At 37.4% G+C, this 1,153,433-nt stretch overlaps 2 protein-coding genes, 3 long non-coding RNA genes and 2 other non-coding genes across 23 annotated transcripts; 2 read left to right on the top strand and 5 right to left on the bottom strand.

The window, feature by feature from the left end:
* Positions 1-202: 202 nt before the first annotated feature.
* Positions 203-184,596, bottom strand: LOC105463461 (doublecortin like kinase 2). Of its 13 annotated transcripts, XR_976344.3 has the most exons (18): positions 183,442-184,588; positions 159,910-160,244; positions 67,353-67,455; positions 62,878-62,979; positions 61,906-61,956; positions 57,050-57,144; positions 39,308-39,383; positions 38,299-38,407; positions 35,550-35,607; positions 27,696-27,815; positions 27,324-27,470; positions 20,013-20,146; positions 19,465-19,542; positions 13,156-13,252; positions 12,455-12,535; positions 11,145-11,261; positions 6,833-6,915; positions 4,247-4,371 (listed from the first exon to the last, which is right to left on the bottom strand). XR_976344.3 is itself a non-coding variant. In XM_011710545.3 (17 exons), exons 1-17 carry the CDS (start codon positions 183,860-183,862, stop codon positions 218-220), a joined length of 2,130 nt encoding a protein of 709 aa, XP_011708847.1. In that variant the 5' UTR covers positions 183,863-184,588; the 3' UTR covers positions 203-217. The 13 variants fall into 13 exon arrangements, 11 of the variants coding, with proteins under 11 accessions (XP_011708847.1, XP_011708842.1, XP_011708841.1 ...); XM_011710545.3 differs by lacking the exons at positions 4,247-4,371; positions 6,833-6,915 and adding an exon at positions 203-223; XR_976346.3 differs by lacking the exon at positions 61,906-61,956 and having other exon boundaries at positions 2,962-4,371; positions 39,308-39,380; positions 183,442-184,589.
* On the bottom strand, positions 51,195-51,257 carry LOC112423458 (U7 small nuclear RNA). The gene has a single exon (XR_003013937.1). It is a non-coding gene; the product is annotated as a U7 small nuclear RNA (small nuclear RNA).
* A 15,059-nt stretch (positions 184,597-199,655) lies between the features above and the next one.
* Positions 199,656-214,799, top strand: LOC105463459 (uncharacterized). Its single transcript, XR_976342.3, has 3 exons — positions 199,656-199,726; positions 211,461-211,585; positions 214,621-214,799. It is a non-coding gene; the product is annotated as an uncharacterized lncRNA (long non-coding RNA).
* Positions 214,800-214,940: 141 nt separating this feature from the next.
* On the bottom strand, positions 214,941-238,248 carry LOC105463460 (uncharacterized). The gene is made up of 3 exons (XR_976343.2): positions 238,102-238,248; positions 233,396-233,527; positions 214,941-214,993 (listed from the first exon to the last, which is right to left on the bottom strand). It is a non-coding gene; the product is annotated as an uncharacterized lncRNA (long non-coding RNA).
* Positions 238,249-323,348: 85,100 nt separating this feature from the next.
* Positions 323,349-323,456, bottom strand: LOC112423449 (U6 spliceosomal RNA). Its single transcript, XR_003013931.1, has one exon. It is a non-coding gene; the product is annotated as a U6 spliceosomal RNA (small nuclear RNA).
* A 43,749-nt stretch (positions 323,457-367,205) lies between these two features.
* LOC105463457 (uncharacterized) lies at positions 367,206-435,637 on the bottom strand. The gene is made up of 4 exons (XR_011620514.1): positions 435,555-435,637; positions 434,375-434,438; positions 371,715-371,772; positions 367,206-367,290 (listed from the first exon to the last, which is right to left on the bottom strand). It is a non-coding gene; the product is annotated as an uncharacterized lncRNA (long non-coding RNA).
* A 155-nt stretch (positions 435,638-435,792) lies between these two features.
* Positions 435,793-932,556, top strand: IQCM (IQ motif containing M). Of its 5 annotated transcripts, XM_011710535.2 has the most exons (15): positions 435,793-436,001; positions 509,774-509,836; positions 515,902-515,986; positions 523,208-523,290; positions 525,166-525,430; positions 572,214-572,304; positions 576,483-576,565; positions 633,306-633,421; positions 675,765-675,832; positions 707,024-707,222; positions 717,659-717,803; positions 722,034-722,168; positions 845,915-846,076; positions 921,376-921,475; positions 932,154-932,247. In XM_011710535.2, the coding sequence occupies exons 3-14, from the start codon at positions 515,950-515,952 to the stop codon at positions 921,471-921,473; spliced, it is 1,482 nt and encodes a 493-aa protein (XP_011708837.2). In that variant the 5' UTR covers positions 435,793-436,001; positions 509,774-509,836; positions 515,902-515,949; the 3' UTR covers positions 921,474-921,475; positions 932,154-932,247. The 5 variants fall into 5 exon arrangements, with proteins under 5 accessions (XP_011708837.2, XP_011708835.2, XP_070948754.1 ...); XM_011710533.2 differs by lacking the exon at positions 921,376-921,475 and having other exon boundaries at positions 932,154-932,556; XM_071092653.1 differs by lacking the exons at positions 921,376-921,475; positions 932,154-932,247 and adding an exon at positions 724,993-725,025 and having other exon boundaries at positions 845,915-846,035.
* The last annotated feature ends 220,877 nt before the right edge of the window (positions 932,557-1,153,433 follow it).

Consider the following 1,153,433-nt stretch of genomic DNA (forward strand, 5'->3'; position numbering starts at 1 on the left):
TTCTCATAACACAGCTAAGATTATGCTAATGTTCAAGAAGCTATGTTGGCTCCTAATGACGGGGTGATCACTGAAATCCTCCAGGCCCAGATCTTCAGCCGTGCTGCAGGCCAGGGCCTTGCCTCGGGTAGTTACAGAATCGAATCCCAGCACTTCACACTTCACTTCTATGGGTTTGGGTCAGTATCCTCATCTGCTGAGATCCTTTTAAATGAGTCTATTCCTTTAAAAAAAAAAAAAAAAAAGAAAAAAAAAACAGAAAAGCATTCTTTCTAAGTTGTTATTCACATCATATGGGGGGAAAAAATGGTTAAGAACAAAGACTGAAGCTGCAGCCTGGCTGCAGAGCTGCCCTGTCCAGCCTGGCAGCCACTAACCACAGTTCAACACTTGAAATGTGCCCCGTCCAAACGGAGACGTGCTGTAAATGTAAAGCACACCAGATTTCAAAGGTTTAGAATAAAAAAAGTAAAACATCCTAGGGATTTTTTTTGTATTGACTACATGCCAAAATAATACTTTGGATGTATTTAGACATATTAGGTTAAATAAAATACACTATAAAAATTAATTTCATGCCTGTAATCCCAGCACTTTGGGAGGCCGAGACGGGCGGATCACGAGGTCAGGAGATCGAGACCATCCTGGCTAACACAGTGAAACCCCGTCTCTACTAAAAATACAAAAACTTAGCCGGGCGAGGTGGCGGGCGCCTGTAGTCCCAGCTACTCGGGAGGCTGAGGCCGGAGAATGGCGTGAACCCGGGAGGCGGAGCTTGCAGTGAGCTGAGATCCGGCCACTGCACTCCAGCCTGGGTGACAGAGCGAGACTCCGTCTCAAAAAAAAAAAAAAAAAAAAAATTAATTTCACTTGTTTCTTTAAAAAAATTTTTAACATGATACTAGGAAATGCTGTCTCCTGTGGCTTGCATATTTCTGTGGGACAGCAAACTGTTCTAGAGATCTTTCTCCAAGACAACATCCATCAGCACTCCTGCTTTCAACATGGTGAATCTGCCGTGAGCTCTCTTCACCATCTCCTAATTCACATTTCACCATTTTAGCCATGAAGATATTCTGGGGAAGTTTTGCCAAATGCCTTCAATTTATATATTCAATACATTTCTGTTATAGCAACCTTTCTGAAGAGAGGGCGAGAGGAAGAGAGAGAAAATGAGAGGCTGAGACTCGGCCCGGCTCAAGTAAGGGAATCAACACCCAACAGCCCACGCCATTCTGTCTGTGCAGAATTTGAGGAGCGCAGCAGTTAAGTGCCTGTATTTAACTTCGATTCTGAGACAGAATTACAGCTTAATAAACGTCTGCTAAACAAGTGGGCGATGAACAATCTGCCTGTAGTAGAACCTTTATTTAGCTCCTCCCCTCCAGGCTTTGATTTAGCCTAGGATAGACAGGGAACCCCTCGCCCCCAAAAAGAACATGCACTTTAGAGTCAGCAAAAGCTAACACTGCATCGTGGCTCCACCTCCTGCTAATTCTATGACCTTGGACGTGTGACTTGACTTCTTGGTTTGCTCCCCTAGCACCACATACTTCTGTAGGTTTTCCTGGGGTCATAACCATCTTAACAGGATGGCTAGGCAGTGCCGCCCCCGCCAGTTCATGCTACTTCTGGTCTCCACCCTCACAGAGGACGGAGGCATGTACCAACAAGAGGCTCCTGCATCCTGACAGTGACTGGCACTGCCCGGCCACTTCTTTTCTTGTCTTTAGCAGATATCTTTCTTTGAACCTCACAGTTCGAGAGTGGGAGATGGGTTTGGGGCTCAGATCAGTGCCAGAGGCCTTGTTCTATTGCTATTTGCATTTTTCTCCTTCCTTTTATTAGCTCTTCCCTTCCATTAACAAAAATGTTTCTATTGAAAGCTAAGAAAAAGCTTGCCCTGTAACTAAAGAGGAGGCACAAGCAGAATGTTCTAGACCTATACATCACTCCTTTTTTGAAACTTACCCTCCTGTAGTCTGACCCTGCTACAGCTGTGGGACTAGGAAGCCCACCGCTGCCGCGCCCCGCCAACCTCCCTCCCCGCCCATCCCACCGCACCTTGTGGCTGACCTCTGGACCGGATCAGGGGTCAGCACCAGCCCAGAACTCATTGCATCGCCTGGCCCATGAGACTGACTCATTCCTTCAGCTATCTGAACTGGAAGATCCAGAGTCAAGTTAGATGATTTCAAGCTCTGGGATTGTAAAGCCTTGAAAAGTTGTGGACAGAGGCAGTACGAGGGTAACCTAAGTCACAGGTCAGTGGGTACTATGAGGGAACAGAAACAAGAGTCTTGCAGAGAAAGCTGTAGCTGACAGAGCACTGGAAAAAGCAGAGACAGAAGACCACACAACCTCAGAGAGAGACAGGGGAACAGCTGCCCCAACTCTCTGCCCCTCCTGCTCCTGGTTCGTAAGGTTCCTCTGTCACCCACCAGGCACACCATTTATTCTTGAGCTTTTGTGATGTGTCTTTTTTCTGAGACAGGTTCTCACTCTGTCACCCAGGCTAGAGTGCAGTGGCATGATCTCAGCTCACTGCAGCCTCTACCTCCCTGGTTCAAGTGATTCTCCCTCCTCAGCCTCCTGAGTAGCTGGGATTACAGGCATGTGCCACCACGACCGGCTAGTTTTTCTATTTTTAGTAGAGATGGGGTTTTGCCATGTTGGCCAGGCTGGTCTTGAACTCCTGACCTCAGGTGATCCACCCACCTTGGCCTCCCAAACTGCTGGGATTACAGGCCTGAGCCACCGTGCCCCTTCTGCACCTGTAACCAGACAAACTTCAACCAAGACACCTTTCCATATGTGTTCTCCCCAAACTTCCTCTTTTCCCCGAGTGGCCCTGAGACTTTGCAAAACAGCCACTGGCACCTGCTGGAACCTGCGCTGAGGAGGAGAACTTTGATTCCACACATCCTTGGCCAAACGACAACACAGACACCTTGGCCCATCCCTGATTACTTTTTTTCAAGAGGGAAAAGTTTATTGCAGGTTGGGTACACTTGTAAAAGGCAAAATCTAACAATGAGAACGAACTATAGGGCCCACCAGTTTAGAAGATGAGCAGGTAAAACAAATACACGGATTATGTACAATTATTAAAAAGAGCAGGGTGGTGGACAAAAAGGAAAAACTGCCAGCAGCCTTCCAGAAGGTTCAGAGTATATCCAGGGAGACCTTCCCGCCCAGTCCTGGCTGCCTGGGGCGCGCCGCCTCCTGTGGTTACCTGCCCTGCTCCAGATGAAACGCAGATGAGGAAGCAGGCACCGGGGCTCAGGTGCGGAGCTTGTTCTGCTCTGCAAGTCGCTGGCTTGCGGAGAAGCAGCCGCTGGGTGCCGCGTGTGCCAAGCCTCTCATTAAAACACCCAGAGGGCAGGTTCACAGGCATTTCCTAACACACGTGTGGGAAGAGCTGGGGGAAACCCATAATGCCCAGGGAAGAAGTGGCTTCTCCCATCATCTGTGTACAAATGAATACCCAGCATTGTCTCCGGTGAGCCCAGCGCCCCAAGCCAAATGGCTGAGCACGCAGCATCGGGCATCTGAGCGCTTCTCAAAGCCTGCAATCCACGTCCAAAGACCAAACCGTCCTCTCAGGCGCTCACTCCTTCCATTAGAAAGCCACTCCTCTCAGCACAGGACATCCACAAAAGGACAAATGCAATTCTAAGTCTTTTGTAAAAAAAAAAAAAAAAAAGAGAGAGAGAAAGAGAGAAAAGAAAAGAAAGGGAGCGTTCTGAGTCTATTTAAATAAGGAAAAGGCCTTGGTTCATCCAAAGTGTTTCTATAAAAATGCATCGAACGCTGGAATAAAGTTGCACATTCTCCTGGTGAAGCTGTAAAATGTCCAACAAACTGAAAATGACTGGGGATGATCTGGAACGAGTCTCTCCAAACAGCTGTTGGCAGCACGGATGCAGCCTTTGATGTCTCCAGGAACCAGAAGGTAGAGCCCAGAGCACCAGGCCAGGCTCCGGCACGCCGGGCTCCGGTTCCCAGGCGGCCTGCGGAGGACCCGCAAACTCAGACGCAGGCGGTGAGGACAGGGAGGCCTGCAGCAGGGAGGCCGGCGAGGCTGAGCAGAGGGCTGGCTTCCTGGGTGGCAGCGGGCGGCTTTGCCCGTCTGCAGGAGGCTCAGTCTCGGTGGCGGCGCCAGGTTCCTGCCCGCTCACCACCCGTGGCAGCGGGAGGACAGTTGGGGGTGGGAGATTCCGGAGGGGTGGGGGCCGGGACTGCTTCCCCAGGCACAGGGGTCTCCTCCACTGAGGGAGGACCTGGAGAGATGGGCTCCATCCCAGGCCTGCCGCCGTCTGGACAGTGCTTGCTGCAGAAAATCTGCCCCTCCTTATCTAGAGCCGTGTTCTGAGGAGGAAACAGCAGAGACAACACATTACCCAGGCCCAGGCTCGGGTCCCAGCTGCCACGAGCGGAGAGCACGACAGAGCATGCACGGGCCTCAGAAACAGAAGAGGAGAAATAACGCCAAGCCTCCAACAGAAGCCTCACAGGAGAGCAGTGGTTTCGAGAACCCACCGGGGGAAGGGGCTGTCCTCGACCTCTGCTCCTACCCTGACCCAGGCTGGCAGCCCAGGGAACACTGGGTGTCTGTGTCTTCTCTCGCTTTGGGCTGTGCCTGGGTTCTCACTGCTTCAGCCCAAGCCCAGACCTTAAGCTCAAAAGAATTCTGAGACAATAAGTAAACCTTACGAGGGTGCTCGGTCTTGGACAGTTTACTTTTCCAAAGAAAGTTCTCTGTCACAAATTGAAAAGTTACCCATATGTCCTGTGAATAATTAATCCTTCTAACAACCTGAGTGGCTGTGAAGCCTATAAAAGGCCCAGGAATCAGATGGAGCCATATTATCCTTTTTTGAGATCCTCCAGGATCTCCTCACCTGTCTTCTCTTCACATGAAGCAAAGCGTCCTTATCCTGACACGTCTTGAAAGTTTTTAAATCTGCTCAGCTCTTCAAGGAACAGAGAAACAGCCACAAAGATGTGAGGCAGTCACCTGCGTTCTGAGCCTGGCTGGGGAAGGGAGCCTGGTCCTCCTTTTTCCTTCTCTATTTCCTGCTTGTCCAGGGAAGTCCATCAAGCTGCCATCTCACTGGGCCTCCCAAAAGTGAAGGAGATGGCAGTTCCCAGGCACCTTTAGCTGAAAGGGACAATTGCCAGGAGGCATTTTGTAATCTAACTACCCTGGGGAGGGAGAGGGGAACATGCACTGGAGATTCTTTCAGTACTTTAACAACAACAAAAAACGTCTGGAGAAAATAAGAATCAACAACAGGGCTTTCTAAGATGAACTTGGGTGGCTGCCTCCAGGGCACCTGAGGCTACCTGTGGAACGGCTGCTTCTCCACCAGCCCTACCAAGTTCAAGCTGAACAGTCATCTATTTCTGGCCAGGTGCGGTGGCTCACACCCGTAATCCCAGCACTTCGGGAGGCCAGGGAGGGAAGATCACTTGAGGTCAGGAGTTTGAGACCAGTCTGGGCAACACGGAGAGACTCCATCTCCACAAAGAATTTAAAAATTAGCCGGGCATGGTGGCAGGCACCTGTTGTCCCAGCTACTTGGAGGCTGAGGCAGGAGGATGGCTGGAGCTCAGGAGTTTGAGGATACAGCGAGCTAGGATCACACCACTGCACTCTAGTCTGGGCAACAGAGCAAGACCCTGTCTCAATAAACAAAACTCCCATACCTCTACAATTTCCAAGGACAATTTCAACTACCTGGAGAAAGGGTAACGGTGGAAAACTCCACTAAAAGATGCTCCTACCTCCACGGGAAGCAGAGAGCCAGCATACAGGTCTTTCCTACCACAAAAGGTCTCCTGGGTACAAGAAAACAATCCCCCCCGTTATTTCTCCTTTTCTCTTCCTGTCAGGAGCACAGGGGTGTGTGCAGCAGAAGGCAGGCTGGCAGTGCAGTTAGTACATACCATGGCCTTGGACCTAGCCAGAGCGAAGCAATGCAGGCGGCGGGAGAGGCAGAAGGCAGGAGAGAAGCAGGGACAGAAACTAGACTTACTTTCAACAGAAGCAACACGAGTGAAACAGTTTTGTCTATCCTTAAATTAAGGCATAAACCCAAATCCTTCCCCAACTTCCCCCTGAAACAAGGCATAATCCCCCAGCGAAGAAGGCAATGCCCTTGAATCCGTCCCTTCTCAAGTCTGCACCACAGGCGCCGAGTGACGGCGGCTTCTCGGCATTTCCTTCCCACCACAAGATGGTCTCTCCTGGTCTCTGCAGCCGGGGCGAGCCCCCCTGGAGTACATGGGAGGCTGTCCTGCGTGCACCCTGCTCTGTCCTTTCTTAGGCATGCTAAGGACAAGTCCAAGAAAATGGAGCTGTAATTCCACACCTCAGCCCTGCCTGAAACCAAGGCCTCGCCCATTAAATGATCTTCTCTTATCCCAAAGGCTGGCTGAGAGTACACTTGCTGATACAAACTCATCTTTGGAAACGCAGCTGGAGAAAGAACAAAAGCCTTCACAAAGGCACCCATCCTAAGCTGCCCTTTCCAAAAAGCCACTTTTCACCTAAGTGGGAAACAGCACTGGCAGAACGACGGGACTCCTCCCGTGCTCTCACCAGCTGTTGGTCTGGAAAGGCAGGCAGTGTGGCAAGCTGAGAGGTTTTAAAATGAAGTTTTCCAGGGGCGTGCTTGGCTGGCTGGAAAGGATGTGAGTAGGTACAGGAGACCCACACCAGTAAGCAGCTGAGAGCCGGACGGCGGCATGAGAAACTGAGACAAGCATGCAGGCGTGAGAGGGGCTGAGGATGGGGTGCGCTGGTCGGGCACAGCATGGTGAATACCAGGATTCTGCTTCGGGCTCTCCCACTGTCTCAGCGGGGTAAAGAAGGAAACTCTGAGGTGCCTCTCAAACTGTCAAATCAAACTGTCAAATAAAACGCAGATAACACCATCAACTTTACTTTCTTTCACCTTTATGGACCAATTCCTAGCCCATAATTTTCTCACTGAAGCCTCAGGCCCCAACTCTGGGGGTGAGAACACCAGCATGACAGCAGACGGGCAGGTCCTATCTGTAGGTGACACAGCAGTTGCCTGATGATTCAACCTCCAGTCGGTTGACACTATTTCCACTATCATTTGTATCTGCAGAAAACCAGGTTGGTCCCACAGTCTCAGTTATGAGTACCAGGGAGAGTCATTTTGAGGTTATTTTTAATATAAAAACACTTAAAACTGTTCCCGAAGACAGGACACACAGATGCACAGTGACGTGAGGAGGATGAGGACGAGGAGGACGATACAGCAGCATCGCGAGTTCCCCCACACAACCGTGCCCTGGACCGGGTCCTGCGCCAGGGGAGGACCAGCAGCAGGCCTTCCTCTCCCGCTTTTGGGGACAGCCCAAAATTCACAGGCTGGTGTTTTGGCCATCGAGAATGGATGCCACCTGAGACAAGCCTGATTGAATTTTCCTGCAGGTCCTGAATGGGATCATGACATCAGCAGTTCCCCCGAGCTAACAGCCCGCAGAGTTGTGTAGGGAACACGGGGTTAGAGGGACACCCTGCCAACATGCGCGGAGTGACTACCGAACACACGTAAACACACAACATTCACAATCGCCATCAGAACTGCAAACAAAAGAGGGTTGTTCGGTTACACAAACACCCTGTCAGAGCCCAGGGGTTTGTTTTTTGACTGTTGAACTCCTCATCAGCAAATGGGAAATGGTATTTGTAAACCACACAACATAGGTTCTGTCTGAGGGGGTCTAAGCGTCATTATCCAGGACAGAGCCTGTAGAACGGCTAATCACTCCAGAACGTCAGCTCAGAGCCAGCCAGAACGAGGCCGGGCACAGGCCTACAGCCGCTGATTCCTATCTGAGCCCCTGAGTCAAAAAGTGACCCCAGCAACGACTCCCTTCACAGTCTCTGAGCAAACTCTCCGAAGCCCTGGGCACAGGGTGGTTAAAGGTTCTTCCTCTCAGAAGACTTCATATGGTTAGTAAATTCCGATCCCAACCAATCTCTCAAGGTTTTTCATGACGTGTTGAGTATGCCAATTTTTAATGTTTTATTTTTCTAAATTTTCCAAGAAGCTGCCTTACAACGCAGTGCACAGCGAGGCTATGTACCACTGAGCCCATCCATCAATGCTAGCTCTCGCAAGGGAATCGCTGGACACATTCTCGTGCTGTTGGCTCAATCAGGATGGTTCTTTTCAAAGTGTCTACGCTGTAATTCTTTGACAACTCGGACTTTCTCAGGCTTTCAGCAAAACACTGCTAAAATTCAAGGGAAACCACAACTCAAAAGGTCTTCCCACTGCTTTGGCACAGAGCACCCCCAAAGTCCTGCAAGCCATCAAAAGACTCAGCTTGCAAACTCAGGCTCTGTCTGGAGAGAGACGGAGAGCACGCTTTCTGGCAGGGGAGCAGCTGGGGAGCTGCAAGGACACACAGAGAGCAGCCACTTCAATGCAGCCACCCCGGGGACAGAAGAGAATGACGCCCAGTGGGTGCTGAGAACCTGGTGGATGCTCAATCCATGTAACAGAGTGCTGCATGCTCGTAGGGGGTGTGGGGTGTGGGGTGAGTGGGGGGGTGTGGGGTGTGTTGGGGTGTGGGGTGTGCTGGGGGGTGTGGGTGTGGGATGTGTGAGGGTATGTGGATGTGTTGGAGTGTGTGGCGGTTGTGGGGGTGTGTTGGGGTGTGAGGGATATGTAGTGTGTGGCGTGTGTGATGTGTGTAGGGCATGTGGGGGTTTGGGGTATGGGGGTGTGGGGAATGTGGGTGGTGGCGGGTGTGGGGGATATGGGGCGTGGGGTGTGTGTAGGGTTTGTGTGCAGTGTGGGAAATGTGGGGTGTGTGGAGTGGGGTGTGGGGGCTGTGGGGTGTGTAGAGTGTGTGTAGGGTATGTGCACGGTGTAGGGGATGTGGGGTGTATGGAGTGGGGGGTGTGGGGTATGGGGTATGTGTGGGCGGTTGAGGAGTGTGTGTGTAGCATATATGTGGGGTGTGGGGGATGTGGGGTGTGTTTAGTGGGGGGTAGAGGGTGTGGAGTGGGGGTGGGGGATGTGGGGTGTGTGGAGTGGGGGGTGGAGGATGTAGGGTGTGTGGAGTGGGGTGTGGGGGATGTGGGGTGTGTGGAGTGGGGTGTGGGGGATGTGGGGTGTGTGGAGTGGGGGGTGGAGGATGTAGAGTGTGTGGAGTGGGGTGTGGGGGATGTGGGGTGTGTGGAGTGGGGTGTGGGGTGTGTAGGGTGTGTGTAGGGTATGTGCACGGTGTGGGGGATGTGGGGTGTGTGGAGTGGGGTGTGGGGTGTGGGGGCTGTGGGGTGTGTAGGGTGTGTGTAGGGTATGTGCACGGTGTGGGGGATGTGGGGTGTGTGGAGTGGGGGGTGGGGGGTGTGGAGTGGGATGTGGGGGATGTGGGGTGTGGGGTGTGTGGGATGTGGGGTGTGGGGTGTGTGGGGTGTGGGGGATGTGGGGTGTGGGGTGTGGGGGATGTGGGGTGTGGGGTGTGGGGGATGTGGGGTGTGGGGTGTGGGGGATGTGGGGTGTGGGGGATGTGGGGTGTGGGGTGTGGGGGATGTGGGGTGTGGGGTGTGGGGGATGTGGGGTGTGTGGAGTGGGGGGTGGGGGATGTAGGGTGCATGGAGTGGGGTGTGGGGGATGTGGGATGTGTGGAGTGGGGGGTGGAGGATGTAGGGTGTGTGGAGTGGGGTGTGGGGGATGTGGGGTGTGTGGAGTGGGGGGTGTGGGGGATGTGGGGTGTGTGGCATGGGGGGTGTGGCATGGAGTGTGTGGGGGATGTGGGGTGTGTGGAGTGGGGGGTGTGGGGGATAGGGTGTGTGTGGGGTGTGGGGTATGGGGTGTGTGTGTGGTGTGTGTAGGGTATGTGTGGGATGTGGGGTGTGTGGAGTGGGGGATGTGTGGTGTGGGGGATATGGGGTGTGGGGGGTGTTGGGGTTGGGGGGATGTGGGTTATGTGTGTGGCTTCCTTACAGCTTCTATCTGGACCCTGCATCTTCCTAGGTAAGACTCCCAGATGACCATGCACCATGAGAATATGCCACTGTTTCCTTTCTAGTTGGGGAGGAAACAAGAAGGACCTTCCCAGAGGGCGAGAGGCCTGTCCCAAGTACGAGTGACAGAGCTGTGGAGATGGCCCATCCTTAGCTGTCAGGACTCAATGTGGTCACGGGGGGGCCCAGATGTGAAACTCAGACACTCATCACCTCAGCAGGTCTGATTCGAAAGCCGCTCCAGCCAACTCCGGCTCTGGGAAAGGCAGCTCCACCCCTGTTCTATGCTCCCGGGAGTGCGGTGGGGGGAACCGAGGTCCCTGCCTGGGCGGCTGGTTGGCCTCCACCACTCCCAGGGAGCTGGCTTTCCAGCCCAGCGTCGCACTGGCTCAGGCCTGGACAGCTGCTGCCGGTGTGCTGCCCTCACCTCTGGTTCAATGTTTTTTCCTTTTGATTCATTTACTCTCATGTCACTTTTCATTTTAATTTGTTGTGTTTATGTATTTAGAAAAGTTGCCTTAAGAAACATTTTGGAAGAAAGGCTGAAAAAATAAGGCCATCATTGTCACTGACATCTCATAAACTGTTAACCCTGAAAAACAAATATATATATATATTTTTTTTTCCTTGGTTCTGTACTTTAAAAGCCCCAAACTGATTTTTAGAAAACACTGATTTTTTTAAAACTGAAATTTGTTTAGCTTTGGCTGTTTCTTATGCCAAGTCTCAAAGAATAATTCACATCTCTAATCATCTATTTTTGAGGCCTTGAGTAAGCAGGGAGTTAATTCCTAACACAACAAATCTCACCAGGGCTTGGGAGTCTCTCTAGATGAGAAGGCAGAGACAAGAGTAGAAGCAGCTGCCCAGAGGGCCCAGCCGGGAGCTCCGTGGCACCTGGACCCCTCAGACCAGCCCTGTTGGTCCCTGCACAAGCCCCTCCACACAGTGCCCCAAGCCGGGGAGTTGCCAGACGAGTGCCCTCCACATGCCAAGCCAATCTTCGTATGAAATAGGACCATGGAAGGCACCAACTTCCATGTGAGGGCAGCTCCCAGCTATCTAATTCAATACTTCAAGGCCGGCTCCACAGACAGGCCAGATGCTGCCACCTTCCACTCACCATGATGACGGAGACCCCGGTGGTAGTGCTGTTCTGTTTGGGGAGCGCATTATTAAAGTGCTGTTTTAGTTTACCTGTTACCTCAGCTTGCATGTTATTCTCCTGGGAGGCATCATCCTACAGGAAAGAAAAGAATCAAATACAATGCTTTTTCCATCCTCCCATTTCAGTTGTCTTTTCCTTAAGAGTCTCCCTCCCAGCCCCACCCTCCTGACCTCTTCCTAAATGGGCCCCTCTTAGCCACAGAATTAGGGAAACAATGACCTTTCAAAAATAACTATTGTTATTCAGCAGTCCCAGGCCCTCAGAAAGACCCCACACCATTCCCTTTGCCCCTCAGTACTAGAGTAGGCCCAGGAGAGGGCACAGGTCTCCCGGGACACAAAGCAGGACACTCTTCAGGCTACTGAGACCCTCGCCCAACGCACACGATTTAGTATGATCCCTCCCATGGAAGCATCAAAGGTAATTGTTTTTCACTTTAATCAAGAATTCATTTAGTTGTTAGTCTTTATTGCTTATAATAAACAAAAAAAAAAATGTGGCATCTTAGCTACTTGGTCCAAGAGCCACATCATTTAGCCCGAGAGAGCAGCGAGCAGGGTCCAGAGAGACTGCACCCTGATGGCGAGTGGGTGGGGCAGTGGAGGTGCACAGGGAGCTCCCAAACCCGAGTCAACAAAGCCCTGGGCTAACTAAACTAACTTCACTCTCCTGGAGCCTCCCAGCAATGAGGGAAATGGATGGGAGAAATGTAATTCCCACAGTCCCCATTTATTGGATTGTGTTTCCCTCCCAGAGACCACCTGAGCCTCTGGGAGGGGACTCTAGTCAATATCACATGTCTCCACCCAGCTCTGAAGGGACCATGTCTCAGCCTCCCCATCAACAGCAGGAGGTCTCCTGAAAGCACGTGCCCTGAAGGCAGAGAGATCAGAGTCTGAAACAGGCTCATCTCCAGGGCAAATCCTGGAAACTCTCAAACCCTGGAACCACAGAAAACGAGAGAGAAGAGCCTCCTAAAAGAGCACTGTGGCCAATTCCATTTTGCAGATAAGGAAACTGGGGCCAAGAAAGGGACAGTGACTTGCCAGGTGACTCGCGGGGCAGGGTCTCAGACTGGGACCCTGGTGCCAACTGCTTTGTTGGGGAGCCATCTTCATGCTACTTGCTCAATGGGAAAGACAGATATTCTATCTACCATGGAGCTTGGATGTATAACGTTTGCATGTGTAAACATCACAGTGAGGAACCGTGCTGTTGGCCACAGAGCACAGTGATGCCCATTCCCTGGGAATGTGGGTACTTACTGACACCCAGGGGTGACTCAGGATTTGTCCCGCAGTACACCGAGCTTCAACATTTACCTGAAGCATTTGACTGATTAACTCCTACAAATAAATAAACAAGACAGACCACAGAGAAGGAGATAATTCAATATCACAAAAGAAGATAATTCCAGCATAAATATAGAAATCTGAGTTTGTAGCAAGCACTTCAGAGAAGAGCCAGCACAGCTGTTAGCTGATTCAAACTTAAACGTGATTACACCTACTCTCCTAACGCCTTATAAGCAGTGCAAAAGAAGAGACGGTCTCTCCTGAGTCCACATGAAACTAAGATGCTCTCACCTAAGAGTTCTGGTCATTGTTATTATTCCACAGTCTAAAACTGCAGTATTTCTCCTTTTGGCAATTCAGTGTGTTCTGCAGTTCATCCCTGTATCCCGATGGGGGCCCAATACATATTTCTCGAGTAAATGAAATAATGGATGTTGAGAGCTTAGAGGAGCACAAGAGGATGGAGGGAAACCGGAAAGACGGCCAGTCCAACTTTAAGAATTTTGCCAAGAACTTCAGAGACCATACCATAGGACGAACTTAAAAGAACAACCACACAATAAAAGCCAAGGAACTTTCTGCAATGCAATACCAAGAGTAGCTACAGCCCTGTGGAATGGGTGAGGACCCCACAACGTAATACAACCCACAGAAACAGGCCTGGAGGGTACCTTGGCAGAGTCCGTGATGTTATCCCAGTAGGGGGCCGGAAACTCCAGCTTCCCAGCCAAGATCTGGTCGAAGAGATCTTCCTGGAGATTGTTCTCGCTAAGCCAGTGACAAAGAAATGGAAGAAAAGTCAAAGTCACCGTAGAGTTTTTCAACAAAATGCCCACGGGAAGAGTGGGGAAAGGAGTCCAGTCTCTGGCTTTGACTTGGGCATTCCATATCTCAATTATGTATCTCAATTCCATTTGTAATGACAGAACTTTTCCTTTTAGACAATGAGCCAAAGAACATTTCCATAGGCTGAGGAATTAAAGAGACAGAGACAACGACTCAAACATTTGCTTAATGAACGCAGAGTTTCAGTTTGGGAAGATGGAAAAGTTCAGGAATGGGACGGTGGTGATTCTTGCTGCACACAATGTGAATGTATTTAGTGGTACTGAACCGTACACTTAAAAATGGTGAGAATGATTGATTTTGTTATATATATTTACCACACACACAAACACACACTCAAGAAAATACTGGAATCCACAAATAATGGAAATCCTCATTTCAGGAAAAAAAAAAATCAGCATCTGCCCTCAAAACTATCATGGCAACAAGAAAGGAAAGGCAGAAAATCTGAGTCCGATCTCCTTTCCCTTCTTCCTTCCACTTTAATAGCCAAAGGTCAGTGGAACAGCCAACATATGAAAAAGTTATAAGGAGTTCAGGATCTGGATAAAACATTCATGAAATAATTAGTTCACTGTTGGAAACTGACTTTAAGCTCAGTCTGAGAGGAAGGGCCAACCCAAGACACCAGGCAGAATGGCACAGGCTGAGGCAAACCCATGCCAGTGGCTCACAGGGGCATCCCTCCCACCTGCGCCTGACCGTCCCACCCTCGGAGGCGCACTTACACAGTCAGTGCCTGATGAATACAGGCTGACCTGACTTCTCCTGAATGTCATGAAAATGTGGAAACACCACTGGGAAAGATGTCCCCAACCTCCCAAATAACTTAACCTCCAGAGCCCCCTCACTTGGTGGGTGCATCGATGGCTAGAGTGAGGAACAGCATCATTAGCTTTCCAGGCCATTACAAGGCCCCATGAGAAAGCTCAGAATGGCCTGTTGGAGTCAACATCAAAATCCAGGAGTGCAAGTTAAGTATTACCCGGCAAGTGTGCAAACATTTCTTGGAATTTCTTCACCCAGCCTTTGGGGTTTTGCTACCAACCCCATCAAAGGGGAACAAGGGCAAGCGTGGTGTCCTGAGAAACAGACCATTCAGCACAGTGTCTAGACACAAATTCTAGGGCTGTTGTGATGACACAGTTCCCTCCTTCCTGTTCTATTAAAAAGAGTAGAGTTGGCTGGGTGTGGTGGCTCATGCCTGTAATCCCAACACTCTGGGAGGCCGAGGTGGGTGGATTACCTGAGGTCAGGAGTTTGAGACCAGCCTGACCAACATGGTGAAACCCTGTCTCTACTAAAAATTAAAAAAAACCCAAAAATCAGCCAGGCATGGTGGTACACACCTGTAATCCCAGCTACTCCGGAGGCTGGGGCAGGAGAATCCCTTGAACCTAGGAGGCGGAGGCTGCAGTGAGCTGAGATCGTACCACTGCACTCCAGCCTGGGTGACAGAGCAAGACTCTGTCTCAAAAAAAACAAAACAAACAAACAAAAAAAACAAACAATAAACAAACAAAAAAGAGTCGAGTTTCTGAGCTTTGTAAATATTAATGACATTTAAGAGCAAGCCCAGCTGAACGGACACCCATTGGTCCATGGAGTTTGGTGAAGAGGCGCACTGAGGAGCAAAAGTCAGGACAGATAACTGGGCCAGGCAAGAGAAAGAGATTCCCACCACTGTCCCAAAGAGCGATTTCCTGTGAATGCCCACAGGTTTCTTAGTGTCCGCATGTTTTCTTTCCTTTTCACTGTTATTTCCCTGCTGAGTGAGCTCAGCTTACTGCTCCTTCAAAGTGAGTACAGAATACATCTAAGATTATTAGATTTAGTGGAAAACTTCAGAAAACCAGAGGGCTCCAACATATGATGTTAGAAAAAGATATTAAAAATGAGCTATTTCCACAATCATTCTTTTTAGTCATCCTTACCTATTATTCCACTCACCTCTCCCTTATTTTTTTCTAGAATCTCAAATATCTTATATTTTGTTAATCCATATAGCTTTTGTTAATAAATAGCTAAAAAGCTGGAAGTGTGTGCGCAGCAGTCATTTATAGCAGCTGGTTCTTGGCAAAATACCCTGAGTCAACAAACAAAACCATAGGGTGTCTCAGCAATGAGAATGAGACCCCGAAGTATCCACTGTGAGTTGCAAGAGCTTTGACAGTTGGGGCCTGCCCTGCACTAGAAAAACAGAAAGTTAATTTATCTTTCTTAGCAGTCATGTAAGAAAAACTGTTCTGATTAAATCCACACTGGATTTGGTATCACACTGATACTCTGCAATGTGGCTGAGATTCTTCAGGGCACTTTTAAATTCTAAAACAATATAACCTTTGGACCAAGGTGCTGTTAAGTCTAAAAATGTCCATTAAGAAAAACTTGAAAACCAACAAGAGAGTTTGTGCACACGCTCTCTTTTCAACGACAAAGCATTAAAATTCAGAAAAGGTAAACCTGAAAATGTTGTAAGCTATTTCCCAAATGATGTTCAAACGTTCCACTTAGAGCATTTTGCGCATGTTTTAAGAGAAACAAAAACTTCAGTATAGTCATACAAATGATACTTTTTGTCAGTGACCCTAAGAGCAGACTTGCTTAGGCAACAACTAAAATTTTGGGTGCCTCTGAAAAACCAATCTCCTTCTCAGTAATGATGAATCTGATGTTGAAAAAGACTAGAGGGAGATGGTCCAGGCGCAGTGGCTCACACCTATAATCTCAACACTTTGACAGCCTGTGGTGGGAGGACTGCCTGAGGCTAGGAGTTCAAGACTAGCCTGGGCAACACTGCAATGTGGTCTCAGCTACTCAGGAGGCTGAGGGAGGAGGACTGCTTGAGCCAGGAGTTGGAGACTGCAGTGAGCTCTGATCATACCACACTCCAGCCTGGTCAACAGAGACCTTGTCTTTTAAAAAATAAATTAAAAAGGTTAAAAAATAAAATTTACAGACTGGGAAACAAAGTGAGACCCTGTCTCTACAAAAAAAAAAAGCTGGGCATGGTGGTGTGTGCTTGTAGTGCCAGCTACTTGGGAGGCTGAGGTGGGAGGATTCCTTGAGCCTGGAGTAGGCTGTGATCACACCACTGCACTCCAGCCTGGGTGACAGAGCAAGATCCTGCCTATAAAAAAGAAAAGAAAAAAAAAAAAGACTAGAGAAAGAATGAAAGATGCTACAGTCAGAGAAGCTAAAACTGTAAATTCCAAATAACAATTTTAGTTTAAATGCTTTGGGTTAAAGTTGTCTTTTGTATAAAACAAAGAGACTATTTTGAAATATTTGAAAGACTTTTAAGTACAAATGTAGACAATCTATTTTATACCAAATTTATTTACCATATACCATTTCGGTAATTTATGACATACATTTCTGTATTATGGTAGGTTATAAAATCTACCCAGAATGTTGCTGTATGCCATGAAGACACTTTAGTAACGCGTTTTTAACATTACAGATTCTCTTTCATCACAATATGATATAAAAGAGGGAAAGCAGTCTTAATTTTTAAAAGCTACCTGGAGGTCTATGGCCTGCTTCTGAAGGCAGCACATAAGGGCAGCAGCCTTCAGAACGTAGCTTTACTGCTTTTGATTAGCCAAACTTATCTCTAGACCCCACAAAAAAGCTGCTCCCCATTCAGTATCAATCCATGATAAATACATCCTGTTCAATTTGAGTCTCACTTTTGTTAAAAAGTAAAAAGCAGTGAAAAGAAAAAATTCTCAGGCTGCACCGGCAACTGGAAACACTAGAGGGAGTTGTGAGCACACAGTCCTCAAACTCATCCCCCAAGACCCTTTCCCAGCTGATCCCAGCTTGGGTTAGCCAGGGAAGGGAACTCCGCTGTAACTGGCCCAGGATCACCTGTCATCAAGATGCATTCCCCTTCTTCACTTGACCAACTCCCGAAACATGACATCACTGAGACCAGCCAAGGCCTGGTGTGACTGTAAAAATGGCCACGAATTATTCCCTTCCCACTATGTGCTTAGCTCATTTTCTCCCACATTTACTCTGGGTTTGACTTGATTTGCTTAATGGCACACCAAGTGTGAGGTGAGCAGAGACTGAGGAAGTGCTCGGGGAGTAGAACTTGCCCTGTTTCTGGCTGCTGGGGAATCCTGCATCCACTCTCATGGAAGCCCAGGACAGTGCTTGCATGATGAAAGCACAGGGCCAAGTCATCTCTCTTGTCCCAGTGGACACTGAGCCACCTACCAGGCATGCAAGTGGGGCCATCCTAGACCATCAAGCCCCCACTGAGCCAGCCAGCTCAGAAGATTCACTCAACTGATCCATGCAATTGTTTCATACTCCTAACTTCAGGGGTAGTTTGTTACTCAGCAAAAGCTAACTGAAATGTGCAGTAATTCTACAGTCTGTGTAACCCACCTAGTCAACGACTTTGGTGGAAGACCATGATGTTGACGGCCAGATGAAAATATCTTTCCACCTACAAAAACTCCACTAATACCACAAAGGTCTCACTCAAATGCTACATCTTTCATTAATGCTACATCCTTGTGATATCCCTGAACTAAGCACTCCCTCATGCTCTGCTTATTCTCTTTGATCAATAAGTCTTGTGAGGTGTGTCTTTATCTATAGCATAAGGCTTTCAAAAGTAGAGACTAACATCTGTCAGTCTTATGTTTACTGCAATGCCAATTAGAAAATTGTTCAACTCAATGGAAAAACTGAGAATGTTAAAAAGATAATCCTTTCAACTTCTCTGTATGTTCGAGAGTTTTCATAATAAAATGTTGGAGGGAAAAGAAGATAAAACCATTTTTCACTTACTGACCCAGAACAACACTATAAACACCATGCCATAGACTAAATGTTCATGTCTCCCCAGAATTCCCATGCTGAAACCTACTCCCCACTGTGATGGTGGTAGGACATGGGATCTTTGGGCAGCCATGCTATTGTTAAGGGTGGAGCTCTCCTGAATAGGATTAGTGCCCTTACAAAAGACCCCAGAGATTCCCTTGTCCTTTCCACCGTATGTGGTTAGGGTGATGAGACGGCTCTCTATGAACCAGGAAGTGGGCCCTGAACAGTCACCAAATCTGTAGTACCTTGATCTTGGAATACTCAACCTCCAGAACTGGAAGGATGAATTTTCTGGTATTTATAAGCCACACTGTGTACGGTATTTTGTCATGGCTAGTCAAATAAACTAAGGGAAACCACGACCTCAGGTTTTGTTCACCACTGTATTCCTAGCACTTAAAATCATGCCTGGTACACAGTAGCTACTCATTAGAGAGTTACAAAATGAACAAAGGAAGAGATTAAAGTTAAAAGAGGTCAAGAAAACTCAGAAGAAAACAGAACATGCACGGTTAGATGAACTTCTGCTTCAGAGTAATTCATTTGCTCCAGAGGGGAAGATGAAACTCATCAAAAGAGCTGTGGCTGAAGCCCCTCACTCATCCCCTGTGCAAAGACTGCCGGGCCAAAGAGTGTGCTCCGTGCCCGGCTCACACACCCTGACCATTGTCAGGGGCCATCTCTGCTCCCACCAGGTGAAGCAAATGGTTATCAAGACTCAGTCAGTCTGTGTATTCCCAGGCCTATTTATACCACAAGTGTTTGTAATTCTATTCTTAATTAAATGTCACGTGAACCAATAAAATGAATTTTAAGAAGAAACAGATCCTGTTTCTATGAGAACAAAGTTGAATGCTTTAGAAAGATATAAAAATTGCTCTCAATTATAATTGAGTGTGCGAGATCACTACGAAGAACTGGAAGACAACATACCTGGAAGGATTCGGACTGCTTCACAAGGCTCTTTAAATTTTGCTGTCATTTGAAAAAATGGAGAAACTGGACATGGTAGACACCGTATTATGGGTTTATTTTTATGAAAGAATGAACACTGAAAACTCAGAGGACCAACCAAACACAAAGCAAAGGCCTTCACCTCGCATCTAAAGTATGCTAATGAGAATACACATTAATAGGCTGTAAATTAAAAAGTGAAAGGTTTTTTATGTAATTTTTAACTGGCATATTTAGTGACCAAACAGTCCTGACTGCCAGGAGCAAAGTGTCTGCTTCTGGACCCAAGGGAGAGTATTTGCAATTCAAATACAGTCGCCCAAAAGGCCGCCTACCTTCGGAATGGTGGGAATCCACAGAGAAGTATGTATGTGATCACGCCAGCTGCCCAAATGTCCACCTTCAGGCCATAGCTAGGAAAACAAAGTGGGTGAGGGGGAGAGAAATGATGACTCCCAAGAACCTTCCATGGTACTGGAGTATTGCCTTTAATTGTTGGGAAAAGGATTACTTTGGTGTTATTCATTTCATTTCACATAGAGATGAATGAATCACCCTTTAGAAAAAGGCATCTGTTTCTGCCAACCTAACCACAGTCTTGCTGACTACTACCATATTCTCAAGAGAGGCCTTGGGACACAAGTCCAGGCCAGGGCTCTGACCAGGTAAGCATAAAGTCTGCTTCCTGAGGTCAAAATCATGGTGCAGGCAACAGACTCTCTCCTTTCCATTTTCCACCTTCACAGGAGGCACTGTATACACAAGCAGCAGCCGCAACAAAACAGACCTTTCTCACCAACTGTATACAGAAGCAGCAATAGCAACAAAAACAGACCTTTCTCACCAAAGTTAAAGGACTAACCAGGGCCACCAGAAGTCTTACCCAGTTTCAGCAATGATTTCTGGAGCCACATAAGTGGGTGTGCCACAGACTGTGTATAAAGGGCCTTCTACCACAGTAGCAAGCCCAAAGTCTCCCAGTTTCAAAGACTTGGTTCCATCGGGATATTCACACACCTGAAACAGAAATCAACCAACCATCAGAAGGTTTTGTTTTTTCCTCAACAAGTGCAAGAGGGCTCTTGGAATGAGGCAGAAAGGACACAAATACATTTACTGTTAAACTCCAATGAAATTTCTCCTTGTGATTCTTTTTTTGAAGACAGGGTCTCACTTTGTTGCCCAGGCTGGAGTGCAGTGGCATGACCACAGCTCACTGCAGCCACAACCTCTGGGCTCAAGTAATCCTTCCCCCACCGAACTCCTGCCAAGTAGCTGGAACTACAGGTACATGCCACCACACCAGGCTCATTTCTTTATTTTTTGTAGAGACAGGGTCTCCTTATATTGCCTAAGCTGGTCTTGAACTCCTGGGGTCACGAGATCTGCCCACCTCAGCCTCCCAAAGTGCTGGGAATACAGACGTGAGCGACCATGTCCGACCCCTCCTTGTGATTCTAACACCATTGATTTATCTTTGTTGCTTTAAAGCACTTTTTCTCTTCAGAGATTTTGCACGATTGTGTGAAATTTGGAAAAAATATTTTCCACTTTTGCAGAAAGTTCCTTACCTAGAAGTACAATGAACACACGTGCTTGCTTACACAGTAGTTAGGGTGTAGGCGGGTGTGTACCTGATGGGCATGAGAGAGGCCTCTAATCCTGGAGGTAGAAACTGACCTTTATTTAGCATTTACTGTGTGTGACATACTTGAGAGCCCAAGAAATGGTGTATTAAGAGTCCACCAAAGCACTTGGTGACCTCCACGGGACTAGCATGTTTAATTCAGAAAACAAAATTGGGGGCAGCGATGGGGTCCTTGTTGTCCGGACAGTCAATGATGAAATATAAATATCAGACAGGGGAAAACCTTAGAAGTTTAGAAAGAAAATGACCTTTGGGATCAGGCAGCCTGAACTTCCATAACAAGTCCACACATCTGGTTGTGTGACTTCTGAAGGTCACATAAGCGCTCTGAGCACATTCCCTCATCTAGGAAGTGCGATAATGCCAGCACCTCCCTTGTGAAGTTGGTGTGAAGGTGAAATGAGACAAAGCTCAGAACAGGGCTCAATAAATGCTCCTTCCTTGTGGGTAATGATAAAGGCGAAAAAATAAAAGTAAAAAAATTAAAAATGTTCTTTCCATTTCCTAGAAGGACTGGCTGATTAGATAATTATCACATTGGAAAAGGTTTAAAAATGCTGGTGGAGATGTGACTGTTTATGCTTAAAGAACCTTTCTAGAAAGCATTTCAGCAATATATAGCAAATTTCTTTATATCAATTATAACCTTTGACCCAAAAGTCTACTTCTCAAAACCTACTCTAGGGGAATACAGATGGACCCAAGGATGCTAATCTCAGAATTTGTCTATGACTTTTAAAAACTAAAGGCAACATAAATGGGTAACAGGGCAATGACTAATTAGGATACATTACCATAATAAAATATTACATACTTTCTAATAAGCATTTTTCAAATATATTAATCATATGGGAAAGTCACTATTACACAGAGTTAAAAAATGCACAATTATATATAAAATACTCAAAAATGTTAACAAGTTTATCTCTAAGCAGTAGCATGAAGGATTAAAATAATTTTCTTTATACTTTTCAGTGGTTTCTAAAATGTTTACAATGAACATGTGTTGGTTTCATAGTAATTTCATATATAAGCAAAATTATGGGATAAATATAACTTTAGAAAGTTACATTCTAAGTGGATAGTTTTGGAAGCAAACAAGTGCATATGACAGCATAATTCAGGTTTCACCATGCAATCCTGAACCTGAGTGTACAGTCTGTCTCTTGGATGTCCATTTTGAAAACATGGAATTTCAGAGAATAAACTGCTGCAGAGACCTAGTCTATACTCATTGTAATGCCTGTTTCTATTTTTCTATTTTAAGCATATTTAGTTTGCTTTGTCTCACATTTTGCTGAACCAGATATTTATCTCAACTACTATTAGCTGTAGAAGGAGAAAAATTTAGAAAATGATGTTTTTTCAAGATAAGCATGTTAGCAACATCATCCATTAGTCTGCTACTTAATGAGGGGGAGTGATTTAAATAGTCATCAGTAAAAAGCATGGAGAACCACAAGGCTCCCCAAGGCCAGTAATTCCCCAAGTTTTAAAGGCATTTTAAAAAGGACAGCAGTGAAATACCTCCCTTACCTGTGATGTCCTTATCCATTTAATAAGAATATGTTTCACCTTTACTATCTGAATAACGTTTTCCAGTCTTATATACTGAATACACATCCCTAACACATATCTTTGACTTTAAAGTTCACAGGAGTAATGATGAAGATTTTGAGTTCCTCATAGATATTTACAACTCTGAGTCAGCCCACAAGTCAGCAGAAACATTTCCAAAGATATGAATGATTCAGCCTAAAGTAATGGATTCCAGATTCTTAGTCACGTCACAGTCTTAGGAAAACTTTCCACCCATTATGTTTAATGTAAACATTAGCAAGAACAATCTGATATAATTATAGTTAGAATTTATAATGCTTTTACCAAAACCCAGACTTTGGAAAGAAATTTCCTAAGTAATTACAGTGATAAGAATGTTATAAGCACAATTTCCTAACTGTCTGTATCATGAGAGTTAAAACAAAAAGTTTTATAAATGTCACTGTTATTTTGTTTTTACAACTTAAAAACATACTCTTTAGGTACAATTTTTGAAAAATAGTGTTTATTTTAAAGACTCCATTTAGTGATGCCTAGGGATATTCAAAGGTTGCTGACAGATACTCAGAAGTCCCAGAAGTCCTGTTTATCACATCCTCTATAAAGAATTCAGTCAGACGCAGGAGCATAAATAGAAAGGGACTGAACAGTCTATAACTGCTGAATTATGTCTGTGCAAGTGATATTCCTTGGCTAAACATCAAAAAGGAAGCGTCATTAGGGGCAGACAAGCCTGAAATCATATTTTATCTGATTCATCTCTCTTCAATGCTAGACACAGAAGCAAATATATCTTAATATGAATACATTTCAGATCTTAGTGGGAGATTGTCTTCAAAGCAGGAAGAAATTATACATATATATCTCTCTAGATAAATACAGAGACATATACAGCATTGCTTTAAAAACAATTGCCTTTAATAAAGAGGTGACTAGATGAACACGGACTCCAAAGGCTCTCTGGCAGAGTTCAGGTCTCCCCAGAAACTGACATTCTCGAGGACTTTGGAGATTTCAAAATTCTTCCAAACATTATGTCACTGGTCTTCTTGAGCCACCCCACTGGGCAATTAGGAAGAGAACTGTTACCTCCATTTTACGAATGAGGAGACTGAGGCGCACAGCACTCAGGTTACTAGTCATATGGCCAGGCAGGGGCTCCAGCCAGGACCATTATTCGTTCCACAGCACCATTCTGCAAGATTCGGTATCTGAAAAATAACTGGATAGGCCTGCCAGAACCTTGACTATAGCCTGCACTTCCTTACAGATTTTGAGTGAATTTAAACAATAACAATGGTGAGAACTCCAGCCCTGCAGTGTTCAAACGCCCCACCACAAGCTGTGAGATGCTTCTGTCAAAAGTTGCTCTCAGAATGCAAAAATAAAAAATGCGAGGAATGCAGATCCCACATACAAAATGAACACTGCATGTTCTCTAAATAAAATGTCAACTTCATGATTTAGAAGGACTTCAAATATGAGAAACCAACCCTCTTCTCTTCTCTCCCCTATCCCCAGAACTCCTGGACAACCTGAATTTATCACTGGTCTCTCATAGTTAACTCTGACACGGCACCACCAGGCTGTAACTCACAGCATTAACGGCCACCCCTGTGCTCCCTGACACAGCTACCAATACATCTCCACTGGCAGGGTTTTAAATTATGATGCTGCTTACCGGATAGGGGGATGCAAATCAGATGTCTGAATGCTCTGGTGTTTAAAAACTGAATTAGTTCTTAGAGCAAGAAGAGGCCGACAGTCAGTCTGGGTATTTACTTTTAGTATCTCAGTGGCACCCTCTCCTCCCAGGCCAATACCAACCTGCTGACTAAATCTAGAAACTGCCAAGTGATCTAGTTAGGTTTTCGATGGCAAACACATTTTACTGAGATATATGAGGCTAAGGTTGTTTCTGAAGGCTCGACAGAGCCTTTCTACATCACACATTCGCCTCTTCCAGAGGTCAGTTTTATCCTCTTCTTCCTTCTCCTCCCTTTCTAGGCTAACACAAGGGGTCTGCTGTAAGTTTGGGAAGGGGTGGACGCTCATCTAGGCCAGGCGAGACTCAGTGAGGAGTGTGACTCTGATTTCCTGATTGCATTCCAAGACTCATGATGTTGGAGACATCAATCCCCATTACATTATTCACTCTTTTAAATTTTTTAAATTTTAGCCAATTCTCCTGAAGAAGTGAAAAACATTATCCACCCTTGATGTGTGACAAGAAAAAAGGAGGTGGTGTCAGATTCTCTACATATATTAAGAAACTCTGAGTGGAAAAGAGAAGAAACAGGAGGTGAGAGTGAGATCTGTGAGCTGGGAAATGGACACTCCCTGATTTACAGGGAAGTTCACAAGCACCTCAGTCACCTTTGCTGGGCCTTAAATCAGGGCTGCTGGACAGACTGGCTCCAGGGGTTCCTTGGGAACCTGTGGCTCCCATATTTTCAGAGAATGCAGTAACTGGAGCCAGTGGGGCAAGGCAGGTTGCGGAGAACAGGAAGCAATCAAGGGGGTAACCTTATGAATGCCCCAGTGTTTGTGTCTGGGCACACCTGGAGAAGCCCCGTGCCTTTGTTTGCGAAGCCCGGGCCAAACTCAGTTCGACGGTGGAGGAGCCTGGCATACTGCAAGGTCCCAGCGGGCGAGAAGCCTGTTTTGAGGAGAGAACGCTATATCCTTACTTTGCTCCTGAGGCTCAGTTTACAGCTCTGTCTCCTCCATTCCTTGTTAGAGTTCATAAAACCAAGTCCATAATCCCCCCTGCCCCTTTTATTTTTTAACACAGAGCAGGGATATTTCTTTTCCTAATAAGAACATATAGAAATGAAATATAATTCCCTCAAGGCAGAAGACAGTAAGGTAAAATTTCACATACTTTTAAACGGACACTCAGAAATCATCAAATGATATTACCAAAAAGAAAAGACACAGACTCTGGATTAGATTAGCCAAAAAATAAAAAGTCCCCAGGATGGCTTCAGAAGCTGTGCATCAATGCATACTCCTTTCAACAGTTATTTGTGTGGTGCTCACAGTAGGCTGTAGAGCTTCATGCTCTAGCACCAGCTGCTAGCTGAGTGTCAGTGGTCAGCGAGCAAACACTCTGCTGTCCATTATGTGTTTACGTGGCACTGTCCAAGCCATTGGAGATATAAAGATAATTGAGACACAAACCTTGCCTCCATGGCACTTACAATCCCAAAGAGGCAGACAAGTATATGATAAAGATCACAACACCACAGCAAGTGCAGCAGAAACCCGAGGTGGCTGTGACTGAACTCTGTCTAGAAAGTCTAGGGTGACATTAAAGAAGACTTAACTTTTGCTCAATGTATTACAAGATGAATGGTTTACCACCTGCTGGAAGAGAGGACGTTGCAAATGAGGACCAGTATGGACAGAAGCAATGAAGGGGTAAGGCTGTTGGTAAGTCAAGTCTTAATTAAAAACTGAGGATGGAGGAACCTGTGTTTGGATTAACTCAGATAAGCTTGCCTCCCAAGCAGGAATGAGGATGAGAGCCCTGAAAGGCGGAAATAAAGAAGCCAACTATGTCATGTGTGTTTGTGGGGGGCTGGGAGGAGTGTAAATGTCAAATCACCCAACCAGTTTCTCTAAAATTCTTCTATAACGTGGTCACGAGGATTGGCTCCCAACTAGCAAGCTGTGTCTAGTTATCAAGACATCATGAAGGTGAGTTAAATATGGCTTGAAGCTTAGGCCATGTTGGGTTGGATGGATAAGAGTTATTAACAGGACAGGAGGCTGAAAAGGCAACTTGAGATCAGACTATGAAGAACTCTGGATACCAAAGTAGAATAAGACTTTTTATTCTGTAGAATAATAGGATAAAAGAGACTTCTAAGAAAAAAAAATTGGCATTTCTTGGTCTCAGTTTCCATGGCTGTAAAGTGGAGATGAATGGACTAGATTATTTCCAAATTTCTTCCCTGCAAATAAATTAACCCCCATATTCTACTCGTGTCTCCTATGAGCCTCTAATTCTGTCTCAAATTTATTCTTCACAATTTTCTGCCCTATAATTTTCCTGCTCACCTTCAAGTCAGTACCATCAATTAAAATATAAATGAAAATGTATTTTCTTCTATCTGGTGACATGCTTTGGCTGTGTCCCCATCCAAATCTCATGTTGAATTGTAATTTCCAATGTGGCGGGAGGCACCTCGTGGGAGGTGACTTGATTATGGAAGCGGATGTCCCCTATGCTGTTCTTGTGGTGGTGAGTTCTCATGATGTGATGGTTTAAAAATGTGTGGCACTTTCCTCCTCGCTCTCTTTCTCTCCTGCCACCATGTGAAGAAGGTGCTTGCTTCCCCTTTACCTTCCGCCACGATTGTAAGTCTCCTGAGGCCTCCCAGTCGTACTTCCTGTTAAGCCTGTGGAACTGTGAGTCAATCAAACCTCTTCTTCCTAAATTAATCAGTCTCAGGTAGTTCTTTTTTTTTTTTTTTTTTTTTTTTTTGAGACGGAGTCTCGCTCTGCCGCCCAGGCTGGAGTGCAGTGGCCGGATCTCAGCTCACTGCAAGCTCCGCCTCCCGGGTTCACGCCATTCTCCTGCCTCCGCCTCCCGAGTAGCTGGGACTACAGGCGCCCGCCACCGCGCCCGGCTAGTTTTTTGTATTTTTTAGTAGAGACGGGGTTTCACCGTGTTAGCCAGGATGGTCTCGATCTCCTGACCTCGTGATCCGCCCGTCTCGGCCTCCCAAAGTGCTGGGATTCAGGTAGTTCTTTATAGCAGAGTGAGAATGAAATGATACATCTGGTAAATAGTAAATGCAGAAAAATTCAATAACTCCATTAGTATTTGATGGTCATTGACACGAGTCTTGCTAATTTTCTAAATTTAAAGTCTCATAATGCAGGATTGTTATAGACTGTAAAATGCCATTATTTGCATATGCTCCTTTTAAAGGAAGAGAGGCATTCATTGGAACAGAAAAAGCAGGGATGACATACCAAGAGATTCTCTGGTTTGATGTCTCTGTGCACGATGCTGAGGCCATGGAGATACCTGAGGGCATTGGCTAAGTTGTACACCATGGCGCTGCCATCTCTCTCAGTGTACTTGGTCGATGAAGTAATTGCATCAAAGAGATCTCCACCCTAAAGGATACATAAAAGAACGTATCAAAACATCAACAGTGCAATCCTATGAAGGTAAGAAAGATGGCTCATTGGCACAAAGCAGAAAATGACACAAGTGCCACTAAAACTGGTGATTATAAATAATGAAAGTTACGAGGCAGCAATACACTTTTCTGATTAGGTCCTTCAAGGATATTGTAAATTGTAGGACTAGGCACCAAGAAAATCTCTCTATCCTCTTACTTTGACCAATTCCATCACCAGAAAGAGCTCAGTTGCGGTTTCCATCTCCTCGACCAGCATAATGATATTGGGATGTTTCACTCGGCGCAGTATTGACACTTCATTCTCAATCAGGTGTTCCTGTCAAATGAACAGTATAGAGAGGAGATCAGAAATCACAGAACCCTCTGCTGTTTCTCTAAGGCCTAGAGGACAGCAAAACAAACACAGCCTATGGATCTGATGCCAAAGAAAGCATTGCTCTTGGCACAAAGACAACTAAACCTGACCTTGACCTAATTGTTCCCATAGGGACAGGGTCAGTGTGAACGTATTATTGACATTACCAAAAAGATACAGACTCCTAAACATCCCCCAAAAGGCTCCATGGTGCTTCTGTGGCATATTAAGCACACTGCTCTTAATGAAAAGCATCACAAAAAAGCTATGAAAGCTTCAGCATACGGCTCTGTGCTTTGTAATTCTGCCAGAACCGCTTTTTGATTCCAGTATACACTCACAAATAAAGACTAGGCATATAAGAAAACTTGGCATGCTTATAGCGTATAACTTCTGGCATTAAGCATTTTTAGTTTTTAAACTGTTACTAACATGAATTTGAATTTCATGCTGAAATTCATGAAAAAAAGGAACTTTCTTCCTCTATGACTGGATATGAAATCATTCACCAGATGGATGTTCCTTAACATCTTGTATTTCAGAAATCTGAAAACATACAGTACCACGGGGACCACTATTCTCATTTTAGCTCTAATCACTTCTTCTCTGAAAACACTGCCTGATTATCAATCCTGGTGAGTAATGCAGTTGGGATCAGCACTGTAGCAAAATGTTTACTTACAGAATTAACGAATTATTCTTAATATGTCAACCCATGAATCATGAACAATGATTGCTCTGTTTTAAATGAGACATTAAAACCTCTCAACATGTGTACACATGTATTTTTATAAATGGATGCATGAAGTTAAGAGCCACCTCATCCTTTTGGACCATAGGTGGAAATAAAAATTATAACAAATGAATAAATAACATGTGGAGAAAAATCTGTTTCAAGCTCCTGCACATGGTAGGTTGTGTTTCTTGAGCACTGAATGCACTGTGCCTGTCCAAGCCGTCACTCAATAAATGTTGGCAAGTGACAGTGCAAATTTACTAAACAGAAGTATGGGAAAGAAAGAAACCAACATTTACTAGGAATCTAGTCACTGTTTGTTAGTAGCTGTGTAAGGTACTTGTGTTATGTTTGAACACTTTATCCTTGGAAACAGTTACTGGAGGTTGAATGTAAACTAGGTTTCTGACATCCAAGCCCATCTTTCTTATACACACATTATCACCTTCAAAAGGGGAAGAATTCAGTAAATGCCAAGATGGAATTCTTCAAAATAAAAATTACAGCTGTAAGTGAAAATACTTAATACCTTGAAAAGATAAGAGCATACAGTAGCACCACACTGACTTGGGGGTGAAGAATCATACCAGGGTTTGTGCAAGGAGGAGAATCTACGCTTCTTTTAATGAACAGGGCTAAGAAGTCTTTGACTGGCTCAGGACTCAACAAACGCTTCCAAATCTGAAGAATGGTGTTTCTTAGACCCCAGTAAACCACAGCTGGGAAGCCAAGGACAGGGTCTCCTATCTATCTCCAACCCCACCTGTCTAAGTTACAGAGCAGCAGACGGAGCCCCGGTTCCTCCCTTGGGAAGCAGCTGTACAGCCAGACCCCTCGTGGTCGCAAAGACAAAGAAAAGACTTGGCAAACCCTCTCCATTGATTCACATATTTGAAGCTTTTGGGTCATCTGCACCAAGCATATCCTCAATCACACTAAAAAGCAGGGTTAGATACACTTTTGTGAACATCTACAAGTAAGCACATGAATTTATTTCACTCCATGTGAAGCAAAGACAACAGTTGCTACTGTCATTAAATAGGCTTTTTATTTTAAAGCTACACAAATCTATCACTTCAATTCTCCTCCCTGCTCCTCATTTTATCCAAAGTTAGAAGAGTCTATATATTCGCCTCTCCTTGGAGGCTGTGTTTGTGTTGCTAATTTAGTGATATCTGTAAGATAATCCCCTCACCAGTACCCCAATAACCTCTCTCAAGACTACAACTCCTCAAAGTTATTATCTTTTTCAATAAAAGGCACAACAGAAGGTCTTCTGGGATACATTGTGGAACTTCTCCTAAGGGCCACCAGCAGTGTTACCTTTCAAATATCGCAGCCACATTTCCTCCACCATCACTCATTAGCCTACTGAATTCTACTTGACAATGGCTAGTATTCTAAGCACAGAGTGAATGTTTTTGTTAAAACATGGGCGCTGTTAGCCTTCCTCAACCTCTTACTGTCCCTGTAAAATTGTCTATGAAGGAACAATCCACTTTTGAAACTAACCATCATCAGAAGCAAAATAAAAGTACTGCATAAAAATCCTTACAGACATTAGCTATTCCTTGTGCAACCTATATGTAGTCTTTGTTTCTAATGTGTAAAAAAATGCTCTAAATTTTCCAAGAGAATATTTCTAAATATAATACGAATATCACTTTTGTCTTGAGCCATATTGAACTTACATTATGCAATCATCTACCATTATTTATGTTAAGTGATTCATGATTCTAACTCCAAATAATTTACATATGAATCATCTCATGGCAGTGTTCCACAGTTCTGTATGAGAGTAAATGACGAAACTGCTAACTTGGCAAAGGACACTGCCTTATCTTTGGACATGGTGATTTTTAACATACAAACAGAGAGGGATGGGGGGGTATACCAGGAGACAAAGCAACTCTCTCAAACCAGACTAATCATCTTGTCTCAACCCATTCCAGCCCATAAAGCAGTCCTTTCCTCTGTGTTCTCCATCTCATTGAACAAAACTGCTGTCCCAAGCAGAAACAGGAAGTGCACCCTGATTCCTTCTTTCCTCCTCCTCCTTGTGGGTGGATAATATACCCATAGTCACCAATATCTGCCCAGTTACCTCTTTGGTGGCCTCTGAATCCATCCATTCATCCATTCAGTTCTCTCTGTTCCTCTTGCTAATCCCTTACCTCGACTTCTAGGCATTTACACAGGTAGCTTTCTTTTATTTGAGACAGAGTCTCATTCTGTCGCCCAAGCTGGAATGCAGTGGTGTGATCCCAGCTCACTACAACCTCAACCTCCCAAGCTCAAGCAATCCTCCCGCCTCAGCCTCCTGAGTAGCTGGGACCACAGGTGTGCACCCAGTTAATTATTTTTTGTAGAAATGGGGTCTCGCTATGTTGCCAGGGCTGGTCTCGAACTCCTGGGCTCAAGGAATCCTCCCACGTCAGCCTCCCAAAGTGCTGGGATTATAGGCATGAGCCACCATTCCGGTCATAGGTTTATCTGGAACTTTCTTCATCTACTTCTTGGCAAACTCCTATGTACTTCTCAGGACCAGATCAGATGGCCCCTCCTCTAAGTCACCTCCCCTGCTCACTCACAGCTGGGTCAGGTAGTCCTGTTCTCACAGCCCCATATCACAGCTCTCATCCCACCATCTTTCAACTGTTTGTGTGCTGGTCTCTAACCCTCCGGAACTGAGAGCTTGTGGAGGTTTTGGTTACCTCACTCTCCAGCAACTAGCACAGTTACTAACAAACAGTAGGTACCAAAGTGTTCATGTTAAGGAGTAGACACATCACGCACTGCACTGCCCACATGGCTTCAAAGCTGGCGTCTGTGTTGCTCAGAGCACACTGCTGAGGAAAAAGTGGTGAGAGAGAGAAAATGTACAAATCACCACGTGAGATTTCTGTGGTAAACATACGTAACAGACTGAATGATGGATACCCAAAGACATCAAGTCCTAATCGCTGCAACTTGGAAATATTACCTTACTTGGGAAAAGGGTTCTGCAGATGTGATGAAGGGTTCTGTGGTGGAGAGATAACCCTGGATTGTCAGAGGGAGAGGGGTAAATGCCACCACAGATGTTCTTAGAGAAGCACAGGGAAGTTTCACACAGACAGAGGAGAAGGCAGCGTGAAGATGGACGGAGACTGGTGGGATGTGACCACAACCCAAGAATACTGATAGTCACGGGATGCTCAGGGGCAAGGAATAGATTCCCCCCAAAACCCCCAAATGAAGCAGGGATTTTTTACTTTCAGCCTCCTGAACTGTGAGAAAATATTTTTTCGTTGTTTTAAGCCACCAAGTTTGTGGTAATTTATTCCCACAGCCTGGGGAAACGAATACTTCCAAATATACTTCTGGATTTATGTCCTGCCCGGGCCCATGTAGATGATGGATGCAAAACTGTATACAGCAGGAAGACAAAGAAGGACCACTTCTAAGCACCAGAACCGAAAGCTCAGGGCTTTGTACACTGTGAGAATTCAATAAATATTTATTCAGCATGAAAGAGAATATTAGAACTGGAAGAATTCTTAAATTTATAAATACCCTAGCCTTCTCCAAAGCCTCTATAAATCTGTCCCCAACACAGCTCTTGTCATAATCTCCTACTGAGAAGGGCCCAACATGCTTTCTGTCCTCTGGGCCTTTGCTCAGACTGTTCTGATCACCCGGTAGGCCGCTCTTTGATTGCTGCCTACTGAAACCCTCCCTTCCCACTGTTCCTGCTCCAGCCCAAATGCTTCTTCCCCTGTAGCGTCTTCACTGGTCACCTACTTCTCTCCCACGTGCTTCCCCTGAACTCCAACATTCTTTGCAGAACTGGTATTAATATATATATTACCCTATTCTTAGCACAGTGTCTTGCAGACAGAATATGCACCAAAATTTAGGTGACTACATTAATCTAACAATGCCAGTGCATATTAAGAATGAACAAACAGAAGGCAAGAGAAAGCAAGAATGTTTCCCAAGTTCATATTACCTGAAGAAATGAATACATTAAACTCAGAGAGAGAACACAGATCAGCCAATGTACAGGCTGTGTAACCAAACAGCCCAAAATTCCACTCACAGCTCTGTCTCTGTGTGGCCTTTTGAAAGCTATTTAATCTGAGTATGTTTCCTTATCTGTAACACTGGTGCATCTGTTTTTCAAGTCATTAAAGGTAATGTGCAAAGTTCCTATATATCCAAGCGTGGATAAATAATACATTTTAACAAACAGCAGATATCATTTTCAGCATTATTAATTTTCCGTATACAGCAGGTGGCCAATACCCCAAAATAGTGAGTGAATACCACCCCCTCAAATTAACAAAAATTCTCTATAGAATTTTTTTCTAAAAATAAAATATAATGGGAAAAATCAACTTATTTGTAACTAATCGAGTTTTAAAATTATAATTTTATACAGTCTTAATGTGGAAATAGTTGTTTAGATAAGCAAAATGTAAAACTGGAAAAAGTATTTGATCATGCATTATAAAAATAGAATGACATTCAGAGACTAGAAAAAATAAGATCCAAATGTTAGAACTCACTTATCCATTTGCCTCAGCACTTAGTGTACCAGACTAAATTTTCTGCATACAAACACCTTTTTTTTTCCCAACCATGGAAACAGCTGTTTAAATTTTAATCAGGTAACCCATGTCCTTACCATAGCACTTTTTTTTTAACTGTTTTGAAAAGAATTTTAATATCGTTCTATAGAACCTGGCTCACCAAACTATGACACATTCTGCTTAAATTGCACGCCACCAAATGGAAAGCAGAACACTTACACATATGGAGAAAAGGCTATTACAGTGAAAAATAATAGTTACATTGCTAGAAGAATAAGTAAAAGCCCATCGAATTATTTAAAGAAAATTAAGGGAAAGGAAACCTCACTTATTCAAAGGAAAAGGGGCATTTTGCACAGTTTATGCTTCAGTAATTATCACAGTGTAGTTTAAAAAAAAAAAAAAAAAAGGAAATGACAAATTTGCCTCCTGGATTTTCCATTCTGGAGTTCTGAGAAGATTTTTCTAAAACATTTGAGCAGAATATTCTACATTTCCTGTTAAAAAAACACTATTTTGTAGAAGTCCAATGAAGACTAGTTTAGGAGTTCCATAACTATAAAATGACAACTATCAGATCAAATCCTGCTAATTATAAATTCTAAACTCCTCTGGCAGATTAATAATGTTAGCAGTTAACATGTGTTGAATTCTTATTATATACTAGCACTTCTCTGTTTTCCATGGCTTAATTCAACCAATTTTCACAATAATCTTATGTTCTAGGTGTCGATAATAACCACATTTTTTTTTTTTTTTTTTTTTTTTTTTGAGACAGAGTGTCGCTCTGTCGCCCAGGCTGGAGTGCAGTGGCCAGATCTCAGCTCACTGCAAGCTCCGCCTCCCGGGTTCACGCCATTCTCCTGCCTCAGCCTCCCGAGTAGCTGGGACTACAGGCGCCCGCCACCTCGCCCGGCTAGTTTTTTGTATTTTTTTAGTAGAGACGGGGTTTCACCGTGTTAGCCAGGATGGTCTCGATCTCCTGACCTCGTGATCCACCCGTCTCGGCCTCCCAAAGTGCTGGGATTACAGGCTTGAGCCACCGCGCCCGGCGATAATAACCACATTTTAAAGGAAGAAATAGAGGGGTTAAATAAATTTTCCAAGAAGAGGCAGAGCCAGGAATACACTTTATAGAATCTGGCTTTAGAGCAGCAGTGTCCAGCATAAATATACACCATGATCCATATACAAAACTCTAACCAAGAACCACATTAAAAAGCAAGATTTTTAAAATTATAACTTAATGTATCTAAATATTTTCATTTCAACATGTGATCATATACAAAGATATTAATGAGGTATTTCACATTCTTTTTTTAGTACTAAGTCTTCAAAATCTGGTGTGTATTTTACACTTAGCAGCCTATCTCAATCCAGACTGGCTACACTGAAGTGCGTTACAGCTGCATACGACTGGTAGCTCTGGTGTTGAACGATGCAGCTCTACGGCTTGTTCTCTTGATATGCTACCACAATGGCATCTAAAAAGGTCTTTGTCATCGCTGCTATAGAATATTTATTTTTTCAAACATAGTTAAAGTATCAGTAACTGTAGCAGCATTTTATTGGTTGATCTTTTCCCAACCCCAGATAGAGAGTGGGACAGAAGAAAAAAGTTTATCTTATTGAGGAGAGGATTCTTCACAGCATCTCTGCTCATCATGCATCAGCTTCTATTCCAAATATCTTTCCAAGGATGTTTGTCCAGCCAACACCCCTGGAACACAGAGATGAGTCTCTCTTACAGGCAAATGGCAGATTTGTTTCCTGACCAGGATAATGAAAATAATATTCTCCTCTGAGGCAAAGATTGGGCAGGATTGCTAGCATCTCCTCCTAAGATTGAGAGTTTCCTAAGCTCAGAGTTCCCCAGCTATGACATAAACGCATTGTGTGTAAATCAGCCAACTGGGCCCCTCTGCCTCACTGCCATGGGACTTGGGAGTTAAGGGGAACCAATGCAAGCGTGAAGCTCATGCTACCTGCTGTGCCACGAGTAACAAATTCCTTTGTCTCTGACTCAGAAATCTTGTGTTCTGCTGGCCTATATGAAGCTGGAAGGCTTTGTTAGCTTGCCAGTAAAGTCCCAGGTCCCTCACAGTTCCTGACACACCTTTTCAGTGTTGTTGGATATTAAAATAGGTATCTCCCAGAGGAAAGAATTTACATTTTCTAGTTAGGAACAAGATCAAATCAATTTCCTGTTTTAGGATTAAAGTTTCTGAAAAATAGCAGGAATAAAATAGCTTGACTGTTTTTCCCACTATTACTGGGGTCTACTCCTGCTGTGAGAGTCAAGTTCCCACTTAAATTCCTTCATCACAGTAAACACCTTACCAAGGTACTCCAGTTTCTTTTACAAAGGAGTTATGCATACTATACCTTTCCACAACATTTGGCTTTGTCTATAATCTTTAGGGCAAACTCCTTTCCAGTGGACCTATGGAATAATCAGAAGAAGACCATTTAAAGACATAAATCAGATACCATCATTCCTGTTTTCCTTCTTTTTTATACTTTAAATTTGTTTTGTTTGTTTTTTGTAGAGACGAGGTCTCATTATGTTGTGTAGGTTGTTCGTGAACTCCTGGGCTCAACTGATCCTCCTGTCTTAGCTTCCCAAAGTGCTGAGATTACAGGCGTGAGTCACCACACCTGGCCCATTCCTGTTTTCTTCTATAGCACAAACCCAGGAAGGAAAAACTTGGCTCTTCCTCTGTGCATTAAAGAAAATATCTAGTGGAGTCAGGGAACAAAGGTACTCCCAAAGTTAAAAACAAAAACAAAGCCAAACTATATGTTAATTAAATATTCTTTCATGAATATTAACTATAATATTAAGTAACTCATATTTAAAGTATTTCAATTCTGTTACATAAGGGAGAGGCAAGAAATATTTTTCTATATGTAAATCTCAAAATAGTTCTCTTAGGAGACAGAATAAAGTTTTAAAAAGTGAAATTAATGAAAAATTTTATTATCAATATATTTTTATATTAGTCCATTAATGACACTAGTCTATAATTCAAAAGTGAAAAGTCCCCTGACTTTCATTATTTCTCAGCCAAAACTTCAGCTAGGATCTGATCTGGTACCATGTTAGTCACACCTTTAAATGCTCTTTCCTGGCACTAGAAAGATCATTCACATGGGTAAAAGAATCTTGATGTTATTATTTATTTATTTATTTGAGACAGAGTCTCACTCTGTCAGCCAGGCTGGAATGCAATGGTGCAATCTCAGCTCACTGCATCCTCCACCTCCCAGGTTCAAGCGATTCTCCCTGCCTCATCCTCCAGAGTAGCTGGGATTACAGGCACCTGCCACCACCACCGGGCTAATTTTTGTATTTTTAGTAGAGATAGGTTTCACCATGTTGGCCGGGCTGGTCTTGAACTCCTGACCTCAGGTGATTCGCTCGCCTCGGCCTCCCAAAGTGCTGAGATTACAGGTGTGAGCCACTGGGCCCAGCCACTATTTAATTTTTAATCACTTTTAAAATAATTTAATTTGAACATGCCAAAAATGTCTTTTAGTATAGAAAAACCATTCAATAAAGAACACCACGGTAGTCGTAGAATACACTCATTCTCTCAAGCACAGCTGGATTTGCCAGGTGGTCATAGTACACACTGATGAGGCCTGGCTTGGAAGAGTCACTTGTCCTTAAACTGTTCTCCCTATAACAAAAACTAAATCCTGCCTCAGATTTCTGACCAGTCTTTAAAAGTCATACTTCAGATGTTTTACTTTGTTACTTAGGTGGCAGTCTGTGTATTAGAGCTGGGTAAAAGGACTCAGAGAACAAGGCATTACCTTGTATACCGATGTAAGGAGCACTAAAGCTTCACTGGAGATGTAACAAAATGGAAACACTGTAGTTACCAAAACTTTCTGGAAAAGTCTCCAGAAATGATACAAATTATCACTTAGAATGGGAAGGACAGCAGCCTATAAACACCAAGACTCTAATCTGAACCAAGACTCTAATCTGACTCTTTTCTGGTTTGGAAATTGTTTATAAAAATTCTGGAATAGGCAAAACTAGGCTGATTGTGATTTTTTTTTTCTTTTTTTTTTGAGACAGAGTCTTGGTCTGTTACCCAGGCTGAAGTGCAATGGCACGATCTCGGCTCACTGCAACCTCCGCCTCCCAGCTTCAAGTGATTCTTGTGCCTCCCAGCTTCAAGCGATTCTTGTGCCTCAGCCTCCCCAAGTAGCTGGGAATTCAGGTATGTGCCACCCAATCTGGGGTTTTTTTTGTTTGTTTGTTTGTTTGTTTTTTGTAGAGATGGGGTTTCAACATGGTGGCCAGGCTGGTCTTGAACTCCTGGCCTCATGTAATCCACACACCTCAGCCTCCCAAAGTGCTGGGATTACAGGTGTGAGCCAGCCCACCAGGCCTGGCCTGATTGTGATCTTAAACAGAGTCAGAGCTCATATATCCTAAACCACTGGAATATTCCATCAAGTATTAACTGAGAGGGAGGATTACTGTGGGAATAAAGCGATTTAATACAAGTACAGACTGAGAACAACGCTTGACACAGGTAAATACAGGAGATGTTCTTAAAAACGACTTATTCTTGTCATTCCTCTCTGGCTCATGATGAGACCCTTATATATATATCTCAGCCCAAATGCACATAAAACAGTTTTATACTCTATGTATATACATACTATATTCTTCCTGTAGGCATGCAAAATGGCCGATCCTGGCTGGGCACAGTCACTCACGCCTATAATTCCAGCACTTCCGTAGGCCAAGACAGGAGGATTGTTTGAAGCAAGGAGCCTAGGACCAGCCTGGCAACAAAGCAAGACCCTGTCTCTATTAAAAATTTAAAAATTAGCGGGAGGCGGAGGTGGGAGAATCATGGCACCCTGGAGATTGAGGCTGCAGTGAGCTATGATGGTGCCACTGAACTCTAGCCTGGGTGACAGAGTGAGATCCTGCCTTTTTTTTTTTGGAAAAAAAAAAAAAAAAGGGAAAGAAATGGCTGGTCCCAATGGCAGCCTCAGGGAAAAGGAAAGAGAGACTTTCCAGAAGGGCCTTTTTAAAATTAAGAATAAACTCCAAGGAAAACTGTATCTGCAGATAAACAAAGAACTATCCTCACTGTCCACTCACCTGTCTATACACTCTTTGACTACTGCAAAATTGCCATCACCAATGACCTTTCCAATTTTGTATTTCTCAAGGAGAGTTGATGACTCAGAGCATCTATTTCCATTCACACCTGCAAAAAGGATAAATGCAAATTCTAAAGAAAACATCAGCATTTTATACTGATTCCGACATATTTGTAAAATAGTAAACTGTGATGCATTTATTTCTAAATCTATGGTGAAACTAAATAAAATATCTGGGCACATTTCCTAAACAGAACACCCGAATCATCAATTTCCTTTTGACTTTGTTGGTTGAAATCAGAAACCTACAATCAATAAACCTAACAAATCCCTGAAACATCAGGTGAAATAAGTGCTGAGCCTTAGGTAAAAAGGGTATTTCACTAAAACTTATCCAACCTTTTTTGTCGATGTTCAAGAAAGGGGCAGGGGACACAAGATGACAGAAAAAGAAAAAAATAACAAAGAAAGGAGAAGAAGATGGTGGTGGGAATTTAATCTTCAAAATGTTCAAGATTTCTCTTCAAGATTTTCTAGTAGAGAAAACTGTTAAGAGCCCCAGATAAGATAGATGTCTTGTTAAGGCTAATTCCTGGCTCAAAGCTTTCTCAAAAAGGTATGTCGGGGGAGGGTTAAGATCGGCCCACTTCCCACTACATGTCCCAGTGTCCAGCACACAGAAGACACCAAATCAAGAAAACACAGTTTTGTCATCTAATTGAGAGAAAGGAAATATATTTAGAAGTTGTGAGCAGATCACCACAAAAATAAAAGAAGCCCAAGTCTAAAATTTGAAGCTTCAATAGCCTAGTCAACGACAATGAGATTTTTCTTTATCTTGAAGTGACCCCCATCCCCACCTCTTACTAAGGCCAAAGGGGCTGATAGGTGATGTGATCACGTCCCTCTTTAGGAAGGCTGTAATTTAGCACAAGTGAGTTTTAGGTGAGCACCAAGTTCACGTGCATAATATCCTTTACCAAAATAATGATCAGATTGAGAACTACCTTCAGGGCTCATGCAACGGTCAAGTTCAGGTCCACCGTTTACATTGGAAGAAGATCTGCCGTGAGCAGAAACCTGCTGAAAGAGGAGAATGACCATTATTTGTCAGGATAATTCACAAATCTTTAGCTAACTAATCTATTGACACAGAAAATGCTTACAGAATGTAAAAACATGTCACAGAAACCGAGGAGGCGTTCCCTTTCTTCTCATCTCACCTCTCTCCTTATGAACATCACACTAATGCATTTCTTCCTTAGATAGTTCATTCAGATTAGACACAAGAAAAATCATCATTGTTGCCTTTTTTTGAAATTATGTTATTTTTTACTTCCATAAAAGGAATTAAAAGACTCTATGGCATCACAGCTGGACAAGATAGTTATTAGTGGCACAATAAGGCTTAGAACTATAGAGAATTCTAATGGTTCCAGGTTAAACACGTGACTCCTAGGAGTTTAATCATTTTATTTCCTCATGATAAATGATAACTGATGGACAACTGCAATTTTTCAAAATTTAACTTTTTTGTTGTTGTTTAATTTTTAGCTGCTAAAATTGGAGGCAACTCCAAATTGATAGCACTCTGTGGCAGAATGTTTAAAAAGCTACAGTGTTTAAAAACAATGTCCAGAGAAGGGATGTAAAAGGAAAGCCTAAAAGAAAATCATACCATTCTCTGTTCCATTCCCCACCCACGGCCGCCACCCTGGTCCAAGTCCTTCTCCAGCTACACTTGGCATTGCATCAAAGGCCTCTTTAGTTACTCTCCGTCTCTCCCATTCCACATAGTATTGCCAGAGAAATTTTTCCTGAGAACAGTTGAGATATCACCTCTAGGATTAAAAAACCCCAGTGTGTCTTTGTTACCAACATAATAAGTAACTCCAAAATCTTCAGCATGGCATTCAGGCCATGATCTGTCCCCTGCCTACTTGTCTAATGTGTTTCCCACCACTCGTTCTGATGCGTTTCATACTTACAATAATTCAATTTGCTTTTATCTTTCCAAAGTTACTTAAACTTTCAAGTCTTAATTTTCTCCTCTGAAAATGGAGATAGTAGCAGTGTCCAACTCAAAGATTTGCTAGAAAATAAAAATTAGCTTATCCCTGTAAAATCACTTTGTGTCTGACATGTAACACTAACTCAATACTAGTTTATCAGTGCCTTTTTTAAAATCATCTAGCAGAGAACCGTGAAATGAGTGATTAAGAACGTGGGCTTGGTGCGGTGGTGCACACCTATAATCCCAGCACCTTGGGATGCCTTGACGGGTGAACCACCTGAGGTCAGGAGCTTGAGACCAGCCTGACCAACATGGTGAAACCCCGTCTCTACTGAAAATACAAAATCAGCCAGGTGTGGTGACGCATGCCTGTAATCCCAGCTACCTGGGAGGCTGAGGCATGAGAATAGCTTGAACCGGGAGGTGGAGGTTGCAGTGAGCTGAGATCGTACCACTGAACTCCAGTATAGGCAACAAGAGTGAAACTCCTTCTCAAAAAAAGAAAAAAAAGAATGTTTGTGAACTGTTGAATGTAAACGGCCATAAGAGACCTTTTGCTAAATAAAAGACAGGGTCTCACTCTCTTGCCCAGGCTGGAGTGTAGTGATGCAATCTTGGCTCACTGCAGCCTCCACCTCCCAGGCTCAAGGGAGCCTCCCACCTCAGTCTCCCAAGTAGCTAGGACTACAGGTATACACCACCACACCCAGCTAATTTTTGTATTTTTTGTAGAGACAGGGTCTCATTATGTTTCCCAGGCTGGTCTCAAACTCCTGGGATCAAGCCATCTGCCCGCATCAGCCTCCCAAAGTGCTGGAATTATAGGCGTGAGCCACCATTTGGCCTGGCCAGCTAAATTCTTAATGGGAATAAAGATGAGAACATGATTTTTCTGGAAAGTCATATCTCAGAAGATAAAAAGATCTCTGCTGATCACGGCCTGCCCCAGAATAAAGTAACGGGGGAGGTGGAAAGTCAATGCTCAGGAAGCATGGTGGACAGTGACCAGTGGACCCACATGCAGTGGACCCACATGTCTTATCTCACAGCCCAGGGAAACACAGCCCCACATGGTCAGGCCACAGGCAGCTGGGTCAGGCAAGGTCACTGGGCAGGAGAACCACCTCCTCTCCCAGTACTCAGGCCTCAGGACTTTGAGCAGAGTGCAGGTCCCCACACCAACTGCTGAGGTCCTAAGACCTGTACCTGGGTCTCTGCTCTCCCCGAAGCCTGCTCGTTCAGATGTCCTGGAAGCAGGTAATGGTCCTGCAACAAGTCCTGTTCTTGAGCTAATCTGGGTAAGCACTGGGTTACCGCAAGCTTATGTGTTGTCTGAGTCAAGGACACTCATCACATCGGGAGGGGCTGAAACACAGGCATTTCTACTTCAATGTACATTTTCACGTGGATCAGTAACTAATCGAAGTGTTTATCACTTGAGTTCCTGTGGACCATTGTAATGTTCCCAATGTTTATTTTGATTAAACCTTCACTCCCACCCTACCCAGATGCCCTGTACAGCTCAGCATTTACAAATCTGGCATGTGTTGGGATTTGTGGGTGACATTGAGCAGGGAAAGAGACCAGGAAACAGGACAACTGATGGAAGGCTGGTCTCCAGTGACTAAAAGACAGTGGCACCTGGGCTGAAGCCTTGAGCCTCAGAAGGAAAAGGGGGCCTTGTGGCAGCGGGAGAGGGGGAGGGGGGAGGGAGGGAAAAGGAGAGAGAGAGAGAGAGAGAGAGAGAACGAGAGAGCACAAGAGCGAGCATGGCATGGGGCCAAGCAAAGGGCCACTTTCAAGTGTACCTAACAAAGTCTCCACTAAATACCAGGAAATGCAGCTTCTTAGCAAACAGTAAGGCTAAGGACATTTTTCAAAGCTGTCCAATTAGTATTTTTTTAAAAGGTGTTAAGCCTCAAGCATTAAAACAAATAAACAATTATGTAGCGTTAACAGGGATGGCTTATCCAATTACTTAACCAAATATGCTCATTTATTTGAAAATATGCCTTTCCTAAAGAGAAGAAAAAAACATGAAAAAATAAAAGGGATAATTTTATTATAGTGCAGCTGAACAGAGAAACATAATTAGACACAGAGACAATTTTCTTTCTCCCTCTTCACTCCTCTGTAAAATCTACAGCAATGACTTGTGCTGTTTTAAGGGATAAGAAGATTAAGACACATCGTTATTACTGCTCAGATGTTTACAATCTAATGAGGAGGGACAGGTGCACCTAAACTTAAAACCGTCAGTGAAACCTCTGCATTTCAGGACAGGTGCTGATGGTTACAAATGACTCTGAAGAGCCGTGAGAGGGAGCCATTTTGCTACAGCACAAATCTGAGCTTGCGTTTGAATTGCTCAGCTAGGAATTCAGTTCATCGGACCTCCCACTAATGAAGCCTGGCTTTCCAGAGGTAGAAGAAAAGCTGGGTATTCAGCAAGATCTCTGAACAGATCGCTGGCAAATGTGAAGCATCTATTGTTAAATATAAGGCAAAGCATTCCCAGTGCCCTGAGAAACATGCAGACAAAGAGCAATGAAAACACAAGAAATAAAGCTATGACTTCGCACAATTCTCATCATTTCCTTTGCAAAATTTGTATATTCCCTTGTCTCCTGTAAATGAATTACTCTCTTAATGAAGCAAGAATTAAATTAGTACCAGCAAGATCAAATACAGCATTTAAGATTAAACCTGTCCCATTTCTATTGTCAAACTAACAATTTCTATTAAAATCTCTTAAAATGCTAATGAGCATTCCTGGTTCCATCAGCAACTATGATGCTGAGACAGCACAAAGAAAAGTGCCTAGATGCTGTATGCTAGCAAGGTCCTTCTCCATAAAGCATAATGGATGGCAGCATTTACAGTTTTTCAGGACACCATTCATAATTACCAATTGGTTCAGAGACAGCATTGTGTTTGACAGTGGCAAGGGGGCGGGGGATATATTTCCTAGTGAGGTCCTGATTCTGATCGGCCAAGGAGGGAGGCTGACAGGAGAGAACCTTGAAGATATTGCTGAGTGTCTTCTCTGGGATCTGGTGCCCCTGCACCACCTTGCTACTTCTCTGGCAGCAGTGGCTCCATTTTTATTAATAAGCAAGGAAGGGAAATGTGCAAGAATCCTCTTCTGCTAAAAACTTCTTTTTTTTTTTGAGACGGAGTCTCACTTTGTCACCCAGGCTGGAGTGTAGGAGCATGATCTCGGCTTATTGCAACCTCTGCCTCCTGGGTTCAAGCGATTCTCCTGCCTCAGCCTCCCAAGTAGCTGAGATTACAGGCACCCACCACCATGCCCGGCTGATTTTTTTATATTTTTGGTAGAGACAGGGTTTCACCATTTTAGCCAGGCTGGTCTCGATCTCCTGACCTCAAGTGATCCGCCTGCCTTGGACTCCCAAAGTGCTGGGATTAGTTAGAGGTGTGAGCCGCCTGTAACTCTTTTAAAGTTTAAAAGAGTTAAACTTTAAAAGTTTTGAGTTTCATTCCACCACTGAGTAATCCGTTCTACAGCAGGTACCAGGTGGGTGTCCTCCCGGCTGCTGAGAACTCTTTTAAAAAGACTTGAAAACAGAGCAGAAGACGCTTTACAGTGCTCTCAACTGCTAGCATTTAAAGGTATTCATGGCTGATTGCGGACATCTGATGAAGAGCAACACTCCACTTTTCTACATTTTTAGCCAGGGAGTTATGTCAGAGGGTCCTATGTTAAACTTCTTTGATAAGCAGATTACCACAAGTTCTACAAATCTGAAGTTTAAGGAGAAATGTTAAGTACTACACTAAACTGTTTTCTGTTCTGAAATAGACAAGTCTCGAAAAAAAAGTAGCAAGAGTGATTCCTTACTGCATTATCGCATATGACTGTTGACTTGAGTATAATGCTAGCTACCCTTGTGCTATATTGGTTTTCCTCCATGTTCCTGGCTCATAACTCCCACAGCCCTTGTTATAATGTTGGGATGCTTTAGGCCTCAGAAAACAATCTCTCTGACCTTCTCCTGCCCTCCTTTCACCTGCCTAAGGCAGGACTCAAATCTGACTGCAGTCATAAGACTCTCATTCCAGAGGAGGTCCTGCCCCGTACCCTGAAGCGAGGAATGCTCTACAAAGAGGCTAAGAAAAATCAGAACAAACCGACTTTGCTGGGATTAGGTCATATCCCTTTTTGTCCAGTCGTATTTCTACAGGGTTGTCAATCATGCCTATGTAATGAAGCCTCCATAAAAATCCAAAAGGACAGGGTTGGGAACGCTTCTGGATAGCTGCATATGTGGAGGTTTCTGGAGGATGGCATGCCCAGGGAGACCATGGACGCTGTGCACGCCTTCCCCCATACCTTGCCCTATGCATCTCTTCATCTGTATCCTTTGTAACATAATATCCTTTATAATAAATTGGTAAACACTTCCCTGAGTACAGTGAAGTGTTCAGTGAAATTCAAATCAATCGAACCCAAAGAGGGGTCATGGGAACTCCAACTTGAAGCTGGTCATTCACAAGTTCCAGAGGCCCAGACTTGCCACTGGTGTCTGAAGGAGGGGGTAGTTTTGGGGACTGGGCCCTCAACCCATGGGATCTGATGCTCTCTCCAGGTAGACATTGTCAGAATTGAATTGGGAGGACACCCACGTGGTACCTGCTGTAGAATGGATTACTCACTTAGTGGTGGAATGAAACTCATCCCCCACATTTGGTCACAAAAGTCTTCTTCTGTGCTTATTGTTTTTTTGGTGTGAGAGCAGAGCAAAAACATGGTTTGAGAAAGTTATTCCCTTATATATATATATATATATATATTTTTAATAAAAGGACAAATGAACAGAATCTAGGAAATATTTGTCTGTAGTGAGTTTCTTGAGTGTGTTTTGGAAAATGGCATCACAATTCAAGTGGTAAATGGTCTACTATAAGGGTCAAGTCAGAAACATTTTCTTCCTTTTTTTTTTTTTTTTTTTTTTTTGAGACACTCTGTCACCCAGGGTGGAGTGCAGTGGCGCAATCTCGGCTCACTGCAACCTCTGCCTCCCAGGTGTAAGTGATTCTCCTGCCTTAGCCTCCCGAGTAGCTGGGATTACAGGTGTGTGCCACCATGCTTGGCTAATTTTTGTATTTTTAGTAGAGATGGGGTTTCATCATGTTGGCCAGGCTGGTCTTGAACTCTTGACCTCAAGCGATCCACCCGCCTCGACCTTCCAAAGTGCTGAGTTTACAGGTGTGAGCCATCGTGCCCGGCAGGTCAGAAACATTTTCTATGAAGGAGCAGAAAGTAACATTTTAGGCTTTGTGGGTCACAGGTTCTCTGTGGCAACTCTCTGACTCTGCTGCTGGAGTATGAAAACGGTCATATGTGAACAGATGAGCATGGATATGCTCCAATAACATTTATTCAGAAGAACAGGTGATTGGCTGAATTTGGGCAGCAGGCAAACTCCTGGTCAGCAAGAACTTTCTTAGGAAAGCTTTTCCTCCAAGATAATTCTTGTACTTTTAAACTCTAGAACAGAACAACCTTCAGGGTATGGTTGTTGCTATAAAGCAGCCATTCTCTTTCCTCACATCTTAGAATCACATAGGAAGATTTGAAAAATTCTATTGTCAATCTGAATCCCAAATTAATTAAAGAATCCCAGGTACCAGGATTTTTTATTTTTTATTTTTTTTTTATTTATTTATTTATTTTGAGACGGAATCTCGCTCTGTCACCCAGGCTGGAGTGCAGTGGCCGGATCTCAGCTCACTGCAAGCTCCGCCTCCCGGGTTCACGCCATTTTCCTGCCTCAGCCTCCCGAGTAGCTGAGACTACAGGTGCCCGCCACCTCGCCCGGCTAGTTTTTTGTATTTTTTAGTAGAGACGGGGTTTCACCGGGTTAGCCAGGATGGTCTCGATCTCCTGACCTCGTGATCCGCCCGTCTCGGCCTCCCAAAGTGCTGGGATTACAGGCTTGAGCCACCGCGCCCGGCAGGATTTTTTAAAAGCTCCGCAGATGATCCAACATGCAGCCAAGGTTGAGAACATCAGTGGAGGAAGTTTCTGGCAGCAATTTTAATTAACTGTTCGGCTACCATAATCTGTATAAGTTCACTCTGTCACTCTAACCACTGCAAGTCATCTATAGCCAAACAACCTTGCCTTTGTAAGAAAAGGAAACAGGACACCCATATGGTTTACTGAATCCTACTTTGTACCAAGTCATGACGTGAGTATTTTGCATTGAATGAGTTAGGCATGATCATCATCTCCATTGACCTGTGAAGAAATCAGAGCTCAGAGAGGGTATGTAACTAGCCCATCACCACAGCAAACGTGGAACCAGAATCCAAACCCAGGCCTGACTCCAGAGCCCAAGCTTCTTGGCAATTCTCACACTGTCCTATCCTCTAAGATTACGAGAAAAGTCCTGCAAGCCTATTAAACCAACTAAAGGAAGTCACCCAATTCTAGACTTGCTGATCAAAATATACACTATGGTATATTTAGAACATGTTTTATGATTATATAATTATAGTAACATTCCTGTAATTCAGTCACATGATATACAAATTGATAAATTCACAGCCTTTCCTCACACAGAATTTAAGGTAAATTTTTTCTTTAAAAAATAATTCTGAAGTATACTGAATTAAAAATATACACTAGATAGTACCTGTAAATAGATTTGTATCATTGGCATTTTTGTGGGTTTTTTAAACATTAGGAACATCGTTTCCACTAACGAGAATGAAATCCAGTGTAAAGTATTACAAATGCTGAATTAGGAATGTGTTCAAGAACAGAAACCTTTATTATTTTCATATTGGATTTCTGATAATTTGAAATACTTCAGTATGAGTAATGAGATATGAAAACAATCGGAATTAGCACCCAGAGGCTGGTAACACAGCCTGCATGGTTAGACTTGGTTTTGTTTGGCAAAAACAGTGGCACTTGAGACTTGTGGTTGGTTAACAATGGTAAACAGAATCCACTGTCTGTACATGAATATGGTTTAATACAACAGACAGCTCTACAGTCTATCAAAGGGGCAGCATGGAACGCAACTCCTGCTGTTCTGTTCTTCCAAAGACAGACACCACCACAGCTGACTACATGGCCTGTCAAAACCAGCAGAGAATCTCATCGCACCCCTCTGAGTAAGCCTTTCGAGTAAGGTGTTGGCTTACCGGATTCTTACTGGATTGTGACCAACAGACAGGTGGTGTGACTATGCCTACTTGCTAAAAATACCTGCATGCTTTCACTGTGAGGTTTCACTGATTTCTAGGATGCCAGAGTGATGAGACAGGTGCCTGCCTCTTCAGTTATAACTATGGAGGCTACTACAAGCAGCCACGATGACAATCTCTAAGTCTTTTTTTTTTTTTTTTTTTTTTTTTGAGACCGAGTCTTGCTCTGTCACCCAGGCTGGAGTGCAGTGGCCGGATCTCAGCTCACTGCAAGCTCCGCCTCCCGGGTTTACGCCATTGTCCTGCCTCAGCCTCCCGAGTAGCTGGGACTACAGGCGCCCATCACCTCACCCAGCTAGTTTTTTGTATTTTTTTAGTAGAGACGAGGTTTCATCGTGTTAGCCAGGATGGTCTCGATCTCTTGACCTCGTGATCCGCCCGTCTCAGCCTCCCAAAGTGCTGAGATTACAGGCTTGAGCCACCGCGCCCGGCCAACAATCTCTAAGTCTTTAACTCCCTCCAATTACCTATAATGCACTACCAAGAAGAATTTCTGGGCCCACTTTTATGAATAATGGGGCATTTAAGTTTAACACATGTGCCAGTTGCATTCAACTGAAATTCTTACAATTGATCCTATTTATACACTTATTTACTTGGTAAATCCTCCCTGCATCCTCAGAAAGATGGGCTTCAGTCCAGGTGAGCCATTTACTTCCCAAATGCACCAGATTTCACTAGCAACTACAATGTGCAAATCATTGTCCTCAAAGTCTGAGATGCGTTATGACTTATTTTGTTAGGGCACTTCAAAACTGCTTAGCCCCTCTTTTGGTTTTTATTCTACAAAATCAATTACATGGAAAGATGAAGTCACTACCCATCTCTGGGGTAATGAGAAGTGGTCAGTTTCTTAGTACTGAAGGTTATCAACTAGTCTTAATTACAAAAGAAAAGCCAAAGCTCCCGGGAAAAGCAAAAATGTCTAAGGTCAGCAGCTACTGTGGATTTACATTTCACAGCTTCGAAAAGAAGTGTTCAAGTTCAGAAGGTCGAAGAGTTACATTTTAGCTCTGCCAATCAGGATGAGATACTACCAGCCCTTTCATCACACTTCACAAATCTGGAAAATCTTTCACCACTAGCAGACCCAGGAGACATCATCAGATAAAATATCAGCACATCAGACAGTTCATAATCTCAAGATGTTGGATAATGTTTCACATGTACTTTTTTCTTCCTTCTTTCAACCGGCAAGAATGCTCACAGCAGACAGCCTCCAGGCATACACTTCAGCATCAAAACACGAAACATTTTATCCCTCAGTGTCCACAGATGTGCTGTGACTCTGAAGCCTTAAGTTACTACTGCCTTAAAAGTCTTAAACTGGAACATGAATGATGAATTAAAGTTCAGGGAAATGCTTTCTTCATCCATCTGGCAGCTGATGACACATTTACTACTCTTTATTGCCTATCTGTCCCAAAGAAAATGCTGTGATTTAAGCATAGCAAATATTCCTATGGGAAAAGTTATCAGCTAGATTGAAGAGACTCCGAGGAACTTGCACAGAGGGAACAGAAGATCATAGGCTGGGGTCAAGCAGAAAAATGGAGAATCAGGAAGACGAGCACATTAAAAGAAGCAAACGATGTCCGCTGGGGTGGGATTCTAGGATTTGAAGAGGACGAAAAAGAATGAGTAAGGAGTCATCAGTCTGAGGAACAAAAGGACTGGAAGGAGAACAAAGCAATAAAATTGATGGGGTGAGACTCTGGCAGCCCTCAAAAAAGAGGATGGACAGGAAGGTTGGAAAGGACAGGATGAGGAAGCCGGAGCAGCCCAGGGCAGAAATTCTGAGTGGCTGATAAAGAGACAAAAATGGAGAGAAGGCTGGTGTGACTGCCAGACTCCACAATAGCCCTTGTGAGCCCCACCTCCTGTTTTTCATGCCCTTGTGATCAATCTCCCCATGCTGAATTGGGCTGGTGTGTGACCACCAAGATATTATGGAAGATACGGGGTCTGGCTTCCAAGGTTAAGTCACAGAATGGACAGCTTCTGTATGGCACTCTCTCTCTCTCTTTCTTATCACTGGGTTCTGGGGAAAGCCACCTGCAGTGTTCTGAGGAAACTCAAGCCAACTTATGGAGAAGTCCACATGGCGAGTAACCGAGGCCTCCTGCCAACAGCCAGCACCAGCTTGCCAGCAAGTGAATGAGTGACCACAGAGGGGGATCCTCCATTCCCAGCCAAGCCTTCAGGCAGCTCCGGCCTGGGACGCATCTTGACTGCAACCTCATGAAAGATCTTGAGCCAGAACCACCCAGTGAAGCTGCTCCTGAATTTCTGACCCATCAGAGCTGTGTGAGAAAATCAATTTTTTACTTTTGTTTTAAGCTGTTAAGTTTTGGGATAATCTTTTTCCTTTTTTTTTTTTTTTTTTTTTTTTTTTTTTTTTTTTTTGAGACAGAGTCTCATTCTTGTCACCCAGGCTGGAGTGCAATGGCGCGATCTCGGCTCACTGCTACCTCTGCCTCCTGGGTTCAAGTGATTCTCCTGCCTCAGCCTCCCAAGTAGCTGGCACTATGGGCACTATGGGCAGGGGCACATGCCACCACACCCAGCAAAGCTTTTTATTTTTAGTAGAGATAGGATTTCACCATTTTGCCCAGGCTGGTCTCAAACTCCTGACCTCGGGTGATCCACCCACCTTGGCCTCCCAAAGTGCTGGGATTAAAGGCGTGAGCCACCGTGCCTTGCAGGAAAACCCTTTTTTTTTTTTTTTTTTTTTTTTTTTTTTCCTGGAGACAGAGTCTCGCTCTGTTGCCCAGGCTGGAGTGCAGTGGTGTGATCTCGGCTCACTGCAACCTCCGCCTCCTGAATTCAAGCAATTCTCCCACCTCAGCCTCCCAGGTGGGATAACCTGTTTCTAACAGAGTCATTTATAGATTACTGATAGGGTTGGAATATGTGAAGAGGGCAGGAAAGCAGAGATGAAGGGAGAGTTGAGAGGAAAAGCTGGTGATAGAAAAGCAGAGGAGGTAATAAAATCTGGAGTCTGACTTCTCTCACTTTCTCTTTCCTCCTTGTACACCACTGCGTGTTAGTTTTTTGTAAGTGAAACTGCCTTTATGTGAAAATGGAACCTGGAAATGCCAAGGTTTATGGTAAGAAAGAATAACAAGGCTATCCTAACTGCTTTCTCCATATTTAATCAATCTCAATCCTGTGCGGCAGGTCCTATTAATCCCTTTTTTCACAGATAGGGGTGATGTGACTTGCCCAACGTAAAACAGCTTAAAAGTGACCATGCCAAGATCAAACCCAGGCACTTGGACTTCACGTGCTTTTTTTCCATTTTTAATTTTAAGTCGGAGTCCTGCCCTGTAGCCCAGGCCAGAGTGAAGTGGCAGGATCTCGGCTCACTGCAACCTCTGCCTCTCGGGTTCAAGGGATTCTCCTGCCTCAGCCTCCCGAGTAGCTGGGATTACAGGCGCCCACCACCATGCCTGGTTAATTTTTGTATTTTTAGTAGAGATGGGGTTTCGCCATGTTAGCCAGGCTGGTCTTGAGCCCCTGAACTCGTGATCCCACCACCCTGGCCTCCCGATCCGACCACCCTGGCCTCCCAAAGTGCTGGGATCACAGGCATGAGCCACCACACCTGGCCCTAAATGTTTTAATAGATTTACCTGCTTGGAGTCTTCTGGTACCACCAGAAACCCCACCAGACAAATTCTAAAAGGGCTGTCACATTTCACATGCTTTTGATCACCATCCTGTGTCCGTTTCCAAATGGAGGAGGCAGCAAAGGAGGGAGGGAGCTCAGGTCTCCCAAAGTGCTGGGATTAAAGGCGTGAGTCACCGTGCCTTGCCAGAATAACCTGGTATAGCTGCACACCAGGGGGCACCGTTCCCACCTTAATAATCTGGCCCAAGTAGACCAAGACTTTTGTCTTGATAACCCTCAGCTTAACTAGAATAGCTCGGAATAATCACAAAAAAACTTTAAGCATTAGAGGACAAAAGGAAAATAAACCAGAGTCTCAAGGAGCTTTGTAGCCTCGTAACAAAGGCATAGTATAACTTGGCGTGAACTGTCCTTACTTCAGAAGTCCCTGGGCTCCCCATGTTCCCGGCTGTGGGAGGCAGGCTGGAGCCACTGAGGTGAGAGAGGCTGTGTGTGGCCTGCAGAAATGCCTCCTCCCTAGGTGACCATCACCGGGAACAGCCCTGACCATCAGGAAAGCCAGATTCCCTAAGTTCAAACAGAAGCAAAGCCAAGTTATAATACCTAGGAGTTAGGTTCTGGGGAAGAGGCCTAACAGGGACCTGCTGGGTGGCCTTATCCTTTAATAACTAATTTTACCAACTTTTGGTCTGATCATGTTGTTTCCAATCATTTAAGAAGACTGGTCTTGCTTTCCCACCGCGTCCTTGGGGCTGGTTGTGTTTATGAGCGTGGGCTCAACACCCAGCTATGCCACCATACCCACAGTGTGACTTCATCACAGGCCCACCACAGAACCTCATCCCACATCCCTGTAACCCATGTATCTGCTGAACCTGGACTATGCTAATTCCAATCTATACCAATCTTGACAATACTCAGCTCCACTGAGTACTGTCTTCCAAAGAAAACCAAAAACCCTAAGTTATTGTGAACTCTGTGATTTTACTAAAGCTTTATGAGGTTAGGTGAAAATAATGGGCACAGTGTAGACAGTTTTACTTTCAAGAAACTCCCATTAGATACCTATTAACATGCTTTTCCCCCAAGCCTCTCAGGAAAAGTTGCCACCAGGTATTTTTCTCTGTCTTTCCACCCCATTCACCCAGCCTCCTCCCTAGCCCCAGGATTTCCTCCCTCTTTTTCCCACACCTCCCCACCATTCCCCTCCCAATCTCTCAACCCTTTCTCATGTGGAGCAAATGTGTTACTCAGGAGGCTGAGACAAGAGAATCACTTGAACCCGGAAGGCGGAGGTTGCAGTGAGCCAAGATCGCACCACTGCACTCCAGCCTGGGTGACACAGCAAGACTCCATCTCAAAAAACAAACAAACAAACAAACAAAAAAAAATACACACAAAAAAAGTCAGTTTCTCTATCTTGAAGACTAAACAAGGTTTGAAACTACTTCCAGTTTTTACACTCTATGGTTTTAGGTAACTACTGACAAAAACTCTTTTATGACCAAAACTTTAGTCAGGTTCCTCCGAGTCCTCTGCTTGACTAGGCCCAACCTTGGGTTTCCCTCCCTGTCCCTGCAGAATCCAGGCTGAGGTCTGAGCAAGATTCCTGTTAAGTCAGTTTAGGGAAAACCCCCTGTACTTGCTGTCTGACTCTGATGTCAGATCAGCCCAGCCTGCCTTCAGCAAGCCTATCAAGTCAGTTGAGCCGGAAGCCTCTTAGGCTGGATGGTTCCTCTAATACTCTTCCATCTGCTGATTCCTACCCTGCTCCTTCATTATAAATCCCCACTTTTCCTTGCTGGAGCTGGATTTCCTCTTTTCCTCCCTGCAAGGCTCTACTACAGTGGTCTCTATACCATGTGCCAGGGACCACCCCCACTCTTTGAATAAAGTCTCCCTTATAGTCTTTAACAAGTATCTGGAATAATTAGTGTTTTTTCTTTAACACTACTTGAACAAAACAAATATATAATCAAGATACCACTAACTCTCAGTTGTCCTAATGTCTTTCAGTTTTAGGTTTAGAACCTTAATTACTTGGTCGCCACCCTATTTCTTACATGATCACCTGCAAAAAAAATTATTCACAAGTTGAAGAAAGCTTTGCTTCTGCTACTGGCTTTTGTCCAGCCCCTCAAAGAACACAGTCTTAGCAGAATCATCTTCCTCATAAGAGTACTAAGAAAACTACGAGTACTTTTTGTGGAGAGCAGGGTAGATTGTCTATTTTTTATATCTTTCTTAATGAGCAAACCAAAGGGCCACTAACAATCCATGATCAGAGATTAAACATATCATCCTATTTTCATTTTCAGTTCTTTCAATGCCCCCACCAAAATATTAAAATAATTCCCAGACATGGATACAAAGAGGGAAACACTGTGACAGAACATCAAATTCTGCTTACCCTTAACCTTATTTAGTTCCCCAGTGAATAAAATCCAGATAGTAAAAAAACCAGCAATGCCAAAAGCTGTGTCCTGGCAGCTAGAGAGACTGTCAGCTCCTGCACATGCTGTCCTGGCTCGGTCTGCTTGCTTTTATCAATTCTCTGATTCTCTGGAAAAAGATTATCTATCCCCCAAGGCCATTAAAGCATCTAACTAGGATAAATAGTGGTAACGAGTTCCTGCCCATGAAAAACAATCCTCCATTCTCAGACATTCCCTCTTAACGATCTTAATAAGTGATTTTAAATGAAGGGAAGGGAAACGCATAGTGCTAACACACGGTAATTATCTGTAATTCCTCATCTGTCATGCCATTGAATAGAAAAAAATAAGTTGGTGCCTGCAATGACATCAAAATTAGGGTATTTGGTACAGTAAAGTAACCTGACTAAATTGCATTATTTAAAAAGCAGGTTTTCATCCCAATGACAATATATACTACAGATTATGGGAACTGTAATGAGATGAAATTTCCATAAGGCAGGACCCATGAGAATAGGCAGTAGTTAGAGAGCTTTGGGATTGTGGCCTAAAAGCTGAATCAGTGTGGCAGAGACATTAGTTACTCCTGTTTAATGTAAAATTCAGTGGTTTTACATCAGCATTGAAGTAAAAGGGCAAAAAATACACTTCCTAGCCTTTTAGTTAGGTTTTTCCGCAAGTTAACAGAACTATATTTCTAGCATTTTAGAGCTCATTTAAAATCAAAAGTCCTTGTTTCACAAATAAGAAAAAGAAAACCCAGAGGAGGTATCACAGCTGTTAGCAAAGCCCACAGGCCTCAGGCACAGTGGAGGAGAACAGGGGGTGGTTCTGGAAAGATGACTGTTCTTTATCTTACTTATAATCTTATCTTCAATCTTGACCAGTAATCAACATTTCCCTTAATGAACAAATTAGTCTTCATTCCTCTTGGTGTGAATAAGTAATCCTTGAGCATTTACTGTGTGCTAAATGCTGGGGTTACTATAATAATTACGATACACCTAGCATAGAAGGAACAATTTTACTTAATGTCTCAGCAATAACACAATTTATTATGTCTTTAAAATTCCATTAATCTTCACAAATGGGAGTGATCCTGCACAAGTATGCGTGCATCTGTGAAGTAGGAGGTGTGTGCACAGAATATTAACATGTATTTCCTTGAAATGGTTAGCTGTCCTGTCCTGAAGCTATAGTTGTAATTACTAATAAGCAGCACCAACTAGCCTAGTGGCAAAAACAGAAAATGACGATATTGGGTTTAGAGTTGAAGATGGACTAGGAAGATGGGAGCTGGGGTTACCAATGGGTAACAAAAAATGGGGAAGTGACCAAGACCCAGAGTAAGCAGGCACTAAAGTGTCCCATCTGATCCCCCAAAGCGGCCCTAGGTCAAGGATCTCAGCCCTGCCTGGGGCAATGGCCTGGGAGAGAAATATGAATGACCTTGGCATGTGGCTCACTGGAAAGGTTATCCTAGATCTGCCCTAGAACAATTAACCAGCTCTAGGAGCCACTTGCTTTTGCTTTAACAAATGATGAAACAACAAACCTGAAAAGAGCTAAATCAACTTATTTTTATTTTAGTTCTCTTGAAAATTACCTCTATTAATAACAACGTACTTCCAATCTGTTCCAGGGAAAATAGGAGAAAAATCTGAAAATAATTAGCTTACTAGTAATTTTTAATTTATATAACTTTTCTGGGAATTGACAATTTAAAAGTCCACTGAAATCACATTATGAACTGACTTAAGTCAGCACTTCAGAAAAATGCCTGCTTCTTTCGATAAATATAAAGAACTTTCAGTGATTACAGGTAGGTGAGAGCTAGATACTCCCTACTTCCAAACGTCCTACCAGTCTCAGCCCAAATTCTGCCAAGGATAAGCAAGCAGGCACAAAAACAGATGCTCTGTCCTTTTCCAGAATTCCTCTTTTTATTCTCAGGTACTTAAACATTATACAAGTCCACTCTGAGGGACACACAACATTCTCAAGGCAAGACAAGCAAATCTTACAGTCAACTGGAGAACAAAACCTTCTGAGAAGTGGGGAAGCACAGACCTCACACGCTGCTCTGAAGGTGTCAGAGAGGCTGGGCTTGGCAGGTTCCCATTCCTCACTCACACAAGGGTGGTGGGGTTCTAACCATTAAGTTTACTAATAAAAAAATACTCTTCTACATCTTTAAAGAAATCCTCTAGCACTATATTTGAAGTGTTTCGGGAACCAACTTTGGAAAACACATTCCTAATAATACATCTCATATAGAAACACATAAAGGGAATTAAAGTTAATTTATGTATACACATACATGACACTGCGTATACATCAGTATTCTCAGAATTCATTACCATGTAGACAACCCTTTGTTTCTACAAAGGAATTTTTTTTTTTTTTTTTTTTTTTTTTTTTTGAGGCACAGTCTCACTTTGTCGCCCAGGCTGGAGTGCAGTGGCGCGATCTCAGCTCACTGCAACCTCCGCCTCCTGGATCCAAGTGATTCTCCCACCTCAGCCTGCCGAGTAGCTGGGATTACAGGTTTGTACCACCATGCCTGGCTAATTTTTGTATTTTTAGTAGAGTCGGGGTTTCACCATGTTGGCCAGGCTGATCTTGAACTCCTGACCTCAAGTGATCCACCTGCCTCAGCCTCCCGAAGTGCTGGGATTACAGGCGTGAGCCATCACGTCTGGCTAGAAATTCCACCTTCAGCTCTAATTATTTACTGTTATTTTACCAGGCAAATTTTCTCTTCTAAATTTAAATTATTAGGAACTACTAAATCAAATAAAACTTGTTGAAATTTTGCACAATTGGTTTTGCTCATCTCTACTAGATAACTGTCTATTAAACCAACTGCTAATCATATTGTTACTGCTTATATTTTTAGGACATCATAGTCAATAGCTAAGATTGTTTCTAAGTTCCTCACTAAAGATGACCATATTTTCCTTGTGTTATCACTTGTGAGTATAAACATTATGCTAGTATTTCACTTCATTTTAGGCTTTTGACAAACTCAAATTATGTTAGCAATATTAAAGTCATGACTCAAAAGAAGATTTTTTAAAGAATCATGATGTTATCCAAGGCTTTACCGCTGCAAATCATTTTGATAATAATTGGAAAACTACTATTTATTATACTTTACCACATTATGTTCATCTCTAAAATAAGAACACTATAACCCCATGTTCCCATTTTAGAGAATAGAAACACTTCAGCTCAGAGGAGTTAAGTGAGTTGGTCAAAATGACAGCAGTACACAGGATTCGAAGTCAAATCTACCAGGTTCCAAATCCTAAACTCTTTTTAATTTGTTACTGTACCCAAGCCCCTAAACAAATTAAACTGCTAAACTATGAAACTCAAAATAACAAAATCACACAAATATGCCACATATCCTATTTCATACCTTTAATCCTCTGAAACTTCCTGGACTAGTTGGAGAGGAACTGGAGGATTTCGTAGATTTAGGAGTAGAAAGTTGGCTGCTGGGAGTTCCATTAACTGCCCATGAGACAACAAAGAAGACAGAAGTCCCATTAAAACCCACAATAACCAGACTGTATAAATACACTAGGTGCATGCACAATATAGGTCCAATGAAGCTTCAACTCATTTTCAGCTCAAGCAGACGGCAAATCAGCAAAAAGCAAAAAGAATGTATCTTATTGCATTACAGACAAAAAAAAAAAAAAATCAAAGAGTGAAACTAGAACTATTTTCAATAGTAGTTTTCCAACAGCTATACAAACAAATACAGAAGACATTATGGAATTAGTGATGTGAACGAGAACTTTTCCATGTATCCTGCCTGCCAGCAAAGGTAGAGATGGCTGTTATATTTGTAATGGTTTACTATGAAGGCTGTTTAATATCCACTATCTTGGTGCATACCAACATAACCAAGAAGTTTGGATAACCAAGAAGTTTGTGTGGCTCTCCCAAATCAATTACACCATAATACAAACACATTTTCTAAGTATTTTCTTAATGAAAAGGGAAAATCTACTGGTAGTTTTCCCTGTAATTCCTACTTATTTGCTCAAAGTCTGTGAAAAACATTCTTCAACCTTTTTTATCTAGACCACTTATTTCTAATTCCTTCCATTTTCTTTTCTACACAGCTTATCCTCCCCCATTTGTCCACAAATCTTGGTAGTTTTCTATACATCTGCTCTAAACCTCCATACACTTCTTTGGCTGAAAGCTCGATTTAGATCCTATGCTAGAATTATGTAGTATAGAATCTGTAAATGAACCTTTCCCCCAGAAAATTAAATTTGGAAATTTAAAAAATAACTGAAAAAAGTGTTCAGTTTTTGAAAATTTTGAAACCTCTCCCCCAGGAAAGGTTCGTTTGCAGATTCTATACTACAGAATTCTGGTCAAACATTTCAGTATGACTTTTGCTTATGCCTGATTGTATCATTAGAATCTATTTCTGCAGTAATTTCACAAAGCTAGTAGTTAACATCTAGTATTGATATACGTTTTCCTCCTCTAAATAGAGTATTTATAATCCGTTTTATTATAAATCTTCAAAGTTTTTGCCCAAAGTAGATGAAAAGTGTCATTCATCTTTTTGGAAAGAAAAGAGATGCTCACTTGCTTTTTATTCTTTTTTTAAAAAAAAAAATATGAGACAGCGACAACTATTATTTTAAATCACGCTAATAAGTATAAAAAAACAAAAGCACAGGTAAAGGTCCTGAATAGGTGACTCAAAAAAAATGAGTACCAGTCCTTGAGCAGAGGCAGAAAGTGTGGATCAATGAATACTAATGATTACAAGAATCACCTGTAAACAGGAACATCTTGGTTTATGAAGTCATATTTATTGTACTGCTCATTTTAAAATTTCAGTAAAAATGAGAACTTTTTTCAGTTATTTTTAAGTTTCCAAAACTTTAATTTTTCTGACTCAAAACCCTCATTCAAAAATAACGGTCAGTGATCTAGATTTTATTAACAAATACATGTGGGTACTTAGAATACAAGTGTAACACAATTAACTGTACAATTAAAAATATTTAAGAGTATTCAACAGCCCTGGTTATTTCTCAATCAAGTTAAATTTCAATTAATGTTATTTCTTCTAAAAAACTTCTTTAAAAGGTAGAGCACAAAGGGTTTTTAGGGCAGTGAAACTGTATGATACTGTAATGGCGAATATATGTCATTACAAACTTGTCCAAACCCAGAAAACATACAACACCAAGAATGAACCTCAATGTAAACTATGGCTCTCGGGTGCTAAGGGGATTTCAATGCAGGTTCATCAACTGTAACAAATGCAGCACTGTAATTGGGGATGTGGATAATAGAAGAAGTTACGCAAGTCTGTGGGCAAGGAAGTACACAGGAAATATGTAACTTTGGCTGTGAACCTAAAACTGCGCTAAAAAATAGTGTTTAAAAAAATCTTTTTCAATGGAATTCACACAAAATAGAGATTATGGCTGGCAATAAACTAGTAAGCTTGCCGTGAGCTGAAACTAAATTTTCCTTTTTTTCTTTTCTTTTTTTTTTTTTCTGGTATTTTCTCCCTCTCACACAGCAATCTGCACAGGTCACCAGCTTCTAATCAGTACGCACTGTTAGTGTTCACTGGTATTCCAATCCCACACTGATAGCAAATGCTACCTTGGAATGACTGTAGGAAAGGGAGTGAAGGAGAAAAAGCAGTTCCGGCAGATAGCGATCTCTGCAGTAGATCAGTCTCCCTAAAATACATCCCCCTGCCCAGGCCTAGTTTCTTAACAAAACTCACTGCCAGGGATTTAACTGATGTCAATAACTACATGTCTATATTTTCACCAAAATAACTCATCCTAGAGAGATACTAATCACATATAGTCCTCTAAGTTTTTATAGCATTTGGAAGGTTCTAAAAAATGTGCTTGAATGAGTTGTTCTTAATTTCACTTATTTGCACATTTCTCCAGTTCCGGAGAGGCTAATGGGGACCCTGGACAGCACCATGTCATGCCCTCTCCCCCTGCAACTTCCGTTGCTGCCGCAAGCGGAAGATGTGCCACCACCAGCCAGCACCTGCCTCATGCTTCCACTCTTCCGCTACACCCCTGGATTTTCACTCCTGAAATTTTATCCCCCTCCCCTCAACTCTAAGGAAAGAAATAAACTTGGGTTTTTTTTTTGTTTGTTTTCTTTGAATACTTTTTATCTTGGCAGACCAAGAAAGATTCATAAGCTAAAATTCTAAAATAATGGCCAGGCACAGTGGCTCACATCTATAATCCCAGCACTTTGGGAGGCTGAGGCTGGTGGATCACTTGATATCAGGAGTTAGAGACCAGCCTGGCCAACATGGTGAAACCTTATCTCTACTAAAAATACAAAAATTAGCCAGGCGTGGTGGCTCATGCCTATAGTCCCAGCTACTCAGGAGGCTGAGGCAGGAGAATAGCTTGAACCCCTGAGGCGGAGGTGCAGTGAGCCAAGATCACACCACTGCACTCCAGCCTGGGCGACAGTAACCATTACCCATTTATGTTACCTAGCTTAATATCTATGTGCTTTTTACATACTATTTAGCTATTCTGATAGAGTTTTGTTGAAGGATTTAGCCAACCAGAAGACTTCACTCAAGGCAGTCTCAAGACTTCACTTGGGACATCTGTCCCAAGACTGAAAAGGTACAATATTATGTTCATAAAGTTACCAGCTCTGTTTGAATTTCATTAGTCCCATGGAATTTAAAAAATGGCAACAGACACACCATAGCTAAAGTAATCTGTAAAAACACTCCTGAGTACCATGGCTTTTAATAAGACAAAATTCTGTCCTTCATGGTGGTAGAAAGTGGAAAGAACTATATAGCACTATACAGATAAGCATTATGCAGATAAATATAGTAGCTTTCTTCAGATTCACTCAAATCCCAGTGATTGACTCAGGCTTTTGGTTTTCTATAGCTGAAGTGTCGAACATACTTTGAATTAATCTCTTATAAAAAAGATCATTTTCTCTCTAAAATGTGGTTTTAAAATCTTACAACTTTTACTTGATGAGTTTGAGGCTTACTCTATTAACTCAAATCTAAATTTGGACTTAATTGAAAATTGTGTGTACTAGAATGCTATGATTTTCCTTCATCAGTTTCTAAGTATTATAAATTCAAGGTAAGAGTTAGGTATACATTTATTAGGCTATCTTCTGGAGCTACTAGTGTGCAGGACAAATATGGCTATGAGACATGTTTTTAGTTCAATATGCTAATTTTTCTCTTTGGACCTTAGGGGGACAAAATTGAATTAATCATACCTGATTCTTGAACCACTCTCCCTTTTATTAAAATTTTTTTTAAAAGAGACAGGGCCTTGCTACATTGCCAAGGCTAGAGTGCAGTGGCTATTCACAGGCACTATCATCACAGCTCATTACAGCCTCAAACTCCTGGCCTCGAGAGATCCTCCTGCCTCAGCCTCCGAGAAGATGGGACCACAGGTGGTACCTCCATGCCCAGTTATTTAATTATTTTTACTGATGTTACAAGCATCTGTAAAGCTATCACCAAAACTACATCTACCCTTTGATTAACCCAGGTCAGTGTATTTATGCAAGTCTCATCTCTATATTAAGCTTTCTCAGTTTTAAGATATTTTACAGAAAGCATGATACAATTTGAAATAAGGTTAATAACAGAGGTATTTTCAGATAAAAATACATATATTGTTAACTGTCACATTTTTAGAGAGAAAAGGCTGAGTCTATAACTCTAGGAAAATAAATATTTGACAACTAGAAATATTGCAGTGTTGCCTCTCTGTATATGTAAGAAACACTTCATAATCCTACGCTGGCATATGCTATTATGAAGTACTTCTAAGATTTCAGTGATTCCTAAACTGTTAACCCCAGGGTGGGGAGGGGGTGAGCATAGAAGACCAAAATTTCTTCTATGGCTATTTTCATAGTACCAACAAACTTTAGCCTTTTTCAGTAACAGAACATTTCTCCAAATTAACTAGAAGATGGACCCCTTGCAGCAATGTGCCTCCTCAATCGCTTTGTATTCCTGACTATACAGACAGGCACTTGGTAATCTTCTGATAATAACCGGCTCTCTAATGAATAGAGGAGGCTAAAGTGTCTTGTGCAATGCAAAGCATTTCATACCACACAGATGTGCACTGGAATAAGCCAGATACATTCATGGAAATGGAGCAAAAGGAAACAGAAAAGTGGCAAAAAACAAAAACAAAAACCCAGCAGAGCAACAAAGCCACAATAGTCATGGCTCACCTGGGGATTTGGCTGTAGAATAGGCACTGGAGTAGTGGCCACCCCGCTTTACTGTACACATGCAGTATACACAGAGCAGAAGACAGTAAGGAGAGTGGTTATTCAGCAGCTCTAAATGTGTGTTCAGAAAGAGTAAAACAACCTGCTCTACAGAAAGTCAGGGGGTGCTGAGAGGGGAAAGGGCGAATAGTGGAATGTCTGAAAAACTTGGTCTTTTATGAAGTCTAATGCTCGAGGCTACTGTTATTGATACAACTTTCACATGTTCTAGATTCACCACCTGTAAAATCATGGTTTCTTCACAATTCTTTCCTTAAGGGGAAATGATATCAACAGACTTATTCTTAATTATTACAAACAAACCCATAAAATCAATATATGAAGATATTTATGTATGTTTTTAATGTTTAAAAATGCCCCGTAAAAATTATGACAAATTTATAGGCTTAAGACTTGCAAGAAACTTTATTACAGGTAAGTCTGACTCTTAAATAAGTAAAATACTACTTTTCAACAATAATCACTGCTATGAATGTACCATTTGATGAGGGAGAAGCCAGTGGAAATATATCAAGTAAATACATTTCTGGGTAGAGTGTGTGCATGTGATTTTTAAAAAAGAGATAATGTTAAGAAAATAATTATCCACAATCATAGAGCACAAAATTCAAAATGCAGTATACAGAGGTCCAAATGTAAAACACTTCTATGTAAATACCAGCAGAATCTAGATCATCAAGCTGTTCCCAAGAAAAATGTGTCAGAACAAAACTATACAAGTATCTTAGGAGAATTATTATAACTTGGGGAAACAGACTTAACTTTTGGTTTTAAAAGTCATGTCATCTCTGTTTTTCTGGAATTTGGCCGCATACGACCCCAGCAAAGATTACTAATTCATAAAAATTAGAGAAAACAGAAGGAAAATGATCTGTTCCTGCTATGACCATCTATTCCTTTTCCACTAACTACCTGAAGCTGGTGATTTGCTGCGTCGAGAGGGCCCAGGGCTTTTGGATCCAGAATACTTAACAGCTGAGGATCGAGAATAAGATGACTTCAGGACACGGCATTCTAGAAAAGAACAAAAGTGCATTAACTAAATCTGGTTTTAATAATGACCAAAATGAGATTTAGATGTAATTGTTTACTGACCAGAACTATTACCTGATAATTTCTCTATTACTGTTAAACAATTTAACATACAAAGCAGTTGTCCCAAAAGTACACCTGAGTTTACCTTCAGCCAGGCTACACATCTTCCCCCCGCAACCCCCCCCCCAACCCCTGAGACAGAGTTTCGCTCCTGTTGCCCAGGCTGGAGTGCAATGGCGCGATCTGGGCTCACTGCAACCTCTGCCTCTCAGATTCAAGCGATTCTCTTGCCTCAGCCTCCCAAGTAGCTGGGATTACAGGTGCCCACCACCATGCTCAGATAATCTTTCGTATTTTTAGTAGAGGAGGGGTTTCACTATGTTGGCCGGGCTGGTGTCAAACTCCTGACCTCACGCAGCACACCCGCCTCAGCCTCCCAAAGTGCTGGGATTACAGGCATGAGCCACCATGCCCCGCCAAGGCTACACATTTTAGGACGTCACCTCATTGTTCCAGATGGAGCTAATTAAGTACAGACATTCCAATGCCCTAACTTGATACACATAAACATCCACAGCCTAATCTATACATGTGCAACTATCTTTTAAAATTGGTAGTACTGATAGGCAAAGACTATAATTTTATTACGCTCTCCAACTTCTTGATTGCCTTATTTTAAAAGGGCATGGGACTCTTAACTTATGAACCCCCTCCTGAATTATGTTCCATCTTTTCAAAGTATGGAACATCAAAAATGAGGAAAATAGTTTTTCTTTTTTTTTTTTTTGAGATGGAGTCTCGCTCTGTCGCCCAGGCTGAAGTGCAGTGGCGCGATATTGGCTCACTGCAACCTCTGCCTCCCAGGTTCAAGTGATTCTCCTGTCTCAGCCACTGGCCTGTAGCTGGGACTACAGGCGCCCACCACCACGCCCGGCTAATTTTCTGTATTTTTAGTAGAGAAGGGGTTTCACCATGTTGGCCAGGCTGGTCTTGAACTTCTGATCTCAGGTAATCCGCTCGCCTCAACCTCCCAAAATGCCGGGATTACAGGCGTGAACCACCGTGCCTGGCTGAATAGCTTTAAACAATAACTGCTCTTTCCATACATCACCAAATAAAATAATATTTACAATACCAGAAGTAATTATAACTAAAGTAATCACTTCTAATTTGAATGATGAAAAACATGGGTTTTGAAGTTGTGTAGATTTTGAATGAACTATGGATTTGACATTTGTTAACCAGGGGGCCTTGGCTGTAAGCCTGATTTATTTTTTCCTAATGAAATTGGGATAAGAATAAAATTTGCATCATAGGCTTGTTATAAGGGTTAAATTAGATAACATACTGTCTGTAGTAGTTTACTCTAAAATACTTCAATTTATGCAGGAAGTTTAAAATGTGGATTAATTTTAGTCTATACCCGAGGGGCAGTAAACTGACAAGTGAAGTACACTAATCAGGAAAATACACCCAAGGGGAGGCTAGTTAGCATTTGAAAGACTCTAATCAAAACCTTACACAAAGGGAGCAACTTTTGCCTAATTAGCATTGTGGATGTTAAAAGTATTCGACTGCTGAAAGGTGTGTGTGGATTATTAGAAACATCTTAAATGCATTGCTACTCCTTTATATGAGCAGCAAGAGCCAACAACCTAGAACTGCAGAACTACATTCAAGGTTTACGAATTGGAACCAACCCCGTATCTAACTATTAATCGAGGATTTAGTTACTTCACTAAAATCAAGTAAACTGAATTCCATGGATTCTGAATGGGCCTTTAACGCAAGATGTTATCGGAAGTCTAAAAGCACAGAGTTGGGACTTCATTAAGATTACAACACAAGTTAAATAACTGATTTAAAAAAAAAAATCTTTGCCTCCTAATAAACGTATCTGTGGCAGAATTAGGTCTGAGACTTGCTCACTGTAAAATCATTGTAAAATTTTACTACATAATGGTGTTGGTGTAATATTATTATAAACAACAACAACAAAGATAGCAGTGGACACATATTACCATGTGACAGGCACACTCCCAACTGCATGACATATATTAACGCATTTAATCCTCACAAAACCTTATCAAATAGCCATTATTATCCCTACTTTGCAGAAGGTTAAGTAACTCGAGATCAAGAGGGAAGAAATCAATAGCTCTCACCAACTTCTAACTATTGCAGGCCCTGATCACCATCAACAAAAACTACCAATGACCCAAGTAGCTTAAATCAATGTATAACATACCCATGAAGCACTGAGTACAATGCCTGTACATACAGAGTAAGTGGCTCAACGAATATTATTGTTATGTGTATTAACTTTATAACCTAGAACATATTTAGTTTCAGTGGCTCAGCTTTCAAAATGACAACTGACATCAAAGAAATATTATGAAACTAAAGCTAAATTTAAGAAAGATGTAAAATACAGATGATATACAAATGCCTATTGTATTTAACCTTAACCACACAGGAATGAGGGAGAGCACTAGCACAGATAACGTAACAGGACATTATCTATAATTAAGGACTTTCCAGTGGTATCACCAGCCTGAAATAGGGCCAGTCCAACAGAATACAGAAACCATCAAATTTGGCAGAGATGAAAAAACAAAAACAAAAATTGATGCTGAATGACCCCCAAGCTCATGAATGACTGACATAGTGAAACAAGGAATGACACGAGGAAGTTTGGTACCACAGAATGTATCCTCGCAAAATTTTAAAAGCCTAGGTATCACTCTATTTATTTGGTAGTATAGTTCTCTAATTCTGGACTGTCAGAAACACTACAACTAGAAGTGGTCTACTGTCTACCTTTTTAAAAGCCAGCTTTCCTCATTTATAAAATTAAAGAGGAGCACCGTATCTCTAAGATCGCTCTCCTCTGAAATGTGATGTGTGTATGATTTTACTTCATTTAAAGAGGAAGCTGACTTTACTATCAGCTAAAATAATCACTACTACTGTCATAGGTTTAAAGCAATTTAAGACAATAGGATAAAACAAGATTCCCAGGACCAATAATACATGAAATAGTTGAGATTATTATTGCCAAATACTACTTGAAAATTCCATATATTGGCCAAAGTCAGGAAAAGGGGATTTTTTCATCTCACCCATGAAATAGTTTTGTTTCTAAATATAGTCATATGTTACTTAACTACGAGGATACATTTGAGAAGTGCATTATTAGACAATTTATTCATTGTGTGAACATCATGGAGTAAACTTACACAAATCTAGGTGGTGTAGCCCAGTACTCACCCAGACTATATGGTATAGTCTATCGTTCCCAGGTTACAAACCTGTACAGCATGTAACTGTACCAAATACTGTAGGCAACTATAACACAATGGTAAGGATTTGTGCATCTAAACATAGAGAAGGTATGGTAAAAATCCTCATGGTGCTACAATCATACATGCAGTCCGTCATTGACCAAAGCATACTTACATGGTACATGACTGTATATAAACAAAGTAAGTGTGTGTGTGTGCGCGTGTGTGTGTGTGTGTGTGTATCCCAGCACTTTGGGAGGCTGAGGTGCAAGGATCACTTGAAGCCAGGAGTTCAAGACCAGCCTGGGCAACACAGCAAGATCCTGTCTCTACAAAAAATTTAAAAATTAGCCAGGAACGGTGGCTTATGTCTTTAATCCTAGCTACTAAGGAGGCTGAGGCGGGAGGATTACTTGAATCCAGGAGCACAGTCAAGGCTTCAGTGAACTGTGATGGTACCACTGCACTCCAGGCTGGGAGACAAAAGGAGACACTGTCTCGATTAAAAAAAAACAAAAAAGTTGCTACCAAAAAAACCCATGAAGTTGAAAGACACCTCAGATAATCACCATTAACAGTTATTATCCTTTTATCTATTTCTTTTTAATATAGATTTCCTTATGCATACACATCACAAAAAATGGACAATTGTTTCATGTTCAACACTATCCATGCATCTAAGTTGGCATAGCCAACCACCATTCTGAAGGAAAGCATGGAACATTTCAGGGCAAAACAATGCAATAAGAGAGAGAACTGAATTGCTAAAAGTGAAAACTACTTGAATTAGGCTTTGGGTTATTCTCTTTCTTTTCTTTCTCTCTTTCTTTCTTTTCTTTCTTTTCTTTTTTCTTCCTTTCCCTTCCTTTTCTTTCTTTCTTTCTTTCAAGTAGGCAAATGCTTTCATTTTATTCCTTATTTTCATTGGTTCAAAAATAGTACTGCCAATGCTATCTTCCCTCAACATGCCAGACTTCTTAACATGCATGAACTGAGTGGCTAAATCCCAAGCCTTCATTTCAGGGGTTACAAAGATGGAAAAATGAATTAGCTGAAGAATTGCCTTACCACTATGATCCAGGACAAAGTCATCTTGGGCATAACGGAATTTTTCTGGTCCACATGCAATAAAAACATCGTCATCACCAAAAAAGTCTTGCAGACAAGTAACCTGAGAACAAAAATCATGTCCAAGAAATAAATTAGACACATGAGAAGTGAAATGAAAAGTAAGCAAAATTAAATGAATTTTTAAGCCTCAGCTACAGTATTGAGGTGGAAGAGAAAGCTGTGTAATATACGTTTCCAAGCACTTTACCTTCACGAAGCACCTTCACACATTCTCTCCATCTCGGAACAACAGAGTCAAGGAGTCATGACATGCATTGATATTCCTTTTTTACAGGTGAAGTCAAGGACGTCCATGCAAAGGTAAGTGATTTTTCCCCCAGGTTCCCCACAGAGGGGTGGCGAAGCTGACATTCATGAAGGCCTCTGCTCTCAGTTTAGTGTTCTTTTCCATACTGCCCTTTTTCCCTCTCCTAACAACTCTGCTTCCCACTGTGTGACCTTCGGCATGACTTCTCTGTACCTCTGCTACTGAGCCCTGGGTTGTTTCAAGGATTAATATATAAAAACTGCTTGGAACAATGCCTGACGCATGAGTGCTCAATGTGTTAACAGTCACCCCCATCATCCCCACCACCATCATTATCAAGATCAAAGGAAGTTCTGCCATGAAGCTAATGAGGCTTAAGCTTCAGGGATCTTCTAAGGCCTTATATCTAAATATGTGGTCTCAATTTCACTTTTTATTTTTGAGACAGTCAGTCTCACTCTGTCGTCAGGCTGTCTTGCTCTGTCGCCAGGCTGGAGCGCAGTGGTGCAATCTCGGCTCGCTGCAACCTCCACCTCCCACATTCAAATGATTCTCCTGCCTCAGCCTCCCAAGTAGCTGGGATTACAGGTGCGTGCCACCATGTCCAGCTAATTTTTTGTACTTTTAGTAAAGACAGGGTTTCACCATGTTGGCCAAGATGGTCTTGATTTCCTGACCTTGTGATCTGCCTGCCTCAGTCTCCCAAAGCGCTGGGATTACAGGTGTGAGTCACCGCACCCAGCCCAATTTCAAAAAGGGCCTCCCTTCCATACTGTGTTAGTTTCAGCTCCACAGAACCTGGATCTATCCCAGGGAGCACATTCATCCATTTATCCCAGTGGTGAGAACCATCTTCTAGGACTTTGGACATAGATAGGCTCTATTTTTACCAGTTTTCAATGGGATATGTGATAAGATTTCTTAAGAAGTAATCCATTTCCAACAAAGTTAGGAAAAAACTAACACTGCTCTAGTACTTGAACAGGCTGAGAAATCTCAATATTCCTTAAGTTTTCCTAATCACTATTTAGCTTTTCATTGGAAAAAAAAAAAAAAATAGGTCTCACTGTAGAGTTAGAAAATAATGCTCCAGAGAGAGGAAAGTGAATTAGATACAATGTAGATGGCTCAGGTCATAGTACTTAAGTGACCCAAATGATGTGCCTTTTTACAAGGCCAAAAAGTTGACTGCACAGACTGTAAGAGGAACAGGCATGGAGACTGCCTGTTTGTTCCAATTCTCTTCAAGCAAGATATGGCTTCTGTATCTCACTGAAATGGCTCTGGCTACAGTGTCCAGAGCCCTTAAGAACTGTATTTTTAATTGTTCCTGTTCTCTTCTATCTCCGTTGGTGTTAGCACATGCCCCTTCACTCACGCTAGAATTCAGAGAGTCATCTTTTCTCCTTTCCTCATCAGCCACTCACATTTAGGCCTTTTTACTTGTTACATGGTTTTCAAGCATCTCTACTTCTATTCCTTGGTTCCTTCTCTCTTACCTGGACTCGTGACATTGCCCTGTAACAGCTGGCTAACGCCCTATCTTCCACCACTCCCTGGAATCTATCATTCCTGTTTGCACAGGTGTCAGTATATTCAGTCTCTCACAGGTATGACTGGGTGATCACGCACCACTCAGCCCTCAGTGGCTTCCTTCTATGACAAGATAATGCTCCTTTCAAAGAGTGCATTCAACTGACCCCTGACCCTGTCTTTGCCATGTCTTCTGTTCACTCAACAGCCAAGTCTAGATGACTTTGGGTTGCCTGCCCACACAGTACTAATGGGTTTTTTGTTTGTTCCTTTTGAGACAGGGTCTCACTCTGTCACCCAGGTGGGAGTGCAGTGGCACAATCTCGGCTCACTACAACCTTAAACTCCTGGGCTTAAGTGATCCTCCTACCTCACCTACTGAGTAGCTGGGACCATAGGTGTGTACCACCATGCCTGGCTAAATCTTCATTTATTTATGTAGGTAGGTAGGTAGGTAGGTAGGTAGGTAGGTAGGTAGGCAGGCAGGCAGGCAGGCAGGCAGGCAGGCAGGCAGGCAGGCAGGCAGGCAGGCAGGTAGGTAAGTAAGTAGGTAGAGATGGGGTCTCCCTATGTTGCCCAGGCTGGTCTCTAACTCCTGAGCTCAAGTGATCCTCCCTCCCACCTTGGTCTCCCAAACTGCTGGTGTTTTGTTGGTCTTTTTAAAAGCTTTTATTGAGCTGTAATTCACAGACCACACAATTCCTCCATCTAAGGTACACGATTCAATGTTTTTTTAGTATATCAAGAGTTGTGCAACTATCACTGCAATTTACTTTGAATATTTTCATCATTCCCAAAAGAAACACCATGCTTATTAGCAGTCACTCCCCATAAACCCCTTTCCACATCCAAGGCACTCATAATCTACTTTCTAGCTCTGTAGATTTGCCAATTCTGGACACTTCATGTGTATGGAACCATAAGATACGTCGCATTTGGTGACTGGCTTCTTTTACTTAGCATGTTTTTAAGGTTCATCCATGTTGTAACATTTATCAGCAGTTCATTCCTTCTGTAGCTGAATAGTCCATGGTATGGATATACAACATTTTGTTCATTTTTCCATCAGTTAAGGACATCTGGGTTATTTTTAACTTCAGAGCTGACTGCCTTTCCTCACACTGTTCCCCAGGCCTTTCTGACATCTATTCTATCTAATCTATCTTATCTCTCTCTCTCTCTTTCTCCCCCTCTCTCTCTCCAGGGTCTCAACTCTGTTGCCCAGGCTAGAGTGCAGTAGCATGATCATGGCTCACTGTGCAGCCACAACCTCCACAACCTCCTAGGCTCAAGTGATCCTCCCACCTCAGCTTCCTGAGTAGCTGGGATCACAGCCACCACACTTGGATAATTTTTTGTTTTTGTTTTTGTTGTTTAGAGACAAGGTCTTCCTATGATGCCCATAGTTCGAGTTGCTGGGAGTTGAAGTCTCAACTCCTGGGCTCAAGTGATCCTCCTGTCTTGGCCTCCCAAAATGCTGGGATTACAGGCACCCAGCCTGACTACTCTTTAGTGTCATGACCTCCACATGGGCATGGGTGTTCCCTGTTCATCATTCTCTCAGGTCTAGTAGAGTTCCTAGCTTTACTGGGTGCTTGATACATGTTTGCTAAATGAACTGTGGCTCAGTATGAGCTTCTCCTATTGGAACTGAGTTCTCAGACCAGAGTAACTTCTCTGGGTGAGTGGTACAACAGCTACATTATTCACTGTCCTCACCACCACTTATGTTTAGGACTTACTAAGTCTAGGCATCAATTAACCTCTCTGAATTCTCTGTCTACATGGCAACATGTATTATCTCAATCCCTACAACACTCCCATGAGGTTGATATTATTATCATCCTTCATTTATAAATAAGAAAACAGATCTAAAGAGAGAAACTTGCCCAGACACAGGTAACAAATGAGAACCCAGCAATGTAGGTGCAAGTCCTCTACTTCCGCATCTCTGCTTTCAAGTTGACAGCATGCCGCTTTCTCATCTGAAATCCCACAGGTCATCTTTCTACTTACAGTTCTTGTTCATTTTACCTTATTTGTAGTCATTTATGTCTTGTGTTACAGTCAGTTATATCTATCTTATATTTCTATTTTTCACATACATATGTTCAATAAACGGTTCTTAAATGGAATTGAACTCAGTTTTATTTTTTTGGCCAAGTAAAATGTATCTACTAAAGTTTAACACAATTTTTTTTAAAAGGGAAACTGCATTTTTTGCAATTAATTTAGCATGAAGAAATGACTAAATTTTAAAAAACATATCTGAATGAATCTGAAAAAAATCAGTTAATTTTTAATTGATTTTATTACAAGAAAATATTTAATCTGGTACTAAATTAGTTGGCATTTGACTAGAATAAATAACAGTAAATAATCAAGTTACTATGTGGAATAAAAGCATTTAACAAGTCTCGGGAACGTAACATATCAAAAAGGTCACTTTTTTTTTTTTTTTTTTTTGAGACAGAGTCCTGCTCTGTTGCCCAGGCTGGAGTGCAGTGGCATGATCTCGGCTCACTACAAGCTCCACCTCCCGGGTTCACGCCATTCTCCTGCCTCAGCCTCCCGACTAGCTGGGATTACAGGCACCCGATGCCAGGCTATTTTTTTTGTATTTTTAGTAGAGATGGGGCTTCACCATGTTAGCCAGGATGGTCTTGATCTACCGACCTCATGATCCACCCGCCTTATGATCCACCCGCCTTGGTCTCCCAAAGTGTTGGGATTACAGGCGTGAGCCACTGTGTCCAGTCCTTGGCTCTTCTTAATTGACCTTTTAATGATTTCACCTGTCAGTTTAAGTTTGGATTCCCAAACACAGTGTGCATAAGATGTCTGCCTCCCTCTGATTCTGGTTCTAGTCATTGAATGCCTATTTGGTTAAGCAGTTAACCAAATTATACAATTTTTTTTTCTCTTTCTGTTGCCTTGACTGGAGTGCAGTGTTGTGATCTCAGCTCACTGCAACTTCCACCTTCCAGGCTCAAGGGATCCTCATACCTCAGCCTCCCAAGGACTACAGGTATGCAGCACCACGCTTGGTTAACTTTTGTATTTTTTGTTAGAGGCCAGGTTTCACTATGTTGCCCAGGCTGGTCTTGAACTCCCGGGCTCAAACAATCTACCTGCCCCACCCTCTCAAACTGTTGGGATTATGAATGTGAGCCACCACACCTGGCCACAATTTCTCAATTAGGTTCTGATATGCCTCAATTCAGTCACTGCTCCTTGCAAAGAAATGGCAGCTATAAAGTGAATAAAAGATACAACTGAGGCCGGGCGCAGTGGCTCATGCCTGCAATCCCAACACTTTGGGAGGCTGAGGCAGGCGGATCACAAAGTCAAGAGATCGAGATCATCCTGGCCAACATGGTGAAACCCCGTCTCTACTAAAAGTACAAAAATTAGCTGGGTGTAGTGGCACGTGCCTGTAGTCCCAGCTACTCGGGAGGCTGAAGCAGGGGAATTGCTTGAACACAGGAGGCTGAGGTTGCAGTGAGCCAAGATTGCGCCACTGTACTCCAGCGTGGCGACAGAGCAAGACTCCGTCTCACAAAAAAGAAAAACAAAAAAAAGGTACAACTGAGAAACAAAACACGTGTCAGGTATACCTGGGACAGGGACACATCTCACAAGATGTTAAACAACTTCTGCCTCCATTCATTTAAAGTGTTTTTATTGAGCACTGATTATGTGCCAGGCAGTATTCTACGTGCTACAGGATACATCAGTAAAGGAAGAAAAAAAGAGACAAAAATTCTTGACCTCAATGAGGAAGTGTGTGCATAGGTAAATTTACATCACAATAGAAGATAAAGAAAAAGCACAGAAGCGGAGTAGCGAATGCAGAGGATGGGTGCTGCAATACTAAAGAGGGTGGCCAGTAAAGGCTTCATTGCAAAGGTGACATTTGAACAAAATATTGGAAGCAAGTCACATGAATATCTGCAGGAGGAAGTGTTCCAGGCAGAAGGAAAGAAATGTACAAAAGCCCTGTGGAAAGATAATTAAAGAACACAGTCTACCAACAGCTCCCAAGAATAGTCATAAAATGGGCCGGGTGAAGTGGCTCATGTCTATAATTCCAGCGCTTTGGGAGGCCAAGGCAGGAAGACCATGTTAGTCAAGCAGTTTGAGGCTGCAGTAGCTATGATCACACCACTGCGCTATACTCTGGGTGACAAAGCAAGACTCTGTCTCAGAAATAAAAAATAAATAACCATAAAATGGATAAGAAAGATTTGACTTAAAGCAAAGCACTGGTTTGGTATATATCTATATATGTGAGCTGCACGATAATGCGAACATTTTTTAGATAATGTAAATAAACAAAATTGTAAGCATATCAATCTTATTTTTATGCTAAAATTACATTTGTGTATTTAACAATAGATCTCTTAAGTCTAATGCAATCACTATTCGCCCATACTTAAATTTCACAAATATATGGGACTACACACACACACACACACACACACACACACACACACACACGTTTTGAGACAGAGTCTCACTCTGTTGCCCAGGCTGGAGTGCACGATCACAGCTCACTGCAGCCTCAACCTCCTGGGCTCAGGCGATCCGCTCACTTTGGCCTCTCAAAGTGCTGGGATTACACATGTGAGACACTGTGCCCAGACTGGGACTACATATTTTAACTGTTCCTAGAAGTGGCCCAAAGTCAGCTGATACTTTTTAATGTAGAACATCTGATAAAATGCCCAGGATCTGATATAAAGTAAAATAACTGTATGTTATTTTATTTAAAGTTCTCACCAAGGAGAGCCACATAAATTTACTACTGTACATTCATTCATTCTAACATTAATCAAATGACTACTATAATACACCAGGCATAAATGAAAGACAAGAGGCACACAGTCTAGTGATGAAAATGGACAAAAAAACTAAGAATTACAGTTCAAAATGTTACAATAGGGTGACTGTTATAATAGAAGAACACTGACTATTATAATAAAGGAAAACAACTTGATAAAAACAGAACGCACAAAATATTTAGTACCTTTAAAATATCTCATGTTTGGACACTAAGATAAATTTTTCTATGTTTTGCAACATATTTGTTGTTCTCTAATTCTGGTAATCTGTTTGTTCCTTTTACCATTAATTTTTTAAACGCGTCGAACACTGAGGTATGGACCAGGTCACTAAATCTGTCTGAGGAAAAAAAAAAAAAAACAGCATGAATAACATCTCAGAATCATTCTTAACAAGGGTGAGGAAAAGTGTTATCAGTTTAGAAGTCCTCTTACTGTTTGCCTCTAAATTCTTTCTATAATGCAAGGAAGAATTAACTCTTCCAGAAGCTCATCAGGAACAATGGATGTCATGTGGCCTGTGAAAGCAAGCTATACAAACGAAGGGAAAGTAATATTTCTGCTAAGGTGCACAATTAAAGCAATCAGTTAGGATCTAATGGGGAAACATTCAAGTGAAAAATAATGTATCTATAGGAGTCCATCTAAGCTTTCCAAATGAAGGAGGGCCACTTAAAAAAAGTAATTTTTCTATCCTTTAGCAGACAGATTAATTAGGTTAGGGTGAATAGGTGCCAGCCATAATTTCAGTGCTAGTTCGTAATAGCTTGCCACAACCACTCTTTTTCTTTCCCTATTTGATATCTGTTAAAAGATACAAAAACATGTGTGAAAGAGGCTTGAGGTCTGATTAATTTTTTTTTTTGAGATTAAATCTCACTCTGTCACCCAAGCCAGAGTGCAATGACACAATCTCAGCTCACTGCAACCTCCACCTCCCCGGTTCAAGCGATTCTTCTGCCTCAGCCTCCCGAGTAGTTGGGATTACAGGCGCCCACCACCACATCCGGCTAATTTTTGTATTTTTAGTAGAGATGGTGTTTCACCATGTTGGTCAGGCTGGTCTCGAACTCCTGACCTCAGGTGACCAACCTGCATCTGCCTCCCAAAGTGTCGAGATTACAGGCATGAGCCACCGTGCCAGGCGAGGTTTGATTAAAAAAAAAAAAAAATACTATGCATGATATGATCTGGCTTTGTGTCCCCATCCAAATCTCATCTTGAATTGTAATCCAAACTGTAATCCCCACACATTGGAGGAGAAACCTCAAGGGAGGTAATTAGATCACTGGGGTGGTCCCCCTGTGCTCTTCTTGTGATAGGGAATGAGTTCTCTCAAGATCTGATGGTTTTATAAGGGGCTTTCCCCACCTTGGCTCATTCTTCTCCCTCCCGCCACCATGTGAAGGACATGTTTTCTTCCCACTTGGCATGATTGTAAGTTTCCTGAGGCCTCCCAAGCCATGCTGAACTGTGAGTCAATTAAACCTCTTTCCTTTATAAATTACGCAGTCTCAGGTATTTCTTCACAGCAGTGTGAGAAGGAACTACTACAATGCATGTATTAGTAGTACAATAAACCCTTTCCTCAAAACAAAAAAGGCAGAGGACACACAGAGATAATCTTCCCTAAACACTTACATTCTGAACCAGAGTAGGGTGTGTTAGGGGGTAAGAGTAAGAAACACAAGACTGGCCAGGGACGGTGGCTCACACCTGTAATCCCAGCACTTTCGGAGGCCGAGGCAGGTGGACCACGAGGTCAGGAGATTGAGACCATCCTGGTTAACACAGTGAAACCTCATCTCTACTAAAAATACAAAAAATTAGCCCAGCGTGGTGGTGGGTGCCTGCAGTCCCAGCTACTCGGGAGGCTGAGGCAGGAGAATGGCATGAACCGAGGAGGTGGAGCTTGCAATGAGCCGAGATCGCGACATTACACTCCAGCCTGGGCGACAGAGCGAGACCCCATCTCCAGAAAAAAAAAGGAAAAATAAGAAGAAACACAAGACTGACACCCATTTCCTGACCCATTGACACTCTTTGGAAATCTTGTGTTTCTTACTCTCCAGAAGTACACAGGAGTTGGTGTCAAAGCAAGTTGGATTTCTCTAAGACCCCTTCCTGCTCTAAGATTCTAAAGTCTAAATATTTTAGTTTCTTGAAAGAGCTATCATTTATATTTTAGGAGATTGCTTTTAGAAAAGTTGAAATGTATTTTTCTGAGAGTAAAAGGAACACTATTTTAAGTGGTTACATAGTAATGTCCATTTGTGATTTCTTTCTGTTCAAGATTTAGCTTTGCATTTCCTCAAAGAAATCTTCAATGCCCCTCCAAATCCAGGTGTTTCCTCAATACTCTAACTCACTCAAGATAGCTGTTATCATTGAGGTTAACTGCCTGGTTTTGTGTCTGGACCTCTCTCACCAGGCTGAGCACCATACACGCAGTCTTGTTCACCACTATAATTCCAGCATTATACAGCACCTAGCATATAGGCTTTGCTTAATACATTTCTGTTGAATGAATAATGATTGAAATGCCTTGAGGCTGGGCGTGGTGGCTTACACCTGTAATCCCAGCACTTAGAGAGGACAAGGCAGGCAGATCGCTTGAGCTCAGGAGTTCAAGACCAGCCTGGACAACATGGAGAAACCCCCAGCTCTACAAAAAATACAAAAATGAGCCAGGTGTGGTGGGTCATGCCTGTGGTCCCAGCTACTCGGGGGGGCTGAGGCTAGAGGATCACTTGAGCCAGGAAGTGGAGGTTGTGGTGAGCCAAGATTGCACCACTGCACTCTAGCCTGGGAAATGGAGCGAGACTCTGTCTCCGAAAAAGAAAAAAAAAAAAAAGAAAAGAAATCAAAAGAAATACTTTGGGTCCTACTTTTTCCAGGTAGCCCTCTCTAGAGGGTCCATCTCACACTTTATGGATTCCTACCAACTCATTATAATGCAGGGTAGTCCTGGTTCCCAAATTTATGATGTTAGTTTTCCATCCCAAGATAACCTACAAATTGTTTGAGCAGACCAGTCAAATCCTATATAGCTCCCTATAAAAGACATAGCAAATACTTGGTTGATCAAATTGTGGCCCTGGACACCTTAAAATAACTCTTTAAAAACTGATCTTACATCATGTAAGCTCTTTCAAGAATTAAATCTCTTTTATTATTATTTCAGGATGATTTGAGAAAAACTACTTGTGAAATCTGCTACTGCAACAATTTGGTAGAAGGGATTTAAAGCAATGCAATTTGCAATTACACTCCACCTTTGGTGCTATTCAGAGACTTGAGGTTGCATTAAATGAGGGTCTCTCGAGATATTTTCCAAGGCTATTTTATTGACATTTTCTAAGACCTGATAAAAATTCAAAAGGAACATCACTGGATCTCAGTGAGAGACTAGTTTAAACTGGCATCTACTTATCTAAACAGAGTAAAGGTGAAAATCTTAGCACTCTTCAAATGTCCATATTTTGAACAAGGACCACATTTTATAGAAGATGTAATGGGAGGATGGATAGCAGGAGTATAGAATACATCAGCATTTTTTTATGGATTTTCTTTAACTGTGTGTTGGCGGGTAGGGGGGTGGTGATGGTGTGAAAGAGAGAAAACAAAAATCCCTACCTCCTGCTGAAATTAAATGCTTTCATTATCAGAATTCAGCTAAAAGGTTGTCTCTATCTAAGAGTAGTTAAAAAAACAAAAACAAAGTATTTCTACCTTGCTTTTAAAAAGGATTTGAAGGAACTCAGAAAGGAAGTCCAGTAAATGGCTTATCTTTGAAACTAAAAATACTCCATAGGCTTTCAATAAAACTATACTGATAGCCTTCATTTTTTTCCCTAAGAAATGGTCATGTTACAAGTCATAAAATGCCAAAAGGGAGCTGCATTTCATTTGAAACTCCCCAAACAATATTCTACTATATATAAGTTTTCTATCACGTAAGCAAGCAGAAATACAACTTTTTAAAGATGTAAAGAACATACCAACAATGTTGACATGCAATAAACAACGACCTAAGATCTGCCTGAGCCATTATCATTATTTCTATAGCTGGGAGGAGACACTTATTTTAAATAACTGCCCATCTAGATACTTGAAAGCTATAAAATCAACAAATTAACTACATTGTAACTATCACTATTCCAGACACAACTCTTTTGCCACTCCATTTTTCTTAAACAGTTCTATCCCTAGGATAAAAGTTTTGCTTCAAATGATTAGAGAGGCCAGGTAGAGTGGTTCATGTTTGTAATCCCATCACATTAGGAGGCTGAGGTGAGAGGACTGTTTGAGGCCAGGAGTTCAAGACCAGCCTGGGCAACACAGTGAGACTTTGTTTCTACAGAAAATCAAAAAATTAGCTGGGCGTGGTGGTGCACAACTGTAGTCCCAGCTACTTGGGAGGCAGAGGTGGGAGGATCACTTGAGCCTGGGAGGTCAAGGCTGCAGTGAACCGAGATGGTGCCACAGCACTCCAGCCTGGGCAAGAGAGTGAGATCCTGTCTCAAAAAAAATTTTTTTTTTAATTAAAAGAAAATGAACAGGGAAACCATATCTGAAACAAAGGAAAGGTAAGTCCTTTGGTCCTTCCAAAATGCTACTGACAACAACCAGAAAAACAAATTCACAGGTCAGTAAGCCGAGGCTGGGATTCTCCCCATTTCTTTAGCCTTGGCCCAGAGTACAATGAGCATAAATAGCCCTCTTTGTTCCCAGTAAATGTTGGCTGGCCTACAGTAAGGGAAGGACCCTTTCTACAGCAAGAAGAAAGCTACTTAGAATAGCAATGTTTTTCAGCTTCCTGTAAATTCATTCAGCCAGGCACTCAGGGACCATGTGGTTGCCATGGAAACAGAACTGAAGCTAAAAGATGACAGTTCTTACAGTAAAGGGCTTCTCAATGGCATCTGCAGACAACTACCTATATTTGGTTTGCTTCCTTTTAAAAAAAACACTGGATCTGACCTTTTCCCACTGCAACCTTCTCATAATAATAACTATTCTCCAATTAACACCAATCATGGAATACTGAGACCAAAGATCTGGCTTTAGGAAGTGCCTCTATCAATAGGATGAAAAGGTTTTAAACAATTCAGAGATATTGAGCTTCTAAATATATTCTGGAAGGAGAAGCAATCATCACTTTTCCTGTAAAAGAGGTCATTTCTATGTCAGTCCTCTGACTGCCCCCTACTGAGAGCCACTCCCTACCCTCAGTCTTAATTCCTATAGAAAAAGGTTTAAACCCACTCTGGAGCTTTCCACTAAGTGAAGAAAGCTGGAACTGTAGCGGCAGAAAGGTGATCCCTTTCTTCCCCATCATAAAGGATCAGGGTAGACACTCCAATAACAAAAGACAGGTTAACAAAAAAAAAGCAAAAAAATTTTATTTAATTATTTTTAATTTTTTTACATGACACAGAAGCCCTCGGAATGAAGATCCAAAGATACAGTTATCCACTTTTATGCTTAGGTCCAATGAAGAATGGCCAGCCATGTGGAAATATAACTGGACAAAGAGTGTGCCATAATGCTAGTAGGCTGAGGTAGAGAAACTCAGCGACGCCTGTCTGTCCGGAGTCTTCCTGGCCTCTCCGTGCAGCGGTCCCTCCTCCTGGGTTTGGGGCAGGACTCTTTCTGGAATGGGGGTCTTAGGACCTACTATCAAACAAGGTAGGTCAGAGAATTTCTTTACGGCCAGCTTTTACAGAGAAAGGTGGGAGGAAAGCTAGAGGAATATTTTTAGGTTTTGAGGCTGGCCTTCGGGAAAAGGGGTTCTGGTTTCCACGACCCACCTTGGGGAAAGGGATTCCAGTTTCCATAGCCTGCCTGGGGAAGAAAGAGGGGTAAGAGACCAGAGGGCAGAAGGTCAGAGAGACACTTGGCTTCTCAGGCTGCTTCTGAAGCCTTCGCTTTGTGGTATCGTGTTCTGCGCCCCAACAGAGCAAAGTTTTAGAAGAACTCAGGTGAAGAAGTCAGAAGACACCTATTGAGTCAATGATCATGAGCTTTTACTCTGAAGAAGCTAGAGTGGAATGTGTTCAAGCACATGTGACTGGAACTTAAATAAATGCTCTCTAGGACTCAGTCACCTTCAAATACTAAACAAAAAAATGAAATCATAAGTGTTACAGGAAAGGCAATTGAGAACCAAAGCAAATGGTGGCAATCTTCCAATCCAGAATTTTCTATTTCCAACAGAAAAGGAATGGGAACAAGCATGGAATACCTAACTATGCAATGACACAATGAATTTCACACAACCCCCAGGAAACTACCTTGTGAAGCAGGGACTATCATTCCCATTTTACACAAAGAGAGGCTCAAAGAGGGTAAGTAACTTGTGCCAAGTCACACAGCCAGTAAGGGAGGAGCTGAGATTTAGACTCTAATTTGGAACATACTCTTTGTACTTGGACCACATACTGTCTCCCTAAAGAAGTATTAACAATGTAATTTACAATCTATGAAAAAACATAACAGGGCTTATTGAGGTAAGTCAGAGAATTTTTTTATACTTGTCTAAAACCCAAATAATCAAACCATTTTTCTACATCTTACTTTTATGGAGTAAATGAATGGTAAGTATGTAAGCTTATATCTAGGATTTTTTTTAAACGATCAACTTCTAAGTAACATCATAAGGTCAGTACAAGTGTAGGCCAACCTCCCATACCTTAGGGAATACACTGAATATGTTTTGAAATTGGTATCTTCAAACAAACTGGCTAGCTCTTTAAAAACAAATTACAAACATAAGTTACAATCATAGTTTTATTAGGTTGGTGCAAAAGTAACTGTGGTTTTTATCGTTACTTTCAGTGGAATAATAGAATGGGACTCTATTTGCTGCCAAACTGGGAATTCTAAGGGTATAAATAGGTATTAATAAATATTATGGCCTTTAAAATTTTTAAATAAACGCAAAACCTGCAGCATTTTTTTGGGAATTGATTCTCTGTACATAAAAATAAGATTAGTCAACGCTTTTGGTGTCTGTTTAGCATACAGCAAGTGCATGCAGGTAGTTAAGACCCTTGGAATCAAGACTGAGAGAACCATCAATTAAGGAGGTATGGTTAATTCTATACTTATTCTGAAAATAAGTTAGTTAATTCTATATTTACTTTGGAAAACACCAACTATTCAGCACGAATAGCAAAGACACCATGACTATGTTCTACTACAGGGGGACTATTTAGGTTTCTAGGAAAACAATCACTACTAAAAAAATAAATCTTGGCCGGTCGCAGTGGCTCACGCCTGTAATCTCAGCACTTTGGGAGGCCGAGGCAGGCAAATCGCGAGGCCAGGAGATTGAGACCATCCTGACCAAAACAGTGAAACCCTGTCTCTACTAAAAACACACACAAAAAAAATCTAGCCAGGCCTGGTGGCAGGTGCCTGTAGTCCCAGCTACTTGGGAGGCTGAGGCAGGAGAATGGCGTGAACCCATGAGGCAGAGCTTGCAGTGAGCTGAGATAGCATCACTGCACTCCAGGCTGGGCAACAGAGCGAGACTCTGTAAGAAAAGAAAAAAGAAAAGAAAAGAGAAAAGAAAAGGGAAAAGGAAAGAAAAGAAACCTTGTCTATTTTTATTTCTTCTTAATAAATTTATTTTCCCTCCCTTGGCATTGTGTATCAAATGACACGATGTACCTTGTATCAAAAGACAATCCTAATCTCCTTTTTAGCAGCCCCTACACCAACTTCTGATTTGTTACATTTAACATTTGTAAGCTTAGAAAGAGATATTTCAAGTTTAGGAAACTTAACTGTAAAATAAGAGTAAACTGGTTGAAAGTCAGAGGCTTTGATTAGGAGGAAAGAAAATAAACTTCAGTTCCCAAATTTCACACTGCCTAATAACAAAGTTCTCTCTGCTTATTTCCTAGTTTTATGTTGTGGTCCAGCAAGGTGAGTAGATTAGAGTCCAAAATCAGTGGGGCAGTTCTGTGATGCAAACAAGATTTTGGTTTGTATAGCTGCATCTGTTTTCACATGACAAGGAATCAAAATTTTCATTTTGAAACCAACATAAATCTTACAAGAAAAGCAATAAGACTTTTTTTTTCCCCCAGAGCAGCCTTCTTAGTAGATGAAGGTCTCACATCTACAGTCGAAGAAATCCTCTGAATAAGTTACATGTCTGTGGCTATTCAGAAACGAAAAGCATGCCATCCATTTGAATTATTTATGGCAACATTTAAAAAGTGAAATTGATATTGGCTGAGGCATACACCACAATTAAATTTTTCTGTTTAAAAGGCACCTGTTCCTAAAACACAGCCAAAACTTCTTATGCTAACATATGTACAACTGATTTGCAAGTTGATAGAACAAATATTTAGTTTAGGAGAATTAAAAGCAAGATAGTTCATCATTTAGATTAACTGGCTTATCAACGCCTACTCTAAATATGCAAATACTCATGGAAAGGTTATGACTGTTGGCTGTGCACCTCTGCCCCCATTTATGTGGAGCTTCACAATGAGGGTAGAAAATACTTCTTGTTTTCATTTTAAGGTAATTAATATATTTAATTCAGGATTGAAGAGTTATAGCCAAGAATTTCCAGCCCCCAGAATTAACAAATATTATTTGGTCATGTCTACTTCAGATCCCTTTAATACATGGAAACAAAACATTACAAAGTTAAATTCTCTTTTGTTCCTGGTCCCCAGTCCCAACGCCCTGCTTCCTTCACCACCACTCCAGGAAAATTCTATCAAGCATTCGGCATCTATCCTTCCAACTCAGGTTTTCAGACCTCATATAATAGAGGTATGTGTCCACAGACAACCAGGAATATTATTTAGTATGTTTTAAAACTTTTATGTAAGTTATATCATACTGATTATGTCTTTATAATTTGCTTTTTTCACTAAGTATTGATTTTGAAACCTAAGCAGTTCTTAGTTTTTGAAACCTAAGCAGTTCTTAGTTTTTCCTACTCTCTCCTTTTTGGCTCATTGATCTACTCCTCAAACTTTTGCTTTTGAAAGATAATTCTATCATTAACATTATTACTTTTCATAAACCACAAGATAAATTCTTTATACCCTTAATACTTCCAAATTCTTTCAAATAAATGCCTTTCTCAGAATGTTCAATTTAGTGCATGTGTTATAACCATTTTAGTGACCAAAGTTCTTCGATGGAGGAAAAGATGTTTGAATCAATTCATTCCTTGCCCAAAGACTACATCTCCAATTATGAAAAAGAAATGTGAATCAGGCCAGGCACGGTGACTCGCACCTGTAATCCCAGGACTTTGGAAGGCCGGGGCGGGCAGATCACAAGGTCAGGAGATCGAGACCATCCTGACTAACACGGTGAAACCCCGTCTCTACTAAAAATACAAAAAATTAGCCAGGCATGGCAGTGTGTGCCTGTAGTCCCAGCTACTGGGGAGGCTGAGGCAAGAGAATGGCGTGAACTCTGGAGGCAGAGCTTGCAGTGAGCCAAGATCGCAACACTGCACTCCAGTCTGGGCAACAGAGTGAGACTCTGTCTCAACACAACAACAACAACAACAAAAAAAAAAGAAATGTAAAGCAAATGCTTGATATTTGGGCCTAAATATTTTTCCAGAGCTGTTACTCCAAACTGGGCTTCTTGACCAAAAGGAGCATCAACTCTGAAAACAAGAATTTTTAAATAACTAAAACCTAAAATTATTCATGTTGGAGCTATATCTAAGTTTCCAGGAAAAAAAAAAAAAAAAAAACCTGCAAGATGTCTTAAAATCACTGATTCATAGAAATAGTTCCTTTCCAAAAACAAAGCAAAGGAAGGAAAAACAAAATTGTATGAGATGTATTCTACATTATAACACAAGACGGGGTTTAAAGGCACAGGAAACTTGTTTCACGGGGAATGCATAAAAGGAATCCCTCCCTGAGGAATTCCTTAAGCTGGGAAATACTGATGAACTGCATGCATGTAGCATCTTATCTTTTTCTTGCATTCAGAGACATGATATCCGTTCAAAGAAACATCTATTTCTTTTTTTGCAAATCTCTAGGGGTGTCAATTAAACTGGGACTGGGACCAGCAAGTAAGGGAAGTTGTCTGTAAGCATTTATCATCAAGCTCTATGCCTTGCTGGAGCAGCCAGCTGTCTTAAATAACCATCCCCTCCCTGGGGCCACAAGTCTGGGCAAGAATGCTACTCATGTCAGAAACTCATGTCATAAGATTAGATTTGAATGGAAAAGCAAAGGGAATGTAGTCTCTTTTCTCCAGCTGGGACTGATTATTCCCCTCCCAACAAGGAGGCTGTTATTTAGCCTGAGAAGAAGAGCCTCCTTACTTCTTGGATATTTTCCAATCCATCTTGGCACCTGAATGAATACCCTGCCTCACCACAGCTTTAAGGCCTCTCAGTCCCTCTCCGGGAAGATGTTTTGGTACATTATTTCTCCACTATTATGAACAGAATTCGCCCTTGGATTCTCGTGGTGTGGCAAGGAAACTTGGGAACCTAGGCAGGTGGATATGGCCTGACTGAATATCAAGGGTGGAGGCTTAGGTAGGTCAGCATGAGCCTGCAGCAGCTCAGGAAAGTTAGGAAGACACCCAGCACCTGGAGACTGCATCTTTCTCGCTCTTACACTCAGAGCACTCAGCAAGGTGCCTGCACCTGTGCTGTAGGCACTCAGGGAATATTTAGTGAATGGATGAGTGGATGAATAGCACAAAGACAGGGACTCCAGGCTCAGGGCTCATAGTATTCGACTCATGGTAAAAGGACAGCTTTTACTACCAGGATAGGCATGGAGATGGCTATGGAAAACCATGGGGCTCAGGCAGAGAACAGATGTGATGAGACAAGAGGGAGGCATGACAGCACAGAAGCAAGGATTCGAACATTAGTGGGATCCCAAATGTAAATAAGTGTTACTTCCACAATCAATTCCAGCCACCTATCTTCTTCTGCCATAGCTGGTTGCCTCGGGAAACTTACATGATTTAAAGATACTCTGGCTTACAGCACAGGCAAAGATAAATGGGAGCCCGTGTAGACCTCAGTGCAGGAGCTCTACTATGGACAGGAAGAATAGGCCAAGAGTCATGAAGGAGCAAGGTACAGTGAGGAGAGAGGGCTTCTCCAATGCCAAGAGGCAGGGCCACTTCCACCTTACTAACGCATGAAGACACGCCAAAATGAGCTACAGGAATAATGACATATTCTACAGTAAATGCAACACGTTATTTAAGCTCACAGAAATTACAACTGTATACATTCATTACGTAATCATCTATCAAGACTAAGTATGAAACCTTCAAAACTGTAAGGCCTGGGACAAAGGCTCACCAAGTCCTTCCTCCACCACCTCCACCGGTTGACGACAAGCCCTGGCAGGGGACCAAAGACGGACCCCTTCTTCATTTGGGTGAAGGACAGCCCTCATGTGCATTTCTCACGTGTCCAGCCTTCGTCTGTCATGAGTCCCAATTCCCCGACCCATGGAAATACCCATTTCATTCCCCTCCAGCCACAGGAGAAAGACTGGCTCAAACACCCAGAAATTATTCCCTCCTGACTCTGGAGACCACAACTGCTGTTTCTGTTCAGCGTATGGTTGTTTTCTTCAGTACTTCCTAAATGGTTTTTGCAAAGTCAGCCAGCACTCTCACAGGTAACTGTCCTTGGTTGAAATCTCCCTGGGCTAAATAGTCTCACCAACAGAGGAACTTGCTGAACAAAGCCTTAAATATATATATATTATATATATATTTATATTTATTTATTATAATATATATTTATATTATATATATTTTATTTATTTATTTATTTATTTTGAGACACAGTCTTACTCCGTCGCCCAGGCTGGAGTGCCATGGTGTGACCTCGGCTCACTGCAACCTCTGCCTCCCAGGTTCAAGCGATTCTCCGGCCTCAGTCTCCCGAGTAGCTGGGATTACAGGTACGTGTCACTACCACCTGGCTTTTTGTATTTTCAGTGGATATGGGATTTCACCATGTTGGTCAGGCTGGTCTTGAACTCCTGACCTCAGATGATCCACCTACCTCAGCCTCCCAAAGCTCTAGGATTACAGGTGTGAGCCACCACACCCAGCCTAACGTATTTTTTTAAGTACCATCTTTACTTAAAACATTATTTTTTGATGTATTCAGAAAAGTGGGATTCTGAAATGACTACATTCAGGCCCCCTTTTTTTTGAGATAGAGTTTTAATCTTGTAACCCAGGCTGGAGTGCAACGGCACAATCTTGGCTCATTGCGACCTCCACCTCCCTGGTTCAAGCTCCCAAGTCGCTGGGATTACAGGCACGTACCACCATGCCCGGTTAGTTTTTGTATTTTTAGTAGAGACAGGCGTTTCACCATGTTGGCCTGGCTGGTCGTGAACTCCAGACCTCATGATCCATCTGCCTTGGCCTCCTAAAGTGCTGGGATTACAGATGTGAGCCACTGTGCCCGGCCCTCAAAGCGTGGTCACCCTTCGAAGCATGACCACAAATACAAAAGCAGCTCACGGTTGCATGAATTTTCAAAAGCAGTCCCCACTTCTGACAAACATTAACCTGGGAATGGCATGGAAGGCATGGTGTGAAAGAAGTGGATGGGACTATTATATAAAACCAGAAGCACTGCCTCTATACCCTTCCTGACTTAGGAGACCACCTTGGGAATATCAATGCTGACAAGCAGCAGCTTCACAAGAGAGGTCTGACAATGGGAACAGATTCCAACACTTCCTTCCTGGACAAACAGGATGCCGCATGGCTACTCAGTAGGGGAAGTGCTACGTACATCAAAGAGGGCAGAAAGGATGTCCAGAAACTGGCTCTGTGGGCATTCACATGCGTCTGTGCCTGTGTGTGGTAAGTCCAGGAGGGAAGCACTTTTATCTGAGTAGTGGTGACTGCCATTCCCAGGGCTCATTTCCTGGGTATCACTAAAGTGCAGTGTCTGAGGACTGCTACTGTTAACAAGTCATGTTTTGATATACCCTCCTTCTTTGCCTTCAGTACAGTGGGATTAATAATCATGGAAGATTCATAACCCCTTCCACTTCACAAGAATTCGGCAATCCTTCCCTCTTAAATCATCAAAATCGTTGTGGAATAAATAATTTGAATATTACTCTCATCACTGCCATGAGCTGTTCATGTAATAAAGCCCCTTCTGCTCCTTTTGTTCGAATTGGCTTGGCTCTCTTTCCTCTCCCAACCTCATCCAGGAGCGGCACTCCTATTAAAATTCATGATGTTTCCCTCAATGCAAGTGTCTGATTGCAGCTGTCAGTTTCCCAGTTCAAGGATTTTCATACTGCCTGAGAGGACAATGCAAGGCACTCACTGCTAAGGAAATAGGTCAAGCTCAATTTTTCTATTTCAGTTCTGCTGCCAAAAGTGGAGACTTTTCCTTCTAGAAAAAACACATCCTTTTGGGTAGGCTCAGCACTTCAAAGGAGGTGAAGAGGGCACATTTCTTTCCCTCACCAGAGGGAGCTGCCATGGCTTCGTCACACGACGCCTCCGAATTCCTTAGGAGCCTTTATTCCATCCCTGGGGACACTCTGAAAGAGCAGGTCTGTCTGCTTTTTGTCTTATTATGCTTCACAGACATTGAGACACCAAACAACCCAGACCACAAGAAGAGGGGAACTGAAGACAGGGCATCCAACACCAAAAAGATACTCAATGTCCAAAAGTCAGAGACTATCCTGTTGAGTCGGCTGGTTTTTTGTATCCCATGCTACCACTGCAGAGTGAAGGGCAGGAGAGTGAAGGGCAACAGGTCTGCTGCACACCATAGCCCAGATCCATCTCCCTCACCCCACCTCTGCCCTCCCCCTCACTCCCACACATGCTTACATCCCTCTACTTTTAGCAAAAGCTGTGGAAATGTTTTGTAGGAGGGAAGGAGGAGAACAGAAGATCCTTGGATCCTCAGAAAGTCAACAGAATTCAGAACTACTGCTAAATTACTAAATACAACTAGAAGAGACCTAGCATTCATATGAGGCCTACCTCATTTCTAAAGATGTAGAAACAGAAGCTTGGAGAAATTAAGTGAATTCCCTAAGACACAAATGTAGTACAGGGTTAAGAAGCAGCCAAGTCTCTTGACTTCTAGGTGTTCCTCTACTCCATTCCTATGACAAGGAAAGGGCAGAGATGGATAACTGAACACCCTTGGATCTAGCAAAATTTTTTGTACTGCCAGGCAAAGATGAGAAAGAGCAAGATATCAAAAAAAAAAAAAAAAGAGCACTCTACAGAGTGAGGAGAACTGCATGTTTAGTAACCTTGAGGAAGTTATGAACTATTCTGGGTCTCACTTCACTCAAAACTAGGGGCTTGGGGGTCCATGATCTATAGATTTCTTTAGTCATACAGGCCACACTGCCAAATATAGGTTTGCTGAGAGCTGCTGCATATGGGCACAAAGACGATTTAAAAAGGATGAACAAGAGAGGGCCTCCTTCATCAAAGAGCATTTCCATTTCTTTCCTATTATCTACTAGGTCAAGCCAAGTCTTCAAGCATATGGAACATATGACTCAGAACGAACTATGTTACTCAACTCAACAACCACTGTGTACAAAGCTCAAAGCTAGGCACCAGAGGAGCAACAACTAAAAACAGCTTGAACAAACTGACAATCTCTTTAAGCAGAACACAAGAGACACACATATGAGAAGGCAATAATTTAACAACATTATTGAGTCATATTCTGGACATGTCACAAGATGCATGCATTTGTCAATTTATCTTTTACCCAGTTAGATGAGGGAGTGGCTGGGAGGACCCTGAAGAAGCTTCCTTAGAAAAGAAGTGGAATGAGTAGACCAGCCAGTCTGAGGGATTCAAGTATAATTATGGAAGAACTAAGAGCATGGACAATGGAAGTTGTGGTAATGCTATCTGACACTATTTCCAAGCACAAATTTTATGCAGTAGCCAATGTTTGGTTTTCTAAAACTCTCCTCTTCTCCTACCCTCAACCTAAGTCCTCAAGTTCTTCTGCTCCCTCAAGGTTGAGTTCAATTCATATTCTCCAAGAAGATTCACTCCAGTTAACACTACAATCCCTTAACCCCAACAACATTTACTTTCTGCATTAAACATGCTGAATTTTAATTTTGACCTTTTTCTAAATGAACAGCTGCAGCAAACCACAACTTTTAATTGAACTTAGTCAACTAAAATTAATTTTTTTTTTTTTTTTGAGACAGAGTTTCGTTCTTTCGCCCAGGCTGGAGTGCACTGGTGCAATCTCTGCTCACTGCAAGCTCCGTCTCCCGGGTTCACACCATTCTCCCGCTTCAGCCTCCCAAGTAGCTGGGACTACAGGTGCTCGCCACCACGCCCAGCTAATTTTTTTGTATTTTTAGTAGAGATGGGGTTTCACTGTGTCAGCCAGAATGGTCTCAATCTCCTGACCTTGTGATTTGCCTGCCTCGGCCTCCCAAAGTGCTGGGATTACAGGCTTGAGCCACTGTGCCCGGCCAACTAAAATTAATTTTTGAACAATGTTTTAATCACCTCTATTTTATGTGGGTATGTCTGAAATCAATAAGACTGGAAATTCCTTAAGAGAGATTCAAACAATACAGACTTCTGAGTCATAGACTTAGAAATTACCATTGAAATCATTTAATCCAAATTCACTTAGTTTATAGGGATGCTACCTACAGCAGACCAAATTAAGAACGTATGCTGAGGGCATTGTGAATCTGGCCACAGCAGGAGGGAAAGTACAATTTCTGAAATAGAGCAGAATTTCTTTTTTCAGTGACTGTTACTTTAATTTCTGCAGCAGTCACTTTTATACAAGAAGCTCAATTTAGATGTTTCCATTATCAAAAGCACTTGATTTTACATGGATTGACTCTAAACTTATGGTATGTCAGAGGCATGTTATACAGGTTTTTTTCCAGGAATGAAGGATCAAATAAATACCAAAATTCTGGTCTTTGTTCAGCCTCTAAATGATGATGAAAATGTGGTCAGGTAACTCAGCCTCTTAATATTTCAGTTCCAATTTCCCCCCAGGGGAAAGGAAGATATCAGACCAAGTAAACAATAAAGAACTTTCCCAGCTGTTGATGTACTATTTTTCATTTCCCAGTATCAGAGGGAACATCTTCTATGAACCTCGCTACTCACACTGCAAATGTACATCCTCCCCATTTCCCCTGCTGTTTCTAGCATAATTTTGAAAATGTTTAGTTTGTTGTGAACTGGAGTGAGGTCAATTTTCCTCACAGTTGTAGTACTCAGGAAACACTTCTACTGCTTTGCCGCTCCCATCTTATCCTCACCCCAACTAAATATCAGCAGGGTTATTTCCTTTATCTTTGTCTTTCTTTTAAAAAAAAATGGCCAGGCATAGTGGCTCATGCCTGTAATCCCAGAACTTTGGAAGGCTGAGGTGGGTGGATCATCTGAGGTCAGGAGTTCAAAACCAGCCTGGCCAACATGGTGAAACCATGTCTATATGAAAAATACAAACATTAGCTGGGCGTAGTGGTAATCCCAGCCACTCGGGAGGCTGAGGCAGGAGAATCACTTGAACCCAGGAGGTAGAAGTTGTAGTGAGCCAAGATCGTGCCACTGTACTCCAAGCATGGGTGACAGAGTAAGACTCTGTCTCAAGAAGATAAATAAATAAATAAAAATTTAAAAACTACTTGCATCTAGGGTTTGTTAGATAAAATACTGGACACCTAGTTAAATCTGAATTTCAGATAAGCAACAAATCATTTTTTAGTATAAATACATCCGGTTAAACTAAATTTGGCCTGTGGCTGCCCTGTATTTTAAATCTCTACTTCAGGAATTATAACCTAACTGAAAGCCTAACTTAGGTGTACTGTATACTTTTGTGACAATTAGCTGTCAATCACAGGCCACCAATGGATTAGATGATCAAATAAAGCCAATGCCCAGCTGTAACCAATCAAACTGTTTCTGTACCCTACTTCTATTTCTGTCCACACACTGCAGAGTAGAGCTCTCTGAACCACTTTTTATTTTTATTTATTTATTTTTGAGACGGAGTTTCGCTCTTGTTACCCAGCTGGAGTGCAATGGCGCGATCTTGGCTCACTGCAACCTCCGTCTCCTGGGTTCAAGCGATTCTCCTGCCTTAGCCTCCTGAGTAGCTAGGATTACAGGCGCCCACCACCACAGTGGCTAATTTTCGTATTTTTAGTAGAGATGGGGTTTCACCATGTTGGCCAGGCTGGTCTAGAACTGTTGACCTCAGGTGATCCAACCACCTCAGCTTCCCAAAGTGCTGGGATTACAGGCGTGAGCCACTGTGCCTGGCCTCTGAACCACTTCTTGTTCAGAAGGCTGCCTGATGTACAAATCATTCTATGCTCAAATAAATTGTTTAATTTGTCTAAAGTTTTTAACAGTCTATTTTTTTTCCTTCTAAATATGATGACAACCCTAAAACATCAGTCAGTTCAGTCCTGTGCAGGGATTTTTAGAAGTTAATTTTTATGTTGGGAACATTTTTGTCATTTTTCAGAAGGAAAGGTCCTACTTGTGTCAGATGAGAGTCCTGGATAAGAGACTGTGCCTTAAGCCAAGAAGGGAAGAACAAAGATGTGTGAAATCTGACCAACACACACACACACAAGGACTTACAGATGGCGGGGGCGCTTTGGCTTCTAATGGTAGTGAGGGCAGAACTTTGTAGCATTAAGGAACACACACTTTTTTTTTTTTTTTTTGAGACAGAGTCTCGCTCTGTCACCCAGGCTGGAGTGCAGTGGCGCAATCTCGGCTCACTGCAAGCTCCACCTCCCAGGTTCACGCCATTCTCCTGCCTCAGCCTCCCGAGTAGCTTGGACTACAGGCACCCGCCACCATGCCCAGCTAATTTTTTGTAGTTTTAGTACAGATGGAGTTTCACCTTGTTAACCAGGATGGTCTCGATCTCCTGACCTCGTGATCTGCCCGCCTCGGCCTCCCAAACTGCTGGGATTACAGGTGTGAGCCACCGCGCCGGGCCAAGGAACACACTCTTACTGAGCCCTAGGATGGGCTGCTCATAGCATCTATTGAACACTGCATCTCCAGATCAAGCCAAATCATATACTTGATACTGAAAAGCAAGATCACCTTGGGGAAACTGAGCTAACTGGCTTGGTGATCAGCCCCACAGTCAGAACGAACTAAAATGCAGAACTGATCAGTGAGAATTGCGGATTGGCCATTTCTGGAGCACTCACTATATGAAGGAAAATACATGCAATGCTAAGTGTCACTGCCAGACTGTTGCAAAGTTATTACCCAATGAGTATTAAAACCCATCACTACTTTGGGATTGCAACAGTGTCCACACATTCAGAAGTACAGGCCTTGGTTCTGTTAGCAGCAGAACGTATCCAAGTCACAGAGCACCAAAGTATGTTCCCAGTGATGAATCCACGTGGGTTTGCAGCAAACTCAATTCTTGCCTCCTCAGAAGAAAGAATTCAACTACGGGGCATAAAGCAGAAGCAGAGACCAAGGCAAGTTTGAGAGAAGGAGTGAAAGTTTATTAAAAGGCTTTAGAGCAGGAATGAAAGGAAGTCTTTATACCTGGGAGAGGGCTAAGCAGGTGACTTGCGAGATCAAGTGCACAGTCTGGCCTTTGACTTGGGGTTTTACATGTTGACACGCTTCCGGGGTCTTGCGCCCTCCTTCTCCCCCAGTTCTTCCCTTGGGATGGGCCGTCCGCATGCGCAATGGCCTTTCAGCACTTGGGAGGGCCTGCATGAGCAAGGTGTTTACTGGAGTTGTACACATGCTCACCTGAGGCATTCTTCCCTTACCAATCTAGCATTTCTAGAGGAAGGTCATACACTTATTAAACTCTGCCATTTTACCTCTTAGTGCACAAGCTTCAGCCCACTCGCCCAGCTTCCGAGATCTTACAGGGAAGCTGCTGATCACCAATTTCAGGTGTTTTCTATCTGTTGGGAGACTGTCTTTCTCTGGTGCTGGCTGCGACCAATCATTATTTTACAGAAACAGCTTACAATTGCCTGACCATTACTTGATGGTCGCCTGACACTCCTCATGGGGGTTGGGGAGAGCTGTCTCTTGCCCTGCTCATGCCTGACTACCTACTGTAACAGCTCCTGTCCTAGTCAGCTAATAATCTAATGGTAGGACTGCATCGAATGAGCCCCTCTCCCTTTTTTGCTGGTAGCTGCGGAGAACCGTAAGATCTAGCTTTCCCACTCAAGTACTAGATTTAGTCTCGAAAGTTAAATGCCACTAAGGCCTAAACTGAGGTCTGTAGTATGATTTGGCTGACACTGGTGCAAAGTCAAAGGGCAGATACAAACTATTTCCTTCTGTAACTTCACAGGAAATCTTCTATGAATATGAAAAGTCTCTTTAGCAGTCACTTGTGTAGTCACAAACAGTCTGTCCTTCATAAGACAAAGACATAACCACTGCAACAGCCCAAAGAGCTGCTTGTCTGCAGGCCTGCTGCCAGGTTTCCGAGATGGCTTTTCTCTCTCCTCCTTCCAACTGAAATACATAATTTTTGGGGGCATTTTTCCCTCTTAAAATCAGGAAAGCACATTCTAAATTGCCTTTAACTAACTGATGGGGTTCTGATGAGTACAATTTATCTCCTGAATATCAAAGAGAATTCCCTCGACCCCACCCCAGTAATGTGCCTCCCAATAAGAATAATGCACCCAGGCGGGCCCAATGAGCTACTCTTTAATCAGTGCCTATTTTACATGATCATAGTTATCATTAGGCAGTGTCCCGCCCACCACTTATCCGTAAGACAAGGAAGATCTCTGAAAAGGAGCCAAGGCTCCATGCCATTCAGAAAGATCTGAAAAAAGTCAGAAGTGCTGCTTTTGAGGGTTGTCTCCTAATCAGAAAAGGACCAGCAATCAGCCCAGCGAGCACCCACCTCTTCATGACAGTGCACAAAGATGGCATGAACAAAAAGGACTTAATCACTGCTTGGAGTGCCTTGCTCTAATTACAAACTCAGATAAATTATGCATTAACATTTGCATCTTAGGTAGTCATTTGTCACACAAAGAAAACAGGAAAATGTGTACTCATCACACAAGGCAGCTCCCAGAACTTTCCCCTTCAGAGATAAAACAATAAGGATATACTCGCAATTTCACAAGTAATGAAGAATGCTGGGGACAAGCAGAATATTGGTTTTTTTTTTTTGACAGGGTCTCACTCTGTCACTCAGGCTGGAGTGCAGTGGCACAATCACAGCTCACCACAGCCTTCATTTCCCAAGCTCAAGTGATCCTCCTAACTCAGCCTCCCAAGTAGCTAGGACCACAGGTGCATGCCACCACACCTGGCTTTTTAAAAAATTTTATGTAGAGATGGGGTCCCACTATGTTGCCCAGGCTTGTCTTGGACTCCTGGGCTCAGGTAATCCTCCTGCCTCAGCCTCCCAAAGTGCTGGGATTACAGATGTGAGCTACCATTCCTGGCCATATTAGATTTTTAAATAACTTCTGTGTTGGTATTAACATCTAAATTATCTCCATTAAATGATTAGAATCCAAACTTGGACACCTGGTGTCTTAGTTCTGTGTGGCTACAACAGAATACCACAGTCCGGGTAGTTTACAAAGAAAAGAAATTTATTTCTCATGGTTCCAGAAGCTGGGAAGTCCAAGGGCTTGGCACTAGCCATCCCACAGTTGAAGGGGGAAGGTGGAAGTGAACACACAAGACAGAGGCACTAGGAGCCAGACTCACTTTATAACAACTCACTCTCATAACAAACGTACTCCCTTAACAATGACATTAGTCCATTCATGAGGGCTTTGCTCTCATTTTCCCATCAGATCTGATTAGGCTCTACTTTTCAACACTGTTGCACTGGGGATTCAGTTTCCAACACATTAACTTTTGGGGGACACATTCAAACCATAGCATCAGGTGAAACAATTAAAATGAACCTAGCTAACACTGTAAATGTAACAAGGTAGCCCTTCCATCAGTTCTATGCAGAGGACTCACAAAACCTAACAACCTAAGGTTTAAGGTTTGTGCTTATTTTTTTATAGGCCAATTTATGTTCTCTTTAAAATAGGTTCTCTCCTCCAGCGATATTCACTATTCCAACCCTAAAATGTTTATTGTGTATTCAAGCTAATATGCAGCATGCAGCTGCTTATGGCAACAACTGTGGCTAATATGCTACACATTTAAAAGCAATCTTCAGCAATTGGAGCAAATTCTCCGATCTAACCAACTTCATGTGGGAAGACAAATTAAAAAAAAAACTCAACCCTGGGCAACCCAATCAGCAGTTATTGTACATAAAATTACCACCCAATTCTCAGCAAACATGCATGGCGTTCCTAACAGCTGCCAGATCTATAGAACAGAAACAGTGCTGCTGTACTCAAAGGCAGACAAAGATCAGAAGAAACCACAGAATTAAACACTCCACAGCTCAACGACCACTTTAATTTAATCACAACACCCATAGTCCTCAGCAGTTGTTAAAAGTGTTTTTAAACAAGGAAGTTCCTCTCCCGAAGGTATAAGTTCCTCTCCCGAAGGTATATTCCATCATTACAAGCATACGGAACATTCATGCCCTCAGGGAATCTTCTCTGAAGATTATGAATGAATTTGTCTCAGGATGGCTAAACACATTTATTTGCTACAAAATCAGAGATTACTCATGTAAACCAAAACAAGTGTTTTCATAAATTGGTGTGATCAGAATCTTTAAAAGGAGAACAGTAAGGGTCTTATAGAGTGACAAGAATCAAGAGAATTTTTTTTTTTTTTTTTTTTTTTTTGAGACGGAGTCTTGCTCTGTCACCCAGGCTGCAGTGCAGTGGCGTGATCTCCACTCACTGCAAGCTCTGCTTCCCGGGTTCACGCCATTCTCTGGCCTCAGCCTCCCGTGTAGCTGGGACTACAGGCGCCCGCCACTGCACCCGGCTAATTTTTCTTTTGTAGTTTTAGTAGAGACGGGGTTTCACCGTGTTAGCCAGGATGGTCTCGATCTCCTGACCTGGTGATCCGCCCGTCTCGGCCTCCCAAAGTGCTGGGATTACAGGCTTGAGCCACCGTGCCCGGCCTATATAATGTTATTGAAACTCCAAATAAATTTTTAGTACTCCAAGAGATATGTTATGGTTAATCTGTACTGATAAAACACAACTGGACTTAAATAATTTTTTTTTTTTTTGAGACAGAGTCTCACTCTGTTGCCCAGGCTGGAATGCAGTGGTGCAATCTCAGCTCACTGCAACCTTCACCTCCTGCGTTCAAGCAATTCTCGTGCCTCAGCCTCCCAAGTAGCTGGGCCTACAGGTGTGCACCACCACACCCAGCTAATTTCTGTATTTTTAGTAAAGACGGAGTTTCACCATGTTGGCCAGGCTGGTCTCGAACTCTTGACCTTAGGTGATACACCCACCTCAGCCTCCCAAAGTGCTGGCATTACAGGTGTGAGCCACCACACCCAACCCTTAAAATATTTTTAAACAGCGAGACACGGTGGCTCACACCTGTAATCCCAGCACTTTGGGAGGCCGATGCAGGCGCATCACCAGGTCAGGAGATTGAGACCATCCTGGCTAATACGATGAAACCCTGTCTCTACTAAAAATACAAATAATTAGCCAGGCATGGTGACAGGTACCTGTAGTCCTAACTACTCAGGAGGCTGAGGCAGGAGAATGGTGTGAACCCGGGAGGCAGCGCTTGCAGTAAGCCGAGACTGCGCCACTGCACTTCAGCCTGGGCGACAAAGCGAGACTCCGTCTCAAAAAAAAAAAAAAAAAAAAAAATTTTTTAAAACAGTATATGTACTTAGCTAATTCATTTATCTACAAATTAACTGCTGTTGATCTATAGACTATCTGGAATTGTTGCAATTTGCTGATGAGCTATAGGCTTTTAATTTGGAAGCAGGGTATGGGGGTAGGTGGGGGAAAGTAAGCACACTAAAAAGTATTCCTTAGAGCAGTGGCTGCACAGTTCAAACTTGCTGATGCCACAGGCCCAACCCAGACCACTTAATCAGACTCTGGGGCACGGGGCCAGGCATCTGTATTTCATCAGTAACAGCCAAAGTCTCTCCCAGGTCATCCTAATTTGCAGCTGGGGTTAAAATCAACTGTCTTAAAGAGACAGACATTATACTCTAACTTCCAAGGCAAAACTGAAGGTCAACCTTACATTGCTGGCCTAAAAACCGTAAGGAAATCTCAGAAATAAAATGGGCTGTTGTATTAGGCTGGTGCAGTGCCTTATGCCTATAATTCCAGCACTTTGGGAGGCCACGGCGGGAGGACGGACCAGTAGTTTGAGACCAGCCTGGTCAACATAGTGAGATCACAGCTCTACAAAACAACAAAAAAAAACAAAATAGATGTTGCAAAGGGTTGGTACTGTCCTTAACCATGGAAAGCAGAAAATAATTATAAATAAAATAACTAACTTCCTAAAATTGGTAAGAACTTTGGTGACTCTTCATCTCAATCATCATCACTCATTTTCTTGAAGTTCAAATGAGAAAGCAAGACAGCAGCTTTTAGAAATTGAAAAATGTGATACAAATTAAGTGCCTCTCTAAAACATAATCTTGAGCACGGCTGTACAATGATTTTTCATATAGTAACTGATTAATAACTAATGTTTACTGAGTTCTTACTGAGTTCTAAAGCCAGAGAGAATGTTTTCTAGATAATATCTTATTTAATTCACACAACTGAGCCTATAATTGTCTTCATAGTATAGACAAGGAAATGGGCTCAGAGAGATTAAGTTATATAATCAAGTCACACAGCATGGGGTGGGGGGTTGGGCAAGGATCCTGGGCTCTGAATTCCTCTATAATGTAGTAGTTATTGAAGAAAAAAGGGAATGAATGATTATTTAAACGGCTGGTTTATTTATCTATTTATTTATTGAGATGGAGTCTTACTCTGTCACCCAGGTTGGAGTGCAGTGGTACAATTTCAGCTCTCTACAACCTCTGCCTCCCAGGTTCAAGCGATTCTCCTGCCTCAGCCCCCCCAAGTAGCTGGAACTACAGGCGCCTGCCACCACGCCCAGTGAATTTTTGTATTTTTCATAGAGACAGGGTTTCATCATGTTGGCCAGGCTGGCCTCAAACTCCTGACCTCAGGAGATCCGCCAGTCTCAGTCTCCCAAAGTGCTGGAATTACAGGTGTGAGCCACCGAGCCTGGCCTTAGATGACTGGTTTCGAAAGATAGGACTCCATTTGACTAGGTACCACCCTGCAGAATGATTAACCAACTGTCGTTTTGCCAATTTTGGAAGAAAGAGAGCTGTGTTGCGCAGTCATAGTCAATTCTCAGTACCAACACTCATTAGAGAATTCTAATGTCATATTAAATATTAAGCTAAATGATAAGACCAGGAGGCAGAATAAGGGAGTGAAAAGAGAAGATCTGTCAAATGTGGGTCTGAGTTATTGTCCTCTATGTTGCAGCTACTTCTGGGTTAAACTTATCAATGTCCCAGGAAGCAAAGAGTATGTACAGCAAGGAAGGCCTTTAAAATAGAAGACTTAGGCTGGGCACAGCACTCATGCCTAAAATCCCAGCACTTTGGGAGACTGAGGCAGGAGGATCACCTGAGTCTAGGAGTTTGAGACCAGCCTAGGCCACAGAGTGAGACCGCATCTCCACAAAATAAAAAAATTTAAAAATTTTAAAAAAAGAAGACTTAGAAAAAGCTCAGAAACATAATTAATACATACATTTGATTTGAAATTATATCCAATAAATTAACTTAAAATATCTAGATATTTATTAGGTTAACTAAAATTAACATTCTGATCTTTCCTAATATGGGATAGAAATTTTATGAGGGAAGCTATACAAATATATATGGAAGATAATACTACTTAATAAAGTTGGCCCTAAATCCCAATATTTGAAGTGCAGAGAGTCTAAAGTTGCTCCTCTGTCCCTAATAATTAAACTTTAACGTATTAAAAATAAATCAGGCGACCAGGCGCGGTGCCTCACGCCTGTAATCCCATCACTTTGGGAGGCTGAGACAGGAGGATCATGAGGTCAGGAGATCGAGACCATCCTGGCCAACACGGTGAAACCCTGTCTCTACTAAAAATACAAAAAATATTAGCCGGATGTAGTGGCAGGCGCCTGTAGTCCCAGCTACTCAGAAGGCTGAGGCAGGAGAATGGCGTGAACTCAGGAGGCGGAGTTTGCAGTGAGCCACGATCAGGCCACTGCACTCCAGCCTGGGTGACTGAGCGAGACTCTGTCTCAAAAAAAAAAAAAAAAAAAAAAAACAAATAAAATAAATAAATAAATCAGGCTGGATGCAGTGGCTCACGCCTGTAATCACAGCACTTTGGGAGGCCAAGGTTGGAGGACAGCTTGAGGCCAGGAGTTCAAGACCAGCTTGGGCAACATAGCAAGATCCCATCTCTACAAAAAAATACAAAAAATTAGCCAGGCATGGTGGTGCGTGCGTGTGGTCCCAGCCCTTTGGGAGGCTGAGGTGGGAGGATCATCTGAGCCCAGGAAGTTGAGGCTTCCATGAGCCATGTTTGTACAACTGCGCTCCAGCCTGCCCAAAAGGGCAAGACCCTGTTTCAAAATAAGTAAATAAATAAAAACCAATAAACAGAAAGTGGTGACATGAAGAGAGTCACAATAAGGTCTGAAATGTTCATGACTCTGCTGAGGTCTGACCAATCCCGGGAAGAATCACACAGCCATAAGCCCCTAGCAGTAAGATTACAAGATACAACCTTGAAGCAACGCCCCTCTATAAAGGTAAGAAATCAGACACAGACATCACACAAAATGTCTTCTTATTTTCTTTTACATTTCTTTTAAAGTTGAATTGTACATTCCCTGGACAATTCAGCTCTAAAATAATAGTTTCACAAATTGCAATCTCTCATCTCCCACTTTCCCAGCCCTTTGTAATTTGCCAATGTAATAAAATACAAATGGAAACACATCTCTGTGGATGCTGGGTGCATCTGTGCATACTTTTCAATGTATATAACCTGGCTTCCTTCCTTTCCTCACAAACTGTTAATATATTAGAAAACCAAAATGATTCCAGAGATCGTCTGTGAGTTCCTGTATTGAATTACGGGGTGTCACATCGTCTTTTATCAGTCTCATGTCTTATAAATTATCTGATATAATCTAAAGAAGTGGGAACCATCTCAGACCTCTGGGAACCAAAAAATTTGTATTTTGTCTCTTAGCAATGCACATCCTAGATATATTACCCTCTGAACACACAAACACAGACTTATATCTGGCTCTTGAGGGAAGACCTATCAAGTAGCTCTGCAGGTGTCTGATTCACCAGTATCCATTTATTTTTCTAATTTATAGAGGTTAGCTGAAACTGCAAATAGAAAGCACATTTATTACTGGTTTACAAGACCCTTGTGAGATCAAAGATAGCCTGTATCTGGGCAATTCTATTCTGATTTACATCACAAAAAGAGACGCTTCCTCGCTTACCCTGAAAGTAAGTTTTCTATACCTTCATTGACTAACTTTCAGTCCCTGCTCACAATCTGTATACTTTAAAGTCCATACAAAGTAGTCAAATGTTTTACCTAAATTGTTGCAGTCCTTTTTGTCGTTTCTTTTTGACACAAATGAATTTACCTCTTTTGAGTTTTTGTATATTTGTTTTTTCAAGTTACAGGGATAGATCACATATTAATTGAAAAAACATTAAATTTGGAATCAGGAGTCCTGCTTCCTGTCACCAAACATCTGTGTCATTTAAGTTACAGCCTCTCCGGAGCTTTAATTACCTCCCCAATAACATGTAGGCACTGGGGCAGAGGATTTCTGAGGCTCTTTCCTATCCATGACCCAATAACACAAATGTTTCCAAATATCTGGAGCAAAGAGGCCCTTTTTCTTCTCTCAGAATAAAGTCCAATAGGAATGAACCTGATGGTTGGATAGGACAGTCTGCCCAATTAGTGCCTGGCTCAACTTTGGAGTCTTAGCGGAACACAGGAATGATTACAAATCTTGGCTCTATCCCAATTTACTGTGAAACAAAACAAGTCATTTAGAGATTTAATACCGCCATTTCCTCAGCCGTACAATAACCTTGTAGAAGTTTGAACAAATTATTTAACCTCCTTGAGCCCAGGGACAACAACAATCTCAAAATAGACAGATGAACTTCACTAGCATCCTTGGGACCTCCTGATCAACATGCTGCTTGAATACTGAAAGTAAATTAAATCCTAAAAGCTGCAAAATAACAAACATGTAACTTATCAGGGGAGAAAAATGCTGCTCTTAAAGCACTCTCCACAATGAGTCATCAAAACCAGGCATGGTGGTTCACACTTGCAGTCTCAGCACTCTGGGAGGCCGAGGCAGGCGGATTGCTTGAGCTCAGGAGTTGGAGAACAGCCTGGGCAACGTGGTGAAATCCTGACTCTACAAAAAATACACACATTAGCCAGGCATGTGGTAGCACATGTCTGTAGTCCCAGCTACTTAAAGAGGCTGAGGTGGGAAAATCACTGAAGCCTGGGAGGTCGAGGCTGCAGTGAGCAGCGATCACACCACTGCACTCCAGCCTGGACGACAGACTAAGACCCCGTCTCGCACACACAAAAATAATAATAATACAATTTTTTTTTAAAAAGAGTCATCAAAGAGTGTTTGCAAACAAAAGAGTAAAGAAGACGGAAAAGGAAGTCACAGGTGCTTATTACCTTTTATATGCTGGATCATTCTGTTTTACGTTTCTCTCATTCCTAAGTCACGTGCCCAGGGATTCCTGTCCTAGCAAAGTGGAGCATATGAAAACATGTTCTCTTGACCACCTCCCCTCTCACTGTCCCAACTCCCATCTAATCCAAATTCTATTTTGCCACTAGGACTATTTTTCTAAAAACATTTTCCTGATCATATCACTTTCACTGTCATGACCAATTCAATTCACCTTCATGCAAACTGGGAAAGGCTTCTCTTCGTCAATGAAGACTTTAATTATTTATTATATTACTGCATACCATGAAAGCCCTACTCGAAGAAGCAGTCAAATGTTACAGCTTTACCTTCATAAAGAGAAGCCCCCACTCTCAGCTTTTCACAACACCCCCACCACATGCCAGGGCACATGTGCTGTAAGCATGCACATTTCATTGGCCCATGCCTTCGAGGCATGGGCCACAGGTGACACAGGTGACTGTGTCAGGTTTCAAAGTGGGTGAGAGACAGCGATTAGGAACCTAAGAGTGGCAGAGAAGAAGTGACAAGAGATACCACCTTTGGGGACATCCAGGAGGCATATGCAATGGTGCAGGAGACACATGTATGTACGCCATAAAGTGGTGTGTGTATGTGCATAGAGGGGTGGCTGGTGGAATTTATGAAGGAAGAGTTCTCTCCTCTGCAGCTCCAGGATTCAACTGAGAAGCCTGAAATCTCTACACCAGCCACTCTCATGTGAGCTCATGTCTAGGATGTGAATGGCACTCCCTTTGATGTGGTGTCTGTGCTTCTGAAGGGCACAATATAAGCATTTAACATGGCCTCCTGGAGTGTCACACTCCTGCTCACTTTGTTAATTCCTCATTGCGCAAAGAAAAAAATTCAAATCCCTCAGCAAAATCGTATTCAACATCCTTCAGAATCTGGCTCCACATCTCACTATTTCTTCTTCTCAACATACTCCCTAAGGTTTCTAAATACTATGCTATTCATGATTCTTCCAATAAGGCCTGCATTTTCACTCCTCCATGCCTGAGGCACCTTCAGTTGTGTTTCTACTTGGATTTCCTTTTCTCTTCTTTTTTGAGATGGTGTCTTGCTGTCACCCCAGCTGGAGTGCAGTGGCCTGATCCCAGCTCTATATTCACAAATCCAATTCATCCACCTCCAAAAAACGCCACCTCTCCTGTGCAGTTGTTTCTAACTACTTTCAGCAGAATTAATCACGGCCACTTCAGTTATCCATTCAAGCAACAGTTAATGAACATCTCAGTCTGTTAGTATATTTATCATTATATTACAGCATTTTAGTTTATATTTAGTTTATATGTTGAAGAATTCCTTCGAGACATTTATATTCCCAGAGACTGGTATGGTACCCAACATACATTAGGTGCTCAATAGAGGAATGCAACTTTACATCCCCAGTACTCTACCCAGTAAGCAAAATAGAGAGTAACCTTTATCAATTAGCTCATGCCTTCTCAAAGGGGCAGTGTGCCTCTGTGGTGGAGGGGAGGCAAAAGTAGCTTATTGGGAGGTGTTATAGACTGAATTACATCCCCCTAAAATTCATATGTTTAAGCCCTACCCTCTAGGACAGCAGAATGTGACTGTATTTAGAGAGAAAGTCTTTAAAAAGGTAATTAAGATTAAATGAAGTCATATGAGTAGACAATAATCCAATGCGACCAGTGTCCTTATAAGAGAAGAAAATGTGGACACACAGATACCAGGGCGTGCATGCAGAGAGGAAAAGTCATGCGAACACAGAGCCAGAAGGGGGAGGTGCCTCCGGAGAAATCAAACCTGCTGACACCTTTATCTTGAATTTCTCATATCCAGAACTGTGAGAAAATAGATTTCTGTTATTTAAGCCACCCAGTGTGAAGTATTTTATTATGGTAGCCTTAGCAAATTAATAATAAAGGGGGCAAAGCATCATAGATATTACAATGATCTGTGGCCCTCCAAAGTTCAAACCTGACAAAATTATATTATTTATTATTTATCTCATCAGAATAAAACTAAAAGATTCTGGGCCAGGCATGGTGGCTCATGCCTGTAATCCCAGAACTTTGGGGGGCCAAGGCAGGCTGATCACTTGAACTCAGAGAGTTCAAGACTAGCCCGGCAACATGACGAACCTCCATCTCTGCTGGGAGAGGCGGGTGGATCACTTGAGGTCATAAGTTCAAGACCAGCCTGGCCCACATGGTGAAACCCTGTCTCTAACAAAAATACAAAAATTTGCTGGGCATGGTGGTGTGCACCTGTAATCCTAGCTACTGGGGACGTTGAGGCATGAGAATCACTTGAAGGCGGAGGTTGCAGTGAGCCAAGATCCCAGCACCGCATTCCAGCCTGGGCAAAAGAGCAAGACACCATCTAAAAAAAAAAACAAAACCATCTCTACAAAAAATACAAAATTTAGTTGGGCATGCATAGTGGCACACACTTGTAGTCTCAGCTACTCGGAGAAGTGGGTGGTGGGAGCTGAGCTGGGAGGATTGCTTGAGCCCGGGAGCTTAAGGCTGCAGTGAGCTGTGATCACACCACTGCACTCTGGCCTGGGTAACAGAGTAAGACCTTGTCTCAAAAAAAAAAAAAAAAAACCCTTACAATCTCAAAAATGTAAAATTAAAAAAAAATTTAAAGATTTTGAGTTACTTAATAAATATAACTCATTTAAATTTAATTTTTCTCCTTAAAGGGCAATAACGGGAAAAAAAAGTGAGAAACACTAAACCAGCTAATGCAGAAATGTATTTTCCATCACAATGTTTGAGTTTGGACATGCACACTAGAAAACAGTAACTCCCGGCTGTGCGCAGTGGTTCAAGCCTGTAATCCCAGCACTTTAGGAGGCCGAGGAAGGCGGATTACTTGAGTTCAGGAGTTTGAGACCAGCCTGGGTAACATAGCAAGATCTTGTCTCTACAAAAAATACATTAGCCAAGCACGGTGGTGCACATCTGTGGTCCCAGCTACTTGGAAGACTGTGGTGGGAGGATTGCTTGACCCCAGGAGGTCAAGACTGCAGTGATCACACCACTGCACTCCAGCCTGGGCAGCAGAGCAAGACTCTGTCTCAAAAAAAAAAAAAAAAGAAAAAGAAAAAAAATAGTAACTCCCTGAAACCTATACACAACATATTCTTTTTGTGTATGGACACACAAAAAGTGTGTATGTGTGTGCATGTGTGTCAATGCCTCAGTCTACTGTCCAGGCTGCAGGTGCAGTGGCATGATCATAGCTCACTGCAGCCTCAACCTCACGGCTTAACTGATCTCCCACCTCAGCCTTCAGAGTAGCTGGAACTACAGGCATGTGCCACCATGTCCGGCTATTAATTTATTTATTTTTGGTAGAGACGGCCTCACTATGTTGCCCCCATCTAGTTTTGAACTCCTGGGATCAAGCAAGCCACCCACCTCAGCCTCACAAAGTGCTAAGATTATGGGCGTGAGCCGTAATGCCCAGCCCCTACATCCCTGTTCTTTACACCTTCCTTCTTGTTACATAGGGTCAGTGTGTCCTCCCTGCAGTGAGGTCTGAAATCCACCTTCTCCTGCCTTCTCAGGATCTTGTCAGTTTTTACTTCTTGATGAGATCATTTGTAATAACATTTAGATATTTCTCAAGTTTGTCTCAACAAACATCTAACATGGCTTTTGCACTATCATCCTTCGCAGAGGTTCCTGATCACTAGCAACCTCCACTTGGGTTGAGTGCAATGGGTAGGTCTCAGTTCTCACCTTACAATGACCCCTTGGCAGAATTTCTCCATTTACCTCCTTCCTAAAAGACTCTTTTCCCCTGACTTTTACCTCACATTCATCTGTCTTTCCCCAACTACCCAGGCCACTCCTCGCCCACCTAGCATCCTCCCTCTGGTCATTACTAGTGGAATTCTTCAAGGCTCAGTCCTAGCCCCCTTCTTCCTTCCTGCTTTACATCTGTACAGATTATTTCATTCATGACATCAATTCCCATGTTTCCTACCTTCCTGTAGGGCTGCCTGTTTTCCTCAATGTACCCCATTTGTACAGTCTTGCCTCTGCCCTCTTCCCATTGCTCCTAGGGTAAAAACTCAGAAACCCCAATCTTATTGATGTACAATGCCCACCATAAGCTACTCCCATGGATGTCTCAGGAGTTTTACCCATGATGACTGCAAGCTTTTCTCAACACCTGCTGGCAGTAACCAGACAGCCTCTCTATTTCCCTCTTGCTATTTCTGACCCTCCAGAGGGGACTCCCTGAGGCCACGTTTCCATGGTCACTGCCAGACACATTTTTAGACAGGATACAAGTAGGCAGTTTATTCACTTATCAAATATCAGTATAATCATTCTCTTCCTTTCATAAAGTAGCACTTTGCTGCACACAAAAGCCGAATCTCTTGAAACACATATTCCAACTCTACAGTTCATATGGACTAATTATACACTTCAGCTTGTATACAGAAGGAAAATACATGTTTTGATCCAGAACAGAATTATGCAGCATATTCTTATCTGTATGCTGTTAATGCTGGTGAGTTCAACCTTCTGAATTCATTTTGAGTCATTTTCATATGCTATTGTTATTTATTTTTAGTTTTTGGAGACAGGGTCTTGCTCTGTTGCCCAGGCTGGAGTGCAGTGGCACAATCATGGCTCACTGCAAGCTTTGCCTCTGGGCTCAAGCTATCCTCCTACCTCAGCTTCCTGAGTAGCTGGGACCACAGGTGCATGCCACCACACCCAGCTAATTTTCATATTTTTTGTAGAGTTGGGGTTTCTACATGTTGCCCAGGCTAGTCCTGAACTCCTGGGGTCAAGTGATCCACCCACCTCGACCTCTCAAAGTGCTGGGATTATAGGTATGAGCCACCACACCCAACCAGCTCCCGTTACTTAAATGAGAAAGTACATTCACATTGTGTATTACTTATAAAAATAAGCTTTCTAATGTTCTAAATCATGAATTTTAGAGGTGGTAACATGACTGTACACTTGTCACAACTCATTTAATTGTGTAGTCAAAATTGGTACATGTTATTGCATATAAAATTATATTCCAGTAAAGCTCACAGAAGGTAAAATTTTTAAAAATAAGCTTCCTACCATGACAAAGGCAAAATCAAAAAATTAAACCCATCACCCCACTTCCATTTCTGTACATTTGTCTAGTGGAGGCTTCAACAAATAGTTCATTAGCTTCCTTTAGGTGTTTAAAGGCACATGGTAATAATATGAAAAGTCTGCTTCTAAAAAAATCAAAACAAATAAAACACACAACAGTATCTCACATAGAAATTCATACTGGCTCTAAAAATAGAAATCTTTGTAAAATGAAGTACCCAGGTATGAAGTCCCACAAATACGCTAGAGTACACCAGAGTACTTAAATCACATTTATGACCCAAGTCCCGCATCAAGATAAGTACCTTATGAGAACATGTTCCGATCTGGTTTATCTCTGCATACCTAATACATAGCAAGATTCTTGGTACATCATCTATGTTAATGCTGTTGACATGAAGGAAAGAAGCCTCAATTTCAAGGAGCTCACAGTCTAGTGGAGCGGTAAACAGTAACTAAAGGACACTCTGGCCAATGTTCACCGGCAAGTGAAGAGAAAGAGTGACAAACGTATTACTCAAAAGATTAAGGATGAGAAGCCCTTATGAACCAGGCCTAGGTTGCAAGTTGGCATTTGTCACTCAGCATCCATGTCCCCACTTTTCTGATAACAGAACAAACTTTTTCATTGGGGAACCATCCCCCTCCACTCAATCTAGGACAGCTTTTGATCAATGCCAGTAGAGCATCAGGTTTCCAATTACACAGTTTGATTCTGAAATTGTGCCCTTTTGTGAAAGTTCATTCAGATATGCTTGGTGGAAGGGATGGAATGGAACCCAGAACTATGTTGGAACCACCTTAAAGCTACCAGGGGCATATGGAAAAAGCCACAGGAAACACACTGAGTCCTGATGACAAAATACTCGGGCTTCCTGGTTTCCTAGCACAGCTAGATCTAGCATAGGCCAATAAGCGCCTACATTTTCTCCTCAAACCAGTTCGTGCCTGTTTTTCTGATGGAAAGGATCCTAATACAGATTTAATAAACATATAAGAGTTTGTGGCTGGTTGTAGTGGCTCACACCTATAATCCTGGACTTCGGGAGGCTGAGGCAAGGAGGATCACTTGAGCCCAGGAGTTCAAGACCAGCCTGGGCAACATGGTGAAACCCTGGGCAACATGGCAAAACCCTGGGCAACATGGCAAAACCCTGTTTCTACTAAAAAATTATTTATTTTTTCTCCAAGCCCTTTAATATTCACTTAAGCAGTTGAGGCACAAGCAATAATAAAACTGCATTTTTTATGTTACAAAAAAATTCTGTATGTTATCTGTAAGATATACCAATTTTCTCAATCTCTTCTGCAATAACATCTCATTAACACTCTGGTCCACAGGTTGATTTAATAAAGTCAGAATGGCAGGCAGGAAGATGGTAAAATAAACTTACCGAGGGGCAAAAGGAACCAAACCTTTACTGAGTGCCTTCCATGCATGCTCTAATAGGTTTTACACACTTTACATAAACGTGAACCTAAGTTTCAGTTATCAGTTAACATGCCAGCATTGCTACGGCCAGTAAAAAATTATTTAAAAATTAGCTGGGTGTGGTGGCACATGCACGTAGTTCCAGCTACTCGGGAAGCTGAGGTGGGTAAGTTGCTTGAGCTCAGGAGGTCGAGGTTGCATTGAGTCGTGATTGTACCACTGCACTCCAGCCTAGATGACAGAGCCAGATCCTGTCCCCCACCTCCAAAAAAAAAAAGTTTGTCAAATAGAGGACAGTGCACAAATAGGTGTCAAGGCTGGCAGGCCTGAAGCATTACTCCAATCCAGTGACAGGGCTATCAGGTCATATCAAGCACTCCTGAGGCTTCTCACTGTCTTCAGCACCACATGGAAGGCCCCTCACCATCTGGTTCTGGCCTCCCATACAAGATTCATCCTGTCACTAATTCCATCCCCACCCCCATATTCAAAGGCAAAAGAGCATGTATAGCAATGGTGGGTTCTGCACTGGTAGATCCTTCAGTGGTGGCCAAGTACTCCATGGACTTTCACGTACCTCGATGCCTTTGCTCAGACCAATAACATTCTCATTTACTCCTTCACTAATTGAAGTCCTGCTCACTTGTCAAAGCCCTGCTTTAAATGTTCCAACTCTGGAGAGGAGGGAAGATTCTCTCACAGTCAGAGTGAGTCATTCCTTTGTTCTAACAGTATTTTGTTTAACATCTTAACGCATTTGCCAAGCTCATTATTCAGCTCTTTGTACTCACAAATGAATGATATTGGTCTTGAATTTGTTCCATAAGCCTATTCCACTTAAAGCACCATTTTGTACATTCAAGCACCAGCACGATAAGGAGTATTTTTTCTTTTTAAATAAAAGAGGTAGGATATTAAAACAACTCTTCTTTGAACAGTAATAATGCATATTTTTGGTTGTATCTTAACCATTAATTAAAGTCACCTCCAAAAAATAAAATTTAAGTCAGCATTCAGCTTCTCTCAGGGCAGTATATGGGCCATTTATTGTTTTGAACCAGTTACTGGGCTTCCAATTCTCTATTCTGCATATAGAATTAAAAAATCAGACCCAGCACAGCGGCTCACGCCTTTCATTCCAGCACTTTGGGAGGCTGAAGTGGGCAGATCACCTGAGGTCAGTAGTTCAAGACCAGCTGGCCAACACGGTGAAACCCTGTCTCTACTAAAGATACAAAAATTAGCTGGGTGTGATGATGGGCACCTGTAATTCCAGCTACTAGGGAGGCTGAGGCAGGAGAATCTCCTGAACCAAAGAGGTGGAGGTTGTAGTGAGCCAAGATCATGCCACTGCACTCCAGCCTGGGCGACAATGAAACTCCATTTCAAAAAAATAAAAAATTAATCAATCAATCAATCATTTTATGTCACAAGTGCTTTCAAATTACATGTGTTTTTCTCACTGGGTTTTGTTATTTAACAAAGGCTAATATCCAGAAGGTTCACGGGATCCAAATCTTGTAGATGCTACACTTACTGTTCCCTGTTTTTCCTCCTGGCTCTTATAAAATCAATGTATATTATTTTTAATGCTTTCTACACTCTGGTGAACATATGTGATTTCATATGTGATTCAAACTAATGCAAAACGTCAGTTGAATAAGCTGTATTACACTAACAACCTTAATACTGTGCACAGTACCTCACTTTGTGGTCTTTACATTTTAACCACAGTCACATAAAATACTTTTTTCGTTTTGTTTTTTTTTTTTTGAGACGGAGCCTCACTTTGTTTCCCAGACTGGAATGCAGTGGTGCAATCTTGACTCACTACAACCTCTGCCTCCCAGGTTCAAGTAATTCTCCTACCTCAGCCTCCCAAGTAGCTGGGATCACAGGCGCCTGCCACCACACCCAGCTAATTTTTATATTTTTAGTAGAGGTGGGGTTTTACCATGTTGGCCAGGCTGGTCTCGAACTCCTGATCTCTGGTGATCCGCCCGCCTTGGCCTCCCAAAGTGCTAGGCATAAGCCACCGCACCCGGCCCAGAGCCACATAAAATTCTAATCAATAATTACTGTAAAACTTCACTGGAGCTTCTGAGACCATACCTAGCGACACATTTTCCTTTTAAAGCTTCTTGTGGAATAAAATAAAGCATTCAAAATGCTACTTTCCTAGACTTCCAAAGGAATTAATTCAATAGTCCTTATCTTCAGAGAAATGCCAGAGGTGCAGGAAAGGTTAGCCTTAGGCAAGAAGCAAGTTCACTCTAGGCTTTTCTGGGGCATGCAGAGGTTCTAATTGGCTGTCCCAACATGTAATATGATGATTTCACTCTTCCATGGACTCAGATAAACTGACCAGGATGCTTCCCCAGACCCATAATTCACTGAGTCCTCTGCAAATTCTTTATGTTGGTTGGTTACCCTTTCCAGAAATAAAAGTTTCATAAATGTTGTAAACAATGGTTTCCCTCCCTCCTATATAGCTGAGATGTCATGTGGGAGGGACAAGAAAGGACTAGCAAATAATCCCTTTGGGACCATTTCTTCATGATATAGTTAGCTACACTAAAAACAGAACAAAACAAAAATAAAAACCACCTAGGAGGTCTGACGCCTGGGATGCGGCAGGAGAGCTGGCGACAAGCAAGGCAGTAGGTGCTGAGGCACTGCCAACCCAGAGAAGCCTTCCCTGAAAGAGCAGGTGCCAGCTACTGGAACTGGGAAGACTGTGTAGCCACAGTCACACTGCTAAGAATGGAAGAGAGGGAAGAAAAGAGCCTGTCCAGCCTTTTCAGTGCTGCCTTCCTTTATTTCAGCTGGAGAAAGTTGCCACATAGGACACCACAGGACACTCACAGCACATTAATTGCCAGCAGTTCACCAGGCAACAAAAGCCAAGGTGCAAGTAACCAGCTATTAGTCCCTTAGCTATAATTTCACTCTATTTTGGGGCATTAGGCAGGACATGGGAGGAAACAGGTTTGAACAAAATGTCCAAAAGTGCTATTACTCCGCAAGAGGGCATTAAGCCCAACATAAATAGAAGTGCCAGGCTCAAGGGTAATGGCCTGGAGCATTCGGTCACCTCTGCATTTTTAAAATAATAAATGCTACATTTATCAAATACTCTGTGACACAGAGCTAAATGCTTTTAATAGGTTTTATTTTTATTTTTTCTCCTTATTTTATATAAAAAAAATTTTAGTAATAAAATGATTATCTCTTTTCTTAATTGTTTTTAATATATCTCACTGAATCCTGACAATAGCCCTCTGAGGTAGGTATTACTGCCCCCATTTTGTGGATGAAAGAGACCTATCACCATCACTTCACAGGAGAAACTGAGGTTCAGAATAATTAAATGCTGTACCAGACATCAATCAGGCCAGGGTCTGAAACTTTGGCTTCTGCCTTCAATTCCAGTGTTCTGTCAAGGTACAGCATATACTCTCTTCATTAACAGAGTGACAGTAGTATACAATACTTTATCTTGACCTTTCCGAAATGGCAAGAATATGCATGACTTACAGTATATAATTTTTTAAAAATTTATTTCATAAGGAGAATGGCGTGAACCTGGCAGGCGGAGCTTGCAGTGAGCCGAGATTGCGCCACTGCACTCCAGCCTGGGCGACTGAGCGAGACTCCGTCTCAAAAAAATATATATATATATATTTCATACACATTTAGTTAAACTTCCCACTATATGCTGGAAACTAGGAGGGGGGAAAACAACCTCCGTTTTTAAGAAGTCAATATATTCTATACACACTCCTATACACTTCAATTATGTTCTTTGTCAAAATGCTCTTTGAACGAAAAAGCAAAAAGACATTCATTTAAAAACATGAACAAATTTAAAATGTAAAGTTTTATTTGCTCTAAAATTTGGGTTCCTCTGGTTTCACAAAGACTGTTACATAATTCAGTAGCACTTTGAAAATTACTAGACTACCTCATTTCCATCCCGAATCAACCTTAAAGAATCTCTTTCAATGAAGTCCAAAATCAGTGCAGATTTTATGTATTAAACACAATTCCAAAACAGAGTGAGAGACATTCAGTGGCAAAGAAAAATGTGTTCTTGCTTCTTGCCTCATGAGAATAGAAGCTTTTATGCTGTGAAATAACACGTTTGCCAAATGACCTTAAGTTAGTCTTCACAAAATGTTAAGCAAAAAGGCTCCACAAACCAAAAACCAAAATACCTCCCTTCATGCCAAGCTTCTTCACAGCCAATTGCCAAAACAAATGATGCAATAAAACCTTGCTGATTCTCTCTCCACAATGCTCTCTATTCCCCCTGTGAAACATTCTGGCTGAAGGACACTGGATGCCCAGGACTCACAGACTACTTTCTGATACCCAAATATACCCACTTCCACCAGCTGAGTTTAATATGTACCAAGAGTCAGTTCTGTTTCCTCCCAAACCTGTTTACACCAGTTGTGCCTGACAACATCACATGATTTAATAATATAAATTGAGAAAATATGAATATAAAAATGAAGTTTTTCAATATAAATTAACTTGAATTTTTTGGAAAAGCTCCATAATTACTAAAATAAACTGCTACTGAATTAAACGTTGTCGAGATATCTTACATTTTGGGGGGTGGGGGGCCTAATAAAATTTAAATGGATTATGTCCTCAGATTGGTTCGCAGTTATCTATGGTCTCCCTCCCTTCCTCCCTCCCTCCCTCTCTCCCTCCCTTCCTTTTCTTTTCTTTTCTTTCAGGTGTCTATGGTCTCCATTTCTTTCTTTCTTTTTTTTTTTTTGAGACAGACTGTCACTCTTTTGCCCAGGCTGGAGTGCAGTGGTGCAATCTCGGCTCACTGCAACCTCCGCCTCCATGGTTAAAGTGATCCTCCCACCTCAGCCTTCCGAGTACCTGGGCCTACAAGCACACACCACCACGCCTGGTTAATTTTTGTATTTTCAGTAGAAACGGGGTTTCACCATGTTACCCAGGCGGCTTGTGAGCCCCTGACCTCAAGTGACCCGCCTGCCTTGCCCTCCAAAGGTGCTGGGATTACTGGCATGAGCCACAACCCCTGGCCTCCATTTATTTCAAAGAACTGAAACTAGGAATTATGAACTCTATATTGTAGATGTAGGTCATACAAGATAGGTAAGGTAAAACTTTCTTCACTGATCACACTGAAAAAGCTTTAGATATACACCAAATATGTGGTGAATCAAAGTGTACTTACTGTTGTAAGTTAACATTCATGATAAGTAAGTGTAAGTCAGGCACGGTGATACGGACCTGTACTCCCAGCTACTCAGGAGGCTGTGAGGCAGGAGGATTGCTTCAGTCCAGGGATTTGAGTCTGCAATGTGCTATGATTACACCTATTAACAGCCACTGCACTACAGCCTGGAAAACACAGCAAGACCTCCATTTTTAAAAACTTTTTTTTTTTTAATAAAAAAAATACATGTAATTTTCTTTTGAGACAGGGTGTTGCTGTGTTGCCCAGGCTGGAGTACAGTGACACCATCTCAGCTCACTACAGCCTCAACCTCCTGGGTTCAAGCAATCCTCCTCCCTCAGCCCCCCAAGTAGCTGGGACTACAGGCGCATGCCACCACACCTAGCTAATGTTTGTATTTTTAGTAGAGACAGGGTCTTGCCACATTGCCCAGGCTGGTCTCAAACGACTGAGCTCAGTCCACCCACCCTGGCCTCCCAAAGTGCTAGGATTACAGGTGTGAATCACTGTGCCCAGCCACAAAAAAATACATGCAATTTTAATGATTCCTTCAGAAAGACTTTTCATTTACCAATAAACTATCACTTAAATAAAAGGATTTCTCCTGCAATTCTTTCTGAGGCAACTTTTTAATGCTATCATAGTTTACCTTCTAGGGCAACCCTTACTTCAACATCTACCCTATTCATCATTTGACAAATATTTTTTCAATACTTTGCCAATAAATATTGCCCAGATTGATATTTCAATTAATCTGATTATAACTCTCCACCAAAAGTAAAAATAGGGCTAAAATGCATTGGCAATGTTCTCCCCAAACTGGAGATGCCACAGAGTATACAGTGGATTGTACATCTGACACTGCACACTTCCAGCATCAGTTCCATAGGCACGGCAACTTTCTATGAAGTCCAGGTGTTTCTTTTATAGCCTGGTTTTTACAATACAAATTGTACATAATGGGACTGAATATTGAAGGAAATACAATTTGCATTATGAGGAATCACACTGGTCACAATTAGGTCAGGGTCAGAAACCAGCAAACACCAGGCACATGGGACAAAACACCTGTACAACTTATTTTTAATGCTTGCACTTTCTTACCATTTTATTTCAACCTGTTTATATCATAATAGTGATATAGAAATAACTGATTTTGGTCTGGTCTTTCACATAGCCAGCTTTATGAAGGCAACTAAACTCCAGGCCCCCATACAAATGGGGTGTGAAAATATCAGTTCCCACTTGCTGCCTTACAGTGTACAACATACTTTTACATTTATTGTTTTCTTTTTTATTTTTTAGAGAAAGGGTCTTGCTCTGTTGCCCAGGATAGAGTGCAGTGGCATGAACATAGCTCACTGTAACCTTGAACTCCTGGGCTCAAGTGATCCTCCTGCCTCAGCCTCCCAAGTTGCTGGGACTACAGGCATGGCACTATGCTTCACTAACTTATCTTTTTTGTTTTTAATTTTTTTTTTTTGGTAGAGACAGGCCTCACTATGTTGCCCAGGCTGGTCTGGAACTCCTGGACTTAAGCAATCCTCCTGCCTCAGCCTCCCAAAGTGCTGGGATAATAGGCATGAGCCACCACACTTGGCCACATACATTATTTCAATTGACCCTCAGAAAACTCTATCAGGTAGCCATGGTATACATCATTATCTCCATACAATGTAGATAAGCCTTAGGTAACCTTCCCAAAGTTATGCAGCCTCTTGGTGGTACAGCCAGATCTAGAACCCAAGACCTGAAATCCTATCTTCACTCTATGACTATTTTCTTTTCTCAAATACATCAAATCATGCCACATTTTAAGCATTTAAACTCTAATCAAATTACAGAACTCATATATCTCAGGATTCTTTAATAGTAAATAACCAACACTGTGTGGCAGGCACTATGCTAGGCACTGACCATGGGTGACGACATCTGATCTTATTGCAGCCCTTTACTAGGGATGCACCAGACTCATGCATCTAAGCAAGTCGGTGAGCTGGGACTTGAACCCAGGCAGCTGGACTCCAACAACCAAGCTCTCAACTGCTCTACTACAGTGATAGGCAACTAGTTTATAAATTCTCTAAGCAAAGAAACTATGGTTTTGTACTCTTCTCTTCTGAACATTAATAATTAGCACAATTGTTCAGGTAATTGCTACACACAGTTTTCTCCAGTTTTGTCTTCTAAAGCAGTGAATCTGAAATTTGTGCATACAAGTAGCTGGGGACTTTGTGAAATTGTAGACTCTGAATTCAAGAGAGCTGAAGGTGAATCTGAGATTTTGCATTTCTAAAAAAGTCTAAGTAATGCTGACGTGGGCCCATGGACCAGACCTTGAGTGGTAAAGCTCTAAAACACACGCAAAAATAAATAAGTAAAACACATGATACTTTTCTCCCCCAGATCTTGTCACAGTAAATTACTTTCTTGGGTGAGGTATTTTACTGGTTTTATCTCAGAATGAGTCAAGGGCCCTTAATATCACCGATGGCAGGAAATCACATGACCTCCAGCACTTAAGATGAACAGGAGGCTAGGAGGCGGGAAATCGTTTTGCTCAAAATTTTATTTCCAAATAGTATTTGAATAAATCAATTTGCTTGTGAAGTTGCGTAAGCTCTTCAGAATCAGCAGTGTTTTAAACTGATAGTTTCTGTGTTTTTGGTAGAAAATTCTCTTTTTATAAAAGGCTTTGATACTCTAGATTTTTGAGAGTCATTTCATAACTATTTCTGTGAGTTATTATAGAAGAAATACAAGCTTTGCAGCCAAAAAGATCAGGAGCTGGCATTCCAACTCTAAGCACATAGTAGAGTGGCCTCAGAGAAACTGATGTGTTCAAAGGGTTTCAGTTACATTGCTATCAATCAAGCTGGGCTAAGGCAACCTACCTCCTTAAATGTGTCATGAGAACTAAGAGAAATAACAGATCTAACCACCTAAAGCAGTGACTGCCACATAGTAGGTACTCTTAATTGTTTATCATCCCTCTTCCCTTAGTATTGAGAAAAATTATTTCCTACAATGTCAGTCTGACTCAAGTGCCAAAAGTAAATAACAAAATACTTTCTGCCAACACTTGGGCTTTAAAAAATATTAAAGTGTTCAAGTAGTAACAGCTAATATTCACTTAGCGCCTATTAGGAGACTAGGCAATGTCGGGGAAACTTTTAATTATCATCCTCTTTTATAGATAAGAAAACATTAAAAAAAAAACAGCTCAAGATCTCAACACTACAACTCCATAGTTTGCTCCCTTAACAAATGACAGACAACTTGCCTTCCAGTAAACCCTGGGGGTGATGCCTGGTAATGCAGAGGAAATGAAAGGCAACCCCAGGGAGAGAGTGAAAGTCTGAGTCAGCATTCCTTGAAAGATTATACAGAAATCAAAGTTTTATGTTCAAGCTGAGAACCAAATCAAGAACTCAATCCCATTTGCAACAGCAACAAAAAGAAAATAAAATATCCAGTAATACATTTAACCCAGGAGGGGAAAGATCTCTACAGGGGGAAAACAAAACAGTAATGAAAGAAACTGTCAACGATACAAACGGCAAAACATCTCATGCTCATGGATTGAAAGAATCAACATTGTTAAAATGACCATACTGCCCAAAGCAAACTACAGATTCAACGTAATTTCTACGAAATTACCAACATCATATTTCACAGAATTAGAGAAAACAGGCTAGGCATCGTGGCTCACTCCTGTAATCCCAGCACTTTGGGAGGCCAAAGCAGGAGGATCCTGAGCCCAGGATTTTGAGACCAGCCTGGTCAACACAGTGAAGCCTCATCTCCACAAACAATCTTTTTAAAAACACAGGTGTGATGGCACACGCCTGCGGTCCCAGGTACTTCGGAAGCTGAGGTGAAAAGATCACGTGAGCCCAAGAGTTTGAGGCTGCAGGGAGCTGTGATCATGCCACTGCACTCCAGCCTGGGCAACAGAGTTAGACTCCGTCTCAAAACAAAACAAAACAATCCCAAAGTTCATAAGGAGCCAAAAAACCCCCAATCAGTCAAAGCAATCCTACTCAAAAAGAACAAATCCGGAGGTATCATGCTGCCTAACTTCAAATGATACCACAAGATTACAGTAACTAAAACAGCATGGTACTGGTACAAAAAATACGCACACAGATCAACGGAACAGAATAGAGAACCCAGAAATAAAGCCACATACCTACAAACAATGGATATTCAACAAAGTTGGCAAAAATAAATGGGAAAAGGGCACCCTATTCAATAAATGGTACTGGGGAAATTGGCTAACCATATACAAAAGAATAAAATTGGACTCCTATCTTTTACCATACACAAAAATTAACTCAAGATGGATTAAAGACTTAAATGTAAGACCTGAAACTATAAAAAATCCTAAATAAAACCTAGGAAAAACTCTTCTGGACATTGGCCTAGGCAAAGAATTTATGATGAACACCCCAAAAGCAAATGTAACAAAAATTAAAATAGACCACTGTGACTTAATTAATCTAAAAAGCTTCTGCACAGCAAAAGAGAGAATCAACAGAGTAAACGGTCAACCTACAGAATGGGAGAAAATATTTGCAAATTATGTCTCTGGCAAAAGACTAACATCCAGAAGCTATCAGGAGCTCAAACAAGAAAAGAAAAAAATCCTATTAAAAACCGAGCAAAGGACATGAACAGACATTTCTCAAAAGAAGAAATTCAAGCAGCCAACAAGCACATGAAAAATGCTCAATATCACTAGTCAGAGAAATGCAAATTAAAGCCCCACTGCGATATTATCCTACACCAGTCAGAATGGCTACTATTAGAAAGTCAAAAAACAGATGTTGGCATGGATGCAGAGAAAAGGGAAGGCTCATACACTGTTGGTGGGAACGTAAATTAGTTCAGTCTCTATGGAAAACAGTATGAAGACATCTCAAATAACTAAAAACAGAACTAGAATACTATTCGATCCAGCAATCTCACTATCAGATGTCTATCCAAAGGAAAAAAAATCATTATATTAAAAAGATACTTGCATTTTCATGTTTATTTGGGTTGTAATTATTTCATTAAAGTAGAGACAGGGTTTCACCACGTTGCTTAGGCTTGTTTGGAACTCCTGGGCTCTCGCAATCCTCCAGCCTCGGCCTCTCAAAGTGCTGAGATCACAGGCGTAAGCCACCTCACCCAGCCTGCACTTATATGTTTATTGAAGTACTGTTCACAATAGTAAAGTCATGACACCAACCTAAGTGCCACCAAAAGTTGACCGGATAAAGACAATGTGATATATACATGTCACATTTTCAATGACTATTGAATGTTCAATATTGAACACACACACTATGGAATTGAATATATATACATACACTATAGAATACTATGAAGATATTGAATATACAAACACACACACTATGAAATACTATGCAGCTATGAAAAAGAATGAAATCATGTCCTTTGCAGCAACATGGATAGAGCTGGAGGCCACTATCCTAAGTGAGCTAACACAGAAAGAGAAAAATGCTGCATAGGCATATTCTCACTTATAAGTGAGAGCTAAATAATAGGTACACATGGACATAAAGAAATGACAGACACTGGGAATTCAAAAAGGGTGAGAGGGGAGTGAGGGATGAAAAGTTACCTATTGGGTACAATGCTATTTGGCTGATGGGTACACGAAAAGCCCAGTCCCCACCATTATACAACATACCCATGTGACAAATGTGTGCATGTACCTCCTGAGTCTAAAATTTAAAAAAAAAAAAAAAATCAGGTTTTAGTTTTCCTTACTGGGGCTGCTTCTTTAGTTTGCCTATTTAAATGTAAGTTCACTGAAGGTACAAACCGCATCCTAGGGATTCTTGTGTTTGTTAAACAGAGTCTCGGATCCAAAGGTATCAAATCAGACAATTGATTTAATACATTATTTCCTCCAAACCTTAGCTCATTGTTAACTCCAGCAGAGATTCCATAAATAAGAAGTTTGAAGTCAATTCTGACGCCAACAAATATCAGAGGAAACTGACTGCAATTTGGAACATGAGTGATGAAAATGAATGCTTTAGAAACTTAGCATGCTATATAATAAAGGAAGCAAAAGAAACTAAAAATATTCAGGTAAACACTATATATTTTTCTTTTAAATTGTACATTCCACTCAATTGAAAGGGTTTAGAAACCATTATGTACTATTACCCTTCAGAGAAGAAAGATCTGGGGTCAATCGTGACATCTCAAATTACCCAATCATTATCCCTGTTCAGTAATTCAGATGACACTACCTAAGACACTGTGTTAATTATATGCATAATGATGACAGATGTGCTCCTGAAAACTGATTGCAGATCTAAAGAGGGAGTGAGAAGGGAGCGATGAATGAGAGATGCATAAAAGAATATTTATCAATGCAAGGAATTAAATGGAAACTTCACTAATTATTTCATTCACAATGACAGGTTCATAAACTATTCTTATTACTAACAAAAAATTCAAATATTTCATGATCTAAAATAAATACACTAAAACAGTTTAATTTAATATAGTATGATTTCATTGTTACCGAAATTTTTCCTGAAAGAGATCTGAAGCATTTAATACGTCAAGCATTAAACTTCAAAGCAGGGTTTTGGCCAATTTAGTGTGTTACAATTATAGCTGTATGGTTTAGCACAATTACCATATTCCAGGGTATTCAATCATGCTACTCTCGTGAGGAAAGATTCCCTGTCTTGGAAAACAAAGTTAACAAATCACACAAACAAAAACATGTATCAAAGGCATCTTTCAAAGCTTTGTAAAGTAGTTCACATTTGCTCTGGAAACACACGTTGCTTCACATCTTTCTGCTAAAAAAATGAACGTACACCTCAAGTTTATCATTGTCTAATCCTTAAGATCTTAAAAATTCTTCTCTGTGCCATGACCTGCTTAGATACATTCAATGCGAACTCTTTGAAGAAAAGAGACAATGAATAGTCCCAGAACCCCGGTCTTGTAGAGATGTTGATAAAATGGTAAGAGTTCAATGCTCAGAAACTAACAAAGCCCTACCCACCAGGTGCCTTTGGAATGGTTTCCATCTCATAAGAACCAAAACTTTAAGTGCTTATTCTTCTGTTTCAGCACTCCCTTTTAACCCCCTTTTCAGATCTGCAAAATGAAACACCAACAGAAACACCTGAGAAATAAAATCTAACCCTGTCATCGCAATCACTGCTGGCAGAAACCAACTGAGTTTTCAGGGAACCATCCAAGTGCCAAACTCTAAATATTTCACCTTAACTTACAAGGCTTTTCAAACACAAGTTTGAAAATGAGTCACGATTTGGGGGAAGGCAGGCTAGCATGAATCATCCTAGAACTTTTATAAGATTAAATTTCAGAGAATTTACTGACATATTGCCTAGTGTTAAGAATTAAGAAATATTATGAAATTAAAACTCTTAGGCTAAGGAAATGCCATGCCAACTTCTGCCACCCTAAAACAAGAACACCCAAAGCCACACACAGTTGCCAATTTGGTTTCAAAACCATAAATAAAACAGAGGATTAGATGAACCTCCATATTTGAAGGAAGATAATTAGTCAGAATGATGTGACATTCTTTCCGCTAACTAGAGACTTTTTTGTAGGAAAACACCTGAACAACAAATAGGTTTCCCATCCAACTTCTTTATACAGTCTGTCAAACTTTTGACAATCAAGTACACAAATACAGTTAGTTATAATCTAGTATATATTTACTAGTACCAATCATTGCATCATTATTCTCAAATGATTTTAACCTCTTTATAGTATTTCTTAATATCTAAAATAACATACTAACCTACAAAAACTCATTTCAAAAAATAAACAAGTAGTGCCTACATGGATTCCTATGAAAAGTAAAGAGGAAAAGAATAGGAAGAATAAACAGAACATAGTAGGTGTCTCACTAGCACACTGACTTATCTTCAGTAAGATACTCCACGAGCATAAGGCAGTGCACTCTTTATGGATACTGCAAAGCCTTCTGTGAAAAAGTACATTTCTTCCAAGCAGTGTGTTTTGTGAGCAACTCTGCCACTTGCTCCTGGTCTGCCACACACAGCATCACCATTGGGGTCCTCAATCCTGCAGACCCCTTTGCTGGTATTGTCACTGCTCCCCTAGGTCCTAGAGATCCTGGGGTCACAGGAGGAGCCTCCATGCTTGCTGGGGGAGGCCTATTACATACTTATTTCCTCTTCAGACCCACTTAGCTAGAGACAACAAGGTCAAAAGGTATACAATTTCTTCAGTAGAAGCTCAAATTCCAAGGAATAAGGTATCATAATAACAAGAATTTGAGAAGATAAGCTAATAAATCATCACCTTTCTGTTCAGTTTTAGACTTTCAAGTTACTTTAACAGATTGTTTCTGTTAAATTTATTAAGTTTATGGTTTCTATGAAGGGAAAATTGGATTCTACATTCCCTTCCTTATACCAGTGTCCTTCATTCTATTACATGTAATGGTTCATTAAAAATGTTTATGTCATTTTGAAACAAAGATCAACACTCAACTTTATAGACTGTAAGAGGCTAAGCTGTAACTAAGCAGTGACATTCCAGAAGCATAATTTGCCTATATTTGCCAAAATGTAAAACAAACCAACCATGTTACTTAGATAGAAAACAGGCAAACAAAATTGATTGCATATAAACTTTGAAATTATACATTTAAAAGGATGGAATGACAAGACAATAATGACCAAACATACTGGAATGTACACTTGACTCAAAATGGCATTAGCTTTGGCACTGCCGAGCCTCCCTACCCTAAATAAGCCAGTTTCTGCTTTTCCTGGCAACAGTCAACTGCTTCATTGTTAATGATACAGGGTGCATTAGCTTTGGAAGGAGAACCACAGCATGTGCTGACTTTTTTCTGCAATTTCCCAAAAGAAGGGACCCTTTCAGGCTTCAGAAGCACTTTAACATTAGCTACAAAACTCCTCTTCTTTTTCTGTGGATTCTCACTTTGACTACAAATGCACCTGTAAGACCACAAATTAACTAATTAACTGTGCTCCTGTGTAAGTCAGCACCTGACCACATCATGCTGTGGCTAACCCACGAACAGTCATCGGAATCCAGGCTATCAAGTTAAAGGCATCACTTCACAGGCATTCGTCCTAGAGTTTGGATGGATGCTCCTTTTACACACCTAGTTTGCCCTCTATCACTTAGCACTGGCATCACTTCAGATGTGATCATTTTGCTTTTCCCAACTGCTTGTTGGCTTCCTTAAGGTGGAGATCATTTCTTCAGTTCTTTGCTAGGCATAACATCACTGTACATGTGGCAGGTCCACAACAAATGTTTGACTGATTAATTTATATTTGCAAAATAATTCTCACATTTAAATAACTGAGACCCGGCCAGGCATGGTGGCCCAGGTCTGTAAAATCCTAGCACTTTGTGAGGCTGAGGCAGGAGGATCACTTGAGTTTGATACCAGCCTGGGCAACACAGTGGAACTCTCATCTCTATTCAAAAAAAATTTTTCAATGTATTATTTTGTTACTTACAGGGAAAAACTTTAATTTAAAAACTCAAAAATTTGAAAAATGCAAGTTAAAATTATTAAAAATAAATAACTAAGACCTGAAAACCCAAAAGCAGATACAACTCTTCAAACTTTTTCACTTGGATACCTAAATTCACAAACTTACCACATATCTTGGACTCATCTTAGCTATCACTGAGCACTCAACGGGCCAAACACCAACTTCATGTTATTGTGGCAAAAAAAAATTTTTGACCTTTACTCAGCACTTACAACAGGCCAGGCACTGTGTCGAGTTAAGAGGTTTACATAGACTAGCCCTCATTTAAGCCTCATAACCACCTCACGGGGCAGATGGGACTCTTATTCTTTTTTTTTGAGATGGAGTCTCACTGTGTCACCCAGGGTGGAGTGCAGTGGCGCGATCTCAGCTCACTGCAACCTCTGCCTCCTGGGTGCAAGCAACTCTTTTGCCTCAGCCTCCCAAGTAGCTGGGATTACAGACATGTGCCACCACGCCTGGCTAATTTTTGTATTTATACTAGAGATGGGGTTTCACCATGTTGGCCAGGCTGGTCTCAAACTCCTGGCCTCAGGTGATCCACCCGCCTTGGCCTCCCAAAGTGCTGGAATTATGGACGTGAGCCACCACACCTAGCCTCTTATTCTCTTTTCAACAATGGAGGAACTGAAGCATAGTGAGATTACCTACCTTGCACAACATCCCACAGCTAGAATGTGACAAAGCCAGGACACACCCAGGTAGTTGGGCTGCAAAGCCCAAGAGCTTACTCTCTCTGTTCTTGGCAAAACTATTCCTATTTATTGCTGGTTTATGATACTCTATAACCTTGAAGCTACTTCCAAATACTTTATTACTTAATAACTAACCTCTGCAGAAGGGCAGACATTATTACAAATGAAGAACAGGCAAAAATTTCATGCACACAGCCCTAATGAAAGTACGAGATACAGTACCTAATTTCTCTATTTTAAAATCCAATGTGCCAATGCTTCCCACAGGTTCCCCTGGATATGCAACTTTCTGACTAGATGGTAGCTGAAAAGGATGTGATTTTGGGATTCGATGACAATATACTTCGTTACAGAATGGGATTTTAAGCAATATGGAAAATACAGATGGTCATCACATTTTATGAATAATTTTCCAAAGCTCATTTGAAACCCTATAAAAATTTCCTTATGGGGAAGAAAATGTTATAAATGGAAATAGGCTTGCAAAATCTTGTCCCCACCCCTACGGCCTATTTAACTCCTAATCCTTTATTTATAATCCTATTTAATTACTAATCCTTTCTATTGGGAAGTTCCTGGTCAATTTTCCTTGTCATTTTACCATTGAGCCTGACAGAGGAGGCTCTTCATCAGCATTTATTTTCCTTTGCAGTCATTTAACTTTCACTCATAGAAGCTTATAGTTCAAGCTTCTGTGACAGATTGCACTATTCACTGTTCCCTGTTCTTCACCCCTCCCTGTATACATGTCCTTTGCAGGGATTTCATCATCCCTTGTCTCAAGAGTTTGACCATTTGTCTCATTTTAACCAACAGAATGAGGCACAAATAACAATGTGCCAGTTTTGAGCCTGGGCTTCCAGAGGCCATATGTGTTTCCACTTGCTCCCTTGTGCTTCTGCCATTACCATGAGAAGGCCTGAGCCAGCCTGCTGGTGGAAGGAGGATGAGAGACATGTGGAGGGAGGCTGTCCCAGTTAACTCCACCCTACTCCCCACTATCTTGCAGCTCAGCTGAGAACAGCACAGTTGCTGCAGTCACCATTTAAAGGATAATAAAAAGACTAGGCATGGTGGCTCATGCACATAGCCTCAGTGAGTTGGGAAGCTGAGGTAGGAGGATCCCTTGAGCCCAGGAGTTCAAGGCTGCAGTGAGCTATGATTGCACCACTCCAGCCTGGATGGCAGAGTGAGACCCTCATCTCAAAAAAAAAAAAAAAAAAAAAAGATAAGAAATAAATGCCTATTTCTGAAGGCTACTGAGCTTTGTAAAGTTATGCAGAAAAAAACAACCAATACATTTTTGGAATTACAGTTATATGCTAGGTTCTCCATGATCCATTATGCACACAACTTCACCACACCAGCAGCATTCATCAAATTAATATTTGGCTTCTTGATGAATTTGTGATTTTTTAAAAATCCTGTAGCCTCTGTAACTCTGCTGCCAAGGTAAAATGCCCTAGGTATACAGTTGGTTTGAACCAAGTTTGGAGACTTGGTTTGAAGCTTCGTGTCTGTCAGTTGCTAACCACATAGAAAAGTCACAGCCTCTTCAGACCACAGGATGATATGCTCAAACCACATTCCAGAAAACCTGGAAGCCGTTCCTTCTCCCATATCTCATTTCCTCAGTTAGGATGAGAAGTAGGCATGTGCTACAAGCTCACAGTGACTTTTCCAATCACTTCTCCACCCTTAATAAAAACAAAAAACCCATTCCTTTGAATTTCATGCCATCTAATGACACCAGTTTGTATTCTTCAGTTCTGACAATCCTCTTCCAGTTAAGGCTTTAGAACTGGGTTCATGTCTTCTCCATCCCAGGTACGTCAATTACTATGGGTGATATCACAGATCACAGTGATGGTCAGGTGACCTCCTCAGCTCCAGTGTGGTCAGCACCACTAAAATTCTTCTGCCACTGCAGCCCACTGCCACATCCTGGACTTCATCATTCAGAGGGACCATACTTCTAAATCCTTTAAATAAAACATCCTCATGATTACAAACTTCCTGTTCTTCTGACTCTCTCAGCCTTATGACACCCATACATCAACCTCTGGAATTTCAGTCTCTTACTGACATTCCTCCCTTCCTCCACGAGATTCCTCCATCCTTGGTTTCACTCCCCTCTCCATGGTCCACAATTTAAGGGGGTCAAAATTCCATGACTTGACTGTCCTCTCCGTGCCACAACTGAGAACACTCCAAATCTTGATCAACACATTCTCTACATTCTTTGTACTTTACTTGGGTCAATGAATGCAACTGGAGAAACCCCACAAAGCTCTGTATGTTCACGATGCCACTAATAAGTCCATGGTTTCCATCTCACTCTCAAAGCTGCTTCCTTAAGCAAGCAGCTTCTTTAGTTACCAGAGCTTTCTTCTAACTAAACATCAGCTATTTCCTCATTTTCTTCATAGCACTTTTCACTATGAAAAATGTTAAATTTAAGTTTACTTTCCTATTTTCCGCCTCGCCACACTGGAATCGAAGCTTTGAAAGAGTAGAGACTTGTCTTATTAACAGTTGTACGCTCCATTCAAGTTGGTGAGACGATGAACAAACCCGTATCCTTTCTTCAGGTGGCTTTCCCTGCTAAGTGTGGGTTAGGTGCCCCTTTTACACTCTTTCATTGCAGCATCCTGCACTTCCTCTTTCACAACACCTATCACGTTGTATTTTATTCTCTCCTTCATTGCTTTCTTCTTGAAGACAGTGACGGGTCTTAACGACCAATTGTATGTCTTGTACTGAGCTCAGAGCTTAAAACAGATTTGAGTACTACTCATTATATTTGAGTAAATAATATTTAAGTGCTTGTCTTCAGGGCAGCATTTTATGAAACACCAGTCCAAGGAGAATTAATAAGCTATTCTTGCATTAAAGGGTTCTGTGGCTGAGTAATATGAGAAATGTTCCAACAGATTTCTTCACTTCAGGACTTTTAAGTTTCTGATGTGCTAATGTGCACCGTGAATCTCCGAGAAGCAAGCTTTTCTCAAATACAACCTGAAACTGAGTGTGTGTGTGTGTGTGTGTGTGTGTGTGTGTGTGTGTGTACATGTGTATGAGAGGCAGGTGTTTTTTTCCACTGCTCCAGAGAACAAAAATTAGAAAGTCAATCTTCCAAAACTTAGCCCGTAAGTTGTTCAAAGGCATACTAAGCGGACTTTTCATTATAAAATGAATTACATCAGATTTTTCTCACGGCCAACAAACATTCTCACTTGGATTAGGTAAGTCAGCAAACAAGTATTTAAAAGATATATTCATCTAAAAGGCAAAACAGTATCAAAAGGGAGAGGGAGTTAATTGTCCACCCTATCTCCTTAGTGAAATGGAACACTGCAAGGAATAAAAAACACATCCGTCTCAAAAAACAAACAAACAAAACAACAACAAACAAACAAACAAAACCCATGATTTGGGGAACTACTGGCAAGAATAATTACAAACCAAAACTTCAGTCCAAATAGCACACCAGGCTGCAGAAAACAGGATGGATTTTTCACAGGGCAGAAAGACATATTTTTAAAAATATTTTTAAAACTTTTGTTGCAAAACAGCAATTATACATGCTTCCTAGGCACTTCCACCACTGCAAAGAATTGTTTTCAAAGTAATATAAGCAACTTAGACCAAAGAAAAAAATCAAAATTGTAAAAACTCCAAAAGATTAACATATGCCCCTTTCTTCATACAAAAAATAAAAATAAACTGTTTCTTATGAATGACTCAAATTTTCTTCAAGACATTATTTTTGGTGAGATTGTCAACACATCAAGCACTGCCTTATCTAATTTATTTCACAAAATAGACCCTACCATAACATTTTAAGAGTTTATACACAAAAATGGCCAGGCACAGCGGCTCATGCCTATAATCTCAGCACGTTGGGAGGGAGGCCGAGGCTGGTGGATCACCTGAGGTCAGAAGTTCGAGACCAGCCTGACCAACATGGTGAAACCATGTCTCTACTAAAAAATACAAAAATTAGCTGGGTGTGGTGATGGACGCCTGTAATCCCAGCTACTCAGGAGGCTGAGGCAGGAGAATCGCTTGAACCCAAGAGGTGGAAGTTGCAGTGACCCAAGATTGCACCATTGCACTCCAGCCTGGGCAACAGAGCAAGACTCTGTCTCAAAAAAAAAAAGAGTTTATACATAAAAATGACATGCAGAAGAGAATGCTTTCAAAATTTCTAATTCTTATTTCCTGAATTTCAACATTGTATCACAAATACCAAATTCTGTCTTCCAAAGAAACTCCTTTAGTTAGCAAATAATTAGAACTGGACAATATTTGGGGCTACATGAGATTCCTTGAAAAGCATGCAAAGCCCTTAGAACCCTTTTCCTATCTCAGCTGTACTCTCTTCATCTCCCGGCTGTGCTACAGCCCTTGTTTACACGAGATGACTCATGAACTGAATCTAATGCAACCTACTATTAACTGGACATTTTATGTTTACACATGGTAATTAGCTGACACTTAATGATTGTTATTAGCACAATCAGTTATCAAACCCACAACCCCTTGTTCATATTCTCTTATCAGAGAGAAAAATACACACTTCAAGTTTAATTTGGAAATGTTGACACAAGTAACTTTTTCCATCCTTTGAACCAGTTCTCCAAAATTTTAAAAAACACTACCTTGGTTTATTATATATGAATGTACTATATCCTGCTATATCATCCCTTTAAAACCAAACAGTAAACTTATTTTGCCATGTTGATAGGTGGTTTTGCATTATAGACCTGCTCACTGCTACCTATTAGTTGAAACTCATGAGTATGTTCAAGGCTCATTATTCACAGATTCTGTACTTACAAGTTCACCCTACTTGCTAAAATTTATCTTTAATCTCAAAATCAATATTTGTGGCATTTTCGTGGTCATTCTCATGCATGTACAGAGAGGTAAAAAATCTGAGTTGCCCTGCGTGCATCAAGGTGAGGTTAAGGTGATGTTCTACTTTGTTTCAGTTCTCATACGGTAAACATGTGTCCTTTTCACGGTCTTTTGAAGGTCACGGCGCATTTCTTTGACCTTTTTGTTGGTGATTTAGCTGTTTAAAATGGTCCCCAGGCATAATGCTGAAGTGCTATCTGGTGTTCCTAAGTGAAAGAAGGTTCTGATGGACCTTATGGAGAAAATACATGTTAGTGAAGCTTTTTAAAGTCATGAGTAATAATGATGTTGGCCATGAATTCAATGTTAATCAATCATCAGTATACATTAACTATGCTGTCTTTAAACAGAAACACACATAAAATAAGCTTATATGTTGACTGGTTGATCAAAATGTTAGCCGGGCATGGTGGCTCATCCCTATAATCCCAGCACTTTTGAGAGGCTGTGGTGGGAGGACAGTTTATAACTGGCCAGGTATGGTCTCTACAAGAAATTTAAAAATTAGCTGGGTGAAGTAGCATGTGCCTATAGTCCCATCTACTTGGGAGACTGAGGCAGGAGGACTGCTTGAGCCCAGGAGTTGAAGGCTGCCATGACCCATGATGGTGACACTGCACCCCAGCCTGGTTGACAGAGCAAAACCCCGTCTTTAAAAAAAAGTTGTGAACCAAAGGCTCTTAGGAACTGAACCCTGTATTTCCTCTAGGAGCAACGGCTTAGTATTTGTTAATTCAGTGTTTACACACAGGACACAACTACCATGAATAGTGAGAATCAACTGCACCATCCCTGGCATTGAAAGCTCTCTGATCTTTTGCTCTCTAAAACGAAACCTCTCTACACTGCATTCTGCACAGGATTCAGTCCCACTAGCATACCTTGATTCACAGTCCACATTACCCACTGAATTTTAAATTTCCTCTTGTATTCTGTGGCATACAATCCGGCACTTGAATACTAGGAGAAGTCAACTATTCCTCTGAGACTGATGATCCCATTAACGAAACCACCTGTGTGCAGAAGGGAGTGAAAGGAGCTGCCCCTCTTCTTAACACTAGATGGTTGGCAGGAGTATGTGAAAAGGAGGGGGAAGCAGCGGTCAGCTTGAATGCCCTTTCTTCCATCTAAGCGAAAGGCAAGGCAGCCCTTCTATGCCTCACAAGACCTCGAGAGAGCACAAGGATACCACAGCTTATCCTCACACACAGGGCTGCCTTCATGGATGTGCAAACTGTACAGTCTTATAGGGCCTGAGGCTTGGTTTAACATACTGTTGCTGTCTTGCATGTCTTAGTCATTTCTGAACAAGGGGTCTGCATTTCCATTTTACACTGTGTCCCACAAATTACATAACCAGTTCTGCCCACAGGACCCCTACACTGTTACAAAAGGGGTTAGTGTCAAGAAAGGGAGGCTCACTTCTGCTGAGGAAGTCAGGAAGGGCAGCACACATTACCCAGGGAAGGAACACAGGGACCTGCCAAGGGGCAACAAGGAAGGGAACGGTGTCTGGGAATGTCTCCCTAGGACTCCTACAGCATTTCAACCTCTAATAAAAAGAGCTTTTTTGACAAGGAACAGTGACTCTGGGACCCAGTCTCTCCAGCAACACACAGGATTGTCCCAGGCTCAAATAAGACAACCAATTCGACATCAAGAGGGGACCTCAATTTTTTTTTATAAGATATATTCATAGGTTCCACATATTCCATAAAATTTGCTCCAGTCACAATGTAGTTCTTTGTCACATTTTCTTGGGTCATATCAGCCTAACAACAAAGGAAGATTTGCTATATAAAGTAGGTTTACATTGTACTTAGGTAAAAACAATAGTTTTTCTTCACACAAAGAACATCTACTTTTTTAAAAAACCTCCCACACAAGCAATTTGTGACATGTAATTCAACAAAAACATTTCTATTAGGCCAATGTTAAAGTGACGTATGTATTTCTAAAAGTACATTTGTTTAATTTGCTCCTAGAAGAAAATGTACTAGGCTTTTTTTCTGCCTTAATCCAATGATGAGCTGCCATGTGCTCTTAATAAAATGATCAAATGAAGCCAGGCACAGTGATGCATGTCTGTAATCCAAGCTACTTGGGAGGCTGAGGTAGGAGGATGGCTTGAGTCCAGAAGTTTGACGCTGCAGTGAGCTATGATCACACCACTGCACTCTCTAGCCTGGGCAACCAAGCAACACTCTGTCTCTAAATAAAACAAAATGATCAAATTATTGTAGCAGCATACTTTAGGTCCCTGATATTTCCATTTGTTCGACATTTAGTGGCCCCTTAGGAAACCAGGACTTATTAAGAGTTTCTGTGCTGCGACCTGTAGCCAGCAACGAGGATGCTTTTTAAAAACTCTGTATTTCTCTCAATGATCTCCAGTTTCGGTGGTCCAAGGTTAGAGATCTTGCTTTCAGTCTGAATTCTCTGCTCCACATCCTCTGCCTCTATCCTGCCTCCACCATGCTAGTCTAGATCACATCTAGAGTGAGCATGTCTCCTGATTGGTTATGCCAGGGGTCTTCCTTCTCTTTTAGCCTCAGTCCAGCTGGCAGAATGACCCCAAATCAGTTTTCATTATATCAGTTTTGTCAAAAGCTGATATTGTCTTCACATAGCCCCCTGTTTAAACTTAACTCCCCATCTCCAAATTTCTCCCAGCTTATTTCATACTATGTCCTCACATTATTCTCATTTCCCTTAGTACTGCCAACCATCTTTGTTCTTGCTTTTCTGCTGCTGCTACTGCTGTATGTACATGTGTGTTTGTGTGCACGTGTGTCGGTACGGGTGTGGCTGGGTGATGGATGGGAACAGTCTCTCAACTTCAGTCTCCTCAGCTCTAGCCCTATTTGCATTCTATTTCTTCATGAACACTTCCCAAAACTCTTCTGGCTCACACTTCTGTCTTCTAACTGGCTAGTAATATCTACCAGCCCTTTGTCATTTCTCCCATCATGTGTTTTAGATTTCCTCATCAAATAGAGTTTGATGCCTGAAGAGCAGGGACCTCACTTCATCTGCATTCTGAATGAGCTGAGAAGGTGAGGGGGGCTCTCAGTGAATACATATATTAAGGACTTCTGAGCTCCACAGCATTCCAGATTCATCAAATAGACTGGATGCTTGCTCAAAGAAATTATCCTATTAAAAATGCCCTTGCAAAACATCCACGAATTTAATCCCGTTCTCTCATTTTCCTATACAGTATCAGCGGTAAATTGCTCTAAATAAAGCTCGAATAAGCCATTAACCAGGAACCGTTATAGAATATAATGTCACCAAATTAGCCTAAATATATTAGCACACAAATTGCAAATACAACTGCATGAAAAGCCAAATCATTAATGGAGATTAGGCACATCTTCAAAAAATTTCTTTTTCTAGAGTTAATATATTTTTTATTTTGGGAAGAAACACTTTTGATTTTAGAAACTAAAGGATGGCTAGTTCTTCAACAGATCATTTTAATATAATATTTTAAATTAAATTATAGTAATTTAATTATTTAAATTATTATTATTTTTGAGATGGAGTCTTGCTCTGTCACCAGGCTGAAGTGCAGTGGCGCAATCTCGGCTCACCACAACCTCCACACCTCCTGGGTTCAAGCGATTCTCCTGCCTCAGCCTCCCAAGTAGCTGGGACTACAGGCACCCACCACCATGCCCAGCTAATTTTTGTATTTTTAGTAGACACAGAGTTTCACCATGTTGGCCAGGATGGTCTTGATCTCTTGATCTCATGATCTACCCGCCTTAGCCTCCCAAACTGCTGGGATTACAGGCGTAAGCCACGGCGCCTGGTCATTAAAATTATTTTAATAAATTATTTTAAATAATCATTTTGATAACACATATGATTAGCCAAAGCATAGGAACATTTACACTTATGTCAATAAACTATATCATGACTACTCTCATGAAGACTGGACCATTTATTTTCTATGACACTCAAACAATTTTAAGGAAACATATTTTTTTCTTTTGTTTTCAAAAAGCATGTGTGTATGCAGATTTTTTGTTGTCATAGTTTCTACGTTTTAAGTCATTCATAAATAAAATGTGTGGTTGGGGGTAAAACACTGCAGTACTTTTCATACTGCAATAGCAGGTTTTCCCAAATATAATTGTGCTTCAGTCACAGCTCATGAATAGTTATGTCAGGTATATGCTAGTGAAAAATGTTCACAAGTTCAGTAGCACACATTAAAAGGCAGTGTTTACCCACAAAGCCAGCATTACTTCTGAATAAGAGTCCTGATACCTGTTCTGCCACAAACATCTCAAACAGTTTGATTTAAAAAAGCACAGGGAAAGTTCATGCTCTTTTTAACCCCTACAATTAGAAATAAAATCCCACTTCTTTCCAATCCTTATGAAGACTTTGTAAAATCTCCAACCAAATAATACTCTCTGACCATGGACTTAAGAGACTCCACTACCCTGACCCATTTTATCTTTCTCATTTCCTGCCAAAACCAAATTTTTACCCTCTGAAGCCAGTGGCATTTCTTTAGGAATGTCTGCTTCCTATCTGGAATACAGTGTAGGAGCTACTTCCCATAAGCATTTAGGAAACTGTAAAATATGTTACAAGTTTGAAATAATATTGTCTAAAACAGCTTCCCACATTTGGGGACATTCAATCTTTCAGGATTTGATCATCTCTGTAAACTCATTTCATACTCTCCAGAGTAAACTTTCTAAAACGCAAACTAATCCTCTTACAATTTCTCAAGGGTAACTCACAGCCCAGTGGATGAGGTCCAAACCCCTTGGAAATACATCGTATGCGCTACACAATCTTGTCCTTGTCTACCTATTTGATTTCACACACCCACATTCTATTACACACACAAACCTACACTCCTCACCCTGGCCATTTCAAAACCACTTGCTTTTCCCTTAATACTCCCATATCTTTCCTCTTTATAGCCGTCAAATGGTTTCCCAACCTCAGCACTACTGATGTTTTGGGTCCAGTAAAGCTGGCAATTCTTTGTTGTGGAGGCCTGTCCTATGCACCATAGAATATGTGGCAGCATCCTTGGCCTCTACCCATTAGATGCCAATAGCATACCCCACCCTATGCCAGTCATATCCAAAAATGTCTCCAGAAATTTCCAAATGTCTCCTCATGGGCAAAACTGTCTCCAGTTGAGAATCATGGAATCACACAGTCATCAAATCTCTAGATGCCTGCAATACCCACAGCCCCTTATGAGCCAAGTTCATTGCACTTAGGTTGCAGTGCCATATGACTCAAACCACAACAACTGTTTAAAGTATGGGTGTTCACCTAAAAGCAGCCAGCTATAGGCAAGAATGTGGATGCTAATGGTCTATAATGATGCTCCTATACTGGGCAATAACCAATCAACTCCATCAGACATATCTTAGTGTCTAGGGGCTTAATGCCAAACACGCCGAAAGAAACAAAGAGTGGCATGGAAACCTGGAGATGTGTGCAAAGAATCAAAATCAGGAGTCTGTAGACACACACAGAGAAGGTGCAGCATTAGAGAAACCTGAGAAGAGCAAACCTTGAGCAGTCACTGAGATACAGAATTGCTACTGTATTTTTGTTGGTCATAAGGTCTAATCATGAACCTAACAAGGCTCCCTATCATCCTTACTCCCCATATATCCTTAAATATGTCAAAGGACACAGACTCCAATTTGAAGAAGATCCCATTGACCATATCTGAGCCACTAAAATGACAGCGAGGAATTATAACCCATAGAATAAAATAAAGATTCTTTCATCCATACTGACATAAATAATTGAATAAATAAGTAAATAGGGGAGATGGGATAGCTCTTCCTTATCAAGTTAATATAGAAGGAAATGTAGAAATATAAAACTACTATTTGGCAAACACCACAGTAATAACTGGTGTGGGCAAGAACCATGAGTGGATGCCAACATCAATGGGTGAAAGTATGATGAGAAACAAGATATTTGCACACTCTCAAAGTATTTCCCTCCAAGATATTCATTTCCATAAAAAAATATAAATCTACAGGTGGAGAAACCTAGAAGGCACTTGCTTAACCAAGTGACCAACACTAACTTCACCAGTAATGAGATATATTGAGATCATATACCTTCTGTTATGATTCACTGAGAAGACACAATATAACTTCCTTAGTATTCTTGCCAAAAATGCATAACCACAATGTATTCACAGGGGAATACCAGAGAACACAAAATTGAAGCAAACTGTACAAAGTAGCCAGAACTCTGCAGAAAGATCATAAGAGACAAAGACAGACAAAGGAACTGCTACAAATTAGAGGATATTAAGGAGATAGGACAAGTAAATCCATGTGGGATCCTGGATTGGATGCTGTACTAAAACAAAGACATTTATGAGACAACTGGCAAAATTCAAATAAGGTCTGTAGATTAGCTAATAGCACCATCTCTGTTGATTTCCTGTTTTAAATAACTACACTATGTTTACAGAAGATATTAACATTAGGGGAGGCTGGATGGAGGGCATATAGAATCTCTATGTACAATCTGTGCAGTTTTTGTAAGTCTAAAGTTATTTCAAAATAAAAGCCAAAATACATTTTTTTTTAAATGGTAAAGACCTAAAAAAAAGATCTAAAATACATATTACCATCACCTGAGATATTCTTCCAAATTAAAGCGCCAAATTAAAACCTATTACTCCATGGCCTGGAATGCCCTTAACAAATCTGTCACCACCTCTGTGAAATATTTTTGATGCCTCTACTAAGAGTTAGCTTCCCTTCTTTGACCACAGTCCCTTGCATCACTGCTAGCTATTAATAGACTCACCCTGACTGAAAATTATTATTAGTTCTTGCATTTGTCTTTTCTACTACAATGAGAGTTCCTCAAAATACAGAGACCTTGTCTTACATATCTTTGTTCCTCAAGTATCTCATAGAGTGCCTATCATAGAATAGGCACAAAATAATAGCTGAATGAATTAATTCTTCATTAGCCATAATACATTTTCTGTCTTATCTTAGCCCACTGCTCACAAACCCTGTAAGAATGGCTTCTTAGAGGGGCAACTGGCAAAATTCAAAGGTCTGAAGATCAGTTGACTCCTCCCTGTGAGTCCCCTTTCATAGTATCCAAACATGTTGAGACTGCCTAAAATACTAACTTTAATTTATTGCATAACTGTAACAATAAGGGAAATTTTCAGAAAAGTCATTAACAATCCTACCACTAAGACAAATTATTTTCTTTTTATATTATTTTATAGTATTGTCTACATGCATAGCTATTTTTATTGTGGGGTTTTTTTTTTGTTTGTTTGTTTGTTTGGTTTTTGAGACAAAGTTTCACTCTGTTGCCCAGGCTGGAGTGTAGTGGCTCGATCTCAGCTTACTGCAACCTCCGCCTCCCGGGTTCAAGTGATTCTTCTGCCTCAGCCTCCCGAGTAGCTGGGATTACGGGTGTGTGCCACCACGCCCAGCTAATTTTTTGTATTTTTAGTAGAGATGGGGTTTCACCATGTTGGCCAGGCTGGTCTTGAACTCCTGACATCAAGTGATCCACCCACCTCAACCTCCCAGAGTGCTCAGACTACAAGCGTGAGCCACCACACCCAGCCACACATGCATAACTATTTTTAGATAGTCATTTTTAGATAGTTATAAACATAGTGCGGACAATTTTGAATTCAGTTTTCCCACTTACCAAACATTGGCCCAAAACGCTATATAAAACTTTGGAAATGTTTTACTTCTATATCATATTCTTTGAATATCATTGATGGTTGTCACTCTTCATCACTTGAGGGTGAATACAACAAAAGTTTTGGAAAAAGTTTAAGAAGCTAGTCAGAGCCAAGTCTATTGAATAAATAATTATACTACACAACATATTCTGGAAAATAATGAGGAATAATTGTAGAGTAGTAAAACTGATTTTTGAATCTTGGAAATGAGCCTTGAGGGCAAATAAAAAAATGTCCAGAGATTCATAAGATAAATGCATCTTGGTTATATCCAATATGACAAATCAAAACCAAAGGCCAAAGTTCTTTGAATGTGTCTGTGGCATTCCTTATGTGGGAATACAACCATATACCTGCCACAGGATGATCTTGAGAATGACATGACAACATGCATAGTCTAAAACAATACTGCCACTAAACATTGGTGTCTTTACTTTCTCATCTCTAATGGCATTTGTCACTGTACACATGTGAAACTTGTCTCATAATGGGGCTGTGTGTCAGGGGAAACGAATATATTTAAATCAAATTTTAATTTGTATTTTCTAGACTCCAACACATGTAACCAGCTCCTTGGGGGCACAAATCATACTGAACATATTTTTCAAGTCTTACAAGACTTTGATTGGTACTGCCTAGGTGGGAATGCTCTGGAAGTGAAAATCACTTTTCACTTCCAGAAAAACTTTTAAGCTTTCATCTTCCGTCTACATGTAAAATTTGAGCTACTGTATTAAGCTGAGAGGCATATAAGATGTTAAAATTTGGATTAAGTACTTAAGTGGGCTTTTATAAGTTTTCATTTACCCAACTTTTGGTTTTGTAAAAAGAAAAAATTTTCAATTTGCATTTTCAAAATGGCATGTGTCAGCCATATTTTACCACAAAAATATACAATGTAAAAGACTAGGTGTTTAACAATCATTCAAAAATGCAACCATGTAACTAATGTCAGCCTCAGTATGCACTGATGCACAGATACTTAAATATCTTCCATAACTCATACTTAAAATGGCATTTTAATGACTTAGAATGTGGGCAAACTAAAAGAACAATATTTTCAAATATAATCAAATGTCTTTATGTTCACATTATGAGAAGCCTGCCATAAACCACTACAAAACAAAAAAAGAAAATTTTAAATAAAATCTTCTTGAAAGTCTTAAGAGGCTGAGATGCATAAAGAAAAGTGAAACGCTCCTTCTGGGTGGGCGTTGCTTCTCGCTAACAGTCCTCAGGCTCAGAAAATTAAACTTCTGTGGAGGCGAATGTCTAATGACTACAGAGCTTTCCAACACTGTGCTGAGAGTCTGGCAGCTGCGCCACACTACAATTAAATGTCCTAAAAATACACAGGGAGAATATTCATGAAAGTTTGTCTTGCTCTTTCAAGTGTGGTGCTCTTCTTTATTTAAAAACAAAAGTATGAGGTTAATTTGTGTGTGTGTGTGTGTGTGTGTGTGTGTGTGTGTGTTTGAGACAGGTTGGAGTGCAGTTGTGATACTGGCTCACTGCAACTTCTGCTTCCCAGGCTCAAACAATCCTCCCACCTCAGCCACTTGAGTAGCTGGGACTACAAGCATGTGCTACCACACCTGGCTACTTTTTAATTTTTTGTAGAGATGAGGTCTCACTAATTGCCCAAGACCTGGGCTCAAGCAATCTTCCTGCCCTGGACTCCCAAAGTGCTGGGATTACAGGCGTGAGCCACCACACCCAGTCCAAGGTTAATTTTTAAATCTGAAAAACTGCAGAGGGTCACTGGAAAGGCAAACACAGGGATATCTCTGTATTTCACTTTACTGCACTTCACAGACACTGAGCTTTTTACGAATGGAAGTTTCCCGGCAACCCTGTATGAAGCAAGTCCATTGGCACCATTTTTCCAACAGCCTGTGCTCGCTTCATGTCTGTCATATTTTGGTAATTTTCACAGTATTTCAGACTGCTTTATTATTATTATAGCCATTACAGTCATCTGTGATCAGTGATATTTTTTGATGTTACTACTGTAAACATTTTGGGGCGCCAGAAACTGCACTCATGTAAGACAGCAAACCTAACCTATAAATGTTTGTGTTCTGATTTTTCCACCAACCAGCTGCTCCCTCATCTCTCTCCCTCTCCTTGGGCCTCCCTATTTCCTGAGATGTTACAACAATACTGAAATTAGGCCAACTAATAACACTACAATGGCCTCTAAGTGTTCAACTGAAAGGAAGAGCCAATCTGTCACTTTAAATCAGAAGCTAGAAATGATCAAGCTCAGTAAAGAAAACATACCAAAAGCTGAGATAGGTCAAAAGCTAGGCTTCTTCCCCCAAACAGTTGAGTTATGAATGCAAAGGAAAAGCTCTTGGAAATTAAAAGTGCTATTTTAGTTATCACACGAATTAAAAGGCATACTGCTGATACGGAGAACGTTTGGTTGGAAGAAAAGGTCAATTCAGCTACAACATTCTTTTAAGCCAAAGCCTAATTCAGAGCAAGGTCCTAATTCTGTTCAATTCTATGAAGGCTGAGAGAGGTGACAAAACTCTGACCTGCTGAGGACACAGAAGAAACGCTGGAAGCTAGCACAGGTTGGTTCATGAGGCTTAAGGAAAGAAGCCCTTGCTACGACATGAGGTGAAACAGCAAGTACTGATGAAAAAGCTGCAGCAAGTTATCCAGAAGATCCAGCTAAGACAACCGATGGAGGTGGATACATTAAACAACCAATTTTTTTTTATTATACTTTAAGTTCTGGGATACACGTACAGAAAGTGCAGGTTTGTTACATGGGTATACACATGCCATGGTGGTTTGCTGCACCCATCAACCCGTCATCTACATTAGGTATTTCTCCTAATGCTATCCCTCCCCTAGCCCCCCAACCCCTGACAGGCCCTGGTGTGTGATGTTCCCCTCCCTGTATCCATGTGTTCTTATTGTTCAACTCCCACTTACAAGTGAGAACATGTGGTGTTTAGTTTTCTGTTCCTGTGTTAGTTTGCTGAGAATGATGGTTTCCAGCTTCATCCATGTCCTTGCAAAGGACATGAACTCATTCTTTTTTAATGGATGTATAGTATTCCACGGTGTATATGTGCATTTTCTTTATCCAATCTATCACTGATGAGCATTTAGATTGCTTCCAAGGCTTTGTTATTGTGAATAGTGCTGCAATAAACACAAGTGTGCATGTGTTTTTATAGTAGAATGATTTATAATCCTTTGGGTATATACCTAGTAATAGAGTATATACTCTATTGTTGAAATGACAACAAAGGATTTAGAATATTCCATAAACTTAGTTGATAAAGCAGCAGCAGGACTCGGGAGGATTGACAAATTTTGAAAGAAGTTTTACTGTGGCTAAAATGCTATCAAATAGAGTAAAAGAAGCCAATGCTCATTTACCATTCCCCAAATCCTAAGGCCTTTAAGAATTATAGTAAATCTACTCTGCCTGAGCTCTACAAATGGAACAACAAAGTCTGGATTACACTGCATCTATTTGCAGCATGGTTTACTGAATATTTTAAGCACACTGTTGAGACCTACTGGAAAAATGTTACTGCTCTTTGACACTGCACCTGGTTATCTAAGAGCTCTGATGCAGATGTACAGCAAGATCCATGTTGTTTTCATGCCTGCTAGCTCAACATCCATTCTGCAGCTCCCGGATCAAGAAGTCACTTCAACTTTCAAGTCTGATATAAGAAATACATTTTGTAAGGCTGTACTTGCCATAGTGATTCCTCTGATGGATTCAGGCTAAGTAAATGGAAAACCTTCCGGAAACCATTCTAAATACCATGAAGAACATTTATGATTCATGGGAAGAGGTCAACGACATATTAACATCAACAGGTGTTTGGAAGAAGTTGACACCAACCCTCATGAATGACTGAGGGGTTTAATACTTCAGCAAAAGAAGTCATTGTAGATGTGGTGGAAATAGCAAGAGAACTAGAATTAGAAGTGGAGCCTAAATATATGATTGAATTACTGCAATCTCATGATAAAACTTCAACAGAATAGGAGTCGCTTCTAATGGATGAGCAAAGAAAGTGGTTTTTTGAGGTCGAATCTACTCCTGGTGTAGATGCCATGAACATTGTTGAAATGACAACAAAGGATTTAGAATATTCCATAAACTTAGTTGACAAAGCAGCAGCAGGACTTGGGAGGACTGACAAAATTTTGAAAGAAGTTCTACTGTGGCTAAAATGCTATCAAATAGCATATCACACATACACAGAAATCTTCCATGAAAGGAAGAGGTAAACTTCACTCTTTTGTTATTTTAAGAAACCGCCATAGCCACCCCCACCTTCAGCAACCATCACCCTGATCAATCAGCAGCCACCAACATCAAGGCAAGACCCTATACCAGCAAAAAGATTATGACTTGAAGGCTTAGATGATCGTTAGTTTTGTGTTTTTTGTTTTGTTTTGTTTTTGACAAAGTTTCACTCTTGTTATCTAGACTGGAGTGCAATGGCGCAGTCTCCGTTCACTGCAACCTCTGCCTCCTGGGTATAAGCAATTCTCGTGCCTCAGCCTCCTAAGTAGCTGGGATTAAAGGCACCTGCCATTATGCCTAGATATTTTTGTATTTTTAGTAGAGACAGGGTTTCACCATATTGGCCAGGCTGGTCTCGAACTCCTGACCTCAGGTGATCCGCCTGCCTTGGCCTCTCAAAGTGTTGGGATTACAGGCATAAGCCACGGTGCCCGGCCTGCAGTAAACCTTTTTAAATTAAGGTAGGTACATTGTTTGACATAATGCTACTGCACACTTAACAGGCTACAGTATAGCTCAACATAACTTATCTGTGCTAGGAAGCCAAACATTTTGTGTGATGTACTTTATTACAAAATTCACTTTATTTTAATTTACTTTATTGTGTCATTAACTTCATTGCAGTGGTGTGGCACCAAACCTGCCATATCTTCGAAGTATGCTTGTATAGACTGCAGCACTATTTTCCTCCAACAAGCAATTTTTAACTTAGATTCAATTAGATGCACATAGTTAAGCCTAGCCTTTTCTCTCCAGAGAAATCAATGACAATAAGGCTGAAAGTAAGCATTTCCTCCAACTAAACAGAACAGAGTAAAACAAGCCACAGCAGAGCTTCTTAAACTGCACAGCGACCCACAAACTAGCTGATCACATACAAAATTTTGACTTAGGGGTTTTACATGGAAGACAAGAACCACAGTTTATCATAGGCTCTCAAAATCTATTGTGAGTCCCCAAACACTTCTCATTTACAAAATTAGAAAGCTGGACTAAATATTTTCCTGTATCGGTTATACATCCTAAAATACTATATTGACTTTGCAGCTGTCCTTGTTTTCATAAGGCATGATGAATAAATGACCCTTTCATTAAATCTAATAAAATTTATAAAGTAATGTTATATATGACACATACTGGTATAAATTGCTATCAGCAGGCATTCATAATAAGATACAAAAACAACAAAACAAATTCAGAAGTTAGCCACGACCAAAAGCATTAACTAACTTTTCAAGGCATCTATAACTCAATTCTGAGTAAATGTCACAAAGCAAAAAGCCAGCTGAATTCACTACATACCATACTTTTAGGGCTTTTGGCATAAAGGCAAATGTTATAAAGCAAACATTTAATGAAACGGTAGGTCTTTTAGTTCAAGATTAAGGTGACAAAGTATCATAATGTGGGCTACTCACTAAAAAAAAATTTTCTCTTTTTTTTTCCCTGCTAAATATTTTCAGGATGAGTCCGTCGGGCTGTATTTGCTTTGGGCATAAAATCAACATGCTAGTCAACTAGCTTTTCTCTTTTCATTTAAGTAGTTTCTAGAGCAGAAAGTAGCAGAGGTGGAGGTGGTAAGAGGAATGCAGGCCTCAATTTACACAATAGGAATTTCATAGACTATGTATTATTCCATAAAACAAATGAAGTGTGTGCACTGTGCCTGCTTCATATCTAATCCATTTGTAAGCCTTTCCCAGGTTTGGAAATACTGGGGCATATATCCATGACTTTGCCAACTGGAACAACTTTTTGTCTACAGCTTTGATAGTATCTCTCAAATCACAAAATGCTTAAGAGTCTCTTCAAGTAACCCATATCTAGGAACTATCCCAAGGAAAGAAAATGATCTAAAGCATGTTGAAATCTATGGACAATAAGTTGCTCCGAGGATAAAAGAAGGAAAAACTAAAAACACCCCTAACATCCACAGATAGACTGAATAAATCATGGTATATCTACCCAATTTAACATTATTCAGTCATTCAGGTATGCAGTATGAAGATGACATAACAACAGGGAAGAGTACAATAAGAACACCAGGATACATGATCACACGGAAAAACCGTGCTATTTAAAAAGTATGTGCACGAATGTATGTAACTGCATTAACACAACTATTGTTATTACTATTGTTGTTATTTTGAGACAGAGCCTCACTCAACTCTGCTGTCAAGGCTGGAGTGCAGTGGCGTGATCTCAGCTCACTGCAACCTCCGCTTCCTGGGTTCAAGTGATTCTCCAGGCTCAGCCTCCTGAGTAGCTGAGATTACAGGTGCACATTGCCATGCCCAGCTAATTTTTGTATTTTTAGTACAGATGGTGTTCCCATGTTGGCCAGGTTGGTCTCTAACTCCTGACCTCAAGTGATCAGGAGTTCATGACCAGCCTGGCCAGGAGGCCCACCTTGGCCTCCCAAAGTGCTGGGATTATAGGCATGAGCCACTGTGCCTGGCCAACAAAATTGTTATTATTGATGCCCTTTAAGAAGTAGAGTGGGATCAGGAAAGAAAGGCAGATGTGAACAGACTCTCAGTTTTTGTATTTCTGAATTGTTTAAATTTTTCTAATGCAAACATACTTGAGTATTTTTCTCTGTAAAAAAGAAATAAAAACTTGTATACTGTATATGAAAATATGTATAGGAATAGTAAATTACAAAAATATAGCATTAAAATTGAAAGATTTTTTCTGTATTTTCTAAATTTTCTGAAGCATCATATTCCCTAATTTTAAAAATTAAATCTATAAAATAACTCTAAGGGTCATCTTTTTGTCTAGCACTAACCACTCTTTAATCTACTTTTTCATTTTTCAGATCCTACTCAAAAGTATAATTTTGCAACACAACTTATTACCTAGGTTTTTATCTGGTAAACACCAAGTGAAACTGCATCACTCTAAAACCTACAACAATTTTTTTTTTTGAAATCACCTGATTAACTTAATTTGACCTGTCCCTCATCATTACCATTGAAGCCTCTCTCAGAGCCTGAGCATCGGGGCTTACAGGACAGCCATGAAGACTGTAGGGTCCAGAATCACACTTCCTGGGGATGAATCCTAGCTCCATCACCAGTTGTGTAATTCTGAATAGGTACTTGATTTTTTTGCCTCAATTTCCCCACTGTAAAATGGGAATTATAGTACCTAACTCTCAAAGTTGTAAGGATCAGTGGAGGATATGAATATACAATTTTTCCAAGATGGTGGATTGTTTGCAGGCCTCTATCACTTGAAAAGACAAAATAGTGTGTGTTGATTCATGCTGTGAACTTTTTTCTAAGAAGCAACAGAGGAACTTAACAGGAAAACTGAAAAGAAACTACAGACCCTCTGACAAAAGCAGAGGGCTGCAGCCTATACTGTGAGCCTGGTGGAAAACTATAAGTCCCCAGGGTATGCGAGAAGAAGAGATGGCCACCATGACACCTCACACTGGGGAACTCAGCAATCCAGACCACAGGGGAGGGCCTTTGCCCTTAGCCCTACCCAGTGCTGGAGCTGGTTTACTGAGCAGTGGGGAATATATGAGAAGGAGTGGCATCAGGGACTCCATTCCCAGACTCCAGCGGGGACGGAGGGAAGCCATTCCTGATCCCACGTCACAGGGGACCTTGCAGAAGTCGGCCAGATAACTCAGACAGCAGTCACAGGTTGAGAGAAGCTCCTAACTGAGATCTGCAATATAATCTCAAGTGGGGATGAACCCCTTTAGCCAGAACCAAGGAGTGAGTGGGAAGTGTGCTGCAGTCATGAGCACAGGAGCTGGGCACCCCTGCTTCAGGGGCAGACCAAGAGGGGCATAGCCTGAAAGCCCTGGTTTCTCTCTCCTCAAGGAAGCTTTATGGCCTGAGACATTTTTGAGTTCTGAGCACAGATTGCCTGGAACTTAGCTAGCTGCTGCTAGTGGAACACTGCCTACGAGAGACCTGCCTTGCCAAGTGCGTGGGAGCTGGTGGGAATTACTGCCGTCTGCTATTCCCCACTCCCCAGGCAGATTCTTCTGTACAGCAGAGGCAGCTGCACTCCTCCCTGGACCATTACCCCAGTGGCCAGAGAACTGACCCCTGATCCCCACTGGGGCCACTGCTTGCAACTGCACATGAAAAACCAGAGTGCAGTCCCGCCTTAACCAGTCCCTAACCTGGCATTGCCCCTCCACCCACCCTGGTAGCTTAACACAAAGGACAGAAACTTTTGGAAGCCGTATGGCACTGCTCATCACCTGAGACACCAGAGTATCTCCCCTGGGTAACATATGGCAAACACAAATCCCACCACCACCACCACCACCACAGCTGGCACTCTTTTGCACTCTAGGAGTCAACCAACATAGCCAATACATTACAGCATCGCCAGGTAGAAGAACACAGCATCCAGGAAGGGAAAAACGTGTGTGTAACCTCACCTATCACCATGGCCTTGATCACCCTAGCTAACCAACACGCCCTGACTCTGTCCATGTAACCAGTTCATTACTACACAATCTGGCATTTGAGAAAGCCAACACGCTAAGGCTATTTATAACCAAGGAATCTCAAAGTCTATGTCACTCCCCTGCCACCTCTATCAGCACTGGTGCTAGTATCCTGCTGCTGGGAGACTTGAGGACCGGTCACATCACTGGATCCCTTGCAGACATTTCCTAGCGCCAGCCTGGAGTATCCACTGGGTAGCTAGACCTAGAGGAGCAGCAGCATTCATAGTGGTCTGGTCCTCAGGGACTCCTACTTCTAGGGGAAGGGAACATCACATGGGACAAAAGAATCCAGACACAGGCCTTGAGTCCCTGAACTTTCCACTTGTGGGAGTTTCTCTCAGCAGAGGCATAGGCGCAGTGCTGGGCTCAGCAGGGAAAGTCTGCAGCTCTACCCCAATAGCCAGGAAGCCCTGGTGCTTGTGAAGGACCTTGGAGAAGGGAGTGCTTCTTCTCCCCCTCAGCTACTACTGAAGACACAGCAGGGGCTTCTCCCATGGGAGCTCAGCATGGATACATACACCCGTAGACGGCCCTTCTGGAACACTTCAGGGTGACTGCATCCCCACAGGAGGAGTGCCCTCCAGGTTCAGGCTTGCACGAGGTATAAAGTCACAATTCCTCTCTACATAGAACAGCAACATGCCTGCAGATGAAAAGAGGTGTCTGTCTGATCTGAACAGCTGAACACTGGGTCAGGAATGCAACTGGGAAGTTACATTCCTGCTGGTGTCGCAGGGAAGCAGAGGTGGCTCCCGCCCTTCCCCTTGAAAAGATTTCAACAGTTTCACCAAGAGCTCCCCTGGCCACCTCCATCAAGGTTGGGACCTCTGCTCACCACTGGATATTACATTTACCCATCACCACTGGATATTACATTTACCCACCCGTTTTAGCCATGACCGGTTTTTAGCCATGGATACCTCCCCTACTGGCCTGAAGTCTGAACTGTTCAACTAAGTAAATAAAATACGGCGGAAAATAAATTAATTAAAAACTGTACACCACTAGGGAATGAGATAAGCTTCAAGAGACCTCTGCCATTTCAATCCCACAGCAATCAACCTGCTCACACACCAAGCACATTGCTAATACAACCACCTGAGAAAGCCATCATACAAAGACTCTCTATAACCAAATAACTCATACAGTGTCTTCATCCCTGAAAGAACCAAGAGCCAACCAAGTCAGGCTACAATAAACATTAAAGACACATTCTCAAGGGAAAGAAAACCCACAAAAACAAACAACTGAAACAAAAATAAATTCAAGAAAAATTAGTCTACCCAAATGAAAAGGAACCAGAAAAATAATTCTGGCAACAAAACAGGGTTCTATAATGGCACCAAAAGATCACACTAGCTCTTCAGCAATGGCTCCAAAACAAGATAAAATCTTTGAAAATACTAGATAAAGAATTCAAAAGGTTATTAGCTACACAAGGAGATAAAAGAGAGAGGCAAAAACCAACATAAAGAAAATTTTAAAACCACTTACGATGAGAATGACAAATTTTGTAAAGAGACAGCTATTTTCAAGAAAGCCAATCAGGACTTCTGGAAATGAAAAACACATTTAGGGAATTACAAAATGCAGTGGAAACCTTTAACAGACTAAATAAAGTAGAATAATTTCAGAACTCAGAAACAAGCCTTTCAAATTAACCCAACCAGAAAGAAATAATTAAAAGAAATGAACAAAGCCTCCAGAAAATACAGGATTATTTGGCCAAACTTAAGAACCATTGGTATACCTGAGGGAGAAGAGAAAGCAAAAAGGTTGGAAAACTTATTTGAAGGAATAATTAAGGAAAACTTCCCTGGTCTTGCTAGAGATTTAGATCTCCAAATACAAGAAGCTCAAAGAACACCTGGGGGATTCATCGCAAAAAGAACATTACCAAGGCATATAGTCATCACACTATCTAAAGTCAACACAAATAAATGAATTCTAAGAGCAGTGAGACAAAAGCATCAGGTAACCTATATAGGAAAACCTATCAGACTAATAGAAGACTTCTCAGCAGAAACTTTATAAGCCAAAAGGGAGTGGGGTCTTATTTTTAGCCTCCCTAAACAGAATAGCTGTCAGCCAAGAATTTTGAATCCAGCAAAACTAAGTGTCATAAATGAAGGCAAAATAAAGTCTTTTTCAGACAAGCAAATGCTATGGAAATGTTACTACCCGACCAGCCCCACAAGACATGCTAAAAGAAGTTCTAAATCTTGAAACAAAGGGTCAACATGCCCCATAATAGAGCCTCTTGACAGCATAAAACTCACAGGGCCTATAAAAAAATACCACGATTAATAAAAGTATCTAAGTAATAATCAACATGATGACAGGAACAGTACCTTACATTCTCAATATTAACACTGAATGTAAATGGTATAAACACACTACCTAAAAAGATACAGATTGGCAGAGTGGAATTTTTTTTTTTTTTTTTTTATTCACAAACCAAATACCTGCTGTTTTCAAGAGACTAATCTAACATGTAAGGATTCTTATAAAGGTAAAGGGGTAGAAAAATATATTCCACACAAATAAAAACCAAAAGCAAACAGGAGTAGCTATTGTTGTATCAGACAAATCAGACTTTAAAGCAACAATGGTAAAAATAAAAGACAAAGAAGTTCATTAATGATGAAAGGATCACTCTAACAGGAAGATATTACAATCCTAAATATATATGCACCTGACTCTGGAGCTCCCAGATTCATAAAAGTTACTACTAGACCTAAGAAAAGAGATAGCAACACAACAACAGTGGGGGAATGCAACACTCCACTGACAACACTAGACAGGTCATCAAGGCAGAAAGTCAACAAGGAGACGTGGACTTAAACTACACTCTAGAACATACGGACCTAACAGATATTTACAGAACATTCTACCCAATAACTACAGAATATACATTCTTCTAATAAGTACATGGAACATTCTCCAAGATATATAGACCATATGATAGGCCACCAAACAAATCTTAATACATTTTTAAAAAATCAAAATTACTGGCCGGGCGCGGTGGCTCAAGCCTGTAATCCCAGCACTTTGGGAGGCCGAGGCGGGCAGATCACAAGGTCAGGAGATCGAGACCACAGTGAAACCCCGTCTCTACTAAAAATACAAAAAATTAGCCGGGCGCGGTGGCGGGCGCCTGTAGTCCCAGCTACTCAGGAGGCTGAGGCAGGAGAATGGCGGGAACCCGGGAGGCGGAGCTTGCAGTGAGCCGAGATCGCGCCACTGCACTCCAGCCTGGGCAACAGCGTGAGACTCCGTCTCAAAAAAAAAAAAAAAAAAAAAATCAAAATTACTTCAAGTATCTTCTCAGACCACAATGGAATAAAACTAACTACAAAAGGAACCCTCAAAACTATACAAATACACAGATATTAAACAATCTTCTCTTGAATAATTTTTGAGTTAACACTGAAATCAAAATGGAAATTTAAAAATTCTTTGAAATGAATAATAGTGACACAAGTTGTCAAAACCTCTGGGATACAGCAAAAGCAGTGCTAAGTGGAAAGTTTACAGAGCTAAATGCTCATATCAAAAAATCTGAAAGATCACAAATTGACAACCTAATGTCACACCTCAAGGAACTAGAGACATAAGAACTAAACCAAATACTGGCAGAAGAAAATAGACAATAAAGATCAGAGCAAAACTAAATGAAATTGATATAAAAAAGACAATGCAAAAGATCAATTAAAAAAGGTTATTTCTTTGAAAAGATAAACAAAAATTAACCATTAGCTAGATTAACCAATAATACACTCAATTTGAAATGAAAATAGAAACATTACAACGGACACAACAAAAATAAAAATGATCATTCAAGACTACTATGAACATCTCTATGCATACAAACGTGGAAATCTAGAGGAAATGCACAAATTCCTGGAAACATACAACCCTACTAGCTTGAATCAGAAAGAAATATAAATCCTGAACAGATCAGTAACTAGTAGTGACATTGAATCAACAATACAAAAACTGCCAAAAAAGAAAAAAAAAAAAGCCTAGGGCCAGATTTACAGCCAAATTCTATCATTCAAAGAGGAATTGGTACAAATCCTATTGAAACTATTCTGAAACACCGAGAAAGAGGGAATCCACCCTAACTCATTCTATTAACCCAGTACTACCCTGAAACCCAAACTAGAAAAGGACATAACAAAAAGGAAAACTACAGACCAATATCTCTGATGAACATAGATGCAAAAATCCTCAATGAAATACTAACAAACTGAATCCAACAATACATCAAAAAGATAATTACGGCTGGGCACAGTGGCTCACACCTGTAATTCCCAGCCCTTTGGGAGGCCGAAGCGAGCAGATCACCTGAGGTCAGGAATTAGAGACCAGTCTGGCCAACATGACAAAACTCTGTCTCTACTAAAAATACAAAAATTACCCAGGTATAGTGGCATGTGCCTATAATTCCAGCTACTCGGGAGGCTGAGGCACGAGAATCTCTTGAACCCAGGAGGCAGTGGTTGCACTGAGCTAAGATCACACCACTGCACTCCAGCCTGGGCGACAGAACAAGACTCTGTTTGGGGGAAGAAAAAAAAAAAAGTTAATTCACCACAGTCAAGTGGGTTTCATCCCAGGCATGCATGGATAATTTAATAAATACAAGTCAATAAATGAGATACATCACATAAACAGAATTTTAAAAAAACAATATGAGCATCTCAATCAATGCAGAAAAAACATTCAATAAAAGCCAGCATCCTTTTATGATTTAGAAAAAAAAAGAAAACCTTCAACAAACTAGACACAGAAGGAACATATCTCAAAATAATAAAAGCCATTATCAGACAAACCCACAGCCAACATTATACTGAATGGAGAAAAGTTGAAAGCATTCCCCCTAAGAACTGGAACAGGACAACAATGCCCACTTTTACCACTTCCATTCAATACAGTTACTGGAAGTCCCAGCCAGAGCGATAAGGCAAAAGAAAGAAAGGGTATCCAAACTGGAAAACAGGAAGTCAAACTATCTAAGTTTGCTGATGACATTATCATATACCTAGACAATTCTAAGGATTTCTCTGACTCCTAAATTTGGTAAATAAAGTCTCAGGTTACAAAGTGCACAAATCAGTGGCACTGTTATATATCAACAATGACCAAGCTGAGAATCAAATCAAGAATTCAATCCTTTATACAATAGCTGCAAAAAATAAAATAAAATACCTAGGAATATGCTTAACCAAGGAGATGAGCGATCTCTAGAAGGAGAACTACAATACACTGCTGAAAGAAATCTAAGATGACACAACAAATGGAAAAACATACCATGCTCATGGATTGGAAGAATATTATGAAAATGATCATATGCCCAAAGCAATCTACAAATTCAATGCAATTCTTATCAAAATACCAACGTCATTTTTTCACAGAATTAGAAAAAAGAATCCTAAAATTCATACAGAACCAAAAAAGAACCCAAGTAAGCAATCCTAAGCAAAAAGAACATATCTGGAGGCATCACATTACCTGACTTCAGATTATACTATAAGGCTACAGTTAGCAAATCAGGATGGTACTGGTATAACCATACACAGATCAACAGAACAGAATATGGAATCTAGAGAGAAACTAAAATTCTTAGAACCAATTGATCTTTGACAAAGCAGACAAAAGCATACACTGGGGAAAGGAAACCCTATTCAGTAAGTGGTGCTGGGAAGACTGGATAACCACATGTATAAGAATGAAACTGGATTCCCTATCCCTCATCATATACAAAAATCAACTCAAGATGGATCAAAGATTTAAATCTAAGACCTGAAGCCATAAAAATTCTAGAAGGAAACCTAGGAAAAACTCTTCTGGACAATGGCCTAGGTAAATAATTTGTGCCTAAGACCCCAAAAGCAAATGTAACCAAAACAAAAATAAATGAAATGAGACCTAATTAAACTAAGAAGTTTCTGCACAGCAAAAGGAATTATCAGAGTAAACAGGCAACCTACACAACAGGAGAAAATATTTGCAAACTATGCATCCAACAAAGGACCAATACCCAGAATCTACAAGGAACTCAAATCAGTGAGAAAAACAAATAACCCCATCAATAAGTGGGCAAATGACAAATAGATATTTTTTAAAAGAAGATATACAAACGGCCAACAAAAATACTAAAATATGTTCCACATCATTAATCATCCAGGAAAAGCAAATTAAAACCACAATGACATACCTACCACCTTACCCCTACCAGCATGGCCATTATTAAAAAGTCAAAAAACAACAGATGCTAATGTGGATGTGGTGAAAGAGGAACACTTATACAATGCTGGTAGGAATGTAAATTAGTACAACCTCTATGGAAAACAGTACAAAGCCTTCTTAAAGAACTAAAAGTAGATCTACCAATTGATCCAACAACCTCACTACTGGGTATCTACACACACGAAAAGAAGTCATTATATCAAAAAGACACTGCATGCATATGTTTATCTTGGCACAATTCACCACTGCAAAGACATGAAACCAATCTAAGTGCCCATTAACCAATGAGTGGATAAAGAAAACGTGGTATACATATACCATGGAATACTACTCAGCTATAAAAAAGACTGAAATAATATATTTTGCAGTAACCTAGACAGAGCTAAAGGCCATTATTCTACCTGCAGTAACTCAGGAACAGAAAACCAAATACTGTATGTTCTCACTTAAAAGGGGGAACTAAGCTATGGGTACACAAAAGCTTACAGGATGGTAAAAAGGACTTTGGAGACTCAGAAGTGGGAAGGGTGGAAGTGGGTACGGGATAAAAAACTACATGTTGGGTACAATGGACACAACTCAGGTGATAGGTGCAATAAAATCTCAGACTTCACCACCATACAATTCATCCACGTAACCAAAAACCACTGTGTCCTAAAAGCTACTGAAGTTCAAAAAGACACATATTAAAAAAATAAAGCATGAACATAATGTCTGGCATAGTAAGCTATGAGTTGTTATCTATTACCTAATTAAGCGGTTAGCTATTACTCTACATATTGTCAAATACACATGTAACAAAATATTGTGATAACCATTACTATAATCCAAGAAAAATATATTTTATAACAAAATTTGGCAGTGCATAAAATTTCAGCTTAATAACTAATTTTAACACTATCTTTATGCTGCATGCATTACTCCCCTTAGACATCAAAGGAATAATTAAGGAAACAAAAGAGTTTGCAGTGATGTCATTTTTATCCCACCTACACGTTACATTGCATAATTTGTTGGAGCTGAAATTGTTTCTTCTAAATCTCTCTTCTAATTTGCAACTGACAGGATTTCAGTGTTTTCCTCCAGTCCCCCATTAAAAAGGAGAAAATATTTAAGGTCAAGGGAAATTGCTTTACAATGGATATCAAAATGGCAAAATGCAAGCTTAAAAAGAAGAAGGATATCTAAACATTTCCTTCTTTCTTCACACTTTTTAGATTACTCTTTCAAAAGGGGTTCATCAGAAGCAAAGATTTAAGCCCTACGTCCATCCCCCTTTTGTTTTAAGGTAAGTCACTTTAGATCAGGAATCAAATAAAAAAATAACATTTTTTCCTCCCTTTCTATACTTGTATTTCCTGCTGAACAGAAACATCCTACTAGTTTCTCTTAGTCTGTTAATTCTTGGTTGAGATAAATTTTCCATTACTTGAGGGAGACCAGGGCTACACATTTTGCAGGTGCGAATGTATCCAGTAAGACAAAACTCAGTTGTCTAGATTTCTATCATCTGCAAAAGGAAATGTGGCCGGGCACAGTGGGAACCTTCACAAACTTCATAAACCAGCCCCTTAAAACTCTCACACAGATGTCACGATGAAGTCAGTGACTGTTCATGGCGAATTGCCTAAAAGTTACTGAATTACCTAAAGTTATTACACGTCTGAAATCCCATCACTTTGGGAGGCCGAGGCAGGCGGACCATGATGTCAGGAGATTGAGACTATCCTGGCCAACATGGTGAAACCCAGTCTCCACTAAAAATACAAAGAAAAAAAAAATTAGCTGGGTGTGCTTGCACGTGCCTGTAATCTCAGCTACTCAGGAGGCTGAGGCAGGAGAATCGCTTGAACCAGGGGGCGGAGACTGCAGTGAGCCGAGATCACGCCACTGCACTCCAGAGCTAGACTCCATCCCAAAAAAAAAAAAAAAAAAGGAACTGCATGCATTGGGAGCAGTGTGAGAATTAAAACCAAAGTCTGTCCTTATCTACTTTAAGGAAAAATTATAACAAGGTTAAATAAATTGTAGAAAATGTTTGTGAATACTTACCAACAATTTGAGTTTTATGTAGCAACTTTTGAGAAGAGATTGCTTTATCTAAATATGGTTAGGTGATTCAAAAAAAGGAATCTTCACTAGAAAATGTGATTCCAGAAAGCTAAAGTACAAAATAAATACTATTTATGTTATGGTATCCACAAAATAGCTAAAGTTTTTAAAAGTGAAGATGGGAACCTTCATAAACTTTAAGATGGCTGATAAGAGCAGGCACTCCAAGGAGTTGCCATGTTCCCCAAAGAGGACCTGTTGCATGTGAGCATCCTAAGGCTGGCAGTGGTCCCAAAGTCTGGAAGTATTTTACCCATAAAGAATCAACTGCAAGCAATTTCTGATTCTGTTTTGCCTTTGCCCATGACAAGAATCAACTTGTTCCAAAATTCCACAGAATATGTTTCTTTTATGTTAAAACTGCTGTTTCTGGGAAAGCTAAAAGCTAGATTTTTTTTTTTTTTTTAGACGTGGACAAAAGCTATATTTGGACCTTTTAATCTCTTAACAGAATAGAGGCATTTGTAAAAATTCTCCCTGCTGTGTTTTATTATGAGAATGTCACTCTTTCAAAAAATTTAAAAAGTAAATTTGTTTTCCTATACAATCCCTTTAACTCAAAAGTGCAAGAAGGTTTTATTTTTAAAAGCATTTAAGTGAAGCATTTAATCAAAATTAATTGCAAGTTAAAATAAAATTACTTAAGTAGAGAATAACCATGACTTCTCTTCACAGATCATGTTTTCTGGTCATCACATCTATAAACATATGTTATATATTATGTTTTTAGAAAATCAGTAACCATGATACCACTTTTAAGTATTAAGTACAGTACCTGAAAACTCACGAGATTAAATGATTCCTCACACTTCATATTCATTTTTTTTTTTTTTTTTAATGGAGTCTCGCTCTATCGCCCAGGCTGGAGTGCAGTGGCGCAATCTTGGCTCACTGCAACCTCCACCTCCTGGGTTCAAGCGATTCTCCTGCCTCAGCCTCCCAAGTAGCTGGGATTACAGGCATGTGCCACCATGCCTGGCTAATTTTTTTGTATTTTTAGTAGAGACAGGGCTTCACCATATTGGCCACGCTGGTCTTGAACTCCTGACCTTGTGATCCACCCGTCTCGGCCTCCCAAAGTGCTGGGATTACAGGCTTGAGCCACCGTGCCCGGCCTTTGTTCATTCTCTTTTTTGAGTCAGGATCTCACTCTGTCCCCAAGGCTGGCATGCAGTGGTGCAACGACAGCTCACTGCAGCCTCGAACACTGGAGCTCAAGTAATCCTCCTGCCTCAGCCTCCCTAATAGCTGGGACTACAGGCGAGCATCACCATGCCCAGCTAACCTTACACTTCACTTTCAATTCTCAGTAAAACCATTTGGGATGTCTTTAATCCCCTGCAAAGCTGTGCTACTCAGTCATAGATCAGCCTCACACAATGAAAACAAATAGATTTAAATCTACGACAATAAAGATTACAAACTGGCTGGGCGTGCAGCATCTCATGACTGTAGTCCCAGCACTTTCAGAGGCCAAGGTAAGTGGATCGCTTGAGCCCAGGAGCTCAAGATCAGCCTGGGAAACACAAGGAAACCCCATTTCTACAAAAACACAAAAATTAGCCAGGCATGGTGTCATGTGCCTGTAGTCCCAGCTACTCAGGAGGCTGAAATGGGAGTATCACTTGAGACCAGGAGGTCAAAGCTGCAGTAAGCCAAGACTGCCATTGCCCTTCAGCCTGGGTGACAGAGTAAGATTCTGTCTCAAAAAAAAAAAAAAAAAAAGACCCTACAAACCATGACATTCTAACAATCTTGCATCAATCACATGAATAGGTAAGAAACGGACAGAGAGACTATCAGGACATCTATAAATTCTGAAATAAAGCTTAGCATATGGCCTAATAACAAAGTTAATACTTATTCAAACAAGCAGCACTTTCTTTTGAATCAGCTCACTTACTCTACACCAGGATTTCTGAATCTCAGCACTGTTAATATCATGGACAAGGAAGGATGATGTCGTGGCTGTCCTGCGCATCATAGGATGATAGGCACCATCCCCAGCTTCTACCCACCAGATGCCAGTGGAATCCCCAATCCCAGCTTCAACAATCAAAAAATGACTTTAGACCGTGCCATACCAGCCCTAGGGACAAAACTGTCCCTGGTTGAGAATCACTGCTCTAAAGAAAACCCAAGAATATGGACAAAATCCTAAATACGATTTTATTTGAAGTGATTTTATAAACAGACATAAAATTTAATCAGTTTTAATAACCAAGTCAGACCTTGTAAATGGAGTCATTGCTAGCAGTAACATGTGTTCATCCATTTTGAGGGAAGAAAAGATTCAAGGGACACTGTTTTAGCCACATAAATGCTACTGGCACATGACACATCATCATGTCTTCAATCAGGAATGCTTTCCAACTCAAAGGATAACCAGCCCCTTAAAATTCTCACACAGGTGTCACAACGGAGTCAGTGACTGTTCATGGTGAATTGCCTAAAAGTTATTTAATTTCTATCCTTGCGTTGACGATCAGGAAAATATTAAATGAAAACAACCAATCTGGGTAGGAAGTAACCAGCAAAAAACAAAATTCAGGCAGACAGTTTACAATTTTGTGCATGGACAACTTATCAACAGATCTTAGTTCCTTTCTCATTCCTTTCTCTTCCTCTAAGGAAAGCTGCCCTTTCCTTGAGAATTCTCAGAACGCTGATAGTTTTACATACCTGTAGAATTGCTTCTTGGCCTTTTGGCCAAGATCAAGCATGCATACCCATGGAAATTTTTTTATTATAAAAAGATCAAATTGAGCACTGCTCATTTAAAGGTTTGCAGATTTCATGTTACCTTTATACTTATATCAACCAAAAACAGACTTGAAGTTTTGAGGATTAGCAAGTTCACCTATATAGTACAACATGGACTCAGCACCAAGAAAATGATAGCTTTCAAGGATACCCAGTTCACTGAAAAATGCAATATCCAATGTTGTGTTTATCAAAAATTAAATCTAATTTTTCCAAGGAAATATTTTACTCGAAAGTCTTAAAAGATCTTTTTTTGGCACACGAAAAAAAAATTAAGTCTTTTTTTCCCAGTGCTTGAGTTTTTGTTTTTGAGCAGACATTAGGAAGTAGTAATGGATATCAGAACAGCAAATATTCAATTTCTGATGGCAAGTATAATCTTGTTTCCTTCTGAATTAGCTTTAAAAAATACTTCTGCTGCTACTTATTTAACTGTACAAAGAATTGAAAATATTACATGGAATTTGTTTCTTGCTTTTTCCATTTAACATTTTCTCATGTCTTTCAATATTACTCCAACCATAATTTTCAATGGCCAGTACATATGAATTCCATGGTAATATAACTTAACTATTTTTTACTTTAGGGATTTTTAAACTGCTTTCAACTTTTTGCTTTTATTCTGGGATGAAATTTTTTGTGTAATTATGTTTGCATGTCAGGTCATTTAGGATAAATTCCAAAAGCTAATTTACTAGTTCAAATAGTAAGAACATCTGTATAGTTATACACATTAACAAATTGCTTTTCATAAAGTTTATGAATTTTATACTTCCATCACCATTTGAGAATACCAATTCACTGCATATTCAGAAACAGTGAACATTTTCTTTGTCAGTTTTAAATATTAAAATATCTCCCTTCTTTAATTCACCTTTTTGTGAAACTGAACAATTTTTTAATGTTCACTAATTCTGTCTTTTCAAATTGTTTAGACTTCTATTCATCTTTTTCATTGTAGCATTTGTCTTTTTCATATTAAATTACTAAACTCAATATTAAAGCATATAAACCTTTGCTTGGCATCCAGAAAGTTTTCATTTTTATGTTGTCCATTCAATCTTACCCTTTCTGATTTTCCCATTACCTTATGCTTAGAAAATCTGTTCCCATTTCAACATAATTATTGACATACTTTTAGTTCTTTTGTTTCATTTTGACATCTATATTTCTAACACACCTGGAATTTATTTTTGCTGTGGTATGAGAATGATGATTTAGTATCCAATAGCATCAGAGCCCATTAATCATTATTTCCAAAATTTTCCTATTCTTCCAGATTAACTTTAAAAATCACTTTGTTAGGTTCCCTATCTACCCCTCCTAAAAAAATCTCATTTAGATTCTTACTGAAATTCTAGTAAACTATAAGTAAAAATCAAAGAATGTATAGAGGAATGTTGAATACTGGCGCCATCAGGCATCCTTATCTTGGACCTGACTGTCACAGAAATATTTCCAGTGTTTATTTACTTTGTAATACATTGGCTTGTTGTTTCAGATAGAAATTTGTTTTTTTCAGTGTAATTTTACCTGTTTTTATTACTAAATCTTTAACTGAATATGGAGTATTTTATCAAATGCCTTTGCAACATTTGTTTAAGATTATGAATATGTGCAATTATGCTTTATCCCATAGATCTCACGAATAAAGAAGTTTCTCAATAGTAAGCCATCCTTTAATTACCAGCATAAGTCCTATTCATCACACTGTATTGTTTTGAAATGTTGATTTTTAGTTGCATGTGCTTTGGTTAACATTTTTATATGTATAGTCTGGGGCCTTTTTAAGGATAATTTTGTGAATAACTTTAAATTTCAATGGTTATTATTTCAATTAGTTTACTTAGATGCTCGATTTCCTTTTTTTTTTTTTTTTTTTAAGGAGATGTGGTCTTTTTTGTCACCAGCACTCAGGCTGGAGTGCAGTCACACAATCACAGCTCACTGCAGCCCCAAACTCCTGGGTTAAAAGGATCCTCCCACTTCAGCCTCCCAAGTAGCTGGAACTACAGGAGTGCACCACCACACCTGACTACAACTTCTTTTATTTCACCTACATTTTTCCTGAATGTCATTCATTTGGAGATTTCCAAATTTGAGCTCTAATTTTTCAAATCACACCTGTATTTACTGTTTACATGCCTTTTCCCCCTAAATTGGTGAGTTTAGATTTTTTTCTTTGGTTAGGTATCTTAAATATTTGTCTCTATATGTGTCTTCCCTGTGCCCAGCAATAACCAACTATTTGATTTGTCAAATACCTTTTTCCTTGGCCTAATTTATTTTTACTTACTTGCAGAGTAAATCTTAAGGTGTTTTGTGTTGTACTGTGCTATTCACTAAATTGTACAAAGTGTCTATCATCATTCACACACGTTTGGGGGCAGGTGGCTGTGAGGCACCATGTATCTCATTTATTAATCAGAAATGTCATTCTAATTTTACCATAATCTACTGGAATCTTTAGAACATATATATTTTTAAATTGTTAATGTTTCAGCAAGCACTGTACTAACTAGATCTGGTCTTAGAAAATTGGAGACTAATTTGATTGTGTTTTTCCCAAAGACACTGCTTAGTGTTTTATATTATTCATTCTCAGCACTTCAAGAGCCAAACACTTCAAAATAAATTAAGTATGTTACAGGGAAGAGGCAAAATGGAACAAAGAAACAAATTTAATTTTGGAAAGTATAATTTTACTACAATGTAAATATAAACAATTTAACTTTATGGAATTTGGGGGGAAATACACTTCAGAAGCCAGGCTTCTTTTTAGCAATGATAATCTGATTGTAGCAAAATTCAACACTTATATAACTCTATTCATGTGTTCTTGCAATATGCCAACTTTTTTTGTCCCTTAGATTCCCTGATACATTGTTGCCATAATTTAAATTGCTTTTTCCTGTGCAATTTTTCATTTTTCAAAAATGCTGACTAATTACCTCCAGTGCTCCCTATGAAACTTTTACGGACATTCCTATAAAAGTACTGTCTTTTGAAATACATTTTCCCTATTATATATAAGTGGGGAAGAAAAGGCTTTTCTAAGAATGTTAAATACTTTTAATTTTGACTCCTGTGATACCCAAGTCCATAACGACTTTACGAATCAACAGTGGTTCTTATTCATAACTAGACGACATGCCATTTAACACAGGGTGTCTCCTCAACTTAAACTTTTCCCTCAGAAATTTACATTTTCCTTCCAATAACCAAAAGAAGTATATGATAGACTTCTCTATACTCACTTGTGAGTCACTTACATTTTTCACAAAAAAAGGTTAATTTTACATACACACACCCACACATACACACACACACACACACACACACACACACACACACACACTCTTCTCAAGTAGGACTCCTAGAAGGATTTCTAGCAGGCTACTAAATTTCTATTGTTGACTAGGTGGCCACCATGGCACAGGGAGTTTAAAAGTCAGATGGAGAGCTGGCAGCTAGAAGCATCTTACCTGCTTTCCATCCAGGGTGCAGAGCCTCTTGACGACTCCTGAGTCTAGTTTAATGGCTTCGGTGATATCTGTTAAGACTTGTTCAAAGGAATGAGCAGTCTTTTTATTCAGAAGGATCCGCACGGCTTTTCTAGGCTTCACTCCACTTCGAATCACAGTCACTAACTTGGGTTTGATGAAATCTTTACTCTCTTTTACTTCACTTTTCACAGAGGAGGCAGCAGCCAGGGCTCGGGATGTCCCACCCTTGATGTTCACAGACCAGTTCGGATTAATATTTTTGGTGTAATCGACTTTACGAAATGGTTCATTGGATGCACACACGTAGCTCTCCCCTAAAAACCAAAATTTGATTTTATTAGCATGAATATCTCTACCATAGAAGCATTTAGTCTAAAGAACAGATGCTGGAGACCCATTAAGTGAACCCTTAACCTTAGCAGGTTCACTAAAAGGGGATGTTCACCCTTTTCCTTTGGCATTCTCCCACCTCCCTCTCTTTTAAATAGGCTAGATTGGTTTTGAGAGAATAACAAGGATTACAGGGCGAGAAGCACTGGACCAAATATGTTGACCAAATGTGTCACCTTGGATAATTCATTTCTCCACACTTTGGTCCTCAGTATCATCAGCAATAAACTGAAGTGGCTGAACCAGCTGAATTCTAAAGTACTTTCTGATTCCCAAAACCTCCTATTTATTAATTTGGTTTTAAAAAAATCTCATTCTGGTAGAAATAATTATATCAGAACATATTGATATAAGGAAATAAAAATATCTTGCTTCTAATTATAGATTTCAGTTCTAATCAAAGAATAATCACAACATTTTCACACAGCTGACTCAATTATACTCAGGTACAAGGTCACGCACTAAATTAATGAAGCACCATAAACATTAAGGAAGAGTTCTGGCAGCTTAAAGAAATAAATCTCAGCCACTTTTCTTCTTACAGAATGTAAATTTAAAATAACTGTTCTTTAAATATACAACACTTTTCTGTAACTACTTAAATAGAAGAGGACCTGAAGTAGTTAAAATGATGTGTTCATTAGTCATGAAACCTTCTGCTTAATTTTTATTAAGTACAACATAAGAGCTGTATTATTTGCCAAGTGGCTTATTAATTCAATGCTTACTGATATTTTACGTTCCAAAATTTCCAAAAATTTTATGTTAAGATACCACAATTTTTCTTTTAGGAAAGTCAGAATCACCCCATGTTTTTACATTCTTGACTTTTTGACACACAAGATAACAGGGTTATACTAAAGTTTTTCTAAAAAGAATCCATTATTTTTTCACATATTCAGTATAACACTCATCATTAATAATATTAATATGAACCTGAAATATTATAAATGCTTAAAACAGAAGTAACCAAAATAGTGAAAGGGAATTCCTGAGAAAAACCTATTAATATTCATATTAAACTATTATCATAATGTTCTTGAAATCCTGATTAATGGAGAATTTTAGAGCCTCCGAAGGTACATGAATAATTCAGTAACAGATCAGGCATACAAGAAGATTTTATTTTTATTTTATTTATTTATTTATTTATTTTGAGACAGGGTCTCTGTTGCCCAGGCTGGACTGCAGTGGCGCAATCATGGCTCACTGCAGCCTCAACCTCCTGGACTCAAGTGATTCTCCCACCTCGGCGTTCCAAGTAGCTGGGATTACAAGTGCATGCCACTTTGCCTGGCCAAATTTTTGTATTTTTAGTAGAGACAATGTTTTTGTTATGTTGCCCAGGCTGGTCTTGAACTCCTGTGTTCAAGCGAGTCGCCCACCCTGGCCTCCCAAAGTGTTGGGATTATAAGGCATGAGCCACAGTGCCTGGCCCCAAGAATGGCTTAAAAAGAGGAGCACGGTCTTCTATTTAAGGGTATAACTAGAGCACTGCCCAAGATAACTGGGGAACCAATCACAGGCTTTAACAGTGTTTCTACACCAGTAAAGTGAAATCTAGCCCAACCACCACCATTTAGAGATTTTTTCATCTCTATAGGCTTATCTAAATCATTTTTCACAGTACGATCACTTGGGAAAATGTCATATAACTTCAAAAACAGTTATCAATTTAACAAAATTAACTATAACTACACATATGTATTAACGGGCAAAATAGAATTTTGCTTTAACCTCATAGAGAAAGCAACTCTCACATCAAAAAGCTCTTACTATTTTTACCTATCATAAAACTTTAAGTCTATATTCTGATTCAAAATATAAGATGGAAGAGAAAAAAGAATATTAGCAAAAGAAGGTAATTTTTTAAAAAAAAAAAAAAAAAGGGCAGGGATAAGTAGTAAGTCAGCTAGGGGAAAGCCTATCCCTATATAAAGAGTAACAATGAAAAACGAAACAAAAGAGCAAATTTCATATAGCAGATTTCCTTGGTCAACCTGTCTCTACACAATTGACATATCCACAAGGAGAGCTGCTTCTTAAATTTCTCTGTGTTTTGTTTCCTTATACAGGTTCCAAATGTCAGAATGAAGTAGGTAAAGGAAGCTCCTTAATTTGTTTTTGTGCAATTACAGATAAATTTTAATTCCTTCCCATTCTCCCTCCTTCCCCTCATAATGTTTCCATTAAAAATTTGTAGGCTTGGCATGGTACCTCATGCCTGTAATCTCAGCACTTTGGAAAGCCAAGGCAAGAGGACTGCTTGAGGCCAGGAGTTCAGGACAGGCCTGGGTAACATAGCAAGATCCTGTTTCTACTAAAAATACAAAAATTAGCAGGACATGGTGGCACACATCTGTAGTCCTAGCTACTTAGGAGGCTGAGACAGGAGGATCGCTTGAGCTCAGGAGTTCAAGGCTACAGAGAGATATAATCTCACCACTGCACTCCAGCCTAGGCAACAGAGCAAGACCCTGTCCCTATAAAGCAAACAAACCAAACTTATAGACTAGTTCCACCATAAACGTGTATTAAAGTTTTGAGCCAGGCTGGCAAATGCCTACAAGGTTGGCAAATGCCTATAAGACAGGGCTCTCTACATCCATGGCAGACACAACTAACAGTTCAATAGCCTCACCCTCTTCCCCGTACCCATGGCCCTATGTCCTTTAAGCTTAGACAACTCCTCACAATGTGCACTGAGTGCCTACTATGCACAAGTTCTCATGCTAGGTGCTGACATGGTATGAAACCCACGTTAGTAATCTTGGCATTCAACTATAGGTTCAGCACATGGTTTTAGGGTCAGACCTGTGTTTCTGTGTACTGGCCACACAAATCCCTAAAGTGTAGATGTCATATACCTTGACGACAACACCCATCAAGATACCCAAGCTAGCTTGTCTTGTAATGTCCCCATCCAAATCAAACAATCTGCAGATTGTAATTTTGTCTCTTATATAGATTTGCCTACAAAGAGAGAATATGCTGACAAAAGAACTTAGGATGTTGGTTCCCTGCGCAGTTAGTTACAACTCTTGATGTTAATCCATCAGGTTGAGTGCAATGGCCCATGCCTATGATCCCAGCACTTTGGGAGGTCGAAGAGGGAGGATCCCTTGTGGCCAGGAGTTCAAGCCCAGCCTGGCAACACAGTGAGACCCGGTCTCTATTAAAAAGAAATCAATAATCATTCTTGGTTAGACACTATGCACCTCCAAGACTGATTAGAAGCGATTGGCCTCCCCCTACACAGATTCTTGCTACTGTACGGATTCTTGTTTAAGATTTGTGACTCCCTTGCCAACTTGCAGGTCTCCCCTTTCTTCCACTCTCACAAGGACATAGCTGAAAAAGTACATCCTGCATCCTAAAGTATTAAACCTTAATGTACCAATAAAACATAACAGTGTGAGAGGCCAGGCACAGTGGCTTATGCCTCTAATCCCAGCACTTTGGGGAGCCGAGGGAGGCAGCTCACCTGAGGTCAGGAGTTCGGGACCAGCCTGGCCAGCATGGTGAAACTCTGTCCCTGCTAAAAATATAAAAATTAGCCAGGCGTGGTGGCAGGCGCCTGTAATCCCAGCTACGTGGTAGGCTAAGGCAGGAAAATCACTTGAACCCAGGAGGCGAAGACTGCAGTGAGCCTAGACCATGCCACTGCACTCCAGCCTGGGTGACAACAATGAGACTCTGCCAAAAGAAAAGAAAAAACCCCACAGAATGAGAGAATTTGTTAAACTCTTGCCAATGTATGTTAAAACTGCACTTACCAAAACAAAGTGACAGATGTACTAAAATCTCAGACTTCACCACTAGGCAATTCATCCGTGTAACTATAAACCACTTGTACCCCCAAAGCTATTGAAATAAAAAAATTAACAAAATATAAATTACGAGTTCAACTAGGACCATGCATATGTATTTTTTCATAAGTAGACAAAGCAGTCCCAGAACTGAGCTGACTTTCATAGCTAGACTTCAACATTATTACAAGCTGGTCTGTCACTCAGAATCAAGCTATTTTGTTCTTCTGTTGGACATAATCTCACAGACTATATCATATGAAGTCACTCTAAAACTTTATGATAAAGTGACACAAAAACAAGGTCACTGTGCAATCCACAATACCAAACATCCCCCTCTTGCACTAAGTGAGTGATCGTCATTTCTTTACCACCATAGCTTTTTCCTCAATCTAGTCCACCCTTCCTATAAGATTTGTAGAGATACCCATTCATAGGATTGTCCTGCCTTCTGACAGCATCCAAGACAGAGTAAGCCCCCATTTCCTTAGATCCTCCCTAATATTACCCAGCCAGAGCCCAAATTCCATGATAGGTTCTAATATCCTCTTACTAAGACACCACATGGTATCTTATAAGGTGTTTTCTTCCTCACTGCAACAAGTAATAAACCCAACTTGTTCAACTACATGTGTGTTCCCAGTGGTCTTTGGCTAAAGGGAATTTAGATACACATATCCACATTCATTCTCCTTTCTCTGCCTTCTCTCTAAGTTCTTTGGCCATAAAAGATTTAGGGGAAATCATTTTTGCAAATCCTGATCATGAGTACTATATACAAAGAGGATTTTGGTTTCTGTATAGAAAGAGGATAAATAAAAGCGTAAGGTGGTTATAAAACTTAACTGTTTTCACACGTGGTAATGGAATAGGAAGTGTTCCTTCAGTATCCTGTAAGACTCTTTCCAGAGGCACAGCTATGGCTTTTTACCTTTGATGTCCATTCAAAGACACTTTGCATTACTGCATATTTAGTAGGTTGACTCAGTGTTTACAATTATGTAATACAATTTGGTTGGGTGTATGTTTAGAAGGCCATTAACTTTCATCCTTAACCAAATGAAGTGCCTCTTATTCAAGAAGAAAGAGGTAATTAAAAGCTAGGTACTTCCGGCCAGGCACAGTGGCTCATGCCTGTAATCCCAACACTTAGGGAGGCTGAGGTGTGCATATCATTTGAGGCCAGGAGTTCCAGACCAGCCTCCCCAACATGGTAAAACCCTGTCTCTACTAAACAATACAAAAATTAGCCACAGATGGTGGTGCAAGCCTGTATCCCAGCTCCCTGGAGGTTGAAGCACTAGAATCGCCTGAACCTGGAAGGTAGAGGTTGCAGCGTCACAGCACTCCAGCCTGGGTGACAGAGTGGGTGGGACTCTGTCTCAAAAAAAAAAAAAAAAGGCTAGAAACTTTCAATTTCCATCTGTGCCCATTTTTCCCACGTCCTTTTCCTTTCAGTGACAGAGTGCTATCCTCCTATTCAAAGTTAAGTCCCTCTAACAGGATGTGGGTCCTTCCCTCCCCTCCTGCTGAGGTTTTAAGGCCATTCTTCCTCTCTCCTCCAGCCCTCTCTATAGGATTATACACAAGTGTGTCCCACCTTAAACACATGAACCGCCCAGCCCCACCCCATTGACTCTATTCTTCCTAATGTGCTTTTGGCTTCCATTCACTGTCAGTCCTCATCTGTTTTTCCACTTTATCACCCACTCTTTGCTCTTAAGCCACTGCAGCAACACTTCTGCTCCCTGGGCTCCACTAGCTGAAATGCTGCTCGCCCCAATCCCCAAGCACTTCTTACCTAACTGCCAAATGCAGAGCACATTTTCTGTCTAATTTCACTCAGTGTCTTCAGTGTCTTCCAAGGGCACTGGACAGCAGCCCTAATCCTCTTCATGCAAATCCTTTTTACCCTACCATTATGATTTCCCTTACCTTTACTTCACATTACTTTAGATTCCTTCGCAGTCTGCTTTTCAGGATCCTCTTTCCACACCCAACCCAGCATCCCTCATCCTCCTTAGACTTTCTCTGGGCAGCTGCATCTTTATCCATGGCTTCAACCACCATCTACACTGTGAGGAATCAAACACTGAGGACATTTCTGGCCTAGATCTTTCTCGGGTTCAACCCACTAACAGAATATCTCTCTCTAGATAATCTAGGAATATCTCACATGCTACATGTCTAAAACGAATTTCACTCTCCATTACTGCCACCCTGACCTCACACTCTCCTCTTCCTGAAGTCCCCCACATATTCAACGGAATAACCACTATTCAGTCATCTAAGCAAAAACCAAGCTGCTTCTTCACTGCCCTTCCCTCACATTCAACAGAATTAGGAGAACTGGTGACTTTGGTCTAAACCCTTCTGGAAACCAACTCCTTCTACCCTGCCTTCTCTCATTTCTTTCTGGATTAGAGTAGTAAAGTGCCCCCTATCTGGGCCTCATCCTCCACACAGCTGTCACAAGTTTTTTAAAAATGTGTATTTGATTTTCTTGTCTCTCTACTGCCCTTAGAACGAAGGCCAAACTCTTCAGCACATCACAAACTTCCAGCCCCTTTTCCCACCACTTCCCCGCAGGTTTCTATATTAGTGTCATATCAGCATGCTTGCAATTTCCTTCCAAACTTACACCCTCTTTATTCTCATTCCTTCTTATATGCCGGAAATAACCTTCCTCCTCTTCCCGTGTCTCTTTTTCACTGACCCTTCAAGATTAAGCACCTCTGGCAAGGAGTTTAGTAAAGCAATAGGAACCTTCATACACTGAAAAGCTTTTAAATTGGTTAAATCACCTAGGGAAAAGTGATTGGTTCAATAACTTAGGCTGGCATTATCTAGTGCTAAGTTAAAAACATACACGTTCTACAATCCAGAAATTCACTCTAGGAACAGCCTGGAGAAACTCATTCACATAGACACTCTATATACACACACATGTTCATAGAAGCATTGCTCAATACCCAAAGATGAGAGTCGGCCCACATGTCCAACAAGAGAATGGGTACACAGATGGTGGTGAGGTCACATAATGGACTACTACATACTAATGAAAATGAACAAATGAGAGCTATATGCAACAACTTGGATGAGTTTTATAAACAATGGTGAGCAAAAGATGACAAAAGCATATGTGTACTATGATTTAATTCCTACAGAGTTTGAAAGAGAAAAAGTCAACTATATCGATTGAGGATGCCTTCACAGATGGTAAAACATGAAGAAAAGCAAGAGTCAGGCTATTGCTGCCGTGGGAGAGAGAAGACATAACTGGGAAGGGACACAGGGACAGCTTCTCGGATGCTGGCAATATTCTATTTCTTGACAGGACTAGCAGTCACAAAGATGTTCGCTTCATAATTCTTGCTATGTGTGTTTTATGAACTTTCTGTAGGTATTCTATAGTTAATAATTAAAAAACAAAAATTATGTCACTCCTTGCTGCTCTTTTTGTACTGAGCTTACAACGTATTAATTTCTCATAATCACAATTTATTATTTGTTTCTGCTAGTGGTTCTTAGTGGAGAATGTCTTTAAAAATCAGGTGATTTTGTTGCATAAGTACAGACGCCCAAGCCTCACCCCAGTTCAACTAATACAATCACTGGAAAGTGAGTGTGAACTGAACACGTGGGTAAGGTGTTTCCATTTCACAAATTACTCTGAAAACAGTCCCTGGTTACAAGACACTGCCTAGACTAGAAGCTCCCTCAAAAAACTGACTGTACCTTCTTCATATTACCAACACCTAGCACAGGACGTGGAATACAACAGATACTTAAAACATGTTTGTCAAACTAATGAAGAAAATGCATATTTCCAAAACAGACTTACACATTTCATGGCTTGCATTTGCATTGCATCTAGGCAAAATAAGTACACAGTGTTACGGTTTACATAGAATGACCCTGGGAGGCTCAGAGTCAGGCTCCTGAAGCGCCTCATGCATGGTCTGAGACACTCATAGGTCATGCCAGTCCATCAAAAGTCAACCGAAGGCATCTAGGGGCACTAGCAGGAGATGAAGACACCAGGTACCCACCAGTATCTTTTCCATTCCAGGTGATTAAAACACCAAGAGTCCGAGGGCACTTTGTGGTCCAATGAATGTGATGTGCCTTTTAATCAATGCAATATGCATGTATTTACATAATTTTTTTAAACAACTGAAGCACAGTAACCTCTCTACATTTAAAATGTCCACTGCAGGCTGGGCGCAGTGGCTCAAGCCTGTAATCCCAGCACTTTGGGAGGCCGAGACAGGCGGATCACGAGGTCAGGAGATGGAGACCATCCTGGCTAACACAGTGAAACCCCGTCTCTACTAAAAAATACAAAAAACTAGCCAGGCAAGGTGGCAGGCGCCTGTAGTCCCAGCTACTCAGGAGGCTGAGGCAGGAGAATGGCGTAAACCCGGGAGGCGGAGCTTGCAGTGAGCTGAGATCCGGCCACTACACTCCAGCCTGGGCGACAGAGCGAGACTCCGTCTCAAAAAAAAAAAAAAAAAAAAAAAAAAAATCTCCACTGCTAGATACTAACCCATTGTCAGACATATTATTTGCAAATATTTTCTCTCATTCTGTAGGTTGCCTTTTCACTCTATTGTTTCTTTTGCTGTGTAGAAGCTTCTTAGTTTGATGTAGTCCCACTTGTCATTTTTTATATTTGTTGCTGGTGCTTTTGGTGTGATACTTGAGAAATCACTGCCAAGACTAAAGTCATGAAACTTTTTCCTTATGTTTTCCTTCTAGGAGTTCCAGATCTTATATTTAAATTTTTAAATTATTTTGAGTTGGTTTTTGTGTATAAGGTTCCAGTTTCATTCTTATGCATGTGGATATCCAGTTTTCCCAACACCATTTGTTGAAGAATCTGTCCTTTCCCTATTGTATATTCTTGGCATCCCTGTTGAAGATCAGCTGACCATACATATTTTAGTTTATTTCTAGGCTCTCGGTTCTGCTACATTGTTCCATGTGTCTGTTTTTATGATAGTATCAAAATGTTTTAATTACTGTGTCTTTGTAATATATTTTGGAATCAGGAAATGTAATGCCTTTAGTTTTGTTCTTTTTTCTCAAGATTGATTTGGCTATTTGGGTATTTTGTGGTTCTGCATGAATTTTAGATTGTTTTTCTATTTCTGTAAAAAATGCCATTGAGGCTGGGCATGGTGGTTCATGCCTGTAATCCCAACACTTTGGAAGGCCAAGGTGAGTGGATCGCTTGTGGCCAAGATTTCGAGACTAGCCTGGCCAACATGGCAAAACCCTGTCTCTACTAAAAATACAAAAATTATCCAGGTATGGTGGCACAAGCCTATAATTCTAGCTACTCGGGAGACTGAGGGACGAGAATAGTTTAAACACAGGAGGTAGAGGTTGCAGTGAAGTGAGATGGCACCACTGCACTCCAGCCTGGGGCAACTGGGCAAGACTCTGTCTCTAAAAATAAATAAATAAATAAATAAGCCATTGGGATTTTTATAATTGCACTGAATCTGTAAATCACTTTGGGAACAATGGGAATTTTAACAATATTAAATCTTCCAATTCATGAACACAGGTTGTCTATCCATTTATTTGTGTATTCTTTAACTTCTTTCAATGTTTCACAGTTTTCAGTGTAAGAGTCTTTCACCTCCTTAATTTTCCTGAGTATTTAATTTTGTATTGCTATCATACATGAAATTTTCTTAATTTCCTTAATTAGTTTGTTATTAGCGTATATAACAACTGATTTATGTATGTTGATTTTGTATCCTAAAGGTTTACTGAATATATTAGTTTAACAATTTTTGTGTGGTCCTTACGGTTTTCTACATATAAGATCATATCTTCTGCAAACAGATAATTATGCTTCTTCCTTTCTGATTTAGATGCCTTATATTTCTTTTTCTTGCCAAGTTGTTCTTGCTAAGACTTCCAGTACTAGGTTGAATGAAGTGGCAAAAGGCGGCATCCTTGTCTTATTCTTGATCTTAGAGAAAAGTTTTTCTACTGTTAAGTATGATATTGGCTGTGGGCTTTTCATATATGGTCTTTATTATTTTGAGGTAAATTCCTTCTATACCTAGTTTATTGGGTGTTTTCATCATGAAAACATGTTGAATTTTATCAAATGCTTTTTCTGCATTCTGCATCTATTGAGATTGTGTGATTTTTATCCTTTAATATTCAAAAAGTATAAGAAATAGTACAAAAACCCCAAAACAAAATTTTAAAAAGAAAGGATTTGAATAGACATTTCAAAAAAGACATACAAATGGCCAAGTATATGAAAAGATGCTCAACATCAATAATTATCATGGAAATGCAACTCAAAACCACAACACATATCACCTCACTCCTGTTAGGATGACTGGGTTTTTTTTAAAAAAAAGGTATTAGAGAAGATGTAGAGATATTGGAACTCTAGTACACCATTGGTGGGAATGTAAAAGGGTATGGCTGCTATGGAAACAGTGTGAAAGTTCCTCAAAAAGTAAAAATAAAACTACCATATGATCCAGCAATTGTACTTTTGGTATATATCCAGAAGAACTGATACCAGCATCTCAAAAAGATACTGGCACTCTCATGCTCATTACACCATCATTCACAATAGCCAAGAAAGGAAAATGTAGTATATACATACAATAAGATATTATTCAGTCTTTAAAAATGAAGCAAATTCTGCCATATGCAATAACATGGACAAACCTGGGGGACATTACGTTAAATGAAATAAGCCAGCCACAGAAGAACAAATACACGTGGCTTCACTTACATAGGGTATCTAAAAAGTCAAATTCATAAAAACAGAGACCAGAATAGTGTTTGCCAGGGGGTGAGGGGAAAGGGACATGGGAGGCTGCTGCTCAGTGAGTATGAAGTTCCAGTTATGAAGATGAGCAAGTTCTGGAGATCGGCTGTACAACACTGTGCCTATTAGTTAATACTACCATACGTTGTACTTAAATTTGAAAGGGTAGATCTCATGTTGTGTTCCTCACACACACATACACACACAAACACACACAAATGTTCCTGTTAGGACAAAGAACTACATGGAATCTCATGTAGGTGGAAATTTTAACAATAGCAGTTTCAGGCTACTTTTCTATCAGTTATTATAAAGTCTCACATACACCTCTGTTAAACTATGTCCCGTAAACGCCTAAACGACTAACTAGTTTGTAATTACAAACTGTCTTGACATTTGTGGCAGAAATTGAGTTATATAAAATTTGGATACTGAGACTATGCCTAACTCTAGGAGTGGAAGCAAGCACTGAACTTAATGATAAAAACGAAAACTTATTTACAAATCTAAAGTGCGAGGACTCTTCAAACTTAGAGAAAAGGATACACACACACATACTTAAATATGGTAACACAGAAAAAGGAAGACAAAAAGGAAAGAAAAGGAAAGACACTTCAGGTCTAACATTAGTAAAATCTTAGGAATCTAGAATTTTTCCTAACTTCGGAAATTAAGAAAAACATTGCTTCCAAAAGAATGTAACCAAGGAAAAGATATTTGAGCATATTTGCCTCTACAAGATGGTTCGATGCCCTTCATCAAGTGCAGCGTTTGTGAGAGACCGGGTGGATAATAATTTGAAGGTCCATTTTAAATACATCACAGATGAGTTCCCACATCCGGCTGGTTAAGAAAAAACACAGAGTAAGAAAAAGTAAGACTGATTTATTATTCTGTCATGGCAAACAACTTAATTGAGTTTCCTGGCCAAACCACACATAATGTAAACTTAAAGGAATTAGCAGAGTAACACAAAGTACACTGCTCGGGCCCAGATGCTGTTCCCACTCCATACTGATTTGTCGTGTCTCTGAACCATTACTGACATATTTGCTCAATGAATATAACACCTATTTCTGCGGAGCAGGGCTGGGGACACAAAATAAGATCTTTCACCTCAAAGACAAGGGCTTTTTCAATACACCTGCAGGCAAGTGACTGAACCAAATCATCTCCTAAAGTCACATCCAGTTGTATGGTCTGTGATACCTTCTACGGAGAAGGGGGTACAAAAGCTACTTTGAATCTATGAATATCTATGAAGAAATAGGTATGTCCACAAATCCACGTTTTAGCATTGAAATCTGGGAGGAGTTTAACTTAAGGTCAAGTAAATTAGCTAAATGTAAAAATGAAAATCCTACCCAGTAACCATAAAGCTTTGTAGCTTACCCACTGAGGAAGAAATCGTACCTAATCTCCTGGGTAGGATGGAACCAGCAGATCAGATCTGTGATCTGGTATTTTTGCTCCTCATACATGGGGCCAAGCATACCCAAAATCTACAGGAGCTCACTATGGGGATTTTCATTGTGTGTTTAATTATTATTATTATTTTGAGATGGAGTTTTGCTCTTGTTGCCAAGGCTGGAGTGGAGTATAATGGCACGATCTCGGCTCACTGCAACCTCTGCCTCTCAGGTTCAAGCAATTCTCCTGCCTCAGCCTCCCGAGTAGCTGGGATTACAGGCGAGTGCCACTACGGCCAGCTAATTTTTGTGTTTTTAGTAGAGACGGGATTTCTCCATGTTGATCTCGATCTCCCAACCTCAGGTGATCTGCCTGCCTCGGCCTCCCAAAGTGCTGGGATTACAGGCATGAGCCACCGTGCCCAGCCCACAGTGCATTTATTTTTATGATCAAACTTAAAATGTTTATGTAATCCTATTCTGGAACATCTGAACAACTACTTCTAAGTTAAGTCTTTTGGCTTCAACTATTCTAACTATGCCAGGAATTAACAAGGAAAAAGGGAAGTGGACTTCATATGTATAAGACATGTTCACAGCAAGTTAAGGCCAGAGGACATAATTTTGCTCTACAGGAATACTCATTAGCTATGCAAAACTGACTCGTTACATGGCATTCTGAAATACAGCATACCTAACTCAGCACTCAGTACCACAATCACACTGGGAACACCAATTTAGTTTGAGCAAACAGCATCTCTAGCTTCATATTGCTATTTTGCATTTTTACTGGTTATGCAGTTTTGTTGGTATTTATACTGTCAATTTGGGTTTATCACCATGTAAAACCTATATGCATAAGCACACCTAATTTTACATTTACAAACATTTAAGTGACAATGTAACTAAAGTAATTAAAGTAATGAAGGCAATACTTGGCTTCTGCAATTTGGATGTTGGATTTTTATATTGTTTTTAATCTTTAAGTGGCTAACATTGTTAAAGTTTGAGAAACAATGCAACCTTAAGGATACTGAGAAAGAGAAACCTTCAAACCGAAATGTGGCCACATAATATTTGTAAATAAACAGGGCATAGTACATATAGGGTCGGTCCTTCAACCGGTGCATTTAAACAGAGGTAAAACTTTCCTCCAGAGTTTCCTCAGCTTCTGAAGACCTCTGCTGAACACTCTCCTCCTTAATCTCTTACTCCTTTCTCCACTGTGCCTTTATTTTAATCCTGCTGTGAGTCAGAGGAAAGCTTAGCCCTCAGTTTTCAGCAAGTGATTGATAATCACGGTAACTCAAAAGTTTCAGTGCAAGTGATAAAGAATTTAGAAACCAGATGTTCATCCAAAAAAGAGGTGATGGTGTTTAGAGGAAGAGAGAGAAGGGGAAATACAGGTTGGGTATTCCTTATCCAAAACGCTTGGACAAGAAAAGTTTCAGATTGCAGATTTTTTTCAGATTTTGGAATATCTGCATTACCCTATGAGTATCATGCTAGTATTACTGATGTTTTCCACAGTATCTTTACACCACAGAACAGAGAATAAGCAACAAAGCAAAATAGTGAGTAATGTACACAGGTCTTAATCTCATGTAGAGCATTGTGGAGACCCTGCCATTGGTGCAGCCAGCCTGCACATGTGCCATTTTATTACTCCTTGTGGGTGTACTTTCATGGGGGAAGTGGGCATGCACAGAAAATATTTATCACAGCTGAAAGGGCCTGGAATGATCTTTTTCCCCCCTTGAAAAGGCTAAAAAAACTACATGTTGTGCACCTGCATTGTGACTGCAACCTGTCACATGAGGTTAAGTATGGAATTTTCCATTTGTGGTATCACATTAACACTCAAAAAGTTTCAGATTTTAGAGCATTTTGGATTTTCAGATGAGGGACACTCAACCTGTAGTAAAGCATGACCATCGTCTCAAAACATCTGAAGGGTGTAGTGGCTTGCACCTGTAATCCCAGATAATCAGGAGACTGTGGCAAGAGGAGTGCTAGAGTCCAGGAGGCCAGCCTGGGCAACAAAGACTCTGTCTCTAGTTATTAAAAAAAAAAAAGAATTTAAAAAGAAAAAAGAAAAATCTGAAGGCTGCCATATATAAGCAGGATGAGACTGAAGTAGCTCTAGAAGTAGAGGAAGAAGTTACAAGGACACACATTAAGAAAAAAAAAAGCTGAGGACCACCACCATTTGTCAAGCAGCCACTGCATGCCAGGACTCTGCTAAATGTTTAAATACACTGTAATATTTAAGTAGAATGTTCCAGAAACTGGCTTTGATCACTAAATTAATGAGAGACAAGTTCACACTGGGCTATTTCTCAAGTTCTCCCACACAGGCTTAATGAACAACAATATAACCAGTAATACGTTTCTAGAACCCCTTTTTTCTTGATTCTTCAGCAGACAAGGCAAAATACTATTAAGTAAAGAGACCAAGATGATGAGCAAGGGCATTGGGGGAGAGACTCTCAATGACTGCCTTTGAGAAATAACTGCATCTGTTGGGGCTCAGAAAACAATACTCCAACATGAAGGCCTCAGTAGCATCCTCAGAGGCAAACATTTTTCTCTGACCTTCTCCCGCCCCCCTGGCTGTTAGTCCCATTCTCCTCCAAAGCTAGCCATGAAAACTAGAATCCCTCTTCTCCAAGGAAGGTCATAGAAACCTGAACCCCTTTCCCCCAGAACCACTCACTAAAAATATTACTCTAATTTCTCCTTCACTTCGTATGTAAAAAATGGCTATAAATAAATGATTTGACCTACCTGGTCTGACTGTAGGTCACAAGACCCCCATTCCAGAGAGGGTCCTGCCCCACACCCAGAAGAAAGGAATGTTGTTCACAGAGGCCAAGAAGAATCTAGACAGACAGACCTTGCTGGGTGTCTCAATTCAGTCTATTAACATTAAACCATGCCCTTTTGTCCAATCATACTTCTACATGGCTGTCCATACTTTGTTGAACTTACGCATAAAAATGGACAACTGCCCCTGTACCTTTGGGTCTTAATTCTGAAGGCTCCTGTGTATACATGTGAAATAAATTTGCATGCCTTTTCTTGTATTAATCTATCTCATCTCAGTGATTTTCAGCAAACCTCCCTGGCCTCCACACATTGCTATTTCAAAAGTTAACAAGGTAATCTGAAGTTTTAAAAACATATAGTGAAGGAAGAGATCAATGAAAATATTTTAAAACATCTATTGTGGGCCGGGCGCGGTGGCTCACGCCTGTAATCCCAGCACTTTGGGAGGCCGAGGCAGGCGGATCACAAGGTCAGGAGATCGAGACCACGGTGAAACCCCGTCTCTACTAAAAATACAAAAAATTAGCCGGGCGCGGTGGCGGGCGCCTGTAGTCCCAGCTACTCAGGAGGCTGAGGCAGGAGAATGGCGTAAACCCAGGAGGCGGAGCTTGCAGTGAGCCGAGATCGCGCCACTGCACTCCAGCCTGGGCGACAGAGCGAGACTCCGTCTCAAAAAAACAAACAAACAAAAAAATCTATTGTGAACATTTTGCACTTTGGTTGCAAGTGATTATAATTAAACAAACAAAAGGTAACAGAGTAGGTCAAAATTGCAGGTTATTTTAGTTACTTAGTTTGAAATGCTGGTAAATGTTATAGTGTAATGAAAAGTACTTAGGGCGATCTCTCCAAACCAGTATTTTCCCATTCCTTCAGTATATAAGGAAAAGCTTCTGACAAATTACAATATAATGACTTCTCCTTTAGGCTGTTGAAAACACAGCAAATAGGACAAAAATATCCCAGGGATTAGGATCGAATTATAACATGTTTTAGGGAATAAAAGAGTATTCGTTTAAGCTCCTGACTCTATTTCTGACTCACAAAATTAAAAAATTAAGATTGTGTTAAAATTAAGTATGAAAAATTTGGCAAAAACAATTGCTTAAAATGAGAATGCTAAAGATGAACACAACTAAGCCTTAGTTATGGCAAGAACTCCCGTAGACACTGAAAACATTAGGGGGCTTAGAATAACCCTGGGATTTAAACACATAACAAGAAATAAGTATGTAAGAATCTGGTTGTGATAGCTGTCCAAAGAGAAAACTCAAGTCAGGCATCTCAGATACTAGTGAAATTGATAAATTCTTGGGACATAAATATACTGCATCATTTTTCTTGAAAAAAATTATTAAAAATTGAAACACAAAGGGGCAAGAAATATTTGCCTTTAACATGAACTTATGCTACCTCCATAAATCTAGCTAACTGGCTATCTTAATAAATAAATATTTTTAAAAGCATATATATCCACCTATATCCAACTATTAAAACATCTTAAATAGGGCACAAAAATAAAATTAATTCAAAAAACATCACATTCCAGAAGCATTTGTTGCATGGGATAAAGGGATAAACAAGACAATTGTGGTCCCAACCCCTGTTGGGTTTGTAATTTTCCCTTTCATGAGGATAGTCTATGGAAAAGATCCTCCTGTATGTTACTGAGGTGTTTTAAGAACTCCATCTAAATCTGGGTAACTACATCTGATCAAGTACCCAGCCAACTTTCAGAGAGAGACATAGAGCCAGATAGAGCCAAGATCATTTCTCTTTCCCACCCCTAGAAGCATTTCCCAAGATCACTGAACTTTAGAGGCAAAAGAAGACTGTATTAGTCTGTTCAAGTTGCTATAACAAAATACAAAAGACAGAGTGACTTATGAACAGAAATCAATTTCTCACAGTTCTGGAGGTGAGGAAATCAAAGATCAAGGTGCTGACAGACATGGTGTGTAGCGAGGGCTCCTGGTTCACTCATGGTGACTTCTCACTACATCCTCACATGGTAGAAGGGGCAAACAAGCTCTCTTGGGCCTCTTTGGGCACTAATCCAGCCTATGAAGTCTCTGCCTTTATGATTTATTCACCTCCTGCTATGGGTTGAACATATCTCCCAAGCTTTGTGTGTTGGAAATTTAATTGCCATTGTAACAATATTAACAAGTGAGGCCTGAAGAGGTGATTAGACCATGAGGGTACCACCCTCATGAATGGATGAAGGCTGTTATTGTGGGAGTGGGTTAGTTATAAAAGGAGGGAATTCAACGCCATTTCCTCTCTCTATATCCTAGCTTTGCTTTCACCTTCCAACTTTCCACCATGGGATGACCCTCAACAGATGCCAGTGCCGTGCCTTGGACTTTCTAGCTTCTAGAACTAGAAAATAAATTTATTTTCTTTATAACTTACCTAGTCTGTGGTATTCTGCTATAGCAACAGAAAATGAACCAAGACACCTCCCAAAGTCCCCACCAACATAACGGACTCCATTTCCTCTCAGGTGGTAGAAAGCAGTAGTTAAGAATACAGAAGTTCAGAAGCCAGGGAGAAAGCGCTCAAGTGCCAGCTCTACCTCTAACATTGGTACAATCCAGCCATTTCTTTACCCTCTCTGAGCCTCAGCTTCCCCATCTGTAAAATGGGGACAACAATGCAGCCATATTTCAGAGGGTATTACAAGGGTTAAATGAAACATGTAAAGTACCTCACACAATGACTGCTCATAAAACATCTAGTAAATGGTAGCAATGCAGAGAAAAAAAACATCTCTAATCCTTAGGTAATGGTTTACTTTACAAGTAGAAGACAAAAACACAGATGCAGTGGTAGCATGGGCAGGTAGGGATACAGAAAAAAGACCTAGCCAGGTGGTACACACCCCGCAGCAACTCCTCTCGGCCTCACGAGCAATGAAGAAAGCAGTTAGATGATCACTGCCCAACAGAATCTAGTTTCCTTTATTTCATATCACAGGACCATAAAATATCCTTTTCATAGTTTAAAAACTCATGAGACATTAATCTTGTCTCATAACTTCCAGAGTATCACCGTGTCATACTCTGATCTCATAAATGCTCTCCCACATATCCCCTTTCCTTCCCCAACCTTTTAGGATTCATTTATTCTTTAAGTGAAAATGTTATTCTTACCTCTGGAAAGAGCTTCTTAGGCAGCTATATTATAGCACATCTTATTTTCCTTGTTTTTAAGGAAATGAGATGGGACAATCAGATTTATAGAAGAGGATGTTATGGAAGAGTCATTTCCTCCAAAATGGTTAGCACAGAATTTCCCCCCAAATTATACGTTTATGTAAAACATAATCCAATTTTCCAAAAAAAAATATTTTAACAAATATCTAGGAATCTCATTAAAGCTTAATTCATACAAAACTTCCCTTGACAACTAAGGGACTTAGAGGTAAAATCATTGTCTGGGTTATTTAATCAATGAATTGACTGTATTTAAGATCCCTGACCACAGGCTTCTCTCAGTTGAGTGCAAAAACAGATCCAATAGATCATGAGACTCACAGCTAAGGGTTATAATAGAAGTAAAGAAAAATGCCGTAAGCAGAGGAAAGAGTTATAAACTTGACCTCAGGCCTTGGCTCCAATGTCTGTTCCTCTAGGAAGCCTTCCCCACCACCCCGGCCAATATGGCCATCCTGCCCCATGTCATCACTTCATTTACAGCACTTTAGCTGACGGCCATTCCGTGTGTGTGTATGTTTACTCTCTCTCTCCTAGGAGAACACGCATTTTTTGAAGGAAGAGACCGTAAGCTTGTGACCATGTCTAGGATATAGTATGCCCTCAACTAACCACTTGAGACCAGCTGCACAGAGAAGTGGAAAGAGACTTCACAGGTGCTATCTGAAGTGGGCCTTTAGGAATCCAAGGGTTTCGCAGGTAAAGAAAGTTTTGCAGACCTAAGATTCAATACTAACTCTCCAAGTCCAATCACCACGTATGACTTTCGTGTGCACCATCTTTGACTCCTATGTGCAAATACCTGATAACTCATGAGTTTATTTCCTTCTTACTGTAATAAGTTCCACAGTTTCTATTATTATAAAGTTTGTTTTTCAGGAAAAAACAACTAAGTATAATCTAGGTTCTTATGGAAATTCATTTTTACTTAAAAACTCGCAGAAACATACTTTGGTTTATTTAACACTTTCAAAGACCTGACCTAACAAAACAAATGCAGTAGATAGGTTTGGTAGGAGGACCTCAAACTTCATGTGTGTGATTTCTTTAGAATCTTATTTTTCTTAAATGTTCAAGTTAACTTCATGAAGGAATGAAAGTATCATTATCGAAATAACCAAAATTCTCTCATATGCCAAAAAACAATCAGTTTATTGTTTATGAAGGAATAAAAGGTAGAAATAACAAAATGACATTTGACTTTGGAATGAGAGAGGCAGACATAGATAGCTCTTAATACCTTCGACTCTTGGCAAGCACTTCATCAGAGCTATACACCCCATTCTGTGATTGGTATCTGGACATGTAAAGCCTCATCAATTTTCCAGAAGATGGGTTCTGGCTAGGGAAAGGCAGCCCAGGCCATCATATGCTCCACCAATAATCCCTCAGATAATGAAGGGTACATACACATTTTTAAACCAGAAGAGACCTAACTTAGAGAGGTGGTCTGCCAACTTCTCATTCCAGAGAAAAGGACACCAAGGCCAGGGAAGTGAGGTGAAATTTTTCTCAAATCTAGTCAGAACTCAGGAATCCTGACTTGGTCAGGCATTTTTTTTCTACTGTCCTTGGTTATATCTCTTCATCAAAACTTTACAAATATTTCATCAAAACTTTACAAATATTTCAAAATGCTCAGGAGAGAAGACACATGGAATGGAACTAAGACTAGAAATTCTGAATCAGTCACTAACAAGAAAGCCGAAGAACAAGTCATCTGGACATCCTCTGCTGGGTATTACAGATACTGAGCTCAGCAGGCTCACAGCTTAAGACAGTTCAACTAATTTTCCCAATATTGATTAAGAGCCACAGTCCTGCAGGAAGAGGTCCCCCATTTAGTTTTAAATAATAAACAGGATTACAGGACTGCACAGCATCAACTCTAACTTAATCCAGCAAGGGTGGATAAATCAATAAATTGAAGATGCTTGTTGGTTTAGGGTAGTGTTGGAGGAGTGCCAGCTCACACTAGAACAGCTTTTAGTCTCCAGAGACTCTCAAGGTCAAGGGCAGAAGAAAAAATAATTTGGGCCATGCAAATATCTTTTGTCATCTGAGTCCAATGAGATTGGAGCTCTGAATGAATGCTCATGTCCTAATGTTTTGAGTCATCACTCTCTATTCTTCACTCAAGACATTTCAGAAAAAGCATACCTTCTAAACTACAAGTTTCATGGGATCGAAGAAGCAGAGCCTAGTTGAACATAATGCTGTAAAATACTGCCTGAGAGAGCTTTATTAAAAATAATCAACCCAAATGAAATAAAGCAGTCAATTTTGACAATGTGGTGAATATATCACAGACCTATTTTTTACTAATACAAATAACTTCACGGATAGCTGCTTAGTTCTCCTACATGAAAAATCTGAGCACACAATTTTAAATAAAAGTTGAAACTATTTACATTCTGGAATGATTGACAGTAAGCATTAGTGACTATTTTTCTTTTTTTTTTTTTTTTTTTTCTTTTATTGAGACAGAGTACTGCTCCATCGCCCAGACTGGAGTGCAGTGGCGTGATCTCGACTCACTGCAATCTCTGCCTCCTGGGTTCAAGCAATTCTCCCGTCTCAGCCTCCTGAGTAGCTGGGACTACAGGCACATGCCACCACACCCGGCTAATTTTTGTATTTTTTGTTTTTTAAGTAGAGATGGGGTTTCACTTTGTTTATCAGGCTGGTCTCAAACTCCTGATTTCAGGTGATCCACCCGCCTCAGTCTCCCAAAGGGCTGGGATTACAGACATGAGCTACTGCACCTATATTTTTCTTTAAAAAAATAAAATGCATTTCTATAGAGTATTCTACTAATTTGGGGAGAAATTCAAGAATTAAAGACCCATTGTCAGAGAGAATTCCATATGACAAAAAAGTGCCCAAGTTTTCTTCTTTTGCAGTAATATTATATTAAAAACTTCTTCAAACAAGTGGGAAAAGCCATAAAAAAATTTTGGCTGTGCAAATATTTGTTATATTATTTATCATATTTTGGTATGATTTGGACTCCATAGATAATATTTTTTCCAAATTCCCATCCACTAAAAATCAGTGAATGATTCGAAGGAAAACTGTTAACAGTCAATTTGTAGTTGAAACTACAGTTGCAGAATTAGACCCAGTGGCCATGCACGCTGTGGGCGGTAGAAGACGCAATCTATACTATGTACTCCTATTAATGGACATGCATAATGTCCATCTAATCATCTCTCCTATAATGAGATTCATCTTTACATTATGTCAATTTTACGTAGTAAATCCATTGTTAAAATTTATTTAGAGAAGGATATTAACATTGTTGACCCTTAAGAAACCATACCAGGAACAGTATCCCAAGGGCATGTTGAGTAACAAGTGCTTAAGCAAACAGGCACTGCCTTGATCCTGCAAATCTGATCTTGGATCCGTCAAAAAATTGGCGACTCGGTTTTAATATAGCTAGGCAAATATTGCTTGTAAGTGTTTAACATGATTAAGAAAAGCAAACAAGGCCCTTTGAACATCGTATCTTCCTTTTTTATACTTCTCCAGCTATCCCCTTACCTCAAGAAGCCCTTAAAACCAAAACACACAACTGACTGACAGAATGGGTGAAGTCACAAGCACACATGTAGACTGAAGAGTCAATTTAATTTTGGCTGGGTTGCCATCTAGGCAAGGCAGCAAAAACTTCTGATGGCAGTGACTAAATAGATCAACTCAACCACCTTTAGTTTTCCTTGATGTGGCTACATTAGCTCAGGAGAGGTGAACTGTAGATGAGAAAGTAGATGCTGCAGGCACTGTGAGGCCAAGCACGCTCCCTAAGTTTCCTCATCTATAAAATGGGGATAATGTCTTCAGGACAGAAAAGCATGCTGAGATAATATGAGAAAAACCTTTGGCTTGATGTTCAGCTTCCTCTCCCTGCCAAGCTATTGCTGTGACTACATGGAATGTGCCATTTGCATTAAGAAAGATGCACAAGAGCGGACCGTATGAAAACACGTAGTCAGCACATACTTGGGTTCTGCCTGGTCTTTCTGGGTATTATTTAGAACTGGAAACAGGTTCTAGACTACTGATAATGCCTTTTCCACCTGAAAAGGATGAGACCTAAGTATTGCAGGAATTCAAGGATGACCCAACATACAGTCAAGCAGTCTCTCTGACCGAGGCACGGTTGACACAGCAGAATTACTAATTTATGATGAGGCCCCACTGCTGAATCCAATAGCCTCTATCATTCTAATTAGCTACTCTTACTAGAGGATAAGGCAGGAGAGATTGACCTTGATTTACCTTTTTTCCAACCGCACGTGGAAAACCCTTTAGCACAGTGATTGTTAACCATGGTTCCACATGAGAATCACCTGGGTGGTGGGGGCTTTGGAGACTCCAGACGCCGAACCCACACCCCAAACCCAACCAATTTAATCAGGATATCTGGAGGTTGGGGGATCAGGGTCCCGTATTTTTTGAAGTCCCCAGTCCCCTTGGAAGATGAAGCCAAGGTTGAGACCTGCTGACTAGGATCATCCCTCTTCACCTCAAGTAACTTCTGCTGCAAAGCAAACTAGGAAAGCCAACCTAGAGCATTTCACAACCACAGCTTCTGACAGCAGTCACGACAGGACCCCGAAAACTGGAACATGACAGGTCCCTGCACCAGGGTCCACACCGAGGGTCCAACAGAGCTTATCAGTAGGGGATCACCCAGCTCCCCACGGGAGAACCGTTTTCTCAAACATTCTGCACTTCAACACAAGTAAATTCAACAATCTTAGCACATGCCACCAGTGCCTCAATTGGCCTCTGACCATTAGGAAATTTTTCCCTTCTTTAAGAGACAAATCTCTTGGGAAGGAAAGTCAGTGTGTATGTGGGCACCCCACCGCCCCCCACCCGCCACCTCCAGCCAATCTCTAGAGAAACAGACAGAAGCATCAATTCTCGTGCCGCTTGGAAAGTACCCCGCAGGCTCCCCGCTGCGCGGGCCCGGGCCCACTGCACCTGCCGGCGCTCCGCCGCACCTGCCGTGCGACGCCCTCCCCTCCTACCTTCCAGCAGCTCGTCCAGGCTGGTGACCTTCCGGCTGCCGTCGATGGTGTAGATAGTGCGGACACCCTGGGGCAGGTTCACGTTGTCCGACAGGGAGCGGGTGAGCTCGATGAGGAGCGCATCGAAGGACCGGAAGCGGTCACTGGAGATGGCAAACACCAGCCCCTTGAAGTAGCGGTCCCCGTTCCGGTAGAAGCGTGCCTTCTTGGCCTTCTTCTCCGAGCTGAGGGCCTGCAGGGTCCGCGTGCGGTAGAAGCTGCAGTGGGCACTGTGCGCCGGGCTGGGGATGAGCCCGTTCCCCTTGGGGCCAGAGCTGCTGCTGCCCCCGGAGGAGCTGGGGGCCCCTCTCCGCGACCCCGGTCGCGGCCTTTTGTCCCGTTCCTCAAAGTGCTCCAGCTCGATACTCCTGGTGCTGGCCATCGCGGCTGCTCCTAGGGCTCCCCGCAAAAAGACGTCCGGGCTGACTAAGGGTGTGAGCGCCCGTGCAGGGACGTCTGATCGCGAGGGTCCTTAACGCGCCGGGACACCTGGCTCTGGCATCCCGCCCTCTCCGCGCAGGTGGGGCCGAGGAGCCGCGGAGGTGCTGACCCGCCCGCGCCCTCAGCTAAAAGTGGCCGCAGCGCCGAGCTGCCCAGCTCATTGTCCAGCGCGGCTCGCTCCGTGCCTCCCGCCCGCCGGGGAGCCCCACGCCCCCGCAAGCGCCTCCTCCACCCGGCCACGCCTCACGAGTCCCGCTCGGGAGCCGGCGGGGAGAGGCAAAGTTGGGCTGCCCGAGGCGCGCGCCGGGCCCGCGGGCGCACACAAAGCTCGGGCGTCCGCGGTGCGGAGCGCTCCTAGGAGCGCAGAAGCGAGGGAGGGAGGAAGGAAGGAAGGGTGGGGCGGGGCGCGGAGCGTGGAAGAGGCCCCCGGGGAGGTCGCGCGGGCCCCGGCCCGGGGTGCAGCGCCGCCGCCTCGGCCGAGCCCGGATCCCGCCCGTTCGGGGCTGAGAGGGCCGAGCCTGGCCCCTTCCTTCCCCAGAGCGCGGCCCTATCGGGAAATAATGCAGCCCGCCTCCCACGCAGCCGTCAGGCCCGGCCCACCGGCGAGCATCCGCGCTCTGGCCTCCCTCCGCCGCCCGCCGGCTGTCAGCGCTGTAGGAGGCTTCCCGGCCCGGGGGATGCCAAACCGCGGAGAGAGGGAGGAGGGGGCGGAGGAGGGGGCCGAGCGCCGGCGCGGGAGGAGCGGCTCCTGCAGGTCCCGGGCAGCCCCGCCCGCCTGACGGCTCCTGCACGGCGCCGCGCGCGCTCCTCCGCCTGGGAAACGTAACCGCGCAGGCCAAAAACTACAAAGGAAGGAGATTCAAGGGCAAGGAGCACATCCCCAGCCAACCTCCTGGTGAGGACTCCAGGCCAAACTACTGCAGAAAACCCAAGCCTAGCATTGGCTTGGGGCACACTATTTATTTTTTTTTTAAAGCAGATATGTTGCTGTATTAGAAAATCCTTTGAGAAAACAGCCTCCACTGTTCCCATTGCAGATTCGCTAATATGGTACGTTCAGTAACTTTGAATGAATGATGAGAAGTTATTGGGTGGTAGGGGGGTTATGTAATCAACGAATATTTATCGAGAGCATACCATGTGTCAGGGATTGTTTCTGTCACTGGGATGCACTAACAAAGGAAAAAGACATTCTGCACCCACTCCCCCACCCGCATATTTAATGTTGTCAATTAAAGCTTCTTAAGAGGCCTGTAATTTGTGAGCACCCATGATAGTGGAAATCTTAGTGCAGTAGTGTCTATTCAACAATAAAAACATCTTTTCCAAGGACTTAAGAGAAATACTAGTTCTTTGCAGTTTGTTATTAGGAAAGACAAAGCTCAAAAATGTTTGGTCCCCATTTGGCACGTGAAACCTTAGAACATTCAACACCTGGTTTTCTGAGCAGCCTAGACAGCAATCCAAACTGACCTTTCAGGAAGAAAGGCATAGTTGCTTTTTCTTGGGTTGAACTGAGTCCTGGAAGAGCATGAATAAAGGAAGGTAGAAGCACATGCAACGGTCGTTAGCATCTGTGAAGTTGGTGCGCCCCACCAAACGCATACACACACACTCCCTGCATGGCAGCTCCAGAGAGGACTCCTGCTCTGTGCACAATACTCCTCCCAAGGCAGTTCTGGGCGTACGCCTGGGCATATCTAACTTCTTGCGGGGTTGGGGCATGCTAGGAAGTCAGAGCTGATCTGAGGCTTCAATGTAGTTTTTCTAGAGGAAAATCCTGCAGCATCATTAGGGCCACCACCTTAAAAGGCCTCAACCTAGGTCAGTTAAATCAGAATTTCTGCAGATGGGCTTCTCCAACGTATTTTTTAAAAGTACCCCTAAGGTATATCCAGAGTTTCCAACCACAGGCTGTAACACCAGGAATCAAATAAATCAGTGCTTCTTCTCAAACTTTAATATATTTACATGTCATAGGGGAATCTCATTAAAATGCAGATTCCTATTCTGGAGCTCTGGGGTGGAGTTTGAGATTCTGCATTTCCAATGAGCCCCCAGGTAATGCCAATGCTGCTGGTCTTGGTACGAGACTTTGAGAAACAAGAAACTGATTGCAAATTTATTGAGATAAGGTTCCGTCTAATTACTAGTAACTCCACAGAGCCCATCAACTTGCCTTAAGATGGCCATGTTCATTTGAATCACTGTTAGTATTTCTTAGGGGGAAAAAAGACTGTCAACTATTGCTGTAGAAACAAATTATCCTAAACTTAATGATTTACAAGAATAAACATGCATAATCTCAGCATTTTTGGCAGATCAGAAATCTGGGAACAGTTTACCTCAAAGCGTCATGTGATTGCTGTCAAGATGTTGACGGGGTCACAGCCATCTAAAGGCTTGACTGGGGCAAGAAGATCCATTTCCAAGACAGCCCATTCACACATGAATGGTAAGGAGGCCTCAGTTCCTTGTCATGAGCACCTTTCCATAGAGTCGCTTTAGTGTCACCCTGACTTGTCAGTTGGCTTCCTCTAGAGCAGGGGTGTCCAATCTTTTGGCTTCCCTGGGCCACATTGGAAGAAGAATGGTTTTGGGCCACACATAAAATACACTGACATTAATGATAACTGATGAACTTAAAAAAAATCAAAAAATCTCATAATATTTTAAGAAAGTTTATGAATTTGCATTGGGCTGCATTCAAAACTGTCCTGGGCTGCGTGCTGTCCACAGGCCATGAGTTGGACAAGCTTGCTCTAGAGAAAGCATCCAAGAGAGCACAAGGTGGAAGACACAATGTGTGTTATGATATAGCCTTGGAAGTCATACACTGTTATTCCCACAATATCCTGTAGGTTACACAAGTCAGCCCTGTTTGATGTGGGAGGAGACTACACTAGGGTGTGACTAGAAGTCAGCAATTATTGGGGTCATCTTGCAGACTGGTACCACGGGTTTCAGTCTTTCAGTCTTTAGAACACTAACACACACTTCCTCACTCAAAGATCCCTGATAAGAGATTTGTCCCTTCTTTTTTTTTTTTTTTTTTTTTTTTTTTTTTTTTTTTTTTTGAGACGGAGTCTCGCTGTGTCTCCCAGGCTGGAGTGCAGTGGCGTGATCTCGGCTCACTGCAAGCTCCGCCTCCCGGGTTCACGCCATTCTCCCGCCTCAGCCTCCCAAGTAGCTGAGACTACAGGCACCCGCCACCATGCCCGGCTAGTTTTTTTTGTACTTTTAGTAGAGACGGGGTTTCACCATGTTAGCCAGGATAGTCTCGATCTCCTGACCTCGTGATCCACCCGCCTCGGCCTCCCAAAGTGCTGGGATTACAGGCTTGAGCCACCGCGCCCGGCCAAGATTTGTCCCTTCTTATATAGTGAATACAATTATACAATATGCCAGTGTTTTTAACTCAAGGTGGATTAAAGACTTAAATGTAAAACCAAAAACCATAAAAACCCTAGAAGAAAACCTAGGCAGTATCATTCAGGACATAGGCCTGGGTGAAGACTTCATGGTGAAAACACCAAAAGCAATTGAGACAAACGCCAAAATTGATAAATGGGATCTAATTAAACTAAAGAGCTTCTGCACAGCAAAAGAAACTATCACCAGAGTAAACAGGCAACCTACAGAATGGGAGAAAATTTTTGCAGTCTACCCATCTGACAAAGGTCTAATATCCAGAATTTACAAGGAACTTAAATTTACAAGATAAAAACAACCCCATCAAAAAGTGGGGAAAAGATATAAGCAGACGCTTTTCGAAAGAAGACATTTACGTGGCCAACAGACACATGAAAAAAAGCTCAACATCACTGATCATTAGAGATATGCAAATAAAAACCACAATGAGATACCATTTCATGGCAGTCAGAATGGTGATTATTAAAAAGTCAAGAAACAGTAGATGCTGGCGAGGCTGTGGAGAAATAGGAACACTTCTACACTGTTGGTGGGAAAGTAAATTAGTTCAGTCATTGTGGAAGACAATATGGCGATTCCTTAAGGATCTAGAACCAGAAATACTATTTGACCCAGAAATCCCATTACTGGGTATATACCCAAAGGAATATGAATCATTCTACTGTAAAGACACATGCACATGTATGTTTACTGCAGCACTATTTACAATAGCAGTCATGGAACCAACCCAAATGCCCATCAATGATAGACTGCATAAAGAAAATGTGGCACATACACACCATGGAATACTATGCTGCCATAAAAAAGAATGAGATCATGTCCTTTGCAGGGATGTGGATGAAGCTAGAAGCCATCATTCTTAGCAAACTAACACAGGGACAGAAAGCCAAACACCACATGTTCTCACCCATAAGCAGAAGTTGAACAATGAGAACACATGGACACAGGGAGGGGAACAACACACACCAGGGCCTATTGAAGTATGTGGTACAAGGGGAGGGAACTTAGAAGACAGGTCAATAAGTGCAACAAACCACCTTGGCACACATATACACGTATACATTTGCACATTCTGCACATGTAACCTGGAACTTAAATTAAAAAAAAATTAAAATAGGCCAGTATTTTAACATTATTCCCTAACATTATATCCTTAAGTTAAAGAAAGGTTACTACTTTTCAACAGGGGTGGGGGGGAAAAGAGAAAGCATTTCCAAAGGTGTTACTTAGTTAAAAAATGATTTTGTGATCCTACTCTCCACATTTGTTTTCTTGAAGAATCTTATTTGTGATCCTCTTATAAGAATTGAGATGCAATCACTCTTCATAAGGTATTTATGAATGAATATGATATAAAGACCCAGTTGGTCAACATTTGAAGATTTGTTGAGGTAGGAAAAAATCAGTTTCAGTGTTCAAATTCTAATGCAAACAAAATTTGGAGGTTTTAGGTAGACAACTAGTACTTAGCTTGGCTTACTTCATGATTTTCAATTTATAGAACCAAAGCAGATTTTCTCCTTTCGTGCAGTTGCAGAATTTGCAGAGTAAGATATTTTAACTGGCATTTTCTTTGTTGAGATACTCATTTTTTTCTAATGAAGAAATGCCATCTGATTATTAATCATTGGTCCTTCCAGAGATGGTCTAATTCTCTTAGGTGGTGACAAGTTCCACCAACTCTGTCTGCCACACCCTGATTTAAGGAGCTTCTTCAGGAAGGGCTGGCCACAGGTGCCTCTTCACTATCTGGAAGCCCACTTTAACCTTAGATGGCTCTTGGTTGTAAAAAGCGTTGTTAGAAAAACCTTCTTTTTAACTCCCCTTAACCTAACACTTACTTGAATAAAAACTTTTGTGCCAAGTATTTTTAAAATGGCTTCATTTTTCTGCTAAAGGCAATTCGAGAATTTCAGTCCAAAAACTCTTCTCCCCTTTTTGTGTGATTAGAAATGACCCCTTTTTGCTTTTTATTTATAATACTTATAAGTCTTGGAATATCTAGTGGATGTGAAAATTTTGTTGGCAGTATGCAAGAAGGGTCTTCTACAAACCATTTGGGGCAGAGAAGCTCAACTGGGCATAAAGGAAAACAAATTGTTCTCTTTGTTCTCTACACTTCTTTTTGTATCACACACCTGTAATACAATTTTAGAGCTGCTTTTAGTCAGGTAGTAATTCCGTCTCCGGCTTACTCCCTCAACCCCACTCTGCCTTGAGTAAGAAATATAATGCAAATTTTTATCTAGCATAGTTTGTTTAAATGATACTTTATTAAATATTTCATTATGGGTCTTTACATAAGAAACTTGCCTTGAACATTTCCTGTTTTTTGCCTCATGCTACTTCATTTCTCAAATGCTATGGCTAGTCTTCACTTTTGGCAAGAGACTTCTATTTTTAAAGGCAGTTTTCCAGTGACTCCATTACTTATTACATAAAGGATGCCTCCGAATCTTTCAGACTGCATTGTGCTGAGACATTTTGCTGTCTCATGTTTTCATTCCTGTTCACTATGTGCCAAGCATTTCTCCTAGAAGTAAAAAATGATGAAATAACTAAACTACTTTAAGTGAGAGCACCTGGTGACTATAGAGTTAAAATTTTGAAACTAAGCATGACTCTCATTTCATAGTCTTATTAATTGTAAGTGCTAGTGCTTTCTGTTAAGCTTTAATGAGAAAGGGTATAAGGTAAGGCAGTTCAGAAAGAGACTCTCCATCTCTACCCCATAATCTGTACCTAGACTGGAAAAAAGGCTCAAACTGTTTTCCCAATAGTTGTTCTGCCTTTGGAGCTTGTTGTCCTTTTCACCCCTGATTTTTGTAGCACTTTACATAGATATTAATGGTTTCTTCACAAATAAGTGAGGGAATAATTGAAACTACCTTTTCAGCTTCAAAAAATTTAATGTACCTGTTTGGTTAATTCTTTCAGAAAATCTAAATATTGGACGGTGGCTCATGCCTGTAGTCCCAACACTTTGGGAGGCAGAAGTGGGAGGATCACTTGGACCCAGGAGTTCAAGACCAGCCTGGGCAACATAGGAAGACTCCCATCTCTACAAAACATTAAAAAAAAAAAAAAATTAGCCCGGCGCAGTGGTGCATGCCTATAGTCCCAGCTACTGCAGAGGCTGAGCATAAGCTCAGGAGGTCAAGGCTACAGTGAGCTGTGATTGTGCAGCTGCACTCCAGCCTGGATGACAGAGTGATGAGACCCTGTTTTTGAAAAAAAGAAAAATCATAAGTTTAATTTTTAAATGAAAATATCAGAAGAATTGAAGAAAATAGTCAAATATGCATGCTTTAAATATATATGGCACACAACTACTGTTTTTTTCATGAGAAAATTCTGATTGTTTCTATGGTATATTTAACTTCCACAAAGTGTCTAGGACAAAAACTCCATACATATAATGTGAATTTATATGTCAAGTACATTTTATGTATTCAAAATTCTATTTTTATTTTGTCATTTGCCAGTTCAGATGCAACCATTGCTGATGAAAAATAACAACTTTAAAATCATATAGCAACTTTATTCTTAGGAATTTGAATTTGTTCCTCTAAATCTTCCTGAGAAGAAAATCTGTGCAGCTAGTAAAATTCATACTTTCCAGATGAGGAAATCTAGGCATAAAAGTGAAAGATCATGAAAAGTACCAAGTACTCTCATTTTGTTTCTGTAGGATGGAATTTCCCAAACTCAATATAAAATTTAATCTTTAAATCTAGGCTTTTTGCTTCATTTAAAATTTAAAAAAATTATTTTTGTTAAAATTGATGATGATTTTAGTGGTTTGCTCCTCTCGGTAGTACCTTCAATGTCTATACAAATACTGAATGTGACAAACTATGTTCATGTCATTCTACATATCAGATTAGAACAATGATGGTCAAGAGTACTTAAAGGATAATAAATATTTAATAATGATTAATAAGTAGTTATGACCTAGTTAAGGAAACAGATTATAGACAAGGAAATAAGAAAGTTTAAGTAGCAGAGATAGAAATTGCCTCCAGGGTATGCTCACTCTAGAAAATGTTCACTTCAAGCTTTCAAAGTTCATTAATCACAAAAATATCCGTCTCTTCAGGAGTTATAGCTTAAAATTAATGATTTTTTAATTTACAGTAAGTTTATATTGCAAATTAGCTGGTTATTTTAGGACAAATGTTCTCTACACCCTACACATATTTGAAATATTCAAATGTTAAAATAATATATATATCTTATTAATGGGAATAAGGATCTACTCAGACTTTAACCAACACTCCTTAGCAAATCTGTACTCATTTGGCTAAGTATTTAGGGTTTTTTTTGTTTTTTAGTTTTTCATTGGTACTTCCCAGAATCCTGTCCCCCTATCTGAAATAACTAATTGATCATGATTTACCATTTGTATGAAAGATACAGCACAAACACTGTGTGTGTGAATATATATATATATATGTATCTGATATTAAACACGTAAGGCAAAGAGATATATGCATGTGATTACCTGATTGTTTTCATCTTAATGTAGCTGGTATGTTCATCTTTAATAACTTGGTCATGATATAAAGCTACATTTCATTTTAGTATTAAAATTAATTATAATTATTATTTATTATTATTACTATAATAATAATATTTTTCTCCTTGGGCTTTCTCCCTTTAGTGATAAGCCCATGAACCCCTAGAATCTTAGTTAGTTCAAAATCTTAGCCAATATCCTCATGAAGAAAAATCTCTAAAAAGAGTTAGTCCTCCAGGGACCTCTGTTTCAGCTCTTCTGACCAATGCAAGCGCTGGAACTGTAGGCCCAAAAAGAGTTTCAGAAGGTATAGAGAAGGAAGGCTTTTCCCCAACCCCCACCGAAACAAATAAATAAAGTCATCGTGCCAGCTTACTATACATCTGCTAACTGGGAAGAAAAATCTGTTCCAAGGTGTTTATCTTCTTTACCACTTAGATATGGAATGATTGGTTTTGGCCTTTAGGTTATAGAATTACAAATACATAGAATATAGGGAATGTTGAAGTAACTACAAGTAATTCTCCTTTAAATTCTTACTTGTTTAAAAAGACTATCTTAATGTCTTCAGCGTTCTCAGATTTCTTTAATAGACCTGGCACAGCCAGAATATGTAAACAATAAGTCCCATAACAGTATGGAAATACCACAGACCACTATTAATAGCCTAGTTGTTTTTCTTGGAGTTGTTCTGAAACTACCTACTTCATTTCATGTAGTTTAGCAGCTTGGTCACACAATTCAGTGGGAAATTCTGAAAGTAACTTGGATTGGTACGTGAGGGAAGGCCAGCAGAGAAATGCAATATGGCAGCCCTGATCTGTCTCTACACACAACTGCTTTATATTTTAATTAATCTTAATTCAAACAGTGTCTAAACTTTTGCTGTTAGACCTGTTGTTTGAATGGATGATAAAATTAGTCACCTTTTCTTTATTGCTGGTATGGTCAAAGACTTTCCCTAGAGCAAAAGTTTTACCCTAACGTGGGTTTTGTTAGGGGTGATAAAAAGTTTTTGCTAAAGTTAATTTAAATTCCTCTAAGAAGAAACTGTGGTCAATCCCCAGATCTCTTTCAGTGTGTGATCCAATGCAAGATTTTCCAAGATGATGTATAATAAAATGCATCTCCATTCAATAACAGCAAAATTTAGTGTAATAGAATTACTAGTAAGGTTGCTGTTGCTTTTTTTAAAACAATCTCACATTGACAAGAAAAGATGCAAGTTCAGTACAAAGAATTTTTTTGATGAATCATTTGAGAATAAATTCCCAACAACATAATGTCTTACCAACCCTAAATAATTTATTGTATTTTTTTAAATAAATAAGAACATTCTTCTACACAACATGATATAACTGTCAAAGCTAGGAAATTAACATCCATAAACCACCACCAGCTAATCTTGAGAACCCATTCAAATGTTGCCATGTCTCAACAACATGCTTTTCAGCAAAAGAATCCAGTCCACAATCACGGTTTGTGCTTGTCATGTCTCTTTAGTCTCCTTTAGCCTAGAACATTTCCTTAGTCTTTCCTAGGCTCTCATGACCTTGACACATTTGAGGGCTACAGGCCAGTTATTTTGTAGAATTTTTCAGTTTTAGGTTTGTCTGATTTTCCCTCAGAATTAGATTTAAGTTAGATTTAAGCATTTTGGTAGAAATATCACAGAATTGATGCTATGTTCTTACTGCATCATATCAGGCGTGGCTTAATTTCAGTTTGTCTCATCGTTAATATTCCCTTTGTCCCTGCCAAGCTTCTTCACTGTAAAGCTACACTTTTTCCCTTTGTGATTAGTACCTACTTTGTAGGAAGGCATTTTGAAACTTATGTAAATATCTTATTCTTCTCCAGATTTTCTTTCTTTTTCTTTTCTTTTCTTTCTTTTTTCCTTTTCTTTTTCTTTTTTTTTCCTTTTTTTTTTTTTTTTTTTTTGAGACAGGGCCTCACTCTGTTGACCAGGCTGGAATTCAGTGACATGATCTTGGCTCACTGCAGCCTCTGCCTCCCGGACTCAAGCAATTCTCCCACCTCAGCCTCCCAAGTAACTGGGACTACAGGTGCATGCCACCACACCCTGCTAATTTTTGTATTTTTTGTAGAGGCAGGGTTTCGTCATGTTGGCCAGGCTGGTCTGGAACTCCTGAGCTCAAGCAATCCGCCTGCATCGGTCTCCCAAAGTGCTGGGATTACAGGTGTGAGCCACTGCACCCAACCCTTCCTAAGATTTTCAATGTATTCATTTAGTTTATCAGTTTGGATTCAGGGTATCCTATTCAGTTACTATCATTATTTATTTTGATACTCAAAATATTCCCAATTTGACCAGTGGATCTGAGCTGACTCCTATGTGCTTTTTTTGTTGCCCTCATCATTTTTGAGCACATCCTTATTTTTGGTGATAGGCTCTGGACTCACGTTGTACTTAGCGCTGGACTCTGTTATTTCTCTTTCTTCTATTGGAGAATATTTAGGAACCAAGATTTCAGCAATAGATACACCCATTGCTGTTGGGTTACAAATCCTCATCCTTGCAGTGGACAGAACTAGTGAATATTTGTATGTGTAAATATACACATATACCTTGATAGCCACCAGTTCATACCACAGCCACCTCCCTCACATCCCACTCAGACCCTGACACCCTGGGTTGGGCTGCCTCCTGGCATGGGTGCTGTCCGCATCCTCCTGGTACTTGGATACCACACTGGGCAGCCTCCCATGCATCACTCCTCCTTGCCCTGCTTGGGCGCTGATGCCCCTCAAGGTCAACCCTCCTATGCAGTGCCCTTCTCACCTCACCCAGGCTCCAACATACCCTGCCAACTGCCACTGCTTAACCTGAATGCCTCCCTTGCCCCAGCTCAGGGTCTGATGCCCTACTCAACCCCCTAACCCTATGGCTACCCACTCCCACCACTGGAAGAGATGCCTAGTTTGCTTGGCCCCACCTAACGGCTTTAGGATTGAATTGTTTTGAAAAGGAAAGAGGAAGAGCTAAATTTTGTTCTTAAAGTTTGCAATTGGTATCATGCCCTGATTGGCTATTAGTAGCATGCCCTGATTTTTACTCTGGTGAAATATCCTCTGTCCTTTCGAGTACATGTGTTTTCATTAAGATTGACTTCACCCACTGCTCCAGGGTGAGCACATGACTCAATCCTGGCCAGTTAACTGCATTCTCCTGGCAACAGTGACTAGTATTTGTTTTTTTGTTTGTTTTTGTTTGTTTTTTGTGGGGTTTTTTTTTTCTTCACTTTGTTGCTTAGATGAAAAACTCATGTATTCATACATGACTTATTTTTCTCATACTCCACATCCAACTCATCTGCAAGTTGTCCTTTTTCAAAACATACTCCAGATATAACCATTTCTCTCTTACCTCTGTCACATGTTTGTACCTACTTACAGAGATGGCCGATTCCAAGCCACCCCATCTTGCACCTGGCCTCCTTCCTACCTCTGGTCCTGTTCCGCTCTAGGGTGTGGTTTTCTAACTGCTTCAAGTGACCCTTGTTGTTGACTAGGCACAGTAGCCAAAGTGAGTCTTTTAAAACTTGGAGACAGAGAGTTTCCTCTGGTCAACAGCCTGCATCGGCTTCTTAGTCCAACTGCATTGCTATAAAAGAATATCTGTCCGGGCGCGGTGGCTCAAGCCTGTAATCCCAGCACTTTGGGAGGCCGAGACGGGTGGATCACGAGGTCAGGAGATCGAGACCATCCTGGCGAACACAGTGAAACCCCGTCTCTACTAAAACTACAAAAAAAAACCAGCCGGGCGAGGTGGTGGGCGCCTGTAGTCCCAGCTACTTGGGAGGCTGAGGCAGGAGAACGGCGGGAACCCGGGAGGCGGAGCTTGCAGTGAGCTGAGATCCGGCCACTGCACTCCAGCCTGGGCGACAGAGCGTGACTCCGTCTCAAAAAAAAAAAAAAAAAAAAAGAATATCTGAGGCTGGGTAAGTTTTATTTTTCACAGAGGCTAATTTGTCTCATGGTTCTGAGGCTGTACAAGAAGAATGGTACTGGCATCTGCAGCTGATGAGGACCTCGGACTGCTTCTATTCATGGCAGAAGGCAAAGGGGGAGCCAGTGAGTAGAGAGAGATCACACAGCAAGAAAGAGGGAGTGAGAGAGGAGGAGTTGCTGGACTCTTTTTAATAATTAGTTCTCATGTGAACTAATAGAGCAAAAACTCACTACTTACTGAAAAGACAGCATCAAGCCGTTCATGAGTGATCCGCTCCCATGACCCAAACACCTCTCACTAAGCCCTACCTTCAACACTGGGGATAAAATTTCAACATGGATTTGGAAGGGACAAATGTTCCATCTATATCACCCTCCTCTTATACTCAGAACAAAATTTAATGACTTCATACACTGGTCAGCCAGGGCCTGTACCACAACCAGGATTGCCTAAAGAACTTAGAAAACTACAAAGCCACTCTGATTTTATTGACCTGGATGGGACCTGGACACTGGTTTCTTTGAAAAACTTCCCAGTCGTTCGAAAATGCAGCCAGAGCTGAGACTTGCCTACATGATCTGGTCTTGGCTATCTGTCAGGCCTCGTATGTTATTACTCTTTATCACTCACTGCAGTCACCCAGACCTCCATGTGGTTCCTTAAGCATGCTATGCAGGATCTCACCACAGGGTGTTGCGTTGCTGGATGCAATGACTTCTGACCCAAACTACCTGAAGGTAGGCCAAGCTTCCCTGGCTGAGGGCACAGTCCTCCATGAGACTGCCCTCACTTCAAATAGCAGCAGCAAGCTCAGAGGTTCCCCGGCCATCTGCACTTCTGACCCACCAGCTACAATTCAGGAGTTTACACAATCTCTTAAGGTATGATAATCTAGTAGAATGACCGACGCAATTCTGGAAAGCAGTATAGCCATGATTACAGGTTTATTGTACCAAAAAGGATACAAACAAGGACCAGCCAAAAGAAGAGGTGCATAGGGTGAGATCTGGGAGGGTCTCTGGCTTTTATGTCCTCTCCCTGCAGAGTTAGGATGCATCACCCTTCCAGCACATTGATGTGTAGCATATGCACAAAATGTCATTTAACAGGGAAGCTCATTCAAGTTTCATTGTCCTGAGTTTTAATTAGGGTTTCATTATATAAGCATGCTAGATTGAATTATTTGCCATATAATTGAATTCGACCTTCAGCCCATCTTCCTTCCCTGGAGGTTAGGCTGATATCATATGGCTCAAATCCCCAGCCCTCTAATCACATGGTGATCTTTCTGGCATGGTCAGCTCCCATCATGAATTATCTCCTTAGTATGGACTACCTAAGAGACCACCATGAATAACAGAAACACTCCTATTACTCAGTAAATTCCACGGATTTAAAGGTTACCTCCCAGGAGCCAGGGATAAAGGGCCACCAAATTCTTGAGTATGTAACACTGTATAAGGACATATCTGACCAGATCTACCCTGGACGTTTTGTTTACAAATGTAACAAAACTTACTTGCTCAATCCAGGTTGAGTTGCATTTTTGTCATCACCAAGAATCCTTTGTGACACACAAATCAATTTATTTTCCCCCATGTCTTTCCTCTTTAGTTCATCTTGTACATAATTGTGGGGCAAATCCTTCTTTATAATGACATTTCTGATCTTGTCACCCCTTTGTTAAAAAACCTGCCAACAATGAGTTACCTAAGATGTCTTTCTTTATCTAGTAGTCTAAAATATTTAGTCTGATATTCAAGACCTGCATAATATGGTTCAAATTTTTTTAATCTTCTGCAATTAATCCTTGTATATACATGTTAACCAGAATGAATTACACTTACTTTTTCTCAAATGTCTTTTGCGTTTTCCCACCCTGTGCCTTTGTTAGATTATTTTGTTTACTTGGAATGCCCAGCCCTTCTTTCTATTTGTCACATTATACTCATTTATCTCGTCCATGAATTTTTCTGTAATAATCCCAGCTCGAAGTAATCTTTCACTATAAATTCTTCATCAGTGAGTACTTTCTACTTCTCTAATGATACCTGTCACATCTTGCATATTAATATTTGTCCTTTTTTGATATTTGAACACAAATTATGTTAATTAAATCAATATTTAATGAGCTCTAACAATGTTCTAAGAATACAAATATGAATAACTGTTTTGTGCTCCAAGGCAACCAGGTATTTGGTAAAAGAGAAAAATATATCTTTTATCAATACTTTGTATCAATCTGCCATTCTCTCCATATATTTTGTTTCCCATACCCTGTCTCTTCTCTCCTTCTGGAATTCCTGTTAGATGTAAGCTGGACCTTTCAATCTATTCCCCATGCCTTTTCATATGTTCTATTTATCTATCTCTACCTTACTCAGCTATAGATAAATAGAACTTTATCTTTCAAATCAGCCTTCAAGTTTACTAATGCCTTCTTCAACTAGTCTAATATGCTGCTTAACCAATTTATCCATGGTAAATTTAAATGGCTATTCATTTCCAGAAGTTTGAATTATTTCTCTTAAATTTTTATCTTTTTTCACAGTGAATTGCCATTTGTTTTTTTAATGCCTTTTATATTTCAAAAATCTAAAACACATACTTTAATCATGGTCCTTTAGATTGTTTTCCTATGTATCAAGTTTTGAGATGGAATGACTTACCTGAGTCTCTGTTAAGTATTCTTTGTGAATTTTTATATTGAGCTCTCCTTTGGTGAGGCTTATTTTTGTCTCTGGTCATCTCATGCTGCATGGGTGATGAAGTTTGGCATTGGCATCCTTCAGTGTCCCAGAGGCAGCACTGGCCCAGGACCATGATAATTTCTAGGCACGAGGTTTCTTTCAGAAACAAGTAAATTCAGACTATACACCAAGGAGAGCAACAGGCTTGGAACATTTTTTTTCTCACAAAAGACTTATTTTTCCCCCAAACATATTTAATTGTCGTCTTTTTGATCTCGTTGGCTGAGATTTTTAGTACTCTTTGGGAGGCATTAAAGCTTTTGAGGGGCCTAGCTTTATATAGACGTCTCAGTTCCTGGTCTCTGCTCAGGTGAGGATAAGAGGCCTTCTGTACCTGGTGGGCATTAAAATCCTAGTCGTTACCAAATCAGTATCGCTGCTTCCATTCACCTCCCAAAGTTGTCGCAGCCTCACTTCTTATATTTATCAGTCTGGCTTTTAATTCCCTCTGTGTTTCTGGCCCTCTGGCCCTTGGGGACTCCTTTTTTTTCTGGACAGATCAGCTAAAAATTAACTCTTTTTTTTTTTTTTTTTTGGCTATTTTAAACCCAATGTTCCTAAGGGCTTATAGTTTTCATAGTAGCTTAGTCTACCATGTTGCTGAAACCAGAAGAAAAAGTGATATGTGTCCAACAACATAATATCTACCACACAAGATACTTACCATAATAGGGAATTGAAAAAATCCTATGGAAATTCAGAAAAGGTAGTAATTATTTGTGATTGAGGACTTGAGAAAGACTTAATGGAATAACAGTTGAGTCGGGCTTTGAAAAATGGGTATATTTTAACGTGAAGAGGGAGAAGAGTTGAGTACCTGGTGGAGGAAATCCCAAATAAGGAATGAGCGATCATGAAGATGCTTGTCAGTTTGTGAAGTAGATTATAGTCCTATGTGGTTGGACTTACATGTAGCCTTATTGAAGGCCATCTTTGGGGAATGTGTAAGACCTTGCTTACATACAAGGTCTCTCATGGTGCTTTGTGTGTCATACATGCTAGATATTTACCAGGCGAACAAATACACGTGAAAGAATGTCACCAAGAAAAGGAGTGGAGACTGAGTATGCAGAATAATACTCAACCTCACTGTGTCTCAGTATTTTCACCTAAAAACAAGAGAGTAAAAAGGTAAGACTCTTAAAACTACTTTTGGTTTTACTCTTCTGTAATAACAATTTCTATAACTTAATACCAATCCTAATTAGTTCCAATTTAAGCAAGGAAAACATGTAGATAATGTTTTGTTAACAGTAAATGGATTTGGTTGTCTATCTGTCATAGAGAAAGAGAGTGAAATGTAGTCTTGAAAAATGCTGTATAATCTGTTGTTCAGAACAAAGAGAATCAGGTTGATCCATTACAGGGCTATTCTTTTATAACCTATTCAAAGTTGCTGCTATTCTGGGCTTAAAAAAAGAGACACTGCTTAGCAGTTCCCTTTTAAGATTCCAGTTTTCAAGAGCTTTCTCTGTATGGAGCCTTCAGTTTCTAAAAATAATCAAAATAGGAAGATTTCTCCTTGGAGGAAACATTTAGCAACAACAACCACAAAAGTTTAAAAGGGAAATTCATTATCCAACAAGAGGAAAGAGAAAAATCTAGCTTCCTTCCATTAAAAAAAATTATTTTACTTGCTGAATTTTCTAAAAGTTCCTTAGATTAAGAAGGAAAATGGAAAAGCCAAAAATATTACAGTTTGTGTTTGAAAGGAGTGAACAACCAACCATCACTACATCATTTAAGAATATATTTTTTAAAAAGCATAAAAGAAAAAAGCTATTATGGTTCATTTTTATGTTGTCCACAATGCATTTATTCATTGATTCATTCCTTTGTCTATTAAATATTTGTTGAGCATCTAATATGTGTCAGATGTTGTGCCAGGCACTCAGCTGGAGATGTGACTTGACTTTAAGTAGCTCCATAGTGGTCCCTCAGCATGGTAACCTCAGTCTTTTATTGTATGTGGTAGACACTGTGGACTGGCTAATTCCATTTGTAGTTCATCATTCTTCTGGTATGTTTTTCTCTACTGCAGAGTTTGGAAAGGTGAAGATTTCATTTCCCAAGACAGTTTTTCCAATTTGGTATACTTGCATGAAATCTGGGATGCAAAAGTGAAGTGGAGCCTATTTTCCTGACTTTTGCCTGATTTCATTGGCAAACAAAGTCATGAACTGTGAAATTTTCTGGTAGTAATGTTATTGTGTCTATTCTCCAGCTCCTTGTGGAGAGGAAGCTGAAGGCCACATTCAGCTTCTTGATTCCCACTTCCTAATTTCTTCATTACAGCTATGACCATGTGTTCTCGAACCCAATTGTTCCAGTGGTGGCCTCAGATGAATAGTGACTTGGTTCTAAGGAGTAGATCTAGGATTCATTTCTAGAGACCAAGCTCTGTCAGGGATTTTCTTAACAATGAATTCCATGTGTTAAATCTTTTTCCATTTAAAATATGAGGAGTGGTTTTTCTTTGCTACATTGAATCATGCCCAGTACACCCTCTAATGTTATTTAGGATATTAGAACTCTTAGAGATGCAGTGTTTTGGGCCATTTTTGTTATATCTGATCCTTATATATATTCAGTTTGTCTTTTGTTACCAAATATTGCAATGAAAATTAAATATATATATATATATACAAACACACATATTAGGTGGTCACTGGAATTTGCAATATGCCACAAAGTTTAAGAGCACATGCTCCCAGTCAGAAAACTTCAGGTTCCCCAAGAGAATGTGAGCTTCTCGAGAATAGGAACTTTGGTTTACCATGGATTCCCCAGGTTCTAGAATAGTGCCCAACACAAAATAGCCAGACATGGTGGTGGGCACCTGCAATCCCAGGTACTTGGGAAGCTGAGGCATGAGAATTGCTTGAACCTGGGAGGCAGAGGTTGCTATCAGCTGAGATCGCACCACTGCACTCTAGCCTGGGTGACAGAGTGAAACTCCATGTCAGAAAAAAAAATTCTCTTGAATGAATTATTTCCAATTCCTCCTCTAACACGTACTAGCTGAATTATACACCCTCCTTGGGGAAGCCAGGTTCCATGCCCAGTGGTACTATACTTTACCAGAGGCGAAACTTCTGTGGCTCTAAGCTAGGTCAGGCATGGGTCCCAGGGCTGATATAGGTCCTGTCGTTATGGGTGTAATGGAGATTATGTTGAAGCCTGGCCTTCCCTCAAGGCAGATGTGGGATAGCTCGGGGAGTTGGGAAATGAATGGCAGTGGCTAGGATTCTTTATTGAGAAAGCAGGTAGAGCCAAGCAAATCTGAGGAGTCTAACACACCCATTTGTATTCACGTGTGGGACATCATTAGTCAGATGTACAGTTCTTCTGCCAGCCTAGCCTAGCAAAAATACAATGTTTTCATTCCTTGATGAGAGGAGTGTTTATGTATCTACTGATGATCACCTGATTGCCATTGCTCAGTCACAAATGTTATTCCAAAGAGACAAATTTTTTTTCATCAGCTAAAATAGCTTCCTGGCATGATGTTGAGTAAGAGTTTACAGTGTGACAAGCAAATGGATCCCATATTAGTCATGTGACTTGAACAAGTTTTCAGACTTCGCTAAGCTTCAGTTTCCTAATAGGCCAAAGGGAGAAAGTAATAGCAGATAGTTGTAAAGATTAAATTTATGTATGCAAAACACAGAGTCTCCCCTGTCTTCTCCAGCTTAAAAATGTACCCAGTAATTAGTACTCTCCTCCCCTTCCTCTCCAAGGATTTCTATTCATTCCCTGAAATGTATCTCATTGCTTTGTGTAGTACGTGATTCATTTGGGATTCTCACGCATTATTCACTGAGCAGCTACTACTGAAAAACATTGGGAATAGAAGCTATGGAGCACACAAAGATGAATAATAAATAATTATTTGTGATGCAGTAATAAATATAATAGTAGTTAGTTGAGTTACCCGAAATTGCTGTTTTTATAGGTCAAAAGTGGCCTACTTGTTCCAATATCATAGAGTGCAGCTTTACTGTTGGTGTGCTTCCAATCCAGTGATAAACCCATAAGTACCTTAGGAAGTATTACAACAGAATTACATGCTGCTGCAGCTTGAATGCCTCCTTTAAAACTCATGTTGAAATTTAATTGCAATTATGATGGCATTAAGAGGTGGGATCTTAGAGTTGGTCAGGAGGGCTCTGTCCTCATGAACGGATTAATGCCCTTATTACAGGAATGAGTGAGTTATGGAGGGAGTGGGCCGCTGATAAGAGGATGAGTTCAGCCAGATTTCCTCTGTCTTGTGTGCTCTGCTCACTTGCCCTCTACCATCTATCTTCTGCCATGGGACAGCACAGCAGGAAGGTTCTCATCAGAGGCCATCACCAGGCTCTTGGACTTGCCAGCCTCCACAATCATGAACCAAATAAATTTCTGTTGTTTATAAATTACCTAATCTCTAGTATTCTCTTATAGCAGCAGAAAATGGACTAACCAGTTTCCCTGCATCCATTGTCACATGACCCATACTGGCTAAATGACACTATCTGCCCAAGGTACAAATGTCTTCTCTGTCCTGGGATAGTTTCTTCCTGGGTTTAAACTCCTACCTAGTTCCTATAGAAGTGAGCCCCAATGCTGCCTCACATCCCAGAATTCACATAATAGGGAAACTTTGATAGACTTGGGCTGTTCATGGTTTGATTTTTAGCCACTTGCTGTAGTCCTTCCTGCAGAATCCACCCTAGCCTGTTCTATGCCTGCTTTGCTTCTGACCTACTTGCTCATTTCCCCATTTTCTGCCTTTTTTGGAACTATCTTATGGGTCACACTGGACATGAGTTAATTTTTCCTTTATTTACAACAGCTTGGAGTGGCTTGGGTAAAAGTTGATTTCATATGACTGAATGTGAAGATTCTATATTTCAGAGTCTCTCTCCATCTCCTCCTGCATTTCATACAGTGTTTCTGCCCAGTTCTTCATGTAAGCGTGCATGGGTTCAGCTAACAAATAGTTATCCCAGACACAGCTGAGGATATAGTGAAAACAAGACAGACAAGCTCTATGCTGTAATGGAGCCTACATTTTAATATGCAGAAAACAATAAAGGGTAAGAGATATTAACAAAAAGCAAAAGGCATGTAGAGCAAAAGGGTGAGGCCGGGTGAATGGCACACCATGTCAGATGAGGTGATGAGGTGGTAAAAGGAGGGTCTCGGAGGCGGTGACATCTGACAGACATAAATGGCAAAAAGAGACCAACTAGGTGATGCTCTGGAGGGAACAATACTATAGATGGAAAGACAGCAAATGCAAGAAATCTGAAACAAAAATGAGCCTGATATGTAGAAGGAAGAGAAAGAAGCCCAATGTAGCTGAAGTGTAGCCAGAAGTGGGGAGGGAGGTATGAGCTGAGGACCGAGAGGTAGGCAGGGTCTACATCTCAAAGAGTCTTGCAAGCCATTTGATTTTATTCTTAGCAAAATTGGAAGCCAGTGAAGTGTCTTCTGCTGGTTTACGTTTTTAAAAGCCAGTAAAAGTGAAAGCTGGTAAATCAGTTAGTTAGGTGGTATCTTAGTTTGTAGGGGCTGCTCTGACAAAATACCACAGACTACATGGCTGATAAACAACAGAAACTTATTTCTCATAGTTCTGGAGCATGGAAAGTCCAAGATGAAGGCACTGTCAGGGTTGGCATCCGGTGAGGGCCTGTTTCCTGGTGCACAGATGGTGCCTTCCTGCTGGATCCTCACATGGTAGAAGGGGTGAATGAGCTCTCTGGGGCCTCTTTGATAAGGGCACTCATCTCATTCCTGAGGGCTCTGCTCCATAACCTAATCACCTTCCAAAGGACCCACCTTCTAATACCATCACTTTGGGATAGAATTTCAACATAAGAATTTGGGGGAAACATGAACATTCAGTTCATTGCAGGCAGTTAGTTCCACACTCCAGGTGAAAAATGGTGTTGGTTTGGAACTTTGCACCGGGGTAGCAGCAGTGGAGGTAGAGAGAAGTGGGCAGATTTGGAATGTGTTTTAGAAGTGGAACTAACAGCATTCTACTTGTGAATTGAATGTCTGAGGGTGGAAGAAGAACCAGAGCCAAGACTATTGGTGTTAAGGCTTGAGCAACTCTGTGTGGATGGTTATTCATTTACAGAGCTAGGGAAATCTGAATAGCAGTTGCTTATTCTGATTTTATTTAGAAATCAAGAGTGTCATTTTGAACAGCCTGCATTTGAGATCCAATGGGTAGGTGTTAAGTAGACATTTGTAAACATAGCTATCTGCTCAGAGGAGAGGTCGGGCTGGTGATACGCTTTTAGGAGTCGTTAGAATGTAGATGATATTTAAAGCTGCAGGTTATATATGTTCACTTGGAGGGAGTATGTCGTCAAAGAAGAGGGCAGAGAAGAAGCAACCAGCAAAGAAGACAGAAGGAATAGGCAAGAGGTTGCAGGGAAATCAGGAGAATGTGAGTAGTAAGGCCAAGAGGGGGAAGGTCTCAAGAGGGAAGGGCTGGTAAAGGGTGCCATGTGCTGCTCAGAAGCAAAAACATATGAAGATGGAAGCATTTCATTAACGTGGCAATTTGGAAGTTGGTGACTTTGACAAGAATAGTTTCAGGGGAGTGGAGGCGGTTGAATACTGAGTGAAGTAAGTGTGAGGAGCATGAATATCAACTACTCTCCTTTTCTGACAAGTGTTGCTGTGTGTGAAGGCGTGGAAAAGACACTAGTTGCCTTCTTAACATCCATCTTCCCCTTTTATCTAGAAGCAGAGCCTCACATTTTTTTTTCCTAGACTTTGCTGTCTAGACTTCATTTCCAGCCACCCCTGTGGCCATATATGACCAGGTGCTTGACATCGTGTTTCGGGCAGGTTTCTTAAATGGTAGCGATTCACCTGGGAGGAGTCCTACTTTTGCCCTTCCCTTCTTTCTTTTTCCTACTGCTTAGAATGTGTCGTGTGATGACTAGCACCACAAAAGCAGCCATTCTGGGCCATGAAGTAACTTAGAGCATGACATCCAAATCCAATGCAGTGGGAAAAAAATGATAGAAGGATCCGGGTGTCTGATAACTCAATGGATCACCTACATTTGGACTTCTTTAATATGAGAGAAGAAACACTTGCATTATTCTCCACTTGCCCCCACTTTTAACCACATCTATTCCTAAATAATGCAGAATCAAAGCAGAGAAGTGGGCATTAGGTTGGATAGGTACAAGGTCAATATATTTTGTCAATTTTTAAGTTGAATGATTCAATGAGTAGGAATTCAATACTATAATCTTTAAGAAAATTCCACTGTTCTTTAACATACCTAGTATAAAATGCCATTCAAATTTTCATTTCTAAATTTAAATGTAGTGTATCGGTCAGGGTTCTTGTTTGCAAAAATTAGAAACTGACTCTGGCTGATATAAGCAGAAAAGGAACTGACTCAAGGCAATCGATGCCTAATTGAATTGTGATGGCTAGAAAGTCAGACTTGCACAATAGGCAGTACCCAGGACCACGTATAAGAATTATGCCACAGAATCAACTGCTGGCAAATGAACTCTGGATGTTCCTTCTGTCTGCACCAGTCCTGGAGGCTGGGGACTGTTGCCAAACAGATTATTCCCCACCCCCTTTCTTTCTGTCATAAATGTCTGATTCAAAATCTGCAACGGGGCATCTGATTGATAGAACTTTCTTCATTTGCTTTTCCCCGAGCTGCAGGGGTATTTGAGAAAGCAACCATCTGGCCTAGGCTTCTAGAACGAGAAGTGCCTCCCACACAGACCTATATGGGGGTTCACATGCTAGGTGGACAAAAACAATCATTAAAAACATCAGTAAATATCTATTATGTTTAGTTTCTCAAATACAACTTCTGGTATTTATTTTTAAAACAAGTCAGTGACCTTGGTAATTTCAATAAGGAGGTTTTACTTGTTGTTGTTTTTTTGGTTTTGTTTTTGTGTTTTGAGAGAGTCTCACTCTGTCACCCAGGTTGGAGTGTAGTGAGTGGTGCGATCTCAGCTCACTGCAACCTCAACCTTCTGGGCTCAAGTGATTCTCCTGCCTCAGCCTCCCGAGTAGCTGGGACTACAGGTGTCCACCACCATGCCCAGCTACATTTTGTATTTTTAGTAGAGATAGGCTTTCTCCATGTTGACCAGGTTAGTCTCAAACTCCTGGCCTCAAGAAATCCTCCAGCCTTGGCATCCCTAAGTGCTGGGATTACAGGCATGAGCCACCGTGCCTGGCCCCTTAATATGGAGTTTTAAAGTATATTTGGATTATGTACAGAAAGATAAAATGTTTGAAACGGTATAAATTTCTAAAATGTATAGAAAAAGTTGAAGAAGATACATTTGGGTGGTAAACTTAGCTTCTGGATCATAAGAGCTACTACTGAGATAAGGTAGGAAAATATGAAAGTTCAATAACTATTTCAGCACCATACTTACCTAATTTTTAATTTTAACATGAATTTTTAAATTTCATAAGACAAGAATATCCTTGTGTATGTGTCTTTTGAGTGCAGGTTAACGTCCACAGCAGGGGAGAACAATTGGGAATTCATCCATTGTCTTTTGTGAACTTTTTTAGCATGAACAATTTATCATTTGTTGAGTACTTAATATGTGCTTGGCACTGTATGGGGCACACACATTTTCCTATTTAGCCCTTACAATAATCTATCAGGTCATCCCCCTCTACAGATAAGAACATTGAGGCCCAGAGAAGCCAAGTAACTTGTGAAAGTTCTCGAAGCTAGTAAAAGCCCTAGGTAAGACTTTGATTGTGGTGTAGTGAGGGTAAATGTGAACAACTCAGCAAAGAACAGCCATAGGGCACTGAAGAAAGCCCAAAGTCTTGTGAAGCTTAATTCATATCAAGGATGATTCCAAGTTATGCATTATCTTGGGAGACTAGATGCTAGCTAGATTCCTACATGACTTAGGTAATTGTCTGTATGATTTAGTATGTTAGATGGAACATAAGAACAACAGATTTGATTTGACAGTTTGTTCTGTTGAAATATTTGCATCTCTGTGTTGGTAAATGTGACGACTTTCACATAATTCAAGCTGAAAATCTATTTATAAATAGTGGCTTTGGACCAAATTTTCTAGATTGCATGTTTACGCTAACAAAATTTATCCATTTACTTTATGAGTAGGTGACACAATTAGTAGAATAAATAATCGAATTTCTAGTTTAAGTAGAATACTGTCTAAACTGATTTAAATTAGTCATTTAAATGCAAGTTGAGGGGACATGCTGACATCTCATTTTGTGTAAGTGTATATATATATATATCTGATTGTAAATATTATATAACCTTCATGTTCACATTTTTGTTGTTTTACAGTAGAAACTAATAATGAATGAATCATCGTACTGGATAGTGTTACCATCATGAATTTTTAAAAAGCCATTTTTCAAAGGAAATAAACAAGACAGAAATACATTAATTCTTGTTTCAGCATGACATGAGGAAGAATTCTTACTGTTTGACAAATTGAAAAACAAATGATCTTTGGAGAGATAAAAATGAAATTTGTAACCTTCTAAGAGGATGTAGGGTTTTTCTTCTCTCTCCTTTTTTTCTTCTCTACTCATGCCTCAGATTTTCTGCTTTCATTCATTTGCCACCGTGAACTCTATTGAAAGTGACTTTCCCCTTTCTTCTCTTAATAGAGAGAAGAACTGGAGGTTACTAAGCCTCTGGGGGTTCTCTGTGTCTTGAGCTAGAGAAGAGATTCCTTTTTTGTTTGTTTGTTTGTTTGTTTGTTTGAGACAGAGTCTCACTCTGCCGCCCAGGCTGGAGTGCAGTGGCCGGATCTCAGCTCACTGCAAGCTCCGCCTCCCGGGTTCACGCCATTCTCCTGCCTCAGCCTCCCGAGTAGCTGGGACTACAGGCGCCCGCTACCTCCCCCGGCTAGTTTTTTGTATTTTTTAGTAGAGACGGGGTTTCACCGGGTTAGCCAGGATGGTCTCGATCTTCTGACCTCGTGATCTGCCCGTCTCGGCCTCCCAAAGTGCTGGGATTACAGGCTTGAGCCACCGCGCCCGGCCGAGAAGAGGTTCTTTACTTGTTACCTGTAAAGGCTTCAGTGGGTTTATGGAGCCCCTGAAATCACATCCAAAATGTTGAGTGTAGGGATGTGTGAGTGTTTTTGTGGGAAGAGTTCCCCTAGTTTTCATCATTGACTCAGAGGATGCTGTGACTCTGAAAGGGTAACAAACATTGCTCTGAGAAAGAAAAAGCCTCTTTGAATTGCAGTCCAGTCACCTGAGGGCCAAAGCAGTCACACTGGCTTTAAATCAAAAAGGTTGTTTGAGAGAAGATGCAGGGTTGGAGTCAACATGCTATTGCTTGTTATTATAAATAACAAATATATTGCTTTTGAGTATTGTACCATAAATAATGCATTTAAAAATAACTTTATTGTTTCCAAATCACTTTTATCTATATTTACTCATTTAAAAAATCACAATAATCGTCTACTAAGGCTAGATATTATGATTACTGTTGTCCTCATTTTAGAGCTAAGCTCTAGATGATTGAAAGATTCAGAGATGAGCTCCTCTCTCATAAATGATTGGCCTCGAAGTGGGTATCTGCCTTGAACTGGGTCGGAGGATCTTCTATGAGAATTTAGAATTGTGACCAAAACCCAAACTGTCTGCCGCACAGGGCTCTGAGATGTTTGTCTTCTACCTATTATAATTAGCAAGCCATAGAAAGATGAGGAGGAGGAGGAGGAGAAAAAGGAGGAGAAGGAAGCGGGGGCAGGGATGTGTGTGTGTGTGGGAGAGAGAGAGAGAGAGAGAGAGAGAGAGAGAGAGAGAGAGAGAGAACTGCTGTGGAGTCCTGTGTTCAGAGTTCAGACTTTATAGCTGCACTTAGTTTTCTGAGACAGGCATCTCTCACAGCATCTGTGAGAGAGCTTGGAGTATACGTTGGATAGACTAAAGAAGACATTTTAAATTTTTGTTGAAATGTAGTGCTTGAAAATGAAGTAAAGAGCTTATTAAATATAACTCCGATGGAAGTAGGGCTTCCACTTGACCCAGTGTCTGCAAGAATCATAAAGCAGCACATAAAAAGTAATCTAAAAGGAATTCCTATCTTTCTTGGGTTTCTTAAGTATCAATTCGTAAACCCTAGGAACATTTGTTTAAAAACCACTTTCATCTGATTCCTAGTTCCCCAGTCCTATTTTGGAACTACTCAGAGGACACATTGAAAAAATTCTCCCTTCCACTCCAACAGGCATGGATTTATGTCTCGTTCCCACTCTGTTTCTTCGTTTTTTCCTGTCTTTCCTCTCCTATTCTTTCTTCTCATTATCTTCACTGTCCAGCACGAAAATGTGGAAACTTGGGAGAAGGGTATGGAGGGAAGAGAAGTTTTGAGAGAAACCGGTAATATTTGCATATTAAGAAATATCATCCCTACCATATATATTAGTAAATTTCCTTTATTTTTCCTAAACTGATATGAGTTGGTTCCTATCATTTCTAAAAAAGGATCTTAAGTAAGATGTTAATGGAGATAGTGGTAGAATTGGGGTGAGAACAATATCTGGCCTTTTGACTTAAAATCTATTGCTCCTTTTAACCTCCCTCGCTATGTTTGCATAGACTTCTGACAGAAATGAGGATTAAAGAGTGGATACTTTAAAAACGTTTTTGTATTTATTAGTTTATGAGCTCCCTGGGAGCAGGCATTACGTCTGTCTTATTTATTTCTGTATTTTTTTGTGCCAAGCACATTGCTGATATGTAAAAAATTGTTGATGCTAAATAAATGGATTAATCAATGAAAGAATTAATGAAGCCTCCCTCTTCAGTTGTTTTTTAAAATACTGTAATCTTATTTACATTTATGGAGTACCTTGACAGAAAATTATAATAGATAAACTGTATAATTACCATTGCTATTAAATTTATGTTGCCTTTTAGGATAAAAATTAAATTTCTGATAATTTTTTATTGTAGTGCCTGTTTTTTTCCCCCCTTTGGTTTATATCACAAGGGAAACTTTTCCAATTAACTGTGATTTCTGTTGAAAGCTTTTTACTCAAAAAGGGCAATCAGTCTTATCTTCAAGTTAAGGCTTTTGTGTTACATGTTAACCCACAAGGGAGGGAAGCTAATTTTGCTAATCAGAAACAGCTCCGTTTACATGGCTCAGGCCTAAAAAATGTGGGATGGAATAGGAGCATGGGAAAGAATTGATGAAACAATATTTCAAGTCATGTTTTCTACATACATTGTGATGAATCTATATTGGCGTTACAATGAATACAAATCATAATTGACTTGGTTGAAAACCTGATGAGTGTATTGTATCATAATGAGAATAGTATTGGGCTGTGGAAAAACCTTGACTTTCTGTTCTTATAGCCCAACGACATTTGTAGCAGGGGCTACTTAACCTTAATATTCCTGATTGATACTCCTAAGGACCTGAGTTTTTTCTCTCAGAAACTCAAGCCTTTGTGCTTCCATTCCTCACCATCTTTTGATTCGGAAGGAAGTGAAGGCATTATTCCTGGGGCAAGAGGTAGGCACAGGAAACACCATTTCCTTCTTGATGTCTTAAACTGGGTTGAGACATCAGTGTGGAGCAGAGTGCAGGAGACTGAAAGATCAGGGTTCAAAACTTGACTGTGGCACTTTCTGGCTTTGTAACCTTCAGCAAATTAATTCTTTTGATCCTAAATGTCCTCAATAACAAAGTGGAAATAACAGCATTTTACAGGTTTGTTTTTAAATGAGGTAATATGCTAAATATTTGGTATATAGCATACCTCTAAAAAAGTAGTCTTTCTTCTTTCTGACCCAGTCTCTTTCTTTCACTTAATTTTCCATCTCCATAAAGGAGAGCCTGTGACCTTACCAGGCCTTCTGAGATTCCTTTGGCTCTTGAGAAGAATTACAGATGCTGCAGCAGTTTACCTCTTCCCTGCACCTGTGTCTCCAGGAGGACTGGGACACTATGGTCTGGTGAGTTTGCAGGGAAAAATGTCAGGCTCAGCAAATCTCTACCTACCTTGCATGCTCAAGCTCTTGAATACCAATTTATAGGCCTATGGTCAACCATTTTGATGCCTGTCCTACTTTTCTTGCATAAGGAACTCATAAAGCACCCACCATAGAATCATGGATGACAACAGGAAATGATACAGTAATTGATCAAAAAGATCATCTTTTAAATATTTTAATAATTTAGACTTGCATGTCAAGATAATTTGCCCAAACCAGGATAAATTTTTAATAGAAAGTGAATATTGGATAAATGCAAATTTTGCATTGTGCCCAAAAAAACCCTTTAAGTTATTTTCACATATGAGAAAAATACTTTATTGATGACTGTGACTTATTACACTTGCTAAGATACAAGCAAACAATTCTAACTATTAATTTGAATTGAAATTACTTATTCTCTCAGATTCTGTGATTCTTTGTTAAACGGGTGAACTGAATCTCTGTCAAAATAAACCCATCCTTGACTTCTGTAGTATATATTTTTTCCATTTTAGTCTTTCTACCTCGGGTAGCATGGCCAAACATCTCAGTTTGCCCAGAATGATAATTTGGAGAATATTGTTCTGGTGTAATTATTAATATACTGAAGGTATATTAATATGTCTGTTTTTGCTTCCAAAGGTGGTTTGGACAATGAAAATGTATGGGTATTACATCTGATACTTTTTCTTTGGAATTTCAGAAGTAAACTTATAGTCTCAGTTACCTTTAGCATAGGGCTTCTGTGAAAAGAAGTCAGAATTTTGGGGGCTCATGAACTTGGATAGAAAAAGATACGCATTTGTGATCACTAACTCTAACTGCCCTTCAATTATGAGCCTAGTTATTAATAATAAACCACAACAGTGTAAGTATGCCTATGAGTTTATTACCAAAAAAAACTCAGACATTTTCATATCACATCACAGTTGTTGTGGATATTGCAAAAATATATTCGTTATTACTTCTAAATTAGAAAGATCACATGAAATCATAATCTTTATGACTATAGTGTGCAATGTTGTTGGCCAGCTATTGATCAACTCTACCATCCCCAAACATGAAGTCATGTATTCTCACAGTGGTGGCCTGTGCATTCATACTACTTTACGATATTTGGTATCTACAATTATTTGTTGATCAATATGAGGAAGAAATGAGTAATTTTTATTGCTTTAAAATTTTTTTCAAAACTCGTTTAAATAGGCATTCTTAATGGTGTATAAGACAAGAGCCTTTTGAACACATTGCATGGGTCTTAATGTCACCATAATGGATACCCTTGGAAATATACAAACTTTCTTGCCTAAACTGCTAATATGGACATCCTTGCCAACTGTCAACACTGGAGGTGATGCTTTACCCTCTGAACATGAGATGCAGAATTCTTTGCCAATTTCTTTAAAAGAAATTTGGAAACATTCCAGAAAGCTTTACAAGTAATTTTATTTTGATGGCATCAAAGTTGAACTATGGACCATCTTCTCTTTTTTCTCTTTGATATAAAGCATATTAAGTTGATAATCTATCCAAAGAGGAATTTATTAGTCTTCCGTTGAAAAACTGAACTACAACTGGGATTTAACTAAAAAAAAATCATGGAGAATTCATGCGTTTCTTGAGAAAAGCTACCTCTGTCTTGTAAAGTAGCTGTGAAAGTTTTAATCCATTCGTAGTAACTCATCTTTGCAAATCAAGATTTTTCATACCTGTAACACATAATAACAAAAAAATTAAAATGAGGGGTTTTTTTTGTTTTTTTGTTTTTTGTTTTTTGTTTTTTTTTTGAGATAGAGTCTCACTCTGTTGCCAGGCTGGAGGGCAGTGGTGAGATCTTGGCGGCTCACTGCAACCTCCAACTCCCTAGTTTAAGCGATCTTCCTGCCTCAGCCTCCTGAGTAGCTGGGACTATAGGTGTGCGCCACCACGCCCAGCTAATTTTTGTATTTTTAGTAGAGATGGGGTTTCACCATGTTGGCCAGGATGGTCTCGATCTCCTGACCTCGTGATCCTCCCGCCTTGGCCTCCCAAAGTGTTGGGATTACAGGCGTGAACCACCACAGCTGGCCAAAATCAGTTTTTTATCCGACATGACATGCCTATAGCTTTTTCAAAGACTTCTCCACAGTTTAATATTCTTATTAAGAATAAAAACAACATCCTCCCAAGTCTTTAAAAAATAAATTTATTTTTAATTTGTCTGTATTTTAAATATAATTTATTTGATACATTGATATAGAATCAAATGTTATTCTATTGCAAGTTTGTTTTTCAAAACTACTTTGATAACTATATTTCAGTATAAATGATTTTTTAAAATAAATCTGTGAATTTTATTTTGTACATTTAAAAACATTGTTCTAAATGGGATCTGTAAGCTTTACCAGATTGCCAACATGATCCAGACACACAAAAAGGATTAAGAACACTGGCTTTGAACCAATATCTCAGAGTAGGAACTTCCAGGAGGCATAATAGCTAAACTTTCATTTATTCACCAAACAGAATTTTAAGTCCTTAGATAGGAAAGAGATTTTAATGGATTACCTACCATATAGATTCACATGTGCATTATTTCAGTAAATGGCTAGAAATATTAAATACTACAGAGAAATAAAGGTAAGTTTCTATGGATGGTCAGAAGAGATCACTATCTATTGGGAATAGCAGGGATTGCATGGAAAAAGTGGTGTTTCTGCTGGTTTTGGTAGGATAGAGTAGTAGGTTTTCCAGATAAACAGAATCAATAGGATATGTCTGTAAACAGGAAGATATTTATTATGAGGCATTGACTCATCTGATTATGGAGGCTGAGAAGTCCCATGGTTTGCAGTCTGCAAGCTGGAGTGTGAGGAAAGCCAGTGGTATGATTCCAGTTCCAGTTGGGAAGCCTTGGGAACCAGGGGAGTCAATGGTGTACATTCCAGTACAAGGGCAGGAGAAGATTGATGTCCCAGCTCATGCAGCTGGCAGGAAGCAAAAAGGGCTAATTTCTCCTTTGTCTCCCTTTTCAGAACCTCAAATATAATGCCTGCTCACATTGGGGACAGCAGCCTACTGAGTTCAGCAATTTAAATGTGAATCTAATCTGGAAACATCCTGCTGAGGACTGAATGTTTGTGTCCTCCCCACCCACAAATTCATATGTGGAAATCTAACCCACAAGGTGATGGTATGAAGATATGGAGTCTTTTGGGAGGTAATTGAGTTATGAAGGCTCTGCCATCATGAATGGGATTAGTGCACTTGTGAAAGAGGTTGCAGAGAGCTCATTCACCCCTTCTACCATGGGAGGACAGAGCAAGAAGGTATCACCTAAGAGAAAGTGGATCCTTACCAAGTGCCAAATCTGCCAGCATCTTGATCTTGAACTTCCCAGCCTCCAGACTGTGAAAAATAAATTTCCATTGTTTATAAGTTGACCAGTCTATGGTATTTCAGCATAGAAGCCCAACCAAACTAATACACACCCTCACAGACACACCCAGAAATAATGTTTGATCATCTCTTGGCCCAATGAATTTGACATCTAAAATTAACCATCACAGGTGGGTAAGACCTGAATATTTTTAGGTGGGAAAATTTATGCTAGGTTCATCCACAGAATCACTCAAACTACCTCTGAGCCCCTGTTGATTTCTCCTTCTCCTTCTTGCATCTGTGATCAAGTCTTGCCACTTCTGCCTCCTTACCATTACCTTATATCCATCCCCTTCTATTCATCCCCTGTGATACTGCTGTCTTCATGGGGGCTGATTGCCAGGACTCTTGGAGAAGTCTTCTACCGAAACCTCCATCCCCTTTCTCATGTCTTTTCCACACAGGCTATCCTAACTTCAATGACAATAATAGTTTGGTTGTGTGCAGGAGTAATGATAAAGAAACATTGCTTGAGTTATGGTATTATGTATATATAAGCCTCACATCAAATGTTGACTATTCATATATAATATGCATGCTAAATTGGAAAGGATGCAGTAGGGCAGTAGTTATCAATCTGGGCAATACATAATAATCACCTTTAGAGCTATTTAAAAGTCCTGATGCAGGAGCCTTACCCCCAGTGATTCTCATTTTATTCCCAATCAGACCAGCCTCTTGAACTGTCACTCCTGTCACTCCCTGTTTCTAGCTAAATCTCTAGTTTTCACGTTTATCTTGCCCACCTTGTAGCCTATCACACTCCTCGTGGTTCCTTCAATACCCATGATATTCCCCTTGTATGCAATGCACTTTTCCACCTTGTCTATCCATTTCTAAAAAAGACTCAGTCCATCTCTGCTAGGATGGATTTTTAGTCAAGACCAGGTAAAATTATTCAGTCTGTCCTTTTTACCCCCTTTTCAATCTGTATATACTTGAATCGTACAAACTGTGCATTTTTTTACATGTGTTTCTCTCTTCCCCATGTTCCTAATGGCATTGAAAAGGAAGTTGTTTTCCTCATGTCATTTTCATAAACATATTTTCAATAATCTTAAAACCTCACATGCGTAGCTACTGTTATGTGGAAGTACCACACTTAAACTAGGTAAAAGTTAGTTTTTTCCTGTATTTGCTTATATAGCACCTTATCAATCCTATTTGTACTAGCATAAGTAATAAGATCCTGTTTCTCTCTTACAGACTTATTTGTAACAAAACATGTATGAGAACTTGAGGTAGGAGGCAGGTGGAACTCATCTCCAGACCAGATTGAAGACTGGCTGAAACAGGGAAGTGGTGCTGAACGTACCTCCTGCTGCTCATCACCATAAGACACTCCCACCAGTGCCATGCCAGTTTACTAATGCCATGGCAACACAAGGAAGTTACTGCCCATTTTCTATTCCTTAATAACCCACCCCATAATTAGCATGTCATTAAAAGTAGGTATAAATGTGACTGCAAACTGTCCATATGCTGCTACTCTCGACGCACTTCCTCTGGGGTAACCCTGCTCTGCAGGAGCAATCCCAGAGCTGTAACACTGCTGCTGCCTCAGTAAAACTGCTTTCTTCTACCACTGGCTCACTCTTGAATTCTTTCCTGAGCAAAGCCAAGAACCTGCCCTACATCAAACTCAAATGGGAATTTTGAGAAATGCATTCTTCTCATTAATTATTTCAAAAATCCCCCCTGGAATCATTACAAATATAGCATGAAAAAGTGTCCATCAAAGTAGAATTAAGCCCAGATGCCAATCTTTTATTTTGCTTAAGAGTTTCACATCAACATAAAGAAGTGGCAGCTGCTACTTTTACACAAATGGTAGAATCCCCTGGCAGATGGGACAAGCTCGGCCATGGACCCCTTGGAGGCTGTGGGAGTAGTACTTTCTGAGCTCACATTTGCAATTCTGGGCAAAATTTGCAAAATCAGTTCTCAGCAAGGAGTCTCTATATGCATACTAAAATTAGATCAGTACAAATATGAATGCCTCTGACCTGGTTTCCATGTCAAATCATCACCCTCTGGCAACACTGATCTATCCATCTTGATTATTTATTATAACCTTTGGCTTTGAAAATGTAACCTTAAATTTTGTATTATGTTATTTCCCCTATTTCTTCATGACTTTCAGGTCATTAATCATAGTCCAGAGAAAATTAAGTTCTCACTGCATTTTTTTAATATACCCTAAAGCATATAGACCCCCTCAAATAATTAAACTCCAAAGAAAACATTTTAAAATAGATTTATTCCCAAAAGGAAAATTTTGCTGAATCTTTCTTTATCTCAGTCTTATCACCATTAGGTTATGTAGTAAAGTTGTAACAACAAATCGTAACTATGTAAGAATCCCTCCTTTCTATGTGCTCCTTAAAAAATATGGTTAGAAGGCCACCTGCATTAGAATCAAAGCAGATCTTATTCCACCCTTAATGGGGAATTGACACTTCTAACAAACACCCCAGGTGATTTCTATGAACCATAAAGTTTGACAACTACTACTCTATGTCATTTTGAAATTACACACTCCGGATAAAATGGCCCTCTGAATTCCTCTTTTCATAGTCTGCTAGGTGCAACTCTGGCTTCTGCTGCATTTATGCTTCTCATGCTCGTTTGGCTATGTTTGTCCCTCAAGGTCTAATATTGACGGTGAAGAAATTTAGCTCCCTGTGCCCACAGACAGAATCCAGTTATTATAAACCTCATAATGGACTGTTTTTATTTTTGTTATTTCTTCCACATTTGACATCTTTAACTTCTAATCTTGGGCTCTTAAAATGGGGTTATTCTCTTGCTTACTCAGAAAATAGGATTCTTGTAGATACACTAGGCACTCTTTCACAAAAGTTCATATGACCCTCTGCTTAGTATTATAATGTCTGTCCGGTCCCTGCCTAGATTCAGTTAAATAACATTTGGATAATAATGGCAAATGTTTGCAAGAAGTATGATGATTATTCAGTATACATATACTTTACTATTCCCATTTTCATAATTTTAATTCTCTCCTTAATCCTAAATATATGTCCAAGATATATTCATCAAAAGTTTAATTTATCATTATTGCCAAGTAATTTATAAGAACTGTCAAAAGCCTGCAGAGCGTGTAGATGATCACAACTTTATAAATATTTCTGTCTTCCTTTCTTAGGTGAATATGTCTGGAATTGCATATTCTCAAAAGAAAAGACCCTTATTCTCATATTCTCATAAGAAAAGACCCTTCGAATCAGAGTATCATTACCTTGCAAAGGAGCACTCAATAACAATTTTAACATTTCCTGCCAAATACCCTAGCTTGTGGTAATTTTTAAACATTGTATAAAATGACACACTTTCCACATATGAGGTGTAACTAAAACATAAGACAAGTCACACATGAAAATGGTTCTCATTACTTTATAATCACACCTCATACATAATCTCAGGCAATCAGTCATGGAATATAATTTTTAAAACCCTCACCCTATGGCCCACCTACCTCTAATCCACTTCCCCTCTGGCCACCCCAAGGTGAGAGAAAGTAGATTGCCATCCAAAGACATCTGGTTTGGAATACGGCAGAGCAATCAAATATCCTCGGGTGGGATGTCAGCAAGGATCTGCCACCACTAAAAACTCAGCACGTATGTGGTCTTGAAATTATTTCTGGCTGTTTCACATAGGGCAGCTCTAGGCAAGATTGTGCGGTAAGTGAAGCCTGGTTTCTGTATTTCATCTCTCCGTGGTTTCCAGAGCTCTTCTGTTGTTTCCCACAGCTGAGAGTCTTCTTCTTTGGCTTGTGCGCCACAGGCAGTTCTGAATTAATCTTCTCATCTCAGTCCCTACTAATCAACATGTATCCATCACATGTCCTATCCCATCCTTTGGTTCATTTCAAATCACAAGAATTTGTGCTGAGCAGCTATTATGTGCCAGGCACAGCGCTTGGTGCTGCAGATACAGAGATGAAAATCCATGACTTAACTTCACAGAATTTGTGGTTTAGCTTGAAAAGGCAAACTGTCAAATTTACATGAGGTTAAGAAGATGGTTTGTTTCAGCTAATTGATGTATTTTAAGGACTGAAACTGTACTTGGCACATAGTAGACACTCAATAAGTATTTGTAGGTGAAGTAATGATATGCTCAAAGTTAAGTCTGTAGTGGGTGCTGTGGGAATGAGATGGTTCAAGAATCATGTCCTGAAAAGCTGACACCTGAGCTAAGTCTGATAAGGGTGAGTAAGTTATTCAGGATAAGACAGGCAGAACAGGCTTTCTAGGCAAAGGGAAGAGTACGAGCAAGGCATGGAGATTTTAAACAACGGTGTTTGCAAGGACATTTTAACAACGGGTTTTTACAAGACATGAAGGTACAATGCTAGGAGTGGTAGGAGGCTCCTTGGCTCCTTGCTCGAGAGGTATATATAGGTGAGGTTATGTAGTATTTTATTTGCCACACTATGAAGTCTGGATTTTATTTGTAGCCAAGAGGGAATCATTGTCATATTTACATTTTTCATAGATCTCTGATTATAAGTTAAGAAATGGTTGGAGAGGGATGTGTAGAGGCAGAGTGCATATTTGCGAGGTGATTGGTAATAGATAAAGCTAAAAATTAGTGATAAAGATGAAGACAAAGCTAGCTGTAAGGTGATAGGTAACTAATCTGATATAGTTACCCTTGTTCATGTGTTAACAAACTTTTATATGTCAAAGATCTTTTCTCTTAGGTAAAATATGGACATGCCCTTAACCTTAGTTTACAGGAAGCTCAAAACTGAATGTTTTCTGACTATTGTACAGGTTGATTAGAATGGCTCGTGGTAAAATTATTCCAACAAGAACATATAGTTTCAATATGTATTTTTTAATTTTAGATTTTTTTCTTGAGCTAACTTATATATAATAAAATGCAAAGATGTTAAATGCATAGTTTTATGAGTTTTGAAAACTGTATACAATTATTATGTAAGCAACACCCAAATTGAGATCTAGAATATTTCTATTACCCAGAACATCACTTCATTCTGTGCTTGATTTTGCAGGTACAAAGATGTCATTTTCCACAGATCCTCTCTGCTTTGGGCAACCACTTTCTGATTTTTATGACTATAGCTATAGTGGTCACCATGGTTCTTAGACTTTGTAAAACTGAAGTCATATAGTATTTACTCTTATGTCTGGCTTCATTCATGCAATATGATTTTCTGAGGTGCATCCATATGAGGTGCATCAATAGTTTGTTCCTTCTTGTTAATGAATAGTAAATATGTCATTCTGTTGATGGACATTTGAATTGTTTCAAGTTGAGAATAAGGCTGCTGTGAAATTTCTAGTAAAGGTCTTTATTTTTGTGTACATAGTTTTAATTTCCTTTGGATAAACACGTACGAGTGGAATTAATTGGATATAGAGTAGGAGTATGTGCAGTTTTGTCAGAAATGCTCAGTGGCCCACACCTGTAAAGCCAGCACTTTGGGAGACTGAGGTGGGCAGATCACCTGAGGTGAGGAGTTCAAGACCAGCTGGCTAAGATGGTGAAACCCCCTCTCTACTAAAAATACAAAAATTAGCCGACCATGTTGGCGGGTGCCTGTAATGCCAGCTCCTCGGGAGGTTGAGGCAGGAGAATCACTTGAACCCGGGAGGCAGAGGTTGCAGTGAGCCGAGATCGTGCCACTGTACTCCAGCCTGGGCAACAAGAGCAAAACTCCATCTCAAAAAAAAAAAAAAAAAAAAGAAAAAAACAAACAAAGAAACTGTTGATTTTCTCAAAATGGTTGCAACAGTTGCTCCACATCTTTGTTAATATTTATTTATTGCCAGTCATTCTGATAGTAGCCATTTAGTGAGTATGATATTATATGTCACTGTGTTTTCAATTTGTGTTTCCCAGATGACTAACGTTATTGAGTACCTTTTCATGTACTCATTGGCCATTGTATACCTTCTGCTTGCCATGTACTGAGAGAAGGCTCAGTTTTACTCGGGGGGACCTCTGAGCTTTCTGATCTCATTCCCCTTGTTCACTGGTTGTTCCCTTCCTCTAGGATAATACTCGGTATACCTCACAGGTATTTCTGCTAGCTCTCTTGTTCTGTTCCTAGCTTTCCATGTTGTACCCTGTGTAAAAGCTTTGTAGGAAACAATTGGCAAGTGAGTGCAAAGTTACTGTATTACTGGGGCTTTCTGGTCTCCTCATCTGTAATGCCAGCCCATATATAACCATTCAAAATTTGTTAAAAGCTAGGTTGATTTTTTCCATGCCCTTATCAGTGGCAGATTTACTGTTGTTTTCCTAACAGGGATATAAGCATTCAGGGATCTCCCTTCTCTTAAAAAGACTGGTTCCTTTTTGGAATTTAGTTCCATATAAGCTCAAGTTCACTTCTCAGTTCTTTGATGATTCATAAAAACTATGATTTATTTTGATATTTTAGCTTACTCAGCTTGTTCTTGTTAGTATGAAAACAGTAGTCATTTGAGACTTTCTATACCCTAACAAGAAGCAGAAGTATATTAATTTTTAATTTTAGCATCTTATTATTGAAAACATTTTTTAAAAATAATTAAGCACTGTAATATTTTTGGAAGTGGCTTAACTTTATTGGTAGGAATGATAAATGTGTACATTGTTAGATTGGTAGTTAGAGCTATTCTTCAGGTATAGTGAACTGGGAAGATAGTCCTTCACCCAGGACTTTTCAGGCATCTGAGTAATGAAGCAGGGAGGCAGGAGATGGGAAAAAAAAAGTTAAAGGGATGGTTCTGTTAGCTCATACTGAAGAATACCCACAGTTGTGCATATATTTAAGGAAATACTTCCATCCATGTTACAACTAAATGAGTTGGCACTGTAAGTGGAATTTTCTGGAGGGGAGGGACAGCAAGACTACGCTGCCCCAGGTCTTGTATTATTATCCCCTTGGAATCACATAATGATTATTGCTGTCACTGTGATGGTCCTAGAGCACTACTTCCTCGTTTAATAAGTACAAGTGTGGAGAAAATGATTTGTGGTGGATTTGTATTGTGTCAGTCTAGCTAAGCTGGAATTGTATTTCCCAGAGGTCACTTTCTTGCATACTTCTGAGTTAGGGGCCCATGAGATTTGAAAACTGAGGAAGTAGCCATATTCTTTTTGTCTGGAAGGCCAATCCAGAGGCACCAGGTTCTCTCCTGCTCATCCATATTATTATTTATCTTCTGGCTCATTTTCTTGGCTGGGCATACAGCCAAGCCTGCAGCTCCTTTAGTTCCTGTCCTGCTGGATCCTTATGCAGTTTCTCTGACTCCTGGACCACATGCATATTGAACTCCGTGATAAAGGACACCAACTTCTGTAGGATACTGCATCATCAAAACGGAAGGCTTGGAGGCAGTGAGGAACCAACACAGTGCTGGTCAGTCTCTGTGTGTGAGTTTCAGCTTGTCTTTGTTCTCCTTCACTTCACATCCATCTTCCCCATCCAACTTTCTGTCCTGCTTACTTCAGGATCTAGCACCAAATGCAAAGCCAACAGCTTCACATAGACTGGTTAATCAGACCCCACAATTGCCTATGGTCAAATGCTTATGATAAAGCTCTCTCTCTATATATATGTATATATATACATATATATGTGTGTGTGTATATATATATCGCCTCCTAATTGTTTTGTTCCTCTGAAGGAGCCTTAACTGATATATGAACCTTCTCTTCACACCCTATAGTTCAGCTGAAATAAGCTGACATTTGCTTAACTATTTAGTTCAGCAAAATTTTACCCCAAATGAGGAATAACAGAAGGAAACTAACACTAGAGCAACATGAATCCAGATAATGTATGCAGCTTTTTTTTCCTAACTCCAATCCTCCCCGCACAACCTCCTTCCCAAAATCCCATTTCAAAGATTATCTTTATTCTCCTCTACTTAGGAGGATCTTTATTAGCTACATTGATTTATCAAAGTGTAGGACAAGAAAAGGAGGACGAGAGAGCTGACTTGAATGTCCCTTCCTAACTGCTTAAGGCCTGTTCCTGTGGTCCCTAAGTCCTCCTAAAGCTCTGTCTTCTTTCCTGCATGATGTCAGGAGTTCAGGCGGCCTTTCAGAGGGAGATGGGTGTGAATTAGCTGTTAGAGAATTCGACAGGATAACCAAAGTAATGCAAAAACCACCACAGTCAAATAGCAAAATCTACACATTCCATATCAAATTTTCTTTACCACATGCTGTCAGTATTACGTGCAGTCCATTACCAAAGCAAATTATATAACATGCTGTCGGTATTACGTGCAGTTCATTACCAAGGCAAATTGTATCAACCTTCTCTCCCTCCTTCCTCAGGACAGATGACATTCTCCCTCGTTTGTGATCTCTTTCTGCCCTTGATGTTTATTTTAGCCTAGCTTTATGGGTGTAAAATTTTTGGTGGTTGGGAAGAACATGATGTGATTTCCCAGGTTCTGTGCCCCCTCCATTGACAGAAGCTTTGGTAGGAGAGATATTTGGGGTCGAGACAATTTGTGGTTCTCCTGTTGACATGCTATGTAGACAATGCCTACTCCTCCTGTACCTTTGGTAGGCCTTAGTCTGCTTTCATGCTTTATATTCCACCCCCGGCCACCGCCGCGTTCCCACCCGCACCCCCACTAGCTCAGTTATATTTAGTGCTTGCACAAGGTAAGATCTTAACAACTCTCAGAATTCAGGCAGACATCCTCACAGAGCTGCATGAGACCATACAGTAAATATAGCCCAACCCAGCCATTCTACAGTTGAGAAACACAACTCAGGGAAATTAAGTCATGTCAAGCAGCTAGTTGTGGAATAGTAGTGGCAAAGGGGGTGTATAATGGGCATTAGTCAGTTAACCTATGGTGTCTGCCACAAAGATGACGCTTGTTTCTATAAACCATTGATTATATCCTCAATGTACAACATGGTTGCTGGCACAGTGCAGGTGCTCAAAAATATTTACTGAATTAATGAATAAATGAATGAGTATGTGAAATGTACCGAAAGGTAACTTGTCTAAAGTCATAGTAGATAGTAGATAACTGAGATAGTATCTAGCAGATAACTGAGACAGCATCTAGATCGAGGCCTAATGTCTTAGCCACCAATATTGCCAAAAACTTATTGGTTTGTTTGACTTTGCAGAAGGGCAAGCCTGCCCTGCAGAGATGGCAACACAGGGTCTGCTAGCAGGAGTCTGGGGTGTGAAGGGTGAAGAGCTGGCCTTTACTGGGATGGCTGTGCTGCTTCTCCTGAACTGGTCCTATTGAATTCCCTGACAGGGGTTTCACAAGTTTGTGGCCATTTAATAGTAGGATCTTCCCTCAAAATTTATTACTCTAGACCTGTGGTTCTAAGTGGTTTTGACAGGATGCAAAATTTTAAAATAAGTTGGCATCTATCACACACTATAAATGAACAGCTGCATTATTAAAGCAAATATTTTCTCTATGTCATAGATTTTGAATAAATATTGTTATGAATTCAAATTTATTTCATTCAAACTTGGAAACATAAATTGTTGATTTTTGTTTGCTATACACTTTCAAAACAAATTTTAAAGTCCTGAATCACTTCCAAATAACAATTATAGTGTTTCCAGAATCACTGAGCACAAAGGAAATCATTTCTTGGAAGCCCTTCTGTTTTAAGTACCCCCCTCCCTGCTTTGCAGATGTCCTTAAGCTAGGGCCAAGCACTTTTGCATTTATTCTTTAGCTGATTCTGATTTTCACTCTCCCATTTAAAAAAAATTTCCAGTGGAGACAGAGTCTACATTATTCTAGCATGCTTTTAAAAAATTCACACAAGAAAGGAAAAAACAACTTCTGAAAAATTATTCTGTGGCTTTTGATGCAATTTAAATAAAATGAAATTATTTTAAAAGCTTTGCTAACATTTTTGCTAGCTTTTGTAGTGAGTAAAAAAGAAAAGAAGACATTAGTCCTTTAGAGGAATAATTTGGTCCAATCTGTAGACATAGATTTGTGGACGGCTGTCTAGATGGGCAATTTTAGGGAAGATCTACAAGGGAAAATAAAAAGCCAAGGTATAATTATGGTCTTTGGAGAAAAATACATCAAGCATAAGACTGGAGCTTGTTAAAAATAATGATAATAGGGCCGTGTGTGGTGGCGCATGCCTGTAATCCCAGCACTTTGTGAGGCTGAGGCAGGAGGATCACTTGAGGTCAGGGGTTTGAGACCAGCCTGATCAACACGGTGAAACCCCATCTCTACTAAAAAATACAAAAATTAGCTGGGCATTGTGGCGTGCACTTGTAATCCCAGCTGCTTAGGAGGCTGAGACATGAGAATTGCTTGAAATCGGGAGACGGAGGTTTCAGTGAGCCAAGATTGGCCACTGCACTCCAGTTTGGGTGACAGAGCAAGACTCTGTCTCAATAATAATAATAATAATAACAACAATGATAATAAAAGTCATGATAGTTAATAGTAATGATTAAGCTCTTTCTGATGTGCCAGGCTCTGTATTAAGAAGTTACTATTAGTATCTTTGCTTTACAGATGAGGAAACTAAGGTCTGACTGAACAAATGACTACCTAGTCATTTTGTGTCTCAGAAGAGAATTAGTACTAGATGCAGAAAGGCAAGCAGACAAATTGGTGAGCCTAGTCATAACAGGCAGTGGGTCTTGGAACTGAAGAAACGATGCAGGGAGGAACCAGGAGTGAACAGCAAAAAGAGCCTTGATACATTTGAGTCTTTGTGGTGTCAGCTAATATTAGGATATAACAGTGCTGAAATTAATGCACTGAAAATTAACAGAGTAGCATCTGGCATAAGCTTTGACAGTACTTGCTTGTGAATGTTATTTCCCACTTCAGAATCTCATTTAGATTTAAATTTCTGCCTACAGAAAGGACAGAACAAATCATTCTAATTATGATGAAAATAAGTGTTACAGAGCTGGGGAAAAATGGAGAAAATAAGAAAATAATTCTTAAGTTCACTTCCTTCTAAAATTGTGTCATCCTGAGCCAGGCACAGTGACCTGGCTCCTGTAGTCTTAGCTACTGGGAGGCTGAGACAGGAGGACTGCTTGAGCCCAGGAGTTTCAGGCTGTAGTATGCTCTGATCCTACCCGTGAATAGCCACTGTACTCTATTCTGGGCAATATAGAGAGACCCCATTGCTAAAATATAAAATAAAATAAAATAAAATAAAATAAAATAAAGCCATTCTGAGTACTAGGCATAAACAAAAGAAATAACAAACCAACATTTAAAAATACTTTAAAAATGTAGGACATTTCCTCTTTCCTCAGGCTATAGAAACACTTTGTTTATTTTAAAGCTGTATTAGTCTGTTTTCACGCTGCTAATAAAGACCTACCCAAGACTGGGTAAGTTACAAAGAAAAAGACGTTTAATGGGCTCATACTTCCACATGTCTGTGGAGGCCTCACAATCGTGGCGGAAGGTGAAAGGCACATCTTACATGGTGGCAGACGAGAGAGAAATGAGAGCCAAGCAAAAGGGGAAACCCCTTATAAAACCATCAGCTCTCATGAGACTTATTCACGACCATGAAAACAGTACTGGGGAAATTGCCTCCATGATTCAATTACTTCCCACTGGGTCCCTCCCACAACATGTAGGAATTATGGGAGCTACAATTCAAGATGAGATGTGGGTGGGGACACAGCCAAACCATATAAAAAGTCAAAATCTATTGAAAAAGATTAATAAAACCAAGATAAGGTGCTAATAACAAAACACAAATTAAAAATGAGAGATAATGAATATTTTAAAATTTATAATAAAAATAGAAAGAGAAATATACATTGTGGATCAAATGAATAAATTTATAAAAATATAAAATTCCAGAATGGATGCCAGAAAAAAGACGTTTTACAGAAATTGAAATAATAGTCAAAGGTCTTTCTTTCTTAAAAATCATCATCACCTCAGAGGGTTTACAACTGAGTTCTAATAAACTTATCTCTCTTTTTTTTTTAAGACAGGTTCTCACTATATTGCTCAGGCTGATCTTGAACTCCTGGCCTCAAGTGATCCTCTCACCTCAGTCTCCCAAGTGGCTGAGATTCCAGGAAAGTGCCAACATGCCCAGCTTGAGTTCTATTCAACTTTTAAGGAACAATTGACTAGTATGTTATACATGGTCTTTAAAAAAGTAGAAAAGGGATATGAAATCTGCCCAGCTCATTTTGTCAGGTTAATGTAATCTTAACCAGGTAAGAATATTTAGAAAAAAAGACAGTTCTAGTTCCATTTTACCTAGCTAGGCATATTTTTAAAAAGATTTTTATTTTTGTGTTTTTAAATTTTTATATTTTAAATTTTATATTTTAAATTAATTTTTATATTTAAATTTTATATTTTAAATTGATATTAGTTTTAATTGATAAATCATAACTGTATACTTTAATGGATTAATGGCATACAAGGAGATGTTCTGAGATATATACACATATATCTCCTATATGTGATATATATGTATACATATATCTCCTATATGTGCATATATGTATACACATGTATCTCCTGTTTGTGTGTATATATATCAGAACATCTCCTTGTATGCCATTAATCCATTAAAGTATACAATTATGATTTATACACATATATAAATCATATATATGGTTTGGCTCTGTGTCCCTACCCAAATCTCATCTTGAATTGTAGTTCCCATAATCACTACATGTTGAGGGGGAAACCCTGTGGAATGCAGTGACCAGATCATGGGGGCAGTTTCCCCCATGCTGATCTCGTGATAGTGAGTGAGTTCTCATGAGATCTGATGGTTTTATAAAGTAGTATTCCCTGCTCTTCCTCCTTCTCTTTCTCTCCTGTCACAATGTGAAGAAGGTCCTTGCTTCTCCTTTGCCATCTGTCATCACTGTAAGTTTCCTGAGGCCTTCCCAACCATATGGAACTGGTTATATATGATATATATTAATTAATTTTTATGTTTAAATTTTATATTTTAAATTGATATTAATTTAATTGATAAATCATAACTGTATTCTTTAATGGATTAATGGCATACAAGGAGATGTTCTGAGATATATACACATATATCTCCTATATGTGATATATATGTATACATATATCTCATATATGTGCATATATGTATACATATTTATCTCATATGTGTATATATATATCAGAACATCTCCTTGTATGCCATTAATCCATTAATGTATACTGTTATGATTTATCAATTAAAAATTAATATTAATTTAAAATATAAAAATTTAAAACACACAAAAATAATAATCTTCAAAAAAATATGCCTAGATAGGTGAAATGGACCTAGAATTGTCTTTTTTTCTAAATACTCTTACCTGGTTTCAAATCAAGATTATATTGTATCTCAGATATATATATACACACACACACACACACACACATATACACCTATATATATGTGATATGTGTGTGTGTATCTATATGTAAACCAAAGGAGATGTTCTGAGAGAGATATATATGTGTATATATATATATTTATAAACAAAGGAGGTTTAATTGACTCACAGTTCCATGTGGTTGGGAAGGCCTCAGGAAACTTACAGTGATGACACATGGCAAAGGAGAAGCAAGGACCTTCTTCACATTGTGACAGGAGAGAAAGAGAAGGAGGAAGAGCAGGGAATACTACTTTATAAAACCATCAGATCTCATGAGAACTCACTCACTATCACGAGATCAGCATGGGGGAAACTGCCCCCATGATCCGGTCACTACTTTCCACAGGGTTTCCCCCTCAACATGTAGTGATTATGGGAACTACAATTCAAGATGAGATTTGGGTAGGGACACAGAGCCAAACCATATCATTCTGCCCTGGTCCCATCCAAATATCATGTCCCTTATACACTTCAAAATGAATCATGCCTTCTCAACAGTCTGTCAAAGTCTTAACTCATTCCAGCATTAATCCAAAAGTACAAGTCCAAAGTTTCCTCTGAGACAAGGCAGAGCAATTCTGCCTATGAGCCTGTTAAATCAAATCAAGTTAGTTACTTCCAAGATACAATGGGAATACAGGTATTGGATAAATGCTCCCATTCCAAGTGGGAAAAATTGGTTAAAACAAAGGGGCTACAGACTCCATGCAAGTGTGAAATCCAGTGAAGCGGTCAGTAAATCTTAAACCTCCTAAGTAATCTCCTTTGACTCCATGTCTCACATCCAGGTCATGTTAATGTAAGAAGTGGGCTCCCACAGCCTTGGGCAGCTGTGACCCTGTGGTTTTGCAGGATACAGTCCCTCTCCTGGCTGCTTTCACTGGCTGGTGTTGAGTGTCTGTGACTTTTCCAGATGCATGGTGCAAGCTGTCAGTGAATATACCATTCTGGGGTCTGGAGTATGGTGGCTCTCTTCTCACAGCTCTATTAGGCATCCCCAGTGGGCACTCTGTGTGGGGGCTCCAACCCCACATTTTCTTTCTGCATTGCCCTGGCAAAGGTTCTCCATGAGGGCTTCACCTCTCAGCAAACTTCTGCCTGGACATCCAGGTATTTCTATACATCCTCTGAAATCTAGGCAGAGGTTTCCGAATCTCAATTCTTGACTTCTGTATACATGCAAGTCCAACACCACATGAAAGCTGCCAAGGCTTGGGGCTTGCCCCCTCTGAAGCAATGGCCTGAGCTATATCTTGGCCCCCTTTAGCCACAGCTGATGCAGCTGGGATGCAGGGCACCGACCCGAGCCTGTGCATAGCAGGAGTGCCCTGGACCAGGTCCAGGAAACCATTTTTCCCTCCTAGGTCTCCAGGGCTGTGATGGGAGGAGCTGCTGTGAAGACTTCTAACATGCCCTGGAGATATTTTCCCCAATGTCTTGGTGATTAACATTTGGCTCCTTGTTACTTATGCAAATTTCTGCAGCTGGTTTGAATTTCTCCCCTGAAAATGGGTTTTTCTTTTCTACTGCATCATTAGGCTGCAAATTTTCCAAACTTTTATGATCTGCTTCCATTTTAAACCTAAGTTCCAATTTCAGATCATCTCTCTCAAGTTCAAAGTTCCACAGATCTCTAGGGCAGGGGCAAAATGCCACCAGTCTCTTTCCTAAAGCATAACAAGAGTGACCTTTGCTTCAGTTCCAAAGAAGTTCCTTATCTCCATTTGAGACCACCTCAGCCTGGACTTCACTGTCCATATCACTATCAACATTTTGGTCAAAGCCATTCAATAAGTCTCTATGAGGTTCCAAACTTTCCTACATCTTCCTGTCCTCTTCTGAGTTCTCCTAACTGTTCCAATCTCTGCCCATGACCAGTTCCAAAGTCACGTCCACATTTTCAAGTATCTTTAAAACAGTACCCCACTCTCTGAGGTATCAATTTACTGTATTGGTCTGTTTTCACACTGCTATAAAGATAACTGTCCAAGACTGAGTAATTTATAAACAAAGGAGGTTTAATTGACTCACAGTTCCACATGGCAAGGGAGGCCTCAGGAAGCACAATCACGATGAAAGGTGAAGGTGAAGAAAGGACCTTTCCAGCAGGAGAAAGAGAAGGAGCAAGAACCAGGAAAAGTGCCTTAAAAAACTACCAGATCTCATAGAACTCACTTATTATCACAAGAATAGCATGGGAGAAACTGTCCCCATGATCCAATCACCTCCTACCATGTTCCTCCCTCAACATGTGGTGATTATGGGGATTACAATTCAAGATGAGATTTGGGTGGGAACACAGAGCCAAACCATATCACCTATATGGAAATAATTTTATTTGTTTATTTTTATTTATTTATTATTTTTTTCTCTCATTAATCCTCGCCTATATAGAGATAATTCTAAAAAGTGTTGTATTACTTTGAGAAATCAGATAGTATCTGACTAGAAATAACTTTCAGGAAATGGACTAATAATCGTTATTATAATATATAGAATAACCTTAATAAAGCACTTGAAGTATGTTAAACATTGTGCTAAGGCCTTTCCACAAGTTATCTCAGTTATTCTTCACAGCGAGATCTTACAGATGTGGAATTATGACTTAGAGAAGTTAAGAAAGTAGTGCCCAAGAATAATAAAACTAGTAACTAGTGGGGCTGGAATTAAACTCAGGCAGCCTGAGGCAGAAATTGAATCACATTCAAATAATTCAACAAATATTTAATTAATGCCTATTGCCTGCAAGGCAGGGAGTGGAGCTTTTCTTCTTCCCTTCACTTTAGTTTAGTCACCATCTGGGGTATTTAATAATAGAATTTTACTTGTTTTGTTTTGGTCATTCAGGCTAATTTCCCCTTAAGCCAAAAGCTGGCAGTTTAAGTCTGTCACATTGATTCTCTGATGGTACGACCTAGGATGGCCTCCATGAACTGCCAAACTTTATGAGAAAATGAAATGCTAGAGGTAGCCCAATCTCTAGGTGCTTTCCTATTTGAATCTCTAGGCTATTCAAAATGAGCCCAAATGAATTTACCAGGTATATCCCCAGGTACAAAACACTGCACTCAGTAAGTGGCAGATTATCCCCCTGCCCAAACCTTAGTCAGGCTCTTCTGGGCTCTTTTTCAACTAGGCTCCTTTTCAACTAGCCTCCATCCTTGGGCACATCCTCAAGAGCCCAGTTTTGGCAAGATTCTTAATCAGTTTAGCCAGAATCCCTCACCTTCGATATCTAGATCACCCTTGATGGTGATCGAATTCTTCCTTCTCTACCAGCCTCCAGGTGATGTCTGATCACCCTGGCCTGCCTGCTGCAGGAATACTTCTGGATGGTTTTAGGCAGAATCCCCCTTACTCCTGATGTTTCCACTTACCAATTTTCTATCCACTGACTCCCTCCCTGCTCCTTGGCTATAAATTCCCACTTGCCCATGCTTTATTTGGAATTGAGCCCAATTTCTCCCCAGGTTATCCACGCTTCGGTCTGATGTGGCTACAAAGCTGGTATTTCCCACAACCTCCTTTTCAGGCTTGATAATTTGCTAGAATGGCTCACAAAACTCAGGGAAACATTTGGTTTATGTTTACCAGTTTATTAGAAAGGATGCAAATGAATGGCTAGATGAAGAGGTGCATAGGCCAAAGTCTGGAAGGGTCCTAATCACAGGAGCTTCTGTCCCTATAAAGTTGGGGGTGTGCCACTCTCTCAAAACATGGATGTGTTCCCCAACCTGGAAGGTCTCTGAATCCTATTGTTTAGGGATTTTTATGGAAATCTCGTTCCATGGGCACGATTGATTATATCATTGGTCATTGGTGATTAGCTTAATCTCCAGCCACCCCACTACCTCCCCAGGTCACAAGAGGCAGGAGTGGGGAGTGGGAGTTGGGGAGTGGGGGTGAAGCTGAGAGTTCCAACCCTCTAATCCTGCCTTGGGCTATCTGGTTCCCTGCTGCTTTCCTGAAGCTATCTAGGGTCCCCCAGCCCCCAGTCATCTCATTAGCATACAAAAGACATCACTCTGGAAATTCCAAGGGTTATAGGAGCTGTGTGCCAGGAACTGGGGACAAAGGCCAAACATTTAATTTTTTGTTCTATCTGAATATGTATTTGCTAAATTGGATACAATTCTACCCCACAGAAACAATTTCCAAAATGTCCTTTTATAATTATAGTTTTTAACCTTGAGAAGATAAACTTCTTTCTGTTTCAGAATCTAGTTGAGCAGCTTCTGTAGCAGAATTAGTTGGAAATAGGTAGTACTTATTAGTGGAAGTAGGGATACTTGGAAACTTATATTTGAGATTTCTAATAAAAATTCCAGGAAGTCTACAGACTTGGGTAGGACATAAATTAATTTGAGGAAATAGTGTATTCCATCTTTAAGAAAATTTCAAATGCCGAAACATGACTTTCTTTGTATTTTATATATTCTCTGTGTTCTCTGGAGGTGACACTCATTAGGTTAGAGGAAAAATCGGCCTTTTTCCCTTAGGATTCTTCTGTGTAATTCTCAGTATGGAAGATTTCCTACCATGTATGCATAATTTTCCATTTTCTTTCTCTGCCCAATCAGTTAGAGCAGTCCCTTCCCAAAACAAAATTTCACAAGATACACTCATCTCTTCTAGTCATTTAAAATGATGCTGGCCAAGAACCACTCAATTGCTTGAGTGAATTGATTTTACATCCCACCTATGGTTCTCAGCCTTGTTTTAAAACACTGGATTGGTATTGTACACTGGGATAGAGAATGTTAACATGAAATGGAAGTAGAAGCATTTGAAAATTTTCCCCTTGTTTTTTATTGCACACTGGGATTAACTCTTTTCCAGTTCCAATAATTGGTTTTGTGTGAAGATATCTAGTATATTTCTTTTAGTCCCCATATTGTTACTAAGATCAAGAACTAAGGACGAAAGGTGTCAAATATCCCACATTCTACATACACAATTAGGAAGAGCCTTCTTACCACGAGCTTTTATAAAGAGTCCAGGACTGACCCTTCTGTCACACCCAGAGTCAGTAGGAGAGGCTGGGGAGGTAGAAGAAGACTCAGTCTCTCAGGGAAGTGGGACGTTGGCTGGTTCATCACAGTTACATTCTGGATGGAGACATGAAGAGGGTTAGAGTTAGATGACACCAAAGTCCTCCTCTGCCCCTTTTATTTCCCAAAGAAAATTACACTTCTAGGGGAGGAGGGAAAAAATCATAAACATTTTCTCTGATTTTAGGGACATTGGAGATATGCAGCCAGGAGCTTCATTTTTCCTGTTTGCAAGATGTTTTTATTTTTCTAAAGCCAGAAAGGGTCAGCATAGGGTCCAGAGGAACCAGAGATAGATGGGCCCTGGGCTTTAGGGCTGGAGGAGGTGGGGGTGACCTCCTGCCATGGAGCCTTACTTGGCTTCTCACAAGCTGGCAGAGACCCAAGGTAGAAGCCTCCCAGCATCAAAGGTGGGAGATGACTGGACAGGGTACTCAGTCTGCAGTAGCAGGAAGGAACCCCTATACTTTGAGATGGGATCAAGATTTACATATATGTGAACTCTTTTTTTAATCTCCACTTGTTTAGGTTTTTTGTTATTGTTGTTTTGTTTTGTTTTGTTTTATCCAAGAACAATTCTGTTTTGTTTTGTTTACAGAATCAGGAGAAATGGATTGGGGGAAAATACTTGCTTAGGAAGGCTGGAAGAAAATGGACAGGATGTAGACACAGAGGTTAATTCAACCAACATGGTAAAGAGATTTGCTATAGGATAGAGAATAAAGATGGCGAAACTGAAACTTGATAGCCTGGAGAAGTTTATTGGAGGCTGTTGGTGAATGAGAAGCTTAGGAATAGCTGTGGCAAGTGAGAAGATTAGAGATGGGAAAGGATGTGGGAAATGTTGATTTGTATTATGAATCTCAACCCTTCCTAATGCTTTTCAAGAGCACAAATAAAGAATGGAGTCCTCTTTAATTTCTCTTGGCAATTGGACTGTATATCTTTACATGTAACTTCCAGCAGAGAGGAGCCACATGGGACCCCAAGAATTATTTGGGTTATAGCTATGCACTGACAGTGTACAATACCAACTCTGAGTATCCTAATCAAAGGCCATGAGAAGTCTTTTGGGTGAACGAAATTACCTATGTCCCAAATACCGTGCTATACCTGTGGGAAACTGTAATCGTAACTGGATTAGCTCCTGTGAATTGAAAATATAAGAATTGCAAGAATGTTAAAAAACTGATATTAGAAGATAGTAAAATGTCCAAGCATATAGGAAGAGCAGAAGCCACATGGTATAGGATGGGGCCATATGGTGCAGGAAGTTGGCAAAGAAGTGATAGTGCCCTGGCGAGTTAAGTGGAAAAGCATGTCCCTGAGATCAATGAGGTTAACGGAATGCTCTGTCTGGCTTCCTGCCCTGATACCTGTTCTCCCTCACGCATGGGGCCATGTAGCTCCTTATGAGGTTTGAGTCAGACCAGAGCTAGTAATTTGCCATCAGAAAAATGAAAGAATTCCTGAACTGGTGCCTCATGATCTGGAATAACATTATTGTAGCTAATACATGTTGAGCAAAAATACGTGCTGCACAATAACCTTTTGGTCAATGATGGATCACATACATGATGGTGGTCCTACAAATTTATAATGGAGTTGAAAAATTCCTATTGCTTAATGATATCATAGCCATCCTAATGTCATAGTGCAACACATTACTCACACGTTTGTGGCGATGCTGGTGTAAACAAACCTATTGTACTACCAGCTATATAAAAGTATAACATATACAATTATGTACAGTACATACTTGATAATAATAATAAATGACTGTGTTACAGGTTTATGTATGTACTACACTATACTTTCAATAGTTATTTTAGAGTGTACCTTTTCTACTTTTTTTTTTTTTTTTTAGACACTGAGTCTTGCTCTATTGCCCAGGCTGGAGTACAGTGGCGCAATCTTGCTCACTGCAACCTCCACCTCCTGGGTTCAAGTGATTCTTATGCCTCAGCCTCCCGAGGAGCTGGGATTACAGGTGCCCACCATGACGTCTGGCTAATTTTTGTATTTTTAGTAGAGATGGGGTTTCACCATATTAGCCAGGCTGGTCTTGAACTCCTGACTTCAAGTGACCTGCCCGCCTTGGCCTCCCGAAGTGCTGTGAAGCCTAAGCCACTGTGCCCAGCCTCTTTACTACTTATTTTTTTTAAAAGTTACCTGTAAAACAGCCTCAGAAAGATCCTTCAGGAGGTTTCCAGAAGAAGGCGTTGTTATCATAGGAGATGATCGCTCTATGCATGTTATTGCCCCTGAAGACCTTCCAGTGGGACAAGATGTGAAGGTGGAAGGCAGTGCTATTGATGATTCTGATCCTGTGTAGGCTGAGGCTAATGTGTGTCTTTGTGTCTTAGTTTTCAACAAAAAAGTTTAAAAAGTAAGAAAATATTTTTTAAAGTTCTAAAATAGAAAAAAGCCTATAAATTAGGATATAAGGAAAGGAAATATTTTTGTACATCTGGACATGTTTGTGTTTTAAGCTAAGTGTTATTACAAAAGAATAAAAAGGTTAAAACAGTTAAAAAGTTCCCATAACATCTCTCTGAGTCAGATATTACTACTCTTGTTTTATGTGAGAAACCGAGACTTAGGAAGTTAAGTGGAAATGTCACCCTGGTGGTCAGTACAGAAAAAAGAAACAACTTTGGTGGTTTCAAGCAGAAAAGGATTTGATTTTCTGCATTTTGAATATGAGATACTTAGGTGTAGATCTTTTGGTATTTATCCTGCTCAGCATTTTCTGAAGTTCCTGAATTTGTGGTTTGGTGTCTTGTCATTAGTTTAAAAAAGTTCTCAGCCATTATTATTTCTTTTGTTCCTTTTTCTTTTTCTTGTCCTTCTGGCATTCCCATTATATGTATGTTAATCTTTTGTAAATGTGCCACAGTTCTTGGATATTTTGTTTGGTCTTTTTCATTCTTTTTTCTCAATGGATTCAGTTTTAGAAGTGTCTACAGACATTTCTTCAAGCTTGCTGATTTTTTTCCTCAGCTGTGTCTATTCTATTGATGAGCCCATTAAAGGCAATCTATATTTCTGTTACAGTGTTTTTTATTTCTAGCATGTCCTTTAAGGTCTTTCTTAGAGTTTCTATCTCTTTGCTCTTATTACCATCTGTTCTTGCATGTTGTTTGCTTTTTCCGTTAGATGCCTTAGCATATTAATCATAGTTTATTTAAATCCTGGTCTGATAATTCCAAAACGTCTGCCATATCTGAGTCTAGTTCTGATGCTTGTTTTGGCTCTATAGACTGTATTTTTTGCTTTTTAACATGCCTTGTAATTATTCCTGAACATTGGACGTGATGTAACAGGTAAAATGAATGGAGGTAAATATGCCTTTAGTATGAGGTATTATATTGATTTGTCCAGAAATTGGGCTGGATTTACTACTTGCTGTAGTGACAGGTGGTAGAGGGTAATATTTTCATTAGTGTTCTTGTTTTTGTTTCTCTTCTCATATTTACATTTTCCTAGAGACTCCTGGAATAAGGTGTGAGGCTTGCAGTTCTTTCAGTTGTAATCCCCTACTTTTATAGAGGAGCCCTATTGATATTGGTGAGGTTTAGGCAGAGGGAAAACATTCTATAGTCCTATGATTAGGTCTGCTTCTTAGCAAGCTGAGTCCCTGGGCCGTGACCTTCTCACTTACTCCTCAGTTTCTGCTTCCTTGCCTTAGACGAGACAGGAAAGGCACAGGAGACTAGAGTTGGGTATTTCCTTTCCCCAAGATCAATTTGGCTTTGGTAAAACTCTAGTCCATTAGGGTCTTGTAAAATACAGATGCTCCTTGACTTATGATTGGGTTACGCTCTGATAAACCCATTGCAGGTTGAAAACATCACACGTTGAAAATGCAATTAATATACCTAACCTACTGAACAGCATAGCTTACCCTAGTCTATCTTAAATGTGCTTAAAATGCTTACATTAGCCTATAGTTGGGCAAAAGCATCTAACACAAGGTCTATTTTATGATAAAGTATTGAATATTTCATGTAATTTATTGAATACTATAGGTTGTGTAGAAATTGCAATAGTTTTACACCATCATAAAGTTAAAAAATTGTAAGTCACACCATCATAAGTTGGGGACCATCTATAGTTTCCCTTAAAGGCAGGCTTTGTTAAGGAAAATATAAATCTCCAGGCATATTTCCAAATGATTACTTTTCCTTCCTCCTGCAGAAAGCACAAAGGGATTGTTGTGTGATCTTCACAGTGAGAGCCTGCTGGGGCTTCTAAAGATAAAACTTATAAAAGTGGGAGCCCCTTTAAGACTGTACACCCTGGAAGTTTTTAACTCTTCAAGCTAGTCTATGCTGAGCCTCTAGTAATTCCTCAATTTACAGTGTTAACTGTTCCTACCAATATTGGCTTCAGCTCCTAGTAAGCTGTGCCTTTCTGATTCTTCTGTGTGTCTCTGAAAGTTTGGGGGCAGCAGTTTGCCCTGTGACGTCAATTTCCTGATGGATCTAAGTAGGGTCATTGATTTTAAGTTTGTTTAGGTTTTTCCCTGTTGTAAGGACAGGAGTGACAAGGTCTAAGCTATTTACTTGTCAGACTGGAAACCAGAAGTTTTGCAGAAAGCAAATTAATACAAGGGATTAGATACTTACAGGTTTTTGGAAGAGGCTGGAAGAGTGGGAGCTGGGGCTACCACTGAACTCTTGAGGTCAACTTCTCATCACCATAACTTTAATCTAGAGGTTAAAAAGATGCTGCTGCTGCCGCCGTAATTGCTTCCACTCCAAAAGTAATTCAGCTCTGAAGTGTGGAATCCGACTCCAAATCCTCACATCTGTGAGTCTGGCCTTGCTGGCTCACCACCACAGGAGCATCTGTGACTCTAAACATCAGGACAGTCTTGTTACTAGTCTCAAGTCTAATTAATAACTGCACTTTTTTTTTTGGTTTGTGTATTTATTCTTTGTTTTGATTTGCCAAGTCTCTATTTGGTGTTTCATTTTTGGTTATTGGGTCCCTGTCTTATTTCCCAATGTCTGATTCTCACTCTATCTTGCAATCTTGTCCCGTATCTCTGCTCATCCTGCCCAAGGTCCTGCCTTCCTCTGACCATTCCTGCCAGTCCCTTGAGAGAGTCCCCATAACCTATGACTTGTTTGACATGATCATCACTTATTACTTTCTCTGAAGATCTGTCTATGACACCCGCTCTGAGTGGGAAAAGACTCAGGATAGATTAAGTAAAGAGAGTATATTAACAAACAGTTTGCATTGTATAATCTCAATTTTTGTTTGTGTGTGTGTGCATGCATGTGCATGTATGTATATACACATGGCAGGTTTGAAGACTGGAATTATATACATCAAAATATTAACAGTGAACTTCTCTGTGTGTTTTGGCTTAAGACAATTACATTTTACATTGATATGGGAAATATTTTTAAAATTTCCATACTGAACACATGCTACTTATGTGAAAAACATAAATGATTGTCTTGGGAGCATATTACAGATTTTAATGTTGATCAGCTATCTCCTGTGGTTGGTAGAATGAAAACGTTCATTTTTTCCCCCAAAATAAACCACATAGAGAACAAAGGACAGATATCTGCTATGCCATTGGCACTGTTTGTGTGCAAATTTCAAGGCTAATAAGGTCCATCACTACTCTAACTTTGCTTAAAATATGTAGAACAGAACTGTAGAAATCACTTTGTGAGATAATTTATGGGTGGCTCTTACAACACCTCCAGTCATTCTTCAAAGATTTAAATTTCACAAATGGAATACTCAAACTGATAAATATATCATTTTATTTTGGTAAATTGCATTATCTTTTTGTGTGACATGGTTTGGCTGTGTCTCCACCCAAATCTCATGCTGAATTGTAATCTCTATAATCCCCACCTGTTGAGGGAGGGACCTGGTGCGAGGTGTTTGAATCATGGGTTAGGTTTCTCCCATGCTGTTCCTGTGATAGTAAGTGAGTTCTCAGGAGATCTGATGGTTTTATAAGGCAGTTTTCCCTGTGATATTGTTTGGCTCTGTGTCCCCACCCAAATCTCATCTTGAATTGTACTCCCATAATTCTCACGTGTTGTGGGAGGGACCTGGTGAGAGAGAATTCAGTCACAGGGTTGGCTTCCTCCATACTGTTCTTGTGGTAAGGAATAAGACTTATGAGATCTGGTGGTTTTATCAGGGGTTTCTGCTTTTGCATCTTCCTCATTCTCTCTTTGCCTGCTGCCATCCACGTAAGACAGGATTTGCTCCTCCTTGCCTTCTGCCATGATTGTGAGGCTTCCCCAGCCACATGGAACTATAAGTCCAAATAAACCTCTTTATTTTGTAAATTGCCCAGATTCAGGTATATCTTTGTCAGCAGCATGAAAAGGGACCAATACATCCTGCTCGTGCTAGTTCTCTCTTTCCTGTGCCATGTGAAGAATGTCTTTGCTTCCCCTTCACCATCTGCCATGATTGTAAGTTTCCTGAGGCCTCCCCAGCCATGAGGAACTGTGAGTGAGTTAAACCTCTTTCTTTTATAAATTACCCAGGCTGCAGCAGTTCTTTATAGCAGTGTAAAAACAGATTAATACAATAATTGGTACAGCAGAGAGTGGGGTACTGCTATAAAGATACCCAAAAATGTGGAACTGACTTTGAAACTGAGTAACAGGTAGAGACTAGAACAGTTTGGAGTTCTCAGAAGAAGACAGGAAGATGTAGGAAAGTTTGGAACTTCCTAAAGACTTGTTGAATGGCTTTGACCAAAATGTTGATAGTGATATGGATAATGAAGTCCAGGCTGAGGTGGTCTCAGATGGAGATGAGGGACTTATTGGGAACTGGAGCAAAGGTCACTCATCATATGCCTTAGCAAAGAGATTGGTGGCATTTTGCCCCTGCCCTAGAGGTCTGTGGAACTTTGAACTTGAGAGATATGATCTGAAATTGAAACTTATGTTTAAAATGGAAGCAGAGAATAAAAGTTTGGAAAATTTGCAGCTTGACAATGTGGTAGAATAGAAAAACTCATTTTCAGGGAAGAAATTCAAGCCAGCTGCAGAAATTTGCATAAGTAATGAGGATCCAAATGTTAATCACCAAGACAATGGGGAAAATATCTCCAGGGCATGTCAGAGGTCTTCATGGTTGCCTCTCCCATCATAAGTCTGAAGGCCTATGAGGAAAAAATGGTTTTTGTGGGCTTGGCCCAGGGACTTGCTGCTTTGTGCAGTCTTGAGACTTGGTGCCTGGCATCTCAGCTGTGGCTAAAAGGGGCCAATGTACAGCTTAGGCCATTACTTCAGAGGGTGCAAGCCCCAACCCTTGTCAGCTTCCATGTGGTGTTGTGCCTGTGGGTGTGAAGAAGAGAAGACCTGAGGTTTGGGAACCTCCACCTAGATTTCAAAGGATGTATGGAAATGCCCGGATGTCCAGGCAGAGGTCTACTGCAGGGGCAGGGCCCTCATGGAGAACCTCTGCTAGGGCAGGGCTGAAGGGAAAATGTGGGGTTGGAGCCCCCACACAGAGTTTCTACTGGGCACTGCCTAGTGAAGCTGTGAGAAAAGGGTCACCGTCTTCCATACCCCAGAATGGTAGATCCACTGACAGCTTGCACTGTGTGCCTGGAAAAGCCACAGAAACATGCCAGCTGTGAAAGTGGCCAGGGAAGGGGTGCGGGGCTGTTACCTTCAAAGCCACAGGGGTGGAGCTGCCCAAGGCTGTGGAAGCCAGCCCTTTGCATCAGTGTGCCCTTGATGTGAGACATGGAGTCAAAGGAGATTATTTTGGAGCTCTAAGATTTAATGACTGCCCTGCTGGATTTTGGACTTGCATGGGGCCTGTAGCCCCTTTGTTTTGGCCAATTTCTCCCATTTGGAATAAGCACATTTATCCAATGCCTGCAAACCCCATTGTATCTTGGAAGTAACTAATTTACTTTTGATATTACAGGCTCCTAGGTGGGAGGGACTTGCTTTGTCTCAGATGCAACTTTGGACTCGAACTTTTGGGTTAATGCTGGAATGAGTTAAGACTTTGGGGGGACTGCTGGGAAGGCATGATTGTGTTTTGAAATGTATAAAGGATATGAGATTTGGGAGGGGCCAGGGATGGAATGATATGGTTTGGCTGTGTCCCCACTCAAATCTCATCCTGAATTGTAATCCCCAGATGTTGAGGGAGAGACCTGGTGGGAGGTGATTGGATCATGGAAGCGGTTTCTCCCATGCTGTTCTCATGATAGTGATTGAGTTCTCAAGAGATCTGACGGTTTTATAAGGCAGTTTTCCCTGCTCTTGCTAACTCTCTCTTTCCTGTCACAATGTGAAGAAGGTCTTCGCTTCCCCTTCACCTTCCGCCATGATTGTAAGTTTCCTGAGGCCTCCCCAGCCCAGGAGAATTGTGAGTCAATTAAGCCTTTTTTCTTTATAAATTACCCAGTTTCAGGCAGTTCTTTGTAGCAGTGTGAACACCGACTAATACATTATGTATTTCAGTTTTGAGGATATCTTTAATGACATGAAGTTGTCAGCATGTTTTCTAAGAATGAGAAACTTAAAAGCAGTTTCTCTCAAGAATTAGAGGGACTTCACTTGAAAGTCAGAAAAAAAAAATACTTTAAAAAGCGGCACATTTATTATGTGCCAGGAACTCTTCCAAGCTTTGCAGGGATCGGTGAATTTATTTCTCACACTAGCTCTAAGTTGTAGTGTTATTATTACCCCTGTTTTTATAGTTAAAGAAACTGAGGTACAGAAAAGTTAAGTATCATGTACAAGATAATATCCCCAACGTCTGGACATATGTTTTCAATTCAGTTTCACAAGCCTGGGGGTGCTATATCAACTGTGCTCGTACCAAAGTCACATGAAGTGAGACTGTAATTGAATAAGGCACTTAAGTAGTACCTCTACATAGAGGCCACTCTCAATGAAATTCTGACTTTTTTCTCTCTTAAGGTGGAAGCCCTTGCAAAACTTAACCTTAATAGCTAATCAACAGTTTTCCCTCAACATTGACACTGAATTTAACAAGTTGTTTATCAAGGAGCTTTTGGAGTCAAGTATCAGAAATTTCCATAGTACCTGGAATATCCTATTTGTTAAAAAATCAGATTACAGTTTCTAGAATTCCAAGAATTACATCTAATGTTGCTTGTGATATTAACATGGTAACAGCAGAAAGTGAACTTACAGAAAGTTTTTATTTCAATACAGTGATAAAGGAAAAATATATTTCTTAGGCAACTATAAAAATGACCCTGGTCATCATCCTACTGAAGATAGAACATGGAAAACCCATGATGTTCTTTATAAAAAAAGAAAAGCTTCCAAGCTTCTAGGATTATTTGGTTTCTAACATTTTCTTCTTCTTCTTCTTCAAAATGTGTCATTTTTGTCACACGTTCTAGAAAGACACTCTGTGGTGTTGGGCTTCCAGTAGAAGGGCATTGTTCATAATCTCAAGTTAGTATTGATTTCTGAGTCAGAAATGGTACATTATGATGAGCATGAACCTGTTTCTTATTACTGCTGCTCTCCCAGCAGAGATAGAGAAGCACTAAGGCACAAAATATGAGACGCACTGAGTTCTCAATTGCTTCCTAATCAAAACCAGTATCATCCATAGAGCAGAAAGCCAACAAAGAAATCCTTGCCGTTATCAGCAGGGCCAAGAAGTTCTACAATCACTTCTGTATTCACGCTTTTAATTTTGTATTGATCACATGCCTCTTTGGTGATCCTTTTATAAGGATAATCCCATGCCCTACATTAGGTCACTGTGTAAGGAGCTCTGGAGTCTTTTGTTAAGTACATACGTACTTGAGCTTGTTTATGAGCAGGAGAGAATTACTTTAAATACTGATGTCCTAATCCTTTGCCATAAGTGAACTTGGATTGTGCTTTACTGCACTGGCTGGGAATTCTGACATTTTATAACTGCCCTGACTCACTTTGTACAGATGACTAAATAGATGACGGTAGGTTTTTCAGATCATCTCTACCTTACAATGAATATGGATGGGGTGCCTGAAAAATCTAAATAACCGAATGTATAAGTTATCTGCTCCAAATAGATGCCTTGTGTGGGAAAATTACATTGTTTCTCAGTGCCTGTGAGGGTTCAATAACTGTTGACTAAGTGTTTCTAAGAGGGGATCTTCACATTACCTTAGCATATCATAAGATGTATATCAAGACATTATTTCCAAGAAAGCATTGGCTAGAATCTACATCTGGTAGCCTGGCTTTGAGTCAGATTTTAAAATGGATGGTAAACCAATGTAGCTTATCTATTTAATAAATATTTATCGAGTACACAGTATATGCCAGGATACTTAATATAAGTCATCAATGTATTAATTTTAAGTAGTAACAGACCAAAGCCTTTTGATTATTGCAGGGAAAGGGCTTTACTGAATTTTGATATATTCCTAATTAAAAATACATAAAATACTGCTAGTTTCATCTCAAACCTATGAAATAAAACTGAATAGCTTTGAGGTAGGCAGGTCAGATATTTTGTTTCTTATTCTTTATATTTTATCTCAGTTTAATCATCCTCAAGCAAATAGTCATAAACGCATAGCATGGATTCTTAAAGTAGGTCTTAAATTGAACTTATTAGGTCTTTTTTGTTTTGTTCAGCATTTCCCCATAAGTTCACTAATAGAATCTAGTATGACCATCCTGGGTTTAAATTCTGGCTCTGTCACCTAAGCTGGGGCAACCACTTAAACTTCCTGAGCCTTGGTTTCTTCATCTATGAAACGGTTAAAAATAAGTTTATTACTCTTAGGCCGCAAGTAATGTACAAAAGTTGTTGGGAATTTATTAAAATAACAGGCAACTTTTTAACTGGGTCTTAAAAGATGATAAAATTTTTAAAAATGTACTAATACACACACATGTAAACACACACACACACACAAAGGTGATCAGGCTTTCTGACAGGCTTTCTCTAGGTAAAGAAGAAGGAGAAGAACATTCAGGTGGAGGAAATGTCACATGTTATGTAAGAGGAGAGTATAATATTTAAAACTATAGGCTTGACATGGTGGCTCAAGGCTGTAATCCCGGCACTTTGGGAGGCTGAGGCAGGTGGATTACCTGAGGTCAGAAGCTCAAGACCAGTCTGGCCAACATGGCAAAATGCCGTCTCTACCAAAAATACAAAAATTAGCCAGGCACAGTGGCGTGCACCTGTAATCCCAGCTACTTGGGAGGCTGAGGCAGGAGAATTGCTTGAACCCGGGAGGCGGAGGTTGCAGTGAGCCGAGATGGTGCCACTGCACTCCAGCCTGGGTGACAGAGTGGACTCCATCTCAAAACAAAAACAAAAACAAAAAACCTGTACTTTAGGGGTCAACTGATGACCCCTAATTTGGATTACACACACCTAAGGGGCATGCACACTGCCATTTAGTCACAAGGCTATACTCGAAGGGTATAGAGAAAAAGCTTTAGCTATTTTTGTCTCTCTTCATTACTATAGGCTTAAAATACATATGTATTATAATATTAGTTTCATGCTAGTAATACCGACTTTCATTGGTGAAAGTAGTGGCTAGGTAATTAGTCACTAATTAGCCATTCAAGATATTGGAAATGGGCTTTCAGTAGTTATATTAGTGGTGCTCAAGGTATGTAGTTTGGCGAATATATTTTTGAGACACTCCTATCTTGCATGATTAGGTATAGAAATTTAGCAAAGTCTCTATCTCTACTCTTAAGAATGGCATATCAGATGTAACCCTCAATCAGTTCTGCGTGTAAGCGCTTATTCTCTGATTCTTGGTTGCCAGAATTGGAGTAAATACAGTATATTTAGTATGCACAATATAGTCAGTTAGCTGAATCCTGCTACCAGAATGTTGTCTCATTTGCCTCCGGTGAGGTATTATGGACAAAAAGCTCAAACTGCACTGAAGTTCAAGTTAAATATGCTGTTTCACTCTTGTGTCTGCTTGCTAATTAATGTCTGTTGTGGAAGAATTTGGTATGAGACTTACTTTAATCATAACCAAGAAGCCAGGTTGTTGGGTAGTAGGTAACTCTCACCTACTTCAAATGTTTTCTGGGGCTATCATTAGCTACCAAAAAGCACCAGACTAGGTTAGCCTGGGTCTAATGTGAATGAGCTTGGAGCCAACTAAAACGCACAGAGCATGAGCTCTCAGGGAACAGCCAGCAGTTTAGGATGCTTGGAGTCTGGGAACATTGAGTGCAGGGAGAAAGGTAGTACGAAATCAATTTAGAAAATAAGTTTGGGGCCACCTGGTGGAAGAGATGTGTGTTTCAGTCTAATAAGAGTATTCACAAAGCAAGGAGTCAGGATTTTTAGAAGGTGAGTTCCATACTTCAGACTTGCTCTCTGGCTGCCATGTGGTGGGAGAGAGCTCAGTTAGACCAGAGGTTAGTAAACGATGACCTGCGGGACAAACCTTGCCTGCTGCCTGTTGTGGTACAGCCAGTGAACTAAGAATGGCACTTGCATTTTTAAGTGGGGGGATTAAAAAAGAAGAAAACTATTTCATGCCATGTAAAAATTGTATGAAGTTCAATCTCTATGTCCATATATTAAGTCTTGTTGTTGGATTACAGCCATACCCATTCCCTGTCCATTGCTGCTTTAGCTCTGCAGCCAGAGAGTTGAATAATCACAGGAACAAGATGGCTCTCAAAACCTAAAATGTTTGCTCTCTGGCCCTTTACAGGAAAAGGTCACCAGTCCTTCAGTTAGACTAGGATTGCCATAGCCCATCTGAGAAGCGAGAGAACAGGTAGTGAAGGAGTGGTGCAGGGACTTTCCTGGGTACAATTATTTAATATAAGAACTTAGATTGAATTTTGGTGGTGAGGGAGTGCCTGATGACTCCTCATCTTCCTCCTTTGTCTTGTGATGCTATAAAATGAGGAAGCATATTTGGGAGAAGAAATAATTTGGTGAGATAGGAGAGGTAGACATTAATTTGGTTGAGCTTATTGAATATGAGCTACCTGTGGAAAATCTAAGTAGAGGAATCTCATATGTATGTCTTGAGGGATGTTGAGACTGGAGAATTGAGGTTTATTCATTTAAGGCCCTGTTTGAAAGTCAGATCTTTTAAGGTTAGGCAGAGGAAGACAAGCCAGAGAAGGAAGAGAACTGGAGGAGAACACTGTTTTAAATAGAAATCAAAGATTAAGAGCTCTTGCTTCAAGAAAGGAATGACTAATAGTGTCAAATGCTGCAGAGTTCAAATGAGCTGAATATAGAAATGGATTTATTACACTCAGCAATTGGCCGGTTATTGGCAGGATTAAGCAGTTTTGCTAAAGTTGAGGATTGCCTGCTTAGCAATTCCACTTGATCTCATAGCTACCTCAAGTCAACATATTCTAATTGGAACTCATTGCTTTTCTGATTCTGACACCCCACCACTGAAATCAGTGTTTCCTTTCTTAGGGATGACACTGTCATTTATCCAACTGTCAAGCCAGAAACCTGGGGGTCAGACTGGACATGTGGTTATCCTTCACCCCAGATAACTGATCAATTACTAAGTCACATTAATTCTATTTCCTTAATATGTCTTCAACATGCCCAGGACTCTATTTCCACTGTCATCCCTAGAATGCAGTTATAGAGTCTCTCTGCTGGACTCCTATACCAGTGTCTTAATTGTTCTTTCCCATCTGTCCTCCTCTCTCCTAATTTATTCTCTACTTATGGCCAGAGAGATCCTTTTTTTTTTTCCAAATGGAGTTTTGCTCTTGTCACCCAGCCTGGAGTGCAATGGCACAATCTTGGCTCACTGCAACCTCCGCCTCCTGAATTCAAGTGATTTTTCTGCCTCAGCCTCCCAAATAGCTGAGATTATAGGCACATGCCACCATGCCTGGCTAATTTTGTATTTTTAGGAGAGACAGGGTTTCACCATGTTGATCAGGCTGCTCTCAAACTCCTGACCTCAAGTGATCCACCCACCTTAGCCTCCTCAAGCGTTGGGATTACAGGCATGAGCCACTGTGCCCAGCCAAGAGATCCTTTTAAAAGCAGTGCGATCAAGTCCTATCCCTGCTTAAAGCCCTTTTCCTACCACCCTAAAAGTAAAGAACAAATCCTCAGTTTGGCTCACTGGGTGTCCCACTAACATCATTTTGTACCATTTCCCCCTGAGTCTCTACAGTAAAGTCACACCAGCCCTCTTCCAGTTCCTTGAAAACACATTTCCTTCTACTTCAGGGACTTCCCATCCATTAATCATTTAGCTTGGAACATTTCCCCCACTTCCCCTTTATGTAGTTAATACTTTGGAACTCTTTGCCTGTTAGTTTCTGCCACACCGTCTGCAGGGAATCCTCCAATTTCCCAGTCTAGCTTTGTCTTCTTATGCACTATCACAGCTCTGGAGTTCTTTTCTACTGAGAAGCAAAGGTATTGTCTAGCATCTGTTTTCTCTTCTTGAAATCAGGAGCTATGTCACCCAACTCACCTCTGTGGCTCCAGTACCAGGGTCAAGCAGTGCCTTTTCACTCAATGATTCCTTGTGGAATGGATGCATAGTAAGAATGCAGAAATGGAGAGTTCCATACATTTTGGTCCCATCAATTTTCTATAAGTTTGGATTCCAAAGGGAAGGAGAACAACTTAATAACAGCAAAAGTAGATTCAAAATAGCAAATAAATTCAAAATAAAGGTTTTGTTGTTGTTGTTTTGCTTTTTACAGATAGGGAAGACTTGAATCTATTCCAGAGTAAAGGAATTCAAAAGGAAGAGAAGTGACGTTCTGAGAGAGACGGAGCGAGGGGTAACTGGAGAAGCGGGGAGGGGAGGGAATGTAGAGGTCAGCTGGAAGGGAAGGGGGAGAGAGCTGCCTCCTGATGCTTAGGGAAGTGCATAAGAATTAGGGTCACAATGGATAACTGAACATATTATGAAGACATTTGGAAGCAATTAATATTTGGGCTCAGTTTTCTCTTAGAAGTGGGAAGCTGTTATGGATTGAATTGTGATCCCCAAAATGATTTGTTAAAAGTCTAAACCTCTGGTAACTATGAATGTGACCTAATTTAGACATAGGGTCTTCATAGGTGTAACTAAGTTATGGCTCCTAGTTTAGCTTGGATTAGATGAGATCTAATCCAATACAACCAATGCCCTTATAAAAAGAGGAAAATGCCATGTGATGACAGAGGCAGGGACTGGAGTCAGGCAGCTGGAAGCCAAGGAATGCCAAAGATTTCCGGCCACCACCAGGAGCGAGGAAGAGGTAAGACAGGATTCCACGCAGTCTCCCAGGGAGCATGCCTGTGGCCATCTTATTCTCAGACTTCCAGCCTCTAGAACCACGAGAGAATAAAGTTCTGTTGTTTTAAGCCATCCAGTTTAAGCTACCTTGTTATAGCAGCCCTAATAATCGAGTACAGATTTATGACCATTTCTTCGAGTGGCATGGAGCATAGTGTTGGCTTGAGGACAATGATGAAGGTACAGAAAAGCCACTGTGGGAAAAGACAGAGGGAGTGGATTTAAATCTAGCTGAATATTTCCTGAGTCTTTAAAGCCATGATAGGGTGATGAAATAAGAAACAGAAATTTAAAAGACCATGTGGAACAATGGAAAGCAACCAGGTAAATATTATTGTTAAAGTATGAAATTTAGCTGTACCGGTTGGGCACGGTGGCTCACGCCTGTAATCCCAGCACTTTGGGAGGCTGAGGTGAGTGGATTACCTGAGGTCAGGAGTTCAAGACCAGCCTGGTCAACAGGGTGGAACCCGTCTTTACTAAAAGTACAAAAATTAGCTGGGTGTGGTGGCACATGCCTGTAATCGCAGCTACTGGGGAGGCTGAGGCAGGAAAATTGCTTGAACCTGGGAGGCGGAGGTTGCAGTGAGCCAAGATCACACCACTGCACTCCAGCCTGGGAGAAGAATTGAGATTCCGTCTTAAAAAAAAAAAAAAATTAGCTATACCCTGTCAGCCAAGTCTAAAAATACATAATGTGGACACTTCTCTTTATTTTTAAGAAAGAAGTATAATGATTCTTAAAAAAAACAAATATTTTCTTGGTGTTGGTTTCTTATTTGAAGAACTGAGAATAACATAGTAGCAACAGATTTTATACAAAATGTAGATTCAACTCTTTTAAGCATACTTTGTGTCAGACCTCTATGTTATCTCATTTACTTTAATCATTACTTAATGTAGGTATTTTGTTCTCTTATTAATCTGAGAGCTGAATTTTAAAGATATCACCCAGGCAGCATGAGGATATTGCTGACTCTGAAATAAAAGGTCTCTGAACTCCCTTTAATTTCTTCAGTTCCTCTTTCTACCATATAAGGTTGCAGGAGTGTTTTTCACGTAGGTATTTCTTAAAGGAATTGCTAAATGCATAACAATAAAATGTAAATTCAGTGAAGATAGGTTTTCAGTGGCTTAAGTCTATGTAGTCCAAGTACATAGCTCTCTGGAGATCTATTTTGATAAAGAAGACAGTTTAGAATACCTAAAGAGAGGAATGGATAAGCCATCTTGCTCAAAAACCACTTCTCCCTGTTGTATTTTGACAGAATCCATGGAGCAGTCTGTTCAAATTAAATTCTGGCAAGAATCCTAGAGTGCAAATATCTGGCATTATTGCTTGAAAGGAGACTCACATGGTTCTGATATCAGAATGCACTAGGCCAGTTTAACTTTCTATTGAAGTTGAAAGCCTGACTTGTGTTCTTGCTTGGATCGAGGGTCATTGCACCTCTATGTCCTAATTAAAAATTTAGTGAGTGAATAAATTAATTTAAAAATTCTATATTAGCAATATAAGCTCAGAAATCATACAACGGATGCTATGTTGTGGCTATTTAGAGCAGCATAAATGTTCCTAGCCTTGTTGCTATTGAACATTTCTAATTTCATTGCCTGATCTGAAGGTCAAGGGCATGAACTTGATGGAAAAAAATCCTCCTTTGGGGAATCATTAGAGGAAGTTTGCCCCAGTTCACCACCAGTGATCACAGAGGAGGGGGTCCAAATGGTGCACAAAGCATACTTGCCCTTCAGTGACCCTCAAAGCACCCTGTGGCTCCATGTGTCTTTGACCAAGTTTATAGCCTCCCATTGCCCTTTGTGGCTATTGTGAAGCACCCGGGGGAGAAAGATGATCTCAGGTAGCCAGGACCCAAACTGTGCAAAATTGTCAAGATCACAATCAACAGTGCTGATTATTTACATGCAGCACCAACCACATGATCTTTATCTGTGGGATCAGGAACCACATCGACATATATCATCTAGTGCTGCCTTTTGAATCGCAGCTCCTGAGCATTAAGATGGAAAGTAACAGGAACCCCATAGGGCTATGGATTGTATAGCAACATATTCTTTTTCCAGAGATCTGTAAAGTACTGTTGGGTATGCCTAACATCTGATTAAATCAGAATATCTAATGAATTATTAAAATAAAAAACACCCCATGCAGGCTTCTTGATGACTCTGAAAACTACTCAGCTACAATATAAATATCTTCTGCATACTTACAATGCTTTAATAGCCAAAATCATGCTACCAACTATGCTTTCACCATAAGTCTTTTATAATAGTAATGAATTATATTTGACTTTTAAAAGAAAGAGCTTTGACATTTATTTTACAAATTCATGTAACTTTTTTGGTTTCTCTCTCTTTTGTTTTTGGTGCTTATAGGGGAGCATGGATTAATGGGACGGAGGTAGGAGTCTGGGATATTCCACTGATACATTGTCCTAAAATGCCAAATATATTTATTTACTCAAATGAAATTCTTGAGATGGAATAAAGAGTAGGCAGGAGAGAATGAAAAAAAGTGAGAATGTGATACATTTCTATCTGAATCAAATAAAAGGACATGCCCATTTTACAATGGGTATTATGTAAATGAAACAACACAATAATTGTTAATTAACAAACAGTATTGCAAACAGCCACGAAAAGATTGAATTCTTTAAACAAGATTGTTGTTATTGAAATCAGTAGAAGCTATCATAAAGAAAGTTGAACAACAATTTGGTGAAAACTAGTTAGCTTTTCTGTTAACAACATGAAAAATTTGTAAAAGAGATGTAGTTCGGTAACCATTTAAGGTAAATTTGTTACATTTTCCACAATGAGAAGTAAGGAAAATCATTAAAGAAAAATATCAAAGATAGACAAATTTTTTGGTGTAACCTATTGTGAAAAAAATTTAATTCAGAGTACATAGCCTTTTGACCTTTATTCCCCTGACTGGGTTAAAAAAATATGAGCAGGCTAGACTGTCCAGCTGATGACTTGGGGAAGGAATGCTGTTATTTTTAACTAGGCAAATACTTACAGAGTCATCTGTTTTGAACAAAGAAGACTGATAGTCCTGTTCTGCATTTTCCCTGTGTCTGGAGTCTGAACTTGGCTGACTCCAAATTAGGAAGAAACACCCCTGACTTCAATACAACTTTACAATCAGTTAAGAACCTCTGTTGGCTATAACATTTAAGTTTTCACTTACATTTTTTCACTTAAATTCTATTATTAAGACATTGACATATTTTTAAGAACAAATGAAGGCGTAAGACCGCAAAGAGGTGTCTGATGAAACTCATACTCCTAGTAAGTATTTTCAGTAAACCATTAAATGATGTCAGAAATGCCACTTCCAGAAGTCTGAAAATGAACAAACACCTAGCTCTGCAGAAAGAACTAACTACCCTGCATTAACTGTTGGCATTTGGAAGAATGCTGTAAAAAAATCAGTTGTTATGAAAGTTTATTGCTCATTTCTGATTGTTTATGTTTTATTTGGAGGCTCTATAACTTGAAGCAGTAGGTTCAGCAAAGAGAAAAAAATACTATTTTTTTTTAGATACTTCATACTTAGAGTCTAAATTTATACAAATATGGGCTACAATTTTTAGCTTAAAATTGTTAGGAAGTCCTATTTAGTTTATTTCTCCAAATTTAGGTCTGCGGAGGCTGGGTTACATTCTGATGAGACTCACTCTACTTCTGATTGCTCCTTTTCCTAGGACATGGCCCACCTGGGCTTTAATTCAGAGTGTGGTAAGTTTTTGTTTCCTCCACTCAGAGAGAGACAGTAAGAATGTCAGCTCTGCTGATCAGAGACTTTAGACTTAGGTTTTTAAGTTCTTGCCTCATGCAACTTCAGGATTCGTGAAGTCTTGGATGGTAAACTGGCCACGTGTTTGAGGCCCCCAAAGTTTCCGGTCTTATCGTTCCAACCTTGTAGCAACTGCCAATAGTTTGCCATTTTCTCCGCCCCACAGCATAGTTTAACCCCGTTTCTGTCTCCAGTCCTATCCCTCTGGAATTGGTAAAAACCCTGGAAAAAGAGGCTCAGACCTTCAGCTCACCTCTGAGAGGCTCTCTCCTCTCTAGAACTTTAATCCTTGAATTAATTCCCCTTTACCTCTGCAAATCTTGGATGCTTAAAAAAATGTGAGTGTTGTATTTTATCTAGCTTTCTGGTTGTAGGAACATTGGCCTGCCTGAAAATAGTCTATCCATGTAATTGTTTTTCAGTTTCATCTCATTAGGGTTCAAAAAGTCTACAGCTCATCCATGGTCACTCGTCGTGGACCAGAGCTAGAGGAAGCAGAATCTAGAAGAAAGAGCCTGGAACGCTGCAGTCAGGCTGGGGTTCTCATTCTGACTCTCCTACTCAGTCTGCCAGGACTATAAAGAGTTGTCATGCAGTGGTTGGGGGTCCTAACTCTTGTTGGCAGATGACTGGGGCTCTATGTTTGTTCCAGAGCTAGTTGTGGGAAATTGCAACATTCACATAGCCTCCCTCACCCTCTGTTTCCACATTATAGAATATGAACAATAACAATACCATCTAGGATTTTTATGAAGATTTAAAAAAAGTAATGCACAGTATTTTTATCAATAAAAGCTAGCTGTTGTTATTCCTAGTTTGAAAAACTTACATAATCTTACTAAGTTGATTTCCTTATGAACAAAAAAATGAATATAATGCCTATCTTACAGGGTGGGTATAAGGATGAAAGGAAAATGAATGTTGGTTTATATGACAATGTAGTGTACTATAGCACTCTAGACATGAGGGGTATTCATTAATTAATTTACATCTCATCTTACAAACTTTCCTTGAGATATAATAAGAGAGTTTACATTTTAAATTTTGCTGGCTTATTTAATGTGGATTCAGATTTTTGAGGTACTGCCCATATCTTATTCCTCTGTACCACAAGCACCTGGCCCAGAGCCTACCATGACAATACATATTTGTTGAAGAGATGAATCAGTGAATACTAACTTATCCTTCTATAGTTCATTATTCACTCCAGCTCCCAGCACATCTCTTTGTTCAAAATATGAGCCAAATAAATATTTGTTGAATAGATGAATTATTCAGAATCATAAAATGCTTAATAGTTTATTCAGAGATAATATAAATCTTTTTCTCAACCTGATTTAGGAAACTATTTCATTTGGATAGCAACCTATCTGGTTCTGATCAATGTGGTCTGGTGGTTATAGAGGAAGTGGGGCTAAGAATATTTACCCATCCAAGGCAAGGTCTTCACTTTCACTTATCAGTTCAGGTCACTAAATACATTTTCTTATTCTCCCTGATTGTAGGTTGATGCAGCAAGAATGTACATTTAGATGATGGAGCAGGATATAGCTGGATTCAGGGAGTAGAAGCAAGATGGCTTTTGTACTGAAGGATAAAACACTAAAACAACAGCAATCAAAAACTGTTTTTTAAAGTGCACATACCATACATACTCTCAATCATACTATGTGAGTTTAACATTCAAAAGATAGATACTGCAAAATACACTTCACCTAAGTAGGAAAATCTTCGCTAAACCATGATCAGTTGCCACTTTAACTGAAAAAATAATAAAATTACATTTAATGAGTTTTTATGATGTTCTTGGTATTGTGCCTTACATTTCCTGAATGTTATCTCAGTTAATCATTGCAGAAATGACAGTGGTTCTGTTGCTGGAAAAGGAGCCCTGATTCAGACCCCAAGAGAAGGTTCTTAGATCTCGTGGAGGAAGGAATTCAAGGTGAGTCACAGAGTGCAGTGAGAAGGGATGGTTTATTGAAAGCTACTGAGATACAGCATAGGGCATTCTCAAAAAACAAGAGGAGGAATACCTCATTGTTAAAGTTTTCTTATATAGGGGTATTATCTATATAAAAGCTCCGCTATGTCTACGTGTGGGTGGGCTGACTGCATGATGAAATTTATTATTTTGCTGATTTAAAGAAAACTATATGATATGGTTTGGCTCTGTGTCCCCACCCAAATCTCACCTTGAATTGTAATAATTCTCACATGTCAAGGGTGGGACCAGGTGGAGATAATTGAATCATGGGGGCAGTTTCCCCCATGCTGTTCTCATGCTAGTGAGTGAGTTCTCCTGAGATCTGATGGTTTTATAAGGGGCTCGGTACTCATTCTCTCTCCTGCTGCCCTGTGAAGAGGTGCCTTCTGCCATGATTGTAAGTTTCCTGAGGCCTCCCCAGCCATGAGAAACTGTGAATCAATTAAACCTCTTTTCTCTATAAATAGCCCAGTCTTGGGTATTTCTTCATAGCAGCGTGAGAATGGACTAATACACTATCCTTGGCATTTTAGTGTGTAAGTACATCAAAGCATAACTATAATTATCTTGAAAGTATATATTGTTATGGACATCAGGACACCTGGACTATCCGTTGTTGTGGGAGTATGTCCTTGCAGGTATCTTTATACCATTTCCTCAACTCTAAACATCTTATGACCATGAGTTGTGACTGGTAAGGATGAAGTTATTTTAAAATGGCGTCACCCTAGCTCTCATATCCTCCTGTTTCCTTAACATTTCTTCGAGATAGGTCCTCTTGGTGTCTCATTATACAAATGAAGACAGTGGAATGAGTTTAAGAACTTGTCCATGGTCACACAGACAATATGTGGGGGCAGATATTTAAGCCAGAAGTGGCTTTCTGCAGGTTTCCTTGACTAGTAGGCACTACTACTGTGATTCTTCCCATCAGAATCAATGTCTTTTTAAAAAAAGTATCACGTAATATCTTCTTTACTACTCTGACATGAAATTCACAGAAAATATAACATTCCCCAATTAAAAAAAAAAAAGTCCCTGACTTTAATATAAAGGAGAAATTCAAGGCAGGTATTTTTTATGAAGTAATATGGTTTTCAATACGTAAATACTTTGACTTGATGACACTAGAAGACATCATGAAGTGGTCAGACGCTACGCTCATCTGCAGAATCTTCATAAATGTGTCAGCTGGAAAAGCAGAATGGGATAGGTGTGTAGTATCAGTGACTCAAATACAGGTGAAAGGACTTTCCAAAATGGTTAACAATTTTTGGGAAAGTTTCAAACTAAATAAAGTAGTTTTACTTCTATTTATGCTACTGTTTAATTTCTGTAAAATTCAGTTTGCATGAAAATCATGCAAAAGACTTTGTGTTTATATGTAAAACATGAGATAAGTATAAGCAGGCTGTTCATGTAGATGAATGACCAATGGGACATTGCAAAGATGTGAGGGATGGAGAGTCAGTTTCCCAGGGCAGGATAGTTCCATACCTGGTCAGATGCCCAGGATTCTTGGCCCTCACCCATTAATGCCAGGAACACCTTCCAAATCATTGTGAAATTCATAAAATGACCTCCACGAATTTCTAAATTGCCACTAGGGTGGTCTTGCTCCAGGTGAGAACTACTGCTCCATTGAATACTCAAAAGAAACTAGCACTGCAAAACCAAGGGAAATTACATAGTGCTAGATGAGTTAATGGAATAAGGAGCAGAAGTGTAATAGCACAATTAATTATTGAGTGGTATTTAAGAATGGAAATAGAAATAGGGCCTAGAAAGAACGACATATGAGAAATGAAGAATAAGCACTTTCAGAAAGAAAGACTCAAGGAGGACCTCTCTCCCTGCTGCCACAACTGCGTCAAGTTCTCTTTTAAAACCCTGTCATAGCAACCTGTCTCTGCTTTGATACTCAGGACAATTGTCAGTAAATAGCTAATTGCCTATGACTCATTTATATTTGTCTCTTTCACTAAGAGATACCTTTCAATATCTGTATTGTTTACTGGGTGTTACTAATATATAGAGAGGGTATTTTATGCAGTATTAGGGACTCAATAAATGTCTATAGAATGATTATTTAGTGGTACTTGTTTGAAGGATTTGGAGGAGGATTCTAAGAAGTTTGGTTAATGTGGCCTTGATTCTGATCCATGCTAGGCCGCTGTTTGAAGGCTGGCCAATTAAACAGCCTCTGCAGACATTTTGCACTGGTTTTGCAAGCGTAACTCTAGTGCCACCTTCTGCCAGGCAGAGAAACATGCTCAGATAATTTCCATTATGAGAATCTGGATTTGGTACTCAAACAGTTCTTTATGCTGCAGAATTTATCAGATAATTTTTTAAAATGCTAAAATAATGGGAGGTCTACAAATTCCCATTCAAAAATGCGAATTTTGGGCAATTTATAAATAATGCTGACTGGAGTAAACAAAATCCCTATTTTCAGCATTTGAAATACGGGGAGTTTTCTTAGAGAAGAGAGAGATTTAGGACTTTTGTCTTACTGATTCAAAGTCATTGTGTATAGGTTTGAAAATCATTACTAAAATGCCCCAATTATTATGAAAAAATATGCACAGGTACTTGCTACAGAAAAGCAGCTTTGTGTATAGAATTCTCATTGACGTTATCAAGAACAGCTATTGTGGAGGAAACAGTTGGAACCCAGGTTCTGAAAATATTTGATCAGAAGTTCTGCAAATCAACAAAACATTTTGCCTATCATAAAAATCAAACTGATTTTTTAAATATATATTCATGGGTAATCAGAAAACCTGCAGTGCTGCTTCTCTCTGGTAAGACAATATCTTCTTTTTGTATAGCACTTTTTAATAATCTGTATGCTATTATACATAATGTGAATAAACAGTAGTATCTCAAGACACCAATGGCGTTGGATAGTGGTAAGTAACACTGTTATGCAGCAGGTGATTTTGTGTTGCAAGCATGAAGGAGCAATTTTCTTATTTATTTATTTATTTTTTTTGAGACAGAGTCTCGCTGTGTTGCCTGGGTTGGAGTGCAGTGGCATGATCCTAGCTCACTGCAACCTCTGCCTCCCAGGCTCAAGGGATTCTTGTGGCTCACCCTCCTAAGTAGCTGGGATTATAGGCGTGAACCACCAAGCCCTGTTAATTTTTGTATTTTTTGTAGAGATGGGGTTTCACCATATTGGCCAGGCTGGTTTTGAACTACTCCTGGCTTCAAGTAATCTGCCTGCCTCAGCCTCCCAAAGTGCTGGGATTACAGATGTGAGCCACCATGCCAGCCAGAACAACTTTCAAGTTTTACTCTAAACAGAAAGGAATTGTCTCTTCCAATGGAATAGGGGTCAGAACCCTCTTTTGATAGCCATAAAATCATACAGCAAAAGCCACCAATTTTTTTCTTAATATTTCACATAGTAAATATTTCAGAGTTTGCAGGCCATAAGACACCTATCACAACTACTCAACTCTGAAATTATGGTTTGAAAGCAGCCATAGACAACTTGTAAACAAGTGAGGATGGCTGTGTTCCAATAAAACTTTACAAAAACAGGTAGTGGGCTGGATTTGGCCTTGGGCTGTAATTGCCAACTCCTGGCACAGAGCACTGAGTATGCAGCTTCAGAATGGCGAACTCCTCTTACAGGGACAAACAGAAGACTTGCTCCTGAAAGAAATACAGACCTACAGAACCTGGCATGGAAGTAGAGGGTAGTAGGACTTTCAGGAACAATGATTCAGTAGCTACAAGACTGCAGTGTGAGAGAGTAAGTGAGCAAAGACTAAGATACCGCTGGATTCAAAACTGCAAATGACACAGATGAGCAAGCATGGAAGGTGGTGCCTGATGAGTCAGCAACAAGCGAAGTGCTAACAGAGAGCTAGCGTTCAAATAAGATGAAACCCTCACACCTCTATAGGAGTGAGGAATAGAAGGCCTCCTTATTGTTGGTCTCTAGGGTCAGCCTCATGTTCCTGGAGACACTGCCACTGTACTCTGTCTCCTTTGTGGAGTGTGGGCGTAGACAGTGAACACATGAACAAGTGAATGTGCAGTATAGCCACTTCAAATCATTTTATCTGGATGAACCCTTCAAATAACTTTCACATCTCAGGGAACCTTTGCACAAAAATGTTCATGTCTGCAGCTCGTGGTGCTTTAGCAGGGTCAGTAATTTGTAGGTATGATAATCCAGGAATGATTGTCAACGGTCTTTTGAATAGAGAATGCAGTTTTCCTGGGGATCCATTTATTTTGGCCAACCTATTAACCTACTCATTTTTTTTGTTCCCTCTCTCCACCAAGCATATAAACCCCACTAAGCAAACCAGTAGTTGTAGGTGGATGACACGCCTGTAATCCCAGCACTTTGGGAGGCTGAGGAGGGCTGATCACAAGGTCAGGAAATCGAGACCATCCTGGCTAACACAGTGAAACCCCATCTCTAGTAAAAATACAAAAAATTAACTGGGTGTGGTGGCAGGTGCCTGAGTCCCGGCTACTCGGGAGGCTGAGGCAAGAGAATGGCATGAACCCAGGAGGCGGAGCTTGCAGTGAGCAGAGATCGCGCCACTGCACTCCAGCCTGGATGACAGAGTGAGACTCTGTCTCAAAAAAACAAAACAAAACAAAAAACAAAACAATTACCTGTTTGATTGTGTGTGTGCATGTGTATATGTGTGTGCTTTCACCTTACCCAGTTAGGCCTATGTATTTGTTTCCAATTGCTGCTATAACAAATTACCACAAACTTAATAACTTAAAACAACCCTAATTTATTACTGTGCTATTCTGGAGACTAGAAAATCAAAATGGGTTGGTAGGGCTGCATTCTTCTGGAGGCTGCAGAGAAGAATCCATTTCCTTGCCTTTCCCAGCTTCTAGAGGCTGCCTGCATTCCTTGGCAGTGGCCTCTCCCTCTATCTTCAATCTCGAATCTTAACATCTTCAAATCATTCTCTCTCCCCGTCCTCCAACCTCAGCTATCCTGCTCCTTCCTATAACAACCCTTGTGATTACATTACGCTCACCTGGATAATCTGAGCTACTCCTTCTATTTTTAAGACCCTAAATTCAAATCAATCTGTTAACTCTCTTTTGCCATGTGAGATAACATATTAATAGATTCCAGGCATTAAGATGTGGACAACTTTGGGGGCCATTATTCAGCTTGCCACAGCCTAAAAGTTTTATCACAAATTTTTATGGGACAAAAAACTGATATGGTATGTTGCTCATCTGTGTCATTTGCAGTTTCTTCTTATCTAGAGATAAAATGACTTTTCAGCAAAACTTTTTCCTTTTTTTTTTTTTTTTGAGACAGGGTCTCAGTCTGCCGCCCAGACTGGAGTGCAGTGGCGCGATCTAGGCTCACTGTAACCTCTGCCTCTCAGACTCAAGAGATTCTCCTACCTCAGCTTCTGGAGTAGTGGGGATTAAAGGCATGTGCCACTACCGGCTGGCTAATTTTTGTATTTTTAGTAGAGATGGGGTTTCACCATGTTGGCCAGGCTCGTCTTGAACTCCTGACCGCAAATCATCCACCCACCTTGGCCTCCCGAACTGCTGGGACTATAGGTGAGCCACCGTGCCTGGCCAAACCTTTCTTGAAAAATATAGGCATAAGCTTAGATTACTTTACTTAAAATTAATTTCTTTCCTTTCATAAATTTTTAAAGCTCATGAGACAAACAATTTCTGCTAAATAACTGTCTTAAGCCAAAATGGGATTTAATTTCCTAAAGGTAGGCTGTGTAGACTTAATTTAAATAGAAGCTGTAAATTAATTTTAATTAATGTTTTCAACTTGAAAATTGATGATGGTGAATAGTAAAGCTCCTAATGCCATAACCCAAACAATATGAATAAAATATAGTCTAGGACAGTTTTAGTCACGATTTTGAAGAAATAATTTGTTACTGATTGACATGGTCAGGCTTAAACATCGTTACAAAATTATTACAAACATATAGAGTTACAAAATGATTATACACATGTTGGTTTTGTGGTTTCTTTTATAGGTCTATATATGCACAAAGCATTATTTTTGAAAGCAAAAGCAAAGAATGATATGTACCCCTTTAATATGATACTTGTTAAAATGTGATACTTATGCTTGAGTTTTTTGCTGCATAATCAATTCACTGTTGAGATAAGCATACACATTTCATTTTTGAATGAAATGAGATTATTTCTATCCTTGCTCTTGACATTTGTTTTCTTTTTGTATTAGTCTGCTTTTGCATTACTGTAAAGAAATACCTGAGGTTGGGTAATTTATAAAGAAAAGAGGTTTAATTGTCTCACAGTTGTGCAGGCTGTACAAGCATAGCTTCAGCATCTACTTCTGGTGAGGGCCCCAGGAAGCTTCCAAACATGAAAGAGGGCAAAGGGGAAGCAGAAATCTCACATGGCCAGGGCAGGAGCAAAAGAGAGCGGGGTGGGGAGCGGGGGAGCCACACACTTTTAAACAACCAGATTTCACGAGAACTCATTCACTGCGGTAAAGACAGCAATGAGCCATTCACGAGTGATCCACTCCCATGACACCGCTCACCAGGCCTCAACTCCAACATTGGGGATTACATTTCCACACGAGATGTGGGGAGAACAGACATCCAAACCATGTCACTTTTTTTCATTTTCTCCCTTCTTCCCTTCCTTCCTCCCACCCTCCTTCCCTCTCTCTTGCCTGCCTGCCGGCCTGGGCCTGCCTTCCTCCCTCCCTCCCTCCATCCCCTCTCTCCTCCCTTCCTCCCTCCTTCTCTCCCTCCTTCCTCCCCCTCTCTCCTCCCTTCCTCCCTCCTTCCCTCCCTTCCTCTTCCCCCTGCCTCCTCCCTCCCTCTTTTCTTTCTTTCTCTCCTTCCTTCCTTCCTTCCTTCCTTCCTTCCTTCCTTCCTTCCTTCCTTCCTTCCTTCCTTCCCTCCTTCCTTCCCTCCTTCCTTCCTTCCTTCCTTTCTTTCTTTCTCTCTCTCTTTCTTTCCTTTCTTTCTCTTTTTTCTTCTTCTTTCTTTTCTTTTTTGCTCTTTTTCTTTTTTCTTTTTCCTTCCTTCCTTCCTTTTCTTTCTTTCCTTCCTTTTTTCCTACTGTGTCACTTATTTCAACCAGAAAGTGAAATGACTCAGAATACTATAATTCTTTGTTGTTAACCTTATGCAAACTCTCCCTGTAGTTAGGTCTAGAATCGACATCTTCTATCTCTCATTTTCAAACATCACCACAGTGGATTATCAGTCATGTTTACAAAAAAAGGGCTAATAAAATAGAAAACATAAGATCATAATAAACAAACAAATAAATAAATAAGAAAGAAAGGAGCCAAGACTACAAAAACATCCAATGCCATTTACCTACACAATCCATGCAACATTTACAATAACTGCAAATTAGCAAGCTGAGTTATGGTGCATAGAAAGTCCTTCTTCAGAATAAAAACTTCCCTCTGATTTTATTTTGCACTAGTGGAGTTATTTTTTTCTTCACTAGGTCACTTGGTATGTGTAAGGGGTTGTTGAATGTAATTCTGAAGAACTTCTGCTATGTGCAACTCTGTGCTTAATAATTATTAATGGCCACCTGTAATTCACTTAGAAAATTAAAAGAGAACCCAATCAAATGAAATGGTCTTACTCTATACTGCCAGACGGGCTGAAAGACTTCTAAGAAAACTTCTAACAGGGCTACTTGGTCATCATCCATTACTATGAGTGTTAGAATACCATGGTATGCAAAATTTAAAAATCAATGTTTACTTTTCTCATTTATGTCTCTTGTAGAATCCCTGGCAACATGTTTTAGACTCCTGGGATTCTGTAGAGCCCCAGTGAAGAAACTCTGATAAGTGATGAGGAATACACCAAGATAAGGTGGGTAGATTGTGCTGGCAGGTAATGAGAGTTGCTATGGACAACTATGCCAAAAATAAATCATGAAAAAAAAGTGGCAAGTGATGGAGAGTGAGCACATTATATCTCTTTTTATACAAATGGCATTGCATTTGGAGGCTGAAATACATATTGCTTATGCAGCTGAGGATTGTATTGAATACCTGGTTATAATGATACATTTGAGTGTCATGTTTATGTCCACTCTTTCCTGAAATCCCATTAAATGACAGTAAAGGAATAAAGAATATCCAAAAGAATGAAAGAGGCTATAACACCAAATGATACTTGGCAGCAAGGCCAGGTGCAGTGGCTCACGCCTATAATCCCAGCACTTTGGGAGGCTGAGGTGGGCAGATCACGAGGTCAGGAGATGGAGACCATCCTGGCCAACATGGTGAAACCCCATCTCTACTAAAAATACAAAAATTAGCCGGGCATGGTCGTGCGTGCCTGTAGTCCCAGCTATTCAGGAGGCTGAGGCAGGAGAGTTGCTTGAACCTGGGAGGCAGAGGCTGCAGTGAACCAAGATCATGCCACTGTACTCCAGCCTGGACGACAGAGCAAGACTCTGTCTCAAAAAAAAAAAAAACAAGAAAGACGAAAGAAAGAAACAAGAAAGAAGAAAAAGAAAGAAGAAAGAAAGAAAGGAAAGAAAAAGAAAGAAAGAAAGAAAAGAAAGAAAGAAAAGAAAAGAAAGAAAGAAAATTGGTAATGAAAATTTGAAAGACAGAACTCTGGCTGGCTCTGGAACTCTTCGTATGCTCTGTTGGCTTAGCAGGACATAGGAAGATGAAACCTGATGCCACGCAAAGGGAGAAGTTAACAAGAAAAAGAATGACTAACACTGCACATTCCCAGAAACTGGAGGCAGCAGATATCTCTGAAGAAAGGTGAGAGTGAGGCTGAAATGAAAGGATGGGCTAAACATATGTATAAAGAGCTGTGTGTTATTTGGCTATTACTATATAACAAACCACCTCAAAATGTAGTATCTTAAAATAACAAGCACTTTTCTAGCTCACAAATATTCTGGTCCCCAGTGGGCAGGATGGGATGTGAGGTCATCTGCCAGGTTGGGTGAGTGGCCTTGTTGATTGTGGCTTGGCTTTCTCACATCTTTGGGGCTTTGACTGGTGCATTGAGGCTGACTCAGCTCTGGTCTGTGTGGTCTCTGTCTGGTCCTCCAACAGGCTCATTCATTAGGCAGAGGCAAGGTCCCAAGAGAATGGGTGGAAGCTTCAACTACTTCTTGATGGCTAGGCTCTAACTGGTATCTAACATTTTTCTCCCACATTCTAGTGGTCAAAGCAAGTCATAAGACCAGCTCAGATTCAAGGGTTGGGGAAATAACTATATCTTCATGAAAGGAGTTACAAAATCATATTGCAAAGGGTATGGATACAGGGAGGAGAGAAGTATTAATATTTTTGTTATCAATTGTAAGCAAGCACTCAGATTATTTTTTCTTCCCTTCCTTCATAATTAGATGTGGACACAATTGACAATTGAAAAAGTATTCAAAGAACAAGAATAATAATCAGAAATTAATATAATACAAATTTTAAACCTTTAATAACAAATTTGCTAGTAAAGTTGAAAAAAATCCATTGTATTATTTTTTTCCTGTTGCTGGATAACAAATTGCCACAAGTCTACCGGCCTAAACAACACACATTTTAATCTTTTTAGTTTTTTTTTTTTTTTTTTTTTTTAGGACAGGGTCTCACTCTGTCACTCAGACTAGAGAGCAGTGGTGCAATCATGGCTCATAGCAGCCTTGACCTTCCTGGGCTCAGGTGATCCTCCAGCCTCAGACTCCCAAGTAGCTGGGACAACAGGCATGTGCATGACATTTTATCTTAGTTTCTGTGTCATAAAAGTTCAGGCACAGCTCAGCAAGGCTCTCAGCTTTCAGGTCACCCAAGGCCACAATTCAGTTTCCAAATGGGGCTGCAATCTCATCAGAGACGGAACTTGGGAAAGAGCTGATTCCAAGCACATTTAAGTTGCTGGCAAAACGATTTCCTTATCGTTGTATGGCCGTGGGCCCCATCTTTTTCGCTGGCTGTCAGCTGCAGGCTGCCTTCAGGTCCTAGAGGCCGCCTGCACTACCTAGAGATCACTTACTGTTGCTTGCTAAATGAGCTTCTTCAGTGCAGCTGCTCCCTTTATCGAGCCACCAAGGATAATCTCCCTTTCAAGTTAGCTAAGACAGAGTCTTATAGAATAAAATGTAGTGATATTCCATCAACATTGCAATATAATATAACTTAATTAGGGATGAGAGCTAGATTCTTATTTTCTGTTGAAGGAAGATAATATCAAGAAATAAGTTGAACATATTATTTGGAGATATGGGGATATTTTAAGGTTCTCCAGAGAAAGAACCAATAGGGTGTGTGTGTGTGTGTGTGTGTGTGTGTGTGTGTGTGTGTGTATAAAGAGACTGATTTAAAGGAATTGGCTCACACAATTATGGAGGCTGAAAAGTCCCCAAATCTGCAGTTACTAGGCTGGAGACTCAGGAGAGTAGATGATATAGTTCCAGTCTGAGTTCAAAGTCCTGAGAATCAGGAGAGCTTATGGTATAAGTTCCAGTCCTAGTGATGGCAAGCTGGAGACACAAGAAGAGCCAAGGTCAGCCTGGGTCTGAAGGCAAGAAAAGATCAAAGTTCCAGCTCAGGCACTTAAGCAGGAGGACTTCTCTCTCATTCAGTCTTTTTTGTTCTGTTCATTGAGATACAATGCACAAACCACATTATTCACCAATTTAAAGTATAAAATACAATGGCTTTTAGTTTAGTCATAGAGCTGTGCAAATATCACCTCAGTCTAATTTTAGGACATTTTCATTATCTTACAAGTAGACCTTGTAGTCGTTAGCAGTCACTATTTGAGTTTTCTTTTTTCTCATTTTAATTCCTTCTAAACCTGCCCCCAACCCCACTACCTGACTTTTAGAAAATTATTTTTAAATTAAAAACATTTTAATTGTCATGAAATACACAAAACATAAAATTTACCTAATGGTTTGGTTTGAATATTTATGTGTCCTCTAAAATTCATATTGAAATGTAATCACCAATGTGATAGTATTACAAGGTGGGGGGCTTTTAGTAGGTGATTAAGTCATGAGGCTAGAGCCCCCATGGATGGGATTAGAGCTTTCATAAAATGGCTCGAGGGAGTGAGTTTGCCCTCTTTTGTTCTTTCACCATGTGAGGATATAGCCTTTGTCCCTTCTGGAGGAAGCAGCATTCAAGGTGCCATCTTGGAAGTAGACACCGGGTCCTCACCAGACACAAAATCTGCTGGTGCCTTGAACTTGGCCTTCTCAGCTTCTAGAACTGTGAAAAATAAATTTCTGTTCTTATAGGTTACCCACTCTCAGTTATTTTGTTATACCAGCACAAGCAGACTAAGACAGACACCATCTTGACTACTTTTAAGCATATAGGTCAGTAGTGCTAAGTATTTTCACAGTTATCTAATCAATCTCTAGAACCTTTTCATTTTGCAAAACTGAAACTCTAGATCTATTAAACAACTCTTCTTTTCCCCCTCCAGCCCTGACAACCATCATTCTAATTCCTGTTTCTATGAATTTGACTACTCTAGATGCTTCATATAAGTGGAGTAATACAGTTTTTTTTTTTTTTTTTTTTTTGAGACGGAGTTTCACTCTTGTTACCCAGACTGGAGTGCAATGACACGATCTTGGCTCACTGCAACCTCCACCTCCCAGGTTCAAGCAATTCTCCTGCCTCAGCCTCCTGTGTAGCTGGGAATATAGGCATCTGCCACCATGCCTGGCTAATTTTTGTAGTTTTTTTTTTTTCAGTAGAGACGGGATTTCGCCATGTTGGCCAGGTTGGTCTCGATCTCGTGACCTCAGGCAATCTGCCTGCCTTGGCCTCCCAAAGTGCTGGGATTACAGGCATAAGCCACTGCGCCCGGCCCAATACAGTATTATTTTGTGACTGGCTTATTTCACTTAATATAATGTCTTCAAGATTCATCCATGTTGTAATATGTGTCAGAATTTCCTTCTTAAGGGCTGAATAATATTTCACTATATGTACATACCACATTCTGTTTATGTACCCATCTGTTCATGAACGTTTGCATTGCTTCCATCATTTAGCTTTTGTGAATAATGCTATGAGCATGGGTATACAAATATCTCTTTGAGCCCTTGCTTTCATTTCTTTAAATGTATGCCCAGAAGTGGAATCGTTAGATCATACGGTAATCCTAGTTTTAAGTTTTTGAAAATTTGGCACACGATTTGCCAAAGTGCTGTACTATTTTATATTCCCATCAATAGTACACAAGGTTCCAATTTCTCCAGATTTTCCCTAACACCTGTTATCTTCTTTTTTAAAAATAGTAGATATCCTAATGAATGTGAGATGATATCTCATCGTGGTTTGTATTTACATTGTTTTAATGATTAGTGATGTTGAACATCTTTTCATATTTTATTTGAAGAAATGTCAATTCAACTTCTTTGCCCGTTTTTAAATTAATTATTTATTTCTTATTGTTGTTGAGTTGTAGAAGTTCTTCACATATTCTCGATATTAACATCTTATCAGATATATGATTTGCAAATATTTTCTCCCGTTTTGGAGATTGCCATTTTACTCTGTTTATTGTGTTCTTTGATGCACAGAAGCTTTTCATTTTGATGTGTTCAACTTATCTATTTTTCTTTTGTCTGTGTTTTTGGTGTCATATCCAAGAAACCATTGCCAAATACAATGTCATGTAGACCACCCTATGTTTCCTTCTAAGAGTTTTGTAGTTTTAGGTCTTACGTTTAGGTCTTAGATGAATTTTAAGTTAATTTTTGTATGCGGTATAAGGTAAGGGTCCAACTTCATTCTTTTACAGGTACTATTTGACTTTTTAAAATATGTATATATGTTACTTTGATAGAAATGAAAAATCACACATTTTAAAAAGGAAAGAAATATAAGTGTTTTTGGTGTATACACAAATGTGCTAGGATTTGAAACTCCAGCTCATTTTATGTGACTTCCTGTTTCATAGTCCTTAGATTATTGTGGAGCTGGTGGTAGTAAAGCTTTAAGTAAAGTGCTCAATGTCTGATGACCTTATCTTAAATATTTTATTCAACATTTAAAAAATGAGGATCTAAAACTTTTCCATTGTGGGTATAAAGGCTCTTAAAAAAAAATCCCAAACTGCTCCCTACACCTTACTGTCATAATGTTTCTGAATTTTTTAGGCCTTTGATATGATAATTTCATCACTGTGAAAATAAACAAATGAACAAAAATAGATTATAAAATTTGCTTTAGCTGGGCATGGTGGTTCACACCTGTAATCCCAGCACATAGGGAGGCTGAAGTGGGAGGATGGCTTGAGGCCAGGAGTTCAAGATCAGCCTGAGCAACATAATGAGACCCTGTCTCCACATATGCACACACAATTTAAAAACTTAACTAGGTACAAGGGTGCACACACATAGTCTTAGCTACTCAAGAGGCTGAGGTGGTAGGATTGCTTGAGCTCAGGAGTTTGAGGCTGCAGTGAGCCATGATGATGCCACTGCACTCCAGCCTGGGCAATCGAGTGAGACTCTGACTCTTAAAAAAATACTTTAAATTATATGAAATGGGAATAAAATATTATTTGCTAATTAATAAAACCTAACAAGTGATTTTACAAATTGTTAATACTTTTTTCTCTATATAATTATAATTCTCAAATAAGTGGGTGGGAGGAAGAACTGGGAAAACAGAGGAGGAAGAAAGTGGGAAGGAATTAAATGCCTTGCATACAGAAATCACTATTCCCTATCCTTTCAAGAACGATTGAGTTATTTTTCCTAAATGATTTTCCAGAAAGGATATCTTAAGTATTTTAAAAAATTTGTTGCAAAAGGAGCTCTGATTTTTCTGAATGTAATTTCTCTTTAAAAAGCCAGTGAAATGTGTTTTAGGCCAAAGGAAAAGAAAACTGTTGTTGTTTCTACTATGTTGGTGGCAGAACTCAGGAGACTGCATATAAATCTTTTCTTTAATGCAAAATTTTATTGCAAAGCTTTATGCCTAAAATCTAGACAATTACACTCCAGGATTTCTACTAATGAATACCACATGTTAGACTCAATAACTTCAGCTGTGGGGTGGAGAATACTGTGTTAAAGCTATTCAGATAATAAATAGCTATCTAGGTCCATTTCAGCTGGAGCAAGTCAACTGTATTGAATGTGAGTGAAACATTAATTCTTTATAAGAACATACCCAATTGGCAGACGCTTTGACATGTAATATACATTAGTTCACCATTCTGCCCCCATGGAATCATTTTATCCTTTGCTTGAGTCTGCACTTACGTGCATGCCTATCTCCAATCTCCTGAATCTGTCTTTGGGGTATCACTTACATGTACTTACAAAACATACATTTTTAAGCAGACACATGAATGAGAATGGTTCTAGTTTTTTGAAAGTGTTAGTTTGTCATTATTTCTGTTTGTTCTGCAAATATCACATGGCTTCTTCCTCCCTCTGGGACCACGCCTGGGTTCACCTTCTCTGTCCTTGGGACTTTGATAACAATCCCCATCTTCTACTTTTCTAAAGTCTTATAAAAACAAAGGAAAAAGAACATTACATGTTTGTATTGGACACAGAGGCCACCTGGGGCTTGTTCTGGGGCTCCAGAATTAAAAAAATATCAAGAAATGAAAATGGAGAGGCTGATCTTTCTCAGAGAGGGTCGCCACGTTATAGCGGCTATTCTCATGGGACAAAATCTTGCTTTTGAAAGCCACCCTTGGGAAGCAGCAACAGGAAATGCAGAAAGGAATAAATCTGTCAGACTCATTTTCCTTTCTGTTTTACAGTGGAGTTGTTTTTGTTTTCTTCCCCCTCCTTTTGAATGGAAGCCAAATTTCCTTGTGACTGGTATGAATTCCTTAACCAGAAACAGTGAGTGGCCGAGGTCGGGGACAGAATGCAATGCTTTCCAGGTCCTGGCAGAGACACTTAACTTTCTCTAACTCCAATGATGAGGGAACTTTCAGACTTTCATAATGTAGTTACCTCTTTGTATAGCATTTCTATCATGGCTTTTAAAAATCATGTTATTGTAAATGAATTTCATTTTGTTCCAATTTTGAAATACATGCAAACATATATATGTGCGCACACATACAGACACACACACAGAATAGTCTTTGTGCATCCAAGGATCTCTTGAGGCTGCCTGCTCAGGAGGGACAGGAGAGGTCAAATGAAGGTCCAGTCCACTCATTCTTATTCCCTCCCCTTCAGAACAACGCCAGAGGTTACTTGTTTTGTTTGTTTATGCTTCTGCATGACATTTTAAAGGACAGTAGATTCCAAGTCATGTCTCCTTCCCTGTTTGAAAACCTTTATGTTACACCAAGCTTAGCAATAATTCAGGTAGCAGATCCTTGCCTTTCACAGAATGAGTCTTTGCTTTGATGCTTCTCTCCTTTGTTAGGAGGCCTGTGGTCATTTGAAATTTTGCTGAAACACAATTTGAATTTCAAGTACTGGGAGCCTTCTTGGGACCTAGTGAGAGAACCTACTTTAAAATATAGATTCTGTATCTCATCTTGGCTTTGCTTTCTATGATAACCTAGGCGGGTCTTGCCTTCAGGTCAGGGGTTGGTAAATTTTTTTTCTATAAAGGGCCAGATAGTATTAATAAATATTTTAGACTTTGCAGGCCTCGAAGGAATTCTATTGAATATTCTTTTTATTTTTATTTTTTTATTTTTTGCAACTCTTAAAAAATGTGAAAATTATTCTTCTCTGGAGAGAGGGTTTTAAAGAACAGTCCGGCCGGGCCGTATTTGGCTCATGGTCATAGTTTGTCAGCTTTGTTTTAGGTAATACTATCCTTACTTTAAGATTAATCATCATTGCTCAGAGAAGGGAAGTAATTAATCCAGGTAACACAGCTTACAGTGAGGCAAACCTTGGCTTGTTTGACACCAAGTTTATTCGTTTTCCACTATAGCATATATTATAATCAATTTCTTAAAGGATTTCCTTCCACATTTCTCAGAAAAGTAGAGACATCAGACTTTTTTTTCATTATCATTTTCCTTGAACCTGTTACTACAAGAAACACATTCAAAGGAATGGCCTTATTTCTCAGAAACATAATTAAAAATGAATATGAAACAGAATATAGAACCTAGGTTAGGTATCAACATTTTTGTCTTGAATTGTCAGCCAACGAAGATGATGCTAACAAACATGGCTCGGAATAAAGTCACTTTTAAGTAAATTGCTTTCAATCAACATTTTTTTTTTTTTAACAATTTAAAAAAGCACATTAAACAAAAATTCCCAAGAAGCAGGTTAAGAAAGAAGCATGACATGATATCTGGGGTGCCTCCCTGAAAAACTAGACTCCAATCTAAGCTTAGGAGTTTTTACAGCTCACTTGTTTCCAGGGCATAAGATGAGGAAACTGAGGCTGTTTCCTGGACCTACTTATTTGTTCTGTTCTCTGTAAGTGGGAGACAGTATTGCTCAGTGGTTCAAAGCCTGCCTGACCTGGGCTTGCTTCCTGGCTCTATATTGTGTGTCACTGGGCAAGTTACTTAAACACCTACGCGTCCTCCTATGTAAACTGGGACAAGAGTAGTATATGCCTCATAAACTACGTAGATGAAATGAGATGATGTATGAAAAGCACTTAGCAGTAAGTGCAAAAGTGTCAGCCGTTATTGCTATGGGGGTTGACATCTCTTCTTCCCAACGAGTACACAGGTAGGCCTTGTAGGCTAGGGTGCTTCAGATAGGCTGTTTAGCTGCATTGTCTGCTTGACTTTCAAATATTATTTCACTTTTTATTATTACTTTTTGTTATTGTTTTTGGATTTTCCTAACCTCCGTGTCCTGTGGTCTCAAGACCATAACGATCTCCTTTATGTCCAGTCCCAGTTCCTGCACTTCCAGAGGGGAAGGGAATTCAAACAAGAATAGTACACAAATGATACAACCTGAGAACACGTAGCCAGGCTGTGCTAGCCAGCAGAGAGTGGCATAACGGATATAGGAAGTGGGAAGAGTGTTCTAGAAATAATGTATGTGATGAATTGAAGCTGGGTGAAATCGGAAGACTGGAACTGAGAGGCTGTTTTAACAATTTGGATTCTAGAGCAGAGTTTCTCCAACTTGCCAAGTCATAAGCACCACCTGAGGTGCTTATTGAACGTACGACTTCCTAGGCTGTAGTATATAGACCTATTGAGTAGAACTAGGAAGGAAAAACCTGGAATCTCTAGTTTGAGCAAGCTTCTCTGGTAACTGTTATGATTATGAGTTTTGGAAATACTGTACCAAAGCCAACGGTAATGTAATCAGGCTGAGACACAAGGATGAAAACTGCTCCCATTAACTTTTAGTCGTAACAGCTGCTACTTCAGTGGCCTTCAGGTGAAGCAGTTGCTAGGAGACCATTCTGGTCTCTGGAAGCTTTGGGATCCTGTTTCTGCGCTTCTGCTCTTTGGGTAGATAGACTCTTTCTCTGTGTATTTGTAATACTGTGGTTTTAATCAGTTGCTTTTGTACATTAGAATCACATGGGAAACTTAAAGAACACTTATTCTTCAACTCCATTCCATCACAAATTTAAGTGAAACCTTTTCAGTCAGATTCCTGACTTTAAGTTCCCCAGTCATTTCAATGTGTGGCCAGGACTGCGCATAACTGCACCCAGCACCTTGTGCATATTTCTTGTATTTCAATTGTTATTTTAAAAATGAACTGTATTAAGATATTTTACATGCAATCGGTTCTAGTTGTTTTTACACTCTAATAATTAGTCAGGAGTTCAAAACATGTGCTCCTGGTTCACATTAGCTCGGAGGTGGGAGTAACTGTGAGAATAGAAGGTGCTTGTTCTTCCTTCCTTCTATCGTGATTATACAGTCCAGGATTAGGATAGCGGCTTTAGAAGTGTTTCAAAACAGAAAAGCCCTTTCTTGAGAATCACTGGAAGTGAGATTCTGGATATTCCTCCATCCTCTGGGTCCTCACAAGGCCGCTGAGGCACTGTAGGAGAACTTCAGGCATTGCAGGAGAAAGCTTTCAGACCTGGCCAGAATCTTCCTCTGTGAAGGGTAGAAGGCTATAGGGCATAGCACCCCCTGTATTTGGCCTACCAAGGGGATCCGGCCAGGCCTCTGGGACAGTTCTTGAGTGATGAAGTACTGGTCACTGCTGTTCTGTTCTGTTATCCACTTTATGGCCCCAAGAAGCCCTCTGAGGGATTCAGGTTCGTTAAGCAATGACTAAAGATGTCACAACAGTTAAACCATTAGGGTTTTTATGAAAAAATGCCCCCGAATGGTGATGTCACTTAAAAATAATATAACATTTGAAATATCTAGATGGCTGGAGACTATACGTTTTCCTTCTGATATATTGATGTTTTTGTCTTTAACCTTATCCATTGGGACTGACTTATTGATTTTCTAGGACACTGGGTACTTTGTAGCAAAGAGTATAATCGTACTCAAAGGTTGGGTGGCACTTATAATCATGTCCTTTGGAAGGTTGGAAATATTAACACCAAATCCACATTAACTGAAGAAACAGGAGCCACTGGGTTAGGAAAACTAATGTCAAAGAGGTTAATACTGCCTCACCCAGCAGATTCACACACAGGCCTGCCTGCTTAATGGACCAGGGTTAGCAACTGTCACATTGAGAGAAAGCAGAAACAACATGTATGTTTTAACTTGAATGTTTTGGTCATAAAACTTATAGCTGAAGCAACTTTCTGTTAACTGTGATTAGTATTGTAGCTTCTCTTTGTCCTTTCTACCAAAATGGTCTCTACCATGAGTCAATGATTTTCTGTCAATAATTTTATTTTACAATGATCTTGTTTTAGCTGCGAGTTGTAGTTACTTTAACATCCCTTATGTCCCATGTTGTCGCATATTTTCTGGGGTGATGAGACAACTGATTTTGTTTACACTGATTTTTGGGGAAAGCTAGAACCTGTCAAAATCGAGATATGAAAAACAGGTTATAGGTTTCAGACGTTGAATCGGGCAGCTGACCTTCTCTCGTAAACCCAATGCAAAGTGTATTCTGATTTCATTTTTAACTTTTTCTCACACTTTCTATATCCCCAACATTTTTGCAAATGGAAATTCAAAAGGTAGTATTTATTTCATAATAGAAGGTTTTTAGAATAATCAGTCCCAACATGGCAATATATTATTTCCCTTCTTATCTCTGACATACAGGCCTGCCTTTGCTTTACATTCAGTAAAAATATTGATAATGATTACAGCTGTGCTTCTGTGCCCATTCCTATTTTAAACACTTTGCATATGGAGTTCTTAGTTTCTGTAATAAATAATACTTTAAATACCTGAAAATGATTGTATTCATTTGTCCCTTAAATCTGAGTCCGTTTTAACCTTTAACTTCTAGTCTAGGCTAAACTAGGAGGCTTACTGTTCCAGGTAAGAAAATGTCATACTATACAGAACAAACAGGCAACAGTACATTTCCTCACTTTTAGGTGGAGTCGGGGCAGGGTCTTGAAAGTTGGGCTTTTTGGAGAGAGACGGAATTTCTAAATCCCAAAGACCCAACTTTTGCTATCAAGAGTCAGGTCTAGTTGAATAAAGTAGTCCTAAAGTCATGATTGGCTCTAATATCTGAGCAGTGAGTGTGATGCCTTTGGGAGAACTGAAGATGATACCAGGAAGTGCAAGGTAGGGAGGAAGAGGAAGTAGAAAGCCTGTGCCTTTATATATGATGGTCAGACTAGGAGGAGAGGGAAGGAAGGAGGCAGGGAAATGGTCAGATTCAAGCATATCATGGCTTCCCTGCAAACATCCCAGGATGGTTTTGTGTGTGTGTGTATGTGTGCATGTGTGTGTGTGAACACTACAGAGATCAAAGCTGAAGGCCAAACACAAAGAGGTTTTTGTCTCTTCGCATTTGGCGCCGCAAGAGCAGAGCAGCCACCCCATGGTGAAATTCAGGGTGTAACTTGGTTAAACAGAGGAAGAGCCTGAGTTTGGTCCCTCCTTGGAGACTCCTTGACCTCCTTGACATGGGGCAAAAGGCGTCTTGACGTCTCTGCTTGTCCCCTGTGGGGGCAGGGTGAGGAAGGCTGGGAATCTTACCAAGGTTGCAGATGCAATGGGGGTAAAATGATGTTGAAACCAAAGGGTGCTGGGAGGACCATTTGGACTGGGAATCAAAGCCTGATCTCAGGGGTAATGTTCAGCTGAGGAAAAATCTGGGGCTGGTGTTGTGAAACCAGTAGGAAGGACCTCAGGACTCCGAGGAGATGAAGAGAGAATGGATGTCAGCTGTGGATGTCAGCAGGGTAAGTCCGACCAGGTGCATAATATACACCCTTCCCTTGAGGCGAGCAAGGACCTGGGGAACACCCCAAGGTCTCCAGGAAGGACCAAGTTTTCTTCCCCCCATCTCAAGAGGCCATTTTGGGGAGGAGAAGGGGCAGGGAAGGAAATTCTGAAAGACTGAGTTTTACCTGAAAAGAGCTTTAGCAAACTGGAAGCAGACTGCTTAATGAGAGGTGACTAGGTGGTATTTCTCAGCAGGTTTAAAGTTTTACTCTATCCACAAGGAGAATCCCTAGATAAGAAAAAAATAAAGACACTATATGTTCTGTGCCTATCCTAGTGTAGTGTGACTAAATCGTGGCCCACTACAATTTTATAATACAATAGAACAAGTGGAAGAAACAACCTTAAAAATTTGCTTCAAGGACAGATACAGGTCGATAGTACTCAATGTTGATGATTTAGACAGTCAAGAAAGGTTGGAACTTCTTCAGATGCTGTATTTGTGTCTTTCAATTTATACATTTATTCTAGAGGTTGTTATAGATGTTAAGACATGGAATATATTACCCAGCTCCTTCCTTTTGTGCCTTCTAATACTTCTGCAAGTGTTACACATCTTTGTCCCTTGCCCAGACAGGGGTATGTCATTAAGCATGGGAAACAGGCTTTCCACTGCAGTGACCACATTGTGGGGCCTCACAGGAAAAAGTTCCTTTTGAACACACTTAATAAATGACTCTGTGAGGCAGGACATCAGGAAAGATCCCACATATGTAACAGCAGATGATAAATTCTGGTAATTTACATCCATAGGTCACTCTGAGGACATTTCTGATTTATGACTTCGAACCGAGAAAATTCTAACTCAATTCAGAATCTTAGTAAGGCAGAAGCGAAGTAGCGCTCATGTCTGCCATCTGGCGAAAGTGAGCGGTAACTACAACTGTGTCTTCAGGACTGAATGCAATTACCTTGTCACTTCGTAAATATTCTTCCTGATGCCTTCTGTTAATATTCTCAAATTCATGGAAAAACAATTACTTGAATTCTAAGTTCTGTGATGTAAGAATCTCCCATATATATTTTATTTTGCAGTCAGACTGTTTTTTAAATTCATGTTTACTAATAGGCCCTTGAAAACAGGAGGGGCTGAAGTTTATAAAACAAGGAGCAGAAAAAAAAAGAATGATTTTCTCATGCCGATATTTTCCTCTTGACAATCTTCTCTTTTGATTGAAACATTGTGGGAGTGAAGGAAGAAGCAAAATGAAAGCAGCAGAAATATCTCCGGGAGGTGGGAATCAGGTTTGGGTGTATAGCACAACAGAATTCAGGCTCACGTCCGGAAATCCCTGTTCTGGTTCTCCAGGGACTGAGGGGGCTTCCCAGGATGTGGGATTTTCGGTGCTAAAACAGGGAAAGTCCTGGGCAAACCAAGATGAGCTGGCCATCTTAGGTCAGAGTCTCAAATAAGGTACGCTTATAAAATCATTTGGTTTCAAACTGAGAAGGCACATGAGCAGAGGATAAATGCTGATATTTTCTACTTTCTGATGTCACTTTTTCTGTGCTTACTTTCAGCAGTTCTTTTCATAAGAGTATGAGAAAACCACTTTCTGAGACACTGGGAAGCTGGAGACTGACTTACTATTTGGTGACATCTGGTGCTGACTCCACATTCTTCTGCCGGATAAAGATAGGACCTTATTGAATTGGGTTCAAGAACTAGTAGATCCTAATATTTGTTAAGCTTTTAAAAATAGAAATACATGATTATTTGTATAAGTTGTTTAAGAATGGTGATGTGAGTATAACACAACTTAGGAAGAATTTAACCATTTCTGAGGCCCAGCAGAACTCTGCTAGGGAAATGAATTATCAGCTTGTGATTGTGATTCCTGTTAGGGAAGCAAGGGGCCAGGAAAAGATTGAAGATATGCTGCATCTGCCCTGTTCTTAGTAACCATTCTTGCTGCTTAGTTTAAGTTTAGTGTCTTTGGTTAAATAAAGCAAAAACATGCAGTTCATATATTTACAAATGTGAGTGTATGTCTCTCTCTGTGTGGTCTCTGTTTTCTCAACTTCTAACCCACTTGAATAAGCAGTGTGATAAAAATTACAATCATTCATCTATTTTTGCTACCTTGATTTTTTTTTGTTTCCATCTTCTAATTTTTTTTCCCAAATAGAAAGATGTGAAATTAGAAGGAAAAGCCTTCTTCGTATCCAGTCTAGCTCAGTTGAGATAACCTCTGTAACAATTTCTTGCATAACCTTGACTGTTTTTTAAATTTTAAGTTCTGGGATACATGTTCAGAACATGAAGGTTTGTTACATAGGTATATATGTGCCACGGTGGTTTGCTGCACCTATCAAATAATCATCTAGGTTTTAAACCCCACATACATTAGGTATTTGTCCTAATGCTCTCCCTCCCCTTGTCCCCTACACCCCACCAGGCCCTGGTGTGTGATGTTCCCCTCCCTGTGTCCAGGTTTCTCATTGTTCAACTCCCATTTATGAGTGAGAACTTGTGGCGGTTGGTTTTCTGTTCCTGTGTTAGTTTCCTGAGAATGATGGCTTCCAGCTTCATCCATGTCCCAGCAAAGGACATGAGCTCATTCCTTTATATGGCTGCATAGTATTCCATGTTGTATATACGCCACATTTTTTTTATCCAGTCTATCATTGATGAGCATTTGGGTTGGTTCTGAGTCTTTGCTATTAAAAATAGTGTTGCAGTAAACACACATGTGCATGTGCCTTTATAGTAGAATGATTTATAATCCTTTGGGTATATATCCAGTAATGGGATTGCTGGGTCAAATTGTATTTCTGGTTCTAGATCCTTGAGGAATCGCCATACTGTCATCCACAATGGTTGAACTACACTCCCACCAACATTATAAAAGTGTTCCTATTTCTCCACATCCTCTCCAGCATCTGTTGTTCCCTGACATTTTAATGATCACCATTCTAACTGGCATGTGATGGTATCTCATTGTGGTTTTGATTTGCATTTCTCTAATGATGAGCTTTTTTTTTCATATGTTTGTTGGCCACATAAATGTCTTCTTTTGAGAAGTATCTGTTCATATCCTTTGCCTACTTTTTGATGGGGTTGTTTTTTTTTTCTTGTAAATTTGTTTAAGTTCCTTATAGATTCTGGATATTAGCCCTTTGTCAGATGGATAGATTGCAAAAATTTTCTCCCATTCCGTAGGTTGCCTCTTTACTCTGATGATAGTTTCTTTCGCTGTGCAGAAGCTCTTTAGTTTAACTACATCCCATTTGTCAAATTTGACTTTTGTTGCAATTGCTTTTGGTGTATTAGTCATGAAGTCTTTGCCCATGCCTATGTCCTCAATGATATTGCCTAGGTTTTCTTCTAGGGTTGTTATGGTTTTAGGTTTTAGATTTAAGTCTTTAATCCATCTTGACTTAATTTTTGTATAAAGTGTAAGGGAGGGGTCCCGTTTCTGTTTTCTGCATATGGCTAGCCAGTTTTCCCAACACCATTTATTAAATAGGGAATGCTTGTTTTTGTCAGGTTTGTTGAAGATCGGCTGGTTGTAGATGTGTAGTATTACCCTCGACATTTTGATGCACACAAAAGCAGGTTTTTTTTTTTTTTTTTTTTTTTTTTTTTTTTTTTTGAGATAGAGTCTTGCTCTGTCACCCAGGCTGGAGTGCAGTGGCGCGATATCGGCTCACTGTAAGCTCCGCCTCCCGGGTTCACACCGTTCTCCTGCCTCAGCCTCCCGAGTAGCTGGGACTACAGGCGCCCGCCACCTCGCCCGGCTAGTTTTTTTTTTTTGTATTTTTTTTTTTTTTTAAGTAGAGATGGGGTTTCACCATGTTAACCAGGATGGTCTTGATTGCCTGACCTCGTGATCCGCCCGTCTCGGCCTCCCAAAGTGCTGGGATTACAGGCGTGAGCCACCGCGCCCGGCCAAAAGCAAGTATTTTAAAAAACACACTATGCAAACTATTTTACAACATTTAAAAGTGTATCTTGAGTATCTTTATAAATATATTTTAATTCTTTTTTAAAAGCTACATTATATTCCACTGTGTGAGTGCTGACTACTTTTTTTTAATCTGTCTCCTACTGATACACTTTAAGATTGTTTCCAACATATTTTTACTTACAAATAAAACTTCAATAAGTAGCAGTGTTTGGAGGTCATTTAAGATATGTATAAAAACACTTGTAAGATAAATACCTGGAATTGAAATTGCCAAGTCAAAACACACATGCATTTGTAATTTTGAAAGATATTGGCAAATACTTTCCACAGAGATTGTATAAATTTATACTGTTACCGGCTATGTCTGATAAGGAGTGTTTCCTATACCTACACCCACACAGGTGCATTTCTTTGCAAATCTTATAGGTGAAAAATAGTATTCTAGTATAATTTTTAAAAATCAACTTTGTTGAGGCAGGGTTTACATATCATATGAGGGGTCTTCAAAAAGTTCATGGAATATACATTCTATGAAAAAACTGCATGGATTTCAGAAATTTTTTTTGCACCAAAATAACCTTGTACTCACTTGTTGAAACATGCCTGAACAGGATATCATTTGAGGTACTATGAAGGATAAGATATTTTTTGAAAAGGACCCCTATCGGAGCAACATGAATTCTGCTAAAATTGAAGCAACAACAAACTTCAAATTTATGGTGAAGTTTGGGTAGAAGAATGGAAAAGTCATAAATGCTTTACAAAAAATTTATTGGAACAATGCCCCCAAAGAATTCAACAGTTTGTAAATGAATAGGTCATTTTACGAAAGGATGGGACAATATTGAAGATGAAGCCTGCAGTGGCAGACCATCCCCATTAAATTGTGAAGAAAAAATTCATCAAGTTTGTGCCGGAATTGAAGAGGACTGACAACAGCAGAGACAGTAGGCGACACCATAGACATCTCAACTGGTCCATCTTACACAACTCTGATCAAGAAGTTAAAGCTGAGCAGATTTTCTACTTGAAGAGTGTCAAAACTGTTGTGCTCAGATCAGCTGCAGACAAGAACAGAGCTTTCAATGGAAATTTTAAACAAGTGGGATCAAGATCCTCAAAGATTTCTTCAAAGAATTGTAACAGGACATGAACCATGGTTTTACCAGTACAATCCCGAAAACAAAGCACAATCAAAACAATGACTACAAGAGGTGAAATTGTCCAGTCAAAGCAAAAGCAGATCAGCCAAGAGCAAGGGTCATGGCAACTGTTTTTTTTTTTTTTTTTTAAATACTTAAGGTGTTTCACTTGTTGAATTTCTGGAGGGCCAAATAACAATAGTATCTTTTAATTATGAAAGTGTTTTGAAAAAGTTAGGCAAAGGTTTAGCAGAAAATCACCCAGGAAAGCTTCACCAGAGTCTTTCTCCACCACAACAATGCTTCTGCTCATTTTTCTCATCAGACAAGGGCAATTTTGCAAGAGTTTTAATGGGACATCATTAGGCATCTTCTTTCCCATCCTGATTTGGCTCCTTCATACTTCTTTTTGTTTTCTAATTTTAAAAAATCTTTAAAGAGCACAAATTTTTCTCTAGTTAATAATAGAAAAAACACTGTATTTACATGATTAAATTCCCAGAACCCTCAGTTCCTTAGGGATGGGCTAAAGGGCTGCTATCATCACTTACAAAGGTGTCTTGAACTTGATAGAATTTTTGGTGAGAAATAAAGTTTGTATTTTTTTATCTTTTAATTTCATTTTACATGAACCTTTTGAAGTCCCCTCATACAATATACCCATTTTACTTGTACATTTTGAAGAGTTCTGAAAAATTTATATCCCTGTGTAACCATCATCATGACCAAAATATGGAATCTTTATAACACCCAAAAGGCTCCTTTCTGATTTATTGTGGTCAACCCTTCCCACTCCATGCTAGGCAACAATTAATCTGCTTTCAGACACTATAAATATGTTTATGTTTTTTAGAGTTTCATATAAATGGAATTATACTTCATGTACTCTTTTGTGTCTGGCTTCCTCCATGCGGCATAGCATTTATAAGACTCATGCATATCGTTGTATCAGTACTTTATTACTTTTTATTGCAAAATAGTATTCCATTGTAAGGATATACTTATCCATTCACCTACCACTGAATATTTGGATAAAGAAAGCTTCTATGAACATTCATGTAAAAGTCTTTGCAGATACATGTTTTCATCTGTCTTGGAGTAGAATTGTCAAGTTATATATGTTTTGCTGTATAAGAAACTGAAAACTCTTTTCCTACTTGGTGTACTACTTCTACTAGCAGTGTAAGAGAGTTCTAGTTGCTCCATAACCTTGCAAAAACTGGTTAGTATTTTTAGTTTTAGTAATCCTAGGGATGTGCAGTGGTATTTCATTGCATGTCACTGGTGACTAATGATGTTGAGTACCTTGTCATGTTTTTATTGGTTATTCATGTATCTACTAGTATACAGTATCTGTCTGAATCTTGCCCTGGGTTGGTTGTTTTATTATTGTGTTATAGGAGTTATCTATGTATCCTGGATAGAAGCCCTTTGTCAGATATATGTTGGTAAAATTTTTCATGACTTTATGATAGGCAGACTTCTCAGACCACAAAAAAATATGAACCATACAAGAAAAAAAAAGAAAATTATGCTTCATCAAAACTTAAAAAATTCCTTTGTCAAAAGATATTCTTTAAAAAATGAAGAGACAAGCCACAAATTGGGAGAGGATACACATAAAATGTGTATCTGAAAAAGAACCCAGCAATTCTGCCCTAGGTTAAGTAAAAACATGTGTCCACAAAACATTTTACATAAATGTTCATAGAAATTTCTTCTTTATTGACGTATGACAATTTTGGAAGGCTCAAGAAAATGCTGAATCTTCTAATCTATGAACATGGCATCTCTCCATTTACTTAGGTCTTCTTTCAATTCTTTCAGCAGTGGTTTTATAGTTTTCATTGTACAGGTCTTGCACATATGTGTTTAATTTAACCCTATGTCATATTTTTATGCTATTATATATGGTGTTTTTGGTAATTGTCATTTGATAGTATATAGGAATACAATTTATTTGTATTTGCTTTGTAATATATGACATTGCTAAAATCACTTATAAGCCCTAGAAGTATTAGGATTTCCTACATACAAAATCATGTGGTCTGCAAACAAAGACAGTTTTACCTCTTCCTTTCCAACCTGTATGCCTTTTATTTTTCTATTTTTCTTGACTTATTTCAATAAATAGGACTTCCACTACAATGTTGAATACAAGTGGTGAGAGTGGACATCCTTACCACGTTCCTGATCTTAGGGAAAAACCGTTGTCTTTCACGGTAAGTATGATGTTAGCCATGAATTTTCACAGGTCTTTTTTTTTACTGAGTTGTGAAATTTCCCATTTATCGCTAGTTTGATAGGTTTGTTTTTTAAAAAATAAAGAATGGGTGTTATATTTGTGCAAATGCTTTTTCTTCATCCAATAAAGTGGAGATTCTAAGGATGATTCCTATGATGATTCTTCTTTATTCTATTAATAGCTAATTAGGTTGATAGATTTTTGAAGGTTAAATTGATCCTATAACCCTGGGATAAACTCTATTTTATTAAAATATGTTATGATTTTTATATATCCCTAGATCTTTGCTAATATTTTGCTATAAATTGCATCTATGTTGATGAGGATATTAATTTATGTACTTATTTGCAAAGTATTAGTCTGATTTTGGTGTTGGGGTAATTTAGATTTTCCCTTTATTGTTACATGAGCTTTGGCAGTTTGTATCTTTTAGGGATTTGCCTATCTCATCTAAGTTGTTGAATTGTTGGCATAAATTGCTTGCAGTATTCCCTAATTGTTTAATATTTATAGAACATTTCTGATACTGAATACTTGTGTTTTCTCGTTTTCTTGACCAGTCTAGCTAGAAATTTATCAATTTTCATTGGTTTGTTTCAAAGAACTGGCATCTTTTTGGTTTCATTACTTTTTAAAGTTGCTTTTCACTCTTCTGTTTTGACGATTTCTACTGTTATTTTCATTATTTTCTTCTGCTTACTTTGCACTTAATTTGTTCCTCTTTTTCTAGTGTCTTAAGATGGAATCAGAGATTTAATTTTATGCTTTCCTACTACTTTATTTTCTAATTCTGTATAAGCATCTAAAGCTGTAAATTTCCCTTTAAGTATTACTTTAGTTACATATCACAAATCTTGATGTATTGTGTTTTCAGTTTTATTCAGGTAAATATGTTTCCTAATTTCCCTTGTAATTTCTTCTTTGGTGCATTAGTGATTTACAACTATGTTCTTAATGTTCAAATATTTGGGGATTTTTAAAAATATCATTTTGTTTTTTATTTAGAATTTGATTCACTTGTATTCAGAAAATTTGCTTGGCATAATTTCCTTTGAAATCTATTGAGTCTTGTTTTATGGCCTAACATGGTCTATTTTGTGAGTATTCTATGTGCAGTTTAAAGGAGTGTCTATTCTGTGGGTTTTACATGTAGTGGTCTACAAATACCAATTAGGTCAAGCTGGTTGAAAATATCATTCAAGTCTATATCTTTACCAATCTTCTGTTTACTGTTTTACCAATTGTTGGGTGAAATCAGTGTTGACGTCTTCAATGATAAGTTGTGGATTTGCCTGTTTCTTCTTTTAGGTCTGTCGGTTTTTGCTTCATGTATTTTGAAGCTCTCCAGTGTAATTTTAATTTTTAATATTATAGTGTATGAGGTTTCACATTTAAGAACTATTTGTATTTCCTTTTCTTTGCACTGTTTATTTTTCCCATTTTTTTCCTAGTAGTTGATATTTGCATAAGAAAATTCACCCTTTGACTGTGATGTGATGTTTGTTGTACATATTTTACCTTCGTCGTGTTTACAGTGGCTTTTACCAAGCAGCAGTTTTTGATTATTTGTAATAGAATTTATTTTTAGAGCAGACTTAGATTCACAGCAAAATTGAGTGGAAATTACAGAGATTTCTCATGTACTCCTTGCCCCCACACATGTACAGCCTCCCTCACTATCAATATCCCACATCAGAGTGATACATTTTTTACAATTGATGTGCCTATATTGTCACATCAGTATCACCCAAATCCCATAATTTACATTAGGATTTACTCTTGGCGTTGTTATACATTCTGTAGATTTTGACAAATGTACAATGATGTGTATCCAACATGACAATGTCCTTCAGAATAGCTTAACCGCCCTGAAAATCCTCTGTGTTTTGCCTATTCACCCCCCTCCTGCTCTCTCAGCCCCTCACAACAACTGATCTTTTTACTGTCTCCATTATTTTGCCTTTTCCAGAACGTCATATAGTTGGAATCACATAGTTGTAGCCCTTCCAGATTGGCTTCTTTCACTTAATAATATTCATACTAAGTTTGCTCTGTGTTTTGTATTGCTTTATAGCAATATAATTCAATGCTTGTTTCATTTTAGCATTGAGTAATATTCCAATATTCTGTTGTCTGATGTGCCATAGTCTACTTATTTATTCACCCACTGAAGGACATCTTAATTGCTTCCAAGTTTTTGGCAATTATGAATAAAGCTGCTATAAACACCATGAAAATGCTTTTGTCTGGACATAAGTTTTCAATTCATTTGGGTAAATACCGAGGAGCATGGTTGCTGGATCATATTAGAAGAATATGTTTGGTTTTGTATGAGACTGTCAAACTGTCTTCCGAAGTGGCTGTACCATTTTTCATTCCCACTAGTAATGGTTGAGAATCCGCGTTGTTCCACAACCTTTCCAACACTTGGCATTTTCAGTGTTTCAGATTTTGGCCATCTTAATAGCTGTATAGTAGTATATCATTGTTTTAACTTGCAATTCTCTAATGACATATAATGTTGAGTATTTTTTCATATTTGCCATCTGTACGTCTTCTTTGGTGAGATGTCTGTGAAGGTCCTTGGCCTATTTTTAAAATCATGTTGTTTATTTTCTTATTTTTGAGTTTTAAGGATTCTCTGTGTATTTTGGATGATAGTCTCTTATCAGATATGTCCTTTGTAAATATTGTCTCCCAGTTCGTGCCTTGTCTTTCATTCTTTTGACAGTGTTTTTCACAGAGCGGAAGTTTTAAATTTTAATGAAGTCTAGTTTATCAATTATTTTTTTCATAGACTGTCCCTTTTTTATTGTATCTAAGAAGTCATTGCCACATCTAAGATTACCTAGTTTTTTTCCCTATGTTATGTTCTAGGAGTTTCATAGTTTTGCATTTAGGTCTACAATCCATTTTGAGTTATTTTTTTGTGAAAGGTGTAAGATCTGTGTCTAGATTCACTTTTTAAAATGTGGATATCTAGTTGTTCCAGCACCATTTTTTGAAAGGAACATCTTTGCTCCATCAAATTGCCTTTACACCTTTTTGAAGATCAGTTGACCACTTTTATATGGGTCTATTTCTTTTTTTTTTTTTTTTAATTTTGTTTTTGAGACAGAGAGTTGCTCTGTTGCCCGCGTTGGAGTGCAGTGGTACAATCACAGCTCACTGCAGCCTCGACCTCCTGGGCTCAATCAATCCTCCCATCTTAGCCACCTGAGTAGCTGGGACTACAGGTACATGCCACTCCCAGGCTCAAGCAATCCTGCTGCATCAGCCTCCTGAAGTGCTGGGATTACAGAAAGCACTTGACCCATGTGAGCCACCATGCCCGGCCTATATGGGTCCAATTCTGAGCTCCATTCTGTTTCATTGATCTATTTGTCTATTCTTTCACCAATACCACACTGTCTCAATTATTGTAACTTTATAGTAAGTCAAATCTGGGTGGTGTCAGTCCTTCAACTTTTTTCTTTTTCTTCTATATTGTTTTTACTATTGTTGGTCTTTTGCCTCTCCATATAAACTTTATAATCAGTTTGTTGATATTCATAAAATAAATTGCTGAGAGTTTAAGATTTTTAAATATTTCATTTAGATATTTTTTTTGTTTCAGTTTTTTTGCATTAGAATTTTGAGCCACATAGAACTTATGATGCAGGGTATAGTTACAAAATCATAGTTTTCTACATGGTACCCAGTTTTTTCAATGCCAATTTGAAATAATGCCTTTATTATATGACAGATCCTTGCATGAGTTTGGAATTTTTTCTGACATTTGTTTTTCTGTTCAGTTGCCATGTCTGTTTAATCATGCTTCAATATCTCATTTCACTTTTAATTGTTACATTATTATATGTAACAATTATTATATGTTACATTATTATATGTAACATTATTATATGTACATTTTAATATCTTTAGGGCTAGTCTCCTCCTTTACTTCTTCTTTTTAAGAATTATCCTGCTTATTTTTGTGGATTATTTTTTCCATTTGAACTTTAGAATCAACTTGTCTAGTTAAAAAAGTTGTTTTGGCATTTTTAATGGTAATACGTTAAATTTACATGTTCATCATCTTCATAAAATAGAGTCTTTCAAAGAATAGCATATGACTTTCTAGCTGTTCAAATATTTTTTAGGTCTTATATGATTTAAAACATTTAATCATGTAGATTTTGCACATGTGAATGTGTATTTCTATTGTAATGTAATTCTATTGTAAAAATAGCCAGATTTTTTTAACTGGTTGTTGTTTTTCTAAACAGGAGCTATTGATTTCTGGATATTTTATTTGTTCACTTTACTGAATGATATTGTTGTTTATCAACTTTTTAGTTGATTCTTTTGGTTTTTCAGGTATATGATACTACCATATGCAAATATGTTAGCCCCTTTCTTCCTAATTACATACTTTATGTCTTTCTTTTCTCTAATTGTCTTGGCTAATATATGCAGGAAAATGTTGAATAGTGGTGGTGGTAATGGACACCCTTATATATATATATTTTTTTTTCCAGCCATCTCTCTCACATTCACCTTGTATTGTTTTTGGCTTTAATGAGATACTTCCTGTGCTTCCTTACGAAGTATGATGCTAGCTTTGGAATTGGGATGTATGTATTATATTATGATAAGAAATATATATTCCTTTTTTTGCTGGTAAAACATTTATTTCAAAAATTCATTTGACGTTCAGAAGATAAACAGGAATTAAGAACCAATATCTTTCTTAAGCTATTTCATAGTAAGCTATTTCATAGCTTAAGAAAGATACAATTTCATATATGCATACTTTTGAAGTAGGAAGTAATGTTTAAAATAATAGCTAAAATAATAACTGAATGTTACTCTTTATTCCAGTAGGTACACTTTACCCAGCACTTGCTTATGTGCTTTGATTTAGTATTATCGAGTATCTCCTGTATGCACAGCACTCAGAGCGATGAGTCCTTGCTTCTAACATCAGATTGCTAGGCCTCCCCATGGAGATGCCAATGAGGGCTCTGTGTACAGCCCTGTGCTCACAGCCTGTGTATCTACTGCTCTTGCCTTTGGGTTAATGGCATTCTTTGTCTGGAGCTTGGCTTTTCCCCTCTGAGAAGTCATTTGCTATGATATAGAAGTCATGCCAAAACATAGGCATTCATTCTGTGCTCACCAATGGGTTGGTGGCAGATCTGAGCTGAATCTTTCATCAGGGGCTTTAAGTTTTGAGGGAAAGGACATTTTATTGTCCTTAAAGAATGATAACAACTCTTTATCTGGTTAGTTGACCAGAGTAATGTCTGGTGACTTTATTCTCTGTCTAGTGCGGGTAGATTAGACATCACACTGATGATATTGGCTAAGACCTGTGCAAAGTTAGTCTGGGCTGATCTTCATCTTCTGTCCTAAAGGAGACCCAGCAATATTGTCAGCCCACTCTAGGCCAGGAAAATGTGTCCTGTGGCAGGAGGCGTAGTTGGGACAGCCAGCAAGTTCTGTGCCGAGCCTTAGCTTACCACGTTATGAGCTTACCAGGTTATGAGCAGGTTACGAGCAGGATCCTCTCTCCAGAACCCGGATGGAGAGGCACTGCCCTGCCCCGAATCAGGCTTGTATGTGCCAAAATGCAGTTGCTCCTTCTTTAATGACTCTTTTCTTCTGAAAATCTTCTAGTGTATTCACTATTTTTGAAAGCATCTTTTAAACCTGAGTAGAACATTACCATACATTAGTTTTCCATTTCTGCATTAATTAATTTATTGGAAAGAGATTATATATTTTGACCACGAACCAAAGCTAGCCATTAAGTTATATGAACTTACCTTCTCTGCACACATTGAGGTCTGGTAGAGAAGACACTTCTCCCTGGCCTAGAGTGGGCTGACAATATTGCTGCCTTCCCTAAACTGACTCAATCCTGAGACCTTAGGAGCCAATAAATCCCACATACTGCAGTGACAGTTGACAATGAATCAGAAATATTCCTTTTCCTCCTAGAGGAAATCCCTCATGGCATTATCATTCTTTAAGGTTCACTTCTTGCTCCTGGAACATGAGTGTATCCTTGTCATAATTTTATATACTCTACGTATCTAACTATACTCTTAACATTCACTGATCTTTTTTATATTTTCTAGTAGGTATTTCATAATTTACTCCAGGAGAGTCTGTTCTATAACGTAACTCAATTAAAATCAACTACACATAGATTTTCTTTTATTTGCAAGGATGCTGCCTACCAAAATAAACCATATGGTGCCACTAGGCATCTCATACAAACACAAGACTCTGTGTCTTTATTTTATTAAAAGCTTAGTTTTAATAAGAAGAGATCTTAAAATTCATGAACATTTTTAAAAAGAAATTTTTGAGAGTGATGCTTAGATCAAATAATAAGAAACAACATGTAAAATATTGATATATTTGACTAGATTAAAATTTAAGACTGCTTGTTCTTCAAAAGAAATCATAAGGAGAATTAAAAGACAGAGTACAAAGTAGGAGAAGATTGGTGCCACAGAGGAATTATATATAGACTATACATAAAGGACTCTTAGAAATTAATATGTTTTCCATATGAACTTTACAAATTAATAAAAAATGACCAATAACCCAATAGAAAAATAGATGAAAGACATGAACAGAAATAAATGTTGGCTTTTATCAACTACCTTTGCAGCATATTTGGAGATGTTTGTCTTAGTCCCTTTTGTGCTGCTATAACAGAATACCAAAAACAGGATCATTTATAATGAATAGAAATTTATTTGGCTTACAGCTTTTCTGGAGCCTGGGAAGTCCAGGATCAAGGGGCCACATCTAGCAAGGGCCTTCTTGCTGTGTCATCCTATGACAGAAGGTGGAAGGGCAAGAGAACAAGGTAGTGGGTGGGGAGTTAAGGGGAGAAGGAAAGGGGCTAAACTGATGCTTTTGTCAGAAACTCACTTCCTTGATAATGGCGTTAATATTAATACATTCATGATGGCAGAGCTCTTGAGGACCTAATCACCTCTTAAAAGTCCCACCTCTCAACATGGTTGCATTGGAAATTAAGTTTTCAACATATGAACTTTGGGGCACACACTCAAACTATAGCAATGTTCCTTGATAATTTTCTAATACTTTTTTTTTGAGATGGAGTCTCTCTCTGTCACTAGGCCAGAGTGCAGTGGCACGATCTCAGCTCACTGCAAGCTCTGTCTCCTGGGTTCATGCCATTCTCCTGCCTCAGCCTCCCAAGTAGCTGGGACTACAGGCACCCGCCACCATGCCAGGCTAATTCTTTTTTTTTTTATTTTTAGTAGAGACAGGGTTTCACCATGTTAGCCAGGATGGTCTCCATCTCCTGACCTCGTGATCCACCCATCTCGGCCTCCCAAAGTGCTGGGATTGCAGGTGTGAGCCACTGTTCCCGGCCACTTGTTGATAGTTTTATTAGGCATTTTGCATTGATATTCTTGAGATGTTCACCTATAGTTTTGTATTTGTTGATGTGCTGTCTCAGGTTTAGGTGTTAATGTGGTGTTTTGTTTATACATGCCTCTTTCTATACTATGAAATCACTCTGCACATGTACCCTACAACTTAAAGTATAATAATAATAAATAAATAAAAAAAAAATAAAAAAAAGAAATCACTCAAGTAGCATTGGAATTACTTGTCTTTAAAAGTTTGGTAGATTTTTCCCCTATAAAACTATCTGGACAAGGTCCTTTTATAGATGGTTGTGTGTGTGTGCATTGAGGGGGCGGGGGTGGGTGATGAGGTAGTGAGCTCTTTGACAACATTTTCTTTTTCTATTTTAATTTCTCTTTTGGTTTTCTATCTCTTTTAGTCAGTTTTGTAAATTCTATTTCTTAAAAATTACCCAATTTCAACCTTTACTTCCCTGTTGTATTATGTTTTCACTGTGAAAATTGTCTCCTAAGTTGTCCCTCTGCTTTCCATTTCCTTCTGCACACCAGCTCTTCCACAGTGCTGCCAGAGTCCTGTCTCTAAAACATGGCTCTGGAACTGTCATTCTTTTGCCTCAACAAAAGCCACAAAAACCTTTCAATGGCTCCTAGTTTCTCATGAATAAATTAAGACCAACTTGACTACTATGAGCTTTACTATTACCTGCTAGTTTTGTCTTCTGGAGTCACGTGTTTTACTTTACCTGAAGTATCTTCCTTGTTTTCTTCTCTATTCCTCAACTGCTAAAATATTTTAAGCTCTAGATTCATTGTGAGCTCCTGAAGTTACAGCTTGTGTCCTATTCATAGTCGGATCTCCAGTGCTGATATCTAGGACATGCATGCTCATAGCATAAAAGTGGCCCATACATATTTGCAGACTCACATTGGCTGTATGTGATACATGTTTATTGGATGTGTGTGTGGTTGTTACTGTGTTCCTTTATAAGGTAAATACATCTGAAAGGTGTTGGTGTGGGGAGGTGAGTATAGACATGTTTATAGATATGACCAAGGATCTGGCTTCCTAGCATGTCTCCTATTTGATCAAGGGTGACAAGATTTCTCCCCCACCTAAATATCAATACAGATACATGTGCACACATGTGCATACTAACATGCACACTTCAGGAGGCTAGGGTAGTAATTCAGTCAATTTATTAGTCTTAGTCCACTTAAATATCTGCCTGAAGTTGGTGATCCCAGAAAAAGGTAAAATGTTAGAGTTTTTTTTCTAAGAGCAGCTACCAACCTTTTCCCAAGCAGCTTTCCTAACCCAGAGAATATCTGCCAGTCTGTCCATCAGCACTGAGTGAGCATCTGAATCAAGGCAGCTAGAGTCAGGCTAATAATTCCTGTTGGCAGCTTTTTTTTCCCTCTAAGGATGTAAATCTATGGTCTTAAGTACAATGTAGAGAGTTCAAAACGAAATGCCACATAGGAAACCAAATACCTCACTCTGCTTCTCAACAGTATAAGATTCTGCCAATATTGCCAGGTAGCCACTATAGTAAGTGAGGCTGGCTTTCTATTCTTATTGTTTAAACTCTCCATGACTCTCTGCTTGCCTGGACAGTGATGCTAACCTAGTGCCAAATTTGAACAATATTTGTTCACCTGGAGAACAAAAAATAAAGAAATTTTGTTTGAAATAACATTCATAATCAGGTCATTTTAAGCTAATGCCTTATTTGGTTCCAGAGATGAGAAAAAAATATATATGAGCTTCATAGATTCTCAACATTTTATTTCCATCAAATGAAATCACCTTATCTTAAAAATTGTATGCACATGTTTTCATACTCATTCTACTTGATAGTTCCCATTGCAGCCTAGATAAGTTGTGATTGTATTTTTTACAACTGATTAAAAATCTAAATTCACTATAAATGTGTACACTACAACTTGGAAAACATTATTTTCTGGAGTTTATATGTCCTTTGTCTAGAATAGAAAAAAAAAAAAAACCACTAACACAATCTTCTTCTCAACTGAAATTTATTTTGTCTTTTCAATCTTTATCTGTGTACTTTAGGAAATTGTTTCTGTATGAGTTCCATACCAGATAACAGGAATAGTGTATCCACGGAAACTCCTGGCATCTTCCAGTGTTTTGTTCTCTCTTGTTCCCTTCACAGCCATCTCAATTCTTTTACTGCAGCTGCATAAATATGTTTTACAGGTCTGACATTCCCCCAAAGTCATATTAGAATCCAAATAAAATCATATGAATACAATAGCAATAAGATCTTGAAACAGAGTAATATATCAGTGGCAGAGCTAAAAATGTTTCCTTTAAACTGTTGAGTCCAAAGATTCTGCCTATAACACTGTAATAAAGGAAGTAGGCAAATAGTGGTTTTGAACTTTCTTAGCACGGTACGGCTGGCACTATACATTCTCAACATTACATTTATAAGGTAGATGTTCAGGTTCTTGGGGAGAACATCCTGCTTTGGTGATTGAGTATTGCAGAAGAAGTTTTGGTACATGTACAAGGGAGAATCAGAGAGGGGCAGATATCAGGGGGAGAGTTAGAGTAAATCTGGGGGGCTGACTAGGAGGGCAGAAGGAAAAGAAACAATGGGGGTGGGAGAGAAAGGGGGACTTGTGTCCTTGGGATGGAACACAGCTCCCAGGGAAGCAGCCCCAAGTGGAAATCTGCCCAGCTTGTTTCCATACAGACCCTGGGTTCAGCTCTGGTCTTGGCCATTTACTTCCTCCCTTGAGAAAGTTACTTCAGTTTTCTGTATTTTCTTTCCATGTTTTAAAATGAGAAAAATAATGCCCATTTCCTGAGGTCCTGTGAAGATTAGAAAAGATAAACACAGATAGCATATGTAAAACTCTCAGTCTAGTGCCTGGCACTTAGTAAGTACTTGAAAATTGTTAATTTTCTTTCCTATCGCTGGGTTACTTTCTTATCCTCCTCCAATGCCCAAGGGTTAATGGAAAAAGGTTTCCAAATGCAGAATTGGAAATCCAAATGCAGAATTGGAAATCCAAATGCAAACTGTTTTCCCATTTACTTTTTAAATACGGCCCCTTCATGGCTTTTGTTCCAGTAGAGGCCAAACTGTGTTGATGTAGACTCAAGAAATTACAGGAGTGAATGTTCGGAAGGATCCTGGTACTGTTCCCAGAACATAGTTGGGTTGGGTAAGTGGAGCCTATTGTGATTTCACAGGTGCTCAGTCTCACTGACTTGGTGAAATGTGCTTGAGTTGGCTGGAAGCCGTCATCTTCATATAGAACACTTCAGGTAGATGGATACTTCCTTTAGTTTCCACCATCATGCTGGACTTTCTTGATGGTGCAGCTTTACTGCCCCTCTCAGTGTATGAGGTCAAGCTATTTCTTTTAGCTCTTGGCAAATGTGGTTTGTTTGATTTTTAATCTCATTTTCTTCCTCTTCATTAAGCCAAGTCTGGCTCATTCTTTAAACCTCAGATCACCTGTCAATTAATCAGGAAAACCTTCCCTGATCCCTGTGGACCAGGCTAGGCCTACTGCTGTGCTATCTTAGCACTCTGTACATCTTTTTGATAATACTTGCTGTAATGACACTAAATATTTGCATATATAGTGAACTCCATGACTTATTCTCTGATCTATTTCTAGCATCTGGTACCGTTCTTAGATCATGAGAGGAGAAAATAACCGTGCATTAATCAAATGCACACATAAATAAACTGACCAGTCTCAGAAATGGTAGGCTAAGGTATTATGTGGTTCTTCATTTAAGTTTAATATTGGCTTTAAATTTACAACTTGGGTTTAGTTAAAACTCTGAAGGTTTTTGGAGTTTTATATGAGTTGCTCCCTTATATGCATATGCATTGCTGCTTGAGATACACCTGTATCTATGGGCAGAGTTGTGGGGCAAAAAATTAAGATAATTATTTTAGTTACATATGGGAACACAGGGTGAGAACTTTCCTTGTCTTCCTAACTTCCTAACTCAGAATAATTTTTTTGTGCTGCCTAAAAACAGTAGCAAGTTATAAAATAAGCCATTCTAATTTACAGTCTATAAGAAAGTGAAGTTTTATCGAACTCAATAAACTTAACTGAGTTATTCTACTCTAGGCCAGTGGCTCTCAAAATTTAGTGCACATTAGAATCACCTGGAGAGCTTGTTAAAACTCTGATTGTATTTGATTGGGACCAACACCACCCCTTCTCAGGAACTGATAGAACTACTAGAAAAGATATTAGCAAGGATACACAACTGAACAACACCATCAAACAAGAGGATCTAATGGCAATTTATAGAACATTTCAACTGACATAAATGGAATACACATTCTTTTCAAGCACCATAGAACATTCACAGAGATAGACTATGTCCTGGGTCATAAAACAAACATTAAGCAATTTAAAGAATTAAAATCACATAGAGTGTGCTTTCTGACTATAATGAAATGAAGCTAGAAATTACTGCATGAAAGACAACTGGAAAATCTTTAAGCACTTAGGAATTAAACAACACACCTCTAAATAATCTATGAGTCAAAGCTAAAATCTCAAAGGGAATTTAAAAATACATAAAACTGAATAAAAATAAAAACACATATCAAAATTTGCAAAATGCAGATAAAGCTGGGATGAGAGGGCTCACTGCTTCCATTAGAGAAGAGCAATCTCAAATCAATAATCTAAGTGTATTAGGGTTCTCTAGAGAAATGGAACAAATAGGAGATCTATCTATTGATCTCTCTGGGTATATATAGTTATCTAGATACCTGTATATCTAGAACGAGATTTATTGTGAATCATTGGTTCTGATGCAATTATTGAGGCTGAGCTGTCCCATAATCTGCTATTTGCAAGCTGAGGACCCAGGAAAGCCAGTTCTAGTCTGAATCTGGAGGCCTAAGAGCCCAAATAAACCAGAGAATCAGTGGTGGAAGTTCTAGTTCAAGTCCGAAGGCCTGAGAACCAGGAGTGCCAATGGTGTAAGCCTTAGTCCAAGGGCAGAAGACTGATGTTTCAGCTCAAGCGGTCATACAGAGAGAATTCTCTCTTCCACCTTTTTGTGCTTTTCAGTCCTCAGTGGATTAGACGAGGCCTACCCGCACTGGGAAGGGCAAACTTCTTTATTTTACTTCTGCTTTAGAACCTACAGATTCAAATGCTAACCTCCAAAGAAACCCTCACAGACACACCTAGAAATAATGTTTAACCAAACCTCTGGGTACCTCATGACTCCATCAAGTTTACACATAAAATTACCCATAACTTTAAGTTTCTACCTCAAGAAATTAGAAAAATGAGTAAAAGTAAACCCAAAGCAATCAGAAATATGGGCAGCAGATATCAAGATAGCAGAAACCAGTGGAATTTAAAATAGGAAAACATTAGAAAAAAATTAATGAAGCAAATCTCTCTCTCTCTTTTTTTAAATCAATGAAATGGATAAACCTCTAGCAAGACTGACAAAGATAAAAATACAGAAGAATGCCAGGCATGGTGACTCATGCCTGTAGTTTTAGTACTTTGGGAGGTCAAGGCAGGAGGATTACTTCAGCCTAGGAGTTCAAGGTCAGTCTGGGCAATAGAGTGAGGCCCTGTCTCTACAAAAACTAATTTCAAAAAATAGCCAAGCATGGAGGCATGCACTTGTAGTCCTAGCTACTTGGGAGGCTGAGGTGGGGGATTGCTTAGGCCTGGGAAGTTGAGTCTGCAGTGAACTGAGATTGTACAACTTCACTACGGCGTGGGTGACAGAGCAAGACCTTGACTCAAAAAAAAAAAAAAAATTAAGAAAAAAATCATCAATATCTGTGTTGACAAGAGATCCCATTACACATCCTGCAGCCATTAAAAGGATAGTCCAGGCTTACTAGGAACAACTTTAAACTAATAAGTTCAAACAACTTAGAAAAAATGAACTAACTCCGTCTCAAAAAAAAAAAGAAAAAAAAAAAGAAAAAATGGACTAATATCTCAAAAACCACAATCTACTAAAATTCAGCCACGATGAAGTAGGTAACATGAAGAACACTTTAATAAATTGAATCTGTCATTTAGAAATTCTTTAAAGAGAGATAGCCAGGTCCTTTTTTTGTAGGATTTTTAACCAAATATTTAAAAAATTAACACAAATTTTACACAATCTCTTCTAGAAAATTAAGGGAGCATGTTTCAACTCATTTTATGGGGCCAATATTACCCTGATACTAAAACTAGACAAGTGCCCCTAGAAGAAAACAACAAACCAATATCTTTTGTGAACTTCGATCTAAAATTCCCCAAGAAAATCTTAGGAAATCAAGCCCAACAATGTATAAAAAGAATAACACACCACATCCAAATGGAATGTATTCCAGGTTACAAGACTGGTTCAGTATCTGAAACTCAATCGATGTAATCCACCATATCCACAGACTAAACAATACAAATCACGTAATCATATCAGAAAAGGTATTTGGCAAAATTCAGCTGTTATTTTTGAGAAAACTCAGTACACTAGTAATATAATACTTCTTCAAACTCATAAATAGCATGAACACAAAACCTCAGTTAACATCATACTTTTGCCACTAAGTTAAGGATGTCTGCCCTCACTACTCTTTTATTAAACATCATGCCTGAAGTTCTAGTCAGTGAAATAAGCCAAGACAAAGAAAGAAAATGCATACAGATTAGTAAAGAAGAAATAAAACTGTCTCTATTTTCAGATGACTTGATTGTCTACATAGAAAATCTCAAGTAATCTACAAAAATAAACAAAACTCCTAGAATTAAATTCAATAAGGTCACAGAATACCAGAACAGCATAGAAAAAATAATTGTTTTTCTGAATACCGACAATAAATAAGTAGAAACCAAAATTAAAAATGCCATTTATAGTTGCTCCAAAGAAAATGAAATACTTAGGTTAAATCTAACAAAACATGTACAGGATTGGTTTGATGACTGTTATAAAATGCTTCTGAAAAACATCAGAGAAGTCCTAAATATTTGAAAAGACATAATGTGTTCATGGATTAAAGGACTCAACATAGTAAAGATGTGAATTCTTTCTAAGTTGATTGTTAGATTTAAGCAATTCTTATAAAATCTCAGCAAGGTTTCTTTTTGTAGACATAGAAAAGCTTATTCTATTTAGAAAGAGAAAGGTTGTAGAATAAACATAATTTTGAAAAAGGATAGTAAAGTAGGAGGAATTACTCCTCCCATGTTTTATCTTGACATCAAAAGCACAATACATAAATGGGAAAACTGGTAAATTGAATTTCATCAAAATTAAAAAACTTATGTTCTGCTTAAGACCCTGTTAAGAGGATCAAACATAAATTACAGATGGGGAGGAAATATTTTCAAGGCACATATTTAACAAAGGTCTTGTATGTAGAATATATAAATAAATCTTTAAAGTTCAACAGTAAAAAAGCAAACAATCCAGCCAGAAAATGGGCTAATAACATACACAGCCGTTTCACAGAAGAGGGTATACAAATGGCAACTAAGCAGTTGAGAAGATGCTCAATATTATTAGGCATTAGAGAAATTCAAATTAAAACCGCAATGAGATATCATTCCACTCCTATCAGAACAGCTAGAAGCTAAAAGTAAAAAGTAGTGATAAATGCCACTGGCTGATGCGAATGTGGAGAAACTAGATCGATCATGTATTGCTGGTCAGAATGTAAAATGGTACAGCCACTCTGGAAAATAGTTTGGCAGTTTCTTTTACAGTTAAAAATGGACATACTCCTTTTTAATGATTCAGCAATTACATTCTCAGGAATGTACCCCAGAGAAATAAAAACCTATTTGTACACAGACTTTTCCATGAATGTTTTTAGCAGCTTTGTTCTTAAGAACTCCAAATTAGAAACAACCTAAACTATCCTTCAATAGATGAATGGTCAAATGACCGGCTGTATGTCCATATCATGTGTCTTATTTTGGTCTGCTGTAACAAAATACTGTAGACTGTGTAATTTGTAAACAACGGAAATGTGTTGCTTATAGCTCTGGAGACTGGGAAACCCAAGATCAAGGGACTGGCAGATCCAGTGTCTGGTGAGGGCTTGCTCTCTGCTTCATAAACGATACCTTCTACCTCCATCCTCAGATAGTAGGTAGGAAGTGTGAACTAGATCCCTCCAGAAGCCTTTAAAGGACACCAATCACATTCATGAGGTTGGAACTTCATGACCTAATCCATTACTCTCATAGGTCCCATCTCTTAATACTGTGGCATTGGGAATTAGGTTTCAAGATATGAATTATGGGAGGACACAAACACTCAGACCATAGCACCATGGACCACTATTAAAAGTAAAAATGAATGGACTATTGGTACACACAACTTGAATGAACCTCAAGGAATTTATGCTAAGTTAAAAGAAGCATATACACTGCATGAAAAAGTATATATACTGCATGATTTCACTCATGAAATAATATAATTATAGGGAACATATTAGTAATTTCCAGGAGTTCAGGATGGGTGTAGCTACAAAGGGGTGCCATAGGGGATCTTGTGGTGATGATATGGTTAAATATATATATATATATATATATATATATTTTTTTTTTTTTTTTGAGACAGAGTCTGGCTCTGTTGCCCAGGCTGGAGTGCAGTGGCGTGATCACAGCTCACTGTAGTTTTGACCTCCTGGGCTCAAGGAATCTTCTCACCTCAGCCTTTTGAGTACCTGGGGCCACAGGTGTGTACCACCACACCTGGCTATTTTTGCATTTTGTGTTGAGACAAAGTTTTGCGTGTTGCCCAGGCTGGTCTCAAACTCCTGGGCTCAAGTCATCCTCCCACCTTGGTCTCCCAAAATGCTGGGATTATAGGTGTGAGCCACTGTGTGTGGCCTAGTTAAACATATTGATTGTGGTGGTGGTTACATGAATCTACACTTGTGATAAATTTGCTCATGTGATACACACACACACAAATGATCATCTCTCTGAATAAGTTCTACGGATTGTACCAATGTAAATTTCTTGGTTTTGAAATTGCTTTATATACTCATGCAAGATGTTAACATGGAGGGGAAGCTGGATGAAGGGCAAATTGAATCTCTCTGTCTATTTCTTTGCACTTTCCTGTGAATCCTTAATTATTTCAATGTAAAAAGGTTAAAAAAAAAAAAAAAAAACAAAAAAAAACCCCGTGACTGCCGAACCCTGCCCTGCAGTTTCTGATTCAGTAGATCTGGAGTGTGGCGTGAGATTTTGTATTTCTAATAAGTTGGTAGGTGATGCTACTCCACGTGTTGAGAACCCCTTCTTTTGGCCATGAGGGAAATATGAAGACAAAAAGTAAGAGTTTCTATGGTCAAGTGCTCATAATTTAGAGAGAATAAGATAAGTAAAGAAATAATTGTAATTCAAGTAGGTACAATACAGATGCTAAAAGCGAGATAGTTCTAGGAAAGTTTCAAGGAGTGACAGATTGAAACCAAAGGATCAAGAAAGATATATAGAAGGGGTGACCTCTGAGACGGACATGAAAGAATGAGGAAAATGGTAAGATGCACAAGACTTGGAAGGGCGTTTTAGGCAGAGTAACTGCATGGACAAAGGCAATGGGAGAGAAAAATATCATTGAATTATTCAGGAAAGAAAGATTGATATAGTTTGAACAGAGGGTAAGAAAAGTGGAGGGGGTTATGCACAACCAGTTGAAAAAGTTAGGTTGTAATTGAAATTATGTTCTAAAATTTGGAGTAGTTTTGTTAATAAACACTAAAATACAAAAATTTGAACTGGTTCAAATTTACTTGCTTATTATGTTCAAAATTTAGTGTGGTAGACAAGAACATAGGTTTTAGAGTCCCACAGTCATTGGTTCAAATTCACCACCCTGACTGTATTAGCTTCATCATATTAATTCCCTCATAAAAAGGAGAAAACAAAGCCTGCATTAAAGATTGTCATAAGGCTGACATTATCAACCCCAAAGTACTTATTACCATGCTTCCATAAATGGTAGCTATTGCTATTATAGTTATTAGGAACCTAAACAAGTTACTCAGTGTGAAGCATAATATATAGATATTTTGCCTTAGTTGGTATGGTAATGGACATCTTTCATGAAATATTTGTGACATGTATACAGAGTTCATGCTTTGAAATATCCATATATACTTCATTAACATTGCTCAAGCTATTAACACAATGTACTCTATATTCAAACAGTTTAATTATAAGTATATCTAATCCAAAAGTTACAATTTGTTGTACTTATTAATAATACCTGATAATAGTAATGACCTAAAATTACTTAATAGCTTTCTCTTAGTTCTTCAAGCAAAGACATTTCTATTCATATGCTTACTCAAATGTTGCCAGTTTAATATGACCAATAACACTGTGATAAATGACTTTAAAATAGCTAAGACAACTTTCTGGACTCATTTTTTCCCTATTGTCCTTCCTGTTCTTGTTTCATTTCTGCTTCTAAAGCACATTGGAATCACTTTAGGAGCTTTTAGAAATCCTGATGCCCAAGTCATGCCCTACCCAGTTATCAAAATATCTGGGGGTGGGTAACAGGCTCCAGGATTTCAGGAGATGCCAGTGCAACCAAGGCTGAAAACCTATGATTTAAAGTTTAGTAGTGCAGCTTTCAGATCAATAGTCAGGTGAGAACATGGAACAGATGGAGTGAAACTAGCAAAGTGCTATGAGTGAGCAGCTGTTGATCCAGTTTCCAATGTCTGGGCATCAACCATGAATCCAACCATATTTGCTGAGTGTCTATTATCTGCAAGCCACTATATTTAGAAGTATAAACAAAAAAGTGTAAGATAAGCACTGACACACCACTCAATTTATATAGAGTCAACCGTATAAAAAAAGAATAAACCATACTAAGTAGAGTTAAATGGCAAAAAAGTATAATACCACACATCAATGTGAAGGTTTTGAGGTTGACTATAGAGTGATTTAGTTTCTGCACACTTTTTTCATGAATATGTGTCTCCAAATACCTATGCATATTTGCAAATATGGGCATTCACTTATGTTGCTTCCCTTATCAGGAATGTTCTCCCTCCCTGTTCTGTTTCCAAGACCCTCATGATCAACAAGACCCCAGGTTTCCCTCTGCATTTGTTATCACATGGATCATCAGTTACATGTTCTTAAAGCCTTTCATGTGGTTCATGCTTGTCTTCAGTTCTCTGTGCACCCTAAACTTCAGTGTCTTCCATAGCCCTTCAGTCGGCTGGGCTGGAATTTCCCAGCATTGATCTTTCTTTTGAGGCGCATTATAGGGTTTAGAGCATGATTACCTCCTCGACCACCTTCTGTTGAAGATATCAGTTACTTGGAGAACGCTCTTGGCCTTGAACAGAGTAAGAAAATAAAGAATATGTAAAACACACACACACACACACACACAGACACACACGTCTGTGTTAATCACTAGAGCTTATTTTTCCTCTTATCAATATGATAGTCTCAATCCAACTATAAGTGGAACAGAAACAATAAATTCTGTGTTAATATTACTAACATTGTGTGACTAGCATGCTACTCGTGAATCCCTGTTTTGTCTTTCAGAGTGGGCCTTCCAGAGTTGGCTTTTAGTGGAGACAAAATTGATTCCCTGTCACTTCAGAGACTTGTAGGGTGAAGACACATAATAGCGGCATGATAGATGCTGGTTGAATTGAATTCTTTAGTCTTAGAGAAACTCTGTCATTGAAAGAGAATATAGTTAATTTTAAGAAGACAAGAAGTATTGCTTGCAAGTTCTTATTGACATGTTTGAGCAGAGTGTATTAAAATACCTACTTGCTGGTACAATTAATAATCTGCATTATTTTATTTTATTTTCTAATGCAGGGCTGATTCTAGGGAGAATAGAAATTCAGAAAACCATGTCTTCATTCTCTCCTCCTTGTGACTTGATACTTGTCCCTTGGGGAGAGGCCACAGGACCCCTTCCCTCATTTCTATCTCAGGCTTGTTCTCCCTGTGTAACTGCTAAGCTCTAGGCAATTCGTGATTTTTCCTCGTCTTCATAAAAAAATATAAATGTACAGGTCTGAAGCTCCATTCTCCCTATGCCATTCTTGCTACTTCCTTGAAATTGGTTAATGAGATAGTAGATACATTATTTGTTTAATAAAACCCAATCCAGGCTAATGTGTCCTTGAAAAAACATTAAACCCTCAACACCCTTTACTTCCCCAGTAATTCAAGGACATTTAATTATTTTCTTGAGACTATACCTTTGCTTAAACTCAAAAAAGTGATTTTTATAATGAAACTTTTTTTTCTTTTTTTCTTTTTTGAGACGGAGTCTTGCTCTGTCGCCCAGGTTAGAGGGCAGTGGCATGATCTCGGCTCACTGCAAGCTCCGCCTCCTGGGTTCACACCATTCTCCTGACTCAGCCTCCTGAGTAGCTGGGACTACAGACGACTGCCACCACGTCCGGCTAATTTTTTATATTTTCAGTAGAGACGGGGTTTAACCGTGTTAGTCGTGATGGTCTCGACCTCCTGACCTTGTGACCCGCCTGCCTCGGCCTTCCAAAGTGCTGGGATTACAGGCATGAGCCACCGTGCATAGCCTGTAATGAAACTTTTAAGTCACAAAGAATAGACAATGGTGGTCTTTTTATAGAAAAGGAAAAGTGAGGCCACACATGGTGGCTCACTCCTGTAATCTCAGCACTTTGGGAGCCCAAAGTGGGAGGATCACTTGAGGTCAGGAGTTTGAGACCAACCTGGCCAACATACCAAAAAATACAAAAATCAGCTCACTGTGGTGGTGGGCACCTGTAGTCTCAGCTACTCGGGAGGCTGACTGGGAGAATCGCTTGAACCTGGGAAGCAGAGGTTGCAGTGAGCCAAGATCGCACCACTGCACTAAAAAAAAAAAAAAAAAAAAAAAAAAAAAAAAAAAAGAGAGAGAGAGAAAAGAAAAAGAAAAAGAAAAGAAAAGTGAAGGTAGGTAACTAGTATTTGTTGAGTGCGTCCTCTGTGGTAGGCATTTTATTGCAAGCTATATGCACATAATACCATTAAATCCTCATGCCAGCTCTGTGAGATAGGTCCTATTATTATGCTAATTATATATATATGAGGAAACTGAGACTTCAGGCAGTAGCCTCCCAAGGTAAGAAAGAGCAAATAGTGATACTGAAGTCCACTTTTATCTCAATGTGTTCTAAAGCTGAACGACTTTTCAGGTTTCAAAGTTAAGTCCAGCTGTTGCTGTAAGGAGTGTAGACTAGGCTTAGTCCTCCATCATTCTATCATCATGGTCTCCTAGTATATGTGGGGCTCCCATCTGTGAGTCTTTACCTGCCTTTATGTGAGACTGAACCCAGAGCTAACTTCCTCTGCCCCGTATGTAGGTATGTGCTGTGGTTAAACATGACTTCCTATGGGGAGGGTGTCAGGGGCACACCCCACTGAGCACCCTGCTCCACATGGCTCTGGAAGGAACAAGAATGTTTCCTGTGATACTTATTTTAGAAACTTTGAAGGCCAATTAAAAGAAAGGCATTGGCTGCCTTTATTAGAGAGCCACTTTAGTTGAGCAAGAGGTTGCTTTCCATCCAAAAGGAGGTGATGCAGTGCCTGTTAGGGGTGTAGGACAGGGTTCATGAACTCTTGAGCCAAGGCAAAGTGAGAACTTCATCAAGGACACCCTAGAGGTAGAAAGTCACATCTTACAACCTCTATTTACAAAGAAAAACTTGTCCCTTCTGCCCCAGCTAGTGCATAAGCACTCAGAGAAGTGGACTTCCCCCTTCACCACCCTCAAGCCTTAAATGGGTCATCAGTAGTAAAGACACCTGGGATGGGGAGAAAGGACAGGTGGCTCCTCTCTTTCAACCCCATGTCCCTCTCAGCTGGAATTCTGCCCAGGCTCAGAGAAGGACTGAAATATCCAAGTGATCAAAAGCCATGGAAAGGGACAGCGATCCTGTTACTGAATAACTAAGTTTTCTTCTCAGCGTTCTCCCTCCCTTGTCTTCCCCAACAGGTGAAAGAAGTGTGGGCCTGGAAAGCAACTCAGATAGCAGTTAGAAACAAAGCTAGAGATAATCATATGGAAAAAATCAAAGTGAGCTTCTAGTGTGAGTGTCAACAAAAGATGAGCAAAGTGTCAAAGCATGAGGTGGAGTCTCCTAGGTTCCAGGCATTGTTTGGGATTTGTGTCTCCTCCTTTCCCCCTCAGGGATTTGGCTTGCTCTGCTCCTGCCATGAGTGGCCTTCCTGCTTGCCTCTGCTGCCCAAATGCATCAAGGATGACCATCCTCTCTGACTGCCTGCCTGAATCTCCAGTACTTATTTCTCCTCTCCCTTAACTGGTCCCCCAACCTCAGCTCACTGTTGTCACAGCTCCTCTGTATCTGCTAAATACTCCCATCCCTGTGTCTCTGTCCTGTCCTAGTTTGCTTTTCTCAGTATCATTTATACTGCAGTTGTTTCAGGATTTGTTTTGAATGTGGGTGAATCTCCAAACTCTAATGGCCCCCAAATTCAAGTGGAGGTTGCAAACCACACTGCCCAGTCATTTGGGGCTTCCCAAATTCTCTTTCTCTTCATTTTATTTATTTTTATTTTTATTTTGAAACAGGGTCTCACTCTGTTGTCCAAGTTGGAGGACAGCGATGATCTTGGCTCATTGCAGCCTCTGCCTCCCAGGTTCAAGCAATTCTCATGCCTCAGTCTCCCAAATAGCTGGGACTACAGGCACTTGTCACCACGACTGGCTAATTTTGTGTTGGTAGAGATTGGGTTTTAGCATGTTGGTCTCGAATTCCTGACCTCAAGTGATTTGCCTGCCTTGGCCTCCCAAATTGCTGGTACTACAGGTGTGAGCCACCACGCCCGGTCTCTCTCCCTTTCTTTTAAAAATGAAACCTAATTGCCCTAGCTAGAACTTCCAACACTATGTTGAATAGGAGTGGTGAGAGAGGGCATCCCTGTCTTGTGCCAGTTTTCAAAGGGAATGCTTCCAGTTTTTGCCTATTCAGTATGATATTGGCTGTGGGTTTGTCATAAATAGCTCTTATTATTTTGAGATACGTTCCATCAATACCGAATTTATTGAGAGTTTTTAGCATGAAGGGCTGTTGAATTTTGTCAAAGGCCTTTTCTGCATCTATTGAGATAATCATGTGGTTTTTGTCTTTGGTTCTGTTTATATGCTGGATTACGTTTATTGATTTGCATATGTTGAACCAGCCTTGCATCCCAGGGATGAAGCCCACTTGATCATGGTGGATAAGCTTTTTGATGTGCTGCTGGATTTGGTTTGCCAGTATTTTATTGAGGATTTTTGCATCAATGTTCATCAGGGATATTGGTGTAAAATTCTCTTTTTTTGTTGTGTCTCTGCCAGGCTTTGGTATCAGGATGATGTTGGCCTCATAAAATGAGTTAGGGAGGATTCCCTCTTTTTCTATTGATTGGAATAGTTTCAGAAGGAATGGTACCAGCTCCTCCTTGTACCTCTGGTAGAATTCGGCTATGAATTCATCTGGTCCTGGACTTTTTTGGTTGGTAGGCTATTAATTATTGCCTCAATTTCAGAGCCTGCTATTGGTCTATTCAGGGATTCAACTTCTTCCTGGTTTAGTCTTGGGAGAGTGTAAGTGTCCAGGAAATTATCCATTTCTTCTAGATTTTCCAGTTTATTTGCGTAGAGGTGTTTATAGTATTCTCTGATGGTAGTTTGTATTTCTGTGGGGTCGGTGGTGATATCCCCTTTATCATTTTTTATTGCGTCTATTTGACTCTTCTCTCTTTTCTTCTTTATTAGTCTTGCTAGCGGTCTATCAATTTTGGTGATCTTTTCAAGAAACCAACTCCTGGATTCATTGATTTTTTTGGAGGGTTTTTTGTGTCTCTATCTCCTTCAGTTCTGCTCTGATCTTAGTTATTTCTTGCCTTCTGCTAGCTTTTGAATGTGTTTGCTCTTGCTTCTCTAGTTCTTTTAATTGTGATGTTACAGTGTCAATTTTAGATCTTTCCAGCTTTCTCTCGTGGGCATTTAGTACTATAAATTTTCCTCTACACACTGCTTTAAATGTGTCCCAGAGATTCTGGTATGTTGTATCTTTGTTCTCATTGGTTTCAAAGAACATCTTTATTTCTGCCTTCATTTCGTTATGTACCCAGTAGTCATTCAGGAGCAGGTTGTTCAGTTTCCATGTAGTTGAGCGGTTTTGATTGAGTTTCTTAGTCCTGAGTTCAAAAGCCAAAATTGACAAATGGGATCTAATTCAACTAAAGAGCTTCTGCACAGCAAAAGAAACTACCACCAGAGTGCACAGGCAACCTACAGAATGGGAGAAAATTTTTACAATCTACTCATCTGACAAAGGGCTAATATCCAGAACCTACAAAGAACTCAAACAAATTTACAAGAAAAAGACAAACAACCCCATTGAAAAGTGGGCAAAGTATATGAACAGACATTTCTCAAAAGAAGACATTCATACAGCCAACAGACACATGAAAAAATGCTCATCATCACTGGCCATCAGAGAAATGCAAATCAAAACCACAATGAGATACCATCTCACACCAGTTAGAATGGCAATCATTAAAAAGTCAGGAAACAACAGGTACTGGAGAGGATGTGGAGAAATAGGAACACTTTTACACTGTTGGTGGGATTGTAAACTAGTTCAACCATTATGGAAAACAGAATGGCGATTCCTCAAGGATCTAGAACTAGAAGTACCATATGACCCAGCCATCCCATTACTGGGTATATACCCAAAGGATTATAAATCATGCTGCTATAAAGACACATGCACACGTATGTTCATTGTGGCACTATTCACAATAGCAAAGACTTGGAATCAACCCAAATGTCCATCAGTGACAGACTGGATTAAGAAAATGTGGCACATATACACCATGGAATACTATGCAGCCATAAAAAAGGATGAGTTTGTGTCCTTTGTAGGGACATGGATGCAGCTGGAAACCATCATTCTCAGCAAACTATCGCAAGAACAGAAAACCAAACACCACATGTTCTCACTCATAGGTGTGAACTGAACAATGAGATCACTTGGACTCGGGAAGGGGAACATCACACACCGGGGCCTATTATGGGGAGGGGGGAGGGGGGAGGGATTGCTCTGGGAGTTATACGTGATGTAAAGGACGAGTTGATGGGTGCTGACGAGTTGATGGGTGCAGCACACCAACATGGCACAAGTATACATATGTAACAAACCTGCACGTTATGCACATGTACCCTAGAACTTAAAGTATAATAATAATAATAATAATTTAAAAAAGGAAACCTAGTAGGGCTCCTGTGCTTTCTCTCACAGTCCTTTTGTTCTTCTATCCTGGAGCACCACCTGAATCAGGCAGGAACAATCAGCCATTACTGAAGACAGATTCGTTTTCACTTGTGAAACTGCTGTTGGTTGTACAATATTTGCAGTCCTTTGGAACATGTGCCAGCCTAAGCAAGTATGACAGAATCAGTGTGGCAGGAAAATAAAGATTTGTATTTATTCTCTCTGTGTGATTCCATTCCCCTGACTCCTCCCCACACAGCAGGTAACTAGCCTTTTTCCAGCAGCAAAAATTGCTTGGAGTTTCTACTAGTTTCTGAAGTTGAATTTTGTTGTGAAGTCTAAGCTCACTGAAGACATTTTGCTGTGTGTTGTGAGAGGGAGGGGAGGCTTTCAGTGGTCCTAAGAGAGGAAAATGGGGAGATGCTTGCAAAGATTTTCCTGGGAAATATTTGGAATGTTGGTGGGGGCCTGTGGGTCATTCCAAGGTGTTGTCCTGGAGTGGGGACAACACCTCAGAGGCTGAGGAGCTTCCAGCCAGAAGCAGCAGGACATTGAAATATGAGGAAGTCCTTTGGGTTGGGAGACTGGGCCTCTCTGATAATCAGAGTGAACCAGGGGCTGGAGAAAAATCTTAGATACTTTCACATCATGTGAAAATGATGACAATGATGGCGATAGATATTTGCTAAGTGCCAGACATCATTCTAAGACACTTATATATATATATAAAAATTCATCTATTGTCTAAAAACTCCATGAGATAGTTACTATCATATCTCCATTAGTCATCAGAGAGGTTAAGTTAACATCTCACACTAGTAAGTGGCAGGACCAGGATGCAAATCTAGGTGGTCTGGTTCTGGGGTCTTCAGATAATGTCATTTTTACTTCTCTAAATGAGATTGGGAGACCTTTGCATGACCTTGAGTTGGAGGTGGCAGTGAGTAGGAAGAAAAAACCCCCACAATGATTAAAATTAAATTTCCCACCACCTGCTGGAATGGAGATTGGGTTTTATTTAGGTTTATAGAAAGGAAATAAAGAAATGTGACTTTTTTTGTATTGCTAGCTTGTGGACCAAAAATTAAACATTTTTCATATATAAAAACTTATTTTTAAAATACTGTATTAACATTATCACCAACAAATACAAGGCAAGGAATTGACTTCAGACTGCATGATTCATTTAATCTTGCATATTTTGTCCTCTCATCTGGTCTAGATCACCTACTGACTCTCGCTAACTGTAGCTCTCTAAAGAGACTTCTCCCCACTGAGACCTAGCGGGGCCAACACAGCTAGATGTGGAAATGAGCTGTGTGCTGTGAAAAGATGGGTGCCATGGTAACCTCATGAACAAGGAAGGGTCGGTGATTCTGAGTCAGGTGGGCGGGCTTTTGTAGACACACATACAAATGCATATTCATTGATTAAACAATTTCCTAGTTTTTTTTTTATTTGAACTGTATCATTACACGAACACAAAACAAAAATAACATGTGAAGAAAATTTCCTTTCTATTTATCACTAGCTTGAGGGTATGATTTAGACAATATTTCTAAAGAGAAATGAAAGAAGAGGAATAATTTAGACACTACAGAAAGCTATGATTTCAAGAAGGCTGTGAATTGTGGGATAAGTTGTGATGGGTGTTGGGAGCCACCTCAGGAGAACCAATTTGCGGCCACATGGATTCTCTTGCAGTTCTTTGAATAGGTTATGTTTTTCTTGCCTCTGGATCTTTGTACTTGCTGTGCCCTTTGTATAAAAAGCTCTTCCTCCACTTTTCTTTGTGGCTGGCTCCTTCTCAGTCTTCTATGACCATGCTGTCTAAAATAGGTCCTCTCTCCCTGTTCTGCCTCTCAGCATCCTGCCTGCTTCCTTCATAGCTCTATCATAATCTTAAATGTGGTATTTGCTTACTTCCTAATCAGGTTATTTATTTATTTGATCTGCTCTCCACTCCCTGCTCCCTGCCATAATATAAGCTCCATGTAGTTAGAGACTGTTCTGTTTACCCCAGTACTCAGCATAGTGTTTGTACAGAAAACATTATCAATTAACATGTGTCGGATAAGGTGCGAATGGGACTCCCAGGACTCAGGCTTGGCTGTACAATTGGTAGTTCCTTTTCCTCCCCTCGGCAGTGCTGAACTTGAACAAAAACCTCTCTGCTTATACTCACTTTATCTCATCTAATCCTTTTCACATTATTCTCTTGGTTTGGCTGGGCCCTAAGCTTCTGTTTTGTAGACGACTGTTCTGTTTGCTCCATGTCAACCTGATTCACCACCATGGCTTTTGCCTCTGGTTTTTGCTGTTTGACCTGATTTCTCCCAACTCCCGCTGCTTTCCTTCTTAGCAATGGCTCCTGTGACATTGTCACGGACTTGACTGGATTAGATTCCCATAGCAGATGCATTCCAATTAAAATTAAAAAATAATTTAATTGAACAAAAATAAGCTACAATTTCATAAAAGAAAAATAAAAACCAGATTTTAACATAATTTTAATTAAGCTCATCTTAAATTTATTATTATTATTTATTTATTTATATTGGAGACAAGTTTTCTCTTTGTCACCCAGGCTTGAGTGCAGTGGCACAGTCATGGCTCACTGAAGCCTCATCTTGTTCTCAAGTGATCCTCCCATCTCAGCCTCCAGAGTAGGTAGGACTACAGGAACACTCCACCATGCCTGGCTAATTAAAAAATATTTTTTTGTAGAGACGGTCTCACTATGTTGCCCAGGCTGGCCTCAAACTCTTGGCCTCACATGATCCTCTGCCTTCAGCCTCCCCAAATGCTGGGATTACAGGTGTAAGACACCATGCCCAGCTGAGCTCATCTTAACTAGACAATTAAAAAATACATGAGTTGGTTATTCAATTCCATACTCCGACTGTGAGACTTAAATAAACTATTTATTATGAACTACTTTTGAAAGTTTTACTAAAAAAATCTACCTTCAGGATATTCTTCCAAGAACTCAGTGTGCCCAAATTGTTTAATCAATTTATGTGATTAAACATGACCTTACTAAACCTCACCACTAGTTGGAAATCAAGACATGGAAATTCTTATTAGAAATTCCATGACTTTCTCAGAAGAGACTAAATCTTTATCACTAAATGCCCTTCATTCTTAGCAAGGGATTTGGGATTTTGAACATCATCTAGAAGGAAAAGTCCTTCCCCAAAAGGACAATTTCCTTTACTTTGATTGGTGCCTAAGTGTTTCTATTTTCGTGTCTAGATTGAAACCACATCATCTTCCTGCTACCTAGTTTTTGAACTCTTTCAACACCCTCTGCCTCAATGGAGAATAGAACCAGCCTCAGAAACTTACTCTTATCTTTGTTGGTGTACCTTCTGCACATCAGATGGAGGCTTTACATTATGTTTGGAGGGAGCAGGTGGGAGGAGCAGCTGGTATGAGAAGTGAGCAGCCTGACAACAGTAAAAGTGAGAAGCATGTGAGCATGTGTGTGTGCACGTGCGTGTGTGTGTGTGAAGAGAGAGAAAGTGCCACAATATGAAAATCTGCCCATAAATTGTAAACCTTACAGTCTGTTCTCCAGAACTAACAGTAGAGTAAATGTGCCAGGTAAAAAGTCAGTGAGACCCTAGACATTGTGAAAATCAGAACAGCAGAAATTTGGATTAATATTATCAAAACAAAGCAATTTACAAAGAATTTCAGTGATACATTATAGCATTATGTTTTTGGTTGTTTCTTTTAGATATGATTCAGTTTACATATTTAATTTACTCAGAATACTTTTGTGCCCTTATACTGTGTCAGGTTCTGTCACAGCCTCTGGGGATGGCAGGGAACAAGACAAAGACTCTACTCATATTGAATTTACGAATTTTCTCTTCTTTTCTTTTTGAGACAGGGTCTCATTCTGTCACCCAAGCTGGAGTACAGTGGTGTGATCTCAGCTCACAGCAATCTCCGCATCCCAGGATCAAGCCATTTTCCCACCTCAGCCTCCCGAGTAGCTGGGACTACAGGTGCATGTCACCACACCTGGCTAATTTTTGTATTTTTTGTAGAGACAGGGTCTCACTATGTTGCTCAGGCTGGTCTCAAACTTCTAGGATCAAGCAATCTGACTGATTTTGTCTTCCATACTAATTTTTTTTTTTTAATGGCAGAACACTGAGGCTATTTTGATATTGCTGTAACTGTTGTTTTTACACAATGAAATAAACATTGTCCCTTTTTCAAGTTTGAATTATTATTTTTTAAGTTTCAATTATTAATAAATTATTTTACCATTAGGTCTGTTGCAACAATGCATTCTGTAGAGCTATCTAATTGAAATCTTTCAACTTTTTATCTGGAATGTTACCTGAAATTGAAAGCCTACATATCTTTTCAAACATTAATGTTAGCCCAGGATGACACATTTAGTTGGAGATTATAAACTATAATTTTTATCTTTTTCATTTTGTGAGCCATTCCCTTTTATTCTATTATATTTAAATCTAATTAAATGATTAATTTGAATAGGTATATAAGAACATGTTACAACATTAAAAATATGCACAGAGTCATGAATACTAAGAGTAAATTTCCCTTACTTCCTCTCCCCTGGCCAGTTTCTCTTCCCTGTAGGCAACCTTTGTTATGAGTTTCTTATATATGTTTAGAAAGATATTCATTACATAAGCAAGCATATATATGTATGTGTATATATACATTTCTCTGCTTCTGCAAACCCAGAAAGAATTATAATACACATATTTTTCTGCATTCCTTCACTCAACAATATATCTTTTTATTCCAAATTAGTATATAGAAAACTCCTTTTAACAGTTACCTAGAATTCATTGTGTAAATATACTGTATTTTATTTAAGCAGCTCCTGTTGATGGACATTTAGCTCCTTTCCAATCTTTCCAAATAATGCAATGATGTATATCCTTGTGCATACATAATTTTGCAAATATTCATATGTATTGTAGGATAAATATCTGGAACTGGAATTCCTAGGTCAAAAACTATGTACACTTGTGCTTTTCATATATACTGTCAAATTGCTCTCAGTATATTGTATCAATTTACACTGATAGTATATTCTTTGGGCAAGCTTTTGAGAAAACAGGTTCTTAGGTATTGATAAGTTTTTGATTCTTATCAATCTAATAGGTAGAAAATGCTACCTCTTAGAAACTTTAATTTGTATTTCTGTTATTATGAGTAAGACTGAGCATCTTTTCATATGTTTAAGAGTTATTCACATTTCTTGTTTTTTAAATGGCTTAAACAGCACAAACTTATTAAATTATAGTTTTGGAGGTCATAAGTCTTTTCTCCACATTTCCTTTTCTAGAAACTGTCTGATTCTAATCATTGCCAGTTTTTCAACAGAGCTAGTGGCATTTAGCCCTAGTGCAAGGCAAAATATGTTGCAAATATTTTATGCAGTTTGTTGTTTTCTTTTAACCTTGTTATGGTTTTTTTTTTTCATGCAGCAGAGTTTTTATGTAGTTGAATTTATCAACCTTTCATTTTATGTTGTCTAGATTTTGTATTATATTGAGAAAGGCCTACTTACCTCAAAATTATAAAAATAATTCTCCCATGTTTTCATACATTTATAGTTTTTGTTTTGTTTTTAACATTTAAATATTTAAGACTTCTGGAGATTTTTTTTGGCGTAAGATATGATACTGGGACAAAAGGAACTATACTAGTTAAGTTTGGCTAAGAATGATAATTAATGAGATACTGGATAAGATTGAAGTTTCTGTGTCTCACTCATGCAGGTTCAGAGCTTGTATAATATTTCATGATCAAGGATTTCTGCTCTTTCCATTTCATTACTTCACTGTCAGAAACTTCTATTTCCAAGGTCACTTTATGGTCCAAGATGGCTGGTGGAGTGCCATCCAAGACTTATGGATTCCCGCCGGCAGGAAGGAGGAAAAGATGAAAAAAGCCATATCCTTTCCCTTTAAAAACACTTATTGAAAGCTGTATATCAATTCTGTATTCATCCTTATTGGCTAGTACTTAAGTCACAAGGCCACAGTGAACAGTCAGGGAATCAGGGAAATGAAACTATGTATCCAGCTAAAAATCAGGAATTCTGTGTTAAAAAAAGAAGCAGAGAATGAATATTGAGGGACATTTCATAGTCTGTGCCACAAGATCCAGTTTTATTAATTTTCTAGATGGCTATCTACTTGTTCCAACAGTATTTATAAAGTCATTCATTGTCATCCACACTTCTGAAATGCCACTTTGTTAATTTTTGTATGTACTGGGTCTGCTTTTGGATGTATTCTATTTCATTTTCTGTTCTGTTTATATGCCAGGATCACATTGTTGTGTTTTTAGTCTACAGTCTTTCATATGATTAGAAAATATTATTTTTACTTATTTTTTCCTTCAGAATTTAGCATTTTTTTTGGGAGGGCTATTATAGGATTTTTTTTTAAATATGACTGGTCCATAGATATTTAGAAAAAAAGTTTATCATCTCTTTCCAGAGTATAAAAGTGGTTTTTAAAAAATAGCATATATATCTATTTTATTAGGCATATTCCCCTAAATTCTTATTTATTTTTGTTTGAGCATTCATAAGCTGGGAAAAATGAATAAAATCTACTTCCATTAATATATTTCTGTGTATTTCTTCCTGTAGTACCTTTTATTTTTGCTTCATAAACGTTGATGATTGGTTATTAGGTGCGTAGGTATTTGTTACTTTTAGATATCCATTGTGTGTCACATTCTTTATTCTGATAAAATATCTTTGTTTTGGTTAAATACTTTTGGCCTTGAATTCAGCTGGGTCTGACTATTAATATCATGACTGCTTCTTTCCTAATGTTTATAAACGCTGACATGTTTGCCCATTATTTTTCACTTTCAACTTTTTTGAATTACTTTTTAAAGTTGTTTCTTTTATATCTTAGCATTTTGTTGAGTTTAATCAGTTTTTCTTCTCTCTTTATTTTGAGTGAGTTTCCTTATCTGATTTGTTAGTTCTGTTCATTATTTTAAGTTTCACTCTGTTTCTGTAACTTAAAAAAACTCATAAATAACCTGCCTTTGCTTTGCTTTCTATTTCTTTTGATAATTTGGAAGGTTTGTACTTGGTTAAAACTTTATTAAATATTCTTAATCATCTTTTTTTAGTAAATATATCAACTCCATACTATAAGCAATGAGAAAATGAGTATATTTCTACATTCCTTAACTGCCTTTACCCAACTATTTGGTTTTAGTTATTTATATTCTTTTTCTAAGTATTTACTTTTAAGTATATTGTATATCCATTACTTGAAAAGTTCACTTTAAATAATCTCTTTTGACTTCTGGCTATCAGCATTATTATACTAAAGTAACAGGGAAAACAAGTAACACACGAAGCTTACCAGATAAATGTAGCCACCCAGTCCACGAAAATTGTGACCAAAACTCTCCACGACATCAATAAAATCTTAAAGAAGCAATGAAGACGTTTATACAATAAAAATTCATTGCCAGGAATTGACGGAGTTAATAAATAAATGAATATTCAAAGCAAAGATATAAGACTTTAGAAAAGTTGGTCAGATACCAGAAAAAGATGGATATGAACTCAAGAAAGTAAGAATGTTGGAAACACAGCAAGGGACACATGAGATAGAAATGAGAAAAGTGAAAAAACTTTCAAAAAGCAAAAGAGAGAAAATGACTGATATTAAAGACAAAGGAGCTCTACCATAGGTATTTGGTATCTCTAATAAGAGAAACAAATTAAGATTTTTTTAAAGATGTAAGTTAAAAAACAAAGAATAAATCAAAGAAGATGAAAAGATTTGAAGACTGAAAGACAACACACTGTTGTAGGAAAATTTAACACAAAGTTTAAAAACCACACATATCCAAGTAAAACGAAAGGACTTCAGATAAAGAATCCTTTAGGCATTGAGGCAGAGAAGAACAAGCCATATATAAGGGAAAAAAATCAGGTTCAACTTGGATTTCTCCTCAGCAACATTCAACATGAATACATAAATGGGAAATACATGAAAAATCTTCAGGAAAGAAAACATAACTCCGAGATACGGGGGGCAGGGGAGTTATTTTCCCACTTTCACTCACCACTCACCACAACACTTCTGACACCAGATGCATGTGGGATTTTCCCCACAAACCAAGCAGCTCTCCAGCGGACACCAGCTGGGTTGTCTTCTAATTCAATTCAATTCTGACACTATCTGCCTGGAGGTAGCCCCAGACCCCACAGGTTAAGGGGGTTCAGTCACAGAAGACTCTCCCCTACTTCAAATTCCAATCACAAGTTCCAGGCGGTGACCTATATTTCTGACCTACCATTTATAAATCAGGGTTCCCATGACCTTCAACTCAGTTTGAATAATTGGCTAGGACTACTCACAGAACTCAGGGAAATACTTTACTTACATTTACCAGTTTATTTATCAATAAAGGATATAATAAAGAATACAGATAAAGAGAGTCACAAGGCAAACTCTGGAAGGACTGAACACAGGAGCTTCTGTGCCCATTTACGTGGTTGTGCCATCCTCCCAGCACGTGATGCATTCACCAATCCAGAAGTTCTCCTAACCTTATAGTTCAAGGATTTTTATGGAGGTGTATTAACTCCATTTTCAGGCCCTCTGTCTGCTCTAGAGAATGAGGGGTGAGGCTGAAAGCTCCAAGCTTCCAGTCATGGCTTGATCATCCTGGTGACCAGCCCCCATTTAGGATCCCAGCAAAAGTCACCTCATTAGAACAAAATATGCTCTTATTACCCAGTAAATTTCCAGGGATTTAGGAGCTCATTGTCAGGAACCAGAATCAAAGATCAAATATTAGAACAAAAGATTCTCCTAGCACCCCTATCACTCAGGAAAACACAAGGATTTTAGGAGCTCTGGGCCAGGGACTGGGGGCAGTTACATATATGTCTTATTATTTCACAGTAGTCCAAGGATTTAATCCCCAACCAAACAAGCCTCAAATATAAAAATATGGGAAAAATTTGAACTTCTAAAAAGTCAAAGAATACATTTCCCCCTAAGCCCTTCTGGAAGATGATGTTAGAGAACAAACAGCAATGGAAAGGGATGAATAGAGAACCTCCAATAAATAGAACTGACAGCGTTGATTCTACCTGTAGGACTAAAATTAAAGTAAGTCTAAAATGGCAAAACTACTTGCTATTTTTCATGGCTAGCATATATATTTAATAATTTAAGAGAAAAATAATTAGGCTATATTGGGAATTCAGTTTTGTTGTATTCTGCATCCAGACTAAAGAACTTTTAGGTTTCTTTCTCTTAGGATCAAGTTCAAATTATATAAAGCTTTTATTTGAATAAGACAGTAGCATTACAACTGCCATAATTTTGAGCTGATCCACAGTTTAAATTTTTTTTTTTACAAAAGCCATATGTCTGCATTGTAGAAAGTTAGAAAGTTCAGATAAGCAAAATTAAAATATCATATTTCTATCACCAAGAGATTACTATTCTTAACTTTTTACTGTATATCCATGTTTTATGTGAAACTGTTTCTCTTAAAATTTATTTTTTGAACATTCAGTTGGAAAAAATGTTTTTTCTCCATCAAAATAAATCTATTAACCGTATTTTGTGCCTGTGTTCATGAAAAAGTAAACTCTAGTGTAAAGAGAAACCCAAGAGATGGCGCAGATAAGCAAAAAGAGAAAAAGACTTGAACGTCTAAGGAAGTACAAATTCATTTGATAGTGAATTGCTCTCTTTTATAGATGACTTCATGAGCATCCACAGACTCTGCTTAGCAACACAGCTGGAGGTTATCAGTTCAGACAGGCTAGAGAAAAATGTCCAAATTACTTCTCAACCAAAATGGAAATGTTTTCCAAACATTGCAGAACAGGAAGAAGCCCAAAGAATGAGTGGGAGCAGCAAGTCTAAAATATAAAGGAAACAATTCATTCTGTAGTTCCAGTCTTTAAATGACAATAAAATTGGCCTTTCCCTTTTTGCCTGGTCTTCTTCTAAGCACCTCATATTATTACTGTGTTTTTTTGTAACGTTATCAAATAAAATTGTTCCTCTATATTGCCATCAGTAATTCGAATGTTCATATATTGGATATTTGTTTTTATTGGGTAGTATATGATAAATGAGACACTCCTGATAAATGATTTTACCTAAGGAGGAAGATAGCTCAAAACTGGCTTTGTAAAGATAGGATTTACAGTGGAAGTGGAACAGGTTACATATAGCAAGGCCTTGAATGCCAGGGTATTTGCTTTGGATGGAAATGTTTCTGAAAGGCAATGGTAAATCTTTGGAAATTATTGCTTAAAAGAGAGCATATGACCAAAGCAGAGTGGCGTACTTTTCTTCTGTAATTATTTGATTTTGATACCTCCAAAGTTAAACTAGCTTTGTAACATGGTTGGGTATTAAAAGATGGAATGCATGATACTGAGTTAATTGTGAGAACTTCAGTGGGCCCAGGTAAATATAATCATGAAAAAAGTAAGATTGTTTGAAGACTATAATATTTCATTCTGATGCAAACTTATGACTTTGTCATTTTACTAATTTTGTGGCTTGGGGCAAATTTTCTAATCTATGAGTTTTAGCTTTTATATCTTTAAGATATTAAAACTATTTTATTTTTTCTATGCTATTATTGTAAATGAATTTATTTTCTTGATTTTCTTTTTAGATAGCTAGTTATTAGTGTAAAGAAATGCAACTGTTTTAAAAATTTTTTATGATTAATTTTAATTTTATTTATTTATTTATTTATTTTTGAGATGGAGTCTCTCTCTGTTGCCCAGGCTGGAGTACAGTGGCATGATCTTGGCTCACTGCAACCTCTGCCTCCTGGGTTCAAGGGATTCTCCTGCCTCAGCTTCCTGAATACCTGGGACTATAGGCTCCTGCCACCACGCCCGGCTAAATTTTGTATTTTTTGTAGAGACAGGATTTCACCATATTGGCCAGGTTGGTCTTGAACTCCTGACCTTGTAATCTGCCCACCTTGGGCTCCCAAAGTGCTGGGATTACAGGTGTGAAATTTGTATTTTTTATTTTGTTCACAGGTACATGTGTAGGTCTGTTACATAGGTGAATTTGTGTGATGGGAGTTTTTTGTACAGATTATTTCATCACCCAAGTATTAAGCCTAGTATCCATTATTTATTTATTTTTTTATCTTTTCCCTCCTCCCACCCTCCACCATCAGGTAGGTCCCAGTGTGTGTTATTCCCTTCAGTGTGGCCATGTGTTCTCATCATTTAGCTTCCATTTGTAAATGAGAACATGCCGTATTTGTCTTTCTGTTCCTGCATTTGTTTGCTATAGATAATGGCCTCCAGCTTCATCCATGTCCCTACAAGGACATAATCTCACTCTTTTTTTGTGGCTGTATAGTATTCCATGGTGTATATTTACCACATTTTCTTTATCCAGTCTAACATTGATAGGCATTTATGTTGATTCTCTGTCTTTGCTATAGTGAATAGAGCTGCAATGAACATACATGTGCATGTGTCTTTATGATAGATATTCTATCTTTATGATAGAATGATTTATATTCATTTGGGTATATACCCAGTAATGGGATTGCTGGGTTGAATGGTAGTTCCATTTTTAGTTCTTCGAAGAATCATTACACTGCTTTTCTCAATGATTGAACTAATTTACATTCCTACCAACAGTGTATAAGCATTCCCTTTTCTCTACAACCTTGCCAGCATCTGTTGTTTTTTTGGTTTTTAAATAATAGTCATTCTAATTGGTGTGAGATGGTATCTCATTGCAATTTTTATTTGCATTTCTCTAATGACCAGTGATGTAATTTTTTTAAATGTTGATTTTGTGTACTGCAAATTTACTAGTTGCAGAATGTTGTTAAATTTAAACCTTACTTTTTTTAAATATTGATTTTGTATACTTCAACTTTACTAGTTATAACAGTTTTTTTTTGTGGAGCTCTTAGGATTTTGTACATATAGGATCATGTCATCTGCGAGCAGGAATAGTTTTACTACTTCCTTTCTGATATCTAAATCAGATGCCTTTTATTTCTTTTTCTTAACCGATTGCTCTAGTGGGGACTTCAGGTACTATGTTGAATATAAGTGGCGATAGTTGATATCCTTGCTTTATGCTAGATCTTAGAGGAAAAGCTTTCAATTTTTTCGCATTGATTATACTGTTACCTGTGGGCTTTTCATAAATAGCTTTTATTGTGTGAGGAAATTTCCTTCTATACATATTTTATTGAGAGTTTTTATCATGAAAGGATGTTGAATTTGTCAAATGCTTTTTCTGCATCTATTGAGATGATAGTGATTTTAATCCTTCATTCTGTTACTGTGGTATATGACAGTGATTGATTTGTGTATGTTAAACCAGCCTAGCATTCTGGGGATAAACCCCCCTTTGTCATAATTTATAATTCTCTTTTTATGTTGTCGAATTCAGTTTGCTGATATTTTATTGAGGAGTTTTACATCTATGCTCTTCAAATATACTGGTCTATAGTCTACTTTTCTTGTGGTATCTTTGTTTGGTTTGGTATCAGGATGATGCTGGCCTCATGAAATGAGTTAGAAACATTTCTTTTACTTCTATTTTTTGAAGAGTTTAAAAAGAATTGGTATTAATTTTTCTTTGAATGTTTGGTAGAATTCAGTGAGGAAGCTATCTGGTCCTTGGCTTTTATTTGTTGGGAGGACATTGATACTATTTCAATCTCCTTATTAGGTATTAATCTGTTCAAGATTTTTCTTTCTTTTTGATTCAGTCTTGATAGGTTGTATATTTCCACGGATGTATCCATTTTCACTTATACAATATATTGGCATATAATTTTTCATAATAGTCCCTTGTGATCTTTTAAAATTTTTATTACTGAGATATCCATTGTAATATCTCTTCTTTCCTTTCTAATTTTATTAACATAACCAAAGAGGTGACAGATTTGTTGTCTTAGTCCATTAGTGCTGCTGTGACAAAAATACCTGAGACTTAGTAATTTATAAAGAATGAAAAGCCTCAGGCACCCTACTCTAATTGGTGAAATCTGTGGCATGGGCTGCACCAAGGAAAGATTTGTCTCATGGAGAAATCTATTTTTCCAAAGTCAAGGAACCAGCTGGTTCAGTATCTAGTGAGGGCCTTTTTCATTGATAGCATCTTCTCACATTGGCACTCTCACATGGTGGAAGATGGAAGAGTAAGACAGGTGAACACTCCCTGAAGCTTCTTTTATAAGGGCATTAATCTATTTATAAGGTCAGAGCCCTCATGACTTAATCATTTCCCTAAAGGCCTCAATTCTTAATATGACCACATTGGACATTCAGTTTCAACATGAATTTTGGAGAGAATATCACATTTACACCATAGCATCTATACACTGAAAACTATAACACACTAATGAAAGAAATTGAAGAAGACACAAACAAATAGAAAGATATCCTGTGTTCATGGATTGGAAGAATTAATATTGTTAAAATGTTTACACTATTCAAAGCAATATATACATTCAATGCATTCTTTATCAAATTTCAATGGCATTTTTCATAGAGATGGAAAAAACAATTCATATAGAACCACAAAAGATCCTGAAGATTCTAAATTCCATACAGAACCACAAAACATCCTGAATAGCCAATCTTGAGAAAGAAGTACAAAGTTGGAAGCACCATACTTCCAGATTTCAAATTATGTAACTGCATATATAGTAACCAAAACGGTTTGATACTGGCCTAAAAACAGACATGTAAACCAATGGAACAGAATTGAAAGCCCAGAAATAGACCCAGGAATATATAGTCAACTGATTTTCAACAAGAGCACCAAGAATATATAATGGAGAAAAGATAGTCTCTTCAGGAAGTGATATTGGGAAAACTGGATAGTCACATGCAAAATCATAAAATTGGACCTTTATCTTATGCCACACACAAAAATCAACTCCGAATGGATTCAAGTAAGACTTGAAACCATAAAACTTCTAGAAGGAAACATAGGGCAAAGGCTCCTTGACATTGGCTTTGGAATGTTATTTTGGTCATCATACAGGCAACAAAAGCAAAGATAAACAAATGAAACTATATCAAACTGAAAAGCTTCACACAGCAAAGAAAACAATCAACAAAATGCAAAGGCAACTGACAGATTGGGAGAAAATATTTGTAAACCACATTCCTGATAAGGTATTAACGTCCAAAATATATAAGGAACTCAAACAACTCAACAGCAAAAAGTCAAATAACCTGATTAAAACATGGCTAAAGGTCTTGAATAGACATTTTTCCAAAGAAGACATAAAAATGTTCAACAGGTATGTGAAAAGGTACTCAGCATTGCTAATCATCAGGGAAATGTAAGTCAAAATCATGGTGAGATATCCCTCAAACCTGTTAGGACGGTTATTATGAAAAGATGAAAGATGACAAGTGTTGGGATGATGTGAGCAAAAGGGAACCCTAGTATACTGTTGGTGGGAATGTAAATTGGTACAACTATTGTGGAAAACAATGTGGAGATACCTCAAAAATTAAAAATAGAACTACTATATGATCCAGCAATCCCTCTTCCAGGCACATATCCAAAGGAAATGAAATCAGTACCTTGAAAAGGTATCTGTTCTCTCATGTCCATTGCAGCTTTAGTCACAATGACCAATATTTGAAACCAACCTAAGTGTTGACTGATGAATGGATAAAGAATTTGTGGTGTGTATATATATGTATACACAATGTGATATTATTCAGCCTTAAAAAAGAAGGAGATTCTGCCATTTTCAACAACATAGATGAATATGGGATACATTATGCTAAGTGAAATAAGCCAGACACACACAAAAATACTGCATGACCTCATTTATATGTGGAATCTAAAAAAGTTGAATACATAGAAGTAGAGAAAGAATGATGGTTACTAGGGACCCGGGGATAGGGGAAATGGGGAGATGTTGGTCAAAGGGTTCAAATGAACAGTTCTATGATGCATAAGTGCTGGAGACCTAATGTACACCATGGTGACTGTAGTTAATAATGTATCATACAGTTGAAATTTGCTAAAAGAAGGGATCTTAAGTCTTCTCACTATGCATACGCAAAACTAATTACATGAGGTGATGGATATATTACTTGCTTGTGGTAATCATTTCACAAGGTATATGTGTATCAAATATGTGCATCAAATCATATGCACATATTTGCAAGGTATATGTGCATCATATCAAATATGTGCAAGGTATATGTGCATCAGTGTACACCTTGAATAGATACAATTTTTAAATTTGGCAATTATGCCTCAATAAAGGTTAAAACGTGGAAAGTAATGTTCATTTCCCAGGATTGTTAGAGTTGAGACAATATCTACAAAGCACTTAATACAATGGCAACCATATGTAATAGGTGCTTATTGAATGAAAAGTAATTCCAACCCCCAAAACAAACAAACTGAGGGGTAAATTTTATGAGTAGAGGAAAGTTAATTGAAAGGAATACAGGATCCTTCTTTCTTTCGTGTACCAGAGACACTTGCACTTAACCACTGTACAAAAATAATTTCTGTGTCTGTCCCCCCACTACAGACTGTGAGAGTTTCAAGATGGGAGAATGTATTTATTGTTATGTACTCATACCTAGGACCATTGCTGACACGTAACACATAATCAATATTTGTTGCAGTGAACTGAACTGAAATTGACCACCACTATCTGTTTCTCTCTGCATGCTACTATATTGTGGGAAAATAGCTGAACAACTATTCCCCAACTGTGGAGTATGTTTGTGATTTTCTGACTTAAAATAGGAAGTATTTGATGTACATAAAATTCAACTTCCGGGAGGGCTCTGGGTGATACCTCAAAGGGAGAGATGTCATCTGAACCTGAGAGTGGAAGGACTTCAGGACTGCTTTGAGGACAGACATGTTATGTATTAAGATGTTCTGGACTGAGAAAGCAAAAAATGTGTAGAATATGAATCTTAAATGGACAAATCCCAAGGACTCTGCTTCAGTGATGTAAAATCAAGCTGTTTCTCTCACAGGCGAGTTCTGCCTGAGAGGCTGATTGGGGTGAATGACAGCAGGGAGTTCCCTTCTTCCTTCCAGGTGTGCTAGGTGCTGAGTTACAAAGGTGAATCTCAGCTTCTGCCCCTGTGGGCTAGTCTAGTGTGACAATGAGGATGTGCACCACCTTTACAATGTTCTACCTAGTTTTCACCAAAATAATCCTTAATGTTTATAGGTTTCTTAAAAATTTTTTTTAGCCCCTTTTCTTCTTGCCCCGAGCATCATTGTGTTTCTGGCTTAGCCAAAGTTTTCCTCTTGCCCCGAGTCTTGTCATCGTAGTCCTGGTTCAACTTCCACATTGCCAAATTCATAATAAATTAATATAATGGTCATTTCAGAATGGAGGCGATTATTGGTGAATTTAATTTCATTTCTTTTGGTTTTTCCTTAATTTATTTTTTATTTAAAAAAATGTAATGCTTCACAAATTTTCATGTCATCTATGTGCAGGGGCCATGCTAATTCTTCTTTGTACTGTTAAAGTTTTAGTATATGTGCTGCTGAAGCAAGCACTTCTTTTTCTATCACCTCCAAATGGGCATTACTTTTGCAATTAGTTAAAGAAGTTATTGAGAAAAAAAGAAAATCATCAACTTGCCCTGAAAAGTCCTAATTATCTTCCTTTAAACATTTAAACTCATATAATTGTATTAACATTTTAACAGAGAAAATCTACAACCCCCCCTCCACCTCCCACCTTCTGAGACATTAATGTGTTACACTCCACGGTTTTTGGGAGGTGGCATCTCTCCAGAGAATACAGGATGGGGGAGTTACCCAAGGGTTGGCACAATTTACGCTGAGTGAGATCATTGCTCCATCTGAGGGTTCTTCACAGTCCAGAATGTTGAGAGATGCAGGACTCACTCCAAATGCCATGTGAATCTGTGGGCTGTGACCCAGTAATCACGTATCCCAAGAGGGGCTGCTAGATATGTTTTAAGAAGCCAGTTGGTATTAATTAATATTATTTTCTTGTCAGCTGCTTCTGACACTTCATAAAATTATTCATTAGCTAGTTAGCTCTCTTCTCAATTCTCTTTACTATGTTTGCACTAATTTAATTTGGAATTGTTACAACCGTTGCCACAATTTTCAGTGTGGCAAAATCTTAATCATTAAATCCAGGGACCTATAAAAGTTCAAGATGACAGAATATTAGAAGTGTGTTTAATAGACTTCCTCCGTGCAGCAGATACGAACTGGCTATAGCAGTTTCCTCTTTTACAAGGGGATATGTTTCAAGACCCCCAGTGAATGCCTAAAATCATGGATAGTACCAAATCACATATATACCATGGTTTTTTTTTTTCTATACATACATACCTATGATAAAGTTTGATTTATAAGTTAGGCACCTTGGGAGATTAATAATAGCTAATAATAAAATAGAACAATTATAACAATATGCCACCACCACTACTCTTGTGCTTTGGGGCCATTATTAATTAAAATAAAGGGTACACAAACACAAGCACTCAAATACTGCAACAGTTGATCTGATAACAGAGAGAGCTGCTGAGTGCCTAGTGGATGGGTGGCCTCTACAGCATGGATACACTGGACAAAGGGATGACTCCTGTCCCAAGTGGTATGAAACAGGACAGCTTATGATTTCATCATGTTACTTAGAACAGCTATCAATTTAAAACTTATGAACTGTTTATTTCTGGAGTTTTCAATATAGTCTTTTAGGATTGCAGTTGACTGTGGGTAACTGAAACTGTGGAAAGCAAAACTGAGTATAAGTAGAAACTACTGTATTTCTAAACTCAACTTTCTCTTTTCATTCAGCTCCTCTTAAACCTGTAAGTACTCACCAACCTTAACATGGAATACTAGAGTATTAAAATGAGTGATGATGGATGGGATTAATTTTGAGTACAGGCCAAGGCTGAAGTTACTTTCCTTAGCAATAAGCATCCTCACCACCCCTGACTCATGGTTACTCAACTGTTTATAGTGAAAAATTTTTTGATTTTAGTTTAAATTACAAAGAAAAGTTGTAGACTCACCTCGTATTTATGGCCCCAGGAGAGATTTGAACAATCTGCAAATAATTGGGGATCCCCAAGAGTAGCCTGGCCAATATCCAGGTAGTGAACAGGTGAGATATGGAAACAGATTTATTGACTTATTCTGCCCCTCTTACATCGAGATCATTATCGACAGAAGCAGTCTTGCAATGGGTTGTTATTTTTTCACATAATAGGCCCTAATTCTTTTAGGTAAATGAATGCTGGAGTAGAGAGTAGTAGTGAGATTATACAAAATCGCAGAATTGCTCTCTTGCAAACACTGAGAAACTTGACAGAATTTTTAGAACTCCCTTTGCAGTGTTCAATCAGATATTTCCTTAATGCCTATGACAATCCGGTGGTTCTATTAAGCCACTGATTACTTACACATAAGGCTTCCAAAACTATGTCTCATTAAAATCTTACAGAGCCCTAACAAGTGAAAGTGTTAAGCCTATTTTAGAAAGAAGGAAATGGAGGTATAGAGTGGTTAGCAACACGCCCTAGGGCAGATTGCCGAATAGCAGAACTGAGACTTGAAACTCTGGAGTCTCAATGCCAAAGCTCGTGTGCTTTCCACTGGTCTGGAGTCAAGAGTTTGGAGGCACTGGATGAGGGGAGATTTGGTGCTGAGGGTCAGTGAAAAGAGGTCTTTGCAGATAGCCTTTACTTAGTTGTAAATTTGTTCCTTCTTATTAGGTAGGTCTACTCTCCAAAGCCAGATTGGGAATCAATAGGCTGGTCTTTGGATCTGGAACCAAGGCAGTCACTAGTGACGTAGGACAGCTGAATTTGAATGGTACGTTGAAAAATGCTAATGCTGGGGGGTCAGCTGCACCTCACACTCTCTTCCCTGCTCCCTGGCATCAGTCTGTGGGGCCTCAGGCAAGCATCTGACTTACTGGGCCTCAGTTTCCTTATCTGTCAAAGGAAGGCAGTGAACTAGACAGTCTGTAAAGATCCTTCCTTCTGTGATATTCTGTGTTACTGATACAGCCTCACTCTGAAGAGCAAGAGATTCATCAATCCATTACAAATTGAATTGGTTGTTAAAAGTTCTCCCATCTTATTTTGGTTTCAGAAATATGTAACACTGTACTGTTTTGGTAATATTTTCTTCCTCTCAGGGTAGATATAGTATATGATGAAAATTAAAAGAAGCCTGTGAATAGAAGTGAGAAGAGTTGGGACAGTGAATCAGGTGGCAGAATATCTGGAAGCTTCTTGCAGACACAGATGGTCGGCGTAAACTGTTGTGGCGGGGGATTTCTGCCAGACATCCCATGGAGTTTATTACTAAATGTGGGATCAGTAAACTTTTAAAAACATACTGTGCATGTAAAATCATTTAACATACTGCAAGTGCAAAATCTTTTTGTTTCAGCAATACCTAATCCTTCCCTTCTGCTTTATAAATAATTTAAATTCAAATCTCAGCTTTGATGTTGAACAGTTTTATTTTTACAATATTGTTGAATGACTCGTTAGGAAAAGTGAAGGTTCTGATTGTTTGGTGGCCCCTGGTTCTACAATATGCTTCACTTAACCTCCAAAAATTTTTTTAACACAGAAATACTGTAAAGGACAATTAAGTATAAAATGAATGTGAAACACTGGAATAAAATGAAGGATATTATGCCACAGTGTGTGGTCTGAGTAAAAAGCATTAAGGTTGAACCAGCTGCTAAACTCTGCACTAAAGCAAAACAGTTAATTTTATAACGTAGCAAGCAACCATAATTAGGGAATGGTTTTATCTTTAAAATGTAACCCTGTGTAGCAAAGCCAGAGAGTCTTGCAGGTGGAAGCTGGGATTTTTATGGAACATTAAAATGTTTTAGTGTAAGAAATTCCAGCTGCAGAAATTTATAATTGAATATACGCTGTTTTTCCTCAGCATATAATAGCTAATATTTTATAATTTATAAATATTTTCACATATGTTATCAAACTTGATCATTGTACCCCAAAAGGTATGTGGAAGATATGACTGCATTAACAGCTTCACTTTAGTGATGAAAAATTGGGCTTCAGACAGGCTAATGACTTGTCCAAGTTAAAATAACTAGTAAGCAACATAGCCCATACTCAAACTGAGTTTCTTTTATTTATTTATTTATTTTTTATTACACTTTAAGTTCTACGGTACATGTGCACAAAGTGCAGGTTTGTTACCTATGTATACATGTGCCATGTTGGTGTGCTGCACCCATTAACTCGTCATTTACATTAGGTATATCTCCTAATGCTATCCCTCGCCCCTACCATCACCCCACAACAGGCCCCGGTGTGTGATGTTCCCCTTCTGTGTCCAAGTGTTCTCATTGTTCAATTCCCATCTATGAGTGAGAACATGTGGTGTTTGGTTTTCTGTTCTTGCGATAGTTTGCGGAGAATGATGGGTTCCAGCTGCATCCATGTCCCTACAAAGGACATGAACTCATCCTCTTTTATGGCTGCATAGTATTCCATGGTGTATATGTGCCACATTTTCTTAATCCAGTCTGTCACTGATGGACATTTGGGTTGGTTCCAAGTCTTTGCTATTGTGAATAGTGCTGCAATAAACATACGTGTGCATGTGTCTTTATAGCAGCATGATTTATAATCTTTTGGGTACATACCCAGTAATGGGATGGCTGGGTCAAATGGTATTTCTAGTTCTAGATCCTTGAGGAATCGCCACACTATCTTCCATGATGGTTGAACTAGTTTACAGTCCCACCAACAGTGTAAGTGTTCCTATTTCTCCACAACTTCTCCAGCACCTGTTGTTTCCTGACATTTTAATGATTGCCATTCTAACTGGTGTGAGATGGTATCTCATTGTGGTTTTGATTTGCATTTCTCTGATGGCGAGTGATGATGAGCATTTTTTCACGTGTCTGTTGGCTGCATAAATGTCTTCTTTTGAGAAGTGTCTGTTCATATCCTTTGCCTACTTTTTGATGGGGTTGTTTGTTTTTTTCTTGTAAATTTGTTTGAGTTCTTTGTAGGTTCTGGATATTAGCCCTTTGTTAGATGAGTAGATTGTAAAAATTTTCTCCCATTCTGTAGGTTGCCTGTTCACTCTGATGGTAGTTTCTTTTGCTGTGCAGAAACTCTTTAGTTGAATTAGATCCCATTTGTCAATTTTGGCTTTTGTTGCCATTGCTTTTGGTGTTTTAGACATGAAGTCCTTGCCCATGCCTATGTCCTGAATGGTATTACCTAGGTTTTCTTCTAGGGTTTTTATGATTTTAGGTCTAACATTTAAGTCTCTAATGCATCTTGAATTAATTTTTGTATAAGGTGTAAGGAAGGGATCCAGTTTCAGCTTTCTACTTATGGCTAGCCAGTTTTCCCAGCACCATTTATTAAATAGGGAATCCTTTCCCCATTTCTTGTTTTTGTCAGATTTGTCAAAGATCAGATGGTTGTAGATGTGTGGTATTATTTCTGAGGGCTCTGTTCTGTTCCATTGGTCTATATCTCTGTTTTGGTACCAGTACTATGCTGTTTTGGTTACTGTAGCCTTATAGTATAGTTCAAAGTCAGGTAGCATGATGCCTCCAGCTTTGTTCTTTTGGCTTAGGATTGTCTTGGCAATGTGGGCTCCTTTTTGGTTGCATATGAACTTTAAAGCAGTTTTTTTCCAATTCTGTGAAGAAAGTCATTGGTAGCTTAATGGGGATGGCATTGAATCTATAAATTACCTTGGGCAGTATGGCCATTTTCACGATATTGATTCTTCCTATCCATGAGCATGGAATGTTCTTCCATTTGTTTGTGTCCTCTTTTATTTCACTGAGCAGTGGCTTGTAGTTCTCCTTGAAGAGGTCCTTCACATCCCTTGTAAGTTGGATTCCTAGGTATTTTATTCTCTTTGAAGCAATTGTGAATGGGAGTTCATTCATGATTTGGCTATCTATTATTGGTGTATAAGAATGCTTGTGATTTTTGCACATTAATTTTGTATCCTGAGACTTTGCTGAAGTTGCTTATCAGCTTAAGGAGATTTTGGGCTGAGACGATGGGGTTTTCTAAATATACAATCATGCCATCTGCAAACAGGGACAATTTGACTTCTTCTTTTCCTAATCGAATACCCTTTATTTATTTCTCTTGCCTGATTTCCCTGGCCAGAACTTCCAACACTATGCTGAATATGAGTGGTGAGAGAGGGCATCTCTCTCTTGTGCCAGTTTTTAAGGGGAATGCTTCCAGTTTTTGCCCATTCAGTGTGATATTGGCTGTGGGTTTGTCATAAATAGCTCTTATGATTTTGAGATACGTTCCATCAATACCAAATTTATTGAGAGTTTTTATCCTGAAGGGCTGTTGAATTTTGTCAAAGGCCTTTTCTGCATCTGTTGAGATAATCATGTGGTTTTTGTCTTTGGTTCTGTTTATATGCTGGATTACGTTTATTGATTTGCATATGTTGAACCAGCCTTGCATCCCAGGGATGAAGCCCACTTGATCCAGGTAGATAAGCTTTTTGATGTGCTGCTGGATTTGGTTTGCCAGTATTTTATTGAGGATTTTTGCATCAATGTTCATCAGGGATATTGGTCTAAAATTCTCTTTTTTTGTTGTATCTCTGTCAGGCTTTGGTATCAGGATGATGTTGGTCTCGTAAAATAAGATAAGGAGCATCCATCTTTTTCTATTGATTGGAATAGTTTCAGAAGGAATGGTACCAACTCCTCCTTGTACCTCAGGTAGAATTCAGCTGTGAATCCATCTGCTTCAAATGTGTCCCAACACCGCATGTTCTCACTCATAGGTGGGAACTGAACAATGAGATCACTTGGACTCAGGAAGGGGAACATCAGACACAGGGGCCTATCATGGGGAGGGGGGAGGGGGGAGGGATTGCATTGGGAGTTATACCTGATGTAAATGACGAGTTGATGGGTGCAGCACACCAACATGGCACAAGTATACATATGTAACAAACCTGCACATTATGCACATGTACCCTACAACTTAAAGTATTAAAAAAAAAAAAAAATGTGTCCCAGAGATTCTGGTATGTTGTGTCTTTGTTCTCATTGGTTTCAAAGAACATCTTTATTTCTGCCTTCATTTCGTTATGTACCCAGTAGTCATTCAGGAGCAGGTTGTTCAGTTTCCATGTAGTTGAGCAGCTTTGATTGTTTCTTAATCCTGGAGTTCTAGTTTGATTGCACTGTGGTCTGAGAGACAGTTTGTTATAATTTCTGTTCTTGTACATTTGCTGAGGAGTGCTTTACTTCCAACTATGTGGTCAATTTTGGAATAAGTGCGATGTGGTGCTGAGAAGAATGTATATTCTGTTGATTTGGGGTGGAGAGTTCTGTAGATGTCTATTAGGTCCGCTTGGTGCAGAGTTGAGTTAAATTCCTGGATATCCTTGTTAACTTCCTGTCTCGTTGATCTGTCTAATGTTGACAGTGGGGTGTTAAAGTCTCCCATTATTATTGTGTGGGAGTCTAAGTCTCTTTGTAAGTCTCTAAGGACTTGCTTTATAAATCTAGGTCCTCCTGTATTGGGTTCATATATATTTAGGATAGTTAGCTCTTGTTGTTGAATTGATCCCTTTACCATTATGTAATGGCCTTCTTTGTCTCTTTTGATCTTTGTTGGTTTAAAGTCTGTTTTATCAGAGACTATGATTGCAATCTCTGCCTTTTTTTTTTTTTTTTCCATTTGCTAGGTAGATCTTCCTCCATCCCTTTATTTTGAGCCTATATGTGTCTCTGCATGTGAGATGGGTCTCCTGAATACAGCAAATTGATGGGTCTTGACTCTTTATCCAATTTGCCAGTCTATGTCTTTTAATTGGAGCATTTAGCCCATTTACATTTAAGGTTAATATTGTTATGTGTGAACTTGATCCTGTCATTATGAAGTTAGCTGGTTATTTTGCTCATTAGTTGATGTAGTTTCTTCCTAGCATCGATGGTCTTTACATTTTTGCATATTTTTGCAGTAACTGGTACCAGTTGTTCCTTTGCATGTTTAGTGCTTCCTTCAGGAGCTCTTGTAGGGCAGGCCTGGTGTTGACAAAATCTCTCAGCATTTGCTTGTCTGTAAAGGATTTTATTTCTCTGTCACTTATGAAACTTAGTTTGACTGGATATGAAATTCTGGGTTGAAAATTCTTTTCTTTAAGAATGTTGAATATTGGCCCCCACTGTTTTTTGGCTCATAGAGTTTCTTCTGAGAGATCCACTGTTAGTCTGATGGGCTTCTCTTTGTGGGTAACCAACCTTTCTCTCTGACTGCCCTTAACATTTTTTTCCTTCATTTCAACTTTGGAGAATCTGACAATTATGTGTCTTGAAGTTGCTCTTCTCAAGGAGTTATCTTTGTGGCGTTCTCTGTATTTCCTGAATTTGAATGTTGGCCTGCCTTGCTAGGTTTGGGAAGTTCTCCTGGTTAATATCCTGCAGAGTGTTTCCAACTTGGTTCCATTCTCCCCATCACTTTCAGATACACCAATCAGACTTAGATTTCGTCTTTTCACATAGTCCCATATTTCTTGGAGGCTTTGTTCATTTCTTTTTACTCTTTTTTCTCTAAACTTCTCTTGCTTCATTTCATTCATTTGATCTTCAATCACTGATACCCTTTCTTCAAGTTGATCGAGTCGGTTACTGAAGCTTGTGCATTTGTCATGTAGTTCTTGAGTCATGGTTTTCAGCTCTAGCAGGTCATTTAAGGACTTCTCTACACTGGTTATTCTAGTTAGCCATTCATCAAATCTTTTTTCAAGGTTTTTAACTTCTTTGTGATGGGTTCAAACTTCCTCCTTTAGCTCAGAGAAGTTTGATCGTCTGAAGCCTTCTTCTCTCAACTCGTCAAAGTCATTCTCCTTGTAGCTTTGTTCCATTGCTGGTGAGGAGCTTGGTTCCTTTGGAGGGGGAGAGGTGCTCTGATTTTTAGAATTTTCAGCTATTCTGCACTGCTTTTTTCCCCATCTTTGTGGTTTATCTACCTTTGATCTTTGATGATGGTGATGTACAGATGTGGTTTTGGTGTGGATGTCCTTTCTGTTTGTTAGTTTTCCTTCTAACAGTCAGGACCCTCAGCTGCAGGTCTGTTGGAGTTTGCTGGTAGTCCACTCCAGACACTGTTTGCCTGGGTATCAGTAGCAGAGGCTGCAGAAAAGTGAATATTGCTGAACAGCAAATGTTGCTGCCTCACCGTTCCTCTGGAAGCTTTGTCTCAGAGGGGTACCCGGCCGTGTGAGGTGTGAGGTGTCAGTCTGCCCCTAGTGGGGAGTATCTCCCAGTTAGGCTACTCGGGGATCAGGGACCCACTTGAGCAGGCAGTCTGTCCGTTCTTAGATCTCAAACTCCGTGCTGGGAGAACCACTACTCTCTTCAAAGCTGTCAGACAGGGACATTTAAATCTGCAGAGGTTTCTGCTGCTTTTTGTTTGGCTATGCTCTGTCCACAGAGGTGGAGTCTACAGAGGCAGGCAGGCCTCCTTGAGCTGCGTTGGGTCCACCCAGTTCGAGCTTCCCAGCCGCTTTGTTTACCAACTCAAGCCTCAGCAATGGTGGGCGCCCCTCCCCCAGCCTCACTGCCGCCTTGCAGTTAGATCTCAGGCTGCTGTGCTAGCAATGAGGGAGGCTCCGTGGGTGTGGGACCATCTGAGCTAGGTGCGGTATATAATCTCCTAGTGTGCCATTTGCTAAGACCCTTGGTAAAGCGCAATATTAGGGTGGGAGTGACCCAATTTTCTAGGTGTTGTGTGTTTCCCTTGGCTAGGAAAGGGAATTCCCTTCCCCCTTGCGCTTCCCGGGTGAGGTGATGCCTTGCCCTGCCTCGGCTCTTGCTCGGTGGGCTGCACCCACTGTCTTGTGCCCACTTTCTGACACATCCCAGTGAGATGAACCCAGTATCTCAGTTGGAAATGCAGAAATCACCCATCTTCTGTGTCACTCACACTGGGAGCTGGAGGCTGGAGCTGTTCCTATTTGGCCATCTTGGAACCGCCCTCCCTAACTGAGTTTTTATTGGAGAGTCTCTTTCATCAACCGCAGATAGAAGCTTCATGGAAGAACACTTAGCAGTACTTATTTTGTCCTGAAATGAGTTGTAGACACTGGTGCAATTTCTGGCTTGATCTTCAGGCAAAAATTATTTATATTTGAATCCCCAAGTTCATTCTTACCTAAGTAAGTCATCCATTATAGATATTATTACTTTTTATTATTATTATTTTTTAGGATAGCAGTATTCATTATGGACTTCTTTCTCAAAGTGAATCCAACACTGCTTCTTGTCAACTTCCTTAAATTGGTGCTAGTTCCACCTGCTAGAGACCCTCAGAGTTAGTCTAAGTTCTCAGGAAAGTCTTTTCTTATTTGGCCCTTTTTTCTCTAGACCCCATTAAGTTATTATTTATGACATGGTTTCTAGACCCTTCCACTTGCTAGTCCTCCTTCCTTGGAAGTGTTTGTCAATGCATCCCTTAAATGCAGACTCTAGAGTTGAATAGAATAATCTAGATGTAATGATATTGAGTAGTGGTATGACCAATGCTCTTGTTTTGGACACAACAATTATATTAATTCTGCTTTAGGATGCATCCTATATGTTAGTGCCCTCCCAGAAGTTTGACCGATAGCTGGCTGGGCCTGGTGGCTCATGCTTATCATCCCAACACTTTGGGAAGTCGAGCGGGGTGGATCACTTGAGGTCAGGAGTTTGAGAGCAGCCTGGCCAACATGGTGAAACCCCATCTCTACTAAAAATACAAAAATTAGCCAGGCACAGTGGTGGGTGCCTGTAATCCCAGCTACTAGGGAGGCAGGAGAATTTCTTGAGTTTGGGAGGTGGAGGTTGCAGTGAGTGGAGATCATGCCACTGCACTCCAGCCTGGGTGCCAGAATGAGAATGTGTCTCAAAAAAAAATTTGACTCATAACCACATTGCAATTAAGAGAAGCTCATAGATTGCTTTTTTGTCACATCTGATTGCTCTTGTGCCAGATCTACCACATTCTGAACTCCAAGTCAGTTTTCTTTTGATCCTCAGTGTAGCACTTCACATTGATTCCTAATACATTTTATTATGCTGGTTTTGACCTATTATTTTACAATTTCGAAATAGTCATTTTTAAACCTTCTCTAATTTGTATTCTCAGCAGATTTTGTGAGCGTGCTTTAAATGTCTTTATTTAAGTTGATAAAATGTTCAAGAGTCAGGGTAGAGTGTAATGTTCTGTGGAATGCATCTATGGACTTCCCTTAATATTGACAAAAATCTATTAACATTCTTTAAGCGCATTGCTTAACCAAGAAGAGTTCAGTCAGAATGACTGTTATTGTCTAATCCTTCACGATTGACTTTTGGCCTTGGTTTCTTGTACAATCCCCTATGCAGCACAGGTCCCTGACAAAGTTATGTGGAATTGAATGGAATGTCTCCCTACATGACTATGTTTTGCGTTTTGGATCTTTGGCTCCCTGTAATCAAACAAAATCTTATGTATACTTCAGAGAGTAGCTCGTATGCCTCATCCTTTAGAAAGTTTTCCTCTCCTAATTCTAAGCTAATATATCCTTTCAAAGTTCTGTAGCTTAACTTGCTTGTATACAGAGCTGCACATTTAATTATGGGCAACTTTCTGCTGTTACTTAAAGTTTGTGAATGTAATTGTGTGTTTTCAATGTGTGTTTGCATAGCAACACCTTTTTCTTTCTTTCTTTTTTTTTTCAGTGCAACATTCTCTACTATTTCAGCCCATTCTGGTTACATATTCACTTGTCTGAGCATTACCCTATTTTGGCCATATTTGATTGGTTCAAGTTTGGTTACCTGACCCAGGATAGGACAATCAGAGTTCTTCCTGGGAATTCTGGAAATCAAGAAAGAGGTGGCAAGGTCTCTTTAGAAGCTTAATCTTGTAAAAAAGCTTGGGAGTTATTCATGGCTGCAGCTTTGCCATCAGAAGACATGAATAAAATCAAATCAATGAGAGAGAGAGAGAGAGAGAGAGAGAGAGCGCAGATGTGGGGGAGAGAGAAATGAAGGAGCTGTACAGGAAAAGTAGCCATTACAATTGGAAAGTTCTGATGAGATGCGAGTCCCTGAACCCAATGTTCCCAAGATCCAGCCATATTCCTCAGCTTGGGCCCCATAAGATACACTCAATAAATTATCCTTTCTTAAGTCAGTTCAAACTGTTTTACTACAATATTTAAAACAGGAAGTTTAGAGTTGTCCATTGACACCTCTAATAGCAGAGAGGAACCCTAGAATTTGAGATGGAAGACAGGGTCTTCTTCTAGCTGGATAGACTGCTGCATACAAGTTTTATTTGTCTCACATAGTATTTAAAAAATTAAAATAGTAGCCAAGTGTTTTAAAATTAGGAAATTTATACATACTGGATATCTGGCTTCTCTTGAAAAGTTAGCAGATCTGGTGGCATTGGGTTGGCATCCTACCTTGGCAACAGAGGCTGGAGGTGGAGACCAGTTGCCTCCTTTAGAAGAAGAAGGCACTTTATAGTTTGTTTGGGTGCTTACTATCCCCTACTTACTAGAACATGAGGCCAAAATCAGTTATTTCACATCACACACACACACACACACACACACACTACACACAAATATATATATTTTTAAAAATAGTAACTTTAAGAATAAGGTAAACATTTGCAAAATGAAAGACTGACAAAGCCATGTGTTTGAAGAAAAACTTATTTGTGAAAGTAGAAGCTACTCATTAACTTTATTGCCTTGCACCATTTGCATATAAGCCTGGAGAGAAATGTGTCCTGTAGAATGGAGAAAAGACAGGGTTTACCTAGAAAAATGGCCAATGTAATTAACCTAAAGTAGGGAATGGCCGATGAATTGCTAGAGATACTGGTGTTTAATGTTCACTATAAAGTTATTCTTGACTTTAATTATCCTCGGTAAACATATGTTGTATTTGTTATATGTAATGGCCTTAGGTGAAGGGCGTTGGTGGAATAAAGGCAAAGGGAGTTTCAGTCTGGGACGGTAGCAAATCTCCAGTGAGCTGAGAACAATGGTTAGAAGCCAGCTGGCAGTGAGGAGGATTGAATTGGATGGAGGCATGAGAAAAACTCAATTTCCCAAAATATACAAAAGATGACAAGATTATGCTATCGTGTTGGCTGGATGATGCAAATAATTGAGTAGAATCATTTTACTTGATGTTAAATGCAATTACTTAAACAGCTAATGTGACATTTACTGCCCTGTAGTTTGAGTTTAATATTTTATCTCTTGGGTTTTGCCCTCATCATCAACTGTTACTAACACTTTATATTTTTCTTTTATTCAGACTCCTGAGTAAGATCTGACTTGTTGAGTCCATCTCTATCTAAGATAAAACATCTCTAGTGGATAGGAGTCTTTTCCCAGATCTTCATATAAGTTGCATGACAGCCTGTAGCTGGTGGCTATTGGGTCAAATGTGGCCAAGGAAGTAGGTTCTAATAGGCAGTTTCCCAAGAGTAAGGTACATTTGACTCTAAATACCCTGTAGCATCGTACTAATCATTCTACCTAATATCATAAAATTTACTCTGTAAAGTCTTGTCTAACTTACCATAAATTATTATTTGGAAGTGGGTAGGAGGGCACAGTTAATACATTAAAAATATAGAATAAATATTCTGATGTGTATTCTTGGTTTTGTAAACTCAAAGTTGATTATCGTTAGTTCCTTGGTGGTTGTTATGTCTTAGTTTGGGCTGCTGTAACAAAGTACCATAAACTGGGTGGCTTATAAACAACAGAAGTTTACTTTTTACAGTTCTGGAGACTGGAAGCCCAAGATCAGGGTGCCAGTGTGGTCAGGTTCTGGTGCCTCTTCTGGGCTGTAAATGGCCAATTTCTCCTTGTATCCTCATGTGGTGGAATGGCAGCTATCTAGTTCTCCAGCCTCTCCTTATAAAGGCACTGTGCCAGTCCATTTTGTATTGCTGTAAAGGAATACCTGAGACTGAGTAATTTACAAAGAAAAGAGTTTGACTCATAGTTCTGCAGACTGTACAAGTATGGTGTAGTCAGAATGGCTGTTACTAATAAGTTGAAAAAGAACAGATGCTGACAAGGTTGTGGAGAAAAAGGAATGCTTATACTATTGGTGGGAGTGTAAATTAGTTCAGCCATTGTGTAAGACAGTGTGATGATTCCTCCAGGACCTAAAGACAGAAATACCATGTAACCCAGCAATCCCATTATTGGATATATACCCAAAGGAATATAAATCATTCTATTTTAAAGAAACATGCATGAGTATGTTCATTGCAGTACTATTCACAATAGCAAAGACATGGAATCAACTTAATGTCCATCAGTGATAGACTGGATAAAGAAGATGTGGTACATATATACCATGGAATACTATGCAGCCATAAAGAAGAATGAGATCATGTCTTTTACAGGGACACGGATGGAGCTGAAGGCCATTATCCTTAAAAAACTAACACAGGACCAGAAAACCAAATACCACATGTTCTCTCTTATAAGTAGGAGCTAAATGATAAGAACACATGGACACATAGAGGGGAAGAACACACACTGGGACCTTTCAGAGAGTGGGGGGAGGGAGGATGGAGATGATCAGAAAAAATAACTGATGGGTACTAGGTTTAATACTGGGTGATAGAATAAGCTGTACCACAAGCCCCCATGCCGCAAGTTTACCTATGTAACAAACCTTCACATCCTGCACATGTACCCCTGAACTTAAAACAAAAGTTTAAAAAAAAGAAGTGTGGTGCCAGCATCTGCTTCTGGTAAGGGCTTTGAGAAGCTTACAGTCATGCCAGAAGGTGAAGGGGGAGCAGGCATATCACATGGCAAGAGAAGGACCGAGAGAGAGGGGAGGAGGTGCCAGGGTCTTTAACAACTAGGTGTCACGTGAACTCATTACCATGGGGAGGACACCAAGCCATTAATGAGGGACCTGCCCCCATGACCCAAAACCACCCACTAGGCTCCACCTTCAACACTGGAGAGCACATTTCAACATGAGATTTGGAGGGGACAAACATCCAAACTATATCTCAGGCACTTAACCCGTTCATGAGCATTCCATCCTTATGACCTAATCATCTCCCACAGACCCTACCTCCAAATGTCATCACACTGGGATTAGAAGTTCAGCATATAAGTTATGGGGGGACACAAACATTTAGTCTATTGCATGTTACTTTCATTTCATTTGACATTTCTTCAGCTTTGGTCAGAATGAACACCAATACATTCGTAAGATATTTCATTTGAAGACTGAAAAACGAAAACTCTTTATGTGAAAGCATTTTCATATTTTATTTCATATACTTATCTTCATTTTATACAAGCCTGCACACATTTTATCAGAAAAATAAAACCGTAGGTACTCCAATATTTTATTTCTGAACTAAGTATCTGGAGTTAAACTTTGAGGGACATTTTATTTGAATAAAAGTTAACCAGAGTGTCAGCTGTGATATGAAAACCTACTTTTATTTTACTTTTTATTTTTTTGAGACAGACTTTTACTCTTGTTGCCCAGGTTGGAGTGCAGTTGTGCAATCTCGGCTCACTGCAACCTCTGCCTCCTGGATTCAAGCGATTCTCCTGTCTTAGCCTCCCGAGTAGTTGGGATTACAGGTGCGGGCCACCATGTCCAGCTAATTTTTGGTATTTTTAGTAGAGATGGAGTTTCATCATGTTGGCCAGGCTGGTGGTGAACTCCTGACCTCACGTGATCCACCCGCCTCAGCCTCCCAAAGTGCTGGGATTATTTTACTTTTATCGAATGTGTTAGTCAACTTAATGTATGCTTGGCCTGACCTCACAATTTCTGTTTAGTAGAGTACAGTTTAAAGGTTATTAATTGTGAAGCAACTGTCATTGAGTCATCTTTTAACATTTTTGCTTTAAGTGAACAATGAAATGTGAAGCAATTTTGCCTTAATGTCTCAGGCACTTCGTTGTTGAAACACTGCTCTGTGTGTAACTGTGGTACATTTAATTCTACCTTGTCACCTGCCTAGTGCTTATCAATACTATTGATACAGGAGTGCTGGGAAGGGAAGAGCGTGGTGCCTTTAAATGATATGCAACAGGGAAGAGAAGTGTTGGGTAGAGAAAGGTCTGTCCCTGGCTAGGGCTCCACCCCCATGGACCTAGGTGATGACAGGCATTTCTGCCTTCCAACCCAAATGTCGTATATTCCAAGACCACCCTGGCCCATCACACCCCCATCCTGGGCCTATAAAAACCCGAGACCCTAGCTAGGCAGAGACAGAAGCAGCTGGATGCCATGAAGAATACTTTGGCAGAAAAAAACACGGGTGACTTGTCGTTGAGAGCATGCTGAGAGGCACCAGCAGGCCGGCAGGCCATCCACCAGTGGAATGACCCGGAGTTTGGCCAGAGCAGTCTGAGAAGAGCCGGGGCTGCCCAGCAGCCTGACTCCAGGGGAAAACCATCTACCTTCTGGCTCCACCATCTGCTGAGAGCTACTTCTACTCAATAAAACCTTGCGCTCATTCTCCAAGCCCATGAGTGATCGGATTATTCTGGTACACCAAGGCACCAAGGCAAGAAACCCTGGAATACAGAAATCCCTTTGTCTCTGTGATTAGGAAGAGGGTCTAACTGAGCTGGTTAACACAAGCTGCCTGCAGACAGCAAACTAAAAGAGTACTCTTGCACTCGCCCACTGGGGCTTCAGGAGCTGTAAACATTCACCCCTAGACACTGCTGTGGGGTCAGAGCCCCACAGCCTGCCCATCTGTATGCTCCCCTAGAGGTCTGAGCAACGGGGCACTGAAGAAGCGAGCCACTTCCCCATCACGCACCCTGCCAGGGGGACAAGGGAACCTTTCCGTTTCACTATTGATTAGAAATGCCTGCCCACCAAGTGTAAAATCAAATATTTGAAAGTCAAGTGAAATGATAAACTATACTTCCAGGCTTAATCTGCTGTTTTGAAGCTGGTTTGTGACATTCTCTGCCTATTCCCAGAAATGCCGAATTAGCAGCCAATGATCCTGTTACGTGGTATTTGCATGAAGCTGTCATCTTTCTAGTAAGGATGTGGAAACTGGACAAGGATAAACTTTAATAATGTTAGATTTGCACTTGAGGAAGCAGAGGTAAAATTACTGACAAGGAAACTACTATGTTGAAGGCAGGACAGCAGCCAGGAAAAATTGTAAAACTGTGTCCAATGACAAGATGTTTGCTTTGTAATTCATTGGCTGAATTCTGAATAGAAATGTAGAATTTCTGGGAATTTTGAAAATGTGGCAAAACAACAGGATAGGAAAAGGATGTCTTGGTAATTTGCAGGGTTGTGGTGGGGCGGGGTGGGGTAGATTCCAATGTACACATCGCTTATTTGTTTAGATTTTTCCACAGGTCTTGTCATTGTGTTAGTTTATTATATGTTACGTGAGACAACTCCAACATGATTGTCATCTTGAATTTGGAGGTATAATTTGGGGCAATAATATAAAAATTGTTGTGTATTCTCAAATGTTCTAAAGATTTTTAGAAAATGAGTTACAAACTTCTGTTGTCAAAAAAAGTAAAATCTTTAGATTTTTGACAATTTGCAGAAAATAGGCAACCACTTAAACAAAGAGGAAAAAAGTCTCGGCTGGGTGCGATGGCTCACCCCTGTAATCAAGCACTTTAGGAGGCTGAGGTGGGCAGATCACCTGAGGTCAGGAGTTCCAGACCAGCCTGGCCAACATGGCGAAACCCCATCTCTACTGAAAACACAAAAATTAGCCAGGCGCGGTGGAAGGTGCCTGTAATCCCAGCTACTCAGGAGGCTGTGGCTGGATAATTGCTTGAATATGGGAGGCAGAGGTTGCAGTGAGCCGAGATCACTCCACTGCACTCCAGCTTGGGTGACAGAGAGAGATACTTCGTCTAAAACAAAAACAAAAACAAAAAACAAAACAAACAAACAAAAAACAAAAAATCAGTCTCCAATATTACAGTAAAAGAAAAAAGTCAATTAACATTCCTGGATTTGGAGTACTCATTTTCAGAAAATAACCTGAGAAAAGGAAGGCTCATGCCTACTCCCCTCCAATCCACAAACCACATTCAATATATTTTTCACCATATGGGAATGGATCTACTCAGTTTTTTTCCATCCCCCAAAATTGTCTGTTGTACTGAACTGCATTGACATACATTTCCTAAGCTATTGGTAGTTTTTTTAAAATTTAACTTTGATTTATGTAAACTTATTTTATATTTCATATAATAGAGCACAGATGGTCTCTGACTTATGATGGTTTGAGTTAACGATTTTCAATTTCACAATGGGCTTATTGGCATATTAAATGCATTTTTGACTTACAATATTTTTGACTCCAGTGGGTTTATTGGGCTGTAACCTCATCATAAGTCAAGGAGTATCTGTAATGAGAAACTAGTTAAAAGGTAAAGGAGGCTGAAGCCAGGTAACTTGTTTGGTATATGGGATACACTTGTCAGGAAATCCTTTTGCATTCCTGTACCAAACCTTGAAGATATTCTGATTACTGAAATGTTTGAAGAAGTTTTTCAGTGTCAGATTTTGTAACCCATTTAAATGCTTGCTCTTTTTTTATTGTAGCAAACCTACACAGTGCCTATTTTTCTGAATTTCCTCATTTATGTTTGCCCATTTTCTTTCTCCATGAGCTCGTTTTTTTTTTTTTTTTTTTTTTTTTTAGCTATTCAATGATTATTTGAAATTTCACCTCCTACACCAGGATTTTAACTTTTTTTCACAGTACCTTGGATAGAAAATAATCTCTGAATATTTGAAATCATTAATTATGTTGATTGTGTAGTAAACTCTAAAATAGAAGTGGAATGGTCTCATGTACCAGCAATTTCTGAATTTTTAAATATTTGGCTACAAATGTCAAAACATGGAATAAAAGCAAAAAAGTTCTGACAGTTTTGTGTAATGGGAAGGAAGCAAGTAGACCTGGGTCCTAGTCTTGACTATGCCTCATGTGTAATCGTTTCACTAGTCATTTTTAATATCCTTGACCCTGTTAACCTTATTAGTAAAATAAACAGAATTGGTTTGGTAGAGCTCTCATCTTATTCTAGAATTGTATGACTCTATTTAAGACTAATTTTTCTCTATCTCAATGGTCTTAGGCTTTTTTGATATCAAACTACTTTTCCCCTTGGGACCTATACTTTTTTGGGGAGTGCTACACAAGGGCTAGAAGAGGTGCAGAGTTTGGACTATTTTTAGAGACAGCAGGTCTAGTTAAGGTGCCCAAGTGGGAGGCCCTAAGAAGTCAGGATGACATGTGACCACTGGGTGTTTGGGGAGGAGGGTAGGGAAAAAGAGATAGAACCCCCTGAGGATAAACTTTACTTGGTATACAGTTTTGCCCAGGACTATGTGTGAATGATTTCCATGGGAGAGAAATTTGAGGAAGTAGAATAATGGAATCATAGAAATGTTACAGTGATTCTTTTTTCTTTTATCAAAATGAAAACCTTTCTAGTCACTAGTGCTGCACTGAGCCATATTAGAGCCAGAGGAAAAAGGAAAAGACAGTAATACTTATCTTTATTTAAAATTTTGGTATGTTGTTCATCGTGGATGTTTTTGCATTAATTTTTGCTTTTCAAAATATTGCATTAACATATTACTTATCTTGATTACCAAGATTTTGGCACTCATTAAATTTTGCACCCAGGGAGACTATCTCACGTGCGTCATCCTAATCCTGGCCGCTGCTAGCCACTCAATAATAATATTTTATTTTTGATTCCTATCTGCCTCCTAAGTAGGTTAGCAACATGAGAAAGGGTCTAGTTTTGGTTGCACATTGAGAATGCGCCCTCTAGTGGGGTTCTTGCTCTCTAAGGACTTTGTTACGTATCAGTTGACGGCACTATATGGACCAAAAGAATGTATAAAGTGCAGTTTTCAAGAATGTCGTCCGTGGTCTGTTTTGTTGCAATCACGTGCAGTTCACATTCCTAGCAACCACTAAATTGTATACTTAGTGAGGTTATTCCTGAAATTTTAAGACAAAAGATTAATGCAGAAGACATTCTTTCTGTAGGCAACACAAAACCACACCACTAAATGAGACAATCAATCTGCCAGAAGCAGGAAGAGCAGCCTGCAATTGCTCTGGGAAATGACATGGGAAAATTTGTTAAAGGAGGAAAAGGACTGGAAAGTGTAACCACAATCTGCTGGTGTGGAAGGTTCTGGGTATTTAGAGGAGTGGAGGACAATTCCCAGCATATGCGTAGGGTAACTAATAATAGGCCTTGGACATGTTCCCTTCCATTCAACCAAAATAGTGCTTTCCCACAGTGCTGTCATGGAGAATGGAAATAATATGGGCTACTGAACTAAAAGGAGAAATATGTACGTAATTACATGTGATTGTTTAATAGAAAAACACAAACAAAACCAAGTGTTAAAATGGGGATTATTTTGCAGGCCATTTATAAAAGTCAGGAGTACAGTGTGACAAGATTAAAGATTACATAGGCTGGCTCTTTGAGATATAGGCCAATTCTTTATTCCTTCCTTTTTTTTTTCTTGGCTATTCTAAGGCTTAAAAGAAAGTTGCTTGAGAAGGAGAAAACTGCTGGTGGGAATGTAAACTGGTGCAGCTGCTGTGGAAAACCATTTGGTAGATCCTCCAAAAGGTTAAACCTAGAATGATCATATGTCCCAGCAGTTTCACTTTTAAGTTATAAACCTGAAGGAATAAAAACCAGAGATTCAAACAGATACCTGTCCACCAGTGTTTGTTGCAGCATTATTTATAACAGTCAAAAGATGAAAACAATCCAAGTGTCCATCAACAGATGAATGGATAAATAAAATGTGATATGCACATACAATGGAGTCTTATTCAGCTGTAAAAATGAAGTTCCAATATATGCTGTAACATGGATGAACCTTGAAAACATGCTAATTGAAGTAGCATAAGCCAGATACAAAAGGACACATATTGCATGATACCACTTATATGAAATACTTAAGAGTAGGCAAGACCCATACAGATAGAAGTAGATTAGTGGCTACTGGGGGCTGAGGGGAAGGAGGGGATGGGAAGTTGTCACTTAATGGGTATAGAATTTCTGATGAGTATAATAAAGAATTTCAGAAATAGATATGATAATGGTCGTACAACATTGTGGATGTAATTAATGTTGTTGAAATGTACATTTAAAAATGACTAAGATGACAAATTTTATGTTATATACATTTTACCACAATAAAAGAAAAAAATGTAAGCCACAAAAAAAAAAAAAAAGAAGGAGAAAACTCAGAACAGCATGGATATGTGTGAAATATAACATTGTCTGTATGGTATTTAATGAAGGCCAATTGCTATATTTGGAGCCATACTCTTGATTGGATATGACTAAAGCAACCTAGCGTTAGCAGGTTACTTCTCCATGAACATTTTGTAAAAGAGGTTCTAGAGAAGTAAAACATTGTCTGAACCATTAGACAGGAATTTAATATGAATTAAAAAACACAGAGTGACCATTTTGGCTTCACAAAACTCTATTAAGGCTGAATGGTGCCCTGGCTATAGCCATCACTATGTTGCCCCTCTTTCCTACAACTAACCAACAGAATCATCTCCTAGGAAGGGAGGGGTGATCCTGACCTCCCTCTCGCCACTGCTCTAATGTTTTCTAGCAAATTTACACTCGGCAGTAGCGGCCAAGGGGCTGGGGTGGGAAAATATGCTTTATGCCTCTTCCAAATAAGAAACAGCTGATATCTCATTGGTATAATTTTGAAATATTGTGCCTCTAAATGTCTGAACACATTAGAATGTGGAATTAAAAGCATTTTTATGCTATAGATTTTCTGTGATTAGCTTAAAATATGCGTGGCAGGTTATCCCTTTTAAAAAATCAAATTTGAATTTGATATACATTTAAATTTGGTAAGAATATTTGTGGGCTAGTTAAGAAATTCTGTTTATCTATTCATTAAATCCAGGTTCACCACATTAAGCATTTGTTGGCCTTCTTGGATTATTATAGATATCTGAAGGTATTAAGGTTTCATTAAACATATCTATTTTTCCCAGAGTAAACTTACAGGCGGGTAATCTATACAGGTTTCACTCCATTTGCAGCTGCTAGAAGCTGAGGTACAGTTCTTCGTGTTTGCCTAACAACTTAAATAAAGTCTGAAAACCTAAGGAGGAAATGTGACTTTCCTATGGTGTTGGAAAAACTTTGTCCCCCTTGAAGCCTGCTTCTAGAATTTTCTCTTCAAAAATGTCCCTGTTATATTTAGCTTTTTGCCAAGTCCCTGTGTTTTGTTCCTTTTTTTTTTTTTCTTTAACTGCTTTGTGCTCATTATGCTGAGAAAGGGTAAAGGGGATTTTATGACTCAGTAAATCATCTGTAAATATACTACATGTACAGAGTATCCACCTAACGTGTATGAACATGCAGGGTGTTGTGTAGGTGAATGTATAAGTACCTGTAAAAGTGTGTGTAGACATGCATCTCTGTGCACTTCCTATGAAGAAACAGGAGCCAGAAAAAATAAAAAGTGGGGTGGTCCATTTGAGGTAGGTGCCACCTGAAACCAAGTGGCTGTACACGTATAGTGCCGACACCTATACTTACATATAAATGATGATGTAATAATACACCTTTTCTAAAGACTAATTTGAGGCACATTTAAATGTGTCTAAAACACATGTGTTAATCTCTGGAGTTGTCATTTAAAAACATTTCAAGTGTTTTATTGTTTTGATGCCTTAGGATTCTAATTTGGTGTGATGTTTGGTTGGGTCTGAAATGGATGAAATCCCTCCAAACTTAAAATGTTCCTCACAATCATGTGTAACTTCAACGAGTCTTTGGAAATGGTTCTGTGTGCACATTTGAATCAATAGTTTGTTCAGTCTGAGGGTTGTAGTTGCTGATGCTAAGGGCCCAAATGATTGTACTTGTAAGTGGCACTTCTTGGCGGGAGAGAGCTGTTGTTGAATCTCAGCTAGGACCCGCCCCCTCCCCGCCATAGCAATTTAAGTGTGCATGTGTATCGGTGACCTGCCCTCACTCCTTTAAGAAAGCAAGGACACTGCATGTTCTCACTCATAGGTGGGAATTGAACAATGAGAACACTTGGACACAGGGTGGGGAACATCACACACCGGGGCCTGTCATGAGGTTGCAGGGAGGGATAGCATTAGGAGATATATCTAATGTAAATGACAAGTTAATGGATGCAGCACACCAACATGGCACATGTATACATATGTAACAAACCTGCACATTGTGCACATGTACCCTAGAACTTAAAATATAATAATAATTAAAAAAAAGCAAGGGTAGGAGTGACACAGAGGGAAGCACCACCACACCTCACACCCTGATAACCTTCACCTCTTCTCTCCTCTTTGCCTCTCCACCCTAGAAGTGGAAGAGTTGGGCTCACTCCTTAGATAATAAAACAGATCCTGGAGAATAGAAAAACACCAGCAATTACCATGTCAGATACACACATAATATTTATTCTAGGAGTGCTCACACATTCAGCATGCAAGCGCCTAAGAATTATATATGTGCTTTTTGTTCAGTGTAATTTCAACAAATGTGTAATATTATAAACATTGATTGAATATCTGCACTTTCATGAAAGTAAGGTCCTGTTTTTATGCAAATATTAACAAAGTAGTTAAGAAAACACAAGGAAGCAATGAAGAAATATGACTCGTGGGCAGATGGTTTCTGAAATTATATATATTTTCTGTGAAGCATTAACCAATGCTTTTTAAAAGCAAAACAATGTTTTGAATGTGGGTGTATAGTGTAAGGTAAAATACCTTCATTGCACAGTGTAAAGTTTACTTTGCCATGTGCTTAATGTATAATATGTAATGACTTTCTTCTCTTAATATATTTCCTCAAAATTGTTTGGTAATTTTTTTTAGGTGGGGAGAATATTTCTGGGACAATTTTTGAGGGCTGAGAGAAATTTTGAGAGAATTATCCAGAGCAGAAAAGATTTTATTTAAAGAATGCCTCCTTAAAAGGTGTGATTCTATAATTTCTCATGTAAAGTCTTCCTAAGTTTTATTAGCTGCTCTCTGTCAGGAAAATCATTTAAAATTTTTCATCTAAGTATCCCATCTTGCACATATAAATCCTTATTTTCTTATCTCCCTAATTAAGAACAGCTGGCCACAGAATTCTGGGTAAGGCCTTTTGTATATGTGAAATCGCTTACTAAAATTCTCTCATAATCTGGATTTTATTTATTTATTTATTTATTTATTTATTTATTTATTTATTTATTTTTGAGACGGAGTCTCGCTCTGTCGCCTGGACTGGATGGAGTGCAGTGGCCGGATCTCAGCTCACTGCAAGCTCCGCCTCCCAGGTTTACGCCATTCTCCTGTCTCAGCCTCCCGAGTAGCTGGGACTACAGGCGCCCACCACCTCGCCTGGCTAGCTTTTTGTATTTTTTAGTAGAGACGGGGTTTCACCGTGTTAGCCAGGATGGTCTCGATCTCCTGACCTCATGATCCGCCCATCTCGGCCTCCCAAAGTGCTGGGATTACAGGCTTGAGCCACCGCGCCCGGCCATAATCTGGATTTTAAAATCATTTTTTTCATAGCCATAATTTTATAACAACTGGCTGATTTTGAAGAATCTCCCCACCCACCTTCCTATCTCCTATTCCATCTTTAAGTGGTGGAAATGGAAGTGGACAGCAGTGGAGCCAAAATGGAGAAAATGGGGCTTCTGGTTTGTCAGTACAGCATTCCTACTTTTATGTTACATTATTTTAATAGATTCCAGATCACAGTGACATGTTGATGTTTAAAATTCAACGTGATGTCCCATCTGACCTCTAAAGTGATTTCTACTCTCAACTGGGCAGTCTCAGTACACGAGACCGTCTGGCTGGTCGCTCACATGATTGGTCTCTCAGGCAGGTCTGCTTCCTGGGACAGCGTGGAGGTGCAGCTGCAGAGAAGCCTGGTCCCTCTCTTGCTATCCTGTGTGTCTCTTACCAAATGACTGCTTAATAGAAAATCACCACTTTCCCGGATAAAGTTGTTTTTCATGTAGAGGAGTATGAACTGTGCTTCCTAGCTAGCACTTTTATTTTTAAAATATTAATTTCCCCTCCTTACTTGTACTACTCTTTTGTCATATTCTCTTTAAATATTAGCTCGGTTTTGACCACTTCCTCAATTTTAATAAAATACATCTTCATATTACAGAGCTTTTCTCACTGCCTCTTCGATGTCAACTGCACATTTAAGGCCTATGGTTTTCATTTTATCGTCAGGCCAAGAGACTCTGGTTTAGTTCTCAGTGGTTGATAAGCCCCGAAGGAAGAGTTATCCATCTTCTACTGTACTGGGGAATTTTATTCTATTGGCTGGAGTCCAGGTCTAGACTATGCTATCCCTGTTTTCTTTTTTACATTTCTTTACCTTTCCCGTTTCTTTGATGACAATACCATATGGCACAGGATAAGAATTCTTACTAAAGTTGGGACATTGCATTTATCTCTGCCCCTTGATCTGCCAGGCCTATTACTCTGTCATGTTACAAAATTAGGTTAGTCTAATGAGACCTGTTCCTTACAAATCATTCATTTTGATGTATTCAAGGTGTTTGTGAATTTATCGTGTAATGATTTCTTCACTCATTTTTCAAGCATAGCTAATAGATTTGAAATATTTGGAAGAATTTCATTTTTCAAATATCATCTACTCTGACCCTCCCTGGTCATTTTAAAAAAGAGAGATATTTCAAATATACAGAAAAGCATAAAGAATCATATAACAAGATAATATCCCATAGTTTAACCACATCATTTTTAATCCATTTTTCTGTTGATGGACATATAGGTTATTTTCAACATTTCACTATCACAAATAGCAGTGTAAAGAATATTGTGTGTAGGTCTCTTTGGAGACCTTGTTAGGGTTTCTCTAGGAGTAGAATTGCTGAGACAAAAAGTATGGCTATTTTCAATTTTATTAGATATTGCCAAATTTTTCTCCAACATTGTACCAATTTATAACTCCATCAGCAGTTTATGAGAGTTCATTGCTTCATATTCTTGCCAACATTTGGTACTGACAGACTTTAAACTTACTGCTAACTTCATGGGTGTGAAATGGTATCACATCATGGTCTTAATTTGCATTTTCTAGGTTACTGATTAGGATAACATCTTTATATTTGTTCATTAGCGATTCATGTTTCTTTCTCTTTGACCTTCCTCTTTATATCTTTGGCCTATTTTATATTGACCTTTTGTTTTCTTATTTTTCAGAGTTCTTGCTAAATTCTGGATCCCATCCATTGATGGTTATATTTGTTATACCTTCTCCTGGTATATAGCATACTTTTTTTCTTATTTATGTGTCTTTTGTGCTACTAAAGTTTTATTTTAAAAGTGTAGTCAGTAGTATAAGTATTTTCTTTATTACTTGTCTTTGATGCCTTGTTTCAGAAATATTTTTTCACCCTGTAAACATAGTCTCCCTTTCTTATACATGTTTTAAATTTTTGTTTTTCATTTTCTGTTCTTTTAAATCACAAACAACTTTTGTGTATGGCAGCCCAATTTATTAAATATGTTTTAACATAAATATTAATATATTTGCTCAATTATCTGTACCACAACCATTTATTAACAGCTTTTTTCTTTTTTGAGCATTTTATTCATCTCTCTTTTTTTTTTTTTTTTTTTTTTTTTGAGACAGAGTCTTGCTCTGTCGCCCAGGCTGGGGTGCAGTGGCCGGATCTCAGCTCACTGCAAGCTCCGCCTCCCGGGTTTACGCCATTCTCCTGCCTCAGCCTCCCGAGTAGCTGGGACTACAGGCGCCCGCCACCTCGCCCGGCTAGTTTTTTGTATTTTTTAGTAGAGACGGGGTTTCACCGTGTTAGCCAGGATGGTCTCGATCTCCTGACCTCGTGATCCACCCGTCTCGGCCTCCCAAAGTGCTGGGATTACAGGCTTGAGCCACCGCGCCCGGCCTTATTCATCTCATTTGTGTAATTAGTCAAGACTCCATGGTCTTCATTACTAGAGTTTTGCAGTAAGTATTGATTCCTCACTGCTTTGTCAAGTTACCCCAGCTTGTTCGTTGTTTCCAAAACTATCTCAGCTTTTATTGTTCCTTTACTTTTCTAAATAAATTTTAGCATCAGCTCTTCAAGTTCCATAGAAACCTATGGAGTTTTAAATTGGAATTACATTGATTTATATATACATTTGAGCAAAATGAAAAACTTTATGGTTCGACTCTTTCCACCCATGAACATCATATATTTCTTCTTTTATCTGGTTATTTTTTTCTACCTTTAGATGACGTTTGGTAAATTTTTTCCATCTAGGTACTACCCAACATTTTACATTTTATTTGTATGTATTTTATAGTTTTTGTTTTTATGGAATCTTTAAAAATGGAGTATTTTAAAAAATACATTTTCTAATTGTTACACGTATATGGAGGCCTTAAAGATTTAATGTGGCCAGGCGCAGTGGCTCTTGCCTGTAATCCCAGCACTTTGGGAGGCTGAGACCGGCGGATCACAAGGTCAGGAGATCGAGACCATCCTGGCTAACATAGTGAAACCCCGTCTCTACTAAAAATACAAAAAATTAGCCGGGCAGATGGCAGGTGCCTGTAGTCCTAGCTACTCGGGAGGCTGAGGCAGGAGAACGGTGTGAACCCGGAAGGCGGAGCTTGCAGTGAGCCGAGTCCAGCCTGGGCAACAGAGCGAGACTCCGTCTCAAAAAAAAAAAAAAAAAAAAAAAAGATTCAATGTATTGCTTTTTTCTCACCTTGCAATTCAGCTAAACTCTCTCCTATCCAAGTACTAACCAGGCCCAGCTCTGCTTAGCTTCTGAGATCAGATGGGATTGGGTGCATTCAGGATGGTATGGCGGTAGACACAAGTCAGCTAAACTCTCCTGTAATTTATCTGCAGACTTTCTTTAAGTGTTTTAGGTTGAAAATCATGTTATATACAAAACAGTGATACTTATGCTCACTCCTTTCCAATCCTTAACTCTTTTTTAAATTTTATTTTACTGATTGATTAGGAATTCCAGGACAAGGTTGAATAGAACCAATAATAGAATATCCTTGTCTTATGTTTGATTTTAAAGGGAATGCTTCGAAACGTCCCGACTTTTCATTAGTATAATATTCTATTAAGTATAATATTCATTCTGAGTTTATTATATATTCTTTTTAAATTAATGAAGTTTTTTTTCTAGTACTATTTTTCTAGTGTAAAAAAGTCGTGAGTAGGTTAAATGTTATCAAATGCCTTTTCTTCACTCTACCTCTTGAGGTGATTATGTAATTTTTTTCTTATAATCTATTAGTATGATCAATTACATAAACAGATTTTTGTCACATTAAATCATCTTTGTATTATTGTTATAAATAAAATATTTTATTTAAAAAATATACTGCTGGATTTGTGTTGATAATATTTTGTTTAGGATTTTGTGTTCATGATCATACATAGGATTAATCTATAATTTTACATTTTAAAATATCTTGATTTTTGTGTCAAGGTCATTTCTTGACACAAAATGAGTTGGGCATCAGTATCACCCTCCTTTATATTAAATCAATATGTATAAAATTAGAATTATCTGTCTTCTGAATGTTTGGTAGGACTTTTCCCTTGTAAAGGCATCTGAGCCTAGGGTTGTATTTTTCATGACTGAAAATAACCTTTTCTTAACTGCTACCATATATATTAATATTCCTTTATTTAAATACATGTATGGTATGGAGAATTATATGTGGATGTGCATATGAAAATATTCAAATCTCCATATGACACAATTCTTATTTATACACATATTAAAATACAGAATGCCATGCATATTGTTTATGACAATTATCTAATCAGGGGCACAATTTTAAGTTTTGAGTTCCCATGTAAATCCGGAGCCCCTTAACCTTTGGAATTTTTAATAATTCAAATTTGTAAGATTGAGTATGTTGGTGCTATGATAATAACAGCAACGAATATTTGCTGAATTTATCCTATTCAGGGTAAGGAAGTTTACCTTCATTATTAACATTTAATGCCTATGACAATTATATGAGACACAGCTAATCCTATTAGGCATGAGGAAGTTGAAGCCAAGAGGATGGATAATTTGTACAAAAGATCATGGATAGTGAGTGGCAGATTTGAGATTTAAACTAAACGTGTCTGAAGGAAAGCTGGTGTTCTTTTCACAACACCTAACTGGGAAATGAATGATAAAGATAGATTCAGTTTTGATAATAAGTAATAACAAATTTTGTTGCTGTTACTTTTTGAAATTGAGGTTAATGATACAGGACAGCAGGAAAATTGACTATGGCAGATATAAATACTGCTACGGCTTTCATGTACTATCACATAGCCTGTATACTGCACAATTCCAGGGGGCACCATGTATATGTGCCCCAAAGTGAATGGTGCTTCTCTGGATTGTACATATGATGGCATTTAATGCTGTGAACATGTACTTGCCTTGCAAGGTTCTGAGGAAAGAAAGAAGTCATTCTAATGAGAATATATTTACTTTACAATTAGTAAAAGATTAACTGCATTATTGGACAGTTTTGGGATTCATATTAGTACATAGATGGGACTCTTTAGGATTATATTTTATAAAACTTGTGCTTGATATTTGCTGTTTTTAGTTTGATATTTCATAAAAAAGAAAAATATATTTTGGATAGGGCAGCTACTTCTAAAATTTTAGTTGAGCATTGATTGTAATATTAAAGAAGTTTAAAAAGGAAATTCACAGGTTTGATGATTACTTCACGCAGGAATTCTTGCAATGCAATGGAATAAGGAAGCAAGTATGTTTCTTAAGAGGTAGAGACTTTGTTTCTTATTTCTTTATTTTTCCTTATTGAAATTTAATTTGGAGTTTTTAGTAACTAAGGATAAGTGATAAATATAGTAAATGTGACAATCTATTTAGTCATGATGCTAGCTTTGGAAACAACAAGTATACTAAAAAAGGAATTTCATAGCATGAACATATTTTACAGGCATTAGAAGTAATGTGTTTTTTTTTTTTTCTGAGAGATTTTTTCTGGTCAATATTGTGTCCTATATTTTATGTTTTGAATGCAAAACTTTTATAGTATTTATGATTTTCCCCGACCCATCCATTCTTCTGTGCTTGTTTCTCCATTTCCACTACACTTTTACTTCCTGTACCCTGAATATATTTTTTCCTTCTAAGTCCTTTAATCACAGCAGTATCCACTCTCCCTGCTGGCTGTCAGTTCTTTTTCTCCTCTCAAAGTCATTTCAGTCATTGTTCTTTATGCCTCTCAGAGGAACAAGAAAAGGGCTGGTCTCTGAATTATTATTTCTCTTTGAAGCAAGGAGAATGCCGAGTGTGCTAAAAATCACTTTAATTTAATAGGCTCCCAAAAAAGTGAATTCAGTTTTTCTCTCTATTGCCATTAAAAAATTTATTTACTCTGTCATTTAAACTGTATAACAGATTACAAAAATTTTTACCATTTAATATGACACGAACATTTGGCACTTTTCTTTTTGAACTCACCTTTAGGCAATGTGTAAAAACAATGCCTCTCTACCCTTGGTGAAAGTTTTGACTTCTCAAAACAAATGTGTTAATGCAATGTTTTTCTTGAGTGAAGCAACACTAAAATAGTTATTTTTTCTCTTGGTTTTTTAAAGAGCTCTGCATATATTCCCAGGGAAAATCTTGAAGTCTTTCTCAAGTATTACACACATATGTACATATACGTGCAGCCCCCAAAGGTTAAATTGTTACCTCATTCACTAGGATATGAAATGTATTTCCCCATAATAGACATAGAGTGGTGGTTATATTCATTTACATCCTGTTCCGCCCCAATGTCGGTACTATATCACCAGGCCTAACTTCCATCAGTAAGGTCTTATAAGAGTACTGCATTCTGATATCTGGTGGTAATGATGGCTATGGAGGTGGGATGGGTAATATTTTCAGGGACATATCCCTTGTGTGAATCAGGCATAACTTGCTACATATAATCTTGACCTGATTTTAATTATTATTTACACAGAGCACAAAACATCACATATCTTGGAGAAATAGGATAGTCTGAAAAAAAAAAGCCACATGGAAACCTCCGGTTATAATGAAAATTAGAAGAGCGTATAGTATGGGTCAAGGTTCTCAGGCATCCCGTAAACAAACACATAAGTGCATTAACATAATTTAATAAAAATGTAATTGGGGTTCCATGAGCAACGTATTTTTATTTTCAGTATAGACCGTAAATGCCCTCTTAATTTCTTTTCATAGCTAAATTCATTACAGCATTGAACTAAAGAATACAAGTTTTTATGTTTGTTTGTTTGTTTGTTTGTTTGTTTTTTTGAGACAGAGTCTTGCTCTGTCACCCAGGCTGGAGTGCAGTGGTGTGATCTTGGCTCACTGCAACCTCTGCCTCCCGGGTTCAAGCAATTCTCTGCCTCAGCTTCCCGAGTAGCTGGGCCACCACGCCCAGCTAAATTTTGTATTTTTAGTAGGACGGGGTTTCACCGTCTTGGCCAGGCTGGTCTTGAACTCCTGACCTCGTTATTCACCCACCTCGGCCTCCCAAAGTGCTGGGATTACAGGTGTGAGCCACTGTGCCCAGCCAAGAATACAAATTTTAACTGCCTTATTGATAAAGAAATCTGAGAGGGTGAAAGATGAATGGAGCATTTGTCATCCCCATTCTTTATTAAATTTTGTTTTCGAGACAGGGTCTCACTGTCACCCAGGCATGTGGTGCAATCATGACTCACTGCAGCCTTGAACTCCTGGGCTCAAGTGATCCTCCTGCCTTAGCCTCTTGAGTAGCTGGGGCCACAGTTGCACTCCACCATGCCCAGCTAATTTTTTTTTTTTGTAGTAGAGATGGGGATCTCCCCATGTTGCCCAGGCTGGTCTTGAACTCCTCGGATCAAGCGATCCTCCCACCTAGGCCTGCCAAAGTGCTGGGATTACAAGCATGAGCCACTACACTCCATCATCCTCCCATTCTTCAGCCTGTTTTTATTATTTTTTTTCCAGGCCTGACTAATGCTTCTCCAGCCTGGCCCAATTTTCCTTGTGAAGTCTAAGGTGTATTTGTATATAGATTTTGGAGCATAATTTTAACCTCTAGAATATCCTCTCTCCACTGATCTCTCTCTCTCTCCCCCGCCCTTCCTCTCCCAGCATTATTTATTTATTTATTTAGGGATGGGGTTTTGTCATGTTGCCCAGGCTGGTCTCAAACTCCTGAGCTCAGGCAATTCACCTGCCTGGGCCTCCCAAAGTGCTAGGACTACCAGCATGAGCCACCATGCCCAGCGTCTCCTAGCATTTCATTCAGTTTATCTTATTCATCTCTTAAATTTGGTAATCTGAATATTTTGCCTATACGTGATTTCATCAGATTTCTCCATTTCTATTTTGTGTATTGGAGTTAGGGATTGTGTACTTAACATACAACTACATATGAAACAATGAAAATTTGACTTATTTTTTTCCTGTGGATCTAAGACCAGTGGCATGTGAATCTTTTAATATGGTTATAACAATAATACCCAATATTCTTTCTTTTGTGGAGCTGGCTTTGTTGTACACAGAGAGTTTAGCCTTGATTATTCTTAATCTAGATTCTGTATTTTTAAATTTCTGGATTCAATCTGCCTTCACCCAAGAGTTGCATCAGAGTGCCTAAATGCTACTTAAAATGAAATCTGAAAAACTGATAATTAAATAAACTTTATTGTTATTTCTGTACTAATCTTTTATGAGGGAAGGATCAATAACAAATAAATTACCATCAGATGCTTATTCAAGCAATAAGAATGCCATGGAGGCAGTAGACAGTTTAATTTCTTTATTCTCACTATACTGATTTGATTGGAAAGATTTGAAAATCAATTTGTTTCAAGCAACTTGGGGTGAGGGGAGGATACAAGATATGAGAATCAAGAAGAAACTGGAACTAGATGTCAGCTCAGAATTCAGGGCAGATCTAGGAATTTGGACAGCCGGAGTCTATTGATTTTGAGTCAAGGGCTCTGCCATTATTGTGATTCAGTTACCTTTCATGTGTCTCTTCCATTCTCCTCACTCTACTGACTTTATTCATCATCCTCCATTCTTTATATATCTTTTCTCTACCTTATGCCTTCTGCTTACTCATAATTTTGGTTTACTCATAAATTCAGCTCCTACAGTTTCCTTCACCCTATATTTTTCCATGAACCTTCACTGGCTTTCTCTAATAGATATAACATATATTTTTAATAAGTTTAAATTTCCTAAGATAGAGGTTGATATTTTTCAAGTCAAAGAATATTATAGATTACTGACTAGACTGTGGATTGACTTCTTATGGGTCAAATAATCATCTTAGTCCAATCAGCAGATGTTGCCTGAACTTTCAAACTATGCAGAAGCTGTGGGAATGGTGCAGTTTCCATTTGCAGGGGCTGCTGGCATGGTAGCCACCATGATTAACAAAATATGTCCTCATTATATGTTAGGAGTTAAAAGCTTCTCAACCAAATGTTCGATCTGTTAAGCAGTGATGAACTTTCCCTTAGAAACAAAATTATACAAGTAGAGGTAATGTCAAAAGAAGAATATCTGAAAATTCTTACCCCTCAATTCAGTAATGACTCATTAGTATACATACTATTTAATTATAATGTGATTAAAGTTCTAAGAATAAATACTTTTCAATTCTTACTACTGTAAACACACTTGTTTAACCTTGGTTAATATTTACTGACTACTGTCACCTGTGATAACACAGTAAGTATAACTTATACAGTAAACAATCTGATTGGCTGCTAAAAAAGGAATGGAGAATAAAGGGTTTAGGACCATGCATTGTAGAATTCAGATAATTCTTAAAAAAAAAAAAACAAAAACAACAACAACAACAACAAAAAAACAAAACGAGTGCCTTTATGATCTATCAAATGGTCACAATGCATTGCTTAAATTTGTTTGGGAAATACGCCTTTCCTTCTTCCTGATATTTACTTTCACAACTGTAATTCATAAGATGAAACTGTGTGCTTAAAACATCAACAAGTTATATCCAGTAGGGGAATTGGACAGGTGTGCTGGAGGGTGGTTAGAGGGAAATTACTAGTAATCACCCTCTGTGTACTATGCAACGTATTATATGTGTCTATAAAACATTTATAATGCTCATTTTATAGATGAGGAAGTTGGCCTAAAACTGCCCAATGTCACACAATTCCTAAATGAAAAACCAGGCATGATTCTTTCTTCATGTTGAAAGTTTGTACCCTTTTGGTTTTGTTTTACAAAAATTTTATTTCAGTAGCTTTTGGGGTACAAGTGGTTTTTTGTTACATGGATGAATTACATAGTGGTGAATTCTGAGATTTTCATGCACTTATCACCCGAGTAATATATATTGTACCTAATATATAGTTTTTTATTCTTAGTCCTCCTCTCACCCTACCCCTACTGAGTCTCTAGAGTCCTTTACCTTACCTTATATAAAGCTCATGTCTTTTAACAACATGTTGTTGCTTTACTATGGCCCTTCTCTGATATTCTTTCCCTTCTAAATATTTCTCAAATAATGATGATTTCCTCAGATATTTTATGACAGTTTCTGTATTCCAGCAGGTGCAGTCATTGTGGACTGGTGAGAGAGGAAGAGATAGAAAAGCCACTTAGGCTTCTGAACTCCCAGAGGTCTTGGCTTTGAATAGAAGAAAAGGAGCATGAATATTTGCAGATATTTCTAGGCTCTCTTCCCATAATTGCTGATTAGTAGCATGGGTTGGGTGGTGGAGTATAGCATGTTATCCTATGATTGACAAATGAAGATAAGGCATTCTTCCAGTTGGATACCCAGATCAGTATCTGTACTATCTCAGAGCTCTGCATATATTCCCAAGGAAAATCTTGAAGTCTTTCTCAAGTATTACATACATATGTACATATGCATGCAGCCCCCAAAGGTTAAATTGAATAATTAATAGAAATAAAGGAAATCTCTAATTTCTAACTTTTATTTATAATCTATATTTTATGAAGTATAGTATGCAAGAACCACAGCATAAATCAAGAAGTTACAGACCAACTAGCTTTAAGAAAATGGAAGCAAAGCATCATAATAACCCACCAGCTCCAGGACAAAGAACCTTTAATTTTTTTTCATATAATGTAGGTTAATTACAATTAAACCCATAAGACTAAATGCATTGACTATTGTACAAGTTAAATTTTATTCTACTTTGTAAAGGTATGAATAATTCTTAATTTTACCTTTTATTTCATTAATCTTATATTTTAGAACAAAATTCCAATGACCCTTCAATGAAGAGTTCTAATTTACATTTCAAATTTGTGCTTAATTACAAAATTTTAGAATAAGAGACCTTAGGAAATCATGTGGTCTCTAGCTTTCAAACTGATTAATTGCTTAGGCAATGATATTAAACTCTGGTTTGATATCACTCCAGGGTGAGTCCAATGATCTAAAAATTATTGAAACAAACTTTAAACTACAAAGTAAATGTACACTTTGAATATTCAGTTGGTAGACATAAAAAACTATTTAAACCAACTTGATCTATGTGTTATTAATAGAATACTCATTTAAACAATGGGAGAATATGAATTCTTTTCAATTGCACATGGAATATTCTCTAAGATAGACCATACGCTGAACTATAAAACAATTTTCAACTACTTTTAAAGGTTTGAAATTATGCAGAATTTGTTCTATGACCACAACTGGATTAACTAAGTAATCAATAACATAATAATCTAGAGAATTCTGAAATGTTTGGAAATTTAACAACACACTGTAAAAAAAGCTGATGGGTCAAAGAAGAAATGACAAGAGAAATTAGAAAATAGAATATTAATGAAAATACAATATATAAAATATATAAAAATTTGTGAAATGCAGCTAAAGCAGGGTGTAGAAATCCATTCAACTCTTTAAATGCTTATGTTAGAAAAGTGATTTAAATCTAATGATCTTGGCTTTTATCATAAGAATTTAGAAAAAGAACCCAAAGTCAGTCGGAGGAAAGAAACAATCAAGAGCAGAAATTAACAAAATAAAAATTAGACAAACATTAGATAAAATCTAATTCTTTGAAAGAACTAATTCTTTCAAAGATCAAAACTAATTGGTCTTTCAAAAGACCAAAAACTAATTCTTTGAAAGACCAAAACATATTGATAAACCTCTTATCAGACTAATCAAGAAAAAGAGAGACAAATCACCAATGATTGAAAGAGGGGATATCACGACAGATCCTACAGAATTTGAGAAGACAACAGAAAATATTTATGAACATCTTTGTGCCAATAAATGTGACAACTTGGATCAAATGGACAAATCCTTGAAAAACACCAATTAACAAAATGAACTAAAATATAAATTAAAAATGAGAATATATCTATCTCTACTAAATAACTTGAATTCATAAATAGAAACCTTACCTCAGAAGAAACCATAGTTTTACTAGTGAATTCTATAAAACATGTACAAAAGATATATTTCCAGCTTTACAAAAACCTCTTCCAGAAAACAGGAGGCCAAACTAATTTTATGAGGCCAACATTAATATCAAAACCAGATATCACAGTAAAAGAAAACTACAGATCAATATCCCTCATGACATAGACAAAAAAATCTGTAACAAACTATTGACAAATGTGTAATATGTTAGAAAGATAGTACGTCTCCACTAAGTGTGGTTTATACTAGAAATGCCGATAGAATCTACACCCAACCTAAACAAATGAGGCATTTAAGTTGGCACAAAACCTTTTCAAAAAATGCTGCTACATCCAAGTTTATTAAGCTTAAAATCGCCTACTTTAAAATACATCTATAGGTTTGTTAAACATATAAAGCTTTACAACACAATTCTTGTTGGCTACTTCTAAGTTAGCATGCTATATTCTTGCACCTTAGTTTTCTAAAACCTACCCATTAGCATTGGTATTGTGCCTGATTTGATAGGCATTTTCATAATTCAGAAGAAAATGGAGAATAAAAGAAAAAATTTTAGTTGTCTGCTTTTCTGATCTAGGATAATTTTTCTATTTAAGCTACACATTGAACAAACACAAATCTTTTAAAATTGAAAAATATATTTTTTGCTCACGATACAAAATTTATATAATGCAAATAAACAAAAAGTATAAATAAAAATAGTCTAAGATTTCATGCTTCTAGATTATTATAATCAATGTCTTGAGGTAACTTCTCTGTACAGTTTAATAATAAATATGTCAGTGGGAAGAGAACTAGGGAGAATTAATAACTGTGAGTTTTAATCTGGAGAAAATGAATGTAGGACATTGGGTAAGTGACTTAATCCCTTTGGGCCTCAGTTTCCTCATCTGTAGAATGTGGAGACCTGATTAGACATTCTTATGGTCCCTTCTAACTTTTAAGTATATATTAATCCAAAGTGAATCTCACAACTCTTGAAGGCATAGAAATAACATGAAAATCTATACTAAGCAGAAGGTGGCAGTGTTGTTGAAGAAAAGGCCTAGATTTTAATACCAGTAAGTGCAGGTGGATTGCTATGCACGGTGTTTGTACCTTGATAAAATTAGTGCTGGAGCAAATTAGTGAGAAACCACTAATTTAGCAGGATTAAGATATCCTGTTACAACAGTTAGTTGTTTTTCCGAGGTCAGTAATATCATTATATATGACATTGCTTTGCTGTGAAATGACACAGAATCAAACATGATCACCTAAAGCTCACACAAATATAGAAGTCATACTAAGCTCAGAGGTTTTAAGCGAATAATAATTTGTTTCAGGTATTTTGAAATAGTTTGCCTGGCTATTATTAAGTGACAACTTTCTCATACATATTTGCAATTTGGCACAGATGTTTTTAGTGAGGCAAAGTTTTTCATTCTTTGTTTTCCAACTTTTTGAAATAAAGGAAGATTCAAGCACATACATTTTTATGGTCTTTAGAGAGCTTATCTTTAATACATAGTAATGGAATTCAATAATTCAATCTTTGTTCTTTGTCTTAGAAATATCTGAGTTCAGTGCTTATAGTGGGGTTATGATATTTAAATTTATGATCTATTGTTTGTTTAGCATAATATACTAGAATACCATTTAATAAGGCAATAGATTATAGGGACAGTTGTTAGATTAAGATTTCATTTAGAATGAAAAAAAATCCGTTAGTAGATTTTGCTTGAGTCAGGTACAGTATTCCCCTAAAATCCCTCAGATTTCTACATTAACTAGATACCACTGTCTTAGTCCATTTGAACTACCGTAACAGTGTATGATAAATCAAGAAGGTTGTAAACAACAGAAATTTATTTCCCTCTGTTCTGGAGTCCAAGATCAAAGTGCCAGCAACTTCAGTGTCTGGTGAGAGCCTGCTTTCTGGCTCACAGACAACACTTTCTCGCCGTGCCCTCACCTGGTGGAAGGAGTGAGGGAGCTCCCTTGGGCCTCTTGTGTAAGGCTCTGCCCTCATGACCTCATCACCTCCCAAAGGCACCATCTCCTAATATCATCACTTTGGGGGTTAGGATTTCAGCATATGAATTTTGGGGAGATACACACATTTAGACCATAACAACCATTTTTTTTTTTTTACTGGAATATCCCTCTCACTTCTACATTTCTGGGATTAGATACTATAGGAAGCAGATACACATCCAGGCCAAATTGTTTTTCTGTCCCTCTGCAAAATTTTTGGGAAAGATTAAACTACCAGAAAAAATAGAACCAGCGATGCCAAAGATGAAGCATGAGATCACATGTTAATGCTAACACTCTTCCGAAACTCCTTTTTGTCTGGGTTTGTGTTATTTGCATGCAGCCCACAGGGTGGAGGCAGAAACCAGTGTGGGAGAGTGGGAGGGCCTCTCCAGTGGCAGGAGTCAAAGCCTCCATTCCCCCACTGCTGGGCCGCCATCCCCAAAGTTGTTGCCTCGTTCCTAAATTACCATGGCTTTTTCAGCAGGAACGTTAAAGTTTCGTTTTAGGCAACATCTTTCCTTCTTTATGAAGCTGACTCCTCTCTCTTTGGCTATTATTCTATAGAAAGAGTCACCCATATATCTCAGCTACATATTCTCCTTTCTGGGGTAACTTCCTGTATTATACCACGAGTATCTCTTTCTATTGCCTCAAATTCCCATTGGCAGCACCCATCAGAGTGACCTCCTGGCTCTTCCTTGATGATGCTGGATCTGTTCCCACCTCAGGACTTTTACAGTGGCTGTTTCCTATGCCTGGAATGCTTTTCCCCTGATAATCCTGTGACTAACTTTCTTAATGCTTCCAAATCTTTTTTGTTCTAATGTCGCTTTCTCTGTGAAGACTTCCCTGATCTTCCTATATGCAGTTGCTACTCCTTACACCTCCACCCTCCTCTGTCCCCAGCATTCCCACTCCCCTTTCCACTCAATTTTTTCTCCATAGTAATTCCCACCTTCTAATAACTACATAACTTACATATTGATTTTGTTTACTGTTTGTCTCCCTCCGCCGAAATGTAAGCCCTATGAAGGCAAGACGTTTTGTCTATTTTGCTCGTTGCTGCATTTTCAGTGCTAAAAAAGTGCCTGTCAGAACAGAAATAAGCAATAACTACTACTTGAATGAAGATATCAGTTCATTTTCTCAAAAGAATTTTCTAAGTGGTTAGAAAATTATTATTCTCTATTCATTTTCTTCAAAATAAAAGAAGGAACAGGGATGTATGCAGTAGACAGAAGCATACATACTTTTCAAGCTTGGTAGATACTTTAAAAATATTTCAGAAAGCTTCTTTGTATTCTTAATGCAACCAAAGATGACTTACAGGAAAATATGTGTCAGGATAAGAATTGAATTCATATCCTGCTGTATAAGCATAATAATAGAATAATTTTAAGATATAGGTTAAGGCCAACTTGGATCTTTTTGAATGTTCTCACAGGTGAGTTTATTATTCTGTGCCCAGTGTTTCCTCTAGTGGGCTGAAGTAATGCTTTGGCTGCCAGGTCATTGGGCAACATTGCCAAGAGGTGCTGAACATTCTTATTCCCTTTCTTTCCTTCCCCTGGCTAACCCGGAAAAGTGCAAGAAGTATAACATATTCTGTAGATCGTTAGCCAAAGTGTGCTTCCTCTGGGGTGTGCATCTAAATTATATGCTTATTAGGAGCTTTGTGAGTTAAAAATTTGTACTCAAAGAAAGTTACTCCTATGATACTTTACCTATAATTTGGAAAGCAAAAAAGCAAATTTTCAGACACTCTGAGCTCAACCCAAACTGGATAACTCTGTTTTCCTTATAAATACCATTTAAAAGTTAGCCTTATGCCAGGATCCTCCCTTCTCTCTTTTTTTAAAAAAATTAATTTAAAAGTAAATTTTACTTTTTTTTTTTTCTTTTTTTTTTATGAGATAGGGTCTTGCTCTATCACCCAGGCTGCAGTGCAGTGGTGCCATTTCAACTCACTGCAACCTCCACCTCCTGGGTACAAGGGATTAATTATCCTGCCTCAGCTTCCCGAGTAGCTGGGATTATAGGTGCGTGCCACCACACCTGGCTAATTTTTTTTTTTGTATTTTTAGTAGAGATGGGATTTCACCATGTTGGCCAGGCTGGTCTTGAATGAACTCCTGGCCTCTAGTGATCCACCCACTTTGGCATCCCAAAGTGCTGGGATTACAGGTGTGAGCCACCGTGCCCGGCCCAAGACCCTCCCTTCTCTTGAACAGATCTTTTCAGTTTTCTTACATTCAAATTTTCCTCATTTTTAAGGCTCAATTTAAAGGCTACTTCTTACTTATTTTTGTTACTGTGTTCTCCAGATGGAAGGTAGTATCTAACTTCTGTCTACCACCAATGCTAGTCTTGCATTTCGAGGAGTTTATAGGCCAGCAGGAAGGATGAATTGTGTTTGCTAATAACTATGAAACAAAGTAGAAATTGATCAATGTATTTTTAGATAATCAGATAAAATCCTACAAACATTTAGAGACAGAGTCAACTTCTGGCTGCTTCATGGTGGAGGTGGTATTTTATCCTTAAGGAATGGATACAATTTGGGTGGGCAGAGAAAGAGGAGGAAAGAAGGACTTGCCAAGTTAGAAGTTAAGAGCAGACATAAACATGGAAACAGGAATTCTTATAAGAAATAGTTATTGGTTCAATGACTGTGATGTAACAAAGTTTAACAAAGGAAACCTAATGAGAGCCAGGGCTGGAAAGGTAAGATTGGGCCAAACCACGAAAAGATCTGAGTGTCAGGCTAAGGAATTTAGTTTTTTTTTTTTTTTTTTTTTTTTTTTTTTTTTTTTTTTTTTTTTTTTTGAGACAGTCTTGCTGTGTTGCCGAGGCTGGAAGGCACTGGCACGATCTTGGCTCACTGTGACTGCTGCCTCCTGGGTCCAAGTGATTCTCCTGCCTCAGCCTCCGGATAGCTGGGATTACAGGCACCCACCACCACGCCCAGCTAATTTTTGTATTTTTAGTAGAGACAGAGTTTTGCCCAGAGTTTTGCCATGTTGGCCAGGCTGGTCTTGAACTTCTGACCTCAGGTGATCCACCCGCTTTGGACTCCCAAAGTGCTGGGATCACAGGCATAAGCCACTGTGCCTGGCCAGGAATTTAGATTTCTACTGAAAATGGGGAATTATAGACTTTTCTTTATCAGGCAAGTGACATGGACACAGATCTACTTAAGGTTAAATTAAACCAATGTATAGATAGAATGGCTTAGAGTGGGGAGATTCTATAGACAAGGAGACCCTTGCAATAATCAAGCACAGGGATGATAGAGGCGTGAACATAATAGTAGCAATGAGGAAAGAAAGATTGGGATGGTTAATTGACCGGGCTGAGCTAGAATCAACAGGACTAGACAACTGACTGGTCGAGTAAAGGGAAGCGGTGTCATGTCTAGGTTACTGGAGAATGGTGTTTATTAACCAAAATGGGTATGTTGGTTTTTGTGCATGTGGGACAGTTAGGTTTTACTGAGAAAAGAAGTTAAGTTTTACGAGAAATGTTGTTTAGGGTGTTTCCAGAAATATATCAGAGTGGCGAACTAGTAGGTTATTGATGCCAGCTTTTTCTAACTTCATAAATATTATATAGGCAATCTAAGGTGAGGAACAGTGTCTGATATTTTTCATTTTCACCTTTCATCTATCCTAAGACCTAGAACAGTGCTGAGAACATTGTAGGTACTCAAGAAATATGTACTGATTGATAATGTATTTTACTTTTGGAGACAGGTTTGTGGAGAGAAGGTACTGGCCTCACTCTAAAGTTGTTGATTAAAAAGTGCCCACTGGCTAGGCATGGTGGCTCATGCCTGTAATCTCAGCACTTTGGGAGGCCAAGGTGAGCAGATCATTTAAGGTCAGGAGTTTGAGACCAGCCTGACCAACATGGTGAAACCCCATCTCTATGAAAAATACAAAAAATTAGGCGGGTAAGGTGGCACACGCCTGTAATCTCAGCTACTCATTAGGCTGAGGCATGTGAATTGCTTGAACCTGGGAGGTGGAGGTTACAGTGAGCCGAGATCATGCCAATGCACTCCAGCCTGGGCAACAGAGCGAGACTCCATCTCAAAAAAATATAAAAAGTAAAAACATAAAAAGCGCCCATGGCTCTGAAGTTTCCTTCCTTGAGTAGCCTGAGGCCTGACATTCCCTGCACAAGAATTCTTTGGGTTACTACAATGTAGGTGGCTATTAACATGTAAGTGATATCTGCATGAACATAACACAATACAGCATTAGGTCTTTATTAGTTGACATATTCTTTAAATGAACAAATCTGTTCCTTAGATGAGAGCTGGGTTCTAAGGGAATAAGAGAAAGGACAGGTACTTTCTGTAGAGAACAAATGAGAAGGGAAATTGTGAAAGTAGGGTCAGTGACAGGCCCAGTAGAGTGGTGAATTCTGGGCAGATCTGAAGTAGGGGCTGGAGGAAAGATGGGAAAGAGTAGTGCTGGGGAGGCAAAAACAATAGAAATTCACTACACTGAATGAATAGGATCATCTAATTTACAGTGTAAACCAAGAATACAATTGTAAGCCCCCCAGCCAACTAAATGGATCCCCTTCTGGGTCACAAGCATTCCAAAGTAATCTGAAACACTAGTTAAGGCTATAATGGGAACTGGGTGGGGGGGTGTCAAACATTCCTCACTATACCATCCTCCCTTTGGAATTCAGACACAACTGACCAGCATTAAAATTAAAACAGAGATCTTAAGACTGACAAAACTGATTCTTTGTTGCAATAAGATACACAATTCCAGCCTGACTCTAATGTAGCATCGCATGACAGATAACAGGCTCTAAAGGAAATTGAAGTATTTTACCCCAAAATACATTTCTTTGACATATTTTGAAATGGCCCTGCAAAGCTGTGTCTTGTGGGGAAAAATCTACATTCTGTAGAGAAACTCCTTCCCTTTCCAGGTATTTTCCTGATCCAGGAGAGATTAAGAGTCTGGTACCATTTTAGGTTTGATGAGAGACATTTAGCATCTACATTCCCTGAAGTCTGCTACCTGGAGGCTTTATCTTCCTAATAAGAATCTTGGTCACCACAACCACCTGTATTTTAACCCAGACACTTCTTTCTATTGATACCAGGACTTCAGATAATAATTTAACTCTTTCACTCAATTGCCAGTCAGAAAATCCTTGAATCCACCTGTGACCTGGAAGCCTCACCACCTCCCACCCCCCACCCCCAGCTTCAAGTTTTCCCATATTTCCGGACCAAACCAATGTACACCTTACACGTACTGACTGATGTCTGTCTATAACTTCTGTCCCCCTAAAAGGTGTAAAGTCAAGCTGTAACCCAACCACCTTGAGCACATGTTCTCAGGACCTCCTGGGGTTGTGTCATGAGCCTTGGTTATTCATATTTGGCTCAGGATAAGCCTCTTGAACTATTTTATAGTGTTTAACTCTTTGTGTCAACAACAGTGTCATGTGTCTTCAGTTATAGATAATATAAATTGCAGTGTTATTTACAGTGGGGAGACTCTAACTCTGGAAGTCCAGAGGCCTAGCTGTGCCCCTTTCACTGGCTAGGTTGCTTAGCACAGTTTTTTAACCTCCAAATGCCTCTTTGTGAGGCAACCTAACATAGTGTAAAGAGGCTCCAGATCCAAAAAATCTAAATTAAATTTTGGCTCTCACTTACCAAGTCGTGTGCCCTTAGAAAACTTACTTCAACTTGTTCAGCCTTGGTTTCCATCTTTGTAAGCTGGAGATATTACATCGTACCCTTTTTTAAAGGATAAATGAAATGACAAATTTAAAGCACTTGGTAAGTAATAGGACCTCAGTAAATATTATCCTCCTTCTTCCTTTCCTCTCTTCATTTTCCAAGTCTATGAAATGATAGAACTGGACTAGATAACATTGCATATCCCCCTTTCCATGCTTCTTTTGAAAAATGATTCTATGAATTCTTGAAATCCTTCCTCCTACATTCCTGCCAAAATTCTACAAGAATCATAAATTAATGCTGCCAGGAAAATGAGTCAAATAAATGACTTCTTCTTTTCTCCTCCTCTGACATGCTGGTGTTCCCTCTGTTACCCTTCCCTTCCTATTCCTCTCTCTTCAGAAGGCTGTGTTTTAGTTTGGCTAATGTTAAAAAAATCAGTGTTAATTGTGAAAGCACACTAAGGAAGAATTTATCCAGGACCATCGTGATAGGTAATGGCTCCACTGCAATGTAGTCGTGGTGGGGAGAGAGATTGAGCTTGACTCTGAATACAGCATGGGTAAGTGGGAATTTATGGCCCAGGAGAGGATGGGGGTCAGTGGATAGAAAATTAAGAGGAAACATCATGGGTAAGAGGGATTCTGGCTAAATTGATCTAACAGGATGCTTGATGAGGGCAGGCCAGGGTGATCAGATATTATGGAGAGTGGGGGAAAATTGAGGATAAGAAACCTGATCAGGTATCCAGGGCAATCAGATACTACCAGTGGGGAGTTCTTGCTAAACTGACTTAGCAGGGTTCTTTGCTAAAACTTGTTTTTATAAGAAAGGGCACAGATGGGCCTACGAAAACGTTGAGGAGCTGACTAAAGTTTGGACAAACAAAGAATCTTTGTCAATACTAAAGGCAGATTACAACCACACCTTTCCAATGGTACTAAATGACCATGGCTGAACATAGTATTATTTTTTTTCTTTATATATTGACCAACAGGCTAACAGAGATGTTGGCAGGAGAAAAGAAGGCCAAGATTCCTTTGATGAGGTGATTCAGGACTCAGGTAACTGTTTGCTGGAAGACAATACCCTTAACATTCCCTGAAGAGGGAAGGGAATGTGTCCTTATGGGAATCTACACAAATACAGACGGCTGGGAGCTGCTGAGTCCATTTGTGGGGATAGTTGCCAAGCAGAGGTGTTTGGAGATTGCCTGTTACAGTGAAGTACAAGTTCTTGTGAATGTTTCTGAGGCCACACTTGATCCCTTGAGGCTGCTTACTTTAAAAAGGGTGAGGTCTTCTCACTGCCTGATTCTGACTTCTGAATCCTAGCTACCGAGGTTTGTGTTGGAGTGCCTAAGTGCTTGCTTCTTTGCTTCTGAATAGGCTGGCACATTGGAACTTATGCTTCTTGTGTTTTGTCCCTGAAGTGTTCTGCATCAAGTGCTTGCTCTGTTTATTATTCCTTGTGCTTACTCTTTGTTTTTTTCCCTTTCTGTTCTTATTTGAACAGAATCACAAATGTACTAACCTTTTCTGAATTTTGGTCCATCTTGAGGAAGGCTCCAATCTAAGCCCCTCCTCTGGGTAGAAAGGTTCTTTACTGCCCTTTGTTCTAAGAGCTGGCTGTCAACAACATTTAGGATCTCCACCTGGAATCCAGACTGTCCTTGATATGGTTTGGCTCTGTGTCCCCACCCAAATCTCATCTTGGAGCTCCCATAATTCCCACATGTTGTGGGAGGGACCTGATGGGAGATGATTGAATCATGGAGGCGGGTCTTTCCCATGCTGTTCTTGTGATAGTGAATGGGTCTCACAACAACTGATGGTTTTAAAAATGGGAGCCTCCCTGCATGAGCTCTCTTTTTGTCTGCTGCCATCCACATAGGATGTGACTTGCTCCTCCTTGCCTTTTGCCATGATTGTGAGGCCTCCCCAGCCATGTGGAACTGTAAGTCCAATGAACTTCTTTCTTTTGTAAATTGCCCAGTCTCAAGTATGTCTTTATCAGTAGCATGAAAACAGACTAATACAGTTCTACTGTGTTTTGGATGAAGTTGGTAATGGATCTTAACAAAGGCAAAATATGGCTTCAAATAAGAAGAGTAATCCTGTCCTCTTTCTCTGTATATTAATATGCTATTATACTCAGGGAACAATGCTTTCCAGATTCATATCAGAGAACCAAAAGAGTGAATGTAACTTTCTGCTATTTTATCACTCTCAGTTTCAATCAATTAGTTGGAAACCCATCTGAATAGGCTAGCAAATAGGACTTGATAGGATGAGAATTGAATGTAAGCTGGCTGGAAAGACAGCCATAAGATCATACTGCAACATACCTGCAATCCTGATTCAGGGCTTAAACTTCTCATTGACCAAGACAAAGATGTCCTGGACAGGGAAATTGTCTGTGCAAAGTTCCCTACCAAAATATCTCTGAACATTCTATTATCCATTTCATTAATTTCTCATGGATGAGAAATGACACCTACTGTTGTTATAAGGTGTTTTCCTAAAATTAGGCTTATTTCTGAGAGCACAACTGAGAAAGGTGGTTACTCCCAGAAAATATTAGTGAAGAATGTATACATTCAGAGTTGAGCTTCATAGGATTGGTTAGAAGACCAGAAGGGCAAGAGAGATAAGGAAAGGTTGGGAACATAACTGAAGTTGAGGGGTAGAACATTCGCTCAAAAGGGAGCTAATGGATGGGAAATAAATGGAAAGGGGATGTTATGGAAGAACTGGGGGCTTCAGCGAGGTTAAAAAAAATCCAGATACATTGTGTTTAAAACAGTGAACAACTTAGACATATGGATGTTTCAGTCATTCAGTGAGAATTGATTTAAGATTTCAGAGAGAGTAAATGAGAAGTCCTATATGACTAGACGTAGATACCTGTGGGAAGAGTTTCAGGAGTTAAGACTGGAGTAGTAATTGGGGCTAGACTCTGAAGGTCTTTCATGCCTTTTTAAGGAGCTCTAACTTCATCCGAAGACAGCTGAGGTAAAGCAATGGGGTCTTTGTCTTGGGGAGTGGCAGAATCAGCACTTGTTTTTAGGATTATGTATGTGAATCCTTGCCATGAGAGGGAGAAATTGAGGTTTTTTCTTCAATGCATTTGACAGATAAGGAGTGCTTAGTCTAAGGTAGAGGCAATGGCGGAGAGAAACTAGATTTGCAAAGCATTTCTGTGATTGATAGAACTCACGAGTTTTGATGACTCACTGGGCTGGGTGAGAGAAAGAGAGGATGCACAGAATATTCCCAGGCTTTTACATTTGAAGTGTCACCCTTAACAGAGATTAAAAAAAATGAGAAGGAACAGGTTTTGAAGTGGGATGGGGTGAGGCAGAGCTAAAATAAGTTTTGGTCATGGTGCATGAGAAGAAGCTATGAAACATAAAGGTGGATATCGGTGTCTGGACTTCAGGAAAGATTGGGGCTGGAGCTGAAGATTGAAAGCTTATCAGCTGTAGATGGTAGCTGAGGTCATGAAGAGAGAGCAGGTGGCGTGAATGGAGAAAATGACCTCAGATGCAAACATGGTAACCAATAGAAGTAGAAGTAGTAGTCATAATGGCATGAAAAAAAATGACCAGAGAGGAAGGAGGAAAAGCAGGAGCTGATGGGGCTCTGAAAGATATGATAAACAGTACTAAATGCTGCAGAGGGCTAGAAGGGGTGAAGACAGAAAATAGATAGTGTGGATAGAATTCACATTTGAGGAGTTTAGTGATAAAACAGGTGCACAGCACTAGAGAAGAAGGTCCTGTCATGAAGGTCGTTGCTGGATTCAGGTACCTAAAAAGCTTTAACCTTGAAAAGGGCTGTGAGACAATTTGCAAATGTAGTCAAAATGAAATCCCTCTTTACAGCTGTGTCTTCTTGGGCTTTAATGTAACTGTCATGTCTGGGATATATTCGTTTCATCCTCAGAATATCTATGTTTACCAGCAAGCTGTATTATAAAGCAACTCTGTTGCACATTATTTTAAGAATTAAAAACCATCCTTTTTGTTTTCCTTACCCAACTGCAAACATTTTCTTTTTTAAAAGCAGGGCTGGGCTATGACGATAGTTCATGGCCTACATGAGAGGCTGAGACACACAGGCTGAGACCCCTCACTTCCAACTGGCCTTTCCCAAATGTTCCCCAGTTCTTTGAGACCTTTGGAGAGTGGATTTTTCTGTACATAAAACACTCAGATGTTTTTAGTCCCTCTCATCTCAAAGGTGAGATTGCTCATCTCTTTGAGTCACAGATATACACACAGCCTTCTGTGAAATTTCTGCCTTAATCTCTTTGATGGGTGATGTGTTAGCTATGCAGACTATTTTCAAGTTATTGTTTTAATAGACCTTTATCATCAGGCTCAAATAAATCATGACTGCTTTATACTGGTTGGAAGACAGATTCAGACTTAATGGGAGAGCACAACTAAATCACAGTATAACACTTGGAAAATTTACCTTCTTTTAATGTCATATTTCTTTCTAAATGGCTGTGATGAGTTGTTTTTTAGAAGACCTGTGAAAGTAGTAGAGTATTTAAAAAAGTTAATACTTTATGACAGGTTTCAAAAATATCTGAAAATCGGTATATATGTTCAAGCTTAATCGTTCTATATCATAATACCTGTAACAGATTTTAAAAACATTTCTTGGCAATTAAAAAATTAATCCTAAAGAGAGATGAAAAAAACTTAAAACCAAGTGAAATGTGTCAAGATTATTAGGTAGAAGCTGAAAATGAATATGTGGGTTGGAGAATAGGGCAGACTTTTTATTATATTTAAAGCTATCTAGAGTTTAGACAATGTGAAATTATTAATGAGGCTGGTTCTCTCCTTCTGCAACCAGGGAAAATAACTCTTCTGCCTATGGTTAGGGATCTTCCTCCTTATGCTTGTGACAAGGTGACCTCTAAAATCATGGAAGACATGCTAATGCTAAATAAAATTTCAGACCAGGTAAAAATTTGTTTTCAGTACTTTCAGCCTCTTCTTTCTGTTCTCTCCCTCAGGGCTCACTCAGATTCTTCCTGGCAACTTCCCTACCTAATCGTCTTCTCAGAAAAGGGTCAGGTAAGGGCAATTTTCAGTTGGCAGTAAATTTGCTCATCTTTTACCTCTTCTAAGGGGATTACATTTTAGGTTTTATTTCTAGTTATTGTGTGATGGAAAGGCTTTTTCTTCTGTCAGATTTCCAGGCATTCGTCAATTGGTGGAAAGGTCTCTACAGGAAGAGGGGAGCTTGCTGACATGCTTAACATCGCACCATGTAGATAGAAGCTTACAATACTGTCTACTCAGCACCAGTGTGGTTTTAACAAGTGGGCTAAAGGTGTGACTGTCTGTTTGCAATGTGTATTAAATAAGCCACGTGTGTTAGTCTGGAGAGAGCTGAACTGGGTCTGCTTGCTCTCTCTTGTTCAACTTCCTAATTAATTTTGAACCCATGAACCCCAGCTTCCACCCCTCCTTCCTCCCTTCAGACTCATGAATGGTTCCTTAATTATCAAATCCAGTAGACATTTTTTTTTTTTCTTCTGTGCCTTTTCATGTGCTGGTAGTAACATTTAGTACTGGTGACCACGCTCTCCTCCCCTCAGTGGTTGCCATGATTTGAGCCTCTCCTTAGGAATTCTGTTGCCTCTGCTCACCTCATATATCAGGCTCCCTCTTGGTCCCTCCTCTTCTCACCTCTGCACTCCCTCATGCAAACTCATCATGCCCATTGCTTTAACTGCTCCTTCTGTTCTCTGCACATTCAACTCTCACAAACCATCTCTGTCTGCCCTGGTCTTTTACCTGTTTTACTCAAGATAGAAACTTCAGCATTATTTTTGTTTCTTGCCTCCTTCTCATGCCTATATCCAATCAATGACCAGATTCTATATGTTCATCTCTGTAGGTTTGTAAGCATTCCCTCATTTCTATTTACTATGACTACTACTTTATTTCAGGAATGCACCATCTCTGGCCTGCGGTTCTGACTCTGCCTCTCCGATCTTCCAGGCTTGTTTCTGTGACTAGAATGTTCTTTCCAAAGTTGAAATCAGTGAGTATTGGTCTCCTTGTCACAGTTCTCTGTGTACCACTTATAGGATAAAATCTGCATTCCGTAGCCAGGCATGATTGATCTGTTTCCTATCAACCGCTCCAGTTTTCTCTCCTAGCTGTGACTCCATCTATATTGCACCCTTTGGCAATCCCAAGCTCTTGGCAGCACGTCAAGCAGGCAGTGCTCTTTCATGCCTCCACGTTTTGGCAGATGTAGTTCCTTTTGCCTGAAATGTTCTCTTATTCTTCCCAGGCTGAGAAAAATGTCTTTTCCAATTTCATTTTTTTTTTCCCTTTGGGAAGTATTTTTGCCTGACACTTCCAGGCAGGCAGCAGGCATTGGCCCTCTTTTTTTTTAATTCCTATTGTATCTTAAACACACTTCTAATACTTCTCTTATACTGTATTATAAGTTTTGGGTTTTGTGGTTGTCTTCCCACTTACCTACAAACTCCTTGAGGGTAAAGACTGTGTATTTCCTTAACTACCTGTGGTTTTTCGAACAGTGCTTAACATTTTCAATAGATATATATTCAATGAAAGAATGTATGGATTAACTTAAAATGCAGAAACATGTCTTTCATTTTTCTAAAACTATTGGGGCACTTAGAAAGAGGCTTAGCCCTTAGCTTCTTTATCCTTATTTATCTATAAACATTTTTAATGAAGACCTCTTCTTTAATAACCACTTATGGAATCTGCATATATACTCTTGAATAGGTCTGTGAGTTCCGCCATTATGGGCACACAGAAAGGAGATAGTTGAGATTCAGAAAAGATGCAGAAACCACAAAGGGTAGCATGATAAAGAAGAAAGACAAACATTAAATATGGCACAGACTACCTTTTTTCCAATGAAAATGGATTTCATTTCATTTTAAGGGTATAATTGTGATCAGAAGGTATTGACTAAAAATACCTTATAAACATTCTGTTTGGTATTTCCAATAGGATGACATCAAGATTTTGAAAGCCATATTTCGTCAGAATTATTTCCTTTTTGGCTCCAATATTTAATTCTTAAGTAAAGCCAACATAGCACACCAGGCATATAGTTTTCATACAATTACAGGTTCTGGGAGCTGGAAGGTACTTTATAAGCCATCTCTTGATTACCTTAGAGAACATTTATTGAGTAGTTACTAGAGCAGGTATTGTTTCACTGCTTCACATGTATTAAATCATTTCATGAGGTACATGCTATTATCACCCCCCCATTTTACAGATGAGGAAGCTGAGGCATAGTGAAGTTAAGTAATTCATTCAAGATTATGGAAATTAAGTGGAAGAGCCAGGCCTTGAACTTAATCTAGTTCAATCTGCTCATTTGACACACATGAGAAAACTAAGACTCATCAAGGACACACACACAATTACAAAGAACCCACTCTTATACTTTTGGCTTAAGGAAATACATTGGCACTTTTTGATTTGTTCAGGGTATGTATTACAAATTGGTAGCAGACCATCAGGAGTAGTGCTTTTCTGTAGCCAGTGTCAGCTTTAGTCAGGGGCTGTTCATAGCAAGAAAATTTTTGAGAATTCTCTTCAGTTCAGAATCAGAACAAAAAAAGTCAAATAAAACTCACACACACACACACACACACACACACACACCCACCCCTCTTCGCACTGACCATTCTTAATCAGTGAGTCTCTTTTTGTGCATTGTGGGAACATAGAACAGGCCAGAAAATTATAAGAATACCCATGTGAACAGTACAATAAGACGTATGTATTTGTATTCGTGTGTGTGTGTGTGTGTATAATAAGACTTGATTTTATAATTTTTGAAATTTAACTTTGATACAAAACTATTCCATGTTCGGTTTTTCTCTATTTCTGATGTAAAAGCTTGGATTCCTGAGTTCCTGGCCTCATTCTGAGAAACAGTCAACCCATATGGGACTGCACATGTTAAGTTGCTATGGTTGTGATTTGCAAGGCTCATGGAGAAAGCTATTTCACTGTTTTCGTGGGGATTACAGAACTAATTCTTGCACTGGTTTTTGTATCTTTAAATTAGTAGTTTTGTGTGGTGGTGGGCTATTCTTCTAGCAACATGTTTCTACTTATTGAAAGCTTTGCTGAACAAAATATACCCACTCTTCTATATAAATAAAGACATTATTGTGGGAATAATGCAGTTCAGGGGATGCCTCTTCTGGTAGCCTATCTGTTAATCTGTGTTTAGTTGGCTTTCTCAGCCCACCCATTCTAATTACTGCTTTTTAATCTCCTAGAATGGGGATCTGGAAAGGGGATTTGTTACAACTGGGTTATTTAAATAGAATTTTCCAAAGATACAGAATCTCCTCCTCAGATCCCAAGCTCACTCCCCCATTCCTTCCTGCTTGCTTTAGAAACCCTTGGCAGGCTGTTATTATGGACTGAAGGGCAGGTTTCAAGCACCCTCTATTTATGAAATGGCAAGAGCCAGTCAGTAAGCTGCATGTGTTTGGAATTGTTACCCTTTGTTCTAATTGCATTTTGACTTCTGCTGAATTTGGCAGTGTAAATTTTTTCAGGAGATAAATTCATAAATGTCAAATATTAGATATACTGTCAGTCGTTTGGTTATTTTTGTGATTAAAGTTTGTGCTGACATTGGAATTAATAGAGGTAATTTGATGGATGCTGTATTCTAAATATTTTGTGTTATCAAATTCTGGTAGGATCTATTTTTTGAAAAAGATGTGAAAATGTTAATTTGGAAGTGTGAAGGAAAACATTACCTTAAAAAGTTGTACACCTGTGACATTATTTGTTTTGTTTAGTAAAATGACAGATGTCTTTGCAATATCCCAGCCCTTGCCCTGAAGGCCAGTGGCTCAGAATTAGCTACCCAAAAGCTACACATGGCTAGGATATGGTCTACTTCACATCAGTGTAGATTTCTCTACATATCTTCTTACATATGAGAGTCTGCCATGTCTCTTATTGTGACCTATTTGTAACAGGAAACACTGAAACTCTAGAGGCAAATTTTTCAGCTCTGTAGATTGGACGGTTCTTCTCTACTCTCTTCTAAAATATTGTAAACTTGACATGGCTCACAATTTATTTCTTTTCCTTCCTTCCTTCCTTCCTCCCTCCCTCCCTCTCTCCTTCCCTCCCTCCCTCCTTTCCTCCCTCCCTCCCTTCCTTCCTTCCTTCCTTCCTTCCTTCCTTCCTTCCTTCCTTCCTTCCTTCCTTCCTTCCTTCCCTCCCTCCCTCCCTCCCTCCCTCCTTCTTTCTTTCCTTTCTTTCTTTTATTGAGACAGAGTCTTGCTCTATTGCCCAGGCTGGAGTGCAGTGGTGTGATCTCGGCTGCAATCTCCTCCTGCTGGGTTCAAGCGATTCTCCTGCCTCAGCCTCCTGAGTAGCTGGGACTACACATGCAGTAAAAGTAGCCATGCCTGGCTAATTTTCTTATGTTTTTAGTAGAAAGGGGTTTCACCATGTTGGTCAGGTTGGTCTTGAACTCCTGACCTCAAGTGATACGCCAGCCTCGGCCTCCCAAATTGCTGGGATTACAGGCGTGAGCCACTGCACCCGGCCAAGGCTCATAATTTCTTTAAGCAGCCATTTTGTCCCTCCCCATAGTTTTCCTCCTCAATCCTTCCTTTCCTACCAATACTTTCTAAAATTGAGTATTGTGTGCATTTCTCATTTTCCACTCATGTTGTTCCTTGTAGACTGGCTTCCATTCCCACTCAACTCTCTGAGGACACTAATGATCTCCTCATTGTCAATCTCCTCATTGACAACACTTCCCTGTATTCCTTTCTTTTTAATGTTTATATCATCTCATCTTATTGACCATTCCCCTATGACCTTTGTATTTGTTTGTAGTAACCATAATAGTAATAATAATTAATAAATTATTAATAAATATAATTATAAATTACATGACATAATTTAGAGTAATAATTATTACCACTTTTATTCTTGGTGTTGCAAAGGGCTAGTTGCCATTCTATTTTTGGGTTAATTTTCTCTATCTTCTTTAATGATTCTACCTCTTCTACAATCTGTTAATGTGAGGCATTTTCCAATTTACCTAGCTGGGAAATTTTTGAGTCACCTTGACTTCTTGTTCTGTCTCTCTCTTTCCCCTCATAATTAGTTGACAAATCTTTTGGGTCTTCTTGTGTAGTGCTTTTCCCCCTCACCTTTTCCCCCTCATTGCCACCACTCTGATCTGTCTTAATTACCTCCTGTCTGGACTGACACCTCCCTTTGCCCCTCATAGTGCAGCCCACATCGCAAGAATGAACTCTCCAAAATAACTTATGTAAATGCTGTCTTCCTTGTCAAAAGCCATGTTTTTACTGATAGGTGAAATTTTGAGCTTTGCAGTCTATATCTAATATTACTTCCCATTGCTCCCTTAAGTGAATGTTATGCTTCAACCAAACATGCCATGGATGTTCTCTAAACTTTAAATTTCTTATCTTCATTCCCATATACACCTCTCCCTTCTCCTTCTTTTTTTTTTCCCTTTCCTGTTTTTACCACTCACTGATTTGTCCCACAACCATGAATGAAGCTCTTACCATGGGCAAGTCCTTGTGTAGGTCCTGAAGACAGAAAAACAATTATAAGTCAGTTACACCCCCTCCAGTTTCTAGACTAGTAAGTGGTACTAACAAGAGAAAAAATTATGTTACTAGGATAAATGACATAACCAAGTTCTGTTCAAAGAGTTTTTAGAAGTGCAGAGCTAGTAACCAACACTGATTGGTAGTGTCAGAAAGAGTCCTACTGAGAATATGACCCATCAGCTGAATGTTGAAACCAATTTTTTTTTTTCAGACAAACAAGAGGAAAGATCATTCCAGTCAGAGGAGACAAACTGCAGTTATGAGACATTATGTCAAAATTTAGAAATTGCTAGATATAAGAAAAACTGGATATAAAGGGAGATGAGAAAGAAAAGGTAGCAGATGTGCAGATGATAGAACTTTTATTCTCTCATTCTGTGGTAGATGAAGGGGAGGCAGGGAAGTATTGACATAGAGAATGATACAACCTTGTTTGTAATTTAGAAATATTACTCTGGCTCCAGTTTGGAGGATGAAAGGTGACTGATAAACTGGAGACTGGAGACCAATAGGATTCCATTGCACCAGTTTGTCCAAAAGATACATGGGCCTGAACCAAACAGTGAACCAAAGCAGAGAATGGAGTGGAGTAAGAGGTATTTAGTATTTGCAGGACTTTGTGACTGATTGGGTTCTGGGGAAAATGGAGATGAAGGACTTGAGATAAAGATCTGGATATCATTGTATAGGGGTAGTTGAAGCTATAGGAGGAATGTAATCACCCTGGACAGAGAAAGCTGAGGACAGAATTTCACTTCTAAAGAACAGAGATCATCTTCTTTCCCCTCTACTGCAGTTAGAACCCTTGATTCAAAGAAACTCTTACCTGGATGCCAATATGTAAGGCAGATATAAAAATGAAGCTGCTCACATAAAAGCTTAGCCTGTTTGACCTCCTCCTGATCTCACCCCATCAATGGCTGGGGTTCCTGAGGCACCAGAGGGGAATCACTGCATAGCATGTGATAGAGGAGTAGAGGTAGGGGAAGGGAATTATATTTATTGAGTGTCTCCTTTGTGCTAAGCACTGGTCTAGGTACTTGTGAATGAGTTATGATTATGATTGGTGATCCTGGGAAAAATCAGTAATTTCTTTTTCCAAGATATTAAAAGTTATTGCTATGCAAATCCTTCCTAAAGCACTTAAAAATTCTTCATTCCACTTGGAATTGGTATATGTGCTTTTCAAATCACAAACAAACATAGAGATGTTAAACCTGTTACACAAAAGTGGTCGCTAGAAGCTATTTGGCTTCAGAAATGTAGTTCTATTCATGCATGCTTTTCAAAAATTCTCTTCTGAAAATATGGATGTTCCAGGTAACTATTGGTTATAATCCCTATGAGGAATTATTTTGCCAGGTTATTTTAGCACATCTGGCAAATTCATTTTATTCTCTCACATGCTTCTTTTTTATTTTTATGGGCTGTCAATGACACCACATAAGTGATTCTGAGCTATGTATTTTGTTTAATTTTCAAAAATTTCTTTACTGATGGCTTTAGACGTTTTTGAGAACTAAACACCATGGGAGTTTGTTTAGCACCTTTCAGCAAATAATCTGTTAATCATCCTGGTATATATTTTATTTTTTTTCTTAGCTTGTATTAGTGTGTGTTAAAAATCTTACATTCATAGTGGTATTATAGTCTCCTTGGCTTTGCATTACTGCTTTATCAGGAGGTAGTAGAAAAGTTTTAAGATAAAAATTCCTTTAAAAAATTGACTCATTCTGTGTGCTAAGTTTTAAATTACTTAGAGTTTTAACTCCATTCTTTAAATGCATTAGCTTACTTTATATTTTGTTTCTCCATCGTAAATACATGATTCAACATTTATAAATTTTCTTATGAAAATTGTGTTTATAATTTTTATTAGGATAATATATCACGTCTTTGTAAGATCTTATATTAAGTCACGAAGAAAGCTTTTTTGTAAATATTTCATGCTAAGAGATTACAATGAATATAAATTGATGTAAATAGAGTTAGATTTCATATTTCTAAATTAACATTTTAAAAACACGGCTTTCACAATTTCCATATCTGAGAAAATGCCCTTCTATAGTGATAAGCAATGAAACTATTTTTAAATGAATCCTTCATATGGAACTTTAATTATTCATATTTTGATGGGTTGTTTTATAAATTTTTTTATAGTAAAGAAGAACAAATAATAAGCCCACAACAATACATTAAAGGCTTTAGGGCTATTTCATCTAAGGAACCAAGAACCTAAGAATTTTTATTTTTTTCTGGTGCCATATTTAATGGACTGCCATTGTTCTCTTCATTTCTGGGTTTATTGTGATCTGAATTAGGAAGGCTTTTGCAATTTCCCTCTTTAATTACATAATAATTTTGTAGTTAGGAGTTTACTGGAGATAGCAAATTTACTGACACTGTAAATAAAACTGTATATAATTTTATGCTGTTCATTTCATTGTTGGTAGATATAGAGGTCATGCAGAGTATGGCACAAATGTTAATTCTGCCAAAAATTAAGTAAGTCTTTAGTAATCTAGCATTATCTTGAAAACAATGTCAGAAATATTGGTATAGCAGCCCAAGGGAGTGAAATCCTGCAGAGGATCAAGAATATTCTGACATTTTTCTAAACACCATCAAGCATGCCCTGCATTTTATAGAATTAAATACGTGAAGATATGGGAGAGTCTGAACTATTAATATCAAGGATTCTCCAACCCCATAGTTCTCAAGATAAGAATATTTATAACTGAAAGATAATGAGCTACAATAATTTTATCTTTTGTTCTTGACATTTAGGGTTTCTCACCCATATAGTCCCTTGAACTCTGACCTGGGCTTTGTTCCTTTGTATCTTTGGAAATCTTTGTAGGTATTAACACACGGCTATGACTGTTTTTGCCTAAACAGTGTTCTCAAACTTTATTTTTTTTTTTTTTGTATCAGAACCTTCTTTTCACTTAAAATTTTTCACACAACACCAATCTATAAAAATTGCATTTGTCTACAATGAGTTTTTTTAGTTCAAATTTTGAATGTTTACTTATAAGAGAATTCACTGAGAATGATGAAATTATTTTGACAAACAGAAAATTTAAAATTGGGCATTATAGATGAAAGTTTATCAGCAACCAATTAATTTCTGTTTTCTGATTGCATAGTAATGAGAAAATAATGGCATACAGATAGGTAGTTACAAATAATAAAATAGTAACTATTTTTCCCCCTTAAGCACTTGCCTTTCAATTTCTAAATAACTTTCAACTAAGGAGAACCAGAGATTTGAAAGAGAAATAACAGAGACTTTAACTTGTGGCCAAGATGGAGTAATCAGACAAAACATATACAACAACGGTTTTCAAATATTGGACATCAAGCAGTGCAGGACAGTGATCCCTGAGAGACAGGAAATGTGCATGGGGAGCCTACAGTTAACCCAGCTTTGTGTCTAGAAAAAATTTCCAGGCAGCAATGCTGCAAAGGAGGAATGCAAAAGGAGTTCAATAGTCTCTCTGAATTGAAGAGGTGTCACTGGGAATTAGGTAAGGCCAATGAGGCTAGACTTCATAAAACAAGGTATCTGAACACAGCAACACAGGGAGATGGCTTCAGAAATAGGCAGTAGGTTCTCCTTGAGTCTTCAGCTGAGTATTATCCCTGAAACAACATTGAGAAACACGTGTGTGTGAGAAAACTAGTCAAGGCCAGGGGAAGAAACCACCATACTGGTCCTGTCTAATAGAACTTAAAAGCAAGCCTCAAAGATCAAACGGTTTCCTGACAAGAAATACAACCTTAATGAGAAGAAAAATCAATTAATCAAAACTGACTCAGAGATGACCTAGATTACAGAATTAGCAGACAAAGACATTAAAATAGTTATATAACTATATTGCACATATTTAACAAGTTACATAAAGATTGAGCTTATAAGGTAGAGATATGAAAGATGTAAAAAAGAATTAAATTTTTAGGAATGAAATATAAAATATCTGTGATTTAAAAATATACTGTATAGGAACAGCAGCAGATTAGAATCTATAGAAGAAAAGATTAGTGATCTTGAAGACAGAGCAATAGAATCTATCCAAAATGACAGAGAAAAAAAGACTAAGTCCTCCCCGCAAAAAGCCCACCATCAACAAAGATAAAAAACAGATTAATTTATATCTAATAATATAAAATTATAATGCAATAAAAAGGATTATACTTCATGACCAACTGGGGTGTGAGACTGAGGAATGCAACTAAGAACCAGAGATTTGAAAGAGAAATACCGGAGACTTTAACTTGTAGCCAACATAGAGTAACCAGACAAAATATATGAAACAGTGGTTTTCAAATACTGGACATCAAGCAGTGCAGGACAGTGATCTCTGTTTAACATTAAAAAAATCGATCAATGTAAATTGACCATATTAACAGAACCAAAAAGAAAAAAATGATAATTTCAATAGATATAGAAGAAAACATTTTATAAAATCTAATGTTCATTTGTAATGACAACTTTTAGAAAATGAGGAATATAATGGAAAGTCTTCAACTTGATAAATGGCATTTATGAAAAACCACAGCTAATATTATAGTTATTGGAAAAAATTGAATGCTTTCTCTCTTTTCAGGGAGCCAAAACAATACCCAGTCTCATCACTTGCATTCAATATTTTCTGGCCAGTGCTATTGAACTATCAGAATTAAGTCAGTTTAGCAAAGATGCAGGTCTCAGGAGCAATAAATAAAAATCGGTTGTATTTCTCTGTACTGATAAAGAACAAATGGAAATTGAAAAGAAAAAAATACAATTTTTAATATCACAAAAATGTGAAAAATCTGACAAAAATGTGCAAGACCTATACACAGAAATCTGTAAGACATTCCTGAGGGAAATTAAGGAAAAATTAAATAAATGAAGACATATTCTGTATGCATCAAAAGACTCAAAATTATTAAGATACAAATTCTCCCCAAATTTACATATTCAGTACAATTTCACTCAAAATCTCAAGTCTTTTTTTTGTATACATTGATTTTAAAAAACCCTAAAATATATGTGAAAATTTTACCTGAAAAAGCCAAAACAATTTTGAAAAAGTTCAAGGTTGACTCATAATAAATCTACAGTAATCAAAACTGTGTGATAATTAATGGCAGAGAGATAGGCATAGATCTTTGGAATAGAATGGAGCATCCAGACTCCCCCACTCATGGTCAATGGATTTCCACAAAGTTTCCAAGGCAATTTAAAAGGGGAAAATTGCAATCCTTTCAATAAATGGTTCTGGAACAATGGATAGCTATATGCAAAATAATAAATACAATTCAAAAATTGACTTTGACCTTTAGCTTGCCACATTAAAAAGTTAACTCCAGATGGATCACAGACCTAAATGTAAGTGGTAAACTCTAAAACTTCTAGAAAAAAATGTTCAGAAAAATCCCAGTAGCTTTGAATTTGGTAAAGATTTTTTAAAAGAACAAAATCAATAAATTGGACTTCAATAAAAGTAAAAACCTTACTCCTCAGAAAACATTGATAAAAATGGAAATAATAGCCAGCAATAAGGAGAAAGTATTGTAAACAATATACCTGACAAAGCCTCCCGCTAACGTTTGAGGGTTTGTCCCCTCCACATCTCATGATGAACTGTGATCCCTAATGGTTGTAGATGGGGCAGAGTGGGAAATGTTTGGATCATGGGGGTGGATCCCTCATGAATGGTTTCGTGCCCTCCTCACAGTCAGTTAACAGGAGAGCTGGCTGTTGAAAGAGCCTGGTACCTCCTCCCCTCTCTCTCTTCCTCTCTCTCTCTTGCTCTTTCTCTATATGACATGCCTACTCCCACTTTGGCATACACCCTAATTGTAAGCTTCCTGAGGCCACACCAAAAGCAGATGTTCACACTATGCTTCTTGCTTCTTGTACAGTCTGTAGAACCATGGGCCAGAATAAACCTCTTTTCTTTATAAATTACCCGGCCTCAGGAATTCCTTTATAGAAATGCAAAATGAACTAATACTTCCTCATTTCTAGAATATCTAAAGAATTCTCATAACTCCTTAGTAAGGCATCAATGCAATACAAAATAGGAAAGTATTTAAACACATGGGTGGCATACAAACACAGTAAAAGATGATTAACATAATTTGTTGTTAGGGAAATGCAAATTAAGCCCACACTACATACCTACTAGAATGGCTATAATTTATAAAAACCTTACCACTTTAAATGTTGGTGGGGATATGAAACAACTAGAACTCTTATTCACTGCTGGTAGAAATGGAAAATGGTTAAAATAATTTTGGAAATTTTGGCACTTTCATAAAAGTTAAGCATAAAAGTACTATGTGACCTAGTCATTCCACTCATAGGTATTTATTAAATGAAAGCATATGTCCACTCAAATATTTGCACATAAATGTTCATAACTGCTTTAGTTATGATATCTCCAAACTGGAAATGACCAAAAGTTTATTAGCAAATTAATGGTGTGGTAAATGCATACAATGGAATATTTTTCAGCAATTAAAAGGGATGAAATATTGATATGTGCAACCACACGAATGAATTTCAAAATAATTATACAGTGTGAGAGAACTGCGAGAAAAAAACACATATGTATGATTCAATTTACATAAAACTCTAAGAAATGGAAGTTAATCTCTACTGACCAAAAGCAAACCAGTGGTTACCTGGGCACTGTGGGGAGGAAAAGCAGGACGATTAAACAGGGACACAAATACAATTTTGGGAGTGATGGGTATGTTCATTATCCTGCTTGTGGTGCTGGTTTTATGAGTGTATGCATATGTCAAAAGTTATCAAATTTTATACTTTAAATATATGAAGTTTATTGTAAGGCAATTAAGCTAAATAAGATGTTTTTAAAAAGGAATGTGAATATTTTGAGGTTAAATCTAACAAATATTCACATTCTTTAATATAAGCATAAACATCAGATAAGAAACAGTCAAAATACATTAGTTTTAAAATGATTTTTAATATAATTCTAATACTGTGCTTCATCTTAACCCATTTACTTGTTATTGTAAAATTGTATATCATACATTGATGAGAGTAGATGCACCCATATTATTGCAGGGCACTTGCACAAAATTTTTTTCAAGTGTAGGCATGCATAGGATTGTATATTTAGAAAAAACATGTTATTGCCCAAGGAAAATGAAAACATGTTCATTCAAAACTCATACTCAAGTACTCAAGGATGTTCTATTCATAATAGCTGAAAATGGATAAACCAACAGTGATATATCCAGACAATGAAATATTACTCAGCTTTAAAATGAATGAACTACTGACATATGCAACGATATGCATGATCAACAACATTTTGCTAAGTGAAAGAAGATACAGAATACTACATACTGTGTAATCCCGTGTATATGGAATTCCAGAAAAGGCAAACAAATAGTGATGAAAAGCATATTAGTGGTTAGTAACGGTCAGAGGGCAGGAGTAGGGAATTGACTACAAAGGGGCACATGCGAACTTGGAAGGTAGTGGTGTGTGTATATATATATACACACACACACACGTACATATATATACACACATATATACACATATATACACACAGGTACACACACACACACATATATATATACACACACATATATACACATATATACACACAGGTACACACACACACACACACACACACACACATATATGAGAGACAGAGAGACAGAGACAGGGTTTTGGTTTGTCACCCAGGCTGGTGTTGAGCTCCTGGCTTCAAGCGATCCTCCCGCCTCGGCCTCCCAAAATCACTCTAGCCGAGGCTCACCGTATTATATAATAATCTCTCAATTTTATTTAAACATACTCTATAATATTTGATAAACTAATAGGATTATTGAAGGTTCAGTCTCATCAGAGCACTCATCCTAATGCAGAAATATGTTTCACAAGTAGCCTTAGCAGCCTGGTGAGGACAATTCTTCATCTATTTATAAGGAGTTGTGTCATCTGACTGTCATTTTAGGAATTTTTTGGATAAATCCAAAGATTGGAAGCTGAAAAGTTGAATAAGCAATTGATCTATTAGTGAAACTAAAAGACAAGTTATAGGCACTTTGCACTCAAGGTGGATAGGTTCTTGGGGGAGTGGAAAGTTATAGAAGTGGAGGGAGCCAGGGAAAGAAGGTTAAGTATTGACATAAAGGTCCTGTTGAACGCCTCCTGTGTCATGCCTGTATCTCATTCAACATTAGTAACAAGAGCAAAGATTGGTACTAAGACTGTTGAAATGTGAATAGGGCATCTAGGAATAGGTTGGTCCTTTAGGAGATGAGTGGAGGAGGGATGAAGAAGAAAGGTATAGGTTCTGTTCTTGTGATAGTCTCCTTTACTTCATAACCACTTACATTGTTTTATTGTCACTAATGCTAGTGTATTAAAGTGGAAAGTGACAGAAGATGAGTTCAGAAAGATAGGCAGGGACCAAACCATACAGGGCCACATAAAGAGTTTGGATTTTTTCTAAATTTGGTGGTAAAACACTCTTTGCCAAGCTTACATTGGCTGTTTGCTAGAAGCTTGAGCAAAAGGGTTTATCTATTAAGAATGCATTTGACTGAAAAACAACCCAAACAAATAGAAAACCATACAACTATTGCCTGAAACAACCAGGGCTTTATTTGTCTCACACAATAAGAAAACTGAGAGCAGGCTGCCAGTCCAAGCCTGGTGCAATGGCTCAGTGATGTTAAGGATCCAGTATTTTCCCATTTTCCTGTGTGCTATGCTGAGCATGTTGTCTTATCTCTTGGTTGCAATGTGGCTGTTTCACTTTTGGATATCATGACCATGTTACAGGCAGGCAAAAGAAGGACAGAAAAGGGCTGAGAGTGTGTGGTGATCAAATCTGTTCCTTTGAAAATCTCCTTTGGAAGTCCTATTCAGAATTACTTTGATCATTTCTGCTTGGTCAGAACTGGAAATGGCTACCTTTAGTTACAAGCACATCTCAGAAGGTAAGTATTGAGATGTTCACCTTGTATTCATGAGCAAAATAAAGGTTCCATTATTAGTAAGAAAGAAGAGCAGCATGGGTATTGGATAGACAGCTAGCGGTGTTCACCACTGGGGGCGAGAATGGAAATGGGTCATGTTTGAAGGCTACTTCAGGAACTATGGTGAGAGATGATGGTGCTTGGACTAGGAAGATAGAGGTAGTTGTAGTAAACCACGGTCAGATTTATGATATATATATATTTTAAAAAGGATCAGCATGCGCTTGGTAATGGATTTAATGTGAGATGATAAGGTAGTGAGTAGCCAAGGATAATTTCCAAGTATTTATCTTGCTCTATGGGCAAAAATGGTATCATTTCCTAAGATCATGAAACTTGGGAGGAGTTGACTTGGGAGAAAAAAATCTGGAATTCTCTTTAATAGGCAGAGATGTAAACATTGCTAGCGTCAGAGGTAGAAGTGCTTTTGGCTGACTATCAGATATGTTGTGGCAGATATACAGAGGGTAGACGGGTTGATGGATGTAATGGTTGAACTTTTCAAGCTTCCAAATATATTACCCCATACAAAGAAGCAACCAGCTGTAGCAAAAGAGTCTGTCTTGTACACCCTAGGGACCTTGAATCAATGGAATTCTCTCATATCGTTATAGTTTTGGTGTAACCAGGCTTTTTAAGTAAGAAATATGCTCTTGGGCTTGCAAGTAGGGTGATTTTCTCTGAAACAGATAGGCCACTGAAGAAACAGAACCAATGTGAATAGGGTGGGGGAATATGCATGAGCTATAGGAATCGGTATTGTTACTTTAAAGAGGATTTAAGAGTGAATAATTAAAATTTGAAATAGCAGAATGAAACTTCGAGTTAATACTGTTGACACAACTTCCATAATGTTACTAATGTAGCATGGTACCTTTAGGATTGTTAAGATACAATGGCCTCTTAATCCTGAGTTAAGTTCCATCTTTTCGGCCTGCTTTTTGAAATTCTTCAGGATATGGCTCCATCCAACCATATTATGTCAGTGCAATTAGTTCCTGTGGGTTGTTTCTCCTGCCTCTCTGTTCCCTGGTCCATGTAGATGTTGGTATCAGTGGTCCCTAGATGTTGTACAGATCTGATGTGGCCAGAAGGCTCATCACAAGCTTCAGCACCATGGTCACATGGGGATCAGAATTCAGTACATAGTCCACTAGACTCCATGTTCTGGGGCACCCTGAGAAGCCCTCTGGACCACCTTGGGAGCTCCTGAGTCACAGCACTACACCTTAGTCTGGGCTTCTACCTCAACCCCACTTCAAACACAAGCAGCTATTTTGTACAATACCATTGTTTTCTGTGAGGACTGGGGATGCTGCTCCAATCTCCGATCTGCGTGTATCTCTCTACTTCTGTTACCTTGGAGAGGTGTATTGTGATTTCTTCAGTCTTAGCTACAGGTTTTCTTTTTCTCTGTCATAAATGAACAGGTCTCTCAGAACCACATGCAAATGCCCACTGACTCCTATGTAACTGTGCAGAGACTCCTGTTACTCTGTTTTGTCCTGTGGATTAGGAGGACAGAGCCATACTTAAGTTTGTTTTGCTCTTTGACTCTGTATTGCAGGCCCTTTTTCAGGCTTTGTAACATCTTTCTTCTCCCACCTCCTGGTTTATTGTTGCTCTTCCAACTTGCCTGAGCTCACTGTTCCTTAGTATGCCCATTCTCTCCTGTGTGATTTTTTTTCTTGCTATTTACCTAATCTGGAAAGGGCTTTTTTTTCCCCCTTTACACTCTAGATCCTACATACCTGACAGAGTCCAGAACAAATTCCAGTTTTACAAAACCTAACCCATATATATATATCTGTGCTACTCAATAATGAGCCCTTGTAGGCATAAAATAAAATGTGTGTTTAAATTAATTTGAGTTAAGGTAAACCTTCCTTAGTGGAATTTGGGATTTTCGCCATCCCAAACTGCATCTTACTCACTACCTATACTTTCTCTCTACTTTCCCTCTCTACCAGCTTTTTTTTCTGTTTAAAAAATTTACTGTTGAAATAATTGTGACCTTGGCTTAGACAATGGTTTATTACACAAGCAACAAAAATTTAAAAAAAAGATTACCTGCATATTAACAATATTAAAAGCTTTTATGCTTCAGAGGACATCATAAGGTGAAAAGAAAGCCCATAAAATGAGAAATTTTTTTGCAAGTCACATATCTGGTAAAGGACTTGGATTTAGAATGTATAACAAACTCTTACATCTCAAAAAGAAAAAGACAACACAATTTTTTAAACGGGCAAAAGATCTGACTAAACATTTTTCCAAAGAATATATATAAATAGCCAATAAGTACATGAAAAGATGCCCAATATTATTAGCCACCAGGGAAATGCAAATGAAAACTACAATTAAATACCACACCATATCCACTCACTCACTCACTCAAGTGGTTTTAATAAAGAGACAATAACAAGTGTTGACAAAAATGTGGAGAAATAGGAAGCCTGATATACTGCTAGTGGGAATGTAAAATGTATGACTGCTTTGAAAAACAATTGGACAATTTCTAACAGTTACCACATGATCCAGCAATTCTAATCCTAGGAATACACCCATGAGAATATGTCCATTGAAACACTTGTACATGAATGTTCATAGCAGCATTATTCATCATAGCCAAAAAGTAGAAATAACATATTTGTCCACCAACTAATCAATAGATAAATAAAATCTGGTATATATATATAATGGAATATTGTTTGGCAATGAAAAGAATTGAAGTACTTATTCATTCTACAACATAGCCTTGGAAACATTATGCTAAGTGAAAGAAGCCAGTCACAAAGAACCATCTATTTTATGATTCCATTTATATGAAATGTCTACAACATACAGGTCTACAAAGACAGAAAGTAGTGTTTTCCTAGAGCTAGGGGAGATGAAGGGATTGGGAGAGTGATAGCTAAGGAGTATGGGTTTTTTTTGGTGGGGGGGAGGGGATAATAAAATGTTTTAAAATTGATTGTGGTGATAGATGCACAACTCTGTTAATATATTAAAAGTCATTGCACTTTAAAATGGTGAATTGTGTGGTATGTGAACTTCAAAAAAGCTGTTTAAGAAAACCCCAGACTTCACTCTATTCAGCTATTCCTCCTCCCTGCTCCCAAAAGGTGCCATTGACTATTTCTTTGTAGGGAGTGTTGTGATGCATTACTCAGATGTACCCCTTAAGGACTAAAGGACCTAGTCTCACAGCTGCTGAGAGTATTGACGACTGTGGTTCACAGCTGAGTCTCTCCTGGAGTCTTCAGTTGATGAAACTGCTCTTCTAAGATGACACCTTATCCCAACCACAGCTCACGCCAATTAACTCTCATCGTGGGAGTGTAAAGGCCTGATCCCCTTGCCTCAATTCAGGACATTTCTGAAGAGTCATCTCAGCCCCAGAGCTTCCCATGGGATCATTTGCAACTGTATCTCAGTTTAAAGTTTCCCTTACTCTTTTATAGATGTTCTTACTAGCACTGCTCAATAAACCTTCCCCATACAAATCTCCATCTGAGAGTCTCCTTCCCAGGGAGCTCAACTTAAAACACCCGACACTGAATGAATCTGACTGATTCTCACTGTCTTTTTTTCATTGATGCATAACAAATGTATGTAGTTCTGAGATATGTGTGATAATTTAATATGCTCATGTAATTGGCAAAGATCAAATCAATGTACTTGGAATATCAATCACCTTAAATATGTCTTTTCTTTATGCTAGAAACATTTGAATTCTAGCTACTTTGAAATGTACAATAGATTGTTGTAAATGATAGTCTCCCTGCTGATCTATCTAACACTAGGTCTTATTTCTTCTATCAAAGTGTATATTTGTACCCATTAATCAACTTCTCTTCATCCTCTCTTCCCTGCTACCCTTCCTGGCCTCTGGTAACCACCAAAATACTCCCTACTTCCATGAGATACACCTTTTAGCTCCCACATTTGAATGAGAACATGTGATATTTGTCTTTCACTTGAGGTAATGACTTCCAGTTCCATCCATCCATATTGCTGCAAATGAGAGGATTTCATTTTTTAATGGCTGAATAATATTTTGTTTTATATATATATATATATATACACACACACACACACACTCCATTTTCTTTATCCTTTCATTGACTGATAAGCACTTAGGTTAATTCCGTATTTTGGCTATTGTGTATAGTGCTGCAAGAAACATGAGAGTGCAGATGTCTTTTTGATATATTGATTTCCTTTGTTTTGGGTATATATACTCAGTAGTGGAACTGCTGGATCATATGGTAGTTTCATTTTTAGTTTTTTGAAGAAGCTCCAAATTGTTCTTCATAGTGGCTACCATGACATTATATTCCAACAAACAGTACACAAGGGTTCCCCTTTCTCTGCATCCTTGCCAGCGTTCATTATTGCCTTTTTGATACAGCCATTTTAACTAGGGTTAGATGATATCTTATTGTGGGTTTTATTTGCATTTTTCTAATGATTAGTGATATTGAGCATTTGTACATACACGTTTTAGGCAAGTTGTATGTCTTCTTTTGAGAAATGTCTATTCAGATCTTTTGCCCATTTAAAAAATCAGATTAAATTTTTTTTTGCTATTGAGTTGTTTTGATATATATATACACACACACATATATACACACACACACATATATATATACATATCTATACACATCTATACACATATATACACATATATATATTCTGGCTACTATTCCCTTGTCAGATGGGTAGTTTCCAAATATTTTCTCCCATTCTGTGGGTTGTCTTTTTACTTCGATGATTGTTTCCTTTACTGTGCAGAAGGTTTTTAGTTTGACATAATCCCATTTATCTATTTTTGCTTTGGTTGCCTGTGCTTTTGAGGTCCTACAAAAAATTTACCCTGACAAATATCCTGAATTGTTTCTCCAATATTTTCTTCTAATAGTTTTATAGCTTCAGGTCTTACATTTAAGTTGTTAATCCATTGTGATTTAAATTTTTGGTAAGGTCAGGGGGTCTAGTTTCATTCTTCTGCATATAATATAGTTATTCATTTTTGCCAGCATCACTGATTAAAAAGATTGTCCTTTCCCCACTGTAGGTTCTTGGTACCTTTGTTGAAGATAAGTTGGCTATAAATGGGTGGATTTATACCTGGGTTCTCTATTCTGTTCCATTGGTCTGTATGCCTGTTTTTTATGCCAGTACCATGACGTTTTGGCTACTCTGGCTTTGTAGTAAAATTTGAAGTGAGGTAGTGTGATGCCTTCACTTTGTTCTTTTTGCTCAGGATTGCTTTGACTATTTGGTGTCTTTTGTTATTCTATGCCTTTTATATTTCTGTGAAGAATGTCATTGGAATATTGATAGGTATTACATTGAATCTGTAAATTGTTTTGGATAGTATTGTCATTTTAACAATATTCTTCTAATCCATGAACATGGAATATCTTTTCATTTTTGGTGTCTTTTTCAATTTCTTTCATCAGTGTTTCTATAGTTTTCCTTATATAGATCTTTCACTTCTTTGGTTAAATGGATTCCTAGGTATTTTATGTTCTTTGAAGCTATTATAAATGGGATTGCTTTCTTGATTTTTTTTTAGGTTGTTCACTGTCGGCATATATGCATTACACTGATTTATGTACATTGATTTTGGATCATGCAACTTCACTGAATTCATTAATAAGATCTAAGAGATTTTTTGTGTGGGTTCTTTAGGTTTTTCTAAGTATAAGACTATGTCATCTGTGAACAAGGCTAATTTGACTTTTGTCTTTCCAATTTGGATGGTTCTTATTTCTTTCTCTTGACTAAATGCTCTGGCCAGGACTTCCAGTACTACATTAAATAAAAGTGGTGAAAGTGAGTGTGCTTGCCTTTTTCCAGATCTTAGAAGGAAGGCCTTCAATTCTCCTCATCCAGTACAATGCTAGTTGTGGTTTTGTCATATATGGCCTTCATTATGTTGAAGTATGTTTCTTCTGTATCGAGTTCAAGGAAGGTTTTATTGTAAAGGGATGTTAAATTTTATTGAATGTTTTTGACATCTATTGAAATAATCATATGTTGTTTTTCCTTCATTCTATTTATATGATGTATCAAATTGATTGATTTGCATATGTTGTAACATTTTGCATTTCTGGGATTAATCCCACTTGATCATAGTGTGTGCTCTTTTTAACGTGTTGTTGAATCTAGTTTGCTGGTTTCTTTGTTGAGGATTTTTGCATCTTTGTTTATCAGTTATATTGGCCTGTAGTTTTCCTTTTTTCTTATTGTTGTTGTGTCTTTGTCTGGTTTTGGTAGAAGGGTAATGCTGGGCTTGTGGAATAGGTGAAGGAAAATTCCCTTCTCTTAAATTTTTTTGAAGACTTTGAGTAGAATTGGTATTAGTTCTTTAAATGTTTGGTAAAATTCAGCAAAGCCATCTGGTTCTGGGCTTTTCTTTGAAGGCAGTCTTCTTATTATAGCTATTAATCTTGTTACTCATTTTTGGTTTGAGGTTTTCTATTTCTTCATGGTTCATTCTTGGTAGGTTGCATGTGTCCAGGAATTTATCCATTCCTTCTAGGTTTTCCAATTCATTGGCATATAAGTGTTCATAATCTATATTATGATTAAAATGGAAATGATCATAATGATTTGTTATATTTCCATTGTTTCAGTTGTTATGTCTCATATTTTGTTTCTGATGTTTATTTAGTTTTGTCTTCTTTTTTGTTAGTCTAACCAAAGGTTTATCAATGTTATTTGTCTTTTCAAAAACCCATATTTTCATTTTGTTGATCTTTTGTATTGTTATTTTGGTCTTTCTGTCATTTATTTCTGCTCTAATCTTTATCGTTTCTTTCCTTCTACTAATTTTGGATTTGATTTGTTTTTGCTTTTCTAGTTCCTGGAGGTGCACTCTTAGGATGTTTATTTGAAGTCTTTCTGCTTTTTAGATGTAGGTGTTTATTACTATAAATTTGTCTCTTAGTACTGCTTTTGCTGTATCCCATAGATTTTGGTACGCTTTATTTCCATTTTCGCATGCTTCAAGAAAATTGTTAATTTCCTTCTTAATTTCTTTAACTCAATGATCATTCAGAAACATATTATTTAATATTTATGTATTCGTGAAGTTTCCAAAGCTCTTCTTGTTATTGATTTCTAGTTTTATTCCATTGTAGTAAGAAAAAATACTTGGTATAATTTCTATTTCTTTGAATTTGTTCAGACTTGTTTTGTTGCCTAGCATATGGTCTATTCTGGAGAATATACTATGTGCTGATGTAAAGAATGTGTATTCTGCAGCAATTGGGTGCAATGTTCTATCAATTTCAGTTAGGCCTATTAGATCTAGTGTGTAGTTTTAACTCTGATTTTCTTTGTTGATTATTTTTGTTTGAATGAGCTGTTTATTACTGAGATTAGTGTGTTAAAGTCCCCTACTATTATTGTTTTGTAGTCTATCTCTACCTTCAAATCTATTAATGTTTGCTTTATATACTTGGGAGCCCTGGTATTGTGTGCAAAGAGATTTGTAATTATTATATACCCTCTTGCTAAGTTGACCCCTTTATCATTTTACAGTCACTTTCTTGATCTCTTTTTATAGTCTTTGATTTGTAGTCTCTTTTATCTGATATAAGTATAGCTACTCCTGCTCTTTTTTGGTTTTCAGTTGCATGAAATATCTTTTTTCACCTTTTTGCTTTCAGTCTGTGTGTGTCTATACAGATGAAGTAGAATTCTTGAAAGTAGTATATAGTTGGGTCTTACTTCTTTTATCTATTCAGCCACTCTATGCCTTTTAATTGAAGAATGGAGTCTATTTACAACCTGTGATGGTTAACATTGAGTGTCAACTTGATTGGATTGAAGGATACAAAGAATTGATCCCCTGGGTGTGTCTATGAGGATGAAACCAAAGGAGATTAACATTTGAGTCGGTGGGCTGGGGAAGGTGCCACCCTTAATCTGGTGGGCACAGTCTAATCAGCTGCCAGTGAATACAAAGCAGGCAGAAAAAAACGTGAATAAACAAGACAGGCCTAGCCTCCCAACCTACATCTTTCTCCCATGCTGGATGCTTCCTTCCCTCGAACATTGGACTCCAAGTTCTTCAGTTTTGGGACTCAGAATGGCTGTTGTTGCTCCTCAGCCTGCAGATGGCCTACTGTGGAACCTTGTGATCATGTAAGTTAATACTTAATAAACTCCCCTTTATATATATATGTGTGTGTGTATATATATATACACACACACACATTCCCTTTTATATATACACACACACACACATATACACACACATACATATATATACACACACATATATCTCTCTCTATATATATATAGAGAGAGAGAGAGAAAGAGAGAAAACAAGGGAACTAATAGGTTCTTTATATATAGTTCTGTCCCTCTAAGAGAACCCTGACTAATACACATCCTGTGTTGTTATTGATAAGCAAGGACTTACTGCTGCCATTTTCATTTTGTTGCTTATTTTCTGGTTGTTTTGAGATTCCTCTCTTCCTTTCTTATTGTCTTCCTTTGTGATTATTTTTTTCTGGTAGTATATTTTAATTCATTGCTTTTTATTTTAGTTAATCTATTTATAGGTTTTTGTGTTGTGGTTACAATGAGGCTTCTCAAAAAATCCTATATATAGCTATATAGTTATATCTGTAAGTTATATAAATTATATAGTTATTTTAAAAGAGGTGACAAATTATCTTAGATCACAAAGAAAATAGAAACAGAAAAAATAAAAAGAAATTCTACACTTTAACTTCATCCCCACACATTTTGACTTCTAGTTATCCCAATTTACATATTTTCATTTTTATCTGTTTCTTAACAGGTTGTAATAGCTATTATTGTTTGTGATATATTTGTGTTTGGAAGCTTCATACTAGAGTTATGAGTGGATTTTACAATTATAGTTGTAGTATTCTGGGTCTGTCTGCATATTTTATTTTATTGGAAGGTTTTATACTTTCAGTATTTTTTCGTGTGTTATAGGTTTGTTTTGTTTTAAGATTGAAGAATTCCCTTTAGCATTCTTATAAGATGAATCTGGTGGTGGTAAATTCACTCAGCTTTTGTTCTTCTGGGTGTGGGAAAGACTTTTTCTTTCCTTCACATTTGTAGAACAACTTTGCTAGATACGATATTCTTGGATGGCAATTATTTCTATCAGCGCTTTGAAAATGTTGTTTCCCTGTTTCCCGGCCTGTATGGTTTCTACTGAGAAGTTAGTTGCCAGACAAATGGAAGCTCTTTTATATGTTACTTATTCTTTTCTGTGGCTCCTTTTAGGATTTTCTCTTTATTCTTGAATTTTTTTTTCCTACTCTTGCTCTGTTGCCCAGGCCGGAATGCAGTGGCACGATCTCAGCTCACTGCGACCTCTGTGTCCCAGGTTCCCTTGACCTTTGAGAGTTTCGTTAATATGTGCCTTGAGGTAGTCTTACATGGGTCAAATATGTTTGATGTTCTCTGACTGTCCTGTACCTAGATATTTATCTCTTCAGTTTTGAAAAGTTTTTTGTTATTAATTATTTGAATGAGCTTTCTACTCCTTGCTCTTGCTCAATTACCCCTTGAACATCAATAGTTCTTTGATTTGGTATTTTTAGTTAATTTTCTGTATCTTGTAGGCAATCTTTGTCACTTTAATTCTTTTTTTCTTTTGTCTCCTCTGACTGAATATTTTTGAATAGCCTGTTTTCAAGTTCACTGATACTTTCCTCTGCTTGATCCATTCAGCTGCTGAGAGCCTCAAATGAATTTTTCAGTTCAGCAGATGTATTTCACAGTTCCAAGATTTGTTTTTTAAAAATTATTACAATCTTTTTGTTAAATTTCTCTGATAAATTTCTGGATTGCTTTTTTGTATTATCTTAGAAATTAGTAAGTTTTCTTAACTCTACTATTTTGAATTATTGGTCATAGAGCTCACATACTGCCATATCATTAGGGTCAGTTACTGGTTCCTTGCTTTGCCCATTTGGGAAGATTGAAGTTCCCTGTTTGTTGTTATTTCTTGTGGGTGTATATCTTTGCATTGAAAGATTAGTCAACTATTCCTGTATCCCTGTCTGGTTGTTTTGGTTTTTATTGGATATATTTGCTTAGAGGTTCTTTACAGCTAGTTTACTGTCTACTTTTTGGCTCTAGGTGATGTCTTCAGCCTATGTTCACCTTGCCTCTAGTAAACACTCAGAGCACTGCCTTTGTCAAATAGGGGAGGTCCCCAAGGGGATGTCCTGGAAGTGGAAAAACTAACTATGGGTTCCTGCTCAGGGTACCTGTAGGACAAACCTCCTACAGCATGGTGCTGCTGAATAGCCACTTTAATTTGGTGTCTCCTTTGGCTGAGTTACAGTCCAGAGCTTCCAGGGCTGGGATGATAGTCCCACCTTCCCCTTTTTTCTCTGCCTGTTTTTATGGATATTTCTCCCTTCAGGGACTTGTGTTGCTTCATATGGGTGAAGGCAGGGACAGGTCTCCTTCCAGGGAACCCAAGATGGTGGGGAAGCTGGTTGTCCACCTTGGTCTCACTTTGCTCAGTGTAGAAACAATGAGTTGAGGAAAAATTTCCACATGCTTGGTGCCAGGTAGTATGGGATGAGGCGTGTTGCAGATGTGGAAATCTGATTCTCTTACAATCTGCTTTAAGTTATTTCATTTCTCTGTGGTTCTAGGAATTGTCTCATCTTCATATTTGAGTTCTGGGATATTCCTGATGATGATCTCACTGTTGCAAATTTGTTTTTTATTTTCTGTTGGTGGTAGGCAGTAAAGCCAGTTTGCTTCTATACCACCATTTTGGAACTGAACATCCAAACAGTGCCTGATTTTCACTATCTTTAATACAAGTAGTCCTCATCAGTCACATACCAGGTGCTCAAAATACTTGATGAACTGAATTCTTCTCTAGAGACTGAGTGGTTTGCCATCTCTGTGGAGAACGGTTTTATGGACAATGGCTATTTATCTCCTTGATTTCTGAAAGTAGTTATTTCTCAAGGTTCAATCCTCTGATCTCTCTGTTCTGTACTTCTGGCAAACTCAACTTTTTTTCACAATTACAATTCACCATATAAATCTTTCTCCTGGTAAATGTCAAATCCTCACCAGGCTGCTAAGTACTCCACTTTGTCCTGCAGACTCCTAGTTAAGATTGAATGCTAGTCTGTTCTGTTTCTATGGGTTGGCAGAATTAAGAGTGACAGTGAGGGGTGGCGGTGAAGCATGCTGAAGGGGCTTCTTAGATTCTAAGGGCAGAGGAGAATGGAAGGAAAACACCAGAAGCACCTGGAAGCTTGTGAGAAGGAGATTGAGGGAGAGAGAAAATGAAGGTATGCTGAACTTGTAGAAGAGGTAGCTGGGATTTGCAATTTAGGACTGAGAGATAGGCACACTGCAATCAGAGCAGTTAGAAATTGTGACTTTACTATGATTTGATCATTACACATTGTATACATGTCTAAAAATATCATATGTATCCCAAAATATGTATAACTATGATATACGAAATTTAAAAGAAATTATGGCTTGAATCTTGAGCCATTTTTATGAAGAAGCCAGGTGTGTTTATTTCTGAAAATGTCAACTGTGGTGGATGTCACCACACCCCTAACTCAACAATCTAACACAAAACCCACTGTCCTATTTTAACTTGATATCCCTAAATATCTGTCAATTACTGGCCCCACTTTTGTTCTGATCACTCAGTCTCAGAATATTCAAGAAATCTCTGACCTTTCCATAGACATTGTCCTTCATAGCCACTAAATTTTAATATTTTTGTAAGTATCATTCTTTCTCCAGTTAGGGAGAATGGAGTTAGGGCGAATGCTTGCTTGATTATGAACTGAATTTTGGCATTCATTAAACAAATATTTATTAAGCATTTACTATATATTATTTACCGTTGTGCTGGGGCTACAATGAATACATTGTATATGTAGAATGTATTTCATTATACAATGAATGTATTGTACAATGAAACATTATACATGTTCTTCAGCTTACAGTTTAAAGGAGGAGATAGATTTTAATAAAACAATTACGTATATCAATGTAAAACTACAACCATAACAGTTGCTGGCTAAGTAGGAGAGATAAATAGTGCTACAGGTGTTTTAACAGGAAGATTTTGATAAATAGTCAGATGGCAGGAAAGAGACTTTGAGTACATAAAGATATAAAGAAACATACATATGATATATAATAAATAGGCACTGATTAGACAAGAAAAGGAGGGAAGGGTGTTCTTAACAGAGGGACAGTTTGTGCAAAGACCTTCGGTGGGAGGGAACATGGCAAAATAAGGGAATTAAAGGAAAGAAGCATGGCCAAGGCATAAGAAATGTATGGCTTACTGCTAGACAGCCAGGAGCCAGGGGCTTATAAGCCATAGTCAGGTACTTTGTCTTTATTCCAAGAGTACCACTAATGTTCAAAGCAGGGATGTGGCATGATTGGTGTTCATATTTAACAGATCACTGGCTGCTGTGTAGACTGGTTTGGGGAGGGTGGTGAGAGTGAATGGGCTAGAACATTTTGGAGAGTTGCCTTGTGAGAAATGAGAGTATCATTCATTTGATGGCTGTGGTGGAGGCAGAAAGTAGTGGGCATATTTGAAAGGTACTTGAGATCAAATAGGCATGATTTTATGATGGATTGAGGGAGAGAGGAAAGTATCAAAGATGATTCTGAGGCATCTGGCTTTTGCCACTGGATGAATTATGATAAGATTCAGTGGCATAGGAAACACTGGAAATTAAACTTAGATTTTTGGGGAACTTTATAAGCTAATTTTAGACCTGCTGAGTTTGAGATACTTGTACGACTTCCAAAAGAAGATGGTGAAGTAGAGATGTTGGTTAAATAGGCAGCTGGATATATGAGTCTGGAACTCAGAGGAGAGGTCTAGGCTGGATATACAAGGGGATCATTAGGTTATGAATGATAATTAATGTGTTGGTGTATTTTAGCCCAGGGAGAGAGTACAGTGAGGAGAGGAGAGGGCCTAGGATGAAGACTTGAGGAACTCTAAGATTTAATGGACAAGCAGAAGGTAGGAAATGAATGACTATTAAAAGTAGAATGCAAAACACAAAAACCTTCCATCAAAGAAGCCAAGGAGAACCCACTGAGTGGTAGACAAGGGTAAGTAAGACTATTGGTTGGAGAAAACAAAATGTCACTTGTATTCAGTGATGTGAATAATACTGATGGCCTTACTTTCAGCTGTTTTGTGGGAATAATGGGAGCAGGGCCAGATGAAAGAGTTGAAGAATGGGTTGTGGTTGAGGAAGTGTGTGAACTCTTTGGAGAAGCGTAGTCACCTACCGAAAGAAAGAGACAGGGCATCAGGTGAAGAGGGGAGAGGATGAACAGGGTGTTTTCTTTTTTTTTTTGTGATGGAGGAGACGGTTTGGATATAGCAGTATGGAAAACTTCAAGAAATGCAGACAGAAAGAAAGGTATCAGAATCAAGAAATACAGACAGAAAGATATCAGAAATGTGAAAGATGGTTTATGTAACTGTGAAAATGAATAAAGCATATCTATACATACTGAAAAGGAACAATCTCTAAGATATATTTTTAAGAAAAGAACAATATGCAGAACAGTATTATAGATGCTACCATTTGCATAGAAACTTGTATATGCATGCTTTCTGAATAGGTAGACATTCAGATTGCTTTTAAGCTCTTTTTTTTTTTTTTTGTTATAATCACTGTTGTAGTGAATACTCACCATATCTTTGCAAACAGATTCCTAGAACTAGAATTGATCTGTGGATGTTCATTTAAAATTTTGATAGACATCAGTTTGTCCTCCAGAGAAATTGTTTCAGTTTCCACATTCACACTATATGGGAGTGTCTGTTTCTCTACATACTGGCTGACATGATGTATTATCCAACAGTGCTAAACTAAGAAATAAGAAATAGACATGTATTCATGTCTTAATTTTATGTATTTAATTTTGATTGTTTATACATATACAAATGATATTTATATTTCTTTTTAAATGAACTATCTATACATAACTTGGAAAAAAAAAAGCTCTTGTGTCCAGGGTTGACTTTCAGTAAACTGTAGTAAGGGAGCTGCTCCAAAATGTACAAAACACCCATGCAGAAGCAGGTCATTTAGAATGGTTTAGAACCAGCATCCCCATGAACATGCATTGTGGAATGGGTGAGGGGGTGACCACATTTCTGGCCTCATCCCATTTCCTGGAATGAGGGGATCTTAGCACTGAATCCCAGTTCTGGTGTGCAGTGGGACATGCCTACCTAGTTATGACTGTTTTTTCCTATTGGGTTGTTGATAAATTTTTTTAATGACTTGTAAGAGCTTATATATTAAGGAAAATATCCTATTAGCTTTCACACTTAGTTGCAAGTTTCTATTTGATTACTTGTTGTTTGACTTGTATGGGTTGTAAATTATTTTTGTTATGTTGAAATTTTGACATTTTGTTTAGTGAAGTAAGGGTCCTGGGTTTAAACCCTACCTTCCTTCGAAGTTATTTAAAAATATTTTTTTCTGGTAAATTTTTACTTTACTTTTATGTTTGAACATTTAATCTATTATGATGCAGTATATTTTATTATGAAGAGTGAGTTAGGGATAACCAGATGCTAGCCAGTTTTTCTAATACCATTTGTTGAATAATCTATTTTTTCTACTAATTTGAAATGTCAGTTTACTAAACAATAAGTAATTGATGTATATGGGCCTATTTCTGGACTATCCATACTTTCCCATTGTCAATCCATTTTAATTAATTTGCTTTATAATATGTGTTTATGTCTTGTGGCTCTAAGTTGGATGATGACTTTTTCTTTTTTTATTTCTTTCCTGGGTTTTTCTAGCCTATTAAGAAAAACCCATAAAACTCCTTTGGTCTTCTTATTTCTTTCTTGACTCCTTCTGTCTATGTTTTAAACTTTTATTTCATAGATGCCATTTTTGATACTGAAATTTTCTAAAGAGTGGTTTAGCTGGATGTTCACCTGTTCCATGGGAAAATTTTTCTGGAGTGCATTCTTTGTCTGCCTGCTATTTGTCCACGTTTCTTTCCTTCTTTTTCTTTCAGTATTCTCACACAGGTTTATGTGTTCTTTCTCAGCCTCATTTTGTATACAGGTCCAATTTTCACTGCAAGCTCTCGTTCAAATATACTGTGGTTTGTCCCATCTATTTCTGTTTCTTATTCTCTTTGTTGTTTTCAGATAGTTTCAGAGGGAGACAGAATCACTAACATCTTTATTCCTCTGTTTTAACGCTTGGAGTTCTCTGACTTTTATCTTTTGAGGCTAGATTTTGCCTGCCTTGAGTGCTATTGATTTAAATACTTAGCTGCAAAGTTTTGAGAACTTACACCAATCTGCATGACTCTGTTACTGGGAAAGTACTGGAGTAGCTACAGGACTGTGGAGCAATTCAAAGTTTGCTGGTTTATACATTTTTTGGTCTGATTCTAATAAATACCTTAAAAAATTGGTTATTATAAAATATGTCTATATCAAGCGCTTCATCATGGGAGTTATTTAGAGTCCCCAAATTCCTGGTCCTCTATGAAAAAATATGGGAATAGGTGTGAAAAGCATTTAGGATCTGGGGATATCTCCTTGGTAGAGAAGACATAGGTGTATAATAAGGAAGCAGCCTAGACAATTTTTTCTACTCTTATTTTTAATAGAACACTCTTGGAAACTTATCAAAGGAAAGAGGTGATTCAACATTTCTTTAGGATTAACTGTTCTGGAAAGTATATCTCCCAAGGTCTGTTTTCTATGCCCCATTGTTTTAGTATTAGAAATTAGACCCACACAAAGTGTCTATTGTATTTCTTAATCTTATCAGGAAGTAAAAAATAAACTATGGCCTTAATAGGTGACTTAGTGATGCAGCCATACATTTGGGATATTTTGTTAACATCTCCTCTAGTCATGTAATTATCTTTAGAAATTATCTTTTAGGGTTGATTAAGGAGTAAGGCAGGAGAAGAGGGTCTGGACATAGGGAACCTGAGACCAGTTTGTGCTGAATTCCTGGAACTGGATTAAAAGGAAAACCCCACCTCTCCATGCCCAAGTGACAAGGGACTAGAGGCCACTCCCCCTACAACCGCCCGACTCCACTGCGTCACAAATGAAAAGTGCCTCTGATTGGCCATGGGCCAATCCTTCATTTGTATAAGGTGCCAATTCACATCAGCTTCTGAGTGGCAGTGGGCCAAGCCTTCACTTTAGCCTCTAACTGGCCGTGGGCCAATTCTTCATTTAGATAGGGTGTAACCAATTGGAGACAACTAAAGGGTACTTTGAGGTGTTACCAAATTCTCTTAGCTTAATAAAAACCCTACGGAACATTGTAATTGGGACTTCTGAGCTGCTTGCTCAAACTTGCTCCCACCCTGTGGAGTGTACTTTCATTTCAATAAACCTGTGCTTTCATTGCATCGTTATTTTGTTGCTTTGTTTGTGTGTTTTGTTCAATTCATTGTTCAACACACCAAGTATCTGGCCAACTCACACTCAAGACTATCCATCCAGTAACGGGGTACTAAGAAAACATTGCAACCCTACCTCAATGTAATTGCCACAGGTTCAGAATTTGTTATGTTCCACATTCAATTATATATATATTGAAAGTTTGTTATTAGTAATCAAATTTGAAGTATGTTGTGTGCTGGCTAAAAACAAAGAACTTTTTCAAATATATTAGAGAAAAATAAAAATCTAATATGAAAGAGAATTTTTAAGTGGGTAAAATAAAACCTTAGGAGGAACAGCTCCAGTCTCCAACTCCCAGCACGAGCGACACAGAAGACCGGTGATTTCTGCATTTTCAACTGAGGTACTGGGTTCATCTTACTGGGGAGTGCTGGACGATCGGTGCTGGTCAGCTGCTGCAGCCCGACCAGCGAGAGCTGAAGCAGGGCGAGGCATTGCCTCACCTGGGAAGCGCAAGGGGGAAGGGAATCCCTTTTCCTAGCCAGGGGAACTGAGACACACAACACCTGGAAAATCGGGTAACTCCCACCCCAATACTGCGCTTTAAGCAAACAGGCACACCAGGAGATCATATCCCACACCTGGCCAGGAGGGTCCCAAGCCCACGGAGCCTCCCTCATTGCTAGCACAGCAGTCTGCGATATAGCGGCAAGGCAGCAACGAGGCTGGGGGAGGGGCGCCCGCCATTGCTGAGGCTTAAGTAGGTAAACAAAGCTGCTGGGAAGCTCGAACTGGGTGGAGCTCACAGCAGCTCAAGGAAACCTGCCTGTCTCTGTAGACTCCACCTCTGGGGACAGGGCACAGTAAAAATAACAAAAACAGCAGAAACCTCTGCAGACGCAAATGACTCTGTCTGACAGCTTTGAAGAGAGCAGTGGATCTCCCAACATGGAGGTTGAGATCTGAGAAGGGACAGACTGCCTGCTGAAGTGGGTCCCTGACCCCTGAGTAGCCTAACTGGGAGACATCCCCCACTAGGGGCAGTCTGACACCCCACACCTCACAGGGAGGAGTACACCCCTGAGAGGAAGCTTCCAAAGCAAGAATCAGACAGGTACACTCGCTGTTCAGAAATATTCTATCTTCTGCAGCCTCTGGTGCTGATACCCAGGCAAACAGGGTCTGGAGTGGACCTCAAGCAATCTCCAACAGACCTACAGCTGAGGGTCCTGACTGTTAGAAGGAAAACTATCAAACAGGAAGGACACCTACACCAAAACCCCATCAGTACATCACCATCATCAAAGACCAGAGGCAGATAAAACCACAAAGATGGGGAAAAAGCAGGGCAGAAAAGCTGGACATTCCAAAAATAAGAGCGCATCTCCCCCGGCAAAGGAGCGCAGCTCATCGCCAGCAACGGATCAAAGCTGGACGGAGAATGACTTTGACGAGATGAGAGAAGAAGGCTTCAGTCCATCAAATTTCTCAGAGCTAAAGGAGGAATTACGTACCCAACGCAAAGAAACTAAAAATCTTGAAAAAAAAGTGGAAGAATTGATGGCTAGAGTAATTAATGCAGAGAAGGTCATAAACGAAATGAAAGAGATGAAAACCATGACACGAGAAATACGTGACAAATGCACAAGCTTCAGTAACCGACTTGATCAACTGGAAGAAAGAGTATCAGCGACTGAGGATCAAATGAATGAAATGAAGCGAGAAGAGAAACCAAAAGAAAAAAGAAGAAAAAGAAATGAACAAAGCCTGCAAGAAGTATGGGATTATGTAAAAAGACCAAATCTACATCTGATTGGGGTGCCTGAAAGTGAGGGGGAAGATGGAACGAAGTTGGAAAACACTCTTCAGGATATCATCCAGGAGAACTTCCCCAACCTAGTAGGGCAGGCCAACATTCAAATCCAGGAAATACACAGAACGCCACAAAGATACTCCTCGAGAAGAGCAACTCCAAGACACATAATTGCCAGATTCACCAAAGTTGAAATGAAGGAAAAAATCTTAAGGGCAGCCAGAGAGAAAGGTCGGGTTACCCACAAAGGGAAGCCCATCAGACTAACAGCAGATCTCTCGGCAGAAACTCTCCAAGCCAGAAGAGAGTGGGGGCCAATATTCAACATTCTTAAAGAAAAGAATTTTCAACCCAGAATTTCATATCCAGCCAAACTAAGTTTCATAAGTGAAGGAGAAATAAAATCCTTTACAGATAAGCAAATGCTTAGAGATTTTGTCACCACTAGGCCTGCCTTACAAGAGACCCTGAAGGAAGCACTAAACATGGAAAGGAACAACCGGTACCAGCCATTGCAAAAACATGCCAAAATGTAAAGACCATCGAGGCTAGGAAGAAACTGCATCAACTAACGAGCAAAATAACCAGTTAATATCATAATGGCAGGATCAAGTTCACACATAACAATATTAACCTTAAATGTAAATGGACTAAATGCTCCAATTAAAAGACATAGACTGGCAAACTGGATAAAGAGTCAAGACCCATCAGTCTGCTGTATTCAGGAGACCCATCTCACACGCAGAGACATACATAGGCTCAAAATAAAGGGATGGAGGAAGATTTACCAAGCAAATGGAGAACAAAAAAAAGCAGGGGTTGCAATACTAGTCTCTGATAAAACAGACTTTAAACCATCAAAGATCAAAAGAGACAAAGAAGACCATTACATAATGGTAAAGGGATCAATTCAACAGGAAGAGCTAACTATCCTAAATATATATGAACCCAATACAGGAGCACCCAGATTCATCAAGCAAGTCCTTAGAGACTTACAAAGAGACTTAGACTCCCATACAATAATAATGGGAGACTTCAACACTCCACTGTCAACATTAGACAGATCAACGAGACAGAAAGTTAACAAGGATATCCAGGAATTGAACTCATCTCTGCAGCAAGCAGACCTAATAGACATCTATAGAACTCTCCACCCCAAATCAAAAGAATATACATTCTTCTCAGCACCACATCGTACTTACTCCAAAATTGACCACGTAATTGGAAGTAAAGCACTCCTCAGCAAATGTACAAGAACAGAAATTATAACAAACTGTCTCTCAGACCACAGTGCAATCAAACTAGAACTCAGGACTAAGAAACTCAATCAAAACCACTCAACTACATGGAAACTGAACAACCTGCTCCTGAATGACTACTGGGTACATAACGAAATGAAGGCAGAAATAAAGATGTTCTTTGAAACCAATGAGAACAAAGATACAACATACCAGAATCTCTGGGACACATTTAAAGCAGTGTGTAGAGGGAAATTTATAGCACTAAATGCCCATAAGAGAAAGCAGGAAAGATCTAAAATTGACACTCTAACATCGCAATTAAAAGAACTAGAGAAGCAAGAGCAAACACATTCGAAAGCTAGCAGAAGGCAAGAAATAACTAAGATCAGAGCAGAACTGAAGGAGATAGAGACACAAAAAACCCTCCAAAAAATCAATGAATCCAGGAGTTGGTTTTTTGAAAAGATCAACAAAATTGACAGACCACTAGCAAGACTAATAAAGAAGAAAAGAGAGAAGAATCAATTCGACGCAATTAAAAATGATAAAGGGGATATCACCACCGACCCCACAGAAATACAAACTACCGTCAGAGAATACTATAAACACCTCTACGCAAATAAACTGGAAAATCTAGAAGAAATGGATAATTTCCTGGACACTTACACTCTTCCAAGACTAAACCAGGAAGAAGTTGAATCCCTGAATAGACCAATAGCAGGCTCTGAAATTGAGGCAATAATTAATAGCCTACCAACCAAAAAAAGTCCAGGACCAGATGGATTCACAGCTGAATTCTACCAGAGGTACAAGGAGGAGTTGGTACCATTCCTTCTGAAACTATTCCAATCAATAGAAAAAGAGGGAATCCTCCCTAACTCATTTTATGAGGCCAACATCATCCTGATACCAAAGCCTGGCAGAGACACAACAAAAAAAGAGAATTTTAGACCAATATCCCTGATGAACATCGATGCAAAAATCCTCAATAAAATACTGGCAAACCGGATTCAGCAACACATCAAAAAGCTTATCCACCATGATCAAGTGGGCTTCATCCCTGGGATGCAAGGCTGGTTCAACATTCGCAAATCAATAAACATAATCCAGCATATAAACAGAACCAAAGACAAGAACCACATGATTATCTCAATTGATGCAGAAAAGGCTTTTGACACAATTCAACAGCCCTTCATGCTAAAAACGCTCAATAAATTCGGTATTGATGGAACGTACCTCAAAATAATAAGAGCTATTTATGACAAACCCACAGCCAATATCATACTGAATGGGCAAAAACTGGAAAAATTCCCTTTGAAAACTGGCACAAGACAGGGATGCCCTCTCTCACCACTCCTATTCAACATAGTGTTGGAAGTTCTGGCTAGGGCAATTAGGCAAGAGAAAGAAATCAAGGGTATTCAGTTAGGAAAAGAAGAAGTCAAATTGTCCCTGTTTGCAGATGACATGATTGTATATTTAGAAAACCCCATTGTCTCAGCCCAAAATCTCCTAAAGCTGATAAGCAACTTCAGCAAAGTCTCAGGATACAAAATTAATGTGCAAAAATCACAAGCATTCTTATACACCAGTAACAGACAAACAGAGAGCCAAATCAGGAATGAACTTCCATTCACAATTGCTTCAAAGAGAATAAAATACCTAGGAATCCAACTTCCAAGGGATGTAAAGGACCTCTTCAAGGAGAACTACAAACCACTGCTCAGTGAAATAAAAGAGGACACAAACAAATGGAAGAACATACCATGCTCATGGATAGGAAGAATCAATATCGTGAAAATGGCCATACTGCCCAAGGTAATTTATAGATTCAATGCCATCCCCATCAAGCTACCAATGAGTTTCTTCACAGAATTGGAAAAAACTGCTTTAAAGTTCATATGGAACCAAAAAAGAGCCCGCATCTCCAAGACAATCCTAAGTCAAAAGAACAAAGCTGGAGGCATCACGCTACCTGACTTCAAACTCTACTACAAGGCTACAGTAACCAAAACAGCATGGTACTGGTACCAAAACAGAGATATAGACCAATGGAACAGAACAGAGTCCTCAGAAATAATACCACACATCTACAGCCATCTGATGTTTGACAAACCTGAGAGAAACAAGAAATGGGGAAAGGATTCCCTATTTAATAAATGGTGCTGGGAAAATTGGCTAGCCATAAGTAGAAAGCTGAAACTGGATCCTTTCCTTACTCCTTATACGAAAATTAATTCAAGATGGATTAGAGACTTAAATGTTAGACCTAATACCATAAAAATCCTAGAGGAAAACCTAGGTAGTACCATTCAGGACATAGGCATGGGCAAAGACTTCATGTCTAAAACACCAAAAGCAACGGCAGCAAAAGCCAAAATTGACAAATGGGATCTCATTAAACTAAAGAGCTTCTGCACAGCAAAAGAAACTACCATCAGAGTGAACAGGCAACCTACAGAATGGGAGAAAATTTTTGCAATCTACTCATCTGACAAAGGGCTAATATCCAGAACCTACAAAGAACTCAAACAAATTTACAAGAAAAAAACAAACAACCCCATCAAAAAGTGGGAAAGGATATGAACAGACATTTCTCAAAAGAAGACATTCATACAGCCAACAGACACATGAAAAAATGCTCATCATCACTGGCCATCGGAGAAATGCAAATCAAAACCACAATGAGATACCATCTCACACCAGTTAGAATGGCGATCATTCAAAAGTCAGGAAACAACAGGTGCTGGAGAGGATGTGGAGAAATAGGAACACTTTTACACTGTTGGTGGGATTGTAAACTAGTTCAACCATTATGGAAAACAGTATGGCGATTCCTCAAGGATCTAGAACTAGATGTACCATATGACCCAGCCATCCCATTACTGGGTATATACCCAAAGGATTATAAATTATGCTGCTATAAAGACACATGCACACGTATGTTTATTGCGGCACTATTCACAATAGCAAAGACTTGGAATCAACCCAAATGTCCATCAGTGACAGATTGGATTAAGAAAATGTGGCACATATACACCATGGAATACTATGCAGCCATCAAAAAGGATGAGTTTGTGTCCTTTGTAGGGACATGGATGCAGCTGGAAACCATCATTCTTAGCAAACTATCACAAGAACAGAAAACCAAACGCCGCATGTTCTCACTCATAGGTGGGAACTGAACAATGAGATCACTTGGACTCGGGAAGGGGAACATCACACACCAGGGCCTATCATGGGGAGGGGGGAGGGGGGAGGGATTGCATTGGGAGTTATACCTGATGTAAATGACGAGTTGATGGGTGCAGCACACCAACATGGCACAAGTATACATATGTAACAAACCTGCACGTTATGCACATGTACCCTAGAACTTAAAGTATAATAATAATAAATAAATTAAAATAAAATAAAATAAAACCTTAGTAAAATACTGAAATGAATGAAAATAATTTAATATTTTCCCCTGTGGAGTTGGTTGTATAAGAAACTTGTAAAAATGAGGGGTACACTGAGTAGACTCATTGCTTTTATTTTAAGAATTATAAAAGAGTTCACAAAAATCTACTTTTTATTTAAACAAACTTAATTATTTTTAAATGCAAAGATTTAGTTTTTAGACGATAAATAGGTGTTATTTCTTATTGTTCAGTTCAATGTATTAAAGGTATACAAAAATAACAATGACAATATTCAGACCAAGACAATATATTTCCCTCAACACATGAGTAAATACACTATTTTTTTTCTGTTGCAAAGTGCATTAAGCACCTGTTTTCTCACACAGCATGTTTTGTAGAATCAACAGTTTTTGCTTTAGATTTTCTTTCCCATAAAACAGTGATTTTACTACATCCAAAAGAAAGCAGGCTAAAATGTTTCTATCTGACTTTTAAAAATATGCTGCTTGTTCATCTTTCCTTCATTTTTGTTGTTTTGTCACTGTTGAGACATGTAATTTTTTTGATGTTCACTCAGTTACAGGCAAATTGTATATACAGTTTAACAGAAATGTTCAATTTTTTCACAATCATTTTAACCTATTTTTTAAGGGCTCCACAAGTTCAGATAAAAGAAGTAGATCCAAGATGTTTATATCCAGAACTTTTCTGAAATTTGCAGGTGTCCGGTTCTCTATATGATGACTTGACTTTTATAAAAAGAAGAGCTGCTGTCTATTAGAAGATAATCAACTGCTATAACCTATTTGTCATGTAGTCATAAATGATACTGTAGAAGGTTTGTTCCCATCAAAGCACTAAAAATTAAGCATTGTTATAATTCAGTTTTCTCTGATTCAGTACTGGTGATTCACTGTTGATTACTGTTCTTCCTAGACACACATTATGTGAAGTGGCTCTAAGTTATAATTATCATATCGATTCCAATGTACTAACTATCAATGATCATCCTATATAGAGCATTCAGTCTAGTGTAAAGGAGATTCAGGAAAGTTTATTATATTTATTACTAACTAATGATTTCATAATTGTAAATATGGGAGGAGAATGATCTTGGATAATCTAAATCAGAGATTCACCCCAAAGTGATTGAGATTGGGGTTAGTAAATTATATGTCATTTTATGGTTGGAAACAAATTCATCTGTTTCATTCTATTTTACTATATTGAAAATATTCACACTTCTCCTCTCCTGCTGCAAAGAAGGATCTGTAGGCTTTCTCCAAATCTAAGCCAGGCTATTCAGGAGAGCTACCAACAATGAAGGTTTAAATGGATGGAAATAAAACTTTTTGGGAACTTGGGTGACAAAACGTGACATAGAGTTGAACAGGTTGTCATGCTTTTCTCTTCCACATGGAGCTTAGAAACATATCTGATATTTGTTCCAAAGAATGGAAGTATTAGGAGTCTGTGTAGTTAGGACCCTTGATTTGGACCTTGGAGTTCCAGTTATGGATAGTGTAGAGTGGAGCCTCCCTTGGTGGTTTTATGAGAGGTGAACATAGAACAGTTGAAGACAGAATGGTGAGTCTCCTAAAAAATTGATTTTTGGGGGGAGTTCCAGAAAAACTGAAGGAAATTATGAGAGAAACTAGTTTTCAGTAATTGGTTTGTTGGGAAAGGGAAATAAGATTACGAAAATCTGGTCTTTAAAAGTAAATGGGGCCTTAAGGGTGCTTTAGTTAATTCTGAATCTCTACAGGGATTTTTATAATAATTGTGCAATATATATCTACAACCACTGCCTCACTCATAGAATGAGAATTATTGCTTTTTCCCAGAATTATCCTTAAAGCTGGGCAACCAGATTTTGAGGGGGCTTTTCTTTGGTCCTCCTCTCTATTCCCTCCCTAGAGGGTATGGAGACTGCTGGGCTAGGGCATGTGCCTGCCCAGAGCCTGTGTCCTATACTCCAGACAATACTTATTGTCTGTTATTCTGGAGCTTCTTGTTCAAATGTGCCAAGCATGCTTCCAGAACCAACATGGGCCTCTGCTCCCCGGGTGTCCTCCTAAGTACAGATCATTTTCTCTTAGGCCCAAGTGGTGGAGGCGTGAATAAAGGTTGGCTCTTGGGTTAGAGTGTACATATACATATGTTTGAGGTCCCATACATTGCAAGTAAAAGCTGTGAATGGGAGGAGAAGGGGGTTAGACCATGGAACTAGACTCTCCTGATACATTCTTACCATAGGCCCTGTACATACTAGGAGCAGGCCTAAACTTGGGACAATGTCAATGTCTTTATTGGAGGATTAGTACATGGAATATGGTGGAGGATTTTCAGAGATTAGATATGGTGTGGTGGATATTAGCTAATTGAGGTAAAGCTTGATTTAGAGAGATTTTACACGTGGCCTTCAAGCTCATCGGAAGAAACTTCATGTGGGAAATTAACAAGTTTGCAACATGTTTTGAATTTTCCCAACATATTAATTTCCTCATAATTTTTCCTCTTTATAAGAAAAAGAGGAAATATGAAAGTTATTTTGATGTTTCTATTTATCAATTTGTGTCTTATTCCATTTTTTGCTGCTATAACAGGATACCACAGATTGGGTCATTTATAAAGAACAGAAGTTTATTTGGCCCACAGTTCTGGAGGCTGGGGAAGTCCAAGAGCATGGTGCTGCCATCCCACAGTGGAAGGCAGAAGGGAGAAAGGAGCATGTGATATAGAGGAAATCTGGTCATCATTTTTTATCAGGAAAGCACTCCCAAGATAATTAGCCCACTTCACAATAATGGCATTAATCCCTTCACAAGGGCAGAGTCCTGTGGCCTAAACACATCTTAGAGGCCCTACCTCTTAATACTGTTATAAGGGCAATTAAATTTTCAGTACATAAACTTTGGGAGACATATTCAAACCACAGTACTGTGGATTTTTAAAAAGACAACCAACCCAAGAGGTTCGTATGAGGTTCATATGAGGTATGATAGCACTCGTAAAGTTCCCAGTAGCCTTTCTTAAGTGTACAATGATAGTTTTATTGCTCTTACAATGAATGAAATGTATACTTGTGTATTGTTTCAAAAATTCTGTTTTAACTTCTAATATGATAAATATCTATCTATCTATCTATCTATCTATAACCCATATAAACAAAAATATTTGGGCATGCAATAATTTTTAAGAGTATAGAGGGTTCTTAAGGCCAAAATGTTTGAGAACCACTGGGTTAGTCATTACTGTTTCTCACAGGAATACAGAAGCAAATTACTTTTCAGCAGTACAAGTGTTTTGCTAAGAGCTATAAAAAGACCAAACAGCATTGTGGTTTTTAGGCCTTCCCAGTACGGTAGTTGAATGTTATTACTATTATTTTTTATCACTGCCCACCACTAAAGACATTGTCAAAAAAAAAGACAGAACAAATCAAAGGGAGCCACTAAAATAATTCCTGCCAACTATTTCTGATCCTTGTTGATAAGAATAAGACCTGGAGAATGCCTTCATCTAGGTAAGATTTGCTGAGCAGCTCTCCTGATTGCATGGGAAAGAGAGAAGACAATGAGGCAGTAATACAGGGAATGAAGATGGGGCTACTGACATTTCATACTGGAAAGTTAGCCTGCATAGTTTTGCAGCACTTATTCAGTACTCTTTGATCCTGAAGGTATGTGAAGGACCTCTGACCTGTGGGAAAAGAAGCTAAGACCAATCCAGATACAGACTCTCATTCTGAAGGGGACCTTGGAATGAGTGGTATATTTTAGATGGGGATACAGTGGGAAGATTGTGGGAAGGAACAGGGCAATATATGGATTTGCTTCCCATCTCATGCTATTTCTGGGATGCCAGGAATGCCATACAAAAAAGTTGGGTTCCTGGTGAGACTGTTTCTTGGATCCCACCTATGAAGAAATACACAGGTATATCAATGGAATGATTGTGCTCTTCTTCAGCCTCTACAAAATAATTGTTAGAGGAGAAGTAATCTTTATAAGGGAGTATAATGATGTTTTCAGAGGGAAGGTATATAGAGAAAAACTTTATTTCCTGGATTGTTCTATCTTCCTTCTGCTATTATCTGTATAATAGAAAAACTAATTTTGAAATTATCCAAGGCATTTTCCATTCCTCCTAATTCTTGTCATCTCAGCCTTTCATACATTGAAGGGAGGTGGAACTCAGCCAGTGATAACAATAAAAATAATTATTATTTTGTTAGTGATAATTAACACTAACATAGTGCTTTTTAGTATATGCCAGACACTGTTCTAAGAACTTTACATATATGGGTATACCTTGCAGAAAGTCTCCCTGGTAAGCATTATTCAGGCGAACACCTCTTCTTTCTTTTTAATCGTGTGTGTGTGTGTGTGTGTGTGTGTGTGTGTGTGTAGCTCTATACATATATATTTCATTTTATTTAAGAAAGAATGTTCTTGTAGAATCTTCCAATTTCATTTTGCAGTTCTGATTTTGAATGTTAGAAATAAAATATATTGAGTTGAATACATTTCAATTCTTTAATAGTACAGACTCTCTGAGGGGCCTTTTGTTCCTGACCAGTGTGAGACAGAAAGCTCAACATGCAGGCAGCTATGGAGGCAAACATAAGGGCCCAGAACAAAATCTGAAAGGGTTTAAAGGAGGTTACAGTCAGAAGTTGGCTTATCTTTCATAAAATGCTCACAGATATAGATTATACTGATGTTCAGTTTCATAACTACATACAGTAGGACAAACAAAATCTTGCCATATTTTTCTAAACATAGAAAAATGATCGTTATATAAATGGATTATATGCACATATTGTTTTATTGTGTTTCATTTTATTCTGCTTCCCAAATAATGAGTTTTTCACAAATTGAACGTTTGTGGCAGCCCTGTGTCTAGCAAGTCGATTGACATAATTTTTCCAACATATGCTAACTTTGTGTCTCTGTATCACATTTCGGTAATTGTGGCTGTGTATCACATTTTGGTAATTCTCACAATGTTTCAAGCTTCATTATTATTATTATACCTGTTATGGTGATCTGGGATTGATGATCTTTGATATTACTATCGTAATTGTTTGGGGCACCATAAACTGCACCAATCCAAGATAGTGAATTTAATGGCTAAACGTGTGTGTTCTGACTGTTTCACTCACTGGCCATTCACCTGTCTCTCTACATCTATATCTCCTTGGGCCTCTCTATCCCCTGAAACACAATAATATTGAAATTAAGCCAATTAATAACCCAATAATGGCCTCTAACTCTTCAAGTGAAAGAAAGAGTTACATATCTCTAACTAAATCTAAAGCTAGAAAAGATTCAGCTTAGTGAGGAGAGCATGTCAAAAGCCGAGATAGCCTAAAATCTCAGTCTTTTATACCAAACAACCAAACTGTGAATGTAAAGGAAAAGTTCTTGAAGGAAATTAAAAGTGAAACTCCAGTGAAAACATGAATAATAAGAAAGCAATACAGCCTGATTGCTGATATGGAGAAAGTTTGAGTGGTCTGGATAGAAGATCAGAACAGTCACAACATTCTCATAGGCTAAAGCCTAACACAGAGCAAGGTCCTAACTCTCTTAAAGTCTATGAGAGCTGAGAGAGGTGATAAAGCTCAAGAAAAAAAGTTGAAAGCTAGCAGAGTTTGGATCATGAGGTTTAAGGAAAGAAGACATCTTCATGACAGAAAAGTGCAAGGTGAAGCAGCAAGTTATCCAGAAGATCTAGCCAAAATAATTGATGAAAGTGGCTACATTAAACAACAAGTTTTCAATGTAGATAAAATAGCATTGAACAATGTCATCTAGGGCTTTCCTATTCCAAGAGGAGAAGTCAATTCCTTGGCTTCAAAGCTTCAAAGGACAGGCTGACTTTCCTGTTGGAAGCTAATGCAGCTGGTGACTTCAAGTTGAAGTGAATACTCATTTACCATTCTTAAAATTCTAGGGCCCTTAAGAATAATGGGAAATCTACTCTGCCTGTTGCTCTATCAGTGATACAACAAAGCCTGGATTGACAGCACATCTGTTTATAGCATGGTTTACTAAATATTTTAAATTCACCATTGAGACCCACTACTAAGAAAAAGGTTCCTTTCAAAATACTACTGCTCCTTGACAATGCACCTAGTCACTCAGAGCTCTGGTGGAGGCATACTAGGAAATTCATGTTGTTTTCATGTCTGTTAGCACAACATTCATACTGCAGCCCATGGATCAAGGACTCATTTTGACTTTCAGGTCTTATTATTTAAGAAATACATTTCATAAGACTATAACTGCCATAGATAGCGATTCCTCTGATGGACATGGACAAAGTAAATTGAAAGCCTTCTAGAGAGGATTTACTATTCTATATGCCATTATAAACATTTATTCATGGGAGGGGGTAAAAATATCAACAGTAACAGGAGATAGGAAGAAGATGATTTTAACCTTCATGAATGACTTGGAGGGTGTTCAAGATTTCAGTGGAAAAAGTCACTGCAGATGGGGTGGAAATACCAGGACAACTAGAATTAGAAGTGGACCCTGACTGATTTCTGCAATCCCAGGAAAAATCTTGAATGGATGAGGTGTTGCTTCTTTCGCATGAGTGAAGAAAGTGGTTTCTTAAGATGGAATCTATTCCTGGTGAAGATGCTATGAACATTGCTTAAATGACAATAAAGCATTTAAAATATTACATAAACTTAGTTGATAAAGCAGTGGCAGTTTTGAGAGGATTGACTCCAGTTGTGAAAGAAGTTCTACTAGGGGAAAATGCTACTAAACAGTGTCACAAGCCACAGAGAAATATTTTGTGAAAGAAAGAGTCCATTGATGGGGCAAACTTCATTGCTGTCTTAATTTTTAAAAATGCCACACCCACCTTAATCTTTAGCAACCACTACCCAGATCAGTCAGCAGCCATCAACATTGAGGCAAGATCCTCCACCAGCAAAACAATTACAACTTACTGAAGGCTGAGGTGATTGTTAGCATCTTTTAGCAAGAAAACTATTTTAAAATTGAGGTATGTACCTTGTGCTGTTGCACAATTAATAGACTGCAGTATAATATGTAATATGTAATTGTGCTGTTGCACAATTAATAGACTGCATTATAATATAACATTAATATAACAGTACAGTATAACAAAACTTTTATATTCATTGGGAAACCACAAAATTTGAATGACTGATTTTATTGTGATATTTGCCTTATTGTGGTAGTATGTAGCTGAACCTGTAATATCGCTGGAGGTATGCCTGTATTTACTTGTTCAAATAATTAGTATCAGTGAGCTAGAGTAATATTGGACAGTAAATAAGAAATCATGTTCAAGTGATGTTATAAGTATAAAATCTATTTGTTACTTCAACAAATCCTTCAAAATATAATTTGAAGCTATAAGAAAAATATAAACCTTTTAGCACAGTTATGTCAAGTCTTATTCATTACAATGCAGTTGTGATTGTTTGGATTAACTCAGACAAGAAACTTAGACTCTCTTTCAATTACTTATGACTTAGCTTTGTATTTGCTACAAATGATCCATTCATAAAGTATATATGTTGAATTTAAGCATACTTGGTGTTGTGCAAAAGGATTAATGTGTTATTTTTGAGTATGTGAGTGATCATAACAGGAAGAGCCTATTGCACATTATCCTCTGAACTATAATTTAGAATAAACACGATCTTTCCTTTTTATGCACAGGACTTTCAAATTCATTTAATTGCACATGAATCAGGAATTTATGCAATTCTGAATTAATAAATATATTTATTCTACTTTCATGATTCTCTACAAAATCTGTAACAATTCTAAAATCAGCTTTGACATCATAACATTGTTTTAATTTAATAATTCAGATTGATTGGCACAAATGTCAAAACAATCCCACATATCTTTCCTTGATGTGCAAGAAATAATCCTGTATCTAGTAATTAATCATATCATTCCTTGATATTCTTCTCCTCAGGTAAATGAAAGAGTTAGATAATGAACCCTGGAAGTAGAAAAATGTGCCTGCCTGGAGGAGAAAAAAATATCTTAGATTTACAAATGATATGGAGAAACAGTGTTTTATGATCGGGGTGTATTATAGTTGACTGATGGACCTTTTACTCTTAGAGCATCAGCTTAATGTGAGGGTGTAAGAATTATGCCCATAATCAACATGGAACCCAAAAGATGTAAATGTGTATGTCACTGCAAACACTCTCATGCACACACACTCTCCTGTTCCATAAATTAATTCACAGTTTCAAGTTATTCCCTCCCTCCCTCCCTTCCTTCCTTGACAGTGTCTCACTTTGTCGCCCAGGCTGGAGTGCAGTGGTGCAATCTCAGCTCACTGCAACCTCTGCCTCCCAGGTTCAAGCGAGTCTCTTGCCTCAGCCTCCTGAGTAGCTGGGATTACAGGCGCGCAGCAACATGCCTGGCTAATTTCTGTATTTTCAGTGGAGACAAGGTTTTGCCATGTTAGCCAGTTTGGTCTCGAACTCCTGACCTCAGGAAGTTAAATTTCATTGCATATAGTTTAAACCCATGGTTCTCAAAGTGTGTGCTGAGACATTGAGTCACTGGAATGAACTCACAAGGTCATTGCATGATATTTCAAATATTCAAAGAAAGAGGGCAATACTTCACATCTGTCAGGAATTACATGAGCTACTAGCTTGAGGTAGTTCACAGTTCGAATATTAGATAGTGCTACATTCCTTTCAGTGATGCAATATCTTTGCAAAGTTGGTTTTTTGGTGGTTGCTTTGAGAAGAAAATGACTAACACATAAAATCAGTGTGGAACAGAAAATGAGGGTGGCATGTAGCCTGATGCCAAGATTTGAGAATTTTTTGTGTCCTAAAGGCTTACACATGTTATGAGTAATTGTTGTTGAGAATGAGATAAAAATATTTTCTCTAATTTATTATTTTTTCAAAGGCTACTAAGTTCTTAGTATATAAATATGTGTTGGTTGTTTAGACCTAACTACTTAATACATAGGATGGTTAGGTATTTCTTTGGGCCTAGAGGTGCTGTGAAAAGATTGCAAATGTTCACGCTGCTGTGAACATTTGAGAATCTTTGGATCAGCATTTATTTTTATAGTAATAGCCAAAGTCATTTTGTGCTAAATTAAAATTTTCAGTACCACAAATATTTCCCAAATGAAAGTTCTTTGTGAATGAAAAGAAAGTTTTGTTTTACATCACTTTTCACTTCCTATTTGGGAATGCTTTAAAAAAATGACAAAAGGTAAGTAACCCTTGCAGCAAGAGAATGTGAGGTAAATTCCTAGCCTTTCCTATTTTCTCCCCTCTCCAAGTGGGCGTCTGGCATTTAGGGAGGTTTAGCACATCGCAGCCCTAAGGCCAGCATGCCCCCAAGCAGGCAGCAACTCCAGTCCTACCCATGGGCGTTCAGAGTGGGGCCGCTGCCCTCCACTGTGAGCCAAAACGGTGAAGCCAGCGACGGGGCCCTGACACTTGAGGTGACCGACAGATCTCTGCTTCCTATCTTTTGCAGTTACCTGGATTCCTCGCGTCCATTTTCTGGTAGTCCTGGGCCACCACAGTAAAAGGCCACAGGCCTACAAAGCCCTTAGAGCTAACCAGTTTACTTCTGAAGCTGGTGAAGATCTCGGCCCATGAACAACAGCTAAGTCTGAGGCTACGTGACGGCCATTGTTTTTCTCTGAACCTATGACCCCTTTCAAAGGCACTGAAAGACCTCTTTGCCTGTGAGAAACACTCGTTTGTACCTTGAGGGCACTGTCTTGACCCTGCAGGAGGTTTGCCAAGTGGGTGGACGGCTGAGGTCTCTGGATCACTGACAAGTCGGGGTCCACCACAGGGAAGTGGCCGCAGGTTGCTGAGGACTAGCCAGTGGGCGGGAGGAAGGCGGGGAGGGGTGCGAGGAAGAGTCACGTGACGGGCGGGACGCAGCGCGCGCTGGGGCTTGATGAGGCGTGTGGAGCGGGTGGAGGTGCCACACGCTGAGGGGGCACAAAGTGCTTCAGGAGCGGAGCCCGGCTGAGGCAGAAGCACAGGTGAGCTGCCTTGGGGCAGCAGGAGGGGTTTGGGCAAGAGTTGGGGTGCAACTTGGGGACTTTTTTTTGTTTTGTTTTAATACTTACACGTCATAGATTGTACATACCTTTCAGGCAATGCTTATATGGGGAAAATGTATATGTACCTTCTCCAAACTCAATACAACAATTTTAAACAAAAGGATGTACAGTAAAAAGTCTGGAGTTTTTTCAGAGTGACAGAAGATCAGAATACCGTGTAGACTTTTCGAAAAGCCGTAATCTTGGGCATTTTGAATGCTACTGGCTCCAGTTGGGGCGTCACTGCATCATACTCAGTGTGACCCCCACTCTGTCATTGTGTGCTGGTCCTGAACTGTTTGTACAAAGGCTTTGTGTTTAGGCCTCGTTTTGCCTAAAACTGTGTAATAAGAAAATATTGAAGAAAGTAGAGAAGACGATAGCGAAATGGCAAAGCAACTGAGAAAAACAATTAAGTGGAAAAGATGTTACTTCATAGAAAGTTTTTAAACAAGCATATTAATGATGTTTAGTGATCAGAAAGAGATGTTTTGAACATTTTAATCCCCAAACGATTTTCTGTTAGTTACAAATAGTGTTACTGCTTCAGATTCTATTTAGGAAGTTGACTGTGGATTTTTCTAATTTAGAATAATATAGGCTGGTGAGCCTTTGAGCATACACATTCAATTTTCAGGAACAGATTACTGGTATTAAGTACAAGAGGCTTTTAGTAAATTATTTAATCCTTACTATCCCATAAGGTAGATGCTATTATTTGGATCCATTTCGTAGATTGGGAAACTGAAGTTCAGAGAAATTAATTTGCCAAGGTCACACAGATAGATAAGGGCAGTGCCAGGATTGAATCCAAGAGACCTAACCCCAGTGTTTACGCTCTTAACCACAACTCTGTGAAGTCTCTCAAGACTTCTTTCCAAATGGTTTTCTATTAAATCCCTAGAAGAGACAGCAGCCATGACAGTGGCTTTCAACTGTAAGAATCCAACATCTGAAGAATATTTTCTTTTCTTCGTCCTTGCAGGATGCACTTACTCTTTCTCCCTCACCAATTCCTTCCATGTGATTTTGGAATAAAACCTTTCAGGTGAAGAACTCCCAGAAAACTTTGCTCATGTGTAAGCAGAGGATACTTGTGCTCTGCTTCTTGATAATTGTTAGTATGTTTATTCAGGGCAACAGATCCTTAGAAACAGTGAAGTTGTACGTAGTACGTATTAGACTTTGCAGTCCATGTGGTTTCTGTCGCAAGGACTTAACTTTGTTGTTGTAGGTCGTATTAGTCCATTCTCACACTGCTATAAAGAACTGCCTGAGACTGGGTAATTTATAAAGGAAAGAGGTTTAATTGACTCACAGTTCCTCATGGCTGGGGAGGGCTCAGGAAATTTACAATCATAGTGGAAAGGGAAGCAGTCACCTTCTTCACAAGGTGGCAGGAGAGAGAAGTGCAGAGCGAAGGGGGAAGAACCCCTTATAAAACCATTAGATCTTGTGAGAACTCACTATCATGAGGACAGCATGGGGGAACTGCTTCTGTGATCCAGTCACCTGCCACCAGGCCCCTCCCCCAGCACATGAGGATTACAATTCTGATTGCACTTCAAGATGAGATTTGGGCAGAGACACAGAGCTAGACCATATCATAGGGTGAACGCAGCCATAGGCAATATGTCAATGAATGAGGCATGGCTGGTTTCCAAGACAACTACTTATAAAATCAGTGGCCCACTGGATTTGGCTTGTGGGCCTGGCTGTATTTTGCCAACCCCTGGTCTAGACTCTAATTTCTATTAATAGATCATTTTTCTGGATAATGGTCAAAGTATATTAAATGGATGTTCTGTGTCAGGCAATGCACACGTACATTATATGGACTCATTTGTTTACACTATACGAGGCAAGTACTTTGATAACCCTGTTTTACAGGCAAGGACATAAAAATATACAGAAATGAAGTTAATTCACATACAGGCATACTTCAACTGTGCTTTGCTTGATTACACTTTACAGATACTGCATTTTTTATACATTGAGGGTCTGTGGCAACCCTGCATTGAGAAAGTCTATTGACATGATTTTTCCATCGGTGGGTGCTCATTTTGTGTCTCTGTGTCACATTTTGGTAATTCTCACAATATTTCAAACTTTTTATGATTATATCTGTTATGGGGATCTGTGATCAGTGATCTTTGATGTTACTATTGTAATTTTTTTGAGGTGCCATGAACTGCGTCCTTTTAATACAGCAAACTTAATAAATGTTGTGTGTGTTCTGACTGCTCTACTGACCAGTTGTTCCCTGTCTCTCTCCCCCTGCTTGGGCCTCTGTATTTACTGTGACACAATAATATTGATATTAGGTCAATTAATAACCCTATAATGACCTCTAAATGTTCAAGTGAAAGGAAGAGTTACAAGCCTATTAAAATCAAGAGCTATAAATGATTAAGCTTAGTGAGGAAGGCATGTGGAAAGCTGAGATAGGCCAAAAGCTAGGTTTTTTGCACCAAATAGTCAAATTGTGGATGCAAAGGAAAAGTTATTGAAGGAAATTAAAAATGTTATTGCAGTGAACACATAAATGATAAGAAAGCAAAAGAGCCTTAATGCTGATATGTAGAAAGTTTGAGTGGTCTGGATAGAAGATCAAACCAGCCACAGCATTCTCTTAGGCCCCAAGTCCTTTCTAGAGCAAGGTCCTAACTCTCTTCAATTATGTAAGGGCTAATAGAGGTGATAAAGCTGAAGGAAAAAAGTTGGAAAATAGCAGATGTTGGTTCATGAGGTTTAATGGAAGGAGACACCTTTATAACACAAAAATATAAGGTGAAGCAGCAAGTGCTCATGGAAAAGCTGCAGCCAAGTTATCCAGAAGATCTAGCTACGATCACTGATGAAGGTGGCCACACTAAATCAGATTTTCAGTGTAGATGAAACAGTTTTCTAATAGAAGATGCTATCTAGGATTTTCCTAGCTAGAGAGAAGTAGTCAATTCCTGACTTCAAAGGACAGACTGACTCTTGTTTGGGACTAATGCAGCTGGTGACTTCAAATTGAAGCCAGTGCTCATTTACCATTCTTAAAATTCTAGGGCCCTTAAGAATAATGGGAAATCTACTCTGCCTGTGCTCTGTAAATGGAATAACAAAGCCTGGATGACAGCACATCTGTTTATAGCATGGTTTACTGAATAAGCCTACTGTTGAGATCCACTGCTCAGAAAAAATAATTGCCTTCAAAATATTAGTGCTCATTGACAATGCACCTCATCACCCAGAGCTCTAATGGAGATGTACAAGGAGAATCATGTTGTTTTCGTGCCTGCTAACACAATATCCATTCTACAGTTCATGGATCAAGCTGTCATTTGGCTTTCAAGTTCTGTCATTTCAGAAATACATTTTGTAAGACTATAACTGCCATAGATAGTAATTTGAGTCTGGGAAAAGTAAATTGAAAACTTTCTGAAGACGATTCACCATTCTATATGCCATTAAGAACTCTCGTGATTCATGGGAGATCAAAATATCAACAGTTACAGGAATTTGGAGAAAGTTGATTTTAACACTGATGGATAACTTGAAGGGGGTTCAAGGTTTTAGTGGAAAAAGTCATTGCAGACGGAGTGAAAATAGGGAGAGAACTAGAATTAGAAGTGGAGCTTAAAGATATCACTGAATTGCTGCAATCTGAAAGCTGAGATGATTGTTAGCATCTTTTAGCAATAAAATATTTTAAAATTAAGATATGCACATTTTAAAGACATAATGTTAATTGTCTTTAAAAACTAATAGACCATAGTATAGTGTAAACATAACTTATGAGAAACCAAAAGGTTCGAGTAACTCACTTTATTGCAATATTTGCTTTATTGTGGTAGCCTGGAACTGAACCCACAATATCTTAGAGGTATGCCTGTGTCTCATAAGTAGGGCTAGAATTTCAGGGAATTTACTCTTAAATACTACATTGTACTAATTAGTCAAAAGAGTTGCTTGTGTTTTAACTCTTCCAGTATTATTTTTATTTTATTTTTATCTCATTATTCATTCTCATACACTTGGAAATTTATGTTGCCATTCCAGTTATCCATATTACTTTTTGAGTCTGCAGTTGTTGCTGTTGTTGTTGTTGTTTTTAGTCTGCAGTTTCTGTCTTAACATTTCTGTTCTGAGTCTTTAAATTTAAATAGCAGCCCTGATTGCCCATTTTGCATTTGATGCTTAGCATGTAGTCATTAATATTTATATAGGCTACATGGATTATAATACCATCTGTTTATGGCTATGAACATAAAAGGTCTAATGACTTTGAAGAATACTTAAGAGCAATATCCAAGAATTCGGGAGGTAAGTACTTTTGGAACCACTTAACAAAACTATAATAGAAGATGCAGAGACAAGATCACTTCTCTCTGCACAAGAGTAACGAAGACAAAAGACCCTCCTGGGAATATGAGAAGGTTTTCTTTTTGTTCTTTTCAAGTATGCACGTGCCAGCTGAGAAAGCTGAAACAGATCGACTAGAAGGGTATAATTCCAGGGGTGTGACTGACATCCTCTTTGAGAATCTTTGGTCTTTCACCAAAGGACAGGGGCCCCAAATTTAACTTCTGGTGAATTTTACAGGCACAATGATATCATTAAGCAAATGAGCATTAGAAATCATCAAGATATAATTTTTATATGCAAGAGGATGTATTTGCTTTTGAATTAATGTTTTAATAAAGAAATTTAGTCATGCACTATAAAATGTATTTAAAAGGAATAGTCATTCTGTTTGGATTTAAGAATTTGTAAAATACTTATATAGAATGACATTGTAAAATGGAATTAATGATAGTATTTTTTAAAAACAGTATACATTTTAACCAGAGGCCTCACTGAATACGATAAACCATGTTATTTTTGCGTCAAACATTCTTGGTTGTACCCTTCAAGTAATATCTCTGTTTTCCAGTGAAAACAAACAAAAAACTAAAGCCAAGAATATATAATAGAATCCTGCTTATGGCTCTGTAATGAAACAGGACAGAGATGCTGACTGAATCTAGGTTTCTGGAGTATTTTTCTGCTTTTTATACCATTGGATTAAACAAATAGCTGATAGAGAAAAAGAAGTTATTTTAGGCAGAAATTTCTGGCATTTTCCCTCTTGTTAATTTTTTTATTCCATTAGACTATATCACCTACACTAAGGAAGTTTGCTGAGCATTATAACCATTTTCAACTTTTGAATTTATACTGAAATTTTATTACCCTATTTTCTTTATGGCCTACATATATTTCACTGCAGAAATTCACATTAAAGAAGTCATTTTTGACCACTTTTCGTTAGATCACTAAAATAAATACAATTCTAGTGAACATCAAAATAAAGCATCAGAGAATGTTAAAGGTGAAAGAGACTTCAGAGGTTATTTAATGAAGGATCTTTCAACCTCAGCACTATGATAATTTGAAATGGATAATTCTTTGTTGGGAAGTAGTGGGGGCAGGAGGAGACAGTACTGTGCATTGTAGAATGTTTAGTAGTATCCCTAGTATCTACTCACTAGATGCTGGTAGCATATTCTTATTTATTTGTAGCTGTGACAATGAAAAAATTCTCCAGATGTTGCCAATGCTTCCTGGGGGGCAAAATCACCCTCAGTTGAACCACTGATTCAGTGCAACCTCTTTTTTGTAAAGTGATGTTAATATCCTGTTTCCTGAATTAAGAGGCTTTCCCTTTTTTGCCCAATTAGTAGCTCAGGTAGGTCTGCCAGAGGTAAGATAAAACAATGAATGGTTATGGATATAAATAGAAATAGCAGATATAAATTTTTTATTTAGTAAGCTTGTTTTTGCTTTTAAGGTCCTATTATTTAGTTCTTTTTCTAGGGCCTTCAGATTGTGCTATAGATCAGTGCCACTAAAAGTCACTAAACACACTGTTTAAATTCAGCTAATTATTTATTTATTTCTTTTGCAGCAAGACTTTCTCAATGAAGGAAGCAGTGTTGATTCCCAGTGTAAGCTTCTATCTTCCCACTGTCATGAAGCAGAGTTCACACAAGAAACTTGCTGGTTCCTTGTTTGGTGGCACTGATACAGAGATGGTCATGGCCTGTAAATGGGCACCCCATCTAGGTTTGCATCTATGCCTACTACTCTCCTTGGACTTTTCTCACCCTGAGGCTCTTTTCTGTGCCTGCCATATTCACAAAGCAAAATGTATTGTTACCTTCACCAGGTTCATTACATGCAGATAATTCTATGTCCAATTCTCCTAAAATTTATATTCGCATCTTCACAAAGATGTCCTAGTAAGAGAAATGTTTTGAGACAGATGTCTTTTGATGGCAACTCTAATTCTATCAGACATTAAGAAATACTGTGTGTATGTGTGTATGTGTATTAGAATCAGAGACAGAGAGATGAGATGAGAATGAGAAATAGGTAGGCAGGCAAAAGGGATCATAGTACTTCCAGCAAGAGTGTTCAGGTAGAGACAGGGATGTGTGCAGGCTCCAGTACAACAAAGAGTTTGGTGCCTTGCAGAATGGGAAGAAGTTTACTGAAGCTGAGACTAGAGTTCAAGGGGAAAATGGGGCCTTGGAAGAGTAAACAGAAGGCAGATGGTACAGGACTTGTAAGCCAAATTTAGTAGTTTTGATTTTCATCACAAAGACAATGGAAAACCAGGGATGTAAATTGAACAGATTTAATAAAGACTATCTACCAGAACGTTATTTCTACTATGCAAGGGTTTCTAGTGTTTTACTACCTTGATCTTAAAAGTGACCCAGGAGAGTAGAACTAAATCATAATTATAAAGAAACTGAGGCAACACTATTTTCTAAATGTGTTAATGTTTGTGGAATGATGCCACACTAAACAGAGGGATCAATCACAATTTCATACAAAGGGGAATTTGTTTCAGAATCTAATAGCCAGGAAAATATCTAGGCATATGACCAGATCTTCTAGGCAAGAGAGAAAAGAAATAGTCTTTAAGTTCAACTTAGAAAGCTAATGGCCACATTTAACTTCTATTAGCATTTGAATAAATAACCTTAGTCCTAACTAGAGCATGCACATTTGGAAAACAGTCTCAGTTTTAGAGAAAACTGCTGCTGGTTCGATTTTTGTTCTGCTGATGGAACAATCTGTTCCTGTTATGGTGCCCCGCTACCTCAGTGAAATAGAAAGATTGCAAGCTGTACAATTGGGAACCCAACGAAGTCAAGCTGTCCTGACTTTTCTAGTTTAGCCTTTGAATTGTCAACTTAGCCATAAACTGGGACATGTTTAACACAGGAGGAGGTCCATATTGCCACCCCAAAATGTGGAATGCTTATTACTTTTTCTAAATTTAATTAAACATATGATTGTTCTATGCAATATGAAGAGAGCGAGGCCAATGAATCAGAGGATGACTAAAATAGTACCATGGTGCTCTTTGATGTAAAATCATAGATTTTACATAATTGAGTGGGATCTGGCAATGATAACTCCTGTCATTATTCAACTTTTAAAGAGTTAAATCCTAAAGTTTGACTCCTTCCTACTGTAGTTCACATAGATAACAATGAGAAAATGATTAACGTAAATTCTACTTAGTACATTTCCCTGAAGCTGTTGGACGAGATTCTTTTCATATCGTGAATGAATAAATGAGAACCTAGTATTTTATCCATGTTACCTGTTAGACTTTGAAAGGCAGGACATTTTAACTGTAAGTTAGAATAATATTTTTTTCAAGATTGTTTTTGGACATGTACAGGATAAAAGTACTATTCAAATTACTTAAAAATAAATGTTAGGTATTTGACACAATGTTTTGAGATGCTTAAACTCCAAGGATTTCTTTGACTTTTTACATTAAGATATCAAATTCTTTTCAAATGAGGGTTTGGGGAAAATTATCTTGGCCATATTGGCTTTGGTAATAATTCCATTCATTTAGTGTACTTTATTTCCTGTTTTAAAAAATACTAGTTTTGATTCTGAGAAAATTAAGAAAGCCAGTGTGATAAAGTCAACTTTCTTTTTATGCAAAAATAAAAAGTCTTACTAATTTTACAAACTAGTTCTGCATTCTAAGTGTGAGGTTACATTAAAAATTTTTTCAAAACCCGCATTTTTTTTTTCTTTTTTGGAGAGGTGCTTGTTAGGTCACAACTGGAACTCTCAGCAGTATTGCAATTCTTTCTACACTATTCTTGAAAATACAGGAAATTTCTGCATTTGATACAGAACAGAGGTATAGTAAGTATAAAAGTTGCAGGGTAAAAATATCATCACACTGTATTTAAGAACTGTGTTAAAATAAGAGTAGAGTAATAGGCCATGGAAGAGACATGTCTTCCAAGATTGACAAATGACTAGGAAGAGAACACTGGGGATAAGAAAGACTTTAGTGGACAATGGGTGTTTAGAATTAGCTGCCTTTTCTGAGGACAGAGGAATAATGGTTGCAGATGAAAGGGATTTGTTTTACGTTCATGCTTATTCACTCTCACTACAGTTGATGGTCTCTATGTCCTAGTAGCTGTTTACTTTTAAGAAGAAAATATCTAATTATTATCTTTTGGCTTCATCACCATGATGAACACTAATTATGAATAGTTTAGACAGACTGAGAGTAGTTAAATAATCCAGTAAATAGTCTTCCCCAAACTGAGATATTTGGGCAGTCTTCTTTTGATTTATCTTATTGTAGTGAACAAGTAATATTGCTTCTCAAGTTTTATCATTATTTAACATTTCTCCATATAGTCATGTCTTAATGCTTTTTGTCATTCTCATTCCTTTTTCTTCTCTGTAGGTACGTATACTTTCCCACAATAAATATTTTAACATTTTTTTCTTTCTTTCTTGGTTCTCTCTCTATTAAACTTCTTGTAGTTTCTAACGTGTAGTATATGCAAAGATTGCTTAACTAGCTACCTCTGTACTTTAGACATGATCTTTCTCTAGTGCCTTCTTGACACATCTGGAGTATAAGGGGATGGACTAAAGCAGTGTATCTCAGTGAAGACTGTCATAAATTGGGTTCCATGGAAACAAACTGAGAGGGAGAGTTGAAGGCAGAAGTTTTACTGGTGTGTGTTCATAAGAGATACTTTTATAATGAAGTTGGGAAGGCAGGATTGGGCAGAGGGAGAAGCTAACCTGCAATAGGATACGAATTGAGGCCCTCAGTCAATCCTACAAGGAGCTATAGGAATAGGAAGGCCCTGTGGAATTGTCCCAGGTTGAAGCAAAGGAGTCAGCCATTGTTTCCTGTATTAGGCAGACATCACCCATGGGTACCATCTGGGAGGAGGAATAATAAAACCTTGGGCAAGGCAGGTCTCTGCAGCAATGCCTTGTGAAAGACACAGCTATGATCCAGAAATGAGCAATATTCCCAGAAACTGGGAATGGGTGACCTTGAAGAGAGGACCTGGGTAGAGCACCAGTTCTACTGCTGGTACTTTGGGCAGGGGAATTCTTTGTTATATGGAAATAATTCAGGCATTACCAGCATGTGACATCCCTGGCCCACCCACTAGGACCATCAGATACTCTCCAACATTTAAAAATAATACTTAGGAACCTGTTTGAAAATCACTGGAAATAACTGAGCAAAAAGATTTTTCATGTCTACTGCGGCTCTAACGTTGTTTCTGGTTGTGTGAGTGTTTTCTGTATTAGAGTACTATCTGATTAAAGTTAGAAAAAAACTCTGCAAGTGAATGAATCTATTGTGAATCAAATAATGCTGTGCTGGACTTACTTGACTATAAATAGTTATGTGGAATTACTGGGTATAAGGGCATGAAGATTTTAAAAAGCGTTGCTTTATATTGCCCTGCAGAGCAGTGGGACCAATTTATACTCTCATTAGCAATCTAGCCATCATGTGCTTTTACTTTTTTCTCCCTATTAACTTGAATCTCTGTAAATTTCACTGATAGTCTGGATGGGGTCCAGGAAGCGAGGTAAGGAAATGAGGCTTGTGTAACATGCTGCTATGCCTAGTTTTATTCAGGTTTCACTAATACTTCCAAGGACCACTTTGACAACACAGGAAAGAGCCAGGCAAAAGAGAGCAGTAGAATTGATAGGCACTTATTTACAAGCAATATTTAAGAAAAAGCAGAGCACTTAAAAGAGGTAAGCACAATTAGCTGGGCATAGTGGTGTCCGCCTGTAGTCCCAGCTTCTTGGGAGGCTGAGGCAGGAGAATCGCTTGAACCCAGGAGGCGGAGGTTGCAGTGAGCAAAGATCCTGCCACCACTGCACTCTGGCCTGGCGACAGAATGAGACTTCGTCTCAAAAAAAAAAAAAAAAAAAAAAAAAAAAAAAAAAAAAAAAGTAAGCAGTTATGGGGAAGAAAATGGAAATGTTCTAAATTTTGACCATAGAATTCAAATTCCCTTGGAGGCAACCTTTGTTTCCAACTTAATAGATTTAGATTAGTTCAACTCTATCCTTTTAACATCTATTAACAGTTCAAAAAGAAGTATCTGCTGTTAGCTTAGTCTTGTTCCCAAGAGGCCAACTGGTGCTGGGTTTGGCAGCTTCTCTGGAGAAAGGCTCAATGAGTGTGGAGACTAAAATAACAAACTTGTTTTGAGACTGAATGCTTTCAGAACATGATTGGAGACTTTAAAAATTAATTCCAGAAGTAGCCAACTATCATCTACAAATAGAAGAACCTGTCTTCCACATTTACACAGAATCCTTCATGTGATTAATTTCAGAATCCTTTATTTTCCCTTGTTTATTTTTTTCTGTAGCTATGATTCACCCTCTAAATAATTAATCTGTCATCGTATTTTAGTGTGTTCGTAGGCACCATGACATTTTTCTACACATTGCTAGAAAATGAGTCAGCCAATCAACAGCGTGTGTTGGATACTAATATTACATCATCCATTTTAGTTTAAAAACGAATTGACCAGCAGACACTTAAAATTTTACTGTGGAAAGGCTAAAATTATAAGGGCTAGAGTAAGTATTAGCTATACTCCTTGGTTTTAGATTTTAGAAGCAATGAATCAATTTATCTTAAATGTGAAAAAAAATAATACTAGGAAGACTGGTCTATTTTAGTGTAGATGCAAAAAAAGAAAAACAGTATTCCTCTGTAAAATCAGATTGGTTTTCTTTAATTAATGTTTATGAGCCTATTAAAAAGATGAATATTTTAATATAAATTCTTTGGTTGTAATAAGTTTAATTACAAAGGCAAAACATGTTTATTAAAGAAAAATCAGGAAATATTGAAACTAAAGGAAGAAAATAATATTTATGATTTAGCTATTCATAGACAACCATGTTAACCTTGGTTTATATTTTTCCAAGCTATTTTCTTTTATTTCTTTGGTTACACCTTTCCAGACTTAAAAATATGTATTTGAATACATAAATTGTATTATGCTATAATAAATAATTATCCCCTAGCCTGCTTTAATCAAGCTATGCCAAGAACAGGTTTCTAAATATTAATCTACTTTACTCTACTTTACTTTTCTAAACAAATGAATTACATATCATAGTATGGAAATACCATAATTTGATCAACAAACTGAGGGACACTTACGTTGTTTGAAAGATGTCATCGTTTTAACTGATTTTTCCATAAATGCCTTTCTACACGACTTATTGAATACTTGTTAGATTTGTTCCTTAGAAACATCCCTAGCAGTAAAATTGCTAGTTTGAAGGCACATATATTTTGAATTTGATGTAGATTGCTAGATTCCTTTCCAGAGAACTTGTACCTATGTATTCTCTCACTGACAATGAAATGAGTCCCAACTTCCCCAGCACTGGGCATTAATAATCATAATAATTTTTGACAGATAGGTTAAAAGTATCAGATTGTTGTTTTAATTATTATCTTTCAATCATCTTTTAATTCCTGGCCATTTTCATTTATTTTATGAATTGTCTCTGTATGTCTTTTGATTTTTTAGAAACAATGTTCATCTTTTTAAATTGATAATTTGTACTTTATTAAAGATATGCTGCAAATGTTTTGCTCAATAATATATCTTTTGATTTTGTTTATGGTGTATTTTTTGAACAGAAGTTAAATTTTACAGGTCAAAACTTTTAATATTTTCCTGTATGATTTTTGGCTTTTTAGTCATGCTTAGACAAAACAGCCTCAACATAAAAATACTCTAATTTTAAAAATATGCTATTGGGTTTTTATACATAAAATTTTATTTTGGGGACAGGTATGGTGGTTCATGCTTATAATGCCAGCACTTTGGGAGTCCTAGGTAGAAGGAGTGCTTGAACCCAGGAGTTTGAGAGCAGCCTGGTCAACAAAGAGAGACTTATCTCTACAAAAATTTTAAAAGTTAGCCAGATGTGATAGTGTGTGCCTGCAGTCATAGCTACTCAGGAGGATGAAATGGAAGGATTGCTTGAATCCAGCAGTTCAAAGTTGCAGTGAGCATGATCATGCCACTGCACTTGAGCCTGGGCAACAGAGCAAGACTCTGTCTCTAACAATGACAACAACAATAGCAATAAAAGTTACTTCCTCTGTAGTTTATTTTTTGTATGTTATGGTGTGTGGCAGGATTTCTTCTTTCCAAAATGGAGGGTTATTATCCCAATTATATTTATTTTATAATTCAATCTTTCTTATTTATTTCAAATTATCTTTTAATACTCTGAATTTTTTATTCTCTTCCATTAATATGTATGTTTGAAACAGGATAAAGGAATATTTGATAGTTTAGTCTCTCATGAGAATGATTCTAATGTTTCATTGCATCTGGGACCCCTTATGGACAGAACCCACTCTATGACCATTGCTGCCAGCTCTCGAGCTTGCTTTTGGTTTTATTATACCTCCATTTGATGCCTATGACCTGAGAAATCTCCTTAATTTATCTGATCTTTGATTTTTGCAGTAGTAGAATAAGAATCCTAATAGATAATGATAGAACCACCTCAATTAGATTGTTGTGTCTAGCATGTTAGCTACCACTATTATTAGAATCTTGAGTTTTCCAATGGATTCATTTCCCACCCAGCAGTCAGAAAAGCTCGACAGTGGTCACTTTCTGGACTGTCTTCAGAACCCATGGTCAGCAATAAATGTGGAGCTCTTGCTCGCTCTCTGTCTCTGCTCTTTGTCTTCTCACAAAGACCCATAACCTATTTCATGGGAGAGTTAATAATTAATGGCATGAATTTTCTTGCATAACATATGTTTCATGCTCTTGATATACATTATGATCTCTACTTCACAACTAAAAACCAAAACCAAAACAACCAAAAAATAAAAATAAAACAAACAACAATAAGAGCAAACACCAAAGGCTCTGAGTGATTATATAGCTAGCCCAAATTTACACATCCAGGAAGGATCCCAATCAGGATTCCAATTCAGGCTTTTGATTTTATGCAGTTCTTTAAATAGTCAAACTTTTCAAAATTTTATCTCTGGACACTTGGCCTTTTGTCCTAGGATTTTAAAAGTCTCCATTTAAATATTTTAAAAATGCAATTTCAGTTCTTTCACGTTCTAAACTTGGGAGCAACAGTGCAAGTTAGGAAAGTATATCTTGATATCTTGTCCGTCTTTGCAACAACTTGTTTCCTCTATCTTGTGTTCCTTATGTGATTTTCTACACTTTCTATTAATCTCTGAAAACCTGGAAAGATATCAGCATCTCTTAACCACTTTCTCCTTCTTGGAAACATTTGCGGCAGTCAAGCCTTTCTCCACTTGTGGAAATCGAAATAAAACTACTTACAGAACAGAATGCTTGAAACTTCTCTGACTTTATTTCAACCTTGACATTCCTACTGTAGGGAATTCAACTAAAAGAAATTGTCAGATGTAAGGGTTATAGTCATTGTTGAAAAGGTGAAAATGTGGAGGCTTCTGTATTTGAACTAACTGAAATTTCCCACCAACTTTTTGTTTTCGGAAACTTTTAAAGACATTTAAGTCCTGCTTTTCTTCAGTTTTCTTATCCACTGCCTTATTCTTTAGGTATCAGGTGTTTATAGTTTTCATACTAAATTGTAGTGTCAAAAAAATCATCAGATGAACACATGTGTGTTCAGAAGACCCAAAGTCCTGAAGTCGTTTTTTAGAGTGTGCCCAGAGTGATATAGTGAAACATTATAATTCAGTGTTGTTGGTGAATTATGACCAAGGTCATGGAAAACACATTGCTTTTTCTAGTGGTTGCATGATTATCATGCCTGTGATGATAAATCTGCACCCACTGAAAATGCAGTTAACTTACCTTGGTGATTTTGATTTATTAGCCTTGCGATGGACAAGGTTGCCCATTTGTTAGTGCTTGTTTTATATTTGAATAGCTTGGAAGCATATAACTTTGAGGCATAGCTTAGAGTTGGTTTAGCTATTTCATATTTCATAGAAAGCATCTGATCAGAGAACTTTGGTTTCTGATGTTTCTATTGTGACACTGCATAGTTTTTAGTATAGTGAGGATACCTGATTTGTATGTTGGAGCATCTCTCTTCATGATCAAGGTTGAAGTTTCAGAGAATTGTCATAACTATAACAGAAACAGGAAAATTGCCACTGAATAATCAACTTCATTTGGGAGTAAAAGTTAGATGGCTTAAATAGAAGACATTGAAGGACTAGTGACTGACAAAATGTATTTTATTTAGTTTCTCTTTGAGCTTTTGTTCAGAATAGACATATGACCCTGAGGGCTTTTATTAAAAATGGTACTTAATATTAATTATTCAGAGGTATCTGCCAGTATTGGATTGGAATGGCATAAGAAGATTCTTGAATGAAAGTATGTGACTAGAATGAGAGCTTAATGAATGAGTATGGATTTTGAGTGCCAAAATGTAGAATAAATTCTAGGGTTAAATTGACCATTGAAAAAGTTGTTAGCCTTAGTTCTTTCATCTTCCTTATTACAACATGAAGCATAGCACATTAATAGGATCTTTGTACTGTTAGTCCTTTTGCCAGGGTTTCTCCATCTTCACAATACTATTATTTTGGATCGGGTAATTCTTTGTTGTCTGGAGTTGTCCCGCACATTGTAAGGGGTTTAGCATCATGGTTTAGCATCATCCCTGGCCTTTACCCATTATATGCCAGTAACACTATCCCCATTGCGACAACCACAAATGTCTTTAGACATTGTCAAATGTCCCCAGGTGAGTAAAACCATCTCTGATTGAGGATCACTGCCTTATAGTGGTGATGCAAGAGAGAAGAGTGACCAAGAAGAAAGTGTCAATTTTGAAGATATCACAATGTGTGTATTAAGATCAGATGCCAGTCACAGTATTTAGTTCATTTACCACCAAGCCCAATTAAACTGAACTCTTATAAATTTAAACCCGTCAGAGATGGCTGCAAAGTAATTTCAATTTTCTAGGTCTAATACTTTATAACATTTGTTAGTTTTGCATTCAATGTTGCATCAGATGCAACATTGATTACAAATGTTGCATCTGATGCAACATGGATTACATCAAGCCTTTTGATGTAATCTAATACTTGGTTTTATAAGCACTGCAGTTTTAATCATCCATGGACAACTGTTGTTTTATACTGTTATATAATGTTAAATATTTTAAGAAATGATGAAAAATAAGGAATGCTTATCCTTCAGTCAACTTTTATTGGTTCTTTTAAATCTTACATGTTAAAAGTAGAGTCTTTCTCCTGTGAGGTATTTTATTATTTTCTGTTGTCAGATTTGGTGTTCTTCACGAAGGAGCTTAGTCTGGATCTATACTATTTGGAATAGGGAACTCCCCCTGACATAGGCAGGATGATAATAATAGCCAATTATCTAATACATCACAAAGAAATATTCTGATTCTAGAATTCTTTTGGTGCCAAAAGAAGACAGGCATATGTGAGAAGAAGCAATCAGAAGATTGGCAGGATTTCAGAATCTATTTGAAATATTCATTACCTATTTGGAATTGGTCTTAAAAATTTAAAACAATGTAAAGCTGAATAATTAAAGATAAAAAAATAAAGGAAGAATACAAGGTTTCTATGCTATGAAGCAACTGGGATTACTATGATTTTGGGGCAGTGAATTTGTTTCTAGAAGTTTTGTTGGAACTAAGGCAAAAAGGTAAGTAATTAAGCACTATCAGTTGGCTTAAGTAGTATTATCTGTTTCTTATAAAAGGCTTTCCACACTTTCTGCAAGGCACATTTTTTTTTCTCATGGAATTTGTCCAAAGAAATAAGTGTTCTTAGGATTTAATAAAATTATGTTTATAATTTTTTTTTTTTTTTGCTTAGATGATAAGATATATGGTTCACAATGTTTTTTGTTTTACAACCCATGAGTATATTTTCAATTAGCTCTTCTGTGCCTTCTAGGAAGAAAAGCAAATCACCTTGGAATGAAAAACTTTAAGGTGGAAGTTACTAATATACCACATTGTCTGTACACAACAATTCAGGCCCCTCGGTCTGTGTCTGATTTTAAGTAGAATTGCATCCTCATGCGCCTTCAGTTATAAACTATACCCGCATGTAGCTTTGTGAGTTGGTTTTCTTATTTGGGCTACTTAAAATTTTCCTTTTAAAAGCTAAATGATTTTACCAAATTAAATACATTTAATGTTAATACTGAGCTTTATGACTGTTGTCAACAGAGACCAACACTTATTTGAGAGGCCTCTTACAAAGAGAAAATAAAATCATGCATTATCAAAGAGTAGGATACTCTACTATTGCTTTATTTTTGTAAATCAACACCATTACTAAATCACTTTTACATATAGATTTTTAGAGTGCTCTTGAACACAGACATATTTAATCTCTTTAAAGAGTGAATTGGAAGATTGAATGTGGCATAAGAAAAAATCCTGGCTTTTAACTGTATGTGATTGATATTCCAGAGTGGTCATATACACAATCGTCAGCATTATACATTTTTTATTCTTGATGGTCTCTGCCTATTGGGTCAAATGCTAATAATAGACCCAAGAGATGGGTCAGAGAAATTATTCAGAGAAATTAATTTGAACTGTTAATTAATCTTAACTGTCCCTAAGTGAGATGGAACAGAGGTGAATAGTGGCTTTAGAATAGCTGTTCTGGATACCTGATTGATATTTGTCATTTGTTATGAAAAAATCTGTTATGGAGTTCTAAAAAATACTAAAAATATTATCAGTCTATTTTTTGGAATGATTAAGTTTAAAAATATCACCTTGCCCATCTTGAAGTAATTACCCTATAGACTTAAGATAATTAGCTTGATAAAGACTGGGTTGTTCTTCCAGAACAGACAGTGAAAATATTTCTGGTGGTAAGAGATCATTTTCTAGAGCTGATTCCAATATAGCATGACTAGTTATATGTTTTCAAGGGGAGGAATTACAGGCTTCTAACATGATTTTTAATATGGAACTATCAACATGAATTATCATTTAGAGTGAAATTATTTCACCAGTATTTGTTGGAAATCTGTACTGCAATATTTCCTCTTGGAAGGTCTTGACATTTTAAAACATAATTCTCTGTATTTTAGAAGTTTAGGTAGTGTGCAAAAGCTTTTATTGCAATGAATGTTAAAGAACTCAGGACCTAGGCTCCATCTGATTTTCTGTATCTTAACCATATCCAGAAAGTCTCCTGTTTACTTTTAGAATTGTAAAGGAATTCAGAAGATTCGTTTCAGCTGCTTCCTACCATTCAGATACTTTCTTCACGAAGCCCTGGATTACAGCATGCTCATAATGAATTGCAGTTGTTCAATTATTGGGAGGTTTGTAATGAAGCTTTGGAGTCTAAATGGGTCAGAGCAGGTTTTGCACTTTATCAGCTTGTGAGAAAATCCAAGTGGCACTCTGTGCTAAAGACTATGGAATAATAATTTTGGCACCTCTTGGTCTCTGTTTTTCTAAAGAGAGGAGGATATTATTGAGGACTAGCCAATAAATGAATTCTTTTTTTTTTTTGTCAATATTATTTTTATTTTTTTTTTAAATTTATTTATTATTATTATACTTTAAGTTCTAGGGTACATGTGCATAATGTGCAGGTTTGTTACATATGTATACTTGTGCCATGTTGGTGTGCTGCACCCATCAACTCATCAGCACCCATCAACTCGTCATTTACATCAGGTATAACTCCCAATGCAATCCCTCCCCCCACCCCTCCCCATGATAGGCCCCGGTGTGTGATGTTCCCCTTCCCGAGTCCAAGTGATCTCATTGTTCAGTTCCCACCTATGAGTGAGAACATGTGGTGTTTGGTTTTCTGTTCTTGTGATAGTTTGCTAAGAATGATGGTTTCCAGCTGCATCCATGTCCCTACAAAGGACACAAACTCATCCTTTTTGATGGCTGCATAGTATTCCATGGTGTATATGTGCCACATTTTCTTAATCCAATCTGTCACTGATGGACATTTGGGTTGATTCCAAGTCTTTGCTATTGTGAATAGTGCCGCAATAAACATACGTGTGCATGTGTCTTTATAGCAGCATAATTTATAATCCTTTGGGTATATACCCAGTAATGGGATGGCTGGGTCATATGGTACATCTAGTTCTAGATCCTTGAGGAATCGCCATACTGTTTTCCATAATGGTTGAACTAGTTTACAATCCCACCAACAGTGTAAAAGTGTTCCTATTTCTCCACATCCTCTCCAGCACCTGTTGTTTCCTGACTTTTGAATGATCGCCATTCTAACTGGTGTGAGATGGTATCTCATTGTGGTTTTGATTTGCATTTCTCTGATGGCCAGTGATGATGAGCATTTTTTCATGTGTCTGTTGGCTATATGAATGTCTTCTTTTGAGAAATGTCTGTTCATATCCTTTGCCCACTTTTTGATGGGGTTGTTTGTTTTTTTCTTGTAAATTTGTTTGAGTTCTTTGTAGGTTCTGGATATTAGCCCTTTGTCAGATGAGTAGATTGCAAAAATTTTCTCCCATTCTGTAGGTTGCCTGTTCACTCTGATGGTAGTTTCTTTTGCTGTGCAGAAGCTCTTTAGTTTAATGAGATCCCATTTGTCAATTTTGGCTTTTGCTGCCGTTGCTTTTGGTGTTTTAGACATGAAGTCTTTTCCCATGCCTATGTCCTGAATGGTACTACCTAGGTTTTCCTCTAGGATTTTTATGGTATTAGGTCTAAGAAGGTCATAAACGAAATGAAAGAGATGAAAACCATGACACGAGAAATACGTGACAAATGCACAAGCTTCAGTAACCGACTCGATCAACTGGAAGAAAGAGTATCAGCGATTGAGGATCAAATGAATGAAATGAAGCAAGAAGAGAAACCAAAAGAAAAAAGAAGAAAAAGAAATGAACAAAGCCTGCAAGAAGTATGGGATTATGTAAAAAGACCAAATCTACGTCTGATTGGGATGCCTGAAAGTGAGGGGGAGGATGGAACCAAGTTGGAAAACACTCTTCAGGATATCATCCAGGAGAACTTCCCCAACCTAGTAGGGCAGGCCAACATTCAAATCCAGGAAATACAGAGAACGCCACAAAGATACTCCTCAAGAAGAGCAACTCCAAGACACATAATTGCCAGATTCACCAAAGTTGAAATGAAGGAAAAAATCTTAAGGGCAGCCAGAGAGAAAGGTCGGGTTACCCACAAAGGGAAGCCCATCAGACTAACAGCAGATCTCTCGGCAGAAACTCTCCAAGCCAGAAGAGAGTGGGGGCCAATATTCAACATTCTTAAAGAAAAGAATTTTCAACCCAGAATTTCATATCCAGCCAAACTAAGTTTCATAAGTGAAGGAGAAATAAAATCCTTTACAGATAAGCAAATGCTTAGAGATTTTGTCACCACTAAGCCTGCCTTACAAGAGACCCTGAAGGAAGCACTAAACATGGAAAGGAACAACCGGTACCAGCCATTGCAAAAACATGCCAAAATGTAAAGACCATTGAGGCTAGGAAGAAACTGCATCAACTAACGAGCAAAATAACCAGTTAATATCATAACGGCAGGATCAAGTTCACACATAACAATATTAACCTTAAATGTAAATGGACTAAATGCTCCAATTAAAAGACATAGACTGGCAAACTGGATAAAGAGTCAAGACCCATCAGTCTGCTGTATTCAGGAGACCCATCTCACACGCAGAGACATACATAGGCTCAAAATAAAGGGATGGAGGAAGATTTACCAAGCAAATGGAGAACAAAAAAAAGCAGGGGTTGCAATACTAGTCTCTGATAAAACAGACTTTAAACCATCAAAGATCAAAAGAGACAAAGAAGGCCATTACATAATGGTAAAGGGATCAATTCAACAGGAAGAGCTAACTATCCTAAATATATATGCACCCAATACAGGAGCACCCAGATTCATCAAGCAAGTCCTTAGAGACTTACAAAGAGACTTAGACTCCCATACAATAATAATGGGAGACTTCAACACTCCACTGTCAACATTAGACAGATCAACGAGACAGAAAGTTAACAAGGATATCCAGGAATTGAACTCATCTCTGCAGCAAGCAGACCTAATAGACATCTATAGAACTCTCCACCCCAAATCAACAGAATATACATTCTTCTCAGCACCACATCATACTTACTCCAAAATTGACCACGTAATTGGAAGTAAAGCACTCCTCAGCAAATGTACAAGAACAGAAATTATAACAAACTGTCTCTCAGACCACAGTGCAATCAAACTAGAACTCAGGACTAAGAAACTCAATCAAAACCGCTCAACTACATGGAAACTGAACAACCTGCTCCTGAATGACTACTGGGTACATAACGAAATGAAGGCAGAAATAAAGATGTTCTTTGAAACCAATGAGAACAAAGATACAACATACCAGAATCTCTGGGACACATTTAAAGCAGTGTGTAGAGGGAAATTTATAGCACTAAATGCCCACAAGAGAAAGCATGAATTCTTTAAAGGTATTCCTTATTTGTAGATGAATCAGTTTGTTTTAGCTCAATATAAAGATGCTTAGATTGAAACAAGATTCTAATAACTTAAATGACTAAAGTGGAGTAGGGGAAGACATATAGGTATCTAAGTACTTCTCAGATAGCTTTTATCCGGTCTCCTTATTTTAGGTTTCTATCTGCCTACCCATTTTTAATTCCCAGTTTTAGAGAAGTTGGTACTGATAGTTGCTGAGCATTTGGGGGTATCTGTTGTGTAACTAGTTAATTCTTGGCTTTTCCTATCACTCACTTAAGATTGAGCTGTCTTGGGTGTAGTACTTCAATTACTATTTGTCCACCTGCTTCTCAGCTTTAAAATGTCATTGCCATTGTCTCCTGTCCTGTTTTTCCCATTCTTGTGGGTCATGTCTTTTAAAAAAAGTTGAATTAGATACATTTGTTCACACTATTCAAGATGTACCTTTGAGTGGGGAAATGACAGCCTCTTTCAGATGATAGATCTGAAGCTAATAGTGCAGCAGGGTTTGGTATAGAAAATTTACTTAGCTAGAAGGATTTATTTTTTGAGTGGAAAGAAAAAAACTAATAAAAATTTTCTTGTTTGGGGAATATATATACCAGGACTAAGAATGCTTTTCTTGTGTAATAACCCTTAATCCAGCCCCATCATATGAATTTTGAAAATTAAGACAAAATGTAATATTTTAATGCAATGAAAAAGTTCACCAAGGGCTAAATATAGCCTGACATTTCTGCAAAAAGATGCTTATTAACTCTGAGATATTAATGTAGTTGACTGATAACCAGGGTTAGGTTGTTGATTTTTAAAACTATTGCAACAGAGTAAAATGCTAGAGGCTTTTATCATGACCAGAGAGGTCTGCATTGTCACCTGGGTGTAGGGGAGGGCAAAATATACAATAAGCCAGAGCAGAGGATAAGCTTCAATTTATGTCAGTGAAACTGAAGGCCGAGAATAAGTAGTTCCTTCTCTTTGCATTTTATGCCTGGTATAAGGGCAGAAAAAAATATACTGTCAATCAAAGCAAAAAGGTAGTCGTAACTACATCAAACCTATTTTATTAACAATAATGATATGATAACATTGTAATTATGAATGTTATTCCAAAATTTTAGATAATAGCTAAATTTTAAGAGAATACTCTGTAAATACTGTTTGAGGAATAGTGGATTTTACTGTCCTCAAAGGTTAATGTGCGTGCGTGTGTGTGTATGTGTGTGTGTGTGTGTGTGTGAGAGAGAGAGAGAGAGAGAGAGAGAAATAGATCTAGAAGGTAGGATGGATGAAATGAAAGGAATAACTTTAGTATGAGGTTTCTTTTCCAGTATATTGTTATTTGCATCTTTGCAATATACAGAGCTATAGCATGTATTTCTGGTGCTCATTCCCATCCTCCAGTTAAAAGTTAACAAACATGCAACTAATCTAAAAAAGGGTCACTTCCACAACAAAGGATTTGCCGTTTGTCATAGTGATATTTGGTGTTTAAGGATGACTCTTAGGAATTTGGCTCCAAATTAAAAGAAGCATTTGTATTTCTCAGTTCACCCAAAGGAGTAATAAACCATACTTTGACTTCTGAAGTCTGTTTTAAAGTCAAATGCCTTCCTTTGAGAGTACTTTGCTGCTCACTTATAAAACTGGAAAAGGACATTTCAGTCAATGCTTTATTCTCCTAGTTAGGAATGGAGGCTGGCTATGTGGCTGCCAACATGGATAATTTAAGGAACCCTTAGAAGGCCCTTCTATCAAAACATATCTCCCTGAATGAAGCCTATATATTTCTCTTTACTTTTTTGAACTGTTCGAAATTCTGCCTGTTACAGAGTCACTCAGATTAGAGTGTCCTCTTTTAGAAGAAAAATATCCCAGGGAGGGTTAAGTAGTCTATTAATCAATTATTCACAGTCCAGTGTGGCTTAGTTTAATTAAATTGCTTTTTTCTAGTTATGTACATTTTGATAGAGCCCAGGAAGAGAGAAAAGGGAAGTAATTTAGTCCTCGGGATTTTTCAGCATAAGGCAAGCCTGAGCTGTGAGTACTGAAGTGGGCTCACTATTGTCATCCAAAAGGCAGAATGAGGGCCCTGGATATCTGTGAGTGGGGCAGAGGAGACACAGGAGCTAAGAGAGGAAAAGAGAAAGAGAAGCAGGGAAATGCCAAAGATAAACTTTGACGTATTGTGGACTAGTCCATTCTCTATCATAAAAGCTTTCACATTAATATTGTTGGGTGCTATGCTGAAATGGTTTTGTATTTCTTTTTTGAATTTGTTTTTTGTTTTAATATATATCTTGATATTTTGGGAAAGAGAATGTAGACGAGCTGTGTTAGAATGATGCCATAAACATATAGTTCTATATATATGTTATTCATTAAACAATGAATAATCATGGTTATGGATTAGTTATTAACCAAAACAAGGAGAAGAACTCAGAATTATTCAGTAAAATAATTTGGAAACTCTGTTGATGGAAAGAAATCACTAGATTTCTATCAAAGATGAATTTTTTTCATGTGCTTTTGGTACATGGCAGGGATAATGCAATGTAGTTGTGTCTTTGGTAGACTTGAAAGATATTTCAGTTCAAGCAGGTGCCTTTTTTTAAGGCTTGCTCTAAATTGTAAATACTTTGAAATATAATACACTTATTTTAGAAATTTTTAGGCTTGTTCTTCTTATAGAACAGTATCTATGAGTAGAAAAGCAAGCTAAGAAATCAAACCAATCTTGGTTAATCACACCAATGGGAAACTGACAGCTATAGCAGGATTCAGGCACCACCTACCACTTCGAGTGTTTAATTTGCAGATGTATTACATAGGAGGAATGAAATATCATTCATACAAACTTGGCAAAATGACATCTGGTGGGTTGTATGAATTCAAATATAATAGCTAGGGTGATCACATGACTTATCACCCACTCCAAATCCAGACATTTTTGAGAGTGAAAGGTGATGTTCAAAATAATTAAAATTATATGTTTTTGGCCGGGCACAGTGGCTCACACCTGTAATCCCAGCAATTTGGGAGGCTGAGGTGGGCGGATCACAAGGTTAGGGGTTCAAGATCAGCCTGACCAACGTGGTGAAACCCTGTCTCTACTAAAAAACTACAAAAATTAGCTGGGCGTGGTGGCACGTGCCTTTAATCCCAGCTACTCAGGAGGCTGAGCCAGGAGAATTGCTTGAACCTGGGAGGCAGAGGTTGCAGTGAGCCAAGATTATGCCATTGTACTCCAGCCTGGGCGACAGAGTGAGACTCCCCCATCTCAAAAAAAAATTATATGTTTTTGAAGTAATATGTATCCATCTATAAATAGGCTTATTATCTTGGTATAAGCACTCCAACATTTTTTTTTTTTTTTTGATACAGTATCTTGCTCTGTCATGCAGGCTGGAGTGCAATGACAGAATCATGGCTTACTGCAACCTCCGCATCCTGGGCTCAAACAATTCTCCTGCCTCAGCCTCCCAAGTAGCTGGGACTACAGGCATGTGCCACTGTGCCCCATGATGGGTTTCATCATGTTGCCCAGGCTAGTCTTGAACTCCTGGACTCAAGTGATCCACCCACCTTGGCCTCCCAAAGTGCTGGGATTAGCCGGTGTGAGCCACCATGCCCAGCCCGTACTCTAACATTTTAATACCTGTGGGGAGGAAAAAGTTAGCAGCTGATCTATGACTGAAGGAGGAGTTGGAGATACAGACATGTATCTGTATATCTGCAGAGAGAGAGAGAGGAAAGAAACATGGAAATGTGCTAATCAGACACTCGGTATTTATTAAGGAAAAGACATACCTGAGAGTCCTTGTCTGTGGAATACTTTCAGCAGAAAATATCTGATCTATCTGGGTTGCTTATGGCAAACAACTATAGAATTGAAAGATTCCTGGTGCATATCCTGTTTGAAAGTGTCAATGTCAGTTTTAGGTAATTATCAGAATATGAAATGGAGATACTTTATGATCAAGATAGTTCCCACTCTGTAAGTAATGCCTCCCATGCATCATTTGGTGATTACATGTGTTAGATGTAGACTGGAACACATCCTAATGTGGCAAGGATCAATTAAGGAGCTGTATTGTTGCCCTCAGACTTCTTTAGGTGTTGCCTGTTTATCAAGCTTACTTTTATGTTTTGAAATTACTAAAGTTTGATACTGGGTAAGATTTCTTATTTTATTGTATTTTATTGGCAATTCAATTATTTTCTGGTCTCAAACTATAGAATATTCCTATTCAAATACTATTTTCAAAAATAAAAGTCTTTAAGTCAATTAAAATAAATATGTACATATACATTAAAGCTAAACAAACAAAAAACCCACTTGGTTATCTGACTATCAAAAAAATGACTATAAGTGGAATAGTCTTTTTTGGGAAGTATTTGTGTACTGTAAGATTGTTCTTAGCCTATCTGTTTTTATTATAGTGACACCAGTATTTGTCTGAAAATTGTACTTTTCAACTTTTTCTTTTCTTTTTGAGACAGAGTCTCACTCTGTCACCAGGCTGGAGTGCAGTGGCATGATCTTGGCTCACTCCACCTCCTGGGTTCAAGCGATTCCCCTGCCTCAGCCTCCCAAGTAGCTGAGTTTTTCATAAGATTGAACTTGTTGATACCTTCAATGAGTCTTGTCTAAGATCACACTATTTTTAACTGAGAAAACACTCTCTACAGGTGTTGAGGTGCCTGGTAAGTTCAGGACAAATATTAAATGAAGGATATCCTTAGTTCTTATTTTTAAAAATATTAAAATGTATAAATATTCCAGACCAAACATCTTCAAAAGTGTTTGCTACCTTTTTACCTCCATTTAGAGTAACTTTCTTCAAAAAATGATCTTATAAGACAACTCATCAAATTTGTTTCTATTTATAATTTCTATGACTATTTAACAAAACTTAGATACTACAGTCATACCCTTCTAAATTTCATTACATTCTGATAGAGGATATATATTTGTCCACTTAAAAATAAGCACTTCATCAAGATTCTTCTTCCAAGTTGAGAAACTTGAAGCACAAATAAAGATTTTCTTTATTTTATTTTTTAGGATATATTGTACATATTTTGGGGATACATGTGGTATTTTGACACATGTATACAACATGTAATGATCAAATGAAGGTAATTGAAATATCCAGCACCTCAAACATCTACCTTTTTGTGTTAAAAACATAATTATTCTCTTCTAGATATTTTGAAAAATATGATAAATTATTAACTATAATTTATTTACTGTACTATCAAATATTAGAACTTATTGCTTCTATGTAACCATATTTTTGTACTCATTAACCAACTTCTCTTCATCCCTTCTGCCTTCTCTAGTAACCACTATTCTATTCTCTATCTCCATGAGACACACTTTTAGCTCCCTCATATGCGTGAGAACATGAAATATTTGTCTTTCTGTCTGGCTTATTTCACTTAACATAATGACCTCCAGTTCCATCCATGTGCCTGCAAATGACAGGATTTCATTATTTTTATGCATGAGTAATATTCTATTGTGCATCTATACTACATTTTATTTATCCTTTTATCCACTGATGAGCACTTAGGTTGATTCCATATCTTGGCCATTGTGATTAGTGATGCAATGAAATAGGCTTGTAGATATCTCTTAAATATACTGATTTCCTTTCTTTTGGAAATATGCTCAGCAGTAGAATTGCTGGATCACATGGTAGCTCTATTTTTAGTTTTTTGAGAAATTTCCATAACATTCTCCATAGTGGCTATACTAATTTACTTTCCTACTGATAGTGTAAAAGTGGTCACTTTTCTCTGCATCATCACCAGCATTTGTTATTCTTTGTCTTTTTAATAATAGTATTCTAGCTGGGGTGAGTTGGTTTTGATATGCATCTTCCTGGTGATTAGTGATGCTGAACATTTTTTCATATACCTGTTGACCATTTGTGTGTCATCTTTTAAGATGTGTCTATTCAGGTCTTTTGACCACTTTTAAAATTGGATTTTTTGTTCTTTTTACTATTGAATTGTTTTTTCCTTATATATTCTAGCTATTAATTCCTTGTCAGATGGGTAGTTTGCAAATATTTTCTCCCATTGTATGGGTTATCTCTTCACTTTGTTGATTGTTTCCTTTGCTGTGCAGAAACTTTTTAGCCTGATGTAACTCTTTTGTCTATTTTTGCTGTGCTTGCCTGTGCTTTTGAGATCTTACCTTCCAAAAATAACTTTGCCTAGACTGATGTCCTGTAGCATTTCATCAGTATCTTCTTCTCATAGTTTCTAGTTTCAGTTCTTACATTTAAGTCTTTAATCCACTTTCAGCTGATTTTTGTATATGGCAAAAGATGAGTATCTAGCTTAATTCTTCTACATATGGATATCTAGTTTTCCCAGCATGATTTATTTAAAAAGAGTCTATCTCTTCCCCAGTGTATGTTCTTGGAGTTTTATATCAGTACCATGGTGGTTTGATTACTGTAGCTTTGTTAGAATAATTTGAAATTAGGTAGTATGATATTTCTAGCCTTGCTTTTTTTGCTTAGGATTACTTTAGCTATTTGGAGTCTTTCATGATTCCCTATGAGTTTTAGGATATTTTTTCTATTTCTGTAAGAATGTCTTTGGTATTTTGATAGGGATTATGTTGGAAATGTAGATTGTTTTGGATAGTATAGAGATTTTAACAATATTCATTCTTCTAGTCCATGAGTGTTAAATATATTTCCAATTTTTTGTGTCCTCTTCAATTTATCAGTGTTTTATAGGTTTTCTTTTAGAGATTTTTCACCTTCAATTTAATTTATTCCTGTGTATTTTATTGTTTTGTAGCTATTGTAAATGGGATTGTTTTCTTGATTTTTTTGTAAGATTGATCACTGTCAGTGTCAAATATACATTTTCAAAATTAAATCATGTATGTTTTTTAAGCTCTCATCATTTGATTTGTTTACCCTTCCTTTGTTTTGCTGTGATACATGTATAGGTTTGTCTGTTTACAAGCTTGTTTTCAAAAATTGCAATTTGTGAAAAACTTCAAGGTCTTAAGATTTTTGAACCTTTATTTACTGATGACTTTTATTAAAAATTTCCAACTATTATTTAATAAAATATAAACAGGGACTTACTTATAAAAGTTTATTACCATTTCTCAGTTTCTAGGTACAGAACGACAAATATCACCTATTCCTACTCATATGTAGGGGCTAAAACAAGTGTCTCATGGAGGTAGACAGCAGAATGCTGGTTACCAAAAACTGGAAAGAGAAGAAGGGAAGGAGGATGAAGGAAGGTTGGCTAATGGGTACAAAAATACAGTTACATAGGAGAAATAAATTCTGGTATTTCATAATACAGTAGAGAAATTAGAGTTAACAACAAGTTATTGTATATTTCAAATTAGCCAAAATAGAATAATTGTAATGTTCTCAACACGTAAAATAAATCTTTGAGGTTACTGATATACCTCCTTAAAAAATAACTAAAATAAATAATATTGTCCTGGAAAAATAATCCAATTGAGCTGCAGAGAAAGAAAACACATAATGCCATGCTAAAGCATATACATAGAAAAATTAACAGCTTTTTGCAAAAAAATTTTTAAATTAATATCTTTAATATTTCTATATGTACTTCTTTGATTGTTTGACAATCTAAGTTTCTATTTCATTTGGCAGAATATCATAGCTCATTTTGGATGTGAATATATATATTATGTGTGTACCAATGCCAACTCCAATTATATTGCTCCAAGCTTTATTAATTTAGCAAAGCCATTCTAACTTGTCACTGTGCTGTACCTAAATCTATATTAACATCACAAAACAAAGAATTTAATCTTCAACATTGAATTTTAAGCTGATGTTACATGCATATTCACAATAGTATCTGATGTTTAATTTTGACAGACTAAAGATCCAGAAGCTTTCATTTCAATCCATGAATTAGATGAAAAATAAAAATCAAACACTATTGGAATTTTTTTTCCTTCAAAGCAACTGATGACATTGATATGAAATTGGAAATATTTAACCATTTGCAAATTCTTTTTATGCTAATGGAGCCAACATTTCAACAGCTATTACTTCACTTTTTATTTGTGTAATGAGAAAATGTAGAATTAAAAATGTACAAAATTGTTTTAAAAGCCTTATTTGATCTAAATGAAAGGTCATGTTTCACAGAGTGACACATAAAAATACCTTCTGCAGCTACATGTTAAATTTTACGATAATTTAAAAACAGATGCTGATATTTCTTCAGTATGTTTGTTCCTCTTGGTTTCATGTGGCTAGAAATGGCCATCCCAAAGGATGGAAAATGCTGAAAAACAGTTTGTGTCAGTTACACATTTATTATCAACTCTCTAGAGAAAAGAAAATTCATTGCTCACTTTTTATTTAACATGTACTTTTTTTGAGCTAATTTCTCAGTAAAGGATTTATTTAAAAACAAACAGAAAAGGATTTCCAAGAAATAAAATGAATGAATCACTGTAGATATACAGTATAGAATAAAATTTAAAAACTACATAGCAAGAGTACTCATACTATTCTCTATATGCTCAAGAGCAGATTTAAATTTCTTGTACATATTCATGCAACTCTAGCCTATAATTTCTCATATTTCTTATGCTCATGATGGATGACTTGACCGCTTTATGAACAGTACAAATCTCAGCACAGAGCACTTTGCAACTGGCTTTTCCTTTAAGTGGCCAATGGGGCAGCAATGTGAATATTTCTTCCATCATCATTCAAGATTAGAGGCAGTTATATGTTCCCAGCAGCTTGCATCCTACTTAGTGCAGTTCATTTTACTAGTAAATGCCATTGATGCTATTCTTGAAAGGGATGTGCTACTTATACTGTATCCAGAAAGGGTCTGTGGAAAAGAAGGAAATACAATAAATATCTTTCAAATTTAATCATGTATTAAAGTGAGAAATCTGCCCACTGTACAACTGTTTCTCTTACATGTTACTAGAAAAGACTGTGATAGAAGTTAGAATTAAAAAGCGGAGGTCTATCAAGCCCATCATGGTTTATTTTAATGCAACTGTTAATAACAATACTTCTTTTCTAAAAAAGGCATAAACATCCAGGGCAAAAATTAAATAGACAAAACTTCCAGTTCCTGGTCTGACATGTCAGCTTGGAAGTCGTCACTTCTGTCTTCACAACAAGAAAAAAGTGGAACAAACTGAAAGTCAACAACTCTTCTTAGATTCTTTAGACAATTGAGGTCACAGGCAGTCTGTCACTCTGTAAACTGGAGAGACAGGCAGATGCAGAGAATCACAGCTCACTGGCAGTGGAAACTGCTGCTAGTACCTGGAAGGGACACTTAAAGGGTAATTGACTGCTGAAGACTGAGTGTGGACTTCCTTGAGAAATAAAAATTCCTGGGGTTCTAGCTTAAAGAAGGCCCCCATACTTTAAAAATTTTGTGTCCAGGAGCTCTACTATGTTGTCATGGTGAAGATTAAAGAAAAATCCTGGCGCGCAAGATGGCTGAATAGGAACAGCTCCAGCCTCTGGCTCCTAGCATGAGCAACACAGAAGACAGATGATTTCTGCATTTTCAACTGAGGTACCAGGTTCATCTCACTGGGGCATGTTGGACAGTTGGCTCTGGTCCGCGGGTGCAGCCCGATCAGTGAGAGCTGAAGCAGGTCGAGGCATCGCCTCACCTGGGAAGTGCAAAGGGGAAGGGAATTCCTTTTCCCACCCAAAAGGATATTGAGACACACAACACCTGGAAAATCGGGTAACTCCCACCCTAATACTGTGCTTTACGAAGGGTCTTAGCAAAGGGCACACCAGGAGATTATATCCCACACCTGGCCCAGAGGGTCCCACGCCCACAGTGCCTCCCTCATTGCTAGCACAGCAGTCTGAGATCTAACTGCAAGGTGGCAGCAAGGCTGGGGGAGGGGCGCCCACCATTGCTGAGGCTTAAGTAGGTAAACAAAGCCGCAGGAAGTTCAAATTGGGTGGAGCCCACCACAGCTCAAGGAGGCCAGCCTGCCTCTGTAGACTCCTCCTCTGGGGACAAGGCATAGCTAAACAAAAAGCAGCAGAAACCTCAGCAGAGGTAAATGCCTCTGTCTGACAGCTTTGAAGAGAGCAGTGGATCTCCCAGCACAGAGGTTGAGATCTGAGAATGGACAGACTGCCTGCTCAAGTAGGTCCCTGAACCCTGAGTAGCCTAACTGGGAGACATCCCCCACTAGGTGCAGACCGACACCTCACACCTCACATGGTGGGGTACACCCCTGAGATGAAGCTTCCAGAGCAAGAATCAGACAGCAACACTTGCTGTTCAGCAATATTCTATCTTCTGCAAACTACGCTGCTGATACCCAGACAAACAGGGTCTGGAGGGGACCTCAAGCAAACTCCAAGAGACCTACAGATGAGGGTCCTGACTGTTAGAAGGAAAACTAACAAACAGAAAGAACACCCACACCAAAACCCCATCAGTACGTCACCATCATCAAAGAGCAAAGGCAAATAAAATGACAAAGATGGGGAAAAAGCAGTGCAGAAAAACTGGAAATTCAAAAAATCAGAGCGCATCTTCCCTCCAAAGGAACGCAGCTCATCGCCAGCAACTGAACAAAGCTGGACGGAGAATGACTTTGACGAGTTGAGAGAAGAAGGCTTCAGTCGATCAAACTTCTCAGAGCTAAAGGAGGAACTATGTGACCAGTGCAAAGAAACTGAAAACCTTGAAAAAAGAATGGATGAATGGATAACTACAATAATCAATGCAGAGAAGACCTTAAAAGAACAGATAGAGATGAAAACCATAACATGAGAACTACGTGACAAATGCACAAGCTTCAGTAACCAACTCGATCAACTGGAAGAAAGAGTATCAGCGATTGAAGATCAAATGAATGAAATGAAGCAAGAAGAGAAGTGTAGAGAAAAAAGAGTAAAAAGAAATGAACAAAGCCTCCAAGAAATATGGGATTATGTGAAAAGACCAAATCTACGTCTGATTTGTGTGCCTGAAAGTGTTGGGGAAAATGGAACCAAGTTGGTAAACACTCTGCAGGATATCATCCAGGAGAACTTCCCCAACCTAGTAAGGCAGGCCAACATTCAAATTCAGGAAATACAGAGAACGCCACAAAGATACTCCTCGAGAAGAGCAACTCCAAGACACATAATTGTCAGATTCACCAAAGTTGAAATGAAGGAAAAAATGTTAAGGGCGGCTAGAGAGAAAGGTCGGGTTACACTCAAAGGGAAGCCCATCAGACTAACAGCAGATCTCTCGGCAGAAACTCTCCAAGCCAGAAGAGAGTGGGGGCCAATATTCAACATTCTTAAAGAAAAGAATTTTCAACCCAGAATTTCATATCCAGCCAAACTAAGTTTCATAAGTGAAGGAGAAATAAAATCCTTTACAGACAAGCAAATGCTTAGAGATTTTGTCACCACCAGGCCTGCCCTACAAGAGCTCCTGAAGGAAGCACTAAACATGGAAAGGAACAACAGGTACCAGCCATTGCAAAAACATGTCAAAATGTAAAGTCCATCGATGCTAGGAAGAAACTGCATCAACTAGCGAACAAAATAACCAGCTAATATCATAATGACAGGATCAAGTTCACACATAACAATATTAACCTTAAATGTAAATGGACTAAATGGCCCCATTAAAAGACACAGACTGGCAAATTGGACAGAGTCAAGACCCATCAGTTTGCTGTATTCAGGAGACCCATCTCACATGGAGAAACACACATAGGCTCAAAATAAAGGGATGGAGGAAGATCTACCTAGCAAATGGAAAACAAAAAAAAGCAGGGGTTGCAATACTAGTCTCTGACAAAACAGATTTTAAACCATCAAAGATCAAAAGAGACAAAGAAGGCCATTACATAATGGTAAAGGGATCAATTCATCCGGAAGAGCTAACTATCCTAAATATATATGCACCCAATACAGGAGCACCCAGATTCATAAAGCAAGTCCTTAGAGACTTACAAAGAGACTTAGACTCCCATACAATAATAATGGGAGACTTTAACACCCCACTGTCAACATTAGACAGATCAACAAGACAGAAAGTTCACAAGGATATCCAGGAATTGAACTCAACTCTGCACCAAGCAGACCTAATACACATCTACAGAACTCTCCACCCCAAATCAAAAGAATATACATTCTTCTCAGCACCACATTGCACTTATTCCAAAATTGACCATATAGTTGGATGTAAAGCACTCCTCAGCAAATATAAAAGAACAGAAATTATAACAAACTGTCTCTCAGACCACAGTGCCATCAAACTAGAACTCAGGACTAAGAAACTCAATCAAAACTGCTCAACTGCATGGAAACTGAACAACCTGCTCCTGAATGACTACTGGGTACATAACAAAATGAAGGCAGAAATAAAGATGTTCTTTGAAACCAATGAGAACAAAGACACAACATACCAGAATCTCTGGGACACATTTAAAGCAGACGGATTCACAGCCGAATTCTACAAGGAGGAGTTGGTACCATTCCTTCTGAAACTATTCCAATCAATAGAAAAAGAAGGATGCTCCCTACCTCACTTTACGAGGCCAACATCATCCTGATACCAAAGCCTGACAGAGATACAACAAAAAAAGAGAATTTTAGACCAGTATCCCTGATGAACATTGATTCAAAAATCCTCAATAAAATACTGGCAAACCAAATCCAGCAGCACATCAAAAAGCTTATCTACCTTGATCAAGTGGGCTTCATCCCTGGGATGCAAGGCTGGTTAAACATATGCAAATCAATAAAGGTAATCCAGCATATAAACCAAACCAAAGACAAAAACCACATGATTATCTCAATAGATGCAGAAAAGGCCTTTGACAAAATTCAACAGCCCTTCATGCTAAAAACTCTCAATAAATTTGGTATTGATGGAACGTATCTCAAAATCTTAAGAGCTATGTATGACAAACCCACAGCCAATATCATACTGAATGGGCAAAAACTGGAAGCATTCCCTTTGAAAACTGGCACAAGACAGGGATGCCCTCTCTTCCCACTCCTATTCAACATAGTGTTGGAAGTTCTGGCTAGGGCAATCAGGTAAGAGAAAGAAATAACGGGTATTCAGTTAGGAAAAGAAGAAGTCAAATTGTCCCTGTTTGCAGATGACATGATTGTATATTTAGAAAACCCCATCGTCTCAGCCCAAAATCTCCTTAAGCTGATAAGCAACTTCAGCAAAGTCTCAGGATACAAAATTAATGTGCAAAAATCACAAGCATTCTTATACACCAGTAACAGACAAACAGCCAAATCATGAATGAACTCGCATTCACAATAGCTTCAAAGAGAATAAAATACCTAGGAATCCAACTTACAAGGGATGTGAAGGACCTCTTCAAGGAGAACTACAAACCACTGCTCAGTGAAATAAAAGAGGACACAAACAAATGGAAGAACATACCATGCTCATGGATAGGAAGAATCAATATCGTGAAAATGGCCATACTGCCCAAGATAATTTATAGATTCAATGCCATCCCCATTAAGCTACCAATGAGTTTCTTCACAGAATTGGAAAAAACTGCTTTAAAGTTCATATGGAACCAAAAAAGACCCCGCATTGCCAAGACAATCCTAAGCCAAAAGAACAAAGCTGGAGGCATCACGCTCCCTGACTTCAAGCTGTACTACAAGGCTACAGTAACCAAAACAGCATAGTACTGGTACCAAAACAGAGATATAGACCAATGGAACAGAACAGAGCCCTCAGAAATAATACCACACATCTACAGCCATCTGATCTTTGACAAACCTGACAAAAACAAGAAATGGGGAAAGGATTCCCTATTTAATAAATGGTGCTGGGAAAATTGGCTAGCCATAAGTAGAAAGCTGAAACTGGATCCTTTCCTTACCCCTTATACGAAAATTAATTCAAGATGGATTAGAGACTTAAATGTTAGACCTAAAACCATAAAAACCCTAGAAGAAAACCTAGGCATTACCATTCAGGACATGGACATGGGCAAGGACTTCATGTCTAAAACACCAAAAGCAATGGCAACAAAAGCCAAAAGAGACAAATGGGGTCTGATTAAACTAAAGAGCTTCTGCACAGCAAAAGAAACTACCATCAGAGTGAAAAGGCAACCTACAGAATGGGAGAAAATTTTTGCAATCTGCTCGTCTGACAACAGGCTAATATTCAGAACCTATAAAGAACTCAATCAAATTTACAAGAAGAAAACAAACAACCCCATCAAAAAGTGGGCAAAGGATATGAACACACACTTCTCAAAAGATGACATTCATACAGCCAACAGATACATAAAAAAATGCTCATCATCACTGGCCATCAGAGAAATGCAAATCAAAACCACAATGAGATACCATCTCACACCAGTAAGAATGGCGATCATTAAGAAATCTGGAAACAACAGGTGCTGGAGAGGATGTGGAGAAATAGGAACACTTTTACACTGTTGGTGGGATTGTAAACTAGTTCAACCATTGTGGAAAACTGTATGGCAATTCCTGAAGGATCTAGAACTAGAAATACCATTTGACCCAGCCATCCCATTACTGTGAATATACCCAAAGGATTATAAGTCATGCTGCTATAAAGACACATGCATACGTATGTTTATTGCAGCACTATTCACAATAGCAAAGAGTTGGAATTAACCCAAATGTCCATCAGTGACAGACTAGATTAAGAAAACGTGGCACATATACACCGTGGAATACTATGCAGCCATCAAAAAGGATGAGTTTGTGTCCTTTGTAGGGACATGGATGCAGCTGGAAACCATCATTCTCAGCAAACTATCGCAAGAACAGAAAACCAAATACCGCATGTTCTCACTCATAGGTGGGAATTGAACAATGAGATCACTTGGACACAGGAAGGGGATCATCACACACCAGGTCCTATTGTGGTAGTTGGGGAAGGGATAGCATTAGGAGATATACCTAATGTAAATGACGAGTTAATGGGTGCAGCACACCAACATGGCACATATATACATATGTAACAAACCTGCATATTGTGCACATGTACCCTAGAACTTAAAGTACAATAATAAAAAAAAAAAGATGAAAAAAAAAAAAAGAAAAATCCTCTTGTGCTTCTGCCAGGGTGATGGAGAAAGTAACTGTTTTTAAATAAGCCCACAGTGCTCTCTTCTCCTTAATAATGATCTGCCCTCAAGGAAAACTATATTACCAGAGCCTAATCTCCTTGGGTTTTAGTAGAGCCTAAGCAACTTGAGGAAAGGGAAATACCCAACTCCAGCCCCCTGTAGCCTTCCACGTGTGGAAGGAAAATATCTAGTGCCAGCCCCCTCCAGCCATCTTGTATCACCTAAGGGGAGGAGAGAGAAGCTAAGAAGCACTTTTGAAGATCACTACCAAAGGGCACAGGCTTATTAAAAGACTGAGACCTGCAAAATGTTATAGAACATTTCTTTTCTCGTCTTACCACCACATCAACAGGGCTCTTATACAGTAACAGAAAATTAGAGCTCAAAGAAATGCACATCTCAGACCCTATTTAAGAAATAGTCTTTAGGGAAACCCAGAGACCACTGAGGAGATAAAACAAAAACACTAGCAAAAATGTTGACACCTATAAGAAAAGCAAATGTAGACATAGATAAACTTCTAGCCAGATAAACATAAAACTCCACACTAAAGGTGTGTTTACCCCTGTTCCTTTTCATGAAACTGTCCCGCTTAAAAATAATGGGACATTCTGGAAGGCTAAAAGCACACTCTAAAGAGACAAGACAAACATCAGAACCAAACTCAATTGTATCAGAAATTATTGAATTATCAATTGGGAATCAAAGGAAATGTGAGAAATGAAGAATGCCTTTGACGTGCTTATTAGTAGGCTGAAGATGGTCAAGGAAAGCTCAGTGAGGTTGAATAAATGTCAATAGAAACTTCCAACCTTCTCTCAAAGAGAAAAAAGAATTAATAAAAAAGGAGCAGAATATTTAAGAATGGCAGGACAATTACAAATGTTGTAATATGCATATAGTGGAAATATTAAATTGCCTATTATATAATATATTACATGGGAATTGTCCTAATGATGGTACATAACACAATATAGGAAGGGAAATGGACAAAATCAAGAGTATTGAAGAATTTTTTTCTTAAACACAATCTATGTCTCAGAAAGCTTTAATGACTTTCCATACCAAGTATTCAAGAGTACATACAGGCTCTGGAACTAGAAGGCTTGGGTACAAACCTCAGTTCCATAGTTTACTAGCACATGGATCATGGGCAAGTTACTGCATCTGTCTGAGGATCAGTTACCTTATAAAATTGGGCTAATCTTAGAGTCTAACTTATGAAGTTGATGTAATGATGAAATGAGATAATATATATTAAATTTTAGGATTGTTCCTGACCTCCAAACATAGAACATTAGAAAGTATTGTCATTGTCATATGTAGAGCAGCATTTTCCCAAATGTCTTCTGTAGAACACAAGATTCTAGGGGTGTTAAGAATTACCAGAAACATGCTCCACAATAAAGAACTTTTAGGAAATATCTGACTACAGAAAAAATTTAAAAGAGTCTTTACTATATAACCTTAAAATGTTATATATTTTAGAGAAGGGGAATTAATATGAAGCATTTCTCAAATACATTTGTCATCCTAAAAGGAAGAAGGTGAGGTACAAAATATAATTTAGAGTTTACTTGAGCCAAAGTTAGGAAAGCTTCCCAGGACGTACTTTTATGTTGCCTTGGAGAATGTTCCATTGGCTTTTGTTACAAGCAGGTTTTTAAGGGCAAAGGGAGCAAAAAGTGGGCCGATACAAGTTGTTTGACAGGAATTCTCATCAGTTTACAGAAACATTGATAGTGATTGGCTGTACATCATTGAACTATAGGTTATGAGTTATGGTGTGTAGCCTGTGGAATTTTTATGGCTACTTGGTGTCAGTTAGTCAAGAGGCCACATAGCCAGTGACTGCAAGAGGTCATTATTTAGCTCAAGGTGAAGTGAGATGTGACTGCTGTCACATTTTAAATGCTTCTGTTGGCCTGATAATTTTAAGGGGCTTGCATTCCTCAGATGAAAGTTTTTTTTTTTTTTTTTTTTTTTTTTTCTCTTTCACATATGACCACAGAAACATTTTTAAAAGGCTCATCCTAGGGGACTAGTTTTGCAGAAAGCATACTTTGGGAAACATGGCTTTTTCATAATCACATCAAAACACATTGGCTGCCACTTAAATCCTTTAAAATTTGGCCTAATTTAACTTACCAAACTGTATAATCCATACTTCTTTTATGTTTTATATTTTTATTCTTTTAATTTTTTGTGGGTACATAGTAGGTATATATATATATTAATAGGATACATGAGATGTTTTGAAACAGGCATGCAGTACACAATAATTACATCATGGAGAAGGGGGTATCCATCCCCTCAAGCATTTATCCTTGATGTTACAAACAATCCAATTATACTTGTTTAGTTATCTGAAAATGTATAATTATTATTGACTATAGTCACCCTGTTGTGCTATCAAACAGTAGGTCTTATTTATTCTTTCTATTTCTCTTGCTACCCATTAATCATCCTCACCTTCCCTCCAGTCCTCCACTACTCTTCTTAGCCTCTGGTAACCATTCTTCTACTCTCTATGTCCATGGGTTCAATTGTTTTGATTTTTAGATACCACAAATAAGTGAAAACATGTGATGTTTGTGTTTCTGTCCCTAGCTTATTTCATTTAACATAATGATCTCCAGTTGCATCCATGTTGTTGCAAATAACAGGATCTCATTTTTTTAATGGCTGAATAGTACTCCATTGTGTATAAGTACCATATGTTCTTTATCCATTCAACTGTTGATAGATACTTAAGTTGCTTCCAAATCTTGGCTATTGTGAACAGAGCTGTAATGAACATAGGAGTGCAGATATCTCTTTGATATACTGATCTCTTTTCTTTTGAGTATATACCCAGCAGTGGCATTGCTGGATCATGTGATAGCTCAATTTTTAGTTTTTTGAGGAACCTCCAAACTGTTCTCCTTAGTGGTTATACTAATTTTACATTCCCACAAACAGTGTTATGAGGGTTCTTGTTTTTTTTCTGCATCCTCACCAGCATTTGTTATTGCCTGTCTTTTGAGTATAAACCATATTTGTTGGGGTGAGATGATCTCATTGTAGTTTTGATTTGCATTTCTCTGATGATCAGTGATGTTGAACACCTCTTCATATGCCTGTTTGTCATTTGTATGTCTACTTTTGAGAAATGTCTATTCATTTTGCCCCAAAAATTTGCCCCCAGATATTTTGCCCCCAAAATGCCCAAGGGATAACTTTGGCTATTTGTAGTCTTTTGTGATTCCATATCAATTTTAGAAATGTTTTCTTATTTCTGTGAAGAATGTCATTGGTATTTTGATAGGGATTGCATCGAATTTGTAGAGTGCTTTGGGAAGTATGGAAATTTTTACAATATTGACTCTTCCAATCCATAAACATGGAATATCTTTCTGTTTTTGGTGTCCTTTTAAATTTCTCTCATTAGTGTTTTATAGTTTTCATTATAGAGATCTTTCACTTCTTTGATTAATTCCTAGGTAAATTTATATGTGGCTATTTTAAATGAGGTTACTTTTTGATCCCTTTTTCATATTGTTCTCTGTTGGCATATAGAAATGCTACTACTTTTTCTTTGTTGACTTTATATGCTGCAAATTTACTGAAACTTTTTTCAGTTCTAATAGTTTTTTAGTGGAGTCTTTAGGTTTTTCCAAATATAAGATTATATCATCTGCAAACAAAGATAATTTGACTTTTTCCTTTCCAGTTTGAATGCCCTTTATTTCTTTCTTGTCTGATTGCTCTAGCTGGGACTTCCAGTACTAAGTTGAATAACCGTGGTGAAAGTAGGCATTCATGTGTTCCAGATCTTAGAGGAAAGGGTTTCAGTTTTACCCCACTCTGTATGATTCTAGCTGTGAGTCTGTCATATATGGCTTTTATTATGTTGAGATATGTTCCTTCTATACACATTTTTGGCATGATTTTATTATGAAGTAATGTTGAGTTTTATCAAATGCATTTTTAGGTGTCAATTGAAAAGATCATTTGCTTTTTATTCATTATTCTGTTGATATGATGTATCACATTGATTCATTTGCATAGGTTAAGTCATCTATGCATACCAGGAATAAATTCCACCTGGTCATGATGAGTGATCTTTTTAATGTATTGCTGAATTTGGTTTGCTAGTATTTTGTTGAGGATTTTTGCATCAATATGCAACAGAGATATTTGCCTATTAGTTCCTTTTTTGGTATCTTTGTCTGGTTTTGGTATCAGGGTATTATTAGATTGTGGAATGAGTTTGGAAGTATTTCCTCCTCCTCTATTTTTTAGAATAGTTTGAGTGGAATTGTTATTAGTTATTTATATGTTTGGTAGAATTTATCAGTGAAGCCATCAGGTCCTGATTTTTTTTGTTTTTTTACTGGTAGACTTTTTATTACAGCTTCGACCTTGTTACTTATTACTCATCTGATCAGGTTTTGGATTTCCTCTTGATTCATTTTTGGTAGGTTTTATGTGTCTTAGAATCTGTCCATTTCTTCTAGATTTTTCAATTTGTTGGCATGTAGTTGCTCACAGTAGCCACTGATGATCCTTTGAACTTCTGCAGTATCAGTTGTAATGCCTCCTTTTTCATCTCTGATTTTACTTCTATCTTCTTTCTTTTTTTCTTAGTCTAGCTAAAGGTTGGTCAATTTAACTTTTAAAAAAACAACTTTTTGTTTCATTGACCTTTTGTATTGTTTTCTTCATTTCAATTTAATTTATTTCTGCTCTAATCTTTATTTTTTTTTCTTCTACTAATTTTGGGTTTTGTTTGCGGTAGCTTTTCTAGTTATTTTAGATGCATCATTAGATTATCTGAAGTTTTTCTTCTTTTCTATGCAGGCACATATAGTTATAAACTTTCTTTTTAGTACTTTTCTGCTGTATCCCATAGGTTTTGGTATGTTGTTTCCATTTTTATTTTTTCAAGACCTTTTTCAATTTCCTTATTAATTTCTTCATTGACCCACTGTTTCAGGAGCATATTGTTTAATTTCCATGTATTTGTATAGCTTCCAAAATTCCTCTTGTTATTAATTTCTAGTTTTTTTTCCATTGTGGGTAGAGAAGATGCTTGATGTTATTTTAATTTTTTGAATGTGTTAAGCCTTGTTTTGTGACCTAACACATAGTCTGTCCTTGAGAGTAATCCATGTACTGAGTGAAAAAAAAAAAAAAGGATGAGTATCTTGCAACTCTTGGATGAAATATTCTGTAAATATCTATTAGATCCATTTTGTGTATAGTGCAGATTAAGTCCAATGTTTCTTTTTTGATTTGCTGTGTAGATAGTCTGTCCAGTGCTTAAAGTGGAGTGTTAAAGTCTCCAGCTCTTATTGTATTGGGATCCATCTCTCTCTCCAGCTCCAGTAGTAGTTGCTTTCTATATCTAATTGCTAAAGTATTGGGTACATATATATGCACCCTCTTGCTGAATTGACATCTTCATTGTTACTTTTTTCATCTCTTATGGTTTTGTCTTGAAATTTATTTTGTCTGATATAAGTATAGTGAACTTTTTTCATCTCTTATAGTTTTGTCTTGAAATTTATTTTGTCTGATATAAGTAAGTATAGTGACTCCTACTCTTTTTTGATTTATATTGGAATGGACTATCTTTCCCATCCCTAAGGTGTATCTGCTTTAGGGGAACCCCAAGTCCATTAACACTGTGGTTCTTGCAAAATCATAGAGGTACTGCCTTGATAGTCTTGGACAAGATCTGGGAGAGTTTTTTTGGATTACCAGGTAGACATTCTTGTCCTCTTCCCTTACTTTCTCTCAAACAAATGGAGTCTCTTTCTGTGTTCTGAGCCATCTGAAGCTGGAGGTGGAGTGACTCAGCCACCCCTGTGGCCATCACCACTATGACTGCACTGTGTAAAACCTGAAGCCAACATAGGACTGCATCTCTCCCAAGGCCTGATGTAATCACTCCCTAGCTACTGCCTATGCTCACTCAAAGGCCCGGGGCTCCACAATCAGCAGGTGACAAAGCCAGTTAGGCCTATGTCCTTCCCTTCAGGGCAGCAAGTTCCCCCAGGTTTCTGGCAGATACAGAGGTGCTGTCCAGGAGCCAGGGATTAGAATAAAAGAACCTTAGAAGTCTACCTGGTGTTCTCCTGTACTGAGGCGGAGCTGGCATTAAACCATGAGACACAGTTCTTCCCACTCTCCCTTCCCCTTTTCAAAGGGAAAGGAGCCTCACCCTGTGACCACCACCACCTCAGACACAGGAGGAGTACTGCCAGACTACTGCTTATGCTTTCTTATAGCCCAATGGCTCCTCAGTCAGCTTGTGATTATGCTGCCTGGCTTGGATCTCAGCCTTCAGGGGAGTGGGTTCCCCTGTCCTAGGGCAGGTCCAGAAATGCTGCCCAAGAGTAGAATGCTAGAATTGGATACCTCAAGGCCCCACTTGGTACTCTACCCTTGTGGCCAGAGACAAAGTTCCCCTTACTTTTCCCTCTGCTTTTCTCAAGCACGAGGAGTCTTGCCCCAGGGTCACAATAGCTGGCAATGTTCTGAGTCTCACCTAGAGCCAGCAAGTCTCAGAGTCTCACTCAAGGCCCTCAATGTAGTTCCTGGGTATAGCTGCTTGTTATTCAGTGCCAAAGGACTCTTAAAGTTAACAAGTGATAAATGCTGCCAGAACTGAGTCCTTTCTTTCAAGGCAGTGTGTTCCCTTCTGGCGCAGGGTGTTTCTAGAAGTGTGATCCAGGAGCTAGGACTTGGAAAGGGGCCTCACAATTCTGACTAGTGCCTTATCCTGCTGTTGCTGACCTGTTATCCAAGATGCAAGATAAAGTTCTCCGACTATTCCCTCTCTTCTCCTCACTCTTACCTCTCTTCTCCTGAAGCAGAAGGAAGGGGTATCTTTTGGAGGTGTGAACTCTGCAGCCTGGGGTTAAGGGTGAGGTGATGCCAGCACTCATTTTGCCACTCTGGCTGTTGTCTCATTAGGTTGCATGTCCTGTGAGTCCACTGGCTCTGGCCCCAGTTCAACACTAGGACTTGCCTAAATGTGGCCTTCTGAAGTTTATTTAGAGCTTCAGTGCACTTTAGCCTGTGGTGGTGAGGCTTGTGGGAACTCAATTCTGACCACTGGGATCAGTGATTCCCCTCTGACTAGGGCTGGTTTAAATGCTGCCTCCTTGGGCAGCTATTAGCTGAGTTTGGTCTGGTCTTCCTTTCTGTTACTACTGCACAGCACTGCGTTAAATGCCTCACAATTGCAGTCCTCTTCCTTCCCCAGCACACAGAAGTGCCCTCCACAGCAAGCCATAGCTGCCAGGGGTGGAGGAGTTATTAATCTGTTTCTTAATCCATGCCTAGTTTAAACATGATCACTTTTACTGACCTGTAAGAGTTCACTACTCTTTTCTTCTGTAGTATGCAATCTGAAGTTAAGAGCATTCAAATAATTTTTAAAAATTTTAGATATAAATTTCAGTTGTAGAATTTCTCTTTAGTTCTTTTTAGAGTTTCCGTTTATCTCCTGAATACCCCATATTTTCAACCATTGTATCTTTTACTATAAATTCTTTAATGTAATTATAATAGCTGTCTTAAAATCCTTGTCTCCTAATTCCAATAACAGGGTGATTCTGCTTCTGTTGAATATATGTTCACTTGATTATTAGTTTCTTGCCTCTTTGCAGGTCTTAAAGTTTTAAAAAATGATATTCTGAATATTATTTACTAAAGAACAAATGCTGAAATATCCATATCTTAACTTTTAAGTTTACTATTTTTTCATTGTGTGAGTTTCTTGACTTTATCTTATAGCTCTTGTATTGAATTTTAATTTTAGTAATTATATTTTCAATTTCCTTTAAGCTCTTATTTTCTAATCACTCCACCACCACAAAAGTCTTTTTTATTATTATATGAATGCATCATTTCTTGGAATTTCTCTTATACTATTGATTTACCTAAAATGTCTGGTGATCCATGGTTGCCTACTGTTCCTTGTTAATGGGAAAAGTTGAGTAACATAACTTGCTGGCTAGTTTTCCTTTGCCATTGTACTCATCTACTTCCCCTAAATGGGATATTTTAACATAAACTATGTATACTTGGGTGAACGTGTTCACTGATTCACTGGTAAATAGACTTGAATTTAAGATGGACACTGTGTAATAGGCAGATAGGCTGGTAGTTTTCTTTGGAGTGTAGCACTTCCCACAAAAATTATTCAAATTATTTAGAGATAAGCTGTTTTTTTCCTGTGTCATATGGCATTTCTGCCAGTTGTCTGAAAGAGAAAATGTGGGAGAGATTTATCCAGCTGTTCAGTAGTCAGTACTTTAATGAAATATCCTCAATACTGCCCTATAATCTACTCCTGCCCCATTTCTAGCCTGTGTGGTTAAATCCTTTCTGAGTTCTTTCCTAGGCACAACAGACCCATCTTCTGTACAGGCCTCATGTGCCACTCCACAGGCTCTGTCTTCTCCATCACTGCAGTAATCCCATCTGCATGCTGTCTTCTCTAAACCCCATTAAACACTGTAGAACACTCATTACAGTTTCCTGGCCACTCTGCTTCCATACCTCATTCACTTTTTCCTATTGCATTCTGTTTTTACATTTTTAGAATCATTTCAGTGTGATTTAGGAGGTAGAAAGGTAAACATTCATGCTCAGTCTGCCCTCCTGCCTGAGCAGTAGCATGCATTTAGAATGTCATCTTGTTATTAAAATGTCCATGTTTTTGCCTTTTTTTGATTTTTAAAGAAATTTAGAAGCATTAAAATCAGTCTTAAATATCTTATAGGTTTTTTTTTTCCCTCTCTTTACATTTTATAGATTCTATCATGGACCGAATGCTGGACAAACCCAGTAAATACTTGTTGAGTGACTAATTTATAAAATCCATTAACATAAACCATAACTGAATGTATTACAACAGAATGTGTAGAAGTTTTGTTGTGGCAAATTTGTGTTCTGGCAAAAGCAGAAAAACTAAAAGCAAATTCATAACATGCATATTTAAAATAATATATGCTTAAAATGAATTGTGCTTAAAGCACTTTTTGGCTTTGCTTGATTTTATTCTTAGGAAGCAGGAAAGGATAAAGATAGTCAGAAGCTGGTGCAATTAGAAGAGAGAGGCACTAGGAGGAGTAAAGCAAAATAACTGACAAAAGGTGGAAATGAGGTGCCTAAAAGTAAAGAGTAAAAATAGAAAATATCTTATCTTCTGCCTCTTGTCTCCTTTGGCATGGAAGGAATTTTGAGGTGGCTCTGACCCTGAACACTCAGAACTCAAGACTATTACAGAAAAACAAATCTGAATTTCTGTAGATCTTGGGTATAAATTCTGTGGATTCATTAGTTTTCCTAAGGCAGAAGGTAGCTATCTACTTTTTAACAGTGAAGTGTTTATGAGAACTAGCAAGGGGCTGCAAACCTCTCTTAACACTTTTTAATTAGGCTGAAATTCCATCAAGGGATTTGTGCTGACCTCATAAATAATGAATATGAAATTTAATTTTCCAAAGTCACAGGTGCCCAGTCAAGGATATAGACAATTTATGTATCTTTTCGGGATAGGCTACTGCATGTGAACATTGCTCCCATGCTGAGATGTATGGGGCCTATGGTAGAACCTGCTTTTGCATTATGGTTGAAAGCTTCTTAAAGCATTTGTTCGTCTGAACACTTTGGAGACCAGTCAGGTGCATGACTACCTGACTCACTATAATTTTGCAGCATCACTTGTATTTTCCATCACTTGGTTTAATTGTTTGCTTTTCTAATATCTGGGAATGATATAGTACAATGAAAACAGTAAGCATAGCAGTTAGTTATGGCTTCTGTTTATAAACACATTTAATACTAAAGAAGGTAAATGAAGATGGGCCAAAGACAAATGTAGAGACTGCTTACATGTTAAATTTTTCTGTTATTTGAAAGTCACCAATGATGCATTTTGGGAATGATTAGACAGAAAATATTTTTAAAAATAGACATTTTCCCCCTGACTGTCTAACTTTCCTGTGATGAATTGGCCTAAACATATAACTTTGTAAAAATAACATGACCCTTTAAATTATAATACTTTACAGTTAACATCACATAGTATAAAGTGCTCCTGCCTGAAAATTTTATATTATTTATTTTTTTGGTAGAGACAGGGTCTTACTATGTTGCCCGGGCTGGTTATATTTAATTTTAATCTTACAGAATTACACTGTATAAATAGTTCTTACACTATCAAAATTAGTTAAAAATGCATATTTCATTTTTACATATGGTAAAATTTTCTCAAGTGATTAAAATACTGTTAATCTTTTCATTGAATATAAATATGGACTCCCCTCTGATGTAATTAATATAACCTATACTATTCAGTAGAGAACAGAAATGTTAAATCATACATAAAAAAGTGGTAAAGAGTATTTCATTAGCAAACCAGTTCTGCAATTTCCATAGACTTATGGAAAATGTTTTTCACCTCTTGGGGAAAGCTTTTGGCAGAAAGCTGAGTTTTGCTTGGCATCCTATTTGCATCAGTTTAGTCTCTGGTTAGCCTGCTCTTGATGTCAATTGTGTATATGCTCTTCGTGTGTTGAAAAAACAATTTTAGTTTTCAACCTGTATTTATTTTTCTACTGGTATATAATCTCTGTATTGAGTTTAAGATTTAGCATTCCAATGTGATGGCTTAAATATGTACTGTTTGCAATAATGACTGTTTCCAACTGATCATATGGTATTCTGAAATTTTGATGCTTATCCTATTAGGTGCTCTTCATCTAAACATCCCTGTGGTATAAAATAAGTACATTATATGAAGTATGGTTATGTTACTTATGCACAGTAAGTCTTTTAGAATTCTCAGCCATCCAATGGCATACATGCAGAATGCACACTAAAAAACAATTTCTAGGTAAAAGTAGAATGATGGTTACCAGAGGCTGGGAAAAGGTAGTGGATGGGGAGGCAGATAAAGAGGGAATGGTTAGTGGGAACAAAAATACAGTTAGATGGAAGCAATATGATCTAATGTTTGATAGCATAGTAGGGCAACTACAGTTAGCATTTTTTACGTATTTCAAAATAACGGAAAGAGTGGAATTGAAATGTTTCTAACACAAAGAAATGATAAATGCTTGAGGAGATAGCTATCCTAATTACTTGGATTTGATCATTGCACAACGTATGCTTATATCAAAATATTACATGTACCCCCACAAAGTGTACAACTATTACATATCTATAATAATTTTTTAAGTTTCTAGTTAAAAAAGAAAATATTTAGAGTCAATAAAAAAGATAAAAATCAATAAAAGACAGTAACAAAATTTAGCCAATAAATATGTATTATCTACCAAAATGATTTATGTTAGTGAAATATGAAGCATACATGTCATTATTAATCCTTTTATTGGAATTTTTGGCTCCTGAATAAAATTTCTTGCACTTTATATTGTTTCACTTTTTAAATACTGAAGGTTTGATTATCTATAACTTTTGCTCTAAAATGAGGTCAGTGGTTCTCAACATATGAGTATAAGAGAGTTATTTTCTTTCTTAGAGTTGTTTATTTTATTTTAGAAGTAAATGTTTTATTCTTCCAACTAAATCCAGTACTTCAAGGGCAGTAAAACAATGATACACTGGAAAAAAATGTGGCAATAAACATTTGTTAAAAAGACTGATAGAATAAATAAAACTACCAGAAAAAAAAAAAAAAAGAAAATCATATAAACCCATTCTGAAACCCCAAGAAGTCCTGGAATACAGAAATGCCCTCCTCCTTCGCTATTTCACAGGAGGCACTGCAGGCTTAATATTGTCCTGGGATTACATTCTAAAATTAGTAACTGGTTACAGCTTGGTTGTTGTGCACAATTAAAATCACACTAACTTCATTTGAATGTCATTCTACAATTTTTTAATACAACCAGTGAAGGGCATGTTCTAGAATACCAGCTTTAATCCTTTTAAAACATTAATATAAGAAGCCAGGTTGTAATGATACAGCAAAATGAGGCCACTGGTATTACTACAGGTAGCAAACGTCCACATCCAGGTGGTACTGACATCAGGGAAATTTCCAAAACCGGTTGCTGCTCCCTAAGAGTGGTTGCCACTGAAGAAAGCTTGAAATAACCTGTATTCACAGAAGGGGTGTTGGCATTGCTGCATGTCATAATTGGTACCTCTTGCAACAACTCAACAAGGAACAAGGCAGCTCGCAAATGCAGAATACATGATTCATGAAACATAACTAGCAGGCTGTTCCCCATATCGTCGCATTATTTGGTCATGTGTAAACTTCACAGATGCAACATATTGTTCTGCAAGTTTTGTGTTCAATATTCTTCATATTCTTCCCAAACTTTCTCTTCACGTTCTTTCAACAAATGTTCACAGATCATCCCAACCTGCTAGAGAGTAAATAAGGGCTGCTCTTTTTTTAATGGTGAGGATGCTGCAGATGAAGTTCCTGGTGAAGCTGATCCAGTAAGGAGAAATGCATGTGCATCAGAAGTACAACATGGATCTGTCTGTTGGAAACTCATTTCTGAGTATCTTCTCTTCTGCCTTTCTTTTCTTTTTCTTTTTCTTGTTGCTTCAGCAAAGGCAAAAGCCTTTGCCTTTTTGCCTTTGCCTTCACCTGAGACAGGGTCTCACTCTGTCACCCGGGCTGGAGTGCAGTGGTGTGATCTCAGCTCATTGCAACCTCTGCCTCCTGGGCTCAACAATCCTCCCACATTAGCTTCCTGAGTATCTGGGACCACAGGCATGCAACACCATGTCCAGCAATTTTTTTGTACTTTTAGTAGAGATGGGATCTTATCATGTTACCCAGGCTGGTCTTGAACTCTTGAGCTCAAGTGATCCATCCACTTGGCCTTCCAAAGTGCTTGGATTACAGGCATGAGCCACTGCATCTGGCTCTTAAGGTGTATATATTCATAGTATTTGTCTGGATGTTAATATTGAGATGATAAATTTAAAAGCTAAAGACCATTAAAATGGAATGACTGCATTACTTACCTCAAGTCACTATACTTTATTAAATTGATACTGGAAGGAATGGGGGGTACAAATGGGAGTTTGTTTTTTTCTTGCTATGTGGCCTGATCCTTGGGTTATCTCAGAATAGAATTTATAATTACTGAACTGTGCTATTTCACTGTCCTTTTTATATATAATACTTTAAATATTTATGGGGTACGTATGATATTTTGTTGCACGCATAGAATACCTAATGGTCAAGTCAGAGTGTTTGGGGTATCTGTCACTCTGAGTATTTATCATTTCCTTGTGTTGGGAACATTTTAAGCCCTCTCTTCTAGCCACTTTGAAATATACCATACATTGTTGTTAACTATAGTCACCCTACTTTGCTGTTGAACATTAAACCTTAACCTATCTATCTAACTGCATGTTTGTACCCATTAACCAGCCTCTCTTCATCTTCTCTACCACCTGCACATTCTTCCTGGCCTCTGCCATCCATCTTTCTACTCTCTACCTCCATGAGACTTACTTATTTAGCTCCCACATAGGAGTGAGAACATATGATATTTGCCTTTCTGTGCCTGACTTATTTCACTTAACATAATAACCTCCAGTTCCACCTATGTTGCTGCAAATGACAGGCTTTTATTCTTTTCTAAGGTGAATAGTATTCCATTGTGTAAATATACATTTTATTTATCCGTTCATCCACTGATGGACACTTAGGTTGATACTATGTCTTAGTTATTGTGAATAGTGCTGCAATAAACATGCGAATGCATGTATTTCTTTGATCTACTTCCTTTTCTTTGGATAAATATCCAGTAGTGGGACTTCTGGATTGTATGATAGTTCTATTTTTAATTATTTGAGCAATCTCCATACTGTTTTCCATAGTGGCTGTACTCATTTACATTCCCAGCAACAGTGTATAAAAGTTCAATTTTCTCCACACCCTCACCAGCATCTGTTATTTTGTGTCTTTTTATACAGTAGTCATTCTAACTAGGGTAAGATGATATCCAGTTGTGGTTTTGATTTAGGTTTCCCTGATGATTAATACTTTTGAGCATTTTCTTATATATCTTCTGCTCATTTGTATGTGTGTGTTTTTTGTTTTTGTTTTTTGTGTTTTGAGATGGAGTCTCATGCTGTCGCCCAGGCTGGAGTGCAGTGGCGCGATCTTGGCTCACTGCAACCTCTTCCTCCCAGGTTCAAGTGATTCTCCTGCCTTAGCCTCCCAAGTAGCTGGGATTACAGATCTGTGCCACCATACCAGCTAATTTTTGTATTTTCAGTAGAGACGAAGTTTCGCCATGTTGGCCAGGCTGGTCTCGAACTCCTGACCTCAGGTGATCCGCCAGCCTTGGCCTCCCAAAGTGCTGGAATTACAGGCATGAGCCACCGCACCTGGCCTGTATGTGTTCTTTTGAGAAATGTCTATTCATGTCCTTTGCCAACTTTTTAATGAGATTACTTGTTTTGTTCCTATTGAGTTGTTTGAGCTTCTTGTATAGTCTGAATATTATTTTGTCAGACAAATAGCAAATATTTTCTTCTATTCAACTAGCTGTCTCTTTGTTGATTGCTTCCTTTGCTGTGCAGAAGCTTTTTAGTTTAATATAGTCCCATTTGTCTATTTTTTATTTTGTTGCCTGTTGTTTTGAGGTCTTAGCCATAAAATCATTGCCTACACCAATGTTTTGAGGTGTTTTCCCTATGTTTTTTTCTAGTAGTTTTATAGTTTCAGGTCTTATGTTTAACTCTTTAATCTAGCTTGTGTTGATTTTTGTATATGGTAAGAAATAGAGGGTCCAGATTCATTCTTCTGCATATGGATATCCAATTTTCATAGCATCATTTATTGAGGAGGATGTTCTTTCCCCAATGGATGTTCTTGGCATCTTTGTACAAAAATCAGTTAGCTGGAAATACATGGATTTATTTTCAGGTTTTCTATTCTGTTCCATTGGTCTATGTGTCTACTTTTATACACATACCATGCTCTTTTGGTTACTATAGCTTGGTAATGTATGTTGAAGTCAGGTAGTGTGATGTCTCCAGCTTGGATATTTAGGATATATTTTTGTTTCTATATAGGTTTTAGGATTTTTTCCATTTCTGTGAAAAATGATGTATTTTATTATTTATTTATTTATTTATTTATTTATTTATTTATTTATTCTTTATTTCTTCTTAAAAAACCCCGGGATACATATGCAGAACGTGCAGGTTTGTTACATAGGTATACATGTGCTGTGGTGGTTTGCTGCACCTATTGAGCTGTCCTCTAAGTTCCCACCTCCATCCCCCAACGTTGTTCCTCTCTCTGTGTCCATATGTTCTCAATGTTCAACTCCCACTTATGAATGAGAACATGCGGTGTTTGGTTTTCTGTTCCTGTGTTAGTTTGCTGAGGATGATGGCTTCCAGCTTCATCCATGTCCCTGCAAAGGACATGATATCATTCCTTTTTATGGCTGCATAGTATTCCATGGTGTATATGTACTACATTTTCTTCATCCAGCCTATCATTGATGAGCATTTGGGTTGTTTCCATGTCTTTGCTGTTGTAAGTAGTGCTACAATAAACATAAGTGTGCATGTGTCTTTATAGTACAATGATTTATATTCCTTTGGGTATATACCAGTAATGGGATTGCTGGGTCAAATGGTATTTCTAGTTTTAGACCTTTGAGGAATCACCATACTGTCTTCTACAATGGGTGAACTAGTTTACATTCCCACCAACAGTGTGAAAGCATTCCTATTTCTCCACAGCCTCGCCAGCATCTATTGTTTCCTGACTTTTTAATAATCACCATTCGACTGGTGTGAGATGGTATTTCATTGTGGTTTTAATTTGCATTTCTCTGATGATCAGTGGTATTGAGCTTTTTTCACATGTTTGTTGGCTGTCTTCTTTTGGGAAATGTCTGTTCATGTCCTTTGCCCACTTTTTGATGGTTTTTGTTCTTTTTCTTGTGAATTTGTTTAAGCTTCCTCTTCTACTTTGGGGTGGTTCTGTTCTTGGTCTTGAGTAGTTTCCTTACATGCATCATTATTTAGCTGAAGATTCTAGAGTACATTTTTATATCTCTGGACCTCTTTCTCCGTAAAATCTCTCCACTCTGGTATTCTGCTTCCTGATCTCTCCAGACTACCAGGTCCCCTTCAACTCAAGGAGCTTGCCTGGCTCCACCTGGCTTCCTTCATTGCCAGAAATTCCCTCCAGGCAGTAAGCTGGGGGCAATTGTAAGGCTAATTTTGTGTGGGTCATATGTCTCAGGAGTCACTGACCCTTCATTGTGTGGTTTCCAAAGTCCAGAAATGTTTCTTATATTTGGTTCATTTATTTAGTTGTTCCAGATGGAAGGAAAATTTAGCCCTTATTTCATCTTGGCCAGAAATGGAAGTTCTACACATTATAATTTGGAAATACAAAATACCACAATTAGTTTTACTTAAATTTAACAGAATCAAAAGATTCTAGAGTGAAACTGAAGAAACAACGGAATTTTGGTTCAGTGTTACATCATTGTAAGCCAGGAGTCAACAAACTACAGCCAGCAGGCTAAATCCAGCTCATGGCCTGTTTTTGTGCAGCTTAAGGGCCTAAGACTTTTTTTTTTTTTAAACATTTTTAAAGGGTTGTAAAAGACAGAATAATAAGCAACAGAGATTGTATGTGGTCTGCAAAGTCTAAAGTGTTTACGATCTGACCATCCACAGAAAAAATGTGTACAAAAAAGCCTAAAAGATCTAAGGTTAGAAAAATTATTATGAAGGATTAAGTTTTTTGGGTCATTTTTAAACAATTTCATGCTTCAAGTTGAGATAATATAAATTTTCTCCGATGTTAATTGTAAGAAAGTACTTCTTTCAGCCACTTGCGTACCATCCTTCAGTTTTGTTGGTTATATTATTTTTCTTTGTCAACGTTTAAAACATTCAAATTATAGTTTCCTACCAATTGCTATAGTTGTTTAAATAAATTATTTAAATTGATGTAATGCCTACCAACCCTTATTCATTAATTATATTTCTATTTGAGTTCCTTATTTTATACATTTCTTCATTAGCATAGGATTTTACTTTTCATGAAGCTAGTGTAAAAATTATGTTTCTTATAACTTTGTGTGCCTAATAAAGTCAGCTGCCTCAGTCTCAAAGGAAAAGTTTGATGAATATAAAATTCTAAGGTCACACTCTCTTTCTCTTAGAACATTTTACTCATTGCTCCATTGTTTTCTGGCAGTTGCTGTGAAGAGGTATGAAGGCAGCCTATTTCTCATGAGTGGAAAAGTTATTATTTTTCCTGCCTAGATAGTAAAGAATTAGGAAGTTAGCATCTATTATAGCCATGGATGCATTTTCTGTTCCATTTGTTACATAAAACATATCTCTATGTTACATTATTTTGTTTACTCTTTGTATCCATTAACTTCTCTCTAATTTCTTCAATTTCATAGTGTATTCATTCTGATTGTTAATTTGTTCATTAACTTATCTACTCATCCATTCATTTGTTTATTTAACAAATGTTTTCCATGTGTAAGTTTACAACAGTTACCAAAACAAAGTCTGTACCTCCTTACAGTTTACATTCTGGTGCAGAGAGAAATACAATAAATAAATGAATGAATGCATATTAGGCGGTGATATGTGAATGCTAACGAGAAAATATAGCATTCATATATTTGCAATGCATATTGGTTGGGGATAAGATTTACTTTTTTCAGAGAAGGTGTCTCCAACAAAATAATCTTTGACTAGAGATCTAAAGAAGGTGAGGGTTGTGAGCTAAGGAGGATATCTGGGGAAACAGCATTCAGGCAGAATGTTTGAGATCCCTGAGCCAGTGGCAAGTTTTTCATATTTGAGGAGCAACATAAAGGCCATTGTAGCTAGAGAAAGTGAGAAATATAGGTAATGGAAGATGAGTCAGAGTTGGGTATAGGCCAAATTGCGGAAATAACTTGAGATTTTACTCTGAGTAAGATGGAAAGCCATTGGAGGAAATATTAGTTTTCTATTACTGTGTAATATATTTTCACAAATTAAGTAGCTTAAAACAACACACACATTATCTAATTGTTTCTGTGGGTAAGGACGCTAGGCATGGCTTGAGTCTGTTTTGTGCTTTGAAGTCTTAAAAAGCTTCATTCAATACACTAGCTAGCCTGCATTCTCAACTGGAGGCTTGACTGAGGATGAATCCACTGCCATGCTCATTCACATTGCTGGAAGAATTTATTTCCTTGCAGTTTTATGATTGAGGGTCCCAACTGTTTGCTGACTGTCAGCTGCAGGTTGCCTCAGGTCCTAGAGGCCACCTGCAGCATCTAGATGCTGTTGAAGCTCTTTGTCACGTGGACTTCTTTACATGGCTGTTCACTGCATCAAGCCCGCAATGAGAGCCTCTCTGTCTAGTCTGATGAGATAGTCTTACATAATGTAATTATGGAGATAATATTATACTAGTCTTGCCATTTTCTACTGGTTATAAGCAAGTCATAGCTCTTACCTTCTCAAAGGGAGGAGATTACATAATGACATGAATATCAAAGGGCAAGGATCACCCTAGAGTCTTTCCTCTACAGAGTTTTATGCTGGCAGTGACTTGGTCTGAATTCTGACATTAAATGATTCTTCTTGCTGCATGAAAAATATCCTGTAGGGAGGTCAAGACAGAAGCAGGTGGCCCAGCTAGGAGGCTAATGTAATAATCAGGTTGTTTGCAATAGGGTGGTAATGGGGAAGGTAATAAGAAGTGGTCAGATTCTAGATATAATTTTGAGAGCATCTGTTAATACTAAAGAATTACATATGATATACAAGCAACATAGAAGATTTAAGAATTATGTGCCAGTTTTTGGCCAAAGAAAATTGAAGAAATGAATTGACATTTACTGAGATGAAGACTTGAATGAAGAATAGGTTTTACTGTGGGACAGTTGGCAAAAAAAATTCAGTTTTAGACTTGTTAAGTTAGGAAATGCTGGTTAGATAGCCAAGTGGAGATGTTGAGAAAGTAGTTAGATAGATGAATGTGGAGTACAGGGGAGAGTTCTGTGCAATAGATACACATTTAAGATCAACCAGACAAGACGGAATTTAAAACAGTGAGATTGGATGAGATCACCAAATAAGTAAGAATAGAGAATCAAGGCCATCTGAAGTCTGATATGTGAAGCACTCTAATGTTTAGAGGTGGAGAGTTGAAGAGGAAACAGCAAGGAAGACTGAGAAGGAGTGTTCAGTGAGGGTGGAAGGTGAAAGAGAACCATGAGAGAATAATCCTAGGAGCCAAGTGAGAAAAATGTTTCACATTATTATCATAAAATCTGTCTTCCTTCTATATCACTAATTTGACTTGTAGCTGAGTCTATTCTACTCCTTGCTTTTGTTTAATGTATTAGTTACCTAATGATGTTAGATTCACAGTGGTTGATAGTGGTGGTTTTTGTTTTTTTTTTGTTTTTTGTTTTTTTAGTTCTGGAATCTTCCTTTTTCTTTTGAATCTCATTGTATTCTCCCCCCAACTTTTTTTATTTCCTTGAGACAGACTCTTGCTCTGTCACCCAGACTGGTGTGAAGTGGCATGATCATAGCTCACTGTAGCCTGGGCTCAAACAATCCTCTTACCTCAGCCTCTCAAGTAGCTGGGACTATAGCCATGTGCCACCACATCTGGCAATTAAAAAAAAATTGTAGAGAGAGAGTCTCATGGTTGTTTCCCAGGTTGGTTGTTATATTGTTTTATCATCTTATTTTTAAGTTCTTGTTTTGTTACATGTTTCGTGTGACAAATATTTTGGGAAAATCTCTTTTTTATTTGCCTTATATTTATTTTTCTTTCCTTTTTTTCCTCATAGCTGAGTTCTTCATCTGTGCAATGATCGTTTCCAGTTTGCATGTATGTGTATATAAGTAGTAGTAGTAAGAGTAGCATGTATATTTACTTCATTATCTTGCTTATATATAACATGGGCAGAATGAATTTTCTGAATTCAGTGGAATTCAGAATTTCCACTGAATTTATAACTTATTCGGCCCTCTGGGCTAACAGTTTGAATGCTGAGTATTGTTATTATTATTGTTGCTTGAGCAAATACGTGCTAGGGCTGTTTATTGTCTTATTTGAGACCTGGTCTCTTCTCTCTTTTCTGAGATTAAAAAATAATACTGTCTTATGCAGTCAGAATACATTATCGTCCTGGGGATGGATACCTTTAGACATCATATTGTTTCTCCTACTCAGTGTGTTTCCCTTAGCAGGCTTTTGTGCTTTTGCCAAGATCTCAAATTCTTGGAGATTTTTCATGACCTTTTCCTAGGCTGCCTACTCATTCCCTTAGTCTGCTTCTTTTCCAATGTATCAAACATAGAATATTCTTACAGTTTTGTCAATTCATAATGTTTTGGCAGTTCACTAGTCTCCCTTTGAGGGGTATTCATTCCAGGACCCCCAGCAGATGCCTGAAACTGCAGATAGTACCGAATCCTATATATACCATGTTTTTTTCCTATATGTACCTATGATTAAGTTTAATTCATATGTTAGGCACAGAAAAAGATCAACAACAACTAATAATAAAACAGAGCAACTATAACAATATACCAGCATCACTACTCTTTCACTTCATGGCCATTATTAAGTAAAATAAAGGTTACTTGGACACAAGCATTATGATACCTTGACAGTTGATTTGATAAATGAGATGGCTACTAAATGACTAAGGGTGGGCAGCATAAACATAACATATATATGCTGGACAAATGGGTGAGTCACATCCTGGGTGGGATGGAGTGGGATGGCATGAGATTTCATCATGCTACTCAAAACAGCATGCAATTTAAAACTTCTAAATTATTTATTTGTGGAATTATCCATTTAATATTTTTGGACCATGGTTGACCATGGGTAACTGAAACCACAGAAAGCAAAACAATGGATAAGGGCAATTACTGTATTGTTCAGGGGCCTGGAGTGAAGATTGAAGCTACAACTTTATCATCCTTAGCTTTCTGCTTCTTCTTTTCTCAAAATAGGAATGCTTTCTAAAATCCAGGTTCTCAATCCTTTCTCTCTTACTTTGTACTTCTTTTAGGTATTTAATGATTATATCTATATAAATAATTCTTAGAGATTTATATCTATCTTGGACTTCTCTCATCATTACTTAAATTCACCATTTGAATGCCTATTGTTTCCTTAAACTCAACGTGTCTAAACCACTCATCTTCACATGACACCTGGCACATAGGAAGTGAACAGTGCATTTAATACATTCCATTTGAATTCATCTATCTCTTCACTATCTTAGGCTTTTATTTCTTTGACTTTTCTTTTTTTTTTTTTTTTTGAGAAGGAGTCTCGCTCTGTCGCCCAGGCTGGAGTGCAGTGGCGCGATCTCGGCTCACTGCAAGCTCCGCCTCCCGGGTTCCCGCCATTCTCCTGCCTCAGCCTCCCGAGTAGCTGGGACTACAGGCGCCCACAACCGCGCCCGGCTAATTTTTTGTATTTTTAGTAGAGACGGGGTTTCACCGTGGTCTCGATCTCCTGACCTAGTGATCCGCCCGCCTCGGCCTCCCAAAGTGCTGGGATTACAGGCGTGAGCCACCGCGCCCGGCCGACTTTTCTTTTTAATCTAGCCCCATATACAACCAATTACTGGTTGTGGTGATGTTTCTTTGGAGTATTTTTCACCTCTAGACCTGGTTCCTACTCCCTTTGTCAAGGTATTTTAATTTTATTTCCACCTCTGACCTTAGGAAATGAAATTTAGGAACTGTTTTTCTTTCTCATGTATCTCTTTTCAGTACAATAAGCCTTTCTTGTTTATTTTTACCAGTAAGTTTCAGGGTAGCTCTATTTAAGGGTTTTCTTCTGTGGAAAAAAAAATATATATATATTTATATATTTGTATATTTATATATATTATATATATATATTTTTTATATATATATAAAAATGTATTTTAAAGTTACTTCATTAAGGCTAAGAATTTCTTCATTGTTCATGTTGGGTTTCTGATGATGTCTTGTATAATGAGACTCTCTGTCTTGGCTGGTAGTCACTTTTGGCCAATGTATTTTTTACCTGGGTTTTGAAATCTTCATGCAGATAGTTTTAGAATTATTAAGAATCATTTTGTTCCCTACTGTGAACTTTCGTTTTCAGGCTAATCCATCAAGTCGTGTCAACAAAGAGATCATCCTTCTATGTGTTCCAGGGTCAAATGTGCAAAAGTTGGACAGTATTTACTTGTTCTAACATGAGTTCCTTTTCCATAGAACTAAAAATAATTAAACATTTCTAATTACTCCTCACTTGTAGGGACTGTCTTCAACAATATGTTTCTAATGTTTATGCTGTAATATTTAATTGTATCCTTTTCTAATTGACATAGACTTGATGGTTTAAATCGAGCAAATATCTCATTGAAGCTAAGAATTTGCTATTTTGGATACATTCAATAATTTGCATCTTTCCCTCAAGTTCACTTGGATTAATATGACATACTTCCTATCACTAGTGACAGCAATTGAATTTTTCAGTGTTTCACTAATTTTGTGAAGTAATGAGGCAAAATGCAATAAAAATTTAATTAGTTACACAAACACCATAGTATATAGTGACCTTACAGCAACTGACTTGTTGCCTGGTAGCCGGTGCCATTTCAGGGTTTGAAAGTTGGCATAAAGTTGTCAAAACATATTTATGGGATATTCAAAAATCAAATGCATGTTTGGAGACTCTATACCAGAACCTTTTACCAATTGCCTTCTTTTAGTGAATGAATAGCTGTCTGCTCATTTAATACTGGTTCTATCTGATTTATTTTTTGGTTTTGACTCTCCAAACCTATTCTTACATTTTATATTTAGTCCATGATTCATTTTGAATTTTTTGTATAAGGTTTAGGTTGATGTTCACTTTTTGGTTTACAGATATCCATTTGTTCTAGTATCATTTATTGAAAAGGCTTACTTTCATTGAATTTTGCATCTTTGTCAAAACCCAGTTGGGCATATTGCTGTGGATCTATTTCTGAGTTCTCTACTCTGTTTTATTGACCTATTTGTCTATGCCAATACAACACAGCCTTAGTCACTGTAGCTATGGAGTAAATCTTGAAATTGGATATACTTTAATTCTTCCCACTTTATTCATCTTTTTCAAAATACTTTAGCTATTCTAGTTCCTTGACTTTCATATGAATGTTAGAATAATCTTGTCTGTATCTATAAGAAATCTTGATAGGGTTTGTATAGGAACCTGTTAATAGAGTAGATTACATTGCTGGGTTTTTGAATATTAAGCCAGCATTGAATCACTGGAATAAACTCCACTTGGTCATGGTGTGTAATTTTTAAAATATTTGCTGAATTTTATTTCCTTCTATTTTGTTAAGAATTTTTGTGTATATTCGTGATGGATATGAGTCCTTTAATTTTTTGTTTGGTATTATCCCTGTCTGGTTTTACTGGATTAGTAAAATGAACTTGGAAGTGTTTCTCTTGTGCAGTATTCTAGAAGAGATCATGTAGAATTTGTGTTCATTCTTCTTTAATAATATGGTAGTATTTTCCAGTGAAACCATCTAGGTCTGGCAATTTCTTTTTCGAGAGTGTTAAAATTATCAGCTTGGTTTATCTAATAATTATAAAGCGATTCAAAAATATCTGTTTCTTATTGGGTTAATTATGACGATTTAAACTTTTTGAGGAATTTGTCTATTTCATTTGTTTTCATGTTTGTGTATATAGAGCTGTTTCTAGTATTTCCTTATTTTTTGATGTCTGCAAATCTGTAGTGATACCCATTTCATTTCCAATATTAGCAGTTTTTGTCTTCTCTCTTTTTATCCTTTGTCAGTCTTACTAGGGATTTCTCAATTGTATTAATCTTTTCAAATAATTGGGTTTTTGCTCTTATTTTTATTGCTCTTTTTCTAAGTTCTTAAAGGTGAAAACTCAAATTGTTGATTTAAACATTTCCTCTTTTCTAATTTAAGCATTCAGTGCTATAAATTTCCCTCTTACCACTGCTTTAGCTGTGTTCCCCAAATTTTGGTATGTTGTATATTATTATTATTATTATTATTATTATTATTATTATTTGTTTTTTTCCGAGAGGGAGTCTCACTCTGTCGCCCAGGCTGGAGTGCAGTGGCGCGCGCTCTCTTCTCACTGCAATCTGTGCCTCCCGGGTTCACACCATTCTCCTGCCTCAGCCTCCCGAGTAGCTGGGACTATAGGCACCCGCCACCGCGCCCCGCTAATTTTTTTTTGTATTTTTAGTAGAGACGGGGTTTCACCTTGTTAGCCAGGATGGTTTCGATCTCCTGACCTCGTGATCCACCTGCCTCGGCCTCCCAAAGTGCTGGGATTACAGGCGTGAGCCACTGCGCCCAGCCAATTCATTTTAATTTAACTGTGTTTTTAAAAATTTCCCTTGAGACTTTCTTTTTGACCCATAGTCAGAAAGTACGCTGTTTGGTTTCCATGGGTTTGGAGATTTTCCTGTTCTTCAAGTTAGAGAGAGTAGGCTTTGGTTTGGTTTGGGTCTTTTTTTGTTTGTTTTTTTTTTGGTCTGTATCTGTTGTTATTCTTGGATTGCTGACTTCTTTACTTCCAACTCTGAGATATTTGAAATGAAAAGAAAAGTTAGGGAACGCACCATTGCGTCATTCCTTGGGTGATGAGGTCCCTATCTAGCGTGCCACCTCCTCTTTACTTTCGGAGTCTTCCAATGCTTATTTTATATAATGCCCAGAGTTTTTAGTTGTACTTCAAGGAAAGAAGAGGGAAAAGTACATGTACTCCGTTTTCTCAGAAGCAGAAGTTGGTATTTCCTTTATTTCTATATTCTTGAGGAGTACCATGCTTTTGGTCACGTATGCCTGTTATAGTCAAAATAGATGAAAGGTGTGAGGGAATAATCTCAACACAATAATGAAATGAAAATTATTTTAATGTTACCAGCAGTTTTTCAAAGGGTGATATATAAATTGCATTGATAAATAAACTTGTTTCTCAGAGTTTGCTATCTTTTTAGAAATCAATTATAAAAGCTGAAAAACAGGCATAAAAAATGGGCTATACTGGGCTATGAGAAAGCCAGTTATGAACCAGACGATGTTCTAAAAACACATACATATCCTTTTTATCATGGACATTTTTTTTCCTTGTCTGCATTGAATGCTCTGAGAGTGAATGTCAATATTTATACATTCTTGAAGAGTAGAAGCAGAGACAAATTGGCAATTTTTATATGGCCATAAATTTGCTGCTAGTAGTCAAAGATTAGGTGCAGAATTTCAGACAGTCTCTTTGTCCCGAAAGGAAAGATTTTAGTAAATCCTAGTGGTCATAGATAGAGCAATCCTTGCTCTAATAGTAGCTTTGGAATTTGGAGAAATTTTCCAAACAAGGTACTTTAGAGGTGGGATGTTCTAAACTCTGTTCAAGAACATAAAAACCTCATACAACTGGAACAGAGATCTATACAGAATGAGGAGTGGTCTGGAGGTGCCTGAAACTGATAGGATGAGGACCTTATCAACAGAAATTAGAAAAATTTCTGATTTAAAACTATCTTAAATCTAGCCGTCTTATCAATCTTAAAGGTTTTTAGTGATTATTGTTTATTGCCATTTTTATTACAGATTCTTCAATGTTCTATGTGTATAATCTTATTAGCAAAAAAGATGTTTTTATGTCTTCTTAGCCAGTATTCTTCATTTGTTACAACTTGCAAGACAATTTGAATAATAATGATGAGGAGGACATACCTCTTTACATTTTGAAATTGTTTTAACTATTTTTGTAAGTAATCTTTACATCATATACAATATTTCCTTTTATTAATCTACCCTTATTTATCCACAAATACATTTTACCATCAAAATAGTAATACTTTCAAATTGGTAAATGTTTTCTCTATATATCTTTATATGGATGTTATAATCAGAAGAACCATGTTTCTTTCAAGTTGTGATTGTAGAATTTAGCTATGTATCTTGTGGTTACAGTTATTGATGCAGCAATGTGTTATAGTGGAAAGACATTAGATTTGAAATTAGAAAAGCTAAGTTCAAGCATTGAACCTAACGTTTATTAGCTATGTGACCTTAGATTAGTCCTTTAGCTTCTCTGAGCCTCAGTTTTCCCATCTAAAAGTGGGGATAGTATTGTGTTTATTAATCTCATATCTTTGTTTTCAGAAAGAAAATAGATTTTTGAAACAACTTAGTAAACTACAAAGCATTGTATGCCATAGTTAGAGTGATTATATGTTCCAGTTTTCCTTGGACATTTATGTCTGTTATCCTTGCTTGATCTCTTTTGCTTTCTAAATTTAAAATAAATTAAATTTTTTTAGAGACAGAGTCTTGCTCTGTCCCCAACTTGAAGTGTAGTGGCGTGTCAGAGTTCATTGTAGCCTTGAACTCTTGTGTTCAAATGATTCTCCCAAATTCTTGCTTAATTTGTAAGAGCACCTCTTTCAGTCTCAAAAGTGTCCTAGATTGAATAATAAATTTTGTCATCTAAAATACAGTTATTCTCTTTCTTATACATATCATCCTAGGTAGATTGAAAACTGACTGAGGACAGGGATAGCTCTCCACCTTTATGTTACCAACCCCACATAGCTCCGCGCCTTTCATTTAGGGCACTCTTAATCCTTGGATTAAGGAATATTTTTAAAAAATAGATATTTAAACCTGCTATAGATAGTATTTTCTAGTGAACGTCATTATCTTGGCTGATACTAGAACTTGAAATAGTTGTGTGGGAGGAACTTGCAGTTATATAATATGCCATGTTTTTCAGTTTGGGCAAGCAAAGTATAATTTAAGAGATGTATCTATAATAAATTGGAAAATATACAGTTAGAATCATTGAGCTACTTAAAGACCTGATTAAAAGCCCTATGCGATACAAAGTGAGTTTATGACCTGTGTTGACAAATAGAACTATAGAAAAGAACATTATAAGATTGGGAATTAAGAAGTGATGGTTTTATCTCAGATTATTTAGTAGGTTTTAGGAGTTTTAGAGCTCTATTTTTATTTTTATTTTTTGTCTCTTAATCAGCAGATTAAAGTGCTGGTGAACTGCAATGAATGCTTTGCTAAGTATTTACTGGATTCCCTTTTGTAAATCTTAAAACTTTAGACACTACTTTTTTTTTTTTTTTCTTGACTTGGGCTGAGAAATATGTATTCTGGGTCATATCATGAGACATTTGTTTTTGGAGAAGCAACATTCAATCAGACACTTATTTTAGAGAAGATTTTGTATTTAGTCATTTTCAAGAACACGAGTAATCAAGAAGTCTATCTTCTAGAAACCTTGAATTTAGGGGTAGGATGAAAGAAAATAATTTAGCTTTTAAATGTTCATAAGAAAGGAGAAATAATGCAAAGTGAAATCGAGTTGCTGCATTGTCTAAAGTAACTTGGATTTTTTTTTTTTTTTTTTTGCGGGGGGCATAAAGAACTCAAGAAAAATGTGGGCTTATTTTCAGGATCATTAAATGACAATGAAGCAGTGAAACTCATGAACCTGTCCAATAATGTGGAAATGATTACTTGGTGGTAAAAAAAATAAATTTCTAATTATTACAACATCTTAAGTTGCTAAATTAAAAACAAATTAAAACATATTTTTCTAACCTCTCTTTTATATATACTTTTTTGCTGGGAAAGGGAGATAGTTGGAGGTATTTTATTTCATCTTCCTGTGTGTATATATATATATATTACATATATATATAAAATATATATATTTGGTTTTAAGGAGAGGGAAGTTTAATAGGCAAGAAGGAAGGGAAAAGAGAGAAGGAAGAAGCTCCTTCGTACAGAGACAGAGGAAGGGAACCTCCAAAGCTGAAAGAGGAGGTCCCCAAGTGTGGTAGACTCCAGCCAGATATATATGTGAAGGCTGGAGGAGGCAGTGTCTGGTTTGCATAGGGCTCAGGGGATTGGTTTGACCAGGCATGTCATTCACGTGGCCTGTGGAAAAAGCTGGCCCTCCTACCCTAGTCTTTTAATATGCAAATATAGAGCACCATGATGTACTACACACATGGGGATATGTGGGGGCAGCCATGTTGCCAGGAACATGTGAATATGTTTTTTTTTTTAAAGGAAGTAGAGGTTTTATTTTATTGCAAGCTTCTCGCTACTGTAGGTTTGCAAATTGAGGAGGTGATGTATTACAGAGTTAGTTTTGGTTCTGCAAGAAAAAGAACTTCTGGATATCTGTTTCACAACAGCGTGAGTATACTTAATACTACTGAACTTTGACACTTAAAGTTAAAATTGTAAATTTTATGTTATGTGTGTGTTTTTTTTTTTTTTACCACAATAAAAAGACAATTTTTTAACATGGTCAATGTAGTCTATTTTCTGTAAATAAACCCTGGATTAGAACTTACCCAGAAATCTAAAATAATGACGCCTAGAGATTTTAACAGACCATTTTCTTGGTATGAATGCCATTTATCTTGAAAGTCACAGTAGAGAAGGACAAAGAATCAGCCATGTACATACGAAAATATATAAGGTATATAAAATTAGAACTATGAGTTAGGCTAGATGAGCTCACCATTACCATATTAATATTGTTACAGATTTGGCATTTCAGGGCTGAGATGACAACTATATTCTAAGTCTTCAATTGTAGGTTTAGTTAACAAACAAAAAACACCAAAGGGAAATAGATAATCAGGATAAAGTGTTAAGGGAGCATATGCATATACCAATTCACCACTTTGGCCAGTAGTATTGAATACTTGCATGAAATAATTATTCTAACTTTTAACATGCACAGCAGTCAACTCATTTAAGTGAACTCCTCTCTGCCCCCTCCACCTCTAGTGGGAGTGCTAATGAACAGTGAAGTGACTGAGAAGAATCACTAACTGGCTGTTAAATGATGGAACATCAGCTTTATCTTACAGTTTGATGTAAAAAGCGACGTGAGAAACGTGGATTAAATCTCAGTAATATTAACATCACATTATGCCAGATTTGGAGAGATCATTACAGAACAGTTAGTTTAAATACCCATCTGATGCCTAGCTCCTTTCTCTAAAACAAGATTAAGAGAGTGTATTTAAAAACAATACCAGATTCCAAATTGGTCGTCATGTGGGCTTTTTTGCACTGTGATATTCGATCTGTTTGGTGGATAGTAATTCTTTTTTTGAGACGGAGTCTCGCTCTGTCCTCCAGGCTGGAGTGCGGTGGCTCAATCTCGGCTCACTGCAAATTCCGCCTCCTGGGTTCGCGCCATTCTCCTGCCTCAGCCTCCTGAGTAGCTGGGACTACAGGCACCTGCCACCTCGCCCGGCTGTTTTTTGTATTTTGAGTAGAGACGGGGTTTCACCGTGTCAGCCAGGATGGTCTCGATCTTCTGACCTCGTGATCCACCCACCTCGGCCTCCCAAAGTGCTGGGATTACAGGTGTGAGCCACTGCACCCGGCCGATAGTAATTTTTAAGTGGTTAGCTCTGACCATTAGCTATTTCTTCACTAGATGATGCAAAATCTATGTCCACTTAAATTTTCTCCCTCAGATAACCATTCCCAGGATCTTTAAGAGTTCTGTATACAACAGGCTTTCAAGTGTTTTTTTTTTCAATCTTAGCTGCTAGCCTTTAATAAACATGTTCCACTTAAAAAAGTTTCTCTTTAAAGTGTTCACAATATTAGACTGAAATTGATATCTAGTTGTTAGTTTAAGTAAGTACTTCAATTTTAGATACTTTTCTGTTTGAATTACTGTTTGAATTAGTAATGTCTGAAAAGAACAACAGCACAGAAAATGACCTATGTTACTAACCAATGTTACCATGTTATTTTCAAAGATGCTTCTTGCTTTATGCCTCATTTACTTAAACAAATTGATTTTTCTACTGCCCAAATTCCAAAGTGGTAGATTTTTTCTAGTCATCCTGATTCTCTTTCTTATATTCTTGTGACAATGTTTTGTTGTTGTTGTTTATAAAGTGACACATTATTAAACAAAATTTGAAAAACACAGCAGTTTGAAGAAAATATAGGACCCATAATAATTTTCCATAACCATTCATCATTTTGCACATTTCTATTTTTCTGAATGGGGTGTTTGTATGTGTATGTATTTATGCATGAAATATATGTAACAGAGTAGAGATTATACTATATACACATTTTGCACTTTATTTTTTCTATCAAAATTACATTTTGAGCATTTATTATTAATTGAACATTTGAAAAACTATAATATGTAAGTTATGTATAATATTCCATTTATTTATGAACAGTTACTTATTTAGTGGTTCTTCTATTTACATTGTTTACAACTGTGTTTACACTGAATTATAAATAATCTCATAATGGACATATTTCTATACAAATGTGTATCTCTGCATTTGTAATTATTTTATTTGCATAGATTTCTTGAAGGATTAATGTATCAAAAGATATGAACATTTTCTGAGGCTCAGAGTTATCTCTCTAAAAGGCAGGATGACCATATTGTTGATCATTTCAGCCAGGACATTTTTCCCAGAACAAATGCTAACCTGGACAGAACTGGGATAATGGTGCAAAGATTTAACTGATTGAAGTGGGACATAAGGTTATCTTACTAAAAGAAAATAGAGTTATTTTTCTTTTAAAAGTCTTCCAATGTTTACCCCTTAGTAGGATTAAAAAATAAATCCCTTAGTATGATCTATTTTAATAAAGATAGTAAAAGCATATTGTCATGATAATTCATTATCCACACAAGAATTTATGCTTTCTTATTCATCAGAATCTGTTTATGAATGAATGTGAAGACACACTGAGTGTCAGAAATAACACATACAGACACACACACAAACTTAGGGTCTATAATGTAATCTCACTATAAAATTACAAAATAGATCTGAACATAACACATTTCAAAGCATTACTATAAAGAGGAAGCCTGAACCAAGTAACCAACCAAGAAGTAAGTAAAGATGTTGAAGAAATGACTTTATTAGTCTTTTAAGTCTTTCCCAAATAGAATGAGAAAAGGATTTCACTCTATAATGGGATATTTTGAAGAGATAACTTTTATCATCTAAGTGAATAAATTAATTAGCTTGTAATATGAAGATTTTTAAAGAGAATATGACATTTAAGTGTGACACAACTATGTGAAGGCCGTCTTTGTCTTAGCTTTTATTCTTTTGCCTTTGTATTACTTGGAACCTGTGATAAGGCATTGTGCTTGACAGGGGCAGATAGTTAGATGATAATTCTAAGACAAAAATTTAGTAGGACATTTTTAAAAACAGTATGTTTAAAAGGGGTTGCTAAGAGGGTTCTTGGCCGGCAATGATACTCTGTTTCATAGATAACAGTTTTCTTGGGTCATCCGTTCAAAAAATAAAATTGTGTTCTTTATAGAAAATATATAACTGCTAATAAATATTCTTGCCATAATTTTAATTGTAGATTTCTTTTACTATTTAAGATACAGAAAGAGATGGAAAATATAAATCATAAAGTTAGAGGTATGGTAGAACGAGCACTGGACATATAAAGACAATTTTCCTTCCTTGCCAGTCCAGATGTCTTTCATTTCATTTTCTTTGCCTATTGTACTGATTAGAACCTTCTGTACAATACTATAGAAGAAGTATTGAGAATAGGCATCCTTGTGTCATTCCTGACCCTAGGGGGAAAATTGTTCAGTCTTAGGCTGTTAATTTAAGTATGCTACTAGCTGTAGGTTTTTCCCAGGTGCTCTTTATCAAGTCCAGAAAATTCTAAATTCATAGCTTGCTGAAAGTTACTCTAAAATGAAGAATGAATATTGAATTTTGTCAAACTTGTTTTTCCCTAAATCTACCGAGATGATTATATGGGTTTTGTCATTTAGTTTGTTAATATGGTGAATTACATTCATTATATTTTATTGTTAAGATAATTTGCATTATGGGATGAACTTTGTTATGATGTGTTATTCTTCTTACATATTACTGAATTTTATTTACTAATTTGATTTTTCATCCATGTTCACAAAGAATATCATCCATAGGTTTTATTTTATTTTTCTTGTAATGTATCTCTGGTTTTGCCTTAACACTTGCCTCACAGAAGAAGTTGGAAAGTATTTTTGTCTTTCCAATTTTCTGGAAGAGCTGTGTAGAATTTCTTAAATTTTTGATAGAATTCACCAGTGAAGCCATCTGGGCCAGGAGCTTTGTTTGTGAAAAAGCTACACAGTCAATTTTAAAAATAAGCAGGTTATCTGTTTCTTCTTGAGTCAACTTTGGAAGTTGGTATCTTTTAAGAATACAATTTGACCTAAGTTGTTGAATTTTTTTGATATAAAGTTATTGATAAAATATACTTATTATTTCACTTTGTGTAAAATCTGTAGTGATGCCCCCTTTTTTAATTGATAATTTGTGTCTTCACCCAGTTTTTTTCCATGAGTCTGGCTAGCAGTTTATCAACTTTATTGATTTTCTAAAGAATGAGCTTTGGAGTTTATTTTTTAATTTTTTTCTTTTTTGTTGATTTCTGCTCTGCTATTTATTTATTGTGCTTACTTGAGGTTTAATTTGCTATTCTTTTTATTCTATAAATGCCAGTTATGTCAAGTTACTTGATAGTATAATTTAAGTCTCCTGCATTGTTGCCAATTACCTATTTTTCTATCAATTATAGACAAAGAAATATTCAAGTTTCCAACCATGATTGTAGATTTGCATATTTCTCTTTGCAGTTTTATTAGGTATTTACTTTGTGTAGTTTCAAGCTCTGTTATTAGGTGCATAAACCTAAGCACAATAGGATTGTTACGTCCTTTTATACAATTGACCCCTTTATTAAGTTTTCTTTTTATCCCTGGCAATATTCTTTGCTCTGAAATATACTTTAATATTAATATAGCTACTCCATTTTTTCTTTTGATTACTGTAGCATGGTCTACCTTTTCTATCCTTTTACTTTTAACCTTTTTCTTTTTTCTTTTTTTTTTTTTTAGCTATAGAACATTGTATATTTTGTGGCTCTAAGTTTTATGTGGGTGGATCTTTGATATCATTTTGTACTTTTAAGGGACTTGGACTATATCTTCTCTCCTATGTGTACCCCATTAACATGCTGAGTCATAATGGTAGGTAGTTTTATTTGTGAAGATATGGTGAAGGGGATATAAAGGGTTGTTGGATTTTTTGTGGTCGATTTGAGCTAACAGTTCCTGATGGTCTACCTTGGGGGCAGATATGTCCAGCAGGCAGTTAAATATATGGTTCTGGATCTCAGAACTACGTGTTCAGGGGGACTTGAATTCATGGGTATGGATGAGTTTCCCTAATAAAACTCTTCAGAATGAGAGGACCAAGTATGAAAACCTGGCATGCATGAATATTTAATAAGATAGAATCTGTAGTGTAGGACATTCTAATGCCATAGTGATACTTATTATAATACTTTTTTATATCTATGAATTGTTAAATACAAAAAACAGTGACTCCTACATAATGAAATGTTATTTGGATATTTCACTCTATGATCTGCAGAGATTTTAGTATTTCTTCTAAAGTACTTGATCTAAATGTATTACCTCAGATAGCTTAAATGTCCATAAGTATATATTTTTTAAATTTAGTTTCAGATGCCACAAAGAATTCAGTTGTCCTGGTGAACAAGTTACATAAAGTGCCCCAAAATCACAAGTTTGTCAGCTTTTTTGTTCAGAACTCTTAGTACCAAGTAATACGACAGAGGAGTCACATATCCTAAACCTTTGATAATTATGTGATTCAGTTGCCGTGTCTCAGAGTATTTTCCCTAATAATCTTTGATTTCTCTTTAAGTGCTCCTGTTGTTGAGTAACCTTACCCTGATTAGGGGTGGGGCAAATAGTGGGATAATCCCATTACACGAAAAGTGTCACAGGCTGAATTCTGCATGCTGAACTCTTGGCAGCAAACGTTCAAGTTCCTAAGGGGTGTGTGTAGGCTGTTCAGAAAATTGGTCCATATAAGCTTTTATTTTAACTTTAAAATGCACTTGTCCAAAAACTTTTAAAGTGATGTAATAATATTTGGCATAATGTCTCTACTTAATTTTTTTCATGTTAACTGTTGGTTATCTATGAAATTTATTGTACTTGTCCATAATCCAATGATGTGATAGAAAATTGGATGGTTTATTGTAAGTGATTTACCTGGGAAGTAAAAATTTCAAATTCTAACTCTGGTTTTATTATCAGCAGATTGTGATGTGGGCAAAGTTATACTACTGGCTGGTATTACAGTTAATCCAATGTCCAAATTTCAGAAGGATTTTGAAATTATGTCTCTACTGAAGGCATGATTACTAACAGTTTAATCTAACCATCCCTTCACGTTTTTATAAAATACTTAATTTAAAGCCAAATGCAAGATTTGTGAATGGAACCTCATCTCCAGTTTAATTATTTTAGGAACTTAGGTGATAAAATTAGTTACATCAGGGCTGTGAGTTACTTGAGACATGGAACTGATTGTCACATTCATTTCACATGAATTTTTTTCTAGAACCATATAACTAAAATTAGGCCAGCTATATAAGTTAAAAATAGTAAATACTATAAACCGTAAAACAGATATTCTCAGTGTATTTATATTTATAAAAGTCCATTTTATGTTGTCACTTAAACAATCCGTTTATAGTTCCTCCTACAGTCGTATATGTTCTCTTTGTATTTTTCAGGAAATATTTACGCATAGGGATTGCAATTATTCAAATATCATTTTAACTTGTCATGTTAATGATAAGAGTCATGATCAGCAAAGAATAACACAGCTCAACAAACCATTTAATACAATGAAAAGGTGTAGTTACCATACTGAAATTTTTACTCACCAACATCATCAGTGAGGAAAGACCATAGGCCTTCAAACAAGGTGCATCCTAGAAACTAGGGTCCGGTTCAGGAAATATTATCCTCCAATACTGATACTAGCACCATGCATGGATGGGATTTGCTATTTAAAGCCATCTCTCATCTAGTGTAATTTTGAAACTGCAGCAGCTGAATATGACAGCAGGAATGAACCAAACTAAAATATAATTAAATATAGTGAAATAAAAATTACATATCATGGACATATGTTGAAACAAATACAGGTAATAATCTTTCATGAACTGTTGAAAAACCAGTTACAGAGTAAACATTCTCTTTGATACACAAAACTTGTGTGTATCAAGTTTTCTGAGGCAAGATGGCACCCAGCTTAATACCCTTTTTTGGTAATATCTGAGCATCACATGTCTTCATGAAGAAGATCTTCAGGATAGTTACTTTAAGAAATAAATAAATGGCCATTTTAGTGATAGATAATTTTGGTTAATGAAAATCATTTCATTAGATTTTACCTCTTTCTATTCTCTCTTTTAAAAATTATATGAGTAATGCAAATTTTTTAAGAAAAATTAGAAAAGAAAAAAGATTATGAAATTGCATCACAATTTCATTTGTACTTTTTATAAAATATGATCCTTTTAAACATATTATTTTAAAGCCTAATATTTGTTTTTGTTAGTGATATCTTTAGCTAAAGATATTTCAGTTAGCCCTAAGTAAGGAAAAAATATGATTACTACTATTAGGTTTGCTTTCCATTAATGTGAAAAGAGTAGCAGTAGTAACACTGAATGTAAACATCAGAAAGTTATATGCAATGAGTTTTTTAACTTACAAGCCTGAGAGCCAAATCCTGTACCTATAGGAGTCCACCACATTTTCTATTTTCATCAACCATCTTTTCTATAGTAATTATTCATACTAATTCTTCCTGTTATGGAGTAATGATTGCAAAATAGTAACAGTTGGGTCATTTGTTAGCAAGTAATAGAAATACAATAATAGAAATGTTAACAAAAGACTGTAAGACCTGTGGGGACAATAAAAGGGACTTTATTTTCTGAAAGTAATCTCTAGATTGGATAGACCCAGCCTTTGGGACAACACAAAAATACACTCTGAGGAAGGACTGGAGAGTCAGAAATTATAAAGGCAAAAACTGAAATGCAAGGGAGGAATATCTGGGGAGCCAGGAACAGAGCCTTGCTTGGACCACTTTTAAGCCTAAAACGAGAAGTCTCTATTGGATAATTCCGAGTGGTCAGTTGGGAAATTTTTAGCAGCAGTCTATTTTGGCATCCATAGGCATCAATAACAGGAACTGGTTTAGCTTGAGTGCAGAAAGGGAAGTCATAATAATTTTGCAACATTTTCCAAATATATGGAGTATGTGACTGCCCCTTCATCCTACTATGGCTGTCGAGTTTTGCTTTAACTTGAATGTCTCAGTTAGCCACAGGGAGTGCATTTTGTCTGTAGATGGGGCATAATTTGACAGCAATAAGTGTTACAGCCCAGTGGTTTCTTCTTGCCTGCTGCACAGAAAAGCCAATACACTGAGACAGTAGTGTTGCAGTACAGAAAGAGTTTATTTATTGCAAGGCAGCTGAGTTGAAGAATGGGAGATATTTCTCAAATTCACCTCCCTGAGAACTCAGAGGCTAGGATTTTTAATGATAATTTGGCAGGCAGGGGGCTAGGTAATGGGTGCTGCTACTTGGTTGGGGATGAAATAATGGATCTTGGTCAAAAAATTTCTTCGGTGCTGAGTCAGTTTCTGGGTAGGAGCCTCTGGACTGGTTTAATCAGTTCCTTGGTATGAGTCATGGGTCTGGGTGGAGTCAGTCCGTTGCTAGAATGCAAAAGTCTGAAAAATATCTCAAAGACCAAGATAGTAATATTATCTATAGGAGCAATTGGGGAATTCACAAATCTTGTGATCTCTGGTTACATGACTCCTGAGAACTAAGAAATTATAGAAAAGTAAGCTAGGATACAATAACTGCTTATCATTTAGCTGCACTAACATTTTAGCAGAATTCAGGCCCCTCCCATAATCCTAACCCTGTGGTCTTTTGTTAATTTTACAAGGGCAGTTTTCAGTTCCCAACCAGAAGGGACTTAGTTTGGGGAAGGGACTATTATCATCCTTGCTTTAAAGTTAAACTATAATTCTGTTAGCTTGACCTACACTCAGGACAGTTAGCTTGTGAGATTGGAAGCAAAATGGAGTTGGTTATGTTAGATTGTTCTCAGTGTCATAATTTTTGCAAAGATGATTTCATAAGCACAGAGATTCTTACCTTTTTTCTCTTCGAAATTACTTCATCTTTGATATATCTCTTATATTCTCACACATATTTTTATGTTGGCCAATGTTTGTCTCATCCTTCATAATAATGCCGCCTTTCTTTCTCCTTGAGGTCACCTCATCTAGGTGAAGACTGTTCCAGACAGACTCTGACCTTGTCTTTTGGTTTCCCTGATCCCAACATTAGCCAGTACATAAGATGCATTAGTGTAGCTAAATGTATCACATTCTAAATTTTTCAAGGATAGTTCATAAATAAATTTTTATTGGTACTTTTTCTATGTTTAAAGTGATTTTGAATTGGTTTGATAGAAGAAACTTTTTTTTCTATGTCTAGCAGCTGTCAACTCTTCTCCTCTTTATCATTTTCTAGGTTAGTGGCAGACCCAAATATCATTCCGAGACCCCTTTACTGTTCTTTCCTGATTTCTGTAACATTCAGAAGCAAATGTTAAAGCAATGCTGCTATTGAGTTTGAGCTATGGTTGAAGTAGTAAAACCTTAGTAAATCATTTTTGTTCAATAACCCATACCATACCTGACCAGAGATATATGGCTTAGGACTTGTCATTTTTGTTAGGGAAATGTAGGATTTGTAGGATGTCAAGCTTTTATTCAGCTATGAGGTCCCTTGTACCTGTTCCTGCACTAGAGAGTTGTAGAAAGGCAGGGAAAACTTTTCCTTTGTCCTCTGAAAGTTTGCTGAAAATCAACTGACAAAAGGCAAATTAAAAGGAGAAAAGGCATTCAACATTTATTAATGTGCACATATATGCAGGGGAGTCATACAAAATATGAACTTAAATAGGGGCCAGACGGTGATGCTTAAATACTCTCTTCACAAGAGAGAGATGGCCGGGCGCGGTGGCTCACGCTTGTAATCCCAGCACTTTGGGAGGCCAAGGCAGGTGGATCATCTCAGGTCGGGAGTTCAAGACCAGCCTGACCAACATGGAGAAACCCCGTCTCTACTAAAAATACAAAATTAGCCGGGGTGGTGGCACATGCCTGTAATCCCAGCTACTCGGGAGGCTGAGGCAGGAGAATCACTTGAACCCGGGAGGCGGAGGTTGCGGTGAGCCGAGATCACGCCATTGCACTCCAGCCTGGGCAAAAAGAGCGAAATTCTGTCTCAAAAAAAAAACCCCCCCCCCCCAAAAAAAACCAAAAGAAAAAACAAGAGAGAGATGTATGGGCCTGGGAGGTGGGAGGCAGACATGGGAATGTGAGCGGGGAGCTGCACAGCAACAAGAGTTGTCTCATTATGCAGACTAAATCTCTCAGGAAATCTCTTAGGGCTGCTCTCAGAAGAATAGATGAAAAGTCTGTCCAGGCTAGTGAGGACTGTCAGTCTCTTCTCTTATACAGTGATTGGTCTTTCCTGGTTATTTGATGAGATCCCTAGGGAGAGGGTTTAAGACAATTGTATTTCTTTGGAAAGAAGCTTTCTTGGTCAGATAAGGAAATTCCAAAGGGAGTCTCTCCCTGTGCTTGGGGGTGAAATAAGACAAGGTTAGAGGGACCTTGAATCTGAGGCAGGTTCTAAGATCTCTTAGCATATCCAAGCACCAGTTTTTGTGGTGATTGGTTGTTGTGCTCCAACAGGGTATAAGAGCTTCCTCATTGAAATCCAAATTTGCCTTGTGATTCCAGCACTTGATCCCAGCACTTTTGGTCACAAGGTAAATTTGAGGATTATTTATTTATTTATTTATTTATTTATTATTATTTTTTTTTAATGCATCCTTTCTCTGGCAAGTAGGGCACTTTGTTTGCTCGGCTCTAACACCAAGATCACCAAGTGTTTTCTGTTCCCATTACAGAGATTCCTGCAGATTAAAAAAAAAAAAAAGTCCCCTGTTCTTCAGGTATTGCATCTTTTTGCAGGACTTTCTCTTCACTCATTTCATAGTGAAAAGCAGCATGCCCAAAGGTTAAGAGCTTGAGTTTTGGAGTCAGAGGAGTCTGGATTGAATCCTGGCTCTGCCGCTGTAGTTCTTCGGCCTTGACAGGTCACTGGCTCTCCCCAAACCCCAGAGTCTCTAGCTAAGAAATTGAGATTATTTGTACTAAATGCAGAGCAATTATTATTAAATGTAGCTTTTCAATAACGTAATGTATTAAAGGGCTTAGCATAGTAACGGTCATACCCTGGGGGCTTCACATACCAGTTTATCCTAATTTACAGCCTTTTGTGAGATTCCCTCTGAAGTTGTAGTTTAGGGGAGGGGCTCCTCCACTCATTGTGCTTATCTAAGCCTCTTTTTTTCCTCTAGAAAACTCTTAAAAATCTCATCTTTTGTGTGGATTTTTGTGTATGTGCTCAACTCAACATGCAAAAAATTAATATTCTGTGATGACGGCAGATGTTTATTTCACCATATCTGGATTTGGCATCTGCTTGTCTATCTTTCCAACTAATAGTTTAGGATGCAGACGAGGCTTTTTTGTTTGTTCTTACTGATGTCATATAAATTATGCTATACTGTACACCAGTTGGTATAATATGCTGTCCACATTATTGCTTCCTGGTGATGACCATGATGATGATGATGATGATGAGTTCTGTACAAATACAAACCCATAATATTTTTAGGATGAAGGCCAATATTAAATTAAATTTAATTAGATTTTAATGTGACTAATTGAATGCACTCCATAGCCTTTTGAACGCTATGGAGGCTACTGAAGGCTACTATGGAGTATGAAGTTATAGGAGCATGGAACTGGTTGTAATACATACAATTCTCAATATATATTTACATGAGGATGTGTGCACCTCATGTAAATATGTATTTAAATTTAACACTTTTATAAAGCTGCTACTAAAAATTGCTATGTGGCAAGGGATTAACATCTCTGAGAAATCCTTATAAGAGTAATTAGGAAAGGTGATTCAAATAAAGTATTAAGGGATTTGTTTGTTAAATGTTATAGAGGTCTGTGGAGAACCTTATCCCCTGACTTACAATTGAATAGGCTTTTAATAAATTAATCTGAACTGGGAATTATTTTTTCAAATCCCTCACGTGGAACTCCACCCAAAATTTATTAAATAACAAAGAAATTAAATGTAATTTCCCTCCTGGCATTGATTGTCTTATAGAGAGGAGAGGTGAGCAGAGCCTAGGAGATCACAATATCTTTTTAATATAGAAATACTGCAACCTTTGTCTTCAATGCATATGTCTTTGTTAGGAAGGGCCTGCTCTCCTAATCTGATCTTGTTCTGTTCATTACTTTAAAACTTGCATATCACTCCATTTTCCCTACCAATAAAGAATTTCCTCTGTCATATTTTTCAAGCTTTTAGATACAATTTTAAAGATTCACCATGCAGTTTTTCTTAATATTTTGCTTAAACTTGTTTTACTGTATCTTAACTTTATCATTTCTTATTTGGCTACCCTAATGATTTTTTGAGTCCTGTCCTCCCTAATTGTGACAGCTATTATCCTGCCTCCTCAGTCATTTTTTTTTTCTTTTTCATCACTGAGCATGCCTGGATCTTTTACCCTTTAATCATGAAAATTATTTTGGGAAGCTTGCACATTTAATTATTAAAGTTTTAAAAATTATGACCTCTTGTGTCTCACACAAGAGTACATTTTAATAAAAATCAAATAAAATAATCATTGTTTCTGGGCTAAAAGGCATTTTCCAGCACAAGAAATCTGAAACCAGACCCTTAGTGAGTAGTTGGATTAGGGATCCTTCTCTGGAGGAAGATTGGCTGTGCTTTCTTAATAACTACCTTGATTTCTGTTAATGAGCTATTCACACCCCCTTACCTAGAGATATTTTCCTGATTGATGATTAAGCCTTGTCAATGGAGATCAATTCTTCAGTTCTTTATGATAAGCTAGCTGGTTGATTTTTTTTGGAGGATACTTACAGTAAAATCTACATTAATTTCTGAAGACCTTAGTTTTTACTTTGTATATCATGTAAATTTTTTCATAAATTTTATAAGTTAAAAAGTTTTTACTGCTCTTAATTAATACCATACATATTTGAGAAATTAAGGTCCCAGAAAATTAGTCATATCATACAAGAAGTCAGTAGCTAGACATAGTTTTGGCACATATATTTCTGAGGAACTAGTTTTTGTACTACTAACAAAATCACTGCAATTTATTGCTATATCAATTGTTTTCCAAATAGTTTTGACCACTTGTATTAGAGACTATTCCTAGGAACTATGAGGGATATTATGATAATTCAGATAGAAATATTATCCTTAAGACTCTTGCAAGTGTAGTGGGGGAAATAATATGTGCACACAGATAACCACACTACAAGATTTAAAAGGACAAGTATTAGAGAGGATAGATAGTGTAAGTGCTGTGGGATTCTTATGAGAGAAGAAAGACTTCGATGTGGAGGAGCAAAAGCAGAAAATTTTGTGGAGGAGTCATTCAGTATGTTCCTCTAAAGAAAATCAACATTGAAGAAAGCAGCATGAGCAAAACTCAGGAAGGAGGAAAGCACAGGATGGTAGTAGTGTTGGGAATAGGAAGTGAGTTCACCTTTGCCCAAGCGTGTTGAGCGTTAGTAAGGGCATGGGGACTTTGAGCTGGAAATGTGGTTTTGAGTTATTTATTATTAGATTATTTATAAACACCGGGACTTTTATCAAAAGAGATCCGTCAATAGATCCATGATTAAGGGAATTTTTGTGATTTTTTAATATTTAGTAATAAGGTTGTATGTGAAGGAAAGCTAGATTGTATATCATTTATTTGGCACTGTTATTTAGTTTCACATGCTGGCATATGTATCAAAGGTATTCTTAGCCCAAGGACTTGGCAGAATAGCAGTGGTCCCCCCTTTATATTGTGATTTTAGAAATACCAGGAAAGTTTGTTTTACAAAATTCTCTGTCCTCTGATACCTGATATTTTCTTTGACATATTCTCTAAAAGCAAGTGATCAATGCCTGATACATTTCCTTTGTTAGAATACAAAAGACTTTGGGCATAATTTGGGAGTCCTGTGTAGGGAAAAAATATCTCTAGGAGGAGAATATTTAGGCCAAATCTGGTTTTAATATTTTTTGACTGACTTTGTAATTTTATCTACTCTGTTCTGGTGTATCTCAGAAAAATGTCAAATATAAGTAAATGAATATATATAAACATAAATATAACACTGAATTCATTGGTAGATTTTATTTGTACATTTTAATAAAAATCAAATAAAATAATCATTGTTTCTGGGCTAAAAGGCATTTTCCAGCACAAGAAATCTGAAACCAGACCCTTAGTGAGTAGTTGGATTAGGGATCCTTCTCTGGAGGAAGATTGGCTGTGCTTTCTTAATAACTACCTTGATTTCTGTTAATGAGCTATTCAGATGTATAAAAGGACAATTAAGTTCACTTTCAACCTTCTGCTGTACTATTTTCATCTTGTATAAATAGTTCTTAATAAAGTCATTTTATTCTAAATTGCTTTTATTTTATGTAACGCCAGCGTTTTACTTAGAAGGAAAATACTTGAAGAGCTAGCATATGGTTAACTTATGCCACTCTTCACTTGGCTTTCTTGTTGGTATATTTCATGCTCTTCTTTGTGGTCTTTTTTCCTTATTCTCTGTTATTTCTTTTTCAATGTAAGACTCATTGCCTTTGTGCTGCTCTTGAATGTTTGGGCCTTCCTTGCTGTCCTCCTTTAACTGGGCCTATTTTGTCCACCCAGTACCCGAACAAAATCTAGACTTCTCTCCCCATGATCTTCAGCCTTGCCATTTTTCCTAATATTACTTATTTCTTCCTCCCTGCCTCCTTCGTTGCCCTCCTTCCCTTCATCCCTCCCTTCATCCCTCCCTTCATCCCTCCCTGCCTGCCTGCCTTCCTTCCTTCCTTCCTTCCTTCCTTCCTTCCTTCCTTCGTCCTATCTAAAGGTTTGTATATTTTGTTAATATTTACAAAGAACTAGTTTTGATTTTGTTCACAATCTCTGTTGTGCCATATTTTGTAGTTGTTTTCTATTCATTTTTACTCTTACAAATTTCTTTCTTCTATTTTCTTTGAATTTAATATATATTTTGCTTTGTATCTGTTAAAGTTGAATGCTTGTTTAAATACTTATTTTTGTTTTAATAAATATATTTAAGACAATTAATTTTTTTTGATATTACTTTGCTTTTCATAGGTATGGTTTATTGTGTTTCTGTTTACTCCCAATTCTAAATATTTCATAATTTCCCTTGTGATCTATTCTTTTTTTTAAAAAAAATATTTAATTTTTTAAGAGAAGTTTTGGCTTTATGTAAAATTAAGAGGAAAGCATAGAGATTTCCTGTATATCACCTAAACTCACTTGAGCTGAATTTTATTTGTTTTATTTGGTAATCTCTATTGATAAGTGAGTGTAATCTGTTTATTTCATGAGGCTATACTATAGTCTCCCCTATTATTGACATCACCCCCCAGAGTGATATATTTGTTACAATTGATGACCCTATATTGACACATTATTATTGCCCAACACCCATAGTTTACATGAGAGTTCAGTCTTGGTGTTACACATTCTATGGGTTTGGACAAATATATAATGACATGTATGCATCATTACATGGTGTATTTCACTGCCCTAAAAATCCTCTGTGCTCTATTAATTCATCTCTCCCTCTCCCTTTACCCCTGGCAACTAGTGATCTGCTTGCTGTCTCAATCGTTTTGCTTTTTCTAGAATGTCATATAGTTGAACTTATATAGTATGTAGTTTTTTCAGATTGGCTTCTTTCACCCACTAGTATGCATTTAAGTTTCTTCCATGTCTTTTCATGGCTTGATAACTCATTTCTTTTTAGCACTGAATAATAATCCATTCTACTGAAGAATATTGTGGTTGCTTCTGTTTTAGCAATTATGAATAAAGTTACTATGAACATTCATATGCAGGCTTTTATGTGGACATGTTTTAAACTCTTTGAGTAAATACTAAGGAGTGCTATAGCTGGAATACATGGTCAAACATGTTTAGTTTTGTAAGAAACTGACAAATTGCCCTCCAGAGTGGCTGTATCATTTCACATTCCCACCAGCAATGAGTGAGTTCCTGTTGCTCTACATCCTGTCAGCATTTGATGCGGTCAGTGTTCTAGATTTTGGCCATTCTAGTAAGTGTGTGGTGGTATCTCATTGTTTTAATTTGCATTTCCCTGGTGATGTATAATGTGAAGCATCTTTTCATTTATATTCTTTGGTGAAGTGTCTGTTAAAATATTTGGCCCATTTAAAAATCAGATTGTTTTCTTATTTGTTGAGTTTTGAGAATTTTTTGTATATTTTAAATAACAGTTCTCTATCAGTTATATATTTTGCAAGTATTTTCTCCCAGTCTGTGACTTGTCTTCTCATTCTCAAGACAGTGTCTTTCACATAGCAGAAGTTTTTATTTTAATAAAATATAGCTTAAATCAATTATTTTTTCATGAATAATAACTTTGGTGTTATATTTTAATAAGTCATCACCAAACCAAGTTATCTAGATTTTTCTCCTGTTATTGTCTAGGAGTTTTATAGTTTTGCATTTTACATTTAGGATTGTGATCTATTTTGAGTTAGTTTTTGAGAAGGGTTTAAGGTTTGTGTTTAGATTCTTTGTTTTTTGCATCTGGATGTCCAGTTGTTCCATACCATTTGTTGAAATGACTGTCTTTTGTCCATCGATCCCTATTTACCCCATTAATAATTTTTCATCTAATGGCTATTTTGTCTGATAATATTATTGCTACAAAAGCTCCTTTGTCACAGATCAGCTGACTATATGTAGATGTATTTCTGGGCTATCCAGTCTGTTCCATTTATCTACATTTTTATTCTTTTACCAATAACACATTATCCTGATTACTATAGCTTTATATTAAGACTAGAAATAAGGTAGTGCCAGTCTTCAAACTTTGTCTTGTTGTGTTGGCTATTGATCTATGGTTTAATCAATGAGTTATTCAGGAGTATGTTTTAATAAGCTTTCATTGTTGTTCATTTTTAACAATTATATTATTCAAACATTTAACATTTATTGAGACATTTCATGTGACTTACAATGTGAACACTTTTTGTAAATGCCCCACATGTACTTAAGAAGAATGAGTATTTTCTCTGCAGAAATACACACACACACACACACACACACACACACACACACACACACAATATGAGGAATATATCTAATACTAGATCTAAATTCTTTCTAATTTGTGTGTGCTAAAAAGTTTGGAAGTATTTTGTTAGGTTCGTATAAATTCATGTTTTCCCTATCTTCTTGAACTGTTGTTCCCTTAATCATAATTTGGTATACCTATTTATCCCTATTAATAATTTTTCAACTAATGTCTATTTTATCTGATAACATTATTGCTACAAAATTTTTTGTTATTATTTCTTGGTATTTATTTTCTCAGGAATTTTCAACCTGTCTATGTTCTTTGGTTTTAAATATGTCTTTTATAGCCAACCTGAGCTGAATTGTATTTGTAGTATCTTATTTGGTAATCTCTGTTGATAGATGAATAGAATCTGTTTATCTAATTGTACTTATTAATTTATATTTTTGTTGACATCTTAATTTAGGCTTCTGCTTATCTTCCTTTTTTCTTTTTTTTTTCTCATCTTTGGCCTTATTTAAGCATTTTCAAAAATTACTATGTGGTTTCTCTGGTAGTTTGGGAGTTATACATTATATTTCTATTCTATTAAATGTTACCTTTAACATTTCTATGGGAATATTTGTCTCTAACTTTTTCTTTAAACGTTGTTCGGTCTATTTATCCTCTTCTTAAACAAGCTAAGGACCCGAAACCATTAATCCACTAACTCCTCCTTTCTGTGCCTTCTTTCCCCCTTCTTGGTTGTTGAACTTAAAATTTTAGGTCTACATGAAAAAAATCTACACTGATTGCTCTTTTAAGTTTTTGTGGGTAATAGCTATTTAAATTTATGAAGATAAACATTTATTAGCATAGTTATAAACATCAATTTCTGGGCTCACTATTTTTTTTCTTGTGTTCCATTCATTCTTTTGAGTTCGTTTTTTTTCTTCCTGTAAAGCTTATTTTTTAGCAGCACTTTTGAGGATCTATGTGTTTAGGTGTGTTGTATGATTTCTTAGACTTAGTATTTTGGAAAGTCTTTATTTGGTTCTCAATTTTGCATGACAGTTTAGATTGATTTAGAATTTTATATTTATTTGTATTTTCACCCAGATGTTTTAAAACATTGTCTTCTGTTAATTATCATTGCTGTCAAGAGTTCTTTTTATCAAAGTTGCCATCCTTTTCTAGATAGCCTATCTTTTCTCTATGTGAGAATTTTTTTATTCATTATTCGTCAAATATTTATTGATTTCCAATTAGTGTTGTAGGCACAGGGGATACATCAGTGAATAAAGCAGTAAAAAATCCCAGCATTCATTAACCTTGCAGTCTAGGGAGTGAATATATAAGCTAAGATAAAGCTAGATGCTATAATAAATTAAACTCCTAATTATCAGTAGCTTGATTACTTGGGATTTTATTTTTTATTCATTAAACTGTCCCAGTTAGACAGCTCTCCTCCAAACAATTATTAAAAGACACAGTCTTCTTCTTCTGCTATGTGACTCTGCCATCTTTTACATTTGGAGTTTGGTACCAATGGTGTCCTAGGGTTACCTCCTTTCCAGCAGACAGGGAGGAAAAAGAGCATAGAGGATTGCATGGAGGGTATTTAGGTACCAGGCTTGCAAGGAGCACTTACTTTGATCACATTTTTTTCTGGTGGCCAGAAGTAAGTCACTTGCCACACTTTAACTTCAAGGGCACCTGGAAAAAGTAGTCCAGCTATGGGTCCGGGAGGAAGAGAAAATACATTTGGGAATCAACTAGCAGTCTCTGTCATATAGAGCCAGATAATAAATGAGTATATATATTATATGTTAAATCGTGTTAGTGTAAAGGAGGAAAATAAATTAGGAAGGACTTAGGGAGGGTTGTGATCATGAATGGGTGGCTGGTGAAGGCCTCACGGAGACGCTGTATTTAAGTACACACCTGGGAGAAGTGAAGTGTTGGTACCTTGTGAATCTGACAAAAGAACATTTCAGGCAAATAAAGTAGCAAATGCAAATATCTTCAGGTGGGGGCAAGCCTAGTCTGACCAGAGCAGCTGGGAAAGAAAGCTGTGTGACACCAGGAGAGGGAGTGAGGGGCTGGAGGGAAAATGAGGTCAGCTAGCCACAGATAATGTAGGGGTGCATGGGGACATGGTGATTTCTGTATTTACTCCATTGTTACTGGAAGGCATCAGTAGCTTTTGAATGGAGGATATTGTCTGACTTGTGTTTTATTTGAATACCTTTGGTTGCTGGGTTGGGTGTAGGTCATGGATGGGGCAGGAAGTAGAACTAGGCCACTTAGGAGGCTATTCTAATAATTCAGGTAAGAGAGAACAGTGGTTTCAACTAGAGTGTTAATAGTAAAGGTGTTGTGAAGCTATCAGCTTCTGAATATAGTTTGAAGGTAGAGCTGACAGGATTAGCTAATGAATAGGATGTGGGATGTACAAAACAGAGAATAGCCAAGGATGATTGTCTGGCTTCAGTAACTGGAAGAGTGGAGATGTCATTTGCTAAGGGGAAATCATCAGAATACGATCAGAAACTGTTTTGATGTGTAAAATTTTAGATGACTTGGTGACATCCAAATGAAGACGTGAGATAGCCAAGGGGAGAGGCCCAGGATAAAAATATCTGTTTGCCAGTTATCAACATAGAGATGGTGTTGAAAGCCATGAACCGGGACTAAATCACAAAATAAATGTATGTTGTGGAAAAGAAGAGATTCAAGGCCTGAGCCTTGGGACATTCCAATATATTGAGGTCAATGAGATGAGAAGGAACTAGCATAAGAGACTGAAAAGGAAGTAAGAGAAGGTAACAGAAAATCTAGGACACTGGAAATCCCTGGAAGCTAAATGAAGAAAATATTTCAAGAAGGAGACTGTGATAAAATACGTAAAATGCTGTTAACAGGTCAGCTAAGATGAGGACTAAGATTGACAAATTAGATTTAACAGCATGAAGGTTATTGGCGACCTTGATCCATGAATGGCAAGTTGCATTCCCCAGAAAGGCACTCTGACATGGAGATGAGAGAGATGTTTGTTAATTAGTCCTCTTGAAATAGCCATCTCTGGATTTCGAAAGGAAGAAAGCAGGAATTGTCAGAGGGAGAAATTGAGGTGCAATGCAGTGTAGTGAAGACTCCCGGCGGTGTGGGGGTGGGGGGGCTTTGATGTTGAGTTGACCCTTCAGAGTTGTCCTGAGTTGGGACAAGTTATCTGAGTCTGCATAAACCCTATTTGACTAGTCACTGATATTGGACTGCCCTGTAAGGTAACTATGTGACTCCTCAGCCAGGGCAATTCTGAAGGGCAAAGCTGTGGACTGTAATCTGGTAGCATTGCTCGCAGCTGGGTAATAAGTTCTTTGGGGCCTCTGAGTAGTGTATCACAGAGTTCACTAGAAGCAGTTTAGATAAAGTAGCAAGGGCAAAAGCCTGGTGAGAGCCAGTTCAAAAGAGAATGGGAAGAGAGAAATTGGAGATAATCAGCTTAGATGACTCTTTTTTTCTTCATTTATGATACTACTAGGAAGTGTCTGGGTGTGGATTTATTGTTATTCTTTCTTGGCATCTGGAATGTACTTTTAATCTCATTCATGTCATTTTTCAATATGATACTTCAAATATTGCTTTTCCTCCATTTCCCACCCCCCCTCCGAGCTTCCTTTATACACATATTGGAATCTTTCAATTTTTCCTTTATATCTTTTCATTGTTATTTCATCTTTCCTTCTCTATCTCGTTTCATCAACTTTTGGGAAACTCCTTAGTGTTATCTTCTAGCTCACTGATTCTCTTATACTGTGTCCAATCCAGATTTTATTCTGTATATCAAGCTTATATAATTTTTGAAAGAATATATTTTTATTTAAAGGATTCCAATTTGTTCTATATCATATCTCTATTTTGTTTCTGGCTATTTTGTTTCATATTTTTATATTCTTTTTTAGAGGCATTATTTCCTCCTCTGTCTCTTGGTAGAGTCTTAACCTACTTATTTAAAATTCTTTTTCATATTTTTGTTTTCATTTCCTATGGAGTGAATTACTATTCCAATTGTTGATCTTATTGATCTTATTGGCTGTCTTTTCTAGTGTTAGTTTTGGACATATGTTTAATAATTTTTAAATTATTTCATAATAATTTTCAGGCTTATGTAGAGTAGTAAGTTTTATTATTTTTTATGTTTTATTTACTTCTAATGCTCACCACTTTCTGATTCACAGTTTTGTAGTTGCCACTGGGTTCCCAGTCCAGAACCAGATCTTATATTGGTTCCTTGGGGCTCCTGTCCCTTTGATAGTGATATTTCAAACCTGTTTCTGAGCCAGTGGTGGTGTGGCACGGGCATGGTGATGAGACATGTCTGTCTCCTCTCCCTCTCCAAACATGGAGCTTGTGATAACCCCCTGTATCAAGCACCAGTGGGAAGTTGCATTTCTACTTCTTTTCAGCTGTCATTTTTAGCAGAGCCAGGCTGTGATCCCCTACGTCGTGTGAGAATTATTCTGAGTTCTTGTTACTACACTGGAGCTGAACTACAGGTTGCTTCTACCTGCTTCTGGGACCTGGGGACAGCATCCACAGCTTCAGTCCCATCACCCCTCTGTATTTATTTTCTATTTCTGGCCCTTGAAGATGACTAAAAGTACGTCCCTACCCTATTTATGCTTGTCTCATTCCTTAGGGAAAAACTTTCAGTGGTTTTTTTTGTTTTTCTTTTTTTTAGACAGTCTTGTTCTGTTACCCAGGCTGGGGTGCAGTGGCATGATCTCGGCTCACTGAAACCTCTGCCTCCCAGGTTCAAGGAATTCTCCTACCTCAGCCCCCTGAGTAGCTGGGATTACAGGTGCATGCTACCATGCCTGGCTAATTTTTGTATTTTTAGTAGAGATGGGGTTTCACCATGTTGGCCAGGCTGGTCTCAAACTCCTGACGTCAGGTGATCCACCTTCCTCGGCCTCCTAACGTGGTGGGATTACAGGCGTGAGTCACCTGTGCCTGGCCTTTCAGCCAGATATTGATGAGAAAAAGATAGGTGCTTTGATAATAGTTACTCAATGTGTTATTCCTCCCAGGGATTTTTTCTTTTTTCCTAGAAAGATGTGAATGTTAGACATGGTACTGTATGCATCGATAATGTGTTAATTGTGGACAATATTTGCTTTCTTGGGGACTCTTCATGTTTCTAAAGTCACCATGTAGTATACAAAATATCATACCTATTGATCTCTTATCCTTTCTCTTTCTTACTTTTGTTTTAATTCTTTACAGAATCCACACATATTTATAGACTCAAGAGTAGAGTTTATTACTAAGTCCTTCCATGCATATCATGTCCCTAGAATTCCCTTCTTTTCTTCTTTGATGATGTTGACGAATATGGCCTTGAGGCACTCGCCATCCTTTATGTTCTCTGTTCTTTCTATGCTATTCCCACCCTCTCTGAGTCTGCTGCTTGCCCTGTTTCTCAGAGAACTCATTCTCTCTCTTGGTTTTACATATAATCTCTGGTTTAAACTACTCTCAAATTTACGTCTCCAATATAGAATAAGATCCAATAAGAACTAACAAATATGGAAACAAGTACTTACTGAATGGACCAGGTGTAGACCTGTACTAAATGTTTTAGACATTCATTCATTTGGTCTCGCAGTAGCCCTGTGAGATATGAAGATTATATAATGATTATTACAGATGAAAGAGCTTAGTCTATGAGGGTTAAGAAAATTGCCATCCTAATTTCTGGGACTGTGCAGCTCCCAGGATTCAGGACCTTCAGTTTTAAAGCCGCGAAAATCTCAGGCAGACTGGAATGAATTGATTACTCAAGGCCTAAGGCTGTTGATTAGGAAGTGATGAAGCCTGGGCTTGAACCCAGTCCCATCTGAGCGAGTCCCTGCTCTTCAGCATGACGTCATACTGTCTCTGTTAGAACAACGTAGAATAAGAGAGTTGAGTCAGAGAGCAGAAGGTAAAGAAAGAGTTCACGGAGGGGAAATTCACGGAGGGGAAAATCCTGGAATTTCATCAGGGGGATTCTTGCTTCATCAGGAATCAGGAAACCCATATTGTGGTTCCAGTTCATTCACAAATCCAGTGTTAAGCTGAAATCGCTTATATCCCTATGTTGCTCTTCCCTCCCCTGTAAAATGAGAGGCTAAACAAGACAACTCCCAAGACTGTTTTCAATTTTAAAGTTGTTTTCCTTGAAACTGTCCCTTACATATAAATGCTCCAAAACCATTTCAGACCTTGTAAATATTAGCTAGTTTTTATAAGGTTATAGAGATAAAAAAGAAAACAGAACATATAAGCCAGAATTTTGCAATATTTCATGATTTGCTCAAATTTCTAGATTTTGCTCTTTAACATCACTATTTCTGAGTACAGCATAATTCTATTGAAACAGTTGAACAGTTTTGGCCTTTAATTTATTGTATTTAATTTGTTGTAATTAACTTTATGGTGTTTTCATTGTTTTCTTTAACTGTTAACATAGTGTCCCAAACATCTCAGCGGGGAATGCTTTATAAATTTTCTCTCTTTATTGTTATTTATAAGATGTTAATGGCTTCTATTTAAGGCATGTGAGATTAATAACTGGGAGAATGTACTTCTATAACAGCACTGTTTTAATCTGTGAAAATCACAAGAAAAACAGAGTCATAACATGCCACAATTATCAGTGAAGGCATAACCACATGTATTGATATGGGACTCTTTATAAAATACTTTGAAATCATTTCTGATATAGCAGAGTGCTAAGGGAAGAAGGCTCTTATTACCTTTTCTGTTCTTGGACATATAGGCCCTAACAGATACATTTCTAACTGAAATTCCCCAGAAATAAAATTTACAGTAAGACATAGCTTCTAATGTTTTAACATTTTGTTCAAGAAAAGCCTCACTCTATTACCCCCACCTCTGCCTTTCTCTTGCATATGAGGGTTGTATTCAATGACTGAATGGGAATTTCAGGTAAGAAAAATGTGGAATAATGTGAACTTTTCTGAAACCAGTTTTTGGGGTGTGTGTGTGTGTGCGTGTGTGTTTCTTTACCACTCGCTTTGAATCAAAGTACTTAGCCCCTCATTGGATAATTATGGTCTTCCTATCAAAACCTTATCAAGATAACAAGAGGGAAAAAATTAAATAAGCAAAGCCCACTATTCACAGTACACAAATTCATGACAGGTTTCACATACATTTCAGTAGTAGTGGAATTTCCAAATAAATATTAGGAACTCTGAGAAAACTAAGAAGATTATAATGCTAATGCTTTAGGACTTCTTTGCAGGAATTCAAATAGATAGTTTTTATAGAGTTTTATTACTTGGGTAGTCATGTGCTCAGTCTTATGGGAGACAAAAGAAATTTAAACAACTGGTTCCTGCCCTGGTGGGGCTTACAATCCAGCACAGATCTTGGTGGCTTGTACCAAAGCTCTATGCTTCATATTTCTTTTGAGTGAGTGTAAGAGGAGAAATGGAACTACCTGTAATGACTAGGGTAGTATTTTCAGGGTTCTAATAGGTTATACTGAAACATTAATAAAGTGTATATAATTATTGTTAAGTAAATTGTAATTGATTTATAACATATAATCAGAAAAGTGCACAATTCCTGTGTGTAGCTCAATGAATATTGATGAAGTGAACACATCTCTATAATCACCCTCTGATAAAGAAATGTCCATCCTCTGGAGGGCATTCCAGAGGCCTTCCTTGTGCTCCTCACCTCAGACCCTGCATTCTTTCCTCACAGGTCACCATTATCGTGTTTCCTATTGTCATTAGTAAGTCTTGCCTGTTTTCGAACTTTATATTATTAAAAACATAGATTATGTCCTCTTTATGCTGTCTTCTTTCCAAGTAATATATGTGAGAATATACTATGTCATTGAGTATAGCAGTTTATTTTCACTGATGTGAAATATTCCATTGTGTAAATAAAATGCAAATTATCTATTCTACTGTCAATGGACATTTGGGTTGCTTCTAGTTTTTAGCTGTTACAAATAGCACTGCTATGATCATTCTTATATGTGCCTTTTGCTACACATCATAAGCCTTTCTGTTGGGAGTCTGAGGTTTGGGTCATAGTTATGGATTCAATTTTTAAAGATAATACCAAATAGTTTCCTGAAGATTACCAGTTAACACTGCAACAGGCAGTGTGTGAATATTTCAGTAGTTCTATATCTTTCTCAACATTTGATATTTTTTAAGAAGCCATTATTTTGGGTGTGTGTGATGGTCGTGGTTTTATTTGTGTTTCCTGGTTGATGAATGAGTTTTGAATGAATATCTGTTCACATGCTTCTTTCCCATTTGGTTGCCTATTTTTATATTCAACTGCCTGTCTTTTTCATTGATTTGTAAAAGTTCTTTATATTGTAAGGTATATTTGTGCTTAGAATTGTGGATAATAGATAGACTAAAAATTCAGTATTTCAATTTACTCTAGTAGTTGATCTCTAGTCAAGTATGGCTCCGTCTAACATTGATCATTTCCTTTTTACCCCCAAGTTACTCCACTTAACCACTATGAATGATAGCCTTGTCTCACCAACCCCAGCCCATCATCTGTTGGTAAGCTTTGATCTTCAGTGACCTTCAATGTACATGTTCATGTATTGCCAAATCCTATTTTATACATAACTGTATCAAAATCCTAAAATAAAATCACAGAAAAACTCCATAGCTTGTTGAATATGGCTCAGAATCGTTGGTTTTACCCATTAATAGAGGCAAAAGGTGAAAAAAAAAGAGTGCATTTTAGTCAAAAAGAGTAAGAATTTTAAAGTGTGATGGGAGAGTGTTCTCAGATTAACATCTCCTTTTTAATGAGTTGAGAACTGAAATGTATTAATAACTGCTTTTTTGTGATTTAAAGATTTAAATATTTCATGTAAAGCTGGGAATATTTGAGATCTCTTAATTAATGTAAGTGTCCATGCATACCCATAAAAGAACAGAACATAACATCTATTTTATGAAATAGTGAAAACTTATATCCAGAAGGTACCTTTGAAGTCATTGATGGAGAGCCTCTGAACCTGGAATGCTGGGGTTGAAGATGGATGGGAGGTAATTGGGAGTGACGGACAGTTCAGGGAGAGCCCATGAGATCCTCTTCAGTCAGAGCAGCCAGGCTTTCCACCAGCTATTCTCATTGACTTCTGAGACTTATGAGTTCCTTTAAACATAAGTTGAAGCTGCTGTTTTTAATATTATGGGTCTATTTTAAATACTTTGCTTCTAGACAAGGAGGTAGGACTCAGAGAGATTAATTGGTTTGCTTCAGATGACTTTGGCAATGGCAGAATCAGTATTGAAATCCAAGTTTGCTCTCATCACAGTGTTCCTAGACTCTGAGCTTTGTGTAGGCTAAAGTGATATCCTAATGATTCATTTATTTTCTTTCCTTCCCACTTCCTGGTTCTGGGTTATATATTAACTTGAGTTAATTGGAGATTTAGAGGAAGATTTCTGCATCAGGAAAGGAGTATAATTTCATGGGCTTTCCACTGTTCCATGTGGTCCCTGGGTTCCTAGCTAGCCTGATATTAATCATAAATTCATAGAGTATCTTCTTTCCAACTCATTTTATGGCCCTCTCACAAGTTTGAATTATAATTTAATTATGCAATTATAAGTTTCTTATTCTCCTTATTTCTTCTTCTCCTTATTCATCTACTGTAGTTGGACCTTTGTATCCATGGATTCCACATACATAGATTCAATTAAACATGGATTGAAAATATTTTTAAAAAATGGACAATTGTGTCTGTACTGAATGTGCAGACTTTTTAATTGTCATTATTTCCTAAACAATATGGTGTTAGAACTATTTGCATAGCATTTACATTGCATTAGGCATTATAAATAATCTAGAGATGATTTAAACTGTATGGGAGGGTATGCATAGGTTACATGCAAATACTATGGCATTTTATATAAGGAACTTGAGCATCTGCAGATTTTGATATCTACAGGGGTCTTGGAATCAATCCTTCATATACAGAGAAATGACTGTATACCTTTGCACATTTTAGATGCCTAGTATTGACCCTGTTATATTGGCCCTCATTGGGACTTGTTCTGTTTGGTTTTCTTTAACTGCTCTCCTTTCTCTTTTCTTATTCCTATTGTTTGGTGCTAGCAGATCTGATGATATGGTCCGAGACACCAGGAGACTTGACAGAAGTCAGAAAGAAAGTCCAGAAAATAACCTAAAGGTCCTTGTTGACTTAGTAGAGGAAAAGTGGAAGGGGGCTTATACTTACCAGAGAAGGGTGGCTAGGACAAAAGCTGGGAGGGAGGTCCTAGTGGCCTAGGCTTGAGAGACACATGATGAGGCCTGCAACTAGGGACATGACCAGAAGTGGCCTGTCTAGACTGCTTTTATTGGTATTCTGCTCCAGAGTTACAGAGCACAGAGTAAAGTAGAGAAGGACAGGAGGGAGGTACGAACTCTTGCCCATGCAGTTGATTTCTTGGATTTGGAGCCAACTATTTTTTAGCATAGTACACAAAAGCAATGGAATAATAGTTTTAGAAACTGGTGGCGTCTTAGAGATCTTCTCGTTCTAGAATTTTACCTTGTAAATGAGAAAACTAAGTCCAAGAGAACTCAAACCAAGCTTCCTAGCTCAGTTCTGTGTGGAGTTGTGGAATACCAGTCCTATGCTTATCATCCATATATACTCAGTTTCATAAGAGAGAAGAGCTCAGGGCAAGAGGTTAGGTTTTATTTTAAATGAAGTTCAGAAACCATGGAAGGGAAATAATATAATCTGATACACAATTAAGAAGATGAGTTCTGATGTGTGGAGAACAAATTGGCAGAGAAAGAGTGGAAATTGAGAGAGCAGTTAAGAAGCTATTTCAGCAGTCCCAGAATGAAATGATTGTGGCTGGGAGATGAAGATGGGGAGAAGCAGATGTATTTTTTAGTTAAAAACCTAGAAGACTTGATGAACTGGATATGGTAGACAAAAATATAGGAGAAATAAAAGATTTATGGCTTGAGCAACTAAGTGGATATAGGTACAATTTCTAAGATAGAGAAATGGGAAAGGGTGAAAGTAGGATTCGGGGTTGGGAGGATTGAGGTAGAGGGACAGTGGGGAGAAAGTTTGGGGTAGTAAATGAGGACTTCCATTTGCTATAACATCAACTGCTGAAACTGCCTTTCCAGATCCCTGGAGCATGGCTTGTTTCCCTGCATCCTGCTAATTACCATAAGGCATTTTATTTTATTTTTTTATTATTATTTTTTTTGCCAAAGAATACTGAATTATAAGGGCCATGATAAAGTCTTGTCTTGTCTTTTTCTTTTTCTTTTTCTTTTCTTTGAGACAGGGTCTCACTCTGTTGCCCAGGCTGGAATGCAGTGGCATGATCACGGCTCCCTGTAGCCTTGACCTCCCAGGCTCAACTGATCCTCCCATGGCATGATCACGGCTCACTGCAGCCTTGACCTCCCAGTCTCAACTGATCCTCCCACCTCAGCCTCCAGTAGAGTAGCTGGGACTACATGAATGCACCACACCTGGCTAATTTTTGTATTCTTTGTTGAGAAGGAGTTTTACCATGTTGTCCAGACTTGTGTTGAACACCTGGGCTCAAACAATCCTTCTTCCTCAGCTTCCCAAAGTCCTGGGATTATCGTACTGAGCCACTGCACCCAGCCTTAAAGTCTTATCAGTCATCTACTTTAGGAATGTCAAGCTAAGAAGATAAAGTAGGGAAATAGTTTCTACTTCTGTTTGTCTTTCATCCATGTAGAAATGGAATTAGAAATCCTTAGCACTCCTGCAGCCCAGTTTCAGAGACCCTTAAGTTGCATCTACTGTAAAAGAAAGGGTGAAAGAACTTTTTCACAGATGTGCTGAAGGAAATGTGAGAAGGTAGGCCATCCCTGTCCAGTATGCTGTTGCTATAATTACTGATTATACAAATAGCAAATGCTTTTTGAGATCCTTCTAAATGCCAAGCCTTGTTCAAGGCATGGATGATTTCAGAGAGGAAAACAGAATCTTCGCCTTTATGGAAGTTACATTCTAGAACATTGGTTATGTCAACGCCCTGTTCAAAAACTTTCAACAGTTCTTTTACCATTTCAGCAGCATAAAATGTAGCTCTCTGCTACCATCAAATAGACACGCAACTTGATGTCCCCCAGACTACGTGTATTGTCACCTCCATGCCTTTGCTTGTGCTTTTTCTCTCACCTCCCTGTCTTCTCTGCTCTTAAGTTAGCCATTCTGATCCACTCAGGACTGGTAGTCAGTACTACAGGGGTGTACTGGCTAGCATTCGGTTCTGATTAACCCTGTGCTCACCCTTCCATGTATAAGTAGCTCAGTTCTTCTTGAACCCTCTTTTATGTCACCTCAGGCCTCGGTGATGTTGTCCTCATTTGAAGTCATAGTACTCACTGATTTATATCACTTATTTCACAAAGCTCACGTATTTCCTTATGACATCTGGCATACTTTTTTCCATGTTGTTTGCATCTTTATTTACAATTTGATTTATGTTTTTGGCTTTTTCTCCTGAAATAAATGGCAAGTCCCTTGCACAACCCAGGCACTAAATAGGCTTTTATTAATTGATGGATGCATTAGGAAGGACTCAGCGTCTCGTAACTGTCTGCTGGAGACTTAAAGTGGAGAGGGGCCCCATTTGCTGATATTTTGCGTCATTGTGCCCGTCTCTAAGCAATTCCATCCTTCATGGCCTTTCTATACTCCCAGCTCCTGTCTCAGAGTCCTCCCTCATCACCTCAAGTTTGCAGGGACATTACCATGCCAGCACCCCTTAGGATGCTTGGCTAGTTTTCTGCATTAAAAGGACAGTGGGATGTCTTGCTTGCCAGCCAATTTAATGCAGGCTGACACTCCTGGCACACTGAATTAAGGTGGAGGAGCCAACAGACCCAGAGAAGAGTCCATTTCTATGGAGATTAAAACAAGAAAATTATGGAGCACAAAACACTTCTATTTCCTTTTTATACTTAAAAATAAAGAAGACAGTAATTAAGCCAGACCAGAAGATGAGTTCTGATTGTTAATTGCTGAGGGAGATGCAGTATTTTAATTTATCCCAATTAATTTGCAGAACTAGGCAGACAAGGTAACATGTTCTGCGCTCTAGCCCATGAGATGATGCTGACAATTTGAGATTTAATCATTTTTGGATGTTCCAGATTTGCTATTTTAAAACTGTAACTGCAATAGTATTTTCCCCCCTCTGGGTAGAAGCTGAAGAAAAGTGTTGTAGCCTTTTATCTAAGAGCGTGAGGCTACAGGGTCCTGACTTTCATAGGGCAAAGCTGGCTTACAGATTTACTGAAATAATTACCAAATTATTTAATAGGTTTTGAATTCTGAACTCATAGTTTGTTAGTGGAGTCTGCCAACTGAACAATTATACATAGACTCTTAGAACAAGGGCCTCCACGGAACTCTGCTAAAGCATTTAATATTCCCATTTCTAATTGTAAAGCCATTTGAGCATATAGTAGTATGCACTGGTGTAACTGACTCCTTGGCTATAGAGGTAGCATTTGATGCATTTTGGATAATGCTTTTGAAGTAATGATAATGTCAAATGTACAAGGGCTCAGCTAATGAACCCATTAATCAGCCCGTTATTGAGCACCTCCAGAATGCAATGCACTGAGCTGGGAACCATGAAGGATGAGGAACAAGGCAGATTTCATTCCTCTAACTGAACATTTAAATATTCTGGGAAACTTTAAAAAATGCAGATGCCTAGGTCCCACTCTAGGCATATGGTTAAAAACTCCTTAGGTGATTCTGATAGTCATCCAGCATTGAGAACTACTTTTATAAAGTATAGTTTTGTTTTCAAGGCATTTGGAGTCTAACTGGGAATATATAGGACTAAATTGGGAATATAGATATAGTATATGTCGATCACTCTGTGTTTTTAGCCCTGTAGACAGACAGCATCTGATAAATTTATAGGGAGAGGCACAGACAACATAACTACTGTATTTAAGAGAGGAACAAATCACAGGAACAGAGGCTGGGTCGTCATGGAAGAGGTAGGATTTGAACCTAGGCTTTGAGGGCAGGTAGGATATAAATAAATATAGATGAGAGGTCAAGGCATTCTGAGTGGAAGGCTGGCATAAACCTAAGCTGAGGGCAGGAGTGTATAAGGTATGTGCCAGGTATTAACTGCATATTAGTTGAAAGTTGTAAGAAAGCAAGTAGTAGAAAGTAGTAGGAAATCAGAGAGACCTGCATAGGGTCTTGAGCCCAAACATCTGGATTTGAGTTTTGCACATGCCACTACATAGCTTCTTACCTTGACAAGTTATTTTACTTCTCTAAGCTCCAATATCCACATCTGCCAAATATTCCTAATAATAGTTCCTATCAAGTTGCTTAGATCCAGTAAGGCAATGTGTATATGAGCATTCAATAAACTACAGAGCCCTACCCAGTGCTAGCTATTGTTATTGTGTTTTGGAGGGGAAGGCATTGAAGGTTATAGAGCACAGAAATGACATATAAAAATTTTCAATCATTCACCCTATTTGCTTATAAGTGAGCAAAAGAAATAGCTAAAAATAAATATTTATCATCACTGAATTACTTAATGTAACTGTGTTTAAGGACTTGGAGATCACACTTTAAAAGAGAAGATCATCCTAACTGCCCCTCATGACTACTGCAGAGGCTACGCCTGATAAAGCAAAATGTGAGTATCTATGCTTACCTAACAACTTGACATACAAGTCATAACACTCCAACTGTTTTAACCAGTCTTTTCTATTAATTAGTGACCCACAGAGCACTACACTTATTGGCACATCTTGAAAGGATTTATTCCATTCCCTTTATTTAAAAATAACCAACTTTCGAGAGATCTTTTTAACTTATTGTGCTGTCCCATATGGTATCCACTTGTCACGTGGGTTATTCAGTCCTTGAAATGTGGCTGGCGAAACTAAGGAACTGAATATTTAATTTAAATTTAATGAATTTTAATTTAAAATTAAAAACTGATAATTCAGTTATTGGAAAACCTTTAAGCATGTTTGGAACAAATTTGGGCATGTAAATCTGTTTTTTCAAGTGATGATTTTATAAAATGTAAATACAGATTAAGTAGTTCTGATAAAAATTTAGCATGTGAGTTGAGATGTATGTAACTACAAACAAAATACATACAGAGTTTTGAAGATGGAACAAAAAAGAATGTAAAATATCTAATTCATTTTAAATATTGATTAATGTTGAAATGGTAATATTTAGATGTATTTTATTTAAATATTCTATGAAAATTATGTTATACAAATTAATTTCACCTATTTTAGTATGTCTACTAGAACAATTTAAATTACATATAAATTACATATTCAGTTTACACTGTATGATCCACCTTTATTGAGGTGTAATTCACAAATAAAAATTGAATATATATTAAGGTGTGCAACGTGTGTGTTAACATACATACACATTGTAAAATTATTACCACTATCAAGCTAATTATAATATCTTTTACTTCACATAGTTAGCTTTTTTTCTGGTGTGATGAGACTACTTAAGAGCTCTCTTAGCAAATTTCAGGTATACCATACATTATTATTAATTACACATTATATTTCTTTTAGAGTTAATCTAGACTTGGCAACAAACACAAGCAATCCTAAGATATAGTGCTGCACATAGAGCTGAGGCTATTACTGTTCTGCTACTTCCTCTTGGCTCCTGTTACCCATGACAGTATATGATACAGGCCAGCTGGCATTTGCCCAGGGCTGCCAATAGAGCTCTGTGATGATCACTTTAACTCTGTTTTTATTTGGATAACACAGAACATTTTTAAAGATGGGAAGGTCAGAAAGGGTGGAAGATCCAGGAAGTGGAGGAGGAATGTTCTCTAGTTCCATTTTGCCTTAGGTCATGCCCACATGACCTTGATGCTATGAGCTTGGCATTTCCCTACATCTCCTTAGTAACCTGACCACAGTCTGAGAAATATTAACATAGAAAGATTTTTGGGCAGTACCCTGTAAAATCTGTCTGAGGTATATATGAAACTTATTAGCATTTCTTGGTGCAAAGAAGGCAAGATACTTTGTTAAAGAAGACCAGAGAATAAGGGAGGGGGAAAGTGAGTCAATAAGAGACAACTCAAGAGAGTGCCTTTAATTTGGAACTGAAGAGTTGAATCTTAATGAAGAATATATTATGAGAAAACATGTTGAATATATGTTTTAGGAGATAATAACCAGATACCACTTGAAATTTGGGTTTTATTTGGTTCTTTAACTCTTTTTAGGAAGAAATTAGAAATAATTTGTGTTTTCTTCACTTACATGTAATGAAATTAATATAAATTATTATATTTGAAGTTTTTGTCCAAAGAGCTTCTACTTACTTTCCAGCTTCCATAACTCTTTACCCTAGAACTGATGGCCTTAGTTCCAGCTTCTCTCCTCTTCAGCTTCTCCTCTCTACAGCTTCTCCCCACTTCTTGGCACTCGAATCCTCCTCTCCATCTGAACCTGTTTACAAGCAGGTTTTTTCCACAGATGCACTGTTATTCAGACCTTTATTTGTTTTTTGCTTAGCTGGTGTGTGTTTACTTTTCAGCAAAGAAATTCTGCAAAACAAAACTTAGGAAGAGCTCAAATATGTAAATCAGATAAGATCTGAGCTTCTCTGATTGAAAGAAGGAAGCAGCCCCAAGGCACATGAAATTAATGAAGCACATATTTAAAACCACTGCCTTAGCCTGGCTTCCATTCACGTGTTATTTCTCTTGGGACATTTCTGTTTTCAATATTATTTTCAATAATACAGTGTAAAGCTTTATCTTTTTAAAGGGAAATTCACATTAGTGAGCTAGCAGTAGGGGGTGTTGGTGGTTTATGTTGGCTTCTATCACGGTGCCCATCTTAACTGACTGTCAAGGCATTTATTTACACATTTTTTCTGGCACTAGATTCTTAAGAACTTGGAAGACAGAAATAGCTAGTCTTACTTATTTTAGCACATTTAGCATCAAAACAGCATCTAGCACTTAGTAGGTACTTAATTAATATGTGCTAAACTGAGTCCGTTGTGTCTGAGGTGAGGCTTTTGTTACACCCGTCAGGCATTTACTCTGATTACACACACAGGGTTGGCCTTAGCCATGTGGTCACACATCTTTGCTTAAGATTATCTTTTAAATAAATTTATGTGAAGCCTCTCTGAAAATGTAGCCTATTAATGGGAAGGATGGAAACCCTCTGAGTATGACCAGTTGTCTTTATTATGGTTATGAAAAACAAATGTTTTTAAGCCCCTGGGGCTTTTTGGATACAGAAAATACTTATTCAATGATTCTAATTAAGAGATGGCTCATTCTCTGTCATAGTTTCCATGACTAGATTTTCTTTTTGTATCTTCACTTCAGAGATTCACTGGAGCAACTCTGTAGAACCTCTAAAGTAGTAGAGAAATCTGGTTTTATGAACCATCATTACAATTGTGTTAAGCTGATGATATATGAAAAATGAGGTTTTTTTAAAGATAAAAGAAATGTATGAAAATGTTTTAGGCTAGTGAAATATTTGGGATTAGAGCTACTTATATATTTTTTTCTATGGAAATGTTAGTATTTACACTCATGTGTTAGATGAGTTTAATATGACCATTTCAACCTCTTCATGAACTTTATTGCAAAACATTTATTGCTTATAATGACTTACTATTTCTTTTGGGGGCTTTAATAACATGAAGAATCCTATGTATGAAAATATTTGATTAATTGCAAACATGTTGGTTAGTTTTGGATAAAAGGAATTTTAATAAGACAATTTACCCAAACTGCATTAGGAAGTTATCTTTGTGATTTTGAAGAAATGAGGATTGACTTAAAAAAGTAATTATATAAACACTCTTGGAGAAAAGTTTAGCCCAATGATAGTAATACAATAATATCAAAAATAATAAAATTTCTCACATTTATTGAAAGCTTATATGTCAGGTGCTGTGCTGTTTTGTAACAATGTTTAAGTTAATCTTCAAACAAATCTCTGTGACATATGTTATTATTATCCTCAGTTTACAAATAAAAAAACAAGGCTTAAGACAATAAGGTTCATGAGCAAACTGGAATTCAAGCACAAAATTGTGTGACTCAGGAATAAGAGCTCTTAAAAATCATTTTATATACTATCAATATGTATTTGCAAATTAAGTTATAAGTATAATTTGTGTAATAAAGAAGGAACAGACCTTGGCAACTTCCTCAAAATAATAGATGAAGTGCACTTGAACGTGTAAAAGATGCAAACTTATATTCTTACCCCATTACGAACAAGGAAAAGAGAAGCCTCAAAGATTATTGACTAGCTGGAGCTTTAATATAAATGTTGCTTAATTTCTTGTAATTTTTAGACTCATTTGTGGAATAGATACTTGTGCTTGGAAATTATAAAAATAAATGATGCTAGCATTGTCTTTTCTAAGGCATTGAGGTATGAGTTATCTTGTTGTATCTTGTGAATTTAACTTTTTTGTTCAAAGGCTACTTTTTAGTGATGGTAGAAAATCAGAACAGCTACCTCATTGCCTCGAATGACAACAAGGACTCAGGACTGCCAGCTGGAAGTCAATGTCCACATGCCTTCATTGGAGCCATTTCAGGATCTATGTGAAATTTCTACTTTCCGACCATGGCTGCCTTTCTCTGCTCCTTTATGAACAAGTCTCAGGCCTTGTTCTGCTCAATAATCTCATGACCTGACTGTATGGGTATGCTGTGTCAATACCTTGATATGTCAAGATCTGCTTTCTGGCCCCAATAAGGACATTAGGGCTGCCAGATCACATATAGTTTCTCCACGGTCCACAGGTGATGGGTGGCATTTGTGGACAGGTGAAATCAGGGACTAATCAACAAAGAGCCCAGCAAAGAAGAAAATGCTACTTTGGGAATTAAACTACTCTGTCAAAAGCTAATTCTAGTTACAAAGGGGGAAATTGGAACAGCTGCATCAGCACATTAAATGACAAAAAGGGGCAGGAGTGCTGGCTTAAAATGCAAGTGTCAGGGAAATGTGTGTATCTCACCAGGGTGACCAGCCAAGTTTCAGAGGAATTTCCAGTACTTAGAGGGAGTACATGGCATTGGGAAAAGCAGTAGATTTGTAGAAAAGAGCAGCAAGGAACTCAGGAGCACAGTACCTATGCAGAGCCACAGCACTGCTGTGTGACTTCAGCAGGCTGTCAGGTCTCTGCATTTCAGAACTTTGCCTGTAAATGAAGACTAGCTCATCTCTAAGGTCTTGTCTGAAATGAAGACATGATGATTTCCACAAAGCTACATTTCCAACAACAAAACAACCCAGTGACTTAATAAATTATATTGCTTGTCACGTGCACAACACATGACAATATTGTAATTATAAGTGATTGTAATTAAAGTAATGGTAAGGGATATTTGATTAGTAAGAAGAAGGGAAATAAAGGAGGAAAGGGCTGTCATGAGAGAAGGGAAAGGAGGACAGGTTATGAAGTTACAGCTAGGAATAACTCCCAGCCTTTCCTCCATGAAGTAAATGCTCTGGCTAGAGGCCTCCTCAAAGCAAAATTAGATTTTAGTTGAAATTTGATGAAACAGTTTTAATTCCAGAACTCTTGCCCTTTCCATGTGAGGACAGTGATTCTTTTGGCTTTGAATTGGGAAATTAATGTGAACCAGGCTTCATTCCTCAGGACCTCATTACCCTAAGGTAGCAGCTGCCTGTGGCCTGTGAGTCTACCTGGTGAAAAGCAAGGAGATATTTTGTGCAAGAATAAAGGGAGAGTTTGGCCTTCAATAATTTATTGTGAAATTTTCAAGCATACAGCAAACTTGAAAGAATGTTAAATCAATGCCCATATACTTACTACCAAGTTTCTTACCATTAAAATTTTACTGTACTTGATTTGTCACATACTCATCCATCAATCAACATGCATATCATTAGTTAGAATTCATTATTTGTTTATAGTTTTTCTTCTTTTGATATAAAATGTACATACAATGAAATGCACAAGTCTTAAGTGTACAATGAGTACACTAATGATAATATATGCCTGTGTAATCCAAATTCCTATCAAAATACAGAACATTCCCATCACTCCAGAAATTTCCTTCATGTCACTTCTCAGTTAATCCATCATACCTTCCAACAGAATAATAACTGTTTTGTTTGTTTTTTCTACCATAGATTAGTTTTATCTGTTCTAGAACTTTGTATAAGTGGAACCATATAGTATGTGCTTTTTTGTGTAAGTCTGCTTTAACTTGGCATATTATTTTTGAAATTTATCCATAGTGTTGTACATGTCAGTATCTCTTTTTATTGCTAAGTAGTAGTTTATTGTACACATATAACCATAGCTTATCAACTCTCCTGTTGTTATATATCTGGGCTGTTTTCAATTTAGAATTATTATGAGTAAAGCTACTGTAAACATTTTTGTACAAATCTTTTGAAAACATACATTTTCATTCTCTCTGGTAAATACCTAGGAGTGGAATTGCTGGGTTGTAGGATGGAAGTATATTTAGCTTTATAAGAGATTGCCATACCTTTTCCAAACTGATTATGCTATTTTACGTTTCTACCAGCAATACTTGAGGGTTCCAGTAACTCTACAGCCTCATCAACATTTGGTGTTATCAGTTTTTTAAATTTTAGCCATTTTGTTGAAAACTATATCTCATTATAGTTTTGATTTACATGAAGATTGAGTTTGTAATTGCTTAAAATTTGAGTGGGTGAAGAGGAGAAAAACCTTCATAGTAAGAGTACTAACGGAGGTAGAGTTATAAAAACAGAGAGCCCACTGGCCAGACTTTGAATAGGTAATATATTTAAATTTTGCTGAGTTCGAGTTAAGAGGAGGAAGCCAAGAAACGCTTTTAAGTGTCTGGATCCTCTAATATAATTCAATTTTTAGTATTTGTGCTGCTGAAGCAAGCACACAATCAGCTAATAATAAAGAAAATATATAAAGAGGAAAACTTAGACAAGGCTAAATGAGAAGGATATAGTCTACATGCTGTAGAATTGTATACATAGCCCTGGTTAAAAGAAATTAAGAAACTTAGGCTGGGTGCTTTGGGTCATACCTGTAATCCCAAATCCCAGCACTTTGGGAGACCAAGGCAGGTAGATTGCTTGAGCCCTGGAGTTCAAGACCAGCCTGGGCAACATGGTGAAACCTCATTTCTAAAATAAGTACAAAAATTAGCTGGATGTGGTGGTGCATGCCTATAGTTCCAGATACTCAGAAGGCTGAGGTGGGAGGATTGCTCGAGCTTGGAAAGCAGAGGTTGCACTCAGCCATAATTGTGCCACTGTACTCCAGATTGGGCAACAGAGGGAGACTCTGTCTCACACACAAAAAAAGAAAAGTAGAAAGAAATTAAGAAACTTAAAAAATAGAAATAAGAATTGTTATAGCATCATTCATCCATAGGTATGTGTTTTTTTATTTCAGTGCTGCTTCTATTTAATTTATTGAGGCATTTTATTTTACAGTTATAATTTTATCAACAAGTTGGAAGGTAAATACTCTTGAGGAAATGTACAGCTTCATACATTAGTCATCAAGTATGGAAAACACAGATAGACTTGTTAATAACTTTTGTGCCCAAAACATGTTGTTATATCTTCTATACAGTAACATTTAAAGGACTTTCAGAACTGAAGGGTGTTTCTGTTTTATATATTTTCTTTGTTTCTCTGGACTGAAGTAACTTAGGATAATCTATCTTATCACATGGCCATTACAAGCTTATATTTCTTCTTAAAAGCAAAATATTATGTTAAGAGATCATTATATTCTTTTGCTTCCTTTTATAATGTCAACTTATAAAATTTACTTTCACATTAACTGCTTAAAAAATGTTTCTCTGTTTCTATATTAGGTCCTACATTAGAGATCACCAAGCAAGACTTTTTTCAAGAAGCAAAAACTCTCATTGCCCAACATTATGAGAAAATAAATGAGGTTAGTCCTTTGCATTTATCTAATGTTACATTTAAAAATTTTTGCATACTACAATGATTATTCCAAAGGATTGCATAAACCCTGATATGTGATCAAATAAATAGAAAAGAGACTAGAATTGAAGAGAAAAATGAAATTCTCACTAGCTATAAAAATTGATTTCAAATGACATTTTAAAATAAGATTTTTTAGTTATATGAATTTTAATTATACAAATGTGTTTAATTTGTACATTTAATACAATTTTAATTTTTTTGAAGAATTTAAACATAAATAATTGGATTTATCATCTCAAGTAAATATCCCTTTAAATGCTGTTTAGACAAAGCTAAACTAGAAAACATATTGTGAGATGAGTCTCTTCTATACTCTTAGCATGATTACCTTAGCATGATACATTATATTCCATGTGTCTTTTTGCATTAGGATTGTCTGTTTGCTGGTCTGATAGATCCTTGAGGGTATAGACTGTTTTTTGAATGTTGTATCTCTAGCAATAATGATTATGCTTGGCTCAATAAATATTTGCTGAATGGCATATATTTGGAACGTGAGAAGAAGGAGTGAAAGGGAAAGGGATAGCAAAGAGATGGAGGAGTGTCAGCACAGCACAGGGTGACATTTTGGAAGACAGCATCTATAGGGGAGGCAGCAAATTTGGGGAAGGGGTAACTATTGTGAGCGATGGCCCTTTGGGAAGACAGGTGCAGGGAGGGTACCTTTGGATGGTTTACTGTGTGTCAAATGATCCTAGTCCCTTTTGAATACTTAAAAAATTTTTTAAACAAATTTTTAAGTAAGCTTTTAAATATTTTTCAATATTTCTTGTGGTTGGAAAGGGGGATTCTAATTTTTACTTATGTTTCTTTTGAATGGTCCTCTATGCCAAGACTGGCCATACATAGTTTTAATCTTGTAATCAACATTGTACACATTGCTTAACTAGTTTTTCCTCTAACCAATTTAAAAGATTTTCAATTATATTAATTTCACTGGTGGGAACATGGGATGAACGTTTCACAGTCTTCAGAGTTAGGCAGATGTGCCTCAGAAACTTGACCTGTTTTAAAATTTTTATCGAATAATAACAGCCCAATGTTCCATCTTCGGTTGCCTGGCAAATGTAATACTAGCACACTAAAACCTTCTTATTGACTTTTTGAGTCAGCAACAATTTGAATTTTTCTAAATCTTTTTTTGGGTGTGTGTGTTGTTGGGGGAATAGGGAAGAACTATAGCTCTGTCTGTGTGTAGAACAGTTACGCTATTTGGATAATTACCTGTCAGAACTTTGGAGCTGTATTATTTCTCTGTTGTTCAAGGTGGTCAGAATAAAGAAGCAACTTTGATTAAAAGGATATGAAATGTATGTCCTATTCCCAATATGCTCTTTTTGAGAGCTTACCTCCATGTATGTTCAGTTATTTCTGGTTCAGCAAAGGAAGAGGTTTGGGGGATGTTAGCATTTTATGGACATCTGAAAGTTCTTCAAAGATGGTTGAAAATAATTTAATTCCTATATGTTTATTTGAAAAACTCCTATTTTACAATGGACTTGAAACCTGTAATTAAAAATATCACTTTGGGGAGAAAGTTGCTATTTTAAAATTTACATTTCTTTCAAAGTGGAATATAATCCTTATGCTTGTGAAGGACTTTTAGAGAGTGACGTAGAATAACGTCGATTTAGCTGGTTATTGTCATTTGTAATTTACTGTATAAGAGTAAATGTCTTATACAGTAAGGTACTTTGTAAAATGTATCTAGTAGAGATGCGATTTTGTGAACTTATTAATAAAATTTATTATATAACTTTATTAAATAATGCATACTAAAATTAAATTTTGCCAAAATCTGTTTTTGTTTTATTCATAGAATAAAGTTCAAGGAACTTCTATAAATGTTTTCAGAAAGAAACACCAAAAGCCGAAATCTGGTAAATACATACCTTTGGAGATTGACAAAAAGGAAACACATGATGTGGCGCAAGAACATCGGGCAGCACTCAGAAGGATTTGCTTTCCCAAGGAGCTTTCCAAAAGTGAACATCTTCAGGAACCCCCACAACGAATCTCCTTCAAGGAACCACACATTTTTAGTAGAAGAGAAAGATGCAGGCCCATAGATCTAATTGTGAAAGGTAAGTATGGTTGAAGAAATTCAGCAAACCCACAGGCAAAACTGTTTGCTTCTTATGTGCCTGTAATGGAATTTTCTTGTTCAAATAATTCCCTGAACTTTAAATCTTAACAGTGAAAGGTAGGCAGGCCTGATTATTAGAGCTGCCAGTCTCTGGGCACCACCAGAAATTGAGATGAACCCATTCTAAAGGGAAAGAGAAATTTAGGGGAACAAAACTGGTTAGCCATGTCTTCCAGAAGTGATCTTCTTCCTAGTGAAAATCCTCAGAGACTGTTTATTTCACAGATGCTAAAGCAGCCATGGATGATAGCCCTGAATTCTGTTTTTGAGCAGGATCGATAGGATAGGCAACTTACTCGTGAGTGTGTTTCCTCAAAACACTAAAATGATTTTTGGAAGCTATAGAGTTTTCCCTTAAAAGAAATTGTAAAGGTTTATCGTCTATCAGTAACATGGTAGGTATAAATTAGAGATTGATTTAAGCAAAGTGATACTGTTTTCCTGAAACTAATGGCTTGAATACATGACCACTTATAATACATTTCTAGTATAGCTTTCACAGCCTCATCTTATTTTTTTCCTCTTATGTTATTTCTAAAGATGTTTATTTATTCATGCACTCATTTGTATTTTTCCTATTCAACAAAGAGTGACTGCTCTGTGCCAGGAACTAAGTTAGGAGCTGTAGAAACAGAAATAAAAAGGCTCAGAGAGTAATGGTGAGGATAAACACAGGGTAATTTCTTACTATACAGTGTAACAGTTGCTGTAAGAGGGTAAGTGTGAAGCATTATGGAAACACTGAGGAGTAACCAACTAAAGGCCAGAAGAGATCTCTCCTGAAAATTTATCAGAAGAGATCTCTAGAACTGGGTTTTCAGGAGAAGTAGGATGGAAACAGGAGAGGCCATTTTGAGCCGCAGGAACAAAATGTGTTAAAGCTCTGAAGGATGTAAGAACATGGTATATTTTGGGAAGGCAGAGATGTGGTAGGAAACAAATTTTGGAAGATGGGTGGGCTAAAGTTTGAAGGGAATATGATAGTAGACCTAGAATTTGAACTTATGTTTAATGGAAAGACATGATGATTTCAAAGCTATAGGTGGGGGAAGGGGTGAGGTATGATCAGATCTTTCTGTTAGAAAAATAAAACTGGCAACAGAGACTGTAGAGAGAGGGATGACAGAGAGCTAAGTGACGAGGCTGTCCAGGTGAGAGATGACAGGGCCTAAATTAGGGCAGTAGGGAAGCATAAAGTGTGGAGGAGGGCGTTCTATCAGCATTTCTCAAAGCATGCTCTTCAGATTGTTAGTCCTGAGAGGTTCAGTGACCTGACAAAGGGTTCTTTGGTTAGAAACATTTTTAAAAAATACATGTTATATTCCTTATTGGAGATTCAGATTGATTATTAATATATTGAAAGGTCTGGGAAATACTGCAGAAATCTGTTTACTTTTTTTAACCTTGCTAACCCCAGTTCATTTGGCCAAAGAACCCCCATTTTTTTTTTCACATTATACCAATTAATGTCCTCAAGACTAGTGTTCTTTTAAATACATTTTGGTAAATACAGGATTAGTGGATTATTTTAGGATGAATTAACTGGTTTTTGAAAAATCAACTCATTGTGTAATGAAAATGAAAATGATAAAGATATTGAGGTTTCTAGACTGGGAAACTGGACAAAAATCCTTAGGTTGGGATAGAAATTTAGAGGGTGTCTTAGTCTGTTCTTGCTGCTATGACAAAATGCCTGAATAATTTATAAACATACTACATTTATTGCTTATAGTTATGGAGGCTGGGAAATCCCAGATCAAGGTACTAACCAGCAGGTGGTTTTGTGAGGGTCCAGTCTCTGCTTCCAAGATGGCACCTTAAATGCTCTGTCCTCTGGAGGGGACAAAAGCTGTGTCCTCACATGGTGGAAGGCATGGAAGGGAAAAGGGTCAGCAGCTCTCTGAAGCCTGTCTTTTAATCTCATTTATGAGGATGAAGCCCTCATAACTTAATCACTTCCTCAAAGGTCTATCTCTTAATACTATCACATTGGATCTTAGGTTCCAACATGAATATTGGAGACATACAAACATTTGAACCATAATAAGGAGAGAAGCAGATTTTGGGCAGTGGGGAAAGGGGTGGGGGAAAATAATGAATTCATTTTTAGACCTTTTAAGTAGGCACACATGTGGAGATAGCCATCAGGAACTTAGAAAAGGAGACCTAGCTCTAGAGAGGCAGGTGAAGACTGAAGATAGATGTGAGGGTTCCCCACCATACTGAAATTGTGGGGCTCATGCATTTATTCACCTAACACTTGTTTAATTTAATATGTGAGGTATGAGAGACAAAAGATATGCTGCTTCCCCTCAGGAAATTCAAACTTGATGTAGTTTTTGCAGTGGCATTGGAGGAGGATAAATAGACAATTATAGTATGACTCATACTGTAATAGAAACTCTACTGCTTTAAAAGGAATAGGAGGATATCTAATTCTGATTTAGGGGTCAGGAATAGATTCTCAGGAAATTTAAAGTGTTTGGTAAATTTTGAAGGATAAATAAGTGTTAACTCAAAAAAGAAAGAAAATCCTGTCTAGCTAGAGGGCCTAGCATCTACCTGATAGTGGATATCTGAGAAAGTGATTATGATGTTTTTGACAATTAAAATGATTTTACATGATTGGACCATGAGGATTGGGGAGTGATTAGAGATAACAGACTAGATACTGAACAACATTGAATTTTAACCTAAAAGCTTTGAGAACAATTTAAATGTTTTAAAGAGAAGTTGCAGTGATAATGTTTGCATTTTAGCATGTTTACTGGCTGTGGAGATGGGGTGTGATGGATTTTAGAGGCATAGAGACCAATAAGGAGACAGTAGTGCACATGAGGAAAGACAACTTAAATGAAGGTAGTAGCACTGGGGATAGTGTTGAGGGGAGAGATTTTACAGATATTAGAAAGATGGAGTTATTTAGACTCGGTCAAAAATAAAGTAAAGCATAAGGCACAGGGAAGAGCTGTGGTACTGGGTTAGTGGTTTACACTAAGTGGCAGCATGAAGCCAGGTATAGCAAGTTAGAAGGTTGGAGATGCATCTTACATTAGTAATGGTAAAAACTGCCACCAAAAATAAGTTGGAATCTAGACCATATACCTACTGAGCTTTGTAGCTTTAGGTAAAGAAGTTGGGAAATGCATTATTAAAATATATTGCTGGTTTCTGGCTGTCTTTGGGAAGTTATTATAAACATGAGATAAACTGAGAAAAGTCCTGGCTAGTTTCCAATTGGAAATGAAAGGGCATAGAGAGATACTAGGTACTTGGGGTCTTGGTTTTAAGCAAATATCTACTAATACTTAACATTGCAGCAAAAAGCATATTAAAAGTACATCTTTTACCACCCAGCCCATTATCTCAGATACCCTCATGGCAGTCATTATTGAGAGACTAATCCAAGAGGTAAGGGAAACAAAGATACAAAGGATATTTTAGAACCATATATTAAAAAAATGACTTTGCATCCTGGCCAGCATGGTGAAACCCTGTCTCTACTAAAAATATAAAAATTAGCTGGGCATGGTGGCAAGCGCCTGTAATCCCAGCTACTTGAGAAGCTGAGGCAGGAGAATCGCTTGAACCTGGGAAGTGGAGGTTGCAGTGAGCTGAGATCGTGCCACTGCACTCCAGCCTGGCAACAGAGTGAGACTCCGTCTCAAAAAATGTAAAAAGACTTTGAATGTGGTTATTGTCAGACAGAATTAACTGGAAGCAAATAGATTAAAAAGTCTAACAGATTTTTTTAGAGAATTTCATTCCCAAAGAAATCATGAACCTTGATGTAATTGAATGTTCAAAAGGTAAGATAACTTAGATTTATCAGGAAGTAGGTGACACAAGCCATACAACCTCCAAGGAGAGTAATAGCAAGATGTAGCCAAGGAGCAAGTAAAAGGCTTCTCAGAGAGTAGATGCAGAGGCCACTAAAAAACTGAAGAGAGTACTTCCCAGGACAAAATCATTGTCTATTCAAGGAGCTTCCCCACCTTCAGGTTAGGGGGCCTTCTCAGTGACTTTCCAATAGAATTCTACAACATCTTTGGACTGGTGACTATTGTGTTTACTATCTTTCCTTTCACTGATGGAGTTTTTACTGAGGTTATCCTATACCTGCTCTATTACTGTATGTTATATGCTTTGGGGAAGGTGGAGATACCTTCTGTACTTGGGTCTCATATTACTGGGCCATAAGGAACCATGTCTGAACTTGTTGGATAAAACTACACAGCAGCTGGAGGTCCTGTTCTCTGAGCTGGATGCAGTGCCTGGGGGGAACTTTCGGTTGTCATCTTTGGGGAGAGGAAAGGTGTGTTCTGTAAAGGAACAAGAAGGAATGAATATTTAGTGTCCTAAAGAACAGACTGTAGCAGAGACTGGATAGATGCTCATCAAACTTATATCCTTTTCTTCCTTGGTACTTGGAAAATAGATGGGGCTATGTGACAGATTTGTCTCAGTGGATTATAGCTGGAAGTGATGCACATAAAATGCACATAACTGATGCCCATAAAAGTGTCATGTATTCTCCTCCCAATGTGGCTTCCCACATTTTCAAGTAGGAGGTCTACTTCTCAATATTATGAAAATAATGAAACAGTGGTAATAGTACTTTTAATATGTGTTGATTAACACATATTCAGTAAATATACAAAGCTCAGTGCGGATAATACAAAGGAGAAAAAATGGACATAAATTGTGTCCTCATGGAACCTGTGGTCTAGCTAGGGAAACAGATATCAATTAACAATCACATATATACAGATTGAGAGTACATCACAAATAAATTGGATGTGGACTGGGTGTCAGCAAGACTTCCCCGGGGGAAATTACATTTGAGCTAAGATATAAAAGATGCATAGGAATTACTCAAACATTGGGAAGTTTGAGGCAATTGCAAAACCATTTGCAGTGACCCAAGGTGTGGGGCACATGGAAGAACTTTCAAATAAGGGAAAAAAGAGTTAATGTGGTTGCAGTTCTGAGAATGAGCTGGAGAGGAGTGAGCAGAGACTGTATAAGAACAGAACCTTTTAGTCAGTACTGTGCTAGCACATATTTAACAACTGGCTCTGGTGAGGGGAGGGAGGAAGACCTGCTTTGTAGCTTTTACTGATTTCCATGGTGTAAATACTCTTAACATAGCCAATTTCAAACTACCAATTTGGTACCACTGATTATAGGAGTTGGGAAGAGATGTACACAGTCAGCTCTCCTGAGCAGATCTGAGCTTGTTGCAGCACACCACTGCATGCAGGCTGTGTCAAACACTTCTTATTCATCACCTGAAATCCTCTTGGGCTCATCTCTTATTCCAGGCACTGCAGCCACTGCTCGGGTGACTGGTCCTTGTTCCATACTTCCTGGACTCCTTCCTGGCTTGAGATACTTATAGGACCAGCTTCAGCTGACACATAAACAACCAGGAATGGGGGATGAGAGCCAATGGATAAATGTTTCCTCCTGTCTGTCCCTGGGCAGAAGGGTCTCAATAACATTCTATAAAGCTTCTCAGAAGGTTCTGGACAGTTAAGCAACCAGTATCTTATAATGATGGTCAACTCAGAAATTTTTTCACATTAGTTTTCCTTTCTTGCTTGTTTTCTTTTCTCCTCCTTATTTCTAATATCACTTTAAAAATACTGTCATAAAAACATTTTGATGGCAGAATTGTCAGTGCTTGCTGAAAGATTAGGTGTGGAGTGTAAGGGAAAGATTGCATGAAGGATGGCTCTTAAGCTTTAGTCCTGATGAACTGAAAGATGAGAATTGCTCCTTTCTGAGATGTAGAATAGAGAGAGATGCATTTTAAATGGGCAGAAACCAAGAACTGGGATATGGATATATTAAGTTTGAGGAGGCTATTAGATATACAAATCAAAATGTCAAATAGGTAGTCCATTATAAGTAAGTGTGGACTCATGGGAAAGGTTGGAGTCATTAATTTATAGATAATATTGACCAGTAGACATGCCACATGAGCCACATGTAATAAAAATTTTCTAGTGACCACGTTAAACAGTAAAAAGAAACAGGTAAAATTAATTTCAATAATATATTTGGGGCCAGGTGTGGTGGCTTACACCTGTAATCCCAGCACTTTGAGAGGCTGAGGCAGACAGATCACTTGAGGGCAGGAGATCAGCCTGGCTAACATGGTGAAATGCCATCTCTACTGAAAAACACAAAAATTAGCCAGGCGTGATGGCAGGCACCTGTAATCCCAGCTACTTGGGAGGTGGAGGCTGCAGTGAGCCGAGATCGCGCCACTGCACTCTAGCTGGGAGACAGAGAAAAAAAAAAAAAAAAAATATATATATATATAAAATCAATATATATATAAAATAAATATAAATATAAATATAAAATAAATATATATATAAAATAAATATAAAATATTTATTTTACATATATATGTAAAAATTATTGAGATATTTTATATTTTTCATATTAAATCTTCAAAATCCAGTGTATATTTTACCTGCAGCGACTCTTAAATTGGACTAGCCACATTTCGAGTGCTCATAGCTACATATGGTAATTGGCTACCATATGGGACAACACAGGTATAGATATTATTTACAGTCATAGACTTAGATATAAGATCATTGAGGAAGTAAATGTAGGTAGAAAAATAATTCAAGAACTGAGCCCTTTGAATTTCTAACACTTAGAGGGCAAGAAAAGGAGTATCCAGCAAAGGAAGTAGAAAATGAATAGGAGCCAAATCAGGGGAGTGGGAAATATATTAGTCATATTTCAGTTAAGGAGTAATGCATTAGAAAGGAGCAAGGACAGCTTATCTGTTGTCCCAAGAGAAAGGCAGGGGCATGAGCACAGATGCAGGTGGATCGATAGAGCAGGTGGTGAGATTACTTCAATTTCTTTTTCAGTGAAGTTAGAAGTGAGTTCTTCACTTGAGGGTGAGATGGGACTGAAAGTATTAGGGTTTTGAGGAGCAAGGAGAAGGGTGAAATAATCATAATTTGGAAAAATGTGAAAGTGAAAATATAGTTTGCTATGAAAAAATGAAATTCCTTTTCTCGTTTCCTTTCTTTCTTTCTTTCTTTCTTTCTTTCTTTCTTTCTTTCTTTCTTTCTTTCTTTCTTTCTTTCTTTCTTTCTTTCTTTCTTTCTTTCTTTCTCTCTCTCTCTCTCTCTCTCTCTCTCTCTCTCTCTCTCTTTCTTTCTTTCTTTCTTTCTTTCTTTCTTTCTTTCTTTCTTTCTTTCTTTCTTTCTTTCTTTCTTTCTTTCTCTTCAAGGGAAGAGAAATGGTTGGGCAGTGTCACTGAGCATCAGGGAAGAAGCTGCCTTTGCTTGAAGCCCTAGGGTATGTGAGGGTGGAAGAAAGGAATATCTATTCCTTGAGAGAGCTGCTGAAAAAGCTGTCTCCTTAGGAAAATAGGATTATTAGAACAAGAATATAGGGGGAACATGTACATAAGATAGCAAGAATATTAATTTAGCTGGTAGAAGGTCTTGGGTTTCTTAGGGCAATGAAGAGTTTGGGAGCTGGTTCAAGGAAAGATGAAAGATGGCAGGTCTATGGAGATTGAGGTCAGCAGTAAGAAGAGTGAGAAGACTAGTTCCGAGGGTCACTTAGAGTATGTGAGTAATCCTTTCTAATGATAGTCTCTTTTGGGGGATTTTTGTCTTTAGCACTTTGTAATCATGAGGCCAAAGGTGTTGGGGGTGGACAATGTAAGAAGGAAGTGAAGATTTTATCAGGAGCACAAGGAGGACAGAAATCCTCCTGAAAATCCCATTATAGACTCTGCTGAGGTCAGAGACATGCTGCTAGGAACATTTGCATGTGCCTCACTAGACAGCTCTGAAATGCTGATCTTTGAGTTTATATTTGAATTAAAATTGCAATTCATTTTTCAAAGTTCTTATCTCAAAAGGCATGTATTAGCTCTGTACTTTGGATCTATTTTTTAAGCGCATTCCCAATATTCACTTCAGGGTGAATGGAAGCGTGATCTAAGAGATTAGTGGCATTAATTCTAGAACTTGATTAAAGTCTGTGAGATTAGAAAGAAAAGTGTGTACTGCGTGTGTAGAGTATGTAGTTTCTGCTCAGACAGCCCAGACAAATTCAGTTGCATTATCTTCCATAAACTGAATATCTTATGTGAGAATAGGCCAAACATTCCTTGAATTTGATCCAAGGATATCAACTTAAAAAATACCCTGTAACAATTATAGTATCAAATATCCTTAGTAAATATCTTCTTTGTGCTTGCCTGTAAATACATGCCCATAGTTTTGATACAGCAAAGTCAGGAAAAATATGAAACTATTTTTCTGTGTATAGATATTCTACAGTACTGCTTAACCAGTTTGTGTTGTCATTCTGCCAATAATTTATGAATCTTAATTATTAAAAATAATTAAAATTTAAATTATTAGATTACTAAAATGATTGACTATTAGAAATTAGAAATCTCATGTAAAAATCAGTGTTTTTGGAACATATATTCAATATTAATTTTAGTTAACATATAATACAGTATTGTCTTATCCATGTAGTACCATATAATATATAATTTGCATTCTCTTAGGAATTAAAAATATTTAGATCTATTTTGAGTTATTTAAATTTGAAAACAGGCTGTAATTAAGCTCAACAAAATTTCATTACATCCATGTCATGCACATATATTTAGGGTTGATATGGAGTTGTTCCTTACCCAGTCTGGAATAAGGTAGAAATATGTATGAGTGTGTGAGTTGTGAGAGTGTGTTTGAGTGTGTATGTGTGTGTGACTTTGTGTATGTGTTTATGGGTGTGGGAGAGTCTGTACATATGTGTATGAGTGTATGTGTATGTGTGTCAGAGAGAGATAGAGAGAGAGAGAGAGGGAGAGTGTTTGTGTTCCTTGGTCTCCAAATCACAAATTGTTTACTTTATATATAAAATGAGAGCATAATAAATGTTAATAATGCTTTAAAATGACTACATAGCTAGAAGGCACTGGAGAAATCTATCAGAAAAAAATGACTTTGTGCTGTGATTATTCCTTTGCCTACAGTGGTGACAACTTACCAAATAGTTTTTTGATCAACAATGTTTATAAAACCTAATTTATATTTTAACAATTTCAGGTATATGGTCATTCCTTGGTATCTGTGGGGAATTGGTTCTAGGAACTTCACAGATTCCAAAATTGTCAGATGCTCAAGACCCTTATTTAAAATGCTGCAGTGCAGAAATACAAGCATTTGAGACTACTATGAACACCTGTATGCACATGAACTAGAAAATCCATAGGAAGTAGATAAATTCTTGGAAACATACAATTCCCCTAGCTTGAATCAGGAAGAAATAGAGATCCTGAACAGACCAGTGACAAGCAATGAAATTTAATCAGGAATTTAAAAAAATATCCCAGGAAGAAAAAAAAAAAAAAAAGCCCAGGCCCAGATTCATAGACAAATTCTACCAGACATCCAAAGCAGAATTGGTATCAATCCTACTGAAACTAGTCCAAAAGATCAAAAAGGAGGAAATCCTCTCTAACTCATTCTGTGAAGCCAGTATCACCCTGGTACCAAAGCCAGGAAAGGACATAACAACAACAACAAAACTACAGACCGATATGCCTGATGAACATGAATGCAAAAATCCTCAACAAAACACTAGCAAACTGAATCCAACAGCACATCAGAAAGATAATTCACCATGATCAAGAGGGTTTCATCCCAGGGATGCAGGGATGGTTCAACATGTACAAGTCAATAAATGTGATTCACCACGTAAACAGAATTAAAAACAAAAACCATATGATTATCTCAATAGATGCCAAAAAAGCATTTGAAAAAATGCAGCATCCCTTTACAATAAAAACCCTTAACAAACTAAGAATATAAAGAATATACCTCAAAATAATAAAAGCCATATATGATAAACCCACAGCCAATAACATGCTGAACAAGGAAAGGTTGAAAACATTTCTCCTAAGTACTAGAACAAGAGAAGAGTACCCACTTACACTGCTTCTATTCAAAATAATACTGGAGGTCCTGGGAGAGCAATCAGGCAAGAGAAAGAAGTAAGAGGTATCTAAATTAGAAAAGAGGAAGTAAAACTATCTCTGTTTGCTGATGATACAATCTTATATGTAGAAAACCCCAAAGACTCCTCCAAAAGACTCCTAGATTTGAGCAATGAATTCTGTAAAGTCTCAGTTTACTAAAACAATATACACAAATCAGTAGCACTGCTATACACCAACAATGACCAACCTGAGAATCAAATCAAGAACTCAATTCTTTTTACAGTAGCTACAAAAATAGGTACCTAGCAATATACTTAACCAAGGAGGTGAAAGATCTCTACAAGAAATATAAAACACTGATGAAATAAATCATAAATGACAGAAATAAATAGAAAAACATCTCATGCTCATGGATTGAGAGAAACAATGTCATGGAAATGACCATACTGCTCAAAACAATCCACAGATTAATGCAATTCCAATAAAATTACCAATGTCTTTTTTTTCCACAGATTTAGAAAAAACAGTCCTAAAATTCATCTGGAACCAAATAAGAGCTTGAATAGCCAAAGCAATCCTAAGCAAAAAGAAAAATTCTGAAGATATCACATTACCCACTTCAAATAATACCACAAAGCTATAGTAAAAAAACAGCATGGTACTGATGTAAAATTAGACACACAGGTCAATAGAACAGAATAGAGAACCCAGAAATAAAGCCAAATACTTATAACCAGCTGATCTTTGACAAAGCAGATGAAAGTGTAAACTGGAGAAAGGACACCCTATTCAATAAATCGTGCTAGGAAAATTGGATACCCACATGTAGAAGAATGAAACTGGATCCCTATCTCTTGTCATATACAAAAATTAACTCAAGATAGATTAAAGACTTAAATATGAGACCTAAACCATGAAATTCTAGAAGAAAACCTAGGAAAAATTTTTCTGGACATTGGCCTAGGCAAATAATTTATGAATAAGTTCTCAAAAGGAAATGCAATAAAAACAAAAATAAATTAATGGGACCCAATTAAACTAAAAATCTGCTGCCCTGCAAAAGAAATATTCAACAGAGTAAACAGACAATCTACAGAATGGAAGAAAATGTTTGCAAACCATGCATCTGACAAAGGGCTAATATACAGATTCTATAAGAAATTCAAACAAATCAGCAAGGAAAAGACCAAATAATCCCATTTAAAAGTTGATAAACAACATGAACAAACATTTCGTAAGAGAAGATAGGCAAATGGCCAAAAAACATGTGAAGAATTCTCCATATCACTAATCATCAGGGAAATGCAAATTAAAACCACAATGAGATACCACATTACTGTAGCCAGAATGGCCATTTTAAAAAGTCAAAAACAACAGATGTTAGCACAGATGTGGTGAAAAGGGAATGCTTATACGCTGCTGGTGGGAATGTAAATTGGTACAACCTTTATGGAAAATAGTAGAGTGATTTCTCAAAGAGCTAAAAGGAGATCTACCATTCAACCCAGCAATCTCACTACTGCATATCTACTCAAAAGAAGTCATTTTATAAAGAAGACACCAGCATGCAGATGTTTATCACAGCACAATTCACACTTGTGAAGATATGGAATCAACTTAAGTGCCCATCGACTGATGAGTGGATAAAGAAAATGTGGTATATTTATACCGTGAAATATTACTCAACCATATAAAAGAACAGAATAATGTCTTTTGCAACAACTTGGGTGGAATAGAAGGACACTATCTTTAGTGAAGTAACTCAGGAATAGAAAATAAAATACTGCATGTTCTCACTTATAAGTGTGAGCTAAGCTAAGGCTACACAAAGGCATATAGAGTGGAATAATGGACACTGGAGACTCAGAAGGAAGGAGGGTGGGAGAGGTCTAAAGAATGAAAAACTACCTATTGAGTACAATGTACACTGTTTGGGTGATGGGTACACTGAAATTCTAGATTTCACCACTGTACAGTTCAATTAGGCAACCAAAAACCACTTGTATCCCTAAGCTATTGAAATAAAGAAAAAAGAAGAAAAAAATGAAAATTGTGTTTTTGCATATAACTTAAGCATATCCTCTTGCATACTTTAAGTCATATTAAGATTACATATGATACCTAATACAGTGTAAATCTCATGTAAATAGTTGTTGTTTTTTAAATTGCATTATTTTTATTGTTGTATTTTTAAAAAATATTTTCAACCTGCCATGAGTTGAATCAGTAGACGCTGAATCTACAGAAACAGATGACCGATTATACATACAAACATGCAACAAACATGCTAAAACTTTTTTACTCATTCCTGCAAAATTATTTGGAAGAATTTAAGACTAGGATTCATAACAATTTATAAAAAAATGCAGAAACTAGAGATTGTTTTCAATGAAGTGGAAAATTATATGCTGAGTTTGGTGTCACAGAATAATTTGATTTGAAACCTTGGAACTTTAAACATACTAATATTTCTCCATGCATAAAAACAGATCCTTATTGTGAAATTTCTAAATGAGGGAATAAGTTTGAGATAATTTCTTGAGAGATTATCACACAGATAATTTTGCAAATGCTTCTGCCTTTCGTTTCTTCCTGGTTTAGATTATTGTATTTCTTCCCATTTCTTGTCAGGAATTTTCTTTTGCTTGCCCTTTTGAATGCTCTTACAGAAAGAACCTAAACAGAATTCTTAAATTAGCACATGAATAGAATTATATAATTCATATCTGAGTGACAAATGTCTTGAACATGCTCCTTTCTTCTTTACACTTTTTCTCTTCTTATACTGACCTGGTAAGCTCTGACATAGAAAGATGCAAGATGAGGACTCAGAGTAAGACAGGACACTCATTGCTTCTGAGCAACATGGTTTCCTACATTGAAGTAGCCAAAGTTCACTAACTTTTAGTGAAGTTAATAGCATCTTAAATATGAATTAATATAATTGAATAAAACTATGAATACATATAATTAATAGTATGTTATAAATAGAAAACATTGTAAGGATTTAGAGGCAATTGAAACACATTCTTTTTTACCATTTGCCTTCTACTAACTCTGATATTTAGAAATAATAAGGGGAAATTTAGAAATAAAAAAAACCTTAGAATAGATTGGTGACTTGCAGAGGTTTTCTGATTAAGCACATGTTTTGGAATATTAGAACATGTTTGTTCCATGTTTTGTACTTGACAAAGAACACAAGCAGAGAATTAAGAGGTTAGTCAAATGTTTTACAGTGGGCCAGGGCCATTCTGTCAGCTTTATGTGGGTGTAAATAATACCACCTCTTCTGAGGAAGTGAAATGAGAGCAGTAGCTTTCTAGAAATGGTTTTCTATTTGTAGTGCAGACCCTCCTCAGTGAACATGTGTTGGTTTTGGCTTCTCGGTATTCTTTAACCTTAGATCTGGAAACAAGATTTCAATTTGATTTGGAAAAATACTCCTCTACTTGGAGTTCATGTAGTTTGGGTATGACTGTTATGTCACCTGTCAGCTTCAGGCTTGTGTTTCAGGCATAGCCAATGATATTAGATTATTCTCCTAGCCACAGTGATGGGTTGAGTGATGGGGCTCAATCCAACAAGGATGATGTGAGCTTGAAGGTCACAGAGGACACAATGTGAAATTCTGGAATAAAGTCAACATGGAAGAAAGAGCTGAATGGTGGAGGGAGATCAAGTCCTGATGACATTGTTTACATCTCTGAACCAAGCATTGCTGAAGATAAACTTTAGCTGGACTTTCCAGTTTATGTGAATCAGTGAATTCCTCCCTTTTGAGAAGGCAGATGGTTTAGTGTCTCAGAGCAAGGGATTTCAACTCCCCAGGTTCAAATCCCAGCTTTATCACTTGGTAGTTTCTTATATTTGTTCAAGATAATTTAGTTTTGTGTTGGTAGTCACTGGAGGTCTAATAGAAACACCTTTTCTTTTTTCTTTCTTTTTTTTTTTTTTTGAGACTGAGTTTTGCTCTTGTTGCCCAGGCTGGAGTGCAATGGCGCTCAGGTCACTGCAACCTCCACCTCCAGGGTTCAAGTAATTCTCCTGCCTCATTGAGTAGCTGGGATTACAGGCATGTGCCACCACGCCTGGCTAATTTTGTACTTTTAGTAGAGATGGGGTTCCACCATATTGGCCAGGCTGGTCTCGAACTCCTGACCTCAGGTGATCTGCCCACCTCGGCCTCCCAAATTGCTGGGATTACAGGCATGAGCCACCAGCCTGGCCTGGAAACACCTTTCTTATACAATCATTCTTGGAAAATTTTCACTTCAGGTGTAAATAGTAGGCTGAATAATGGCCACGCAAATATATCAGATGATAATTCCTAGAACCTGTAAATGTTTTATTTGGGAAAAAGGTCTTTGCTAATGTGATTAAGATAAGAATCATTGGGTGGGGAGAATATCTTGGATTATCTGATTTGCTATAAATACTGTCACAAGTGTCCTTATAAAAGAGAGGCAAAGAGAGATTACAGACAAAAGAGGAAAACACAAAGAGGCCATGGAGGCAGGATTCATGTGATATAGCCACACCAATCTGGCAGCCACCAGAAACTGGAAGAGGCAAGAGATGGATTTGTCCCTAGAGACTCTGAAGGAGAGCAACCCTGCTAGGATCTTGATTCTGGACTGCTGGCCTCCAGAACTGTGAGGAAATCCGTTTCTGTTGTTTTAAGTCACAAGCTTCTGGTAATTTGTTTTAATGGGCATATAAAACTAATACAGTATACTACTGAAAGTACATTTCAATTCTACACATCATTTTTCTAAAATAATTTCCTTGTCAAAAGGAGTATAGAAGTGTGATCAATAGGCTAATTGTTTCAACTTTCATCTCTTCATTCATATATTTATTCAGCAGCTATATTAAACTCCTACTTGAACCAGATACGGTGTACCATGGTCTGTGTCCTCATGGAACTTTCAGTTTAGCAGGCATTACTTTTCCTCTCTCTTGCTTAAATAAATACATATTTCAGTGTTTTTGAGGGGAGGGTAGGAATCAGAGTTATGGTAACACCACCTTTTTCCTTCTGAGTTTGGAACCACTTGAATTGAGAAGTAAGACACAGGGACAGAGCAAATGAAGATCAAATGTTTATTTTATATTGGAGGAAGTTGATGAGAGAATATGGCTTTAAATAAGTGGTTCCATGGTGTGTTGATCCTCTCCCAGAATTAAACTTACACTTCTAGTTGTCGGCAGGAAGGCCTTTTACTGTCACCAAAGCCATGAACCTCTCTGTCTAGCCAGTTTCCTTGGTCTGAACTAAGAGAAAGGGTATAAATATACTCCCCATGGATACAAATTCCTATTATCAGAGGCCACCATGTTACTAACTACTTGTAGGCACTGGGGATTTGCCAATAGTATGAGGTTTACATACCTTTTGGAGGGTTTAGGAAAGGGACAACCATAAACTGGTTATTAAAGTAACTAAATCTTTTATTGAATGACACATGCATTTCTTCCTAGCAGTATGAGACCCTTTAGGACGTTAAAAGGATATGCCATGAAATACTTTCTGTGCCTCAGTAATTTATATGTAGCCAAGAGACCCATAATTATTTTTGCCATACTCTGTGTAAGTTGGTCAACCTCACCCATTGACATTTGTATTACTTTAACCTTTTTCAGGCTCAATTCTTCATATTAAATGCCAATTAGTAAATCAAGCATAGTTAACTTTAAACATTTGAGGCTGAACTTATTAATATTTTAGTTTTCTTTCTGGGATAATAGTGTGCTAAAATTGGTGTATAGTTATATAAAAGAAAGAAGTTAAAATAATGGAATTATCTTTTACTGATTTTGAAATGGATTTCTCAGTCATAAAGGGAAAAACAAAGTGTGTTTCTTCTATTCTCTGCTAACCACAACACAGAATAATTCTGTGTCCTCTGGTCACCAAAATGTATGGGAAATTCTCCCCACACACCGAGCAGTTCTCCAGTGGACACCAGCTGGGTGTCCTCCAATTCAATTCAAATCTGACACGATCTGCCTGGAGGTAGCATCAGATCCCATAGGTTGAGGGCTTAGTCCTCAAACTGCCCCGCACTTCAGATGCTATTCTCAAGTACGAGCATCTAGAATTTCTCACCAACTGGCTATGAATTGGGGTTTCCACAACTCCCAACTCAGTTTGATGAATTTTCTCAGTTCGCAGAAGGCAGGGAAACACTTTACCTAAGTTTACCAATTTGTTGATAAAGGATATAATAAAGGATATAGATGAACAGCCAGATGAAGAGATACACAGAGTGAGGTCTGGATGGGTACTGAGCTCAGGAGCTGTTGCTGTAAAGTTGTCATGTGCCATCCTCCTGGCACATAGTATGCTTGCCAACCTGGAAGCTCTCCAAACTCCCATAGTTCAAGGATTTTTATGGAGGCTTCATCACGTAGGCCTGATGGATTATTAACTCAATTTCCAGCCCTTCTCTCCTTTCCAAAGAACCTAATGGATTTTCTAATGAATTGGTTATTTGGATTTGAGAGGAAGATGACTCCAAGCTTTTGCTTTTATGTACTGTGGATGGGGTTGTCATTTACCAAACTGGGGAAGTCTTTGAGAAGAACAGGTTTGATGGGTATGATCAGTAGTTCAGCTTTAGACATGCAATAGTGATGGCAGCACTAGCTCATCTGGAGCGGCTGCTACAAAGATGCCGGCTGCAGGCGGGGAGGCTTGGCTGGGGCAGCATGCTCCATGGAGCTGCGGGGAACCGAAAACAGGTGGGAGCCTCACCCCCTTCCGAGTTGGAGGGTCTTGCCTTCTTTGGTGCAGCTGCATCTGCTTAGCTGTAACAGCAGACCTTGGCATCCCTGCACTTTTGGGGGCCCGAGAGGCTCCACCTGCCCTACAAGCTCAGAAATGCCTGTTCTGGCTGCCTGGCCTCTCCCAACTCCCAGTCCCCACTCCAATTTTGGAGCAAAGCTGTGGCCAAGCCCTGGTACTGTCACGACCCAGCCAGGTGTACACATGCTCAGGGCTGTGCTGACATGCCAGTCCCCTGCCATCTTGGCCTCCTCCGAACTTTGGGTGCTGACAAGCATGGGAGGGAGGTGAAGGGGGTTGCTGAGGGCAGCTTGGCATGGGACTGGAGGTGCCCCTTGGCATGAACAGCTTAGGTGCTGTGGATGGCAGGTCGATGGCAGCAGGAAGCAGATAGGCTCCTGGGCAGAAGGGGGCGGATCCCAGTGACGCTCCACCTTCGAGCTGGGGATGGCCTGAAGCCTGGGGCTGGGCTGCCAGTTCTGTGGACTAGAGTGAGAACCTATGATGCTTTTTCTGGGTCCACCCATGGCCACTCATGGACCAATCAGTAAGCACTTTCTCCCTGGGACTCAGCCAGACTTGGACAGAGGACAGGAAGACCTGTCTGCAGATAGGAGCCACCCACTACTGGTCTCATCTCCCCTGAGGGCTGCAGAGACATTGATGTCGGGATGATCTGACTGTGGAGAGGAGTCTGTGGAGCTGAGAGCAGAGCAGATGTCTGGCCGACGTGCCTGCAGAAAGAAGCTACCCACTTCAGGTCTCCTGAGAACTGTACTGTTGCTCAATAAAGCACCTCTTCACCTCACCATCCAGCTGTCCACATACCTCATTCTTCCTGAACATGGGACAAGAGCTTGGGACCCACCAAATGGCAGGACTGAAAGAGTTGTAACACAAACAGGGCTGAAACACGCCCCTTGCTCACCATGTTGCAGGTGATGAAAAGGAGAGAAGAGGGATGGAGAGAAGAGCTGCAGCCCTTCAGGGAGCCCAGGCCTAGGAGCTCCCCAAGTTAGGGCTGTGACACCCTCTTTGGGGCTCTGAGGTTCCTGGCATCTCCAAGCTTCCAGGGGCTACTGTGTTCCCTGGTTCCAGCAGTGGAAGCTGCTTGCAATATGCCTGGTATTACTGCAGCCTTGCAGGAGTTGGTGCTGGGAGCTGGCCACCCCTCCACAGCCGGCATTACTGACTGTATGCAGTGGCCTAACCCCGTGCTTGCTCGTTCATGCACCCCTTGCCACTCCAGGCCTGGCTCACCCTTAGCAGGCATGGGATCTCGGCCAGTAATGTGAACTGAGCATAGCCTGTCAGGCCAAGCAGGTGGACTAAGCCCAGCAGGCTCCAGCAAAACTCAGGCAAAGGCGCCACCAGCCACAGAGGTTTCTGGCTGGTGAAGTGATGCTCCAAGGATCCCGTGACAGTAGTCTCTCCTTATCCATGGTTTTGTTTTCTGTGGTTTCACTTTCTGAAGTTTTTGTTACATGAAGTTAACTGTGGTCTGAAAGTATTAAATGGGAAATTCCAGAAATAAAAAATTCCTAAGTTTTAAATTATACCTCTTTCTGATTAGGGAGATGAAATCTTGCCCCATACCAATTCATCCCACCTGGGATATGAATCCTCCCTGTCTCCAGCATATCCACAGTTTAGATGTGCCCCATCCATTGAATCACTTAGTAGCTGTCTTGGTTATCTGCTTGGTTGTTGCCATATTGCAGTATTTGTATTCAAGTAACCCTTACCTTATTTAATAATGGCTCCAAAATGTAAGAGTAGTGATGCTGGCATATTATTATAATTATTTTGTTTTATCGTTGTTGTTAATCTTTTACTGTGCCTAATGTGTAAATAAATTTTGTCATAGGTATGTATGTACAGGAAAAAAACATGGTATGTATAGGATTTGGTACTATCCACAGTTTCAGGCATTCACTAGGGGTCTTCGATGTATCCACCCTCAGATAAGGGAGTACTACCATATAAAGTCTGAAATGTTTGTTAGATATCTAGATGGAAATATTGAACAGAGAGTTGGATATGTGGATTTGGAGTTCATGGGAAAGGACCAGTATCAGTTATCAACCTAGGATACCTCAGTTTATAGATGGTATTTAATGCCATGAGGCTATGATATAATCATGGGAGGGAGTTAGAGAAGTCTGTATTCTGCAGTAGTAAGCTGCAGAGTATTTAGATGTCAGGGAAGTGAGGAGAAACTAACAAAGAGACCGAGAAGGAGCAGCAAGTGAGGAAGAAAAAAAAATGGGAGACTGAGATGTGCAGGAAACTGAGTGAAGATTGTCTTCCCAGGAGCAGAGAGTGGTGGACCTACTGTATTAGATTCTGCTTACACATTAAGGAAGACAAAGACTTAAAATTGACATTGGAGTTAGCACTGTGGAGGTCAATGGTGACCTTGACATCTACTCTTTTAGTAGAGTGATCAAAAGAGAATTGAGGGAGAGAAATTAGATAAATATGGAGAACTATTTCAAATAGTTATGAAGAACACAGAAATTAGGTGCCTGTTGGGGGAGGTGAGATCAAGAGAGAGCACTTCTTTTTTCCCCTTATTTAAGATGAGAGAAATGTCAGTGTATTTTTTTATACTGATAGAAACAATTAGGAGGAGAGGGAAAATCACCAGTGAAGAAAGAAAAGGGAAGAAGTCCTGGAACAGTATCTATTAGAAGGTGAGAGTGGATGAGAACTGTTGTAATATAAGTACAGGGGTTGGCCTTAGATGGGAATATAAAATATTTTCACCTGTAGTAATGAGAGGGCACATGGAGTGTATGGGAACACATACTCTCAGGACCCAGGCTTTAGAAGGTCTCTTCTGATTGCTTCTGGTTTCTCAATGAAATAGGAAGCAAAAAAAGCCGCTGAAAGTAAGGGCAGGGGAAAGTGTTGGAGGTTTAAAGAGAGAAAATATGAAATACAGACTGGAGAGTAAATGGACTGAGAAATGGAGGACGATTACTGGATAACAGTAATGTCCACTTGGGTTAGTGTTAATGTTATGTGAGACCAGTCATGGTTTTGTTTTCTTCCATCACATTAATTATGCAGAGTACAAACACCACAGGGTAGATAGAAAGACTTACATTTAACTAGGGCTTTGTGTTTTCTCAAATAAGATGACAAAATAAGAGGGAGGCAGCAAAATCAGCCTGAGAGAGGAGTGTTCATAAGGATTGACTTTGGAATTTAAGCTGCCTAAGGTGTGAAGGTGGCAAGGGAGGGTAAAAAGGTGGTAGGATCAATGAATCACAGGTCCTGGCGGGGAGTCCAACGTTGTTGGTGATAGGGAATAACCCGAAGAAAGGAGAAAGTGGTGATTGGAGAGTGGGATGCTTCCAAATGAGCTCCTCAAGTATCAATGATGTTTCAAGTAGCCTCTATGTTTTAATATTTTGTTTTAGTAGGACTTCAGTAGAAAGTAATCCTATTATCATCTAGATCATTAATCATCTAATATTGGTTATTTTGCTAGTGACCATTACTATTAGCAAGCCTTGGCTAGCCAGGATCTTTATAAACTTTTTGACATTTCCTCCTGATAAGGCCCCTTATTTGTATCCTGACCTAGGCAGTTAATTTGTACCAGAACATATGAGGGCAAGTTATTTTTCAGGCCAAATATTTTAAAAATAAGAAATATTCTTTATAGTCCTATACTCCAGGGATATGGATTTCTTGGAAAGTAGCCTCATGAGACATCAACAATCTTCCAAAGTGATTGGGGGCAGTATTCAGTATTCTTATTACCATTTTGGAGAGGTATTAGGTACTCATGAAAAACACCTTCCATCAGATTGGTTTGCCTATGTGCAAATCTGTACTCTATGCTAGAAAGTAAGCCTTTAGAAGGCAGAGACCTTACCAGTCTCGTTTGTATTTCTATCCTCGGTGGCTACATAGAAAAACAGTAGGCTTCTTGAGAACTTGAAATATATTCTATAAATGCTTGTTGCATAATGAAATGAAGTGAATATATGAGTGTAAGTGTAAATTGCTAGCCAGGTTTAAGCAAGCCAGGTAGTTTTTCAAACTGATCTATGTACCACGGTGGGGGTACTTCTGTTATGCTGATCCCTGAGTTATACCAGAAGACTCTGTGTGTGTGTGTGTGTGTGTGTGTGTGTGTGTGTGTACATTGACAGTATGACAGTATCTGCACGGAATAAAGAGATCAATCCTAATCACTGTCCGGTGCGAAACAGCTGTTGCCTGAGCAAATTAGTGCCCAAGGTAGTTATTAATTTCTCTGGCCTGCATGAATGCTTCCAAAATGATTCTGTCACAGCATGTGTGTTCTGGCATTCCCTCTGAACACTGGGAATCCTGGAGCCAAGGATCTATTAGTGCCTAAAGTGTGGAATGTGAGACATTGATCATCCCGTCTCTAAGCTGGCACTGCTCTGAAGCAGCCTAAGAACCAGGGGAACAAGCCTGCTGCCAAATCCTTCTGGTTTTGGTCCCATTACAGTTAATGAATCAAAACATTATTTTAGAGACACTTTATTTTTTAAACTATTCCAGAAGCCCAGTGAGTACTCAGAATATACTTAGTGAAGATGGATCAAAAAAGTGTTTTATATGGTTACTGTAGAGGCATTTGCAAAGACATATAACATGCATGCTATCATCACATTTAACAGGTGCTCATAAGTACTTCCTATGTGATTGAGTTGATGGTAGTTTCTGCCAAAGTTCCTGGTGTCCAGCTATACTCAACTGCTAAGTATGGCCTTTAAGTAGCATTCAAAATAGACTGGAATAGCTGGTTGTAGCTCTGTAAGCAAGTGACCTTTGCTTTTTTATTTTATGAAAGCTCGAAAGTGTGCTTATATCTCTGCAAATTAGTTTTTGGTTTTAAAAATCCAAAAATGCTTCCACTGCTTTATTGAAAGCCAATTAATAGAGAATAGGACAGAGCAGCTAAAAAAAAGTTGGCTTGTATTATCTCCTAATTATCAGTCAGTATATTAAGCCATGTATTATCAAAGTCTTGCAAGATTTGCACATTCTTAGTTGGATTTTACAGACAGGAAAACTCAGGCTCAGAGACATGCTGAAATTGTCACCAATAGTAAATGGCAGAACCAGGATTTGAATCTGAATTTAGTCTTGCTGAATCTAAAGCTTTCACTCATTTAATTCATACAGTGTGCTACATCCTCTTTCTTGAGTAATTGGGGTACTTGGAGGAATGAGGGTCTCTCAAGTGCCTTGGGAGTATGGAAGTGACTCTTAATCTTTTTCCAAATTATTGTATAACCTTGAGCAAGTTGCTTTTCTTCTTAGCGTCTCAGTATGCCTTATAAAACTGATATAGTCTTAGCTGCTTGGAAAAACTATTTTATTTTCATAAGAAGTATGAGCTTTCAGAAGAAAGGTCGCGTTTAAAGTGCCCAACATTATTCTTAGAAAATAAACTGTCCTATTGTCAGTTATATCCTATAGCAATTGAGTACTTTCCTGCTTCTTCCAAAGATGTCTCCAAGTGTCTGTGTCATTTTCAGTAGGTCCTCACAGAGGCATCCTATGGACGAAGACAAAAAATGCCAGAGAGTGGTTATGGCTAGGTAGTTCAGCTCTGATTTCTTGTATGGGTCAGTAGTGAAATATTGGACTACTGCTACTGCCTCCACTCTCCTGTCTGACCAAAGCTACAAAGACCTGATGAATTTCAGAAACTTCACCAGAAAAGAAATGGCATCTGAGAGGTATATTGTGCTGTCGATTGGAGAGCTCAAGAAATCCCAGGAAACAAATATATTTTTGCTAGTAAAAATAAATAGAGAGCTAGTGTTGTACAGATATTTTAAAGGTTAGAATATTAGCTTTGGGATGAGCTTTGACAATCACTTTTTTATTGAGAAAATAGTGACTGTTCCTATGTCTACCTGGAGAGTCTTTCTAACAATACCACATTTATTAATGGGAGCACAGATGCTTTCCTTGAATGGGAGGAGCAGCAAGAATATGGGCATGGATTGCCTGTTTCTATAAAGAAGGTGAGGGCATGATTACTTTGCTGGGTCAACAATGATGAATTGTCCAAAATGGTCATAAAGTTTGTTTTGGAGCTCCTAGACAGTTTCTTAGATAAAATTGTTCTGTGAATAGTTAGAAATGAATAGACACTATACATTTAGAATTCTAGGACCCAATGCTGGTCCTTGGGTTTACACCTTGCAAGGCATTTCTTTGCCTGGCTTTTAAGTGAAGCCTGATTTTAATTTGTACACAGTGTTTTTGCCTTATTTAAGAAAGAAGATAATACCTAGAACCCTAATTTGCTCAGAGCTGCCTTTTACAACTGGTTCTATTTACTTATAGGGCATAATTACTTTTAGAAAGAGTTTTATGACATCAGCAATAAAATCAAATGAGTGTATAACTTTTCTAGTCATTTATTTCCTACAGATAATTTAATAGTCCAGACATTAAATTTGGATCCCTCTTTCCCTTGAAAATAGAATGTTACTCTCAAAGAGTTGATTTTCACTGTAATAAGAGGTTACACTCCTTTTTTGGTTGGCCTGCAAGCTTCACTTTCTTGAACCTGTAGTGAATTTTTTATCTTCCTAGACTTGTTCCTGTGTTAGTTGCCCTGAAATAAACATTCCTTCGAGGAGAAAATATTTGCGCTCCTTACAGGAGCAGCTTCTGTGGCTGGAGAGGATGAGTAACAAGACTTTGCATTTGTGCATCCATGCTGTGAACATAGTCCAGAATGATGATTTGTTCATGGATGATAATGGGAGTCTAATTAAATGTGCCACACTTAATAAAATCACTGCATCTACTTAGAAAGAATCTGGGATTTAGGGACCAAAGATCAAACACCAAGGTCTGGTTCTCCTGCTGAAATATCCTGGCCAAATTATTTAATATACTGGATCCTCCATTTCCTATGTTGTAAGTGGTGATGATAAAAATAACTGCTGCCTATATTGCTGTGAGGATCAAACGAGATTTTTGTGTGAAAACATAATATAAACTATAAAATACCAGACACATTAGTGATGACTCCTTGAAAGACTCATAAGAGTATATATGCTCATACAGAAAAGCAGATGATACTATATCAGGGTAAAGCAGGCGCAAAGTGCTTTTGTAAAAAGAGAATTTTTTGTGAAATACAGGTGGGTTGCATGTTCTCTCTTCCTTTATTTCTTTTCAGCCGACTGTTTGTATTTAAACCTTACTTTCATTTGGTAGAGAATCTAATGCTAAGTATGATACATTTACCTGGAATTTATCTGAAAGGTAATGTTCTAGTTTTATGTGACCATGTTCAAGCTACGTTGATACCCAAGTACATTATGTGGTTTTAGAGTTTAGTGTTTCTTATGGCTTTAAAGAGTTAATAAAACCTTAACTACTTAATAAACTGCTACGAAACAACTGTGACACATGTTTTTGGCATCAGATATACTGGGAAATAGGACTTTCTGCAGAAGTGTTTTAATTAGCATTGGGGCCAGGTTCTATCCTTTATTTCACCTTGATTTCTGATTCTGCAATGAGTTACAAAACTGGTCAGCTTTACAGCCTAGAGCTTTGTGATTGGCTGCAAATGAGTCGGATTCCTGTTCTGTCTGGTTGTTAATACCATTGGCAAGTTTATGTAGATAAACAATAAAAAGAGTGCCAAATTCATTTGAGGACAAACAACATATTATAGTTTGGCAAGCATCCTTTGTCCTTTCATGTAGACTTAGTTTTAGGGATAGAAAAAATATGACTCCTAATGCAAGGTGAGAAAGTATGTCAAGATGTTTGAGATATATTACCTAAAACAAACAGTAGTATACAGTGTGAGGAAAGCTAAGATCTGGTGAGAAATAATCATGTACAAAAAGCTGTTTACCTCACTGGAAAATGATCCTAATCAGGAATTTGCATTTCTTTAAAGCCTTTCTGTTAGTGATAATATCTTTATCCTTATTTCTCAAAAGGCAATTATCACATAAAATGGTTTATAATAGAAGTGTTATTGCTCTCCTAGCATTCAGCATGTAAGATTTTTATTGGTATGCTTGTCTTTTTTTTTTCTGAGCACCTGCAATTATATTTACATTCTGACAAAATAGTGTAGAGGTGGCACTTAAATCTTCAAGTTCCTGTCTATGATCCTAAGCAATTTTACAGTCTTTTCGGCTTTTTTTTTTTTTTGGTAGCAATTTCAAGTGCAATTAGGGATAGAAGTATAACTTGGAAAGTTTCCACTAGAAGAAAATATTTTAGATTTCGGTGCTGGATAACATTACAATAACTTGTTTTACAATTAGTGTAGCAGATCTGGGATTAGCTTAGGATCAGAAGAACCTTAGTAGTGAAGCTGTAAGACTTTAGCTTTGAACGTGGGAAACGTTCTGACTTTCTGAGGATAAAGAAGAAAGGTGGTAAGTACTGGCATTTGTCAGAAATGTTGAGTGGATGGCAGGGTGGGATGTTGATGATAGTGCAGTGAATTATGCAACTGATGACAATTTGTGAGAACTGGAAGAAGGAAGATTGAAAACATCTCACAAATAACCTTCCTGGTTCTAGATTAAAATATAGGACTGTGATTATTCTACCAAGAAAAGGTAATGAAATAGACTAATTTACATTCATCTAACAATCATGCATTTATTAAGCCTCTCCATAGGGTCTCTGAAGGGTCTGGAATTTCCCCATATTTATAAGCTAAAAAATTAGTGCTGCCAGTTTCATGGGTACAGGCAGAAGACACAGTCAGGACTCATCAGAGACAAGGACATTATTACTTACGGTACAACATGTAGGCTGAGCTTTCCATCCATGTCAGTTCCCCGCAAGTCCACTGGGAGCAACACAGAGGGCTCAGGTCGATGCTGCACACATAGTAGATTTGTGTTAGAGCTGAGAGATGTGAGCTTGGGGAGTCTATCGCTTTTAGAGCAAGCTTGCTGTTTGTCCCAGGGAGAGATGTTACTTCATTCCTCAAGGTTGCCCTGAGAAAAGGCCTGGATAGAGAGCAAAGAGTGGCCGGAGCCTCACATTCGTGGCATACCAGTATGATTTCAGGGATGCTCTGGGTCCATGGTGGATAGCCTCTTCCAATACTAAGGAACTCATATCTTATAAACAATGTGTCTATAGTAACATGCATAACCACTATACACATATATTTGTAGTTTCAGAGCATTATTATTCACTGTTTTTAGCAAATGAGGAAGTTGAGGCTCAATGTATTTGAATAAGAAGCTAAAATCACAAATAAATGACATGGCAGGCACTGTAACATAGCATTCTTAGTTCATAGCCTAATGCTAATACCATTAGCCAGTTTACCTCACTGCTAAAGAATTTTCAAGCCATGTTGGCTCCATGTTTTAGTGAGAGCTTTTCCATTATTTTATTTATTGCTCTCTACATTTCAGGAAATGAGCACTCCTTTTGTTCATCTATTGCTGTCTTTTGATTCTGTCAGTCTACTGTGTTCTTACATCTTTTCTTCCTTTAGCTTAGAAAAATCTGTTTATTTCTAAAGACCTGTACCTTCCACAAAGTTCTAGGAAATAGGCTCAAAACAATGAAATTGCCTATTATCTTAGAACTGTAGAATTGTAGAAATAAAATGTACATTAAACTCACAATTTAACCATATCACTTTCATTTCAGGAATAAAAAATGTAGGTCCAGAGAGCCTCAGTGAATTTCCACTCAAGGTCATAGGTCTTATTAGTAGAAAATAGAAGACCAGAACCCATTTTTTTTTGTTTGTTTGTATCTAAAATTCAGCATTCTTGTCATTATACTACATTACATCATGAAAGAAAAAGAATGAAAGTATATTGGTAGAACCTTAGTACCTTCACATTATATGTTCTCGTTTGGTTTAGTAACAATAGGATTTCTGTTTTACACATATAAGATAATACCTAGCTATCAAAATGACAGAATTATAATTCCTTGGAAGTCATGAGTTTAAAACTCAAATGCTTTTCTAAGATGAGCAGGTAACATCAATGTGTGAAAAAGCTGATGTGATCAATGGAAGGAATGGAGTCTATGGCAATCTAGAGAAAGCACAGCCATCTAGACACATTCTGATTTAACATTTCCTAAATACCACATGCCCCCCAAATCCATGTCTGCCTCTGGCTTTGACTTTCTTGTTGCCATTTTGCAGCACCTTACCTGAAGAGTGTGGTTTTAAAAGATTTTTCTATATCCTTAAATGTGATTTTTGGCACATAGACTTTCAGAGCTAAATGGGATATTAATTATCAGCTGCTCTAACCCATCATTATGCTGAAATGGAAATAAAGAAGATTCAGTGACATTCTGAAGTCCACAAAGCTAGCTTGTCACACCAGTTGTGACTAGAACTAGATTTGCATACTCCTAGTCCTCTGTTTTTTCTACTTCATATTGAAACTTTTTTGAAAACAGAATATCCTAGTTTGCAATGAAAGCAATGGGAAAATTAGATTTGACATGTAGCAGTGTATTTTGTACATAACTTCTGGAGAACCAATTAATAATTACTTATTGAGTACTGTATATTACCAAGTAACATGGGGCATACAAAGATATAGAATATTTCTGTTTATTTCTGTCTTCTCCAGTTGTGGAAGTCAAAACTAATATAGGAGAATAACTAAATGCTATAATCTTTGGCATTGACTTTAAATATAATAAAACTTCAGAAAGAACAGAAATTATTGGTGACTGAAGGCCTTAACTCTCCATATGCCAACAATTATTTTTAGTAGCATATTTTAAAAAACCCTCTTTCATGACCAAAGGAATACTATGATATTTACTAGAAGGTGCCAGTACTGGAATTACGTGTGTGCAGGTATATGTGTGCTAGAGAGATACTGAATTGTAATCTTTGCTATTCATTATTTATGTTAAATTGTAATTTTTGCCTGTTGATATCTTAAATATCTCCTTGGGCCTATTTTGACATTTATGGCAAGTAGTAAAATGGGCGTAAAAGGTATGCCAACTGAAGTTGTGCTGGAATGGAGAGAGATACCTACCCTCTGATGGAGGTGTTATAAGAAACACCAGTTAAAAAAATAATGCCACAGCTATTGCTTTCTATGCCTTTTGACTTATGTTTTCTTTTTACTGGTATTGAAGTTTTGTTTTTGTACCCTGTCATGCTATAATCAGCCCTACTCTAATAGTTATATCCTGGTAGAAAATTTCACTCCTATGCCTATTGTATTAGGGCTCTCCAGAGAAAAAGAAACAGTAGGGGATATATATGTATCTATATGTAAAATATAGATATATATGATTTATTATGGGAATTATATCATTAGCATGTGATTAAGAAGGCTGAGAAGTCCCACCATATGCTGTTTGCAAGCTGGAGAACCAGCAAAGCTGGTGTTGTAAGTCCAAGTCTGAAGGCCTTGGAACCAGGGGTGTAAGTTCTGGAGTCAGAGTCCAAATGCTTGAGAATGTCTAAGGGCAGCTCTCATGTCTAAGGCCAAAAGATGATGAACATTCCAACTCCAGAAGAAAGAATTTGCCCTTCTCCTGCCTTTTTACTTTATTTGACTCCTTGATGGACTGGAGTTGCCTATCCATGTTCATGAGGATGGATCTTCTTTATTCAGTCTACTGATTCAAGTGTAAATATCTTCTGGAAACACCCTCACAGACACACACAGTAATAATGTTTTCTAGTTATCTGGGCATCCCTTAGCCCAATCAAGCTGACACATAAAATTAATCATCACACCTGCTTTGCAAGTTTGTTAGCATTCTTGGCAGATTTATCTCTTCTGCCTCTCTTTTTTTCCATCTCATATGCTCGGCCTTATTACTCTGGAGACCTTTTCCTTCATAAGTACCTTGAAATTAATCCTAATCTAGGGGTCAGAAAACGTTTTCTGTAAAGGGTGAGCTAGTAAATATTTTTGGCTTTGTGGGCCATATGGTCTCTGTCACAATTATTTGTATCTTTGTGGCAAGGAAGCAGCCAGAAGCAATTGGTAAACAAGTTGGTTGGCTGTGTGCCAATAAATCTTTATTTGCAAAAATAAGTGATGGGCTTGATTAGGCCCTGACCATGGTTTGCCAATCCCTGTTCTAATCCATTGGTATCATATGGGGAGTGTTTATTCCAAGGGTTGAGCAAGATGATACATGATTGTGTAGGAAGAAGCTTCTATTTATATTTTTTCTATATCTTCTGAATATAATGTGTATTTCAGTGTTAGTTTTATAGTGTATGTGATATGTTAATAAATTCAAATAGGAATATAGTTTATAATAAGATAAATAATGTTAAGATAAGCAATAAGATAAATAACTTTACATATATTGGGGTAGCTGCTGAAAATTTCTTTTAGTGATAGCAGTGTGCAAAAAAGATTAGAAAATTGGAAGCTCCTGCTCCAACTTTTCACACTTTTCACAAAGATCGTACATTTGGAATATATCACTCCTGTGCTTGTATAAGTGAAAGGAATTCTTAGTATAGGGAGTAGTGAGTATGAGATGTGAAATAGTGAAGGGGTTCTAGAGAATGTTAGAACCTTATTAATTATCACTGTCTTTCCTAGTCTAACAGTTTTTGGAGAAACTGTCTCAGCTACTCAACATTTGACCATTAGTTCATTTATCCTTTTAGTAGTAATCATTTTCCCTTTGATAGTCACAAGAATATTCTGAATTATTGCTTTATACATATTGTTAAAATAAATTCTTATTCTGTATAAGATACTATTCTCTAATTTTATTGATGGCCCAGACCATGTATATTATATATTTTATAGCTTTTGTTAACCCTGCAGTGTCTGACGGTATGTTTGATATGCAAAGAGCAACATGTTCATTACTAAATAAAAAGTAAACAGAGTTGCCTGAAAGCCCTATTGGTCTCTATAGAGACCATAATTAAAGATGTTGGCCTACTGTCTGTACCAACACTTCCCAACCATTTTTTTGAAAGTTATGATAGTTATGAAATTTTGTATGTATTTTTTATCCATTCTTCCTAGCCCTCCTCCAAACAATCTACTCCTAAACATGCCACTGGAAGTACTAATTTTAATGTTAACAGGAATTAGAATTAATTTATTTTAAGAACTTTTTTGTTAATTCCATAAACCCATTTGATATAGTTTTAGTACCTTGGGGCTATTGTAAATCTAGAGCAGAATGTCTCTGCTTTCTAGTAGTGTACTTTTATCCTTGTACTAAAGAAGTTGTATGAATTACCTGTGGCTGCTAAACATTTAAGTGTGTATGCGTTTAAAGAGAAAGTTGCAAATGTAAAATATAATAAAGACAGTTTTGCATTTGTGGTGTGGCCTTGTCAAGTTAGCATTTGGATTAAGTTGAGAACATAGAGCAGGCTATGTTAGTATACTGTCTTGATCAGCTTTTCTTACATGCATTTTGTGGCAGGTTGGCTGTCTCCACACGCACATTTTCAGAATTACTCTGATTTCTTGTCAGAATATTTGAAACTCAAGTAGGCCTTTTGAACCTTTATCAGCGCTGTCAACATGTTAGCATAATTAGTCATTATTTGTTTCTCTGTTAAGAGCAGGATCCCTCAGATAAAAAACTTACTCTCTTACTTTCCAGTAATTAGTTAGAATCTTTCAGATAGCTAAAATTGTAAGTATAAATTCCCTCTTCCTAAGATGGAAAAATTCTTTTAAATTGTCTAAGGAAAATAGTTTCAGATACTAAAATCTTATTCAGAGCATGCCTAAAAATGTTGCTATGAGTTTCCATCTGTACTTTCTTATTTCTCTTTTGCTTTCCTTTCATGCTTACCAGTGGGTCTCAGTTTCTATTTGTATTGAAACAAACCAGACATTTGAACTTGAGGAGGCGTCTTGTGAAGTTGAAAAGACAAGGAGAGGAAAAGGATGAATCTTTACTGAGTGCTTGATTTATGTCAGGTGTTTCTTCAAGACCATTCTCCTGTGTGAAAAGCTTATTTTTATGAGTCTTAACATGTTTATTGTCATTTATTTATTTATTTGATTTTTGGTTGACTGTGGGGCAGAATAGGTTAATAAAAAATGCAGGTAGTATTTAGGTGGTCAAATGCCAATGTGCTATGGGGGTGTGTGTGTGTGTGTGTGTGTGAAGTGAGGGAGTCACCAGTGGTGTATAGAGGGAGAATGGAGGAAGTCATCACGTATGTGATTGCTTTACAAAAATTGATGGTGACATGCCTGTCATTATTTGTAAGTGCCAGCGAATATCTTACTTAGTGTGTTATCAGTTGTAATGACTTTATATTTGTGGCAGATATAAGTCATTCTATTTTTGTTTAAATAGATTGACTTTAACACATTAAGCTGAAACATGCATTGAGATACATACATAAAAATTCACTCAATATTTATACTGGATTAGATCAAGTGACTGGATTGAGACTCTTGGGCTTGTTATGTTAGAGCATATGGACAAGTTGTGAGGCTAGAAAGATGTATGGTGTTTTAAATTTCCTTCTAATTATAGAATCTTATCTACATCAAAAGAAGTTTATATTTAACTTTATGACAACTGTATGGTGAGAAAATAATGGTACTCACCCATACATCTGTAAAACATAAGTCAGATTTTGATAAAAAGTAAATTGATTCTTGATAAAGTTCTGAATGTTAATGAAACAAAAATTCCCATCTGACTCTAACCATTTTCTATTCTTGTAGTATCTTTTTTAGTGATATAGGCTGATTCTTTTGGCACCCACATATAGCAAATAACTGTGAAACATTTCAAACCTCAAAGTGACACTAAAACTGTGAAGTATGAAATGGAAGTGCCAGAGCGTGTGAGACACATTGCATAGCACTGCTCAGTAATTCAGTGTGTGCATGCAAGAGAAATGACAACACCATTGCAAGATGCAACATGATTAATGCTACAACAATTAAATAAATAAAAACAACCTGTATTCTCAAACACTCTCTCATGCCTTAAAGTTACCACTTTCTGTGTTTAGCGGCCCTGCCCTAGTAATTACACCTTCTCGTCCCATGCTGTGAGGAACAAAATGATACATGAATATTCTTCTTGCTATGTCAAGGTTACTAAATGGTTATAAGAAAGGGCTGTGGTGTTTTAGGCTTCTCCATGAATGCTTTTGTTTTCCCCACAACACATGAAAAAAATTACTTTTGGTCATTACTTTGGTTTTTATTTCTGTCTGTCACCTGCCACTGATGATTGCTCCCTTCTCAGGTTTCCTCAGACAGTATTCCAGCTGGGGTTGAATGAATTCTTTCAGTTCTCAAAATATTATTGAGGGCCTACGTTAGAGTGATCCTATAAATTTACCTGTTTCTGAGACTCAGTTTGTATATTTGTATGCCTCATTTTTGGGAAGCATGTAAAGAGGGATTTGGGGTTATGACTAAGTCTCTTATATTCTCCAGTTCAAACACTATGGGAAAAAAAGATGAATTCTACTAGAGTATCCCTGATGATGTCCTTAGTGGACTCAGGAGTCCTGCCGGGTAAAACAGGTGCTGATGAATTTATGTTTCTTTTGCTTTTCACAATAAAAATATTAACAATAGTAACTGCTCTCTATTTCTTGAGTGCTTATATACTCAGTACTTTCTATAAGTTGTTTATAGCTTATTTAATACATCACAATCTAATTTATAATGCTCAGAAGTATCACTCACCAATTTTAAGAAAGAGGAAATGGAAGTTCAGAGAGACCAAGTGACTTTCCCAAGGTGAGCGGTCAGGCAGCTGAGTCTACTGACTCACCATGCTCCTGACTTAAGTATATCACACTCTACAGTTTGGTGCATCTCCTGAGAGAATAAGTTTTTTTAATGAGTTGTTTTCAAATATCCTTGTCCTGAAAAACATTTGCAACAGGATAGTTAGCGTTAGAGGGTTTAGTAGGTACTCAGTAGGTACCCAGCTGTGAGTTAAAAGAGAATAGTGCCGAAGCCGTAAAGGTACCAAGAACAGCCTTCTTTTCACAGTGATGAGAGAGCCAGGGGACATGTGTGTATGTGTGTGACCTGATAGAGCTACATTTGAGGACACCAGGAGCTGCCCAGAGAAGAGAGTGAAAATGCAAAGGTGTTTAAGCTTGGAGAGCAATTACAAGGGGCCACATTAATTGATGGACTAAAGATAGTTTAAACTTCTGGAAGTCAGCTCTTAATAAAGCTCCATTTGGGCTATTTGTGAAGGAAAGGAGTATGTCACACCTGCTTAGATTAAGTTTTATGTATGCATATATGTATGCCTATCTATGTATCTTGACAGGAAACACAGGATTTCTACATCACAGACAGACTGTGATTATTCAGAGCCTCAGTTTTCCCATGCCTCGGTCCTCTTTGGGACAACACAATGAGGGCAGATGTTATCTACATGAATAATGCAGTTAGTACCACAAAAAAGGAACACTGGATTTATGAATCTCAGAACTTAAGTGGGGCATTAGGCACATTTGCCTGTCTTCCACTGCAGGGAGCAAGAGGGAAAAGAAAGAGAAAGAGATAGAGGGAGAGACAGAAGGGGAGGGAAAGCAAGTGCTCTGTAAATGCAAACACACCCAATCTGGAGACAGGTGGTGAACTAAAGGTCCCTAGGTCTATTATTCTTTGAAATGTAAGTAAATAAATGGCACAAGGGGAGGTGCCTCTAAATCTCCCTCAAGGTCTCTGTCTGTAACTTCCATGGCTTTTTTTTTTCCCCCCACTCAAACCCCTCTTAACCCAGGTGCCAGAATTCCTTGCTCAGAAAGCTCTGACTCTACAGATATGTGAAAATATTCATGGAGAATTGTCTCCTGGACACTTGTTTTAACTTTTTTTAGGGGGAAGATCAGGATTGGCTGACTAGGGATATATGCCTCTATCTTTCCATCAGATGGACTAGAGCCCAGTAAGCCTGAGCAAAGGCTCAGATTTGGTAAAGGTATTGAACTGTAGCCATATCTGTTATTGTTGGAGAGGGTAACCCAGGGAAGATCAATCTAAACACATTTCTTCTGGGCAATTTTGCTAAGCCTCTGACTGTAGTGTTTACTTGGTAAAGATTCACCTTTCTCACTAGTGGATAACTGGTATTATTTTCCTTTTTGGGGAAGAGTGTATACTATCTAATTTGGCAAAGACTGGATGAGCACTTTTGTATCTTATAACTGACATGGGAGAAAATTGTTGATAGAGAAGTTTTGGTCATGGGAATATAAAGCACAATATAACTTTGCATTTTGTTTTCAATATGTTGTGCTATTACTAAAAGTTTATGTATTTGAGATAATATTTTCATATCATTTTGTCTTATGGCACTTATAGTCTTATACTGTATAATGTTATATGTCTGCCTCATCTCTTGTATAGACTATAATCAATAACATGTTATTAAAATTCATATCTTTATAATCATAAAGATCACTAATTTTATTAAGTACTTACTATGTACCAGGCCTTGTGCTAAGGACTTTGCATGTATCACTTACACAATCCTTATGGCAATCTGTTATCCTCATATACTTTTTTACGAAGGACAAAGCTGAGCTCAGATGCAATATAGCTTGTTGAGGGTCATACCGGTGATAAATTGTAAAGTTCAAATTTATACTTACTTAAGTCTGTCTGCTCTCTTAACCACTTTTCTGAATTATATGTCATAATTAATGCAATGTATTTACCTGGAGGATAAGATTTAAATTCCTGAAATATATGTTAGCATAAAATACACTGAATTGGTTTTTATTACCTTGTCTTTATTAGAGTTGTGCAAACTTCATCTTACTTTTCATTACTATCATGTTTTTGGATTTCTGAAAATAGTTATGTTTTTGTAGTACATTTTGCACTGTTGCTACACACATTGAAGTTTCATGGTGAAGTTAAATTGCACTGACAAAACATGGATTAACTTTCAACTCTTCTACTGACATTATAGAGAAGTTTATAAATATATATATATATATATATATATTTTTTTTTTTTTTCTTTTTGAGACAGAGTCTTGCTCTGTCGCCCAGGCTGGAGTGCAGTGGCTGGATCTCAGCTCACTGCAAGCTCTGCCTCCCGGGTTTATGCCATTCTCCTGCCTCAGCCTCCTGAGTAGCTGGGACTACCGGCGCCTACCACCTCGCCCGGCTAGTTTTTTGTATTTTTTAGTAGATATGGGGTTTCACTGGGTTAGCCAGGATGGTCTTGATCTCCTGACCTCGTGATCCGCCCGCCTCGGCCTCCCAAAGTGCTGGGATTACAGGCTTGAACCACCGCACCCGGCTGAGAAGTTTATATTCTTAAGCATTTAATTCAGCTCTGCCCTCAGTTCTTGGCAGAGTTTCATTCATTTATTCAGCAAACATTTATTGGGTGCCTAATATATGCTAGACCAGTCACTATGATATTTGTTCAATCAATATTATGAACAATATTATGGGATTATGAAATATAAACTTTGCTCTTATGGGATTATGAGATATAAACCTTGCTAAGTGGAGATGATGTTTCCTTTTTTTTCCTATAACCTCCATGGTCCCTAGCACATGGCTAAAAGGAATAGTCAATAACAACTTATTAGTTAAATGATCTTATTGAATTGAGGACAATAATTATTTACTTGAAGGTAGGGTAGGAAAAAAATCTATATAATGAAGTCCAAAGTATTCAGACAGTCTGTCTAGCACAGATGTCTTTATTCCCCTTCCTTACATCAAATCTGAAATTCATCATATCTGTACCTAGTAAACACATTAATAAATGATTTCATTTATCCAATTAATATTTATTGGGCTTCTGATTTATAATGCTATATGTGAGTTAGAGAATAAGAATGTTTCCATTCTTAAAGAACTCATACCAGGGGAAATTCATTCATTCAATAAGTATTTATTAAACATCTATTATATGCCAAGCATTCTTCTTGACATTGATGATATAGTTGTGAATAAGTGAAGCTTACATTCTGCTGGGAGTAGATAGGCAAAATGCAATTAAGGAGCAAACAGATAAGATATGACAAAACATGATAATCAAAATGAAGGAAATAGAATGATATAATAGACTAACTGTGGGGACACATTTTAGATGCAAATGCCATGAATGCCTGTCTTAGGAACTTATATATTTGATTTGAGATATGAAGGACAAGAAGGACCAGTGGTGTGCTGGTAAATTGGTTCTGCAGGGGACAAAAGTCTGATTTATGGCATTTCCTGACTTCCAGGGTATAAATATTCTCACCCTGGCTGATTTCAGGCTACCAGACATTTAATCTGGGTTGCAAAATTCCTTATAATTAACAATCAACTCTTGAATGCTGGTACAAATCAGCCCTGAGGAGGAACAGGCCTTGACTTATTCAAGGTCCTGAAGGGAAACATCGTGACTGCAGTGTAATGGCAGATAAAATGATAGTAATGTGAAATCAGGTGAAAGAGATAGGCATAAATTAGATAATGTATGGCCCTGTGGGTAATGGCAAATAATTGATTTATTTAAGAGTGGTAGAAAGTCGTTGAATGATTTAAAGAGGAATGTTGTGATCAGATTTCCATTTTTAAAAGATATGCAGGCCTCTATTCTGTAGGATGGAATAAACAGAGGACAGAGGGAAGACCACAGAAAGTGATTTTTCAATCCAGGAAAGAGATAATGATGGCTTAGATTGGGTTATTGTTCCACCTTTTCTTTCCGCCTCCACCTTGGTTTAGAGTATATTTTCTTGCTTCACTAAATTTGAGATGGACCCTATCTTGTTTTGGCTAATGGAATATGAGAAGGCATGATGCAGACAATGACTTTAAATGTACATAGTAGTTTATCATGTCTCTTACACTTTTTGATCTACCAAGAAAAGACCATGCCCCAGGTGGTGGCACCTATCTAGCCTGATCCGTCTAAGCCAGCTGACTCATAGCCGGAAGCAGAACTGCTTTGGCTTATTCAAATGACCATAAGCAAGAGAAATCTAAACTTGTAAACTGCTGAGTTTTGATTCCATTTGTTATACAGTGTTATTGTGGCAATTGTAGTGTTTGGTAAAGTGAAGAGAAATGGACAAATCTGAGAGGTAGATAATGAGTTTCTGGTTTGAAAAAGTAGGTGTATAGTGTCATTTACTGACATGAGAAAGATAAGAAAGAATTTTTTTAGAGAGGATATCAAGAGTTCCATTAAATATATTATATTTGAGATACTAATTAATGCATACATAAGTCTGAAATTTCGAGGAGAGATGTGGGCTAGAGAATAAAGTTTTGGAGTCTTTGGTATATGAACATTATTTAAAGCCATGGATGGAACTGGATGAAATTTCCTAAAGAATAAGTGAAGTTAACATAAACAAAAAGGCTTAAGACAGAGACTTAAGACACTTCATTCATTGGAGGTCTGATAGAAGAGGGAGAGTTAGTAAAAGAGATTGACAATGAGAAGCAGCATCATAGGAGGAACTCTAGGAGAAAGTGTTGGAATCTTTTCATAAAAGAAAATCATCATTATCATTGAGTGCTGCTGTGAAGGCTCAGCAAAAAGTTGACAAATACTTTGTTCACTGGGTGTGCTACCATGGAAGTCATTGTACCTTTGATGAGAGCAGTTTCCACAGAGCAACCACTGTACCAGGTAGATTGGGAGTGTAGGGACAAAAAAATGGGATGAGAAAGAGCAAACGATATATGTAGACAACCAGTCTAAACATTTTGCTATGAAGTGTGGAGAAACTGAATAGGAAGAGAAGGTTTGTGTTTCATTTCAAATGCTAGCTATGATTATGACTGCATTAAGTAGTAATCTAAGTTAAAAATCTTTCATTTGACCTTTTTCAATTATTTTACCCATCTCAGTTACTATTTAGCCCAAACCTCCACAACCCTTATCAAATCTCTGCCTGCTTCCCTCAGTAAATGACCTTACCTCCTACTTCATAGAGAAAATAAAGGTCTTCATGGTGAACTCACTGGAAACTTATTAATAGCCACCTGAAATCTTGTCTATAGTTTTAGAAGATGCCTCTTCAGGTATTAATTCTATCTCATTCTTTCCCTTTTCTGTCAGGAACTTATCTCATCTATTATGTATTGTTTGCCCTCTTTTATGTCTCCATACTCTCCTTTCCTATAACCTAGAAGCATACTAAAGTTTCTCTCATATTAAAAATATATTGACACTATAATTTACTTTCTCAAACTTCTGTTTCTGTGGTGATCATTTCATTGCTGTCTGTTTCTTCAAACCACATACCTCTCGAAAAAGGAGTCTACATTTATTACCTCCAATAACATTATTCCTTCGACCCAAAGAAATCTTTCTTCTACTTCCATTAAATTGTCCAATGACCTCCCAATTCCAAAAGCGGAAGGGTGCATTTCATTCCTTGTTTTAAATTCATGAGATAATGAAAATAAAGTTTCATAGCACTGTATTGGGAATTATGTAATTATTTGTAGTTAATTTCATTCCTAAGAATGTTGACTTCATAATCTCCAGGTTCTTTTTTGCATTCCTAGTGCCTAGCAGACTGCCTGTCACATTGTAGGTATTCAGTAAATATTTGTTGAATGAATGATTGAATAAATGGATGGATGCATAAAAACACAATGTCTATCCTCAAGAAACCGTCAGAGTTCACAGTCTAGTGAGCAATTGGCATTCTATATAACACACATGTGCTTGAAATTCCAACAGTAGAAAATTATATGACATCTACCCAGCCCACACACTAGAATGTGAAATGTCAGTAAATTGCAATCTGTCATTCTTGACTAATGAATCTGTCTATAAATTTGAAACTTTAAAATTTTTAAGTTTCGTTATAATTCATATGAAATTAAATAAAATTTAAATAGTGGATCTTAAAAAGAGAGAAAGGTAAGAAAATCATTTTATAATTATTCAGTGTACAAAATATAAAATCTCTCATTGTTAGAATGAAAACCATTTTACCGACCTGAAGCACTTTCATAGTAGTAAGTCTTTGTGTAGAAGAGACCTTAAAGCTCTTCTAGCCCGACTATTTTCACAACATAAAATCCCCTCTACAATGTTCTTCTGAAATTTTCTGCTAACAAATATCTGTGATGAGGAACACACTCCCTTTTCTGACACTGAATTTCCAATTTGTTTGAGCTTTAAATTCTAGAAAACTAGTTTCCAATAGAGAGGAAATAAAACCTGAAATAGAGATGCTGGTTTTTTTTGTGTGTGTGTGGAAGGAAGGGGAGAAATAGGGATTCTTTATGAAGGTCAGGAGAGGAGTGGGAATTAGTGGAAGCAAGTATGTATATAGTATCTATGGTGTCCGAGAAAGTAATGGAAAGAAATTAATCCATGACACTGGCAAACATAAAAATGATACTGAAAAATCTATGTAACTGAGTAAGAGGTATTACATGTTTTATTTATTGATTCTTATAACAAATGTTTGTTGAATGTGCTGGGTACTATAAGGAAGTGCTGAGGATTCAAGGGAAATAAGTCCCAGTCCACCTGATCAGAGAGTTTACAGATTAGTAAAGGGATGGTGGGCCAACCAAACAATGAGCGGTGAAAATCGTTTCAGTGTTAAGATAGATTAGAGAATATCCTTCGTGCGGAGTCTAGAAATGACTAGCAAAATGGAGAACAACTAAATTAACAAATTGATTTATCAGGTAGATATAAGACATTGCTCCTAAGAATTAAAGAATATACATTATTTTCAGACAAATATGGGGCATTATGAAAATTGACTACACAAGGGTATATAAAGTAGGAGTCAACAAATTTCAAACAATTGGAATTATACAAAACCTGTTCTCTGATTACTGTGATGTTAAATCAGAAAATAATAACACAATGATAATTTAAAATTCCATAATTGGAAATGAAAGATTATTTATGGAAAGTATGGAGGATAGGTTAGAGTTTCATGGCTGGATTCAGGAATCCAAGTGAAGCCGTTAATGTACCAGATGAAAGATGATAAGGGTCTGAATTGAGAGAGTATGAGTGGGAAAGGATGGAAGGGATTAAATGACTCTATTAGGGGATTGAGGGGGAGTGAATAGGGGAGATGACTTTCAGGTTTATGGATGGACAGTAGTGTCATTAAGTGTGAGAGGGACATGTTGATTGAGATGGAGATAGTTGGCTATTCAAATTTGGATCTCAAGAGTGGTCTTAGCAAAATATACAGATTTGTGCACATTGAGGTAATAAATACAGCCAAGGTCATGGACCATATCATTCAAGTTAAGGGTTAGAAGGTAGCCAAGGAAAGAAATAGCTTTGGGGAACACACAACAGCTGGAGGTGGTCAAAGCAAAATAAGCCCATGAAGGACAAAGGCACAATTTTCAGAAGTGAATGAAATTGAATGGATGATTGATTTCAGGTGAACAAATGATTGAGCTCAGGTGAATGAAGGATTAATTCCAGCTGGACTCTGAGGAGCACATAGTAAGTAGCGTTAGAGACTAAAGTCTTTTGGTTGGCAGTTTTTGTTGTTGTTGTTTTTCTTTTTTGCCTGTCAGCTCATACCTAAGTTGGCAGTTTTAATGCCTTACCTTCCTTTTGCTTAACTTCATTGTAAAACCTCTAAGAATTCATAACTCTACCTCTGTTTTTTGTGCCCTGATCTCCCTGTTGGTCTCTCATGTTCTAATCAGAAGTTATTTCTAATTTATATTCCAGAACTGAAATTCTAGTTTGGTGGAATTGGTTTATCAACTAGATTTTACATAAGCAATAGTTAGAAACTCAGAGATGTTATAATTGGGCCTAAAGTCACACACTAACTCTAATTTTCCATCTAAACGTTTATCTGCAGCAATGTTGGATTTTCACATGTTTTAATTGCCTTTTTAGAGATCTCTTTTAACTCTATATACTACTTTTAAAAGAGTTTATCTGCATTTATTTTGTATGTTGGATGCAGTCCTAATATGACTTAGTTAAATGGTACTATAGAGGGCTTTTAGTTTAGCACTTAAATGGATTATACCCAAAGTATTTAACAGGTTTCTTTTCTCTAAAATAGACATATCTTTTTCTTAATTATTGTATTAACACAAGCTCATTATAAAGATTTTAAAAATACTTACATATATAGTATTGAAAGGGAAAGTCCTAACAATATTACATTTTCCCCTTCCTTCCAAAGATAGACACTGTTGATGGTTTTAGTTTGGTGTAAATATTAGACAAGAAAGGTTGGGCTCTGTTGAGTAACGAATGAACACTAGATTCTCTGTGGCTTCATGTTTCATAAAGACTTATTTATCCCCCTACATTAATCACGGTGTGATAGACAGTTTACCTTGTAGTTTTGCCATTTGGTGCACAGGCTTCCTGGGGCACTGTGGCAGGGAAACAGTGGGCTGGAGAAATTTAAGGCCCAGGTCTGGTAGTGGCTCACACCTAATGTGCTCACATCTCATTGGTCAGAGTTTAATCACATGTCATCAAAGTAATTGTAAAGGGATATGGGAAATACAGGGAAGCACATGGATAATTTGGTGAGTACTAATTGTCTCTGCTGTAGTATGCATTCTTCCATATCTTTCATGTGCATTTGCAAATAAATAAACCAAGATACACATATGTGTGTTTTATGCATATATGTGTATTTTACAAATATGAATTCCTCATTAGTGAAAATTTATTTTCATAATGTGGCTTTCAAAATAATATTATCCTTAAATAATACCTTCACTTGTGAACTTCATCACATCCTTCCTAGGTATGCAGTGAACCTGTTCCCTGGTCATGTATTCAATTCCAAGTGTGTTCAAATGTAAGCATCTGTAATCTCTTGATCTATATTGGCTTCTTTCCTATTGACTTGAAAACCTCCTGCGTTGAAAAACAAAACAACAACAAAAATTTCACTAAATCCTATTGCTTTCTTTAGCTTCTATGATTTTCTTTCATTGCAAGGTTAATTTCTTTACCATTGCTGTAAAATTCACTCTTTATATCTCCAGATTGCACGTCCCATCACCTTTGCCCCATCCTTTTTCTCCTTCACTTTTCTGCAGTGATTTTCACTGTTATACTGTCCATTGAGGGTAGCAATAATGCTTTATTAACGATTATATTCTACACTGCTCCCCTCCCAGGAGTCAGCATAGCAATTTTTACTAAGTAAATATTCTATAAATAAGTACAATAAACAAACAGGCAGATTGAGCATCAGAGTGATTAAGAATTCAGGTTCCAGAGGCTATCCGCCTGGGTTTGAATATCATCTCTACCTTTTGCTAATGGTCTAATCTTGGGCAAAATAATCACACCTCTACTTCCATATCCTCATCTGTAAAATGGAGATAGTAATAGTACTTAATCTTTGGGATGGCTCTAAGAATAGAACATGATAATCCATATATAGCAATTAGCGCACTTGGCATATGGCACGTATTTTAATGTTTCTATTTTTAAGACTCAAAAATTCTCCTTCACCTTAATATGATATCGGTTAACATACGACGTGTCTTTATATAAAGTGTGTCCTCTGAGCTTTATTGTTACCTTCTGAAGTAAACAAGGCAGAAATTACCCACTTTTACTGATGAATCCCCTGAAGACCCACAAGTTCTAGGGGGCAGTGTAGAGCACAGTGAAAAAGAATGGAGTCCTGGCTCTGTACCTTCCAAGTTAAAGGATCTTGGGAAAGTTGCTTCTCTGAGTAAATGGACTAATCACAGTACTTTACAAAAACAAAAACAAAAACAGAATAAAACTGTTGAAACTTACATGAGATAATTCACAGGGAATGCTAACCAGTACTTCTGGTACCTTATAAATACAGCCTTTGCTCAGTATCCTTGGTGAACTGGTTCCAGGACTTCCCCTACCTCCATCATTCAAAGATCTGAGAATGCCCAAGTCCCTGATAAGATATGTAGTATATATTTGCACATAACCTATGCACATCTTCCCATATATTTTATTTTTTAAAATTTATTTACTTTTTCTATAGGTTATTGGGGTACTGGTGGTATTTGGTTACATGTTAAGTTCTTTAGTGGTGATTTGTGAGATTTTGGTGCACCCATCACCTGAGCAGTATACACTGCACCCTATTTGTAGTCTTTTATCCTTCACCCCCCTCCCACCTTTCCCCCCAAGTCCCCAAAGTTCATTGTATCATTCTTATGCCTTTGCATCCTCATGTCTGAGCTCCCACATATCAGTGAGAACATCTGATGTTTGGTTTTCCATTCCTGAGTTACTTCATTTAGAATAAGTCTCCAATCTCATCCAGGTTGCTGCAAATGCCATTAATTCATTTCTTTTTATGGCTGAGTAGTATTCCATTGTATATATATATACTACAGTTTCTTTATCCACTTGTTGATTGATATGCATTGGGTTGGCTCCATGATTTTGCAATTGCAAATTGTGCTGCTATAAACATGCCTGTACAAGTATCTTTTTCGTATAATGACTTCTTTTCCTTTGGGTTGATACCCAGTAGTGGGATTGCTGGATCAAACAGTAGTTCTACTTTTAGTTCTTGAAGGAATCCCCACACTGTTTTCCATACTGACTGTACTAGTTTACATTCCCACCAGCAGTGTAGAAGTGTTCCCTGATTGCTGCTTCCACGCCAGCATCGACTGTTTTTAATTTTTTGATTATGGCTATTCTTGTAGGAGTTAAGGTGGTATCACAATGTGGCTTTGATTTGCATTTCCCTGATTATTAGTGATGTTGAGCATTTTTTCATATGTTTGTTGGGCATTTGTATATCTTCTTTTGATAACTATCTATTCAGGTCCTTAGCCCACTTTTTAATGGGATTTTGTGTTTTTTTCTTATTGATTTGTTTGAGTTTGTTGCAGATTCTGGATATTAGTCCTTTGTCAGATGCATAGATTATGAAGATTTTCTCCCACTCTGTGGGTTGTCTGTTTACTCTGCTGACTGTTCCTTTTGCTGTGCAAAAGTTATTTAGTTAATTAAATCCCAAATATTTATCTTTTCTTAATTTTTGTTTTTATACTTTAAGTTCTGGAGTACATGTGCAGAATGTTCAGGTTTGTTACACATGTGCCATGGTGGTTTGCTGCACCCGTCAACCTGTCATCTACATTAGGTATTTCTCCTAATGTTATCCCACCCCCCAACAGGCCCCGGTGTGTGATGTTCCACTCCCTGTGTCCATGTGTTCTTACTGTTCAACTCCCACTTATGAGTGAGAACATGCAGTGTTTGGTTTTCTGTTCCTGTGCTAATTTGCTGCAAATGATGGTTTCCAGCTTCATCCATGGCCCTACAAAGGGCATGAACTCATTCCTTTTTCTGGCTGCATAGTATTCCATGGTGTATATGTACCACATTTTCTTTATCCAGTCTGTCATTGATGGGCATTTGGGTTGGTTCTAAGTCTCTGCTATTGTGAACAGTGCCACAATAAACATATGTGTGCATGTGTCCTTTGTTTTTATTGCATTTGATTTTGGGTTCTTGGTCATGAAATCCTTGCCTAAGCCAATGTCTAGAAGGGTTTTTCCAATGGTGTCTTCTAGAATTTTTATAGTTTCAAGTCTTAGATTTAAGCCCTTAATCCATCTTGAGTTGATTTTTGTATGAGGTGAAAGATGAGGATCTGGTTTTATTCTCCTACATGTGTCTAGCCAATTATCCCAGCACCATTTGTTGAAAAGGGTATCCTTTCCCTGCTTTGTTTTTGTTTACTTTGTTGAAGATCAGTTGGCTTTCAATATTAGGTTTTATTTCTGGGTTCTCTCTTCTCTTCCACTGGTTTATGTGCCATTTTTATACCAGTATCATGCTGTTTTGGTAACTATGGCCTTATAGTATAGTTTGAAATCAAGTAGTCTGATGCCTCCAGATTTGTTCTTTTTGCTTAGTCTTGCTTTGGTTATGTGGGCTCTTTTTGGTTCCCTATGAAGTTTAGAATTGATTTTTAAGAAATTCTGTGAAAGATGATGGTGGTATTTTGGTGGGGATTGTGTTGAATTTGTAGATTGCTTTTGGCATTATGGTCATTTTCACAATACTGATTCTACCCATCCATGAGCATGGCATGTGTTTCCATTTTTTTGTGTCATCTATGATTTCTTTCAGCAATGTTTTGTAGTTTTCCTTTTAGAGGTCTTTTGCCTCCTTGGTTAGGTATATTCCTAAGTATTTTATTTTTTGTTTGCAGCTATTGTAAAAGGGGTTGAGTTTTTTATTTGATTTTCTGCTTGGGCGCTGTTGGTGTATGGAAGAGCTACTGGTTTGTGTACATTAATCTTGTATCCGGAAACTGCTGATTTTTTAAATCAGTTCTAGGAACTTTCTGGAGGAGTCTTTAGATTTTTCAAGGTAAATGATCATATCTTCAGTAAACAGTGACAGTTTGACTTCCTCTTTAGAGATTTGGATGCTTTTTATTTCTTTCTCTTGTCTGATTGCTCTGGCTAGTGCTTCCAGTATTATGTTGAAGAGAAATGGTAAGAGTGGGCATTCTTGTCTTGTTCCAGTTCTCAGAGGGAATGCTTTCAACTTTTCCCCATTCAGTATTATGTTGGCTGTGGGTTTGTCATAGATGGCCTTTATTACATTGAAGTATGTCCCTTGTATGCAGGTTTTGCTGGGAGTTTTAATCATAAAGAGGTGCTGGATTTCGTCAAATGCTTTTTCTGCATTTATTGAGATGATCATGTGATTTTTGTTTTTAATTCTGTTTATGTGGTGTATCACATTTATTGACTTGCATATGTTAAACCATCCCTGCACCCCTGATATGAAACCCACTTGATCATGGTGGATTATCTTTTATAAATGTTGTTGGATTCAGTTAGCTAGTATTTTGTTAAGGATTTTAGCATCTATGTTCATCAGGGATATTCCACGCTATTCTTGTGGAATAGTGTCAAAATGATTGGCATCAATTTCTTCTTAAACAATCTCTAGATTACTTATAATACCAAATGGTATGCAAACTCAATGCAAATAGCTTTCATACTATATTGTTTTTAAATTTATATTATTTTTGTTGTAATGTATTTTTAAATGTTTTTTTTTTTCTGAATATTGTCAATCTGTGGTTGGTTGAATCTGCAGATGCAGAACCCGGGAATACCGAAGGCCGACTATAGTTAATCAATATTAATATTCTGTTTTCCATTTCTACAAAAATTTTATGTTCTCTGAATGTACATTTTGAATATACGTTACATAATTCAGTCTAGTATGCTCTTCTTTTTGTTGACATTGAGATCCAACTAGCCTATAATTTTCTAAAGCAGAGGGTTTTCTCTCATGTGTTCTGTGTATCTTTTATTAATAATATATCTGAGCTAGTAGCTGGAAGGTGCTCAATAGTTACCTGATAATGTTTTTGTTATAATATTTCAAACTGTATGTTTGTCCCATTATCTGTGCACAATAGAAAGTAATGTGTATTTTAAAAATACTTATGTAAATTTCTCTTTACACTTGAAGAATTAGATTTTTTAAAAAGTAGAACCTTTGCCTTTTGTGGACTTTAGTCTTACTCTATCAAATAATGAGATTTTTGGAGCACTTTGTGTTCCTATTTATAGGAACTAATGATTTGCCAAATTATTTTAAAATGGCAGCCCCTTCTGTAAGAACTAAGCTTTGTGATGATAATGATATAATAATACTGATATGTACAAATGAGGCTGTTTGTATTCATTGGTATATGCTATGCTGTTGCAGCCATTTCTCTGAGAGCAGTCTCCTTTCTGATATATGTAGTTCATTTGCACTATAATTTTCAGTCCTAAAGTTTAGTAATTGCAAAGCATCTGAGTAGCATGGAGTGAAGAAAACTACTCAACTGTGTTTTTTAGTATCTCTGTGTTAGTAACATTTTAAAAGATTATAGCTCTTGTTATTAAAATCTGTGATTTGCAACTGAATTCAAAAAATGCCTTTACAACTTGAAAACTAATAGTATGCAATTAAAACTTTAACAAAATTTCAGGACAAGTTAAATTGGATAAAATCATGACTATTATTGAACCAGTGAGTAAAAAAATGGAGACAGCAAAGCAACAGCAGTTTGAGGAGTCCAGGTAATGTATAATTAGTTAAACTATAGAAAATATATATTTTCTTCTACTTTGCCAGTATTCCCTGACCAATTGTCATGGTCTCTCAAGTTTATCTATTAACGCCCCATACATGAAGCTAATTTATTGTTCTGCTTGAGTTCCTCAAAGCATATCAATTATCAAAATTTTTGTTTTCAGTTCAATTAACTTTTGAACTGGAAGATGTCTGAGTAGTTAAGTAAACCATCTGGGTTTTATAGTGCATAAGCTTGAATCCAATTTGTGGCTTTCCTGAGAAAAAAATGCCATATTTTATGATAATATTACATAAGTTTAGAATTTTAATAACTCGTCTGCAGCAATTATGGAGCAGAGTAAGTTATAATTTTCCTTTCTAAATCTAATAATTAAAGGTTAGTCTTTTTCTAACAGAAGGTGAGGCTGGTTCTACAGAACATAGTTTGAACACAGGAATTCTAAGCATTGCCTCTGCTTTCCAAAACTGTCTGAAGATGGGTCAGTTCCTTTTCTGAATTGCATGAAATAGCATCAGCGTCTTCAAGATAACTTTAAAATTACATACACAATAGTTGGCCCTGAAGCTACAGACAGAACCTCTAAGCTCTTCAGCACATATTTTGTAAGAACATTTGTACTTACAGACAGTAAATACTTCTCTGCTAAATGTATTTTTCAGTAGCTTGTTTCACAATAATTCATTGATATTATAACATGGTCAGAAATTTGGGGTGATTGGCACAGCTATAAGTTAGTTGAGGAAATGCTGGCAAGGCTATGAAGAACTTTGTGGGTCTTCCAATATTTAAGTTGTGAACTATGTGTTGAACACTAGAAGATCCATGCTCAGGGTAACCACTTTCTTGGCTTAAGTGTAATACAGTACTCAAATTTGAAAGAGTGAAATATATACACAGCCTTAATACTAAAGGTTTGGTTATACCCATGATAAGGGAAGATATTAATTTCAAAGGAAAAGAAATTATTATATTGGAAACTTACAAGTTTTTATAAATTTCTTTTCTGCCTTTGAATTACCCATTTTAACTTAAGATCCAAATTGGTCTAGCAAATTGGTAGCTCCTAAAAGAGTAATCAATATAGCAATTTAGCCAAATTGTTTAGAATTTCAAGTCAGCTTTTACTAACTGAAAAGGTTAACTGATTTGAAAATCATTTTCAGTATCTTTAGATGAGGCTGGTAAGCCATGGCAGAATAGTCATGTTTTAGGGACAAGCGAAGCACTTATTAATAAATCTGATCAGGTATAATATCTTTCAGTATAACGTCTTTCTCAAGAGAGTTTATCATTTCCCGAAGAATTGTTTCTTCTGCAACTGGTAGAAGATAAAGGTCCCTTGACACCCTAACTTCCCATTTTTAATGAAAACATGTCCTGCTTAATGAGGAGGATCAACATCCGTTGAAATTAAGAGCAAGTGCATGTACTTCCAATGACAGCCCAGGGCATATAAAGTCTGAACTTCAATACACCTGGGCTGTCTTGTCTTTATTTATAGCTAGCTGATGGTGGTAACTTGTTTCCTACTTTAACAGTTAGCTTCATTTCATTAATGTTAGAAGTGTGATGGGAATGCCAGGGAAAAGACAAATAAGTGTTTTGGGATGTGGTGACTAAGGATTTTTGGAAACCTGAGCTTAACTAGACAAATAGAATGTCACTAGACCAAAATTTTTTTTTGAAATCTAGTTCACCACATAATGAAGACAAGGAAACAGCAATAAGAATATAAGCAGAAGAAAATATATTATAATCAGTTGGGAAATTAGGTATGAGATTGTTAACAATGCAGGGACAGACTCTAGGACTAATTAGTATGAATGACCCAGCTCTTCATGAAACTCCCAAAAGGTTTTTGTTCAAGTTAAATAGACCCCTGTGAGAAAAGTTGTATATAAACAACTTATAATTATCCTGAAGATGCCTTGAAAAATACTGATTGCTAAGATGACTATAATATTTTTGGGATGACTATTGAAATATTGGCCCAACAAAAGAAATTTCCTTGAGCAAAACATGAATATGATCAAATCTTTTAAATATATGATTTCTTCCCTCTTCTAAACTTGTCTATTTTTGAACTGCGGTGGGAAAACACAATTGAATACTTTTACAATTTCAATATAAATTTAAGAAAGTAAAGTTCTTCAATGTGCCTTTGAATTCTAAATTCAAAGATTGTCCTACGTTAAAATATCCTTTATGATGATGATAAATATGGGTTCATCCCAAATTTTAATTTCCCATCAGTAAAATTCATTTATGAATCACTTATTTACTAGTGCTAATTTTTACTTGATATTATTTGGTGCATTTGAAGGTATGACGACTGCATTTCAGTAAATGCGTTCTGTAATTCAGGCAAGTGAGCCTGGCCTTCTTCACCTAGTTTTGTGATCAGTGAGTTTCCTGTGTTACATAACAATTCATGTTTAGGTTATTCTGATCAATTTAATAACATAATGAGGGTATTACAAAATAATGATAGAATCCCTCATGGCATTTCACATTTGTGTGAAGCAACTGCCATTTCATCTTAATGTCTGTGAAATATTTTGCTTCAGTGGTTGAATGGTCTCCTTCCGTTAGAATCTTCCATTAGTAGGGAATACTTGAAAATACATAATTAGTTCTAACTTGGAAATTAAATAACACTTATCCATGGACCAGATATTAGAAAGCAAAGGAAATTATGCTTGATCAATGGAATTTGACCCCATTCTTGGTGATACATAAAAACGTTCTAGAATTTCAAATGGAATTTTATAAAACTGACTGCATACTCACGTCTCTCTAATTTCTCTTGATACAACTTAAGGCATACCTCAGTCCTTTGGCCAACTCCATGGGCATGACCACATGAGTGACAGTTAAATTAATAGATCTTATCCTTAGTTATTTCTTTACTATCTATTGAGTGCCTACTATGTGCAAAATGTAAATCTCTGAAGAGTCTCCTCCTTCATAGACCATGCTTCTTTCTGGGTAAATGTTTTAAAATTCTAGAAATTTACATAAGATGTATATAACTTTTGAACCAACATTTTAATTTCTAGGCATTTATAGTAACACAAGAAAATAATTGGACAGTTGAACAAATGTGAATGTTCAAAGATTTTCATCCTTGTTTATAAACAACACAAAAGCAAAACCAACAAATATATCCCATAGAAGAAAACTGGTAAATAAGCGATCAGTATGTTAAAATCTATACAATGAATTTCTATGTAACAGGCCAAAATAACATGGAATTCTATGTAATGGGTCAAAATAACAATGTGCACCTTTGTACATTTTTAAAGAAAGAGCTCCATGATATATTAGGTGCAAAATAATAGTTTAAAATTTTGTGTGCATTTATGTACATTTAAACATAGAAAAGGTATGAGATATATTCCACATGCTAATCATGTCAAATGGAATCAGTATAAAATAGTAATATGGTTCCTGAAGTCCTGCTGCCTGAATTTGAATCCTGACCCCACCCATTTCTAGCTGGAATAATCTGAACTGTATACTACGTAACCCCTAAATGTCTTAGTTTCATTTATACAATGAGTATCATACTAGTAAGTACCTACATGCTTTTTTTGAAGAATAAATCAGATAAAACATATAAAAAGGATTAGAATGGTGCCTTAAATGCTGGCCTACAGGAAGCATTGAAGGGTTTGCAGTTATTACTAAAATATCAGGGTAATAAGATTGGGGAGATTTTTATTTTCTTTCTTTTTGCTTATTCACATTTTCCAAAGTTTCCATGTGGTACTTGACTTTATTCAGCTGTTGGGATTGAAGCTCTCCAAATCATGTTAGGAAAACATGCTACTTAAAAATCTCTTGTAAAACACTGAAGAAATAGATAGATATGATGCTTGTTCATTTTCCTGATTTTTGCTAGTTTGGGCTCATTTGGAAAGCAAATGTTCCTATTTGTTATTCATCTCAGAACCAGCAAAATTTGGTAGTATTTTGTCTTTGTTTAATAATATTTACTCTGCAAGGCACTGAGGGAACAACAGGTGTAGCCCTGTTGACCAGAGACACGTGGTTTTCTATGATTAGCATTTAGTTTTATAACTTTAGTGTTGAAGATTTGTATTACAAAATAGAGACTATTAAATCACTTAAAGATCGAACTTAATGTTTTGGAAACAGAATGTTGGAATTACTCTATCCCTTTCCTGTCCATCTTTACTCACAACCCGGGACCTCTACCTTGGAACTTCTGAAAGAACCTGGTGAGTCTTGTACATAAATATTGGTAGCAGCACATTGATTTTCATTATTTTGCATTCATTTAAATGCAGAAACAAAGAACTAGTATTGAACAGTTATTTCCTTTATTTTCATTTCAAATACTGTATCAAAGATAAACAGATTTTGGAAGAAACTATTAATAACTAGTTTTCCATGCCTTTATCTGAAATTGAGAGATTGGATTTTTAAAAATATGAATATTGGCCGGGCGCGGTGGCTCACGCCTGTATTCCCAGCACTTTGGGAGGCCAAGGCAGGCGCATCACGAGGTCAGGAGACAGACACCATCCTGGCTAACATGGTGAAACCCCGTCTCTACTAAAAATACAAAATAGTAGCCAGGCATGGTGGTGGGGCGAGTAGCTGTAGTCCCAGCTACTCAAGAGGCTGAGGCAGGAGAATGGCGTGAACCTGGGAGGCGGAGCTTGCAGTGAGCGAGATCATGCCACTGCACTCCAGCCTGGGCGACAGAGCGACTCCGCTTCATAAACAAATAAATAAAATATGAATATTGCAAGTTGTAAATTATAAAGATAAATTCTTATAATTTTAAAAGTTTATTTACAGTTGACTTATTGTTGTTTTAAAAAAATACATTTCTTTAAAAGAGAATATAGATGATTCTTTAAAGTCCCTTAAGTGTGACTGAGAAACTCTCTGGAACTTGAACTACTTAAAGACCTAGGGGGCTATTGATTAAAAGCAACTATTTTTTAGTTTTCCCTCTTTTTGACTTGTTCCTCATGAGCTTCAGCCTTCATTAAGGGAAAACTCTTTTTGTAAAGTGGGACTTTTACTGATTTCAGAAGAAATTTTTAAAAGTTTGCTGAATAAACTCCTCCTTGGGTTCTCAAGGCACTTTTGCATAAGATGCCCTTTATAATTTTACCACCTTTTATTTGCTTGGATTATTATAGAAGGAACTCAAGCATTAACTGGAAGCTCATTTCCTAACAAATTCTATGAATCACGTTTTCATTATTCCAATCAATATTCACCAAAACTAAAATTTGTGAATATGCTGTCAAAATGTTGAAGATATGCAATAGATGTGTTTTACAATTTTGATTGTTACATTGGTTCAGAGCTTAAATTCTTTTAAGGCTTTATTAGATAATTTGAGGTTCCAGAGCAATACAATAATGTATGGGTCTCAGTTGATTCTAAAATTGAATATACATGTGTGGAAGTAAATGTAGGCAAATGTTTATACAAGGCTAGGGTCTAATGGGTGTAATAAATAAGACTCTTAAAATCTGATCTCCCTGAAAGCTGTGTTCTATAGCTGTTTACCATAAGTTAAAGTTCTACTAATTCTGTAACATTTAGAATTTGTTCACGATGATCGAAGGGTTGATGAAAGCCTCAGTCTTCAAGTATCATTCACCTCACATGAATCAGTTGCGTCATCATCTTGCAGAGGAGCTTTTTAGCTCTTTGAAGGACTTGGCAATTCTCATAGCTTTAGTTTGGATGTTGAAATTCATTTAAGTCTTATTTTTCTGTATTTATGGAGCTTATATACAGGGTCTAGACCATAGTTTATTTAATGCTAAACAAAAGTAGAAAACTTTCCTAAAATATTTGAGAGAATCCTGGTTATTAGCTACAAATTGTTATGAAATTGTGAATGGAAAAGGCTGGCAGAATTGGTAGTCAACCATGTGGTAAGTTTTGAAATTTTCTAAAGGTTCTACCCATGCAAAAATGTTCTGCTGAATTGTGAAATGTTTATTAATTGAACTATAAGTTCATAGAAGCTAAAAGACTCCTCATACTTATTCCAGTGCATGATACATACATAGTAGGTGCTAATAACCATATGATAAATGAATGAACGAATGTAAATTAAAAAAGAAAAACCACCCAAGTGAAGTATACTTCAATATTATCTGTGTGCCTGTCTCTGCACAGTAGGCTAAAACTCAATAACTGCTAAAGAAAAAAAGAAATTGAGAAAATAAAATACTAGATACTATTTTTTATAATTCTTTTAAAAAACTGACTATATGTGGACTGCAGAGATACCATAAAAATAAATAAAATTTTATGCAGTTCAGTTTATATGCTTTAAAAACAAATGTTGAGGAGATTATTAGTTTTATGATATTATAAGTATCTCAATACTCATATAACTTCATGGAGAGTTGAAAGGTTGAATACGCAGAAAAAGTAAAAAGTCTTACAATAAAAATCATTCTTTCCAAATGCTATAGAGTAGGTGATCTTTTTTCCTTTAAAATGAAATGTATCTTTAATCAAATAAGAATAGGGATTTTCACTGAAATGTCATTTATGAAGTTTTTATTTTATTTTCAGCTATATCACTCTTTTATAATTACATATTTTTAAAGTAAGGCTAGAAATATCTGAAAGATTGTGATCAGCAACTTATTTTGTGTAAACTATTACTAAAATGTGAAAAATGTTCATTTTTTTGGTAATCATTTAAGGGTGGTCAACACTTTGTGTCTTTGGTGAAAAATAATGAATACTTTTTATGGTTGTTAATTTTTTAGTTCATATTAAGGCTATAGTCTAAAAAGTCTGCACAAAATGCTTATTCTCCACATCATTATTATAACTCTATGTAATAATTTATACCTTCAATGAATATCTGACATAGTCACTGAGGTCTATTTGACAAGATAATATGTAAATAGTAAAAAAGTAGATATTGCAGTTTTCCCTGGGGTACATGGTAATCTACTGGACTCAAATTATCATCCAACTCTTTTTTTTTTTTTTTTTTTTTTTACAATTCATGCATAATACATGTACATAGTTTGGGGATATGCATGATTATTTAATGCATTCATGTAATTTGTAAAGATCGAATCAGTGTTCTTGGAACATCCATTGCCATAAATATTTATCTTCTCTTTATGATAGAACCACTTCCATTCTTCTCTTCTAGCTATTTTGAAACATGTGATAGATTATTGTAAACTGTAGTTATCCTGCTGATCTATCTAACACTAGGTCTTATTTCTTCTGGCCACCTATATATTTATATCTGTTAATCAACTTCTTTTCATCTTTTCTCCTCTCTGCCCTTCTTGGCCTCTGATAACTACAAATCTACTGTTTGTCTTTGAGATCCACTTTTTTTTTTTGCTTTCACATATAATTGAGAACACACAATATTTATCTTTCTGTGCTTAGCTTATTTCACTTAACGACCTCTAGTTCCCTCCATGTTGTCACAGATGACAGGATTTCATTCCTTTTTATGGCAGAGTAATATTCCATCGTGCATAATATATGTCACATTTTCTTTACTCATCTGTTGATGGGCACATATGTTGATTCCATATTTTGTTGTGAATAGTGCTACAATAAACATGGGAATGCAGATGTCTTTTTGATATATTCATTTCCTTTTTAAAAGATATATATCCAGTAGTGCAATTGCTGGATCATATGGTAGTTCTAGTTTTAGCAATTGTAAGGAAACTTCATATTGTTCTGAATAATGACTGTACTAATTTCCATGCCCACCAACAGTGTATAAGGCTTCTCTTTCTTCATATCATCAGCATCTATTATTGCCTGTCTTTTTGATAGAAGCTATTTTTAACTGGGGTAATATGATATTTCATTGTAGTTTTGATTCACACGTCTCCATTGAGCATTTTTCATATGCCTATTGGCCATTTGTATGTCTTTTTTTGAAACATTATCAATCTCTTAGCAGGTCAATCTAACTATTGTTGTTGCTAGATTTGTCTTTTGGACCTCATACCAGATTGATTTATGAGTGGATTGCATATAACAATTATATTATTATAGTATTCTGGGTTTGTCCTTGTACATAATTTTACCAGTGGGTTTTATAACTTCCATTTTTTAAAAACACGTTGGTGTCTTTTTCTTTTAGATTGAAGAACTTCCTTTAACATTTATTGTAAGATGGGTATTATGGTAGTGAATTATTTCCACTTTTGCTTGTCTGGGAAAGACTTTATCTGTCTTTTATATTTCAAGGGTAGTTTTGTTGGATATAGTATTCTTAGCTGGCAATACTTTTTCTGTTTCAGTACTTTGAAAATGTAATTCTATTCTCTCCTGACATGTATGATTTCCATTGAGAAGTCTGTTGCCAGATTAATTGGAGCTTTTTTATATGTTATTTACTTCTTTTCTTTTGTTGCTTTTAGGATTCTTTCTTTATCCTTGACCTTTGAGAGTCTGATTATCATATGTCTCGGAGTAGTCTTATTTGAGTCAAATTTGTTTAGTGTTCTCTGACCTTCCTGTACCTGGATATTTATCTTTAATCAAGTTTTAGAAAGTTTTTTGTTATTTCCTTGAATAAACTTTCTACCCTTTGCTTTTGCTGACCTCCCTCTTAAACACCAATAATTCTTAGATTTGGTCTTTTGAGGTAATTTTCTATGTCTTTTAGGTGATCTTTCTTGCTTTTCATTCCTTTTTCTTCTCCATATATTTTCAAATAGTCTATATTTGAGTTCACTGATTCTTTGCTCTTCTTGATCCTTTCTGTTGAGAGCTTCTAATGAATTTTTCAGTTCAGCAAATGTATTTTTCAGTTTCAAGATTTCTGTTTAATTAAAAAAAATTATTTCAATCTCTTTGTTAAATTTCTCTAATAAGTTTCTGGATTGTTTTCTTTTGTTATCCGGGAGATCATGAAGTTTCTTTAAAACCACTGTTTTTGGTTATTTGTTGAAGAGCTCACCAATTGTTGTTTCATTAGGGTCAGTTGCTAGATCTTTGCTTTGTCTGCTTGGGGAAATCATGGTTCTCTGTTTGTGGTTCTTACTTGTGGATGTATGTCTATGTCTTCTCATTGTAAGATTAATTTGGTCTTATTTATTATTATTTTATTTATTTTTGTCTTTTCTGTCTTGCTTCTTTTGTTTTTTATTGAATATATTTGTTATAGGTTCTTTACTGCCAGGCAACTGCCTCCTTTTCAGTTCTAGATAGCACTTAAGTCCAGATTTGTCTCAGCTCTAGCAAGTGTTTGGAGTTCTGCCCTTCCCAAGTGCAGGAAGTCCCAATGGGGATATCTCAGCAGTGGGATAGGCTGGCAAAGATTTGTGCCCATGGGACTTGTGAAATATACCTCCTAGAGTGTGGTGCTGCTGAAAAGTCACTCTTATTTGGCCTTTGGCCAAGTTATAGAGCAGTTTCCAGAGCTGGAGATGGTAGTCCTGCATCCCTACTTTGTCTCTACCTGTCCTCAGGGATATTTCTTCTTTCAGGCACTAATGATGCTTCCTATGGGCTACGGGAGGGACAGATCTCCGGTCAGAGAACTCAAAATGGTGTGTAAGCTGTTTGTTGACTTTGATCTCACTTTTCCAGTCAAAACAGTGATTTTGGGGAGTATTTTTTGCACACTTGGTGCCAGGCAGAATGTGGGGTGAGGCATTGTGGATGTGCCAATTCTCTTACTGCCTATGTGAAGTTTTTTCACTTCTTTGTGGCCCCAGCAACTGACTTGTATTCATAACTTTTGTATTTGAATTTTGGTATATTTCTGGTAATAATCTTGGCACTGTATATTTGCTTATGGTTTTTTAGGGGGTTATGCTAGCTTGCTTCTAAGCTGCCATTTTGGAACTGGAGGTCCTCAATTCTTCTTTAGAATAAATAATTATTCTTATTAAAGGAAAAATAAAAGGAAATTAGAATATAAGATATAAGGCAAGTTATGATTTCTATCCATTTGATTAAAAAATCATCTATTTCATTTTGAAGCCTTGCCTTTTAAAGCAGTATGGCATAGCAATTAATAGTGAAAGCACTGAAGTTACTCTAATGAGGTTAAAATTCTGGTTTTACCAGTTTCTAGCTTCAAATCTTATCCAAGTTACTTAATTGCACTGTGACTCAATTTCTTCTTTGGATAACAGGGGGATAATACCAATTCCAATCTCAAAATGTTTACATGATGCTTGTCAAGTGCATAATGTACCTCCTGGTGCTTAATAAAATTGAGCTACCATAATTAGTCACAACTTCCTACATTCATATAAATTGTAATGCATAATATACTAAAAAACATGGTGTTTGATTACTTAGCTTTGATCCTGTCCTAAAGGACATATTACTATAATCACAAGACACACCCCATCCCAACATTGGCTGACTTTCGCTATGACATTGTGAACTCAGGAAATGTAAGTGAGGTTTATGGTTTTGTGTAAATACTATAACTATAGCCCTTTGTGGAGTCTGTTATTTTTGCTATTGTCAATGTTATCCTGCTAGAGACCTTGACTCTGCCTTTTGCTCTTCTATTTTGATACATTTGGTAGGCCACTCTTAAAGTGATACTCCTCAAGTATTCACTTTACTGATCATTTTAAAGCTTTTGTAAGGAAATAGACCCATGGCAGAAACTCTTGTGTTAAGAGAAACACTTTAAGAGACTTTTTCAAAAGAAAAAAAGCTAGTAGTGCTCTACATAATAACCAACTCTCTGTGTGGCCTGGTGCAAATCTCTTCAAACCTCTGGGCTTAGTTTCATCATCTGTAATCCTCAAGGAAAGAATAAAACAGCCCTCAAAGAAAGAGATAAAAAGTTAGAAAATTTCCTCTTTCTGGATGGCTGCTTCTCAGATATTAAAAACATCTCTACATAGTCATTGTCAGGAGAGAAGAGGGATCCCCTAAAGTCAGCTCCTGGCAAAATTCTTTATTTCTCTCTACTTGCCAAGTTGACCGCCTTCAGACTCTTAAGATGGATCTCATTATGTATTTAAGCTCTGTCTACCTCAGTCTCCACAAGACACCTAGGACTTCCAGGCTACCTGCAATCACTAAAACCCAACTCTATGTAATTTTGTATATTTTCTTTTCTGATGTCACCCCTCAACCATCCCACTCCTGAAATTCATCCATTGTGCTCTCTGAACTCATAGCCAGCAAAAACTCTGAATCCTTAATCTCATCTGAGTGTTTCCTTCCCCTTCCTTGCTTAACTGAAATCTGTGCCCGGAAGATATTTCTTCCCCTGCCACCCTTTCAAGTGGTGCTGGGATTTTTCCTCCCATGCCTCATACCTCTGGGACTGGTGGTGGGGTGGTTTCCTCCTTGCTCCTCATTGCTGTTTCCAAACCATTCTCCCTTCCTCTTCCCTAGCATGCTCAGCTTTGAATCTCATTTCATCAAACTATATCCTCTCCTTCTTATAGTAATCTATTGATTTGTATCCATGCTTGCATACCTTTAAAGAAATGTAGACCCTGATCCTTGTCAATTTCTCTAACACTAATCTTTTCGTAGTTTTTGGTGATATTTATCTTGGATGGATACCGTCTTTTAATCCATTCACTTTTCTATTCCTTGAGCTCTTTTCCTCCCATGATTTTGCCCTCCATCATAATACATACATTCTCCAATAATTATGGTCTAGATAACTTTGTAATACTTTCAAAATCTCACTTTGAAGAGCACTACGGTTTAACCAGATCACTTTCTATATGCAAACAATTTTTAAAATCCCTACTGGGAGCCTGAGGCTTACAGTAGGCCCAGATATCAAGTTTTTAATTTCTTCTCTGGCTAAACAACATTCTCTTGGTAATTTTATCCAGATCACGACTTTAAGTACCATTAATTGATGATTCCACACTTTTATCTCCAGACTGGTTATTCTCCAAAACTCCAGCTCATGTTCAACTTCTTAATTAACAGTTTCACCTGGATTTTTAATTTTTAATAGACATTTCCAACCTAACATGTCAAACTCAGGAACTGTGTACATGTTCTCTCTGCCTGGAAAGTTTTTTATTTAGAGATTACAGGCATCAATCCATCACTATTTTCATGCTTTGCCCAAAGGCCTCTCCAAAAAAAGTAAGGCCATCCCTGACTACTCTGTCATAGGCATAGCCACATCCTCCAGACCTACCTACTTCTCTTTCTTTGATTTCTAGCATTTAAGATAGCAAGATATACTGCCTGCTTTACTTATCTGGTATTGTTTGCCTCCTCCTGCTAGAATATAATCTCCATAAAGGCAGTTAGCATTGGCTAATGTGTTCATACTAAATCCTTTAGAAGTAGAATAATGTCTAGCACATAAAAAGTGCTTACTATATTTTGTTGGATTAATTAAGGTACTGGCATTTTATTTTGTAAAAGTGTTGTACCAATTATCATATTTTTTTTCTATTTAATGAGGACATTTACCTAATTTATTAGATTAAATATTTTCCTTTGGCTCTAGGGAGCTCAAATATGCTGTTTCATTTTTAATAAAAAATACACCTGAAAAAAATCATCAATGTGTTTTTGTTTCTTTGTATCTTTTTCCGAGAATATGATGAACAACTCTGCAAAGAAAGACTTCTGAGTACAGAATACCTAATAATGCTGCTTAAATATGAAAAAATAATTTTTAAAACCTGACCAAACTGGCATGAAAGTTTAAATAATTAAATTCATAAAATATAAGAAAGCTATATCACATAGGGGTTTAAATTCATTTAGAGTTTGATTTCATGGTTCATACCTACCTCTGGTGGCCTAGAACTCTCCTAGAAATAAAAACAACAACAAAAAACTTATCCTTTTTTGGAATAAGTGTGATGTGGTGCTGAGAAGAATGTGTATTCTGTTGATTTGGGGTGGAGAGTTCTGTAGATGTCTATCAGGTCTGCTTGGTGCAGAGCTGAGTTCAATTCCTGGATATCCTTGTTAACTTTCTTTCTTGTTGATCTGTCTAATGTTGGCAGTGGGGTGTTAAAGTCTCCCACTATTATTGTGTGATTGACTAAGTCTCTTTGTAGGTCTCTAAGAACTTGCTTTATGAATCTGGGTGCTCCTGTATTGGGTACATATATATTTAAGATAGCTCATCATGTTGCATTGATCCCTTGACCATTATGTAATGGCCTTCTTTGTCTCTTTTGATCTTTGTTGGTTTAAAGTCTGTTTTATCAGCGACTAGGATTGCAACCCCTGCTTTTTGTTTTCCATTTGCTTGGGAGATCTTCCTCCATCCCTTTATTTTGAGCCTATATGTATCTCTGCACATGAAATGGGTCTCCTGAATACAGCACACTGATGAGTCTTGACTCTTTATCCAATTTGCCAGTCCATGTCTTTTAATTGGAGCATTTAGTCCATTTACATTTAAGGTGAATATTGTTATATTTGTATTTGATCCTGTCATTATGATTTTAGCTGGTTATTTTGCTCGTTAGTTGATGCAGTTTCTTCCCAGCATTGATGGTCTTTACAATTTGGCATGTTTTTGCAGTGGCTAGTACCAGTTGTTCCTTTCCATGTTTAGTGCTTCCTTCAGGAGCTCTTGTAAGGCAGGCCTAGTGGTGACAAAATCTCTCAGCATTTGCTTGTCTGTAAAGGATTTTATTTCTCCGTCACTTATGAAGCTTAGTTTGGCTGGATATGAAATTCTGGTTTGAAAATTCTTTTCTTTAAGAATGTTGAATATTGGCCCCCACTCTCTTCTGGCTTGTAGTGTTTCTGCTGAGAGATCCACTGTTAGTCTGATGGGCTTCCCTTTGTGGGTAACCCGACCTTTCTCTCCGGTTGCATTAAAAATTTTTTGCTTCATTTCAACTGTTGAATCTGACAATTATGTGTCTTGGAATTGCTCTTCTCGAGGAGTATCTTTGTGGCATTCTCTGTATTTCCTGAATTTGAATGTTGGCCTGCCTCCCTAGTTTGGGGAAGTTCTCCTGGATGATATCCTGAAGAGTGTTTTCCAACTTGGTTCCATTCTCCCCATCATTTTCAGGTATACCAATCAGACGTAGATTTCATCTTTTCACATAGTCCCATATTTCTTGGAGGATTTGTTCATTTCTTTTTACTCTTTTTTCTCTAAACTTCTCTTCTTGCTTCATTTCATTCATTTGATCTTCAATCACTGATACCCTTTCTTCTACTTGATCGAATTGACTACTGAAGCTTGTGCATGCACCATGTAGTTCTCATGTCATGGTTTTCAGCTCCAGCAGGTCATTTAAGGTCTTCTCTACGCTGTTTATTCTAGTTAGCCATTTGTCTAATCTTTTTTCAAGGTTTTTAGCTTCTTTGCTATGGGTTCAAACATCCTCCTTTAGCCCGGAGGAGTTTGTTAATACCGATCATGATCATCCGAAGCCTTCTTCTCTCAACTCATCAAAGTCATTCCCTGTCCAGCTTTGTTCCATTGCTGACGAGGAGCTATGTTCCTTTGGAGGAGAAAAGGCACTCTGATTTTTAGAATTTTCAGCTTTTCTGCTCTGGTTTCTCCCCATCTTTGTGGTTTTATCTACCTATGGTCTTTGATGACAGTGACATACAGATGGGGTTTTGGTGTGGATGTCCTTTCTTCTTTTTAGTTTTCCTTCTAACAGTCAGGACCCACAGCTGCAGGTCTGTTGGAGTTTGCTGGAGGTCCACTCCAGACTCTGTTTGCTGGGGTATCACCAGTGGAGGCTGCAGTACAGCAAATATTGCAGAAGGGCAAATGTTGCTGCCTCATCCTTTCTCTGGAAGCTGTGCCTCAGAGGGGCACCCATAGTTGGAAGTAAACCACTCCTCAGCAAAAGTAAAAGAACAGAAATTATAACAAACTGTCTCTCAGACCACAGGGCAATCAAACTAGAACTCAGGATTAGGAAACTCAATCAAAATCGCTTAACTACATGGTAACTGAACAACCTGCTCCTGAATGACTACTGGGTACATAACGAAATGAAGGCAGAAAGAAAGATGTTCTTTGAAACCAATGAGAACAAAGATACAACATACCAGAATCTCTGGGACACATTTGAAGCAGTGTGTAGAGGGAAATTTATAGCACTAAATGCCCACAAGAGAAAGCAGGAAAGATCTGAAATTGACACCCTAACATCACAATGAAAAGAACTAGAGAAGCAAGAGCAAACACATTCAAAAGCTAGCAGAAGGCAAGAAATGACTAAGATCAGAGTAGAACTGAAGGAGATAGAGACACAAAAAGCCCTTAAAAAAATCAACAAATCCAGGAGCTGGTTTTTGGAGAAGATCAACAAAATTGACAGACTGCTAGCAAGACTAATATAGAAGAAAAGAGAGAAGAATCAAATAGATGCAATAAAAAATGATAATGGGGATATCACCACTGATCCCATAGAAATACAAACTACCATCAGAGAATACTATAAACACCTCTATGCAAATAAACTAGACAATCTAGAAGAAATGGATAAATTTCTGGATAAAATACATTCTCCCAAGACTAAACCAGGAAGAAGCTGAATCCCTGAATAGACCAATAGCAGGCTCTGAAATTGAGGCAATAATTAATAGCCTACCAACCAAAAAAAGTCCAGGACCAGATGGATTCACCGCCAAATTCTACCAGAGGTACAAAGAGGAGTTGGTAGCATTCCTTCTGAAACAATTCCAATCAATAGAAAAAGAGGGAATCCTCTCTAACTCATTTTATGAGGCCAGCATCATCCTGATACCAAAGCCTGGCAGAGACACAACAACAACAAAAAAAGAATTTTAGACCAATATCCCTGATGAACATCCATGCAGAAATCCTCAATAAAATACTGGCAAACCAAATCCAGCAGCACAACAAAAAGCTGAAGTACTCGCAACTTTATTTTCTTCTTCTTTTAAAAACCAACTTTTAGTTTTGCTGATTTTCTCTGTATTACATTGATTTTATTTTATACATTTCTATTAATTGGTATTTCTTCCTGCTCTTCATGTTGATCAGCTCTGACCAAACACTTTCTTTGAAATCCTAATATTTGTTATTTAATTTTACTTCAGCATTTACTCATAATAATTCACATTTTAAAAAAATTATTATACTTTAAGTTCTGGGAAACGTGCAGAACATGCAGGTTTGTTACATATGTATACATGTGCCATGGTGGTTTGCTGCACCCATCAATCCCTCGTCTACATTAGGTATTTCCCCTAATGCTATCTCTCCTCTTCCCCCCCACCGCCCTGAGAGGCAATGTTGATGGTCTTTACATTTTGGTATGTGTTTGCAGTGGCTCATAGCAGTTTTTCCTTTCCTTATTTAGTGCTTCCTTCAGGAGCTCTTGTAAGGCAGGCCTGGTGGTGACAAAATCCTTCAACATTTGCTTGTCTATAACGGATTTTATTTCTCCTTCACTTATGAAGCTTGCTTTGGCTGGATATGAAATTCTGGGTTGAAAATTCTTTTATTTACAAATGTTAAATATTGGCCCCCACTCTCTTCTGGCTTGTAGGGTTTCTGCAGAGAGATCCGCTCTTAGTCTGATGAGTTTCCCTTTGTGGATAATTCGACCTTTCTCTCTGCCTGCCCTTAACATTTATTTTTATTCCTGTATTTCAACCTTGGTGAATCTAATGATTATGTGTCTTTGGGTTGCTCTTCTCGAGGAGTATCGTTGTGGTATTCTCTGTATATCCTCAATTTGAATGTTGGCCTGTCTTGCTAGGTTGGGGAAGTTCTCCTGGATAATATCCTGAAGAGTGTTTCCCAACTTAGTTCCATTCTTCCTGTAACTTTCAGGTACACCAAACAAATGTAGTTTTGGTCTTTTCACATAGTCCCATATTTCTTGGAAGCTTTGTTCGTTGCTTTTCATTCCTCTCTAATCTTGTCTTCATGCTTTATTTCATTAAGTTGATCTTCAATCTCTGATATCCTTTCTTCTGCTTGATTAATTTGGCTATTGATACTTGTGAATGCTTCACGAAGTTCTTATGCTGTGTTTTTCAGTTCCATCAGGTCATTTATGTTCTTCTTTAAACTGGTTATTCAAGTTAGCAATTCCTGTAACCTTTTATCAAGGTTCTTAGCTTCCTTGCATTGGGTTAGAACATGCTCCTTTAGCTCTGAGGCATTTATTATTACCCGCTTTCTGAAGCCTACTTTTGTCAATTTGTTAAACTCATTCTCTGTCCAGTTTTCCCTTGCTGGGGAGGAGTTGTGATCCTTTGGAGGAGAAGAGGTGTTCTGGTTTTTGGAATTCTTAGCCTTTTTGCACTGGTTTCCTCATCTTCATGGATTTATCTACCTTTGGTCTTTGCTGTTGGTGACCTTCAGATGGGGTTTTTGTGTGGTTGTCCTTTTTGTTGATGTTGATGCTATTCCTTTCTGTTTGTTAGTTTTCCTTCTAACAGGCCTCTCTTCTGCAGGTCTGCTGGAGTTTGCTGGAGGTCCACTCCAGAACCCGTTTGCCTGAGTATCACCAGCAGAGGCTGCAGAACAGCTAAGATTGCTGCCTGCTCCTTCCTCTGGAAGCTTTGTCCCAGAGGGGCACCCGCCACATGCCAGCCAGTGCTCTCCTGTATGAGTTGTCTGTTGACCCCTACTGGGAGGTGTCTCCAGTCAGGAGGCATGGAGGGTCAGGAACCCACTTGAGGAGGCAGTCTGTCCCTTAGCAGAGCTCGAGTGCTGTGCTGGGAAATCCGCTGCTCTTTTCAGAGCTGGCAGGCAGGGATGTTTAAGTCTGCTGAAACTGTGCCCACAGCCATCCCTTCCACCAGGTGCTCTGTCCCAGGGAGATGGGAGTTTTATCTTTAAGTCCCTGAATGGGGCTGCTGTCTTTCTTTCAGAGATGCCCTGCCCAGAGAGGAGGAATCTAGAGAGGCAGTCTCGCTACAGTGGCTTTGTGGTGCTGTGGTGGCCTCTGCCCAGTCTGAATTTCTGGTCAGCTTTGTTTACACTGTGAGGGGAAAACTGCCTACTCAAGTCTCGGTAATGGCAGATGTCCCTCCCCCCACCAAGCTCTAGTGTCCCAGGTCAACTCCAGCCTACCGTGCTGACAGCAAGAATTTCAAGTCAGTGGATCTTAGCTTGTTGGGCTCTGGATCTTGCTCAGGATCTGCTGAGCAAGACCACTTGGCTCCTTGGCTTCAATCCTCTTTCCAGGGGAGTAAACGGTTCTGTCTTGCTGACATTCCAGGTGCCACTGGGGTATGGATAAAAACTCCTGAAGCTAGCTCGGTGTCTGCCTGAATGGCCACCCAGTTTTGTGCTTGAAACCAAGGGCCCTGGTGGTGTAGGCACCTGAGGGAATCTCCTGGTCTGTGGATTGTGAAGACCATGGGAAAAGCATAGTATCTGGGCCAGATAGCACCATCCCTCACAGCACAGTTTCTCATGGCTTCCCTTTGCTAGGGAAGGGAGTTCTCCAACCCCTTGTGCTTCCTGGGTGAGGTGATGGTCTGCCCTGCTTCTGCTTGCCCTCCGTGGGCTGCACCCACTGTGTAGCCAGTCCAAATGAAATGAACTGGGTACTTCAGTTAGAAAAATCACCCACCTTCTACATTGGTCTCACTGGGAGCTGCAGACTGGAGCTGTTCCTATTCGGCCATCTTACCCAGGACTGAAGGGGAGTTTATTAAGGAGTATTGACTCATACTAGGTGAAGTCCCACAATAGGCCTTCTGTAAGCTAAGGAGCAAAGAAGCCAGTCTGAGTCCCAAAACCTCAAAAATAGGGAAGCCAACAGTGCAGCCTTCAGTCTGTGGCCAAAGGCCTGAGAGCCCCTGGCAAATCACTGATGTAGGTCCCAGAGTCCACAAGCTGAAGATCTTTGAGTCTGATGTTTGAGGGCAGGTGTCCAGCATGGGAGAAAGATGGTGACCAGAAGACTTAGCCAGTTGAGTCCTTCCACCTTTCTCCACCTGCTTTTATCCTAGCCACACTGGCAGCTGATTAGATGGTGCCCACCCAGATTGAGGGTGGGTCTGCCAATAATTAACATTTTCTAAATACAGTTCCATATGAAATTATTGTCCAATTAGTGTGATGGAACCTTCTCTCAATAAGATGAATGAGAGTTGTTAGGATAGCAATCTCTTTCTAAAATCAGCTCGTAAACCAGTGATAGCATGGCCAACTGGAGTTGCCTGGCATTTATCTCCCCACAAAGAGAGACCAAAACAACAAGTAGACAAGTGTATTTCATCTGGAGTGACTGAGGAAGTTTGCTGGATAGCACCAGAGGAGCAGCAAAATCTGTGGAGCATGGAAGTACAGGACAGCACCATAGAAAGGTGAGTGAGACACCCTGCCTCTGATACATACACTGTCTTCCCTGCTAGAACAGGCTCAGAGTCAAGGAAGACTTCTTCTTAAAAAGAAAAGGTAAGGTGGAGACCCCTCAGTGGTCCTCATTACTGCCGTAGATGCCAGTAGTTTGCCACAGGAGAATCCTTCAGTCCTCACAGGATCTGAAGCCAATTTGGAGAATTGCTAGGAGTTTCTGCTGCTTAATGGTCTTGGGGTAGGGGTCCATGTTTAGTACTTTCCTTTCGTATGAGTTAAGTTGCTATGGAATGGCACCATCTTGAGGCTGGACCTACTACCAGAGTGTGTCCTACCCCAGGGGCCAGTGGCCACTGACTCTTTCCATTTGTGAGGTCCTACAATTGTTCCACCACATTCATATGGGTTTCTGCAGCACTGCAATTCTGACTGCTGAGAGCCTAGGTCCAACAAAACAATGGATAATTTGGTGTCCAAATCCATGTGCCTAAACTCTTTCCAGGGAATGGAAAGACCTGCATAGTGAATAAGCTGCCTAATAGCTAGCTGGCCTGCTGCACCTGTGCACACTGGCATTGCATAGCCAGCTGGCCCACTGAGGCTGTGTATGCCTATGTCCAGCTTGAAAGCCAGGACAGTGGTGGCCCTGCCTCTCTGGAGAGATCAACCCACAGCCACCTGACTTGCAGAACTTGCTTGTAACCCCACCTGTTGCCTTTCCAGACAGCCAGTCTGGCAGCAGCCCTGCACCCTTAGAAAGTCCATTACACAAACTGTTGATCCATTATGAGTAAACATGCTTGGCCTGACAATCAGCCCAGTGCCCTTGTCCCCAACAAAACTGGCATTGCCGTCACAAACTCTCACATCTTAGCCGTTGAAACAATCATAGACATAATGAGGAGGATTATAATTACAGAAATTGCACAGAGATGATGCTACTGAGTCCTCACAGAACAAAAGGCAATGCACCATAGCCAACTGACACTCTAGGACAATCTGCAGGAAAATGTCTCTCCCTACAAAAGCTACTCCATGAAGTTAGAAAAAGTGACGGCTCCATTGGATACACAGATCTCAATGTGGGGACATAAGAAACATGAAAAAGCAAGGAAATATGACACCCTCAATGGAACAAATAAGTCTATAGTAACAGACCCCAAAGAAAAGTATATTTATGAAATGCCTGAAAGGAATTCAAAATAATGATCTTAAGCAAGCTCAGGGAGATGTAAAAGAATATAGACAAATAATTCAATAAAATCAGGAAAAATGTTTATGATCTGAATAAGAAATCCAATAAAGAGATAGATATCATAGAAAAGAACCATACAGCAAAGAGCTGAAGAATTCAATGAATGAAGTAAAAATACAATTGAAGGCTTCAACAACAGACTAATCAAGCAGAAAAATTTCTAAACTTGCTTTCAAAATAATCCAGAGGAAAACAAAATTAAAAAAATGGTTCTTAGGGAACATCATTAAGTGAACTAATATTTGCATTATAGAGATGCTGGGGGAAGAAATGGAGAAAGGTACATAAATCCTCTTTAATTGAATAATTACTGAAACCTTCCCAAGTCTAGGGAAAGGTATGATCATCAATATCCAGGGATTTCAAAAATTCTAAATTAGATTCAACCTTCAAAAATCTTCTCTGATGTACATTATAATCAAACTGTCAAATGTCAAACACAGAGAATTCTAAAATCTACGTGAGGGAAACATCAAGTTAAGAAACTAAAAATCCTGCTATATTATCAGCAGATGTCTCAGTTGAAACCATCCAGGCTAGAAGAGAATGGGATGGTATATTCAACATACTTAGAAAAGAAAACTAACTGGCAGTAAAGAATACTATACCTAGCAAAGGTTTCCTTCAGAAATAATGGAGAAATAAAGAAGAAATAAAGATCTTCCCAGACAAGCAAAAGCTGAGGGAAGTCATCACTAGCTTAGCCTTACAAGAAATGCTTAAGGGAATATTACAACTGTAAACTAGAGGATGATAATTACTATCATGAATACACATGAAAGCATAAAACTCACCAGTAGAGGTAAATACATAATCAAGCTCAGAATACCCCAATGCTCTAATGGTGCAGTCCAAATCTTTCAGTGTTCTAGTATAAAAGTTTAAAGTAAAAATGGTTAAAAAAAAAAGCAACCAATACCGTTAGTTGCTGAGGAATGCATACTACATAAAGATAAAAATTAGGGAAAAAATATAAATTGTAGGGTGGAGGGAAAATATCTAGAGTACTTTTATGTTCACTGAACTAAGAATGTTATCAGCTTAAAATTAGCTATTATAACTACAAGACTCTTTATGTTAGTCCTGTAGTAACCACAAGGAAACAAATTATAGTAAATACGCAAAAGAGAAAGAGAAAGGAAACAAAGCTTAGCATCACAAAAACACCACCAATCTAAGGAGGTAAACAACAAAAGAGGAAAAAAGGGCCTTAAAAAATCAGAAAACAAGGAACAAAGTTGCAGGAGTAAGTTCTTACCTATGAATAATAACCTAGAATGTAAATGGATTAAATGCCCTTATTAAAAGAAACAGAGTGAGTGAATTGACAAAAAAACAAGACCCAACTGTATGCTGCCAACAAGGCACTCACTTTGCTTTTAAAGACAAACATAGACTGAAAGCGAAGGAATAGAAAAAGATATTCTTTGCAAATGAAAAACGAAACAGCAGGAATAGCCATGCTTATGTAAAAAGATAGGCTTTAATTAAAAAATTATAGAAACAGAGAAGGTTATTATATAATGATAAAGGGATCAACTCCACCAGAGGATGTAACAATTGTAAATATATAGTCACCCAGTGCCAGAGCCCCAAATATATAAAGTAAATATTATTACATCTAAAGTGAAAGATAGACTGCAATATAAAAATAGTAGAGCACTTTAACACCCAACTTTCAACAATGGACAGATCATTAAGATAAAAAATAAAGAAATATTGGACTTAAACTGCACTATAGACCAAATGGACCTAAAAGACATTTATGGAACATGCCATCCAACATCTGCACATGGAACATTCTTCAGGCTAGGTCATATGTTAGGCCACAAAACAAGTTTCAACAAATTTAAGGAGATTGGGATTATATCAAGTATCTTTTCTGATCACAATGGTATAAAGCTAGAAATAAACAATAAAATCTTCAGAAACATAACAAAAACATAGACATTAATCAACATGTTCCTAAATAACCAGTGGGTCAATGAAGAAATTAGAAGGGAAATGTAACAATTCCTTGTGACAAACAAGAATGGAAACACATATCAAAACCCATGGGACATAGCAAAAGCAGTTAAATCAGAGTTGTTTATAGCAATAAATGACTACTTCAGAAAGGAAGAAAGATTCTTAATAAACAACATGATAATGCACTGCGAGGAACTAAAAAACACCAAGAAAAATTAACCCCAAAATTGGTGGGGGGGAGGGAATAATAAATATCAGAGCAAAAATAAACAAAATACAGACTGAAAACCAATTCAAAAGATCAATGAAACAAAGAATTTTTTAAGAAACATAACCAATATTGACAAATCGTTAGCCAGACTAAGATAGAGAAGACTCAACTAAATAAAATTTGAAATAAAAAAGTAGACATTACAACCTGATACTACAGAAATACAAAGGTTCAAAAGAGACTATTGTGAACAACTATACCTCAACAAATTGGATAACATAGAAGAAATATATAAATTTCTAGACATTTACAACCTGCCAAGATTAAATTATGAAGATATAGAAAATCTTAACAGACCAAGGGTGAGTGAGGAAATTGAATCAGTAACAAAAAATCTTCCATCAAAGAAAAGCTCAGGACCTGATGACTTCACTGCTGAAATCTGCAAAATATTTAAAAAAGAACTAAAACCAATGCTCCTTCAACTCTTCTATAAACTCGAGGAGAAAATACTTTCAAGCTCATTTTGTGAGGCCAGAAATATACTGATACCAAAACAGAAAAGGACACAACAACAAAACTACAATTCAATATCCCTGACGAACATAGATACAAACATTCTCAACAAGATACTAGCAAACTAAATCCAACAGCACTTTAAAAAGATCATTCAATAGGATCAAGTGGGATTTATCCCAGGCATGCAAGGATAGTTCAACATATGCAAATCAATAAATGTGATTTACCACATTAACAGAAAGGAAAACAAAAACTGTATGATTATTTCAACATTTTTAGGAAAGGCATTTGACAAAATTTAACATCATTTCCTGATAAAAACTCTCAACAAATTAAGGGTAGAAGATATGTACCTCAACTCAAAAAAGGCCATCTATGACAAACACACCACTAACACCAAACTGTTCCTCTAAGACTGGAAACAAGACGAAGATACCCATTTATTTTTTTTAACCACTTCTATTCAACATAATACTAGAAGTCTTCATCCAAGCAATTAAGCAAGAGAAAGAAATAAGATGCAACCAAATTGGAAAGGAGAAGGTCAAATTGTTCCTGTTTGAACACAACATGATTTTATGTATAGAAAACTCCAACAACTCCACCAAAAAATATTAGAACTAATAAATGAATTCAGTACAGTTTCACAATACAAAATCAACATACAAAAATCAGTGCATTTCTATATGCTTATAGTGAACTGTCTGAAAAAGAACTCAAGGAAACAATTCCATGATAGCTATAAAAAATTAAGATGCCTAGAAATAAATTAAACCAAGATTGTGAAAGGTGCCTTCATTGAAGACTACAAAACACTGATGAAAGAAATGAAGAAGGCACAAATAAATGGAAAGATGTCCCATGTTTATGAACTGGAAGAATTAACATTGTTAAAGTCACTATACTACCTGAAGCAACCATATGAAAATATCAATATTCTTCACATAAATAGGAAAAAATCTTAAAATTCATATGGAACCATGAGAGACCCAAAAAAGCCAAGACAGTCTTGAGTAAAAGGTACAAAGCTTAAGGCATTTCACAACATGACTTCAAAATATATTACAAAGCTTTAGTAACCAAAACAGCATTGTACTGGCATAAAAACCAAACACATAGACCAAGGAAACAAAACAGAGAGCCCAGAAATAAATTCCGACATCTACAGCCTACTGATTTTCAACAAAAGTGCCACCAAGAACACACATTGGGGAAAAGACAGCCTCTTCCATACACAATGGTGGGTAATTGGATATCTACATGAAAAAGAATAAGACTAGACCCCTACCTCTTAACATACAACAGTAAACTCAAAATAGATTAATGGCTTAAATCCAAAACTATCAAAGTACTAGAAGAAAACATAAGGAAAATGCTTCACAACATTGAGCTGGGCAAGAATGAGACCTCAAATGCACAGGCAACAAAAACAAAAATAGACAAATAAGATTATATCAAATTGAAAAACTTTTCCACAGCAAAACAAAACAAAAAATCCAAAACAAACAAAATAATAGCATAAAGAGACAACCTATAGAATGAGATAAAGTATTTGCAAACTATATATCTGACAAGTAGTTAGTATCCAGGATATATAAGAAACTTAACAGCAAAAAAATCTAGTAGCCCAATTAACAAATGGGCGAGAGACCTTAATAGGCATTTCTCAAAAGAAGACATACAAATGACCGACACATATAAGAAAAAATGCTCATCACTAATCATCAGGAAAATATAAATCACAACCATAATGAGACACCATCTCATTTTAGTTAGAATGGCAATTATCAAAAAGACAAAAGAAAACAAGGATTGGCGAAGATATGGAGAAAAGGAAACACTTATATACTGCTAGTAGGATTGCAAATTAGTACAGCAATCATGGAAAACAGTATAGAGGTTTCTCAAAATGTTAAAAATAGACCTGACATATGATCCAGCAATCAAACTACTGGGTTTATATCCACAGGAAATGAATTCTGTCTGTTGAGATATCTGCACTCCAATGTTTTTGCAGCACTATTCACAATAGCTAAGATATAGAATCAACCTAAGTGTTTAACAATGGATGAATAGTTGACAAAATGTGGCATATATGCAGAATAAAATACTATTCAGCTATAAAAAAAATGAATCCCATCATTTGTGACAATACGAATGAACTTCAAGGACATCATGTTTAGAGAAACAAGCCAGACACAAAAAGACAAATACCATGTGATCTCAGTCATATGTGGAATCTAAAAAAAATCGATATCATAGAAGCAAATAGTAGAACAGTGGTTATTAGAAATTGGGGAGGCGGAAGGTGGAGGAGGATGGGAAGAGGTTGGTCAACTGGTACAAAGTTACAATGAGATAGGAGGATTTAAGTTCTGGTGTTCTGTTGTACAGTAGGGTGATGATGGTTAACAGTAAGGTCTTGCATATTACAAAATAGCTAGAAGAGAGGATTTTGAATGTTCTTGTATCCCATAAACATTAAAGAGCATTTGGAGAAATGGAAATAACTTTTGTTAATGCCACCACCCTCTCTCAGCCATGATCAACAACTTAGTTTATTTCCTTCTGATTTTGTTGCCTTTGCTTCTCCTTAAAACACACTAGCTATACAAATTTGAACTTTTTTGTAGTTAAGTTTACTATAATTATTTCATTTCAGTAACTGGAAAAAAAATGTCCAGTTCATTTTCTCTCAAGGCTTGTAAGAGAATTCTGCCTCTACATACCAGTGCACCAACTCTCCAGCCTTCCCACCTGCCTGCCCCACCACAGATTGCTCAGTATCAGAGCAAAAGCCGTGCTGTTTTTCCCGGTCTTCTGATACTTTGTGAAGGCAGCTGAAGGAAGTAAGGAAAGGAAGGAGGTATTCTTAATCCATTTAGGAAGTGGAAAATAGATTTTTTTAAAATAGTAAAATTTAGACATTCTAAATAGATTTTATTTCATGCAGGAATCTACTGTATCACAACAGGTACAGTGGGAGGTAGATGATGCTTGCCTACGTACATTCAGGTTGTTGCTGCTTACCCTTTTAATTCTATGGTCAGCTATCTCCCAAAATTCGATTGTCATCATCAATTATCTTTTCATAAATATTTTTATTTTTTGGTGTGCTTTTAGTAATTAATTTATACCAAGATGATTCCAAATGATTTGAAAATGCTGAAATTTATTTAAAATATTTTTATTTTGTTACAATAACTATTCAAAACATTAATTGAAGTGTAGATGTTTTTAATAAAATAATAACATAAACTCATTTTTAATATAATGATAACATAATTTGTGTCACACATTACTGGTAACACATTTCTTTTATGTATGCTCTCCTTTGAGTTTCACAGGCTCCCCAGGCATGGCCAGCCTTACTTTTCCTGTTTTTCAGATGAGGGAATTAAAATTAGAAAGTTTGTGACTACCTCGAGCCTCACAGTATCTGGCTTGTGATTCCTGTGTCTTTATATGTTCCATTTTATAATATTGCTTTGTGTATGCTCATACTGTCTTATATGTATTATGACAATTTTGTTTTTGATGATAAAACTGGAATATTTCACTTTTATCAAACAGTTTCAGTTTTATCAAAAGGCAAAACAAAGTGATTCAATGTAGAAGGGGCTTATAAAGTGAGCATTTTGTGGTACATAAAATACCAGTTTAGTTTAGTTATGAACTAAAGCGGAGTATGAATTTGTGTGATTTTTTTTGACAGTTTTGATCCATGCACTCTCAGTCAAAATTTGATGTTTCTCACTATTGTACATATTTTTTTTTGAATTACATTTTCGATCATTCTTACAAGTTGATCAATATAGTTACTGTATCTTAAACAACTTTGGGGTGTTCGATTTTATGTTGAATTATAAATTTATATTGCTCCTTCAGCCTGTAACAATATTATAGAAAAGATACCATTATGTATGATTCCCCACTGTTCACATTAATAGATATTTCATAAAGACACAAATGTTTTATTATCTGAAAATACACCTTGCCTCTTCTTCTTTAGGAAAACTTGAAAAATATTTTAATGTACCAAATTATAAACAATCAAAATTTTTCATTCTGGCAGAAATGCATGCTATGATGTTAAAAGTGTTCAGCAGATCTCTAAGAGAGACTTGTGGGATGTAAGAAAAGAGTTTTAAATCTATTACAAGAATTTCTGTGTCTGAAATTGAGGTATCTCCTGCTTATTGTGTACTCTGTCAGGAAAAGAAAAACCAACATGATTTAGCTAATTTTAATTTGACTTCTAAAATTTCAAGAGAGATTGAATATATAGTCAATAAGTATTGATGATGGCAGAAAGTGGATTACAGGTATTTCTTACTTGAAATAATCTTGAAATATAACATTTAAACATTACAGGTAGGTAATTCATGTGTATATCCTAAAGCGAGATTGAGATGGCATCTTTAGACCAGCAGTGTATAATAGAAATGAAATGTGAGACACACTTATAACTTAAAAATTTTTGGTACTCACATTTAAAAAGTAAAGAGAAATTGGTGAAATAAATTTTAAACCTCATATCCAAAATTAATTATTTCTACAGGCAATCAATATAAAAATTGTTATATATTTTATATATTTTTTTACCAAGTCTTCTAAATATGATGTATTATTTAATTTACAGCATATCTTAAATCACACTGGTCACATTTCAAGTGCTCATAGAGGTACATGGCTTGTAGTTACCATATTGACAGTTCAGGCTTGGATCTTGTGCTCCCAAGGACTTTGGTCACTCATTTCTATATTTGTACTACCTGTCATAATGCTTGACACTTAGTAAATGTACAGTGTGTTATGCTGTTCTTGCATCACTATAAAGAAGTACCTGAGATTGGGTAATTTATAAGGAAAAAGGGTTTAATTGGCTCACAGTTCTGCAGGCCGTACAAGCCTAGTGCAGACATCTGCTTCTGGGGAGGCCTCAGGAAGCTTTTACTCATGGTGGAAGGTGAAGCAGAAGCTTGCATGTTGCATGGTAAAAGCAGGGGCAAGAGAGAGTGGTGGGAGGATGAGGGGATGAGGGAGTAGGTGCCACACACTTAAACAACCAGATCTACCAAGAACCCACTCACTATGGTGAGGACAGTACTGAGTCATGAGGGATCCACTCCCACGGCCCAAACACCTCCTACCACACTGCATCTCCAACACTGGGGATCACATTTCAACCTAAGATTTAGTAGGGACACAGATCCAAACCAGATCATACGGTAGATATTTAAGAAAGGAAGACAATGAGAAAGGCAAAGAAAGGTAATAGAACTTTGTAGTAGATAGAGGTACGTATCCACTTACTAGCTGATGGCCTGGGTTAGTATATTATCCTCCCTAACTTGTGTTCTTTGTAGGAATGAGGATATTTGTATCTGCTTTTCAGAAACACTGTGTAAGAATCAAATGAATGTAACATAGGCAAAGCACCTCCTTTGTTTTCTTCCATCCCTTTCCTATCTGTAGTCTTAAGTTATATAGTTAGATGACTTAATATATGTGTATCCACTTTTATTAGATTTTATAAATTGCCCACCAAACATAGTACATTTTTTCCCCCAGTTACAATTGAGTAGAAAGGAAGAGACTAAAAATCAGAAAGTAGGAGTTTCTTGGCATCAAGATTATAACCAAGGACAATTACATTAAATTGCTTAGCATGCTGTGGAATTAATTGCCCATGATCTAAATTATAAATAACATATAAAACAGCTTCTAAATGTATATGTCCACATTTCAATGTATGACCATTTTGGTAAATGTGTCGGTCTCAGTCTGACATCCGATTTAAACATTTAATGTCACAGTCATCTCAAATCTCACTTTCTTTCTGCTTACGCCTGATCCATGACTCAGGGAATTGCAGAAGAAAATAGCGGCATGATCTGTTCTTTTCTACACTCATGCTCATACATACACACATACAATATAAAAAGCCTGAAGAAATGTGCAGGAAATATATATGTGTGTGTGTGTGTATGTATACACACATATATACATATATACACATATACACACACATATATATATACACAATAAATGTACACATGCACATATGTATGTTATATATATATACATCCACAGAGAAAGAGAGGTTGGCTTCATGGGCATGAGACCCTGCAATCACACAGGATCTTGCCTTTAGAAGAGTTTAATGCTGTGTAGCTGCTGTCTTGAAATTCTTAGTGGCTTTGTCTTTGAATCTGTGTTTGGTAAGTGAGTCTGATGGGATAAGGAAACATGCAATGGAGGTTTGGAGCCTTAGCTTTCAATTGGCCACACCTGCTGCCATCTTCTCCACCTCCCAGGGAAGATTCTTGACCACCTGCTCCCTGGTTCATGTTATTAATTTTAAATGATACAGCATTTACCAACTTCTTTTCCCTCTCAAAATTTTGGTTAGTTAAGATCTTTATTGATTTTATAACTTAGGCTAGGATAAAAAATCTCATGTTACACTTATTTTCCTTGAGTATTTTGTAAACATTTGTCACTGCCTTCTAGTCTGCAGCTTTGCTTTTTACAGGCAGATTGTTCTTTTTGCCTGGCTATTCAAAAGATTATTTCTGTATTCCAGTAAAATTTATGAGGTGTGTTTTGGTGAGCATCCTACTGTGGCAACTCTTTTCCCCTGAGATAAGGTATGTCCTTCAATTTCAAGATTTTAATCTCATTTAACTTCAGTAACTTTTTATTAAACTATGTCTTTAACATGTTTTCTATTTTTTTTCTTTTTTCTTTTTGTTTCCTTTCTTCTTTTTCTGTTTACCATGTCTATCATTTTTCTTTTACTCCCTTTAAACTCTTCCTTTATTTTGTTTCCTGTTTTTCACATCTATCAATCCTATTTTCAATGTTCCATCTTCTCTCTTCATTTCTGGAAATGATTTTTTTTTTCTTTGCTACTTTATTGAACTGTTGGCTCAAGTCGTACTTTCTGTTGTCTCACCATTATCTCTCCTCAGCTTTTATATCCTTTTTGTTTGTTCTTTTAATAGAGGTGATAAATTTTTACCCCCAAAATCTTTTTGGTTTTTACACTATGGTTTCTTTCTTTCATTTTTTTAAAATTTTACTTTAAGTTTTGGGATACATGTGCTGAATGTGCAGGTTTGTTCCATAGGTATACATGTGCCATGGTGGTTTGCTGCACCTATCATCCCGTCATCTGGGTTTTAAACCCAACATGCATTATGTATTTGTCCTAATGCTCTCCCTCCCCTTCCCTCCACTCCCCAACAGGCCCTGGTGTGTGATGTTTCCCTCTATGTGTCCATGTGTTCTCATTGTTCAGCTCCTACTTATGAGTGAGAACATGAAGTGTTTGGTTTTCGGTTCCTGTATTAATTTGCTGCAGTTGATAGTTTCAAGCTTCGTCCATGTCCCCAGAGAGGACAAGAACTCATTCTTTTTCCTGGCTGCATAGTATTCCATCGTGTATATGTACCACATTTCATTTTCTTTATCCGGTCTATCATTGATGGGTATTTGAGTTGGTTCCAAGTCTTTGCTATTGTGAATACTGCTGCAATAAACATACGCATGCATGTGTCTTTATAGTAGAATGATTTATGATCCTTTGGGTATATACCCAATAATGGGATTGCTGGGTCAAATGGTATTTCTTGTTCTAAATCCATGAGAAATCGCCACACTGTCTTCCATAATGGTTGAACTAATTTACACTCCCACCAACAGTGTAAAAGCGTTTCTATTTCTCCACATCTTTACCAGCATCTGTTGTTTCCTGACATTTTAATGACAGACATTTTAAGTGGTTGACCCCAAAATCTTCTTAGGCAATATGTTTAGTCAAAATATTTATAATGTTTGTGGCAACATTTTTTTTCCTTAGCAACATTTTTCTTTTGTCATTAATCTGCCATATCTTTTTATACCTTTTCCAATTTGTTACTTCAGTAGTTTTGTGTAACTTACGTGTTAGTTCATTTTCAAATTTTTATTCACTTTAATGTGGTGAATTCTTCCCAGACCAGTGATTTATAAGGAAGTTTGTGTGTGAGAGTAGCCAAAGCAGTGTTTCAGGTGAATGGGAAACACTTGTAATGATACAAATTTGTGTATGTACATGAATCCTTTTAGCCTTTTTTTCTCCTAGCCAGGTTATTTCCACACTGAAGGGCAACTCACTTGGTTGAGTAGCTGTTCTTATCTCTGCTTCAACTGGAGGTCGAGTCCTAAAAATATGAATTATCTGTGAGATTCCTCATCTATTTCCACCTTCCAGTTTCTTGAGACCTTGCGAAAATGTGGTCCAGGGTGCTTCTGCTGTCAGAATAAGCACTTTATCTCCCTTTTTCTCAAATGGATTTGCTCCTCAGGATATGACCACTTATTTTAGAAAGCAATTTTCTGTTGTCTCAGATCTGCAGTTGTGGGTGTCTTTAACTTTCTCTTCTTTCACTTCCAATTTAATTTTCATTTGTATGAGGAAGTTTATTCTCATGCAATGTGCTTTAGGGTTATGGATGTCTTCTGATTTAATGTAAGGAATTTGAATTTCTGATTTTTCACTTTTATTAATGGTTTTGAATTATTTCCAAGAAGAAAAAGGGGCAAAGACTGTATTTTTCCTCCACAATTTACAAATAAGAAGATGTGTAACAACCTTTTGAGGAACTAAAGCAAATGCCAAGAAGAAAGCTTCCTTGAAACAATTGCAGTTCATACACAAATATTTAACACAAAACTTATTACCAATCTGTACTTTTTTGTTAAACGATAGTATTATAACTTTGATCAAAAGATGTAAAACTAGGGTACGTTAGTTTCTTAGCTCCGTGGTAACAAATTACCACAAACTGAATGGCTTAAAAACAACAGAAATTTAGGTCGGGCGTGGTTGCTCATGCCTGTAATCTCAGCGCTTTGGGAGGTCGAGGTGGGTGCATCATCCGAGGTCAGGAGTTCAAGACCAGCCTGGCCAACATGGTGAAACCCTGTCTCTAGTAAAAATACAAAAATCAGCCAGGCATGGCAGGCTCCTATAATCCCAGCTACTTGGGAGACTGAGGCAGGAGAATCGCTTGAATCCAGGAGGTGGAAGTTGCAGTGAACCAAGATCTCTCCACTGCACTCCAGCCTGGGTGACAGAGTCAAAAAAACAAAACAAAACAAAACAAAACAAAACAAAACCCAGAAATTAATTGAAACTAAGGTGTTGGAAGGGCCCTGTTGCATCCAAAGCTTCTAGGGAAGGAATCTTCCTTGTGTTTTTTAGCTTCTGGTAGTCCGTGATGTTACTTGGCTCATAGAAGCATATTTCTAATCTGTGCCTCTGACTTTCACAAAACTGTCTTCTTGTATGTCTTTGTGTCTCTCCTCTTGTTATAAGGACATAAAACATATTGGATTAGGGACCTACCCTACTCCAGTATGACCTCATCTTAAGGTAACTAATTACATCTGCAATGACCCTATTTGAAATGAGGTCAGATCCTGAGGTATCAGAGTTGGAACGTCAACATACCTTTTTGGGCAACATAATTGAATCTGTAACATAGGGCCTACTATCTTTCGGTAGATACTGGATTAGCTGATTGTTTTAATTCATTCATAGTTTATTTTTTAATAGATAAGGAAGGCTTGTGAAACGATCCTTAAAAAACACAAACATTGTTCTCTTTATGATAACTGTATCAAATCATTGAGACATGTGGATTTCCTTGTTTTAATACTGTGTTTAAATTTGTATAATTTTAAAGTTGGGTAAAAGATATATGGAGACCTGACAGTAGTTATTATATCAAGAGATTTAAATAGAGTCCAGCATTTCCTAGCTGTCTATTTTATGGACAGATGAATACTTAGTAAGTCTTTAAAAGTTGTTACCATGCAGTCAAAGAAATGGAGGCCTTGGAATAGTGCTTTGTTTTAGTTTGTGGGTAAATGAAACCTATTAAGCTTTGGCTTTTTTAATTTGACAATTTGACTAAAGTAATTAGTTGAGTTAATGGGTGGGAGGTAATATTATTTGAATAAATAATCCTTTTTGAAATAATCAAAAATAAACTATTTTTAAAAATTATCTTTAAAACGTCACCAAAGAAATTAAATAACAGTGGGGGAACCCCACAGATCAATTTTTGTTTGACCAACTTTATCCAGAATAGGAAGTGAAATATTGGAGTGCCACACCTGTTTATACCATGAAGGCATTGTTGACACTGCACACTTAGGAAAATCAAGCATGCAGGTAAGGGAAACAGTCAAGACCTAGGGTCTGTCCATGTTGGAAATCTTCATAAAAGACCCTCCCTGCATTAAGCCAGTGTGAGAGCAAACTAGAATGGAACCCATTCCATCACCCAGCAGATGATGGGAACTGTTAAGGGAAGGATCCCTCCTTAAGAAAATGAGGGGTCCTTTTCTGAACAGGTGGGGTCGGGGGTTTTTTTGTTGCTGAAGAGAAAAAGAGAACAACAATGACAAAAAAAAATCCTCTAGAAGTTGTGGCCACATACAGTCTTGCATGAATTTGCACCTTGTGTATGTATAGCCTAGCCTGGTCAGGTGATCTCAAGTTATAATGTAGTTTAAGATGATTTCCATCTGGCAATGCCCAAGATGCTGGCAGAAGGAAATGTGAACCATATTGAATAAAGGTAACTTATGTAAATTATTTTTTAAAGACAACAACAAATAAGGAGTCAATAATAGCTAAGCACATAAGGAAACAATGCAAAAGGTACAAAAACCAATGGAAAAAATAGACAATAGTAACAGCTTAAATCAGATTCAGATACTGTAATGATCAGATTTAGATACTAAAGCAATTATATTCCATGTGTTTAAAGAAATAAAAGTTGAAAATATCTGCAGAAAATAGGAAATTATAAAAAGGAACATAAATTTGAAATAGAATAGCATATCTAGAAAAAATATATTGTCAATGAACATATTTGTTAGCATATTGAATGCAGCAGGGAAGAGGTAACTAGTGGAGTGACTTATCCAGAATGCAACACACAGCAATGAGAAAGAAAATACAAAAAAGTAGGTAAGAATGATCCAAAAAAAAAAAAAAAAACCTGCCAAGATCTTACATTCTTATAATCAAGAGTCCAAAAAGGAGAGAATATTTTCTCTTGTGGATATGGCAAAGGCCACAGCTATAGGGATAATGGCTCAGAATGTTTCACAAATGATGAGAGACATTAATTCTTAGATTCAAGAGACCCAATTAATCTTAAATTTGATTAATATGAAGAAATATACACTTTGAAATCATAGTGAAGATGAAGAAAACCAAACAAAAAGAGAAACAATTTCTAAAAGCCAGCAAAAAGAGAAGAAAAAAAGGAAAATCAAAAGAAGTAAAAGAAAAAGGTTAAGAAAAATAGAGAAAAATTATTTCCAAAGCAAGAACAGTAAAATAACTGATTTCTCACAGTGATAATGAAAGCCTGAAGATAGTAGAATAATAACCTTACTGGGTTTAAAAAACACAACTGCCAATCTAAAATTCCACAAGCATATTTCGGGATGCTTGATAAATAAAGACAAAGTAGATAAATAAAAACATTGTGTTTATGACCAACAAACTTTCATGAAGGAAATAGTAAAATTGTACTTTAGAACCAAAAAAATATGTTCTTAGAAGGGAGACCTGAAATATAAGGGAAAATAAAATTTTCCTTTAAAGACTTTAAAAGCCCGAAATAGTGATTATAATCAATTATCTATACATTAACATATAAATTAAGGTATTAAAGAGCAATTGAGTTGTTTTATCCAAAAAGTGGGTAAAAATTTTTACATATACATTTTTTAGTATCTATAATATCACTTTTAAAACTGTACAACTTTCAGACTAGTAGTGGGTTTCAAACAACATAATAAAAAGTATTTAATGCAAGTAGGGACAAGAAGGGGGAGAAAAGGAACAAGTGGCAAAAGAGAAGAGACAAATTAGAAGGTGAACACAAAAAAATTATTATTATTATTATTTTTGAGATGGAGTTTCACTCTTGTCACCCAGGTTGGAGTGCAGTGGCACTATCCCAGCTCACTGCAACCTCCACCTCCGGGTTCAACCAATTCTGCCTCAACCTCCTGAGTAGCTGGGATTACAGTTGCCTGCCACCACACCCAGCTAATTTTTGTATTTTTGGTAGAGATGGGCTTTCACCATGTTGGCCAAGCTGGTCTCAAACTGCTGACCTCAGGTGATCTGCCCGCCTCAGTCTCCCAAAGTGCTGGGATTACAGTCATGAGCTACCGCACCTGGCCTAAAAAAGTTATTAATTGAACATAAATGAATGAAATATACCAGTTGAAAATGAAAGAACTTCAGAGTATGTAAATCAATGATCAAATATAAAAGACACATTTAAAACATAGGATATAGAAAAGTTGAAGTAAAAGGTTTGTCAACTCTCTTTTGATTACTGCTTATGTAGTATATCTTTTTAGTCCTTTTATCAATATTAAGAATGTAAAAGGTGATATTATAGATATAATAGACTAACAGAAAAGAGAGAGATGTTATACCAATACTTTCGAATATTTAAACATAATAAAAATATTCTGGAAAAATATGCTGTACCCAACTGACTTAAAAAAAAAAAACACTCAAGAATCTATGATGCATTCAAATAGTAAATAACTCTAATCTGATATTTCAGAGGATATTAAATGTTTATATTTCAGAAATAGAAAAGATTTATATTAGTCTAGGTCTAATCAAGAGACATAAACAATAGAGCGATTTAATTAAGGGGAAGTATAATATAAAGAATTATTAAGCCTTGATAAAAGAATAACTATTAGATTTAAGAGAACTCTACAGGATTCCCTAAGGCTGACAGAGAGTACCTAGGGATGGAAAAACTTGGATGCCTTCTCCCCGCCTTCTCCCCCATGGCTGGGATTCAGACTTCTTTAGAGAAGGTATAGTTGCAGACCACTGGATGGTAGAAAAGTTCACTGTGTGCCTGAGCCAATCCACATTCACTGGGTAAGCAGGAAGTATTCCTCTGGGTTGCAAGCAAGTCTCAGCCAAGGGCATGTACACAGGCATGCAGGTGTGCAGAGGAAGTAGGGATGCTACTGTGGGTTGGAGACCTGGAATGCCTGGTGTCCACATCAGGAGGGTAATGGAAGACAAGCCTCTGGGAGGAGATAGGTGAGCAAAGGGAGTTGGGTGCCACTGTGGGCAGGAGGTCTGGAGTGTGATGTCTTTCCTGAAAGGGCCTTGGGAAAGTAATCTCCAGTTCAGTCTGGAGCTATGAGTTTGCCAAGGGATCTACACCCTATATGCATATTTTATATACTAAAAAGGCAGTGCTATGTATGAATGGAAAAAGAAGTGATTTTTCAATACACAATAGAGAAATTATCATCATAGAAAAAGGTGAAATTGGACAGCTGTCTCACATTACCTTACTTTTGGGCAGTACTGATTAAAGGGGAGCATCAGAGAGGCTCTTGGATTGCTTGAAATGTTCTGGTTCTTAATCTAAGCACTATTAACCAAGAAGTTTGTGAAAATTCCTAAAGTTGAATTCTTATGTTCAGTTTTCTGCATGAGTTGTATTTCAATTAAAAAATTAAAAAATGTGGATCTTTTAACTTCTGCAGACAATATAGGAAAATACACTGATTTTGCAGTAGGATAGGATTTCTTAAAGAAGATGCATAATCACAAACATCAATTAAAAAACTGATTAAGTTACATTAAAATTAAGAACTTCTGTTCATCAAATAAAGGAGTGAAATGATAAGCCACTCTGGCTTGCAAAAATTTGTAATACATATAACCAATGATTTTTAAAAACCTACATGTATAAGACATTTCTGGAAACTAAAGAGTAAATGAGGAACAACCCAACAGAAAACTGGGCTGAGGACTAGAAAATAAGGTTTAAAATGAAGAAATCCAAATCCTCTATGAACTTATAGAAAGATGCTCAATCTCATTAGCGATTAAGAATATGAAAGCAAATCTAGGAGAGTCTAGTCTATACCTACCAGATAGTTATAGATCTAAAAGACTGACAGTGCAAAGTGTTGGTGAGGATATGGAAGGCTGGTAGACTGCTGGTGCCAAGTAAAGTTTAATTCTAGTGATTGCACTCTTTACGTTATATTCTGGGGGAGTGCTTCTTTTATTTTTCTGTGCATACTATTCACACAGACCTTAATGTGCAAATGAATGTTGTTAAAATGGAAATTTTTATACAGTAGGTCTGGAATGAGGCCTGAGCATCTGCATTTCTATCAAACTCCCACATGTTGAAGGTTCTGCTAATCTGTGGACCACACTAGCACAGTCCTAGAGAACCTCTTGCACATGTACTCCTGGATGAACATACGGGAATGTTCACAGCAGCATACTCTGTAATAACCTGAAATTTCTAACAATTCAAATGTCACCAACAGTTCAATAGATAAATAAATTGTGGAAAATGCATTCAAGATAAGACTATATAACAAAAAAGTAGACGATCTACATTTGCATGCAATAACAGAAATCAGTTTTATGAACAATGTTGATCAATAAAAGCAAAATATAAAAGTGTCTTGGTAGATCAAATTCAAATTAAAAGTTAAAGCTAAGATTTATAGTTTAATACCATTGGCAAGTTTATTTTTTTTTAAGAAGGCAAATATTTACAAGAAAAGTTAGGAAAGTTGTTAGCTCTTGGGGGAGGAAAAGTATTTTGGGAAGGAAGGATTCTGGGTGGTAGCATCTATGTTGTTTCTGGTAAGTGGCCCACTATTAAAAACTGTAGGTATATAATTTAAGTGCTTTTCTCCACGTTGTATTTTACAATAGTAGATTAAAAAAACTAAATTTACTAGAACAGGAGGTGCTGAACATCTATTTTGCTAGATGCTTTGGGAATAGGAAATTTTAGGGTGACCAACTGGCCCAGTTTGCCTTAGACGGAGCTGTTTTCTTGGAGCATGATTTTCAGTGCTAAAAGCAAGGCAGTCTTGGGCAAACTGGGTGTTTGGTTACCATGTATCCATTTAGACCACTTTATCACTAAAAAGGCCATTAAATGTGAAGAATAAGGCCTGGATATATCATCAGTTAATATAAAATTATGATTGGAAATATATTAAGAGTAAGAAGGCAGAGTCTGTAAACCCAGGAATTAAAACAAGAATCTAAAGTGTAACCCACTGGAGATATTTATTTGAAGTTTCTAGTTATAGCATCTAGGAACAGGCCACAGTATTAAACAATTACTTGTTTTTTACAAGTTCCTGACTGCCAAGGCTTGTTCTGACTGCCAAGCCTCTCTGAATACCATTGGCAACCTCTGGATTTTGACTGGGTTCTCTCACTTACACCCTCCTGTTTGGGTTAACAGTGCTTGGTATTTAAGTCATAGAGATCTCTAAAAAGGATTTGAGTACTCATAACAAGAGACTCAGAGCCTGATCTCCTCATTTTTATTGTTGCTGTGTTCTGAGGAACTGAATCTCTTTCACCCCCTGGTAGACCTACTCACCAGCCTTTGATGTCCAGCTTAAACATCTCATCACCCGTGGAGCTATCCCTAGACTTCCTCTGGTAGAGTTGCTTTGTCTTTGAGAGAGCCTCCACAACATAAATCTACGATAACACTTAGCACAAGGTGATAGTGAATTTTTAAAATTTACTTTTCCCCATTAGATGGTATACTTTTTAAAGCCTGGGGATTTTTCTTGTTCGTCTTGCATTCTCAACACTTGGTACACGCATGACACATAGTAGGTATTCAGTGTTTATCTGCATCTAGTAAATATGAAATAAATACCTGCTGAGGTTGTAGACAATAGCTCCATGTGTAAAACTGAAATGCTAGGTATTACAATTAGTTTGGCCCAAAGAAAACCATGCTATGTTGTTGTTCCTATGTCTGGTTAAGTATTGCTTGTTTGATTAAATATAACCACGGTAAATAATGTTTTGATTTTTTTTTTAAGTAAGGAAAAAAAGGAAAAAGTTAAAACAATTTTAAACAGGTCAGTAGTGAACTGTAGGCTACTGATTCTTATTGAACATAAATTTCTTAGAATATAAACTACTCTAGGGCAGGTACTATATTGTGTATGAGTTCTGCTAAGTAACCACCAATTATTACGATTTTTTAAAAAAAGTAACATATGTTTTCTCTCTAGAATACATATGGCAAAGAGTGACACAAATTTTATGAACCAGTAGACTTGTTTGTGTCCCTAAATATATTTTTGAATCTATCCCAAATCTAAGGAGAACTATTCATTATTGTGTTCTAACTCATAGCAAAGTGAAAGTCATTCTCAAATTTAATATACTGGAACAATATTCTTGTGTTCTAAAATGTACTTTAAACCAATGAGGATCTCTGTTGTCTTTGGATGACTGAGCTTTGAAGGAGCTCCAAATTTTCCTGTGTAGTCCATAGATGAGTTTATAGTTTAGATATATGAAGGCAATAACTGTTGGGATCACAGAATATCTCTTATTTGCTGAAGGAGGAAAATACTTTTTGTCATTCCTGACTACTTTGCAAGAGGTAAAATATTTCATTGCCTTAAAGTTGGAATTAATTTATAGCACCTATTTGAAGAATCTATTCAATTACACACCAATGGGTATGAAAATAGATTTATTTTACAACCTCTCATTTTTATCAGTTTGTGCTAAGCTTTGTCCACTGGGAAATACAGTGGCTATATATATGCAATGTTTCTTTCAAGCATTTCATCTATATGAATCTTTTAAACATGAGGTAGTAAAATTATGCTGGCAAAATATACTATAATCCTATTGTTTTAAAATAATAAGCAAAGTTGGTTTGACTTGAAAATTTACTGAAGCTTAGCAGTTCTTCAAAGTGCCATTTATTAAATGTTATATTAATTACTTAAACTATCAGCCCTATAAAGCAACTCTCTGTGCAAGCATTTTCTGATTCTTTTCCCCCTTGTTCACTGTCTGGGCTGTTTCTTCTTGAGTATATACACTGAGGATTTAACTTTGTCCACAGATAGACAAAGTATTAATGTTGGTTAATTTGTCTACAGTGACTAATTTTTATAACTAATTTTTGAACTAATTTTTAGAATATAAAAATCAAGATCTTATCCCTAATTTGCCTTTTTTAAAAGGCAATTTCCCAAACAGATTAACAATCTTTTTTTATCCCCAAGGTAGTTTCTCTGGCATATGTTTTAAAAATTAGCATTAATAATTCATGACCCTTGTAAATTACAGTCATGCTATATAACACTTTATGCGCTTTATCTGACTTAAGGAACAGCAAAGAAACCAAATCATGGAAATAATGGTAATTTTAATGTTCTAAATTTTTCTTTTTCTGATATTATAGTATTTTGCTGAAATCCTCTGTAGGGGAAAATATGGTTGGGAAATATATTAAAAATACATTTAAATAACTGATGCATTTTTCTCTTATTGTGTTTAAAAAATGAGACCATTTACATCCCATTTACAAAAAGAGAAAACATACAGACTTTAAAAAATATTTTTGCTTATGTTTTTCATGATCTTTAATTGCCCCAAATCATTTTCATCTAATTGTATATGAATGAAAGTGTTTTTCTTCAATTAATTTGTAGGATATTGATTTTTAAAATGGTATTTATAATTTTTCTCCATTTTCAGTGTTTCTGAAATAGTGCATAATTAAATATGGGGAAGGATTTTGTGGGTGATTGTAATATGCTGGGTCTTTTAAAAATAATTTCAATCAGAATTAATAAATAGATGTAGAGAAAAACATTAAATAAACTGGCTAAATAACATAATTATTTTATCTTTTTGTTATAATTATTTTCTATTTTTCTATTGTTTTGTTTCTTCAGAGTTAAATATCTGAACATCAATTAAAATGAGAACACTTTTTTTTTTTTGAAACAGAATCTCACTCTGTCACCCAGGCTGGAGTGCAGTGGCACAATCTCGGCTCACTGCAAGCTCTGCTTCCTGGGTTCAAGTGATTCTCCTGCCTCAGCCTCCTGAGTATCTGGGTCTACAGGTGTGCATCACCACGCTTGACTAATTTTTGTATTTTTGGTGTGGACGGGGTTTTACCACGTTGACCAGACTGGTCTTGAACTCCTGACCTTAGATGATCCACTGGCCTCGGCCTCCTAAAGTGCTGGGATTATACAGGCGTGAGCCACTGTGCCTGAATGAACACATTTTCTGAAAGGTGGATCAGGGATGTTATCTGATTGTTAAAAAACGTTTAATATATTCTCAACTCCATTAGATTGTCTTTGTATCAAAAGATTGGCCTCAAAATGAGAGAAAAAAATCACACAAACACAACGTTGGATAAAAAGGATAACTTCTTTAGAAAAACTGAAGATGTTAACTCTGGGAAAAGCCTTAAACAAAGATGATATAGAAGTGCAAAATGTGGCTAGAATTTAAGCAATCCAGAAGGAAGACAGTTTTAAAGAAAAGAGAATTTTCGAGCAAGATAAGGAAGAATATTAAGAGAAGAGAAAATGATAGCTTTGCCTGTTTTTAAAATGGGGGAGGAAACCACTTTCATCTACTTCTCAGGGTGAATATGAGGACCAGGTGAGATTGTTTATGTAGAGGTTAATTTATAAATTGTGAAGCACTAAACTTTACTGATTACTGTGTTTAGAATAAAGTGTTAATACTTGAATTGTTGATCATTTAATATGATATTGTTCTGCATTTTAAAGTAACTAATAGAGTATAACTGGATTATTTGTAACACAAAGGATACATGCTTGAGGGGATGAATATCCAATTTTCCATGATGTGATTATTATGTGTTACATGCCTGTACAAAAATATCTCAAGCACTCCGTAAATATATATGCCTACTACGTACCCACAAATTTTTTAAATTAAAACAAGTGTTCTAAAATTCTAAAGTCAATTTAAAACAACCACAAGAATTTTGATTCTCAGTATAGTTTGAAATCCACCTGAATGCAACATTCAAGAAATAATTTTTAAACTTATTGCATGTGCTAGTGAAAGAACAAGAGCTTAATTTCAGAAAATTGAGTTGGCTACTTTAGATTTTGAAATGCTCTAATTTATTTTGCAAATATTTTATTTTAAAGATGCAGTTGTCTCATTGTGTCACCCAGGCGGGAGTGCAGTGGTGTGGTCTCGGCTCAAGGCAACCTCTACCTCGCTGTCTCAAGGGATCCTCCCACTTCAGCCTTCCAAGTAGCTGGGACTACAGATGCATGCCACTATGCCTGGCTAATTTTTTTATTTTTTATTTTTTGTAGAGATAGAGTTTTGCCATATTTCCCAGGCTGGTCTCAAACTCTTGGGCTCAAGTGATCCACCCACCTCAGCCTCCCAAAGTGCTGGGATTATAGGCATGAGCCACTGCACGTGGCCTAAAGATGAACTTTAAATTAAGAAAGTATCTTTAAAATATTTGGTAGGAGCTTTTGAGCTTTCAGGAATATGACTCAAATTTGATTTGGCACCATAACATGAATAATATAAATTGCTTATAAATTGCTTATGTGGGGATACTAATAGAAGATAAGTTGAATATTTAACTTGTCTTTTTTTTTGTTTTTTTTTTTTAAGACAGGGTCTCACCCTGTTTCCCAGGCTGGAGTGCAGCGGCACGATCATAGCTCACTGCAGCCTCGATCTCCTGCACTCAAGCAATCCTCCCACCTCAGCCTCCTGAGTAGATGGGACCACAGGCTCATGCCACCATGTGCAGCTAATTTTTAAATTTTTTGTAGAGACAGGTCTCCGTGTGTTGCCCAGGCTGGTCTCAAACCAGTGGGCTCAAGTGATCCTCCTATCTCAGCCTCCCAAAGTGTTGATATTGTAGGCGTGAGCCCCTGACCCAATCCTTGTCTTCATTTTTTGATTGAAATATAATGTACATTCAGTGAATGACCAGATCTCAAACGTGCTTTTCAGTCAGTTTTGGCAAGTAGATGTCACCTTAGAAAGCTCCCTTTGGCTCCTTCCCAATTTACCCTTGCTCCATCCCCTACCTCTAGAAGTAAATGCTGATCTGATTTAAATTATCAGAGTTTAGTTTTGCTAGTTTGGGACTTTGAAACGGGCAAAACTAAACCCTGATAGTGGAGAGTTTAAGCTGATGGTAAAGCCATGTAATGCTTTCTGTCCAGATTAGTATTTCAGGGCCCTGCTTTCTTTCTCAGTGTATGCATGAGCTGCTCACATCCGCCATTTTGGAACAGCCTTGATGAATCCGCAGTTGCTATTTAGATAACTGGCTAATTGGATCTACCTAGACTAAGCTAATTCACTGATTGGAATTAGTCAATAGTTGATATATGAAATCCTACAGTATGTATATATTCCTGACTAGCTGCTTTTAATTAGCATAATGTTTTTAGATTTATCCATGTTTTTGCATATATCAGTAATTCATTCTTTTTATTGAGTAGTAGTCCATTGTTTGACTATACCACAGTGTATCCATTCATTATATTATTGAACATCTATCTTATTTCCAGGTTTTATCTAGCATAAAGCTTCTACCAGCATTTGTTTACTCATATTTGTGTGGGCATATGTATTCATTTTTTTAATACCTGGCTGTGGAATTGCTGGATCATAGCATGAATGTATGTTTACTAAGAAACAAAAGCGTTTTCCCACGTACCATTTTACGTTCTCATCAGCCATCTATGAGTGTTTCAGTTGCTCCACATCGTCTTCTACATTTTATGTTGTCAATCTCATTTTAATCATGTCAGTGGGTTTACCCATTGGGTTTTCAATTTACACATCCTTGCCTGATGACTGATAATACTAGGCACTTTCTCACAGGCATATTTTTTATTTGTCTGTTTTCTATTGTGAAGAATCTGTGTCCTTTGCCCATTTTAAAAATCGAGTTGTCTTTTTATAATTGAATTGCAGAACTCTGTATATATTCTGAGTTTAAGTCCTTTGTCATGTGTTGTGAATATTTACTCACAGTCTGTAGCTTGCCTACATTTTTCTTGCCTTTTCTTTTTTTTGAAACGGAGTCTCGCCCTGTTGCCCAGGCTGTTGCAGTGGTGTGATCTCGGCTCACTGCAAGCTCCGCCTCCCGGGTTTATGCCATTCTCCTGCCTCAGCCTCCCCAGTAGCTGGGACTACAGGCGCCCGCCACCGCGCCCGGCTAATTTTTTGTACTTTTAGTAGAGACGGGGCTTCACCGTGTTAGCCAGGATGGTCTCGATCTCCTGACCTCATGATCCGCCCACCTTGGTCTCCCAGAGTGCTGGGATTACAGGCGTGAGCCACCGCGCCCGGCCTCTTGTCTTTTCTTAAGAACAGTTTTTATTTTTGATTAAGTCCATTTTTTTCAGTTTTTGAAATAGTGTGATTTTGTTTTGTCTGTTCCAGGGTTGTGAAGATTTTCTATAGTTTTTCTCTGGTAGCTTTGTTGTTTTAACTTTCATAGTTTGACCTATGAACCACCTGAAATTGTTTTGTGTGTGTGGTTTAAGATAGTACCATTTGTTGAGGAGACTTTTCCTTCTCCATTGAATTGCTTTGGTACCTTTGTCTTTGATATTATGTGTGCAGTTCGATTTAAGTACTCTCATTCTGTTCCATTGGTCTGTTTGTATATCCTCTTGCTAATACCATATTATCTTAATACTGTAGCTTTATATTAAGTCTTGAAGTCATGTCATGTATGCCCTCCATTTTTGTTTCTTTTTAAGATTGTTTTAGTTATTCTTGTGTCTTTTGCCTTTCCAGGTAAAATTTTAAATTATCTTGTCAATTTTCAGAAAAATCCTGCTGTGATTTCAATTGGGATTACTTTGAATCTATTTATGAATTGAAGGGACATGGAATAACAATCTTAAAATTAAGACTTCAATCCATGAATATAGTGTATCTCTTTATTAATTTAGGCCTTCTTTAATCTCTCAATGTTCTATATTTTGAGTGTAAAGTTCTTACATGCTATTTATTAAATTTATCCTTAATACTCAGTCTTGAAACTATTATAATTAATATTGATTTTACATTTTTCTAATTGTTTCAGTTACTATATAGATTACAGTTAATTTTTAATTTACTTTGTATACTGTAACATTGCTAAATTCACTTTCTAGTTCTGCTAGTTTTCTTTTGGATTCATTAGGATTTCTACATACATGGTCATATCATCTGTTAATAAAAACAGCTGTACTCCCTGCCCCCCAATTTTATGTCTACTTATCATTTTCTTATTTTATTTAACTGATTAGAAACTCTAGCACAATGCTGAATAGAAGTAGTGATTATAGACATCCTGCCTTATTTTTAAATCTTAGGCAAGATATTAAATATTTCACTAATATTAACTATTCTGATGTAGGAGTTTTTTATAGTTTCCCTTTCTTGGGATAAGAAGGTTTCCTTTTATTCCCAGTTTGCTATAAATAAAAGTTTTTTTAAAAAATGTAAATGGGTGTTAAATTTTGTATAATGCATCTATTTAAATAATTATTTGATTTTTCTCTTTTAGTCTCTTAAGGTAGTGAATTACACTCATTAATTTTCACGTGTAAAGCCAACCTTGCATGCTTGGTATACACCCAAGTGATCAATATCTTCTTTATCTTATATTTTTCATATATTGATATATTTAATTTGCTAGTATTTTGTTAAAGATTTTGGTATCTATATTCATCAAGGACATTGGTCTATAATTTTCCTTTCTTGTGATTGCCTTGTCTGATTTGCTATCAGGGTTATAATGGCTTTATAAACTGATTTGGGTTTCTTGTGCCTCCCCCAGCAGCATACAGCTCTTGCCTGGTATCAGTGTAGAGGTGGGGCATGCGTGGCTTTTCTGATCCTTCTCAGCAGCATTTATGCAGTGTTTGGATTGGAGATAGACTTCTCTGGGTTCTTCTGCTCCACCTCCAAACCAAAAGAAGATCCACACATTTCTGTCATGGAGGAGGTCTCTCTTAGGTCTCCTTTCCTGCCACCAGTCTTTCTTGTTGCCAGCCAGTGGAAGCCCTTACATAAGAGTAGGAGAGTCAGTGCAGCTGCCCCTTTTGTCCAGGGCTTCTGAGGATTCTGTACTCTCAAATTGGGTCACAATTGGCCTTTAAAGATTAATTAAAATTTTATCTGTTTTCTTCTTGTCTGCTTCTGTGGTGGCCATATCTTCCTCTTTGGTCTGCCCAAGGTATTATAGTATTGTGTTCCGTCTCTGTAGAGGAGTTTGTCAACTTTGTATTGCAGTTCATCAGATTGCCTTGTGACCATAGCACTCTAGCTAAAAAACAAAATCATTATTTTGTAGACTGTCTGGTTGGTTCTCATTGTTATAGTGGGAAAGATCTTTTTTTATTTATGGCTTTCTATGTCTAAAGTAAACATAGAACTCTACGTATTTTAAGATTTTTAAATGATATTTCTTAATATTGTACCTAAAAGTTGGTGTAATGCATTTTATTTTTCAAATCTCCTATTCTGTGGGCCTGAGTCCAACCTCTCAGCATCTATTTCGTCTATTACTAGAAATAATGGTACTGGAAATGCTTGATTAATTGATGGACCCTAATTTAAAGAAATATACAGGTATTTCTACAATGTATAGAATAATGAACTATGAGTCAAAAAACAGAGTTGGAATCTCATCAGATTATCAATATATTCTGAGTTTCATTTTTTTTCTTTTCTAGGACTGGAGAGGTAATTCTTGTTTTTATCTACCTCTCAGTGGACATAAGGCTAACATGAGAAGAGGCATGCAGGTTTTATTTGTAAATTTTTAATATGCAAAATAGATAAGTTAATGATAAGCTATTTTCAGAAAGGAACATAAAATTGGAAACTTTGAAATGAATTTGTATTCTAATAGCTTAACATTCATAATACTTTATGACCTCTTTGCAGTGGGCAGGAGAGGGCATATTTTATACATAGAAATAATTGACAAATGTGTATTGAGTACCTGCTATCTGGGCTAGATGCACTGCTTGTTGCTGGAGAGATACTGGAGTACAAAGTAAAGATGTTGACCTAGTGGCACTTACATTCTAGTTGAGAAGATAGCTAATAAGCAAGTAAACACATTTCTGATGCTTTGCTCTAACAGGATAGTTCTGATGTAGGAGTTTACAGTATTTTCAACAGTCATCCTGTGAGGATCTGGAGAGTTGCTTGGGGGATTGCTTAGATGTGCCTCCTAGCACTTTATAATGCAGTTCCATTCTTTCTTTTTTAAAGCCACACTTTGTTGGAAAAGTAGTATTATTCATGTTTTGCTGTGAGTCTGATCTCTTTTCCTCATGAATAGATGTTTAATTCAAACTTTTCTTGGCATTGGAAAAGTTTGTGCATTTTGGAACAAAGTAAAAAACCATTTTATTATGGAAAATCTAAATATACAAAAGTAAAGAAACTAGGATAATAAATCCACAAATATTCATCATCCAGCTTCAATAATTATGAATTCATGGCCAGTATTATTTCATCCACACACCCATTCAATTCCCTTCTCAGCTTGGATTAGATGAGGCAAATTCTTTGATATCCATTCATAAATATTTTTCAGCTTGTATTGTAAAAGATGAAGAATCTCTTCTTAAAGCACAATCAAAATATGTCACCTAAAATTAACAACTTATTAATATGAACTAATATATAGTAATTGTTCTATGTCCATGTTTCATTATATTTGATAGAGGCTTCATTCAAATGCAGATGGAGTTGTTACATCTTTTTTTGCTTCCATCTTTTAAAAGGATAAAGGCTTTTGTTATAAGTGTACAGAATGAAAGTGAAAATGTCCTCTGAGTTTTAAAGGCAAAGAAGTGTTGACTAAGGACTTTTTGTTCATGTTTTGAAATGTGACCATACAAAATGCTGTGCTATATGTATATAGGAATACAAATTAATTTTAGATGTCATCCATGTCTTATAAGGAATTTGCAGACTTGTGGCTGAATTAGAATGCAAGAAAAGGTAATCCCTTTTGTAATCTACAATACAAGGCAATGGGGTGTTTTCTGTTTCTGTGGTGGATATTAGTAGTTCTCCTTCTCCATGGTCATTCATGTCAGCAAATCAGGATCAGTGAAGTGATTGCAAGGTATATTTTTCTAAATACTGAAAAGAAAAAGCTCACTTTGGGAAGCTGAGGTGGACAGATCACTTGAGTTTGGGAGTTTGAGACCAGCTGGCCAACATGGTGAAACCCCATCTCTACTAAAAATACAAAAATTAGCCAGATGTGGTGGTGCGTACTGTAATTCCAACTACTCAGGAGGCTGAGGCAAGAGAATCGCTTGAACCTGGGAGGCAGAGGTTGCAGTGAGCCGAGATCATGTCACTGCACTCCAGTCTAGGCAACAGTCAGAGTCTGTCTCAAAAAAAAAAAAAAAAAAAAAGATAAAGCTGAGAATTATTTAACCTTTTAATAATTAGAGTACATTCAAGGTTATCTTTGTTATCACATCATCACATTCCTTTGAATTCAAATGTACCATCATGAGTGGAAAGAAAAAAAATAACAGTATAGCTTGGCCTTGAAAGTTGCCCATTCTTTGGGAAGGTAGAGATCAGTGAGGATGGGTTATTGGAGGACCATGGCTTAGGCAACTGTGTGGAGATATGTCTGAAAGTTATTTTAGGTTAAGGTAGTAGAGTAGTTTAACTGGAGGGAAGGTTCATATGTGGACGTAGTAGTTAGTAAGACCAGTAAGATAGATTGAAAAATAAACTTAATTTTGTTCTTAATTCTTAAAATTTCTATGAAAGTAGTACTTATTATGTTTCTCAAAAGAACCAAATTATGTTGAATTTGATCTGTTGGTGTGTGGGAGGGAGAAGACAGAGCATATTTGGAATATTTTATTAGTACCATCAATTTTCAATTATTAGTAATAATGGAAGCAGAATCCATGTGGCTATCTGAGCTTCACAGATAACATCCAAAGCATTAATATTCAGATTTTTCTTCATCCTCTTAAGACTTAGTCTTTTACTTACATTGATAACAAGTAGAAATAATGATTTGTGTTACACTTTGCTTTCTTTCTGATGAGAGGACTGAAAAGGATAGGTAGAAATTGGCTAATATGTACATCTAATAATTGTAAATATTGATCACAATAATAGAAAGTCTTTGCCTTAGCTCATTTCACTATTCTTGTTTCTTATATTTATGTGTGATATTTGCTTTTTATCTTTATCTTTTACTTTAGCTTTATCACTTGGACTTCATGAGCCTCTCAGTACTGACACAGATTTTTAATTTAATTCTCCACATTACTATGCCTACAATTTAGTGAAGTTCCCACCAGTCATATACAGTTCATACCTTGTAAGGTGACAAGCTAGTTTCTAAAGTAAAACATTTGGAATGAATATATAGATATAGGCAGGGCTAAAATTTTGTTCTGTAGTTATCCCTTTGTTTTTGTCACCAGGATCTTTTTTTCCTCTTTTGAATGTATTACGTTAATGAGCTTTCAGTAAAGATAATGTTACATTAGTGACCTTCAATCTTCTGACAAACCAGTCATCAAAAACTGATGAAAATAACAAAATTAATACTCTTTTTTAGGAGATTAGTTTCTTATTTTTGTTTCCTAAAAAGGCTAGCTCATTGAATTTGCTCAGAATTTGCACCATTATTCTAGCTCATGCATAACCTGTGAATAAATAAAATACCAAAGATTTATGACCATACATTTTGTAGGTAGTTTTTGTTTTCTAAAGCTTAATCATTCTTTCACATTACCAATCAAATACTTCTTCATTGTAGAAATTCTGGAAAGCCAACTGTTCAGGTCTGTTTCTTTATAAAACCTGTAGAAATTTCCTTTAGTGATGGAGCTTATATGTGAAGATATCATGGAAAGTCATCCCTTGACCCCTGTCATTCTTGGTTCTAGATTTCCCAATGCTGGGATTATCAACCAGCTTCAGAGAGAACTGGTGAGGTTGGTTCATCTCTCAGCTAACATGGCCTGCTTCTATTCATTCACCTAGCTTTTAAACTGTTAACATGTAAGATTTGATTTTATCAGATTATTTCTATGTGGTGTAGAAACCAAACTGGGCAGAGTTTGAGCCAAATATGTCCAATGTGCTTAATCACTCATGTCCAACTCATGTGCGTTTGCTTCAGACTCACAGACTGCTTCCTAATCTTGTACTCCAAAGCTCAGTGGCAAGTCTGGTTTCACAGTGAAACCATGGTTTAGGTACAATGGCAATTGATATAGAGAAAAAACAATTAGAATAACATTCCTTAAGAGGTGGCTGTATGTGAGTCAGATATTTAAGGTTTCATGAACTCCACAATCAGCCCATTCAGAAATAAGAGAATAGAATACAGAAAAAAAAAATCGATCAAACCAAAAGCTACTACTTTTATCATTTTGGCACAATTTTGTCAAGTCTTTTTGTTTATGGACTTTTTTTGGTCCATAATTAAAAGCGCAAGGTATATGAGACTTTTTTCTTACAATGCAGTTATAATGTAAAATATTTCATGAGCATAACTTTTGTTGTTGAGGAATAAGTCAATGCATGAGATAGTAAAATTTACCCAGTCTCCCATTTCTGGACATTTATATTATATTTACATTTATATTTTTTCCAACTTTATTTTTATGTTGGAGTCCCAAAGACCACCCCAAGTTTGGTGATTCATTAGAGGATCTCACAGTACTTAGCATATGGTTGTAGTCATGGCTAAGATTTATTACAGTGAAAGGTTACAAAGCAAAATCAGCAAAGGGAAGAGGTACAGGGAATGAAATCCACAGGAAACCAGGAGCAAGAGTCCAATAGTTCTCTCCCAGTGGAGTCAGAAAGGATGTGCTGAATTCCTCCAGCAACAAGTCATGACAACATGTATGAAGTGTTATATACCTGGGATACTTGTTTAAAACTTAGTACCCATGATTTTTATTGGAGCCTAGTCACGTAGGCATACTCTGCCTAGCATGTACCAACATTCCGGATTTCTGGAAGGAAAGCAGGTATTCAACAAAAACCATATTGCTTGCACAATTGGTCTGGGTATAGTGAGACACTCTTATCATTTAGGGAAAGTTTTATATCAGGAATTGTTTACCTGCTGAGTTCTAAGATATCAACTGAAGGTCAACTTTACAAGCAGATGTTGCTAAGAGTAGCAGTCTCAAGCTTGCTATATTAAGTGTTTTCTGTATAATTATTATAAATAATGCTATAATAAACAATTTTGTTAACCTTTACTCACATTTCAGATAATTTTCTTAGGAAAGACTCTTAGAAATTGATATTACAAAAAAATGAACATTTAAAAGACTTTTATTACTGACAATTACTTTCCTAAAAGTCTTTTCAAATTTTCATTTTCATCAGAGATGTATGAGTTCAGGCATCAAAGTCTTGGCTAAAATCGGTAAGGTACATATGATTCATTAATATATGATAAACTTGGAATAAGTATTTTTTAAAAAAAAATCAAATTATGTGAGATAAACAAAAGACTAGTTAATTGTTGCTTCTTCTCAGGTAGACCACTAAGAATATGCCCTTTAAATTATCACTCAGTGTCCATTTTTCCCCAGGACCTCTGTCTTTCTTGCTTAGAAACCTATACTTCACTGTTATCTGTAAAACATGTATCATCTAGTTCACCAGAACAATCATTTGTACTACACAATTAGTGCATATCCTGTTCCAGTAACTGTGGTTATGCAGGCGGCAAAACTGCTCGGGACGCAGTCCCAATCCTGCTGGAGTTTGCAGCCCATTGCCCGCAAGAGCTGCGTTTGGCAGGGTGCTTCCTGACAAAGATGACAAGTATGCTGCCATCCAAGAGGCTTTTTCAAATTACAAAACCAGATAGTAGCCCCTACATTGCAGAAGTCAATCTTTGATAGACTTGTCATCAGGACCTCCGATTTTCTTAATTAAGAGTCTTCATTTTGTAAGCCTGAGACCAAAGTTTTCTAAAGCTATTATGACACAGCAGGTTGTCTGTCTCCCTTCCTGGGAAGGTAATGTGCATTCTTACTTTTACCTAATGATACTGTGGTTCACACACTGCCCACCCCCCCAACCCTACACCCACTCCCACAAAGGTGCCATTGAGGGCATATTTAAAGGAAACATTCATTTTATTATGTATCTTTATTAAAGGAAGTTTAAACAAATTGTATTTTCTCCTTTACAAATACAAAATGTTCTCTTTAGAAAAAGATGAATGAAATTTAGTCTCAATCTAATGCTTCCTTAGAGACAAACATTTCTAAACTTCATTTTGCTATCTCCATACCTTGCTTTGCTCATAATTTTAACATAATTTTTGCCCATATTTACCTAAAATTATATAGACTTATTTTTAATGTGTTTTCTCTAAAATTGCCATTAGTTATGATTAATTGCAAAACATTTGGAAAATACAGAACATTATCATGACAGCCACCTAGTATTCTGCTGCCCAAAGACAATTGCTTGTTATTTTTTTTCCTCTTAGTTAAGCCACCCAGCTTTATAGGAACACCCAGAGGCTGCTCCTATGATATAAGGAAGAGCTTTGTGAAGGGCATGGTCATGATTCAGGTGATTCAGTTTGAGTTGCTAAAACAGAGAAAACTCATATTTAAGTTACAAGAAAATAAAAATCGCCATTATATTGGGTCTCTGGGTACATGTTCCAAACCAAATAAAATGTTTAGTCTTTGCAAGTGCCTAACAGAACAAACTGGTTATTGTTTCTTTGGATAATCATAGAACAGAAATCAGTTTGAAAGCTCATTTCATTTGAACTGTGAGTAAGTTCAAGTTTATACCCTAGGGGAAAAAAATGGTTTGGTTCCTAAGAAAGTAGAATATGCAGAATAGAAACTGTGAGGTGAAGCCAGGCAGGACCACACTTTAAGACCAAGCTGTAGTATCCGTGTAACTGCACCTGATCCTGTGAGAACTGAGTATACTGGTGAGGGGAAGAACTGCTAGTTCTCTTATACCGTGGTTTCTAAATTCTTTTATTGATTCATGCTTCAGTCTTCAGTCAAGTGTTTTCTCAGCAAATTTTCAGAGCATTGGTATATTTGATAATGATTTTTTTCCTGGCCTTTACACATTGAAGACAATTTGGTTATAAAATTTATTTAACTTTTCACTTTCCTGAAAATTCTCTTGGTGGTCTATTATTTATTGATTCTTTTGCTGTTTCACAGAAGAAATTTGAGAATAACCTGGAGTTTATACCTTTGCAGATGTTTTTCTTCTTGAATATGTATGAAATTTTCTTTATTCTTATCATTTAAATTTTCTTTACTCCTGTAATTTTGCAGAATATATTTGTATGCAAGTCTCTTTTAATAAACTTACCCCAAAATTCAATAAACTCCAATAGTCAGATGATTCAAATCTTTTGTTCAGCTCAGGAAATTATTACATAGTATATTTTCTTCATTTCTGATTGTTCTAGTTTCATCTTCAGTAATGTGTGTGGTTCCTTTGATGGATATTTATTTTTTGTGCTCTTTAATCTATAATCTTCTCTCTTATAATTCTCATCTTTGATGCTTTTCTTCTGCATTCTAGGAGTGCTTGCCAAATCCAGTCATTTGATATTCTATGCTGTCACTTATACTCCTACTAACTCTGAAGTACATTTTTATTCTGCCATTACATTTTTGGTTTCTTTGTATTTCTTCCCTTTTAAAAATGCTAATTTTCATTTTTATTTGACTTACAATTATTATTATTGTTAAACTCTTAGTTATTTCCTTATTGTTTTGACTTCTATTTCAAGGAGTTGGCTTATAATATAGTGAGAATGCCAAGCACTTTTCTATAATTTTCCCCTGTGTCTAGCAGAATATTTTTAGACTTAAACACTTTTACTGAATTTTTAGAATTGTAGACTGTGTTAGTTTCCCTAAGGCTGCTGTAACAAATTACCGAAAACCTGGTAACTTGAAACAATCCCCAATTTTTTCTTGTATTTTTAGAGGCTAGAAGTTTGAAATCAATTTCACTGAATTAAGTCAAGTGTCTGCAGGACCAGTTCCTTCCAGAGACACTAGGGAAGAATCTATTTCCATGTCTTTTTCAGCTTCTGGAGGCCACCTGCATTCCTTGGCTCAGGAGCCCTTTTTCACATCACTCCATTCTATTTTCTGCCACATCACATCTTCTCTTCTGTAGTAAAGTCTCCCTCTGCCTCTTTTGTAAGGACACTTGTGATTACATGTGGGGCCCACTAGGACAGTTCCAGATAATCTCCCTCCCCATTTCAGAATCCTTAATTTAATCACTGTTGCAAAGTTTCTTTTGCCATATAAGCTAACATTTATAGGTTCCAGGGATTAGGACATGGTTCTCTTTCTGACTGGTCTACCAGAGACCCTTTCCCTTGTGTCAGTCACAGGTAAGCTTCAAGATAGATCTGGGTTCACACAACCCCTTACCCTCTGTCTGAGCTTGAGCAAGGGACATAATAAGTTTTCTCCTCTGTCAAATGGAACATCCGCCTCATGGGGTTATTCTGCAGCACAGGTCAGGTAATGTGTGTAAATTGTTTAGTAATTTGAGCCTTCAATAAGTGTTAACAAGTATTACCGTGATTAATATAGGCCCTAGTTTATTTACTCTGCCCCAGATAAGGAGAAATTGATCTAGGCAGTGAGTGATTACAAATAGAAAGAACATGTGGATTTTTCTCAGCCCTGAGAAAAATCTAGTTCTATAGTTGATGATCAGGTGTCAATGCCTGGTTCTCTGCCTAATTCCCAATAACTTGCAGACATCTGTCTCAAACAGTTGAGCTCTGCTAAGGTGGAGACTTGCCTATTCCACACCTTCGTTCTTATTATTTGCAGCTATTTAGCTCATGAAAAATTACAATCTCCATTATGCATTGTTATCAATACCTGCCCTCCCCAGCCTCCACACAGAACTCTTTCCTTTCCATAGGACTGTATCAAATACTATTGCTGAAGTCAGGGCTGCTTTCTTGCCTAGTTGTCCTGGAGCTGTAGTGTCTACGTGAACTGTGGTAGATGAAGGTAGGAAAAGGGAATCAGTTATTTTAAAGTGCCACTTACATTGTAGAGAAACATTTTTCATTCTTTTTTTTTCCTGCATTTTTTTCCTTGGGAGATATTAAGCATCTTTCTACCGTTTTTCAGATTAGGGAGGGGTGAGTATATTATTATGTAAAAGTCACTGATTGGTTTCCTCAATTCATTTCCATTATCCTAATTAAATTTTCTTCTCAATTGCAAATTGGTAAATAATTAGATTTATTTTTTGTGACCTTGAGATTTTCATCTTCTCCTTTGTCATTATAGTATTTATTGAGGTTGTAAAGGGGCTGCCTCACAGCCAAGAGTAACAGACTATATTGGACCAGAAGTCATTATTTTCTTGAAGATTTTTTAATCTACTATTAGCTTCAAAGTATCTTCCCAACTTGTTCAAATACTTGGCAGTTCAGAAACATGTTATGCAACAGTGATGCTACTTATCTATATTACATTCTTTTCTAATCAGAATGAAGTTCCCATATATATTCTGACTTACCTTAAGCTTATTTGCTTCTTAGTTTTTGCTCTCTATCTACAAACCTCTGGTTTCTTCAGATAGCCAAAAAAGGATTAAAAGCATGTCTTGTTTGCTATAAACTCATATATGTATATATATGTTTATTAAGTATAACTCACAGAATCACAAGATCCCACAAAGGTCCCACAATAGGCTGTCTGCAGGCTGAGGAGCAAGGAAAGCCAATCCAAGTTCCAAAACTGAAGAACTTGGAGTCTGATGTTCGAGGGCAGGAAGCGTCCAGCACGGGAGAAAGATGTAGGCTGGGAGGCTAGGGCAGTCTCTCTTTTCATATTTTTCTGCCTACTTATATTCTAGCCATGCTGGCAGCTGGTTAGATTGTGCCCACCCAGGCTAAGGGTGGGTCTGCCTTTCCCATCCCACTGACTCAAGTGCTAATCTCCTTTGGCAGCACCCTCACAGACACACCCAGCATCAATACTTTGTATTCTCCAATCCAATCAAGTTGACACTCATTATTAACCATCACAGCACACAAAGTGTTAAACAGAACATAGTATGAAAAGAATTGTCCATATTTCTTAGATATTTTATGACATAGAAATGGTATCCATTATTATTAACTGGCATTCACTAGATGTACATAATTTAGTCTATCGAATCTGTTAGGATAGGACTCAGAACATGATACCCCAAAAATGTGGTCTCTTGGCATGCTGAGTATTTTGAGCTGCAAGGATTGAGAGGACAGTAGAAGCAGGAAGCTCTCTCTGGATTTTTCTCCCTAGAAGCTGGACATAGAAACTAGAATTCCTTTACTCCAAAGCTAGCCATAAAACCCAGGAAATTCACTCTCTGACGTCCTACCTTCCCTTCTGAAGACTCTCTTATGACAAATGTCCTGCCCCATACCTGGAAGCCAAGACGAATCTGAAGAAATAGGCCTTGCTGAGTTTCCCCTAGTTTACTACCATAAGGTCATACGGCATTTTTGTCCAATCATACTTCTACATGACCATTCTTCATAAAAAATATAGTTTTCCCTGAGTCTTTGGGTCTTCATTTCTGAAGCTTCCCATGTTACACAAAACTTTGATAAACAAGCTTGTTATACTTTTCTCTTGTTTATCAGTCTTTGTTATAGAGATGTCACCTCCATGAACACTTCCAATGGGTGAGGAAAATATATTACTTTTTCTCCTCTACAAATCTTTAATTGAATCCTTTTGGAAACAGCTTATTATAAACAAACAAAAGAAGATGGTTTAAGTAATTTTAGAGTATATGCCTTGTTCATTTTGTACTATAAATTCAACACATAAGAACTGATTTAAATGGACATTTCAGTCATTAATTCTAAAATTTAAACTAATGTAACAGATGGAATTCAGCCACCCAAGCAAGCTTCTGGGGTTTGATTATTCAAATGATTAAGATGCTATTTGTCAACTCTAGTTTACCACCCCTTTTAATTATATAGATAATCAAACTAAGAACTGCTAATTCTGTCTCCTAACTATTAATTGTTTGTAATTACCTACAGATTAAAACTGCATGTGCAATTAACTCAAAGAATTAATTGATATGAGAGAATTGATAAAAGGGAAACAGAACGAGCTTGGCATAAAAGAGGCTCTAGGGACACAGGACCACTAAACCCAGTAATGTCTTTGATTTTATCATATCCTAATAAAGATTCATTTTCATTTGAACTTCCTTCTACTCTGGAAGACACATATACAGACTATTTCTTAAGAGCATTTGGTTTCTAAGTTGACTAAAACAGCATATTTTTAAATGCTGAACTACTATTGCCTTTGGGTCTTTTGCTGATATCCAGGTGAATTGAACCAATGTATTCATTTGCGATACGAAGATAATATTTGTCACTACAAAAATTACAGATGTGGGGACTGTTTTAACTACCTAAGAACTTTTCTTTCCTTCCTTTTTCTTTCCCTTGTTTCTCATTCCCTGACATTATCACCTGTCATATACGATCTTTTCAGTTTTCTGTGAGTCATTTGTATAATTTAAGCTTCTAAAATAACAACTGCTTATTAGGTTTTGGAAATGTCTCCCACCTGTGTAAATAATTGACTAATTGTCAACTACATAAATTTGAATAAAAACAGAAAATAAAATTGGAAAATGATTATCATTATAAACATCAAGATGATGCTAGAAAATGAGGGGAGATGGTCTGGTGAAAAATATCTAAAAATCAGAATTTTAAAAGTCCATTTTTAAGGATTTTCTGTTTCTTCATGTATTTATTTCTGTTGGATTCTATGGGACCTTTCACTCTTATGGCTTTGTTGGTTAGCCTTGTAGTCAATGCCAAATCAGTTTCTAATCCAGAAGCACATGCGCGTGTGTGCACACAGACATGCACAGACACTTGGGGCACACCATTATATTCAGTTTTATGGTGCATACAAAGCAAGCAAAAGACTTTTAAGTCTTGATATGCAAATTAGATATGCAGAATGGCAGCACACTAACATGAATTAATATTTTTTGATGATAGTCTAAAATATTGAAGAAATGCAAAGTCAGATATCAGTATGAGTAGTTAATTAACACATTTTTTTATGTTCAAGAATAGCTACTTTTTAACTCCTTGTTAAACTGAGGTGACCATTTTGGTTTCTTTCCAAATCTTGATATTGAGTTTTCCTCAGATTTGTTTACTCTTACGATATTTTCTTCTGTCCTGCTGACTGATAACTGGGATTACTGACAAGATTTCTGTTCCACCTATCAATATATAGCCTACTCTTGTGCAGATGTGTACACACACACACACACACACACACACACCCCTGGGATTCAGAACCTTTATTTCTATGTGGCATTATCTGTGAAGATTGTTGACTCCAGGAAGGTTTTGTGAAGATTTAGTCTGATTAATGACTTTGGTCTTCATCAAACTATTAGCTTATAACTTTCGACTGACTTTGTGGAATAAACTGGAATTTGTTGCATGTCACCTTCTGTGCCTGGCTTCTAAGGGGGAGTCATTAGCATACATCAGTATGTGAATGATTACCTTGAGGATTTTAGTGGAGGCTTTACTGCTTCCAGAAAAGTTATAGCTATATTTTCTAGTATGATACCTATATACTGGGAGAAAATAATGCATGGTGTTTTCAACTCTGTGAGTCTGCTTTGTGAGTAAACAAGATAAAACATTTGAAAATGCTCTGGACACTATTGGAAAAATAAGTCGTATAGGTTTTAGTTTCATATATTGGGTTAGACTCTTCGGTATCAAGAAGATAACCTCTTTGCCTGTAAGATTTAACCTTTTTAGACCAATTCTTTTTTTAATCACAGAGAAATTTTATTTATTTATTTAATTTTATTTTTTAAATTAACAAATAATAATTGTACACATTCATGGGAGTACAGAGTCATATTTTTATACGTATAATGTATAGTGATCAGATCGGGGTAGTTAATATATTTATCATCTCAGAAATTTGTCATTTCTTTGTGTTGGGAATGTTCAGTATCCTCCTTCTTATTCACCAGTGTTTTCATAGCTACCTCATTCACATTGCTAATGAATCAGAAACACAGAGCAGTTCCAGGTAAGTTATAGTCCTTGCCTTGAAACAGTTTATAAATTCAAAAAGAAGATTGGAAAGAGAAGCATGATTATCTAAAATATGAGATATCGTTTATTGTATGTAATGGTGCATTAAGGGGAGTGGGTAGGTCAGGAATAATGCTGATGAGTCGGAGAATGCTTTGAATTCATTAAGAGGGCTTCATAAGAAATGTAAGGGTGTACACATCTTAATAACTCTTGTGTTACTCTTTTATACTCTCTTGGTCTTATAAAGCTTCCAAATGAAAATATAAAGGGCATAGCCTTTTCCTTGCTATCTTCTTCTTAGGACTAAAATGCTCAGATTCTCTACAAGCTACTCGTTATTGGCCTTTGCTTCCATTAAAGAATTTTGAGTTTGAGACCATCCCGGCTAACACTGTGAAACCCCGTCGCTACTAAAAAATACAAAAAATTAGCCGGACGTGGTGGCAGGTGCCTGTATCCCAGCTACTCAGGAGGCTGAGGCAGGAGAATGGCATGAACCCCGCGAGGGGAAGCTTGCAGTGCAGTGAGCCGAGATCCCGCCACTTCACTCCAGCCTGGGAGAAAGAGTGAGACTATGTCTCCAAAAAAAAAAAAATAAATAAAATAAAATAAAAGATTTCCACTGTTTCACACTGAATTTTGATTGAAATATATGATTGTGTTGCCTCTTCGAGATATTTTGCCTTTTTGAAAGAGTGCAGAGACTCTTGATTGAAATGGATGAGGTAGAATGTATTTGTAATGATTAGACTGTCTCTGAGATACCATTACCTTTTTATTGTTTTATGTTACTTCGTTGCCTCCCCATAGAGCACTCAACTTATGATCCTGTAAATAAATTGAAGCAGTGAAGTGAGAGAATTTATTACTTCTTGAGTTTTCTATAAATTTATATACAACTAAGCAGTCCATGGATGACTTTATTACATTGAAAGTTTCAGGAAAGACTATATAGATACACACATATACATATATGAAAGAAAACTGGAAATATGAAAATAGTTTGGTTCATTTGGATGGCAGGATTGAACTGAATTTTCTTCTTTTTAAATGATTAATATATCTGAGAAAAAAAATGGACAAATCAATCTTAAATCTCCTTCCTATGATTAAAGAAAAAAGGTTCCTGTAGAAATCTTATGTACCAACTGCCAAGAGACAGAAGAAATATGTGGCGATGCTGGCTAACCTTTTGTGCTTTCAACCTATTTACCTTAAACACTTTTCATAATTTAATTTACTTTGCAATATCAAAACATGTGCCTTATAAAATACTGAATTTTCTTTTTAAGTGTGTAATACAGAGAGGTTTTCTTTTTATTTTTATAAGTGCTATTCACAAATATGATTTTGCTTTAAGCCTCTTTTAAAAAAAAAGAAGTTGATGTTCTTCAGGAGGAGATAGTGAAGAGAATGAACCTATTCGTTTTCTGATGGGCACACTGTGCAATAAAAACACGAGAGCCTTACCGTATGAAGGCACCAGTTAATTGAAGCCTCTTTCTATGCAGTCCTATCATTTCTTCATTTCTCTCTGATTAGATGACAAGATGTGATTTTAATACAGAATAGTGAGGCCATAAAGATGATTTGCTTTACTCTTTGCAACATTAAGCAATATAGTCAGTGTGTACTTTTCCTGGATAAATATTGTTTTAACCTGCATTGATATTTCTAACAGACAAAGCATTCTATGATTGGAGAGGATTTGTGCCGACAAGGTCTTTCTGTTTGCCTTATGACTCCAGTCGAGTTACTTTCTCTCAATCATCATCAATATTTCGGGATTATTATACTGTAAGTATTTATAAAACTGGATGTAGATTTGAATTACCATTTTTCCAGTAAATTATTGGGTTAATTTTGATGAAAGCACTTGAGATTTTACTGTGGACCTATTTCAGGCCTAAGATAGTTCTCCACTGAAATTCATTTTTTTCTGAAGCAATGCTTTAGTTCTGTTCTTGTGTCTTGTGTAAATCTTGCTGATCACCCGATCCCACAATATGCGTGTCATTTTTTATTTGAAGAGCATTAGTTAAAATGATCATCACATGGTTTGCCCCAAATGTGTTAGCACCTCAACTATTTTTGTAGTGGTACATAGGCTATCAAGAAAACATAATGAAGGCAAGGGGAGAATGTAGATATCTGTTAAAGGCATGATAATGAAAGGATTAAAAAATCCAAGGGCAGTTTTATGACCACATGTTGATGGTTTTCTGAATGAAGGCTCTCTAATCCAGGACATGAGAACTTGTGATCTTAAAGCAGAATTGGTACTTTAAATTCATCTATTTCTCAAAGCATGTCCTAATATATACATGTGAATAGCAGAAGAAACCCATGTTATTCAGACATCTTTAGCAACAATTTCTTAAAAGACCATGTAATGCTATTTTACAATATTGTGTTTCTCAGTGTCTGTAAATATGTCTGGGTTTCTTGCATCTCCTACATGTTCTGTTCTGTGTGTGAATATGTCTGTCCTGTCCTTTATCTTCTTTATCTTTTTCTCTCTTTTCATATCACTGATTTTTTTTTTCCCCTGGACTTGCCATTTGCTGCTATTACAAAATACCACAGACTGGATGGATTAAACAACAAAAATTTATTTTCTTACTGTTCTGGAGGCTGGAAGTCCAAGATAAAGTTGCTGGCAGCATTGGTTTCTACTGAGACCCCTTTCCTTGGCTTGCAGACTGCTACCTTCTCATTGTGTCCTCACATTGTCTTTCTTCTTTTTGTTTGAGATGGAGTCTCGCTCTGTTGCTCAGGCTGGAGTGCAATGGTGTGATCTCAGCTCACTGCAACCTCTACCTGCTGGGTTTAAGTGATTCTTGTGCCTCAGCCTTCTGAGTAGCTGGGATTACAGATGCTTGCCACTGTGCCTGGATAATTTTTGTATTTTTAGTAGAGACGAGGTTTCACCATATTAGTTAGGCTGGTCTCAAACTCCTGACCTTAGGTGATCCGCCCACTTTACCCTCCCAAAGTGCTGGCATTACAAGTGTCAGCCACTGTGCCTGGCCACGTTGTCTTTCTTCTGTACTAATGCATCCCTGGTGTCATATTGGATTAGGACGCTACCCTGATGATGTCATTTAATCTTAATTACCTCCTTAAAGGCCTTATTTCCAAATTAAGATACAGTGGTGGTTTGAACTTCTACATATGAATTTCAAAGGGACACAATTTAGTCCATAACATCATTAGACAACTGAAATATATATTACAAAATTATTTTATCTACCTGTTGAATAGTTCTTAATCTGTCATTTTAAATAACACATGTTGAATTTTTATTTTTTCTGTAAACCAAAGCTTTTAAGTTATTAATATATAATATTTAGCATATGTTGCTAAATTCCTTGTGAGTCAAATTTACTAAAACTAATTTTATTTTATTTTTAATGTTTTTATTAAGTTTGTTTTTATAGATTTAGCAATAGTGCAGTTAGTTGTTTTACATGGATAGTTATATTGTGCTGAAGTCTGGGCTTTCAGTGTAACTGTCACCTCAATAATGTACATTGTCCACAATAGATAGCATTTCATCCCTCACCCCTCTCCCATCCTCCCACCTATCAGCATCTGCAGTGTTTATTGGATGACCATCGCTATCCATAGTTTAGCTCCCATTTACAAGTGAGAACATGTGGTTTTTGACTTTCTGCTTCTGAGTCATTTCGAATGGCCTCCAATTCCATCCACATTGCTTCAAAATACATGATTTCATTCTTTTATATGACTGAGTAGTATTCCACGGTGTGTGTGTGTATGTGTGTATGTGTGTGTGTGTATATATATATATATTTCCCATATTTTTAATCCAATCATCTATTGATGGACATTTATGTTTATTTCATGACTTTGTTACTGTAAACAGTGCTGCCATAAACATAATGAATGTGTGTATCTCTTTTTGTTTGGGTAGATACCCAGTAGTTGGATTGCTGAACTGAAGGGTAGTTCTATTTTTAGTTTTGAGAAATCTTCAGACTGTTTCCCAGAGGGGGTACTAACTTATATTTCCACTAATTGTATAAGTGTTCCCTTTTCTCTGCATCCTCACCAACATCTATTGTTTTTGACATTTCAGTAGCCACTCTGATGTGTAAGATGGTGTTTCATTGTGGTTTTAATTTGCATTTCTTTGGTGATTAGTGATGTGGAGCATTTTTTCACGTTTGTTGGCTGCTTGTGTGTCTTCTTTTGAAAAATGTCCACTTATGACCTTTGCCCACTTTTTAATGGAATTATTTGTTTTTTTCTTGTTGTTTGCATTTCTAATAAATTCTGGATATTAACCTTTTGTCAGATGCATATTTGCAAGTATTTTCTCCCATTTGGTAAGTTGTCTGTTTATTCTTTTAATTATTTCTTATCTTGTGCAGGAGCTTTTCAGTTTAATGAGATCTCATTTGTCCATTTTTGTTTTCATTGCATTTCCTTTTGAGGGCTTATCTGTAAATTCTTTGCCTAGGCCAATGTCCAGAAGAGTTTTTCCTAGGTTTTCTTCTAGGACTTTTGTGGTTTCAGGTCTTATGTTTAAGTCTTTAATCCATCTTGAGTTAATTTTTATATACAGTGAGATATAGGAGTCCAGTTTTATTCTTCTGCATATGGCTTTCCAATTTTACCAGCACCATTTCTTGAATAGGGTGTCCTTTCCCCAATGTATTTTTAATTGACTTTGTCAAAGATCATTTGGTTGTAATAATGTAACTTTATTTCTGGGTTATTTATTCTTCCGTTGATGTGTGTGTCTATTTTTGAACCAATATCATGATGTTTTGATTATTATAGTCTTATATAATTTGAAGTCAGGTAATGTGATACCTCTAGCTTTATCATTTTTGCTTAGGATTACTTTGTCTATTCAGGCTCTTTTTTGCTTCCATATAAATTTTAGGATTATTCTAATCCTGTGAAGAATGACATTGGTAATTTGACAGGAATTGTATTAAATCTATACATTGCCTTGGGCAGTATGATCATTTAAATTATTTTTATCCTTCCAATTCATGAGACTGGGATGCTTTTCCATTTGTTTGTGCCATCTATGATTTCTTTCATCAGTATTTTTTAGTTTTCCTTCTTGAGGTCTTTTGCTCCCTAGCTTAAATGTATTCCTTGGTGGTTTTTTTTTCTGTAGCTATTATAAATGGGATTGAGTTATTGATTTGGTTTCTCACTTGATCATTATTGGTATATTGAAATGCTGCTAATATTTTGTACATTGATTTTGTATCCTGAAACTTTACTGAATGCATTTATCTGTTTTAATAGTTTTTTTTGATGGAGACTTTAGGTGTTTATAAACTGAAAATTTGGGATGTACTGGAGTGGACACCAGGTGGTCAATAAAGTGACGTTTTGTGCCTGTCCAGTTAGAGATAATAAAGGTTTATATCTTACCCTTGTGTACCAACTACATGGGTGGGGCTGTGTCTGAATGAATATGAGAGAATGATATTCAAACACTCAAATTTGTTGTTTGCTGCTCACTTCATTTTCAATTTTCATCACTGGAAGTTTAAATGGAAATTTTAGTAAGGATTCCCCTTTTGTTTATTTTTTAAAATACCAACACTTATAACAGGAATCAAACACCAAGTTCTTTTTTTGTTTGTTTGTTTGTTTTCAGTTTACTTTAAGTTCCAGGATATTGGCTGGGTACGGTGGCTCTTACCTGTAATCCCAGCACTTTGGGAGGCTGAGGCAGGTGGATCATCTGAGGTCAGGAGTTCAAGACCAGCCTGATCAACCTGAAGAAACCCCATCTCTACTAAAAATACAAAATTAGCCAGGCGTGGTGGCGCATTCCTGTAATCCCAGCTACTTGGGAGACTGAGGCAGGAGAATTGCTTGAACCCAGAAGGTGGAGGTTGCGGTGCTGAGACAGCACCATTGCACTCCAGCCTGGGCAACAAAAGTGAAACTCCATCTCAAAAATAAAAAAGTTCCAGGATACATGTGCAGAACGTGTAGGTTTGTTACATAGGTATACATGTGCCATGGTGGTTTGCTGCACCTATCAACCTGGCACCTAGGTTTGGGTTTGTTACGTAGGTATATGTGTACCATGGTGGTTTGCTGCACCTATCCACCCACCCATAGGTTTTAAGCCTTGAATGCATTAGCTATTTATCCTTATGCTCTCCCTCCCCTCCCCACACCCCACTGCCACCCAACATGCCCAGTGTGTGCTGTTCCCCTCCCTGTGTCCGTGTAAACACCAAGTTATAAGTAGTCTTTTCTCATTTTAAATAATGAAAATAATTTAAAATTATTGTTTATAAATTTATATTTTGTAAAATATACATAACATAAATTTTACCATTTTAACCATTTTTAAGTTTATAGTTCGTTGACATTCATCATAATCACATTGTGTGTAACTGTCATCACTATCCATCTCAAGAGCTTTTTTATCTTCCCGTACTGAAACTCTACATAGTAAACACTAATTGTCTGTATGTCCCTCCCTTGATTCCCTGGAAATCACCATTCTACTTTCTGTTTTCATTAATTTGACTACTCTAGGTGTCTCATAAACAGAATCATAGAATATTTGTTCTTATGTGGCTGGCTTATCTCAGCATGTTTTCAAGGTTCATACGCATTGCATCATGTGTCAGAATTTCTTTCTTAGGCCAAATAATATTCCATTGCATGTATATACTACATTTTGTTTATCCATTCTCCCATCAGTGGCCACTTGGTTTGCTTCCACCTTTTGGATATTTTGAATAATGTTGCTACGAACATGGGTGTACAGATATTGTTTGAGTTCTACTTTTACTTCTTCTGGGTGTATACCCAGAAGTGTAATTGCTAGAATATATTGTATTTCCCTGTTTAATTTTTTGAGGAATAGCCATATCATTTTCCACAGCAGCGGTACCATTTTACCTTCCCACTAGCAATGCACAAAGGTTCCAGTTTCTCCCCATTTTCTTATATTTTCTGGTGCTTCACATACTAATGGATATGAAGTTGTAAGTCATCTTGATGTGAAATTGTTTAATCAATTCAGAAGACAAAACATAACTGGGAAAACTCAAAACAGAGAAGCCTGCATTGTTAAAGGAGGAGTGGAGACAGGGACATAGGAAATTTGGTCTTTGATTTCATTGGAAGAGAGATAAATATAACATACTCTACTTGGAAGAACTCTTTACAGCTTAGTTACTCTTATCAAAATTTTAATTTGCTATAATAAAGTCATTGTAGATATGCTTTCTTTAGGCTAGAAGAACACTATCCTTTTTAAACCTGAAGTGCTTTTTAAATGTATTTTGTATCCTCATATGTTTTTAGTTCTAATTAAAAAATTCAATAGTGCTATATGTCTTTATGCTTTAATGTTTCACTTCTGCAACCACATGTTTATTGTAGTGTAATTATATTAGAATTTCCAGTTACTTTAATCAGTGGCAGATGGGCCCCTAAACTTTTTAATGTAAAATTTTAGAAACTGCATCCTGAAGAAACAGTTTCTCATATTATTTTTATGGTCTCTGAAGTACTAAGATATTTTTGACCTTATTAATTATCCTGAAAGATAATATTTATCTAAGGTGAGTGAGACTTGTGAATATAATTTCTCATGTAACATAAAATGTAATATTATATTGCAATCAGATAGGAAAGACCATCATCTCCAACTTTTTGTGGCAATGTCTCGTCATAACTCTTCTTTAAAAGGTTTGCTAACTTTATGATAATGTATGAAGCAATCATGGAACATATAATGTAGAGGATTGTAGTCATAGTTGAAAAAAAACAACATCTAACCTTGGTATTTATCAAACTTCTGAGATGCGGCAATCAATGCACTTATCTATAGTGTTCTTAAAATAGGAGGATAGAAACAAATATTGGCAGAAATTTATATAAGTAATTTCTAGTTAGTATTTAGAAATACAGAAGAGAGTGAAATAACTGTAATCAATTAACTGTCATTATGGCGGGATTCTCCTCAGCAAGTGGCTAACGTACTATGTTGCAGTGGTCTAAGAGTCAGGAAGGTATCCCTGAGAGGAGCTCTGCCAGTTGTGGATGCCCTAGAACAAGTTTATCCAGCCCGAAGCCCGTGGGCCACATGTGGCCCAGGATGGCTTTAAATGAGGCCCAATACAAATTCGGAAACTTTCTTAAAACACTATCAGATTTTTTGGTGATTTTTCTTTTTAGCTTGTTAGCTATCGTTAGTGTTAGTGTATTTTATGTGTGGCCCCAGACAATTCTTCTTCCAATGTTGCCCAGGGAAGCCAAAAGACTGGACACCCATGCCACAGAATTAGGAAGAGCTGACAAGCAAGGGAATGTCTGTGCTGCATGAGTACATGCACTTTGCAATGGTGATAGGGCCCAGGGATAGCAGGAAAATTGTTCCAGCCCCAGAAAGGACACTTGTGGTTGTCCAAGGTGGAAAGACAGGATTCATCTCAGAGATTGAAAGAAATTCAGTGTGGCAAAAGCACAACATGCTAGAGGGAAGGAGGCAAGAAATGAAGCTAAAAAGATAAGCAAGGACCTATAATCATCAAGTGCCATGTAGACCTCTTTGATGAGCTTATGCCCTAAGACAGGAGGAAGCCATTCAATCACTTTATGGCTTCTTAACTCTCAATGAAAAGAATTTGACTAACCTTGTTGCTTGAAGTACAGGATTACAAACAAATACAACTCAGTCTCATAATAGGCTGCATTAAAATTGTTTACAGAGAACACATTATGGACTTCTGGACACTAGACTTTTCACCTGCATCCTTAACACTCCCACTAAGGGGTACACATCCTACATGAGAGAGGAGAATAAAAAAGTTGCTGGTCATATTTTTTAAAAAACATACTTATAGGTTTAGGTCATGAAAAAATCAAAAGCAGGTCATTCATTTTGTAGAAATATATTGTTTAAAAGTGAAAACAGGAATTTCAGGTATAGCTTAAGTTCTTCACATCAGGTTAATTTTGACCATAGAATGGATTGATGAGATTTTAATGTATGAAATTTTTCATTTTTCTCTGGAGAAATTTCTTGAATCATTTTGTTACAAAAGAATATCATAAGATTCTGGGGCGGAGCAAGATGGCCGAATAGGAGCAGCTCCAGTCTCCAACTCCCAGTGCGAGCGACACAGAAGACCGGTGATTTCTGCATTTTCAACTGAGGTACTGGGTTCATCTCACTGGGGAGTGCCGGACGATCGGTGCTGGTCAGCTGCTGCAGCCCGACCAGCGAGAGCTGAAGCAGGGCGAGGCATTGCCTCACCTGGGAAGCGCAAGGGGGAAGGGAGTCCCTTTTCCTAGCCAGGGGAACTGAGACACACAACACCTGGAAAATCGGGTAACTCCCACCCCAATACTGCGCTTTAAGCAAACAGGCACACCAGGAGATCATATCCCACACCTGGCCGGGAGGGTCCCACACCCACGGAGCCTCCCTCATTGCTAGCACAGCAGTCTGTGATCTACCGGCAAGGCAGCAGCCAGGCTGGGGGAGGGGCGCCCGCCATTGCTGAGGCTTAAGTAGGTAAACAAAGCTGCTGGGAAGCTCGAACTGGGTGGAGCTCACAGCAGCTCAAGGAAACCTGCCTGTCTCTGTAGACTCCACCTCTGGGGACAGGGCACAGTAAACTAAACAAACGCAGCAAACACCTCTGCAGACGCAAAGGACTCTGTCTGACAGGTTTGAAGAGAGCAGTGGATCTCCCAACACGGAGGTTGAGATCTGAGAAGGGACAGACTACCTGCTCAAGTGGGTCCCTGACCCCTGAGTAGCCTAACTGGGAGACATCCCCCAATAGGGGCAGTCTGACACCCCACACCTCACAGGGTGGAGTACACCCCTGAGAGGAAGCTTCCAAAGCAAGAATCAGACAGGTACACTCGCTGTTCAGAAATATTCTATCTTCTGCAGCCTCTGCTGCTGATACCCAGGCAAACAGGGTCTGGAGTGGACCTCAAGCAATCTCCAACAGACCTACAGCTGAGGGTCCTGACTGTTAGAAGGAAAACTATCAAACAGGAAGGACACCTACACCAAAACCCCATCAGTACATCACCATTATCCAAGACCAGAGGCAGATAAAACCACAAAGATGGGGAAAAAGCAGGGCAGAAAAGCTGGAAATTCAAAAAATAAGAGCGCATCTCCCCCGGCAAAGGAGCGCAGCTCATCGCCAGCAATGGATCAAAGCTGGACGGAGAATGACTTTGACGAGATGAGAGAAGAAGGTTTCAGTCAATCAAATTTCTCAGAGCTAAAGGAGGAATTACGTACCCAGCGCAAAGAAACTAAAAATCTTGAAAAAAAAGTGGAAGAATTGATGACTAGAGTAATTAATGCAGAGAAGGTCATAAACGAAATGAAAGAGATGAAAACCATGACACGAGAAATACGTGACAAATGCACAAGCTTCAGTAACCGACTCGATCAACTGGAAGAAAGAGTATCTGCGACTGAGGATCAAATGAATGAAATGAAGCGAGAAGAGAAACCAAAAGAAAAAAGAAGAAAAAGAAATGAACAAAGCCTGCAAGAAGTATGGGATTATGTAAAAAGACCAAATCTACGTCTGATTGGGGTGCCTGAAAGTGAGGGGGAAAATGGAACCAAGTTGGAAAACACTCTTCAGGATATCATCCAGGAGAACTTCCCCAACCTAGTAGGACAGGCCAACATTCAAATCCAGGAAATACAGAGAACGCCACAAAGATACTCCTCGAGAAGAGCAACTCTAAGACACATAATTGCCAGATTCACCAAAGTTGAAATGAAGGAAAAAATCTTAAGGGCAGCCAGAGAGAAAGGTCGGGTTACCCACAAAGGGAAGCCCATCAGACTAACAGCAGATCTCTCGGCAGAAACTCTCCAAGCCAGAAGAGAGTGGGGGCCAATATTCAACATTCTTAAAGAAAAGAATTTTAAACCCAGAATTTCATATCCAGCCAAACTAAGTTTCATAAGTGAAGGAGAAATAAAATCCTTTACAGATAAGCAAATGCTTAGAGATTTTGTCAACACTAGGCCTGCCTTACAAGAGACCCTGAAGGAAGCACTCAACATGGAAAGGAACAACCGGAACCAGCCATTGCAAAAACATGCCAAAATGTAAAGACCATCGAGGCTAGGAAGAAACTGCATCAACTAACGAGCAAAATAACCAGTTAATATCATAATGGCAGGATCAAGTTCACACATAACAATATTAACCTTAAATGTAAATGGACTAAATGCTCCAATTAAAAGACACAGACTGGCAAACTGGATAAAGAGTCAAGACCCATCAGTCTGCTGTATTCAGGAGACCCATCTCACATGCAGAGACATACATAGGCTCAAAATAAAGGGATGGAGGAAGATTTACCAAGCAAATGGAGAACAAAAAAAAGCAGGGGTTGCAATACTAGTCTCTGATAAAACAGACTTTAAACCATCAAAGATCAAAAGAGACAAAGAAGGCCATTACATAATGGTAAAGGGATCAATTCAACAGGAAGAGCTAACTATCCTAAATATATATGCACCCAATACAGGAGCACCCAGATTCATAAAGCAAGTCCTTAGAGACTTACAAAGAGACTTAGACTCCCATACAATAATAATGGGAGACTTCAACACTCCACTGTCAACATTAGACAGATCAACGAGACAGAAAGTTAACAAGGATATCCAGGAATTGAACTCATCTCTGCAGCAAGCAGCCCTAATAGACATCTATAGAACTCTCCACCCCAAATCAACAGAATATACATTCTTCTCAGCACCACATCGTACTTACTCCAAAATCGACCACGTAATTGGAAGTAAAGCACTCCTCAGCAAATGTACAAGAACAGAAATTATAACAAACTGTCTCTCAGACCACAGTGCAATCAAACTAGAACTCAGGACTAAGAAACTCAATCAAAACCGCTCAACTACATGGAAACTGAACAATCTGCTCCTGAATGACTACTGGGTACATAACGAAATGAAGGCAGAAATAAAGATGTTCTTTGAAACCAATGAGAACAAAGATACAACATACCAGAATCTCTGGGACACATTTAAAGCAGTGTGTAGAGGGAAATTTATAGCACTAAATGCACACAAGAGAAAGCAGGAAAGATCTAAAATTGACACTCTAACATCGCAATTAAAAGAACTAGAGAAACAAGAGCAAACACATTCGAAAGCTAACAGAAGGCAAGAAATAACTAAGATCAGAGCAGAACTGAAGGAGATAGAGACACAAAATCCCTCCAAAAAATCAATGAATCCAGGAGTTGGTTTTTTGAAAAGATCAACAAAATTGACAGACCACTAGCCAGACTAATAAAGAAGAAAAGAGAGAAGAATCAAATCGACGCAATTAAAAATGATAAAGGGGATATCACCACCGACCCCACAGAAATACAAACTACCATCAGAGAATACTATAAACACCTCTACGCAAATAAACTGGAAAATCTAGAAGAAATGGATAATTTCCTGGACACTTACACCCTTCCAAGACTAAACCAGGAAGAAGTTGAATCCCTGAATAGACCAATAGCAGGCTCTGAAATTGAGGCAACAATTAATAGCCTACCAACCAAAAAATGTCCAGGACCAGATGGATTCACAGCTGAATTCTACCAGAGGTACAAGGAGGAGTTGGTACCATTCCTTCTGAAACTATTCCAATCAATAGAAAAAGAGGGAATCCTCCCTAACTCATTTTATGAGGCCAACATCATCCTGATACCAAAGCCTAGCAGAGACACAACAAAAAAAGAGAATTTTAGACCAATATCCCTGATGAACATCGATGCAAAAATCCTCAATAAAATACTGGCAAACCGGATTCAGCAACACATCAAAAAGCTTATCCACCATGATCAAGTGGGCTTCATCCCTGGGATGCAAGGCTGGTTCAACATTCGCAAATCAATAAACATAATCCAGCATATAAACAGAACCAAAGACAAGAACCACATGATTATCTCAATTGATGCAGAAAAGGCTTTTGACACAATTCAACAGCCCTTCATGCTAAAAACGCTCAATAAATTCGGTATTGATGGAACGTACCTCAAAATAATAAGAGCTATTTATGACAGACCCACAGCCAATATCATACTGAATGGGCAAAAACTGGAAAAATTCCCTTTGAAAACTGGCACAAGACAGGGATGCCCTCTCTCACCACTCCTATTCAACATAGTGTTGGAAGTTCTAGCTAGGGCAATCAGGCAAGAGAAAGAAATCAAGGGTATTCAGTTAGGAAAAGAAGAAGTCAAATTGTCCCTGTTTGCAGATGACATGATTGTATATTTAGAAAACCCCATTGTCTCAGCCCAAAATCTCCTTAAGCTGATAAGCAACTTCAGCAAAGTCTCAGGATACAAAATTAATGTGCAAAAATCACAAGCATTCTTATACACCAGTAACAGACAAACAGAGAGCCAAATCAGGAATGAACTTCCATTCACGATTGCTTCAAAGAGAATCAAATACCTAGGAATCCAACTTCCAAGGGATGTAAAGGACCTCTTCAAGGAGAACTACAAACCACTGCTCAGTGAAATAAAAGAGGACACAAACAAATGGAAGAACATACCATGCTCATGGATAGGAAGAATCAATATCGTGAAAATGGCCATACTGCCCAAGGTAATTTATAGATTCAATGCCATCCCCATCAAGCTACCAATGAGTTTCTTCACAGAATTGGAAAAATCTGCTTTAAAGTTCATATGGAACCGAAAAAGAGCCCGCATCTCCAAGACAATCCTAAGTCAAAAGAACAAAGCTGGAGGCATCACGCTACCTGACTTCAAACTCTACTACAAGGCTACAGTAACCAAAACAGCATGGTACTGGTACCAAAAGAGAGATATAGACCAATGGAACAGAACAGAGTCCTCAGAAATAATACCACACATCTACAGCCATTTGATCTTTGACAAACCTGAGAGAAACAAGAAATGGGGAAAGATTCCCTATTTAATAAATGGTGCTGGGAAAATTGGCTAGCCATAAGTAGAAAGCTGAAACTGGATCCTTTCCTTACTCCTTATACGAAAATTAATTCAAGATGGATTAGAGACTTAAATGTTAGACCTAATACCATAAAAATCCTAGAGGAAAACCTAGGTAGTACCATTCAGGACATAGGCATGGGCAAAGACTTCATGTCTAAAACACCAAAAGCAACGGCAGCAAAAGCCAAAATTGACAAATGGGATCTCATTAAACTAAAGAGCTTCTGCACAGCAAAAGAAACTACCATCAGAGTGAACAGGCAACCTACAGAATGGGAGAAAATTTTTGCAATCTACTCATCTGACAAAGGGCTAATATCCAGAACCTACAAAGAACTCAAACAAATTTACAAGAAAAAAACAAACAACCCCATCAAAAAGTGGGCAAAGGATATGAACAGACATTTCTCAAAAGAAGACATTCATACAGCCAACAGACACATGAAAAAATGCTCATCATCACTGGCCATCAGAGAAATGCAAATCAAAACCACAATGAGATACCATCTCACACCAGTTAGAATGGCGATCATTCAAAAGTCAGGAAACAACAGGTGCTGGAGAGGATGTGGAGAAATAGGAACACTTTTACACTGTTGGTGGGATTGTAAACTAGTTCAACCATTATGGAAAACAGTATGGCGATTCCTCAAGGATCTAGAACTAGATGTACCATATGACCCAGCCATCCCATTACTGGGTATATACCCAAAGGATTATAAATTATGCTGCTATAAAGACACATGCACACGTATGTTTATTGCGGCACTATTCACAATAGCAAAGACTTGGAATCAACCCAAATGTCCATCAGTGACAGATTGGATTAAGAAAATGTGGCACATATACACCATGGAATACTATGCAGCCATAAAAAAGGATGAGTTTGTGTCCTTTGTAGGGACTTGGATGCAGCTGGAATCCATCATTCTTAGCAAACTATCACAAGAACAGAAAACCAAACACCGCATGTTCTCACTCATAGGTGGGAACTGAACAATGAGATCACTCGGACTCAGGAAGGGGAACATCACACACCGGGGCCTATCATGGGGAGGGGTTAGGGGGGAGGGATTGCATTGGGAGTTATACCTGATGTAAATGACGAGTTGATGGGTGCAGCACAGCAACATGGCACAAGTATACATATGTAACAAACCTGCACGTTATGCACATGTACCCTACAACTTAAAGTATAATAATAATAAATAAATTAAAAAAAAAAAAAAAAAAGAAGATATGGCAACAGAATGTAATGTGGCATCCTAAATAGGATTCTCAAATAGTAAAACACCGTTGGGGTAAAACAAGAAAGTCCAAATGGGGTATAGACTCTAGCTAACAGTAATATATTAATATAGTTGTATTAGCTGTGACAAATCTGCTATGCCAATGTAAGATGTACCAACATAGGAAAGTGTTTATGAGTGATATAGGAAGTCTCTGTACTATTGTCATTTTTGTAAATGCAAAGCTGTTATAAATTTTTTAAAGGTTATTAAGATAAAATTTAGAAGGAGACAAAATATTATACTAGATATAATAAAACTTGATCTTAAACTTAAAAAAAAAAAAAGAATATCATAAGAATCTAAGGAGATTTTCTTCTTCTGACTTGGAAATTTCAACATGTTTTAAAATTCTTTACCAAATTGTACTGTCAGATAACTGTGGGCATGCACTTGAACAATTTTATTATGTAATAAAAAATAGTAAATTAAATTTTAATATGTAAAACATACTTGCTCATTTTCTTCTCCCTCATCACATTTTCTTCTCTTTGCCCTTTTTCTTTCTTTGCCCTTCTTCTCCTTTCCTCGAAAACATTTGAGGAGGTATTGTAATTATTTTCATACTCATGATTTTCTCCCCTAATGGGTTACATTTGATAAAAGGTGGTTATCTCATTTGATTTCCTGACATTTCTATGAATTAGCACAAATCATCAGAACTACTGATTATAAAAATTATTTTTATTCATATGATTTCCTAATTTTGGGGGGTCATTTTGTTTAGAAATAAAATTACTTTTCGGAAATTCTGTACTGGGGTTGGAATTAACTCAGGTCCTGAGTTAACAGTTAAGTGACTATGATGTTTTTTGACATTTTGAATAGCATTCCAGTAGTTAATTCTATGTTTTGTGTTTGTTTTCTTCCTACCATAAGGAGTAGTGATGCCCAAGGTTGTACATTATCTTTAAACTTCCCAATTTTAATTTTGAAACTCATATTTCTTTTCCTATGAAATATTAAAGTGTGAACCTCTGACAAAATGACATAGATATTTACTTAGAAAAAAACCATATATTAGTTTACATAGTTACAGTTAAAACCCACTTTTTGTGTTTTTTAAAAAAATTTTATAGTACAATTTAGAGCAGAGAAATTGTTCCTGCTTTGCTACTTTTAGTACAAGTCATTTCATGTCTTTGTGATCCATCTTGCTCCTTTGAAAATGAACATACATATGTATGTATGTATTAATAACTCACCTTGTTTCACAAAGGTTGTAAACCTGTATCTAAAAGTGTCACAAAAATGACCTCAGAAATATGTAAATGAGAAAATGGGTGGAAAAATAAAATGAAGCTAAGGCTATATTGGACATACATAAAGTAATTTCACTTGGTAGAGATGGCCATGAATGTGCTTTGGAGCTTTGCAATCATTATTGCCAAAGGAGTAATATGGTTTGGCTCTGGGTCCTCACCCACATCTCATCTCAAATTATAATATATCAGGGGATTATACCTCCTGGTGAGAGGTAATCGAGTCGTGGGAATGGATGTCCCCCTTGATAGTGAGTTTCCACAAGATCTGGTTGTTTGAAAGTGTGTGGCACTTCCTCCTTTGCTCTCTTTCTCTCTCCTTCCACCATGTAAGATGTGCCCTGCTTCCCTTTACCTTCCACCATGATTGTAAGTTTCTTGAGGTCTCCCCAGCCGTGTAGCATTGTTAGTCAATTAAGCCTCTTTTCTTTACAAATAATAAAAAATTATTGTTAAGCATTGTAAATACATAGTAGTACATTTTCATGGGGTACATATGACATTTTGATACAACATGTCATTATCAATTCTCAAGCATTTATTATTTCCTAACATAAAGTTAGGAACATTCCAATTTCACTTTTTAAGTTATTTTGAAATATACAATAAATCATAGTTAACCATAGTTGCCCTACTGTTCTACCAAACACTAGATCTTATTCTGTCTGTCTAACTATATTTTTGTACCCATTAATCATCTCTTCTTTATCTCACCTTCCCCTTTACTCTTCCCAGGCTCTGGTAACCATCGTTTTACTCCCTCTCTCCGTGAGATAAAATTATTTTTTAGCTCCCATATATGAGTGAGAACGTGCAATATTTATTTTTTTGTGCCTGGCTTATTTCATTTTATATAATGTCCTCCAGTTCCATTCATGTTATTGCAAGTGACAGGATTTCATCCTTTTTTATGCCTGAATAATATTCTATTGTGTATATGCACCATACTTTCTTTATTCATTCATCTGTCGATGGACTTTTAGGTTCATACCATATCTTGGATTTGTGAATAGTGGTGCAACAAACATAAGAGCAGCTATCTCTTTGACATACTGATTTCCTTTCCTTTGGATATATACCCAGCAGTGGTGTTGCTGGATCATGTAGTAGTTCTATTTTTAGTTTTTTGAGGACACTCCATACTGTTCTTCATAGTGGCTATAGTAATTTACATTTTCCATTTCTCCAAATTCTCACCAGCATCCATTATTCTATTTTTTTTTTAAATAAAAGCCATTTTAACTGGGTTGAGATGATGTTTTACTGTGGTTTTGATTTGTATTTCTCTGATGATAGTGATGTTGACCATTTTTTCTTATATTTGTTCATTTTTATGTCTTCTTCTGAGAAATGACTTTTCAGATATTTTGCCTATTTTAAAATCAGATTATTTGTCTTTTCCTATTGAGTTGTCTGAACTTTTTATATATTTTGGTTACTAATCCCTTGTTAGGTGGTAGTTTGCAAATATTTTCCCCCATTTGTTGGCTGTCTCTACTTTGTTGATTTCTTTGCTGTGAAGCAGCTTTTTAACTTAATGTGATCCCATTTGTTAATTTCTGCTTTGGCTTTCTGTGCTTTTTAGGTTTTACTCAAGAAATCTTTGCCAAGACCTACATCCTAAACTGTTTACCCAATGTTTTCTTCTAGTATTTTCATAGTTTCAAGTCTTATATTTAAGCCTTTAATTCATTTTTGTTTGAGCTTTGTATAAGGCGAGATATAGGGGTCTAGTTTCATTCTTATGCCTATGGATGTTCAGTTTTCCCAGCACCATTTATTGAAGACTGTTATTTTCCCAGGCCATGTTCCTGGCACCTTTGTTGAAAATGAGTTTACTGTAAATGCATGAATTTAATTCTTGTTTCTCTGTTCTGTTCCATTGGTCTATTTGTCTGTTTTTATACCACTATCATGCTGTTTTCATATCTATAGCTTTGCAGTATAATTTGAAGTCAGGTAATGTAATGCCTCCAGCTTTATAGTTTTTACTAGGATTGCTTTGACTATTCAGGGTCTTTTGCAGTTCCATATACATTTTAGGATTTTTTTTTTTATTTCTGTAAAGAATGCCGTTGGTATTTTGATATGTTTTACACTGAATTTGTAGATTGCTTTGGGTAGTATAGACATTTTAACAAAATTTGTTCTTCCAATTCATGAACATTGGAATATCCTTCCATTTTTTTTGTCCTCTTCAATTTCTTTCATCAATGTTTTACAGTTTTCCTTGTAGAGATATTTTACTTCTTTGGTTAAGTGTATTCCTAGTTGTTTTTATTTGTGGCTATTATAAATAGAATTACTTTGTTGGTTTCTTTTTCAGATTGCTTGCAGTTGGCATATAAACATGCTACTGATTTGTGTAAGTTGATTTTATATTCTTCAACTTTGCTGAATTTGTTTTCAGTTCTAATTTTTTTGGTGGAGTATTTATGTTTTTATAAATAGATGATCATATAATCTGCAAACTAGGATAATTTGGCTTTTTCCTTTTCAATTTTGATGCCCTTTATTTTTCTTGTTAAATACTCTAAGACTTGCGGTACTATGCTGAATAAAAGTGGTGAAAGTGGACATCCTTGTCTTGTCCCAGATATTAGAGGAAAGGCTTTCAGTTTTTCTCCATTTAGAATGATATTGGTTGTGGGTTCGTCTTCTATGGCTTTTGTTATGTTGAGGTATGTTCTCCCTATACTGAGTTTGTTGAGAGGTTTTATCATAAAGGGATGCTGAATTTTGTCAAACTGTTTCTCAGCATCTATTGAAACAATTGTGATTTTTGTCCTTCATTCTGTTGGTATGATGTATTACGTTTATCGATCTGTGTGTTTTTCCATCTTTGCATCCCTGGGATAAATCCCATTTAATCATGATGAATGATCTTTTTATTGTATCGTTGAATTTTGTTGCTAGTATTTTTGGAGGATTTTTGTATCTATGCTCAAGATATTGGCCTGTAGTTTTCTTTGGTTTTGTTTTGGCTTTGTCTGGTTTTGTATCAGCATAATACTGGCCTTGTAGAATGAGTTTGGAAGTATACCTCCTCAATTTTTAAAAAAAATTTTTTGAGTATGATTGGTATTAGCTGTTTTTTAAATGTTTGGTAGAATTCAACAGTGAAGTCGTCAGGTCCTGGACTTTTCTTTGATGGGAGATTTTAAAATTATTGCTTCTATCTCAATACTAGTTGTTGGTCTATTCAGGTTTTTTATTTCTTCATGGTTCAATCTTCGTAGGTTGTATGTGTCTAGGAGTTTATTCATTTTTTATAGGCTTTACCATTGATTAGCATATAGTTGCTAATTATAGTCTCTAATGATCCTTTGAATTTCTGTGGTATCAATTTAATATCTTTGTTTTCATCTCTCATTTTATTTATTTGGGTCTTCTGCCTTTTTTTCCAGTCTGGTTAAACTTTTGTTCATTTCATTGTCCTTTTAAAATATCAACTTTTTGGTTTTTGATCCTTCATGGTGGTGTTTTCATTTCATTTATGTCCGCTCTGATCTTTAAATTTTTTTCTTGTATTAATTTTGGTTTTGGTTTGTTCTTGCTTCTCTTGTTCTTTAAGAGGCATCATTAGGTTATTTGACTGTTTTCTGCTTTTTTAATGTAGGCATTTATTGCAATAAATGTCATTCAGTGCTGCTTTTGCTGTATCCCATAGGTTTCGGTATGTCGTGTTTTCATTTTCATTTGTTTCAAGAAAGTTTTCAGTTTGTTCCTCAATTTTTTAATTGACCCACTGATCATTTGGGATCATATTAAGTTCCTTATGTTTCTACTATTTTCAAAGTTCTTCTTGTTATTGATTTTTATGTTATTCCATTGTAGTTAGAAAAGGTACTTCATATGATTTCAATGTTTTTAAACTTGAGATTTGTTTTGTGGTATAACATATAGTTTATCCTCGACAATATTCCATATATCGAGGAGAAGAATGTGTATTTTGCTGCTGTTGAATAAAATATTCCATAAATGTCTATTCAGATCATTTGGTCTAAAATGAAGATTAAGTCTAATGTTTCTTCATTGATTTTCTGTCTAGATTATCTGCCTAATGCTGAAAGTAGAGTGTTCATGTTCCCTGCTGTTATATTGGAGTCCATATTTGTCTTTAGTTCTAATAAAATTTGCTTTATATTTCTGAGTGCTCCAGTGTTGGATGAATATAATTTGGAAATTGTTACATCCTCTTGCTCTATTGTCTCATCTACCATTATATAATAACCTTCTTTGTTCCTTTGTATACTTTTTGTCTTGAAATCTCTTTTATCTGATAAGTATAGCCATTCCTACTCTTTTTTTTGTTTTCCACTGGCATAGAGTATTTTTTTTTTCCATTCCTTTATTTTGAGTCTATGTGTGTCTGTAGGTGAAGTGAATTTCCTGTAGGCACCATATTGTTGTCTCTTGCTTTTTAAATCCATTCAGCCACTCTATGTATTTTGATTGGAAAATTTAGTTCATTTACATTCAATGTTATTATTCATAGGTAAGGACTTACTACTGCCATTTTGTTATTTGTCTCCTTTTTCCCTCCCTCCCTTCCTTCCTTCCTTCCATCCATCTTCCTTTGTGTAAAAGTGATTTTCTTTGGTAGTATGTTTTAATTTCTTTTCTTAAAATGTTATATATGTAAAATAGGTTTTTGTTTTACGGCTATCATAAGGTTTACAAATAACATCTTACAATGAATTATTTTAAACTGATGACAACTTAACTCTTATTACAAAGAAAACAAAGAGAAAACTAAAATACTCTATATTTTAACCTCATGCTTCGTATTTTGTGACTTTTTATTATCTCTATATCTTTTATATTATTTATCTCTTAACAAGTTGCAGTTATTATTTTTGTTATATTTATCTTTTAGTTTTTCTACTAAAGATATGAGTGGTTTACACATCACAATTACATTGTTAGAGTATTCTGTGTTTGTGTACTTTTAGCAGTGAGTTTTATACCTTCAAGATGATTTATTGCTCACTAACATCTTTTTTTTTCTCAGATTGAACAAATTCCCTTTAGTATTTCTTGTAATGGTGTCAGTGAAATCTCTCACCTTTTGTTTGTTTGGGAAAGTATTTATTTGTATTTGAAGGATAATTTTACGGGATATAACATGCTAGTTGTTTTTTTTCTTCAGCAATTTGAAAATGTTTTCCTACTCCCTCCTGGCCTCAGGAGCCTGTGGTCAGACTTGTCAGAGTTCCTTTATATGTGATTTCATTTTTTTTTCTTTTGCTGATTTAGGATCATTTCTTTATCCTTGATCTATAAGACTTTGATTATTATATGCCTTGTGGTTGTCTTATTTGGGTTGAATCTGCTTGGTATTCTTTGAACTTCTTGTACATGGATAGTAATATCTTTCTCTAGATTTGGAAAGTTCTCTGTTATTATTTCTTTGAGTAAACTTTCTACCCTGATCTCTCTGTGTTTATATCTTCTTTAAGGCCAATAACTCTTAGATTTGCTCCTTTGAGGCTATTTGCTAGATGTTGTATGTGTGTTTCGTTGTATTTTTTATTTTTTCTCTTTTATGTACTTTGAAATAGCTTGTCTTTGAGTTCATTAATTATTTGTTCTGCTTGAGCAAATCTTCAGGTGAGAGACTCTAGTGCATTCTTCAGCTTGTCAATTGAATTTTTCAGCTCTAGAATTTCTGCTTGATTTAAAAAATTATTTTAATTTCTTTGTTAAATTTATTTGATAGAATTCTGAATTCCTTCTATGTGTTATCTAGAAGTTCATCGAGCTTCCTCAAGACAGCTAGTCTGAATTCCCTATCTAGAAGCTCACATATCTTCATCACTCCAGGAATGATCATTAGTGCCTTATTTTGTCAGTTTGGTGTGGTCATGTTTTCTTGGATGTTCTTGATGCTTGTGGATGTTCACTGATGTCTGTGCATTGACAAATTAGGTATTTATTTCAGTCTTTGTGGTTTGGGCTTGTTTGTATTCATACTTCTTGAGAGGGCCTTCTAGTAGTTTAAGGGGACTGAGTGTTGTGACCTAAGGCTGTGGTCACTGCAGCTGTTTCAGCACTATGGTACACCAGTGTTCCTGGTAAACCCAGGAATATTGCAACTCTTGGGTTACCAGGCAAAGTCTCTCACTGTATTTCCTCTGTTTGCTCCAAATAGAAGGAGTCTTTCTCTGTCCTGGGCTACCTGGAGCTGGGGGAGGGGTGATGCTGGTACTCCTATGGCCTTCACAAATGGCACTGTGCAGGTTCCCAGATGAAGCCTCGCAAACCAGCACAGAACTGGGTTTCACCCAAGACCCACAGCAAATACTGCCTTGCTTCCTCTTTTGTTTATTCAAGGCTTAATGCCATTTTAGTCAGAAGGTGGTGAATCTTGCCAAGGCTGGGTTGGTCCTATCAGAGCTGTGGATTTCCTTCTGGCTGAGGGTAGGTTTACAAACACCATCCAGGAGCAAAGGCCTGGAATCAGGGGTTTCAAGGAATTTCTCTGGTACTTTATTTCACTGTGGCTGAGCTGGTATTCAAGTTGCAAGACAAAGTTCTCTGTACTCTTTCACTGCCTTCCCCCAGCAGAAATCTCTCTCTGAGCTTCACTGCCTGGAGTTGGGGGAGGGGTTATATAGGCATTGCATTCCCTTGGCTACTACAGCTGGTGTCATACTGGGTCACATACACCCCAAGTTCACTGCTCCAAGACCAGTGTAGCACCAGAATAAAAGCCCACATTTTAATAGTAATGTTTTCTTTTTTGTTTTATTTTGTATTTTTTTTCTTTTTCTTTTTTTTTTTAAATTTATTTATTATTATTATACTTTAAGTTGTAGGGTACATGTGCATAACGTGCAGGTTTGTTACATATGTATACTTGTGCCATGTTGCTGTGCTGCACCCATCAACTCGTCATTTACATCAGGTATAACTCCCAATGCAATCCCTCCCCCCTCCCCCCTCCCCATGATAGGCCCCTGTGTGTGATGTTCCCCTTCCTGAGTCCAAGTGATCTCATTGTTCAGTTCCCACCTATGAGTGAGAACATGCGGTGTTTGGTTTTCTGTTCTTGTGATAGTTTGCTAAGAATGATGGATTCCAGCTGCATCCATGTCCCTACAAAGGACACAAACTCATCCTTTTTTATGGCTGCATAGTATTCCATGGTGTATATGTGCCACATTTTCTTAATCCAATCTGTCACTGATGGACATTTGGGTTGATTCCAAGTCTTTGCTATTGTGAATAGTGCCGCAATAAACATACGTGTGCATGTGTCTTTATAGCAGCATAATTTATAATCCTTTGGGTATATACCCAGTAATGGGATGGCTGGGTCATATGGTACATCTAGTTCTAGATCCTTGAGGAATCGCCATACTGTTTTCCATAATGGTTGAACTAGTTTACAATCCCACCAACAGTGTAAAAGTGTTCCTATTTCTCCACATCCTCTCCAGCACCTGTTGTTTCCTGACTTTTGAATGATCGCCATTCTAACTGGTGTGAGATGGTATCTCATTGTGGTTTTGATTTGCATTTCTCTGATGGCCAGTGATGATGAGCATTTTTTCATGTGTCTGTTAGCTGTATGAATGTCTTCTTTTGAGAAATGTCTGTTCATATCCTTTGCCCACTTTTTGATGGGGTTGTTTGTTTTTTTCTTGTAAATTTGTTTGAGTTCTTTGTAGGTTCTGGATATTAGCCCTTTGTCAGATGAGTAGATTGCAAAAATTTTCTCCCATTCTGTAGGTTGCCTGTTCACTCTGATGGTAGTTTCTTTTGCTGTGCAGAAGCTCTTTAGTTTAATGAGATCCCATTTGTCAATTTTGGCTTTTGCTGCCGTTGCTTTTGGTGTTTTAGACATGAAGTCTTTTCCCATGCCTATGTCCTGAATGGTACTACCTAGGTTTTCCTCTAGGATTTTTATGGTATTAGGTCTAACATTTAAGTCTCGAATCCATCTTGAATTAATTTTCGTATAAGGAGTAAGGAAAGGATCCAGTTTCAGCTTTCTACTTATGGCTAGCCAATTTTCCCAGCACCATTTATTAAATAGGGAATCTTTCCCCATTTCTTGTTTCTCTCAGGTTTGTCAAAGATCAAATGGCTGTAGATGTGTGGTATTATTTCTGAGGACTCTGTTCTGTTCCATTGGTCTATATCTCTCTTTTGGTACCAGTACCATGCTGTTTTGGTTACTGTAGCCTTGTAGTAGAGTTTGAAGTCAGGTAGCGTGATGCCTCCAGCTTTGTTCTTTTGACTTAGGATTGTCTTGGAGATGCGGGCTCTTTTTCGGTTCCATATGAACTTTAAAGCAGATTTTTCCAATTCTGTGAAGAAACTCATTGGTAGCTTGATGGGGATGGCATTGAATCTATAAATTACCTTGGGCAGTATGGCCATTTTCACGATATTGATTCTTCCTATCCATGAGCATGGTATGTTCTTCCATTTGTTTGTGTCCTCTTTTATTTCACTGAGCAGTGGTTTGTAGTTCTCCTTGAAGAGGTCCTTTACATCCCTTGGAAGTTGGATTCCTAGGTATTTGATTCTCTTTGAAGCAATCGTGAATGGAAGTTCATTCCTGATTTGGCTCTCTGTTTGTCTGTTACTGGTGTATAAGAATGCTTGTGATTTTTGCACATTAATTTTGTATCCTGAGACTTTGCTGAAGTTGCTTATCAGCTTAAGGAGATTTTGGGCTGAGACAATGGGGTTTTCTAAATATACAATCATGTCATCTGCAAACAGGGACATTTTGACTTCTTCTTTTCCTAACTGAATACCCTTGATTTCTTTCTCTTGCCTGATTGCCCTAGCTAGAACTTCCAACACTATGTTGAATAGGAGTGGTGAGAGAGGGCATCCCTGTCTTGTGCCAGTTTTCAAAGGGAATTTTTCCAGTTTTTGCCCATTCAGTATGATATTGGCTGTGGGTCTGTCATAAATAGCTCTTATTATTTTGAGGTACGTTCCATCAATACCGAATTTATTGAGCGTTTTTAGCATGAAGGGCTGTTGAATTGTGTCAAAAGCCTTTTCTGCATCAATTGAGATAATCATGTGGTTCTTGTCTTTGGTTCTGTTTATATGCTGGATTATGTTTATTGATTTGCGAATGTTGAACCAGCCTTGCATCCCAGGGATGAAGCCCACTTGATCATGGTGGATAAGCTTTTTGATGTGTTGCTGAATCCGGTTTGCCAGTATTTTATTGAGGATTTTTGCATCGATGTTCATCAGGGATATTGGTCTAAAATTCTCTTTTTTTGTTGTGTCTCTGCTAGGCTTTGGTATCAGGATGATGTTGGCCTCATAAAATGAGTTAGGGAGGATTCCCTCTTTTTCTATTGATTGGAATAGTTTCAGAAGGAATGGTACCAACTCCTCCTTGTACCTCTGGTAGAATTCAGCTGTGAATCCATCTGGTCCTGGACATTTTTTGGTTGGTAGGCTATTAATTGTTGCCTCAATTTCAGAGCCTGCTATTGGTCTATTCAGGGATTCAACTTCTTCCTGGTTTAGTCTTGGAAGGGTGTAAGTGTCCAGGAAATTATCCATTTCTTCTAGATTTTCCAGTTTATTTGCGTAGAGGTGTTTATAGTATTCTCTGATGGTAGTTTGTATTTCTGTGGGGTCGGTGGTGATATCCCCTTTATCATTTTTAATTGCGTCGATTTGATTCTTCTCTCTTTTCTTCTTTATTAGTCTGGCTAGTGGTCTGTCAATTTTGTTGATCTTTTCAAAAAACCAACTCCTGGATTCATTGATTTTTTGGAGGGATTTTGTGTCTCTATCTCCTTCAGTTCTGCTCTGATCTTAGTTATTTCTTGCCTTCTGTTAGCTTTCGAATGTGTTTGCTCTTGTTTCTCTAGTTCTTTTAATTGCGATGTTAGAGTGTCAATTTTAGATCTTTCCTGCTTTCTCTTGTGTGCATTTAGTGCTATAAATTTCCCTCTACACACTGCTTTAAATGTGTCCCAGAGATTCTGGTATGTTGTATCTTTGTTCTCATTGGTTTCAAAGAACATCTTTATTTCTGCCTTCATTTCGTTATGTACCCAGTAGTCATTCAGGAGCAGATTGTTCAGTTTCCATGTAGTTGAGCGGTTTTGATTGAGTTTCTTAGTCCTGAGTTCTAGTTTGATTGCACTGTGGTCTGAGAGACAGTTTGTTATAATTTCTGTTCTTGTACATTTGCTGAGGAGTGCTTTACTTCCAATTACGTGGTCGATTTTGGAGTAAGTACGATGTGGTGCTGAGAAGAATGTATATTCTGTTGATTTGGGGTGGAGAGTTCTATAGATGTCTATTAGGGCTGCTTGCTGCAGAGATGAGTTCAATTCCTGGATATCCTTGTTAACTTTCTGTCTCGTTGATCTGTCTAATGTTGACAGTGGAGTGTTGAAGTCTCCCATTATTATTGTATGGGAGTCTAAGTCTCTTTGTAAGTCTCTAAGGACTTGCTTTATGAATCTGGGTGCTCCTGTATTGGGTGCATATATATTTAGGATAGTTAGCTCTTCCTGTTGAATTGATCCCTTTACCATTATGTAATGGCCTTCTTTGTCTCTTTTGATCTTTGATGGTTTAAAGTCTGTTTTATCAGAGACTAGTATTGCAACCCCTGCTTTTTTTTGTTCTCCATTTGCTTGGTAAATCTTCCTCCATCCCTTTATTTTGAGCCTATGTATGTCTCTGCATGTGAGATGGGTCTCCTGAATACAGCAGACTGATGGGTCTTGACTCTTTATCCAGTTTGCCAGTCTGTGTCTTTTAATTGGAGCATTTAGTCCATTTACATTTAAGGTTAATATTGTTATGTGTGAACTTGATCCTGCCATTATGATATTAACTGGTTATTTTGCTCGTTAGTTGATGCAGTTTCTTCCTAGCCTCGATGGTCTTTACATTTTGGCATGTTTTTGCAATGGCTGGTTCCGGTTGTTCCTTTCCATGTTGAGTGCTTCCTTCAGGGTCTCTTGTAAGGCAGGCCTAGTGTTGACAAAATCTCTAAGCATTTGCTTATCTGTAAAGGATTTTATTTCTCCTTCACTTATGAAACTTAGTTTGGCTGGATATGAAATTCTGGGTTTAAAATTCTTTTCTTTAAGAATGTTGAATATTGGCCCCCACTCTCTTCTGGCTTGGAGAGTTTCTGCCGAGAGATCTGCTGTTAGTCTGATGGGCTTCCCTTTGTGGGTAACCCGACCTTTCTCTCTGGCTGCCCTTAAGATTTTTTCCTTCATTTCAACTTTGGTGAATCTGGCAATTATGTGTCTTAGAGTTGCTCTTCTCGAGGAGTATCTTTGTGGCGTTCTCTGTATTTCCTGGATTTGAATGTTGGCCTGCCCTACTAGGTTGGGGAAGTTCTCCTGGATGATATCCTGAAGAGTGTTTTCCAACTTGGTTCCATTTTCCCCCTCACTTTCAGGCACCCCAATCAGACGTAGATTTGGTCTTTTTACATAATCCCATACTTCTTGCAGGCTTTGTTCATTTCTTTTTCTTCTTTTTTCTTTTGGTTTCTCTTCTCGCTTCATTTCATTCATTTGATCCTCAATCGCAGATACTCTTTCTTCCAGTTGATCGAGTCGGTTACTGAAGCTTGTGCATTTGTCACGTATTTCTCGTGTCATGGTTTTCATCTCTTTCATTTCGTTTATGACCTTCTCTGCATTAATTACTCTAGTCATCAATTCTTCCACTTTTTTTTCAAGATTTTTAGTTTCTTTGCGCTGGGTACGTAATTCCTCCTTTAGCTCTGAGAAATTTGATTGACTGAAACCTTCTTCTCTCATCTCGTCAAAGTCATTCTCCGTCCAGCTTTGATCCATTGCTGGCGATGAGCTGCGCTCCTTTGCCGGGGGAGATGCGCTCTTATTTTTTGAATTTCCAGCTTTTCTGCCCTGCTTTTTCCCCATCTTTGTGGTTTTATCTGCCTCTGGTCTTGGATAATGGTGATGTACTGATGGGGTTTTGGTGTAGGTGTCCTTCCTGTTTGATAGTTTTCCTTCTAACAGTCAGGACCCTCAGCTGTAGGTCTGTTGGAGATTGCTTGAGGTCCACTCCAGACCCTGTTTGCCTGGGTATCAGCAGCAGAGGCTGCAGAAGATAGAATATTTCTGAACAGCGAGTGTACCTGTCTGATTCTTGCTTTGGAAGCTTCCTCTCAGGGGTGTACTCCACCCTGTGAGGTGTGGGGTGTCAGACTGCCCCTATTGGGGGATGTCTCCCAGTTAGGCTACTCAGGGGTCAGGGACCCACTAGAGCAGGGAGTCTGTCCCTTCTCAGATCTCAACCTCCGTGTTGGGAGATCCACTGCTCTCTTCAAAGCTGTCAGACAGAGTCCTTTGTGTCTGCAGAGGTTTCGGCTGCGTTTGTTATTGCCCTGTCCGCAGAGGTGGAGTCTACAGAGACAGGCAGGTTTCCTTGAGCTGCTGTGAGCTCCACCCAGTTCAAGCTTCCCAGCAGCTTTGTTTACCTACTTAAGCCTCAGCAATGGCGGGCGCCCCTCCCCCAGCCTCGCTGCTGCCTTGCTGGTAGATCACAGACTGCTGTGCTAGCAATGAGGGAGGCTCCGTGGGTGTGGGACCCTCCCGGCCAGGTGTGGGATATGATCTCCTGGTGTGCCTGTTTGCTTAAAGCGCAGTATTGGGGTGGGAGTTACCCGATTTTCCAGGTGTTGTGTGTCTCAGTTCCCCTGGCTAGGAAAAGGGATTCCCTTCCCCCTTGCGCTTCCCAGGTGAGGCAATGCCTCGCCCTGCTTCAGCTCTTGCTGGTCGGGCTGCAGCAGCTGACCAGCACCGATCGTCCGGCACTCCCCAGTGAGATGAACCCAGTACCTCAGTTGAAAATGCAGAAATCACCGGTCTTCTGTGTCGCTCGCACTGGGAGTTGGAGACTGGAGCTGCTCCTATTCGGCCATCTTGCTCCGCCCCTTCAATAGTAATGTTTTCTTGCAGCAATATTATCTGGGCCTAAAGTGTATTTTTACAACCATCATTTACTTTATTTTACTTAACGTTTCTTTTTAGATAATAACCCTATTATTTTCCTAGCTTAGGAATGCATATATACACATACTTATTGGGAGTATGCATATATACATGCTTAGTATGCATATATACACATACTTATTGGGAGAATGTACTACATGCATAATTTATTTAGCAGTAAATGGATCAAGATGTATATTCAACTATTCTCATAGAGTTTTGAAAGAAAGCACTCTTGGCAAATGCAAGATGTGAGTTGTAATGTTACTTAGATATACCAACATGCCACCTCCTAAACCACATCACAATCCCACCCACATAAATGATTTTCAAATGTGAGGTTTAGGTAAATAAGTAGTATAATTTTAAATGTGTATTTTTTTTTTTTTTTTTTTTTTTGAGACGGAGTCTCGCTCTGTCGCCCAGGCTGGAGTGCAGTGGCTGGACCTCAGCTCATTGCAAGCTCTGCCTCCCGGGTTTGCGCCATTCTCCTGCCTCAGCCTCCTGAGTAGCTGGGACTACAGGCGCCCACAACCTCGCCTGGCTATTTTTTTGTATTTTTTAGTAGAGACGGGGTTTCACTGTGTTAGCCAGATGGTCTCGATCTCCTGACCTCGTGATCCGCCCGTCTCGGCCTCCCAAAGTGCTGGGATTACAGGCTTGAGCCACCGCGCCCAGCCCTTTAAATGTGTATTTTTTAATGAATTTAGTATTATAGAGAAAACTCTTAATACTATATTTTCAGTTTCCTTTATTATAAAAGGCCATTGACTTTTTGCTTTTGGAGGCCATTTCATGATCTTTCTTTACTGTAGAAGCCAAAATATTCAACCCAATTATCAATCATAATTGACCTTTTGCTCTGAGATATCCTTATGTGGGAAAGATATTTGGGGAGCACTAGGCCCATACACATTAGTAATACTGTTAACAATAGTTTTAGTTATGCAGTTGTGTCAACACAGGCATTCTTTGGTAAGATAAACGGATATGTGATTGTAAAATCACACAAGTGAATACCTGGATGGGAGAATGAAAAGTTGAATGTAGAGAGCATTTGAGCAGATAGTAGATTAAGAAAATGAACAGACTGTTCCTGCCCTGGGGAATCCCTCCTCCCACCTCCCACCCCCCCTGCATCACCTCCTGGGAAGCTAGGTATGCTTGTTCTCTAGTAAAGGGAACATTAACTAAATTTCTTAAAAGTAATGAAAGAGAACAAACTGTAAAAAGGCAGCCAAATAAGGCAAACATCTGTTACTGAACATGTCTCACTTGACTTCCTTTTAATGTTCTTAGGAATAAATTTATGAACTAGGGAAGGTTTAGCATTAATTAGCTTGTTTTCATCAAACAAAATGCACCAGACATGGATGTTGAATATGAATAAAAATTTCAATAGTAATAATAAGAAGACTTAGAAAGTGCTAGTAGTCAGGGTTATGGCCACAGGCTTTGGATATTGTGACTATTAATATTGTGCTGGTTTAAATTTGCGGTACTTTTTTTTAAATGATCAGGTAAAATGTTTTAAAAGTTGTGTATCCATTAAACAATAGATGGATCTTTAGTTTTACACCTTTAGGCTGATGAGCTGTTAGAATGATCTGAAATAACAAATATAGAGCTACATAAAGGCAAAGTTGTATAACACATGCAGCAGCAGTGGTAATAGTTGTAGCTTATATTAGTTGTATAGATCCATAATCCTTTATTTGAAACTCTTGGGCCTACACATATGTAAGAATTCTGAAAATTTTAAATTTTAGAAAGGTAAGAAGATAAGTGGATTCACAATCAAACCAGTAATTACACTTGCTAATATTTGTTGCATATGCATATTCTCATTAGGTGGTAGACAGAGGCCATTATATAGGCGTTGTGTTGGTCAGTTTAGATCAGGTTTTGCCACCCAAAATCAGGTGTTAAGTTTTGCCCTTATGTATGTTATGAAAAATTTGTTGGTTTTCAGAGCTTTTTATATTTCAGAGTCTTAGAATTGTAGACTTGTAGCAGTAGTACAAATAGTAATAGTAGTGGTGGTAGTAGTTGGTGAAGGAGACCAGGAAAGATAAGGAGATGAGAACGCACATGTCACAAGTGTGCATATATACACATAGTTCAAAAGCAGTGAAAAACACAGCTATAATATTAAGAAGAGGAAAAAGGGTAAAAAATACTGAATTTAGGATGTTGTCTACATTTTGCTGTAATTTTTTTTCTATATTGACAACAAAGACTCATACAGTCCTTAATTTCTTTGTTCTGAAATTGACTTTTTTTTTTTTTTTTTTTTTTTTAACCATTCCTCTTCTCTGAAATCAGTGGCCATTCTCATTTTGTCAGGGAGTTTTCTTGTTGATTTCTCTTCTTGTATTTTCTAACACCCTCTAACACTCATTGGAAGACAAGTTTTTCAACCACAGGCAAGGCATGTTGCATTGGCTAGATGGAAGGATTGAGTCTATCATAGGAACACAAACCCAAAACTCCAACACTTACGGGATCCTAGTAATGAAAAATAGGTCACAAATGGTAAGACCTGGTTGGTAGTAATTAAGAGGCTACACCAAGTTTTTGTGTTAGGAAATATCAAACAATTGATGCCATATTAATGATGAAAGATTATTATTATTATTTTGTTTTTGGAGACGGAGTCTCGCTCTGTCGCCCAGGCTGGAGTGCAGTGGCTGGATCTCAGCTCACTGCAAGCTCCGCTTCCCGGGTCTACGCCATTCTCCTGCCTCAGCCTCCCGAGTAGTTGGGACTACAGGCGCCCGCCACCTCGCCCGGCTAGTTTTTTGTATTTTTTAGTAGAGACGGGGTTTCACTGTATTAGCCAGGATGGTCTCGATCTCCTGACCTCCTGATCCGCCCGTCTCGGCCTCCCAAAGTGCTGGGATTACAGGCTTGAGCCACCGCGCCCGGCCCAATGATGAGAGATTATTTTAAGATGCTTGAGTCCTCAGTGATTGTTTCCTAATCTGATTCCAGTTTTACTCTTGAACCTAACATGTAAGATAACTTTTAACCTTTGCCTTTTAACATTTGTCTTTTATCATGTGTTAAGATTTTTAAAAATTATGCTTTCAATGCATATATTTTGAAGAAAACTCAGATAAGCAAAATAAGGAGAAAATCAACCATAATTAGTATAACGATGCTTAATAGCCACTATTTTTTCAAAATTAATCTTTCTGTATAGATTAATATATTTCTTACCATGAAATCAATGACAGCAATATCCTGTTTATGGAAATAAATTGTTTTTTGGTTATTTGGCAATTGAACAGTGCTTTGGCAAAATGTAATACACTGTATTTGTAGTAAAGTTTTTGTAGATTTAATATTTTTACAATAAATTCCTTGCAGTGGAATTTTTGGTACCTCTCCTATTCTCACTTTTTTGCTTTGTCTTTTGTTATATACTGTTAAATTGCCCTCTAAATAGTGTTGGTTTTGAATTTTTTGGAATTTTTATTGATTCTTCTATTCCAAAACAAGAGTGCATAAAAAAAGACAAACTGATAACCAACAAAAAATAGATAATCATATATGAAAAGGGCTTAGCATAGTATTAGTGGGTTATAGTAAGGACTTACTATATTATAGCTATTATTAACTTTATTAAATTATTTAAAAAATTATTATATTCTTTCATGAAGAATTTATGATACCTTATAAAAATCTATACAACATGAAATGTTACATAAATAAAGACATCAGGTGTTATGGAAAAGAAAATGGAGAATAAGAAATTAAGATTTAGGTAAGTATACAGATTCAGAATTTGGTATATTAGATGTTTGTAATAAGAAGGCCATAAATTTGGCTGTGGACATTTTAGCAATTAATAAAAGAGGATATAATTTTTGGTCACTTGATTCAGAGTATTTCCATAAAATAAATGCAAACAAACCAGAAATATGCCCATGTAGATGATAATGAAGAGGGTACTATGAAATCAATGTAATGAATAGTTATCTCACCATATGCATGGGGGATTGGTTCCAGTGTCCAAATTAGTATTCAAGGTTCTGAATTGATATTCAGCAGATACCAAATTCCAGTAATGTTCAAATTCCTTATATAAAGTGGCATAGTATTTTTTGTATAACTTATACACACCCTCCCCTATACTTTACATCATCTCTAGCTTACTTACAATACGTAGTATGATGTAAATACCATGTAAATAGTTGTTATACTCTATTGTTTTTTTCCTTGTATATTTTGATTGATGTATTCTAATTTCTTATTGTTTTGTAAAAAGCATATATATATATTTTTTTTTTTCCTTTTTTTTTTTTTTGGTCACCCAGGCTGGAGTGCAGTGGCGCAATCTCCGCTCACAGCAAGCTCTGCCTCCCAGGTTCACGCCATTCTCCCGCCTCAGCCTCCCAAGTAGCTGGGACTACAGGCGCCCACCACCATGCCTGACTAATTTTGTTTTTGTATTTTTAGTAGACGGAGTTTCACCGTGTTAGCCAGGATGGTCTCGATCTCCTGACCTCGTGATCCACCTGTCTCAGCCTCCCAAAGTGCTGAGATTACAGGCGTGAGCCACCACGTCTGGCCATAAAAAAACATATTTCTAATCCACTGTTGGTTGAATCTGCAGATGCAGAACCAGCAGATATGAAGCGTTGACTGTAATGTACTAAGACATATACTTTCATAAAATGTAGTAGTATACTAAATATTGACCCTTATTTTATTTATAAGCCTGAAGTGCAATTTGGTGAAAGCACTTTTTCAGGGGTGGGAGGGCTTGGAGGTGTTGGTTGTTGTGGAGGTGGTGTGGAAACAATATTATCCTAGAACAGTTGGCCATCCTTATCCATAGGTTCTGCATCTATGGATTCAACCAACTGCAGATCAAATATATATATATTTTAAATTGCATCTGTACTGAACATGTACAGCCTTTTCTTCTTGCCATTTCTGCCTAAACAGTAGCACAACTATTTTGTTTAATTGTGTCATTGTTTGTTTAAGTTTACCTGCATGCTGTCTTAGTTTCAATTAGAGATAGATTTGAAGGTATCTTGAGGAGTGGAGGAATATATTTTTGGCCCTGTCTACTCTATGTGTTGTCCATGGGTCAGTAGCATTGTTATCACCTAGGAATTTGTTAGAAATGTAGAATCTTAGGCCTCAGCCTGATCTATTGAATCAGAAGATCTGTAGTGATTTATAAGTACTTTAAAGTTTGAGAAACACTGTTTTAAAAGATTCTCCATAAATTATTCATATTAAGTGAGCTTTTTATAAGTAGTGACAATGTGTATTAGGTAATTTTTTTTCTAATAAATACCTGAAGTGCAGAAATTCTATGAATTTAGTCCATGGTGTGGGGTAGGAATTCATTTCTCTGTGAAAGTTGAGGAATGAGATAATACCCAATCAAATATATTAGAAATATATTCTCAAATAATGAAATAGGACCACAGTTGATGTCAAAATTTTCCTGAAAAAAATTTCCAGATATTTGGATAATAGAGCTTTCACCCAAATGGATTAATCTGGACAGTTTCAACAAGCTGATATATTTATGTAAGCTTATCCTGAGTCTCTAGGAATCAGATCCATGGTGATTTATAACCACATTAAAGTTTGAGAATCACTGTTTTAGATAATTCTCCATCAACGTCCTCCAAACAAGGAGTGATAGTTGAGTTGTAGTTGGGAGGCTAGGGCAGCCTTTGACCCCAATGCATTTGATTGGCAGCTGTAAGTCCCACTAAGATTAATTCCCAGAAACTTACTAGAAAATCACTGGATCTTTTCTTAATAAATAAACAATGTTGAAGACAAAATTGCTGACTGCTAAGTAATTAAAAATCTAATGCGAACTCCATTATTGTATTTTTTCACTGTATTCTATTTCATAGATTAAAAACTTCCTGCCTATAACCCCAATTTAACTTTCTGAACTAGTATATGGAATTTGAATCCTATCCATCTCTTACTTGTGGAATCAAGGTAAGGATACTAAATTTTTCAGTTTCCTCAGGAAAAGTGGGAATAAAACATCTGCTTTGCAGAGTCTTTGTGAAGATTAAAGATAATACACATAAAGCACAAAGCAGGCTCTAATTGTTAGATATAACGATTTATTAGTTCTGTGGTGTAGCTCCAGACCTGCCACATAGAATATAAATCTCATAATAATAGCAAAACTCATCATTGAGAATGGATTTACATTCAAATTAGTCCTGAATAAATACACAAATAAAAAGGATCGAATTCAATTTTTAAAAATACTGTCCAATTTATAGCTGAATTGTTTAGTAATAAATTAACTACTCAGGAGCCTCCCTTAAAATCCAAAGCTGGGAATCATGTTCAAAACCAAATAATCAACATGTGTAGTTTTAAGCATCAACTTCAATATCAATATGAACACAAATATATTAAAATGCCCCAAATTATAAAATGGAAATTCATTTCTTCAATCTGACCTTTTAGATATAAAGTTTTAATTCCAGTTAATAAAAAATTAGTAACAAGTATTACATACTCTTACACTTTAAAACTTCAGAATAAAGTAATGAACACCTGGCAGCAACTGTTTGTTGCTTGGCATTCTTCAATCTTAGAGTTTCCAAAACATACACAAACCACAGGAGAAATTTGAATCCATATAACCTTCTAGGAAGTTGTAATATATCTGCCAAACTTATGGGTTTTCAAATCTTTTTATCACAGGGTGATATGCTCAATTAAAGCTCGAGGAATATTTCCACAATTTTATTAAACATTTTCTATTGTTTTATATGTTAGTCATTTAAAAGAGCATATATATGTATACATGCATGTGTGTGAAGGAATAATACTCAAAAAGTCCCACAAAGCTTAAGGATTAGAACATTGTGTGTCTTTTTCCTTCTCTTCATATCCTGAGGAAACATCTCCTTAATTTTATGTTAATGATTCTCTTACATTTTCGTACAATTTTAGCACATGTACACACATTTCTAATTAGTATTTTGTTCACTTTTGCTTGGTTATAACTTTGTGTAAATGGAATCATCATTTCTTGACTCTCTTTTTTGCTCAATGTATTTTTGTGAGCCATTCATCTTTATTGATGTGGTTATGTAATCCCATGGTTCATTCATTTCTATCAATGCACAACATCCCATTGAATAAATATACTCTAATTTATTTATCCTTTCTATAGCTGAGAGATATTTGGCTTTTAAAAAAGTTATTTCTTATTGTGAAAAAATCTGCTACAAGCATTCTTTTATGTATCTCCTGAAACATAGGTGTGAGAGTTTCTCTAGGGCAAACACTCCTAACATCAATATAAACCTACATTCTGTTGCATCTGGGATGGCATATATATACATACATACACACATACACACGTGTGTGTATATATATATGTATATATATACACGTATATATATATGCTATTCAGTCTTGGGAGCAGATGGGCAAGGCCTGCACAGTGGGAGCTCAATAACTGATTATTGATTACCTGAATAATTGATTGCCACTAGCTGTAAGTAGCTCCTCTATTTACTCCACCGACTCCTATAATCCCTAGCCATGGAATGGCTGTGCTGTCAAGTGGGCATAGGTTCAACTTTTCCAGGCAATAGCAAACAGCTTTCCACTCTCAGAAACAGTTTATGAGAGTCTCCATTGCTTCATATACTTGGAAACAATTAATATTGTCAAAGTTTTAACCTTCGTCAATTTGGCAGTTATAAAATTATATTTCTTTGTGATTTTAATTTACATTTTCCTAATGACACATAAAGTTGAGAATTTTTATATGTTTCTGGGCCATTATTTATTTCTTCTTTGTGAACATCTCATGGTTGTGTTTTAAAAAATGTATTTATATTCATTTCTTTCATTTCATTTTTTGCCCTTTATTTGTTCTTTCCATTTTGTACTTGTTATTTGCCCAAGAAGAAGAAATAAAAATACTTCTCTTATTTTTTGAAAAGACACATTTTAGCCTCTTGTGCTATCTTTCCTTTCTACTAGCTTGGCATTTTATTTTTGTTTTTATTTTTTTATAAATGGTTAATCTGTAGATTTTAATGTATTTTACTTTAAACTTCCTACTTTCTTATTCCACACAGCAATGGTGGATTGACTTAACTTCTAGAATTTAGTTCTTTCTTTTTTAAAACCTCAAAAATTAGACACAATTATTTTGTTTCATTGTGTCGTTGTTTAAGTTTATTTATATGCTTACCAATTATTTTACTTGCCATTACATCTAGCATCACAGACCTCTTGGATAATTTTCCTTCTTGAACTACATCCTTTAGAAGTACCATTAGTAAGGGTCAGTTGGCAGAAAACTTCAATTGATAATGTATTTTTTCTTCCTCTCAACCATACTTTCTTAGCATTTTGAAGTTATCATTCTTCTGTCTTCCGGCTACCATTGTTGCTGGGGAAAAAGAAAGATGTTTGTCAAGTTGTCTTTCTTTTGTAGGTAATCTGTCTATGTACTTTATTTCTAAGAACTTTTTTTTTTTTTTGTCATTCTGTGGTTTTGTTATGAGGTGTGTAAGTGTAGTCTATTTTGAACTATTCTCCATTTTTGTTGGCCTTCTTATATCTGAAAATCAGTGTCAGCAATTCTGAGAACAAAACCCCCAAACACAAATCTCTGCCGTTATATTTTCAAATGCTGTTTGTCTTCTATAATTTCTGTATAAAACTCTAATTAAAAATTGTATGAATCTCTAGGTCAGGCGCAGTGGCTCACACCTGTAATCCCAGCACTTTGGGAGGCTAAGGCAGGCAGATCATTTGAGGTCACGAGTTAGAGACCAGTCTAGCTAACATGGCAAAAACCCATCTCTACTAAAAATACAAAAATTAGCTGGCCATGGTGGCATAGGCCTGTAATCCCATCTGCTCAGGAGGCTGAGGCAGGAGAATTGAACCTGGAGGCAGAGGTTGTAGTGAGCTGAGATCACACCACTGCACTCCAGCCTGGGCAACAGAGCAAAACTCCGTTTCAAAAAAATTATAATAAATAAATAAATAAAAATACAAAACAAAAACAAAAAGCAAAACACAAAACAACAAGAAAAAACTTTATAAATCTCTAATCAGACATATGTGAGTCATTCACTTGTCCTTGTCCTTACTCTTTTTCCTCTTTTAATATTTGCCATCTCTTTGTCTCACTGCTGCAAACTAGATTTTTTTAATCCTTTGTAGTTTATACTCTAGATGATCAGTTCTCTTTTTATCTGTGTTTATAATTTTGTTATTCACTGAATTTCCAATTTTAAATATTATGTGTTTTATTTTTATAATGTTGATTGTTACTTTCCAAGTCTGCTCAATCAATTTTGATAATTATTTTTGTTTCTTCAATATATTTCTCTAAACATGTAGAAATGGAATTTCATTCTTATTTTGTAGTCTGTACATGATAATTACAGTATATTTAGTATTTGAGGTTCTGTTCTGAATATGTAGGTTCTGATTCCTTGATTGCTGCTTTCTCATATTTACTGAATTTCCTGATTTTGAGCTAATTGTTCTTGGTATTTTATTGTGAGAATTCTTAGAAGCCTGGGTTAAACTGCAATCTAAAAATGATTGATAAAATTGCTTTTACCTGGTGCTTTAGGGCACTACTAAGGTGAGATCACTTTTATTCTAAATTTTCGAACCTTTTTGGTGGGGGCCCAGAGTTGTAGCGCATTACAGTAATGTGAATTGAACCTCTAAATCTAGATAAATGGTATATTGTCATTAGAAATTCCTAGAGAACTTCTAGGAATTTTACCTCTTCACCTAGAGCCAAGGTCATAGTGTTCACGTGGTCTCACAGTCTCTGTCTTTCTACAGGGCAACTTTAAAATCTTGGTTTATGCCTTAAGTCTACTGCCCTTCCAAGACCTGGGTTTTATGAATATTTTTCTTAGATTTGAATTTCCTTGGTACTCTGGGTTCCAATGTTTGCCTCCAATGACTGCAGGGCATGCAGGTCATTAAAACCTAGGCTCTAAGCTGTCAGGAATTGCTATACCATCCCCAAGGTAAAGACAAGCTTCTGAACTTATAAAATAGTAATTGCAACATTTCAGTGTTTGACCAGAATGGAATTCCATTACTTTCCCATCAGCTCAGCCGTGCATTAAACAACATCTTTTATTTTTATGTTTTTAGAATTTATTGTTGGATTATGTTGAGATTTGTTACTATGAACATATTCCTAGAAACAGCAATCCCTTTGTATCTTTTTTTCAAATGGATTCCAACCTTTACAGGGGCTTATGTTGGGATGCAAAGTTGCCTGTCCATTTCCCTCCTTCTCTTCAGCCTGTGTATTGCCTCCTACACTTAGCTTAAACACCTACATAAATGAGTAAATTTCTGTAGTTTTAATTTTTTGTTAAGGTTAAAGAAATTTTCTGTAGTGACTGGTAGATGGCAACCTATATTTTTCTGTGTCGTCTTCTCCAGTGTTTCCTAATCTGAAAGTTGAATGGCTTTTTGAAGCCATGGCTACTACAGAATGACCAGCATTATCTTTGGGATACCTTCACATCTGTAAAGAAATGTAAAGGGAATACTACACTTAAGACCACCTTCCAAAGTGGAGGCTGGTCTGGCTCCATGAGAAGATTCTGGGAACCTATGGTTTTCACATGTCTATCATAACTACCATGGGTGGTTATATGGCTTTTAAACCATACTGTGGTTTATGTGCATTCTTGGAAGCTCTCAAATTCAAGAATATAAAGAGATTGGCTTGTGAAAAATCTCAGAAAGATGTGTTGAGTGCCTTCTGATTCTGCATGTGTGCAAGTGATTGACAGTTTTTCTGTTTAAACCATTGCAGTAGTGGCGTAAAGAATACAGCTCACTGCTATTTCACAGAAGGTGCTAGGGACGTGACTGACTTCTTCAGAGCAAATGCTAGTGTTAATAGCCCAGTCTGGCAGAAAAAAACTCTTCAGTTTACTTCACATGTTTTAATATATAATTTGTAATTTTATATGTGTTTGCAATTAATAATTTTCTCTTCACAGTACCTATTTAAACAAATCTTTCATTTTACCTTGAGTGATGTGTTTATTAATGTTTCTGGTAGGGTCACCAGGCTGTTTAAAACCATGAAAACCCCTTCCTACTTAAAAAATACCCTTTAACCACATTTGGGAGTAAGTGTTTGGGTATAATAGGCCAATTATAAATGAGATATTTTATAATTTTATGCCAATAGGAGTTAAATGAAATATGTCTACAATTAAGGTGCAAAAATTGAAGGCTAAAGATTTATGGTTTATCAATGAAAGAATTTAACCATTAGACCATGAGGGAATTGTCAAAAGAAAAAAAAATCCAAATGAGATTTGAAAAGAGGAAGGGAATTGATGGATTAGACAGGTGCTTTTTAAGAAAGAAGCCTCAGGTGTAAAAATATTGTGTAAATTATCAGAAACTTGGTACCAGTTAAACTGTGGGATTTGAGAAAATATGTGGGGAAAAGGAGTATGAAAAGTAGTTTTCAATACATCTATTTAGGTTGTTACAAAAATTTGAAAAATTTACCAGGGGAGTTTAATAAATGACTTACATCTTCAGCCAAATGTTTAGGATGTGTCACTACAAATGCATTGGCATGGGAAGACCAGGTGTTTAAAGAAGGATTATAAATCATTCTGCTATAAAGACACATGCACACGTATGTTTATTGCAGCACTATTCACAATAGCAAAGACTTGGAACCAACCCAAATGGCTATCAATGATAGACTGGATAAAGAAAATGTGGCACATATATACCATGGAATACTATGCAGCCACAAAAAAGGGTGAGTTCATGTCCTTTACAGGGACATGGATGAAGCTGCAAACCATCATTCTCAGCAAACTAACACAGGAACAGAAAACCAAACACGGCATCTTCTCACTCATAAGTGGGAGTTGAACAATGAGAACACATGGAGACAGGGAGGGCAGCATCACACACCAGGGCCTGTTAGGGGGTGGGGGCTAGGGGAGGGATAGCATTAGGAGAGATACCTAATATATATGACGGGTTGATGGGTGCAGCAAACCACCATGGCATGTGTGTACCTATGTAACAAATCTGCATGTTCTGTACTTGTATCCCAGAACTTACAGTATAATAATAAAAAAAGAAGTTGAATGAAGCAGATAGTGGCTGTGTAAAGAGGAGAGAAAGAATTTGAGAGAAAATAGAGGTGAAATATCAAGGCAGAATGGACTTGAGATGTCAATATATAAGTATGTAGAAGACTAAGACTTAGAAAAACACCAGACCCGTTATAACAAAGGCAATATTTACTTTGCAAAAAGGAAAGCAAAAAAAAAAAAAAAAAAAAAAAAAAAAAGAATCAATTGCTAATTATGTTAGGTAGAAAACATCAATGGAGGTTGCAAAGACAGTGAAATTGGAAGAGAGAAAATAGAATCACAGAGGACATCTAAAGAAAGGAAATCCTCAGGAATGTTTGTCTGAGATTGTTTTACTTAGCAGCCTTCACATTTGCCACCCCTCATTATGGAGAATGTGTCAATTGAGTTAGTCTGGCCAAGAAGGAAGTAGTTGAAAAAAAGATGAAGTTGGCAAGTGTAAACAGTAGTAGCACAGAAGGACAGTGTATCCCAAGCCAAGTGTATTGTTTTGTGTAAAAGTATGAAATATCAAGATCAACAATATTTTTTGGCCATTAGTATTTTTATATCCATGAAAATGTGTCACGAAACATCTTGAATGAGACATTTAAAATATAGGAGGTCCTGCTTCCTGCTTTATCATCATTTACATGTTGTACTTGTATTTTAAAATGTACAGTATTATTCTTGAGGATGATTGTTTAATTTGAAAAAGGAAACATGATCAAGGAATTCTAATGTAACAAATATTGAGAGATGATGCACAACAATTTTCTGGGTTATTGTGTTCCAGAAGAAAGGTCAATCTTAGTGCTTAAGAAGTGAATGCCACGAAATGAAATTAATACTTACAAGTAAGATTACATCTGAGATGGCAGCATAAGTCAGAATGAAGCTTAACTCAGTATAAGAGATTTGCGATTTGTTTAAATTGTTTTAGAAATCAGTGTATGTCTTAATGCTGAATATTTTTGCAAGATAAACACAACTTTCTTCCACATTTCATCTTTACATTGGCTCTTTATATCTCCTGATAGTTTATAGAGGAGACATTTTTGGCTTTAGTTGTCAATGACACCTTTGAAACTTAAAATGCAAAACTAAAATAAGCACTTTTCTTGTGGTATCATGAACACACCATATATCACTGACCAATAAATTTCTGTTACTGACTTCTGAGAGAGTCTGAGGGAGACAACACTAACAGCTCAAAATTCCCTAATCATTTTACTCATTTATCAAGTTTACTTCAAATTCCTCTTCCCATTTTTTAAAAGCTATTTTATACAAAAATTGTCCTGGAAGATTATAAAGTAGATATGCAAGCCATCAGTGGCTGTAGCTATCAATTTTACATTTGGACCATACTGAATGACCAGACAACCAATCGCCCAGTTTTTCTGGGGTCTTATAGAATTATCTTCCCCAGTTATTCTTTTTATCTTTGACTAATATTGAAGGATTATATAAGAAAAATCCATAAATTGTTGGAAGTGATGCTGCTGAAGCTGGTACATTATACCAGGTTTATTTGAAAAACCGATGGAAACAATTTTTCACTGAATATGTTTGTTTTATTATAGACATTATGAATGTTAGAACTACTGTTTTATTTGTTACTGTGTGTATTAGTGTGTTAAGGGTACCATAAGAAAATACCACAGACTGGGTGACTTCAACAATATAAATTTATTTTCTTACTGTTCTAGGGGCTGGAAGCCCAAGATTAAGGTGTCCGTGAGGTTGGTTTATCCTGATATTTCTCTCCTTGGCTTGAAGATGTCCATCTTCTTATTGTGTCCTCACATGGCCTTTTCTTGGGTATCTTTTCCTCGTCTTATAAGGTCATCAGTCTTGTTGAATTAGGCCGTGCCCTTTTGACCTCATTCAACCATAGTTACTTCATTAAAGACCTTATCTTCAAATACAGTCACATTGTGGGGCTAGGGCTTTGACATATGGAAGCACAATTAAGTCCATGACACCTCAATAGTTAGGTTTTTGACAGCCAGATTTCAAATATCACAAATTATCAGAACATATTTGGCATTATTTTTCTGCCCATATTTTCCCCTTCACTGGATTTTATTTCCCTTTTGCATATGTACTGTATTTATTAAAAGCCATCTTAAATCTCTTTTGTAAGACAGAGGACAAATAAATAAATAAAAGTCTCGTCTATAATAGAGTTGTAAGGATATTTGCTCATTAAAATAACTAGTAGAAACTGTATTCTTGGGTGCTAAAAGGTTCTGAAGGAGGTCCAACAGTCATACCCCTCTGAGTATACTAACAAATGTATATTAATGTGTAGATTTATAATATATATTATAATGATTCTCCCTTTGATAATATAACAGAACATCAATGGAATTAAAATTTTATAGCTGATGACATTGTTTTTCTACTTATGTCAACTCTTCTTTTCCTTATTATAGAAAACCTTTAAAGCCTTTATTAAAAAGGAGCAAAAACCTATCAGGCCAGAACCACAATCACAACCCAGGTATATCTTTTATATAATAGAAAAATGTAAATTAATGCCCTCATTTTTGATGTTATCAATGTAATTGCTGACTTTAATACCTAGGTTTAAAGAAGTATAGGTTGTTGAAAGCTCAGGTTTTTAATACATATTTTTCAATGTGGCCTTTTAATTTGACTGAGGAAAGGAGAAAAATACTTTTTTTTGAGTGTTTTGGTAATCAGTTAGTAGACCCAGCTGAAGTTTTACTTTTCAGTATCTAGGAGAAGGCAGTGGAAACATTTAATTTGCCGTAAATGACAGTATATGCCGTAAATGACAGTAAATGACACTGCGTATGTTTTCGCTATTTTTTTGTTTATTAGAAACTATGTACCACAATTCACTATGATTAAGCATGCATTTGCATTTTCAATGACTCTATTAAAAATTCTTAGATAGCTTTGCTACTTTATATACTTTGCTACTTTATATACTTTGTTGATAAACTGTTTTGAAAACATCGATTTTGTGAGACAGATTAGAGTGTGAGATTGAAAGAAGCAGTTGGGGAAAGTTAACAATGAAGTTTCTGAAAAGGGCAGGTTTCATACTTGTGTTTTCTTATTCACTGGGAATACATTCATTTATTAATCATAAATGATTATAAACTATAAAAAAGAATATTTGAAGGCACTGCAGAGCGATGGCGTGTGGACAGAAACTGGAGGGAAACTATTTGACTTGAAAGAAAGGAACAGCAATGAATAAGATCCCCATTTATCTAGCTTTTCCAATGTCATGCAATGTAAGATAGTGAGACCTTAGGCAGAAAACGCCACTGTTAATGGTGTGAAATGTCAGAAGACAGAGTTTAGAGCTGCCAAAATGACTAAAAGTTGATTAGGAAATTTCATAAAAGGAGAAAACCACAGAGAGAGGAGTCCCAATTCTGTGTACAAACTCTCCTAAAATTATGGGCTGACTCCTGAATTGTGCATGTGTAGAAAAGACTTCAAGAAAGTGCACCCTAAAGGAACAGCTTGCATAGTTTTCAATTTCTTCATCTGTTTACATAGAAAAAAAGTTTTTTTCTTTTTTTTGGATGTTGGAATTAGCAGAGAAGGGCTTTAAAGCAGTTACTATAAATGTTCAAAACTTAAAAAGGTGTTCATAGTAACAGGAGATCCCCAGTGCACAAATAAAAGCTATACAAAAGAATCAAAGGAAAATTCTACATATAGCAGATTTGAACAAACTATTAATTAACTTGCCATAAATGACAGTTATAGAAAGCTACATCCAATAATGTAGAATATACATTATTTTTAACAGCACATGTAACAGGCATTATAAAGATAAGAACAGAAAGCAATGAAATAGAAATTAGGGAAGCAATAAATCAAATTAACAAAGCACATTAATCTTTGGAAAGATTAATAAAATTTATGTGCTCTTTTTAAGACCAGTTTTAAAAAAGAAGAGATAAAACACAAATTGCCAATATCAGGAATGAAAGAGAGGGCATCATTATATATCCTATAGACATTAAAATGATAATAAAATAATCCATAAATAACTTCATGTCAGTTGCATTTAAGAGGAAGTAGTCCAATTTTTTTGAAAACAGATAGCATACCAAAACTGACACATGAAGAAATAGAAAATCTGAATGACCTGTGTCTACTAAAGAAATTGAATTTGTTTTCATAAACTTTTCCACAGAGAGACTTCCTTTAAAGCAAATAAATTATAACTGTCCCATGTACATTATTTTGAAAATATTTGATGGTGTTCAAAGCAGTTTGTTCTTGCATAAGTCCTTTTCCTAGAAATATTCTTTACCTGGTTAATTTGATTGGGAAGCCTTTATTTTTTCCTTACAGATGTTACTAAGTTAAAATTACTCCAGCCATTTCAATGATAAAAAATTGGACAGCCTCCAAGATGAGCGTTTATAATAGTTATTTCCCTGGAACCAGCCAGCCAGTCAGATAATCTGAACTCTAAACATTTTTCTGTATAGTCTACCTTCTGTAAGTTTTTCAGGGATGTCTTAAATATTTTAAAGAATGATGGCTGAAGGAATTTTAGACATCACTTGGTTCAATCCTTCCGTTTTCCAATTAGGAAAACTGGGATAAAAAGATTTAATGACTTCTTCAAGGTCCTGAAAGTGAAAAACAGAACCGTGACTAGAATCTAACTCTCACCTCACAGCATAGTGATATTCTTAGTCAATCATGCTTCTTTTATACCGTTTGTATCTTAAATTTTAGTAGACTTTATGATGATTACTTAAGAGAGTTAAATTGAAACTATACTTAATAAATTATTAAACTTGAGTGGCTCTAGTGATTTAAAAAGTATTACTAGCATAGAATCATAGAGAAAGAGAGAGAGAAATATAAAAGAGTGAAATTGAATGTGAAAATAAACCAAAGTAGTGAACAATATAAAACTATGTATATGTATATATGTGAGATTTTATATATGTCTATATAAAATACACAAACATACTTAATTGGAAATATTTAAGTAAATCAATATTGATTCTCTTCTTTATTTGAAATCCTATACCATTTCTATCATAAAAATTCCGTGAAACTTTAGAATCCACATGTTGGATTTATAGCTTTGCCTCAAGAACTTTTCTTGTTACAGAGGAATTTCCCATGTATTTTTCAGCTAGAGGTTTCCTTAGAGCCTGCATGAGGTAGAGTATATTATAACCTTCCATCAGTCATCAGTCAACTTCTATAAAGTACTGGCCAATTTCTAAAGTACTTTTGCGTTTCAAGGGTAAAAATATGTCACACGTATATTACTATTGCCAGGCTACAGTAAATATAAGAGAGTCTGTTTTCCCCTGTCTCTTCTTAGTTGCAGAAAAAAAGATGATGGAATTAATTTACACATACCCACAAGCTTTGCAGGAACCCTTTACAGTTGGCAAATAGGACTGGTTTATGTACCCACTCAGCAGTATTTTTTTTAAAGGAGGCAGTCACTTGGCTGTTAAAAGGTGGGAGTGGGGAAGTTAAGCACACTAAAAATGCTGCAGCAGCACTTGGTCTGCTAATGTGAACACCCACTCCTATTCTTGCCTTATATGGATTAATAGTGGTGGATAAGCCAGAGTCCTGGTTGTTTCTTTCCTAATCTTCAATGATCACAAACCTAAAAAGCAAATTTCACATTCATTTGTCATTGTTGTTGTTCATCTTCCTGTTTTCTTCAACTGTAGACATTTCAATATTCAGAAAGGGAAGAAAAGATGGTTCTATAGTGTTTGGGTACGTTTGTTTGTACAAATATATGTACAAGTATATATAAGATTTTCCCTTAGAAGCATTATTAAACAAAGAACTATAATGTTAAAATTGCACACATTTAGAATGAATTTACTGGGTTGAAAAGACTGCATAGTGAATACAGATACTTGATTTAATTTGGGGGTTCTTAAATATATTTATTTTTATGAGAAAAAGATTATATTTTGCTATCATTTTATAATTCTGCTATATAAGTATTCATTTCATATACACCTCAGCCCAACATTTATAGTAAATTATTTTCATAGATGAAAACTTACAAAACAAAATTGCTTAATGTCTGAATTTTTCTACTTCCTCAATATTTTAATTTATATTACACATTTTCAAATTGTTAGAACTCCATAAGTTTCTGAAAGTTGTTAGAAATTCATAAGATTAAAATATGTTTAAGAAATTCTAAAACCATTTTTAAAGGAAAAGAAGTTTATGTTAAACATTTCAAAGAAAGCCAACAAATCTCAGTTCAATCAGAATTGCCAAAGGAACATTTTTCTGTTTTTTAAATAAAATATCTATTTTTTTAAAAAAATTAAATACCTCTAAACCAGATACAATTAGATTGAAATAAATGTTCTTAATTTTTAGTTTAAATAAATGTAATGTGTACATGAATGATAGTGTATGCATTTATTTTTTATTTTTATAAAGGTAAATATTATTTTGTGATGAAGTGGGATCTCATCTTTTCCTAGCATCATATTTTTCTACTTCTTTATTAATATATTTTCTCTTTTTAATATAGTATCTTTAATATAAAGTATCAAAACCAGTTTATATTATTAGCTAAAGGGAAATAATGCATTGAGAGCTCATTCTTAATACCTAAGCAAACACTGTGAACCAGAAGCTGTATAGATTATAATTCTACTATTGTGATCTATAATTGTACTATTGTGATGTTATTGTTATTTTATTTTCTATAAGAAAAAATACTTTATATATAATGTTCCTTGAGGTCTACTTGAATTTGTTTAGTACCTCTAACCATATTTCAAAAGTCTGCATTTTCCTTAAGCTAACCTATTGCATTCCATGAATAAAACATTCTTTTGATTTTTTTTTTTGCAGTGAGCTGTTAATCCTTTCTAGATTAATATGACTTCAGTGATAAATTTTCCTTTTTTTGAACTTCTAAAGCTCATAATTGTTTTTAAAAATGCTTGACTGATTTCCAGGTATAGAATATAACAATTGCTGAGTCTTTAATTCATAGAGGAAAAACATTCTATTGTTGACTCATAATATTAAATTTGTGATTGTGATTAAGTTCAGAGGCTGGTCATCAGCCTTTCATCTTTTTAGTATTTAATTTGCTTTAATTCTTGATATAAGTGTTAGCATTTAAATTTACCATCTATGAAGTAAGTGTACTGTTTTGGAACTTTTGAGTTTTCCTTATTTTCAAAAAATCTTTAGAATTTCAAGTATTATTATAGTTCATTTAAATATGTAGATAAGGAATAGTTGTATTCTTCCTACTTCCTATTTCGTAGCATACTGGAATTAAAATGATAATAAGATATGACACTAATATCTTTCTGAAAGGCAAATTGAATTGCCAATTCTAAATATTTTCTTATTTGATATAGTGGTATATGGTACATCGACTTACATACCTAAGTATAAAATTCGCGTTTCAGAGTCCAGATATTTATGTAGGTCCTTGAATGTTTCCCTTTTATCTTGAAAAGTACTGTATTCTCTTTATCACCATTTTTTTTTTCCTGAAAGAGATCAAGTCCTCTTATTTTATCTCAAAACAATCTTACAATTTCCTACCTAAAAACTTTTCTTTGGTCTCTTCTGAAATTTTGTTACCTATGAATAGAAAGTTAGCCTGCTTCTCATTAGACATCTTTTGTCAATAGGTTCTTCTGGGTCAGTGCCTATCCTAAGCATTGTTTGAAAATAAATATATGGTGAATAACATTTCTCAGGTGACCTCCACTTGTGTGTTCTGTCTTTGCAGAATTACAGACTTTGAGAGTTTGAGGAAACTTAAAGGTTTTCTACGGAAACTCTCTTTCCAAAGGACAAATCTCCTCTATAACACTGTACACACTTAGACTCTACTCGCAAAATCCAGAGATTCATAATACCTCCATTCAAGTGGCATCTCATTTAATTCAAAGGACTGCTCTGATTTTCAGACAGTTGTCTGATTTAAGCTTAATACCGATCTCTCTTGAACTGGTATCCCTTGGTCTTCTAGAAGTCACCCCTCCTTACCAACTTTTTCTTTTCTGATTAATCCCCTTAGCCTATTTCAACTATATATGTATATATAACATCTTCATTGGATGGTAGTTCAAACTATCTTGGACAAAAATGGGGCTTGACTGACCCATCTAAATAGGAATTACAAGGGGGCAGGATATGGTCGCTCTTTGTTCTTTGTATTGGTTTAGCATCTTGGGCTCAGATGACTCAAGGACTCAAGTAATGTCTTCAGGATGCATTGTCTTTTCTTTCATTTTTAATCTCTGCTTGGCTTTTATTCCTCCTTCTATAGAATTTTTCTCCATGTAGCAAGGAAAATAGGTAGCTCCCAGGTATCTAATTCACTTCTCATTCTTACCAAAATGGCAGTGTTGTATTACCACAAAAAATAAAAAACAAAAACAAAAGCAACAAACAATCCCCCACCAAACTTCCCCCTTCCAAAACAGAAAGCACCCCGCCCCTCCTCTTCTCTTCTCTCACACACACACACACAGAGAGAAATATTCTGGCTGACTTCCCACCTTGGAAGACATGACCAGCCCTAGACAAATCATGGGAGAGTCACATGACTGGAGTGGGGAAGTTCAATTCTCGAAAGGAATAGGAGGTGCTAGACAGAGGAAAGAAACAGATGCTCACTGTACTAAAAAATATCCCCATTAAAATATGATGCTTAAGAAAGAACACAGTATTTCAAGTAAAATTTTAGTAGCACAATGTAAAGTGGAACCCAACCCTAGACCCTGTACATCGACTCGTGAAACCCATCATGTCAGCTTTGGGGGTCAACTTCCCAAGGGCAATAACTCATATTGATTTGAGTTCTGAAAAAAAGATGAGCCTGAGAAATTATCAGATATTCTAATGTGTTACCAATATATTTTCCCTTTCTCCTTCCTTCCTGTTCTTTCTCTACCTCTTTCTTTCTCTCTTCATCTATTATACAAAGAAAAGTAGTCACTTTCAGGGATTCTGGGTATAGAAAGGAGATAGACCTGGAGATCATTATAAAATAGTGTTAATAACTACAATGAGGGAGGTAAGATACGTAACGTCTTCAAGGTCATAGTGAAATTACTGTGCAGTTGCACACGCACAAATATATATATGTGTGTATGTATATATATATATGAACTGAAGTACTTTAAAAGTAATTTTATTACATTTTGACTTAGCTTCTTGTCACATTTTCCTCAGATAATTACTATATGTCATTTTTTCAGTAACCCCTCCACCTGCAATGACATACTATTTAAAATTGCATATTCGATCCCTGCCAGAACTCCCCAACCACCAAATCCTACTTTATTTTTTACCATAGCACACATCATCTTCTAACATACTCTATTATTAACTTGCTTACTGTGATTACTATTGATCTATTCTACTGGAATATAAGCTCAGTGGGGACAGGGGAAGTTTTTTGTATTTTATTCAACAGGGTATCTGCAGCATTAGAATAGCACCTTACACAAGTAGTAATATAAATATGTACATAAATATTTGTTCAATTATTGAATCACCCTTTTAATATATTTTCTCTGCTTTATAATGAATTTTCTTTATCTTCCATCTATGTATAGTTCTCATCTCAAGCTAGAAATTACAGACTGCTTCCTGGGCATCTTCGCTGGAATATCCCATAACAACTTTTAAAAATTGAAATAGTTATGTGTTAGTTTTTCCATCCTTTTCTACTGTATTCTTTGTCTCAGTTAGAAATGATGGAGTCCCTCTCATCACTCAAGAACACCTAATCAGCCTGTATTTCCCGACCTTGTTTACAAAGATTTTATGAGAACCTTGAAAATTGCCTACCTGAAATTCAGACACATCACAAATTATTTCCTGGTCTAGCAATATAGTAAGAAAAAGCAAAATAGTTACAAAATTAAATTAAAATAAATAAAATAAATTTAGCATGGCATGGCTTCTTCTTTTTATGTACATTCTAGCTCTTGGCACCACTGCTTCATTTGTTAAGTCCTCACCCAACATCCAATTCATAACTGATAGACTCTGAGATTTAATTTACTGGTCTAGAGTTTACAATATTTTATTCTTTTCTTTTTTTTAAATTTATTTATTATTATTATACTTTAAGTTGTAGGGTACATGTGCATAACGTGCAGGTTTGTTACATATGTATATTTGTGCCATGTTGCTGTGCTGCACCCATCAACTCGTCATTTACATCAGGTATAACTCCCAATGCAATTCCTCCCCCCTCCCCCCTCCCCATGATAGGCCCTGGTGTGTGATGTTCCCCTTCCTGAGTCCGAGTGATCTCACTGTTCAGTTCCCACCTATGAGTGAGAACATGCGGTGTTTGGTTTTCTGTTCTTGTGATAGTTTGCTAAGAATGATGGATTCCAGCTGCATCCAAGTCCCTACAAAGGACACAAACTCATCCTTTTTTATGGCTGCATAGTATTCGATGGTGTATATGTGCCACATTTTCTTAATCCAATCTGTCACTGATGGACATTTGGGTTGATTCCAAGTCTTTGCTATTGTGAATAGTGCCGCAATAAACATACGTGTGCATGTGTCTTTATAGCAGCATAATTTATAATCCTTTGGGTATATACCCAGTAATGGGATGGCTGGGTCATATGGTACATCTAGTTCTAGATCCTTGAGGAATCGCCATACTGTTTTCCATAATGGTTGAACTAGTTTACAATCCCACCAACAGTGTTAAAGTGTTCCTATTTCTCCACATCCTCTCCAGCACCTGTTGTTACCTGACTTTTTAATGATTGCCATTCTAACTGGTGTGAGATGGTATCTCATTGTGGTTTTGGTTTGCATTTCTCTGATGGCCAGTGATGATGAGCATTTTTTCATGTGTCTGTTGGCTGTATGAATATCTTCTTTTGAGAAATGTCTGTTCATATCCTTTGCCCACTTTTTGATGGGGTTGTTTGTTTTTTTCTTGTAAATTTGTTTGAGTTCTTTGTAGGTTCTGGATATTAGCCCTTTGTCAGATGAGTAGATTGCAAAAATTTTCTCCCATTCTGTAGGTTGCCTGTTCACTCTGATGGTAGTTTCTTTTGCTGAGCAGAAGCTCTTTAGTTTAATGAGATCCCATTTGTCAATTTTGGCTTTTGCTGCCATTGCTTTTGGTGTTTTAGACATGAAGTCTTTGCCCATGCCTATGTCCTGAATGGTACTACCTAGGTTTTCCTCTAGGATTTTTATGGTATTAGGTCTAACATTTAAGTCTCTAATCCATCTTGAATTAATTTTCGTATAAGGAGTAAGGAAAGGATCCAGTTTCAGCTTTCTACTTATGGCTAGCCAATTTTCCCAGCACCATTTATTAAATAGGGAATCCTTTCCCCATTTCTTGTTTCTCTCAGGTTTGTCAAACATCAGATGGCTGTAGATGTGTGGTATTATTTCTGAGGACTCTGTTCTGTTCCATTGGTCTATATCTCTGTTTTGGTACCAGTACCATGCTGTTTTGGTTACTGTAGCCTTGTAGTAGAGTTTGAAGTCAGGTAGCGTGATGCCTCCAGCTTTGTTCTTTTGACTTAGGATTGTCTTGGAGATGCGGGCTCTTTTTTGGTTCCATATGAACTTTAAAGCAGTTTTTTCCAATTCTGTGAAGAAACTCATTGGTAGCTTGATGGGGATGGCATTGAATCTATAAATTATCTTGGGCAGTATGGCCATTTTCACGATATTGATTCTTCCTATCCATGAGCATGGTATGTTCTTCCATTTGTTTGTGTCCTCTTTTATTTCACTGAGCAGTGGTTTGTAGTTCTCCTTGAAGAGGTCCTTTACATCCCTTGGAAGTTGGATTCCTAGGTATTTTATTCTCTTTGAAGCAATTGTGAATGGAAGTTCATTCCTGATTTGGCTCTCTGTTTGTCTGTTACTGGTGTATAAGAATGCTTGTGATTTTTGCACATTAATTTTGTATCCTGAGAGTTTGCTGAAGTTGCTTATCAGCTTAAGGAGATTTTGGGCTGAGACAATGGGGTTTTCTAAATATACAATCATGTCATCTGCAAACAGGGACAGTTTGACTTCTTCTTTTCCTAACTGAATACCCTTGATTTCTTTCTCTTGCCTGATTGCCCTAGCCAGAACTTCCAACACTATGTTGAATAGGAGTGGTGAGAGAGGGCATCCCTGTCTTGTGCCAGTTTTCAAAGGGAATTTTTCCAGTTTTTGCCCATTCAGTATGATATTGGCTGTGGGTCTGTCATAAATAGCTCTTATTATTTTGAGGTACGTTCCATCAATACCGAATTTATTGAGCGTTTTTAGCATGAAGGGCTGTTGAATTGTGTCAAAAGCCTTTTCTGCATCTATTGAGATAATCATGTGGTTCTTGTCTTTGGTTCTGTTTATATGCTGGATTATGTTTATTGATTTGCGAATGTTGAACCAGCCTTGCATCCCAGGGATGAAGCCCACTTGATCATGGTGGATAAGCTTTTTGATGTGTTGCTGAATCCGGTTTGCCAGTATTTTATTGAGGATTTTTGCATCGATGTTCATCAGAGATATTGGTCTAAAATTCTCTTTTTTTGTTGTGTCTCTGCCAGGCTTTGGTATCAGGATGATGTTGGCCTCATAAAATGAGTTAGGGAGGATTCCCTCTTTTTCTATTGATTGGAATAGTTTCAGAAGGAATGGTACCAACTCCTCCTTGTACCTCTGGTAGAATTCAGCTGTGAATCCATCTGGTCCTGGACTTTTTTTGGTTGGTAGGCTATTAATTGTTGCCTCAATTTCAGAGCCTGCTATTGGTCTATTCAGGGATTCAACTTCTTCCTGGTTTAGTCTTGGAAGAGTGTAAGTGTCCAGGAAATTATCCATTTCTTCTGGATTTTCTAGTTTATTTGTGTAGAGGTGTTTATAGTATTCTCTGATGGTAGTTTGTATTTCTGTGGGGTCGGTGGTGATATCCCCTTTATCATTTTTAATTGCGTCGATTTGATTCTTCTCTCTTTTCTTCTTTATTAGTTTGGCTAGTGGTCTGTCAATTTTGTTGATCTTTTCAAAAAACCAACTCCTGGATTCATTGATTTTTTGGAGGGTTTTTTGTGTCTCTATCTCCTTCAGTTCTGCTCTGATCTTAGTTATTTCTTGCCTTCTGTTAGCTTTCGAATGTGTTTGCTCTTGTTTCTCTAGTTCTTTTAATTGCGATGTTAGAGTGTCAATTTTAGATCTTTCTTGCTTTCTCTTGTGGGCATTTAGTGCTATAAATTTCCCTCTACACACTGCTTTAAATGTGTCCCACAGATTCTGGTATGTTGTATCTTTGTTCTCATTGGTTTCAAAGAACCTCTTTATTTCTGCCTTCATTTCGTTATGTACCCAGTAGTCATTCAGGAGCAGGTTGTTCATTTTCCATGTAGTTGAGCGGTTTTGATTGAGTTTCTTAGTCCTGAGTTCTAGTTTGATTGCACTGTGGTCTGAGAGACAGTTTGTTATAATTTCTGTTCTTGTACATTTGCTGAGGAGTGCTTTACTTCCAATTACGTGGTCAATTTTGGAGTAAGTACGATGTGGTGCTGAGAAGAATGTATATTCTGTTGATTTGGGGTGGAGAGTTCTATAGATGTCTATTAGGTCTGCTTGCTGCAGAGATGAGTTCAATTCCTGGATATCCTTGTTAACTTTCTGTCTCGTTGATCTGTCTAATGTTGACAGTGGAGTGTTGAAGTCTCCCATTATTATTGTATGGGAGTCTAAGTCTCTTTGTAAGTCTCTAAGGACTTGCTTTATGAATCTGGGTGCTCCTGTATTGGGTGCATATATATTTCGGATAGTTAGCTCTTCCTGTTGAATTGATCCCTTTACCATTATGTAATGGCCTTCTTTGTCTCTTTTGATCTTTGATGGTTTAAAGTCTGTTTTATCAGAGACTAGTATTGCAACCCCTGCTTTTTTTTGTTCTCCATTTGCTTGGTAAATCTTCCTCCATCCCTTTATTTTGAGCCTATGTATGTCTCTGCGTGTGAGATGGGTCTCCTGAATACAGCAGACTGATGGGTCTTGACTCTTTATCCAGTTTGCCAGTCTGTGTCTTTTAATTGGAGCATTTAGTCCATTTACATTTAAGGTTAATATTGTTATGTGTGAACTTGATCCTGCCATTATGATATTAACTGGTTATTTTGCTCGTTAGTTGATGCAGTTTCTTCCTAGCCTCGATGGTCTTTACATTTTGGCATGTTTTTGCAATGGCTGGTTCCGGTTGTTCCTTTCCATGTTGAGTGCTTCCTTCAGGGTCTCTTGTAAGGCAGGCCTAGTGTTGACAAAATCTCTAAGCATTTGCTTATCTGTAAAGGATTTTTTTTCTCCTTCACTTATGAAACTTAGTTTGGCTGGATATGAAATTCTGGGTTTAAAATTCTTTTCTTTAAGAATGTTGAATATTGGCCCCCACTCTCTTCTGGCTTGTAGAGTTTCTGCCGAGAGATCTGCTGTTAGTCTGATGGGCTTCCCTTTGTGGGTAACCCGACCTTTCTCTCTGGCTGCCCTTAAGATTTTTTCCTTCATTTCAACTTTGGTGAATCTGGAAATTATGTGTCTTGGAGTTGCTCTTCTCGAGGAGTATCTTTGTGGCCTTCTCTGTATTTCCTGAATTTGAATGTTGGCCTGCCCTACTAGGTTGGGGAAGTTCTCCTGGATGATATCCTGAAGAGTGTTTTCCAACTTGGTTCCATTTTCCCCCTCACTTTCAGGCACCCCAATCAGACGTAGATTTGGTCTTTTTACATAATCCCATACTTCTTGCAGGCTTTGTTCATTTCTTTTTCTTCTTTTTTCTTTTGGTTTCTCTTCTCGCTTCATTTCATTCATTTGATCCTCAATCGCAGATACTCTTTCTTCCAGTTGATCGAGTCGGTTACTGAAGCTTGTGCATTTGTCACGTATTTCTCGTGTCATGGTTTTCATCTCTTTCATTTCGTTTAGGACCTTCTCTGCATTAATTATTCTAGCCATCAATTCTTCCACTTTTTTTTCAAGATTTTTAGTTTCTTTGCGCTGGGTACGTAATTCCTCCTTTAGCTCTGAGAAATTTGATGGACTGAAGCCTTCTTCTCTCATCTCGTCAAAGTCATTCTCCGTCCAGCTTTGATCCGTTGCTGGCGATGAGCTGCGCTTCTTTGCCGGGGGAGATGCGCTCTTATTTTTTGAATTTCCAGCTTTTCTGCCCTGCTTTTTCCCCATCTTTGTGGTTTTATCTGCCTCTGGTCTTTGATGATGGTGATGTACTGATGGAGTTTTGGTGTAGGTGTCCTTCCTGTTTGATAGTTTTCCTTCTAACAGTCAGGACCCTCAGCTGTAGGTCTGTTGGAGATTGCTTGAGGTCCACTCCAGACCCTGTTTGCCTGGGTATCAGCAGCAGAGGCTGCAGAAGATAGAATATTTCTGAACAGCGAGTGTACCTGTGTGATTCTTGCTTTGGAAGCTTCCTCTCAGGGGTGTACTCCTCCCTGTGAGGTGTGGGGTGTCAGACTACCCCTAGTGGGGGATGTCTCCCAGTTAGGCTACTCAGGGGTCAGGGACCCACTTGAGCAGGGAGTCTGTCCCTTCTCAGATCTCAACCTCCGTGTTGGGAGATCCACTGCTCTTTTCAAAGCTGTCAGACATAGTCGTTTGCGTCTGCAGAGGTGTCTGCTGCGTTTGTTTAGTTTACTGTGCCCTGTCCCCAGAGGTGGAGTCTACAGAGACAGGCAGGTTTCCTTGAGCTGCTGTGAGCTCCACCCAGTTCGAGCTTCCCAGCAGCTTTGTTTACCTACTTAAGCCTCAGCAATGGCGGGCGCCCCTCCCCCAGCCTGGCTGCTGCCTTGCCGGTAGATCACAGACTGCTGTGCTACCAACGAGGGAGGCCCCGTGGGTGTGGGACCCTACCGGCCAGGAGTGGGATATGATCTCCTGTTGTGCCTGTTTGCTTAAAGCGCAGTATTGGGGTGGGAGTTACCCGATTTTCCAGGTGTTGTGTGTCTCAGTTCCCCTGGCTAGGAAAAGGGATTCCCTTCCCCCTTGGGCTTCCCAGGTGAGGCAATGCCTCGCCCTGCTTCAGCTCTCGGTGGTCGGGCTGCAGCAGCTGACCAGCACCGATCGTCTGGCACTCCCCAGTGAGATGAACCCAGTACCTCAGTTGAAAATGCAGAAATCACTGGTCTTCTGTGTCGCTCGCGCTGGGAGTTGGAGACTGGAGCTTCTCCTATTCGGCCATCTTGCTCCGCCCCTATTCTTTTCTTTTTTAAGGTGAGGACATTTGTCATTCTCCAGAATTCTCACATCACTTTTATTTTCCTGTTTCTCAAAGATAGCAGATCTGCAGATGTCTATGGAAAATTATTCACCTGAGCCCAGAAAATTTAACTAATTAAAAGAAGTCTCAATTTTCTTTATGAGATCTTTTGTGGCTTGTGTTTCAGTTCTCTCCTATCAGTATCTGTTCTATCATTTTTAGTCTGATGGTTATTCTTTTTGAACATAACAGAATCGAAATGGCCTGAAATACTGCATTTCAGATAAACTCTCAGGTGATACTGATCAGCTGGTACTCAGACCACACTTTGAGTACTAAGCTAGGGAATATACTTAACTGTGTCCAGTACTTACTTTCCTCGTTCTGTCAGTTCCTCGGATGACTTAGTTGCTTTCTGCTATGATTAGCTAGTTAATAGAGCTATAGTTAATTACCTTGATGATATCTCAGTGTCATGATCTTGGGATAGGATGAAGTCTTCAAAAGCAGCTGCTAGAGACTGCAACTCCTGAAAATGCTACCATCTCCAAACTCCCCCATATACCTCCAAATCAAGTGTTATTTAGCTGCACCTTAAGTCTTCTAGACCTGTTTTCTTTAGGATTGCTTCTCAGTGATATGAGGCAAAAATAAAGATAACCAAATTTAAGGCAAGCAATTGCCTCTTATGCAAAGGTCCTGCCCAAGAGAGCTGCTCAAGAGATGCTGAAGCAGCAGCAGGGTCAGGCAGTGAACTGCTGGTAGCCCAGGCCTCTGAATGTGTCCAGAGTGTAACACTGGCATTAGTCACAAGGAATCAGAACATCAGCATCACTAGTTTCCCAATCTAGCCTAATTTGATGGAAAAAAAACACTGCTCTGATAGGCAGAACAAAGAGAACACAAAATAACCAGTTACTGATGGCTGGGCTCTCTGGTAAGCTGAGCGCATATTGGCTTCAGCTACAGGCTGAATCGGGGCCTTCTGCTTTCTCCCCTGGAATAGAAATGGCCTCATCTCTAGAAAAGTCAAGAGTGTACTTCCTCACTTGTAAGCATGGGACACACATAATTCCCCTAGTTTCTGCTGAAGGATGTAGCAGAGATTAAGGAAACTGACTATAGGAAATCAGCAGCTGGGAAAGAGGACAACTGGGCCTGGTTCAAGAGGAAGGTATAGGTGCGACTCCTGCATGTAATAAGAAGAAAATTGTCCAAGTAAGAGCAAGCAGAATAGAGAAACAGAACACACATAAGTTCTCTTCTTTAAAACATAGTAATCCTACCTGATAGTGCAATAAGAATGAATTAAGTCTCCGGCAGGGAAAATTATATTTGCAATTGCTTTTTCATGGAGGAACACATTAAGAGGGTGAATAGAGAGGCAAAAGCATGGGGAAGGGGGCCAAAGGATCCTATCTGTCTCTAATCCAGGTTACTCTCAGACTGTCCACAATTCTACTTCTCTAATAGGCTTTGCCTATGATTGCCTGACCATCATTCTGTGTGTTTCTGCTTGAGGGTATCCCCAATCTTTTGGAAATGGTAGTCCCTGATATATACATGGTTGGGAATAAAACATTGAGTGTAATATTAGAAATTGTTTTTAGAATCACCTTAATTGTGGACATTTATTTATTTTCTGGAGCCCTGTAATCTAAAGTCCCTATTCTAGGGATAAAGTATCTTATCTTTCACCCTTTTTTGAGCAGAGGTGAGAGAGATGGATGGGAGTAGGTAAAGTCAGCTCTTCTCCATGACTGACTAGAGTTTGGGTTGGGAGCAGAAGTATCCCAAGAGGAATACATAACTGTGTTGGGATGAAGAGCAGAACAATTTACTGTGTTCCCTTTTTCATAGATAAAAACTGACAACTCTGGTCACTGTGCCACTGAAAAATCAGCCCTCATCACACCTTTGGCATAAACACCCTAGTTATTTCAGTTGACTTCAATGATAATATTTTTCAGTATCCTACCAGTAAAACATGTAGGTACAATAAAATGGAGTTTCCGACATGTTTAGGTTAAAGAGAGTTCCCTAAAATGCATTATATATTAACTTGATTTAAAAAATCAGAATCTAGAAGTCTTAGCCAGAGCAATCAGGCAAGAGAATATAAAGATATAAAAGGTATCCAAATAACTAGAGTGGTCAAACTATCTCTTCTCATAGACGAAATGATTCTATACCTAGAAAACCCCATAGCCTCTGCCTAAAGGTTCTGTGATCTAATAAACTGCAGCAAAGTTTCAGGATACAAAATCAATGAACAAACATCACTAGTATTTCTATTCGCCAATGTCCAAGCTGACAGCCTAATTCAGGAACACAATTCCATTCACAATAGCCACCGAAGGAATGAAATACCTACAGATACACCTAACCAGGGAGGTGAAAGATCTCTACAATGAGAATTACACAACACTGCTGAAAGAAATCAAAGATGACCCAAACAAATGGAAAAACATGCTCATTTATAGGAAGAATCAGTATTGTTAAAATGGCCATATCGCCCAAAGCAATTTACACATTTAATGCTAGTCCTATCAACTACCAGTATCTTTTTCACAGAATTAGAAAAAACTCTTTTAAAATTCATATGGAACCAAGAAAAGTGCCCAAATAGCCAAAGCAATGATAAGCAAAATGAACAAACCTGGAGGAATCACACTACCTGACTTCAAACTACACTATAAGGCTACAGTAACCAAACAGCATGATACTGGTACCAAAACAGACATATAGACCAAGGAGCAGATTAGAAAACTCAGAAATAAAGCCGCACACTTACAACCATCTGATCTTTGACAAATCCAACAATAACAAGCGATGGGGAAAGTTTTCCCTGTTCAATAAATGGTGCTGGGATAATTGGCTAGCTATATGCAGGAGATTAAAACTGGATCCTTCCTTTCATTATATACAAAAATCAACTCAAGATGGATTACAGACTTAAATGTAAAACCTAAAAGTATAAAAAATTCTAGAAGAAAACCTAGGAAATACCATTTTGGACATCAGCCCTGGCAAAGATTTCATGACTAGGACTCCAAAAGCAATTGCTGCAAAAACAAAAATTGGCAAATCAATCATAATTAAACTAAAGAGCTTCTGCACACAAAAGAAATTATAAACAGAGTAAACAGACACCCACAGAATGGGAGAAAATGTTTGCAAACTATGCATCTGACAAAGGTCTTATATCCAGAATCTATAAGGAACTTAAATCAACAAGTAAAAAACAAGCAACCCCATTAAAAAGTAGGCAAAGGACATGAACAGACATTTTCCCCAAAGTAAGACATATATGTGGCCAATGAGCATATGAAAAATGCTTAACATCACTAATCATTGGAGAAATGCAAACCAAACCTTCAATGAGGTACCGTCTCACACCAGTAAGAATGGGTACTATTAAAAAGTCAAAAAATAAAAGATACTGGTGAGGTTGTGGAGAAAAGGGAGCACTTATACATTGCTGGTGGGAATGTAAATTGGTTCAGCCACTGTGGAAAGCAATTTGGAGATTTCTCAGAGAACTTAAACTATCATTCAACCTAGCAATCATTACTGGGTATGTACCCAAAGGAATATAAATTGTTCTATCATGAAGACACATGAACATGTATGTTCATGGCAGTGCTATTCACCATAGTAAAGACATGGAATCAACTTAAATGTCTATCAGTGGTGGACTAGATAAAGAAAATGTGGTACATGTACACCATAGAATACTATGCAGTCATAAAAAAGGACAAAATCCTATTCTTTGCAGAAACATGGATGCAGCTGGAGGCCATTATCCTAAGCAAATTAATACAGGAATGAAAAACCAAATACTACTTGGGTGATAGGTGCACTAAAATCTCAAACCTCACCACTATACAATTCATCCATGTAACCAAAAACACTTGTACCCTTAAAGCTACTGAAATAATAATAAAAAAGCAAATCAAGCTAAATATTGAGTACACATGGACACAAGGAAGGGAACAATAGACACGAGGGCCTACTTCAGGGTGGAGGGTGGGAGGAGAGTGAGGATCAAAAAACTTTTTAGGTACTGTGCTTATTACTTGGGTGACGAAATAATCTGTATTCCAAAACTCCATAACACAAAATACCATATACCCATATAAAAAACCTACACATGTACACCCTGAACCTGAAAAGTTGGAAAGAGAAAATCAGAATTGATTAAATTTGAATAAAAACAGTATTCCTGGTTTTGCTTTTCCATTACGTGAAATGATAATTTCAACTTAATTTATAATAAGTAGTGCTCCTACAGAATGTTTATCTATGCCAGGAGGAAAGAAATGATTGTGTTTTTTGAACTGAATTTGGAATTTTAAAAGTCTCTATTTTGTTTTGAGGAAAATCTGTTGGAAAATTGAAACCAAGCTGCAGTAGTAGCAGTAATAACAATAAAACCCCTCTTTCCTTAGACATGATATCATGCACCTGGAAAACGTCTTCTGCCTCCCGCACCCATGCCTGATTCTCTTCTCCCATATTGAGTGCCTTAAGCATTTTACTACCTGAAATGTTCTAACTAGGGATCTATATAGGTGGTAAAAGGTGTCCTACCCAGAAATTCAAATTTTCTTAGAGATTTTAAATGGGATATCAATCTCCATCTTTTGATATGATCTAGTTAAACAGATTGCCGTGGACCTAGAAATAGTCAAAAATAGGAGGGCACTTGTTTTGGGGGGATTGGCATGGAGTAGCATTTTGAGGAATGATTGGGATACAAAAAGAGAACAGAAGGCACCCAAGAATTACATGTCCTTTAGGTATTTAAACTATTTTTAAAATTTGCCTGAATTAAAGTGACATTATCTTCCACTTCAGGAGGAGTGCATCTTATTTTAGAAAGTCCCAGGAATGCTGCTCTGATTTTTGAAGTGAACAGGTTTTACTAGCGTGAAGTACTGAACCCTTGGGAATATTTGGAAATGGAATAGTAAAATAATAATGAGACAAAAGATGGATTTCACAAGCATGTATTACATCCCTCCCCTTAAAAATCTATATCACCCATGTTGAATTTAATGCATTGTTTTCAAACTTAACAGAAATCATTTAGGGGTTTAAAGTAGGCCACAAACTTGTTCCACTCAATACCCAAGTTACTTTCAAATCCCACATTCAAAGCACAAGAGTATCACATGTTTCTACTTCAAGGCTGCACGTACAGGAAACGAAAGCCCTCGACACAGCTTGGTAGCAGAAGATCCAAATCAGAGTAAATTGTGTAAATTATAACTAAATTGCAAAGCATTTGGACAAAGCAGGCATGCTAGTCTAATCAGGAAAGTGGTGATATTTACTTTTCGATAATGCAGGTTGGAAGAGGAATTGGGGGAGGGAGGCATCACAGATCTCTTTTCATATATTTCTGAACTTGGCAACCTGATCTGGTTTTGTCACAAATTTTCAGCTTGAAAAGTATTTGGCTTTTACAACAGCCAAAATAAGTATCCTTAATCACTTTCAACCTATGAACAGATGGGCAAACAGTGCTTTTATAAATGGAGCATACAAAATACTTCAATATCAGCCAAAACTAATTAGTAGCAATATCTGAACCAAACTCTAAAACTGATTTAGTGTTTAATATATATTATTGTATAAGCATTAGCAGTTGAAAGGAAATTCCCTGTTCAAATGTTTGCCAAGCTCAGGGTGTAGTGTTCGGACATGATTAACTTACTAATTAACTTATTGTATCTTTTCTCACATGTAATCTTGCATAATGATCTCTTCTCTCTCTGAACTATTTGATTTGATGCTTTGAGCATAGATTTGTCAAACTTCAAATGAAAAAGTAAAAGGCAGCCAGTCAGCCCTGTTCTTTCTCTCATTCTTAGAGTGACATTAGTAGGAGTTGGCATGAAAACAAGTGAAGTGGTCTCTTCTATGATGAAAACTTGTTTTGGATCTTGCCTTTAATGACTCACATTTTTATTTTCATGAGAATTTTTAAAAGAGTTATATGGAGACTCTCTAGTGGCTAAAAATGTCTATAAAAATGACAATTTACTGCATATCAAAATTCTATTAGGACATGGTAAAGAAAGATAAATTTAAAAATTACATTTGGAGGGTAAGCAAAGAATAATTACTATGATTCTCTAACTCAGAGGAGGTCACTTAGTCTCCATGTATCTGACAGTCACAATACATTTCCCATATCTCATCTACAACTCATTCTTATACAAAGAATGAACATAAAGTCCATGGCATAAAATTGAACATTTCTTTAATAGTCTCTCTGTATTTGTGATATGACTGCATCTTTCAATACTCCTGAAACAAACAAATGAATGAAAACCTCAAGCCAGTTACCCAAGGCATCCTAACTATTGAGGATTGGCTACTGTCAATACCAGTCTTTCTGTTGTCATGACATAATTTTGTCCTCCTTTGATTTCATCACACACACAATCAAGAGGGCTTGGAATTATGGCTATACTACTTATAACTTTATCTCATCTATAAAATCAGGATAATATTCATCCAATAAAACTATTTTTTTTTAATTTTGATTTTTTTTTTTTTTAGCCAGGGTCTCACTAGGTTGCCTAGGTTAGTTTCTCACTCCTGGGCTCAAGCAGTTCTCCTGTCTAAGCCACCTGACTTGCTGAGATTACAGGTGCATGTCACTGCCTCCATCCCTAACAATACTATTTTGAAGATTGAAGGAGAAAGTATGTCTGAAATAAATGCTTAATGAAAGATTGTTACTACCACTACTGCTGATATTAATGGATTTAATTATTATACTTTAACTTTACACAGTGAATGCTAGCCTATTTCAGGAAATATGAAAAAATTAGAAAACAAGAAACAAATTATCATTTTTCTTTACAACCTAATTTTTTTTTATAACCCAACATCTAATCAGGAATTTGCATCAGTTTTACTGAAGGAGTCAATGAAACAATCTTTGAAGGAAGGTCCTGAATAGGAGTTCCTTGGAAATAATGGTCGTGATTCCTATCCATTCTTGATTTAGAAATACTGAGTTAATATAACCACTAATAGTATTTGGCATGGTTTAATAGTCTTTTATAGATATGTATATAAATATATATATATCTTTTTTAAAGTTACAATTATGTAATGCATGTAATTTAATATCCTTATTCTTTTAATATCAATTTTTGAAATGACAAGCGTTTACTCAAATTATTATGTAATCTTCATAAACAACACCTTTATGACCTCATAATAGTCTATGGATTGGCTCTAACACAATTTACTTAGATATCTGTTTCTAATTTTTTTTCTACTATAAATGAAACTGTGGATGGATATCTTCATGCATATCGCTTTTTTCATACTTAGGGGAAATTTCCAAAAAGGAAATTACTAGGTTGTATGCTCTTGATTCATATTGCCAAGTCAATCTATTTTCCAAGTAGATTACACAATTGAGAATAACGTTGGAAATGCATCTTGAACCAAACTTTCTCTGGAATTCTTTAGGTTTGCAGGGTTTTCCTTTTAAATTTGGAAGTGAAAAATGGTGCCTTATTTCTATTTTAACTTAAAATAATTATTGAAACATTTTTCTGTATGTATGTTTCTAATCATTTTTTGCCAGGTGTGTGTTTTTAATTAATCACAACAAAAAATTTATTTGAGAACACGGTGAAACCTTCAAGGCACTCTGATTGTGTGGTTCTCACAAAAATATGCTCAGAAATTATTGTTCCAAAGTTAAGAAATATAATGCAGATGAAATATGGGATGTTCATTTTGGAAGGGAGATTTTATGTATATACATATATGTATCTTTTAATAGAGATATAAGATTTGAAATTAAGTGAAAGACACTTTAATGAAGACAGGTTTGGTTGCTGGAAACTAAAAGAAAAATGAGCCAGGCATAGTGATGCATACTTGTAGTCCCAGCTACTTGGGAGATGGAGGCAGGAAAATCACTTGAGCTCAGGGGTTAGAGGCTGCAGTGAGCTGTGATTGCACCACTGCACTCCAGCCTTGATGACAGAGCAAGACTCTCTTTCTAAAATAAAATAAAAATAAAAATGTGTTAATAAAAGGAAAATAAAAGAAAAAGATCAGCAATAGATAAATTGTTATATCCAGAAAATAAGTATAAATCTGAAATAATGTGAAGGGAGCCAGTCCCTTTTGCTTGTCTGCATACTATTACTATTCTTGGAATGTGTTAGGTGGTCAAAAACTAAATGACCGACTAATGTTTATCTTTCCCATCCAGGGTTATATATCAATGAGAGCTAAAAGTCATTCTTTGGTTATAGATTCAGTAATAACTTATATAAAAAAGCTGGAGGGGGGGTTGAGATTCTAATTATTTTGGAGATTAGTGCTAGACAAAATTACCTGTGTTTGTTTATCACAGGGTAGCAGGTGCTTATTCCCCTTGATTATAAGATATTATATACTACTAATTCATGATGGAGGAAGCTAAGTTGTTAGTTTGCTTTCTCATCCCTATCTTGTGATCAAGATGCATTCATAAAGCATGGTTGTGACTGTATAAGTTTGTTCAGCAACTTTTTCTTTGGTTTACTCATTGTTTATTTTTATTTACAGACAAAATTGTATGTATTGTGTACAAAATGATGTTTTGAAGTACATATACATTGTGGAATGACTAAATCGAGTTAATTCACATATACATTACTTTACATAGTTATCATTTTTATGGTGAAAACACTTTATTTCCACACTCTTCACATTTTTCAAGAATACAATATATTTAACTATAGTCACTATGTTGTACAATAGATCTCTTGGACTTATTCTGCCTATGTAAATACCATTTTATATCCTTTGGCCAACATCTCCCCAACATCTGCTCCCAAATGCTCCAGCTCTTTTTGCCACCATTTTACTCTCTACTTCTATGAGATCAACATTTTGGATTCCAAAAATGAGTGAGGTCATGTGGTATTTGCTTTTCTGTACCTAGCTTATTTCACTTAGCACAGTGTCCTCCAGGTTCATCCATGTTGTCACAAATGACAGAATTTCCTTCTTTGTATGACTGCATAGTATTCCATTGTGTATATATGCTGCATCTTCTTTTTTCAATATGTTCACAAACACTTACGTTGATTTCATATCTTGGCTATTGTGAATAATGGTGCAGTGAACACGGTGGTGCAGATGTCTCTGACAAACTGATTTCATTTCCTTTGGATGTGTACCCGGGAGTGAGATAGCTGGATTGAATGGTATTTTTTTTTTCTTGCCTTTTTAAAAATTATTATACTTTATGTTCTAGTGTATATGTGCACAATGTGCAGGTTTGTTACATATGTATACATGTGCCATGTTGGTGTGCTGCACCCATTAACTCGTCATTTACATTAGGTATATCTCCTAATGCTATCCCTCCCCCCTCCCCCAACCCCACAACAGGCCCCGGTGTGTGATGTTCCCCTTCCTGTGTCCAAGTGATCTCAATGTTCAATTCCCACCTATGAGTGAGAACGTGAGGTGTTTGGTTTTCTGTTCTTGCGATAGTTTGCTGAGAATGATGGTTTCCAGCTGCATCCATGTCCCTGCAAAGGACATGAACTCATCCTTTTTTATAGCTGCATAGTATTCTATGGTAAATATGTGCCACATTTTCTTAATCCAGTCTGTCATTGATGGACATTTGGGTTGGTTCCAAGTCTTTGCTATTGTGAATAGTGCCACAATAAACATATGTGTGCATGTGTCTTTATAGCAGCATGATTTATAATTCTTTGGATATATACCCAGTAATGGGATGGCTGGGTCAAATGGTATTTCTAGTTCTAGATCCTTGAGGAATCGCCACACTGTCTTCCACAATGGTTGAACTAGTTTACAATCCCACCAACAGTGTAAAAGTGTTCCTATTTCTCCACATCCTCTCCAGCACCTGTTGTTTCCTGACTTTTTAATGATTGTCATTCTAACTGGTGTGAGATGGTATCTCATTGTGGTTTTGATTTGCATTTCTCTGATGGCTAGTGATGATGAGCATTTTTTCATGTGTCTGTTGGCTGCATAAATGTCTTCTTTTGAGAAGTGTCTGTTCATATCCTTTGCCCACTTTTTGAAGGGGTTGTTTTTTCTTGTAAATTTGTTTGAGTTCTTTGTAGGTTCTGGATATTAGCCCTTTGTCAGATGAGTAGATTGCAAATTCTGTTTTTAATTTTTTGAGGAAATTCTGTACTGTTTTCCATAAGGTTGTGCTAATTTACATTCCCACCAACAGTGTGCGGGGGTTCCCTTTTCTCTGTGTCCTCTCCAATACTTGCTGTCTTTTCTCTTTCTGATAATAAATTCTAAGATGTGTAAGGTGAAAACTCATTGTGATTTTAATTTGTACTTCCCTGATGATTAGTGATGTTGAGCATTTTTTCATATACGTTTTGGCAATTTATATGTCTTCTTTAGAGAAATCTCTATTTGAATGCTCTACCCATATTCTAGCACTTTTTATTCAATATCATTAACTTGGTGTTTTACTGAGTCAGTTTCATTAATAAATGTGGAATAAGGAATGGATTAAAACATGGATGCTTATATTGTATCATTAGCAAAACTAGAATTATATGATACTAACATATCAGTAACTTCTGTCTAGAAGACTAATAAATCTCCTGGTGTCATATTATGTTCTTTCATAATGATTTTAAGTAGCAGGATTTTTATTGCCCTTGTCAGTTTTTTCACTGAGGTCAGGAATTAGGAATCATACAATTTTATTCTTCCAGGTTTTACCTACATTGCATATAGTGGTAAAAACACCCCTTTCTCTTTTTAATATCCTCAAATTTCCCAATATATGTTTTCCTGTAACATTCCATTAGTTGGCAATCCCTAAGCAATATAGAAAAGAGTGAGCTGGTTTTTTAGGAGGACCTAGTGGGCATCATTTTCACGTAAGGATTAAATCCACGTTCCTTAATAGGAGCCACCATACCTAGTTTACTGACTTACCTTTAAATGTTATATATTAAAATGGAAAATGGATTACAAACTTGATTTTTCAATTACATTTTGATAGAAAAAAGTATCAATTCTTATTAAAACTTTGTAAATAAATACTTCTATAATGAACTCAGTAGAGGCATTTTGTATATATTTAACTATTGTTCTATATTGTTTTAAAGATAAAATAAAATGTGTTCTTAATTTCTATAAACTTATTCACAATGATTTATTAATTTATTGTATATATGAACATTTTCATTAGGACTTTTTTCCCCTCAAGTTCTGATGGATTAGTTGAAACCATTTATATACCATTTAAAGGATATTTCATTCTAGTTTGTACTAGTAAAGGCAAACAAATTCAAATTTATAAATTGATTCAAAAAAGCTTTCTCATATTTTATCAGAAAATAAATATGAAACATAATCAGTGTATTCAATTCTAGATAATTAATTTTTAATTTGTTGATCTGGGTTTAAGCAGAATACCATATGAAGTTTTCTGTTTCTGGATGAAAAAAGTCCTGAAATCCTGAATCAGTTCTTTTGCTTAGTCTAACAGGTTCATGGTTGTGACGTCAGTTTAAGCTGAGAAACCTGTGCCCATAAGTCTTTTCCTGCTACTATAAATTGTTAAGAAAATGCATTGTTCATAAGGCTACCATTCTTTTGATGTTTCTTTCAGAAGATGAAATTTATAACCTGTAACTTGTAGCAGGGCTTTGGGCAGAAACTAGCTGCTGATGATATGATTGATTTGTATAATATATGTTTAGCAAAAATTTGCTGTAATAATCAACAATCTCAGAGTGGAGAGGAATGGAGTCCTCTACTAAGGACATACATATTTTTTTTCCATATGGATTTAGTCATTGATCACTTTGAAATAAGAACATATTGACAAGGAGGACATTGACAAGCCTCAAGGTTTTAAAAATTTCATCTCTAATGTCACAACTTGGCAGATAATTTACCTCTGAAACAAAATCTTTGAAAAAATCAATTTGACAGTTATTGTGTTAGTCTTTTGAGTATAGACCTAAGTATGTGCATCAGTTATCTATCACCACAATGGCATCACAAAACTTAGTGGCTTAAAACAACAGCTATTATTTCCCATGCAACAATAATGATGATCTGTTCCAGACCTGGGCTTACATCAGTGGGTACAATTTCTCTCTTCCCCATGTGGCTTCTCATCCTTTAGAGACTTGCTGGCTCATTGTCATGTAGATGTAGGGTTCTGAAAGAATGAAACTGTGTAAAGTCTCTTAAAGCACATACTTAGAACTGGCACATTATCACTCTCATTGAATTCTATTGGCCAGACCGATTCACAAGACCAGCTCATAGTCCTAGAGTAAGTGAATAGACTTCACCTCTTGATGAGTAGGGCTGCAGAATCACGTTGCAAAGGCATGGATTTAAGAAGGCTTTAATTGACCATCAATATACCACACTGTGCTTCTAATATGTTTATGTAAATGTAAAAATATATATGTATATGTATATTTTGAGATAGGTTCCCAATCTCTCACCCAGACTGGAGTGCAGTGGTATGATGATGGTTTACTGCAGCCTCGACTTCCTGGGTTTGGGCGATTCTCCCACCTCAGCCTCTCATGGTAGCATGTGCCACCATGCTTGGCTAATTTTTCATAGTTGCTTTTGTAGAGAAAGAATTTCACCTTATGACTCAGGCTGGTCTTGAACTCCTGGATTCAAATGATCCACCTGCCGCAGCCTTGCTAAGTGGTGGGATAACAGGCATGGAGCCACTGCACCCAGCTTTATTAATATTTTATTTGTTATATATTCAACTTAGGCCAAATTTTTCCTTGATTAGTCACTTGTTTTTATATTTTGAAATTTGATAAACAGGACAGTCCTCAATACAGTATTGAATTAGATAAAAATAAGGACCATTGTAACAAGGTCGAGGATCATGGCTCTGGTCAAGAAAAAGACATGACCCTGAAGTGGCAGTAGCCAATACCAAGCTTTATTTGGTCAGCACATGGATAGGCTTGCATGAGAAGTCTCTCCCAGCAAAGGCCTTCCAGAGACTGTGACATGGAGCCCCTACCCAGAAGGAGTAGCGATCTCCTGTGGGAGAGGGAAATCAGAGAGGGGACTTCCATGTCTAGATGATGACACTCAACCACAGGATGGAGAATCTCTGGGTCATTGAGCTCCCAAGAGCAGCAGTGGCATGAGGTCTTTTATAGCCCCCGGATTTGCCTTATTGATGTCTAACAGATATTGGAAGCGATTTCATGGTGTAGGCAAAGCAAGTAGACTCCAAATGGCTAAAAATATGCTTATTTGGGCCATGTTTAAAACAACTGAATGTCTAAGAATTTTGAATTTGGAGCTGGCAAGCTGTTGAGCCAATGGTCCTAATATGCAGAAGTAAACATAAGGGCCAATATATAGGAGTCATCTTTGGTTTAAAAAAAATAAAATTGTTATAACATTTGTATAACAACCATGCAAGACGTACGTTGTCATGTGTTGCAGCCCTCCTTTTATAAGTGAAGAAGAACATCTTTGGTATGATCCTGAAGCCATTTGGGGTACCCAAAAGTTAGGTTAAAAAGACATTATTATTACTATTATTATTTTCTTTTAATTTGCAACTTGAGGCCAGTTACTGTGGCTCACGCCTGTAATCCCAACACTTTGAAAGTTGGAGGCACGGGATCATTTGAGGACAGGACTTTAAGACCCACCTGGCCAGCATAGCAAAACCCCGTCTCTACTAAAAATACAAAAACTTAGCAGTGTGTGGTGGCACACTCCTGTAATCCCAGCTACTCAGGAGGCTGAGGCATGAGAATTGCTTGAACCCGGGAGGCGGAGGTTGTGGTGAGACAAGATTGCACTGTTGCACTCCGGCCTGGGTGACAGAGCGAGACTCTGTCTCAAAAAGAGGATAATAATAATAAAATAAAATTTGGAACTTGAATGTGGGGAAAATATTGAAAAAATTGTCAGATGAAGTAAAATATGAACAGAAGTCATAGGTGCCTTTTGAGTAAAAAAGAAATAACAGAGACACAAGTAACGAAATAACTTTAAATGTTAGGAATACCAAACTTTGCAAAAAAGTCACAAAGAAGAGAAAAAAGATTCATAAGCACGATAAAAGGAATACTTAAGTGATAAAAGGAACTTTTTGATATTTGGGCAAAATATATTGGAGGCACAGAATGGTCTTCCCTCTGTTAAGAGCAGACTGTGTAATCAAAAATCAGTTTGTCAGTATAACAAAAGTGATATCATATTCTAATTTTACTTTTAAAATATACCACCTATATAATGTTTTATAGTTAAGGATTTACAAGCATTTCTCTGTTTTATGATTAAGCTCATCAAAATTTACCATTGTCAAAATTTAGTGTATTAGCTTCTTTTCAAACTCATTATTTGTAAATACAATTTGTTTTCCATCAAGACGTCTATAAATTGTTCACTTCTATAAATTGTTCTTGTCTTTTCTTTAACATTCCAGTTATCTAGAGATATAGTATTGATCAAAGTTCATCTGTTTCAGACCTAAGATAAAATTCATTTCTTTTTCAATTGTTATGAGAACCAGACAAATCACATTCGTCATTTCGTAAACATGCTTGCATTTCTTCATATTTTTTACGTAATATAGTTCTGATCACTCATATGAACTACAACTTTTACCCGAAATAACCTTCAGTTCTCTTTCGGTCTCTGTTGTCTGTCTCTGTCTCTCTTTCTTTGTCTCTTTTATCTCTCTGTCTGTCTCTCTCATACACATGTACACACACACACTTTTCAGTAGAGGATTAAAAACTCTGTGCCTTTCAAGGCAACTTAGGAGACCAGAAGACTCTAATGACCTAGAGCTGTCACTTGAATAATACACATTACACATCACCTTACCATCACACATATTCCTTTGTTATTTGCATCTCGTTAGAACATGAAACCTTCCCTCACTTTTTGGTTTGGGTATTTAACTATTTCTATAACAGTCCTCTTATTTCCTCTGAGAGAAATGAGAAAAAGATGTCAACTCAGAATTTCTTTGATTTCATAGTAGATCTTGATGATATGGACAAGCAAGAAGTAATCATTACCATTTCACCTGCATTCCACTTGATCTCATACATCAATGCCCATTCCTAAAATGTATGATATTAACCAAGCAAAAATCCTCTTAGAAGGCAGAGCTGCCTCTTTTCTAAGCTATTCAAAATCAGTCTTAATTTAAACAAACAAATACAAAACTTTGTTTCCTATTCTTCAGCTCTTCTGGCAGCTTTGTTTAATAAGATATCTATCCCTCAGTGTACAAAATGATATATATTTGGCTCAGTAATGTATAAACATTTTCAAGGGAGTGAAAAAGAGAGAATGAGAGAATGAATTGGCCACTGATACAAAAGAGCTCCAGTTACATGAATATTGTACGAAGCTAATTTATTTCCTTTTGCAAGAAGGAAAAGGACTTTTTTTTTTCATTTACAAACATAGACACAAAGAGAACTAGCAGCCTCAGTTATACATAGTTAGATATAGGTCAAAAATAAATATACAGCACAATTTTCTGTGCTTCAACAAATCTCACTGGTTCATTGCAGCTACTTGGGAGTAGGAAGGTCAGGAAGTCAAAAAGATCTACAACAAATTCTTCTTATGAAAATTTCTTGATCTGGGGCTGATCTCCATTCTAATGAATGCAAAATTTTCTCTTGAATGATATTCAAACTAATGTTCAAAAATGGTGTTATGCTAGTGTTCAAATGACATACAATATAGAGAATATCAGGAGGTAGTACAAGCTTCAAGAAAAACTACAGAAAGACGAATACAGAAAGACAGAACTGGGTTTTCCTGCCATCGACCACTGAACAGAGACTTTGTGGCTGGGTCAAGTAATGAAAATCATACTCCACTTTTCAGTTACTGAGAGAATAAAAATAATAGCCATGTACAAAACAGAACAAGACTTAAAAATCAACTTAACATAAAAATTAAATAAAACAGACTAAGAAAATAATGCTAAAACAGAGTGAACATGAGTCAGAGATTCACTCTGAGAATCAAGAAACTTGAGTCTGGGATTCAGAGATGTAGGTACAGATCATTTTTGGGGCAAGACTCAGCCCTGGTGAATGAATTGACCTGGGCATCTCAGTCAGTGGAACTCTATTTGTGAGAGAGCAGAAATAAAAACATTAAGAAGAAGAAAGCATTTTTATATGCTAAAAGTTGCAAGGGAACTAGACTTTGGACTTTGAAAGACTTCGAAAAAGTGGCTATCATATATAAAACATAACAGGTATATACATATAAAGAAAAAGCTGACACAAGGTTACCAAGATTACAGATGATCTGCTAATGGTAGTAAATCTTCAATTTTCTCAAATGTTATTAATCGCTACTAGGGTCACTGTATTAGGGTTCTCTAGAGGGACAGAACAAATGGAACATATATATATTCCATTTATATATATATAAGAATTTTTATATATATATATATAAATTTATATATATATATATGAATTTTATAAGTATTAACTCACATGACCATAAGGAGGTCCCACAATAGGCCGTCTGCAGGCTGAGGAGCAAGGAGAGCCCGTTGGAGTTCCAAGACTGAAGGACTTGGAGTCTGATGTTTCAGGAGGCATCTAGTATGGAAGAAAGACATAGTCTGGGAGACTAGGCCAGTCTCTCTTTTCACATTTTTCTGCCTGCTTATATTCTAGCTGCACTGGCAGCTGATTAGGTTGTGCCCACCCAGATTAAGGGTGGGTCTGCCTTTCCCAGCCCACTGACTTAAATGTTAATCTCCTTTGGCAACACCCTCACAGACACACTCAGGATCAATACTTTGTTCCTTCAATCCGGTCAAGTTGACACTCATTATTAACCACCAAGTCACCCATAGCAATATTGCAGACTGGTCATTGTTTGCGGTATCACCTTTCCTGTCTGCTGATCCTAAAGGCCGTGATCCTACCACCATAGTACAGAGCCTCTCAATTCAAAGTATTTGAATCAAAGTTATTTTTCTGATGATGTTTGGTTAACAGAATATCAGTGTCAAATAATCAAATAATTTTGAATTACTCTGTAGTTTAAAATAGCTTCTGGGACAAGAAAATTATTTGAACTAATCTGCCCTGTCATATGAAAACATTCTCTTTTGAATACTTGTAGATAGACTGAAAAATTCACTTTCTTTTGGATTTCTTTTCTTCAGAAGGTTAATTTTATCCATGTAATATTGATCTTGGCATATTCAACCTTCTTTGGAGGACCTTATTGACATATTTGAATTCTATGTACATGCATTGAATTCTATGTACAAGGTATAATATATTTCCTATTTCAGTGTATTCATCATTGAAAGAATTTAAAACTGTGGAAGTGTTAATTTTTCGTATTATCTATAATAAGAAATTGTTTTATTTTTAGGATAAAAGATACTCCAAATAAAACTGATAAACATGACAATAAAGTTAAAAGAATTGGACCACACATAGAAATCTTCCAAGTATTCCGAGAAAGAAAAAAATTCATGATTACCCCAAAATTGATTAGAATGGTCACCATCATGCAGGCGTATGTCAGGGGATGGCTTGAACGCAAAAGATTGCAAAGAGTAATGACCAAGGTAAGCTATACATCAGATATTATAATGTGTTTAAAATTTCTCATTAGATTCAATTAAGTAAAATTTTTCAATATGCCTCTAATATTTCTAAGTAAAATTCTGTGTACATACTTTTTTTTTTTTTTTTTTGAGATGGAGTTTTGCTCTTGTTGCCCAGACTGGAGTGCAATGGCATGATCTTGGCTCACTGCAACCTCTGCCTCCTGGGTTCAAGCGATTCTCCTGCCTCAGTCTCCTGAGTAGCTGGGATTACAGGTGCCTGCTACCACATCCAACTAATTTTTGGTGTACATACTTTAAGAAAATGTGATGAATAATCTGCTATGATGATAGTTTTAGACTGTGCAAAGTTGGAGACTCCAAACAAAAGGCCTCATTTATCCTTAACTCAGCAATTCTGGGACCACCTATTCTTAAACAAGGATATTTTGAAATAACTTTGCACTAAAGTTGTTTCTTCCTTGCTATCTGCTCATTTTCTGTTTAGAGCAACTTTCCTTTACTTCCCACACTCCTGGGTACTCTTTCAGTGCATAAATGTTCAATTTCAAAGAATTATACACACATACAAATATCTACCTGGTCAACTTTCATAGATTGCAATTCTGATTTTTAAAATAAATAATGCAGACCCATTTTGGCTGGGCAAATGCAGATGAACCTAAGTGGGTCCATCTTGGAAAACCTTTGAGAGAACCCAAAATGTCCTCACCTTGAGGGATAAAGTTTTACTGCTAATAAGGAATTTGGGAAATCAATTATAAATAAAATATATTAGTAGTGCCCACTCCAGTTCCTTGATCTTCTGGGAAAAACCTCTGGAATAGATTTGCAGTGGGCATCCTGAACACATTTCTCTGACAATGTGGTGATACTGTTAGAGTTAATCCATCTGCCTATCTCTGGGTATACATGTTTACATGTACTAACATGTGTAAATTAATATGTATGTGAATCACATATGTAGTTATGATTAAACATGATAATACATGTAAAACTCTGGCAAAAGGTAAACACTCCATATACTTAATCCCATAATTTTGTAAGGTAGCTGCTATATCTGTTTTATTGCTGAAGAAACTGAAGCAAATTATTTGCCCAAAGTCAAACAGCTGGTAAGTGAAAGAGCTAGAATTCAAACCCATGTCTGTCTAAGACATGAAAAGATCTATGGTTAAATTAGAATTAAATTTCTCCACAATGGGAAATGAACTGATTTTCTTACTCCACAAAGCTCTTTCTTTCCTATAACTATCTATATTGATAAACTGTTCTACCACTCATTGCTCAAGCCATAAACCTGGATGTCTCTTAGATTCTTTCAACTTTTTCACTCCCATATTCAATTGGTTCCACTTTCATGATGTTTGTTGAACTGCTCTTCTTTGTGCTTCTTGCCAGAACTTCCTTTAATCTACCCTTACATGGAGAATTGCAATAGTTGCCTCATTGATCTCTATGCCTACAGACCTACTTCCGTCAAATCTATTTGCCATGTACCATATTTGAAAAATTCCACTGTTATTACCTTATTTCATTTCTTATAATCTTTTTGAGGGCCTATATTACTTACAGGATATAGTAGGAACTATAACATAGTACACATGACCTCCCTGTTTTGGCTCTTGCATTTTGTCAAGCTTCATCACATCATACCCCCTGACATATTCTCTGTGTTTTAGCAAACTGCAAATCTTGATTGTTTCTTGTCATCTTATATTTTCATGCTGTTCTCTCCTCTGCCTTCCTTATCTTCTGATAAACTCCAATTCATCTTTCAAGATCTTCCTAAAGTATATTCACTTAGACACCCTCTCTTGTCCATCAAGCAGAGCTGATCTCTCCATTTTTCTGGTCATTATTGTGTCCAGTTCTTTACATTATTATCATCTGTTTACACGTTTGACATGGACAGTATGGTTTATATGACTTATTTGGAAGCACATACTCTTTATTTTTCTATTCACAGCACCACAGACTACCTTGACACATAATATATACTCTATCATTTTAACTGTATGCATGTATAATCTAATATTTTTTCTTGTTTATCTCTCTGTTTGTATACATATATTTTTTAGTTTGGCTAGATAGATTGCAAACTCCATGAAGACAGGTATCTGTCTGTCTTGTTTGTTTCTGTATTCAAATGCCTAGAATGGTGTTTCGTATGTAGTAGGCACTCAACAAATACCTATTGTATTTGATTATATGTAGGCACTCAACAAATACCTATTGAGTGGATGAATTAACATAATTGTAGAAGTTTATCATGGCAGTCTAAGGAGATCACACACACACACACACACACACACACACACATCCTTAAAGTTCTGTCTGCACACATTTGATACATGCTATATAATTTAATTATAGCATTTCCTAATATCAGAAAGAATTGTAGAATCATTCATAACCTCTGGGACAAAAATGAATCTAAAAAATTGAGAGAGGAAGAATGGGCCAAAGATGAGGGTGAAAAGGAGTGATTTAATTGATAAGGAAAATGCTGAATTTCTATACGGAGATAGGATTTGAGATAAAAAGAATGGGAAGTACTTTTAAAGGATCAGAGCCAATATAAAGTAGATTGTTTACTTTTATTTGGTTATAAAATTTGTTATGATCAATGATTTTCTTTTTTATTCCATCATTGGCATGGTGCTTTATCTGTTGGATGATTACTTTGCTGATGTGGTTAAAGTTGTTTTGCCTAGTGTCAAAATCCTAGTGTGACACCCTGTAATGCAGTTAATAGTAAGTTTCCTGGACTGTGCCTATGTGAAGGGTTGCTGTTGGGGGAATTCTTCATAACTTTCTGATCTAGAGGGTGCACAGCAAATCACTGAATAATTGTCAGCACTGTGGCAGTTCCTCCACTGGGAGACTTCCATAGTCATATTGCTTTACTGCCACTTCAGAGTTTGTTGCTGTGGACAGTGTCTGCTAGAAGTTTAAGATTACTCAAGAGACCGTACAATTTCCATTCCCTATGAAAAATTTAGTTTGTAATTCTTTGGAAATAATGAAGCAGCATCAAATTGTCTTACCAGTCATACATCAAAAGACCACAGAGATTGCTATATTTTAATATGAATATTTTTTCCACAATTAAAAGTGTCCTTTCCCTTTAAAAATTTTTGTGCTGTTTGTTTACATGTGTTTTGGTATAAGTAATAATGATATTACAGAATCATAAAGACACAAAACAGGGTTCATTCCTTGATGTAACGCTTCTAGGATCTTACTTAATTTCAATATTTTTCTCTAAATATTTATAATTTTAAAGTTTTAATCCTAAATTAAATATATGTGATTGCTATTGACTAAAAATGTTGAAATTCCAGGACATTGGAATGGTTGATAGCTACAATAATAAAAAGTGTTTGAAATTGGCTTTTAATAAATATTTGTTGAATCAGTAAATTTGGAACAGCCCTGGAGAATCTGAGTTTCATTATTACCTTAACAACGTCTTATACATAACTCAATGGTCTTCAATATTTTGGAGGTTATAGAATTCTTTGAAAATTTGATAAAGTAGGAATTTGCTATCATTGTCTCAAAAGAACAAAACAGAAATAATAACAAAATTTGAACCTATTCGTGAACCCTATAGGACAGGGCACCTTGTATAGCAACAGTCCGCAACCTTTTTGGCACCAGGGACCAGTTTCGTGGAAGACAATTTTTTCCATGGACGAGAGCAAGGGCAGGGATGTTTTCAGGATGAAACTGTTCTGCTTCAGATCATCAGGCATTAGATTCTCATTAAGAGCACACAACCTGGATCCCTTGCATGTGCAGTTCACAATAGGGTTCTTGATCCTATGAGCATCTAATGCTGCCGCTGACCTGATAGAAGGAGCTCAGGCAGTAATGCTCGCTCACCCAGTATTCACCTCCTGCTGTGCAGCCTGGTTCCCAACAGGCCACAGAGCAGTTGGTTGGGGACTCCTGTTGTATAGAACAGTTTTATTACATAACATGTGTGCTAACACAAGTACCTGTAGGCCTATGTTCATTTATTCAATAACATATGTATTTTTTAATTTGATAATAGTCACTATATACTGGGTCCAATTTCCTGCCTGGTGTGTGAAGAGCATACATAGTCTAGTGAGTAATGCAGATAACTGAAAGAAGTCTTAGGTATCATCATAGCATTTAGAAAGGCCATTTAACCCCAAGTGTGTTTGATGCGCAATTGGATAAGACCAATAAACTGAGATCTGGACGGTGAGGGGTATCTTTATTTTGTCAGGTGTACTGGGAGGCTGAGAGGCACAGGAAAGACCATATCAATGAGCTTAGGTGAACTATTTACATTTAAGGGGCTGGGGCATAGTTGGGAGGACAATGGCAGTAAAGGAAGTTGAAGGTAGGAATCAGATTAATAACGTTCTTAGAAACCTTCATAAGGAGTTTATACTTGGTGTCTGAGAATGGATGCCTTTAAAATAGATCAGTGACACAAATATATTTGTATTTTTGAAAAATTACTGACTTTGGACAATGGATTGGGAGGAGAGGGTGACAAAATGGAAGGAGAACAACTAGTATGCTTTTTCAATAATCTACTGCATGGTGGTGATGGGGAAATGGACAGTTGATAGGACTCTTGGGTTTGGTTGTATTTGGAAATAAGGAAGAGGGTGGAGTCAAGAATGATTCCCAGGTTCTTGTCTTGAGCAATCTGGTGTATGGTTGAGAAATGCAGAATCTAAGGGGAGGGGCAGGCAGGAGGGAGCAGTAGAAAGGAATGAAGGTAGAGTCCAATTTTCAACACTGGGCTTAAAGCTTCTGTGGGAAATCCTTGAGATGTCTGGGAAGCAGTTGAGTATATGGGTCCAAAATTCAGAAGGGAGATTGGGCCATATAGAAAGACTTGGGATTCATCAGTAGTTCTTAAATTCTTTCACTGAGAAAGAATGTAAAACCCTCTCATCTATAAAAGTACCTCACTTTGGTAATGAATCTCATCATATTTCTAAGAAAGCTCTTCCCCCAGGTGTTGCTCCTTTACTTCATTCAGGTCTCTGCTCATTGTCACATTACCGAAAAGCTGTCCCATACTAACCTGTACAAAATAACTCTCTAATCACTCCCTGTCTCTTTTAAAGCACTTTATTGTTCTTCGTGGCACTTACTACCACCTAACCTATATTCGTTTATTAGATTATTGCTCCTTTCACTAAAATGTAACCCTCTGAAAACAGAAATTTTATCTTTCCTGTCTTCACAAGGTCTTGTACCTTCTTGGCCCACACTAGGAGCCTAATACATGTTTTTAATAAATTATTTTCAAGAGAGTGAAGGATACATAACAGCATTTTGGGGCCAGGAGGATTTGAAATTTGAGGAACCTCTTCTAAATATGTTGATGCAGCTCCCTGACCAAGGATGCCGTCCTTGAAACCTGCTGCCACCCATAGATTTGAGAATCATCATTACTGATACTAACTGGAGCCATGAGAGTCCATGTCATTGTCTAGGGAGACTATATAAAGAGAGAATCCTACAAAGAAAGATTGAGAGAAACTGGTTGGCATTCAAAGGGAAGCAGAAGATGAGTATTCCACAAACATGAAAGTAGTAACCGGAGAGGTAAGAAGAAAACCAGAAGATGCTACATCAAGGCACTTGAAAGGCAGTAGAAGGAAGAGGGTTAGGTCCACAGTCTCCAATGCTGCTAGACAGAATTTTCTGGCTCTAGTAACAGTAAGTTCATGCAGTGAAAACATCTGCAGTAGATAAATTGAGGCACTGTGAGGTTTAGAGAAGGATAGTTTAAGATAAAAAATATTTATGTATGCTTAAATGCTCATTGGAAGAAGCCAGTAAGAGGGAAAGGTTGTCAATACAAGAAAGATGAAGATAATCTGTATTATAAGGCCTTTAAGGAGATTGGAGGGGGTGGATTTCCAAGATACTTGACAAGATTAGCGTTAAGTGAGAGGAAACATATTTCTCCATTGTTGCAGGAGAAGAAGATGTGTAGATGCAGTTAAGTATTTAGACTTGCTGGTGGGAAGTTGAGGTTGCAATAAACTAATTGTTTTTTCTTCCTTTGTGAAGTAAGGAATTGGGCCATTTGGTGAGAGTAAGCATTTAGATGGGTTTGAATGTTTGAGGAGATTGAGGTACTACAGAAAATGGCAGAGAGATGCCTTAAAAAGCATGCATGAAATTCCAGGCCACTTTGAGAACCTCACTGAGGTTGGTGATCAAGAATTGGAGTGGTATCATTTCTCCAGGTTGTATAATTTTCTTTAGTAATTATGAAAAATGAGGCATGGAGATGTAACATAATTACCCAAAGTTGGACATCTTGCAAGTGACATAGATGAGAATGAATTTTGAGAATCAAACATAAGTCTGTCTAGCTCCAGAGCACTGTAAAACATGAGACCATTCTGGTACCAGAATTGTCCAATCATTGCAAATGGTGGAGTCTTTTCTCAGGTCAGGAAACTCCAATGTTTGGAGTTTCCTGCCAAAAGCCAAGGCTAGATAATACTCCCACCTGGTGCTAATAGAGCTAATTCAGGTGAGCTCACACCAGAAACATGAAGATAAGAACCACGGCCTGTAGAGAGGCACCCTTTCTATGGCAATTAGGAGCTGCTATTTAACGTTTTTCAGAGTACACTGTGGGGGAAACAATATATTTTTATTTATATTTAATGATAAAGTTGACCAAGAATGTTTATTTAACAGTTTCTGTACTGAGCAATTAGACATAGAGTGATTGAGGCATATGCTTCAGATAGTAGTAAAAATAATCTCTTTGACTCAGATCAAAATGAGTACAGCAAGCAACATGGACACAGAGGAGAGGCCTGAAAAAGTGCAAGAGGAACCAAACCTAGGAGAGACACATGTCCACTAGCTATGCATGGAATAAGGTCTTCACTAGTTTCTTAGTGGATGGGGAAGTGAATATAAGATTCACACTTAGTGGTATTTGTGGCTTGCATATTTGTAAGTGTTTGTTTATGCATATGAGATTGAGATAACAATTTAGAATGTTCAATTATTATTTCACTGTGTATAGGTTTAATCATTTAAAAAATTTTCCGTTTTGTTTTTATAAGACTTTTGAATAAAGACTTTTTTGATATTTTCATACCTAAATGCTTAGATAAGGTTAGACTTCAGTAAATGTGGTCAAGATATCTTCTTATAGGTTTATAGCATTTTTTTTTCAAAGTTAAAAAGTCAAACTGGCAAAATATTTGCTGAAATATGACACAAAGTTTAAAAAACCTAACATATAAAGATCTCTTCCAAACTGATAAGAAACACACTAACGGAAATTAAGTCATACTAAGTGTCATATGATGGCGGAATTCTCCAAAAGTTGAATAAATTACTTAAGAAAAAAAAGACATGACCATATCAAGCAAAAGCAAATTGAAATAAATACTGGGAAATTTTATTAAATGTTGATAGGTATAATACATTTGTCCATTAAGATAATAGAAATTTGAATATTATAATCAGTAATTTGCAATAACTATATTGCAATATTGCTGTTGTAAGTAGAAATTTGTATTTTTTTCTGATAAATTCTACCTTGAGAAATATTTAGACTTATAGTGAAAGATTTACATACTGAAATGTAGTAGCACAATAGCTGAAGCATATTTCCATGCAAAAGACTGGTAGGGACACTCCCTGTAATAAAAACCACATGGATGGACCATTGTAATTTTCTCTGGCTCAACTTCCTAACCATGAAACGCTCTAGGTGACCTTCCAAATGCCTGAGATCCGAAAAGGGCTCCCTTACAAGATAGGTTGTGTTGCCCAAAAGAGTTATTACATTCAGAGGAAAAGGTACTCAAATTGAAGTAGGTGGTTGCCCAATGCCCTTCCTTTTCTCAGAGACATCATCTGTCCAAGTAGCACATTCCAAGCGGGAACTTTTCTCTTCATGTTTTAAAGATACAATCAAAACACTGCTTGATTCTTAATTATAAGCAAAAGAAATCCAGTTACAGATTTAAGCAGAAAGATGTTGAGGAGGATATTGTACACAGGTGTAGAGAACTAAGTTCAGAAACATAAAGGAATAGTAAAGGCTGAGTAGCTCCCAGTAATCCAGCCAAATCCTATACAGAAAGAGTCTGATGCAGACACTGAATCCTGGGTGTTCCTGACTTCACAAATGCTGCCCTTGAAAAATGTATATTTGTGCTACAGTTACTCTATCACACAAAGAGATTTCCCACTGTTTCACTCTTAAAAGCATTATTTGTTTCCATTCAAAGTTTGGGATTGGTGGAGTTAATGGTGAAGTTCACGTGTCTACATCCTAGCAACAGAAGAGGTATGAGTCATAAGCATCTGACTTTTGGCTTCAAATTGTGGGAAGTGGGTTCTGCCTCCCACTAAGATTCATATGTAGGGAATGTGCCAAAAGTGCAACCAATTTATTATCTTTTTAAAAGACAAAAGCCTATTGAACAAAAGGCAGATTAAAAACACACATTGAAAAATGCTATTAAATGTTGAGAGACATTAGCAAACATCCAGAATCTGCTATTAGATGGAAAGAGAAAGGAGAAGAGGAAGGTAGTAAAATTATGCTAATTTGTTTTTCATTCAAGTAAACAAAAAATATTATTTCACATAAACAGAAAATAACATGACAGAAACAAGAAAAAAAATGTGTAATATGGGCCGGGCACAGTGGCTCACGCCTGTAATCCCAGCACTTTGGGCAGATAACAAGGTCAGGAAGTCGAGACCATCCTGGCTAACATGGTGAAACCCCGTCTCTACTAAAAATATAAAAAATTAGCTGGGCATGGTGGCGGGCGCCTGTAGTCCCAGCTACTTGGGAGGCTGAGGCAGGAGAATGGTGTGAACCTGGGAGGCAGAGCTTGCAGTGAGCTGAGATCCCGCCACTGCACTCCAGCCTGGGCAACAGAGTGAGACTCCGTCTCAAAACAGTACATAGATAAATACATAAATAAATTAATGTGTCATATGAAATATGCTAGGAAACAAACAAACAAAAAAATCCTGTAGAATGGGTGAAAACACGGCCAGGTGCGGTGGCTCATGCCTGTAATCCCAGCACTTTGGGAGGCCAAGGTGGGCGGATCAGGAGATCGAGACCATCCTGGCTAACATGGTAAAACCCCATCCCTACTAAAATACAAAAATTAGCCGGGCATGATGGCGAGTGCCTGTTGTTCCACCTACTCAGGAGGCTGAGGCATGATAATCGCTTGAACCCGTGAGGCAGAGGTTGCAGTGAGCTGAGATCACACCACTGCATCCACTGCACTTCAGCCTGGTAACAGAGCGAGACTCCGTCTCAAAAAAAAAAAAAAAAAAAAAAAAAAAAAAAAAAAAAAAAAGAATGGATGAAAACACTAAATTAAAAGGAATGTAGAGTATAGTTAAGTGGGCTCTCAAATGTCTCTATGCTGGTTTCAAAACCAATTATACAACTTACTGGCTATGGGGCCTTGGGAAAATTATTTAAAGATTTTCTGCTTCAGTTTTTTCATTTATAATATGGTATGCAAAACACAGAAAAGGAAAGCCTACTCAGTGGAAAATGTGTAAATGTAAACACATTCCTAAACAAACAAGAAATAATGAAAATTTTAAAAATTAAGCCTTTAAGAAGTCAAGAACAGGAAAATAAATCTAAATATTATTTAGAAGTAAATTAATAAAGATATATAGAGACATTAATAAGCCAGAAAATATAAAATGTAAAAAAAGTTGACTTGTTAACTAAAAGGGAATTGCTCTTTAGAAAAGAGAAAACAAATACAAAATAGGTAAATATTTAAAACTTTAATAAAAAAACTGTTCTGGTGGAATGTTGAAAATGCATACACAGAAGAATGTAGTCACAGGTAAACTAATAAAGCAAAATGTGCATATATGCTGAAAAAGGTTCATTTCTTGAATATTCAGAGATTTTTAGAAATCAGCAACAACAACAACAAAACCTTAAAAAGCCCAGGGAAAAATAGGTAAAGGACATGAATGTACAATTTCCAAAGGAAATAAAAGAGGAAGATTTGAGCAACCAGGGTGGACTGCTTAGACAAGAATCATCCATTACAGAATAATACTTTAATAAGACTACATCGTTTCTGGCAGAGTAGGCTACATATTATAGAAATCCGGACACAAGTGTAGGAAGTGTCTGTGAAAGAAGCAAATATTGGAAGCTCTATTCTATGGGAAGTATGAATATATAATAACAAAGCAATTCATAATGGAAATCTCTGAACTACAGGGAGATTGTGTTACTCTACAATACATATATTTAACCAACCTGGGCAACCAACAATAAATACACTCATAATCTAAGAAACTAGGTGAAATAGACTAAATGAAAGAGGCAAGTCATATTAAATATAAATACCAGAAATATATAAGGAGCTTTTTTGTCTTTGTAGGCTTTATATCATGGACCGGATATGAAAGCAGTTATTAACATGTATGGCAGACTAATCCACCGTGTTAGATATCGACGTGGTCTTTGGAGGACAAGACAAATTGTCAACTTATCAGAGCTAGAGGAATGGATGGACCGAAAAAAATGTAAGTGATGCAGACACTTCTGGTTTGAATTTAAGTTTGGAGTTAATTTAACCATGGAAATTTTAAATATAATTACCTGTAGAAAGCAAAGGTAGATTATATTTTATATTGCTGTAAGCAATTTGCATTTTAAGTTAGCATGTTGTATATTTGAATTAATTTATTTGGATCCTCTGCAAGTAACAGAAAACTCATTCTAGCTAACCAAAGCAAAAAGGAAATTTAACGGGAGAATATTGCAAAGATAGTTAAAGAGTTGGATTTCAGACTGAATATTAAACACAACTGCTTCAGAGATCTAGGGAGGAGGAAATAAGGGACAATCTCAATTTGCCTCTGGGGGATAGATAAACCCTTACCACTTAAAGACTCTTTGTTGCTATGCTTTAAATTCATATTCCAGGGAGATAGCAACTGATACGTATAGCTTGAGTCACAAATCCAACACTTTGCAATGGGAGGGTAGGGAATCTTGCTTGAGAGTTGCACCGAAACTCTTCATTGGAGGAGGGATAGCTGCACAAAGGAAAATTAAGTATTTATACCAGAATAGTAGTTAATGGACACTGAGCATACTAAACAACATATTGCTTATTAGTGTTAGAATTCTACTCATAGAACAAATTCTCTAATTTATATCTTAATTTTCAGAGATTCCAATTTATATTTATATTTAATGAATTCAGTATTGCTTAGGATTAGGATAGATTATTAGAGCCATTTTCTTGACTAAAAAAAGATACAAGTAAATTATATTTAATTGCAATCATTGTCTTGCTGCTTTATAAGGTAAAAATGTGAAAATGTTGGTAGTCTCAGCTAGTCATACAGTATTTATTTTACATTTAAGACTAAGTTCCATGAAGAAAGAGATTATGTCTGTTATATTTGTCAGTAAATACTATCTAGCAAATGCCTGGTTTATAAGAAGAACTCAAAAATATTTGTTAAAATGATAGTTTTCATTAAGTTATGATAAAATTATGTGCTAAAAGCTATTTACAGTTAACCAGAACTCTTTGAGTTAGAATAGTTTCTTTTCGGTGGCTAGAGGTAAAGGGAGGAAGTCAGAGAGAGAGTAGAAAGAGAAAAGAGAAAGAGAGATTGTTCTATATAAGTCAGAGGTTGCTAGATTAATTCACCCAGTCCAGCCCAACAACCTGGTTTCTAGAGAAAAGAGCAGAAAGGAGCAAAGTGTTGGAGAGATGGGAAGACAGTAAGAAGAAAGAATGAGAAAGTGCAAGAGAGAGAGAGGCAGAAAAAGAGAAGATCCTTCTCCCATTGGGAAGCTACTTGGACTCCTTTTACTTATAGAACCGAGAGAGAGTCAGATTTTAAGACTTTTGCCCATAAACTCTCCATACCACTAGTACAAAATTCAGGAAGATCTTAGTACTCTTTTTATGAATAGTAGTTTATATTATATAATCTAATATGAATGTACTGATTTTATAATACCACAATATATACTAAAACCTTACAGTTATTACACTGGCCAAATTTTCTTTTCCATCCACTTTAATTTTTAGCTACTGACTTCCAAATCACATATCCTTTCCAAAATGCTCCTACTATTTTACTCAATTAGTCTTCTCTGCATACCCCAAACTATCACTAAATTGATTTTTTTCACATTATGGAATGTTGCTTATTTTTCATATCTTTACTTTCTTTCTATGATTTCTCCTTCTCAATTTGTAACTGCAGATTTCAATATTTTTGCATCCTGAAATATCCCCTCAGTTTGAAAAAAATAATTAATGTGATTTCTGTTTTCCATCCTGGACTCTGGTGCTTTCTAGCTGAGAAGTTTTTTGAGTAAAAGTCGTATAGATAGTGAGAGATAAGCCAGGTGGACTATGGGAGGAAGAAGGTTCTAAGGAGAGGCAGCAGCAAGCACAAAGGCCTTAATTTGGAGGCTGCTAGTCTTGGAGGAAGCCAGGAGACTAGTATTACTGGAATGAAGTTTGTGACTGGAGAGCAGAGCAAGATGGAATTGGAAAGGTAGTCAGGAGCACAGGTTTTGTCAAGCTTTATAGACCATTGTATTTTACCTTGAGAGAAATGGGAAGCCATTGGAGGATTGGGAACAGAGGACTACGAAGCAACTTGTGTTGCAGACATCACTCTGGTAATTTTGTTGAGAATAGGCTAACATGTGGCAAAAACAGAATAAAGGAGTCCAGTTAGGACAGATGGTGGTCTGTCCAACATGGGAGCTGAACAGTAGAACAGAATTTGGTAAATGAATAATTTAAAGAATTACCAACCAGAGCATCCATTTACATTGAGGGGTAAAGTAACTCAAAAGAGACAGAATTTGCAAGTTCTAATTTGTCTTCATGTTACTTAGAAAATTCTTCATCTTTTCCATGTGTTGATGGCTAATTGGGTGATATTTGGCAGATACCTATACAACTTTTTAAGCATCTTTCAATTATCAGAAAATTTCATTAATTTTTGTGATTTAAATTTTGTATTTACCCTAGGTATACCATCCTTGAATACTAATTCTCCTTTCATGTTGCTGAAAGTTTGCTCATAGGGCATAATATACAGGTTAAGGGCACTGTTACCAATTATACAGTTTCAAAGCCATAATATTAATAGGTATGTCAATATTATCTTGTGAGAAACATATAAAATGATTAATTCAAGGAGAAACTAATAAAGGGCTATATACTTTTACAAGGAGAAATACATTTACTTAATCACAAAAGTAAAAGGCGATATTCTTTTTGTTTTAGTTTAGAATCAGATGCTGAGACAGTAATTCAAGTACAACTAATTTGCTTGGGAGTTAATACTAGGCAATACTGTTAATGGAATGGAGAAAGGAGACAGAAGGGAGAGGGGTCAAAAAAGAGTGCAATATCAAGCAAATTACCACGTGGACAACTGGAGCTTAATCCCTCTAGGGAACTCAGAAAAAACAGTGTAAACAACTTGAGTGCTGGGTCTTTCTCAGCCAACTCCTGAGTCTGGTTGAGACCCACTGCTTGGTGCATAGATGGGTTGTGTGAAGGCCTGTAGCCAGAGGGAGCCCTTAGGCAATGGAATGCAGATGCTGGCAACTGAACATCAAGTTAGCATGCACAGAATTAAGGGACAAGGAGATATGGATGGGACACTGAAAGAAACTGCTCTAGTTTGCTTATTTCAAAAGAGACAAATAGTCATACATACACTAAATATAAATTTTCATTTATTGTACTGCTGTGTTTTAGGATCTCAAATAGCTATTCATATTTAGACAATCACTAAATATGTCTTGAATCTGTTGATGTCTCATAGCTATCTCCCTCAACTGAATGAATGAATGAATGAATGAATGAATAGAAAAACTGAAATCCATGTGGTTGAGTGCCAGGATGATATAACTTCTGTTAGAAACCACCTTGGTGCCCTTTGCCATTGGCAGTCGGAGCTAAACCTGTATTTGAGCAGTCGCTGACATCCTGTAAATGTTGACTTATACAATCAGCTTCATGGGGTTAAATGTAGCATATTTCAAAGTAGAAACTCAATGTCACTTTTTTGAAAAAAGAAAAAAATTATTTACGGAAAACTAACTTATAAAATGTATGCATCAATTGTCTTGCTCGTTATCTAACTCCTTTCTAAAGTCAAGTATGGGAGATAAGTGACAGGTGGCCCAACTGAGTGGTTTTCTGTGGTAGTCTTGAGCCAGGAGTGACAAAGTACCTTAAATGTGAAAGTAGAAATACATGAAGTTAGTGAGCAAAAAGTAGATATTGCTCCCAATTAGGGGCCAACTTTAGAAACAGAATAAGCCATCCAAAGTGGAATTACCAATTTAAGTAGTTAGAATGTGAGTAAAAGCCAAAAAGAGATGAAAAAAGTAGAGCAGCTAATAAACAATGAAGAGTGAAGTGGATCAGTAGGTGTCAGGTCCTTAGAAGTCCTGATATAAAAGCTACGTCTTATGACATGGTTGAGTTGACATTATAGGATTTATCATCAACTGTCATGAAGCCAGTATAGAAGGTGCCAGTATTCATCTTGGGGAATCAAGTAAAAATTTCACTACTGTGGAATGTGAGGAGAGAGAAACATGCCCACTTCCTTCTAACCTTTGCCAGAAGGTCGACATAGTGCTAGACTAATCATGGATACTTATTGGTAGACAGGAAAGTAAAGCTAGAGTTAAAGTTTTTTACTTGATATATTGTTTAAAAAATATTTTCTTTTACATTTTTGTCCTTTTAGTCTATGAAATAATGTTTGCTAAGAGGGAATATTGGCCAAAAATGGAAAGAAGTGAGCTCCCCAATTTCTTCAGTGACTGTGGACATTTCCCAACTCAGAAACAAATTGATGATACTTGGGACCTGGTCCATCAAGGTGAGTAGTTTCTCATTTCTTTTTCTTATTTTTCTCCTTCTTTTCCTTTCAACTTTCTTCTTTTCTCTTTCCCAACTTTCCTCAGTTGTTCTCTTCCTTTCTTCATTCCTTCCCTTACTTTTACTAAACTTTTTTTTAAGTCCTTTCCCTCAAATTTATTTGTATCTGATCTTAATATATGTGAAGGAAAATATTTGAAAAGTAGGTTAAAAGAAGTTAATACAATACAGGTTTTTTGGAGGAAGATGGAAGAGATGGTTTTCATTTTTATAGTTTTTAGGTGTTTTTTGATATAAAATAAATTACATCAAGTTGAGTATATTTTAAACCATTGTGTTTTAAATACTGATGCTAGGAGGCTTTCTCCTGGATAGTTAGATTTGGTACTGGAGAACATGGTCAAGTTAAAATGTGTAAACATTGTAAGCTATTTCAATATAATATAGTTTCACAGAAAATCATTTCTTTTCTTAATAATAAGTGAAAAATATTGTTTATGGGAATATTTAATAATTTAAATGGAGCAAGATTTCTCTCTTCACTAAAGACTAATAAGGGGATGTAAATTGTCACAAAAGCATGAAAAAATCTCAATGAATTTTCCTTTAATTTCTTAAGATTCTTCTCAGCTTTTCTTTCTTTTTTTCCCCAGCTTTATCGAAGTATAATTGACAAATTAAAATGGTTTATATTAAAGATGTAATGTGATGATTTCAGATACATATGCATTGTGTAATGACTACCACAATCAAATTAATCAACATATCCACCACCATCCATAGGCACTGTGTGTGTGTGTGTGTGTGAGTGTGAGTGTGTGGTAAGGACATGTAAGAACTATTCTCCTAGCCAATTTCAGGTAATTAATACAGTATTAACTACAGTCACCATGCTGTACATTAGATCCCCAGAACTTATTTGTCTTTCAAACTGAAAGACAAAAATTTGTGTGTTTTGACCAATATCTCCTTAATTCCCTCCAACCCTCAGCCCTGGCAACTGCCATCCAACTCTATGCTTTTATATCAACTTTTATAGATTTCACATATAAGTAAGACTACACAGTGTTTGTGTTTCCATATCTGGCTTATTTAACTCAACATGATGTCTTCCAAGTTCATCTTTATTGTGACAAATGACAAAATTTCCTTATTTTTAAAGGTTGAATAACATTCCATTGTGTATAATACCACTTTTTTAATCCATTCATTTGTTGCCAGGCACTTATATTGCTTTCTTATCTTGGCTATTGTGAATAATGCTGCAATGGAGGTACAGATATCTCTAACAAACTGATTTCATTTCTTTGGATATATACCCAGTAGTAGGATTGTTGGATCTTATGGTAGTTCTATTTTTAATTGTTTAAGGAAATTCCATACTATTTTACATAGTAGGTATACCAATCTACATTCTACCAATAGTGTACAAAGGTTCCCTTTTCTCTGCATTTTTGCCAATACTTGCTATCTCTTGTCTTTTTAATAATAGCTATCATACTAGGTGTGAGGTAATATCTCACTGTTGTTTTGACTTGCATTTCCCTGATGATCATATACCTGTTGTCCATTTGCATATCTTCTTTGGAAAAATGCTTATTCAGGTTTGTTGGCCATTTTGAATTGAATTATTTGGGGGTTTTTACTATTAAGTTGTATGTTTATCATTTATTTTGGATATAAATCCTTTATCAGACATATGGGTTGCAAATATTTTCTCGCATTCTACAGATTTTCTTTTCATTTTGTTGATTGTGTTTCCTCTGCTGTGCATAAGCATTTTAGTTTGATGTAGTCCCACTTGTTTTCTAAAAATTATTCTTATTTTTTATGATAGAGACTGGGATCTAAGTTGCTTAGGCTAGTTTTGGACTCCTGGGCTCAAGTGTTCCTCCTGCCTCAACCTCCCGAGTGGCTGGGACTACAGGCACATGCCACTGTGCCCAACTGTTTTTTGTTTGTTTGTTTTTGCTTCTGTCATGTGTGCTTTTGGGGTCATATTAAAAACTAAAACCATAGCCTAGATTGCCATCACAGTGCTTTTCCCCTCTTTTCTTCTAGAAGTTTTGTGGCTTCAGACCTTACATTTAAGTCTTTAATCCATGTCAAGTTAATTTTTAAATATGGTGTTAAATAAACATCTGATTTTATTCTTTTGCATGTGGTTATCAAGTTTGCCCAACACCATTTATTGTAAAAACTATCCTTTCCCTATTGTGTATTCTTAGCACCCTTGTCAAAAATTAGTTGCATATAAATGCATGGGTTTTTCTCTGGGCTCTCTATTCTATTCCATTGGTCTATTTGTCTGTTTTTATGCTTGTACCATACTGTTTTGAATACTATAGCTTTTAAATATAGGTTGAAATCAGGAAATGTGATGCCACTAGCTTTGTTCTTCTTTCTCAAGATTGATTTAGCTATTCAGGAACTTTTATAGTTTCATGTAATTTAGGTTAAGTTTTTATGAAATGCCATTGGAATTTTGATAGGGATGGCGTTGAATCAATAGATCATTTTGAGTAGTATAGGCATATTAACAATGTAAAGTCTAATTCATGAACACAATATATCTTTTCAATTATTTGTGTCTTCAGTTTATTTAATCAGTGTCTTATGGTTTTCAGTGTACAGATCTTTTACCTCTTGGGTTAAATTTATTCCTAAATATTGTATTTTCTTTGATGTGATTGCAAAGGGAGTTGTTTTCTTAATTTCTTTTTCAGATAATTTTTTGTTAATGTAGAGAAATGCAACTGATTTTTGTTTGTTAGTTTTTCTTTCTATTTATATACTCATGCTCTGGCTTTCTACTGTGTTTACAGATAATGTCACCACAATGTAATTGAGAAGAGATGGTAAGGAAGTGAAACAAACATTTCAAGACTTTTTTTTTTTTTAAATCTAAAGAAAGGGCTCACATACTAGTACGAAGGTGTGAGTAAATCAGAATGTAAAGATGGATGCTTCATTATATGTTTGGAGTTCTCTTCTTTCATTCTTAGTGCAAATTTACACAATTCTTTACCTATGGACTTTCTTTTGCCACTGCTGTATCCTAATATCTGGAACAACTTTTTAGACTTTGATAAATATTTGTTCACCTATTTGTAGACGCATCTACATCACTTTGTGCTTCAGTTTAGGTTAAGTGACTTTTTCTTAATGATAAAAGTATTTAATTTTTATTATAGAAAATTTGTAAAATATAAAAGTATATAAAATTTTGAAGATATAGCAATTGTTAACATTAACTATTTCTCTAAGTTTTTCTGTCAATATGACATTATTTTATGAAAATCCAGATTTTCCATATATAGTTTGAACATATTGTTTTTGTTTAACAATACTCATCAGTTTCAAAACTACAAATAACTTTTACAGTGTTATTTTTGACAGAGTAGTAATCTGCCATATGGATGTTCTATAATGTATTTATTGTTATACATTTAAGTTGTTTTCATTTTTCTTGTAATAATAAAATAAAAAAATTAAATGCAGCAAAATATAACTAATCAAGTAGTTAAAAAATATATGACTAGTGTTAGTAATTTAAAATATGTATTTTTTTTCAAATTAACAGCTTCATAGGGATATTTTTCTCTACTCAGTATTTTAGAATATATCATAATGGCTTAGATTTAGAGCATGGCTCTGGGGTTAACTTGCCTGGGCTTAATTCCCTATACTACCACTTTCTAGCTGTCTTTGGACAAGTTATATATTCCTCCTATACCCCACTTTTTTCAGCTATAATAAGAAGATAATATCTAAGTCACTGGACTGTTGTGAGGCTTAAATGAAATAATTATGTAAAATATGTGGTCCATTGTAAGTGTGCAATAAAAGTTTGTTATTATTCATAAGTAATTCTCACATATTCTTAATTATGAAAATAAACATTTATAATTATCTTTATTTTGAAAATGTTTAAAAATTAAACAAAATTGTATAATGACTCATTTTAACAGAGATTTTATATTGAATGTCATCAATTGGTTTCTACCCATATCATCTCTTTTGATTATCATAATGATCTACATGCTAGAGGAGGTGATATGCTTGTTTATACATATTTTATGGATGGGAGAACTGAGGCTTAGAAAGAGACTTTTCTAAGCTCATTGATGGAGCTGGAACTTTAATATTGCTCTCTTCGAGTTAAGGTGAATGCTTTTTCCATTCTACTCTGTGCAGACATTTTAAAAATCAATGTTATAAAAACATAATTAGATAGATGATTAAAACATTCTTGATAGCAAGAGCTGCCTTTTATTCATGTTTCACAGACTAGCTTAATGCCTTGCAATATGTTAGATTTTTCTGTAAATGATTGTGTCTGTTAAGATTCTTATTTAAACTAAAATTTTCAAAAGAAAAGTTAATTTAAAAGCATATTTTTATTATAATGCAGAAGATTGGGAAACTTCCCTTTATAGAAAGGGGCCACTCCAATGTAATTTTAAATGTGTCTAATTATATTGGTCCATCCAGCTACAACACTTTTTGATGCATAAGAAGATTTAATTTAAAATGGAGGAGATATTCTAAAATACGAAAAGACAACAGAAAATTGATGCAAGAAGGAGCTAAATTAATGGATTCCTATTTGCTTCTGGTATATATTCTATTCTTAAAAGAATTTGATTTTATGCATTTTAGATTGTCTGTCATCTTCATTCATACTGACTTCTTTGATTGTGTATAATAGCTCCAGATGTGCAACCTACGCATTTTTTCATCCAGTATAATATTTCACCTGAACGCATATGTAGCTAATTCAATTGATTAACTACTTTAGTGTACAACACCAAGTGGGTCACATTTCTGAAACTGTCTTCAGGTATTTTTAGCTTTTTTTTTTCATTCTTTATTCTTATCACTATGGTAACAAAAAAATTTGTGACTGAGGACATGATTTTTGTCTAAAAATCTTACTTTGGGAGAATGAAGCAACTTCCGGCTACATGTGTAGGCAGATCTTAAAAGCTGCAGAATATGCAAACATGAAAACCATTACTTGATATTCATTTAAATTCCAATAAATGAAACTAATAATATGAGAATAGCATATCACAAAGTAAAGAAAATAATGAATTGTGGGCATATATATATTATCTACTTATACTTCTGTCCAGTCCTTAGAAATGTGAACTTTGAAGGTTTTCCCCTATTTTTCCAACATGTAAATAGAACTTTTAGTTCATTTTCTGCAATTAAGATAATCAAAAAACTCAACAACAATGATAAGTTCATTTGTAGTGAGGAGCCCTAGACCAAAATCTTAAAAAACATGAAAGGTACTTACTTATGTTCTGTTTAACCTGAAATATCTTATGCATCTGAACAAATTATAAGCTGAGATATGATATGAATCATTTTAGGTTTTCTAACTAGTTAGTGGCAAACTATAACTATTTCCTGAGCCCCTGTTCCTCAGACCACAGCTTAGTCCACCACAAACCAACAATGCTGCATTTTCTGCTCCTTTACCAATATATAGCTTGTTTTTATTAGATGGGAAACATATAATGATTTTCTCTTAAAAGTTTTTCACATTAACAGGCACTCTAATCATAAAGTTTAATTATTTAGGAAGGGATTTAAAAAGATATTTTTAAAATAGAGGAATTTAGACTATAAAAAATTTAAGACTGAAAAATTCTGATGGCAAAAGAATGAAGACGTATCAGAGGTAACATGCTACAATAACCTTATTTTAAATAACTTCTAAAATAGAAATTTAACACATTCTTATTGCAAAACATTTTGAAAATACACACTAAAAATAAAAGGTGAAACACTGGCAACTTTATGTTTGAGAATGGCATGAGGCTCCTGACTAGGGATCAGAATAGGTAGTCAGTTCTTATAAGGATCTTATAAGTTCCCCCATTAATATTTGGTTAAATGTGTTTGGCAATTTATCTTCTTCATTAATAGAATAAAAGTAGGATCACATTATACATATGTTGCTGGTGCAAATCTCAGCTCACAAGCTCACTGTTTAAGACTTACTTTATATTTTCAGGCTTCATGCATCAGAAATTTAATTTCAGGCAATTTGACTTTTCATTCTATTTTTCTGAGGTTTTTGCTAAATAAGAGTGGATGACAGTCAATCTCTATTGCTACTGTCAGCTCCAGCCAACCACTGATCTGCTTTTTGTCTCTATAGATTTGCCATTTCTGAAAATTTCTTGTAAATGGAATCATACAATATGAAGCCTGTTAGGTAATGACAGACCTTGTGGGGTCCAGATGATCTGCAGTATTATCTGTCAACTTTGGCACTTCCTGGTAGTTAGTTCACTACATTACCACATACTAGATCACTTAAACAATGACAATTTAGTGTCTCATAGTTCTAAACACTAGGAGTCTAAGATCAAGGTGTTGGCAGATTTGGTTTCCCTTAAGGCCTCTTTTCTGAGCTTGTTTTCCTTCTGTGTCCTCACACGGCCTTTCTTCTGGGCATGAGCACCTCAGTATCTCTTCCAGTTTTATAGAGACTCCTGTCCTGTTGAAATAGGGCCCTACCCTTATGACCTCATTTAACCTTAATGCCCTCTTTAAAGGTTATATCTCCAAATAAAGTCACGTTAGGGATTAGAGCTTAACAGTTTAATTTTGGGAGAGGACACAATTGAGTCTATAACACCTGGGATATCCATTGATTTATTGGCACTTATTAGTCAATTTAATCAGGATGCAATAAAGATTCTTTTTAAATTTAATTTAATTTTATTTTTTGAGATGAAGTCTTGCTGTGTTGCCCAGGCTGGAGTGCAGTGGTGCAATCTTGGCTCCCTGCAACCTCTACCTCCTGGGTTCAAGAGATTCTCCTACCTCAGCCTCCCAAGTAGGTAGGAATACAGGTGCCCACCACAATGCCCAGCTAGATTTTTGTATTTCTTTTAGTAGAGATGGGGTTTCACGATGTTGGCCAGGTTGATCTCAAACTCCTGACCTCAGACGATCTGTCTGCCTTGGCCTGCTAGGATTACAGGCATGAGCCTCTGCTCCTGGCCAATTCTCTTTTTATTTTTTGACTTCTCTAATGAGATATAATTTACATCTTAAAAAATTCACCCATTGTAAGGATTCAGTTAAATGATTTTTAGTAAATGTACATTGGTGTACAACCGTAAGCATGTTAGATTAAATTTAAAGATTTTTCATAACCTCAAAACATCATTTGGGCCCAAAATGAGTAATCCCTACTCTGACACCCAGCCCCAGACAACCACTAGACTGCCTTCTGTCTCTATAGATTTGTCATTTCTAAAAGTTTCTCATAAATAGAATCATGAAGTATATAGTCTACAATATATAGACTGGCTTTTATCAACAATATTTTTGAGGTTCATCCATGTTGTAGCATATTTTAAGTACTTCATTCCTTCTTATTGCTGAATAAGATTTCTTTGTATAAATAAGTCACATTTTATTTATCTATTCATTAGTTGATGGACATTTAGGTTGTTTCCACCTTTTTGTTATGAATAATGCTGCTATGAACATCTCATTGTGGTTTTAATTTGCATTTCTCTAATAATGAATGATATTGAGCATCTTTTATTAGACATTTTTATTTATCTTCTATAGAGAAGCCTATTCAAAACTTTTGCATATTGTTTCAATTGAGAGCTTTGTTTTCTTCTTATTAAATTATTGACTTCTTTCTATTCTGGATACAAATTCCTTATTAGATATATAATTTACAAGCATTTTTCCCAGGCTGTGGAATATCTTTTTCTTTTCTTAATGGCATCCCTGAAAAGCAAAGGTTTTTAATTTTTATAAAGTATAATGCATCAGTTTTTTTTTTCTTTTCTTGTGTATGCTTGTGTTGTTATATCTAAGAAGTTTTTGCTTGTAACAAGATAAAGGTTTTCTTCTACAATTTTTCCAAGAATTTTAATGACTTACTCTTACTTTTTGGTCTATAGTTTATTTTCTTTCAGCCTATTTGCATATTTGAATATAAAGTGTTTTTCTTATAGAGAGCATAGAGTTTGATCTTTTAAAAATATAGTCTGAGCCGGGCGCGGTGGCTCAAGCCTGTAATCCCAGCACTTTGGGGGGCCGAGATGGGCGGATCACGAGGTCAGGAGATCGAGACCATCCTGGCTAACACGGTGAAACCCCGTCTCTACTAAAAAATACAAAAAACTAGCTGGGCGAGGTGGCGGGCGCCTGTAGTCCCAGCTACTCGGGAGGCTGAGGCAGGAGAATGGCGTAAACCTGGGAGGTGGAGCTTGCAGTGAGCTGAGATCCCGCCACTGCACTCCAGCCTGGGCGGCAGAGCGAGACTCCGTCTCAAAAAAAAAAAAAAAATATATATATATATATAGTCTGTTTGATTGGAGTCTTTAATTCATTCATATTTGGTACAATAATTGATATGCTACATTTATGTCTGTCATTTTACTATTTTGTATATGATTCATGTCTGTTTGTCCCCATGTTCCTCGTTTACTTTCTTCTTTTGAATTTTGTATGTATACTTTTAGTTTATCATTATAATTATACCAGGAATTTTTAAAGTATATTTTAATAATTATTTTCTTAGTGGTTGCTCTAGGTGTTGCAATATACATTTTAATTTATTACAATATTTTTAGATAAATATGAAAATAATTCCAGTTAAACATGGTCACTTTGCTTCAATACAGCTGCCTGTCATACCTCCTTTGTGTTGTTATTGTCATATATATAACATATGAAATTTATAAGCCTAGCAATATAGTTTTATAATTATGTTTTATATAATAATATAGTTTTGAAAGGAGTTAAGGGATGATATTTGCAGATATCTTTTATACTGTTATATATATATAAAACAAATATATAAGTATATAAAATATATCTGCAAATGTATATTGCAAATGTGTATATGTATTCATATATATATATGAATTCCTTTGCTCTTCATTATTTCTTTTGCTCTTTACCATTTACCATTTCCTTTGCTCTTCATTATTTCTCTGGATATGAGTTATCATCTGGTGCCTTTTTCTTTCAGCAGGTCTTCTGGTAGTGTATTCATTTAATGTCTTTATGTCTGGAAATATCTTTATCACCTTTATTCTTGAATAATAGTTTTGCTGGATATAGAATTCTTCATTGCCAATTTTTTATTTTTCAGTCAGAATTGTGAATATGTCCTTCCACTGCCTTCTGACCACCATTAGTTCTGATGGGAAATCAGCTGTTAATCTTATTTTTTGTTATCTTGTGTATGATGAGGCATTTTTCTCTTTCTATTTTCAAGAGTATGTCTTTGCCTTTGTCTTTCAACAGTTTGGTTATGGTGTGTTTACATGTGATCACTTCATGTTTGTTTATTATAGTTGGGATTCATTGAACTTCTTAGATTTTTAGATTAATATTTTCCATCAAATTTGGCAATTTTCAGCCAATATATTTTTATTCACTTTTCCTCCTCCCTCCTTTCCTTTGATAACTCTCATTATATTTATGTTAGTACAGTTAAAGTTTTCCCAGAAGTCTCTGACGCTGTTTATTTTTAAATCTTTCTTTGTTCGGTTGTTCAAATTGGATATCATCTATTAATCTACCTTCAAATTCACTATTTCTTTCTTCTGCCTTTTCAAACCTGTGGCTGAGACCATTTTGTAATTTATTTCATTATTGTATTTTTCAACTCTAGAATACATTTAGTTTCATTTTATTGATTCTATTTCTCTTTATAATCTCTATTTTTAATTTTATCATATTTTTCTTTAATTCTTTAAATATAATGTATATTAATTATTTAGACATGTTTATAGCAGTGTCTTTGAGTTCTTTGTCTGTTAAGTGTAACTCCTTTTCACATAAGTATGGGCGAATAAAATACCTAGGAATCTAACTTACAAGGGATGTGAAGGACCTCTACAAGGAGAACTACAAACCACTGCTCAGTGAAATAAAAGAGGACACAAACAAATGAAAGAACATACCATGCTCATGGATAGGAAGAATCAATATTGTGAAAATGGCCATACTGCCCAAGGTCATTTATAGATTCAATGCCATCCCCATCAAGCTACCAATGAGTTTCTTCACAGAATTGGAAAAAACTGCTTTAAAGTTCATATGGAACCAAAAAAGAGCCCGCATTGCCAAAACAATCTAAGCCAAAAGAACAAAGCTGGAGGCATCACGCTACCTGACTTCAAACTATACTACAAGGCTACAGTAACCAAAACAGCATGGTACTGGTACCAAAACAGAGATATAGACCAATGGAACAGAACAGAGTCCTCAGAAATAATACCACACATCTACAGCCATCTGATGTTTGACAAACCTGAGAGAAACAAGAAATGGGGAAAGTATTCCCTATTTAATAAATGGTGCTGGGAAAATTGGCTAGCCATAAGTAGAAAGCTGAAACTGGACCCTTTCCTTACTCCTTATATGAAAATTAATTCAAGATGGATTAGAAACTTAAATGTTAGACCTAAAACCATAAAAACCCTAGAAGAAAACCTAGAGAATACCATTCAGGACATAGGCATGGGAAAGGACTTCATGTCTAAAACACCAAAAGCAATGGCAACAAAAGCCAAAATTGACAAATGGGATCTAATTCAACTAAAGAGGTTCTGCACAGCAAAAGAAACTACTATCAGAGTGAACAGACAACCTACAGAATGGGAGAAAAGTTTTGCAATCTACTCATCTAACATAGGGCTAATATCCAGAACCTACAAAGAACTCAAACAAATTTACAAGAAAAAAACCAAACAACCCCATCAAAAAGTGGGCAAGGGATATGAACAGACATTTCTCAAAAGAAGACATTCATACAGCCAACAGACATGTGAAAAAAATGCTCATCATCACTGGCCATAAGAGAAAGGCAAATCAAAACCACAATGAGATACCATCTCACACCAGTTAGAATGGCAATCATTAAAAAGTCAGGAAACAACAGGTGGTGGAGAGGATGTGGAGAAATAGGAACACTTTTACACTGTTGGTGGGATTGTAAACTAGTTCAACCATTGTGGGAAACAGTATGACAATTCCTCAAGGATCTAGAACTAGAAATACCATATGACCCAGCCATCCCATTACTGGGTATATACCCAAAGGATTATAAATCATGCTGCTATAAAGACACATGCACACGTATGTTTATTGCGGCACTATTCACAATAGCAAAGACTTGGAATCAACCCAAATGTCCATCAATGACAGACTGGTTTTAGAAAATGTGGCACATATACACCATCGAATACTATGCAGCCATAAAAAAGGATGAGTTCGTGTCCTTTGTAGGGACATGGATGCAGCTGGAAACCATCATTCTCAGCAAACTATCGCAAGAACAGAAAACCAAACGCTGCATGTTCTCACTCATAGGTGGGAATTGAACAATGAGATCACTTGGACATGGGAAGGGGAACATCACACACTGGGGCCTATTGTGGGGAGGGGGGAGGGGGGAGGGATAGCATTAGGAGATATACCTAATGTAAATGACGAGTTGATGGGTGCAGCACACCAACGTGGCACATGTATACATATGTAACAAACCCGTACGTTGTGCACATGTACCCTAGAACTTAAAGTATAATAAATAAATAAATAAATAAATTCTCTATAAAGAACTTATGAATCCCTTTTTATACTTATTTCTAAGAACCTTAGTTTTCTGTTGCTCTTGGGAAATGAAGGAGATTCAGTTCTCTTATATTGTTTCTTAAGTCAGGTGCTGGATACAGAGAAGCTTATTTATTTCTTTTTTATATGTCAGAAATACTTCAAAATAAAAATATAAAAATTCTTTCATTCCTTCCTATCACATGTGGAATAAACACTTAATGAATGACACATTTTCTGCCTTTCTGACTTCAGCTCCTATTCCTCTCATCTTTGCTCACTACACTCTAATTAGACTAATAACTTGGCTTTTTAAATACACTAAATTACTTGCATTTGCTGTTTCTTCTATTTAAAATTTTCTTCCATCATGGCTCCCTTTGCAAGACTTTGATTCATATCTCTGCTTCAATATCAATTACTCATAAAGCCCCTTCCTGACTTTTCTTTCTAAAATAGCCTGCTGTCCTCCCACTGACCTCTGCCCTCCATCTTTGCTCCATTACCTTAATATTTATTTTCTTTCATCCCACTTATTACTACTTGAGATTATATTACACATGTTTCTCTTTATTTGTTTATGGTCCATCTCCTTCTTCTAGCCTGTTGATTTCCAGTATGGCAGGGGCCATACCTTTCATGTTCACTGCTATGACCCAGTTCATGGACTAGAACCTTGTTTGTAGAAAGGAGGGAAGAGATGGTGTCACCAGCCACAGCAGACTGAAGGCCACATGCCCATACTAAGCTAAGAAACATGAAAGGAAAATCTTTCCTACTTTCCTTTAAAACTAGTAGTGTAGGAAAAAATTGTAAAGAGGTAGCATATGCTCACATAGTCCTCTGATGATAAAAAGAAATGATTCAAACTTTTTTTTTATTGTCTTGTCTTGGGACAAAAATAAAAAAAGATAATTATCTTTCAGAAAAAGCCTGCTCCTCTCAGAACTTTCCAAAACTCTTTGTCAGGAAAGCTTGTGGAGATCCTATAGTACTTCCCAGGTAATACTTTCTTATTCATGAGTATTCTGTGTGATTCTTGGGAAATATTATTTCAAACATGGCATCTCTTCTAGGTCTCTTGCCAATGTGTCGCCTTGTAGGCACTGAGAATGCCTAATGGACCCTGGCATCATACCATCATTGCCTTTGTATACTAGGCAAAAGACATGTTGCTGCTGTTGTATTTATTTGTTTGTATATTGTTTTGGAGCATTCTAAGGTGAAAACAGCTTTCATGTATACTGAGGCTGTATCTATACAGGAACACTCGCATTATTTTCTGCTATGATCTTGTGAACTTAGGACACACTTGCAGAGCCAGCCAAGTATGAGTCACCCAACAAAAGTGAAAGTTGGTAGGGGATTAAATAAGATTAGGATTCAGATACATGAGATGATAGAGGAGCTGACCCTGGTGTTAGGCAAAGCTACCCTCTTACGTGGACAAGAATGAACCTTCAATGACCAGTCATGTTAATAAGACACCTGCTACAAACAATATGTTCATAAGAAAGTTAACAAACAGTACCAGACCAGTGTCTGTTATGAGTGAGGAGAAATGGACTGTTTAATCAGAGAAAATGTTTAAATATTAAAAAGATCATTATTCTAATTGTTAAAATAAAAGTGAAACAGAATGGTAACTAGCATGCAGTCTCATCTGAGGGGCTCAGTTGTGCTAGTGCTACATATAATTAATTTTAAAAGCTGATGGCTGCCAGTTTGCATCTAAGAAATTTCTACATATTTATAACAGTTTCTGGTGGCAAATACATTGAAATTAATGCTTTTTCCTCTTTTACATACTAGACTATAAGCACCAGGTCATTATCTTATGCCTTTTTGCATGCTCAGGATTAGCACATTTTAGAAAGGTTGATAAATATTTGTTGAAGGAAAGAAGGGAAGGACAAAGAGAAGGAAGTGGTATTTGGAAAGAGAGAGGGAATAAGGAAGGAAAGAATGCAGGGAGGAAAGAAGGAAGCAAATAATCAGTGAGGATTACAGTAGTTTTGAACTTTTTTAGGTTGAAACATACAGAGTTTACAAAAATAGAGAAAAATCTCTTCTCAAATGTTTATCTTGTTACCATTATTTCTTGCCATTTGAAAGGAGTTAGAAAGGAGTTTACTCAGAACTGGCATACCATGCAGATACTTAAGAGGTAAAACTCATGTCACTTTTTAAGGGATGAGTTTATGCATATGACAAAGAACGAATCAAATAGTTCTTCATAGAATCTTACAATACAATGAATATAGTAAATTTATCATGTAAACACACGTATAACTTACTCTATCATTTCTGCTCCTGAGTAAAACTTTTTCACATGAATTCCAGTATTGTCTAATTATATTGAATATATACATGAAGTATGAAAGTTTTTCTTAAAAGTATTTCCAAAACATCCTTGCAGATAAGTTCCAGTTGTTTTTAGTCCACCACTCATCAGAAAATAAATGTGATAATTGTGCATATAGAACATAAAACAAAGTAGCCCATACATTTTTAGGAATCTGTGCCTCTGCTATTTCTCTACCTGGAGACTTTTATGGTTTAAAATAGGCTATGATGTTAACTGATTGAGCACAATTAGTGTGTGTGTGTGGCGGGGGGGTGGGAGGGTTGTGCCTGTGTCTGGAGTATACAATAGGTAACATGATAGCTAGATACATCTTCATTGGATAAGGTGTTAACCTTTTCTTTGTTCTTTCTACCTGGAAATAAATCTCTCTGATTGTCTTACCTGAATCAGGCCCCTAGTGGCAACTATCAGTGGTAAAGTACAACATGAAGAGAAACTAAATAGATTTAATTTAGAATTTGGGATTTAATCTACTTCCAGTCCCTTTGCCATAATACTCTCTCAGGACTAATATATTTCAAAACTACTTTTATGTTCCAATAACTTAGTCTATGTGTCAATTCTGTATCCTTTCTTGGATACACAGAGATTGCTTTCCTGGTTTTTCCCATAGATACATAGAGTTTTCTATCCCATTCACTCATTCAACAAATATTTATTGAACATCTTATATGTTGTATGTTCTTCAAGGTTTCATGGGTACAGTATGAATATAGCAAATTTCCTGCCCTACTGAAGCTTGCATTGTCCTGGAGAGGGATATATATATATATATATTTATTTATTTTATGTATATATACACATATACACATGTATATATTTCTGTATCAAATCAGTGATAAGTTCTATGAAAAAAAACTAAAGCAAGGTAAGAAGATAGAGAGCAAGGTGGGTACATTTTTCTTTGGGGTGGTCAGAATAATTGTTTGGAATACAGTGGTGTTTAAGCAAGGACCATAAGGAAGTGAGTGAGGAAACCATATTGATGACTGTGGGAAGAATCAAGTCCTAAGGCAGGAGTGGATATTGATAGACAGCAAGAAAGCCAGCATAGCTAGAACAGATGGATCAAGGCAGGTGGCGAAAGGAAACGACAGTGGAGCACTTGCCAAGGACTAGGTCATAGAGGACCTTGAAGGCAGCATTAAATACTTTAGATTTTATTGTAAATATGATGGAGACTTCATGTGACTTATATTACAAAAGAGTGGCATGACTTTCATGCGAGTGGGCTGTGGGGCCCAAAAGAGGAAGCACGAAGAATTGGCTAGGAAGCTATTGCAACTGGACCCGTAAGAGAGTGGGAAAGCTCAGTTAAGTGGGTTTACAGGGTATAATGAGAATGATGGATTCAGGAACCTCTCAAAAGGAGCATTTTATAACCTTTGGAATCCTTGCAACTAAAAACTGGGCTATGTTAGAGATGTTCTCTGTAGAGTTGTAGACTTTTGGTAATAGTGCAAATCTTTATTCAAAGATTTGGCAAAATCCCTATAGCCTAGCATATGTCCTGTAGGAAAACACTGTTGGTCAATGCCAATGAAAGTCTGAGATGGGATGAGACCTTTATGGTTTTATGAGAAAAATATGTCATCAACCCAAGGGAAGTAAATTAAATATAATAACTAAAAACCAGAATATTTGGAATGACGTAAACCTTTCTTCTAAAATGTATTATTCTGGCTGGGTGTGGTGACTCATGCCTGTAATCCCAGCACTTTGGGAGGTCAAGGTCCACGGATCACTTGAGGTCAGGAGTTTGAGACTAGCCTGGCCAAAATGGCTGAAATCCCATCTCTACTAAAAATACAAAAATTAGCTAGTCGTTGTGGTGTATGCTTGCAATCCCAGCTACTAGGGAGGCCGAAGCAGGAGAATCACTTGAACCCAGGAGGCAGAGGTTGCGGTGAGCTGAGATTGTGCCACTGCTCTCCATCCTGGGTGATGGAGCGAGACTCTGTCTCAAAAAAAAAAAAATATATATATATATATATATATATGAGAATATATATATATAGAAGAATATATATACACACATATATATAGAAGAATATATATATATATTGAAGAATATATATTCTTCTATATATATACATTTTTCCCTACCCAGTAATATTTGCTTTTCATAATAAACTTTGCTCATTAAATATTGTGTCTCTGTGCTCAATTCCTTTACTTCTGCTTTATTGCTACTTTTTCACTTATTAAAGGAGTCTATTATTTAATGAAGACCCTTTAGTGCAGCAGAATAAAAATACTTTTACTTCTTATGCAAAAAAAATTCTTCCTTTTGCTCCTGTAAGCCTCATCTCAAGCTGAATGCTATTCACACCTCAGAGAGCTTCTATAGTGCAAGGTACACTGTCTGTCAAGTTAACTGATGGTCAGAAGTACCATCTAATGAGCATTTCAACTAACCTAAGACAAATTGTGGCATGTGAGAAATTTGTTTTGGGGAGTCCTCTATCAATGGTGATACTTTTATATTCATTTTTTATGCCCAGAATCCTCATTGCCATGTTCTGTTACCTTAATTCCTCAGGCTTATTCTTTCCTAATTTACTCTCTTGCTTCAAACATTTGATTCTCCCATGAGCCATTTCTTCAGAGCTTTCCAAGGCAATTGGATGATTACATTTTACCTCATCTTTTCAGAATTTGAGATTACCTATGTTATGTAGTAATATCTGATGAGATAGTGATGGGTGCATAATACTATCCTTGCCATGTAGCAGATATGTAATTTTATAAAATCTTTTAATACCTTAACTCAAATAATTGATAAAGGATGATTGAAAAAATGTCAAGCTGTGAAACTTTTTGGGTTCTACATGGTGCCTCAGTTGAGAAGACCGAGTATTCTATTTAAAATTCAAGATAGGCTGGGTGTGGTGGCTCACGCCTAAAATCCCAGCACTTTGGGAGGCCGAGGTGGGCGCATCGTCTGAGGTCAAGAGTTCAAGACCAGCATGGCCAACGTGGTGAAACCCCGTCTCTACTAAAAATACAAAAATTAGCCGGGTGTTGGGGGCAGGTGCCTGTAGTCCCAGCTACTCAGGAGGCTGAGGCTCGAGAATCACTTGAACCCAGGAGGTGGAGGTTGCAGTGAGCAAAGATTGCGCCACTGCACTCTAGCCTGGGTGATAGAGCAAAACTCTGTCTCAAAAAAAAAAAAAAAAAAAATCAAGATAAATCTCTCATGAGGATATCCAAGCAACATAATTAAGTACCTGTTACGTACAAGATGACTAGGAAGAAATACTGTTACTGAGTTGATTGCTGATGTCAGGAAAAGGAAAGTGGCATTATTCTTTGAACATTGTCTCAGAAAATCACTTTTTTCTTCATATTGCTGTATGGTTGTGTTTACTTTAACACAGCATGGCATGGGAGAAGCAAAAAGACTTGAGTGAAATATAACTGTTATGTTTCCACCACTAACTAGCTGTATAATCTTGGGCAAGTTTCTCTTTTGGAACCTTATTAACTTCTGGGTAAATTAGAATAATACATACTGAAATTAATTAGGTATCTTACTCCGCTCAGGCTGTTTTAACAAAATACTAGAGACTGGGTGGCTTAAACAATAAATATATATGTCTCACAGTTCTGGAAACTGGGAAGTTCAAGATCAAGGGGCTGACAAATTCAGTGTATGTGAGGGCTCTCTTCCTGACTTGCAGATGGCAGCCTTCTTGCTGCATCCTCACATGGCAGAGAGGAAGATCTCTTGTTTCTTCTTCTTATAAGGACACTCATCTCATTCTGGAGGCTCCATCCTCATGACTTAATTTAAACGTACTTATCTTCCAAAAGCCACCTGCTAATACTATCACATTGGGTGTTGAAGTGTCAACATATGAATTTAGGGAAAGGCACAAACATTTAATCCATAGTAAGAGGGAAATATATGTCACATATAAAGCAACATATCTTCAGGTTCATAAATATTAGTCACTTCATATCCTTAGTCTTTCTTATTCTTGTGAAAAAGATTCAACTATTAAATCTGCTTTGGTAGGTGTGACCAGCACCATGACTGCTTTAGTGCTTGATAGTTTATGGGAACGATAATCATGATCTTTTTATAATAAGTTTATATGGTGATTCCTGTTAGTTTTTGCTGAGATCATAATTCCAGGAGTCAGATAGGAAAGTATTTTGACATGTAACTAGAATTCCCCTTGCTGTACTGATCTGTAAATGTCCTATAAACTGACTATATATTATTACTTTTCCAAGAGGCTATAAAAATAAATACTGGAATTTATTATTTAAAAATTTTCATAATAAATTATTTCCTTAAAATGCAATAAAACATTCATTAATAAGCAAAATATATAGGAAACAACAACAAAAAGGATACAAATTATGCAAGATAATTTTTTAAATTCTGGATATTAATACATTGCATTCACAGTTTACATATTTAAAACATTGCCATAAAATATTTTTTCATGGAATTTTCTAGTTTTACTATTTACACATACGTTCATTGTCAAAAACAATATCAGCTCATTTTAATTCTGTTGAGGGCATTTTATCATTATAGTATAATTTATTTATACATTAAACATGGATTAATCTGTCATGATGATTGCACAGAGAAGTAGGTTTCATTTGTCTAGATTAAATTTCCATTTGTGTAATGTAAGCAGGCTACAAATTATTTAGGAGCCATGTTTTACATTTTTATAGCTCTTTGAAATTTTTCACAGTGAAAATAACTTTTTTGATGATATAAATAATATATTTTTGTAAAATTAAAAATATTCAGTGCTCTTCTTCTTGCTTATATATGCATATAAAAGTACATGTTTGTGATCATTGTTTATTACACTGTCTGGAATTGCCATGAGAATCTTCTAACCCTTTTCAATGTCTTCATAACGTTCCGTGATATAAATATACCCCATTCTATTCAGTCATTCTCCAGTTAGTCAGAATTTACTTTGTTTATAGATTGGTGCCATTACAAACATCTTTTTGGATTGGTGCTTCTATTTTTATGAAACAGATTTATAAGAGTAAAATTGTTGGATAAAAGCATATAAATATTTTTAATTTTGATTGATATCTACAGAATGATTATCAATTCAAATTTCTCAGCAAAATTTGAGCACATCTTTTTATTTCTAAATTCCCAATGGTAGATGTATTTGCCAATGTGATGAGTGTGAAATGATTTACACTTACTTTAATTTACATTTCTGTGATATAAGTTGCTCTTCAAATATATGTAGCTCTTCTATGGAATGCCTATTTATAATTTTTGTCTGTTTTTCAATTTTTTATTTGTCTTTTTCTTACTGATGCATTTTTACTCTATTTATATATTAATCCTTCACTTGTCATGTATTTTACAACCATTTATCAGTCATTTAATTAAGACCTTTGTTTATGTTATTTTTGGTAATGTGAAATCTTTAAATTTCTATGTAATTAGTATATATTTACACTTTTGCTTACCATTGTTTGGTTAAAAACATTTTTCAAACTCCAGAGTACACATAGAACCTATTAATGTTTTCTTCTAAAATTATTATTTTACAAATCTTTAATACATCTGGAACTTAGATCAAATGTAGTGTGAGTAGAGGTCCAACTTAATTTTCTTCCAGCTGGATATTAATGTATATGAATATCATTTACTGTCTTTTGACCACTAAGTGAAAATAATTCTTTGTACAATAAATTCTCATATGTGCTTAGATCTAGTCAAGGGCCCTTTGTTCTGTTGTATTTATCCATGTGTTTGTTATAAAGCTTTTGGTAGGACTGACTGCTTCATTCAATCTATTGCCAGTTTAACATCTATGAATCACATATTTTTTGTTTTAATATTTTGTTTTAATACATTTTATTAGCAAATTTGCTGGCATTGTAGTGACTTTCCTAAAATAAATATACTTTTTTATAGTGAAAATCCTACTACATTCTATTTTGTAATATTTTACGTAGAATGTTTCATCTACTTTCATAAATGAATCTAGTCTGTGATATTTAGATAACTTCAAATTTTGCAGTTAAGATTATGTTGGTTTCATAAAATAAAGATCTTTCTGTGATCTCCTAGGGTTCAGGAAAGTTTAATTAAAATACTGGATTTATTTTTTCCTTAAAGATTAGGTAAAATTTAGGTAGGAACATTGGGTTCCAGTGCTTCTTTGAAAGAAAAATCATTGATCACTGTTTCAATTGACTTTAAAGTAATTGCTTTATTCAAATATCCAATTTTTTTGATTACTAGTGATACTTTATGGTACCGCTACTAGTTTATATTAGTTTTAGGAAATTATTGGTTTCTTTTAGGTTTATAAGTATATTACGATCAAATTGTTTTTCAGGTTCTCATAATTTATTTTATTTTATTTTATTTTATTTTATTTTATTTTATTTTAAATTTATTTATTATTATTATACTTTAAGCTGTAGGGTACATGTGCATAACGTGCAGGTTTGTTACATATGTATACTTGTGCCATGTTGTTGTGCTGCACCCATCAACTCGTCATTTACATCAGGTATAACTCCCAATGCAATCCCTCCCCCCTCCCCCCTCCCCATGATAGGCCCCGGTGTGTGATGTTCCCCTTCCTGAGTCCGAGTGATCTCATTGTTCAGTTCCCACCTATGAGTGAGAACATGAGGTGTTTGGTTTTCTGTTCTTGTGATAGTTTGCTAAGAATGATGGTTTCCAGCTGCATCCATGTCCCTACAAAGGACACAAACTCATCCTTTTTGATGGCTGCATAGTATTCGATGGTGTATATGTGCCACATTTTCTTAATCCAATCTGTCACTGATGGACATTTGGGTTGATTCCAAGTCTTTGCTATTGTGAATAGTGCTGCAATAAACATACGTGTGCATGTGTCTTTATAGCAGCATAATTTATAATCCTTTGGGTATATACCCAGTAATGGGATGGCTGGGTCATATGGTACATCTAGTTCTAGATCCTTGAGGAATCGCCATACTGTTTTCCATAATGGTTGAACTAGTTTACAATCCCACCAACAGTGTAAAAGTGTTCCTATTTCTCCACATCCTCTCCAGCACCTGTTGTTTCCTGACTTTTGAATGATCGCCATTCTAACTGGTGTGAGATGGTATCTCATTGTGGTTTTGATTTGCATTTCTCTGATGGCCAGTGATGATGAGCATTTTTTCATGTGTCTGTTGGCTGTATGAATGTCTTCTTTTGAGAAATGTCTGTTCATATCCTTTGCCCACTTTTTGATGGGGTTGTTTGTTTTTTTCTTGTAAATTTGTTTGAGTTCTTTGTAGGTTCTGGATATTAGCCCTTTGTCAGATGAGTAGATTGCAAAAATTTTTCTTCCATTCTGTAGGTTGCCTGTTCACTCTGATGGTAGTTTCTTTTGCTGTGCAGAAGCTCTTTAGTTTAATGAGATCCCATTTGTCAATTTTGGCTTTTGCTGCCGTTGCTTTTGGTGTTTTAGACATGAATTTATTTTAATATTTTCTCTACAGATGGTTATGTCTCTTCTCATTCTTATTGTCTTGTATGTCTTCTCTACTTTTTGAAAGCTTGCAGAGATTTTCTATGGGATTAATTATTTTAAACCACTGGATTTGAATTTACACTTTTTTTATTTTTTGTTTTCTTTTGTGTTCATGTTAGCTTTTATCAATACTAATTTTATTTTTTGCTTATTTTATTATTGAAAATGTAAAGATGTGTATTAAGTTCCTTTGTTTGTGGTTGTTCTCCCTTTACAATGCTACAAATTTGATCTAGCTATAGCTCTAGTTCTCCTAATTTTTTTGGTGTCAAGTATTCTTTTTTCACTCTTCTCTAACAGAGTTCTTTCTTTATTTTAAATATTTCTTTAATGAGGCAAAGCTTACCTACTCTAAAGTGTACAAATCTTAAGTTTACAGCTGGATGAATTTTATATATCTGTACTGTACACTTGTGTAGCCACTATTTAGATCAACATGTAGAACATTTTCATTGCGCCAGAAAATTCCCTGTGCTGCTTCTCAGTCAGTACACCACTCCAAGAGATAACCACCAATTTGACTTGTATCACCATACAAGTCATACATAATTTGACAACTTCTTGTAAGGGGAATCGTACGACATCTACTCTTTTCTGTCTGACTTCCTTCACTTTTAACATTTCTGGGAGTCATCTGTGTGGTGTGTAACAGTATTACATTTTTAAAATTGTTATTTGGATTTCCAAATAAAATTGTTACTTGAATTTATCTATCATAAATTATTCATTCTCCTGTTGATGGACATTTGATATATTTCCTGGTTAGGGTTATTATACACAAAGCTGTTATAAACATTATGTATGCAATTATGTATGAACAAGTTAGTATTTCCACCCACTCTTTTCAGTCTAGAATGCATTTACTCTGTTCTTTTCCAACTCTTTGGTTTTGCAGAGATAGTTAATTATTTGTACTTGAAGATCATTTGATTTTTCTTTGTATTATTAATATTCCTTTCCAGAATTCTTATTTAGTAATTACTTTGTATATAATCCCAGTCGCTTTCTCATTGTGCATTTTGATGTAAATCTACCAGCTAATCAGCCAATCAGTTCATCAATTGATCTGGCTATCCACCCATCCATCTATCTATAAATATTGAGGTAGATATTCCAGTGAATGGTTATTGCTCACCTTTGTCTGCTCTCCTCTTTGTCTTTTCTTTGTCTTTCTCTATCTGTGGTTTTTCTTCTGATTTATTTTTTGTGATAAATCAGAATAATACTTGGGTATGTAGTCTCAAAATACTTACTTTCCATAAGCATGTTTATTTTTTATTTTTATTTTTTAATTTATTTTTTATTATTATTATACTTTAAGTTCTAGGGTACATGTGCATAACGTGCAGGTTTGTTACATATGTATACTTGTGCCATGTTGCTGTGCTGCACCCATCAACTCATCAGCACCCATCAACTCGTCATTTACATCAGGTATAACTCCCAATGCAATCCCTCCCCCCTCCCCCCTCCCCCCTCCCCATGATAGGCCCCGGTGTTGTGATGTTCCCCTTCCCGAGTCCAAGTGATCTCATATTTTTATATTTATATATTTACTTTTACCTGACATGTGAACTGTCTTTGTGTAAATATGTTTGGTTATATTCCTTTCTCCTGACACCTTGAGGATTTTTTTTCAACTATATTTTAACTTCCTATGTTGTTGATGAGAAATTCAATACTTTGTCTGATTCATTTTTCTTTTTAATTGCATGCTATGGACTGAATGTATTTACCAAAATTCGTATGCTGTAACCCTAATCCCCAGTGTGATGATATTTGGAGATGGGCCTTTGGGAGGTAATTGGGTCATGAGGGTGGGTTCATGATGGGATTAGTGCTTTTATAAGAAGAGACAGGAGAGCGCTTCCTTCCTCTCTCTCTGCTCTCTGCCATGTGAGGATACAAGTATAAGGAAATTTTATACAAATCAGGAAGCAATTCCTCCCTCACTAGATACTGAATCTGCTAGAGACTTGATCTTGGACTTCCCAGACTCTCCAGAATCATGAGAAATAAATACTTGTTGTTTAATCACTCAGTCTATGGTATTTTTGTTATAGTAGTCTGAGCTAAGATATCGTAGTTTTCAGTCTGGAATCATGTACAAAGGTTTTCTTTTATCTTTGGGGTTCAGGAATTTTACCAGGATATACCTATTTTGTGTATTTTCTTATAGTCCCAATAGGAACTCTGGAGCTTTATAAACTCTTGCAACTTGTACATTCAAGTCTGGATTAATTCAAGAAACATAATTTTCTATCAGTTGATTAATTACCCTTCCTTCTGTAATTACTTTTTTCTTATACAACCTCAATTTCTGTGTTATATTTTTTGGATCTGTTGATATGTTGCTTATCTTTACTCTGGAGATATTAATTCCTCCTTCTCCCCACTTTTTCCCCCCTCTATATCTTGAATTATTTCCTCCTCTGTATCTTCTAGGCTACTAAATCAGACTTTAATAATGATTATCCTCTTTTTACAATGTATCCACTGAATTATTAAAGTAGAAAATCATGTTTGTGTTGCTGTTATAGAAAGTCTTTTTGGTCTTTAATGGTACATTTTCTTACGTTATTTTGTTCAAGTGCTCCTCTGTCTCCATCTCTTCTATTCTGATAGGAGCCATCTGTTTTGGGTGTTCTATTTCTTCTACCTGACTCTCGGCTTCCTGGAGCATGGCATTATTTTCCTTTGCATACTTATGGTCCTTTATATCTTGGCAGACAGGGCCAGCTACTGGTTACTTTAAGCGGTGGCAATCTGGATAGTGGTGGGGTGAGCAGCTGTCCTGCCCTATGAATTGGCAGGGACTGGCTGGTAGTCACAGGAAAGGTTCCAGAGGAAAGAGAAGAACTCTGTCTGTTCCATGGTAGTCTTAACAGCAGAGGCTATCTTAGCATCAGATGTCAGAAGCTCTGGGCTTATTTGCTGGCTCCCCTGTAACACCCCCAGTGAGAGGGAGACTAGCATATGCTCCCTGAATTGGCAGCCTTTTGTTTCTAAGTTTTGTATCACTACTGGTCCAACTCTGTCAGAATAAGGGGTGGTGTTTTGATCCTTGTCCCACGACTCTCCCCTTCAGCATTCAATGTTTCTTGCATTGGATGCAGATGTCAGATCTACTGAGCCTTGGTCTGAGCCCTGGATTTACTCATGCTCTCCAGGCCCATCTTGTCTGGAGTCAAAGCAAGCATTCCAGTCAGTTGGACTGGAGTGGGAGAGAACTGCAGGCATGAGTCCAAAGGCTAATATAACCTGACTCATTACCTTCATTTCCCAAGTTGGAACTGAGATACTATTAAATTCATGTTTGTCTCAGTCACACCCAATTAGTCCTGTGAAGCCTTTAATGTTGTCCCTGTTAGATACTTAAGTAATAGCTTCTACTTTGGAGAAAGCTTGGTCAAATTATTGTCTAAAGGGTCAATTCATTTCAAGACTCTTCAACTGAATGACATCTGAATGCATTTTGACCTAAAACATCTGACCCATTCTGAGGAAGCGTGAATGATTCAAATATTTAAACATAACTAAACAATTACTAAAATTAGATTGATTTTTCTGTCTCTGAAACAAAATCTGATTTATTTTTTATGGAAATTGTGAGTAGGTAATAATTTGCATGGTAGAAAAAAGAGAAGAAACTTTTTAAAAATGAATTTTTCCTTTTATTTTTTCCCCTCCCTCCCTTCCCTTTGCCTTGCCTTGCCTTGCCTTCCGCCCATCCTTCCTTTTTTCCTTTCTCTCCTTGTTTTTGTTCTCCTTCTTCTCCTCCTTTCAAATGCATGGGGGCTAAGAAAGATGAAAAGGAGGAAATGACTTACAGACTAATTCTTTGTCACCTCTTGTTCTCCAACTAATAACCTGATTTAAGGCCTTGTTTGAAGAGGGTCTGTGACCATGAACAGAAAGAACTATTCATGAATAATTTGATGACACTTTGGGGAAGAATGGATTCTTATGGACCCAAGTGAGAAACAGCAGACCAGAGTGGGTTAGCTAGGTGTCCTGTTTTTAGCTCTGCATCGTCACAGAACTCAGGGTAGCTTGGGATCCTGCATAGAAGCCACCAGCAGAGTGTTGCTGTGCACAGCAGAGCAGCAAGAGAGGCTGGGGCACTTGAGACAGTGCAGTTCCTATTGGGCATATGAGATAGGAATGGTGTCCCTGTAAGTAGGAGGCAAGGTGGAAGAGTTTGAAAGCATTTTGTCTACAGGTATGTGGTATATATTCTGGAGACTCTAACATAACTTGGAAAGACTTTGAGGAAGTATGATGTCTTGGCATCATCCAGATGGTAACTAGAATTTATTCATTGAAGCTAATGAGATTGCATTTTTGCTGACAGGTTAGTGACATCTGTAGCATTCAAATTACATTTCTATAATAAGGAAAAAAAAAACCTGATATATTACCAGCCCCTTGAGATGGTACATTTTAACTTTAAAATATCCACTGTTCTTAGCAACAGTTTCTTCATCTCCCCCCTTTTCATCCTCAGCACTGCTAGCTTTCTGCCAAGGAGGCAGCATTGTGTTGTTGATAAGGATTTGGGTTCTGGGTAGGCTAATGATCTAATTCATCATCCCAAATAGGACATTTTGAGAAATAAAGGACAAGCCACTAATAATTACCCTGGGACAACAGGCAAAATGGCGAACCACCCAGGAAAACAGGAACGTGTTCTTCATTGAGCTCTGGAGTCAGCCATGTGGGTTTGAGCTCTGCATCTGCCATTTATGGGAGCCTGGTTGCATTACTCAAACTCCCTTTGCTCTGATTTTCTTACCTACAAAACAAAACAAAACAAACAAACAAAAAAAACCATGGTGCCCACCTTATATATGGTTTTGTGTGGAATAAACAAATTAATATACAGAAAGTACTTCAGGCAATGCCTGGCCTATAGATAAGCACTTTATAATGTTAACCATTATTACCCTACCATTATTATTTAGTGGACATTCTTAACCAATTGTACTACATATTGTTTAATGGGTATAAAATAGGATAGTGGTTTTGTTTTTGTTTTATTTTGAGACAGAATCTTGCTCTGTCGCCCAGGCTGGAGTGCAGAGGCATGATCTCTGCTCACTGCAAGCTCTGCCTCCTAGGTTTACGCCATTCTCCTGCCTCAGCCTCCTGAGTAGCTGGGACTACAGCACCCGCCACCACGCTCAACTAATTTTTTTGTATTTTTAGTAGAGACGGGATTTCATCATGTTAATCAGGATGGTCTTGATCTGCTGATCTCGTGATCCATCCACCTCGGCCTCCCAAAGTGCTGGGATTACAGGCGTGAGCCACCATGCCCAGCCCAAAACAGTATAGTGTTTTAAAAGCATGACACATATATTAAGAGGTGCATTTCTAAGAAAGCACTTTTAAGGGTATAGTCTGGTGAATAGAAAAGCCAATATCATCCTTTTTGCAAGCAAAAAAAGTTACAATAATTTTCCAGTGATTCAAAATGGTACAGTCAAACACTCACCAAACACCAGTAGAAAATGAATCACAACTTTGTATAACACTTTATATTGTATATGGCATGAAGCTGTTCTTATTTATTTGCTTTTACTCAATTCAGAAAGGTGATTTCTATCTAGAAAAATAACAGTAATGTCTGGGAAAAATGGTCACTTGCACTATTTAACAAGAAACCAGACCATGGGATTTACTGTCTTTCCTCTGCTTTTTTCTCTATATCAAATGATGGGATTCGTTATTTATTATTTGTTATATGATTGATTTGGTGGGCAAGGAAGCTTAATATTCTTTCTTTGTTTCCTTTTCACCTCTTCCCTAAGTGCAGGAACTCTTCAAGAATGTCTCCCTTATGGCTTTCTACATGTTTCCATAGTACTTTCCTTAAGTAACCTCATCATCTTTCTCAACTTCTGTCTGAGACTTTTACATTTCTCTCTCTTTCTCTCTCGCTGGTCTAGTTCCTTGACTGAACTCTCTTTTCCCATTTACTATATTCTGTGAGTCATTTCCATCTTAATATCCACTAGAACCTAAAATCCATTGTGATTCTTTCCACTTGTTTCACAACATTGAATTAGTTGTCAAGTTTTTTAAATCCTTCTTTCATGATATCTCTGACTTTCTTTTCTTCCTGTTTTCCTAGCTACTACTTTATGTGACCCATGTGACTTGTAATATGCTACTGAGACAGCCCCTAAATATTCTCTTTTGGATAAAAAAAGATATACAAATTGACTGCTCTGTTCAGGCTTAATAATACCTCCTTTCTGGGGAGCTTTTATTATACTACAGGATTCCTACATACACAGAGACTTAACTCAAAGGAATAAACTTAAATAGTGATATTTTAGGTAGATTGGTGAGTAGGGGAATACCCTTTCACAGGTGTCTCATCTACCCAGTAAGCACTAGGGTAACAGAGACTTACTCTTATTTTGCTAAGTAAATTATGACATTGAGGCCTGTGAAATTGTCACTTTTCCCTTCCTACTCCCTTCATGGTTAGGAGTATACTTCCCTACATTCTTGATATTGGACTTGGCCATATAACTAGCTTTAACCTCATGGTAGGTGAAATGTTCTTTTTTCATCCTTTGGTGTTGTGTTTGGCCATGTCACTTGCCTTGGTCAATGGGATATTAGTAGATGTGACACCAGCAGAGACTCAAAATATGCTTGTGTCACTACTATAACAACATACACCCACTAGTCAAGAACCTTTGTATTAGCCAGGGTTCTCTAGAGGGACAGAAGGAATAGGACAGATACACGTATACAAAGAGTTTATTAAGTAGTATTAACTCACACAATCACAGGGTCCCACAATAGGCCATCTACAAGCTGAGGAGCAAGGAAGCCAGTCCAAGTCCCAAAGCTGAAGAACTTGGAGTCTGATGTTCCAGGGCAGGAAGCATCCAGTACAGGACAAAGATATATGCTGGGAGGCTAAACCAGTCTAGCCTTTTCACATTTTTCTACCTGCTCTATATTCTGGGCACACTGATAGCTAATTAGATGGTGCCCACCCAGATAAAGGATGGGTCTGCCTTTCCCGGTACACTGACTCAAATGTTAATCTCCTTTGGCAATACCTTCACAGACATGCCCAAGATCGATACTTTGCATCCTTCAATCCAATCAAGTTGACACTCAGTATTAACCATCACGAGTCTACCCCTTGTCAACTTGAACCCATATACATCTCCTGAGATCATACATAATCTTCAAATAAAGACAACAATAAGGTCATAATTATGACTAACACAATACAACTATCCTTTGCACAACTGGAAATGCACAATCCCCAACCCAAATGCTATTACATAAAGTTAATGATACTTAAATGCTGATAAGAAGTCAATAACTCTTACGTCACATGATAAAGGGTAAAGGAAATAAAATGAAGATATTTTCTTAGTACAAGTGTATACAAGTACAAACATGTTTTTAACAAAAGAAGGAGGAAATGCTCATGACAATTACGTCCTCATTTCTGCAACTGGTTACATGGTCATAGCTGAAATTGATGACTACCTTCTTCTACTACCCAATCTGTATTCCCTTTGCCTTTAGCAAGCGCCTCAGCAGGTCATGGTTTTTTGTTTTGTTTTTTGTTTTTTCCTGGTGGAGTGACCCAAACCTTCATTTCTGAAGGGTCTGGGTCTTTGTAGTCATGCCTAGATTGGGTTGTTGTAGTTTCCCATTGACCTTAATCACAGGTCATGGTAATACTAAGAGGCACCCTAATGGATCTCCTGTATTCCATGCATACTCTTGTTTACCTTCATCAGGAGTAGTAGACTGGTTTCATCTTGATATTCCAGGTCAATCACCCCAGCCAACACTGTAACTCCCTTCTTAGCCTGTTGACTTAAAGGTGGAAGTGTCTAGGTGGTAATCTTAACTTCCAGTTTACTGGGATCGTTGTGTCTCCTGATGGCAGTGTTCCTCCCTGTGGAACTAAGACTTCTAGGCAAGCAGAACATAATGTAACAGGAACAGGAAGCAAAAATTTTGCTCGTGGATCACTGGGGTGATGGTGAGTGGTACCACTTCCCCTTCCACTTCCACCCCTTGATTCCTGGACCTGTGAATCCTGGCTATGGGAGAAACAGTGCCATGTATTGAACACCAATTCAGAGCATACATGTCCTTCTGGAGAACTTTGTCCCAGCCCTGAAAAGTACTGTTACCTAGTTGGCATTGTAATTGTGACTTCAAAAGGCGATTCCACCGTTCTATCAATCCAGATGCTTCAGGATGATGGAGAATATGGTAAGACCAGGGAATTCCATGAGCATGAACTCACTGCCACACTTCTTTAGCTGTAAAGTGAGTGCCTTGGTCAGAGGCAATGCTGTGTGGAATACCATGATGGTGGATAAGGCACTCTGAATCCATGGATGGTAGTCTTGGCAGAAGCATTGTGAGCAGTATAGGCAAACCCATATCTGGAGTAAGTGTCTATTCCAGTGAGGACAAATCTCTGCCTTTTCCATGGTGGAAGAGGTCCATTATAATCAACCTGCTACCAGGTAGCTGGCTGATCACCCTGAGGAATGGTGCCGTATCGAGGACTCAGTGTTGGTCTCTGATACTGGCCAATTGGGCACTCAGCAATGGCCATAGGCAGGTCAGCCTTGGTGAGCAGAAGTCCATGTTGCTGAGCCCATGTGTAACCTCCATCCCTGCCTCCAGGGTCACTTCGTTCATGGGCCCATTGGGTGATAACAGAGGTGGCTAGGGAAAGAGGCTAAATAGTATCCACAGAATGGGTCAACCTATCCCCTTGCTTATCCTCTCTTATGAGGTTACCAGTTGGTAAGCACTCATATGGGATACAAATATCTTCACAGCTTTTGGCCACTCAGAGAGGTCCATCCACATACCTTTTCCCCAAATTTCTTTGTCACCAGTTTTCCAGTAATGCTTTTTCCAAGTCCCTGACCTTCCAGCCAAACCATTGGCTACAGCCAGTGAATCAGTATACAGTTGCTCATCTGGCTATTTCTCCTTCCATGTAAAGTGCACAACCAAGTGCACTGCTCAAAGTTCTCCCCACTGGGAAGATTTCCCTTCACTGCTGTCCTTCAGGGATGTCCTAGAAAGGGGCTGTAGTGCCGCACCTGTCCACTTTCGGGTGGTGCCTGCATATCATGCAGAACCATCTGTGAACCAGGGCCTAGTCTCTTCCTCTGTCAACTGATCATAGAGAACTCCTCATGAGAGCATCGATGCAGGCTGGGGGAGAGAAGGCAGTGTGGCAGGAGTGGTGACCATGGGCGTTTGAGCTACTTCCTCATGTAACTTTACTATTGCCTTCAGGACGTATTGCTCAAGCTCAATCAGGTATATACAACTTCTGTTTGATGATGGAGTGCTGCTGTGCATGACCCACTTTGTGGCTAGATGGGTCAGAAAGCACCCAGTTCATGATGGGCAATTCAGGTCACATGGTGACTTGATGACCCATAGTCAAATGTTTGGTTTCCACCAAAGCCCAGTAACAGGCCAAGAGTTGCCTCTCAAAAAAAGGAGAGTAGTTATCTGCAGAAGATGGCAGGGACTTGTTCTAAAAATCCTAAAGGCCTCTGCTGTGATTCACCTATGGGCGCCTGCACACACACACACATACACACACACACACACGTGTATACATGGGAATTTATTAAGCATTATTAACTCACACAAACACAAGGTCCCACAATGGGCCATCTACAAGCTGAGGAGCAAGAAAACCAGTCCGAGTCCCAAAACTGAAGAACTTGGAGTCTGATGTTCCAGGGCAGGAAACATCCAGCACAGGATAAAGATGTTGACTGGGAGGCTAAGCCAGTCTAGCCTTTTCACATTTTTCTGCCTGCTCTATGTTCTGGCCACGCTGGCAGCTGATTAGATGGTGCCCACCCAGATTAGGGGTGAATCTGCCTTTCCCAGCCCCCTGACTCAAATGTTAATATCCTTTGGTCACACCTTCACAGACACACCCAAGGTCAATACTTTGCATCCTTCAATCCAATCAAGTTGACACTCAGTATTAACCATCACAAGCTCCAAGAAGGGTAAGAGACATTAACAGACTGAAAAACAACTTGCAGAGTATAGCTGCCTAGCTATGTCCAGCCTAGATCAGTTGACTCCCACCTGACTCACGTGAGCTAACTAAATGCTTATCATTAATAATGATAAACACATATGAGGTAAGTAAATGCTTTTCATGCTATGCACCTGATAGTCATTGTTTGTTTCACAGCAATAGCTGCCTGGTACAAGTTTCTGGAAGATTTGTTTAGCTTCAAATATGCAAATATTTTAGTATGTGATACTCATTAAGGAGGTAAAGTGAATTCATATAATTTACGAAGATTGACATAATAATGTTTGAGGAGAAGAGAGGAATCCTAATATATATTTACCATGTTCTTTCACAATTAAAAATCTAATTCAGCAGATCTCAAATTTTCATGTGATTAAGAATCACCTGGGCAGATCATTTAAAGAACAAATTCCTGACTCTAACCCTAGCAAGTAATTCATTTGTTTTGCGTCAAGTACTAGGAATCTCTATTTTTAGTTGTTACTCCCAAATGGTTATAATGCAGTTAGTTTAAGAAACACTGGTTCCTCTTTTTTTTTACCTTCTTCTCTTTTCTTTTTCAAGATGCCACAGAAACAAAAAGTATAAGATGTGTTTGAGTGACACATAAAACAAACAAATATAACATAGAAAATGAAATGCTAAGGGGTCTATTCAGTTCATTTATACTCTGTTGAATCTTTTGTCCATTATGAGTTGAAGATTGAAGAGCAACATTATCCTAATATTTCTGGTATCTAGGAGTTTATGTCATAAAGTTGGCATGCTTTAATTTTTATTTTAGCATTATTTCTATTTAATATCAAACAATTCTCCAGAGACCTCTTTTCAACAACCAATGTTCCCTTTGGCAGTGAAATCCACTTACCTTAACTGACTGTGATTATACTTCAACCTAGTTCTCAGAGACATGATGGTAATATTCATTTTACTCTCCCAAAAGGCTCTTAGTATTCATTAAATATTTGATTAACATTGTCTAATAAAGCTTATAGAATGCAGAAACATGAAACCTAACTCCACCATGATTTTTAGTTCTGTCTCTTTCATTAACACCATGAGTTGCTTCTCTAAAATAATTAAAATCCATAATTGAATACACTAGAATAATTTTGGAAAATTAGCTTAATTATTCCAGTACTTCCATTTGGAAAGCTTGCATTATTTATTACAACTAAATGGATAAATGTGGTCCTTCTTTTATTTTTTTTTTTCATTTAACATTTACTCTTTAGAAGGGAATATTAGTTTTGTGTATTTGTATTCTTTTCTAAAGGAAGTGAAAAATAGCCTTAAAGCTAAGTTGACAAGAAGAACATAAGGATGACTTGGGCGCTATAAATAAGATGAGTGCACTAACTGCAGAAGTCTCATTCACCTTCAGGAATTGGCTCATTATACTCTGAAATATCCAGCTCTCTCTCCTCACTGAGTATATTTTCCAAGTTTTAAATTATTCCATACCCTTTAGAAGCAAAATAGAATATGGGAAATTGTAAATTTTTCAAAGATTCTCTTTGGAATAAAGAGACTAGATTTTCTTTTTCTAATAACTTTAGGCTTTATGGTTCACCGGTAACCTAGAGTGAATTTGGGCTACACATAGTTCATTAGTCTGCATTATGTCTGTAGCTGAGCATGGCATCTAGGACACAGCTTGGTTATTTATATAACAGAAAAACTGGAGGTATTTTATAGGCCCAAATATAAACCTAAATAAGACATTGTAAACTTATATTAAATCCCTCTTGGTTATATTCACATAGCAATCCAAGCAATCATACTGTAGGTAGAGCACAGTATTTTTATTAAAAACATTTTAGTTCAGTTTTATGAGATAAAAGGTATTCAGAACACTGATGACTGTAGTGACTTTATTTTTTTGAAACACATATTTATGGGAAATAGCAAGGGTCTCAATGGAAATTACACAATTAATATTTTAGAAGATCTGGGGTTCATCCAGTCAGTAGTAAAATGAGCTGCTGGGTCATAAGTCACAGATATGCTTGGATTTCATAATTGTAAGTTTTACCTCTGACTTAGTAGAATAACTCAACGGTCCACATAAAATCAAATAAAAATACTCAAACAATTTAAAAGAGAAAGAAATTAAACCTAATATAAAATGTCAAAAGCTCTCCATTAAAATTTATATTTGTGAATTCTCTCAAGTTAAGCTAAATAGGTATCTGTAATAAAGAGTTCTAAAATGCCACTGTCATCGTTACTACAAAATTTCTTAGCTTAGCATTTAAAATAAAATTTGCAGAACCAGGTTTTGGCATGGTATCATGTCAGTGCTGAAATCCCCAATTTCTATACCATTTCCTCCACTTTCTTTGATATTTCTGTTCCCCATTCCCACACTGCCTCCCCAACCTCTATAAACCACTTACTTAGGCTTTCCAAGGGAAGTTGATCGATGGAATAAGAGCACTTGATTTCTATTTCCCATGAAGTAGAGCTCATGTTGCTCTGGAGCCTAAGGGGTTGACCAGTCAGTGTTGACAGCCACAAGGTGGCCCATGAACAACTTTTTGGAATGGACTTAACCTTTTAAAAAGTTTCATTTTTTGCAGTACATGACAGTATGGTCATGAAAGCAGAGGCCCTGTCTGTCTTGTTCACTAGGCACCCAACACCTAGGACTTAGGATGTATCTGGCACAAAGGAGGTATACAATAAATATTGATTGAATAAATGAATGAATAAAGGCATGCATAAATAATTGAAAATTAAGAGCAATAAACAAATGTTTTTGAGGGCTACTACAGTCAAGACATTAGTATTTTGAAGCAGCATGTATTTATTTGTTTATAAAATATTTACTCAGTACACATTATGCCACAGGCACTATGCTAGCCTCTGGAGATACAGAGAAAAAAGGATAGACACTATCACTGCTCTGCTGTAATGTGTAGTCCTAGTACAAGATACAGAGGATTATAACACACAATAATAAAGTCGATGACGGGGAGGACAACATGCCATGGGAGCACAGAGATGTGTCAACAGACCAAAACTGGAGACTTCACAAAATACAGTTTTTAAAATTTTTACTATTTATTTATTTATTTATTTAGAGACAGGGTCCCACTCTGCCACCCAGGCTGGACTGCAGTGGTATGATCTCAGCTCATTGCAACCTCTGCCTCCCGGGTTCAAGCGATTTTCCTGCGTCAGCCTGCTAAGTAGCTGGGATTACAGACATATGCCACCATGTCTGGCTAATTGTTTTTTTGTTTCTTGTTTTTTTTTTTTTTTTTTTTTTTTTTTTTTTTTTTTTTGTATTAGTAGACATGAGGTTTCACCATGTTGGCCAATCTGGCCTCAAATTCCTGACCTCAAGTGATCCACCTGCCTTGGCCTCCCACAGTCCGGGCATTACAGGCGTGAGCTAACATGCCCAGCCACAAAATACATTTTAAAAAGTGATATATAAGTTGGTATCTGAAGAAAGAATAAGATTTAACTCAGTGAAATAAGAGATGAGGGAGAGAAAGGAAGAATATTACAGATATTTCAGAATGAAGCTGAGAAAGATACTGACAGTGACATTCTGTAAAGACTTAACTTAGGGGTCATGTTAAGGAGGCTGGCCTTTATTCCATAAGCTTTGAGGAAGTATTCTAGGAAAGAAAATCAAAAGTTTAAATGAAAATTATGCATTTGATTATAAAAAAAATGTATGCCTTTAGTGACTTGCTTTCAAAGAACAGTGTATAGAAAGAGACAAGGAGTAACTTAACAGTGGAGAAACGTGACAAACACTACAGTACGTAAGTGATCAGGGTTACTGCCATCAGTGATGTGTGGATAACAGGTACTGCCTGATATGATGTGATGAGAGGGGCACCTCTATGACACTATATCTACAAACATATAACTCCAGTCTAATCATGAGAAAAATATCAGACAAATCCAAATTTAGGGTCATTTTATAAAATACTTGACCAGTATTCCTCAGAACTGTAAAGGTCATGAAAGAAAGCCTGAGAGACTATCATAAACCAGAGGATATCAGAAAGACATAACAAATAAACATAATGTGGTCTCCTGTATCAGTAATATATCAATACTGATTTATTAGATTTAACAAATGTCTTATTATAATGGAAGATGGCAACGGGTGAGGAGAATTCAGTATTGCCTATACTATCTTTACAATGTCTCTATAAATCTAACATTCTTCTAAAATAAAAATGTTTATTGTAGAAGAGTGAAAAATAATGTATGGCTATGACATGATAGATTTGCAAATAATACTTATAATACTTGGGATATAAATATTTAAATTCTATACCACACAAAGATTCTTTAAATTGATAAGAGAAACACAAATAACTGACTAGAAAAATAGGCCAATTTTATTGCAAAGAATTTCCCAAAAGAGTACATTCGAATGACCAGTAACCATGTCAGTCTTACCAGTAGCCAGAGAAATGCAGATTAAAATAATGTGATAATCTCTTTTTAACCTAGTAAATTGTTAAAAATTTAAAAGAGTGGTAATTTCTGGTGTTAACTAGGATTCTAAAAATGTAGCATTTTCATATATTGCACGTGGAAATTTTGCTATATTTTCGTGAAAATCATGTTGGCAATATATTAGAATATAATATGCATACATTTTCCTAGCACACAGACTCATGCTTTCTGCTTCTATGATTTCATAAAAGTAAAAGTTAGTATAAAATAAGGGTAGATATTGCAGTGGGATTTTTTTGAGCAACAAAAAATATTGAAATGAAATCAAAGTGATTAACATGAGAATGATGAAAAACTGGGGTGAGTACATTGGACCAAAGATTCAAAGCAGTCATTATGGATGAATTAGAATCAAGGTTTGGGAGACTTTCTAGAGTATTTTACTAAATTAGAAAAAAAGATATAGATAAATATATAAAATACAGTTGCCTTTTATAAATTTAATGGTATTTATTTACATATACAGTGAAAGTAAAAGTCTCAATCCCTTACACTAGTGAAATAATTTTTGCTTTTCTCCACTAATAAGCAGACTTTTCTCAGATCTCCCTTTCTTGGCCTTAGATTATATCTTGATCTCAGATTTCTTGGTTTTACCAGTCATATTTTTAGATAATAAAAATCTAGGCTGGGTACGGTGGCTCATGCTATAATCCCAGCACTTTAAGAAGCCAAGGAGGGAGGATTGTTTAAGCCCAGAAGACCAGCTTGGACAAGATAGCAAGACCCCATCTCTGTTAAAAAGAAAACAAAAACTGGGCATAATGGTGCCTGCCTGTAGTTCCAGCTACTCGGGAGGCTGAGGCAGAAGAATAACTTGAGCCTTGAAAGGTTGAAGCTGCAGTGAGCTATGACTGTGTCACTGCACCCAAGCCTGGGCAACAGAGCAACACCCTGTCTCAAAAAAAAAAAAAAAAGTCAAATATAATCTGATATTAAAACTTCAATCTCCTAAACAGTTCAAATTGTATCCCATACCCCTAGCTCAGGCTGGATCTTGGCTTCCACAAAACATATTGAGGATGATGAAGGGGAGGGTGGTATATTAGTCTGTTTTCACTCCACTGATAAAGGCATACCTGAGACTGGGCAATTTACAAAAGAAAGAGGTTTACCGGATTTATAATTCCATGTGGCTGCTAAGGTCTCACAGTCATGGCAGAAGGTGAAAGGCACATCTCATCTGGCAGAAGACAAGAGAAGAGAGCTTGTGCAGGAAAACTCCCCTTTTTTAAAACCATCCAATCTCCTAAGACTTATGCATTATCACGAGAAGAGAGCTTGTGCAGGGAAACTCCCCTTTTTAAATCCCCTGAGACTTATTCACTATCATGAGAACAGCACTGGAAAGACCTGCCCCCATGATTCAGTTACCTCCCGCTGGGTCTCTCCCACAACATGTGGGAATTCAAGATAAGATTTGGGAAGGGACACAGCCAAACCATATCATTCCACCCCTGGCTCTGCCTAAATCTCATGTCCTCACATTTCAAAACCAATCATGCCTTCCCAACAATCCCCCAAAGTCTTAACTCATTTCAACATTAACTCAAAAGTCCACAGTCCAAAGTCTCATCTGAGACAAGGCAAGTCCCTTACACCTATGAGCCTGTAAGTCAACACAAATTAGTTATCTCCTAGATACAATGGGGGTACAGGCATTGGGTAAATACAACCATTGCAAATGGCAGAAATTGGCCAAAACAAAGGGGCTACAGGCCCCATGCAAGTCTGAAATCCAGTGGGGCAGTCAAATCTTAAAGCCCCAAAATGATCTCCTTTGACTCCATGTCTCACGTTCAGGTCACACTGATGCAAGAGGTGGGTTCCCATGGTCTTGGGTAGCTCTGCCCCTGTGGCTTTGCTGGGCACAGCCCCACTCCTGGCTGCTTTCATGGGCTGGCGTTGAGTGTCTGCAGCTTTTCCAGGTACATGGTGCAAGCTGTCAGAGGATCTACCATTCTGGGGTCTGGGGGATGGTGGCCCTCTTCTCCCAGCTCCTCTAGGTGGTGCCACAACAGGGACTTTGTTTGGGGGCTCTGACCCCACATTTCCCTTCCACATGGCCTTAGCAGAGGTTCTCCATGAGGGCCCCGCCCCTGCAGCAAACTTCTGCCTGGGCATCCAGGTATTTCCATACATCTTCTGAAATCTAGGCAGAGGTTTCCAAACCTCAATTCTTGATTTGTATGGACTTGCAGGCTCAACACCACATGGAAGCTGCCAAGGCTTGGCGCTTCCACCCTCTGAAGCAACAGCTCAAGCTGTACCTTGGCACCTTTTAGTTATAGCTGTAATGCAGGGCACCAACTCCCTAGACTGCACACAGCAGAGGGACCCTGGGCTCAGCCCACCAAGCCATTTTTTCCTCCTAAACCTCTGGGTCTGTGATGGGAGGGGCTGCTACAAAGGTCTTTCACATGTCCTGGAGACATTTTCCCCATTGTCTTGGGGATTAATATTCAGTTCCTTGTTACTTATGCAAATGTTTGCAGATGGCTGGAATTTCTCCTCAAAAGATGGGACTTTTTTTTTCTATTGCATTGTCAGGCCACAAATTTCCCAAACATCTGTGCTCTGCTTCCCTTTTAAAACTGAATGCCTTTAACAGTACCCAAGTCACCTCTTGAATGTTTGCTGCTTGGAAATTTGTTCTGCCAGATGCCCTAAATCGTCTCTCTCAAGTTCAAAGTTCCACAAATCTCTAGGGCAGGGGCAAAATGCCGCCAGTCTCTTTGCTAAAATGTAACAAGAGTCACCTTTGCTCCAATTCCCAACAAGTTCCTCATTTCCATCTGAGACCACCTCAACCTGGACTTTATTTTCCATATTGCTGTCAGCATTTTGGGCAAAGCCATTCAACAAGTCTCTGAAGTTCCAAGCTTTCTCACATTTCCCTGTCTTCTTCTGAGCCCTCCAAACTGTTTCAACCTCTGCCTGTTAGCCAGTTCCAAAGTTGCTTCCACATTTTCAGATATCTTTTCAGCAGCGCCTCACTCTGCTGGTTCCGATTTACTGTATTAGTCTGTTTTCACATTGCTGATAAAGGCATACCCAAGACTGGGCAATTTACAATAGAAAGAATTTATTGGACTTACAATTCCACATAGCTGGGGAGGCCTTACAATCATGGTGGAAGGTGAAAGGCACATCACACATGGCAGCAGACAAGAAAAGAAAGCTTGAGCAGGGAAACTCCCATCTTAAAACCATCAGATCTTATGAGACTTATTCACTGTCATGAGAACAACATGGGAAAGATCTGCCCCCAGGTCCCTCCCACTACATGTGGGAATTCAAGATGAGATTTGGTTGGGGGCACAGCCAACCTTATCAGGTGGGTAGTGATGCAGTATCATTTATTCTTTCACTGTTGCTCTATCTTGTTCTTACCTTTCCCCTCACACTCTTGCTGCTTCTGACACTGTAGTGTCTGTCAGAGCAGGAAGGGGAGATAAGAGGTAACCAGGCAATGGCTGATGTTATGTGGAATTTTTTCTTGGTTCCTCTATGCTGTCTGTCATAACAGATGTCTAACTGTTGCTAGATTTTTCTCTTAGGAATTATTTGTGGATTCTTTAAAAACACTACTACCTCCAGCAGCCTGGTACTATGGCTTTTTATATTCCACCTTTTTCTAACTTGAGTGATGCACTTTTAGGCTAGCCTTTTATTATTTTCTCTTAACTCCTTCCCAAAGGCTATATATCCTGGGTCCTCTCCTTCTGCCAAGCACCCTAAGAAGGGATCCTTTCAAGGCAGCTTTAGCTTACTTACAGTGATAGTATCACTTGACATGGAAAATTTAACCTCTTGCCTCACATCTACGGACATGTACTTTACTCTTGTTGCAATCTTCTCTCCTTATTCTGATGTCAGGGAATTCCAACAACTTTTAGTTTTATCATGTATTCTTCCAAATTCCTATAGGGATATATCATATTTTCCAAGAATCCTTTTGCAATAGAGGTAGATGAAGGAGTAGTTGAGCTAATGAGTTTCCTTATGTCATCAGGCATCCAACCAGAAAATAACCATGGCAGAATCTCCTTATGCAAGTACCCATGAATGTTCCCGATGACTTTATGGCTGTCCTCCCCATTCTCCACTCCTGCACTTGGCTTGATAGGTGAGAAGGCAGCATCCCCTCTACTAATAGAAGGAGGAAAGGCTGATGCACACTCTTTTAAGTCAGTGCCTTTTTGTATAAATAAATCTTCATATGTAGGCTAGATCTTGTGGGTAAGTAAGAGTCGTAGGCCCAATTGTGTTCCCCTCTTAGAAAGTCTTGTAAAAATGTATCCAGGACCTTTCTTTAACAAATTTAGAATGTTTTGACATTTACTATGCATCATCTTCTGCTTAGGGCTTCAGGCCAGTGTCAGAGTACAGGGTCAATTCCATTTAACATTCTGTTATGTAAAAATGTGTACATGATTATATAAATGTGGGGAAAAGTAACAACAAGGTTTTTTATATTGATTTTCTAGATGGAGAATGGAGAATAGAGGGGTAAGAGAAAAGAAAAAAAGGAAAACAAATGCATTCACAAATAGCAACAGCATTTTAGAATGATCTCTAAATATTTATGTTTGATGGTGTGGCTTTATAGACATGGAAAAATGAAAGAAGAGAAGGTCAGCAACAAACTGTTTCTGGTGATTATCTCAGGATGGCAGAATTTCAGATGATTTTTACTTGCTGCTTTATGCTTTTCTTTATGACAGTGTTTCAAGACATTTGTATATGATCAGGTAAAAACTATAGAGCAACATTTTAAAAAATACAAGTTTTGGGAATCTTAAAGAAGATGAAAAACATATCTTTTAGAAGTTTTCAGAGCCTTTAACTTGGTAACATATATTGGGAAACTCTAAGAGTATTTGTCAATACAATGTAACCGTTAACTCTCATTTTAAAAATATAGAACACCTTTAAGAAACTCTACTCAATGGATATGTCAAACAAAGATTATTTTAAAATTACATCTAAGTCATTGATGTTCTATAACTGAGCAATTTCTGTTTTCTTTCATATGTGTGTTTGAGGTGATAGATTCAGAAATGTCAGTGATATCCCTGCTCTCCCCCTTTTTCCTATTATAATGTAATGGGAGCATAAGAATAGGGATCTGAGCTGTCATGTGTAACACTACAGGTTGCTGTCTTAGTTCACTTGGGCTACTCTAACGGAACACGATAGACAGGGTGGCTTATGAGCAGCAGATTTTTTTTTTTTCCCTCAGGTCTAGAGGTTGGGGAATCTAAGGTAAGCTGCCAGCAGACTCGATGCTGATGAGTGTCTGCCTCCTGGTTCATAGACAGTCTTCTTGCTGGGATAAAAGAGCCCTCCCGGGTCTCTCTCTCTCTCTCTCAATCTCTGTTGTTTTGAGACAGAGTCTTGCTTTGACACGATCTCAGCTCACTGCAACCTCTGCCTCCTGGGCTCAAGCGATTCTTGTGCCTCAGCCTCCTGAGTAGCTGAGATTACAGGCACATGCCATCATGCCCAGCTGTTTTTTGTATTTTTAGTAGAGATGGGATTTACCATTTTGACCAGACTGGTCTTGAACTCCTGGTCTCAAGTGATCCACCTGCCTTGGCTTCCCAAAGTGCTGGGATTGCAGACATGAACCACTGTACCCGGCCCCAGGTCTCTCTTGTAAAAGCACTAATTTCATGAGAGTTCTGCCTTTATTACCTCGTCACTTACCAAAGGCCCCACCTCTTAATATGGTAACATTGTGGGTTAGGATTTCAACATATGAATTTGTCGCAGGGGTCGTGGGGGGTGGGTGTGGGTTGGGATTGGGGGAGGGGGGCACATAATCATTCAGTCTATAGTATCCCCATTTAGAATAGTACCTGACACATAATTTGTAATCAGTAAATGTTTATTAAGTGAATAAATGGATGATTTTTCTATATTGTTCTTAAATTCTGTTGCACGTTCATTTCATGCAGTAATTTTAACATAGAATTGTTTAATTATTTAAGAGTAAATGATTTTTAAGTGTTTTAAATTTATACTGTCAAATGTGTCTGGAGAAAGACTATAACATTACTATATTACCACCAGTTGTGTATGAGACTATCCATTTCTTCTCACTCTGGCCATCTTGGGGTAGTATCATGCTTTTTAATTATCATTGATAGATGAAAAATGGTTTCAGAGTATTGCTTTAAATTTTTTTTATTCATTTGCTAGTAAGAATGAATCTTTTCTCAAACTTACCACTTTAAATTCCTCTTTTGTTAATGGTCTATTTGGGTGATTTGCTAATTTGTTTAATTTGTGTGGTAGTCTTTTTTTCTTAGTAATTTGGAAATGCTCTTTAAATACTTAGAACAATAGCTTTTTCTCCCTCAAAATTCCAGATGCATTTCATCTCCAATTTGATGTTTATGTTTTTATTTAGATTTGTTTTATATGTAGATATTTTGATATGAACATGTCCCTCAATTCACTGCAATCTACATGAAATTTTGCAAGTCCTTAACATTTCAGGGCTGATATAGACTTAAAAAATTTTCATCTATTTCATTTTAGTTTTTAATATTTTAGTCATTTAGTTTTTGATATTTTCCTGTGATATTTCACTGCCATATACCTTCAAAAATATTTATAGAAAAATACCTTATATCCTAGATTCTGAATCTTAGCATTCAGATAATGTAAGTCTTTAGCATTTACATGTGTCCTACAATTTGGCTGCACATCAAAAATTTTCTCTAAAAACTCTATAGGTATCATTTAATTTTATTATTTAATATTTGGTGGGAAAATTCTGGAGTCACTTTGATTTTGGTTCCCCTCATCCTCAAATGTCTTTAATCTGGATGGTGAGGAAAGTCTTTGTCTTTAAAATTTAAAAATATACCTGCTGTGTATAGCCATGTGTTATTTTCTACACTAATTTTCTCAGTTTTTAGTAAACTCTTTAGATATGCAGATTCAGACATTTCTGTAAGTCAGAAAAGATATTTTAATTTATTATTGTTATTAATATTATTGTATTTAATTATATTTGTAGCGACAGGGTCTTGCTCTGTTGCCCAGGCTGAAGTGCAGTGGCATGATCATAGCTCACTGTAACCTCAAACTTCTGGGCTCAAGCAGTCCTCCTGCCTGAGCCTCCCAAGTAGCTAGGATTATAGCCACATGCCATCACACTGGCTAATTTAAAATAACAAAGATTTTTGTAGAGTTGGAGTCTCACTATATTGCCCAGGCTGGTCTTGAACTACTGGTCTTGAAAAATCCTCTCACTTCAGTCTCTCAAAGTATTAGGATTAGAGGCATGAGCCACTGTGCCAGGCCTATTGTTTTTTTAATCAAATTTTTTCTGGTATTGTGTTTAGGAACAACACATAGATGTCAACTGGATACTGATTTTCTAGCCTTTAGCTTATTTGGCCTTCCTCTGATTGCTTGTACATTTTCACTTATTCATCCTCTACATAACAAGTTCAAGTTTTCTGTCAGGATGATTTGACCATTCATTGCTCTTGGCACATATTTCAGTTCTTCAGCTGCATTTCTTCCAGTTCTCTCTCTATGTTGTTTGTTTGTCACTGTTTTGTTTGGCTTGGTTTTTGAGACAGGGCCTCATTCTCTCACCCAGGCTGGAGTGCAGTGGTGCGAGCATGGCTCACTGCAGCCTCGACCTCCAGAGCTCAGGTGATCCTCACACCTCAGCCTCCTGAGTAGCTAGGACTACAGGTGCTTGCACCATATCTGGCTAGTTTTTTGTTTTGTTTTGTTTTGTTTTGCTTTGTTTTGTTTTGTTTTGTTTGCAGAGACAGGGACTCCCTGTTGCCCAGGCTGGTCTCAAACTCCTGGGCTCAAGCCATCCTCTCACCTCCGCCTCCTAAAGTGTTAGGTTTAAAGGCAGGAGCCTTTAAAGGCACGCACCCACCCTCTTCCATTTCTCTTATCTCATTGTGCTTTTAAAATTTTTCCTCTCAGTGTGTTTTATTTTACCATTTTATTTTTCATATCTGGTTTAAGAATCCATTTTTTCTTTGAATTTTATTGTGAGTACAAAGTTGACATATTTACAATTTTTACTTTTGTTTTCAATAATAAGGTACTTTGGGAAAAGTACACACATACATATTTATGTGTATACATGTGTATATATATAATTTAAAAAATTATTTATTGAATGAGAGAAGTCTATTCGTGGTTGGTAATTACCCATAAGTGGTTTGATGTATACTCATTGTCTAAATTGTTGCCATAAAAATCTTTTACCATATCTTGAGATTTTTGACTGGTAGACATACATTTACATAACCAGTGATATATGAGCCTAAGGTGAACTGAGAGGGAGCTAAAGTAATAGGAAGTTCAAGCAGAGGAGCTTCCTTACAGAGAATTTTCTTCTTAATGAAACTGATGTATTGGGAACCAGCTTTCAGATGATGTCTTCTTTAGGTCTCAGCCTTGCACCAGGGTCAGCCTTCCTGATCTGCTGCTGCTCCATTCATCTGCACGTAACTGTAACCCTGGGTCTTGCAGGGCAATCAATTTCCAAGTGGCAAACAAGAGTCTAAATGGGGTGTTCCACATTGGCCATGCGCTGTTCATGAATCCAGTGTTTGTTTTCCACTTAGTTACTGGTTTCTCCTCCTTCCTGGTGTTTCTGATGTTTCTTAGCAGGAGAATTTGGAGATCATTTCTCATTTCCTATCTTCAATATTATCTGTACTTTTTTGTATAATTTACTACAGATTGCTGTTTTGTTGGTGGACCCTTTCATGGTTGAGCAAATTTCTCTATTTTGTTTTTTTACATTCTATGGCTCATTTCAGTAGGAATCTGGGGCAATAAGCAGGCCTTTCACGTTACTAGGAATTTTCTGTTATCTAGATGGCTGCAGCTTCTTTTGCAGTTTCTAACCGGAGTTTCTTAATGTCCTGATGAACTTCTGGAATCATTCAAGTTGGTTTTATTTATCAAATACTGAATATCTATTATGTTTCAGGCCCTCAAGATACCAAGATGAATTTTTAAATATGCTTTCTTCCAGACAGTACCATCTAAATGGCTAAACAGCAAGAAAATTTATACACAATGTGATTAGTTCAATCATTCAGGTATGGGAAAAATATTTCTGCAGCTCCTTATTGGAGGCAATAGGGAGAATATAATTGTAAGTCAAATTGAGATTAGTTGGAAACACAGAAGCAATTAGGAAGGGCAAAGGAAAGTCACTGAAGAGGGAAGTAACCACATGTGAGCAAGCCAAAATATGAAAGGGAAAGAGCTTTAAGTATTTCATGCCAAATCAATCTAAAGAGATTTTTGTCTTCCAAAAACAGATTATCATGACTTCTGTGTCTTCTTTCAAGTCACTGAAAAGCAATATTGCCAAAGGAAACAACCTCATGGCATAGAATAGCATAACCGTCAAGATTGGTATTATGTCATTGTTCTCTTTCTGCATTATATCCTAAAATATCATGTGATTTTGCTGAATATTTTAATGAAATTCCCTTTGTATGTCTGTTCTATTCATCTATTCTTCTAATAGAGAAACAGTACGAAAAAAGGAACTAGTATTGATTTGATTTGGATTTTCTTACTGACCCTAGGTGGACTGCTTTGATTTCCACTCTTTTCTTCCTAAATATATACAAGCCATCTGCTTAAAAACCTGTCCCAGTATTTTCTTTTGAGATTGATGTCAACATTTCTATGGTTTCTGGAGCCCAAACTTAAAATAAAAGGGATGAGACACTTTTTGCCTATCTCAGTCTTTTGGTACCTTTTCAAGTTTGTATGGCTTTTAAAAGTTAATTTAAGGTAGTATGTGTTCATATCTGAAAATGCCTCAGCCGTCTCTATTTCAGTAATCTGGGTCTGAATATTTGAACTCTTTTCATACACTTAAATGTTAATTTAATTTCTTCTCTGTTATCTTGAACTTCAATTCACTACATCTCACAGATTTTTACTTCTTTCTAGATGAATAGAAAGAGGTTTTATATTATCTAAAAGATACTAACTTAAGCCTCAGAGTCATTTGATACTTTGCTGTCTTGGATCATAAATAATTATGCCAACTTTTAGAAGGGCAAAATGTAAATTGTCCCTCTGCAGGGATCTCTCCCACTATTGATAAGTTCAGGCTTTTGTCATTTAATCATTTCTTATTGTTATATTGGATTCTTTATCTTTCAAATACTAAATGAAAGGTCATTGAACACAATTTTTTAACCAAATTGTATTTGGACAAATTATAAGCTTATTTATTGGTTGCTCATTTAAACTATTTTTCTCTAGAGAGAGCTGGAAGGTCTGCTAAGCTTAGGCTGTTACCTTGGGCTATCTAGGAAAGAGACCTATGTATTCTTACAGTGGAGTGCATTACAGGAAGTTGTTGAGCAAGAAGGGGTCAGACACAAGAACTTGCATAGTCTTGAGGCAGTTTCTGAGGTATTTTTTGTATTCCCTTGCCTCCAATATTGGAATAAAAATTATATCCCAAAGTAATTACAACTGACTCTCTGTCTACTATTTTAGTCAGTCTATATTTCCTTTCTTCATTACTGGGGATTATGTTGACATCTTGAATTTATTTCAAAGCCACCACTTTAATTAGTATCACATTACTGTAATATAAGGTTTGGATTTTTTTCATGATGTCTTTAAGATCTTTCATTTCTTGCCTATAAGGTATATAGCTGTTATCTTAGATAATAAATAAGGACCATTTCTATTAATAAAACTATAGTAGCAATTTTTGCTTTGCTGAGGTAAGCTGTTAGTCATCTGCCTCCAAAGGGAAATCAGCTAGATTTTAAATATTGCTGTGTCTTTCTGGTTTTACAATATATTTTATTATCCAATATAGGTTCAGTATCTTTCCAAATTAGAGTTACTATGTTTACATTCTCCTTTACTAAGTCAAATTATCTTTTTCCTAATATTTTGATGAAAAAAGTATTGTGTTCTTGAGAAAATTAAAGAAACTAAATAAAACTGTGGTGATTGTATTTTTTGTTTCTAGAAAAAGTAGCAGGTATATGCACATGCATGCATATTTTTAACTTAAAGAGTAATATGTGATATTCAAATAGGCATTGGCACCTGACATTTCCTGTTCTCTGCATAACATCCTCCCACCCCTCATTCTGCTTTCTAGGAGCCAGAAATTGTGTTAGTGTTCCAGGGACTTTTGGAAAATTGAATATATGCTTTCTCTGCTTTATTTTAAGGATAGTAAATCACAGTCTCAAACTTTATTTCTATTTATATATCACTTGTAAAGATGTTCTGTAAACACTCAAATATGCTGGTAAATACAAGTTATTGAACAGTTTGAACTTGGTGGAGAACTTTATTTTTTTTTTTTTATTTACCACCTTTAGCTATGCCCCCTCTCTGTCTCTTAACAATTTCTCAGACAAATCTCTAACTTTCTTATACATTTATTCCAGTGCAAAACTTCAGTTACATTTCTTCCATGTACCCTATCCCTTTCTAACCCAAACAGGTGGGCCTTGGCTAGAATCATGGTGGGAAAGTGAGCGTGGTCTGTGTGTTCCTTTACCCACCTGTGCCATATTCTTCTGCTTCTCTTGAAAGTAGACCATGGTGTTGGAGTAGTAGGAAGAAGTGGTGGGAGAAGAGGAATGTAGATTTTTTTTACTTGACTGTCTTCCAATCGCTTGCTCTCTATGAGCTGTATGTGTTCTTCAGTGCACCCTTGGAGGGCCTCCCTGCTGCAGTTTCCTGATCGAGAGATGGTTCCTGCATAGCCCCTCTTAGTTCCTGCCCTGCTCCTTGGGGTACAGCAGGCCTCAGAGCTGGGATCCCCTTGCTCAAAAGGCAGTCTTCTTGGTTGAAATGCCTGCAAGGAGGTCGAAGCCTGGCTACTTTCCATGGTAAACACAATCTGCCAGGAACATGAAATCCTTGCCACACCATGATGGAAGTGACAACAGGTCCCACCATTGATCCTGCCTCTTCTACCACTTCTCTCAGTTCCATTTTCTTTGGTCCAAGAGTCACGGAGCTGTTCTGCTCCATAGGCAGATATTAAATGTTGGTCTCCTTCTTGCAACCTCACCCATTTTTTCTGGGTCATCACTTGGTTTTGTGTGGGAGGAGCATACTTCTCCTTTTTCTTGTTGAGTAAGGATGGGAAAAACAAGTGGTTTCCTACCTAGTTCACTCACTTGCTGTTCCAGACATTCTATCTTACATTCCTAATGCCTGTTTAAATAGCGTGGACCTGGAGTGGGGTACAGGGTAATGGTGGCAGGGCTGGTTCTAACTTTTCTTAGGAACTTTTCCAATAATATATCCAGACTAGTCTTTAGAATGTGGTGTTTTAGCGCATCTATGACATTCACCTTTGGAGCATCAGTTACGATTTGGTGACAGGAGAACAAAAACCACTCAACATCATGTGGGAAAAACATATTGACTTGTAAACCAAAAAGAAAAAAATACTGAGAGACAAAAATTTATATCAGAGTACACAAATTTGCAATTGATAAAAAAATATGTAGGTTTTTTTGGGTGGTTGTTTTCTTTCTTTCTTTTTTTTAAGTGAAATACAATTTCAACATTACTTTTTCCCTTGATAAACTTTCAGGAAAAGTGACTGATACGGTTTGGCTGTGTCCCCACCACAAATCTCATCTTGAATTCCCAAGTGTTGTGGGAGGGACCCAGTGGGAGGTAATTGAATCATGGGGGGCAGGTCTTTCCAGTGCTGTTCTCGTGATAGAGAATACATCATATGAGATCTGATGGTTTTAAAAAGGGGAGTTTCCCTGCACAAGCTCTCTTCTCTTGTCTGCCACCATGTGAGACATGCCTTTCACCTTCTGCCATGATTGTGAGGCCTACCTAGCCACATTCTAATAAGCCTCTCTTGTAAATTGCCCAGTCTTGGGTGTGTCTTTATCAGCAGTGTGAAAAGGAACTGATACTGAGACATTTCTCTCCTAATATCTGGCCTTCTGGTGAGGAAATGGATTAATTTGCTGAGGATTCCAGTGCCTGAAAGCCCTAGGGCTTTTCTATTACTTGTCCTGAGAGGGCTTCTTAGTCCCAGTCCTTCCCTGAGGTTCCTCCTCCTCCCAGAAAGCTCAGGATCCTGCTGAGGAGGTGGGAGCTGCTGTCACTCAGAGCATTCTTTGAAAGACTGACTAGGAAATGGGATAGACTCTCCTGCCCTGTACATTAAAGAAAGGAGAGACAGAGGGAGAAATTCCATGAAGCCTTTCTGAATGCCCCTCTCTCTTCCTCCAGCAGAGCTGAACTTTCTTTCCCACCTGCAACTATCACCCCACTCTATCACTTAAAAGATTTTATTACACTTATTTGTTTTTGTGCGCTCCAATAGACAGCATTTTAGTAGCAAGTACCTTGTCTTATTTTGCCATTCGTATTTCAGACACCAAAGGAGGCCTTGGCATGCCTCAAGGCTTAAGTATTTGATGAATAAAGGGATTAATTAATATTGAATGAGAGGAATTATAAAAATAATAAAATGAGCAAATTAGTGAGCTTACAAATTTTATTAGCTTCTTATTGACGCTATAGCAAATTACCACAAACATAGTGGCTTAAAACAAAAATGTTTACTATCTTGAAGTTCTGGAGGTCAGAAGTCCTAAAATCAAGGCATCAGCAGGGCTGCATTCCTCTGGAGGCTCTAGGGCAGAATCTATTTCCTTGCCTCATCTACCTTCTAGGGGCTGCCTGCATTCTTGGGCTGATGGCCTCTTCCTCCTTCTTCAAAGCCAGCTTCAAATCTCTTTCTCTCTGATTTCTGCTTTCATCTTTATCTCTCCTCTGACTCTGACTCTCCTGCCTCCCTCTTATAAAGACCTTTGAGATTTTATTGGACTCACCCAGATAATCCAGAATAATCTTCCAATCTCAAAATCCTTCACTTCATTACATCTGCAAAGCCTCTTTTTTCCATGTAAGACAATGTATTCACAGACTTCAGGATTGAGATGTGGATATCTTTGGGGTACTATTATTCTGTCTACCATAGATCTTTGCAGGATTCTTATAACTCATGTAATACTTGGCTCATATTAAGTATAAATGAGAATTATATTGGGTTAGGTTAGATATTGTTATTCCTAGAGCTAGAATTTGCAAATATTCCCATTTCACTCCCATACTCTTCTACTCCTCCACCCTCCCAAGTCTGACTCTCCTTTTAGAGAAGACTTTATTGCACATTTCTCAAAGATGCCTGCTTCCCCATACAAAGGCCAATAAATGGAAACTGCCCAGTTGCAGAATATCATGGACCTGATCCATTTGCTCAATCTCATGCAGCTAAATATCTTCCCTCTGAGATGGTGAAACACTCAGTACTCAGATATCATGTAAGTAAGGAGCTATCAGATTTTTACCACTAGTGAAATAAATTAGGTAAAACACTCTACCAGCTTAGGGTAGACATTTATTTTTGGTGTCAATTGTTTTTGGCATATCATGACTTCAGCAAAATTACATCTGAGGAGAAGTATTTTCCCAAACTTTTCTTGGATTCTCTAACTGAGGTACCTTTATCTTACCTATTTTTTTTACTTATACTAAGCATTTTGCCTGGCAGCTCCACCCTGCTCTGCGTTTGTGTAAAAAGCTTGCGTTGCCATCAAGGTTCATTCTACACTGCCCTGCTCAAAGTAGCTTTTCCCCATCCCAGATGCTTAGACTTGGAATCAATACTCTATTGCACCTTTACTACAGCACTTTTAGTGTGTGTATGTGTGTGCATGTGTGCAGGTGTGCATGTGTTTTGAAAGTCCTGTGGTATAAATGGTCAGGGTCATGGAGTTTTTAGCCAAACTGCCTCAGTTTTAAATCCCTGCTCGAACATTTATCTGCTCAGTTGCTTGGACTTGTCACTACACTTTAGACCCCAGAGCTTTCACCAGTAACATGGGTTTGTGTGAGATTGAATAAGTAAGGCTCTCAAACTAGTGCTTAGCTCACATTTAATATATCTTACGTGGTAGCTATTCTTTTCTAATGTTTGCTTATGTATTTGTGACTCTGTGTCACAGTAGGTCTAGCTTTTAAAAGACAATGACAATATCCATGACATGAGAGAGTCCCTGGAATATATAAGAAACTTAAAGATTGTTGGGTTGAATTTTGTCTAAGCGTTTATTTTTCTCTCTGTATCCCCTGTTTCTGTAAATGGCACTGTCACCCTCTCTCTCATATGCCTGAGTCCCAACCTGGGGCTCTTTATCTCTACCTTTTTCTTACTTTCTCCTCTAATAACTATTCTTGATCTGTCTATCCTTTCTGGCATTATCTCCAGTTCCAATCCTGAAGATCGTAACTCCTACTATAGTAGAACATGAGTGGTTTCCTGGTTTTCACTTTGGCCCCATATAACCCATTCTCTAACCAGCAACCAAAGTAACCTTTATGACACATAAGTTAGATCACGATATCAACTTGCTTAAAACTCTCCCATGACTTTATTGTGCTTTGAATATTTGTTCCTGTTATTCTGATCCACCAAGCTTTCTAAACCCTGGTTGCTCTCTGCTTCTCCAGTCTCATCTTGTTGCAGTCTGCCCTGCCTCACAGGCTCCACCTCTATTGGTATTTGTTCTGTTCTTTATGTTTGTCAAGAAACTTCTTACTACCTTAAGGCCTACTGTTTGCAGATGGAGTGCTGAAGGTTTGCCCTGTTTTGTTCTGGACTGAGGTATTATAATTTCTTTCTGTTATGGAAATGATGCAGTCACCCAAGGGCCTTGAGTTCTCTGCTGGTGTCTTGGGCACAAACATGAAAATTGAAGACTTGATTTTTGTTTTTGTTTCCTAATCAGGGCTCTCATTTTTTGGCATTAAAAGTACAATCTCATTAGGGACTTTAGTGTATTGAAATTACTGAAGGCAACAAAAGATCAGAGCTTTGAATGACATTCATACCCATGCAGTTGCATTGAGACACATTTCCTTGGTTGCTACTGGTTATTTTTCTTTATATTCCCTTATTTGTTGCACAGACTTGTTGCAATTGTTGTAAATGTTTATATCTACTTATTAGAGTGATTACTTTGCGTTTACGTCTCAGCAGTGTGCATACTGTAACTCACACAAAATGTTAGCCGTTAAAAACGACTGCTGGGCCTGAGTTAATTAAAAATACAGAGGAGGCTGAATCTTATTGTGGGTGTAGTATCAGGCTCTGTTTGGACAAGAGTTTTTATATATTATGAGTGGAAAGTGCAAAAAAGCCCTTAAAAATAAAAGGAAAGAAAAGCCTTGTATCTTGACAGAGCCACATGCTTGAACCATGCTTCCTAATTTTTGTACCACAAAATAGATGGTTTGTGTCTGATTATAATTCTGCTCTTCAGAAATTTATATGCCAGCAAGCTCTTGGCAGAATGTAGATTTTTTTTTTTTTTTTTTTTTTGCCATTTCCAAATTCCTTTCCCTATAGTCCTCCCAACTACTTGCACCCACCTATTTTTTTTTCTCCTCAGTGAAGGACAGCGTTTGCAGCAGCAACAGCACTTGAATTAACTTAATTTATTTTTCTGTGTGTTTGCAGAATGGTTCAAGGTCCATAGCAAGGTGAATCATTCTCAGATTATGCACACATTCTCAGACTGCAGAGGTCACCTAAGGGTAAAAGTACCGATTGCTAGGAGCCATTAGAATCCCCCTCCTTCTCTTCCTTTAGAAAGACAGGCAAGTCACAGGGCTACTTAATGCAAACACATGAGATCGCTCTCAAATCACATAGAGGCAATTTCAACATATATATTTTGGGGAGATAATATATGCTAACAAGCATTTCTATACCTGCTTGGATGAACTAATAGTACTTAATTAACATTTGTGATAAATGTGTCAGTTGGTAACACATTTTCCAAGAATGGTAAAATTATGCTGTCTAGATTAAAATATTATTTTAAAAATCCTAATTTTGTCTTTAATTGACCTAAAATAGTTCTTTTAATTCAAGGCAAATTAGAGCTCATTTAAGTTTTTGTTGTAGAAAAATTTTTTTCTTCTCTATATCCCCTTTTGCTCAATGAGGAAAACAAAGAAAATTAAAGATGACGAGAAAAATTAAAATTTGAAAGTATTTAAAGATTGTTGCCCAATTGAATATGAGGGTATTGAGAAAAAAATTCTGGATTTTCTGGTTGAGTAGCTGCATTTGGGGAGCATGGGTGGTCCTGGTTAACCTACTTCCCCAGGAATGAATATTCCCCGTGAGTCTGATGCACATCATAAGTAAGTCTTATACCCACCACCTGATGTTCAGGCAGTTTATTTTGGCAGTGCTTTTACAAGATGGACATCAGGAGCACACCGGTGGCATGGGCCACATACAGTCAGGAATCAGATGACTTCCTGACTGGGAGGATCTCTGCCCTTTGGAGACCATTCTCAGAGTTTGAGGACTTCTTCCTTCTTTCTTATACCTGTTTTCAGTCTGGGCTAGTTACCAAGTGTTTCTACCATAAAGGGAATTTAAGCTCTTCTTGTAAGGGTAAGCTTTGTTTTAAGCTTCATGAAAGTTGCATCTGTGCTAAGGGGATCTTGTCTCTAGGGCAAGCAAGGTTTTTAAGTCCCATTGTCATACAGACCCTGTAATCTTGGGGCCAGAGTTAGAAATTCCCAGACCAGGTTGCATCCTACTGCTAAGTGACACAGAATGTAGGCCTTGCAAGATGTTCAAATGGGCCTTATGGTTATTATTAATCTTGTAGCTACAAAATATCTCTTATAGTGTATGAAAATGGTCAAATTGATAGTGTTACCACTAACTGAAGCAGAGAATATAAGGGGAGGAAGACTTGTGCAGGTCAGTACCAAGTAGGGCTTAGTTTGTAGATACTTGTGTTTGAAATGTCCAACAATCAGTTAGACGTGTTTCTTGGTAATGAAGGTGACCATTCATCCCATTGGTGCTAAGAGTTATCTGATACATCTAATGTTTTAGATCATAATCTTTTTATCCCTTTCCACTTCTGTAACCCATCCAAAGTTGTGCAAGAAAATTACCTTCCCTGATGTGAATAACACTTACTTTGAACAAAGACCTATTTAAGAGTTATAGTCACTGTAAAGAGACAACCTATGGAATGGGAAAAAATACTTGCAAGCCATATATCTGATAAGAGGTTAATATCCAAAATGTATAAGGAAGTCAACTCAAGTTTTAAAACAAAACACTGGATTAAGAAAATGAGCAGAAGACCTAAATAGACATTTCTCAAAAGAAGACATACAAATGACTAATAGGTATATAAAAAACATTCTCAAAGTCACCAATCTGCAGAGAAATGCAAATAAAAACTACAATGATATCAGCTTACACCTATTAAAATGGCATCTATGAAAAACTGAAAGATAAGAAGTGCTGGAGATGGTGTAAAGGAAAGGGACACCTTGAAAAAAATGGTAAGGATATAAATTAGTATGACCACTATGAAAACCAGTATGGAGATTCCTCACAAAATTAAAACTGTAACTACCATATGATCCAGTCATCTGGCTTCTGAGTATACAGACAAAGGAAATGAAATCAGTTTGTCACAGAGATATCTGCACCGCATGTTCATTACAGCATTATTCACAACGGCCAAGATATAGAACCAACCTAAGTGTCCATAAATGGATGAATGGATAAAAAAAAACTTATATGGACATAATGTAATACTATTGCATGCTTAAGAAGAAGGAAATCCTTCCATTTTCAACAATGTAGATGAACCTGGAAAACATGTTAAGTGGAATAAACCAGGCACAGAAAAACAAATACCACATGATCTCACCTATATGTGAAATCTGAAGAGGTTGTACTCATAGATGTAGAAAGTAGAATTTTGGTTTACCAGGGGCTGAGGGTTGGGGTTTGGTCAAAAGATACAAAATTTCAGTTAGATAGGAGGAATAAGTTCAAAAGTTTTATTGCACAAGATGGTGACTATAGTTAATAACAATGTATTATATTCTTGACAGTTGCTAAGAGAATAATTTTAAGTGTTCTTACCACAGAAATAAGTATGTGGGGTAATTCATATGTTAATTAGCTTACTTTAGCTATTCCATAATGTATGCATATTTCAGAACAACACATACATAATATGTACAATTTTTATTTGTAAATTAAAAAAAAAGAGTTATGGTCACCTATTAAAAAACTCCAACAAGGGTCAGGAGTTCAAAAGTCAAAGTTGGTAATTTAGGCCTAGGAATTGTTTTATCCTCAGTTCCACAGGATGGTGAATGGCAAAAGAGAAACTTGCAAACAATAATCAGTTCTACTCATGTACTTTATGAGCATAAGAGGCTAGGCAAGCCCCATAGGAAATTATACATCAAAACTAATCTTCCTCTTAGCATCTGTTTCCCTTCTCTTTCCTCGTGAGCTACTGTCAGGGTGTGTGCTATGGTTAGCAGTCCACTTGTGTGGAGAAATTATCCAGGTCATGGGAGATTGTGATTAATGTTACAAAGGATAAATAAGTCTTTCATATGCATTATTAGAAGTAGGTAATGTTTTGTTAAAGAATGGAATTTTCGTGGGATGGTTGTTGGTGGGAAGAGAAGCACTTTCCAGGTGCACTGTGGGAGCTTTTATACATGTGTGTCCTCAAAACTTGTGTTGGACTATGAGGAAAATGCATTGTAATGAAGGAAAGGGATTGAAAGAAAAATAGTGGGCAATATATTTATTCAGTCAAAGCTAAATAATGGAGTAAAGGATAAAGAGTAGTCAGGGATAAATTAAGAATATGATTGTAAAATGTTTTTCCAGTCTTACCTGATTTGGCTCATAGTATGTTTTTTATTTTCTATTGAGGAAGTTCTATCTTAGAAATAAAGATTATTTTCTTATCAAAACTCAATGCAATTAGAGTTGGCAATAAACTATATTTGAGATACAAGGTTTTGCCTTTTTGAAAATATGTTTAAGCATATCCCATTGATATCGTATGATAATAGATGGTTGTCATGATCATTGTTTTCAATGTTTAATAGAATGTGACACTTGGTTTCAAAATGCTTATCAAAACATGTATCTGCATAGGTAAAACTATCATGCATGCAGATATATATATATATATATATTTATATATATATATATATTTATATATATAGAGAGAGAGAGAGAGAGAGAAATTGAAAATTAAGGAATTTTAGGAATCATAACCAAGTCTTTTTAGAACCATTAGTTTAGTACTTTGACTTTTTTCATTGATTATGCAACTTATTTCTCCAACCTATTATAGTAATGTTTCATGCTTTATTAATCTGTTCCTTTTCAGAAACTGCTTCTAGTGTTCATAGAGCTAGCATCAGTAAAATGCAAAATCAGAGACAACTACCTTTTCTAATGTTGGATTTTTAAAACATAAATATTGATGTTTGTATTTAACCACGACAATAACAAAACTTTTAATCATTTTTATATATAGCTTGTATTTCAAATTCTAGACAACTTCTCATTAATATATTTATTGTGCTTAGGAGACTTTCAATAGAATGATAAAAACTGTATTCTAATATATGTTTATACATATGAATATATATGTGGGTGTACATATATGTGTGTATTTATATACACACATATATGTATTTAATTATAGAGATATCCTTGAGCCCATAGTGCATGACAGCAAAGGAGGTCAATTTTTTAAACAACAGTATTTCATTCAGTACCTTGGTGGCTGTAATTAACGTTTCTGTTTAGTTCTAATTATAGTTTTTGTATCACAGCCATTATGCTAATGGTGTTATTCAGTAGTATGTGAGATTGCATTCATTATCACTGGTGAATTAAACCTTTATTAAAGAAAAATTCCCTCAGGCCTCATTCTGGAGTTAAGTAATTATTCATTTGGTTTTATCCTAGCAATTAGCTTATATACTGTAGCACTCATTATTGAGTTTCTATACCTCACTGAATGAGATTAACCCACCATGGTAAATAAATGCCTAACAGCTCCCAAGCTCACAATGTGTTGCTTTTTAAGCATATTATTATGTAACAAAATAAGGAATCAGAATGCATTAAAACAGCATTCTGACTTCCAACAAATAATGTACTTGCTGAGAAGACTATGCTGGACATTTCATGTTTAATTTGAAATTTTTTAAAAATGCAGTTGAAGCCCTCCAACGCTAAGTTCACTGTTGTGGGTGTATGTTTTCCTTTGTTTAATTCCATTTCATTACTTCCTTGCTTGTTGAATTATGTCACTATGCCTATTTGATGTGGGTAAAAGTGTAGTTCAATAGCACAGTGTCTAAATAGAACATCCAGTTAGATCTCCATTCCAAATGACTTTGAAGAGGGCTGGTCATAATAGTCTTTTAGCTAGATGGGACTTTGGAAATCACTAGAATTTGTTGATCTATAGTTTTAGTAAAGATATCGTAAATTACTGTTCTGTTTTTATATAGCCATTGATGTCATCAAAAGGTTTACCTTCTCACTATTCTATATGAAAGGCTACTCACATTTTCAGATAATCACATTTATCAGCTGATGTTACCTTTTGAGATAAAGTGTCTACTATTGCCTTTTTATTCTTGGGAATTATCTTTATCTACCAATCTGCCTCTTTGATTTTTTTCTAGAATTTACTTAAAAAAATTGTTCCAAATTAAATTCTCCTCAGGGACTGAAAAGAGGCAGGTATGACCCAACAGAACCTTTTTGGGTCATATCTGACTATTTTCTGTCCTAAGGAGAAAGTTGTCACTGTTTTTACACTTTTCAATGTAGTCTATAGTGAATGTATACAACCTCAAAAACAGCAGCATGAAGTGTGTTACGACAGCGATCTATCTGGAAAAATACCACTAACAACTTTTCATAATGTATTTATGTTTTTGACCTAAAATGAAATTTATATGAAGATAAACTTAGATGTTTCAAATTTGGTTGTTTCAAATTCCTAGTCTATCCCAAATGTATTTTTGGAAAATGAACAGTATTTTCAGATAAGATTTTTATCATTTTGAAATAGTTGGCTTATTTTAGCATAACTATATTTTTATGCCTGTTTTATAATCAGAATATGACATAGTACTGATTCATTGGTAAATATTCATAAGACAAATTAATATATTTATTTCTGAATGCTTTTGTTTGTAATAGATAAATATTGCATGGTAACCCCATACTTTTCACATGAATGTAGACATTGAAATCCTTAAAAGCATAACAATACCAATAAATTTATATGAAGAATTTTATACAGTAAAAAAATAAAATATGATAAAATATGTTTAAATATTTTATACCTATCTAAATAATTTTTCAAACACACACACACACACACACACACACAAATGGGCAGAGCAAGATGGCAGAATAGAAGCCTACACCATTCATCCTCCTAACCCCTGCTGGAACACCAAATTTTAACAAGTATCTGCGTACAGAAAAGCACCATCAGAAGAACCAAAAAACAGATGAGCAATCACAGTACCTGATTTTAACTTCATATCACTAAAAAAAGCATTGAGCTGGGCAGGAGAGAGAGTCTTGAATCGCTGGTATCACCCACCCCCATCTCCCAGAAGAGGCACTGCTACAGGAAGAGATAATCCTGTATATTTTAAGAAAGGAGAGTGCAGTGACTAGGGGATTTTACAGTGAACTCAGTGTTGCCCTGTCACAGTGGAGAATAAAACCATGTGGTGCATAGCCTGCACCTGTGCAGGGATTAATAACCAAACTATAAAAGGTGTTCAAACAACTGTCTAGGAAAAAAATCTAATAATCTAATAAAAAATGGGTAAAAATAATTGAATAGGCATTTCTCAAAGGAAGACGTACAAATGCAAACAGGCATAGGAAAATGTGCTCAATACCATTGATCATCAGAGAAATGTAAGTCAGAACTACAATGAGATGTCAGCTAACACCAATTAAAATGGCTTATATCCAAAGACAGGCAATAACAAACGCTAGCAAGGATGTGGAGCTAAGGAACCCTTGCACACTATTCGTGGGAAGGTAAGTTAGGAAAACCACTAGGACAACAGTGTGGAAGTTCCTCAAAAATCTAAAAATAGAGCTACTATAGGATCCAGCAATCCCACTGCTGGGTACATACCCATAATAAAGGAAATAAATATATCAAAGAGATATCTGCACTCCCATGTTTATTGAAGTAATATTAACAATTGCCAAAATTTGGAAGCAACGTAAGTGTCCATTGATGGATGAATGCCTAAAGAAAATGTGGTACTTACACACAATGGTTTACTATTCAGCTATAAGAAAGAATGAGATCCTGTCATTTGCAACAACGTGGATGGAACTGGAAGTCATTATGCTAAGTGAAATAAGCCAGGCACAGAAATACAAATATTGCGTGTTCTCACTTATTTGTGGGATCTAAAAATCAAAACAGTTGCACTCATGGAGATAGAGAATAAAAGGCTGGTTACTAGAGGGTGGGTAGGGTAATGAGAAGGTGTGGAGGAGATGGTGCTGATTAATGGGTACAAAAACATAGAAAAAATAAATAAGACCTAGTATTTGATAGCACAACAGGGGGGCTATAGTCAATACTAACTTAAGTGTATATTTAAAAATAACTTTAAAAAATATAGTTGGATTGTTTATTATGCATTGCATGCCTGCACCAAAATATCTCATGTACCCCATAAATATATGCACCTACTGTGTACTCACCAAAATTAAAAAGAAAAAAAGTAAAAAAATACACAATTGGTAAATCAGAGTGATGTTATGTGGATCTACCCATGGCATATTAATTAACAATGCTTATGATGTTTGAAGAGAAAACATTTTACATGTCAGTAGTCATATAAGATCATCCTTTAATATTGGACAATGGCTTTTCATTGCAAATGAGTTGCTCTTTGTACTTCATATATTGTCTACATGTGTATTCACACTTAATTTTTCTGGGTATCATCTTGTTTCTTTGTGGCAGTTTCTACTAAAGGTCTGGGCATATGGCATATTATTAAATATAAGAGGTTTGGTATAATCTCCTGGGTCCCTGTCTTGGGCTCCCTATGCATGGCTGCCTTCCTCACCCCACTTGGGACCTAACTCACCGCACCAGGCTGTCCCTGGTTGGAGACCCGCTCCTTGTCCTGCTCAGGCTCTGTAGTCCATCACCCCAGGCCAGCGATACTGCAGCTCTCCCTGCTTGGTGCAGGTGTCTACCATACTCAGTTTCACCTAATGGCTTTAGATCTGACTTTTCAGAAAGGGAAGGAAAGAGAAAGAGGAATGAAGTCCTTGAATTCTTAACGTGGCTCTGCCACTTAAAATTGGTGTGACCTTGTGAATTTTACTCTGTTTTTCAGGGTCCGCTTCCTTAAATGGAAATAATAAGAGTGCCTATTTCTTAGAGTTACTAGGAAGATCAAATGAGTTTATATATGCCAAGCCCTTAGGACAGTTACTGATATATAGGAAATAGTCTCAAATAATTGAGATTTATAATTATTATCACTGGTATTATTTTAAAATTTAAGGGGCATGTCCAAATATTGTAATTTTGGCCATGTGGCAGAATCAGGATTTATGATCTCTATCCCTAGAATGGTGTTTTTCCCTCTATATTCCATGCCATTTGAGAGGAATCTTTTGAAAATAAATGGTTCATCATGTTGTCTTTCTGCATCATACTTAAGCTAATAGGTTCAATGTGACCAGTCATTGTCGTTAAGTCATTCAAATATGAATTACCGGTGCTATACTGTAAAAAGTTTTCTCGTCTTGTGACACTTGTCCAAATTTTGAAGCAGAGTAAAATTGAATGATTCTTTACTTCTAAAATATGCAATTCTTGCCTCTTTGGATTCTGTCAAAACTTTTTATTCTATTGAAAGGACTCTAATCATCATCAACTAATATTTATTAAATGACGATTTTATTAAGAATTTGTGGGGGACACAGTCCCTTCACTCTAGGTGGTTACATTCTATTTGGAAAAATAATAAGCATATATAATCCAAATGTCCTCAGTCATCATTAACCTATACATATGAATGAAATCACATTAATGTTAATATCCATATTTCCCCTAATTATAACTAACTGATTTGACTGTAAGGAATTCCATACCTATCAGTATTTTCCTAGGAGTCCTTAGAAAGACTCTTGTAGATTCTCATGTACAGGATCATTCCTGCTTGCCTCATGTCTTCAAATGCCTGAGGAAAGCTTAAGGCTACAGCGCTCTTTCCTGCCACTTGTCTCCTCCATGAAATTGCTCCAGTGTGTTTCCTGGTAGTCCAAATCTGCATAACTCTAGAGGTATCAAACATGTTGTGTTCCCTCCAGACCTCACTGAGCTAGAATTTTGCTGTTTTTCATACCTTACTGGAAAGCATATACCTCTCACTAATTATGTATCATGACATTCTTTTCATCTGGTACCTAAGCTGCAGAGGTAGTGACCCATGCATCATCATGCCCTGCAGCCCTTTGCTATTTAGAAGTCCAACAACCCTTATTCCAGGCTGGAGAATAGGCCCAGACTTTCAGAACATGGGAGTCTATGATATCTACAATCAATAGTCTCCAGTGTGTGCAGTCTTGCACCTGCCATTACACAGACAAGAAAGACAAGCCCTATGGTCACTAGACTTGATGCCCATCTCCTTGCAAAGACTGTTAAACTCTTGCTCACTTATTTCAAGTCACACTGGCCTGGTTTGTGTTCTTTGAATAAGTCTCAGGGGCTTTTCATATGCTTTCCACTCTATCTTAATAATAATAACAACTAATACTTACTGTACACTAACTACATCCCTGGCAGTATTCTAAGTAATTTTAGGTGTTTACTTGTCTAATTCCACAAAACAACCCCATGAGATAAGTATTATTATTATCTTAATTTTATAGATTAATAAACAGAAACATACAGCTTAAGAAATTTGCCCAGTGTCATACATTTGAAGGTTGAGAGTCAGAATCTGAACCCATGCCAGAGATCTCCACTAAGCAAGTCCTTTCTGTACAAGACCTTTCTTTGAGAGCTCTGTTCCATTTGACCCACCATTCACTCCTCCCACACGCATTTTTTCCCCCAGTACACCCTCTCATTTTTTGTCATCTCTGATATCCTGTTATTCCCTCCTGGGCAATTCTAACATCTACATGGATTTCTCCAACAGAGGCCAGGATATTCCTTGACCACTTCATTTACAGTGACCTATCCTTTCTTCCACTTTAGTTACCCATTCCAAAAGCATAATTTCACCCTTGCCACTACACATACCTGCTCCATTTCTGTTTGCACTTACCTATGGGACAATTTGATTTAATGTCTGTCTTCTTCCAGCCCCCACTGGACAGTAATCTCTGTGAAGGCAAAGACCATGTGGATTTTTACTTCCTTATATATAACAACTTCCCAGCACAGTGCATGATACAGAGTAAATACTTTAAATATTCACCTCCTGGTTTTTCACATGTCCTCTCCCTCTTACCAGAGGGGAATTTCTGCTTTACAGACTCCCTTACCCTTGTGCATATCAGTTCTTGTTAACAAGGCCCTGAGAGATCATAGCCTCCCAGTTCATCAGAAAAGGCCTGAGCATCAATCCTCATTTAGGTTTAGCTGAGACACAAAAAAATAGCTTCAATAGAAAGTAGTCTAAGATAAGCTCCAAATGAACATCATCAATTGATTTATCAAAGGTGGCAGGAAGGGTATTTGAACCTTTAGCTTTAACTTTATGTATTCAGCCATATTTCACAAAAACTGATGTCTTTTGATAGGTTTAAGATCTGTTGCTACTTATTTTGCCCTTAATTTCTTATCTTTGGGGTGTGATTAAATAAAAATGAAGAGAATACACGATAGTGCTGATGGTGTATAAGCTTCTATGTAGCCAGCTGCCTTCCCAGGGGCCAGATTTCTCTCTTTTCTATATTTGCAGGACTCCTTTCAATGTAATTGCCATTTAATATAAGTTGTAAAATTCTATTCAAATGAAAGTTGTTATTGTACTAATAGGTGTATTATTAAAGTACAACAGGACTCAGTGCCACTGATCTGAGATGCAGAAGGTTTTTTTGGTTGTCGTTGTTTTTGTTTTTCTGATGAATGGGAAGTTTACCCTCTAAGTGTGCGTTTTCCTATACCTGACTCCTAAAGTTTCTTAAAACTAGTTTAAAAGAAAAAAAATAAGCATTTTTTCCCCTAGAGCTTAGACTAATCTAATCTGATGGGAGATATCTGGGATCCAGCCTCCTCTACCTTTAGGTTAATATCTTTTATTAGACCTTTCAAGATAATGGTTTTTTTCCAGTTTACAAAGAATATATTAGTTCAAACTCCTATTACTTTTTTAAGCCTATAGTCCCAGTCTTTTCTTGTTTGAGGTAGGCTCACATAGTGACCACACTGAAATCCATATATCCCAATCTTACAACTTGTCACTTAAGCTTTAATAGTGGTTCAGTTGCTTTCTGCCTTCAAAATTAAGTCATCTTACCTATATGATAATTTCATATTGTAATACAAATCCTTACTCATCATGGAGAATCTATACTCCTTCTGCCACTCTGGGGAACTTGAGTAAGGAAACTAAGATTCATTTTGAATGTTTTCTGCCAGCAGACGAGTAAGCTGATGCATCTTCCCATACAAAAAATATTTACGCCTTTGTTATTTCTATCTAGTGCCCTGCCTTTCTCTTGCTGCCATAGATGCGCCAATTATTCATGCTTCGATCTGAAGTTGGTTCATTCACTTGTGCCCTAGATCCATCCCTGTCTTTCCTTCTTAAGGACATTATTACAGTAATTTTCATCTCTCTCTCCAAATCATTATTTTTTCTTTTTACTGGATGTTTCCTAACTTTATACAAACATGCTATTATTCTTCTCATCTTATAAAACATTCCCCTCTGTCATCTACCACTTCTTTTGCAGCAAACTTTCTTGAAAGAGTCGTCCACGCTCATTGTCTTCAATTCCTCATATCTTATTCTCTCTGAAACACACCTTCCTAAACTGCTCGTGTCAAGGTCACCAATAACCTTCATTTGGCTAACTTTAATGGCCAATTCTGTTATTATTTTACTTGGCCTATCAGCATGATATCCCAAAGTTGGTCATTCCCTTCTCTTTGATATATATTTTTTAATTTTGTTGTTATTCAAAGACAGCCCACTTTTCTGGTTTTCCTCCTCTTCTGTTTTTTCCTTCTCATTCCCCTTTGCTTATTCTGCTTCTTCTCCATTCCCCATCAGTGCTACAAAACCCCAAGCCTCAGTCTTCAGCTCTCTTCTCTTTTGCTATGTCTACCACTTCCATGGTGATCTCTTCCATTTTACAGCTCTAAATATCATTTATACAGTGTATATGCTGACTACTCCCAAATATCTATTTCTAGCCCAGAGTCTCTCAACACCAGGATCACATATGTATCTGCCTATTCAATATCTCCATGTGGAGGTCTAATAGATTCTCTAGATTCAAACTGAACTCCTGATCTTATAGTCCAAGTTGGTCCCACCTATATTCTTACCCATCTTGGTTAATAACAACTCCATCCTTCCAGTTACTTCAAAACCTGGAATCTGGGGACATCTTTGACTCCTCTCCTTCTCTCATCCTCACATCTAATCTATAATGAAAACCTATGGGCTCTACCTTCAGTGATATTCAGATATGACTACTAACCTCTCCTGCCATGAGATAGTTTCATCCATCTTTTTACCTGGATTACTGCAGTAGCATCCTCATGTCCTGCCTTGGTGACCCTCTAACAGTACAGAATATTTTCGACACAGCAGCCAGAATGGTCTTTTCAAAATATGTTAGGTTATGTCTTTCCTCAGAACCCTCTGTCAGTTTCTCATTCATCCGAGTAAGGATCAAAACCTTTTAAATGACTGTTAAAACCTTGCATTATCTGGCCCCCAATACCACTCTGACTCCAACTCTTATTATTTTCCTCCTCACTCTACTCCTGGCACTCTAACTTCCCTGCTTTTCTTGAACACTGCAGCCATTCACCAACCATTTCTTCTTCCTAGGATGCTTTCTACTCAGATTTTCATCCAGCTAACTACTTCATCTCCTTTAAGTCTTAGCTCAAATACTTCTCAGTTATGTCTACTCTGTTTTCATTTTTTAATTTTATTTATTTATTTTTGAGACAGTTTCACTCTTGTTGTCCAGGCTGGAGTGCAAGGACACAATCTCTGCTCACTGCAACCTCCGATTCCCGGGTTCAAGCGATCCTCTTGCCTCAGCCTCCCAAGTAGCTGGGATTACAGGCATGTGCTACCGCGCCTGGCTTTTTTTTTTTTTTTTCTTTTTTGTATTTTTAGTAGAGATGGGGTTTCACCATGTTGTCCAGGCTGGTCTCGAACTCCTGACCTCAAGTGATCCACCTGCCTCAGCCTCCCAAAGTGCCGGGATTACAGGCGTGAGTCACTGCACCTGGCCTAATTTTTATTTTTTAAAGACATGGTCTTGCTCTATTGCCCAGCCTGGAGTCCTCTGCAGTCTTGAACTCCTGGGCTCATGCAGTCCTCCTGCCATGGCCTCCCAAAGTTCTGAGATTACTAGCCTGAGCCACTGTGCCCAACCAGTTATGTCTACTTTGACTACTTTATTTTACAGCCCTCTCTCCTGATCTCTGTATTCCCTATTCCTTTTCCCTGCACTATTATCATTATTATTATTGCTTTTCATAGTTACTGCTTTCTTCTTTTTTTTTTGACTAGCCATCTTATTTATTTATTTATTTATTTATTTATTTATTTATTTATTTTTTATTATTATATTTTAAGTTCTAGGGTACATGTGCACAACGTGCAGGTTTGTTACATATGTATACATGTGCCATGTTGGCGTGCTGTACCCGTTAACTCATCATTTACATTAGGCATATCTCCTAATGCTATCCCTCCCCCTTTCCCCAACCCCATGACAGACCAGGGTGTGATGTTCCCCACCCTGTGTCAAGTGTTCTTGTTGTTCAATTCCCACCTACAAGTGAGAACATGCAGTGTTTGGTTTTCTGTCCTTGCAATAGTTTGCTCAGAATGATGGTTTCCAGCTTCAACCATGCCCCTACAAAAGACATGAACTCATCCTTTTTTATGGCTGCATAGTATTCCATGGTATATATGTGCCACATTTTCTTAATCCAGTCTAACATTGATGGGCATTTGGGTTGGTTCCAAGTCTTTACTATTGTGAATAGTGCTGCAATAAACATACATGTACACGTGTCTTTATAGCAGCATGATTTATAATCCTTTGGGTATATGCCCAGTAATGGGATGGCTGGGTCAAATGTTATTTCTAGTTCTAGATCCTTGAGGAATCGCCACACCGTCTTCCACAATGGTTGAACTAGTTTACAGTCCCACCAACAGTGTAAAAACATTCCTATTTCTCCACATCCTCTTTGGCACCTGTTGTTTCCTGACTTTTTAATGATTGTCATTCTAACTGGTGTGAGATGGTATCTCATTGTGGTTTTGATTTGCATTTCTCTGATGGCGAGTGATGATGAGCATTTTTTCAAAACAGGAACAATTTGACTTCCTCTTTTCCTAATTGAGTACCCTTTATTTCTTTCTCTTGCCTGATTGCCCTGGCCAGAACTTCCAACACTACGTTGAATAGGAGTGGTGAGAGAGGGCATCCCTGTCTTCTGCCAGTTTTCAAAGGGAATGCTTCCAGTTTTTGCCCATTCAGTATGATATTGGCTGTGGGTTTGTCATAAATAGCTCTTATCATTTTGAGATACGTCCCATCAATACCTAGTTTATTGAGAGTTTTTATCATGAAGAGCTGTTGAATTTTGTGGAAGGCCTTTTCTGCATCTATTGAGATAATCATGTAGTTTTTGTCTTTAGTTCTGTTTATATAATGGATTATGTTTATTGATTTGCTTATGTTGAACCAGACTTGCATCCCAGGGATGAAACCCACTTGATCCTGGTGGATAAGCTTCTTGATGTGCTGCTGGATTTGGTTTACCAGTATTTTATTGAGGATTTTTCTCATCGATGTTCATCAGGGATATTGGTCTAAAATTTTCTTTTTTTGTTGTGTCTCTGCCAGACTTTGGTATCAGGATGATGTTGGCCTCATAAAATGAGTTAGGGAGGATTCCCTCTTTTCTATTGATTGGAATTGTTTCAGAAGGAATGGTACCATCTCCTCTTTGTACCTCTGGTAGAATTCGACTGTGAATCCATCTGGTCCTGGACTCTTTTTGGTTGGTAGGCTATTAATTATTGCCTCATTTTCAGAACCTGTTATTGATCTATTCAGGGATTCACCTTCTTCCTGCTTTAGTCTTGGGTGGGTGTATGTGTCCAGCAATTCATCCATTTCTTCTAGATTTTCTAGTGTACTTGTGTAGAGATGTTTATAGTATTCTCTGATGGTAATTTGCATTTCTGTGGGATCAGTGGTGATATACTCTTTATCATTTTTTATTGTGTCCATTTGATTCTTCTCTCTCTTCTTCTTTATTAGTCTTGCTAGAGGTCTATCTATTTTGTTGATCTTTTCAAAAAACCAGCTTCTGGATTCATTGATTTTTGGAGGTTTTTTTGTTTCTCTATCTCCTTCAATTCTGCTCTGATCTTAGTTATTTCTTGCCTTCTGCTAGCTTTTGAATATGTTTGCTCTTGCTTCTCTAGTTCTTTTAATTGTGATGTTAGGGTGTCAATTTTAGATCTTTCCTGCTTTCTCTTGTGGGCATTTAGTGCTATAAATATCCATCTACACACTGCTTTAAATGTGTCCCAGAGATTCTGGTATGTTTTGTCTTTGTTCTCATTGGTTTCAAAGAACATCTTTATTTCTGCCTTCATTTCATTATGTACCCAGAAGTCATTCAGGAGCAGGTTGTTCAGTTTTCACTTAGATGAGTGATTTTGATTGAGTGTTTTAATCCTGAGTTCTAGTTTGATTGCACTGTGGTCTGAGAGACAGTTTGTTATAATTCGTGTTCTTTTCCATTTGCTGAGGAGTGTTTTACTTCCAACTATGTGGTCAATTTTGGAATAAGTGGGATGTGGTGCTGAGAAGAATGTATATTCTGTTAGTTTTGGGTAGAGAGTTCTGCAGATGTCTTTTAGGTCTGCTTGGTGCAAAGCTGAGTTGAATTCCTGGATATCCTTGTTAACTTTCTGTCTTGTTGATCTGTCTAATGTTGACAGTGGGGTGTTAATGTCTCCCATTATTATTGTGTGGTAATCTAAGTCTCCTTGTAGGTCTCTAAGGAGTTGCTATATGAATCTGGGTGCTCCTGTATTAGGCGCATAGATATTTAGGATAGTTAGCTCTTCTTGTTGAATTAATCCCTTTACCATTATGTAATGGCCTTCTTTGTCTCTTTTGATCTTTGTTGGTTTAAAGTCTGTTTTAGCAGAAACTAGGATTGCAAACCCTGCTTTTTTTTTTTTTGTTTTCCACATGGTTGGTAAATCTTCCTCCATCCTTTTATTTTGAGCCTATGTGTGTCTCTGCATGTGAGATGGGTCTCCTGAATACAGCAAACTGATGGGTCTTGACTCTTTATCCAATTTGCCAGTCTGTGTCTTTTAATTGGAGCATTTAGTCCATTTACATTTAACGTTAATATTGCTATATGTGAATTTGATGTTGTCATTATGATGTTAACTGGTTTTTTTGCTCGTTAGTTGATGCAGTTTCTTCCTAGCATTGATGGTCTTTTTCATTTGGCTTGTTTTTGCAGTGGCTGGTACCAGTTGTTCCTTTCCATGTTTAGTGCTTCCTTAAGGAGCTCTTGTAAGGCAGACCTAGTGGTGACAAAATCTCTCAGCATTTGCTTGTCTGTAAAGGATTTTATTTCTCCTTAACTTATGAAGGTTAGTTTGGCTGGATATGAAATTCTAGGCTGAAAATTCTTTTCTATAGGAATGTTGAATATTGGCTCCCACTCTCTTCTGGCTTGTAGAGGTTCTGCTGTTAGTCTGAAGGGCTTCCCTTTGTGAGTAACCCAACCCTTCTCTCTGGCTGCCCTTAACATTTGTTCCTTATGTCAACCTTAGTGAATCTGACAATTATGTATCTTGGGGCTGCTCTTCTCAAGGAGTATATTTGTAGTGGTCACTGTATTTCCTGAATCTGTATGTTGTCATGCCTCACTAGGTTAGGGAAGTTCTCTTGGATAATATCCTGCAGTGTTTTCCAACTGGGTTCCCTTCTCCCTGTCACTTTCAGGTACACCAATCAGATGTAGATTTGGTCTTTTCACATAGTCCCATATTTCTTGGAGGCTTTGTTCATTTCTTTTTACTCTTTTTTCTCTAAACTTATCTTCTTGCTTCATTTCTTTCATTTGATCTTCAATCACTGATACCCTTTCTTCCACTTGATCAAATTGGCTACTGAAGCTTGTGCATGCATCATGTAGTTCTCATGCCATGGTTTACAGCTCCATCAGGTCATTTAAGGACTTCTCTACACTGTTTATTCTAGTTAGCCATTTGTCTAATCTTTTTTCAAGGTTTTTATCTTCTTTGTGATGGGCTCGAACATCTTCCTTTAGCTTGGAGAAATTTCTTATTAACAATCATCTGAAGCCTTCTTCTCTCAACTCATCAAAATCATTTTCCATCCAGCTTTGTTCCATTGCTGGTGAGTAGCTGCGTTCCTTTGGAGAAGAGGTGCTCTGATTTTTAGAATTTTCAGTTTTTCTGCCCTAGTTTCTCCCCATCTTTGTGATTTTATCTACCTTTGGTCTTTGATGATGGTGACATACAGATGGGGCTTTGGTGTGGATGTCCTTTCTCTTTTTTAGTTTTCCTTCTAGCAGTCAGGACCCTTAGCTGCAGATCTGTTGCAGTTTCCTGGAGGTCCACCCCAGACCCTGTTTGCCTGGGTATCAGCAGTGGAGGCTGCAGAACAGCAAATATTGCAGAAGGGTAAATGTTGCTGCCTGATCCTTCCTCTGGAAGCTTTGTCTCAGAGGGGCACCCGGCTGTATGAGGTGTCAGTCGGCCCCTACTGGGAGGTGTCTCTCATTTAGGCTACTCGGGGGTCAGGGACCCACTTGAGGAGGGAGTCTGTCTGTTCTCAGATCTCAAACTCCATGCTGCGAGAACCACTACTCTTTTCAAATCTGTCAGACAGAGATGTTTAAATCTGTAGAAGTTTCTGCTGCCTTTTGTTCAGCTATGCCCTGCCCCCAGAGTTGGAGTCTACAGAGGCATGCAGGCCTCCTTGAGCTGTGGTGGGCTCCACCAAGTTCAAGATTCCTGGCCACTTTGTTTATCTACTCAAGCCTCAGCAATGGTAGACGCCTCTCTCCCAGTCTCGCTGCCGCCTTGCAGCTTGATCTCAGACTACTGTGCTAGCAGCAAGCAAGGCTCTGTGGGTGTGGGCCCCTCCGAGCCAGGTACGGGATATAATCTTCTGGTGTGCCATTTGCTAAGGCCATTGGAAAAGCATAGTATTAGGGTGGGAATGTCCCGATTTTCCAGGTACTGTCGGTCACAGCTTCCCTTTCCTAGGAAAGGGAACTCCCTGACCCCTTGTGCTTCCCAGGTGAGGTGATGCCCCACCCTGCTCCATGGGCTGCACCCACTGTCTGACAAGCCCCAGTGAGATGAACCTGGTACCTCAGTTGGAAATACAGAAATTACCAGTCTTCTGCATCACTCACGCTGGGAGCTGCAGACTGGAGCTGTTCCTATTCAGCCATCTTGTAACTTCCCCCTAGCAATCTTCCATAGTTACTGCTTTCTAATATGCAATAACAGATATTTTTCATTTGCCCCTTCAGAGCCATTCACCCTACTCTGTGCCCTGCATTGATAAAATGTATAAACAGCATGAAGAGGCTCCCTAGTCCTTTGGGTTCCAGTTAAGTATAGCCAATGGGAGGCAGCAACACTAGATCTGAAGGCAGAAGAGCAATGAAGTTGGAATATTTATTTCTCCAGCAACCTCCTACTGTGTCTGTCTCTACCAATTAGCTGCATTGCTCTACTAAAACCCACAGCTCCTATCAGACTGCCTTTTCTGGATTCTGGTAACTATGCTCTTCACTTGTTCCATCCAGCCTACTGGTATAACAACACCTTGAAATTTCTAGTCTGGGAATTCTGCGTGAGCCTTGGTTGGTTTTCCTAGATCTTGTCCTTACCTTTTAAAAGAGGTATTTTCATTAAACTTTTATTAAGTATGTCATGTTTGCAACTGAAGTCCTAGCTAAAAAACATACAAGCAGTTTACTTACTTATCATGTTATTTATTGTCTGCATTTCACAACAGTGATTTTTGCCAATTTTGTACATGGATGCATCCCTAAAACTGAGAACAGTGCCTGGGGTATAGTATACACTCAATACATATTTGTTATGATTATGAATAAACAAATGAATTAAGGATTCTCATTATGCCTTTTCTCCCTCTTCTAATAATGTAGTTCCCAACACTCTTAACTTAATCGATTTGAAATATTCTCCCAAATCTAAGATTATAGCATCTCAGCTTTGGAAGAGATTTTTGTAGGCATCTATTCTTCTAGTGAATATTCCTGAAAAGTGGTTGCCTGAAAAGGTGTTGCCTGTCCACATATTGAGTAATAGCACACTATTGCCTCTTACAGAATATTTTCACTTTCAGACATTACTAATTATTAAATATGTGCTATGGTCTGAATATATGTGCCCCCCCCAAAAGAAATTCGTATATGCAAACCTAACCTCCAATGTTATGGTATTAAGAGGAGTGCCTTTAGAAAGTAATTAGGTCATGAGGACCCTGGATTCATGAATGGGATTAGTGCCCTTAGAAAAGAAGCTGGAGGGAGGCTTTTTGTCCTTTCTGTCTTGTGTGGATGCAGCAAGAAGGTTTTATTTCTGAGGAACAGACCTTCACCAGACACTGAATCTGCTGGAACCTTGATCTTGGACTTCCCAGCTTCCAGAACAATAAATTATGGGAAGTAAATTTCGTTGTTTTTAAATTAGCCAATCCAAGGTATTTGTCACAGCCTGAACATGTTAAGACAATGTGTTATTAAATTGAATGAAAATTCTCTGTTGAGATTTACATTCTTTTCTCTTAGTTCTACCTTCCAAAGTTACAGGGACAAATCTCATCTGTCTTCCCACTGGCATTCTTGCTAACAATTATAGACAGCTATCATGGCTGTCTGCATTTTTGTCCCTCTTGAAAATAAGCATTGCCAACTGTTTTGTGATAAGTAGTCCATGCTAATCCTAGGAGACTTTTTGATATTTCTCCTGATAAAAATTCCACAAAAAGTGTAACGCATAGACTTGAGTATATAATTTCAGATGTGGCCTGACCCATGCAAGAGAGATAAGAACAGGAATCTCCCTTTATCAGATTATTACACTTCTGTTAGTGAAAACTAAGCTCCATTAATTGAACATTATTATTATTATTATTATTATTATTATTATTAATAGACCTCAATTATGAGCCAAGCATGAATAAAGGCTCTTGGTTCTATGATATATTCAGTGTACTTCCTTCACTCAACTGGCTTACAGCCTAGTTGGAAGAGGCTGGACAAATAAACAAATAAGAGTAGTGATATGTCCTAGCTGATATGATAGAAGTGTGTATATTATTAGCATTGTTCACAGCTACATCACAATGTTGAAGAACAGAAGAATTATTTGTTGTGGTGATAAAGATGTATTGAGTCAACTGGGTTTTAGTTCTTGTTTATTCAATGCTATTAATCAGTTTACTTTTTGAAAATTTGATGAGCACAACAATATTTCAGCTGTTTCAATATGTACTTCTCTGATTATAAATAAGGTTGACACCCTCCCACCTCTGCAGTGTATCCTCCTTGATTTCATGGAAACTAGTGACATGAGGGCAGTCCTCCCTGTTCCACCTGACGGTTCTGTACCATGCCATTAGGAATCATTCCCTACTATTTTTTTTCTCCATTCCAGTAGCACAGAGGCAGATCAGTAAGCATAGTGGCTAATAAATGGCCAACTAGAAACAAACAAACAAAAAAAATAACAAAACTTTTCTTTTCTTTTTTTTTTCCCCCTTCTTGAAGAAGCCCTGATTATTTACAACCAGTTTTTTGGAATCTTTTTCATTTGACTTGGGATAGGGTCCCACAAGAAGGTGAGAAGAAGGAACTATTTTCTTTCTTCCCTCAAAATGGCTTCCTCTCAAAGGCACCTTCATTTCTCCCAGTTGTGGTGGTGGTTATTGTATAGTGAGATGAAAATTGAGTTAGTACTTGATCCTCCACAGTATATGTCTCTCAGCAAGCTCTTTGGGAAGATAGTTTCAACAGCATAGCTTTGTGTACTTAGAATGTGGTTAATCAGCCTTTTTTTGGTACTCATCTGGGAGCCCTGGTTACTAATTTTGTCCCTTGGCTTCTAATATCATCCTGTTGTATTGAGAAACACTGTCTAGTGGCTGTGCCACAAGGATTTATGTGTAGCTCAAGGAACAACTAAAAATTTCTGTATTATTTATATAAATTGTGTTTTTCAAGCTACATAACTTACATCTTCTGTTAAGCAATTGATTAAAAAAAAACAAAACGTATTACTATGTTGCTCTTGATAGAAATTTATCTTATTTGTATTCAATAATGTAAAAAAAACATAAAAACTAGCATCTAAATATCATTTTTATTGACATATCATCTTGAATGTGTTATCAATGCTGTTGTTAATAGTTTGGGCACTTGTGTAAGCTGGTTAGTGTCATACAATGAAAATAAAATGAAGGCAGAAGTAAAATAATAATATGCATGGTTTTCTTCTCTTTGCAGGTGTATGTACATACTCTTCATCTAGACTCCATAACTATTCCTATTTAAATTTATATTGTGATTTACATTTCTAAGCTACCAAGAGGTTAGGGAGGATCTAGATCTGTGCTATCCAAAATAATATCCCATTAATCAAAAATTTTTAAATTAAAAATTTAATTCCTTTAGTCGCATTAGCCACATTTTATGTACCTGAGAGGCACCAGTTGATAGTGGCTACCAAATTGAGCAGCACAGATATAGAACATTTCCATCATTCCAGAAAGTTATTTTGAGTAGCACTGATTATGGAGAACTGGAACCTAGGGATGATGTAGATCCCCTAGGTCAGGCAAAGTGATCTCAAAAGGTCTAAAGGTCTCAAAAGGTCGCATCAAAAACAATGCTTGGAGGTATGATTGGACAAATTTGCCATATGGTAAGCTAGGTATGATGCCTGAGGATAATGACAGTGGCAATAGTCACATGGCAAGATGGCAAAATCAGACAAACCTGGCAAGAAAGAAGCTTTAGGGGCCAGGGGCTTAGTCCAGAGGGCTCTGGCAAGATCAAAGCAGGAGAGCTCTAATCCTAGATGGGACTAGAAATATACAAGATACTTTGTCAAGAATTTACTTTGTGGGATAGGAAGGATCTGAATCCTGGATCTGGAGTGAATTTAAGATAGAGATTGAGATTTATTTAAGTGGACCTAGTCTAGAAACCGATATATAATCTCAGTCTAAAGCTAGTGTTAACAGTAATCAAGCTCCCCTGATTAAGAATGTGGTACACAGCACAACCCTTACGTAGAGTTGTATCCTTTCTGCCAGATGGTAGGTATGAACATTCTGAGTCAATAGTTCATTTTAGTTAGCCGAGTAGCAGAGTTACATATACAGTAGGAGGAAAAAGATGGATATCACAAAGCTTTATAATTCTACCTTTGTACCTAATCTGGAAATAAATGTGCTGTTTACTCTAATTTTTTATCTGAAGAGCTACTGCTTTGAGATTCAAGTTTTCTTTCAAAATAGCATGATTCAAAACTTTCTAAACAGGTCCTACTTATTGGATCTCCTAGTATTATTTTCATGTTTTACCTCTGAACATTTTTAGAAAGCTAAGTCTATGTTATTTCTCCAGAAATGTTGAACATCTGGTATGACAATTGTAATCATTCTTTTATATTCATTATGATTTTAATTTTGAATCTCAGCTATCATATTTTGAAATACCATATTTGCTTTAAGTTACCTAATCAAAATGTTATAGGCATCTTGTAAAGAACAATGAATTCATTTTAAAAGGAAACAAAATAAAAACCCATATGCTTAGTATTGAGGTAGTAGTTACAATAATGCACTATTTAGGGACTTATAATTTAGCCATCACAATTTCATAACCAATTGTTCCCCATTCCTCAGGGATTCAGAATATGGTTTCCATGGTAATTCTGAATTTTGAAAAGACTCATCTTTGCCCTAAATGGATAGTAAATAGTTTGAATAGAAAACGACCTGTCTGTTAGCTAGGATTATACTTTAGTGTTGCAGGAGAGAGAAATACACTACCTATTTAAAAATAGACGAGTTTCAGGGCACCATAATACATTCAACGTCTCTAAAATCGCAACCCCTTGATTGCCAGTGTTAACAAAAGCTTGTTCTTTAATTACCTATATTGCATCCGGCTTCTGTTTCCTTCCCAAACTCAATTATAGTTAATAGCAGCAGTAAGCTGCACTCTTCTTGTTTATGGCAGTTCATTTTAAAGTGCTCTGTTTGATCATCATTTGTCTTCATGACTTGACAAATCAGGTTCAGATTTTCACTGGACAACCTCATAGGCTTCACCTTGCCCACGTGTGTAAATGGAATTCTTATATAATGTGGATGTCTTTTTAAAAATTTTTTCCTAACCAGAGGCTGTTCCCTAAATATTGGGAACCATGCTATTTTTATAAGTTCTTACTAATGGTCTTTTCAATGCAATAATTCCAACACCCCACAACAAAGGGCTATTTAAAATTTGTAGGAAAGGGACAGAGAAATTTTATTTATCCTTTCCTCCTACAAATGCATTTTCTCCCAGTGTGCTGTTCATTGCCTAATCATTCTCTGCAGTTCAGATTCGTATGTTCTCCTGCAGAGACTAGCAGTCTGCCTTCTAGAGTTGAATCCAGAATAATTCAGCTGTCTAATTTCTGATTTAATTTTGCTGCTTTCCAACTGTGGTGTAAACCTAGCTCTGAGAATTGCATGCAATTTGTGGCACTTTGCCTCAGCTGAAAATACTTACGTCTTTATTCCTCATTCTCACCAGAGTCATTGTTTCCATGATAACTAATGGGTCTCAAGAGGAAAAAGGAGAAAAAGACACATGTAAGGTAAATAGGAAAAGACAGAAATTCAAACAGTAGGAAATACTCCCATTGCTTTATTGAAAATTAACGTCAGCGTACTGTTTTATGTAGGTGGTAGGTGCTGTTGTAGAGATGTGAAAAGAGGAGTAGTTTTTCATTTGCATCTATTCCTCTAACACTCCATCCTCTCCCTCCTATGTTTTTAGATGGTCAAGGAAACACATAGACAAGAGGACAGTGGGCCTGGCCTTCCATTCTGTACAGTTATTTATCATTATTTTGACTGAGTCGTTTTCTTCCTGAGAAAGTATTGTTATTCTGCTTGTGGTCTATCCCAAAAAAAGCCCCTCTTCTTGCATTGGCAGACCAGCCCTGGAGAAGCTTTCCACTGAATGTGCAGTGGTATCAGCAACATTGATGTCACTTGGGCTTATGTTAGAAGTGCAGAATCGCAGGCTCCACTCCAGACCTACTATATAATGACCTGCATTTGTACAGCACAGATACAGAACATTAACAAATTCCCAAATGATTCATAGATCACTCAATATGTATTACATATAAAACCTTTTTAAGTACAGTATATTGAGAGAGGTAATAACATATATGTAATACATACAGCCTATAAAAGCACCTGATTTTTATAGGATAGGATAGGGGACCCCAACCCCCAGGCCACGGACCAGTACTATTAAGACTAATCCACGTTTTGATAAAATTCATTATTTTCTAATAAAAATTTCTTCTGTTGAAAATGATTCATACTGATAAGAAACTTGCCATATTAGAATCTTTCTCCCTTTAAAAAAATTAATTTCAATGTTGAAAAGAAAATCAAAGGTGGTTTTTTTTTCCTCTTTTTTTTTTTTTGGAGACTGGGTCTTGCTGTGTTGCCCAGGCTGGAGTACAGTGGTACAATCACAGCTCATGGCAGCCTCGACCTCCCAGGCTCAAGCAGTCCTCCCAACTTAGCCTCCCAAGTAGCTAGGACTACAGGCACATGCCCCCACACCTGGCTAATTTTTGTATTTGTTTGTAAATATGGGGTTTCACCATGTTGTCATGTTTGTTTTTACATTTTCTAATCTAGGTTGTTTTAAACAAAGAGAGATATTCATAAGCATAGTGAGTTGTAAAGTTCCTATAAAGGGGAAATAATTATTGATATCATAAGATTGTAAAAGTGGTCATTAGATGTTACCTAACCACGAACAATAGCATTCCTTGTGACTCTTTAGCTGTTTGGAGTAAAATACTACTTTGATGACTTTTTTTTTGAGATGGAGTTCCGCTCTTGCTGCCCAGGCTGGAGTGCAACGGTGTGATCTTGGCCCACCACAACCTCTGCATCCCGGGTTGAAGTGATTCTCCTGCCTCAGTCTCCGGAGTAGCTGGAATTAAAGGCATGCGCCACCATACCCTCCTAATTTTGTATTTTTAGTAGAGGCTGGGTTTCTCCATGTCTGTCAGGCTGGTCTTGAACTCCTGACCTCAGGTGATCCTCCCACCTCAGCCTCCTAAAGTGCTGGGATTATAGGCGTGAGCCACCATGCCCAGCCAATGACATTTTGACATTGATTTTTTTAAACAGAAAATTATCAGTGTGTAACACTGGTATGCCGAGGGGGCCAGTACCTCATTTTGTTTTAAAAGAAGACTCCTTTATTCCATTAGAAATAAATATTTTCCAGTGATTGTCAGTACCTTTTGTTCTACATGGCAAAGGTAGGTATTACAAAGCATTACAGTTTTCTGTGTCCTCTGGTAAATTCATACATTGTATCATTTGATCCTTTCTTCCTCGTTTTGCCTTTCTTCCTTCTCATCTCCCTTTATTTTTTGCCTTTCTTTCTTCTTTCAACATATTACCATTGATCGTCTTATGTGATGCTCTACTTGTTACCAAGATAAAAATTTTCATCATCAATTCCAGAGGCCTTTTAACCTGAGGCAACATAATTATGTTACTCAAGGTAATTTAAACATTTCTTTGGTAATTCTAGAGTAGACATTATACAGCTAAAAATATGCTACATATGTCTTCATCTATTTCTAAAACCTTGAAACAGTTAAAATTAGATTATGAAATTTTTTAATGGATAGACACTATCAACAGAGTAAAAAGACAACCCACAAAATGGGAGAACATATTTGCGAATCATATATTATATAAGGGATTCATACCTAGAATACAGAGAACTCTAAAAGGTCAACAACACAAAAACATCCCAGTGCAAAAATGGAAAAATGACTGGATTAAACATTTCTCCAAAGTAGATATACAAATGGCTAATAAGCACACAAAAAGATGCTTGACTTCACTAATCATTAGGAAAATGCGAATCAAAACTACAATGAGATACCACCTCATACCCATTAGGATGGCTACTATCCAAAACCACAGGAGACAAAGAGTGTTGGTGAAGATGTGGAGAAATTGGAACCCTTGTGCACCGTTGGTGGGAACGTAAATGGTAAAGCCTCTGTGGAAAACTGGCAACTTCTCAAAAAATAAAAAATAGAATTATATGATATGATCCAGCAATTCCACGTCTGAGTATTTGCTCAAAATAATTGAAAGCACAGTCTTAAAGAGGTATTTGTTCAACCCACGTTCACAGCAACATTATTCACAGTAGCTAAAATGTCTATTGATGGATAAATGGATAAGCACAATGCGGTATATACATACAATGGGATATAACTCAGCCTTAAAAAGAAAGGAAATTCTGGAATATACTACAACATAAATTAATCTTGAGGACATTATGCTACGTGAAATAAGCCAATCACAAAAAGACAGATTCTGTATGAGGAACTTAGAGCGGTCAAAATCATAGAGACAGAAAGTAGAATGTTGGTTGCCAGGGGCTGGGGGAAGAGAGAGTGGGGACTTATTGTTTAATGGGTCTGAAGTTTCAGTTTTACGAGATGTAAAGAATTCTGGAGATAGATGGTGGTGATGGTTGTACAACATTATAAATGCATTTAATACCACTCAACTGTCATTTAGAAATGGCTAAGATGGTAACTTTTATGTTATGTGTATTCTACCACAATAAAAACATTGGAAAAGTTGTGGCAAGGGGATGTGTGCTTCATTTTTGCAATCGCTTCTTCATTGTTCTCTTTTCAGTTAATTCAACAGCCAACATTTAGTGAGTACCTGCCAAGTGCCAGGCACTGGCAAGGCAGAAGTGAATGGCTGAGAGACACATCTGACCTTAATGGGAGGCAATGTAATAACCTCAGCACAGAGCACCCTTCGTTTCATCCTGTATGTGTTTTGTTTTTATCTCATTGAAAGAAGAGAACAATTATTTTATATTTATCTCAAATATGTGATCATACCATAACCTTTTCGAATGAGTTTTCTTGAGGTATTTGTAACACTGTTGTGTCAGCACAAAGTCACTCTATGAAACATATGGGAATATTTTGAAAGCATCAGGCAGGAATTCACACCCCCCACTGCACTATAACCTAGTGGTGCTGAAAGTAAAATAACAACAGAAACCCTCTATCTAGCTTTATTGTTATGACTTCCATTAGGCATTTACTAGACTGGATGACTGCCTAGGGCACCCAAAAGATAAACTATTTAATCTGTGGTAAAGCATAATCCTGAAACCTAGTACTTTACAGAAGATAATGGAAACTAAATACTTTTTAAAGATTATATCTGTTTGCAACCTATTAATCAATTACTAAATTTTTCTATTCCTCACCACATGGAGAAGACAATTTGCTACCAAAATACTAAATTCTGAATTAGCTTTCAGAATGTTTAAGACAACAAACTAACTTGTCTATAAGAACATTAGGTAAAATAGTTTGAATTTCTCCTTTTTAATCTTTTCCCTAAGAAAATTAACTCCTAAGTTGGTTTTCTGTCTTGCAAACTATATGCTAAAAAATTAAAACCTGCCACACAGCAGGGTTATTTAATTTTAAAAGATTGGCATTTAAGAAAAGTCTGAAAATAGTAAGAGGATTAGAGAATAATCTTATGCTTTACAGCTTAAATGTTCTCTTTATTTTCACTTATTTATTATCGTCTTTTACTAATCTTTGGCTCTAAATTTACTTACTGGGTACTTTATAAAAAATAAATGTTAAGAGCTTTTATCATCTCTTTTTTCCTGAATTTATTTTGTTTATGTATTCAAAAGTATTTACTAAGCATAGTACACTGTTTACTGCTCAGGGACGTTCCTTTTACATTCTTTGTTAGTGTTATTTTAATATTAATAAAATCACATTATTTCTCAGATGGCTAAGATAATTTAAACGATTAGCACAGTATCTGAGTTATTAAGCACTTTCAAGTACAAAATTAAGCAGTTTCTAAACACTTTCATATTTGTTTTCCTGAAGGGATTTTATAAATCTTAACCTGTGGTACTTACAAAGTTAATTTTTTTGTTGTTAATTGTTTGTTTGAAATTGACCTCCCTACTCTATTTTATTTTGCTTCTGTTATGTTCAACTTTGTTGAACAAAGTTCAACAAAGCATCACCCCTCTAGCATCACCTTTGCTGATGTGCATAAAGCAGTGCTTGATTTATGTGTACTAAACCAATTATAAACTTGTATATGATGTAAGGAAAAGAAAGTAAAGTAACAAGTCAAAATGAATTTCTAATTCTTTGTTCTCCCTCTTAAAATACATATATTTTTCTTTATTACCAAAAGGGAGCGTGATTGCTATAGAAAATGTTAAAGTTACAGAAAACAGTAGAATTCTAAAATCTATTTGTAAATCCCATCTTTAGACCATAATGTTGGCATCATGGTGCCCTTTGTTCCAGTCTCTTTTTCAAGAAATAACTTTCTATATTTTGATCATATTTCTGTATCTTTTTATCCTTCAGCCAACCAACCTCTGATATGTCTTTTTCTTTTCTTTTCTTAGGCTAGTAGCAAAACAAACACAAAAACGAAACCTAAAACTGATGTTTTTCATGTCTTGTTTTAGAATTCTTTCAATTTATTATACATTTAAAAAATCAAGTATTCCAGATGAGTGACCCTTTGCTAGAGTCTGTTCTGGAAATGCATATTAGAAGAGAGCACACTATTCAGTTTATTTTTTCTACTTTTGGGTACATTTACATCACCCTGCTTTTGTTCAAATGATAGTGACAAAGGTAACTATCACTAAGTATCTAGGAGTCTAGAGAGGACAATCAGAGATATTTCCAGGGCCTGTGTACATCTATTTGTGGACAAATAGGACACTGCTTTTTTAGATAGTCCTAATTAAAATGTAATCCAAAAGCAGAGAAAGTTTCTGAAAGTTTTCTTGTAACTCTAGTTATAAGCAAGTGAGATAGGTGAGAACTATATCAATTTTAAGAAAAAAATAAATGATTGGTATTCTTTTTAGTATGGCCTAAGGAGAAGAAAATTGAAATCAGATAACTCTTGAGTTTGGAACTACAGCTTCATTTAGAGTTGTGGAACATTCAGCAAATTTAACCTCTCTGAGCTTTTTAAAATGTTTAAACAGGAATAACAAAAACATAAAATCTTGGTGATTGATGCAATCTCATGTGTGGCAATGCCTGGGACACCATGTGGCTCGTAGAAAGTTTTAAATGTTAACTCACCTCTTTACTTTTTCTTTACAGCAGCTTTCATAGGGTTCAGGACATGCTAATTCAAATTAAGGTACCTTGGCATATAAGAAAACAGCAGAAGCGGGAAGGTCTTTCTGACCTTCTTTAGTCCTTCTCTCCTGAAGTGGACCATAAAGAATTCTCTGACTTTTCTCTAAAGTAGGTTATAAGACTCTCATGAAAGGGATTCTCTCCCAATGCAGGTTTAATATTTCTCACCAAAAAAAACAAAATCTGCTCCCAAATTAAAAACTTTTTGAGATCTTACATGACACCACAAGTAGAGAATTCCACACCTGATCTGCTCATGTGATGGGTTGCAGTCAAAATACAGTCAAAACTTTGTTTCAGTCACAAAATTATTTAAAATACAATACAAAATTACCTTCAGGATGTATGTCTAAATAATATATAAAACATAAATGAATTTCATGTTTAGACTTAGGTCCCATCCCAAATATATCTCATTTTGTATATGCAAATAATCCAAAATTTTAAAAAATTAGAAATCCGAAACACTTCTAGTCCCAAGCATTTTGGATAAGGGGTACTCAATCCATAATCCAAGAAAAGGAATGTCCCTATCTCTGAAGACACAGGGACACAGAGAACAACTTAAACAGGTTTTGATAAGTTCCCCTAAGTTTATTACTGTGAAATCATATCCTCTTTGTCTGATCATACTTCTGCACAACTCTCTACTTTTCATTCACAAATTTTCCTATTTCTTTGGGTCTTCATTTCTGAACGCTCTCATGTCATGTAAAACTTACATTAAGTAAATTTGTTTACTTTTCTCTTCCTAATCTCTTTTTTTTATAGGGATCTCAGCCATGAACCTAACTGATGGTGAAAAAAGAAATATTTTCTTTTTTAAAAATTTTATTTTTATTTTTTAAGAGACAAGGTCTCATTCTGTTACCCAGGCTGAAGTGCAGTGGTGTGATTATAGATCACTGCTGCCTCCATCTCTTGAACTCAGGCAATCCTCCTGCCTCAACCTCCCTAGTAGCTAGGACAACAAGTGCATGCCACCACACCCAGTTAATTAAAAAAAAATTTTTTTTTTGTAGAGACAGGTGTCTTGCTATGTTGTCCAGGGTGGTCTCAAACTCCTGGCCTCAAGTGATCCTCCCACTTCAGCTTCCCAAAATATTCAGATTACAGGGGTGAGCCACCTTTCCTGGCTTATTTTATTATTGAAGGTGTGGTTTTACATGTCTGCAGCTCCTGCTGAAAAATTACCACTCCAGCAATAATTCATTTATTTATTGTATCTAGCACATAGTAGGTACTCAGTTTGTTCAACAAAAGGAATAGCATTCTGCTACACACTGAGTGTCTGGGAGTTGTAAAAGGGACATAATTCTGTCTTCGTGGGGTTTAAAGTTTATTGAGGAAGGTGGTCATAAATACATGAACAGTCATATGTTCTACCAAGGGGTGCTGGGAAGGGCATTCTCACAGGATGTCAGGCAATGAAATACTTACTGCAGAGTCTGGGTGCCAGGCAGGAGTCAAGGTTCCCCCACAACATTCTGCCTTTGGGATGAGGTAGTTTGGGGTAAATCCTGCATTGGGTGAATGAGCCGCATCTATAGCTCCTCTGAACCTGACCCATCTTACAGCCTTTCTCTTCCTTGGAAGGTTGCATAAACTGCCAGTGCAGCAAATGCAGCACAGCAGTCTCTCTTGATAAAGCTTACAATAAGGTTACATCTAATAATTGTATCATACATTGTTGGATTTTTCAGGATGTAACCCCACCATAAGTTGAGAAGCATAATGAATGTTTATCACTTTTACACCATCATTATGTTGAAAAATTGTAAGTCGAACCTTATGTTGAACCATCCTAAGCTGGAGATCATGTGTATTACTCAATGACAGGGTATTAACAGAGTCATGCAACCATCACCATAACCTAATTTTAGAATATTTTCTTCATCACAAAAATAAACCTTGTACCCATTAGCAGTCACTACCCATCCCCTACCCTGCTATTTACCCCCATCCCTTAGTCTTAGGTAACCACTAATCAACTTTCTACCTCTATGAATTTGCCTATTCTGGAGGTTTCACATAATGGAATCATACGTGAGGTCTTTCATAACTTCTTTAACTTAGCATAATGTTTTAGAAGTTTATTCATGTTGTAGCGTGTGTCCGTACTTCACTCTTTTTTTATTACCAAATAATATTCCAGTGTATGGATGAGCCACATTTTAAAAAAAACTTTTATTTTAGTTTCAGGGGTACATGTGCAGGCTGATTCTGCAGATAAATTGGCTGTCACTGGCCCTTGATGCACATACTATTTCATCACTAAGATAATAAACATAGTACCCGATAGGTATTTTTTTGATCCTCACCCTCCTCACACTCCCAACCCTCAAGTAGGACCTGGTGTCTGTCGTTCCTTTCTTTGTGTCCATGTGTAGTCAATGTTCAGCTCCCACTTATAAGTAGCAATATGCAATATTTGGTTTTCTGTTCCTGCATTAGTTCGCTTGGGATAATGGCCTCCAGCTGCATCTATGTTGCTGCAAAGGACATGATCTCACTCTATTTTAGGGCTGTGTAATATTTCATGGTGCGTGTATAGAAATATATATATGGGGTGCACCCAAGATGGCTAAATAGGAACAGCTCCAGCCTCCAGCTCCCAGCATGAGCAACACAGAAGGCGGGTGATTTCTGCCTTTTCAACTGAGGTACTGGGTTCATCTCACTGGGGCGTGTCGGACAGTTGGTGCTGGTCCATGGGTGCAGACCGACCAGTGAGAGCTGAAGCAGGGCAAGGCATTGCCTTACCTGGGAAGCACAAGAGGGAAGGGAATTCCTTTTCCTAGCCAAACGAAATTGAGTCACACAACACCTGGAAAATCGCGTAACTCCCACACTAATACTGCGCTTTACCAAGGGTCTTAGCAAATGGCACACCAGGAGATTATATCCCACACCTGGCCCGGAGGGTCCCACACCCATGGAGCCTCCCTCATTGCTAGCACAGCAGTCTGAGATCTAACTGCAAGGCAGCAGCGAGGCTGGGGGAGGGGCGCCCGCCATTGCTGAGGCTTAAGTAGGTAAACAAAGCTGCTGGAAAGCTCAGATTGGGTGGAGCCCACCACAGCTCAAGGAGGCCTACCTGCCTCTGTAGACTCCACCTTGGGGACAGGGCATAGCTAAAAAAAAGCAGCAGAAACCTCGGCAGAGATAAATGTCCTGTCTGACAGCTTTAAAGAGAGCAGTGGATCTCCCAGCATTGAGGTTGAGATCTGAGAACAGACAGACTGCCTGCTCAAGTGGGTCCCTGACCCCTGAGCAGCCTAACTGGGAGTCATTGACCACTAGATGCAGACTGACACCTCACACCTCACACGGCTGGGAACACCCCTGAGACAAAGCTTCCAGAGCAAGAATCAGACAGCAACACTCGCTGTTCAGCAGTATTCTATGTTCTGCAGCCTCTGCTGCTGATACCCGAGCAAACAGGGTCTGGAGTGGACCTCAAGCAAACTCCAGCAGACCTGCAGCTGAGGGTCCTGACTGTTAGAAGGAAAACTAACAGAATGGACACCCACACCAAAACCCCATCAGTACATCACCATCATCAAACCAAAGTCAGATAAAACCACAAAGATGGGGAAAAAAGCAGTGCAGAAGAGTTGGAAATTCAAAAAATCAGGGCACAACTCCCCCTCCAAAAAATGCAGCTCATCGCCAGCAATGGAACAAAGCTGGACAGAGAATGACTTTGACGAGTTGAGAGAAGCAGGCTTCAGTCGATCAAACTTCTCAGAGCTAAAGGAGGAACTATGTAACCAGTGCAAAGAAACTTAAAGCCTTGAAAAAAGATTTGATGAATGGCTAACTAGAATAACCAATGTAGAGAAGTAATTAAAAGAACTGATAGAGATGAAAACCGTAACACCAGAACTATGTGACAAATGCACAAGCTTCAGTAACCGACTCGATCAAATGGAAGAAAGAGTATCAGTGATTGAAGATCAAATGAATGAAATGAAGCAAGAAGTGTAGAGAAAAAAGAGTAAAAAGAAATGAACAAAGCCTCCAAGAAATATGGGATTATGTGATAAGACCAAATCTACATCTGATTGGTGTGCCTGAAAGTGACGGGGAAAATGGAACCAAGTTAGAAAACACTCTGCAGGATACCGTCCAGGAGAACTTCCCCAACCTAGTAAGGCAGGCCAACATTCAAATTCAGGAAATACAGAGAACTCCACAAAGATACTCCTAGAGAAGAGCAACTCCAAGACACATAATTGTCAGATTCAGCAAAGTTAAAATGAAGGAAAAAATGTTAAGGACAGCCAGAGAGAAAGGTCAGCCCTTTGATGGGCTGACAAAGGAAAGCCCATCAGACTAAAGCAGATCTCTTGGCAGAAACACTCCGAGCCAGAAGAGAGTGGGGGCCAATATTCAACATCCTTAAAGAAAAGAATTTTAAACCCAGAATTTCATATCCAGCCAAACTAAGTTTCACAAGTGAAGGAGAAATAAAAACCTTTACAGATAAGCAAATGCTTAGAGATTTTGTCACCACGAGGCCTGCCCTACAAGATATCCTGAAGGAAACACTGAACGTGGAAAGGAAAAACAGGTACCAGCCATTGAAAAAACATGCCAAAATGTAAAGTCCATCGATGCTAGGAAGAAACTGCATCAACTAACGAGCAAAATAATCAGCTAATATCATAATGACAGGATCAAGTTCACACATAACAATATTAACCTCAAATGTAAATAGACTAAATGCTCCAATTAAAAGACACAGACTGGCAAATTGGATAAAGAGTCAAGACCCATCAGTTTGCTGTATTCAGGAGACCCATCTCACATGCAGAGACATACATAGGCTCAAAATAAAGGGATTGAGGAAGATCTACCAAGCAAATGGAAAACAAAAAAAAGCAGGGGTTGCAATCCTAGTCTCTGAAAAAAGAGACTTTAAGCCATCAAAGATCAAAAGAGACAAAGAAGGCCATTACATAATGGTAAAGGGATCAATGCATCAGGAAGAGCTAACGATCCTAAATATATATGCACCCAATACAGGAGCACCCAGATTCATAAAGCATGTCCTTAGAGACTTACAAAGAGACTTAGACTCCCATACAATAATAATGGGAGACTTTATCACCCCACTGTCAACATTAGACAGATCAACAAGACAGAAAGTTCACAAGGATATCCAGGAGTTGAACTCAACTCTGCACCAAGCGGACATAATAGACATCTACAGAACTCTCCACCCAAAACCAACAGAATATACACTCTTCTCAGCACCACATTCCACTTACTCCAAAATTGACCACATAGTTGGAAGTAAATCACTCCTCAGCAAATGGAAAGAACGGGAATTATAACAAACTGTCTCTCAGACCACAGTGCAATCAAACTAGAACTCAGGACTAAGAAACTCAATCAAAACCTCTCAACTACATGGAAACTGAACAACCTGCTCCTGAATGACTTCTGGGTACATAACGAAATGAAGGCAGAAATAAAGATGTTCTTTGAAACCAATGAGAACAAACATACAACATACCAGAATCTCTGGGACACATTTAAAGCTGTGTGTAAAGGGAAATTTATAGCACTAAATGCCCACAAGAGAAAGCAGGAAAGATCTAAAATTGACACCCTAACATCACAATTAAAAGAACTAGAGAAGCAAGAGCAAACACATTTAAAAGCTAGCAGAAGGCAAGATATGACAAAGATCAGAACAGAACTGAAGGAGATAGAGACACAAAAATCCCTCCAAAAAATCAATGTATCCAGGAACTGGTTTTTTGAAAAGATCAACAAATTTATAGACTGCTAGCAAGACTAATAAAGAAGAAAAGAGAGAAGAATCAAATAGATGCAATAAAAAATGATAAAGCGGATATCACCACCGACCCCACAGAAATGCAAACTACCATCAGAGAATACTATAAACACCTCTATGCAAATAAACTAGAAAACCTAGAAGAACTGGATAATTTCCTGGACACTTACACTCTCCCAAGACTAAACCAGGAAGAAGTTGAATCCCTGAATAGACCAATAGCAGGCTCTGAAATTGAGGCAATAATTAATAGTCTACCAACCAAAAAAAAGTTCACGACCCGACGGATTCACAGCCGAATTCTACCAGAGGTACAAGGAGGAGTTGGTACCATTCCTTCTGAAACTATTCCAATCAATAGAAAAAGAGGAAATCCTCCCTAAGCCATTTTACAAGGCCAACATCATCCTGATACCAAAGCCTGGCAGAGATACAACAAAAAAAGAGAATTTTAGACCAATATCCCTGATGAACATCGATGCAAAAATCCTCAATAAAATACTGGCATACCGAATCCAGCAGCACATCAAAAAGCTTATCCACCATGATCAAGTGGGCTTCATCCCTGGCATGCAAGTCTGGTTCAACATATGCAAATCAATAAACATAATCCAGCATATAAACAGAACCAAAGACAAAAACCACATGATTATCTCAGTAAATTCAGAAAGGGCCTTTGACAAAATTCAACATCCCTTCATACTAAAAACTCTCAATAAATTCGGTATTGATGGAACATATCTCAAAATAATAAGAGCTATTTATGACAAACCCACAGCCAATATCATACTGAATGGGCAAAAACTGGAAGCATTCCTTTTGGAAACTGGCAGAAGACAGGGATGCCCTCTCTCACCACTCCTATTCAACATAGTGTTGGAAGTTCTGGCTAGGAGAATCAGGCAAGAGAAAGAAATAAAGGGTATTCAGTTGGGAAAAGAAGAAGTCAAATTGTCCCTGTTTGCAGATGACATGATTGTATATTTAGAAAACGCCATTGTCTCAGCCCAAAATCTCCTTAAGCTGATAAGCAACTTCAGCAGTCTCAGGATACAAAATCAATGTGCAAAAATCACAAGCATTCTTGTACACCAGTAACACACAAACAGAGAGCCAAATCATGAATGAACTCCCAATCACAATAGCTTCAAAGAGAATCAAATACCTAGGAATCCAACTGACAAGGATGTGAAGGACCTCTTCCAGGAGAACTACAAACCACTGCTCTGTGAAATAAAAGAGGACACAAACAAATGGAAGAACATACCATGCTCATGGATAGGAAGAATCAATATTGTGAAAATGGCCATACTGCCCAAGGTAATTTATAGATTCAATGCCATCCCCATCAAGCTACCAATGAGTTTCTTCACAGAATTGGAAAAAACTGCTTTAAAGTTCACATGGAACCAAAAAAGAGCCCGCATTGCCAAGACAATCCTAAGCCAAAAGAACAAGGCTGGAGGCATCATGCTACCTGACTTCAAACTATACTACAAGTGTACGGTAACCAAAACAGCATGGTACTGGTACCAAAACAGACATATAGACCAATGGAACAGAACAGAACCCTCCGAAATAATACCACACATCTACAGCCATCTGATCTTTGACAAACCAGTTATAATGGTGATCATTAAAAAAACAGGAAACAACAGGGGCTGGAGAGGATGTGGAGAAATAGGAACACTGTTACACTGTTGGTGGGACTGTAAACTAGTTCAACCATTGTGGAAAACAGTGTGGCAATTCCTTGAGGATCTAGAACTAGAAATACCGTTTGATCCAGCCATCCCATTACTGGGGATATACCCAAAGGATTATAAGTCATGCTGCTATAAAGACACATGCACACGTATGTTTATTGTGGCACTATTCACAATAGCAAAGATTTGGAATCAGTGCAAATGTCCATCAGTGACACACTGGATTAAGAAAATGTGGCACGTATACACCATGGAATACTATGCAGCCATAAAAAAGGATGAGTTTGTGTCCTTTGTAGGGACACAGATGAAGCTGGATACCATCATTCTCAGCAAACTATTGCAAGAAAACCAAATACCACATGTTCTCACTCATAGGTGGGAATTGAACAATGAGATCACTTGGACACAGGAAGGGGAACATCACACACCACCGGGTCCTATTGTGGGGAGGGGGTAGGGAGGAGAGATAGCATTAGGAGATATACCTAATGTAAATGACAAGTGAATGGGTGCAGCACACCAACATGGCACAGGTATACATATGTAACAAAACCGCACATTGTGCACATGTACCCTAGAACTTTAATAAAAAGAGAAATATATATATATATATATATACACACACACACACACACATCATGCATTGTAATTGTGTGTATGTGTATATATATATATCACATTTTCTTAATCCAGTCTACCTTTATTGGCATTTAGGTTGATTCCATGTCTTTGCTGCTGTGATGAACATACACGTGTATGTGTCAAAATTTTGTTTAGCTGCTCAACAGTTGATGAACATTTTGTTTACCTACTCATCAGCTGATGAACATTTGTTTACCTACTCATCAGTTGATGAATAGCTAAATTTTCCAATTTTCAGCTATTTTTGATAACACAGCAAAGAACATGATTACAAGTTTTTGTATGAACATATATTTTAATATTTCATGGGTAGATACCTGGGGTGGAATTGCTGCGTCATATGGTATATCTTTAGCGTATTCAAGAATTGACAAACTCTTATGCAAAGTTGTTGCACCATTTTACAATCTCACAAACAACATATGAGAGTTCTAGCTTCTCAATAATCTTTGTTGTCACCTGTTACTTTCTGTCTTTTTGATTATAATCATTCTAGTAGATGTGAAGTGGTACCTCATTGTGGTTTTGATTTACATTTCCCTGATGACTAATGATGTTGAATATCTATTCACGTGTTATTGCTCATGTGTATATATTCTTTGGAGAAAGGGTCATTCAAATAATTTGCCCATTAACTTTTTTTTTGTCTTTTTTATTGTTGAGTTGTGGAAGTGCTCTACATATTCCTTATACAAGTCCTTTACCACAAATAAGATTTACAGATATTTTCTTCCAGTCTATGGGTTGTCTTTTCATTTCCTTGATGGTTTCCTTTGAAGCCTAAGTTCTTTGTTTGTTCATTTGTTTGTTTTTTTGTTTTTGTTTTTGTCAAAGTGCAGTTTACTGAGTTTTTTTTCTTTTGTCATTGTGATTTTGGTGTTATATTTAGGAAACCATTGCCTAACCCAAGGTTATGAAAATTTACTCCTGTGTTTCCTTCTAGGAATGTTATGGTTTTTGCTCTCACACTTAGGACTATCATCCATTTTAAATTAATAATTAATTTTTGTGTATGGTGTGAGGTAGAGGTCCAATTTGTTCTTTTGCAGTTTTTAGTATACAGGTGTCACACTTTGTAAAATTAATTGTTTCTTCTTTCCTATGATATTGTAAATTGCTTTCTTTTTGTCATTTTTTTTTACTCATTTCTTTTTTTAAAAAAAATTTCTACTTTTATTTTAGATACAGGGGTACATGTGCAAGTTTGTTACATGGTATGTTGCATGATGCTGCTGTTGAAATTACCCCAGCATCATGCAATATACCCTATTTGTTTAAAGCTTTTTTTTTAAACCCACTCTTTCTTACTTTCCAATGTCATTCTTAAAATTAAACTTTCCTAGAGAATAATTGTCTTTATTCAAGTTTTAAACAAGTTTATTAAGGCCTAATTGACAATAACAAACTTTACATATTTAAAGTTTTCAATTTGAAACAAAGCAATAATGATAATAAAGAGAGCAAAAGGAAACTTTGGGAGGCGATGGATATGTTTATTGTCTTGATGATGGTGATAGTTTCATGGGTATATACTTATGCACAATATGTATACACTAATTTTGTACAACTTTTTATATGTCAATTATTCCTCAAAAAAGTTTGAAAAGACTGTCTTTTCCACACTAAGTCATCTTTAAAACTTTGTCAAATATCAAGTTAACCATATATATCTGGATCTATTTCTGAACTCTATACAATTCTGTTTTTCTATTTATATATCTTTACATGAATATCATCCTGTCTTGATTACTGCAGCTCTGTGATAAGTTTTAATATTGATAGTATATGTTCTTCATTTTATTTTTTTTCAAAATTGTTTTGGCTATTCTACATGCTTCATATTTTCATATTTATTTTAGAAATCATCTTGTCAATTTCTACAAATAATTGTGTTAGAATTATAATTGGGATTGCATTGAATCTATAGATCAATTTGGGGAGAATTGATATCTTACAATATTGAATATTTTGATGAATGAATATGACATATCTCTCCATTTATTTAGATTTTCCTTAACTTCTACTAGTAATGTTTATAGCATTCAGTGTTCAAGTCTTGTGTATCTCTTATTTGATTTATACTTCTATGTTTAATATATCATGATACAATTTTTATATTAATTTCTGATTTTTATTGCACATATATTAAAACAATAGATTTTTAAATATATAGCTTGTGATCTGCAAGCTGACTAAAGTCACTTGTTCTAGCAGCTTTTGTACATTTTATAGGATTTATACATAGATAAACATGTAGTCTGTGAGTAAAGACAGTTTTATTGCTTCCCTTCTAAGATAGATGCCTGTCATCACTTTTTCTGGCCTTATGGCACTAAGTAGAATCACCACAATGGTGAAAGGAAGTGCTTTGTTACTGAATTTAAGGGGAAAACATACAAGTTTTCACCATTACACGTGATGTTAGCTGTTGCTTTTTGTAGACGTCCTTTATCATGTTGAAGAAATGTCCCTCTGTACACTGCTGAGAAAATTTATGAGAAAAAGAATATTAGATTTTGTAAAATACTTTTTCTGCATCTATTGAGATATTATGTGGTTAAATAACATGGTGAATTTAATTGATTAATTTTCAATCAATTGCTTTTTTTTCCTAAAGTCTTAAGGCTTTAGACTTATTGTCTAATTGTTAAACCAGAATCTCAGGAATAAACCTTACTTACTCATAATGCATTTTTAAATTAATTTTTTAAATTTTTGTGGGCACATAGTAGGTGTATATATTGATGGAGTACATGAGATGCTGTGGTACAGACATACAATGCATAATAATCACATCATGCAAAATGGCGTATCCATCCGCTCAAGCATTTATGCTTTGTGTTACAATCTGATTATACACTTTTAGTTATTTTAAAATGCACAATTAGGTTATTATTTACTAAAGTCACCCTGTTGTGCTGTCAAATACTAGGTCTTATTTTTTATTATTATTATTATTGTACCAATTAATCACCCCATCTCCCCTGACCCGACCCTTCCCTTCGCAGCCTCCAGAAACTATCTTTCTGCTCTCTATCTCCATGAGTTCAATTCTTTGATTTTTAGATCTCATAAATAAGTAAGAACATGTGATGTGTGCCTTTTTGGCCTGGCTTATTTCACTTAGCATAATGAGCTCCAGTCCCATCCATGTTGTTGCAAATGACAGGATCTTATTCTTTATTATGGCTGAATACTAAACACATTCGATTTATTCCTTCATTAATGGACACTTAACCAAATTTTGGCTATTTTGAACAGCGCTGCAACAAACATGAAAGTGTAGATATCTCTTCGATATACTGATTTCCTTTTTCGGGGCAGTGGGATTGCTAGATCATATGGTAGCTTTATTTTTAGCACTGTTTGTGCTAATGTAAATGGGTTCTCTTTTCTCCACAACTTTGCCAGCATTCGTCATTGCCTATCTTTTGGATATAAGCTATTTTATCTAAGATGAGATTATATCTCATTGTAGTTTTGACTTACATTTCTCTGATGATCACTGATGTTGAGCACATTTTTATATACCTATTTGCCTTTTGTATGTCTCTTTTGAGAAATATCTATTCAAATCTTTTGCCCAGTTTTTAATTGGATTATCAGATTTTTTTCCTATAGAGTTGTTTGAGCCCATTGTGTATTCTGGTTATTAACCCCTTGTTAGATGGTAGTTTACACATATTTTCTACCATTCTATGTGGTGTTTTCTCACTTTGATGATTGTTAACTTTGCTGTGTGGAAGCTTTTCAACTTGATCTGACTCTATTGTCAATTTTTGCTTTGGTTGCCTGTTCTTATGGGGTATTACTACTCAATAAATTTTTTCCCAGACCAGTCTCTTGGAGATTCCCCCCAATGTTTTCTGGTAGTAATTTCACAGTTTGAGGTCTTAGATTTAAGTATTTAATCCATTTAGATTTGATTTTTGTATAGAGCAAGACATGGGGGTCTCACTTCATTCTTCTAAATATGGACATCCAGTTTTCTCAGCACAATTTATTGAAGAGATTGTCTTTTCCCCAATATATGTTCTTGGCACTTTTTCCAAAAATGAGTTCATTATAGGTGGGTAGATTTGTTTCTGAGTTCTCACTTCTGTTCCATTGGTCAATGTGTCTGTTTTTATGCCAGTATCATGTTGTTTTGGTTACCATAGCTGTGTAGTATAAGTTGAAGTTAGGTAATGTGATTCCTCCAGTTTTGCTCTTTTTGCTTAGGATAACTTTGGCTACTCTGGGTCTTTTCCTCATCAATTTTAGGATTTTTCTTTTCTATTTCTATGAAAAATGTCATTGGTATTTTGATAGGGATTGCATGGAAATCTGTAGATTTCTTTGGGTAGTATGTACATTTGAACAAAACTGCTTCTTTCAATCCATGAAAATGAAATATGTTCCTTTTTTTGGTGGCCTCTTCAATATCTTTCATCTTTGTTTTACTGTTTTCATGATAGAGATCTTTTGCTTCTTTGGTTAATTCCTAGATATTTAATTTTTATGTGTGTCTATTGCAAATGAGATTACTTTTTTGACATTTCTTTTTCAGATTTTTCACTGTTGGCATATAGAAATGCTACTACTTTTTATATGTTAGCTTTGTATTCTGCAACTTTACTGAATTTGTTTTTCAGTAATAATACTTTTTTTGGTGGAGTTTGTAGGTTTTTCAAAATATAAGATCATATCATCTGCAAACAAAGATAATTTGACTTCTTGCTTTCCCATTTGGATGTCCTTTATTTCTTCCTGTTGTCTGATTGCTCTAGCTAGGACTTCTAGTACTAAATTGAGTAACAGTGGTGAAAGTGGGCATCCTTACTGTGTTTCAGATTTTAGAGAAAAGGGTTTCAGGTTTTTCCCATTCAGTATGATCCTAGCTGTGGCTCTGTCATATATGACTTTTATTATGTTAAGGTGTATTCTTTTTATACCCAATATTTTGAGGGTTTTTATCATGAAGAGATGTTGAATTTTATTAAATGCTTTTTTAGCATCAAACTGATCATTTAGTTTTTGTCTTTCATTCTGGTGATATGATGTATCACATTGATTTATTTGCATATATTGAAACATTCTTGCATCTCAGGGATAAATCCCACTTGGTCATGATGAATGATTTTTTTCAATGTACTCTTGAACTCAATTTGCTAGTAATTTGATAAATATTTGTCAATATTTACCAGATATATTGACCTGCAGTTTTCTTTCTTTCCTTCCTTCCTTCCTTCCTTCCTTCCTTCCTTCCTTCCTTCCTTCCTTCCTTCCTTCCTTCCTTCCTTCCTTCCTTCCTTCCTTCCTTCCTTCCTTCCTTCCTTCCTTCCTTCTCTTTCTTTCTTTCTTTCTTTCTTTCTTTCTTTCTTTCTTTCTTTCTTTCTTTCTTTCTTTCTTTCTTTTTGATGTGCCTTTTTCTGGTTTTGGTATCAGGATAACATTGACTCCTAGAATGAGTTAGGAAGTATTCCTTCCTCCTCTATTTTTTGGAATAGTTTGAGTAGGATTGGTATTAGTTTTTCTTTAAATGTTTGGTAGAATTCAGCAGTGCAACTACTGATCCTGGCTTTTTTTTAATTGCATGATTTTTTATTGTGACTTCAATATTTTAAACTGTCATTAGTCTGTTCAGGTTTTGGATTTCTTCATGGCTTATTCTTAGCAGGTTGTATGTTTCTAGGAGTTTGTCCATTTCTTCTAGATTTTCCAATGTTTTGGCTCTTATTTACTAATAGTAGCCACTAATGAACCTTTGAATTTCTCAATATCAGTTGTAATGTCTCCTTTTTCATCACTGATTTTATTTGGAGCTTCTCCTTTTTGTCTTAGTCTAGCTTAAGATTTGTAAGTTTTGTTTAACTTTTCAAAAAAAAAACCACACACACTTATTCCTTGATCTTTTCTATTTTCTTCATTTCAACTTCATTTATTTTGGCTCAAATCTTTATTATTTACTTTCTTCTACTATTTTTGGATTACATTTGCTTTTGCTTTTCTAGTTTTTTTTAAGATGCATTGTGTGGTTATTTGAAGCTTTTCTTCCTTTCTGATGTAGGGACTTAGAGCTATAAACTTACCTGTTAGTACTGATTTGCTTTATCCCATAGGTTTTGGTATGTTGTGTTTCCATTATCACTTGTTTCAAAAAAATTTTTGATTTTCTTCTTAATTTTTTCATTCACCTACTGATCATTCACAAGCATACTGTTTAATGTATATGTATTTTATAGTTTCCAAAATTCCTCTTGTTATTGATTTCTACTTCTATTCCACTGTGGTTAAAGATTATGCTTGATATTTCAATTGTTTTTGAATGTTTTAAGACTCGTATTCTGAACTAACATATTGTCTATCCTTTCAAAGGATTCATGTGCTGGGGAAAAGAATGCATCTTCTGCAGCCATTGGATGAAATTTTTGGTAAATATCTATTAGGTCCATTTGGTCCATAGTGCACATGAAGTTCAATGTTTCTGTGTAGACTTTCTGCTTGGGAAATCTGTCCAGTGCTGAAAGTGGGGTGTTGAAGTCTCAAGCTATTATTGTATTGGGGCTTATATCTGTCTCTCTAGCTCTAATAATATTTGCATTATATACCTGGGTGCTCCAGTGTTGAGTGCATACATATTTATAATTCTCATCTCCTCTTGCTGAACTATCTGCTTTATCATTATGTAGTGACCTTCTTTGTCTCTTATTACAGATTTTGTCTTGAAATCTACTTTGTGTTATGTAAGTATAGCTACTACTGCCTTTTTTTGTTGTTTCTACTGGTATGGAATATCTTTTTCCCATTCCTTTATTGTTAGTATATGTGTGTCTTAATAGGTTAAGTGTATTTCTTATAGGCAACAAATCATTGGTTCTTGTTTTTTAATCCATTCAGCCACTGTATGTTTTTTGATGGGAGAGTTTAGTTAATTACATTAAATGTTATTATTGATAAGTAAGGACTTACTCCTGACATTTTGTTATTTGTTATCTGGTTGTTTTGTATTATTTTCTTCCTTCTTTCTTACCCTCTTATCTTCCTTTTAGTGAAGGTGATTTTCTGTGGTGACATCATATAGTTTATTGCTGTTTATTTTTTGTGTATTCATTGTATATTTTTTGGTTTGAGGTTAACATGAGGCTTACAAATACTCTTATAACCCATTATTTTAAGCTGATAGTAACTTAACACTCCTTGCATAAACAAAGAAAGAGAAAACTAGTAAAGACTACACTTTAACTTTGTCCTTCTGCTTTTTAACTTTTTTGTTTCTATTTATATCTTATTATACTGTCTATGTCTTGAAAAGTTGTTGTAGTTATTATTTTTGATTGGTTCATTGTTTAGTCTTTCTATTTAAGAATAGTTTACACATTATGGTTATAAGATTCTGTTATAATATTCTGTGTTTTTCCTTGTGCTTACTGTTACCATTGAGTTTTGTATCTTCAGTTGATTTCTTATTACTCATTAATATCCTTTTCTTTCTGATTGAAGTACTCCCTTTAGTATTTCTTATAGGAAAGGTCTGGTGTGAATCAACTCTCTCAGCTTTTGTCTAGGAAGCTCTTTATTTCTCCTTCATTTTGAAGGACATTTTCACCAGATATAGTCTTAGAGGGTAGAAGTTTTTTTTTTTTTTTCTTTTTCCTTCAGCACCTTAAATATGATATGCCACTCTCTCCTGACTTATAAGCATTCCACTGAAAAGTCTGTTGCGAGATGTATTGTAACTCTGTTATATGTTGTTTCTTTTCTCTTGCTGCTTTTAAGATCCTTTCTTTATCCTTGACCTGTGGGAACTCGATTATTAAATGCCTGGAGGTGTTCTATAACCTTCTTGTACTTACATGTTGATATATTTCTAAGGTTTGGGAAGTTCTCTGTTATTATTCTGTTTAATAAACTTTCTATCCCTATCTCTTTCTCTACTTAAAGCAGTTTAAGGCCAATGAAAGTTTTTCCTTTTGAGATTATTTTCTATTAATAGGTTCTATAGGCATGCTTTGTTGTTTTTTTATTCTTTTTTCTTTTGTCTCCTCTGTGTATTTTCAAATAGCCTGTCTTCAAGCTCACTCATTCTTTCTTCTGCTTGATCAATTCTGCTGTTAAATTTCTCTGATGCATTCTTCAGCATGTGAATTGCACTTTTCAGCTGCAGAATTTCTGCTTGATTCTTTTAATTTTTTTTAGTCTATTTGTTAAACTTACCTGATAGAATTATGAATTCCTTCTTGTGTTATCTTGAATTTCTTTGAATTTCCTCAACATAGCTATTTTAAATTGTCTATCTAAAAGGTCACATATCTCTGTTTCTCCAGGATTAGTCTGTGGTGCCTTATTTAATTCATTCGGTGAGGTCACGTTTTCCTGGATGTCCTTGATGCTTGCCTATGTTCTTCAGTGTCTGGGCATGGAAGAGTCAGGTATTTATTATAGTCTTCTTAGTCTGGGCTTGTCTGTACCCATCCTTCTGGGAAGGCATTCCAGATATTTGAAAGGATGTGGGTATTTTTGTCTAAGCTGTATTTACTTTAAGCACCACCCTGCCCCCCCGCCCCTACACACACAAAACTCCATAACCCTGTGGTTCTTAGACTCATAGAGGTACTGCCATGATGGTCTTGGATGAGATCCAGAAGAATGCTCTGGATTACCAGGCAGACTCTTGTTCTCTTCCCTTATTTTCTCTGAAATGAATGGAGTCTCTCTGTTCTGAGCCACCTGGAGCTGCAGGTGGAGTGAGCATTCACCCCTGTGGCCACCTCCACTAGGACTGTACTGGCTCAGACCTGAAGGTCTCACTGAAGGCTTGCTGAAGCCACTCTCTGGCTACAACCTGTATTTGCTGAAGGCCTTCGGGCTCTACAATCAGCAGGTGGCAAAGTTAGCCAGGCCTGTGTCAATCCCTTCAGAGTGGTGAGTTCCTCCAAGCCCTGGATGTGTCCAGAGGTGACATTTGGGAGCCAGAAATTAGAATCAATAACCTTAGAATTCTATCTAGTGTTCTATTGTACTGCAGCTGAGCTCACACTCAAACTGCAAGATGCAGTCCTTCCCACTCTTCTCTCCCCTTTAAAGGCAGAGTAGCCTCACCCCATGGCCCCTACCACCACAGACCCACAGGGAGTACTGCCAGACTACAGCTAATTTTCCTTTAAAGCCTAAAGGCTCTTCAGTCAGCTTGTGGTGAATGCTGCCTGGCTTGGGACTCACCCTTCAGGTAGTGGACCCCCTCAAGCTCAATGCAGGTTCAAAGCTGTCCAAGAGCCAAGTCCTGGAATTGGGGACCCAAAGAGCACACTTGGTGTTATATCCCCCTGTGGTCAAGCTGGTATCTAAGGTGGAAAACAATGTCTCCTTTGCTTTTTCTCTGATTTTCTAGAGTGGAAGGAGTCTCACCCTGTAGCCACCACAGCTGAGAATGTGCTGAGTCTCACCTGAAGCCAGCAAGTCTCAGAGTCTCACTCAAGGCCTTCAGTGTAATAACTGGGTATCACTGCTGGTTATTCAGCCCAAGGGCTTTTTAGTTAATGGGTGATGAATCCTGCCCACAGTGTGTCTAGAAATATTGCCTGGGAGCTAGGGCCTGGAAGGTGGGCCTCATGAGTCTGACAGGTGCCCTATTCTACTGTGGCTGAGCTGGTATCCAAGAAGCAAGGAAAAGTCCTCCCCACCCTTTCCTTTCCTCTCCTCTCCTCAAGCAGAGGCACGGGGTCTCTTTCGAGCCATGAGCTTTGCAGCCTGGGCTTAGGGGAGGGGTGATGTCAAAACTACCTTTAACCACCCTGGCTAGTGTCTCAATAGGTCCCATTTCCCCTCAGTCCACTGTCTCTGGGTCCAATACAGTACTAGGACTTGCCTAAGAGTTTCAGTCCTCATGGCCTAGATTTTCTTAAAAATTTATTTAGGGCCCCAAAGCACTTTAATCCATAGTGGCCAAGGCTTGTGGGAATTCAAGTTCAGACTGCTGGGATCTGCCATTCCCCTCTGGTTAGGGCTAATTTAAATGCTCCCTCTGTGTGCAGGAATCAGCAGAGTTTTGTGTTGTTTTGTTTACTTTTACAATAAGGCTACACTGAGTTCAATGCATCCCTTCAACGCACAGAAAATACCCTCCTCTTCCCAATGCACAGAAATGCTCTTCACACCATGCTGATGCTGCCAGGGAATGGGGAGGGGTGGCATTGGCAATTAAAGAGTGTTTTTCCTATCTCTTCTGTGCCTCTTTCAGCAACATGAAGTTAAAACCAGGTACTGTGAGTACTCACTTGACTTTTGCTTCTTATGATGGTGTTTTGCTTTTCTTTGTTTGTTTGTTTTTTGATAGATACTTGTTAAATTGGTGTCCCTGCAGCAGGGGGTAGGGGGGATATAATTGGTGGAGCCTTGTATTGCACCATCTTGCTCTACCTCAAGTCCATGATGTATTTTTTTTTATTTTGTATATTGCTAAATTCAGTTTGCTAAATTTTTAAGAATTTTTAAATCTATGTTCTTGAGGGATATTTTTCTGCAATTCTCTTGTAATATATTTGCCTTGTTTTTATATTGGAAATATTTTGACTCACATAATGAATTGTGAAGCATTCCTTCCTATTCAAATATCTTTGAGGTCTTCCAAAGAATTGCTATAATTCCTCCCTTAAGTATTAGGTGAAAATTATCACTGAAGCTATCTGGGCATGTAGGTTTCTTTTGTGGGAAGGTGTTTAACCACAAATTCAATTTCTCTCATATATACAGCTTTTCCATTTCTCCTAGAGTGAACTTTGTTAATTGGTGTCTTTCAAAGAATTTGTCAAGTTTATCAAAGTTGTTGAATTTATTGGCATAAAGTTGTTTATAATATTCCCCTGTCATTCACTTTAATTACCTGTAGATGCTGTAGTGATAACATTGTTCCCATTCCTGATATTGAAAAATTTTTTGTCTTCTTTTTTTGGCTAAAATTTAATCAATTCTATTGATCTTAAATAATCATTTTTTGTTTCATTGATTTTCTCAATTGCTTTTCTGTTTTATATTTCACCATTTTCTGCTCTGATCTGTATTTTTTGCTTTATTTTATATTTTCTGGGTTTTATTTACTCTTCCTTTTCAAAAGTCTTAAGGTAAAAGCTTGGCTCTTTAATTTGAGAAGTATTTCTTTTCTAATATAGGCATTGGTACTATAGGTTTCAAAGTATCATTTTAGTGACAGCCCAGAGATATGAATATTTTATGTTTTTGTTACCGTTTAGTTCAAAATATTTTCTAATTTCCCTTTGAGCCAGGAGTTATTTAGAAATGTTGTATAGTTTCTGAAATTTTCAAAATTTTTCAGATATATATAGATTTTTATTTTTCACTTAACTCCATTTTAGTCATAGAGCATATTGAATATAACTTGACTCTTTTGAAATTTATTGAGTTTTTAATGCAGAATTTAATAAGTCATAGAACATGTTCTGTGTGCATTTGAGGAGAATGTGTATTATGTTGTTGTATGTTGAAATGTTTTGTCAATGTCAATTTAGTTAAGTTATTGGTAGTATTATTCAACTCTATATCCTTGTTGGTTTTCAATGTACTTGTTCTCTCGATTATTTTAAAGGGAATATTGAAATCTCATTGTTTCTAATTCCTATCTTTGTTCCTCTGTATGTAATGTCTTTTTTGTCTGGATTCATTAAAGAGTGTTTATCACCAGTTTTATACAGTTTGATTATGATTTTTCTGTAGTTTCATTCATGTATCTTATGCTAGGAGTTTGTTGAGCTTCTTGGACCTATGAGCTTATAATTTTAATTTAATTTGGAAAATTGGTCATTATTTCTTCAAATATTCTGTTCTGTCTTTATTCTGCTTCTTTAGGGAACTTGAATTACACATGTATTTGGCTATTTGATCTTGGTTCCACAGCTCACTGATACTCTGTTTATTTTTTTACTCTTTTTTCCCTGTTTCATTTGCAGAGTTTTCATTGGTATGCTCTCAATTTTACTTATCTTTCTTATGCAAAGTATAATCTGCCATTAATCCCATCAACTGTGTTTTTCATCTCAGATTTGTATATTTCATTTCAAGATGTGTAATTTTAGTCATTCATGTTTCTACTTCCTTTAACTTCCTGAACATGCAGAATATAGTTATAATAACCGTTTTAATGTCATTGTCTATGAAATCTATCATCTGTGTCAATTGAAGATCGGTTTAGATTGATTTTTCTCCTCAGTATGAGTTGTATTTTCCTACCTCTTTGCATGCCTGGTAATTTTTATTGAATGCCAGACATTTTGAATTTGACCTTTCTGGTATTTGGTATTTGTGTCCCTAAAAATATGCTTGTGCTTTCAATTTCTATGAAAGAAATTTCTTGCAAACCTACCTTATATGGTTCATTTTTTTGTATCTACTATATTATTTTCTCTCATATCACTACATCCTTTACTTGTGTTACATGAGTAATAATTATTTTGTTTTTGTTCATTTGCTTCTTTATTATCTCTCTGTCTTGTATTCCAGTAGGCCGTGATCTCCATGAAAGGAAGGGCCACTTTGCTCTCTTTTTATCCCTATTACCTAACACAGTGTCTGTCACATAATTTTTCAATAAATAATTGAATTATTTTAGATTGTTGCTGTTTTAACATCGTGAATTAACATTTTGTTTTGTTGACTTAACATTCTTGACAACATTTAAATTTTATTCTAATAAATGTAAAATATAAGCCATCTTCAGGTTTCATAATTTTGATTCTGACTATCTTTACTTTAAGGAATTTAAAACAGTGTATTTTGCCCTGAATTTTTATTTTTTTTCTTTTTTTTCCTTTTTTTTTTATTATTTTACTTTAAGTTCTAGGGTACATGTGCATAACGTGCAGGTTTGTTACATATGTATACTTGTGCCATGTTGCTGTGCTGCACCCATCAACTCGTCAGCACCCAACTACTCGTCATTTACATCAGGTATAACTCCCAATGCAATCCCTCCCCACTCCCCCCTCCCCATGATAGGCCCCGGTGTATGATGTTCCCCTTCCCGAGTCCAAGTGATCTCATTGTTCAGTTCCCACCTATGAGTGAGAACATGCGGTGTTTGGTTTTCTGTTCTTGTGATAGTTTGCTAAGAATGATGGTTTCCAGCTGCATCCATGTCCCTACAAAGGACACAAACTCATCCTTTTTTATGGCTGCATAGTATTCCATGGTGTATATGTGCCACATTTTCTTAATCCAGTCTGTCACTGATGGACATTTGGGTTGATTCCAAGTCTTTGCTATTGTGAATAGTGCCGCAATAAAAATACATGGTGCATGTGTCTTTATAGCAGCATAATTTATAATCCTTTGGGTATATACCCAGTAATGGGATGGCTGGGTCATATGGTACATCTAGTTCTAGATCCTTGAGGAATCGCCATACTGTTTTCCATAATGGTTGAACTAGTTTACAATCCCACCAACAGTGTAAAAGTGTTCCTATTTCTCCACATCCTCTCCAGCACCTGTTGTTTCCTGGCTTTTTAATGATTGCCATTCTAACTGGTGTGAGATGGTATCTCACTGTGGTTTTGATTTGCATTTCTCTGATGGCCAGTGATGATGAGCATTTTTTCATGTGTCTGTTGGCTGTATGAATGTCTTCTTTTGAGAAATGTCTGTTCATATCCTTTGCCCACTTTTTGATGGGGTTGTTTGTTTTTTTCTTGTAAATTTGTTTGAGTTCTTTGTAGGTTCTGGATATTAGCCCTTTGTCAGATGAGTAGATTGCAAAAATTTTCTCCCATTCTGTAGGTTGCCTGTTCACTCTGATGGTAGTTTCTTTTGCTGTGCAGAAGCTTTTTAGTTTAATTAGATCCCATTTGTCAATTTTGGTTTTTGCTGCCGTTGCTTTTGGTGTTTTAGACATGAAGTCTTTGCCCATGCCTATGTCCTGAATGGTACTACCTAGGTTTTCCTCTAGGATTTTTATGGTATTAGGTCTAACATTTAAGTCTCTAATCCATCTTGAATTAATTTTCGTATAAGGAGTAAGGAAAGGATCCAGTTTCAGCTTTCTACTTATGGCTAGCCAATTTTCCCAGCACCATTTATTAAATAGGGAATCCTTTCCCCATTTCTTGTTTCTCTCAGGTTTGTCAAACATCAGATGGCTGTAGATGTGTGGTATTATTTCTGAGGACTCTGTTCTGTTCCATTGGTCTATATCTCTGTTTTGGTACCAGTACCATGCTGTTTTGGGTACTGTAGCCTTGTAGTAGAGTTTGAAGTCAGGTAGCGTGATGCCTCCAGCTTTGTTCTTTTGACTTAGGATTGTCTTGGAGATGCGGGCTCTTTTTTGGTTCCATATGAACTTTAAAGCAGTTTTTTCCAATTCTGTGAAGAAACTCATTGGGAGCTTGATGGGGATGGCATTGAATCTATAAATTATCTTGGGCAGTATGGCCATTTTCACGATATTAATTCTTCCTATCCATGAGCATGGTATGTTCTTCCATTTGTTTGTGTCCTCTTTTATTTCACTGAGCAGTGGTTTGTAGTTCTCCTTGAAGAGGTCCTTTACGTCCCTTGTAAGTTGGATTCCTAGGTATTTTATTCTCTTTGAAGCAATTGTGAATGGAAGTTCATTCCTGATTTGGCTGTCTGTTTGTCTGTTACTGGTGTATAAGAATGCTTGTGATTTTTGCACATTAATTTTGTATCCTGAGACTTTGCTGAAGTTGCTTATCAGCTTAAGGAGATTTTGGACTGAGGGTTTTCTAAATATACAATCATGTCATCTGCAAACAGGGACAATTTGACTTCTTCTTTTCCTAACTGAATACCCTTGATTTCTTTCTCTTGCCTGATTGCCCTAGCCAGAACTTCCAACACTATGTTGAATAGGAGTGGTGAGAGAGGGCATCCCTGTCTTGTGCCAGTTTTCAAAGGGAATTTTTCCAGTTTTTGCCCATTCAGTATGATATTGGCTGTGGCTTTGTCATAAATAGCTGTTATTATTTTGAGGTACGTTCCATCAATTCCGAATTTATTGAGCGTTTTTAGCATGAAGGGCTGTTGAATTTAGTCAAAAGCCTTTTCTGCATCTATTGAGATGATCATGTGGTTCTTGTCTTTGGTTCTGTTTATATGCTGGATTATGTTTATTGATTTGCGAATGTTGAACCAGCCTTGCATCCCAGGGATGAAGCCCACTTGATCATGGTGGATAAGCTTTTTGATGTGCTGCTGAATCCGGTTTGCCAGTATTTTATTGAGGATTTTTGCATCGATGTTTATCAGGGATATTGGTGTAAAATTCTCTTTTTTTGTTGTGTCTCTGCCAGGCTTTGGTATCAGGATGATGTTGGCCTCATAAAATGAGTGAGGGAGGATTCCCTCTTTTTCTATTGATTGGAATAGTTTCAGAAGGAATGGTACCAGCTCCTCCTTGTACCTCTGGTAGAATTCAGCTGTGAATCCATCTGGTCCTGGACTTTTTTTCGTTGGTAGGCTATTAATTATTGCCTCCATTTCAGAGCCTGCTATTGGTCTATTCAGGGATTCAACTTCTTCCTGGTTTAGTCTTGGAAGAGTGTAAGTGTCCAGGAATTTATCCATTTCTTCTAGATTTTCCAGTTTATTTGTGTAGAGGTGTTTATAGTATTCTCTGATGGTAGTTTGTATTTCTGTGGGGTCAGTGGTGATATCCACTTTATCATTTTTTATTGCGTCTATTTGATTCTTCTCTCCTTTATTAGTCTTGCTAGCGGTCTGTCAATTTTGTTGATCTTTTCAAAAAACCAACTCCTGGATTCATTGACTTTTTGGAGGGTTCTTTGTGTCTCTATCTCCTTCAGTTCTGCTCTGATCTTAGTTATTTCTTGCCTTCCGCTAGCTTGCGAATGTGTTTGCTCTTGCTTCTCTAGTTCTTTTAATTGTGATGTTAGAGTGTCAATTTTAGATCTTTCCTGCTTTCTCCTGTGGGCATTTAGTGCTATAAATTTCCCTCTACACACTGCTTTAAATGTGTCCCAGAGATTCTGGTATGTTGTATCTTTGTTCTCACTGGTTTCAAAGAACATCTTTATTTCTGCCTTCATTTCGTTATGTACCCAGTAGTCATTCAGGAGCAGGTTGTTCAGTTTCCATGTAGTTGAGAGGTTTTGATTGAGTTTCTTAGTCCTGAGTTCTAGTTTGATTGCACTGTGGTCTGAGAGACAGTTTGTTATTATTTCTATTTTTGTACATTTGGTGAGGAGTGCTTTACTTCCAATTATGTGGTCAATTTTGGAATAAGTGCGATGTGGTGCTGAGAAGAATGTATATTCTGTTGATTTGGGGTGGAGAGTTCTATAGATGTCTATTAAGTCTGCTTGCTGCAGAGATGAGTTCAATTCCTGGATATCCTTGTTAACTTTCTGTCTCGTTGATCTGTCTAAGTTGACAGTGGAGTGTTGAAGTCTCCTATTATTATTGTATGGGAATCTAAGTCTCTTTCTAAGTCTCTAAGAACTTGCTTTATGAATCTGGGTGCTCCTGTATTGGGTGCATATATATTTAGGATAGTTAGTTCTTCCTGTTGAATTGATCCCTTTACCATTATGTAATGGCCTTCTTTGTCTCTTTTGATCTTTGATGGTTTAAAGTCTATTTTATCAGAGACTAGTATTGCAACCCCTACTTTCTTTTTTTCTCCATTTGCTTGGTAAATCTTCCTCCATCCCTTTATTTTAAGCCTATGTATGTCTCTGCGTGAGAGATGGGTCTCCTGAATACAGCAGACTGATGGGTCTTGACTCTTTATCCAGTTTGCCAGTCTATGTCTTTTAATTGGAGCATTTAGTCCATTTACATTTAAGGTTAATATTGTTATGTGTGAACTTGATCCTGCCATTATGATATTAACTGGTTATTTTGCTCGTTAGTTGATGCAGTTTCCTCCTAGCCTAAATGGTCTTTATATTTTGGCATGTTTTTGCAATGGCTGGTACTGGTTGTTCCTTTCCATGTTTAGTGCTTCCTTCAGGGTCTCTTGTAAGGCAGAACTAGTGGTGACAAAATCTCTAAGCATTTGCTTATCTGTAAAGGATTTTATTTCTCCTTCACTTATGAAACTTAGTTTGGCTGGATATGAAATTCTGGGTTTAAAATTCTTTTCTTTCAGAATGTTGAATATTGGCCCCCACTCTCTTCTGGCTTGTAGAGTTTCTGCCAAGAGATCTGCTGTTAGTCTGATGGGCTTCCCTTTGTGGGTAACCCGACCTTTCTCTCTGGCTGCCCTTAAGATTTTTTCCTTTATTTCAACTTTGATGAATCTGGCAATTATGTGTCTTGGAGTTGCTCTTCTCGAGGAGTTTCTTTGTGGCATTCTCTGTATTTCCTGAATTTGAATGTTGGCCTGCCCTACTACATTGGGGAAGTTCTCCTGCATGATATCCTGAAGAGTGTTTTCCAACTTGGTTCCATTTTCCCCCTCACTTTCAGGCACCCCAATCAGACGTAGATTTGGTCTTTTTACATAATCCCATACTTCTTGCAGGCTTTGTTCATTTCTTTTTCTTCTTTTTTCTTTTGGTTTCTTTTCTCGCTTCATTTCATTCATTTGATCCTCAATGGCTGATACTCTTTCTTCCAGTTGATCGAGTTGGTTACTGAAGCTTGTGCATTTGTCACGTATTTCTCGTGTCACGGTTTTCATCTCTTTCATTTCGTTTATGACCTTCTCTGCATTAATTAGTCTAGCCATCAATTCTTCCACTGTTTTTTCAAGATTTTTAGTTTCTTTGTGCTGGGTACGTAATTCCTCCTTTAGCTCTGAGAAGTTTGATGGACTGAAGCCTTCTTCTCTCATCTCGTCAAAGTCATTCTCCGTCAAGCTTTGATCCATTGCTGGCAATGAGCTGTGCTCCTTTGCCGGGGGAGATGCGCTCTTATTTTTTGAATTTCCAGCTTTTCTGCCCTGCTTTTTCCCCATCTTTGTGTTTTTATCTGCCTCTGGTCTTTGTTGATGGTGACGTACTGATGGGGTTTTGGTGTAGGTGTCCTTCCTGTTTGATAGTTTTCCTTCTAACAGTCAGGACCCTCAGCTGTAGGTCTGTTGGAGATTGCTTGAGGTCCACTCCAGACCCTGTTTGCCTGGGTGTCAGCAGCAGAGGCTGCAGAAGATAGAATATTGCTGAACAGCGAGTGTACCTGTCTGATTCTTGCTTTGGAGGCTTCCTCTCAGGGGTGTACTCCACCCTGTGAGGTGTGGGGTGTCAGACTGCCCCTAGTGGGGCATATCTCCCAGTTAGGCTACTCAGGGGTCAGGGACCCACTTGAGCAGGCAGTCTGTCCCTTCTCAGATCTCAACCTCCGTATTGGGAGATCCACTGCTCTCTTCAAAGCTGTCAGACAGAGTCCTTTGCGTCTTCAGAGGTTTCTGCTGCTTTTGTTGTTATCTGTGCCCTGTCCCCAGAGGTGGAGTCTATGGAGACAGGCAGGTTTCCTTGAGCTGCTGTGAGCTCCACCCTGTTTGAGCTTCCCAGCGGCTTTGTTTACCTACTTAAGCCTCAGCAATGGCGGGCGCTCCTCCCCCAGCCTGGCTGCTGCCTTGCTGCGATATCGCAGACTGCTGTGCTAGCAATGAGGGAGGCTCCGTGCGCGTGGGACCCTCCTGGCCAGGTGTGGAATATTATCTCCAGGTGTGCCTGTTTGCTTAAAGCGCAGTATTGGGGTGGGAGTTACCCGATTTTCCAGGTGTTGTGTGTCTCAGTTCCCCTGGCTAGGTAAAGGGATTCCCTTTCCCCTTGCACTTCCCAGGTGAGGTGATGCCTCGCCCTGCTTCAGCTCTCGCTGGTCGGGCTTCAGTAGCGGACCAGCACCGATTGTCCGGCACTCCCTAGAGAGATGAACCCAGTACCTCAGTTGAAAATGCAGAAATCACCGGTCTTCTGTGTCGCTCGCGCTGGGAGTTGGAGACTGGAGCTGTTCCTATTCGGCCATCTTGCTCCGCCTCTTTTGCCCTGAATTTTTAAATGAAATGTTCTAATAAAGGAATGCTTCATGGTAATACATATATATGTATAATTTATAAGAATGTATAATGTTTTTAATTTGAATTTTTAACCTGAAATAAGTAATGCTACAGTTAATAAATGAGTAAATGTATGACCCATTATTTCTCTCAACTGCTTCCAAATGTAATTAATATTAAGATCCTGGTGTTACATAAAAAATTCTATGTTTTAGTTTGCTGTAATAATTTCTCGAGTTTTCCCACATGCCTGTGCCTCTCCAGAAAAAGGACACTTTGCATCTTAAACATGTTAATAAAATAAAAGTATCATTCACATAAATTTCTATTATTGTTCAAAAGTTTAAGTATTATTCATATTTGAGCCAGTAAGCTCTTTTGAATGGAGCATATTAAAGAAAAGTAGCATCATGGATTGAATTATTTCATGGACCAGTTAGCTTACCGCAAAGAATCCATTCTGTTTCATTGCTCAAGAATAAATTCCTTTTTAAAGACAGTTTCCTTATAAATATATCTCAGAGTTCATAAGAGTCACCAAATGAGACAGTGTGAACAGCTTATTCTAAATTTCTCAGGACAACTAATAAAAGAAAAAAAAGCTTTGAACTATATTTTTAGTATTTTAAGTCAGTAACATGACAATTTTATTCAAAACATTACATAGTATGAATATAATAATTCTCACATATTTGTTCTTAGTCCTTGGTGATTTATCTGAAAGTAAGATAAAATAATGTCAAGATTTTTGAGGGAAAACGCTACACAATTGAGAAGTAGATGTTACTCTTTAGTTTGTAACACTGATCTAAACCTCATGGGAGTAAATATAGGGAAAAACATTTTTTAAAAAAACCAGATCAGAAGCAGGTCATATGACAAAGTAAATGAATGGGCAGCTGTATTTCTCAGGGAAAAAATGATATTCCTTTTTTATTTTCAAGTGCAATTTTAAGTAAAACATGTTGATGCTGCTTGAAACATAAACATCCCTTTAAAAATTGGAATCAAGATCCCAGATTTTAGGGTAAATAATCTGAGAAACAGCTGTTAGCCTGTTATGAAAGGGCTGCATAGAGTAACGATACAGATAGAAAGGCCGAACTAATGAAACCTTTTGTTTTACTGCCCAATGATGATAACAATTAGCCTAAGCACAGGCAACATTTAGCAGAATGATTAAATTGCTTCTATGTAAGTTATCATTTTGACCAGAAAGTGAGGCTGTATATTTGATCTTGCCATGTTCTTTTTATTAGGATCATATTTTTAACTACCAGGTGGATGGTTTATTATATTGATTTCAATCTTAATTTTTAAATTATATACCTGGAGTATCAAGTGTGTACAAACTAAAAAGCATGATAATTTATATGAGAAATAACTACGTACATGTTTTAAGTCTAAAACTGAGGGATGCACATAAATATTTATATCTAAATGTGGTTACAACTAACTTACATGAGCCTGTTCAGGAATCCAGATTTACCCTACCTTGACAGCCCTGTTGCCCATTTGGCCACCACTTTTTTCAGTCACTTATATTTGACTGATTCTAGTCTTTGAACCTAAAAGACCACACTAATGTTCAACAAAGAAGTGCCCCTGAAGGCCTGTCCACAGGTTATATTGTTCGCAAGGAAGAGCTGATTGTCAACAAAATGTCTCTTGATCATGCTTCAGGGTTAAAGGAAAATAATGAACATTGTAACTATGATCCAGTCACAGTGTGTTATATATTATATATTTTAGACACAATTCTTATAAAGGGTATTTTCAACCCAAAAGGGAATGGACATTGACAGAAAGGGGATCATTTAATGAACAGTAGTTATTTATCTTAATGTAGTCAAAGTCATCCATCTTTTCTTCTTTGCTCTATTTCTGAAGAATATTTCAATGTATTATCTGAACTACATTATATGAACTTTTCCCCTATTTCCTCAAGACAATACAATATGTTAGGCTCACATTTGTTATCAATTTAACTAATATCTTCTGTCAATTTGCCATGGACCACTAAAAACAACCTGTTCATTATTTCCTTCAATTCATTTTATCTTGGTGCCTGCTAATCTGTTTTTTTCTTTCAGTTCTCATATAATTTTTTAATGAAATATTCTTTAAAACCCCATTAATAGAGTGATAGCTGGTCTCCAATTTTCTTTATCCTTTAAGCTTGTTATCCTATGAAAGAAATTAAGTACAGCACAGTGGACTGCATACACAGTATATGATGCATTATAAATAGTGTGAGCTTATCTTTATTCAAGCAATTAATCTTGCTCTTTTAGAATAAATCCAAAGGGAAATAACCCAAGTTGTCTTATATTTCCAGGAAACATCATGCAAAAAACAGAGAAATTTACTATTTACTATATCTCAAATGTTAGAAATATATCACCCAAACAGCACTTTTCTCCCAAATGCAAATTGTTAGATAACCTGATTGATAAATGTTTACTTTGATCATATATAATTTTGACAAATTTATATATGCTATAGAAAAAAGTGTGCTATTTACACATTCATTTTTTAAAAGTATACCATGAGAATTAAAAAAAAAAAAAAACACTATGTCTTTCCAAATGTCTTTAATTCATCTGGATAATAGAAGATGATAATATAAATATATGTAATCTTTCTCCTTTGAATTGATAGCCAAACCTCTAAATTGTTGAAGGCAGCAATATGTCTGGCTAAAATACTGTGTTATGCATTGGGAATTTAGCTTTATCAGGAATTAATAATTCGTAATTAATAATATGTAATCGTATTATTTTTGATCCTTTTAATGAATACTTTTACAAATTAGAAACTTAAAGTAGTTCCTAAATTATCAATCTCCTCTACTGACATCCTACTAATAAAATAAGAAACTTACCACATTTAAGCTTTCTTTTACTTCTCCTTCCAAACATATCCCTATATGAAAAAAATTAATAGTTAAAAATATTTTCAAGGATTCTAACATTTTTACTTTTTCTACAAGTCTTACAGTTGTTTGACCTTGTAGTCTGATGTATTTAAATGTGTTGAATGCTTGCCAGTTTTCTCCCTCCCCTCCCTTCCCCTCCCCTCCTCTCCCCTCCCTTCCCCTCCCCTCCTCTTCCCTTCCGTTCTGTTTTACCATTGGCCTCTTGATTCTTTTTTTTTTTGTCTTTTTTTTTAAAATTTATTTATTATTATTATACTTTAAGTTCTAGGGTACATGTGCATAACGTGCAGGTTTGTTACATATGTATACTTGTGCCATGTTGGTGTGCTGCACCCATCAACTCGTCAGCACCCATCAACTCGTCAAACTATCACAAGAACAGAAAACCAAACACCGCATGTTCTCACTCATAGGTGGGAACTGAACAATGAGATCACTTGGACTCGGGAAGGGGAACATCACACACCGGGGCCTATCATGGGGAGGGGGGAGGGGGGAGGGATTGCATTGGGAGTTATACCTGAGGCCTCTTGATTCTTTAGTTATTTTAGTTCAATTTTATTGGCTCTGTTTTAACAAGATTTAGTGTTTCATCTTGTTGTATTCCAAGAAGAGGTTGTAGGTGCTATGTTTTCTGATAATGTTTTTTGGTGTATTTATACTTGGCTTCATATAAAACTTTTGATTACACAATTTTCTCAGAACTTTATAGGTATTTTTCTTGTTTTGTTGAATGTTGTTTTGGAAAATCTAAAGCCAGCTGTTATTGCCTGTTGGAAGTGATTTGGATTCCCAAAGGACACTTTTTATATACTTAAGTTTATTAAGCTTGTCGTGAACTTTATGATGTACAAACTTGACTAGACTACGATTTCCAGTTATTCAATCAAACACTAATCTAGATGTTGCTGCAAAAGGTATTTTGTAGAATTCGATTGAAGTTCATGATCAATTGACTTTGAGCAAGGGAGATTATCCTAGATAATCTGGGCTGGCCTGGTACAACCGGTTGAAAGGGCTTTAAAACAGAACTGAGGCTTTCCTGAAGAAATCCTGCCTGTGAATAGTAATATCTGCCATGCACAAGAGTTTCAACTTGCTTTTCCTGGTGGCCAGCTCTATGGACTTAGGACTTGTCTCGTCAAGCACACAACTGCATAAACCAATTCCTTGCAATAAATTCCTCTCTGTGTGTGTGTGTGTGTGTGTGTATGTGTGTGCGCATGTGTGTGTGTGTGTGTATTGAGAAATAGCCTGCTAGTTCTTCCTCTATATCAGTTTAACACTGACTAATATTGATTATCTTAAAATGTAGAATTGACCAGTGTGTGGAGGCTAGAATATTGAGGAGCCTTACAGAAAAAGCCTAGATTTCCTTGAACAGACCATTAGTAGAATTATGGATGTCAAAGACTCTGCTCATAAGGACTCAGAAAGAAGTGAGGAGCATGGTAGGGAAAACCTAAATTACCTTAGAGAATATATAATTATAAACAGACAGTAGAAATATGGAAGTTAAAGATGCTAAAATTGAGAGCCCAGGAGGAAATTAGGAACATGCTATTGGTAACTGGATGAGAAGAGATTCTTGTTATACAGTGGCAGAAAGCTTAATTAGTGAAATAATGTCCTGCAGTTACATAGGAGGAGAATTTTTGAGATATGGCCTTGGACATTCAGTTGAGAACAGTTTTAAGCAGAATTGAATGTGCAGCCTGTTTTTTGTTGTTGTTGCTTGTAGTAAAATGCTAGGGGAAATTGCATTTGAAAGAAGTACTGTTGCACAAAAAGGAACCAGGATGAGATGATTTGGGACATTCCAATCCATCCAGACTGTGAAAAATGCTAAAATGGAGATTCACTGTCAGGAAAGCATATTCTAGAGGGGCAGCTGAGATACTGCTGGACGACGTTTTGCTGATACCTCAGAAAGATCAAAAAGAGAATTTAGTCACACAAAGGCTCTTTGAAAAGAATAAATGTGTGACTCACAAGTCTCATTAGTTACCAAGCAGAAGCTAGAAATGAAGATACTTTTCTTTGTTTGTTCTGTGCTACTATAACAGAATACCTGATGAACAGAAATGTATTTTCTCACAATTATGGGGGCTGGAAAGTCCAAGATCAAGGTGCTAGCAACAAGTGATGGCCTTCTTACTCTATCATTACATGGTGGAAGGTGGAAGTGCAAAGGCACAAAAAGGGGCTGAACTTAAGGCATTAATCGCACCCATGAGGGCTTTGCCCTCATGGCCCAATCACCTCCCAAAAGTCCCACCTGTCAACACTGCCACAATGGCAACTAAACTTCAAACTGAATTTTGGAGAAAACAAGCATTCAAATCATAGCAATGGGATTATACAGGAAAGATTTGTGGAGAAGTCTCTTGTCTAATGAAGTGAATTCCCATAATACACATGAGGCCTCAGGATTTCCGAAAATTTTAAATCAGTGGAACACTGCCAGCTTGGACCAAAAGGGACAGAAACCGTATTAAGTGAAAGAAGGCTACTGGACTCCCAAAAGTGTACAGGCAGGAAATAGACTATTAAAATGACTCAGCTGCTAACCCATGCTACTTTTCATGAAAAAAGAAGGATGACTTAAGAGGGCAGAGCTGAAAACCACAGAGGATTATTCTCAGACTCAGAAATGTTCTCAAGTTTGCCCAGCTGGGTTTTAGAATGACTTGGGATCAGTCACCCTTTTTCTTTTTATTTTATCTCATTTTGAATGGGAATTGCTTATTCCTGTCTCTTCAAGGTATTCTGTGAGCAGATAACTTATTCTTGAGTTTCACAGGTCCATAAATGGAGAGGAATTATGCATCACAACAGATTATACCCAGGGCTTCACCCATATTTAGATGTGTCAATTCTAGACAGTCTCTTTTATTTAGGTGTTAATTTTATTGTTTCTGTTATATATTCTTTAAAGTTATTGAAAGTTGTAGGAATTTTCATGCTTCAGTAAAGATGCAGTTATATTTATATTTTTGGTTGATTAAAATATACTTTATTTTGGCATTGTGGGAGAGGAAAAGAGAAAAACTTTGCTATTATTGTGTCTCTTTTAGCTAGGAAATTGATTACCTATTAATGCATATAAATAAATCAGGGCCAGGAAATTGTACATTTGTTAAGTAAATTCTTCCATTTATAAACTGACTTGTATCCAGTCATATTTCGGAAAGAATTTAAAGTAATCTTAACATTAGTATAATCAATAAACAAGCCTTAAATTATGGAATCTTTAACAGGATTGAGAAATCTAAATAAGTCTGGAAAATGAAGTCTAAAAAATTTAAAAATGGCTCAATTCTGAAAGACAGCACTTATTTAAAAAAATAATACATAAGTTTATAAAACACATTTATTTGGAATTGAGTTCAAAAAATCCATCAGGAAAAATTCTCACTTGTTTGGAGTTCGTTTTTTACTGAAATAGCATGGTATTACTTTTGCCTCTTGAATCTAGAAAAAGGCCTAAGCACAATAAAAGGAAAAAAATATGTATATATTTTTGCATGTCAGGGCTAATGTAATTGTTGAGTAAATGCGTAAACCTAAGCTTGTTATAGTCAACTGCCAATTATTGCAATTTTTCTTAGGGATATAAATAGTATGGGAAAATAATACTTAAAATATTTAACTGTGTAATTAACTGCAATGTTTAGCTCAAAATACATTTAAAACTGATATTAGTAATGAATAGCTTAAAAATTCATTGAATTGCCCTCTGCCCCTTAAAGATATAGAGCAATAACCAAAGTGATGTGATTTGTCTCAAGAAAAACAAAAGGACTGGGTAATTCAAATTTGATTTAACAATTAAGAATAGCTACACTTGCCGGGTGCTGTGGCTCACGCATGTAATCCCAGCACTTTGACAGGTCAAGGCGGGCGGATCATCTGAGGTCGGGAGTTTGAGACCAGTCTGATCAACATGGAGAAACCCCGCCTCTACTAAAAAAAAAAAAAAAAAAATACAAAAAATTCGCCTGGCGTGGTGGCACATGCCTGTAATCCCAGCTACTTGGGAAGCTGAGGCAGGAGAATCACTAGAACCCAGGAAGGGGAGGTTGCAGTGAGCCCAGATCGGGCTACTATACTCCAGGCTGGGCAACAGAGCAAAACTCCATTTCAAAAAAAAAAAGAATAGCTATACTTAATTGGAAATTCATGCATCTGACCCGTGAGGGAAATTTTTTTATTAAAGTTATCTTCCCAACAAAGTGAAAGGAAATATCTTGTGGATTATGTATGCTGAGCCCAATAAAAACTGTCATTATGCTCTTAAATTTTAAGAATTTTTTTGTGTTATTGTATTACTCTCATAAATGTAACTAAAGTGGAAGGAGCATTTATCTTTAGTCTTTTGTCTTTAGTTAGAGCAAAGTCTCATTAATGGATTTAACCTACCCATGTTGAGACTGAGGGATAAAAATATTTATATTTTTAAAATAGAGTACTTAAAATTAATAACTTTAATAATTTGAGATAATGTTTGTATTACTCCAAGGACACAGACACACTTATACACACATGCACACATACACACACATGCTTTTAGAAGAAAGAAAATGCCCCTCCTAAGGAATCCTTATAATTCTATTGGAATTACTAACTAAAAGTATTTTAGTGTTTTGGGCAGCTATAAAATTTATTTATATATAGTGATATGATCTGTGTTTCTATCTAAAGCCCTTGAAGACAGGAAAAGGAAAAAGTTAGCTTTCTATATCGAATACTTAAAAATCTATTTAAGTTGTTTATTAAGCAAACAAGCAAAAAATAAGTAAATACAGAATGAAAATAAAGTTAAAATGTTAGTATATTTCTTTATGAACTCTATTCCACTGAAGAAATGAGCCTTTTGAACTAACTGTAGTTTGATTATTGAACAATCACATAGCTGTGATTCCCTAATTTTCTACTCTAAAATAGCATTTTGGTTGGATTTATAAAGGTATGTATCAACAGCACAATTTTCATACATTTAACATTTAAATGTATAGTGAAGAATATTCTGGCAAAATTTAAAATATGTGCCTGTTTCATGACCTGAAGAGATTTAAAGGTGGTAATATTTGCTATATTTTAACGTTTTTAAATAATTCATATCCTCATTTTGTATTGTTATTTACTCTTAGTCAAGGGTTAGAGAACATTTTCACTCTTGTTTAAATTATGCAATGTTGGTATTTCATTGTAATATGAGATCAGTAGTCCTAGCATTTATTTTTACAGATCATATTATTTATTGGCATATCGTTTAACTGCCTTCTTAACCATTTTGTCCCTTGGTTTTGAATCTTAATCTTAATGTTTTCCTTCATCACTGATCTTTAAGAATGATCTTTCAGCTTAAAAGAAGCTAAACGTAAGAAAGTTTCATTAATTTAAGAATAGGGCTGCTTTGGATTCGCTTTTTCCTTGTTCAAGAAGTACATAATTTTTCATATTGATAACCTGGTGTCCTCCTTTTTAAATATTACTAATGAACAGAAATAAACTTAGATAAAAATGGCATGACAAAAAGTATGACATTCACTTATTTCAAATCAAAGAAAATGAATGCAACATAAAGTGCTTTAACTGAACACTGACAAGATATTAAAAGTACAGCATTTAAAAACTGGTCATTTACACTAGGTTATAGATTATTTGTCCACCAGTTCAAACTCACGTGTGAAAACTCCATACTAAAAACCTCACAGTATTGGCTAGTAGTCCATGAAGAGTGCATTAGCAATTTAATGAATATCATTCATTATTTATTAAATATTGTTCATTACATTGCTAATTAATTGTAAATGCATAACATTCACAATGAAAGAAAACATCTACCTGTTGTCATTGTTTTTAACCTGTGATCTTTGTATTAGTATGAAAACTATAAAATATGTTTTTTTTTAAACCTTGCAGATAAATTTAGTTACTTAATAGGACCAGTACAGGGTAAAGATAAAGGATTAGGCTATTTCTATCTGTACTTATAAATACTTATTAAAAATTGACTTCAGTAACTAGCCCTACCATTCTGGTTTAAGCTTTGTTAGTCACCCAAGTCTCCCTGGTACACTTAGAACTGGTCCTGACCTTAATAATTTATACATTTGCCCTTTTTAAAGTATTGTGTCTGTGCTGGCATTTGTGTGAAGGGGCAGGCACATTAGAAAGAACTTGAAACTTTAAAATTTCCTAGAAATTTAGGAATCTCCATGGTTCAATGTAAATTATTGTTCTTTCATCTGAGATGTTCTTGCCCATGCATTTTGAGTGTTGAAATATTCTTCAGTAATACATACAAAAAGAGGAACAGTTGTGACAATAGATGCTCTTTCTTTTTATTATGCCCACTTAGCAGAATGTAAAGCTGTCTGCCATCTTTATGTCAATTTTCTAATATTTATTTATTTATTTTTAAAATCACTGTGATTCTTGAAGTACAGCCCTGGAACCACTGCCTTAAATACTCCAGGCTCTGCAGGAGGGAGGCAACAAGCTCTCAATAACACAGTACACTGTTTGGGAGAGGAAGGGAAGGGCTGCCTTGAGTTCTCTGAAAACTCCTCATCTACCCTGAATATTAAGCATAACGAGCCTCACTTATCTGAGAAGCAGGGGAAAACTAGAGGTGGTGCAGAGTTCATACTGTGGGATATTATACTAGCCATTATTCTTGGTGAACTGAGAGGGCTATCATCAGTTTACAAATGGTGGTTTTGACCTGAGGGCTTTTCAATAGCTGCTACAAAATAAATTTTTGTGGAGAAGACCAACATCAGTAAACCTCCAGGAAACAGCTATATGCTGCTCTCAGAGGGCTGACCAGCAGAGTACACTTTACAGGTATAGCTGTAGAAGGATTTGAAAAGATTGGAAGGGTGATTAGCAACAGGAGAGACCACCAGTTGACTCGTAACCATTGAAGTGCTAACAGTCTCTTGATACCAGGAACCATTGGTTAAAACAATATGGCATTGTGGTTTAAAAAACAGGCTTTGTTTTTTTCTTGTAAATTTGTTTGAGTTCTTTGTAGGTTCTGGATATTAGCCCTCAAAAAGTGGGCAAAGGATATGAACAGACATTTCTCAAAAGAAGACATTCATACAGCCAACAGACACATGAAAAAATGCTCATCATCACTGGCCATCAGAGAAATGCAAATCAAAACCACAATGAGATACCATCTCACACCAGTTAGAATGGCGATCATTAAAAAGTCAGGAAACAACAGGTGCTGGAGAGGATGTGGAGAAATAGGAACACTTTTACACTGTTGGTGGGATTGTAAACTAGTTCAACCATTATGGAAAACAGTATGGCGATTCCTCAAGGATCTAGAACTAGATGTACCATATGACCCAGCCATCCCATTACTGGGGATATACCCAAAGGATTATAAATTATGCTGCTATAAAGACACATGCACACGTATGTTTATTGCGGCACTATTCACAATAGCAAAGACTTGGAATCAACCCAAATGTCCATCAGTGACAGATTGGATTAAGAAAATGTGGCACATATACACCATGGAATACTATGCAGCCATCAAAAAGGATGAGTTTGTGTCCTTTGTAGGGACATGGATGCAGCTGGAAACCATCATTCTTAGCAAACTATCACAAGAACAGAAAACCAAACACCGCATGTTCTCACTCGTAGGTGGGAACTGAACAATGAGATCACTCGGACTCAGGAAGGGGAACATCACACACCGGGGCCTATCATGGGGACGGGGGAGGGGGGAGGGGGGAGGGATTGCATTGGGAGTTATACCTGATGTAAATGACGAGTTGATGGGTGCAGCACACCAACAAGGCACAAGTATACATATGTAACAAACCTGCACGTTATGCACATGTACCCTACAACTTAAAGTATAATAATAATAAAAAAAAAAAAAAAAAAAAACAGGCTTTGAAGTTAGACAGAATAGGGAATAAATTCTGGTTTCACCTCTTACCAGCTGGAAGGCCTTGAAAATGCCCTGTAACCTTCCTATGCTTCAGTATCTTGAGCTGTGATGTATGGTAATATTGACTTCATAGGATTCTCAGCAAATTAAACATATTCTGATTTCAGAATTAAATTAGCAAATGTGTATAACCTGCTTTGCACACCTGTTTTATACTAAATTCTCAATAAATACCAGCAACTATGTTCTATCCATTTGTTAATTCAAAAAACTTCAGATATTGCGTATGTGGCCTAGTGAGGTAGGGGTAAGGAAGAGCTCTTATTCTTTTGAGTTTCAAGAGTAGTGTGTTGCTACATCTAAATCCCATATGGCAATATTGACTTAGTATATCAAAAAGAAGTAGTCCATAAACAGCAAAAATTATTAATATTAGAAACAAATTAAATTCCTGCTTTTGTCTTGGGATGACATGCGTAATGAAAAATAAGGAACAGAGTTTTACCAGCTATATGCCTTTCAAATGAAAATATGTTTATTTGTAGTTAACTTTGCAATTATGAAAGAAGGTACAATCATTTAAAAAATCATGAGGTCTTGTTTGTGTAAGTTCCAAGACTCCATTGACACTACCAATTGGAAAATGGGGCATTAGCAAGACTCTAAGCTACAAACCTTCAATATATGTCTAATGTTACATTTATCTTTACGTTTTCCTTGCAAATTCAACACTCCATTGACTTCATGTGTTTCTATTAGTCTTCAATCAGGATAAGCTAGTGGGAGAAAGTGGCAGTTCTATATTCACCTCTACTTAGATTTTAGTGTAGGCATTTTATTTGACCTGATATTGAGGCATATGAAAAATATAAGTAGGTAATTGTAACACAATGGTAAGGATTTGTGTATCTAAACACATCAAACATAGAAAAGGTACAGTAAAAATACAGTATCCAAAACAAAACATGATACACCTATATAGGGCACTTATGGAGCTTACAGGACTGAAATTTGCTCTAGGTGAGTCAGTGAGTGAGTGGTGAGTAAATGTGAAGGCCTAGGACATGACCGTACACTACTGTAGACTTTATAAATACTGAACACTTAAGTGACACTAAATTTGTAACAACAATGTTTTCTTTCTTCAGTAAAAAATTAACTTTAGCTTACTATATTTTACCTCATAAACTTTTAAATTTCTTCGTAACTTTTTGACACTTTGTGATAACACTTAGCTGAAAACACAAATAGATTGTACAACTGTAAAAAAAATATTCTTTGTTTGCATCCTTGTTCTGTAAGCCCTTTCTATTTTAGGATTTGTTTATATATATATTTTAGTTTTTTATTACAAATTAACACACAAACATACACATTAGCCTCGGCCTACACAGGATCGTCAATATTCACTGTCTTTCTCCTCCATATCTTGTCCCACTGCAAAATATTCAGGGCCAATAGCAGCATGAAGCTGCCATCTACTATGATAACAATGCTTTCTTCTGGAATAGCTCCTGGAGGACATGCCTGAGGCTGTTTTACAGGTTTTGTTTTTTTTATTTTTTTATTTTTTATTTTTTTTTGAGATGGAGTCTCGCTCTGTCACCCAGGCTGGAGTGCAGTGGCCGGATCTCAGCTCACTGCAAGCTCCGCCTCCCGGGTTTACGCCATTCTCCTGCCTCAGCCTCCGGAGTAGCTAGGACTACAGGCGCCCGCCACCTCGCCCGGCTATTTTTTTGTATTTTTTAGTAGAGACGGGGTTTCACCATGTTAGCCAGGATGGTTTCGATCTCCTGACCTCGTGATCCGCCCGTCTCGGCCTCCCAAAGTGCTGGGACTACAGGCTTGAGTAGAAGGAGTACACCGTAACATAATGTTAAAAATTATAGTATGGTAAATACAGAAACCACTAACAGCCATTTATTATCACGTATTATGTACTGTAAATAGTTGCATGTTCTGTACATTAATATAACTGGCAGTGTAGTAACATTGTTTACACCAGCATCATCATAAACATGTGAGTAATTCATTGTGCTACAATGTCACCACAGCCAGGACTTCACTAGGCATTTAAGCTCCATTTTATATCTGGTCCATCATTAACTGAAATGTTGTTATGCAGCACATGACTATATTTCAAAGCCCATTAAGAATTAGGACCCAGGTCTGTCTGTATCAGTTAGGGTCCACTTAGCAGATAGAAACTGCATAGTAATTTAAGCAGGAAAAGTCTAATATAGTAGTTATTAACTACGACAGAGATTGGAGTAAATGTGGTTTTCTACTAAGGGGTAAAAGAACTCTAATTGACAAGAGGAGATATAGGGACCACTTGGTCTGAGGCAGAGCACCTGAAGAAAGACAAATTTTTACAAAGGCCACCCATGGGGAGTCAGTGAATGGGGGACTACACTGAGCTGGCATTCTAGTGACACTCATGGAGAAGCCATTCTGGAGATCTGTGGCAAACTGTCTGTAAGGTGATGTCACATTGTGGAACTCAATGGGAAGCCATTCATAGGAAGGTGCTGCGCTGGTGGAACTCTCTAGGAAGTGCCCAGTGGTGGGAGGAGCGGAGTGCCCTCTGAGATGCCGGAGAAGTTGCAGGTGCCTGCTAAGAGACCCACCAGATCCAGAAAGAACCCATTCATTGTCCAGTTCTCTCCATTGCCCAATTTGTTTTATACTTAAAATCATACCGTATTGCAAGGAAGAAGCGTTCTAACCTCCCAAGCAGGACAGTGAAGGATGGATTTGGATTTGTGAGGCAATAGGTGGATACCTAGCACACTGTTCGCCATCAAATCATGTCATATGGCCTTATATTCACTTTATCAGAAAATATGACATGTAACAAAATAAAGAAGACTAAGAGGAAAGGAAGGAAATATATGTAATCGAGTTTTAAGTGGAGATTTACATTAGTGTCTCTTCTTTAAAATGTTTCTAGGCAGAGTCACTTTAAGTCCTCACGAGACTGCTTTGTTGAATTTTAGGACCCTGGCTTATCAACCAAAAACTAGAATTACAAACTGGAGGTCCAATGGGCATACCAGAGATTTTTCACTATATAATTTAAATTATTGTTTAATTCCAGTTTTCTCAGCTAGTAGTTAATACAGGCCATGTTCAGTTGACAAAGATTCATTTGCAAATAAGAGCTTCCTTAGGTATCTGAAGCCTACTTGCATCATTTATAGATTGTAAAATTTAGGCAAGTTATTTAACTTCTCTGGGTCTCAATTTCTACATGTAAAAGGAAATAATAATAGGACTTACCTTATAGGTATGTTATGAAAATTAAATATGTTAATATTTTAAAGCACTAGGAATAATTCTTTGCACATAATATGTGCTATACAAATGTTTGCCAGATAAAAATAATTCAGTCACAGCAATATGCATTTTATATTTTCTTAAAAACCTTCACCTAGGAATATTAATTCCTTTAGTAGTTCCAATATATGGAACTCTATATTTACTCAACATTTTTGTCAGATTAATCTGATTCCATTGTTTAACAGAAGTTAAGAGTAAGAATCTATGGTTATACTATAGAATGTATAATGTGAATGCTGTTCATTGGATATCTTAATTTTTTTCACAGCTTTAACAATACTGCTTTAAGCTGATAGTGGTTTAAGATGATATTAGTAAAGCCCTTACTCTTTAGTTTTTGGAATTAACTGAACAAGAAGATTTTTGGTAAAGTAACTTTGACTAAAAAAAACATGTTTTCAGTGTGACCTGTTGTACCCAAATTGTTAAATAGTTTTTAATTTGCATCCCTTAAAAGAAGCAAGTATGACACTCTGTAAAATGTCTCAAATTTTATATATTTTCTCTTTTCTTTATAGATGGCAAAGAAAAATATTCTGAACTAATAAAAAAGTCCAAAGCAATTGAAATGTTATTTACACTCTATCCTCCTGAAGGTGCACACGTGCCTAACAGTACACTACTCAAGTCAACTTGGTTGAGACCCATAGTAAATGGGGAAGAAGGTTATAAACATATAGGTAAGATATTGAGCCTTATTTTTTATTATAAATAAGTGATATCTTATAATATATATAACTATATTCATCACATAGATGATGTGGGATGATACATAGATCCTATAGAATGTTCTCTTTACTTCTTAGATACTATGCCTGCAATTTAAAAAGGGACTGTTTTGTGCTTTTGTACCTCCACTAGAATAGTGGAACTATATTGTGCCTGTCTACTCACTAGTTGATGGAAATTTGGGTTGTTTTCACTTTTGCATTACTACAAGTAAAGCTGCTATGAACATTCTTGTTCAGGACTGTGTTTAGACATGTGCTTGCATTTCTCTTGGCTAACTTGTTTTCCAGTCATTATAACATTTCGTATTACTCACCCACAGCAGAGATATAAGAGTTGCATTTATTCCACAGCTGTATCAACACTTGGTACAATCAGCCTTTCTAATTTTAGCCAATCTAATAGATGTATGTTGGTAGCTCTTTGTGGTTTAAATTTGCATTTCTCTAGTAAACAATGTTATTTGGCATCTTTTCATGTATTTATTATTTGTATATCTTTGTTGAAGTGTCTATTCAAAACTTTTGATCATTTTCATATTATTATTTATTAAGTTTTGAGAATCTTTTACATATTCTGAATACAAATAAGTTAACCTTTATATGCTTTGTGAATATTTTCTTCCAGTCTGTAGTTCTTCTTTTCTGTCTTTTAATAGTATCTCTGGAAGAGCAGAAGTTTTCACTTTTGATAAAGTACAATTTACTACTGTGTTTCTTTATTGCATGCTTTTGCTGCCATATCCAAGAAGTGTTGGCCTGGATTGTAGCAACAAGGTTTTCTTCTATAAATTTTATAGTTTTAGGTTTATATTTCAGTGTGTGGTTGATTTGGGGTTAATTTTTGTATGTAGTTCAAGATATAAATTGAAGTTCTTTTTTTAATACTTTGATATCACAAACTTTCCAACAATATTTGTTGAAAAGACTATTTTTCTATAAATTAACTTTGCAGTTTTGCAAAACCGAATAGTGAAAAAAGATATATAGATAGCAAATGAGCACATGAAAAGATGATCAGCATCATTAGTCATCACGGAAATGCAAATTTAAACTACAGTGAAATACTACTACTCACTTATTAGAAAGGCTAAAGTAATTTTTTTAATCTAATGATACCAAACAAGGAGGTGGAACACCTCAAACATTCACACATTACTGATGGAAATGCAAAATAATACAGCTATTTTGAAAATATTTTGATACTTTCTCATAAATGAAATATATTCTAGTCATAAAGCCTAGCCATTCTATTCCTAGGCAATTACCTAGGAATAGGTAATTGAAAGCATTTACTTACACAAAACACACATACTTGTAATATATATAAATAGGAAATATATACAATATATTATATATGTAACGTATGTGTGTATACATACATATATATATACACATACATACATATATATATATAATCAGCATTTTTCAAAGTCGCCAAAAGCTGGAAACAACACAACTGTTCTTCAACTGGTGAGTGAATAAACAAAATTTGGTTCATCCATAAAAATTTGGTTCAGCAGTAAAAATGGAGGAGTGAACTATTGATACACACAACATGGATGAATTTCAGATGTATCATATTAAGTGAAAGAAGCCAGAATCCAGGGCTATGGTATGATTCCATTTAAGTGGCACTTTGGAAAAAGCAAACCTATAGTAACAAAGTTCAGGCCTGTGATTACCAGGGTTTAAATTTGATGGTAGTGTTTTACTACAAAGAGGCAGCATGAGGGAGTTTTTAGGGTGATGGAACCATTCTGTATCTTGATTATGATAGTGATGACATGATTTTAAATAAGTCAAAACCCATAGAATCATAAACCAAAAGGAATGAAGTTTACTATAAGTAAAATGTTTTAAAATAAACACAAAATTAAAAGAGAATCATTTATATAAATGGCCAAAAAGTTCATAAGAAGATGTGTACCATCATTAGCCATAGGGAAATGTGAATTAAACCACAGTGAGATATCACTATACATCTACGAAAATGGCTAAAGTTAAGAAGACTGGTCATATCAAGTGTCAGCAGGGATGTGCAGCAACCAGAACACTAATATCATGCTACTACAAATATAAAATGGTAAATACAGTTTGCAAAATATTTTGGCATTTATTTATCTATTTTATTTTTCTTTTCTTTCTTTTTTTTTTTTTTTTAGAGAGAATCTCAGTTTATAGCCCAGACTGGAGTGCGGTGGCACAATCTTGGCTCACTGCACCCTCTCTCTCCCAGGTTCAAGTGATTCTTGTGTCTCAACCTCCCAAGAACCTGGGATTACAGGTGCCCACCACCGCAACCAGCTAATTCATATATATATATATATATATATATTTATTTATTTATTTATTTATTTATTTTTATATATATATATATTTATATATATATATATTTATATATATATATATATATATATATATTTTTAGTAGTAGAGACGGGGTTTTACCATGTTGGCAAGGCTGGTCTTGAACTCCTGACCTCAAGTGATCTGCCCACTTCTGCCTCCTAAAGTGCTGGGATTACAAGCATGAGCTACTGCACCTGGCCAATTTTTAAAAAAAGTTAAACATACACCTGCCATACAACCAGGCATTACACTTCTACATATTTATCCCAAAGAAGAGAAAATATATGTCTATTCAAAAACTTGTATATGAATATTCATAAAACATTTTAATAAAACACTCAAACTAATAGAAACAACTCAAATAACTACCTACAGATGGATGGATAAGCATATTGTGATATATCTATGTAGAATACTCAGCAATATAAAAGAAAAAACCTGGATACCTTTGATACACTAACAACATGGCTGAATCTCAAAATAAGTGTGCGAGTGAAAGAGGCCAGACAATAAAGAGCACATACTATATGATTCCATTTATGTAAAATACTAGAAAATGCAAACTGAGTAGAAACAAATCTGTGGCTACCTGAGAATGAAGATTGGAAGTAGAAGTGAGAGGTGATGGGTTAAAAAATTTGAGAGTGATGGAAATGTTTGTCATCTTGATTGTGGTTATCATTTCATGGATGTACAAAGTAAAAAGTTATTGAATATTACACTTTATGTAGTTTATTGTATATATTTTATGCCTCAATAAATCTATAAAAAGCAAGTTAAAAACATAAATATTAAAGAACCAAGGTAGGGAAGTTTTTATTTTGGTAGTACTTTTAAAAGATGTTTTCTCTTGAAGCTTTAAAACTTGCATTTTAAAACTTATTTAAAGAGAGTCACAAATTCAGTGCAATATCATTGGACTGATGCATACAAAGGCATATTTAAGGGCTCAGTTCTGTAATAGCCTAGAGGAAGAAGAGAGAAAGAAAAGAAAATAAAATTATGAAAAAGAGTAACTTAAGTTGAAAGTTTTGGGTTTAATAAAATGAATTAAGAACCTGACTGCTATTTATTTTCTCTGTAATTTTCCACCTGAAATTATCAGAAGGTGACCTATACCTATTTGTGTTTGCTGTTTACAGTCTATTTGCAAACACTTTGTTAAAATAAAACAAATTAAAAGGAAATATGCAAGTGGCATTGTGTTGTTATTTTCAAACTCTGTCTTCTAAGCTTTTTGCTGATTTTTTTTCTTTTTCTATGGGTAAGTGACCAGAGCCTTGAATCTTTTTGAATTACATTGTTATTGAATTGACTGACAAGAGATTTGCAACATTTGCCTTGAAAAAGATTAGTCTATTACAGAAGTGCTTCCTAAAACTGAGTAACTCCTTAACTATAAACATTTTAGGGAAGATAGCTTTGGGAATTTATTATGTGTTCCAACATTAATACTCTACAATGTAGGTACTCCTGTTTATTGATTTTACTCTGTAAATTCAGAGATCTACCAACAGCAAGAACCAATGATTAAATAGAGTTACGAATGCTCCATAAATGGCATGAGTTGCTAACAAAGTACCTAGTATGAGGACCATACATTCTCTAAAAATACCTGGTACAACCATATTTTTATATCCCATATTTCCTAGAATAGTGGCTTGATCGTAACTGGAATGCTGCATAAGTCATAATTTCAACTTGCTTAATAGGCACAAAGAATTTCCTCTAGATTATAATTTTATAATCTTAGACCAAGTAAAAAACAGGTCTTTAATTTTTTTCCAGGAATATATGGCTTGTCACACTTAGTTTTAGAAAGGCTATTTTGGAAAGTTAGTCTTTTAACATATCTTCGGTTGTCTTTTTTTTTTTTTAATTTATTTATTATTATTATACTTTAAGTTGTAGGGTACATGTGCATAACGTGCAGGTTTGTTACATATGTATACTTGTGCCATGTTGGTGTGCTGCACCCATCAACTCGTCATTTACATCAGGTATAACTCCCAATGCAATCCCTCCCCCCTCCCCCCTCCCCATGATAGGCCCCAGTGTGTGATGTTCCCCTTCCTGAGTCCAAGTGATCTCATTGTTCAGTTCCCACCTATGAGTGAGAACATGCGGTGTTTGGTTTTCTGTTCTTGTGATAGTTTGCTAAGAATGATGGATTCCAGCTGCATCCATGTCCCTACAAAGGACACAAACTCATCCTTTTTGATGGCTGCATAGTATTCCATGGTGTATATGTGCCACATTTTCTTAATCCAATCTGTCACTGATGGACATTTGGGTTGATTCCAAGTCTTTGCTATTGTGAATAGTGCTGCAATAAACATATGTGTGCATGTGTCTTTATAGCAGCATAATTTATAATCCTTTGGGTATATACCCAGTAATGGGATGGCTGGGTCATATGGTACATCTAGTTCTAGATCCTTGAGGAATCGCCATACTGTTTTCCATAATGGTTGAACTAGTTTACAATCCCACCAACAGTGTAAAAGTGTTCCTATTTCTCCACATCCTCTCCAGCACCTGTTGTTTCCTGACTTTTGGTTGTCTTTTTTCTTAAGCACTGTCTGTCCTCAAGCTCCGCAACCCTCTGGACTATCACAAATATGCTCAACTTGTTTCTCTCCTTTGTTAAGCTTTTGTGACTTTGATAAATTTTTAACCTTGAAGCTATAGATTATATTAAGGAGCATTTTAGGCCTATAATTCTTGGAATTCTAATGGAGATACCTTGAAGGGGTGGATTAGCTATTATCTTTCAAGAAAATCATTTAGGGAATACAAATGAATGATCAAATCACTTTCCTAAACCAATGGTCCATTTTAACTGAAATCGTATTATTGTATTACTGTCAAGTTTCTCATTAGTTCAGATGCTGAGTAATATCAATGACCTATAGTTCTGCTACTTCTTTTTCATATCATTTCCAGCACTTCATATAATACACTTTACTTACCCTTAGAATACATGGTTATTTAAATTACATAATACTGGAACCTGATTTCTTGGCCTAATTACTGTTTTTTTCCCCATTAAAAAAGTACAAGGTATTTTTTATGTAATTTAATTTGCTTCACTGCCTTTAGTCTAGACTTGATATACATTTGCTAAATTAGAATCTATCTTAGCTTTAAAGATTCCAGCAATTAGACAATCATCCTTGACAGTCAAGGCTGATTTTTGGTGATCTTCTTTAAGAATTTTCTACTTTGTAACATAAGACTTTCTTATATATCCTTTATTGCAGTTGAAACTTATTCACTAACAACAAAATAAAGGTTATGCATAGATTATTATGACTCTCTATTTTCTAAAATGGGCTATTTAATGTATTCTTCAGAATCCCTCCTTCTAATCCTTGATCCCTTTTGGCACTTCTCTCTGAACATTTTTCCAATTTTCTCATTTATTTTAAGGGATGAAGCTCAGAATACAACATGATAATCCAATACATGTTTGACTTATTGTGAATGTAATCTTAGCTACTACTAGTTCTGCTTATATTTTTGCACTTTTTAAAGACTTTTAAAAATACACATCCCAGCATTTACTTGGATTTCTGCCCGTATTTTTTAATCTAACTTTTTGTCATATTTTCTTGTAACTATTTGATGTGTATATAATTTATTTTGCCTTCTTAAATTTGCTATCCTGACTTGTCCTGATTTTCCTTTGCTTATTTAGAATATAGACATTCATTACTCTTGTCAAAAACTAAGCTTAATTTTGAGCCTATTCTTTGAGGTGTTCTGTAGGATTAATTACTGTAAAAAACTTACATTCTCATTTGAAAGGAGCTCTATATATTTTATATCATTTATATCTGCTCAAGTATAGGAAATGGCCTATTCTAATTTGGGTAAGTTTAAATGCACTATGTTTAGGTCAATGTCATGCTTTGCCTATAGAGTATCTGCTTGCTTGAGATGAATAATATAGTCACTGAAAAATATATTTTATACCAAATAGGACTTGAAAAGTTGTTTGGGTATATCCCCATTCATCCCGTATTTTATCTACTATACACTGCCATCAGCCTCCAATGTCACGTTCTCTAATGTCCTTTTTGGTTTTCTTTGGTAGTGGCAAATGGATATGAATGTGTTTTCATGGTAATTATAATTGTTGATTGAAGAAATGTTTTATGTTTACATGGTTGAGTTGGTTCAAACTTTCAACACTTGCTACACTTACATGAATCATCCAACAGTAAGATAAAAATGATTGCCATATTGTATCTGGCTAAAGTTTTTGACTATGTTCAAGTTATAAAATATGTATTAGGGTGATGAATTAGGTCTTTCTCATTTAATGAAATGGTTGTGTTCTATGTGAATTCCATTTTTCCTTAAACTTCAATGATAAAATCAGAGATGTGTCTCCTACCTCCCGAACCCAGCTTCACCAAGCATGTTGGAAACATTTGAGTAAGAAAATATTAAGATGGCACCAGGTCTATTAGATAAAGAAAATATGAGTTGTACATTTACAACAATCTACCACTCAATATTGCTTAACTTTGTGAGGTAAAATTTGGAAGATTAATATTTCGTTATGATTTCTGCATCTATTTATTTAACAAATATTAACTGAGTGTCTACTGTATACTTGGCAATAAAGATTGAGAAATAACTTAGGCTTAATACCTGCCATAGAAGTGTTCACATTCTAGCAGATACAAAGCACTATCAGAGTTTTGGTTGAAGTAGGCGCAGTGAGCACTGTTGTTGGTTCCTGGGTCAAATGGAATACTTCCAAATGAGAAACTTCAAAAAATCGAGGAAGAACATCTAGAAATTAAAAAAAGGATGACACTAACACTCAATATCTGAAATAAAACCCATAAATCTGAATTTACTATATATTTAAATAATGGGGCATTATACTGGTTAAGCATGATCTCTGAGCAAAGCAGGCAGTTGATCTTATATAGGGTTTTCAGGAAGAGTGGTAGCCAGTCTCTAAGATGGCTCCACAGATGTGGTTCTTGGTTCATGCTTGTGTGTATTTTCCTCTCATAGTGTATCAGGTGTTACCAATAGAATATAGCAGGTACTTCACTTCTGAGTCCAGATCATAAAAGAGAGTCTGGCTTCTTCCTTGCTCACCCTTGGGTAAGTTGCTCTGAGGAAAGCTAGGTGCCATGTCACGAGGATACTGCAGCAGCTCTTAGAGAGGTGTATGCAGTGATGAACTGAGACTTTCTGCCTACACAAATTAGGCACTGAGTTCTATGTGAGTAATACAATGTGGAAATGGAGCCTCCAGTCAATCCTTCAGATGACTGCAGCTCTAGTGAGAGGTTGAAGGCAGTCTCATGAGAGACCCTGAGCCTGAACCACCTAGTAAAGCTACCCAGATTCCTAACTCTCAGAAATGGTATGAGATAAATTTTTGTTGTCTTATGCTTCTAGTTTTGGGGCAATTTGGTTTTCTTTTTTTTTTTTTGAGACGGAGTCTGGCTGTGCCGCCCAGGCTGGAGTGCAGTGCGTGATCTCCGCTCACTGCAAGTTCCGCTCCCAGGTTCACGCCATTCTCCTGCCTCAGCCTCCCCAGCAGCTGGGACTACAGGCGTCTGCCACCACGCCCGGCTAATTTTTTGTATTTTTAGTAGAGACAGGGTTTCACCGTGTTAGCCAGGATGGTCTCGATCTCCTGACCTTGTGATCCGCCCGCCTCAGCCTCCCAAAGTGCTGGGATTACAGGCGTGAGCCATAGCACCCGGCATGGGGCAATTTGTTACACAACAGTAGATAACTAATATAGAAAGCATATAGGTCAGTGATTAGTGGCTTTTAGCAGTGGAAGTAAAATGACACTGTTTGCTGAGTGTGGTTACACAGGAAAGACTGAGTTGCTGATTGGCTTTCAGAAATGTGTTACTAGAATAAGACTTTTGTTCAGTGGTCAACTTTGAAAAGCAGGAACTCTCACTGACTGATTGGCTTTCAGAAGTGTGTTTACTAAGTTTAGCTGTCACTGGTTGATATTTAAAACCAATTCTGAGAGTTTCTTATCACTGTGATTATAGAAATATAATGGATTAGTTAAATAGGTTCAAAACAAGTTCAAGTTTTAACTTGTTACCATGGCTGTAGAACTCTTAGAATATTCTTAGGAGTGTGGGGAAATGTAACTGTCAAGAAACAAGGCATAAAGTAAAACAATAGAGATTGCATGTTAGTTGATATAATGGAAGCAATTAAGTATAATGCCTAGGAAAAGAGAATGAGTACATCTGGCAGTATAAAATATACACATAGAGAAATCTTGAAGTAATATTTAATAGTTATAAAATAAATCTATATAATATTTTGAAACTGAAATAAATTACGACTAGAGTTTTTTGAGCAAGGGGTAAACAGGGTTGGACAGCTCCACAGTTCCTTGTATCTACTGTAATTGTTGTGAAGGTTAATTTTGTGTGTCAACTTGACTGGGCTTATGGATGCCCAGATGGCTGGTAATGTTATTTCTGCGTGAAGGTGTTTCTGGATGAGGTTAGCATTTAAATCAGTAGGCTAGGTAAAGATTTCCCTCTTTGATACAGGTGGTCATCATCTAATCTGCTGAGGATTTAAATAGAAAAAAAAGGTGGAGGAGGGGCAAATTTCCTGTATCTACTTGAGCTAGGACATTCATCTTCTCCTGTCTTGGACATCAGTGCTCTGGATTCCTGGACTTTTGGACTTGAACCAGAACTTACACCATCAACCCCCAAGATCCTAGTACTATAGACTCAGCCTGGGACTTATACCATTGGCTCACCTAGTTTTCAGACCTTAGGGTTTGGACCATCAGCTTCTCTGGGACACTAGAGTACAGATGGCAGACTGTGGGACTTCTTGGTCTTTGCAATGGCATGAGTTAGTCCTTCAGAGTCAGTTTCTTTATGTATATCTCTATATAGCCTATTGGATCTTTCCTCTGGAAATCCCTGATGGACATAATTGCTATGATGACAAAATTATATAATTAATGTAAAGTTAATGCTTATTCACTTTATACACTTAAAAGACTCAGAGCTATACATTTTATGTATATTTCTCATGTTATCTTCATAATCTATATGATAGAAGCTATTATCAAGCTCATTTTACAGAGGGAGATATTATTTCCTAAGAGGCTGAGTAACATGCTTGCAGTCATGCAGCTACTGAATGGTACAATCAGGATTTCATTCTAACTCTAGAGCAAACATTTCCACATTAAACTGAAAGAAATATGCTTTGTTTTGATGGAGATGATATTGAGTCATCAAGAAGCTATTAAATTATAATCAGTATATTATTTTAGAATTTAGTGAGGTGTGTATAATAATCATAAGAAAATAATGCATATGGATTTATTTACAAGGATGGTAATTACAGCACTGTAGTGAAAAGAAATGTTGAAACAATGCAAATGTCCAGCAATAGGGGAATAGTGAAATAAATTATGATTCATAAAGAAGATGGAATTCCATGTGACCATTACAATTATGTTATTGAATATTTATAGGAAATTTGAAAAATAAATTTTAATGAAAAAAGATTACAAACTAGTATGTCATGTATAATATACTCATATAGTTACATAAAATGAGTTAAGAATATACAAACTTTAATATCTACATTTTGTGAATCCAGTGGACTTTATTTACTGTTTTAATATAACAGAATTTTCTAATTTTTCTGCATATTCTACACATTTTGATGCACATTTATTTTTTAATATAACAAAAGATTAAGACTTAAAAATATTATTCTGAACTTACATGTTATACCATATTCCTTAATTTAAAATTAAGCTTTATCTATTTTTATATTGTTCTTTGTTGGTAGATATACATTTATCTTATTTGTTTTGATTTTGCTGTTAAACTATAATAAAAAGAATACGTTTATATCAAAGTAAAATATAACCTTTCAATGAAAAGGAGAAATGAGCCCATTTTATTATGTCATATTTCAAAACTATTTAAAAATAATTTTACATTTTAAAATACATGTGAAATATATATTTATTTGAGAAATCTCTGATAGTTCTATAAGCTTTTGAGAAACATTCTACTTAATTATCCTTATTCCCCACTGTAATTCTCAGCCCATAGTAGGTATTTGTGCATAAATTGTTTAATGTGTACATGAAGGATTACTATAGCAGCTAAGCTATGTTGTCATATTCCTTAATATGATATATAAATGATAAATGATAAATATATTTTTATCATTTATATATTGAAATTACCTTATTTACTCTCTCTGGGTTCATTCAAAGATTGCTATAACATATGGCTGTAATGTAGTATGGCAGTTCTTTAACATTTACATTTGTTATTTAATAAATAAAATATAAATTTACCATTAGGAGGCAAAAATCCAAGGTGAGATAAAAGCATTATTCAGTCACTCCACAAATATTTATTGTCTGTATTCAATACCCTATGTTAGACATGAGGAGGATTCAAAGGTAAATAAAACATCTTCCCTCTCATGTATTGGTTTAGACTGGGTAAAAGATACATTTAAATAATTAACTACAGAAGATGGCTGAATAGGAACAGCTCCAGTCTCCAACTCCCAGCACGAGCAACACAGAAGACAGGTGATTTGTGCATTTTCAACTGAGGTACTGGGTTCATCTCACTAGGGAGTGCGGGACAATTGGTGCTGGTCAGCTGCTGCAGCCCGTCCAGCGAGAGTTGAAGCAGGGCAAGGCATCGCCTCACCTGGGAAGCGCAAGGGGGAAGGGAATCCCTTTTCCTAGCCAGGGGAACTGAGACACACAACACCTGGAAAATCAGGTAACTCCCACCCCAATACTGCACTTTACCAAGGATCTTAGCAAATGGGCACACCAGGAGACCATATCCCACACCTGGCCGGGAGGGTCCCACGCCCACGGAGCCTCCCTCATAGCTAGCACAGCAGTCTGCGATCTACCGGCAAGGCAGCAGCGAGGCTGGGGGAGGGGCGCCCGCCATTGCTGAGGCTTAAGTAGGCAAACAAAGCCGCTGGGAAGCTCGAACTGGGTGGAGCTCACAGCAGCTCAAGGAAACCTGCCTGTCTCTGTAGACTCCACCTCTGGGGACAGGGCACAGCTAAACAACAACAACAACAACAAAAAGCAGACGCAAAAGACTCTGTCTGACAGCTTTGAAGAGAGCAGTGGATCTCCCAACATGGAGGTTGAGATCTGAGAACTGACAGACTGCCTGCTGAAGTGGGTCCCTGACCCCTGAGTAGCCTAACTGGGAGACATCCCCTACTAGGGGCAGACCGACACCCCACACCTCACACGGTGGAGTACACCCCTGAGAGGAAGCTTCCAAAGCAAGAATCAGACAGGTACACTTGCTGTTCAGCAATAATCTATCTTCTGCAGCCTCTGCTGCTGATACCCAGGCAAACAGGGTCTGGAGTGGACCTCAAGCAATCTCCAACAGACCTACAGCTGAGGGTCCTGACTGATAGAAGGAAAACTATCAAACAGGAAGGACACCTACACCAAAACCCCATCAGTACGTCACCATCATCAAAGACCAGAGGCAGATAAAACCACAAAGATGGGGAAAAAGCAGGGCAGAAAAGCTGGAAATTCAAAAAATAAGAGTGCATCTCCCCCGGTAAAGGAGCGCAGCTCATCACCAGCAACGGATCAAAGCTGGACGGAGAATGACTTTGACGAGATGAGAGAAGAAGCCTCCAGTCCATCAAACTTCTCAGAGCTAAAGGAGGAATTACGTACCCAGCGCAAAGAAACGAAAAATCTTGAAAAAAGAGTGGAAGAATTGATAACCAGAATAATTAATGCAGAGAAGGCCATAAACGAACTGACAGAGATGAAAACCATGACACGAGAAATACGTAACAAATACACAAGCTTCAGTAACTGACTCGATCAGCTGGAAGAAAGAGTATCAGCGATTGAGGATCAAATGAATGAAATGAAGTGAGAAGAGAAATCTAAAGAAAAAAGAAGAAAAAGAAATGAACGCAGCGTGCAAGAAGTATGGGATTATGTAAAAAGACCAAATCTACGTCTGATTGGGGTGCCTGAAAGTGAGGGGGAAAATGGAACCAAGTTGGAAAACACTCTTCAGGATATCATCCAGGAGAACTTCCCCAACCTAGTAGGGCAGGCCAACATTCAAATCCAGGAAATACAGAGAATGCCACAAAGATACTCCTCAAGAAGAGCAACTCCAAGTCACATAATTGCCAGATTCACCAAAGTTGAAATGAAGGAAAAAATCTTAAGGGCAGCCAGAGAGAAAGGTTGGGTTACCCACAAAGGGAAGCCCATCAGACTAACAGCAGATCTCTCGGCAGAAACTCTACAAGCCAGAAGAGAGTGGGGGCCAATATTCAATGTTCCTAAAGAAAAGAATTTTAAACCCAGAATTTCATATCCAGCCAAACTAAGTTTCATAAGTGAAGGAGAAATAAAATCCCTTACAGAGAAGCAAATGCATAGAGATTTTGTCACCACCAGGCCTGCCTTACAAGAGACCCTGAAGGAAGCACTAAACATGGAATGGAACAAACGGTACCAGCCATTGCAAAAACATGCCAAAATCTAAAGACCATCGAGGCTAGGAAGAAACTGCGTCAACTAATGAGCAAAATACCCAGTTAATATCATAATGGCAGGATCAAGTTCACACATAACAATATTAACCGTAAATATAAATGGACTAAATGCTCCAATTAAAAGACACAGTATGGCAAACTGGATAAAGAGTCAAGACTCATCAGTTTGGTGTATTCAGGAGACCCATCTTACATGCAGAGACGTACACAGGCTCAAAATAAAGGGATGGAGGAAGAGCTACCAACCAAATGAAGAACAAAAGAAAGCAAGGGTTGCAATACTAGTCTCTGATAAAACAGACTTTAAACCATCAAAGATCAAAAGAGACAAAGAATGCCATTACATAATGGTAAAGGGATCAATTCAACAGGAAAAGCTAACTATCCTAAATATTTATGCACCCAATACAGGAGCACCCAGATTCATAAAGCAAGTTCTTAGAGACTTACAAAGAGACTTAGACTCCCATACAATAATAATAGGAGACTTCAACACCCCACTGTCAACATTAGACAGTTCAACGAGACAGAAAGTTAACAAGGATATCTAGGATTTGAACTCATCTCTGCAGCAAGCAGACCTAATAGACATCTACAGAACTCTCCACCCCAAATCAACAGAATATACATTCTACTCAGCACCATATCACACTTATCCAAAATTGACCACATAATTGGAAGTAAAGCACTCCTCAGCAAATGTACAAGAACAGAAATTATAACAAACTGTCTCTCAGACCACAGTGCAATCAAACTAGAACTCAGGACTAAGAAACTCAATCAAAACCGCTCAACTACATGGAAAATGAACAACCTGCTCCTGAATGACTACTGGGTACATAACGAAATGAAGGTAGAAATAAAGATGTTCTTTGAAACCAATGAGAACAAACATACAACATACCAGAATCTCTGGGACACATTTAAAGCAGTGTGTAGAGGGAAATTTATAGCACTAAATGCCCACAAGAGAAAGCTGGAAAGATCTAAAATTGACACCCTAACATCACAATTAAAAGAACTAGAGAAGCAAGAGCAAACACATTCAAAAGCTAGCAGAAGGCAAGAAATAACTAAGGTCAGAGCAGAACTGAAGGAGATAGAGACACAAAAAACCCTCCAAAAAATCAATGAATCCAGGAGTTGGTTTTTTGAAAAGATCAACAAAATTTATAGACTACTAGCAACACTAATAAAGAAGAAAAGAGAGAAGAATCAAATAGATGCAATAATAAATGATTAAGGGGATATCACCACGGACCCCACAGAAATGCAAACTACCATCAAAGAATACTATAAACACCTCTATGCAAATAAACTAGAAAATCTAGAAGAAATGGATAATTTCCTGGACACTTACACTCTCCCAAGACTAAACCACGAAGAAGCTGAATTCCTGAATAGACCAATAGTAGGCTCTGAAATTGAGGCAATAATTAATAGCCTACCAACGAAAAAAAGTCCAGGACCAGATGGATTCACAGCTGAATTCTACCAGAGGTACAAGGAGGAGCTGGTACCATTCCTTCTGAAGCAATTCCAATCGATAGAAAAAGAGGGAATCCTCCCTAACTCATTTTATGAGGCCAACATCATCCTGATACCAAAGCCTGACACAGACACAACAAAAAAAGAGAATTTTAGACCAATATCCCTGATGAACATCGATGCAAAAATCCTAAATAAAATACTGGCAAACCGGATTCAGCAGCACATCAAACAGCTTATCCACCATGATCGAGTGGGCTTCCTCCCTGGAATGCAAGGCTGGTTCAACAAACACCAATCAATAAACGTAATCCAGCATATAAACAGAACCAAAGACAAAAACCACATGATTATCTCAATAGATGCAGAAAAGGCCTTTGACAAAATTCAACAGCCCTTCATGCTAAAAACGCTCAATAAATTCGGTATTGATGGAACGTATCTCAAAATAATAAGAGCTATATATGACAAATCCACAGCCAATATCATACTGAATGGGCAAAACCCTGGAAGCATTCCCTTTGAAAACTGGCACGAGAAAGGGATGCCCTCTCTCACCACTCCTATTCAACATAGTGTTGGAAGTTCTGGCTAGGGCAATCAGGCAAGAGAAAGAAATCAAGGGTATTCAGTTAGGAAAAGAAGAAGTCAAATTGTCCCTCTTTGAAGATGACATGATTGTATATTTAGAAAACCCCATCGTCTCAGCCCAAAATCTCCTTAAGCTGATAAGCAACTTCAGCAAAGTCTCAGGATACAAAATCAATGTGCAAAAATCACAAGCATTCTTATACACCAGTAACAGACAAACACAGAGCCAAATCATGAATGAATTTCCATTCACAATTGCTTCAAAGAGAATAAAATACCTAGGAATCCAACTTACAAGGGATGTGAAGGACCTCTTCAAGGAGTACAAACCACTGCTCAGTGAAACAACAGAGGACACAAACAAATGGAAGAACATACCATGCTCATGGATAGGAAGAATCAATAATGTGAAAATGGCCATACTGCCCAAGGTATTTTATAGATTCAATGCCATCCCCATCAAGCTACCAATGAGTTTCTTCACAGAATTGGCTAAAACTGCTGTAAAATTCATATGGAACCAAAAAAGAGCCCTCATTGCCAAGACAATCCTAAGTCAAAAGAACAAAGCTGGAGGCATCATGCTACCTGACTTCAAACTATACTACAAGGCTACAGTAACCAAAACAGCATAGTACTGGTACCAAAACAGAGATATAGACCAATGGAACAGAACAGAGCCCTCAGAAATAATACCACACATCTACAGCCATCCGATCTTTGACAAACCTGAGAGAAACAAGAAATAGGGAAAGGATTCCCTATTTAATAAATGGTGCTGGGAAAACTGGCTAGCCATAAGTAGAAAGCTGAAACTGGATCCTTTCCTTACTCCTTATACAAAAATTAATTCAAGATGGATTAAAGACTTAAATGTAAGACCTAATACCATAAAAACCCTAGAAGAAAACCTAGGTAATACCATTCAGGACATAGGCATGGGCAAGGACTTCATGTCTAAAACACCAAAAGCAACGGCAGCAAAAGCCAAAAGGACAAATGGTATCTCATTAAACTAAAGAGCTTCTGCACAGCAAAAGAAACTACCATTAGAGTGAACAGGCAACCTACAAAATGGCAGAAAATTTTTGCAATCTACTCATCTGACAAAGGGCTAATATCCAGAACCTATAAAGAACTCAAACAAATTTACAAGAAAAAAACAAACAACCCCATCAAAAAGTGGGCAAAGGATATGAACAGACATTTCTCAAAAGAAGACATTCATACAGCCAACAGACACATGAAAAAATGCTCATCATCACTGGCCATCAGAGAAATGCAAATCAAAACCACAATGAGATACCATCTCACACCAGTTAGAATGGCGATCATTAAAAAGTCGGGAAACAACAGATGCTGGAGAGGATGTGGAGAAATAGGAACACTTTTACACTGTTGATGGGATTGTAAACTAGTTCAACCATTATGGAAAACAGTATGACGATTCCTCAAGGATCTAGAACTAGATGTACCATATGACCCAGCCATCCCATTACTGGGTATATACCCAAAGGATTATAAATCATGCTGCTATAAAGACACATGCACACGTATGTTTATTGTGGCACTATTCACAATAGCAAAGACTTGCAATCAACCAAAATGTCCATCAGTGGCAGACTGGATTAAGAAAATGTGGCACATATACACCATGGAATACTATGCAGCCATCAAAAAGGATGAGTTTGTGTCCTTTGTAGGGACATGGATGCAGCTGGAAACCATCATTCTCAGAAAACTATCGCAAGAACAGAAAAGTAAACACCACATGTTCTCACTCATAGGTGGGAACTGAACAATGAGATCACTTGGACTCAGGAAGGGGAACATCACACACAGGGGCCTATCATGGAGAGGTGGGAGGGGGAAGGGATTGCACTGGGAGTTATACCTGATGTAAATGATGAGTTGATGGGTGCAGCACACCAACATGGCACAAGTATACATATGTAACAAACCTGCACATTATGCACATGTACCCTAGAACTTAAAGTGTAATAATAATAATAAAATTAAAATAAAATAAAATAAAAATGCTTTGAAAAAAATAAAATAAAATAATTAACTACAATGAAAGGTAGAAGGTGATGAGTGAGGTAAAACAAGCACACAGTGAGTGCTCCATTTTTCTGCTAAGCAATGTTGAGAGGAAAAGCAAAGAAAACCCTTTGCAAGAGAGAGGAGCATGGAGGCTGCCAACATCTTTCGAGAACAGTAAGAGCTTCTTTAACATTATTCAAAGCTCACAGAAAGAGTCCCCTCAACTGAGACTGATACAGTTTTGCTCTTTGTCCCCACCCAAATCTCATCTCGAATTGTAACCCCCAAGTGTTTTGGAAAGAACCTGTAATCCCTACTTTTCCAGGGTCGGAGGCCATTGCATCATAAGGGCGGTTTCCCCCATGCTGTTCTCATGATAGTGTGTGAGTACTCACCAGATCTGATGGCTTTATAAGTGGCTGTTTCCCCTGCTCTTTACTCTCCTGCTGCCTTGTGAAGAAGGTGCCTGCTTCCCCTTCTACCAGTTGTAAGTTTCCTGAGGCCTCCCCAGCCATGTGGAACTGAGTCAATTAAACCTCTTTCCTTTATAAATTACCCAGCCTCAAGGAAGTTCTTTATGTAGTGTAAAAGTTGACTAATACAGAGACATTCCAAGTTGGCATAACCATCCCTTCTAAAATAATAATAATTAAAAATAATGTATTTGTTTACTAGGATTAAACACTATTTTATTATACGGTGATCAACTATAATGTCCTATGCATCAATATTTTTATGTATAAATTTAATATAATGTGGATTGCAAAAAATTTGTAAAATTGCAAACCAAGCACTTACTCTCTAATATAACCACTTTTTATTATTTTGTCATAGTTTCTTCCACGATTTTATAAAACTATTTATAACTATAGAATATTTAAGCCTTGAGTGAGATATTATGCCAACTTCCTTTAGATGTTTACAGAGAACCAGTTAGGAGGTATTAGAATATTTGAGTTGAGGATCTGAGGGCCCAGAGGCTTAGTGGCTTGTTTGTGATCATGTCCTTAATTTTAACTGCTTTGAGGATTCAAATTCAGAGTCTCATTAGGTCCATATTCCACCCCCTTCATGCACACACATGTACGCACACACGTGTGTTGTTGCTGTGGACATGTTGAGTACCAACCTCTTTGGAAAGCTCTGATCATGCATTTTTGGCCCCTCAAATCTTGCTTTATATGCCTATTTTAAGCTCAATTCCTTTACTTTTCCAACTACACATATCAAGTAGTAGGAAATAGCGCTTCGTTGTTAAACCTCTCATAAAGCAAAACTGATACTTATTAAATGTAAATGTTGCTTAAGATGAAAATTATTTAATATCCCTAGGGGAGAATGATGACGTTTCCCCCATCAAGACTGCAGCATAATGAAGTGAAAATGTTTTCACAATACTTTGGAATTTTTATAGTTGTCCTCTGTATTGTTTGACTGTCAGTTAAATTAGAACATTTGATAATTGTAGGGAGCTGATAAGACTTTCTATTAAAGGTATGTCATTATGTAAATCTCAGTTCAAATATAGTTTGCCAGAATCCTGTTTTGATTATATAATATTATAATAAATTAGCCTGTTAAATAAGCATACCTGGAGGGCATAGAACATTTTAAATGTCTTTAAAGTTAACATTAAAAAAGCATGTAAATCTTATACTAAAACCATTCTTGTCTTTTTTCCTTAAAGGCTTTAAAATTTGAAGCATAGATTTTTATATAAATATAGATACTTTAAACTTAAAATCAACCTATGAATATAATTTATTTAGCTTTAGTATTTGCATACTGTGGGAAAATAGTGAATGATAAATACAGGAAAAATGGCTCCCAGGTTTCATTTGGTATGCAAACACCTGGATACTAGAGTTATTTAATAAACATATTGACAGCTGCATGTAAAAACACAAAATTTTATAAAAAATAATTTATCTTTGTGGCTTATTGCAAATAATAGCTGTGGTCTTATAATTTTGACCATATTTATTTTACTTATGGATGGGAAGGGCTCAGTGATCATGATTTTCACATATCTGTTTTTATACATTCACATCACAGTTATATTCTCTTCATTTTTTGGTGGTGTGGCCCACTTTTTTTTCAGTGTAAGTTTGACACGTATCTGTGCAAAAAAATAATTGATTCTATCTCAAGAAGGAAAGGTTCAAATCTTCATTCATGTATATATTCCTTCATTTAATGAATACTCTAAAGTGCATACTGTGGTATTATGTACCAGGAATCTGTAACAATGTAGAGACAAAAAGAATCATAGAGCGACTGGACATTGAATAGATGTCTATCTATCCAGTACACAGATGGCCTCCCAGAGTGCCTGAATTTAAAAATATGCAGAGCATAAAATGTTTTGACACTATTGAACATTTGTGCTGTTCATAATTATGCATAATAACCTCCATCTGACAGTCTGTCTAATGGGCACCTACTATAGATTTTAATAGTAAAATATAGAAGCAGAAGAGAAAAGTGGAAGAGATGGATGGGAGAAGAATTTTATAGCAGATGCTGGTGCCTCACTACACATTGCCATAGGTATAGGCAAAAGTCAAGAGAATGATTTTTATTTTCAAATCAGAATTACTATATAATATACAACCTATATATGTTACCAGTACTCACTCTATAATAATAACCTGGTATCTGTGGTTTCAGTTTCTTGTTTTAAGTTTGAGGTAATTGTAGTTCTTTTTATAATTAATTTTAAATTTTGTTTTAAGTTCGGGGTACATGTGTAGGATGTGCAGGTTTGTTACATAGGAAAATGTGTGCCATGGTGGTTTGCTGCACCTATAGACCCACCACCTAGGTATTAAGCCCAGCACACATTATCTATTTTTCCCAATGGTCTTCCTGTCCCCACCCCACCTCCCAACAGGACTCAGTGTCGTTATTTCACTCCCTGTGTCCGTGTGTTCTCATTGTTCAGCTACTACTTGTAAGTGAGAACATGTAATACTTGGTTTTCTGTTCCTGCATAGTTTGCTGAGGATAATTCATGTTTCTGCAAAGGACATGATCTTGTTTCTTTTTATGGCTGCATAGTATTCCATCATGTATATGTACCACATTTTCTTTATTCAGTTTATCATTGATGGGTATTTGGTTTGATTCCATGTCTTTGCTATTGTGAATAGTGCTGCAATGAACATACATGTGCATATGTCTTTATAACAGAATGATTTATATTCCTTTGGGTATTTATCCAGCAATGGGATTGCAGAGACAAATGGTATTTCTGGTTCTAGATCTCTGAGGAATTGCCACACCATCTTCGACAATGGTTGAGCTAATTTACATTCCCACCAACAGTGAAAAAGCGTTCCTATTTCTCTACAACCTCACCAGCATCTGTTGATTCTTGACTTTTTAATAAACACCATTCTTATTGGTGTGAGATACTATATCATTGTGGTTTTGATTTGCGTTTCTCTAAAGATCAGTGATGTTGAGCTTCTTTTCATATGTTTGTTGGCCATGTCAATGTCTTCTTTTGAGGAGCGTCTGTTCACGTTCTTTGCCCACTTTTTAATAGGATTGTTTGTTTTTTTCTCATAGATTTCTTTAAGTTCCTTGTAGATTCTGGATATTAGACTTTTGTCAGATGGGTAGATTGCAAAATTTTTCACCCACAATGTAGGTTGCCTGTTCACTCTGATGATAGTTTCTTTTGCTGTGCAGAAGCTCTTTAGTTTAATCAGATCCCATTTGTCAATTTTGGCTTTTGTGGCAATTGCTTTTGGCAATTTCATCATGAAATCTTGGCCCATGCCTATGTCCTGAATGGTATTACCTAGATTTTCTTCTAGAGTTTTTATAGTTTGGGGTTTTACATTTAAGTCTTTTTTTTTTTTTTTTTTTTTTTTTTTTTTTTTTTTTTTTGAGACGGAGTCTCGCTCTGTAGCCCAGGCTGGAGTGCAGTGGCCGGATCTCAGCTCACTGCAAGCTCCGCCTCCCGGGTTCACGCCATTCTCCTGCCTCAGCCTCCCGAGTAGCTGGGACTACAGGCGCCACCACCTCGCCCGGCTAGTTTTTTGTATTTTTTAGTAGAGACGGGGTTTCACCATGTTATCCAGGACGGTCTTGATCTCCTGACCTCGTGATCCGCCCGTCTCGGCCTCCCTAAGTGCTGGGATTACAGGCTTGAGCCACCGCGCCTGGCCACATTTAAGTCTTTAATCCATCTTGAGTTAATTTTTGTATAATGTGTAAGGAAGGTATCCAGTTTCAATTTTCTGCATATGGCTAGCCAGATCTCCCAGAACCATTTATTAAATAGGGAATCCTTTCCCTGTTGCTTGTTTTCATGAAGTTTGTCAAGGACGAGATGGTTGTAGATATTTGGTCTTATTTCTGAGTTCTCTATTATGTTCCATTGGTCTATGTGTCTGTTTTAATACAAGCACCATGCTGTTTTGGTTATTGTGGTTTTGTGGTATTGTTTCAAGTCTGGTAGCATGATGCCTCCAGCTTTGTTCTTTTTGCTTAGGATTGTCTTGGCTATACGAGCTCTTTTTTTGGTTCCATATGAATTTTAAAATAGTTTCTTCTATATCTGTGAAGAATCTTAAGGGCAGTTTAATAGGTGTAGCATTGAGCATTAAACCTCTAAATTACTTTGGGTAGTATGGCCATTTTCATGATATTGATTCTTCCTGTCCATGGAATGTTTCTCCACTTGTTTGTGTCCTCCCTGATTTCCTTGAGCAGTGGTTTGTAGTTTTCCTTGAAGAGGTCCTTCACTTCCCTTGTTTGCTATATTCCTAGGTATTTTATTCTCTTTGTAGCAATTTGAATGGGAGTTCCTTCATGGTTGGTTTCTCTGCTTGCCTGTTGTTGGTGTACAGGAATGTTTGTGACTTTTGCACATTCATTATGTATCCTGAGACCTTGCTGAAGTTCCTTGTTAGCTTACAAAGCTTTTGGGCTGAGATGATGGGGTTTTCTAGATATAGGATCATGCCATCTGCAAACAAAGACAATTTGACATCCTCTAATCCTATTTGAATATCCTTCATCAGAGATACTGGCCTGAAGTTTTCTTTTTTATTGAATCTCTGCGAGGTTTTGGTATCAGGATGATGCTGGCCTCATAGAATGAGTTATGGAGGAGTGCCTTCTTTTCAATTGTTTGGAGTAGTTTCAGAAGAAAGGGTATCAGCTCCTCTGTATTTCTGGTAGAATTTAGTTGGAAATCCACCTGGTCCTGTGTGTTTTTTGCTTGGTAGGCTATTTATTACTGCCTTAATTTCAGAACTCACTGTTGGTCTATTCAGGGATTCAGCTTCTTTGTGGTTCAGTCCTGGGAGGGTGTATGTGTCCAGGAACTTATCCATTTCTTCCAGATTTTCTAGTTTATTTGTATAGAGGTGTTAATAGTATTCTCTGATGGCTGTATTTCTGTGGGTCAGTGGTAATATCTCCTTTATCTTTTTTATTGTGTCTATTTGATTCTTCTCTCTTTATTAGTCTAGCTAGTGGTCTCTTTCATTTCTTTCATTAATTTTTTTTTCAAAAAAAAAAACATATCCTGGATTCATTGATTTTTTAAAGGGTCTTTTGGTCTCTATCTCCTTCAGTTCCTCTCTGATCTTGCTTATTTCTTGTCTTCTGCTAGTTTTGGGGTTTGTTTGCTCTTGGTTCTCAGTTGTGATGTTAGGGTGTCAATTTGAGATCTTCCTATCTTTTTGATGTGGGCATTTGGTGCTATAAATTTCACCCTTAACACTGTTTTAGCATTTGCTAGGCTCAAGTGTATATAGGTGATAATTATCATTCATCCCATAAACCACAATTGCTGTTGATAAATTCCAACAATCTTCAAGTGGCTATTTTTACAAACTTCAAAGTGCCTTTCAACAAAAAAGAAAAAAAAAAAGGAAAAAGGGAAATAGAGAATGCGTTTGTTGCATTTAGCATCTGAACATATCCCCACTAGCTTGGAACCTAAAGGACAAATCATTAGAGAGGAGACAGTAAAGTGTGTCTTTCTCCTGCATAACAGAGAGGGATGGCTCAATTGTACAACTTTAAATATTAAATTGTGGACCTTGAATCTAGCTGGTTTTATGTACCAATCTGTATTAAAAATGTCCACTGTGATGTATAATGAATTATGTTTCTAATTTAGTCACATTAGAATATTATTAAATTAAACTTCACTGGACTTAAGCTAACAGAATAAGGTGACGCCCAGAAATATGTTCAGGTAGGATTAGTTCCATTGGAACCAAAGTGTGCCAGAACCACCACGTTTCACAGCACCACGTCCTCCTGGCACGTAAACTGTACCACACTTCCGATCTGACATGAGGGGATCGAAATCCATGTGAACAAGGAGATGAACATGCAGATAGATCTCCAGGGAATCTCTCCTCCAAGCTTTAGGGATAATGCTAAAGGATTCTTAAGGAAAAGGCCAGATCAGCCTGTGGCAAATGTTCTGACAACATGTGATCCAATGGGGTCCTTGAATTTGCAAACTGAGTAAGAAGAAACCTATTTTATGCAACTTTGCAATCTTGAATTGAGTTTTGATTAATCTCTTCATCTGCTAAAGTATGTCTAAAATAATTTGAAAATTATATAAGTCTTCACATCCCTGTGAAAGTCTTTCTGTTACCTTTGTAAAACTGGAAAGCATGTGAGAGTCTTGGGTCTAAATCTTTTCCCCCAAAAGCCTAAAAGCAATTCCTCAGTTATTTTATATATTTAGACAGTTTTTTATTACAGAAATTTTCAACAGACAGAATAGCAGTAAACCTCATTATCCAGCTTTGTCAGCTCTCAGCATTTTCCAGTGCTCAAAACATACCTTGCTCTCTACTTCTTCCATTCTTTTTCAAGTCACATTATTTTTCTCTAGTTTGGACTACTTAAAGTCTAATAATCTTCCTCTTGCCCACCTAGTCTGTATTCCACACAAAAGCAGAAGGGTTTATAACTATGTGAGTTGGATCATGCCATTTCCATGCCTGAAATCTCCTCTAATCAATATCTAAAATTATATCATTTCTCTGTTCATGAGGTAACTCTTATCTCAAGAACTATGGCCACCCATGTTTACAGGTATGTCCTCCACTGCTAGCCATATGGTTTCTCAGCCCTCGCTGCACACTAGAATCACCAACCTAGACAGCATTGACTAACAAGGTCTGGGGTGGGGCCCAGGCATCACTTATTCTGTTTCAGGCTACTCAGGAGATTCTAATGTATACCAAAAATTGAGAAACACTGCCTTATGAAAGAGATGAAAATGACTGGAGCAAAGAAAGTACTCACCTAATGACCTTTTATTTAAACAAATGAATGAGGACTTCTAATTTATAGAGACCATGTACCAGTTTCTAACAATATATATATATAATACAAAAATGGATATTTTCTCAGGAATATATTAGTTATTTAAATCTTCAGGATCACTATGTTCTGCAGTATTATTTTTAAGACTTCATGGGGGAGGGAGGGAGACAGAAAGAGAGAGAAAGAGAGATTGATCCCGAGATTCGTGTCTTCATCCCTAAATGAAGAAAACTCTGTCTGGGTTGGTTAGTGTTAACCAGGTTTTTTTATGGGTCATACTCATTCCATCATCTGATTAGGATTCTAAACTAACTCTACTAACAGGCTTTTTACCCAGTTCAGCTTTTCTAGACTGAGATGGGATTTTGTACCAGCCTCACTACCCAGCTCTCTGACTCTGAACAGATGAGTTTATGAAAAGCTATCCTTGCAGAGTTTATTACTACTTTACCTATAATATTACATATTCCATTATGGAATATTCTATTATTTATTTTAGTCTCATTCCTGACCCATTTTTTCCTAGTTTGGTTGCAATTTATGATTAGATGTAGGGTGTACATTGCTGTTAGGTGGAAAAATTTAGAAAAATACTCTGCCTATTCTAAAGAAAAGCAGGAGCCACAAAACAGAGGAACAATCATTTGGTGTTCTAGCAAGGATGTTCCTGCTGTCTTCCTTGTGAATATTTCCATGTATTATGTGATTTACAGAAAGAATTATAAAACACACTTATCACTGTGATCATTTCCATAATACTGAGGCAAGTAATAAATAGATACTTTCTTTTTCATTTTGCATAGTAGAAAACTGAAGTTTAAAGAATGATGTCTTGCACAATATTCCCCAGTCAGTGGATGGCAGGTTCTCTTTCATATAGTGGTATCATCAATTACAAAGAACGATGAGCAAGAAATGGTGATTGAGCTTTCTTCACAAGCCAATGATTGCAATGTAATTTTTCTAGGTAACCTCAAAACTTCAAATGTTCAAGGCTATCCTTCTCTACATGCATTTTTAAATATGATGAAACTGTGACATGATGGCATTTTAATAAAAGTATCCATTTCTTTTTCCAACATAATTGACATTTTTAGAAGTCATATAAAGTGAGTTTATTTTCAACCAGATACAAATACTATGGAACATAAATGAAAAATAAGAATTATAGAAGAAAATATATATAGCTGGATCCATGTTACAAAACATAGTTTTATTATATTTGATGCAAAACATTTTTCTTGAATCTACAAGTCAGAGAGGGTTTTTCACCTTGCTTCAATACACCTGATATTTTTTTCTCTGTTACTTATTGTCCTATAAAAATCAATTAACACTTTTAATCCTTAAATTTTATATTTGAGACTTCTGATTATTCTATCAGTGTGAGAATAAATTTCTTAAATAGGTATATTGTTGCTGGAAGGAGAAATCTTATTTTTTAATTTTTAAAAAATTTTGGATTTTTTTATTTATATAGATTAATGACATAAATCTTAGTTGTGTAATTGAAAAGTATCTATAAAATATAGAAAATTATCATGGGGGCACTTAAAAAGGAGGAGGAAAAGATAAAATGAAAGTATTAAATTTTTATTGTAAGGAGTATAATGGACAAACTCTGAGTGTATTGGTGATTATTTATTTCACTAATATATGGCTCTATGCACTCTCTCAGGTTCACATCTCTGCTTTCCAAAACTGCTTTTCTCTCATAGTGAGACTCAAATGAATGTACCATGAATCAGAGACTGAAATTCAGACCTTAGCATTCTTATATAATAGAAAAACTGTCATGATGAAAGGAAATCTCTTACTCCTGAGGTAATTTGAGGCATCGGTTTTGGGCAAAATCATCTTTTATGAAGAAGATACAGTAGAACTGACTGCATACTTTGGTGATATTCAAAATGTATTGGAGCTCTATGTCCTTAAGCAGTTGGATGAAGAGAGGAGAAAGCTCTGAATTTACTCATTAATTGTTCCTCAATCCTCCCTCAGGAAAACATTCATTACAAGAGAGGAGTTGATAAAAAAGACAGGAGTTTTAAATATAAGAGAAATCAAACCAATTCTTTTGTGTGGCATTTGTCATTTTCAAAAATGTGCATTTAAAAAAACTACTGGATCTCAAGCAAGACTTTGCTTTAATACTAGAACTAGAAATGTTTTTGTAACATGCCTAGGGGAAAATTCTTTGTTATAGCTTCACTGAATACTCATTAATTTTGTAACAGAATAAGAGAGTTGATAGCAATTTTGCACCTATCTCTAGATGCATGAAATGTTTCATTATTTTAAGGTAAGAAATTCTCACATGTCAACATTTCAGTGAGTTTAACAAAAGTGCTTAGTTTCTGTAAGGAAAATTTAATCTTTAATAGTCAGAGGTATCAAAATTCTCCACTAGTTAATAAAGTTTATTTTAAAAATATAAGCATGTGAATAAGCTATATTTTTATTTTTAAATATTTCAAAACCAGAGAAACATGGAGACATGTAATGAACACTCACCTATTCACAGCCCAAATCGAACTCTGTAAATTTTGTTTAGACACTGCTCTTTATTGTTTTACTTTTCTCTATTTAATTGATTTTTCCTTCTTAAGTCTTGATATAGAGCATGCAGAAGACGAGTACCCCTAGGAACTGTATGTGTGGTTCTGAGCAGCCATGGCAGATGGCATCCTAGCATTCACACTCCCCTGCCCACACTATCTCAGCATCAGCCTCTGCTCCCTGCTACAGGTTTAACTGAGGTTCCCATTATCTCCTGACAGTTACTCTGGGCTCCACCCAGTCTCTTTCCCACTAGATTTGTTTTCAATCTATTCTCCTTACTTATTCCTGAGTTAGTCTTTTTAATAGGCAAAGCTGATTTCAGCATTTGCTTGTTTTCGTATCTTCTGTATTGTCATTGCCTAAAGGAGTAGTTTCTAAAGTAGGGTACACAGATACAGAATGAACTATTAGGTAGGAGAAGGCAATCTTAGTATCTCTATTTGAAATTGTTGTTTTGTATTTTTGAAATTTGTGCTTTTAATGTGTGTTTTATAATGTGCATATATGCTCATCTATACATAAATAAATATAAGTATACTGGGGGATTCGTGGTAATAGAGGTGAACAATAAAAGATTTTAGAGACCACTGGCTTTGAGAATAAAACTCAAACTCCTCCAAAGTCTGACCCTGGCACCTTTCTGTCCACCCCATCACCCACCACTCTCCTACCTCCTTGCCACTCTGAACTTTTTAACTTTTCCTGGACATGCCTTAGCACATGTTCCCTCTTACAGAAAAGCCATGCTCTCCCTCTGGACTGGAAACTCCTTCACATACATTAACTAAATCTAAAACATGACACCATGATATATAACATTAAGATTTCTGTAGTCGCTACATCCTCCGAATTCACATACTCCCTTGTACAGACATTTTGAAAACGCTTAGCACAGCTCATTATAATTTAGATCTATACATATCTGTCTCTCAGGTTCTATACTGAACTATGGAAGGTGGGAGTCATATCTTACTAATCTATCTACAGCACCTCGCATATTGATGCCACATCACAAGTGCTCAGTAAATAGTTTGGATGAATGAGTAGAGATGTGAGATTCCACTACAGAGGTACTACTACTGCTTATAACCAACAGTAAGGCAAACAAATATATGACTTGAAATTTGGTCAGTGCACAATGACTCAAAGAAGATGTCAGAATACAAATGTAAGAATTAGTACCCTTTGGGAGGGGTCAAGGTAACCTACAGTTGTTTTTTTAATGGTCAAAAATTTAAAAGATATTATAATTTAAGTACTATAGGGAAGAAAACCTCACTAGCCTTATTTTCAAGTTTTGAGGAATTTCTTAGGCTCAGGGTGGCCTGGCCTTTTACCTTTTTCTCCATGGAACTCAAAGATATAGCTATTAGAACAGCATATCTACTGTGGGGCCACTTCCCTTGTATTCCTTTTCTATTCTCCAAGATTGATTGCAGAGTGGCGAGGTGAGCAAGTGTGGGAGGACTGAAGAATTTTACACACACACACACACACACACACACAATGTTACATGTTTTAAGAAATATGTGTAAAGATCTATGAAGATATATAAAATATATATGATGATATCCATTTAAAAAGACAACATAGCTTAATTATATAATACTTTTAAAAACCCACATGATTTAGCTGAGACCTTCAGTTCTGAAGTAGGAAAAAACAACAATCTGGGTTCAATCTCAGCTCCATTACTATAGTTGTGTGTCTTAGGACATAGTATTTATTTTCCTTAGCATCAGTTTTCAAAAATTGATGCAACAGTATTGTGTTGATTGAATAATATATTTAAGTAACATAGCATAGTACCAATTAAAAATATCTAATAATTGCCAGCCATTTTTATTATTCTTCCTAGTAAATGTAAGTACTTTTCCTAATCTAACAAAATTAATTATAAGATGAACTGGAAATATTAACCTAGTGAAAAACATGTTGGAAATTCCTTTCCTTTGCTTTTTCCTCTCTTCCTCTGTATGAAATATTTGACAAATAAATTTTATTTTTCTATATAGTTGAAAAGTGATTTATTTCAGCCTCTGTTAATGTTGCCAAGTAAATTTTCATTCCCCAATACAAATTAGTTAATACATAATTTGTCACCCAAAAGAAGACTTGACACATAGTGAGCACTCAGAAAATGTTAGCTACAACTAGCTCTTTTACTGACAGATTTTTCACCTTCTTTCATAACCAAAATATGTGTAAAAATACAAACATATTTTGAACTGTTAAACAATTATGTTTTCTCCAACAGAACTGTAATGAACGAAATCTGTATTTTGCTTTAAAATACACTAAAATATTAATCATGTAAAAATATTTGAAAAACATATTGTAGAAAAAAGTTGCTACTGAAGATTATTGAAAGTGAAGTATTGAGGATACATAAGTTTTATAAATTTCAGGAATATTGCAATAGAAGTGCTACAATGTAATTGGTGATTTTGATGAACTTCAGTTTTTTTGAAAAGACCATTATTAGAAACAGGATGCCCATATCCATGGCAACAAAGAAGACAACTATTAGCTTTTAGAAACACAACAAGATTATTACTTTTATTTATTTTCCTTTTCTATAATTTAAAATAGCAACAGAAAAGAATTTTGCTCTTTTGTTCACCACAATGTTATACATATCCAATATAAAAGTTAAAATCCAGTGAGGTGAAATCAATCAATAACATCTATTCTGTTGAAGGGTTGGGAATAGGTCCTTTGTCTATGTTAACTACTGGCCAGCACTAACATACCTTCATTAAGACAGTCAGCTAAAGCCACAAAATTTCATCTTCATCAGATATCATTAGATAAAGATAGAAGTCTGACTTTTTACTAATTTTAGCCTAAATGTCATTGAAAATAGCTCTTCATAAGGCAAAGGTACAAGAGCAATTTGCCTGTTAAAAAAAAAAAGTGTGACAATGTGAATGCTACTGTTAATATCCTTGATCTTGAATTCCAGTATATAGAAATACAAATTTTTCATGACAAGCCGGTGGTTTATAAATCACAAAATGAAAATATTACATACATTTTAGTTATTTATATTAGGATGTATATAATATATTGATATATATGAAAAAATATATAAAAATGTTTAAATATATGTACACATACATAGATGTGTGTGTATATACGTATGTGTATATGTCTGTGTGTGTGTGTGTGTGTGTGTGTATATATATATTTGTAGAAGAACCTCCATCCAAGAGGGAAAATTTATTTTGATAATTTAAGGCCACCTTGTTTTCTATATAAATATGCTCTATAAATATAGTACTATAAATAATATTAGTTAAAATTGTGGTTTGAAGGAGTGCTAGGGTGCAAATGGGAGCAGTTTGGGACCTTTTGGCTGTGAGAACTGTGGTTTTTTTTGTTTTTAAATGGAGCCTCACTCTGTACCCAGGCTGGAGTGCAGTGGCACAATCTCAGCTCACTGCAACCTCTGCCTCCTGGGTTCAAGCAGTTCTCTGCCTCACCTCCTGAGTAGCTGGGATTACAGGTGCCCACCACCATGCCTGGCTAATTTTTGTATTTTTAGTAGAGACAGGGTTTCACCATCTTGGCTAGACTGGTCTTGAACTCCTAACCTCGCAATCCACCTGCCTCGGTCTCCCAAAGTGCTGGGAGTACAGGCGTGAGTCACCCCGCCAGGCTGAGAACTGATTCTTTTACTGGGCTGTGCTACTGGATGCAGTGTGAATAAGGCCAGCTGGCAGGGTAGGTAGAGACCAATAACAGGCTATTGCTGCTGCCTGCTTATCCTCTCTGTGCTACTGCTTCACTACTGAGGCTTTTGCTTCTTTTAGAAAGGGAGTGTGGAGGGTCTTCATAAATGGTGGAGGAAACACTAGGGAGAACAGGAACATTTTCAGCATCCCAGCTCATTAGGCAGAATTCAGAGCTGTTCATAAGCCTTTGCACCCACTATTCTTTCTCTTTTATTTATAAAAACAGTTACACCCTATGTCACCACACGAATTTCCAATTGACTTCAAAAAGGGAGTTGGTGAAGAAACTTCAAAAAGTTTTCTGCCATCCTTTGTTTTGTTGTTTGCCAGTTGGGCGTTCACAAAATAGAACAAAAGCAGCCCTGTGATTTATACTTAGTGAAATGCCAGATTGATAATTGCTAGACTATTTGCCACATCCTATGACTCAGCGTGCAGCCATTGGGAGTGCCAGAATATCTGAGTGGAGGCCATTCTGGTGTGGGCCATGAATTCCTGGGCTAGAGGATGACTGGCATGGGCCACAGTCCAACCCCTGCTAGGCCTTTCAGTCTGTCAATTCACGCATGCCTCCTTGCACCCATCCTAGAGTCATTTGTAACATCTTCTGAGGCCCCATCTTGACTGACCTTTTGTGCATCCTTAGTAAATATTTTCTGATCTAGCTTCTTACTCACTGGATCGTTTCCAAAGACCCTGGAAGTAGCCCAAGGCCTCTGCTGGTAGGGAGCCCATCCTTATTTTCCAGAATGACATGGGGCAGTACTTCCACTATCTTCAGGAGTGTTATGGAAAGTTGTTGATCATTTTATGTAACTTTACCTGGTTTGGAAAATAGAAGTATTTGCAGGAAGTAATTTTTTTAAAGGTTGTGATGTGTACACAAAATGTTGAACAGCTAGGTTGAAGCAAGGTGAGGTTTTTCTTGAATGACATAAAAAAACGCATCTAGACCTCCCTGCCTTTTCTTTCATATTATGTACCAGCTGCTAGACTTCTGGTGAACCTGAGAGCATCAACAGGGGAGACGTCTGCTCTTAAAGAACAGCAGTTGTGTTTCTCTGCTATGGTATTATCTGAAAAAAAAAATAGAAAAACCTCAAGTGACCAATTTTTTTTTTTACCTTTTATAACCTAATATTCAATGATATGTGCACACATACATAAACACAAACATACTGAGGATAATAATCGAAAACGTATTTGGAACTTATTGGAACCTTAAATTTAAACAAATTTCCATGTTCTTTAAGACTCACCTCCTGTTGTTATAGTACCAGAGAATGGGGATTGAGTGACTGCTAAAGCTCTTTCTTAAAATTGCTTGGCTTCTAATGGGTATTTCTTACATGGTAGGAACAAAAGGCATTCAGAGGTAAAAGAAACAACACTACAGTTCATTTAAATTCAGATGGCGTAGTATATCAGTTTAGGAGAAGATCTTGTAGCTTTCTGGATGACGCATCTTATGCCTCTTTTCAATATTTATCCTTCATCAATTATTTTATAACCAGTTTACTTTTCATACTTTAGATATAATCATCATCTATTTCACACATTCATAGTTCATTTTCTTTATGACTCCATGTGTCACAATTAAGTAGGTTTAATTTTAAGGAGAAAAATACCTGGTTTTCCTGGCATTATTTTTGTGTAAACTGACAATTTATAATTGTATAAATGTATGGGGTACAAAAAGAAAGGAGAAATACAAATGACCAACAAACATGTAAAAAAAATCAACATCACTAATCTTCAGAGAAATGCAAATAAAAACCACCATCTTCCACCAGTCAGAATGGCTGTTATTAAAAAGTCAAAAAACAGCAGATGTTGGTGAGGCTATAGAGAAAAGGGAATGCTTATACACTGTAGTTGGGAATGTAAATTAGTACAACAAAACTGTATGGAGCTATCTCAAAGAACTAAAAATAGAAATACCCTTTGATCCAGCAATCCCACTACTGGGGATCTACCAAAAGGAAAATAAATTATATGAAAACTTACCTGTCTTTATATGTTTATTGTAGCACTAGTCACCATAGCAAAGCCATGAAATCAACCTAAGTGTCCATCAACTGTTCTAAACTGAGTGTCCATCACTGTTCATCATCCAAAGATGATTGCATTAAAAATATAGTACATATATACTATGTAATACAACTCAGGCATAAAAAAGAATGAAATCATCATGTCTTTTGCAGCAACATGGATGAAACTGGAGGCCACTGTCCTTAGTGAAATGACTCAATAACAGAAAACTAAAACGAAAACAAAACCACGTTTCCACTTTTAAGTGGGAGCTAATCAATGGGTACATGGATATACAGAGTAGAATAATAGACACTGGAGACTCCAAATGGTGGGGCAGCAGAGGGAGGGATGAAATACCACCTGTCGGATGCATTGTACACTACTTGGGTGTACAATGTACAGTAAAAACCCAGCTTTCACCACTACTCAATATAATCATGTAACACAACTGCACTTGTACCCTTAAATCCATAAAAATTTGTTTAAAAATTAATTTCAAAATGTTACAATTTATGAAAGCAGTGTAGAATAATTAAATTGAGAATTAACTGTCAGACTGCGATATGGTTTAGCTTTATCAGTCCCTACCCAAATCCCACCTTGAATTGTAGCCCCCCCATAGTTCCCTTGTGTTGTGGGAGGGACTTGGTGGGAGATAATTGAATCATGGGGGTGGTTTCCCCCATACTGTTCTCGTCGTAGTGAGTAAGTCTCACCAAGTCTGATGGCTTTATAAGGGGAAAACCCTTTCATTTGGCTCTCATTCTATCTTGGCTGCCACCATGTAAAACGTGCCTTTTGCCTTCTACCGTGATGGTGAGGCCTCCCAGCCATGTGGAAATGTGAGTCCATTAAACCTCTTTTTCTTCATAAATTACCCAGTCTCAGGTATGTCTTTATCAGCAGCATGAAAACAGACTAACAGAGACTGTTAGAATTTAATTATCTAGGTAACTGACATCTACCTCCGGTTTTTGAAAAATAGGCATCTTAGTGGAAAACATTGAAAATGTTACAGCTGCTATAATTCTAGGAATTCATAAATAAATAATTCAGTTTGTATGCTATGTGATGATCATGACACTGGTCATGTCATATATTCCACTTTGGCTTAAAGACTTGTATTTTTCACTTTGGCATGTATTTATTCACTTTGCTCTGATAATAGAGACTTGTTACTAGGACCTGTAACCCTTGCCTTCTTACAGAGCACTCTGATATTCTCAGTGCTCTATCTACACAGGTCTTCCTAAGTCTCTTGCTTTTCCCATGCTTCCTCTTGCCACAGGACCTTCATACATGATGTCCTATGTTGAATGCTCTTCCTTGTTCCTTACTGGTTTATTCTATTCATTCTTCAGATCTCTCTTCAAATGTCAGTTTCTCAAGTAAACCTTTTCTTACCTCCCTGACTGGTGGTGATATTCAATATTATGGGCTCACTACTATACCATAGCATATGTCACCATATCATGTTTATATGTCTATATTATTATAATTATCTCCCTTCTTAGAAATGAATCCCATAGGAGCAGAGACTTTGATTTGCTCACTATTAAATACATTGTGCCTGGCAGTGCCTGGCTATGGGTAGAACATGTACGTTCAATGGGAATGATATTTTCTTCAAGGAAGCAAACTTGGTTCTTGAGAGAGTGAAAAAATCTTGGCTATTACAATGGTTTGAGAACTTCCAAAGGGCCACCATTTATAAAAATATGAACAGTATATCTGTGGTATTATAATTTCATGGTAATACCAAAATAGAGCAAGGAAGGAGTTTAAGGAAGAAGAAGGGGATATGTGTGTGTGTGTGAGTGTGTATATATATACACACACACACACATATATACACACACATATACATATATACACACATACACATATATACACATACATATATGTGTGTGTGTATATACATACGTACACACACACATATATACACACACACACATATATATATATATGCTCCTTAGGAGGTGAAAATTTAAAAAGGGCTGAAAAATACTGACATAGATGATCAATAAATATTTATTGAAACAACAGATGAATAAAACAAGTTTGTGACTTTAAGTAATATTCCTGTCCTGCACATCATTTCAGAAGCTATTCAGAGCTATTTCAGAAGCATATTTCAACATTAAGTGGCTGATGTTGAATATTCTTGAGGCTTTTTCAAATTTTATTTTCTATCCCTTTCTTTAGTCTTTGAGGGTCAGCTATTACTTATTCTTTTTGTTTTATTGTACTTTAAGTTCTAGGGTACATGTGCACAATGTGCAGGTTTGATACATAGGTATACATGTGCCATGTTGGTTTGCTGCACCCATTAACTCATCATTTATATTAGGTATTTCTCCTAATGCCATCCCTCCCCGCAGCCTCCAACCCCCTAACAGGCCCCAGTGTGTCATGTTCTTCTTATGTGTTTACTTATCTCCCTCTCTAATATCTTGGGAGCTAAGAAAACAAATGACAAACCAAGAAAAGTGTTTAAAATGAAGGCTAAGTGGCTGTAGAATGAGGGTCTAGGAAGTTCCTGTTTGACTAATTCAGTGATCAACAAACGCTTCAAGCACTCTACCAGGAACTGTTTGTTGTGTATATTATGACTTTATGCAATTTGTTTCGGCTGCTTAGAAGCTTTCTTTTTTTCCTTTCTTTTTGTGGCCTAATTTTTCTTCTCTTCTGGACATGAAAATTTACCAGACAGGAGACTCCTAAATGAATGAACTCTCATTTTATTCCAAAACATAATTTTCTGTTTCATGATGGAACACTTTTATACATTTCCTGAATTTTTGCTTCTCTGCAATGGGAAATTTTAGCAAATAATTTCAATTTGTTAGATCTTTAAAATTATGCTTGCTACATAGAATATAGATTGGTGTCTGTGTCTGTCTGTTAAATATATTTCTCTATGAAATATATTTCTCTGCTTTCTCTAGAGAACACTTTGTTATTAACTGGTTAATTCATATTTTTCCATAAACATTTGGTATAAAAAGCCTTATATATATACATACATATTTTCTGTACAATTATTTTTGTACACCCTTGGAGACTACATTCTTTTCTTTCATTTATGCACTCCAAACGCTGCCCTATCTATGGTCACTAACTGTACTTTTTGTTCCATATCTGATTTAATTTTGTTCAGATTTAGCTTTTGCCAGCTGCTAGACTTCTGTATTTTGCACTCCAAAAAATGAACACCACCTTTCCTATAGAGCATTTCTGATATTGTCTTCTGGCTCTGTATTCATACATTGAAACTTTTCATAATATCTCCACCTCTTGTGTATTGCAATGTTTTTAGTAAAGATTATTCAAACGCACGTTTGAACTCTCAGGGTACTCTTTTGTTTGAGAGTCAAGAGCCCAGAAAGTTTTCTATGAGTTTCCATCTGGTTAATATTTTCTAACAGAGTTTAGAAATAGAAGTCAAAGGTCACATATTTAGAGTCTAGGAGGCCTTACTAAATCCATGCTGATAGTGGCCATTTGCACTACTGTACTGATTGATTTTCTGTGTTGATTGGTCTGATAAAGACGTGGCAGCTGGGGTTGCCTCAATCTACTCAGTTCTATCTCCATAATTCTGGATACATACCTGAGTGAATTTGAACAGTGGTGCAAGGTGCATCGAAGAACGTGTGTCTGTTTAGTGCTCCCAAGAGGTGAGAGCTCTTTAAGGGAAGAAATTCTGTCTTACTTTGTGTATCCATCTTCTTATCCATTTTGCTTGACAGGATGCCTAGCAAATATTAGACACTTAATAAATGCTTGCTGAATACTTGATAATTAAAGAAATATTTATTTGGTTGTTTGTCTGTACCTGACTCATTTCTCTCCTTCATCAGCACCATCTACTTCCTAACTAACTCATCTTTAATTCTGCTATACGGTTGTGAATATTTAAAAAATGAAAAATTGAAAATGTTTAATTGCTTTTCCATAATGTATTATCTGTGACATCAACTACCTAATCAATATTTTACCTCTAATTGAATTTGCACACATAGGGACATTATAAATGATGTCTTATGCACTCAATTTTGTCTTCTGAATCCTCGAAGCTCTTCTTTCTCCTCCATCTGTCCCATTATGCTCCGGATTTGATGATGATGCTACTATCAGCAATGGCAGGCATATTCATAGGATGAGTGAAAGACTCATGCAGGAACTGATCACTAATTAGCAATGCATTTCCCATAGTGAAAAATTGGCCTAAAGTTTCAAGAAAAAAAAAAAATAGGGTAGCTGAGGCTGAAAATTAGTCTGCCAGTTCAGGCCCATAGCAAATTGTTATTGCTCTCAAACTTAGGATCTTTACAATGGATAATTGAAGATTCTTTTAACTAAAACACTGTAAATGGCATAACTATGATAATCCTATTTGGAATTCAGCCCCTGTTTTCAAGGATTTACTGTTTTGAAAAATGTTTGATAAATTTATTGCAGAAGAGAAAATACTTCTGCCAACTACGTAAGTGCTTTGGACATAATTTGTATTCCTGCTGTTACATGCAGGAACTTGTGCCAGAGGAAAAAAAGTAAAAAGAAATTTTGTTTGGAAAGAAATCAGCAGTCTGGAAAGGTAGTTTCAATCTATAAATATCTCTCTTAAGGAGAATTGAACACCAACTAAATTCAGTCTTAAGAAATAAAACACTGAAGATAATCAAAATATTTCATTCACTTAAAAATGCTTATGCTGGATATGTTTGTGATACACTTTTTAAATAAGAATGACATCTGAGGATTATGATAAATTATTTCATAAGTGAAAAATATAAAGCTAGTACATCTTCTGTATCATAAAATGCAAGTACCATGCTGAATTGGAAATAACATGTGATAGAGTTGAAAGAACTTGATTAACATCCTGGTTTGGTCATTTACTAGGCATTGAAAAACCTCATTTGTGAAATGCAATGAACTACTCAAAAGTTGTGAGGTTTAGATAAAACCTTTTTTTTTTGTGAAACTGCTTTGCAATTTGTGAAGCACCATACAAATAAAGGCATAATTTATTTAAAATAATTAAATGACATAGGATACTCCAACTAGAGACTTCCTAGTTAAGTTTCTAGGAAACGTAACTACAGAGTTCCATTTGTTTAGTAAAGCATTGTTAAGCAGTTTCTAATTTTGGTTTATGGTATATTGATTCCCAACATGATTCTGTCACAAAAAAAGGAACATTGTTTATTGAATGTAAATAAGAGTCATTAAGTCAGTATTCTCTCCTCTCTTATTCTGTCTCATTCCTTTGTAAGCCAAATCCCTTCACCTTCATGGGAAAAAATAATTGATCATGGCCTAGAGTTAGTATTAGATATATATTTGAAAACACATGCTCAGAACCAACAGATATCCACCAAAATGGTTTATAAACTGTGAATACTAATTTCTGAGGTACACTTATTTTTTTTGCTAAACTCACATGAACATAAACTCCCTTATATACTTTGCGACCTTAGGCCCCCAGCACTGCTTCTTCAGTATTGAATTTCTACAAAGGTATGGGTAGAAGATCAAGAGGAATAACTGTTTTTCTAGATCCGCACAATAGGATCTAGTGTTGTCCTATTATTGAGAGTACAGTAAAATGAAAGCCAGTGGAAAAGAGGAACCCAAGAACCTTAATATTGTTTTGTGCCTTAATGGAATTCACCAAGTTCTGAATTTCAAGAATGTATCATTTCTGTTCTTTTTTCACCTCTGTCAACAGCAATAACAACTATAAGAAAAATATTATCATTCAGACCAAATTATCCATATAGTTGTCATGAAAAGTTACAACTTATGTCCGTGCATCAACATTTCCCTATAAAAAAGTTCTGTTATGTGTATTTCCACATCATCCAAGTGAATATTATAGTTTCGCACTAAAAATATAATTAATGTTTAAAGTTGTATGTACAAAATGCTCTCAGTATCCTAGAATCGAATCAACCTTTATAAAAAGAACCTTCAAATTGTGCTAAGTTTTCATGGAGTAATTGTTGGGAAAGTTGTCATTTTCATTAGCAGTGCTGAAAAATAATCATTTAGAAACAGTTTCATTGCTCTAAAATTGTTATATTTTCTTAACTCACTTTGTAAGCAAAATATCTACCTAACCATTGAAATGTAATGTTTGATACCTGCATTTTAAATCATACCTTTATTGTACTTGTGTCCGCAGCATTGTTCTGGTCATCTTCACAAAAAAATGTAAATATATTTCTATGAGATGTTTGCTAGTATACATAGGGACAAAATCAAATTATTTATCACACAAATATTGATAAAAACTGGACTACAAATGTCTGGATCAAACATATATCATCCTTAACTCAATGTTTATGGTCAAATATCAGGGAAATTCTGAATCTCCTAAAATTGTGTGAAAAAATTATTGCCTCTGTCTCTCTTTAGGAGTGTTTACTGGCAGGGATTTAATTCTCAAAGTCTGTCGCCCACTAAAATATAAAGACCATTCTAAATAATATACATGAACCTAAAAGTTATATGTTTTTGCTTATTTGACAAAAATATAAATGTTTCCATATGCCTTCTTGAATTAATTTGAATACTGTGAATTCACAGAATATTTGGTTTGCATCCGCCTTAGACATCTGTAACATTCTACTTGTATTATCTTCTTTGGGAGACTTACATCATCGTATCCCTTCTGGCTGTAAGGTTTTTGAGGGTGGGCCTATTTTACTCATCTAAATTTAGCACAGCCAGAAACATCTAAAGATATATGCATTAAATTATTTATTGTGCATGTATTGAGCACACATACACTCTTTTAGAAATTGCTGATAGATTGCATTGCATTGGGAGTTATACCTGATGTAAATGACGAGTTGATGGGTGCAGCACACCAACATGGCACAAGTTTACATATGTAAAAAAAAATAAAAAATAAAAAATAAAAAAATAAAAAAAATAAAAAATAAAGAAATTGCTGATAGAAAACAAGGAAGTCACCACTTCTAATAGATGTAAAAAGTGCTACAGCAAAGTATACAGCAATAGCATATGAAAGGGCACTCTGATTTCCTTCCGTAGACATCGTCTATCATAAGAATTAGTCTATACAGCTTTGCATGAGATTTGTGGATAAACCTAATTTCTTTTCCATTAATAATGTTAAAAGTTATTGAGTGCTTCTTTCCTTCACCATCATTTGGTCATGCCTAATTTATCATATTAAACTTTTGGATATTTATTGAATTTAATATTACTCCATTGATCTATCATTTAGTTGTCACTCAATGATATATTAATTCAGTTATTTTTGCCTCATAATGTATCTTAATATACAGAAGGGCTGGTGGTATTAACCTGTCATTGTTTTTTCTGAATATTCTCTCATGTTCTCAACTACAAGTTATCAAAAATTGAATTTAAAACTAAAAGGTTAAGACTTTTATTTTGATTTCTATCTATATTGGTTAGGAATGTATTTGGCTAGAAATAGTGGAACCCAGAGAGGCAGCTCTTAAAATATATACATGTATCTAATGCCACATGAAGTCTGCATGTAGACAATCTAGAATTAGTGCCGTAACTCCATGGTGTCATAAGGGACTCACATTGTCCCTATTTTCCATTCTTTCACCCTTAACTTTTGAGGCTTTGTTTTTAAGCTTCTCGCCTTAAGATAGCTCACATCCCATTATAATGTCAGGTCGATGTTCTAAGCAGAAGGATGTAGGAAGAAGCAAAAAGAAAAAACAAAAACCCAAACAAAAAAACAAACCTATTGCTAATGTCCCAGGAACTCTCACCTACTCACATTCTCTTCTCTCATTGACCATAATAGTGTTACATGACATCATAAGCAGTGGAGGCCAGAGAATTGAGTAGTAGAGATTTTTAGCTTCTAAAGTTAAAAAAGATAAGCAACAAAAGTATTGATAATGCTTTTCTACAGCCAATCCAGAGTCTCCAATCATATTTCATTAAATTATGAAATATATGTGGGGTGTGTGTGTCTCTGCCCTTAAAATGACAAGGTGTTTTTCTACATAAATTCTAGCCTTCTCATACACTTTCCGAAAAAGGACAACAATTAGCATTTATTGAGGAGAGCCTGCTATGTTTTAGGCACTGTGCTAAGCATTTTGCATGTATTGATTTATAAGTAACCTCATGAGGTAAAATAAGCTATGATTTCTGTCTAACATATGAGGAAACTGAGACACAGGGTAATGAAGCAGCCTGCCAAAAGTCACATTCAGAGCATGAAGATGGCAGGATTCAGGCCCACATAATCTCACTCCACACTCTGTGCTCTTAATCATTACAAGAAGTTGCCCATTTTTGAAGAACAGGGTGAGTAAAAAGAAATGGTAGTTTTAAAAAATATAATTACAAATGGCTTTCATCTATTTAAGTGTCTTTTATATTTACATTTTTGTTGCTATTTGAGGGAAAGCTCTATTATCCTCCTCTCTCTATCACTCTTTTTTTCTTGTCTTGTTACTCATCTCTTCTTCACTCACCCCCTTCCTCCCAACCTCCATTCTTCCTGGCCTTGTGTCTCTCTTCCTCTGCTCTCTTTTCCTCCATTTCTTCTAATTAACATATATTTATGAAGCTATTGTTTGTAGTATTATCTATAGTTCTCATGGATGTTAAGCCTAGTGGGAACCAAAACCTGCTGGGGAGGAGTCATTATTTTAAGCAGGGTGGTTTGAAAAGACTGGGCTTCATCCTTGGGATGCAAGGCTGGTTCAGCATTCGCAAATCAATAAACATAATACAGCATATAAACAGAACCAAAGACAAGAACCACATGATTATCTCAATAGATGCAGAAAAGGCTTTTGACAAAATTCAACAGCCCTTCATGCTAAAAACACTCAATAAATTCGGTATTGATGGAACGTACCTCAAAATAATAAGAGCTATTTATGACAGACCCACAGCCAATATCATACTGAATGGGCAAAAACTGGAAAAATTCCCTTTGAAAACTGGCACAAGACAGGGATGCCCTCTCTCACCACTCCTATTCAACATAGTGTTGGAAGTTCTGGCTAGGGCAATCAGGCAAGAGATAGAAATCAAGGGTATTCAGTTAGGAAAAGAAGAAGTCAAATTGTCCCTCTTTGCAGATGACATGATTGTATATTTAGAAAACCCCATTGTCTCAGCCCAAAATCTCCTTAAGCTGATAAACAACTTCAGCAAAGTCTCAGGATACAAAATTAATGTGCAAAAATCACAAGCATTCTTATACACCAGTAACAGACAAACACAGAGCCAAATCATGAATGAATTTCCATTCACAATTGCTTCAAAGAGAATCAAATACCTAGGAATCCAACTTACAAGGGACGTAAAGGACCTCTTCAAGGAGAACTACAAACCACTGCTCAGTGAAATCAAAGAGGACACAAACAAATGGAAGAACATACCATGCTCATGGATAGGAAGAATCAATAATGTGAAAATGGCCATACTGCCCGAGGTCATTTATAGATTCAATGCCATCCCCATCAAGCTACCAATGAGTTTTTTCACAGAATTGGAAAAAACTGCTTTAAAGTTCATATGGAACCAAAAAAGAGCCCGCATTGCCAAGACAATCCTAAGTCAAAAGAACAAAGCTAGAGGCATCACGCTACCTGACTTCAAACTATACTACAAGGCTACAGTAACCAAAACAGCATGGTACTGGTACCAAAACAGAGATATAGACCAATGGAACAGAACAGAGTCCTCAGAAATAATACCACACATCTACAGCCATCTGATGTTTGACAAACCTGAGAGAAACAAGAAATGGGGAAAGTATTCCCTATTTAATAAATGGTGCTGGGAAAATTGGCTAGCCATAAGTAGAAAGCTGAAACTGGATCCTTTCCTTACTCCTTATACGAAAATTAATTCAAGATGGATTAGAGACTTAAATGTTAGACCTAATACCATAAAAATCCTAGAGGAAAACCTAGGTAGTACCATTCAGGACATAGGCATGGGCAAAGACTTCATGTCTAAAACACCAAAAGCAACGGCAGCAAAAGCCAAAATTGACAAATGGTATCTCATTAAACTAAAGAGCTTCTGCACAGCAAAAGAAACTACCATCAGAGTGAACAGGCAACCTTCAGAGTGAGAGAAAATTTTTGCAATCTACTCATCTGACAAAGGGCTAATATCCAGAACCTACAAAGAACTCAAACAAATTTACAAGAAAAAAACAAACAACCCCATCAAAAAGTGGGCAAAGGATATGAACAGACATTTCTCAAAAGAAGACATTCATACAGCCAACAGACACATGAAAAAATGCTCATCATCACTGGCCATCAGAGAAATGCAAATCAAAACCACAATGAGATACCATCTCACACCAGTTAGAATGGCGATCATTCAAAAGTCAGGAAACAACAGGTGCTGGAGAGGATGTGGAGAAATAGGAACACTTTTACACTGTTGGTGGGATTGTAAACTAGTTCAACCATTATGGAAAACAGTATGGCGATTCCTCAAGGATCTAGAACTAGATGTACCATATGACCCAGCCATCCCATTACTGGGTATATACCCAAAGGATTATAAATCATGCTGCTATAAAGACACATGCACACGTATGTTTATTGCGGCACTATTCACAATAGCAAAGACTTGGAATCAACCCAAATGTCCATCAGTGACAGACTGGATTAAGAAAATGTGGCACATATACACCATGGAATACTATGCAGCCATAAAAAAGGATGAGTTTGTGTCCTTTGTAGGGGCATGGATGCAGCTGGAAACCATCATTCTTAGCAAACTGTCACAAGAACAGAAAACCAAACAGCGCATGTTCTCACTCATAGGTGGGAACTGAACAATGAGATCACTTGGACTCAGGAAGGGAAACATCACACACCGGGGCTATCATGGGGAGGGGGGAGGGGGGAGGGATTGCTTTGGGAGTTGTACCTGATGTAAATGACGAGTTGATGGGTGCTGACGAGTTGATGGGTGCAGCACACCAACATGGCACAAGTATACATATGTAACAAACCTGCACATTATGCACATGTACCCTAGAACTTAAAGTATAATAATAATAATTTAAAAAAAGTGAAATCCGTTATAACCTCATCATCCATAGGAAGTCACTGTTAATTTTTGGAATTAGTTTCTTTTCCTTTAAAATGTATTTACAGTGTTTGCTATCTATATAAATTATGTGTATAAGCACACATATCATTTTAAACATCACTTTAAGGCCTATAGTAATTTTCATTAAAGAATGTAACAATTTATTACAATAAAATCTTATTGATGAAAAGTTTCCAATGTTTGCTAAAATAATCAATGCTGCTATAAATAGCTTTCCACAAATATCTTGCACACATAATGTATATTTAATTAAATTAACAGATATGGAATTCGTGGGTATAGGTATGGACAATTTTTAGGCTGATATGTATAAATTACCTATAGCTTACTGTTGAAATGGCAACAGTTTTTTACTTCTCCCATAAGTAAATGGATTCTGTTCTCTTACTTTTTGAATCTGGCATTGTTTTTGCAAATTGCTTTGCCTAACAGAATGCCCTGGAATTGACACTGTGCTAGTTCTGAGCTTAAGCCTCAAACAAGCCTTGCATACTTTTGATTACTGCCATGGGACCCTGCCTCCAGCAAGTAAGCAAGGCATGTGGATCTAGCTCATTCAGAACAGTTGTCCCAGCTCAGGCTCTAAATATGTGAGCATACCAGCACAGATTAGCAGAACATCCCAAGGTGCCTGCAGGGTTGTGTGCCTATAAATGCTTGTTGTTTTATGCTATTAAATCCAGGGATAGTTTATAAACTGCAATAGCTAGTTAATTTATTCACGTTTAGCAAAGGACACTTCTGTAAAGAGTAAGAGTTCCAGTTTCCCCAGACCTTCAACAACAGTGAAGATGCTCCGTATGTTTATCATTTGTATTTAAGTTTCTTTACTAATAAATGGACAAATCTTTTCTTTTCATAAAAAAAAAGAAAAGAAAAGACCACACTAAGAGGATGATGTTTGAGAAAAGACCTGAAGGAGATGAAAGTAGGCACCATAGGACTCAGAGACAAGAGCCTTGAGACTATTTATGAATGTTACTCGATTCATAAGTATGAAACTACATGTGCACCAGTTTATTTACTATGTCATGTTTTGTAAAGCAAAAGATTGGAAATAAGCCAAATATCCGTCAAAAATAAAATTTGGGGCAAGGCACGGTTGCTCATGCTTGTAATCCCAGAACTTTGGGAGGCTGAGGCAGGAGGATCACTTAAGCCAACTAGTTCAAGCCCAGCCTGGGCAACATAGTGAGACCTTGTCTCTACTAAAACAAGCAAACAAACAAACAAAAATGAAACAACAAAAATAAAACTAGCCATGCATGGTGATGCATGCCTATAGTCCCAGCTGCTCAGGACAATAAGGCAGGAGGATCACTTGAGCCCTGGAGTTTGAGGCTGCAGTGAGCCGTGAGTGTGCCTCTGCACTCCAGCCTGGGCGACAGAGCTAGACCCTGTCTCAAAAAAATAATTAAATATAGTACATCCACACACTGGAACATTCATCTGTCAAAAAAGAATGTAATAATAACTATCCAGAAAGTAAATTAAGAAAACAATTCTATTTACAATAGCATCACAAAGAATAAAGCTTATGTTAAGGAGGTGAAAGATTAACATACTGAAAAACTATAGATCATTGATGAAAGAAATTAAACAAGAAACACATATAAAGTGAAAACACGTCCTGTGTTCATGGATTGGAAGTTATAATATTTGTTGTTAACATGTCTATACTAACCAAAGTGACCTACAGATTCAATGTAATCTCAATCAAAATCCCAATCATATTTTTTATAGAAAAAGAAAAAACAATTCTAAAATTCATATGAAACTACAAAAGAATTCTAAAATTCATGTGAAACTACAAAAAAATCTACAACTACAAAAAAAGTCTTGAGAAAGAAATCTAGAGGTATCACTCTTTCTGATTTCAAAATATATTACAAAGCATCAAAATAGTATGGTACTGGTATAAAGAAAGACATATAAACAAGTGGAGCAGAACTGAGAGCCCAGAACTAATTATACCCATACATGGTCAACTAATCTTCGATAAGGGCACCAAGAATACACAATGTGGGGAGGATAGTTTCTTCAATAAAGGTGTTGGGAAAACTGGATAACCATATGCAAAAGAATGAAATTGTACCTTTTATTCTTACACCATTCACAAAAATCAATGTAAGACCTAAAACTGTAAACTCCTAGAAGAAAACAGAGGGGAAAACCTTTGTGACATTGATCTTGGCAATAATATCATAGGTATGATACAAAAAGTACAAGCAACAAAAATAAACAAATAGCACAGCATTAAACTAAAAAGCTCTGCACAGTGAAGGAAACAATCATTGGAGTGAAAAGGCAACCTATGAAATGGGAGAAAATATTTGCAAACCATATGCCTTATAAGGGGTTAATCTCCAAAATGTATAAGGAACTGCTACAATTCAACAGCAATATAAGAAAAAGAAAAAAAAAACCTAATAACTGGATATAAAAATGGGCTAAAAACTTTACTAGACATTTCTCCAAAAAAGACTAAAATATTGCTGTATTAGTCCATTTTCACACTGCTATAAAGAACTGCCTAAGACTGACTAATTAATAAAGGAAGTTTAATTGACTTACATTTCTGCATGGCCTGGGAAACCTCAGGAAACTTACAATCATGGCAGAAGGCAAAGGGGAAGCAAGGCACGTCTTACATGGTGGCAAGAGAGAGAGTGAAGGGGAAGTGCCACTTTTAAACTATCAGATCTCATGAGATCTCACTCACATTATGAGAACAGCAATAGGGGAAATCACCCCCATGATCCAATCACCTCCCATTCGATCCCTCCCTCAACACCTGGGGATTACAATTCGAGACACGATGTGGGTGGTGACACAGAGTCAAACTATATCAATTGCCAATAGGTATATTTTAAAATGTTCAACATCACTAATCATCACGGAAATGCAACTCACAATCACAATGAAATATCACCTCATGCCTGTCAAGATGGCTATCATTTAAAAAAAAGAAAAAATTCCCCAGTAGTTAGAAAGAAGCAATACATAACCCTTTGGGATTCCTTCCTGTTTATACTTTTACATCTCCCAAACTTTGTCATATAAAACTATGCTTCAATAAAACAGTAAATCCGGGGTGCTCATATGTAAATCATTCTTGAAAGAGCAGCACTCTAATTGGACTTGAGTCTATTAATCCACATACTGGTATTTTGCCTGAAAGCCATATCCAGCAAATGGTATTTCTGTAATAGAAACAGTTATTACTGTAAAAGTAAATCTCTACCATTTGTGTAAAGTGGCACTTGCTTAGTTTTAAAACACACACAACACCCCTAATACTTTGGATTCTAAGGCAGGTTAGCCCTTTAACTGCTGGCAATGAAAATAGGATTTTCTTCCTAGTTGCCATGTGTTTCCTAGAGGAACGTGTGATCAAAACAAATGTTAGCTATAGATATGTTTATATGTTTTACTTCGTGACATCTTTCCCATTTGAATTGGCCTCCTTCGAATTCTTAGATTTCAGTAGAGAAGCTTTAGATATCTATTTGTGGACATGTGTTCTTCCTATTCCCTTAGCTAGATTTTATTTGGTGGGGTTTCCTTCTAAGATTTTTTTCACGTCAGTAAAATTATAGGCCAATAAAAAACAAAATAAGCTTGTCTGGAGTGAGTGATACAACCTCATGGCAGTGTAACTGCTTATCAAACAAATTCTCTAGAAGCATTTATGTCCCTTTTTCTGATACAAGTTAATGAATAGCTAGGTAAAAATATTCAAATTAATCTTTCTCCAAGATGAAGAGATTAGATATACAAAACTGTAGTACATCTTTTAAGTTTAACTCTTCAGAGTGATGCAATTGCTACTGTGGAAGCCAGATCCTTTGTGCTTCACGCCAGTTTTCAAGTAGTGACACTGGATTTAGTTGAGCAGGACTTTGGCATCCACCTGTCAGAACTCCTACTGTGGCAAGCCCCCTGGGGGCCATGGAGACTGATCCTCACCCCCAGGGTAATTGAGACATCTGGTTATATCAGAAGAGAAAGTGAGATGACCTGCCAGGACTCTCTCCATAGGCAGGTGACTGCGCAAACCTAAGGAAGTACATAAATTATACTCAGTACAACAGAAAACCCAAACATTGCTTGGAAATCAATAATATAATGAGAATTAAAATAATACTTTTGCAAGATAAATAAATATCTCCAAAAGAAAATGATAAAGTACACAACAGATTTTTTTTAAATGGGAACAAAATATAAGAAAATTAAAGGATTAAACTGAAGGACAACTCTGAAATATTATAGTTTCAAAACATGAAGATTTAAGAAATGAAGAATATTATCAAAGAAATAATGAAAGAAAAATTTTCAGACATTTAAGATATGAACCAATTATATAGGCTTTCAATGTACTCATCAAAATAAATGCAGTAAGATAACCAAAATTTGTTATCATGTTAAATTATCCAAAAAACTCACAAAGAGAAAACAAAATAAAGACATTATATTTAAATAAATTGAAATAAGTGTGGTATTGGACATGCCAAGAGCAACACTGACTACAAGAACACAATGAAGAAATGCATGTGAAATTCTACCTCTTAATTTGGAAACTACTGTTCAGTGTTTTTAGATCCACCCTGTTTATTGTTTTATACAAGCAACATTTGTTTAGAGGTTTTTGTTTTGTTGTTTACATTTTCTTTGCTCATTCTTACCAATTCTTCTTGCATCTCAGACTTTTCTTTTGGGATCCTTTTTCCAGAAATACAGCTTTTAGAAAACTTTTTAAGGGGCTGTTGGTGATGAATAATTCTCATATTTTATTTTCGAAAATTATCTTTATTCTCATTTGGTCTTGAATGATTCTTGAGCTGGACTTTTAATTCTTGGTCTACAGTCATTTTCTCTTGGTTAATAATATTAATATGGATCTATCATTGCTGCCATTTTTGTTGTAACTATATCGTTCTCCCTTAATCCTTTTAAAATCTCTTGGTCTTTGGTTCCCTGCAGCTTCAGTAAGCAGTGTTTAGATGTGGATCTATTTTTATTTCTTATTTGAGATTTGAGAATCTTGAATTTCTATATATCTTTATGTTCTTAAAAACTTTTATCTCCTATTTTTTCGAATATTTTATCTTTTCCATTATATTCTTTTAAAAAATGCTCCCATTAGGTTTATATTGAAACCTCTCATTCTTTTCTTCCTATTTTATCTCTCATATCTTCCATCTGCTCTACATTCTTGCTAATTTTTTCAATACCTTTTAATGGCTTGCTCATTTGTCCTCAACAGTATCTATTTTGCTATTAAACCAAATGGAAGTTTATAATTTCAATCATTATATTTTTAATCTCCAGAAATCTAATTGTTTCACATTGCCTGATATTTTAATAGTATTTTATCATTTATTTATATATGTGTATATAGTTTTTGGAGGCAGGGTTTTACTCTGTAGCCCAGACTGGAGTGCAGTGAAACAATTGCAGCTCACTAGCCTTGAATTCCTGGGCTCGTATGAACATTCCACCTCAGCCTGCTGAATAGCTAGGACTACAGGCATGCGTCACTGTGCCCAGCTATTTTTTTATGTTTTTATTTTTTGGAGACAGGGTCTCATTTTATTGCCCAGGCTGGTCTCTAACTCCTAGCCTAAGCAGTCCTCCCACCTCAGCCTCCCAAAGTGCTGGGATTACAGGTATGAGCCACAACTGCCAAATATTTGTTTATATTTTGGTTCAAATCTTATTCCTTAAAATTTAATTAATTCCCATTATATCTAATATATATTTAAAATTTGAAGTTCTTGAGAGTAAGTCCTCAGTGTATTGTTCTGCATTCACTGGTGGTGACCTTTTTCCTGGAGCGTTGTGTAAATTTTGGATTCTGAGTTTATAAATCCCTTGGCAAAGATTTGCCCTGGCTTCTTTCCAGGCTTCTGGGACACCCCTTGCATGGAACAAATATAAATTAATTTCAGAGTCTGGAGTTTCTGGAACCCTCGAGTTAATATAAATTTTAATATTAAACTCATGAGGGAAAATCTGAGGTTATATGTATGTACTCAATGAAGAAAAAAACCTGCCTAGTATCCAGGTCATGTCACACGTGTATCTATGTCATTTCCTTTTCCCTATGGACAGATTTTTATCTAGTCCATTCTTTTACTGAGGTTGCAACCTTCAAAAACATTATATAATGATGGTTGTTATAACTGTTCACAGTTGCAAAGCTTGGTTGCAGTTGACAGAGATTAACAAATCACCACTGTCTAGCTATAGATTTAGTTATTGCTTTATCTTCAACCTTCCTGCTTGTATATCTCCATTTATTTTTTGCCCCACCAAAAATGTGAATAGAATCACTTACAGGAATTTTAGTCATTGATTTTAAATTTGTAAAACAAGCTAATAGTTAATAATATTTTGCCAGGAAGAATATCTGCCAAATATCTACAAGATATATTCACCTACTAATGGAGTCCCAAACTATATGAAAAAAACTGACAAAATTGAAGGGAGAAATAGACAACTCAACAATCATATTTGGAGCCTTCAATTTCCCACTTTGAGTAGTGGGTAGACAGCTAGGGAGAAGATCAACAAGGAAATAGAGAACCTAAACACTTAAACCAACTAGACTTTATGGACATCTAGGGAGCAAAGCAGCAAACAGCAGCAGAATACACATACTTCTCAAGTATATATGGAACATTCTTCAGGATAGACCAAATGCTAGGCCAGAAAACAAACCTCAATAAATTTACAAGGATCAAAATCAGACAAAATATGTTATTTGACCAAAATGTAATTAAATTGGAAATCAACATCAGGAAAATTTGGGAGATTCATATTATGTGGAAAATAAATAACAGCCTCCTAAATACCCAATGAATCAAAGAAGAAATTATAAGTACCATTAGAAAATACTTTGAGACAAATGGAAATAAAAATACAACATACTGAAACTTATGAGATGTAACTAAAGCAGTGCTTAGAGCAAAATTTATGTAGCCACAAATGCCTACATTTAAAAGGATCGAGGCAACAACCTAATCTTCTACCTTAAGAATCCAGAAGTAGAAGAGCAAACTATACTCAAAGCAAGAAGAATAAAGGAAATAATGAATGTCAGAGAAGAAACACAGTAAATGAGATAAAGAATAGAAAAACAATATATTGAATGTCGACAAAAAACAAAAGTTGGTTTTTAAAAACTAACAAAAGCTATCAATCTTTAGTTAGACTGACAAAGAAAAACAAACAAGACTCAAATTACTAAATTCAAGAGTAAAAGAGGGGCTATCATTATTGACCTTACGGATGCAAGAATAATAAAAGAATACTATAAGCAACTGTATACCAACAAATTAGATAACTTCCACAAAATGGACAGATCCCCAGAAACACAGGAACTATTGAAACTGACCTCCCAGAATATATAAAATCTGAATAGCCCTAAACAAGTAGAGAGATCGAACTACTAGTAAAATACCTTCCCATAAGGAAAATCCCAGGTTCAGAGGGCTTCATTGTTGGATCCTATCAGACATTTAAAGAAGAATTAATACCAATTCTTATCTAACTAATTTTTATTCCATTTATCTCTCTCTATCCTTGTGCCAGTATCACATTGCTTTGATTACTTCTGCTTTGTAGTTACGTTTTGAAGTCAAGAATAGAAGAGGAGAGGATATTTCTCTCACTCATTCTGTGAGGCCAGTATTACCAACACCAGACAGGTATAAAGAAAAAAAAAAAAACCCAAAACTACAGACAAATATTCCTTGTGAATGTAGAAGCAAAAATCCTCAACAAAATACTAAAGAGTTGAATCCAAAGGCTTGTAAAAATGATTACACCCCATGATCAAGTGAGATTTAACCCATGAAACAAGATTCATTTAACTTCTGAAAGTCAATTAATGCGTTATACAATATTAATAAAGAAAAAAAGCACATGATTATCTCAATGCAGAAAAATTATGTGACAAAATCCAACACAGTTTCGTGACAAAAGTGCTCAACAAACTGGGAATATAAGGGAATTCTTCAACCTGATAAAGTCAATCTATGAAAATCCCATAGTTAACATAATATTTAATGGAGAAAGAATTATTATTTTTCCCCTAAGATCAGAAATGCCTTTAGGGTAGCTATTCTCACTGCTACCATTCAACATTGCACTAGATGTTCTAGCCAGGATAATTAGGAAAAAAAGCATCTAGATATCCAGATGGAGAAGGAAGAAGTAAAACTATTTCTATTTGCAGATGATAAAATCTCATAAAAAGAAAATCCTACTGTTAAATGAATACAGCCAGGATACAAGGTAAATTAATATACAAATCCATTTGTATTTCTATATATCAGTAATTAGTAATCACACAACAAAATTAAGAAACTGATTCCATTTAACCATTTAAAATAGCACAAAGACTGAATGTTTTTAAAAGAATAATTCTAACAATGTAAGTGCAATACTTGTATACTGAAAGTACAAAATATGATTGAAATAAATTAAATAAGATCTAATTAATTGAAAGCATCTCATGTTTACAGATCAGTATTACCACCAAGATGGCGGTCTCTCCAACCTAATCTACAGATTCAATGCAATCCATATAAAATCTAAGTTGTTTCTTTTTCTAGAAATTGATAAGCTGATTCTAAAGTTCATATGGAAATGCAAGGGACCAAAAATAGAACAATCTTGAAAAAAAAGAACAAAGTTGAAACACCCACTTGAATTGGAGGATTCTTTATTTAAGACTTAACTACAAGGGAACTGTAATCAAGACTGTGATATTTGCATAAAGAGAGGCATATCAATAAATGGAATGGTATTAAAAGTCCAGAAACAAACTCTCACATTATGATCAATTAATTTTTACAAGATTGCCACAAAAATTGGTAGGAAAAGAATCATGAAAACATCAAATGGTCCTGGGACAACTGTGTATCCGCATGCCAAAAGAATGAATTTGGATCCCTTCCAAAATTAGATACACAAAAATTAACTCAAGATGCATTATATGCATAACCATAAGAGTGAAAACTATGAAATTTCTAGAATAAAACATAAGAGTAAATCCTTATGATATCAGATGAGGCAATGGTTTCTTGACTATGACACAAAAAAGCACAAATAATAAATAAGTAAGTAAGTTGTACTTCACCAAAATTTAAAACTTCATGCTTCACAGGGCACCCATCAGGAAAGTTAAAAGACAACCCATAGATTGGGAGAAAAAAATATCTGCAAGTTGTATTTCTGATAATGGCCTTGTATTCAATACAGAAGAACATTTACAATAAAAGACAACCTAATTTAAAAATAGGCAAAGAATGAGAATAGTCCTTTCTCCAATTATATGTGTGTATATATGTGTGTGTGTGTATGTGTGTGTATGTGTGTATGTGTGTGTATGTGTGTGTGTGTATATATATGTGTGTGTGTATATATTTGGACATATATATATGTCCAATAAGCATATGAAAAGATGCTCAGTATCTTTAGGGAAATGAAAATCAAAAGTACAGTGAAAATGTATTTCACACTCACTATGATGGCAAAATAAGAAAGTCAGTATTAATGAATGTATTCATATATCCATGATGAATATATGGAGAAATTGAAACACTTATTTATATGTCGCTGGTAGGAATGTAAAATGGTGCAATTTGGGAAACAGTTTGTACTTCCTTGAAATGATAAACACACATCTAACATGTGACCCAGCAATTCCACTTCAGATATCTACCCAAGAAAAATGAAAACATAAGTCAGTATAAAACTCATCAACAACTGTTGGTAGCAATATTATTCATAATAGCTCCCAAATGGAAATAACCTAATGTCCATCAACTGAAGAATGGATAAACACAATATGCTATTTCTGTACAATGGAATATTGTTCAGCAATCAAAATGATGGAGTATTGATGCATGCTTTGCCATAAATAAACCTTGAAAATGTTGAGCTAAGTGAAAGAAGAGAATCACAAAATGGAATATTACATGATCCCATGTATGTGAGATATTCAGAATAGGCAAATCCATAGAGACAAAAATCAGATTATTGGTTGCTTAAGGCTGAGGAGTAGAGGTAGTAGGGGATGACTATTATGGGTGGGCTTTTTGGGAGAGTGGGTATTGAAAATGTTATAAAATTCTACTATGATGATAGATTGTACAACTTCGAATATACTAAACACCACTGAACTGTGCACTTTAAAGGAGTGAAATTTATGGTACATGAAATAAAGCTATAAAGAAAAAGAAATAGGCCCTGGACCAGTTCCTATTATCAAAGGAAAATAATTAAAAATAATGCAGCTTTCTATATGAATTATATTTTAGGGCAAACAAAAAGCCTTGAATGATAAAAGAAAGTTTTTCTTGAAAAGAAATTCCAGCAAATAAATATAAGAGAATTGATAGAAGTAGAAAAATCATCATTTTATAACCCCTAAGAAACCTAATTTGGACAAAGATCACCAAAGAATGGAGCTGTTGGGTAAAAGACTGATTGGTAATTCTATAGTAGAGGGATCCATCTGTCACCACCCGCTATGGTCGGAAAGTTTGTGTCTCCTAAAAATTCATATGTGGAAATCCCAACCCTCAAGGTGATGATATCAAGAGGTAGGGGCCTTTGGGAGATGATTAGGTCATGATGATGAAGCGCTTATGGATGGGATTAGTGCTGGAGGAGCTTGTTTGCCCCTTCCATCATGTGAGGACTCAGCTAGAAGGTGTCATCTACAAACCAGAGAGTGGAATCTCACCAGATGCTGAATATGCTAGTACCTTGATCTTGGACTTCCCCATGTTAAACTGTGAGAAATAGATTTCTGTTGCTTATAAGTTACCCAATCTATGGTATGTTGTTATAGTAGCCTGAATGGACTAAGACACTAATTGAATCCATATCTATTTTAGCATCACTAAGGGGTAGACCACTAGGTATTTTGTGCCTGATTTGTGGTGCTACATGAAATAGATAGCATCACTTATGTAGTTTTTGGTAAAGGGAGATACAAAAAGACATTAAACCTGAACCTATTAAAACCTTTTGAGCTGACAGCTGACAGAAAATTTGTATTACTAGTAAGAGAAGTTAAGTGAAACCACAGAGGACCAAACAGAAAAATATATAATATAGGACATTCTATAGGACACCTGACCCAATTTCTTCAAGTCAATGAGATGAAATTTTAAAAAGAACTGACAAAGGAATGCTTCAAATTAAGAGACTTAGAAGACATCACCAAACACACTGTGTGGACCTTGTTTGGATCCTGATTATAATAACCCATATTTTAAAAAGATAGTTTTTTTGAGACAACTGAAAAGTTTTGAATATGGCTTTGATATCAGATGATACAAAGGAATTTTTGCTATTTATGTTAGTTATGATAATGATTGTAGAATGTAAGAAAATCTTCATATTTTTAAAAGGCTTATTTAAATATGTTGAAATTAAGTGACATGAAATTTAGGATTGCCTCTAAAATACTTCAACTAAAAAATTAGAATGCAAAGTATTGATAACTGTTTGATCTATGTAATAAGTATATGGAGTTTGTTATATATTCTCTGTATTTTGTGTTTGAAAAATAATTGCAATTAAAATTTTATTTTCAAAAATATGTGCCCATGAGATTACCACTTTCCCTCACTCTTCTCTCTCCACTTGCATCCACTGAAGTACGTGATACCCAGAGTTTCAAATTATTCAAGCTGGAAGTGTCATTACAGTGAACATGTTATACAATAATAGTAAATTACAGGTGCACAAACTCACATTTCTTATTTTGTTCAAGATGGAGCATTAACCAATACATTTATGTAGGACCTTACTATTATGATTTTTTTTTTAAGTGGTGAGAAGCCAGTTAAGGATTTTAAATAGGAGAATCACATTAGAAAGCTGACTAGAACACTCTGCCTTCCCTCTGGAAAAATGAATGAGAGAGTAAGGAAAGGGAATGAAAGGAATATAGTTCAGTCAATAATCTATTCATTCAAATATATTTATTAAGCATTTAGTATATGATAGGCATTCTTCTAATTACTGAAGTAATAGTAAAGGTGGTTGATGATCATAATTTGAATTATGGTAGTAGTCAAGAAGAAAACTGAAAAATTTGGACTTATTTGAAAGATACTTTGGGGGTAAAATTAACAGGAAAAGACTTGGCAGTGGTTTAATAATGGAGGATTCAAGATTAGATTTCTGATTTGAGATATAGGATAGAATATCTACGGCGAAGACCAGGTTTGTAAGGAAAGACCATAAGTTGTATTTGAGCATGTCAAGCACAATAGATGGGTCAAGTAAATCAGTTGGATATATGGATCTGTATTTTGCGAGAAAGATTTTGGCTTCCAGGAGTTTTTTATATAAATTTGTGATTGATCCACCAGTACAAAAATGGCATAACTTACTTATCACCTTTCCCTTAACAAGCCACTTTTCATGAGCTCAAGGGTCACCTCTATTGAGTTTTGTCAATTTACTCTATTACAATTGTCTACTCTTGCCTTTGTCCCCTGTTATTCTCACACAGGCTGCTACCATGGTGTCTATAGCCTCTTCATTGTATTCGTTTTTCAGCTGTCTTCTCATATTTGATTGTAAGGCCTTTAATGACAGGCATCATGACTTCCCTTTGTTATCAATTGTCTGATACTTTTTAAGCCCCAAGTAATATAGGTAGGTGCCTAATGGTATGAATATGGAGGCAGATTAAAACCATTAACATTTAAGCTCTGGAATATAGCTAGAGCTACAACATTAAAACAGTAGGCACTCTCCAGTATCTTTCTAAAACAGTCTTTTAGGATAAATGGCAATAGCAATCCCACCCCTCAACTCTCCCCCACCTCATCATCACCTCAATACATGTAGCAGGTAGAGGAATGGAGCTCTGAAGTGGATAGTGTAGAAAATTTTAATGAAGAATTTTTTTAAGTAAAGAAGCTAAATCACTAACAGTTGGATTACAAACACATGACAGAAATAGATAATAATGAGGACATTCTTAATGCTTGTTATTTAATCAAGTGGCAAATAATCAAGTGTGTCATGAGATGTCATAAGAGAGGAAAAACGTTTCGTCTACTCTCTTAGGTTTATAACTGGGGTTTGCAAGTTAAACTGACAAAAAAAAAAAAAACCAGATTAACAGGAGAAAAGGCATACATATGTTATTGATGTTAATATTTTTACATGTGTAGTTGGAGAGGGGTTCACAGAAAAGAAGTTAAAATCCCTAAGAGGTGGTTAGACCCAGGGGCTTATAAATCATTTTAACAAAGGTTGATAAATTGTGGAAAAGTGACTAGACAAAGAAAAAGAGGTTTAGGCTTCTGAAATGGTAAATTGTGGGAAGGTAAAAATATGGAAAAACTAATGTAAAGTAAGGATTGTTTATTAAATATTCTAATGCCAAATACTCTCCAGTGACAAGAGTAGTCTCCAGTGATTAAGAATTGTCTCTTTTTCTTGATGTGAGAGAAGAGAGCAGGAAACCTTCATAAAAGGAAATTTATGCCCTATTTTTAGTCAGAAAGTGGGAGGACAGAGAATTCTTTCTTCATCTGCTGCTTCTCAGTTACTTTGAACTCAAAATAATTCTTATGCCAAAGTAACATGTTTTGGGGTGGCCTTTTCTGATCCCTTTCAGTCATATAATGCAATTAGAACTTCTAATATGAATCCATATCACTTTGCTCAGAATTACTGAGCATATCACTTTGCTCAGAATTTAATAATTACATTATTAAACCACTGCCAAGTCTTTTCCTGTTAATTTTACCCCCAAAGTATCTTTCAAATAAGTCCAAATTTTTCAGTTTTCTTCTTGACTACTACCATAATTCAAATTATGATCATCAACCACCTTTACTATTACATTACTTCAGTAATTCTCACTTTGCTAAGAATCTCAGTTTCTTAACTGTAATATAAAAAATTACAGCAAGATAATCTCTAATGTTATTCTCAAGTCTCAAATTTCATGAGAAGATATACTTTTTATCATCTGTCCTACATGATTTTCACATTCACAGAAACTGTAATTTTATAAGAATATCTAATAAAGGATATGCTCTGGAATATTCTTTCTTTCTTTTTTTTTTTTGAGATGGAGTTTCTCTCTTGTGGCCCAGGCTAGAGTGCAATGGCACAAACTTGGCTCACTGCAACCTCTGCCTCTTGGGTTCAAGTGATTCTTCTGCCTCAGCCTCCCCACTTAGCTGGGATTACAGGCATACACCACCATGCCCAGCTAATTTTTATTTTTAGTAGAGGTGGGGTTTTTCCATGTTGGTCAGGCTGGTCTCGAACTCCCGACCTCAGGTGATCTCCTGCCTCAGCCTCCCAAAGTGCTGGGATTACAGGCATGAGCCACCATGCCCGGCTTATGCTTTAGAATATTCTATAGAGAATATGAAGATTAATCATAGAGGTCCTTAGCTGATCCCTTCAGTAAACAGTTTACCAAAAAGATCTAGTCTTTCAAATATAATATTAGATTTTGTAGCTAAAGACTTTAAAATTTCTGGAATCAGCTACTCAGTCTGTGACATAACTTAATTGTACACTTAAAAACAGAATTATGTTAAATGTGGTTTATTGCATATGCCAAAATGCTGTCCACTTGATCACAGTATCACATTCATGTGGTATAAAATTTTAGTGCCTGTTGGAATCCATATTATCCTTATAGAGCCATTAAGGTATTCATTTTTTACTTATGATTTCAAACATGTTTTAATGACTAGATATTACCTAAGTTTCCTAGATTCTGGAGAAAGTCATAATATATTGACTATCCATTTTGTCCCAGTTTGTATTACCCATTTCATTATTTAAAGTGTCTACATATGGTAATGGAATCAATTACCAATCTAACCAGACATCAAAGTATGAAGACACAAGAAATTGAAGACAAACAAAGTGTTGTTATTTCAGCCTGTGGACAGATGGGGGGACTTCATACACTTTTGATCCTAGTGTTGTCTCATTGGGATATGTTTGTGCATGTTTCAGGGTATTGGATATTGATGCCTCAATATAATTTTTCTTTTTTCTTTGTTAAAGAATATGATCAATAACGTTGAAATAAGATAAAAAGTAAAACTCAAGTTTTTGTTTTTCCTTGCTGGTCTAAAGTAGATGCACTAGCCATTAGCAAAATTGATGAGCTTGAATCTGTGTCATTATTCTAACTGATGTATCAGAGCCTCAGGGTGATTCTGCCTTTGGCATCACTGAAATTTAATGTGAACAATATCATTCAAAACAATTACATAATAGGGCCTTTATTGTTGGCTCATTAGCATCCAGAGACAGTTTTACAAGGGATTATTCCCTTCTATTCGGCAGGAGGTTTTTCCTTTCTTCTCACTGACATTGTGTTTTTATCTGAGAAGATTGCTATGAGTGATCAGATGCCAAATAAAACATGAGCTTTTTATCTAAGTTCTGCAGGAAAAAAAAAAAATGCCCAGGGAAAGTACTTATTCTGCTACTAGAGAAACTTTAGATTGGAAATTAGAATTATAATATGCCATGGTGTCATATTAAAACTAGGACCCAGTGCCAATTTCATTATAATCAGTTTACCAAGCATCCATGGAAACAACTCTTTCACTGACTAAATTACTATACATCCCCAAATTTTGGAAGAGAAATCTACACAGATGCAGAATCTAAATAGAACAAAGCAGAGCAAAGAGTTGGCAATATTCCACTGAAATAGGGCAGTAGAGACAAATAGTTTGTGTAATTCAGCCATTTCCCCAACTGCACCCCCACAAGTATTTTTATTCTGTGAATTCACTTATTCATTTATTCAAGGGTTTCTTGAGCACCTACTGTATGCCAGGCACCATTCTAGAAACATGGGAAACAGCTATGATCTCAATAGTCAAAAATCCCTGCCAGCAAAGAGTTTATATTTTAGTAGAGAGAAACAAAAAAAGTAAAAATGAAGAAAATGCATGCTATGGTAAATACTTCTAAATACTATGGAGGGCCAGGCACGATGGATCATGCCTGTAATCCCAGCACTTTGGGAGGCTGAGGCGGGTGGATCACTGAGGTTAGGAGTTCGAGACCAGCAGGGGGAAACCCCATCTCTACTGAAAATACAAAATTAGCTGGGCTTGTTGGCACATGCCTGTAATCCCAGCTACTCAGGAAGCTGAGGCAGGAGAATCACTTGAACCTGGGAGGCAGAGGTTGCACTGAGCCAAGATTGTACCATTGCACTCCAGCCTGGGCAACAAGAGCCCATCTAAACTCCATCTAAACTTCATCTAAAAATATATATATACATACATACATACATACATACATACATACATACATACATACTATGGGGGAAAGAGCTAGAAGAGGGATAGGGCATCCTAGGGGTAGGTGATACTTTAGTTTAAATGCAATGATAGGAAAAACTGCACTCAGAAGTTGACATTTGAGCAAAGACCTGAAGATTAGTAATGGGGCTAGGTAGATAATTGAGGAGAAATCCTGAGAAGTGGAGTGAACAGCAAAGGCAAAGGGCCTGAGAAGACAGTGTTTCAGGAAGAGCTGAGAAGCCTATGTAGTTGGAAATAAGTCAATGAGGAGGCAAATAGTTGGAGGTGAGGTTAGACAGTGAAAGAGGAGATGCCATTATAAGGTTTTTGGCTTTTAGCCTGAGAGAAATGGGAAGCTTAATGGCATGGTGATCAGAAGAATGATATGGTTTAATCTGGCTGCTGTGTAGAAAATAGACTGAAGGGAGAAGAGGAGGCAGAAACAGGGACTACAAAGGGTTATTGCAATAATCCAAGCAGGACAAAATAATGGCTTAAAAAAAGGAGGTGGTAATGAAGATGACAAGAAGTGTGCAGACTTTGAATATTCTATTCAGAAGATAGAGTCAGCAGGACATGCTATGGGGTTGGATATAGTTATGTGAGAAAAAATGAATCAAAGTCAAATAGTTTTAGCCTGAAAAAGATACAGAAATTTACTGAGCTGAGAAGAAGATGAAATGTGAATGAAGCACCTTTGGGGGAAATTCAGGAGTTCAGTTTTAGGCATGTGAATTTTGAAATGACTATTACACATCTAAGCATAGATTGCAAGAGGTCAATTAAATACCAAGTCTAGAAATTAAAGAAACTTTTTTCTCAACTAAACCTTAAATGATATTATTAATAAGAACTGAGCAAAAGTGGTATTCATTCGAGAACAGAATGGAAGCATGTGAAACCTAATAAAACCATGCTGCATGGGAATTGGGGTTGTAGAATGTCAATTGGCTCTCTCTCCCTCTCTTTCGTGGTCTGTGGGATCTCTTAGCACTCTTTCTCTTTGAACATTTACTTTATTCTCTTTCCTCATACCTGATTTCCTCTGCCCCCTAACACATGGGTTTTTATGGCAGCAGTGTCAGACAGGATATATAAAGATGACTTTCCAACGTGGCTACCAACAGCTAATTGACCCTCTTCTTCCAAAAGAGATTCTGGCCAGTCTGTGTTTAGTATCTCCTCCCTTATCTAAGCACATGGATCGGAGAGAGATTAGAAGCACCATAAGATTCTTAATCTAGACAATAATTATGAGCAAAATTTTCCTAAAAGTAATTCAATTTGTTTCCTTGACTTCACATATTGCCATAACTTTGTAATTGCATCTGGAATAATAGGTTACATACCTCTGGGCCACCAAATTGAGCTGCCAATCTGAATTTGGGACTTTGTGGGTATAGATTTACTTTTAATAAACTGAAAGAATGGATTTAAGGAATAGTATTAAAGGAATTGCTAATACAATAATCTTTTCTCACACACACACACACACACAGAAGAGCACATTCATTATTCATGATCTTCTTGGTCCTGTTTTTCTTGGGCCTTGTATTAGTCCATTTTCAACATAGCTGAGACAGGACAATTTACAAAAGAAAGAGGTTTAATGGACTCACAGTTCCATGTGGCTGGGGAGGCCTCACAATCATGGTGGAAGATGAAAGGCACATCTCACATGGCAGCAGACAAGAGAAGAGAATGAAAACCAAGCCAAAGCGATTTCCCTTTATAAAACCATCAGATCTCATGAGACTTATTCACCACCATGAGAACAGTATGGGGGAACCGCCCCCATGATTCAATTATCTCCCACTTGGTCCCTCCCACGACTCAAGGGAATTATGGGAGCTACAATTCAGGATGAGATTTGGGTGAGGACACAGGCAAACCCTGATGTCACACTTGGCCCCCTCCAAATCTCATGTCTTCGCATTTCAAAACCAATCATGCCATCCCAGCAGTCCCCCAAAGTCTTAACTCATTTCATTATTAACTCAAAAGTCCACAGTCCAAAGTCTCATCTAAGACAAAGCAAGTCCTTTCCACCTGTAAGCCTGTAAAATCAAAAGCAAGTTAGTTACTTCCTAGATACAATGAGGGTATAGGCATTGGGTAAATACACCGATTCCAAATGGAAGAAATTGGCCAAAACAAAGGGGCTAAAGGCTCCATGCAAGTCTGAAATCCAGCAGGGCACTTAAATCTTAATGCTCAAAATGGTCTCCTTTGACTCTATGTCTCACATCTGGGTCATGCTGTTGCAAGAGGTGGATTCCTATGGTCTTGGGCAGCTCCATTTCTGTGCTTTGTGGGGTACAGCGTCTGTTCCAGCTGCTTTCATGGGCTGGCATGGAGGGTCTATGGATTTTCTGTGTGCAGGATGCACACTATTGGTGGATCTACCATTCTGAGATCTGGAGAACAGTGGCCCTCTTCTCACAGCTCCACTAGGCAGTGCCCCTATGAGGACTCTATGTGGGGGTGCCCACCCCACATTTCCCTCCTGCACTGCCCTAGCAGAGGTTCTCTATCAGTGTGCACTCCTGCAGCAAATGTCTGCCTGGACACCCAGGCGTTTCCATACATCCTCTGAAATCTAGGAGGAGGTTCCCAAACCTCAGTTCTTGACTTCTGTGCACCTGCAGGCTCAACACCACCTGGAAGCTGCCAAGGCTTGGGACTTGCACCCTCTGAAGCCATGGCCCAAGCTGTAGTTTGGCCCCTTTTAGTCACAGCTGGAGCAGCTGAGATGCAGGGCACCAAGTACCTAGGCTGCACACAGCAGAGGGACCCTGGGCCCGACCCAGGAAGCAATTTTTACCTCCCAGGCCTCCAGGTTTGTGACAGGAAGGGCTATTGCAAAGGTCTCTAACATGCCCTGGAGACATTTACCCCATTGTCTTGGGGATTAACATTTGGCTCCTTATTACTTATGCAAATTTCTGCAGTCAGCTTGAATTTCTCCTCAGAAAATGGGATTTTCTTTTATATTACATTGTCAGGCTACAAATTTTTCAAACTTTTATGTTCTGCTTCCCTTATAAAACTGAATGCCTTTAACAGCACCCAAGTCACCAATTGAATGCTGTGTTGCTTAGAAATTTCTTCTGCCAGATACCCTAAGTTATCTCTCTCAAGTTCAAAGTCAGACAAATATCAAAAAAGGGCAGGGATAAAATGCCACCAGTCTCTTTGCTAAAACATAACAAGAGTCACCTTTGCTTCAGTTCCCAACAAGTTCCTCATCTCCACCTGAGACCACCTCAGCCTAGATTTCATTGTCCATATCATTATCAACATTTTGGTCAAAGCCATTCAACAGGTCTCTAGGGATTTCCAAACTTTCACACATTTTCCTGTTTTTGTTTTTGTTTTTGTTTTTCCTGAGCCCTCCAAACTGTTCCTACCTCTGCCTGCCTGTTACCGAGTTTTAAAGTTGCTTCCACATTTTTGCGTATCTTTTCAGCAGCTCCCCTCTCTACTGGTACCAATTTACTGTGTTAGTCCACTTTCATGCTGCTGATAAAGACCTAGCCAAGACTGGGCAATTTACAAAAGAAAGAGGTTTAATGGACTCACAGTTCTGTGTGGCTGGGGAGGCCTCACAATCATGACAGAAGATGAAAAGCACATCTCACATGCTGACAGATAAGACAAGAAAATGAAAACCAAGTGAAAGGGGTTTCCTCTTGTAAAGCCATCAGATCTCATGAGACTTATTCACCACCACGAGAACAGTATGGGGGAAACCATCCCTATGATTAAAATATCCCCCACTTGGTCCCTCCCACAACACGAGGGAATTATGGGAGCTACAATTCAAGATGAGATTTGGGTGAGGACACAGCCAAACAATATCAGGCCTATTCAGGACGTGATAGGCAGTTGTATGCTGCTAACCTAGCTCTGGAAGGGCAGGTGAGGATTTTTAGCATTTGCTGATTTTCATGGGCTAAATACTCCCAATATGGCTGGTTTCAAGCTACCTACGTGTCTCTGCATGCAAAATTGGGAGGAGACATATAGAATTTGCTCTTGCTAGCATAGCACGTCACTGACAGGGTCCACATTTTCTGGATATGTAGTAGATCATAGAATTTTTCCCCACCAAATCTGGAGCTTAGGGAGACATTCAGACTGGAAATATACATTTGATAAACACTAACAAATTCATGATATTTAAAGACACAGGACTGGACGAGGACATCAAGAGAGTGAAAAAAGACAGAGGAAAGTTTGAGGCTTACAATATGATTCCAGGTCAGAGAAAATAGAGAATCTTTAAATATTGAGGAGAAGTAGCTCAATAAGGTAGGAGGAAACTAGAGAGATGACTCACCTGGAAATCCTGCAAGCATCATTCCAGATGAGACTGGAAAGATAGGAAGCAGCCAGACCTTTCAGGACCTTTCAGATAATCTTCAGAAATGTTCTATTTATCATAAGCTAGTAATTGCTTTGTGTCTTGAATTGAAAATATTATCATGTTATGAAGATTTCAATATGTTGTATTTCAGTTCTAGCATCTAAATAAAATTTAATATTTTTTCAGAATGGTAATTGATTCAATCCTATCAAATCAGCCAATGTTTCAAAACATATTAAAAATATACTTTTTAGTTAGATGGATTAAAGTAATGACTTATTTTTTGTTTTAATACTAGAAATTTTCTGTATTCTGGAGAAAAATAATGGTCTATAAAATATTATTATAAACTTTAATTTGACTCAGTAGCTTCATGTGACCAAGTAATTCCTATGTCTAAAAACCAGAGATTGACATAACCCAGTATGAATGGTAGCATTATTATACTAAATTGTAGATATTTTTTACACTACTGATTTTTCCTTCATTTAAAGCCAATACAATCTGAAAGCCTAAATTAAGGTCTTGAATAGTCATACAAGATTTAAAGCCTTTTCAAAGAGCAGAAAGATGTGTGTGCTCATTATCTTATGTACATATCAGACTCAATTAGATAATAGAAAGATGTGTGTGCTCATTATCTAATGTACATATCAGACTCAATTAGATAAAAGTTAGTAGCTGAAAATGGACCCACAAAATATGTTTGGTTATTTTTTATTGCAGAAAAATGCATTTCTTATCTCTCTTACCACATAAATATTAATCTGATTTCATGTTAGAGTCATAGAATAATCTCCTAAACTAAAGGACCAGTGAGTGCCGTTTGTGAATAACATCAACAGTTTCGGATGATCCCAATCATCTGTCACTGCACATTGTCATCTCAGCTGGGCAACCCTGGCAATATTGCAGCAGGCTATTGTTTATTGAGAAAGCTAATATTAGGAGGAGATGTGATAAGAATGCCTTTAAAAAAACTAATTGAATGCTATCTGGTTTTTGGCAATAGCATCTTGTATCTCTCTGTAGTTTATCGCTTTAGAGTCCTTTATTCAGTCTTTTTATAAAATCCCATTATTTAAAAATTGAGGGCAGAGTGATGGCATGTAAGGAGTTTTATATATTAGTCTGATACTCAATGATAACCCTTTCTTCTCTACTTCTCAACAAACCCTACTTTATTGAAAAGCATGGGAAAAACTACAGAAAATATTGAGATCTGAGTCACAAAATCCCAGGGTTCACTTAAAACATTTTCCAAAATTTTATAGCAATTTTGATAGTAAAAAGCAAAATCAAAATGTATGAAAACATTATTAAGTGTGGGGTGGGAATATTTCTGTAAAATCATGCCCTTTCTAATGTTTTTCACCTGATTCTTCTTTTGAGGTGGTTATAGAATTCCCAAACAGAGCAAATAGATGGAGAGATGCATGATAAAGAAAACACAGCAAAATATTAATTGTACAATTTAGGTGGTTTTCTCTGTATAATTCTTCCATGATTTTAATATATTTGTAAAATTTTGTAATAAATCATTGGAAACAAAATACCTAAATATTCCATTTCTGTTATTCAAAAAAGGAGTTTAGGTGCTTTTACCTGATACTTGGCTTTTGCTATAAAATATAATTTTCTATAATTGTCTATATTGTCTATATAATTGTCTATATTCTGTTATTCTGGCCTTATCAGTGAAAATTGAACAGACGTTTTTTCGTTTCATTAAATAATTATTTGTAAGTTTAAATCAAAATAACCTTGAAGCATCCAATTCTGTTTTCTGAGAAAATGTCATACTTCCAATCTGAATTTGAAGAAACATAAACTGAGAGGAAGAATCAATGAATTAAATGGAAATATTTAGGAAAAACAGAAGCAAGAAAATAGCAATGATAATTGTAGTTCATATTTTTGTAAAAGATCTGAAAAGAAACCAAATGACAAAAAGTGCTTGTTCTTTCCACAGAAATGCATTAACCTGATTAATTTTTCAAACTAATGTTTAAAACATTTTGAGAGTAGAAATTGTTTACTACACATATGCATATATTTTTACAAAACTCTTCCTGATTGCCATCCAGAAACAGAAAGTAGAAACTAACCCAGCTTCTGGTGATATGGACTTTCCTTTGTGTTATTCTTCTTTGATTTGACCATGGTGTCTGGGACTAAGACATAGTTCTTGATCTCTTTGCTTCCTCCCTTCCTTCTACAGAGAAAGACGACAAGAACAGAAATATCACATGGCCTGTAGGCGCCCATCTATGTAGTAGCACAAATACCAGCTGAATGTAGTTTTGGTCAGGTACAAAGAAACAAATGCCTGTTGGTTTTCCCAAATGTTGTTTACCCTTCTGATATTCTTCCCAACAGCCATCACATATAAATATGTATGGTATTTATTTTAGTGTGCCGCTGAGTACAAATTAAGCAAGGTGCTTCGATACCAATATGTATTCTTGAAAGTTACTTAACTGAATGTATTTGAGACTACCTTAATGGCTACTTCTCTGTTAAATTTTGCTAATAAGGAATATCTCTCTCTCACGCACACACACACAATGAAAGAAAACGTGGCAGAGGCAAGGAACTTGGCATAATCTTGTCCTCTGGTTTTTATACGCATGTCTTGAAGACAATTATATTTTATAGCAAAAGCTAAGTATCAGGTAAAAAAACCTAAGCTTATTTTTTGAAACATAACATTCAGGGCAAGAGTCAAGCAGCAACAGCAGCAAAGCATGTAACCACAGTGGTAAAAGGTGAGTGGAAGGTCAAGGTTGGCGGGAGTTGGGAGCTAGGTCTCAGGACATGTTTCCCAGTATAAATACATTAGAAAACAGGAAAACAAACAAACAAAACTTCCTTTCATTAATAACATTATTATTTTAAGTGTCTTACAACAAATAAAAATTTGAACATTCTATGTCTAGAATTTTCTTTTTCTTTCAAAATAACTTTCCTAAACTGGAATGTTATCATTTTGGGGTTTGTTAGGCTTGGCTGTCAAAATGGTTTTCAAAGATGTTTTTGGAGTAGTGAACGGATGAAGTTACTGAGAAAGGGGGATGGGATGAAGAAGATTGACTGAAATTAATGGAGAGACAAAACTGTAAAATAGGTCAGCAACACAGTCTCTGAAAGGCATTAGCTACAAGAACTTCTATCAGGCAGCCCTAATGCAATTTGAACAATGAATACTGTATCAGTCAAAACCCAGGGCAGGAAACACACACTAGAAATGTGATAGATAAATAAGTAGACGGGATACAATAATTAAGTACTTAAATTTGTTGGGGGGCTAAAGGGGTGATTTCTAGTTTGGGCTTCCAGAAATGACTCAGAACACTAAAGAGATGACCTATCAAGGGTGCTACCACCTTCGTGTCTTACATTGGATTGGAGTTATGAATTCAAGAACATACCCCAGGTGGGGATCCACAAAATCAGGAGGGGAAATCAAGAAGATGCCATTGCTGCTGCCACTGCTGCTGCTACTGCAAATGCTTCTGTTCTAGATAACAGCCTTTCTAACACTACAGCAGAAAAAACTCACTTTTCTTTAACCTTGCCTGCAAGAAGAACTAAAAGAAAAGGCAAGGGCAGAAAAAAGGTTTCCACCTTACTTCTGTCTTCTGAATCTTAAGTGAATGTAGCTAACTGGTGGAAAATAATTAACATCCAAAGTTTGAGTTCCATGGTCCTCTGAGAAATAGGTTTTAAAATTTCTACATGCTCTAGATCTAAAAGGTGGCCAGAAGTGAGGAGTCAACCCGCAATATCCATGACAGAATCAATATCCATGAATAGAAAATATTTATAAATCCTTGTATAACCATTTATATTTTAATTCATGTGCCTAAGATTATAATGTCAACAATGAAAAAAATGTATAAAATACACGTATGTTGACTAGCTAGATTCAAATCCTGAAGAGCCATCCATTAAATATGATGTATTGCACAACTTATTTAACCTCTGTGAACCTTTGTTTTCTCATTCTTAAAATGAGAATTACAATAGTAACATCTCATAGGGTTAGTGTCAAGGTTAAATGAGAAAATACAGGTAAAGTGCTTATGCGGTGTCTGATTCATTGCTGTTATTGTTGCTGCTGGATTCAGATACCCCACTTACACTACTTAGGTTTGAAGTCCAGTCATGGAGTTTACTAGTGATGTGACTGTGAGAAGTTTACTTGAAATTTCTATGCTTCACTTTCCTCATGTGTAAAATTTGAGATTACAATTGTAGGTGTCATGTAAGGATAGTGATTGAAAAAAGTAAAATAACATATAAAGTGATTTCACTAGTGCCTGACACAAAATAAGGTCCAGAGTATTGTTTAAAACTTTCTACATTTAGTTACTCCATTTGCTTTCACAATATCAGTCTAATCAACATTTTCTTTCAGAAGATTTAACACAAGGTCTTTATTTTTGCAGTTTTTCTGAGAAGCCTCACTTACCTATTCTGTTTATTATGTCTTATAGACACAGATTGCATGATAAATCATCTCAGACATGCAACTGTCTGGATTGGTACATAATATTCATGTGCTATGCAGATATGGTATAATGGATATTATAGGTAAAATCTTTACTACCAGTATAGTAGATGCCAAATGATAAAAATTCTAGGATGTAACACCACTAATTTTGTCCCTCAAAACCAAAGAACTATGACAATAGAATGAAGTGAGAAAAAGAGGTGCAACTGAGAATATGATTACAAACTGATTTTCTTAAGGTTAGTTTGTTAATAAGAAAAAAATTAAAGCCAAAACTGTAAAATTTGAGAAACAGTCTTCACGTTGAAAGACTGCTCAGTTTAATGAAAATTAAACAAATGTTATGGTCAGAAAACCCAATCAGTATGTACACTTTCATCCTGCCAATTACTGTTTATGTGACCTTAACTTGTTCTTAAACCTTCTGAAAGGCTATCATGAAGCCCCATATTTGAATAGAGAAAGCTCATTCAAATATGGGGCTACCCTACAGGTTGCTTAGGAAGGTTACATTTAAGTTTACACATATCTACATGCCCATGGGTTTAGCAGGCACATCCCCCAGAGTTTCTTTTATTGTAAAATTCATGGAACACCTTATATTAAACACTTATGTTTGTTCATAAAACTTATCAGTAATACATTCTATGAGTTCATAAACAATAGTAAACTTTAGTTTACAAAACAAAATGTAAATTTAATGTAAAGATAAATTGAAGAAATACAACTAAGTTTACAAATAATTGAAATATATTTCTCTGAAAATGTAGGTAATAGTCAAGCTTGGCTTGATTGTCAACTGCAGTTACTATGGGTTAAAGCCCAAGCTTTGGCATTTAGTAGCTCCTTGATCTTGAGCACGTTACTTAAATTGTTAGCTTTAGTTTCCTCCTTAGTTGTGAATAGGGATAATTAAAGTACTTATCAGAAAGTTGTTGAAAGAATCAAATATCAGATGTTGTTTTTAACTATTGGTTCAGATTAATTAAAATTTTTTAAAAACTTGAGAAATTCATGAGAAGTATCAAATGGAGACAAAGGATTTGGTCATGGTTAGATCATACCACTAGATCTTTAGGGATGGCCATCCTTAGAAGCAGAGAAATGCTACATGTGAATCTAGAAAAAGTAGAATTGGGATTTTTCATTAATTAAGCAATGTTTTATCACTTCAGTTCCTGTGCAGTTTTGAGAAGGAGAAAAATGCTGCATTTTCAGCCTCAAAATTAACTTTCATGATCTGTCAGCAGTGGCAGAATGAATCTTGGAGAATCGGGGACAGCTAGGTCATATTTCTGTGGAGCTTTATGTGATAAAGAGGTATTGACTAATCTTGGTTTTCATCACAAAATCAGAGGTCCATATGAGTTCTTGCTAGTGATACCAACACAATCTAAGAGAACAAAAGAGGTAATTCCATCAGTCTTCTGGCATGATGGAGCTTGGAAAAATAGATACTCTTGGAGACAGAAACATGGCAGTTGTGCCTCAGCCCTTTGGAGGTGGACAGTTAATAAATGAAGTCCTTATTGGTGAAAATAAGTGGGTTTTCCTATCCTAATCAGAGGACCCTCAGAGCCAGCCTCAGTATTACATTGGAGATTAATCTTTATTATTTGTTTCCAGTGTGGCAGTGGGTCACAGGCAGAGTCGATGTTAATGTTAGGTGTTTCTCAGGTCTGGGGCAAGTGCCTTGACTCCAGAGTACTTTGGTAGTAGAAAGTTGCCCCACATTTGTTTACATGTTACAAAGGGTGACATCTAGTGGTAATTTACAACTTTGAGCCTATTTACCCTATAAACACGTCCTGTTCCAGCCCTTCCATAGATGTAGACCCTGTTTGGTAAGGGATTATATACTCATCTTAACAACTATGCTTACTCAGAAGTTGTCATTGCCTAACTTTAAGTCTAAAAGAAGGAAATTCGAGAAATTCCCCTGACTGAGTCTTACAATATTTCCAGAGTCATGTTCACATAAGAAGGGAAGGGTGAGAAGACAGGAAAATTGGGCTGTGTATTGGTTATATCTGAGATACACCAGATAGATCTATCTATCTGATTTATCTATGAAGAATTAACAAAATAAAAATACACATTTGCTAGAATTTAATGTGGGCTGTGTGTGGAGGTGGAGGAATAGGGTTGGGTGTTGGAAACCTGTCAGAGTGAAAGAAGAATTATATATTTCAGTGGTCTAAACATCTGAATGTAGATGCATCAGTGGTAGATACACAAACGTATCAACAGGGAAAGATGAGAAGAAACAACTTGGTGGTGAGTTTACTGGAATAGAGGGTTGTTTGCTTGTCTGGAAGTACATTCACAGAGCAAGCACACTTTACAAAACCCAATAAACCCCATATAAGGGTGTGTGCGTACGTGTGTGTGTGTGTGTGTGTAGTATGTGTATTGTGTGTGTGTATATATATATATACATATATATGCAAATTATGATAAGCTATTATTGGCCCTCTGGGTGGAGGAGGACAAAAAAAGAGGAAAAGGGGAATAATAACAGCTCAAGTTTGTTGTGAAATTACTGTATATTCAAATTAAGTGCTTTATGTATATTTTCTCTTTCAATTCCTATACTAATCCTTGAAGGTAGGTTCTGTTATTTTCATTTTACAGATAAAGAAATGCAAGTTCCTCTTTCTTAAAATCACAGAGGTGTTAAGTAGAAGTGCCAATATTTGGACTGCGGTCTTAACTAATTCCAAAGTTCATGCTCATAAACTCTATGCTAAAAATATTACAATAGGTGGGGTGTGGTGGCTCAAGCCTATGATCCCAACACTTTGGGAGGCTGAGACAGGAGGATTGCCTCAGGACAGGAGGTTGAGACCAGCCTGAGCAACATAGGGAACCCCTGTCTCTACAAAAATAAAATAATTGCCAGATAGATGTGGTGGCCCCAGCCTGTAGTCCCAGCTACCTGGGAGGCTAAGGTGGGAAGATCTCTGAAACCCAGGAGACTGAGGCTGCAGTGAGCCATGATTGCACCACTGCACTCCAGCCTGAGTGACTGAGTGAGACCCTGTCTCCTAAATTAATAAATAAGAACAAATAAATATTTTAAAAATTATTGCAAGATTTTTATTACTTTCTGGTGAGATATTGCTTTGCAAAGTTTGTCTATTAAACATTGCTATCTAAATCCCATTAAGATAATTTGGATTTCAATTAGAACCCAAAAGATTATAAGCACAGATGGTTTGAACCTTCTTTGCTTTTTCTCATTGTGCACATATATCAGAACACTTGTTTAATTTTCTTATGATTATTTCTTCTCAGGCAATTTGGCAATTCAAATCTTCACTGCTGTTTTCCTAACATAGTTAAAATAATTAAGCTCTTGCTTGAGAATTTTCTGGTAGATCATCATAGTAATGCTTTACCACTTTTATGATAAGGTATAAAACAAATGAAGGTTAAGGAATATATTAAGTTATGTAGAACATTTGGGATAAAATGCATTTGTACATTTTTATTTTAGGTTTTAAAAATGTCTTTTTTTAGGTGGGCCTCTTCCTTATGTTAATCTCATATATTTGTTTGGAATATTAGGATCTAGGTCAGCTCAGAGAAATGTATTTGTGCTGGCCAGGTGTGGTGGCTCATGCCTGTAATCCCAGCACTTTGGGAGGCCAAGGCAGGAGGATCACCTGAAGTCAGGAGTTCAAGACTGGCCTAGTCAACATGGTGAAACCCCATCTCTACAAAAATACAAAGATTAGACAGGCATGATGACAGGTGCCTGTAATCCCAGCTACTCGGGAGGCTGAAGTGGGAGAATTTCTTGAACTCATGAGGTAGAGGTCACTGAGCTGAGATCATGCCATTGCACTCCAGCCTGGGTGACACAGCGAGACTACATCTCAAAAAAAAAAAAACAAAGTGTTTGTGCCTTTCACATTGACTCTAATGTCTTTAACTTTTATTACCCTGTATTTTCCAATCATTCCCCTTAAAGCCTCAAAAAAAGAAATATGATGAAGAATTTCAAATTGAAAGGCCTAAAATTGATCTTGTATTTTCATCTCTTATGTCCTTGCTTCTTGGAAGCCTCACCTCTTAGCTACTGGCAGAGAATGAGATCCAGGTAATAGAAACAGCCCCAGCTACTTTTTATATAAACCTGGCTGCAGAGCTATTAACTGAAAGTGGATTTGTTATTATTGAACCTGAAGGATCCAAAGGTTTCTAACAAGGTGGAAATGGTTGGGTATTCTTTGCCTTAGCAGTCATGAGTACTGAGTATGTGGAGAAAAGTTAAGTTGTCCAGCCATCTATTGAAGGATATACTAAGACCAAATATATTCTATTTCAGAATGATACCATATTAATAATTCTATTCTCATGGTTTATAACATCAATACTTTTAAGAAGGAAGATTATATGATATTATCACTAAATACTAAAAGAAGTAATTGATAAAATTCAACAAGTCCAAAACAATTATTTAATTAATAAAAACTTTGGAAGCCAATCTAAAGAGCTACATATTCAATTTAGGAACAGGAAAGATATCCTTAATAAAGAATATAAAAGAGAAGATAAATGACTTTGTTTGTATATAAAATTCAAAACTGTTATGTAAAAAATAATATAAACAGATCTATAAAAATAATTTGAAGGGGAATTGCACTTTAGAAGGCAGAGGTTTGATACAATGAGCTATTTAAAATAGAGAACAAGGGGACAATCTAATAGCAAAATAGGCAAAAGATATTGAGGAACCATTTGCAAAACAAAATTGCAACAGCTATCAAATATATGCAAAGATTCTCAAAATTACTAATAGGTGAAAAAACACAGTGAGATTCACAGCTTTCAGATTGGCCAAAATTAAAACAAAGCAAAATAAAGCAATAATTTCTCTTGCTGGCTGGGACATAAGCAAAGAAGCACTGTTCCACATTGCTGGTAAAAATATGACTTTCCTAGAGTTTTAGATAGCAACTTAGCAATATCTATTCAAATTAATATGATATGTAATTTTGACTCTGCACTTCATGTTGGAAATCTTATCACATGGAAATAAGAGCATACTGAATAAATAAGCATGCTTATTTTAGCATTATTTTTAGTTGGTAAAACTGGGCAACAAAGAAAATGTTAATCAGTAGAGGAGTATTATGGTCCATTCATATAATAGAATACTATGTACTACTTAATGAATTAGAGATACACTAGTTGGTTTGGATAGATTTCAAGAAATTCCTCTTGAGTGAATAAGTCAAAATGTGAATAGTACGATATAATTTCTGTAAAACAAAAATAAGCATTAACAAATATTTACTAAACACTCACTTATCTATAAGATACTCTCCTAGAGTTTAGTGTGGTGATATAGGGAAGTGAATTACCTCTGTTTTGAAGTGAATTACTGATGTTTTGTTTGTATTCAGGGCATACATATAATAAGGCACACAACAATACAATGTAGCATGGAACTCCTTAAAAAATGAGTGATATAAATAGCGCTATGGTTTCCAATGAGTTGTTGTAAACATTTCTGAAATCATATGTGGATCAAGACTTATCTATAGCTCAATGAAACGTGTTACTAATAGGAGTCTTAGTTTCTCATAATAATAATGATAGCATCAAGTATTGGTAAACAGAAAAATTGAGATAATATAAGTACAGCACTCAGCACAGTGCCTTGCACAGAATTAAATACATTAAATGGCAGTTATTATTCTCAGTGTTATTAGTTTTTTTCGTTGTTAGTCATTATTAGTTTTTCAAATCCTGTTTTGCAATTGATGAAATATGAAATTATTTCAAATATTTTTAAACTTCTTGTATTTTTCCCCAGCATTTTATTGTGAAAATTTTTATACATACAGGAAATTTGAAAGAACTTCTTGAGGAACACATCCATTCTGCCATTCACCCATCAAATCATATCTTTTTTTTAATGCATTTTACAGTAAGTTGTAGATATCAGTACATCCCCTAAATCTTCTTGTAGCTTCTTCTGTTTGTTTATTTGGCTTGGTTTATTTAGTTGTTTGTGCTGTTATGTATTTTCTAAGTGTATGGACTTTCCACTCTCTTTTTGGGGACAATGAAAAATATAATGTTAAAAATGGTAAACATTGACATAGAGTAAAAAGATTAGAGAGTTTAGAAGACAAAGTTGTTGCTAATGCCTGGGAATTCATCAAACAGACATGAACTTGAACCTCCTATTGAAGGATGGCCAAGAAACAGGCAATGGAGCAAGCAGGATGAAAGCATTCAATGAAAAGAGATATGGGAAGTTTTGAAGGTAGGATCATGGAGGAGTAGACCGATTTAACTGGGAAAGAGGATTGATATAGGGCTCTTTCTTTCTAACAGTCATAGTAGTATATTTTGCCATTATGTTTCTAAAATTTGTTGAAAACTATACCCTAGGTTTTCACAAGCCAGTCTAAAAAGTCTAGCATCTAGCCACTATACTGTTAGTACTCTTTTATTAGAGCTATGATATTTTCTTTTGTATTTCTGTTATTTTGCTTTAATGTTTGGGCTACTGGTGATAGCTCTCCTATATAGTAAAAAAGTTGGTACCACCTTTTAAATGGACTTTTCAATTCAGAATAATTTTAGATTTATAGAGGACTTACAAAGATAATACAAAATTCCCTCCCCTACTTCTCCTTTTAACATCTAGGAGATAACTGTGGTATAATTGTGAAAACTAAGGAACTAACATTTGTACCTTATGATTAACCAAACTCTGAACTTTATTTGGATTTCACTGGTTTTCCCACTAATGTCCTTTTTCCATTCCAGCATCCAATTCTAAATTCCACAGTGTGTTTACTTGTCATGTCTTACTAGGCTCATCTTGGCTTTGACAGTTTCTCAGTATTTCCTTGTATTCATGACCTTGACAGTTTTGAGGATTACTGATTGGGTATTTTGTAGAATGTCCCTCAATTTGGATTTGTCTGATTTCTTTTAAGCTTAGATTGGGGTCACAAATTTTTGGAAAGAATATCACAGAGGTGAAATGTTCTCATCGTATCAGTGGGAACATGATGTCAATATGACTTATCACTGGTGATATTAATCTTGATTACCTGGCCAAAGTAGTGTTTGTCAGATTTCTTCATTATAAAGCTACCCCTTCCCTTTACACGATCTGTTTTATGAAAGCATGTAACTAAGTCTAGCTCACACTCAAAGGGTGGGGGTAGGGGACAGGAATTAAAGTTTTCTTCTGGATGTGGGGGTATCTACAAAACTTATTAAGAATTCTTTTGTACTAAAAATTTTCTTCACCATTTATTTATTAATTATACTAGTACATATTCATGCATATTTCTTTAATACTTTGAATTCTAATCTAATACTGTATTATTTTGTTATTGTTGTTGCTCAAATTTTTCCAGATTTAGAGATTGGAAGCTTTTTCAGGTTGGCTCCTGTGCCTCTTTGACATGTACCCATCTCTTTGTCTTTTGTGCATTTCCTTACTTGCTGGCACTACACAATTCTGCAGGCACGTCTTGTATTGCTGCTATCCCAGCCCTGGAATCATCTATTTATCCAAGGAATCATGTTTCTTTTACTTGGAAAATAGTATTTAGAAACTGGATGTGCTCATTGCTACTGATGTGTCACTATTTCCAGGCCTTCTCAGAGAGTAGAACTAGGAAATATATTTATGAATATGAACCCATATTTGTAAACATATCTCTATCTATCTAATATATATATTCCATCTGTATCCATGTGCATTTTGTCTTTAGCCTCCAGTTTCCAATCAAAACACTGATTTCCAGAATTACTTAGGTTAACTCCTTTCTACCCTTTGCCCTTCATCGAGTTGAAATCACTTTTGATGAGCCTTATATTTCCAGATTGCACAGTGTATAGAGTTTCAAACTCAAGTATATCGTGTAGAAAATATTTTCCTGTAGGTAATCAGACTGACTTCTTTTATTTCAGTATTCTATAAGCTACATTTTGACTTTTTATGATGTTCTTATTATTTATATATGCCATCTAATTTCACTCTCTATTATTACTTACTCTGTGACTGGTTACCCATTTATAATAGGCCTGCTCTCTCATTTCCTTTCATCTGGTGCAGATATCCTCAATGCAGTCTTGTCTCCTTGCTGGCCTCCTCTGTAGCATAAATCATGCAACCTGGACCTTAGGAGCCATTAATTGGCATTCATTCTTAATATCTGCTATAATTCCAGTAACTGAATGAATATACTCTGTCCTCTTCTTATCCTGACCTTAGATCTTTTCCAGTCAGTCAGCCTTGTCAGAATTCCCATACCCCTTAGGAAACTCATCAGTATCAGTAGCTCTCCTTATACCACCTTGAGCTGTGATTTGTTCTGTAAGCCTAGATGGTTCTCATCATCTAGACAGTGCCCAGAGCTATTGCTATAGCCCCCTTCAACAAAACTGCACTCCTGGTTTTCCCCAAAACAATATGTGACTTTTATCATTGAGATTTCTCTTTTTCTATTCCTCCGGGGTGAGGTACAATGGAGGAGGGTGCCTGGTCATTTTACAAAGCTCAGAATCTCATAAATCTCTTCTATTTTGTTTCTTCTCCAGTCTTCCAGTTCAGTGTTTATCTCCTTAAAGTTGGAAAGGGTTCTTATGCCATTACATAATCTTCTTTACCATATGTCTCTCTGTGTTAAATTCTTTAGGTTCTGTCTGGTATTTTGGATCCTAAGAATGCTATTCATTCTGAACAAAGTCATACTATTCCAGCAGAAGCATAACTTTTGAAAGTGTTGTTTATGCTTTATGTTTTAAAACCTTCTTGAAATGCACTTGTCCTTGTTGTTCTTGGGTTTTTCTGCTTGAGGGCAGTCAATATATGGAAAGCCACAAATTTATTCACTTCAATTTAAGTAACTATGTTTATTAAATACCTGTATGTCTTCCATGTTTGCAGATTATTAAAAAAGGACCTGATTATTTAAAAACTCAGAAATACAATATGTATTAGCAACTTATAATTTTTTCCATGTTTCAAAATTGGTAAACATAATAAATGAGGTGATTTGTTTCCAGTCACCCTTTAGGAAACCATTATTACTGCCTGGAGGATAGACTCAGGACCTAGGAGTAGTGAGGGTTGGAAAGCAAATGTTTAGTATTTCAAAACAATCTTCAAACTACGTAACTCTCTCTCTCTCTATATATATATACACACACACATACACATAGATACATATATAGTCAAAAAAATGGTCACAATCTCTGCTGTCTATGAAAACAATCCCAATAACTGCAGTAAATCCTACAAATTCTCCTTGGATATCTTGCATGCACTTATAAATACGTTCTTCTTGGCTGCAACATGGAATTCCATATTCCCAGACCCACCCTACTTCAGTCTGCCCCCATTGAAGTGATGTCTGATGCTGTCACTCTGGAGCTCAGGAAGCCTAATGAAGGTGTCTTGCTGCTGCTGTTGCCACTAACACCTGTCCAGGCCATGCTGTGGTGATTCCACATGGGCTCAAGTCAACCTGCAGAAGGCAGAAGGCCCTCTCCTGAGCTTTCTACCATAGTTACCCTGATCCCAGAGCACTGATGCTCTGTGCTCTCAGCAACCCAGGACATTGTTTAAGAGGATAGCTTTTCAGTTACTTCCATTTTCTCACTGGGGACTTCCTCTCACAAAACGTAGGCCAAAGTCTTCCTACTGAGGATGTGAAAAGCTGAGGAAGAAGAGAGTGGAAAGTCAAAGCAAAATAGCAAGAGGCATTCCAGAGTACATAAAATCATCCAACTCTACTAACTGCCATTGTCTTATTGGAACAAGACTGAAATACTCAGCTCGTTCTCCTCTTACTAAAAGTTTTTCCCCAAGAAGGTTTGTTGGTCAGAGGTCCCTAGAAGATTTGTTCTGCCAGTGTTCTGGACGTATCCCTCTGAGAAACTCTGAAGTACACAAAACTAACGTTCAAGCTTGGACCTCTGCTATGTAAATATAACAACATTAGTTGTATTAGTCTGTTTTTACACTGCTGATAAACACATACCCGAGACTGGGAAGAAAAAGAGATTTAATTGGACTTACAGTTCCACATGGCTGAGGAGGCCTCAGAATCATGGTGGAAGGTGAAAGTCACTTCTTACATGGTAGTGGCAAGAGAAAATGAGGAAGAAGCAAAAGCAGAAGCCCCTGATATAGCCATCAGATCTCATGAGACTTATTTACTATCATGAGAATAGCATAGGAAAGACTGGTCCCCGTGATTCAATTACCTCCCCATGGGTCCCTCCCACAACACATGGGAATTCTGGGAGATAAAATTCAAGCTGATATTTGGGTGAGGACAGAGCCAGACTGGATCATTCCACCCTGGCCCCTCCAAATCTCAAGTCCTCATATTTCAAAAATCAATCATGCCCTCCCAACAGTCCTCTGAAGTCTTAACTAATTTCAGCATTAACCCAAAAGTCTGCGTTTCAAAGTTTCATAAGGCAAGTCCCTTCTGCTTATGACCCTGTAAAATCAAAAGCAAGCTAGTTACTCCCTAGATACAATGGGAGTAAATACAACCATTTCAAATGGGAGAAATTGGCCAAAACAAAGGGGTAACAGGGCCCATGCAAGTCCAAAATCCAGTGGGGCAAATTTTAAAGCTCCAAAATGATCTCCTTTGACTCTAGGTCTCACCTCCATGTCATTCTGATGCAAGAGGTGGGTTCCCATGGTCTTGGGCAACTCCACCTCTGTGGTTTTACAGGGTACAGCCTCCCTCCAGGCTGCTTTCACAGGATGGTATTGAGTGTCTACAGCTTTTCCAGGCACAGGGTGCAAACTGTTGATGGATCTAGCATTCTGGGATTTGGAGTAAGGTGACCCTCTTCTCACAGCTCTGCTAGACAGTGCCCCAGTAGGGACTCTGTGTGGGGGCTCTAACCCTGCATTTCCCTTCCACACTGCCCTAGCAGAGGTTCTCTGTGAGACCTCCACCCCTGCAGCAAACTTTTGCCTGGACTTCCAGACATTTCCATACATCTTCTGAAATCTAGGCAGAGGTACCCACACCTCAATTCTTGATTTCTGTGCACCCACAGGCTCAACACCACAAGGAAGTTGCCAAGGCTTGGGGCTTGCACCCTCTGAAGCTGCAGCCTGAACTGTATGTTGGCCCCTTTCAGCCATGACTGGAGCAGCTGGGACATTAAGTTCCTAGGCTACATAAAGCACAGAGACTCTGGATCCCGCCCACAAAACCACTTTTTCCTCTGGGGCCTCCAGGCCTGTGATGTGAGGGGCTGCCATGAAGGTCTTTGACATGGCCTGGAGATATTTTCCCAATGGTCTTGGGGATTAACATTAGACTCCTTGCTACTCATGCAAATTTCTGCAGCCAGCTTGAATTTGTCCCCCAGAAAATGGGGTTTTCTTTTCTATCGCATACTCAGGCTCCAAAATTTCCAAACTTCTATGCTGTGCTTCCCTTATAAAACTGAATACTTTTAACAGTACCCAAGTCACTTCTTGAATGCTTAGCCGCTTAGAAATTTCTTCCACCAGATACCCTAAATCATCTTTCTCAAATTCAAAGTTCTGCAAATCTCTAGGGCAGGGGCAAAATGCCACCAGTCTCTTTGCTAAAACATAACAAGAGTCACCTTTACTCCAGTTCCCAACAACTTCCTCATCTCCATCTGAGACCACCTCAGCCTGAATCTTATTGTCTATATCACTATCAGCATTTTGGGCAAAGCCATTCAACGAGTTTCTAGGAAGTTCCAGACTTTTCCACATTTTCCTGTCTTCTTCTGAGCCCTCCAAACTGTTCCAACTTCTGCCTGTTACACAATTCCAAAGTTGCTCCCACATTTTCGGGTATCTTTTCAGCAATGCCCCACTCTGCTGGTACCAATTTATTGTCTTAGTCTGTTTTCACACTGCTGATAAAGACATACGCAAGACTGGGGAGAAAAAGAGGCTTAATTGGACTTATAGGCCTCAGGATCATGGCAGGAAGTGAACGGCACTTCTTACATGGTGGCAGAAAGAGAAAATGAGGAAGAAGCAAAAGCAGAAACCCATGACAGACCCATTATCTTATTCAATATCATGATACTTATTCAATATCATGAGAATAGCATGGGAAAGATTGGCCCCCATGATTCAGTTACCTCCACCTGGGTCCCTCCCACAGCACATGGGAATTCTGGGAGCTACAATTCAAGCTGAGATTTGGGTGGGGACATAGCCAAACCATATTATAAGTGCCTTGGTATACACAGAGAATTGACTCCAGGACCTCCTGAGCATACCAAAACCCACAGATGCTCATGTTTCTTATAAAAGATGATGTAGTATTTGCATATGACATACATGTGTCCTCTTGGATACTTTAAATGTTCCCTAGATTGCTTATAATACCTAATACAATGTAAATACCATATAGATATGTATTGTACTGCATTTTTAAATTTTTGCTTTTTATTGTTCTAGTGTTATTTTTATTGTACTTTTCCAAAAATATTAGATTCACAGTTAGTTGAATTGAGGTACAGAAGGCTGACTATGCTTATATACATTAATTGCCATCTAGAAGTATATTTTGCTTTATGTTGATTATGATAATCATCTGATGCACAGATCCTGATAACCGTGTTAGGTAGTGTGTTCACTTTATTTTTTTTAACTAGATGACTATGAGTAATATAATAATTGTAGTGTTTTCCTCTCTTGTTTATTTCTTGATTAGGAAATGGAGACACAGAAAGCTCTCAGCTAGTGCCCTTTATATCACCCCATAGCACTTAGCATGAATCTAAACAAACAGGACTCAGTAGATACTCAATGACCTAAATGCTTATTTTATTTTGCAAAATTATCTGTGTTTGTTTTCTTTCCAAGTTGCTCTACAAAGATTAATTTTAAATTGTTCACAGGAAGTAGTCAATAGTGTGAAACGATATATAACCTTGAGTAGGTCATGGAATTTTAATGAAAAATAATAACACGGACTTGCGAATATAAAAATTTGTAGATAATTTAAAAGAAAACATAGGACACAATCATACTTTGAACCTTTGAGGAAAAAAAATCCCATTTCTGAAAATCCAGCCTATAAATTGTGTATTCAGCATATTATCTATCTTATTTGAACATTTTCACAATTTCAAACCATTTCTTTAAATTGTTGAAATAGAAACAAAAATGTTGTTTCTGATTATTTCCTAATTATCTACAATAAAAATTACTTTCTATGATGCATTCCAATCTAGAAGCTTAAATCTCTAATATTGCTATTTTTACATAAATAATATTTTCCTTCGAAAATGTAGATAAGCAAAAAATATAAGGCTAAATTATAGCTAAGCTCATCATTAATATTTTGGTATTTAATATTTTACATGTGTTTCTATCTGTATAACTTTAAAATACCACTATTATAGGTACTGCTTTTGCATTGAAAACTACATTGTAACACACTGTGGGTCAATAAAATATGCTTTTATGACATATTTTAAGGACCTTTGTTGAAGTTACTTTCCTCTAGAGAGGTTTTTTATTTGTTCTTGGGGACCAACAAACATTAAAGTTATTTGGGATATTTTTGGATCACACAAGTGACATGAACTAGAACACCAAAACAAGGGCCAGCTTTGGGGTTATTTATGATCTCTCTACCCAGCTTATGGAAACAGGGAAATTTCCTTGATATCCCCTTCTTCAGGTTTTTTCATTTTTTCTTCCTTTTTACTTTTCCCTCTCTCCCTCCTTTCCTGCACCCTCCCTACCCCTCAAGCCATGTCTCTCTCTCTTTCTCATTTCCACTCACTCTGATGTCACAGCCCTCCACTGTGGTCTCATTATATACTGTCCACTGTGCTCTCATGATATACTCCGTCTTTTGGGTGGATCCTATGCTTTATTCTCTGTCCCCAACCTACGACCAAAAAAACTGGCTTGGCATTTCAAATATTTACTAAGCGTACTGATTTCACTTTGTTTTTGGCTTTTGCATTTTTTTCCCTCTTTGCCAGCTTAGCAATGAAGTTAAAATACATTTAATAGATTATCCAGGATTTGACTTGTTTTTATCAAAAGGATTGTTCTCTGAGTCTATTCTGCCATATGACAAAAATGAAGGTCAAGAACATTTACTTTGTAAATATTAAAGATTAAAGATGTATTATGTGTACTTATATTTTCATTCTTCCTAAAGGAAATTATCCTTTAAATGTTTATGAAACAATAATATTATAATTGTCAGTGAAATTTCTTTAAAACGCTTATTTTATGGTATCATAGGGTAGATAATAATCCAGCAACTATTTTTTAAATACTTATAAACTGTCAGACACATGTCTGTTTTTAAATTAATAAGCTTTTAGTATTATCATTATTTTACTTTTACAGAAATATTGGTTTACAGAAATATTGAATGGAAAGTAGAGTGTTCCCATGTACTCTCACACCTGCATCCCAGCCCTATTAATAGATTCTTCTATTATTAACACGTTGCATTAGTGTGGTACATTCATTACAATTGAAGAGTTGATATTCATGAAGTATTACTTGAAATATATCTTTTGACATATAGTTTTCGGTCCTTTCAGTAACTGAACAAGATAGATATTACCCCCAATTTCAAAAGTAGGAAAACTAAGATTGAGTAACAAACCTGGATTCACTCAGAAATGTTTAAGAACAAGAACTTGGGCCCTTATTTTCACATTTCTTTCTATTTTAATTCCTTTGAGTAATATTATATTTTAGGTATCTCTTGCTTGATGAAATATACACTTGATATTATCAAAGAAATTCATAATAGGAAAGCACTTAATCTGAAGATCTCATTTCAAGAACTAGCATGCTATCTCATGCTTTTCTAGTATAGCTGTGGTAAATTAGGATTAGGACACTAATTCATGGTTGCCTTTCCCTGTGATCTCACTAAGAATGAAAACTACTAATTGTTTTGCAAATACTCTTACTGTGGCCTAATTTTTCAGTTTAAAAATATAACTTTTATTGTGTATGTTTAAAGTAAACAACATGATGTAATGGGATACATATAAATAGTAAAATAGATACTATAGTGAAGCAACATAACCATCATCTCTCCCATTTATTTTGTTTTTGCTACAAGAGCAACTGAAATCTTTAGTGGGAATCCCAAATATGGTACAATTGTATTGCCTGTGGTCCTCAGGTTGTACATTAGATCTCCAGACCTGTTCATCTTAAACATCTGATACTTTGTGATCCCTGAGCTACTTTCCGTCATTTGCTCTCCATCCTCCACCTCTAGTAACCGAGTTTATTCTCTATGTTTGTGTATTTGACTCTTTTTTTCAGATTCCACATATAAGTGAAATCATGCAATATTTTTTCTTTCTGTATCTAGCTTATTTCAGTTAATGTCTTTCAAGTTCACTCATGTTGTGGCAAATGGCAGGATTTCCTTCTTCTTAAGGCTGAATAATATATTCCATTGTATATATATGCTATAGTTCTTTAATCTATTTTTGTCCACTGACATATCTTGGCTACTGTGAATAATGCTGCAGTGAATGTGGACGTATAGATAATCTTACAAGGTGGTGATTTCATTTCCTTTGGGTATATGCCCAGAAGAGGCATTGCTGGATCTTGTGGTAGTTCTATTTTTAATTACTTTAGGCAATTCCATACTGTTTTCTAGAATGGTTACACCAATCTAAATTCCCACCAATAGTGTACAAGTATTTCCTTTTATCCACACTCTTGCTAAAGTTTGTTATCTCTAGACTTTTTGGTAATAGCCATCCGAATGGGTCTGAGGTGATATCTCATTGTGGTTTTGATTTGCATTCCCTGATGATTAATGGTGTTGAGTACATTTTCATATACCTATTGTCCATTTTTATATCTGTTTTGAAAAATGCCTATTCAGGTCCTTTTTTAATGTGGCCCAATTTAATCTTGTGGTTATAAGGCCTTACTCATTGTGTAATAACAATATGGAGATACATTAACCCAGAAACAATGCCCTGTTTCTTATAACACCTCAAGTCATTAATTTCCTTTTAGCCATGTTGATTGTTCTTCTTATAATTTTAACTGGTTTTTGGCAGCTGGTTATGTTTTTGTTTAATACCAACTATAGGACCTAAACAGCAAATATATACTACCCTATCTGTAAATTATTTCTTTGTATAATGGTGGCCACAGTAAATCTATACCCTTTATTTATTAATTGCAAAGTCATTTTATACATAAAGATGGATCTATACAAGCAATCTATATGAATAGTGGCTTATGTTAATTTAAATATCATTATCAGAACTGATTACACTGTAATGTAAAAAAGTCAATACTGCTTGTCTTAAAAGCAAACGTGTTGCATCTAATTTATTTCAAATAAGGTTTTCCCTCAGGGCTGGTAGGAAATTGATTCCAGAATCTCCCTCGAATATGAGAATCTACAGATGCTTAAGTCCTTTATATCAAATGGGTTAGTATTTGCATATAATTTATACCCATCTTCCTATATACTCTAAATCATCTCTAGGTTACACATAATACCTAATACAATAGCTACACACCTCTTCACTCATGTGGATTCAACATAGTACTTGTGTAGCAAATTCAAGTTTTGCCTTTTAGAACTTTGTGAAATTTCTTTTTTTGAATAGTTTTTATCTGTAGTTCATTGAATCCATTGCTGGGGAACCCACAGATACAGAGGGCTATATTCTGTATATTAGTGAAACCCAGTTTCACCCATCCCTTCCATCAATGCTTTGGTCTAACAGTAACTTTGAGTCTCTTCGCATGATATATAAGGTAACACACTACACCTGAAGGAAAAGAGCCCAAGTCCAATCTTTTTCATGTTCTAACACAACCATAATTAGTTTCCTGTAACTTATAGAATTTCAAAAGCATGATATATTACTATCATATTAATTGAAAATGTATTAATGTAACTGTATGTTTTGTGTTGTAGTGAATGGACATCCAGTACTCAAACGAGCTAACATCCAGGTTGTTGGAAAGTTGGTGGCCAGTTCCATAAGAGAAAGGAAAATGAGACAACATTATCAGTCATGTAAAGTTGAATGATGTTTCCAACATATTATTACCTGTAATAGTTAAAACTCTCTACCCAAAGAGACAAGTTAATATTGGAGATGGATCAATTCTGTATCAGTAGGAAGAAAGGATAAAAATCTTTGAATATACAAAGAACTTTGACAAGTTTATCTATAATTTCTAGTATCTTTGGATGAACACAATTCATCTGATCTCCTTCATAAAAAAAATCTGTTTTATCATAATGAAGTGAACCTGCATAGTGTCAAGTACTCTCTTCATTAGACTATAATTTATGTTGTTCCATTACCAATAAATAACATAAAGAAACTTTAAAATTCTTATTTCTAAAACTCATGAATCTGGTATACAATACTGTTGGATTCATCTTTTTTGTTCTTTAAAAAGGTGTGATTTTCATTTTATTCTTTAAAAAGGTGTGATGTTTCATTGAAATCATATATGTCAAACAATGTCTTTGTTTTCCATAATGTCCTTTATCATGTAAAGTTTTTGGAAGTGGTTGTTTTAAACTGTGTTAATTTTTGGTGGAGTCATGGTATTATTTTTCCCTACTCATTGCTCACACTAAAGTAAAAAGGTGAGAAGCAATATACAGTATTCTTGAGTTGATATGCCTTAGTGCTGAAAGTTTTTTTTGTTTTGTCTTGTTTTTTTGAGATGCAGTCTGGCTCTGTCACCCAGGCTGCAGTGCAGTGGTGCAGTCTCGGCTCACTGCAGCCTCTGCCTCCAGGGTTCAAGCCATTCTCCTGCCTCAGTCTCCCGAGTAGCCAAGACTAAAGACGCATGCCACCACACCCAACTAACTTTTGTATTTTTAGTAGAGACAGGGTCTCACCATGTTGGCCAGGCTGGTTTCAAACTCCTGACCTCAAATGATCCACCCTCCTCAGCCTCCCAAAGTGCTGGGATTACAGGCATGAGTCACCGCACGCAGCCCCAGTGCCGAAAGAATTTGAAGCAAAGTTTTCTTAAGAATCTTTAATTTAATTTTATCCATCCATCTACACATCCCTCTATTTTGAATGGAATTAGAGAAACAAGTGAAGAACAATAATTGAAGGAAGACAGTCTATGCATAGCATAGAGGCTAGATATGAAAAGAGCTGGGAACTACATGACAAGTGTCCCATTGTTTTCACAGTTTTTACTTTGCATCCATTACTTCTGTAATAGTCTCTTTGATTTTAAACAAACAAAACCACTCAGGTTATTTTTATGCAATTGAGTTTACTATAAGAATACCTATGGAAGTTATTAAATCTTTAGAAAAGCCAGTTACAAGAATCATGTTAAGTCAGGCCTCACCAAAACCAAAATCAAGGTGCACTAAAAATCATGATGAAGCTCTAACCAGAAAATTGTAACAGAGAAACTTTGATGTGGGGGGAGGAAGTGATTACTAGCTAAAGTTAAAATGTGGAATTTGGCTTAGCTGTGAAATTTAATGATGCATATTCTCCTTATTGATAATTGAATTTTATTTTAAAGCTAAAAGTATTTTTATTTACATACTGAAAAAAGCGGAAAATGCACAACTTTTTAAAAAAGGAAAAAATTACACAAGTTGAATATAAGCATGATTACAAGTCATCAGCCTGCTCCTTTTTAAAACATAATCAGGATAAAAATTTGGCTAGATTTCAACCACTGCTATTCCAAAAACATTAGGAGCAAAATCATGGAGTTATAATGAAAGGCACTTCCAAATTAAATATAAGATTTCTTAATGAGTGTTGTGTAATCACTATTCCAAGTAGTAAATATATTTATAAGAGAAAATTAATAATGTCACAATTACTTTATAAAAATATAAAAGTTGTTCTGATTATGACAGCTTGGGACAGGATGTGGAAATTCACTTTTCGTTTAATAAAATGTGATTGTTCTTGTTTCGGGTTTTCTACATTTGACTCCTTGATTTTTAGCAAACTGAAGTAAGGCTACTGAATGTCTTTTAGAGGTGTGATCCTACATTAAGTTCAGTAACAATATTTCACTCTAGAGCTGTAGAAGACAGTATAAGGTCATGGAAAAGAAGCCTTCACTTTTCAATAGTCAGTTTCTGTATAAAAATTGGCACTTGGTGCTCATCAAAGAACAAGAAATATTGGATATGCTCTAAATGTCCATTGTGTTTTTGAGCCAACTACCTGATGGAAGCCATCACTTATATGCAAATGAACTGTCAATGGCTTGCCACAGTTGGCAATCACTGGACTGTGAAGGGTATGTCTTAATAAAAACTGAAGCTCTTCACAGACTTTGATTTACTGGAAATAAAATAGAAAAGTCCTCTGAGACTACAAAGGACACTTGTTTCAGATAAAACATCTAGACAGTAGCAATATATTTAGGGCTTTTATTATAGCAAAACTGCAAATTAGAATGGAGTGGTGAGAAAGTTCCTGTGACCCAGCTGAATTCTAAAACACTGCTTCTGACTAGAGTAATATGATCTTTAAAATAGCTAAGCCAAATTAAATAAAAGTGCATTAAGGAAAAAAACAGAAACAATGCAAGGTCAAGATTCAGGTTTGTTACATCTTTTAAATTGTCTATGACTTACATATTACGTCTTCTTATAAATCTATCTTTTTCTTAATCAATGCAACCATTAGAATAGTTGAAAGCCAGACTTCTCTGGTCCTGTAACATGGATTTCTTCTCACAATATTCAAATTTAAGAGGATTTTTCTTGCCTATTCATTACTTTCCCCAACTTCCATCCCAAGCACAAACACAATTGAAATACGGAATTCTGTGTAACTATTAATATTTTTATTGTTTTATTAATAATAATATATTTGTAAAATGCTTTTGAGTTGGCAGTGTACTTGTGCACCAATATGAAGCAGCTTGAATATGTAGTTTCCATTTTTATACTAACTACTTTCTCCCAAAGCACAGTATGTTCACAGATGTACATCAGTCAGTGTAGGTTAAAGGCATTAAACAGCAATCCTAATAATCCCATTGCTCACTTTACATTCTAGTGTGAATAGGAATAGGCAGGGACTCTGTTCCATTTTTTAAATTTTTTTTTTCAGACGGAGTTTCCCTCTTGTTGCCCAAGCTGGAGTTCAATGGCCCGATCTCGGCTCACCACAACTTCTGCATCCCATGTTCAAGCGATTCTCCTGCCTCAGCCTCCCAAGTAGCTGGGATTACAGGCATGCGCCACCATGCCCAGTTAATTTTGTATTTTTAATAGAGATGGGGTTTCTCCATGTTGGTCAGGCTGGTCTCGAAATCCCGACCTCAGGTGATCTGTCCCCCTACCTTGGCCTCCCAAAGTGCTGGGATACAGGCATGAGCCACGGCGCCTGGCCTTAGTTCCATTCTTCAGGGCCAGCACTGCAGCCTTTGCACTCAGGCAACAGACAGAAAAGAGAGAGTGTGGAGAAAGCTGACTTTCTTAACCACTTCAATCTGAATTTGGAACTTGTTACTTCTACTCACATTCTAGTGGAGAGAACTTGTCAGCTGGTTCCCTCTAAATTATAGAAGTCTAGGAGATGTGGTCTAGCTTTGTATCAAAGAAGAGAATGTGCCAATTTCTGCCAAAGAAAATGAGTTTAATTCCTCATTGGTTTAGGAAACAAGAAATATTTCAAATAGCTTCACTTAGGCTGTCATAAATCTGATTTAAAATTTTTAGTATAAAAATATCCAAACAATCCAACTTTTCCTAGTTTCTTCTAGTTTCTTCCTAGTTTCTTCGATATTTTGATAATAATTCCCTTGCACAATTCATCAGAAATACTGAAAACTGCTAGCATCAATGTAAAGAAAACATATATATATATACACATTTTTTCAAAGTATCGATAGATACTTTTCCGTCTGGAATGAAGAACTTTGGGTTTTATTTTTGTTTAGCTTTTTTCTGTTATTCAAATACAAATTATATAAAGTAAATAATTTTCAGTAATATGCTGATAATAATAATTTTTCTTATGAAACAACAACAACAATTTTCAGTTTGGGAAATAGGCTATCAGAAACCAATACTTCAAGAACAGTGGAAAGGGACACAAAATGATATCATCTCCAGATTTTTCTATGTAAATGATCAAGAAAAGAAAGGCCAACAAAATTGTGATAAGGCATGACCGTCTTACACCTCAGAAGTAATTCTTAACTTTATTCCAATAGGTTGAACAATTAAAAAATCTCTCTCTCTCTTCCCTCTTTTTTATGACTTGGAAACAAGTCAGGGGAAGGAAAAAGAGAAAACTAAAAGAAACAAAAATTCTAAATAGATTTGCTAAAAGTTTTGAACAAATGTGCTAGTTTAAATCTGTTGTCTTCAAGATTGCAAGATCTTTCTGGAATAAATCCTTAAACTTCCAAGATTTGGGATCGTTAAACAAATTTCATATAAGATATTTTTAAATTTGTGTGTCTCCTGATTTTTTTGAGAAGTCTGCATATTTTGCTAATTTTCCACATTGTAAAACATGTATTTTCAATATAATAATGATAATAGTACACCAAACACTGTTCAGCCTTCCTCGTCCCCACAGACAACTTTGCTTTAGAGCTTGGTTATATAGGGATAAAGGGCAAGCACAGAGCATTCATCCTACTGGTATACTGCCTGGTAGGGGCCAGGTTCTGAAGTCAGCAGCTGTGGGGTGGTTTTCTGATTCAGTTTCCTGATTTTGGCAAGTGAGTTCTGGGGTAATACAAGGAGTAATTCATGGAACGCCCCTTGCAATCTGTTTCTTCTGCAATCGCAACAATTTTGAGTTGCCTATGTGTCTTAATAAATATCTTTCTGATTAATATAGCTAGTGTTACCCTGTCTTCTCTAACTGAGAATCCTGACTCATAAGTTATCTTTCCTTCCTTCCTTCCTTCCTTCCTTCCTTCCTTCCTTCCTTCCTTCCTTCCTTCCTACCTTCCCTCCTTCCTTCCTTCCTTCCCTCCTTCCTTCCTTCCTTCCTACCTTCCTTCCTTCCTTCCTCCTTCCTTCCTCCCTTTTTTCCTTCCTTTCCTCACTTCATCTTTTCCTCCATTATTATTAAATAATGCTAGTCAATAAAGGCTCTACTAATCAAAATATATTTAAAAGTTAAGGTGCAGTTTTCAAAATGAAGACTTTTGATGTACTCCATAAGCATATGCCAGATATTTGATATCCCAGTATGTTACATTGTTCCAAGCAATCCTAGCTCCACTTTTCCTCTGCATATTACTGCAGCTTCATCTTACTGGAAAGAATATTTGATATCCTAAATAGCATTCCTATAAGTGATTCTCTGTATAAGAACAGGCAGAGATATCAAAAATGTAATTTTATATTTGATAGCAGGATGATTATTTATTTATTTATTTATTTATTTATTTTTGAGAGAGTCTCGCTCTGTCACCCAGGCTGGAGTGCAGTGGCACGATCTTGGCTCACTACAAGCTCCACCTCCCGGGTTCACGCCATTCTCCAGCAGGATGATAATTTTATAAAACTCCAGAGACTTGACAGTTGCTTATAATTCACAAAAATGAAGAGATGCAATAGGAAGATATTTATCAATTTAATCTCTCTGAATTTTGACAACATGTATATTAAAAGCTAAAATATTTGTAAATTTAGTACAATTTCAATGATAATGCAGTTATTCTGGAAGAAACATCTCTCATATAATTATATGACTAACAGAAGAAATATCAGGACTTTGTAATGAGTGAAATATGATTATAACAAAAATGGATGTTGCCTTATGCTTGTGTAGGTTCTATAGATTTTCATTGTAAACCAAGATACATGGCTAATCTGTAAAAGAGCCTGAAAACATACATCTTTAAAACATCACCAGTTTTTCAATCTCAAATAGGTGATTTTCTTGATAAAAGTGCTTTTTAAAAATAAAATTCTCCTGTACTAAAAGAAAAATACCAATAACAAAAAAAGACTGCGAGGATAAAAATGTGAGTAACTATCTTATAGAGTGGAGTAGCTGCAGTAGGTATTACTTACCTAGTCTAAGGCCCTCATTTTACAAAAGTAAAAGCTGAGATGAATAGGGTAAGTAAAGTCATTCAACAATTTATTGCCTGAGCGAGAACTGGCATTGACTTCTGATTCCCAATTCAGTCTTCTTTATCCTATTTTTATGCCTTCCCAGAAGACAAAGTGAGTGTGTATTAATTAACCAGAAGGATGAAGGATCTACAATGCAAGCTCAAGCTAGGCAGCAACACAAAGAAACTACACACAACCCACATGATGAATGCCTCTTTCTGACTTCTTCAATAGTCTCCCTTCCCATACACAGAAAAATCTCTCTGGTGTTCTTGCTTACATCTCCCTTTTCCTTGTGCTTTAAAATAGATTAGATAATTTGATCAATTAAGTTGGTTCAAGGTGCTAATGAATCCTCATGGCTTCATGTATCACCTTGTTTGCATTTTAACAAGGCCTGTCAACTCATCATGTATGACTAATGATAAGAGCTTTAGACATCTCACATCTTGTGCAACCCAGTTCAGGGGCATCCTGGTAATCTTCATGTCATATGAATTGACTGCTAATTTCATAGAATTATAAAAGCCTCCCTATATATAACTTTTATTTTGTGTGTTTGTTATGACTTTTTTTAAGTGAGCTTCCTTCCTAGTACGCATCTTGTAACTACACGATTACATCAATACATTACATTATTTCAGGTTTTATCTAGGGAAAATATTTGTTTAATTTTGCATCCCAGGTTAGCTAGCACAGAATCTCTGCATTAAACAGCCACAAATAATTACATTTTTAGAAACACCTCATGTTTCCTTTAGAAGATAATTTACCAATTCTTCTCAACTCTTTTTGCAAAATATTTCTGGATTTGTCCCCCCCCCTTTTTTCTTTCTCATTCCAGTATTCATTCTGTTAGTCCAGGTCCTTCTAAGTCTAGACTACTTGATATGTCTCAGAATTGTCTCAGATATAAATATCCTCATTCCTTAATTCATCTAGCATTGTATGGCCCTCCTACTCAAATCTGTTCTATAATCTCTCAATTATGACTGTCTAGACCCTTAGCTGAAGTTCAAATCTTCATGCTTATATCCTGTGCTGCTTACAATGTATCTCCACCTTATTGATCAAACGGCTGACCACCCCAAAAAAGCCATATTCCTGACTTAGTTCATAGCATCAACCCTTCCCTCCCATTTTTTTTCTCTTTGTCTCCTGAAAGTTTAGCTGGTCTTTCTAGGCAACCAGTCCTAGAGCCACCTCCAAAGCTTTCCCAGAAAACTCAGTCATCTTCAGTGCTTTCATTTCCCTTCTGCCAGTGTGAATTTGTCTACACCATTTATTTTTGTTATTAAAGCTATGTTGCACTTATTTGCACTGATCTCACTTTGCTTCACAAGCATTACTTTTAACTCACCAGAAAAAGAAAAGAACAGTTCCTGAGAACAACAATTATACCACATGCTTAACACTAGTGTAAGTTTTTCAGAAATTCTTATTAAGATCATTTAAACTAGACTAGTTTACAAAGCAGAGTAGGCTAGCAAGGGTATTATAAAGAAGCAAAAGGCTTTAGTTTTTTTTTATACTACAGCAAATTCTAGAAAACACATAGATAGTAACAGGTCATAAAAAGGCTAATCAAAAATATAGCATCTAAATTGAGATCATTGTGAGTGTAAAAGGAGTACCAAAAGGAACTAAAATTATGTATTTATTTTTCAACAAGCTAGTTTTATTATACTGGTGAACCTATACAATAGTCACATCCAAAAACATTACAAAAATACAATTTTTTTAAATAACATACATCTATAGGCCTTAATATAATATAGAAAAATGTTTTCATTGAATATTTAAACATTAAAAATTATATAAACAGAATACTTATTCTTGGTATTATAAGGGAAAAAAGTGGATATGTTTTCCCCACTCATCACAAGGTTTATGGCATACACCCTTATAACAAAAGAAAGATTAACAGGAGGAAAGCATAACACAATCATGTAATCAAAGTTTTATGTGACATGGAAGCCTTCAGAAATGAAGATCCAAAGACCCAGGGAAAACAGCATTTTTATGGTTAGTCTGAGGAAAGAAGTTGATAGCGTGAGGAAGCATGATTAGACAAAGGGGGTTATGATCTAATCATGATAATAACCTGGCGAGAACTCAGCAAGGCCTGCTTGTTCCGATCCTCCTTGGCTTCGCTTTGTAGCACTCCTCTCCCCTGGTACAGGGCGGCAACCCTCTGGAGTGATAACCTTTCGACCGACTTTCAGGAGACGTAGGTCAGAGAATTCCTTCATGGCCAGGCTTCACACAGAAAGGCGAGGGAAGGTCAGAGTGAACTTCTTTCTTCTGTGACTTCTGTCAATGTGCTGTATTTTGAGATATCATATTCTGAGCCTTGACAGTATAAATTCCCATTTTTAAATTGCGTAATTTAATGAATTACTTACCTGTAGCCCTTTAATATAATGTCATTGGTATGTTTCCCAGATATGGTCTCATTTTCATTTTTTTTCATAAAATTATGTACAGTATTCTTCTAAGTTGCATTTGATGGCTAGAAATTTTAAAATTGTGACACCTTTAATTAAATCTTTTCTTTAGATATTTTTAGCCAAGAAGCTGGAAAAAAACCCACTTTTTATATATGCAGTAAGTTCAGAGCAAATTCTGCTAAGTGAAGATATTCTTAACTGTAAATATTTTGTGTGTGTTGATTATATATATATATATATTTCAACCCAAATGTTTTCAGACATATTCACTTTTGGTGTCCTGTTAAGGCATATTCTTTGACAAATACTTTCGCATGAAAAATGTATCAAATATATCTATATCTATCTCTCTCTCTCTCTCTCTCTCTCTCTCTCTCTCTATATATATATATATATATATATATATATATATATAATTTGTTGAATGTTTTACCAACTTCAGGTACTGCAGAATCATTGGCACTGTCAATTTCATTGCATCCAGAACATAATTTGTCAAATTTGTTAAATATTAGAACTCCAATAACATAGTGCTTCTAACAGTCAACATACTTCATTGTGAAATTACAGAATTTCAGAATTACATCTTATATGCCGTTAAAACTACTATTGTTTAATTTGCTCACTTCTTCTCTTGCTTTTATATGCATAAATGTCAGTGTCTTTCTGTTTCCAAGAATTGTGGTTTAATAAAATATTTAAAAGATAGGATCTTTTAACAATGATGTTTATTGTATATTTTTATTAAAAGTTTTATACTGATTCTGAAGAAAAAGAACCCCAAATGTAAACGAATCATGAAAGGTTCACTATCATTGTAGGACTCTTCAGTTGAATTATACAGTAGTTCTTTAAAGGAAAAATATTTCTGAAATCTTTTTCAGATTGATGATGCGCAAGAGAGAAAATGCTTACTGCCAAGCTGAAGTATTACTTCATTTTCAATCTCATCTTCATGTCCTCAACTTTGTAGTAGTTATTCTAACTCTGTTTACAAATACATGTATGTGGGTTTGAAATTTAACAACTCCAGCTTCTATTTCAAGTTATAGAACATTACAGCTTATTTGTATGCAATTAGGAATTATGTATGCACCACAACCAACTCTAGGAATATTTCTGCCCTAAAGATTTCTTGATTTTATAAAGACATTGTTTATACCAAAACACTATTCTTCAAAAATTTTATACTGATATTAGCACTACAAAAACAAAACTTTGATTTTCTATGTTAAACTTTTAAACTAAATTTACAAGTGTTCATTAATGTGCCAAATATTTCACATTTAAGAAAATAAAATTCCTAAAAACTTTTCTTTAATTCCATGGAACATATGAAAAAATAGTATTAGTAGAAGTATCTTAATCTATTATTGTTCTCTAAATAGGATTTGATTATGTTAATGTAATCTGGTTTGTGTAGTGTCTTTCTGCCAAAAAAAGTTAACTCATAACAGCTATTGTTTAACCTGGAGAACATGTTAAAAACAAAGTTGAGGTTTTGCTGGCAACATGGCAGAATAAGAACAGCTCCAGTCTGCAGCTCCCAGAGAGATCAATGCAGAAGGTGGGTGACTTCCGCATTTCCAACTGAGGAACCTAGTTCATCTCATTGGGACTGAATGGACAGTGGGTGCAGCCCACAGAGGGTGAGCCAAAGCAGGGTGAGGCATCACCTCACCTGGGAAACACAAGAGGTCAGGGGATTTCCCTCCCCTAGCCAAAGGAAGCCATGAGGGCCTGTGCCATGAGGAATGGTGGACTCCAGCCCAGATACTGCACTTTTCCCACGGTCTTCACAACCCGCAGACCAGGAGAGTCCCACCAGTACCTATGCCACCAGGGCTCTGGGTTTCAAGCACAAAACTGAGCAGCTGTTTGGGCAGACAACGAGCTAGCTGCAGGAGTTTTATCGTACCCCACTGGCACCTGGAATGCCACCGAGAGAGAATGATTCACTCCCCTGGAAAGGGGACTGAAGCCAGGGAGCCAAGTGGTCTGGCTCAGCAGCCCCCCGCCTCATGGAGCTCAGCAAGCTAACATCCACTGGCTTGAAATTCTTACTGCCAGCACAGCAGTCTGAGGTCAACCTGGGACACTTGAGCTTGGTGAAGGGACGGGTGTCCGCCATTGTTGAGGCTTGAGTAGGTGGTTACCCTCACAGTGTAAACAAAGCCACCAGGAAGTTTGAACTGGGTGGAGCCCACCACAGCTCAGCAAGGCTGCTGCAGCCAGACTGCCTCTCTGGATTCCTCCTCTCTGGGCAGGACATCTCTGAGAGAAAGGCAGGAGCCCCAGTCAGGAACTTACAGAATAAACCTCCATCTCCCTGGGACAGAGCACCTGGGGGAAGGGGCGACTGTGGGTGCAGCTTCAACAGACTTAAACATCCCTGCCTGACGGTTCTGAAGAGAGCCAGCACAGTGTTCGAGCTCTAATATGGGTCAGAATGCCTCCTCAAGTGGGTCCCTGACCCCTGTGTGTTCTGACTGGGAGACACCTCCTAGTAGGGGCCGAAAGACACCTCATACAGGAGAGCTCCGGCTGGCATCTGGTGGGTGCCCTTCTGGGACAAAGCTTCCAGAGGAAGGAAAAGGCAGCAGTCTTTGCTGGTCTTCAGCCTTCACTGATGATACCAAGGCAAACAGGGTCTGGAGTGGACCTCCAGCAAACTCTTGCAGACCTGCAGCAGAGGGGCCTGACTGTTAGAAGGAAAACTAACAAACAGAAAGGAATAGTATCAACATCAACAAAAAGGACATCCACTAAGAGACCCCATCCGAAGGTCACTGACTTCAAAGACCAAAGGTAGATAAATCCACGAAAATGGGGAGAAATCAGCATAAAAAGCTGAAAATTCCAAAAATCAGAGCGCCTCTTCTCCTACAAAGGATCATAACTCCTCACCAGCAAGGGAACAAAATTGGACAGAGATTGAGTTTGATGAATGGACAGAAATAGGCTTCAGAAGGTAGGTAATAAAAAACTCCTCCAAGCTAAAGGATCATATTCTAACCCAATGCAAGGAAGCTAAGAACCTTGAAAAAAGGTTAGACAAATTGCTAACTAGAATAACCAGTTTAGAGAAGAGTATAAATGACCTGATGAAGCTGAAAAACACAGCACAAGAACTTTGTGGAGCATACACAAGTATCAATAGCCAAATCGATCAAGCAGAAGAAAGGATATCAGAGATTGAAGATCAACTTAATGAAATAAAGCAAGAAGTCGAGATTAGAAAAAAAAGAATGCAAAGAAATGAAGAAACCTATAAGAAACTTGGGACTATGTGAAAAGACCAAACCTACATTTGATTGGTGTACCTGAAAGTGACGGGGAGAATGGAACCAAGTTGGAAAACACTCTTTAGGTTGTTATCCAGGAGAACTTCCCCAACCTAGCAAGACAGGCCAACATTCAGATTCAGGAAATACAGAGAACACCACAAAGATACTCCTTGAGAAGAGCAACCCCAAGACACATAATCGTCAGATTCACCAAGGTTGAAATGAAGCAAAAATGTTAAGGGCAGCCAGAGAGGAAGGTCGGGTTACCCACAAAGGGGAAGCCCATCTGGTTAACAGTGGATCTCTCAGGAGAAACTCTGCAAGCCAGAAGAGAGTGGGGACCAATATTCAACATTCTTAAAGAAAATAATTTTCAACCCAGAATCATATATCCAGCCAAACTAAGCTTCATAAGCAAAGGAGAAGTAAAATTCTTTACAAACAAGCAAATGCTGAGAGATTTTGTTACCACCAGGCCTTCCTTACAAGAGCTCCTGAAGGAAGCACTGAACATGGAAAGGAACAACCGGAACCAGTCACTGCAAAAACATACCAAATTGTAAAGACCATCGACACTATAAAGAAACTGCATCAAATAAGTGACAAAATAACCAGTTAGCATCAAAATGACAGGATCAAATTCACACATAACAGTATTAACCTTAAATGTAAAGGGCTAAATGTCCCAATTAAAAGACACAGACTGGCAAATTGGAAAAAGAGTGAAGACCCATCAGTGGTACTGTATTCAGGAGACCCGTCTCACGTGCAAAGACACACATAGGCTCAAAATAAAGAGATGGAGGAAGATTTACTAAACAAATGGAAAGCAAAAAAAGCAAGGGTTGCAATCCTACTCTCTGATAAAACAGACTTTAAACCAACAAAGATCAAAAGAGACAAAGAAGGCCATTACATAATGGTAAAGGGATCAATTCAACAAGAAGAGCTAACTATCCTAAATATATATGTACCCAATGCAGGAGCACCCAGATTCATAAAGCAAGTTCTTAGAGACCTACAAAGAGACTTAGACTCTTACACAATAATATTGGGAGACTTTAACACCCTACTGTCGATAATAGATCAATGAAACAGAAAATTAACAAGTGTATTCAGGACTTGAACTCAGCTCTGGACCAAGTGGACCTAATAGACATCTACAGATCTTTCCACCCCAAATCAACAGAATATACATTCTTTTCAGCACCACATCGCACTTATTCTAAAATTGACCACATAATTGGAAGTCAAACACTCCCCAGCAAATGCACAAGCACGGAGATCTAAACAAAAAGTCCCAGACCACAATGCAATCAAATTAGAACTCAGGATTAAGAAGCTCACTCAAAACCACACAACTACATGGAAAGTGATCAACCTGCTGCTGAATAAGTACTAGGTAAGTAACAAAATTAAGGCAGAAATAGATAAGTTTTTGAAACCAATGAGAACAAAGACACAACATAAGAATCTCTGGGACATAGCTAAAGCAGTGTTTAGAGGGACATTTATAGCACTAAATGCCTATTAGAGAAAACAGGAAAGATCTAAAATCGATACTTTAACATCACAATTAAAAGAACTATAGAAGCAAGGCAAACAATTTCAAAGGCTAGCAGAAGACAAGAAATAACTAAGATCAGTGCAGAACTGAAGGAGGTAGAGACACAAAAACCCTTCAAAAAATCATTGAATCCAGGAGCTGGATTTTTGAAAAGATTAACAAAATAGATGGACCGCTTGCCAGACTAATAAAGAAGAAAAGAGAGAAAAATCAAATAGAAGCAATAAAAAATGATAAAGAGGATATCACCACTGATCTCACAGAAAGACAAACTATCATCAGAGAATACTATAAACACATCTACACAAATAAACTAGAAAATCTAGAAGTGGATAAATTCCTGGACACATACACCCTCCCAAGACTAAACCAGGAAGAAGTCAAATTCCTGAATAGACCAAAAATAAGTTCTGAAATTTAGGCAGCAATTAATAGCCTACCAATCAAAAAAAGTCTAGGACCAGATGGATTCATAGTTGAATTCTACCAGAGTTACAAAAGGGAGCTGGTAACTATTCCAAACAATAGAAAAAGAGCAAATCCTCCCTAATTCATTTTATGAGGCCAGTGTCATCCTGATGCCAAAACCTGGCAGAGACACAACAAAAAAAGAAAATCTCAAGCCAATATCCCTGATGAACATTGATGCGAAAATCCTCAATAAAATACTGGCAAACTGAATCCAGCAACACATCAAAAAGCTTATCCACCACAATCAAGTTGACTTTATCCCTGGGATGCAAGACTGGTTCAACGTACGCAAATCAATAAATGTAATCCATCACCTAAACAGAACGTATGACAAAAACCACATGATTATCTCAATAGATGCAGAAAAGGCCTTCAACAAAATTCAACACCCCTTCATGCCAAAAACTGTCAATAAACTAGGTATTGATGGAATGTATCTCAAAATAATGACAGTTATTTATGACAAACACACAACCAATATCATACTGAATGGGCAAAAGCTGGAAGCATTCCCTTTGAAAACTGGCACAAGACAAGGATGCCCTCTCTCACCACTCCTGTTCAACATAGTATTGGAAGTTCTGGCCAGGGCAATCAGGCAAGAGAAAGAAATAAAGGATATTCAAATAGGATAACAGAAGTTAAATTTTCTCTGTTTATAGATGACTTGATTGTATATTTAGAAAACCCCCTTGTCTCAGCCCAAATCTCCTTAAGCTGATAAGCAACTTCAGTAAAGTCTCAGGATAGAAAATCAATGTGCAAAAATCACAAGCATTTTTGTACCCCAATAACAGACAAACAGAGAGTCAAATCATGAGTGAATTCCCATTCACAATTGCTACAAAGAGGATAAAATACCTAGGAATACAATTTATAAGGGATATGAAAGACCTCTTCAAGGAGAACTACAAACTACTGCCCAAAGAATTAAGAGGACACAAACAAATGGAAAAGCATTCCATGCTCATTGACAGGAAGAATAAATATTGTGAAAATGCCCATACTGCCCAGAATAATATATAGATTCAATGCTATCCCCATCAAGCTACCATTAACTTACTTCACAGATTGGAAAAAACTATTGTAAATTTCATATGGAACCAAAAGAGAGCCCACATAGCCAAGACAGTCCTAAGCAAAAAGAACAAAGCTGGAGGCATCATGCGACCTGACTTCAAACTATACTACAAGTCTACAGTAACCAAAACAGCATGGTACTGTTACCAAAACAGATGTATAGACCAATGGAACAGAACAGAGTCCTCAGAAATAACAACACACATCTACGACCCTAATTTTTGAGAAACCTGACAAAAACAAGCAATGGGGAATGGATTCCCTACTTAATAAACGGTGCTGAGAAAACTGGCTAGCCATATGCAGAAAACTGAAACTGGATCCTTTCCTTACATCTTATGCAGAAATTAACTCAAGATGGATTAAAGTCTTAAACATAAGACCTAAAACCATAGAAACCCTAGTAGAAAACCTAGACAGTACCATTCAGGACATGGGCAAAGACTTCATGACTAAAACACCAAAAGCATTGGCAACAAAAGCCAAAATTGACAAATGGGATCTAATTAAACTGAAGAGCTTCTGCGCAGCAAAAGAAACTATCATCAGAGTGAGCAGGCAACCTACAGAATAGGAGAAAATTTTTGCAATCTATCCATCTGACAAAGGACTAATATCCAGAATCTACAAAGAACTTAAACAGATTTACAAAAAACAAACAACCCCATCAAATGTGGGCAAACGATATGAACACTTTTCAAAAGATGACATTTATGTGACCAAGAAACATATGGGGGAGAAAAACTCATCATCACTCATCATTAGACAAATGCAAATCAAAACCACAATGAGATACCATCTCACACCAGTTAGAATGGCGATCATTAAAAAGTCAGGAAACAACAGATGCTAAAGAGGATGTGGAGAAATACGAATGCTTTTACCCTGTTGGTGGGAGTGTAAATTAGTTTAACCATTGTGGAAGACAGTATGACAATTCCTCAAGGATCTAGAACTAGAAATACCATTTGACCCAACAATCCCATTACTGGTTATATACCCAAATATTATAAATCATTCTACTATAAAGACATGTACATGTATGTTTATTGCAGCACTGTTCACAACAGCAAAGACTTGGAACCAACCCAAATACCCATCAATGACAGACTGGATAAAGAAAATGTGGCACATATACACCATGGAATACTATGCAGCCATAAAAAAGGTGAGTTCATGTCTTTGTAGGGACATGGATGAAGCTGGAAACCATCATTCTCAGCAAAATAACACAGGAACCGAAAACCAAACACCACATATTCTCAATCATAAGTGGGAGTTGCAGAATGAGAACACATGGACAAAGGGAGGGGAATATTACACACCAGGGTCTGTCGGGGGCTGGGAGGCTAGGGGAGGGATAGCAGTAGGAGAAATACCTAATGGAGATGACAGGTTGATGGGTGCAGCAAACCACCATGGGACATGTATATCTGCACAACAAACCTATACCTTCGGCACATGTACCCCAGAACTTAAAGTATAATAATAAAAATGATAATAATTAAAACAACTTGAAAATAAGCAAAAACCCATTTAGTAATTGATCTAAATGAAAGTCAAGCTTCTCAGAATTATACTTAGACATCTTTTAAATTTTCACATTTTAAGTCATCTTTGGGTGCAATCTCCTTAAAATAACTGCTAGAAAATGTTATTATTAATCTTTTGTGAAACAAATTCAGCCCTTAATTTTTAATTGAATGTAGTTTTTTTTTAGTTCATATCTGCTAATAAGTGTTGGTTGAAAAATTAAAATGTTACCAAACAAGATATGAGTTGACAATTCTGAAACTATTAAGTACTTTACGTGTATACTAGACTTGAACAAAGAAATATATTGCAGATAATGACAGCTAAGTTTCTCACTTTCTGAGATGTTACAAATAAGCAAATGGGAGCTAGAATGAACTCTACTAATATTATTGGATTTTCAACTCAAAGAGGAAAAAAATTCATGAATCCATAAAAGTACAAATAAATGAATACATAAATGGGGAAAGGGGAAAAATGTGTTACCAACATAGGTGTCAATTTTAAAGCCACTCTGCAGTCACATTAAGATTAATCTCTACACTTTATGGCTGCCTGCTGAGCCTCCATTTCCCACACAAATTTCAAATACAACTAACCTGTAATTTCCCTTGTTTCCTACTGACTCCAGCAACTTGAGGTCTGGGAGCTCTGTGGATCTTCCAAACTATGGCAGGGCTACAGCACAACTGTGTGGTACACCATGTGACTGGAAAGAACAGCAGCATGAAATACTTTCCTCCTTGTAGCTGGTGACTAAAAGTTTGCTTTCTCTAGCTGCATTTGTTACCACACACTGTTTTATCATTGAATGCTCTGCAGGTTGTCCTTTTTTGAGGAACTTCCATAGAGTTTTCCACAGTGGCTTTACTAATTCACATTCCCACCAACAATGTCCTAGGGTTCCCTTTCTGCACATTCTTGTCAGCATTCGTTATCCCCTTTTTTATGAAAGCCATTTTAACTGGAATAGAAGGTGTAAGTTGCATTACTCAGGAAAAGACAGATTTTGATGACTGATTTTGTAAATTAACCCTATGTTGAATGAAAACTAATTCACTGCACATACATACCACACACTACTAGATGAAACTATGGTAGAAGCTAGAGGTACACAGTAGAGGGTTACCAAACCAATTCTGGTTTATTTTAAATTTAATTTAATAGTTTGGTAAAAAATCTGGGAAAGAATACTAGTCAGATTGGAAGGTGGGACAATGGGTAGAAGCCAAAACTGTTTCAAGCAGAATAGAATGTGTGGTCACCTTAGTTATAGATTGCAGACTAAGTTTGTTCCATAGATAAATTGTTTATCTTTCTGAAAATGTTAATGCCTTTAGCCAGGAGTGTTTACTTTCAAATTTGCCATATCTTCTTACACCATAAAACGATTTCATTAATTTGTTTGAGTGGATTGAACATCTTTATATTTCCACTCATAATCATGGTGAATTTCATCAATTATTTAGGTACGATGAAAAGCACACTTAGCAGATGTCAGCTAGTGACTGGTTAGTGACAGCTAGATGGCGGTGAATATAATGTTACAGAACCCCATCAACTGAGGTCATTGAGACTGTGATGGAGGGAGGCAAAAATAATGCCATTACCTAATGACATAGATCAACACATGCAAATCACAAAAGTAACCAAACATCCCCTTTCCCAGCTAACATGTGTGTGTGTTACTTCTTTGCAAGTTGCAGAATTAGCCTCTGTTCCTCATACCTTAGACAAAAATTGTTAAGATCACCAGTGACCCCCCTAACCACTCCCACCTCTGCTTTCCCAAGTCTTTTCTTACATCATCCAGAGAAAATTCTCACTTCTTTATGCCCTCCCCCAAGTCATTTAATACAAGCTGGAGTTTCAATTAAAACAAACAAACAAACAAACAAAAACACCCTTTTCTTACTGAGATGCCTCATTGTTCCCCATGGCATGCAGTTTTCCTTGCTGCATCAAATAATCTTTAAAATTGACAACAGGTCAGTTTGTCAGTTTGACAACACATCTGTTATCCTAATGGTCTTTGACTTTTGAACAATGATATGGGCCTTCTGTGTCCTTAAATAATGCCTTGAACTTTGAGATTGTTATGGGTTGGATTATGTCCTCCAACAGGTATGCATAAGTCCTAACCCTTAGTACCCCAGAATATGACATTATTTGGAACCAGAGTCATTACAGATGTAATTAGTTAAAATGAAGTTGCCCTGGAGTAGGCTGGGCCCCTAATCCAATATGACAGGCGTCCATATAAGAGGAAGGCCACGTGAAGACATGGAGACAAAGCGAGAAAGAACACCATGGGAAGGTGCAAGGAGAAATTGGCATAATGGATCTATAAGCGAGGAACACCTGAGGCTATCAGAAACTGAAGGAGGCAAGGAAGGATCCTCCTCTAGAGGATATGGAGGGATTATAGCCCTGCCCCCATCTTGATTTCTGACTTCTAGTCGCCAGATCTTTGAGACAATAAATTTCTATTGTTTTAAGCCACGCAGTTAATGCTACTTTATTAAGGTAGTCCCAGGAAATAAAAACAGGGCTTACTTGTATATTTTACACAGTCTTTTCCTAGGTATATTATAATTTTTGTTGCTAGTACAATTAGTATAATTTTCTATTATAAATTTTAATTAATTATTGGTTTATTTTTATATATTTAATATATTAAAATTGTATATTTAATATACAATTAAAATATGTATATTCCTTTTGATTTTTTTTTTTTTTTTTTTTTTTGAGACGGAGTCTTGCTGTGTCACCCAGGCTGGAGTGCAGTGGCCGGATCTCAGCTCATTGCAAGCTCCGCCTCCCGGGTTTTTACGCCATTCTCCTGCCTCAGCCTCCCGAGTAGCTGGGACTACAGGCGCCCACCACCTCGCCCGGCTAGTTTTTTTTGTATTTTTTAGTAGAGACGGGGTTTCACCGTGTTAGCCAGGATGGTCTCGAACTCCTGACGTCGTGATCCGCCCGTCTCGGCCTCCCAAAGTGCTGGGATTACAGGCTTGAGCCACCGCGCCCGGCCTCCTTTTGATTTTTATACATTAATTTTGTATCTAGTCATTTTGTTCAATTTTATTGTGACTTCTAATTGTTTAGAGATTATCATATATCTTCTTTATTGATAAACATGCTCTACATAAATAATTAACGTTTCATTGTCTTTTAGCAATTCTTATGTATTTATTATTTTTCTGGTAGCCTTGCCTTGGCTAAGAATTCAGCACAATGGTGGATAATGATGAGTGATGGGTAATGATGGGCAACATTGTTTTATTCATGACTAATGGAAATGTTTTAAGTTTTACTGTTTATAAATTCCTTTTCTCAGAAAAGTGTTCATTTGTCAACGTGTAAATTGCACTGCAGTATCTTCTGAGGTTGAATTATTCTTGAATTCTTGTGATGAGTCCTCCTTGGTTACAATGTATTTATTAACACTGATGGATTTGATTTACAAAAGTTATATTTAGGATTTTTGCACCTGTGTTACTACATGAGATTGTCTATAATTTGGGTTTTTCCTGAATTCTCTATCAGGTCTTATTTTCAAAGCAATACCAGTTTCTCAAAATTAATTTGTTAACCCACTCCCTAAATCTATTATGTAAAACAGTTTTACATAAAAAAAGGATTTGATGGTTAACAAAATGATCCTGTAAAATTGCCTGAACTTACAATTTTTTTTTTGAGGGAGGAATATTAAATTTATAGTTCCAGTTTTAAAAAAACATGTATTGCATTATTTAGTTCTTTTCTTCTTAAGTTACTTTTTGTAATTGACAAAGACAGGTTTTCAATTTATTGGCAAAAAGTTGTCCTCAGAACCTACCACTGATTTATAAAATCTCTTCTGTATTCATAGCCATGTTCTCCTTCTCCTCTTGATGTTAATGTTTCTTTTTGCTATTTCTTGATAGTACCTACCCTATAGGGTTGCTGTGAAAATTAAACGAATTATTGTAATATAAAGCATTCACCTCAGTGCCTTGATAAATAATTATTTATTTTATTAGTCTTTTAAAGAAACATTCTGTTGCTCCTGTATGTATTTTTTTCTATTTCATTATTGTCTGCTCTTGTTTTTTTCTGTTCCTTAATTTACTTTCTTTAAAATCTATTTCTCTTTTAATAGCTTCTGTAGCCAATTTGTTATAATATCTGTTGTTATTAATACAAATGCATTTTGTCTAAAATTTATTTCTAACCAATGTTTTATCAGCATTCCATTAGATTTGATATGTAACAGTTTTATGTTGTTTATTATAAATTTATTGTAAATTTGGATTAATAGTGCAGGCAGTGCTTGGAGGGTTGTCAAGAAATATGGTCTTAGTTTACATAGCACAAAAAAGGGCCAACAGAAATGGCTTCCCACCTAAAGGGGTGTGTGTGTTTGTGTGTGTGTGTAGGTGTGTGTGCACTTGCACATGCGCATACACGCACAGGATTGAAAAACAGAGAGAGAGAGGGGGCGAGCATATGTGCATGAGAGTGTGGATATGAGTGTGTGAGGAAACAACCAGAAAATAAGACAATTTACTCAGGAATCATTAATGGCTGTTTCATTAGCATACAAAGACTGAGAGAGTACTGTTTCAGTAAGACAGAAATTAAGGACAAGTAGGGTAGCAGCAAAATGGTTCAAGAAAAATGCACTCCAGCCTAGGCAAAAGAGTGATAGAGTGAGACTTCGTCTCAAAAAAAAAAAAAAAAAAAGTTCAAGAAAAATGGTGTACTTGTTGAGAAATCTAAGTATGGGCTTGATGGTTCTGTTTCAGCCCCTGATACCCCTTAGGAGTCAACTCAGTGACCACTGCATATTTCTGAGCCTGAAGCCAAACAGGCACGTAGCCTTAGCCCTTGATTTTTCTGAGTTTCTGTTCAATTTCAGATGCACGGAGGCTTTTATCTCTTTATTTTAAAAATATAGGTCTTATTTTATACACACACACACACATATACACACACACACATATATGTATATATACACACATATATATGTATATGAACTCTCAGAGGTATCTGGACTCCAATACACAATATATGCTTAATGCATGCTTAAGATTCATTTCTAGAGTAGAACATAGAGGAATGTTCTGGATTGGGCACATTTCCTTTTTAAAATGTTTGCACATAAAAAGAGTTAATTTTAATGTGATTATTACACGTTGCATGCCTGTATCAAAACATCTCATGTATATGAATATATACACCTATGTGTACCCACAAATAAAAAATTTTTAGAGTTACTTGAAAAGTAACAATAGAAAAATCATTTTGTTTTTTGTGTCAGAGAACTCTGACACCCCCCCATAAAAAACAACAAATAAAAAAAAACTTTGAGAAATCAGATTTTAGGTGGTTTGAACTTTTCAATAAAATCTCTGTGTTGGCCAGACATGGTGACTCATGCCTGTAATCCCAACACTTTGGGAGGCCGAGGTGGGTGGATCACCTGAGATCAAGAGTTTGAGACCAGCCTGGCCAACATGGTGAAACCTCGTCTCTACTAAAAATACAAAAAAAAAAAAAAAAATTAGCTGGACGTGATGGCACACACCTGTAGTTGCAGCTACTTGGGGAGGCTGAGGCAGGAGAATCGCTTGGACCCAGGAGGCGGAGGTTGTAATGAGCCAAGATTGTGCCACTACACTCCAGCCTGGGTGACAGAGGAAGACTACATCTAAAAAAAAAAAAAAAAGAAAAAGAAAAAGAAAAAATCTCTGTGTTGGCAATAAAATATCACCTCCCACCTGTTGGGATGGCTATTATCTCAAAGTCAAAATATAACAAATGTTGGTGAGGATGTGGAGAAAACAGAACCCTTATATGCTGTTGGTAGGAATGTAAATTGGTATACTAACTGTCGAAAACAGTATAGAAGTTCCTCAAAAAACAGAAAACCAAATACAGCATGTCCTCACTCATAAGTGGGAGTTTAACAATGAGGACATATGGGCACAGGGAGGGGAATATCACACACCGGGCCTGTTGGGGTGTGAGGTCTAGGGGAGGGATAGCATTAGGAGAAATACCTAATGTAGATGACAGGTTGATGGGTGCAGCAAACCACCGTGGCACGTGTATACCTATGTAACAAATTTGCACGTTGTGCACAAGTATCCCAGGACTTAAAGTATAATAACAAAAATATCAATCATTGACCCAGGATGGCCCAGTGCCCTGCACACTACCTGCCACATAGTAGGTGTTCATTAAATATTTGTTGAATGAATGAATTATAGCCTTATATAAGACTATGAAGAAATGGCCTGACTGATAAGAGCTGAGTCAGCCCCATGTCAGGTCAGCGAGATCTTAAAGTAGAAGACATTCCTAGCTCCTGCTTCCCAAGTTATTACATTTGAGAAACAGGAAAGACATTTTTATGTGAAACTCCTCTGAAGAGGTTCCTCACTTATTTGAGTCAAGCCATGCTGTTCTAGTCTACGATTTCTCAGAAATTCCCAAAGGTTTATACAGCAGAGTCCCTTAACGTGCAAATTTAATTCCCTTGAATTCAACTTCACAGGTCACACAAGAAAAGAAAATAACAATTTCCATCACTTGGTAATGCTCCTAGCTGTCAACTCAGTAATGCCTGAGTGAAAGGAGGGGGCTTGAAGCCCTGCTTCTCTTAACCAGGCTCAACCCAACATGGCCCTCACAGCTACAAAAAAATAAAAAAAAGAAAAGGTTAAAAACAGAACTGCCATATAATCCACCAATTCCACTTCTGAGTATATATCCCAAGGAAATAACATGACTGTCTCTAAGAGAACTGCAATCCTGTGTTCACTGCAGCATTATTCACAATAGCCATGGTATGGAAACAACCTATATATCCATCAACAGATGACAGATAAAGTAAATTGAATAGATAAATATTATTAATCTATATAGAAGAATATCCTATTTACTACAACATGGATGTAGTAAGTAGGATATCTACCATTACCTAGCATCATCTAGAGGATATTATGCTAAGTGAAAGAAACCAAACAGCTTTTGTATTTGTACTTTTCTTTACAAATACTTCATGATCTCATTAATACACATTATAGAAAAAGTCAAGCTCATAGAAACAGAGGGCAGAAGAGTGGTTATCAGGGGTCAAAGGTAGGGAAAAATGGGAAATATTGGTCAAAGGGTACAAACTGAGAGTTATAAGATGAATGAATTCTGAGACATAATGTACAGTGTGATCGCTGTAGTAATAATAATGCATTATATGTGAAATTTGCTAAAAGAGTAGATCTTAAGCATTCTTGCCCACAAAAACAGGTAACCATGTGAGGTGTGGATATGTTAATTACTTTGATTGTGATAATCATTTTACAATGTATACATATATCAAAACATCATGTTGTATACCTTGAAATACAAATAGTAGTTGTTAATTATATCTCAGTAAAGCTGAAAAAAATAGTGGCAATACCAAATGCTGCTGAGGATTTGGAGAAACTGGATCAGTCAAACATTGTTGGTGAGAATGCAAAATGGTACAGCCACTATGGAAAATCATTTGTCATTTTCCTTAAAAAACGAAACATGCAATTACCATATAAGTCAGAAATTCCACTCTGGGGCATTTATTCCAGAGAAATAAAGATGTATGTTCAAATAAAAACCTGTTCAGGAATATTTATAGTGTTTTTATTAATAGTAGCCTCAAAATGTAAGCAGCAAAAAGTGAATGGCTAAACCATACCATGGAATACTACTCAGAAGTAAAAAGAAACTGACTATTGATATACACAACAACTTTATAGATCATACACTGTGTATTATTCAATTTATGTAGCATTGCTGAAATGAAGACACGATGGATATGAGGAACACTTAGTGGTTCCCAGGGGTTAGGGAGAGGATGAAGGTGGGAAGGATGTGGGGGTGACCATGACAGGGCAACATGAGAGAGCCTTGTAGTGATAGAAATGTTCTGCATTTTGGTTACATCAATATCAGTATCCTACTTGTGATATTATACTATAGTTTTGCAAGATGTTACCATTGTGGAAAACTGGATAAAGGGCATATGGGATCTCATGATACTATTTCTTAAAACTATAACTGAATCTATAATTATCTTAAAATTAAAAGTTTAATTACAAATATAGCTAAAATATCTGCATTGGAGCATATCAGGTATTTCTTTTCCCAAAGAAGGCTACAGCCGGTGAAACTCAAAGAAGAATGTTGAAAAGGTAACATAGTAGCAATACACATTGAGTGCTTGCTCTGCGTCAAGGCCTTGCAGGTCAGTGGCTATAATGCTCAAAATTACCCTATGAATATATTATTGTCCTCATAATATGGATGGAGAAACTAATGGCCGCTCAGACAGTGCAGTTACACCAGGCCTGAACCAGAGGAGAAATTTAGTAGTGCCTAAACCTGAGCTAAAGCTCTTTTTCCACCAAACAACCTTCCCACATGGCAAATGTGATTTCCCACACATTAAAGGGTACTAGTGAAAAAAGGCTTTAAAAATCCACTAGGCAAAAATACTCTCTTCTCCTTCACTGTAGCTCATCCTCCCACAGTCTAGTCGTTGACTCCTTTATCCAACACCTTTTGCCCATTCCTCATGTTAATGAGAATACACACATCAGCCTGCAGGAAACAGTATTTGTTCCCTGGCAAATTTAGAGGTTCGTGAAAACCAAACAAGAAGAAAATCCAGAGGGAATGGTGAGACCAAAAGGCTCAATTTCCTTTAATCACACTTCTGACTCTTTTTTGGTCCTTCAGCAGATGGACTTGGGTTTATTTAGGGGATTGTTGAAATCCCTAAAAGATGGGTGCCGTTGGGGTAGAGTTATCCACAGGGACGAAGCTTAGAGCAAAACAAATGTCTTACTTCCTAGGAACTGAAAATGTCAACAGGATAAGCTTAAAAATCAATCTGCTCATTCGCAGAAAGGATCAGAAAAAGTGTAAAGTGATCACAGATGCTCAATTTTCAGAGCAGACATGGTGTGGTATGAAAGAAGAAAAAGTACTCTTGCTAACCACCCAAGTTCACTTTTCCCTAGACTGAGGAAGCAGTGTTTGTGAGAAGGCAAGGCTAATACATATTTCTCAAGGAAAAACTGAAAAATTCACTTGTTTGGCATAAAGGTCAAAAGAATACAACAATACTAATAAGAGCAATAGAAAATATATGTCAGGAGTGTTTCCCATATCAAGAAGTAGTTGTTTATTATAACATCTCATTTAATCCTTGCAATACTCTATATGAGGTACATATTACTATTCCTATTTTGTGTACATATAATTGATGTTCAGGAAAGCTAGTAAACAAGAGTCTGAACTTCAAATCCTATCTGGACTTTTTGTATTATTATGATTTCCACTCATCAGGGTTTTTCAACGTCAGTACAAGTGGTATTTTTGGCCATATAATTCTTCGTGGAGAAGGATTGTTGTATGTATTGTAAGATATCTAGTATCATCTTTGTTTTTTATTAAGATATATACAGTATTATGAAGAGATGGTAGTACTTCCACACTTGTGACAACCAAAAATGCCTTCAAACATTGCCAAATAACTCCTAGAGAGTAAAATTACCCCCAGTTTAGCACCATTTCCTGTATCAAACTATTACAAAAAAGAATAGATGTTGGTAAAAATTCAACTTGCCCAGAATTATAGGCAGATTTGAAGTTTATAGATATTACAGGTTTTGTTTGGCATAGAAAAAGAAGGACATATCAGTCATACTCAATAAGAATCCAGGCACTTGCTAAAGCCACTCACAAGAAAGCAACTTTGCACCAAGAATATCTGCTGGGCTGTTGGAGAGCTTATAGTCACACACAAAAAAAGCCATGGCTCTATCCTCATCATGTAGGAGGAAATAACGTGATATAGCAGCAAAATAACAGGATTTGAAGTTTGATGAACCTGGGTTTGAACATATGTAGATCTTTTACTTATAGTCCTGTTTGAATGATCTTGGCAATAATTACTTACACCTGCCATGCTTCGATTTCTTAATCTATAAATATGAAAACTTTGCTCTTTTTCACGTTTCAAGTTTTTAGAGGCTTACGTACAAACATGAGTGTATGTGATATACAGTATAAAAATTGGCACAAGTGCAAGTAATTGTTCCATTTATATTAATATAAACTGACTTATGACCAAGAATATTTATAAACTTGCTTCTGCATGTTATAAACCCAAATATTAAGACTGATATTCTCATTAGATGTTATGTAATAAAACTTAACAAAATTCTGAATCTGAACTGCTGTGTGTACAAGAAAAATTGGCCATATTCTTCTAAGTGACAAATGGTTCTGTAAGCAGAATTCACAAGAGACAATTTTGACTTTGAGAACAGGGGGCAATACTGGGGTGTCACCAAGAACTTGGGAAAGAGGCATCAAAGTTGGCTTTTGAGAGTTAAAGTGTGAAATCACAGTGGATCAGAGCATAGATGACCAAACATTTTATAGAGCAAATGACTCCCAGGCAAGCAAGAAAAAAAACATAATCTGACTAAATATACTAGAAAGTCTAGAGATAAATAGCATGTCCTACCTTCAGGAAGTGGGGTGAGAATTTGTGGGCCAGAAGAAGCACAAAAGGAGAATCATTTTGGTAGTGCCACATGTCTTGGGAGAGAAGACACCAGCAAACACCGGGAGTTTTGGACTTATTAGCAAGGCTATCTCCAGAGAGGGATGCATAAAGCCATATTAGAATGATTCTTCCAACATTTAATTTATTCATTTGATAAATATTTATTGTATTCCTACTATGTATTGTTACTGAAATGCCAGCAGTTTGGTCTAGGTCCTGTTGCTCACTGCGTGGAAAGCCAATCACTGAGATGATGAGTATCACCAGGGAAGAAAGCTTTAATCAGGTACAGTAGCCGAGGAGATGAGAGATCAATCTCTAATTTGTCTGCTTGCTTGGCTAAAAACAGGGTTTTATATAGCAGGGAAGAAATGTAACCATGTGTGGGAAGGCAGGAATTAGGGAGGGGTAAGGAAGAGGAACTGGTCAGCAGAAAGCAGGTGATAGGATAGGTATTCATGATAGGCGAGAGGCCTAGCATCACATTGTCCAAGTGTCATGATCTGGTAAGTTTCCTTGATACATCAGGAGACCTGATGGTTGGTTTCCTGAGAAAAGAACTCAGATAAGACAAATGCAGCTTTCTCAGGTTTTAAGACTGGGAGTATCAATTTCTACATTAATGTTTAATTTATAGAAAAACTCTAATTTTATCCCTGAGAATCAGCCCTTACAATCTCACATGCCCACCTTTTCCACAATAGTCCGTGGGCCTAGAGGGACTGAATATGTTTAATTTTTGGCCTGTGTTTTACAAAAGCAGTTCATTTTGTCCGTGGGCCTAGAGGGATTGAATATATTTAATTTTTGGCCTGTGTTTTACAAAAGTAGTTCATTTTGATTGTCATCTTCTCCTGGTTCTAAAGAGGAGGCTTTGACTAGTATCAAGGCTCAAGATTTAGGGGAATCAGTACCTCTTTTACAGCCAGAGCTCTGTCACTTAACAGCACAAGGATTAGTTAACAGGACATGTATACAGCAGAAAGTCCTATCATTTTTCTCTAATATGTCATAAAACACTGAGTTAGTGTCTAATCAGCACTTGAATCATTGTATTAAAGTTGTTAGGTTACTCCTTGCACATGTCTAATTGCTAGCATTCCAGTGACAGAACTGTGACCAAATGCATTAAAAAAATGTGATAGGTCATATATCAAACTTATCAAAGTAAGACAATTAACTTTTCTCTCCATCAAATAAAGGTAAATGCAAACATCAGTTTTGGAAATTCAGTATGAGGATAAATAACCTCCTTTCACTTAAATACTGTTCAACAAGGACAAAGTAAGAACAAGCACACAATAATGTCTTTTCAGCTATTTTATAAGAGCATCATCACACACTTCCAAAATAGATTGGCTTCTAGATACAGTACTGACAACTGATTAGGCAGCTTTCACCATTAGAATCTTCAAACCAGTGCTACACTTGTACGTATTTTATTTTCAAGTATACACATGAAAACCTAATAGTGATAAAAGGCTTGGGATCAAAAATCATGAGAAAGTCTCACTTTTAAAAATTACTACTTAATTCAAGTGAATTTCACTTAATCTTAATAATGATAAACACAACTAAAGTAGTTTGAGAGAAATCCTAGTCAATATAATTTCCTTAAGGACAAGGCTAATCATTTCTGAACATTAAAACTTTGTACCCAAATCACAGTTTTTCTTCATTACCTGAAGGAAAAGATCTGAAACCACTCAAGTTATGAATTGAATTAAATTATCTTGGAAACAAGCACTATGTAAACATTTCTCCTCTTAGTTACCTTTCCAAATAACAAAATAATAATGTACTATTTTTGCTCAGAACTTATAAAAATAAGTCTTTTATTTTATTTTATTTCCAGGAAATGTAAAGCTATTATAGCTCTCTAGATCATCAGAGGGAACCAAAGCCAACCAAATTTTCTATGGCTGTTGTGCTCTATCAACTTTTGCAGGCTTGACAAAGGTAGCTCAGGAACTTTAGATAAATCGAGAAAATAATGAACTTTGGAAATGCATCTGGCTATTCATAGAACCAAATACAAGCCTTTTATTAGAAACTAAAAAACATCAGTGGTATTATATGTTTATATATGAGTAAAGCCCAAAGGAGAACAAACAGCAAAGAAATGAAATCAATATCGTGAAAATGGACATACTGCTCAAAGTAATTTGTGGATTCAATGCTATTCCCATCAAACTACCATTGACATTCTTCAAGTAACTAGAAAAATCTATCTAAATTTCATATGAAATCAAAGAAGACCTCATATAGCCAAGATAATCCTAAGTAAAAGATCAAAGCTGGAGGGATCACGCTACCGGACTTCAAAGTATACTACGAGGCTACATAACCAAAACAGCATGGTACTAGTACCAAAACAGACATATAGACCAATGGAGCAGAGCAGAGACCTCAGAGATAACACAACAAATCTACAACCATTTCATCTTTGACAAACCTGACAAAAACAAGCAATGGGCAAATGATCTCCTATTCAGTAAATGGTGCTGGGAAAACTGGCTAGCCATATATAGAAAACTGAAACTGGACCACTTCCTTACACCTTATACAAAAATTAATTCAAGATGGATTAAAGACTTAATGTGAAACCCAAAATCATAAAAACCCTAGAGGAAAACCTAGACAATAGCATTCAGGACATAGGCATGGGCAAAGACTTCATGACTAATACACCTAAAGCAATTGCAACAAAAGCCAAAATTGACAAATGACATCTAATGAAACTAAAGAGCTTCTGCACAGCAAAAGAAAATATCATCAGAGTGAACAGGCAACCACAGAATGGGAGAAAATTTTTGCAATCTATCCATCTGACAAAGGTCTAATATCCAGAATTTACAAGGAACTTAAACATATGTGCAAGAAGAAAATAACCCCATCAAAAACTGGGCAAAGGATATGAACAGACACTTCTCAAAAGAAAACATTTGTGTGGCCAACAAACATATGAAAAAGTTCATCATCACTGATCCACAGAGAAAAGCAAATCAAAACCTCAGTAAGATACCATCTCAAGCCAGTTAGAATGGTGATTATTAAAAAATCAGGAAACAATAGATGCTGGCAAGGCTGTGGAGAAATAGGAATGCTTTTGCACTGTTGGTGGGAATGTTAATTACTTCAGCCATTGTGGAAGACAGTATGGCAATTCCTCAAGGATCTAAAACTAGAAATACCATTTGACCCAGCAATCTGATTACTGGGTATATACCCAAAGGATTATAAATCATTCTACTATAAAGACACGTGCACATGTATGTTTATTGCAGGACTATTTACAATGACAAAAACATAGAACCAACCAAAATGCCCATCAATGATATACTGGATAAAGAAAATATGGTACATATACACCATGGAATACAATGCATCCACATATAAAGGAATGAGATCATGTCTGTGCAAGGACATGGATGAAGCTGGAAGCCATCATCCTCAGCAAACTAACACAAGAACAGAAAACCAAACACTGCATGTTCTCACTCATAAATAGGAGCTGAACATTGAGAACCCATGGACACAGAGAGGGGAACAACACACACCAGGGCCTGTTGAAGGGTGGGGAGAGAGAGGAGGGAACTTAGAGGACGACTCAATAGGTACAGTAAATCACCATGGCACACATATACCTATGTAACAAACCTGCATGTTTTGCACATGTATCCTGTTTTTTTTTAAAGAAATAAAGCAATACTACTACTAATAATATAACCACAATATTATCTCACCTTAAAAAAAAAGAAATGGAAATTAAAAGCAAAAACAAATATATGGGAAGCCAATCTCCAATTTTTCTCCTACTCAGTTTACCTTGGAGGCTGCAGCATTAACCAGAGCCAACAAATACGTATGATGAATATTTTGTTCCTGATACATGAATTCAGGTTTTTAAGTCCACCAACATCACTATACATTTTGTACAATTAAGAAATTTACTTCAGGTGTGTGACCAGTAAGTATTTGAGTGCTAGTACTATTTATGCACAATAAAAAATAGAGTGTGAAACAAAGCAGTGCAAGCATTTATGTGAAATTTGGCTCCATGCTAAAACTGGCATCATGATTAACTATATTAGAAAAAAATTGCTAAACTGCCAATGTATTTCTTTACCACTTTTCATATTTTACCTTCATTAAGATGAGCTTTAACTATAAGCAATGCTAATTAGCCAAGTTTCTCCAATTTTCTATCAGGTTTTAAAGAATATTTAATAATCTAAAATTGTTCAACTTTCTATTTTTCTCCATATGTACATAAGGATAGACACACAGAGAATAAGAAAAAACAACAACAACAAAAAACAACAACAAAAAAACCTACATATATATATGACTTACACAGACCATCTATGACATACACGGACTTTCTGTTTTGTCCTATGTTTTTTCTTTTTAAAATAACCAGTTCATTTTACTTTAGGACAAAAATTAAGCATACAAGATTGTTTTCTCATAAAAAATTATCTTTTCTTTATAATATTTCTGTTCCAAACACATCTTTATATTGCTAACTAGAAAGTCACCATTTTGCAACCATGATGGTAATAATTGATTAAGGCAAGACTCATCAATGGATGCTAAAACTAGAAGTTGGAAGTTTAATGAGAAGTAGGGTATATATGTAGTCTCAAAGTATCTTCTCATCAATTATTTATTAACTGAAAAGGAAAAAGTAATAACTTTATTGGAAGAAAACTTGAAGGACATTACTTTAACAAAATGATTAGCGATGATATATACCAATAATGGGACAAGCCAATGCTTTGTGCCACCTGATGAGATTCACTGATGAGAACATAACATCACTTATGTACTCCTACCAGACATTAAAGCCCAAATCTCATCATGAGGAAAGCCTCATTCTACCAAAAAATGGTCCTGTATTCTTTAAAAAGTCATTATCATGAATGATAAATATAGTCTGAGGAACAATTCTAGATTAAAGGAAGCATGATAGGTAAATGCAGTCATGATCCTGGATTGGATCCCTGACCAGAAAAACAAAATTATTATAAAGAATATTTTTGGAAAAAATGGAGAAATTTTCTTAACGTAAAATAGATAATGGTATCATATCAATGTTATATTTTCTGATTTTGATTACATCGCTGATATAATATTATGATTATGCTGAAGAATTTTCCTGGGTCTGCAGAAATCCACAGAGAAGTAAAGAAGTAAAAGGGCCTGAGGTCCCTAATCTACTCTCAGTGGTTCTGGAAAATCCATGAATGACAGAAAGAGAGAAAGTGATAAATTGTAGCAAAATGTAAGCAGTTGGTGAGACTGGATAAAGGGTATATAGAAGTTTTTTGTACTATTCATGAACATTTTCTATAATTATAATATTACTTCAAAATGCAAGTTTAAAAAATTATTGAGAAACAATGTATAGTAGTTGGAATGCTGAGGTAGGATCTTGACCAGGGGCATAATGACTTAAAAACCAGAGAAGGAATGTTTTTTTTTTTGAGACAGAGTCTCGCTGTGTCCCCCAGGCTGGAGTGCAGTGGTGCGATCTTAGCTCACTGCAAGCTCCGCCTCCCGGGTTCACGCCATTCTCCTGCCTCAGCCTCCCGAGTAGCTGGGACTACAGGCGCCCACCACCACGCCCGGCTAATTTTTTTGTATTTTTAGTAGAGACGGGGTTTCACCGTGTTCGCCAGGATGGCCTCAATCTCCTGACCTCGTGATCCGCCCGCCTCAACCTCCCAAAGTGCTGGGATTAGAGAAGGAATGTTTTAAGGAGTAGGATGCCAAGCTGCTGAAAGTTCAAGCAAGGGTGGAATGAAAATTTGCCATGAGATTTAACAACATGGAGTCCTAATTGGAGTGGGTTCAAGAGATAATGGAAGACTGGGGAGACTGCAGAGACAGCAACATAGACAACTCTTCTGAGTTTGTCAGGAAGAAAGAGCAGAACCATGGAGCTCTTGGTGGAGGGTGATAGGTAATCAAACTGCATGTTATTGACTAGTGGATTATTATGGTATATTTCCACACTATAACTGCTCATGGTCTGATTTCTGCTTACCAAGAACACTTCTAATATGTATTTAGCTTGCATGGAGGTCTACATGCAAGAAATTTGAATATTTTGGTTTCATTGCAGATATTATTCATTGTAAGTTAGCAAATTGGTATTCTAATTTTATATATGAGCTGATAAATAACGATTCTGTCCCTCAGATGTACATAAAATCAAATCATGTTTCTGCTGCACACAGAGCTTTTGGGGGTCAAGTAGAGGGATGTGTCTAATTTTGCCAAGTTCTTTTAGAAGTGCATTGAAACTTTCAAAGGTACAGTAAATTGGCTACATACATTCTGTAACGTTAGAGTCAGTTCTACTTGTTCTGCAACAGTGTAAAAACGACTTCAAGAAAAAAAGACACCTACCACCTACTATAATTACACCACAGTAATTGTGACTCTTAAACACTTTCACCACAACAAGCTTATATCTGACCGTATAATGAACTTTTATGTTCATTGGTCACTCTTTGCACCATGGGGAAATCCCTGGGATAATGAATGTCTCTTTGTGAAGCCTCTTGTGTGAGACAATCTGCCTGCTTTTTCTTTTGGCAGCACCAGTCCAACTTCACTTTGAGGCTGAGACTTCAGAATTATTTTTCCACTGTAGCCATGTGATGTTTGCAGTATCTTGCAAAACATTAATTGAAAATTTTTTAGTAAAAATTTTGACAGAAGCCTCAATGTTTTGCTTTGTTTTTCTTTTATTTAACCAAGGGAAACCTTCATCGATACCATTATAAATTTACTTTGTATAATTTTAATGTTCTTGTCTGACTGGATTATTAATTTTAGAATGATATAGTCATTTAAAAGAAAAAAAGTAAGTGAATTTAGAATAATTGACATAATTGCTACCCATTCATTGAGAATTTACCAACTGCAAAGAAGTTACTGTAAGCTTTAGGGTATATCATTATTTCTCAGAAAAAAATCCTATGGTTTAGGTTGTTATTATCGCATTACAAGAAATGAGATGGTTGTGGCTTCGCTTTAAGCAACTGAAGCACAATTTGAAATGAGCTGGCCCCAACTGCTTTTTCCACTCTGCACATTGCTTCTCTACCATGATAATTTGCCTATCCACAGCTGTATTTAATCTGCTTTTACTTCCTTACTCTTGCTCCTTGTGAATATCCATTGAGATTTTTATATTCCAGGAGAGAGAGCCTAAGATTCGAATACATTCAATTTTCAAATGGTCTTTAAACCTGAATCGAAAGACATTTGAGAGAAAAGAAATTCAAATGGTTCAATCAGAGAACTATATTGAAAAAGAAATCAAAACTAAGATAAAAATCTCCATATTGAGTTATATCTTCCACTGACCACTTGCCTTCTCAGCAATATTGAATTAATGGTGCTATGCTGCAGGTGCAGATGCGTTGAACATTTATTTGTGGAATCTACCTAATTTTCAGGAAACAGTCTATAATTAGAAAGTATTAGCATTCTGTACACCATGCCAAGCAGATAAGATCCTAATGTACCTTTTCAATTGGGAAAATAATGGCTAGAATATAGTTACTAAAAATGAATGGTGGCCTAGAATCATATTCATTTTCCCCTTTGTTAATAGTAGTTAAGCTCCATAGTCACAGTATATTAACTCCTGCATTTTCAGCTTCTCTAGTGGGGAATCAAAAGATTCTCTGCTTCAATTAGCAAATTTTATATTTATAAAATGGAAAATGTTTGACAATTTTTGTCTTACAATTAACTCTTGCTGGGGAGACACAAAGTTACTTGTAAACTTACCTAAGCAATGATTTTTATTCAAAAATGTTCTAATATACTATTTTTTTGTGGGAAGAACTTAATAACAAGAAGCATCATAGTGAAAAAAATGAAAGAAATAAATGCGTTTATAGCTGGACCAAAGAAAATTCAGCTGATCTAAAATGACATTATTATTACTATACATAAGATTTTGTTTGTATTTGGTCAAATCTGTTTATATTTGAATTTAAGTGATAAATGAATCTTATGAAGGAGGTTTTTATATAAAAGCAAAATGAGAATTAATGATTGTTAAAACAATAAGACAGTTTCAATGTGACTTTAAGGTACAAACATGCAAACATGATTAACTAAGGCAGATTTTAGTTGGCTTTTGTAAATTCTTTTTTTCTGCTCAGTGTTTTAAACAATACCTTCATCATTTGAAAGTATTAATGTAGCTTTCAAAGATGACTAAATTACATCCAGAAAAAGATATACATTGAAAATGTCAAAATCTGAATTATGTAAAAATGTAAAATCTACATAGTTTACATGTTTTCTCATTTGTAGGTCCTTTGCACAATCTAAATTTATGACTGTAGCTTTATCATAGTTATCAATATAACCAATTATTTAAAAATATTATAAAAACACAATATACAGTAAGTAGAATGAATTTTTTTCATTAGAAAGTGTGGTTAATTATTTCAATTCATCTCTCATATGCCTTTCATAGTTCTAAGCACTTGGAGTATGTAAGTAAAGCAAAGTAATGCTCCGTACTATCGTGGGGCTTACTTAAATTCCAATAGGGAGTGATAGGCAGCTAATAAAATATAGCAAGGCTGGGTGTGGTGACCTGTAATCCCAGCACTTTGGGAGGCCGAGGCAGAAGGATTGCTTGAGTCCAGGAGTTTGAGATCAGCCTGGGAGACTGCTGAAACCCATCTCTACAAAAAATACAAAAATTAGAGCAGCATGGTGGTGCACACCTATAGTCCCAGCTACTTGGGAGACTGAGGTGGAAGGTTGAATTTGGCCTGTAAGGTCAAGGCTTCAATGAGCTGTGATTGTACCACTGTACTCCAGCAGTGAGATGTATATAACTATCTATCTATATATCCATCTGTGTGTGTGTGTGTGTGTGTGTGTGTGTGTGTGTGTGTGTGTGTGTACACACCAAAAATACAAATATAGCCCGTAAGATGGATTATGATGGGAGGACAGTATTAACTTGGATGGCCAGATAAGGTCTTATTTAAAAGGTGCCATTGGAGCTTACTTGAAAAAGGTGATAGATTTCTGTCAACTCTTGGACTAAGAGCAGACTGGGTAGAGGGAACAGGTAGTACAAAGGTCTGCAGGAAGAAGCATACTAGCATATCTGGGTAAAATAAGGAGACCTGCAGGGTTGGAGTGGAGTGAGAGAGGGAACAGCACTAGCTGATGAGATCAGAGATGTGCATTTTGAGGGAAGGAGGCAGTGTCATGGATGGATTATCATGATAATTAGACCCCTTGCTTCTTGTGACCTGGGAGTTATTACAGGATATTGAGCAGAAGGGTGATATAATCCAACTTCCTTTTTAAGAGGATCACCGTGGGCCCTATGCAGAACATGGACTATAGGGATGCCAGGGAAGAGGCAGTGAGGTAAGTCAGGAGGCCCCACAGTGATCAGATGAGAGGTTACAGTAGTAGCATGGAGCAGTCCAAGTCACCCAATTCTGAATAGACTTTTTAATGAGCCTTGTGTTGCCCTATGAGGAACAAGTTAACAGAGGGTTGTAATTTTGTGAAAACAAAATATATGCAAGTGAAATGATTTTTAAAAATACAACATAACTAATAAACCCTGAAATAGCATTAGTTTTGGGGGGAGTATGTGCATGTGTGGTGGGGTGGAATAACCAGTGAATGTCCACTGGGTTCTAGTTGCAGCTCTGTCATTAACTAGCTAAGTGATTCGAGGCAAATAGTAACAATGACATCTCTTGGCCCCATTTTCTCAACATGTAAAATACTGAGTTTAGATCAATTGGTTTGTAAGATGCCCACTATATTAAATGTTTTTTAATACATGACCTAAGCTGACTCATATAACAGATATTTGTTGATTATGGCCTATGAATAAGACATGGAGCTTGTGGTTTTTATTAAAAATATGTGAAAGTAATGAAAATTTCAAGAACAAGGATACTTAATAGGAATGTGTTCTTGCAGAAAGTCACTAGACCCATTTAAGTGATTTTTACCAACTCTTTAGACTCTTATACAGTTATATAAAACTAAAATCTTAGAGTTGTATAGAAGTTTTGGTATTTTCCCAAAATATTATATGATTCGATGTTAACTTGATTAATTTTGGTATGATTCCTCAAAATCATGTATTCACAGATTTCAAATCAAATATTGTATACCTACCAAAATCATCAAAATTTTATTAAAATTAGGCTGATATAAAACTAATTTATATATTGTAATATAAAACTAACATCTTAGACTTGTATAGAAGTTTTGGTATTTTTCCAAAATATTATATGATGCGATGTTAACTTGATTAATTTTGGTATGATTCCTCAAAATCATGTATTTACAGATTTCAAATCAAATATTGTATACCTACCAAAATCATCAAAATTTTATTAAAATTAGGCTTATATAAAACTTATTTATATATGGTAATATAAAACTAACATCTTAGAGTTGTATAGAAGTTTTAGGATTTTTCCAAAGTATTATATTATGTGATGTTAACTTGATTAATTTTGGTATGATTCCTCAAAATCATGTATTCACAGATTTCAAATTAAATTTTGTATACCTACCAAAATCATCAAAATTTTATTAAAATCAGGCTTATATAAAACTAATTTATATACGGTAATATACAACTAACAGAGTTGAATAGAAGTTTTGGTATTTTTCCAAAATATTATATGATGTGATGTTAACTTGATTAATTTTGGTATGATTCCTAAAAATCATGTATTCACAGGTTTCAAATTAAATTTTGTATACATACCAAAATCATCAAAATTTTATTAGGCTTATTAAAATATATTCATCTTACAAAATACTAATAACTTACTGTTTATGAAAAAACAAGCTCATATGCACTACCCACTAATCTATTAAAATTGCATGAAAATTACATAATTTGAAATTGTTTTCACAATTTACTTTGAAAAATATAAATATTCATTACCTCTTGATTTAACATGTGAAATGTGGTAAGCTATTTAGCACTTCTCTAAAACTACATAACCATGTAGTATTACTTTTTCCAAATATCTTATGCTAAATAAACTATGTGTCAACTGGTAAAATACCTTACTTCTTAGCAATAATGGAGGAAGTGTACTTGTTCCATGTGTGACCATGTCCAACTTTTCAGCTCCATTTCTGTTAATATAAGGATTCTGACATTTGTTAACATGCCTTGCTCTCCTTTCATGAGCAGACACTTGGGCTCTTTCATATATGAACTCAAGAAACTCAAATTCTTACATCTTCATGAGATGTTCAGAAACTCTATATACTTTATATTTTTAATAATAGATTTCCCGCACATTTTGCCAATTGTTTTTATTTTACATAAAATGAGACTACTTCTAGTTCTAGATCCTTGAGGAATCGCCATACTGTTTTCCACAATGGGTGAACTAGTTTACAATCCCACCAACAGTGTAAAAGTGTTTCTATTTCTCCTCATCCTCTCCAGCACCTTTTGCTTCCTGACTTTTTAATGATTGCCATTCTAACTGGTGTGAGATGGTATCTCATTGTGGTTTTGATTTGCATTTCTCTGATGGCCAGTGATGACGAGCATTTTTTCATGTGTCTTTTGGCTGTATGCATGTCTTCTTTTAAGAAATGTCTGTTCATATCCCTTGCCCACTTTTTGATGAGGTTATTTGTTTTTTTCTTGTAAATTTGTTTGAGTTCTTTGTAGGTTCTGAATATTAGCCCTTTGTCAGATGAGTAGATTGCAAAAATTTTCTCCCATTCTGTAGGTTGCCTGTTCACTCTGATGGTAGTTTCTTTTGCTGTGCAGAAGCTCTTTAGTTTAATGAGATCCCATTTGTCAATTTTGGCTTTTGTTGCCATTGCTTTTGGTGTTTTAGACATGAAGTCCTTGCCCATGCCTATGTCCTGAATGGTATTACTAGGTTTTCTTCTAGGGTTTTTATGGTATTAGGTCTAACATTTAAGTCTCTAATCGAAGTACCATATGACCCAGCCATCCCATTACTGGGTATATACCCAAAGGATTATAAATCATGCTGTTATAAAGACACATGCACACGTATGTTCATTGTGGCACTATTCACAATAGCAAAGAGTTGGAATCAACCCAAATGTCCATCAGTGACAGACTGGATTAAGAAAATGTGGCACCTATACACCATGGAATACTATGCAGCCATAAAACAGGATGAGTTTGCGTCCTTTGTAGGGACATGGATGCAGCTGGAAACCATTCTCAGCAAACTATTGCAAGAACAGAAAACCAAACACTGCATGTTCTCACTCATAGGTGGGAACTGAACAATGAGATCACTTGGACTCAGGAAGGGGAACAATGAGATCACTTGGACTCGAGAAGGGCCTATTATGGGGAGCGGGGAGAGGAGAGGGATTGCATTGGGAGTTATACCTGATGTAAATGATGAGTTGATGGGTGCTGATGAGTTGATGGGTGCAGCACACCAACATGGCACAAGTATACATATGTAACAAACCTGCACATTATGCACATGTACCCTAGAACTTAAAATATAATAATAAAAATAAAGAAATAAAAAATTGTAGATATAAAAAAAATGAGACTACTTGCAGAAAAATCCCTAATTTTTGTATCTTCCTACTTTCTTTAAATTTAGTTTTTAGAAAACCATAAATGCTTTATTTGTACATGCAAATATGTCTCTAATTTATTTTGATGTTTTTTCTAATATGCTGATATGGTTTGGATTTGTGTCTCCACCCAAATCTCATGTCAAATTGTAATCCCTAGTGTTATAGGGGGGACATAACAAGAGGTGATTGGATCATGGGGGCAAATTTCCCTCTTGCTGTTCTCATGATAGTGAGTGAGTTCTCATGAGATCTGGGTGTTTAAAAGTGTGTAGCACTTCCTCCTTTGATCTCTTCCTTCTTCTCCAGTCATGTAAGATGCATCTGCTTCCCATTCACCTTCCACCATTACTGCTAAGTTTCCTGAGGCTTTCCCAGCCATGCGTCCTGTACAGCCTAAGCAACGGTGAGTCAAATCTCTTTTCTTTATAAATTATCCAGTCTTAGGTAGTTGTTTATAGCAATAGGAAAATGGAATGAAACATGCATATTAAAATTTTTCTAATTTGTAAAATTCGAATTTATAGGTGTATTAGTTTGTTCTCACACTGCTAATAAAGACATATCTGAGACTGGGCAATTTATAAAGGAAAGAGGTTTAATGGGCTTACAGTTCCACATGGCTGGGAGGCCTCACAATCATCGTGGAAGGTAAAGGAGGAGCAAAAGCACATCTTACATGGCAGCAGGCAAAAGAATGTGTGCAGGGGAACTGCCCTTTATAAAACCATCAGATTTCATTAAACTTACTCACTATCATGAGAACAACATGGGAAAAATCTGCCCCCATGATTCGGTTACCACCCACTGGGTCCCTCCCATGATAAGTGGGGATTATGGGCACTACAATTCAAGATGAGTTTTGGGTGGGGACATAGCCAAACCATATCAATAGGCTCTTGATTTTCAGTCTAGCTGGACGCACATGGGAAAAATGTTTAGCTAGCAAGTTATCTAACACAGTACATTCTAGTTGCATTCTTATAGGCCCAATATCACATCAAAAGTAGTTTTTAATTCCTCCTAAAAATGTGTAATTACTTGATTTTGAATAGCCTATGTGTAAAAATATGTATGTGTATATATATGCATGTATGTACATTTAGGATAACATATATTTCTTAGAACAAGCTTTCTAGTATTTCAAATTTTCACATGAAACAAATAAAATGTAATGTGATTTTACATTGTATTTCAATAAAAGTTTTCATTGTTAAAATAGAGTATAACAGTACTACATACTTGTTTATTTCTTGTGTCACTAAATTAAAATATAGAAATACCTCTTGTCTTCATGTTCCACTTATAAAAACTGATATGTATCTACGTGCCAAGTTAATCTTTCAGTTTGTCTATATGAAATTTTAAAAGTATGTGATGTATCAATATCATGGCTTTTATTTTGTCTTCACTAAAAATCTATGACTATTTTATCAATGTGGAAATTGATGTATTTTTGTAATTATATATTATTATAAAACTAATTTTTAAGAACTTTTACATGTATTTGAGTAGAATTTATATGCATGAATAATATATGGAAGTCTGTACTCACATGTTTGAATTAGAAAGCTATAGGACATCCAAAAATAACCAGTCAATTCCCTTGACTACAAATGTGGTCCTACTTATATAGTGCCTTGAATATCTTTCGCATGGGATATTTTAAATTTTTGTTAAATAATGAATTATTTTCAGTTATTTTCTCAAAATATCTAAAATAAGTCTTTTCTGATGCAGTTTGAATTATTTTTTCTCCTCATTTTAACTCCCACATTCTATAGGCTTTCTTTTAATTTAAAAACTCAAACAGCCCTGGCCTCAATAACCTGTGCCCCCGTAACAGTTAAATTTATACAAATAATTATGATAATCTTAAGCCTCTGCTTATTGATGCTGGAATTTTCCCTCCTTAAGTTGTACATCCCTTGTCTTACAGAATTTCTCGGGGTGTTGCTCTGCATGTGCTCAGAGAACAGTCCCCCATTTTCTACTTCTCTGGCCTCTTGCATAAATCTCCACTCCTTGCCCTGCTACTTCAATGTAACTGCTGATCCCTCAGGTACAAACTTCCCTGCAGGGATCTGTTGAGTGGCTCATGCAACCAACACTCTGGCCTAATGGATGTAATGGGTTCTTACCGCATCTTTATCCTTCTGTTGCAGGTGTGGTTCATGATCTTTCTTAATGCCCACAATGAATTAAATAAGACTATACTATATAAAGCCATTTACTCAGGTTTAGAGTAACAGAGAGTAAGTATCATTTTAAAATGCTATTACACATAATGGTATATATTGGATATAGCTATGGTCAGAGCCCAGAGGCCAATATCATCCCTAATTTTCTTTATTGGATATCTCCCAGCCAGCTTCCAGTCTAAATGCAGCAGAGGCCATGAGGAGAGCTCTAAATGTGTTTGTTCCTTGGTGCCTTGGAATTCCTAAGACTTAGAGGGAAAAAAAGGGGGGTCTCCTTTCTCTCTGATCTATGGCTTTCCTTTTAAGCGCTCCATTGCTGACCTAAGATTGTTCTCTTCTCTGAATGATTGACATTGGTGAGGTCCCTTGCCTTCAGAAAAATTGCAATATGTAAACCATACATGTCTTTTAGTGTGCTGTGACTCTTGCTAGAAAAAATTATTTCTATGCTTCATCATGCACATTAGTAAATCCCCACCAACTTGTCTTAAAAAAAAGTCATGCAGGATAGCAACTGAGTAGCCCCACTGATTTCCTTTAGTCCAATATAGTTCATATTTGTGAAGCTCATGCTTGCCTATATTCTCTGCAGTCTTCTGCTTTTTAGATTATGTTTACCTATGAACAAATTTTTGACTGAGAATTATCTCTACAAGGACAAGCTGTACAATAATTCCTTGATTCTAAGACATTATGAAGTGAAAGCAAACCCTAAAATAAGTATTTAAATGCAAGTCATTTATTTTGGAAGTGATTTCAAGAAACACTGCTAGGGGAAAGAATTGAGGCAAGGAAGGGAAGAAAGTCAAGAAAGGTTTTTTGTTGTTGTTGTTGTTGTTGTTTTTAGTCAAGTTGCTGATATGGAGAAATGGTCCTCAAAACCACTGGGAAAACTGGGTGACAGTATAGAACATATCCAGGAGTTATCCTTGCCAAGGGGATTCACCCTAGCCATCCATTCTTAATTGCTGCTACTCTGGGATAATTGCTCCCAATACTTACAACCTGAAGGCCACAGGGAATGCTCCTGTGGCTGGATACAGTAAAAGTCCTCAGGCAGAGGTGAGGTATTTGCAGTAAACAGCTTCAATATGTACAGATGTGTGCCAGTGGGATAAGAGGTGGGCACTGACTGTGTTGCACCAACCAAATTTACTTGTATCCCAGATTAAGTCTACTCAGTTTTGTCACTGATTCTGTAGGTAATTACTGGTCACAGTTTTCCATAAAAAAGACTTCTAGCTGGAAGTTTTGTGGAACAAACATTTTATCCTATAGCAATTGGTCTGAGACTGTAATTGGTATTTACATTTTCTCCTTTACCACCCATTTTATTATCTTTTACCCTTGGCCAGCTTTTATGTTAATATAAGTAATTTTCTTTGTAAGGTAATCTAGACCTTTAGCTCTGAGGGGTCAGAGATCCTGGTTAAAGCTCCAGAGTCTAGTCATGGATGCCCTATTTCCTGGTTCATAGGAACGGGAAACATGAAAGTACCCAGGGGGGTAACAGTGAATGGATTCCAATGGAATGGTTTTAGATATGTATTCTAGATATTCTGTTTTCAGGTCACATCACACACTAGCAGTTTTATCCTTCATGATCATCAGGGTCAACAACACTGATAGTCTGCCAACTCCTTTCCCACTTACTGCTCTATTGGCACAAGGAACCCAAAACTATTTAGTGAAATCCTTAATGTGTTTCTTCTGGAAGTATCCCTCTTCTGGGAATCAGACCTATTTTCTGCAAGTAGGTCACTGAGAGTGGGATGACAAGGTCACTCTTAATTCTACCTTTTTCCCCAATACCACGTGTTCTACCTTTCAAAGACACAGTGCCATATAACAGCTGCTTCCAAATATAGACCACATATTGAAGGACAAGCCCAACCTCATAGGGTGTCATCTTCAAGCAGGCATCATAGATGTACATTTAAAAGATTATTATGTTTTCATTCTGACTGTTTCAGGATGAGGTGGTAATAGTAAGAATAGAAGACTGCACAGTCATGTACTCACTATCTTATCATTTCCTCTATAACGTTGGTCCAGGGTAATGTTGCATAGGATTCCTTGATGGTAGATAAATTAGACACTTTGTGAATCCTTTTATGGTGGTGCTGGCTAAGACAATAAAGGTAAGAAACACAAACTAGTACTCAGAAACTGCATTTATCTCAATAATTATGAATCTCTATCCCTTTCAGGAAGGAAGTGTCTCAATGTCATCATCTTTCTTCCACATGATTCCTTGGTCTTTGCTATGGTTTAACTGTTTCCTCAAAAACTCCTGTCAGAATGCAAATGCAATTGCCAATGTAATTGTATCGGGAGGTGGGGCTTTTAAGAGGTGATGAGGTCATGGGGACTCTTCCTTATGGAAGGATTAATGCTTTAACTTGGCAATGGGTTAGTTAACATGCAAGTGGATTACTCATAAAAAGGATATGTTTGGCTTCCTTGTTTTCCTGCTCACTCACATCCTCTTCTGTCTCATCTGTCACCACCTGATGCCTTCCGCTATGCCTTCACCAGATGCCAGTGTCATGCACTTGAACTTTTTGGTCTCCAGAACTGTGAGCTGAATATACTTCTCTTCTTTATAAATTATCTAGTCTGTGGTAGTCTGTTACAGCAGCAAAAAGTGGACTAAGACAGTCTCGTTGAGGGAGGATTCTTTAGAGAATTCCATCTGCCAGGAATAGCCATGAAACACAAAGAACTGCAGATTCCGCTTGCGTTTTCATAGGGCCAGCCACAGACTTATTTGGCTCTAATTTTTCAATCATTCTTTTCGTAGGCCTTCTGATCAGACAACCAACCACACCATTCACAACTGTCCAAGTATAGCCATACCTCACAAGACTGATGATCAGCTATACTGCTTAAAACTCTGCCCACTGAAATATTGTCTCTTGCCAATGTTTTCAGGACCACCCCTGAGTGGTGCTATGCTGTCATAGTGCATTTGCAATTCAATTTTGATTGTCACAGATGCAACAAGCCAGCTCATCTGTGAAATAAGTCAGGTTTTGTTCCATCCCCTTCATTATATAGTCATAGGCAATCCTCAACAAAGCCACATTTGTGAGCTAATAGAGAAAGAGTTAGTTGCAGCAGAGGTAGGTGACCTAGTGGTGTGGGCCACCTGTTCACATAATTTGCTTTTGCCTTTCTGACCTGATTAAATCTCATTACAAATATGCCATTTCTGTTGACTGATGGATTGCTTCTGTGCCCATCAATCTTATGAGTTGATGGGTCTGGCAATACCCAGCCCATGATAAGAAGCTCCAGTTATATAGTCACTCTACTGAAGCATAGTAGCATGGTAAGGTCACTTTTTAAATGTTGACAATATGGCCTTGCTCCAGAAATCTAGGGGAATGCATTGTGATTTTGCTATCAGGGTTTGCTAGCAAATCCATATGATGTCTTTATCCACCATGGGTAGCCCCTCTAGTAACCTAAGACCTGTCATGCCATGTGGCCAAATAGCAGGATTGTTTGTACTGCAGTCTGTATATGCTACAGAACCCTCTTGTGGCTCCATATAAATTACCAGACTTCCAAATCACTTGATAAGTGGGTCAGGGCTACATTCCCAGATGCTTGATGTGTTGGCTACAAAACTCAAAGTAAGCTAGTATGCATCATGCCTCTTTCTTAGTTGTGGACAATATGAGGTACAACAACTTGTTTGTTCTTTATGTGGCAGAAAGCAGGAGAATTAGCTTAGCCCTGAAGCAAAACCAAGAATATTTACTGTTGTTTATCTTAGGTGAATGTAGATTGCTTCAGAACCTCCTTCATGATAGGAATTGAAAAAAAAACACATTTACTAGGTCAATAGGCACACACCATTTCACTTTCTGCGGTTTTAGTTACCCATGGTCATCCATGGTTCAAATATATTACATACATTAAGTAATTTTGAGAAAGAGACATTGCATTCATGTAAGTTTTATTATGGTTTATTATAATTCTTTTATTTGATTATTAGTTATTGCGTTAATCTCTTACTGTGCCCAATTTATAAATTAAATTTTATCAGCTGGGTGTGGTGGTTCACGCCTGTAATCCCAACACTTTGGGAGGCCGAGGAGGGCAGCGGATCACGGGGACAGGAGATTGAGACCATCCTGGCTAACCTGGTGAAACCCTGTCTCTACTAAAAATACAAAAACAAAATTAGCTGGGCATGGTGGCGGGCGCCGGTAATACCAGCTACTCAGGAGGGTGAGGGAGGAGAATGGCGTGAACCCGGGAGGTGGAGCTTGCAGTGAGCCAAGATCGCGCCACTGCGCTCCAGCCTGGGCGACAGAGTGAGACTTTGTCTCAAAAAAAAAAAAAAAAAAAAAAAAAAAAGAAAAAAATTATCATAAGTATGTATGTGTAGGAAAAAACATAGTATATATAGTGTTCAGGACTGTCCGTAATTTCAAGCATCCACTGGGCATCTTGGAACATATGCTCCACTGGATAAAGGGGAACAACTGCATTTCCGGAGGCTGTGTTGATGTGTTCCAGTAAATACATTACATCTTGCAGAGCAGCTGCATTGGGGGCTACTATTTATTTAATTTCTCAGCAGTTGGGTCTCATCTGCCATGATTTATCTGGTTTTTCAAGGCTCCAGACTGGTGAATTTCACAGAAATATAATTGGGCCACTACTTCTGCATTACTTACAATCTTTGTAGGAAACACAGATCTTGCATTTACTGAAGATGTGTTTCTGCCTCTGCTTTGTGATTTGGGCTGGATCTGGGGTTGTTTCAGGAGCTTTTTCTTGTTTGTTATTCTACCTATCACTATAGCCTTTAATGTACAGATTAGGAAGCCAATGTGTGGGGTTCTGCAAGCATTGATTATATCCACCCTGATTATACACTTAGAGACTGGATAAATAACAACTGAGAAGGTTTATATATTTCATTTATCACTAGGCCTCCCAAAGTTGAACTCTATCAGGGAGCCTTGTGGGTCTTTTGAGTCCTCTAGCTATCAGTGTCAGGTCATTCCCTTTATCTAACAATCCTTAAAATATCTGGGTGCAATCTCTCTGGTAAATGTCTGTATGTTTCTTTGGGGGTAAATTGGAGAATACATGCTATGAATATTTGTTTAGACATTTGTAGGTTTCTTCCTCAGACTACCCCACCTTCCCTTCAGTCAATGATCTTTGGGTCTGAGAACTGATTTATGTCTCATAACAGGTCAAATAATCATGTTTTTCTACTCTATTAACTGACATCAGTATTTTCTTTGATTTTTTTTTTTTTTTGGCAGGGATATAGAAGTTAAGCAATACATTTGTTAGAAGTCTATCTTACCTCTCAAAACACTATGATTTGTTTGCCATGACAGATATCTCACAGTTGGTTCCCCTTGGCAACGTTATGGCTTTTCTGCCCATTATGGTGATTGGCTCCAGTGATAAAGTGACATTATTTGACTTGCATTATTGTAGAAGTCTATCATTTTCATTGACATCATGGGGACCAGTTACTTAACTGTATCATCTATACTGCCTGCAAATGATAGCCATTATGGAATTTCTCAATGTTATCAATTCCCCCTTACTAACCTATTTCTTATCATTTAAATAAAGGGAGTTTATTAGCCGGGGTTCTCCAGAGAAACAGAATCAGTAGGTGATATTTATTTATTACAGGAATTGGCTCGTACACTTATAGAGGCCAAGAAATCCCATGATCAGCCATCACAAGCTGGAGAACCAGGAAAGCTGGTGGTGTAATTCAGTCCATGTTCTGAAGGCCTGAGAACCAGGGGAGGTGCTGGTTGTTAAATCCCAGTCCGAAGGCCTGAGAATGAGGAGCAAGATTCTGGAGAACAGGAGAAGATGAATGTCCCCGCTTAAGCAAATGGGAAATTTGCCCTACCTCCACCTTTTTGTTCTATTCAGACCCTCTGAATAGAGGGAGTGGATGAATCCCACCTGCAATGGTGAGGGTAGATCTTCTGTACACAGTCTACTAATTCAAATGCTATTTTGTGTGTGTGTGTGTGTGTGTGTGTGTGTGTGTGTGTGTGTGTGTGTGAAACACCCTCACAGCCACACCAGAAATAATGTTTTTCTAGATATTTGGGCATCCCTTAGTGCAGTTGATTTGACACATGAAATTAACCATCACAAAGGGTATTCCTTGGGCCCTCCTGGAGAAAACAGTCCCCTGTGTCTTACATGAAAATCTACTCTAGCACACCCACCTCTCTGAGCCTTTGATCCCTTCCTCAATAATTTGGCAGGGCAGTTCAGATATCTTCACATCAATTACCATCATTTGTCCTTTGCTTGAAATAATCAACCCATCTGTCATTTAGGGCTGGCTGTAGGTGACCTTACCAGGATGCTGAATCTTACCTCACATGAAATGCTTCTGTATCAGTGAACTCTCTTTATTCAACCTTTTATCCAGCACCCTTGGGCTGTCGCTCAGAATATCCATTCCCAGTCATGTTCTCCTCATTCTTTCCAGAATGTTCTGGCCAGATCTCAAAGCTGTTTTGGTGATAATCCTTTTCCTCCAATAACAGAGACATTTTTTTTTTCCATCTGACTTTTTTCTGCTGAGCCTTAGCCCTAGTTATTTATCCAGAAGAACTGAGCGAAGATGGGGACAGATTTTCAGAAGGGCAGTCATAGTCTTGTGAGGTATATGCATCAGGTAAAACATTTACATGCTCTCCAACAAAAGGATAATGACATTCTTTAGTAAAGGAGAGGAGTCGTCATCTGGCCAGCCTAATAATTTCAGGAGAATCTGCAGCTTTATGCTTCTCAAATGTATTCATCCAAATATTCTGATTTCAAGAACTTTCTCAGGCCCTAACTTTAGCAAAGGAAACTTGTAGGTGATGGGGTTTCAATCTATTGCAGTTAGCAATAGTCAACATAATTTGCAATCCCTATATTACTGTAGATTATATATCCTTTAAGACAAGAAGTTTTGCATAAGCCAGGAATTCCCCTCTAGCTGTATTCATCTCAATTCACCACACATGACAGCTTCAGTAATTAAGGTGCTACAGCACATCAGGAGTTGTAACCACTCACTTACAGCCATCAATGGTGCCCTTAATTGCCATCTGATTGATGAATGATTGAATTCAAGAGTATCATATTGAGAGACTGTTTTCTCAACAAATTCTTGTACTAGCTATTTTAATCTTGGTTCCTCAAGAAGCAGATCCTGAGACAAGGATTTGAGTGCAAGTAGCTAATTTTGCAGGTGATTTCAGGAAAAAACAAGTTGGGAGACTGATGAAGTGAGGCAGAGAAGGAAGTAATAAAGGGTGACTTAGCAAGCCAGCTACCAGCATGGACAACTGGGGATTAATTCTTTCACCCATTAAAAGAAAGAAAACAACTTGGGAACTCTAGAAGACTGTGTGGAACACATCTCAGAGTTATCACAAAAAGACACAAGTGACCTGAGGCATTTATGTACTAGTTTCGTATCACTGGACGATGAAGTGTGTGTGTGTGTGTGTGTGTATGTGTGTGTGTAAACATCACTCACTCCAGGGTTGCCCTGCATATAGTTCCAGTGTACACCCACAACCAGAACAAAAAGAAGTTATTGGGTAGAGAATTTGTAGGTTTCTAATAATTCCTATTATGGAAGTACTGTCCTCCCTTGGCTTCTATGGTGGCATACTCTACTGGGTTTGAGAGACCACCACCAGAGTCCAAATTTATTCTTCGAATCCAGTCTTTCATGTACCGTAGACATTTGCCTGTTAGATAGTTCTACTTAGAGTACTCATAATAATTTGAAATTTAGCATATCCAAAACTGAACTCATCATCTCTCCACCTTCTAAAATAGTTATTCCTTCTGGATTCCCTGAATATACGATTTGCACCTCCATACCCATAGTTGCCTAAATCAGAAATCTAAGGTTACTCTAGCCTTGTCTCCCTCACTGTCTCTTCCTACATTTACCAGTCACTCAGAACCACCATTGTATCTTCTAAATATCTTTTTAATCCATCTTTTTTATCTCCCCCACCCACACTGTTATATTTCAGATCATCATTATTAACAGGATTACTCTTACAAAGACATAATTTGTCTCTCTGCTCTCCACTCAAACTATTCTTCACAGTGTAGCCACTGTGATGCTGCTAAGGGCAAATTTGATGAATCGTTTCTAGACTTAAAATCTGAAAGCCAATCCTATTGGGGTAGTGTTCAAGATTCTTTATGATCTGGCCCCCGCTTCTCCCTTTATCATCAATTCTTGTCACTTCCACTTTTAGAGACTGGAGTTCGGCTCCTAAACTTCTTTCAGATCCTTCCTTCCTCTTCTCCAAACTTTCACTCAAATTGTTTCTCTGCCTGTTACCCTCCCTTTCTGCTACTCACTCTGCCTTGGTCTTGTAACTGCTAATAATACATTAGGTCCCAACTTAGACATTTTCTCATAAAAGTCTTTACTCTTTGATTGTCTTGGATGGCTTAATTGGCCGGTTATATGCTCCTATTAGTAATCTTTACTTCCTTGTCAAAACTGATCACATTTCCTTGCAATCATTTTAACTCACTTCCTCTTATGCTAAACTATATGATCTGAAGGCCAGTGATCATGTCTTTCTTATTTGCGTTAAAAATCTCAGCAACTAGCCATAGATTCTGGGATATATTAGGCACTTCATAAATATGTGTTTATAAATAGGCTTTTTTTAAACTCATTGAAAAGTTAGTATTTACAACATCATGTATCTTATAAGATATTTTTCTTAGTCATTTCTGTTTCTTCAGTGCTTAGTACAGTGCTTAATATATAGAAGGCACTTGATAAATGTTAATTGACTTGAGAAATTGAGATCTTATAACATTGATTAGTAATGATAGCAAACACTGAACACTACCAATACTAGACAAAAACACTTAATGAGAAAATGTGTTTGGTCATATTTGTGCTCAGGGTACATGTCAGTTTCAGTTTGCTAATGGTATCCCTATTCATAATTACATGTGCAATGTAATAATATACCATGCAAATTTTATTTCTAAGTGAATGTGGAATGAAGGAATACTTGTTAAATAATATCTGTGAATATTTCCTTAGTTTTGTTGGGGAAATAAATAATTCACATGCTCAAACTAAAAAAAATTTGACAAATCCCCATAAAAGCAATGAAAATCATTACCATTCCAAGATTCAGTGGTATATTTTAAGATAAGAGTTGAAGAGGCATCCTCAGGGAATTAGCAGGGAAGCCAAAGAATTTCCCCTATAAAGTTTTCGCTCCATGGAGCTAAATATTAAATACCTTCATGGTTAGGAAATGTATTCTCCTTTCCACTAGCTAACTATTTCTCTGTGACTTGTATTATCATTTCCTAAATCTGTCATGACACGCTCCTTCAGATTGCAGCTCGAAGGTGCTTCTGTTGCTTTCCTTCTGCCTTGTGAGGAATATCTAATAACTTCCCACCAAATCCTTCATGTCTTAGTTTTCCAAGCTGGAAAACATATGGTCTGTTTCATCCAAAGAGAGTTCCTGTCAGGCAATTGAGAGACCAGGATATCCTGTTTTAAACTGAGGTTATCTACTGGGAAATGACACTTTTTGAAAATATCTATTATTCAGTGGCTTGTCATGGAAATAGTCATGAAATTTGAGGAGAGAAAGAGAATATGGTAATACAGGTTCATTTTCTGTTTTCACCATCCTGTGGTTATTGCCATTCTTTCCCCCGTTAAAAGAAAGAAAGCAAATGATTTTTTGGAAAAGTTCTGAAATAGTGCTGTACTAAAACATTTCAACATGGTAGATAAAGTTGTAAGACTTGGAAACTGGGTGATTGGACATGTGAGGGGAGTCGGTGTCCTGAACGGGTCATTTAAGAAAGTGAGCACACATTGGAAAGACGTATTTTTGCCATTTCATGTAAGGCAAAAATCCAGAAAGCTTGACTGAGCAACAGTGTCTGCAGTAAGATACAGTATAGTTCTTTCATTAACATTAGATTGAATTCTGGAGATGGTCCAAGATCTCTTAATGGAGATCTGCTTGAAAACCTGATTCACATTTGTTGAATTTTCCATGTATTTCTAAAAATCTGCCAGATCTGGTATCAATGGAAGTGCTGTATATTAAAATTTTTAAAACCCCCAAAACTATTTTCCATTGAGATCAGACAATCACCAACAGCTTGATCTTTTTGTCCAATTGTGTCAGATGCCCTGAGAAAAGCAAAATGGCATCCTTTTATGTTAAAATTAGTATAGTAATTTTCTTCACGAAAATTAATAAAAATGTATAGCATTTCTCTAGTGTCCACATAGGGCGTGTTTAAATGAGTCCCCTTATTTAAAGCTGCTAGACTAGCAAACATACTACACAGAGGCAATGAAGATTTTATTTGAGAAAAGAATACCAGTGTTCCGACAAAAAAAAGAAAAAAAATGTTTTATACTATAGTATTTTGTAGAAAATTCTAATTTGATTTTAAGTTTCCATTTGATTTTACATTCTTATAACCTGCAGAGTTTTATTTTACCATGATTGGATTGCCCTTTCATATATTCAGAGTCCTACTGCCCTCCAAAATCACCTGGGCATGTATCCAATGGTCAGTGGGTAATCTTGAATTTAGTAAGCGAACATTTTCAAAGAGTTTAATTCACTTCTAGGTATAATACAATACAAATGGTTAATGAGGTATAATTACTGGTTTTTGTTTTTGTTTTTGTTTTTTTGTATTTTTAGTAGAGACAGGGTTTCACCGTGTTAGCCAGGATGGTCTCGATCTCCTGATCTCGTGATCCGCCCGCCTCGGCCTCCCAAAGTGCTAGGATTACAGGCGTGAGCCACTGCGCCTGGCCTATAATTACTGTTTCAAGCAGTGCTTCATGTTTGCTTTTTTGTTGTTCTTTTTTTCAGTATAATACCAGTACCTTTTCTTTTTTCTGATATGTGTCTACTTATGTACATGAAAGCTTTAATTCTACTAATTCAAATAGGTGTGAGCAATGTAGTCATAGGTCAAATTCCATATGACCCCTCCAACTACAAAATGTGTATTTCATTGTGTTCTACTATAATGTGAATTGAGATGTGATAAGCCTTTTATTTCATTTTCTTATTCTAATTTTAACAGCAACACCTGTGCACATATTCACGAATCTCTGGCATCCCATTTAAAGTGCATATGTTACAGATTGAAATTCAGTATAGAATAGAGGAGAAGTAGTTAAGTGACAGGAACTGGAGAAATATAATTATTAAGAAAGTTATATTAGCAGCTCAGTGCTCTTTCTTCAAAGTAAATCCACCACTAGTGAACATATGGTTTTTTTTTCCTTATAAGATACATTCGTTAATTCTGGACTGTACTTAGACAATTCAGTACGAGTTATTGGTTAATAGCATGAGCAGAAATATTTTTGGTAATTTAAAGCTATGCATGCTAACTATTTCTATCTTCAAATATATAATTTACTTGCCATATGGAAACCTTTCATCAGCACATTGTATAGGACTGCAATAGATTTAATTTTAATTTTCTAAAGTCCTCTAAAATCATCTATTAAACTTAAAATATTTGCATTGGTATTTATGTGTTATAGTTAATAATTCATTATCAACTGGAAGATACTGAGTTTACATTTTTATCTTTATTCCAAACTTATCCCATGGGAAAGTTATTGAGGAAAATGTTATCTTGCATCAACATTGTAGACTAAAACTGTCATACTCTTTACTTTCAAGGGAGATAGAAGAACCTATGAATATTTCATGGATTCTTTAATATAAAGTATCTGAGAATAATATTTTCTTCAGAATATTTATTTGAATTGAACAAGAACAAAGATGAGATGCTTATCTACTTCTACAGCATATGTATACTTCAATGAAAGCTATAGTATAATCTACAAAGAGGGACTCTGCAAGAGGAAGATCTTCAATTTCTACACTGTCATACTTTTTTACTCTGAGGAGGCTAGTCATTCCTTTAAATCTTATCTCAGAAAGATATTCAAGGTCTCAAACATCTAGCTTTGCTTATCAGTTGAAATCCACACCATAATTGCAATAAAAATCAATGACACATTTATTTCACTTGAGGCTTATATGGTTGGTATGCATCCTGAACATCTTTTCTCATTTAATATTTTGGAGTATTACAACACAGTCTAGAAATGTGATTCATTTCAATCTAAGCATTCTGACAAGCTTGACCTCAGAATGATCCTGAAATTTACAAGCTAAATAAAATAATTACATTCTAATCTTGGGAATGGGACGAAAATTATATAGATGATGCAGAGGAAGGCAGATTAGAGTTTCTTAGAAAATACAAGACATAGAAAAATCAGGTTTTAGTGTGCTCACAATTATTGCTAATTGACATTGGAATTGCAGAGTCTATCATTGAATTTCAATGTAGGAGGTGCCATAGAGCTCATCTCAATATAATTGATTTTCTACTCATTTTACCTCATTTTATTCGGTATTTATTTGGTTGTTCAGGCTAATAATAAATGAGTACCTATGAGGTATTTTTTCCTCCTGACACCAAATACATGGTGTTTTCCCAACACCACTTCTCAAACTCTGCAACACTCACCAGGTATCCAACAATTCAATCCAATTTTTAAACTACCTGGAGTTAGTACAGGCTCCACAGTTCAAGGGCTCAGCCCCACGAGACTGCTCACTGACTTCATATGCCACTTGTAAATCTAAGGCCACCTGGACTTCTGACTAACTGTCCATAAACCCAGAAGCTCTGTGAACTCCATTGCATAGGGGTTTTTCTGGAGGTCTCACTAGTAAACATCATTAATAAAATCACAGGCATTGGTGATGAACTCAGTCTCTAGCTCCTCTCTCCTCCCCAGAAGTTGGAGGGTTCAAAGCTTCGAATCCAACTGTGACCATTCTGGTGACTAGCCCCCATCCTGACACTATCTAAGGGCCCACCAAGAATGCCCTCATTAGAACAAAGGCTCTCTGTCTTCCTTGTCACCCAGGACGTCACTGTTCTCCCCATTCCTTCTTCCATAGGCTTCTCCTACTTTTCTTAAAGCCTTTTGGTATCCTCCAAATATAGAAGAAATCCAAACTGACTCCAGGAAAAAAATAAAAATAAACCAAAATTATCATTTGCTCAACCTCATTGGTAACACGTACTTGGAATAAAAACAGTAACATACATTGGAAAAGTTAAAAACAATGAGGGGTGCTTTTAAAGGAATACACTTAAAGGAATACACTTTATTCCAGTTGAAATTTTAAAGTAGTATATAATTCTCTGGAGACACTGTGAGGCAGACATTGTCCAGATTTCAGATTTTTAAAAATATCACATTACAGCAGCCAAAATGCTTTATTTTGGTAATTACTAGCACCTCAGTTTTCTAGGATAATGGAATACAGTGTTGCCCAAACCACTGACCAGAGTCAGTGTTGCCCTCCCTGTAGGCCACTTATAGGGGAGGGTTTGCCCCAAACCACAGGTTTAAACAGTCTGGTCTCTTTAGCAGTGTCTCAGTTGTGTTTTACACAACCATCTTCACTTATTATGGTCTGTGTTCACCAAAGACGTTTTTAAATTTACCTAAAAGGTAAATTAATAAAATGTCATTCCAAATCTAAATACATAAAAAATAAGGTGTCATTTCAAATTGTGCACCAGCATCTGATGTTCAATTAACATCATTATTCCCAATTAAATCAAGTCCCTCCAGTTATCCTCTTGTAAGTGAAATAGCACAATTCACCTAGATATCAGCAAAATAATTTCATATTTTTGGCAATATCATACTAGCACCTTTTAGTCACTCCATTTGATTTTACCACTCGTCTTTCTCTTAGATGATAATTAATGGTGTTTCAAGATTATTATAGTAAATGTACTGAAGTTGAGTGATAAGTAATCTTCTCAGGAGTTAGCTCTTTAAATGTTTATGTGTAGTAGAAGCATTGTGTTTGATCAAGATCTTTAATAATATGAAACATGTTTATACCAGTAAGAGTTATAAAAATAAACATGTGATACATAGAAAGGAGAATAACATGATAAAATTCAAGTTTAGTATGCACTAGGGAGGAAAAGTTTCTCAAATATTCAGGGACATACATATCAAAGACTCCCAGTAATTTTAAAGCTTTCTTCTCCAAGAAGCTACAACCAGCTACCAAACCTAAAAAGGCCAGATATCAGAATCATAGTTCTAACCTGGGAAAGCCAGTATTTCTGCTAAAAATATTTCTTTCATATTAGCAGAATTGAGGGAGAGGAGAGCTCCAAATCAGAGATGATTTGAGATGTTCTGTAATACAAATCTCTTCTAATGCAAAAGATAAACTTCCTACTCTTTTATCTGAAGCCCATAAGATAATGCTAATACCAAAACAATATACCAAAAAGAAAAAATGTTGATGAAAATCCTAAATAAAATATTAGCAAATAGAATCTAGCAGAACATTAAAAGAATAATTCACCATGGCCAAGTGGGATTCAGTCCAGGAATCCAAAACTGATTCAATATTTTAAAATGCATTAATAATACTCAGCATACTAATAAGTCAAAGGAGAAAAAAAATGGTGTCTTTAACATATGCCATCATGACATTTGAAAATTTTCCTTACCCATTCTTGATTCAAGAGGAAAACCTGTTAGAGAAATAATAATAGATATGAATTTACTTCACATGAAAAAATATTTATGACAACTAAAAGGATCATGGTGAAGACTGAAGCACTTGAAACACATTAACCAGAAATGTCATAGTGATGCCTACAATTATTGGTAATTTAAGACTAAAGAAGAAACATGTAACTTGTTGGTTAGATGGGAAAATATCAATATTTTATCCACATATTCCACAAACATTGATTGGGGGCCTGTCAATGCCAGTCATATAATAGGGTATTATATACAATGGTAATTATTAGATACAGGTGACTCTTGAACAACATGGATTTGAACTCATGGACCCACTTATACACACATTTTTTTTCAGCCAAACAATGTTGGAAAATACAATATTCAGACATGCAAAATCTGTGAATACAGATGGCCAACTTTTCCTAAAGGCAGGTTCAACAGGGCCAGCTTCAGGACTTGAGCATGAGTCGATTTTGGTGTATACAGGCGGTCCTGCAACCAATCCCCCATGTATGCCCAGGGAAGACTGTACTGCCATGCAAAGATGAACTGGTTGCCTTCCTGGAGTTAACATTCAAGGGTGGTAGATTATTTACACATTATGTTATGACTGCATATCTGGAGGGAAAAAAACACAACAGATTATCAATTGCATTTTTTAAATTTAGTTGGGTACAAGTTGAACATTAACCTACAAATGTTAATAGTCAGAAAAGATGACTGAATAAAAATATTCTAGTCAAAGAAATAACAAAAACTCATGGAAATATACAAAAATAAAATAAATACACAGTACCTATTTTTAAAAACAATAAAACTTAAGTGTGAGAATTGTATCTTTAAAATGGGGTAGACAATCTTTATTGTACAGAAAGACTCAATGCTATAACGATATAATCATTGATCTATACAGTAAATTAAATCTCAATGTGAATCACAACATAGCTTTTTTTTAAAACTTCATACATTTTGTCTAGATCTATAAATATCCGAGACTTATATGGAAAATGGTGTATGGAAGAATAATCAGGAGGAAATATTCATATCAGATTTTAAATTGTTTTTATAAAGCTACAGTAATTAAAATAATCTACCAGCAAGAGAAAAGATAATCCAATGCTACAGAATAATGAATCAATAAATTAAAATATTTATTGGAATTCACTGTATGATTAAAATGGCATTTCAAATCAGTGGGGAAATGATAATTATTCAATCACTGATGTTTTGAATAGTTATATAGTCATTCAAAAAATCGGAGTTGGATACCTACCTCAAAATTAACACCAGAATAAATTTCAGATAATTAAAGATTTAGATGTTTAAAAAGAATACCATCATAGATGTATTGGGATGAGATGCAACTGATAATATGAAAATCTTGGCTTAAGGGAGCTTTTTACAAGCCTGACGTGAAATCTAGAAGTCCTAAAGAAAGGAATGGATACATTTTTACTATATACCTTAATTGACAAATAAATAAATAAATAAATATATTTATAGTGTGCAACATGATGTTTTGAAATATGTCTATAATTTGGAATGACCAAGTTGAGCTAATTTACACATGCACTACCTCACATATTCTTTTTGTGTCATGAGGGCATATTATTTTTTTGTGGTGAGTAAAATCTACACTTTTAGAGATTTTCAAGTATATAATATCTGAATTACTATAATTTGACTTGATATGGGATGTAGATGTGTAAATTCATAGAGACAGTTGTACAGTTCTATACATCAGACTGTTAGCAGTTTTTATGCTAGGGTATTGGATTCAGAGGAGGAGGACTGAGCAGGGAGAAGAGAGTATTATAGGTTCTACTTTACATCCTTTTGTAATGTCTCATTTTTTAATATATAGGGAGCATTAATTACTTTTATTATTAAAAACTACCTACAAAGACTTAAAAATTATTTCCTAAAAAGAAATCTGGAAACAGAACTCTGTGTTTTCCATGTTTTCTAATTCTCTTTGAGAAACTTTTTTTTTTTCATTTATCCTGGCATGCTGAATTTCCAGCCAAAGTTAACTTCATGAACAAAGTTAATAATCTACATTTTGAATTATTTATATGCACTTTGAAGCTTTAAGGCAGAGAGGGCAGCTTCATGTTTTCCTCCCCTTCAGATCATAATCCTCCTTCTGACACCATGGTCTTCTCCATATTAATGAGGTCCATAGAGTGGAAAGAATGTTAGATTTCAGGTTCAGGGTGTGCTATCCCCTCTTATCTGTTACCTTCCACATGTTCACCATGAAGGGCAAAAGAAGTGAATTAAACTGACAAATATGTAGTATTCTGGGCTGTAAGGCAACATTGCACAGGAAAACAAATTTCTATAGATATTTTAGGAAGGATTCTTGATGAAAGATTTTTTCCTATTTTGGCCTAGATCGGGGGATACTCTTCACCCCCACCACCTCTGCCTGCCAGGCTTAGAGGCAGGTTTGATCCCTGGGGAGACCTGGGATTTGATTCCAGATCCTTAAGTGGACCAGCTTTGACCCTGGTTCCTACTCAGTCTAGGGGGCCATTTCAATTCTAGTGTAACCTGAGAAGGTTGTTTGTTGCAAAGAAGGGAGGCAGCTTTTATTTTGGCTACTTGCCATGAAGTTAGTTCCAAAGAACATCCAAATGGATCCAGCCTTGTGAAGTGATTCTTGTTTCTTGGTAGTTCTCCTGACCAGCCAAGACTCACAGCCAAGCAGCCCACCAGACCAGAAATGTAGGTAGCCCTGGCCAGGCCCAGAATCTCATAGGTTCTTAACAAAGAATTCACCTGTTCCTCTATCCATTGCACTAAAATTTGCCTGAAGAAGAATAGCTGTGTGATTTTCTATTTTCTAGACTATGGCTCTAATCTATCAAGTTGTGTTTTGTCTGTGTGCTGAGCAGATCTCAGAATAAAGCAGTTTTTTAATGTTTTCTAAACATTCTCATTGTTCATTCATCACCATTCTGTCAAATATTTGGCACATCAGTTGCCCTGAAATCTGGCAGGTGTGATGGCATTGATTTGAGTTATTTCTCCCTCTAAATTCTTTGCCAGAACTCTGATGTGATAAGAACCATTACACCATGTCTCCTCTGTTCCCTGTGTTTCAAAAATGCATTCTTCTGAAAGAATGACCAAGTCCTCCAAAGGCTGGAAAAAGAAGTCACTGCTTCACTTCAAAAGTGATCAGGAAACAATAAAGACACTGGTAGAAAACAGGAGAATCAAAAAGACGTTACCAAGCATGGCTTAGCATTTTGCCATGGAAATTCTGCCTGTTTCTAGTTTTGGAATTATGTGCTTCCAGGATGAAAAAGAAAAGACATATAAGATGGAAGGAACAAATTCTATTTTAACAACAGGCATTGTTATTGCAGTCACAGCAGATGCAGAGCTCTACATCAACACTTTTCTAGCTCTGGATAAGCATTTAAATATTGCAAGAACTCACTCCTTAGATGTTATCATTGGGGACCTGAGAGACTTAAGCCACAGGGAGGTAATATAAAATAACACTAGTCTGATCGAATTTCCTTCTTCTTCTTCTTTTTTTTTTTTTCCATTTCCTTACCTGAAAATCTTTAACAGTTGTTTTAGTGCAGAGATCATTTGATGGATTTATCTTGAAGGAAGAATAATGTGGCCAAGGCTTATATGTGTTTTCTTTCTTATTTCTGAAATCCTGTAAAGCCCCAGAGTGTGAAAACTTTTATATTGAGACAAAAACTACCAGGAAATGAGAATAGTCTTGTTGGAACAACGGTAGCATAATAATATTGAAGGAGTAGGAAACCTGACTGCAGCATAGGGTTTAAAAGGTATATTAGTCTGCTAGTGCTGTTACAACAAAATTCCACAAACTGGGTGGCTTAAACAACAGGAATGAATTGTCTCATAGTTCTGGAGGTTGGAAGTCCAAGATCAAGGTGTTTGCAGGTTTGGTTTCTCCTGAGACTTCTCTCCTTAGCTTGAAGATGGCCATCTTCTCCCTGTGTCTTTGCATGGCCTTTTCTCTCTGCCTGCATTTCCCTCAGGTTCCTCTCTCTTCTTGTCAGGACACTGATCATAGTGATTAGGGCCCCATCCTAACAACCTTAATTTAAACACATCTTAAAGAGCTTTGTAACAAACCTGCACGTTGTGCACATGTACCCTAGAACTTAAATAATAATAATAATAATAATAATAATGAAAAAAGAGCTTATCTCAAAATACAGTTACATTCTGAAGTAATAGAGGTTGGGATTCAACGTAGGATTTTCTGGGTTGGGGGCACAATTCAGTTTATAACATGGGATGAGAGAACATGGCTCCAATAAAAAGACATTTAAAGAGGAAGAATGTGCCATTAGGGTTAGCAACATTCACAGGCACTAAGGAGAAACTGTGATGACTGATGAGAGCCAGTGAATTGTAGAAGGGAATTCCCTGATTCTTCAGTCATAATATTGGCTCTTCAACTAGCTGTGAACCAGGAGAATTCTTTAACCTCTTGCAATCATATTAGATGCTTCATCAAAATAGGATAAGAATGGCCACTGAACCCACCAAGCATGGATCAAATAAATTCCATATTTTAAATTTTAAAATGCAATCTAAAATATAAAGTATTTTTATAGCTGCCAATTCTCTGGGGAAATTCCCTGGAGGAAGTAAATGTTGAGGAACATTTTGGAAGAGGAGAAAAGGGGAAAGCTGCCAGAAAGAAGAGCACATTTTCCATGGGAAAATTATTTGTGTTCATAGAGCAAGTGTTTTTTTGAATAAGGGACAATTTAGAAGACTTGATTCTTTGGAATGAACAGTTCAATACACCATCTCTTTCTTAGGCCTTGCAGTCTTCATTTTTTTTTTTTAATTTGGGGAACTGGGTAATTGATTAACTTGTGACATGGCCTTAGTCACAGTGCCTTAGTTTCCACACACATAGAATGGAGAAAATAACATCTGCTTAGCCAATTCACAGAAACTTAATCAAATAATAGATGAGAAAGTTCTTCAAATTGGTTAAAAAGAAGTTGTGCAGTTGGGAAGTGATAATATTTTAAATAACAGAACTAGCCGGTATCCAGCACCCAGCATACGATAAGAGCTGAATAAATGTTCATTGACTGACAATGATGGTTTAAATAAAACACCAAATTTTTAAGAAGAGTGTAATTCTAAGCTGATACTTTTGGAATTGACTTTTCAGTGTCATGTAGGAAAGAGAAATGACAGAAACAGGATAGCAATTGGGATGCACACAGGCATGATCCACTTAGGACTGATCCAAAGGCTATGAAAATTGAGGGGGAAGGGATAACATACTTTGAAAATTAGGGACATCAGCAGGTAAATATAGAAAGAAGGTTAAACAAACCACCAGTCTTGCAATGATAAGGCAATTTTCTTCATTATAGAATTTAAAAGTGTGTTTTTGCAGGCTTTCTTCAAATGCTTATGCAATGCACAATACATTGCTTTGTCTACAAGATGATTCTATAGAATAATAATTTTTACTCTTAGAACTTTTATGGAATTCTGCTCAAATTTTCTCAATTTCACTCTCCATTACCCCAGTTATGCCCTAGATACCCACACAATAAAGCTCAAATTACACTTTATTTTCCTTAAAACTCAGCTCTTTTGTCTCTCCCTGTCTCCACCAACAAAAAGTGTCCCTCCTTGTATATTTTAATATTTTCCACACTTTTTTATTTATATCTTTCCAACTTTATAATCTCTTTCTCATGCTGAAAATTGACTTGGAGTAAATTTTTAGATCTCATTATAAAATGGGTGTGGAAAATTGCTTCCAAAACCAGTTATATTATGTTCTTCCCTACAAAAATACCCTTACTATGTTACTTAGCAGTTCTTCCCATCAAGAGATGAATACAACCCTACCCATAGAATCTGGGCTAGCCTTATTACTTGCTCTGACCCATAGAATGTGGCAGAAGTGAAAGTTCAGAAATTCCAAGTTTATGCCCCAAGACAGTCTTGATCATTTGCTGTTTCAGAATTCTGATGTGCCAACATGTGGACTAGCTTGCTGAAATATAAGACCTTGTGTCGCAGAAATGAGCCATCCCAGCTGACTGTAGATTTTTAAGTCCAGCCAAGTCCAGAAGAAACAGCCAGTTGAGCCTAGCTCAAATTACTGGCCCACAGAATCATAAGCTACGTAAGTATCATTTTAAAGTAGTTCTTTATGCATTGAAAGCTAACTATTACAGTGGGCTACCTGGGATATTTATGAAGTCTTCTTCCCTTTTCTTCTATGAGAAATATTTGCAGCAATTCTTACATCAATATGCTACTGGATAAAGGATGAGTAATACCTTGAAGACATTTCAAACTCCTTAATTTTATTATGTAGTAACATCCAGATATATTTTTGTATTAATGACATTTGAAACATGCCAATATTCTTAAATATGCCAAAGTAAAAAGTCCAGAAGTTATACATTTTCATTTAACTTTGCTCTTGCAAACATCTCCTGTGGGTTCAAATGTAAAGAGGATCTGTCAGTGAACAGAATCCAGAAAATGCTGATTTTCTTGATGCTGTCATGGAGAGATCATTGGCTTGGTGCCATTGCTGGTGTGGGGTCATAGCCAATCTGGGAATGAACAGCTGTTGTTATTCAGAAAAATTCAGACAATATTTGGGAAGACATTATTCAGGAAAAACAATTAAGAGAAAAATGGGAAAAAGGCAAACTAAATAAGAATAGCATTTCTAGACTGTAAAAATATCTAATGATTCCAGAATTGTTTAATATACTTTCCAGTATAGTCCAGAGGGAAGGGAGGTAGAAATAAACAGGATTTGTAATGTCCCTAACAAGACATTTGTTTGGAGAGCAACATGACATAGTGACAGAATACAGGATTTGCAGCTGATTCCGAGATGTTGATTCTAAGTTTTTGCTAAGGCAATAACTTTTTTATGTTTTCATACGCATGGAAATAAGTAACTTTCAGCTCTGCTTATGACTGTGTAACACACACCATCTTAAAACATATTCGTGATTTCTACACAAAGAATCATATATAATTCGTTAATTATTGTAAATTTAAATTTAAATTGAATTAAATATATTTGTTCTCAGTTTTAATTTCTAATATTGTAAATACTGATAGGCATAACCCATAAACAAAATTTCTTTGGCATTTTTAATAACTTTTAAGAACATAAATAAAACTGAGACAAAAAAACATTGAGAATCACTGCTATAGAGACAGTTGGGTCAGTTATTATTGCATCCATGTTATAGATTGGGAACTAAAGTAATTAAAAATGAATTGCCTTGATGAGGGTGACCTATTAGAGACTGATGTAGAACGAATATCTTCTAACTCAAAATTTCTTTCACATTTTAACTTTACTATTCCCAATACAATTTTAATAGTAAAATAATTACATTGTTCAAAATAAATACAATAAAAATATAATTTTTAATTTGTCTGAATTTTTACACAATAGTTTCATATAACCGTTAACATAATTAAAATACAAAACAGTTTCATCACCACAAAATATTCCCTCATTTACCCCTTTGTAATCAAGCCCCTGCCAGTGATATATTTTGACTTTTTGAGAATATCATATAAATGAAATGACGTAATATTTACCATTTTAAGACTAGCTACTTTAGCTCAGCATATTGCCTTTGAAAGACATGTAAGTTGTGCGTATCAAGAGTTCATTTCTCTTCATTGAGAGTAGTGTTCCATTGTAGGAATGTTTCACCATTTGTTTATCTATTCACTCACTGATGGATGTCTTAGTTTGTTTCCAGTTGGGTCAGTGCCAGTTTGGGCCAGTGTCCAGGAATGCGATTGCTGGGTCATATGGAAATCCTCTAAGAAGCTGCCAAACTGTTTTCCAGAGTGGATGTAACATTTTGCGTTCTCACCAGCAATTTATAAAGTTCTAATTGCTCTGCATTCTCACCAGCCTTTGGTATTACATATATATATATATATATTTATTTTATTTTTAGCCTATTTTACATTTTATAATAGGTATGTAATGGTATCTCAACATTGCTTTAATCGAGGATGTCTTGGATGTTAATTTTATTTTAATGTGCTTACATTTCATGTATATATTCTTTTTGGTGAACTGTTGCTTCAAGTCCTTTGCTCATTTTTTAATTGGGTTGTTTGGTTCTTTTATTGTTAAGGTCTGAGGGTTCTTTACATATTCTGAATTAAAATAATAGTCTAGACATATAATTTACAAGTATTTTCCTAGTCCTCAGCTTATCTTTTCATTCTCTCAATAGCGTCTCTCACTTGCTACCCAAGTTTTTAATTTTGATAAAATTTTCTTTATCTATTTTTTAAATTGATGGATTACGCTTTTGGTGCCATGTGTAAGTGCTCTCGGTTAACCCTAAGTCACGCAATTTTAGTCTGTATTTGTCCTAAAAAATAAGTTTATATCAGTTTTATGTCTGACATTTATATCTCTAATCCATTATGTGTTAATTTTTGTATAAGATATAAGGTTTAGGTTGAAGTTTTATTGTTGTTGTTCATTTGATATACAATTCTTCTGACACTATTTGTGGAAAATACTATTCTCAGTGAGTTGCCTTTGTTTTTAATTCTTTTTTTCTTTTGTACTTAAAAAAAATTACTTTAAGTTCTGTGATACATGTGCAGAACGTGCACATTTGTTGCAGAGGTATCCATGTGCCAAGGTGGTTTGCTGTGCCTATCAATCCATCATCTAGGTTTTAAACCCTGCATACATTAGGTATTTGTCCTAATGCTCTCCCTCCCCTTGCCCGCCAGCCCCCAACAGACCCCAGTGTGGGATGTTCCCCTCCCTGTGACCGTGTGTTCTCATTGTTCAACTTCCACTTATGAGAGAGAACATGAGGTATTTCGTTTTCTGTTCCTGTGTTAGTTTGCCAAAAATGAGGCTTCCAGCTTCATCCATGTCCCTACAAAGGACATGAGCTCTTTATTTTTTGGCTGCATAGTATTCCATGGTGTATATGTGCCACCTTATTGCACTAACTAGGACTTCCAGTTTAATATTGACTATGACTGGTGAGAGTAGAAATTCTTCCCTTATTCTCAACCTGTGCTGGGAAAGGCATTCAATATTTTATCATAAAGTATGTTAGCTGTCGTTTTTTTGTAGATGCTCTTTACCAAGTTGTAAAATTTCCTTTGTTACTAGATTGCTAAGAGTTTTTATCATAAATTAATTTGAAAGTTTGTCAAATTCTTTTTCCTCATGAATTAATGACCATGTTGTTTTTCTTCCTTAGACTGTAACATGGTGGATACCAATTGCTTTTTGAATATTAAAGTTGTCTCACTTTCCTGGCATAAATTTCACTAGGTTGTGGTGTAGCATTCTTTTTATATATTGCTAAATTTGATTTGCTTATATTTTGCTCAGGAATTTTTGTATTCATGCTAATGAGGGATGTTGACCTGTAAGTTTTTTCTTATATTATCATTATCTAATTTTATCAGAAAAATGCTGGTCTCATAAAATTTGTTAGGAAGTGTTCTATCCTCTTCTATTTTTCATTAGGAAGTATGCAAAATTTGTTTTGCTTTTTCCCTAAATGTTTGGCAAAATTCTTCAGGAAACCCATTAGGACCTGGATATTTCCTTTTTGGAAGATTTTAAAATATGAGTCAATTTCTTAATAGTTGTAGAGCTATTCAGTTTATTTATTTCCACTTGGGTGAATTATGGAATCTAGCAGTTTCAAGTGATTGTGTCATTTTATTTAAATTCTCAATGTTATGGGCATAGATTTGTTTTAGTATTCCTTTGCTATGCTTTTATTGTCTTCAAAATCTGTAGTGATGTAACCTCTTCCATTTCTGTTTTTTTGTTTTTTTGTTTTTTTGTTTGTTTATTTGGAGACAGAGTCTCGCTCTGTTGCCGGGACTGGAGTGAAATGGTGCGGTCTGCTCACTGCAACCTCCGCCTCCCAGTCAAGCAATTTTCCTGCCTCAGCCTCCCAAGTAGCTTGGATTACAGGTGCCCACCACCACACCTGGCTGATTTTTTGTATTTTTAGTAGACACAGGGTTTCACCATGTTGGCCAGGCTGGTTCGAACTCCTGATTTTAGGTGATCCACCCCCATCGGCCTCCCAAAGTGCTGGGATTACAGGTTCATTTCTTTATTGGTAATTTGGGTCTTTGTTCTTTCCTTGTCGGTTTTGCCTGAGATGTATCAAATTTATTAATTTATTTTTTAAAAACTGCTTATTTTTTTCTCTATTTTTTTATTTTCAATTTTATTAACCTATTCTTTTTTATTTTATTCTTTCTGCATGATATGAGTTTGTTTCACTTTTTTCCCTTAAGATAGAAGTTCATTAACTTGAAGCCTTTCTTTCTTTTTTATCCGGTGTAAACACTGAATCCTATAAATGTACAGCTAAACACTGCTTTAACTGCCTCTCACAAAGTTTGACATGTTGAAAAAAAATTTTTTTTTTTTTGTCTTTGAGGCATCCTCTTTGATCTATGGATTATTTAGAATTATCTTACTGAATATTCAAGAGCTTTGAGATTTTTCTGTTAGCTTTCTGTTATCTATTTATAATTTGATTCCACTGTGGCCAGATAACACACTCTGTATTTACTAAAGTTTATTTTATCATCCAGGTTAAGATCCATCTTGGTCAATGTTTCATGTACACTTGAATAATAAAAAAAATAATGTTGCTGGCTATGAGTTTTATAAATGTCAAATAGATCTAATTGGTTGCTAATGTTTTTCAGTTTTTCTATAGTCTTGGTGATTATCTGTCCATTGTTTCTACTGATAACTATGACAAGACTCTTGTCTTAGTTATCAGTCTCCAGCTACATCTTCAACTACAATTGTAAATTTGTCTAATTCTTCCTTCAGGTCTGTTATTTGTTTTATGCATGTTGAAGCCTTGTTGTTTGGTGTGTATTTAGGATTATTATGTGTTCTTGGTAAATTTAATTTTCTATTATTATTTAATGTTCTTTTTTTCCTAATTTTATTTGCTCTAAAGTCTATTTTTATGATATCAATATAGCCATTCTTACTTTCTTTATATTGGTATTTTTACAGTATAGTTTTCTGATTCCCTTACTTTTATTCTAACTGTATAATCATATTTGAAGTAAGCTTTTGTAGGCAACACACAGTTGGATCTGGTTTTTCTTTTATTAAAAAATTCTGACAATCTGTGTTTATTTTGTTTTTCATTAGCTCTCTTAGACCATTTTTGCTGAATGTAACTTTTGATATGTTTGAACTTGGGTCTACCACTTTATTATTTGATTTATATTTCTTCCCTCTCTTATTTGTTTCTCTGATTCTAGTTTCTTACCTTCTTTTGAGTTAATTGACCAATATAAAAATACTAAAAGTTTTCTGTTTTATTCGATTGTATTTTTTTATTTCTTTGTACAAGATTTTAGTGGTTTCTCTAGAAATTATAATATACATAACTTTTCTCAGTCAATTTAAAATTTGTAGTTTACCAGTTGAAGTAGAATGTAGAAAACTTGCCATCATTTAGGTATCCTTACCCCAGCCCCATTTGTGATATAGTGGTGTAATGTTACATCTACATACCCTGAAAAATATATCAGGGAATGTTATAACTTTTGCTTTCTACTATCAAACATATTAAAAAGAATTTGATAGGAAAATAGCCTATTATATTTACCCAGTTATTTACCATTATGTTGCAATTCCTTTATTTCTTACCATCCCCAAGTTTCCTTCTTGTATCATTTCCCTCTCTCTGATGAACTTTCATTAGCAATTTCTTTAGTACTCGTCTATTTGCAATAAATTCTTTTAGTTTTTCTTCATTTGTTAATGTCCTTATTTTACTCTCACTTCTGAAGGATATTTTCGCTTTATAGAGAAACCTGGGTGGGTTTTTGTTTTGTTTTGTTTTTGTCTCAACACATTATTGTTCTCACTTCTGTTTTTTCCTTATGAAAAAATGCAGTCATTCAACTCATTGCTATCCTGTAAGTATTGTGATTGATATTTTTATCTGGTTTCTTTTATGATTTTTTTCTTTGCTTTTAGTTTTAAGGAGTCTGATTATAATTTATCACTGAATTTCTTTGGGTGTATTCTGTTTAAGGCTTTCTGCACTCCTTAAGTCTATAGGTTTATGTTTTTCTCCAAATTTGGAAGTTGTTATTTCTTCTTAAATACTTTTCCAGTGTAATGCTCTTTTTCCTCTTCTATTATGTCTCCAACAATACAAATTTTTAACTTTTTGGCATTGTACCACAAGTCCTTAAGACTTTGGTCATTCTTTTTTTACAAGATCGTTTTCCTCCCTATAATTCAGATTTGATGTATTTCTTAAAATCTGTCTTCAAGTTTACAAACTCTTTGTTCTGTCATTTCCATTCTTCTATCGAGCTCATCCAGTGAGTTTGAAAATCTGATTAAATTTATTTTTCAGTTCTAAAATTCTCTGGTTCTTATTTATATATTTTATTTATTTGGTGAGACTTCTCTCTTTCCCTTCATTTTTATAGTATTTGATCTTACTCTCAGAGGACTTTTCTAGTAGTTTCTTTGAAGTCATTATTAGATAATCTCAACATCCATGTCACCCCAGTGTTGGCATTCGTTTATCTTCTTCCACACACATTGACATTTTCCCAGTTCTTCCTATGCCATGCAATTTTGGATTCTATCCTGGGCATTTTTACTATTATACTATGATTCTCTGAGTTTTGTGTAAGTCTTCTGGAGAACGTTGATATTTCTGTTTTAGCAGGCAATTGACATGGCTGGTTTCAGATTGCTAGTTCTGACAGGCCTCATAGGAGTTGTGGTCTTAATGTCACTTCCTTATGCCTTTGCAGAATTATTTGGATTTGCCCTATGTGTGTGACATCTGTAGTCATTCTGAGTTATGGATGATCTATCTTGTAGTTCAGTTCTCAAAGTTGACGTTATGCTATTATGTGTCAAAGCCATACATGTGCATCTTGTGGTATTCCTGGAGTTTATAACTACTTTTTCTGGTCACTCTCTTAGCTCCTTCTCTCTGTGATTGCCCCACAACTTTTGGCTCCCAGAGCTCCTCTTTTCAGTTCAGACAGAAATACGGGGCTTTATTTCTCAGCTCAGTCATGCACTTCCTGCAACTGTGATCATTTCTTGAGCCTAATTGCAGCAAAAAAAGAGAGAAATAAACAAGTGCTTACCTCACGCTTTGGGGTCCAATATCTTCTGATTTGAAAGAAAAGTTTTTTCTTCACTACATTAGGCTCCTATGCACCCTGTTACCGTTGTTATTGCTGTTTCTGCCACTGCCACCACGAATAGCACTGGATAACTTGATGATGGGGTGGAAGGAAGCATGTAGGAGAGAAAGGAGAAAATAAACACCAAAGGAGGATTTCTTCCACTTTCTGAGCATTGAAGACCTTCTTCCCATTTTGCAACCCAAAACTTGAGGACTTCTCCTGCAGCTCTATGTAACTGCAAGGACATATATTTCTGAGTTTGGGCTGCATTGAACTCAGGTCTGGATATATCAGAGAAAAAATGATAAGATTATCGGTGATTTAGTGGCACTTAGCATTCTGATCTTCTTTCCTAATTTACCTACTACTTTTTACTTTTCAGAGTTCTCAAATACCTGTTGATGTATTCTGTCCATGTTTTATAGCTGCATTCAATAGAAGAGACAGGGTATAATGTTCTTACTCCATCTTACCTGGGACCAGAATTTCAATGAACTTTTTCACAATCACATAAGGCAAGCACTACAAATGTCCAAGAGGATCTTCAGAGCATCCCTTAGGGAAACATGCTGGTTGAACTTTATGCCACAATTTATTTCTCTGACTTCAGTCTCCATTTGTGATCTTTTACTTTTAATCACTAATATTATGGTAATTTCTCAGAAGGAGCTGCCCTAACCTGAATCAGAAGTCATTTTTCCCCTCAATGTCTTACAGTACATTTGGTACCTAATTGGAATGTTTAAATAAAGTTTCATTCAAAGTTAATGATAAAATAAATAAGTAGATATAGAGTAATATGTGACTAAGATGATGGGTAGGCAAACTAAGGCCTTTTCATAAGCCACATTTAGCCATACCAATTCATTTATCTATTGTCTATGGCTGCTTTTGTGTTATAACAGTGGAGATGAACAGGTGTGAGGAAGACTGTCTGACTTTTCAATGCCTAAGATATTTACCGTCTTGCCTTTACCAAAAAGTGTGACAATTATTGAACTAGATGATTTGAACTGCAAGATATAGATCATTATGGTCAGCTTGGGGCTCCAAAACATTCTTCTATTAAACTTCTAACCTGACCTCCTATCTGTGAATGCGAGTGTACCCTCTAGATAGCAAGTCCTCTAGGGTAATGGGAAGTTTTTCCCTTTTCCTTCTAAAATCCTAATTCCATTCATTCCATTAATACCAATAAGATAACTATTATTTTTCCACACACTGCTAGATGCTTAGGATACAGTGTGACGAAAGACAGATGCCATTCTTGCCTTCATGAAGCTTAAAATATAAAGTAGTTTATGTATATAATTGAAAGCAACCCATTTCTAACAGCTCCTTATTGATCCTAAATCTATTCTATTAGGCAACATAGAGAAACTCTAAAATCTCTTTTACATAATAGCATGTCTGATCAGAAAATACGTTTTATGCTTTTTTAGAATCTTCTCTTTTCCAGGCAAATATTTGCTTTCTTAATTTGTGATCAAGAAATGATGCTAAAAATGCAAGTCTAGTCAGAAATATTCAAGCTTGTTGGTGCATCTTTGCATTATCTGCAAATGCAGAAAGTACATCTAATTCGTTAGTGTGTTCTCCCAAAACATACATAGTGGATTATCCCTGATAATGGATGAAAACCTTCTTTAGTTTCAGAAACTCAGAAACATTTCCCATTACACATGTTACATTTCCATTTATTTTATGAAGAATAAAATTTAAAATATGCTTATTTCAAAATTCACAGGCAAATTTGTCAAACCTGTTGAGCAACAAAATCATAAGTTGAATTCATCTAATCCCATGAATTCTAATGACTGTCTATTTTCTGGATATTTTATAGGCTCTTCTTGCCTATCAGCTTCTTCTCAACCATAAAATGGTAGCATTTTCTCTGTAGAAAATATATCCATAATGTAAATCAGGAATAAGTTAATATGTGTTCTAATGTCAGAAGTGCTATAAAGAGCGGAACACAGATGACTGCTATGGATTTTGTGTATTTTTATTGTTGTTAAACTTAATTATTTAATTATTTGTTTTTTTTCTTTACATTCATGTACCAGGAAAGTCAAGAAACAATTTTGTTGGGAGTGTTGGAATCTAGATTAGTTTGATACTATAATTCATTTAATGGATCAAAGGTTACAAAAATGCCAACTAGAATCTGGATTGGAAAAAAGTTAGAGTCAAGTAAAATTATGACTAAACAAAAGCAATAGTAAATAGCTGAGAGGTGCTCTCTCTAAATTCATTTCACGTTGTTTGTAGTGTCCAGCTAAAGTATCTGGGTCTAGATGGGGAAATTTCATGGGGAAATCATTTTTAAATGATTTTTTTTTTTGAAAAATCTGAAGTTTTATTTTGTGGTCTGTCACTCCAAGAAGAAACAAAAATTTGGTCATGAACATAAAGAAAACAAAACAATTGGCATGAAGTTGCTTCAATATTTTCATCCCATGACTTTCCCCAAAATTCTCAGCACCATTACATGTTCTATTTGAACACTATGTATTCAGAGGCAGAGCTAAACACTGCCAGATTTTGAGACATGAAAATAATATAGATTACTTCTACTTTTGAATTTGTCAAATTTTATTCAGTGGCTCATTTCTACTATTTTACAAATGACTATATTATTCTTTTCATAATCTTTAATCATTTATTTAGTGGTTTTTACTCCTGATGATCCAAGAGAATAAATCAGAAATATGTAACTTGATGCTTTAAATTTATTTTCCCACTGAATATTCATTTTAGAACGACCTTTTTGTTAATGGAAACACTAGGAATATATGGAATTATAAAAGCGGGAGCTGCATACAATTCTCTTGCCCCTACAAAAATATTAGAAAAATTAATATGGGGGACTGGGCATGATACCAATGTGAAAATAAAGAAGGTTTCATAATAGGACTGACACACACTCTATTGTGTTCTCTGAAACACATGCTTTCCAGAGATGAAAGCAGTAAAATTCATCATCATGGGTCCTTTTGGTTCTGATGTCGAAGAAGCTCAGGGGCAAAGTTAGAGTTCAACTGTTCAATTGAGTCAATTCTGCTATTCTTTCTTTTAAAATACAGGCTGCCTGCATTCTTTCTTTCCTCTTATATCTTATTTGCTGATTCTGTTCCCCCAATACTATTGTGTTTCTTGTTGCACCTTTTCTATAAGTTACTTTAACTCATTTTTTTCAAGGTTTAGACAAGTTAAATGTTGAAAAAAATATACAATGCAATGTCATCACTAGATTGTGACTCAGAGGCCTCGAGTTCAACTATAGAGGTTGTTACATTGAGAAATATTCCTAGCTACTTTTATGAGTTTGATCAGGACTACAATTCTCTCTCTTCAGAGACAAAAACAGGAACTGAGTAGTAGAAAATACAGCTGGGAAGGATGATCTCAGAGCACTTCTAAAATTTTCTCTGAAAATAACACAAATGTTAACGCAAACAGAAAGTACCAAAGCAGAATTCTATGAGCCTATTGATACCTTATCCGATTTAATTACCTGGGTAAGAATTCATCATCAACAAATAACCAGAAATGGGAAAATGGCATGTGAATTGTAGTAAAACAAACAATAACTCATTTAATCCCAACATTTCTTATAACCCCCGCCTCTGCTGCCTCATAGACATAGACAATTAAAATGTAATAACATGAACTCAATTAAAATAGCAGAGTGTTTAGGTAGTTGTACAGACTTTAAGATCAAAATGATGAAGGTTCAAATTTGTTATTGCCTCTTACTTGTCATAATCCTGGGAATTATTAAAGGCTTGAATGTTAACTTTTCTCACTGTAAATAATAAGGATATTACTTTCACAAGATTGTTATGAGAATTAAATGAGGAGATGTATATACATACATATGTATGTATATTACTATCACAATTTTAAGTGATCAATAATATTAGCTGCATTCATCTTTATTTGGAAATACAAAAAAGCATAACCCATCTTTTCTTTATTGTAATAGAATCTAAAGATGTCATTTTTTAGTACAAAGTAGAAGGAAAAATTAGCAAACTATTCCACATGATTAATGGCTGAGGTGACTACAGGTGAGTTTTACAGACTGATCACAGACTGATCAATGTGGTTGATATTGCACTCATGTTGCAGGAACTGTCGAAGCAACTGATTAAAATATTGTTCCATAATTTATCAGACAACAAGGCCATCAGGAAGGGATGGCTTACTTCTCCTGAACTTAGATCCCCGAGAAAACTCTGACACCTCTAAAATCAAACAGTATTTGACAGCAGTGTCTGCAAAAACTAATTCTAATTATTTACCAAAAAAAGAAGATTATTTTTTATTGTGCCGTGCTGAGAATTTTTCTGTAATAAACCGGAAGGACAGAATCACATTTGTATTCCAAAATTATCTGGTTCCTATGCTTATCTGACATCACCATAATTGTACATTCACCCAAAATGCTCTTCCACGTCACCCTCAGGATCCATCCTTTCTCTGCACTCTCCACTCTGACATGCACTCTACCAGACTCTACTTTATCAGTGTCTCTGATCATGTGTATGTGTGGATGGAAGCTAAAGTTATCCTCTGATTTTTCTGAAAGCAAAACTAATAATCTTCCTTGCTAGAGATACCTGGCCAATATCCTTTCTTTCAGAAAGCAGTGTAGTGTGAGCTCACAGTTGAGACTTTTTTGATCATCCAATAGCTGATGCCCTCTGCCTTCACAGTAATTATGCTACCTTAGCATTCATCTTGCTAAAAACATCTGGGGAGAACTTAAGTGTGAAAGGTGTAATAATATAAAACCCAATATTTTTCCTTCGAGGGATATCACTGATCACAATGTCACAGAAAAGGAGTATCTAGCAACTGCAAGTGGAAGAAGAAAAAGAAATTTAGAAAGATTTATTGAGTAAGGAAAGCCCTCAGAAATCTTCTTTTACAACTAGAGAAGAGCTTTAAGTTCTTTGATACAATGCGATATGACGAACTAAGTCCTCCAGTTAAAAAAAATTTCCCATTACAAAGCTACAGTTTATTTACTAAAATTACAGAACAAGCTCAGTTATTTACAGGAAACTATGACTCTGGTATATGTTTTCCCAACAGTTAAAAGGAGAGAAAAATCTATTTTGGTACTATTAGTTAGCTCACAGCTGGGTTTAATAATGAGGGGTGTTTGGGATATTCGATGTGGTATGTAAGACAAACCCAAGGAGGTTTATTTAACTATGGTCCATGGCCAGAGACAACAAAGATAATGACCAGTGGGAAATATCTATTTCATTCAATTTCCAGAGTCTAGGGAAAAGCTTATGTTATAGAACCTACATGTAATCTAAAGGAACCTTTTAGTCACAAATCAACACTTGCTATTTCTTCACCACGTTTTCTTATTAAAATAAATGGAACTTGCTAGAAACGGGCTAAGTATCTCAGAAAAGGCAGAAAGAAAAATCCAAGGGGAGGAATAGGTCAGAAGAACCACAAGATTAAGGAGAAAGGGTTAAGAATGAATACATTGATTTTCTTCTTTTAGAAACTTGATTCATTTAACCAACATGCAGGAGCCCCTTAAATATTAAAAGCACATGAAGGAAAGATAAGCCCAGGTTCTATGAGTTTGATGTGTTGGGTATTCCCTTAAAAATACAGCTTTACATTATAGTACATACTGTAACTTAAACTATAATAGTGATTTTATATTAGAAATCCTAGGATTGCCTAGTCTATTGAGAGATGAGAATAATTCACAGTTAATAATATTAGTTATTTTTATTAAAATGTTTACTCCTAATTTCTTGGGAAGTTGATCTTTCATTGTTATTAGAATGCTCCCTACAGCCCCAACAATCCCATTCACTCTTTTAAAATCTCTTGGTTCGTTTAGCAAAGAAAAGTTCTGTTCCGTCTTTTATCGAATTATCAAAAGCTGTCATAATTCTTGTCAGATTATGCTTTGATGCTCTAGTTTCCAATTCCCCTTATCTAATTGGAAAGGGAAATGTTGTATCTTTCTTTTTTAAATGGCCTTACATGTAGTTTTGCCGTTTTCTTGTCAAGAAGCTTGTGCTTCTCTCCCTGCATCTGGGTCTGTGAGGACATTCTGCCTTATATCTTTTTGGTAGAAACAGTGATTAAATCCCCCTTCCCCCTCCTAGCTTCAGACAGACATAATCTAATCTGTGTCATACGAAAAGACCAATTAGTCTCGCCCACTCTCCAGCCTTCTGTCCCTCCCCTCTCAGCTGCTACCCTCTTGGCACTCCACCTCTTTTAGGAAGTAGTGATGGAAGCCAAATTTCTAAACTGAATTCATTAGATGAATATGCAGGTCCAGATTGCATAAATGTGCTCACATCCTCAAGTAGAACTCAGACTCAAGACTTCTGACTTTTTCCATGCATCACATTTCATGTTCATCAGATTTCCCACTGCAGAACCTCCTCACTGGCTAGAAAGAAAGAAAAGCTGCATGCACTTGAATGAGGGCAAGTGGAAAACCCAGAGCTGGACGACACAAAATATATGCAGAGAATGTCATATATTTTGGATGTGCTAAAGTTTTTTTTTTACAGCCTTTTACAAGTAGTAACCTGCCTACTTCTGACAGGCATAGGTGGCCTGCAGAGTCTAGATGATAAATGGACAAGGCAAACCATTCATAATTCATGTGGAGAGCACTTGCACTACAACCAGTAGGGTCAACCACAATCAGAACGGAACCCTGGAGACCAGACGCGGAAACAGCACAGCTGGTGGTGCACAATTCTGATGAGTGCTATTCTTACATAGCCAGATTGGAGCCACCATGGCTGGGGACAGCACTGCCAAGAAAGCTAGACCCATCTAGATGTTGTGGGACCAAAAGAGAAAACATGTAAAATTGCTTCATTTTGTTTCTGTTGTCCGAAATGGTTTTTAGAGTTTAAAAACCTGTACTACATCCTAGCTACTAAAGGAGATATGAACATTCTACAGTAAGCTATTTAGTAGCTGGTAGTTTAAATTTCAAAACAGATAACTATAAATATTATCTCATGTTACCTGACAGGAAGATCATAGTAACTATCTCTGGGTCAGTCACTAAAATAGATATTGGACTTTTTTTTTTTTTTCAATTTTACAGCGTCCATCAATAAAACTAAAGTCACACTGCAAATGTGCCTACTACTCCATGTTTATTAGGGAATACTATTGTTGACTTCCTGGTGTTTTAAAAACACAGGTAGACCCCTTTGGATTAACAGAGAGTTTCCTTATAAATACATAGATATGAGAGTGAGACACAAAGAGGTAGAGAAAGAAACAGAGAAAGTCTCACTCTGCTGCCCAGGCTGGAGGGCAGTGGTGCCATCTCAGCTCACTGCAGCCTCCGCCTCCCAGGTTCAAGCAATTTTTGGGCCTCAGCCTCCTGAGTAGATGGGATTACAGGCATGCACCACCATGTCCAGCTAATTTTTGTATTTTTAGTGGCGACAGGGTTTCACCATGTTGCCCAGACTGGTCTCTAACTCCTAAGTTGAAGAGATCCACCCACCTCAGCCTCCCAAAGTGCTGGAATTACAGGCGTGAGTCACTGCACCTGGTCTAAATGCCAAATATTATACATTTTTTTAAATCTAGGGTTTGAGATGACAGACAATATAATAATATTTATTCTGTGTGTCAGTTTGCCCCTCACACTACAAATTCTAGCTGCCACGTTCATTGCCATCTGCTCCCAAATCACCACCCACAAGAAGGCCAAAGGTATTCAGTGTGATGTCACAGCCCGTGTCCTCATCACTAAGAAAATCTTGGCTGTGACACTATTGACTCTGTATTCATACGTACCCTAAATAGCAGGCTTAGATTACTGACCTAATCAATTGGATGGAAATCCCCATTATATTGGCAGGAAAACAAAACTATTAGTAGAGTATCTTGAAGTCAGTTAAGATGTGGCCTGAGAGTGAAAACATGGCTACTTGGACATAGAGGTTGTTTTCGTGAAAACATTTCAGAGCGCTGCCTCTTTTTCTAATATATATCGACAATGTAAATAAGAGTCAGAATTATTTTCTGTTTTTCCCAAGTGGTTTTTAATCTTTTGTTGCTCAAATTTCAATTTACTAAATTCTCGATATGACCTGTCCAATAAAGTTTGTGCGTAATCCCAGTGCAGTGGCAATCAAGGTAGCCTGGCAGTCTGTCTTTCTACAGTAATTCACCATTTCTCTGCGTTTTCCACACCATGACTTGTACTGCATTACAGGAGCTGCTGAAGCCAGCTGGATCCTTTGTCTTCCCTTGACTTCTGGCCAGCCTCCATTCATATTGCTGCTACCAGAAGATTAAAAAAAAAAAAAAAAAAAAAAAAAAAAAAAAAAAAAAAACCTCAGGTTTAAACAGTCTATAAAGCTATGATAGAAAATTATAATTGAGGTATTATTTATCAACTAGCTCCTAAGAAGCTTCTAACATGTTCTGAACATGCAAAGCTCATCATGGAAAACAAAAATGTACATAGCCAAGTTCTTGCCCCCAAAGAAGGTTCAACAGAATTGATGATTTAAGGAAATAACCCCAATTTATTAATGTGTTTGAGCTTCCATAGAAGAGGTGACACATGGTCCGGAGGCTTTCAAGAATTAAATTTCCCACTTGAGGGTGTAAAAATGGAGAGTCTCTCTGAAAAGCTATCATCAACTTGGATCTAAGTTCTGAAAAATGTTCATAGTCTTTGACTAATAATTCCAATTCTAAGAAACAAACAAAAATAAATAACCTACAATATACAGAAAGAATTATATACAAAGGAGTCATCATAACACTATTCAGCAGAGTAAAAAGTTATAGCAAGAAATTAAATGTGAAATAAATAGAAGAAAAGTTAGATTGTGGCAAATAATATATTTCTGTATATACACCTAAGCTGGATCTTTGCATTAGAAATACATAAAAATATGAACTTCAATCATTAGATAATATTTTATAATGCTGTTTTAAATAGCTCCATATTTAGGATCTGGACAAAGGAAAGGCAAAATAAGTATCTTGGTAGCAACATTTAAGGCAATGCTCACCCTCTGCAGTATTAGCACTTGGACAATGATGAGAGTGAGTCCTTACATTTTGTGACCTGAGCTTCTCTCTTGCCACATCTCAGTCTCAGCCTTGCACAAAGTATTCTGTAGATGTACCACAATGTTCATAATTGTTGCTCTACTGTTGGGCACTTAGGTCATTGTTAATGTTTTGCTGTTATAAATAACACTATGATGATGTGGAAACAACATTATAGACATTAGATTTTGTCACTGCAATACATTGAAAGTCATAGGGTTTCTTTTTAAAAGGTTTAAGGATTTGATCTATATTGACACGTTTCCTCCAGGAAGTTGATAGACATGGAAGTGTATACATTCTTCTTCTAGTAGTATATTAGAGCGCTTATTTTTAACATATTTTAATCTTTGCAATCTGATAGGAGAAAAATGTGGTTGTTTCCATTTTCATTTTCAGTGTCAGTGGTATGAAATATTTAAATACTTTATTTTCCACTGTATTTTCATGTGTGCTTATTAGCCGCTTATGTTGCTTAGCAATTTTTCTGTCAGTGTCTTTGATTGTCTCTTGAAGATTTGTACATTCTTCACAAATTAAAGCTATGTACTCTGCCTCTCAGATATGTTACAAACATTTTGCCATTTATATTTATTTGCTGTGTTTTGCTGTACTCTCTATATATAGTAAAATAATAATAGTTATTACTTTGGGCATTTTGTGTCAGGCACCATTTTCATTCTTTATAATTATTAATTCATTTAATTCTAATAAGGGTACATACAATTATTATTATTTTACATTGGATGAAACTGGAGGTACAGAAAGGTTAAGAGGTGAAAGAATATGCCCTAAATCATTCAACTGCTTAGGGGCAGGTCAAATTTCTTATCTAGGTAGTTAGGAGCCTGGGTCTGAACTCTTAAGTGCTACCATACATCATCTCATATGATAGGATAGACAGTAAGAAAACTACAATTCAGATCTATTGACCATTTATGTTTTACTACCTCTACTGTTTGCTATTTTCTTTTTTTATGGTTTACTCTTCAAATAAGTAGATTAAAGATAAATTATATGACCAATGATGTTGGGATATTTGCTATACTCATGCTTTTAAGAAACTAAATAATTTGTCTTATTGTATAATAAAGTTAATTCCAGATGGATTAAAGAGTTAAATGCCAAAAAATTAAATAATTTGTGTCTTCTTAGAAAATTATACATTGTATCAACATTATCATTTAATTATATGTAGAATTTTTCATAATCCTTTTGTGATCTTTCTATCTGTGGTTATCTATTTTTTAACAGCACACCTTTCACATCAATTTGTGAGGAAAACATTAATCTTGTTTGTGCCCTATTTGAAAAGGATTGACATTGAACAACAGAAACAATAGCCAACACCATAAACATATTAATTAGTTCAGTTTACACAACTCTGATTGAAAAATTAAAGTTGAGCAAATTTTTCACTAGATGGATGCCAAAACCATTGCACCCAGAGCAGCTGCAGACAAAAGTAGAGCTTTCCGTGGAAATTTTATACAAACGATATCAGGAACCTGAAGCATTTCTTTGAAAAATAGTAACAGAAGATGAAACATGGCTTCACTGGTACAATCCTGAAAAAAAAGCACAATCAAAGCAATGGCTACCAAGAGGTATAAATAGTCCAGTCAAAGCAAAAGTGGACTGGTCATGAGCAAAGCTCACAGCAACAGTTTTTTGGGTTACTCAAGGCATTTTGCTTGTTGACTTTCTGGAGGGCCAAAGAATAATAACATTTGCTTATTATGAGAGTGTTTTGAGAAAGTTTGCCAAACCTTTAGCAGAAAATGCCCAGGGAAGTTTCACCAGTGTCTTTCTGCACTATGACAATACTCCTGCTCATTCCTCTCATTAAATGAGGACAATTTTGCAAGAGCTTTGATGGGAAATCATTAGGCATTCACATTATACTCCTGATTTGGCTTGTTCTGACCTCTTTTTGTTTCCTAGTCTAAAAAACATCTTTAAAGGGCACCCATTTTTTCTTCAGTTAGTAACATAAAATAGAATGCATTGATATGTCTAAATTCCTAGGGTCTCAGTTATTTAGAGACAGACTAAATGGGTGGTATCATTGCCTATAAAAGTGTCTTGACCTTGATGGAGTTTGTGTTGAAAAATGAAGTTTATGTTTTTAATTTTTACCTTTTAATTCAATTTTCCACAGACTTTATGAAGACCCCTTTGCATACCTTCCCTACTTCCCAATTTTCTGTGTTTTTCATTTTTCTTTCAGGTCATCCAGCTAGTGTTTAGCTTAGATTATTTTATTCCTTTAAAACAAATCAAATAATTAACCCTTGGATTTATATACCACTGGCAGAGTTGCTTAAATAATCATGAACTATTTCTTAAATAAATCTTGGCTTCTGTTTACCCTGAAACATGTCACACAGAGTTGTACAGATAAGTTGCTGAGCAATTACCAATCAGTATCTGTAATTTAGAGCAACTGTCTGTGTTCAAAGCCAATTCTCTATAGGTCTTTCTTATTTCCGTACATATTGTTAGCATAGATACAGGGAACCTTTGTTTAGGACTATCTTTTCAAGGATGTTTATACAGCAAACAGCTTTGAAAAATAGAGATAATGTCTCCCTCTGAAACAGAGGTGAGATTTGTTTGTCGTATAGCAAAATAAAGAATATCTCCCTTTGGAACAAAAGTCAGGCAGGTTTCACGGCAGCCCATTGTAAAAGATTTGGGTTTGACTCAGGGTTCTTTAGCTGTGAAGTAAATTCACTGTGTGCACAGCATCCATCTGGCCCACCCACCGGGGTGCAATGGGAACTGATGCAAACATGGAACTCATAAAGTCCTTTGGGTCTTGCGTCTTCTGCCATCATCCTTGGAACTGGTAGGCTAACTTGCTAGTTTGAAGGTAGGATAAAAATCTCAGACCCCTTATAGTTCTTGACCTTGTCTTTATGATTTGTCATTTTATATTTATATTGAAATGGCCTATTTCTTTATCTGTTTATTATATCTTAACACAAATGGCATATTTCTCCTGTCTTGAAGTCTATGCATCACTCATTATGCCTCAGCTCCAGTTGCTTTGTACAATTATGAACTTTTCTTTTAGTTGTCCTGATGGGCTCCCAAAGTGAAGTTCGTAGCCTTTATTTGACAGCAGACTATCTCAGTTTTCCTCAGGATTAAGTGAGAACTCATCCTCAATTTTAACTGTATTGAAATGTGAAAATGTTTTTGTTTCATTGCTCCATAGAACTTCTAAAATTAATTTCAAGGGGTCCACATATTCAATATTTTAAATCAAGTGATCTCAAACGTAATCCCATATTTTATTAACATCTATATAAATGGCTTTGAATGACATAATGAAAGGAGTTTGTTTTGTTCATAGATTTCTGCTATATTTTGCCTACATTCATTCACTTCTGTATATATCTTAACTCCTACCTCTTTTTTCTTTTGAACTATTTGTTAATTTATTTGTTGCAAATCTTCATTCCTCATTTTAGTCATAGTATTTCATGGTATAAATTTGCTTTTAATTGCGGCTTTGACCAGGTTCCATAAATTTTAATATATAGTATTGTCATTATCATTCTTTATATATTTGATAAATTCAGTTTGGTATATTTAGTAATCCACAGTTTATTTGGAAGGGTATTTAATTTTTAAGTGCTTCATCAATATCAAGAACAAAATCATATTTGTCATAACCCTTATGATGCAAAATGAAAACATTACCATACTTTACTTTCTCACTCAAATCTTGGTTTCATTTTCATGTAATCTAAGATTATAATTCTGGTTTTTAAAATTCTCGCAATGTCACATATGTTATTTTCCAAAAATTAACATTGTCATTTTTACATCCATATATATAACAATTTTTTAAACCTTTAAAAATTGATTCAATGTCTACTCTCAGCCAGTACATTATTACTTTCCTATTCTTTAAATCTATTATTTTAGCATTTTGGAGCCCAACAAGGCCAAGTTTAAGTCCTGGCTCAGTGGCCATTTACTTTTACTTGTGTAAATAATAGGCAATCTCCAAAAGAGGAAAACTGTCTTTTCCTAGTGGTAATGGTGCCAGTGGGGCCTGAGAGAGGAGTGTCATCGTGCGCTCACTGTCTTTTCAGGAACAGATCTGCTTCTTGGAGGAAAAGCCCCCATAAGTTGCCTGCTGTTTTTAAACACCCCAGGCATAGCCTTGATATATCTTCAATCCACAACTGCCAAAGGAAACGCCTTCTGCTCTAAAGCTCACCTTCACCTCCAATCTTCTGCTCTCCAAATGAGATGGTCTTTATAGTATCTTGAATTCTTCTTCCTGGATCCCACAAGGCCACCCCGTCTCATATAGCAATGAATGGCAACTCACCCCCTAGTGTATCTTCTCAGCATGGTTTCACTGTCGTGATTGCCCTTGGAAATCCTTGAAAATTCCACTGTGAGGAGGATATCTTCCTCAGACATTTTTCTCTTACGGATTTCTCATTCCCCGTTCTCACATACTCTTGGTTATGTCCATGGTTATTTGAGGAACACTCGTATGTTGGTATATGCAAGACATTCTACCCAGAAATCTATGTTACTTTACTTTTCCTTGCCTTAATGCCCTGTTATAATGTAAGAGTCAACTTATAATGAGAAAGGACAATACACCTGTTTTTAGATAATAGTGGTTGTCATTTGGAACTGATCATTGTGCTAAGTGCTTTGCATATGCATTATGTGAGGGAATTCAAAACCACCTGTGGTTACATATATGTGTTATTCATATTTAACAGACAGAGCATCTGAGGACTTGAGAGATTGTCTCATTTTCCCAAGGTCACATACATTATAACTGACAGATAATATAACCAGATAATTATGAGGTAATATACGGCAAGGAGCATGTAAGCGGAAAAGAGAGTTAGCACCATTAGGGATTTAAAAGAGAAGGAGGCCACTGTGCCTTTGAGCAAACTGGGAAAGGAAGTGGTCCTAAAATTGCACCAACAAGGGTTATGTTTGGAATTACAAAAAAGAGAAAGGTGTGTATCCACTGTTTAGACAGAAGGGATGGAAAGCCAGCTCTAAGTTAATTTCTCAATAAAGAGCAAGTAAAAGACTGATACAACTCTGGCTAAGGAGGGACTGGGCTGAGGAAGATGAATTCCCTTATCTAATAATCATCTTTGAAGATGTAGGAGCTAGAGAGGATGCAATCAAGTCATGGTTTGAGGAGGCTAAATGTGCAGGATGAATTAGCCATAAAGACAAAAGTTGTGAAAACACTTAGGAAGCCTTTGTGTGGAAAAGAGTCTGAACCAAGACAGTGGCCTTAAAAGTTGGGGAGACATCATGAAGGAAAACTCAGGAGTCCTTGTGGGATGATCAGTAATGGGGGGCTGGAAGACAGGAAGAATCAAAGATGGACTTCGTAAGACACAAGAGCTGATAAACATTAAAACACTCAGTCCAATGTCCTCACTTTATAACAGGAGAAGCTGCAGTTGGGAGAGGAAATACTTACTGAGGCTCCCAGCCTGTGAGTAGGAAAGCTTCCTCACCACCAGCCCAATACTCTCTCTGCTGCCTCACAGAAATACTTGTGTTAACGTCATTCTAAGATCCTGAATATGGTGAAATGAAAAGTATAAAATTGAAGTAATCCCCCATTTGCTACATCTTTCACAACAAATACAGTTCTACAGCCTTTGTCACTGTATCTCAAGCCCCATTACAGTTCCCACTACAATGCCTCAAATTTTCTACGTAGTTAGTACTTTAGACCATCTATAGTTTAGTTTATCTCATCTGAATATGGCCAGCGTAATGCTTTACATAGTGCATAAGAACGTTTCTCATATGTATCCAAAGAAGAAAATGTATATCATATGTATCCAAAGAAGAAAATACGTATCCAAAGTATATTTAGTTAGATATAAGATAAAGAAGATGAAAACAGGACAATTTTGAGCCACCTGACTGAGGGTTGGCAGTAGGCAGGTTGTCTTCTTAGTTTTGTTGTGTGTTTATGAACAGGATTTACATGGCAGATAGCTAAAATACATGCTATTATTTCTTAGATACAAAATAATAGAGCTATGACGTCTCATAAACCAGTCCTGGAGAAGGAGGGCTGATAAAGTGGTGTGGTTTTCAGTGCACTGGAGTTTTCTAAGCACCAGTAATAGAAGGTGAAAGAGTCTCTGCACCTGACTCCACACACAACTCACTAAAATCAAGGAGTATTTATGGAATTCTTGAGGCCTGTAAAGCATTTTTTGAAGTGCCGTGGGGTATTCTAAGATGTACAAAGCAGTGTGTCTGTCCTATGAAAATTTTGGACCTAGTTCTATCCATTCACTGGAAAGGCCATGAGGGAGAAAAATGTACTTTCAGACTCTAAAGTAAGTGATGAGCAAAGAATAAGCCAAAAGATAAAAGATAGTGTGTCTTCATGTGACTAGGAAACTTTGAAATTTCTGCTTTTACTTAAAACTATACTCATTCTCATAAGCCCCTTAAAAGTGAATAAGAAAGAAAGTATTTTACAGTTATATATTTAATGTCTTCCCAGTGTAAAATGAAACTATTTCTATGGTATTTCATTATCCTGCTTCATAAGAATGAAAGATTAGGGAGATTTCACTGTTTTATTAAGTGCGGCTCCAGAATAGCTAAGGCAGTCATGGGCAATAGCCAAATCTGGCAGAGATGCATAGAAACTAGGCAATCATATTAATAGATGTTTTAAAAATTGGATTTCTCTTCTCTATTATATTTTACTTAATTTTTCATGATTAATTCTCTCTCTTACACACACACAAGGTTTACGTTCTGTTAGCTTAGTCATGTGTTAAAAAAATGGAAAATGGGTGGTCTTATTCAGAAAGGGAAGTGCTGATATTTTCAAATAGAAAGAAGCAAAATATGTAGGTAGTGAAAAAAGTGGTGGGCAAGGTGCAAAGATTCTTGGAACTTTTCTGCAAGGCTTCAGGAAGCGACCTCTATATTCACAATGATGTTTCTGTCTTGTCAGCATTTCTTCATTTGTATTGGACTTTATGACATATCTAAGAATAATAAATAATTTATAAGATGCAATAATGGCCTGGTACATTTCTGGCAGATTCAGAAAAAAAATCTTTTCCAATAACTCATTTGATAAACTCTTCAGTTCTTTTCTCTAGAACATTTTACACAACAATGCTTTGTTTTAAGGGTTGTCTATCAATGAGTGGCAAAGCATTCATTATGTATTCAAGCCTGCTTTTTTGTCAATCTCTTTCTTGCTTCCTTTTATTTTTCCCATTTAAGTGGTATTTTTCTGGGAGCAATCTGATTTTGGGGGATGTAAAATAAAATCAAGCTACAAAAATATTAACTCTTTAAAATCACAAGGAAAATGACAGTCTCTCAAAGCAATAATCAAACATCAAAATACAATTTGATTTAATGCATATTTTATCATTTGCCTATTCATCCCTACCCAGATGCATATACATGCACATGTGGCAGTTAGACTGCTGGGCTATGAAAATGGGAATATAAACAACAGAAATTTCCATGTTATTCCTGATAAATAATAATATTTTTGCCTTATCAGAGATTTGATGAATATATATGTACATATGTATACACACACACACATATATATATTTAACTTAGTCATGTGTTAAGAAAAATGGAAGCTGGGTGGTCTTATTGGGAAAGGGAAGTGTGTGTGTGTGTGTGTGTGTGTGTGTGTGTGTGTGTGTGTATGTATGTATAGGCTTAAGGAGTTGTCTGGCCATTATCCAAAACGAATGCAGTATGTGATTTCTCTCCTCTCTTCACTTTTATAGTTTCTATGGATAATCTCATACTAGGTGGCAGGGCATCAGAGATGGTTCTTATTCTTGATTATTTCCTGTCCTGCAATGTGGGTAGTTTAGCCTGCTGTCCTTTGTGATTAAGGTCATGTTCACACTGTGCTGTCAGCATGTTTAGTGCTGAAGAATGTTTTTCTAGGTAGAATTCTAGGTGCACTAGTGATGCATGTTTTTTGTTTTTTCTGGACCTGTTTGTTACCAAGAAATTCACGTGAAAACTGGCCAACTGCTATTTGGCCATAGACCCAAGATTTTACATCTCTAAAGTAACTAGAGTTTATCATGAATGAGAAGGTTCAGGCAAAACATGAACGAAGACAGAACGGAAAAGGCAGCTATATTTAAAGATGACTATGCATCGCAGTGATCATAGGGACATGCAAGGTTAGCAGATTCACATTTAAGAACAAAGGAATGCAGGAAAAACAGTGAACAGGTGGCTGGCTCCCCTAAAAACAATTCCTTGTAGTTCTTCCGAAGTCAATATTAGCTATGATGTATTCCAGTCACAGATAAGACTTACTGGTTTCATTCCAGGAATGACATAGAAACAAAGACTCTGCACCTCTCTGAAAAGATGGAAAGTTTTTCTCCTTACTCTCAACCATGTACTCTCTCCGGGGCACATAGAAATCCAACATCTGATCCTTAAGTTTGAGGTTTAGACCTATATACTCGTTCCTCAAATCAAAGATGCCATTTATTCTAAGATGTGCCATTGAGTAATAATTGTTTTTCACACATGCACAAACAAAATCCACACTGGCAATGTTAAATGAAATATCCAATTAAGAGGTATTTTAGCCACAGACTGTATAATTTTAAAACGTGCTGCTTAGGATTAAGATCAGTTGTTAGTCTCTAGACACAGACATTTTAACTTGAATGCCCCTTATTAATGACATAGGCTCTTTTTATTTTTTTTTTTCTTCAGATGGAGTCTTGCCCTGTCACCCAGGCTGGAGTTCAGTGGTGTGATCTTGGCTCACTGCAACCTCCACCTCCTAGGTTCAAAAGATTCTCCTGCCTCAACCTCCCCAGTACCTAGGATTACAGGTGCGTGCCACCATGCCTGACTAATTTTTGCATTTTTAGTAGAGACAGGGTTTCACCATGTTGACCAGGCTGGTCTTGAAATCTTGACCTCAAACGATCTGCCCACTTTCACCTCCCAAAGTGCTGGGATTACAGGCATGAGCCACTCTACCTGGCCTGACATAGACCCTTATTCATTCATGTATGCATGCATGCATTGAATCCCTTCTGTTTGTAAGCTCTGCTCTAAGTGTTGGGAGTCTTTAAAAAATAAATTAAACTTGACCCCTTAAATACCTTATGGCTTAGAAGGGGACAGATCACATTAGTACATTCCAAGTCGAAAATGGGAATATCCAAAGCATGGTTGAGAAAAAAAAACAAGTGCTTGAGAAATAAATTCTATGTTTTGGTTATTTATCTTAGAAGGCTACTTCTAGTTTGGCTGGGGAAGGGAAGGGAATGGATAAGGAAAATCTTCGCAGAGAAAGTGGCATTCTTTTCCTACACCGTGACGAATGAGTAGAATTTTCTATGTAACGTTTTCACTGTAATGATCCCAGTTACCTTTAAAAGTGAATTTCATCAAATCATTGTGCATTACATGTTTTCAGCCTGAGCTTTACGTAATTTATCAAAATACTGTTCATAGTTTCTAGTTGTGTTGTCAGATGCTGGGCTTTATTTTTATGATGCTATCTTACCATTAGACTATCATTGAACCTACCTCCTTTAAACACAGATTTACTGAGCACCCGAGTGTGCTGGTGCTCTGGGTAACTTGGATATAATGAGATCAAAAATATGAGTTTTTTTCTTAACCTAGTTTAGGGATTTTGGTTGTGAATTTAAAAGATAAGTAACGACTCAAAGCAGTTTGTAGTAGTAAGAGCTAGCTAGGAAAACTGGAGGAAATACTAAATACTGCAGGAAGGGAAAAATCCATGTTTTCTGGGAAACAGTGTTTCATAGACTGTGTCTACCAAGAAAGGAAAAAATGTAAAAAGTAAAGAGGTGAGGATGTTCTGTGTCTGGGGATCAGTAAGTTGATCAGCTGGATTGGAGATATGTTTATGTTGAGACATAGTAAGAGAATTACATAAAAATCAACAATTTTGTATTGAGCCCCTGCCATTTCTCAAGAACTTTCCTAGGCCATGGAGATACATAAAAGTTACTAAGATATTATTTTGTTCCTTAAGACACCTCCAATCTAGTAGAAATGACTGCCAAATCAGTAGATAATATAAATATTTTAAGTAGTTAAAATAGGAAGAGGGGATCATCCATACACAAAGAGGACCGCTGAGGACCTTGGATCAGGGGAAGGTGTTTGCAAGGCAGTATTATCTGGAGCAAAGCGATGAATGCCAGATGCAAGGAAAGAGCTAGGAAATGAATGCAAAATCTATTTGTAACATTGATTTATTTTTCTCTTAGATATGAATATTAATATACAAATAAGACACCCTGTAAACATTCTAACTTAAACACTACCTTTAAGTTAAGCAGCAAGCTTAATCGTTTGTTTTCAGCAGAAAACTATTATATATAAACCAACTCGAGTAAAGCTCACTCTTGGAGTATACATTTTCTACATTTTTGGCTGACATTTCTAGGTCCCTGAGCAGATCTTATTAGCTTGGTGATTTTAATCTCTGCCTTTGAAAAATGAAGGTCTTTCGCTCCGAATTCCTTCAGTTGATTTATACTTTCCTTATCCTTTTCATCATGCTGCTGCCTCCCCAGGAATATTAAAGAGTGATTATTGGGCTTGAGCAACACCACAGGCTTCCTTTTGATTTAACAGTCAAATATACACAGGATTTTGTGATTATTTTAAAATTCCTTGTAAACTGTGTTTATATGCTGAGCTCTTGAAACAGAATAAGCAGCTTCTTGGCCTTGAAAGGAGATTGATGCCACTGTATTTTTTGTCACTTTAGGCAATATTGCATCGAGTGTTTATCGACTGTCGCCCTTACCCAACTACAGTTCATTTAGGTTTAAAAGGAGGCTCTGGAAATGGCACTATCAGTTATTTTCTGTGTTACATATTCCTTGTTTACAAATAAGCTGAGATTTATATTAATCAGCTCTCTAGAGCAACCATAGCTGAGGAAGGGCTAATACATCATCCCCAAATTGCTACCCGAGTTCTACTCCAAAACCTTTATTACTGCTGCAGATAAATGGAAATAAAGCAAAATAAAAATTTGGAATTTTCAGTGGTCTGGTAACTATAGGGAAGACAATGTTATGCAATTGGAGATACATTTTGAAATCTGCATATATTTAAATAGTTTTGATGAACCAAAAATGATGACACGTCATAAAATGCATGTTTATTGTGTTTCTCCAGAAGATTATTTTAGATCAATACGATGTTAATAAACCCCCTTTTGATCCTGGAGCGGCTTCAGGACTCATTGCCCAAGTCTAAGAATGTAAGAAACTATATAGCAATGACCAAAATACTTACTGATAACATTGGGATGATATTCATTGGCTTAGGTAGGCGTTTTTCACAATGGCTTTAAATTTCAATTGTCTTATACAAGGTAAAATATCACAGCCAAAAGATAAGAAATCTTCTAACAGAGTCCGAGAAATGTAGGCTTGTTCCTGCAGATCATCATGAGGGTAAGACATGCAGTAGACTGGTTTTCAATCTTTTAGAGCACTGGAACTTGGGGCTGTCTGATGATGTGAAAGTAGGATGCTTAAATCTGTCCATCAGTCTCTGAAACATCACCATAATTAAGTTTCAAGGCTGTACTCTATAGATCACTGAAACAGATATTAGGGTTGAAAAGGTCTCATTGATATGAATGGCATAAGCCATCTAGATGCCCAAGCAGAGATGACAACTTAAATATCATCCTTTGATTAACTCTGAAAGGAATACATCTACTGGGAGGGAGTGAGAAAGCCACGAGGAAAAAAAAAAAAAAAAAAAAAACAACTACTGAAAAGTAGATTGTTCTTCTGAGGAAAAGCAGGCTTACAAAGAATAAATTGCAAGACAGGGCAGGAGAATAAAACACAAAGACAAAGAGATGGTGTTGCATATATGTAAATACAAGGCCTGGGGGAAAAACAAACAAGCAAAAAAAAAAAGTCATATATTAAACTTTAGGAATGCACAACTGTTGTCACCAACATCTGTGGAATCTTCTTTCAGACTCTTTGGGGGAAGCTTGCAACTCCTATGTTACCAAAATAGCACCTAACTTAAAACACTATTTCCAGCTAAACCTAAAGCTTCAACCTGGCTTCAACTAAAACTGCTTCCTCCCATGCTAAGCAGGGAGAGACAGGATCATTATGAAGGAAACATCTAGACTGGAAACAGAGAAAGTCTTTATTTGTGATTTGGCAGTGGCTTTTCTTTAATATAAGCTTTGCAAACTTGAACAATTTATTTAACCCACCTGAGCCTCAGTTCCCATTTGTGAGGAAGGTGCAATATTCCTGCTCATCTTGCGCATTAATGAATAGGAACGGGGATTTGAAAACTGCAGTATTGTGCAAACTGAAAATTATTGCTATTAAGAATCAATTTGTTCATAAAGTAATTTTTACTGGGAAGATATTGTATATATTAGGAATGTCAATGAGAATAACTAACAAATAACTTGATCTTTGGCTTAACCCATGTCTTTAAAGAGAGTCATTGTATTTATTTCTTTTCCATTGGGTTGACAACTCGAGGTATATGGCCTGAGAGTCTCTCTGGAACCCAGGGACCTTGTGTCTGCAATTTTTAGCATTTGCCACCAGATGGCACAGGGTAGCAAGTAAACACCAACTGACATCCTCAGGTAGGGAAATCTGTGCTCCTTCAGTACAAGGAAAAATAATTTATGGGGACATGCTCATGATGGTTATTTTCATGCTATGCACAATATTTTTAAAAAGCAATAAAAGTAGAATTCTATTGAAACGAATGTGCAAACAACCCGTATATCAGGCCATATTTGTTTTCTCTGTCTTATGCATTTTTTGTGTGTGTTTTTTTTAAAGGAGTGAATGATTCTATGGTTAGCTTAGTGCGCAGCTTCTCAAGCGTTTCTGCTTTGAGTAAAAGTATTTACGTAGCTCAAGATGATCTTGTGTGATCATAATTGAATGTATACTATGTAGAGTTTACTGAGTTTTGCTGTTGTTTCAACCTTAGAGGTGCAAATATTTCCCTGTGTGCCTTGCTTAAATAAATCTAAGCTTTAAGATTTGCTGTCTGCATTGTATATAATTCAAAAGAAATCCAGATGTTACTCCAGAAACCTTCAATACTGTTAAAAATCTGTTTTCAACTCTCTTGAAGCGGCAAGAAAGTAGGACCAGCATGGGTGGAGAACATGTTTTTAAACAAGAGCAGCCTTTCCAAACTATTTTCTGTTTCCCTCAAAACTTTGATGCTCTCCTCTTTCCTCTTATATTCCAGATCTATTTTTCTTCCCCTGCCGCCTCACCCCAAATAGCACCTTGCTTTCTTAGGTCTTAGTATTTTTCTAGTCCTTTCCAAGGTAATTTCCTTTTTTTTTTTTTTTTTTGAGACGGAGTCTCGCTCTGTCGCCCAGGCTGGAGTGCAGTGGCGCGATCTCGGCTCACTGCAAGCTCCGCCTCCCGGGTTCACGCCATTCTCCTGCCTCAGCCTCCCGAGTAGCTGGGACTACAGGCGCCCACAACCGCGCCCGGCTAATTTTTTGTATTTTTAGTAGAGACGGGGTTTCACCGTGGTCTCGATCTCCTGACCTTGTGATCCGCCCGCCTCGGCCTCCCAAAGTGCTGGGATTACAGGCGTGAGCCACCGCGCCCGGCAAGCCCAAGGTAATTTCCATCAGCACTATTAAACCTGAGGTGAGGGGTACAACATACGATTCTTCTTAGAATGATTATTTTTTTCCCTTAATGTGGCGATCTAAGTGGTTGCAGATAACAAGTGACTAAAACAATCCAAGTTGTTGGAAGTTATGGTCATGAAAAGTCAATTAAGTCTTAATGTCATCCAGAAGTCCACTTTTCCCACATTGCGAAATTCATCAATCCTGATAATTAGGAATCAGCTCCTTCTGAACCATGTGAGCCATGGAGGGTTCCCCTCCTCTGGGCTCTGTCACAGTGCCCTGTGATATGTTGCTTTACATGGCTTAATATCCTTTAATATATGCATGTATCTCATGGCCTGATATTGTTTAAGAACGTGTTTGCTGCAAGTAACAGAAAAGCTAGTTAAACTTACCAAGTCCTAAAATATGGAGTTTATGTTTCCTAATAAAGAGTTCCTAATAGAACAACATGGGCAGCTCTGCATTTCATTTGGAAAACTCTTTCATGATAACAAGATGGCTATACCAACATCAAGCACAAGCTGAGTCTGCTCTTTCATCAGGAATGCTATTTTCCCCAGAAGCCCTGAGCAATTTCTACCCACGTTACATTGTCCGAAACTTGACCTGTGGCCACTCTGGGTGGCAAGGGCAAGTAGGACTGTGAGATGAGCTCTTAGATCAAAGGACCAAAGAACTAGGAAAGGGCCAGTTTAGCTAGCCAATAGTCACTGTCAGATTCTCTGTACAAGAGCCTGCCAGTTAGCCTCCAACATTTGATAAAAGCCTCGAATTTTAACTGAGCACATGAGTTCCTAGAATAAGAGCCTTTCCCAACTTCTCTTGTAGCTCAGGGTGGCCACTTGACTATTCTTACAGAGAGATATAAATATAAATGTATATATACAAGTCCAAAAAAAGCCATACCGTTTTTGGCTTCAGTTTTTATTCTTGGCTTTCTGCTACTCTATTTCTCTTTCTACTGTCTCAAAATCAGATGTGGTGGCTGGAGAAACCATCTTGGATTATATGGTGGTCTTCAGAAAGAAAGTTGCTTTTAGCAGGAAAACCAGATAGTAGGAATCTGGGTTGCTGACACAGTATGGAGAATTATATCAGCATTTGACTGTTTGCCTAGGTTTTATTAGAGAGAAATAAACTCCACATTGTTGTAGTGGGTTGAACTGTGGCCTCAAAAATATGTTTCCACATCCTAATCCCTGGGACCTGTGGATGTAACTTTATTGGGGTGGGAGTGGGTGGGAAAACTTTGCAAATATAATTAAGGATCTCAAGATGAGATCATCCTGAATTTTTCAGGTGAGCCCTAAATCCAATAACAAGTGTTTTTATAGGAGTCTCACAAGGAGAGTCACACAGAAAATTGAGGAAAGGACGCAAACACACAGAGGAGGTGGAAAGGTGCACAGGGAGCAGAGGTTTGGGTGATACAGCCACATGGAATGCCGGAAGCCACCAGAAGTTGCAAGAGGTAAGGAAGTCATCTCCCTCAGAGTCTCTAGAGGGAGCCTGCGCCTGCCAACACCTTGCATTTAAATTTCTGACCTCCAGAACCGTGAGAGAACCCATTTCTGTTATTTAAAGTCACCAAGTTTGTGATAATTTTGTGCAGCAACACTAGGAAATAGATACACTTTTTAAAGCCACTACTTTTTCTTAGCTTTCAGCCATTCATAAAGTAATCTAATGCTAAATAACATTTTCACAAACTGTATTGTAAACATCTTTAGATCAAAGAGTGCATCTCATAGTTATTTATATCTCCCATGTGGACTAGAAGAGTATGTGTATGTGTTATTATTAGTGGTACTATATTTGCATTGCTATCCATTCATAAGGGAATTGGTGTTTAGTAGATACTGCTACTTTCAAATAAAGCTTGGAAGAATTTCAAGAATTATCATTATTATCAGTATTATTGCCTAGAAAAATACATAAGCTAAAGCAAAAGATGGGTGAAAGGCAAGTAAAACCTAGAGTGACAAATCTAAGTTTTGGATATGCTAATATGTTGCTATCTATTGAAAGGTTTAGTTTATACTGTGAATGGAGTAGACTTTTTTTTTTTTTACTCATCAATATTAAATAAAAACCCAACAGGTTGTCTGTTGTACTTATATTTAACCTGCTTCCCAAGTTAATTGGTTTCCTTCCAGTTTTAGCATCTTGAAGACTTCCTCAGTTTTCTATCATGCTGGTTTGTGGCTTATTTCACTTGAATACTAATTCACATTTTTGTTTGTTTGTTTTCATTGTAGTACTCAGCTAGGTATAGAAATAATCAATTAGAGCAACCTGATAATTTGCAGAAATGAGAATTTGAGAGTTCTGCTGACTTTCTGGCCTTTATGAAGATCACATAAACTATGAGAAACTTTGAAAGACTTGTTTTAGATTCAGACCTGATTTTGCCATTGAAAAGCTGAGTCAGGGTCTCAATTGCTATATATGTAAGGGGGGAAATATGTATGTACATACACACACATATAAATACACATATATATAAAATATTTACTATGAACCAAGTACTTTTCATAAATTACATTATTACATTCTTGTGTCTCAGTTCTGAAAGGAAGGCATTACTATACACTATCATCAGAGAACAGCTCAGAACCATGTTTAAATCATTTGCCCAAGATCAAGCACTAGTAAGTAGCAGAATCAGGCCCAGCTGACTCCAAAGCATGATGCTGCAAATTTATTCCTAAAATTTTATCTTGGGAAAACATTATTGATTTACCATTGTGTAGAAAGATGAGCTACCACAGGCTTGATATTGCTAGATAATTACTGGCTTTTCTTTTTTGAAATGTGTTCTTTGTGACTATGCCTATTTTACATCTTGTCAATTTAATCCTATCTGCAGATTCTTGGGATTTATCCCATTACTGCTTATCCCTCATTAGAGAATATGAAATTTAAAATTCAATGAGCTTGTGACTATTAAACATGGACAATAATTAATTTGTGTTTGTATATGCTGACATTACTTTTAAAACTACTTGTGTATTTGAAATCTTTCAAAGTCATATTATTGGTTTAACACGTCTTTCCAAATATATGTATCTGTGTATTATATAATATGTATATTTTCAAAATTAAACCATGGAATTGTTTGTGCCACTTCTACTTAATGCACAGACCTTCAACTCTAAATGATGCAAGGTCCATAGTAACTATATTTGGAGGAAAGTTTTGAAAGCACACAATTTATCCAGTCAACCAAATGAGCAGCTGATCTGTGTCCTGGTGTTCTGGGATCTTGTTCACTGTGCTGAGGGCCATGGTACTTCTGCTTACCTGTGTTCATCTGCCAAGTACACCATTCAAGATAACAGGAGGAAACTTAAATCCCTTCCTTTTCTGAAAATGAACCATACTAGAAGTGCTAGAGATTTTATTTCAAAGAAAAATGGCTACTTTATTCCAGTGAATCCAAAAGCCATTTACATCTAGAGACAGCTAAGTGGATAGGAACTTTCATGAAATTAGACTCACCTTTTTCTAGAAATGCAGAAGCAGCCACATGGCTGACAAGATGCTATGTCAAATATTGCAGATGTCCCCTTTCCTTGGAAATATCTTTGTTGGACATTCCAGGAAGTACAGATTATCAAATGCCAGCTATTTGGAATGCATTCATTTCCTTTTGATTGTCTTAGATATAACTCATAAAATGCTACTGAAAGTCTACACTAATAGATTGTCCAGAACTCCAAGAGTTCAGCTGTCAGGCTAGTAATTGACATATACTGTACCAATGTTTGAATTAATTTACATTAAAAAAATTATTTCTTGTGCTGGCCTAAGTAACTTAAATTTCTATAAAACAGGACACTAGAAAACCCCCAAATTCTTTAAAGAAATTAAATATTGAAAGGGTTAAGCCTATTAAAAAGTAGAGTGGAACTAAAAACAGACAACATGTTAGACCATTCATACATAGCCCAAGATGGTTTATGGGAAGGACGAATAGCTGTCTGGATAACAAGGAGCTCTCTTTGCCCTAGTGCCAAGTTAGTCCTGAGGAGGGCTCTTCAGGGGGCACATTCATTCTTTAAGGCATTAGGAACTCATTTAGTACCCCGAAATGGACTCATTATTTCTTAAAAGCAATGCTGCAGCCCACCTAAAAGTCTTTTATACAGAATCCCACAGTTTAAGCTAATTAAATTCTGCATTATTTAGTTTAATGCACATCATTAAAGTCATTTTTCTTCCTTGGGAGTGTGGAGAATTCAAGTAATAATAATGCCTTGTATTTGTAAAGAATTTAACTTATAAAGCGTTTTTCCTCATTTATTATCCTGCTGGATCTTAAAGCAAGCATAGGAAGTTTCCTGTGTATGCAGCAATTCTACAACAAACTGCATAAGAGCAAGGGCCAAATCTGTCTTATTCCCTATGAGTCCCTGTATCTAGTGAGGGGTCAGGAATGATGATGCAAAAAACACCCAACACTCACTATTTACCAGGCACTACTCTAACCATTACAACTCAGTTAAATGAGCTGACTTACAATAAAGTCCTAAGAGGCAGGTAAAAAGGCTGAGTAACTTGCCCAGTGTCTTTTCAGGACGTGTGGCTCTCCAAAGTATCACCTGTTGGCCACTGTGTTCCACCGTGATAATAGCACAGGATAACACAAACCTTTGTTGCGTGAATGAAGAAATGCAAGGATATGATGGGCAGACACAATATCATTATTCCCAGTTTAGAAGTAAGGGCACTGAGGCTCAGAGAGAGTGTCATTTTCTGTCATACAGCTGGAAGTTGCGCAGCTGGACCTGAATAGGTCATCTGATGCTAGCTCAGTAGTCTTTCCACTGTGTTATTTCTGCTTCTCTCTACTTGTCCATTTATAAGCCACCTTTTAAAAAATTAGTTATTTGTTTTAGATATTTTAGCTTGTGAGTTTTATGAAGCTCTTTATGGCACAGGCTCAGTACACTGGATTTTTATTCTGTGAGGCTAATGCTGACTTCCTCAGATATTAGATTGGCCCACAGACTCCTCAATGCAGAACAACTTTCTTAATTCTTATCGAGTATGTTGAAATAGATCCAACGGTAGGATCTCAAAGCCTCTCTTATTTGGCACCATCTGTATCTTTAACTCAATTCAGTGTTGCCTGGGAACAAGAAGTGATTTAACTTTTTGAAAATAAATTGAAATTTTAAAAATGAATTTGGCAAAATATCTGTTAATCTTTCCATCCAAAGGGGCATTTTAAATTTCCAAATAAATTCAATAATGCAACCATCAACCACATGGGGCCCTTACTGGGATTTAGAAGACCAATTTCTAAGACGGGCTGAGCTTGGTTATTGAGGAGGGAAAAGCTCTTTCCCTGTATGTATATTTTCAAAATTAAACAATGGAATTATTTATGCCACTTCTACCTAATGCACAGAGACCTTCAACTCCAAATGATGTGAGGTAACGTAATAAATATGTTGGGTGGAAAGTTTTGATAGGACAGAATTTCTCCAGCTAGCCAACTGAGTGGCAGATCCATGTCCCAGCATCTTGTTCACTGTGAAGCCCGTGGTGCTTCTCACCTGTGTCCTTCTGCCAAGATACACAGCACAAAGGAGAATTTGAATGTTGGAATCAGAATCACTGTTTAGAAAGACTCAGTGATTCTGCCATTTGTAATGGACCACACTTAATTGAAGATTTATGTGTCTAGGTACAAATTTCAATGTTTGAAAGGCAACAACAACATTCCATGTTTTTGGTTTCTTTCTCTGCAGCAAAATGTGAACAGACAGCGAAAGTCTCTGGCTCCAAAGTCTCTGGTCTCCGAGGAAAGCAAAAACAAAGTTCATTTTCCCTAGTTGTCAGCTTAGATTAGCAGTAAAACACTGAAGACATGACCTGTGACTGTTTCTGTGATGGGGAAGATATCAAAGAACAAAAGAGGAACTCAGGAACAGTGTCTAGGGCTTCGTGGGCAGAAAGGGCCTTCTGGCTCCCTCTCACTCTCTGCCATCCTGCATCTCATATCAGCCCTGCTTCTGGTGACAGGGTCCATGATCTGAGGAGAAGAGGGTCAGGAGACCAGGATGAACAGGATGAACAGGAAGTGGCCAGAAACAACGTAATTCATGGGAAGAACTAACTCCATGGTCAGGAAACCAGGCGGTAGCACTAGTTAGAATTGCATCTGTGGGTAAGCCTTTTTCCCTGTACACTTTTTACCTCTGGTGAAAAGTGGTGAACTGTCCTGTGTCCCTGTTCATATCTAAGCTACCCACTCTATGCTGCACCCAATTTCATTTCTTCTCACCTTCTCAAGGCTTCAGCTCCTTCCTTCATTTATCACCTGTCCCTCATCTCTCTCTCATCTCTCTTTAACCTCTCTTTTTCTCTCTTATCTATTTCTCATACCTCTCTCCTCCTGCTCTTCCTTTACCTTCTCTCATCTCTTCTAGGTTAACCCCACCAGCTTACTAACAAGCTGCATTATCTCTAATCTAAGCCACAAAATAAACCAAAACAAACCTCCCTTCATCCCATGTGTTCCTCTAGCTCTCACCCATTTATTTGCTTCCTTTTATAATAAAAATCTTCCAAAGAGATGTCCGTATTTGGTACCTCCTCTTCCTCACCTTCCCACATCCGCTTACCCCAATCTAGTTTGTTCCCAAGACTCCACTAAAACAACTCTAGATAAATTGCGATCACCTCTGTTACCAGAAGTAGGGGGCTAATATCAGATGCAGGATGGCAAAGAGAGAGCGAGAATGAGAAGGTCCTTGGAATCCCAGTCTCTTTTCCTGAGTTCCTCTTACTTCAAGATATCCTCTCCATAGCAGAAATGTTTGCCAGGACACATCTTCAATGTTTTCCATGGCCTTTGTGTTGCCAAACCTGAGGATCAACTCCCAGCCTACTGAACTTAATCTATCACACCGAATTTGATGCAGGTGTTTGCTGTATCTACTTTAGTATATTTCTTCCCTGGCTTTTGAAAGACAACACTACCCTTGTTTTTGTCCTACCATTCTCTTTGCTGGTTCCCCACCCCCCCCCGCCCCGCTTTTTTTTTCTAAATGCTGAAGGACTCATTTCCTCTCCTTGCTTCCCCTCCCCCTCCTCTCTTCTCTGCTCCTCTCTGTCCGCAAACCCAGGGTTGGTAATGATGCTTGCCTGGAAATAAGAACTGTGAAGTAAAGGGAATTGTATTCAGTTTCAGCATGTTGCTTTGGGTGCTCCCAGATCACAGGCCATCTGTAACATGGCATCAGAAGACCTAGGCAGTTACGGTTAAAGTGTGATGGTTTCCCAGCACGCAAACAGAACCAGCAATCCAGCACTGTGAAGGAAAGCAAAATGAAGCCTAATTATTACTCCTTGTTTCTGATTTACTGAGACCAAAGCTGTCCACCTACACATTGCTTGATGGACGCCAAGTGTTTTGCAAACTTCAGAGTAGCTTTTTTTGAAACTTACACTTTGATATGTTTCCCATCGGATCTTTTATGTGACAGAATTCTTGTATTGCTTGGAAATCCTCTGTCTTCTCAGTAAATGTACACACAGTACTGCAAAGAGATAACATAAATACCCAGTCCTACTTTTATTTGGGGGAGGGCAAGGGTGACTTTATCATGCAAGTTCACATAAATTTTTGCAACTGTCAAATAATATATTTATAAAAGAAATGTAAGAACCTAAGAAGTCTTATTATAAAGAACGCCCAGATAATGGGCTAATTTTAATTTTATTCATAAGTTTCCAAACTGTGTATTCACACCTTCTTCAGGGATGCTAACTTGTCACAAAACAGATTCATTTGAATTTCATTATTCATTACCTGCCTTCCAAAGCTTACATAAACTAGCTTTAAAATAGCCAAAAGGCTAGAAGTATTGAAGAGGATAAAAAGAATGAATATCCTAGAGCGGGGTTGAGGATGCATTGTGAGCTGGGACCAGTTTAGGGGATGAGTAAATTCCCTGCCTCTGATATTCTCACAATAACAGAATAACAAGACGTTCACATAAGCGATGGACAACCCAGAACAAAGACAGCATTGTCTGGGGGCTGGTCTAAAAGTCGGAAAATGGGATGAGATGAAGTCTGGCTTTTCTTGAAGAGATTTCAAAGTAGCAAAGATAACCTGCACATAACCATGAGAGAGAGAAGCAGCCTGGTGTGGTGGTAGAGCACAGATTATGGAGAAAGGATGCTTGGTCTTCAGTATCAGCCTTGCCACTTGTCAACTGTGTGACCTTGAGCCAGTTTGTTAACCTCTCTGTGTCTCACTTTCCTTATCTATGAAATGAGGATAATAACAGTATCTACTTAATAGGGCTGTTAAGAAGATTAATGAGTCAATATACAGAGTTTCTCAACAATGATACTACTGATATTTTTGGCCAGATAATTCCTTTTTGGGGGTGGGATGGAGGGGAGATGGGCTGTCCTGTGCATTATAGCATATTTAGCATCATCTCTAGCCTCTACTTATTGTAGTAACACCTCCTCTCAAATTGTGACAACCAAAATGGTTTCCAGACATTGCCCCAGTTGTGAACCACTGAGCTAATATTTTTAAAATTCTTAGAGTAGTGCTCAGCATACAATAAGTGCTATGTAAGTATTTGTTAAATGAAGCCAATCGTATAACTGACAGCAGTACTTTTAAAGCAAGTGATAGAAATAAAGCATAAAGATGGGCTAGACATGCACAGTAGGTGGAAGAAGATAGGCTGTTGGTCTTTCTCAGTTTATGGATTCCACCCTTAACCAATTATCAGGACATGATTTATTAAGAAATGATATCCCTATATGCCTGAGAAAATAAAATTAAATGGTTTCAGGGTTGACTCTCTGAAACCCATGACTGCTGCTAGATTGAAACTTCCCTGATAGCCACTAAGAGCCATTCATTCCTTTATACTCATCCTTTGCATGCAGGTGCTCACCTCGGGCAACATCGACCTTGCCTTGGGGACTTTCCCATTCTCCTCACACACCTAGCTTTGTAGAATCTCACTTTTTGAATAGCTTTTCCTTACTTCTTATTGAAGTCACTCTGTTCTCTCTAAAAGTAAATAAAGTATCCCAAACCCGGATGCCTCAGGGGCGAAGAAGATAATCAAAATGGCAGAAGTGGGCCCAGGAAGAGACACGACTGAGTTCCAGCATTTGGGTAGCACTGGAGATGGGCCCAGGTATTCTCTGTAGAACCTCTTTAGAACCTCATGAAGATGTCAAATGCAACTTGATAAAGTATCAAGTGAGTAACTGTGATTTTCCAGTATCTTTTTTTTTCGTTGAATTTTCAGAGGATTGTAAACTTGACACCAATATCTCTTTGGAATTTTGAAGCAATTGTGTGGAAGAATTTTGAGTAAATATACAAAGATAATTCTAATACTGTTTGCTGTACACCCTTGTAGTCCTATATGCCTGAGAAAATAACTTAAATTTAGCATTTGGATAATGTTTAAAATCTACAACCCAGTGGAACAAATATATTGACACTAATATATAGACATCTTGTTTACTTTGATACAAACAATTTTTAACCAATATTTTAACTTTGGGTATTGGGGAAGGAATCTTTATTTATAACTGCATCAAGTCACATTATAATATTTCAAATAGTAAAGACATAGTTTGCATAGTAATCTTTCACTAGCAGGAACTTCATTCATTTTGAATAGCTTGATAGTAACTAATTGTGCAGAACTGATTGTTAAAGTCAAAATAAGCAATTCAATTATGCTATGGCTGATTAGGCCTTGTCATACAGACAAGATCTCATAGTCAGTAACTGGTCAGACATTGTCTATATACACTAAGTAATTTCATAACCTTATAATTATCATGTCCCACACATTGCAACCACAATGAGAGAATAAGACCAACTCCCCCATGGTGATGGCATTTATTGATCATACATTAGGTGTGAAATGTTATACTAAGCACTTCATGTATATTATTATATTTAAATTGACAGCAACCTGTGAGATAGGCATCCATTTTGTAGGTGAGAAAATTTAGGCTCAAAGAGGTTAATTATTTTGCCCAATGTTACCAGACACTAAGTTGTGTAAATTATTTTAGATCAAAAACTCCCTTATTACACCAGGCCAATTTCCATCTTAGAATTAAAATAAGTACAATGGTGACATGTTAGTTAAAAAAAGTGTATCATGTGTATGTATGTATGTATATATATTTATATATATAAATAAAAATTTATCTCTATACATACATATATATGTATACATACATACATACATATTCATTTGTAGGAACTGTAGACACAAACATGTGACAATTATACAGAAAAGCATAAGTGACTACCATCGTAGGAAATAGAGGGATTGGTTAACATACTAATAAGACTTAGCACCATCTTGGCATGGAAGATTCAGAAGTGAGCAAAATTGACACAAGTCTTGCCTTACAGAGCTTACTCTTCAGCAAGGGTGCAAAGCAGTACTGGAAACAAAAGTCAAAGAAAAGAATCCAAACCTAAAGAAGCCAAAGTCAATCTCTTGAGCTGAATTTACTTAAGAATGTCACCCATTGAAAGAAGGGTTGAATTTGATGTTAACATTAGGACCAAGCTTCATTTATAATTGAACCTAAGTAAAGTGTATGCAGATCTCATTCCATAGCAATATCTCCATAGTTTGATTAAGATTTAGTAATGATTCATTCTATTATTTTTATAGATAGTTGCTTAAACCTAGAGACATAACTCAAAATCTCAGGATTCTGGTACACAAAACAAACAGAAACACTTCTTCCATAGTAGTTCCTTAACAAGAATCATTTTTTAGAGGGTAAAGGAAAAATAAAGAACAGATACAAATACAGAAGACATGTAACAAAAGGGAAAAATAGATAGACACACAAATACATTTATTCCAGTTGTGTGGTCAGAGAATAATTCCCAACTTGTAAAGAGACAACATAGTCTGAGAATGCTCAAATTCTATGATTTCTGAAAATGTATGACCCTCTGCAAGATTTCTACTGGATCCTATTTTTAACTTTATGGACCTCTTGACCTCCCTCTGTGATAAACTATTGCCCATAGGACTGAGCCTACTGGAACAAGGTAAAATAACACAGTAACTTCTCATATCCATCTCAATAATGTGGTGACTTTCAAACCCAGTTATGAGAACCCAAATGTCACCTCTGTTAAACATTTCACTTCTGATAATTGTAATTGCTGTTAATCAGTTCATTCAGTATAAAAAAAGATAATGACTTGCCAGGCCTTGATATTCAATGGCAGGAAAAAATAAATAAATTTATGTGAATATTCACAAGTCTTAGTTTGCCTAATTGAGAGTCTTTATATTTTGTAATTGGATTAAAATACAACCTTTTAAATAATATACTTGCTGTTCTGGGTCCTATGAGTTTTTGGGGGAAAAAATGTGAAGGCAGTTTGAATTAATGAAGAAATACATTATAAATAGCTTTCCTTGTTAGTATATTTGGTTTTGAAATTTGAGTCCTTGACTCAAGAGAGTTCATCAACAAAAAGTGGTCTATGTTTGCCTTTGATTCAAGTATGTGCCAGTGCATAATTTTATTGGAGATTTGACTCACAGCCTTACCAAGTGATTTTAGGGTCTCACTACATTTAGTCGGTGATCTGGGAGCCAGCAAACAAACTGAAACTTACCATACTGCTCCTGCAGCTCATCAAAGAGAAAATTAGATGGAGCTGATTGACTGAAGACGCAGAAGAAAGAAAAGAAATTTAAAAACAAACAAAAAAATGGTGGAGACCAATATGGATAGAGTGAGACTGAAGAGAAACATGGCATAGGAGGCAACATCTACCTAAAATATTTCAATAGATTTGAAAAGCAGGAAATATTGCCAATAGATAAATGAAGTATCAAAAAGATCAATTATCTATAAATTAACCTGTGTTATGATTTGTTTATGTATCTGTTTGTCTCTCCCCGTTGGATGATGGGCAGAAACAATGTCTTCTTCATTCTTCTATATTGAGTGTTTAATCGTCTATAAGAGCTCCATATGCATTAGTTTGATGAGTGAATAAACTTGACCATGTGTCTTTCACACTATTCATGGGGTGGTGAGAAAATACTGGAGCATGGCCTCCTAGGTTGTAGGCCAACTGTCAGCCTCTCTAGCCACGCCAAAGATAGCCTCCTCCTGGTGTGCCAATTATCAGATGCCACAAGAATTCTTTGGAAAATATCTGAGGAGAAAACCTTTGCTTTTATGGGTGGACAACATCATGAAGAAGGGTTGGGAGAGAACTCATTTTAGACCAGGCTAGATGATATATCCAAGAATGGGTTCAGAGAAAAATGTTTTCAAGAAAAGTAATTCACTTACACAGTCACTTTTCATATGCTATCTTATGCTGTAATAATAATAAAAGCCATCATTAATGGAGAGCTTACTGAGTTCCAGGCACTAAGTTAATAGCTTTAATATCTCACTGAATCCTCCAAACAACTCTATTATTTAGAAGAATGCAATGTATTGATCTCTATTCATTTGGTTCATTTGGCTGGACCTTCCATACCAATACCCTGGCATCCAACATCATGTCTCCTTGTGATCCCTACCAAAAGTTTTCAAAACTTCTACAGAACACAAATGAAGGTCAGATATAACTACAAGGCCATGAGTGAATCCAGAATGTCTAGAAAATTCACAGTTGGGGACAAACTGAAAAACAATTGAATTTATAACAGAATATATAAAATCTGATTAAGACATATTATGAAAAAAGAAAAAGTGAGGAGAGATCTGGGCTCAGAGCTAGTTGGCAATGAACAAAGAATAACCAGACAAAATTCCTAGAATCATGGACTTCTCTGGTGGGGCTCTCATCAAAGGCCTTTGATGGTACCCACAGATGAACTTTCTTGAATATTAAAAAAGAGCCTCCCCATGAGAGATGCAAATGAGGTTTTTCTTCCTTATTGGCTTAGAAGGTGAATTAAAATCACTGTCCAAGATGCAAATGGAAACATTGAGTACAGCGACTTCAGCCACATACATCACTGATGTATGGCAACAGCATCAGAGTCGGCTGCTCAAACAGTAAATTTGGAGAAACCTGTGAGAATAGAGCTAAGGTGCATTACAAATCTCTTTCATACCCACCAATTTATTTTCATCAAGCCCCCTCTCAATTTCATTTTGAGCAGGAAAAAAATTAAAAAACACTTATTCAGCAGATTGAATGTGGCACCAATACTGAATCCAGTTCATGGACAAATCAAAGGTCTATAAAGAGGTAATATTTTTAACCTTCTGGAAACTAAGTGGCCTATAACTTCCAAATACATACCTCACATCTGGCTTCCTGAACACCACCACTAATATAGTTTTCTTTGGATGGATAAATAAATCTTCCAATGAGTGAACCCGAGAGAAAGTTAAATAAAAAGAGGGCTGCTCCATAAAAAGGACCTTGGAACTCGGTCAACATAGGAATGAAGTGATGTAGGACACAGCACACCTGGACTAGCGACAGAAGAAATAGGGAGGCCCTGAACAAGGAGGACAGAAAATACCCTGCAAAGATAAAATAAATGAAACACCATGAAAGAAGGGTGATACCTACATTAAAACAGCAGAAACCAGTCAAACCAGAGAGGAAGGGTGAGAATTGATCTTTACTGATTGCCTATTATGATTCTGTCACTTGCTTGTCATTTTTGTATGTTATCCTATGCTATAATAAGAATAAAAGCCATCATTAGTGGAGAGTTTACTATGTCTCAGGCACTAAGTTAATAGCTTTAGATAACTTATCTCACAGAATCCTCTCAATAACTCTGTTATACCCTCATTTTGCATATGCAGAAACCCAGTTTAGAAAATGTAAGTATCTTGCCCAAGGTCATGCCATAACTAAATGATGAAAGAAGGATTTGATCTTGGTTCTCTGACTCCAAAGTAGATGATATTTCCACATGGTGTCTTCCTATGTGGCCAAGAGTCAGAGTCACTTATAAGAGATAAACCCTGAAAATAGTGGAAACCATAAAGAACTCACTATTAATTCTTTAAAATAATGTGTACATCAGCATAGATAATATTATCTTACAATTTTCTATAGCAAGCTGCAGTGATATGCATCTATATGCCAGTTGTGTCCAGCATTTGAATTCCAACACTCCTAATCAATCACAATCCTGATATGCTTCCTGAAGGATCTAAGCTTGGAGTCAACTCTAGAACACTTGCATTGATTGGACTTACTGCAAGGCAGCACACTGTCTCTTACCCACCTCACTTGTTACTCACGGCATGCATTTGCAAGATGTCTGGCCAGGTTTGGGGGTACAACGTGTGAATGTAGAATAGGTTTGTTTTCTTTCTCTGAGTCAATTTTCCCGGTTTCTATGGGGAAAGAGTCCATGCTTTTGGCCTTATTAGCACTGTACCAACTGAGCTCACTGACCCAGATAAATATTGTCTGTCTGACATGTGCTTCAGGAATAATAAATATGCAAAACTATTTTTAAACAGAACTCTGTTCTCAGCTATGGGTATTCACTGAGAGAATCAGACATTGGAATAACCCCCAACATCACAGAGCTCCATACTTTTCCCCCAAATCACTCCTATTTGTCTTTGGTCTCTGCCATATAATGTGTGTTCTGTGGTTTTAAGATTCTAATAATGCTTTGGTTAAGCTAAGGTTAAAATTAGCTTGCATTTGCTGCCCACGCAGCAACTGATGGCAGGGAATTTATCCCGGGAGCATGCTGCACAGTGGGAGAAGCTGGCTCAGAAGTGCCGGAGGTAATCTGGGAAGTGGAAGATATCCATGATGAACATGGAAAGGCACTATAGATCACTGCAATTGCACACACACAAAATCCACTTATTGTTCAAACATAGTGCAAAAAGAGCTACAAGCTGGGGTTCACAGCTATAGGGAAACAGAGGGGAGAAGAGAAGGTTACATGTAAATGCTGATGCTGTGGCAGCAATAAGAAGTAGACTCAAAGTGAGAAAGGGGGCATGGGGCCAATCTTCTTAGGAAAAAAAATTCCACTATTGTTACAGATTTTCCGTAACAGATAGTTTTTCTAGGATCTAGCTTATTCATCTGTGAGTATAAAAATAATGCCATTTTCTTTTTGCATTATGAGATTTCTACTTCATTTCTTTCACTCATGAGAATTTGCAACTAAAAAAAAAAACCCAAAATGCTTCTAATTAACCTGCTTTGTTCACTCTTCAAGGGACCTTGCTGCCAAGGCTTTCATTTTGACTTGATAGTAAAATCATTGACACTATAAGCATAACACAAGGAATTAAAAATGTAAAGACTCCCACTGAAAACCATTTTCTTCTATTGGAAAGTTTTTGTATGTGGCCCAGATTACTACTGAACATTTTTGCCTTTAGGTAAGTTTATAATACTTTTTCATTTTAGAAGAAATGTGGAGTTTTTGTTTAGAAATGAGCAATATGAAAGTTAAATTGAATTTGTGTTTCTTAAGCTCAGAATGCTAAAATGCAGTACAAAATTATGAGAAGAGGAAGTCATCAGAAATTTCAGAACTGCTCAGTGTGTAAGACTGCAGAGGCCCAATCATCATAAACTCAAATGCATTTTAATAGTCATTTTCATTTAATGTAAAATTCTGGTGTATTCAAACTGTTTAGCAGCTCAAAGATCACAAGATGTGGCTCTATGACTGTTGTATGCTAATCGAAAAGCAGCTGGGAAACAAAGAGTCATTTGACAGAAGTTCTTTATCTTGGCAAGTTTATGTGGAACTAATCTTGAATAAAGCACTGTAGCCCACTACTACAGGGACTTAAAATGTTCTAAAATATTAAACATAGCACTTCTCCCCTTAGTTTACTGAGCTTTGCTTGGTTAATAATTTAACTAGCAAGTTTCTGTGTCCCCTTTGCAAGTCTTTGTTTCTGTTATGCTTGTAAATTTAGAAGGATCTAGTCTTTGCATATTCAGTGGCAAAGTCTCTTTTTCACTACAGAAATACTAGTTAAAAAACAGCTTCCACCAATATACCAAGGTGACCGATGAGAGGAAATGCCGTTCTCCAGCTATCTGCTGAAAATGCAGCACAGACTCTGGTTCCACTCACCAAAATTGGGTACAGGATATAGGTGAGGCAACAAAGAAGGTTTAACTGGACAAAAGAATGTAGACCATCATGAGCAAACAAACTACATGCCCCCAGAAATCCTGAGCTTCCAGGGCCACTTCTTTCATGTTGCAGATGTTGATTGTTAGGACCATGGAGAGGTAGGGAAGGAATAATTTCCCTCAGCTTCTACATGCAAATATTCTTGTAGCCTGGTAAGGCAGTCTGGGTCTTTTACCCCAGTGGTAAGGTTTGTTTGGCAGTACCAACAAGGTAAGGGCTTAAAGTCATTATTAACAAACTGATATTTAGAGCAGTCGTAGGTTAGTAGTTTAAAGAGTAGTTTAAGAGTTCTGTATGTATACCAGTCAGGACTGAATCTGGCTTATACAATAAACTTGACAAACAAAGGGATGAATAAAACTGGAGATTATCATTCTCAAATAACAAAAAGTTTAGTTGTAGGCAGTTCAGGACTGGTTTGACTACTTAAAGATCTTATCAAAAACCTGCACTCCTAATTTCTTGTTGTCTTTTTGGTTTGCAATATGGCTGTTGAACTTATGAGACATCGTGTTTGTGTCTCAGCAGGAACAGAGGGTAATGTTTTCTCATTATGAGGTTTGTCTTTGTATCTGGGAAGGAAAGCCCTCCTTAGAAACTTACGTCTACATCTTCCTGACTAGGATTATATTATGGGTATGTCATTTTTAGTGGAAAGGGAAGCTGGGAATTGATATACTTTGCTAACATCTCTCAATGTATCATGGAGAAAGGTGAAGAAGGATAAGGGGGTTTCTATGGGTGTGGAATAAGCTGGCCGTAAAGTAGAAAGGGGAAGGGGACAAACTATAAGAATATCAAGCATACAACATCAAGGACCACCTATGTCTCAAAAGACTGACCAAGTTGAACAAAGTAGGAACAAATTCTTCCCCAAGAAGACGGGGTGATCTTGTTTTATTTGAACTTGACGACTTTACCCTCCCTGAATTATGTCTCTTTGTTCATCCTTTTTTGTTCTCATATTGTCCAAAATACATGACATTGTACCTTGAGTTCTACATAAAATACTACAAAATTTCCAGGGCAATAAAAGTTCTAATTTGAGCTTGCCTCACATGCAGTGCTCACTGATAAGTGAGGATTATCTGAAAAGCCACAATAGTATTATTGATTCCATTACTACAAAGCTCACACTATATTACATTTGTCAGAGCATAAGTATATCTCATTACAGAGCTAGATATAGAAATAGAAAGTGCACTAAGACAGGGTAGGCCAGCAGATTCTGGGAATTAAGTGAACATATTCACTGGAGTGGAACAAGTTGCATGTGGGATGGTGGGGGGTGGGAGCAGTAGCTGCAAGCAATTTAAGAAATCCAGACCTATATTCCATAGAGCAGTAGTTTTCAAAATGTGAGCCCTGGACAAGCAAATAGCAACTCCTAGGATATTGTTGGAAATGCAAACTCTTGGACCACACTCTAGGTAAATTGGATCAAAACATAGAAAAGAACTCTCCAAGAGATCACATAGACTTGTCTTGGAGTAGAGATTTAGTGAACTTGAAGGGTAGCAAGATGTGTCACCCCAAGTTAAGCCACTTTTGCATAAGGATAATTTTGGCTGAACGCAATCAAGAAGAAACAGATAGAAGTTAGCTGCCCTTCCCCTGTTTGATTAAAAATAAGATATAAGTTTGTAAAGATGTCTTCTCTTTACAGAAGAGAAGAAGATGTCTTCTCTTCAGAAGGAGGAGAAGATGCCTTCTCCTCCTCTTCTCTCTAGCAGAAAGGACAGAAATTTATAACCAGAGACAACTCTAGATACATATTAGCCCCAAGGTGGTGATAGAGGAATCTATACAACAAACACTACTCTCTAGCTCTTCTCTCTCATAAATTCCCTCTCTATATTTGCCTTCCACAATTTTCCATGCCTAGAAGCTCAAAGTTTTTCCTTTTGTCTTTTCACCTCTCTAAAAAGTATTATTCTTTTGTTGAGATACTATATAAACTCAAGTTCTAACCAACCTCTTTGAGTGACTCATCTCTGAGTAACATGTGTATGTGTGATGCACATGTTAATAAACTTCTGCTTGTTTTTCTTTTGTTAATCTGTCTTTTGTGAGTCTGTCTTACTGGGCCCCGTCAATGAATCTAAGATGTATAGAGGAAAATGTATTATTTTTTCCCCCTACAGATTCTAGACCCAGCAGAAAATTTAGCACGAGCTAAATGTTTCATGATTTCTAAAGTGAGCAGAATATGGTAAAAGGAACTTGGGTAAAGACCTTACGACTTGGTGTTTGAGACAAAGCCAAAGCTTAATTATTTTGTTGTGAGTGAAGGTTAGAAAAGGACTGCTATCACTGGTGACTTGCTGCCATTTCCCATGGCCATCTCCTTGAATTTCTCCTCAGACAACACTGATGGCACAGGAGAACCACCTGGTAATTAGAGGTCAGACCAATTGCATTAGTCTACTCTCACACTGCTAATAAAGACATACCAGAGACTGGGTAATTTTTAAAGGAAAAAAGATTGGGTTAATGGGCTCACAGTTCCACATGGCCAAGGAGGCCTCACAATCATGGTTGAAGGCAAAGGAGAAGCAAAGGCATGTCTTACATGGAGGCAGGCAAGAGAGCTTGTGCAGGGGAACTCCCATTTATAAAACCATCATATCTTGTGAGACTTATTCATTATCATGAGAATAGTATGGGAAAAACCTGCCCCTATGATTCAATTACCTCCCATTGGGTCCTTCCCATGACACATGGGGATTATGAGAGTTACAATTCAAGATTTGGGTGTGGACACAGCCAAACCATATGATCAATTAAATCACAATTTCTTAGGGAAGTTCCCAGGCTTTGGTAACCATAAGAATCTCTTCAGGAGATTCTGAATGTGCTGCCAAGGTTGAAAACCCTGCCCCAGGAGCCTCTAGGTACCAACCAATAACTTCAGCTTGGGAGAGCGAAGAGCTATGGAGACAGATATGACATTCTAGCAAGGAGCTAATTGACTAACCTTTTCTCATCTGTAAATTGGAGAAAATAATAGTACACTTAGAAGAGTTTCTAAGTTCCATGTTGCACAAAATGTTCAACAATGTGTATTTGTCCATATTTCTTATGATAATGTAAGCTTTGTAAGAATGGAAGAATGGGGACTATTTATGACATTCACCCCAGCACCAAATGCACTATACAGCACACAATCAACAGAGTTAATATGTTTTAAATAAACAGATGAGGCCAGCCATGGCAACTCATGCCTGTAATCCCAGCACTTTGGGAGGCCGAGGCACGCAGATCACCTGAGGTCAGGAGTTCGAGACCAACCTGGCCAACATGGTGAAACCTGTCTCTATTAAAAATGCAAAAATTAGCTGGGAGTGGTGACATGCGCCTGTAATCCCAGCTACTCGGGAGGCTGAGGTAGGAGAATCGCTTGAACCCAGGAGGCGGAGGATGCACTGAGCTGAGATTGCATTGTTGCACTCCAGCCTGGTAGACAGAGTGAAATTCTGTCTCAAAAACAAACAAATAAACAAACAAAAGACCAGATGAGTATTTCAGTTTCCCAAGGTTTAAGATGAAAGCTAAGCACATTCCCAATATTCTATTTTCACAGAGATGGAGTGAAGGCAGCTGAGTCTAATCAAAATAGCTGTTTTGTGAGCTTCTTCTTTTTTTTTCTTTTTTTTTTTTGAGACAGGGTACCACTCTGTCACCCAGGCTGGAGTGCAATAGTGTGATAACAGCTGACTGCAGCCTCGACTGCCTGGGCTCAAGTGATCCTTCTACCTCAGCCTTTCGAGGAGCTGGGACCACAAGCATGTGCCACCACACTGAGCAAATACTTTTTTTATTTTTGCATAGAGACAGGGTTTCACTATGTTTCCCAGGCTGGTCTCGAATGCCTGGGCTCAAGCAATCATCCAACCTCAGCCTCAATTAATGCTGGGATTATAAGTGTAAGCCACCATGCCTGGCCCTGTAATTCTTAAAATATATATATTTTAAATCTAGAACTGTGCTGTCCATATAGGAGCCACTAGCTGCATATGGCTATTGAGCACTTGGCACATGCCTAGTGCAAATGGAGATGTGCTGTAAGTGTAAAGTAGGCACAAGATTTTGGAGACTTAGTATAAAAATATAACTTAAAATATCTGATTAATAGCCTGAGCAACATAGTGAGACTCTGTTTCTACAAAGAATAATAATAAAAAAAATAACCAGGTAGGGGAGTGTATGCCTGTAGTCCTTGCTATACAGGAGGCTTAGGCAGGAGGATCGCTTGAGCTTAAAAGCTTGAGATTGCAGTGAGTCATTACCGCGTCACTGCACTTCAGCCTGGGTGACAGAGCTAGACCCAATCTCTATAAAAATTATATATCAAAATTGTAATATTTTGGACATGGAGTTAAATAAAAATTCATTATTAAAATTGATTTCTTCTGTTCCTTTTCCTTTTTTAAAATATATTAGAAAATTTTAAATTACATATGTGGCTTGCACTTTAGGACTGCTTTATATTACTGTTGGACTGTATTGGTCTAGAAGGCAACAATACTATGATGTTTCAGCTTTACTTGATGGCTGTGTCACAGGAAACAATTAAGACAAGAAAATCAGCAAGGCCTGGATATTTTGAGATAGAGCAGCCCAGTTTTAACCGTAGCCGATTATAGGGAAATTACAAGCAAAAGATATGAAGACACTTAATAAAACAAAGCAGAAGGCTTTATGAAGTCAGTCATCCAATCTTAGATAACCCTTTCCTGAAAAGCGGCTTTTGTCTAACCTGAGTTTGGTGCCCACCTATGTGAATATATTAGGCCTGTTATCCATTACAGGGCTTTGGTTAGGAATTATTGACTACATATCGTTTCTCTGAAACATCTACATCAGCACTGTTATTTTAACATCTGTGTTTCTTCGTCTGTTTATAATCATGGCAATATTCTTCACAAAACTTGCTTTTTGCTCTTTAAAGAGTTTTTACTAAATAAAAGTTTGCCAATGTATTAGATGCATTGATATGTTATCAATAAAACTTCCCCTTTCCGTCCAGGAACTTAAAGTACCAGGTCTTTTTTCAACTGGATTGCTAATGAAGATGAATGTGTGAGTGTGTGTCTTTCATGCAAACAGACAAATGAAAAAATAATATAAAGTATTATCTGATTCATTATTTTTTGAACCCCTACTTACCATTGATGATTGTAGGTTTTTAAATTAGTATTAAATTAATTGAGCTGAGGAAGTAATAACATGCTTTTAAAATCATGGTATGCTAGACATTGATAAAATAAGCTTTAAAATGTATTATAAAAAGAATCTAGTTCTCCCCCACCCCCACTTTGTAGGTAATAGAAAATGAAACAGTGTTAATAACAATCTAATGCTCGATAACAGCAAAGAGAGGCAACATATCATTATCCATCTGCAACAGAATTATCATTCAGGAAGACTTCTATAATGAGACATATATCCATCTCTCTGTTCATTCTATTCATGGACAAGAAGTCTTGTGCATTCTTAAGTACTTGAAACTTGCTGTCAAAGATCTTTTTAGATTAAGCAAATAATGTGCTTTGAAATACAAGTGATGAACTTGGGGAATTTGATTTTTCTCTCAGATACAAAGTAGAAATCTGTGCTTTTAGACTAAAAAGTAAAATGATATAATTTCATGGTCTTATATTCTTCAAGATACACTTTCGATTACTCAATTTTTGAATTGGCTCTGCTCCCTAATAGTTCACTCTTCCGTTTTAGTCAATCCTTATTGACTGTTCCTTCTCTGTGTTCTCTAAGGAATTTAAATTTTATGCCAAACTCAAGGAGAACACCATGAAAATTCGACATCACCACGATGTGAAGTAGGGTGAAACCAGAATCCAGTTGACAAATGATGAAGGTCTAAACTTAAAAAGCGGAAGGTAAGGCAGAGAAAGGGGATAGATTCTACAAATATTAAGAAAGCCTGTCTTCCATTTCTATCGTGACAGATTGGATATCCTAAACAACCCTATTGAAGATGATAACTAATAATTTAGGCAACATTTTAAAATAATGAAACAGACAAATTTTAGTATACAATGGAAATGGCAAACACACACACACACACACAACCCTACACACAAAGGTTGGAACCAATAGAGGACAAAAAATGAAGTGAAAGTAGGAACTCTGAGAGGTCAGCTAGTGTCTCAGCTACTCTGATGACTTCTACAAAACTCTAGTGACCCTGAGTTTTAGTTTCACTGACTACAACATGTGTGAAACTTACAACCTAGAGCAGACAAAAATGGAGATTCCGATAAAACTCCCTGACATAAATCCGGTGAACAACAGGACTATATCCTCAGTGTCAGGGTGCCCTGCAGAAGAGGCCAGCAAGGAATCTTGCCTATCTTAATTTTGTTGCTACAAGAATATGAAAAATCTTCCCCTGAGATATCACAATGCAATCCTTTTATTATGTGAGGCTGTAGCACAAATTCATGTCAACTCAGATAAAGTGACTCCAAATTGGTGGTTATCCAAAAGCTATCCAAAAAGTAGCCCAGAAAGATATATTTGTTTTCTATAAAGAAATAATCAGGAGAATAAGAAAATGACACTGTGTAGAAAATATTACTCAGTTATGGAAAGACAAGATGGGAAGCACCGAGTAAGAAAGTAGAAATAAACTTAGAAAGTAATAACAAAAACGTAAACAAATTAAACTCTTCACTTACAAGACAAAGATTGTCAATTATATTTTTTATAATACATTGAGTTAAGTGTGCTTTACTAAGGAAACTCCAAAAATATAAAAATGCCAAATGATTGAAGATAAAATATAAAAAGTTATGGGGCAAATACTAATCAAAGAGTCTCAAAATATATTTATAAAGCAAAAATATTCCAAATTAGAAGCCAAACTTGATAAAGTTATAAATTTTCATGTCTTGTTTTAGGAGCAGATTTAAATTATAACTGATCACAGGTGAAAAAGAGAATTAATGTTCAATAATAAATAATCAAGCAAGCAAAAATTCAGCAAGGATATATGACTTTAAAGAGTTTGATGAGCAAGGTCAACTAATGGATATATGAAATATTATACTAGACTGGGCACAGTGGCTCACGCCTATCATCCCAGCACTTTGGAATGCTGAGGTGGGCAGATCAGTTGAGGCCAAAAGTTTGAGACTAGCCTGGCCAACATGGTGAAACCCTATATCTACTAAAGATACAAAAATTAGCCAGGCATGGTATCACAAGCCTGTAATCCCAGCTACTTGGGAAACTGAGGCATGAGAATCACTTGAACCTGGGAGGCAAAGGTTGTAGTGAGCCAAGATTTTACCACTGCACTCCAGCTGGGCAACAGAGAAAGATTCTGTCTAAAAACAAACAAACAAAAAAACTATATTTAATGCATAGAAAACACACTTTTTTCAAACACATATCATAGATTTAGGAAAGTTGACCATAACCTAGGCAATAAATCAGTCTCAATAAATGTCACAGAATTTGACAAACAACAATGTAAGATATAAGAAATGCAATTTTTTCAAACAATGCATAAAACTATTTGATAAAATTCAATAACAAAAAGATGACCAGGAAAGATGCTGATATTGAAATTTAAAAATCACATGTATATGCAATTCTTATTAAAGAAATAATAGTGAAAATTGGGAAATATTTAAAACTAGTTTTAATGAGAAAACCTCATATAAAAATCTTTGGTATGCAGCTAACAGTGTACATAGAAGGAAATGTAGACTTAGACTTAAGTGCTGACATTTTTACAAGAAAGTCTAAGAATGGAAAAATAAAACACCCAAATTAAGAAGTTACAAGAGGAAAAGAGAAGAGTTAATCTGCCAAAACTAGAAAACGCAGATAAGAGCACAAACAAATGACCAGGAAAATAAACCTACAAAGGAGCAGATCAACAAATTTAAGAGGTGAGTCTTTGAAAACACTAAGAACAGATAAAAACAATGGCAAGATTAATGACGATAAAAAGAAGAAAAGAAAATACAAACAACATGGAAATAAATTGAGTTTATATTTAAAGATACAAATTTGAAGGATCATTACAAGAAGACTTGCCAATAAATATAAACACAATTCAGAAAGTCAACAAAACCTTAAAAGTTGAGTACAAGAAAGAAAATTATAGACCAATCTTTTTCATGAACACAAGTACAAAAATATTCAATTACAATAGCTTTCATTTATATAATACCAAATGTCAAGCATGATTCTAAGGACTTTACATACATCAACTCATTTAATCACCAAAGCAACCCTATGAACTAGGTACAAATATTGTGCTCAATTTACAAATAAGAAGACTGAGACAGAGAGTAACTTGGTCAAGGTAATACATTAAGTTGCAATGCTGTAATTCAAATTCTGCCAGTTTTGCTCTAGGGTCTACTAAAAAGGCTGGCAAAAACAAGTTTTGGCAAGATGCAGAAGTACTGGCATGCTCATGCATTGCTGGTAGGAATGAAAAATAATATAATTTTTTGGAACATAATCTGGCCAAATCTTACACACATTCACCTTCCCTATGACTCAGGAATTCTACTCCAGGTACTTCCCCAAAAGAAACAAAACATATGTCCACAAAAGATCTGGGGGCTACAATGTTCAAAATAGCAGCTTTATTCATAATTGCCCTAAAATGGAAACAACCCAATGCCGTAACCAGGTGATTAAATAATAAAATTGCAATATATTCATATGATAGAATACTTATCGAGAAAAAGAACAAACTACTGATGTGTACAACTTGGATAAAAATGCCAGACACCAAAGATTTTATTTACATATATGTTGCAATTTATATGAAATTCTAGGATAGGCAAAACTAAGATATGGCGATCGAAATTAGAGCAGCCTCTGGGATAAGATGAATTAGAAAGGGACATGAGGGAATGTACTAGTTTTCTGGTGCTGTATAACAAAGTACCACAAACTTCGTAACTTAAACAACCTCTATTTATTATTTTACAGTTTCTGTAGGTCAGAAGTCTAGGCATGGCATAGCTGAGTCTTCTGCCAAGGGTTGAGAAAGTGTTAGCTAAAGCTACAGTCTTACCTGGAGTCCAGGGTCCTTGTCCAGGTTCTTGTTGTTGCAGGAACAATTTAGTTCCTCACATCTGTAGAATTGAAGTCCATGTTTCTTACTTTCAGATAGAAGTCACACTCTAAATTCCTAAAGTCACCCTCATTTCCTAATCACAGGGACCCTTCTATAGGCAGTTCACAACACGCCTGATTATTTTTTTATGAATCAGAAGTGTGTCCGCTGCTGCTGGCGAGGATGTGGAGAAGTAGGAATGCTTTTACACTGTTGGTGGGAGTGTAAATTAGTTCAGCCATTGTGGAAAACAGTGTGGCGATTCCTCAAGGATCTAGAACCAGAAATACCATTTGACCCAGCAATCCCATTACTGGGTATATACCGAAAGATTATAAATCATGCTACTATACAGATGTATGTTTATTGCACATGTATATTTATTGCAGCATATTTACAATAACAAAGACTTGGAACCAACCCAAATGCCCATCAATGATAGACTGGATAAAGAAAATGTGGGCACATATACACCATGGAATACTATACAGCCATAAAAAATTTGTTCACATCCTTTGCAGGGATGTGGACAAAGCTGGAAACCATTATCCTCAGCAAACTAACACGGGAACAGAAAACCAAACACTTCATGTTCTCATTCATAAGTGTGGGTTGAATAATGAGGACACTTGGACACAGGGAGGGGAACATAACACACTAGGGCCTGTAATGGGGTGGGGGGGAAGGGGAGGGAGAGTATTAGGAAAAATACCTAATGCATGGGGGGCTTAAAACCTAAATGACAGGTTGATAGGTGCAGCAAACCACCATGGCACATGTATACCTATGTAACAAACCTGCATGTTCAGCACATGTATCCCAGAACTTAAAACAAAATTAAATTTAAATTAAAATAAAAGCTACCTAATTACATTAGGCTCACCCTTTTTATTGAAATCGACCGACTAGGGACATTAATTATAACTGCAGAACCTCTTTGTCTCTATAACAAAGCATAATAAAGGGAGTGATATTTCATCATATTTGCATACCTTACCCACATTTGAGGGAAGGGATCATATAGGGTGTGAACCCTAGAGACTAGGAAATTTGGGGGTCATCTAAGAATTCTTCCTACCACATGGAACTTATTGGGGCCTGTACACATTTACCAAAACTGATTAATCTCCACATTTAAAATCTGTATGCTATATTATGTTTAAAATATATTTCAATAATAATAATAATACTGACATAAACATTATATTTAATGATAAAATATTGAAAGCTTGTTTCCTGATGTGGAAGAAGAAAAGATTTTTGCTCTCACCAATTCTATTTAACACTATACTCGTGCAGGCATCCATCTTGGTCCTCTACTTAATCTTCAGGAGACATTGGAAATGGGGAGAAAACTTCCACAAATATGTTGAAACTCATGTTGCCTCTTTTTTATTTATTAAAGTTCTAGGGTACATGTTCACAACGTGCAGATTTATTACATACATATACATGTGCTGTGTTGGTTTGCTGCACCCATCAACTCATCATTTACATTAGGTAATCCTCCTAATGCTCTCCCTCCCCCAGTTCCCCACCCCACCAAGACCCGGTGTGTGATGTTCCAGTGTAAAAGCATTCCTGTTTCTCCACATCCCCTCCAGCATCTGCTGATTCCTGACTTTTTAATGATTGCCATTCCAGCTGGCGTGAGATGGTATCTTATTGTGGTTTTGATTTACATTTCTCTGATGACCAGTGATGATGAGCTTTTTTTCATATGTCTCTTGCTGCATAAATGTCTTTTTTTGAGAAGTGTCTGTTGATATCCTTTGCCCACTTTTTGATGGGGTTGTTTGGTTTTTTTTCTTTTAAATTTGTTTAAGTTCTTTGTAGATTCTGAATATTAGCCCTTTGTCAGATGGATAGATTGCAAATATTTTCTCTCATTCTGTAGGTTGCCTGTTCACTCTGATGATAGTCTCTTTTGCTGGGCAAAAGCTCTATAGTTTAATTAGATCCCATTTGTCTATTTTGGCTTTTGTTGCCATTGCATTCAGTGTTTTACTAATGAAGTATTTGCTCATGCCTATGTCCTCAATGGTATTGCCTAGGTTTTCTTCTATGTTTTTTATGGATTTAGAACTTACATTTAAGTCTTTAATCCATCTTGAGTTAATTTTTGTATAAGGTGTAAGGAAAGCATCCAGTCTCAGCTTTCTACATATGGCTAGCCAGCTTTCCGAGCACCATTTATTAAATAGGGAATCTTTTCCCCATTGCTTATTTTTGTCAGGTTTGTTGAAGATCAGATGGTTGTAGATATGTGGTGTTATTCCTGAGGCCTCTGTTCTATTCCATTGGTCTATATATCTGTTTTGGTACCAGTACCATGCTGTTTTGGTTACTGTAGCCTTGTGGTATAGTTTGAGGTCAGGTAGCATGATGCCTCCAGCTTTGTTCTCTTTGCTTAGGATTGTCTTGGCTATCCGGGCTCTTTTTGGTTCCATATGAAATTGAAAATAGTTTTTTACAATTCTGTGAAGAAATTCAGTGGTAGCTTGATGGGGATAGCATTGAATCTATAAATTACTTTGGGCAGTATGGCCATTTTCACAATATTGATTCTTCCTATCCATGAGCATGAAATGTGCTTCCATTTGTTTGTGTCCTTTATTTCATTGAGCAGTGGTTTGTAGTTCTCCTTGAAGAGGTCCTTCACATCCCTTGTCAGTTGGATTCCTAGGTAATTTATTCTCTTTGTAGTAATTGTGAATGGGAGTTCACTCATAATGTGACTCTCTGTTTTTCTCTTATTGGTGTATAGGAATGCTTATGATTTTTGCACATTGATTTTGTATCCTGAGATGTTGCTGAAGTTGCTTATCAGCTTAACAAGATTTGGGGCTGACACGATGGGGTGTTCTAAATATACCATCATGTTGTCTACAAACAGAGACAATTTGACTTCCTCTTTTCCTAATTGAATTCCCTTTATGTCCTTTTCTTGCCTGATAGCCCTAGCCAGAACTACCAATACTATGTTCAATAGGAGTGGTGAGAGAGGGCATCCTTGTCTTGTTTAGGTTTTCAAAATAAATGCTTCCAGGTCTGTCCAATCATTATGATACTGGCTTTGGGTTTGTCATAAATAGCTCTTGTTATTTCAAGATACAGTCCATCAAACCCTAGCTTATTGAGAGTTTCTAGCATAAAAGGCTGTTGAATTTTGTCAAAGACCTTTCCTGCATCTATTGAGATAATTATGTGGTTTTTGTTGTTGTTTCTGTTTATGTGATGCATTACGTTTATTGACTATCATAAGTTGAACCGGCCTTGCATCCCAGGGATGAAGCCGACTTGATTGTGGTGGATAAACTTTTTGATGTGCTGCTGGATTCAGTTTGCCAGCATTTTATTAATAATTTTCACATTGATATTCATCAGGGATATTGGCCTAAAATTCTCTTTTTTGTTGTTGTGTCTCTGCCAGGTTTTGGTATCAGGATGATGCTGGCCTCATAAAATGAGTTAGGGAGGATTCCCTCTTTTTCTATTTATGGGAATAGTTTCAGAAGGAATGGTACCATCTCCTCTTTGTACATCTGGTAGAATTTGGCTGTGAATCTGTCTGGTCCTGGAGTTTTCTTGGTTGGTAGGCTGTTAATTATTGCCTCAATTTCAGAACCTGTTATTGGTCTATTCAGAGATTCGACTTCTTCCTGGTTTAGTCTTGGGAGGGTGTATGTGTCCAGGAATTTATCCATTTCTTCTAGATTTTCAGTTATTTGTATAGAGGTGTTTATAATATTCTCTGATGGGGAGTTTGTATTTCTGTGGGATTGGTGGTGATATCCCCTTTATCATTTTTTATTGCGCCTATTTGTTTCTTCTCTCTTTTCTTCTTTATCAGTCTTGCCTGTGGTCAATCTATTTTGTTGATCTTTTCAAAAAACCAGCTCCTGGATTCATTGATTTTTTTTTGAAGGGTTCACTTTCCATGTAGTTGTGCAGTTTTGAGTGAGTTTCTTAATCCTGAGTTCTAATTTGATTACACTGTGGTTTAAGAGACTGTTTGTTGTGATTTCTGTTCTTTTAGATTTGCTGAGGAGTGTTTTACTTCCAATTATGTGGTCAATTTTAGAGTAAGTGTGATGCAGTGCTGAGAAGAATGTATATTCTGTTGATTTGGGGTGGAGAGTTCTCTAGATGTCTATTAGGTCTGCTTGGTCCAGAGCTGAGTTCAAGTCCTGGATATCCTTGTTAATTTTCTGTCTCGTTCATCTGTCTAATATTACCATTGGGGTGTTAAAGTCTCCTATTATTATTGTGTGGGAAGGTAAGTCTCTTCATAGGTCTCTAAGAACTTGCTTTATGAATCTGCTTGCACCTGTATTTGGTGTGTATATATTTAGGATAGTTAGCTCTTCTTGTTGAATTGATCCCTTTACCATTATGTAATGGCCTTCTTTGTCTCTTTTGATCTTTGTTGGTTTAAAGTCTGTTTTATCAGAGACTGGAATTGCAAACCCTGCTGTTTCTTTGCTTTCCATTTGCTTGACAGATCTTCCTCCATCCCTTTATTTTGAGCCTACGTGTGTCTTTGCATGTGAGATGGGACTCCTAAATACAGGACACCAATGGGTCTTGACTCTTTACCCAATTTGCCACTCTGTGTCTTTTAATTGGTTTATTTAGACCATTTACATTTAAGGTTAACATTGTTATGTGTGAATTTGATCCTGTTATTATGATGCTAGCTGGTTATTTTGCCCGTTAATTGATGCAGTTTCTTCATAGCATCAATAGTCTTTACAATTTGGTATGTTTTTGCAGTGGTTGGTACCAGTTGTTCCTTTCCATCTTTAGTGTTTCCTTCAGGAGCTCTTGTAAGGCAGGCATGGTGGTGACAAAATCTCTCAGCATTTGCTTGTCTGTAAAGGATTTTATTTCTCCTTCACTTATGAAGCTTAGTTTGGCTGGATATAAGATTCTGGGTTGAAAATTCTTTTCTTTAAGAATGTTGAATATTGGGCCACCACTCTTCTTGCTTGTAGGGTTTCTGCTGAGAGATCCACTGTTGGTCTGATGGACTTCCCTTTGTGGGTAACCCGATCTTTCTCACTGGCTGCCCTTAACATTTTTTCTTTCATTTCAACCTTGGTGAATCTGACAATTATGTGTCTTGGGGTTGCTCTTCTTGAGGAGTATCTTTATGGTGCTCTCTGTATTTCCTGAATTTGAATGTTGGCCTGCCTTGCTCGGTTAGGAAAGTTCTCCTGGATAGTATCCTGAAGAGTGTTTTCTAACTCAGTTCCATTTTCCCTGTCACTTTCAGGTACACTAATCAAATGTTGATTTGGTCTTTTCACATAGTCCCATATTTCTTGGAGGGTTTGTTAGTCTCTTTTCACTCTTTTTTCTCTAATCTTGTCTTCTCGCTTTATTTCATTAATTTGATCTTCAATCACTGATATCCATTCTTCTGCTTGATTGAATCGGCTATTGAAACTTATGTATGCTTCACGAAGTTCTCATACTGTGGTTTTCCACTCCATCAGGTCATTTAAGGTCTTCTCTACACTGGTTATTCTAGTTAGCCATTTGTCTAAAGTTTTTCACAGTTTTTAGCTTCCTTGTAATGGGCTAGTACATACTCCTTTAGCTCAGAGAAGTTTGTTATTACTGACCTTCTGAAGCCTACTTCTGTCAACTTGTCAAACTCATTCTCTATCCAGTTTTTTTTCCCTTGCTGGTGAGGAGTTGTGTTCCTTTGGAGGAGAAGAGGTGTTCTTGTTTTGGAATGTTCAGCCATTCTTCTGTGGTTTCTCTCCATACTTGTAGTTTTACCTACCTTTGGTCTTTGATGTTGGTGATCTATGGATGGGGTTTTGGTGTGGAGGTCCTTTTTGTTGATGTTGATGCTATTCCTTTCTGTTAGTTTTCCTCCTAACAGATAGCCCCCTCAGCTGCAGGTCTGTTGGAGTTTGCTGGAGGTCCACTCCAGACCCTGTTTTCCTTGGTATCACCAGAGGAGGCTGGAGACCAGCAAAGATTGCTGCCTGTTTCTTCCTCTGGAAGCTTCGTCCAAGAAGGGCACCTGCCTGTATGAGGTGTCTGTTGACCCCTAGTGGGAGGTGTCTCCCAGTCAGGCTACACAGGAGTCAGGGACACACTTGAGGAGGCAGTCTCTCTGTTATTGGAGCTTGAACATTGTGCTGGGAGAACCAGTGCTCTCTTCAGACCTGTCAGGCAGGGACATTTAAGTCTCAAGAAGCTGTTTACTGCCTTTTGTTCAGATATGTTCTGCCCCCAGAAGTGGAATCTAGAGAGGTAGTAGGCCTTGCTGAGCTGCAGTGGGATCCACCCAGTTCGAGCTTCCCTGCTGCTTTGTTTACACTGTAAGCATAAAACCACCTACTCAAGCCTCAGTAATGGCAGATGCCCCTCCCCCCCACCAAACTCCAGCATCCCAGGTCAATCTCAGACTGCTGCACTAGCAGCAAGCAAGGCTCTGTGGGTGTGGGACCCACCGAACCAGGCACAGGAGGGAATCTCCTGGTTTGCCAGTTGTGAAGACCATGGGAAAATACAGTACTTGGGCAAGAGTGTACCGTTCCTCCAAGTACAGTCACTCATGGCTTCCCTTGGCTAGGAGAGGGAAATCCCCCAACCCTTTGTGCTTCCTGGGTGAGGCAACACCCCACCCTGCTTTGGCTCGCCCTCCATGGGCTGCACCCACTGTCCAACCAGTCCCACTGAGATGAGCCAGGTACTTCCGTTGGAAACGCAGAAATCACCTGTCTTCTGCGTCAGTCTCACTGGGAGCTGTAGACTGGAGCTGTTTCTATTTGGCCATGTTGTAAGCAACCTCATGTTGCTTCTTACGCTGTGTGAAATAATTTTTCTTTGTCTGTGACCCAAGAGTTTCATATCTTCTGTCAGCATTCATGGAAGAGTAATATACTAATCCATTTGTTTCTAAATAGGGTAAAATAAATTTTTCTTTTTTTTTTTTGGTGAGAGATGGGGTCTCACTCTGTTGCCCATGCTGGAGTGCAGCAGCATGATCTGGACTCACTGCACCCTTCTCCTTCTGAGTTCAAGCAATTCTCTTATCTCAGCCTCCTAAGTAGCTGGGACTACAGGCGCACACTACCTCGCCCGGCTAAATTTTGTATTTTTAGTACAGACTGGGTTTCGCCATGTTGACCAGGTTGGTCTTGAACTCCTGACCTCAAGTGATCCACCTGCCTTGGCCTCCCAAAGTTCTGGGATTACAGGCATGAGCCACCATGCCCAGCCAAAATAAAATTCTTGAACTAACAGGTATATACCAGTAGGAATGTAAACATACATACGCCAGACTGTACAAAAAAAGAATTTAATCAGACTATTAGTAGCAGCCACAAATCCAAAACAATACATCAGTATTAGAATAGAAGAGTAAATTGTGAAGTATTACCATGCTAACTGAAAACAAATCACACAACTTATAAATTTGGAGAAGGGACTTTATTTCTTATAAAGGGTTATAGCCTGCAAGGTGGCCACCTGCAGGCTCAGAAGAGTAGCCTCTGGCAAAGACCAGAGACAGGTACTTCAAAGGAGGAGGGGTTGAGGAGGAGCTTTATGCTGAACGGCTTGCCTAAACATAGATATCCAACAGCTGATAGGAGAATCTATGAATATTCATGAAGGTGGTCCTGAGGCAGGTGTATTGAACAAACATGCATGTAACATACAACTCATGTTCACTTTGGAGTGGAGACTTAACATGTAAGTGTATTACAGTTAGACCCTATACATCAAAAGGTCTTTTCAGGACATGAAGGCACTCACATGTATGGCCTCATGAAACTGTCCAGAACCAATCCATAGTCTCCAGTCTTCTTATCAGGAGACAGTTACTGAAATCAATGTCTTGTCCAATCAAAGCTGTAGTTATGGTTTGTGGAACAGGGGCTGGAGGGATCAGTTATTCAGCATCTGGGGAAGGTGCAATAAATTCAGCATTGCTTATCTCAAGGCCAATGCTCGTTTAGCTGCCAGAGGAAAAAAAAATCTTGTGGCAGTTGACATAGTTTACTCTTTAAGTGTAGGGCTGTGGCATGGTCTTAGGTCATGTTTAAAATCTGGTATCGTATTGACACAAACAGTTCATTCTATTAATCTCATGATTTCTATTTTAACATGAATGCTGATCAGTTGTTGTGTCTAAACCACTAAAGGACAGGGATATAATGAACTGTGTCTGACCTTCTATCCTGCCATGGCCAGGAACTCAGTTTTTAAGGTTTCTCTGGGGTCCTCTTGGCTAAAAGGGGGTTGGTTCAGTTGGTTGGGGGGCTTTAGATTTTATTTTTAGTTTACAATCACAATGTAATATAGTATACAGCAATGAAAATGAATAAGCTAATGCTGCATTGATACATCTCGTTAATACATCTCATTAATATAATGTTGAGTTAAAGAAGCCAGTCACATACTATATGATTCTAATCAAATAAAATTTTTGAAAACAAGTAAATTAACTTATGAATTAGATAGAATAGTCATACTTGTGAGGAGAGGAGGTGTTGAGACTAGAAGCATCCTGCAGGTGTCTTTTAGGGTTATGATAATGTTTGTCAGGGTTATGATAATGTGTTCTGAATATCATAATTTACTGAATGTTACACTTATGATTGTGAACTTTTATATATTTATGTTAGTCTTCTGTTGAAATTTTATTGTAAAAAGGTAACAATTTTGGTAAATACATAAAATACTCTAAAACTTATATACAAAAAATAAGCAAGCTCTTTGTGGAGAATGTTGTAAAACATGATGATGATAAGTAAAGTATACTCACATAAATCAAGACATATGGCATTTATATAGATTGCAATACATAAATTCTATCATGATTTTCTATATATTAATAGACATTCTATTAAAATTCTAACAAGATCCTTTCACATACTCAAATAAAATGTTTTCATAACTTGTATGGAAGATCAGTGGACCAAGAATAACCAAACATTTCTTAAGGGAAACAAAGGTAGAGTTGGGAATGATTTCCCTGTGAAATACCAATGTATCATAAAATTATATTAAGGCAATTTTTATATTAATGTGCAGTCAATCAACAATGAAAAAAATAGACTGTTCAGGAGCAGATTCATGGACTTGTGAAAATTTGATTTGTAACAAAGCTGGCACCAGTATTTTGAACGAAGGGATAAATTGAGTATCCATGTGGAAAGTTTGGCATGCTAAATAAATGATGGTGGAACACTGGTTATGACTACTGGAAAAAATAAATTTAGATTCCTACATCACACTACACAAAAATCAGCTTCGGTTGAATTAAGGACATATATAAATAACTAATCTATAAAATTCTTAAAAGAAAATAGAGACAAATTTTTTGTATCTTTGTGGTGTGGCAGGATTTCTTAAACAAAATAGAGAAGTCACTAAAGATAAAGAACAAATAAGCTTCAGATCATCATAAGACATCATAATGTTAATAAAATTATAAGAGAAAACTGGGATAAGATAGATAGCTATATATAACCGAGAACAAATTAGCAGGAAATAAAGAATTCCTGTAAACCAATTACAAAACAACCAATAGACCAATAGAAAAAGAAGTGAATAAAAGATATGAAAAGGCACTTCTCATATGAGGAGATAAGATTGCCTGGGAGAAGCTGCCCAGCTTCGTTAGTAGTCAAGAATATGTACTTTAAAACTAGATATCACAATATCACTACTCGAGATGTTATTTCACTCCTGTACATTGTCAAAAGTTAAAAAAGTCTGACAAGATGTGTATTGATAAGGATAAGGAGAAATAAAGACTACTATATTGATAAAAATATAATTGGGTACAAACACTTTGTTACAGTCAATATTACTTTGTAGATTGACAATGCACATATCCTATCACCATGTATTTGTACTCCCAAAGGCACACATACACAAGGAAACAAGTAGGAGAACATGATAGTGTTGATAGCAATTGTAAAATTAGGAAACAACCCAAAAGTCCATAAGCCATAAAACCAATAAATTTTACATAGTTATATAATGAAATGGTATATAAACTAAATTATATTAACAAATATTAAGAGTATAATTAATTTATAATGCAAAATTATAATATAAATAAAATATAGCTGCACAAATCAAGATGGAAAGATGTCAAATACTTTGAGGAAAATATGTTACAGAGGATGCATAATATATTATTACACTTATATAAAGTATAAAATCAGAGAAAAGTAACCATATGTTACATACAGATACATATAAACTTTTAAAACTTTAAGGAAAAGCAGGTAGTGATTAAACACAAACTTCAGGACATTAAAGACCTTTGGAATGAGAGAGTAGAATATATTATGGGAAAGAAATAGGGTCCTCTGTATTTCTGATGTTCTGTTTTTTAAACTGGGATTGTGTACACAGTTATTAGTACTATTCATGTATATTATGTACATTATTTTGTATATATGATAAAAATAACAGTAACTTTTAAGAAATAAATTAACAACATGCAGGATGTTACATGTGGTAAGAGAGAAAAGGAGTTCATTGTTGACTTTCGGTTTTTTTTTTTTTGGCTTTTGTGGGTCTGGAGCTTCAGTTTCTTTCCTCCTGGGCTTCTCCACATGCTATGCTGCTTGGGCTTCCTCACAACATGGTGCAGGGTTCCAAGAGCAACCATTTCAATATACAGGAATTGAAGATAAAACTTTTTTAAAAAATTTTAAGTTCAGGAATACACGTGCAGGTTTGTTATGTAGGTAAATTTGTGTCTTGGGGGTTTGTTGAACAGATTATTTTGCCATCCAGCTATTAAGCCTAGTACCCATTAGTTATTTTTTCTGAACCTCTCCCTTCTCCCACCCTCCACTCCCCAATAGGTCCCAGTGTATGTTTTTCCCTTTTATGTGCCCATATGTTCTCATCATTTAGCTCCCACTTATAAGTGAGAACATGTGGTATTTGGTTTTCTGTTCCAGTGTTAGTTTACTAAGGATAATGGCCTCCAGTTCCATTCATATTCTTGCAAAAAACATGATCTCATTCTTTTCATGGCTGCATAGTATTCCATGGTATATAGGTACCACATTTTCTTTATCCAGTCTATCATTGATGGGCATTTAGGTTGATTCCATGTCTTTGCTATTGTCAATAGTGCTGCAATGAGCACATGTGTGCATGTGTCTTATGATAGAATGATTTATATTCATTTGGGGATATACCCAGTGATGGTGTTGTTGGGTTGAATGGTATTTCTGTTTTTTGGTCTTTGAGGAATCACCACACTGTCTTCCACAATGGCTACACTAATTTACACTCCCACCAACAGTATATAAACATTCCTTTTTCTCCACAACGTCACCAGTATCTGTTATTTTTTAACTTTTTATTAATAACCATTCTGACTGGTGTGAGGTGGTTTCTCACCGTGGTTTTGATTTGCATTTCTCTAATTATTAGTGATGTTAAGCTTGTCTTCATATGATTCAACAAGCATGAATGTATGTCTTCTATTGAAAAGAGTATGTTCATCTCCTTTGCCCACTTTGTATGGGGTTATTTGGGGTTTTTAAAATAAATCTGTTAAAGCTCCTTATAGATGCTGGATATTAGACCTTTGTTGGATGCATAGGTTGCAAATTTTTTCTCCCATTCTGTAGGTTGTATGTTTAACTGTTGATAGTTCCCTTCACTATGCAGAAGCTCTTTTGTTTAATTAGATCCCATTTGTCAATTTTTGCTTTTGTTGAAATTGCTTTTGCAATCTTTGTCATGAAATGTTTGCCTGTTCCTATGTCCTGAATAGTATTGCATAGGTTGTCTTCCAGGGTTTTTATAGTTTTGGGTTTTACATTTAAGTCTTAATCCATCTTGAGTTAATTTTCATACATGATATGAGGAAGGGATCCAGTTTCCAGTTTCTGCATATGACTAATCAGTTCTCCCAGCACCATTCATTGAAGAGAGGATCCTTTCCCCATTGCTTGTTTTTTTTCAAATTTATCAAAATCCAATAGTTGTAGGTGTGTGGCCTTATTTCTGGGTTCTCTGTTCTGTTCATTTGTCTATGTGTCTGTTTTTGTACTAGTACCATCCTGTTTTGGTTACTGTAGCCCTGTAGTATAGTTTGACGTCAAGTAACATGATGCCTTCAGCTTTATTCTTTTTGCTTAGACTTTGTTCTTTTTTACCTTGGCTATTCAGGCTATTTGGACTCCTTTTTCATTCATATGAATTTTAAAATAGTTTTTTTCTAGTTCTGTGAAGAATAATAATGGTAGTTTAAGAGAAATAGCATTGAATCTATAAATTGCTTTGGGCGATTATGGCCATTCTTACAACATTGATTCTTCCTATCCATGAGCATGGAATGTTTCTCCATTTGTAGTGTCATCTCTGATTTTTCTGAGCAGTGTTTTGTAGTTCTCCTTGTAGAGATCCTTCATCTCCCTGGTTAACTGTATTCCTAGGTATTTTATTCTTTTTGTGGCAGTTGGGAATGGGATTGCATCCTTATTTGACTCTTGGCTTGACTATTGCTGGTGTATAGAAATGTCAGTGATTTTTGCACATTGATTTTATATCCAGAAACTTTGCTGAAGTTGTTTATCAGCTTAAGAAGGTTTTGAGCCGAGACCATGGTGTTTTCTAGATTTAGGATTATGTCATCTTAATTTCATTCAAACAGGTGTAGTTTGACTTCCTCTCTTCCTATTTGGATGCCCTTTATTTCTTTCTCTTGTCTGCTTGCCCTGGATCGGACTTCCAAAACTATGTTGAATGGGGTAGTGAGAGAGGTCATCCTCATTTTGTGCTGATTTTCAAAGGAAATGCTGCCAGCTTTTGCCCATTCAGTATAATGTTGGCTGTAGCTATGTCATAGCTGGCTCTTATTACTTTAAAGTATGTTCCTTCAATACCTAGTTCATTGAGAGTTTTTAACATAAAGTAGTGTTGAATTTTATCTAAAGCCTTTCTTGAATCTATTAAGATAATCATGTGGTTTGTGTTAGTTCTGTGTGTGTGATTAATCACATTTATTGGTTTGCATATGTTGAACCAACCTTGTATCTCAGTGATAGAACCCACTTGATCATGGTGGATAAACTTTATGATGTGCTGCTGGATTCAGTTTGCCAGTATTTATTTTTTAGGATTTTTGCATGATGTTCGTCAAGGATATTGGCCTGAAGTTTTCTTTTCCTATTGTATCTCTGCCAGGTTTTGGTATCAGGATGATGAGTTAGAATGAGTTAAGGAGGAGTCCCTCTTCCCCATTTTTTTCAAATAATTTCAGCAGGAATGTATCAGCTATTCTCTGTACATCTGGTAGAATTCAGCTGTGAATCCTTCTGGTTCTGGGCTTTTTTGGGTTGGTATAGGCTATTTATTACTGACTCAATTTCAGAGCTCATTATTGATCTGTTTAGGGATTCAATTCCTTCCTGATTCTGTCTTGGGAGGGTGTGTGTGTCCAGGAATTTATCCATTTCTTCTAGATTTTCTAGTTTATGTGCATAGAGGTGTTTATAATATTTTGTGATGGTTGTTTTTATTTCTGTGGGGTCAGTGGTTATATCCCCCTTGTCATTTCTGATTGTGTTTATCAGAATCTTCTCTCTTTTCTTCTCTTTTAGTCCAGTGAGTGGTCTATTCTATTAATTTTTTTCAAAATACCTGCTCCTAGATTTGTTGATATTTTGAATGGTTTTGTGTGTCTCAGTCTCCATCAGTTCAGCTCTAATTTTGGTTATTTCTTGTCTTATGATGGCTTTAGGATTTGTTTGCTCTTGGATCTCTAGTTCTTTCTGTTGTGAGGTTATTAACTTGAGATCTTTCTAACTTTCTAACTTTTTGATGTGAGAATTTAGTGTTATAAATTTCCCTCGTAACACTGCCTTAGCTGAATCCGAGAGATTCTGGTTTGTTGTATCTTTGTTCTCATTATTTTCCAAAAGCTTCTTGATTTCTGCCTTAGTTTCATTATGTACCCAAAAGTCATTCAGGAGGTTATTCAATTTTCACATAATTGTATGGTTCTGAGTGAATTTCTTAGTCTTAATTTCTAATTTGATTGCACTATGGTCCAATGGATTGTACATTGTTATGATTTCAGTTCTTTTGCATTTGCTGAGGAGTGTTTTACTTCTAATTATGTAATCAATTTTACAGTAAGTGCCATGTGACCATGAGAAGAATGTATATTCTGCTGAATTTGGGTGGAGAGTTCTGTAGATATCTATCAGGTCCCCTTGATTCAGAGGTGAGTTCAGGTCCTAAATATGTTTGTTAATTTTCTGTCTCAATGATCTAATATTGTCAGTGGGGTGTAAAAGTCTCAAACTATTATATCTTTGAGGTTGCTGACTTTTGAATCTTTTAAAATCATATTTGATGACCTTAAGGGTTTGATTGTGGTATAAGGTGGATTTGACTGACTTGCTTCCTTTCTGGAAGATTTTAGGGGACCAATCATCAGCCCCCAACTCCTGGACTGCATACCCTAATTCTAGGGTACTTGTATTGGGCCCTGACTTTGTTCTCTGGCTCTTCAAGGTTTGGAATCCATTGTGCTGGAGGTGGAGGATGGGAGGGCTGAGATGTAGCAGTTGTGGCAGAGTACCAGCACGTGCCAGGATGTTTGCCTCCCTCCCTGCAGGCATTCACCACGGTGGCAGAGGCAATGCAACTGGTGGGAGGAGTATGGGTAAAAGTGGGAGAAAGGCCCTTGCTGGAGACTGTGTGTGCTGTTGCACTGGAGGTGGTGTTAGCTTGGGATGTGATGTTGGTGGGCATAGGTCTGGGTGCCTTATCTGTGCCCCACAAGCAGGAGTGATCACTCAGGGTAGAGGAAGATCTGCTTTTATCTTCGCAATGTTAGCGCACTGGTAGGGGTGGGGCTTACTGGCTCTGTGCCCACCAAGGCTGTCTGCAATGGCAGTGGGGTAGGGGGCAGACTGCACTCCTGCACTCTGGTGAGGCAAGGAAAGCAAAACCTGCCCATACAGATATAAGCCAACAGATTTATGTGAGGAATTGCCATTGGCCCAGGAAAAGCTGCAGTATGAAGAAGGAGCAAGTGAGCTGGTACATAGCCATAGGGGCCACCTTGCTGGAGCTTTCCACTAGTCAGGCACAGTCCATCAACTCAGAAACTATAGTGTGGGCTCCCAAAACACCCAAGATTGCCCTGCAAGCAGGCATGGCCAGGCTGGGGCCCCTGGAGAGGTCAGTAGACCAAGGGGTGCTCAGGTTGAAACATCCCCATCTGATGGGCTAAACCAGTATGCAGAGATCAGGTCCAACAGTTCCCCTAGGACTAAAATCTCCCATTGAGCCTAGGAGTTGGCCATCCCTGGCTATGCTCCATAATAGCCACTTCCACACCAAGCCCTCTGGGCTCCAACAGCTGGTTTACTGCCCCTAACACTTCTCTAAGCAGCTCTCCCTGCCAACTTGAGTGTCTGTGGTGGTGAAGGGATCTTATCCTACCAGGGTTCCAGAGGCCATGGTGAGAGTGGGTTGCTTCTTGCCAGTTCAACTCCCCTGTTCCCCCGGAGCTGTTGTGATCCAAAAATGAGTCCTGGTGCATGGTCATCCCATGCAGATTCCCATCTTTCTCCCCTTTCAGCCGAGCTTCTGTGTCTTCCCCTTGTCCACTCTCAGCACCTTCCTTCTGAAGATCTGTTAAAAGCACTCAAGTCATCTCAGTCCCCTCCAGTGGCAGCTGTTCCACCTGACTGCATCGAGTCATCCATTTTGCTCTCCTCCTTTGTCAGTGTCTTAAGGTCTAGTCCCAGAAGCTGACACAATTTCATATTACATTCATCAGGTAGTCAGACTCAGATTAAGGAAAGGGGATATAGCCTCCATCTTTTCACAAGGAAGACTGTCAAAATATATTATGGCTGTGACTTAAATCTGCCACCAGTTCACCCATGGCCGCAAATTAATTTATATTCTACCCACATGCAAAATACACTCATACCCTCCCAACACCCCTCCACTCTCAAGAGCCTTATTTATTACAACATCAAGCTTAGGCTCCGGCTTCAGGATCATGTCATGTACTTCAGGTCCAGGTGCAAATGCAGTTCCTCAGACACAGCTCCTCTCAAACTGAAGACCTGTGGATTAAAGAGACATACTATCTTCTCCACCCCCCATACAGCCAACATAGAATACCCACAATAGATATTCCCTTTCACAAAGGATGAATATGGATGTGATAGTGGCTGGTTCATGACTGGTGCTGGCATATGTTGCCCCTTCCTTATCAGAGCCTGGTCCTGGTCCCCAAGAATGATTAACTGTGGCTACTAGATATACCCTCTGGGTTCTTGGTCCTGTCCTTTTCCATAATAAAAATGAGTTTGCAACTGAATTTCCTTCTCAACTGCTTCTTGTCCATAATAAGTTGGAAGCCTAAAAGCTCTTTTCATTTTGTACTATCTCTGTTCTTTAGAGTTAAAGCTGGTAGTACTTCTTCCAGAACAATTATATTTAAATCTGTAAATTTCTATGACTCTTAGTGAGTTCACTCCACTAGATAAAAGTTATATCCCAAAATATATTTAAGATAAACTCTTTATATTATGGATGACTGAAGGGCAATGTCTGATTTCTGTGTCTCCAAGCCTCTCTTGGTTTTCTCTCTATTCATTTTTTGATAAAGAGGCATGTTTTTCTTAATTTTTCTTAATTTTGAGTGTGGTTCATAAGCAAGACTAGCTAAATTACTTTAACATCTTTGCAAGGACATTTGTGGCAAATTAGTGTGGAAAAACTCATTTGTATTTAATCTAACTCTAAAACTTACAAACATCATTGTCAATTCAGCTTCTAAAGACAGGTTGATATTTAATAATGTTGTCGTCTATTTTTGTCTGTCAAATTATTTTTGCTTATGTGCTAGCTATGTAGTCAAATGTAATGGTAGTTTCTGAAGTGTCATGAAAGTAGTTGATTTAATTCTAAGGTGTTTGATTTTAAAATTCTTATCCTCTCAGTATATGGGCTCAGAGATGCAGGAATTCTCCTGGACCAGATTTCTGACCTGCAGAGCAGAGGCTCAAGCAACCTCAAGGAGCAAATCACTACACTATTAAGCAAGAACTTTGAAAGGAATCAATATTTATAATGGATCTTAATGGCTCACTCATGCTAGAAGGATAGAGAAATACTCTTTCTATTTCATACTTATTAAAAGTGTGTTTGTTTGCTTATATATTAACCTATTTTTCTCACAATTAAGACCACATAAAGAAATATATTCCATAATAAATAAACATCACAGGGGGAAATGGTGTATGTTATCTAAAGATGCAATAGCCTATAATCTTTATTTAAGACAGATCTTGTGTTTTAAAAAGAAGTGTTATTCCCAATGTAAAGTAAAAGTATGCAAGTTTATCACTGGAGATAAGAAGGCTAACATATGCTAATTGACCCTGCTTAACAGGAAACAAAAATATTTTTGAGGTGGGTCTTGCTATGTTGCCCAGGCAGAAGTCAAACTTCTGGACTCTAGTGATCCTCCTGCCTCCGCCCTCCAAATAACTAGGACTAGAGGTTCGTGCCATCACACCCAGCAAGAAACATAATTTTGATCTTGAAATAATATATCTACTTAATGCTGTAACCCATTAACAATATTAAAATTTACAAATAATGCAACACTTTTTTTAATTGAACATCCCAGACTACTTCTGGGATACCATGAATAAAAGTATAAGATCCCAGCCCTGCAGAAACTCACTTGATAGTCATTATAAATTATTTGGTTCAGTTCTCTATGTTTTAAACCTTGATGTGGACTTTTTAAAAATGTGCTTCTATTTTAGAAGTATATAATAGTTTGTGGAATGTTCTAATTAATTAATAATCCATTTTGAAGTACTTCTCATGTGTAATCTTTTAAAAATTTTATTTATTCTATTTTATTTTGCATTTGTAATTTTACTTTGTGGTAGTAAATTAAGAGAGCCTAAAATAAAGATAAATACTGTATTAATAATATGACTGCTATGCCACAAAAGTTTTCTTACGTGTTTAGAGACAAGAAATGTTTTCCAACTCAAATAAATTTATATTAAAATATCTTACATGAATTATTAGTATTATTTCATTTACTTCATGAGCCAACAATGAGGTCATTCTGTAGAGGAATAAGGCCAGATTGTTATCTTACACAATGCAAAGAGAAAAATATAAAAATCTAAGTATTAGCTAGCACTCATGCTTGTTTAGGGACCCATAGTTCAAAGCAAATAAGTGTTATTGATTCTATTATTAAAGCCCAAAGTAAACAGTAACCTACTTTTCCTTTAAAATTTTATCCAAAATTAATCTAGAAATATTCATTTCAAACATAAGAGAATTAATATAACTGCAATTAGGTTACAATGTCAAAAGCACCCATGCAGAAATTATTAGCTTTACCATTTGTAAGTTAAAAGAATCCTGTCCCATTTTACCTAAAATTAGGCCAGGTGCGGTGGCTCATGCCTGTAATCCAAGCACTTTGGGAGGCTGAGGCAGGAATATCACCTGAGGTCAGGAGTTTGAGACCCGCTAGGCCAACATCGAGAAACCCTGACTCTACTAAAAATACAAAAATTAGCTGTGGTAGCAAGTGCTTGTAATCCCAGTTACTTGGGAGGCTGAGGAAGGAGAATTGCTTGAACCAGGGAGGTGGAGGTTGCAGTGAGCTGAGATTGCACCACAGCACTCCAGCCTAGGCGACAGAGTGAGACTCCATCTCAAAAAAAAAAAATTAATTAAATAAATAAATAAAAACAAATTAAAATATGACTCTGCCTTCTAATATTTTTCATGAAGGGATGATTTTGCTAGTTTTTAATTCATTAATACACTGTAAATTGTCTTTCAAGAGGATCATGAAAATTTTAACTCTTTAGCTAGTCCAGAATTTAGTCTTCCCAAACCTAAATTCATTTTAGGGAATTCATGTAACCTTAACTACATTTGGGTAGTGATTTAAACCCTATCTCCTCCATATACATTGATTTTTCCCCAATTACCAGGTTTCAACATCATCCAGGTTAGATTGTTCCAGAAATCCAGATTGAGAAAAAGTATCAAGACAAAAACAACAAAAAAAGAGCCCCCCATAGTATACTTGAAATGAACCAAAGAGATGAAGCTTTCATTTGAATTTTTGCTTTCTTTAAACATCTACTTGCAACATGATTTGGTGAAGGTCAGTTGCTATGAAGAAAGTTTATTTGTGAAAGAATGAAAACCAGTGGAAAAAATGTTTTCCAAAATATAGTCCATAGACCTAAATAATTTACATTGATTTTATAGCTCTTGTAAGGAAAAGAAGTGGGGGTGGGGGGCAAACATGTAATTTGGGGTTAATGTCTGCCAACCTGAATGATGACATTTGTAAGAACTTAGTATTTTAATTGCAGTTAACTGTTGGAAAATGAACAGGCTTTTTTTGTTTTTGTTTTTTTGGCAACTACAATGTATCCCTGCTTCTTTCTGTGCTTTCTTCTCTCTACAAGAACTGTAGAAGCGTATAAGCAACATTTCCAAGATTCTTTTGTTCCTAGGATTCTAGTTGCATTTCCTGTTCTGCCAAAAAAAAAAAAAAAAAAAAATGTTGCTCAAATCTAGTAAGAGACATGGGCCTTGGAAAACAAGAGTTTTGTGGCAGCCTCTGGCATTAGGCATTGCTCTGTGAATGGCCTGTGTGAGCGCTCCAGGAACTGGGACATTTGGTAGCAGTTTGGCACCATTCTTAACCTGGGTGTCCAGAGAAACTTCCTGATTCTTTGGAAATCCCTGGTAGTCTGGAGAGCTGGTGTCGTCCTCTCCATTCTTAAATGATGTTTAATACACCAAAGTCCTTATGTTAAATCCCTTTCTGCTTTGAATATCTAGAAATGCTATTTCTTTCTCAATAAAACTTTGACTGAAAAAGAGTACTCGTGGCTTCTATACATTGTGGCTTATCAACAATGACTTGCTTTAATGAAGCAGTCTGCCAGAGGCCTAACTAGACATAAAGAAGGCATGACAGAGTGAATGTATGCACGCTCCCTTGGGCTTTCTGATTCCCTTCTAAAGCTGAATAAATACAACATTCTAATTACTTGAAAATAATGTTCTTATTGACAAAAATTTCACATAACATAAATTCATTATTTTAACCTTTTAAAAATATACAATGAATTGATCTTTGGTATACTCACAATATTGTACAACCATCTATCTAATTCCAGATCTTTTTCATCACCCCAAAGAGAAACCACATATACACACTGTCCCTTGGTAATCACTAGTCTGCCTTGTGTCTGTATGGATTTTCCTTTTCTTGACATTTCATGTAAATGGAATTATACAATAGTGGCCATTTGTGACTGACTTCTTTCACTTAGCGTAATGTTTTCAAGGTTCATCCTTGTGGGAGAATGCATTGGTACTTCATTCCTAAAATGGTTGACTCACATTCTATTGAGTGGATATGCCATATTTGGCTAATCCATTCATCATTTGATGAACATTTGAATTGTTTCCACATTTGGCTATTATAAACAATGACGGTGTAAATATTTGAGTATAAGTTTTTCTGTGAACATATGATGTGTTTAACTCTTTGAGGAACTGCCAAATTGTTGTCCACAGTGCCTGCATCATTTTGTAGCCTTACCAGCAATATATGAAAGAGTTTCCACATCCTTACCACACTTGTTATTTTCATATACATAAATATAGGAAATAGTGTTAGGTGGCACCTCAGATCTCACTGCAGTTTTGATTTACATTTTTCAAATGACTAATAATGCTAAACATTTTTGCATTTACTAATTGGTCATTTGTATATTTTCTTTGAAGGAACATCTATTCAAATACTTTGATAAATTTTTAATTGGGTCGTTTTCCTTTGTATTGCTGAGTTACGAGTTCTTGATATAGTCCAGATACTAGATCTTTATCAGACATATTTTTAAAAGATTTTTCTCCCATTCTGTGGGTTTTGTTTTTACTTTCTTGATAGTGTCCTTTGATGTACAAAAGTTTTAAATTTTGATGAAGTCCAGTTATCTCTATCTACTTTTGTTATTTGTGCTTTTTGTATCATATTTAAGAAACCATTGCTTAATTCAAAGTCAAGAAGATTTACACTTATGTTTTCTTCTAAAAATTGTATGGTTTTGTTTTATACATTTAGATATTTGATACATTTTGAGTAACAAATTCCTTTTTATATAATGTTACTTACTTTTGCTGGTACTGTTTTGTTTTCTATTCTGTTTATGCTCTCCACTACTGCAGATAATTAAGAATTAATTCCATTCTGAAATCCTGCTGATTGAGGAAGCTTTGAAGAATGCAGGCATCAATGCCAAAAGAGTCAATTCAAGCATAATGACTCGAAAAACAAAGTGCTACTAGTTAAATATGAAAATCTGAAGTCTTTCTTTAATGTTATTTAAAATTTCAAATAAGTATATGTTTTTCATGTATAACATATATTGTAACATTTGAAGCATTTTTCATACTAGATTAAAAACCCCTAGTCTTTTTTCTTTGATGTTCCAACCCCAGCAGTAAGATTCTTACATACAGTACCTAGAAATGGGATCTTTCCAAGGATTCTGGGTTGAAAATTTGTTGCTTTACACAATATAAAATACCTACCATATCATTACATTTTTGTGAATTCAGGAGTTTTCATCTTGAGTCAGACCCAAAGTTCATCATGCCAGCATTCTCTGAACAGAGGTTTTAAGCAATGTTTTGTTGAAAAGCAATGGTATAACTTCTCTTGATATCAGCTTTAACAATTATGTATACCCAAATTTTTGTTAAGTAGTCATTTTTAGCTCTGTTATTTGTAATACTCATCCAATTTCTTCAAAATCACTTAGTTATTGCTATGGTTTGAATGTTTATTCCCTCCAAAACTCATGTTGAAATGTAATTCCCAACGTGGCAGTGTTGAGAGGTGTGGCCTTTAAGAGGTGATTGGGACATGAAGGCTCTGCCTTCACGAATAGATTAATTCATTCCTAGATTATTAGATGAATGGGTTATCATGAGAGTGGGACTGGTGGTTTTATAAGAAGAGGAAGAGAGATCTGAGCTTGTATACTCAGTTGCCTTGCCATGTGATGTCCTGTGCTGCTTGGGAACTATCTGCAGACTTCCCATCCGCAAGAAGGCCATCACTAGATGCAGTCCATTAACCATGAAATTTTCTGCCTCCATTTCTGTAAGAAAAAAATTATTTTTCTCTATAAATTACCTAATTTCAGATATTCTATTACAAGCAACAGAAAACTACTAACACTGAAAGGTAAAGTACTTGACCTCTTAATAGGTCCATGTTTGAAGGAAAGGATTAATCTAATTTAAAATGTGTTGGGTTGGAAATACCTACAGTATATTAATTTGGGGTGATTCGTTCATTCATGGAAATGAATCTGATCACAATCGAATAATATTTAAAATGAGGAAAAAGGCCAAGGGAAAGTCTGGTTGGGTGTGGAATAGATGTTAGTATGTAAGTTGCCAAGAGAGGAAGGGGAGCCAGCAACAAAGTTGAGAAAGAAGAGTTGACGTAAAGGAAGAACTCTAGAATGTGAAGTACCCAGAAGTTGGAGAAAGAAGAAAATGCAAAACAAGCTCAAATATTAAGAAATTTAAAAACAAGAATGTAGTTAAATGTTAACAATTTCAATTAGATTTGAATAGTAAGACTAGTGGTAATCTTTGCTTGAACTGCTTATTGTGGTATTATAGAAGTAGATTCTGAACATGAACACAAAGTCGGGAGACCATGCATAAACTTACCTTTATCTTGTTAAAATTGACCTTATTTAGCCTGAGAGTACTGGGTAAATTCTGGACTACTAGACCTAGCAACCAGAAAGTGCCTCAATACTTCTTTTACTTCAACCTCCATGACTTTAATGCAAACAAAGACTCTAGATTCCTTACAAAATATGATGTAATTAAGACTCAAAGAGTTACCCAATGTTAATAGTTAATTGCTAAATGGAAAGACTAGGGTACCAGGAAGGGAAGTGCCACCAGAGAACATGAGAAGCACATTTCTGTGGTTGATGGATTTCTGGGGATTTATTTTGCTAAATGTTGTTTTGGAGGTTGGAGCTGTGCAGTTGCTCATTGTGTATAACATAATGTAAGGTGATTGAACACTGATAACCTAACACAGATGTGCTCTTTAAAGATTTAAAATGCATTTTCATTTGTATATTTTAGTTATAATTATATGTTGGACTTTTTAAAATCTAAGCGTTTACCCCCTCTTTTGAAAATTTTTGTCTACCAAAGGACACACAGTAGATCTAGCTATCTGAGTTAAATGTCTCTGGTAATGAGCCAATACAGAACCAGAAGCAGGAACAAAATAAGCCCTTTGTGCTGCTTATGGCACCACAATAGAGCAGCTACTTGAGCATCAGTATGTTTTGTTGTACAAGGTCTTTATTAGGTCATAACTAAATATGTATTAAATCTTTACAAGAAAGGTAAAAATGGAATAAACCTAATAGGCTAATTCTACACAGTGGGAAAATTCTTGATAAAACAGCTTTTAGAATTCAAGGTATTATAAATTTACATAAAAATACTAAAATAATCTAGAAACCTTCTTGGAACAAGATGGCAATTTCAAGGTAGCTACTTACAGGATTCCATTAAATATCATCTTCTCAGCACTGTAAGTGTATACTGGGGTTTTATTCTGTTAATGGGATTTGCTTTGGTTTTAAGACACATCAGTTTCTTAAAGCACCATATGTAGAAGTAGACTCCTGCTGTTTTCAAGGTTTTTGCTTTCTCACCCCATCCAAGGAGGACTTTAGAAGAAAGACTAAACAATGAACACATAGAATATGCATCTATGTGAATATATAGCATATAGAAATACCATTCATTTGTTTAACATTATTAAACCTTTCTCATATACAAAGCATGTATTAGGCTTTTAGGAGTGACAGATCCATTCAACTAAACAAATAACTATACAACATCTACTATGTTCCAGACATGAACATAAAGATGATTAATCGTGGTCTTTGTTGATAGGTGTCCGATCATCTCTTTATATGTACTAACTGAAAAAAGAGAAAGTAAAACAGTCATAGTTGCAGATATGCATACTGTAGTTAGCCACTCAAGGGTTTTCTTTGCCATGGCATCTGTGAATCACTAATTCACTGAAGAAGAATGTGAGCTTCTCTCTCCTGCTGGTAGAGAGGGTAGTTAGGCTGTGGTTACAGTGGTCTAGGCAGGAAACTGCAAATGCCAGAGACAAAGCAATGGAAGTAGAAATAAAAATGGGGGAATATTCAGTTTGTATTTAAGTGTTATTACCAATAGGAATTGGTTTGGGATTAGACAGAGACAGTGAAAAGGTGGACTATTCATGTACTGAATTTCACTCGCATTTGGGGCCTTTTTGATCAAGATCTAGCAGTGGCTTCTTGGGGCTCATTTACTATTTAAAAATTTGATAAGAAATATATAGTCTCCCAGAGAAAGTAGATATACCAAGAAAATTTTTCACATAGTATCAAGAACATTATTTTCTCCTTGAAATCCAGCTATGATCTCCTTTGATCTCAAGCATGGCTTATATAAACTTGGATGATTTGGGATTAAATTCCAACTGAAAGAAAATTAATCTTTTCTGCTCTTCCTTTTTATTATTAACATGTATACATTCATACAATTATATTTATTTGATCTCTTAGGATGTTTTAGGGTCTTTCCATTTATTAATAATATGCAACATTTCATATTTTAATAATTGAAACTATTTTCATGAGCCATGCCCATTATAGTAGGTACTGCAGACACATCAGTGATCAGAATAGGTGAGATTCTTTGTCATAAAGACTGCAGCATGATTAGAAATGTGGTATATGCTCTGAAAGGTAATTGAGGGGTGTTGTGAGGACATTCTCAGTCTAGAGGTAGAGATGGAGATAGAGAGGCGACAATGCCAGAGAAGGCCAATCTTGGGTAGTGCGTGCGCATACATGAATGAATAAAATAGTGAATGATAAATGAATAAATGAATGTTAAGCCCCTATAAGCTCACCTTTTTAAAACTATGTTTGTAACACCTTTATTGACATATAATTCACAGACCATGCAATTTACACATTTAAATAAATACACAATGTAATGGCCATGGGTATATTCATAAAGTTGAACAATTATCCATCACCACAATCAATTTTGGAAGATATTCAATAGCCCAAAAGGAGACTCATATGTAATTACAGTCACTTCACATTTCCCTCCAGCCTTGAACCCCTCCTGCACCATTGGTAGGCACTGTTTTCTGAATCTTCAGATTTGTCTATTCTGGACACTTCATATAAATAAAATCATCAAATATATGATCTCCTTTGCAGATAATGTCTTCAAGGTTCATGCATGCTGTGGCATGCCTCAGTACTTCATTCCTTCTTATAACTACATAGTATTCAGTTGTATGAAGACACAATATTTTGTTTGTCCATTCATCAGCTGATGGACACTAGGGTTGTTTCTACTTTTTTTTGGCTATTATAAATAGTGCAGTTGTGAACTTTCATGTACATGTTTTTGTGTAGGTATATGTTTGTTTACTTGTTTTTTCTTGGATGTGTACCTTGGAGTGGAATTGCTAGGTCATGTTAACTCTATTTTTATCCTTTTGACAAACTGCCCGACTGTTTTCCTTACCTTTATTTTATATCTATTACATTTATCTTATTATTTCTTTCTCTTACATAGGGTAATAGATCTTTTCTGGAAACATTCCAGTGGCGTTAAAATATTTGCTAATGGAATCTGTGTGTGTGTGTGTGTGTGTGTGCCCTAAAGAAGCTTGATATTTAATGGCATCTGGCTTTTTAACACATATATAAAGCTCTGATTTAGAAAACAGAAAACCCAGATTCCAAAGCTGAGTTCTAATACTATGTGACCTGGATATGACTTCTCACCCATAAGAAAGAATTTTTTTGAGAAAATATGATCTAGCACAATACACATGGCTAATGAAGTACTTCAGAAAGGAAAATTACATCTGGTGCCCTAGATTACAACATGTTTAGAAAAGGATGTCCAGAAAACAAACAAAGTACAGATAAATTAAAATTACTTAAGTGGAAGGTCTAACTGGGATATTTGTCATTTAAATTTGATTTATAATCAAAATACGCAAGTAATTCAAAGTGAAACTATCATTTTAATCCATCCACTCTCTTTCCCCAGATATTCTTTGGTCAGAACTTTAGTTCCAACTTTTCTATTGCCACATTTTACCTAAGGGTTAAGCAGAACAGGGAAAGAGGTAGGAAGATTAAATAATCTGAACACTCAGTTCACTAATCAGCCCCTTAATGTTGATGCTCAGAATTTTAATGCAGAGTCAAGCATTCAACAATGCCAAAATTCCTGGGAAACCAGGTTAGCTGTATTCCTGGAGCTTAGACAGTGTAACATCTGGTATATAGCTGCCATTACTAGTGGTGGGTTGATTTTGTTTTGTCTTGTTTTGTTTTTTAGATAGGCTGATTCTCCAGCCTTTTATTTTTAAAGGAGATAGACTACCTGGTGATCAGAAAAGATAGGCTGGCGAATTGTAATTTTTGAGCTCTTCCTTGTATGGAAAAGAGGGAGATAATATTCAATTAGTGCTCAGCATGCATATATTGACAGCCTAGTGCATGCAAAATATTTGTCTGGGAAAGGTGGTGAGTTCAAAGATAAATAATACCCACTGCTTCCCAAAAGCTTATCATCTGAAGCACACATATAGTTATTATATATGTTGAGACTGTCTAAAGGTCATCGTGTCAGTAAATAAAGAAGCTAAGGAAATTAAGAGGAAGGAGAAATGACTCCTGCCAGAATAATTAGAGAAGGGTTTGAAGAGGGGATTTGGTTCCATTTAAACTGAACCTTGGAGGATAGATCATATTCCATCTGGCAGAGGAGGTAAAGTCATTCTAGCCAAAAGGCACATTAGGAGCAAAGGCATATAAAATAAGAAAGTCTATCAGGCCTGTGTGGGTAAGAAAAGTTTTATGCAAAAGTATTCAAGAAAAGCCATAGAAAGGATCTTTCACAAATTTTGGATATTTCATATAACATAGGAATTGAACAGCCTTCTATGAATCTTAAAACTCTTTTTCTGCATGACTTTTGGGGGATCCTTTTCTCCTCATTTATTGTCATCCCACTGGAGTAAAATATAATCTCAAAAGATGGAAAGGGGGATCGTTATGCTTGCCATGTGACTTTATGCAAAGAGAAGAATGTTTCTATCCAGTGGCAATGACCACATAATATTGGACTATTAGGCCCTTCTTCCTGAAGACAGGGACATCCAGAAAGTATCTTGGATGAAATGAATGCATGAATGAAGAGGAGACCAGCAGACCATTGTTTATGGTATAGACAGGAAGCTTAGGGGAACTTCTTTAGAAATGAGTTGTAACATGTTCTGATACTTGCTCTGTGAAATCCCCTCAAGACCGCTTTTGGGGTACCATAGATTGTTTTACGACTTCCTATGGAGACCACAGAATTCATGCAGAGCATGGAGAGATGAAGATAGAAAGGAAGAAAAATCTTCAACGGTTAAACATTTGCCAATGAAGTAATTTAGCTCTAAACATGCCGTTGTCAATACATGAAATTAAACATTTCTATTTTCAGTCTGCTTATTATTTGTTTGGCATGGCCATATTCAGAAAAGCAATAGAAAGATGTTCAACATTAAAAAATATAATGTATAATCCAAGAGACAGAAGATATATTTTTATAAATGAATAAAATCTAGAATGTAATATGTGTCAAGAAGCTTTCTATAGACTTCAAAGTATGTTGTCTATGAAGGAAGCTATGAAAAAAAGAAAATGATTTAAATAATTTAATTAATAAACATTATTAAAAAGATAATTTACTCTATTTAATAAATTAAGTACTTTCATACAGAATTTGGACTTTCAAGTCACTATGGGCTTGAATAATTTAAACTGACCAAATCTGCAGATAAATATTAAACCTTTGACTATATTACATAATCTGAAACTGTCAATTATAATTTTCAATCAGAAAGATATTATATAAATTAAGCAATTAAAATGTTAGTTCTGATGACTTTTGTAACTAAATCGAGTCATAAACACAATTGATAAGAGTTAACTTTAAGAGAAATAAACTTGAAAGACAAAGCAAGAAGAAAAACAATTCTGCCTTTTTCTCTATATGAATTGAAACCATATATAATTTTTCACTGCATAACATGTGCTCTAACCAATTGTGCAAATTATTTATTAATGTCATACCTTTAGCTGTGGCTGAATTTGTTTGCTTTTTGTTTCTTGCCAGAGCTCAGTATTTTGGCATGTTTTATATCAGGGTTTTCTTATGGCGATACAGTATTGTAGATACAGGTGGTGCCTTGTGTTCCTCTTGCAGTTTTATTTCTCTCCTTTATCCAGTGGTAACCACTAACTTGAGTTTAGTGTTCCTCACTTCCATCACTTCTCATTCATTGGATAAATATTTCTTAAAGCCTCTTAGGGCCCAGGGTGTCTTCTCTGTGCTGGGGAATACAGCAGTGAACAAAACAGACAACAGTCTCCAGGTTCGTGGACTTTATATTTGCATATGGGAGTGGACAGACAACATGCAAATAAGGAAGGAAATTATTCTGACAGAAGTGATCATTTTATCTGAAGGATGACGTTTAACACTAAAATTCATCTTCATACAAAGTGCAAGGAGCCAATTATATTTATTAATCTTAACATGTACACCTCAGAGTCGGACAATGGGATTGTCTGTGAATACTGCCAAGCACCTCTGTTCATGTGTAGTGAAATTTGCATTGCCCGGAAAATTCCTCAGTGTTTATAAATAGTCTAATCTGGAGTGTACAGACCAATTACACAGTCACAAGAGGCACCAAACTTGTTGTACAGTGTCCAAACTTTAGTGAATTCACTTGGCTTGTCGTCAGCAGTCAACATTGGATATCAAGCTTCTGGCAGGAGCCTGCACGAAATCATCTCTTCCACCTTCACTTGACCTCAGCCCAAAGGCTGTAGAGCTCAGCTGTAATGTTTCATAATACATCAAGACACATCAATTCCATGCCAGCCTGCCCACCATCCTGGCTGAGCTTAACTAATAAATAAAGAAAGCAAGCTCAATTATGAGAAACAATGTTTTCAGCCCATTAGGATGTTTATTAGATTTCCTACTTAATATGATTTTTATTTGAGGAAGCAAAAAAACAGCATCCAATCTAAAATCAAACCCTACTCTCAGCATTTAAAAAAATTGTTTTATCTGGGTCAATGGCTCTTTTCTATTTTTATATACCAATCATTATCAGAGGCAAGGTCAAAATTATAGCATATGAAAAATAAATATGAGATATTTGTATACTATTTCTGGTCTGCTAAGAAGTAGAGTATACTAGTAAGAAATCTGTACTTTTCAGGCAGATTTTTAAAATTCCATCTGAAATAGTAAATCTAACTGATATATTGGAAGAGTCATTCATTGAAAACTGTGTTGTTTGATGCCACTACAAATATACAAGCACAACAAGAATAGATTTGGAGCTATTAATCTTGTAACCAATCTTAATCAAAGGGCATTAAGATGGGATTTCAACTAAGTGGACAAATAAAGAGCAAAAGTCCAAACAAAAAATCCCAACCTGAACAATTTGAAGTGGTTTTATAATGTGTCTGTTCTCTTGGGGATAATCAGGAATGAACAAATATTCACTGAGAATCTACTTTGCATGTGCAAGTCATTTTACTAGTGAAGGTGCCGCTATTAAAATGCCATTTTCTTTGCCTGGAAAAACAAAAGGGATGAACAAAGGGTTTTGGAATCTCAGAAGCTTTTGTAAGCGTAGAGATCACTTACTGGTTCACAAAGTTCAACAACTTTTCACTGAAACAACAAGACCTTGCCATAGTCACTGGGAGGTCTCAGTTTTGGAGAATTCACAAAAGGACTTTTTTCCTTCATTTAGTATGTCTCAGCATTCTGAAGGTTGTCCAACTCTGGGAGCTCACCAAGTTTCATTTCATCCATTAGGCTGGGAGTAAAGAACAAACCTGCAAATTCTGTCAAAATTGGTGATGTATGGCTGCTGAGAAATTCAAATTGCTTTAAGTGTGGGAGCCAACAAAGTAATGTCCAACTACAGGATGAGATCACATCATGCACTCACTCTTTATGTGAGCTGCATTCTATATGCATGGGGGAGAGCCAAAGCATGAGTTCATTGAAGAAATGGTGAAGAGCTTCTCCTTAACTCTCTAGCTTCCAACAGTTCAGTCAGATCCAACATGAACACGACCATAGACCCTACTTTGGATGTCTCTAAACATTGACCTGCACTCCACTTGGTCCTAGTAATGATAGGTGAAACAGATGCATGCAGAACAAAGTGCAAACTCAATTTAGATTGCTTATTGAACTGAGATTCCCAGGTGTACTATCATCTTACAGCCATGATGGTCAACATTCTCCGCATTTATAAAGTTTGGCTGGAATGAGTTAAAGAATCTTGTTGTAGCATCAGCCTTGAGTAAGTTGTCCAAAATACATATTGTATATGTAATAGCAACAAATGCATTTTGGAGAAGTAAAACTAAGGTGTTGGTTTAGGAGGAGAGTTACATTTTTTTTAGACATGTTGCAAAAGCATTTGGCATATGTAAAAGCATTCAGCTCAGGGCAGTTTGGGTGCCTCCTCTCCTCATTTGTACCAATTATTTCTAGATTGCGGAAGACAAACAATGTTCACAAGAGGGGAATGTTCTGTCCAGTGAAGGATTAAAACAATGTGTGGTCATCAGGAGGAGGTTTCAACAAAACATAGCCTCACATAAAAACAGTTTGGATAACAAAATGTAGTAAAATACATTTGTGGCTCTTAACTCAAATAAGGCTTTCAAATTTGTATTAGAGCACAAGAGACTCTCAGAATTCATGAGGAATATTCAACACAGGCCTGAAATGGTGATGGAGAAGGAAAATTATGCAAGATAGGGACTGGTAGAGAGGCTTTTCATGGAATGGTGATATGACCTTGGCTATCATGCACCTCCTTTTCCTTTCTTCTTTACAAGCTTGTCCTTGTCCATGCTCTCTCCCCACATCTAAGGCTGTTGAGGAAATTACAGAATGTACAGTTAAATTTGTATCTTGGATCATTGAAAAATATTCATTCATTGACAAAATTATATATTGTTTATCTGAAATCAAGTTTAACTGAGCGTCCTGTGTTTTTATTTGCTAAATCTTGCAACCCTACCAATATCCCATCCATTCCATCCCATCCAAGCTTAGTAGCAGATGGAGAAAAGGATTGTCATTAATAATATTAGCCAAGGAAAACTCTGCCAGATGAATCAGGTTGGCCCTGGTACCTCTGATTTTCTGCCTATCCCAATCCTCGCCTCCTCCCCAACACTGACAGCTTTTCTCTTAAGTTAATGTTTTGAGTAAAGTACTAAATAAAGTGGTTAAGCCTCTTGTCTTCTAAATAACTGTCACAGGTAAGGGGCCCCTACAATATCTGTGGAGAACACTTATTCTCCATGGGAGGAGTTGATGGGGTCAGCCTTTAGGTTTTTGTTCATTCTTATTCAGCAAAATAGAATCTAGCAAGCACCGCTGTGAAATCACCCTCTTCGTTTGGCTCACTAATTTTTGCATATGAATGCTTTGGATATTAAGTAGAATCTTGAGAAAAAAATGAAAACATTGCTGTGTTGCTGCTCTCACACATTTACCATGGGGGAAAAATGTTTTCAAATATGCATTTCTTTGGACAGATTTAATGAGATAACTATAAGAAGAAGAAGAAAAATAAGCCTTATGTATTGTTGTGTATTCATTGAGTATAAAACTGAAAATGCTTGCACTAAAAATTCCATGATTGATTGATGCAAGCCATGGAAATGTGTCAAATTTAACAGCTTTTATGAACTATTTTGCAAATTGCACATATTTTCTTTTCTTATGTAAAAATTTAAATTGGCAATAAATTGTATCTGTTTTAGTCTCAGTAAATTATATAAATAACTTCCATGATATACAGAATTTCTCATGAATGCATCAAATGTTACAACACATTTTCATCTTTACTACATAGATCACATATAGAACATAGAATGTACCTAGAACGTGAACTATGAAGATGTTAAAACGTAGCACATACTAGGAAAATAAGCATTCCTTTGCAGATTGGAATGAATGCCTTCCAAGTGATAAGACAAAATACCACAAATCTGCTAATAAATCTGCCAGTAAACCTTCCTTCCAAATATATTCAAAGGGAAAATAATTACCTTATAAAGATTATTACATAAATATGCCTGTTTATTACGGCTCAGAATATCTCTTCCACAAGTCTCTTTAATGTTCAAATCCAATTCTACCTAATTTTAAGTAATCATTTCATTTGTTGTCATCTCACTCTTTTCTTATTTGTGAGGCTGTCCCAAAAATGTCAGCAACTGCACTTATTTTTTTTTTTCAGATCTTAACCCAAGACTTTTTTTTAAAACCATGTCAGACACAGAAAGACAATTGTTACACGTTCTCACTCATAAGTAGGTGCTAAAACATGTGTACACATGAATAGAGAGGGTGAAATGATAGCTGATGGAAAGTAGGAAGGTTGAGGGGGTGGAGGATGAGAAATTACTTAATGGGTACAAAGTACATCCTTCAGGTGATGGACATCCTAAAAGTCCTGACTTGACCATTACACAATCTATCTATGTAATGAAATTGCACTTGTACCCCATACATTTGTATATTTAAAAAGATTGATTTTTCTCATTAGTGTCCATCCCTAAAACTTAAATGTTAGAACTTATTTCACTTTGCTAACAGAAAAAAGCCAAGGTATTTACTTTGTATCTTCTCGTAGTATTTTACTTATGCATGCTACAAATGTACATTGAGCAGACACTTTTTATTGTGTGTATTAAACTTCTTTTCATCTTCCTTTTAAAATTGATTTAGGAGTCTGTTTAAATGTACTTTAAAATTATAAAATACTTTAGTAAAATTGATAAATATGAATATTTCAGAAATGTATTTTGTATGTGAAATTACTCAGGTGTCACAGCTGGCTGAGGATGAAATATCCAAAGCAAATGAGTGTGAATTAGATGTTGCCACAAAGATCAAAGGACTGAGGTGGAGAAGAGATAATGATTTAGTCTGATTAGAAAGAGTTTTATGGGTTCATGACAACAAAAAGAAAAATGTGTACAAGTATTCTAACTTTTTGTTTTTGATTTTGTGTTTCTTTTTCTTTCCAAGTCTGAAAAAAAAAACAGAAGCTGGAAGAGCCAAGGTAGGCTAGGGCAAAACTCTTGGAGCAGAGATGACAACAATAAACTCAGAACAATGCTTGTCCTTTATTAAGGGTAAGAAGGGAGGGAGGATTACCTTATTATAAGGGGCTGTCGAGAAAAATGAGCTTTAAAAACTCGCTGCTCCAGAGCCACAACACTAGACTGAGTCTAACCTAACCCTAATTTTTCCCCAAGGGAGAGGGATTTGCCTCTTTGAAATGATTATATTTGGGGGATAAATTGTTCTGTATGGAAAATCAGAGTTAGATAAGTAGAAAGTGATGACAGTTGAGAATTCATGAAAACAGTCCTAAATTGTACTTAGATTATTTATTTCTTTAAAGTTTTCTTAACTTGTATATAACCTTGTTATATAGTTGATATAATACCTTTCCCTAAACTTAGCAAAATACCCAGAAATAAGTATGTAGAACGTAACATCTTGACTTTGCAAACCCATATCTCAGTTTAAAATAGAGCAACAGAAATCACTGCACAATGACCCGTAAATCTATTACTTCCCCCATGACCTCCTTCCCTCTCCCAAAGTCTGGTTGTACACTTCTGTGTACCTATCAGACATCTCTGCCCCAAATCTGAACTAATGTTCGGGTAACTGTCTTAGTTCTGTCACTTGAACTAAGAGATATAAAGAAATACAATACAGAGATATAAAGAAAAATAAAGCAAATAATCAAATCATTGGACTTTTTCTTCTTTAATGGTTACAAGGGCCCTGGATCAGATAACTTGTCTAAACAAATCTTTATACCAAAAAGTAACCCAATTTTGATATTCCCTTCCCTTTAATTCACGCGAAAGAACAGGAGTTCTCTTCAACCCTGTGCCCCTCTAATATACACGAAGAACCTGGTGACAAAATATTCATAAACTATGGATATACTAGGGAAACCACAGCGTCCTTCCATTCTGTGTGTTGTCTCACCAGAGTATTCTGCTCGGCCTCTCCCTGACCATCTTACCATTCTCAGCACCACCATATACCCACCCTCCGTCCGGTCCCTCTGGGCTGTCACTTTAGCTGTTTCAGCGCCTTTGATTTAGTCTTCCTGACCAGTCAGGGATGTGAACATTCTGGTTTGTTTGATTAAAGAATGAGACACATTACTAAAAAATTCAATTGCATGTGCAGTTGAGTTGTGAATAATCATTACCATTTAAGCAGATATCCACATAGCGTATTCACAATTATTGCTCAACAAATAACTACTTTGAGTTAGGATTTTCAAGAAGCAGTTTTTGCGGATTCTTAAAGAATTTCTACTCTCTGGTAGGTCTGACATGCCCTATTTCAGTTCACTCAATTTCATTTAACACTAAACTAAATGAGGGAAAATATGTCTTTCTAATACAAGATTTTAAAGAAAATTATGTAGAATAATAAACACATTATTTATGCAAAGATCCTATGTTGATAAGTATAATGTAATAGGAAATAATTGAGAAGGGATATATATATGTTAAAATATTGATTAATCCTATTGAATCGCAGACAAATTTAAATAATAAACAAGGGCCTGAAAGACTTTTAAAGCCTTTTGCAAAAAATACAGTAAAAAAAAAAAATCGGTAAAAAAAGAAAGTTAAATTTTAAAATTCCTTCCAACTGAAAAAGATTTTCTATAGTGTAGAGTTGAAGAAGAGGATGCTAGTGCTAACGTGGATGATAATACATGGTAAATTGACAAATTGGGATGAATACTGATTAGAAAAAAAATATGTGATTATTGGAATCAGTGCAGTTTTGTGCCAAGATCTGAATGAAAATTGAGGAATGGCTAGTGTTTTAAACTTTCAACTTCAAAGACTGTTGATAAAATGGAAGATGTAGACAGGTCAATAATTTACAGGACATATGTAGTTAATGAAAAGGTTTCTTGTCTCATTTAAAGAAGTTCCAACAATCTGTCCTTCTACATATAGGCATTTCTTATTCTCATCCATAATGGATATAAGGCCGGTTAACATTTAACTGGCACACAATTGCAAAGCACTTTGCAAATATAAAATATTATGTAAGTGCCATAGAATCCATTACTTCATACTCAATCTTCAAGCAACAATTAATGAACAATGCAGTATTATAGAATAGTCTTACTAATGGAAATTTAACTTCCCTTTAGCTTTGGAAGATTTCAGAACATTCAATAATTGTGTAATGTCAAACTGAATTTTAATCCTTACATTATTTATGCTATTTAGTTGTCTGGCTTTAAGAAGAGACACACATATAATATTTCATACATAGAATTATATATGTATGCATATGTAAAATCTCCCATTTCCTGCATGAGGTAATACTTTTCATTCTAGAATTTATATATTTATGGCCTCACAGCTACACATTTAATTCTACACGCACTGTGCTGAGCATTATCTGTAATTTGCAAAGACTCAGTCTTCTCGAAGCCAGTATCACTAAATGATCCTTCTATGAAGAATTCAATGAAAAAATATAATTTTTAGTCAGATTTTGAGGAGCATTTTATTTGTTAAAAGAGCCCTGGGAAATTTGCAAAGCTGAAGATTGCTATAATGTGACCCAAGACTCTAATACAGGCAGGGGCTACTGTTATATCACTTGCAGATCCACTGACTGTTTTCACGTTGTTTGAATAGATGAGATTAGCCTCAACAGCTATACCAGTTTTCAGTGTTTGGCACTTTCAGTATACTCCTGTCTTTAAGAAAAAAGTGGGAGACAACAGACACAAAGAACTTCAGAAATTTTATCTGTTCTCAGAACTCCTGAGTGTTGTGCGGGCAGATGAGGTGAAGGTGAATTTCAAGAATGAAGATCTTGAGGCACACTACCCTTTCAGTGAACTGAACAGATTTGAAAATGTGTGGGCCTCATCATTTTCAACAAAAAAAAGCTGTGCTCATCAGGTCTAAGAAGAAAAGTTTGATCAACCATCCCCTACTGCTTTTGGTATTTTTGTTGCTAAATAGATTTTTAGGTACCTCTAAAGATGGTAATTTTGTTGGAATTTAGTTGACTTTGCTACTAAATTAAAACTAATTTAGGAAATCTTTCATAGTAGTTTTAGGCCACCATTCCAGGACTCTTCAGAAGAAAAGAAGAAATTAAAACATTCTGTTCAACAAAGCCCAGAATATTTCTGCAGCATCTGACCCAAATGGGATAATTTATTCATTCATTCTGTCATTTATTCATTCAAAAGACATTTATAAATTGCTACTATGTGACAGTCATTGTATAAGAAAGTAAACATGATGGGGATGCATTAGAAATTTCACAGTGGAGATTAAAAAATAAACAATTATCATACAATAGGACAGCTAGAGAGAGAGATTTATGTATGATGAGGGGTCTCTAACAACCTGAAAGGTAGGTGGGTCAAGACAAGTTATTCCGAATATGTGAGTTTCAGTTTCCATGAATGAGGCAGAAAGGATATTCTTCTTAGAAGAGATAGAAATATCAATTTTCAGGCAGGAGATAAGATTATAAGGGCACACAAAACTTGTTATTGGAATGTAGAAGATATATGGAAGAGTAGCAGAAAATATAGCTAGTGAGAGAGGCAGAGATAAGATCACAAAGGCACTTGTATGTAATACTAATGAGTTTGAACTTTATCAAGAAAACATTAAAGAGACACTAAAGAAAAGTCAGTGAATGGATGGATGAATAAATGAATATACAAGTGAGAGAAGAATACTTTTAATACATTTCCAAAGTGAAATGGAAATCTTTGGTAGCTTGGATGCTCTTTAAGGTCTAATACACATACACACACACAAACAAACACACATATAAGTGTTTATGTTTATATATATGTGTGTGTGTATATATATGTGTGTGTATATATATGTATATTTAAAATGATCTGTAAACAGCATCAAGCAAAGAACCTGGTCATCATAGTGTCCTGGCCCCCTAGAACTGTAGATGCTGAATATATACTTGCTGATGAAATGTATGAATAAACATATTTTAAGCAGGAAAGGAAAGCCATATCTCAGAATATGGAATGAAAAACAATATGGAAAGAGGAACACCCAGTGAGGATTGGCGCGTTAGTGTGGTGATTTGAAGAAGAAATGATGAAATGTTGGATTAGGAGCCTGAAGACTGAAAGACTGAGAGAGAGTGTAAAGACATTTGTAGAACTTAATTGAAAATGAGATGATGGAAGTCAGGGAGTGATAGAAAAGCAGGATAACTCCTAGGTTTCTTGTTTGGACTAATGAGTAGATTTCAGGCTGTCCCTCAGAGAGGGAATTTAAGAGAATAAAAATATTTGGGATGTGAAAGTAAAATTTCATTTTAGTTGTGTAGATTTTAAACTCTCAGTGAGACATCCAGGGATTTCAAGAAGGTAGCTTGATCTGTAACATTAGGAAATCTGAATTTTAAATGGTAGATGAAACTAAGGGAGCATATATTTTTCAAAAAGAAGATTTAAAGAAGAAAAAAGATTGAGTGCGGTGATAGGAAGAGGACTTGCTCTGTTTTCTGTAAGTTGGTCCTGAGTTCTTCCTCATGAGAGTGGCCATAAGCTCTAGCTCTGTCCTGACTAGTAATCAAAAGATTCAATCACGGATGTTTACAATGTGCCTCTCATGGGATCCTTTTTTTTTTTTTTTTTTAATCTTGTTAGACATTCCACTGCCTAAGTGTCCAACCCATGACCAGGTGGCCCTCTCACAGAAAATTGTTTATGCTGGCAAATGCCCTTGCTGCTCTTGTCTCATCGCTGTTTTATTTCTAATAATGTAGCCACTCTCTATGAGAGCCCTAACTGGGAAAGAAGTTAGGTTTGGGTATATTGGTCACATGAGACCCAGAAGAGGCAACTCAACAAAACACATGAAATAACAGAATCATTTTTTCACTCACAGATCCCAGACAGACAAGGGCAGCACTCTTTACAAAGCCAATTGGAAGGGGCATGGACACTCAACCAGGAGGTGGGGAGCAAGAGAGATAAGAAGACCTAGGGACCATGGCATTCACTGAGGTCCAAGGCATTATCCAAGCAGTATTCTCTCAGGGAGTTCTGCTTGGTGGGTTTAGAGTACACAGAAGCGAGTTCTGTGGAGTCACACTGTGACTGAGAGGTGGTCACTGTGGCATATCTGCACAGTCCATGCAGTATGCAGGGCTCCATGGGGTGAGTCAAGTAGGTTGTATCTAGCCGTCCCAAAGGAAGGTGGTCACCAGAAGATGGTTGTTTTAAGGCAGATGTCTAGGTCTACCATTTTGAGGAACTGGAAGGAAGTAGAGAACTGGAAATTGTGTCAATGGTGGCTGAGCTCTGCTTCTGTTAAAAGAAAGTTAAGCTTATATTGAAATGGATGATGAAGCAATATGAAATTCCAATAATTCACTTCAAGACATTATATAGGAGATGGAAGAAACATTCAGAGAGGTGGAAGAAGAAACCAGGAAAGTGTGGGGCCTCCGAAGCTAAAGGAGAAAGTCGATACATTTTTATTGTGCATGATGAATTTTAAAGAAAACTATTAATATAATACAGAGATATAAAGAAAAACAAAGCAAATAATCAAATCATTGGACTTTTTCTTCTTTAATGGTTACAAGGGCCCTGGATTAGATAACTTGTGTAAACAAATCTTTATACCGAAAAGTAGCCCAATTTTGATATTCCCTTCCCTTTAATTCACGCGAAAGAACAGGAGTTCTCTTCAACCCCGTGCCCCTCTAATATACACGAAGAACCTGGTGACAAAATATTCATAAACTATGGATATACTAGGGAAACCACAGCGTCCTTATTATAAGGGCCATAAGATTCAATTTTCCTCCCTGGACAGTCCCCCACCCCCACCATCATTTATCAATGCAAGGAAACCAGCATTCATTGAGTACTTATCACATTACAGGCTCTGAAAACTTTATGCAAATCATGCCATATCTTTTAATCTTGAAAATAATATATTCTCCAAATAACTAGTTTTTCACCATTTTACATAAAAGAAAACAGGCACAGTTACTTAGCTGGCAAATGAAAAATTTGGAAATTGAATGTAAGCATTTCAACTTTAAAGGCTGTACCGTTAACCGTCATACTATACTTTTTCAGCATCAGCAGAGTAATGATCAAACACCCCTTCAATCAGAATAGTAATTGCAGTTTTTAAAAGGTGTACCTATTTAGCACAATAGTGACCTGTATAATTATATACTCTTTGAGACACTGGAAAATTTCCTTGGGAAATGCCTTAGCTTGAGCTCTCTTTCTTTTATACACCAAGAATAAACAAAAGTTTCATGTTTCAGTTAGGAGGAATATTTCTAGTGATCTATTGCACAGCATGGGGCACTATAGTTAATAAAAATGTGTTGCATATTTCAAAATTGCTGGAACGGTAAATTTTAAATGTTCTCATCACAAAGAAATAAGTGTGAGAGGTGAGGGTCATGTTAATGACCCTGATTGTATCATTCCACAACATATACCTGTATCAAAACACTACATCATAATACATAAAAATATACAATTATTATTTGTCAATTAAAATGTAATTTTTTTAAAAAAAGATTTAAAATTGTTGATATGTTAAAACTTTTATTAAGTTTGCAAATGCAATCAAATTACAGTCTATAATACATCATGCTTTCTCAAGTCCATTTACATTATTTAAATTATGGTTTTCTAGGCATGCTTTTATGTAAAATACGATAAAATGACGAACTGATCATTTACACTCTCTAATTAGTATTATTACATAACTTTGCTTATAACTGAGAGCTAGTGATTTGTTTTTCAAGATGGTAAATTTCTGACAGACAGAAAAATGAAAATCATACCAGAAGCTAAATTAATTTATTAGCATCTATGTTAAACTGAAAATCTCTATCAACATAGAGTTAGAAATCGTGTAAACTGATGGAAAATGATTTTAGAACTAAGGAGAAGAATATAAAAAAGACATAATTCCAAAAGAAAAATCTAGAGAATTTTTAAAATTTGTATTTTATTATTATGTATTTTATTTATTTATTTTGAAACAGAGTCTCGCTCTGTCGCCCAGGCTGGAGTGCAGTGGCAGGATCTTGGCTCACTGCAATCTCCTCCTCCTGCGTGCAAACGATGCTCCTGCCTCAGCCTTGCAAATAGTTGGGATTACAGGCTCCCACCTCCATGCCCAGCTAATTTTTTAGTATTTTTAGTAGAGATGCAGTTTTACCATGTTGGCCAGGCTGGCCTCGAACTCCTGACCTCAAATGATCCACCTGCCTCAGCCTCCCAAAGTGCTGGGATTACAGGTGTGAGCCACCGTGCATGGCCTAGAGAATTTTTTTTTAAGTTACTTCAACTAAGAAGTAGATACTATAGGTAGACACAAAGTGTTTAGAATTGTTCCAGTTCATAGACAAATGAAGACATATTTTCACTGGATATAAACACAGATGAGTAAGAAGAATAGGAGAGTGATTCCATAGGAAGAACCACCAATATGAATTGATAAATATTTAATCATGAATAACGCATACATCCCAGATGATGAATAATGAACTGATTATTCTGGACATGAATAGAAATAGGAGAGGAATTTGTTTATCCTAAGTAATATGGGAGGCAGCATTCACTATTTTATGACACCGGGTAGAATTACTTGCTTTTACATCTTGTTAATAAATATGAAGCCCAACATAGCTGTCTTCAGCTTGCAGTGAGGTAAGAATTTTGAAGAGAAAGTGATGTTGATCCTGCTGCAATGATTTCTTTAGAGTTTGACATTGTAGCTCAGCATGTGAAAAGGTGAGTGTCTTCATGATCTGCATCTTCAATAAGGGTGTTTTAAATTGTCAGCATATTTAAATAGAAAAGGACATACAGGATGAACATCTTAATTTCTCTGCAATTGCTCAGTGACTTACCCTCTGATATAACACATGAACCCTTTGTACAGATAGCTATCTGTTTCAGGTCTATGACACTTTTCTTTAGAAATGACGTTTCTTCTTTTCTTTTCTTTTTCTATTTTCTTTTTATTTTTTGGGTGGGGGTCGAGGTGGGTTTGTCTTTGCTCTGGAGCCATAGTTCTTTGCCAATGCCTCTCTGCCTACTCTCTCCCCTCTGCTCAACCTCCTCCTTCCTCAGACATTACAGCTTCTTCTAGAGGTAGAGACAGCAGGTGGCGGTGATGGAGAAGGTCTGTTCATACTCAGAATGGGATGGATTTTGGAGCCCTTTTCTCTCTGTCTGAATATTTTGGAACTGTTTTCCATAGTTATGAAGGAATCTTGCTTCCTGGCCCCCACTCACTAACGTTTCCCCCCACCATCCGTCTGTGAACATTGCTTTGTTTCTGCGATCACTGAACTGAAACCAGTTGAGTGTCAGCACTTATCCCATATGTTCATTAGCAGTGAATCTGTAATTAATTTCTTGTGGTTTAAAGTTAATGAAACTCTGTGTGTGTGTGTGTGTGTTCTGTGTTTATGGGTTTTTAAATGATTGCTTAATTATTTTTCTTAGTGTTGCCTGCATTCATAATAAAGGGACCTTGTTTTCTTGGCTGTTTACCAGTAGATTTTTTTTCTTTTTTGCATAAACCTACAGTGTAGATCATATCACATGAAAGAAAGAGTTTTACTTTTGAGCTACCTTGTTGATTTTGGGGACAAAAATATTTTACTGGCACATTAATAAAATCCATTAAACTATTTCATAGGGAGACTGAGACATGTTTTCACATGTTTCTACAAAACCACAGTAAAAATAGACTATGAAAAGCACACAGACTAGTCACTTAATATTAGATATTGTTTAGGAAGGTTTTTCTTAACTTTTTAAGTTGATTGATAGCTGATAAGAAAGCAAATGATAAATTTGAAAGTTAAAAACAGTGCCAGCATAAGCCCATTTTATATGTGCATATATATATACACAAAACAATACTTTCTACAATGCTTTCTATAATTTTCTACAATGATCATGCATTATATATGTAATAGGAAATAAAAACAAAAAATACTCTGAATGTAAACAAAAGCACACATCGTGTTGACTTTTCAAAAGACATTAATACTTGATGTTCTTCCTATATATTTTCAACCATACTAGCACTTAAAGAAATAGGAATTTACTACTTTAACAAATATTTATGAAAGTATACTTTTAACAAAGCAACATGAGAGATTCAAAGACGAACATGGCCTGGGAGGGCTGATGAATGGGCAGTTGCAGTCGGGGAAGTTAACATCAGAGAAGGTGTGCAGGGCCTAAGGAAGCATATGCTCAGATTTCTATCACACATAGAATTTTTCAGGACATTTCTGTCTAATAGCGCTAAGGTGAGAAAGAAGCTAACACTTCAACTTGCTTGTCATAAAAAGACTTACACTACAGACTCTAGAAGCTCCAGCTATTAGGGAAAATAGCGAACAACTATGACATTTTTAACCTAAGTGTTTGAATATTGAGGAATCAAAATAGGCAGAGGATCTGTTTTATCCTCTTCTTGTGATTAACAGCATGAGACTAGGAGTCGGAAACCCATGGGTTTAAATGCTGGGTCAGTGTTTGCCACTGTGTGTCTAGGAAGAGGACTTAGCTTTTCTACTCCTCATTTTTAACAAGTTTTGAATGGTTTTTACTGCATAAGTTTGTGGTAAGCATTAAAAGAAAAAATATCCTAAATAATTTATGACAATGCCCAGCCAAAAAAATCATAATAATCAGTCAATACTTTCAGCATCACCAGTATTTATATTTTTACTGGCTTGAAGGCAAGTTCCTCATACGTCAAAATAATTGTTAACTTTCCCTTTGTGAACCTGAAATAGGAAGTTTCCCATTCTCACAGGGAAAAGGAGCTGTGTAAAGAAAAATCTGGAGAGACGTGCCATTTTGCTGACTGTAAAGAAGGGCCAGAGAAATGGCCCTTGTCAATGATATGCATTACAACAGTCCTCTCACTTAATTCAGAAAAAGATTCAGCTGCCTCTTGTTCTTTCTAACCATGCCAAGTGCCTGTCTTTGGGGTTCTGAGTTGTGTGGATTGTATATCATTCTAGAGTCTAGACCTGGAGAAATTTCTTTGACATAGGCTGTCTCAATTTGTTGCAGTAAGGCAAATCGAATTCAGAAAGGCCAAGGAACACATCATTGTAGCAAGAGTCTAGGTAAATTAGGAGGTCAGCGGGGGGTTGGAACTGTATCAAATTAATGCAGCTCCTGGTTGCTAGTTGATGCCAAGACCCTGGAAAGACCTGAAGATCTCACTTAAGCATTCCTAAAGAATGCAATGGATTTCTTCTTTTCCTAACTGAATACCCTTGATTTCTTTCTCTTGCCTGATTGCCCTAGCCAGAACTTCCAACACTATGTTGAATAGGAGTGGTGAGAGAGGGCATCCCTGTCTTGTGCCAGTTTTCAAAGGGAATTTTTCCAGTTTTTGCCCATTCAGTATGATATTGGCTGTGGGTTTGTCATAAATAGCTCTTATTATTTTGAGGTACGTTCCATCAATACCGAATTTATTGAGCGTTTTTAGCATGAAGGGCTGTTGAATTTTGTCAAAAGCCTTTTCTGCATCTATTGAGATAATCATGTGGTTCTTGTCTTTGGTTCTGTTTATATGCTGGATTATGTTTATTGATTTGCGAATGTTGAACCAGCCTTGCATCCCAGGGATGAAGCCCACTTGATCATGGTGGATAAGCTTTTTGATGTGTTGCTGAATCCGGTTTGCCAGTATTTTATTGAGGATTTTTGCATCGATGTTCATCAGGGATATTGGTCTAAAATTCTCTTTTTTTGTTGTGTCTCTGCCAGGCTTTGGTATCAGGATGATGTTGGCCTCATAAAATGAGTTAGGGAGGATTCCCTCTTTTTCTATTGATTGGAATAGTTTCAGAAGGAATGGTACCAACTCCTCCTTGTACCTCTGGTAGAATTCAGCTGTGAATCCATCTGGTCCTGGACTTTTTTTGGTTGGTAGGCTATTAATTATTGCCTCAATTTCAGAGCCTGCTATTGGTCTATTCAGGGATTCAACTTCTTCCTGGTTTAGTCTTGGGAGAGTGTAAGTGTCCAGGAAATTATCCATTTCTTCTAGATTTTCCAGTTTATTTGCGTAGAGGTGTTTATAGTATTCTCTGATGGTAGTTTGTATTTCTGTGGGGTCGGTGGTGATATCCCCTTTATCATTTTTAATTGTGTCGATTTGATTCTTCTCTCTTTTCTTCTTTATTAGTCTGGCTAGTGGTCTGTCAATTTTGTTGATCTTTTCAAAAAACCAACTCCTGGATTCATTGATTTTTTGGAGGGTTTTTTGTGTCTCTATCTCCTTCAGTTCTGCTCTGATCTTAGTTATTTCTTGCCTTCTGCTAGCTTTCGAATGTGTTTGCTCTTGCTTCTCTAGTTCTTTTAATTGCGATGTTAGAGTGTCAATTTTAGATCTTTCCTGCTTTCTCTTGTGGGCATTTAGTGCTATAAATTTCCCTCTACACACTGCTTTAAATGTGTCCCAGAGATTCTGGTATGTTGTATCTTTGTTCTCATTGGTTTCAAAGAACATCTTTCTTTCTGCCTTCATTTTGTTATGTACCCAGTAGTCATTCAGGAGCAGGTTGTTCAGTTTCCATGTAGTTGAGCGGTTTTGATTGAGTTTCTTAGTCCTGAGTTCTAGTTTGATTGCACTGTGGTCTGAGAGACAGTTTGTTATAATTTCTGTTCTTGTACATTTGCTGAGGAGTGCTTTACTTTCAATTACGTGGTCAATTTTGGAGTAAGTACGATGTGGTGCTGAGAAGAATGTATATTCTGTTGATTTGGGGTGGAGAGTTCTATAGATGTCTATTAGGTCTGCTTGCTGCAGAGATGAGTTCAATTCCTGGATATCCTTGTTAACTTTCTGTCTCGTTGATCTGTCTAATGTTGACAGTGGAGTGTTGAAGTCTCCCATTATTATTGTATGGGAGTCTAAGTCTCTTTGTAAGTCTCTAAGGACTTGCTTTATGAATCTGGGTGCTCCTTTATTGGGTGCATATATATTTAGGATAGTTAGCTCTTCCTGTTGAATTGATCCCTCTACCATTATGTAATGGCCTTCTTTGTCTCTTTTGATCTTTGATGGTTTAAAGTCTGTTTTATCAGAGACTAGTATTGCAACCCCCGCTTTTTTTTGTTCTCCATTTGCTTGGTAAATCTTCCTCCATCCCTTTATTTTGAGCCTATGTATGTCTCTGCGTGTGAGATGGGTCTCCTGAATACAGCAGACTGATGGGTCTTGACTCTTTATCCAGTTTGCCAGTCTGTGTCTTTTAATTGGAGCATTTAGTCCATTTACATTTAAGGTTAAGATTGTTATGTGTGAACTTGATCCAATTGTCCCTGTTTGCAGATGACATGATTGTATATTTAGAAAACCCCATTGTCTCAGCCCAAAATCTCCTTAAGCCGATAAGCAACTTCAGCAAAGTCTCAGGATACAAAATTAATGTGCAAAAATCACAAGCATTCTTATACACCAGTAACAGACAAACAGAGAGCCAAATCAGGAATGAACTTCCATTCACAATTGCTTCAAAGAGAATCAAATACCTAGGAATCCAACTGACAAGGGATGTAAAGGACCTCTTCAAGGAGAACTACAAACCACTGCTCAGTGAAATAAAAGAGGACACAAACAAATGGAAGAACATACCATGCTCATGGATAGGAAGAATTAATATTGTGAAAATGGCCATACTGCCCAAGATAATTTATAGATTCAATGCCATCCCCATCAAGCTACCAATGAGTTTCTTCACAGAATTGGAAAAAACTGCTTTAAAGTTCATATGGAACCAAAAAAGAGCCCGCATCTCCAAGACAATCCTAAGTCAAAAGAACAAAGCTGGAGGCATCACGCTACCTGACTTCAAACTCTACTACAAGGCTACAGTAACCAAAACAGCATGGTACTGGTACCAAAACAGAGATATAGACCAATGGAACAGAACAGAGTCCTCAGAAATAATACCACACATCTACAGCCATCTGATCTTTGACAAACCTGAGAGAAACAAGAAATGGGGAAAGGATTCCCTATTTAATAAATGGTGCTGGGAAAATTGGCTAGCCATAAGTAGAAAGCTGAAACTGGATCCTTTCCTTACTCCTTATACGAAAATTAAATCAAGATGGATTAGAGACTTAAATGTTAGACCTAATACCATAAAAATCCTAGAGGAAAACCTAGGTAGTACCATTCAGGACATAGGCATGGGCAAAGACTTCATGTCTAAAACACCAAAAGCAACAGAAGCAAAAGCCAAAATTGACAAATGGGATCTCATTAAACTAAAGAGCTTCTGCACAGCAAAAGAAACTACCATCAGAGTGAACAGGCAACCTACAGAATGGGAGAAAATTTTTACAATCTACTCATCTGACAAAGGGCTAATATCCAGAACCTACAAAGAACTCAAACAAATTTACAAGAAAAAAACAAACAACCCCATCCAAAAGTGGGCAAAGGATATGAACAGACATTTCTCAAAAGAAGACATTCATACAGCCAACAGACACATGAAAAAATGCTCATCATCACTGGCCATCAGAGAAATGCAAATCAAAACCACAATGAGATACCATCTCACACCAGTTATAATGGCAATCATTAAAAAATCAGGAAACAACAGGTGCTGGAGAGAATGTGGAGAAATAGGAACACTTTTACACTGTTGGTGGGATTGTAAACTAGTTCAACCATTATGGAAAACAGTATGGCGATTCCTCAAGGATCTAGAACTAGATGTACCATATGACCCAGCCATCCCATTACTGGGTATATACCCAAAGGATTATAAATTATGCTGCTATAAAGACACATGCACACGTATGTTTATTGCAGCACTATTCACAATAGCAAAGACTTGGAATCAACCCAGATGTCCATCAGTGACAGATTGGATTAAGAAAATGTGGCACATATACACCATGGAATACTATGCAGCCATAAAAAGGATGAGTTTGTGTCCTTTGTAGGGACATGGATGCAGCTGGAAACCATCATTCTCAGCAAACTATCACAAGAAGAGAAAACCAAACACCACATGTTCTCACTCATAGGTGGGAACTGAACAATGAGATCACTCGGACTCAGGAAGGGGAACATCACACACCGGGGCCTATCATGGGGAGGGGGGAGGGGGGAGGGATTGCATTGGGATTTATACCTGATGTAAATGACGAGGTGATGGGTGCAGCACACCAACATGGCACAAGTATACATATGTAACAAACCTGCACGTTATGCACATGTACCTACAACTTAAAGTATAATAATAATAAATAAATTTAAAAGAAAAAAAAAAGAATGCAATGGAAAGAATGGAACCTCCACCAGCTTCTTATGCTTCCAAGAAGCAACAAGTCAGAGTTATCTTACCTCAAGCAGTTTGGTAGAAACATCTACTTCCTCTTCTTAGACAAGAATATACAAATTCCTAGCCTCCTTTGGTGGGCCTTTGGTACCCTGTGACTGAATTCAGGTCCACAACGTGTGAGTAAATGTCACGAAAGCCATTTCCAAGTCTGGCCTTTAAAAATATCTTACACGATCTCCCGTCTTCTTTCTTTCCCAGTCTCAGCATCCTTGGGGACTACACATTCTAAGTCACACAGCTATGGAATGGAAGAGACTCCTGGCCTATACCAGACTTTACATGAAGAAGAAAAAATTCTATATTGTGTTACACCACTGAAATTTTAGAGTTTATATTTGCTATTTCAACATAGCTCAGACTATCCTGACACGTGGAGAGAGTGTAACTCTCCAAGTGTCATGGAGAATGGTTGCGAGAACTACTCGCAGAATCATATTTTTGAAAGCTTAAGTCAGATCATACTTTTTTTTATAACCTTCCAGTGACTTCCTCTTATAATTAGAATAAAATCTGAATTCCTGGCATGGTAAGACCCTGCATAACCTGATCCCTGTCTTTCTCTCTGACTTCGTGGCCTACATTTCCCGTCTGAATTCAACTTTTTGAAATCCTTTGAATAGGCCATGGATGTGTCAGAACCGAAGGTCTGAGCACTGACTATGACTTCTCCCTCAAATGTCTTTGCCTGAGAATCCACACGGCAGGCTGTTTCTCATCCTTCAGGTCTCTGTCACTTCCCCAGTGTTACTCACTCCTGGTGAATTCACTCATGGGGAATTTCTCTCCCTTTATCCTATATTGATTTTTTTCTGAATATTTGAAATGTTGTTATCTAATTATTTACTAGTTAATTGTCTGACTCTCTCACCTTCCACACTAGAATGTAAGTCCTGTGAGGTCAACCACTTCATTTGGATGAAGTCAGACACACCCTGTGTCTAAAACAGTATCTGAAACATAGAATATATTCATGAGTAAATGGTTGCTTACTTAGTGAAAGAAACAAGGTTGTTGGGTTTTTTTTCCACTCTTAAATCCAAGTGGCAATATAACATAAGCTCTATGATTCCATAGGTCTGTGTAACAAAAACAAACAAACAAACAAAAAAGAAAACATGACAAGGAGATATACTGGAATATACTTGTACTAGGTTGAATACTGTCCCAGAAAATTTCAGCGAATACGACCCCTTTTGCAAATAAGGCCATTGCAGACGTAATCAAGCAAAGATGAGGTCGTGCTGGATTAGAGTGGGTGCTTAATCTAATGCGACTGACATCCTTTTATAAAGAGGGAAATTTGGGAGCAGAGACACAGACACACAGGGAGAACAGCATGCGAAGACGAGGGCAGGGCTTGGAGTTAGGGTACCCCACGCCGAGGACCACCAAGGCTTGCCTGCAGCCACCAGCAGCTAGGAAGAGGCAGGAAAGGATCAGGCTTCAGAGAAAACATAGCCTTGCTTGTGTGTTGATTTTAGATGTCCAGCCTCCAGGACTGTGAGAGAATAATACATTTCTGTCACCTTAAGTCACCAAGTGTCTGGGGCTTTGTTGCAGCCGCCCCAGGAAGCTGAGAAACAAAACCTCAAGAAGTCTAGTTTAAAGCAGGGTGTCATTGATGTAAAGAAATCAGGGTCTTAAAGGAAAAACGAAGACCCTGAAATCAATTCAGCTGCATAACATTTTTATAAGAAAAAGCAAAATATGAAAACAAAGCAGAAACAATGTCCATTTTGAAAACTGTATTGCTAGAACTGCATAGCAATTGGCCAAAAAAAAAAGTAAATCTAACCCAACAGAGGTTATACTAAATTTGTACTTTTCCTTCTAGAATTACCTTCCCCTTTAATTCAAGTAACAATAAACAAAGCCTCATCCTATTGGACTCCAGGAAAACTAAATCTCTCATCCGAGTATTTCTGAGCATGTTAGCGCCCCCTTCCATGTATTCTAAGAGTAAAGTATTCTAGCAGTCTAGCATTCTTTCACCAACTTCACCTCCAAAACATGAATTTGGATATTTTATTCTTACTCAGATTGTAGTTGCCTTGATCAGACTGAGGCTGGAAGCTAAAATAATGAAGTGACATTGTGGAAAATAAATTAAAACTAGAAATAAAATATTCTAGTTCCCAGCATCCATGGACCATCCCAAGATAATCTTATGAGGATTTTGTTTATAGGCTGCCCTTCATTGTTTGGAGTCAGCCACCATATTTCTGAGGCAAACTGTCTACCCCTCAGGAGAGCATTCTATTCCAAGTCGTCTTGTTCTCATGTTCACATCCTCCCAGTCAATTCCAACACTAGCACCAGCTGTAGAGGCCGTGCCAGTGAAACCTACAAATTAGTTAGTGTCATGAAAAATCTCAAGGCCGGAAATATACATCTCCCCCTTCTAGGGCAAATCCCAGAGATCACAGCTTTCCCTTTACAGGATATAAAAGGTAGCAACTTCTAACTGAAAATAATACAGAATTTTAAAAAATCTATAGATGAAAGGCTATTTGTTGTATTTGACACAACAAAGTAAATTACAGAAGGACACTGGAAAATTAATATAGGCTTAAAATGCCTATGTAATAAAAATAAAATTAACATAAAATAAAATTAACATAAAAAGAAAATGGATGTTGGAAATCTTTGGAATAAGATTGATAAGGGGTTGCTATCTGTCATATCGAAAGAACTTTGACATTTACTAGAACAATAGCAAAATATCAAGAGCATCTATTTTGTGCAAACTTGTATAATGGTCTCCTGAATAGGCATGACACAGATATCTGGGAGTTTATTCACAGGGATGGAGACTCAGGTACAACACATAAAGTATTATAGAGAGGGCGAATGGGGATTTTCAAAAAGCAATTTCCCAGGCAAGAGACAGAGTAACTGTTTTCTCTGCATGAAATGAGAAGTAGTCTTGAAGGAGAGGAGAAGATGATAACAGGATTTGCTTCATGAGGCCATAGATAATAGGCACAGTGCCTTTCTGTCTCACAATAAATGGGAGAGGCCAGCACATGGCTAAGGTTAGGCTAATGAACTCCGATGGGGCTCCCCAAATAATACTTTAAGGGTGGGAACAACCCTAAAACTGTCCAGGACTCACTACTGAGGTCAAGAAATCCAAGCAGAAAAACTCTCCATCTTTTCAGTCACACCAAGTAAATAGGAAGATGAAGGAACATTGCAAATTGACATTACAAGGAAAAGGAAAGCATTTTGCTTAATATTTGGTTTATCCTCATCATTTTCCATGGCTTTTTTTTTAGGTTGTTGTGACATTTTTCTGAGTAATAAAATAATTGATAGTCATTGTAGAAGCCTCAAAGGAAATACAGGAATGTGTAAATAAAAACTAAAAATGACTAATAATTCCATTACTTTTTAATAGTCACTGGTGACTTTTTTGTGTTTTATATTTCTATCTAATCATTTCTATGTATACATCTCTACCAATAGCTATAGGGATATGTATAGGACAAACAACCTTTCCCCGTCTCTACTTTTACTATGGTTTGAATATGCGTTCCTTCCAAAGCTCATGAAATTTAATCCCCACAGTGGCAGCTTTGAGAGGTGGGGCCTTTAAAAGGTGATAGTCATGAAGGCTCTGCCTTCATCAATGGATTAATAATGGATTGATGGATTAATGGGTTCTCATGGGAGTGGGACTTCCAACTTTATAAGAAGAGGAAGGAAGACCTGACCTAGCACCCTCAACCCCCTGGCCATATGATGACCTGCGCTGCCTTGGAACTCTGCAGAGAGTCCTACCAACAAGAAGCATCTCACTAAATGTGCCCCCTTGACCTTGGGCTTCCCAACCTCTATAACTGAAGAAATAAATTTATTTTTTTAAATAAATTATCCAGTTTCAAGTATTATTTTGTAAGCAACAAAAAACTCTTAACCCTTCACTTCTGCTCACCGTAATGTATGAGGATTTTTTCCATGCTGAACAATGCTCCAATTCTCTGCAGACAACAACTAGGTGTCCTATAACTTTTTTTTTTTTTTGGTGAGACATGGTCTTGCACTTATCACCCAGGCTGGAGTGCAATGGCGCAATCTCTGCTCACTGCAATCTCTGCCTCCCGAGTTCAAATAATTCTCCTGTCTCAGCCTCCTGAGTAGCTGGCATTACAGACACCCACCACCATGCCCAGCTAATTGTTGTATTTTTAGTGGAGATGGGGTTTCACCATGTTGGCCAGGCTGGTCTCCAACTCCTGACCTCAAGTGGTCCACCCACCTCAGCCTACCAAAGTGCTGGGATTACAGGTGTGAGCAACCATGCCTGACTGGTGTCCTATAATTTAACTCACTTCTAACACTATCTACCTGGAGATAGCATCAAATCCCACGGGTTAAGGACTCAGTCTCCACAAGACTGCCCCCACTTCAGATGCCACTTGCAAGTTTTGGTTGTCACCAGTGCTTCTGAGCAACCAGCTATAAAATCAGAAGTTTCCACACCTTCTCGTTGGGGTTGATCAGTTAGCAGACTGTCCCCCCAGAACTGAGGAAAACAATTCACTTATTAGATTACTGGCTTATTATAAAAAGCAATGAGGGAAGAGATGAGGGGCTTCCCTGGCCTCTCTGAATATGCCATCCTTCCCGCACCTCCACGTGTTCTCTAATCTGGAAGCTCCCTGAATCTGTCCTTTAGGGTTTGTATCTTTTTATGGGAGCTTCATTACATAGGCATGATTAATCAAATCAGGACCCATTGCTGATCATTCTCTAGCTCATCTCCTCTCTCCTAAGGTTAAGAGGCGGGGCTGAAAGTTCCAGCTCTCTAATCACATCCTGAGGCTGTTCAGGAGTCCCTAGCCACCAGTCATCTTATTAGCATTCAAAAGGATACTCATCATTCCAGAGATTCTGATGGTTTTAGGAGTTGTGTGCCACAGAACAGGGGAAGAGACCAAATAAATATTTCTCATTATGCCACAGCATATATCTGAATGACGTAAGTGTATAATATTCCATCATAAGGATATACCTTAATTTAGAGGATCATTAGATCCTATTCTTTAGATCCTATTCTTTAGAAATTTCAATTATTTGCAAGGGTTACCATTATACTTGTATGATATATGTATATAATATATAAAATAATGCCAAATTTCATTGTAATGAAATTATATGTAAGTCTCTAATCAGCTCTCTCATAATTTAAAATAAAAATGCATTCCTAAAGCATTTATGGTGAAGTTAATGGCATGAATATTTTGAAGAGTCTTAATAAACATCATTAGAATTCACTCCACAAAATTGCACCAACTTAAATTACTACCTTCAGCAAATGAGAATATCTTTTACTATGTACTTTCTAATACCAGATATTAACATTTCGCTTTCAATTTTTGTTAATTTGATAAAGACATATTTTAATTTTTATTTCTTTATTATTAGTGAGGTAGAATACATTGGATTTTTTTTTCTGCTATTTATTTTTTTATTTTTAATTTTTTATTATTATTATACTTTAAGTTCTAGGGTACACGTGCATAACGTGCAGGTTTGTTACATATGTATACTTGTGCCATGTTGCTGTGCTGCACCCATCAACTCGTCAGCACCCATCAACTCATCATTTACATCAGGTATAACTCCCAATGCAATCCCTCCCCCCTCCCCCCTCCCCATGATAGGCCCCAGTGGGTGATGTCCCCCTTCCCGAGTCCAAGTGATCTCATTGTTCAGTTCCCACCTATGAGTGAGAACATGCGGTGTTTGGTTTTCTGTTCTTGTGATAGTTTGCTGAGAATGATGGTTTCCAGCTGCATCCATGTCCCTACAAAGGACACAACTCATCCTTTTTTATGGCTGCATAGTATTCCATGGTGTATATGTGCCACATTTTCTTAATCCAGTCTGTCACTGATGGACATTTGGGTTGATTCCAAGTCTATGATCAAGTGGGCTTCATCCCTGGGATGCAAGGCTGGTTCAACATTTGCAAATCAATAAACATAATCCAGCATATAAACAGAACCAAAGACAAGAACCACATGATTATCTCAATAGATGCAGAAAAGGCTTTTGACAAAATTCAACAGCCCTTCATGCTAAAAACGCTCAATAAATTCGGTATTGATGGAACGTACCTCAAAATAATAAGAGCTATTTATGACAAACCCACAGCCAATATCATACTGAATGGGCAAAAACTGGAAAAATTCCCTTTGAAAACTGGCACAAGACAGGGATGCCCTCTCTCACCACTCCTATTCAACATAGTGTTGGAAGTTCTGGCTAGGGCAATCAGGCAAGAGAAAGAAATCAAGGGTATTCAGTTAGGAAAAGAAGAAGTCAAATTGTCCCTCTTTGCAGATGACATGATTGTATATTTAGAAAACCCCATTGTCTCAGCCCAAAATCTCCTTAAGCTGATAAGCAACTTCAGCAAAGTCTCAGGATACAAAATTAATGTGCAAAAATCACAAGCATTCTTATACACCAGTAACAGACAAACAGAGAGCCAAATCAGGAATGAACTTCCATTCACAATTGCTTCAAAGAGAATAAAATACCTAGGAATCCAACTTACAAGGGATGTCAAGGACCTTTTTTTCTGCTATTTAAATTCTTATTGTAAATCAGTAACAGGAGAAATTGTATGATTATAGTACATTAGGAAAAAAATAAAGGATGCTATTTAATTGGAGTTAATAGATATTCCCAAGTGTTCCACATACAAACAAAATGGGAAACTTGGAAGAACTGTAATCTGGACCTTTTTGCACATAAAAGCATAAAAATTACACATAAAAAATTGAACTCTCTAGCATCAAAGACATACTAATACATATAATAAGTTACCATTTATAACAAAAGGTGAATCAGCCCCTGTTAAGGACCCATTGTTGTGTCATTCTAGAGTTGCTATGCTAGGGATGATGTCTAACAAGGGAGGGAAGGATCTGGGTGATAATAAGATGTGACTGGGGAAGAATGGCTAATTCTGAGTACAAGTGAATTATCTGCTGTTCTAGGTAGCAGTTACAGACTTTTGTGGCCATTGAAGGGGAAAACATTACATAATGTCAAGTTAAAACAGAATCTTTTCTGCCATGCATTATGTGTAATTATGTGCAGGATTTACCAGGGATAGGGTTTAAGAACAAGTGTACCATGTAGAAGGCTTTAGGTTAGGATATCTTCCTAGACGTGGCAGGGAGAATGGCTAAACATTATCACTGGCTACTGCTGATTTTGGTTTTGTAAAGATGCCAAAAATATCCAAGCCTCCCTACCTTTGTTTGCCTAAAAGGAAGAAAATTGTAGCTTCATCACAAGATAGATGGCAACGTGATTGACAGAAAGAAGCCAATGGAAATAAATAACATAATACAATTTACTTTACTGTCAATAAAGATACGGAAACATAACTGCATTAAAGCTGAAGTTGCCCCTACAATGCATGGACCACAGCAGCACTCCTGATCAAAGTTCCTAATTTCCAGGCATATGTCTTCATGCTAATAACACTTCCTTTTCATGGTGGGGACACCATCAAGTCCTTCAAGGTGCATCCCGGTTCTGTCTTTACTTTTTCTTTTTTAAAATACCTACACCCTTCCACCCATGCTGGAAAACCTGGCTGTGAGCCTCTCTATCTTTCTGTGAGGTATAAGTAACTGGTAGTGATGTAGGCATGTTGCTGAATATTTACCGTGAGGTGAGTGACTTCAAGGCCATTTCCCAAGTACATGATCCCTAGCAGCTCTAGGTTTTATGCTTTCTGCAGGCCTAATTCTAAAGTTATAAAATTACAGGTGCACACTGAAAATAGATTAACTTATTGTAGTTTATTTTTTAGTATACTTTAAGTTCTGGGGTACATGTACAGAATGTGCAGGTTTGTTACACAGGTATTTAGGTGCCATGGTGGTTTGCTGCCCCCATCAACCCATCATCTACATTAGATATTTCTCCTAAAGCTATCCCTCCCCTAGCCTCCCACACCCTGAGAGGCCCCGGTGTGTGATGTTCCCCTCCCTGTGTCCATGTGTTCTCATTGTTCAACTCCCACTTATGAGTGAGAACATGCGGTATTTGGTTTTCTGTTCTTGTGTTAGTCTGCTGAGAATGATGGTTTCCAGCTTCATCCATGTCCCTGCAAAGGACATGAAGGTATACTTTTTTGTGGCTGCATAGTATTCTATGGTGTATATGTGCCACATTTTCTTTATTCAGTCTATCATTGATGGGCATTTGGATTGGTTCCAAGTCTTTGCTATTGTGAACAGTGCCACAATAAACATATGTGTGCATGTGTCTTTATAGTAGAATGATTTATAATCCTTGGGGTATGTACCCAGTAATGGGATTGCTGGGTCAAATGGTATTTCTAGTTCTAGATCCTTGAGGAATTGTCACACTGTCTTCCATGATGGTTGAACTAATTTACACTCCCACCAGCAGTGTAAAAGCATTCCTATTTCTCCACATCCTCTCCAGCATCTGTTGTTCCCTGGCTTTTTAATTATTGCCATTCTAACTGTCATGAGATGGTATCTCATTGTGGTTTTTATTTGCATTTCTCTAATGACCAGTGATGATGAGCTTTTTTTCATGTTTGCTGGCTGCATAAATGTCTTCTTTTGAGAAGTATCTATTCATATCCTTTGCCCACTTTTTGATGGGGTTGTTTGTTTGTTTGTTTCTTGTAAATCAGTTTAAGTTCTTTGTAGATTCTGTATATTAGCCCTTTGTCAGATGGACACATTGCAAAAATTTTCTCCCATTCTGTAGGTTGCCTGTTCACTCTGATGATAGTTTCTTTTGCTGTGCAGAAGCTCTTTAGTTTAATCAGACCCCATTTGTCTATTTTGGCTTTTGTTGCCATTGCTTTTGGTGTTTTCATCATGAAGTCTTTGCCCATGCCAGTGTACTGAATGGTATTGCCTAGGTTTTCTTTCAGGGTATTTATGGTTTTCGGTCTTACATTTAAGTATTTAATCCATCTGAAGTTTTGTATAAGGTGTAAGGAAGGGATCCGGTTTCAGCTTTCTGCACATGGCTAGCCAGTTTTCCCAACATCATTTATTAAATAGGGAATCCTTTCCCCATTGCTTGTTTTTGTCAGGTTTGTCAAAGATCAGATGGTTGTAGATGTATGGTGTTATTTCTGAGGCTTCTTTTCTGTTCTATTTGTCTATATATCTGCTTTGGTACCAGTACCATGCTGTTTTTGTTACTGTAGCCTTGTAGTATAGTTTGAAGTCAGGTAGCGCAATACCTCCAGCTTTCTTCTTTCTGCTTAGGATGGTCTTGGTTATGTGGGCTCTTTTTTTGGTTCTAAATGAATTTTAAAGTAGTTTTTGTCTAATTCTGTGAAGAAAGTCAATGGTATCTTGATCAGGATATCATTGAATCTATAAATTGCTTTGGGCAGTATGGCCAGTATGGCCATTTTGATGATATTGGTTCTTCCTATCCATAAGCATGGAATGTTTTCCCATTTGTTTGTGTCCTCTCTTATTTCCTCGAGTAGCGGTTTGTAGTTCTCCTTAAGGAGATCCTTCCCATACCTTGTAAGTTGGATTCCTAGGTATTTTATTCTCATTGTAGCAATTGTGAATGGGAGTTCACCCATGATTTGGCTCTCTGTTTGTCTGTTATTGGTATATAGGAATGCTTGTGATTTTTGCACATTGATTTTCTGTCCTGAGACTGCTGAAGTTGTTTATCAGCTTAAGGAGATTTGAGGCTGAGACGATGGGGTATTCTAAATATACAATCATGTCATCTGCAAACAGAGATAATTTGACTTCCTCTTTTCCTATTTGAATACCCTTTATTGCTTTCTCTTGCCTGATTGCCCTGGCCAGAACTTCCAATACTAAGTTAAATAGGAGTGGTGAGAGAGGACCTCCTTGTCTTGGTGCTGGTTTTCAAAGGGAATGCTTCCAGTTTTTGCTCATTCAGTAGGCTATGGGCTGTGGGTTTGTCATAAATAGCTCTTATTATTTTGAGATATGTTCCATTAATGCCTAGTTCATTGAGAGTTTTTAGCATGAAGGGCTGTTGAATTTTCTCAAAGATCTTTTCTGCATCTATTGAGATAATCATGTGGTTTTTTGTCATTGGTTCTGTTTAAGCAATGGATTACATGTATTGATTTGCATGTGTTGAATCAACCTTGTATCCCAGGGATGAAGCTGACTTGATCATGGTGGATAAGGTTTTTGATGTGCTGCTGGATTCGATTTGCCAGTATTTTATTGAGGATTTTCACATCAATGTTAATCAGGGATATTTGCTTGAAATTTTCTTGTTTTGTTGTGTCTCTGCCAGGTTTTGGTATCAGGATGATGCTGGCCTCATAAAATGAGTTAGGGAGGATTCCCTCTTTTTCTGTTGTTTGGAATAGTTTTAGAAGGAATGGTACTAGCTCCTCTTTGTACCTCTGGTAGAATTCAGCTGTGAATCCGTCTGGTCCTGGACTTTTTTTAGTTGGTAAGCTATTAATTGCTGCCTCAATTTCAGAAATTGTTATTGATCTATTCAGGGATTTGAGTTCTTCCTGGTTTAGTCTCAGGAGGGTATGTATGTCCAGGAATTTATCCGTTGCTTTTAGATTTTCTAGTTTATTTGTGTAGAGGTGTTTATAGTATTCTCTGATGGTAGTTTGTATTTTTGTGGGATCCGTGGTGATATCCCCTTTATCATTTTTTATTGCATCTATTTGATTTTTCTTTCTTTCTTATTAGTCTGGCTAGTGACCTATTTTGTTGATCTTTTCAAAAAACCAGCTCCTGGATTCATTGATTTTTTGAAGGGTTTTTCCTGTCTCTGTCTCCTTCAGTTCTGCTCCGATCTTAGTTATTTCTTGTCTTCTGATAGCTTTTGAATTTGTTTGCTCTTGCTTCTCTAGTTCTTTTAATTGAGTTTGTTATTACCCACCTTCTGAAGCCTACTTCTGTCAGTTCATCAAACTCATTCTCCATCCAGTTTTGTTCCCTTGCTGGCGAGGAGTTGTGATCCTTTGGAGAAGAGGCATTCTGGTTTTTGGAATTTTCAGGCTTTTTGTGCTAGTTTCTCCCCATCTTCGTGGATTTATCTACCTTTGTTCTTTGAAGTCAGTGACCTTTGGATAGGGTCTCTGAGTGGATGTCCTTTTTGTTGATATTGATGCTATTCCTTTCTGTTAGTTTTCCTTCTAAGAGTCATGCTTCTCTGCTGCAGGTCTGCTGGGGTTTGCTAGAGGTCCACTCCAGACGCTGTTTGTCTGGGTGTCACTGGTGGAGGCTGCAGACCAGCAAAGATTGCTGCCTGTTCCTTCCTCTGGAAGCTGCGTCCCAGAGGGACACTTGCCAGATGCCAGCCAGAACTCTCATGTATGAGGTGTCTGTCAGCCCCTACTGGGATGTATTTCCTAGTCAGGATACACAGGGGTCAGGGACCCACTTGAGGAGGTAGTTTGTCCCTTATCAGAGCTCAAACGCTGTGCTGGTAGATATGCTGCTGTCTTCAGAGCTGCCAGGTAGAGACATTTAAGTCTGCTGAAGCTGCACACACAACCACCCCTTCTGCAGATGCTCTGTCCCAGGGAGGTGGGAGTTATATATATAAGTCCCTGACTGGGGCTGCTGCCTTTTTTTTCAGAGATGCCCTACCCAGAGAGGAGACAGTCTGGCAGCAGCAGCCTTGCTTAGCTGTGGTGGGCTCCACCCAGTTTAAACTTCCTGGTGGCTTTGTTTACACTGTGATGGTGAAACCACCTACTCATGCCTCAGCAACGGCAGATGTCCCTCTCCCCACCAAGCTCAGGTGTCCCAGGTCGAGCTCAGACTGCTGCTGTGCTGGCAGTGAGAATTTCAAGCCAGCGGATCTTGGCTTGCTGGGCTCCTTGGGGATGGAACCAGCCTAGCCAGACTGCTTGGCTCCCTGGCTTTAGCCCCCTTTGCAGGGGAGTGAAAGGTTCTGTCTTTCTGACGTTCCAGGTGCCACTGGGGTATGAAAAAAAACTCCTGCACCTAGCTCAGTGTCTGCCCAAAGGCCACCAAGTTTTGTGCTGGAAACCCAGGACCCTGGTGGTGTAGACACCGGAAGGAATCTCCTGGTCTGCAGGTTGTGAAGACCTTGGGGAAAGTGCAGTATCTGGGCTAGAGTACGTGGTACAGTCCCTAATGGCTTTCCTTGACTAGAAGAGGGGATTCCACAATCCCTTGCACTTCCCTGGTGAGGTAACACCCCACCCTGCTCACCTCTCCCTCCTTGGGCTGTACCCAGTGTCCAACCAGTCCCAGTGAGACGAACCGGGTACCTCAGCTGGAAATGTAGAAATCACTGCCTTCTGCATCAATCTCATTGGGAGCTGCAAACCGGAGCTGTTCCGAATAGATGTTCCTATTTGGCCATCTTATTGTAGTTATTTTTAAAAAATTCAATCAGTATGAGAAAGCTTTCTACTTTCTCAGCATTAATTATGTTTTCTGTGGTGGATATTAGCTATATGTGACCTAAAATTGACTGAAATTTCTATGTTCTTACAATCAGAATCAATACATTATTAAACCCAACTTAAAGTCATCTGTGTTATCTACATGGTGATGATGATGATGTAATATCTTAAATAATACATATGAACAATCTGTACAGAGTTTCTGTGAGTACTAATACAGTCAAAAATAAATTTTGGTTTTTTATCTTGATGCTCAGAACATCAATAAACCATTTAACAGTCAACACTGTAATTCAGGAACACCACAAGTAGCAGTCAACTATATTCAGACCTAAAAAGAGTTTTCAAGTCAAAGATTTTATTACTAAGGACTTCTAAGCTTGGTTTAGTCACCAAGAAGAGTATGATCTCTTAAAGATAAGTGAATACTTCAAGCTCATCAATAGTAAAATTTAGCCAATGTTTCTTAGGCAATTTACAGTTATTAGACTGTGATGGTTAATTTTATGTGTCAACTTAACTGGGTTAAGGGATACCCAGAGAGGTGGTAAAGTATTATTGCTGGGTGTGTGTATGAGGGAGTTTCTGGAAGAGATTAGCATTTAAATCTGAGTAAAAAAGACCTGCTCTCACAAATGTGAGTGGGCATCATTCAATTCCTCGTAGGTTCTGATGGAACAAAATGGCTGAAGAAGAGTGAGTTTGCCTTCTCTTTTGGAGCACATGCATCCTCTTATGCACACAGACAGCAGAACCCCAGGTTCTTGGGCCTCTGGACTCCGAGTCTTACATGAAGCCTCACCCCTACTCACCCCATCCAGGGTTCTTAGGTCTTTGGGCTCAAACTGAATTAGAACACCAACTTTCCCTGTTCTCCAGTTTGCAGGTGGCATATTGTGGGACTTGTCAGCTTCCATAATCATGTGAGCCAAGTCCCATAACAAATCCTTTCTTGTGTATCTATGCATATCGTACTGATGGTGTTTCTCTGGAGAACCCTGGCTGACACACAGATGAAAGGTAAACCTTTAGAAATGGCTCACTGACAAAAACATCCATATAGTCCATGACTTTTGATTCTCAGAAAGCAGTGTATCTTCCATGGCTTATCAGCAAATTCAGGTAAATAACATTAACTTATAAAATATATTTTCATTTTAAAATACGAAATCAATATACTTTGAAAATATTTAAAATATATGCTAATCTTTTAAATGATAGAGTTATGTATACTAAAACATAGCAAGTAAAATACACAGAAATTATTGTTTTTTCTAAAAGGGAAACTAAAGAGGAAAGAGTATGTATAAAATGAGTGTATTAAAAGAGAGAGAGAATGTTAATTCACTAAAAGAGGCTATGCATTATAAAACTAATAAAATGTTCTTGAACAAGGGTCGTGAAGCACTTATGTAGAGGGAGTAAGAGCAATGAACATATAATTTCCCCAGAATTTAAGACATTTCTTAATATAATGGAATACAAAAAACTGATTTACAAGGTCAGCAATTAAGGTGTGAAGGAACAAGATATTTGAATGAGGAGGAAGGTAGTTTGCATAACCAAGATCGAAGGGAATTGAGAATGGTAACTGGTCAGGACTAACTAATGGACTGCTACAGGGATAAATATTAAGACGGATTTTTGTTCGCTTTATACATCAGTGACCCGAAAGAGGGCATCTGCATTAAGAGGATAAAATCTGCTGACATAGGGATAGTTGGGGTGTTGAAGGGGCATTCACAAAGAGTGCTTAGACGGACTTGGACAGGCTAAAAGCATGGAGTGATAAGTGGCTCTCTCCATTCAACTCTGAAGAAAAAATTCCAGAAACTTAAAACCATAAGAAAAAAAAGGAATATATACCTTTAAAGTCTCTGGAGGCTTGAACTCTGAAAGAAAGACACTAAGGTAAATCTTTGGTTATGCTTAGAAGTAAAAATATAGGCAAGAAATAGGAAAGTAGGCATTCAGTATATGGATATTATATCAATAGCCTAGAAAATTGTACTTCTGCCGTAAGATTCACGTGTCCTCATTTCTAAACCACCCACATTCCCGATGTTTTCTCTTTGACCCCTAACATGCAATGACTCATCATGTTGAGACTGTAGTTACTTTTCTTTTATCTTTTTAGCTATTCTGGAGACTAATGATAAGACAGATGTGGCCGTCTATCTATCCTGACCATGTACGTGTGTGCATGAAACAACCATAATAGGCACAGCAGAATCCCCACAAGGTAGCCCAAGGGTATTTTGCCCCTACTAGTTTTCGTAGTTTCTATTAGTATATTTATTAATAAGAAGCAGGAGAGAAGTGTAAGATAGTAGTTGCGTAACAGAAAAATGTTTTCTAGACAGCCCAGTGCCTTTATACACAGAAGACTGTTAGTCCCTGACTATGCCTATGCCCAAGGGGAGGCAATCAGACCAAATCTCTTTAAATTCTTGGTACTTGCAATGTAATTGCAGAGTGACTTGTGTTCCACAAATCTGAGCAACAGCAATAGAAGTAGATTACTAAATATTTATATCACTACCTACTGATGAATTCTTTAAGTCAAAAATCAAGCCTCTTTTCTGCTCTATTTAGAAATCAAAACCAAGATATAGTTATCTTACTCACTTGCCTAAAACATTTTCAGTAGCTTTCCATTCATTACAGGATAATAGTCATACTGTTAGGTAAATAATGAACATTCAGTAATAATTATGAAGCAAGACACTGTGGTTTGAGTTAATTTTAGTCTTCATAATAATTCTTCAGGTTATGATAATATTATGCTAATTTCACAGATAAAGAAATCAAGATCCAGAGATATCAAATAATTTTTTTGAGATCTCAGAGCTACAGAGAGAGATGGAGCCTGGATTCACACAGAGGTCTATCGCGTGTCAAAGTCCTTGTTCTTTCCATCACAATTGTGATGTATTTGTGTTTACACCAACAAGTAGCAGTCAACTATATTTGGACCAAAAAATGGTTGATAGGAGGCTGGAAGATAGAAAAATAATGCATAAGAAGATAAGATGGTCACACCCACCTACATGCATACCCTTTCCTTACCTTGCCTTGGCATTCCACATCTTCATCAACAGGGCTGGCATCTGTTGCCATGCACTGTATGCACCAATTGAGCTATACTACTGGGTATTTCTCTTGAATGTTCCTTGCTTGTTACAAGCAGCTTGCTGCAAGCAGTGCCACGATCTCCAAATGTCCAGGTCCCCATAGGGGGAACAATTATCTCCCTCTCCATATCATGCCATTTATGCTGTTCTTTTGCACTGCAGCTATTGATATACCTCTCGGTGCCCTTCAGGTCTGAAAAGTTGTACTTCCTGCCCACATCACTAGCACATTGCCTTGAACATGGTAGCTGCTCAATGTGTTTGTGTTTGTTGTTGAATGAATATACATATGTGCTTATGTCAAGTGGTAACTCATCTGGAGCTCACCTATCATGCTGAATTTTTTATACTTGATTAACTCCCAGCATGTAAAGCAGAATTACTATTAATCCCAGTACTGAAAGCAGAATTACTATTGTGAAGTCTTAGACTTTACTTTTTTTCAGTGTTGTATAAATTTGCAAAATTTGTCAACATTCTTCAAACACTTTTTCCTTTCCCTTAGGTGCTTTTATAACCTAACTTGATAGCATAATAGTCTGGAGGAAACTACCTTTTTAGTTAACGGTGCAGGCTCTGTTTATTACCTAGATCAAATCCTGGCCCTGGCACTTGTGTTGTGACCTTAGGCAAATCACTTAAACTTTCTGTGCCTCAATTTCTTCATCTGTCAGATGGGTTAGATGAGTACCTACTTTCCTAGAAAATTGCCTGGAACATTAATAATAACACTTAGCAAGTATTAGCTCAGACTGAAATAATTGCAAATCTGATGATCTTATTTCCTCCCATTTTGCTATTCTTTCACTTCATTTATGATCTTTCCTCCTTTAGTAGATGGAAAGCTCTAATTTAAGGTTATAAAGAAAATTAAGATGGACTCGTTTTCCACATTGAGTTAAATTAAGCTCACAAACAATTATTGATAACGTACGATGGGTCAAGTACTGGCCTGATGCTGGGAGACAAAGAGCAGAGCAGACATGCGTATTCACCTCTGACCTGGAGCTTACAGCAGAGAAGCAGAGAAGCACCTTTAAAAACCTCACTATCTGGTGCTCTAAACAGAGGATTGTTTAGAAAGTGGTCTCAAGATGCCAAAGTAGAATTTATTACTAGAGCTAAGTTTTGTATTCTTAGGCAACAAAATGATTACTTTGTGAATCACTTTGATACCTTTCACCTAAACACCAGCAAGAAGCAGAGTAAAGCTCTGAGTTATCATGGCCTTTCCCTGACAGCACGCGCTGGCCTTCAGCCTCTAGCACAACCCACCCATCTATCATAGGAACCACAGACAGTACTCTGCTAAGGGCAAGCATCCTACTTTGTTAAACGTGTTTTGCTCCTCAATTCTAAAGTCTAGGTTTGGTTTCCCTAGGCTTAGGAGTAGCCCCACGCTAGTTATTTTGGAGAATTTCTGTATAAAGCACATTTAACATATTCAAAGATTATTACTTAATGCATGTTCTGAAAACATTGTTAGAAATACTGTATTTAGAGGACAATATATGCACTTATTAATATTACTGGTTTAAATAATAAGCTGTCTAAATAAGCATACTGAACATATATAAATGCATATATTATATATATAATGGATTATATGTACTGTATATTTATGGTAGAAAAAGGCATAAGTGAATCTGTCAGTATTATGGCAAATTCTAAACTAAATGCAAAGAAATGTGTGTGCGTGTGTGTGTGTGTGTGTGTGTGTGTGTGTGTCTGTAGCTCTCCTCTCCTCCTCTATGTAGACATATAGGTCAGTTTTTATTTGTTTTATGTGGTAAATTGCTAGTTTTTATCTATTATGTTCTTCAAGTGGATACATTGTTATGAAAATATTGCAAAATGCAGGAAGCCAGACAAATTGTACATTAGCAAATCTCTTGGTGACCGTCCAGCTTCTGGGCTGTCCTCATTTCCACTGACATCTTAGGACAACCAAGAGTGACCTTCAGGTTCTGGATTCAAGGTCTCTTCTCAGGAAAAGAAGCAAGAGAAAAATTGTTTCTTAAAGTGGCTATAGCTTTTTATGGAAAGGTTTCCTTATATTTAATACCATCTAATAAAATTTTGTGTTTCTCATGTGATTGCATAAAAAAGTGGCAAACACCAAGAGTCAAATTGGTAATTGTTTTATTTTCATTTTAAGCAGTAAAAAATAATTTTTTGATGTGAAGAAACTAAGGCTACACACATGAGAAAGGCAAATTATTTTAATTGATTTCAAATATAATGTGTAGTGACTATATTTAATTTCTAAGTGGTGAATAGTAATTGTTAAATCTATATTTATCTATATTATTGGATTTGCTGAGGCTCAGACAATAGTCCAGATGCCATCACCAATGTGCATTGGTTACCATTTGCGTCAATGAGAATTTATTGAGCAACATTTAAGGCCAGGAATACAATGAGTACAAGGACACATTGATTACATTTAAGAGTTCCCATATTCTGTTTTCAAAGTACTTATGTGCTTTGGGGAGAAGAAGGCACAGATCTCAAAGCAGGTAACTAATACAAGCCATAGAAAAATAAGTTTATTAGAGCAATATGAGCTTAGACTTTCAGACAGAGCAAGAAATGTGAGTGGAAATTAGTACAAAAATATTTTGGAATTGAATAAAAGCTGGAAAAGAGAAGAGGAAGAAAGTATTAAACATAAGAGAAAAGGAGGAAGAGCAACTGCTTCATCTGAATTCATCTTTAAACACAAGACAAACATCTAGAGGGTGAATTCTTAATTTATGTTCCCAATAGACTGTGCCATGATAGATAGAAGAGGCTGTGTGTACGTTTAGCTCCAGTCTGATCCCAAGCATTCAGCACACTTCCTTGGCACGTAGAAATAGGTGCTCAGTAAGCATTTGTTTAGTGACTTCTCCCTGTCTTCTACTCCTCTCACACTCAGTAATGCTTCAAGATCATTTACTCTGCTGAATTAAGCCCCTCTCTTCCTTACCCTATCTTTTAAATGTTATATTAAGTTAAACCAGATGGAATTCCACTTTTTTTAAGTCCAAATGGTTGGAAAGCAACAATTTCATATGGTTCAACCTAGTAATGCAACTAGTATACAGGAGTTAATCTATTTACTACAAGAAACTAAGACAAACAACCAATTACATTGAACCAAATGCATGATACATTTTGCCAGGCATAATCTAACAGGAAGCTTTCCCAGAACCTTAATCAAAATGGTTCATAGGACTAAACGATGTGGCTATTTACAATGTTGACAATTCTGTCAACAATTGCGTGTGTACTTCAAACCTGAACCTCTGAGTACATGTAACTGGGTCTGACTTGCGGTTGACTTCCATCATCTGAATGCTCTGTTCAGATACTCTGCTCTTTATTATTTAACTTTCTTTACTGGGAACTCTTTTAAGATGTTAATGCTTTTTAATGCTTTAATTTTGATGTAGGGGATGTATCCTACAGTGATACTCTTCCTTCTGCTTGTATAAACCACGCATTCTTTTGTACCGGACCTGATATTCAATCTTAGCCTCGCTTCCTATTTCACAATCTCTAGAAGTTGGATTGTGACAAGGAGTAATGAACCTCAATAGGCAAAGCGACTATGATGCCTGGTATTGGGGTAAGAATTATGACAGAACCCTGTATATTCTAATGGCAGGAGCATGTGTCCTTAATTAATAGAATGACCATGTAATTTATCATACGTATTAAATATAGACACCTTTGAGAGTGAAAAGGTGGAACTATTAAAAATTACACCAGAATAACAGACCTAAACAGAGACTGTCCCAGGCAAACCAAGACATCTGGCTATACTATAAATTGAAGATTTTCTGAAGTAGTTTCTTTAGAACACATCCTGAGGTGCATTTCTGTGAATAAAATGGGTAATACAATCAAATCACTAACTCACTAGAGAGTGACTTAGATATTAAGAAGGAAAGGTCAAATTTGTTATTATCTACATAGTTTGACTCTCTTTACTTCACATTTCACATCCTAGATTTTTGTTTTCTGTGGGACTTTGTGTCAGATGCTACATATTATTTTCCATGACTTTTGGCAGATAGTAGTAATTTTTCTGATTCCCTTAAATTTTCTTAAATTCATTTGGAAGGAAAGAAACTTCTCTATTCTGTTATTCCCATAATGCTTAGTACTAGATTATTATTCTTTGGATTATTCTTTGGCTACCATACTTTCTTATTTGATTAGAAAATGAGTAAATTAAAGCAAAATTATGTGTGAATATTTGACAAATTATCGTTAATTATAATCAACAAGGTATGAAAGGTAACAAATTCAGGCCAAAAGTCAGAACACTCATTTTTTAATTTAATCTCCACTATTAACCATCTATGAGATGGTGAGTCTTCATATTCATAAAGGAAAAAAAAAACAAGGGGCTAGTACATTCTACCTGCCTTCTATGTGCTAGGATTGCATGAGGTTATGCATAAATCTCATTCACTCCCTATACCTGTCCTGTAAAGGTGACACTATATTGTTTATTTGCAAGTTCATAGAAATTGAGTAACTTCCCCCAAACCCTCACCTAGAAAGTGATAGGGCAGGATTTGAATCCAGTTTTGTATGCAATGTTCATGCTGCCAGAAGATCATTTCCTTATTTAGCTTGAAAATAAGTATTTTATTAGTGAATCACAATATTGTTGTGATGATTCAAAGAATAATTAAATACTAAAATATGTTTTCAAATTCAAACAATGTGTAAATGTGGGTATTACTGGTCTTTTTCCTTGTATTTTCTACTCTTTTCTTGATTCTTTAAATTGGGATTTAAATAAAACTTTTGAAACAACTATTGTATTTTATAAAAAGAGAATGGACTGCAAATATGTTTTCAAGTAGTATCTAATTTCCTTTGAGTCCAAGTCAAGTGAGAGACCACCATGCTGGGATGGTATCTGTTCCCAGGGGCTCGTGCCATGGGCATTTGCATCTTTCTATTATCACCGCTGTAGGTCACCCTGACATTTCAAAACACCTGCTTTGTCTTGTATTTATAGTGGAGTCCTTTATTAAACCAAGGTATAGTTTATTTTTAATTATTATGTCATTCTGTCTTCATCTGTAAGATGACATTCTAGCTTATCAGCTACAGTACTACTATATAAGGCAAGAGAAGAAGGTGAAAGGAGAACAAGGCAATTACAAGGTTAGTCTCTATTTTCAAAGCATTGCCTGAGGCTCCATTCAGGTAATTCCAATTAACTTTTATGGAAAGTTACTCAGCTAAAACTCCAGCAAATGCTACTGTAACTAGATTCAGTGCTCTAGCGCTACACGACTGCTGAGAAATTTAAGCTATAAATTTTTTCACACAAACCAAAAACAGTGCTTCCAAGACTGACCTATGTGACATGTTCCCCGTGGTCTAATGCAAATTAAGATGACTGTGATATAAAGATCTTCAAGACCAGGGTCATCATGGAAACATTAGCAGACCCTGCACTACCAAAGCCCTGTGGGGGGCCGCTAAGATATTTTATGGAAGTGCTAGTGGCAGCCTTAGAGCAAATGGCAAAGAGCAAGAAACATAAGCAACTGTAAAAAGAACACAAAACACAAACCCAGTAAGAGACAATGAGGACATCATTAAAAACATAAAGGCAATGAAAATGCCTACAGTGTATTTTCCATTATCTGTGACCTTGGGTTGCAGTTTTGGCTCCATGTTCATTATCAGTTTCAGAAAAATGTCGCCTCATACTCCTCAGCTCACACATTCTTTGTATGATTACTTAGAAGAGGAGAGACAAAGTCCAAAGCTGGCTGTCAAAACACAATTTACTGTTCTCATCTGGCAGGAATTTTTTCTCTGCACTTTTCATTATTGTCTCTTAGGGAATCTATCCAGGATGACAGGAAGATAAAAATTAGATTGAGGCTCGTTACCCTGTCTTGACTGTTCATAGCCTCCCAGTGTGTTATTCATATTAACAAATTCAGCTTTCTGCCTCCAAAAGGCAGCCAGTTAGCAAGATGCCACTGAGCAAAAGAGATCTCTTAGCCACAGGTAACCTGGCAGGTTATCATAAATTAGATTCACAGATAACAGTAATCTAGATGTAGAAATATGTTACTCAACCTAGATCATGATCCAAATTTGTAAGTGATTTCCAACAACTCCTCTAAAAAATAATAAATAGGTTTCTTAATTCCTAATATGTTCAGCTTTTTCTTTTGTGTTTTTTAAGCACAAGACCAAAAATATATATGTGCTTTAATTTTAAGTGAAATAGATATTATATATTCTAAATGAAGTGAGTAATTGGAGTTAATTTCTCGATTCTTCCCATCACAAGGCATTTTATTCCAGGTATCCCAAGGTTAAATTAGATGCCACCACAGACTACTAGGAAAATATATATCCCCATTTCTTCCATTTGCTCTGCATGTATAAATACAGTTTTCATATAATCCTTTTGTAGACTACTAAATTAAATATGACTATGAAGCCTGTATTTTTCCAATATTTAGTAGATGTTTTATGAAAAGTTTGGCCACCTAATTCTCATAAAAATGATTAAGTAGAATTATATTGGCAAGAATCAGCTATCATATAGTATTTGTGAAAGTGGATAAGAAAGAAGATAGTGAACGGGAATGTTTCTTTTTCTCTGTCTTGTTAATCAGACAACCTTTCTATATGATTCTTACATAATTGAAACTTAGATCCTAAAGAATTAAGCATGAAGTATATTGGGGGTTCTTCTTCGCGATCAGTCTGAAATGGATTGATTTGTTATCTTTAGAAATACTCTCTTTCTAGGTAAAGTAAATTATACTAATTTTTTTCTCCATGACCAATACTACCCTTCTTCTTACTTCATTTTCTACTGGTACAACTCTAAAGTAAAATATCTACTTTTCAAAAAAAAATCATTAGATTTGAACTGGAAAATGAAAAGCACTTACAGAGATTATTGTATTTCTTTTCATTTAAAAAAACCTTTCAAAACTGACCTGTAGCATTCTTGAGGATCATATTCAGTTAATAGTTGAGTCTTTCTCTTTGCACTATAAAAAGATGCATGAGATAAGAATCTTTCTGGAGGGATGGGGGAGGTTAATTAAAGTTCCTCTCTCCAAAGCAGTCTCATCTTCATTTTAGAATAGACATAATAGAGATAATAGATAATTTTTTAACTTAGTATGAATCTATTTTGAAAACTACCCCCTACTCTCATGCTTACCCTCGATGTCGAGGTCGGTTGATTCATGGAAGTTAGAAAGCATATTGAATAGTTAGAGAATATGGCAGAAATGTGGATGTAGCGAGTCCTTCAACCTTGACCTCAACCACTGGATGAGTAAGAAGCTAGCAGGAATCCATGGAGCCAAATCAAGCACAACGTCAGCCAAGAAGACAGCCAGCAGAGACCAGAACCCATAGCCACAGTAGAACAGAGCTAAGACTGGAATACCAAAAATTGTGAAAATAGATGTAATTTTAAAAGGTTCAAGGTCAAGGCAGATGGTTGAAATCTAGTGTCTCTGTAGAAACAATAAGCAAAACCACACCAGTAGTGACAGACCAATGTTCAAAGCAGTATCTTGTTTTAATTTCTTGACTCAGGGCAAACATCAAGCTCACAGTGCTTTATCTGTATTCTGAAGAATGTGTGTGTGTGTATGTGTGTGTGTGTGTAGACGATAAGAACCCCCTGTCTGGGGTATAGAAGGGTGGGGAGGGATAGTTACAGAGGAACTAAAGCACTTTTCTTTGGGATTAGAATGGGACTGTGCTCACCTCACAGTGTTACCCTTTTCCCCCTGGTCCCCCTAGAATGACCCAGCTGCTTAGCCACACTTCAAAGAAATTTCACAATTCCACACGCATGTCCCAAAAGACCTCTTGTGGTGAGGCATTGTCTCTCTGCTTTCAGGCTGGGTGCTTTGGCAGAATCCATTCATTCAATAAAGAAAGTCATGCTTTCAACCTCTTTTCCCCTTTCTTTCCAGGAGAGGAAGAGATACCTCAAATTCTTGGATGGCAGCTCACTGTCTGTATGCTTTGGAACAGGATATGATAGGAAAGAGGGAGCAGATTAAGTTTATATTTGAAAAATTCCTTCTGCATGAAATATGTGCCTGCTCTCTCTACTACCAAGTTATTTTTTTCTCTTCTTTTTCCTTTTTGGTTGTTGACTTTTAATCAATTAATAACAAAACCAAGGAGTTAGGTGGACTGACATATATTACCATTCTTATTTTCCCCAAAATATAGTGCTTCTGATAAACTGTTGGAAGATAGAGTTGCTTTTATAAAACATCATAGGTTTCTCACTTCCAGTATGGTATAGGAGAAAATGTGAATTATATATCGCTTTTCTTTAAGGTTGCAGACAAGTCATGGATTATTTATACATGGTATATGACTATCTAGAAAATGAAACAAAATCAAGAACGTTTAAGAACTAATAAAAACATTTAGAAATACTGCCAGAAATAAAATTAACCTACAAAGTTATACAGCACTGGCAATAAGCAACTAGAAAAATAATTAATAAAAATCATGTACAAACACAGCAAAAATTGTAAGTATTAACTTTATTTAGAAAGCATAAGATCTTCTTGGAGGAAACTATAACATTAATAAAAGACAAATAGAAAAACATCTTATGGTTGTGGATAGATGTCATTTATATTATACAGATGATGCTACCTATGTTCTTCTAAAAATTTAATGCAAGTTCAATTAATATCTATTTAGACATTTGAGGAACTCAACAAAGTTTCTTAAGTTATTTGGAAAACAGAGTTCCACAAATAACTACAATCTGAAAAATGAAGAATTATATACAGAGAAATTGCCTTATCACGTTTTTAAGATATATATTCTGAACAACAAGCAGGCAATCCGTGGATCCTGAGTTAGGTATGCTTTTACATGCAGAAAAGACCCAGGGAAGAATCTCACTAACTTTCTTTCAGTTCTCCAAAGAGCGTGACCCAAGGAAAAGAGAGAGAATGAAATAGAGGCTGAAACTGTGTCTCCACCTGAGAGGTAAAGGAATTCCACACTACTGAAAAATGTGAGCTAATGAAGATCAGACTTGTACCAATAAGCTTAGTTACTCCTCTGACCTTGTGGAGTACAGGTAGTGAGAAGGGCAAGGGCTATCTTACAAGACCAAGTGTGAGAGTGATGGAAAGTGACAGTGAGAACATGGGGACTGGGGAACATGGGCTTCCCTCTTCAAAACATTCGTAACATTCTATCATAAGGATGTATCACAAGTCATTGAACCATTTTCAGATTCTTAGAAAATCAATTTGTGTCTAATTTTTTAGCATAAATAATACTGTAATATACTGGTAAATTTAAATCATTGGATACCTGTCTGTTTAAATATTGTTTGCAAAAATATAAAAAAGCAAAAATACAAAGCTAAACACCTTTTCACAAAGTGTTTCAAATTTAATATGAGCGTTTACTTAACACAGTGAGCAAGCTCACATTTGCCCTGAGGATAATGATTATTACTTTTTTAATTTAAAAAAAATTTTATGTTTAGGAGGTACAAGTGCAGATATCTGACATGCATATGTAGCATAGTGGGAACTCTGGGCTTGTAGTATACCCAGATAGTGAACATTGTACCCAATAGGTGATTTTGCAGCCTTCACCACCTACCCCCACCCTCCACACCTCCCTGTCCCCTGTCACCCTACTACCTTTTGGAGTCTCCAGGGTCTATTATTCCACTCTCTATGCTCATATGTTCCCATTGTTTAGCTCCCAATTATAAATGAGAACATGTGATATTTGACTTTGTTTCTAAGTCCTTTCACTTTGGGTAATGGCCTGAGGAATATTATTACAGTTTAATTTGTCCAGTACCTTTCTTTCCTTTTGCTTTCTATGCATATTGACTCTAAAGTCAATAGCATGGAGGTGATAGTCAGCAGGCACCTTTTTGATTCATACATTAGCACTTGCACAGACTACTGAGGCCCGCTTGGAATCTCCAAATCTTTGCTATGAGAGGACAAGACTCACAAAAGGAACCTCCTCAAGGCTGGCTTCCAGATCAAGGATTTTGTTAATGCCCTTCGTCGTTCTAGAGACTAGCCTAAAGATGACAAAACTGCTTTTCTTTTCTTTTTTAAAATAAAGACTATTCTGTCCCCACCTCAGTATGAAATTTGAACTTATTAGGGCAGATTGAAACAAACATAATTCCCATACTTAGTCACACTCCTTTCCTCCCATTCTCCAATGATTTCATCCAAAGTCTACCATTTGCAGCCCAGTTGTCTGTGGAAAAATATTTTAAAATATTAGAAAGACTGCCTCTTGTTGGCCTTCTCAGAAAGTATTTGCAGAGCCAAAGAGGTGATTGCTTCAGTTGTTGATACCTATCTTTTATTTCATCCATTCATTTCTTTATTCACTCATTCATTAAACAGATAGTTATTGAGGGCTTTTACATTGTCATTTATGTTTGATCCAATGGCGAATAAAACAGACATATTCTGTATCCAATGGAACTATATAAAATGAAGAAATAAAGTAAATACAAATTGTGATGAGTGAGTAATATAAAGTAAACCAAAAAAGGAACTGAGATAGAAAATCATGGAAAGGAATGACTTGGGATGGAACACTTTCAATGGTATATCCATATAAGAAAGATCATGTGATATTTTTCTGATGTAAATAAACACAGCCACTTAAAATGCAACAACAAAATATCAAAATATGAATAGCGCATGAGTATTATTCACTGTCGTAGAAAAAAATTACTACAGTTCTATAAAGTCATCTTGATGTATCAAGTACAATTTTCAAAGTTCTAAGCAAAGGCTTACCTTGACAGGATTATTAGTGGCTGATAACTGTGGATTTGGGCTGTCTCATTTTAGTCATGTCACTTGTGGGACAGATTCACCACGAAGCTACGCTAACTAGCACCACATCAAGAAGATTGAACTGCTCTGGGAAGGAATTCTAAGTATGGTACAGCCAAGGACTAGACGCAAGAGGTTTAGCAGAGAAGCTCTGCTGCAGAAGAGCCAAGTCATTAGTATTTATTTCTTAACCATCTACCCTGAGAATTGTGTGAGCATGTGTAAGTGTGTATGTGTGTGTGTGTGTAGACAGCCATTGAAACTGTGCTCTGAAAGTAAAAACTGAAGACAGTACATACCTGACACAATTTAGAAGAGAGTGCTTCCTGTATAGATCACAACTATTTTAGCAAAACAGTTATTAGAAATGACTACATTACCTCACGCCTGTAATCCCAGCACTTTGGGAGACCGAGGTGGGTGGATCATGAGGTCAAGAGATCAAGACCATCCTGGCTAACACAGTGAAACCCCATCTCTAGTAAACAAAATACAAAAAAATTAGCCGGGCGTGGTGGCAGGCAAAAGGTATGAACCCAGGAGGTGGAGCTCGCAGTGAACCGGATCATGCCACTGCACTCCAGCCTGGGCGACACAGCAAGACTCCGTCTCAAAATTAAAAAAAAAAAAAACAAAAAACTACATTACATTTTTCAAAATTAACTTTTCTGTCTAAATACTAAATATGAAGCACAAAAGATGCCTTAGTTCATGTTAAGGACCAAATTCTTGTAAAGCTGTATGTCATTTTTGGAATACAAACTGCATTTGCTCTAAGCTTTACATGCATGTGCAAAATAAAACAACCCCTAGCAAATGCCCGTAGCCACTCCAATATATACCACCTCCTGTGGCTTCCCCATATATCAAATACAGCTGAGTTTATTTCAAGATTGTTAAGAATGCATCTTGCCCACAAGTTTTAAAAAGTAAGTTCGGCCCAATAGATGACCTAAATGACCCTTTATTGCTACACAGCTCTTATTACCTCTTGTAGAAATCAACAGTGTAAATATTCTGCCCCATGTCAACTAACACAGAAACTGGTGGAGTTAGGTTGCTGGAACTTTGGCATGGTGTGTAAATTCACAAGAATTCATGGAGCTGTTCTACTGTTTATTCTGTAGAATTTGTAGGCATTCTGTGGAGTAACAGGTGCAGCCCCTATGGGTCGACCACCACCTGGATTATGTATGGGAAAAGGAAAGCAGTACCATATATACCACAGTTTGGTATTGTTCATTTGGGGGAATAATTTTGCCTACAATGGCTGTCTGAAAAATCTTTCTCAGCAATGGTCCATATGTTGTACAAGCATGCATGTTGGCTAGGGCTGCTTCCTTTGAGCCTGATGAGCAAGAGTTAAACCTGGCAGTCCCACCTACTGTTTACTGATTTTTGATCTTGGTCAAGACATTTTTTTAAACTCAGTTAACTGTCAGTTTCATTGCCTGAAGAGTAAGGAAAACAATATATATTTAAGTAATTTATCATTAGTAGAACACCAATAACTGGGTCCTATTATTATTGAAAATGCATTAAGGTCTTAATTATTAGATAGAAGAGACAGGAATAGAACGGCAGTTATTTGTGTTTGAAAATCACTAAAGTCAAATCTTCGTGCCCTCGACATGAAAGGTTGTGTATCATGATAAGTTATTGCCATTATGTATTATTTTAGGACATATTTCTGATGTCATTTCTGATCATGAATGGTGATCCTGGAGAGTGAGGCTGTGTCATGAAGGGAGAAGAGGAGCAGACTTCCACCACCTGAAGGGCCTGTTCTAATTCAGACTTGTGATTGGAGACCCAGCAAGTCACAGAACCTCTGTCATTAAATATTATCATTTGGACAGTAAAATGATGATCCAAAATAGCTGTTATACTTCACTATATGTATAAGAAACCTACATGTAAGGAAATTATATGAGGTATAAGAAAGCCTAAATAACCCAACTGAAGTTTACACTCGGTTATGGAAGAAAGCACTTTGTTATGTCGCTATTCCTTAGTTACAAGCAATGGAAATGAACAATAATCATAACAATAACAATTCTAATATTATCCAACATTTACTGATAATTTGCTCTGTGCCAGGTATGCTGCTAAGTGCTTTATGTTTCATTTCCTCAGGCAATTCTTATAGTATCCCTAAGAGGCAGGCATGAATATCATTTTGATTTTTCAGAGAGAGAAACTGAGGCTTAATTAGTTTAAGTAAGTGGTTCAAGTCTACACTGGGAATAAGAGCTACAGTCAGTTCTGTTTGACTCTAAAATTCAGAATTATAGTTGCTCTTTAAAGTTACCTAGGACAGATGTAACAGGATTATTTACCTCTCCGTAAACCAGATCAACATTTTTGCTATGGTGCTCAACACAGTTGAGACACTGACATATGAGAGAAACAAATGCCTACTTTCTTCCAAAAAATAATGGAACGAAATTTTCATAAATCTTGTCAGCTTTGTTTCAAAATTTTCTTACTATGACTCATAAGCAGAAAAACCAAAGCTGCCATGAAAGATGCAGAATTAAACAAAATTAGAAAAAATGAATTTTTGAGTCTCAACAATACTATCTATTCACTTCATTTTTGTGGCCCTGATTTCCCTGAGACATAACTATTATATTTATGTCTATGTGGAAAGTACTGCATGAGATGAGGCATGTTTTATTGTAAGTTTACTTTTTCCCCAAATGATAAATTTTCCCATTCTTAGAAGTCTATTGTGGGCCCAGATGATAACTCATCATCTCACTGTTATTTGCAATTGAAGACATTTCAGAGCCGATTCTGATCATTGAAAGTTAAAGAGCAACAGGTTCTGAAGCACCATTTATACCTTCACTTCACAGTAGATGAGTCTTAAAGGCTGGGAGTAGGAAGCCCCAGAGCTAAGGGTTGTTGGGTTGTTAGTTTCTTGCATGTATCTTTTCTGGAGATAAGAAGCCAATTATTTTCCCTCCAAAAAAAAAAAAAAAAAAAAAAAAAACCCAGTCTTGAGTGAGACACGATAAACAGCCCCTCCCATTTTCCAGAAAGTTGATAAAAATCCCAGAAAAAATTCTGAGCCAAACGTTGGGCATGCCAAATGAAAAAGGAGAAGAACCAGAAGCAGTGACAAGCCAGGAAGAAGTGGCCCAAGCAACAGGGAAAAAGTTGAGAAGGTTAAGGTATGAGGGCTCTAAAAAGGGAAGTGGTTCTCTGCATCCTTGAAAACTCCGCCATTCCAAGGTGCCTGAGCACTTCTACAAGCCAGAAACAGACAGAAAATGAACTCAGCAGTAGTCGCCAAACTCCACCTGTTTTAAGTAAGGGAAACATCAAATGATAAGAGAAAAAATAATTAATAACTAAACAAACAAATAAGTACAGACAGAAAGAGTTCTACATAATGAGTGAGAATCTGCCAGGGCAATCTGTAAAATTCCTACCAATAAAATTGTAATATTCGTAGTAGAGAAGACTTTTCATTTTAATTTTTGTGACACAGCTTGCAAAAAACTTTAACAGAAGACATTCCAACTAGCAGAGAGAGGCACATCTCCCAAAGCTCATATTTTTGCTCAAATTTGCACAAAAACAGAATAGTAGAAATATAACTGGAAAAGTCATTGTAACTGAAACTGACTATTAAGCAATTTCAGTCAATGAGCTGTGCAATTAGTACTTTTGTTATCAGAATGCTAGTAGTGGACTGAGGAAATCAGAGAAGACAAAAAGAGTATTTAGAAAAGAATATTTCAGTGTTGAATTAAAGCTAATTGACATTGTGGTTATACTGTATATCACAGTAGTTATGGCTAGATTGTCTTAGTCAGCTTGGGCTACCATAACAAAATATCACGGACTGGTGGATTAAACAACAGATATTTATTTTCTCACAGTTCTGGGGGCTGAATGTGCATGATCACAGTGCCAGCAGGATCAGGTTCTGGAGAGGGCTCTCATTCTGACTTGTAGATAGCTGTTTTCTCGCTGTGTCCTCTTGCGGCCTTTCCTCAGTGACTGCCAAGGAGAGTGAGCTCTGGTGTCTTTCCCTAATCCTGTCATAAGGGCTCCACTTTCATGACCTAACCTAATTCAGATTACTTTCCAAATGCCTCATCTCCAAGTATCATCACATTGGGAGTTAGGGGTTGAGATGGTTTGGCTCTGTGTCCCCACCCAAATCTAAACTTGAATTGTAATAATCCCCACATGTTGTGGGAGGCACCCAGTGGGAGGTAAATGGATCATGAGGACAGTTTCCCCCATTCTGTTTTCATGATAGTGAGAGAGTTCTCAGGAGATCTGATGGTTTTATAAACCTCTGGCACTTCCCCTGCTGACACTCATTCTCTGCCCTGCTGCCCTGTGAAGAGGTGCCTTTCGCTATAATTGTAATTTTCCTGAGGCCTCCCCAGCCATACAGAACTGTGAGTCAATTAACCCTCTTTTCTTTATAAATTACCCAGTCTCAGATATTTCTTCAAAGCAGCATGAGAACAGACTAATACAGGGGTTCAACATATGAATTTGAAGATCCCCAACCTTCAGTCCATGACATATATGAATATCTATAATTACTCAATAAAAGCTAAAATCTCTGCAACGGCCTATACAATAGTCTATATGTGTACGTGATCTGCCTCCTGCCTTCGGTACTTTTTATCCTTCAAAGACACACTGATGTCTTTGTGTGTCTTATCCTTCATCAACCACACCGATGTCTTTGCTGTCCCTCCAACACACTAACATTACTCTTGGTATTTACACTTGCAGTTCCCCTTACCTGAAATGCCCTTCTCCTAGGTAGCTACCTCATTTGCTCTTCCTTCCAGAAGATGTTGGTTCAAAGCTTATCATACCAGAGAGGTTTTTCCTGAGAATCTGATATGAAATAGCAGCCTTGCTTACCCACCCTCACCCTAGCCTGACATGCTATCCTGTTTACCAGTTTCATTTTTTTTGTATACTTCTCAACATTCTGAGCTGTATATATCTGTTTATCATCTGAGTGTCCCATCAGGGACCACTGTGTTTTGTTCCCTGCTATATCTCCTAGGTCTAGGTCTATATTGGAACACAATGGCATTTAATAATTCTTTGCTGACCTACTGGTAAGAGAATGCTGTGTGTGCTATGCATATTTTACATACAAAAACTTAATGCATCCTCATTCTAACTACTGTTACACGAAGGTTCTGGATTATACTTCTTGTAAATGTACCACTCTGCTTTGGGAAAGAAATTTCAGGCAGTGTCATTTCACCCACATATCAATTCTTAACAACTTTTGTATGCCACTCACTTAGTCAAAACATAGCCCAGGCAAATCAGAATTTTGTAAAAAGTGTTGCTCACATGCCATACTACTTTTGAAAAACAGGTTCTCAACCACTGTTATTTGAAGTTGACCATTCCATATATTGAACTAAAACTAAACAGTTTTTTAAATTCAGAATTTAATAAAGACTACCGAGAGGATTAATGAGATGACCTGAACTACACACTGAAGTGAAAATGCTCTACACATACTTTATTAAGGAGGTAACATATCATAGAAAACTCACATAATACAAAATGTAGTACTAATAAAAACGTTCAATTTCTTGGCCAAAGGAACTGCAGAAATCTCTTAGGTAACTCTGGCTAAGTAAATAATCCCTTTTTGGTTCTATTCTGATCATCAATTGCTATGTAACACCAACTCCCACCCTGCACCACACACACACAAAAATTAAAAACTAGTGGCTTAAGATAACAGCCACCACTTATTTGGTGCAGAGTAGCAATCTGGGCAGGGCTCAAAGGGGAGGGCTCTTCTCTGTTACATGTGGCATCAGATCAATTGGACACTGGGTGATTCCCTCCCAACATGGCACAGTCACATGTATGGTGATATGATGGTTGTCAGCTGGAGCTCAGTGAAAGCTGAGGGCCAGGGGCCTCCGTTTCTCTCAGCTTGAGTCTCCTGTTGTGGGCATCTCCATAGGCTTCCTCTTGGCCTTCTCACATCAAGGCATCAGGGTTTACAGAGAAAGTGTCCTAAGGGAGCAAGGTTGAACAGAATTTTTATAACCTAGCCTTGGAAGTTACAAAGCATTACTTCTGCTGTATTCTATGGAGCAAAGCAGTCACAAAGGTCTCCCTGTGTCCTGGGGGAGGTGGGTGCTGGGGACAGGGATTCCACTACTTGATGGAAGGATGGTCAATGCCACTGTAAATGGGGCATGGGGGATGAAGTCTACTGTGGTGTCCATCCTTGGAAAACACAATGTACCATAGGTCCTGGCCTGATTTCTCTTCTTGCATTATCCAAATTATCCTAACTCTCTATTTGGTGTTTCCTACACCATGATTTTCCCACACTTATCTGCTATGGGTTGCTGCTTGCTTGTATCTTAGTCTTTGCTATTATTTATAAACGATCCTGATTCTCGGTTTATGTACCAAGCCTTTATTCAACAGTGTTCCTTAGGAGGTTTCTTTTATCCAAAAAAAATTTAAAGATTTCTACCATTAATTGCTTAGTCCTCAGAGAATTCCTTATTTATTTTTGTTGATCCCAAAACTCTACTTAATCTCTCCCTTCCTTAGGCATTTGGTACTCTCTGGCTATTTTCTTCTGAGTTCTGTATCTTTTCTCACCTATGATAACAGCAAAGAAAGTCTTATCCTTCTCCTATTTTGATGAAAAGAAAGTAAGAAAATTGGGATACTTGCTGATTAGGGCTTGAGAAGAGAATGAATGTTTCCCTTCATGTTATAGGGAGCAAGACATTTTCTCTGACATTCTATCAGCTGGCCTTTACCCAAATACTTACAGGTACCCTCATAGGGGAGTTTCCTTTTACAGAAGATTAGGCATCATTACCTTTTCCTTAAATTGAACCTTAAAAGATTGGACTGGCAGCCACCTGGCAGCTCCACGGCTCATCTTCTTCTGCTACCCTCCATGAATTTTCTGTGTAGCTATGGAAACCACTGGGGTCCTCTTTTACACTGTGGTGTATCACAGAAAATTGAGAGGAGTAGGGTTACTACCATCTTTCCCCCAAGTACACCTCACCCTGTCCCTTTAAGGGCTGCTGACATGAGCCTTTCTACTACAGAAAGCTCAAGGCCAGACTCCATGCCTATGTACACTTCCCAAACTTCAGAGACACAGTTCTTCTTCCTCCTGGTGGAAGAAGAGTACTGAAAAGGATAAAGTTCTACACTTTGGACTCTCAATGCTCTTCCAGAGCCCACTCTTTATGACTGTACTCAGCATCATTGATGGCACAAAAGAGAAGCTTTGTGTTCTACCGCTCAGCACACATTCAGCCAGGTTCCCCTTGCAGGCCCTGTCAATCTTTTTGTGATTCTCATAGAGGTTTCCCACTTTGCATTAAAAGAGGAAAATCAGAGCTTTCATTTCATACCCAAACTCTACTCTCTCCCAAAATCTTAGTACCTCTGTCCCCAATCAGCCTTCCTCTTGCTTTGATCAGGATGATGCCGGCAAGTGGAAGGAGTTGGTGGATACACATTTTCTAAACAGGTTCTTCCACCTAATCCCTGCTAGTAAGATGGTGGGGTCCCTGAACATAGAACAGGAGGTACATTGGTTCTTGGTTTTGGATCATAATAGCAACTTTAGAAATACATATCCTATTTGACATCCTATTACATATATAAAATTTCTCTCACACACTACTAATAATCTACACATTTGCCATTAAGGATCTGGGTTGCAAAATGATACTGGAAAGTCCCAGGCAATGGGAATCTTTAAATGTTCACTTGCATCTCTCACAAATATGAAACTTGATTCCTTTAATTAATTCCACAAACAAACCCTTTGTTACATAAGCTGCTTCTGTGGTTGTACCTGGCTCCCCAGAGATGGACGTGTTCTCATTCAGTGTGTTGTTCCTTCCCTTCCCTGGAAATGACTCCTGAAAAAAATAGATTTCACTTCAGAGAGAGTAGGAAAAGCCTCTCTCATTCACCTAGGAACTACCAACTCTCTTCTTTGTAACTGCCAACTCCAGTCTTTCATCCTCATCTTTTTTCACACAAAAAGAGAAAAATAGAGAATCTCCTACAGCAGATGAAGGGTCATAGGAAGTTGTAATTTTCTTAACACTCCCCTAGCAACAGGCCCAGTTAATTCTTTCCACCATATTTCTCTTGGGTGTTATAACATAGATATAACAGTGTGGATAAATATATAAATGTAGATACATGAAAAAAATACATCAGGAAGCTCACTGCTATGTAAACTCTATACATTTTTCCTATAATACTGATTCCATTTTCCTCCTTTTTTATCTTTCCTACTTTAGTTAAGTCATTGTTTTGTTATTGTCACAAAAATTTCTTTAGTTTTCTTTTCAGAGAAAACTAACTGAATGGGTTGAATTCATCCAATATGTGACTCTGAAGCCAGGCAGTCCTAGATTTGAATTCTGCACAACTCCGGAGTTTTATGTACCCAATAAGGAAGCAGAGTTTACGAAAAATGTATTTGCATGGAGGTGGTTTTTACAACTATCAACTTCACTTCCAAGATCTCTCCAAGAAAAGTATAATAGGGAAGTAAAAAGTATACTGGAGAAGATGTAATTTATTCATTCAGCAAATAATGATCAAGTGCCTTCTAAATGCCAGACATACTTTGAAGGCTGAGGTAACAACAGTAAGTAAAAGAGACAAAAATCCTTCTGAGGGCAATCACATTCTCATGGGAGGAGGTAAGTAATAAAGGAATTAAAGAAGAAAAATATTGAATGTGTTAGATGTTCATAAGTGCTAAGGGGATAAAAAGGAAGCACAGTCATCACCAATCCATAATTCAGTGATAGTGGGCTGTTGTGTACCCTAGTGAGATTTGCTTTTCTCCTCTGTGAAAGAGGGTTTGTGTAGATGATCATTAGCTGACTTTTGGTACTGACATACTGGGAGACTTTCCTTTCACTATTTTCTGGTCTAGTTTGTTGGTGCTGAGTTTAGAATGGCCTCCATACAGGCAGTACTCCAGATCCATTCACTAAGGGAGGGAAAGATTTAGGTCAGACTTGTGTCTGGACAACTGATGTGATTCATAAATTTGCAATAATTGCTTTTAATCTACTCCTTTTTCTTCTTTGGTCCTAAACTTTGACTGAATAATCAAGCAACTATGTATTAACTTTACCCTACAGACCTTAGACCACCTGTCTGTTTCCTGTTTTCCTGGCCAAGTATCCCTTCTGGGAAAAACTGATTGGAAACACAGCAGGACAAAACTCATTGCTTTCTTTTCTGTGTTCCATCTGTCTCCCCTCTCATCTGGGAGATGCCTTGTTCTCTTCCTCATTACTTCTCACGTTCAGGGCTAAGTTCTCCACCTGTGTGCCTGATCTACTGCTTCCCATCTTCTCCCAGATGTTGCTCCTATAAGTCCTACTCTTTCCCATCATCCCAGTATTTTAAGTCTCTTCCTCTAATGATTGTTTCACACAAGCTGAAAATATTACCATTGAATTTGTCTCTAAATTTTACCTGTTGAAAATCTTGTTCCCATTAATATGCTAATCTATTCTCTTTGCAGGTAATTGACTTGGGAATAGGCATATAACCAATGCTCACAAAAGATAGGTCTGGAAATGGTCTCCTTACTCCTGTGTCACAGGAAGATAGAGATTTTTTATTCTTCTGGATGTTGTCTGTCTGGATAAGATCCATGTTGCGGACACCAAGAAGGAGGTCAATCTGCGATCTCAGCTGAGGTATTAAGAATGGCAGAATGAGAATTAGAAAGGACTGGATTCTGGAAGACTTGTAGAGCCCCTGCTCATTATAAGCCTGATTTTAATGGTAAGAGTAGGTTTCCATGGTAATTAAGTCAGTTTTATATAAGGTTCTTGTTGCCTATAGTCAAAAGAATTTTAACTATACATTATCCTATAATAGTTTTTAAAAATTTTATACTTTCACCAACAACATAAAAGGGGTTGTATTTATCCATTGCTTTATGAACACTTGGTATTATCAACTCTTTTAATTTCTGAAAATTATATGGATGTAAATTGTAGCAGTTGATGGTGTAATTTAAATATCTGTGATTTTCTAGGTGTATAGTCATATAATTCTCAAAAACCAATTTATTTATTGATAGTTTCCATCTCATTTCTTTTTCTTCTCTCATTACATTTGTTAATACTTTCTAGTACAGTGTTGAGAAAAAGCAATCATGGTAACAGCAGCTTAAATGAAGTGGAAGTTTCTTTCTTTCTTACATTTCAAGAGGAGGGGAAGCCATCAGTTTGGGACTGATATGGTGCCATATGTTGTTAAACATTCATTCCTTTTCCACCCTGGCATCCCTTAGTTCATGGCATCCTCCACATCAGCAGCAACAAGGAGAAAGAAGAATAGAAGAAGAAAGAACAAGATCATGGGCCAAGTATGTATTATGGAAGGCTCCTGGAAGCTGCCACATAGGACTTGTACTTGTATTCATTTGACTAAACTTACCCTTCAAGGCAGATATGTGGGGGAATAACTAAGGTAGGAAATGTTTCCAACAGTTTGCCATCATTGTATTTGCTTTCTTTTTAGTAATAATTAGATTAGGAAATTTACTTTCTATAACTACTTTTGTTCATTGTTTCTTTCATATGTTGATTTTTGAATTTTGTTAAATGGCTGCTGCATTCATTGATACAATGTTTTTTATATTGTCAATTTGGTGTATTACATTAATGTGTTTTCCAAATTTATATCCTCTTAATACTCTCAGAATAAACCATATTTAGTTATGAGATTGTTTTACCTTGCATACACACACATACACACACATGCACACACAGTATGAATCAGTTTACTATCTTTGTGTTATTTCGACACCTATTTCATAAATGATAAGGCCCAATAATTTTCCTGGTTCTATTATATTTGCAGCAACATTAGCAATCTCATACTAGTTTCATAAAATTAGTGGAGAAACTATAACATTTTTTCTAAATCCTGGGGAAGTGTTATAAGAAAAGTGTTATCTATTTCTTGATAACTTTCTTTTTTTATTATTATTATTATTTTTTATTATTATTATACTTTAAGTTCTAGGGTACATGTGCATAACATGCAGGTTTGTTACATATGCATACTTGTGCCATGTTGCTGTGCTGCACCCATCAACTCGTCAGCACCCATCAACTTGTCATTTACATCAGGTATAACTCCCAATGCAATCCCTCCCCCCTCCCCCCTCCCCATGATAGGCCCCGGTGTGTGATGTTCCCCTTCCCGAGTCCAAGTGATCTCATTGTTCAGTTCCCACCTATGAGTGAGAACATGCGGTGTTTGGTTTTCTGTTCTTGTGATAGTTTGCTGAGAATGATGGTTTCCAGCTGCATCCATGTCCCTACAAAGGACACGAACTCATCCTTTTTTATGGCTGCATAGTATTCCATGGTGTATATGTGCCACATTTTCTTAATCCAGTCTGTCACTGATGGACATCTGGGTTGATTCCAAGTCTTTGCTATTGTGAATAGTGCCACAATAAACATACGTGTGCATGTGTCTTTATAGCAGCATGATTTATAATCCTTTGGGTATATACCCAGTAATGGGATGGCTGGGTCATATGGTACATCTAGTTCTAGATCCTTGAGGAATCGCCATACTGTTTTCCATAATGGTTGAACTAGTTTACAATCCCACCAACAGTGTAAAAGTGTTCCTATTTCTCCACATCCTCTCCAGCACCTGTTGTTTCCTGACTTTTTAATGATTGCCATTCTAACTGGTGTGAGATGGTATCTCATTGTGGTTTTGATTTGCATTTCTCTGATGGCCAGTGATGATGAGCATTTTTTCATGTGTCTGTTGGCTGTATGAATGTCTTCTTTTGAGAAATGTCTGTTCATATCCTTTGCCCACTTTTGGATGGGGTTGTTTGTTTTTTTCTTGTAAATTTGTTTGAGACCTCTTCAAGGAGAACTACAAACCACTGCTCAGTGAAATAAAAGAGGACACAAACAAATGGAAGAGCATACCATGCTCATGGATAGGAAGAATCAATATCGTGAAAATGGCCATACTGCCCAAGGTTATTTATAGATTCAATGCCATCCCCATCAAGCTACCAACGAGTTTCTTCACAGAATTGGAAAAAACTGCTTTAAAGTTCATATGGAACCAAAAAAGAGCCCGCATCTCCAAGACAATCCTAAGTCAAAAGAACAAAGCTGGAGGCATCACGCTACCTGACTTCAAACTCTACTACAAGGCTACAGTAACCAAAACAGCATGGTACTGGTACCAAAACAGAGATATAGACCAATGGAACAGAACAGAGTCCTCAGAAATAATACCACACATCTACAGCCATCTGATCTTTGACAAACCTGAGAGAAACAAGAAATGGGGAAAGGATTCCCTATTTAATAAATGGTGCTGGGAAAATTGGCTAGCCATAAGTAGAAAGCTGAAACTGGATCCTTTCCTTACTCCTTATACGAAAATTAATTCAAGATGGATTAGAGACTTAAATGTTAGACCTAATACCATAAAAACCCTAGAGGAAAACCTAGGTAGTACCATTCAGGACATAGGCATGGGCAAAGACTTCATGTCTAAAACACCAAAAGCAACGGCAGCAAAAGCCAAAATTGACAAATGGGATCTAATTAAACTAAAGAGCTTCTGCACAGCAAAAGAAACTACCATCAGAGTGAACAGGCAACCTACAGAATGGGAGAAAATTTTTGCAATCTACTCATCTGACAAAGGGCTAATATTCTTGATAACTTTCTTAAACACAACAGTTAAAACCTATAGACCTGTTGCTTTTCTTGTATGTAGATTTTTTCTCTAATGAATAAATATCTTTAATTGCTATAGATTTGTTTAGGTTTTCATTTATAGATGAGTACCTTTTGTTAATTTACACATTTGTAGATAACTAATACTTACTATTATTTTTTCCTACTTTTTCAGTTTTACTCTATTATTTTTCTAGCCCCTTAACTGTAGTTTAGATAATTAATGTTTAATCTGTCTTCAACTCTATATTAGGTAGAATATGCTCTAGTCTGATATAATGAAAATCCAAACTAAATTTTCAGGAATATTTTGAATAAGACTCCAGGCCTCTGAAGATGGCTTAAAAGCTTTAAGAGCTTGAAATCTTTTAATTTTTTTCCCTCTCCTATCCGTAAAGAATTGCCCTTATATGCATAGTAGAAGATTACTTGATAGCGTGATAGTGTAACTGCATTCCAGTCCATGGGTTTGGACAATGAGAGAAGAAAAAGATTTTTTTCTCATTTTTCATTGAGGACGTAACTCAGATAGTGTAACATCACTTCCATTCACTAGGATAAAAGAGCAATCCTCTTTTCCATCCCCTTGATTGGCTTGCATTGGCTGCCTAGACACACACACACACACACACACACACACACACACACACACACACACATTTATATAAGTAATTTTAGACATTAAATAATTTATCATGGCTGAATGGGTCTACGTTCTAATCCTGGCTCTACAGCTTTTCTAACTGTGACATCCAAGAAATCATTTAAATTTTCTGAAACTTGTGCTCATCTGGAAAATGAAGGTAATAAAACATATCATGAGGCTGTTGAAATGCTGAAAGTAAGGCAAGTGCGCAGTTCAGTGTCTGGCACCTATGGGCATTCAATAAATGTGCACTTCTGCGTATTTACAGGAAATACCTCAGCAAAGGCATGACTGCATGATTCCCAAGAAGTTCAGAAGAAACTGCTCTGTGATTTTCTTGCTATGTTCCTGCTCTGGGGACACAAGACATTGTTTTTGAAAGGTGACAATTCTCTAATCATGCTACAGAGAGATAAATACTTTATTTTCCTCTAGGGAGAAAAAGAGATGCAGTAAATGCTTAATGGTCTTTTCTTCAATGCCACAAAGTCAGTAGCTATAAATCTTGACCACAAGTTGAATTATTTTTGACTTTTTATTTCCTTGGGATGTTCGGACCACATCATTAAACTCTATCACCTGTCATTGACCTAATTTTATCATGGAGTTCAAAGGATTAAATAAATACTTTAAAAAACAAAAAGGAAACAAAAAAAAAAAAAAAAAGAAAGAAAAGAAAGAAAGGAAGGAAAAAAAACCAGAGGTTCCATGCAGTTAGTCTGATGTCCTTGCTAATTCCTTTAATTTGCTATTAATTCTTTGTTTTGGCTTGAAATAGTGCAGATGAAGCTAAAAAACTCTTGACTTTCTTTTGTGGCATGGTATTTCTGTAAGAGAGGAGGCTTATAAGGAGTCTAGCTCAATTTTTCTTATTTTATTTAATAGTTATCAAGAGCAATGTCTAAGAATAAGATGAAAAATGTTCTTCACAAACTCATTTAAGTGAATTTTGAAAATGTAGGGTTAGAGGTTCTTGTTATTATCCTTTATCTCACAGATTGGTATACCTAAACCTTAGAATTCAAACATCATCCCATTCTCACTTCCTAGAACAAACGTTTACGGCACAAAACAGAAATCAGTTAGATGGGATTTTTTTCCCTTGAATGAATATGAAATGAAGCCTAAGAAATGTATTTTTGCCCCACCTGAGAAACAAATAATATAATTTGTTTTGTATTATATATTTCTATCCAAAATCTTATCTAGAAAAAACAATCAGTTAATTCTAAAGTTGATAATATAACCGCAGGGGAAAGATGAGAACAGATGTGGGAGAAAGAAAGAACAGGGTCAGAGAGACACAGCAACAGCCACATGGACAGACAGACAGAGAAAGAGACAGTAAGAGGGAGAGAATGACAGAGAGGCACTTCCCCTTGTGTCTAAGTGAAGTCACTTGCTCCCTTGGTTTGTGTCTGCAGGCGCCAAGTACAGAGTGGGGGCCACAGAAAGCAAGACCAAGTAACTTCACGAAATCTGTGTAAACTCATTTTAGTTAAAAATTTGCACTTCTTCCGTCAAAACATTTTTTTTCCTTCTTAAGACTACTTATGTAAGACTAGGTGCAGTGGCTCATGCCTGTAATCCCAGCACTTTGGGAGGCTGAGGCAGGGGGATTGCTTGAAACCAGGACTTCAAGACCAGCCTGGACAGCATGGCAAGACCCATCTCTACATTTTCATTTAAATAAGCCAGGCACAGTGATTTGTAGACTATCTGTCTATAGTCCCAACTACTCAGGAGGCTGAGGCAGGAGGATCATGTGAACCCCATGTGAGCTGTAGTGAAGGATGATGATGCCAGTATACTCCAGCCCAGGCAACAGAGTGAGACCTCGTCTCTAAATAAAACAGTAAATAAATAAAAATGGCATTTTAAAATGTGAAAAGGACTAGTGATATATATCATTGGAAGAACTGAGACATTTGATGCTTGCCCTTTTTTTTTTTTTTTTTTTTATGGCCTTCCTTGATCTGTCTCGCGGGAAGGTGCTATTCCTCAGAGAAAAGAGCTCAATACCTCCCAAGGCACAAGCAGCGCAAACCCCACCAAAGGCCACATCTAGGCTATCATCTTACAATGATGTTGAGTATTTTCCCCCAGTCAAATGGATCTGGCTTCCAAAGTTTAAATCCAGTTTTACATAAGCAATCTATGTTCTTGATTTCTTTCCCTTAGACTTTCTTTCCACTCACAGCTATTATTATTTGATTTCCCAAGAAAATTGTTTTTTCCCAAACTAAAAGTTAACCTTTGTTGAATTCTATTTGCACCCAAAATAACATGAATGGGGCATTTTTTGCAAATATAACTGATTGTTCCAATAGTGGTGGAGATAGCTTGAACTAAGAAAATATGCATATTTTGAGGTAATGGTGAAAAAGCAACAACCTGAAGGGAAGCTTTATTTTGATGAGTAACTTTCTTAATTTACATTTCCACTCTACCACACTCTGCACAGCTGAATCAATAGTTGATCTCTCATAGCCACATTTCCTTCTGCTCATCCCTGAAGTGTGCCTGTGACACCGCAATCTGTCACATGGTATGACTGTAACCCCCACTCATTCAGCATTAGCCATACCAAGTGTAACGAAAAGAAGAACAATATCCTCCACACTCGGTTAAAATGTCACAGAAAGCTGTGAAAAACACACACACGGAGTGTTCTGTGTGTCCATTTTTCAGCATGATATATTTTTAGTGTTCTGTAGCCAGGAAGTCTTAATTCAAATCAAAGAAAAATATCAGTGGACTGCATATGGTATACGTCTCAGCATCTTTAAACACATTTGAACTAAACAACATCATCCCCACAGTTTTTTCAAGGACTAGACTGTCACTGCTAACATGTACAGTCCCTCCATATCAGGGGATGGAAAAGCACAAGGAGGAATCATTGCCGGGCATTTTTCCCACCTTCCTGGATTTTCTCAGGGTTCTTGCTAGTCCTTCCTCATCTCCCCCATTTCTGATGGGGCCTTGAACTTGAGCCTCTTCTCTTTTATGGTCTTTCCTATTTACATCCATCCGCCACTGTCATCTGGACCCAGGTCTTTAGTGATCATCTATATACTGATGATTCCCAAATTCATATTACCAGCAAGACCCTTTCCCAAAACTTAAACCCCTATGTCCAGCTCCTGACTTGAATTCTTCACTTGGATGTGTAAGAAGCAGCTCAAACTGAATATGTTAAACATGTCCAGACACCGACTCCCAAACATGTTTTCCCACCTGAGTTCATGGCAACTTAAATTTTGAGTGGTTCTGACTCAAACCTCTTGTAATCTTTAAATGCTTTCTTTTACTTATAACCTAAACCAAATCGGCAGTAAGTCCCATTGGCTTACCTTAAAATATATCAACAACTCACCCACTTCTATTCACAACTGCTACCATTTGTTCTAAGCCATAACCACCTCCCACGGGCATTCACAGATTGCCCCCAACTGATCTCCGTGCTTCCCCCTTCCCTCCCACCAACCACACCCCCTGCAGTCTACTCTTATCATAGTCATCAGTAATGTTAACACATAAGTTAAATCGTGTCACCCTTGTGTTCAAAACTGTCCAGTCATTCCTCGTGTCACAGTAAAAGTCATAGTCCTAACATCTTATGTGATTTTTCCTTCACTCCATTACCTTTCTGACTCTTCAGAAGGCCATATTGGCCTCCCTGAATGTCTTATTTGCAAACACACACACACACACACACACACACACACACACACACACACACACACACACATTGATTAACTAACTAAGAGGGCAGAAGGAAACTTTGGGAGGTGATGGACATGTTTATTGCATTGATTGATGGTGATGGTTTCACAGGTGTATATTTATCTCCAAATTCATTAAGTTGTATACATTAAATATGTACAGCATTCATTGTCAATTATGCTTCAAAAAAGTGGCTTCTTAAAAAAAGAACCATCACTAATGTTAAAAGTCCTTCACACTTGTTATTCCTACTTTATGCTTAACTTTATCCTTTATTATAAGTTACTTTGTGTGTTGGCTATCCTTGCAACCAGAATGTGGGCTATTTGAGAGCAAGTTTCTTTCTCTCTCTCATTAATTTTGTTTATCCCCAGCACCTAAAATAGTGCCTGGAATATAATGAAAGACAGAAAGAAGAAATATAATGGAAGGAAAAAGAGAAAAAGAAAGAAAAAGAAAGACAGAAAGAACAAAAAGAATGAACGAACGAATGAAGAAATAGAGGAAAGAAAGAAAGAAAAAGAAAGAAAGAAAGAAAGAAAGAAAGAAAGAAAGAAAGAAAGAAAGAAAGAAAGAAAGAAAGAAAGAAAGAAAGAAAGAAAGAAAGAAGGGAGGGAGGGAGGGAGGGAGGGAGGGAGGAAGGAAGGAAGGAAGGAGAAGAAAGAAAATGAAGAAGGAGGAGGAAGAAGAGGAGGAGGAGGAAGAGGAAAGGAAGAAAGGAAGGAAGGAAGGAAAGAAGGAAAGAAAGGAGAAGGGAAGGAAAAGGAAAAGAAAAAGGAAGGAAGGAAAGGAAGAAAGAAGAAAGAAGGTTTTTTTTCCTTCAGTGCTGGAAAAGTAGCCTACTATGGAAAATGGTGCTTTAATTTTAGGGAGTACTTTTCTTCTTTACGAATATATATATATATGTGTGTGTGTGTGTATATATATGTTTATTGCATTGATTGGTGGTGATGGTTTCACAGGTGTATATTTATCTCCAAATTCATCAAATTGTATACATTAAATATGTACAGCATTCATTGTCAATTATGCCTCAAAAAAGTGGCTTTTTAAAAAAGGAATATGTATGACTTTTTAAAAAGTCATATATATATATGACTCTCCTACCCTTTTTTATTTGCTTCTTCATTTTTTCATCTCCCTCTTACCACTGCCTCTCAAAATATTTAGTGAAAAGTGTTGGAAGATGAGGAATGGGGAGCAAAGTGTTGAAAATGGTTTGGGATGAACGAGATTAAGAAGATGTAGTAAACACACCTACCCACACAGGAACACACATACGCAGAGATTGCTTTTTTCACTAAGGCAAACCTCACTTCATTAATCCATGTAAAATGTCCCAGGTGTCTTGTTATTCTATTTCTAAAAATTCCATAACATAATAGTTTTAAGAAGTATATTTTTAGTAATTCCTCACATTGAAAGCACTGACATAATTTATTGCATGTTGAAAAAGCCACCAGAAATGGACTCCACAAAATGATAGGATAAGCAAATAACCAATGCTTAACACAACTTTATACTATGGCCTCAAAAATGGCGAATAGATGAATAAATAAAGCAGCATGTAATGAATAATATATTAATGTGAATATGTAAAGTGTGGTCACTATTTAAGAATACAGACTATAGAAGTAAAATCTAAAAAATGCATAAAAATGAAATAATTAAGCCTCTTTCATTTACCATAAAATCAATAAGTGATTTACCCTCATTTCCCTAAATCCTGTGTTTGAAGAACTAGCTGAATAAATTGCCTCAATAAATGCAAAACTTTGTCAAGTTTGAGGAATAGCCAGTACAAAGCTAATGAGTAAAAGTCTAGAAGACTATTCCTCTATTCCAAAATATGCAAAGTGTATATTGCTTAGATAATATATCTAGCTGATGTTCATCAGCAAGTCGACTTACAAGGAACTATTATTTATCAGTGTATGACCGTTAAGCTCCCATTGTAGTGCATAATTTAATAAAGAAAGTAGAGAATGTGCCAAAGCGTCTGTTGAATTAAACACTCATCCCAAATATGTATAAAGTATATTGATTACTCTTTTTCAAACTCTTACAGTTAAAATTCTTACCTTTTGCATACGGGTGAAGCTAAAGAATACTGGCTTGCAATAATGTCTTTAATGCTTAAAATATAAACGAAACCAGTATATTGAAATGGTGTCAAAAAATTAAGAAAACATTTATGGTAATATTTCTTATTTAAACATTAAATAGCAAGCAAAATCTAATTATTGGTCTAATGACTACCACAATATTAAAATAGGAATGAGAATAAAATTTCTAAGTATCTATAATAAATACAGTGTGTTATGTAAATATCTTATTTCTATTGGAGACAAAGTCATCGATACTACTAATACTAATGTAGTGGGTTGTCTGCATTCGTAATAGTAGGAAATGTCTAAATTTAAGTTATAGGTTAGTAAAAATAAAATGTACCTTTTTTCCCATCTAAATCTGAAAACCCCCTAGATTTCTATCTACAGATCTCTTGAGGATGGGGGGTTCCTATGTAGGAATGCTTGGTTTAGCACCACTTTTGATTAAATGGTGTTTTCTTGAGCCTGTCAAACGATGCATGATTTTCTTTTCCTTTTTAAGGATTAATGTATGGTTAAAATATATATGTGTATGCCTTTTGTAAAGATTAATTGTCATTTTACTTGTGGTAGATATTCACTTACCCCAGAGTAGCACATCCATAAGTATATTCATGCTTCTTTCCATGTTTCCTCTCATATTCTCAGTAAAAACTTTGCTCTCCTGTGCGTTCTCCAAATTAGGTAGCAGAAAGCATTTGCTTAAATGAAATGCTCATTTGTGATGCTTAATCAAAAGGGGAAAAGCTTTTCCCCAGCTTTTTCTAACTTGACACATGAAATAGCTTAAAGTATTTTCAATGAGACTCATTTATGTGGTTGCTGATTAGTAGCTGGCTGCTTGTTTAGGGTGATTGATACTCATTTCTGGAGAACTAGGAAATGGAGTTTTGCCAAATTTAGAAGCTGACCCACTCTTATGGGGTCTGTAGTTTTGAACTAAAAAAAAATGAGGCTTTGGGTGTTTAAATTTGTTTGCTTCTGGCAAAATACATCTCAAAAGACTTCCTGGAAATCCTATAATTGTTAAAAATTAACCTTAATGACTTCAATTATATTAAAAAGTTTAGAGTGTTTTTCTTTTTCAATGAAGGTTAATCCCTCGGGAAAATATGTGTGGGTTTACAGTGAACTTCAGATGTACACATGCTATGAAATCTTCAGAAACCCAGAACAGATTCTGAGTCGTTAATGCAGGGTCGGTTTGGATCATAAAGATCTGCCCTCAAATTAGAAGGCCAGAGTATCATCTTAACTTTACTTCTGCTAGTCTGCAGCACTTGTCAGTGACAAGAGTCTTTAGATTCTATGATTATTTAAATGTGACTTAGAAGGTCTGACACTGACCCAATTTTCCTTAGGGAACTTATTGAGAAACACACAAAGATAGGCTTCCAACGCATCCATCAGGAAAAGATGGAAGTTGATATTGAATGAATCCTCTATGACAATTAATTTTAAATAATTTATGTCCCAAACACCCATAGTATACAAAGTCAAAATTGGTATTTTGGAATATAACTTAAATAAGTCATAGATTTGCCCTTATGAAGCTTATAATCCAAAAAGACATATCTTTCCAATACATCCACTTCAGATTGTGCTCATTTAAAACATTTAATATTTGTAGGCATCTTCATTTATTCAACAAATATTTACTAAACACTTACAATGTCCTAGGCTCCATGCCAGGTATGCCAAACATAAAAATGGATAAATTACAGGCCCTTCTCTCAGTGAGCTCACAGGGTAGGGAGAGACTAACAGTTAAATATTCTTTAAGGACACTAGCTCCTTCTGCTTTAGGTGGCTCCACTTCGTATTTAGATGTTGTATCCTTGTGCTTTCTTCTTTCTCTTGGAATTAGAGAAAAAATTAGATGCCTTTAGTATTCCTGCATTATGTATTTCATAAACTCATGCTACAAAATTAAGGCTAAGAAATATACTTCCCATTTTTGCAGAAGCTTGGCATTGGTGTGAGTCACAGACTAAGGGTAAAATCATTCTCCCTATTAGAATCTCCTAATATGAAAATGTCCTTCCTCAGTTTCTTAGCATTTTTCTAAGTCACCAGTAAGTCCTACATCCTGAGAAAGGAAACTGTTTTGTAAAGTTTGAAATTTTAATAAATTCAATTCTTATAAGAGGTTTGACAATGAGGGCAAAAACCTTGAGATGAATACTGTATTGTCAAGAGTGGGCATACTGCAGCTTTATTTAGTCATGCTTTGCTTTGAGTTATTTCTTATCAAGAGAGTTAATTAACAATTGCAGTATTTAATTCAGCCTTAAAAAGAGTCATTAGCCCACTCATCAAGAAAGAGTGACAAACTGTTCCTTACTGTTTATGAAATCTTGATTATACCTCAAAGGCTATTCTCACCTCTCCAACAGGCTAACAATCTGTGAAAAGAATTATGGGTAAAAGTGATTTTGGAAATGCTTAGAATGGATCCCAGCTGTGTAGACCAAAAAAAGAAAGATAAAAGAGGAAAGAGAGAAGTAGAAAAAGACTAGGCCATGAGAGGAATGATGGAAATGAAATAGGAATGCATGATAATGGGAGAAAAGTTCAGCCAAAAAAAAAAAAAAAAAGCAACTAGTATCAAAGTTAGAGTTTTCAAAGTGCCTGGAACTAAGGAGTAGAACAGATGATGGAGTTTGAAAAAAAAAAAAATTGGAAATCTATTGACTCTTACAGACTTAAAGAAGCCCTGTAGGACTAAAAATAATTAAGATGAGCCAAGTTCAAGAGACTTGAGTTTCCACTGCTCTTTTTATGTGAAAGCATTTGAGAAAACCAATTTTTTTTTAACTAGAGAGTAAAGAAAATTAACAGTCACAGTGCTTGTAGAATAAAAGACAATTTGGAGGATGAGAAAACAGTGGAAGAAAACAAAAGGAACTCATGTCTCCGTAGCTTTTGGAAATTGAATTGTTGATTTTGGGGGCAATTGTTCAAATGAAGTTCACTTCCAACTTTACTATTTAAAAAAGAGGATAAGTTTGCGTGGTTTTGGAGGCACTGTGAAAATATTGTGTGCTTAAATTGACCTCAGTTTCTGTTAATATTGGGCCACTGTTTTGTAAAAGGTGATTATTTTTTAGTAGTGGTTTTTGTTTGTTTGTTTGCTTCAGTAGTGTGACTATTTTGCAGTGTGGGGGGGTCTCAGTTGCTAGGTTGAAGAACTGTAAACTATTTTTCAAATCATCAAGTACAAAAATATATATGCTGACATGTTTCATATTGGCACAAACTCTATCCCACAGTTCACTCTATTGTTTTCCTGCCACTTCTTAACTTCTTCTATTTCTTCCCCAAATTTTTAGAATTAATTTTTTAAAAGTTTGCTGTAAACACACACACACACATACACAGACACACACAGACTTCTTTGTCAAATGGATTCAGCCCCAAAAGAAAGAGAATAAAAGGACAGAGAACACATTCAATTCATTTTATTTCTATTAGAACATTTCCATTAGAATTTAACTTTCATTTCACGAGCTTTACTATGAGCCCTTCCAGGTTCTGAAACAATGAAGAGGCCCTCATTTTGAGACTCTCTCAGTCTCCTACAAAGCTTTGTTCCCATTTTATGCATTCTGTAATAAGGAAGTTAGTTCATTCTGTAATGAACATTAAAAGGATTAAGTCCCCACTGGAGTTTTATTAGCTGGAAGGAAGAATTTTAATTTACTTATTCCAGAAAATAGATGCAACTGGGTGTGGTTTTCTACATGACTTAAGAAAAGTAGCTGGTGTCATAGTCTGGGATTCCATGACAGGGTGAAACTGATGTTCTATGAGCCAGCTTTCTTAGGGAATTAGCTTCCAGGGCTCTGCTGTGGCCAGCAACTTGCCTTGCCCTCTTCAAGTTTCCCTTCTCTAAAGGAATGGCCCATGAATGATGAAACCCATGTCCTTTCAATCTCAATAATTTGGGAAGTTATTCATATCTTTGCTTTTTCATCTTTCATCTGAGGTTACCAAATTTTTTCTGTGCTTTCTTTTTATCGTATCTAGTATATTAGATTTCGTCCCCAATACTACTGGGGTTTTTGAATGAATGTAAACAGTATGACCAAAGGCTTATTTAAGGATATAGGTTTCTGGCTAGATTGTAATTTCTAAGCCAATTCACTCTTTGTCTGAACATGAGGAAGTTATTGACTGGAACATTTTTATATTATCCCTAGAGTGAGCCTTTCACTTAGGCTCAACATTAAAGGTCAAAGAGGCACCAATGATGTAAACGTTAAACCTAATTTTACCTAGAGAATGTGCTTGTATGCAGCCTACGAATTATAAGGGAAGTTTGCCCATCAGCTGCTACTCCTGCCTGCTTAGTCTTCACATGGGAAGACTTTCATCTGACAGAACTAGTTGTCTGTTTCTTCTCAAAATTAAGTTTCCTTAGTGTCTTTCCCACCCTCATATTTATAATTACATCTGGTTCATTGAGACATGGAAATCAATAGAGGATGTACTGTTTTTCTCAGGAGGATGGCAGCCGAGTAAGATGTGTAAACTTTAGTCTGTCTCTGCATTTCCCACCTCTGCCCTGTGGCCCAGCTGTAAGAGTTAACTCCTTTTTGGTAGTATTCAGTTTCCCCACTAGTAATTTGGCCTCCATTCCTATAATATAATCATGTCTTCTGAGATGAAAAATAAAATAGTTTCTGTAGAGTTATGATCTAACAAGGAAGGCATATAGATACAGAGAGATAATTAATATTGGAGATACAGGGCAGGCAGATATTTTAGAAGATGCCTATATATTTTGTTAATTTCAAACATAGTTCTCCAGTGGAACAGGAATGCCCATAGAACCTCTTGCAATCCAAGAATTGTTTGACTGCAGTTTACTCAGTGATTCATCCAAGTATAAGGCCAATTATTTGATGATTGTTGGAGTGAATGGATGAATGACCAATGACAAAGTCACCACCAAAAATCACCACCACCTTCCTACCCTCATGATCTCAAGAGGACATTCAAACTGGCTTAAGGGCTTTATTCTCTAACAAGTCCTAAAATAGATGTGAGAGACAGAGACGGACAGACAGACAGATTGGGACTCAGAGAGATCCTCTCCCCCTAAATTATGGACAACTAGGAACTTGGAGTTACAAAATGCATATTATATTCATACAATTTTGAGCCCTTGCAGCTGTGAAGACAGATCTCAGCAATTTTCAGCTCTTAGATATACACATCCTGGGGGAGGGCAGGCCCAAGGTAACATTGTTTTTATTCCCACCTTTGCTGTCCTGTGGCCCAGGCTGAACATGATCCAAGAAATGCTAGTTCGTCACATTTATAACACAGCTGTGCATAAAATGGGGCCAAAGCATCACACATCTCAGTTCTGGCCTCTCTCTTTGAAGGTCTTTTCTCATAGCCTCATATCCTCACCTCCGGTACCTCCCTTATCCCCCTGAGCCATCTCTACAACAGCAGGACCACGTCTTTCCACATGGAAAGTTCCAGTACCTTTTGTCCTGCGGAAGAGTGTTGCCTGCAGCATGACTGTATGGTTTTGTTAAGAGCTGTGGATATACATAGTGACATAGCTTTCTTGGACTGTATGGTGTGTGAGGGTGGACTCTCTCATGGACACGTTATCCAAGACGGCCTCTGTTCTCTACAGGCAAGAGAGCAGGAGAATACTTGGACGATGCTTCAAAATGTATAGCAAAACCCTGGCTTCCAGTCAAGGACAGAAGGCTGGGGGGCTTAGGAGGAGGTTAAGACTCCCTCAGCATTTATAATATAGACCAGACTTGAATCCATATGGCATTGTAACAGCAATCATTGTGGTTTTACTCTCCAGCCAATTCTGATCTTAGCAGGGAAGGAGTGTTTCTTTTGTTGGGTGTGCCCTTCCTCTTTTCTGCATATTTTGGGGCCTGCATTGCCTATCAAATAGTTTAAAAGATGGAATTGTTCATATGTTACTCAGTTTTCACCGAAGAGTTGAAACTATCAAAAATCTGAGAAACCCGTCTTGTTCTTACAAAATTGGCTTATTTCAGGAATAACTGAGAACTTTCAGAAATGGACAAATTAAAAAAAATCGTATGTCACAAGTGAAATACATTGACAGTCCATAGCTTATCCTTGGGCCTTCCCCTCCCTGGATTCAAATTAAGTCAAATCTTTTCAATAATATTCTCACTGTGGCCCTAGATCTACCTCTTGGGTGACAAGTAAATAGGTAACAAATTGAATCTCTTTTTCCTTCTCTTTGGTGCCCTTTAACTAGATAAAGGGGCTATAGGGACACTTTGGCAAAATTTACCGAGATTCTGTATAAACATAAAAAGGAAGGCTAGAATATCGCCATAAAAATGGAATGTCTGGTTTGCATAGTTTCCAGAAATAAAACTAATTCTAAGTATAATATATTCTAAATCAGAATAATAGCTTTGAGGTTATTTGAAGACTGAAACATGGAGGAGCCATGATACCACGCAACTTTCTATCATTGGACTCGCTCTTTCTTCTGGCCTTATGAGCCCTTCTCTCTAGGATCCCTGTTACTCTCCCACTGGATAGGGAACAGGGAAGAGGTGGCATAAAGAAAGGGAGGAGGAGGAGTTGAGAGAAGTAAAGCCCACAAATCCAGGAGAAAGGAAGTGTCTACAGTGGAATTGGGAATATGAGGAATTAGACCCTGATGCATATGGAATTGTGACTCTCTAATAAACATTTTTTAAAGTTGGAAATAACATTGCAGTATAAAGATTTGTATAGAAATCTTTAATAGAAGACCAGAAAATAAAAGAGCATGTAGAAGGATCTGCTGAAAAGAAATGGGGAGGCAAGAAGGTCTTAAGGTTGTCATTGCTTGTTAGCACTTGGGTGCTCTGGGAGGCTTGGAAGTGCAGACTAATGGCTTATTGGGACAGAAAAGGTTTTCCTGCATCAGCATACTCTTCTTTCTAGCCCTAATTCAATCTCTTGTGGGGCGGGGAGTCAAAATCTCCTTTAGTCATTTCAAAAAGCATGCTTATGGAGCTATTTCAGGTCATTCTACACTGAGGGGGTCAAACCCCCTCAGAAATTTCCTCATGAAGAAACAAAGTCCTGTGATGTTAGATAAAGCATTAAGGGAAAATAAAGTTATGGCAAATGGTGACCTCTCACCATGTAATGACAAAAGTGGTTCACACCCAATTCAAGTCGGTTAAAGGTCCTCAGGGTTTAGTAAGATGTGTCAGCCTACAAAGTGCAAAAGTGAGATTGTTGTTTTCCTCACTAGCCAGGAACTGGGGCCATTCTAGAAGCTGAAATAATCATTTGGTAAGAGGTCATTTTATTTTGTTTTCATTTGTTGTTTATTTCTTTGTTATTTTTATTTTTTAGAGGCAGGGTCTCACACTGTTACCCAGGCTGGGGTGCCATGGTGCAATCATAGCTCACTTCAGCCACGAACTTCCAGGCTCAAGCAATTCTTCTGCCTCAGCCTTTCAAATTGCTGGGACTACAGGCATGCAACCCCTGCTGGCTAATTTTTTAATTTTTGTAGAGATAGGATCTCACTATGTTGCGCAGGGTGGTCAGAAGTCACGTTCTTAACCACAGAATGTAAGTCAATTGAAATTACAGTTCTGTCTGCAAGGCATGGGATCCCTTTAATGCACATGATGCTGGTTTTACATGTAAAGGTAGTTTACAGAAAATATTTAGGTGGCTTCATTCATCACATCCTGCCTGGCTATGTTGCTATTTGCTAAAGTATGGCCATTAAATTGAAATGTTTTAACTAGAACTGAGAAAACTTGAAAGTGTCTGCCCATGTAAACACATTTATTTTCGTTAAGAAAAGGAGGAATTTGAGAGGGAAAAGAGAGCACCAGTCCTGGCCACACTCAGAAACCTGAGGAAGGAGCTCAACTTCTGATTACACCTAATTTGAAAGTATAATGATGCCTTAGTCAGTGTCACTCTGAAAGGAGCATGTTCAAATGTGATAACTTTGAAGCCCTCAGTCAAGAAGTTTGGACACCAGTTTATATTTTTTGCCAATTAAGTCACTAGAGTTCTACTTATTTGCTACAAGCACTGCCAAATTTCTTACCACCCAACAATTATCCCCAAAAACATGTGAAGAAAGAGATTTGGATGGTGAAAATAAATAAATGATACAAAATAACTAACTTTTGACCTTTGAATTTTAAATGTAGTCCAATCCACATTGGGGAGAAACATAATTTATCCCTGTGAGCAAACACTGATTCTCACCTGTTCTTTCATTCTTCTGGTAAAGAATCCTAGATATTTGTAACATTAGTCAGATTTAAAAAATTGTATGGAGGTTGGAGGGGGGCTGCTGAATAAGACTCCTAAGGTCTAAAGAGGAAAATAAGATTAGTTCTTATGCTGGGCCAGGCGTGGTGGCTCACGCCTGTAATCCTAGCACTTTGGGAGGCCAAGGTGGGCAGATCACGAGGTCAGGAGATTGAGACCATCCTGGACAACTTGGTGAAACCCCACCTTTACTAAAATATAATAAATTAGCTGGGCGTGGTGGCCCGTGCCTGTAATCCCAGCTACTCAAGAGGCTGAAGCAGGGGAATCACTTGAATCCAGGAGGCGGAGGTTGCAATGAGCCAAAATTGTGCCACTGCACTCGAGCCTGGCGAAAGCAAGACTCTGTCTCAAAAACAAAAAAACAAAAAACAAACAAACAAAAAGGGTTTTTTCTTATCCTGAAGGCTGGTAGTAAATATAGAGACTGTATTAGTTTCCCAGGACTGTCATAACAAAATAGCACATATTTAGTTGTTTAAACAAGAGAAATTCATTTTCTTGTAGTTCTGGAGGTTTCTTCCAAGATCTCTCTCCTTGGTTTGCAGATGTCTAGCTTCTTGCTGTGTTGTCATGTGGTCTCTTTTCTCCACATATGACCACTTTTCTAATGTCTCAATGTCTCTTTGTGTGTCCACATTTCCTCTTCTTATAAAGATACCAGTTAGATAAGATTATACACCTCACTTTATTTTGATTATCTCTTTAAAAACTTTATCTTCAAATACAGTCACTGTATTAGGCTGTTGTATTGCTAGTAAAGAAATACCTGAGACTTAGTAATCTAAAAAGATTGCCCTAGTAAAGATTCTCTGTGGGAACTCTGCCCCTGCAGTAGGCTTCTGCCTGGATACCCAGGCTTTCTCATATATCTTCTGAAATCTAGGTGGAGACTGCCAAGCAAGCCTCAGCTCTTGCAGTATGTGCACTCTCAGGCTTAACACCACATGGAAGCCACCAAGTCTTACAGCTTGCACCCTCTGGAGCTGTGGACCAGGCTGTAACTGGACCTCTTTGAGCTGAGGCTGGAGCTGGAGCAACCAGGATGTTGGAAGCAGTGTCCTGAGACTATGCAGGGCAGCAAAGGTACCTGAAATGCCTTTGAGGCCTTTTTCCCATTGTCTTGGCTATTCACACTTGGCTCTTTTTTGGTTATGCAAATCTCTCTAGCAAGTGGTTCCTGCACAACCTGCATACATTCTTCTCCTAAAAATGCTTGTTCTTTCCTTGCCACATGGCTAAGCTGCAACTTTTCCAAATCTTTACACTCTGCTTCCTGTTTAAATATAATTTCCAACTTTAAGTCATTTCTTTGCTTCTACATCTGTGCATAGGCTTTTAGAAGCAGTCAGGTTACATCCTGAATGCTTTGCTGCTTAGAAATTTCTTCTGCCAAATATCCTAAGTCATCACTCTCAAGTTCAACCTTCCACAGATCCCTGGGGCATGAACAGAATGTAGCCAAGTTCTTTGCTAAGGCTTATTA

This window comes from Macaca nemestrina, chromosome 3 (genome assembly GCF_043159975.1).
Source record: "Macaca nemestrina isolate mMacNem1 chromosome 3, mMacNem.hap1, whole genome shotgun sequence".
Lineage (NCBI taxonomy): Eukaryota > Metazoa > Chordata > Mammalia > Primates > Cercopithecidae > Macaca > Macaca nemestrina.

What these genes read in the sequence shown, in the direction of transcription:
- LOC105463461 (XM_011710539.3), bottom strand. Translation starts at nt 183,862, where the DNA reads ATGGCCAGCACCAGGAGTATCGAGCTGGAGCACTTTGAGGAACGGGAC. An exon ending in CTTTGTCCTGGATCATAGTG is followed by an intron (nt 62,980 to 67,352) that starts GTAAGGCAATTC and finishes GTTCTTTTCTAG; the next exon opens with AATGCCGTGTCCTGAAGTCA. An exon ending in TGAGTCACCCCTGGGTGTCA is followed by an intron (nt 11,262 to 12,454) that starts GTAAGTACCCAC and finishes TCTTTCCTGTAG; the next exon opens with GATGATGCCTCCCAGGAGAA.
- IQCM (XM_011710533.2), top strand. Translation starts at nt 515,950, where the DNA reads ATGACTACTGCAGAGGCTACGCCTGATAAAGCAAAAT. An exon ending in TGCAAAGAGTAATGACCAAG is followed by an intron (nt 707,223 to 717,658) that starts GTAAGCTATACA and finishes TTGTCTTTGTAG; the next exon opens with GCTTTATATCATGGACCGGA. An exon ending in TTGGGACCTGGTCCATCAAG is followed by an intron (nt 722,169 to 845,914) that starts GTGAGTAGTTTC and finishes TTTTCTTTATAG; the next exon opens with ATGGCAAAGAAAAATATTCT.